At 43.2% G+C, this 1,061,438-nt stretch overlaps 3 protein-coding genes and 1 pseudogene across 4 annotated transcripts; 2 read left to right on the top strand and 2 right to left on the bottom strand.

Moving 5' to 3' along the window:
- Positions 1 to 60,124: 60,124 nt before the first annotated feature.
- On the bottom strand, positions 60,125 to 61,310 carry LOC115474330 (annotated as a pseudogene).
- Positions 61,311 to 95,319: 34,009 nt separating this feature from the next.
- STX17 (syntaxin 17) lies at positions 95,320 to 227,028 on the top strand. Of its 2 annotated transcripts, XM_030205141.1 has the most exons (9): positions 95,320 to 95,408; positions 100,342 to 100,404; positions 121,160 to 121,340; positions 135,238 to 135,303; positions 170,074 to 170,299; positions 188,192 to 188,313; positions 200,926 to 200,976; positions 225,636 to 225,722; positions 226,322 to 227,028. In XM_030205141.1, the coding sequence occupies exons 3-9, from the start codon at positions 121,218 to 121,220 to the stop codon at positions 226,550 to 226,552; spliced, it is 906 nt and encodes a 301-aa protein (XP_030061001.1). In that variant the 5' UTR covers positions 95,320 to 95,408; positions 100,342 to 100,404; positions 121,160 to 121,217; the 3' UTR covers positions 226,553 to 227,028. The 2 variants fall into 2 exon arrangements, with proteins under 2 accessions (XP_030061001.1, XP_030061005.1); XM_030205145.1 differs by lacking the exon at positions 100,342 to 100,404 and having other exon boundaries at positions 95,330 to 95,408.
- Positions 227,029 to 227,142: 114 nt separating this feature from the next.
- ERP44 (endoplasmic reticulum protein 44) lies at positions 227,143 to 466,126 on the bottom strand. The gene is made up of 12 exons (XM_030205130.1): positions 465,944 to 466,126; positions 388,720 to 388,792; positions 366,095 to 366,134; positions 347,938 to 348,053; positions 328,484 to 328,668; positions 322,399 to 322,514; positions 316,105 to 316,162; positions 275,615 to 275,731; positions 258,489 to 258,600; positions 246,707 to 246,848; positions 237,229 to 237,331; positions 227,143 to 227,847 (listed from the first exon to the last, which is right to left on the bottom strand). The coding sequence occupies exons 1-12, from the start codon at positions 465,986 to 465,988 to the stop codon at positions 227,743 to 227,745; spliced, it is 1,212 nt and encodes a 403-aa protein (XP_030060990.1). The 5' UTR covers positions 465,989 to 466,126; the 3' UTR covers positions 227,143 to 227,742.
- A 204-nt stretch (positions 466,127 to 466,330) lies between these two features.
- On the top strand, positions 466,331 to 988,701 carry INVS (inversin). The gene is made up of 17 exons (XM_030205118.1): positions 466,331 to 466,454; positions 501,595 to 501,730; positions 547,092 to 547,258; positions 683,765 to 683,938; positions 685,303 to 685,470; positions 721,761 to 721,941; positions 744,009 to 744,118; positions 757,406 to 757,577; positions 847,490 to 847,645; positions 865,981 to 866,210; positions 876,327 to 876,433; positions 887,682 to 887,894; positions 923,342 to 923,634; positions 938,538 to 939,327; positions 950,556 to 950,788; positions 959,700 to 959,780; positions 988,313 to 988,701. Exons 1-17 carry the CDS (start codon positions 466,431 to 466,433, stop codon positions 988,441 to 988,443), a joined length of 3,366 nt encoding a protein of 1,121 aa, XP_030060978.1. The 5' UTR covers positions 466,331 to 466,430; the 3' UTR covers positions 988,444 to 988,701.
- The last annotated feature ends 72,737 nt before the right edge of the window (positions 988,702 to 1,061,438 follow it).

The raw sequence follows: 1,061,438 nt of genomic DNA, 5'->3' as shown, positions 1-1,061,438 counted from the left end.
GACTCACTTTTTTTTAGAATGGACCCTGTAGCATATAATGCATGTTAATGGGGTTAGTGAGCACTGTTCCCTCTAAGCTGAGCGGGAATCCTCCAATCACGTTGCTGCCAGTAGAGGGTGGTGCTTCAATATTATAATTTCATCACTAGGGACAGGCAGGTTCCCTGGAGTCCTGCAGAGCTTGTCCCTCACTATTGAAAATGTGATAGTGAAACAGCACCTCCCACTGGCAGGAATGTAGGTGGAGGACTCCCGTTCAGCTTAGAGGGAACAGTGTTTGTGAGATACCTATTAGTAAATTGCCTCTTAAGGGCCCCTTTTACTAAGCTGTGGTAAAAGGGGGCCTGCGCTGGCGTCAGTGCGTGTTTTTGATGCTCACTGAGGACCACTTTTTCCGCAGCAGGTAAAAGAATGTCATTTTTTTCTAAGAAATGGCTGGGAGTGCGGTAAGTGAACCAAATGCCGCTTGGCCATTTCCGGGGGGGGGGGGGGGGGCTCTTATCACTACCCACTGAAGTGGCAGTAAGGGCTCTCGTGCTAACCTGGGGTTAACTTGATTACCGTCAGGTAAATACCGGCACTACAAAAGTTTTTAAAAAAATTATAGTGCCGGAAATGGTGCACGCTGGGGGTAGGAACTATCGCCGGGCTGCTCCAGTAGACTGGCTGTAGTTCCGGGTTAGCAAGTGGTGAGCCCACGTTGGGCTTACCCCCACTTATTAAAAGACCCCCTAAGTGAGGAAATAAATATGTGATAGTGGTCAAATCATACAGGGTCGGCAAGTTCCTATAGTTTAACCTGAGTAGAGAGGTCTAGTAATATGAAATAAGTCACTTTTTTAGAACCAGCAGGTCTTGTGAATAGTACATGAATGTAAATGATAGTAAGGCTAGAATGGAGTGTGTTCAAACATTCCGTCTTTGTATTCCCTTTTTGTATGTTAATATAGTTGATGCCATATTAATATAAGATGATTCGCTGGATAGTGTCCCTTTTTGTATAAATGTGTGTAAGCATGGTATATTATAATGGCTTTTCCTATATTTATTGCAGTGACTGACAGCTCCTGTGAGCCGTGTTACACACAGCAACTAAGGGGGGAAGTTATCAACGTGGGCAACTGTTAAGTCTGGCTGTTTTAGCACAAGTCAGGTTATTTAACCTCAAGTCAGGTTATTTTAGCATAGGGTCTCATTGCATAAAATAGGACCCTCTGCTAAAATAACCCAACTTCTGGTAAATAACTTGACGTAACAATAGCCCATGTTGATAACTTCCCCCCTAATCTGGGTGCTCACACTTATTCAAGATACAGAGATACAGCACATAGAAAAGGATATACTTTATATGTGTGTGTATATATATATATATATATATATATATATATATATATATATTCTAAAGCCATTTTATTAACCATTTGTATAATATAGATGTCATTTCACATGTAGTTATTTACATTAGAGTTGCAGTAACCTTTAAGGCAGTACTGTATAGCACTTTGATATAAATATCTTCCTGATGTTTTGCTAAATTAAGATATTTCAAGATTTTAGGTAAAAATTTATATTATATGCACTGTATTAAGGGAAGATTTATTCAGTCATTTTGCTAAGAGAATTTTTGAAATGTCAACCTAATGTCACTGTAGCTTTTGTTTTGAAACATCCTGGCTATTGTGATTGGTTTGTTTGGGATTTTTTGGGGAGGTTGTTTGTTTGTTTTTTTTTTAAAGAACTATGCTGTTTATATGGAAATTAAATTCTATACATTGTAAAAGACAAAAAATCCATATTGCTACTAAAGATGCTTCAGATATCACTGACGTGAAACCATTCTGTGGTTTTCAAGTAATTTTTCAATGTTTTATTATTTTATCTATTTGTACATTTTATATTACTATATTTACACCAGATTTTCTAGAAAAGCCTAGGAGGGTGAACTTTTCATTATTATGGCTGATAAATAATTCTACTATATTAATTGCAGCATTTGAAAGCTATTGATTTTGTCATTCACCTACCAGTCAATATGCAGACATGTGTCATTAAGTCATAAAAATGTAAATGATTTTCTTTGCAAAATATATATAGATTTAACATACATGAGATGTTTTTTCAACATCTGCAATTTATGTTTGCAAACATTTTTCTGTAGTCTCATTAACAAAAGTTTGAAATTGGTAGGAAAAGTATGCAGTTTGAAAACTAGTATGAAAACACAGGGCCCGATATGCCGGGCCATATCCGGGCACTGGCTTTGAATTTCTGGGTTTGCGGAGCCAGCTAACACATAGGACCAGATTCTATATATGGCGCCTAAAAAATCTGCCCAGTAAAGATTTCTGCCTAAGTGTATTCTATAAGGGGTGCCTAGATTTAGGTGCAGTACATAGAATATTCTTAAGTGGAAATCCTAGCATCTAAAACTACGTACATCCATTTAGGCCAGTGAAAATGTGGCCTAAATTCCTGCATGTAGATTTATGTGCACCGGGCCATATTCTATAACTCTGCGTGTAAATTTTGTATCGTCCACAAAATACCCATTTCCACTCCCATAGTCATGCCCAGTGGCGTAGCTATGTGGGGCCATGGGGGCCTGGGCCCCCGTAGATTTGGCCCTGGACCCCCCTCCCGCCGCCAACCCTCCCCCACCACCACCATCGGCTACCTTTGCTGGTGGGGGACCCGAACCTCTGCCAGCCGAGGTCCTCTTCTTCGGGGGCAAGGCTTCTTCTGTTTCTGTGAGTCTGACGTCCTGCATGTACAACGTGCAGGATGTCAGACTCACAGAAACAGAAGAAAGCCTTGCGCCGGAAGAAGAGGACCTCAGCTGACGGGGTCCCCGCCAGCAAAGGTAGCCAACGGTGGTGACGGGGGAGGGTTGGCAGCGGGAGGGGGGGTTGAGAGGGTTGTTCGTAGGGGGGGGTCAACATTGGTGGTGGGGGTGGCGACGGCAGCGGGGGGGATTCAAAAATGGCAGGGGGGTTGTCGGCGCCGGGGGGGGGGCTAAAATGTGCCCCCTCACCTCGGGCTCTGGACCCCCCTCCCACTGAAGTCTGGCTACGCACCTGGCCATGCCCCTTTTGAACTCTGTGTACTAGAATTTAGGTGCAGTTCATTACAGAATTTGCTTAGCGAGTTGTGCACATAAATTAGAATTATTGCCAATTAGTGCTCATTATCGCTTATTGAGTGCTGTTATCAACACTGCTTAGTTTGTTAAGCCAATTAAGTTACGCATGTTGTTATAGAATACATCTAGATTTCAGCGTGGATCTCTAGGCACGCTATATAGAATGCATAGCGGTTAATTGTGATATTCACCTGGCTGAATATTGGCACTCAAGTGGCCAAGTGCTGACTCCTCCCCTGGAACGCCCCCAATTAGTTTCAGCAGAACTCTCCAGTTAAGTGCCACGGACAATGACTGGTTAAATCCGGACAAGCGATTTAACTGGCCCGGAGCCATTTCTGGCCAGTCAAATCACTTTGAATGTCAACCCAATAGTAATTTGGCAACTTGCTTAAAGTGATGAATTGAAATCCTTGCGATCTCCATTGAATATGCAGTAAGTTGAAGTTACAGTAATTTTTTCACTTTAGTATAGATAACTAGCAAGTTCCTGGCTCCTGTCACTTATGAGCTGTAAGGTTATTTGCATATAAAACAGTAGGGGGTCATTTATGGTTAGCGGTGCTAATGGCATTAGTGTGTGCTATCTGCCACAAGAATTCTAGGAATAAAATGAGCCCTGCCACAGAGAGTGCATGCTAACGCCATTACTAAATAGCTCCCACATGCTGAGTGATTAAATTATTCAGTATGAGCCGAATCTATTCTCATAAGGCCTGGGTGGTGGTGAGGGGTTATAGCATGAATGTAGAATTCTGAAGACTCCTATTTAAACTCTTTATGATGGGTAAATTTGTTCATCTTCTCACTCTTCACTTTGTACCTTTAAAGATGGGTAACAAAAATAATAATTCCCCCACTCCTCTTTAAAGCTTTCATGCATTCTTAATGCTAGAAATGTGCAGTCACCAGATAATTCACACCCAGGAAAGTTTGCCTGTATGTTGCTAAAGCTGTGACGTGTAAAGTGTGTTAGAATTCAGTTGAGATGAAAGGTGTTATGTAGATCCAGATAACTATTTGTTGGACGAGAAAGTCCCTTCTTTTTGACTACATAGAGTAGTGCTGTATGTAGCTATCGCCTATGGGATTGGGAAAAAAAAGGCAAATGACTGTAGTAGGACAGGTATGTGAAGCCCAGATGTAGAACATCCACTGACAAACTATATTCACAGAAAATGACAAAAAGATAAAATAGTTTACTAAGAAGAATCTTCCGCTAATAGATTCAGAGCTCCTTGGTAGATATCAAATGGCCAGGGCTATGCCGTAGTCTTCCCTAGCTCTTGTAATTGTGAAGTCCTACAAAGTTATGTGGTCTATGAAGCATTCTTTTTGTTTATTGAAACACAAAAACATTATTCAGACAGAATAAAGACAGCATGAGGTAGATTAACCACAGACAATATCATTGGTTAGATTATTTAACCCTTTTCTATGAAAATTAATCAGCGTGAACATATCTTTCATAGACTGAATTCAGGAAACTACAAACTGTTAAAGGAGAGTGCCTTGCTTTTATTTATAACAACAGAGTGTCTCACGGTTGTATCCTGCTCCTCTAACAGCAGTGCTTTTTGTGTTAACTTGTGGTTTTGAAGAAATGCTTTTGTACATATATAAACAATGTAAATTAAACCTATTAAATTGTGTTAACATTTTATCAGAGATCCCATGTGTGTTGAATACGCATGCTTAATTCTAATGTCTATATCATGTAACGGGCCAATAAAATGATGTGTCTTAGAGACTTGTAGACAGATAAGCCTATAAAAAGCTACAAGCAAGTAATGCTTAACACAGTTGAGTTCACACTTTCCACATTTTCAGTAAAATAGTAACAGATAACAATTTAATATTCCAATAATGTAATACTTGGGGAGGGGGGCATGCTTATTAAAATGTGCTATGCAGTTAACATGAGTATTTGCATGTGATAGCCATTAGCGTGAACCAACACTTGATGGCTATCACATGCTAAAACCAGCTAGTGTGGTAAGAATCACTTCCTAGCAGCTTAGTGTAGTTAGGGATGGGTTTGGGTGAATTATGGGTGGAGACAGGGCATGGTCAGCACTGATAGCACACGAGTTAGGGGATGGTGATTGGTGACTCAATTGTTTGTAAGGCTACAGTGGGTGGGACAGGTGGGGTGGGGTGAGGATGGACAGCGATGACTGGGACAAGTAAAATCATTAGGGTGGGGGGGGGGGGGAGGGCAACACCTGCATCAATCCACAAGATCTTACATGGTGAATCCCCCGGCTACATGAGTGATTTGATCGACCTCCCTGCCAGAAACAGATCAATGTCCTCACAAACTTATCTCAACCTACACCTTCCCAACTGCCGAGGAATTAAATACAAGACCTACTATGCATCCAGTTTCTCCTTTTTGGGCAGCCAGCTTTGGAATACACTACCAAGATCTATCCGATTAATCAACGATTACTTACCCTTTAGAAAAATGCTGAAAGCTCATCTCTTTAAGCAAGCCTGCTCTAATGTCCCAACCTAATTTTATTAACCTCTACTCCCAATTCTGTTCTGACACTGATACCGACCTCATCATTGGCTTTACTTACCCCACCTCCCCATTCTCCCTCTACTCATCCCAACCTTTCTTCTCCATCTCTCCTTTACTATATCCCTCCTTACCCTATTTTCTCAACCTATACTATCCTATCCTGTTTACTCTCCCTTATCCTAATCATTCATTATCAAGCTTCAACTTTATCATTTTTCATTACAGTTTGAAATTTTTTCTCTCCTTATTAGACTCTGTATTTCAAATTACTATGTAAGCCGCATTGAACTTGCAATGTGTGAGAAAGCGCGGGGTACAAATGTAATAAATAAATCAGCAGAAGAAGGGACAGTAAGAACATTTTTGAACAAAGGGAAGGATCCCTTTTGTCTTGCTGCCTTCCACTAGTACCTCTGTTGCTGATGGTGTCATGCAGACTGAATACACTTCAGGGAATTATGTATCAAAAAAAATCAAAATAATACAACATATTAAACAGAGTGGTAATTGCAGTATTCTGGAAATATATGCAGATACCTTAACACTGGCTCCCAATCAGCCCTACTTCCCCAGTCCAGCATCTTTCTCTTGGCCAGGGGTGGACCTACGATTCGAGCGACCAGGCAGTATCTGAAAGCCCAGAGCAGCAAGGGTTTCACTGCCTCTGCCCCACTGGAAACTGGTATGGACATGCCCTTCCACATCACCCTACCACTGCTATCTCCACTGGTGTTGCTGTGCTTCTGGAGATTGGTAGCAGCAGTGACAATAAAGAGAAGACACATGTGGGACTGTCTATGCACTGCCCTGCTGGTGATGCCAGCCCCACCCTTCTGACATCAACTTTCTGTTTTGGAGGGGTGGGACTGGACAACCAGGGGCATGTACAGAGACTGTGTTCCCCTGCATGTTTCTTTTCATTCTCGCGGTGATCCCAGGGAGGTGTGGAGTGGTGGAGGCAATAGAGGATGCTCGGGGTGGAAGGCAAAAGATGATGCTGGTGGGGTGGATAGAGAACAGGAGAGAACAAATACTTTGTGGAAATAGAAAAGAGAGATAGAGGGAGATGCTAGATGGGAGGAAGTGGGAGAAAGAGGGGTGGATGCTGGATGGAAGAGGGAGGGGTTAGAGAGGGGAAGATGCTGGATGGAAGAGGAAGGTTTAGACGGGGAGATGGATGGAAGAGGTGAGAGAGGGTAGGGGATAGGATGGATGAAAGGGGAGGGGTTAGAAAGGGGAGATGCTAGATGGAAAGGGAAAGAAAGAGTAACAATGCTGGATGGAAGGGAGGACATAACTGAATGGAGGGTAGTGGAGGGCAACAGATAATGCCAAGGGGAGGTGGCTAGAGAAGAGATGCTGGATGGAAGGAGAAAGAGGAAGAGAGGAGATGCTAGATGGAAGGGGGGATATGCTGGATACATAGGCAGTAGAATAGGGTAGGCCACAGGGACCATGTCCCAATCAATATTTTGTCCAATACAGTTTCAGCAATTAGAGAATTTGGAGGCAGGGCTGGAGATAGGGTTGTTTGGCTCTTCCAACCAAAAGGGTGTTCAGCTGCCCCAGGCTGGATGGAAAGGTGGGGGAGAGAGAGGAGACACTGAACGGAAGGAGGGAGAGAGAGAGGTAGATTCTGGATGGAAAAGGATGGAGAGAGGTGAGATGCTGGAGCCCTGCATGGAGGAAGAGAGATGGAAGAGATGTTGGATGGAAGAGACAAGAGAAAGAAAAGGAAGTTAAAGACCAGGGAATAAGAGGAAAGGAAATGGGAGGGCCAGGGTGAGGGAAAGAGAAAGTTGTAAAGGGAAATTGAAGACTGGATAATAAAAATAGATAAAATCTGGACAGAGAGCCAGAAAACTAAAATGGAAGAAAGCTGAAAGGAAAAAAAATCAGCGTGGGAGATGGATGCAGTGGTTGAAGTGATGAAGACAGGAGGAGAGAGCAGAATGACAAATGGCCAGGAAACCCAGGTGAGAGAGTTAAGAGAAGACAGAGGAAATCAGAAAGCAGACACCAAGACCACCACTATTAGAAAAATAAAGGGGTCTATAGTCAACCTCTGGTAGTAAGCGGCTAGCAAGCCGCTTCCAACTGCGGGCTGAACCAATTCTGGATATTCAATGCTGGGCCACATGCAGCTCCCACCATTGAATATCTGGGTATGGCCACCAGCCTGGAAGTTAAACAGGCACCAGTCAATATTCAGGTTACTTCCTGTTCCGTGGCAGAGAAAGCAGGGAAGCAGCAGAGCCGACGCAGCTCCCAGTGACGTGCACTGGGGGCAGATCGGCCCTCCCGCCTGCCCTCCACTGCAAGGTAAGGGTGCATTTCGGGGGGGAGGGTGCGTTTCGGGGGGGGGGTGCGCTCCGGAGGGGGGGTGCGCCGTAGCGAGGGTGCCTGCTATTGTAGTGGTGTACAGTTGTGGGCAGTGGGTTTTGGGGGGCTCAGCAGACATGATAAGGGAACAATGGTGACATGTGTACCTGGGAGCATGTTTTTGAAGACCACTGAAGTGCCCCCTAGGGTGCCCCATTTATCTCATGGGATGTCTGGGAGAACAGTCTACTAAAAATGTTGGCCCCTCCTATATCCCAATGTCTTGGTTTTCTACATTTTTCACTTGGACATTTTTTTTTTTTGAAAGTGGACCAAAAAAACAAAATGTCCAAAGCATAAAACCTTATTAGAAACAGCATTTTCAAAAACAAAAGATAACCCTTTTTCTTTTTTGAAAATGAACTTCTTTCCTATTCAAATTTTGTATGTTTTTGCAAAACGTCTAAAGTCGGACTTTGACATCATATCGAAAATACCCCTCCATGTATTCTGTTAGCATTGAATGTATGCGATCGATCTGTACTAATCAGGCTTGGTTAGTTGTCCAGGAGTGGCCTAGTGGTTAGGGTGGTGGACTTTGGTCCTAAGGAACTGAGTTCAATTCCCACTTCAAGCACAGGCAGCTCCTTGTGACTCTGGGCAAGTCACTTAACCCTCCATTGCCCCATGTAAGCCACATTGAGCCTGCCATGAGTGGGAAAGCGTGGGGTACAAATGTAACAAAAAAAAATAGGTGTATTGATGTTCTAGTGTCCACTGAAATATTTATGATACCTTTTCCTAGCTAGGCCTTTGTTGTGTGACTCATTGAAGTTAGTGTTATTACTGTGTGGTAGAATTGCTCTATAGGTCCTGAGTGACATTTATAGGGTTTTATTTGCTTCACTGTGCCTGGTACTGGATTTTGGATTTGGATTTAGCTCCCACCTTTACGTATATATATGTGCACATATGCATATATGCCAAAATTCCACCTGTTCGGTCATACTGCTGTTTCCTGTAATTAATATCCTACTCTACGTTCTGTCTGTGGTTTGTGCATTTGATTTTTCTATATTGTGATTTCATCGTCTTTCTATTTAGGACTCTGGTGTCACACTTTTTGGCAAATAAAGACAGGCCTGCAAGTCACTCCTGCTTTCGCTGGTCATCTCCCACACTCCCGCTGAGCAGCCTCCCTTCAATCAACAGCAATAAGACTTCATCTCCTGCTACTGCAGGACCAGTCTTGCGATAAGAGATGCAAATCTCACAGGTCTTATTGCCAAACTGGTCCTGTGGCAGTAGGAGATAACATTTTATTAATGCATCTGCTGCTGCCGGAGGGAGAGGTGGCTTGCTGATCCTGGGGCCACCAGATTGAGGTCTGTCAAAGGGTAGACCCAGGAGGTGAAGTGGATGGGTCTGTGGGGGGTGGTTGGACAGAGCGGAGTGAGGTTGGGACATGACTGGATGGAGTGAGAGGGTCTGGGGGTGTGCCTTAAAGCTCTCTCTGATAGATTGGGCCCCCTTTGGCAGCTCTGATAGAGCTGAAAAGGTAGCTTCATCTGTAAGAAGGGGAGAACTACAGCTCTCATAAGGCAGTGAGCTAGGAGGTCAAAGAAGCTGGCCAATAATGGGGAGGGAACTTTTAAAAAGGCTCACAGATTGATAGCAGTGAGAATCCTCAGGGCTTGCCCTACTCATAAAAGAGGGTCCAATCACAGAGCAGGAGGATGGGAGGAGCCTTAGGAACTCCCCTGATAGGTGAAAAGGGAGTCGAGCTTTTCCACTGGCAAGTGCAAAGGAGAGTCAGGAAGACCCTGTGGAACTGTCAGCAGTTGAGAGCTCTCATATCAGTTCAGATGGAGATCAAATGAAAGTGCTCGAACAGTGGCAGAGCACCAGTTAAGAGGATTTGCTGATCAAAGCAGGAGCCCAGATGAATGGTTTCCTTATAATTCCCTGTGACAATACACAACCAGCAGGTGGAGGACAGTATAGTTTGCTTGGTTTAAAACTATCTTGTGAGGTGGGGCTGTGTCAGGGCTGAGTTAGCACAAGGGGACAATGTTTGCCTAAAGCTGGTTAACCTTAAGCATGTGGAAATGACTGGAAATCTGGTCAGATAAATATCCTTGCATGTGGCATAGATCCAATGCTAAAGACTCTTACATTTGGAATACAGGAGAGGGAAGAAGGAGACCGCAGAGTGGAGGGAGCTGTGAGCCCAGTTTACAGTGCGAGAGAGAGTCTTCGGTGAGCCAGTGTGGCTCTGACATCATCAAAAAGCACCCAGATCAGCTAAAAGTGTGCCCTACCTGCGGTTAGTGGCAGAAAGACACCACGGATTGGAGGGAACTGTAGAAGCCTGTGAAACTGTGTGTCCAGTTTACAGTGTGACAGAGAGCCTTTGGGGATCAGGTACAGCTCTGACATCATCAGAAAGAGCTCAAACCAGCTAAAAATGTGTCCTACCTGCGGCATGGCTGCAGGGCCTGGCCAAAGGAGCATGCCATAAGGGGCATGCCAGACCCTTTGGGAGCCCATTGGAACACCGAAGGAGCTGAAGTTGTGGGATTGACTCTATGCTAATTGTGAGTACTTTTTTGGTAGTTATGGGGAAGAGGAGAGTTAATTCTAAATATTCTCCTCTATCGAGTACTCCTCAATTGGGTCCTATGGAAAAACATTTGGTTTCTAAAATACAGGCTGCTCTCCCCAGTGAGGCTTCTTCTCAGGAACATGCATCGTTAAGCTCCCCAGAGAGGAACCCTCCCCTTATGTCTACTGCTTTCTGTTCTGTATCAGAGGGTTTGGCTTGAGAAGGTCTACTTACAAACCCTCCATTAAGAGAAAGTCAAGTTCAATTAAAAATCAAGTAACTCACCAGTGGATACACTTGGTTCAGATGTCACTGGTCAAGAATTTTTCCTAAGATATTTGGAAGGCTCTGACTAGAATTGAATCCAGGATGGGAGGAGCAGCTGGACAACTTTGCCAATTCTCCCAAGAGGTGGTTACTAAAATGGAGGATATGGACATTAAATTTTCCTCATTGGAAAATGGACTCCTTAAAATGGAGCCTCAAGTTGCTACTCTGCAGGACCTGAGCTTCAACTAGGAGCCAGTGCAATTCCAACATAAAGGGAGTCACTGAATCAAATCTGCCTAATAAATAGATCAATTGGATTGTGGTGTTTTGGACTACCTGTAAGCGCTTTATAGAAGCTTTTGTACACCAAGAGAAGACTACATTACGATAATCCATTCTAGACAGTAAAAGAGCTTGTACTATCAATTATTGAAGTAAATTGGCACTAATTAGAACTTACAGATGGATCTGCCTATATACTGTTCTATAAATCTGGGTGCCTAAATTGTCTCCCATGCAACTCAAAAGGGGTGTGGACATGGGAGGGGCATGGGCGTGTCAGAAGCATTCCTAGAAATTAGGCACAATGCTATAGAACACTTGGATTTGTATGCCCAACTGCCATCAGTTGGGTATGAGGATTTATACCAGATTGAGACAAGCGTTAAGCCCTTGTGCTCAAAGCTGGGTGCAGGAATCCATGCTAAGCGATATTCTTTAAAGGTTGTGTAAGAGGTCTGCCTCTGTGTCTCACCCTTGGTAGGCCTGAGGTCTTGTTAGGGGCATGTGACCTTGATAGGCCCTGAACCATCTTTTCTGCAAGAAAAACAACATGGATTCTGCATTTTTTTCCCTGACACAGCTGTGCTAGCTGGCTTTATCCAAGGTTAGGTTGTTTACATGCTAGCCTTCCAGTTTATCTCCTGGGAAGTTGCAGAAGAGAGTGGCACTGTGAGACTATCACTGATAAGATGTTCTTGTTATAAGCACAAAAAGGCCCCTTAATCAGTGGCGTTCCTAGACTCGATGACACCCGGGGCGGATCGCCGATGCGCCCCCCCCCCCCCCCATGGGTGCAGTGCGCCCTCCCCACCGTGAAATGACACCCCCCCCAGGTGCACGCCGCTGGGGGGGGGGGGGGGTGCCGCAGCGCGCACCTGTGGGCTCCAAGTTTGCTACGCTAACTTCGCTGGTTCGCTGCAGCTCCCTCTGCCCCGGAACAGGAAGTAACCTGTTCCGAGGCAGAGGGAGCATGGAAACGAAGGAAGCTGACCGGCGCGCGGCACCCCCCCCAGTGGCGTGCACCGTGGGGGGTGTTTTTTCGCAGGGGTGGGGGGGTCCTTTCGCCGGGGGGGGGGTCACGCTGCACCGGGGGGGGGGCGGGGCGCATCGGCAATCCACCCCGGGTGTCAGCCCCCCTAGGAACGCCACTGCTGCTGACAGAGGGATATGGTTCCTGATAGATCCCCGATTGTCCCTGGGGACCTGGAGGGCAGTGCCAAGGCTGGACATGGAAAAAGGAAAGTAAGGAACAGGAGAAGAAAGGAAGATCTACTTCTAAGGAGAGACTGAATTGCCTGAACAAATGTGAACTGTAACTCTTGGTCTGCTGGGTTCAGCACAAGGGAGGATTCTGTAGCTGATATGCAGCTTCCCACAGACTGAGTAAGCAGCTGCTTTACTGAGCAAGGACATCAGACTAAAACCTGGCATTAGGAGGGACTCGCAGGGAATTATGCCAGATCATGAAGAGAAGCCAATTTTTCACCCCAGCAGGAGCTGACACTGCGGACCACTAAAGGTGAGAACAGGACTCTCTTCTACAGTCAGGGACTTACTTAGTGACCTGTATTGTTACTGATGAAGGATTTGTTACTGCAGACACATGGTCTAGTCTAATATCTGCTGTTGGTATTTTCCTCTCAGGATTAGATAGATAGATAGATAGATAGATAGATAGATAGATAGATAGATAGATAGATAGATAGATAGATAGATAGATAGATAGATAGATAGATAGATAGATAGATAGATAGATAGATAGATCTAGTTTTGGGTATAATCATCAGTATTTTGTGCTCAGTATATATATTTGTAACTTGCTTGCCATAATTGCTTATTATTTTTATTTATATAATAAATAATATATATATTTCCATATTGGCATTAGTCTTTCATTGTGGACAGACTAGCTAGGACCCACAGGGGCCAAATTTAAGTACTATCGTATCCCTAGCCCAACATGTCCAAGTAATTACTGAGGGATTACCTGTCTCTAGTAGTGCCTACAGTTGCTTAGTGCTAAGTGACCTTTATAGATCTGGTGCTTAGCATTGATTTTAACGGCGCATAACTTTGGCCACTATTTATTTATTTATTTATTTATTTATTGCATTTGTATCCCACATTTTCCTACCTCTTTGCAGGCTCAATGTGGCTTACAATACATCATGAATGGTGGTAATACATTAGAAAATAGACATTTAGTGTTACAGAAGGGTCTTGGGTAACATGATAATGATAAAGCAAGATAGTAATATAGCAAGTAGGTATTGTAGAGCAATTCTTAATTTAAGTAAAGGTGTTTGTTCATATTTGTTGATCTTTGTGGTATGCTTTATTAAAGAGATGGGTTTTCAGTAATTTGCAGAAGTTGGTTAGTTCGTAGATCATTTTTAGGTTGCGTGGCAGTGCATTCCATAACTTTGTACTTAAGTAGGTAAAGTTTGACGCATGCATTAGTTTGTATTTTAGACCTTTGCAGTTGGGGAAGTGCAGGTTAAGGAATGTGCGAGATGATCATTTTGCATTCCTAGGTGGTAAGTCTATCAGGTCTGACATGTAGGCTGGTGCCTCTCCGTGAATGATTTTGTGAACTAGAGAGCATATTTTGAACGTGATGCGTTCTTCAATCTGGCCCTTATTGTCTGACTTTCTCACTAAGGATCTGATTGTTTGTAGGTCTCTCCTAGTCAAACAACAAACTCCAATCCTTTTCTCCCTCCTAAGAGAAGCCAAGGAAAAGAAAACTCACAGTAGACAAGAGGTTATAGTCAGTATATACAGAAGCTTCTGGGAGAAAGTGTAAGGTCACACTTAATTGCAGTGAGCTCACCCAAGATTGTCTCAACTGCCTCAAGTCTTCTGCTCTTTTATTAAGAAAGCATGTATTAACCGGACAGCAGGTTTACATCACAAATCACAGGACACAAACTCTGAAAAATCATTGGCTAGGTTATAATCTCCTTACACTACATGACATTCTGCTTACCATCAACAAGTTAAAGAGGGTTCAGGACAAAGTTGAACAACCGTGAACCATTCTGGTAAAGAATCTAACTATAATAAGAACGAAGAACTCCTTTGCAACTAGCATACTTTTTTCTTTTTTTTTTAATTGAAATTTAAAAATAAACTACAGTAGAAATGAAATCACATTGAGGAGGAATGGGTATAGGGGAAGTTAGATAAGTTAACAGTATTACCCTTATTGTTTTGTAATTTTTCTCTTTATTCTCTACGTTAAGGTAGGCTTCCGTAATGTGGTGAATTGAATAAGTTGTTTTTTTTAATTTCTATTATGATTATGATTATGATGATATGATTTATTCATACATTGTTTCATACTGCATCTGTGTGCACATGTAGCATGATATGATGAATTTAGTTATTTGTGTTGTATACAAAGTTGTAAAAATGTTTTGCATAAACTTTGAAATTAACTTGTTCAGACAGCACCACCCTTCTCTTTCAGACCTTTGAAAGCTTGCAACAAACGAACTGTGAAATTGTCATTCACAGCCTAACAAAAAGCAGTCTGGGTGGATACATGACAATTAATTACCACATCCTCCAAGAACAGGATCTGTTTACTGACAGCAATCAAAGAGGCTGGATATAACAAAAGAAAAACCATCTACCTGAAACTCCCAGACAATGACCCTCTTAATCTTGTCAAGTACATTCTGGGGTATATACCACAGTAGCTGGTCAGCCAGGCATGTGACCAGCTAAACCAACTTTTCCATGCCTCCATTTCTAAAACCAGAAAGAACCAGTTTCAACTATCCCTGAGTTGTGATTGGGTTAGTATACACCACATGACTTCAACTCCTATGGCCCAAAAAGAATTATAAAAGCTAGACTCTCACTGAACTTGCTCTCTCTCTCTCTAGACCTTCACTGAATCTCTCTGGGCCTTCACTGGACTCTACACACCCAAGAAAAGACTTCCTCCAGTTTCCACTCCCATCAAGTCTGCAAATAGAAGACTTCTCTTCCAGCAAAGTCCATCAAGTTACAAGACCTCCTTCACCTCTCCAGCTATCAGCAGAAAGAATATATCTGAGCTTCAATCAGAGTGCGTTCATACCAATTCAGCATAAAGGCATTCTAACAATATTTATTTTGTGGCACATTTCCCTTGCATAAAATCCCTAAACTGAAGCTAAAATTATTGCACTACCTATACAGTATTGCAAATAAACTTGAAGAATCTAGTCCTAATGTTCTGAGTACGTTTTCTTACACATTGTACAGTGGAGGTTGGTGTAATTCTCCAACATGTATATTAAGTTCCTCTCACATAATTTAAAATCTTATTAAAAACAACATATTTATTTCACTCAGACATGAATGCTAAGGGCATACATTGCTTTCAGTTCCCTGTTCTCTTTCAAACATGTCTATCCACCTTATAATCGAAAGAGAAAAACGCCTATATTCCAACCTAAATTGGGAGATGGACGTCTTTCTCTCGTGGGTGCCCAAATCGGTATAATCGAAAGCCGATTTTAGGCGTCTTCAACTGCACTCCGTCGCGGGAACGAATAAAGTTGATGGGGACGTGTCAAAGGCGTGGTGAAGGCGGGACTGGGGCGTGGTTATCGGCCAAGCAGAGATGGGCGTCTTTAGGTGATAATCGGGGGAAAAAAGGCGTTTTTACCGCGATTTTGGGTGACTTTTTTGGACCCTTTTTTTTCATGAACAAGTCCCAAAAAAGTGCCCCAACTGACCAGATGACCACTGGAGGGAATTGGGAATCACCTGCCCCGACTCCCCCAGTGGTCACTAACCCCCTCCCACCAAAAGAAACCCACTTTACAAACTTTTTTTGCCAGCCTGTATGCCAGCCTCAAATTCCGTACCCACCTCCATGACAGCAGAATGTGTTCTATCCTCTGACAGCCTTTCCCTGGTTCTGATGTGGATCTTGGGTGAGTGTGACACCTTTTCTGTTAAGGGCACTGCAGAGTCACATCAGCAATGCATTGTGGTGGGTGTAGGGTATTGGGCTCCGTGATTCCTGTAGCTTGTGTTAAATGCTCATGATGTTGGTAGTTGGTAGGCTCTACTCCCATGGTGCTTTTCCCCCTGCTTACTGGGTCAGAGTGTGCCCTGTTGTGTTTCCGGTAGTCCATGAGGTAGTGGCCATTTTTGTAAGCCAGTTTTAGATCCCGGTCATGTGTTAGCCACGTTACAGCACTTAGTTCTTACCTTGAATGTTGCTGAAAGAGGGCATTGTACACCATTCTGCCAGCTGGGACCTACTGCTAATCTCAGTACTAGCGAGACTCGTTGCCAGTGGGGCACAACCTGTGATCTGCAGTTAACTGTGAGTAAAGGTGCTTATTCAAATAAAGGACGTTTTCAGCGAGATTAGTCTTCAGGTGTGAACTGCTGTGCCAAGGTTATACACCAGCAACAAGTCCTGTCCCTGGAGCACTTTTAGTGGGTACTGCAGTGCACTTCAGGCAGGCAGACCCAGGCCCATCCCCCCCCCCCCCCCCCCCCCCCCACCTGTACCACTTGTGGTGGTAAATGGGAGGCCTCTGAAACCCACTGTACCTACATGTAATTGCCCCCTTCACCCCTAAGAGCTATGGCAGTGTTGTACATTTGTCCCTCCCATGACCAAATGGCTTGGATTAGGACGTTTCTGAGCTGGGCGTGTTTATTTTCCATTATTGCAAAAAAAAAAAAAACCGCCCAGCTCAGAAAGGACCAAATCCATGGGCATTTGGTCCGTCCAAACCGTATTTTCGAAACAAAAGATGGACGCCCATTTTTTTCGAATATATGGTCTGTCCCGCTTCTTCACGTACCCGTTTTCGGACATAGATGCCCATGGAGATGGGCGTTCGCGTTCGATTATGCCCCTCAATGTCTAATAACAATTTCCAGCATTTTGGTAAGAACATTACCAGCCTTATCTTTTGAGAAGTTAGTAGGCTACTCTGGTTGCCTAAGTCCGTCTGACCCTGGTATTTTAAGTGATAGAATATGGGCCTCTTTCAATCTTATAAACTTGGAGGAGACTAAAAACTTAATGCTGAGATATTCTTCCTCTCATTGTATCCTAGATAGCTGTCCCATTTACCTTTTTAAGTCGCCATCTCTGGTGTTTTTAAATTGGTTTACGGCTTAGTTAAATTTGTGCTTGGAACATGGGTATTATCCTAATTATTTAGGCCACATTGTTCTCAAGCCACTCCTAAAGAACCAATCTGGTCCATTATCACAGGTTAGGAACTGTAGGCCGGTAGCAACTATGCTGCTGTTTGTAAAGATATTAGAAGCCATAGTTACAAAACAACTTGTGGAGTATTTTGATCAATAAAATAATATTCTGTCTGTTTCCCAATCAGGCTTCAGAAAGAACTTTAGCACTGAAACAGCTTTAAGCACCATAACAGCAGAAGTAAAACACTGGCTTAGTAAGGGTCTTCAGGTGCTGCTGATTCAGTTTGATCTGTCGGCAGCATTTGATGTGATAGATCATGAGTTGATGTTATGGATATTGGATGAAATTGGGACAGTCCTGGACTGGTTTAGGGCATTTCTAACTTTAAGATCTTACCAGGTAAAAATGAGGAATGAATTTCCCCCTTCTTGGGATTCAGTGTGCGGCATCCCTCAGGGATATCTCCACTCACCAATTGTCAATGTAGCAATGTCATCTTTAGGAAAAATCTTAGATAATCATTCATCTATGCAGATGACATCACCTTACTTATTCCCTTGGATGTAGGCCTATCAAATGTTGATAATAAGGTTGCATTTGGAGTTAAGCTAGTGGAAGATTGGGTAGCTACTCAAACTAAAATTAAACTTGGACAAAACAGAAGTTTTCATGGCATCTAATCCAAGACAGAATATTTCATGTCATATGATTACTATAAACAATATTTCTTTTCCAATCGAATCAGATTTAAAACTTTTGAGCATAGTTCTGGATACTAGTTTCTCCATTGAGAAACATGCGGCACAATTAACTAAATAAATATTTGTTTTAGTCTGAGAAGGCTAAGAAGGATTAGACATTGCTTTGAATCCCTACAGTGTAGGTTGGTTGTTCAGGCCTTGATTTTAAACCAGACTATTGTAATGTACTTTTTATTGGATGCATGTAACTAATTTTAAAGGGACTGCAAACTTTGCAAAATGTAGCAGTTCATTTGATCCATTCTGCTAAGAAGTATGATAGATCTCATTCAATTCTCCCAGCAATCAATCCACTTATATAGCAATTTAAGTGTCACCAAACTTCAAACAAATGACAATTCATTATATTTAAGTCCTTATATATTACCACAAATAAGAATTAATAAAGGGTTCGTCAGATATCACAGCACAGATATTGAATTCTGTCAGTTTTCATATGCAGTACTGTATAATCCTCATTAATCCCAAACTTTAATAAATAATTTCAAATCACAAATTCAAAAGCCACTTAAATTAGAAAAAAACTGGAGCCTCTGCCGACATGGCCAGGTTTCAAAATCTTCTTCAAGGTAGAGATCCAAAACAATAAAAACATCATATCATCAATAGTTAAAACTTTCAAACTTTGATGAAGGTGACAACTCACCGACATCACTCACAATCTCTCACACAGCATAGAGAAAAATAGCGACAGCGTCTTACGTCACAAAAAAGAGCATATAAACAGTAGATTTGCAGACACATAAGTACATAAGTAATGCCATACTGGGAAAAGACCAAGGGTCCATCGAGCCCAGCATCCTGTCCACAACAGCGGCCAATCCAGGCCAAGGGCACCTGGCAAGCTTCCCAAACGTACAAACATTCTATACATGTTATTCCTGGAATTTGGGATTTTTCCAAGTCCGTTTAGTAGCGGTTTATGGACTTGTCCTTTAGGAAACCGTCCAACCCCTTTTTAAACTCTGCTAAGCTAACCGCCTTCACCACTTTCTCCGGCAACGAATTCCATAGTTTAATTACACGTTGGGTGAAGAAAAAGTTTCTCCGATTTGTTTTAAATTTACTACACTGTAGTTTCATCGCATGCCCCCTAGTCCTAGTATTTTTGGAAAGCGTGAACAGACGCTTCACATCCACCTGTTCCACTCCACTCATTATTTTATATACCTCTATCATGTCTCCCCTGATTGGATGAGCAGATCATCAATCTGAATTCTGATTGGATAGACAGTATAATACACAGCGTCATCAAACTAAAGACTACCACTCCAATTCCACATTCAATCCCAAAGGGTGAAGCATTCTCAATTGAAAAATTATGCTATGTTTCCCTCATTCCTCCCTCCCCCATGAACAAGGGTTGCCCCTCTTCCTGGAACCCCCTCCCCCCAAGTACCTCCTATCTCCCACCCATAGGCCTCTCTGGTCCTATCTTACAATACCTGGTAGTCTAGGGATGCAGTTGGGCAGGAGTGATCCCCAGTACTCCTGCCCTTTCCAGCTCTGATCTAAAAATGGATGCCCTGACTGGGGCATCACTCCTGCCCTGACTACACCGCCAGGCATTTCTAAAGTAGTCCTGGGGGGGGGGGGGGGGAAGGCTCTTCCTGGAGGGGTGGGGGAAGGCACTCTTTGTATTCTGCTTTTTTGTTTTATTTTATTTTGTATTGTGATTGCAAGCAGTGCAGTTATGATTTTGTACAATAGTTTATATGGTAAATAAAGTGTTCCAAATAAATGTTTTTGATAGAACATTTTAGCAAGAATTTAAGTCTGTTGGGATGGTAAGCTCCTAATGAATTAAGCTCTCTGTGGAGTTATGATGTCAGCTCTCACTCCGAGTGTGGCACAAAGTCAAACACTGTAAAAGCATTGTGGCTTTTAGTTTCAGTTTTCAATAGCTGTGGCCCATGGATATGAAGGTTATTTTGCTTGGAGGTAAAATACGGCCTTTCATTAAATTATACTCTGGCTTGGATACTGTAGGTCTAGCAGAGGGATGTAGCCTTCAAGCCTTGATAATCTCCAGCAGCACTGGTTCACATTCACACTACCAACCCTGAGTTTTCAGTTTCAGCTTTGGCTGAAACCAAGTGATGAGTTTTGGCTGCAGTTTTGCTTTCAGCTGGAAGCTTTCAGACATTTTTGGTTTCAGCTAAAACTGAAAAAAGCAGTTTTGGTTGGCCTCTATCCATAACAGCCTCATGTGGATCAAAACAGTCAAAAATGGAGGCAAATCCCATCACAACACAGACTATAGATAGAGGAGAGCTGGAATAAAACACAGTCTACAGTAAGTAGTATGGTAATGGTCACATTATTCAAGAACAGCCCGGGCGGGCCACATTTTGGCTAACACCTGTATCAGGAGCATATATCAATGTCTAAAACAGAGATAAAATCATGAAACAAATATCTTATTATACAAAACACGTGCACATATATATTACCATACTGCACCTATATATTCACACTCTAATGTGTGCAAGCACTAACCTGTTGGGGTCACTCTAGGTGATCACCTAGTGTTCTCTTCAGAGCATGAGAGGGGGACAGTGTTTTAAATGCTAGTCTTTTTACTATCACCCCAAATTACTATGTACCAACCACCCACAATTTGAGGTGATAAAAGACTAAGGAAGGCCACGTAAGAGAAAAGCAATTTAGTTTATTTACTTACCAATGTACAGATATAAAGGTACAGATATAATCAATATTTTCTCATGGGAGAATCAGTGCAGCTGCACATAAGTGTTTTCTGCCACTGTCTCTCCAAAGTAATACTGTGCTTCAACTGTTTATATATCCTTTATGTTAAACAATGCTTCACATAAGTTCAACAAATCATCTTCCTCAAAGATCATTCTATTTTCTTTCAACTGCCAAACCACATTCCTTTGTCCATCCATAATTACTCACTTCCCACGCTTGTTTGCATGCAAGAATGTCTTATCAAATCATGAGTCTCCGGCTCACATAGCTTAAACCTTTTTACCTTGTTTCAAAGTGCCCTTTCCTTCTGCTTCAAGATGCACACCCATGCTCATTGTTTACATCTCCCCTCTTGAAGGCCTTCGAGAGTAAGGGCTTCACTTGTGTTGAAACTCTGCTATAGTCCCATCTATCTCAGAGGGGAGCAATGAGTTCCTTTTCAGATGCATGTTGTGCTTAGGGAGATTACTCACTAATCACTATCCTCACTTGGGTTCCAGGGCTCTGTCCTCTCCTGGTTCTCCTCTTATCTCTCCCACCGTACCTTCAGAGTACATTCTCAGGGTTCTTCCTCCACTCCCATCCCGCTCGCTGTTGGAGTTCCTCAGGGATCCGTCCTTGGACCCCTTCTTTTCTCAATCTACACCTCCTCCCTGGGTTCTCTAATCTCCTCCCATGGGTTCCAATATCATCTTTATGCTGATGACACCCAGCTTTATCTCTCCACACCAGACATCACTGCAGAAACCCAGGCTAAAGTATCGGCCTGCTTAGCCGACATTGCGACCTGGATGTCCAACCGCCACTTGAAACTGAACATGGCCAAGACCGAGCCTATTGTCTTCCCTCTCAAACCCACTTCTCCTCTCCCTCCACTCTCTATCTCTGTCGATAACACCCCCATTGTCCCTGTCTCATCTGCCCACAACCTCGGGGTCATCTTTGACTCCTCCCTCTCTTTCTCTGCGCATATCCAGCAGATAGCCAAGACCTGTCGCTTCTTCCTCTATAACATCAGCAAAATTCGCCCCTTCCTCTCTGAGCACACCACCCGAACTCTCATCCACTCTCTCATTACCTCTCGCCTAGACTACTGCAACCTACTCCTCACTGGCCTCCCACTTTGCCATCTATCCCCCCTTCAGTCCATTCAAAACTCTGCTGCACGTCTTATCTTCCGCCTGAACCGGTACACTCATATCACCCCTCTCCTCATGTCACTTCACTGGCTTCCGATCAGGTACCGCATACAGTTTAAGCTTCTCCTTTTAACCTACAAATGTACTCGATCTACAGCCCCTCCCTACCTCTCTACCCTCATCTCCCCTTACATTCCTATCCGTAACCTCCGTTCTCAACATAAATCCCTCCTGTCGGTACCCTTCTCCACCACCGCCAACTCCAGGCTCCGCCCTTTCTGCCTCACCTCACCCCATGCCTGGGACAAACTCCCTGAGCCCATACGCCAGGCCCCCTCCCTGCCCATCTTCAAAGCCTTGCTAAAAGCCCACCTCTTCAATGTCACCTTCGGCACCTAACCACCATACCTCTATTCAGGAACTCTGGACTGCCCCTACTTGACATTTCGCCCATTAGATTGTAAGCTCCTTGGAGCAGGGACTGTCCTTTTTCTTAATCTGTACAGCGCTGCGTAACCCTAGTAGCGCTCTAGAAATGTTAAGTAGTAGTAGTAATCAGCTTAAAGATTGTTATTCTTGCGTTACAGGAAACATAAACCACTGCCTAGTCCTGCATCTGGGCCTGTGTCTCGCTTCTATTTCTTACTATGTTAATGCCCCGGTTGCAGGCCACTCAGGTTCCCTCAGCAGGGTGGGAATCCTGTGCCTGTTTTACCCATCATTGCCATACAACCTCATGAGCACTAAAGGGTGATCTCAGTTTCCTGCATGAGTGAGGTTTGGCATGTGCCAACTCCTTTTTACAGGAATCGGGCTATGGATGGCAAGAACGAAAAAGTGGTCATAGTGAGATGTAAGTTACCCTTCTTCAACCTTCCCCAGGCCTTATGTTACTTACAATACCTTACAATCTAAATGATCCTAGAGGAAGATAATAATGCAAAATAAAGGGTATCACAAAGAAATTACACATTATCTCCAACATTTTCAATTTCTGCACTAAGGCGTAGTCTTTCATACAGTACATATACATGGCCCATAGGTCCTCTTTTTCTTAAAGCAGTTTCAATTAACTGTTGCACCAAGCTCCTAATGCAGGGTATTATACAGCAGCCAAGAAGTACAAATACAGCAATGACAATTATCAATGTGGTTAAACTAGATAATATGAAGGTATCAGTTAAGGTAGTATTCTTATTACACTACCTTAACTGATACAAGGTTTTCCATAGCATGATGATCAATGTATGAGCAATTATCATCAACAGTACATAGAACAGCTTGTGATGTAAGGGGATAATTCAGTAAGAAAAATAAAATCTTTGGAAAAGTCCATAATGTGTGGTTTTAAATGTAAGCAGTTCGAAATTAGGTGATTCAAAGTCACTTAAAATTTTGTTGATCTGATAAATAGACAATACTGGCATCAGAGAAATTTATAGTTCAGTGTAGGCTCTAGTATTGTGAAGCAGCAGTCTGTATTCCGTACAGGCTGGCATCATGTTGCATCCAGAAGACTTCCACTTAGAGCGTCTCATGGTTTCCAGCAAGTTAAAAACAGTCCATATAATAGTTGTTCAATTCATTAATAACATGTCATTAACTTAAGGGTGTTCTCAGATTTCATTCTATGCACAGTTCAAGGTATATGTAGGCTATAATAGAAATCAATGGCCATACTGGTCTGATCAAAAAAGAATGTCAGAAGTCATATACATATCCCTGTACAAACATTTCTACTTAGATTTAGTTTACACATGCATATTTTCAGCTCTCATTACAAATAGACTTTCTCATTAGTTTAAACATTTGTGTAACTTTCTACATAAAATTTCCAAAATTGAATGGGAGAATATTTATAAGTTCTGCACAATTGTAGTATTCTATAAAGTTCAAGACATGATTTTTAAATCTTTATTACAAACAAGCTTCTTAAAAGCATTAGATAGGCACAGTAAATTTATGGAAAAACAAATTAGGGAAAAATAAAAATTATATCAGTATCTAATTATTAACAGTGGAAATTAGGATGTTAGGAGTCCTAATAATTCAGTACTAGGTGAAAGTGTGTGTTATCTTTACTCCACCTTGACAGGTACTTAAAACTCAGTACTTTACCATCATTTTGGGTAGTTTTGCATGAGTACATTGTCTCTGACTGACACTGTTTTACTGCTACAAGATAATAAGCTTACTGCTGCTAATATTTCTAATAAACTAGCTTTTCTATTTTTCTTATAATATCTGAGCCTTGTGTCCTATTCTTTCAGTGTTATCTTGGACTAAGAATTCGGATCTGTAAGAGGGAGGTTGTGACCCATCCTTTCCAGAATGCTAAATTTCTACTTTCTGTCATCTTTTCACCTTCCTTCATTGCCTGCTTTGTACCTGGGGCCAGGTAATTGTGATTAGTCCCTACACTAAGGACGTAAAAAGACTTGAAACGGCTCAGAAAAAAGCAATGAAAATGGTATGGGATTTGTGGCACAAGACTTTTGAGGAGAGACTTGATGACCTGAAGATGTACACCCTAAAGAAAGGAGAGACAGAAGTGATATGATACAGACATTCAAATATTTGAAAAGTATTAGTATACAAACAAATCTTTTCCAGAGGAGGGAAGGAGGTAAAACTAGAGGAAATGAATTTAGATTGCAGGGGGGCCGACTTAGGAATAATGTCAGGAAGTACTTTTTCATGGAGAGGGTGGTAGATGCTTGGAATACACTCCCACGGGAGGTGGTAGAGATGAAAACAGTATCAGAATTCAAAAATGTGTGGGATAAATACAAATGAATCCTGTATGGAAGACATGGAACCAAACATGCTTAGAGGTGATTAGATGGCAACACCAGTAATTGAGAAGCAAAGCCAGTGCTGGGAAGATTTTTACAGTCTGTGCCCTGATCATGGCTGGACAGATTCAGCTTCAGTAGTTGGAGAACAAGGCCAGACTTCTACGGTTTGTGCCCTGAGAATAGCAAGGACAAATCAAGATCAAGTATGCATATGTAGTATCACACCATACCTTGTACTATGAGTTTATCTTAGATTATGAGCCCTCTAGGGACAGAGAAAGTACCTGCATATAATATGTACAGTGCTGCGTATGTCTAGTACAGGGGTAGGCAACTCCGGTCCTTGAGAGCCGCAGGCAGGTCAGGTTTTCAGGATATCCACAATGAATATGCAGGAGATAGATTTGCATACCATGGAAGCAGTGCTTGTAAATCTATCTCCTGCATATTCATTGTGGACATCCTGAAAACCTGACCTGCCTGTGGCTCTCGAGGACCGGAGTTGCCTACCCCTGGTCTAGTAGCACTAAAGAAATGATTAGTAATAGTAGTGGTAGTAGTAGTAGTAGTAGTGGGCAGACTGGATGGACCGTACAGGTCTTTATCTGCCATCATCTACTATGTTACTACAATACAACTCTTTGGGGAGGTGGGAGAGTTTGTGAAGATTTATGTCCTGCTGTTCTCAGAGAATAGCCACTACAGATAACAGCTGTTTTCTCCAAGGACGAACAAGACAGAGAAATCCTCAGACATGCAACTATTTTTGTTGGCAACAAGCTTCATAAGTATTATTTTGTTAGTTTGGAAGGCAACCTGAAACAGAAAGAACTTAGCCTAAGGGGGATGGGGGTGGATTCAAACCCCCCAAATTCTAGAGGACTGTCTGGTGAAACATACTCACCTGTCAGGAGTCCTGTTCTAGATAGTAATATAAGGTAAATGAGTAGACCAAAATTGTTGCGGCCCTGCAAATCTCTTCAATGGAGGCTGACCCTCAAGTGGGCTACCAATGCTACTATAGCTCTTATGAGCTGTGACATAACCCGTTAGTATCAGACCTCACTGGGCATAAGTGAAGGAAATGCAGTCTGCTAGTCAATCAGAAAGTGTGCGTTTACCAATGGCAGCCACCCCCGTCCTGTTAGGGTTAGAATAACCAAAAAGCTGGATAGACTTTCTCTGTTTTAGTCTACTCCAGGTAGAAGGCCAAGGCTCTCTTGCAGTTCAAATGTACAGTGCGCGTTCACCTTTGTGGGCATGAGATTTGGGGAAAAAGTTGGTAGGAATATTGACTGGTTAAGATGGAACTCCAACACTATCTTGGGAAGGCCCTTAGGTCTAAGAGGTGCAGAGTCCTCTCATCTGCTTTGTAATTAGGAAATACTTGGAATAAAATCCCTGCCTTCCTTCCCCTGGTGGAATGAATTCTACTGCATTGGCATGTAAAAGGGAAGAGAGTATTTTTTGAAGTATTTCCTGATGCTGAGAGATTGATTCTGAGGCTCTCAAGGAGCAATCTAGAGGTAGATCCAATAGCTGAAAATGGTACCTTGTCTGGACTATCTGAAGAACCCATCAGTCTGAGGTTACAAGAGGCCATAAGTTTGCAAGAAAGGTAATCTCTCCCCCTACACAGACCATGTATTTTCCATACTCCTTCCCTTTGGCTACTAGCCCATGAAGTTCTTTGGCCTTTTCCCTAGAGAGAGTGTCAGCAAACCTTGCTACACTGCACACAGTGCCCTGCAAGTACATGCCCATGAATTGCTGGTAGGGTGCTATTGGAATGTTAGCATAGCATTCTGAAAAAAAGGTTCTCCCAAAAGACTCCAATGTCAGATCCTTCTTCCCAGAGGGCACAGAGGAGTGAGTCTTGGAACATTCGGCTCTTCGGGGGCAAATTTGACCATCATTGAATGGTGAGGAAGCTGCTGCTTCTCAAACCCTAGAGCCTTCTGGACTCGGTATATAGAATTGACCTCTTTGTTGACAGAAGAAACAGAGAGAGGGAGTCTTACTTTTTCATCTGAACCTCCTTCAGGATTCTGTGAACAAATGCTTTTCACAGGCTCATTGGATGGGCCAAGGAATTGAAGGATATCCATTATTTTTGTCCTGGACTCCTCCTCTATCTCTAATTTAAATAACATAACATAACATAGAATTTTTATATACTGTCACTACCATTGGCTCTAGCAGGTTACAAAATGATAATAGAATTAAAAAATACATTTTAATTAGAAAGTATAAACTAACAGACAGCATACTAAGTTTTATTTAATTAATTATAATGTTTCTGAAAAAAAAAAGTAAATTTCAGTTGTTGGTAAAATCTTAGGTGATCTTGTTCTAATCTAAGTTCAGTAGGCAGCACATTCCATATTAGAACCGCTATAAATGAGAATGATCTCTTACAAGATGACCACAACGTTAGAGATAATGACAAGGGAACCTGAAGTTTATTCTTACGGATCATTTTGCAAGAGCTGGATTTATAGAGCAAGATCCTAGCTGCTGTATTTTGTAATATCTGGATCCTAGCGACTGCGTCAAACTATGTATAATGAATTGCAATAATTGATTCTCAAAAAAATCAGTGCATGAGTACATTTTTATAGCTCATCCATAGAAAAAAAAAAAGAGCAAATCTGATGCAGCATATGTAATTGAAAAAATACAGAAGAAGATAGCAACCTGGGGGCCCTTTTACAAAGGCATGTAAGGCTGTGTGCCATTCTCTTCTTTTTGAGCCTCTGATGGAAGCTTATTTCTCACAAGCTTGTGTTTTCAGTAGGGTGGCCTTCCGACAGCCACCCAACTTAAAACACAAGCTTGTGAGAAGTAAGCTCCCAACAGAGGCTCAAAAAGAAGAGAATGGCACACATCCTTGCAATATAGCCAGCTGCAAATTATGCCAAAACATTTCACAAGACCTCACAGTCCTTCACAAAGGAAAAATATTCAACATAAAGGAATCCTTCACATGCTCATCTTCCAATATGGTACACATCATTCAGTGAAAAAATGTGACGAAGGGTGCTATATTGGAGAAACAAGCCAGATGCTAAAGAAGAGATTTAATTTACACAAATGCCAGTACCAACCAGGATGTCACCTCTGTGGTGCAGCACTTTACAAAACTAGAACATTGTACCAATTATTTTATAGTGAGAATACTAAAACAATACAGGAACATAAAACCTTTGAAGTCAGAATGATTAAATGTTTTGACACCCACCAGACAGGACTTAACAAAGATCTGGGTTTTCTAGCCCATTATAAATCATAAAATTCTACTGCTTTCTCACCCTCCTATCTCCATGCATATCTCCCTGTCCCTCATCCACCCAGCCCTCCCTGTCTGTCACCTAACCCACCCCACCCCCATCCTGTTAGACTGTCACTGAAATGCTTTGATGTTTCACTTATATATACTGTTATTTATCAACATTTGCTTATTTCTGATCTGACGAAGAAGGACTATCTTCAAAAGCTAATCAAAAAATGTATTAAGTTAGTCCAATCTATGTTTTATTTTACTCTATTTCTATTGATTACCTACTTCTCTCTGGAATAAGGATAGCCTAAGAAAACCAGTTGCAAATAAACTTGCAGCCAACAGAGGGCGCCCCAGGTCTTTTAACAAAAGATTGCTAGGCACCCAAAGAATGGAAAAGAAAGTTCAGGAAAAATCCTGGTTACCCAGACCAGTGGGGAGGGAACTTCCTATGAAGGGGGAGGGCTTTAAGAACTCCTAGCATCAGGGACTGTGAGAGGGAGGAGAAGAAACAGTTTCCCCAGCCCATGGAAGTGGAAAACACCAATGCTCTAGATGAAGTCAGGGAAGAGCCCATGGAGGTTGAGAACCCAGTCCCTATACCACCTGAGGAAGGTGAGGAGATGGAAATATAAATTTCCAGGGTCTTTTTAAATGTCAAAGTTGGGAATTAATCCAACAGTTACCCTGTAAGTAAAGAGTTTTGTTTTGCTGGCAGATATGGGGGGAGGGGGGAATAATGCAGTTCAGAACTCTCCATTATGAGTGACTATCCATGTGATCTGCTAGCTGTTTGAGCCCTAGGCTTGTTAAATGGGCCAAACACAATATATAAAAGAGATATTTTTGGGTGCTGGGTAGGTTTGTTAGCACCATAGTCTGTTGACTGAATAAAACTTTGAGCAGAAGGAAGAGGCATTAAGTTTAAGCAAAAGAAGGGCAGTTGTTTGCCAAGCAGTAATAGGAACTGCCACAAAGGAGCTCATTTGCATAAAGCTCCCCTGGTCCTTGGGTGGATTTCTTATTCTTAGGACAATACTGTATATGGCAAATGAAACTGAAACCTAAAGATTGCAAAAAGGATACAGGTAGCAGCCAAGCTGTGTGTTTATTCTTTTTGAGTTGTAATACTTGGACTGTAGATTTCACCCTGACTTAAAAGGGAGTTCAAAATGCTAACCCTGGAGAATGGAACTTAACTTATACTGTGGACTTTTCTACTTAATACTTGTTGTGGAGAATTCTTCTTACATCTGAGTCCTCCTGCAGGGAGGTGCTATATCATATGATAGTGCCAAGACCTTAAAGCTAACACATGGAGAACCAACTGTGGCCAAGTCAAGCGGTATCCAGTGACCAGTAGAAGACCTCACCTTATGGAAGAGTGATGAAAAATTGAGGAGCCACATGTCCTGGAAGAATAATATCATGTCAAGTGCAAACTCGCCTAGGTCTTTAGTAGCAGTACCTTGGGTAACAAGTGGAGGATAAAAGGGCTGAGAGATATTTGGTGGTGTCAGAGGATGGAGATTCCTGGAAAGAGGAGCATGTACTTGGGTGGGGTGGGGGGGGGGGTTGTGTGTGTTTGTTTACTTTTAGTTACTACAAGATGGATCCAGCTGAATCCCTGTGCTGGCTGATGGAAGTGATTCAATAACTGCAGGAAGAAAACAATAAGTTTTTACAACAGTCGGTAGAGGCTACTCAAATGCAACAGTGTTCCTTACTGGAACTATTGGAGTGTCATTTGGAGGCTAGTTTGAAACATAGAGAGTCTAATATATCTGTCATTTCTCATGGAGCACAGGCGGTTGGAACTCCGGTAGAGCCCATTTAGGCGGGACTATTTTTCTGAGTGAAATGACTTAGACTGATGGTCCAGAAGCCTTTTTAGTAGCATTTGAAAGAGTAGCCCAACCTGAGGGTTGGCCAGAGAATCTAGGGGTCTGCAGACTGGCCCCCTGTCTTATTGGGGAGGTCTTAGCAGCTTATAGGGCCTTGAGCCATGGGCAAACCCAGGCCTATTTTAGCATCAAATCAGCCATTAAGGATCAGTTAGGATTGACCAAAGAATATATGCCTTTAGAGCTGCTTGTCTACAGCCTATAGAAAGACCTATTCTAGTACAATGCCTCCACAAGGGAAAATGGTGCAGCAAATAATAGCCAAAATAGTCCTAGAACAATACCTAAGGGCAGTCCCAGCAGAGCTAAAAGACTGGTTCTTAAAGCAAGGGGTTGGTCTCTGGGAGAGGCCATTATTTTGAAGCAGCCATATATAACTCCCCTTTAGGTAGGCCCAAAGCCACAGCCCCGAAAGAGACCCCAGTTGCCCACAAGCCTCTAAAAATAGGAGAACAAGAAAAGGGAGATAGAAGCCCGGGACAGGTCTGAGGTCTCCCAGGAATTTGGAAGGGAAAATAAAGGACTGTGTTTGTCTTAAATGTATAAAGAAGGGGCACATCCAAAGAGATTGCAAGCAAAAGACTTGTTTGATTGGAGAGAAAGGGAGTAAAAGTGGAAGACTGGGTCCTATATAGAAGAAATGAGGGTATTCCCAGTACAGCCCTACTAGATTCTGGGGCTAATCAATCTCTAATTTCAAAAAGGTTGTGGGGGAAAATAAAAGGGAAGTTAAGGGAAAGAGAAAGTTGATACCGAGGGGGTGTCATAGTGAAGTGTGTCCATTGAGCCGCCGCTTCATATGCCTTACAGAAAGTTACAGTAGAATGGAAGGGACACCACTATATGAACTTGATTGAGTATCAAACAACAGAAGGTAGTTGTAAATAGAATTCACTTGGAAGTTAAGCTTTTATGTGAAAAAATGCAGAGTGATGCATTTGGGGGGAAGTGGCTGATGTGTACAAACTAGACCTTGGAGTGTCAGTGTTTGATACTATGAAGATAGTGAATCTAATGTAATCCAGTAATTTATACATTGCCAAATCCAATAGGTCCAAGACAATCAAAAAAACTTAACAAAGCAATAAAAAAAACCAGGCATTAAAACTTATATATATAAAGAATCAAACATATAAAACATGCACAAGATTAAGAAATGTATCAAACAGGTATGTCTTCAAACTCTTTCTAAAAGAAGAATAAGAGGAAACCAACCTAAGCTCTAACGGAAGTTTCTTCCAAATTAAGAGTAAGAAAAACAGAAAAGGTAACCTCCCAATGATGGTTATTTTCACACCCGCAGGTGAAGTGGTAAATAGCATGCAGCAATTTTTTTATCAACATATACTAATACTGGGCAAAGGTGTAAGACTAACCAGATTGATCAAAGAACACAGGGCCAAGCCCAAGTCATAAAAAACTTTATGAATAAAACACAAAATCTTAAAATGGACTCTAGGCATCACCGGGAGCCAAAGTTCAGTCACCAGCAAAGGAGTAGCTCTATCATATCTAGAGTGATGGTAAATCATCTTGGCAGCTGTGTTCTGTAATAACTGCAATTTGGATGTTAATTTCTGAGGAACAGCAAAGTAAACAGAGTTGCAGTAATCAAGAAAAGGCAGAGCTAATGCCAGAGGCATGCCAGACTGCATTGAAAGACCACAAAAAAAGCCAAAATGCAAAAGGTCTGATTTGATTCTAAGAATCACAAGTGTATCCTCTAATACTCTATTTTATTTTTATATATGGGAGGTTTTTCTGACCTATGAATGAGATGGAGTCTCAACAGGCAGCAGTTGCAAGTAGCCACTAAGTATTGTGAGCACAAAGCAATTTGCCTGAGACTACTGAGGTCTTTTCCTCCTCATATATAAAAATAAAATAGAATATTACTGGACATACTTGTGGTTTTTAAGTCGAACCAGACCTTTTGCATTTTGGTTCCTGTGCTGTTTCACTGATACAGTGCTGAAGAAAGATTCCCTTTTCATTTTTGTGTATTTTTGGCTGCATAGAAAGAGTCATAACTAATAGAAAAAATGAGGCAAAAATGCCACTGTAGAGATGCTTGGTAAGGCCTCATCTGAAATGCTTTCTGTTTTGGAGGCCAGATCTCAACCAGCATATAAATGGCTGTCGCGTCCGCCGCTCCCTCCCGTGCCTCCGCTGCGGGGGGCGGGAACCGGCGTCCACCGTGGCGAGAGGCGGCATTTTGGGGGCCGCGGTGGGGGGGCAGTGGTTGCACTAGGGAAGGAGGCGGTGCCCGGGCGCATTGGCCGGCGTCCTCGGCTCTCCCGGGCGCTGGGGTTTGGAGCTCCGCCTCTGAGGTGCGGGATTGGGCAGACGGAGCCAATCAGAAGGGCTGTGTCAGTGGCCAGGCTCGGGTTGGTTGGCTATACCTGCGGGGGCGGGGCGGCTGATGCTGTGCAGTACTTAAAGGAAGAGACTGAGTTAGAACTTTACTTCCGGTTCTGTTCCCGAGGCCTGTTTCCTGTGGTTCCTGTGTTCCTCTGCGTTCCTCGTTCTTCTGGTTTTGTCCTTTGGACTGTTCCTGGTTTTCCCTGCTCGCTGCCTGCCTCGACCTCTTGCCGGATCTTGACTTTGTTGTCTGCTGCCTGCCATGAACTTTGCCCGTTATTGGATGTTCTCTTCCTTCATCTGCCCTCTGCTCTCCTGGTCCCTGTCCGGGTCAGCTTGGCACCCTGCGGTTCCTGAAGTCCCGTTGACCGCCTGCAGCTGGGGGCTCAACCCTTGGTGAACGGCGGTCGCCGCGGGTGAAGACTTGGGGTTGCTCGGCTGTTCCTTAAGGTCCCTCGGGGCCTTACGGGACCTAAGGGCTCACCATCCTTGCATACAAGACAATGGCCCAATATTCAACAGCATTTATCCTTATTCTAGCAGTCACTATACAGATAAGTGTCCTTTCTGTGAACTATTAGTGTCACAATCTGCATAGTGCAGCTGAAAATTCTTACAGTCTGCTCCACATGGTGCTGGGGCAGAGTGAAAGAAAAGTATGCGCATTCTGCCTACCAGCAATATTCAATTTGTGGAGAAAAGCACAATGGGCCTTCAGGAATGGGTTGGCATAAGTATGATACTTTATTAAAATACCTGACACAGTCCAGGTTTCAGCAAAACGCCAGTGTCAGGAGTCATGTTACAGTCAGGCAGGGCTGATAAATGAATCCACCTTCTGGATGGAATACTTCAAGCCTTCCAGGACCTTGGGCTACAAAGGACACAAATATCAATGTTCAAATACGGTAAAATAAGTGGATGTAAGTAGCTTGTGAAGCTAAAAGAATAGGCTGCTAATGTTAGGACACTAAATCAGGCGTGGACCTTATTCAAAAATAACATATTGGAAGCCCAGACCAGATGCATTCCTCGTATTTGCAAAGGTGGAAAGAAGTTCCGAGAGAAGAGGACATTTCTCTGGTAAGTGAACACTATTTTGCTTTGTGCTTTGGGAACTTAAAGATTGGGGTTTAAAGGAGAAATTGTAGGTTTGTGATAGGCAAAATAAAAATATAAATAGCAAATTTTATCAACTAATCTCCATAGTCTTTTCCACTTAGTTTTAAAAACTTTGTCCCCTAGGACAACTCTTCATTTATAGTCAGTTATTGTAATTAGGGTAACAAGCAAGGAGTGCTCTTACAGAGTTTTAAATACATTTCATTACCATCTAAGAAGGAAACACTAAATAAATCATACAATATACTATCCAGCTTATTTTCGAAAGAGAAAAACGCCTCTAGTGCGACCTAAATCGGGAGATAGACATTTGTCTCGCAAAGGCGCCCAAATCGGTATAATCGGTATAATCGAAAGCCGATTTTGGGCGTTTCCAACTGCACTCCATCACAGAAACGAATAAAGTTGACGGGGGCGTGTCGGAGGCATGGTGGAGGCGGAACTGGGGCGTGGTTACCAGCCGAGGAGAGATGGGCGTCTTTAGCGTCTTTAGCTGATAATCGAAAAAAAAAGGCGTTTTTACTGTGATTTTGGGTCATTTTTTTTGGACACTTTTTTTTCACGAACCAGTCCCAAAAAAGTGCCCCAACTGTCCAGATGACCACTGGAGGGAATCGGGGATGACCTCCCCGGACTCCCCCAGTGGTCACTAACCCCCTCCCACCAAAAAAAAACCCCTTTAAAAACTTTTTTCCCAGCCTGTATGCCAGCCTCAAATGCCGTACCCACCTCCATGACAGCAGAATGTGTTTGATCCTGTCACAGCCTTTTCCTGGGTCAGATGTGGCTCTCGGGTGCAGTACAGGGTCACATCAGCATTGCATTGTGGTGGGTGTAAGGTATTGGGCTCCGTGATTTCATTAGCTTGTGTTACAGTCTCACAATGTTGGTAGTTGGTAGGCTGTTCTCCCATGGTGCTTTTCCCCCTGCCTACTAGGTCAGAGTGTGCCCTGTTGTGTTTCCTGTTGTAGTCCATGCGGTAGTGGCCATTTTTGTAAGCCAGTTTTAGTTCCCTTTCCTGTGTTAGTCACGTTAGACAACTTAGTTCTTCCCTTGAATGTGTTTGAATGAGGGCATTGTACAGCATTCTGCCAGTTCTGACCTACTGCTCATCTCAGTACCAGGGAGACTCATTGCCAGTGGGACACAACCTCTGATCTGCAGTTAACTGTGAGTAAAGGCGGTTATTCCAATAAAGGACGTTTTCGTAGAGATTAGTCTTCAGGTGTCAACTGGTGTGCCAAGGTTATATAGCAGCAACCAGTCCTAGAGGCCTCCGTGTATGCAGGTCCCTGGAGCACTTTTAGTGGGTACCGCAGTGCACTTCAGCCAGGTGGCCCCAGGCCCATCCCCCCCCACCTGTAACACTTGTGCTGGTAAATGGGAGGCCTCCAAAACCCACTGTACCCACATGTAGGTGCCCCCTTCACCCCTAAGAGCTATGGTAGTGTTGTACATTTGTGGGTTTTGGGGGAGGGGGGTTGGGTGTTCAGCACCCTTGGTAAGGGAGCTATGCAAGTGGGAGCTTTTTCTGAAGTCCACCGCACTGATGTAGGGTGCCCAGTTGGTGTCCTGGCATATCAGGGGGGCGAGTGTACTACGAATCGTGGCCCCTCCCATGACCAAATGGCTCGGATTAGGACGTTTTTGAGCTGGGCGTTTTTAGTTTCCATTATTGCTAAAAAAAACAAACGCCCAGCTCAAAAACGTCCATTTTTTCAAAAATACGGACCCGTTCTCAGAGATAAACGCCCATGGAGATAGGCGTTTCCGTTCGATTATGCCCCTCCACATAAACTAAAAGACACTTTTATATTAGGCTAATATCCTTAATACTATAGCAAGTTTTAAATTATTGAAAAACTCAAAAACACTAAGATGGAGTCAACAGTCCAGCAGCGAGAGGGGTGCTATCCAGTCTTTTGCATTGAGTGTCACATGTATGATTATCTCCCAGTTGGTAAGATGTCATATGTGTGTGCCTGAAGCAAAGAGCTCCTAGCTCTCAGAGAATGTGTCCGTTCTCTTGAGGCTAGAGTAGCAGACTTGGTGGAGCTCAGGGAGACAGAGAGGTACATAGAGGAGACCTACAGGGATGTTGTAGAGAAGTCCCACCTCCAGTCTGGTAGCCCCTGTGCTACCTTGGAGGAGGGAGGTCTCCTAGAAGGAGAGAATCACCCTGGTGAAGTAGGAAGTACTGCCAGGACCTGCCCACCACAGGATGTACTATCCTCTCACACCAAGGACATGTCTCCAAGTGCTGCCCGGGAGGGAAAGGATAGGACAGCCGTTGTAGTTGGTGATTCGATCATTAAGCATATAGATAGCTGGGTGGCTGGTGGACGTGAGGATCGCCTGGTGACTTGCCTGCCTGGTGCGAAGGTGGCAGATCTCACGCGTCACCTAGATAGGATTTTAGATAGTGCTGGGGAGGAGCTGGCTGTCTTGGTACATGTGGGTACCAATGACATAGGAAAATGTGGGAGAGAGGTTCTGGAAGCCAAATTTAGGCTCTTAGGTATGGAAAAGAAAATAAGATGATACCTTTTTTATTGGACATAACTTAATACATTTCTTGATTAGCTTTCGAAGGTTGCCCTTCTTCGTCAGATCGGAAATAAGGAAAGGTGCTAGCTGACAGTGTATATAAGTGAAAACATTCAAGCATTACTATGACAGTCTGACAGGGTGGGAGGATGGGGGTGGGTCGGAGGTATGCATGGGGACATCAAAGCATATCATTGATATTCTAACAGGATGGGTGTGGATAGGTGAGGGGTGGGATGATCAACAGAGACATACAGCTTTATGGTTTATAATGGGCTAAGAACCCCAGGCCCTTGTTAAGTCCTTTCTGTTGGGTGTTAAAATATTCAATCATTCTGACTTCAAAGGTCTTACGTTCTTGTATGGTTTTAAAGTTACCTTTCAGGATTCTCACTGTGAAATCACTGGTACAGTGTCCTGGTTCTGTGAAGTGCTGTCCCACCGGGGTGGGGGCCCTACTGGCTGTATTGTTCATGTGATGTCTATGTAAATTGAATCTTGTCTTAAGCATCTGGCCTGTTTCTCCAAGGACCTGGGGTTCCTAGCCCATTATAAACCATAAAGCTGTATGTCTCTGTTGATCACCCCACCCCTCACCTATCCACACCCATCCTGTTAGAATATCAATGATATGCTTTGATGTCCACATGCATACCTCCGACCCACCCCCATCCTCCCACCCTGTCAGACTGTCATAGTAATGCTTGAATGTTTTCACTTATATACACTGTCAGCTAGCACATTTGCTTATTTCCGATCTGACGAAGAAGGGCAACCTTCGAAAGCTAATCAAAAAATGTATTAAGTTATATCCAATAAAAAAGGTATCATCTTATTTTCTTTTCCATGTTTTATTTTGTTTGATTTCTATTGATAACCTTAAGAGTGGACTAACACGGCTACCACACTCTGGCTCTTAGGTAGAAAGCTCAAATCCAGATCCTCTAGGGTAGCATTTTCAGAAATGTTACCCATTCCACGCGCAGGGCCCAAGAGACAGGCAGAGCTCTGGAGTCTCAATGCGTGGATGAGACGGTGCAGGGAGGAGGGTTTTAGATTTGTTAGGAACTGGTCAACATTCTAGGGAAGGGGGAGCCTATTTCGAAAGGATGGGCTCCACTTTAACCAGGGTGGGACCAGGCTGCTGACATCGGCATTTAAAAAAGAGATAGAGCTGCTTTTAAACTAGAAATGGGAGGAAGGCCGACAGTTGCTCAAAAGCGCATGGTTCGGGATAAGGTATCTGTCAAAGATATCACCAAAACAGGGAAGAGAGGGTATCCTGATAGTGAGGTTGCAAAAGAGACCGTAGTAGATCAGGGTGCTCATTTTCAAAGCACATAGACTTACAAAGTTACACAGTAACCTATGGAACTTTGTAAGTCTAAGTGCTTTGAAAATGAGCCTCCAAGTGTCCTTAAATAAAAATAAAAATTAGACAAAAGATTGCAAATTAATACTGTCAAGTACTATGCATGATGTAAATAGGAACAACAAACATAGTTTGAAATGTCTATATGCGAATGCCAGGAGCCTAAGAAATAAGATGGGAGAGTTAGAATATATTGCACTAAATGAAAAATTATATATAATAGGCATCTCTGAGACCTGGTGGAAGGAGGATAACCAGTGGGACACTGTCATACTGGGGTACAAATTATATCGTAGTGATAGGGTGGATCGAATTGGTGGAGGGGTAGCATTGTATATTAACGAGAGCCTTGAATCAAATAGATTGAAAATTCTGCAGGAAACAAAACACTTCTTGGAATCACTGTGGATTGAAATTCCATGTGTAAAGGGGAAAAGGATAGTGATAGGAGTGTACTACCATCCGCCTGGCCGGGATGAACAGACGGATGCAGAAATGTTAAAGGAAATTAGGGACGCAAACAAACTGGGCAACACAATAATAATGGGTGATTCCAATTACCCCGATATTGACTGGGTAAATGTAACATCGGGGCACGCTAGGGAGGTAAAATTCCTTGATGAAATCAAGGATAGCTTTATGGAGCAGCTGGTACAGGAGCCGATGAGAGAAGGAAAAATTCTAGACCTAGTCCTTAGTGGAGCGCATGATCTGGTGCGAGAGGTAATGGTACTGGGACCGCTTGATAACAGTGATCATAATATGATCAGATTTGATATTAGCTTTGAAGTAAGTATACATTGGAAATCAAATACGTTAGCGTTTAACTTTAAAAAAGGAGACTATGAAAAACTGTGAAAAAAAACCTCAGAGGAGCGTCTGAGAGGGTCAAAAATTTACATCAGGCATGGATGCTGTTCAAAAACACCATCCTGGAAGCCCAGGCCAAATATATTCCGCGTATTTAAAAAGGAGGACGGAAGACCAAACGACAGCCGGCGTGTTTAATAAGTGAGGTGAAGGAAGCTATTAGAGCTAAAAGAAAATCCTTCAGAAAATGGAAGAAGGAACCGACTGAAAATAATAAGAAACAGCATAAGGAATGTCAAGTCAAATGCAAAGTGCTGATAAGGAAGGCTAAGAGGGACTTCGAAAAAAAGATTGCGTTGGAGGCAAAAACACATAGTAAAACTTTTTTTAGGTATATTAAAAGCAGGAAGCCGGCAAAAGAATCGGTTGGACCGCTAGATGACCGAGGAATAAAAGGGGCGATCAGGGAAGATAAAGCCATAGCAGAGAGATTAAATGAATTCTTTGCTTCGGTCTTCACCGAGGAAGATTTGGGTGGGATACCGGTGCCAGATATGGTATTCGAAGCTGACGAGTTGGAGAAACTTAATGAATTCTCTGTAAACCTGGAGGATGTAATGGGGCAGTTCTACAAACTGAAGAGTATCAAATCTCCTAGACTGGATGGTATTCATCCCAGAGTACTGATAGAACTGAAAAATGAGCTTGCGGAGCTATTGTTAGTAATATGTAATTTATCCTTAAAATTGAACGTGGTACTGGAAGACTGGAGGTTGGCCAATGTAACGTCGATTTTTTAAAAAGGTTTCAGTGGAGATCCAGGAAATTATAGACCTGTGAGTCTGACGTTGGTGCCGGGCAAAATGGTAGAGACTATTATTAAGAACAAAATTACAGAGCGTATTCAAAAGCATGGATTATTGAGACGTGAAGGGGCATAATCGAATGGGGCGCCCAAGTTTTCATGAGGCCGTCCTCACAGGACGGCCCCGTAAAGGGGCGGAGCAATCCGTATTATCGAAACAAGATGGACGTTCATCTTTTGTTTCAATAATATGGTCGGGGACGCCCAAATCATGAAATTTAGGTCGACCTTAGAGATAGATGGTCGTCCTTAGGTCGTTTTTGAGATGGTCGTCCCCAGTTTTCTGCGATAATGGAAACCGAGGACGTCCATCTCAAAAACGACCAAATCCAAGCCATTTGGTCGTGGGAGGAGCCAGCATTCGTAGTGGACTGGTTCCCCTGACATGCCAGGACACCAACCGGGCACCCTAGGGGGCACTGCAGTCGACTTCAGAAAAAGGTCCCAGGTGCATAGCTCCCTTACCTTGGGTGCTGAGCCCCCCAACCCCCCCCCCAAAACCCACAACTGTACACCACTACCATAGCCCTTAGGGATGAAGGGGGGCACCTACATGTGAGTACACTGGGTTTGTGGTGGGTTTTGGAGGGCTCACATTTACCACCACAAGTGTAACAGGTAGGGGGGGGGATGGGCCTGGGTCCGCCTGCCTGAAGTACACTGCACCCACTACAACTGCTCAAGGTACCTGCATACTGCTGTGATGGACCCGAGTACGGCATTTGAGGCTGGCATAGAGGCTGACAAAAAAGTATTTTTAAAGATTTTTTTGAGGGTTGGAGGGGGTTAGTGACCTATGGGGGAGTAAGAGGAGGTGATCCCTGATTCCCTCCGGTGGTCATCTGGTCAGTTCGGGCACCTTTTTGATGCTTGGTCGTGAAACAAATGGACCAAGTAAAGTCGCCCCAAAATGAGGATGTTATAATGCCCTTGTATCGCACCATGGTGCGACTGCACCTCGAATATTGTGTTCAATTCTGGTCGCCGTATCTTTTTTGCCACTTGGTCCTAAAAATAAATGGACCAAGTGCAGCCGGCGAACTGCTCGTTCGAACTGGCCATCTTTTTTCCATTATAGGGCGAAGCCGGCTATATTGTAGCCCCGCCCACTCCCCGCCACCATCCCGCCCCCGTCCCGCCTTCTGTACCCTGCATTGAAGTTTCGCCAGCTCCGCAACGGAGAGCAGTTGGCGCCGGCCAAAATCGGCTTTCGATTATACCGATTTGGCTGGGTTCGGGAGATCGCCAGCCATCTCCCGATTTATGTCGGAAGATAGCCAGCGATCTCTTTCGAAAATAAGCTGGATAGTAACATAGTAGATGATGGCAGAGAAAGACCTGCACGGTCCAGCCAGTCTGCCCAACACGATAACTCATATGTGCTACTTTTTGTGTATACCTGACCTTGATAAGTATCTGCCATTTTCACGGCACAGACCGTAGAAGTCTGCCCAGCACTAGCCCCGCCTCTCAACCACCAGCCCCACCCCCCACCACCAGCTCTGCCACCCAATCTCCGCTAAACTTCTGAGGATCCATTCCTTCTGAACAGGATTCCTTTATGTTTATCCCACGCATTTTTTGATTCCGTTACCGGTTTCATCTCTGTCACGTCTGTGGCCGTGACCACCCTCAGCCTTACCTTCTTTCTGGGGGTCAGCAGCTCTGCTGGCTTCTGTCTGTGTTTGTGTTAGTCTTGTCTCTAGTCTCTGCGCTGATTATCTCACTAGACCTCCCTGCCTGGCCAGTTTCCAAGATGGCTTCCATCTGTTCTGTTCCAGCTTCCAAGATGGCTCCTGCTTGTCTTTCCTGTGGGCTCACTTCCTATGTGTGTCAAGCCTCTCTTTGGGGTCAGTGTACTTCCTGCTTCTGTCCTGCTGCTGGTGACTCATCAGTGAGAGCCTTCATAAGGAAGTGCTGTGCTTGCAGTCGGGGCCTTTGCATAAGTGTTATGCTCTTAGGCCACGTCAGGTTAGTAAGTGTCTGCTGCACTACTGCTTAGCCTCTCTCTGGGTTCCAGCCCAGCTTCTTTCTGTGTCTGTGTGTCTGTGACTGTTGTCCTTCTGTGGGGGGTCTTCCCTGCCACTGTCTGTCTGTGGACTGCGGGTCCTTCCTGGTTTACCCTGAGTTGGGGTGAAGCCTCTGTCTGTGGACTGCGGGTCCTTCCTGGCTTACCCTGTGTTTGGGGTGAAGCCTCTGCTCCAGGCTTACCCTGTGTTGGGGTGAAGCCTCTGTTCCTGGCTTACCCTGTGTTTGGGGTGAAGCCTCTGCTCCAGGCTTACCCTGTGTTGGGGTGAAGCCTCTGTTCCTGGCTTACCCTGGGTTGGGGTGAAGCCTTTGTCCGGGTTTGTTCTCTGTCTGTATGCGAAGCCTCAGCCTTTGTGAGTTCCCCCAGTCAGTGTGTGGAACGGCTGTGGCTTCAGACCCCTTGGCCTGTATTCCTGGTTTACTCTGTTTGCTCTGCTGCCTGCCCAAGACCCTTGGCCTGTTGTTCCTGGTTACTCTGTTTGCTGTGCTGCCTGGCCAAGACCCTTGGCCTGTTGTTCCTGGTTTGCTCTCTTTACCCTGAATCCTGCCTTGCCTAGTCTGTGTGCCTACCCTGCTTGTATATCCTGAGTGTATATCCTGAATCCTGTATCTGTCTAGCTAGTGTGTATTTCCTGGGTGATTATTCATGTATCCTGTCTCTACCTAGCTAGAGGGTTTACCCTGTGGGTATTCCCAGATTCCCGTTCTGCCTAGTGTGTATGCTGCCCTAGTCCTTGCTCCTGCTAAGCTTCTGTATGCCTTGTGTTCCTCGATCTGTCTTCTGGGTCTTGCTAGTGGCTGTGCAGCAGCACGCTGTCTGTGTTTAGTTCCTAGTCTAGTCTTCCTCGTGTTTCCTAGACCCAGGGTGGGTCCTCTGGTTCTCCAGTTCCGGCCCTGTCCTACAAGTCCTGCCAGCCACCTGCACGCTAGAGCTCAACTCTAGCGGAACGGTGGCCAAGCGCAGGTGAAGCGGATCCTGTCCTGCCGGTTCCAGTTGCCTCCTTCCAATCCAGAGTTCCAGTCCGGTCCTTCTGTATGCCCAGCTCCAGGGTGGTCTTGCCTGCCGCTGCCGCTCCTCGGCAGTGGCCCAAGGGCTCACGAACATCAGTTCCGCCTCGAGAACCTGATAGAATGCCAAGGCCCTCGAGAACGCGACAATCTCCACCATCTCCCGCGGCAGGGCATTCCAAGCATCCACCACTCTCTCCGTGAAAAAATACTTTCTGACATTTTTCTTGAGTCTGCCCCCCTTCAATCTCAATTCATGTCCTCTAGTTCTACCGCCTTCCCATCTCCAGAAAAGGTTCGTTTGCGGATTAATACCTTTCAAATATTTGAACGTCTGTACAATATCACCCCTGTTTCTCCTTTCCTCCAGGGTATACATGTTCGGGTCCGCAAGTCTCTCCTCATAGGTCTTGTAACGCAAATCCCATACCATTCTCGTAGCTTTTCTTTGCACCGCTTCAATTCTTTTTACATCCTTAGCAAGATACGGCCTCCAAAACTGAACATAGTACTTCAGGTGGGGCCTCACCAACGACTTATACCCTTACTTGGGTCATTAGGTCGCATGTTAGATGGCTTCTGGCGCAGAAATTTCTTTATTCAGCTAGCATTTCTCTTAACTCCCTCTAGCACATCTATATACTCTAGCAGGTACAGGTTACCCTTGCCTGGATGAAAGTGAGAGCTATTTTCCTTAGATCTCCACAAGCATTTATAGTTTATTCAACATTTACTTTACCGCTAATCTTTAGACAAATCAAAGCAGTTTACAATAAAAGAATAAAATAAATATATACAAAAGAAAGAAAAGGAACTCCAGTAATATAAAGAAAAGACACATACACTCAAGACCAAGCATATCCATCAGTCAAAACAACTTTCCCAAAAATAATTTTCAACAAAAACTCCTCAGGAAATGCATGTACAGCACTGGAAAACCAGAAGCATAGAAGCCTAATCCAAATGCTAAAGCAAAATAAAACATTTTCAACAAACTCTTACATTTTTTATGAGAACTTTCTGCTCTGATAACAGGAAGCTGATTCCACAAAAATGGAACCAATAAAAAAAAATGCTTTCTCTCTGATAGATTCCCATTGTTCCCATCCCCATTGAATGACTCATTCCCCTACCAATAGCTCCAGGAACTTTGGCTTCATTCCTGCCCATGCTGAAAAGAGGCAACGGCCACAGATGTACATGTTCAGTAGGTTAGCAGTAGTATAAGTTATATATCTTTTCTCAAAGCTAATTTGCAAAATTGAGTTTGATAGGTACCATACCTACTTTCAGGTTCTCAGCCAATTATAATTGAGGATCTGCCCTAGTCCTGCCCACTATCTGCTCAAGCCGTGCCCCTCCTTGCTCCTTTTGATGACTGCCTGATGTGATATCATAGCCCTTCCCAGCCCCACTCCTTTTGTATAACCCTGCCCTGAACTCCACCTCTTTTTGCATAACCCAAACCTCACCCCTTTTGGTGACATCATAACTCCATCCAGGTTATGCCCCTTTTTCATGATGGTGGTGAGTATTAGATGCCCCTATGGGCATTTCCTGTTTCTTTCTACTTGCCACCTAAGGAAATTAGATTGAGAACAGGACACAGTACGAGACTATCTAGCCCATTATACGGGTTGAAGCCAGTAGGTGGAATTTGCTGGTAGTAGGCAGAGATTGCCACCACAATGGTTCTCACAAAACAACAGCAAAAGCTATTGAAAACAATAGTAAAAGATTATAAGAAATAGTGGACTGCCAATGCATGGTCCATCTGTAAAACATCAAAAGGTGCTCCAGCTAGATAGGCAGTGCCTTAAAGTAGAGGACAAAAGATTTTTTTTTACATATTTGACAGCTTTTTAATTTATTTGAAAGTGTCCCATATGTAGATATAAATATCATGAAATCAAAACTGAATATCACTAAAACAGCTTCAAAAATTATTGTAGCTGGTGGAAACAGCACTAATAAAGGCTGTATATTGTGCTCATTTTTGTACACTTTTCTATACAATACAGTATAGAATTTCAGTGAGGATATCCTGTTTACTGATGGATTCATCTTAACTGTTTTTGCAATCTGCCTTGGAAAGCCTGGTGTTATAAAGATTGGTAGTAAAATTAAACTCTCCTTTCATTGGGGCACATGGAATCACATCTTCACCTCATCTCTTTTGTACAAATGGATTATTCTGTTTTGAGCATGTTTCAGGGACAAGTGGTTTTCATAAGTCAAAAAAATAAAAATAAACATTTTCTTTTATGCAGATCGCTCATTTGTTCAAACATAACTAAACGGTGCAATCCATTAGTTTTCTTATATTTTGTCCTTGTGATGACTTATGCTGTGCCAAAACTAGAAATACAGTGAGACAGAATAATAGAATTCAGTAACATCCAAAACTTATTAATTAACATTATAATCGTGTTTGCATTTGGGTAATATCTGAGAAAATGCCACTAAAAAATTATATTAGAAAGCATGAAGTCGACTTGGTTAACTTCTGTTGTATATCAACCAGTAGTAAATAGTAGTAGTAAACAATATTAAGTGCATTTTTATAATACCACTGCATGCCAAAAAACAAAAGGAGCAAGTTCCCACAAACCATCTTTCTCTTTTGATCTAGGCACGTTAAAAAAAAAAAATTAACTGCTTCCAGGTTTCAACCTATCTCATTTTCAATGTGGGATATAAATGCCATAAATAAGTAAATACATAAATAGATAGAAACGCTGAATGTTGAACACCTGATTCTCATAACATGTCTGTTTTAGTGGCCCTTTACCAGGAGAAAAATATCTCTGCACTAATATAACACATGCTAGGGTGTCCCTATAACCAGTCCCTCCAGATGACTCACTGACTATGAATTATAACAAACTACTCTATGACAAGTTATTCCATTATTATACTTTGTATACATCTGTATGTTGCACAAGCTGGCATGTTTGAAAATATAAGTGAAATTAAATAAAAATGCTACCAACAATAAAGAACAATGTAGATGTAGCAGCTCATAGGTTTGTTTAGTTTGTTTTGAATGCACACAGAACGATGGCTGCGCAAGGAAGGGAAAACACAGACTAACCTAAGTGGCTTCAACTTTTTGATGTCATGCCATGCCCTGTTCTCAATCAAACCTCCTTGTTGCCACCATCTTGGATGAGTAACGTGATGAGAAGTGACATCAAACATCACACTAATCGTCTGACACCGCCTCCTGCAGCCTGGGAGGAGCATGCACAGTATATTTTTCCCCAGCCCCATAAACAGTTTCTTTTTCTTTATCCATTCACTCCCTGTTCCTTTGTTTTTGTTTTCTGCCCTCTGGTTTTTACAACACATGTTGGCAAGGGGATGTCCGTTACAGCTAAAATCCACAGCTCTCTCTCCTTGCAAGTTGCAAGAGAAACAGAACAGCTGTATTTGTACCAGCAAAAGTTGGTGTGACTGTCTTAAAAGGCTTTTTGTTTTAAACAGCACTCTCAGCCCCCCAGTTGTTTGAGAACTTTACAGACAGTTATCTCTCAAGAGTGAAAGGACATGCCTGTCTTAAAAACGTTTTGTTTAACCAAATACTCATCTAACTGCTTTTCTCAGCGATTGGCTCCCCATCAGAAGCATAGCCCACACCCCCCTCTACCCTCTCCCCTCACATCCCCTGCCTCCTCTTTCCTTCCCCCACTCCTCCCCATATCCTGTGCCAGCCTGCTTTTCCCCAAGCATTTTCAGAAGTGATCTAAAACAGACAGCTTCAGCCATTCTCTGGCTTTTTGTTTAAGCCCTTATCTCCCAATCCCTGTCTGTGCACTGTGAGCTCAAAAAAGAAAAAAAGCAAAACAATTTGGTTTCTCTATCTCTCTCTCTGCACACAGACACAAAGCTGTTTAAGTACCCGTCTCTTAGCTATTTTTTTTTCCTGAACTGGTGTGAGAGACAAACATTGTGACGCATTCACAAAAACATCAGGTAGCTGTTTCTCTCCAAGTAATCTCTCAACCTACAATCACAAAGCTTCCCTTTGCAAAGAAAAAAAAAATACATTTTACACTGAAAAGGACTTGTGCACCAACCTTTCTCCTTTTCCCCTCCCCCTCCTCTTGTGAAGACGAGAGACACAATACAAACCTGACAGACTGGTTTGAAATGTGAACTCTCTTGAAATGTCTCAGCTTAAGGCTGGAATAAGGTGCCTCAGCTGACAAAATGTGATCAAGAATTTGCGTGGACTTTTTTTTAAAATATAAAATACCCTCTTTTTATGGCACTGCACTAGGGTTGGAGTGTGCACTGCCCTATGAAGTCATGTACAAAAAAATACCAAAGCAGAATTTACTATGATCCGGAGACCACAGAAAGTTTTGGTGGCATCATGCTTCTGTTCGATGATGCCTTAGAAAACACAATAAGGATCTCAAAAGAAATCATGTAAAGGAATGGCTCAGGGGGCAAGACACTTATACCTTACACTGACCGCCCAGGATTGTTTTCAAAGAAACAAAACCATAGTCTCAGAGTGAACTCACAGTAGCAAACAGACTTGGTGGATCTGTCAGCGCTGTCTTGTTTTAATGATGGCTGTAAATATATATGATAACAATTATTGGCATCTTATCAAAATACATTTGGGCAGTGAGTCTAAAAACAAAAGCTGGTTGCGAAGTGGATGAGGCCTTTGAAAAGGGACTTAGTTTAGTCCACACATCTAAAAACATACAGATGGACAGAGGTAAAGAGTTTTTAAACAACCCTCTACAGACGTTACTGAAAAGAAAAGGAATCCGCCATTTGGTGACCAACAATGATGTAAGAGCAGCTATGGAAGATAATGATAATGATAAATTAGTCTTTTATCCCGCTAATGCCTCTACAGATCAAAGCGGGTAACAATAAGATCAAGAAATAGAGGCTAAAACATTTTTTTGAAACAGGAGAGTTTTGACTTTCTTTCTGAAGTCTAAATAAGATAAGGCAGAATTAAATATAACCTTTAACATTGTCCAATCCCTGGCTGCTTGAAATGCCAGAGTTAATTCGAATAAATGTAATCTTCTTTTTCCTTTCACTGATAGAAATGTAAAATACATGTCACCGTTGCGTCTAGACTTCTGCACATTAGGAAACTGGAAATTATTATATAAGTAATTGGATGCTAAACCACACAATATCTTAAACAGAAAGCAGGCCAACTTAAAGATGATTCTGGCTTCAATTGGAAGCCAATGAAGTTTAACATATCTTGACAAAATATGGTGAAAATTGGTGAGGCCAAAAATTAAGCGAACAGCTGTGTTCTGAATTGTCTGAATGTTTCTCAAAAGGTATTTACTGCAGCCCAAATATATAAGACTGCAGCAATCCAACTGTGAAATCAAAAGTAACTGAACCAAAAATCTAAACTGGTCTACTTCAAAGTAATTGTGGACACATCTTACTTTCTCAATGTAATAAAACATCACCAAAGAAGAAATCTGACTTTCTAAATAAAGATAATGAACTATCAACCAAGATCCCTATAATCTTGATTGTTGGAGAAATTCATAGTTGACCTGGCCAATACTAATAGTCTTTGGGATGTTCTCTGGTTTAGTATCAAAACACAGAAGTTTAGTTTTTTCAATTTTCAATTTGAATTTGTGATCTGAAATCTATTTTTTTTGTTAATGTTATACAATGTTGAAGAGTGAAGTGATTTATATCAGATATCGACTTAAAATAAATAAGTACTAAAATATCACCTGCATAAATGTAGTGTACGAAGTTATTACTTTGTAATAAATGACCTAATGAACGTATAAAGACGTTAAAGAGCAAAGGCGACAGAGGGGATCCCTGCGGCACTCCACACATATTTGCCTAAGAAGGGGACAAATCATCCTTCATCTTTATTCTATATGAATATTTCAAGAAATCTCTAAACCACTCAAACACATTCTCAGTAATGCCTATATCCTCAAGTAATTGTAAAAGGATTGTATGATCCACCAAATCAAACGCTGCCAAAAGATCAAATTGCAGCAACACCACACATTTTCCTTCGTTCAGGAAACATCTCACCTTGTCCAATAATACACCCACCACTCTTTCTGTACTAAAAAAAATAGCAGTATCCTGACTGCGAATCATGCAGTATAGAAAACTTGTCAAGATGAGATTGGAGGGGGGGGGGGAAGGGGGTATATCTAAACTATATAAGGCACTCCTCTCGCAGCATAAGCCCATCATGTATTATGTAGAAAAATGGGAAAAGTCACTGGGTGTTTCATATGAGTACTCAGAATGGGAGCGGGTGTTTAAATCTTTGCTTAGGGTGTCAGTTTCTAGTGCCTTAGCGGAGAACGGGTATAAAATACTCTATTGTTGGTATTATACCCCCCCAGCGATTGTCCAAAATATTTCAATTGGGATCAGCCGTATGTTGGCGTCAATGTGGGCTGGAGGGAGATATGTATCATATTTGATGGTCTTACCCGCATGCTACTTACCCCATGAAAATGGATCATTGTCTACTACATGTCAAGCCGAATGGAGTGAAGTCTTCTACACATCATCTGGTTACCCATGTATTGGTAGTCAGCAAATCGGTGCTGGCGGCAGCCTGGAAGCAACCTACTCTACCTGGCCTTCGAATGATCCTGCGCAAGTTAGACCATATTCATCTACTGTCCAAGCTAACAGCCTTGCATACGGGCCACATACTGTTCTACCATTGCATTTTGGATCCATATGTACTGTGGTCCTCTCATTCTGACTCCTCTCTTCTTGACTCTTAGGGGATATGGAAGGGTGGGGGGAGGTTTAGATGGGGGGGGGGGGGTATCGAGGCTCCAAAATGTGATTGTTAGGTATTAGTTTACCTTATTGCTGTACTGTATTTGAAATTCTCCTGTTGATGGTAATATTATTGTATCCATTAAGTTCTGATATGTTTCAAGAATTTACAAATAAAAGTTGAAAAAAAAAAAGATGAGATTGGAGTTGTAACATAGCAAGTCTTTCAGTTAATGTGACAAAGAAAGGAATCAAGGCTACTGATAGAAGAAGACAATTTGGGGTCCTTTAAAATAGGATCCAATCAAAAAAGACTAAAAAAAAACAAGGGGCAACTTGCATTAATTGAGAACACATTCTGAAACATTATAGAGGCAGCAGGGAAAGATATTAAAAGCATAGAGATTTGTTTCCTGAAGAAGCATAGTGAGAAACAGAGGCTCTCTGTTGAAGCAGACCACAAAATAGCTCACTTAAGAAGATGTGCTTTAACATAGATAAGTGCTTTATTACAATTTACTATTATTTTGTACTATCACATTAAGTACAAGAATTACAAAAAAATATATATATAAAACAGTCAAAGTCAAAGTGATTGTAGATTGGGAGGTTTTTAGACTGATGAGGAAGCTCGCCCGACAATGACATTGAATTTTATAATTTAGTGACAGCCGAGCATCTCAAGTCTTCCCTCTATTCAATCATGAAACATGATATATCAAATCTACATTCAATAGGGGGAATATATTTGCACTTGTGAACATTTTATTATTTGAAGAGATTCTATTAGCAAGACACAATTATCTAATTGAATTAATTGAGGAAAACAATATAACATACAGTAAGACTTCATTTTTTATAAAATCTATTAAAATCTGTTCAGCAAATAGGAGAGAAATTATTCCACAATCTATCTCCTAGAATCTCATTTGGAAGGCAGATCATATTATATTTGTAGCTATTATCAAATGTATTATTAGAAAAACCAGCTCTCAATTTACTTATCTTAGCCTGAAAGTAGTCTGCCAGCTGAGAAGCTGATAGTATTTAATCAGTTTCACCATTTTGAGCTGTAAACTTAAATTAACTATTTGGAACAATTGCTTAAAATTAATTTGATCTCTTCATATTAGTTCTGTATAATAGTTTTTCCTTGTCATTTTAATGCTTTCTTACATTCCCATATTTTATTTCTCCACATCAATTTTCAGTGGTCAGATCTATCTTTATGCCATTTACGTTCCAATAATCTGCAAGAACACTTTAAATCTAATAATTCTGCATTATACCATTTGTCACTTTGTCTCAACTGAAAGGGAGAAATCTTGTCCAAGATATCGGTGCTAAGTTGAGCCCAATCTTTGACAAAAGTAGATCCGACCTTCAGAATCTCACTATATGAAAAATGTGTTAAAACCTTACCCCAAAAGCAAGACAAGTTATATTTCGAGAGGTAAAATTGATTCGTCTTAAGTGGTTGTGAAAAACCCTTGAATTCCTGCCACTGAATATTAAAAGAACACCTATAATGATCTGACCACAAAGAATGTTCCCAAATAAAATTTGTTAATTTAATATTTTTTTTGAGCAACAGCAACATTATCCCCACAAGAAATCAAGTCTAATTGATGACCTCTTTCACGAGTTGTTGTAGGAGGAATAAAACAGTTCACAGATGATAAAAAAAGAAAAGAAATCAACTGTTTTTTGGATCCTGGCACTTATCTAAATGTAAATTGAAATCACCCAAGATCAAATTATAAGTGTTAGTAATAGAATTTTTAAAAACAAAATCACGAAAGGAAGAGCAAGATTTTGACCATTGTCCTGGGGGGCAATAACAAAATACAGCCAAAGGAATCAGTTAAAGAAGAGTCCCTTATTTGACAAGAGAAGGTCCCAAGCTCCGGGGTATTAAGAAAGTCTATTAATGTGACTTCTAAAATTATTTTATAAACAAGTGCTATTCCTCCACCCTTCTTACCAGATCTAGATAGTGATAATAGCCAGACTAATATTCGGAAAAACAAAATACGAAAGTGCTAAACCCTTACGAGAAAAGTTACACTGGCTCCCACTTAAAGGATGCATCACGTTCAAAATATGCACCCTAGTTCATAAAATCATTCATGGAAACGCCCCAGCCGCATTGAGCCTGCTTTTAGTGGGAAAGTGCGGGATACAAATATAATAAATAAATAAATAAATACATGTCAGACCTGATAGACCTACCACCCAGGAATGCTAAAAAATCATCCCGCACATTCCTTAATCTACACTTCCCCAACTGCAAAGGTCTAAAATACAAAACAACATATGCATCAACCTTTTCCTACTTGAGCACACAATTCTAGAACGCGCTACCACGTAACTTAAAAACAACCTATGAACTAACTAATTTTTGCAAACGTCTGAAGACCCATCTCTTCAACAAGATATACCACAAAGAATAACAAATATGAGCTCCTATACATACACCCAGAACTGTCTTTAATATCTGATCGTGAATCTACTATTATGTTCTACTATTATCATGTTACCCAAGATCTTTCTGTAATACCAAATGTATATTTTCTTATGTATTTCCACTATTCATGATATATTGTAAGCCACATTGAGCCTGCAAAGAGGTGGGAAAATGTGAGATACAAATGCAATAAATAAATAAATATTGGACTTTATAGCCTATTGGACAAATCTCTGGAGTATTGTGTTCAGTTCTGGTCGCCTCATCTCAAAAAAGATATAAAGGAATTGGAGAAGGTGCAGAGAAGGGCGACGAAAATGATAAAAGGGATGGGACAACTACCTTATGAGGAGAGGTTAAGAAGGCTAGGACTCTTTAGCCTGGAGAAAAGGTGGTTGAGGGGCAGTGGCGTTCCTAGGGGGGGCGGTGGTTGCGGTCCGCCCCGAGTGCACGCTGCCGGGGGGGTGCCACGCTTGCCTGTCCTCCGTTGTTCCATGCTTCTTCTCTGCCCCGGAACAGGTTCCTGTTCCGGGGCAGAGAAGAAGCATGGAACAACGGAGGACAGGCAAGCGCGGCACCCCCCCCCCGGCGGCGTGCACCCGGCAGGGGGGGGTTCCTTCGAGGGGGTGTCCTTTCACTGGGGGGAGGGTCCGCGCTGCATCGGGGGGGGCGGGGCGCATCAGCGATCCGCCCCGGGTGCCAGCCCCCCCAGGAACGCCACTGCTGAGGGGTGATATGATAGAGGTCTACAAAATTTTGATTGGGGTAGAGCGGACAGATGTGAAGCGTTTGTTTACGTTTTCTAACAATAATAGAACTAGGGGACACAAGATGAAATTAGAATGTGGTAGGTTTAAAACAAATTAGAGAAAGTTTTTCTTTACTCAGCGCGTGGTTAGACTCTGGAACTCATTGCCGGAGAAGGTAGTGACGGCAGCTGGCCTTGCTGAGTTTAAAGGGGGTCTGGACAGATTCCTGAAGGAAAAGTCCATTGATCGTTATTAAATTTTGGGATTTTGCCAGGTTCTTGGGGCCTGGATTGGCCACTGTCGGAGACAGAGTGCTGGGCTATATGGACCTTTGGTCTTTTCCCAGCGTGGCAGTGCTTATGTACTTATGTACTTATATTTATCCTGGGATCCTCTTCTGAAAAAAAAAGTTTCAGTCAGAAAAAGACATCTAGGCTAATGCTCACTAATCCAGTCTTTAATTAGAGCGACTTTGTTACCTACTGACCCAGTGTTAATGTAATAACAAGGGATTGGAACAAAAGAATAACTAGAATCAGTTCTTACATGTTGAACTGTGATAAGATTATATCTGGTGTGAGCATTAGAAGTTTGTTTTTTATTAGAGCGTGATGATCTTCTCTTAAGTGAAGGCTTTATAATATCAGCATTGTATGAGGGCTGAGTAACAGATGGTATAGTCACAAAAGATAAATCAATCACAAGTTAGTCTAAAAGGACGAGTCCATTGTGAGGCCAGATCTAAATCAGTCAATTTAAATGTATAACCCCATCCCAAATTTCCACTGCCCAATATTAGAAAGAGCAGATAACCCCCCCCCCCCCCCAAAAAAAAAAACCCAGGCCATGATAAATGGCAACTTCCTTATACAACAGAATAAAATCAAATCAAATCTTCAAACGTACAACAAATTATTTAGGGGCCCTTTTACTAAGCCGCGTAAGCGTCTACGTGTGCCCAACGGGTGCCAAAATGGAGTTACTGCACAGCTACCACATGGCTTTTGTGGTAATTTCATTTTTGCCGCGTGTCCAATACGTGTGGCCAAAAAATATTTTTTATTTTCTGCCGCGTGTATCGGACGCGAGCCAAGTGGCATTTGGCACACATAGGTCATTACCGCCTGGTTGCCGCATGAGACTTTATCACCAGGTCAATGGCTGGCGGTAAGGTCTCAGACCCAAAATGGACGTGCGGCAATTTTCATTTTGCTGCACGTCCATTTTTGGCAAAAATTTTAAAAAGGCCTTTTTTACAGGTGCGCTGAAAAATGATTCTGCGCATGCCCAAAACCCACGCCTACACTACCGCAGGCCATTTTTCAGCATACCTTAGTAAAAGGACCCCTTAAAATGCTGCTCAAGACACTGCACAAAGGCACGCGCTAAGGTGCGCACCTTGGGCTTGCACCTTAGGCAGCGTGCCGCTAGGTGCTGCAGTTAAAGCTTCCACGGCGTCTGATATAGCTGACAATGGGCGGAAATTGCTCCCACGCCCCGCTTCAAGGACAGTAGGACTAGCAGGGCAGAGTGTGCTCCCACACCCTCGACAGTAGCGGACCACAAGAGCAGCAGTAAAAACTAGAACCAGTTGGAATCAGGTTCAGTTTTAGCAAGAATCCCAAAACAGGTTTAACAAAACGAAAATGGAAATGACGAAACAAGTGCCAACCAAGGGATATTTATTTAAAAAAAAGTCACAAAGATCAACTAAAAAGACATACAGTCCATAGTCAGTGCACAGTGTGCCTGCCTCAGGAGTCTCAGTTTCAACTGGACTTGTAAATCCCTTGTATTGTTTAAAGACAGATTTAAACACAACACCATCAAGCAGCCCCCACTCTGTTGGGCTGTGAGGGCAAAAATGAAACCAGCTGCTAAAAGTAGTGCAGCTGATAACAACCTGAACCCTAAAGAGGCTTAACATCCTGATCCTGCCCCTTATAGGAGCTGAAACACCACAAGCCAGCCTACTGAGCATATACATCTGTGGCTGTTGGCTCTTCCTAGCATGGGCAGGAATGGAGCCAAACTTACCACCTTTTTAAAGATTTAGAAGCCAATTCAAAACACTACCAGAAGTAGTAGCACGCATTTACCATGAGGTAGACATGGGCCTATGATGCAGGAACAGATAGGGTATAGGAATTAGCTTCTACTGTAACCATCAGCACACAGCATATTTACATAGAAACAGAGAAAATGCAGGCAGATCATGACCATGTGGCCTATCCAGTCTGCCCATTCATGCCATCTATTCTCCCTATCATCCCTTAGAGATCTTATGTACTTGTCCCAAGCTTTCTTGAATTCAGATACTGTTTTCATCTCCACCACTTCCACCAGGAGGCCGCTCCATGAATTCACCACACTTTCTGTGAAGAAGTATTTCCTCGCTTTACTTCTGAGTCTATCCCCTTTCACCTTCATCCTATGCCCCCTCCATCCAGAGCTTCCTTTCAATTGAGACTCACCTCCTGTGCATTTATGCCACGTACTTAAATGCCTCTATCATATCTCCCCTCTGCTGCCTTTCTTCCAAAGTATACATATTGAGATCTTTAAGTCTGTCCCTATACGCTTTATGACAAAGATCACTGACCATTTTAATAACCGCCCTCTGTACCGACTCCATCCTGATTATATCTTTTTGAAGGTGCAGTCAACAGAATTGTACACAATATTCTAAATGAGGTCTCACCAGAGTTATACAGGGCCATCATCACCTCCTTTTTCCTATTGGCCATTCCTCTCCCTATGCACCCAAGCATCCTTCTAACTTTCACCGTCACTTTTTCTATCTGTTTGGCCACCTTAAGATCATCACTTACAATCACACCCAAGTCCTGCCTCTCTTTCATGCCCAAAGGTTCATCACACCCTAAACCGTACAGTTCCCTCGGGTTTTTGCAGTCTAAATGCATGGCCTTGCATTTTTTAGTATTAAATCTAAGCTGCCAGATTCCAGAGCATTCCTCTAGCTTTGCTAAGTCCTTCCTAATATTATCCACATCATCAGGGGTGTCTACCCTGTTGCAGATTTTGGTATCATCTGCAAAGAGGCAAACCTTACTAGATAGCCTTTTAGCAATATTGCTTACAAAAATATTAAAAGAACCAGCCCACGAACCGAACTTTGCAGCATACCATTGGTAACATCCTTTTCCTAGAATGAGATCCATGGATCGAGGATGAGCAATTTGGTCTAGTCATAATTACTGAAACTTGGTTACATTCAAATAATGATCCTCTCATTAAAGACATATGTCCACCAGGTTATAAGATCCTCAATTTCTGTAGACCCAGTAACAGAGGTGGTAGCTTATCAATAATACACAAATCCTTCTTCAACCTTTAAATACTTGTTTGCAATGTTACTGACACTACTTTATCAGCACAACTTTGTATTTGCCTATTTTATCATCCACCTGGACTTTGGCATCTGGCAGAAAATGACCTCTTTGATTTTATTTAAAATATCTGTGTTAACCACCCTAATATCCTTCTGTTAAGAGGTATTAACTTGCACTTAGATAACCTAGCAAACCCCAACATTTGCTAGGTTATCTAAGGACTTTGAATTTCTTACCCTCTTGGAATTTCTTACACCCACATACCCGTCTCTCATTCGAAAGGTTACCTTATCTTTTTGCTTACAGATTTACCAATTCATTAGCCTTAGCCATATCTGATGCTTAATGGGAACCAACTGTATGGTCAGATCATTACAAATTAGTATTCATCTTAAATTGGCTAGAATCATTGTAAGACACTCACCCCCAAATCCACCCTTCCTCTTTTAAGTCCAGAGGAAGGATTGAAATTGATAACTTCTGATTGAACATATAAGATACTGAACTCATGTCCATGTCTAATTCATTAACATTCATAAAAGATTGGGATATATTAAGTAAATCAATACTAGATTCCATGGTACCAGTAAAAATTACATCTACATTTATAAAAGAGCTAATCCATCTGGTTCAATAAAGACATCCTATGCATGAAACGAAAATGTAGGCAGCTTGAAAGAAAATGCCAAAAATCCAAACCTGAAGAAAATAAATTACATTGGAAATCAGCTCTAAGACTCTATAAATACACAACAAAAAAAGAATAAAATAAACTACTATGGAAATCTAATATCAACTGATCCTTTCAATAGCAAACATATTTTTGATATAGTCAACATCTTCTTAGATACCCGGGTTATTACTACCTCCAACAAATCTGCTCCATCTGCTAGCCAATTAGCTACATATTTTGAGCAGAAAATCATAAAAATTAGAGATAATGTTATAATGTTTAAAGAAGACCCTATGATGTTCATGACCAAACTGACACATAACCTCACTGGTATCAAAACTGATAGATATTGGTCATCATTCTCTCCCCCTTCAGTCACTGTGGTGAAATCTTTTCTATTGAAATATTTATCTTCTGTGTACTGGCTTCCTGCCCTAGTTTTCTATTAAAAGCTGCACCTGACCTGTTGATAGAATCCCTAAGATCACATATCTCTATTTTGTTATTCTTAGGTCATTTTCCTGAAGAAAAAGGGTCCATAATGCTAACCCCCATCCCTAAAAATCCCCTGGCAAAAATGAATGGTGTAACAAATTACTGGTCAGTAGCCTCTCACCAACTTATTATGGATTATCTGTCCTCCTTTTCCCGTCTCACCATATACAATCTGACTTCAGACCAATTTCAGCACGGAAACAGTCTTATCCACATTAATTGCTAACTTCAGCAAAGAAATTATTAGCCTAGACAGGAAAATAATCCTTATGCAATTTAATATGTCAAGTGCATTCAATGTGGTAGACCATAATTTGCTACTTGCACTAATGGACAACTTAGGTATAGGAGGGTTTGTCCTAAATTGGTTCCAAGGATTTTTAAAATCTAGATCATATCAAGTCAAATCTCCTAATTCCATCTCCCCTCCGTGGGCTCCAGACTGTGGAGTCCCACAGGAATCCCCCCTTTCACCCATCTTATTCAATATTATGATATCCCCTTTAGGAAAGGTACTGGATGCCCATGGTCAGTGATGTGCTGGAGCTGGCTTGCACTGACTCACGAGAGACGTTTGATAGATTTTTAAGAATTTTGGGAGCCGGTTGTTAAAATAGCTACTTTAACAATCAGCTCCCAAAATTTTGGCTCGTCATGCTTCCTCTTGGCATCCTCCTTCCCTGTGGCTCGCTCGGACATCTCTCCCCACTGCTTCCCCCCACCTGATGCAGCACCTCTTTTTCTTGCACAGAAAACATTTTTTATTAATTTGAGGACTTTAAATTGTTTCCATAGCTTATTTAACTTAATGCTTGCTTCAATTATGTGTCCTCAATCACCATGTGGCACCACTGGTAGAGTTTGTCGGAAATCTCCACCAAGGAGAAGAACTTTCCCACCAAATGGGTTGTCATTGTTCATGATGTCTTTCAGGAGTCTATCTACAGCAGTAAGTGCCATACTGGGAGCCATGGTTGATTCATCCCAAATAATGATTTTAGCTTCTCTAATAATGGATGCATCATTTGATGTTAACTGATAGTTGATATTGACGTTTCTAGTAGAGGAACAGGTAGCTTAAACTGTGAATGATAAGTGCGTCCTCCTGGAAGCAGATTTGCAGCAATTCCTGTCAAAGCAACAGGTAGAGTAGTTCCTCCATCTCCTCTAATGCTGCTCAGGATTGTGTTGTACGTAAACGTTTTTCCACTTCCACCTGGACCATCAAGGAAAAAGCACGTATGTGTTATGTTTTTTTGTATTACAGGCAGAAAGTATAGTCTGAAAAGCTTCCTTTTGTTCATTGTTTAGATTTTCTGCCATTGCTTTAGCTTTATGCTTTTCGTCTGCAGCTTTGAAGGCAAGTTTTGAATCTTCTAGTGTCTGGATGACTGTTGGCAAACCGAACTGTTGAAGTGTTTTCCCATGTGTACTTAGAATGCCTTGGATTTTCTGAATAATCAGTAAGCAGCAAGATATTTATCTTGAAGGGAGCTCACAATGTAATCAGTCAAAAAATGCTCAGCTTCAGTCCTTTTTCAACATACATTTATCATAGCTTACTGAGTTCAAAATCACAGTATTTATCTATATAAATATTTTTATAAAAGGATCTCTCAGATCAGCGCACCTTCCCCTAATAAGGCTAAATGAGCCTAGCATATGTCTAAAAGGGGCGTAGCGCAATCGTCATCGATCCTTAAATATTCTTCATATCTTTTTTTCTTTTTTAACTTTTTTAGACCATTTATCTCTATTATTTTCAATTATTACATCTAATATTTTCACTAGGTTAAATAATATTTTCAAGTACTTAACTTATCCGATTTTCTCATATTCGGTATTCAGTTATTTTTAATTTCAAAGACTGGAGACCAGATGTCACACCGACACAGATCCATGTTTCGCGTTATAAAACGCTGTTTCAAGGTAGTCTCCTGTATATAAAAGGATTTATAATCAGTATATATATATAATTAGCACTATGTTTCAAACTACAGTTAAGCTTTACTCACCACGCTCTTGTCAAACAGTCTCCATCAAGGATGGCCGACATACACTTACTACGGATTATATATCCGGTAACGTGAACTGACGTAAACTAACGTATAGCGTCACTCCTAAACTCCCGGGCTGCCAGCTGATAGAAATTCAAAAGTCAAAATAATCACAGAAGCTCCGTTTTCATTGTATATCATTCATATAAGAGTCTGCCAATCAATTTCACAATTTAATCCTGAAGGTTCAATCGTATCCAAAGTGAATATCCAATATTGCTCTTTATAATTTAATATACTTTCAAGATCTCCTCCCTCCCACCCTTCTATAATTTGATCAATAATCCGCCATTGTAGATCTAAAATAGAATGATGATGATCCACCCAATGTTGAACTAGGGGTGCTTCCACTTTTTTATTTAGAATCCTGGATTTATGCTCTGTCAATCTGATTCTTATCGGTCGCATACTTCGCCCCACATAGATCTTCCTACAGGGACATTCAATAGCATATACTACCATCTTTGTGTTGCAATTTGAATCCAATTTCAAAAAAACTTGTTTACCTAAATGGGGATCAGTCCATAAGGATCCTATTATAGCTGTGGCACACCATTGACAGTGCTCGCATCTAGTCTGCGTAGACTGTTTGACAAGAGCGTGGTGAGTAAAGCTTAACTGTAGTTTGAAACATAGTGCTAATTATGTATATATACTGATTATAAATCCTTTTATATACAGGAGACTACCTTGAAACAGCGTTTTATAACGCGAAACATGGATCTGTGTCGGTGTGACATCTGGTCTCCAGTCTTTGAAATTAAAAATAACTGAATACCGAATATGAGAAAATCGGATAAGTTAAGTACTTGAAAATATTATTTAACCTAGTGAAAATATTAGATGTAATAATTGAAAATAATAGAGATAAATGGTCTAAAAAAGTTAAAAAAGAAAAAAAGATATGAAGAATATTTAAGGATCGATGACGATTGCGCTACGCCCCTTTTAGACATATGCTAGGCTCATTTAGCCTTATTAGGGGAAGGTGCGCTGATCTGAGAGATCCTTTTATAAAATATTTATATAGATAAATACTGTGATTTTGAACTCAGTAAGCTATGATAAATGTATGTTGAAAAAGGACTGAAGCTGAGCATTTTTTGACTGATTGGATTTTCTGAAGGCACAATTGTTCACAAACTGAGCAATCACCCTGGCAACAATGGTTGAAAATCTTCTGTCATATTTATCTTGTATTTTTTGAACATTTGAAGAGCATTTGTTGGTACTGCAAAAACACAAATGTATGCAAAAAGTTGTCTGATTTATTGTGGCATGCTGCATGTGACTGCATCGTCTAAGGTATTTTCCCAGGCAGCTTCATCTTGAATGAGGCCCATGTTTTTGGCGGCATCTTGGAAAGTATTGTAAAGAACACCTCTAATTGTTTTTAGCTCTTCAAATGACTTTGCCCCTGGTTTGTGTAGTAAAATTAGCCTTAAAAAAAAACGCTCAGGGTCAGCTGAGAAATGAACTGAATACATTCTTCCAATTGTTTTGTCATGTCCTGTTTTTCAACATTTCCACTTTCGTTCTTTTTTGTCAAAAGTATAGTACATGGGAATATCTACGTACAAAATGTTGTTTGGAGGGTTATGTTCTGCATTAAGTTTAAACCAAGCTGTTAAAGTGGTGTCCCTTGTTTTAGCTGTTTGCACTGCAGCCTCAACGTTGTCAGGGTGGAAAACAATGTTTTGTTGATCCGGTAAGTGAACTTCCAATCTCTGGATGGTATGTGTTTGGTGATGCATTTCAAAGTCATTTAGTTGCCATGCAGCTTCGGGAGCACTAACATATCTAGAGTCAGTAAAAGTTTTAATTTCATCATGTTGCAAAGTTTCTTGCTCAGTAATAACCACATTAGCACAATCGTGTCCTTTATAGACATATTTAAAGAGGTGCTTAACACTTTTAATAGATGCACATACTTCTACATTTATATGGCAGTTGTACTTTAAAAGTAAAAAAGGGTTATAAGGGACAACCCAAGCGTTATTAATGAATTTTCCATGTAAGAGCGTACCAATACCATTATCCCTTCTGCGATACTTAGGATAGCCATCACAGTTCTCAACAGTTTCATTTTGGAATGGTTTTGGGAACTGTTTTGAGCACTTCCCATGAAGCATGCAGGGGAAATGTAAGTTACTGTCAGTGCATGGGCCATGTATCATATGCTTAGCAACTGTTGCATGGAGACGTGGGAAGTTGTTTGGTTCTGGAATTTCTGCACTTACGATTTTATCTATTATTTCATTTGTTTTTGGTTTGTATTCTTCTTTGAGGATAATTAATATATGTGCATGAGGTAAACCACGTTTTTGAAATTCAATGACATGAATTTTTTGCAAGAGGCACACCAAATATATGTTCTTTGCATATATCGTCTAGTAGTTGTTTAAGTTTTAAATGAAACACCCTTGCCAATAAGTCAGGTCGAAATTATGGTGCCTGTCTTTTGTTTAGATTTTCAGTAATTTCTTCCCATCTTGGGTTGCAGGTCATAGTAATAAACAGATCAGGTTTGCCATATTTTCTAACTATTGCCATCGCATCTTGATAATTTTGATGCATGTTTCTTGGGCTCCCAGGAAATGTTGATGGTAAAATAAATGCCTGGCCAGGTATGATTCCTCGATGTGCAGCTTCACTTGTAAGGTGGTCCATTAACCCAGAGTATTTTTCTACTCTTAAGAGATTTTGATTTTTTTCGAATATAATTTAGTCTGTTAGCCTCTGTTTTAATATATGCATCCACAAAATATTGTTGTGTAAGTTTTCCAGCACTAAGAAAAGGGTTGAATTGATCTCTTATAGCGAAACGGTACCCATAGTACTGCATTTGTGTAACTCGTACTCTTGTGTTCTCGGTTTTGCGACGCAGGTGCATAATACATGTTGGTTGTTTATTCAAAGGAATATGTATCCCCCAGCTCTGATCTCCATATGGGAAGAGTAATGGATAAACCATTGGTTCAAAATTGGGATCCAACACACTGATGATCTCAGTTTTGTTCATGTGGCTTGTTTCAGCAATGTATGATCAGATCTCTATGTAAAGGAGGTTCACCATCAGTATTTTGAAAAATGAAAGCCACCTCATTTGCTTTAGGTGCATTGTATCTTCTTTGATCATTTTTGCGATCTTGAACAATGGCCATTGAAACAGTTGGAGGTTCTATTCCTAGATTATTAGCTTCAGTTATGCATTCATTTTCTACTTCGTATAGCATCTTGCATGCGTCTGCAAATGGATTTTCCTGTACCATGAAATTGCTCAATTCTCTCATTAATGTATCATTGATGTCTACATTTGGTGTCATTTGTAGTCTGTGGACTGCTGCCTCATCTAGGTCAAGAATATATAATTGAGCAAATTGTCTTTGATTTTCATTTTGAGGATGCAGTGCTCCTGTTCTGTGGTAAATAGTACCATTAATTCTAAAACAATAAGGGCCATATCCGGGTGGTGGTACAATGTTAGCTCCCATGGAGGCAAAAGCTAAGGAACTGTTAATGGACCTAATGTTTTGTAAAATGTTTTTTGAAAATTCATGTTCCCCGGAGAGAAGGTGTTGTATGAATTCATTGCACCTAATTTCAGGAAGTTGTACTTTCCCCTTACTACAGCATTGTGTAAATAGGTTATCAAAAGGTGTTTCATTCTGAAAATGTTTTGCATTGCAAAATATACACATTCTGTTCATTGGGCCACAACTATAGTATTGAATGTTGTCCTCATTTACACTGTCTGTTATTGCAATTCCTTTGTTAGGACTTCTACAGTGTGTTGTAACTATGTTTTTTTGTTGCTTTATTTTGTCCTTTGTCACAGAGTGTTTTACTTTGTTGTACATTTGCAAGTATTTCCTATTTTAATTCTGTAGTATTTTTGTTATTCGTTGTTGTTTGCGTGTCTGTCACTTGTGTAAGTATTTGCTGTCCTAAATGTTGTAGTGTTGTTCTGCCTTTTTGTCTCCGTTTCTGTAAATATGTTTTTCGTTGTCTATTTGTTGCTCTTTCTTCATCTGTCATGTTTTGTAATCTTTTCCGTTGTGTAGCAGTTTGCCTTGCTCTGTGTGTTTGTCTCTGTTCACCTGTCATCTCAGAAATTCTTTGCCTTTCTAAATAAGCTTGTCTATCTCTGTATCTTGCATTTTCCTCAGCACTCATATTTTGTTTCCCGGACCTTTTCCTTGCAGTAGCTTGTTGACTCTGATGTGCCTTTTCATCATCACTCAGAGCTGCACGCCTCTTTCGTTGTGATTCTGCTCTTTTTTGTAAACATTCAGCCTGTTGCTGACCAGTTTGTGTGCGTTTTTGACTCATGTGATGTGCAGCACATTCTGGTGTCACTGTGTTTGTTGTTTCTGTGGCATCCATGTCCTGTGACTGTGTGTGTCTGACACGGTGTGTATTAGTGTAAATTGTAATTTCAGAGTTTCACTGTTTATTCTTGTGTGTTGTACAGTGCTGTCCTCCACCTCTCAGTATTGATCAATGGCTGAGGCCACTGCTGTGCTGTTGATCAAGTAATTATGCTTACTGTAAATCTCACAGTTTCTTACATTTGCCACGTGTGTTGCACCCTGCTGTCCTGTTATAGAGAGAGAGAGAGAGAGTATATGAGACAGAGAGACAGTGTGTGTCTGTGTGTGAGACATACATTGTCTGTGTTTGACACATAGAGAGTCTGTGTGTCTATGAGTGAGACTGTGTGTATGTTTTAGAGTGTCAGAGAGAGTAAGGGTATATGTGTATGATACAGACAGTGTGTGTGTGTGTGTGACATACTTTTTTTTTGTTTGTTGTGTGGGGGGGGGGGGGCGAGAGAGAGGAGTGTAACACAGAGTTAACTGTGTGTGTGTCATAGCTGTTTGTTTTTTTCTGTTGTTTACCTATTATTTTGCAACCTAATGTCCTTTGCTTCTGAGTCTTGATCAATGGCTGGGTCCACTGTTGCAGCCTCCTGTTGAGAGAGAGAGAGAGAGAGAGAGAGAGAGAGAGAGAGAGATCACCGTCTGTGTGTTGAATCTGTATTTGTTCTGTGCGTTACCTGTTGTGTGACACATAGAGCAACTATAAGTGAGACTGTGTGTGTGTTTTAGAGTGTCACAGAGAGAATGAGTATATGTGTGTGATACAGAGAGTGTATGTGGGGTTTTTTGTTGCTGCTGTTGTTGTTGAGTGAGTGAGTGAGTGAGTGTGTGTGCGAGAGAGAGAGGAGTGTGACACAGAGTTAACTGGGTTTTTTTCCTGTGGTTTACCTCATGTTTTGCAACTTAATGTCCTTTGCTTCTGAGTCTTGATCGATGGCTGGGTCCCGCTGACGTGCTGTCCACCAATTATGCTTAATTTGAATATCAGAATTGTGATGTTTCCCTACTGTGTTGTGGTCTCCTGTTGAGAGAGAGAGAGAGAGATCACTGTTTGTGTGTTGTATCTTTTTACCTGTTGTGTTACACCCCGTTGTCCTCTGCTTCTCAGTCTTGATTGATGGCTGTTTCCTGCTCATGTGCTGTTCGCCATGTAATTTTCCTGGTTTTTAATGTCTCAGATTCTGTTGCCTGCTTTTGTGTGACACAGTGAGAGAAAGAGAGACATAGAGTTTGTTTGAGAGCAAGACACATTGTTTGCGTGTGTGTGAGACACATGCTGTGTGTGTGTTTGACACAGTGTCTGTGTTTGTGGGAGAAACAGTCGATGTGTCTATGAGAGTCAGAGTGTGTGGGTGAGGCAGAAAAAGAGAGTGTTTGTGTGTCTGAGTGAGGAAAAGGCTGTGTATGTCTGACAGTCACAGAGTGTGTGTCTTTGTGTGTGAAAGAAAGAGAGAGAGTGCGATACAGAGTTCACTCTCACTGTGTTGTATCTGGTTTTGTTCTGTTGTTTACCTGATATGTTTACCAGCTCTGATCTCCATATGGGAAGAGAAATGGAGTACCCCGTTGTCCTTTTCCTCTCAGTCTTGTTTGATGGCTGTTGTATTCTGTTGTAGGTTGCTTTTTGTTGACACAGTGAAAGAGACATTGAGAGAAAGAGAGTCATACAGTTTTTTTGAGACGAAGACACATTGTGTGTGTGAGAGCGACACAATCTCTGGGTTTGTTTGAGAGAGACAGTGTCTGTGTGTGTGAGAGAAACAGTCTGTGTCTGTGTAAGAGACAGAGTGTGTTTCTGTGTGGGTGAGCCAGAAAAAAAAGAGAGTGTTTGTGTGTCAGAGAGAGAGAGTGTGAGAGACAGACACAGAGTGTCTGCCTGTGTGTTAAAGAAAGTCTGAGAGTGCGATACAGAGTGGTTTCCCTGTTGTGTTGTGTGTGTGTGTGTGACACGGACAGTGTTTGTGTGTGTCAGAGAAACAGTCTGTTTCTCTTTTAGTGACAGAATGTGTGTGTGTTGGTGAGACAGAAAAAGAGTGTGTTTGTGTGTCAGAGAGACACAGAGAGAGAGTGTGTAAGACCAAGACACATTGTTTGCCTGTGTGAGACAGACACACATGCTGTGTGTGTGTGAGAGAGGCACAGAGTGTGTGTGTGTGTGTGTGTGTGTGTGTGAGAGAGAGACAGTGTTTGGGCACTCCCTTCCACATCAATTCCCCCTTTTCCCGTCAGATCCCTCATCCTTAGTTGATCATCCACTACCTGCTCACCCAATGTCCAAATCCCCATCTCCATCCTCCCAATCAATCCCCAATCTGTTTTTCCATTCTTTCCTTCCTCTGTCCCCCATCCCAGCCTCCAGTGAGAGTGGTGTACCTTTTTTGGCCCACTTCAGGCACAGGCAGCTCCTTGTGACTCTGGGCAAGTCACTTAACCCTCCATTGCACCAGGTACAAATAAGTACCTGTATATAATATGTAAGCCGCATTGAACCTGCCAAGAGTGGGAAAGCACGGGGTACAAATGTAACAAAAATAAATAAATAAAAAATCTTGTTCCTCATCGTCAGTGCATCATCATTTTCCTTTTCCTCTGTCCCTATCCCCATCCTCCCAATCAATCACTACTGTTCCCCCAACTCCCCATCAATCAGTACTATTCCCCCAATTCCCAATGTGGTTTTCATTTTTGTCCTTCCTCTGTCCCCATCCCAGCCTCCAGAGAGGTTTTTGTTGTTGTTGTTTTTGTGGGTTACCTGGTTTTGCCGGTGCCGTACTGCGCTGAAGCGCCTCCTGCTGTTGTTGGCCACCGTTTTCTGCCGCCGTTCACCTCTCAGTTGTCCGTGTCCTCTTCTTTTTTGACGCTGTCGTTCAGCTGACAGTGTTTTTCGCCAGTGCCGTACTGAGCTGAAGTGGCTCCCGCTGTTGTTGGCCGCTCTTTTCCGCCGCCGTTCACCTCTCAGCTGTCCGTGTCCTCTTATTTTTTTGCGCTGTCATTCAGCTGGCAGTGTTTTTAAAGGGCTGAAGTGGCTGTCGCTCATCTTGTTTGCCGGCGCCGTCCAGCTGTCAGTGCCGTTCAAGATGTGAAGCGGTTCCTGTAGTACAACATCTCTGCCCTCTCGTCGTCGCACGCTTCCCGCCTTCCTCACTGGGATCGTAACTTCTGACGTCAGGCAAGCAGGGTTCTAGTGCGGGCCAGTGACGTCAGGAGAGGTTACGATCCCAGTGAGACACTTTCGAACGTTGATTGAGCAAATTATTATATTAGATACCCCACATTTTCCCACCACTGGCAGGCTCAATGTGGCTTACAACATTTAGGAAACAAACAGTAAAGTACAATAAAGTGAAAGTGATATGGATGGCGTAAAGTTACAGGGGTAAGATAAAGTAATTGAGTTCACAAAATCTTTATAGGATTTGTAGTCCAGGAATCACGGATGCAGGACTGGATCCTTAGGGTAAGCTTGCCCAAATATGTAGGTCTTGAGAGGCTTCCTGAAAGTCAGATGATCTTGAACCGTTTTTACAGATTTAGGCAATGCATTCCATAAATGAGTGCTTATGTAGGAAAAGGTGGAAGCGTATGTGGTTTTATACTTGAGACCAGAACACACAGGGTAATGGAGGTTTAAGTATGAACGAGAAGATCTAAGTGAATTCCTTGGTGGCAAGTTGACAAGGGCATCCATATAAGCTGGAGCTTCTTCGTAGAGGATCTTATGGACTAGGGTGCAAATTTTAAAAGTTATTCGCTCCTGTACAGGAAGCCAGTGTACTGCCCTACATCCATAAGTAAAAGCTGGGTCCTCCGCAGACTTGACTGTTCAGTGGATCCAGCTTCTGCCTATTTTCTCCATCCATGTGCAGTTTTTCTCCTCTCTTCCTTTTCCCTCATCTCATCTCCTTCCTCTCTCTTCCCTCCTCTCCATCCATTATCAGTATTTCTTCTCTCTCCTCCATCCATGTCCAGCATTTTTCCTCTCCCCCCTCAATCCATGTCCAGCATTTCTCGTCTCTCCCCGCCATTCATGTTCATCTCACTTCCTCTCTCTTCCCTTCCCTCCATCCATGTCCAGCATTTCTTCTCTCTCCCTTCCCCTCCATCCATGTGCATCTCCTTCCTCTGTCTTCCCTCCCTTCCATCCATGTCCAGAATTTCTTCTCTCTCCCCTCCATCCATGTGCATCTCCTTCCTGTCTTCCCTACCCTCCATCCATGTCCAGAATTTCTCTTGCTCTTCCCTCCATCCATGTCCAGAATTTCTCTTGCCCTCCCCTCCATCCATGTCCTGAAACTCTCCTCTCTCCCCTGCCCTCCCCTCCATCCACCCATGTCCAGCAACCCTCCTCTCTCCTCCATCTACCCATGTCTAGCAACTCTCCTCTCCCCTGCCCTCCCCTCCACCCATGTCCAACAGCCCTCCTTTCCCCTCCCCTCCATCCACCCATGTCCAGCAACTCTCCTCTCCCCCTGCCCTTCATCCATCTATCCATCCATATCCAGCAATTCTCCTCTCCCCCTCTCCATATACAGCAATTCTCTTCTCTCCCCTGCTCCCTCCCTCCATCCATCCCCAGCAAATCTCTTCTCTCCCCTGCCCCCCTCCATCCATCCATACCCAGCAATTCTCTTCTCTCCCCTGCCCTCCATCCCGCTCCCATCCATGTCCAGTGATTCTCCTTCACTCCCATTCTCCCCTCCCATTCATGTCCACCTACCAGCCCTCTTCTCTCCCCAACATCTCCCTTTTCGTTCCTGCCACAGTGCCACCCTGCGTGGTTTAAATCTTTTTTATTTACCTCTGTCGCAGCGGCCCCGTCATTAAAAGCCCTGCCAGTCTCTAGCCTTCCCTTTGTGAGTTCATTCCCTCAGAGTCCCACCCTTGTGGAAAGAGGAAATGATGTCAGAAGAAGGCCATGCTTACCTCGTTTACTGGAGCCAGCTCGCTGTGCCAGAACCGGCTCGCAAGATGTTAAAAAATTTTACAATGCCACTGCGAGCCGGCTCCAGCACACCACTGTCTACAAGTCAACCTATATGTCAGGTTCACTTACCTCTGTACCAAATGGTAGAATTCCCTCTCGAAATTCATCAGATGGGAACCTATTTGATATTCTGGAAATACCTTAATGCCTCTAAGCAATTTCTCATGGAGGATCATAATAAATTTAAACCTCTAATTGTACAATTATTCCAATTTTTCAGTTGTATTCTAATTATTATTATACATGGATGACTATAAATTGTTACCTTTTTGTGTCTAGAATTTGTTTCCATTTTACATATTGTAATACTCAGTCCTCATTTACTTTGCTATTACTACTTCATGTACACTATCCCACATCACTTTTTGTACTGTTAATTACAATCAGTTGTTAGCCACATTGAACCTGGTCTATTGGGATAATGTGGGATATAAATTAAATAAACAAATAAATAAAGTTACCATTTTGCTACGATAAGTAGGATATTAGCTATTCTACACTGATGCAGACAAGTTGTGAAAGGAGCACAATGCCAATGTGAAAAAAATTACTGCCAGGTCTATGGTGGCATAGAAGTGTTGGTTCCTCCTCTGCATGAGGCAGAAAACCTAATAAACAATCCCGCCCCCCTCCCCCCCAAAACACCCCTGGTAGTGTAGTGGCCCTGCTCCTCAACCCGACCCCTCTGCCCTGATATTAAAAAAAAATTCCCTGATGCCTAGTGGCACCTCTCCCTCCCTCCCTCTCTCCATCCGAACTTAAAATACAGTTTCCTGGTACCCACTCTTTTTCCCTCTCCCTTTCTCCACTCTGTAAAAAGATACATTCTCTGATGGCTAGTGATACCCCCCTCTACAACCACTCCCCCAGGCCCCCCAGACCCTCCAATCTCCTGTACCTTTGAAAGAAAGGCAGGTGCAATACCCACTCATTCCTGACTCAGCACCACCATCTTTGAAAATGGCAGCACCCGTCCCCGCACAATGTAGGTGGAGATGACCATATAAGGGGAAAATTCCCCTACTTAGCAGACAAGCCCCGCCTGGAATATCCTAGGATGCACCACACAGGGTCAGGCACTTTCATGCATGCTCATATTTTTTTCTTGCTAATTTTGCAGTAGAAGCCACATTCTGAGCCAGTTCTGCCATATCTTTGTGCACTGACCCCTTAGTAAGGTACTTACCAACAGAGACGTCCGATTTCCATGCTTACAGTCAGGCTTGCTATCTCTTGCTGTAATTTCTTTCTGTTTTATGTTCAATAGCTTCCTTTTGTAAATTTTTATTGACCAAAACATGTGCTAATTAATTTTACTGTTAAACAAATCAATCACTTGCTTCAATTAACCTTCAAATTTAAAAGTGAATGATAACATCCACTGCACATCACAGTACAGTGTAGTTCAGGGTTACATCAATACTGTGAGAGAGTGCTTTATTCTTCATTTCCTCTTGTAAAGCAAATCTGTTTAAGCTCTGTTCCGTTAGAATTTATGGGAAATTTTTACTGGGACAGTCTGCTTATACCTTTAACCTGCTGATTTGCACCTGCTTCTGTGCAGACACTTCTTTTTCAGGAAAATAACCATGTAGTTGGCTTTGTAAATTGCCTTCTAAGTACAGCAAGTTAGCTAATGTACAGTAGTTGCTTCTGGAAGCATTTCATTGAGTAACCATCATTTCAGTAACAGAACTGGAAAACAGACTCAGGATGATCACACACACCATATACAGAACAAGGACAGCAAAATATTCTAAAGAGATGGTGATGTTATTGGTGATTCCCTTCATATCATGGGTCTAGAGATATGAGGGTAAAAGATATTCTACAATAGTCGTACTACATGCTCCAGCACAATTATTATAACAACTATATCAAATCGTAAATCTTTATTGTATCAAAATTATTTTTCCACAAAATTAATACAAATCTATATATAGCAACACATTGTTGTCCATAATTTACATACACAACCATATTATGGGTGAGAAGAGTCTATGGAAATACTTTTAAAACAAACAGGAGGAAATATTCTTTTACTCAAAGAATAGTTAAGCTCTAGAACTCATTGCCGGAGGATGTGGTTATTGTATCTGGGTTTAAAAAAGGTTTGGACAAGTTCCTGGAGGAAAAATCCATAGTCTGTAATTGAGATGGACATGGGGGAAGCCACTGCTTGCCCTAGGATTGGTAGCATGGAATGTTGCTACTTTTGGGTTTCTGCTTATTTCTAGGATAAGCAGCATAAAATGTATTGTATTATTCTGGGATCTTGCCAGGTACTTGTAACCTGGATTGGCCACTGTTGGAAACAGGATGCTGGGCTTGATGGACCTTCAGTCTGTCCCAGTATGGCAACACTTATGTACTTATGCCAGGTACTTGTGACCTGGATTGGCCACTGTGTGAAGCAGGATACTGGGCTAGATGGACCATTGGTCTGACCCGGTATGGATATTCTTATGTTGTTATCTACCTAAAGGACCTGTCACAATATTTGTATTACATGTAAACGGGGGAAGGGAACATAGATTCATTCATTCTTCAAATGCCTTCATCTTCAAGGGTTGTGGACACAAGTGATAGCGATGATTGAGCATATTTGAGATTTAATGTAAAATGTACTTATGAGTTGTTGACACTAGGAAGCTGGGATAGGCCAGAAGGGGATAAACTCTGCTCTAAAGCTGCTTAAAACATGGGAACACCAATCTCCTAAACCTTTGCACAGGACTGTTGTTCCAAAGGTTCAAGGCCACGCTCTAGGCCATGACAATTGCTATCTAGCCCTTTGCATCTCAGAGCATGATGATTTTATTTCACTGTCTTGTCACACCTTTTTCTTTCACAATTCCTCCCCTCCTCCTGCATTTTACACCATCATTAATTTTATCTAATTCCCCTTGTATTTGAGAAATTTTATTATTGTAACCTAGGCACTCTTCTGTATTTTCTCTTATTTGTACACCAGTTCGTTATGTATTTTATTTGCAGTTTGAACTGTGAACTGTGTTAACAGCAATTTTGTTGACCCACAAATTTATTTTAAAATGGTGGACAAAGGAAGGCCCCCACCCCTAAATAACTGTGGGATAGGCAAAATAAAACGAATGGCTTTGTGATGTGATATGGGGCACTTTATATCCTGCTATCTCCCACCACATGTAACAATATTCAAATCTGGTCAGAACAAATTAAGCATAAAGTTTCCTAAACAAGTATGTTTTCAAATTTTTATGAAAGGAACTGTAAGAAGAAACTGAGCCTAAATCCAGGGGCAGCTGAACACTTTTTCCTTTGGGAGTGCCCAAGCTCCGCCCCAGACTCCGCTCAAAGATAGGACCACTGATGCTCTCGCCTTTCCCAGTCTTCCTCTACTATGCTCTCTTTAAATATAAAAGTCTATCAGTATATGGTTTGTGAAACAATTCTACCCCAGTTCTTTAGAGTGAACAAAAATATGAACTTCTTTGTAAAGTCCTATTAAATAAAATATTCATCATAGTCCATTATCTACTTCACTTTAGGGGGGGGAAGGTATGGTTTACTTTTATGTACTGTGCTTAAGTTGTCCATAAATTTTATTTTTAATACTGTTAATACTTTAATACCCCCCCCAAAAAAAATCTGTATTTAACACAGAAAACAATAAACTTTTGTTCATATGTTCAACTAAAATGTATACGCACACTATATCCCAGGCATGAATCTTATTTGCTATTCAATATTCCTGGCTAGAAAGACAGCTCTAGACATAGGTTGAATTGAAAACAAGACCAGGGGTGTGCTGGTAAATTTTTAACAGGCTCTTTCTCCGGACGTAGCCAGCTCTGCAGTTAGAAGGGCCAGGGGTGGCCGGGGGTGGGGGGTGGGGGGAGCAACACTTGCCTCTCTCTCCTCCCTCCCTTCGTGCGGGCACGCTAGGCATACCTTTGCTGGCAGCCAATAAATGGACTGCCACCACTCCCAACGTCTTGCTCTGAGCAGCATGCTGGAATTTCTCTCACATGCTCGAGAAGTCCCAGCCTGCTGCCCAGAGCTGGAAACAAGGAACGGGGAGCAGCAGTAGTCTATTTACTTGGCTGGCAGGGCTCAGCATCCCCACCAGCATAGAATTCAGCAGGGTGCCCAAGCCCACATTTTGGGAGCCAGTTGTTAAAGTAGCCATGGAGGGCCCTACTTTAACAACCGGCTCCCAAAATTCTTAAAAACTTAACAACCGGCTCTTGCGAGCCTGTGAGAGCCTGCTCCAGCACACCACTGAACAAGACTGAAATCTATGTTACAGTGAGACAGAGTGTTGCCTTGGCTACTTCTACCAGTTGTGTGTTGCCTGTGGCTACAGACAGGGTCTCTGAGCTTACTATCATTGGCATACCTGAAGGCGGCCAGTCCAAGTAGCAGGTGCAGTCATAAGCGGGTTGGTGACTCAGATGTTTAGAAAAGCTAGAGAGGGCCAGGCATGTCAGGGCAAGTTAAAATCCTTTTGATGAGGGGGTGATTGTTATGTCAGCACTGAATTGATTGTAGGTCACTTTTGAATACAGCAGGGAAAGACCCCTCCACAGTGTTGCTCCCCCCCTCTCAATACCTCTGTTACTGATGGTAATATGCACATTGAAGGCACTCCAGTGAATTATGTGCCAAAAAATCAAAACAATGCACCAAAATAATAAAACGTATTAAACAGAACAATATTTACAGTATTCTGGAAATATATGCTGGTACTTTAACACTTCTCTCCCAATTAGCACTACCCCAAGTCCAGCATCTTCCTGTTGGTCATGTGAATAGCAGTGTTCAGTAGCACTGTATCAGAAATCCTGTAGTTATTAGCAACCATAAAATGATTTGACTATCAATGTTTTTGGAAGGTTGCCAGGTTTCAGATCTGCTAGCCTTTAATTTATTGTTGATCTACTAAACATGTTTGGAATATTATTAGCTGTATCTAATGGTTAGAGCAGCAGGGTGAGAAACAGGGAAGCCAGGGTTCAATTCCTACTGCCACTTTTACAGATCATTCAATTCTCCATTACCTCAGGTACAAACTTTGGGCCCTGTTTACTAAGCCACGCTGTAGGCACGCAAACATTTTAGCACGTGCTAATGCTAGAGACACCCATAGGGGGTGTCTCTATCGTTAGCGTGTGTTAATTTGTTAGCGCACCTACAGCATGGCTTAGTAAACAGGGCCCTTAAAATGTAATTCCTCCAGGAACAGGAAAATATCTACTGTACCTGAATGTAACTTGCATTGACCTACTATTGAGAAAGGCATGAGCTGAATCCAAATCTAAAATCAAGTACCACACATATTGTGAATCAATACAAAATTCTATAAAAGACACTCAAGACCTATATGGCAATTCTTCTATACCATAATAGCACTAACTTCCAGGAGTCACATAACAAGCCCCTACCTAGGAAATGGCAGCACTAGAATATCAATAAACCTATTGGGAAAACTGAATAAGTTTGATTAGTACAGATCAATCCTACAAAAACTTTCAGTGCCTTTTTAACTATACCAAATAGATCCTCACCAAGTACAGAATAACTAACTATAAACTAAAATAGAAATATAGAGACAAAAATTAAACTGAACTCCCAGGAAGTCAGACTCTGTTTGTGCAACACCAGAGAGACGCAGAGGGGCATAATCGAACGTCGCCAGCCAAATAGTTCACCGGCGATCTATTGTGGCGGCGGCGGTGCTACAGCTGGTCGGAACCGTATTATCGAAAAAGATGGCCGGCCATCTTTTCTTTCGATAATACAGTTTAGCCCGGTCAAATGCCAGAGTTCGCCGGGTTTGAGATCGCCGGTTTTGTTTTTCAGCGATAATGGAAAAAAAATGCCGGCCATCTCAAACCCGGCGAAATTCAAGGCATTTGGTCGTGGGAGGAGCCAGCATTTGTAGTGCACTGGTCCCCCTCACATGCCAGGACACCAACTGGGCACCCTAGGGGTCAGTGCGGTGGACTTCAGAAAAAGCTCCCACATACATAGCTCCCTTACTTTGGGTGCTGAGCCCCCCAACCCCCCCCCCCCCAAAAAAAACCCACTACCCACAAATGTACTACCATAGCTCTTAGGGGTGAAGGGGGGTACCATGTGGGTACAGTGGGTTTTGGAGGGCTCCCATTACCAGCACAAGTGTTACAGGTAGGGGGGTGGGCATGGGTCCGCCTGCCTTAAGTGCACTGCGGTACCCATTAAAAGTGCTCCAGGGACCTGCATACACGCAGGCCTCTAGGACTTGTTGCTGCTGTATAACCTTGGCACACCAGTTGACACCTGAAGACTAATCTCTTTGAAAAAGTCCTTTATTTGAATAAGCACGTTTACTCACAATTAACTGCAGATCAGAGGTTGTGCCCCACTGGCAAAGAGTCTCCCTGGTATTGATATTAGCAGTAGGTCAGAGCTGTCAGAATGGTGTACAATGCCCTCTTTCAGCAACATTCAAGGTAATAACTAAGTTCTCTAACGTGGGTAACACATGAAAGGGATCTAAAACTGGCTTACAAAAATGGCCACTACCTCATGGACTACCGGAAACAAAACAGGGCACACTCTGACCCAGTTAGCAGGGGGAAAAGCACCATGGGAGTACAGCCCACTACCCTACACCCACCACAATGCATTGCTGATGTGACTCTGCAGGGCACCTAACAGAAAAGGTGTCACACTCACCCGAGAGCCACATCGCAACCAGGGAAAGGCTGTCAGAGGATAGAACACATGGTGCTGTCATGGAGGTGGGTACGGCATTTGAGGCTGGCATACAGGCTGCCAAAATATGTTTATAATTGTGTTTTTTAGGGTGGGAGGGGGTTGGTGACCACTGGGGGAGTACGGGGAGGACATCCCCGATTCCTTCCGGTGGTCATCTGGTCAGTTGGGGCACCTTTTTGAGGCTTGGTCGTGAAACTAAAAGGACCAAGTAAACCCGATGAAATACTGCTTAACGCCGCTTTTTTTTTGTTCCATTATCCGCGAAAGCCGGCCATCTGGTAGCCACGCCCATGCCCGCCCATGTCCCGCCTTTGCTAAGCTACCGACACGCCCCCTTGAACTTTCGCCGGCGAAGCAACGGGAAAGCGGCGATGCTGTTAAAAATGCCGCTTTCGATTATACCGATTTTGCCACTTTTAAGAAATCGCCGGCCATCTCCCGATTTATGTCGGGAAATGGCCGGCGATCACTTTCGAAAATAAGCCTGACAGTGACACATGTTCTGCTGTACTGTGCAAAATAAAAAGATGGCACATATAAATTTCAAAAACTAAAATTAATAAAAAAATAAAAAGAAGGGGATACTTTTTATTGGACTAATTTAATACATTTTTTTGACTAATTAGTCTAGTTAGAATCCTGACCTGAGGAAGGAGATTTTGGCCTTTGAAAGCTAGTCAAAAAATGTATTTAGTCCAATAAAAAAGTAACACTAAATTTTCCAGGAATTTTTTTGTTTTACAATATAGTCACGAATGCAACCATTTGGCAGGCATATCAAGCAGACCCCCCCCCCCCCCCCCCCCCAGTGACATCTTCGCGTTATTTCTATTAAAATACTTTGCTTTAGAGCAAACATATGTACAGTAATTATGTTATAGTGCGCCAGTGCTGCAGAATATGTTATAGTGCTGTTAATAAACAATTTTTTTTAAATTGGGAACTCTATGCCTTTGTTTTTGTATTGTTTGAGGGGTTTCTGCAGTATTTTCTGTATTATCTAACTTTTCACTTATCCGACAATGGGTTGATCTCATCTACTTCAGTTAATTGAGACTCTACTGTATTTTTATTTATTTACTAGTATAAAAGGCCCGTTTCGGTAGGCAATGAAACGGGCGCTAGCAAGGTAATCCCCCCCCCCCCCCCGCAGCGTCCTTCCTGTCTCCCCTGCCCCCCCTGCAGCCACCAATCTGGTCTCAGGACCCCCTCCTTACCAACCCTCCTCGGTCCCTGCAGCCACGCATGTGCAGCGGCCCTCCTCTCTCCCCTGCTCCCCCTGCAGCCACCCATGTCCAGCGACTCTTCTCTCCCCCTGCCCCCCCCCCGCAGCCACCCATGTCCACCAACCCTCCTCTCCCCCTGCAGCTACCCATGTCCAGTGACCCACCTCTCCCTTGCCCCCCTGCAGCCACCCATGTCCAACAACCCTCCTCTCCTTTCCCCTTGCCCCCCCTGTAGCCACCCATGTCCAGCGACCCACCTATCTCCCCTGCCGCCCCTGCAGCCACCCATGTCCAGTGACCCTCCTCTCCTCCTGCCCCCCTGCAGCGTCCCTTCTGTCTCCCCTGCCCTCCCCTGCAGCCACCCATCTGGTCTCAGGACCCCCTCCCCACTTCCCTCTTCCCTGCCCCCCCACAGCCATCCATGTCCAGCGACCCTCCTCTCCCCCTGCAGCCACCCATATCCAGCGACCCTCCCCTCCCCCTGCCTCCCTCCAGCCACCCATGTCCAGCGACCCTCCCCTCCCCCCTCGGCGCATCACCCAAACCCCTACCTCCCCCAGCGCATCACCCAAGCCCCTACCCCCCTCGGGCACATCAACCCCCTCGCCACCCGCAGCCGCCAATACTAATGCTGTCCGGCCGCTGCTGCGTCTCCTGTTGAGCAGCAGCGGCCGGTACAAAAAGAAAAAAGCCAAAAATAGATTTTAAACCTGAAACAAGGCTCCGTAGACAGCCATCTGGCATTGGCTGTCATCTCTGCAGCTGCTCCTCCGGGGTCTTCCTGCAGGGGCAGTGACGTGGAGGGGAGAGGAGGAGCAGCTGCAGTGACGACAGCCAATGCCAGATGGCTGTCTATGGAGCAGCGTTTCAGGTTAAAAATCTTTTTTTGGCTTTTTTCTTTTTGTACCGGCCGCTGCTGCTCCACAGGAGAAGCAGCAGCGGCCGGACAGCGTTAGTATTGGCGGCTGCGGGTGGTGAGGGAGTCGATGTGCCCAAGAGGGGGGGGGGTAGGGGCTTTGGTGATGCGCCAGGGGGGAGGGGCTTGGGTGATGCGTCGAGGGGGGTAGGGGCTTGGGTGCTGCGCCAGGGCGGAGGAGCTTGGGTGTTGCGCCGAGGGGGGGCACTGAGAGCTGATTGGTAGGCGGAGCGTGTTTCCTTACTCCTCCCCCTGCCTGGCTCACGGTTTTGCAAGGCAGGGGCTTGGGTGTTGTGCCGAGGGAGGGGCACTGACAGCTGTTTCCCAGGCAGGGGGAGGAGTAGGGAAACACCCCTTGCCTTGGAATCAGCTGTCAGTGACATCACTGAGGTCAGTGCATTCTAAACTGCCTAGCAGACCACCTCCGAGGGAGCCACGGTACCAGGCACATTAGAACTTTGGAGGTGAGAATTATTATATAGGATTGGTGCTTATATCCCACATAATCCGAAATGTTAAATATTCAGTTCTATGTGGCTTATAACAATTAAGACTAGAAATGCATACAATATATTTTTACAAGTATAAAGAAAACATTAACAGTGCAGTTTTCAAAATGAGCAAACAAATAAAGAAATAACATTTATGTGGTGTGAGGCTGCCAAAACTGCTACGAATTAAGGGCTATGCATTCTTTTTTAAAAAATGTATTAACCTTTAAAGTCAACTGACGACACTACCATATTGCTTCACCCTAAACTGAAAATAAAATAATTTTTTCTACCTTTGTTGTCTATTTAAATTTTCTAATCATGTAGATCCCAGTCTCTGATTCATGCTTTCCTGTCTTCTTAGTTCTCCAGGGGTTTCTGTTCATTTGTTCTTCTCTCTCCTCCTGAATTCTTATTTCTTCCACCTCTGACCCTGATCTTTTTCTTTCAGCTATTTTTCTGCCTCTTTGCTATTCAGATTTTATTCATTCTTACTGTCTAGTCTTTAATCTCCCTTTTTCACTGCATCTACCTACAGCTTTCCACATCTATCCGTCACCCAGAACCTCTATTTCCCAGCCCTTCATTTACTGTTTCCTTTCTCTCCTCCCACCCACCCACCCAGCATCACCTTGCCTTTCTCTCTCTCTATCTTCACCCATCCAGTATTACTCTGGCTCTCTCTCATTCCCCATCCAGCATTACCCCAGCTCTCTGTTTTCTTCTCCCCCATCCAGCATTGCCCTGGCTCTTTCTCCTCTCTCATCTTCTCTATACAGCATTACCAGTCTCTCATTCCTTCCTCATCCAGCAGTACCCCATTCTCTCTCTCATTCTTGTCCCATCCAGCATCACCTCAGCTCTCTCTCCTTCTCCATCCAGCATTACCTTAGCTCTCTCTTCTTGTCTCTCTCCTTCCCTATCTAGTTTTGTCTCTCTCTCTCTCTCTCTCTCTCTCTCTTCTCCACTGTCTAGCATCAGCACCTTTCTTATTTCCACCCCCTTGCAGTTTTACCTGGTCAGCATCTGTCCAGAAGCGGTATCAGTGCAAAAAAAAACATAAGCTGATGTATGGGATTGTTTTCCTGTGCACCCCACTGTTCCCTCTGCTGGTCATGCTCTCTCCGACGCAGAAAAATTATCTTGGAGAGGGCATGGCTGGCAGAGGGAGCGGTGGTGTGCACAGCAAAATGGCCCCATACATCTTCTTGTGGCCGCTAACCTGGAAAGAGAGCAGCAGCAGCAGCAACAACAACAACAGAAAAGGCATGGTCTCCATTGAGGCTGTAAAGGCTTAGCTCCCCAAGCCTCCTATATAGGGTATCTAGGTGGGCCACAGTATGGGCTGCTTGCTGAGGTTTGAGCAAGTATAGCAGTCTAGCAGTGGCAGTGGTGCAGCTCAATCTGAGAGGCAGATTGAGTGGAGAATCCACATGGCAATCAGCAGGCAGCCAGAAGTTATCTGTCATATAACTTCCGGTTGTCTGCTGATTGCTGAAGCTGGGGGAAGCAGGTAGAGCAATGGCTCAATTTTTAGGGGTGCCATGGCACTTGTGGCTACCCCCCTTCCGATGCCTTTGCATAAGTCTATAGGTAATGAGAGCCAAAACTGTACTGTTCGATAACCAAAGGATAGGTCAGGAGAAATTAGATCTCTAATCTTAATAATTTTATCAGAAAAATGATAGCTGATGGTCTACGGTCTGTGCTCCATATTACAAGACCCATCACAGTTGGACATGAGATTCCTCAGGATTGTAGAAAGCTGTCTTGAGGAAGGAGTTGAATTTTCTATCTGGGAGGCAAAATAAGCTTTTTTGGCTCATCATATAGCTAGCTTATAAGCTCCACTAGCCTTTTTCCATTCAAGTTTAGAATCTAAACAACAAGACCAATGCCAACTTTGTTCTAGGTGATGGCAAGCAGATTTTAACTTTGTTGGAAGGGAGAATGCAAAAGTCTAAAAAGAAACCAACAGATTATGCAACACTATCAGGCTCATTTTTGAAAGAGAAGGACGCCCATCTTTCGACACAAATTGGAAGATGGGCGTCCTTCTCCCAGGGTCATCCAAATCAGTATAATCGAAAGCCGATTTTGGATGTCCCCAACTGCTTTCCGTTGCAGGGACAGCCAAAGCTCAAGGGGGCATATCAGAGGCGTAGCGAAGGCGGGACATGGGAGTGCCTAACACATGGACGTCCTCGACCCATAATGGGAAAAAAAGGGCGTCCCTGACGAGCACTTGGACGACTTTACATGGTCCTGTTTTTCTTACATCCAAGGCACAAAAAGGTGGCCGAAATGACCAATGACCACCAGAGAGAATCAGGGATGACCTCCCCTTACTCCCCCAGTGGTCACTAACCCCCCTCCCACCCTCAAAAAACCATCTTTCAAAATATTTTTTGCCAGCATCAGATGTCATACTCAGGTCCATCACAGCAGTATGTAGGTACCTGGAGCAGTTTTAGTAGGTGCAGTGCACTTCAGACAGGCGGACCCAGGCCCATCCTCCTCCCTACCTGTTACATTTGTGGAAGAAACAGCGAGCCCTCCAAAACCCACCAGAAACCCTCTGTACCCACATCTAGGTGCCCCCCTTCACCCATAAGGGCTAATGGTAGTGGTGTACAGTTGTGGGTAGTGGGTTTTAGGGGGGTTTGGGGGGCTGAGCAGACAAGGTAAGGGAGCTATGTTCCTGGGAGCATTTTATGTAGTCCACTGCAGTGCCCCCTAGGGTGCCCGGTTGGTGTCCTGGCATGTCAGGGGGACCAATGCACTACAAATGCTGGCTCCTCCCATGACCAAAGGGCTTGCATTTGGTTGTTTCTGAGATGGGCGTCCTTGGTTTCCATTATCGCCGAAAATCAGAAACGACCAAGTCTAGGGACGACCATCTCTAAGGACGACCAAAATTTCAAGATTTGGGCGTCCCCGACCGTATTATCGAAACGAAAGATGGACGTCCATCTTGTTTCGATAATACGGGTTTCCCCGCCCCTCCATCAGGTTGTTTTGCGAGGATGTCCTCAACAAAACTTGGGTGTCCCTTTCGATTATGCCCCTCTATGGCATACCTTCACATACCACACTGAAGCACAAGATTTCCCACTAGCTGAAGGTGAAGAGGATTCGTAATAGTACTAGTGTAGAGGAGTCTTTAGCAGAATGAATGAGGGATGGCATGGAAGGGAAGGGAATAGATGACTGGGGAGTGTGTCTGTTTGTATGTATGGGGGAGTGAGTGATGAACAGCTTCACAAGACGAAAGGAAAAAAAAGGAGGTGATAGCAGTAGATTACAGGTCTTTCCCTGGATAAGACACAACCAAGGAAGGGGTACCGACTATAGTGTTTTGGGTTCTGACAATACTGCCTTGCAATATAGAAACAGAGAAAATGGGCCAGATCAAACTAGGGGTTCCAGAGAAAAAAAGAGGCCAATGCATTTCTATTGGAAAAAGAGTTGCTTATCAAAGTGCTTTCTTATTTTGTGCACCCACACTCTGCTGCATGCTTGTAGGATAATCATGATTCTGTCACACTTGTGAACTTGTTCTGCTTTTCTAATGTTCTGTTTTCTTCTATAGAGTATTTTGTATTCCTTTCTGTTTGTATTAGTCTCTAAACTGCCTTCTTGCACCTGTTCAAAGGTGGTATGATAAGGACTGAAATAAACATAAGGTCCAGCTTCTGTAGTATAGCAGTTGGGGAATTCCTCCATCAAACTGCCTCTCCCCATTATCTAATTTTCTAACCCCCCCCAAATCTACCCCCTGCAACTTCCCCACCCCTACCAAAAATGTCAACACCAAAATTAACCTTTCTGTAATTGGACAACCACCCCACAATCCCAGAAACAACCCCTTCAACTGCCCTATCTCAAACTTCCCTCTCAACACTGGCCTACCATGTCGCATATTGCCAACCTCAAAAACTACGCCTTGCAACTGCTCATCCCTCAAATACTAACCCTGCAACTGCCTCAAAACCCTGCAAACTGTCCTCACCCCAAACATTACACTGCAGCTGCTCCCACGCAAAATAACTCCTCAGAAAAACTACCCCCAGCATTTTCCCCACCACACTACAAATGAATTCCCATCACAACAGCCCCACACATTAGGCATAATTCCATGAACCATAATCTTTATGCTTTCCCCTATTTGTATTATTTTGCCTGCAAAACACTGAACCAGTGCAATGGGTCTCAGTGAAGCTTTATCATAATCTATTTATATGGATTTAGCTCATACCTTTTTCAGTAGTAGCTCAAGGTTACATTCAGAAGGGTTTACAATCTAACAGCTACAGCCCACCTAAGGGATTTTTTTTCCTTTAGTTGGTAGTCTGGGAGGACTACATTTTGAAAAGAAAACAGGTGCTGAGGCAGGAGGGAGTGGGCTTTGCTTCTGTTCAGGCACAGGGGTCGGGGGGGGGGGTTGGGGAGGAAAAGGTGCCACTAGACAGTAGGGTATTTTTGCACAGTTGGGGGGGGGGGGGGAGGAGCCACTACACACCAGGAAATAAAAAAAAACATTATAAATGGGGGGGGGGGGGGGGGTACAGAACCACTTCCAGGGCCGATGCAAAAAAATGTTGGCGACATAGTAACATAGTAGATGACGGCAGAAAAAGACCTGCATGGTCCATCCAGTCTGCCCAACAAGACAAACATATGTGTATACCTTAGCTTGATTTGTACCTGCCTTATTCAGGGCACAGACCATACAAGTCTGCCCAGCAGTACTTCCCGCCTCCCAACCACCAGTCCCGCCTCCCATCACCGGCTCTGGCACAGACCGTATAAGTCTGCCCTCCACTATCCTCGCCTCCCAACCACCAACCCCTCTTCCCCCACCTGCTCCGCCACCCAATTTCGGCTAACCTTCTGAGGATCCATTCCTTCTGCACAGGATTTTTAAATGTTTTTAAATGTCATCCTACCTGTCACTGTGTGTGCCAAAAACTGCAGCTTACTGCAGTAAAAACCATAAAAACTTTTTTGGTCTAAGAAAACATAATAAAATAAGAGCCGTATTATCCAAGTTTCCAGTACATGCTGGAGTTACCACCAGTTACATATCTACAAATGCTACAGTTTTTAGCCTTTTTCAATTGTTTAATTCAAGTTTGGGGAAAAAGAAGGTTTACCAGCAGAGTTGGAGAGACCTTAAATGAGAAGAAACATAGGAGAAAACTTCCCCTTCTTTTGGTCAGAGACTTTGTATATCACCCAGTAGCTTCCTCTTGCCATTCTTCAGAATTTCAGGGCCTTGCAATAGCAAGCTAAAATTCTCTTTCGCCAAATGTATTATCATTATATTAGTATTGCTTTGTATTTCATGTTCTATTCTAGTCTTGTTTTAAATGCTTGTTGTAATCCTCCTTAAAGGCTGAGCTGACTAGAAATGCCAACAAAAAATTTGACCGTGGCATATACATACAGCATAGACTCACCAGCAGAGAGAACTCAGAAATGACTTTATTCAGATACCCGTGCCAATATGACATCACTGTCACATTTCCTCGCCTGCCCACCATCTCCCACACACACATTCACTTTCATGGGGCTTCACAATATGTCATCGCCTTCCACAGAACAAAGCTTAGGGCCAAAGGAAACGCCAGCTGCAGCACACCTGCCTAATTAGCAGTGGGGAGCTTGCCACACAACTTAAATAGCAAAGGAGGTGGTGGTGGGGCGCTCTAGCTGGAGCACTGAAAAACCAGATATGTTTGTAGTTTGCTTTGCATCCACGAGCCACTGTCATCCGAACCCTCTCCCCTCTGTGTGTCCACCAATGACATCACAAAGTCATGTACTCTGTTTCACTTTCTGTTCATGGTGCTGCTGTTGGTCTGTTGCGAGCGCCTAGGGAGTGCTGCACTTGTGCCTGTTTATACTTGTTTTTTTGGGACAGTGGCGCACTTGAGTCACTTTCTGAATCCAGCTTCGGTAGTGATGTCAACAGAGGGAGTGAAGGACTCTGATCCCGGAAAGGGCAATGTTCTGTCTGTAAAGGAAAAGAACTAGAAAAGGAAACAAACAAAGAACTTAAGTCTGCTGTTGTGCTCTTGCATGTTTTTTGATTTTTTTTTTTAATTTCTCAATGTTTTTCATTCTTAAAACAGTATGGTACCCATAAGATGGTCTGGTTTAAAAAAAAGTTCATACTTGTTGAGAATGTTCCTTTTTCGAATTAGGATAGCTAGGGCCGGTCTTAGCAATTGCGGGGCCCTGTGCAGACCAGTTCACTGGGTCGTCGTCCCCCCAGTCCCACCCAGCCCCGCCACTTGTTGACAAGATATGTTTTAAACATTTTCTTTTATTTCAAATAAAGACAAATCAAGCAAAACTTGTATACAAAAGCTAATTCAAACATGAAAAATGCTATACTAGGAAACCTCTGGGTTTTTTTTTTTTTTAATTCTTTATTTATAATTTTTCACATTTACATCTCGTGACATAAACCAGGAAATATCAGAATATACAACTTGACAAGCAAAACAAAATTACTTATTACCAAATTAGGTTCTAAGTTAAAATTATCAGATTATTATTAGTCCACAATAGATTGAGACAAGATACTAGGAAAATGAAAGGAAAAGCAAGCCTATAAAAATAAGCCAATTATTATAACGGTAAGGGCATAGCTGATATCTACAGCCGACGTATCAGCACTTTAATTAGGGAGGCAACACATTAGGTACTTGAACATTTTCCTTAGATGAAATAAATTGTAATAAATTTTGAGGGGTAAAGAATATATAATTATTTAAACCAAACGTTATATGACATTTGCATGGGAACTTCAAGAGAAAAGTAGCACCTAATTTTAAAACTCTAGGTTTATAAAGTAAAAATTCCTTTCTTCTCTTTTGTGTGTTCCTAGCTAAGTCGGGGAAAATCTGTATTTTTTGCCCCAAAAATACATCATTTAAATGGCGAAAATATAATCTAAGAATATTATGTCTATCAGGTTCAAGAGCAAAAGTCACAAGCAATGTTGTTCTCTCTGTAATACATTCCAGAGAGTTCTCAAGGAATTCAGTCAAGTTCAAATTTGCAGTAGCCTGGGGTTGCTCCTTCGATAATTTCACAGTTCCAGTAATATACTGGAGCCGTGTAATAGGTGGAAATCCCTCCTTCGGAATCCCCAAAACCTCACCAAAATATTTTTTAAGCATATCACCTGCTGGTATTAAAGGAGATTTGGGGAAATTCAACAACCTCAGGTTATTCTTCCGAGTATTATTTTCCAAGTATTCTAACTTTCTTTCCTGAGTTTCTTTTTCCTTAACCAAAGTTACAGTTAAATTCTTTAGTTGTTTAACCTCATTTTCCATCTGAGAAATCTTTTCTTTATGTTCTTGAACATTTGAAGATAGATCTTGAGTAGTCTGTTTCAATTCACCTATCTCGCCCTTAATAGAAGTATTCATCTGCAGTAACATTCCGTTTACCTCCTGTATTGCATCCCATAAACTGTCCATAGTCACCGATACTGGTCTTTTTCTTCCTCCACTTTTCTCGGAAGTCGAACCTCGGGTGGCAGGGGTAACGTCCTGCGTCTGCCCCTGCTTTGCTGTTCCTAAACTCGAGGTTAATCCGGCGGTGGGTCCTCCTACCACGGACAACGGAGCACACGCTTCCAGCTGCAGTGACCCCACCGCTAGCAATTCACTTCCGGGTTGTGGAGGCGCGGTGGAAGCGGGAGGACTCAACGTCGCTCCCTCAGCGCTGCACTCATCTCCCGAAGGGTTTGAGACCGTCGAAGTGGAGGTCAGCTCGCCAAGGATCCCGATACCAAAGTTCTCCAATGTCAATTGCCTAGAGATTGGTGTCGACGTTGGTGCCACGGAGGTAGGTGCCAACGTTTTCCCCTTTCTTTTCCCCATCTAAACCGTCAGGGAAAGAAATTCTCAGGATCGTACAAAGAAGATTCTGAGGAGCTCCGGGATCACACAACCGTTATCGCCGCCATCTTGTCTCTGTGACTAAATCTCGGAAACCTCTAGGTTTAAAAAACGAAACCATGTGCACGTAAGGACTGCATAAATGAATTAAAATGAATCCCCTTAATATGTAATACTTGGTAGCAACAATGAAACAGTGATTGAATATTCAGATAGCAAGCAGCCTGAGCCAACAGATTTATTTTCCACTGAACATAATTAACTTTGTATGAACTTGGCTGCGAACAGTGTGCTGAACTGGACAATGTTGGCACATTTAGCCACACCCTTTCACCAGCCATGGCACATATAAACAGTAATCATTGAAAATATTACACCAGTACAGGAGAAGAAAAAAAAACTTTTTTTTTCATCTCTACTATAATAAAAGGCACCTTCAACGTTCCGAAGCTGACTCTGTGGCTTCATTGAAGGGTTCGTAAGGATCGTTAGGTTCGTCGCTCTGTAACCATCTCTCTCTGCCCCGTCCTTGCACCTCTGATAGGTTCGCCACCCTCAATGTCATCACGTTTTGACGTCGAGGGCGGTGGACCTATCAGAGGCGCGAGGGCAGGGCCGAGAGATGGTGACAGACTGACGAATCTGACAAACCTTACGAACCCTTCACGTCAATGAAGCCACGGAGTCACTTCACAACGTTGCAGGTGGGTGGCTGGAGGGGAAGGGGGGGAAAGAGAGGGGGCAACTACCCTGGAACTGGGTGGGTGGGAGGGCGGACCCTGGAACTTGGAGGGGGGCCAGGCGGTCCAAGAAACTGGGAGGGAGGGGGGTGACCCTGAAACTGGGAGGGAGAGGGGCGGAAATGACCCTGGAACTGGGTGGGTGGGAGGGCTGACCCTGGAACTAGGAGGGGGGATGGGCGGACCCTGAAACTGGGAGGGGGGAGGGGGCCCCTGGCACACACTCTCGCACACAGTCTCTCTGTCACACACACTCACACATTCACTCTCTATCACACACTCTCTCACACACACTCTGTAGAACACACACACTCCGAGGAAAACCTTGCTAGCACCCCTTTAATTTGTGTCAGAAACGGGCCTTTTTTCCTAGTATATATAGAATAGATTGGGGCAAGTTACACATGAAAAGGTAGATGTTTGCCCATTCAAGAGGTCCAGCATTTAGTTTGAATATTGAGGCAGGTCAATGGTCCCCTTTACCTTGGTCAGATCACTATCTATTTAACGTTAATATAATATGGAACCAAAATCACACTAGTGGTCACTAGCATGAGAACTCAAAAATAGAATGTTTTACCAGGGAAATGATTGATAAAGCAGAATTTTGGAATGCGGTAGATAATTACTATTTTTATATTATTGTGATGTAAATGGATTGGAAAGCAAAAATCTAAACATACCAAGGATAAATTGTTTAACGAAGTTACTTTTATTAAAAAGATCTTATATGAAAGGGAATGGGACTTGAAGTTAGAAAGCACCTGGAAAAAGAACAGATTAGTAGGTAATAAAATCAAATGGAAACAGGATATTTTGGTTTATAAAAAGAAACAGATTGAAGCTAAAAAAATGTTATTATTCAAAATTGATGGGGGTGCATATCTATAGTACAATACATCTATTTTCTATTGTTAATTATCTATCCAATGTTGAGCATGTAACTTTGGCGAAGGACCCTCCCCCTACAGCAGACCGGCACCATGGTCCATTATTTCAGAGACAAAGATCTCCACAATTAGATACCAGTTTAACAAACATTAATAATGTTTTCTGGATCATAACTGTTAAACATGATAATAATACAGCTGCTGTGGATTGCTGTGGATTGTGGTTGTTGTGTAGTTTTTATGATATTCAATGGTCAGAGTTCAATCGTCTATTTGACAAATTTTCTAAAACTCATTGTCAATTAGACGACTGTCCTACTACTTTGAGTCATGCCTCTTCTATTTTAGAGTTAAGGTTTATGACTGGATATCATCTGTTCTCTCACGGGTTGTTTCCATCTTCCATGGGGGATATTATCCTTACCCCCATACTGAAAAATAAAAAAAAGATTCACAGGCTTTGGTGTGCAATTACAGACCATTAGCATTGATACCATTTTTAATAAAGCTTAAGGAGGGCTTAGTCACTCTTCAATTGGTCGAGTACTACTTGGACAAGTTTGATGCCCTGCATCACTCTCAATCTGGATTTAGGCCAACTTTAATACTGAAACAAGTTTGTGCACTCTACTATATGACATAAATCGATTGCTCATTGAGAAGAAAAAGGCCTTTATCATGCAATTCCATTGGCATAGTTGATCATTATTTGATGTTGATATTAAATCTTGGTATAACTGCTCATGTTCTGAACTGGTTTAGAGGTTTTCTGAAAAGTAGAGCTTACCTGGTTAAGAAGAATGGGTCCTTTTCAATAAATGTTCTGCATTTTGTGGAGTCCCATAGGGGTCACCCCTTTCCCCCACTCTATTCAATGTGTTTATGTCCTCGTTAGAATATGAACTTGATGCTGCTGGTTTTCGGGTGTTTGTGTATGCAGACATCACAGTTTTAATTCCAATCCCTGTTTATATTCCTTTAGCTCAATTAGACATCAAAAGATGTCTCTTTGATTTGCTAACTGGATGACAATTAATCACCTTAAATTGAATAATGACAAAACAAAATTTCTATTAATAAGTCTCCCTTCCTAAGAGTGCATGTAGTCAGGGCAGGAGTGATCCCCATTCATGGCAGCCATTTTGAGAGTAGAGATGACATGGTGTAATGGAAGTGAATTTTAAAGATTGTTTTTCATCTCTGTCTTAACTGACCAGTGCACTCGGGGTCTGTATTGTTGATTAGAAGTAATTCTGTTTAAAAAATGATTGTTTAACTTTGATTGTGTGAGAATAAGTTGGAATGCAGAAGATAAGACACAGCTCTAATTAATTTGGTATGTGAAGGGGAGGATGGCATTTGTTTTCGGAAGTTCAGCCCGGGCACCTGGGCTTGGAAAGCATGTGACCACGTTCCCACAGTACGGCTTGTTTACCTAAACAGAGAAGCATTCTGTAACTTTCCTCAGCTCTGAACATGAGCTCTAAGCCTAATAAAAAGGAGGGGGGGCTTGTTACAGCAGAGTGGGAGTTCATAGTGAGTAACATACGTACTGCGCAGAGGATCTGTTCCTGGTCTAAAAAGCTCCTGGCTTTCGCTGTAATGGGCCTCCCCCCCCCCCCCCCCCAGCTGATGATAAGAGCCTGGATGATGTAAGGACCAGTGATGATTGTATGTATAGTGTATTATTGCTTCTTTTCCTGGTCTAAGAACTCTTAGCATTGCTTAGATGTAGAGACCAGTGATGTAATGATTGTTTATATATATATATAGCTAATCATTGTATATACTTTAATCATTGTAGAATTTAGCACCTCTAATAAAAGGTTTCATTTATCTAATACAAATCCAAAAGAATCCACAGTAATTATTGAGTAGTCTGTGTCAGTGAGACAGGCTGTAAATCCATAGCAGTACACATGGGCAAGAGCAACTGGGGATCACTCCTGCTTTGACTATACCACTAGACCACCAGGGATTGTAAGGTTGTCTTGGGGGGCTACTCTGCATTCTTTTTTTTATTGTGTGTGTGTATAATCTGAGTGCAAATAATGCAGTTATGATCTTACATTGCAACTTATTTGGTAAGTAGATTGCTCCAAATAAATGCTTTTGCTACAAAAGTTTAGCAGGAATTTAAGTCCGTAAATTAGGGTTAGTAAACTCCTTAGGAATTAGCCTCTCTGAGGCGATATGTTAAAGAACTGTGGCTTGTAGTTTCGGTTTTCATTAGCTGAAGTCCATATGTGCAGAGGCTGTTTTGCTTGGAGGTAAAATATGGTCTTTAATTATTTAAATTATAATTATTTAAATTATATATATATATATATATATATATATATGTATTCTGGCTTGGATACTATTTGGGTGCTTCTAAAAAATTTAAAACGTATGATGAAGATGTAGCATTGTAATCAAACTTGTGGCGTGCAGAAGCTATATTCTATGAGAAAGGAACCTGCAGTGATGTTTTCAAGCACAAATACTGGTCAGCTTATTGTGTTAGTACGGGAATACTACAATGAAATGAAGCTTATATATTAGAAAAATAATTTGAGAAAAGTATTACTCTTGATCCTAATTTTTCAGAGCATACAGTCCTCACATTCAGTAACATCAATGGACTTTTTTTAAATTCTTTTTTATACACCAGGCTGGTATAATGTCCGCAGTGTAGACCATTGTCTGCACTCTTCTACCCTATTTTAGTAAGGATCTATATCCTGCTTGTCCTTAATCAAATTTTGTAACTAAATACAAAACGGGAAAGATATCAATGCTACTTTTTCCTGTTACTTGTGCACAGTTTGAGTAAGCATAAAGAGCTGGTAATCATACATTTCTTTACATGTTCTAACAAAGTTCCTGTCTTAGAGGATATTTAGCTACATCTGCATTGACTTAGGAACCTTAATGTGCCAAACTTGTTGAGAGGACGTTGTTAAAATGACTCTCCCAGTTGTCAGCCTGTGCTTGCAGTTCCTGGGACTGGAGGGTAATGTCTTCTGGGTTTAGAAGTGAGCTGCTGACTGCAAGCTCTGACGATCCCCAGTGGGCCTCATTGATTCACATTACCAATCTTCAATTTTTGGTTTTGCCCAAAACCAGGTGATGTTTCAGTCGGCCTCTAATCGAAAGGCATCAGTTCACACTACTGTTCAGATTATATCCTTCTTATCTACTACACAACATCTGATTCTCTTGATCTTCTACCTCTGTAAAACTGTTTTGAGGACATAGCAACTGGACTTTGTGGTAAGTACATAAGTATTGCCATACTAGGCCTGACCGAAGGTCCATCAAGCCCAGCATCCTGTTTCCGTGGCCAATCCAGGTCACAAGTACCTGGCAAGATCCAAAAAGTACAATACATTTTATGTTGCTTATCCTAGAAATAAGTAGTGGATTTTCCCCAAGTCCATTTTAATAATAATGGTCTATGGACTTTTCCTTTAGGAAGCCATCCAAACCTTTTATAAACCCCGCTATGCTAACCGATTTACTACATTCTCTGGCAACAAATTCCAGAGTTTAATTACATGTTGAATGAAGACATATTTTCTCCAATTCACTTCAAATTTACTACTTTGTAGCTTCATTGTGTGCTCCTAGAAAGAGTAAACAATCGATTCACGTCTACCTGTTCCACTCCACTCATTATTTTATAGACCTCTATCATATCTCCACCTCAGCCATCTTTTCTCCAAGCTGAAGAGCCCTAGCCGCTTTAGCCTTTCCTCATAGGGAAGTTGTCCCATCCCCTTTATCATTTTCGTCATCCTTCCCTGTACCTTTTCTAATTCTACTATATCTTTTTTGAGATGCAGTGATAGAACTGAACACAATATTCAAGGTGCAGTTAAGGTGGAGACCATCCTTTCGGAACAGTCTCTCCCTTTCCCAAAAACGTTGCCCAGTTCCTAACAAATCTAAATCCCTAATCCCTGCACCATAGTCTCAACCACGTACTGAGACTTCGGAGCTCTGCCTACCTTTTCAGTCCTGCGCTTGGAACAGGGAGAATTTCTGAAAATGCTGCCCTGGAGGATCTGGACTTCAGCTTTCTACCTAAGATCCTAAATTTGGCTTCCAGAACCTCCCTCCCAGATTTTCCTATGTCATTGGTACCCACATGTACCAAGACAGCCAGCTCCTCCCCAGCACTACCTAAGATCCTGTCAAGGTGACACTTGAAGTCCTTCACCTTCGCACCAGGCAGGCAAGTGACCAGGCAATCCTCATGTCCACCAGCCACCCAGCTATCTACATGCCTAATGATCGAATCACCAACTCAGCAAATTTATATTGTTATTCTTGAGTATTTTCAAATCTTATCTTATTTGCTTGTATATGGTATTATTAATTTTTATCATTTGTATTAATTTTTATATGTTTTTAGACTCCTGAAGCAGGCCTGTGGCTGAAACACAGATCTGTGTCGCATCTGTAATAAAGTTTGACTTGTTCAACTTAGTTGTACCAGTCTCTGGAGTCATTGGTCCACTTACCACTTTTTCTTTATGTACTTATTCCCGTGAGATTTCGTTGTTGATCCACCTAGGTGGATTTCCTTTCCCTGTCCAATCACCAACTACAACAGCTGCCCTAACCCTTCCAGCCTGGGCAGAAGTTCTTGGAGACATATCCTCAGTGGACAGGTCCTGGCTACAGGAGTACTTCCTATGACCCTGTGGTTATGTTCCACTAATAAGTTAAATGATTAACTGGCTTTCTTGAAAGGATTATATATATTTTGGATGCATGACTAGGGACACAAACATTATATTTATTTATTCAATTTCAATTCCTTATGTACAGCCACAAACAACCTTTTAGAGTGGATAGTGTTCACAATCAGCTCCTTTTATTATTGACCAGAGAGATAATAAGAGTTTTCAGTTTTGGCACAGTATAAGTCATCACAAGAACAAAATATAAAGAAAACCAACGAACTGTATTAGGGGCTTATAGCCCACTTAGTTATGTTTAAACAAAAGAGATCTGCATGAAGCAAAATATTTATTTTGACTTATACAACCAATTGCCCCTGAAACATGTTTAAAATAGAATCCATTTGTGTAGCTAAAATATAAACTTCTATAAAACAGATGAAGCTGTGATTCCATATGCCCCAATGAGAAAGAGAGTTTAATTTTACTTCCATTTAAATGTCAATATATTCCATCTTTATAACACTAGGGGGAAGATGCACTAAAAAATCGTTAGAGCCCTTCCCTTACCGATTCCCTTAACGAATCGGTAAGGGAAGGGCATGCATCAAGGAATAGAAATGCAAATGAGCCGCTCATTGTAGCTCACTTGCATTCTCTATTCCATCGGTAAACAGTTGCCCGCGGAGAATGCGCAGAGCAGCCAAGCGTTATGCTGGCTGCTCTGCGCATGCCAAGAACATCCTTTATGGACGTGCTTCACTTTAAAAACCTGTACCTCAGACTGAAAAGCTGCACAGCCATAGCAAGAGAGGGCTCAGCAGTTCCCCTTTCACAGGCTCCCTCCCTCTGTGTGTGATGACGGCCAAAATAGACTTTTTTTTTTGGATGGGCGTCCGTTTTGGCCGTCATTCCCCTCCCTGCAATAATAAAAACGTCTTTTTTGACAGTGCTTCACTCAGCTGAGACCTGGAAGTCCCTGAGCCAATCACAACGGGTTTAGCCGAGCTAAACGCGCTGTGATTGGCTGAGATAGACCTGGAGGAGGGAGCTGTGCCTTCTTCTTGGATCCCAATCACACACGGAGGGAGGGAGGGAGGGAGGGAGCCTGTGAAAGGGTAACTTCTGAGCCCTCTCTTGCTGTGGCTGTGCAGCTATACATGATCTTTCCTTCTGCTCTGCCTCCTCTCACTGCTCCGTTTTACGCTTGTCTTTCTAAATAAAGCATTTTTATTTGTCTGGCTTGTGCGCATACTTAACGAGAGGTACAGACCTCTCGTTAGATTTTCCAGCGTTAAGGCAATCAGAAAAGGTTAGTGCATCTCATTACAATAGGGTTTATACACAATTTGCTCATCTGCATTCCGTTTTCGTTAGCTGCTACTGTCGTCGGAAAGAAGTCTTTAGTGCATGCCAGGGTTTACTACTTGTTTGTTAATGGCTCGTTAAGTTCAGTGCATCTGGCCCTAGGTTTCCCAAGGCAGATTACAACAACAGTTAAGATGAACCCAATAATTTCTGAAACTGTTTTAGTGATAATTTTTATTTCATGATATTTATATCTAGATATATGAAGCTTTCAAATAAATTAAAAAGCTGTCAAGTTAAAAAAAAAATCTTTTGTCCTCCACCTTTTAAGGCACTGCCTATTCAACTGGAACAGCTTTAGACTTTTTACAGCTGGACTACGCATAGGTAATCAATCTTTACATATTGTTTTCAATAGCGTTTGCTATTGTTTTGGGTGTACTAAAATGCAGCAAGCTCCGCCTACTGTCTTCAGCCCATGTGGAGGGGCATAATCGAACGGGGACGACCATCTCTAAGGGCACCCATCTCTAAGGACGTCCTGGCGAAGGGGCAGGAAAACCCGCATTATCGAAACAAGATAGGCATCCATCTTTTGTTTTGATAATATGGTCAGGGACGCCCAAATCTCAACATTTAGCTAGACCTTAGAGATGGTTGACCTACATGTTGAGATGGTCATCCCCAGTTTTCAGCGATAATGGAAACCAAGGATGCCCATCTCAAAACCAACCAAATCCAAGGCATTTGGTCGTGGGAGGAGCCAGCATTCGTAGTGCACTAGTCCCCCTGACATGCAAGGACACCAACCGGGCATGCTAGGGGGCACTGCAGTAGACTTCACAAATTGCTCCCAGGTGCACAGCTCCCTTACCTTCGGTGCTGAGCCTCCCAAACCCCACAACTGTACACACCTACCATAGCCCTAACGAGTGAAGGGGGGCACCTACATGTTGGTACAGTGGGTTTGTGGTGGGTTTTGAAGGCTCACATTTACCACCACAAGTGTAACAGGTAGGGGTGTGTGTTCCTGGGTCCGCCTGCCTGAAGTGCACTGCACCCACTAAAACTGCTCCAGGGACCTGCATACTACTGTCATGGAGCTGGGTATGACATTTGAGGCTGTCAAAAAATTTTTTAACTTTTATTTTAGGGTGGGAGGGGGCTGGTGACCACTGGGGGAGTAAGGAGAGGTCATCCCCGATTCCCTCCGGTGGTCATCTGGTCAGTTTGGGCACCTTTTTGAGGCTTGGTCGTGAAAAAAAATGGACCAAGTAAAGTCGACCAAATGCTCGTCAGAGATGCCCTTATTTTTTCAGAGCATGCCCATCTCTTAAGCACACCCCAGCTCGCCTTCGCTATGCCTCATACGTGCCCCCGTGAACTTTGGTCGTCCCCGCAACGGACTGTAGTTGAGGACGCCCAAAATCGGCTTTCGAAATGCCGATTTGGGCGACCCTGAGAGAAGGACGCCCATCTCTCGATTTGTGTCGGAAGATGGGCGCCCTTCTCTTTCGAAAATGCCCCTGTTAATGGACTAGATGGGCTCACTCACCCCATCTCCTGTTTTCATTTAACCTCCTTGTGCACATGTATGTACCCTAATATAAGTACACACCTATTTTATTTTATAACAGCTCCATCGAAATACAGACCTTGGGAACACCTACAGACTTCCTAAAAATACATATGCTCCTGTTAGCACATGTTCTTATAATACATAAACATTCAATTCAATTTTTATATAAAAGCCACTTCCACACGTAGAACATAACACACACACAGAAAGTGCTTTATCTGAAATATATTCAACGTGGTTAAAATAGAAAATTATTTTTCAAAAACATAACAGTAACGCCACATAGCAAACATGTGTGCCTAAACTTGGGAGGCTTCTTCTAGCAAATACTTTACAGGCTCTGTGATGCCCTTACTGTACACACGCCAATTACGACTCTGAACGGGTGCTGCTCATTCTCATTCCCAGAGATTTCCAAGGCCGGATCCCGTACCCTTCTTCAGGCAACTTCCAGACAACCTCAACATGGGCAGGCCAATGAGGCTGATGCCAGCCCGACGTTTAAGTCTCCAAGCGCAGGTAAGAGACAAACCAGAGGGCACAGACGCTCAACAAGCGTTCCTCTCCCTCTCTCTAAAACTGAAACCGAAACCCCCACCCCGGTGTCTAGCATCTCTCAGACTGTCACCGCCGCCCCCTACCTTCAAACCTGTCTATGAAATGGCCAGGAGAGGCAGCAATTCATACAAGTTACCAACCACCACCACCAGCCCCGAGGGCTTTCCTTCTCCAGCATCCCATTCCCTCAGACGTAAATTCTTGACTTCTTTCTGTCTCTCTAGTCTACACTCCGTCTCGTGACTCTGATCCTGCAGGAAACAGGAAGTGAATGGGAGGGAGGGGGAGGGACGCCGGCCGGAGATTGGAGGAAAGCGTTGGGGTGGGGGGGTTGGTGTAAGGCAACGTGTGTGAATTGTTGACGATGACGACTCGGAAGACAAGCTTGAAGGTAGGGTGGGATGTTGGACTTGGGGGGGAGACATGCTGGACCGGGGAAAGCGGAAGAGATGCCCGAGCGTGTGAAAAAGGGCGCTCGGTGTGGGGAGCAGTCATGCGGGATCTAAGTTTTACCCGAACCCTGCGCGAGGTGGCATTGGTTTAGATCCGCGGGGGTCCACAGGATCCACGTTTTACCCGAACCCTCCCTTTTATTTATAGAGCCTGGTGTTAGCATACCTAGGTTTTAAATCCCCTGTTCATTAGTTTCCTTCGGACTGCTGAGAGGGGCTGGATTAGGGAGCACAACACTGCACAGTGCTTTCCAACAGTCTTCAGACCCATACATTTTTTCACATTCTGCTATATAAGCATATTTAAGAATGTATTTAGGTAGGACTTTGTTTCGCTGATATAACCCGAGAGAAGGGGTCATGGATTTGAAATACTTGCCTTTCTGCAGGTGCCTTCTCTGTCCCTAGTGGGATCAGAATGTAATGCCCAGAGTCCCAAGGAATTTAAGTGGGGGATCGAACCTAGTTCCTCAGATTCTCAGCCCACTGCACAAACCATTAATGTTCAGAAAACAATTAAAGAATGGGAAACCAAAAAGTCTTGATTCACTAAGTTATCGCTTGGCTTAGTAATTGGTGGAAGCTCCTTCACAGCATTAACAGCCTTGCATTCGTTAGTTTAAAAGTGTCTACTGACTTAAGACTTTACACAGTAAGACAATAAAGTTTTCAACACATTTTCTTTTTGGAGTAGCCGGAGAGCTCTTTCCAGTTGGTTGGGGAAGTCTTACCACAGACTTTTTATTTAAGATTCAGGTCTGGGCTTTGATTATGTCAACACTTGGGGACTTTCACTTTCATTTTCTGTTTTTAATGACGTACTCCATTGTGTTTATTCTTGACATCTTTCCTCCAGACTTGTAATTAGCAGCATCCATAATTTCCTTAATTTTCACAAGTTTCCTTCCCAGTCATTTGAAGTATCCCCATAACACAATGTAGCCACCACTATGCTTTACTGTATGGATGGTACGAGCAAGGTGATGTGCTGTGTTTCCTTTACAGACACTTTGCTTAGGATGAAGACCAGAAAGCTCTAATTTGGTCTAATCATACCACAGAACCATTTCTCAGATGCATGCAGTGTGACCTCAGTGCTTCCTTGCAAATCCTATGACCCACTTCATATGGCTTTTTTTCATCAGTGACTTTCTTCTTGCCACCCTCTCATATAGGCTATGTTTGGCGTAATCTTGGCATTGTTTTCCCCAGTATCAGTAAGAGACCTCTGTAGCTCCTTTAAAGTAATCAGGCCTCAGAGTGATTTTCCTTAGTAGTATCCTTAACCCACAGTTACTAACTGGAAGGATGGCCAGATCGAGGTAGCATTTTGATGGTGTCAGACTGTTTCCACTTGATGATGATGGAAGTAGAGCCTCACCGAACCAGTAAACAAACTGCCCCCCCCCCCACTTCCTCCCTTATACCGGACTAAAAGTCCCCTTCCTTAGACGACACCCCCCTGGCAATGGGCCTACCTTAGGAAGGCCTGGTGGTCTAGTAGAGTCTTTCGGGGGAGAGGAACGAACCTCACTCATTCCTGCCCTGTAACACTTCTCCATTTGCAATGGCAGCCTCGGATGGGGGAGGGGGAGTGAGCTTTGGGTTTCAGCTGAGATACACAGGCATTTTTGGCCTAAGCCCGAATTTTGATGTAGTTTCAGTGCCAAAACAGAAATTCGGTCGGCCTCTAGATGGAAGTAAGAGTGACTCAAGGGATATTAAAACACACTGATAACCTAACCTGAGTTGATAACATTCTAAATGCTGACATATAAAGATCTGTACTGTATATCTAGTCTGCCCAACAAGGTGGCCAGAGCTGTCTCTGGTACTCTGCACAGGTTTCACTTCTTCATGATTCAACACTGGCATTCTTAATCTCTAACTCTGTCTACCAGTTCTGAGGCACAGACCGTAGAAGTCTTCCTGGCACCTGTCCTACTGGAGTTGCCATCACAGCCCTTTCCAGCCTTGATCCTGATTTGTCTTTGCCATTTGTGGGACCCAGACCATAGGAGTCTGACCAGCATTGGTCTTACTTCCCAAACTCTGAAGCTGCCGTCAAAGCTCACTACAGCTATGAGGTTATTGAAGTTTTGATTTAATTGGATTCCATTCTTTTTCTACATAGAGATCCTCTATGTTTATCCCACACATTCTTTTTTTTTTTTCAATTATTATTTATTTATAATTTTACAAATTTACATCCATGTTATACGTTTAAGATATTAGGATTAATATGTAGGATTACTCCAAAGAATCAAAAATTATATAAACTATCATTCTTCTTACATTGACCACAATAATAGGACAAGATACTAGGAAAATATATTAAGGAACTTATTAAGTTGAGAGGAAAAAAAAAAGCACATATACCAGCTAGCTAATATTACCAGCATATTATTCTGTGTGAAGATTCAGGGAACATTAGCACTACTACCCTCCTCTTTAGAAATGACTAATTTTTTCATTTTCTCAGGATCAAGAAATACATGATTAACATCATTTAAAGATACAAAACATCTACAAGGATATTTTAATACATAATAAGTTCCACCTAGTGCAAGTATTCTTGGTTTTAATGCCATGAATTCTTGCCTTCTTTTCTGAGTTTCTTTATTCAAATCAGGAAATATTTGTACCTTGGCTCCTAAGAATTGTGCATTCATATGTCTAAAATATAGACGAAAAATATTATTCCTATCTGGTTCAAAGGCAAACGTCACTAGTAGAGTTGTACGCTGAGTTATCACCTCCAAAGAACTTTTCAGGAATTCCGTGAGATTAAGTCCAGGTTGAGCTTCTAGGGAATGAGTTCTGATTCTAGTTATATATTGAGCTCTGACAATTGGTGGATAACCTTCCGTCGGAACTCCCAAGATTTTGCCAAAATATTTTTTTATCATATCTATTGCTGGAAACAATGGTGACTTAGGGAAATTAAGAAATCTTAAATTATGTCTCCTCTCTTGATTATCAAGAAATTCCAGCTTCCTAGCCAGCATTTCCCTGTCTTTAATCATAGTTCCTGTTAAGTGCTGTAATTTTTTTGTCTCATCTCCTAACATTTCAGTTTGCCTTTCATTTTCTTGCATTCTCCCAGATAAAGATTCTTGTCCTTGCTTTAAGTCTAAAAGTTCAATTTTAATAGAATTTGTTACCTGAATAAGTGTTGTGTTAATACCCTGAATGGCATCCCACAGCGTTTCCAACGTTATTACAGCAGGTTTTTGTTGCCCTCGACTTCCCTTAGATGTAGCCTCCAGATCCAAGGGAAATACAGAGTTTATAGCTCTTGTATTTCCAGTTTTTAACAGTTCTGGGGTCGAAGTAGTGGCAGGACCTCCTCCAGCCGCTCGAGAGGTCGCCACTTTGGGAGACACCTCTGGCAGCGTCCCTGCCGATAACAAGCTGCTTCCAAGTCGAGGGGGAGCTGTAGTTTGAGGTGGGCTTAACAAAGCCGCCTCTATGCTACGGTCTGACTGACCAGCATCAGGTCCCGTCAGCGTTGGCATCTGCGCTTTCAGCACCTGAACTCCAAATTGTTCCAGCGTTTTTTGCTGGGAAGCCGGTTTTCCAGGGTCAGAGGAGGGTAAAACCTCGGTCTTTCCCTTCCTCTTCACCATCTATCCACAGGGGAAGAGTGCTGCTTTCTCAGGTATGTCCGCTGGGTATTGGGAACTCAAAAGCGCACGTCCTCTCTTGGCGCCATCTTGTACCTCAAGGCTTACCTATCCCACACATTCTTGAATTCATCACCATTTTTGTCTTCGCCTCGACCTTCCCCCTGGAGGGCATTCCAGGCATCCACCACCTTGTGAAAAAGTATTTTCTGACGTTATTACTAAATCTCCCACCCTGCAACTTCAACTCATGAGCTCTAATTCTCTTGCTTTCTCATTTCTGAAAAAGATTAGTTTGCATATTAATACTTTTGAATAACTTTATCCTAGAGGTTTTACAGCAGTTCTGTGTTTGACCAGGGCCGCCAAGAGACTGAACTGGGTTAGGGCCACTGCATCCCCCCCAAGGATTGCTGCTCTCCCCCCCCCCCATCTAGGATTACTGCCCCCCACCCACCGCAACTGCAGTATGCAACTGCCTTGGCCGGCGGGGTTCCCAAGGCTTCGCCAGCAGAAGAGTTCTTTCTCCAGGGCTGCTTTTCTTCACTCTGCTGCATGGTCTGCCCCTGCAGCTGCTCTTTCTGTCACATCGTTCATGCTTGGTTTCAAAACTGAGCAAGCATGTCCTGAGGGGAAAAGCTGCCACTTGGCAGGCAAGGCGGTAGAGTGAAGAAGAGCAGAGCTGGAGAAAGACCTCTTCTGCTGGCAGGGCCCGGGAGAGACCCCTGCCAGCCAAACCAGAGGCCCTGGCCTGAAGTCATGCCTCCAAGGGGGTCCCGGCACCAGAATTTTCTCTCTCCTGCTCCTGTCAGGGTACGATCACCAAGGTCCTGTCAGGAGAGAGAGAGGCCCGGGCCTGGGGAATTTTGTCCCCCCTGCCCCCACCCCCGGCCCTGTGTTTGACATATTTAGACTTTTGCTTCAAATTCACCTCAAACAACAGAAATAGCTTTTTTGTTTTGTTTTAATTCAGGAGTATTCAGATCTGCTCAGTTACTGTGACTGGACATGGGTGGGCTCTATTTAATTGGTTAGGAGAACTGTTAAGACAGTTTTTAGAAATGGAGAACATTTGGGTTTGCTGTAAGAAAGGGCATGAAAATGTATGCAATCAAGGCTCCTTGTTTTCTTATTTTTAATTATGTTTTAAATATTTCTATAACTATTGTTTCATGTTGAAAGTGTAAAGTTGTGTAAGTCAGTGAATCAAATCTCTAATGTATTTTGAACTCTATCTTTTTTTTAGACTGCAGAATGTGAGTAGCGTGCAAGAGTGCGAGGTCTTGTACAAGTCTCTCTACCTCCACAAGTAAGTAATCTTGACTATAGCAATAGACACATTTATAGTTATTTTGCAGGTTTTAGATCAACTAGTATAAAATACATGAAATACTCAAATTAAGCATATGCCACTGCCAAGCAAATGACTTAAACTCAACATGAAAATGCAGACATTTACCCCGAGAACCATACCAGAAGAAATAATTTGTACTCTGGGTTAGCAGAGACACCCATGGGTGGTAAACTGCATGATTTCCTGGAGAGTTGGCTGGTTTAATCTGTGCAGATTGGTAAACAAACAGGCCCTTTGCAGATTGAACAAACCCACTGTAATAGGACCTAAAAAGATGGAGCACAGCATGGCCATAAGCGGTTATCTTCAGATTGCTGAATTATGCACACAAGCTGATGATAATGCAAGCATTGTGCACAGGGTGAACTCTGCTGTATGAAAATTTAAAAAAAACCCGTGCTTTCAGGACTATTCTTTGGGCACCTAACACAAGTGTACAAATACCTGACTTCAAAATACCTTTTGGGAAGTATGAACTACCCCTAAAATCACAGGTCAGGAATCTTGGGATACTGCTAGACTCATCGCTCACACTGATTCTGCAAATTCAAACTATCTTTAAAAATTGTCTCTTAACACCTATGGCAGCTACAAAATCTCTCTCTATGTATTGAAAAGATGAGATTGACCACAGTGGTTCATGCCATGATAACATCACGACTAGAGTATTGTAATGCCCTGTATACTGGTCAAACCAAAAAGAGTTTGTATTGGCTCCAACTAATTCAGAATCATTTGCCAGGTTTAAAAACTTTTCCCTGCCCCAAACCAGCCCCAATCCGCACACCCCGCCTCCCGATGTCATCAACCCCACCTCCTGACATTAACCCCGCCTCCCACGACATCCAAAACCCGCAGCCTTCAAAAATTTCCCGCAGCCGGTCGCGCAACCCACCTAATTGGGCGGGAAAACCGCCCATCTGGCAACAGCATGACTGATAGAAGGCTGCAAACGGCGTGACCACATCACACCCTTCCTGTAAAAACTACATTGGCTACCAGTGCCTTACAGGGCTAAATTTAAAACTATGTTTGATTTTCAAGGTCCTCAGACAAAATGGACTAGAGTACTTAAAGAATAAGTTAGCTCTTTACACACCTTTGAGACCTCTTAAGATCCTCTCAAGGAGCATCACTGTCTGTCCCCTCATCAAAGGAAATTGTGTGATGTGATACCTGCCAGTGAGCCTTCTCAGGAGTAGCCCCTATGCTCTGGAATTTACTCCCAGAGAAGCTGCATATAACTCAAGACTACCTCTACTTCAGGAAGCAGGTAAAAGTCTGGCTCTTCTCCCAAGTCTTTAATACATAGGGTGACTGACTATAAACCCCTTCTGCACCTAGACTAGCTTGCTACATCCACTGTAACTTAGACCAGTTCCTTATATCTTGATTAACTGTACAAAGAACTTGCCTTTAGTTTAGCCACCCACTTATTTGTCCCAACTGACTCTGTACCACGCATCCTGTCCCCATGTATGTATCTGCACTTGGCCTCTCGGCTATATGGTAAGCTGTATTGTAAAAAACCATTAGTATCATAGCATAGTTATTTGAATGTTCTAATTGTGTGCTTATTAGATACTCCATTGATATTGCACTACCCCAAATCTTAAGATCAATTCAGAACCATCTTAATTTCAGGAAATTACTGAAGACCACCCTGTTCAAGAAGGTTTACCTTCCAGACTCAACCTAAATTACTTCTTCTTTGTTACAGCAAAAATTCATGGACTTTATCATCTTTAATTATCTTTGTTGTCTTATTCGTTGCATATTCGATTACTATCTTATTATTACATTGTTAAATTGTATTTTACTAACTGTAGCCTGCACTACGGTTTTGTGTAAGCCACATTGAACCTACAGCTAGTGGAAAATGTGGGGTATAAATGTGTTAAATAAATAAATATTATGCTTACATCGAATTATATCTCTGTTATTTGAATTTCAGTGCTGTTAAATGTGTGTATTTTTGATCCTGTTTCATGGTAGTCCTATTACTAGGTCTGAATTTGCTGCTTTCCAAGTTTTCCTCTTTCATTCTGTCCATGTGTTTACTTGCTCATTTTACTATTGTTTTGCTGTTAACAAAATTGTAAGTTTGATGTTAAATTGTACCTACTGTACACTGCCTTGGGTGAATCTCTTCATAAAGGCGCTTAGTAAATCCCAATAAATTAAAAAAATATATATTCAGCTTGAGTTAGGACGCGGCAGAATTCTGTCACACTGATCTGTTCCTGCCTTTTTGAAAAGAAGTTAAAATTTGCTGTTATTCCTGGCACATCTCCGGGTTACCTGTAGTGGTGAGACTCAATTATTGGGATCCATGGAGGAGGGCCAGGAATTTCTGGACACCCTTTCAAACAGCTTAAAGTGAATGCTGCATCAGGTGAGTGCTGTATAAAGGTCACTATCAGAGTATGAACTTAGACTAGGACTGTGTTGGCGTGCATAGAAACATGACAACAGATAAGGGCCAAATGGTCCATCCAGTCTGCTCTTCCTCAGTAAACACTAACTCCTCCTTTACCTAAGAGGTCCCACGTGCCTGTCCCACGTTTTCTTAAATTCTGACATAGTCCTTATCTCCACGACCTTCACTGGGAGGCCATTCCATGTATCCATCACTCTTTCTGTGAAAGAGTATTTTCTTAGGTTACTGCTAAGCCTATTTTCTCTTAACTTCATCCTATGCCCTCTCATTCCAGAGTTTCCTTCATTTGAAAAAGACTCACCTCTTGTACATTAATGCCACTGAGGTATTTAAATGTCTCTATCATATCCCCTCTCTCCTGCCTCTTTTCCAGTGTATACATATTGAGGTTCATAAGCCTATCCTCATATGTTTTATGACACAGACTGATTACCACTTTTGTAGCCTCCCTCTGGACCGACTCCATCCTGTTTATATTTTTCTGTAGGCTTGATCTCCAGAACTGCACACAGTACTCTAAATGGGGCCTCACTAGAGACTTATACAAAGGCACTGTCTCTTTTTTTTCCTGCTGGTCATCCTTCTTAATCACCCTAGCATCCTTTTGGCTTTGACCATCGCTTTTTCTACATGTTTGGCCACCTTAAGATCATCAGACACAATCACCTCCAAGTCCCACTCTTCTTTCATACAGCAAAGCACTTTAAGGGTTAGTTGTTTGGTGAGGGCTTCGCAAGGTTGGTGGAAGATTGGAGTGTCTCTAAGATTTAGCATATTGCTGAGGGCAAATTTGCCCTTTCATTCCAGTCAGGTCAGGCTTGCCTTTGTTGTAACAACAACAGCTGCTATCGTCCAGGGCCTAGTTTTCTTTGAAGATCCAGGTCTTAGCCCAAACAGAGTTATGGATCTCTGGGATTTGGCCTGTGGGGACCCTCTGGATTTCTCTGACAAGGGTGATGGTGCCCATAGGCCTATAGTTTCTTCCTCTAATGGTTTCTGCCTTTCTTCTCGGTTGACCTTGTTTCTGTCCACTGGCGTGATGTTCGCTGTGGCTCCAGCGCTGTTTTGACAGTGATCCTCGAGTTCTGTTGGTCAGTTCTTTGTTCGGCTCAGCACTAGAGAGTTGCATGGGGACAGAAATCTTACCCATCCCTGCTGGAATCTTATCCATCCCCACCCATCCCAGCAAGACTTTAACCTGTCCCCACTCAGTCTGGCAAGAACTTAATGGTACATTTAAAAAAAAAAAAATTCTGGTCGGCTTTCTCCTTCTCTGCTCATATCCAGCAGACCGCCAAGACCTGTCGTTTCTTTCTTTACAACATCCGTAAAATCCACCCCTTTCTTTCCGAGCACTCTACCAAAACCCTCATCCACACCCTTGTCACCTCTCGTTTAGACTACTGCAATCTGCTTCTTGCTGGCCTCCCACTTAGTCACCTCTCCCCTCTCCAGTCGGTTCAAAACTCTGCTGCCCGTCTCATCTTCCGCCAGGGTCGCTTTACTCATACTACCCCTCTCCTCAAGACCCTTCACTGGCTCCCTATCCGTTTTCGCATCCTGTTCAAACTTCTTCTACTAACCTATAAATGTATTCACTCTGCTGCTTCCCAGTATCTCTCCACACTCGTCCTTCCCTACACCCCTTCCCGTGCACTCCGCTCCATGGATAAATCCTTCTTATCTGTTCCCTTCTCCACTACTGCCAACTCCAGACTTTGCGCCTTCTGTCTCGCTGCACCCTACGCCTGGAATAAACTTCCTGAGCCCCTACGTCTTGCCCCATCCTTGGCCACCTTTAAATCTAGACTGAAAGCCCACCTCTTTAACATTGCTTTTGACTCGTAACCACTTGTAACCACTCGCCTCCACCTACCCTCCTCTCTTCCTTCCCGTTCACATTAATTGATTTGATTTGCTTACTTTATTTATTTTTTGTCTATTAGATTGTAAGCTCTTTGAGCAGGGACTGTCTTTCTTCTATGTTTGTGCAGCGCTGCGTATGCCTTGTAGCGCTATAGAAATGCTAAATAGTAGTAGTAGTACTTTCTGTCTCTCTCTTGGTGTGAGCCACAGCACTGCAGGCAAGGAAGGAACAGAAGTTTGAAGTTGGAACTTGGAACACTCTGGTGTGCACATGTAAGACTTGTCTCTGATTCACTGGCACTGTGTGCTAAGAGGTCGCCACATGCACGCGAAAGTAGGTCAGGTGACATCTGTTGCTTGTGTCTGTGTTAGAGCGGAGGTCTGCACAACAGCCTAGGAGCAGAGAGGATTAATAGTAACATAGTAAGTGACAGCAGATAAAAACCTGAACGGTCCATCCAGTCTGTCCAATAGTCCCACTCATTATCAATTCATGATTAAATCAACAATGAATGTGATATTATATACTTGATTATGGTCTTTCTTTGGTGTTTCTGAGACATAGACCATAGAAGTCCGCCCAGCCCTATCCTTATGTTCCAAGTGCTGGAGTTGCCATCAAAACCCATTCCAGCCTATTCGTCTTCTAATTTGCGGGACACAGACTGTACAAGACTGTCCAGCACTGTCCTCATGTTCCAGCCACTAAAGTTGCTGTCTAAGCTCTTTCCAGCCCATCCTAAACCAGATTGCCATATATGAGACACAGACATTACAAATCTGCCCGGTATCGGCTCTAGTTCATCACATCTGGAGTCGCTATCTAGGCGTCACTCGACATATCCACACACATGCAGCCATTTAGGGTTTTTTTTTCTAATTTGAGATCCTCTGTGTTTATCCTACGCCTTTTTGAATTCCGTCACCATTTGTGTCTCTGCCACTTCCTTAATGGAGATTTTCCGTATCTGTGCTGTTAAAGCGAGGAGGAGGAGGAAAGAGCACTCAAAGAACTTGGTGCTCGGTAGGTGAGAGGCTAGCAGAAGTGCAGCATATACTTCCACGGGAACCCCCAGGAATTGTTTCCATTCCCACGGGAACTTAAGGAATTGTTTCTGTCCCCATGGAATCCCCGCAGAACTGCTTCCATCCCCATGGGATTCCCGCGAACCTCGTTCCCTTGCAAGTTTCTAGTCAGCACCTCACGGGGTGATACAGCTTCCCTATCCACGTTTGCTTGCTTGGCAAGCAGGCTACTGCACCCACATATTTTCTAGTGGGTGCACCGCTTCCGGCCAGTTTCTGGGCATATTCTACCTGGGATCTTGCATCTTCACAAGAACATAAGCACCGCCATACTGGGAAAAGACCAAGGGTCCATCAAGCCCAACATCCTGTCTCCAACAGTGGCCAATCCAGGCTTCAAGAACCCAACAAAACCCATTAAAAAAATTATTTTTTTAATAATGTTCAATGGACTTTTCCCTCAGGAATCTGGCCAAACCCCCTGTAAACTCCATACGGCCAGCTGCTGTCACTACATTTTCCGGCAACGAGTTCTAGAGTCCAACTACACTCTGAATAAAGAAAAACTTTCTCCTGTTTTAAATCTGCCATATTCTAGCTTCATCTTGTGTCCCCTGGTTTTATTGTTGTTTGAAAGTGTAAACAAATGCTTCACATCTGTCCGCTCTACTCCGCTCATTATCTTGTAGACTTCTATCATATCACCCCTCAGCCGCCTTTTCTCTAAGCTGAAGAGCCCTAACCTTCTGAGTCTTTCCTTATAAGGAAGTCGTTCCATCCCTTTTATCATTTTCGTCGCCCTTCTCTGCACCTTCTCCAATTCCTTTATATCTTTTTTGAGATGCGGCAACCAGAATTGGATACAATTATCGAGGTGCGATCGCACCATGGAGCAATACAACTGCATTATAACATCCTTGTGTTTGTTTTCCATCCCTTTCCTAATAATACCCAACATTCTGTGCACTTTCTTAGCTGCCGCAGCACACTGAGCAGAAGTTTTTAACGTCTTATCCACGATGACTCCCAGATCCCTTTCTAGGTCTGTGACTCCTAACGCGGAACCTTGCATGACATAGCTGTAATTCCTGGGCGGAAGTTAGTCTTTTTTCCTTGGGTGGCAACGTGTCTTTCTTGCTTGCCTTCTGCACTCTCTACCTCTTCGTTGTCTCCACTCGGTCGAGTTCATCTCTTGGAGTATCAGTGCTATCCACAGGGGCATTAGGTTCCCACCCTACTTCAGGACTGCTTTGTTACATCTCACACGTCTGGATTTATCTGCTGCTGACACCAAGAAATGAAAAATTATGTCTTACCCAATAATTTTCTTTCTTTAAGTCGCAGCAGATGAATCCAGAATCCAGCCCTGCGTCGGCGGTTTCTGTCAGTTCTTTTCTGTTGGTCCATGTTACTGCATTTTTCCCATTTTAGGTGGGCTGTTGTACTCTGCTTATTTGCAGTTCTTGGTTTATCACTTTTCACTATGGGGGAAGGAGAAATGTTTTATCATCCTATAAGACAGCTCAGTTCAGTGCTCTCTATCGCCACCTGCTGGTAGATGGTCATAACCCACATATCTCTGGATTTATTTGCTGCGACTAAAGGAAAGAAAATTATAAGGTAAGACATAATTTTTCATTATGGGTTAGCCCATACTCTTCCGCCAGCTCCGAAACTCCCTAATTGTGCCAATCCCTTGGCTGCCCAACCACAGTATTTAAGGTCACTGCATCCTGGTGGAAGTCTCTCCGCCACTACAATGGGGGTTGCCTGGAAGTATGCTCACCTTGGAAAAAAACGCTTCCAGACCCGCAACCTGGTTCTCATTGTCAAAGCCAGAAAAGGATTAGATCTCCCTATTAGGGCTTGAATATTAGACAAGGGGAGCCAGGGAACATGTGCTAGGGGGATCTCTCCAAAAATATGCTATTCCATACGGACTCAACTCTTACGTGTATCCTGCTGCCAGGCCACAATATATTTTAACTGAGCTGCTGTGTAATACTGTTGAAAATGGGGAACCGCCACCCCCCCCCCCCAAGGCCTTTAAGCTGAAACATGATCCCCGTAGCCACCCTCGGGGGTTTATGCTTCCATATATATTGAAAGCCCTTCTGATGCAAAGATCGAAAAAAGGTGGCAGGCAACGTTATCAGGAGTGCCACAAATAACTATAACGTTTTAGGTAGCATCATCATTTTAATAGCATGCACCCGGCCCACCCAAGAGATGTGTAAGTGCTCCATTTCTCCAAATCAGCCCAGAGAGAACGCAAAAGAGTGGAATAATTTGCCTCATTTAGAGCTCCCCTATTTGCTGTAAGGTGAACTCCCAAATACTTTATGGACTTGGAATCTCATTGGAAAGGATAATGAGACTGTACCCTAGAGACATCATCTGGAAACAGGGAAACATTTAAAATTTCAGAATTAGTATTATTTATCTTAAACCCTGAAACCCACCCATAAGCCTCCAAAGTCTCCACCACTCCTGGAAGAGACTTCTTTGGATGATCCAGAGTCAACAGCATGTCATCTGCAAATAGTAAGATCTTGTTCACAAGACCTCCAGTGGAAACCCCCTGAATGTCTGCCCAATTTTGAATCTGAGGCAAAGATCTTCACCACCAGGGCAAACAACAGGGGGCGACAAAGCGCATCCCAGCCAAATGCCTCTAGTCAGCTTGAAACTATCTCCATTTGACCCATTAACTTTAAGGCTCGATAAAAGTTTAATATAAATAGTTTTCGCCCAGTAGAGGAAGCGCCCAGAGATCCCCACCTGTGCAAAGGGCCTTAGCAAGAAAGGCCAAGACACCTGATCAGAGGTTCTTTTCCTGCATCTATACCTAAGATCAGGCTCAGCAGAGCCTGATCTCGGGCCGTTATGTCCAACCCTATGCAAGTGTTATTGAACGTTTGACACCCCAGGATAAACCCCATTTGGTCATTCTTGATAATGCGAGTCAGGTAGGCTTATAATCAAGTGGCCAAATTTTATAAAGGTTTATAATCGGTCCCCAATAAGGAGATCACCCTATATAAGCCACACTGGGTGGGGTCACTCCAGCAAGCTTCCTCCTGTGGGGAAACTTATCTCTATCTTGCAAGCTATTAAACGTGGGTTAAAGGCTTCACCAACAACCCACAAAAACATTTGTAGAACAGTTGGTGAAATCATCCAAGCCCAGTACTTTACCCAGCAGGAGGACTTTAATACCCTGCAAGGCCCCATCTTCCTGGCTGGGCGCAGATAATACTTTGGCCTCCACAGGGTTCAATCTGGGCAACTCCGCATGGGCTAGATAGTCAGCTATAGCAGCCTCATCTGCAGGAAGCTCAGATGTATAAAGGGTCTTATAGAATTGAGTAGACAGTGCATTAAGTTGCCAGGGATTGCTATGTGCTTTCCCTTGGGAATCTCTAAAAAGCGGGTTGTGGTTCTGGAGTGTTTGTGGTTTTAATTTATGGGCTAAGAGCCACCCTGCACAATTGCTAGTCTCAAAATATTCTTGCTGGAGATACTTATTTTGTGCAAATCTCCTCAATCTCCAGAGCCTGAAGAGCAGGCCGTGTAGACTCCAGGCTAGTCAATAACCTTCGTGAACCTCTACCCCATTTATATTGAGCTTCAAAGTGAGCCAGTTGTTGCGTCATGGATTCCTGTTTTTGCATGCGGGTTCTGCGTTGAAAGGCACCTAGTGAAATAACCATCCCCTCCCTAAGACTGCCTTCAGACCCTCCCAAAACGTCCTTGGAGTAATATCAGGGCAGTCATTAAACTAAATATGTTCTTTCAGGGCTCCTTCCAAGTGCATTATATTCTGTGGGTCCAGTAATAGGCCATTGTCAAACCGCCAATATCGTGTACCATCGGCCCCAACGAACTCCTGAAGGGAAAACCAAACTGGGGCATGATCGGACCAAAGGCAAGACTCAATCGTGGTCCCCTGAACCCACAGAAGAACAGACCTATCTCTCCCCCTCCCCCCCCCCCCCCCCCCACCAAAAAAAAAAACATCAATTCTGGAATGTGTGCCTTGAACCTCCAAGTAGTAAGTATAATTGCACTCGGATGGTAATGTCTCCAGGGATCCACCAAATCCCATTTGGAGAATAAAGTTTTAATTGTCTCCTATCTGCTTGGCCATAGTGAACACCCGAAATGGAATTATCCAGAGCCATGTCTTGGGTAAGATTAAAGTAATCTCCTAATAATAAGACCCCCTCCAGATGGGACTCATTCAGACATTAAAGGTCTAAGTAGAAAGCTTTCTGATTTGGGGCATAAACATTGACCAGAGTATAAAGAGATGAGCCAACCTGTACTTTTAAAAGAATATAACTCCCATGTTTATCCTTAATCATCTCCCACACCTCAAGGTCAAGGGAACGGGCAAACACTATTCCCATGCCATGTGTTGGAGCAATTAGAGGCTAAAAAAAAACATGAGGATAATGTTAATGGCATCAAATGCTCATTCAAAGGTTTCAAATGTATCTCTTGGATAAAGTCCACCCCATGTGCAGGTAATCTGCTTCTTTAAAAAAAAAAAAGAGTTGATGCTTGTAGGGCATATTAGGACCACAAACATTCAGCGTTAGCACCACATACTGTTTGGGAGACCCCATAGTTCAAATACAGTAGAGAAATCAAATGATATGCAGATAATAAAACACTAATAGCCACATGCATACCAACAGTTGCATCTTGAGCATAGTAACATTCAACCCCCCCTCCTCCCTAACCCCTACATTCTATGGGACCCATCTAAAACAGGTTGCCTGGGGAGTGCAGCCCCTGAGTCTCCACCATGTCTGGAACAATAAGAAAGAAGGTAACAGGTAAATAGATTATAGCAGGCACAAACAGAAGGCAAATTGCTCCACTTGAAGAAAAAGCGCCAAGCTTGAAACAGTAGGGCAAAGGAAAAGAACCTCTTGCAGATGGTGTCCAAAAAGAGTCTTTATTAAAAAGCTCTTCTAAAATAGTGAAGGAGACCCGACACGACTCTTGTGTTGGCCTAAACGACCTGCATCAGGGGTCTAAAGGGTTTAAAATTAAAAGAATCAAAAAATGAACCATATACATGAATGCATAAAAATATATGTAAATGTAAAGAAAGATCCATACCTAGGAAATTATCATGCAATATGTGTTCCTAGATTAGTCGTCAAACGGCAATATCTTTTAGTGACAATTCTCACTGGGTCTCCCTTCCAGGACCCAGCCGGGCTTGACCCTGCTTAGCTTCCTTCTTCACCCAACTGTTGCCTCGCTCCACACCACCTTGGCCTATTCTGGGAACTGAGCGCCAGACCCCCTGAGAGCTTGCAGGACTTCCTCCTCTCTCTATTGTTGCCACAGAGGCTCAATCAAGGCAAAACGTTTATAGAAAAAAAACTTTATTTTCTTGCTTCCATTCAGCATAGACACAAAAGGAAAACACCTTACTCCCAGGTTGTTAAGGTTGGCTGCCAAAGTCTCGTTCAGGGTTTAAACAGTCCATGTAACCACTCCTTTTAACCAAAATGACTTCTCTAGGGAACAGAGCATATCCAGAAAGGAAACCCAGCAGCTCTGTCTTGTGTAGCCCCAGCACTTTCCAGTATCAAACAGTTTATACAGCTTTTCCTGCTTCATCTAACAGCACAGATAAACAGCATTTCCCCCACCTTGTTCATGCTGGGGTTTGAATTGTACTCAGCTCCTGTCTCTTCCTGAGGCCAGCACCTGCCCCCTCTTTAGCAGAGACCTCCCCCAGTGCCTCATCCTCTCTCCTCCGGTCTTCCACCACTGTCTCCAAGGAGCTGCCAGCCACTCCCTCACAATACCTTTCCTCGTTTGGGCCAAAGCCCCAATCTCCATCGGCTCCTCCTCTAGTCCTTCAGCAACCTCCATTTTAACCTCATCCCCAGCTTCCTCCGCCCCCAACCTCTCCAGCTGGCCCTCATTACCTTCCTCAGAAACCATTTCCCAATCTTCCATCTCCTCCCCTAACTCCTGCACAGCCGGGTGGGGAAGAGAGGGATTCTGGGAATGGTAGTTCCTCCCCTTCTTCCTTAACCCTGCTAGCCTTTCAGCCTCCGGTAGTCCGGCTTTATGAATGCCTTAGTGGTGAGTATGAAATCTGCCCTGCTGGGGTTCCCCTGCTCTCTGCACCCCCTTTCCTCGTGACTTCCGTGATCCCTTCTCACCTGCCTGCTCGCACAATTTAAAAATATACATAAAATGAAGAAAGAGACAAAATCAGTATGTGTTACAATATTGAAGAATGAGAGAACATGTATGCTAGTGTTAACCAATATATAAAAGATTTCTAAAAGATCAATCATTAATAATCAATACCATATACAAAATATATATCATATACAAAAGAAAAAGAGAGAAGGCCAATCTGTGTTACAGTATTAAAATACGGGGAACATATGCTGGCATCAGTGATTAATAATATTCAAAGAATAAAGAGACAAAAAATAAGGAGACACAAAAATCATGGTTTGCATTAGCAAAATGTATATAAAAGATCATGAACATCATATAAAACATACATATCTATAATGGCATATGATATTAAGACTAGAAACAATATAAAGTGAGCTGAGCACAAAATTATCATAAACATAAAGAGTAGTGAAAGGCATAATGTGTATATTTACTAGAAAAAATATATAGGCAGGCATGTATAAAATAATCTTAAGAAAATCAAAACATAAAACATTTTAAAAAAGAAAGGTGACAGGAACAGTCAGAAAAAAGGTCTCTCTAAAAAAACATATCAAAGAGCATCATAAAAATAAAAATCTCAATGTGAATAAAAAGGATGATCATGTCAACTGAATTAAGAAACGTTAAAGCACTGACATCTCTAAAGTGCCTAAAATTATAAATATATAATTACCGGGGGGATGTAAAAGAACATGTAATCACCCTCATTAGCTTATATAAAATCATGCAGTACAAATCCCGCTCAGTGAACATGTTAAAAATATGGAAAAGTGTGATCCAAAAACGGATATAAAAGAGATATATACAAGATATATATTGAACGGTGCACTATAAAGGAAAAAGGCATATACCTGCAAACACATATGTAAAATCATGTAGTACAAGTCCCGCTTAGTGAACATGTGAACCTTTTTTTTATTGCACAGCACTCTATGAAGGAGTAGAGAGAAAAAGCTTCGAACATTACTTCTAAAAAATTTGTTTAAAAAAAAAAGAGGATCTTCGAACATTACATTACGTCGAGGTTTCAAGGTTGGCAGAATAGATTATAGCAACCATAAAGTAATTGTGAAGTCTCCAGAACAAATATATTCTACAGAGAGCCCAAAATAAGGCAAAGGATGGCTTTCTGTGAAGTCAAGGAGCCAGTGGTTATAAAGCAAGGCACAGAAGCATGATCAGGGTAGCATACCAGTCTCTGCTGGCGAAGTATCAGAATTGTGCTGAAGACACTGAAATTTAGGATATACCCGCTGCCAGCGCTGTATTGGAGGCCTTGAACGGGCTGCTCCGTGCTCTCTATTCTCCCGATCCGTCATGGGTTGCCATTACTTTGCCGCCATTAATACAGTATCTCGGTGGCTTCCTGCAGGGTTGTAACTTTATGAAGGTGATTCTGAGAGACGAATGAGAGGCCAAAATAGTAGTGCCAATGGTAGTGAATGTTGTTACCTGTGAGGCACTTAGTAACCTCTCGGAATTCCTGCCTTTTGTGTATATCACCTCTTGCTTAGATTACAGCAACTTGCTTTTTTTTTTTTTGTTACATTTGTACCCCGTGCTTTCCCACTCATGGCAGGCTCAATGCGGCAGGCAATGGAGGGTTAAGTGACTTGCCCAGAGTCACAAGGAGCTGTCTGTGCTGGGAATCGAACTCAGTTCCTCAGGACCAAAGTCCACCACCCTAACCACTAGGCCACTCCTCCACACAGGTCTTCCACTCAGCCACCTCTCTCCTCTTCAATCTGTTCAAAATTCTGCTGCACGACTAATATTTCGCCAAAGTCATTATGCCCATATCAGCCCTCTCCTGAAGTCACTTCACTGGCTCCCTATCTGTTTCCATATAAAATTCAAGCTCCTCTTATTGACTTATAAGTGCATTCACTCTGCGGCCCCTCACTACCTCTCCACCCTCATCTCTCCCTACACTCCTTCCCAGGAACTCCGTTCACTAGGCAAATCTCTCCTAATTGCTTCTCCTCCATTGCTAACTCCAGACTCTGTTCCTTTTGTCTCACCGCACCTTATGCCTGGAATGGGCTTCCTGAGCCGTTACGTCTAGCTCCATCCCTGGCTGCCTTCAAATCCGGGCTAAAGGCCTACCTGTTTGATGCTGCTTTTGACTCCTAACTTGTCACTTGCTCTTAACCTTTATCTTGTCTTCCTCTCTTCAATAGTCCCTTTCCCTATGTGTCCTTTTGTCTGTCATACCCTTATCCTTATTGGTCCTGTCTGTCTGTGCTGATTTAGATTGTAAGCTGTTTTGAGCAGGGACTGTCTTTTCTTCATGTTCAATTGTAAAGCGCTGCGTACGACTAGTAGCGCTATAGGAATGATTTATAGTAGTAGTAGTAGTAGAATAGTAATGGCCAACATATCAGCAAAAGGTTCCACCTTAGAATTCTCCCAGGTAATGGGGCCCACCTGTCTTGCAGCACGCAAAATGCGCTCCTTTATTGGGAATCTCAAAGAGCATGCCACAGTATCCCGGGGATGATCTGATTGCTTAGGTTTGAGTTCTGTGTGCACACGCTAAAAGTCAATAGAGGGCAATTCAGTAGTGGGCTCTGCGGCTAACAAAAATTGCATAGATGTCCTGGTCCCACAGGGGTCAAGGGAGGATCCTCTTTCGCTTCCTACTGTGGTCTTTCTCTTTGATCTGGTGGCCTCAGATTGGTCATGGAGACCATGTTACACAGATCTGGTTTGTCTGTTGGTGGATGATCCCCTTTCCAGAGATCATGACTTGCTTAGCCAAGGTCCGGTAGAAATGGAGAATGAAATCCCTTCTGGATTACATTTGGCCCTTGAGAGGCAGCGTTTAGCAAGGAAGGGTTTTTTGCCCATGGTGATTTCCACCTTATTCGAGGCCCACAAGACTTCAACTTCCCTGGCTTATGTAAGGTTTTTGAGGGCTGGTGCAGTCAGCGTTCCCTCTCTCTTTGGAAGAGCTTGGCTTTCTATAGCAGGGGTTTGATCAGGGGCTGGTGCTGAACTCACTTAAGGTTCAGCTGGCAGCTCTCTCCTGTTTCCAAGGTAAAATTTTGGGGGGTTCCCTAGCCACCCATGGTGACATCACTTGGTTTCTGAATGGGGTCACTCACTTGCATCCTTCTGTTCGTCCTTCTTGTCCCTCTTGAGGTTTGAATCTAGTGGTGAATGTCGTCTTGGGAGCTCCATTTGAGCCTCTGAGGTCAGTTTCAATTAAAGATCTCATCTTGAAGCTTTTTCTGGTTGGCCAGGAGGGTGTAAGAGCTTCAGGCTCTGTCTTGTCGGGACTCCTATCTCTCCTTCTCAGAGGATTTGGTGTCAATTCACATTGTTCCTTCCTTTTTCTGCCAAGATGATCTCCCATCTTTATGAATGGGGTTCAAACTCAATAGTCAAGAGGCTTCACAAGCCAGATGTCTGCAGGAGATGAATGAGTTTCAGCTCTTGGATCATCTTATTGTTTTCTTCCATGGCTCTAGGAAGAGTCAGGCAGTGTCCAAAGCTGCCTTTGTGCACTGGATCAAGACAGCCATTGAAGCAGCCTACATTTGCAGAAACAAGAGTGCCTCCTGGGTTTAGAACTCGCCCAGCTTGGGCACAGGTGACCTCCTGGGTGGAGGCCCGGGCAGTTTCACTGGAAGAGAGAAGAGGCTGATGCTGGAAGGGAGTGGGAGATAGAGAGAGAGGGAAGAGGCTGATGTTGGAAGGAGGGCAGATAGAGAGGACAGAGAGAGAGAGGGTAGAGGCTGGTTGGGAGAAATAAAGAGGTTAGATTTAGTGAGAGACTGGGGAGTTAAGAGGAAATAGAATAGGAGAGCTGATGTGAGGGAAAGAGTTGAAAAGGCTGTAGGTAGAAACAGTAAAAAGAGGGAAAGTGAAGCCTGGATAATTTAAAAAGAATTCAGTCTAGAAAGAGGCAGAAAACTAATCTGAAGAAAGCTGAAAGGAAAAGGAGGAATGTGAAAAATGTGAAATGGACAAGAAATCTTGGCAAGAGAGATAACAAGGAAAGCAGAAATCGGAGACTGGGATCAACACATTTATTTATTTATTTAGATTTGCTATACCACCTTTGCTAATATATAGATCAAAGCGGTGTACAAATTTAATATAACACACAGAAAAGGAAGTACAATTTAAATAGGAAAGAACAAAAGTAAAAAAAAACAGACAAAACAGCAGACCGATAGAAAAGAGGATTACACACAGTGAGACATCGAAAACACTTTATTCAAGCTGTGGAAAAGGCTTGTTGAAAAAGCCAGGATTTAAATAGGGATTTGAATTTCTTTTGGGATGATTCTGCTCGAATAATGGGGGGGAGGGGGGAGAGCATTCCAAAGGGCTGGTGCTGCAAAATAGAATGCTCAATGTCATGTAAATTCTACAATGGCATGTTTCAGGTTAGGGAGAGCAAGACGATGGTCATTAAGCAAGCCGGACAGTAGGGGATAGTGAGGGATGAGAGATAAAGAGGGCTGTTGACACAAAGGGCTTGAAAGGTAAGCATAAGAACTTTGAAAGTGACCTGTTGTTCTATTGGAAGCCAATGGTGCGATTTAAGAAAAGGAGAAATATGGTCAAACTGATTAGCATTATAGAGAAGCCTTATAGTGGTATTTTGTTAAGTTTGCAATTTCTTTAATAGTGAATGGATATAGCCTAAATAGACAATGTTACAGTAGTCTAGTCTAGTGGTAGACAGTGACAGGATCAAAGCATGCAGTGCATCGTGATCTGAATAGTATTAGATAGAATGTAACTGTCACAGGACAAAGAAACCAGATCGACATAACCTGGAAATTTGAGCAGAAAATGATAATAGAGACTCTAACAGAACACCTAGATAACAAAAAGATTGCAGAGGAGAAATTTGAGTATCAACTAGATGCAAAGGGAGAGTTGGAGGAGGAAAATTACCTGAAAACCAACAAGCTACCGTTTTTTGCGTGTTAAGAATGAGCTTATGATTCCCAAGCCAGCTGGAAACCACATTCAAACAATCTTGGAATTGGGAGATAGAAGGTGAATAAGGATTTGTGGGCTAGATCAACAGAATATTATCAGCGTATATATGGCAAGAAACAACAAAACATTAAATTAGTGTAGCAAGGGGACTCAAGAAAAAATTGATGAGGAGAGGGGAGAGAATGGAACTCTGAGGAACCCCACAAAAAAGAGAACAGGAAGCAGAAGAAATGGTAATAACTTTGAAAGAATGTCCAGAATGAAAGGAGTAAAACAAGCCAGAACTGACCCAGATATGCCCAGAGAGGAGAGACATGACAGAAGAGAAGAGTGATCAACAAGACTGAAAGCAGACAACAAAGGTAGAAAAAAGAATGTTATTTTTAGTTTAGCATATAGTAGTGTAGTAGCTGTTTTAATAAATGTTATTAAATATAAATTGAAAATGGAAATAATGTGATATCTTTTTATTGGACTAATTTTAAATACATTTTTGACTCTCGGAGATCAAAACCACCTCCTTATACCATTACAGGTAAGAGGTATACTGTCATGACCTGATGAAGGAGATTTTGGCCTCTGAAAGCTAATTGAAAAATATATTTAGTCCAATGAAATGGTAACATCTTATTTTCCATTTAAAAATTTGTTATTTGTATTTGTTCATTTGTAATGTAGTAATTGGAATATGTTAGATTTTGAAATTTATAACTGCTGTCTTTATATTTCACGCAGTAGAGGGCGACATGCATCTCTGTTTCTCTTTCTCTGGAGTTGCACTATGTACAGAGACTGCTTCTTGGGAGTTCAGTTTCATTTTTGTCTACATATTTATATTTTTGTTATGATTGGGGTCTGAACCCCTCTCAAACTTACCTCTTTCCTGGGGGTCAGCTTCTTAGCTGGCTTCTGTTTCTTTGTCTGTCCTTTCTGAGCTGGCTCTGTCTCTCTGTGCTGGCAGCTTCCAGCAGCAGGGCTCTAATTGTTTCATTATACTGCACCTGTGTGGGTAGTCTGAGTTGTTCTAACTCTCTTTGGGTGTACTGGCTTCAAGTGTTTCACGGTTTTGCATTGGTGTGGGTTGGGCCTCTCTGGGTCAGTGTGCTTTTGCCTAGGTCTAGGGAGTGTGACATCATCAGGGAGGGCCTTGATAAGGAAGTGGTGTTGTTTCCTTCAGAGCCTTTGCTTTAGGTAGGGTGGTGCAGTGTGCACTTCTGACTTTGTGTCTAGTTTCCCTGCTTGCTTTTGCTAAGGTCCAGGTTAGTGTTAGTGCAGTGTGCACTGGTGGTTGTGTGTTTAGCTTTCCTGCTTTTCCCTTATGGTTCCCCTGCTTTTCCCTCTTGGTTTTGGAAGCATTGCTGTGTGTAGGGCTTTGGAAGCTCTGTTGCTGATAGAAGTACTTCAGAGTTTGGTGTTGTTAGGAACACTGCAGAGTTTGCTGTTAGAAATACTTCTGGTGTTTGTGCTATTAGGAGCATTGCAGTCTTTGCTGTTGGTGTTTGGTGAGTTAGAATCACTTTTGGCTTATGTGTTAGCTTCCCTGCTTTTTCCTTGTGGCTCCCCTGTCTTCCCTTTTAGTGCTAGGAGCTCTTCTGGTTGCTTGCCAGAGTAGTGCTTAGGAAGCACCTTGTTAGTTGTATCTAGCTTGCTAGAGCAGTGCTTAGGTAGCTGGTTAGTTCTGTGTTTAGCTTACTAGTGTAAAGCTCTGCTTGTAGCTTGGTGCTCAGCTTAGTAGCACCTGTGTTAGCTTTGTGTTTAGTTCCCTGCTCTGTTAGTTTAGGGCTTAGGAAGTCCCTTTCTTGAGCAGGGATTAGGAGCTCCTGTTTAGTATAGGGCTTAGGAAGTCCTTTTGTCAGTTTACTGTTAGGAACACTCCTGCTGGTTTAGGGATTGGGAGCACGTAGATCAGTTTAGGTTTAGGAGCCCTTCTGTTTCCAGTCCTGGTCCCTGTGTCATCCGGTATCCAGTAAGTCCTGCCGGCTACTCGAACCCAGGAGCTCAACTTCTGGGGGGCTTAGTAGCTAAGTGCAGGTGAAGCTGTGTGGACCAGTCCGGTGTGCTCCAGTCTGGTGTTCCAGTCCTGTGTCCTCCAGTCCGGGGGATTCCAATCGAGTGTTCCAGTCCGGGGGATTGCAGTCCAGTGTTCCAGTTCTGTGTCCTCCAGTCCGGGGGATTCCAGTCCATGTGTTCCGGTTCGCTGGGCAGTGCCTGCAGTCCCTGCCGGTGTGCTTACCCAGTGTTGGTTGGTGGGTTTTGCCTGCTGCTGTCACTCCTCGTCAGCAGCCCAAGGACTCACGTTTGCTCCAGAGCCTGGCCCCGCGGGCTCTGAACCTGAGAACCTGACAATTTTTAGTTTGTGGTTGCTTATTCTATACTGGGTGAGGGCTTGTGTTCTGCATGTGAGCGGACTTAGGGAGAACCGGGACTGGTGAGAGAAAGAAGCCTGGTTATAAGAGAAAGGGTACTGAGGGACTGAGTGGAAGAGCAGGAACATGGAGAGCATGAGGAGGAGATTAGAAAAGGGAAATAAATATGAGGAGAGAATGATACCTGGGGAAGGAAAAGCATGGATTTAGACTGGGTATAGGGAGGGTGCGTGAGTGAGGATTGTGAGAATGAGAACTTGGATGGGAGACTGTGGGATTAAGTGGGAAGCAATATAGAGTCCCTTGTTGGGTAGGAGAAAGCAAGATCAGATGAGTAAGTAGGGTGAGCATGGACAGAAGGACTGAGTTGAGGAGGAAATGCCAACAAGAAAAATATGACAAAAGAAGATACAATAAGATGTATGTACCCTTAATGCAAGCCGAATTATGAAACATGGCCATGTTTGGTTTGTTAGCTTGATTAAATTGATGTTATTTTTAGAATTTAATTTTATTTGTACTAATACATTAATTATTTACCAGAAAGGGGAAGTTCAGGGAGAGAGTAGAGTAGATTGGGAGTGCTTAGGAACAGGGAAGGGAGGGAGAGAGTGTAAGAAGGAAGGGAGTGAGTGAGTGAGAGAGAGAGTAGCAGAGAAAGTGGAGTGCAAGGTTGGAAGGCAGGAGAAGGAGAGTTAATTGATGAATGGCAGGCAGGAGGGGGATTGGTAAAGGGAATGGAGGGGGACAACGAGTGAAGGTAGAGGGAAAGAGAAACTTGCATGCCCACCGTCACTGTTACAGTGCCTACCTTGTACCTACCTCAGTTGCAGGACAGAGTACAAGAAAATGAAAGGAGGGTCACAGGGAAGAAATAGGAGGAGAGGTAGGTGGCAGAAAAGGGTGGGGAGAGCAGGAGAGAAAGTAGGATAGGATTAAGAAGGCAAAGACTTCATGAAGGTGGGAGGAACAGAGTGAGTGCAGGACACATGAAAGAAGCCTGCATCCCCTCCTTGCACAGCCCCTACATTCTCCCACCCCAAACCTCCTCCCAGATACATATTCCCCCATGCACAAGTTCACACACTCCGAACATACTTATCCCTACTCATGCACCAACTCAGATGTTCATCCTCCCAGACACCTATGCACTTGACATCTTTTTTTTGGCTACTAGGGTATCTCAGGTGTTGCCTCTCTGAATTGTTGGGTTACAATAATAGGGGAATTTGAAAGTACTCTGCCCACATACCTGGATCTTTTCTTAGTAATGAGAATTGGAACTCCTAATTGTAGTGGACTTGAACTGAATAATTTCTGGTTATTTTCATTGCTTAATACAAGGTTTCCTATGATAGTATTGTGCTTATTTGAATAAGTTTTTCTGTACAAGTTTTTCTTGATTTGTCATTATTTGAAATTTCATAAATAAAAACATTTGTAAAAATTTTATTTTTTAAATGTCGGTAAGGGCGAGGCTAGGCAGGAGCTGGAGAGGCCACTGAACTGATCTGTACAGGGCCCCGCAATTGCTAACACCAGCCCTGTTTCTAATAGCCACTAAAATTGCCTGTATAAATGTTTTTTTCTACTTTACATTTGTTTAGGAGTTCTGTATTATAAATGTTTGCATTTATTTTAGAAAATTTCATTTGAACTACTTTTTATAGTTTTAAGTAGTCACTTTTTTGGCCTTTTTACTTAGGCCTCTTATTACAAAATTAACATTTCCCCACCATCACCTCCCCCCTTTATCTCTACTCACTCAACAAGTGTTCATATTTTTTTTTCTAGTTTGCTTCTAATTTCCGTTGTGTTTCAGTTTGTCAACCAAAATGCAGAAGATTTGATGATAATGAGGTGACTTGAACACAGGGACAATGGCTGATGATGAAAGAAAGCTTCCTCTTCGTCGTCTTGAGCCTGCTATCCAGAAGTTTATCAAACTGGCAATTCCAATCGATTTGGAGAGACTGAGAAAGCATAAGATAAATATTGAGAAAGTAAGTTATTTACTATACTTGTCCATAGTCTGCTATTGAGACAGACATGGGGAAAGCCACTGCTTGCCCTGGGATTCATAGCATGGAATGGTGCTACTATTTGGGTTTCTGCCAGGTGCTTGTGACCTGGATTGGTCACTGTTGGAAACAGGATACTGGGCTAGATGAACCGATAGACTGTTGACGTGACCCAGTATGGCTACTCTTAGGTTCTCATATACATATTCAGGTCTTTCTTTATGTTGCTCCTGAGTCTGTCCCCTTTCACCTTCATCCTGTGCCCCCTCATTCCAGAGCTTCCTTTTAGTTGAAATATTCGCCACCTGTTCACTTGTGCCACAAAGGTATTTAAATGTCTCTATCATGTCTCCCCTCTCCTACCTTTTTTCCAGCACCTCCCTTTTCATTCCAAACCTTTGGATACCAATGGCTAGATCTTTATCCAGTTTCTCTGTTTGTATTGGAGCTCTGTAGACACCAGTGTGAATAGAAGTTCTGTCTTCTCATTTCAAGAAGAACCATATTTCTTTCTCTTTGTCTCCACCCCCTGCATTTTTGCTGCTTTAATATTATTTTTCATATACAGTGCTGCTAATCAAATCAGCATTTATATACGGCTAAAATCCCCTTTCAGGGTTCAGTGCGGTTTATATGAGTTGAATCAAATCAGAGAGAAGGACAGTAGGAGAGGGTAGATCTATGAAAGAGTAGGGCAGGAGCAGTGTAGGAGAGGACAATCTTATATGAAGTTACAAAACACGTAGTAAAAAAGTATGATCATTTGGAAAGAGGTAGGTTTTTAACTTTCTCTGGAAGCTGAGGTAGTTGTTATCTGTTTTGATGGCATTTGGTAGAGAGTTCCATAGGGAGGGACCTATTACTGGGAAAAGTGAGCTGAATATCTTTTGGAATCAAGAGGAGATTTGGATCAGTAGTTCAGATGTAGTGACATTTAGAATTTGGAAAATAATACATGTTGCTTTGAATTTGACCCTTTCTAAGATGGGGAGCCAGTGTAGCTTTGCAAGGTATTGTGAGATACTACTGTATCTATTCAAGTGGAAAATCAGACGGGCTGCTGTGTTCTGTATCAGTTGTAGTTTCTTCAGGTGTTGCGACTTGATATTCAAAAATGAGATGTTGCAGTAGTCTAAGTGTGGCAGAATCAACATCTGGACAAGCAAAGCAAATGTTGCCTGGTTGAAAAAATGGCCTGACTAGCCTTACTTGCCTCATTTTGAAGTGTGTTCTTTTCATGAGGAGAATGTTAGGGAGGGGTCCAGGTAAACCCCAAGAATCTTGGTTTCTGAGGCTACTGCGAAGGTTTTATCTTTGTGCAGTGTTATCGAGTTTGAAAATTCTAGTCCCTAAGGGTGGAACCACTTTAGTTTGTTTTTTTGTGTGTTTGGTGTCCAATCCTGAATGACTGCCATTCCGACCATTAACACCTTCTAAACATAGCTCGCATCTATGCCAAACAGCATTGTAACTTGTCTATTCGATATTAATTATAAGCCACACTGAACCAACAACTAGATTAGAAAATGTGGGGTACACATGCAGAAATAAAAATAATTTGGGTGACATTGTGATGTGAGGGAGGAATGGGGAGGAGTAGTAGAATGTCATTCGCATGAGATAGCAATAGTTCTCGACCCCTTATGTAAGTAACTGGATTATGCAGTAAGACAAAGATACAAAACATTGAAAAGATTCAAGGTCCCTCGAGCCAGTATCCTGTTTCCAACAGTGGCTAATACTGCTTATCACAGGAATAAACAGTGGATTTTCAAGTTAACCTTAACGGTTTAAGGACTTTTCTTCCAGCATATGGGGCAAATTTTTTTTAAACCCTGCTATGCTAACAACTTTTATTACATTCTGTGGTAATAAATTCCAGAGCTTAATTATATGTTGGGTGAAAAAGTACTTTCTCTGATTTGTTCTAAATGTACTACTTGGAGGGGCATTTTCGAAAGAAACGTCTAAGTTGGAATTTGGACGTCTTTGTAGAACGTCCAAATTTGGAGGCGGGGAAAAGGCCATTTTTGAAAAAAGATGGACGTCCATCTTTGTGTTCGAAAATACCTTGGACGACCTTGGATTTGGATGTCTTTGATTTTTGGCGATTTTCGAAACCAAAGACGTCCAAGTCTAAAACGTTTAAATTCAAGCCATTTGGACGTGGGAGGAGTCAGCTTTTTTAGTACACTGGTCCCCCTGACATGCCAAGACAGCAGTCGGGCACCCTAGGGGACACTGCAGTGGACTTAATAAACTGCTCCCAGGTACACGGCTCCCGTACCTTGTGTGTTGAGCCCCTCAAAACCCACTACCCCCAACTGTACACCACTACCATAGCCCTTACGGGTGAAGGGGGGCACCTATATGTGGGTACAGTGGGTTTTGGAGGGCTCACTGTTTCCTCCACAAATGTAACAGGTAGGGTGGGGGGTGTGGGCCTGGGTCCACCTGTCTGAAGTGCACTGCACCTAGTACTAAACTACACCAGGGACCTACATGTGCTGTCATGGACCTGAGTATGGCATAGAGGCTGGCAAGTAATATTTGTATCCAACAATTTCAAAACAGCTCCGAATCTCCCACTTCAATTTCACCACAATCTTTTCAGAGTTACCGTTGCACACTTCTATTCTTTCAGTTAACTTTTGGGAACCTCAGCGGTGCTCATTGCCAATACTAACGAGAAGCAATGTACATAGCACCCACCTCTTCATTGGCTCACCCGATTACCTCTTATTTGGCTATTTATATTATTAGCATATATCTTTATTTTCAACTCAAATTTAAATGATGATACTTATCTTTTTGATTGATACAAGTGATTCATGTCTACCTGTTTCAATGCACTCAAGATTTTATAGACCTCTATCATATCTTCCCTCAGTTGTCTCTTCTCCAAGCTGAATAGTCCTATCCTCTTTAGCCTTTTGTCATAGAGGAGTCATTCCATTCCTTTAATGAGTTTGGTTGCCTTTCTCTGTACATTTTCTTGTTCATCTATGTCTGGTAACAGAATTGTACATAATATTAAAGTTATGATGATTGCACCATGGAGTGATACAAAGGCATTATTCTCCATTCCTTTCCTAAAGGTTCTTACCATTCTATTTGACACAGTTGCACACTGAAAAGATGATTTCAACATATTATTGACACTTAACTTTTTCCTGAGTGGTGACTCTTAATGTGGAACCTTCCGTCTTGTAATTATAGTTCAGGTTGCTCTTCCTTGTATTCATCACTTTTTGCACATCTCGATCCTTCCTAAAGAGATTATAGCATGGTATGCTTGTGTCCTGTTCATGGGAGTCATTGAACCAAGTTTTTGTGATAGGAGCAATATATGTCTGCCTTTAGCATCAAGGTTTACAGATTCTGAACTTTGTTGCTTAGACTATGAGCATTTGTACTTATTGCTTTCCAGCTATATTTTATTAGCTCTCTCTTCTGTATATCTTTGTGCCTCATCTCCCCTTCTACTTTGTTGCTGATAAAGTAAGCTACTAAGATGGTTTATTTTATTTTTCTGAGGACAAACAAAATATAATAGGCTTACATATTGGCCATGTCATCAGAAGATCCCATGTGGGACCTCTCTCCAACTTGTGTTCGCATATGCACTGTGCAATGTTCTAAAGTTGTTTAAACATTTCCCACTTGTCACTGTTAGTCATACCTAGCTGAAGTCATTCTTTTACTGCAGATCAAATAGGTTGCACTTTTCTGTGACTCTCTCTACCTCTCTATCCTGGTTCTAAAGTGTGTCCTTCTCCCTCCCTCTCCATAGTCTCTCTCTTTTTTTCTCCTCGCCGCCAGTAGCGGCACTGTTAAATCAGCCTGCCTGCCTTGGGGCTTCGGGCCTTCCCTGTGACATGGCTTGCCCTCACTGACGCAACTTCCTGCTTTCACGAGGGCGGGACATATCACAGGGAAGGCCCGAAGCACCAAGGCAGGCTGATTTAATTGAACCAGTGCTGCTGCTGGCGGCCAGGAGAAAAAGTAAGAGTGACCATGGGGAGGGAGAGAGAGAGGGTGGAAGGAAAAAGGGGAGGGATGCTGAAACCAGGAATGGAAGGAAAGGGGACAGATGCTGGACCTGTGAGGAGGAGGAGGAGCAAAGAGGGTGCTGGACCCAGGGATAGAGAGATGGAGGTGCTGCTCTACTGAACCTGGGGTGGGGGAGGGGGGAGGGACAGACAGGAAGAGATGCTGGACTCAGGAGTTGGAGGGAGAGATTAGAAAGGAAGGAGCTGGGGGGGGGGGGAGGAAGAGAGAAGGAGAGAGATACTGGTTCCAGGGCATGGAATGTGGGAGGAAAGTAAAAGAGCGTGGAGGGATATTGGGATGGAGGGAGCAAAGGGACAGGAACACCAACACAGAAGTGCAATGCTGGACAGAGAGGAAATAGGGACACACAGGGACAATGTTGGACAGGTGGGGGGGGGATGCTGATCACAAGGGAAGGGCTGTGGACCTAGGATATGGAAATGCAGGACTGGTCAAGATAGGGATGCAGAGGAGAGATGCTGAAAATAGATGATGAGGTCACTGAGAGGACAAATGCGGAGCGTGGAGGGGAGGGATATTGATAGGGATACAGAAGGGAAATGCTGCACAGGACAGATAGGAACGTAGAGGGAAGATGGATAATGGACATGGAGAGAGAAGAAAAGTCAACTGGACAAGAGACCTTTCAAAGACAGGAAAAAAGCAGAAGAGAGACACCGGCACCAAAGCAAATTGAAAATTAAATGCTCCAACAACAAAGTTAGAAAAAAGTGTTTTGTTTCCAATTTATTAATTGGAATATATCAGCTTTTGGAAAGATACATCTCTGGTATTTTGTATTTCAGTTTCTATTTCTCTATTATTAAGGTGTGCAGAGACTGACTTTCTGAGGTTTCCAGTTCAGTTTCTTGCCTTCATACCTCTATTACTGATGTGTGGTCCCTTTGTTCATATTTGTTGAGGATCTATCTGGGTTTTATGTGTGTAACTAAGGCAGTGATTCCCAAACGTGTTTACTATGGCAGAACCCTTAAAATATTTTTTCATACACTGAGGAACCTTCAATTTATGTAAACATATACAGTGGTGGAAATAAGTATTTGATCCCTTGCTGATTTTGTAAGTTTGCCCACTGACAAAGACATGAGCAGCCCATAATTGAAGGGTAGGTTATTGGTAACAGTGAGAGATAGCACATCACAAATTAAATCCGGAAAATCACATTGTGGAAAGTATATGAATTTATTTGCATTCTGCAGAGGGAAATAAGTATTTAATCCCTCTGGCAAACAAGACCTAATACTTGGTGGCAAAACCCTTGTTGGCAAGCACAGCGGTCAGACGTCTTCTGTAGTTGATGATGAGGTTTGCACACATGTCAGGAGGAATTTTGGTCCACTGCTCTTTGCAGATCATCTCTAAATCATTAAGAGTTCTGGGCTGTCGCTTGGCAACTCGCAGCTTCAGCTCCCTCCATAAGTTTTCAATGGGATTAAGGTCTGGTGACTGGCTAGGCCACTCCATGACCCTAATGTGCTTCTTCCTGAGCCACTCCTTTGTTGCCTTGGCTGTATGTTTTGGGTCATTGTCGTGCTGGAAGACCCAGCCACGACCCATTTTTAAGGCCCTGGCGGAGGGAAGGAGGTTGTCACTCAGAATTGTACGGTACATGGCCCCATCCATTCTCCCATTGATGCGGTGAAGTAGTCCTGTGCCCTTAGCAGAGAAACACCCCCAAAACATAACATTTCCACCTCCATGCTTGACAGTGGGGACGGTGTTCTTTGGGTCATAGGCAGCATTTCTCTTCCTCCAAACACGGCGAGTTGAGTTCATGCCAAAGAGCTCAATTTTGTCTCATCTGACCACAGCACCTTCTCCCAATCACTCTCGGCATCATCCAGGTGTTCACTGGCAAACTTCAGACGGGCCGTCACATGTGCCTTCCGGAGCAGGGGGACCTTGCGGGCACTGCAGGATTGCAATCCGTTATGTCGTAATGTGTTACCAATGGTTTTCGTGGTGACAGTGGTCCCAGCTGCCTTGAGATCATTGACACGTTCCCCCCTTGTAGTTGTAGGCTGATTTCTAACCTTCCTCATGATCAAGGATACCCCACGAGGTGAGATTTTGCGTGGAGCCCCAGATCTTTGTCGATTGACAGTCATTTTGTACTTCTTCCATTTTCTTACTATGGCACCAACAGTTGTCTCCTTCTCGCCCAGCGTCTTACTGATGGTTTTGTAGCCCATTCCAGCCTTGTGCAGGTGTATGATCTTGTCCCTGACATCCTTAGACAGCTCCTTGCTCTTGGCCATTTTGTAGAGGTTAGAGTCTGACTGATTCACTGAGTCTGTGGACAGGTGTCTTTCATACAGGTGACCATTGCCGACAGCTGTCTGTCATGCAGGTAACGAGTTGATTTGGAGCATCTACCTGGTCTGTAGGGGCCAGATCTCTTACTGGTTGGTGGGGGATCAAATACTTATTTCCCTCTGCAGAATGCAAATAAATTCATATACTTTCCACAATGTGATTTTCCGGATTTAATTTGTGATGTGCTATCTCTCACTGTTACCAATAACCTACCCTTCAATTATGGGCTGCTCATGTCTTTGTCAGTGGGCAAACTTACAAAATCAGCAAGGGATCAAATACTTATTTCCACCACTGTATATGTTCATACAGACAGATTCTACAGTCTTGAGGAACCCCTGGAGAGAGTTTGAGGATCCCTAGGATTCTGCAGAGCATGGTTTGGGAATCACTGGACTAAGTTGTGGTATTTTGCTGGCATGTAGAGCCTGTATAGAGATCTTGTTTCAGTTATGTTTGTTTTATGTTTTTTCATTAGGTAGTTTAATGGTATTTTAGGGCATGGTGTAATATTTACAGTGCTGCCTGTTCATACATAAGGTTGTTGCTTTTCAAGCCTTGGGAGTTAGTGCTATTAAGGTATGGTAAGGTTCTGAATGTGTTTTTGCACAAGTTTGTGCATAGATTTTTGTAGTGGAGGGATCATGTGTTGGTCTTATTGAGGTGACATCAAAACTTAATCTAATTTTAGTTTGTTGTAACATAGGGTTTTAGAAAATGTTGCAGAATCTGTTGTGTGTTGAGGTGATTCTCTTTTTATAGCAGACGTGTGTGATCAGCTTTAAATTATTAGATGCTGCCAGATGAAGGATCTTTAAAACAGTTGAATTATTTCCCTAGGTTTGTACATTGTTAAGTGTTTGGAATAATTGAGTTTAAAACTTGTATCATGTCATCCATGAAGGCATGTGAAGGCATTACTTATCAATAAGAGTAGCATGCAGCCCTTCTTTGGGCTTCAGTCCCTTCACCGCCATTTCAGATTTATAGATTAGAGAGGTGTGGTAGCCGTGTTAGTCCACTTTTAAAGGTAATCAATAGAAATAAAACAAAATAAAACATGGAAAAGAAAATAAGATGATACCTTTTTTTATTGGACATAACTTAATACATTTTTTGATTAGCTTTCGAAGGTTGCCGTTCTTCGTCAGATCGGAAATAAGCAAATGTTGGTAGATGACAGTATATATGAGTGAAACATCAAAGCATTTCAGTGACAATCTATATATCAAACATATAAACGGCGAGTGACCGTACTCACCGCAAATGCGCAGTAGAGACCTTCTCTGCCCCGCCCCCACGTCAATACGTGATGACGGGGGGCGGAACACAGAGGGTCTGTACTGCGCATTTCTGAGGGAGGGACACTGCCGTCTAACGCTCCCCCCACCCGAGTCGCCGCCGCCACCCACCTTTACCCGGTCGGGCCCTCGCTCCACTATTGAAACAGCGAGGGTCCGGGAACGCAGCACTGAGCTCTGCTGAGCTGCCGACATCGCCCTTCCTTCTTCTTCTCTGCCTCTGTCCCGCCCTCGACGACGTTACGTCACACGAGGGCGGGACAGGCAGAGAAGAAGAACGAAGGCCGACGTCGGCAGCTCAGCAGAGCTCAGTGCTGCGTTCCCGGACCCTCGCTGTTTCAATAGCGGAGCGAGGGCCCGGCCGGGTGGAAGGTGGGTGGTGACGGCTCGGTGGGGGGGGGGCGCGAACTCGGAGGGGGAGGGGCAGCGGCGAACTCGGCGGTGGGGGCGGGCCTTTCAACCCCCCCTTCCTATAATAGCCCGTTTTTACGGGCTCAAAGTCTAGTTACTCTATATTAGCAGAGAGGGAGATCTTTACCTGGGTTGTTTCCATGACCACCTAGTCCTATTCTTCAAAACTGCACATCCAGACCCCTCTGCCATCTCTCCCTATGAGCCCTATATACTGGGATTTTGTCCCATAGGTACTTATATACAACAGAGACAAGTCTCCTTGTACTAAGGAAGTCCTCACATGTCTTCCAAAAAAGATTGCTCTTGCCACACCTTCTGCTTAACTTCATAGCTGTGAGATAATTAACAAGTTGGTTGTTATTGGACAGCCGTAATTGGTAGGTTGTAGGGAGAGAATCGAAGGAAGTAAGAGTTTTGTCCTCAAACAGTTGTCCCCAATGTGCCAGCCCCAGTGATTTGCCATTGTTTAAAAATGCTAGAGCCCATTTCAGGAGGGAACAGTGTGTTAGATGTAATGGGGGAGTATCTAGACCAGTGGTTCCCAAACCTGGTCCTGGAGGCACTCCAGCCAGTCAGGTTTTCAAATTATCCACAATGAATATTCATGAAAGAGATTTGCATGCACTGCCTCCACTGCATGCAGATCTCTCTCATGAATATTCATTGTGGACATCTGAAAACCGGACTGGCAGGGGTTTGTTAATCGGGTTCCCTGCTTAATGATCCCAATAGTGGAAAATACAATATTATAGTTGGGCAAAGTTCTAAAGACAGTCCATGCAAGCAGCAGAACAACCACATCAAATTCCTCAGCTTGACACATCCTATCAGCAATTGTTCAGTTTTAACCCCATAATTTATATGGATGGTTCTGAAACCAGGGTACTTGTCTGCCACAGCTCAATAAGCAGTGATGTCCTCTTCCATAATTTGAGAATTCTTCTGATATAAGGTCTGATAGTATGTCTTAAATTCTTCCTGTATCAAAAAGAATGGGTTATACATGTCCTGTCTGCATCCTTGATTGAAAAAACTCCTCTGTATTTTTATCTGTATTTTTCTCAACTGGTGCACCAGTAGCGTAGCCAGACCTCAATTTTTGGGTGGGCCTGGGGGTGGCCTGGGTGGGCATGACCCACATATTTCCTCTCTGTCCATCCCCCTCCCGTAAAGATAAATACCTGGGCTGGCGGGGATCTCCGGGCCCTGCCAGCTGAAGAATCTTCTGGAGGCCTCCAAGGCTTGAGAAGTCTCATCCCTGCGCCAGTCACCAGCGTGGCGGGAAGCAGCGTTCAGCAGCGTTGCCTGCCTGTCTTTTAAAATAATTAGTCTCCCCAGGCTCCGCTGCATTTACTTCTTCGCCTGTCGCAAGGTGCTTCCTTTCGCACAGGCAGCTCCACTCCCCTTTGCCGCGTCCATCGAGCCCTCTTTGATCCACTTCCTGTAGTGGATACGTAGGGCCAGATGGACGCGGCAAAGGGAAGCGGAGTTGCCTGTGCGAATGGCAGCGCTTTGTGATGGGCGAAGAAGTAAATGCAGTGGAGCCTGGGGAGACGAATTATTTTAAAAGGCAGGCAGGCAATGCTGCTGAACGCTGCTTCCCGGACCCGGCGGAGCCGCAGGAGAAAAGGCAGCGACAGCAGCAGGATGTTGGATGGGCGGGCCTGGAGGGAAAGTAGCTGGGCCTGGGCCTGTCCAGGCCCGCCCGTGGCTACGCCCCTGTGGTGCACTAAGGTCTTCCTCACTTTATTACTATATTCTTATCTAATTTGTCTTTATGGGACTTGAATTCTGGCTCATTGCCATGTAGATGATTTAATTACAATTTGGCTACTTGTAATGCACAAAGGGCTCTGAATGATCCTGTGCTCTTATGTTGGGATTCCAAACTCTGTATTTGAGCTTTTCTTTGGGAGATGAATCCTATAAGCTTATGCTTATTTGGCAGGCCTGTTGAATATAGAATCTCTTAAATACTGCTTTGAGTGCATACTTACAATCCCTAAGGAGGGGCCTAAGTTCAAATTGTTCTCAATATATGTGCCAAGAACTTCCCTGTAAGCTTTACAAGTGGGCTCATCTTACAACAAGCTGTTATTAAAAGATTATCATACCTTCTTCTCAATATTTGGTTTAGTTATTGTGGATATTCTGAAAACCTAACTGACTGATAATGTGTTTCTAGGGTTAGGAACCACTGTTCTAGACTATCCACAATACTGTAGATTCTTCTAAAGCTTCTAAATCCTGAGATGATGACATTGGAATATAAAAGCAGTTAAAAACTTGAGGAATGTCTTCTTGAGATAGTTTCAAGTGCTATATTCTAACATCATCATCTCAGGCTTGTGAAATTGAACCTATAATGGGCTCTGACCATGCTCCTTTATTGTTGGTAATGAGAGGGGAGGGCGGGAATGTCCGGGATCATAGATGCTTATACCTCTCTCTTACAGTCTAAGAAATATGAAAACTTATTGGGGCATACTCGGAGATTATTTCATGTTGAATTGCATGGAAGAATTGGATATTTTTGCATTATGGGAAGCCATGAAAGTGGTTTTACATTAGAAACATAGAAAAATGAAGGCAGATAAAGGCCATATGGCGTATTCACTCTTCCCATCCATGCCATCAACTCTCCATTTCACTCCCTTAGAGATCCTGTGTACTTCTCCCAAGCTTTCTTGAATTCATCTCCATCACCTCCACTGGGAGGTAATTCCACGAATTCACCACCCTTTCTGTAAAGAAGTATTTTCCTAGATTGCTCCTGAGTCTGTCTCCTTTTCACCTTCGACATATGCCCCCTCATATTCAGATATTTGTCTGTCCCCATATGTTTATGCTGAATAATACTGACCATTTTAGAAGCTGCCCTCTTGACCAACTCCATCCTGTTTATATCTTTTTAGAGGTGTGGTCTCCAGAATTGTGAGCAGAATTCTAAATGAGGTCTCACCAGAGTCTTATACAGGGGCATCATCACCTCTATTTTCCTAATAGCCATTCCTCCTCCTTTGCACCAAGCTTCCTTCTAGCTTTCACCATCACCTTTTCAACCTATTTGGCCACCTTAACATCATCACATACGATCACATCCAAGTCCCGCTTTGTTGTCTGGTTATTTTATTTTTCTAATCGTATTGGTCACAGTCTTTGGGTTTTTTTCTTTCCTCTCTTCGTCTCTTATCTCTTGCCCAGGGTTTTAGTATCCATTTGGCATTTCTTCTATCTTCATGTCCAGTATATCCCTCAGAGTTCCTGCCCCTATCCTCCTGCTATGTTGAGTATCTCCCTTTTTTGTGTCCTTATTCTTGCCCTTCAGCATCACCCCTCCATGTCCATATGCCTCCCCCTCTGTCCAGCATTGCCCCTCTGTGTCCCTATTTCTCCCCTCACTCTTCCGTAACTCCCATACCCCCCCTGGTGTACCAGTGTCTTTCTTCCTTCCCTCCTGTCCCCTCCCCCTATCCCTAGGGGCCAGCATCTCTGTTTCTTCCCTCCTTTCCTCTCTCCGCCACTCCGGGCGCCAGCATCTCTTCCTTCCCTCCTGTCCTCCTTCCACCTCCCAGGGGGCCACTCTCTCCCTCTTTCTGCTTCCTCCTCTGTGGGGGTACAGCAAATGTCTCTCCTTTCTCCTTTTGCCCCCATGGGTCCAACATCATTCTACCCACTTCAAGTCCCGACGTATCTCTCCACCCCACTCTTGTGGCCTGGCATCTCTTACTGTCCATCCTCCCTCCACCCCCAGTGCAGCATAGACTGTGAACCTTGCTTGTGTGGCCAGCAGCATTGAAGACATGCTGCCTTTGGCTGGTTCAAACCCTCCTTCCTCTGCTGTATCCTACCTCCTCTGATACATTGCTGCTGACTACCACACAGGCAAAGAATGCTTCATCTGGGGGAGGGATGGAGAGATGCTAGGCCACAGAAGGGGGCAAATTAAAGGGAGGGAGAGAGAGAGATGCCAGACCATGGGGGTGGGGAGTAGCCTCAAGCCAATGTTTTTGAAAGTGCCTTTAGGCGTGTGAGTTGGAGGGGCCCAAATGCATTATGTCACACGCCAAATGTGTGTGATTTGGTATGTCTGGAATATCTGCACTCACAGCCACCACACTATCTCTGTAGGGCTGGAATGGTCCAGGTGTGAAGTCTAGCACTTATCTAGAAACCAGAGGTATTCGGTGCTGGGGTCTGGATGGTTAACTAGGGAGATAAAACCTCATAAAAAGCATTCTACCTTTGCCTAGTTTGCTGTAAAGGTTTAGGCGCTGAATATTGGCCAGTACCTGGATAATGTCCAGCTGATGGCCTAGAATGTCCCTTTCTATCCTCCTCAAGAGCAAAGGCCCACCCCCTGAATCCAATGCACTAGTACTGCAAGACTGCCACTAGAGGTTGCAGCAGCCATTTTGTATCTGGACAGGAGTGAGTGGGAATCGCCCCTTCCCCGACAACCCCTAGACCACCAGGAATTTGAAAGGAAGGCCTGGAGGAGTGCCTACAAGGGGCCATGTTGAGGGCTATAAAGCTCCTAGGGAGGGAGTATTGGATTTGAGGGGTCGGGATAGAGGTGGGATCAGGTTCAGAGAGACCTTTACTCTTAGGGACAGGGGGAACTTGACTAGAAACCCTTATGCGGGTCCAGGTGATATTCATCCATGGCCTAAATAAGTGTTTTATGTGGGTGTCCAGTTAAATATTGGCCAGGAACTACATAATTACCGGCAACTGCCTCCTATCTGGTCAGCACTGGATATTCAATGCCTATGCCCTCATATAGCCCAGCATTGAATATCCAGATCTCACTTAACTGGTGACAGTAAGCATTTAAAAAGAATGCTCACTGTCACCAGTCTGTCTTGTGGTGGACAATTCAGCCCAATTTGACAATGGGACTTCCGATTCAAATTCCTCCTCCTTATAAGACGTTGATTACTGATGCATCCAATCTGGAGTGGGGAGGGAGCTCTTACAGATGGGCTCCATATCTAAGGTCAGTGGTCCTACCAGGAGACACAGTTACACATCAATCTTCTGGAACTACGGGAGATATAAAGCAGTGGTTCCCAAACCTGGTACTGGAGGCTCCACAGCCAGTCAGGTTTTCAGGATATCCACAATGAATATTCATTAAAGATTTGCATGCAGTGGAGGTAGTGCATTCAAATCTCTCTCATGAATATTCATTTTGAATATCCTGAAAAATTGACTGGCTGGGGTACCTCCAGGACCAGGTTTGGGAACCACTGCTCTAAAGGCTTTCAGAGATTTGCTTATGTACAAAATTGTTCTCATCCGATTGGACATTGAGGCTGCAATATACTATATCAACAAGCAAGGAGGTACAGGATCATACCTCTTGTGTTAGAAAGCGCTTGAGATGTAGTTGTGGGCATCCGTGAACAGCAAGGAGCTCAGGACCACATACCTGGCCAGGAAGAACAGTCTGGCAGATAGGCTGAGCAGGATGATGCAGTCACATGAGTGGTCTCTCAATATGGGTATAGCCTGAGAGATCTTCCAAGATTGAGGCAGCCCCTCTATGGATCTCTTTGCTACGCATTTCAACAGCAAAGTCCCTTGGAACTTCTCCAGACTCAGATCATACGGCAAATTTATACTTCCTATTGAAAATGCCCCTACACAGTTACCATAGCTTTTTTAAGCACTCATTGTTCTATATGCTCGTTTTTTAAAATAAATTACATATTCCCTTGTGGGGAAATCATAATTATCTGGTTTCTAAAATGGAATTTTTCTTTTTGTAGTATCAGAGGTGCAGATTATGGGTCAGGTTACATGATGAGCACATCAATGCTGGGCGTACAGTGCAGGTAAGTACTGTTTTGCAGAGTTTTCTTGAAATGTCAATTCATGTATTTATTTATTTATTTAAAATATTTATAGCCCCACTCTATCCACAGTTCTGGGCAGGTAACAACTATATACATACATAATTTCAGGGACTAAACAATATATACAAGATAACAATCATAAAATGTCAAGATACAAATTCTACTGACAAAACAGAAATCAAATGATCACCCTCACTAATATATTGGAATGCCTGGTTAAAATAATAAAGCTTGTAATTGTTTTCTAAATTGCAAAATTGAAGACATTTTTCGCAGTTCAGTGGCAGAGATTTCCGGAAACATTCTCCTCCTATTTGCATCATAGCAGAATGAAATGCATCTGATTTTTTTTAACTTTATTTAACTGTTTAGCAGGAGCAATAACTACATGAATAGCCAAAACAGAAATTTCCAAATAAAGAATTCCAAAAATAGCTAAATTTCCAGCATAATTCCAACACCAAAGAATAGAACCAACCCTTTAGTGGACTCTTATCCAAAGGGGCTGAACCCAGATCAGATGCTTTGTGCAACCCACTGAAACTCTTTACATACACCTTAGAACCATCGCATACCCATCAGCCATCCACATTGCCAACCATTCATCCACTCCCCACCCCCCACCCAACAGGTGCAGTAAGAAGTCCTACACAAAAACAAATACCACAGCTTTCAAAGGACTCAAAATCAGTGTCAAACTGTCTCTGAAGAACCATCCAGCTTATTTTCGAAAGGAGAAGGGCGCCCATCTTTGGGAGATGGGCGCCCATCTCCCGAGGGCGCCCAAATTGGTACAATCGAAAGCCGATTTTGGGCGCTTTCAACTGCACTCCGTCGCGGAGATGAACAAAGTTCATGGGGGCATGTCGGCACAGTAGCGAAGGCGGAACAGGGGCGGGCAAGGGAGTGGTTATCAGATGGGCGGCTTCAGGCCATAATGGAAAAAAAGAAGGGCGCCCCTAGCAAGAATTTAGTTCGCTTTTTTTGGACCCTTTTTTTTAGGTCCAAGTCTCAAAAAGGTGCCCGAACTGCCCAGATGACCACCGGAGGGAATCAGGGATGACCTCCCCTGATTCCCCCAGTGGTCACTAACCCTCTCCCACCAAAAAAAAAGTACTTTAAAAACTTTTTTTTTCCAGCCTTTAAGCCAGCCTCAAATGTCATACCCAGCTCCATGACAGCAGTATGCAGGTCCCTGGAGCAGTTTTTAGTGTGTGCAGTGCACTTCAGGCAGGTGGACCCATGCCCCACCCCCCTACCTGTTATACTTGTGGTGATAAATGTGAGCCCGCCAAACCCCCCCAAAACCCACTGTACCCATATGTAGGTGCCCCCCTTCACCCATAAGGGCTATGGTAATGGTGTAGAGTTGTGAGTAGTAGGTTTTGGGGGGGATTTGGGGGGCTCAGCACCCAAGGTAAGGGAGCTATGCACCTGGGAGGTATTTTAATGTTTTTTTTTTTATTTTTACAGATGCCCCCTAGGGTGCCCAGTTGGTGTCCTGGCATGTGAGGGGGACCAGTGCACTACAAATCCTGGCCCCTCCCACGACCAAATGCCTTGGAGTTGTTCGTTTTTGAGATGGCCGCCTTCGGTTTCCATTATTGCTGAAAACCGATGCCGACCATCTGAAACCCGCCCATCTCTGACATTTGGCCAGGCCCAACCATATTATCGAAAGAAAAGATGGCCGCCCATCTTTTTTGATAATACGGTTGGGATCGCCCCTTCTCGTAGCATTCCCGGAGATGGGGGCGCCCTTAGAGATGGGCGGTCCCTTTCGATTATGCCCCTCCATGTAACCTTAAGAATTTGTTTCCAAAGAAGAATATAAGTTTTCATCTAGGGCTTGGTGCCATGAGCATTGGAGCGCAGCTTGAATCTGCCCATGCCGGACATCCACTGATTCCAAATTGGGAGCACTGGAGCAGTGTCTTTAATCCAGTCCTTCAATATCAGATTCTTAGCCATCATCAGTGCAGAAAGAATAAACTTTTTCTGAGCAATAGACACAGTACTCTCTCGGTCTCTGTCTTCTTCAGGCTCCCAATCCCCCAACAAGAGTAATTTTTAAGTATATGGCGGAGCCCTTCCCAAGACACTGGCTATTACTCAGAAAGCTTGGTTCCAAAAAATCCCCAAAACAGGACATTCCAGGAATGAATGAAGCCATGTTCCGCTACCAGTCTTACATTTCAAGTAAGTATCAGTGTCCCATATCTTCATTTTATAGCCCCTAGCATAGGTAATATTATACCCTATGTGAAAGTTTAAAAATGATTTCCTGTAGCAACACAGATGGGATCAGTTAAACTTTTTTTCAGTACTTACACAAATGTTCTACATTAACCTCCACACCCAGGTCTGCATTCTACTGCTGTGCCAAAAACTCAACATGCTTAATCCCCTGAGCCACCAAGCTATCGTTATACCATTTATTCCATTGCAAGCTAGATGGAGCTCTCTTTTTAAGCAGCTCCCAATAGTGGCAAATTTGCAGATAATGAAAAAAATGACTTGGGAAGATTCCATTTACGACCAACATCTTCAAAAGTAGGGAAGGCACTTGCAGAAAATATCAGAATATCATCCAAATGGCACATCCCTGCTGCACCCACAATTTTAATCGAGAGGCTCCTTGCCCTGCTGGAAAATCAGGATTACCAGTACGTGACAAGGGGAGATATGCAGGGACAACTGCCACAGGGTCCTCCACCAACGTTAAGCTTTGTGAAAGAAGTGCATAAGACCCTGCGTACCATCCCAACCACCCTTGTGTGGCATGTGGAGGAGGGTTATTAAGTCCCATGTCTCCGCAAGCATAGGGCAGAGCTCTGCAGCTGCATAACATAAGGGACCACCATAAAGTTCTTGAATCCAACACACTAAAGCTGCCCCATTATACATGCGAATATCTGGGGCTCCCAGTCCCCCTCTAGTTTTATCCAGTGCCAGTTTAGCATAGCTCAGCCTAGGCACTCTACCTCGCCACACAAAAGACTGTAGAATCCCCCTATAAAGTTGTTCCTCCTTTTTAAGCACCCAAAATGGTACCATTTGGAGGGGATAAAGAATTTTAGGTAACATTACCATTTTAAAAAGCACACATCACCCTATGAGGGAGAGTGGTAGATCTCTCCACCGCTCAAATAGCCGTTTGATTTTTTTTTCCAAATTAAGTTGAACATTAAGATGATAGAACTATCGTCTATCTGGGGCAATCTGAATCCCAATATATCTTATAGCGCCCGCAGCAAACCTAAGGATTACTCCTAGCGATGCCACATTCAATCCCCGTCCCCCCAAATATTCTGATTTGTCATAATTAATCTTAAGACCGGAAAAGCGCCCAAAAGATGTAATAAGCACAATAAGGGGCTTCAGATCCGTGGTCGGTCTCCCTAAGAAAATGAGCATATCATCCTCAAATAAATGAATATGCTGCTCATAATCCTCTAAATAAATACTACAGATATCTAGAGCAGGTTTAGTCTTCAGGGCCAAAGTTTCCAAAGTTAAAATAAAAAGCAAGGGAGACAAGGGACACCCCTGCCTCGTCTCTCTTTGCAGCATAGAAGATTCCAACAACATCGCATTCACTAACAATTGTGCCTCCAGTTCATCATTAAGGATATTAATCCAGGAATGAAAGGATAGTCCTATCCCATATCTCTCCAAAATCCAGTGCATATATTTCCAGTCCACTCTGTTGAATGCCTTTTCAATGTATAAACTCTACAAAGCTGCTGGTCCAGATCCCATGGATCATAAAACCAGAATAGCTGGAATAATATTCACCAAGTGTTTTTACTGGGCACAAATCCCATTTGATCCACGTGTACCAATTTTGGAAGAACTCGACTTAAATGCAGCGGCAGGAGTTTTGCTAGTAATTTCAAATCCTGATTAATCTGAGAGGTAGGGTGATAGGATTCCACTTGCTGCAAGTCCTTTCCAGGCTTAGGAAATAACAAAACATGAGCCCAATTCTGATAGGTGCCCATCTTGTACATTTGGTCCTGTTCCTGAAACATTCTGCGCAGAACTGGAAACACACGATCTGCCATCATTTTATAAAATTCAGCCCCTTAGCCATCTGGACCAGGAGATTTACCAAGTTTCAAGCTGGTGATCGCCTCCCTAATATCTCCCACCGTAATAGGGGCATCCAAAACACGTTGCTCTGAGTCCGACACCGAGAACAGTCTAGCTGTCAGAAAAAGTGCTCCTGAGCATCTTCCTTATGAGGCGTTTGCATGTATAGGATTAGATTCTATATATCACACTTAAAAATTCAGCGCCAAAATGAATTTCGCCTAAGTGCATTCTAAAAAAAAGTATGTCTTAATTTAGGCATACTTTATAAAATAAGCCTAAATTTCCGAGCGGTTTATAGACTATGCAGAGCGCCGGTCCGCGTGACTAAATTTAGTTGTGGGCATTTGTGCCAAGGTGTATTCTATAACTACACAAACGGCCATGGCCACACCCCCTTTCTACTATGCAGCTTAAAATTTACACGCAGCACATTAGAGAATACTCTTAGACAGTTTGCGCAAATTCTAATTAATGCCAGTTAATGTCAGTTTCTTGTTAATTGGCAATTATCAGTGCTGATTGGCTTGTTAATCAATTAGGTTATGCACATTGTTATGGAATACACTTCAATTTCCATGCGGAAGTCTCAGTGTGATATATAAAATATATATAAAAGGTCTAGTCCAAAAAGTTCTGAACTATAGCTTGATTTGATTAAGCAGGATGTACATGTACTCGCAACTTAGTGATTAACTACTTGCTCTTATTAGGGCAAACTATATTAGCTAGCAACCTCCCTGATTTATTACCGCATTTATGGTGTTTGTATTTATACAGCAAAATATTCAAAGAAGCCCACTGTGCCAAAAGCTGGTCCACTTGCCCTCTTAGCCCAACATAATTGTCTATATCTGCCTTATCCGAAGTGAATTGATGCTTATGCTGGGCCACATTCAACCGCTCATGCAAATCTTAACAGTTGCCAATCACACTCCTTACACACATGGCTAACATTGGAAATTATATGGTCTCTTAAAACAACCTTAGCTATCTCCCTCAGTATGATATCATTGACCTGGCCATCATTCAGTTCTAAAAACTCTTGCCATTTCTTCCACAGAAATGCCAAAAATTTGGGGTCATGTTATAACAAGGGATTAAATTTCCAAAACCCTGTTTGAGACACATCTGAGATCCATAGCAAGATCTCCACCGCTGCATGATCTGATAACCATATAGGTTCAATATTGGCATGCTGTAAGCAGGAAAAGGAAGACACTGGGAACAAAACATAATTCAAGCGGACATACACTTGATGTACCTTAGAAAAATATGTAAATTCCACTTCACCTGGATGTAAAGAGTTCCAAGGGTCAAGAAGAACCAGCTGTTTTATAAGAAAATTAACCCCCCTATGATCATGATCCACACCAGGGGACTTAAGGTGTTTCAGTAATATTAAAGTTACCCCTTCAAAAGCAACTGGTAATCCTGATATTGGGAAAAAAAGGGCATGATTGTAAACATTAGGGCATAAATACTGCAAAACTGAACTTTTCGGCCCTTAAGTTTCCCCAGGGCCATAACAACTCTCCCATGCAGGTCTTTAAGTATCTTATGCAATTTCCAGTCTAACAAAATGGCTATCCCTCTCTGTGTGTTATTAAAAGTAAAGGAAAGTACCTTCCCTGCCCACTGTCTGCACAATTTCCAATGTTCCAACTCTGACAAGTGAATTTCCTGAAGGAGTGCCGTATCAACGCTGCCTCAAGTAGTTGAGAATCATCTTACGTTTGACAGGAGAGTGAATCCCCATTTAGGTTGAGAGAGATCACCTTGAGGTCACTCACTAGGTGCAAAAAGAAGGCTCCACATCAACAATAGTAGCAAGATATTCCAGCGGGGGCGAAGGGTCATAGCCACAGATTGGTGAAAAGCAGAAAACTGTTACTGCTTGGAGAGACCATTATCAGAGGCATTAACTTAGGAACACAGTTCAAGGGTTCCAACCTAGTGAAATGCCTTCCAGGATCTTCAGCTACCAGATGTACTGACTAAAGTGACCCGAGAAGAGAGCAAGGCAGCCACACAAGGTCTTTGCTTGTCTCCTGCCTGAAGGAAACTCACACAGATAAGTCTTGTTGTGGCTTTATTTCTGGCTATCCCTACCTTAGAGCTGTGGTTTTGGGCATCTCTCCCGTCTTTCCTTGTCTGTCCTTGTCACTGCATTTATATATTTCCAAAAAAGAAAAAAACCTGTTTAATCTGCTCTGCAAATATTGTGATCTGATTGTTGTGTTTCTAACTGGTTTATTGAGATCTGTTAATCTGAGAACGAGATTTCAGATTTCAAAACTGCCAGAAAGTATTAGATCTTTTTCTTTTACTTAAAGTGTGCTGAGCTCTCCCCCTTCCCCACCCCACCTGGTTTTTCTGCAGACAATTTAAATGCTTAGGTGTGGCTAAAGCTTCTGTTGAGAGAGCTGGGCAGCCAGGAGGTCTTTGCTTGTCTCCTGCCTGAAGGAAACTCACACAGATAAAACCTGTTCTGGCTTTATTTCTGGCTATCCCTACCTTAGAGCTGTGGTTTTGGACATTTCTGGTGCATTTCTTAACCTTGTCTTCCCCTTATCCCAGCCAGCTGTGTAGATAAGTGGCTTAATACAGTGCTAGAGACTGGTTTTACAGCAAACACATTGCACATGTTTTAAGTTAAATCAACTGAAAATTCTTTGATCAGACTGTATCATTTCTGGTCATACCTAGAAAAAATCTTTTTGATACAGCACTTGGCTGACTCACTGGGACTTATAGTTCCACCCACCCCAGGGTTTTCCAGTCATATATAGACAAGCCAAAACTCATTAACTTTACTTCTCAGTCACACACAGGCAATTTTGCAGACTGTTAACCCCATCATAGTACACCTGTTCATATCCATTTCAACCAATCAGGATGATTCTTATTCTCTGTAATAATTGTGGTGCTTTAGTTTCAAGGCCAATCATCTGGAGACTTAAGGCTTGTCCTATCTGTCATCAGCTTGCAAGTGTAAAACAGGAGCTCAGTAAAATAAAGCTGGAATTGGATTTCAGATGTACTGACTTTGATAAAATGGTGGAATACCTAAAGAAGGAGCTGTTGGCTTGGGAAGGCATAGGAGAAGTGGAAAATCAGTGGTAAAAGCTGAAGGCTGCTCTAAATATGGCAACTGATCTTTACGCGAGGAAAGTAAACAAAAACAAGAGAAACAGGAAGCCTATATGGTTCTCCAAACAAGTAGCTGAAAAAATAATAGCAAAAGAAGCTTTGTTCAAGAAATACAAAAGAATGCAATGAGAGAATCGCGGAAAAGACTATCGGATTAAACTCACAGAAGCGAAGAGGTAAATACGGCTAGCGAAAGTGTAAACGGAAGAAAAAAATGTCTAAAGATATAAAGAGAGGTGACAAGACCTTTTTCAGATATATTGGAGAAAGTTAGGAATGGAATTGCAAGACTGAAAGATAATGAGAATGGCTGTGTGGAGAGTGAGGAGGATAAAGCAAATGTGCTAAACAATTACTTCTCTTTGGTGTTCACGGAGGAAAATCTTGGTGTAGAATTTGAAATCTTGGACTTGCTGAAGGGTGTGTTCCGCATCTGCTGGCTTCTAGAAAGGACTCCACGAGGAGATGTTACTCTTTTAAGTGGAGGAGGTTTGCTGTCAGGTGTGAAAGCAACACCTTAAATCTTTTTGTCCTACACAAACACTGCTTGAATACCTCCTCCAGCTCTCTGACTCTGGTTTGAAAACTAACTTTGTAAGGGTTCTTCTCAGTGCAATTCAGAGAACTACACTATTGTGGTGAAACTTAGTGTAACGTAAATCAGTTACTAGGGCTTGAAGCTCACTGACACTGAAGTTCCTAAGGTAGTGTTGGAATTCTATCAATCATTCTGCCAACATTTTCCCCCAAACCACATGCCCATCCTAGCGAGAGTGTGCTGTATATCTTGGACTGCAGGAGAACCTTAGCCTTCTATCTGGAGCAGATTAAAGTCCATAGACAGTCCACCCAGCTTTTGTTTCTTTCGACCCAAATAGGATGGGGGGGGGGGGGGGGGGATGGGTGAGCCTTCGGCAAACACTCAATTTCCAATTAGCTAGCAGCTAGCCTCTCCTTTACTTATGACTGGGCTGATTCTAGAGGGTCATGTCAAGGCTCATAATGTCAGAGCCATGGCTGCATTGGTAGCCCACTTGAGATCAGCCTCTGTAGAGGAGATTTGCAAAGCTGGGACATGGTCATCTGTCCACACATTGGCGTCTCATTACTGCCTTGATCAGGGTACCCATTATGACAGCTGGTTTGGTCAGACAGTCATGCAGAATTTGTTCAGTGTCTAGAATCCAGCTTCATCCCCCTAGGCCCAGTTTTGTTCTATTTCAGGCTGCACTTCAACAACTGCAAATTGTTTCAGGTTGACTGAGTGCAGGCCTTGACATTTTGATTCCCTATTGTCCTAGCATTGTTGTTTTCAGTGATCCTGGTAGCTAGGGATTCCCACATGTGAGAATATAGCAGTCTGCTTGTCCTTGGAGAAAGCAAAGTTACTCACCTGTAGCAGGTGTTCTCTGAGGAGAGCAGGCCAAGTATTCTCACATACCCTCCCATCTCCCCTTGGAGTTGTATTCTCTAGCTTTTATAATGACTGATGGACCCGAGCTCAGCACGTCCGGTGAGATGCTACTAGAAATTTCTTCAACTCGCTAGTCAGTGTCCACACTGGGATCCATCGAATGACATCGCCCACATGTGAGAATACTTGGCCTGCTGTCTTCAGAGAACACCTGCTACAGATGAGTAACTTTGCTATGCTACTGTTGTATGGTAGGTATGCTACGTGTATGTTGAATTAGGATTTTTTTCAGGTTTTGTATTATTTCACAGTGTGTCTGTTAGTAGTAGTAGTAGTGGTACTACTACTACTCATCATTTCTATAGTGCTACTAGACGTACGCAGCGCTGTACACCTGAACATGAAGAGACAGTCCCTGCTCGACAGAGCTTACAATCTAATTAGTAGTATTTATATATTGCCTACAAGCCCAAAAGCTATTGAAATGGTGTAAATTCAGTAGTGGAGAGATTTATATTGCTATTACTCAGATGACATGAGAATCGGGAATAAATAAATACATTTTTTGTATGATAACATCTATGGAGAAAATGTGCTAATTATGATCTACATCTGGGGGGAGGGGGGAGGTTATTTGCAGATGCAGAACATGTTTACATTTAACTCATAAGAACTGCAGTACTCTATCAGACACCCCCGTGAGGGTCATGCATGAAGTGTGTTACTTATGCGATCATTGTCTGTTAGGTGTGTCCTGACTGAAAAAAGGTTGAGAACCACTAATTTAAGTTGAGAGAGTAAGAATAGGGTTACCATATGCCGGTTTTACCTGGACATGTCCTCTTTTTGAGGACACTGCAGGGTATCCGGGCAGGTTTTACTAGCTTGCTCGTTTGTCTAGGTTTGCAGACGAATAGGCAGGCTGGCGGGCGGACAAGCAGGCGGGCCTCAGGATATCCTATCCGTCCCTTCCCTCCTTTACCTTATTATTGTGCCTTGGTTGTCTGGTAGCCTCTTCGGAGCAGGAAAGAGCCCCCTCTTTCCTGCCCCTGCGTGACTGCAGACCTGTCTTGCTCAGGCACCGCTTAAAATGGCTGCCTAATCACAAGACTTCCGCAGATGCCTTTCAAGGTCACTGCATCCATATTGAAGTGGCACCAGGAGCAAGACAGGTCTACAGCTGCACTGGGTAGGAGAGAGGGGGCTCTTTTCTGCACTGATGAGGCCACTGGAAGGAAGGGGAGGGGATGGGATGTGAATGGAGTCATGTGGGTGGAGGGAGGCTGGAAAAAAGATTGGGGAGCAGATATACATGGGGGAGCGAGGAAATCTGGCTTTCTTGGGGGGGGGGTCAAGGTGACAGGGCGGGACAGGGGTGTGTGATGGGTTATGACAAGGGGTCGGGACAGGGCGATATTTTTTTTTTGTCTTTTTCTTACGGCAAATATGGTAACCCTAAGTAAGAAGGTACCTAATAATTAGCTTATTTTATAAAGACACAAAGACATCAGAAGTAATGTCTAGATTGAAGCAGTGGACAATTGCAGCAGTTCGGGAGTTGGTGTAAATATATATGTGTACATTGTGTGCAACAGCATGTATTTTATAAAGAATGTGCATAATTTGCAACTTCTGCCTGCGCTCCACCCAAGCTCTGCCCAAGAACATCCCTACACATGTGTCATGTAAACTACATGCCATTTTTGATGCAGGCTGTGGCTGGCAGCCTGCTTTTCTTTATTTTCCAAGATTTGTGAAAATAACTTTTTATTGCGTACAGGTGAAAGATCAGGCAAAGTAGGTGATCACAGCACAGTAGGACAAGTGACAGTAATCAGATGAGCATAGAAACGGCGAGACTCCAACCTCCAATCTGTCAGTTTCCAGATTCAGGCTAAATCAGGCTGAAAGGAAATGATACAGGCCCGAGTTCCAAAACATTCTCTTCATGTAAACTGCTGTAGGTCTGATTGCAGATATAGCCATGTGCTTTTGTATCCCAGTCAAAAGCATACAATAAGCATTATGCCCTTTGCATTCGGGGGGGGGGGGGGGGGGGGAGGAGGTCAGAGCCAATGAGAATAGCGTTGGAATGGGGGGAGCACAAGTGCCATACTACCCTCCCCCCCCAAAAAAAGTTTCCTAACCTTCCTTTCTTGCAAGGCACCACTCAGCTGGCCAGTGTGGGGTTTTGAACTCTGTGCACGCTCAAGGCAGTTGGCTCCCGTCTCCTTTGAAACACTGAACTTCCTGTTTCAAAGGAGACGGGAGCAAATCTAGGAGCTGAATTAGATGCATCATATGGCCGTCCCAGTGCAGGGCCTTGAGCACCTGCACATGCTCAAGGCTTGCCAGCTCAAGGCCCTGCACTGGGACGGCCATATGATGCATCTAATTCAGCTCCTAGATTTGCTGCCTGTGGGAGGCATAGGTTTCACTGTGATGTGGCATTTTCTACTCCTCAAAATGACTTGCCACCCCTATTAGCTTTTAAATTTTTTTTAAATTTATGACATTTATATCCCGCATTAGCCTGAGTAGAACTCAGGCTCAGTGTGGCTTACATAACAATTAGAAAAGCATGAACATGTTCAAAATATGTTAACAGAAAGTAAAATACATCATATAATAGACCCAGCATCTGGCCCTGATTCTCCCTCTCCTTACAGCACCAAAAGAAGCAGCTGTACCAATCACTCCCTCCGCTCTCTAGCGTTTGGCCCATCTGTTTAAACTGCAGCACTTTGAGCATTTACATAGGTGAACTACTCATGTAGATAGGTACATATTTTATAATCCAAATGCATGCTTTATGACTGTGCCTGCACTCTATACAAACCATGTCCCCAGGAATGCCTACACACTTTGTGCAAATACTTATATACTTTTACCCCCATAGAGGTTAATTTTATAACAGGATGCCTATGTGAGAAGTCCAAAAAGTTGTTTATTTTATAAAGACCACGAGCCACCTATACACTTTTATAAAATAGGCTCCTAGAACCAGCTTTTGTCATGCATTAATGCCAACACACACATCTATACATGCTTTGGAGCAGGTGTGTATTGTGGAGTAATTTTATAAAAGGCTTTTCCATGTGTAAGGCAGCTGTTACATGCAGAAAAACCTTTATAAAATTACTTCCATATTGTTTGATACATTGATCTTTTGAAATCTTTATACTTTTTCTGTTCACTTTTTTTGTTGTACTTTCATTTTGAATGTTTTTTCTAGTGAGATTTTCATCAATGCATATTTTTATTCTTTTTTTTTTCCCCCTTTTGTCTTACTTCACTGGTCTAAGAAAGTCTTTGAGAGTTTTGTTGCTGAACAGTCTGCAGAAATTCATTCAGATCTCTTACTGACTGTCAGAATGTGTACGTCAAATAAAGCTCTGAACCTGCAGACACAATTAAAACGTATTTTCTTTATTGCTACTATCAATCTTGCTTTTCAAAATGTCGTCTTCTGGTTTGCTTCAGCTGGATCTTTCTGGCCAGTTTGGCTAACTTGCAAAGAAAAGCAAATGGGTCTGAACAGCTTTTGCTGTCTTTTAATTTTAATGCTGAATGAATATTATGTGTTAAACTAGTAGAAGACTTGATATTGACAGAAGAAAAAAGGGTATATAATGTAATTTAAAAAAACCCCACTGTGCTAGATCCTTGTTTTAATTAAATAATTAAGCGAAAGAAGCGCTTGATAATAAATTATGTGACATCCTGAATGTGTTTGCTGTAAGCTATTTAAATGTTTACCAATGGACTTGTGTTCTGTTTGTTTAAAAAAAATCAGATTAATTACTGTGTTTCCAAATGTTCTCTGCAGCGGATGCTTTGCTCTCAAAATTAGATATTGTAAAAATACATTAGGAATACCTAAGTCAATATTGACCCAAGGCATCAGCTACAGATATTAGGCAAATATATGCACAGCAACTCCACATTTAATCCATGTTCACATAACCATTGTTCAGAATTTTTAATTTACTAAGAATAATTAACTTGTGTTCTTTAACTGTAGCAAGAAGGAACAATATTTAACTGTATTTAGATCTTTATTATAACTTGGTAAACAGAATTAGAATTGATTTAACATTGTTAAGAATATGAATGTAAAATGTTTGCCATTTCTTGTACACTTAACAGTAAAATGTATGATATAACTTAATAGCTTTTGTAGTGTGATGGTGATGGCCTAGAAAGGAAGCTCTACGTGAATATTCTGGGGTGCATTTGTAATTTGTTACACACAGCTTTTTTCTAGAAATGTGTTCTGTTTTAAAAATCTGTGTAAAGTGTGTATCAAAAATGCTGGCAAGAAAATATTTTTTTTTAGATGAAACAAACTTTCCACATTGCTTGTGGGCTGTTAATCACTGTATTGCTGTTTTAGGACCCACCTGTGGTGCTTCATAATTCCAGAGACTGGGCCTATATGAGAGGGAGAACTTTTATATGGATTGCATCGCAGGTAGGAGGTGGGGCATGGGAGCATGGATGCTACTTGAGTTGGGCCTAAGATTGATGGAGATAGAGAGAAATTTGGATACTTCTGAGATTTGGGGAGAAAGAGAGGATATTGATGATACTTGGGCTGAGGAAGAAAGAGAGAATGCTGCTGGGGAAAGAGGGAATAGAGACACAGAGAGGATTTTGGTGCTGTGGGAACAGAGAGAGGGGGAGTATAAAAACATAAGAAAAGCCATGCTATGTCAGACCAAGGTACATCAAGCCCAGCATCCTCTCTCCAACAGTGGCCTGTCCCTGTCGCAAGTACCCCTCATATCCTCTCCAGTAAAGATCAATGGCTTTCCTAAGCCTACCTGTCTAATAATTTTTTATGGACTTTTCCTCCAGGAACTTGTTGGTTCTCTTTTGAATCTTGTTGTGTTGGTTTCCATGACAGCATCCTCCAGCAACAGGTTCCATAACTTAATTATGCACGCCATTAATAACCTTTCTACAATTTGTTTTCAGTCTGCTGGTCATTAGTTTGAGTGTCCTCTTGACTTGGGTTGTATGATATGTTAAACAACCTTCTCTAACCTGTTTAGCCTCTTTTCATAAGGGAGGTGTCTCATCCCGTCTATCCTTTTTGTTACCCTTCTCTGATATTGTCTAGTTGCACTCTATCCTTTGACATGCTGCAAACAAATGCACACAGTACTCAAAGTGTGGATGTCCCAGGAACCTAAACAGAGGCATAATGATGATCTCAGTTTTGTTCTCCATCCCTTTCAGATAATCCCTAACATTCAATTTGCTTTCCAGAGTATACATGTTTAGGTCATCAAGTTTCTCCATGTATATCTTGCTGCCTAAACCCCCTACCATTTTCGTCGCTTTTTCTCAACCGTTTCAAGTCTTTTTACATCCTTAGCAAGATAAGGCCTCCAAAATTGAATACAGTACTCGCAAGTGGGGCCTCACCAATGACTTGTACAGGGGCATCAACACCTCGCTTCTTCTGCTGGTTGTACCCCTCTCTACTCAGCCTAGCATCCTTATGGCCACAGCCACCGCCTTGTCGCCTTGAGATCTTCAAACACCATCACCCCAAGGTCCCTCTCCTGATCCGAGCTTACCAATCTCTCCCCTCCTATCTGGTACATTTCTTTTGTATTTCTGCACCCCAAGTGCATCACTGTCACTTCTTGGCATTAAATTTTAACTTATCTAAAGACTGAAGGGCAGCCAAATGCAGCAAATGGATATCAGAGACCTCCTCACTGTCTGACATCAGCACCTCATGAACATCATACTCCTATTTTTGGGCTAACATACGGGAATGAGCAGGAAGAGATGAAGGACGAGGATATAGGGACCAAGAGGGGTGGGTGAGAGGGAGGGGCATAGAAAGGTAGGATGGGGTCAGTGGGGAGAGTGGCATGGAGGGAGCCATGTCTGGAACCCTAGCTGGCTCCTCATATTTCTGGGTTGCTGGGGCCAGGCCTTTGCACCACTTGGAGCTCTTGGAGGAGGTCCTACAGCTGCTGCATAGAAACAGCTGTTAGACGTTTGATCATTGTGGGCACTATTGTCTGTCTATGATTAGGTCACCCTGCAAGTGGTGTCATCTTAGCAGGTGGAACGTATACATAAGAGGGACACAGACATAAGGATTTGCAGAATTGTGAGCACCCACTGGATGAATTTGCCTATGAAACTCATGGGGTTGGACTGAGGATGATATAGGAGAAGCATTTGGTATAGAGATGAGGGAAAAGCAGAATTATTCAACAATTACGTCTGTACAGTATTTGTGGAAGAACAACTTGGTGAATCTCTGTGGACGTTTGACAAAGTTAAAGGGAGAAAGTATTTATAAACATGTGAGGGGTACACAGTCGATGTAAAAGTCAATAATAGTATACGGAAGAAAAGATTCCAGTGCTTCTGTTCAGATCCTAAGATTTATACTTGTGTATTTCACAATCAAGAAATGTCCTAGATTTAAATGCACACTTTAAATTCTGAGAAAACCAACTAGATATCCTATTTGATAACAGCTCTTAAAATACCTGACCTGCCAACTTTGTTAGAGCATTCGTCCTCATGATGAAAGCTGGACCCTATCTAGAGGCAAATGCAGCAACTCTGAGATGAATCACAGAAAGAGATCTGGGCTTTGTCTTTTCCACATCCTTACATGCAGTCTCTTCTCAGTGAGGCCTTCATGGCTTGGTAGCTCTCTGGATGTACGTTGGTAAGAGATGCTGGAGTGTGTGAGCCTCTGATATCCTGACATGGGGTGGGTTTCCTTTTCTGTCATGTTGACTGAGTCACTGCATGCCCCGCATACTTTGGGCTAGGTTCAGTGTCGGTCTGCATTCTTGGCTGATGTATTCAGGTTGATTGCATTGGCCTCCACCTCCAGCACGGTCAAATCAAGCCATACAAAATCTATACTTGTTACAGTCTCCCTCTTTAAGATGGAAGAAGCCACAAAGGAGTGCCTTTCAGCTTAAATCCTAATTAGCTCATTACTGTGTGTGTGATATAACAGTTGCTGATCGGAAAGTTGGTACAGCAATGCATGAATAAAAAGAGATAATGGACAGATATAATGCTAATATATATAAATGCTAACACTACCTACTGAAAGAAAAATAATAACACGGGAATAGATCACAGTAAATAACGTAAACAAATAAGCATAGCATGGAGATAACATAGTTCATGTGTGTGAAATAATGAAATACAGCCAGGTAAATAAGAACATAAGTGTTGCCATACTGGGGCAGACCAAAGGTCCATCAAGCCCAGTATCTTGTTTCCAACAGTGACCAATCCAGCTCACAAGTACCTGGCAAGATCCCAGAACAGTAGAACAGATTTTATGCTGCTTATTTTAAGATTAATCAGTGGATTTTTCCCAAAGGAAATTAGGAAATTATCCAAACCTTTTTTAAACCCTTTATAAGCTAGCTCATTTACCACATTCTCTAGCAACGAATTCCAGAGTTTAATTGTTGAGTGAAGAAATATTTTCTCTGGTTTGTTTTAAATTTACTACTTAGTAGCTTCATTGCATGCCCACTATTCTTAGTATTTTTGGAAAGAGTAAACAAGCGATTCACATCTACCTGTTCAGCTCCACTCAGTATTTTATAAGCCTCTATCATACAGAAAGTGAATGCTCATGAAAGCAAAATTCAGGTTATCTTAATGAGGTTTATAGGGAATTACCTTTGGTTGTCCCTGGAGATAGGATTTGGGTTCATTTGAGCCAACTTCTCTTCATGATCTTTTATTAAACCATCTTTCAGTGACATCATGTTTAGATAGTTGTCTTCTATTCTGATGAAGGATCCACCTTTGGGCTAATTTGATTTTAGGTTTTGTCCAGCTATGGGAGAGATTGTTTTAAGTCCAATTTCAAAGGTAACTAATTTTAGGCCCATAACAAGTATACCATTTCTCACAAAATTGGTTGAATTTGTAGTTAGTTCCCAACTATCAGACTGTATTCAGAGATTTAATTTGCTCCTTGGATTCAGAAGTTTTCATAGTACAGAGACACTTTTGTTAGCTTTTACATAAGAAGTAAGAGAGGCATTATCAGAGTTAAAGAAATAGTTCTGTTATAATTTGATATTTAAGCAGCCTTTTGATATGGTTAATTATGACATGTTGCTTTACAAGGCTCTCTGAATTTGGTTTTACTGGTGGCGTATTTGATTGGTTCAGTTCCTTTTGAAAAACAGATAGCTTTCTGTTCTTAAAGATTAAAAACAAACAGTATTTTATTTATTTATTTAATCAGAATCTACAAAACAAATACATTTTTTCAGCTTTCATCAAAAAACATAACAATTTGTCTGTTCCAATATCAGATGGAAAAGGGTTTCAAAAAGGAATTGTCAGTTGAAAACATAGTACTTGCTATTAGATTGTAAGCTCTTTGAGCAGGGACTGTCTTTCTTCTATGTTTGTGCAGCGCTGCGTACGCCTTGCAGCGCTATAGAAATGCTAAATAGTAGTAGTAGTAGTATTATCTTGAAAAAGCCACACACCTTTAAAAGGAAGAGAATGAAGAATAATTATGTGATTGAGTGAAAAAACGATTTAATGGTGCAACAATCAAATTTATTAACAATTCTGAGGCAACTCCATTAAGGACCTGACACATCAGACAAGCTGATTTATATAAAATTCTTTCTTAAACAGGAAGCCAGTGCAAATTAGCTACGTGAGCGGAAATACTATCAAACATTCTAAGTTTGAATATTAATCTGGCCAAGATGTTCTGGATCAACTGTAGCTTCTTAACAAGTTTTGAAGCTAACCCCAAATAAAAGATGTTACAGTAATCAAGCTGAGGTAGTATTAGTAATTGTACCAACGAAGCAAAAGCTTTTAAATCAATGTAAGGGCGCACCAGTTTAACCCCCCCCCCCCAAAAAAAAAAACAAAAAACCCATTTTTTTCCATAAATCATCTCTCTGTAGTTCAAATGGCAAAGAAGAATCCAGAACAATTCCCAAAACTCTGGATTTATCTTCAGCTAGGAAAATAACATCAGTAGTAAACCTAATAAAATTAGGTGTAATAACGCCAGGAATTTTGAACAACAAAATCTTTGTTTTAGTAAAATTGAGCTTCAGCATTCTAATTGGGTTCCAACATTGATCCTCTTCATACAGCAATTCACCTTTTGTGAAATATGTAACGTATCTGCAGAAACACGGATGTGAGTCGAGTGGGTGGGTTGTGGTGCCCATTGCCTGGGTTACATGGTACAAAGGTGGTGGTCTCTGCAAGAGGCCTCTTGGTATATCAATTGTATGAGGCCAGATCAATTTCCTTGATGCTTCAGCACTTCTAGCTGCTTCTACAAAGAAAAGCAGTCAGGGTGCTATCCGAGAATGCAATGGCAGTGGCATACCTCAACAAGCAGGGTTTGACCTCGCTGGCTCTGGATATAGTTTGGATTTGTTCCATGGGTAGAATTCCATTTGGCAGTGTTTTTGGCATCTCACATTCAAGGGGATTTTCTCATTAGGCATTCCCTTGATCCAGGGAAGTGGGAGTCAAGCCCCTTAGCTTTTCATTTCCTAGTAGATTTCTAAGGTATACCTTATTTCAGTCTCATGGCAGAATTTGAAGTGTCTACATTTCTTCTGCTGCAGGAAAGAGCAGGGCTTACCAGGGATCGATCCTGTACAGCTTAATATATGAAATGCATATTCACAGAGAAAATGCTGCATGGCTGGGCATCCTGCATGAAACATTGCTGTGAGGTTTACTGACTCTATTTTGTCATCATTCACATTGTGTGTACTTTTGTTATTGCGTTTTTCACTGTTATTGTGGAAACAGAGATTGAATATCTTTCTCAGATGGTTTCTATGCTTGCTTCAAATTTTTCATGTAGATTATGAGTCCTCTGGGAGTTGAGAAATGCTTAGTGTACCTGATTTTCCTGAGTTACCAATGAAATGGTATGAGTTAAATCCTCAAAGTTAATTGCCACTGGGCAAGGAATGGTTGGTGTCCCTTTTTTTAATGGGTTAAATCTTGACATAGCTTGGCACAGACTTCGTTTGCTCCATTACCCTCTCAAAGGTGATGTTCCGCCTGGTTGCAGCATCTTGATTTAACTACTCTTTGGTAAGGCCTTTGTAAAATTCCTTTGGATCTGTTCCAGAATGTGCCGCGTGCTTTTCCTGAGTGAAAGAAGCAAGCGCACATATCTTTGCAGTTGGTTACCAAGGAGTTGATTCTGTTGCTCTCACTCATGGCAGATATCCAGGCGCTGGTGCAGATAATGCGACCCGATAAATGTCACAGTGTTGAATGCTGCAAGCAAAGAAAAGAAATGAAATGAAATGAGAGAACTGGTCACTTTTAACCATATAGGTTAAAAGTCAGTGAGACAAAGAAATTAACAATAACTTTGTTTGGAACACTGAAAATCACAGGCTTACATAGGTTCTAAAACAAAAGTCTTTATCCATGAAGATCTGTCCCCAGTGCCAGAGTGCTTTTCCTCAAGGGGTTTCTGTGTCCTGCTGTTCTTCAGTTTTTCTATTCCACATAACAAATGGCTGGGTGTACAATAATAAAACTTGGTTCACAAATAAGCCCATGATAGAGCTATAAAGTGATCATGCCTCAGATATATAGCATGATAAATATTCCTTGCAAATCATGATGAAATTATGATGTCATATAGTTGGTCATCATAGGCTTTTCACTAGAAAATAAGCACATAATGCAATTTCTGCAACGTGAAGCCACCCTCAACTTCACTTTGGAGAAACGGCCCTAACCTGAGTCCCTGAAGAAAGTTTTCTACTGAAACTCGCAGTGTCGGGGCATGCAACAGTGTTATTGGCGCAGGGCTCATAAGATAAGTACGCTTTTCTTATATATGGACGCTGCCGGTGTTGTTTGTTACCCTTAGTGCTTTTTAGTTTGTTAACACATGTTGAGCACATTTGCACAGTATTGCATACAAAATAATACCACTGGGAATGAGTTGTCCTATGAATGAAGTACAATATTTCACCCTTTAGTGGTCTTAAGTGACTACCACGTGGGTGTGGATAATCTCTGAGGGCTTTCCTCCTTTTATTATTGTGCTTTTTCGTGGTTTTGTTTTGTTTCTGAGTATATTCTACCATTGAGGTTTTGAATTTTTCATTTTGCTGCTAACTTGTTTGTACATTGAAGTTGAATGAAGTCAAACTGGCAGCTATTAATAATATCAGTGAAAACTACAGCAATCCCTCAATATACAGAATAGATATTTTTCTGCAATTTGATCTTTTTCTGTTTATTTGAAATTCTATATATCAAAATTCATTTTCTCATATATTTCCTTTATTAATTTGGAGATGTATTCCTATGGGAAAAAAATAGACAAGTAGCATCAAAAGCAAATATTTTTTAAACATTTTTATTTTAGAAATGTATCAACATCTAATCTATGATCATCATATTTTGGTCTTATTTAGACTTTTTTTTTAAATTTATTAGATGTACTTACTGCCTTTGTGAAAGAAGTCACTCAAGGTGGTGTACAGTAAGAATAAATCAAACATAAGCAATAGACAATTACAGCAGTAAAAATATTCAAATAACAATACAAAGTACTACTTACAACGTTAACACAATACTGAACAATGTAACTACTTCAGATTCTACCATTTCTTTAACTTTGAAATTGTTTGGGAGTGTCACTGTGTTCTGCTGATTTGAGGAATGGTTTCCATTTCTAGTGGGTCCTGAACAGCAAATAGACATTAGTCATATCTTCTACTATACTCCATTCAAAATAGTGCTTTGAATTCCTCCTAGAACATAGCGATGTTGTCTCTGGTGTTCATGAGGTGGTATTTTTGCCACAACACATAATTTTTCCTAGAACAAGTAGGACTGGTAAATCATATTATATGGGTGATGTCATCAGTGGTGCCGACCTACAGGATGCACTACTCCAGCAACGTTTTCTAGAAGCTTTTGAGGAGGTTCACCACACATGCATGCCTGATTGGACCTGTTTTCTATCGCGGTCAGCTCAGCATCTAAAACTTGTACAGATTCTTCAGTCTGTAAGTTCTGTTGCTGTTGCTTGGTCTTTTTCCAAGTACCAAGTAGTTCCTTACTTGTAGGCCTCAAATTCATTGTCGGGATATTTTTGTCACCATCAAGTTATTTGATTTTGCTGTGGCTATTTCTTCTGAGCAATATATCCCCAAAGAATACCCCAAATGGCTTCAAAAGGTGTTTGTTGTGCAATAGGATCATATCCATATCAGATACCCATTCATAGTGCTTGCAATGCCTGGGACCAGACCATGATCCCTCTCATTATTTTTACAGAATTCAAGAAAAGAGGGATCTTTGGCAACAAATTCCAGAGTTTAATTACACGTTGAGTGAAGAAAAATTTTCTCTGATTCGTTTTAAATTTACTACTTTGTAGCTTCATCGCATGCCCCCTAGTCCTAGTATTTTTGTAAAGCATAAACAGATGTTTCATGTCTACCTGTTTAACTCCACTTATTATTTTATAGACCTCTATTATATCTCCCCTCAGTTGTCTTTTCTCCAAACTGAAGAGCCCTAGCTGCTTTAGCCTTTCCTCATAGGGAAGTCGTCCCATCCCCTTTATCATTTTCGTTGCCCTTCTCTGCACCTTTTCTAATTCCACTATATCTTTTTTGAGATATGGCGACCAGAATTGAACACAATATTCGAGATGTGGTCACACCATGGAGCGATACAAGGGCATAATAACGTCCTCAATTTTGTTTTTCATTCCTTTCCTAATAATACCTAACACTCTGTTTGCTTTCTTAGCCACAGCAGAACTGTATGGAAAGTTTCAATGTATCATCAACGATGACACCTAGATCCCTTTCGTGGTCAGGGACTCCTAACGGGAACCTTGCATGACGTAGCTATAATTCGGGTTCCTCTTTCCCACATGCATCACTTTGCACTTACATTAAACGTCATCTGCCATTTCGACACCCAGTCTCCCAATTTAATAAGATTCTCTTGTAATTTTTCACAATCCTCCCGCGATTTAACGACTTGAATAACTTTGTGTCGTCAGCAAATTTAATTACCTCACTAGTTACTCCCATCTTTAGATCATTTACAAATATGTTAAAAAGCAGCAATCCCAGCACAGACCCCTGGGGAACCCCACTAACTACCCTTCTCCATTGAGAATACTGAAAATTTAACCCTACTCTTTGTTTTCTATGCACAATAGGACAGTACCTCCTATCCCATGACTCTTCAATTTCCTCTGGAGTCTTTCATGAGGTACTTCGTCAAATGCTTTCTGAAAATTCAGATACACAATATCAACCGGCTCACCTTTATCCACATTTGTTCCAGAGGCGTATCTGGACTTCAGTGGGAGGGGGGACCAGAGCCAGAGTGAGGGGGCACATTTTAGCCCCCCCCCCCCCCGGCGCCGCCAACCCCCCCCCCCCCCCGCCGCCGACCCTCTCCACCCCCTCCAGCTGCCGTCGCCTACCTTTGCTGGCGGGGGACCCCAACCCCTGCCAGCCGAGGTCCTTCTGTTGCAAAGCTGGCGGGGGACCCCAACCCCCGTCAGCCGAAGTCCTCTCTTCTTCCATTGCAAAGCTGGCAGGGGACCCCAACTCCCGCCAGCCAAAGTCCTCTCTTCCGTTGCAGCAAAGCTTCCTTCAGTTTCAAATTCTGAGTCTGACATCCTGCATGTTGTACGTGCAGGACGTCAGACTCAGAACAGGAAGCTTTGCTGCAACAGAAGAGAGGACCTTGGCCAGCTTTGCAACGGAAGAAGAGAGGACCTCAGCTGGCGGGGGTTGGGGTCCCCCGCCAGCTTTGCAATGGAAGGACCTCGGCTGGAGGGGGTTGGGGTCCCCCGCCAGCAAAGATAGGCGATGGCGACGGCGGGTTGGTGGTGGGAGGGGGTGGAGAGGGTCATCGGCAGGGTGGTCCAGGGCCAAATCTACGGGGCCCAGGCCCCCGTGGCCTCACTCAGATACGCCCCTGATTTGTTCACCCCTTCAAATAAATGTAATTGATTGGTGAGGCAAGATTTCCCTTCACTATATCCATGATGGCTTTGTCTCATTAATCCATGCTTTTGAATATACTCTGTGATTTTGTTCTTTATAATAGTCCCAATTAAACGTTTAATGCAGAGCTCTCCCCTGCACCCAACACCTGTCTCCCCCAGACACAATCGCTGAGAGTTAGGAAGAGAAACTGTCCCCTCCCCTCACCAAATACTGCAATCTTGCATCGTAAGAGAAGAACTCCAAATGAGCTAAGTTCAGAAAGAAATAAATTGTATAATTAGATTGTAAGCTCTTTTGAGCAGGGACTGTCTTTTCCTCATGTTCAATTGTGAAGCTGTAGAAATGATTTGTAGTATAAAGTACATATTCTCCTCACTATAGCTGGTCCCCTGCAAGAAGCAGTCCTTGTTTAATACATGTTCATGTATGATTACATCATATACAAAACCACTTTCCTGCAGGCTAATAATATCCATAGGTACAAGTCTTACTTCTGACAGTTCACCTTGCACTTCTTTATTGAGCATAGGGCTGGAGACTACAAACTTCCATTCTCTGTAGCTGATAAAACTCTCAGGCACTGGCTGTTCCTTGGCACCAGATCCCACAGGGGCACTGCTTCTAAATGCTGAAAAGCTGAAATTATTGTATGAAAGTCATCTGCATGGCTGACAGATTGTTGGATGTTTTTAACTCAGACAGTGAAACCATTCAGATGAAAGTATAGATTCCAATAGAAGGATTAAAATCTCTTATACCTGGTATGAGAGACCGAGTTACCAGTCTGAGGAGTATAGTCATATATGGTTGGAGACAGACAGCCCCCCCCCCCCCCCAATATACATAGCAGAAAATCGATCTCCATCCACGCAGGGTGAAAGGGGGAGAGGCTGGCCGCGAATCATGAGGCCTCTGCAACTGAGCCAAAACTGTGAGCTGCTCTGTTATGGAAGATTCGCAATTTGGCTGGATAAACCAAAGAAAAGCGGATATGTCTCTTGACCAATCTGTACACAGAGGAGCAAAGGTCTTCTTCGCTGCTGATACCTTCGCCAAGTAATTCTGGAAACAAAGAACCGGTTTTCCATCATAACTGAGCTGCACCACGTAATGCTCCAAGAATGTCCATCTTATGGACACAATTGAGCAGTTTGAAAATGACTACCTCTGGCTTCGCTGAGGATTCACGCCTATGTTCCAGATGGTGAGCTCGTTCAGTTAATAATGTGCCACCAGTTTGCAGCAAAGAAAGAGTTTCCATCTGCCATTTTTCCAAGAAAATATGAAGATCTGACGTCGGGAGCACCTCCGGGAGTCCCACCAAACAGGGTATTTCTCCATGAGCGGTTTTCCAGCTCATATAGTTTTGGTTTCAAGATCCTTAAGCCTGGTGTCCACCCGAGGGCCTCGATCCTCCAAAGCTCGCAACAAATCTTCAACAATGCTCACTCTCTGCTGGAGTGCTTGTACATCCCTTAAAAGGTTAGTAAAAATTTTTTCCATACTGTCCAGCTTATTTAATATGTGTTGAAACTGTTTTTCCACAGAAGATTCCATAGCTGCACTCACCTCTGAGATAATCTCAGCTGCTCACCCAGAGCTTGGAGAGGGAGCTGAAGGCGCGTTCTTGTCCATAATTTTCAAGTCCTATCCCGAGAGTTTCGGTCTATTTTTGTTGATCTAGCTATAATTCTGCTGCGAAAGGTGCTCCCAAGCTGATTTTAGGGCACATCAAGAGAAAAGCAATAGGGTTGCTCTTCAAGAAGGCACCGAGCCAGAAAATAACTGCAGATTAGGGCAGGAAAGGCTGGATCTCCCAGACCTCTGTCCTCACTCCTCCATACACAAACCAAAAGTCCATAATTTTATTCTTTATAATAGTTTCCACTATTTTGCCCAGCACTGAAGTCGGGCTTACCGGGATGTAATTCCCCGAACACCCCTGGAACCCTTTTTAAAATTCAGCATTACATTGGCCACCTTCCAATCTTCAGGTACTGCAGATGGTTTTGGCAACAGGTTACAGATCAATAAGAGCAGATCACCAATTTATTTATTTTTGTTTCAATCATTTTTATTCAAAACTTAAGGAAGAAGAAAAGTTGACATCATCATGTATGAACGTCTGATATTTTCCCCCCATGTGGCTAAACTAACACATAGTACTTCTACCCCAACAAATAGGACTTAACCTTCCCTCCCATTCCCTTCCCTTCTCCCCCCCACTTGTTTCCCTTGCTATGGCATCAAGTGAACATAATAACGCGGGGTACAGGGCAATATCTAGAAGTTTAACTGTCTAGTCCTGGCAGTTGGAGTCAGAGTATTCCAAAAGGGAGTCCAAGTGAGTTGGAAACACACTCCAGTCTTCGTTTTAAAGTCTGTAATTCCCATCCTCTCTACCCGCAGTAACGTTATCATACGCACACGCCACTGCGATACTGTAGGGTAGTTGTATGTAAGCCATTCTGAGAGTATTGCTTGTTTAGCCACTACAATAGCTTTGTGTACAAAAGTGGTAAATCCTGATGGGACAGGGTGTATGAGAACAGGATGGCCCAGGAGCAGCGCCGAGTCATACCTTCCACATCTCAGAAACATATTGTACTAGCTTCTTCCAAAATCGGACTATGCCCTTGCAGGACCAAAACATGTGTCTGAGGGTGGCCCCCGGAATTTGAGGCACTCTTCCCAAGGCGAGAGTCCCATGTGAAAGGCTCTTCTGGGAGAAATGTAGAGTCGAAGAGCAAATTTGTATTGTAGCTCCCAGTGCTGTGTCATGTTCATTGTTTTGCGCATTGTAAGCACATGGGACTTGAACTGAGGCAATGTAAGGGCCATGGGGATATCTTGTTTCCAGGCAGCCAGTAACTTGGCATAGTCCAATTCGGTAACTGTATCTCTGATGTGCCTGTGATGGAACGTGAGGGGCACTTTTTGCTGTGCCTCTAAAGAGAATGCTGTTGCCAACTCTTCCTGGACATCCTCTGCCAGTGCCTCCCAGGACAAGGAACGTATATAATGCTTTAGCTGTGCATAATAGAACTCATCGGAGGACGGCAGGGCGTATTCAGCACAGAGCTCCTGAAACGGCTTTATGTGTCCTTCATGGGTAAGTACTTGTAACAAGTATACTATCCCTTTCCTTTTCCATCTGCGGAACACCGAATATAGTCTTCCAGGTGCAAAGGCAGGGTTCCCGCATATTGGCAAGTATGGTGTAATCTTTGAAGAAAATCAGTGTAATTTACAGATCCATTTCCAAGTTGCTTTTGCTGATGTCATTATTCCTGTATGCTTCAGTAGGGGCGGCAATGGCAATCCCATCGTATGCAAATAGCTGCTGAAGTGTGTTTCTGGGTATAATTGTAATTCCAATTCTGTATTTGTATGGTCCTGTGTTCTGCGAAACCAGTCAGTGATGTGGCGCATGCCACTAGCTATTGTTAGATATTTCACGTTCAGTAGTCCCAAACCCCCATATTCTACCGGTATACTTAGTGTTGGAATGGAAAGGCGGGGTTTCTTCCCACTCCACAAAAATTTTTGTATTAACCTCATTAATTTCTTTTCCTCCCCCCTCTTTAAGTAAAGTGGGAGAGTTTGAAAAACATAGAGCCACTTTGTAACTACAATCATGTTGTACAATGCAATACGCCCCAGGAGAGAGAGTGGAAGGGGATCCCCATGCCTGCAATTGTTTTTCAGTGTCTTTTAATAAGCGTTGTATATTTAGCTCGTATAACTGGGACAAATCAGCTGGAATACATACTCCTAAATACTTTATCATGCCCTGCGCCCACTGTAAGGGAAACTGTCCAGGCCAAGTCGTTTTGACGTCCGGTAGAATGGGAAGTGCAATGGGCTTGTGTAAATTTAATTTAAAGCCAGAAAATTTCCCAAATTGTTCAATTATCTGCAGCAGCCTGCTTAAGCTCTGGGTAGGGTTTTTCAATAGTACCAGCAGATCATCTGCGTAGGCCAACGCCCTGATGTCATGACCTGCCAAGGTGACCCCCTCAAGGTCCTGAGTAGATGCAATGATCCTCAGTAGTGTCTCCAAGGACAAAACAAAAAGTAGCGGGGAGAGTGGACACCCCTGTCTTGTTCCACGACATATTTGGAACTCTGACTCTCTTGTGCCATTTACAAGAACCCTCGCAGTGGGCTGGCAATATAGAGTATGACCAATTTAATATTTAAATTATTTCAGTACCCCAGGGTGTATGCCATCCGGTCCAGGTGATTTATCACTGTTTAACTTGTTGATTTGGCTCAGTACGTCTTCCAGGTTCACCGGAATTTCTTTCAGTTCCTCCACATAGTCACCCTTGAAAAACCATTCCTGGTACAGGTAGATTTCTTACATCTTCTTCCTTAAAGACCGAAGCAGGTGTCCATTTCCAGTGCTTCAGTGTCATAAAAGGCCTGACGCATAGTGCTATACAAGGAAGCTGACAAACATGCAAAAACTATAAAGGAAAACTGGTAGTATTAACCTCTACTTAAAAATTAACCTGACTTACAGTAACACTCCCTTTCCTTCAAGAAATAATCTTGTGTAGGATCATAGAATAAATACCTAACAAAAATACATTTACAAGGAAACCTTAACTCAAATGTCACTTCTAAAGCAATCACAGCCTGGCAGGTTTCAGGTTTATTAAAATTTGATATATTTCCAAGATTCTCCTCATTGGTGTCCATTTTGAAACATCTGGGAATGCTCTCATAAACTTTGCGTCAGTTGCCTGATAGAAAAGTCATCGGCATAAGAGTGCTGTCCCATTTCAGTTAGAGACAGAGGGGGAACCCAGGACAGAAGCGCTGGATATCTTCCAATTCCATGACAACCCTCTCCCTCCCAGTAAGGAAGCTATAAAAGTGTCTGTTGACAGAATCATAAAGGATGTACAGATGAGAATGTGGAGGGTCCCCTTCTCTGCATCTCCTATTAATAAGAAGATCAAATGTATGTGCAGAGTTCAGTTTCCAGGATTTATGTTGTATTGAATTTGATATACTGCTCTTCTTAAAGAAAACCATAACACAGCAGTTCATGTTACAAAAAAAAAGAGACAAATTTAAAGGCATGATAGGATAGAGAAAATAGAAAACCAGGAGATCATGCACTAAACAAACAAATGTTGCAGGTAATAGGTCTCAGCAGCTTCCGTGCCATTCCATGGTGCCAAATTTGCTCTCAGAGCCAAGAGTTCCAAGACTCACTCTTATTTGGGAGGGAGACTCAGACATTGGAGTCTTTTCAGAAGAGACTGTTCCAGATGCTATGCTGTTGTCTTGCATAGCATTCTACCAGCACTTCATGGGCATGTACTTGTGGAACATAGAGCTCAGCTTTGTGGATCTTGTGGCCACTCTTCCTAGAGGTCAAGGAACTCTGCTTGCTGGTAACCAGAAGGAAGAAGGCATTAAGAAAATACATAGTCCCTGGCCCTGCTGCAAAACAGGAAGATTATGTTGGAGGGGGCGGGTTGTCAAAGGAGGCAGAGAGAGGAGGAAGATACTGTGGGAAGAGGGGAGAAGGGGGGGCAGATTTTAGATGGAGAGGGACGAGCAGAGTGGGCAGATGCTGAATGGAATGGGGCAGAGAGAGCGCAAATGCTGGATAGAGATATATAGAGAGAGGGCAGATATTGGATGGAAGCAGACAGAAAGAGAGGGCAGACACTTGATGCATGGAGGGGCAGAGAGAGAGGGCTGACGTTGGATGAGAGAGGGCAGATGCTCAATGGAAGGGGGAAGAAAGAGGGAAGAATTAGTGAGAGACTGGGAGAATAAGAGGAAATGGAATAGGAGAGCCAGGGTGAGGGAAAGAACATAAGAACATAAGCATTGCCACACTGGGACAGACCGAAGGCCCATCAAGCCCTATATCCTTTTTCCAACAGTGGACAATCCAGTTCACAAGTATCTGACAAGATCCCAAAAGAGTAAAACAGATTATATGCAGCTTCTCCTAGAAATATACACAACAATAGCTGGGCAAAACTGTAATATTGCAATTTGTATCAAATATGGCTATAAAGGCTGTAGAGGTAATCTCATATCATTGAAGATCATTGCATGCCAACCTATAAAATGGCTCCTAGGTCAATGCACATTTGTAATCATCGAACACCTCCAGCCAACCGGTAGTGTCTTGTATTGTTAATATATCTCTATTTCTCAGCTACGTATAGCTTTAAGCATCCTACCGTTCAAAAAATCAACATTATTGCAAAGTGTAAGCAAATAATGCACAAAAAATATAACTTAGCTTAAAAGCTCCAGAATTGATGTATTATCTTCCATAGCTGGAGCTCATCTGGTTTCATCAAAACTATAGTGAAACCTCACTGGCAACTCCGGTACTGTGATTTGGCACGGAAGCTGCTGAGACCTATTACCTGCAACATTTGTTTGTTTAGTGCATGATCTCCTGGTTTTTAGTCTTTCCTCATAGGGTCCCATCCCCTTTATCATTTTTGTCGCCCTTCTCTGAATGTTTTCTAATTCCGCTATATCTTTTTTGAGATGCAGTGACCAGAATTGCACATAGTATTTGAGGTGTGGTCGCACCATGGAGTAATAGAAGGCATTATAATAATCTCATTTTTCTCCCTTTCCTGATAATTCATAACATTCTATTTGCTTTTGTAGCCGCCACTGCACACTGACAGAGGGTTTCAATACATCATCAACGATGAGACCTAGATCCTTTTCCTGGGTGGTGATTCCTAATGTGGAACCATGTATTACATAGCTATAATTTGGGTTTCTCTTTCCCACATGCATCACTTTGCAGTTGCTCACATTAAACATCATAGTAAGAAGAAGAAAATTGAAGACTGGATAGTAAGAATTAAATCTGGACAGAGAGGCGCAGAAAAATAAACGGAAAAAATCTGAAAGAAAAAAGAGGCGAAAGAACAATATGAAATGGACAGGAAATCATGGCAAAAGTTAGAGAAGATGAGGAAAGCAGAAACCAGAGACTGGGACCAACACAATTAGAAAAAGTAAATGGCCAGACATAAAGATACAAAAAATTAGGATAAAGTGTTGTAGTAGCTATATTAATAAACATGAATAAATATGAATGAAACTAGACTAATTTTAATACATTTTTTACTAACTTTTGGAGACCAAAAACCTTCTTTCTCAGGTCAGGACACTATAACAGTATATTGTCCAGACCTGAAGAAAGAATTTTTGCCTCTGAAAGCTAATTGAAAAATGTATTTAGTCCAATAAAATGGTATAATCTTATTTTCCATTTTTTTAACTTGTATTTGGTAGTTTGTAATGTAGGGTCCCTTTTACTAAAGCTTAGCAGTGCTAATAGACATTTTCATGCGCTGTGTACCACGTGGCCTGTAGGTATAATATAGAACATGGAGTATTTAGAGCACACTAAGCTTTACATAGAGGCTTATTTTCAAAGCACTTAGCCTCCCAAAGTTCCATAGAAACCTATGGAACTTAGCCTCCCAAAGTGCTTTGAAAATATGCCTCATAGTAACATAGTAGATGACGGCAGAGAAAGACCTTCACGGTCCATCCAGTCTGCCCAACAAGATAAACTCATATGTGCTACTTTATGTGTATACCTGACCTTGATTTGTATCTGCCATTTTCAGGGCACAGACCGTAGAAGTCTGCCCAGCACTAGCCCCGCCTTCCACTGCCGGCTCTGCCACCCAATCTCCGCTAAACTTCTAAGGATCCATTCCTTCTGAACAGGATTCCTTTATGTTTATTCCACGCATTTTTGAATTCCGTTACCGTTTTCATCTCCACTACCTCCCGCAGGAGGGCATTCCAAGTATCCACCACTCTCTCCGTGAAAAAATACTTCCTGACATTTTTTTTGAGTCTGCCCCCCTTCTATCTCATTTCATGTCCTCTAGTTCTACCGTCTTCCCATCTACGGAAAAGGTTTATTTGCGGATTAATACTTTTCAAATATTTGAATGTCTGTATCATATCACCCCTGTTTCTTCTTTCCTCCAGGGTATACATGTTCAGGTCAGCAAGTCTCTCCTCATACGTCTTGTAACGCAAATCCCATACCATTCTTGTAGCTTTTCTTTGCACCGCTTCAATTCTTTTTACATCCTTACCAAGATACGGCCTCCAAAACTGAACAAAATACTCCAGGTGGGGCCTCACCAATGACTTATACAGGGGCATTAAAACCTCTTTTCTTCTGCTGGTCACATCTCTCTCTACAGCCCAGCAACCTTCTAGCTACGGACACCGCCTTGTCACACTGTTTCGTCGCCTTCAGATCCTCAGATACTATCACCACAAGATCCCTCTCCCCATCTGTACAAATCAGACTCTCACCGCCTAACACATACGTCTCCCGTGGATTTCTACTCCTTTAGTAGATAGGTATGGTAGCCATGTTAGTCCACTCTTAAAGGTTATCAATAGAAATCAAACAAAATAAAACATGGAAAAGAAAATAAGATGATACTTTTTTTATTGGACATAATACATTTCTTGATTAGCTTTCGAAGGTTACCCTTTACTCCTTTAGTAAAAGGTCCCTGTAATGAATGGAATATGTTGGGTTTTGAAATTTACATCTGCTATCTTTATATTTTGCACAGTACAGAGAAAAATGCACCACTGTTTCTCTTTCTCTAGTGTTGAACTGTATGCAGAGTCTGGCTTTTCTGGGCTTCAGTTTAATTTTTGTCGACATATTTCTATTTTTAGTTTGTAGTTATTTAGTCTTATTGTTTATTGAGTGAGGGCCTATCTGTGTCCTGTGTGTATGAAAGAGACATGGTTTTTGGTTAGCATTAACTGTGCAGGATCGATCTGTACTAGTCTGGCGTGTTTAGTTTTCCAATATGTGTTATTGATGTTGTAGTGCCCACTGCAGTGTGCATAGTGCTGCCTTTTCTTAGGTTGTGTGAATCTTGGAAGTTACTGCTGTTATGGTGTGGTAGAATTGCTATCTATGTCTTGAGTGACATTTGTAGCATTTTATATTACGTGACAGTATGCTTGGTATTGTCTGCATTTCTTTTCTGACCATTATTATTATTCATTTCATTCCATGATTATTGCTGAAAATAATTTTGTTGTATAGAAGAGGGAGGTGATCCACCTCAGGTGTCAAATATGGTAGGTATGACACTACTGATGTTGCTTTGAACTTTTCTTCTTTGCGGTTTCATTTTGTGTCCTCTAGTTCTATAGAAAAGCGAGAAAGGATGACGAAAACACAAAAATAAATGTCCAAACAGAGATGTCAGGCCCAGCAGGCCTATTTCAGAAACTTTGACATGAACATCCAGGAATAATACAAAATCACTTACAACTGACTTCACAAATGAATGTCCAGAAATGCAAATGGCCGTTCAGCATTTGAACATCCATGAACTGAAAATTAAGCCCATCGAAATACATAATGGCAGTACAGAAAATTATCAGAAAAGAATGAGAGACTTCATATGAAACATTAGGCGGCCTATACAGGTGTATTTAGCAGAATTCACATGGCTAAATATGCCTAAAGGTTCTAGGTTATAGAGCATGTGGTATGGCAGTCCAATATGATGGATGTACAAAAAACGCCAATGGTTGTCCACCACTATATGTCTTCCGGGTGAGCAGCATGAGCCTTGCAGTGTCTGGTTTTATGTCACAGCACCCTGTATATTAATACAACATTTGATGAACAGGATGGCTGCCAGGAGGAAGCCTAACTTTACAGTAGAGTGACTTCCTGGTAGTCCTGTGTGTTGTTATGAACCATGGACACCTATTCTGTTATCAGTAGAGTCTGCTACTTCATGCTTCAGTAATATATGTGGAGGCAATATGTAGGATTCTGACAAGGGATGATGTCAGCTAGGTCCCCATATTGCCCACCATCAACGGTTGGCAACAGCCCTGGCGGAGTGCCAAGATGATGATCTAACTTGACTATCTAGAGAAAGTAAAAGTTGTAACAAGGTTTCCATAGTTGAGCCTGCGGAAGGATCATTACCGGATCCATGAGGCTGCTGGAGACACGTGGCATGTGCCCTGGCTGGCACAGATGAAATGCTGCTCCCGGGCACCTCTTTGCTCGTGTGAAGGTGGGAGAGCAAGGTGTGGAGAGGGATGTGCTGTCCGCTTGCTCATCCCAGACCCATTCAGTCCCCTCTGGAAGGGCCTGGAGAAGGGCAGTGAGGCAGGAAACCCCCTTCGTTCTTCACAGCCGTCAGGACCAATGCCAGCTCTGACCTCGCTAGCTCATTCGCCCCCTTCTACACCCAAAGAAGGGGGAATAATAAGCATCAGGGTTGGGGCTTCTCTTCCTGCTCTAAGTGGAACCCAAAGCTGAGGGAATTTTGGTTCTTGGGGAAAAGGGGTGAACAGACAGATGCCAAGAATTATGCAGGACCATCCAGTTGAACACAATTCCCTCTCCAGGTACTTCCCAAGCTACCCTGTGAAAACACACTGGTGCTTCAAGGAGCAAGACGTGATGAGGATGGCACAGGTTTGAAGACTCAGGCAACCCAACGTGGCTGTCAGGATAGCTGAGGGGTCTTGGTGCTGTATATGGCAGCAGCATGGGTCAGCAGGAGGGAGACTCCCCACCCATGACACATTTCCTGTCAGGCAGAGGATAGGACGTGGAAGTTCACTTGAGCATGGGGCCTGTAAGGAAGGGAAGTGAAATGCTTGACCTGATGGCAGACTTCTGTGTAAGTCACCCTCCTGACTTTAGATTTTGCAAAAATTAAAACAAATTTTAATCTAGTCATGAATATATATGGTAGGTGAAAGGGAAAGATCAATGCCAGAGACCAATGCAAAAAGGAGGTGAAGCTCATCGTTCTGGGTGCAACCATTATCCCTCAGTTATGAAGTGCAAACATTTTAGGTGTCATGGATGGTAGATGTGTATTGGTTAGGATAAAATTAGACTGTGAGCCCTCCAGGGATAGAGAAATACCCAGTATACCTGAATGTAATTCACCTTGAGCTACTACTGAAAAAGGTGTGAGCAAAATCCAAATAAATAAATAAATAAATAAATAAATATAAACAATATGTAACTTGGAGCCTCACCCATGTTCCACCCATGTGTATTCCCCCATTCAAATACATACTATGTAAATTAAGTGAATATTTGTACAATTGCACTTAGGCGCCCTGCTGGCACTTTTGCAGATAAGTGTACATTTACACACTTAGGTGCTGGTATTCTGTAGTGAAAAAGAGAGGTTTAAAGTACACTAAACAAATAGAACAGAAAAAAAGCAGTGTTTTGGCGACAATTTGCCTTCATCAGGGGTCACACAAATCCAACCACAAAGCCTGTGGAGCTGCCACTTATGATGCAAGGCGGAACAATTCAAATACGATTGTCAATATATAAATCCGAAGTCACATCAACAAGACTTTGGTAGTCTTTTTCAAGACAGTGGTTTTCTCACGCATGAAGGATTAAGGTGACCACCACTTGTTTATGTGACTTCGGATTTATATATTGACAATCTCATTTGGATTGTTTTGTGGCAGGACTTGTGTGACCCTTGACACAGGCAAATTGTCGTCGAAACAGCCCATGTCAGGTCCTGCTGCTGAAGGCCCTGCGGTGCTGGTATTCTGGACATATATATTTATTTGTTACATTTGTATCCCACATTTTCCTACCTATTTGCAGGCTCAATGTGGCTTACATAGTACCGTAAGGCAATCGCCAAGTCGGGTATGGAAACAAATAAAATTTGATGTTAGGTCGGGTAGGTTGCTATATTCAGGTACATAGGGATCAAGGGTAGGAAGGAATATATAGTGTCCAGTACTTGCAAGAGGTGTATAATTGCAGGTGCTTAGATGCCCTTTAACCAAATAGTGCTGCAGTTATCACACATGATAATCAGATGCACTGAATATCATGTCTGGGTCCAGGCAGTAAGATATAACCGGGCAGGATCCAGTAATAGGTTGAGTGATGCCTTGTAGGAATGGTAAAGGATAGATTCAGAAATAAATATAAGCATATGTTTTTAAATTGTCTTTTATCTCCAGCAACTGCGAGCCAACATACGAGAAATGGAGCAGCTCTGTTTGCGGGTTAGGAAGGAAGATGCTCAAATTCTTGAAAACATGATAAACCCAATTAAGGTAGAAGCTTCAGTTGCAGTGACAGAGTTTTTGCAACTTCATTCAAAATCTGTAGAAGAGCTAAACAGACGATATAACGAACAGAGTACAAATCAACAAACTCCTTTAACAAGGTCTACGACTACAGGAGGTAAGAGAGCAGAACTTTATAAGTTTTCTCATCATATATTCATGACATACAGTTTTTTGTTTGTATATTCTCAGTGTTTATGCTGTATTATTGTAAGATATTACTATAAAACCAATATCCATTAAAAATGCAGAGAATTCACACAATGAAACAAATCTTTTCTTTTATGGTATTATAGTAACATAGTAAATGTCGGCAGACAAAGACCTGCACGGTCCTTCCAGTCTTCCCAACAAGGTAGCCAGAGTTGAGTCTGACACTCTGCACAGGTCCCACTTCTTCATGATTTAACAATGGTATACTTAACCTCTGCCTCTCGGGGGCACAGACCATAGAAATCTGCCTGACATCGGTCCTACTGCCCAACTACTGGAGTTGCCGTTGAAGCCCACTCCAGCCTTGATCCTGATCTGTTTTTGCCATTTACGGTTCCCATACCATAGAAGTCTGTCCGGCATTGGTCATGCTTCCCAACCTCTGAAGCAGCTGTCAAAGCTCACGTCAGTTATGGGGTTTGCTGAAGACCCTGAGGTTTAAAACCAGTAAATCCATCAAACGGATGTATGCTGAGAAGGTGATGAATGTACAAATTCCCAAGCTTGCTCCGAACAAGGTGGCAGCGGTCCAGCCAACTTCTAGCAAGCATGTGGAGGGAGAAGGAGATGGAGTAGATCTCAGCATGGTTCTACAGGAGATGCAAGAGTCCAATGCAGATATAGTGGTACAAATGCTAGAAGAGTTTGAAGGTTTCTCTGTTTTTCTGGAAGAAGAGGAGGAGTGAGTCAGAGGTTTGGAAGATGAGAGCAAATCAGACCAGGAGGAACTGCATAAGATCCATAAAATGGTGGACTGGTTGCAGGATAAAGCAGACAATCAGGAAAATCAAGACCACAGGGTGCACCTGGCAATATTTGAGGTCCTGGAGGAGGCAGAGCTGCCTGATGCCAGGGTCCTAATGAAAGTCATATTTGACACTTGCTTCCCTACTGTGCTATCAAAAGAAGGAGTATGTGATTGTTAAGGCTCACAAGATAAAGTATGTGTCCTTAAAAAAATTGAAAACTTTCATCTTTCCTGCCATTAGCATGGAGACTGTGTGTAAGAGAAAAACCCTCACAAAATACAGGGATGTACTGGTTCAGGCTAGCTCCTGTGCAAACATGACTTCCTGCCTGAATTCCTGTGATGGGCAGTAGAATGAGAAAGTTACTGCCCTCCACTGGGGAGGTAGGGTGCTCCTGAGCAGCATAGGCAGGGGTAGGAAGCAGACTAGATGAACGGTGAGGAGTCTAAAGTGGGAAAGACCCAAGCAAAGGACAAAGGGAAGACACTGGATCAACAGTGCAGTAAGGTGGTTTAATACAACACTGGAGTTAGGTTTCACAGCTAACACATTCTACCGATCTTTGGTTGTTTAAAAACCTCCCACCCGCCAAGGGTGCCACTTCCTATATAGTTTGCCTAATCCACTGTCTATCTCCAACAATTAATTCTGCCCAAACTGCAGCTGATTTTTTTTTTGGAAAGCCAATCATTTCTGATCATAGTATCTCTCTTGCTTTCTGCTTTGTATCAGGTGCTTTTCCTGTTTTAGATTAAAAAGATCTCTTTAATGTAAACACAGGTTTGTTACCTTTAATAGAAGGATATCAATTTACCTTCTCTTACCCTTAAACTTACTACAGGTTTTTACCTTTGCTCACTTCAAAAGGGGGAAGGAAGTCATACTATTTTTGTATGTAGAGTTCTGCACTGGTCACATTAGTAGTATTGTTGGAGGGATAATCAAAAAATCATTTGTCACAACTGTTACCTATATACTGAGATCAGTTTTATTCCTGGTCTGTACTTTGTAAGATTAATCCCTTAAATTAGGCCTATAACCAAACACTATTTTATTTTATTTATTAGTTTCATTTGTATCCCACATTTTCCCACCTATTTGCAGGCTCAATGTGGCTTACAGAGTTCTGGAGAGGCGTTCGCGGACTCTAGTATGAACAAATACAAAGTGATGTTGTGGTAAGATAGAGTACATGTGGAACAGTCAATGGAAGAGTTGTGTTATGTCCATTACATACTTTACTTTTGTTGTGTTGCAGAGATCAAGCATTTAAGTTGGATCGGTAGGGTATGCCTTTTTAAACAGGTTAGTTTTTAGTGATTTTCGGAAGTTTAGGTGGTCGAACGTTGTTTTCAGGGCTTTTGGTAATGCGTTCCACAGTTGTGTGCTTATGTAGGAAAAACTGGATGCGTAAGTTGATTTGTATTTAAGTCCTTTGCAGCTTGGGTGGTACAGATTTAGATATGTTTGTGTTGATTCGGATGTGTTTCTGGTTGGTAGGTCAATGAGGTCTGTCATGTATCCCGGGGCTTCACCGTAGATAATTTTGTGAACCAGGGTACAGATTTGGAAGGCAATACGTTCTTTGATTGGGAGCCAGTGTAGTTTTTCACGGAGGGGTTTTGCGCTTTCAAATCGCGTTTTCCCAAATATAAGCCTGGCTGCCATGTTTTGTGCGGTCTGGAGTTTCTTTAAGGTTTGCTCTTTGCATCCCGCATAGATTCCGTTGCAGTAGTCTTCGTGGCTTAGTACCATTGATTGTATCAGGCTGCAAAATGTTTCCCTTGGGAAGAATGGTTTCACGCGTTTGAGTTTCCACATTGAGTAGATCATATTCTTTGTTTCTCTTGGCTCTCTAATGTTAAGTTATGGTCCGTTGTAACGCCAAGCTTTTTCAGGTTGTCTGAGATAGGGAGGGTGTAGTCTGGGGTGTTGATACTTGTGAGGTTGTCCGCACTGTATTGGGATGAGAGGATGAGACTGTGTGTTTTTTATTGAGTTAATGCATTCGCCCATGAGTCCATGATGTTTAAGCTGAGCTTGATTTCGTTGGTGATTTCTGTCAGTTCGTGTTTGTATGGAATGTATATTGTGACATCGTCTGCATAGATGAAAGGGTTAAGGCCTTGGTTGGATAAGGACTTGGCTAGTGGGGTCATCATTAGGTTGAAGAGGATCGGTGATAGTGGTGATCCTTGAGGTACTCCACAGTCTGCTTTCCACGGTGATGATATGTTTGAGTTTGATTTCACTTGATATGTTCTTGTGGTTAGGAAACCCTTGATCCAGATAAGTATATTTCCACCAATCCCGAAGTAATCTAGTAGTCTTAGTAGTATATTATGGTTTACCATGTCGCATGCACTAGACATGTTGAATTGGAGGAGGAGGATGCTTTTGGCTGTTTCTATTTCCTACTTGAATTTGGCTAGGAGGGTAATTAGTACTGTTTCAGTGCTGTGGAGGGGGTGGAATCCTGATTGTGATTCATGTAGTATTGAGAATTTGTTTATATAATCAGTAAGTTGTTTGGTTACCATGCTTTCCATCAGTTTAATTACCAGCGGGATAGATGCTACTGGACGGCAGTTAGTGATTTTGTTTTTTTCTTGGTATCTTTTGGTATTGGGGTGAGTAGGATATTGCCATTTTCCTTAGGGAAGAGGCCTTGCTGAAGCATGTAATTTAGGTGGGATGTGAGATCTGCTATGAAGCGGTCAGGGGCGGATTTTATTAGGTAGCTGGGACAGGTGTCTAGTTTACAGTGAGTGTTGAAGAATCTACTAATTGCCTGGGTAATTACAGACTCCGTTTTTTCTATCTTGCTGCACCGTATGCCTGGAATAAACTTCCTGAGCCGGTACGCCAAGCCTCATCTCTGGCCATCTTCAAATCTAGGCTAAAAACCCACCTCTTCGATGCTGCTTTTAACTCCTAAACCTAAACCTTCAATTGTCCCCTAACCCTGATATGTCCTGTCTGTCCTAACCCTTATCCCTTACTTGTCCTGTCTGTCTGTCTGTCATAATTAGATTGTAAGCTCTATTGAGCAGGGACTGTCTTTCCATGTTCAGGTGTGAAGCTCTGAGTACGTCCGGTAGCGCTATAGAAATGATAAGTAGTAGTAGTAGTAACTGTTTCGACGGTGAAGAGAGTGAAGTTTGACCAGGTTCGGTCAGCTGGGTATTCTCCAAAGGTTGGGGCTAACTCATTAAGGAAGTTTTTATATCGGTGTTGTCCTGAGGTAGCGTGTTACATAGGTTTACGTTTTTTTCATTGAAGTACTTAGCAAGTTTGTCTGCGGATGGGATGTCTGTCTTCATTGTAGTGACCAAGGTGGTGTCTAGGAGTTTGTTCACGAGTTGGTATAATTTCTTTGAGTCTTTGTAATCTGTCCCTATTTTAGTTTTGTAGTATGATCTTTTGGTCTGTCTTATTGCATATTTGTATTTTCTTTGTATTTGTTTCCATATGTTGAGTGTATGTTCGTGTTTTGTTTTTCTCCATGCTTGTTCAAGTTTCCTGGCTTGCGTTTTTAGCTTTTTCAGTTCATCGTTGAACCATGGTATCGAGTTATGCATACGTGAGGTTCTTGTTCTTAAGGGTGCTATTTCATCTAGAATGTTTTTGCATCTTTTATCCCATTCTATGAGGTAGTATATGGAGTCTGTTTGTGCTGTCCATTCGTTATTGTATATCTGTTGCCAGAATGTTTTCGTGTCTACTTGACCTCCTGTGCTGTAGATAGTGAGTTATTGTGTACGGTATGAACCCTTCTTCCGCCAGTTTAGGGATAAGTTTAGTTTGTAGTGATCTGACCATGGTGTTTCTGTTCATTTGATACCTGTTATTATTAGGTTCTGGTCTGTTGAAAGTTTGTGTGAGATGAGGTCGAGTGTATGCCCTTTGATGTGGGTTGCTTGCATGTGTGGCCATTTGAGATCCCATAGGTGGAGGAATTCCTTACATTCTCGTGCGTGGATAGAGTTTGGGTCTTCTAGCTGAAGGTTAATGTCTCCTAATACTAGTATATTGGAGTTGGTTACACATGTGTTTGAAATGAAGTCTGTGAAGTTAGTCTGGCCTTCATTCCAGTTACCTGGTGGTCTGTAAAACAAGACACAGTTCAGATGACCGCGTAGGGTTTTGTTGTGGATTCTGATTGAGGTAGTTTCAAGTTGAGGTGTTATGGATTCGGAAGTGGTTAAGTGGGATCAATAGATTAGTGCTATGCCTCCTCCTCTCTTTTCTTTCCTGGACCAGTGTGTGATTCTGTATCCTGGGGGGCACAGGTCTAGGATTATAGGGTCCTTATGGTCATGGATCCAGGTTTCATTGATGAAAAGTAGATCAAGGTTTTCTGACATGATCCAGTCAATTAGTATTGCTCTTTTGTTTACAGCGGATCTGGCGTTGATATAACCCACTTGAATTGTGTTTGGTGTTATGCGGATTTTTATTAGTTGTCATTTTTTTATTGGTGTGTGTTTGTTAGAACCTTTCTTTCCCTTCTGTTGTGGTTGTCCACATGTTGGTGTTTTTCCTTTGTTTAAGTTGGTGTCAGTTTGATGAGGTGTGGTGTATCTGATCGATCTTTGATGAGTGTGTAATATGGGTATGATGTTACTTTCTGCGAGTGGGGTGGTTAGTGTTAGGTGGCTCAGTATTAAGGAGTAGATTGCTAGGAGTAGTTTGAAGGTATTCATTTTGGATTCAGTTCACAGTAGGCTAATGATAGGCCGTGTTATGATGATAGGATGTGTGATAGAACTATATTCTTTGGTATGGAATCTGGTGTTCTGGTTTTGTGTGTTTTTCAGCTTGCCTTTGAGCTGTTAAGATCAGTAATAGCTCCGGTTTCAGTGTTAATTTAATAAGCAGGGGAGATGGGGGGTGGGGTGGGGAAAGCTCTGAGTCAGGGTTCTCCTTTAATCTGTCTCCTAGCAACTAATTACTTCCCACTCTCCTTGCCCATGGAACTGCAGGCTCCTATTTCTTGCTTTGGCTGGAGACAGAAGGGGGCAGGGGGGAGGGGGGACCTTCAGAGCACTTTCAGGGTAGTAGCAGGGAGGTGTCACAGATACGGCATTAAGCAATTAAGTTGGAAGATTTTAAGTTCAGAGTACTTTCAAGGTAATTAGGAAAAAATTCCTAAAACCTGAAAGAATATGCTAAGTCACTGTTTATCCCAATAATAGGTTAAACAGTACATTGAACTACAACCACAGAGTAAATCTGAACAGGTTCTTAGATCTCACAATAAAACTACCTGCTTCCAGTAACTTACAGAACGGGGGAAGGAAAAAAATAGGGTTGGGACTTTGGTAGGCTTTTTCACTTCTTTTATCCACAGGTAAAATAGCTCCTATACTTGAAGTATGGCAAAGAAACAGTGTGCCCTTAAAGCTGCAGCTCTTATTACAGCTCCTGCCTCTGTCCAGACTGAATGCTTGGCCCAAGGTAAGATTCTGGTTTCATGTGATAAATGTGTGCACATTGAATCCCTCTTGAAAGAAGTACAAGAACTAAGAGAGGAGGTGGCAAGACTAAGAAGCATTCATCCCGGAGACACATGTTGAAACATTGGGGATCTCCAGCAAGGGAGAGAAGATTTTGTGCAGAAAGAACACTGCTGGACATACGTCATCAAATCGTGCAAAATCAACACCCCAGCTGTGTCTTCTGTTGAACTGAAGAATCGACTTGCAGCCTTGGAGGCAGAAGAACTGAAAACAACTTGGGAACAGGAGAAAACAGCTATCAAAAATCCCAAAGCTGCCGGATCGGTGGCCAATAAGATGTGAAAAGTAGTGGTGGTTGGTGATTCACTTCTGAGGGTTACTGAGGTGCCCATCTGCCGACAAGACATGATGTCCAGGGAGGTGTGCTGTCTGTCTGGAGCCAAGATTCAAGATGTAGTGGAAATATTGTCTAGACTCATCAAGCTTACTGACCACTATCCTATGCTGCTCATCCATGTTGGCACAAATGATACTGCTAGGTACTCTACTGAACATATCAAACGTGACTTCATGGCTCTGGGTCAGAAGGTGAAGCACCTAGGTGCACAGGAGATGTTTTCATCAATCCTTCCTGTCGAAAGTAAAGGCCAAATGAGGGAACCTCGCATCCTGGAGCTAAATGTGTGGCTACGTGTATGGTGCCAACGTGAGTGCTTTGGTTTCCTTGATCATGGGATAATTTTCCATGAGTTACTGAGTTATGATGGTGTCCATCTTTCAGCTTTAAGCTAAATTTGCTGGATATGGGTGAGAAAAAAAGCCCCAAAGTCACTGATAATCCTCAGGAAGGTAAGACATCAAATACTTTTATAGTATGGGGGGGAAAAAAGGATAATATCTGGAGAGCCTTATATACCAATGCCCGTAGTATGGGAAACAAATGTCTAAATCTAGAGGCTGCAATGATAGAAGCCAATTTGGATTTAGTGGCGCTCACGGAGAACTATAATCTATTCAAGAAGGCAGGGTAGGAGAAAAGGGTGGAGGAGTGACATTATATGTTAAGAATAATATTAACATGACAGAACTGCAGGACATATGAGGTAAGGAAGAAGTACTAAAAATGGGACCTCACCAGGGACTTGTACAAGGGCACTATCACCTCTATTTTCCTTCTGGTCATCCATCTCCTTATGCACCCAATCATCCTTCTGGCTTTGATTGTCACCTTTTCTGTTTGGCCATCTTAGGGTCATCAGACACAATCACCCCCAAGTCCCGCTCTTCTGTACACAGAAGCACTTCACCCCCTATATTGTACCATTTCCTTGGATTTTTGTAACTCAAGTGCATGATCCTGCATTTCTTTGCATTAAATCTTAGTTGCCAATTATCAGACCATTCCTCAAGCTTTGCTAGATCCTTCCTCTTGCCATCCACACCCTCTGGGGTGTCCACCCTATTACAGAGTTTGGTATCATCCGCAAAGCGACAAACCTTACCAGACAGTCCTTCCGCAATATCGCTCATAAAGATGTTAAAAAGGGCTGGCCCAAGGACCAATCCCTGCGATATACTACTGATAACATCTCTTTCCTCAGAGCAAGCTCCATTTACCAATACCCTCCATCTCCTTCCATTTAACCAGTTTTTAACCTAGTCAGTCACTTTAGGTACCATACTGAGGGCACTCAGTTTATTTATCAGTTTCCTGTGCAAAACCGTGTCGAAGGCTTTGCTAAAATCCAAGTACACCACCATCTAGCGCCCCTCCCATGTCCAACCGTTTGGTCACCCAGTCAAAGAAATCAATCAGATTTGTCTGACATGACCTGCCTCTAGTGAAGCCATGCTGCCTCAGGTCCTGTAGTCCATTTGATTTGAGAATCCTCACAATCTTCTGCTTTAGAAGCATTATCACTAGTTTACTCACCACCAAGTTCAGACTGACAGGTCTATACTTCCTAACCTCCTCCTTACTTCTGCTCTTGTGCAGAGGGACCATATCTGCCTTTTTCCAGTCCTCCCGGACCACTGCAAACTCTAAGGAAAAATAGAAGAGGTCAGACAGCGGAGCCGCTAGAACATAAGAGTTCTTTGAGTACCCTTGGATATATCCCATCAGGTCCCATCGCTTTTTAGCTAACTCCTCACCAACAAAGTCTTCTGAGAATCGGCCCTGGTATCCCCCTTAGCATTTTTAAAAATGTGGTCCTACCCCTGGTCCTTCATCCATGAGCACAGAACAGAAATATTGTTAAGCAGTTCAGCTTTATCCTTATCGGCTTCTACATAATCCTTCCCCTCAGCTTTGAGCCTCACAATGCTATTTTGGAAGTTCCTCCTGTCATAAGAACATCCATACTGGGTCAGACCAGTGGTCCATTCAGCCCAGTATCCTGCTTCCAGCAGTGGCCAATCCAGGTCACAAGTACCTGGCAGAAACACAATTAGTAGCACCATTTCACGCTACCAATCCCAGGGCAAGCAGTGGCTTTCCCATGTCCATCTCAATAGCAAGCTATGGACTTTTCCTCCAGGAACATTTCCAAACCTTTTTTAAACCTAGATACGATACACTAACTGCTGTTACCACATCCTCTGGCAATGAGTTCCAGAGCTTAACTATTGTTTGAGTGAAAAAATATTTCCTCCTATTTGTTTAAAAAGTATTTCCATGCAATTTAATTGAATGTCCCCTGGTCTTTGTACTTTTTGAATGGCAGAAAAACTGATTCACCTCCACCCGTTCCACTCCACTCAGGATTTTGTAGATCATACTGGGTCAGACGAGTGGTCCATGTAGCCCAGTATCCTGTTTCCAACAGTGGCCAATCCAGGTCACAAGTACCTGGCAGAAACCCAATTAGTTACAGTATTCCATTTTACCAATCCCGGAGTACGCAGTGGCTTTCCCATGTGTATCTCAATAACAGACTATGGACTTTTCCTCCAGGAACTTGTCCAACCTTTTCTTAAACCCAGTTACATTAACTGCTGTTACCATATCCTCCGGCAAAGAGTTCCAGAGCTTAAATGCTCTTTGAGTGAAAAAATATTTCCTTCTATTTGTTTTAAAAGTATTTCTATGTAATTTCATTGAGAGTCCCCTGGTCTGTGTATTTTTTGAAAGAGTGAAAAATCAATTCACTTTTATATGCGTCCATGATCTTGATCTGTCTTTGCCATTTTCAGGGCACAGACTGTAGAAGTCTACTCAGCACTTCCTTATTCCCCAACTACTGGAATTCCCATCGAAGCCCCACTCCAGCCCATCCAGATCTGTCTAGCCATGATTGGGGTACAGCACTAGTCTTATTACCCAATTAATGGAGTTGCTATCTAAGCACCACTAAGTTTTGTTCATTTCTCTCCATAAAGGATTCCTTCATGTTTATCTCATGCATTTTTGAGTTCTGTTACCATTTTCGTCTCCACCACCTTCCATGGGGAGGGCATTCCAAGTATCTACCACATAAGTGCCCTCTCCCCTTCAACCACAATACATGCTCTCTAGTTCTATTGCTTCTTTGTCTCTGGAAAAAAGTTTATTTGTGTATTAATACCTTTAAAATATTTAAGCATCTGTATCATATCACTCCTACTTTCCTCTAGGATATAAATCTTCAGGACATCAAGTCTCTTCTCATACATCTTGGTGCATACCCCATACCATTTTTGTCACTATTCTCTGAATTGCTTCAAGTCTTTTTGCATTCTTAGCTAGATATGGCCTCCAAAACTGAACAATATTTAATACGACTTGATAAAACCACTGCTGTCAAAAACATAGCATAGCTGCTTTTTTTTTTGTCAGGTACTGTCATAAAGATGAAACCTTAAAATAAATGTTTTGTAAATCACTTAAGGAACACTGTAGAAAAGACTACATTTTTCAGCTCATAGAAGTATTTTTCAGAGACAATAATCTGTCCTGGTCCAAATGTATAGGTGTGCACACATATGGTGCATTCACAGTGGACGGACAGAAAGATTGTAAAGCAAAAGTACTAAACCTCATATCTCATCTGAAATTCTCTCACTGTATAGTTGGCAGTCAAGTTCTTCTTGAAAAGAAATTAAAGTCAGACACAAATGAAATTCATAATGATGTGGTAAAATTAGTGAATTTTGTTAAAGGTTGACCCTTATCCAGTAGATTATTTTCAATTTCGTGTAATTAAATTAGATCACAATAATATAGTCTTCATTTACATAAAAAAATCAGATGATTACCACAAGGAAAGATTCTTCACTGAATCTGAGCTGAGTGATAAACAACCTTTCCTTTCAGAATATAGCCACACTCTGGGGCCAATGCACAAACTTTGTCTTAGAGCCTTACTCTTATTCTTAGTCCATAAGGGTAGTGCCAATGTTTTCTCCCCATTGCAGTTACAAATAGTGTGCAACTTTACCTTATGCACAAATGGTACGCTGAGTTGCATGAACACATATTCTGTGCATGTGCTGGAAAGGTATTCTGTGCATCAAATTTTTGCATTGCCAATATTTGTGCAGAGTAGCATTCTAGCTCATGCGCAGATGTATATGCATGCAGCTCCAGTGCTGATTTTTGTTCTCATACCTGCGCATATGCAACTGTCAACAGTCCAACATTTTGCTCTTTGTTCCTGTATATCTACCCCCTCAGTTCTACCCTTTTTTTCCATTCTCTTTGTGAAACTCGGACAAAAGTTGAAGGTCTGTTTGCTTACAGTAAACAGAAGAAATAGGCATGAAATACTTACTAGCGTTGAATGCAGAAGAATGAGCTTATTTTTTATGTCTCCTCAGACCTTGCATTAAAGCCCCATTATTGAGCTCAGAGTTTGCCTTCTATGCACTTCTCTCCATCTAGGCCAAATAGCTAATAGCATCTTTGGCTTGGATTTACATAGAAACATAGAAAATGAAGGCAGATAAAGACCGTGTGGCATATTCATTCTTCCCATCCATACCATACCATGCCTTCCCTTACTTAGAAATCCTATATACTTGTCTCAGAATTTTTAAAATTCAGGTTATCTGTGCCTCCACTACCTCCTCCAAGAGGCCTTTCTATAAATGCATCACCTTTTCTGTGAAGAAGTATTTCCTTAGGTTACTACTCCGTCTATCACCTTCATCCTATGCCCCATCATTCCAGAACTTCCTTTCCATTGAAAGAACAGTGCCTCCTGTGCATTTATGCCATGGAAATATTTAAATGTCTATCATATCTCTTCTTGCCTGCTTTTCTTCCAAACTGTACATATTGAGATCTCTGTGTCTATACCCATACGCTTTGATGATCATTGACCATTTTAGTAGCTGCCCTCTGGACTGACTCCATTCTATTTATATCTTTTTGAAGATGTGGTCTCCAGAATTGTACACAGTACTCTAAATGAGGTCTTGCCAGAGATTTACACATAGGCATTATTACCTCCTCTCCCTGTGCATCCAGTCATCCTCCTGGCCTTTGCTGTAGCCGTTCCTACCTGTTTGGCCACCTGATCATCATATATGATTACCCCCAAGATCTGCTCCTCCTTTGTACAAAGCAGTACTGTATATACTTGACTACAAACCAAGACTTTTGGGGCAAAAAGAAAGCCCAAAGATTGGGGTCTTGACTTATAGTAGAGTTGCAAGAAATTTTCTATGCTTCTCCACTCCCTCACAGTGACAGAAATCTCTCTTGCTTCCCACCTGCTTGCTCACTGCAGTGCCTGGCATTTTATTGCTCCTTTCTGGCTGCCACTGCTTCTGACACAAAAATGAAACAAGATGGGCTGGTGTGGGTCCTTGAGCATCTGTACATGCTCAAGACCTCCCAGTTCCTGCCATCTCAGATTTCTGAGAGGACGGGAGCTGGGAGGTCTTGAGCATGCACAGATGCTCAAGGCCCCACTTCAGCCCAGCTTGCTTTCTCTTCTTTGTCAGTGGTGGTGGCAGCAGCAGCCAGGGTGGAGTGGTAAAATGAAGATCACTGCAGCGAGCTGACAGGTGGAAAGTGAGAGAGTTATCAGGCACCATGGGAGGAAAGGGGGTAGGAGAGGGAGTGTTAGTCACCATGGGAGGGAGGGAGGGAGGGAGAAAAGTGGCAGTGGCCGGGGGAGAGGGGTAGGAGGGAGAGAAGTGGCAGTCACTACGGGCGAGTGGGGGTGGAGAGGTCAATTATGTACACCAAGGGGGAAGGGGAAAGGGACAAATGCAGGACACTACAGATTACCAGTATACCATACTTGAATATAACCCCCCGGGCTTATCCTCAAGTTAACAGTTTTCCTCCCTTTTTGTGGGGAAAACTGTTAACTCAGCTTATACTTGGACAGGCTTATATTTGAGTATATACGGTACTTCACCTCCTAAACTTCACCGCTCCCTCTGGTTTTTGTAGTCCAAATGCATGACCCTGCATTTTTTAGCATTTCTTAATGCCAAATTCTGGATCACTCTTCAAGCTTTACTAGAACCGTCTTCATGTTATCCACACCATTAGGGGTGTCTACCCAATTGCAGATTTGGGTATCATCTACAAAGAGGCAAACTTGATCAGACATCCCTTTCACTATATCGCTTACAAAAATATTAAAAAGAAGCAGAACAAACACTGACCTTAATGCACACTATTTGCAATATCCCTTTCCTCAGGGTGAACTCCATTTATGACTATTTTTGTTACTTTCTACTCAACCGGTTCTAACCCAGTCAATTACTTTACTACCTTTTTACTTTCTACTCAACCGGTTCTCACCCAGTTAATTACTTTAGGGCCCATACTGAGATTAGTTAGTTTATTTATTTATAAGTCATTTATGCAGAACTGTGTCAAAGACTTTGTTGAAATCTAAGTACACCACATCTAGCACTCTTCCTGGATCCAACTCAGTCAAAGAAATTAATTGGATTCATCTGACAAGACCTACTTCTAATCTAATGTAATATTGACATTTTTATTCTGCTTTACCGAGTTGGATCACAATCAAGATACAGAACAAAGAGAAAAATCCCTCTTATGATGGAGGAGTGGCCTAGTGGTTAGGGTGGTGGACTTTGGTCCTGGGGAACTGAGGAACTGAGTTCGATTCCCGGCACAGGCAGCTCCTTGTGACTCTGGGCAAGTCACTTAACCCTCCATTGCCTGCCGCATTGAGCCTGCCATGAGTGGGAAAAAGTGCGGGGTACAAATGTAACTAAAATAACTAAAATAAAAATTATGGTTATCATAGTTCATACTAAGTCTAAATATCTGTCAGATATAAGGTAAAAAGAAAACCCTTTAACAATTCTCCTAAAAGTGTAATAACAAGTAATATTGCAGATATTACCTAGCAATTCATTCCATAAAGCCAGGTCCCTACCAATCAAAGTTTTCTGTCTGGTAGTCAGTTTCCAACAAGTTATATTGCTGGAATACATATTTTAACTTCCTGAGCAGAACACAACATCCTAGAAGGGGAATAAACAGAAGTTCTAGCTTGAAGATATTTGGGAGTTAGACCATATAAAACCATGCTGCCTCAGATCCAGCAATCCATTTGATTCCAGAAACCTCACTGTTTAAGTGTTTCCATTAATTTACTCCCTACAAAAAGTAAGACTAACCGGGCAATAGTTCCCAACCTTCTCCTGATTTTGTGGAGAGGAAGCACATTCACTCTTCTCCAGTTCTCTCAAACCACGCCTGACTCTACAGAAGCATTGAAAAGGTCAGACAGCAGAGCTGCCGGAACTTCCCTAAGTTCCTTCAGTAACCTCAGATGCATCTCTTCTGGTCACATCATCTTCTGTACCTTTAGTTTAGCTCACTCCTCACGAACACAGTCCTTTGAAAATTGTTCAAAGTCTACCGCACTTCCATTCCTGTTTGTGCTTATCTTCTGCGGTCATACTCCCAGCCTTTCATCTGTGAATACAGAACAGAAATATTTGTTGAGCAATTCTGCCTTATCCTTATCATCTTCTACATATTTCTTCCCTTCACCCTTGAGTTTCATAATGCCACTTTTGCACTCCTTGCTAACACTAACATATCTAAAAAAAAAAAAAAAAGGTCTTTTCCCTCCATTTTACCATATTGGCTATGTTTTTCTTCCATTTGTATCTCTGCTTTCCTGACTACTTTACCAACTTCTCTTAACTTTTCCAGATATTGTTACCCGTCTTCCTCTTTCTGCAATCTCATGTCATGTATGAAGGCTAGCCTCTTTTTCCTGACGTTTTTAGCTACTACCATTGAGAACCAAGGTGGCCTTCATTTTTCCTTACTTTCCTTTGTTGCCCTTGAAATTGCTCCTTTGAGTTATGACCACTGCTTTTCTACTTCTCCCAGATGTCCCCTTACAGTTAAGAACTCCTTGAGGTATTCTCCCATCTCAACAAACTTAGTTTTTCTTGAAGTCTAGAACCTTCATTTTTGAATTACCCCTTTCTACAGCAGTCTTAATATTGAACCACACCATCGTGATCACTAGAGGTGTGTGCGGAGATGGGGGCAATGGGAAACCCACAGGAATCCATGGGGATGAGGACAAAAAAGTCATTACTACCACAGGGATGGGAGGGGATGGTTTAAAAGTGAAAGGGGACTGGAGGGATTGGAAGTGAATTGGCACTAGATTTTGTCCCTGTGCACACATCGACTCGAAAAACTTAGTACCAACACCTCATCTAAATATATAAATAAATAAAAATAAAGAGCTCACCTTGATGAAAACTGGTACATGTGTTCAGCAATTTTGGCAATGAGGTAGATCACTGATAAACTGGTGAGAGTATCTGTCAATTTGTTTCAAGTATTTTGGCAAAGTATAATCTCCACTGAGCTAGTTGTCTCTGAGTGACTGGAGGAGTAGCCTAGTGGTTAGTACAGCAGACTTTGTTCCTGGGGAACTGGGTTCGATTCCCACTGCAGCTCCTTGTGACTGGGCAAGTCATTTAACCCTCCATTGCCCCAGGTACAAATGATTACCTATATGCTATGTAAACCGCTTTGAATGTAGTTGCAAAAACCACAGAAAGGCAGTATATTAAGTCCCATTCCCTTTCCCTAATATGAAAGCAGCATTTCAAGATGAGGTCTGGATAGGTTGTATTTTTGGACTGTGAACAAGCTGACTCAGTCACCAAATATTTCTATTTTGTGAATTGACACATGCTAAACCAAATGCTACTTATACTCCGGTTCTTTTCTGAAGCGTTGTAACCTATATTTTGCTGGACCATCCTACTTTTAATTGACTGAGCATAATCATTGACTAATGCTGGAACATTCAGTTATCTGACCTTTGACTCAGGTGTACTGCTGAAACACAGCCCATGTCGGGTCCTTTAAATTTTGTTCCTTCTCATCAATTCTTGGAGCCTATTGTTCTATTTTTGCTGTCTGGTTAGGTTGTGCAGGTCATAATCTCAGTCTCGTACTCTCTCATGGACTTCAGCCATTAAAAACTTGAAGATCAACTGTTCACTGAAGGAAACACTCAAGCAGTGAGCGTCAACTCTGGTGGAACAGTGTTTTACTGACATTGAAATCTGTGGCAGAGAATATGGATCAGCTGCATGCAGTTCCTGACCAAATTGATGACTCCTTCCTGCAGAAGTTGTTACGGTGTTGGAACCATTTGACAGGGCTCCAAAAGAACTATCAACAGATACTAAGCCTTCACTACATTTGGTGGTCCCAACAAAATATCAGTTGAAATGTCATTTGACAATTACAAGTTCAAACAGCCATGTGATAGCATCCTTAAAAAGTCATCTTGCAGATTACCTGAATCACTATTTTACTAGTTATAGAGACACTTGGCAGCAACATTGCTGGATCCACAGTTAAAGGGTCATTTAAATCTGATTGCAGTCAAAGGGCGGAACAGTGCTATGTGAACACTGAAAGCAGATCAAGCCGTAGTCAATGTACAGCCAATTGCCAAACCACCAACAAAATGTCCAAAATGAGAATTGGAGGCAGATTTTTTTTTTAAGACTTATTCAAGAGCCAGGAAACCAGCTTCAGTGATCGACAAAGTGGATACGTATATATTGAGCTCAGGCCAGGAATTCTGCTGATCTCTTACTACCTACTGATGACAGAGGTCCCATATGTGGCCAAAACTGACACTTGTGCCCGTTCCCTGCTTGGAACTCCTGCCGCTGGCACTTCATGAGAACGTTCTTTTTCAGTTGCAGGATGAACAATTGAGGAACATAAAACAGAACTGAGCTCTGGCTCCGTAGATAGTTTATTATTATTTTTACAGAGTTTGAAATGATTGTTTTCTCGTAGTCCATGTTAATAAATGTTTTTCTTGCATACTTAGCAAAGTTATGCCTGTTGTTTTGTATTAAATTTTAACAAGTTATAAGATGCATTTTGCGTTTTGTTTGAATTTGCAAGATCTTTTAATTCGGGTAGGAATGAAAACTGTGGAGATGGTATGGGGACTGTTCCAATATGATGGGGATGGTATAGGGATGGAAAAGAATTGACTGATGATGGTTGGCTGGGAATAAGTGGGGATGGGGACCAGATTGTCCCCGTGCATACCTCTAATGATCATTCACTATAACATCAGAAACAGTCTTCCCGTTTGTAAGCACTCAGTATGTGCTGTGCACTGGTGTTTATTCAAGGCTTTACACACTATTAGCTTGTGTGCAAAACTTGTTTTTGCATTGTGCACCTGCAGAATTATGCACTAAAACCACACTAACTGGTGTTCATCTGGTGCACTTCTCTGTTTTGGCCCCTTTGACTAAAAAAAAACTCTACAATGAAAGATGGCTCTTAATTTTGTTATCTTACTGAAGTTAAATTATTGACCAGAACTCATCCTTATACAAGGAAAAATAATTAATCATTTTAGCAATGTTTTATAAGATTTCTGCATTTCTAATAATTCTTGGAAAAATCATTTTTCAAAGCTACATATTTGAATAATGAGCTGCCCGTGTAAATAGACCTGTCTGAAAATTGCTCTGCTTTGCCTGGCTAAAAGTTTGCACGAGCTTCACACATACTGCTCGTTTCATTATGAAGAGATAATTCTGTTTTGTTTTGTGTGGGTTTTTGTTGTTGTTTCTTCCTTAGTTAGGGGAAGGAAAACTGTAGATGTATCTTTGATTTTCCGAAGTACACGTTTCTTTCCCTCCTCTTGGCTGTCCACATGATTAACAAGTTTAAAATTTGTAGACACTTTTAGCATGCATACTTTACAGTGGCTGATTTTCAAAGGGAAAAGTTTTGCTTTGAAAGTTAGCTACAAAGCATAAGGGGACTTGAAACTGCACATGGTACTCACAATTTCTGCAGTGGGATACTGTAATCACTCCTACTTCAGCCCCAAATTGACCTGGCGTACAGATACCGACACTCAAGTATATGCTTGGGTTCTAATGCCGCTCTATTACCTTTTGTTGAAGGATATGTTGTTTCTCTGCTGCCAAACCTTCATGAGATATCTAGCATATGCCCATTTGTATACACATTTCCCAATATTTTGATCAGTCTATCCTCTGTTGGGTACAGTTAATTATGCTTTAAAGAAGTTTGCACATGAATTTCAAAGAACAACACTATAACTGTTTGTTTTCTCCCAGTGCTGTCTTGTAATTTTGAAGATGAGCATGGCAGCCTTCAGAGTTCTTCCCAGAGCTTTTCGCCACTCCCAGAAATTCCTCAGGATCAAAATGCTGCTGAATCATGGGAAACTTTAGAAGAGGTACTATCTTATCTTATGTATTTCTGGTCTGTTCTGCCATCTCACTGGGTGATTGACATGCATTTTAAACCAGAGTATAGAACATGTGATGCATGTGGGAAAAAAGAACCCGAATTATAGCTATGTCATGCAAGGTTCCACGTTAGGAGTTACGGACCAAGAAAGGGATCTGGGTGTCGTCGTCGATAATATACTGAAACCTTCTGCTCAGTGTGCTGCTGCGGCTCGGAAAGCGAATAGAATGTTGGGTATTATTAGGAAAGGTATGGAAAACAGGTGTGAGGATGTTATAATGCCTATATCGCTCCATGGTGCGACCGCACCTTCAGTATTGTGTTCAATTCTGGTCGCCGCATCTCAAGAAAGATATAGTGGACCTGGAAAAGGTGCAGCGAAGGGCGACTAAAATGATAGCAGGGATGGGACGACTTCCCTATGAAGAAAGACTAAGGAGGCTAGGGCTTTTCAGCTTGGAGAAGAGACGGCTGAGGGGAGACATGATAGAGGTATATAAAATAATGAGTGGAGTGGAACAGGTGGATGTGAAGTGTCTGTTCACGCTTTCCAAAAATACTAGGACTAGGGGGCATGCGATGAAACTACAGTGTAGTAAATTTAAAACAAATCAGAGAAAGTCTTTATTCACCCAACGCGTAATTAAACTCTGGAACTTGTTGCCGGAGAACGTGGTGAAGGCGGTAGCTTGGCAGAGTTTAAAAAGGGGTTAGGCGGTTTCCTAAAGGACAAGTCCATAAACTGCTACTAAATGGACTTGGGAAAAATCCACAATTCCAGGAATAACATGTATAGAATGTTTGTATGTTTGGGAAGCTTGCCAGGTGCCCTTGGCCTGGATTGGCCGCTGTCGTGGACAGGATGCTGAGCTTCTGAAAAGGACTCAAACACCTTCCAAGTCCCCTCTGTGTAGATTTTCAAGGTTGTTGGGTATAAAAATTAAAATCGAAGCTTGCAGTCATGTAGGGAATTGCATAATGGTATGAAACAACGTAGGTGCTCAAGTAAGGCTGGTGAATAATCTTGAAATAGCAAAACGTTTTCTCCCATCGTAATTAAGACTATCCCACCGTTGTCAATAAGTCTGCAGTAGCTCCACTTTATGCGTGCAGTTGAGGATGCGGGCAGTAACTACTCTGGGGTGGTTCCGGCCTGCTGACTGGCTGCCCAGCCAGTGCACAAATTCCAATCTGAGTGGTTCCACACTGCTGACTAAAGGCAACTCTCTGCCAACCATTTTTCCAACTGCTGCAAGATTTGGGTTTCCACAATTGTCTCTGGTAGGCCCACCACCCACATGTTGTTTCTGGGGATCTGTTCTCCAAATCATCAAGTTTGGTAGCTTGATCTTTAAGTTTGGCCTTTAAAGCTTCCAGCCAATGCAACTATATCATTGATGAAATTACACTATTGTACTTCTTCAGTCCAAATATCATCCTACAGCTGTATTCTGTAAAAGTTGGATCTTCAACAGCTTCACAGAGATGCAGGGTCGGTTTTGGACAGGCTGTGGCCCAGGGCAGAAATTAAGAGGGGTACCCCCTTCCCCAATCACCCCACCCATCATTGCTGCCACAGATAAAACAGCTTTAAATGACTTCTTCACACACAAAACACAGACAGGCCTTCACCAAATACAGAACAAAGGATCAGAAATTATAAATAGAATATGAACACCAAAATTGAAACATGGCAAGTACTGCAACACTGAGGAAATAAAAACAGAAATACACTTCTTTTTTGTATTTAACACAGTTGGTAGCATCACCATGGGACCCCCCCCCCCCCAAAATTATCCATCACCTTTCTGTGGCTGGCAGAGATCCCCAAGCTGTGCCAGCTGAAGATCACCTCCTCTTGTCTGGCAGCCAGAGCTCTGCAAGCTGCTGCTGCCACCTTTGCTGCCCCCCTCCCCCCTATGCATGGTCAGTTTTCATTTAAACTACGCATTTACAGGGTGGATCAGCAGTGGTGGCGGCAGCAGCAGCTTGGGGACACTGCCACTGGCTGCAGAGCTTGGTAGTTTTGCTATTGGAGCAGCAAGGGAAGAGGAAGTCTTCACCTGGAGGGGCCTGGAGTTCCCTGCCAGCTCAGGTATTTATATTTTGCATTCAGGTGAGGGGGGGAGGCAGGCGTCCGGGACAAAATTTGGTGCCCACCCAATTAAGTTCAGCTCTGTCCTCCCCCATCAATCAACCTTCTGGCTATGCCACTGAACACAATACAAAGTCATCTGTGATACACAAATCCCAAAGTTAACATATTCCAGGTAATAAATTGAAAATAAAACACTTTTTTCTTCCTTTGTTTGGACATTTTATTTTTCCGTCATGTTGGTCCCAGTTTCTCTGTCTGTCTTCTGCTAATTCTCTTTCCAGTGGCTTTTATCCATTTGTCTTATCTTCTCTCTCCTGTCTTGTTCTGTTCCTTCACTACACCTGTCTCTGATATATTGATCCTTTCCTTACCTGTCTTATCTCCCTTTTCAGCCTAATCACTAAAATTTCATCTTCTTTCTCACCCTTCTTGTTTTAACTTTTCTTCTACCTATTAACTTTCCATATTCTTCTTTTATTCCCTAGCTGTCCCATTTCCCATCACTCCTTCCCCAGCCTGCTATTCCCTTCTATCTTTCATCTACCCTCCATTACTACATCTGTATTGACTATCTTCCTCTCAGGGCCGTGCCTAGGGTCTCCGGCGCCCCCCTGCAGTTGGCTCCGCCCCCCGAAAACGATCGCTACACTACCCGCCCTCTTCTCCCCAGATCCTTTTCCTTTTTTTTTTTTGTTTAAATTTACCTCTGTCCGGCGGCAGTGTAGCGTTAGTGAGAAGGAGGTGGCGCTCCCCCGCCCCGACGTGTCAGTCTTCCCTTCGCTCAGTGTCCTGCCTTCTTCTGACGTCATTTCTGATGTCAGAAGAAGGCGGAACTGAGCGAAGGGAAGACTGACACGTCGGGGCGGGGGAGCGCTGCCTCCTCACTAACGCTACGCTGCCGCCGGACAGAGGTAAATTTAAACAAAAAAAAAAAGGAAAAGGATCTGGGGAGAAGAGGGCGAGGTAAGCATGGTGCGGCGGGGCGCCCCCCAGAGGATGGCGCCCTCCTGCCATGCTTACCTCGCTTACTGTGTTGGCACGGCCCTGCTTCCTCTCACTCATTATCTTGCCACCCCTTCATGGCCTGTCCCACATGGTTTCACCATTTTCACTATTTCCCCTTCTTCCACTGTTGTAGCCCAGTATTTCCTCTCCCTGTTCCCACCCCCACCATAACCTAACGTCTCCCTGCCCTTTGTCTCCACATCCCTATCATCTTCCTGTCCCATCTCTCTACCCTCCTGCCACCCCTTCCATGATCATTCATCTCTTCCTCTTTCTCTCCTCCATGGTCCAGCATTTCTCCCTCTCTCTTTCCTGCTGTTGTTCCCATCCCACACTATCCCACATGAGCCAGCATTTCTCCCTACCTCCTCCCCTCCCATTGTTCAGCACCTGCCTCTCCCTCCCTTCCTTCCCTGGGTCCAACATCTTTCTACTTCTTCCAACTGCTCTCCTATCTAGCATCTCTCCCTTCCTCCCCACAACTCCCGAGTCCAGCATCTTTCCCTCTCTCTTCCATCCCTCCACCCCATCGCCATCTCTCTCTCCTCCTCCCCCTGTTCCCAGGCCCATCGTTTCTTCATCCAATACCACCCCCTCCGGTCTTCTTTAAAATAGCTCCAGGGGGCCCCCTCAGGGCCCCCCATCTTTTCCCTCTTCATGCCACCCCAATCCGAGCTCTCCCTCCCTTCTCTATCTGCCTTAGATCGTGTTTTTGTTGACAGGGGATTGTAGGCATGGCAGCGATTCTTATATGCTGCCTGTGACTGCTTCTGCGCTGTTCCTATGCCACGTTCCAAACAGGAAGTTGCATCAGAAGGAGGTGGAATGTGGCAGAAGAACAGCTCCGGGACAGTCACAGGCAGCATATCAGAATCGCTGCATTGCTGACGAGCCCTGTAAACAAAAACATGATGTAAGGTAGATGGGGAAGGAAGGGAGACTTCAGATCAGGGTGGCAAGAAGGGGGAAGAGATGACGAACTGCTGGGGGCCCCTGCAGCTGTGGGGCCCAGGGCAGGTGCCCTGTTTGCTACCCCCCCCCACTCCCCCCAATGCCGGCATTGCAGAGGTGCCACAGTATAATGCATTCTCCGAGGGCAAGCAGGCTGCTTGCTCTCACATGTGGGTTGACGTCCGCGTCGGCCTAGGAAACGGAGCGAATTTTTGAAGTAAAATAAAAAGTTTTGACTGCGCATGCGCGGACAACTTCCCGCCCGTCGCGCGATTGTGCTCTTTCTTTTTTTTGTCCGCAATGAGGTGACAGGATTTTTCTACTCTTCTCGTTTTTGGCCCAGGAATAGAGTCTGACAACTATTTTCTTTCTATTATTATTTTGTCATTTTCTTAAAAAAAACATATTTATTCCCTTAGTCTCTTTTAGGTTTTTGCTTATTTTTAAGTTTCTTTTCTTTTCTACGTGGCCAGCCCTTTTTGTACCCTTTACTTTTTTTTGGCACGATCGCGTTGTTTAATTTTGCCGAAACTGTTTTTCCTTCCATGTCATCGAAGACACCCAGCGGCTTCAAACGTTGTACTCGGTGCCACCAGACCATCTGAGGTACCGATACCCATGCTTGGTGTATCCATTGCCTAGGGTCCAACCCTAGCCCAGCCACTTGTAGTCTGTGTCTTCGTATGAAGAAACGGCCCCAAGCATCTCGAGAAGCTCAATGGGAAAAGCTTTTGGGGGCTCGGTCCGGTCCTTTGATGTTGACATCGACATCGGTACCTTTGACGTTGGTGGAGGAAGCTTCGCCGCAGTCCGAGCGGGCGTCGGCCTCTCGACATCGCCATCAAGGACATCGTTCCTTGGCATCGAGGCTGATCCAGTGTTCGAGTACCTTAAGAGAGGTCTTATCTGATACTGAGCAGGAGCGTTCGTGGAAGTCAGAGGAAGATCCCAGGTACTTTTCTTCTGATGAGTCCTGTGGGATTCCCTCTGAACCTTCCCCTCCACCAGAGAGGAGACTATCTCCACCAGAGAGTCTTTCCTTTTCCTCTTTTGTCCGGGAAATGGCTACGGCTATTCCCTTCCCTGTGGAGGTTGAGGATGAGCCCACATCTGAGATGCTCGAAGTCCTGGACTATTCTTCTCCACCTAAAGAGGCTGTGACAGACCCTCTGCATAAGGTACTGAAGGAAGTGCTTATGTGAAACTGGTCGACGCCTCTGTCTGGCCCTGTGGTTCCCAAGAAAGCTGAATCCCAGTATCGGATCCATGGTGAACCAGGATTGATGAGGTCTCAGTTACCCCACAATTCTATGGTGGTAGATTCCTCCCTCAAGAGAGCCAGGAGTACTAGAGACTATGCTTTGGTGCCCCCAGGCAGAAAAGCTAGGACTCTTGATTCTTTTGGGAGGAAGACGTATCAGGCCGCTATGCTCGCTGCCAAGATCCAATCATTCCAGCTCTTCACGAGTGTTCACTTGCGGGACACGATAAGGCAACTGTCTAGCTTGGTTGATGCACTCCCTCTGGAGCAAGCCGAGCCTTTTCGCCAGGTGGTCAGGCATCAGAAGGCGTGTCGAAAATTCCTGGCCAGGGGTACATTCGACACTTGATGTAGCATCCAGGATCCAGTGATGCGTAGACTTTCATGGCTGCGTGTCTCTGACCTGGATCATTCGGTCCAGCAGCGAATGGTGGATGTTTCTTGTCCGGGGGACAACCTTTTTGGTGAAAAAGTAGAGGATCTTGTTGATCAGATCATGAAGCATAATGATGCTATGGATTCTCTCTCCCACCGGGTGTCTTCTGCTACTACCTCCTCATCTAGGAGGTATTTTGGGGGGAAGAGAAGTGCTCCCTATACCTATCCTAGGCGTAGGTACACTCCTGCTTCTCGACAGCCTTCCGAAGCTCAGCCCCAGCGTGCTTGTTCTCGTCAACAGCGTGCGTCTAAGGCCCATGCTGCTCCCCAGCAAAAGCAGGGAACGGGCTTTTGACTAGCTCCAGTTCAGCATAGCCTCTGTAAAAGTGTCCGTACCGGATGACTTTCCGGTTGGGGGGAGGTTGATATTTTTTCACCAAAGGTGGCCTCTCATAACCTCCGACCGGTGGGTCCTTCAAATAGTCCGGTCAGGATACACCCTCAATCTGGAATCCAAATCTGCAAATTGCCCACCAGGAGCTCATTCTTACAGTTCCCAGCACAAACAGGTACTTGCAGAGGAACTCTCCGCCCTTCTGAAGGCCCAAGCGGTCGAACCCATTCCACCAGGGGAAGAAGGGCTGGGATTCTATTCCAGGTACTTGTGCAGAAAAAGATGGGGGGGGGGGGGGGGATGCGTCCCATCCTAGACCTGAGGGCCCTGAACAAATTTCTTGTCCGAGAAAAGTTCAGGATGGTTTACCTGGGCACCCTTCTTCCCATGATTCAAGAAAACGATTGGCTATGCTCTCTGGACTTAAAGGATGCTTACACACACATTTCGATACTCCCAGCTCACAGGAAGTATCTTCGATTTCGGCTGGGAACACAGCACTTTCAGTCCTGTTTGTCTGTCCTAATTAGATTATAAGCTCTGTCAAGCAGGGACTGTCTCTTCTTGTTCAAGTGTACAGCGCTGCGTACATCTAGTAGCGCTATAGAAATGATAAGTAGTAGTAGTACTGTGTACTGCCCTTTGGTCTGGCGTCTGCGCCCAGAGTGTTCACAAAGTTCCTAGCGGTAGTTGCAGCGTCGCTACGCAGACTGGGAGTGCAAGTGTTCCTTTATCTCAATGATTGGTTGGTGAAGAGCACCTCGAAGGCAGGCGCTCTACAGTCCATGTGAATGACTATTCAGGTGCTAGAGCTACTGGGGTTTGTGATCAATTACTCCGTCCCATCTCACCCCAGTTCAAAAGTTGGAATTCATTGGAGCTCTGTTGAACACAAAGACAGCTCGAGCTTATCTTCCCGAGGCAAGGGCAGACAACCTCCTGTCCCTGGTGTCCATAGTTTGAGCGTGTCAACAGATCACGGCTCAGCAGATGTTGAGACTTCTGGGGCACATGGCCTCCACAGTTCATGTCACACCCATGGCATGTCTACATATGAGATCAGCTCAATGGACCCTTGCTTCCCAGTGGTATCAAGCTGCGGGGAGTCTAGAGGATGTAATCCAACTGTCCACCGACTTCCGGAATTCTCTGCAGTGGTGGACAATTCGATCCAATTTGACCTTGGGATGCCCATTCCAAATTCCTCAGCCACAAAAAGTGCTGACGACGGATGCATCCCTCCTGGGGTGGGGAGCTCATGTAGATGGGCTTCACACTCAAGGAGCCTGGTCCTTTCAGGAAAAAGGTCTTCAGATCAATCTCCTGGAATTGCGAGCGATCTGGAATGCTCTAAAAGCTTTCAGAGACCGGCTGTCCAACCAAATCATATTGATTCAGACAAACAATCAGGTTACCATGTATTACACCAACAAGCAGGGGGGCACCGGATCTCGCCTTCTGTGTCAGGAAGCTGTCCAGATGTGGCATTGGGTGCGCCGTCACGGCATGTTTCTGCAAGCCATTTATCTGGCAGGCGTAAACAACAGTGTGGCCGACAGGCTGAGCAGGATAATGCAACCTCATGAGTGGTCACTGAACATGGGCATAGCCCACAAGATCTTCCAAGCGTGAGGCACCCCCTCAGTGGATCTTTTTGCCACTCAGATCACAAGGTCCCTCAGTTCTGTTCCAGGCTTCAGGCCCATGACAGACTAGCGTCAGATGCCTTTCTCCTGCATTGGGGAACAGGCATCCTGTATGCGTATTCTCCCATTCCTCTAGTGGGGAAGACTTTGCTGAAACTCAAGCAAGACTGCGGAACCTTGATTCTGATTGCTCCCTTCTGGCCGCGTCACATCTGGTTCCCTCTTCTTCTGGAGTTGTCCTCCGAGGAACTGTGGAGATTGGAGTGTTTTCCAACCCTCATCACCCAGAACGAGGGGTCATTTCTGCATCCCAACCTCCAGTCTCTGGCTCTCATGGCCTGGATGTCGAGAGCTTAGAATTCACCTCCTTGGATCTTTCAGAGGGTGTCTCCCGAGTCTTGCTTGCTTCCAGGAAAGATTCCACAAAGAGGTGTTACTGGGGTTCTTCAGCTTGGAGAAAAGGCGGCTGAGGGGAGATATGATAGAGTTCTATAAGATAATGAATGGAATGGAACGGTTCGATGTGGAGCATCTGTTTATGCTTTCCAAAAATACTAGGACAAAGGGGCATGCAATGAAGCTGCAATGTAATAAATTTAAAACGAATTGGAGGAAGCTTTTTTTCACTCAAGGCGTAGTTAGTCTCTGGAATTCGTTGCTGGAAAAAGTGGTTAAGGCGGTTGACTTAGCGGACTTTAAAAAAGGTTTGGACAGCTTCCTGGAGGAAAAGGCCATAGAATGTTATTGAATGGACGTGGGAATACTCCACTATTTCTGAGATGGGCGGGACAAATTGTTTGTTCTTTTGGCCGCTGTCGGAGACAGGGTGCTGGGCTCGATGGACCCTTGGTCTGTCCCGGCATGGCGATGCTTATGTACTCTTTCAAATGGAGGAGGTTTGCCTTCTGGTGTGACAGCAAGGCCCTAGATCCTCTTTCTTGTCCTACACAGACCCTGCTTGAATACCTTCTACACTTGTCGGAATCTGGTCTCAAGACCAACTCCGTAAGGGTTCACCTTAGTGCGATTAGTGCTTATCATTGCCGTGTAGAGGGTAAGCCTATTTCTGGACAGCCTTTAGTTGTTCGCTTCATGAGAGGTTTGCTTTTGTCAAAGCCCCCGGTCAAACCTCCACCAATGTCATCGGATCTCAACGTCGTTCTCCCCCAGCCGATGAAAGCTCCTTTTGAGCCACTGAATTCCTGCCATCTGAAGTACTTGACCTGGAAGGTCGTTTTCTTGGTGGCTGTTACTTCAGCTCGTAGGGTCAGTGAGCTTCATGCCTTGGTAGTGCATGCACCTTTTATCAAGTTTCATCACAACAGAGTAGTCCTCCGCACTCACCCTAAGTTCCTGCCGAAGGTGGTGTCGGAATTCCATCTGAACCACTCAGTTGTCTTGCCAACATTCTTTCCCCGTCCTCATACCTGCCCTGGTGAAAGCAGTTTGCATACCTTGGACTGCAAGTGAGCATTGGCCTTTTACGTGGAGCAGACAAAGCCCTTCAGACAGTCTGCCCAGTTGTTTGTTTCTTTCGATCCCAACAGGAGGGGAGTTGTCATCGGAAAATGCACAATCTCCAATTGGCTAGCAGATTGCATTTCCTTCACTTATGCCCAAGCTGGGCTGACTCTAGAAGGCCATGCCACTGCTCATAATGTTAGAGCCATGGCTGTGTCAGTGGTTCACTTAGTCAGCCTCCATTGAAGAGATTTGCAAGGCTTCAACGTGGTCATCAGTCCACACATTCACATCTCACTACTGCCTTCAGCAGGATACCCGACTCGACAGTTGGTTTGGGCAGTCAGTGCTGCAGAATCTGTTCGGGGTTTAGAATCCAACTCCACCCCCCTAGGCCCATTTTTGTTCTGTTCCAGGCTGCACTCTCAGTTAGTTGTTTATGGTTTCAGGTCAATCTATGTTATGTCCTTGCCGTTGCGAGGCCCAATTGACCAATTTTCATTGTTTTGAGTGAGCTTGGATGCTAGGGATACCCCAAATGTGAGAACAAGCAGCCTGTTTGTCCTTGGAGAAAGCGAAGATACTTACCTGTAGCAGGTATTCTCCGAGGACAGCAGGCTGATTGTTCTCACAAACCTGTCCACCTCCCCTTTGGAGTTGTTACTAGTTTGTTGTATGCTTTTTGATTTAACTAAGGGGCATGCTCGTGCAACAGGCGGGAAGTCGTCCGCGCATGCGCAGTGCTCATGATTCACGCGCCAGAAGACTGGGCAAAACTTTTTATTTTGCTTCAAAAAGTTGCTCCGTTTCCTGGGCCGACGCGGACGTCAACCCACATGTGAGAACAATCAGACTGCTGTCCTCGGAGAATACCTGCTACAGGTAAGTATCTTTGCTTTGCAGTAGGCCAGGTGAGAAAGAATTAGCATCTTTACTGTCCAAGCGAATTAACCTTTAAAAAAATTAAGAAAATTGTGATCTTAACTGCTTAAGACCAAAAATATGCCTCCTTTAAAAGGTTATTAACCTGGTATTCCATTGAAAAGGAGGAGTCCAGCAATATCCTCAAAACTTTAGAACATTTTTTTTTACTGGCAGCTCCTCAGCTTATCTCATTGGAATGGACACTGTTAATGTTATTTGGAGAGTTATCAAACCAGAGAACTTTGTATTCAGTTTTAATGAATGAGAGAGAGCCCACTTGTTTATCTTTTCTATGCATGTGTAAGTTTGGTCTAATGTCTATGCAGAGGGGACCAGAACAAAGATATCACCTACATAAGAGAACAAAACTTCATCCATTTGTAGTGATATTGTACCTATGAAACTCATATAAATGTTAAACAGGTTAGGTGACAGACGAGACCACTGGGGAACTCCACAAGGTGGTTGCCAAACAAAAGATGAATCGGTATCCTTAACACAATATAGTCTTAGAAAGTCCTAGAACCAGTTAAAGACAGTCTTGAAAACTCCGAGCTCACTCAACTTTAATAATCATAATCATGTCAAAGGCAGTTGAAATATCAAATTGACGAAATGTCATCTCATGCCCCTAAATGAATGGTCTGTTGCTGTAAGATTCCAACACTGTTATCAGTATTTATGTGCTATGTAATGGTCTAAATCCAAACTGAGATAGGTGCAAACTATTATGATCATTCAAATATCTGGAAATTTGCAATCCTACAATCAACTCATGAAGTTTTGTCAGGAAAAGAATACTTGAGTCGAAAAGTAGCTCAGATTCAGGGATTGGCATTAATATAATGCTACTACTACTACTACTACTATTTAGCATTTCTATAGCGCTACAAGGCATACGCTGCGCTGTACAAACATAGAAGAAAGACAGTCCCTGCTCAAAGAGCTTACAATCTAATAGACAAAAAATAAATAAAGTAAGCAAATCAAATCAATTAATGTGAACGGGAAGGAAGAGAGGAGGGTAGGTGGAGGCGAGTGGTTACAAGTGGTTACGAGTCAAAAGCAATGTTAAAGAGGTGGATTTTCAGTCTAGATTTAAAGGTGGCCAAGGATGGGGCAAGACGTAGGGGCTCAGGAAGTTTATTCCAGGCGTAGGGTGCAGCGAGACAGAAGGCGCGAAGTCTGGAGTTGGCAGTAGTGGAGAAGGGAACAGATAAGTAGGATTTATCCATGGAGCGGAGTGCACGGGAAGGGGTGTAGGGAAGGACGAGTGTGGAGAGATACTGGGGAGCAGCAGAGTGAATACATTTATAGGTTAGTAGAAGAAGTTTGAACAGGATGCGAAAACGGATAGGGAGCCAGTGAAGGGTCTTGAGGAGAGGGGTAGTATGAGTAAAGCGACCCTGGCGGAAGATGAGACGGGCAGCAGAGTTTTGAACCGACTGGAGAGGGGAGAGGTGACTAAGTGGGAGGCCAGCAAGAAGCAGATTGCAGTAGTCTAAACGAGAGGTGACAAGGGTGTGGATGAGGGTTTTGGTAGAGTGCTCGGAAAGAAAGGGGCGGATTTTATCTAATGCCTTAGATAAAGGAGACAACCAGAGCAAAGAACAGTTTATAAATATCACTATCCAGGAAATAACAGAAGGTGGGGTCCTTTATTAAAAATGGCAACTATCAAGTATATAACTGGAAAAAGAAAGTTTACTGATAAGTGTATCTTTCTCTGACAGTAACTCAGTTGTCCATGGTCTGTCACGTCAATCCCCTGGTGATTTCCATCTGAGACAATTGAACATCCAAGTTCTTATTGGAAAATGATTTGGCATCAGGTTAACTTTCTTAAAAAAAATAGGTAGCAAGTTCATTTGCTGTTGGTTGCTGAACCTGCACATTAGCATCAAACGCTGATGTCTCAGTAAGGGTTTGTACAATTGAAAAGCTTATTTTGGTCTGGTTAAGGATATCCATATAAATCTAACTTTCTATTTATGTATCTTAGCTGGTTTTTCCAAGTCAATTTAATGGAAATGTCGCCTGACTTACTATTCCCGTTCCAGCCTATGACATTTCTGTTTCAAATCCTTCAACTCTTGAGTGTACCAGAATTATTTTCTAACAGTCAGAGGTGCAATATCATCCAGTATATTTACAACAGAATTGCTACAGTCTGATAACATTATTTTTGAATCAAATCCCTCTAAGCTGTAGGCAACTCGTGACTGAAATGTATCCTTATCATTTTTGCCTCTACTATTAAACAATTTATAGAATCTGACCTAGTTAAATGTTTAATATAAATTCAGATAGCAAATGGACCATGGAACAGGACTCCAATTATAAGAGAAAACCAGCTTGTCAGTCAATGGAGTGCCATTGTTCGTGTGTGGGAACAGTTGTCTAATAAAATAAATCAGCACTTTATTTTTCATTAAGCAAGAGTGTGAAACCAAAGTAATATGAATTTTATTCACTTCCAGGATTTGATTGAACTCAACAGTCTTGTGACTCAGTTTGCTGAAGTGTTACATGTGAGTATTTCAAATCTCCTTTCCATGAGGTGATAACATTTTTAGAATTCACTTACAACGGCTTCATTTATTTTAAAAAAATGCAAGTGTACCTACATTTATTGTATGTTTTATATTTTATTTGTATGCATATCATATTGCCTACCAGAGTGCTTTATATACAGAATGAAAAGCAGCAATAGACCTATTATATGAACCATAGTCATAAACAGAGAGTTGAAAGGATATTGAGGGTAAATAGTTATACGTCAAATCTTTGAAAGGTTGTGTGACATAGTTGATAGATAATGGTAATATACTACAAAATGGAGGTGACCTTCATATACAAGAACAGCAAAATGGAGAGGAAGGACTATGTAGCTTAGAAGAGAGATCTGCAAGGCTTGTAAAGCAAGGTTTACAAGTGAGGATCTCATAGAGACTTGTGAATATATATATACAAATGTTTATATGTGTGGCAAATAGAGTGTTAGGAATTGTTCAGCAAGGAATTGAGATCTTCGATTGCCCCATCTCAAAAATGGAACTAGGAAAGGCACAGACAAGGGTGAGAAATGATAAAAGGTTGGAATGTATTTCTTGTGAAAGCCCTTTCTGTTGCCTGTTCAGCTTGGAGAAGGGACCACAGCAAGGTGCATTTTTTTAGGGTCAATTTATCCCTCCCAATATGGTGGTTCACCCACCAATACCTAGGAAGAAATAAATCACCCAAGGCTGCATCAGTTAGGAGTTTAATTAGATACCTTATTTCTTACCAAGTATTTGTACAATTAGCAGATCAGTGATATCTCACTGGGAGTACGGAACATTGCTATATCTGCTATATCTGAGACATCAAATTATATATATGCAATCAAATACTTTTATTTATTATTCTCCAAGTATATGTACAATCAATTGCTTATGGGAGTACAGTACCACAGCTACACATAGGTGTTCTCTGGGTCTGAGTCCCTAATGTTTTATTTTAGGGTCTTTTTTGCCCTCACCCCAAATTACCAGCTAAAGCCAATTTGCAGATATAAAAGACTCAAGGCTACTTATGAGAAAGCAATAGGATTACTTGCCAATTGATTGGTTTCTCATGGGAGAGCAGCCCTGCTTCCACAAAGGTACTGGCTGTGACTGTCTCCCCATTGAAGTAGGAAGTACAATCACTTATATACTTTCATTAACATAACAGGTCATACATAGGTAATCTGACAATAATCCCATTTATTGGATATACAGTGGGGGAAATAAGTATTTGATCCCTTGCTGATTTTGTAAGTTTGCCCACTGACAAAGACATGAGCAGCCCATAATTGAAGGGTAGGTTATTGGTAACAGTGAGAGATAGCACATCACAAATTAAATCCGGAAAATCACATTGTGGAAAGTATATGAATTTATTTGCATTCTGCAGAGGGAAATAAGTATTTGATCCCCCACCAACCAGTAAGAGATCTGGCCCCTACAGACCAGGTAGATGCTCCAAATCAACTCGTTACCTGCATGACAGACAGCTGTCGGCAATGGTCACCTGTATGAAAGACACCTGTCCACAGACTCAGTGAATCAGTCAGACTCTAACCTCTACAAAATGGCCAAGAGCAAGGAGCTGTCTAAGGATGTCAGGGACAAGATCATACACCTGCACAAGGCTGGAATGGGCTACAAAACCATCAGTAAGACGCTGGGCGAGAAGGAGACAACTGTTGGTGCCATAGTAAGAAAATGGAAGAAGTACAAAATGACTGTCAATCGACAAAGATCTGGGGCTCCACGCAAAATCTCACCTCGTGGGGTATCCTTGATCATGAGGAAGGTTAGAAATCAGCCTACAACTACAAGGGGGGAACTTGTCAATGATCTCAAGGCAGCTGGGACCACTGTCACCACGAAAACCATTGGTAACACATTACGACATAACGGATTGCAATCTTGCAGTGCCCGCAAGGTCCCCCTGCTCCGGAAGGCACATGTGACGGCCCGTCTGAAGTTTGCCAGTGAACACCTGGATGATGCCGAGAGTGATTGGGAGAAGGTGCTGTGGTCAGATGAGACAAAAATTGAGCTCTTTGGCATGAACTCAACTCGCCGTGTTTGGAGGAAGAGAAATGCTGCCTATGACCCAAAGAACACCGTCCCCACTGTCAAGCATGGAGGTGGAAATGTTATGTTTTGGGGGTGTTTCTCTGCTAAGGGCACAGGACTACTTCACCGCATCAATGGGAGAATGGATGGGGCCATGTACCGTACAATTCTGAGTGACAACCTCCTTCCCTCCGCCAGGGCCTTAAAAATGGGTCGTGGCTGGGTCTTCCAGCACGACAATGACCCAAAACATACAGCCAAGGCAACAAAGGAGTGGCTCAGGAAGAAGCACATTAGGGTCATGGAGTGGCCTAGCCAGTCACCAGACCTTAATCCCATTGAAAACTTATGGAGGGAGCTGAAGCTGCGAGTTGCCAAGCGACAGCCCAGAACTCTTAATGATTTAGAGATGATCTGCAAAGAGGAGTGGACCAAAATTCCTCCTGACATGTGTGCAAACCTCATCATCAACTACAGAAGACGTCTGACCGCTGTGCTTGCCAACAAGGGTTTGCCACCAAGTATTAGGTCTTGTTTGCCAGAGGGATTAAATACTTATTTCCCTCTGCAGAATGCAAATAAATTCATATACTTTCTACAATGTGATTTTCCGGATTTAATTTGTGATGTGCTATCTCTCACTGTTACCAATAACCTACCCTTCAATTATGGGCTGCTCATGTCTTTGTCAGTGGGCAAACTTACAAAATCAGCAAGGGATCAAATACTTATTTCCCCCACTGTATGCTAATATAATGGTTAACACTGATTGGTTATGGTAATGAGTTGGTTAGTATTTACTGGAAAAGCTAATAATAGACTAGCTCTTCCTGGAAGACTAAGTCATCTTCCTGAGGAGTTTTCTTGTTCTGTTTTTCACTAAAATATCTGTGACCATCATGTTGCTAAACGATGTTACTCTGTTTTTCCACTTACGCCCGTTCCTCATTCTGCTGCATGAGAATGTCACAACAGCTCAGGAGTTTTACTGTAACTCTCGAGTTCAAATTAGAGTTACAGACCTGTACGCTTCTCTGTCATTTTTAGATTCTGAACCAAAGTCAGGCCTTGAACCAAAGCTCTTAGCTATGATGATAATATACAAAGGATATGACAGAGGGTTATAAAATCATGAATTGGGTGTTATTTACTCCTTAAAATAGTACTAGGATGAAGGGATAATCTACAAAACTAACAGGTGATACATTTTAGACCAAATTGAAGATCATTCAGGGGCCTTTTAACGGACATTAGTGAGTATTAAGTGCCACAAACCCTAGGTATAAAATGAGCTTTGTAGCATTTAGCTCATGCTAATGTCCATTAGTGTGTGCTAAGCTTTAGTAAAAGACCTCCTCAGTGATCTGTCAAGCTATGCAATTTATTGATAGAGGATATGCTTAAGGCATCCATCATAGGTGTGTTTTAGTATTTTAAAAGTCCAGAAACATCAAAACTTTGAAAGATGAATATCCTGGCCAGAGTGAAGATGGGCTGAGGAAAATGTCAGAGGGAGGGAGAGGGGCCTTGATTCATCTGGGTGTACCAAAAGGTAGCAGGCAGGAGCCCAGGAAATCTTCAGTCATAGTCCCACTACAAGAACACAAGATATGCCCTCCTGAGTTAAACCAAAGGTCCATCAAGTTCAGCATCCTATCGCCAACAGTGGCCAATCCAGGTCTCATTCTCCCTGTCTCCTCAGCTCGAAACCTTGGGGTCATCTTTGACTCTTCTCTCTCCTTCTCTGCTCATATCCAGCAGACCGCCAAGACCTGTCGTTTCTTTCTTTACAACATCCGTAAAATCCGCCCCTTTCTTTCCGAGCACTCTACCAAAACCCTCATCCACACCCTTGTCACCTCTCGTTTAGACTACTGCAATCTGCTTCTTGCTGGCCTCCCACTTAGTCACCTCTCCCCTCTCCAGTCGGTTCAAAACTCTGCTGCCCGTCTCATCTTCCGCCAGGGTCGCTTTACTCATACTACCCCTCTCCTCAAGACCCTTCACTGGCTCCCTATCCGTTTTTTCGCATCCTGTTCAAACTTCTTCTACTAACCTATAAATGTACTCACTCTGCTGCTCCCCAGTATCTCTCCACACTCGTCCTTCCCTACACCCCTTCCCGTGCACTCCGCTCCATGGATAAATCCTTCTTATCTGTTCCCTTCTCCAGTACTGCCAACTCCAGACTTCGCGCCTTCTGTCTCGCTGCACCCTACGCCTGGAATAAACTTCCTGAGCCCCTACGTCTTGCCCCATCCTTGGCCACCTTTAAATCTAGACTGAAAACCCACCTCTTTAACATTGCTTTTGACTCGTAACCACTCGCCTCCACCTACCCTCCTCTCTTCCTTCCCGTTCACATTAATTGATTTGATTTGCTTACTTTATTTATTTTTTGTCTATTAGATTGTAAGCTCTTTGAGCAGGGACTGTCTTTCTTCTATGTTTGTACAGCGCTGCGTATGCCTTGTAGCGCTATAGAAATGCTAAATAGTAGTAGTAGTAGTAATCTCATTCTCTGTATATTCTTTTCCTTGAATATTTGTACTATTATTTCTTTTCTCTTGTTATCATTAACTTTGAGCCCAATATTCCAAATGATTTAAATGGACAGGAGAGGCTCCTGGCTTGATAAATCGTGCTGAGTGGGTCTGGAGGGAATATTCACTGGCACTGAACTGGGCAGGGCCACTGAATATCTCCCTCTGTCAAATAGCAGTCCTGTCTTTGCTTGGTTAGCTATGCATTGAACATCGGCTGTACCTGCATAAATTTCAGGTATCACTGCTGACCCAGATATTAAATGTTGGTGCCTGGATATGGCTTGGCACTCAGTGTTTAGGTCTAAATTAGATGGTGGTGGTCCGCATTTATAAAAACGCTGACCTCCATAGGCTTAATATTGACCCATTTATGTATTTTTAAAATTTTATACCACATTGGGATATTTGCAGGAAGTACGGTATATCAAGCATCCTAGTAAGATAAACTGAACTAAAATCACTGATTATTTGTGGGATGAGCAGCAAAGAATGGTCTACATTTTGGATCTGTTGGGTACTTTCTAGTGACCTGGATTGGCCACTGTTGGCGATAGGATGCTGAACTTGATGGACCTTTGGTTTAACTCAGGAGGGCATATCTTGTGTTCTTGTAGTGGGACTATGACTGAAGATTTCCTGGGCTCCTGCCTGCTACCTTTTGGTACACCCAGATGAATCAAGGCCCCTCTCCCTCCCTCTGACATTTTCCTCAGCCCATCTTCACTCTGGCCAGGGCAGAAAGAGACATCTGTTTGGGTGGAGGGGTTGCCAGCTGTCCAGAGTGATAAAGTTGCCTTAAAAAAAGAGGAAAATATAGAAGGGACATTGCTTGAGGAGTAGGTAGAGTGGAGATTAGAGCTGTTTGAACCACCAGTGTGTGAGGTATTTATTTATTTATTTTGTGTCATTTGATGTACTGCCTTTTAAATTAATATCAAAGTTGTATACATACCATTATTAAAATACTGAAACGAGCAAACCATACAATGTGACATAGAATACCTAGTGGTACAGAAGGAAGGGTGTGTAGTAGGACAACAATCATTTCCAATAGACAATTAGAGTGGAACACATCAAGGGGACAACTCACATGACAGTACCTTTCTAGGACAGATGGTCCTTATTTACGTTCTTATACTTCCCGAGTCAAGGGCTTAAATCTAATCTCGCAGGTTAAAATAACCAAGTTTACAGACCTGTCTTAAACTTCTGTTAGATCTCCTGCCGAAGTTCCACTAGGAGGGAATTCCACAGTGTCAGCTAAACAGCTAAATGCTGTATGATGTGAGGTATCTAGCCATAGTTTTTGTGTGATGGTACTACCAAATAATTTGCTTCCAGTGATCTCGGGTTACTTGTCCATTGATAAGGAAGATGCAAAGCAAGTTGATAGGAAGGCGTTCCCGTATATAAAGCTCGGTGTCACTTGGCCAGAGCTGTGGTAGTGAGTCAGGGGCAGCAGCAGTGGCATAAGCAGCTTGGATATGTCAGAAGTAGTGTGGGGTTTTAGTGCTGACTGCATTTGTGTCAGGCCACATGGATGGTAACTCCAGAGCATACAAAATACTGTTCTTTATGTGGAAACTACAGGGAAGAACTTTGAGCTGTGCCAGACTTGTGGTGAGAGCTGCATGTTGCTCTCAAGCCATTGAATGGCAGCAAAGTCTATGATAGCTGGATGGTTTAAGGAAGTGTTCTCTTTAGATTATATTCTGAGGGAATAAACCAAATTGGTGAAGTTGGTCTCAAGAAAGGGCACATCTGCAGGGTTTTATTTTCAATTAATAAATCTACAGTGGGGGAAATAAGTATTTGATCCCTTGCTGATTTTGTAAGTTTGCCCACTGACAAAGACATGAGCAGCCCATAATTGAAGGGTAGGTTATTGGTAACAGTGAGAGATAGCACATCACAAATTAAATCCGGAAAATCACATTGTGGAAAGTATATGAATTTATTTGCATTCTGCAGAGGGAAATAAGTATTTAATCCCTCTGGCAAACAAGACCTAATACTTGGTGGCAAAACCCTTGTTGGCAAGCACAGCGGTCAGACGTCTTCTGTAGTTGATGATGAGGTTTGCACACATGTCAGGAGGAATTTTGGTCCACTCCTCTTTGCAGATCATCTCTAAATCATTAAGAGTTCTGGGCTGTCGCTTGGCAACTCGCATCTTCAGCTCCCTCCATAAGTTTTCAATGGGATTAAGGTCTGGTGACTGGCTAGGCCACTCCATGACCCTAATGTGCTTCTTCCTGAGCCACTCCTTTGTTGCCTTGGCTGTATGTTTTGGGTCATTGTCGTGCTGGAAGACCCAGCCACGACCCATTTTTAAGGCCCTGGCGGAGGGAAGGAGGTTGTCACTCAGAATTGTACGGTACATGGCCCCATCCATTCTCCCATTGATGCGGTGAAGTAGTCCTGTGCCCTTAGCAGAGAAACACCCCCAAAACATAACATTTCCACCTCCATGCTTGACAGTGGGGACGGTGTTCTTTGGGTCATAGGCAGCATTTCTCTTCCTCCAAACACGGCGAGTTGAGTTCATGCCAAAGAGCTCAATTTTTGTCTCATCTGACCACAGCACCTTCTCCCAATCACTCTCGGCATCATCCAGGTGTTCACTGGCAAACTTCAGACGGGCCGTCACATGTGCCTTCCGGAGCAGGGGGACCTTGCGGGCACTGCAGGATTGCAATCCGTTATGTCGTAATGTGTTACCAATGGTTTTCGTGGTGAAAGTGGTCCCAGCTGCCTTGAGATCATTGACAAGTTCCCCCCTTGTAGTTGTAGGCTGATTTCTAACCTTCCTCATGATCAAGGATACCCCACGAGGTGAGATTTTGCGTGGAGCCCCAGATCTTTGTCGATTGACAGTCATTTTGTACTTCTTCCATTTTCTTACTATGGCACCAACAGTTGTCTCCTTCTCGCCCAGCGTCTTACTGATGGTTTTGTAGCCCATTCCAGCCTTGTGCAGGTGTATGATCTTGTCCCTGACATCCTTAGACAGCTCCTTGCTCTTGGCCATTTTGTAGAGGTTAGAGTCTGACTGATTCACTGAGTCTGTGGACAGGTGTCTTTCATACAGGTGACCATTGCCGACAGCTGTCTGTCATGCAGGTAACGAGTTGATTTGGAGCATCTACCTGGTCTGTAGGGGCCAGATCTCTTACTGGTTGGTGGGGGATCAAATACTTATTTCCCTCTGCAGAATGCAAATAAATTCATATACTTTCCACAATGTGATTTTCCGGATTTAATTTGTGATGTGCTATCTCTCACTGTTACCAATAACCTACCCTTCAATTATGGGCTGCTCATGTCTTTGTCAGTGGGCAAACTTACAAAATCAGCAAGGGATCAAATACTTATTTCCCCCACTGTATATGCAAAAATAAACAAGCATTAAACAAGAATGTAGAAGGGCTCATTTTCAAAACAGAAAAATATCCAACAAGCAGCAAATTGACTTTTTTTCCTTTTGCCGAAACGTCCAAATTGTGATGTGATGTGACATGATTCTTATAGCTCACCAACTCCCAATTTTTTGTTCAAATCTGGTTGCAAAAATAAGTTGCAAAAATATGACAAAAAATGAACAGTAATATTTTTGAAATGGGTAAGTCTTCAAATATTTATGAAATTTCAAATAAATTGATGCAGTCCTGAGAGAAACCAGTATGGAACACCAAATGTAACAGCCTGATATGAAAATTAAAGTTCAAATGATTTTTTAAATATCTCACTCCAACTAAGAAAGGAAAATAGAGACAAAGAGTTTTTCTGATCTAGAAGACAAAGGAAATAATGAAAACGTAAATAATCTCACCATATAATCAGGACAAGAACCATCAAATAACCTATAAATTATGGATTCTAGCTGACACAGGAAGCCAGTGAAGCTGTAAAAGGCATAGAATTGTATGATCATATCTTTTTCTCCCCCCCCCCCCCCAAAAGAAAATCAATTTAGCAGTGGCATTCAGCAAAACTTGTAATCTAGCAAGGAAAGTGGATGAGGCAAAACAATATAAACCAATAATCTGAATGAGACAAAATCGCAAAATGTTCAACTGAAAATAGATCAAATGGTCCTCAATTGATGAAGTTTGAAAAAAATTGATTTTGTTACATGATTAATCTGTGAGACCAGGGATAAACTAATACACTCCCAACACCTTTGAAACTGTTTCAGTACTCAGTGATAGACCATTATCAGGCTTATTTTTGAAAGAGAAGGGCGCCCATCTTTCGACACAAATCGGGAGATGGGCATCCTTCTCCCAGGGTCGCCCAAATCGGCATAATCGAAAGCCAATTTTGGGCGTCCTCAACTGCTTTCCGTCGCGGGGACGACCAAAGTCATGGGGGGGTGTCGGAAGCATAGCGAAGGTGGGACTGGGGCGTGCTTAACACATGGGCGTCCTCGACCGATAATGGAAAAAAGAAGGGCGTCCCTGACGAACACTTGGCCGACTTTACTTGGTCCTTTTTTTTTTTTTTTTTACAACCAAGCCACAAAAATGTGCCCTAAATGACCAGATGACCTCCCCCTACTCCCTCAGTGGTCACTAACCCCCTCCCACTCTAAAAAAAAAAATAAAAAAAAAATATTTTTTCCAGCCTCTATGCCAGCCTTAAATATCATACCCAGCTCCATGACTGCAGTATGCAGGTCCCTGGAGCAGTTTTAGTGGGGACAGTGCACTTCAGGCAGGCGGACCCTGGCCCATCCCCCCCACCTGTTAAACTTGTGGTGGTAAATTTTGAGTTGGCTCAAAAGAAAAGTAATCCCACGCAAGTTACATCGACCCCTCACCAAGGACCAGGTGTCTAGCAGGGGGGGCAAGAAAATCATGTTTTGAGGAAACAGAAACCTTCTCTCCTGTATGATCAGTATTGCCCCCTACCATTTCAAGAACAGAGCAGGGATACAATGAGACTTCTCCAGTGGAACCCACCGCACTGACAGATGTTCAAAATAACGCTCTCTCAAGGCCTTAAGTACTGCGGCTTGGTAATACCATTGCAAGTCGGGTAATCCCACACCCCCCCTCTCCTTTGGATGTTGTAGTGTCCCCAGGGCACCCTGGGCCTCCTGTTTCCCCAGATGAAAGTATACAACATTCTATCTCCAATCCTAAATTGTCTTGCCAGGATCTTAATGGGCAGTTGCGTGAATAAAACAATTTTGGTAAAATCAGCATACGTACGGTAGCCACCTTCCCCACCAGGACAACCACAATGTTTTCAACAAATCAAGATCCTGTTGAACCTGTTGCGTGAATCTGTCATAGTTAAGATGAAATAAATCAGCCACGGTGTCTGAAATAATAATCCCCAAATATCTAAACCCTTTAGTGGCCACTTTAAACGGAAAGGACTGAAAGTCAGAGGGAGTCATGTTGAACAATAATGACCTACGCGCGGCAAGTGCCACTTAATGCGCAAAGCTGGCACGCGCCAGAAAATAAAAAATATTTTTTGGACATACATAGCGGACGCGCACAAAAAATGAAATTACCACAAGGGCTATGTGGTAGCCGGGCAGTAACTCGGAATTGCCATGCGTTGGCACGTGGCTTAGTAAAAGGGCCCCTAATAGATGTAAGAGAAATAATGGTAATCCTGAATAATGTATCTTAATGAGCTAAAAAAAAATGTAATGGTATTCTTGAGAACATTGGTAGCTAATGTTCTCCTGACTCATATGCGACTTACCTTCTCAAAAATGTTTCTTTTCTACAGGGGCCCTCTGTCTTTACCACTGGCTCTTCCTTGCCACTTTCTCCCCTTCCTAGTTTCTACCCCATTTCCCACAGAGTTTCTCAGGCATCTTTTAGTAATTTTACTTGTTTTTCCCATTTTAGGTTTGAGAAGCTTATAAGAACGTAAGTGTTGCCATACTGGGCCAGACCACAGATCCATCAAGCCCAGTATCCTGTTTCCAAAAGTGGCCAATCCAGGTCACAAGTACCTGGCAAGATCCCAGAACAGTAAAACAAATTTTATGCTGCTTATCCCAGAAGTAAGCAGTGGATTTTCCCAAGTCCATCTTAATAATGGCTTATGGACTTTTCTTTTAGGAAATTATCAAAACCTTTTTTAAAGCCTGCCATTCTCTGTCAACGAATTGCACAGTTTAATTACACATTGAGTGAAGAAATATTTTCTCTGGTTTGCTTTAAAAATAATAGTAGCTTAATTGCATGCCCCCTAGTATATTTGGAAAGAATAAACAAGCGATTCATATCTACCTGTTCCACTCCACTCAATATTTTATAGACCTCTATCATATCTTCCCTCAGCCACCTGTTCTCCAAGCTGAAGAGCCCTAGCTTCCTTAGCTTTTCCTCATAGGGAAGTTGTCCTCACCCCTTTATCATTTTCATTGCTCTAATTCTGCTATATCTTTTTTTGAAATGCAATGACCAGAATTGCACACAGTATTTCAGGTGCGGTTGCACCATGGAGAGATACAGTGGCATTGTAACATTCTAATTTTTGTTTTATTTATTTATTGCATTTGTATCCCACATTTCCCACCTCTTTGCAGGCTCAATGTGGTTTACAGTACAACATGGATGGTGAAAATATATTAGAAAATATACATTTAGTGTAACATTCTTTTCCTAGTAATTCTTAACATTTGTGTTCTTAGCTGCTGCTGCACAATGATCAGAGAGTTTCAATGTTTCATCAATGCTGATACCTAGATCCTTTTTCTGGGCAGTGAATCCTAATGTGCAACTTTGCATTATGTAGCTGTAGTTTGGCTTCCTCTTGCTCACATTAAACGTCGTCTGCCATTTGGATAGCCAGTCTTGTAAGGTCCTCTTGCAATTTTTCACAATCCTCTTGTGGTTTAACAACTTTGAACAGTTGTGTGTCATCAGCTAATTTAATTACCTCACTAGTTATTCCCATCTCTAGATTAGACTATTTATAAATATGTTAAATAGCAGCAATTCCAGCACTGGTCTTACTTCCCAACTACGGGAATTGCCGTCCAAGCACCATTTTGTTTTCATTACATTCTCTTTCCATAGAGGGATCTTTTGCATTTATCCTATACATTTTTTAAATTCTGTAATCGTTTTTTCCTCTGTCTTCTCCCCTGGAACTGCATTCTAGGCATCCACCACCCTCTCTGTGAAAAAAATACTTTGTGATGTTACTCCTAAGTCAACCCCCCTACATTTCAAATATTTAAATCTGTGTATCATATTTAAAATCTTTTCTTGGATTGTAGGGGGAATTTCTTTCCCCCTTAAACGGAAGAAAATTCTACACAGTCTTCATAGAAAAGAAGCTACAGGAGCTACGCTTCAAGAAACTCACCTGATTAACATAAACTAGGGACTTAGTGGGTTGGCAGTTATGTGGATGCCCAAGTTCAGGAGAAAAAGCAGGCATTGTTATCTTGTTTCATAAATCCTTACAGGTTAAAAAACAGACCACTGTGGTTGACCTGTAGGGCCAATATGTAATCGCTCAGTTTATTGTGAATAGGATGCCTTTGCTTCTGTGTAATGTCTAGGCTCCAAATGTTTACAATGAATTTTTTTTCAATACTTAAATCTCCTTAGTAACATTCTATACATCACACTGCAATGGTGATTGGGGATGGGGACTTTAAAATAGTGGCAGATCCAGAAACGGACAAAACCTATAACCCTTGTAAAGAATGACAGGATGTTACAAGGGCGATTCCTCTTATGTACAACTTTGGATGTCATAGATGTCTAGCACACTCTTCATCTTGGAGTCCAATACTTTACACATCTGTCACGGGCTCATATGACCCATTCTAGGATTGATTATCTTTTAATAGACCAAGACTCATTTTCTTCTGTGACGAGAGCCTCTATCGACTCATTTGCAATATCTGATCATGCACCTGTATGGGTAGAGTTGGAAGGGATAGATCTTGGTTTCCCTTTAGACTTATTTACTGATTCCAAATTCTTGGAATATTTATGTACGAAATGGGATGATTATAAATATGTTTTCTGTTCTCGTGTTTCGGATGCTACCCTTTACTGGGGTGTGGCTAAAGCTATATTAAGGGATGAAATCATAGCATACAGCAGCTCCAAGAACAAAATGTAGGGATCAAGCTATCCTGCAACTGGAATGTCAGCTGATTCGTTTACGTCAACACTGTTGTGTCACGTCTACGCCGCCTTTTGGAGCTCAGCTCCTGGTGACACAAGCAGCTTTAAATGAACTTATTCATCATAGGGCTTAAGAAGTTGGCTATTTATTACCAGTACCAACTGTATAAACTAGGACATACTATTGGCAAATTATTGGCTCACTTGGCTAACCCTAGGGCCTCATCTTCTAGAGTTGTGACTCTTAAGGATTCAACTGGAACCTTAATCAATACAGATAGAGGTAAACCTTGTATTTAATGAATTTTATCAGCAGCTCTACAGTGCTGAGACCTCAGAAGGTTTAGACGCTGACACCTATTTTGAAAGTATTGACTTACCTAGTGTTACTATGGCTCAGGCTACCAAATTGAATCACCCAATTGAGGAAGAGAAGGTGAAATGGGCTGTTCAAAAGTGTCCTTTATAAAGCGCCAGGCCCAAATAGCTACAGGGCAGAGTTTTACAAATTATTACCTTCAGACATAGCTCAGCCCCTTACTGCCATGTTTAATAAAAAAAATCATCTCTGATAAATGACTACCTATGTTACTGGAGGCTTTGCGGATAGTGGTCTTTCCTAATCTCGACCACACTCTCCTGGGATCATATAGGCCCACATCTCTGATTTGTTATGATGTCAAACTTCTTGCGATGGTGTTGTCCAATCATTTAGCCCAAATTTTACCCTCTGTCATAGCTGAGCCGCAGGTAGGGTTTATTTGAGAATGTCACACAATTAAAAATATCTAGCAAATTGTAGCTCCCCTTGAGGTTGTTACAAATCCCATTCCTCCTTATCAGCTTTGATGCAGAAAAAGCATTTAATAGGGTTTGCTGGGGATTTATGTTTAAGGTGCTTTGTAAATATAGTATGGGGACACTGTTCAGGCTCTCTATTATGCCCCCACTGCTATGATGTCTGTTAATGGTATCACATCAGACCCATTTCCTATATTTTGGGGTACTAGGCAGGGCTGCCCTTTCTCTCCGTTACTTTTTGCACTGACTCTGGATCCACTTATAGGTGAGATTCTTGCCAATCCTGAAATCACTGGTATTAAGATTGGTCACTCTGAGTTCAGAACCTCAGCCATTGCAGATGATTTACTGATACATTTGTCTAATCCCATAGCCTCCCTTCCAGTATTACTAGAGAGTTTTGGGGAGTTTGGTGCATTTTGGGGTTTCAAACTTAATATGGACAAATCTGGATGTGTCCATTTCTAGATCTCTCCAGGAGGGCTGGGTAGGAGACTTCCCACTAAGGTGGGGTGAGGGGGGCTTTAAATATCTTGGCATCTTTCTGCCTGCAAACCCTAGGACCCTCTATACTACTAATATCCCTGCCCTTTTACAGTATACTAAACAATTAACTACTTATTTCTATAGTGCTGCTAGACGTACGCAGCGCTGTACACTTGAACATGAAGAGACAGTCCCTGCTTGACAGAGCTTTCAATCTAATCAGGACAAACAGAACAAATAAGGGAATTACTTAAGGTGGGAATGATAAAACAGACATGGGTACTGAACAAGTGAATAGGGGTTAGGAGTTAAAAGCAGTCTCAAAAAGGTGGGCTTTTAGTCTAGATTTGAAGATGGCCAGAGATGGAGCTTGACATACTGGCTCAGGAAGTCTATTCCAGGCGTGTAGTGCAGCAAGATAAAAGGAACAGAGTCTGGAGTTGGCAGTGGAGGAGAAGGGTACAGATAAGAGAGATTTATCCAATGAACAGAGTTCTCAGGGAGGAGTACTAAGAGTGGAGAAGTGCTGAGGAGCTACAGAGTGAATGCACTTGTAAGTCAATAAGTGGAGTTTGAACTGTATGCAGAAACAGATAGGGAGCCAATGAAGTGACTTGAGAGGGCTAATATGTGCATAGCGACACTGGTGGAATGTAAGTCGTGCAGCAGAATTTTGAACAGATTGAAGGGGAGAGAGATGGATTAATTGGAGACCTGTGAGAAGCAAGTTGCAATAGTCTAAGCAAAAGGTGGTAAGAGTTTTGGTAGTGTGCTCAGAAAGGAAGGGATGAATTTTGGTAATATTATAGAAAAAGAAACGACAGGTTTTAGCAATCTGTTGGATATGTGCAGAGAGAAAGGAGTCAAAGAATTAACTATATGGAATACTTTGCCATTATCACTATATGGCCGCATTAGTCTTTTCTGCATGATTGTCTTTCCCAGGTGGCTCTATGTCCTCTGGCATCTCCCTCTGAAGGTGACAAAGCATGATCTACAGATATTGCATTGAGAAATTCCAAAGTTTTGTTGGAAAGGAAAAAGCCTCAAATTTAACTGGAATTTTTACTTGATTGCTGGACCGGGGGGGGGGGGGGGGGGGGGGGGGGGGGGGATGGTTGGGGTTTCCTAATATATAGAGATACACCCTTGCATGTCTCTTAAGGCATCTTGGTGATTGGGTGTGGGGATCAGAGGACTCTACTCCCTGGCACATAGAAAAGGACCTTTTTCTTCCCTATCACCCCTACTCATTTCTCCATGCCCCACAAGGTAACTTTCCCCAGGAACTTAAACATCATGTACTTTCCATTACATTCATTCCCACTATTCCAGGACGAGTGGGTAGTTATGTCCATCGATCAGCAGGTGGAGATAGAAAATACAGAACTGAACACCACTACATAGCTCCCTGCTAGCAGCTCAGCTCCTCAGTATCTTCTATCTCCAGCAGGTGGATGGACAGACTTCCTCTGTTCTGAGGCCTTGCAGGATACTGGGCTAGATGGACTACTGGTCTGACCCAGTCTGACCAGTAGGTGTATTTGTGTCAGATAAACAAGATAGTCATAACCAAGGATAATTATAAAGAGGATGATTTGTGCCTAAGTGGTCCTAAGACTCTTTGTAACACTGGGAATAAGGGTCAGACAGGGAGCATGTTCTGGAAATATGTTAGAATTTATTGGTAATAGAAAAATATATAGGTATATTGGTTTGGCAAAGCAATAGGCAAAACTTAGCACAATAATGAGGTACAAAGCAGTACAGCTAATAGTTATTCCTGATTCAGAGTAGCCAAGTGGTTAGTGCAGTGGACTTTGATCCTGAGGAACTGGGTTCGATTCCCATTGCAGCTTCTTGTGACTGAGCAAGTCGCTTAACCCTCCATTGCCCCAGTTACAAAATAAGTAACTGTATATAATATGTAATCTGCTTTGATTGTAACCACAGAAAGGCAGTATATCAAGTCCCATTCCCTAGTACTCCTTAACAGATAAATACAACAGTACCTGAAGAACCACATTCCAAAGGTCCTGAATCACACATGCTTACTATTTAACCCTGGACCTTAGTGAGGAAACCATTATCCTCACCCAAGTTGTGGGACACACATGGAAGCGTCCTTAACTCCCTCAGTGTGGCAAGTCTTACCTCTCCCTCCTGGACTCTGGGCTATTTCACAGCTGGCTAGTATGCCCTGCCCCACAGCATCTCAGTCTGTGTTTTTGGTGGAAGGCTGCCTCAGCAATGATGCTGGAATTCTGGAAGCATGCCCTTCTCATGAACTTAGTGCAACTGGAATGCTATACAGTACTAGTTGTTTACTAAATATGGCATAAGAATGTAGTTCAGGTACATTTATGAGCACTGAATGCTCAGGCATTCAGTTACTAATGAATTACATCTTGGATGGCAGAGTAGCTCTCATCAGTGAAAAGTGTCTGAGAGTCTCTTTGGTCTCACATCTCTGCTCAGCTCTTTGCACAGCTTGGCATAGCTTAGGAAGCTTAGACTAAAGAGTCTTTCTCTAGCCTTACATCTCTGTGAAGGATGGCATGCTCTGGCTTAGCTTCCCATAGCCCCCAAACCCTTCTAGTTGAAGTCAGTTTTATTATATGTTTAGCAAAGTAACAAAAAATAATATCTGTAAACATCATTAAAATGAACACCAGACAGCACACCTACCCTTCCAGCCCCTCCCTTCCCATCCCAGTGTACATGATTTAACATAGATATAATGTTGCACACACTTCTGTGCACACTTTCAAACTACTCTGGTGAGTGACCAACATTCTCAGTAACTCATCTAGCTGTCCCGACTTCTCGGTAATAATACATTCATATTTAATACTTCAGACAAAATGTATTCCAACAAAACACAACATTTAGCTACGAGGCATATTTCCAGCATTTTGTAATGGATTGTAATGCTACTGCTATCATCATGGTAAACATTCATAAGAATATAAGAGTAGCCATACTGGGTCAGACTGATGGTCCTCCAGCCCAGCATCCTGTTTTCCAAACAGTGGCCAAGCCAGGTCACAAGTACCTGGCAGAAACCCAAATCATGGCAACACTCCATACCACAATTCACAGTGCAAGCAGTTGCTTCCACGAGAATAGTATGGGATTTGTGTTACAAGACGTATGAGGAGAGACTTGTTGACCTGAACATGTATACCCTGGAGGAAAGGAGAAACGGGTGATATGATACAGACGTTCAAATATTTGAAAGGTATTAATCCGCAAACGAACCTTTTCCGGAGAGGGGAAGGCGGTAGAACAAGAGGACATGAACTGAGATTGAACGGGGGCAGACTCAAGAAAAATGTCAGGAAGTATTTCTTCACAGAGAGAGTGGTGGATGCTTGGAATGCCCTCCCACGGGAGGTGGTGGAAATGAAAACGGTACCGGAATTCAAACATGCGTGGGATAAACATAAAGGAATTCTGTTCAGAAGGAATGGATCCTCAGGAGCTTAGCTGAGATTGCGGGGCAGAGCCAGTGGCGGGAGGCGGGGATAGTGCTGGGCAGACTTACATGGTCTGTGCCGGGGCTGGTGGTTGGGAGGCGGGGAAAATGCTGAGCAGACTTATACAGTCTGTGCCAGAGCTGGTGGTGGGAGGTGGGGCTAGTGGTTGGGAGGCGGGGATAGTGCTGGGCAGACTTGTACAGTCTGTGCCCTGAAGAGGACAGGTACAAATCAAGATAGGGTATACACAAAAAGTAGCACATATGAGTTTATCTTGTTGGGCAGACTGGATGGACCATGCAGGTCTTTTTCTGCCGTCATCTACTATGTTACTATGTTTTCCTCATACGAGAGGAGTTCCATCCCCTTGATCATTTTGGTCACTCTTTTTTGAACCTTTTCTAATTCCGCTACATCGTTTTTGAGATACGGCGACCAGAACTGAATGCAATACTCAAGGTGCGGATGCACCATAGAGTGATACAAAGGCATTTGTTTTCGGTCTTATTTACCATCCCTTTCCTAATAATTCCTAGCAACCTATTTTCTTTTTTGGCTGCTGCCGCCGCCGCCGCACACTGAGCAGAAGATTTCAGCGTATTATCTACGCCGACCCCCAGATCATTTTCTTGAGAGCCGATCCCCCAAGGTGGACCCTAGCATCAGGTAACTGATTCGGATTATTCTTTCCAGTGTGCATCACCTTCCAAATGAGACCACCAGTTTTGAAATTGGTGCAGGTTTGCAAGTTTTAGTATTTTTGAGGCAGGATGAGCATTTTTTTTTAGTAACTTAAAGGGCCCTTTTAATAAGCGGTAGTAAGCCCTCTGCGGGCTTACTACATGCCAATCTGGAGCTACCGCCAGCCCAACTTGTGCACTCGCACTATTCCCCCTCCCCCAACACGCGGCATTGCATTAGCAAAAATGTTCAGAAAATATTTCCACATGGCAAGAGCAATCTTACCACAAGGCAGTGTCTCTTTTCAGCCTTTTTACCTGCCGAGGGCCTGAAATTTATTTCATGGTACAGATCTTTTGCCAAACTTGGAGCAAGAAAGTTTGTATCAGTGGGCAAAAGAACAGCAAATAGTCCAAAGTACCAACTGCCACAGTACAAGACCAACATTGATTCATTAGTTGAGGATTGAACAGCATGCAGTATAGCTAAAAACAGCCTTACAGTTTTCACAACTTACTTCAGAAATGCAGCCCTAGTAAAAAAAAAAAAATGTTGTCTTGGATCTTGCAATCCATTGGATTCTAGGAAGTTCACTATCCTATCCTTCAGCAGCATTCTATCCTCTATTTTTCCAACCACTAAAGTGAGACTTACTGACTTTTGTTTTCCACTTCTTCCCCATCCCTGCTTCTGTGAAGAGCCAATTGTCAATAAGATACTTAGGAGGATGGGGCAGTATTTGGAATTATGAGCTCAATCTTTCTGTAGCAGGAAAAAAAAAGGATCCATTGTGAGATATTCAGACAACAGTGGTTAAGATCACTCATTAGCAACAAAAAGGAAAGATGAAAAAGAACAGAAAAAATGTTTCCTCATTGGAGCATTCAGGTGCTTCCTGGATATGGATGATGAATTGTAAGTGGCAGTGATGAGGGTTTGAAGCATGGAACAGTGCTCTCTAATCAGATTCACAGCTTCTGTGTCCTTTGCTGGAGAGTTCCTTAGCCCGTGTATGCAGAAGTTCAATAAACACAGACTAGTGTGATAATGGGAGCCTCCCAGATCTGATAACTTCACATCCTCCTTCTTAGAAATAGGAAGTACAGTAAGCGGAGATTCCCCACATAAAGCATTTAAATGTCCTTAAGGAGCTGGTGGGGAGGCACTGCCTTTACCTACTCTGGGGGTATCTAAGCATTTGAAGAGACCAAATACAAGTTCTGGCTTCTCCTCCTTCATGCAACTTAAATGACATGGCAAAAGTCAGCATCTGAATGAAAGCAGGATGAGAAAGGCCCTCTGGTGAAATCCTATTTGTTGTCTGTGGTGGAGAGGAATCAACTTAAGGTCCAAATAGTCAGACTTAGAGGACAGATCCCAGTATGCCTTAGATCAGTGGTTCCCAAATTTGGTCCTGGTGGCACCCCAGCCAGTCAGGCTTTTAGGATATCCAAAATGAATATTCATGAGAGAAATTTTCATGCAGTGGAGGCAGTGCATGCAAATCTCTCATGAATATTTATTGTGGATATCCTGAAAATCTGCTTGGCTGGGGTTTCTCCAGGATCAGCTTTGGGCACCATTGCCTTAGATTCTTATTCAGAAACCTGAGGAAGTACTGCTCTGGCAGTTTCATTCTTGAGGGGCTACAAAATGTGGCAGCCTGTTTTCTCTGCTCTGCAAAATGATTTGACCATGTTACTTCACTATTCTTACGACTTTATTGGTTGCCCTTTCCATACAGTCTTTTTCAAGATCATCTGCTTGGCCCAACAAGCTTATCACAAGTCTCCTTCACTCACCATTCCATCTACATTACTGAGGGCCCTTGACTTGCATTGTTTTGGCTGCCCCTAAGACAGCTCGTTCAGAATCCACCAGACAGTCTGCATTTTACTTTCTAGGTCCAAAACATTGGGACGATTTATCCCCCACTATTAGAACAGAACCCACATTTAAGACACTACTCAAAACTTTGTTTCAGTTGAGCCTTCGGACCCCAGCATTAGAGGGAATCGCTTCGGTTGAATTACCTGTTTTTGTTGTATTTGTTATTGTTATGACTGCAGCTTTCCTATCATTTTTGGAGTTCTTGTCTGTGCTTAATTTTATATATCTTTTGTTTACTGTAAACTGCCCTGCATGCAGAAAAGGTAGTATATCAAATTTTAATAAACATAAACAACATAATGAAAGTGCTGTGACGTCAGAACAGTGTTGAAATGCAGAGAAGCTTTCCTCTCCAATACTGAATGATTTATACTCGGTGCAGGCAGCACCATTACGGAAAGGCAGTGAGGTATTAGCACTGGAACCAATTTACCCAGTGCTGCATCATTAGTGCCACAGTTGGAGTCCAGGGGCAGGTGCTAACATTTTGACTGAGATATGGCATCAAGGATCCTGAGGACCAGCTCCTGCATGTAGGTTGCTGATGCTAGTAGTGGGGAGCACGCTGGAACCTGATGTGATTTTTGCGTGATGGAGACTTAGCTTAGTACCTGTTTCTGCTGCTTTGGAGCAGGAATAGTTGTAGTTCTTATGGCTAAGCTGTTGGACCCTTTGTGGTTGACCTCAAGGCACAGAATCCTACTTCTTTGCTGTGGAAGATGACTAGGATGGCTCTCTGCTCCTGGACCCCTTCTGATCTTTTAGCTGTGGGGGCCTACATAATTTGGTCAGTGAGCCACTCAGTAGACAGTGTGGCTCCCTGGTCTTTTACATAGTAGATTACAGCTGACAAAAACTTGTATGGACTATCCAGTATGATGGTAATGGGACATCTGACTGCAGATAAACCAAAAAAAATTGATCAACTTAAGTCTTTGTAACCTGATAGCCTTAAGCAACATCTTGGTACAAATGCTGTATCTACAGCTATGTATGGTCTTGACAGAGGCCATGTGCAGTGCTCGTGGGCCATCTCTTGAAGTCCCTAGTCTGCTTCTGTGCCATTTGCTTGAGGCGAGTAATTAAAACATATTCCCCCAAATTTAGGCCAGCACCGAACCATTCTAGATAGCACTGAAAAATAAAAGATGAAGCACATGTAATAGTGGTGGGGGGAATTTAGAAAGTACCACAAAAAAGACCGCCCCAGCCTGAACCTCCACCATCATGAATCACCCCCACAAGTCAAGGTCCCTCCCCCAAGTATAGAATCCTCCACTAGTCCCTCCCCCCAGGCCTATCTTAACAAATGACTGGTGGATTCAGGCAGGGTCTTAAAGTTCATGTTTCCACATAAGGCACTGATGCTCCTGGAATGGTAAAATAACATGCTTTTGCATATTGTACATCTCATAACTATATACCACAGGCACAGCAACCTGCTTTAATGCCCTTTTAATGTGTTAAGGGAGCAAAGAGCCTGGATTAGTGTCCTAACATAGCTTGATAAGTACCCACTAAATCTTATCCCAATTCTGTTAAACTTAGTCTCATAAAAAAATGATTTGATATCACAGTCACACTTGCGCACGCACACACTTATCTACCAGTACCCCACATGGCTCTAGTATGTCCAGCAACTACCACTTCTTTCTGGAAAGTACATGGATTTTAAATTGTGCCTTTTCCCCATTAACTTAAGATAGGGGTTCTCAAGCCAGTCCTTGGCATACACCTCAACAGTCAAGTTTTCAGGATACCCACAATGAATACACGAGATAAATTTGCATGTACTAACTCTATTTTAGTTTATTGAGAACCTCTGACAAGATATATTTCACTGGTTCAGTTTCTGACTAGAATTCTTTAATGCCAACTATTTGATTTTTTGACAGGAATGGTAATTTTAATTTGAGCAGTTGGTTCTTGCATATGCTGCTAGTGCTATCAAATATAAATTGTGTTGTAGCAAATACATATTCAGCAGAGTGGGTCTAGAAGGCAAGCATAATTTCCTGACTACATACATTGATAACAGTTTGTGTTTTAGTATCAGGTAAATAAAAGTAAATGGAATTGGCTAGCCCTGTGGCTAAGGTAGCAATTGCTGCGCACTGCTATATGGAAGGGCAGTTTAATTCCCACCTTAAGTCTTCTGCTTCCTGTTCAGCTGCAGCAGAAGACTGTCTTCTGGAAGAGAGAAACCAGATACCCAAATGCAGTGACCATACCAGTAGGATTCCAAACTAGATACCTTAGAGGAATTAACCCCCCCCCCTCCCCCCAGAAAAAGGGGAACATCCCTGGATAGATAAATGCAAAGACTTATGGTGCCATATGCCAATCCTGGTTCTGACTGAGCTGGAAGTACAATGTAGTGGTAGGTAACTCAGGACTGCCAAGAGACAAAGTTGGCCTGGAGCAAACAATCTGAAGGACCCTGGCCCCTGCCATCTCTGTCCCTGCATAGAGGCTGGTATCTTTTACCCCCCCCCATGGTCCGGTATTACAGTCATCCTTTCCAACTCCCCTTCAGCGGTTCTCCATCATTGCTGTGGATTGCTGGCGGCATCAATAAAGAGAGCTGGCTCTGGAAGCATTTCCTCTGCTGTCTCACCTATCTGGACATAGGAAGTTGTGTTAGAGGAAGCAGGAACCAGCAGAGGGAATGCTTCCGGGCCTAGAGGCAGCTTGCTTTCCTTATTGACAGTGCCTGCAAAAATAGAGGACTTCTGAAGGGGAAGAGCAACAGTGATATTGGACTGCATTGGGTCTATTTAGATTTTTATGGCTGGGGACAGACCTGGGGAACCCAGGCCCAGCAAGATTTTATCTAGCTGGATGCAGATTCAGGCCTACACCAGTTCAACTATTTGCTGGAGATTAAGAAATGCTAAGGTTCATTAGAAAGAGTTGCACAGGTACAGAAATTTCACCCATTCTCCCCCCCCCCCCCCCCCAATCCATTCTATCCTCATCGGAGTGGATGCTAGTAGTTGCTTGCAGCCCTCTGTTTCTTCCCAACTTCTTGAGTTACTCTGTGGGATCTTTGACTTCTCCACACACATGGATTCTCTTTGGACTCGCTTCCCAACTTCAACAGCTACCTGCATTTTTTTTTTTTTGATGGAATTCACTATTCAATCAATGAAAGTTCCAAACCTCAGGCTGGTTTTCCAGCTGTCTTTCTCCATAAGTTTCAAGCCTCATTCTGGTAATTTCCTCTTAATGCATTCCACACCTCATGCTGGAGGAACCAGAGATTTTGACTATACTCCCGTGGGAATCCCTATGGCAACTTCTTCCTTCCCTGCAAGAATCCCGTGGGTTCCATGGGATTCCTGCAGTCCCCATGCCAGTGCAGCTCTCTAGTTCATCAGCCTTTATGCCATGATGTAACTGATATTAATTCAGTATCTCTACCTCCATCTGCTGTTGGGAAGGAAGATAATCCACTTCTCTTCATTGGTGTGACAGAATGAAAAGGAATAAAGATCTGTATTTCTTGTAAGAATATGTGAAAATCAGATGAATATTTATTTAAAGGACCATAATTACCCATTTGTCTACCTGACAGCTAATTTATTTGAACTAAAGAAAGGAAAGAAAATAACACATATAGATTTAAGAATGCAATCTATGCACATTTTTCTTCCCTGACCTAAACATACCTCTGGGATCATCTCTAAACGTGTGGACTTATTTTTAATCACATTGAAGGAGGGCAATTTTCAACAATTTATGCACATAATTTACTACTTACCTGCACAAACTGCTCTCAAAACCATCATGTTTCTAGCAGTTGAAACTAATGAAAACGTGATATTTAGCAGCAACAGGAAAACACTAGTGTGCAGTGAATATTAATAATCAGCACAAATATCCAGATGTTTTCCCCCAAAACATAAGAATCAGATGAGAAAGAGACCTCAGAACCTCCAGAGCTCTTTGCTACTACCAAATGGTGAAACTGAGCCCTGACAAAAGTAAAAAAAAAAAAAAAAAGTAAAACTCCTCTTAATTACATTGTTACTGTACATTAAATTGTTTTCAGAATTATTCAGTTATTAAACACAGTACTTACAAGGCAAAACTACATTCCACACTATTGATCTTTTTAATTGTGACATTTCCCAAATGAAATCACCAAATACATTATTGAATTATTTTAAACCAGGGCTTTATAGTAAAAGGATAGTTTTGCACATCACAGCCAGCATGAAGCACATGTGCTAAATTCTTCTTCCACCTAGTATCTTACAGAAGGTTCGATTCTTCGATATGACAGTCTGGGAGTTTAAATAAGAATGCACTTTAATAATGTAACTTGAAACAGCATGGCTTTCTGAAAAAGCTTATTTTATAATTTAATAGGCTAAATGTATTATTTTAAAAGTAATTTCATTTTTACAGCATTGTTTTATCCAGTGCTATTAGCAGCTGCAGTTAAGACTGCATGGCTACACTGCATAGCAACTGAAAGTTGCTGCAGGGTACTGATTACAAGAATTAAAATAGTGTGCATTGGCTCACTGTTGCTTCACAGCAGGAAACCTCACTCATAATTCCTTTGCATCTAGTCTCAGCAGGAGAAGATTGACAGCATTGAAGACCATGTCAACACTGCTGCTGTGAATGTTGAAGAGGGAACCAAAAACCTAGGGAAGGTAGGGATCTGCTCCTGCTGGTGAATCAATGGTACTCTGACTGCCAGCAATTTTCTGTATTAACCCAATTGATCTGCCGTCTTTAGTGCTGAGGGAACCAGCAATTAAGGAAATAAGGAAGAAATGACACATTGGGTAGTGGGGGAGAAAAAAAAATCAACCTCTGCTGTGATATTCTTTCACATCCATTCTGGCAGGAGAGAATTTTTGTTAGTAGAATGGTGTGCTGAACTTTAATCCCAACATGTTTTTGCTGGTAGTGATACCCTTTTAGTAGATAGCTAAATGATTGGTTAACTAGAATTTAATGATGGTGAGAGTAAACAGATGATACATAATTATATGTAATACTGTATTACATTTGTGGCACTAGCAATTACAGCACCCAAGAACCTGCATTTGCCAACTTAGAAATACTTGCATAATAAAAGCTTTTGATAGCTTTACATACTTGTTTAAAATATTTAATGTAAAAGCAGTCTGTATTTTTGATAGTGCATTTTTATCAAATTATCAGAATTAATAAATATATTGTATATGGGGGGAAAAACAGCATAAAAAAGCACACTTTAATGCTTTCTCAATCTTTCCCCTTACAGGCTGTGAAATACAAGTTGGCAGTCCTGCCGGTGGCAGGTGCACTCATTGGTGGAGTGGTAGGGGGTCCTATTGGCCTCCTGGCAGGCTTCAAAGTGGCAGGAATTGCAGCTGCACTTGGTGGTGGGGTGTTGGGCTTCACAGGTGGAAAATTGATACAAAAAAAGAAAGAGAAAATGATCAAGGAGTATTCTTCCAGCTGCCCAGAACTTCATAGCCAAAATGAAAAATAAACAGACTAAGGAAAGATCAGCATCTACAATTGGAGTGCCAGGCTTACTTCATTGCACTTTTCTGCTTTAAAAAAAAGACTTTTCCATTTCTGTACTAGATCATCAAATCATGCTTATAAAGAACAATGTCCTTATGTTTTTCTTTACATGCAGAGTACTTAGACTAGACCATTATGCAACCTACTGAAAATTTCTTAACATACTTTTTTAGAACCTTTTAAATTCTCAGCAATCAGAACAGAACCATTACCTTTATAGGTGTTTCACATTAAATAAGCTTCTTTGTACAGACATTGCTTTATTTACATGTACAATAAAACCATGATTTAATATTCAAAACAATACTTCTTTCCTGGCCTTGCATAAAGTCTACAAATATTTTCTGTAAAAACAAAACAAAATAAAAAAGGTATCTAAATACAGTGGGCAAAATTCATGTTTGAACAAATAAAATTCTAATAAATGATAGCTTATAAGTTTGAAACTGATTCATTGGGTTCTAGTTATTAATAGTCTTGTGTTGCACAAACGTCTGCTACTCATGTCACCTGAGGAAAAAAAACCCAGTAAAACAAACCACTATGAAACAGTTCTGTAAAACTTTAATTTATTCCCCACCCAAAGTATCCAGAATATACCCCTCTTAATTATGAGAACTATGACAATATATATCAGCCAAACTGTGCTCAATGGGATGAAGCTCGTAAGTATTTTCCCTTCATGGACTTTGCACTAATTTTCAAAATGGAAGTATGCATGTACTTTTTGTTTTGAAATTCACTACTTGGTACCAAGCACCTATGGAGAGTAACAAATAATTTGTGTTTGCTAAAATCTCCACAAAAACATCCAAAAGTGAGATCAGAAATAGAAACAGGTCTCATCTCTTTGTTGTATAATCAGAAACAGAGTGGTTTTTGTTTTTTTTTTACTATTAACACATCAGCCACGGGGCCCATTTATTTCTTTGGGCCCTGTTGCAGATAGCATGCACTAATAATTATTAGCCAAAGACCCCCACTCACAGTGACCCTCAAATCAAAAATATTTTTATAGATTGGGGGAAGAAATAAAAATAAACAATTTCATAACTTTCAGTTTATCCCCAAATAAAAAATACACAGAATTATGAAAATATAGGTTTACTTTTTCACCACACAGAAGTCAGTTGTTTGAAAGGCTTGCAATGTTTATAGCTCATCACGATGCCTTTTTAATATAGTATATCTGTATTCACTAGGTGCTAACTTCTGGAATGAACTCTCTGGTGGACTGCTTGCTATGTCTTGACTTTCCTGTAATAAAACACAAATATACATTATACAATCATTAGCTGTGCACTGATATCTTAAAATTGCCATCCACTTAAAAATCCTGAGTAACACTTTTCACGGCAAATCTAACTATACTTAATTATTTGCATACAAACTTTCTCTGGTTTGATATATGCTGAGTGGATATGTTGTTATTATGCCCTTTGTTTTACATCCAGTTTTTAAATACACAAATTATTTTTTCAAATTTGTAAAATCACTCACCCATAATTTTCTGTCGATGTACAACAAAATAAATGCAACATATATATTAAATCATATGTAAGTACATTATATATTGATTCATAATATAGTAAGGTTAATTATCTCATACTAAGAGTAATTATAACAGGCCCTTAAATTTATGTGATACATGCTAACTTACACAATTTTTCTTTAAAACATACCCCATGGGAAATATATGCATATATTTACACCTGCTCTGAGGCATATGCAAATTTGCCATTTCATTATACTGATGTATGTATTTAATAAAATACAAAAATAAGTGTAAATCCTACCCATATCATGGAAATCTTATGCATATACAGGTTGTAAGTGCATAAGTTTAGGACAATTTTATAAGTCCATTTTTACACATAAAACACTTGAGTGTAGACATATGTTTTAAAATTACCCCCCTGGGGTCCTATAAATAGCTATGATTTATATAATTTCATAAACATACATAGTAGATGGCGGAAGATAAAGACCAGTATGGTCCATCCAGTCTGCTCAACAAGATAAACTCATTATATATGGTATGAAGTGATACATCATATGTATACCTGATCTTCATTTTTCCTTGCCTTTTTGTTTTCGGGCATAGACTGTAGAAATCTGCCCGGCACTAGCCTTGCTCTAAAATTTCTGAAGTTGTTGTCATAGCCCATGAAAAGCTCCACTCCAACCCATCCCATCCAAGTCTATTCAGCCTCGATCAGGGCACAGAGCATAGAAGTCTGCCCAGCACTGGCATTCCTACCTAATCTCCCCTAAGCTTCTTTGGATCCAATCCTTCTAAACAGGATTCCTTTGTCTTTTGTTCCATGCATTCACCCTCTCAGTGAAAACAATACTTCCTGACGTTATTCTGGAGTCAGCCCCCTTTCAACTTCAATTCATGCCCTCTAGGTTTTACCACATTCCCATCTCTGGAAAAGGTTTGTTTGTGGATTAATACCTTTCAAATATTTGCATGTCTGTATCATATCACCCCTGTTTCTCCTTTCCTCCAGGGTATACAAGTCTCTCCATGTACGTCTTGCAAGATAAGGCCTCCAAAACTGAACACAATACTTCAAGTGGGGCCTCACCAATTTCTACAAGGGCATCAACACCTCTTTCTGCTGGTTATACCCCCTCTCTATGCAGTCTAGCATCCTTCTAGCCATGGCCACTGCCTTGTCACACTGTTTCGTAACCTGGAAATCTACAGACACCATCATCCCAAGGCCCCTCTCCTGAGCTGAGCTTACCAATCTCTCCCCTCCTATCTGGTATGTCTCTTTTGTATTTCTGCACTCCAAGTACATCACTCTGCACTTCTTAGCATTAAATTTCAGCCTCCAGACCCTTGACCATACTTCTAGTGTTAGGAGATCCCTTCTCATGGTTTCTACTCCCTCCATGGTATCCACTCTATTGGCTATCTTTGTGTCATCCGCAAAAAGGCAAACTTTTCCTTCTAACCCTTCAGCATTGTCTCACACAAATATATTAAAAAGAATCAGCCCCAGCGCCGACCCCTGAGGCACTCTACTACTCACCTTCCTTTCCTATTACCACCACCCTCTGCCGCCTGTCTGTCAACCAGTTTCTATTCCAGTTCACTACTTTGGGTCCTAAGTTCAGCCTTTTCATGAGCCTTCTTGTGAGGGAAGGTATCAAAGGCTTTGCTGAAATCCAAGTAGATTACATCTAGCACACGTCCTTCATCCAGTTCTTTGGTCACCCAGTCAAAGAAGTCAATGAGATTCGTTTGGCAGGATTTTCCTTTGGTAAAGCCATGTTGCCTCGGATCTTGTAACCTGTTTGCATCTAGAAAGTCAACTATCTTTTCCTTCAGCAGCAATTCAATTATTTTTTGTACCACCAATGTGAGGCTTACCGGCCTGTAGTTTCCCACTTCTTTCCTGTTTCCACTTTTGTGAAGAGGGACCACATCAGCTCGTCTCCAATCCCTCGTAACTCTTCAGTCTATACAGAACTATTAGATAAATCCTTAAGAGGTCCCACCAGGACTTCTCTGAGCTCTCTCAGTATCCTGGGACGTATCTCATCTGGCCACAAATCTTTGTCCACTTTCAGATTTTCAAGCTGTTTAGAAACGCTTTCTTCTGTGAATGGTTCAATATCCACTCCATTCCCAGATATTCCCTTGGCAACCAACCACGGTCTTTCTCCCGGTTTTTCTTCCGTGAACATCAAAGAGAAGTATTTATTTAGCACATTCACTTAAAGTAGATGCATCTAACACTTATAACAACTGAAGATGCAATAATATCAAATTTAATAATCATATATATACACATACATATACACACATCTGGAATACATGTACATTATAACTTATAGAACAGGGTTTCTTAACTAGTAGTGCCTGCAATCCAAAAGGGTTTAGAAAGTGGTCAAATGGGGTGCAGAGAAAGGTCTTGAAACCTGAGACAATTTATTGACATTTTCTGGTCAGAGGGAAAGAAGGTTATTAGGACAGTTATTAGTAGTATAACTGTATACTACTGTAATTTTAGCAACATGTTAGCAGTTGGTTCTGTTAGCTGCTACCAGCAACATATATAGCTGTCAATAAACACTAGTAGACAAGTGGTTTAGGAATGGGAGTGGAAGGTTTTCACTGATCAGTTAAAGGGGTACAGGAACCAAAAAAAGTTAAGAACCCCTGTTATAGAGTGTTAAAATACCCCTATTGATTATTAAGGGTCTGGCAAAAATATCAAAGTTGGAACACCATCTGAAATCTTGATACTCTAGTCAGAAATGCACACTTTTGGGAACCAAGTTCCATGGTCTAGGTTACTGTTTTTCATTGCAAGGTCTAGGGGTCAGTGGTGGCCTCTGTTGACCCTAGGTGTGGCTCCCTCTTAATACATATTTTTTTGTTCAGGCCTTTTCTACTGGCTTCATTGTCTCTGTTCTATTAGCAAATTCCTAGCCTTTTCTTCTTTACACACTCTGATTGACTCATTTATTGTGTCTCGCATTGATTACTGCATTACAGTCTACTGTGGTATTACTTCTTCTCAACTGCGTCAACTTCAAATTCTTCAAACCTCAGCCAACCATCTTTTATGTAACGCTAAGAGACATGACCAAGTTACCTCAATTTTAAAGCAGTTGAACTGGTTACCTATTAAATATTATCTTTGGTTTAAGGTGCCATAGAGGCATGTAAATGTCTCTAACATATCTCTCCTCCCTTTCTTCCAAAGTATACATACTGAGATTTTTAGGTCTGTCCTCATATATTTTATTCTGTAAGGGTACCAAAAATAGAACTGGTGTTGGTAATTATCTAATTTTCTATTGCACCAGATGACCTGATCGTATCTTATTTAAATACAATTTTTTTTTAATTTGCTGTGCTCAGTAACACTGTTGTGCCCTTTAAACCAAATGTTCTGGATATGGTACACAGCCGCCAAACATCATAGCATTCGCCCTTCCTTCCTTCCAAAACTCGCACCTCAGGAGACTAACTCAAAGTGCTGCAATCAAAAATATTCACTGGAGGTTTACTTATCTTAGCTGATCTCAATTGGCGAGATGCGCAGACTGTGATGCCTCCAGATCACCCGTGATCCCCAAAGTGGATTACGATGGAGTTTTAGGTTTTAACCACGATGCACTAAATAAGTGCACAGCGGTATTTTGCAGGGTTTGGAGCCTTTATAATTCTCCTTTGGGTAGGCTGGCATATATGACAGTACACTAATCCAACTTTAAACCAGTGAAGGCACGGAACAAAGTATGCATTGAATTAAAGTCAAGAATACTACAAACTGTCTTCAATTTGTGGAGAGTAGCGAGCCCAGATTTTAAAACAGATGAAATATGAGCAGAAAATTTTAATCTGGAATCGAGGATGACACCTAAATACTTAAATTGAGGTACTGGTTTAATTAGAGTACCAAAAAGTACAGAAATCATGGATGGTGGAGATGCTTGCCCATGAGACAATAGCAAACACCACTATTACAAGAAAATAACAGCTACTTTGGGACACTCCCTGATGATGTTCAGGGTCATGTGACTCTCAGCGGGGCTCAATCACACCAGAGAGAACAGTAGGGATCTAAAATTACTTCAGGATGCTCCCTAATAACACTCAGGGTCATGTGACCCACAGTGGGGCTCAATCACACCAAAGAGAACAGTAGGGCTCTGAAATTACCTGAGGAAAGGAAAAGAGAAAGCACAGTCAAATACTATAGACTACTGCCAACACACAGTGCATACAAAAAGTAAAAGTACCGCAATTGCAATGAATGCAACTACTGTTTTTTATCCCTACAACTTTATTGCTTTACAATTCAATCCACTTTACTTTTAGTCAAACTGCATTTTTGAAAATGACTATCACTAATGTAAGTGCACTTGTGAGTCATTAATCTAGCACAACTGAAAAGGTTTTCAATAGCACTAGCAGAAAGTGGACTGTTCAGTTTGATAAAAAGTTTCTTCAAATCAGACCATGTTACAATACTACCGATGTCTTCTGACTGGGTCTGCAGGTTTTAATCGAGGGAATCTCTCCAAACACTTGACTTCATATAGCAAAGAATACTTTATCATCATTATTGTCATTATCATCTGCATTAGAAGTAGTGCGAACTAATTCATCACTTACATCTTCATTTTCATCTTCATTATCATTGTCATGCTGTCCAATTACAAAGAAGGCTTTCACAAAGTTGGAATCATTGTCTGTTCTACTTTTTCATGATAGCAAACTCTGTTTGAATATCTTTGAGAACTGGTACACAAATTGTCAAATGTGCGAGAACCCTTTAGTCATAAAACCAGACTTTTTCTCTAAAGATTATCAATCCAGTGGACAGTCACCCCAAAGTGAAAATTTCCATGAGAAGACCAACAGTCTGTTTTTTTTTTTTTTGTTACATTTGTACCCCGCGCTTTCCCACTCATGGCAGGCTCAATGCGGCTTACATGGGGCAATGGAGGGTTAAGTGACTTGCCCAGAGTCACAAGGAGCTGCCTGTGCTGGGAATCGAACTCAGTTCCTCAGTTCCCCAGGACCAAAGTCCACCACCCTACCCACTAGGCCACTCCTCCACTTGTTATAGAGACATATGTTGTAGAGACATAGGTCTGTTCACAAAGAATTGCTAAAACTTCAGCTCCATCTCAGCTTTAAAGTGACCCAACTCATCACTGTTCTGTTTGGCTGGAGACCAGTAACCAATTCAACAAACACAAGCAACTCCACAGTTCTCATAGGCTATATTCACTGAACAGCAACATTTAAGATGAGATGATCCACTGTTAACATGATGAGGGTTGCAATAGCAAAATCCTGTTCCTGGTTTTGCTGTTTCATTTGGTTTACTGTGGAATCGTCATTTACATCTTGCTTCCACTGAGTAAAAGTAGTAAAAACTGGTGAAATTATTACTTCAGTAAAAGTAAAAAATGTCATCCTGTACTTCTTTACAAGTAAAAAGAACAAAACTTTTACTTAGGTGCAGTAACTAGTTACATTTACTTAGTTACTACACAACACTGAATGGAACCCTGATGCCTAGATTAAATTATAGAATAGGCTCATTGCCTTCGGGGCATCTAAATGCCCAGTTATAGAACTGCCCCCAGAGAGGACCCTGTACCACTCAATTCCTGATTACTTTCTACTACAGGCAAGCAGAAAATGAGGACCCAAACTCTTCCTTCGCAGTTGGGATCTCCAAATGTGCCAGGCCCAATGGACTGTCATGTGTTTCAAGCTACGGCTCAGAGCAAAGGTTCTATATGTTGTAATGACCTCTGCTCTGCCTGTCTGCTCTCTCTTACAGTGTTGGATGTTGTCTCCTTGGGTTCTACTCCTGCTGAGCCATGAACATGGCATTGTTGGCCTGCCCACTGATACCCAAAGTGACATCAGTCCGGTAGCATTCATGATGACCACACTGTGGCACATGCTGCAGGTGCGTGCCTAAGCAATGCACACAAGAAGGTGGATACACTCCTTAGTGTGCCTCCTATGAGGCTTCTCTGGTGCTCCTGCAGTTCCTTTTTCTCTACACAAAGTCTCTTGTCTCTACTTCTCTTTTTACTAGTTCTTTTCATGGCAGTCTCCCACATCTCGATCGTTTGGGGACACTAATATGACCATGCCCTCACTCAATCTCTCAGGTAAGAACACTGACCTACATATTTCCTACATTTCCGCAGAACCCCATATAAGTACCTTCCCAGCAAACTCTTAAGATAGGGCTCCTTAATGTTTATTCTGTGCAGTACAAATATACCCTCATTCATGACATCTTCCTCCACTCCTTTGACATCTTTTGCCTCACTGAATCTTGGCTGGCAGACTCTGATCTCTCATACTTAACAAAAGCGATGCCCTCAGCTTATTTGACATTTCACCATGCCCGGCCAACTGGTAGGGGTGGTGGCTTAGTGGTTATTTACTCTTCTAAACTTTCACTCCAATCTGTGCCTCTCTCCTCTACTATGCTCCGTGAGACACCCCAGTTCTCGCTTTTACCTACCTGATCCATTCTCAGCCTCTTCCTTCCAACTGCTTCAAAGTACTCTTGCACAATTCTGCCTGATTCCCATCCAGTTCTCCTTGGTGACCTTAATATTCATCTGGATGATCCCAGGGCCGCTTTCACATCAGACTTTACTAGTCAGGATTTCTCTCTCCTGCTGCACACTCTCTCCAACACATCAGGCTGGTCATATTCTTGATGTCATTCTCTCCTCCTTGCCTGATACCGTTCACCTCCAGATTTCCCCTCCACTCCCTCTTCCGCGGACAGACCACTACCATCTTTCTTTCTGTCTGTCATACCCATCATTCACTCCTACCCCTTCCCCTATGGAGGTTAGCTTCAGGGATCTGACCAAGCTCACTTCAGACCATTTTACTAACGAATTCTCGCTTAGTCCTACCATGTTTGCCTCATCATCTCTTGACTCACAGGATACACTCTGAGACTCTGAAGTTTCCTGGGTTTACCACCAGCTGGCTCCATTAAAAACTCAACCAATCAGAAAGCCCACTAGTAGGGCGGCTGGCTGGTACAGCTCTGGCCTTTGGTTGCAAAAACATCATCAGACACATGGAGCACCTTTGGCACAAATGCTGTATATCCTTACATCACCCCACACTGGCAAAATGTACCAAATCTTTTGGCATCTTGTTCTCCCACTGGTTGCTGATCTACCCCATGAGCAGCAGTCATCGGCTGACTCATTAGCAGACTTCTTTCAGGACAAAGTCATCTCCCTTTGGGCAGCCTTTTCTTCCCATAGCTTCCCAGACAGATCTGAAGAGGACAATCAATTCATATCCCCCACTGCCCATCACATGGGCACTTTTGCGTCTACTACTGTCTCTGCTATTAAGGTAGCAATACAAACAGTTAAAGCCACAACGGTTGACCCTATTCCTTCATGTTATATTGGTAGATTTCAATTATGCTTGGCACACTACCTGCATTCCACGATCTCTCATAGTCTCTCAACCAGGACTGTCCCAGCATCATGAAAACTTGCATATTTCTGCATTAAGATCACTTATATACACTGTCAGCTAGCACATTTGCTTATTTCCGATCTGAGGAAGAAGGGCAACCTTCGAAAGCTAATCAAGAAATGTATTACGTTATGTCCAATAAAAAAGGTATCATCTTATTTTCTTTTCCATGTTTTATTTTGTTTGATTTCTATTGATAACCTTAAGAGTGGACTAACACGGCTACCACACTCCTCTGCATTAAGATCAAAAACCCTAAGCTCCCTGCTTCCTTATAAACTAACTACAGGCTTATTGCCCAGCTTCAATATATCAAGCCTCAATAAACTTGAAACCTGAGTTGCCCTGCCTAAAACCATGCAGAGTGAAGGAAATCCTGAAAGGTTCCAGGGGCTCAAAGTTTCACTGATTCCAGAACCAGGTGCTTAGTTCACTGGTCTTGGTGGGTTCTGCGTCTTCTGCACAGATACAGGCAAATTCAATTGCAAGAGAGGCAGTTGCAATTCATTATACAGCTGGAGCAAGAAATGTGTCAAATAGTTCAGAGACTAGTGCAAATTGCAGCAAAGGAAGAAGTGAGATTCCCTGGTCTATCCCTGCAGGTATTGTTCGAGGCTACTTGGGATTCTGAGTCAGGCTTGAGACTACCATCAGGGGTTTATTTATTTCTCCCCTAGGTTACTGATTAAACCCACTGTGGTTACTTTGGATATGTTGTGGGAAGTTATTGCTGGTTTACATAAGAATATAATAACATAAGAATAACCATCAGACCAATGGTCCATCTAGCCCCATATCCTGTTTCCAACAGTGGCCAAGCCAGGTCACAAATACCTGGCAGAAATCTAAATAGTGGCAACATTCCATGCTACCAAACCCAGGGCAAGCAGTAGCTTCCCCATGTCTGTCTCAATAGCAGACTATGGACTTTTCCTCCAGGAACTTGTCCAAACCTTTTAAAACCCAGATATGCTACCCGCTGTTATTACATCCTCTAGAGTTCAAGAGCTTAACTATTCGTTGAGTGAAAAAATATTTTCTCCTATTTTGTTTTATAAGTATTTCCATGTAACTTCCTTGAGTGTCCCCTAGTATTTGTATTTTTGGAACGAGTAAAAAATTGATTCACTTCTACTCGTTCTACACCACTCAGAATTTTGTAGACCTCAAATCATACTTCCCATCATCCATCTCTTTTCCAAGCTGAAGAGCCCTAACCTCTTTAGCCTTTCCTCACGTGAGAGGAGTTCCATCCCCCTTTACTATTTTGGTTGCTCTTCTTTGAACCTTTTCTAATTCCGCTATATCTTTTTTCAGATATGGCAACTAGAACTGAACGTATTACTCAAATTTAGCAAGAATTACTGTACCACAAGTGAAAGTTTTAGCTCAGTCGTGTTGTGGAAACTAATTCACTACGGTAAGTTCCAAAAAACAGTAAGACCTGGCCAGGATTTGTGAGGGGTACTGTCTAGGAAAGGAATTTTTCCCATTAGATGAGGCAGTGAATGGGGTTGTTATATATTAATTGTAAACTGCATTGCTAAAACATTGTGGTTTTTTTTCAAATATTTATATGGCACAATAAATAAATAAGGTATTAAAGTCAAATGTACCTGGCCAGGAGCCACATCAGTGGGATCAGGTCCATGGTGGAATTCTCTGTGTAATTTCCCAGAATGCAGATCTAATACAAACTGTTTCAGCTTTCCAGGAATTCTAAAACCAAAAAAGTAATGTTAACAGCATTTTTAGAAAAATTCATTCAGGTTTTAATCAGTTTCCAAGACTACTGTTGCAAGCTTCATTAGACATGTCACATTTCAGTTATAGGCATTATAAAAGACCCACCAATTTATTTTCAGCCCCAGAATGCCCTAAGGACACAGCAAGTGCTGTTTCTATCTCTCAATAACTCTCACAGTGTTATACTAAGCAATAATCTCATTTTAACTGTCTCAGCTCCCCACTAGACACACAACAGATGGCAGTAGGTGCCAAATGCAAGCGTTCATAAATACAAACAACTGTCAGGTAGCTGTATTGACAGAATGCCTGTAAAAGGTCCTCCAGTCCTAAACTAATTGCATATACACTAGAGATAAACTCTGACCAAAGATCAATTTACATTTCATCTGGAATCATCTACTGTCACCTACAGCAAAGTGTTGCAAACCACAACTACAGTTGGTCCCAAAAGCTCTAAAGCAGGTTTTCAACCCAGTCCTTGGGGAACACCCAGCCAATCGGGGTTTTCAGGATATCCTCACTGAAAACCCTGACTGGCTGGGTGTGCCTAAAGGACTGGGTTGAAACCCCCTGCTCTAAAAATTAGATCACACCCAAGACAGTGTGAATGAACATTGCAGCAACTCATGAATGTTCAAAACTTGAAAGAGACATACTAATTAATAGAAAGTACAATCAGCTCATTAACCAACCAAATAAAATGCTAATTACTGGAAGGGGAAAGCAGAACACAATTTGTATTGAAAATATTTTCTAAAGCAGGGACAAACTTTACATATCTCTGCATATACACACCAGGCAGATTTAACTGTCCACATAAAAAGGATACACACTGTTTCCTCTATGCAGCTAGCCAGATTTTCAAAGCAAAAATTTGTGCGTACTTCTGCTTTGAAAATGATGCTATGGAAACTATGCATATACATTACATGTGCTCTTTAATGCACATAAATTTTCAGTATTAATTTACACACACACAGTTGCATTTTCAAATGCAAACCTCTTCCTAATTCCAGTCCCAAGAATGCCTCCATTCAGACTGTATGAATGTACATTAAACCCACATAATAGGCAGCCAATTTTAGAAAATCCCATTTCTGTGTGCAGATCAATCTTTTTACCCAGAGAAATGCTTTTGAAAATTACCCTCCCTCTAGATATCTGTACAACAGAGAAATGTAATTAATAAATTAAAACTTACACTGAGCTTGTTTGACTGATTTCAGCAACTCATGTTAGAAATATCCATTAGTGATGAACAGTTACGTAGCCCCCAGTGTGATTTAATATGGAGGATTAACAACAAAAATGTCAATTTTTAATTTATGGCCACTCACAGCTTAATTATTGCTTTAATAAACTAAAGCTTAAACAAAATATATCTGTAATTCAAATGTGATTTTATTTTCCATAATCTAGTTTTAGAATGTAATGAAGCTAGTAAGCTTAATAACTAAAACATGATTATGAAAAGGCATATTCTGTGAACATCAAACCTTGGTTTACATTGCAAGCTTTACATTGTATTTATTTAACTTAAAAAATGCTGCTGAAACCCCAACTTTAAAATAATCTGCTTTAACCATATCCTAAAATGTTTTCTTAGGTTCAAAACAATGACACTATAAAAATTACAGTAATACATTTTTTAAAACATTGCTCCATAGGAATGGAGGGAGTGTAACTATAAATATATATATATAGTTCAAGAACAAGCTGGACATAGATTCTCACATGTGGGCGATGCCGCCGATGAAGCCCTGGTGGGGACACTGCCCAGCGGTCTGTAAATTCTAGAAGCCTTTGGCAGGCCCACACTGCGAATGCACAAGTGCCTTCTCACCTGCCCAAGTCAAACGCAAGATTTGCAGTTTCATTTTCTCTGCTGAGCAATGAAGATGAGTCTTCTATCACTGTAGTTGGTGTTTCTCTCTTCAGGGGTTTTTTTTTTTGGTCTTCCGGCCCTTTTTTTCTTTGCGAGTAGTGCAGGACTTTTCTTGTGTTTAAGGTTTTTTTTACCTCTCCTATGTGTTTTCCTTAAGTTTTTCGGCCCTTTTTCATGTCATAGGCCTGAGCTCCTGGCTCAGAAAAATCCTCAACCGTTGAGTTGTACGATTTTGCTGCAGCTCTGACCATTTAACGTCACTTTTCATTTCCTATCACTGGCTCCCGGTGACTTACCAAACTCATTTTAAGATCCTCATTCTTGCCTTTAAGGCCCTCCCACCACAGTACTCCTCCCTACCTTGCTGCCTTAATTATTCCATATGCCCCCCCAAGGCTCCTTTCGTTATCTGCATACGTTCTATCCGCAAAATGGTTCCTTAGAATCTACCAGAAATAGTGCTTTCTATTGCACTGCCCTAACCATTTGGAATACGCTTCTACTCCAAGCCCGCTGAGAGCTTTCCTATCCCAAGTTTAGAACCGCTCCAAAGACATAGTAACATAGTAGATGACGGCAGAAAAAGACCTGCACGGTCCACCTAGTCTGCCCAACAAGATAAAATTAACATGATATTTTTTGTGTATACCTTACCTTGATTTGTACCTGTCTTTTTCAGGGCACAGACCATATAAGTCTGCCCAGCATTATCCCCCCCTCCCAACCACCCACCCCGCCTCCCACCACTGGCTCTGGCACAGACCGTATAAGTCTGCCCAGTACTATCCCCACCTCCCAACACCGGCTAAGCTTCTGGGGATCCCTTCCTTCTGAGGAGGATTCCTTTATGTTTATCCCACGCATGTTTGAATTCCGTTATCGTTTTCCTCTCCACCACCTCCCGCGGGAGGGCATTCCAAGCATCCACCACTCTCTCTGTGAAAAAATACTTCCTGACATTTTTCTTGAGTCTGCCCCCCCCTTCAATCTCATTTCATGTCCTCTCGTTCTACCGCCTTCCCCTCTCCGGAAAAGGTTCGTTTGCAGATTAATACCTTTCAAATATTTGAACGTCTGTATCATATCACCCGTTTCTCCTTTCCTCCAGGGTATACATGTTCAGGTCCGCAAGTCTCTCCTCATACGTCTTGTAACGCAAATCCCATACCATTCTCGTAGCTTTTCTTTGCACCCCTTCCATTTTTTTCACATCCTTCACAAGATACGGCCTCTAAAACTGAACACAATACTCCAGGTGGGGCCTCACTAGCGTCTTATACAGGGGTATTAAAACCTCTTTTCTTCTGCTGGTCACACCTCTCTGTATACAGCCTAGCAATCTTCTAGCTACGGCCACCGCCCTGTCACACTGTTTCGTCGCCTTCAGGTCCTCAGATACTATCACCCCAAGATCCCTCTCCCCGTCCGTACCTATCAGACTCTCACCGCCTAACACATACGTCTCTTGTGGATTTCTACTCCCTAAGTGCATCACTTTGCATTTCTTCGCATTGAATTTTAATTGCCAAACGTTAGACCATTCTTTTTTCATGCTTTCCACTCCTTCTGGGGTGTCCACTCTGTTGCAAATCTTAGTGTCATCCGCAAAAAGGCAAACTTTACCTTCTAACCCTTCGGCAATATCACTCACAAATATATTGAATATATTGAATAGAATTGGCCCCAGCACCGATCCCTGAGGCACTCCACTACTCACCTTTCTCTCCTCCAAGCGAACTCCATTTATCACCACCCTCTGGCGTCTGCCCGTCAACCAGTTCCTAATCCAGTTCACATATCTGTTTGAGCGTGCATTTGGACAGGTTGGTGTGAATGGTGGTGGGACTGTACAGATCCACTGACCCACGCCTTTTATTGTTTTTCTGAATTTTAAACTACTTATTACGTCTTCTTTATTTTGCTTCTTTATGGTATGAAATGATTTTTCTCCTACATATTCATGGCATTTTCTTTTTTCAATGTTTGATTTTATTATATTGTAAATCACCCTTATGCTGTTAGGAAGGGTAGTATAACAAATTTTTAATAAATCATAAGCCACGTCCCAGAAACCTGCCAGTGGGTTTAAATGGTGCACACACTGTGTTAGGACCATGTCTGTGACTGATCCACGTGATGTGTGCCTAACCTATTTGGGCCCCTAATCATAAGTCGTTTAATTGTTCTCTTTGAATTGTTCTCTTTGTGCTCAAATGCAGAAGAGAACCCCAAAAAGTCAAGAGGCTCTGCATGAGAGGCTTTTCAGCAGGTCCAGTCCATTGGCACTAGAATCTAAGGCATCGGTTCCCATGGCTTCTGGAGCTCCACGGGACACTGGGGACATATTGGCATCAGGCGCCGGTATGCCAGCTCAGGCAGAGCATAATTGGACCTGACACTGAGGACTTCCATGGATTCTGCATTGTCCTCATTGGCACTTACAGATTTTGATGCTGGGCACCGAATGAAGGCCTTGAAGCACGGTGTCAAGAGCTCTTGGACAGTGGCCTCACGGGGACCTCAGAAGCATTAGCACTGTGCCAATGTGCATGTCTCCCTGAAGCCGGGACTCTGCCTCCAATTCAGCTTCTATATCTCTAGACTGTTGCCACACCAGCATAAGCCCTGCCCTCCAGGAGTGCTTCATGGTCATGTTATAGAGGGGCTTGAATGTATCCTAGCTTGGTGTGATGCCAAGGCCTTGAGAGTGCCGGAACCAACTATGATGCTGCTCCAGCCCATCCTGGAGACCGAGACCCATGCTCTGCCTGCCAGTTGTTCCTTGATACTGGTACCTCGCCAGACGTCAGAGCCAGCACTGACTGATGCAGTTCTCCTTTCTACCCATCAGGGGAGGACGCAATCCTCAGTGCTCTTGCCTAGAACCTGGCTGTGCGCCCAGCAGACCAAGGCAGATGCAGACTCAGGCATCCCATGAGTATTTTGCTGAGATGGCACACTCCTGGGGGTCAGAGGAAGAGCCAGAGGACTTCCACCACCGGAAAGGAGAAAGTGTCCTCCTGAGGAGTTCTCTTTTGTCAGCTTTTTGAGGGAAATGGTGGAAGTCATTCCATTTAAATTGGAGGTCGAGGATGAGCCCAGGGACGAGATGTTGGATGTCTACGACTCCCCTCCTAAGGAAGCTGTGATAGTGCCCATTCATATCATCCTTAGGAATGCACAGATGAAGAATTGGGAGACCCCACTCTCTGTAAAAGTTGTTCCAAAGAACGCGGGCTCTATATATAGAGTCCAAAAGGCTCCCGGATTCAAGAAGCTGCAGCTTCCACACCATTTCATGGTGGTCGAATCCTCCCTCAAAAGAACTAGAAGTTTGAGGACCCATGCCTTGGCTCCCCCAGGCAGGGATATTCACATTTTGGAGTCTTTTGAGAGGAAAGTGTTTCAAGGCTCGATGCTCATTTCCTGCATACAGTCTTACCAGTACCAGCATTTACTTGAAGAATTTGGTAGGCAATGTGCTCGAGTTTGCGGACACTCTCCCACCACAGCAGGCCGTAGAACTTTGCCAGATAGCCATGAAGCACAATGAGTGTCACAAGCATATTGCTAGGGCCACTTCTGATACTTTTGTATCCAGACTTTCCGCCATATGTATTGGTAGGTGCAGACTCATGGCTGCGTGTCTCAGACCTGGGAACCAGCAGTTCAGGAAAATCTGGCAGACATCCCTTTCCAAGGAGACAATCTTTTTGGGGACAAGGTGGTAGACCTCATAAAAAAAAAAATAAAACTGGTACCATCCAGTCTCTCTCTTGGCCTTCTGTGTCCGCCACTTCTTGGTGGTTTTCAGACAAACAGAAGGAGTGCCTAGTACTCTCAAAGGGGGACTAATTTTTGACTGGCTCCAGTAGAGCATAGCCAGCATCCATTCTGGATGGCCTACCTGTAGTAGGGAGGCTGATTTTTTTCCAAGAAAGGTGGCCCCTTGTACCCTCAGACTGGTGGATTCTTGAAATAGTCTGGGAGAGTTACAAACTCAATTGGCATCAATCTCCTCCAAATTGCCTACCAAGCGCGACACAATTCAGTTCTCAGCACCAGGAAGTGCTCGCAGAAGCACTCTCCTCCCTTCTGAAGGCCCAAAATGTAGAACTCGTTGCACCAGGAGAGGAAGGGATTCTATTCCAAGTACTTCCTTGTGTTCAAAAAGATGGGGTGATTTTGTCCCATCCTAGACCTAAGGGCCCTGAACAAAAAAGTTCAGAAAGATTTCCCTGGGCACCCTTCTTCCCTTAATTCAGGAAAATGATTGGCTATGCTCTCTGGCCTTAAAGGATGCTTACACCTACATCCAGATATGTTCAAGTCACGAGAGGTATCTCAGATTTCAAGTAGGAAAACACCATTACCAGTAATATATCCTGCCATTTGGCCTCGCATCCGCACCCAGAGTATCTACAATATGCCTTGCAGTAGTTGCGGCATCGCTACACAGACTGGAAGTTCACGTACTTCCCTATCTGGATGATTGGCCGATAAAAAGCACATCAAAGGAAGGTGCTCATAAATCAATGCAAACAACTATTTGGGTACTGGAGATACTAGGGTTTGTGATCAACTACACCAAGTCGTACTTGATCCCAGTTCAGCAACTGGAGTACAATGGAACCCTACTAGACATGGTTCAGGCTCAAGCCAAACTGCCTCAGGTACGGGCGGATGCACTCATTTCCATCATCACTCAGGTTCAGTGCAGCCAGCAGGTCTCAGCAGATGTTGAGGTTATTGGCCCTTATGGCCTCCACAGTGCATGTCACACCCACGGCTCACCTCCATTTACAAGATGTCCAGTGGACCCTAGATTCCCTTTAGTGTCAGACCATGAGAAATCTAGTGGATGTCACCCCTGAGCTAGCTCATTCACTGCTCTGGTGGACAATTCAAAGCAATTTGATTCTAGGACTTTCATTCCAAATTCTTCCTTCATGAACAATTCTAACCACAGATGCATGGGGTGCTCATGTAGATGTGCTTCACATCCAAGGGTGCTGGTCCACTCAGGAGACTCGCTTCATCTCCTTCAGCTAAACGCAATCTGTAACACTCTAAAGGCTTTCAGAGTTTGGATACTGAATCAAATTGTTCTAACCCAATCAATCAGGTTGCCATGTACTATGTCAACAAGCGGGGGGGGGGGGGGGGTATGGGCTCCTACTCCTTGTGTCAGGAAGCCATCGGGATGTGGCAGTGAGCTTCCTTCTATGGGATGGTTCTCCTGGCCACATACCTGGTGAGCAAGAACAGTCTAGCGGGCATTTATTTATGGCATTTATACCCCGCTCGATAGCAGGCTCAGTGCGACTTTCAGGATATGGTACATAGTATCATAGAGATAACACAAAGTAAGGTACAAGGTACACAGAGTATGGTACGAAGTATAACAGAGATGATCCAGTTGTAAGGAGTAGGACAACTGGGAGAGTTGTGGGGGAGAGGATTGGAGTATGGGTAATGTGGTTAAGTTCGAGAATTAAGTTGGGTTATTTGGGTAATGAGCAGAGTGTGGGGCATTCCCTTGGTGGATCTTTTTGTCACTCATCTCAACAACAAAGTCCCTCAGTACTGTTCCAAACTCAGGTCACATGACAGACTAGCATCAGATGCCTTTTTCCTGGATTGGGGAAAAGACCTCCTGTACGTGTATGCTCCCATTCCTCTAATCGGGAAGACTTTTTTGAAACTCAAACAGGACCAAGGCACCATGATCCTGATCGCCAAGACAGATATGGTTCTCTCTTCTTTTGGCGTTATCCTCTGAAGATCCTTAGAGACTGAAGTGTTTCCAACCCTTATCACGCAGAACGAGGGTTCACTTCTGCATTCCAACCTCTAGTCCATGGCCTTTATGGCCTGGATGTTGAAAGCATAGAATTTGAATCCCTTCAGCTGTCTGAGGGTCTCCAGAATCTTGCTGGCTTCCAGGAAAATTTCCATGAAGAGGTGTTGTACTTAAGTGTAGGAGGTTTGCCCTCTGGTGTGAAGGCAGGACTGTCTGCTGTCTTGTCCTACACAAAAACTGCTCAAGTACCTTCTACACGTTTCTGAGTATGGTCTGAAAACCAACTCGGATTCACCTCAATGCAATTAGAACTTACCAGTACCTTGTAGAAGGTAAGCCCATCTCTGTACAGCCTCTAATTTTCAATTCAAGAGATGATTTCTATTGACAAAGTCCCCTGTCAAATCTCTGACTGTGTCATGGTACCTCAATGTCATCCTCACCCAGCTGATGAAAGCTCCTTTAGAGCCACTTGATTCCTGTTATCTGAAGTACCTGACCTGGAAGGTCTTATTTTTGGTGGTGGTCACTTCAGCTTACGGAGTCAGTGAGCTTCAAACCCTATTAGCTGACCCACCTTACAAAAAGTTTCACCATAACAGACTAGTTTTCCACACGCATCCTAAGTTCCTTCCTAAAATAGTGTCTTACCCAGTCAATTGTTCTTCAAACATTTTTCTTGACACCTCATGCCCATCCTGGCAAACGTGCACCATACACCTTGAACATCAAGCAAACCCTGGCCTACTTGGAACGGACTAAAGCCCATAGATAGTCCATCCAGCTTTTTGTTTCTTTTGATCCAAACAGTATGAAGGCAGCCATTGGTAAACACACTTTATCCAACTGGCTTGCAGACTGTATCTCTTTCACTTATGTCCAGGCTGGGCCGACTAGAGGGTCATTGTCATGGTCCACAATGTCAGAGCCATGACGGTGTCAGTAGCCCACTTGAGGACAGCCTCCATTGAAGAGACCTGTAGAGCTGCAACGTGGTTTTCAGTCCACACATTTATATCTCACTATTGGCTTAAGCAGAATACTCGATGTGACAGCCAGTTTTGGTCACACAATAATGCAGAATTTGTTTGGCGTCTAGAACACAACTCCACCCTCCTAGGCCCATTCTTTTCTGTTCCAGGCTGCATCTTCACAACAGGGCTGATTTTGTTGTTGGTGGTATTGGTTCTGGCTGGCCTTGCTGTTTCAAGTCCCTATTGACCATTGTTTGTGGTTTTCGAGGAGCTTGGTAGCTAGGGATTCCCACATGTGAGAATCTATGTTCTGATTGTCCTTGGAGAAAGCAAAGTTACTCACCTGTAGCAGGTATTCTCCGAGGACAGCAGAACAAGTATTTTCACATACCCTCCCACCTCCCCTAGGAGTTGATTCTTTACGCTTTTTAAACTAACTGCGGGTCCCGCAGGACTCGGACAGCTGAGAAAGCACTTGCATACGCATGATGGGGGCCTGCCAAAGGCTTCTAGAATTTATAGAATGCTGGGCAGCATCTGCACCGGGGCTCCGTCAGAAACATCACCCACATGGGAGAATACTTGTCCTGCTGTCTTCGTAGAACACCTGCTACAGGTGAGTAACTTCACTTTACATATTAATATAAATGAAAAAAAAAAGGAAGAAAAAAGCAATTACTCACGTTACATCACTGAATTCTGGGAAGACATACATATGTCTAAAGCTATCAATGGCTATAACAGGACAGTCTGCTGGAGACTTTTGTATGTGCAGGAGCGGGTGCCTGAACTTATCACAGTCAGCATGCAAAAAGTTTATTGTACCTTTAAAAATGAAAAAGCAAGAAATTGTGAAAATACAGATTACAAGTTCTCTTCACATTTCAACCACAGATTGTAAAGCAGTTAGAATGATTTAAACAGAGGATAGTTCCGACTTATTGCAGTGTTAGACATCAAAGGCCCTGGAGATGGCCATCATGTTACTCAAGGATTTCTAATGGATCTCATATTCAGACCAGCTTTTCCCTTTTTATGTTTTAAAAGCTGTTTTACAAAATTCTCCGATTTGGGTGTCTCTTGTATGGCCCGATTTAATAAGCTTTTTTCTCTATGGCCCAAGAAAGGGAAAAGACCCTTAGGACCATTTTTACTACACCTTATCGTGTGCTAACTTGCAGCTGCTATTCCTATGGATGCAATAGCATTTAGTGTATGGGAAAGGGGATGAAATTCTGTGGTTATAATCAAAGTCCAGACAGGTTCGGCATACATCATGTGGATTAGTCACAGACATGGCCACTAACACAGTGTGTGCACCATTTAAATCCACTGGCAGGTTTCTGGGACGTGGCTTATGATTTATTAAAAATTTGGTATACCACCCTTCCTGACAGCATAAAGGTGATTTACACTATAATAAAATCAAACATTGAAACAAAAAGAGAAAAGAGTGCCATATTATATACAGGCACTTTTTTGTAACTAGGGCAATGGAGGGTTAAGTAATTTTCCCACAGTCACAAGGAGCTGCAGTGGGAATTAAACTTGGTTCCCCTGGCTCAGGCCACTGAGAGGGAATGCCCTCCCGTGGAAGGTGGTGGAGATGCACATGGTAATGGAATTAAAAAATGTGTGGGATAAACACAAAGGAATCCTCTTTAGAAGGAATGGATCCAAAGAAGCTTAGCAGAGATTAGGTAGCAACATCGGTAATTGGGAAACAAAGCCAGTACTGGAAAGACTTCTACGGTCTGTGCCCTGATCACAGCTGAATAGACTTGGATGGGCTGGAGTGGAGCTTTTCAGGGGCTTCGATGAGTACTTCAGAAATTTGAGAACAAGGACAATGCTGGGCAGACTTCTATGGTCTATGCTCTGAAAATGGCAAGGTCAAATCAAGATCAGGTACACATTTGAAGTATCACATGCGATATTGTAATGAGTTTATCTTGTTGGGCAGACTGGATGGACTGTACAGGTCTTTATCTGCCATCAACTACTATGTTACTGTATTAACCATTAGGCTGCTCCTCCACTCCCATTAGCAGTAACATTTAGTAAACATGGCCCTTATTAAACTTGGCTCTTAGTGAATTGGGTCTATAATTAGTAATTTGGAGGGAGGGGACTAGAACCATTAATCGCCTCTTGGAGCTCCTGGATTTTCTCCCTGGTCACTAACTAGTAAGGAGACATATTAAAATGTACATTACTACCACACATATAACATAGTATTTACCAAAGGCTTAATACTCTTTAGAAAATAATGCTTTAAAGTACAGAAAAACAGGTGCAAAGAAGTTATCAGTTTCACAGCTAGATTCTGAATCTCTTAAAAGAAACAAGGGTTCTCTTAGGCAGTCCCAGGTAGAACAAATTACAGTAATTCAGGTGGGTAAGAACCACTGTCTGAATCACCATTCAAAAACACTGTGGATCCAACAAGGACTTTATTTGTTACACTAGATAAAACTGCAACCAAGTTCATCTAACCACCATTACTACCTGTGGTTCCATGAGCAGTGTGGAATCCAAGGATTCCCAAACTCTGTACTTTTTTCTGTAAGGGAATAACCTCTTTTTTGAATGGCAAAATCTGCAGTCATCAGGCATCTCCATATGACTAACCCATAACAGCTCACTTTTATCAATATTATATTGTACACAATGCTCTCTTAACCATTGATCAAGACAATTCATCGATCTGGGCAATACCTCGCCAATCATTTGCTTAAATATCTGAACACCATCCGCTCATATATGTGGCTTAAAGTCAAAGAATCCAATAATCCCAGTGATAGTGGCAATATAAATATTTTACAGAGCTGGGGAATGAGGAGAATCCTGATGCACCCCTTTTTCTAGACTTATTGTGTTAAATAAGATTCATTCGGATCCCTTGACAATTGGTCTAATGACAATTCGTCTAATGGACAATTAGTTTAATGACAACTGGTCTAAAACAGCGTTTCCCAAGTTGGTCCTGGAGTATCCTCTTGCGAGTCAGGTTTTCAGGATATCCACAATGAACATGCATAAGATGGATTTGCATATACTGCCTCCATTGTATATAAATATCTCTCATTTTATTTATTTATTTCCAAGACTTTCTATACCACTCTAGCTGACAAGCAGAGCAGAACGGTGTACAGACTAAAAATAAAGAAGGAAAGGAACTCCATTAAATTATAGGAAAGCAATACAATCATATCAGGTTAAAGAAGAAATCAATATAACATGAAAAGAAGGGGAAAATTTAACATCATATTGGGAATGTAGAGAAAAGAATAGGCAGAGGAGAGTAAACGGTAGAAGTGAACAGAATAGCCAGTGCTTAAGTCAGCTAGTTCCCCCGAAAGCCTGTTGAAAGAGCCAGGCTTTTCTTTTTTTGTATTAATAAAGTTTTATTAAACATAATATAGTTGTTTCTTGCCAAATCCAGAGGCCACTACTCCATCCTCATCCTCCTCGATCTATCCGCCGCTTTTGACACTGTCAATCATGACTTACTTCTTGCCACACTGTCCTCATTTGGGTTCCAGGGCTCTGTCCTCTTCTGGTTCTCCTCCTATCTCTCCCACCGCACCTTCAAAGTTCACTCTCATGGATCTTCCTCCACCCCCATCCCCTTATCTGTTGGTGTTCCCCAGGGATCTGTCCTTGGACCCCTTCTCTTCTCAATCTACACCTCTTCCCTGGGCTCCCTGATCTCATCTCATGGTTTCCAGTATCATCTCTATGCTGACGACACCCAACTGTATCTCTCCACACCAGACATCACCGTGGAGACCCAGGCAAAGGTATCGGCCTGCTTATCCGACATTGCTGCCTGGATGTCCAACCACCACCTGAAACTGAACATGTCCAAGACCGAGCTTATCGTCTTTCCACCAAAACCCACTTCTCCTCTTCCTCCACTTTCTATCTCAGTTGATAACACCCTCATCCTCCCCATCTCATCTGCCCGCAACCTCGGAGTCATCTTTGACTCCTCTCTCTCCTTCTCTGCGCATATCCAGCAGATAGCCAAGACCTGTCGCTTCTTCCTCTTTAACATCAGCAAAATTCGCCCTTTCCTCTCTGAACACACCACCCGAACTCTCATCCACGCTCTCATTACCTCTCGCCTGGACTACTGCAACTTACTCCTCACCGGCCTCCCACTTAGCCATCTATCCCTCCTTCAATCTGTTCAGAACTCTGCTGCACGTCTCATATTCCGCCAGAACTGATATACTCATATCACCCCTCTCCTCAGGTCACTTCACTGGCTTCCGATCAGATACCGCATTCAATTCAAGCTTCTCCTTCTTACCTACAAATGCACTCAGTCTGCTGCCCCTCACTATCTTTCTACCCTCATCTCCCCTTACGTTCCCGCCCGTAACCTCCGTTCACAGGATAAATCCCTCCTCTCAGTACCCTTCTCCACCACCGCCAACTCCAGGCTCCGCTCATTCTGCCTCGCCTCACCCTATGCTTGGAACAACCTTCCTGAGCCCTTACGCCAAGCCCCCTCCTTGCCCGTCTTCAAGTCTTTGCTTAAAGCCCACCTCTTCAATGCTGCGTTCGGCACCTAACCCTTACCGTTCAGTGAATCCAGACTGCCCCAATTTGACTGCCCCTATCGGACCGACCGTTCACTTGTCTATTAGATTGTAAGCTCTTTGAGCAGGGACTGTCTCTCTTTGTTAAATTGTACAGCGCTGCGTAACCCTAGTAGTGCTCTAGAAATGTTTAGTAGTAGTAGTTGAATACAACCTTTCAGAAAACAATTTGAATTACATGGAACCCCCCAATCCCATCCTTCCCCCCCACTACACCCAAATGAAAAACAGATGAGAAAAATCAAACCAGGCCCTCCTTTCTCCTCCACTTAACCCCCCTCCAGCACAACATTAGCAAATAAAAGCGCAAGATCAGACTATTCTTCCTTGTCTAGATCATATCTCCCGTGAGTTCGGACAGTAAGTATCTCCAGTTCACGAATATAAGCCACTCGCTTCAACCAGTCTCCCTCTGTAGGTCCAGCAATCACTCCCTTGGCAGCCGCTAAGCACAGATGCTTAAGACGTACCTGCCATCTAGACCCCCATGTGTTACTGAGGCCCAGCAAACATGCTGGGCCTCAGAAAATGTTTTACTCAATGTGGAAACTTAAGTGTATAAAACCTTTTCCTCGAGATGTTTTCCCACAACCTAATACAATCAATGGTACTAAGCCATTTAGATTACTGCAACAGAATCTATGCAGGCCGCAAAGGACTAATCAGGAAACTTCAGACCGTACAGATTACAGCACCGAGAATGATCTTTGGAAAATCTAAATTCGAATCTGCCAAGCCCCTTCTGCTCAGTGTGCTGCTGCGGCTAGGAAAGCGAATAGAATGTTGGGTATTATTAGGAAAGGTATGGAAAAAAAGGTGTGAGGATGTTATAATGCCGTTGTATCGCTCCATGGTGCGACCGCACCTTGAGTATTGTGTTCAATTCTGGTCGCCGCATCTCAAGAAAGATAAAGTAGAATTGGAAAAGGTGCAGCAAAGGGTGACTAAAATGATAGCGGGGATGGGACGACTTCCCTATGAAGAAAGACTAAGGAGGCTAGGGCTTTTCAGCTTGGAGAAGAGACGGCTGAGGGGAGACATGATAGAGGTATATAAAATAATGAGTGGAGTGGAACAAGTGGATGTGAAGCGTCTGTTCACGTTTTCCAAAAATACTAGGACTAGGGGGCATGCGATGACACTACAGTGTAGTAAATTTAAAACAAATCGGAGAAAGTGTTTCTTCACCCAACGCATAATTAAACTCTGGAATTCGTTGCTGGAGAACGTGGTGAAGGCGGTTAGCTTAGCAGAGTTTAAAAAGGGGTTAGATTGTTTCCTAAAGGACAAGTCCATAAACCACTACTAAATGGACTTGGGAAAAATCCACAATTCCAGGAATAACATGTATAGAATGTTTGTACGTTTGGGAAGCTCGCCAGGTGCCCTTGGCCTGGATTGGCCGCTGTCGTGGACAGGATGCTGGGCTCGATGGACCCTTGGTCTTTTCCCAGTGTGGCATTACTTATGTAAATAAATAAATCTCCCGGTTGAGGCCGAGATGGAGTACTATAGGAGACTTTGTTCTAATCTGAAAAGAGCAGTGTCAATTTTACCACCTGTCCAGCCTCTTTTTAAAATGCTCAGAACAAAAAAAATGGAGACTGTCAATTGTGTGCTGAGCCCGAGTCCAATGTTCCACTAGGAGTGCTGAATTAATCTGTCTGTTGATGGGATGTTCCACAACCCTAGTTCTAACCATTCCTTTAGTCTTCCCTATATATAGGAGAGTACAAGGGCATAAGACAATATATATAACATTATGCATATTACAGGTGTTAGAAAAATTAAGGGCCCTGTTCAATAAGCCGCGCTAGCATTTTCAGCGCATGCTAAAATTAGCACACGCTAAATGACAGAGTAGACCATATGTTCCTATGGGCGACTTAGCATTTAGCGTGTTCTAATTATTAGCGTGTGCTAAAAACACTAACGCACCCTTAGCACTGCTTAGCAAGCAGGGCCCTAAATGTATAAATCTTGCCTGTAGAAGGGTGTGTAAACTCAGAGAGGCGAATGCTTACACACCGAGCAACAGCCATAAGGGATATGACCAGTGTGCTACAAATCTGATGGAATATGTTCAGATAAAGCAGAAGGCACCAGAAAATGTTTCAAATTTTGATTACAAAGAAAATGCAACAGTAGGCCTAATATTTTTGAAACATGAATGAGACTGCAAAATATGCCAATGTTTTACAATAATCTTATGAATATCATGTGACAGAAAAGAAGAACAAAATGAACACCAAATCAAGTGGTAATCTGTTATTCTAAACTTCTCTCAAGGTTGTATCATGGTTTTTGAGAAGCCTCCTTTAATACAAAGCCTAATGTAGCCTCTATTTTGAAATTTTTAGATTGGGCATGAAAATCTGAAGTTTCTGAACACAGTGCCTGAGAAATTGGCAATAGGGCAAGTTGGTCTTAAGCTGTCTGTTATGGTAGCTGGAGAAATGTAAATAATTATTTTTAACAGTGAGTTTTCTATATAATGTCGTAGTGAGGCAACAGGCGCCCTTCCTGATAAGAATATCAAGAAAAAGCATCTCACGCGAATCAAAATGCATTTAAAATTTTTTATTTCTGTTATTAAGCCAATTGAGAAAAACAGACAAATGAACAGTATCACTCTTCCAGAGAATAAAAATATCATCAATAAATCTTTTGTACATACGTACTTCTGACTGGAAGGGGTGTTGATTCAGATGTAAATTTTCAAACTCTGCTATGCACAAATTTGCTATATCAGGGGCAATAAAGGCCTCCATAGCAGTACTTTTAATCTGATCAAACTTTTCATCAAAGTAAAAATAATTCTTAATCAAGGCAACCGTCGCTAAGATCAATATTAACCTATTTGGAATGCGTTTATGAGTACGTCTATTAGCCAGTGTTTTTTCAATCACCATGAGTGCTTCCAGTTGGGGAATATTTGTATACAGGGCCTCGATGTCTAATGTGACCAAGTGCAAATCTGTTAAGTCACCATCAACATTTTCCAGGAGGGAAATCACATAGGATGGGTCCCGTACATACAAGTCAATAAAAGGGACAAAGAGGCTTAAGGAAAAAAAAAATTAGAGAGGGGATTTAATAGTGACCCATTCCCTGAAATTACTGGTCTACCTGGCGGGTCAGTCAAAGATTTATGTATTTTTGGTAATAGAGAGAGAAAGAGAGAATCATAGGATGTTCAACGAGATAGTTATTTTCTTTACATGTAAGGTAGCCCATCTGACTTGACAAATTAACTATTTGTATAATGTCAGCCTTTAAACTTTTGGTGGGATCTTGAACTAAGCAGCGTAAAACTCTGTGATCTGTCTCAGAACTACTTCATTGAAGGCTGTGATCAAGAGGTAAGGAGGACCAGGTGGAATCCACTGGGAATCATTCTTAACAACCAACATTAGTCTGAGAGAAAAAAATGTCTTAACTGTCGTTTCTGATTGAACTTATAAAGGTCGAGCCGCATCTGGAAAGTGTCTTGTGAGGTAAAGGGCACAAATGGTAAACCCTTAATATAGCTTCTTCAGCTGCAGATAAGCATACACAGGATAAATTGAAGATGGGAATATCATCTACCACTATCCTCTCAGTTGGAAGCCCCTGCCTCTGCCTCACCCCCTTACTCTGGAATTGTAAATGAACCTCTGGTGTTGATACATTGGGTCTGTTGTAGACTCCTGACCTAATCTGTCTCTCTCCAGAGTTCTAAAAAAAACAAACTCCTCAATGAGCCTGGAACAAGGGAAAGACTAGTGGTGGTGGGGGGGGGGGGGGGGGGGGGGAAAGAGTTAAAAAGATCATCAGACACACTTCTAAACTGCTTCCTATTTATGTATTGATTGTGCAATTTCTATACCACACTACCAAACATTCTAGGTGGTTTACAACCAAAACAAGCATAATAAAATAAAACAAAACAAAACAAATACTTATCAGCATATGCTCTTTCAGCAAAACAAGACATCAATCACAAGCAGCAGTTATCTTAATATCGTCCTCAAACTTCCAGTTCAGTACCAAAGGCATCCTGAAATAAAAATGCCTTACCTGTTTTTGAAATTGACCATAATTCTTCAATAAATGAATTTGGTCTGGAAACTGATTCTACAACCGTGCTCCTTCTACATAAAACATTTTCAGTCTATGATCCAGTATTATGTCTACTGGGTCTGATACTTGGTAATCTGTGTGATTTGTGTTAAGAAAAAGATCTAGGACGTTTATTGAGGCAATAAGAAGTTCTAGAGATCTTCCTACTTGTAATTTAAATTTATCCTTGATTGGTCCTGACCAATGTATTTCTGATTAACTAGTTCCATCTAGCTTTAGTAGTCCATGAAAAAAAAATCTAAATATAGCCTCTTAAAATATTTATATTATTACAGCCCCTATTAATATTTTTTTTTCTGCAGAGAACATTCCTAGAGGAGGAGTAGCCTAATGGTTAGAGCAGAAGACTGAAAAACAGGGAAACCTGGTTCAAATCTCACTACAGTTCCTCGTGATCTTTGGAATGCAACTTAACCCCCTCTACTGCTTCAGTTACAAGCTTAGGGGCCTTTTTACTAAACTGCACTAAAACGTGGCCTGCGATACCAGTAGTGTGGGGCTTTCCCCACACGTTGAGGCCACTTTTGTCGCGGCTGTAAAATGGCCGCATTTTCAATTTCTTCAATTAATGGCCACATGCTAATTTCCCAATTAATGCATAACCTTTAGCATGGGAGACCTTATCGACACCTAGTTATTAGGAGAGAAGGGCTCTCGTGTTACCCACATGCTAATCGGTTAGTGCACTGCGATGCAGCTGTGCAGATTAGCACTGGGCAAGCCTACTTTCCGCCCCCAGCGCTAAAAAATATTTTTTATTTTGCGCCAAACACAAAACTACTGTGGGACACCTGAGCGCACCCTGTGGTAGTGGATTTTACCCTGCTGTAAGCATGTGCTAGTGTTTACTGCAGCTTAGTAAAAGGACCCCTTAGATTGTAAGCCTGCCAGGGAAATGAAAATACTTACTGTACCTAAATGTAACTTATCTTAAGCTACAACTGAAAAAAGCAAAAACTACTTCTAAAATCCCTTTCCCTTCCCTTAATCTCTTATCCTATTGAGATGTGTTAGATACTCTCTCTCATCAATATACAGAGGCATTCTATTTTGCAATACAAAATGTTGCTAGCGGGCTGCAAAGTAAAGCCAATCATTGAACTGTGTGCCTCATAGAGGGAACTGGGAATCGATCTGCAAAATCTTTATCACACACGTCATGGAACTAAAAGTTTCTAGTGTCAATTACATAGTTAATTTCACAGTTTTAAAGTTCTAGCAATATACTATCATTAGAAACAGAAGTTCCATATAGTGGTGGTCCACTGATCCAGGATCATAAAATTATGCTCAACAGGAAACAGAGACAGTATCACACAATACACAGAAATAGGGGGAAAAGGCTGGTCCTAAAGCTAGTTGTGACACTGGGAGTAAAGGTAATGAAGGAGTAGAAGGAATATACAAATAATCAAGATAATACTGAGCAGGTTCTGAGAAGAGTCATGACTAACAATTACAGGTACAACAGGAACATGGTTAGAGGAATTTCAAAGGAAGATTACTCAAGTGAGTATTCACTGGCTGATAGTAGGATATGAGAACTAGCATGGCATTATGCAACAGACTACATACAAATATTAATTTTGAATACCAAAAAAAAAATCATTTTTCTTGCAAGTTAAGTAGTTCTGGCAGCTCACAGCCAAGAAACTAATTTGCACACATTTAACTCTGCAGAGATTATTTTATATGCCTTAATACTAATAATTATTTTTAACGCTTATCTTAGGAAGTTTTCATCATCTTATTGCAAGCTTGATGCATGCCCTCCATCAGTAATAAGAATGATATCTCCCAAGCTTATTAGTCTAATTATAGAAATGACTGGAAAAAATCTTGGTCAAGGATGTTTCCTAAAAGAGGAGGGTAAGATAATATTAACACCTATTCCTAAAAACATCACTATCCCTAGTTCGGATGTTACAAACTATAGACCAATTGCTTCCATATCGATAATGACTAAAGTAACAGAGGGAATAGTCGCTGCTCAATTAGTCGAATACCTGGATCATTACCATATTCTTCATTATTTTCAGTCCAGATTTAGAAGCGGATACAGTAACAAAACCATCTTGATATGCAATATCAAAAGGAGGTTAGTCTGGGTAGACAAGTCCTGTTGCTCCAGTTTTATATGTCGAGCGCTTTTGATTTGGTGGACCATCATACTTTATTAAGTTTATTGAGTGGGCTCAGCATCACTGGAGCAGTGTTGGACTGGTTTAGAGGGTTTCTTGTTAATCGGGCATATCAGGTAAAAATTAAGGGAGAACTTTCACGGGAATGGTCACCATTGTGTGGCATTCCACAGTGCTCCCCGCTGTCTCCAACCTTATTTAGCATTCTTTATGGTCCCTTTGGAATATAGGCTGGAAGCTTTGGGGTTGCATCCATTTATCTATGTGGAAGATATAACAACTTTTATACCTCTAGTTGGAGAAATACCACAAATAACAATTAAGATTAAAGAGGTACTGGAATGCTTGCAATCCTGGGCAAGGTCCACTAAACTAAAAATGAACACTGAAAAAAAAGTTTTTGTTTATTTCTTATTCTTTGAATTTAAAATCAATAGATAACTTTGTAACTAACGGGACAACCTAAGAGTCACAATTGAAAAGACTGGGGGTAACTTTATATAGCACTGTCTTGTTTGAATCCCATGTTCAGATGTTATCAGCTAAAGTGTTTCATCTTTTATGGAAGCTCAGGCATGTACAGTCATTTTTCAAAACTGATGTATTTCATCTGTTAGTACAAACACTTGCACTAACTCACTTAGATTACTGTAACATCATTTATGTGGGATGTTCTGCAGCTATTAGTAGGCGACTTCAAATACTGCAGAGATTTTTAAAATATCTAGGCTAGAAAGTGTGAGACTGCTCCTATCAAAACACTGGCTACCTATTGAGTCTTGCTCTATTTTCAAGCTATGCTGCCTGGTTTTTCTTATTTTGCACAGATTAGCACCTTCATATGCTATCATTTTTATTAGAAAAAAAATTATATACCCAACTCAAGACACTATTTGTGTTTACAGTTTCTATCGTCTCAAGGAGTAAAATACAAATCTGCAATAGAGGCATCTTTTACCTATCAAGCGGCTTAATGGTGAAACAAACTACCAAATTATATTAGTCATCAGTCTATGTGTTTTTCAAAGAACTTTGAAAACGTAGTTATTTCAGAAATCGACTATGCTTAGTAAAAGACCCCCTTACTTTTGCCTAAGCCACAGTAACATTTTTAGCTCGATGTAGAAATCAGCTGGCGGTAAATGCCAAGATGCCCATTATATTCCTATGGGCGTCTTGGCTTTTACCACCAGCTGATTTCTACCGCAAGCTAAAAACGCTACTACGGATTAGTAAAAGACCCCCTAAATACTTTATAATGTTAATGATTAAGCTAATTAGTTTCCAAGTTTTAATTTAGTAACATAACTGGATTTAAAAAAAAATGTAATTCTAGGAGTCTTGCCCTATCTCTTGTAATGTGAACCATATAGAATAGATCCATTACTGGTTACTTGTGGCACAGAAACAATGAGTGTAATGAAATGTTAATTTAAAAAAATTCTTCATGTAATTCTCAATATACTGCCACCAACAGTCTGTATATAAATTAAACTGACCCATTAAGTCAGATAAACCACTATATAAGCATCTTAAGGTTAAACAACATTATACTAGGTTAAGGAGGATAATGGAAGATAACAAACGTTTACCTTTTTCACTTATTAACTGCCGAGCAACTTCCTGCTGGAATTTTTCTAAACTCTGTGCATCATCTTTCATATGGAACAATATAAGAAATGGTAGTCCTTCTTCTGTTAACTCCTATACAGAGATAAAAGTATATTAAAAAGCCATAATATATTAATACAGCCTAGATCCTCCTCATTATTGAAACAGGACTCTATTACTTTCATTTACACAGGAGAAATTGCATTCTGTGATTGACAACTTTAACCTGAAACAATGAAGTTCTTTACTATTATCAAGTATAATCTGAAACCATCAGTCACACATGTGAGAGGTCAACTCTACTCGCTGCCAGATGCCAGAACTTAAAATGTCTTAGTAAGCACTTTCAGGAATGTGTGGCAATGTAGGGGTGTTTCATGTTGGAGTAGATCATTGATTCCCAAGTCCAGTCCTGGAGTACCCTTAGCCAGTCAGGTTTTCAGGATATCCACAATGAATATGCATAAAAGAGATCTGAATGTAATGGAGGCAGTGTATGCAAATCAATTTCAGACTTGGGAAATACTGGTGTAAATGATAATAAATCATTTGTCTAGGGCAGTGATGGGCAACCTTTTGAGCTTCGTGTGTCAAAATTCACCAAAAAACCAAGCATAACTCGGGTGGTGTGTCACTTCAAGAAAAATCACTGCTACTAGGACCGCCCCGGGCCCCCCCTACCCGAGATCGCTGCCCACCCGCTACCGGGCCCAGAACTAACCTTAAAGCCTCCTTTCACGTTGCAGCAAGCAGCAGCAGGGCAGACCTCTCCTCCTTCCTTCTGTGCTCCGCCCTCGCGGACGTTACGTCAGGCGAGGTCAGGACACGGAAGGAAGGAGTGGCCTGCCCTGCTTGCTGCGACGTGAAAGGAGGCTTTAAGGTTAGTTTCCGGGAGCGAGGAGGGAGGGCGGACCACACTGCGGCGGCGCTGCGTGTCATCAAAAATGGCTACGTGTGTCAGTGCTGACACGCGTGTCATAGGTTCACCATCAGGGGTCTAGGGTCACAGCAACAATACAGCCCAAGGCTCAACAATCCCCTTTATCCCTTTTTATTTACAAATAAGAAATACAGACTCTCAGGAGTCTGTAAGGCATATTGGTTTATTTCGCACAGCAATACAGATAAATAACAAGCAGCAGTAAAGGTTCCTAGAATCCCTATGATTCTTAAGTCTAATATTTAAATGAAAGCACAATGCCCTTAGCTGAACACACACTTCTCTTTCAGTCAATCACCAACTACCTAAACCTAACAGAATTTGACCATACAATCTGCAGATGGCAATGCAATCTTCTCTTTCTCCGATGGTGATGGGATGAACACCGATGACAGAACAGCAGGGTTGCATGGGATGGAACTGACTAGCTGAGTCCCTGCTCAGCCTTATATATGGTTTATCAGTTATGGCCATCGTCATAATAGCACAGTGGAGGATGACTGGCTGAGGGCAATGGTTTACTTTATTATCAGAACATAAGAGTCGCCCTACTAGGTCAGACCAAGGGTCTATCTACCCAGAATCCTGTTTCCAACAGTGTCCAGTCCAGGTTACAAATATCTGGCAGAGTCCCGTTGTTACGTCCCTCACCTGAATGGTGGTCCGCGCGGCCGATTCGCCGCCGAGCCTCATCCCAGCAGCGATAGCTGGCCATGCGGGCTGGCGGCGGCAGTCCTGTGGGGTCCGGTTCCGATGGCCGACTGTCGCTCCGGCCGTGGGTGCAGGTCCAGCTGATTGATTGGACGACCATCGTGTGGTGGACGGCCATGCAGTCTGGCGGCATTCCGGAAGCCACGCCGGTTTCCAGTGTGGGTAGCTCACATGGCCTGGTTGCACGGGATTGGGCGCCTTTCCCGAGGTTCCACCTTTTCCCTTGCAGGCACCAATCTGGAGCGTTCTCTGCACCTGCCCGTGGTTACTGCTGATGCGAGGACTACTTAAGGCCGGCAGTTCCCTGCACACCTTGCTTCGGCTTCTATGCTTATAGAGGTTTGGTGCTCATCTCATGCGCTCCTTTGCTTTACTTGCCTACCGTTACCTGACCCTTGGACTGGACCTGATACTTGTTGCTTTGCTGCCTGCCCTGATCCTTGGACTGGACCTGATACCTGTTGCTTTGCTGCCTGCCCTGATCCTTGGACTGTACCGGCTCACCCTTTGAGTTTTCGCCAGCCTTGCTTCTAGCCTGGTCTGGGCGGCCCAACCCTGTCTGGTTCCCGAAGTCCTGGTGGCCACCTGCACCTGGGGGTTCAACCCCTGGGGAACGGTGGTCGCTTTCCAGGTGAAGCTAGGGGTTGTCCAGCTGCCTGACCGAGCGCGGTGCGACTCTACCCACCGTGCTCAGTCGGGGCACAAGAGCTCACTGCTCGAATCACAACAGGACCATAACACCCATATAGTGGCAAAATACCATGCTACTTAATCCCAAAGATAAGCAGTGGCTTTCCCCAGGTCTACCTTAATAACAGGTTAGGGACTTCTCCTCTAGGACTTTATCCAAACTTTTTTTAAACCCAGCTACATTAACTGCTTTTACCACTTGCTCTGGCAACGAGTTCCAGAGCTTAACTGTATACTGAGTGAAAAGATATTTTCTATTTATTTTAACTATGCCACTGTGTAAACTTAGGAGTGCCCCCTAGTTTCTCAGAGTAAAATCAAGTCACGTTTACCTGTTCCACTTCATTAAGGATTTATAAAGAGATACACCCAAGGCAGCACACAGCAGGTACAGATCGACATAAAACTTACAATTTTGTTAACAAAATACTAAAATGAACAAAAAATAAGCAAGAATATAATCAACGAAAATCTTGGAGATGGCAAATTAAATCCTAGTAATAGGACTAACATGAAACAGTTATCAGTAATATAAACATTTAACAGAACTGTACTGGGATTTATTCAACACTTTTATGAAGAGATTCATACAGTTTAACATCAAACTTACAATTTTGTTAACAGCATAACAATAGTAAAATGAACAAGTAAAGACGACAGAATGAAAGAGGAAAACTGGAAAGCAGCAACTTGACACTTAATAACAGGACTGCCATGAAACAGGATCAAAAATACACATATTTAACAGCATTGAAATTCAAATAAGCACACAATTAGAACTTTCAAATAACACTGCTATGATACTAATGTTTTTTGTATAATACAGCTTACCATATAGCTGAGGGGCCAAGTGCAGATATATACAGTGGGGGAAATAAGTATTTGATCCCTTGCTGATTTTGTAAGTTTGCCCACTGACAAAGACATGAGCAGCCCATAATTGAAGGGTAGGTTATTGGTAACAGTGAGAGATAGCACATCACAAATTAAATCCGGAAAATCACATTGTGGAAAGTATATGAATTTATTTGCATTCTGCAGAGGGAAATAAGTATTTAATCCCTCTGGCAAACAAGACCTAATACTTGGTGGCAAAACCCTTGTTGGCAAGCACAGCGATCAGACGTCTTCTGTAGTTGATGATGAGGTTTGCACACATGTCAGGAGGAATTTTGGTCCACTCCTCTTTGCAGATCATCTCTAAATCATTAAGAGTTCTGGGCTGTCACTTGGCAACTCGCAGCTTCAGCTCCCTCCATAAGTTTTCAATGGGATTAAGGTCTGGTGACTGGCTAGGCCACTCCATGACCCTAATGTGCTTCTTCCTGAGCCACTCCTTTGTTGCCTTGGCTGTATGTTTTGGGTCATTGTCGTGCTGGAAGACCCAGCCACGACCCATTTTTAAGGCCCTGGCGGAGGGAAGGAAGTTGTCACTCAGAATTGTACGGTACATGGCCCCATCCATTCTCCCATTGATGCGGTGAAGTAGTCCTGTGCCCTTAGCAGAGAAACACCCCCAAACATAACATTTCCACCTCCATGCTTGACAGTGGGGACGGTGTTCTTTGGGTCATAGGCAGCATTTCTCTTCCTCCAAACACGGCGAGTTGAGTTCATGCCAAAGAGCTCAATTTTTGTCTCATCTGACCACAGCACCTTCTCCCAATCACTCTCAGCATCATCCAGGTGTTCACTGGCAAACTTCAGACGGGCCGTCACATGTGCCTTCCGGAGCAGGGGGACCTTGCGGGCACTGCAGGATTGCAATCCGTTATGTCGTAATGTGTTACCAATGGTTTTCGTGGTGACAGTGGTCCCAGCTGCCTTGAGATCATTGACAAGTTCCCCCCTTGTAGTTGTAGGCTGATTTCTAACCTTCCTCATGATCAAGGATACCCCACGAGGTGAGATTTTGCGTGGAGCCCCAGATCTTTGTCGATTGACAGTCATTTTGTACTTCTTCCATTTTCTTACTATGGCACCAACAGTTGTCTCCTTCTCGCCCAGCGTCTTACTGATGGTTTTGTAGCCCATTCCAGCCTTGTGCAGGTGTATGATCTTGTCCCTGACATCCTTAGACAGCTCCTTGCTCTTGGCCATTTTGTAGAGGTTAGAGTCTGACTGATTCACTGAGTCTGTGGACAGGTGTCTTTCATACAGGTGACCATTGCCGACAGCTGTCTGTCATGCAGGTAACGAGTTGATTTGGAGCATCTACCTGGTCTGTAGGGGCCAGATCTCTTACTGGTTGGTGGGGGATCAAATACTTATTTCCCTCTGCAGAATGCAAATAAATTCATATACTTTCCACAATGTGATTTTCCGGATTTAATTTGTGATGTGCTATCTCTCACTGTTACCAATAACCTACCCTTCAATTATGGGCTGCTCATGTCTTTGTCAGTGGGCAAACTTACAAAATCAGCAAGGGATCAAATACTTATTTCCCCCACTGTACATGGGAAAACGATATGTGGTACAGAGTCAGTTGGGATAAATAAATGGTTGGCTAAACTAAAGGCAAGTTCTTTGTATAGTTAATCAAGCTATAAGGAACTGTTCTAAGTTACAGTGGGTGTAGCAAGCAAGTTCAAGTGCAAAATGGGTGTAGAGAGTCAGTCACCCTATGTATTAAAGGCTTGGGAGAAATAAGATACAGGTAATCAGAATACAAATGATACCATAATAGGTAGCATGAACGAATAGTCATATTACATAGGTACGATACTCACATCACCACAATACAAGTGACAAACATTATAAGGCAAGCATTAGAATATTCAGATAACAGATATAAGGCTAGGGGGACAATCATATATTGTAAACAGGCCCGCTGCGCCAGTAGGGGGAGGAAGGAAGTCTCCTCCCCAGGATTAATCCAAGCTCCACAAAGTGCAACCAATCAGATATTTTCAAATATTCTTTTCGGTTTCCAAGTTACAGACAAAAAGCTTCAGTCCAGTCCTGAGTTAGGGCGGCCCCAGGCCGGGCTGTGCTGCCCCTCACCCAGCAATCCAAAGTCTCTGCCCTTTCTTGAAGGGCTGCAATAGTCCCCTCTGAAAATACCTCTTTTCAAAGTCCGTATCACAAGCCGTGCTGGCCTCTAAGCAGGATTGTTCCCTCCTGTCCAACCAGGGTTTCCAGATCCAACACAGTCCTTACACCACAATCAGGAGCAGCTGGGGGAACCAGGCTTGTAACTCTTCCATCCCTCTGCCCTCCCCACAGCAAACAGTTCTAATCAAAACAGGCTTCCTTACAGCAGGTTTATAAATCAAAACATCTTTTAAACACATAGATTTCCACCTTCAGGTGCTACCTTCCTCAGGGCTCTCCAGCTCCCATTCCATCCTGCTTTCTGCCTCTTGTTCAGCCTCCTTAACCCCCTCCTCCACCCAATCCATCCAATCCTCCTCCTGCTTCTCACCCCACCCTTCCCTCTTACAGGTGGGAGGCATGATGTACTGATTATGGAGCCAAGGGAATTGGGCTTCTTCATTCTCCCTCCCTCTTGTGGTCAGAGTTGGTATATAGCCAGCTTGCCTATCCCTGGGGCTCCCCTTTCTGGGACGGGCAATGCATTCTGGGAGACGTAGTTCAGGGTTTTGTTGTTTCATTTTGTACCTCTGGGCTGTAGCCTTGTCACAATATGAATCTTCCATGTCAGCTCCACATAACCCAAAACAATGCGCAATACTTCCCTTTCTCAAGGTTGCCTTGAATTATCCAGGCTGCATATTAGCGGAGTCACTGCATATTTTATTCCTGGTTCAAGGTCACAGTCTTTGTCCTTGGCTGATGAAACGCAGTGAAAGTCTGACAGACAATCCATGTTGATGGCTTCGGGCCTGAACCTCAGTAAACGTTCTGTGATAAACATATGATTGTAAAGGGCCATGCCCCACAGTAGTAACCATGTTCCTGTGGTCCAGAGCATTATTTCGTTTGTTAACCATTTTGAATATTTGACTATGAAAGGCAGTAAACGCCACAATAAATGAACAGTATTTACCTAATGAGCTCAGGTCCAGATGAGGGATGGTTTGTTCACTGCGGATCACTGTCTTCAGAGACTTCTGTTACAGATAAGCAACTTCACCTTTTCTGAAGAAAAGCGGATTGCCCATCACACATGTGGTATTCCGTAACCAGTGATCAAGTCAAGTGAATGTTCCAGCACAGTAGAGTGGTCCCTTAGTGGTAGGGCATGGCAAGGGCATCTGTAGTAAGACTCTTCCAAAGCAGCCAGTCCTGAGCAGCGGAAGTAAAATCATCCATGCAGAGGTGGAGCCGTTTTGCTTCAGATTTGATTTCAATGTGCCAAGTCTTTCATGGAGCACTTTTTACATCCTTCCAGCTAGGTGCTTGACATCGGGGGAGGAGAAGTAAACATTTTAGTAATCGCAATGCTCCCAATCTGCAGACATGGCCAAACCAGTGGAGGCATGATTGTCTTATCTTTTCTTCCATCATAGATTGTATGTTGAAAATTTATTGAATGATTTCATTGTACCAATGGTTGAGCAGCGAAATGCCGAAAATTGTGCACAAGCATTTCATCTGGAACACTTCCAGTCTGCGCAAGTCCTCTGCTAGCATTGTCCATGTTTCTGATGCGTAGAGAAGGGCTGGCATGACTGCAACATTAAAACTCATCTTGGTCTTCAGTGTAACACACTGCTTTTTTCATAGACACTGTTTTAGAATTGTACAAGCTGCTTGGACACTGCCTATTATGGTTGCATATCAGCAGCTGCAGCAAATTTTGACACTTAGGCCACTGATCCTACACATTCAAAATCCTTCACCTAGTCTACTAGCTCGCCATGGATTTGAAGGCCCACTTTCAAATTATCTGATGTAACATAGTAACATAGTAGATGACGGCAGAAAAAGACCTGCACGGTCCATTTAGTCTGCCCACGATAAACTCATGTGTATACCTTACCTTGATTTGTACCTGTCTTTTTCAGGGCACAGACCATATAAGTCTGTGCAGCAGTATTTCCTGCCTCCCAACCACCAGTCCCGCCTCCCATCACCGGCTCCGGCACAGACCCCGTATAACTCTGCCCTCCCCCATCCTAGCCTCTCAACCACCAACCCCTCTTCCCCCCGCCACCCAATTTCAGCTAAGCTTCTGTGGATCCATTCCTTCTGCACAGGATTCCTTTATGCCTGTCCCACGCATGCTGAATTCCATTACCGTTTTCATCTCCACCACCTCCCGCGGGAGGGCATTCCAAGCGTTCACACACCCTCTCCGTGAAGAAATACTTCCTGACATCTTTCCTGAGTCTGCCCCCCTTCAATCTCATTTCATGTCCTCTCGTTCTACCGCCTTTCCCTCTCCGGAAAAGATTCGTTTGCGGATTAATACCTTTCAAATATTTGAACGTCTGTATCATATCACCCCTGTTCCTCCTTTCCTCCAGAGTATACATGTTCAGGTCAGCAAGTCTCTCTTCATATGTCTTGGAACGCAACTCCCATACCATCCTCGTAGCTTTTCTTTGTACCGCTTCCATTTTTTTAACATCCTTCGCAAGGTACGGCCTCCAAACTGAACACAATACTCCAGGTGGGGCCTCACCAACGTCTTATACAGGGGCATTAAAACCTCCTTTTTTCTGCTGGTCACACCTCTCTCTATACAGCCTAGCAACCTTCTCGCTACGGCCACCGCCTTGTCGCACTGTTTCATAGCCTTTAGGTCCTCAGATACTATCACCCCAAGATCCCTCTCCCCGTCCGTGACTATCAGGCTGTCATATACTTGGTTTTCTTTATATCAGATCTATAACCCTCATTTTCCTGTTCTTTCTATGATTATGTCTAGCAGCCCTTGGGCCTTGGATTCCAATTCTTTCATTAAAACAATATCATGCATACCCTCCCTCAGTAAAGATCAGATTGTCTGCACCACATTCCACATGACCAGCTAAGCTTTGCTTCATGATCCAATCAGTGACCACACTGAATAGCACTGGCAAAATATATCTATGTCTTAAACCCATTTGGGCAATGAAGTTGTTGGATTTTTTGCCATGCACCTTTACTCTGTAGGATGTAATGTAGAAGGCAGAAATAAATCAGACTAATTTGTGAGGAATTCAGGTCATCCACAGTGCTTTCCACATAGATTCCCTATCAATGCTGTTAAAAGCACTTTTGAAGTCAATGAATACTGCCATGGTTCCTTTTCAGCATCTTATCTTGTCTTCAAATATTTGCCTAACAGAAAAGATGTGGTCTATACAGCCCTGGCCTGGGCTGAAACCACATTGTCCTTCTCAGGTACTGACTTCCTACACTGGCTATAGAAGGGCTCTGCTTATTTCAACAAGCACTTTTCCAGTAACCAATAGGAGGTCGATTCCCCTATAGTTCTTACTTTTGGACTTATTCTATTCTTGTGATTTATAGTCTGAACTAATCTCAGCAATAGATTCTAGGTAGATAACAAACCATAGACATCTAACTAGATACAGACATTTATAACAATCGTAGATAACAGGCAACTGCATCATAACAATTAAAATAATAAGTTTTTTAAACTTTTTGAAAAAAAAAAAAGATGATAAAATTTGTACTTAAATGCACCAAAAGATTATTCCACTTAGTTCCTTGATATCCAAAAGAATTATCAATTAACAATTTAAACAGATTTTACTGAAGGAAAGCTAAGTTTCAACAAAGATTGGTACTGGGAATTTGTACAGTTAATTGGAAATGAGCGATAGTAAATCAAACCTTATGGAACCATACCATATAAAGTTTTATATACTAATGTTACCAATTTAAAATCAACTTTCTCCTTAACAGGAAGCCAATGCCTCTGATGCAAAAGCGGAATAATCTGATCTTATTTTTTAGCTCCAAAAATTAGACAAGCTTCCGTATTTAGTCTAGCCTGCAGTTTTACTGTAATCCCACCATACAAAGAACTGCAATAATCTAATTTAGGTAACATAATTACCTGAACCACTACTTGAAAACTTTCAGAAATTAAATATGAATGTATTGCACACAATTGCCACAATCAAAAAAAATTTTCCTTACTAGTTCATCTGTATCTCAAAAGATAGAATCAAGAAATATACCCAAAACTTTGAACTTCTCTTCTATATTGAGCACTTCCCCAGAATGCAGCACAATTTTCCTTCTGATAATCCCACCTGAATTCCCAAAACAAACCAATTAGTTTTTTTGCTTATTTAACTTCAAAAAGTTGTTATTAGTCCTATCATCTACCAATTGAACAACATACTGGGCAAACCAATTCATCTCTTCAAAATTCATATATGCAGGACTTAAAAATATCATCAACATAAGATAACAAAAATATCTAGATTAGACAGTGTTTCCTCCAGAGAACTCATACAGACACTAAACAGCAAAGGTGAAACAGGGGTACCCTGCGGAATGCCATAATGAGCCTTCCATGATGCTGAAACTGAATTTTGACCCTTAACACAATATCACCTTTTCTTTAAAGATGAGTCCTATGTCAAAGTTTCCAGTCAGTGGGAACATTTCTCAGTCCATGAAGCAGAGAATAGACTATGTAGGTTGTCAACAACAGTACTACCTCCTACTTCTAAGGCTTCCATTCAGACCTCATCTGGTCCAGCTTCTTGCATTTTTTAGTTGGTTGATGGCTTGAGTAATCTCAGTTTTGTTACTAATCATTTGCATTACCAGGGGTTGCTTCTTCACTTTCCAGATCAGTGATTTTCAACCTTTTTCATCTCAAAGCACACTTACAAAGTGCAAAAATTGTCCAGGTACACCACTGGGAATCTAACCATCCCTGCTAAGATCCATTCCATCCCCACCCATCCTTGCAAGTAATCTCCTCAATCCTCATCCATACCTATAACCTTCAGAAGTAGTAATTTCATTTAACTATGTTACTGAAATACTAGCACACGGGACCTGTACTGTGATTTTTTTGTTGTTGCCTAGGTATTAATTTGACTAAGCAAACCATGCAGTGCTCCTTTTTAATTTTTTCTTAAATTCTGTTTATTACACAGTCTTGTTATCGGAATCACAACATGAACTACAAATAACAAAATACAGAATAGAAATACCCCCCTCCCCTCATGGTGGGCTCTGATCCATAGGGTGTCAGATTGATTTCCAAGACTGTTGATTTTTCATAGCCAGGATATTTCTGAAAAGAACTGTACCATCATAGATACCAACATTCACACAATCCTCTCCAACCATACACCCTCCCTATCATACAAACTCATTCATGTGTCCCATAGATCAGTACAACTGGACAGGTGAGATGAATATCTAGGACGGTATGTCATATCTATAATGTTGTAAAAAATATTTCCAATACTTAACATATCAGAGTAGTCTTCAGTTGTTAGTTCAAGATGGGTCAAAGTTGTCATGGGACCTTACCACATTTGGTAACTTGGAGGCTCTTTCCATTTCCAATCGTGTAAAATCACTTTGTGTACCCCCAGTAAAGTATATAAGACAATTTTTTTTATAACCACCGAAAGTCTAACCATGAGTCTCCCTCCCAGTCTCCTAAGAGTAACAGACTAAGTATTGGGTAGCTGCTCCCCTATAGTTGCTTCTGTGGCAGATATGGCCTGAGTCCATAGCGTACCCAGTCATGGACAATCCAAAAAAGTGTGTTGCCAAGAGCTTGTGCATCATTACATCGAAGACATTTATCTGTATCCCACAGCTTCACTTTGCAATCTCATTCTAAGATAGAGTCTATGAATCATCTTTAAAAAAGTTTCCTGGTAATCCGCATTAGTAAGGAGTCTATAGCTGTCTTTCCAAAGCTTAATTAGAATGTCAGTGTCATAAATTTAGTTATTGCATTTGTATCCACATTTTCCCACCTCTTTGCAGCTCACCCCAAATTTAGAGGTCCAGACCTGTGCAAAACTATCTATATGTGTTACCCTTCTTTGTAAGGCGACCATCTTGATACCAATAGAGAAGGCAGTTAAATTTGTGTGGCAACCTTCTGTATCACTCCTTGATACGACCTCACCTTGAGTATTGCATTCAATTCTGGTTTCGTAACTCAAAAAGATATAACAGAATTAGAAAAGGTTCAAAGAAGAGCAACCAAAATGATAAAAGAGAAAGAACGCCTCCCATATGAGGAAAGACTAAAGAGGTTAGGGCTCTTCAGCTTGGATAAGAGAAGGCTGAGGGGGTATATGATTGAGGTCTATAAAATCCTGAGTGGTGTAGAACGGGTAAAAGTGAATTGATTTTTCACTCTTTCAAAATGTATAAAGGACCAGGGAACACACTGAAATTACATGGAAATATTTTTAAAACAAATAGGAGGTAATATTTTTTTCACTCAAAGCCGGAGGATGTGGTAACAGCAGTTAGTGTATCTCAGTTTAAAAAACGGTTAGACAAGTTCCTGGAGGAAAAGTCCATAGTCTGTGATTGAGGTGGACATGGGGGAAAGCTACCACTTGCCCCGGGACTGGTAGAATGGAATGTTGCTACTAACTGGGCTTCTAACAGGTACTCGTGACATGGATTGGCCATTGTTGGAAGCAGGATACTGGGCTAGATGGACCATTGGTCTCACCAAGTATGGCTATTCTTATGTTATGACAATTAAAACAGCTGTTTGGCTACTTTTTCCAAGATATTTTTTATATTGTACATATATGTATAGTCTTTTCATCTGTTTATGGTTACTTTACATAGTTATTTTTCTTCTTTATATAGAACATTAAAATCAGCAAAAGGTTACATAAAATGTATTGTGAAATAAAAAGGGAAAAATCTGTTTATGTATGTGTATGTATATATGTACATGATAAATTTAGTCCTTATTCAGGGTCTACTTGGCGCTTCTTGGCTTGTCTCTTCTATTCATGAAATGGATTATCTCCTGTTGATATCCAGCAATAGTCTAACTCTTGTCAATATATTCCTTTCTCCACTAGCACTTCTTCTGCAAACAATGGGTATTACTTTCTACAGCTATGCAGATGGGCTCCATTTGTCCTGATAGCATTGCTCCATTCCTGTAACGTCCTGGTACAGTCACTCACTCTGTTTGTTGCTCATTGCTCTGAAGCCAGGTGGAAAAAAAAATCTAGGTGAGTGCAAAAAATATATTTTAGTGGCATGCTGAGGTTAAGGCTTCTGCATGCTTTGGAGTTGTTCATTTTTGAGAAGGGCGCCCTCGGTTTCCATTATGGCTGAAAACCAAGGGCGCCCATCTCTACAGCCAGCGATCTCAGCATTTCAACCAAATGTTGAGATTTGGGTGCCCCCAACCGTATTTTCGAAACAAAAGATGGACGCCCATCTCGTTTCAAAAATACGGTTGGCCCGCCCACTTGCTGACGGGGCCCGGAGATGGCCGGCGCCATTCGAAATGCCCCTCAATATATCACTGACTGTTATATCTGTGGCCTCTCTTGAGACTGGCATTGCGAATTCAGACTCTGGCTTTGGTGTACAGAACCCCATTAAGTCTGGGGCAGATGATTCACATTTAGGGAAGGGAGGAAGGGTAGAAGCAAGGGATGGAATGGAGAGGGAGAAAAAAAATATATATAAAAAAAAGAACTAAGCAATTGATGAATATGATATTAATGACGTTTGTCATTTATATTTAGCATTTCAAACCCTTGAATGTTGTTCCTATTATTCATAAGGAATGTTAAAAATAAAATATATTTAAAAACTAGATGCCCGCATTTACGTGCCTCTTGTGCAATATATAGAATACTAGCACTTATGCGCATAAGTGCACACTTACCTACAAAAATATCAGCAGACTGCCTTAACGATATTCTGTAACCATGACCTAAATTAGACAGTGCATATATGTAAGGAGGGGCATGTACGTGGGCGGGATGCATATGGGGCTCCTACATACACGTGTGGCTTATAGAATTCTGTAAATTATGTATGTCCCTGCTGTGTTTACGTGAATTCCATGGCTGGTGTATCCATAGGTGTGTAAATGTCAGGTATGCCAATACTGAGTTACAGTAGTATTCTATAAAGGAATCTGGGTACCCAGATCCCACCACACATCCTCAGGGTGCTTAACTAGAAGTGCCCAGTGGTAGAATTCCCCCCCCCCCCCCCCAATGCATTTCTTGATCAACTTTAGGGATCTAATGCTCTCTGTCAGTCAGATGGATGAGCAAAATATGACATTATTAGAAAATATAAATTCATCATAAAAATCAATCTAATGATAGTCTATAATGAAAAGAGTAGGGAAGACTGATAGTGATCAGAAAAGGTGGCAGGCAGTACGAGTGTTGCAGTCCAAAATGAGTTAAAAAGTCCAGATCTTTTCTGAGTCCTTTCTTCTCACTTCCAAAGTGTCCGATCCTTTAATATCGAACGTTTTACTTCCTGGATTGTTTTAGATTTTCCATTAAGTATCCTGATCAATAAAGATATTAAGTCAGTCCAATAAAAAAGTACACCCACCTTATATATAGCCTTTGTTTTTACTTGTTAACCTTTATTTCTGTGCATACAGGTGGACTATATGACCATCACACTATGTTATCCAGTTTATTAACTACTAATAGCATGTTCGGTTTTAGTGAAAATGAGCATGCACGACACTTCGCACATGCTCAATTTCATTAAAATCGAGCATGTGCACGTTAGGGGAAGCAAGGGCAGGCAACATAAGGAGAGTAGTGCTGGAGAAATTCTTCAGCTGGCAGGGGTTGGGTACCCCCATTAGCCAAGGTATGTGGGCGTGTCGTTCGTAGCCTGCTAACTTGCAGGTAGTCTTAGCCTGCCTTGCCGATCCTACAGGGAACATCAGCCTTCAATCTTGGCGAACTAATGTCCCTACTGCTTTGTGTTGATGGTTGCGGGGCCCGTCGGCATCTTGGTACCCCCGTCAGCCAAGGTATGTGGCGTTGCCGGGAGGGGGGGGGGGGGCAGGGAGGCAGGCTAAAATGTGCCCCCTCACTTTGGGCTCTGGACCCCGCCCCTCACACTTCCAGATCTGGCTATTGCCCTGCTTAAAATCACACCAACCAAAAAACATACCCTGTTTTAATATTATGAATATGTGAAAAGTTCAGGGATGGATGAAGAATGAATAGTTAAGGGAGTTGGGGTAGTGGTTTCATAGACAATCTTGTTCATTATTGTTTATTATGCTTGAATTCTGATATTCTTGCTGCTTGCATTTCCGCTTACTTGTCTATTTTGATGGATATGACAATAAGGATATTTAAACATAATGTGAAAAGTTGATGGGATCAGTACTGAAAAGAAATTTACTGCACTTTAGTTAACAGGCCCCTAAGGATTTGCATTTGCTATACTTTAACTGCAAAAATTAACAAGTGGTAAGTGCAGAGGCTGTGCGCTAGCTGTTGGTGTCATGCCCAGCATGTCCCCTGCAGTTACCACACAGAAAACTTGTATACTGTTCTTTTAGTGTATTTGCCACTGAATAAGTGACAGCGCATGGTAAAGTACTGTGAACTAACTCAATGTGCATTCCATATTCATTCTCTGCCCAGTTTAATTTTATTTTAACTTAACAAAACTTATATCCTGTAACTATGGGTGGGTTAGAACCAACAAATAAACGTATTAACAACAAAAATAACATACAACAAAGACCATTTTTAAAAAGTCTAATAAAGCAAATTAACTACAACTAAACCATAAGCTTCCAGTGTTAGTCCCTCAAGACAATAGGCCTGAATCATATGTTTACTATGCAGTGTGATAGTCACATCCAGATAGTTGGGTTAAGGCAGTTTCAGTTTGAAATACAAGTCCCAGAAGGCATTGCAGGCAAGGAGCCAGGGGGTGAGATGAAGAACCCGGACTGGACTCCTAGCTGCAATCGGGGAAGACATGGGTGTAAGCTGGCAGGATGTGTAGAGTGGCTGCCACTAGGGGGAAGAGAGATAGGAAAACTCTGGGTGCAGGGGCTCCTCATTAGTCTAATGCTTAACTCAGCTGGTATGGGTGTGAGGGAAGCTAGTGGAAGGAGAATGATTGGTTGTGAGAGCAGATAAAGAGCCTAGACTGAAGCTGACTGTGAACCTATATTGAGTCCTGGTAGATGCTGGCAGCCTACTGCTTAAAGGGGACTATTTGCTACACACTTTCAGGTGGCTTACATGTGCTTAAGATTAAAGGTGAATGCTGCTGTTGGAACTGTGCATCAGGTCTACTAGAAACCTGCATGGAATAAAGCCTTAAAATTGAAGTTGCTGGTGGACATTTGTTCTTGATTGTACCGGGAGCGCTCTCCCTGGTGACAGCAGAAATAAACACCGTATACAAAGGCTTTTCCAAACAAGTTGCGCCTTCAGCTGCTTTCTAAAATTTTCAGGCAGGGTAATAGCTCATAAAGGCAAAGGTAATGAGGTATCATAATGTAGACCCTGTCATCTGAAAATAGAAGAACATGAGTCATCCAATCAGAGTATAGTGAAACAGTGACGTAGCTACAGGGGGCCACAGGCCACTGGACCCCCCAATTGGCTCTGGGGACCCTGGTTGGCTGGCAGGGATCCCCAACCCCCACCAGCTGTTTATCCTACTACTACTTGACATTTCTATTGCGCTACTAGGGTTACGCAGCGCTGTACAATTTAACAAAAAAAGGGCAGTCCCTGCTCAAAAGAGCTTACAATCTAAAGGACGAAATGACAAGTTGGGGTAGTCTAGATAGCTATTGCATTACATAGCTATAATTCGGGTTCCTCTTTCCCACATGAATCACTTTGCACTTGCCCACACTGGTCTCGACACATTGCCTACCCTGCTCTTTTCAGTTGTGCCATGAATGCTCATTTTAGTGAAACTGAGCATGTGCGACACTTCATGCATGCTCAGTTTCATTAAAGCAAGCAAACACAGCGAGATTGAGAACAGAGTACGGCAGGCAATGCGAGACAAGCGCAGGACAAGCACTTCAGCTGGCAGAGGTTGGGGACCCCCCGCTAGCCAAGGTACTACTATCATGCGGTGACATGGGGGGGAGGGCGGTGGTGGGGACATGGGCTAAAATGTGCCCCCCCCCCACACACACACTTTGGGCTCTGGTCCCCCTTCCTGTTGAGGTCTGGCTACGCCCCACTAAGTAAAATGAAGGTATTTCCAGTAAACACTGACTGGAAGAATGTAATCATGGGAAGTTCTTGGTTCGTAACATGGCATGCATATTAGGTGTGAATTAGCATGCTCTGTAATGCCAGCATGGCATCGGTTACTGTGCTTGTGTGCTAACAATGTACGCTAACACCATAGCACACTTTAATGAACAGATCTTTTAGTAATAGATTAAGAATGTGGGAAGGTAGTTAATGGGAGGTGATAGGGTTACAGTGGTGTTTGTTGGTTACTGTGAATCACATGGACTTGTTTTATGTTTTAAATATATTGCTTTTATATTTTTATTAATGCACACCACTTTGGAGGGATTATAAGATTAAGAAAATTGAATTTTAAATCTTTAAATTAAACTTAGTAGTGCATTTCAAAACACAAAAACGTGTAAAACAATGAAAACCTGGTTATTACATTACATAGAGTTCTTATTGACCACAACAACCCAGTGGGTTCAGCGTGGTTCACAAAAGAAGAAAAAAAAAAGGCAGACCCTGTGAGCTAACAAATACCAATAAAGAAGATACAATTTCTTATATCAATACTACAAAAACAATTTCATAGCACATTAAAATTTTCTTAAAAATGAAAGTTTTTAAAGCTTTCCTAAAAACACATTATCCATACCTCTCCATTTTCAAACGTGATCTCCCGAACCAGAGGTACACACTTATCTTGTGTCCATGCATAGGACAAGTCAAAATTAGTGAGAGAACCTAAGTACACCATATCTGGGGCATGCTCCTGTACAGAAAAACAGAATGGTAATTTCCACGTTAAATAATGCATAATCAAACATGTAATGTTGACTTAAGACATTATTTATATGTATTTATATATATTTTGCATTCAATAAAATTGCATTTAAGCTAATACGTTATTATTAAATAAGTAGTGCACAAGAAAAAATATGAAACACAAAAAGACCAAAAATATGGGAAAAAGTATTGTTCATACCAGTTAAAGCAAGGGATGCAATGAGTAACTGTAAAAGAATAATATAACTACAAACAGAGCACATTTGCTGAGTTTAGTTAAGTTTTATGCTTCCTGTTACTGTACACAAGTGTTTGCATTGAAGACATGGATGAGTGGAGGAGTAGCCTAGTGGTTAGTGCGCGGACTTTGATCCTGGGGAACTGTGTTTGATTCCCACTGCAGCTCCTTGAGACTCTGGGCAAGTCACTTAACCCTCCATTGCCCCAGGTGCAAGAATAAGTACCTGTATATATTATGTAAACCGCTTTATATGTAGTTGCAAAAAAAACACAGAAAGGGTGGTATATCAAGTCCTATTTTCCTTCCCTTCCCATATTGCTATTTCCCTGATAAGGCCCTTTCAGAAAGCATGGCCATGCTGGATTACCTGGAATACTGTGTTTAGTCTTAAATTTTTTTTTTTTTTTAATATATTTTATTAAAAGTATGAAAGGCATATAACAAAAACAGGCAAAATTTTCGTATGTTGCAACATACATGACATGTCTGTGAAGTCTCTCTAAGTGACACCAGAGCAACAGCAACTCGTATATCCTGGATGATAAGCAACTGCAAACTTCAAACAAATTCTCAACTTGTAAATACGCAACTTGTAAATAATGCATGGGAGCCTGCAGTTCCCAATACACTTAAAATTTAAACAGTGTATAATTAGTTATAATTTCTATCTGAAATCACCTTCAAGCGGGAAGGTTTTTTTGGTTTTTAGCTGCGAAATGATTAGTCCATAGTTCATCTTTATTTTATATACAGTCCATCATAAGTAGCAGTTTAAAATCAGAGAAAAGAGAAAATTGGGAAGAAATAAGGAGAGATACAGTTGGTGGTCTAGTTTACAATTACTACTACTACTACTATTTAGCATTTCTATAGCACTACAAGGCATACGCAGCGCTGCACAAACATATAAGAAAGACAGTCCCTGCTCAAGAGCTTACAAGCTAATAGACAAAAATAAATAAAGTAAGCAATCAAATCAATTAATGTGAATGGGAAGGAAGAGAGGAGGGTAGGTGGAGGTGAGTGGTTACAAGTGGTTACGAGTCAAAAGCATGTTATAGAGGTGGGGCTTTCAGTCTAGATTTAAAGGTGGCCAAGGATGGGGCAAGACGTAGGGGCTCAGGAAGTTTATTCCAGCGTAGGGTGCAGCGAGACAGAAGGCGCGAAGTCTGGAGTTGGCAGTAGTGCGAAGGGAACAGATAAGAAGGATTTATCCATGGCGAGGAGGGCACGGGAAGGGGTGTAGGGAAGGACGAGTGTGGAGAGAGACTGGGGAGCAGCAGAGTGAGTACATTTATAGGTTAGTAGAAGAAGTTTGAACAGGATGCGAAAACGGATAGGGAGCCAGTGAAGGGTCTTGAGGAGAGGGGTAGTATGAGTAAAGCGACCCTGGCGGAAGATGAGACGGGCAGCAGAGTTTTGAACCGACTGGAGAGGGGAGAGGTGACTAAGTGGGAGGCCAGCAAGAAGCAGATTGCAGTAGTCTAAACGAAAGGTGACAAGGGTGTGGATGAGTGTTTTGGTAGAGTGCTCGGAAAGAAAGGGGCGGATTTTACGGATGTTGTAAAGAAAGAACGACAGGTCTTGGCAATCTGCTGGATATGAGCAGAGAAGGAGAGAGAGAGTCAAAGATGACCCCAAGGTTTCGAGCTGAGGAGACAGGGAGAATGAGAGAGCCATCAACAGAAATAGAAAATGGGGGAGCGGGGAGGTGGGTTTGGGGGGGGAAAATGAGAAGCTCGGTTTTGGTCATATTTAATTTCAAGTGGCGTTGAGACATCCAGAACAGCAATGTCAGACAAGCACGCTGAAACTTTGGTTTGGATGCAAGGTGAGATATCAGGGGTAGAAAGGTAGATTTGGGAGTCATCAGCATAGAGATGGTAGGAAAGCCATGGGATGAGATTAATGAACCAAGGGAAGAAGTGTAGATAGAAAAGAGGAGGGGACCAAGAACAGAACCCCGAGGTACGCCGACAGGCAGAGGGATAGAAGTAGAAGAGGATCCACCAGAGTGAACACTAAAGGTGCGGAGGGAGAGGTAGGAAGAGAACAGGAAAGGACAGAGCCCTGGAATCCAAGTGAGGACAGGGTATCGAGAAGTATGCTGTGATCGACAGTGTCAAAAGCAGCGGAAAGATCAAGAAGAATGAGGATGGAATATTGACCTCTGGATTGAGCCAGTAATAGGTCATTGGAGACTTTAGTAAGCGCAGTTTCGGTTGAGTGGAGAGGGCGAAAACCAGATTGTAGTGGGTCAAGAATAGCTTGTGAGGAGAGAAAATCAAGGCAGCGGCGGTGAACAGCACGCTCAAGTAATTTGGAGAGAAAAGGAAGGAGGGAGATGGGTCGGTAATTAGAGGGACAAGCAGGGTCGAGTGAAGGCTTCCTAAGGAGAGGGTGTGACCACAGCATGTTTAAAGGCAGCAGGGACAGTCGCAGTGGAAAGTGAGAGGTTGAGAATGTGACAGATAAAAGGAATAAGAGCAGGAGAGATGGCATTAAGAAGGTGGGTGGGAATGGGATCAGAGGAACAGGAGGTACATTTTGAGGAAGAAAGGAGAAGTGTAGTTTCCTCAATAGTAACTTCAGGAAAGGAGGAAAGGGAATGAGGGGAAGGAGAGAGAGGGGAACGGACTAGAGGAGGGAGAGTGGTGAGGTAGAGAAAGCAAGGTTTATCTTTGAACCTTGTTGTGAAAGAATTCAGCAAGGGTCTGAGGAGATAATGAAGGGGGAGTTGGGGGAGGGGGCACCTTGAGGAGGTGTAAGTTTGTGCATCTCATAATAAGTAAAACAGAGAGGTCGGAAATGACCAGTTATATAATAGGTTTAATACACAGAAGGTGGTGGTGATGGGGATGAGGGTTTGTGAAGTATATACAGTGGGGGAAATAAGTATTTGATCCCTTGCTGATTTTGTAAGTTTGCCCACTGACAAAGACATGAGCAGCCCATAATTGAAGGGTAGGTTATTGGTAACAGTGAGAGATAGCACATCACAAATTAAATCCGGAAAATCACATTGTGGAAAGTATATGAATTTATTTGCATTCTGCAGAGGGAAATAAGTATTTGATCCCCCACCAACCAGTAAGAGATCTGGCCCCTACAGACCAGGTAGATGCTCCAAATCAACTCGTTACCTGCATGACAGACAGCTGTCGGCAATGGTCACCTGTATGAAAGACACCTGTCCACAGACTCAGTGAATCAGTCAGACTCTAACCTCTACAAAATGGCCAAGAGCAAGGAGCTGTCTAAGGATGTCAGGGACAAGATCATACACCTGCACAAGGCTGGAATGGGCTACAAAACCATCAGTAAGACGCTGGGCGAGAAGGAGACAACTGTTGGTGCCATAGTAAGAAAATGGAAGAAGTACAAAATGACTGTCAATCGACAAAGATCTGGGCTCCACGCAAAATCTCACCTCGTGGGGTATCCTTGATCATGAGGAAGGTTAGAAATCAGCCTACAACTACAAGGGGGGAACTTGTCATGATCTCAAGGCAGCTGGGACCACTGTCACCACGAAAACCATTGGTAACACATTACGACATAACGGATTGCAATCCTGCAGTGCCCGCAAGGTCCCCCTGCTCCGGAGGCACATGTGACGGCCCGTCTGAAGTTTGCCAGTGAACACCTGGATGATGCCGAGAGTGATTGGGAGAAGGTGCTGTGGTCAGATGAGACAAAAATTGAGCTCTTTGGCATGAACTCAACTCGCCGTGTTTGGAGGAAGAGAAATGCTGCCTATGACCCAAAGACACCGTCCCCACTGTCAAGCATGGAGGTGGAAATGTTATGTTTTGGGGGGTGTTTCTCTGCTAAGGGCACAGGACTACTTCACCGCATCAATGGGAGAATGGATGGGGCCATGTACCGTACAATTCTGAGTGACAACCTCCTTCCCTCCGCCAGGGGCCTTAAAAATGGGTCGTGGCTGGGTCTTCCAGCACGACAATGACCCAAAACATACAGCCAAGGCAACAAAGGAGTGGCTCAGGAAGAAGCACATTAAGGTCATGGAGTGGCCTAGCCAGTCACCAGACCTTAATCCCATTGAAAACTTATGGAGGGAGCTGAAGCTGCGAGTTGCCAAGCGACAGCCCAGAACTCTTAATGATTTAGAGATGATCTGCAAAGAGGAGTGGACCAAAATTCCTCCTGACATGTGTGCAAACCTCATCATCAACTACAGAAGACGTCTGACCGCTGTGCTTGCCAACAAGGGTTTTGCCACCAAGTATTAGGTCTTGTTTGCCAGAGGGATTAAATACTTATTTCCCTCTGCAGAATGCAAATAAATTCATATACTTTCCACAATGTGATTTTCCGGATTTAATTTGTGATGTGCTATCTCTCACTGTTACCAATAACCTACCCTTCAATTATGGGCTGCTCATGTCTTTGTCAGTGGGCAAACTTACAAAATCAGCAAGGGATCAAATACTTATTTCCCCCACTGTATAAGACTCAGTGTCAAGGGGTAATAGGAGTACATTATAGGGAAAATTATCCTAACCAGAATACATGTGCCTTTGCAGTTGTACCGTCCATGCCAAGTAGGAAGATGTTGTAAATGGAATGAACATACCCTTTTTTTTTTTTTTCACTTTTTTGGACTTTCATTCCTTTTATGGTAGTGCAGAAGAAAGAAATATTCCCTTGAGAGGAGTTTCACTGAATATAAACATTTAGCAGTAAACTGTACACATTTTAGGCTTAATTTTGTAACCGGACGCTTATGTGAGAAGTTCACAAAAATAACCATTTCATAAGGGCAACAAAGGCAATTATGTGTCATTATAAAATAGGCTCCCAGATCCAGCCCAAATAGTATATAAATACTGATGCACAAACTTACACCTCCTCTGAAAAAGGTGTAAATTTGTAAATATACTCCACATGTGTATTTTATATAGTATAAAAATACTCAACAAAATCCCATCGACTAACAATATAAAGCATAATTAAATATATTCATAGATATGGACCATCAGTATTATGATGCGTATCCCATATATACTCAAGGGAGTCTACATGAATCAAGATCTTCATCAGTCCAATTTTTTATTTGAAAAAATCTTTATCACCATATTTATTTTTATAAATTATTCCATTTTTTAAAATTGTACTGATGTAAATTCACTTATCTTTTCAGTAAGAATTCAAAGGGGAGGGAAGGAAGTGACGTCACCGATGTGAACGGTAGCTCAAATTTGGAGCTCCGCGGGGACGCGCCGAAAATAGCAGTTAAATCCCCACATTAGATGGATTTTATTCTCGTAAAAGTTGAGTTGAACTTACCGGACTATATGGCAGCAAGAAAGAAACTTTCAAAATTTAAGTTCACGGCCGAATCGGCGAAAGCGGGAAGCAGAGCGCCGGCAGCGCAGCCTCAGCGCGAAACAAAATGGCGCCGGAGGATCCCGAGTCTGATAATGAACTCGAGGAACGGAGCGAGGTGGAACTTGAGAGGAGCGAAATTATCAAATGGTTCCAGGAGTTGAAATCGGAGATGATTAATACTAGAAATAGTATTCACGCGGCGGTTAAAGAACTTCGTGAAGAGGTAAAAGACATTGGTAACCGCGTGGGCGAGACTGAGGAACGCCTGGAGGAGATTGAGGCGGGGGTGCAGAGCCTGGAAAAAATAACCAAAGAGGAGAAACAGAGGCGAGAGGAAATGGAGATCAGGATGGAAGATCTAGAGAACCGCTCTCGAAGGGGAAATCTGCGTTTCAAAGGAGTGCCAGAGGAGGCCAAATACATGGAAGCTATGAAAGTGGTGGAGGAAATTTGCCACTTTATTCTAAGTCAAGGGAGAGACCCCCAGGAAAGTACAGAGAAGACTGAAATTAAAATTGACCGAGCACACCGGAGTCTGGGACCGCAGCGGGGGGAGAACCCCAGGGATATTATTGCCTGCTTCCACGACTTCCAGGTGAAGGAGTCTATATGGAGGAAAGCTCGTACCCTGGGTGACATACAATGGCAAAGCAACAAAATTCAGATCTACCAAGATCTGGCGAAATCTACTTTACAAAAGAGGCGGGAATTCCGCGAAGTGACGAGATATCTGCAAAAGGCTGGTCTGCGCTACAGATGGATTTTCCCTAATGGTCTTATGGTCACGGTGGGAAATCAGACAAGGAAAATACAACATCCGGTTGCAGCAAGGAAAATCCTGGAGAACATGGGATGCACAGACCTTCCGGAGGAGCTACGAGTTCCTGCTAAGGAAGGCAATGGAGAGAACATTTCAAGCCCAGGCAGATGGCTCCAGCAGGAGAAAAGGGCAACAGCAAAAGCAAAGCGAGGAAGGAGCGTGGCTTGGAGCAGCAAGCGGACACTTGAATGGACCAAAGTAAAGGGGCTAATGCCAGTGTGTAAAGTTTGGTCATTGGACCATCTGTAGTAAGTGATACCATGTTGGTAATGTTTGATTGCTCATAGAAGTATGAAGAAGATAGAATATATAAGGAATGAATGAGGGAGGGGGTAGTACTGATTGAGCGGGGGATATAAGGGGGGTCGGGATCCCAGGAGACGACACTTTCTTAGGGGTAATTTGGCAGCTTATGGTAGCGGCAGTTGAGGGGAAGGGGTGGGGGGAGGGGGGGGGGGGGGAGGGGGGGGGGGAAAAAAGGGTGGGATCACAGTGGGTTCATGGAACGTAAATGGCTTGAATACACCTGAAAAAAGAAGTATTGTAAGTAGGGAGATACTTAAAATGCAGTGGGACATTATTATGTTGCAGGAGACACATATTCAAAGGAAAGATGTACGGCTTATTCAATATAAAAACCTGGGTCAGAACTATATATTGACAGACCCTAGAGGGGGGAAAAAGGGAGGTCTGGCAATTTATATTAAAGAAAGGTACCTTTTGTACATGAGCAAACCTTCCTGGAGAACCAGGGACGATGTATTGCGGTCACGGGGAAGATTAATGAACAACAGATCACATTAGTTAATATATATGCACCCAATGAAGGACAAGGTGCATTCTTTGAAAAAATTAAGACTAGAGTTAACCAATTTTGTGAGAGGGGAAGTGATTCTAGGAGGGGACTTCAATTGGGCTTTAGCGGATCTAGACCACTCTAAGGGAAAGAAAAAGGGTGGAGTTTCGGCGAATACGACTAAATTATTGAATATGGTCAGGGACATGGATTTGATAGATGTTTGGAGATTGCAGCACCCTGGGCAGAGGACATATACCTTCTATTCGCACGCCCAACAACATACACTAGGATTGATGCAATTTGGGGCTCCCGTAATATCTGGGGGGAGGTTGGAGACTCTAATATAGGGAGTATCCATATATCGGACCACGCCCCTATTTGGGCTTCCTGGAGAGGTTTGGGGAGAGAAAAAGGTCATACCTTTTGGAGACTGAATGAATCTCTGCTTGACTCAGTAGAGGACTGTGAAGAAGTTCGGAGGGTGATAAAAGAATATTTAGTTTACAATGACACGGGGGATGTGACAGAGGGGACGCTTTGGGACGCTCTTAAGGCCGTGGTGAGAGGACATTTGATAAAAAAAGGCAGTCAAAGGAAAAGGGAGGGGCAAAAGCGGGAACTTGAGGTAAGACAAAGACTAGCGACCCTGGAGGCCCAACATCAGGGTGGTCAGTGCCCGGAAACACTTTCAGAACTGAGGGAATGTAGAGCTGATTTACATCACATTCAAATAAAACAGTTGGATTTCCACAGAAAGTTAGTTCAGCAAAAGTTTTTTGAATATAGTAATAAATCTGGAAGGATGTTGGCGCGTTGCCTCCGCCGGGTGGGCAATACTATAATGAAACTTAAGGGAGAGGGGGACACAGTATTATATCAAGATAAAGAGCTTAGGGATCGGTTTGCCCAATTTTACGAAGCTTTGTACACTAAGGAAAGTGGGGAATCCGGGGAAAGGATTAAAGAATATTTAAGTGGGTTGGGGTTGCGGAAATTAACCGAGACACAAAGAGACTTTTTGGACAAGCCCATATCATTAGAAGAGATAGAGAGAGTTATTAGAGGATTAAAGGGTGGGAAAGCGCCGGGACTCGATGGGTACACGGCTAAATTTTACAAGTTAATGAGCAAGGAAGTAGGACCGCTGTTGATAAGGGTAGGGAATGAGTGCTTCACATCAGGGGCGCTGTCGGGGAGTATGTATGAAGCGGGAATCTCGGTGATTCCCAAACAGGGGAGGGATCCCACACTGTGTGCATCCTATAGGCCTATATCTCTTATAAATATAGATATTAAAATATTGGCGAAGGCCATGGCGGAGAGGATTAATAAATATCTGCCCCAATTAATCCACGAGGATCAATCAGGTTTTGTCCCGCATAGGCAAGTAGCGGATAATATACGGAGATCTCTAAACATAATATGGGAGGCCCAACGTCGAGGTGGGGATTTTGTACTCTTGACCACAGATGCAGAAAAGGCCTTTGATCGGGTGGAGTGGTATTATTTATGGGAGGTGTTGGAGCATATGGGGTTTGGCCCAGGGGTACTGACATGGCTTAAGGGGCTGTATGCAACACCAAAAGCTCGTATAAAAGTCAATGGGGGATACTCTGATCAATTTCGGATACAGCGTGGTACACGTAAGGCTGCCCCCTGTCGCCCTTGCTCTTTGCTTTGGCAATTGAGCCGCTGGCGCAGAGGATTAGGGAGACGGTCAGCATTGAGGGGATTGTGGTGGGCGCTCAAGAGCATAAAGTGGCGTTATTCGTCGATGATATTCTATTCTATGTAAGTCGCCCGGAAGAGACCCTACATTATATATGTATGGAGCTCAGAGCATTTGGGGGAATATCTGGATTTAAAGTTAATTATGACAAGTCCGAGGTGTTGGGTATTACGGGTCACACTCAAGATTTGAAGAGAATATTAACCAGATTCTCCTTTAGGCAAGCCAGAGAGAGCTTTCGCTATCTTGGGATAAGGCTTCCGCGGGATCTTGGGTCTTTATATGGAATTAATTATGTTCCCTTGATTAGAGAACTTAGAGCAGATTTAAGTAGATGGAAAAATGGGCTGCTTTCATGGTGGGGCAGAATAGCAGTTATTAAGATGAACCTACTTCCTAGGCTGCTATTCCTCTTCCAGACGCTGCCATTGGAAATTCCCTCGGGTACCCTGAACAGATTACAATCTGATATGTCAAATTTTGCTTGGGGAGAGAAAAGGGCGAGGCTATCTAAGCGAATTATGTGGAGCGGAGTGGAGGAAGGGGGGAGGGGGATGCCCAACATTACGTGGTACTATCACGCAGCACAATTAAAACAAGTGGCGGAATGGAGCAAGGGAGACAGGGCACCAATAGTGATGTTAGAGCAACAATTGGAGCCTAGGTGTAATTTAGAAAGGGGACTGTGGGGATCGGGAAAGATGTGCGCCTCCCGGGGGGGAACGGACAACCCATTTATAGGGCACCTGTTACATATATGGGATGTGCTGAAACGCAAATTTAAAAAAGGAGTTAAAACCTCAACACTGGCTTATATTATTCATGAGGTCGAGTTCCCAGCTGGAGAAGTAGGGGGTACGTTTCATGAATGGTATAGAAAAGGCCTGCGGAGATTCCGAGACTTAATGTCAGATGGTACACTAAGGTCATTTGAGACATTAAGAAGGAAGTTTGACCTGCGGGAGTCCGATAACTATGCATATTTGCAAGTCAAACATTATATGAGCAAACAGGGGTGGTTGCGTGCAGACCCGAGGGAACGGGAACCCCTAGAAAACATCTGGGTTACACTGGAGGTGGGGAGGAGAGGCATTTCAAGGTTATATAATTATATGAGAGGTAGCACACTGACTAAATTACCTTATATGAAGGCTTGGGAGGGCGATCTGCATTGTGAACTGAATGTGAAGGAATGGGAAAGGATATGCATGGAGGTAAAAAAGGCATCTGTGTGTGTATTGATAAAGGAAAATGCCTTCAAAGTTTTAAGCAGATGGTACTATACGCCAGATGGCTAAAACGAATGTATGCTGGTGCTTCAGACAGGTGCTGGCGATGTGATAATGACATCGGGAGTTTTATACATGTGTGGTGGTCTTGCCCTCTAATACGTACCTTTTGGGAAGAAATAACTTTGTACCTGACCTCTATTTTGGACACACAATTTCCTGCAGAACCTAAGTGGTGCCTACTGGGGTGGGGAAATAAAAGGGGCAAGAAATGGCAGAAGCGGCTAAAAAGACTAAGCTTATCAGCTGCGAAACTGGAAATAGCAGCCCATTGGAAGCAGAGAGTGGGCCCTACGGTTCTAGAGTGGAAACGAGGCTTCGAACTCTAATGGGGCTTGAGCAGCTGACGGACAGACGGAGGGGTAGATTTGACCCTGCAGCGGAAGAGTGGGCACACTTGGAACGCTTATGGACTACTGCAATCACAGTACAGAGTATTCAGCCATAAAGGGAGGGGGGGGGGAGATAAGTCATTATGTTTTCAAGTGGTTGTATTGCAGTTCACTTTATTATTATTTGTGGTACAGCGGTTCGCTGATTATGTGTATGTATTTAGGAACAATGTGACTAAATAAAACTATTTTTCAAATAAAAAAAAAAAGAATTCAAAGGGGAAGCAGTGCTGACACGTGTTTCGCCGAAAGGCTTTTTCACGGCATTCCCCTACAGTTCAAAAATATCACATTAAGATCTTGATGAATGTAGGCTACCTTAAGTATATATGGGATACACATCACAATACCGATTGTCCATATCTAATGAATGTATTTAATTATGCTTTATGTTGTTAGTTGATGGGATTTTTGCCGAATATGTTTTTGGATTTTCTCCCTGCAGCTTTAGATTATCTCTCTATATAAAACGCACCACCAACGTTCTAATGAAGCCTCACTTTTCCAACGTTCTAAATGTGAGGCGCCAGAGATCAATTTTTCATCCATGACTGTCTGCCCCGCCCACATGTCAAACGTGATGAACTCGCAGGCGGAGCAATGACACTCACAGACTGTGTCGCACGTCTGATTGGCTGAGTTGGGTGAAGCCAAGGATGACGTCGCCAGCACAGCTGCTCCACAAAAAAACAAAAAACCAAGGAAAGGGGGACGAGCAGGGAAACACGCGTAGCGTGTTTCCCTACTCCCCCCCCCCCCCTGCCTAGGAATTCATGCAACTCAGCACCCCCCCCTTCCCATACAAACACAAAACAAAACTCCCCCCCCCCCCAATGCATCTCATTTTACAACTACAGGCAATGTGCAAACACGAAGATCCGCCTCCTTTCCTTTCCAGGGTCACAGTTCAAATTTCTCAACTCCACCCATGGATCTCATTTCTCATCTACAGGCAACGCACGAGCACGAAGATCCGCCTCCTTTCCTTCCCAGTGTCAGAGTTCAAATTCCTACAGCTCACCCACAACCCCCCCCTTCCGATACCACAACTACTACTTATCATTTATATAGCGCTACTACATGTACGCAGCGCTGTACACTTGAAACCCCTCCCCCCCCATGCATCCCGCTTTACATCTACAGGCAACGCACGAGAACGAACATCCGCCTCCTTTAAGTTATGACAGCAAGCAAGGAATCACCCTGACAGCAACAAATCACCCACTCCTTTTCCTAGCAACCAGGAAGAGATTTTGCAGCTGATCAGCGATGGTCTTTATTGTTGGTGCTCCTGTGCTTGGGGCTGACTACTACTCTGTGCTCTGAAGAATTGTTTTCGCGAGGCAGGGTTACAAATGACACAGCTTCCCCTTAGCAGACTGGGAAATGCTTAACATGATCCTAAAAGAAGCAACTCCTCCTCCCCTCTTCCAACAGCAAGCAAACCAGCCGAGCAAGCTCGCTCCTGAAGTGTTAACGTTGATGTGGCAATAAAAGGGTTAAGGGCTGCAGTCGCTGACACGGTACCATTGTACTTCTCAGGGGGAGACAGGACAGAAAACACAGATATCTTTTACATTCAATGTGTATTTCTCATGTTAACATGAAAAATACTGAGGGTTTGGTTGGCTTTTTAGTTTTCCACTTCGCAATTCGCTTTGCTGCGGTTCTGCTTCCTTGGGAAGTTCTGTGCATGGTAAAGCACTTTCAGCACTGCTTTTGCACTTAACCTGCAGTTCACAAAACAACATTTTGAAAGCTTTCTTGCCTTTTACCATTAATTACTTCAAAGAAGTATTGACAATTCTTTTCCAAGCATTTCATTCCTGAAATACCTCAGTCAGTAATCTCTTTTCTTCACACACACTCACTATCGGACTCACACATTCTATCTCTCTGTCTTACTCACACAAACACTCTGTCACAGTGACCGTGACCGCCCCTGTGGTCCTGCACACATACTCTCTCACATCAGATGGAAGGAGAGCAAGGGGAAGAGGGGGTCATGGAACTCAGTCCACACACCACACACTCTCTCTGTATCTCTCTGTCACACAAACACACAGTCTCTATCACACACACACAGACACACTCTTTCAATCACTCTGTCTCTCACTCACACACACTCACTGTATGATTCACACAGTCTGTCTCTCTGTCTTACACACCTCACACACTTTCAATCCCTCTGTCTCACTTTTACACACACTCACTGTATGATTCACACAGTCTGTCTCTCTGTCTTACACACAACTCTCACTCACACAAACACTCTGTCACAATGACCGCCCCTGTGGTCCTGCACACACACTCTCTCACATCAGATGGAAGGAGAGCAAGGGAAGGAGGGGGTCATGGAACTCAGTTCCACACACACACTCTCTGTCACACGAACACAGAAACACTCTTTCAATCCCTCTGTATCACTCTCACACACACACGCACACTCTCGGACTCACACAGTCTGTCTCTCTGTCTTACACACACTCTCATACACACAAACACTCTGTCAAAAAGGACCGCCCCTGTGGTCCTACACAGGGCCTCCTCCTTCCTCATTATACACCCTTCACTATTACTCCATCTCATTACAATACTTAATATTAAATATTTGGTTAACAAAAAACAACTAATCAATTTAACCTTGCTAGTGCCCGTTTCATTTCTAACATAAACGGGGCCTTTTTTACTAGTTGTTTACAAACTTGCGCCTACTATATATGCTATTTTAGATAGCATATGCATATATTACAATTCTGCCTCTGCTCTACCCAAACTACACCACTAGGAACACCTACACGTGGGTCACGTAAAAATAGGCATGAACTTTTCTGAGCTAGGAGTAATACCTTTCACAGGAAAAGTCTGGGTCCCTTTTTAAGAGATGGAGTTAATGAGAAACCATAAAAAATACTAAGATCCAACAAGTACGGTAGATGATTATTATTCAAGATGACTGCTGAGTAGGGGGACGGGGAATCGTCCGGCTCCCATGGTCCGCTGGTATTTGGCCGCAGATCGGCCTCAGCAGCGCTGATCCTGCGCCTCTCTTGATCCGGGGTGCCGTGGTGAGCCTGTTAGGCTACGTCCGGTTGCCAGTGTCGGCAAGTTACCGCCGTCTTCTTGTGCCTGCCACCGGCCACAGCGGCTGCCCGCTCGGGTTCGTTTGTAATGTGCTAGCTTGCAGGTAGTCTTAGCCTTCCTTGCCGGATCCGGATCCTACAGGGAACATCAGCCTTCAATCTTGGCGAACTAATGTCCCTACTGCTTTGTGTTTGAAGTTGCCGGGCCCGTCGGCATCTTGAGCCCCGCCTTCCGTTGAGCGCGGTCAGCTGTGCGGCCGAGCGTTGTCTATCTCCAGCGTGGACCGTTGCGGCTGGGCCGTTGGGCCGTTTGTAACTGCGTCTCCCGGCTGCTGCAGCCATCATCTGAGGAGTCTGGAGTGGACGGTTGATGAGCTGCTTTCGGCGCCTTCTGCAGCCTGCTGTTTCGACTCTCATCACATCCTGCCTCACACGGTCCTCCTCATGGCATGCTGCTTCTTTTTCTTGGTACAATCTTGAATATCTCATCTGCCCTCTTTTGGATTGCCTTGCTGGAAGCTGTTCTAGTCACTCAGTGTCGTTTCAGTGCCTGGACTCAACCTTTGACTGGCCTGGCCTGGATTGCCTACTTCTGTGTCACCTCAACTTACTTTCCGTCTTTCTAGCCCTTCCCTTTTCTTCATCCCTCTTTCTATTATTTTTTTCAGATTTGTAATTCTCCCAATGTAATTTGGCGGATTCTGCACATTGTAAGCCACTTTGAGTCCGCACGACTGTGGAAAAAAGTGGGGTATAAATGTTCAAAAATAAATAAATAATGCCTCAGTACAGTTACTAGAGGTTTATATACACTATTTCAGAATCAGGAGATATATGGGCAAACCCAAAAGACATAACCAATAGAGGCAGATACCGTTCCATATTTGTGGCATTTGATATCGCATGCTATACCTGCACGAATGCACACTGAAGACCTAAAATAGTTCTCATATTTTATTGTGTTTCTTGCAAATCCACACATTCAGATACCAAACTGCAGTTACAAGAGTTTTAGTTGTTTCTCTTTGCAGCCCTACTGTCTGCCAGCATTAGCTCCACCTATCACCAGTCATGCCAGAGGTGATGTCAGATACCCATATTTTCTATATCCAGTGGAGACCATGCTGCTGGTGCATGCTGAAGCAGCAAGCCCAGGAAACAGATCACTGCTCCTTGGGCAAGCTCTTTGGGGGTGACTTTTTTCTGGTGATATCTCCTTGTGTCAATGACTTGATGCTGCCCCCAGCACCTTGGCCTTTTCTATGCCTTCTGTGTCACTCATCCTTCTAGTTTCAGCTCCTTGTCCTTCCTGGTGACAGTAATGACATCACACCATCCCAATATGGTGGGGCCATTAACCACAATCAATGTCAATGTGGACAAGGTAAGATGGATGATGCCTTGCTTTTCCTATGTTGACTTGCTCTCTGTACATCATTGGCCTTGCCCAAAGGCTCAACCAACTGTCCATCTCCTTGCTTAACTGCAGGTCCCTATGTTCTAAAACCTTGGCTTTCCATGATGTTATCTTCATCCCCCTCCCCGAAAACCTACTTTCCAGATCTGAAACCTGAATTTGAGACAGTGAGGAGACTATTCTCTATCACTATCTTCCCACAGAATACATAGCCCTGTCTAGTCCTAGTCTTTTTTAAACTTAGGTTATTATGGTAGGATGAAAGACTTTTTGTCATCTTAAATTTTTGAACTGTGGTGTGCAGGCATCTATCATACCTTTTTGAGACTACTGTAATGCCATCTACTTGGGATTACCTGCTTACAAATTAATGGCTTATAGATTCTGTCAAAATGCTACAGCACAAATTCTGATTAACTTATCCCGATTTGATCGTATCACTCTGCCCTTCGAGAATTGCATTGACTCCCTATTGTCTGGATGATCAAGTTTAAGGTTTTGATTTTGGTTTACAAAACTTTGAATGATAATGGTCCATTAGTATTGTCTAATTCATTGAAAATACATATGCCAACAAGACCTTTGAGATCTGGTAGTAAATTGTAACTAGAAGTTCCTTCTTTTTGACAGGTCAGATTAGATGTATATCATTCCTCTTTTTTTTTTTTGCATAGAAGGACCTGTTCTTTGGAATGCTTTACCTGAGACTTTGTGTAAAACTTGTTCTATTGTTCAATTTAGGCTCAAATGTTTACAGAAGCTTTTGGTAACAATTAAGGACCATGGTTCTTTTATCTGTTTTTCTTTTAATGTTGTGTTTAAAGAGTAGTGTGTCCTTATAATGATTTTATTATGTATGTGAATTGGAAATCGCCTAGAACTGTATGTATGATAGAGCAGTTTATAAATTTTTTTAAATAAAGATCTTCAGAAGAGGAGGTGGAGTTGCTGCTATCTTCATGAACATTCTTCCAATCATGGAGCTTCCCCTCAACCTCCATGCCTACCCATAATCACTTCTTTGCCTTGGCCAGCCCTTCAAATTCACTTACTGCTTATCTACTAACCTCCAGCTGCTGATACAGATGCTTGGGACTCTCTTTCCATGAACCTATCTGAGGCTGCTGTCAGTTACCCCAACCTTATGATTCTCAGTGATTTCAACTTCCATATTGACAATCCTGCACATCAACAAGATGCCCGTTTCCTCATTCTCCTCTCTCAAGTCTTAGTCTTCAATAAAACATTAATTTTCCTACACACACTGCAGAGCATACACTAGATCTTGACTTTTCTCTGGACGTTAACACCTTAGCTATTTTACCAGGTTCATGGAGAAAAGTATATAATCACATTTAATAGAATTTAATTCAGATTAATATAAAATCACAAAATAAACCTGACATGGCCATGTTTCGCATGTAAACTGCATCAGTGATTAATAGATGAGGTAACATTCTAATAAATCATTGACACCTTTAAGAACAGAGTGAATCAAAGCTTTAAGTCCATATTTAAAAAAATGGTAAACTATTATAATGTCTAAAACACAAAGTGATGTTTATGTTGGAAACAATGCCAATCAATGTAATATGCTACTTGTGCATCCCTTGGGGCACCTTTATGCCAGCATGTTGATTTTCATTTTAATTTTTAATACTTAAAAAAAAATTTTAAACAGCCCTCACCAGTTCAGTAATGCCTCCCTCAAGTAATTCTTCTAATTCCTCTGAAGCAGCAATTCCTTGTAGTTGAGAACATTGTTCTGATTCTCCAAGATTTGTAAGTAAGCCATGGTGTGATTTTAGATACCTTTGGAAAGTTACATATTCCCCAATACACTCTCAGGATCAATCTACTGAATATGCATTCCATGTGAAACAAAGGCCCTCTTAGCTGCTTCCATGCTCTTAAAATACCTTTGACTGGAGATACTGCATCTTTTATTGATGACACACCTCCTAACTTCTCTTGTTCTTACTGCTGTCATCCCACACAGTGAATGGGTAGCTTTCATATTCTACTCTGAACTTTGAGCATCCCCTTGGGCCTATAGCAAGACAGCTAGTATGATTTTGGGGTTTTGCACTTCAGATGTCCTATTCGCTTCTTTCTGGCATTAATTTATCATCCATCTTCAACTTCCTTTCCTTCCCTTGATAAGATCTCTGTCACCTTGACTGATTTATCTCTGGCCTGCTCTCCCTTTCTTGTTGTGGGTGATTATAATCTGCCTCTGTCTGATAACATGGGCAGGCAGCACGCACTCTCGCCCCCCCTCCCTCATCATTATCCCGTCGCCCCACAGACGATGCATGAGATAGGTTTTATCTTTGGGAAAATTTGGCCACAGCTTTATTGCAAACACATTAACAACAACACCTCTAAGAAGCACCCGAGCCTTAGGTATGATGCTGTAGATGCTCCGGCCCTCCGCCATGCTCTCCAGCTAGAGGGCCCATGTCTCCATTCAGCATTGCGGCCAGCCATGTCTCCGCCTCCAGCGTGGCCGCACCTTCATCGGATTTTGGCACGTTGCTGCAGACCAGTGTTCCACCTGCCATGTAAACCAGCGAGGTGAATAGTCTGCCAGCGGTGAGTGCCCCAGTCTCTTGCTAGAAGGTCCGATCTTCCTTCTGTCCGTTGTTCATGCACCTCCCAGTATTCCCAGGCTCGGGTGCCTCCGCTGCTGTGACAGCATTCATAATTGGCAAAGCCATGCATAACGGGTAACAGAGGTAAGTATATTAACGCATATCCTTGACAAATCATCTTCACAATAGACGCTCAAACTTAACATGGTAAACTTGTTAACAATCCATATCCTATTGCTATAGCATAACAAACTAACCGTTCCCACCCCGCATTGTTTAGTACCACCTAACTGGTCGGGACAGTCATAATGGGTAACATGGGTACATGTATTAATGCATATAAGTGACAAATCATATTCACAATGAAAACCCAAACCTAACATGGTACAACTCGTTAACAATCCATACCCTATTGGTATAACATAACACACTAACCATTCCCACCTCACATTGTTTATTCTAACATAACAGTAAAATTCTCCTAGTGGCCCCCCTCTGCCCGTCTTGATTACAAAACATGCTTGGGGAGGGTGTGGAGGGAAACTCATGTACCGCCCGCTTCAAAAAGACCGCTCAGACCCGCTCGGCAGCCTTTTCTCCTGTGTCTGCAGCCCACCCGCTGTGACCCCGCCCCCTTCCGGCCCCTCCGCCAATGACGCAGCGGGTCACCCGCTACGTCACCTGGGATGGCAGGGAAGCCGGAAGCAGGGGGCAATTCGGACCAGGGAGCGAGCATGCGGCAGCCGCCATGTTATGTCCGGCTGCTCTGCATTCGCTTCGCTTGCCTCTTTAACATGGGCAGGCAGCACGCACTCTCGCCCCCCCTCCCTCATCATTATCCCGTCGCCCCACAGACGATGCATGAGATAGGTTTTATCTTTGGGAAAATTTGGCCACAGCTTTATTGCAAACACATTAACAACAACACCTCTAGGAAGCACCCGAGCCTTAGGTATGATGCTGTAGATGCTCCGGCCCTCCGCCATGCTCTCCAGCTAGAGGGCCCATGTCTCCATTCAGCATTGCGGCCAGCCATGTCTCCGCCTCCAGCGTGGCCGCACCTTCATCGGATTTTGGCACGTTGCTCCAGACCAGTGTTCCACCTGCCATGTAAACCAGCGAGGTGAATAGTCTGCCAGCGGTGAGTGCCCCAGTCTCTTGCTAGAAGGTCCGATCTTCCTTCTGTCCGTTGTTCATGCACCTCCCAGTATTCCCAGGCTCGGGTGCCTCCGCCACAACCCAGGGGCCTGACAACATGGCCTCCGGGTCCCCCCTTTTACCCTTTAACAATACCTCTCTAGTGCCTCCTGAAAGTCATTGATCAGAAGGTAATCGGCAGCCTCTGAGAGATGCACTCCATCCGGTAAGAAGTACCCAGGGATGAGGGGTGAAGCCCAATGATGCCATATCTTTGCACCGCCGAGTTGCTCCACCCACATGCCAACCTGACGATTGACTTTGGTGACACCTCTGGCCCATAGCCTGGAAGCACACCCACTCCAACGTGGGATGATGTCCGACCAGAGGATGAGGGTCCCGTACATTGCAATAGAGATTTCGTGTAGATCTCGCTTAATTGTGGCAATCAAGCGGCGGCATGGGGTGTGCCCAATGTCGTTGCCCCCCAGGTGAATGAGCAAGATGTGCCGGTGGTGGAGCATTATTCAGCAAACGGAGGACAGAGGGGAGAAGCTGCTGCCATCGCATGCCGGGAATTCCTATCCATGTCAGTGTAACCCCTTTCTTATCCAGCCCCAGGTGCCGGCCTGGCTTCCCATCATTCATGCGCTTGGCAGCGTTGGCGATATAGGAGTGTCCGATGATCCACACCACCCCTTGGTGCGGATGGAGACCTGCAAGAGGAAGGAGAATGGTTAACTGGACTGTGCATGTCGTGGGGGAGGAGGTGGTCTGATATAGGTGCGGAATGCTGCTGACTTCCAGCGGCCCAGCTGCTTGATTGTCTGTGCGGAGAGACCGTACTGGAAGGCTGCAGTTGCCGCCCCTATCCGGAACGAGTGCGTCCCGTAATTGTCAGGGTCCTGTCCTGCTTCAAGGAGAGCTTGCCGGAAGACGGCCGTGAACTGGAATCTTGTGAGGGGGCTGGCGTCCTGATGCATCAAGAGGGGTGTGCCTGCTGATGGTCTGGCCGATAGGTAAGCAACAAGATTGGCTAGTGGGCAGGTCGGCAGATCCGGGACACCATTGAGTGTGATGGTGTGTCCCCTGCCCATCTGGTCCGTTTTGGACCTGGCGACCCGCAGGGAGACCGAACCTTGTGCAATGGAAACATCAGCCATCTGCAGGCCCCCAGTCGGCGTAGCCTTGGATTGTACCGTCAACTCGCTTAGACGCAGTGCAGCGAAGAACGCTAGAGAGAAGGCCGCCCTGAATAACGCAGTCTCATATGCATTCTTGCACACCCGTTCCAGCGCCAACCACAGGTGATGCAGTAGTTCGCACGTGACAGGCCTTCTGGTGTCTGGACGCCTCGGAGCAAACCGAGCCCATCCCTTCAAGAGCGTCCGGATCAGGAAGCTGGCCCGAGGGTTGCCCCAACCGCGCAGCTTGGAGTAGAAGGCGAAGCCGGTGATGTTCGAGGCGACCGCTGTCCTGGAGGAACCCGCTTCGAATGCCTCCGTGATGTACCGGGCCATGAGTTGATCTGGGACTGGTCCTCCTGTCCATCCCTGGCCCTGCAGGTGCTCACAGACTTGGTGAAAAGCTCGCCGGTATGCGTATAGAGTAGTCTTGGCTAACGAGCTGGTGATGAGTAGGTGCATGGAGTTGTTGCTAGCTGCCATAGTTGCTCTGGTACTGGAGTGGGCTGCTTGCTTGCTGATGGTGCCAACTGCTGGAAGAGAGAAAAGTGAAAGCGTGAAAGAGCATCAGTTATTCTGTTATCAACACCGGGTACGTGCTTTGCTCGCGCTGTCAGGTTAAGCTGCAAGCAACGTAGCACGAAGTGGCGGAGGAGCGCTGCAGTGTGGGGACAACGCGCCGTTTGCTTGTTTATGATTTCCACTACAGCTGCATTGTCTGACCAAAGGATAACACATTTATTAGCCAGGGCAGGGCCCCAGACGTTGACCGCTGCAACAATGGGGAATAGCTCAAGGAAGGTGATGTTCTTGGTGAGGCCACTGTGTGTCCACTGCAACTGGCCAAGGGGCAGCGAACCAGTCTCCGTTGAAGTAAGCTCCGCACCCCACAGTCCCGGCGGCATCTGTATAGAGGTTAAGGTCTATGCTGGACGTTGGGGCTGATTGGATTAGGGCTCTCCCGTTGAAGTCTTGTAGAAAGCGCATCCAACGATGAGGTCCTGCTTCATGGGAAGGGTTATGCGCAGATGATGGTGCTTGCGTGAAATGCCTGCAGTGGCTGCCGCAAGTCTGCGGACAAATACCCTGCCCATTGGGAGAACCCTACAGGCAAAGTTGAGGGAGCCAATGAGGGATTGCATCTGGTAAAGGGTGATCTTGGTTGAATGCAGGGTAGCAAGGATTTTTTGTGCTAACCCCTGCAGCTTGTCCTCCGGGAGTCTGGTAGTACGAGTTACCGAATCAATCTCTATTCCCAAGAAGGTGATGACTGTGCATGGCCCTGTGGTTTTGCTATCGGCTATGGGCACTCCGAATTCTCGGGCAACGGTGTAGAAGACCTCCATGAGGTCTCTGCAGGTGCTGGAGTCGCGGGGCCCGACGAAGAAGAAGTCATCCAGGTAATGGACAATTGTGCTCACGGTCGCCCGTTGGGACACCACCCAATGCAGGAAGGTGCTGAAGGCTTCGAAGAGATTGCAGGAAACTGCGCATCCCATGGGCATGCATCTGTCGAAGTAAAACTGGTTCTCATGCGCGAATCCTAACAGCGGGAAACAATCCGGGTGGACCGGCAGGAGGCGGAAAGCAGATTCGATATCGACCTTTGCCATGAGCGCCTTCGGACCCGCCTCCCGCACTAAGTCCAACGCCGCATCGAAAGACATGTACTGGACAGATGTCACTCCCTCAGGTATGGAGTCGTTCACTGATTGCCCGGGAGGGTGTGACAGGTTGTGGATGAGGCGATATTTGCCCTGCTCCTTCTTGGGGACGGCCGTGAGGGGAGAGACAAACATTCTTGGGAAAGGGGGGTGCCAAAATGGGCCCGCCACCCGGCCTGCAGATCGCTCGCCCGCTAGCTTGTCTGAAATGATGCGAGCAAGGCGGGGCCTGGGACGCTCTGGTGGTGCCGAGGGGGCAGAATGGTATGTCGCCCCGGAACGGTATAGGGAACCCGTCACGGAAGCCACGCAAAAGTAATGCTGCGGCCTGCCGATTGGGGTACCTCTCCAACCAGGGCACCATGTCATTCAGCCTGATGGGGGTGGGGGCCCTGGTGAATAGCTCAAGGTTTGTGCTGGCCTCCTTGCCTTTGCACTGGTTTTCTTGGGCAAACGGCAAGGGGGTGCGGAGCTCCGCATGTGGCACACAGGTGCTTGAATTTGCAGTCGTGGATGTTGCAGGTGCCTTTGTTGTACTTCCAACAGACCTCTCGAGAGAGCGTGGTAGGCCTCCCGTGCCTGTTCCCTGCCCCGGGTGCTTTGTGCTGGGGGGCACGCCTATGTGCATTGTGTGGTCGCGTGAGGACATTTCGCAGCCACAGGCCGCCGTCGTCTGTATCCCAAGCCATCCTAGGGTTTGCCTCCATCTTGTCCCTAAAGTGCTCGTCATACGCTAACCAGGCATAACCCTCGTGTTCACGGTAGATGGTTAAAACTGTTTCTAGGTAACAGAGCATGGGATCCATTTGGTCACGCTGCTTCCTGTACACGATGCTCATCATGCGCGCATAGGATATTACCCAGCACGCAAGGTTCCGTGGGAGCTCTCTGTTGTGGTCTGGTAACAGGTCTCCCTTCTTTGCTCGTTTCTTCGCATGTCGCCTGCGTCTGCCCTCCGCCAGCTTAAAAATGTCAAAATACCTCCGGCGCATGACCTTCTTTCGGAGGGACTTGGGGACTCTCTGCCAAAGCCGCTCTGTGGGGACACCTTGGGTGAAGGCAGGCGGAGGGGCCGTGTGTAGTGCGTTGGCGGCTCCGGTAGGGGAGACATAGAAGAAGATGAAGAAGAAGACGAGGAAGAAGAGGAGGAGGAGTCAGAAGATGATGTGGAACTGGAGCGACCAGATCGCCTACGCTTCTTACCTTTCTTCTTCCGTTTGACCTCCCGGTGCTTCCGCACTGCTGAGTAGAGGCTGTTGTCTCGGTCAGATAAGGCGTGACCCCTGGGATTTGCTCCGGGGGCCACCTGGTGGCTGCTTGATGCCTTCGCTACTTCCTGTGTCGCCTCGCGGCTTGGTGTGCGCCGGGGGCCGTGTCGTACCACATGGGCATCGTCAGTCATGGGTCTGCAGTGGGGTGAAGCTGTCGGTCCATGTACCTGCTTGTCTCCCTCAGACTGGGCAGCTGTCGTTGGGAGTCCACGATGAGGTGTATGCCCGCAGGGGGCAAAGCAAGTAGGAGGTGATCTGCAATGGTCGTTCCTGTGCCATGCTTGAAGCTCATGCCTGTTGTGCGCTGGGTGGTATCCACAGTGGTGTCGGAGGCTGCAGTATGACGGTGATCTACTCCGTCTACGACGGGAGCGGGATCGTTGGCTCCTGGGCCGTTCGGCTGGCCTGTGACTCCCTGTTGCGCTCCTGGATCTGCTGGATCTCACGACCTGAAGCAGGTGGGGGGTCTGCACTCGGGGATGCTGGTCGGTTCGCCGAGACCCATCTGAACTGCTGCTGGAGACGGACCATCTTCTGCGCCGTGTGTCCCCCGCCCGTCTGCTTGGAGATGTCAAGGCCGAATCCGTGTTGTCCGTGCCGTGCAGGTCTGGTAGTTCTGGGGGGACTGCTCCGCAGGTTGTAGTGGTACAGCGGGCGGTCGACCGCGGGCCTCTGTAGCTGCAGGCGCGGATGCACGTGGCAGGGGCAGGTCAGCCGAATCAATGTATCTCTCCTGGGCGCCTCCTGCGTCGCGTTGATATGCGAGGAGATGTGGCTGCTGTCTCCGGTAGTCCCTCCTCTGCCCGACTTGGGGGTGGCTGAGTAGCTTGCACACGTCGAGGCATGGTGCAAATAAAAGTCTGATGCTCTACCGATGTGGGCTCCTCTAAAGCAAGTCCCACAGCAATGTGCAAAGCCTGCCAACTGCCCACTTGAACAAAACAAAACAAATAAACAACAAAAAAAAAAGAAAAACGCGAGTCTAAGGTCTAGCACGGGCGCAGGGAGATGGACACTCAAAAGAAAAACAAAGCTCTTACTTGCCGACCTGCCACGGGGCTCAGTTAAAACAAAAGTAAAGTTCTTTGCTTGCTGAGCAGCAGGGAAAAGAAAACTTTTTTCCTGCCGACCTGCCCTGGGGCTCAGCTGAAAACGAAAGTAAAATTCTTTACTTGCTGAGCTGCTGCAATCAATCGATCTGCTGGTCTCACTCCGGGTGCTTTCGCTGCAAACTGCAAGGTCCTGACCGCACGTGGGGAGACAAAGAAAAAGAAGCTGTGCGCCCACCGCACGTGGGGAGACAAAGAAAAAGAAGCTGTGCGCCCATGCACCAAACTCGTGTACCGCCCGCTTCAAAAAGACCGCTCAGACCCGCTCAGCAGCCTTTTCTCCTGTGTCTGCAGCCCACCCGCTGTGACCCCGCCCCCTTCCGGCCTCTCCGCCAATGACGCAGCGGGTCACCCGCTACGTCACCTGGGATGGCGGGGAAGCCGGAAGCAGGGGGCAATTCGGACCAGGGAGCGAGCATGCGGCAGCCGCCATGTTATGTCCGGCTGCTCTGCATTCGCTTGCCTCCTTAACTTTTCAACTTCTTACTGCTCTGTTCCTCTGTGGACTACACTCAGCATATTACATGCCCCACTCACTCTAAAGGCAGTACTCTTGATCTTATTTTCTCTAACTCACTGGATGGTCTTCAGCCTTCCACTGTCTCTTCCCATCCCCTGGTCTGATCATCTGTTAACTCAATTTCTCATTCCCAATTGGCCCTCTTTCTGTTATCCCCACTCCCCTTTTGTCCTCTCTCTCATGTTGACTTGATCTCGTCTAACAGATTTCTTTCATCTCTTCATGTTCTTTAGTCTACTCTCTATTCTCTCTTCAATCTTCAGTATCCTTCACAACAACCTGCTTGCAGGCCAATCACAAACAGAAGTGTGTTACTGCTCCATTCCGGCTTGTGGATTAAATGTCAAGTCTGCCGTGCAGTGTCTCTGGCAAAAAATCATTCTCCTTCCGCACTGGCCTCTTTCCACGATATTTACTATAATTACAAATTCTCTCTTCAATCTGCTAAATGTTCTTATTTTCAAAGATCATTGCAGATGTCATTTAGTAGATGCCTAGTGTCTTTTTTATCCCATGCAGTGAGCATACACCTATTATTCATACCTAGCTAGAACTAGATCACATGTGGTGTCTACGGGAGGTGTGGAGGCACGTGTTTGACGATCACACTGAATCATTACACATCTCGATTATTCACTGGTTTGGGTGGAATTCATTGGGAGGGTCTTCAGCGCCCAAAGGGATTGTAGAGATTGAATGTCATTAAGGTCAAGATTTCTAATTATTTGCTGGAGAATGATAAGGGACTGTTTTGGATAGTATCCTCTGGGATGTGCTTACAGCTGTGGGCGTGGATCATTTGGTGAAGTGGAGGGCTAGGAAAAGGAGGAAAAGAATTGGTGACATTTGCAACTGCGAGAACGGTTGCTGGGGGTGGAGCAGTGCCATCAGGAACATCTTAGCTCTCGGGTTTGGAGGGAACTGAATTTGGTGAGGTGGAATAGGGATTGCAGCTGGAGACATAGTGTTTATGTGGAGAAGTTGAAGTAGCTACAGTGTCAGTATGGAAATAAATCGGGGACCCTGCTGGTCCGGGTTTTTACAAGAACGATGGACGTTCCAGATGGTTTGGTGGTTGAAGGGCCCCGGTAATACTTGGCTTTATACCAGGGGCGTAGCCAGCCTTCCGTGGGGAGGGGTCCAGAGCCCGTGGGGAGGGGGCACATTTAGCCCTCCCCCCGGCGCCGCCCCCCCACCGCCGACATTGCCGCCCCCCCCCTCCCGCCGCGAACACGACCGCCGCCGCTGCAGCCTACCTTACTTTTGCTGGCGGGGGATCCCACTCCCCGCCAGCCGACGTCTTCTTCTTAGTCGCTTCTGTTCTTCAATTTGTTTGCTGACGTCCTGCACGTTGTACGTGCAGGACGTCAACTCAGAGAACAGAAATGTTCTCTGAGTCTGACGTCCTGCACGTACAATTACGTGCAGGACGTCAGCAAACAAATTGAAGAGCAGGTAGACTGAGAAGACGTCGGCTGGCGGGGAGTGGGACTCCCCGACAGCAAAGTAAAGGTAGGCGGCGGCGGGTTCGCCGGGAGGGGGGTCTGGGGTGAATCTGCGGGGGCCCCAGCCCCCTCAGGCCCCACGTAGCTACGCACTGCTTATACCGATGGTGAAATTTGGGTGTGTGGATTGGAGGGAATTGAATTTAGTGAGGGATGAATTAGGGAGATGGCAGCTGAAGTCAATAGAGTTTATGTGGAGAATGGTTGAAGCAGTGACAGTTTCAGTAAGGGAATAAATCGGGAACCCTATGGTCCGTTTTTTACAGAACAACGGACATCCCAGATCAGCAAAGCGCTGATAAAGAAGGCAAAGAGGGACTTTGAAAAAAAGATTGTGTTGGAGGCAAAAAAACATAGTAAAGGCTTTTTTTTAAGGTATATTAAAAGCAAGAAGCCGGCAAATCAGTGGACCACTAGATGATCGAGGGAAGACAAAGCCATAGTGGAGAGATTAAATGAATTCTTTGCTTTGTCCTTCACAGAGAAAGATTTGGGAGAGATACCAGTTCCAGAAATGGTATTCAAAGTTGACGAGTCAGACCGAAATTTTTATAAACCTGGAAGATGTAATGGCGCAATTTGACAAACTGAAGAGTAGCAAATCGCATGGACTGGATGGTATTCATCCCAGAGTATTGATAGAATTGAAAAATGAACTTGCAGAACTATTGTTAGTAGTATTTAATTTATCTTTAAAATCAAGCATGGCACCAGAAGATTGGAGGGTGGCCAATGTAACGCCGATTTTTAAAAAGGTTCCAGAGGTGATCTGAGAAATTATAGATCGGTGAGCCTGATGTCTGTGCCGGTTAAAATGGTAGAGACTATTATAAAGAACAAAATTACAGAGCATATTCAAAAGCATGGATTAATGAGACAAAGAGGCTTATTTTCAAAGCACTTAGCCTCCCAAAGTTCCATAGAAACCTATGGAACTTAGCCTCCCAAAGTGCTTTGAAAATATGCCTCAAAGCCAACATTGATTTAGTGAAGGGAAATCTTGCCTCATCAATTTATTACATTTCTCTGAAGGGGTGAACAAACATATGGATAAGGTTAGGCAGTCGATAGTGTGTATCTGGACTTAGTACCTCATGAAAGACTCCAGAGGAAATTGGAGAGTCATGGGAATCCAGGATAAAGAACTTATAGATCCCCTTGGTGGGAGAGGGCATATAAAGATCAGCTTAGCCCTACAGGCTTTTATCTTGTACTGTGACTCGGATCCTAAATCCCCAGGAGACGTCAACGGAAGAAGACTCAGGTAATATCACTATACTTTATTATTATGGGGTCTAAGACATCTAATGATAAGACGTTCTGCAGGATATTATGGTATTATGTTAAAAAGTCTGGTAGAGCAGCTCATGTTCCTATCCCTAGGTGACAACCATATTACTGACGGTCTCAAAGACTGCAGTTTCCCATTACTGAGACTTTTGTCAGTGGGGACAACTGTCTTATCTGGCTACCCAATTACACTGGCTTGTCATGCTAAGGATAGGAAAAATTATGACTGGCAGATTCTCTGCTGGTAGCAAGAGACAGCACAGAATCAGGAAGCGAGGAAAGAGAATCAGATTCAGTGTAGATTCTGAAACTGGAACAAAAGGTAGAAAAACTTGAGGACACAATACAACAGTTAACTGTGTCCATATGTCAAAAGGATAAGATACCCCGGGGTTTCCTCCCCTTCCTCCCTTGGCAGTGCCTAATACACTTCTTCAATTATACTGAGGAGGTCCTGTATAGGAAAGCGCGACGCTAAGGCATGCTGCGGAGGAACTGGGACGAATAGACAGTTAAAAAAACCCCCAACACTTTTGCATGAATCTCCAGCTGTTTCAACTGATAAAATTAGGGAGCAGTTGATAAGCGAAATTAGGCAAGTAGCCCAGCCTTTGCCTTCAGCAAGAGCCATAGCCTTATTTGCTGAAATAAATCATAAATCTTTTCAAGAATTAGGAGGATGTGAAACAAAGAATAGCCATAGCTGTTAAAGAAAGAAAAGAACAGATGATTAAAGGAGCGTATTGTAACTGTTATCTCCATACTGCCTCAGACTATTATTGTAAACACTATGAAATTGTAAGGATGCCAAAGAAAGGCAAAAAGAGTACTGGGAACGAAGAAAAGATATGTTGCCAAATTAATAGAGTTAGATTAATGCGGACACACTCTTGTAAAATATTCAGGATGAAAGCACCACTGAGAATGTATGATATGGGAAATTAGGTTCTTACCTTGGTAATTTTTCTTTCCTTTAGATCATAGCAGATGAATCCATTATGAGTGGGTTGTGTCCATCAACCAGCAGGGGGAGATAGAGAGCACTGAAAACCATAGTGCCTCATGGCCAGCTAGCTCATCTGCCTCTTCAGTATTCTCTATCTACCCAGAGGGTGGTTTGCAGCTTGTTCAAGCTCCATCTCAAAAAATCTGCCTGGGGTGGCTCCTGTGCTTTTGCCAGTTGTAGCAGGGGTGTTGTGGCTGATGGTGCCCACTTTAAAGGCAAATAGGTTAGCCCTTTCCCTGCCTTACCCGGCCCCCGATGTGGAAGTAGACAAATAGGCAAGCTCTGTCCCTGTCTTTGCCCACGCTGTGGGATGCAATTAAACCCTCTAAGTGAGGAGCATTTGGGTGCACCTAACAGTGCCTAAGTGGATGACCCTGGTCACGGCTGTGACAAAGAAAACCTACCCTCCCAGTGGAAGGAGGAGTTGCCCTGAAGGACATGCAGGACCGTCGCCTGGATGGCAGCTATGAAACGGTCCTTTGAATTTTCAGGCCTAACCTTACGGGCGTCTGCATGCAGCTGCTATGCTGCCCGAGCCTGCCTCGCTTGGTTACAACAAGCAGTAGAACAGACCGGAGATGGAGCGGAGCCCCTTTCGGAAGTGGCACCGCGGATGGAGTTGGCCTTGTCATTTTTGGCTGACGCCCTTTATGATCTGGTCAGAGCTTCGGCTAAACAGATGGCTGTAGCAGTGGTGGCTCGCCGTCTTCTGTGGCTATGGCATTGGGCAGCTGACATGGCCTCTAAGCAAAGGTTGGTGAAGTTGCCCTTTCAAGGCCTTTTCCTGTTTGGTGAGGAGTTGGAGAAAATTGTGAAAGGCCTGGGGGATGCCAAACCCCAGCGCTTACCCGAGGATAGGCCGCGGCCTTCTTCCAAGAGTCACGCGGTTCCCTCCTCTTACAGACCTCACTTCCGTGAAGCTAGAAGGTACCGCCCGGGGCGTTCTGCTGGGTTCACTTCGCGTGCCCGTTTTCAGCAGAGGAACTCCTTTCGCTCAGACAAATGTTCCGCAGCAGTAGCCTCAAGACCTGGAGTTCAAGGGCGACCCTCTCAACGATGGTGCGCCGCCCCCCCCTCGATTCCTGTGATAGGAGGACGACTTTCCCTCATTCTCGAGGAGTGGGCCAAGATTACCTCAAATCAGTGGGTCTTGGACCTGATCAGAGAAGGCTACAGACTAGAATTCAATGCCCCGATAAGAGATGTGTTTGTGGAGTCCCGATGCGGTTCTGCCGCCAAATGGGTGGTGGTAGAGGAGACCTAGCAAGGCTTGATTCATATAGGGGCAGTTTCCCCCGTGCCTCCCGCCGAATGCGGCTCTGGCCGTTACTCCATTTACCGTGGTGCCACAAAAAGTAGGGTCTTTTCGGCCTATCCTAGACTTAAAAGAAGTCAACAAGTCTCTGAACGTGCGGCATTTTCACATGGAAACCCTGTGCTCCGTCATAGCGGCGGTACAGCCAGGAGAGTTTCTCACGTCTCTGGACCTGAAAGAAGCTTACTTGCACATACCAATTTGGCCCCTGCACCAGAGGTTTCTGCGTTTTGCGGTGATGGGAAAACATTTCCAGTTTCGGGCCTTGCCTTTTGGCCTTGCCACAGCTCCCCGAACCTTCTCCAAGGTAATGGTGGTAGTAGCTGCTTTTCTCAGGCGAGAGGGTATCCGGGTTCACCCGTACCTAGACGACTGGCTCATCAGAGCAGACTCTGTAGAAGAGAGTCATCAGGTTACAGCCAGAGTGGTCTCAGTACTGCAATCCCTGGGCTGGGTTGTCAATATAGCCAAAAGTCACCTGACCCTCTCTCAATCTCTAGAATATTTGGGGGTCCGGTTTGACACAGCCTCGGGGATGGTCTTCCTACCCGAGCAAAGGCAGTGCAACCTTCAGAACCAGGTCCGTCTGCTCCTGAGGATGCCTCGCCCGCGAGCTTGGGATATAGTCCAGCTGTTGGGGTCGATGACGGCCACTTTGGAAGTGGTGCCTTGGGCGAGAGCGCACCTGAGACCTCTGCAGTGTTCCCTGCTTCAGCGGTGGTCTCCACATATCTCAGGATATCAATGCAGACTCACGTGGCTCCCTGCGGCCCGGCTCAGTATGGAGTGGTGGCTCTCAGACAACATGCTGCGGTGAGGAATGTCGCTAGCATTCCCGATTGGTGCCTGGTGATAACAGATGCCAGCTGAAGGGCTGGGGTGCGCATTGCTGAGGAAGGCTATGCCAGGGTCTTTGGACACCCGAGTCGGATGGTCCATCAATCGCTTGGAGTTGAAAGCGATTTTCCAGGTGCTTCTGGCCTTTCAATTGACCCTGGAAGGATTGGCTGTCAGAGTTCTGTCGGACAACACGGACAGCAGTGGCCTACATAAATCGCCAAGGAGGCACTCAGTGCACTAGCACTAGTAGCGCAGGCTGCGCAGTTTTGCCACTGGGCTGAGCTTCATCTGCAGTTTCTGTCAGCAGCTCATATTGCAGGTCAGAGCAACGTGCAAGCCGATTATCTGAGCATCAACCCAGCAGAGTGGGAACTTGCAGACGAAGTATTCCTGCAGATATGTGCCATAATGGGGAAAGCTCGTAATGGATCTTATGGTGTCAAGCACAAATGCCACAGTCCCGTGCTTCTACAGCAGATGGAAAGATCCTCGCTCGGCACAGTGTTGGATGCTTTGGCTCAACCCTGCCTCAGGGCCTCCTATATGTGTTCCCTCCATGGCCCTTGATTAGGGCGAGTACTCCTGCGGATTCGGCTCCACCAAGGAGAGGTGGTTCTCATTGCCCTGGATTGGCCAGGAGGCCGTGGTATGCGGACCTCCAGCGGATGCTGGTAGAGGATCCCTTGCCATTACCTCTGGTACCGAACCTGTTGTCACAGGGCCCGGTGACCATGTAGGACGCCTGCCGCTTTGGCTTACGGCATGGCTATTGAGAGGAGGCGCAATTGAGAGGATATTCCAGTAGAAGTCATTTCACTCTCCTACAGGCCCGCAAGCGTTCCACTTCCGTGGCTTATGCCAGGATTTGGCGCCAATTTGAGGCTTGGTGTGCTTCTAAAGCGATTACACCCATGCGGGCTTCTGTCTTGCCGTTACTTGACTTTTTGCAGGATGGTTTACAAAAAGGCTTGGCCTATAATTCCCTGTGTGTTCAAGTGGCAGCCTTAGCATGTTTCGAGGGAAGGCGCTGGCCTCTCTCTGGCTGCTGCCCGGATGTGACATGGTTTCTTAGAAGGGGGCTTCGGCTCCGTCCTCCCGTGCGGGTCCCATGTCCGGCCTGGAACCTGGGGTTAGTTTTTAAAGGCCCTTCAGTGTTCGCCCCTTCGAGCCGCTTAGGCGAGCTTCGGAGAAGGATGTGACCTAAAGACGGTCTTTTTGGTGGCTGTGACATCGGCGAGACGGGTATCTGAGCTCCAGGCGCTGTCCTGTCGAGACCCACTTCTGCAATTGTCAGAGTCCGGAGTAATGGTACGTACGGTGCCTTCCTTCATGCCTAAGGTGGTTTCAGCATTTCACCTAAACCAGCCTATTTTCTGCCCTCCTTTTCTAAAGAGGAGTTTCCAGAAGCCTATGGGCAGTTGCACCTTCTGGATGTGCGAAGGGCTTTGATGCAATATCTGCGCATGTCAAATGCACTTCAGGACCTCTGACCATCTTTTTGTCTTTGTCAGGTCTGCGCAGAGGTGTCGCTCCACCGCGTCTAAGGCCACTATAGCTGTTGGCTCAAACGAAGCTATCTTGTCCAGCATATCTGCTATCTGGCCGGCCTCTGCCTGAACGCCTTTAAGGCACATTCCACAAGAGCGATTTCCTCTTCTTGGGCTGAAACTGGAGCACTCTCTCTTAAGAGATACGTAGCTACAGCTACTGGGCTTCTAGCTCTCGTTTGCCCCGACATTACAGGCTGGATGTGGCTGCCAGGAGAGACGGCAGCATTGGAGCACAAGTGTGGAGCATGGTGTGGCTGTTCCCACCCTATATAGGGATTGCTTTGATACATCCCACTCGTAATGGATTCATCTGCTTGATGACAAGGAAGGGAAAATTAGGTTCTTCCTTTGGTAATTTTCTTTCCTTTAGTCATAGCAGATGAATCCATGAGCCCTCCCTCAGTGGTTCATTATGTGATTTATGTTACTTTTATGGATTCCTCTGCTTGATGACAAGAAAACTTGAGATAGATGCATAGACAGAATACACATTTCTAAACTAGCAGAATGATAAAGAACACGGACCTATGCCGTTGTCCATGAATTTATAACTTGCTTTTGGGCAACCATAGCCTTGTCAGCATTCAGTGACTTGACGTGAATTAGAAAGATAAAATATAGGTCAGCTTGTTACTAATATGCTGGATGGACAAATGGTGACATTCTGATATTACAACAATTTTCCATGATTCTGTTGAACTTTCATAAGAAAGGTAATGATTAGTGAGTAATGTTTTCATATGATCCTGATAACATGTTGATCCCTGAATCTTATGATGTAGCTTGATTGCTTACCAATAAATAAGAAGAGGGCTGAAGTGTATCTCTGAGCTAGTCCTGTAGAACCTGCGGGTCTAAGAGACTCAGGAGTTCTCTCCGTATTGGCCTTTGCTTTTAAGTGCTTTATTTCAATTTCACTTGACCTCTTCAGGGGAATCTAGGATAAAGAACTGATAGGTCCCTGGTGGGGGCATATAAAGATCATCTTAGCCCTACCTGCTCTCAGCAGGTAGGGTTCTATTGGGATTAAAAAACTAGTTAAAAGACAGAAAACAGAGAGTAGGGTTAAATGGTTCAGTATTCTCAATGGAGAAGGGTTAGATAGTGGGTTTCCCTAGGGGTCTGTGTTGGGACCACGCTTTTTAACATATTTATAAATGATCTAGACATGGGGAGTAATTAATAAGGTAATTAAATTTTCTGATGACACAAAGTTATCCATAAGTTGTTAAATCACAAGAGGATTGTGAAAATTACAAGAGGACCTACGAGACGGGAGACTGGGCATCCAAATGGCAGGTAACATTTAATGTAAGCAAGTGCATAGTGATGCATGTGGGAAAGAGGAACCCGAACCTACAGCTACATAATGCAAGGTTCCATACTAGATAGTCACCGACAAGGAATGGGAACTAGGTGTCATCGTTGAAGATATAATGAACCCCTCTGCTCAGTGTGCGGTGGTGGCGGCTAAGAAAAGCAAATAGAATGTTAGGTATTATTATGAAAGGAATGGAAAACAACCAATGAGCTTGTTTTATACCTTTGTATCGCTCGCTCTATGTTGCAGACCACACCTTGAATATTGTGTGCAATTCTGGTCACAGCATCTCAAAAATGATATAGTGGAATTAGAAAATTGTACAGAGAAGGCAACGAAAATGATAAAGGGGATGGAACGACTTCCCTATGAGGAAAGGCTAAAGCAGCTAGGCTCTTCAGCTTGGAGAAAAGTTGGCTGAGGGGAAATATGATAGAGGTCTATGAAATTATGAGTGGAGTGGAACGGGTAGACATGAATCACTTGTTTCCACTTTACAAAAACACTTTGACTAGGGGCGCATGCAATTGAAGCTACAAATAGTAGTAATTAAAACAAATCAGAGAAAAATATATTCTTCACTCAACATGTAATTAAACTCTGGAATTCGTTGCAGAGAATGTAGTAAAAGTAGTTAGCTTAATGGGGTTTGGATAGCTTCCTAAAGAAAAGTCCATAATTCGCATATAAGCGAGGAAAAAATCTTGGTCAGATTGTTGAACAATCAATTACAACCTAATAGGGAGGATAGGGGCCACTTTAGATGTGGTAATTGCAACATGTGCCCATATGGGATTCAGACCAGGGAGGTTCAGATTCCTCACTCGCAGAGGAAGTTCAAGTTATACTCCAGAACAAGATTGCAAATCGGAAGGGGTTGTATATTGCGTGATATCCCTGTGCTGGCCTTTACTATATTGGAGGAGACCACTAGAAAGATAAGGGTGCGCATAGGTGAGCATGTTAGTAACATCAGAACTAATAAAAAAAGATGCCCCTTGTGAGCATCAGCATTGCATATCTGATGTACAATTCGTGGTGCTTTTGCAATTACGGAGAATGGGTTCTGTTAATCCAGATGGTTACCTGTGGAATAAGACCCAGCTGGGGGGACTTAATAAGGAAATTGAGTGGGATAAATGATATTGGCGGGTGCCCTCTATGGTATATAAGTGGGCCAGATCGTCTGTAAATTAAGCGAGAGTCAGGAGCCTCTGTGACCTGGGTTATCATCCAGGTTGGGTGGTTGCTGTAACAGAGTATTTTGTGAAGACAATTCAAGTAACATAGTAACATACATAGTAACATAATAGATGACGGCAGGAAAAAGACCTGCACGGTCCATCCAGTCTGCCCAAGACAAACTCATATGTGTATACCTTACCTTGAATTTGTACCTGTCCTTTTCAGGGCACAGACCATATAAGTCTGCCCAGCAGTATTTCCCGCCTACCAACCACCAGTCCCGCCTCCCAACACCGGCTCTGGTACAGACCGTACAAGTCTGCCCTCCCCTATCCTCGCCTCCCAACCACCACCCCCTCTTCCCCCCACCTGCTCCGCCACCCAATTTCAGCTAAGCTTCTGAGGATCCATTCCTTCTGCACAGGATTCCTCTATGCATATCCCACGCATGTTTGAATTCCGTTACCGTTTCATCTCCACCACCTCCCTCGGGAGGGCATTCCAAGCGTCCACCACCCTCTCCGTGGAAAAAATACTTCCTGACATCTTTCCTGAGTCTGCCCCCCTTCAATCTCATTTCATGTCCTCTCGTTCTACCACCTTCCCATCTCTGGAAAAGATTCGTTTGCGGATTAATACCTTTCAAATATTTGAACGTCTGTATCATATCACACCTGTTCCTCCTTTTCTCCAGGTGTACATGTTCAGGTCAGCAAGCCTCTCTTCATATGTCTTGGAACGTAAATCCCATACCATCCTCGTAGCTTTTCTTGCACCGCTTCCATTTTTTTAACATCCTTTGCAGATACGGCCTCCAAAACTGAACACAATACTCCAGGTGGGGCCTCACCAACGTCTTATACAGGGGCATTAAAACCTCCTTTCTTCTGCTGGTCAATCCTCTCTCTATACAGCCTAGCAATCTTCTAGCTACGGCCACCGCCTTGTCGCACTGTTTTGTCGCCTTCAGGTCCTCAGATACTATCACCCCAAGATCCCTCTCCCCGTCCGTGCCTATCAGACTCTCCCCGCCTAACACATACGTCCTCCCTTGGATTTCTACTCCCTAAGTGCATCACTTTGCATTTCTTCGCATTGAATTTTAATTGCCAAACGTTAGACCATTCTTCTAGCTTCTTCAGATCTTTTTTCATATTTTCCACTCCCTCCAGGGTGTCCACTCTGTTGGAAATCTTGGTGTCATCCGCAAAAGGCAAACTTTACCTTGTAACCCTTCGGCAATGTCACTCACAAATATATTGAACAGAATCGGCTCCAGCACCGATCCCTGAGGCACTCCACTACTCACCTTTCCCTCCTCCGAGCGAACTCCATTCACCACCACCCTCTGGCGTCTGTCCGTCAACCAGTTCCTAATCCAGTTCACCACTTCGGGTCCTATCTTCAGGCCGTCTAGTTTATTTAAGAGCCTCCTGTGGGGAACCGTGTCAAAAGCCTTGCTGAAATCTAAGTAGATGACGTCCATAGCACGTCCTTGATTTAATTCTCCTGTCACCCAGTCAAAGAATTCAATGAGATTCGTTTGGCACGATTTCCCTTTGGTGAAACCATGTTGTCTCGGATCTTGCAACTTATTGGCTTGATGAGGTGGGAGTTTCATATAAAGTATGGGAATTGACTCATGAAGTGTTGTAGTATATAAGGTAATGGGTATATATTTGTATGTATTTGTAGGGAATGTGATTGTATACCTTTTTGAGAAAGCAGGAACGCGAAACTCGGCAGAGTTAAAGGCTGCACATTGATGAAGAGTCAGCTATATGTGGAGAATAGATCGCTAAGCGGCTTATTAGCCTATTTCATGTTAGAAGTGTGGACATCTGAATGGATTAAAAGAGTCATATCTAATCCCAACCACGAATACAAGCAGTGGAGTGGGTTGGACAATGAAATTTTGAAAGTGTGACATCTGAACTTTATTGAGTGATCAAGAACAGAATGTTCATATATTAGTGACATTTGATCTCTATTGAGCAGTGGCGTAGGAAGGGGGGGGGCGGTCCACCCTGGGTGCACGCCGCTGGGGGGGTGTCGGCTCCGCTGGTTCCCTGCTCCCTCTGCCCCGGAACAGGTTACTTTCTGTTCCGAGGCAGAGAGAGCAAGGAACCAGTGGAGCCGACGCAGCTCCCAGCGACGTGCACTCGGGGGCAGATCGGCCCTTTCGCCTGTCCCTCGCTTCAAGTAACAATGCGCTCCGGGGGGGGGGGGGGGGGGGCGGGGGTGCGCAGCGGCGACCCGCCCCCAGTGTCAGCCGCCCTCGCTACAGCACTGCTATTGAGTGAATAAGAATGGAAGTTATAATCCATACATCATCTGCTGGTAGGAGGCAAGCTCTTTTGAAATAGAATGTTGGCGCCAGTAGTAGAATGGTGTGTGATAATAACAATGTTCAATTGATTTAATTGGTTCATGATGGTGATAAGCACGTGAGCGATGTATTAATGGTTTAAGCTGTATAAATGGTGTGATTGTATGTTATTTGTACCTTTAAGAAAATGATTATTGGGCTTACATAAGGGTAATGAGAGTAAAAGAGTATGTGAGTATCAGTACATAGATATGTTGTACTTGAAAAATGATGATATCTGTGGAGCCCAATAAAACAGCAGTTTATATGTGAACAACACTTCATGTGGTTTCAAGTTTTTCCCTCAGTGGTAGGCATTGGGGGATTCAAATTGTGTATAAATAACTGAAATAAGAAGTCCCTGTGGATATTATAGTTGTTAGATTGCTGCACAGGCATAAGAGTGAATTATTTCCCAAGTTATAATTAAATCTTACCTGCCAGACCCTTGACCATTCTTCTAACGTTTGGGATCCCTTCTCATTGTTTCTACTCCCTCCAAGGTATCCACTCTATTGGCTATTTTCGTGTCATTCGCAAAAAGGCGCACCTTTCCTTCCAACCCTTCAGCAATATCTCCCACAAATATATTAAACAGAATAGGCCCCAGCATCAACCCCTGAGAAACTCCACTGCTCACCTTCCTTTCCTCTGAGTGGATTCCATTTACCACCACCCTCTGCCACCTGTCGGTCAACCAGTTTCTTATCCAGTTCACCACTTTTGGTCCTAAGTTCAACCTTTTCAGCTTATTCACCGAGTCTTCTATGGGGGACCGTATCAAAGGCTTTGCTGAAGTCCAAGCAGATTACATCTAGCGCATGTCCCTCATCCAGTTCTTTGGTCACCCAGTCAAAGAAGTCAATAAGATCGTTTGGCAGGATTTTCCTTTGGTAAAGCCATGTTGCCTCGGGTCCTGTAACCCGTCGGCTTCTAGAAAGTTAACTATCCTTTCTTTCAGCAGCAACTCCATTATTTTTCCTACCACCGACGTGAGACTTACCTGTCTGTAGTTTCCCTGTCTCCACTTTTTGGAAGAGGGACCACATCCGTTTGTCTCCAATCTCGCGGAACCTCTCCATCTCTAAAGATCTATTAAATAAATCTTTAAGAGGGGACGTCCCGCCAGGACCTGTCTGAGCTCCTTCAATATCCTGGGATGTATCCCATTCGGCCTCATAGATTGTCCACCTTCAGATTCTCCAGCTGTTTATAAACTCTTTCTTCCGTAACCGGCGCAGTATCCACTCCATTCCCAGACGTTCCCTCAGCAGCCAACGCGGGTCCTTCTCCAGGATTTTCCTCCGTGAACACCGAAGAGAAATAATTGTTTAGCCCGTTTGCTTTATCTTTATCACTCTCCACATAGCCACTCATTTATCTTTCAGTCTCGCAATTCCTTTCTCCAATATATCTGAAAAGGTCTTGTCATCTCTCTTTACATCTTTAGCCATTTTTTTTCCGCTCGCGCTTTCGCTAGCCTTATTTCCCTCTTCGCTTCTTTGAGTTTAACCTGATAATCTTTTCCGTGATCCTCTCATTGCGTACTTTTGTATTTATTGAACAAAGCCTCTTTTGCTCTTACTTTTTCAGCTACTTGTTTGGAGAACCATATAGGCTTCCTGCTTCTCTTGTTTTTTGTTTACTTTCCTCACAAAAAGATCAGTCACCATATTTATAGCAACTTTTAGCTTGGACCACTGTTTTTCCACTTCTCCTATGCCTTCCCACGCCAACAACTCCTTCTTCAGGTATTCCCCCATTTTATCAAAATCGGTATGTCTGAAATCCAGTTCTTTGAGTTTTGTGCGTCCACACTCCGCCTTCTTCCTTATATCAACCCATACGGTGTGATGATCACTATTACATATGTGGACACCCTCCCGGATATCAGAAACACTACCTCCATTAGTGAGCACTAGGATCCAGGATCGACCCTTCCCTCGTGGGTTCCGTCACCATTTGTCTGAGCAAGGCACTTTGACAGGCATCCACAATCTCCCTACTTCTTTCTGATTTCGCAGACGGGATGTTCCAATCCACGTCAGACAAATTGAAATCTCCCAACAGTAGCACTTCCCCTTTCATACCAATCTTTTGAATATCTTCTACCAGATCCTTGTTTAACTTCTCCGTTTGCGCAGGAGGTCTGTAGATAACCCCTGTGTGGATACAGGTTCTGTCTTCTCTTTCCAGGACGATCCATAAAGCTTCTTCCTTTCCCCATATTCCCTGCATTCCAGCCGCTCTGATATTGTCTCTCACATACAGAGTCACTCCTCCACCTCTTCGGCCCTCTCTATTCTTCCTAAAAAGATTATAGCCCGGTTGAACCGTGTCTCTGTAATAGCAACAATATCCAAGTTTTCTTCAAACATCAGGGCTTGCAAGTCCTGAACCTTTTTGCTTAGACTACGAGCATTTGTGCACATAGCTTTCCATATGCTTAGTGAGTTTGGGTGGTTTTCTATATTTGCATGACCTTTGTGACTTTCCGAAATCCTTTGTCCTTTTGTCACCCCCACCCTCTAGTTTAAATGTCTAGAAACATACTATCTGAATTTCTCCCCAAGGATCCTTTTTCCCATCACAGAAAGATGTAGCCCATCATTACAGTACAGCCTGTTATTTTTCCACGTATTACCCCAGTCTCCTATGTATCTAAAACCTTCTTCTTTACACCAAGACTCAAGCCACTTATTGAAATCCACTGTTTTGCGTAGTCTTTCCTCTCCCCTCCCTCACGTAGGAATTACTTCAGAAAAAGCCACAATCCGAACCAAAGATTTCAGCCCCTCCCCAAGCTTCTGGAACGATCTCTGTGCTGTAAACTTGCTATTGTTGGCCAGGTCATTTGTCCCCAGGTGAATTACAACATCAGCGTTTGAAGCCTTGCTCTCTTCTTGGATCACTTTCAGTATTTGGTCTGTACATCTTGTAGCTGAAGATCCTAGAAGACATTTCACTAGGTTGGAACCCCTGAACTGTGTTCCTAAGTTAATGCCTCTGATAATGGAGTCTCCAAGCAGTAAGAATTTTCTGCTTTTCACTATTCTGTCATTATTTGGGGGATGTTTCTTGGGTTGTGCTACTTTCGACATGCATCCCTAGATTCAAGGCATACTAACAAGCAAAATGTGCACTTTTGAATACAACTGCCTAAGATTTACATTTATGCAACTATATTTTAAGCAAGCTTCATCAAGTCAGAAATTAAACCAACTCCAAAAAGAACCAGAAGATTCTCGAAAAAAAATTATTGAAATAGATTTCTGAATCAAACAGATTAGGACTGGGAATAGGGAAAATTACAAAAATAAATGTGTACACATTTGGTTACAATTTTTTTGGTAAAGATGAATAGTCAAAACTTACCCCAACAGGCTTGTAGATTACATTATCTCCACTAAATCTCTCTGGCTTTGAAACACTCCTAATAAAAGACAAAAGGGGGAGAGGATTGAGCGATGTTAGTATGAAGATAGCTTTTATAAAAGTCTCATGGTAACTGCAAAATTAAAACCCACACTGAGGGGGTCTTTTACTAAAGCTTAGCTCGAGTTATCTGCAGCATGGCCCAGAGAAATAAAATGGGCCCTGCTGCAGATAACTCGAGCTAAGCTTTATTAAAAGACCCCCTAATGCTACAATTCACAGACCAATATTCAAAATGATTTAATGGGGTATGAGAGGTTTCTGCCTGGTTAAACCATGGTAGGCAGTCCAACCAGTAATATTCTGTGGAACTTAATTAGAAAGTACCACTTAATATTTGAGCTGATCATTGAGGAGCTATCCACTTAGTGCCAGGACAGTCTAGGAGTGGAGTTGGGGAAGACCTGGAAATTATCCAGCCACCTGGAATGAAGCACCTCCTTCCGCAAATTATTGAAGACCCATCTTTTTGAAAAAATTTACGGAAAGAACCAAAACACATAAAGTCCACACTCACTGTTCACTAATGCATCAATACATCCACTTCTAAACTCTCATCCCCCGTAGTCTCACCTCACTCATACCTTTACTCACAGAAATATGTATACCATACATAATGCCCTTTTAACCTCCCGCTGACTCCTTCCAATGTTTCAAGGTTTTGTTCCAGTGTTTATATTCCATAACAACACTTTGATTGTCTCGCATAACTCTTCACAATGTAATCCATAACCAAGTTGTAACAAATTGTATTTCCATCATTCATATTGTATCGTAAGCCACACTGAGCCCGCAAAAAGGTGGGAAAATATGGGATACAAATGCAATAAATAAATAAAAAATGTAAAGTAATCCTAACTATGCCCAGTTAGTTATCCAGGTAGGAACTGAATATCAGTCACACCCAGATATCTAGGACACAAAGAAAAGGGGGGTCCAAATCTTCCACAAATAAGCCAAAAGAAGCAAAGTACACAAGAGTGAAAGAAAACCAAGTCCAAAAAAGACCAGTACTGAAACCACAGTGGTAAGAGCACCAAAAATGTAGTTTATTTGGACCCTACACGGTCCGTGTTTTGGCTGCAAAGCCTTCCTCAGGAGTCAACAAATAGTCCTTTGGAATCCATCAGGTAGCACTCTACCAACAATTAGCCCAGTATTCTCAACTCCACGACCAACAATTAGCCCAGTATTCTCAACTCCAATACTGGGCTAATTGTTGGTAGATTGCTACCTGATGGATTCCAAAGGACTATTTGTTGACCCCTGAGGAAGGCTTTGCAGCCGAAACACGGACCCTGAAGGATCCAAATAAACTGCATTTTTGGTGCTCTTACCACTGTGGTTTCAGTACTGGTCTTTTGGACTTGGTTTTCTTCCACTCTTGTGTACTTTACACCCAGATATCTTCCAGGAACCAGTAAACACCAGGATGTTCAGTATTTGTACCTGGATAGGTGCCAGAACTGAATATCTGGGTCTAATTCTGCCCTGAGGTGGTACTGAAGTGTTGTGACACTGCAATATTTGAATTCTTTCTTACAGTATTTACAGACAGCTGTTGATTCAGTCGTCAACAGGAATTGTCCTTCAATACAAACTTTTCTGACTCCATCTACAAATTAGAATTTTTAAAAAATCTCACTTTCAGACCAAGCATTTCTCTCTTCTTTCCTAAAAAGCTCCTTCCTACTGAATATAAATATATCTCTCACCTTTCCCTGCACCTCCAGATTCAGCATTGCTCCCCCACCATCCTTCCTCAATATCATCTTTGGAGCTGAGTCATGAACATAAAAATAGTCATACTGGGTCAGACCAATGGTCCATCTAGCCCAGTATCCTGCTTCCAGCAGTGGGCAATCCGGATCACAAGAACCTGGCAGAAACCCAATTAGTAGCTTCCATTCATTCCATGCTACCAATCCAAAGGCAAGCAGTGGCTTCCCCCATGTCCATCTCAATACCAGATTATGTACTGTTCCTCCATGAACTTGTCCAAACCTTTTTTTAAACCCAGATAAGCTAACAGCCATTACCACATCCTCCAGCCACGAGTTCCAGAGCTTAACTATTCTTTAAGTGAAAAAATATTTCCTTCTATTTGTTTTAAAAGAATTTATTGGAAATAATAAAGCAGATAACAACTTTAAGCAGTTGGTTTAAAAAAAAAAAAACCCCTCCTCAAAGCATGCAGAAGCCTTAACCTCAGCATGTAACTAAAAATATATTGTTTGCACTCACCTAGATTTTTTTTTTCCACCTGGCTGCAGAGCAATGAGCAACAAACAGAGTGAGTGACTGCACCAGGACGTTACAGGAATGGAGCAATGCTATCAGGACAAATGGAGCCCATCTGCATAGATGTAGAAAGTAATACCCATTGTTTACAGAAGAAGAAAAGGATGTCGTCAGTGGAGTACCGCAGAGATCGGTCCTAGGGCCGGCTCTTTTTAACGTCTTTGTGAGCAATATTGCGGAAGGGCTGTCTGGTAAGGTTTGCCTTGTTGCAGATGACACAAAACTCTGGAACAGGATGGACACCCTGGAGGGTGTGAATGACATGAGGAAGGACCTAGCGAAGCTAGAGGAATGGACCAATATTTGGCAACTAAGGTTTAATCCCCCAAAAATGCAGGGTCATGCACTTGGGTTGCAAAAATCCGAGGGAACGATACAGTATAGGGGGTGAAGTGCTTCAGTGTACGAAGGAAGAGCGGGATTTGGGGGTGATTGTGTCAGATGACCTTAAAGCTTCCAAACAGGTAGAAAAAGCGACGGTCAAAGCCAGAAAGATGCTTGGTGCATAAGAGAGGCATGACCAGCAGGAAAAAGGAGGTGATAGTGCCGTTGTATAAGTCTCTAGTGAGGCCCCATTTGGAGTACTGCGTGCAGTTCTGGAGACCGAACCTATGGAAAGATATAAACAGGATGGAGTCGGTCCAGAAGGTGGCTAAGAAATTAGTAAGTGGTCTTGAATGCAAAAATTATAGGGACAGACTTATGAACCTCAACATGTATACACTGGAAGAGAGGAGGGAGAGAGGAGACCTGATAGAAAAGTTTAAAAATCTCAAGGGCATTTATGTACAGGAAGAGAGCCTTTTTGAAATGAAGGACAGCTCTGGAATGAGGGGGCATATGACAAAGTTAAGAGTGAATAGGCTTAGGAGTAACCTAAGGAAGTATTATTTCACAGAAAGGGTGGTAGAGGCGTGGAATGGCCTCCCGGTGGAGGTGGTGGAGTCGAGGACTGTTCCAGAATTTAAAAATGCATGGGATAAGCTTGTGGGATTGCTTAGGAACTGGAAGAATTAGGGGTTACAGAGGATGGGCAGACTGGATGGGTCATATGGCCTTTATCTGCTGTCATGTTTCTATATTTCTATTTCCATGCAATTTCATCATGTTTCCCCTGGTCTTTGTACTTTTTGAATGAATGAAAAATCGATTCACCTCCACCTGCTTCACACCACTCAGGATTTTGTAGACCTCAATCATATCACTAGTTTTTGAACCTTTTTTGATTTCACTATATCTTTTCTGAGATACAGCGATCAGAATTGAATACAATACTCAAGGTGAGGTCACACCATGGAGTGGTACAGAGGCATAATAATATTTTTGGTCTTATTTTGCATTCCTCTCCTAATAATTCCTAGCATTCTGTTTGCTTTTTTGGCTGCTGCCGCACATGGGGCAGAAGATTTCAGCGTATTGTCTACAATGACACCTAAGTCTTTTTCTTGAGTGCTGACTCTTGAAGTGGACCCTAGCATCAGATAACTATGATTCAGATTATTCTTCCCAATGTGCAACACTTTTCATTTGTCTACATTAAATTTCATCTGCCATTTGGATGCCCAGTCTTCCAGTTCCTAAGGTGTTCTGCAATTTCTTCCAGATTCCTAAGGTCTTCATGCAATTTTTCACAATCCGCATGCTTTTTAACACCTTTGAATAGTTTCCTGTCATCTGCAAATTTAATCACCTCACTCGTCGCTCTGATTTTCAGATCATGTATAAATATGTAAAATAGCACTGGTCCCAGTATACATCCCTGCAACACTGCACTATTCACCCTCCTCCATTGAGAAAAATGGCCATTTAACCCTACCCTCTGTTTTCTGTCCAATAACCAATTCAACATGGCCTCCTATCCCATGAATCCTTAATTTTCTCAGGAGTCTCATGAGGTACTTTGTCAAAAGATTTCTGAAAATCTAGATACATTATAATCAACCTTTATTGACATGTTTATTCACGACTTCGATAAAGGAACATACTTTCCAATTTTCAAACGTTGACCCAAACATCCTTTTTGAACAGATGCTCAGCATTGGTGATTAAACTTCTGCACATACTTTCCAACTGAATTTTCTAAAGTTGACCCAGACATCCTATTGGAAAGGGAACACATACTCAGCATGGCTGAGATTATCCTGCACATGCTCTTCAACTTTTTTTTAACATTGACCCAATTTGAAATGAAAGTAAAATCTTCTTATCAACAATGAATTGGATATGAATATTATAAGACTGTCTAGTTGCATACTGGATCCTACCTCAGTCTGGAAGGATGTGGACAGTCCAGAGAAGGGGTACTAAAATGACATGTGGGCTACAACAGAAACGCTTCTCTCTGCTGCCTATGAGGGACTCAAGCGATTCCCATTCAGCGCTGATCCAGAAACCCTGCATTGCAGCATTCAGCAGCGAAATAGGAAGTTGCATCAGAGGGGGGCAGGATGTGGCAGAGGCAAGTCTTTCAGGTCAACAGAGTGTGGCAGTCAGTGCTGATGCCCAAGACTCCATGGAGAGGAGGTCTGTTGAGTTAAACGCAGGATATGGGGGGAGGGAGCAGCGATAAAAAAAAAAAGACCTTTTCTCCTACAGACAAATGGTGAACTTTCATGGAATAGGGCATGGGGGGAATTGCAGCTGGAGGAGACTCCGCTAGAAAGGGCACCCTTAGGTGGAAGTGGTCAGGGGAGTATTACTCAATTTTATTGAGCATTATTGCTCCAAATACCTATGAAGTATAGGGCCAACTGGAAAGCTATATTAGGTAGGCAATATGAGACTAAAGATTGGGAGAGTAATCTTCAGAACCTTTTAAGGGTTTCCAATGGCCATAAGAAGCTCTATCAATGGTACTATATACCTGTTCACCTTAAATCTATATATGGTTATGGTAATAATTTTATGTTGGCAGGATTTCAGGAGGCAGGCACATTTTTGCACATCTGGTGGTCATGCCCTAAGGCACACATTTTCTAGGACCAAATCATGGCTTTACTGACTAATATTTTAGGAGTACCACTGGACAAGAGTATTGCTAGCTGTCTGTTTAATAAAGGGATGCCGATGTTGCTGTCTCAAAGGCAGCGATTGGTTCATCATGTTGTAATGGTGAGTCGCCTAGCCATGGCCTTGGCATGGAAGCAAAAAGATAACCATGGACAACCTGTAATGTTAGAACAACTCAATCATATCTATCTGATGTCCAAACTCATAGCGATGAAGAGAAATAGACTTACAAACTTTCAGAAAGTCTGGGAAAGTTATATTTCATGACTTCAGACTATTGTGAAGGATCCACCAATGAATCTTGTCTCCTTAACAGCTTAGGATGGGCCCTGACCCAACCTCAGATTTGTGAGAACTTCAGAAGCTTTGGGGGGGGGGGGGGGGGGGGGAGAAGGGAGGAAGGCTTATTGATATGTGTTTTTATTTCATTGGTATGGTGTGCATGAAGAGATATGTTATGAGTTCTGTTTTAGTAATTTGCCTTATGCTTGTTTATTTACTTTAACAGAAAAAAAAAATACAAAGAAACCCAAATATTTTCCAACACATATCTTTCCCCATTCTAAAACAATTTTATTTTTCTCTTTGTTAACAGAAAAATAAAATACAAAAAACCCCACAAAAGTTTCCAACACATATTTTCCCCCATTCTAAAACAATTATTTTTTTCTTTGTTAATCGTGAAAGTCAGATTAAGAGAATTAATTTGTTTTTAGTTGTGTTCCCTAAGGTTATTCAGTCAATGGCAAACAGGAATCCCAAATTCATTTATCAAGGTTTTTCCAGAATTATAGATCCAGATCTAACCATCACATTTATATTAGTTCCTTTTTTGATGTTAAAAGAGAGTCAGATATGCTGTCTTGTTTGAACCCTGTTGAGAATAGCCACTAATTTTATGTAATTCATGCATTAAAAACTTACCCAAAAGCAGCAAGGAAGACACAATCATCATGCAAAATACTTGATACTTTTTCAAAAGTTCTGTAGTTGTCTGAATCTTTTTGCTCAAAATATCCAATGATATTTCTTTTACTGCGCTGTAAAGTAAAACAAAACATATGGGCATTTCTTAATTTTGACTATCAACTGCATTCAATTCACCCTACAAACAAAGACATTACTTATAGCAGCTAGCTATAGCTAGCTCAGAATGCGTTATTATTCTAGACTGCAGTGCAGGAAAATTGTATAACTACTACTACGTATCATTTCTATAGCGCTACTAGACATACGCAGCACTGTACACTTGAACATGAAGAGACAGTCCCTGCTCAACAGAGCTTACAATCTAATTAGGACAGACAAACAGGACAAACAAGAGATAAGGGAATATTAAAGTGAGGATGATAACATAAGGGTTCTGAACAAGTGAATAAGGGTTAGGAGCTAAAAGCAGCATCAAAAAGGTGGGCTTTTAGCTTAGATTTGAAGACGGCCAGAGATGGAGCTTGACGTACTGGCTCAGGAAGTCTATTCCAGGCATAAGGTGCAGCAAGATAAAAGGAACGGAGTCTGGAGTTAGCAGTGGAGGAGAAGGGTGCAGATAAGAGAGATTTACCCAGTGAACGGAGTTCCCAGGGAGGAATGTAGGGAGAGATGAGAGTGGAGAGGTACTGAGGAGCTGCAGAGTGAATGCACTTAAAAGAGGAGTTTGAACTGTATGCGGAAACGGATAGGAAGCCAGTGAAGTGACTTGAGGAGAGGGCTAATATGAGCATAACGACACTGGGGGAATATTAGTCGTGCAGCAGAGTTTTGAACAGATTGAAGAGGAGAGAGATGGCTAAGTGGGAGACCTGTGAGACGCAAGTTGCAATAGTCTAAACGAGAGGTGATAAGAGTGTGGATGAGGGTTCTGGTAGTGTGCTCAGAAAGGAAAGGGCGAATTTTGCTGATATTATAGAGAAAGAAACAACAGGTTTTAGCAGTCTGTTGAATACGTGCAGAGAAGGAGAGGGAGGCGTCGAAGCTGACCCCAAGGTTACGAGCTGATGAGACAGGAAGGATGAGAGTGTTATCTACAGAAATAGAGAATGGAGGAGGAGGAGAGGTTGGTTTAGGGGGAAAAATAAGCTCAGTCTTGGTCATGTTTAGTTTCAGATGGCGCTGAGACATCCAGGCAGCAATGTCAGACAGGCAGGCTGATACTTTGCCCTGGATTTCGGCTGAGATTTCTGGTGTGGAGAGGTAGATCTGGGAGTCATCAGCGTAAAGATGATACTGAAAACCATGGGATGAGATCAGAGTACCAAGGGAAGAAGTATAGATGGAGAAAAGAAGAGGTCCCAGGACAGATCCCTGAGGTACACCAACTGACAGTGGGATAGAAGTATAACTAAATAACAAAGATTAAACATTTCTTCTCGGGGCCATAAAAATATAGAAATGTTTCTATCTTTTTTGCATTGCCTTAGGTAAGTCAGAAAATATATGCATAGAGACCCCCAAAACAGTTCTTGCATATGCCTGAAGAACAAACATAGTACAAGATTATGGTCCATCTCCCAAGTCAAAAGGAGACAGGAATTCTTGGCTTTAAAACTGAGAACATTTGAACTTCCTGCTATAGCCTGTTGTTAAAATTTCTTTGTAATTGTTCTGTTTCCCCAATATCAAACAAATGCCTGTTTCACAAAGCCCTTATGAGGCTGGATTGAGGAAGATGTGTCAGTACAGATTCTGTAATATGTCCAGTTTCAGGGCAGCTGGGGGAAGAGAGCAAGCTGGTGTGAAGCTGCTGCAGGTGAAGAGTATACTGGTGCAGTGCCACCATGCTATCAGAGAACAGACTACTACCGTAGCTTGATGTGGGCTCTGAAGGGTTGTCAGAGTTAAAGATATGGTTAACAGAAATAGAAAAAGGCTTCCAAGGAAGGAAATGGCTAGTGAGGAAAGCAAGAAAAGGGGAGAGAAGGGCTAGAAGAAGAAGAAAGAAAAGAAAACAGTGAATCCCTAAAAATGAGCATCAAGTATAAAATCCAAAAAACACTGAACAAGGAATAAAAAGAAAGTTTTTTGCTCCTAAAAATGTTCAGTCCATTCAATTTTTCTAAATATTTTTGAGTCATGCATAAATATTACATTTATATTTGTTTAACTAACATTACCCGGGTTATTCATGAATACTAGCTGGTTGAATTGAGACCCTCCTCCGAGGCCTGATCACAAAACCTCTGCATTATGCTCACTCTCTGATTTTGGACAAGAAACCCAGAACAATGTTTTCTGCCAAAACCAGCAGCACTAAACCAGAGCCAATTTAATTAAGAGATTAAACACAGCTAAAAGAACTAGGGGATAATTATATAAAGCATTTTCTAACATGTAAAGCATGTTTTACACATGGAATATGGCTATTATAAAAATATGCTGGTGTATACCCATATACAAAGAACACTTGCTGAGCACGCGTACTTTTATGTAACACCAGTGCAACCAAGACTGTTTCGTCAAAAATGAAACAGGCCCTAGGAAGGCTCTCGTCTAAGTGATTTCTCCTCTCTCCCCCTGCCCCTCCCCTGCCCTCCCCTCCATGTCCTGTGATTCTTCCCTCCCCTCCATGTCCCGCGATTCTTCCCTCCCCTCTCGCGATTCTGACCTCCCCTCCATGTGCAGCGATTCTCCCCTCGCCTCCCATCCCCCTCCATGTCGAGTAATTCTCCTCTGCCCTGCCCTCCCCTCCATGTCCCGCGATTCTCCCCTCACCTCCCATCCCCTCCATGTCCAGCAATTCTCCTCTGCCCTGCCCTTCCATCCGTGTCCCGCAATTTTCTCCTCTCCTCCCATCCATGCCCATCGATTCTTCTCTGCCCTGCCCTCCTCTCAACGTCCTGCGATTCTGTCCTCCCCTCTATGTCCAGCGATTGTTCTGTGCCCTGCCCTCCCATCCGTTCGTAACAGCCTGACGTCAACTCGCCTCCAGCATTCCCTTCCCTCTCACTGTTCCACCCTCCTCTGACATAATTTCGTCTTTACACCAGGGCGGGACAGTGAGAAGAAAGGGAACACTGGAGGCTTGCTGACGTCAGGATGTTACAAACCCAGACAGCCAGCCAGCCATAGAACGTTGAGGTACAAATCCTATATAATAATTTGCACCTCCAACGTTCTACGTCTGGATGCCTGGGTTCGTAACACAATTCCCATTGGTCCGCCCTCGCATCGGAACGTGATGACATCAGAGGGCAGATCAATGAGAGGAAAGGGAAACCAGCACCAGCCACCAAAAGAACGTTGGAGGTGAGGATTCAATCGACGGAGAATTGCCCCCCTCCCTCCTATCCTCCGAATTCCATGCCCCCCCTCTGAGTTCCAGGCCCGCCCTCTCCCTCCCCTGCGAGTTCCATGCCCCTGCGCCTCCATACCTCTCTCTCTCAGTGGCAGCCCGACCTGCTTTGGCCGCCCTCTTCTCACAGTCCTGCGCTTGCCCCTCGCCTTCCTGCGTGCTAGCTGTAATTTAAAAGTTCTTACCTTGGTGTACGCCGGCAGCAGTGAAAGTAGAGCAGGCACGGCGCTTCAGCCTGCCTTCTCTTCTGTCTCAGCTCTGCCTCTGGTCCCGCCCTCATTTCCTGTTTCCGGAAGGACGGGACCAGAGGCACAACTGAGAAAGAAGGGAAGGCAGGCTGAAGCGCCGTGCCTGCTCGACTTGTACTGCTGCCACCGGACCACGAGGTAACAACTTTTAAATTACAGCCGGCACGCAGGAAGGCAAGGGGCAGGCACAGGACTGCGAAAAGAGGGCGGCCAACACAGGTTGGGCTGCCACTGAGAGAGAGGGAGGGAGGCGTGGGGGTCTGGAACTCCAAAGAAAGGGGGGCATGGAACTCGCAGGGGAGGGGAGGAAGGGGGACATGGAACTCGGAGGGAAGGGGGGTCTAGAACTCGGAGGGGAGGAGAGGGAGGGGGAGAGGGAGGGAGAGAGGGGGCCTGGAACTCGGAGGGGAGGAGAGGGAGGGAGGGGGGCCTGGAATTCGGAGGGGAGGAGAGGGAGGGAGGGGGTCATGGAACTCGGAGCCCGTACGTGATAATGAGCGCTAAGTCAAACTGAGAATGGCCGCGAGGCAGCAACTCACGCCACAACTATCCGTTGATGTTCCGAATACTGTGCCGCTCAAAATACATCGGGCAAGCGCTGATCTCGCAAGACAACTTGCCGCTGACGTCCCGATACAGCTGGCAGGGTTTACAAGGCTACTGAAGAGATGTCGACAGGCTGCAGTCATGTTCTGATATAGTTTCTCAGACTATATCAACTGAAAAATAGGGGGCTCTCTCTCTCTCACAAACACATACACACTCTCTCTGTCACAGACACACTATCACACACACGCACTCTCTGTCTCTCACATACACTCTCTCTGACACACTATCTCTGTCACACACACGCAGTTTATCTCTCTCTCTGTCTCACACACACTCTCACACAAACATACACACACTCTCTCTCTCACTCCATCTCTCAAAAATACACACTCCAAGGAAAACCTTGCTAGCGCCCGTTTCATTTGTGTGAGAAACAGGCCTTTTTTTTTTACTAGCTATTATATAGATGTGCATAGGTGCTCTTGGAGGTACGGCATGTGTGTGCTATTGGGGATTATTTTAAGAGCCAATTTTATTAAAAACACATATAGATGCCAATAATAACTTTTACAAAATTAGCAGAAAAATATGCATGTTTTGAGAATTTTTATAAGCTCCCAATTAAAAAAATTACTCTCCTAGGGCAGTGCTACTCAAACTTTTATCCAATATCATCCCATTTTAACACTTAAAAATTAACATGACCCCCTGATGATTGTAACAAAATAGCTGACCTCCACCTCCACCCCTACCCCCACCTTTTTCCTTTACTTATTCAAATCATGATGGAGCAGCATTAGTGGTAAGTGCAGAGAGTGGGAGAGCGACCAAGGATGCCAGAAACCGGAGGATGTTCGTTAATAAAGAATTTTATTAAAAGTTTTGAAGACTCGACACAACGTCGTGTTTCGGCCGTCAGGCCTGCATCAGGAGTCTGCCGTGCAGAATGCTGCAAAGCAATAATGATGGAGGTCCTTTGAAGATCTCTCAGCAGCCTCTTGTGCAGAGTATTGCTGAATATCATTAAGGATGATTCTTCAAAAGAAACGTAGGTAGTCTTTAAGAAGACTGTTGAGGAAAAATCCGTCTGAAGCACTGCACGCAGTTTTTTTTTTAACCTGTATTACCAGCAGTGCTTCAGACGGATTTTTCCTCAACAGTCTTCTTAAAGACTACCTACGTTTCTTTTGAAGAATCATCCTCCAGTTTCTGGCACCCTTGGTCGCTCTCCCACTCTCTGCACTTTCCTGTTTTTACCGTGGGGTGTTTGAGTTCTCCGCTTGCCGGCGGATCTCCTCGCAGCATTAGTGGTAACAGCTGCAGCAGTCAGTGCAAGGTCCTGTGTGTCAGTGTGTGATCACAGACCCTAGCTCCATGCTAAAAGGGAGTCCACATTTGGGAGGGGGGGGGAAGGTGTATGAATATTCAGTGATTCATAGGCTCTATGTTAACTGCCATTAATGGGAATAGCTAGGTTACAATGGAGATCTAGCAGGAGTTGGTGCAATCCTATTTCTTTGACCCCATTTGGGGTCCTGACCCACTGTTTGGGAACCTCTATATTACGGAATAATTTTAAAAGGGATTTGTGTGTATAGAACACGTTTCTACAGGCAGGAAGTAGGCAAAATTGCTGCAGGACTGGCACTTATGTATGTTATATATCGATGTGTCAATTCTCACCAGCAGATGTAAAATATATACACTACTGATGAATTCAGAAGTCTATTTTAAAAAGGTACATGTTGCCTTTATAATATAGGCACTTTTTTCATGTTTTCCATAGGGGCTCTCTTACAAAATTAACCTCACATTTTCCTTGAAGCCTAATTTTATATTTGGAAAATATATTCAGCTGTCTGTATAAATCTAGGCAGAAGAAAAACCAAGAAAATACGTGGAAAGGTGTTCAGATGAAACTTACATCAACAGTTTTAATATCTTCCAGATTCAGGATTTCTTGAACAGGATCACTTTTCTGTTGTCGGATAAAATCTGCTAGTCCTGTCACTGACCTTTGACCTCTATATTCTTTCTTCATCATCATTCCATTTCGGAATAGTTTTAAGGTTGGATACTTGCTTATCCTATATCTCTGGGCTATGTCCGCTATCAAAGAAAGAAATAGAAAAAGGAAGCTTTAGTCACCCAAAGGATCATTTTAAAAGGCACTTGCATGCAAAAAACAAAACAGAAGTTTTAATGGAAATGGCCCACTATAAAATTGCTAGAGTAGAGAAGGGAAAAAAAATCACTAAAATACATTTGAACCTCCCCCAGAATCAGTGCTTTTTTTGTAGAAAAAAAGGTGCCGGTACTCATTGTGGGCGGAGTCACCACATGTGACTACACCCCCATTATAGCCACACCCACCTTAGCCACACCCCTTATACCAGCAATAGCGCATATAAACACACATCATTGAAAATATTATACTAGTATAGGAGAAAAAAATAATGTGATTTTTTTTTTCATTATAAATAATTTCTGTAAGCTGTTATAGCTCCAGTATACCCAGTGCAAAATAAGACAGCAGATGTAAATTCTCAAATTGGACATATTGCAGACACTAAAATGAAAATAAAATGATTTTTTCTACCTTTGTTGTCTGGTGACTGTGTTTTTCTGATCATGCTGGCTCAGTATCTGATTCTGCTGCTAGCTCTCCTCTTAACTCCGTTTCCAGGGCTTCCTTTCCATTTATTTCTTTACTTTCCGCCTTTCTTCTTCGTTTCTTGCCCTACATCCGTAAGTAAAAGCTGGGTGCACCGCAGACTTGACTGTTCGGTGGATCCAGCTTCTGCCTATTTTCTACATTCATGTGCAGTTTTTCTCCTCTCTTCCTTTTCCCTCATCTCATCTCCTTCCTCACTCTTCCCTCACCTCCATCCATGTCCAGCATTTCTTCTCCATTCACCCATGTCTAGCAGCCATCCTCTCCCCTGCCCTCCCCTCCATCCACCCATGTCCAGCATTTCTTCTCTCTTCCTTCATTCTCCTCCATCCACCCATGTCCAGCATTTCTTCTCTCTCCCTGCCCTCCCCTCCATCCGCCCATTCAGGCTATTTGTGAGACCTCACTTTGAATACTTTAGATTTGGAAGCTGTATCTTTGTAACAATATAAAACGGCTAGAAGTTGTCCAGAGAAAATCAAAATGTTGCAAGGCCTGCACCAGAAGACATACAAGATGAGAACTGAGAGTCTAAATATTGTGGTAAAGGTACCTTTGGGTTAGCTCTTTTGGACAGGAACTCAACTGTCCGCTGGTGTACTATTTATATACTTTATTTACCAATTTAAATGGGAAACCTCTCCATAAACTTATTAGCAAATTTCCATGCTTAACATACAGCCACTTATAAAGCCACTTCCATACCAATTAACCGATAGTGCTTTCCTCAAACCATAGCATGCAATAGACCTTTTCTGATCCAGACTTCAGTCAGTGGTTTTAAACAGCTCAGTTCCGGTGAATCATAGGCTTACAGTTGACTTTTCTAAGTACAGTTTCCAGGCAGGCAAAATACTTCTGTTTGGATAGCTCTATGCTACTACATTTATTCTAATTATAAAGTTACTCCACCCATGCTCTCTGGTCAGCAACTTGGAACTCTCTAGCAACATTCTAAACCAGGGTATATTTCCAGTGACACTATAGTGCCATCACAGCCTTTCTGTCTGCGACAGCACAGGAGAAATGCAGCTTTATGGCTTCCATCAGAACATTTCACACAGCATACACGTTATTCTTCTGTCTGCTCAAACACTACTGGTTCCTTAATACCTTAAATATAAAGCTAGAAAGCATTCGGGGTTCTGCGTTATTAGAGATTCTGAAAATTAAACATGTAGTGCAAGCTGATCTCCATCTTCCCCTCCCAGCTGCATATTCTCACCTGGTCCAGCATCAGCTTCTGCTTTGCCACTGCTAACAAGGACCTGGTCATCCTACAAGCCATGCCGCACTGTGCCCTCATTACTGCCTCAACTTCCCAGCAGCTCTTCCTCGGTGCCACAGCATGTTCAACTGGCAGGGTTCAAGGCCTCTCTACAAAGTGCCACTTTCTTTAAAAAAATATACGAAGCGGCGGCGCGGTGCCTCGCGTCAGAATGTAAAAGAAGAAAAATCGCTTCGGCCGGCCTTCCCTCGCTGTTCATCCCGCCCTTGCGGAAATAGGAAGTTACATCAGAGGGCGGGACGACACAGCGAGGGAAGGCCGGCCGAAGCGATTTTTCTTCTTTTACATTCAGACGGGAGGCACCGCGCTGCCGCTTCGTATATTTTTTTTTAAGGCAGTCAGATACCAGCCGGGTTGGGTGGCAGACGAAGAGGAAGACTGACTCGGACCCTGTAGGCTAGCTCGGGAGGGGGTTGGGAGGAAGGAAGGAGAGCCGGCTCGCTCTCAAGAGCAACCGGCTCCAGCATGCCGGACCTACAAAAAAGGTGCCGGTAAGCCGTACCGGCGAGTACCAGCACAAAAAAAAGCACTGCCCAGAATACTAGAAAACATTCCAAGATTTCACCATGAACTAATGATATAAATATTAGAGAAAAAGGACCTCAGTGTCACTCACTGACCCTCTTCAAATGTGGGTCTAATATAAAACCACCATCACTGGAACTAAAAAAAAAACTTCCATTGGCACAAAAATCTCTCAAATATTTCAAATTATCTGACTGGCTTTGAAAGACTGTCTACTAGCTTTTTTTCTAATCTACTGTGGCACTGGAAACTGGCGTTTCAGTGCTCTGTTCTTTCCTGGTTTTCTTCTTCTCTCTCCCATCACACTTTTAGTGTATACTCTGGTGGATTCTCCCTCCACTTCTATCCCACTATCAGTTGGTGTACCTCAGGGATCTATCCTGGGAGCTCTTCTTTTCTCCATCTATACTTCTTCCCTTGGTATTCTGATCTCATCCCATGGTTTTCAGTATCACCTTTATGCTGACGACTCACAGATCTACATCTCCACACCAGAAATTTCAGCAGGAATCCAAGCCAAAGTATATGTCTCACTGCTACCTGAAACTAAATATGACTAAGACTGAGCTTCTTATCTTTCCCCCTAAACCAACCTCTCCTCTTCCCCCATTCTTTCTCTCTTGATAACACTCTCATCCTCCCTGTCTCTTCAACTCGTAACCTTGGGGTCATCTTCGACTCCTCTCTCTCCTTCTCTGCACATATTCAACAGACTGCTAAAACCTGTCGTTTCTTTCTCTATATCATCAAAATTCATCCTTTCCTTTCTAAGCATGCTACCAAAATCCTTAGCCACACTCTTATTACCTCTCGCTTTGACTATTTCAACTTGCTTCTCACAGGTCTCCCATTAAGCCATCTCTCTCCCCTTCAATCTGTTCAAATTCTGCTGCACGACTTATATTCAGCCAGTGGCGCTATGCTCATATTAGCCCTCTCCCTCATCACTTAATTGGCTCCCTATCTGTTTCTGCATACAGTTCAAAATCCTCTTATTGATTTACAAGTGCATTCACTCTGCAGCTCCTCAGTACATTCTTATCTCTCCCTACACTCATCCTCGGGAACTCCAATCATTGGGTAAATCTCTCTTATCTGTACCCTTCTCCTCCACTGCTAACTCCAGATTCTGTTTCTTTTGTCTTGCTGCATCATATGCCTGAAATAGACTTCTTGAGCCAGTACGTCAAGCTCCATCTCTGGCCATCTTCAAATCTAGGGTAAAAGCTCACCTTTTTGAGGCTGCTTTTAACTCCTAACCCCTATTCACTTGTTCAGAACCCATGTCTGTTTTATCGTTCCCACCTTAGTAATTCCCTTATTTGTCCTGAGTAGATTGTAAGTTCTGTTGAGAAGGGACTGTCTTCATGTTCAAGTGGAGAGAGAGAGAAAGAGAGAGAGAGAAAGAGAGAGAGGTGTGTGTGTGTATATAGATATAGGTGTGTGTAGATAGATGTGTGTGCTTTTATCAATCTGTAGGGAACATGAAAATATATAACTGAAGTATTAAAGTATTGAAAATTTTTGATAGAAATATAAATGTTTGTGATATATTTGGAGCAGAATGATTATTGTGGTACAAAGGGTGCTTGCAAACAAACAAATTTAAAAAAATGGAGAAATTCAGTGATCGAGAAATTTATCCACCCTCTAGGTATTAACCTACTGATAATGGGCATTCCTGTTTGGGTGAGTTATAACTGAGAATTTCCCCTAAATAGTTCTAAAAATTACAAGAAAACAATGATATTGGTATAGGTTTTGAGCGCGCTCTCTCTGTCTCTCTCTCTATATATACAGGTAGTTCTTTCTTATGTATTTGAGTTACTGATAATTCATTATGGCATTTATTTTTATATTTATTTTTTAATTAAACTTACCAATTCCCGGTATAACCACAGATCCTCCACCCCCCCCCCCCCCCCCCACCTTCCATCCCCCCTCTCAAATTGTCACTGTTTCCAACATAAAACTGATCCCATGTGAGTAACACAAACCCCTCCCTCCCAATTCAAAGGGGCCATATCTCGCTCTAGGCGGTACAGGTAACCTCTCAAGCCAGCCAATGTAGGCCTCCCAAGTCCTGTGAAATTGTGTTAACTGATTTCTGCGAAGGGAAGTGAGCTTAGACATAAGGTATACAAAATTTACTTTTTTCTGGACCTGAAGAAGTGAAGGCACCTCTTGCTGCTTCCAGTCTGTCGCCAGTAGCAGACAACCTGCCATGAATATGTGATGTGCCAGTCTGCAACTACGCACACGTAGTTCATTGGGTCCAAAATGGAGCAAGCAGCTAGCTATAGTTGGGTTTACCCGAGCTCCCAAAACCTCTGATATCCAGCCCACTATCACTCCCCAATACTGTTGTGCTTTGGGACATGACACCATATATGTACAGAGGTGCCCTGACCCCCACATCTGCACCAACACCTTTCAGACCCAGTCCCATAAACAGCTTTCCAGCATACTGGAGTGAGGTGCCTATGATACAGTAATTTATATCAATTCTCTATTAGACTACTGGATACAGATACCCTCAAAAGATATTTATATATTCCCTCCCATTCCCGGTCAGTGAGATGGGTTCCCAGGTCTTCCTCCCATTGTCTAACATATTTTAGGGGTTGAGGCAGCTGATCCAGTAAGGCCCTGTAAAAACGTGATATACATCCCCTGCCTCTACTCCCATGACCTGCTTGTTCAAGTGGAGTGATCGGGAGCTGTAGTTCCCCCCCCTAGAACGACGCTGGATGTCAATCAATTGCCAATATTATGACATTTTTCATATGAGCACATGTCCTTCAAAGAATTTTTGAATTAAGTATCCTGGTTTATTACTGATGTCTATAGTTTGAGTAATAGTGGATTATATTGAAATTTATATATTTAAATATTTGCAATAACAAATCAGAACATAACCCACGAAAATCCAACCCCCTCCCACCCCCAAACCTCCCTCCTCCCCTCCCAGTTCAGGATGAGGTAGCACAGAGAAAGTCACAATCAAATTGAAGTCATTAAGGCAAAGTGTCTACTGTGGAAGTCGGCAAAGATGTCTCCAACCAGGTACATTTTATGCTAATTATCCTAGAAATACACAGTGGATTTTGCCCAAGTCTCAAGTTTGATGAAAGGATAGAAGTGTATTCCTCTTGAGTACTGTCAATTTAGACATCAAGTAAATATGTTTCACTTTTGGTAGCAGGGCAGTTCTTCCCAGGAGGGCAGACGCCTTCCAAGAGGAAGTCAAGATCAGGTGGCCAGCTGAAACAATGAGGTGAATCAACTTTCTCTTATGAAAAGGCAAAGTAAATGGGCAAATGTTAAGCAAACAGCTAGCAAGGGACCTAACAAGTGGTGTGTCCAAAATGTCCGATGCCAACTGCATGACTGATCCCAAAAAAACCTGAGCTGTGGGACATGCCCACCATATGTGCAGAAATGTCCATTGTGCACCACAACCCCACCAGCGTAAATCATTTCCCATGCCATATACAGCTTTAAGTTGGGTAGGGATATAATACCATTGGTATAGAATTTTATAGCCATTCTCCACCAAACGAGATGCTATAGAAACATGCAATAAGGAGCTAAGATGTTTTTCCCAGTCTTTAATTTAAAAAATGGACCCCAATGTATTCTCCCACACCGTTCTATAATGAGTTGGCAGGAGAATCTGAAGCAAAAGAGTCCGATAGAATCTAATGATATTCCTTCTACCACTGCCCCCCCTGTACCGCCCGTTCCAATGAGGATTCCTCCAACAATAATACAAAGGTACAGAGAAGGGTGACAAAAATGATAAAGGGGATGGGACAACTTCCCTATGAGGAAAGGCTAAAGCGACTAGGGTTCTTCAGCATGGAGAAAAGATGGCTGCAGGGAAAGATATGATAGAGGTCTATAAAATAATGAGTGGAATGGAATGGGTAGACATGAATCGCTTGTTTACTCTTTCCAAAAATTCTAAGACTAGGGGGCATGCAATGAAGTTACAAAGTAGTAAATTTAAAACAAATCAGTGAAAATATTTCTTCACTCAATGTGTAATTAAACTCTGGTATTCACTGCCAAAGAATGTGATAAAAGCAGTTAGCTTAATGGGGGTTAAAAAAGGGTTTGGATTGCTTCCTAAAACAAAAGTCCATAAGCCAAGATGGACTTGGGGAAAATCCACTGTGTATTTCTAGGATAAGCAGCATAAAATTTATTGCACTGTTTTGGTATCTTGCCAAGATCTTGTAACCTGTTAGAAACAATATACTGGGCTTGATGGACCTTCAGTCTGTTCCAGTATGGCAACACTTACTGTACTTATGTAATAGCTCTGCCCAAGCATTACGACGGAAAAAGTCTATCATGTATCGATAAAGAAAGAAATCCCGCTGTGTAAGGCCGTACTCATCTCTGAGCTTCTTGTAAGGTACCACTGAATCATCCTCAACCAGTTGGCCAAGCGAAGTCAGGCCATTCCCTGCCCATCTAAGGAAAGTCCTGGCCTGAGGCCCGGAGGGAAAGCCCTCCACATGGGAAATAGATGTGGCAGAAAAGCAGACCCTACCCTGCAACAGTTTAAGCCAGACTTTATGCCATAGGGATATAGTCAAGCAAATGATAGGATTTCCTGATCTTTTCAAATGTCATATTGTTTCTATTGAAAGCCAGGGTATCACTCTTAAGGGGGTCTCATCCATCAAGCTCTGCTCTAGTTGAACCCAACTTTTATGAGTATCCTGTATCCAGCTAGTGAGATATTTAAGTTGTGCCACTTGATAGTAAAACTTAAAGTTGGGCACTGCTCCCTGCTGGCGAAATTGATAACGCATTTGTCGTTATACCCTTGGTGGCTTTTTCTGCCATATGTAACTAAATACCCATTTATAAAGGCGTCTAAAGAAAACATCTGGAAGGGTAATTGGGAGGGCAGTAAATAACTAAAATAGCTTAGGAAGGGCCACCATCTTTACTGCCTGTATACACCCCACCCAGGAAATATTCAGATGCTGCCATCTATCCAGCTCCTCCCAGAGTGATTTTAAGAGCAATGGGTAATTTGCCTGACATAGCTTATGCAACTTGGTAGTTAGATTGACCCCTAAAGCGAATGATACATACCTGTAGCAGGTGTTCTCCGAGGACAGCAGGCTGATTGTTCTCACGACTGGGTTGACGTCCACGGCAGCCCCCACCAACCGTAACAAAACTTTGCGGGCGGTCCCGCACGCAGGGTACGCCCACCGCGCATGCGCGGCCGTCTTCCCGCCCGTGCGCAACCGTTCCCGCTCAGTTGAATGACAAGCAAGAATGAGTAAAACGCAACTCCAAAGGGGAGGAGGGAGGGTAGGTGAGAACAATCAGCCTGCTGTCCTCGGAGAACACCTGCTACAGGTATGTATCATTCGCTTTCTCCGAGGACAAGCAAGCTGCTTGTTCTCACGACTGGGGTATCCCTAGCTCTCAGGCTCACTCAAAACAAGAACCCAGGTCAATTGAACCTCGCAATGGCGAGGGTATAACAGAAATTGACCTACGAAGAACAACTAACTGAGAGTGCAGCCTGACCAGAATAAATTCGGGTCCTGGAGGGTGGAGTTGGATTTAAACCCCAAACAGATTCTGCAGCACCGACTGCCCGAACCGACTGTCACGTCGGGTATCCTGCTGGAGGCAGTAATGTGATGTGAATGTGTGGACAGATGACCACGTCGCAGCCTTGCAAATTTCTTCAATAGTGGCTGACTTCAAGTGAGCCACCGACGCTGCCATGGCTCTGACACTATGAGCAGTGACATGACCCTCAAGAGTCAGCCCAGCCTGGGCGTAAGTGAAGGAAATGCAATCTGCTAGCCAATTGGAGATGGTGCGTTTCCCGACAGCGGCCTCTTTCCTATTGGGGTCGAAAGAAACAAACAATTGGGCGGACTGTCTGTGGGGCTGTGTCCACTCCAAGTAGAAGGCCAATGCTCTTTTGCAGTCCAATGTGTGCAACTGATGTTCAGCAGGGCGGGTATGCGGTCTGGGAAAGAATGTTGGCAAGACAATTGACTGGTTAAGATGGAACTCCGACACAACCTTTGGCAGGAACTTAGGGTGAGTACAGAGCACTACTCTGTTATGATGAAATTTAGTATACGGAGCATGAGCTACCAGGGCTTGAAGCTCACTGACCCTACGAGCTGAAGTAACTGCCACCAAGAAAATGACCTTCCAGGTCAAGTACTTCAGATGGCATGAATTCAGTGGCTCAAAAGGAGGTTTCATCAGCTGGGTGAGGACGACGTTGAGATCCCATGACACTGTAGGAGGCTTGACAGGGGGCTTTGACAAAAGCAAGCCTCTCATGAATCGAACGACTAAAGGCTCTCCAGAGATGGCTTTACCCTCTACACGAAGATGGTAAGCACTAATCGCACTAAGGTGATTCCTTACTGAGTTGGTCTTGAGGCCAGACTCTGATAAGTGCAGAAGGTATTCAAGCAGGTTCTGTGCAGGACAAGAACGAGGTTCTAGGGCCTTGCTCTCACACCAAACGACAAACCTCCTCCACTTGAAAAAGTAACTCTTTTTAGTGGAATTCTTTCTAGAGGCAAGCAAGACACGGGAGACACCCTCAGACAGACCCAACGAAGCGAAGTCTACGCCCTCAACATCCAGGCCGTGAGAGCCAGAGACTGAAGGTTGGGGTGCAGAAGCGCTCCGTCGTTCTGCGAAATGAGAGTCGGAAAACACTCCAATCTCCACGGTTCTTCAGAGGACAACTCCAGAAGAAGAGGGAACCAGATCTGGCGGGGCCAAAAAGGCGCTATCAGAATCATGGTGCCGTGGTCTTGCTTGAGCTTCAGTAAGGTCTTCCCCACCAAAGGTATGGGAGGATAAGCATACAGGAGGCTGGTCCCCCAATGGAGGAGAAAGGCATCCGACGCTAGCCTGCCGTGGGCCTGTAGTCTGGAACAGAACAGAGGCAGCTTGTGGTTGGTCTGAGAGGCGAAAAGGTCCACCGAGGGGGTGCCCCACTCTCGGAAGATCTTGCGTACCACTCTGGAATGGAGCGACCACTCGTGCGATTGCATGACTCTGCTCAGTCTGTCGGCCAGACCGTTGTTTACACCTGCCAGGTATGTGGCTTGGAGAAGCATGCCGAATTGGCAAGCACAACGCCACTACCCGACGGCTTCCTGACACAGGGGGCGAGATCCGGTGCCCCCCTGCTTGTTGATGTAATACATTGCAACCTGATTGTCTGTCCGAATTTGGATAATTTGACAGGACAGCCGATCTCTGAAAGCCTTCAGTGCGTTCCAGACCGCTCGGAGCTCCAGGAGGTTGATCTGCAGATCCTTTTCCTGGAGGGACCACAGTCCTTCGGTGTGAAGCCCATCGACATGAGCTCCCCACCCCAGGAGAGACGCATTCGTCGTCAGCACTTTCGTGGGCTGAGGAATTTGGAATAGGCGTCCCCAGATCAAATTGGTTCGAATGGTCCACCAGTGCAGTGAAGTGCGGCAACTGGTGGAGAGGCGGATGACATCTTCTAGATTCCCGGTGGCTTGGCACCACTGGGAAGCTAGGGTCCATTGAGCAGATCTCATGTGAAGACGAGCCATGGGAGTCACATGAACTGTGGAGGCCATATGACCTAGGAGTCTCAACATCTGCCGAGCTGTGATCTGCTGGGACGCTCTGGTCTGAGAAGCCAGGGACAGGAGGTTGTTGGCCCTCGCTTCGGGAAGGAAGGCCTGAGCCGTCTGAGTATTCAGCAGAGCTCCTATGAATTCCAGAGATTTGGCTGGCTGGAGATGGGACTTTGGGTAATTTATCACAAACCCCAGCAGCTCCAGGAGGTGAATAGTGCACTGCATGTACCGGAGAGGTCCTGCCTCCGAGGTGTTCTTTACCAGCCAATCGTCGAGATATGGGAACACATGCACTCCCAGCTTGCGTAGATACGCCGCGACCACCATGAGGCACTTTGTGAACACCCGCGGGGCAGAGGCGAGCCCAAAGGGCAGCACACAATACTGTAAGTGCCGTGTCCCCAGACGGAATCTGAGATACTGTTTGTGAGCTGGCAGTATCGGGATGTGAGTGTATGCGTCCTTTAAATCCAGGGAACATAGCCAATCGTTTTTCTGAATCATTGGTAGAAGGGTGCCCAAGGAAAGCATCCTGAACTTCTCTTTGACCAGGTATTTGTTCAGGCCTCTCAGGTCTAGGATGGGGCGCATCCCCCCTGTTTTCTTTTCCACCAGGAAGTACCTGGAATAGAATCCCTGCCCTTCCTGCCTGGGTGGTATGGGCTCGATCGCATTGGCGCTGAGAAGGGCGGAGAGTTCCTCTGCAAGTATCTGCTTGTGATGGGAGCTGAAGGATTGGGCTCCCGGAGGACAATTTGGTGGAGGGGAGGCCAAATTCAGGGCGTATCCGCACCGCACTATTTGGAGAACCCACTGGTCGGAGGTTATAAGAGGCCACCTTTGGTGAAAAAATTTTAACCTCCCCCCGACTGGCAGATCGTCCGGTACGGACACTTTGATGGCAGCTATGTTCCCGTGGATGTTCCCGTGGATCCAGTCAAAAGCCCGTCCCCGGCTTTTGCTGTGGAGGTGCAGGGGGCTGCTTAGGCGCACGCTGTTGACGGGAACAAGCGCGCTGGGACTGTCCATGTGCCTGATGAGGCCTTCGGGCCGGCTGGGTGTACCTACGCTTGTTATACGCGTAGGGCGCAGCCTGCCTGGCCCGGGAAAAATGTCCACCTGCTGAGGTGGATGCTGAAGGCGCCCGGTGGGAGAGCTTGTCGAGAGCGGTTTCCCGCTGATGTAGTTGGTCCACCAACTGCTCGACCTTCTCGCCGAAAATGTTATCCCCCCGGCAAGGGACGTCGGCCTGTCTCTGCTGGGTGCGGTTGTCCAGGTCAGAGGCACGCAGCCATGAGAGCCTGCGCATCACTATACCTTGGGCCGCAGCACGAGATGCCACGTCACAGGTGTCATAGATACCCCTGGACAGGAACTTTCTGCACGCCTTCAGCTGCCTGACCACCTCCTGAAAAGGCCTGGACTGCTCCGGTGGGAGCTTATCGACCAGGTCCGCCAGTTGCTTCACATTGTTCTGCATGTGTATGCTCGTGTAGACTGGTAAGACTGGATGCGGGTCACGAGCATGGAAGATTGGTAGGCCTTCCTCCCAAACGAGTCCAGAGTGCGAGACTCCCGCCCCGGGGGCGCCGAAGCGGTATCCCTCGAACTCCGTGCCCTCTTGAGAGCAGAGTCCACGACCGCCGAGTCATGAGGCAATTGAGGCCAATCAACTCTGGGTCCGAGTGGATCCTGTACTGGGACTCCGCTTTCTTGGGGATGGTGGGATTAGATAATGGTCTCAACCAGTTCCGAAGCAGTGTCTCTTTGAGGACATTGTGCAACGGCACCGTGGAGGACTCTCTAGGTGGTGATGGATAGTCGAGGACCTCGAGCATCTCAGCCCTCGGCTCATCCACAGAGACCACGGGGAAGGGAATGCAAATAGACATATCCCTGACAAAGGAGGCAAAGGAGAGGCTCTCAGGTGGCGAGAGCTTTCTCTCTGGTGAAGGAGTGGGGTCGGAGGGAAGGCCCACAGACTCCTCTGAGGAGAAATATCTGGGGTCCTCCTCCTCCCCCCACGAGGCCTCTTCCTCGGTGTCGGACATGAGCTCCTGCAGCTCAGTCCTCAACCGGGCCCGGCTCGACGTCGAGGCAACGAGGGCCTCGGTGACGTCGTCGAGCGGTGGACCTCCCGCGCTGGTGGGGATGAAGCTCCCTCCATCGACGTCGACTCCACCTGCGTGGTGGTCGAGAACGGCGCTGCAAGCGGCGTCGAAGGCCTCGGCACCGGGCTAGAGCACGCCGGCGCCTCCATCAACGGCGCCGAGGGCGCAAGCACCTCCGGCGCCGGCACAGTCTGGCGCATCAGCCCTTCCAGGATCCCCGGAAGGATGGCTCAGAGGCACTCGTCTAAGCCCGCAGCCGGGAAAGGCGAGGGGGCCGGTAGAGGTGTCGGTGCCGGAAGCTGGTCGGGTCCAGGAGACGGCACCGAAGTGCTGGCACCCTGGCGTGACGATACCTCTACCACCGAGGGGGACCTCTCCTCTCAGTGCTGCCGCTTCCTCGGCGTCGAATCATCCCTGGCGCCGGGAGCCTGATGCGCCGTGGGCGACCGATGACGGTGCTTCTTTGCCTTTTTACGGTGCCCGTCATCGGCGCTTGGTGGAACAGAAGAGGAGGAAGTAGATCCCCCTCGGCCTCGAGGGATCGGGTCCGACAGGGTTCGGTCCCGAGGGCCCTGGGTAGAGGGAGTGACCGGGGCCGATTGCCCACGCGGCCTCTCACCCCTGCCGTCTCCAGAGGACTGGCAGGCCGACGGGACCTGTGCTCCTGGGGTCGGTGCCGTCGGTGCCGATTTTGTGGACATTGGTACCGGTACCGAAGATCCGGCCGTCGATACCGATGCCGTCGAAGTCGACGTCGAGGGGCCGGCGCAAGTTCCAAAAAGAAGGTCCCGTAGAACTTGCCTCGCTACCTGTGTCCGTTTCCGGAGACCGAGACACAAGGTACACGTCTTGGTATAGTGCTCCGGCCCGAGGCACTGGAGGCACCAAGCGTGAGTGTCGGTCTGCGAGATATGCCGGCCGCACCGACCACACTTTTTAAATCCACTCGGGACCTTCGAGGACATCGACGGAAAAATCGCGTCAGCGAAGTCAAAGTCGTCGATGGTGGCGGTAAAATTCACACCTCGAAAATAAATCGACTGCGCGGCCACAAGGCCGCAACGAGACGCCCCCGCTAAAAGACGAGGGAAAAACAAAGTTCTGAGGTTTTTTTTTTTTTTAGACAAAATAAAATAGAAAACGGAGAACAACAAAGGAGAAAAAAAACTCGCGGCGAAAGCGCGATCCGGTTTCCGGGGCTGACAGAGAGAGAGACGAATGCGGCTCTCTCCAGCGCGGAAAAGAAAAGACTGAGCGGGAATGGTCGCGCACGGGCGGGAAGACGGCCGCGCATGCGCGGTGGGCGTACCCTGTGTGCGGGACCGCCGCAAAGTTTTGTTCCGGTTGGTGGGGGCTGCCGTGGACGTCAACCCAGTCGTGAGAACAAGCAGCCTGCTTGTCCTCGGAGAAATATCGAATATGGTGGGTAGCCCATCTAAAGGGAAACACCTTTTTAATCTCTGCCTGATCGTTAACTGACAAATGTTCATGTTCAAGGAGCAAATATGTCTCCTGTACAAACCCAAGTGTTCAGCTTCCTTAAAGTATAGCGGACGTGTTTGCAATGAGTTTAAACCTCTGACATTCATGGACATCCATACTTGATACTTGTGGAGGATTTATAAGGAGAAAATAGAAGAAAGTTCAAATGACAGAAAGGGAGCCCTGAAATAAACAACAGATTCCCCAACTGTGATCACTCCTATCAGAAAATTCCCTGACAGCCACCCGCTAAAAAAAAACATTAGTAGAGATCATCCTCTGTGCTACCCTCCCTCCCCCAAGACCCCCCCCCCCCCCCCCCCCCATAACCAGCCCCTCAACAGATGTGGCCATCTTTAAATTGGGCCAGGAAGTCAGCAACCCCATCTTCCCAGTCCCACAACCCGCTGCTGCTACAATGAACCCGAAAGACCAAAATGTAAAAGTCAATAGCATTGATAAGACAGGTAATAACAAGCTAATCCAGCAATATGAAATTCAGTAATAGTGTTGTCAATAATGTAAAGCTGCACTCCAGATCATAAAATAAATTAATGGAGACTAAGGCTCCACCATACACTCCACCTATGTATGGCACATCTTTAACATATAGAGCCAGTGGAGAGAATGCAATTAATGAAAGGAGACCGGTCTCAAGGCTTCACAACTCAGTCAGATGGAGTAGCATTAGATGAAGAGGTATCCGACTGACGCTGCAATCACCACTTTTGATCAACATGATGCCATTGCTGGCCAGTAGGCATCCGAAACATAGATTGGTCACGTCGAGGTCATGGCGGGTCATCCAACCATAAGTTAGCCTCTTGTAAAATGTGTTGTGTCTCCACAGGTTGCATTACTTTAGATAGTTTATTATTGATCACAAAGGGAGGCCAAAAGGGTAATGCCATCGGTATCGAAGCTTATGTAGCGCAAGTCAGCGTGTAGTGTCCCGGAATTCTCATCTCTGACGCAAAGTAATAACAAATAGATTGCAAATAGCCCAACCTTAGCTCCAGTAAAAGATGCCCCACTTGATGGGCTGCTTGGAACATACAGTGGGGGAAATAAGTATTTGATCCCTTGCTGATTTTGTAAGTTTGCCCACTGACAAAGACATGAGCAGCCCATAATTGAAGGGTAGGTTATTGGTAACAGTGAGAGATAGCACATCACAAATTAAATCCGGAAAATCACATTGTGGAAAGTATATGAATTTATTTGCATTCTGCAGAGGGAAATAAGTATTTGATCCCTCTGGCAAACAAGACCTAATACTTGGTGGCAAAACCCTTGTTGGCAAGCACAGCGGTCAGACGTCTTCTGTAGTTGATGATGAGGTTTGCACACATGTCAGGAGGAATTTTGGTCCACTCCTCTTTGCAGATCATCTCTAAATCATTAAGAGTTCTGGGCTGTCGCTTGGCAACTCGCAGCTTCAGCTCCCTCCATAAGTTTTCAATGGGATTAAGGTCTGGTGACTGGCTAGGCCACTCCATGACCCTAATGTGCTTCTTCCTGAGCCACTCCTTTGTTGCCTTGGCTGTATGTTTTGGGTCATTGTCGTGCTGGAAGACCCAGCCACGACCCATTTTTAAGGCCCTGGCGGAGGGAAGGAGGTTGTCACTCAGAATTGTACGGTACATGGCCCCATCCATTCTCCCATTGATGCGGTGAAGTAGTCCTGTGCCCTTAGCAGAGAAACACCCCCAAAACATAACATTTCCACCTCCATGCTTGACAGTGGGGACGGTGTTCTTTGGGTCATAGGCAGCATTTCTCTTCCTCCAAACACGGCGAGTTGAGTTCATGCCAAAGAGCTCAATTTTTGTCTCATCTGACCACAGCACCTTCTCCCAATCACTCTCGGCATCATCCAGGTGTTCACTGGCAAACTTCAGACGGGCCGTCACATGTGCCTTCCGGAGCAGGGGGACCTTGCGGGCACTGCAGGATTGCAATCCGTTATGTCGTAATGTGTTACCAATGGTTTTCGTGGTGACAGTGGTCCCAGCTGCCTTGAGATCATTGACAAGTTCCCCCCTTGTAGTTGTAGGCTGATTTCTAACCTTCCTCATGATCAAGGATACCCCACGAGGTGAGATTTTGCGTGGAGCCCCAGATCTTTGTCGATTGACAGTCATTTTGTACTTCTTCCATTTTCTTACTATGGCACCAACAGTTGTCTCCTTCTCGCCCAGCGTCTTACTGATGGTTTTGTAGCCCATTCCAGCCTTGTGCAGGTGTATGATCTTGTCCCTGACATCCTTAGACAGCTCCTTGCTCTTGGCCATTTTGTAGAGGTTAGAGTCTGACTGATTCACTGAGTCTGTGGACAGGTGTCTTTCATACAGGTGACCATTGCCGACAGCTGTCTGTCATGCAGGTAACGAGTTGATTTGGAGCATCTACCTGGTCTGTAGGGGCCAGATCTCTTACTGGTTGGTGGGGGATCAAATACTTATTTCCCTCTGCAGAATGCAAATAAATTCATATACTTTCCACAATGTGATTTTCCGGATTTAATTTGTGATGTGCTATCTCTCACTGTTACCAATAACCTACCCTTCAATTATGGGCTGCTCATGTCTTTGTCAGTGGGCAAACTTACAAAATCAGCAAGGGATCAAATACTTATTTCCCCCACTGTACATTCTTTTTGAGGAAAGCAAAGGAAACATGCGATTATATCGGACCAGCGTGGCCCCAGGGCATGATGCACTCACTCAAACTCAAATGGTTGCTATTCCAAGTCTGGATGTGCCACATGTAAAAACAGGTTACAGATCAGGCAGTCACGTCCTCACCTTGGGCATCATCCAGTACACCTCGTGCCCATAAATTATTCCGGCGTGCCCGATTCTCGCCATCTTCTACTTTAAGAAGAAGTTCCTTGTACTTTGCATCATGGCTGTCACATCTTTTTTGAAGATTGAGCGCATCCTGATAATGAGTAATGATGTGTTCCACAAATTCATTTAGCCGCTGGCTCATATCATCAATTAGTAGCAGGAGGCTGTTGTACAATAGAGTCCTCAATGTGATCTAGTACACTACTGCCAGTTTCATCCAGTCACAACTCTAAAAACACTGTCGCCATTTGCTCTGTCATGTGGCTTGACAAACACTCTGGAGTATAAGCAAAGATCTGAAGGTCCAAACGTCAGCTAGTGCTCACCATCAGGGTTTAACCTGATTCCATCAAGCATAGATAAGCAAAAAATAGAGTCGGGAGTGCTTATGGTAACAAAAATAAAGAGGGCAGGAAGGAGCTCGGGAACTATACAGCCATTCAGCTGGATGATGTCACTTCCTCCCCTGTTTTTTTTTTACTTCTAATATACCTAAAAAACATTTTATTATGTGTTTCCAAGGCAATCTTCTTTTCAAAGTCTCTCTTTGCCTTCCTTATCAGTGCTTTGCATTTGAATTGCCAATCCTTATGCTGTTTCTTACTATCTTCAGTTATATCATTCTTCCATTTTTTGCTCTCCCACAGCTCAGAACTTGGTGAAAAACTGAGTTATGTGTGGCCTGGCCCAGGCATTGAAGTTTCCTCATGTCCTCAGTTAGTGCTAAAGGTATAGAAGGTCAAACAACTCCTGGGAAGTTAGGTGGGATTCTGTGCCTTATCAATCCTGCTGTCTATTGGAAACATCTGTACAGATAACCAACATTGCTTTTTTCTGTCAATAAGCAGGACTGAATCAGGAACACGAGTGACTCCGAAGCTTAGGGCTGCTCAGTTTTATATTGTCCTAGTCTTTAAAGTAGCCCACATAGGCCCCAATGCGCAAAGCTTGTAAAGTTTGATTTAGACTGGTTGTAGCCGGTTTAGCGTGCACGTTAATCAGCGTCTAATGCACAAAAGGGTTCCGCGTCATGAGAGATTTGCATGCCCTACCTCTACCTCCATTGTACACAATTTATCTCATACATATTCATTGTGGGTATCCTGAAAACCTGACTGGCTAGGTGTGTCCTGACGACTGGGATAAGAGACAATTACCTCTTTGTTTCACCTATCATCATAGCCTGTGTCTCCATCAGTTTCTCTCTCATACTCCCATCCCACAGCCTTCACCCAGTCTGTCTGTGTCTACATAAGAACATAAGACTACTACTACTACTACTATAAATCATTTCTATAGCGCTACCAGTCGTACGCAGCGCTTCACAATTGAACATGAAGAAAGAAAAGACAGTCCCTGCTCTAAAGAGCTTACAATCTAAATCAGGACAGACACACAGAACCAATAAGGATAAGGGTAGGACAGACAGAAGGACACATAGGGAAAGGGACTATTGAAGAGAGGAAGACAAGAGTAGCCATACTGGGTCAGACCAATGGTCTATCTAGTCCAGTATCCTGTTTTCCAAACAGTAGCCAAGCCAGGTCAACAAGTATCTGGCAGAAACCCAAATTGTGGTAACACTCCATACTACAAATCCCAGGGCAAGCAGATGATTCCCATGTCTGTCTCAGTAGCAGACTATGGACTTTTCCTCCAGGAATTTGTCCAAACCTTTTTTAAAACCCAGATATGCTAACCACTGTTATCACCTCCTCCAGCAAAGAGTTCCAGAGCTTAACTATTCGTTGAGTGAAAAAATATTCCCTCCCTTTTGTTTTTTAAATATTTCCATGTAACTTCCTTGAGTGTTCCCTAGTCTTTGTACTTTGAAACAAGTAAAAAATCGATTTACATCTACTTGTTCTACACCACTCAGGATTTTGTAGACCTCAATCATATCTCCCCTCATCTGTCTCTTTTCCAAGCTGAAGAGCCCTAACCCTCTTTAGCCTTTCCTCATACGAGAGGAGTTCCATCCCCTTTATCATTTTAGTCGCTCTTCTTTGAACCTTCTCTGATATCTCCATCCCAAAGTCTTCTCTCAGTTTCTCTCTCTCCCTCTCATAGGCCCATATCCTTCACTCAGTCTGTCTCTCTCGCGCCCCTCTCAGCCTTCCCGTCTCTCGCGCCCCTCTCCAGTCTTCCCCCAGTCTCTTTCATGCCCCTTTCCAGCCTTCTTCCCCCAGCCTCTCTCGTGCCCCCCTCCAGTCTTCTTCCCCCCAGCCTTCTCCCCAGCCTTCACTCATTATTCATAGTGCTGCCTGAAACTACTTCACTTCAACATGAATGGTGATTGGGCTCTCCATATATTTGAGCCACATAGTGTAGGAAGTTGGGGACGTCTCACGGTTTCAATTCCCACGAGACTTTCATAATCCCTGCACTGCACGACTCAGGTATATGGAGAGCCCGATCATCATGCAGGGTGCAGAAAAACAGTTTCAGGCAGTGCTGCGGTAGGACAAAAAAAAGTATGAAATCCCGGGTGCCTGGATGCAAATTCTGGGTGTCATGGTGACCTGGGATTTGTCAAGCCCTGATGTACAATCAATGCTGAAACTTCAAACTATATGCGTTACTTTTGAAAACATCTCAAAACCCCCAAAGAATGTCTCCCACCAATATGGCCAACAAGTATGCATGCGCATACTATGGATCCTTGTGCATACTTTTAGCCAGACTGATGTTTACAATGTTTAGACAGCTTATTTTCCTGGGTAAATGTCTTTGAAAATTGCCTTCATCATATAAATCACAGCATGCACATGGAAAGTGAACAATTTAGTTTCCTTCTACTTCAGTTACTTACAGTGCTGATCACAATCTACCCTGGCAAACACAACTTGATTTTTCTCTGGGTATTCTTCTTTAATAACGTTGGAGGCTTCTTCAAAGATGGGATGCAACATCTGACTGAACCGACACCTGTTTGCAGTCATAGCACCAAATCAGAACAGCAAAATAATGACTTAGTTTGACAGTAGTACAGTACTTATAATCTCCTACTGTCACTTCATTTTAGTGAGAAAGACTCAGAAAACCTTTTCTCCGATTATTCTGTCTCAAAGCCAAATACAATAGAGTCAACATGTGTTATTCCCCTCCCTCCATGAGTGTGCTGCTCTCAGCATTTTTCCTTTACACTATCATTTGAACAGGTAAAAATCACAGATTTTTTTGAGTCTACAGAATTTTCCTTAAGAAGAAAATTCAAATTCTTTCTTTCTAATTTATACTACTCTTAAATATTTTAACTGCAAATTAGCATTTATCTTCTACCGGTATATTGTCACACCGATTCTTATGGTATTATACTGTATATTCTATAGATATACTGCACTGTTATAGTAATTACATACCAAGCAGTGGTAAAAAGTGGTCTTAGTGTGCCCTTACACAGGTCACTCCCATGTGCTAAGGCCATTTTTACCACTGGGGTAAAATGGCCTATTTTCTGATTTTTTTTTCAATAATGGCCACAGGCTGATGTTCCCATTAGTGTGTGAGCCCCTATCGCCACCTATTTTGTAGATGATAGGGACCAATGCACTACACCTACTCTGATTACTGCAGTATACAACTACCTTCCACTCCCCATACAAGCCCCCCGAGCCAAAAAATATATATTTTTAAAGTGCATGGGTAGTACACACATGGATCCTGCCAACCTGGATTCGATTCCCACTGCAGCTCCTTGTGACCTTGGGCAAGTCAATTAACTCTCCCCAGGTACAAAAACTTAGACTGTGAGCCCTCTATGGACAAAGTACCTGCATATAATGTGTACAACACTGCGTATGGCTAGTAGCGCTATAGAAATACTCAGTAGCAGCAGTAGTAGTAAATAGATAAAAACTGACCAAATTCAGATGGGTTGTCTCCAATACAAAGGAAAATAATTCAAGTATTTAAAATAGGAAAATCAGCAAGGGTTACATGATTTTCTTAGATGTGTTACAGAGGATGGCAGTAAATAAATGTAACATTATAGTAAATTTGTGCAGAAGGATGTATATTGCACTTAGCGATCTTAATTTAACAAATTAAGGGCCCTGCTTACAAAGGTGTGCTAGCGTTTTCAGCACGCGCCAACCATGTAGATGCCCATAATATTCCTATCGGCGTCTACGTGGTTAGCGTGCCTTTGTAAACAGCACCCTAAAATTTCAGTTAACTCCTTTTAAAAATCTATAAAAACCTTAAAACAAACAAACAAACCCTTTAACATCCAGTATAATTTAAAAATTGCATTCTTTTTTTACAGTAACAACCAGGTACAAGTATCTTCAATCAAAATGCTTTCATTTACCGAGATATGCGTGCCAAGTGGCATTCTTTGTGTTTTCAGCATGTAAATACTTTGAGCAATTGTGCCAAGAACTTGATACTTTTTCTTAAAATAATTTCCTCTTTATGGGTACCCTTTAAGGACATTGTCTCAGGTAAGTATATTCCTATTTGGTTTTGAATATTTCAGGTGTTTAGATTAAACGTCTACTCTCTTATATGTGTAGATGATGGCAAATGGCAAATGTTCTTGTGTGAACTTTCATTTCCAACTTATCTTTGATTTTCCAGCTCCCTTGGCTATTTCTCTATCTGTCTTGACTGATGACAAGCAGGTATGACTTCTCTATACCAGGATGCCGTTGAACCTATCTCCCTAGATTTATAAAATAAAAAATAAATTAAAAAAAACAGGAAAAGAATCCCTGTCCTGTCCTTTCATTACTGTACTACAAGCCAGAAAAGAAAAAGATAATCCTGGACCCCTGACTGAAGAATCTACCTTCAATAAAAGTTTATGAATAGTGCTGCTTGGTTTTATTACTGGCAATCAATATTTAGTGGACCAGCACCCCTTTCTAGTCTTCAGCACTTCAGAAGACTGCAAGCACACACTCCATTCAGCTTTAACCAAATAAGATCAATAAACACCGTAACCTCTTTGAAGGGCCCTTTTACTAAGCCACGTAAGCGTCTATGTGCACCCAACACACATCAAAATAGAGTTACTGCACATACTGCATGGCTCTTGTGGTAATTTCATATTTGGTGCGCGGCTGATACGCATGGCTGAAAAATCATTTTTATTTTCTGCCGCACGCATCGGATGCGTGCCAAGTGGCATTTGGCACACGTAGGTCATTACCGCCCGGTTACTGCGTAAGACTTTACCGCTAGGTCAATGGCTGGCGGTAAAGTCTCAGACCCAAAATGGACGCACAGCAATTTTCATTTTGCCACACGTCCATTTCTGTCAAAATATTTAAAAAGGAATTTTTTGGTAGGTGCACTGAAAAATAATTCTGCGCACGCCCAAAACATGCATCTACACTACCGCAGGCCATTTTTCAGTGCACCTTTGTACTACTACTACTTAACATTTCTAAAGTGCTACTAGGGTTACGCAGCGCTGTACAGTTTAAAAGGACCCCTTAATTAAATTTTGATACAAGAACTGAAAAAATATTTTATAAGCAGGCTGAAGAAAATGGATACTCAGCCTGAGATATAAAACTATTCTCCTGAGGAACTCTTTAGGTTAAGAGCAGAGTTGTTCTCAAATGCTTCTTTAATTATGGATATCCAAGCACTTCAGCTATTATAAGCTGTTTAAATTTTTAGTCAGTGCTCTTATATCTGAGTCACTGGCTTCTTGCAAGTATTTATTTAAGCTACTTTAAAATCACAGCTGGTTCAAGCTCCTGAACACTTTAATATGGTTTCCTTCTTATAGTGACTCCTTACAGCAGTCTAAGAAAATTATTTGAAACTGCTACTTAAAATAGTCACTACTGGCTTCTTCCCATATTTAAAACAGAAGCCTTTTTGGAGTTAATTTTTTTGAGAGAATTCTTTAACATAAATTCTCAGTTTCAATCCCTTTGGTCAATTACTACTACTACTACTTAACATTTCTAGAGCGCTACTAGGGTTACGCAGCGCTGTACAAATTAACAAATAAGGACAGTCCCTGCTCAGAAGAGCTTACAATCTAAAATCTTGAGCAATCTCTAAGAACTTAGTTAGATCAAGGCTATCTGGAGAATTTAAATTGTCCATGTCCCCGTCTTGATTAGCTAGAATCTTTAGGAAGATAATAGGAATTTATGATTACACCATTATCCAAGGTAAGCTATAGAATTTCCTTGAAATACATCTAATGAGTCACAGGGAAATTTAGCAGCTGCAAATCGACTGCCCTTGAAGCATTCTCCAATGCCTCCATCTGAAGATGAATCGACAGGTTATCCTTAGTAGAAGCCACAATTGCAGATTGGCATACTTCAACCTTTTCAAGATTTTCCTCAATAGAAGAAATATCAGTATCTTGTTCAGAATATTTTGCAGATGCTTCCTCAGTAAAGTTACTATATAACTTCAAATTATCTTGCAAGGGTTTTATTCATCTGGGGGCAGACTCAAGAAAAATGTCAGTAAGTATTTTTTCACGGAGAGAGTGGTGGATACTTGGAATGCTCTCCTGCGGGAGGTGGTGGAGATGAAAACGGTAACGAAATTCAAAAATGCGTGGGATAAACTACTACTACTATTACTACTATTTAGCATTTCTATAGCACTACAAGGCATACGCAGCGCTGCACAAACATAGAAGAAAGACAGTCCCTGCTCAAAGAGCTTACAATCTAATAGACAAAAAAAAAATAAAGTAAGCAAATCAAATCAATTAATGTGAACGGGAAGGAAGAGAGGAGGGTAGGTGGAGGTGAGTGGTTACAAGTGGTTACGAGTCAAAAGCAATGTTAAAGAGGTGGGCTTTCAGTCTAGATTTAAAGGTGGCCAAGGATAGGGCAAGACGTAGGGGCTCAGGAAGTTTATTCCAGGCGTAGGGTGCAGCGAGACAGAAGGCGCGAAGTCTGGAGTTGGCAGTAGTGGAGAAGGGAACAGATAAGAAGGATTTATCCATGGAGCGGAGTGCACGGGAAGGGGTGTAAGGAAGGACGAGTGTGGAGAGATACTGGGGAGCAGCAGAGTGAATACATTTATAGGTTAGTAGAAGAAGTTTGAACAGGATGCGAAAACGGATAGGGAGCCAGTGAAGGGTCTTGAGGAGAGGGGTAGTATGAGTAAAGCGACCCTGGCGGAAGATGAGACGGGCAGCAGAGTTTTGAACCGACTGGAGAGGGGAGAGGTGACTAAGTGGGAGGCCAGCAAGAAGCAGATTGCAGTAGTCTAAACGAGAGGTGACAAGGGTGTGGATGAGGGTTTTGGTAGAGTGCTCGGAAAGAAAGGGGCGGATTTACGGATGTTGTAAAGAAAGAAACGACAGGTCTTGGCGGTCTGCTGGATATGAGCAGAGAAGGAGAGAGAAGAGTCAAAGATGACCCCAAGGTTTCGAGCTGAGGAGACAGGGAGAATGAGAGAGCCATCAACAGAAATAGAAAATGGGGGGAGCGGGGAGGTGGGTTTGGGGGGGGAAATGAGAAGCTCGGTTTTGGTCATATTTAATTTCAGGTGGTGTGAGACATCCAGACAGCAATGTCAGACAAGCACGCTGAAACTTTGGTTTGGATGCAAGGTGAGATATCAGGGGTAGAAAGGTAGATTTGGGAGTCATCAGCATAGAGATGGTAGGAAAAGCCATGGGATGAGATTAGTGAACCAAGGGAAGAAGTATAGATAGAAAAGAGGAGGGGACCAAGAACAGAACCCTGAGGTACGCCGACAGGCAGAGGGATAGAAGTAGAAGAGGATCCACCAGAGTGAACACTAAAGGTGCGGAGGGAGAGGTAGGAAGAGAACCAGGAAAGGACAGAGCCCTGGAATCCAAGTGAGGACAGGGTATCGAGAAGTATGCTGTGATCGACAGTGTCAAAAGCAGCGGAAAGATAAAGAAGAATGAGGATGGAATATTGACCTCTGGATTTAGCCAGTAATAGGTCATTGGAGACTTTAGTAAGCGCAGTTTCGGTTGAGTGGAGAGGGCGAAAGCCAGATTGTAATGGGTCAAGAATAGCATGTGAGGAGAGGAAATCAAGGCAGCGGCGGTGAACAGCACGCTCAAGTAATTTGGAGAGAAAAGGAAGGAGGGAGATGGGTCGGTAATTAGAGGGACAAGTAGGGTCAAGTGAAGGCTTCTTAAGGAGAGGTGTGACCACAGCATTTTTAAAGGCAGCAGGGACAGTCGCAGTGGAAAGTGAGAGGTTGAGAATGTGACAGATAAAAGGAATAAGAGTAGGAGAGATGGCATTAAGAAGGTGGGTGGGAATGGGATCAGAGGAACAGGTGGTACATTTTGAGGAAGAAAGGAGAAGTGTAGTTTCCTCAATAGTATTAAAATCAAACTTCATTCTCAGAAGGCAGTTAAATAATTCTGACTTGTTCCAGTCAGAACCACTCTCAGGGGGTCTTTTACTAAAGCTTAGCTCGAGTTAGCTACAGCAGGGCCCACTTTATTCCTATGAGCCCTGCTTGAGAGAACTTGAGCAAAGCTTTAGTAAAAGACCCCCTTCACTATTTTATCTGCTTCTGAATCATTAACTGTCCAAAGAAAACAATATATCTTTTAAATCCAGCTGTGGTCAAAATTCAAACTACCTTTTTCATTGTTTCCTTCTCTAAATATATAATTTTAACTAATTAAGGGCCCTGTTTACTAAGGTGTGCTAGTGTTTTTAGTGTGCGCTAAGTAGACACCCATAGGAATATTATGGGCTTCTACATGGTATTATGCGATAGTAAACAGGGCTCTAACTCTTCATTCACAGCTTTCTTCCAAACACACTTAAGGTTTAGACAAACTTCCATTTTACTTTAAATGTAATTAAGTACATAAGTATTGCCATACTGGGACACACCAAAGGTCCATCAAGCCCAGCATCCTGTTTTCAACAGTGGCCAACCCAGGTCACAAATACTACTACTACTACTTAACATTTCTAATACCTGGCAAGATCCCAAAAAAGTACAAAATATTTTATGCTGCTTATCCCAGAAAGTCCATTTTAATAATAGTCTATGGATTTTTCCTTTAGGAAGCCATCCAAACCTTTTTTAAACCCCACTAAGCTAACTGCCTTTATCACATTCTCTGGCAACAAATTCCAGAGTTTAATTACATGTTGAGTGAAGAAAAGTTTTTTCCAATTCGTTTTAAATTTACTATTTTGTAGCTTCATTGAATGCCCCTAGTCCTAGTATTTTTGGAAAGAGTAAACAGACACTTCACGCCTACCCTTTCCACTCCACTCATTATTTTACAGACCTCTACCATATCTCCCCTCAGCTGTCTTTTCTCCAAGCCGAAGAGCCCTTGATGCTTCAGCCTTTCCTCATAGGGAAGTCATCCCATCCCTTTTATTATTTTCGTCGCCCTTCTCTGCACGTTTTCTAATTCCACTATATCTTGTTGAGATGCGGTGACCAGAATTTAACACAATATTTGAGGTGCGGTACACCATGGTGTGATACATGGACATTATAATGTCCTCATTTTTGTTTTCCATTCCTTTCCTAATAACAATTAATATTCTATTTGGTTTCTTAGCCGCTGCCGCATACTGAGCAGAAGGTTTCAACGTATCATCAATGACACCTAGATCCCTTTCTTGGTCGGTGATTCCTAACATGGAACCTTGCATGTTCTTCTACTACAATAGCTCTCTTACATCACCACATACTTTCTACCTGTTCTAGTATCAAATTTATCAGTAATATCTATTTTTCTTTTTCCTGAAAGAACGTCACACAGAACAAGCACCCTTTCACATCACTGCTCTGGTCCCAACTGCCTAACAGATGCTTTAACACAGGAATAAAAATCTGTCAGCTCAACCTTCTCTCTCTGACTTGTGCAGCCAATCCGGAGCCTGCTTTCATTTGCTTTAGGAGCTATACACATAAAGGCCCTTTCGCAAAGCGGCAGTAAGCCCTACGCAGGCTTACAACATTCTAATTTGGAGCTACCAATGGCCAAACGCAGGTGCCAGTGGTAGTTCTAGCCCCAGCGAGCCATTTGCCGCCCTATGGAAAATAGCTGGCTATTTTCTAGAGCTATGCGGTACCCGGTTACCGCTGGGTTAGCGCAGAAACACTTGCCGCCACCTTACTAGGTGGTGGTACGTGCTCCCTCTCGTATGGCCATGCGGTAAGAGCAATCTTACTGCACGGCCATGGCTATTTTCAGACATTTTTACCCGCTGCGGTAAAAAGGGCCGCTAGCGCAGGGTCCTTTTTACCATAGCTTAGTAAGAGGACCCCTTAGACGTGTTTTAAACATGTTAAGCTAATATTAAACTTCTTTGTTTTTATACTAAATACCATAAATACATGTTAGCTGCCCTACAGCTTGCTTCCATCTAAAAAATTCCATTTTAACTTTATTTTAATTTTATATTTAAAATGTTAAAAAGAATAATAACCGTGGCAAAAATTTGCAACATTATGAACAAAATCTAGGACTAATCAGTGTTTTTCTTTCAACACACATCTGAAATATCTCGCGAGTCCAGCGTAACAGTTCCTGTAGTAGTGGCTTAGACTCTCGCAGAGCTCTGCGATGGACAGAAGAGGAAGTTCTTGCTACCGACAGCAGCCACAGGCAGCAAAGTAGAAGGTAGCTTTGAGGGCTGGAAGGAGAGGAGAGAGGCTGGCTGCCTTGCTAGGGATAGGAATGGGGGGAGTGGCAGCTGCCTGGATTGGTGGGGTACAAGCTGGGGAGGGGAGGTAGGTGGCTGGCTGGCTGGAGTACAAGGGTGGGGAGAGGAGGTGGCTGACTGGGGTACAAACCTGGGGGGAGAGGTGGCTGGCTAGCTGGGGTACAAGACTGGGGGGCAGCTGATTGTCCTCCTGGGTAGTGAGGGTTACACAAGGTGAGACATAAGGCATCAGAATAAGGGGAGCCAGACACCATGGCACCCCCAAAATTGTTTTTCTCTGCCTCTCTCACTGTGAGGTGATTTCCTTTCTTCACTCCCCCAGGGTGGTGACCATCAGATGCATAAGAGGCAACAGGAACTGGCAGGCCTTGAGCATGTGCAAATGCTCAAGGCCCTACCCCAGCCGGCCAGGCAATGCCATTTATGCAGTCGATAGATTCATAGCTCTTGGGGAGCGAGAAAAGGGAATAAATGTCTGACTGTGGTGGGGTGGTAGAGAAGGAGAGAGATGCTGAAGGGGGAGGAATGCTGGACACTATGGGCGGGAGGGGGTAAGGAAGAAGGAAAGGATAAAAATGCTGGAGGGGATAGGGCAAAGGGGAGGGGAGAGATGTTACATGCCTTGGGGGTGGGGAAGGGAAGTAAGGAAAGAGAGAAATACTGGGGAATTGGGAGAGGGAAGGGATTTCATTTAATTTATTAAAATTTATATTCTGACCTTACCCAGGGCAGATTACAAACACACAACCATAAAACATATAAATCAATAAACATTGTATTGTATACAACTATAATAGCCAGCCAAGCTACAAATTCAATCATCACTGAGAGCAGTCACTGTTCCCAGGAGCGCAAGGCTACATGCTCTAACAAGTTTTACTTCAACAATTTTTTGAATGCTTTGTAGCTCTTGTGTTTCCTGAGGAGAGGTGGCAATTTGTTCCAATCAACAGGAACAGCAACAGAAAAAAAATCATCCTCCTCGTAAGTTCAAGTCAAAAAAACCGAAAGTCTGGTACTTCTAACATACAAGAAACTTCTGAGTGAAGCGCGTGTGCTAGTTTAGACCAATGTAAACATTCAGTCAAATATTGTGACTCCTGATATAAGCTCCGATCAATTAGAATCAGCAATTTAAACCTAATCCTGCCTACTACAGGCAACCACTGCAATTCCTAGGAAAAGGAGAAACATGATCACTTAGCCAGTTTATATAACATACGAATAGTAGAATTTTGGAAAATTTGCAACAACTGAATACAAGCTGCTGGTAACCAAACATACCCAATGTTGCAATAATAGAGTCCTGACAGTACCAGGCTCTGCAATACCTTTTGAAAACCTGTTTGAGAAATTAATGGCCTTAATTTACTCAAGAGCCTCAACTTAAAGTAAGACTTCTTCACAAATGACTGAATTTGGGACCTGAAGGACAATGCTGAATCAAACAAAACTCCCAAATTCGTCACCACCCGAACAACTGGAATAACAGTATCAGCGTAAGAAATTTCAGAAGGGAATTCTCTAAGAAAATCTACTGCTACTAATAAAATCTCAGTCTTAGCAACACTTAGAACTAAACGGTTCACAGACATCCATCAATTTATTTGAGTAAAAATATTCTGCAACTGGGTTATCATCTCAGGAACTGATCCTCATAATGGTTAAAAAAAAAATCCCCCCAAAACAAATGTCACCTGTGAAAACCTGATAGGACACACCAAATGACTTCAGAAGATCACATATTGGCGACTAGTACAAGAGAGAGAGATGCTAGAGTTTATGGGGAGCTTTAAGATGGAGGGAAGGTCAGATATACTGGAGACTATGGGGGGCAGGGGGGGTTGAGATGGAGAGAAGGACAGAGATACTGGAGACTATGGGGTGGTTGCGATGGAGAAAAGGACAGAGATGCTAGACACTATGGGGGGGATGAGATGGAGAAAAAGATAGAAATGCTGGAGACTATAGGGAGGTTCAGATGGAGAGAAGGACAGAGATGCTAGAGACTATGGGGGGTTGAGATGATGAGAAGGACAGAGATGCTAGAGACTATGGGGAGACTGAGGGGGGGGAAGGACAAAGATGCTAGAGACTATGGGGGCAGACTGAGGGGGGGGGGAGGACAGAGATGCTAGAGACTATGGGGGTAGACTGAGGAGGGGAAGGACAAAGATGCTAGAGACAATGGGGGGAGACTGAGGGGGGAAGACAGAGATGCTAGAGACTATGGGGGGGACTGAGGAGGGAAGGACAGAGATGCTAGAGACTATGGGGAGGGACTGGGAGGGGGGAGGACAGAGATGCTGGAGATCAGGAGGGGGATGTTGGGAGGGAGGGAAGGAGAGATATGCTGGACACCATGGAGTGCACTTTGGGATCATGGGATGGAACCAGGCTCCTGGCACCAACTTAAAAAGGAGATAGAGAAGCTTTTAAACTAGAATAGGGGAGGAGGGAGCCAACAGTTGCCCAGAAGCGCATGGTTCAGTGTGGAGTATCCTTGAAGGATAATATTGAAACAGGACATTTAGGGAATCCCAGTAGAGAGGTTGTAACAATGCTGAAAGTAGGCCAGATGTGCTTAATGAGAGAGCGGGAAAATGGATGAACAATATCCACGTCATCTTCTAAGCAACTTGTAGATGCAAGAAAAAAAACACAATTTGAAATACCTGTATACAAATGCTAGACACCTAAAAAATAAGATGGGAGAGTTAAAGTATATAGCCCTAATTGATAATATAATAGGCATCTCAGAGACTTGGTGGAAATGAGACACTGTGTTAACAGGGTACAAACTATCGCAATGATAGGGAGGATTAAATTAGAGGGGGGGGGGGGGGGTTGCACTATATGTTAAAGAGGGACTTGAGTCAAATAAAATAAACATTCCAAATGAAACAGATAGCAGCATAGAATCATTATGGATAGAATTTCCATGTGTGAAGGGAAGAAGTATTCTTGTAGGGATGTACTACCGTTCACTGGGACAGAATGAACAGATGAAGAAATGTTTATAGAAATTAGGAATGCTGGCAAATTGGGCAACACTATAATAATGGGTGATTTGAATTACCCCAATATTTTGACTGGATAAATGTTACATCAGAGAGTGCCAGGGAGATAAAATTTCTAGATGTAATAACAACTGCTTCATGGAGCAACTGGTCCAGGAACCGACAAGAGGGGGAGCCATTTTGGATTTGGTCCTTGGTGTCATGCAGGGCTTAGTGCAAGAGGTGGCGGACCCACAAAGGAAATCTACTATAGGTGCATTTAATTTTCAAAAGGGCGACTATAATAAAATGAGAAAAATGGTTAAAAAGAAGCTAAAAGGATCGGCTGCAAAGGTTAGGACACTAAATCAGATGTGGACAATTTTTGAAAATACCATCTTGGAAGCCCTGACCAGATGCATTCCACGACTTTACCAAGGTAGAAAGAAGAGAAAATGACAACCAGCACGGTTAAAAGGTGAAGTTAAAGAGGCTATTTCAGCCAAAACAATGTCCTTCAAAGAATGGAAAAAAGACCCAAATGAAGAAAATAAGAAGCAACATAAGCACTGGCAAGTCAGATGGAAAGAGTTAATAAAAAAGGCTAAAAAAGAATATGAAGAGAAACTTGCCAAAGAGGCTAAAACTCACATTAACAACTTTTTCAGGTACATCACAAGCAGAAAGCCTGTAAGGCAATCTGTGGGACCACTAGATCACGAAACAATAAAAAAGGCACTCAGGGCGGATAAGGCTTTAAGAGAGAAACAGAATGAATTCTTTGCTTCAGTCTTCATGGAAGAATATGTAAGATATCTGCCTGTAGCAGAAATGATTTTCAAGGGTGATGATATGGAGGAACTGAAAGAAAACTTGGTGAACCTGGAAGATGTACTGAACCAAATCAACAAATTAAAAAGCAGTAAATCACCTGGACTGGGTGGCAAACATCCAAGGGTACTCAAAGAACTCAAGCATGAAATTGCTGATCTGCTATTAGAAATATGGAACCTGTCATTAAAATCATCCTCAGTACCTGAAGACTGGAAGGTGGCCAATGTGACGACAATTTTTAAAAAGGGTTCCAGGAGTGATCTGGGAAATTACAGACTGGTAAGCCTGACATCAGTGCCAGGCAAAATAGCAGAAACTATTATAAAGAATAAAATTACAGAGCTCATAGACAAACATGGTTTAATGGGACAGACTTAGAATGGGTTCAGCCGTGGGAAGTCTTGCCTCACCAATTTGCTTAATTTCTTTGAAGGTGTGAATAAACATGCGGATAAAGGTGAGCCGGTTGATGTAGATTTTCACAAAGCTTTTGATAAAGTTCCTCATGAGAGACTCCTGAGAAAATTAAAGAGTCATCGGATAGGAAGCAATGTTCTGGTGTGGATTAGGAATTGGTTATTGTACAGAAAACAGTGGGTACGGTTAAATGGTCATTTCTCTCAACGGAGGAGGTAAACAGTGGAGAGCCACAGGGATCAGTACTGGTACCGATGCTATTTAATATATTTATAAATGATATGGAAATCGGAACAACGAGTGAGGTGATTAAATTTGCAGATGACACAAAACTATTGAAGGTTGTTAAAACATGTGCGGACTGTGAAATATCACAGGAAGACCTTAGGAAATTGGAAGACTGGGCATTCAAATGGCAGATGAAATTTAATGTGGACAACTGTAAGGTGATGCACATTGGAAAGAATAATCCAAATCATAGTTACCTGATGCTGGGGTCCACCTTGAGGGTCAGCACCTAAGAAAAAGATCTAGGTGTCTTTATATATAATACGCTGAAATTTTCTGCTCAACGTGCTGCAGCGGCCAAGAAAGCAAACAGGATCCTAAGAATTATTAGGAAAGGGATGGTGAATAAGACCGAAAATACTATAATGCCTATCACTCCATGGTGCAACCTACCTTGATTGAGTATTACATTCAGTTCTGGTCACCATATCTCAAAAAAGATATAGCAGAATTACAAAAAGGTTCAAAGATAAAGGGGATGGAACTCCTCTCACATGAGGAAAGGCTAAAGAGGTGAGGCTCTTCAACATGGAAAAGAGATGGATGAGGGGAGATATGATTACGGTCCACAAAATCCTGAGTGGTGTAGAATGAGTAGAAGTTAATCAATTTTTTGCTCATTCCAAAAGTACAAAGACTAGGGGGACACTCAAGGAAGTTACATGGAAATATTTTTAAAACAAATATTTTTTTCACTCAATGAATGGTTAAGCTCTGGAACTCTTTGCCAGAGGATGTAGTAACAGCAGTTAGCGTATCTGGGTTTTAAAAATGTTTAGATAAGTTTCTGGAGGAAAGTCCATAGTCTGCTATTGAGATAGACATGGGGAAGCAACTGCTTGTCCTGGGATTGGTAGCATGGAATGTTGCCATGATTTGGGTTTCTGCCAGGTACTGGTGACCTGGCTTGGCCACGGAAACAGTATACTGGGCTAGACAGACCATTGGTCTAACCCAGTATTACTACTCTTCAGTTCTTGAGTTAGGTACCCTGAAACAAATAGGCATTCTGGTGCCCCTGAGGTATAGAGCTAGGGGTGGCTGATATAAGGGAGGAAGGAGACAGGTGAAGTGGAATGGGCTAAAAAAAAAAGACACTGGGTGACCATAGGGCAGAGATGGGGACTGGATGACAATTTGAGGGGTGGGGTGAAGAGAATGAGCTGGACTGGGTGATGACCGGGCATTCAGGGATGCATTAAGGGACTGATATATTAAGCTTACGTTTTCCCATAAAGAAGGAAGATGAAAAACAGTAGTAGTAAATAAGGCCATGAAGGAGCTCACATAAAAGAGTCCCTCCCCCCCACTACTTATTTCAATGGAGAAAGGAGAAGGTGGGTTAAGAAAAGTCTCAGCCGCTGGCTCCTAAATTCTAAGAAAATTTGTCAAAGCCTATATTTTCTCTCACTCTATACACGCGTACATGAAAAATCAAAATAAGAAATATTAAACACACATATACATTAAAAATCAAAATAAGAAATATTGCTAATATTGTAAAACATAACTCAAATCATAACAAGTTCTATATCCACAAAAACAACCTCCTTCCCCATCAACAGGTGAGACATTTCTCCTTGGAAGTCATCACAGCAAAAATATTCCGACTCTCATCTAAGTAATAGTAACATAAATCTCTCCACTACCAAGTACACTGTGAAATACAAAATCTGAAAAATAAGTCCCAGCTTAACTTACATGTAGCAAATCTGCTATACAACAGTAGCACTAATTCCTATGATTCAACAGCAAGAAGCCCCACCTATAAATAAGTAGTACTACAAATATTACACTGAGTCCTAACACCAATACACCTACTACTGGTCCAACAGAATAAGTAGGGCTTCTATAGATCTCTATGCAAACTACATGCAAACAGAATACTGAACCTCCATTACAGCCAACACACAGCCACACAGGAACCTGTTCTGTGGATCCTGTTCTGTGGTATAGTCTGCCACCCCCAATCATTTTAAAATGTTGATGCATTTGCACAGACAGACCCTCATTAAATACAGATTACAAATTAGAAACAGAAATATGAAAACAAAAATTGAATCAGCAACCCCAAGTCATCAAAACTCGGCATGTACCACAATACCAGAGAAATAAAAACAAATTTCCTCTTGTACTGAACACAATACAAAAATATTCACAATGCACACATGTCCCAAAACTAACATACTGCAGTTCATATATTCAGAATAAAAACACTTTTTCTACCTTTGTTGCCTAGGCATTTTAATTTTCCAATAATGTTGGTCCCAGCGAGTTTCTCTTCTGCTTTTCTGTCTACCTTCTGCTAACTCTTTCCAGTGGCTACTATTTGTCCTTTCTCCTCACTCCTTTGTTCTTCTATTCCCTCACATTGGTCTCTGACATATCAATCTTTCCTTTTTATCTCATTCCTTTTCTCTTCTGCCCTCATCCTCCAGTTCTCCACCTCCTTTTTACTTTTCCCCTATCAACTTTCCATTTCCTTCTCTTAGTCCCTAGTTATCCTATTTCTACCCTCATTCCTTCCCCAGTTTTATATTTCCGTTTGTCAATCACTCTCCATTACTACATTTTTACCCTCTATACTCACCACCCTCATTATCCATAGCTTCTTCCATATAGTTCCATCATGTTCAAGATATCTCCTCCCTCCACCTTTGTAGTTCAGCATCTGAGAGAGAAGACGCTTCTCTCCACCTTTACAGTTCAACACATTCTCTCTCTCCACCCACTACTCTTGTAGCCAAACGTCTTCCCTCTCTCTAGTCCTTCAATTTGTAGCTTAGCATATCCCTGTCCCCTCTTCCTTATCTCCCTCAACAGTGCAGCTCCTCCCATTTTCTCTCTCCTTTCCTCTTTAGTCAGCATATCCCTTTCTTCTCCTTCCCCTATAGTCAGCATCTTTCTCACTCTCTCCCCTCCCCCAGTCAGCATCACTCTCTCTTTCATCCATTCTTCTTCTTCCTCCATAATTAGCATCTCCCCAGTTCATATCTAGAATCTCGCTGTCTTTCCTACCCTTGTTTCTAGTTACCCCTATCTTCCTTGTCCAGCATTTCTCTTTCACTACCCCTATCCCCATGGTCCAGCATTTCTCCCCCCCCCCCCTTCAAATGGTCCAGTATTTCTTCTTCTCTCTCCACCCTCCAAGTTAGGCCAGCATGTCTCCTTCTTTCTCCACCCCACTAAACTGGTCCACCATTTATCCTTCTCTCTCCCAACCAATACTCCAGCATTCCTCCTGCTGCTCCCATCACCAATAGCTCAGCATGTCTCCTGATCCCTCAATGGACCCAGCAATTCACCTTCTTCTCCTCCTCCCCACTCACCCATTGTCCAGCATTTCTCCTTCTTCCCCCCCATGGTCCAACATTCAACCTCCTCCCCCTCCTCACCCACCCATCATTCAGTATTTCTCTCTTCTGTGCCCTCCCTAGCCGGTGATCCAGCTCTCATTGCCTCAACCACCCCCCTGACCTTCTGATATCTTTTTGCCTCTCAAACCCCCACCCCTTTCTACCTTTAAAAAAATTGTTTTTTTGTTCCACATTTCTCCAGCAGCGAGCAGCAATTCAAATGTACTGCTCATGCCAACTTCACAGCGTTCTGTATGATGCTTCCTACTTAAGCAGAAACAAGAAGTTGCATCAAAAAGAAAGCTGTTGGGTTGGCATGAGCAGTGCATGTCAATCACTGCTCACTGGAAGAAAAATACTTTTAAGAGGTACCCGGCGGGGGGGGGGGGGGGGGGGGGGGGGGGGGGAGGGGTGCAGGCAAAGGGAGGTGGTGGATCATTGGCTAAGCTTGACCCCAGCAGGGTGGAAAGAACATTGGTATGGTGAGGTCACTTCCAGAGCTACAAGAAGTGCCAGAATGCTGCTCCATCCCTATATTTAACTCTGTACTATTTCCACACATTGCATTCCCAGACAGCTTTCCTGACACTTTTAAACCCGCTAGGCACATCTCTGGGATCGCTAGCCTCTACTGTGGTTTTAAAATTGCTCAAAGAACAAAAAAAATATTTATTTTGCATTTTTCTTCAGGAACAAGTCTCCTTGTCAATCTACCTTATTAGAACACACATGCGTAAAAAATAGTACCGTTTTCTGATCTTTTTTGAGCCCCCTTTCTCTCCCAGCATTCCCTGGGGTGAAACACGGGCTTTCATACCCAAATAGCAGTGCTATACCAAGAGATTCTCTCCAGGTCCTTGCTGATAGCACCAGTATTTTAAATTGTTTGCCATTTTCAGGGCTTTTCTATGCTCCGGGAATCCCCCCCCCCCCCCCCCCCCCCCCGAGTCATCAGGCTGTGACTGCAGCTCTCATGCATGCACACAACATCAGCGTGCATTTGTGTCATCCCAAAGCGCAGGAATGATGTCCTGCTCTGCTTCCCCAGGCTTGCAATACTTTTGGCCATCCTAAAACGGCAGAGATTGTGCTGGATATGCAACTCCTGCGCGTTGGACACCAGCAACACCAGCCTCACTTGTCAAGCCTCCTGTAACCTGCCATAAGCCCTGGGAACCTTAGGTACAATTTAAAAGAGAAACCAGGCAAAAATCCTAATCCACACAAGAACATTGCCTCTTATCTCATGACTCTTAAATTTTCTCAGGAGTCTCTCATGAGGAACTTTGTCAAAGGCTTTCTGAAAATCTAAATACACTACATCAACTAGCTCACTTTTATCCACATGTTTATTCATGCTTTCAAAGAAATGAAGCAAATTGGTGAGGCAAGGCTTCCCTTGGCTGAACCCATGCTGACTCTGTCCCATTAAACCATGTTTATTTATGTGTTCCATAATTTTATTCTTTATAGTAGTTTTCACTATTTTACCCAGCACTGATGTCAGGCTTACCGGTCTGTAATTTCCCAGATCACCCCTGGAACCCTTTTAAAATAAATCGGTGTTAAACTGGCCACCCTCCAATCTTCAAGTACTACGGACGAATTTAATCACAAGGTACATATTACTAACAGCAGATCAACAATTTCAAGCTTGAGCTGTTTGAGTACCCTTGGATGTATGCAATCTGGTCCAGGTGACTTACTACTCTAATTTGTCGATTTGGCTCAGTACATCTTCCAGGTTCACCAAGATTTCTTTCAGTTCCTTTTCTTTCAGTTTCTTCACATCATCGCTTTCAGGCTCACCAAGATTTCTTTCAGTTTCTCCACATCATCATCCTTGAAAACCATTTCCAATACAGGTACATTTCCCACACTCAACCCTAATCCTACTCAATAGCCTCAACTTTTTTACTGCTCCCCTCTTCCTCCAGCTAGCCAGCCTAATGAACTTCTTTGCTCTGCTATTACTACTGCTGTAGAAACAGGGGCTCCTTATCGGTCTGTACCATGCAGCTCAGCTCTCATTATCAGCCATGGGATGCAGGAACTCCTAAAGTAGTCTCACAGTCTCAAATCTCTTGGGACTCGAAAGAGATCACCAGAGTAGTACAAAGGTCCCTGCATGACACTGCAAACCTGACCTGTTTTGGCAACTGCAGCAGAAAAAACAAAAACAATAAAACAAACAAACAAAAAACCTCATTAAACTCATGGGAGCCTAAAATCCTGAGCACCAGCGTGAAATTTCTAGGTGCCATGGTCACTCAGTGCCCAGGATTGGGTCAAGTCATGGCTTAAGAAATGTAGTCAGAAGTGTAAAGTGTGTTAGTTTAGAACATTTGCAATAAAAGAATCAAAACACATCTCTCTAAATACTGGGGAAGGAATGGAAGGAAGGAGAATAGAAAGAGAATAATATAATAGAAAATATAGATTGTACTTACCAGTCAGCATAAAAATTGACTAAAGCAACATCTGCGTGGTCTAGAAAGAAAAGAAAAAAGCAGGTTGGCTCACTACATCACATTTAATTATTGATGCAAGAACTAATCTTTAAACAAGCACATAGCAAGCAAATAGCTCTGAGACTACAGCAGCATTCATAAACATTATTAGGTAAGCATCAGCTTGCGCTACTACAGAAAAAGGTGTGAGAAAAATCCAAATAAATAAATAAATCTTATTTTACTTATGCACCTCTCTGTGATTCACTGCATGATATTAAAGAAAAAAAAAGTTGCCTACTTGTGACAGAGGATAACTTAGTCACACAAGTGGCAGCGACACAGACCAGCTCTCCAGACCTCAGAAAGATAAAATTATGTCTTACCTGATAATTTTCTTTCCTTTAACGCAGCAGATGAATCCAGGAACTAGTGGGTTAAGTCTGCCTACCAGCAGGTGGAGATAGAGATAAACAAACTAAAGGCAGTGATGCCAGACGGCCAGCTCTTTCCTTAGTTAGTATGTCATTCGTAAGCATTTGCCAAGGCCAAAAATATGAAACCAACAACAACCAGAAAAATCCTCACTATGAAAAACAGAGAACCAAATAAGAACTTCGAAATAACTGCAACTGATCCAGAAATCGGAATCCTTTCCGTGTTCCCATATCGGTCTGAACTCTGCAAAAGAGAACTCGGAAGGAAAAAACAGCCACACTGTGCAGAAATGAAAAAAACGTCGGCTGAACTAGGGAGGGATCCTGGATTCATCTGCTGCGTTAAAGGAAAGAAAATTATCAGGTAAGACATAATTTTACCTTCCTTGTCACTTGCAGCAGATGAATCCAGGAACTAGTGGGATGTACCAAAGCATTCCTTAAGTAGGGTGGGAAGCCGACGCTCCCCCGCACCAACACTCCCGCCCCAAAACTCGTATCCTCTTGAGCAGACATGTCTAGTCTGTAAAGCTTCGCAAAAGTATGACGGGACGCCCAAGTAGCCACCCAACAAATCTCTTCCAGTGATAAGGCCTCCGCCTCCGCCCAAGTAGCCGCTCCAATGGCTTCCCTAATCCAGCGAACAATGGAAGCCTTAGAAGCCGCCTCACCTCTTTTCGATCCCGACAAGAGCACAAAGAGATGATCCGAGCATCGAAACTCGTTACAGATCTGCAAGTACCAAAACAAGGCTCTCCGAACGTCCAGGAAACGTAGCAAGGCAAACTCCCCCGGATAATCCTCTCTTCGAAAAGACGGAAGATAAACTGCCTGATTGACATGGAAAGCCGAAACCACTTTAGGTAAAAACGACGGCACCGTCCGGATCGACACCCCTGCTTCAGAAAACTGCAAAAACAAAAAAAGGATCTCTGCAAGACAAAGCCTGAATTTCAGAAATCTTCCTAGCCGAAGCAATGGCCACCAAAAACACTGTCTTAAGTGTTAGATCCTTCTCAGAAACCTTATTCAACGGCTCAATGGTGGGGCCTGGAGGGCTCGCAGTACCACATTCAAATGCCATGCCGGGTAGGCTGCCGCAGGAGGAGGCCGAAGAGCCCCGCGTAGGAAACAGAACACATCAGCATGAGCTGATAAAGAGGAACTGTCCAGTTTGCCCCTAAAACAAGCTAGCGCGGCCACCTGCACTCGAAGGGAATTATATGCCAATCCCTTTTGAAGACCATGCTGAAGGAACTCCAGAATAACCGGAATGTCCGCCCGAAAAGGCGATTCAGCACGCAAAGCACACCACGCTCAGAAAGCTTTCCACACTCGCGTGTACGCTGCTGAAGTAGACTGCTTCCGTGCCCCCAAAAGAGCGGCAATGACTGGTCCTGAAAATCCCTTCTTCCTCAACTGTCGCCTCTCAATAGCCAGGCCATAAGACCAAAGCAGGAGGGATTTTCCAACTGAACTGGCCCTTGATGCAGCAGATCGGGAGTCACTGGAAGTCACAATGGAGACTCTGAGAGTGCTCGAACGAGATCCGCATACCACGGCTGTCGGGGCCAGTCTGGGGCCACTAGAACGACCAGCCCCCAATGCGGCACAAAACTCTCCCTATCAGAGGCCACGGAGGAAAAACATACAGTAGCTGTTGTTCCGGCCATGGCTGGAGAAGAGCGTCCAATCCTGCGGATCCTGGCTGCCATTTGCAGCTGAAGAACTGGGAAACTTTGGCATTGCAAGCCATGGCCATGAGATCCATTACTGGTCTTCCCCAATGTTGACAGATCAGCTGAAAAGCAGAGTCCGACAGCTGCGTCCAAAAGAGTCCAGCTGAGAAAATCCGCTTGAACATTGTCTTGACCCACAATGTGCGCTGCCGACAGACTCTGAACATGCGCTTCCGACCATACTAGAAGACGAGAAGCTTCCACTGCCAAGGGAAGACTGCGAGTGCCCCCCTGCCAATTTATGTAGGCCACCGCAGTGGTGTTGTCCGAGAATACACGAATCGCCTGCCCCTGAAGAAGGTCCTGAAAACACAGCTGCGCATTCACGACTGCTCGCAACTCCAGACGATTTATTGGCCAAGTCGCTTCGAGAGGGGTCCACGATCCCTGGGCTACTCGATGAAGACACTGGGCTCCTCAGCCCGCAAGGCCGGCATCTGTCACGACTACCACCCAATTGGGAGACGCCAGAGAAACACCCTTCTGCAAATTGGGTGACCGGAGATACCACTGCGAGACTGTCCCTGGCCCAGCTCGACCAAGGAAGGCATCGTTGATAATCCAGCAACGTCGGCGACCATCTGCTCAAAAGGAAATTCTAAAGAGGCCGCATGTGAGCCCTTGCCCATGGAATGACCTCCAAGGTCGCTGTTATGGAACCGAGGAGCTGAACATAGTCCCACACTCGGGGAATGCGACGACTCAATAAGGTCCGTACCTAAGAAAGCAATTTGATCCTTCGCCCCTCAGGGAGAAACACCTTCCCCCACTTCGTATCGAATTGCACTCTAAGATACTCCAGACTCTGAGTAGGAACCAGATGACTCTTGTCCATATCGACCACCACCATGACCTTGGAAAAAGTGCGTGGGGCAGTGGCCATTCCGAAAGGAAGGGCCCGAAACTGGAAGTGCTGACCCAGCACCGCAAATCTGAGAAATCTCTGATGGGACTGCCAAATGGGAATGTGGAGGTAAGCTTCCCTCAAATTGAGAGCCGTCAAAAACTCGCCTGGTTGAACAGCAGCAATAACTGCCCTTAATGTCTCTATGCGGAAGTGACGAACCCACAAAAACTGGTTTACTTTTCTGAGATCAAGAATAGGCCAAAAAGCCCCTCCCTTCTTTGGAACCACAAAGAAGATGGAGTACCAACCCTGTGCGCTTTTCGAGAGGAGGAACAGGCACAATAGCCCCTATACTTAGCAGGTCTTGCAAACACAGCAGAACCGCTGTCCTCTTGGCCTGCGATACACAGCGGGACTCCAGAAAAAAAAGACTGTGACGGGAGAGAAGAATTCTAGCTGTAACCTTCTCGCACCACATCAAGGACCCACTGGTCTGAAGTAAATTCTGGTCCACTCTGGCAGAAACAGAGAAAAGCCGACCACCGACCTGCTCTCCTCCCGAGTGGACCTGCGCCCCATCATTGGAAGGACTGAGAAGGAGCCCCCTGACGAGAGGGGGGTCCAGCCGGACACTTCTCGTTGTGAAAGGAAGAACTCTGCCCAAAACGAGGATGCTGAAAGGCTGCGTTGGACCGCCCCAGGTGACTTCGAGGCTCCCTGCCTGGAAGTAGACTTGGGTCTATCCTCCAGAAGACGCTGAGATTTGGAATCCCCCAAATCTTTAACAATCTTTTCTAGGTCTTCCCAAAAAGCAATTTCCCTCGGAAAAGCAATTTAATGAGCCATTGCTTAGAGGCCATATATGCAGCCCAATGATGGAGCCACAGAGATGCCGAGAGGGAAACAGTCAAGGCCATGAGTTTGGCCGAAGCACGGACCAAATCATACAAGGCATCCGCCAAAGTACGCCAGCCCCATATCCACCAGCGACATCTGAGGAGTTTCCCGGCATATCAGACTCCGAAATCGAATCCATGACAGAATGTAGGCAACTGAGATAAACTCTAGGCGCATAAGAACTACATACAGAAGCTTGAAGTGTCAAAGTGGCCACCTCAAAGGCACGTTTTAAAGAGGCCTCTAGCTGTCTGTCTTGCATATCCATAAGTGCCTCACCACCTTCCACTGGAAGAGTAGTCTTCTTAGTGACCGCCGTCAACAGGGCATCCACCCTAGGTAGAGCAAACTGCTCTAAACGGTTCGCTGAAACCAGATACAGCCTGGCTGCTACTTTCAGCCCCCCCATCCGGATCCGCCCACTGGGCCGAAATCAACTCTTCAATAGCTTCATGTACCGGAAAGGCATTAGAAGGTCGTCTGGTACTAGCCATCTTGGGGTTGACCGCCTGAGAAGCCGCAACCTCAGGGTCCTCTATATTCAGGGCTTCCAGCGCCTGAGAGATAAAGGAGGAAAACTCCTCCTTATGGAAAATCCTCACAGCGAAAGAGTCCTCCGGTTGGTCAGTGAGGACACCGTCCTCTACCCCCGTCTGCTCCGAGAGAGCCACCACAGAGGGAGCTGCAGGTGACTGTATGCAGGACCCCTCCTCAGACCCCCCAAAAAGCCTAGGCTTTTTAAGGGAGGAGAAATCCTCTGGGGAAAACCCAAAATCTCTTGGTTACCCCCAGATCCCCCGAGAGGATAAAAGGCCGAAGCTGTCACAGCTGCTTGAGGGGAAGGACAAGGCCCTTTTCAACAAAAACGCCTGATGGAGTAGCAAAATAAACTCTGGCAAAAAACCCTCCCCCGCAATGGAGGTCGCAGCCATGGCACCTGCACCACCGCCCACAGTGCCTGACGGCCCCCCCCGACTCCCCTACCAGCGGAGAAGTTTGCCCAAAACCGCTACCGGAGCCAGCTCCACGACCAATCGCAAAATGGCACGAGAATCGCCAGGCTCTGGGCGGGAAACACGCTCTCGGGGGGCCACCGCTCTGTTGAGTCCCGCAAAATCAGCGCACCCCATGCTGCAAAGGCCCGCCGCCGAACGCTGTTTCCCGCATTGGGAATAGCATTTTACCGCCTCCACTGCCATCGCCTACCCCCAAACAGGAACCTAGCAGGATTTACCCCGGACCAGGAAAGCGCGGGAACTGACAGCTGAGCCAAAGAAAAAACTCTCCGATTCCACTTCGAGGCAGGCTCAGACAAGCAGGCAACAGAAAACAGGACTCGGACAGCATAAACACAAACTGCTCTCAGCAAAAACACACTTCCTTGTGCTTCTCTGTTCTGTTTTTTCTTTAAATAAATTCTGTGGTTCTCTTTTTTTTTTTTTTTTTTTTTTTTAAGTGAGGAGGCAGAAAAACAGGGAAGGAAAGGAACAGCAAAGCCTGTTCAGAGGGAATTTGAGGTGCAGCAGGGACCCAGCAACTGAGTATGCTGCCAAAGGGGACACCACCAGTCCGCTACCCCCGGCTGAAACTGGCCACCGGCCCAGGAGCACCCTCAGAGGCCTTGGGCCAGGAGCTGGAGAAAAGCCGCCCACCACCTGCTGAGATAAAGACCTACTAACTGAGGAAGGAGCTGGCCGTCTGGCATCACTGCCTTTAGTTTGTTTATCTCTATCTCCATCTGCTGGTAGGCGGACTTAACCCACTAGTTCCTGGGTTCATGTGCTGCAAGTGACAAGGAAAACTGCAATCTACTGCGGCGTTTAAAAGGTCAATTTTTCCAGAAATGAAGATGAGTTATGTGTGACTAATTTATTCTGATGTCTATGGAGACTCCCGCCTCCCATGTTATAGGTAAGCAACTTTGCTCTCCCAGTTAATAAGCAGGATGTATCAGTCACACAAGAAGAGAATCCAATTATTAGGTTTGTCCTTATTTTGATAAAGGTTCGTATAGCATAATCTGGTACATTCTCTTTATGAGAGTGTTGATCATTTAATTAAATAAGCCTTACACAACTATTTGTCCAAATGAACTGTCTCTTCTAGGTGTACCATCTGACGGCAATGGGACGTGAAACAGTGAATTCTAGCCATACTGTAGCCTTATATACAGTACTTTTTCTATTTGAAAACTGTTTAGACAGGCAACTGAGGCTACGCCTTCAATGGATCATTTAATTGCAACCTTGTTAAGCTATAGCAGTGAGAAATGCAGTTTGCTAGCCAGTTTTTTAGTTACCACAATGCCCAACTTAATAGGATCAAAGAGATGAATAGTTGCACAGACTGACAATGTGGCTGTTCTTTTCACTGTGAAAGCTAGTGCTCTCTTATGGTCCATATCCCCCGGATTCTATATAGTGCGCCTAGAGATCTGTGCCGAAATCAAAGCATATTCTATAACATACGCATAACTTCATTGGCTTAACAAGCTAATCAGCGTTGATAGCAGCTCTTAAGCAATAAGCATTAATTGGCAATAATTAGAATTTATGCACACACTCCCTAAGCATATTCTGTAATGCAGTGTGCCTAAGTTCTAACATACACAGGCAAAAAGGGGCATGGTATAGGCAGGGAAATGGGCATTTCGTGGAAGTTCTGAAATTTACGTGCGTAGTATAGAATATGGCCCCAGTGCGCCAAAATCTATGCACAAGATTTAGCCACATTTTCACTGGTGTAAATGGAGGCGCGTAGATTTAGGCATGATATATCAACTAAGAGTATTCCATATACCACACCCAAGTCTAGGCGCCGCTTATAGAATATGCTTAATCAGTATTGATTTCTACACCAATTTTTTAGGCACCATATATATATAGAATCTACCCCTATATGCAACACCTGGTCACCTTATGAATGTGAAACCTTAAGAATAAAGTGGAACACAGTATGAAAAGCTGACACTATGGGGACTATTTCCATTGCTGCATTATGTCAATAACATGTTATTTGTCTAACGTAGCTTAAGACAAAAATGTGCAGCCTACTATGCATTCAAGAATAATGAGTTTCGCTTACATACAAATGCATGCAAAGCAAGTTATTCTTCAAATGAATAATGCAGCTTATGCTAAAACTTTGCCAAGCTGTGTCATTCATGAAAATCATCCTTCTGAGGTGGTGTTAACTTTCACCTGGGAGTACCAGACTACTACTTTGCAAGTCAATGCTCCCTGGGAGGGGAGGATGTTTAAAAAAAACAACACTGACCACCACTCCCAAGCCACAAGTCTCTATGATGGTCTAAATATGATAAAGTAGTAAGTCTCTTTCCCATTCTATCAGTGTTCTCCTTTAGTCCCAACACTTCCTTAACGAATATACCCTGGATCCCCCCCCTCCACAAAATCTCTTGTAGCAGAGAAGGGCCCCCTGACCCCTCCAGGTACCACTAAGGGTTTGCCCCAGCATCTCCATTTTCAAAGTAGTGGACATCAAGGCCCTAAGGGTAGTCCTACAGGAGGACAGACTGCCAAATAAGGGAATGCTAGGTGCTGAAGGCTGCTGAGGGTGGAGGGGGTGGGGGGGTTGAGGAGGTGGCTGCAGTTTTTTTAAGAAAGGGGTGGGGCTATGGGGAACACTATTGTATTTAATTGAAACTAAAGTCAGGTGGAAGGGAGGGAAGGGGACTAGTTATATACTTTTAGTTTTACTTAATTAGTAAAATTTGCTATACTGCCTTTCAACAGATATCTAGGTGGTATACAGAATAAAAGCCTCATTTGTTACATTTTAAAACAAATATTTATAATCATATCAGTAACTAACAAAATATCTGGAAACATAAGAGTAGGGATGCAATAGCACAACAATAAAAAATCTGATAAAATGTTAATATATTGAAAACATAAGGGTACATAATACTTTCAACAGGTCTTACATTTTTAAATACTAAGCATTACCAAAATCTGATGTCAGAAAAGGGGTCTTCAAAGAGCTAGGTTTTCAAACTTGCCTCAAATTAATTTTATAATCAGATTCCAGCCTTAACTCTGTTGGCAGACAGTTCCAAAGGGTTGGAGCAACAACACTGAAAGTTGTATGATGAGCTCCATCTAGCCACAATTTCTTATGAGAAGGTATAACTAATATGTTTTTTCATACTGAACAGAACATCTCGGATTACATGGTACTAGCAATGAACAGAGATACATAGGAATTCCAGAGTGTAATTTCTGAAAAGTCATAATCAAGATTTTAAATTTAATTCTATTTTTTAGGCCAACAGGAAAGCTGGGAGGACCTATGTTTTTTTTTTTAAACCAATTGGTGACGTAACTGAAGTCAGACAGGTTGGTTTAAACTCCGCTGCCATTTTTTGAATACACACTGACAAGGAATGCAGAGTTTGGTGTGGAGATTGAAGGAAGCAAAAAATTGAGACACAGATCAGTTCATGGTAAGCCTTATGCTTAGACAGAAGATAATGGATCCACATAATAATAATATGAACAACTGGGTATTTCATAGACTGTTGTATTTAAAATATCTTTTAGAAACAAGGCTTAACACTGTGGATAAGAAACCAGCTACTGATGAAACAAGTACTGTACAGTGAAACGGAAAAGCTCTGTAGAACGTGATTCAACAGCTAAGTTTTGATTTTAAAAATTACTATATTTTAGTCTCTGCAATATATTACTCATACATGGGCGTTAGTTTTGACTTTTCATTTGGGGGGCAAAGGATGGGGTGGGGCATATAGATATAATATATATATATATATATATATACTATATCATATATAAATGAATTTGCTAATACGAAGGAAGGAAGGAAGGAAGGAAGGGAGAAAGAGCTGGCTTTTTTGGGGAATAACCATAATGAATATGTATGAGATCTCATACATATACATTATGGTTATTCCCAAAAAGGTCAGTTCTTTTTCCCTTCCTTCCTCCTTACCCAGCACTCCCTCTTCCTCTCCAGTAGCATTTCCCCACCCCCTTTCCCATACCATACCATGCCAGTGTAGACCTTAGAAAGCATAAGCTCTATATGTAGTTCCTCAAGAGGGAGTGTGTCATGATTTAGGCTCTAAAACCTTTCTGATTTTTTGGTGCACCTCAGTAAAAACCAACACACATTCTCTCCACTGCAACAACACTATACACAAACTTGTGCAAAAACACACTCATAACCTTACCAAACCATAACAGCACTAATTCCAAGGACAGAACGAGCAACAACCTTATGCGTGGAGGCACCACTGTAATTACACCGGGCTCTAAAACACCAGTACACTACCTAGTGAAAAAAACAAAAAGGGCTGCAAATACTACAAGCTAGCAGAATACTGCACCTTGATCACACATGAAAAACACATGACACAACAGATATGACACATGGAACTAGAAATAAAAAAAAATATGAAGGCAAAATACTGAACTGGAAAGTTACCTCAAGAAGTTAGACTCGGCATGCAACAATATTATAAAAATTGAAACTTACATGCAAAATATCACAGATGCACATTTCCAATAGCTGACATATTCCAATTAATAAATTCTGAATAAAATACTTTTTTCTACCTTTGTTGTCTGATCATTTAGTTTTTCTATTCGCTTTGGTCCCAGTGTCTTCTGTTTATGCAGTGTCTATTTTTCTCTCACCATGTCCACCATCCTCCTGTGTCGTTATGCATCCTGTCTACCTGTCCCTATCCTCCTCAAGTTTCAGTATCTGCCCTCAAAGTGTTCCGATCCAGCCCTTAAATTCAGCAGTTTACCCTCCATCCATATCCAGCATTTCTTCTCTCTCCCCTCCATCCATGTCCAGCATTTCTCCTCTCTCCCTTCCACTCCATCCGTGTGCATCTCCTTTGTCTTTCCTTCCCTCCATCCTTGTCCAACATTTCTCCTCTCTTCCTGCCCTCCATCCATGTGCATCTCCTTCCTGCCTTCCCTCTCCTTCCATCCATCCATGTCCAGCAACTCCCCTGCCCTCTCCTCCATCCATATACAACAAATTTCCTCCCCCCCGCCCCATCCATCCATCATCCATGTCCAGCAATTCTTCTCCCCTGCCCTCCCCTCCATGTCCAGTGATTTCTCTTCTCTCCCCTGCCCTCCCCTCCATCCAAGTGCATCTCCTTCCTCTTCCCTCCATCCATCTATATACAGCAATTTCCTCTCTCCCCTGCCCCCCTCCATCCATGTCCAGCAATTATCCTCTCTCCTGCCCTCACCTCCTCTCATGTCCAGCGATTTCTCTTCTCTCCCCCTCCCCTCCCTGCCCAGCGATCTCCTCTGCCCTCCCCTATGTCCAACAATTCTCCTTTGACCCCACCCTCCCCCATCCATGTCCAGTGACTTCCCCAGCTCCCCTTTTCAGTCCCTGAGTTCTAGTTCCCTCCTCTCCATCAATGTCCAGCAACTCTCTTTCTCTCCCCTGCCCCTCCTCCATCAATATTCAGTAAATGTCCTCTCCCCCTGCCCCCTCCATTCCATCCGTCCAGCAATTCTCCTCACTCCTCTGCCTTCCCTCCATGTCCAGCAATTTCTGTCCCCTTCTCTTCCAGCGATTCTCCTCTGCCCCTTCCCTCCCCTCCATGTCCAGTGATTTTGCCTCTCTCCCCGACAGCTCTCCTCTGCCTCTCCGTTCCTTCCTGCCCCCCCCTTCATGCGTTTAAACCTTTATTTTCAGTAGCAATGACAGTGAAGAGCAGAACAACAAGCAGGCTCGCCTCCAGTCTTTCCCTTCCCTCACAGACAGTGTCCCGCCTTCCTTGATGATGTATTTCCTGTTTCCGCAGGGTGGGACACTGACTGTGAGAGAAGAGAAAATCTGGAGGTGAGCCTGCTTGCTGTTCTGCTCTTCACTGTCGTCGCTGCTGAAAATAAAAGATTTAAACGCGTGGGGGGAGGCAGGAAGGAACGGAGAAGAGGGCTGGCGGGAAGTAGGGACCGAAAGCGCGTTGTGCCGGTCCTGCGTTTGGACCCCCCCCAAACTACGCCCATGTACTCATAAAAGATAAATTGGAAAAATTGTGAAAGATAAATTTGTAGTACTAAAGCCGGTGGAGGTTTTATGACTCATGATGGAACTGTTTGCTATGAACATTTAAAACAACGGTATTACTGAAGTCTTTTCCTTCCTTTCATTAAGTTATAATAACAGTTGACAAGAGTGGACTTTGATATTTCAGTGGAGTAAAGCGGACACACGTGTGCAGGTCAGGTATCCAGGTCAGATATTTATATCCATCATTGTAGAAAGGGATGAAGAATGGTAGAAAGAAGTTGCATATGCTGGTTCCATTGGAACTTACAGAATAGTACAGTAAATTACAGTAAAGACAAACCAGCATGTCCCATCAGTCTGTTTATGTCAGACTTGTGAGTTCTTGTACCAAGTAGAGCGGTGCTGAGCCCGGTACTCGGACCAGGTTCTGTTTGGTGGCTGGACAACCCAGGGATTCACCTGCGCTGACTGACGTTCCCCAGAGGTTGAGCCCCTAGGTGCGGGTGGCCTGCAGGACTTACGGGACGGAGCTGGAACAGGGTGATGATATGCATATTCAAGTCTTACTTATAGGGCTGCTGGCACAGACCCCATACCATGTTGGTCGTGTTCCTGTTAACACTGAGTATTTTTACATCCTTGGCAAAATATAGCTTTCAAAATTGTACATAGTACTCCAAACAAGGTCTCACCAATGACTTGTACCTCATTGTTTCTGCTGGTTATGCCCCTCTGTATGCTGCCAAACATCCTTCTGGCCTTGGCTGCTGCCTTGTCACATTGTTTCACCAACTTGACATTAACACTTCAGCAATAACGCCATCAATATTGAACAGAATCAGTCATAGGACAGATCCCTGAAGCACTGCACTACTCACCTCTTCTTGTGAGCAAATTTCCATTTACCCCCCCACTCCCTTTTCTTGTGAGCAAATTCCATTTACCTCCCACTCCCTGCTGCCTATCAAACAGTCAATTTCTGATCCATTTTAGTCAAGCTGCTCACCTTACTTATGAGCCTCCTATCAAACTATAAACTTATCAAAGGCTTTGCTAAAATCTAAGTAGATCATACTCATTACATATCCCTATTTAAACTATTTAAACAAATTCTCAATACTACCACGACTCCCAGTAAGGATTCCGGTCTAACCACAGTATGGAAACGGTACTAGTTACTCTCATGGAATAAAATTTAAACAAATGATTGCAACTGGCAAGAACATACTACTTCTACAATTTGATATGGTCTAGCGCCTTCGATATGGTTGATCATGGAATACTACTACATATCCTCGAGTACTTCGAATTGGAGGCAACGTTCTCAATTGGTTCAAGGGGTTCCTAACCACACAATCATACCAAGTGACATCTAATTCGACTACATCAGCTACATGGATACCTGAATGTGGAGTTCCACAGGGATCCCCCCTCTCACGACCTTATTCAACTTAATGATGATACCCTTGGCCAATCTACTATCAACCAAAACTCAACCCATATATATATATATACACAGACGACGTAACGATCTACATCCCATTTAAACAAGATTTAAAGGAAATTTCCAATGGACATCAACCAAAGCATACATATCATGCATACATGGGCGGATGCATTTCAACTGAAACTCAATGCAGAAAAAAACCCAATGCCTAATACTCACCTCTCAACATAACACGAACCAATCCACCACCATTAACACACCAAAACTGAATCTTCCAATTTCGGACACCCTAAAAATTCTTGGAGTTACCATTGATCGATACCTAACACTTGAGAGTCACGCGAAAAACACAACCAAGATGATGTTCCACTCAATGTGGAATTAAAAAGAGTAAGACCTTTCTTCCCAAGGACCGTCTTCCGCAACCTGGTTATAATCAATGGTACTCAGTCATCTAGACTACTGCAACGCACTCTACGCTGGTTGCAAAGAGCAAATAATCAAGAAACTTCAGACAGCTCAGAACACTGCAGCTAGACTCATATTCGGTAAAACAAAATATAAAAGTGCTAAACCCCTACAGAAAGCTACACTGGCTCCCACTTAAAGAACGCATCACGTTTCAAAATAGGCTCCCTAGTTCACAAAATCATTCATGGAGACGCTCCAGCCTACATGTCAGACCTGATAGACTTACCACCCAGGAATGCTAAAAAATCATCCCGTACATTCCTTAATCTTCACTTCCCCAACTGTAAAGGTCTAAAATACAAACTAATGCATGCTTCAACCTTTTCCTACCTGAGCACACAATTCTGGAACGCGCTGCCGCGCAACTTAAAAACAATCTATGAACTAACTTCCGTAAACTACTGAAGACCCATCTCTTTAACAAGGCATACCACAAGATCAACAAATGTGAACTCCTATACACATATCCAGAACTGTCTTACAATATTTGCTTGTTAAACTACTATCATGGTTTATCATTATCATGTTACCCAAGATCCTTCTGTAATACTAAATGTATATTTTCTTATGTATTTCCACAATTCATGCTGTATTGTAAGCCACATTGAGCCTGCAAAGAGGTGGGAAAAATGTGGGATACAAATGCAATAAATCATAATAATAATAATCTAGTTCTATTGTTACCCAATCCAAGAAATCAATCAGACTTCTTTGACAAATTTGTTTTTCATAAAAGCCACATTACCTCAGATATTTTAACTCATTATATTGTAGAAAAGTTGGACTATTCTTTCCTTCAGCAGCATCTTTATTACTTTCCTGACCACTGAAGTAAGTCTCACCAGTCTGTGGTTCCCATCTCTTCTCTGATACCACCTTTATGAACAAGAACCACATCAGTTTTGCTCCAATCCTGTGGGCATTTCTCTGATCTTCAAAGATCTATACACACACCTTTTAGAGGACCCACAAAACCTCTCTAGCTCCCTCAGTATCCTAGGATGTATCTCTTCGGTCCCATGACTTTGTCCACTTTCAGTTTTGCAAGTTGTTCATAACCACTTTTCTTCTGTGAACAGTGTTGTATGCCACCCTATACTTATCTTTTCAATCCTCCATAGATCTTCTCCAAGTTTTTCTTCCAAGATATCAAACAGAAGTAATTGTTGAACAATTTGTTTTTCCCTCTTCTCTATCTACAAATGATTGCTCAGTATATTTGTCTTAATTCCACCACTAACCTTCCTTTCACCAATATACCTGAAAAAAGTCTTGCCACTTCACTTCTTTTGCCATTTTTTTTATTCTGCCCATGATTTTGTTATCCCTGATTTATGTCTTTACCTCTCACAGCTTTATACGGTATTCTTTTTGGTGCTCCTCTTTTTGTTAACTTCTGTATTTTGTGAACACCACTTTTTAATTTTCTAATTAAATTTTTATTTACACAGACTTTTATAATAACAAAGGAAAAAAATCTTTGCCCAGAAAATGTGATAATCAAATAATTACACAACAACAAAGAAATCAAAAACAAACAATATTATTACTAAATCACTAATCAAGTCCCCCAAAACTGTGAGTGAGATCACAGAAAACAACAGAAATGAGTTTTACAAATATTAACATAAAATAATTTAGCATAGAAAGAGGAACCAGAGAATTAACGATCTATCCGTTCTCTTATCTTGGCACTTGTTATAACTCAGCTACACTATTGTAATTCTGTTTATGGGGGTTCTCCCACTTCGCTCTTTAAAGCATTTTCAATTAATTCAATCCACTTCAGTCAAACTCATTTATGGTACACATCTTTTTGATCAGGTTACTCCTCTTCTCCGCCTAGAACACTGGCTCCCTGTGTCCTATCGCATCAGATATGAAACTTCTTATGCTTGCTTTAAAGTGTCAGAACCCCTCTGCTCCTGCTTAGTTGCATAACTCCTTGTTCCTTACACTCCGTCACGTTACTTCGTTCTTATTCAGGTAATTTGCTTTGTATTCCCTCATCCACTGTTCTTCACTTATCTCTCTCTCATGATACCTCATTCAGTTATTCAGGCCCCAGGTTATGGAACAACCTTTCCCCATCTCAAAGAACTGATATGTCTCTTCAAAGCCTCTTGAAAACTTTTCTTTTTCTCCTCTACTTTTTCCTCTGTTTAATTGTTCTTTTCCTTCTTTTTCTTCTACCCCCATCCTCAGGCAACAGAAGAAGAATTTTACGTTTACTGTTGTAAACTGATGTCGCCTGTATAGGCTCAATTTGTGGTATATTAAATGCCTGGAAATAAAATAAAATTACATCCTATATATCCCTGCAAACTCCAAATAATGCAGTTAACTCATTGATTGCACGTGATCATTCTTCTTTGAATCTAGAAATAATCTCAATTATTAGCATCCCAAAAAAACAGGTTAACCAAACATTTAGCATAAATGCCTAAAAGAATTGTCCACCTGAGGACTGTAATTTCTTGTTTCAAAGAAAGAAAATTTGTTCACTTATCCTGGGTCTGTTTACAGACAAAGAAAAAAAGTCACACTCATGGAGAAAAAGATTTTTGATGACAAAAGTAAACCACAAATATCAGCAAAAGTTGCTCTACCCTGAATATCATCCAATGGTGTTTCCAAGAAGTTTTTTCAGTTGAGGCTAATCAGGACTACTACTACTTATCATTTCTATAGTGCTACTAGACGTACGCAGCGCTGTACACTGGACATGAAGAGACAGTCTCTGCTCGACAGAGCTTACAATCTAATTAGGACAGACATACAGGACAAATAAGGGATAAGGGAATTATTAAGGTGGGAATGATAAAACATTGGTACTGAACAAGCGAGTAAGGGTTAGGAGTAAAAAGCAGCATCAAAAGGTGGGCTATTAGCCTAGATTTGAATACGGCCAGAGATGGAGCTTGACGTACCAGCTCAGGAAGTCTATTCCACGTATATGTTGCAGCAAGATAAAAGGAACGGAGGTCTGGAGTTAGTGGTGGAAGAGAAGGGTACAGATGAGAGAGATTACCCAATGAATGGAGTTCCCAAAGAGGAGTGTAGGGAGAGATAAGAATGGAGAAATATTAAGGAGCTGCAGAGTAAATGCACTGTTAAGTCAATAAGAGGAGTTTGAACTGTATGTGAGAATGGATAGGGAGCCAATGAAGTGACTTGAGGAGAGGGCTAATATGAGCATAGCGACACTGGCGGAATATAAGTCGTGCAGCAGAATTTGAACAGATTGAAGGGGAGAGAGATGGCTTAGTGGGAGACCTGTGAAAAGTTGCAATAGTCTAAGCAAGAGGTGAAAAGAGTGTGGATAAGGATTTTTGTAGTGTGCTCATAAAGAAAAGGACGAACTTTGATGATATTATAGAGAAAGAAACGCCAGGCTTTAGCAGTCTGTTATGTGCAGAGGAGAGAAAGAAGTTGAAGATGACCCCAAGGTTACGAGCTGATGAGACAGGGAGAATGAGCGTGTACCCACAGAGATAGAGAATGGGGGAAGAGGAGAGGTTCGTTTATGGGAAAGATAAGAAGCTCGGTCTTGGTCATATTTAGTTTCAGATAGCGGTGAGACATCCAGACAGCAATGTCAGACAGGCACGCTGATACTTTGGCCTGGGTTCCTGCTAAAATTTCTGGTGTGGAGAGGGTAGATCTGGGAGTCATCTGTGTAAAGGTAATACTGAAAACCATGGGATGAGATCAGAGTACCAAGGGAAGAAGTACAGATGGATAAAAGAAGAGGTCCCAGGACAGATCCCTGAGGTACACCAACTGATAGTTGAATAGAAGTGGAAGAGGATCTACCAGAGCATACACTAAAAGTACGATGGGAGAGATAAGAAGAAACCAGAAAAGAACAGAGCCCTGAAATCCAAGCGAGGACAGCATTCAAGGAGTAGGTGGTGATCAACAGTGTCAAAAGCAGCAGATAGATGGAGAAGGTTTGAGGATAGAATAGAGACTTCTGGATCGGGCCAGGAACAGGTCCATTGGAGACTTCAGCAAGTGCTGTTTTAATTGAATGAAGAGGGCACAAGCCAGATTGAAGTGGACCAAGAATAGCTTGAGATGAAAGAAAGTAAGGTCAACAGTGGTGAACAGTATGTTCAAGTATTTTGGATAGGAAAGGAGATGGGGCAACACTTGGAAGGACAGGTAGGGTTCAATGAAGGTTTTTGAGGAGTGGTGTGACTATGGCATGTTTGAAGGAATCAGGAACAGTCACAGTGGAAAGTGAAAGATTGAGAATATGACAATGGGAGAGATAATGCTAAGTAGATGGGTGGGAATAGGATCAGAGAAACAGGTAGTTAGTTTTGAGGAGGTAAGAAAACGTGGAGTTTCCTCTTCAGTGATTTCAGAAAAGGATGAAAAGGAGGCATGGGTTGAAGGAGGTTTGAGAGAATGGACTGAGGGAAGGAGAGGTGGAGGTAACTTGTTTGAGGAATTCAAGGTTAATCTTGTGAACGTTATCATGAAAGTACTCATCCAGAGTCTAGGGAGAAAGTGAAGAATTGGAGGTGAAGGCACTTTGAGGAGAGAGTTCAGTTTGACAAAGAGACATCAAGAGTTTGAGCCAAGAGAATTTATCAACTGGATGTAGCAGTCCTGTTTGGCAAGTGAAACAGCAGACTGGAAGGTGGTCAGCAAGAATTTGAAATGTATGAAGTCAGCATGGGTACGGGATTTCAGCCAAAGGCATTTGACAGAACAGGCAAAGGAACGTAGGCAGCGGATTCTAGAGGTCAGTCAAGGCTGGGGTTTGGTATGCCTTACAGAATGAGAGGAGGGAGAGTATCTTGGAGTCCAAAAAAAATTGACAATTGCTCAGGTTCAAAAATATATATACACCTCACAGATTGATATTTAATGACACATTTACAAGGAAGATGTAACCAGAATAGTGCCCCAAGCTGAAGCACTGTATGTCCCATTTGAAGAAATTGTTATCTTCTCTTTTGTGTGGGACAAACAGCAGGGAAAACCTGAACTTTACAGTTTAAAAATTAAGTCCCTCTATTTAAAAAAAAACAATTTTAACACCCATTCTATATGGTTCCAGAATAAAATGGGCTATCAATGTAGCTGGAACAGCAGATTCATCACCACTTTCCAAAACCTGTGTAACATTCAATGAATCTGAAGAAAGTTCAGAGTCCAAACCTTCCTGTTGACCTTCCTTGTTGGAATCTCTTAGGCTGGTGCCAAGAACCTTTGAAGGCCTGAGTATGGGTCTGTTATGGAGATCTGCTGTTACAAGAAAGTCCCATTATCTTTACAACAGATGTAAAATTGGACATGGCAGAAAGTACACTTCTATCAATATTTTCAGATTGGGGATTTGCTTAAAGGAAGGGATGCTAGGACCACCTTAGACAACCTACAAGTTTGGAAACTACATTATTCAAAAGTCAGTCTAATAAAAACTGATGTCACAAGGCTATAAAGATGTGTTATGTATGGAACAATCCCAAATATGACTGTATTAAAGGGTGTGGGAAAAATGGCTGGGGAAAGCCCTAGATCCAGAGGTGTGGAAGCAGGTATACCACTATGCACATCATTGCTTGGCTGTAACCAATTATCAGTGAATGCAATATATGCTGATAACAAGGTTCTATTATTTCCTTACAAGGATAAGAACACCTCCTGCAAAAAGCACTGGAAGGGGTTGTGGAGCTATGGGTAGTTAAGAGCATCTGTGGTAGGAGTGTGTAATGAGCCAGTCTTTTTGGAGGGAGGTTTACAGAAGCATTATTACATGCTCAGTTTTATTCCCCATCCCTTTCCTAATAATTCCTTGCATCCCATTTAATTATATGGTTTCCACTGTACACTGAACTGAGGATTTCATAAGCATTGTCCATAATGATTCAAATTCCCTTTCAAATATGGAACCCAGTGTCAGGCTTCTCACGGAAGCACAGGGTTTGTGAGCCCTTGGACCACTGCCGTGGAGCGGCAGTGGCAGGCAAAATCACCCCCAAACCAGAGGCAAGGCAGAACAGGACTGGAACCCCGGACTGGAGTTGCAGCAGAGGCAAACAAGCTGGGACAGGCAGAGCAGGAACAGCTAGACTTCACCTGCGCTTGACCGCAGTTCCCCAGGAGTTGAGCCCCTGGGTGCAGGCGGCCGGCAGGACTTACAGGACAGGGCAGGAACTGGATACCAACAGAAAATACAAAACAGAGTAGGAATAAAAGCTGCCAGGCAGCCACTAAGACAGAAACACAGACAGGTGAGAATCAGGACTGAAAGCTGCCAAGCAGCCACTAGAAAGGAACAAAGATACAAGACAAGAAAATGCAGACCAGAAACAAGACTAGGAACTAAGCAATAAAACCAAAGCTAACTACACACAAACAAACTAGAACGATGCAAGAAACTCAGACTAGAACTGGACTAGGCAGAAGTGCACAGAGCACACCCACATACCAGGGACCTTAGACGATGTGAAGGCAAACACAGAAGTTTCCAGGTGGCTAATAAAGCCCATCAGCAGCTGAAGTTCAAGCTGCAGGAATCACAAGGCAGCTACGGGTGCTGTTCAGGCACAAACAAAAAAAAGCATGTCTGGCAGCCTGGAAGATCGGACCGGACTCAGCTGAAGTCTGGAACGTGTGACAGTTCATAGCAGCAACCGGTTCAGGCCACCAGAGGGCGAGGTGAGCACAGACAAGGAAACAGTCACCACCACCACTGTGCATACGTTAAGGGATTCTCTTTCCCTATATGCATCACTTGTGCACATTATATTTCATCTGACATTTAGATGCCCAAATTTCTAGTTTTGTTCTCCAGTTTCTCAGTCTACTTCTATTACTTTGTGACACACCATTTTTGAACCAAGAACTCTCTTTTATTAGCTGTATATATGAGTTTTAAATTAAACTATTTTGAATATTTTTTTTGTCATTTGCAATTTTGATCACTTCACTTATTGCTCCCTTTTCCAGATTGTTAATAACAAAGTTAGACACTGATTCCAGTATGGATCTCTGAAGCACTCCACCATGTACCTATCATCATCCTTCTCTTTTTTTCCCTTGTTACCTTAGGATTTATTTATTTATTTGCCTCTAGTTCACCCTACAGACCTCTATACAGACATGAAGCAATCCCAGTCCCACACTGAAGCAGCTCAGCTCCCAAGCCTTTCACGTCTAACGTAACATTGGGTCCTCCCACTAGGTTAAAACTTGCTGTAGTAGTAGAAACAACTCTATCCTGTGGATTTGGGCACACAGGGTAGAGTTGCAATAGCAGTTGCTCATGAAGATTTCAGGTCAGTGCCAGCTACCAATTTTTAGAGACACATGAGAACTTTGCACCCCTGGTAGCCTAAGTTGGTTAAGTGAGGCAGCAGAATGTCGATGTCTTCTCCTTTAAGGAGACTCTGAAAAGTTTCAGGAGGAGCATATATCTTTGTGGAGATGCCGTTGAATTTTTTCAATGAAAGAGTGCATTAAGGAAAGCAATTTCTCAGCCCTAACACAAAGGTAAAAGACAGTGAGAAAGACCTGTTTGGGAAAGAATGGATTCATAAGTGAAGTAGATTTGTAAGCTTAGAAACTGAAGTAGGTTTCCACAGGCTTAGGGAGGCAAGCCTGTATACACATCTGAAGAAGCTGATCACCAGAATGTTGGAAATTGCTGTATGACTTGCTGCCAAAGAGGTTACATTTTGTTGTTTATTTCTTTTCTGGAGCTCAGCCTTGTTGAGACCTGGGCTAGAAGAAGCAAGAGTTAACTACAAAGAATATCTGAGGAAAATTATGCTTATATTTTTTACATTGCTATGCTTACATTAAGGGGCTAGTACTCAGCATATAGCCTGCAAAGTATAACTATACTTTGTAAACTACTGAAGAAACAAGCTTCAGTACTTGTGGTCTACTCACTGTCTGCCATCATTGCCTACAGACAAAATTACTGCTAATATTTCAGAGGATTGGTTTAACTCTCCTTGTGCAGCGAAAATGTTCTTCCAACTTGCTGGAAAAGATGCCACCTATAATTCTGAGTATTAGCTTTTCCATGATAACATTTAGAAAAAAAATACCTTTTGGCCATTTGTCAATTCCATAATGTACATATTTACCTGTTGCAACACTTATAACTATTAGGGGAATTTAAAAAGTGATTTATCCATGGTGAAAGGCCTTTAGCCCTAAGCCTTTCTGTCATGGGCCCACTGTGAGTTTACAAAGAGCAACTCCATGGTGGGTTCCTGTTTGATAATTGGCATACAGGCCACTGAAAATTGTCTTCCATGTGCAGAAAATGAAAGACTATTTTTCAAACACATACTCTATGAGGAAAAAGTTTGAGTCACACATGTATGGAACCCTAAAGTTTGGAAATAATCATTAACAACTAATAATCAGAAAGTAAAACACACTCACATAGTACAGGGATGTAGGCAATAAATAAGCAAAGGCATTCTTTTTTAATCAACTTTTAACCCACATATTTTATACAAATTTGTACCTACTATTTATGCAGGTACTCTCCTTGGGTAAGATTATATGCACAATTTTAGAAATTAAATTAAGAGAATTACAATCTTAACCCAATTCCACCAACAGAAATGCCTATTTTATTTGTACATAAAATCATCAATAGTGGCACTACAAGCATAATTTTAGTCACAGATATTGTAGCTCATTAAAAAAAAACTTCTGCACATAAATACCTGTTTTATGCAATTTATTTAGTTCTGCTTATAAATCTTATCTCCTAACTGCTTCATGTGGTGCACAATAAAAAATCAGCCTCAAATGCAAATAAGCACAACACACATTGAAATGTCTTTAAAACTGCCCTCTCGAAATATAGGGTTCAAACTCATGTTCCTCTGTGAAAGTATAGTACATGATCTAAAACAAGAAATGTGGAGTGATGATACATCTGCGAAACTAGTAAAAAACCAAGAACAAGAAAAAACTTCACAGATGTAAAACTCACAGAAGAACAGAGTGGCACCTCAGTAGATGATCATTTCTCAAAGATGGCTTATTTCTTTGACAAATTTACAATTGGAGTATATGTGGGGAATTTTGAGAATACACAAAAATGCAGAATATTTGAAATTAAGATGATGGAACACTGTGACAAACATATAGACTTAATATAAACATTGGCTTTCTACCCATTATCAGATACCATTTAAACCCAGTGTAGTTAATCTGTTTACAAAAACATTTCTTGGACTCAAATTACTGATATTCAGTTAGTCCAATAAAAAGCTATCAGCTACAACTTGTTTGACAACAACATGACAAACACAATACTTGAACAAAAAATGAAGTAAATCCTAAAATCTAATAAGCTCAGCATAGGAAAACTGTGGAAAGCAGCCTTCTAATCAAAAACTTCACCATAGTTCATGGTGTGGCCTAGTGGTTAGGGTGGTGGACTTTGGTCCTGGGGAACTGAGGAACTGAGTTCAATTCCCACTTCAGGCACAGGCAGCTCCTTGTGACTCTGGGCAAGTCACTTAACCCTCCATTGCCCCGTGTAAGCCGCATTGAGCCTGCCATGAGTGGGAAAGCGCGGGGTACAAATGTAACAAAAATAAAAATAAAAGGAAACATTTTGAATTTTCTTGAATTAGATCCACAACGGAACAGAAACAGAGTGAGCAACTGTATGAACAGACCTCAAAACAGATTTTTTTTAATTTGATGAATTAAAAAAAGAAGAAAATAGTACAACAACCTGTTGATAAAAAAAAAATACTTACTTAAAATGTCATCTATATTTCCACTTTCAAGGCTTATTATTTCACTCCTTACTGGATTGAATACCCAAGAGGCCTGCAAAGAGAAGAATGATTAAAACATAAATTCTAGATTTGTTCAAGACCAAACTTTGAGCATTTTTTCAAATTAAATAAAATGCTTACTGAGATTAAAAAGATGGGGCCTGCTTAGTTTAAAATAAAAATTGGGTAGGCCCAGCGATTCAGTGGAGGTACCCGAGTTAAATTCCTGGCTCGGAGCTACTGCTCCACATGTTGACTTAGGCTGCAGGCAGCATTCGTGCTCCTTGAAGAGAAGGGAGTCACAGCCATTGTGCATTTTTGAAGCACTTCATTGCCAGTTTTAAGGCCAATCTGCCTTAGTGCAAATCCTCTATTTGAGGATTAAAAATGCAATAACACAATAAATGACACAAAGACCTGCACGGTCCATCCAGTCTACCCAACAAGGTGGCCAGAGCTACACCCACCACAGGTTATAGTCATTCATGCATGATTAAACACTGGTTGGTAAATTGCTATCATGCTAACAGTTTACAGTTTTATGGAATTTACAATACTGCTAGGCTTTTTGTTTAAAGAGATCACAGTGGTGTACAAAGTTAAAATAACATATTAAAACATCAGAAAAGAACTACAATAATAATCAGATAGAAAAGCATCAAATCATACAAACCCATGCACACATTTAATAAACAAATCACTGCAGATAACCAAAACCCAACCCCAGTCACACTTCCAAGAGATCAGCTCCAAATGCCAGGACAAAAAGATGAGTTTTAAGTAATCATTTAAAATACTTCAAAAACTTCTCGGCTCATACCACCAAATTCGTGCATTCCACCAGAATGCTAAGTAAAAATAAGCCCTTTTCTAGTGGCCTCTTAAACAGTTTCTAGCCACTGGAGGTTATCAATAGAAATCAAACAAAATAAAACATGGAAAAGAAAATAAGATGATACCTTTTTTATTGGACATAACTTAATACATTTCTTGATTAGCTTTCGAAGGTTGCCCTATTGACAACATTAACATATTTTGGGAACATAATGGACTGGTTGATTTATATGGCTGTACAAACGTCTGAGGAACTTTTTCATTGTATGCCCTGTGGTTAATCACCATCAACTTAAATAAGATCCTAAATTGCACCAGTAACCAGTGATAATTCATATATAATGGAGTAGCATGTTCAAACCTATGAGCTCTTCCTAGTAAACACACTGCAGTATTCTGCAACATCTGTAACTTCCTTAAACTGATTGATTTAATTCTCACCAAAATTGCATTCGCATTGATAAAATAAGTCATGAAAAGAGCATGCAATAAAATTACAAATGCCTGCTCATCTACCTAACTCCTCATAATTCTCAATCTGCAGAGCATTATGTACCCGTGACTTACTACTGCACTAACCTGATCTCTTATCTTTACCACTATCCATGATGTGTTGTAAGCCACATTGAGCCTGCAAAGAGGTGGGAAAATGTGGGATACAAATGCAATAAATAAATAAATAAAAATCATTAAAAGTTAGTTAAAAATCAATCAAGACCCTTAAACATTTGAAGGTATCAAGCACTGGTACTAAAGCATCCCATAAAGTCACACTCATACACAGATGATCTTTTTCCCCCCTTATCCAGCATACCTCAGTTTTCTCTTTATTCAATACTAAGTGATGCCTTTCACCCAATCAGCCACAGCATTCACACATTCTTGCCCCCGCAATAAGTCCTTTGCCAACTCCGACGTAGGTACCACCAGAAGTAAATCATTTGCATAAACATAGAAACTAATCTCATAAGACTGGACCACTTCCAATAAAGGACTCAAAAATATATTAAACAATATAGGCAAAAGAGCTGAGCCTTGAGGTACTCCGCTTTTTCATTTTCTAACAATTAAGGACTGAAAACATATGATCAGAAAAAAAGTGTTCAAACCACGAGTATACTGTACCTCAAATTCCTGTTGCTTTCAACAACTGAAAAAGCAACCCATAATCAACCACATTAAATGCAAATGCCAAATCAAGTGATATTACTAAAGCTACATCACACTTATCTAAAATTTCTCTCAATTCACTAAGAAGTTCAACCAAAGTAGTTTCCGTACTATAACCATAACAAAATGCAGTCTGTCTAGGATGCAATACCTTCAACTCCTTGATAAAATCAACTAAATGGGTCACCACTATCTTTTCCACTACTTTTGCTGAGAAGTCTGTAACTCTCTGGTTTCAATGAATCCAGTGATTTCCCTTTAAGTACTGGCCTAACCACCACATGTTTACATTGCGATGGCACTACCCCAAGTTAAAGACTTGGATTTATCATGGACAATACAAATGGCAATAGGCCATACACTGATGACTGGAACCAACTAGGAGGCACCAGACCCAACACAAGGTAAAATTATGTATCATACCTGATAATTTTCTTTCCATTAATCATAGCTGATCAATCCATAGACTGGTGGGTTGTGTCCATCTACCAGCAGGTGGAGATAGAGAGCAAACTTTTGCCTCCCTATATGTGGTCATGTGCTGCCGGAAACTCCTCAGTATGTCGATATCAAAGCTCCATCCGCAGGACTCAGCACTTAGAGAATTACACCCTCGAAGGGACACTCTGCCCAGCTCACCACCGCCGAAACGGGGGAGGGGAATTAACCCAGCTCATCCCCACACAAGTGGGGGAGGGGAATCCGTCCAGCTCATCCCCGCGGAGCGGGGGAGGGACACCACACCCGCCGATGCGGGGGGATCTGGCTTATCCTGCAACCGCAACCGCGGGAGGAGCTGACTGACCCTAACACCGCCGAAGCGGGAGGGGTACAAAGCTGCCCTACAGCCGCACGAAGCGGGAGGGAGTGCCGGCAGAATTTAAATCTCAATCCAGCCCCGTAAAACGGAGGGGAGAGGAATGCAGCAGCTCACTGTAACACAAACTCGTCTCAACTCTTGAAGAATCCAAGTGAAAGAAGAACTTGAACACGAAGTCCTCCTGAAGTAACTGAAGGCTAAACTTGAACCTAAAATTCAACCAGAATATAAACAGTACAGATATCTGGGAGGGGCTATGGATTGATCAGCTATGATTAATGGAAAGAAAATTATCAGGTATGATACATAATTTTACCTTCCATATCATCAAGCTGATCAATCCATAGACTGGTGGGATGTACCGAAGCAGTACTCACCCAGGGCGGGACATAGAAATCCCTGACCGCAACACTGAAGCTCCAAACCGGGCCTCCGCCCGAGCAGCCACAGTCAAGCGGTAATGCCTGGCAAAGGGATGGGCCTTCCCCGCGGCCACCCAAGCCGCTGCAATGGCTTCCTTGCCCATCTTGCCACTGTAGGCTTAGAATCCTGCAGACCCTTACGAGGACCTGGAAACAGGACAAACAGATGATCCGATTTCCGGAAATCATTGGTCACTTCCAAGTATCTGATGATGACTCGTCTCACATCCAGAAATTGAGAGCAGAGTATTCCTCTGGGTAGACCTCCCTATGAAAGGAAGGGAGACAGAGCTGCTGAATCACATGGAAGCGAAAAACAATCTTGGGCAGGAAGGAAGGCACTGTGCGAATAGTCACTCCTGCCTCAGTGAACTGCAGAAAAGCTCTCGACATGAGAGTGCCTGGAGCTCGGAAACTCTTCTGGCTGAAGAGGTAGCCACCAAAAAGACTGCTTTCAACGTCAGGTCTTTCAGAGATGCCCTCGACAAGGGTTCAAAAGGCGGCTTCTGCAATGCTCTTAGCACCAGGTTGAGATTCCACGCAGGCACCACTGAGTGCAGAGGAGGGTGCAGGTGATTAACTCCCTTGAGAAAGCGCACCACATCTGGCTGCGAAGCCAGGGAAGCACCCTTCAGGCGGCCCCTGAAGCAAGCCAGAGCCGCTACCTGAACTTTCAGGGAACTGAGCGACAGGCCTTTGTCCAGACCTTCTTGCAGGAACGCCAACACTGAAGAAATTGGAGCAGTGAAGGGAGAAAGTGAGCCTGCTTCACACCACGCTGCAAAGATACGCCAAACCCTGGCGTAAGCAGTAGAAGTAGAGCGCTTCCTCGCTCTCAGCATAGTGGCGATGACCTTGTCTGAGAAGTCCTTCTTTCTCAGACGCTGCCGGCTCAATAGCCAGGCCGTAAGACCAAAGGGGGAGGGATCCTCCATCACCACGGGACCCTGATGTAACAGGCCCTGCTCCACTGGCAGCCGCAGAGGATCGCCGACTGAGAGCCTGATCAAGTCCTCATACCAGGGACGTCTGGGCCAATCCGGACCCACCAGGATTACCCTGCCGGGATGCTTTGCCACCCGGTCTAGCACCCTGCCCAACATGGGCCAGGGCGGGAACACATAGAGAAGCTCTTGTGTCGGCCACCGTTGGAGAAGAGCATCTACTCCCAGGGATCGAGGGTCCCGTCCTCTGCTGAAAAAACGCGGCACTTGGCAATCGGCCGATGACGCCATCAGATCTAGGCTCGGCTGGTCCCAGCACTTCGTGATGCCCAAGAACGCCTGAGCAGATAGCTGCCACTCTCCGGGCTCCAAGGTATGGCGACTGAGAAAGTCCGCCTTGACATTCATGACTCCGGCAATGTGGGCCGCTGACAGCTGTACCAGGTTCGCTTCCGCCCACTGGCACAGACTCATAGCCTCCTTGGCTAGAAGGGCGCTCTTGGTACCTCCCTGGCGGTTGACATAGGCCACAGCAGTGGCATTGTCCGACAGGACCCGTACAGGCTTCAACACCAGTACCGGGATGAACTCCAACAACACCAACCGAATGGCTCTGAGTTCCAGGAGGTTGATAGACCACTTGCCTCTGCAGGAGACCAGAGCCCCTGCGCTGTCCTTCCCAAGCAGTGGGCTCCCCAGCCCATCAAAGAGGCGTCTGTCGTGACGACAATCCACTCCGGGGTCACCAGAGGCATTCCTGCAGACAACTTGTCCGTCTGCGTCCACCAGCTCAGCGCCTTGCGCACTGCTGGGTCCAAGGGAAGGCGCACAGCATAATCCTCCGACATCGGAGTCCAGCGCAGCAGCAGAGATTGTTGTAGTGGTCTCATATGAGCCCTGGCCCAGGGCACTACTTCCATCGTGGCCATCATAGAGCCCAACAGCTGCACGTAGTCCCAAGCCCGAATAGGAGAGGCTACTAGGAACTAGTCCACCTGAGCCTGAAACTTGACAATCCGATTGTCTGGCAGGAACACTCTGCCCACTTGGGTGTCGAATCGAACTCCCAGATACTCCAGGGATTGAGTCGGGCACAGCTGGCTTTACTCCCAGTTGATGATCCACCCCAGGGAGCTCAAAAGAGCAACCACCCGGTTCACAGCTTTGCCGCACTCTGCATAAGAGGGGGCTTGGATCAACCAGTCGTCCAGATAAGGATGGACTTGAACTCCTTCCTTCCTCAGGAAGGCCGCGAAGACCACCATTACTTTGGAGAAGGTCCGCGGAGCAGTAGCCAACCCGAACGGGAGGGCTCTGAACTGGAAGTGTCGGCCCATTACTGCAAAACGCAGAAAGCGTTGATGAGGAGGCCAGATGGGAATATGCAAGTACGCTTCCTTGATGTCCAAGGATGCCAGGAACTCTCCTGCCTTCACTGCCGCTATAACAGAGCGGAGGGTCTCCATGCGAAAGTGCTGAACTTTCAAGGCCCAATTGACCCCTTTGAGGTCGAGGATAGGCCGTACAGAACCTCCCTTCTTTGGAACCACACAGAAAAAGGAGTAACATCCCTTGCCAAGCTGATTTTCTGGCACCGGAACGACCGCCCCCAGGCGGATCAGATTGTTCAAGGTCTGCTGCACTACCACAGCTTGGACCGGAGACTTGCAGGGAGAGAGTACAAACCCGTCTTTTAAGGGTCGGCAGAACTCTAGCTTGTAGCCGTCTCTGATGACTTCCAGCGCCCAAGCGTCTGAAGTTATTGTGGTCCACTCGCCCATAAACGAGGACAGCCGTCCTCCAATCTGCACTGGGGCGTGGACCAAGACCCCGTCATTGGGTACGAGACCCTGGGGGAGGACCGGAGGGAGCACCTCCGGGACGGCGGTCTCTGCGAAAGGAATGCTGCTTGGGGGAGAAGTTCCTCTTGAAGGAAGAGGGGGCAGAGGAGCCCGACCTGCCCGGGCGGTACCGACGGGTTTCCTGAAACCGTCCTCTGGAGGTACCAGGGCGAGTACTAGCCCAAGCCCTGACCTCTGGTAACTTCTTGCCCTTAAACGTGCCGAAATCGGTCACGATTTTGTCCAGCTCGACCCCAAAGAGCAGCTTGCCTTTAAAAGGCAATCTAGCCAGGCGGGATTTAGAGGCGTGGTCAGCAGACCAATGTTTCAGCCAAAGCCACCGCCGCGCAGAGATTGTCTGAGCCATGCCTTTCGCTGAGGCCCTCAAGACATCATACAGCAAGTCTGCCAAATAGGCTAAGCCCGATTCCAGGGCCGGCCAATCAGCCCTCAAGGAAAGATCCGAGGGGAAAGCCCGCTGCAACATAGTCAGGCACGCCCTGGCCACATAGGAGCCGCAAATTGAGGCCTGCAAACTTAAAGCAGCTGCCTCAAAGGACGACCTTAAGGCCGCCTCCAATCTTCTGTCTTGGGCGTCCTTTAGGGCCGTGCCACCTTCCACCGGCAACGCCGTTTTCTTAGTCACCGCAGTGATTAAAGAATCCACGGTAGGCCACAGATAGGCCTCACGTTCACTTTCAGTCAAAGGATAGAGGCGGGACATAGCCCTAGCCACTTTAAGGCTCGCTTCCGGGACATCCCATTGAGCTGCAATTAAGGTGTGCATGGCATCATGCACGTGGAAGGTTCTAGGCGGGCGCTTCGTCCCCAGCATAATGGCAGAGCCAACAGGGGCTGAGGGAGAGACGTCCTCCGGAGAGGAAATCTTCAAAGTGTCCATGGCCTGTACCAACAGGTTGGACAAATCCTCTGAGCTAAAAAGCCGCGCTGCAGAGGGGTCATCCGCTCCAACCGAGCGGGGATCCGTCTCCTCCAAGGAATCTGCAAAGGACCGTTGGGAGACCTCAGATACGCTGCCCTCATCTACATCGGAGGAGACAAAGTCCTCCAAGGCCTGTGAATCAACCCGAGGGCGTTTACCTCTGGGAACCTCAACCTCTTACCAGACGAGGGAGCAGGGGCAGCGTTTTGCATAAGGAAGGCCTGATGCAGCAGCAAAACAAACTCGGGGGAGAAACCCCCCAGACTGTGTACTTCCGCAGCCTGGGCAACAGCCCTAGACGCACCCTCAACCGGCGCTCGCAAGAGCGGGGGAGAGACATGCTGCGCATCCAAAATGGCGTCCGGCGCGACACTCCGCGAAGGAGCCGCGTGGGGAGAACGGCGCTTAACTTTAGCCGCTTTTGTGCCGTCGCCCAAATTAAGGGCGTTTATGGCATTAATGTCTCCAACCTCAAGGGCGGCCCAAGAAGAAGCCGTCCGAGCCGCGAGGCCGGCCAAGATGGCGGAGGCGAGGAGCGGGGGATGGGCGTTTATGGCGGGAAAAATCGCCACGCCGGAGGAAGGACCGGGACATTCATCGGCCACGAAACTGTCACCCAACAAGGGCGAATCAGGCTTTAAGACCCCCGCATCCCCTCTAGAAGCGCCCAAGCGATCCGGGGAGCGACTCTTTACGCCCTCGCCCTCCGACGCCATATGCCACGTGGAGATAAATCGGGGAACCCCCTGCCCGCTATAAAAAGGTAAAAATTACCTGCTGTCCGCTCCGAGCTGTAACGACCTGGTGTCCCAGTGAGTAGCTGCAATAAACGTTTAAATAAACGTCGAAATAAACGCCTTTAAGGACGTTCAAAATTTTTTTTTTTTTTTTTAACGGAGCCAGCGGGAGGGGGGAGAAAAGGAGGGACCTGGCACCACCAGGTTTGCACTTGCTCAAAAGAGCCCTCAACCCCAGGCACTCAACAAAACCTAAGAATTAGGCTCGGAGGCCTAGCCAGAGCTGCTGCTGTGTGTGACCACCACCTGCTGAGATAGAGAACATACTGAGGAGTTTCCGGCAGCACATGACCACATATAGGGAGGCAAAAGTTTGCTCTCTATCTCCACCTGCTGGTAGATGGACACAACCCACCAGTCTATGGATTGATCAGCTTGATGATATGGAAGCATGGTTTTCTTAATTTAATGTACAACCTTCTCCACTGAAGTCAATGATACCTCATCGAATTCCATCCAAAATCTTTCCTGGTATGTATCAATTGACAGATTCTACAGACAACTTTATCAGAAACTACTACCAATTGTCTCCAATCGAAACGTAATTCTCAACTTTCTCTACAACGTACGCTGCTAAGGATTCCATGGATGGCTGTAGCAAACGTCCACTTAATGGACATTCACATAATTCATTAACCAATGAAAGCAGTTTCTGCATTGGATATCTGTCCTGCTTTACAACAGTAGAATAATCATCTTGCTTAGCCTCTCTCAGTGCTCTCGTATAATATTTTTGGGCTGCCTTACGATGATCTAAATATAAGGCAGTCCAATACTTCGCCATAGTCAAGCATTTTGTCGAACCTGACGCTTCAATAAGCAGAAACCCACATGATGCCAGTGAACCCCCACCCAAAGAAGTGAGGCCACCTCCTCCAATGCCTCGTGTAAAGCTATTTGCCAGGCATCCACTTTCTTCTCTAATGATAAAGAATGAAAGTCTACCGGCAAACTTTCACACAAAGGCAGTATATCCTGCAGATTAAGGTCTTTCAAATGCCATGAATAGACCTCCACTTGTCGATTCTGGACAAAATTATTCTAAATACTGGCAAATTCAAATATCACTGCTGCATGATCCGCCCATGTTAAAACTCTGGCAATTAACCTCTTTTACAATAAAATTTGCAAAAAGATTAGATAAAAACAAATACAATATATTCAATTCAAATACAATTCAAAACAGTTCTTGTATACTGCTAAAATCCCATGTTCTGGGTTCAGTGCGGTTTACATCTTAGGTGGAACACAGGTTGGATACAATATTATAAGTAGAACATTATCTATTCATTTTAAAAATTAGTCTTGCTGCTGTGTTCTGTATGATCTGCACTTTTTTCCTGATATTAGGACTTCATACCAAAAAATAAGACATTACAGTAGTCCAGATGTAGTAGGATCAGCATTTGGACCAGCAGAGCAAAGGCTTTTTGATCAAAGAATGGCCTGACTAGACGTAGCTGTCTCATTTAAACAGTGTTTTCTTCCATAATTGGTTAATATGGGAGGAGAATGTTAGGGCAGAGTCAAGAAACACCCCAAAGAAGTGGTTCAACTCAAAGACCCACTGTATTAAATTTAAATCACATAAGTTAAATATGATGCAGTCTTGAAGAATATATGTTAAAACCAAAAGTACTGCTAATAGTATTTAGCTTCCTCTCCCCTTGAGATGCACACCATCCTCACCAATAGCATAAGATAACAAACACATGCAATATGTAGGCTTAACTCTCATTTGCCTTTTTCCATCTGCGAGACTCAGACCATAAAAGTCTGTCCAGCATTGGCCTTTGTTCCCAAGTACTGGAGCTGCCGAATCTACATCTGTCTTTTGATATCTGCGGGACAAAGAACGTAGAAGTCTGTCCAGTATTGGCCTTAGTTACTAACTACACTTGCCCAACATAACACCTCAACAGCCATGTTTTGTTTCCATCCTCTTTCTATCTAGGCATCCCCTGTGTTCATCCCATGCAGTTTTGTATTCCCTCACTGTTTTTCTCTACCACCTCTACTGAAAGGGATTCTGGGCATCCATTACTTTGGTTCAGTTACAGAGAGAGTAAGCTGGGGGCAAATATAAAATAGGGAGAAATTTCCAGATGGCTGCAAATGCAGGCTTATGGTTCCTATTCAGCCCTTGGGAAATCACTTCCCCCTTCATTATCTCAGGTACAACTTAGATTGCAAACCTTCTGGGGCAGGGAAACAGATGCAGAATGGTAGGTGGTGTAGTGATGACAGACCTTGCGGTCCTTGTGTATGACAGGTGAGGTATGAGTGCCCTAAACCTGATGACCTGTGAATGCTGTGATACAGAAGCTGAGGACTGCATGGTTTGTGTAGGAGACAGGCATGCAGCTAAGGTCCTGAGAATCCTGTTTCTTCATGGACCAGACAGCTGTGAGTGAAGGCTGAAAAAAAGGAATTTATAAACGATAACATGTTCATTGCCATTTGGATATTTGCTGGCTCTGAATGCCAGCAGCTTTCTAAGAGTTCTCTCACTGTAGAACTGTTTAGTAAGTGCATGCATGGCTTTTCAAGAAATTTCATCAACCATTAAATAAGTCCTCTTTCTAGGTAAAAGTTACATTGGAACATAAAAGAGAATACATAGGAAAAAGCTTGAAAGAGGAAGCTGTGGAACATAGAAACAAGCTCTTATTTTCAACATTCTAGCTAGTTACTGCTGCTTCCTCTGCTCCTTTGTGTATTTTACTGGGGTTGCTAAAAGGGTAACAATCATAAGCATCTACAGTATTGTCTTTTAAGCAATATTCATAGCGTATTCTCCATACTGTCACTAGCAGAAAAATAAAAATGAATACCTACCTAAGTACGATGTACTTCAGTATTTTTGTTCTGCTTTGTATTGATATTATGAAGCAGAGATGCAATGCCTTTTAATGACTGATTTCAAAAATGTATGCTTTGCAAATCAATGTGACTAAATTGAAACTAATTTTTAACCTGGATTTAAAAAAAAAAAAAGATTTGAATATACTCGAGTTCACGGCGAGTTATAGCGAATGCTATATACCTGTAGAAGGTATTCTCCGAGGACAGCAGGCTGATTGTTCTCACTGATGGGTGACGTCCATGGCACCCCCTCCAATCGGAATCTTCACTAGCAAAGACGTTTGCTAGCGCATGCGCGGCCGTCTTCCCGCCCGAACCGGCTCGTGTTCGTCAGTCCCGTATGTAGCAAGACAAAGACAAGGGAAGACACAACTCCAAAGGGGAGGCGGGCGGGTTTGTGAGAACAATCAGCCTGCTGTCCTTGGAGAATACCTTCTACAGGTATGTCGCATTCGCTTTCTATGAGAACAAGCAGGCTGCTTGTTCTCACTGATGGGGTATCCCTAGCCCCCAGGCTCACTCAAAACAACAAACATGGTCAATTGGGCCTCGCAACGGCGAGGACATAACTGAGATTGACCTAACATCTTATTCAACTAACTTAGAGTGTAGCCTGGAACAGAATAAAAAATGGGCCTAGGGGGTGGAGTTGGATTCAAACCCCAAACAGATTCTGAAGCACCGACTGCCCGAACCGACTGTCGCGTCGGGTATCCTGCTGCAGGCAGTAATGAGATGTGAATGTGTGGACAGATGACCACGTCGCAGCTTTGCAGATCTCTTCAATAGTGGCTGACTTCAAGTGGGCCACTGACGCTGCCATGGCTCTAACATTGTGAGCCGTGACATGACCCTCAAAAGCCAGCCCAGCCTGGGCGTAAGTGAAGGAAATGCAATCTGCTAGCCAATTGGATATGGTGCGTTTCCCCACAGCCACTCCCCTCCTATTGGGATCAAAAGAAACAAACATTTGGGCGGACTGTCTGTTGGGCTGTGTCCGCTCCAAGTAGAAGGCCAATGCTCTTTTGCAGTCCAATGTGTGCAGCTGACGTTCAGCAGGGCAGGAATGAGGACGGGGAAAGAATGTTGGCAAGACAATTGACTGGTTCAGATGGAACTCCGACACCACCTTTGGCAAGAACTTAGGGTGAGTGCAGAGGACTACTTTATTATGATGAAATTTGGTATAAGGAGCATGAGCTACTAGGGCCTGAAGCTCACTGACTCTATGAGCTGAAGTTACTGCCACCAAGAAAATGACCTTCCAGGTCAAGTACTTCAGATGGCAGGAATTCAGTGGCTCAAAAGGAGGTATCATCAGCTGGGTGAGAATGACATTGAGATCCCATGACACTGTAGGAGGTTTGATTGGGGGGCTTTGACAGAAGCAAACCTCTCATAAAGCGAACAACTAAAGGCTGTCCCGAGATCGGCTTACCTTCCACACGGTAATGGTATGCACTGATTGCGCTAAGGTGAACCCTTACAGAGTTGGTCTTGACACCAGACTCAGACAAGTGCAGAAGGTAGTCAAGCAGGGTCTGTGTAGGACAAGAGCGAGGATCTAAGGCCTTGCTGTCACACCAGACGGCAAACCTCCTCCATAAAAAGAAGTAACTCCTCTTAGTGGAATCTTTCCTGGAAGTAAGCAAGACACGGGAGACACCCTCCGACAGACCCAAAGAGGCAAAGTCTACGCTCTCAACATCCAGGGCGTGAGAGCCAGAGACTGGAGGTTGGGATGCAGAAGCGCCCCTTCGTTCTGGGTGATGAGGGTCGGAAAACACTCCAATCTCCACGGTTCTTCGGAGGACAACTCCAGAAGAACAGGGAACCAGATCTGACGCGGCCAAAAAGGAGCAATCAGAATCATGGTGCCTCGGTCTTGCTTGAGTTTCAACAAAGTCTTCCCCACCAGAGGTATGGGAGGATAAGCATACAGCAGGCCTTCCCCCCAAACCAGTAGGAAGGCATCCGATGCCAGTCGGCCGTGGGCCTGAAGTCTGGAACAGAACTGAGGGACCTTGTGGTTGGCTCGAGATGCGAAGAGATCTACCAAGGGGGTGCCCCACACTTGGAAGATCCGGCGCACTACTCTGGAGTTGAGCGACCACTCGTGAGGTTGCAAAATCCTGCTCAACCTGTCGGCCAGACTGTTGTTTACGCCTGCCAGATATGTGGCTTGGAGAAACATGCCGTAACGGCGAGCCCACAGCCACATGTTGACGGCCTCCTGACACAGGGGGCGAGATCCGGTGCCTCCCTGCTTGTTGATGTAATACATGGCAACCTGGTTGTCTGTCTGAATTTGGATAATTTGGTGGGACAGCTGATCTCTGAAAGCCTTCAGAGCGTTCCAGACCACTCGTAACTCCAGGAGATTGATCTGTAGACCTTGTTCCTGGAGGGACCAGCTTCCCTGGGTGTGAAGCCCATCGACATGAGCTCCCCACCCCAGGAGAGACGCATCCGTAGTCAGCATTTTTTGCGGCTGAGGAATTTGGAAAGGGCGTCCCAGAGTCAAATTGGACCAAATCGTCCACCAGTGCAGGGATTCGAGAAAACGCGTGGACAGGTGGATCATGTCCTCTAGATCCCCAGCAGCCTGAAACCACTGGGAAGCTAGGGTCCATTGAGCAGATCGCATGCGAAGACGAGCCATGGGAGTCACATGAACTGTGGAGGCCATGTGGCCAAGCAATCTCAACATCTGCCAAGCTGTGATCTGCTGGGATGCTCGCACCCGGGAGACGAGGGACAACAGATTGTTGGCCCTTGTCTCCGGGAGGTAGGCACGAGCCGTCCGAGAATCCAGCAGAGCTCCTATGAATTCGAGTCTCTGTACTGGGAGAAGATGGGACTTTGGATAATTTATCATAAACCCCAGTAGCTCCAGGAGTCGAATAGTCATCTGCATGGACTGTAGAGCTCCTGCCTTGGATGTGTTCTTCACCAGCCAATCGTCGAGATAAGAGAACACGTGCACCCCAAGCCTGCGGAGCGTTGCTGCTACCACAGCCAGACACTTTGTAAACACCCTGGGCGCGGAGGCGAGCGCAAAGGGTAGCACAAAGTACTGGAAGTGACGCGTTCCCAGACGGAATCGGAGATACTGTCTGTGAGCTGGCAGTATCGGGATATGCGTGTAAGCATCCTTTAAGTCCAGAGAGCATAGCCAATCTTTTTCCTGAATCATGGGAAGAAGGGTGCCCAGGGAAAGCATCCTGAACTTTTCCTTGACCAGATATTTGTTCAGGGCCCTTAGGTCTAGGATGGGACGCATCCCCCCTGTTTTCTTTTCCACAAGGAAGTACCTGGAATAGAATCCCAGCCCTTCTTGCCCGGGTGGCACGGGCTCGACCGCATTGGCGCTGAGAAGGGCGGAGAGTTCCTCTGCAAGTACCTGCTTCTGCTGGAAGCTGAAAGACTGAGCTCCCGGTGGGCAATTTGGAGGCATGGAGGCCAAATTGAGGGCGTATCCTTGCCGGACTATTTTGAGAACCCACTGGTCGGAGGTTATAAGAGGCCACCTTTGGCGAAAAACTTTCAACCTCCCCCCGACTGGTAGATCGTCCGGCACGGACACTTTGATATCGGCTATGCTCTGCTGGAGCCAGTCAAAAACTCGTCCCCTGCTTTTGCTGGGGAGCTGAGGGGCCTTGCTGAGGCACACGCTGCTGACGAGAGCGAGCGAGCGCGCTGGGGCTTAGCCTGGGCCGCAGGCTGTCGAGAGGGAGGATTGTACCTACGCTTACCAGAAGAGTAGGGAACAGTCCTCCTTCCCCCATAAAAACGCCTACCTGATGAGGTAGATGCTGAAGGCTGCCGGCGGGAGAATTTGTCGAAAGCGTTATCCCGCTGATGGAGCTGTTCTACCACCTGTTCGACTTTTTCTCCAAAAATGTTATCCGCACGACAAGGGGAGTCCGCAATCCGCTGCTGGATCCTATTCTCCAGGTCGGAGGCACGCAGCCATGAGAGTCTGCACATCACCACACCTTGAGCAGCGGCCCTGGACGCAACATCAAAGGTATCAAATACCCCTCTGGCCAGGAATTTTCTACATGCCTTCAGCTGCCTGACCACCTCCTGAAATGGCTTGGCTTGCTCAGAAGGGAGCTGGTCCACCAAGTCCGCCAGCTTCCGCACATTGTTCTGCATATGGATGCTTGTGTAGAGCTGGTAAGATTGAATCTTGGCCACGAGCATGGAAGAATGGTAGGCCTTCCTCCCAAAGGAGTCTAAGGTTCTGGGGTCTTTGCCCGGGGGCGCCGAAGCATGCTCCCTAGAACTCTTAGCCTTCTTCAGGGCCAGATCCACCACACCAGAGTCGTGAGGCAACTGAGTGCGCATCAGCTCTGGGTCCCCATGGATCCGATATTGGGATTCTATCTTTTTGGGAATGTGGGGGTTAGTGGCTTGGTCCAGTTCGCCATCAATGTCTTTTTCAGGACATGATGCATGGGTACTGTGGACGCTTCCTTAGGTGGAGAAGGATAGTCCAAGAGCTCAAACATTTCAGCCCTGGGCTCATCCTCCACAACCACCGGGAAGGGGATGGCCGTAGACATCTCCCGGACAAAGGCCGAGAAAGACAGACTCTCGGGAGGAGAAAGCTGTCTTTCAGGGGAGGGAGTGGGGTCAGAAGGAAGGCCATCAGACTCCTCGTCAGAGAAATATCTGTTGTCCTCCTCTGCCTCCCACGAGGCCTCATCATCGGTATCAGACACAAGTTCACGGACCTGTGTCTGAAGCTGTGTCCGTCTCGACTCCGTGGAACCACGGCCACGGTGGGAGCGTCGAGAGGTGGACTCCCTGGCCGGCAGCGGCGAAGCTCCCTCCCCCGACGTCGTCGGGGAGTGCACCTGGGAGGCAGCTGAAACCGGTACTGCAAACGGCACCGGTACCGGGGACCTCACCCTGGGCAAAGGGCCAGCTGTCGCCTCACTCGACGGCATCGGTGGCGCAAGCACCCCCGGTACCGGAGGAGAAGGGCACAACAGGTCTTCCAGAATGCCAGGAAGAACGGCCCGGAGACTCTCGTGCAGAGCGGCTGTGGAGAAAGACTGAGAAGCCGGTGCAGGCGTCGAGGTTAGAATCTGTTCCGGGCATGGAGGCGGTACCGGGCTGTCCGAGATAGAGCGCACCGACACCTCCTGAATGGAGGCTGAGTGGTCCTCCCGGTGCCGATGCCTGCTGGGTGCTGACTCCCTCGGCGACCCAGAGCTCCCTGTACCAAGTCGGGAAGGTTACCGGTGACGATGCTTCTTCGACTTCTTCGAGTGAAGCATGTCACCGGAACTCCCCGGTACCGATGAGGAGGACGTTGAATCCAGACGTTGCTTCCTCGGGGCCGGGGCCGAAGATGGTCGATCCCGGGGGGGGGGGGGGGGGCTGTACCGCAGGAGCCCTCAGGGCAGGAGGAGACCTACCCGAAGGCTCACCACCACCAGCAGGGGAATGGACAGCCCTCACCTGCACTCCAGACGAAGCACCACCGTCCGACGACATCAGCACCAGAGGGGGTCCCGGTACCACCGACGCCCTCTTCCGAAGCCTCGGTACCGACGATGCAGGAGGAAGACGCCTCGATGCAGTCGACGTCAATGTGATCTCCGAAGACTTCGGTGCTGCTGACGCTGATGCACCCGACGAATCTCTAGATGCCGATGCCGTCGAAGCGCCAGAGAACAGAGCGTTCCACTGGGCTAATCTCGCTACCCGAGTCCGCTTTTGCAAAAGAGCACAAAGACTACAGGCCTGCGGGCGGTGCCCAGCCCCCAGACACTGAAGACACGAGGCATGCCTATCAGTGAGTGAGATTATCCGGGCGCACTGGGTGCACTTCTTGAAGCCGCTGGAAGGCTTCGATGTCATGGGTGGAAAAATCTCGCCGGCGAAATCAAAATTCGCGATGATGACAAGAGGCACTGAGACAAAAAGGGGGGAAAAAAAACCCCGTGCGGGCGGCCAACAAGGCCGCTCCCGAAAGCGAAAGAAAACTTACCCTGGGAAAAAGCTAGAAATACGGGAAAAAGGTTCTCTCTCTTTTTTTTTTTTTTTTTGAAAACACGAAAGACGCGCAAGGGTCCTCTGAGGGGCACGAAATGGCGGCAAAACACGACCGTCCCGAGCGCGGACAAAAGAAGACTGACGAGCCGGTTCGGGCAGGAAGACGGCCGCGCATGCGCGGTGCGCATCGGCGCGCGAGGGCTAGCAAACGTCTTTGCTAGTGAAGATTCCAATTGGAGGGGGTGCTGTGGACGTCACCCATCAGTGAGAACAAGCAGCCTGCTTGTCCTCGGAGAAAAATAAACTATATAGTACCTGAATTTACATACACCTTTATTGGATGTCACCACAAGTACAAGTATCAAACATATAAATGGCAAGTGACCGACTCACCTACAAATGTGCAGTAGAGACTTCCCTCTCTGTCCCGCCCTCGCATCAAGACGTGATGACGTCAGAGGGTGGAACAGAGAGGGAAATGGATGCTGCCGTTGCCGCTGGAGCCTGGAGAGGAAGGAAGAACATCACTGGTGCACCAACCTCCAACCCCACCCCCGACGTCGTCATCGTCGCCGCCACTGCCGCTCCTCTCTGCATTGGGCCCCCTGCACTGACATGACAGCACCTCTCACCTCACGGAGGTGAGAGGCGCTCTCATGTCAGTGCAGGGGGCCCGGCACGGAGGGGGGAGGAAGCGGTGGCGAGGAGGGTAGCTGGACATGGAGGGAGGGCAGGGAGGAGGGTTGCTGAACATGGGGAAAGAGCAGGGCAGAGAGGAGGGTTGCTGGACATGGGGAGAGAGCAGGGCAGAGAGGAGGGTTGCTGGACATGGGGGGGAGAGCAGGGCAGAGAGCACGGTGGGGGGGACAGCAGGGTTGGGGGGAGGGCAGGGGAGACAGGAGGCCTGCTGGACATGGGGTGGGGGAGGGCAGGGGAAAGAGCAGGGTTGCTGGATATGGATGATGGAGGGGAGGGCAGGGAAGAGAGGAGGGTTGCTGGACATGGGGGGAGGGCATGGGAGAGAGCAGGGTTGGTGGACGGGGGGGAGGCCAAGGGAAAGAGGAGGGTTGCTGGATATGGGGGGAGGGCAGGGGAGAGAGGATGGTTGGTGGACGGGGGGAGGCCAGGGGATACAGGAGGGCTGCTGGACATGGAGGGGAGGGCAGGGGAGAGAGCAGGGTTGCTGGACATGGATCAGGGGAGGGCAGGGGAGAGAGGAGGTTTGCTGGACAGGGAGGTGAGAATTACAAATCTAGCCCGTTTTAACGGGCTTAACGGCTAGAAAACGGAAAACAAAACTGGAGAGAGCAAGTGATGGAAAATCAAATCTCCATGCTCCCCAATCAAGCAGAACCCAACCACATAACCTTTACAACTCTGGTAAACAATACTAACTCATGAGCATCCATTACAGTTTTCATGTTTTAACCCCTCGTAACCCCTATAACCACCCTCCTCCCCCATCCCAAGAAGTAGAAAAAGAAAGGGAATAGAATATACAGCTAATACATCGAAGCCAGCATAATAATATACGGGGAAAAACAGAGCATGAAACATTATATAACAATACATAGCTACATAAAAACTCAGTGAAACAAACAAGATAAAGAACTGAGTCAGTAAATACATAAGCAAATAAATGAATGGGGAAATAACTAAATGTGTGCCACGGTAAAATATACACAACAAAAAAGAAATATCTATATAATCAGAGTTTTAAGATTAGAACAGTTTTCTACATTAGACCTTTAGGAGGAGACTTCATTCCTTATGGGTAAGTAAAATCCTATAAGATTCCCAAATAGATTGAAAAAAGTTCCATTTGACTTCATTTCCATTTCCCACAGACGCGTTCAAGACGAGCCAATTTGAACATGTAGGTGTGCAATAAGGACAGTTGCAGGATTCTTTATAGTCGCCATTGAGTGAGAATGACTTTCTTTGCCAAAAGTAATGCCTTTGCCAGGAAAAGACACTGGGCATCCGTTGCTGGCTATAAATATGCACAGTCCTGAAATAAGAAACCAGCTGGATGCAGCAGGACCTTCCTCCACAGACATCAGGACAGAAAATTCTGTACTTGATGCCAGAAACCCTGAGTTTTTTTCACAAGTCCAAAACATATGACCCCGAGTTGCCTTATCCTGACCACATTTGAGACAACTGCCCGATACAGCAAAGCAGGCTCTGAATGCTCTCCAAGGAGATATATAGGTGCGTAGCAAAAATTTATACTCCTGTTCCCTGTGAAGCACATTTATAGATGTTTTGACAATATTACTGAGAAAAACTTGAAGCAAATTGACAGTGATAACAGTCTAATTCCTCCCCCCATGTGACTGCAATATGTTGCAAAGAGAGATCTGGCAGCAAGTTAGAAATTTTACATATTGGCATAAGTGCGGCTGCACAGTCCTCTAATCTCAAGCACAATGCCAGGAAAGAGTTCAAAATATATACCTCAAAGATGCCCGAAAAAAGAGGGGACCGAGGAGCTCAAAGAGAACACAGCCTCCTAGCTCATTGCATCACGTGACCTCAGTACCTGAATTTATAAAATGTATAGCCATCATATAACAACATAAAATAAAGTCAACTCCCCTTCTTACTTCTTATGCTATACATGTTATACATTCCCCTTATGTTATATATTCCCTCATAACTGTCCTAGCCATGAAGCGAGAGGATTGACAGGATCTTAGCTGTATGCCTCTCTCCTATACAAGATGTAACAAACTTTATTCGGCTCCACTCATGTATATAACCCGACATGGGGCTGTGTTTCGACAGGACACACCTGTCTGCTTCAGGGGTCTCACACTTACAGTAGAAACACAAAAAGGGTCACTGCAGAATAATTAAACTTCTATTTGAAAAATCTCCCGAAACCCAACAACTGCCTCTCCCCTTGTCTAAAAATAGTCAATCCGCGAGAAGGAAGCATGAGGATCCGAGTAAAAGGTGTATTGTTTAACATGAGCATGCAAATAGCACCATATATCTACTAACCCCATGTGCTTGAAAAATTGCAAGAGGACCTTACGAGAATGGGCATCCATTTGGCACATGATGTTTAATGTGAGAAACTGCAAAGTGATGCATATGGGAAACAGGAACCCGGACTATAGCTACGTGATGCAAGATTCTGCACTAGGAGTCATCAACCAGGAAAAGGACCTTCTCTGCTCATATCCAGCAGACCGCCAAGACCTGTTGTTTCTTTCTTTACAACATCCGTAAAATCCGCCCCTTTCTTTCCGAGCACTCTACCAAAACCCTCGTCCACACCCTTGTCACCTCTCGTTTAGACTACTGCAATCTGCTTCTTGCTGGCCTCCCACTTAGTCACCTCTCCCCTCTCCAGTCGGTTCAAAACTCTGCTGCCCATCTCATCTTCCGCCAGGGTCGCTTTACTCATACTACCCCTCTCCTCAAGACCCTTCACTGGCTCCCTATCCGTTTTCGCATCCTGTTCAAACTTCTTCTACTAACCTATAAATGTATTCACTCTGCTGCTCCCCAGTATCTCTCCATACTCGTCCTTCCCTACACCCCTTCCCGTGCACTCCGCTCCATGGATAAATCCTTCTTATCTGTTCCCTTCTCCACTACTGCCAACTCCAGACTTCGCGCCTTCTGTCTCGCTGCACCCTACGCCTGGAATAAACTTCCTGAGCCCCTACGTCTTGCCCCATCCTTGGCCACCTTTAAATCTAGACTGAAAGCCCACCTCTTTAACATTGCTTTTGACTCGTAACCACTTGTAACCACTCGCCTCCACCTACCCTCCTCTCTTCCTTCCCGTTCACATTAATTGATTTGATTACTTTATTTATTTTTTGTCTATTAGATTGTAAGCTCTTTGAGCAGGGACTGTCTTTCTTCTATGTTTGTGCAGCGCTGCGTATGCCTTGTAGCGCTATAAAAATGCTAAATAGTAGTAGTAGTAGTAGGTGTCATCGTTGATGATACGTTGAAACCCTCTGCTCAGTGTGCAGCAGCGGTGAAGAAAGCAAATAGAATGTTAGTTATTATTAGGAAAGGAACGGAAAACAAAAATGAGGATGTTATAATGCCTTTGTATTGCTCCATGGTGTGGCCGCACCTCGAATATTGTGTGAAATTCTGGTCACCGCATCTCAAAAAAGATATAGTGGAGTTAGAAAAGGTACAGAGAAGGGCGACAAAAATGTTAATGGGGATGGCATGACTTCACTATAAGAAAAGGCTAAAGTGGCTAGGGCTCTTCAGCTTGGAGAAAACACGTCTGAGGGGAGATATGACAGAGGTTTATAAAATAAGAAACAGGCCCCCTCTCTGTTGGGTCCTTGGTCTAAGTAACCAAGTCCGGTAAAAGAACAAATACAGAGTGATGTTAAGGTTGAATGAGGTAGACAAATACAATGTGATGTTAAGGGCGGATAAGGTAGGTAAGTTTCAGGCAAGTTGGGGGTCGAAGATGGGGGAGGTTATATACATAAGAATATAAGAGTAGCAAAAACTGTTTTCTTCTTCTTCGTGTGGCTCTTGCTACATCCAGGAAAATCCATATCTGAGTGACAATGAAGCGCTGTCTCCTGAATCGATAGTATAACTTCAAACTTTGGTCTCGATCCTTAGATGTATTAAAGGTTATGATCAGAGTAGTTAACTTTAAATTTTATGTCTCTAGAAAAGTCCCCAGAAAGTTCTAAATTGTCCAAAGAGACATCAGGTCCATTTTCGTCTTGCTTAACAGACATGAAGAAAACCTTTTTAATAGTTGGGAGCGAGTCTAAAGTTTCATATGAAGGATATCTTCAATATGTCTTCAACATACTTTCAGGTGTAATTCCAGGTGCCTTTGGAAAGTTTATAAATTGAAGGTTCCTTGATTTTAACAAATTTTCCATTTTCCTGTTTAAGACTGATCTTTTAAAGTGGTAAAATCAAACGTCTCAAGTTTCTTGAAGATTAGTTCCATAGCCTCCACTCTTTTAGTCAAATTAGTTACTTGAAGTGAATTTTCCATTAACATTCCAGAGAGGGAAGAAACATTAGATTTCAAGGTCTCAAATCAGCCAGAATTTTCCCCAAATTGTCTACAGCAATCCACAGTGATTTCACAGTTACTTTTTTAGATTTCTCCACTATTGAATGCAACAGTTCTTCAGATCAAGAAGAAGCCAAAATTAATGACTCACCAGAAGACTCTAATATTCTGACTGAATCTTCGGATCTGGACGTTGTAGTAGAAATGGATTTTAAATCGCAAAGATGTTGAATTCAATATCCCTTCTTTTGGGTCGCTAGGCTGATTTTCCCCTGATGCAGCATTATTTTCCACACGAGCTTCCAAGAAACCCTTAGAGGTCCTTTTACAAAGCTGCAGAAGACGGTGGTATTAGCTCACCCTTACGTGGGTCTCTCTCATGGTTAGGACATTTCTACCACAGCTGGAAAATGGCCAATTTTCCATTTTCCAAATTAATACCATGCGCAAATCGGGTAAGAAAGGTTAAGGAGATTTGATATACCACTTTTTTGTGGTGCAACCAATCAAAGTGATTTACATTTATTATATGTGGGCTCTTTCTCTGTCCCTAGTGGGCTCACAATCTAAGTTTTTGTACCTAGAGCAATGAAGGTTTAAGTGACTTGCACAGAGTCACTAGGAGCTGCAGTGGGAATCAAACCCAGCTCCCCAGGTTCTCAGCCACTGCACTAACCATTAGAATACGCCACCACTCCCTAATGTTGCCATTAGGCAGTAAGGACTATGCACTAATCCTGCACTAAACGCTCCGCTTCCCAGACATGCCACTCATCCAAAAAATTAAAAATATTTTTTAGCATGTGGGTAGTACACACACATTTGAAACTTATCGCAGGACACCTCAGCATGCCCCACAGTAATCCCTTTTAAAGCTGCGGTAAGCACATGTTCATGCTTACTGCAGCTTAATAGAAGGGCCCCACAGGCTGCTCTGAGGCCAAGTCTGCAGCTTCTGGAGGTAGGCAAGTGTGTGGCTGCAGCTTCTCACCACCCTTATCAGCTGCAGCTTTAGCCTCTCTCTACTGCTCCTGCAATCACAACCTATATCCTTTCTTCATTGCCAAATACACTGCAGATGGGTGGACAATAGGTAAAACAGTAGCCTCTCATCCGCTCCTTTTTATACTATAATAAATAGCTTGATGTACATCACATTCAGTACATTATAAATGTGCGACTTATAAATGCATATAAATAAATAATTTCAGTCGGTCCTAGTCTTGCTCCTAGATCCTAAGAAAACTTGTCAAGCCCTGATCTAAAACATTTGTACATTGATAAATTCCCTTGAGGCCTGCCCCGCTGTTCGCGTGATCCCTCGGGTGATCCGTCAGCGCTTGTCCATTGATCGTCTCCTCCTCGCCGGGCTTGAGCCCGTTTTGGCCCGGGGCGCCGTAGTTCGCTGCTTGTCTGCCTCGTTCTTCCTCCTTCCTGTCGGGAAGTCTGCTACCTTCGCAGCCATTGCCCAAGTGATCTTCAGGCAGGTGTGTTGGAGTCGCTCCCCTGCTGACACTGCCAGCTCTTCCTCTCCTGCCGGTCTGTTGGAGGAGCAGTGGCGGAGACCCTTGTCTAGGAGGACCCCGACGGTTGGTGCGGCGGAGGAGGTCTGTTTCAACCACCATCTTGGATCCTGCCTATTAACTCTGGTGATCGTTGCCGCAAACTACTGCTGTCTCTTCAGTGCCTTGTCTGTGCTACCTGGACATTGCTGCAGTTCCCGTTTGGATCGCCTTGCCGGACCTGATCGAGCCACTCTGTTTCACCTGGTTCTTCATCATCCCTCTTAGCTCACCTGGATTTCTGCCATCCATCTTAGTTCCTTTCCCTTCTTACCCTGCTCCTTTGCTCTTCCTAGTGTATTGTAACTGTACCTGACTTCACTATGCACTGTATTGTATTTATATAATAGTTCATTATAAGCCGCTTTGGGGCTGCAAAACTGTGGCAAAAGGCAGGTATAAATGACCTAAAATAACTTTTGTTAAAAGGTACAGATGAGATTGGTCTATAACTCTCTAACCCCCCTGTTTACTAAGCCAAGCCAAAGTGAGTGGGCTGTTTCGGCGCTAGCTTGGCTTAGTAATCAGAGGGTAAGAAACAAAAAAAACAGATTGCTGCCTTTAAGCTAAGGTTGAACAACAGCCCTTTATAATAACTCAGGAAATTTTACTTCACAAAAGGACTTGTTCACAATTGTGGGCTATGGATGATGGTCCTATTGTAACACCACCATCCATAGCTTTCATAATAGATGGATGACAAAGATCCAAGGGACAAATAGGAATTCTTTATTTTTGAGAGCATCCCTTCTTGCTGATGAACAACCAGAATGAATTCTGTCCAATAATTTTCTGCATCTAAATAGATAAAGATGCTGAGTTGAATGACTGAACAATTTCAGTCTTTAGAATAAAACCCACAGACAAAATCTTGCCTCTTCAAATAGCGGTCATTTATCGTCCCCCTGATAAGTACCTTTCATCCTTTCTCAGTGACTTTGACGCCTGGCTTGCCTTCTTCCATGATCCTTCCTCCCCCTCTCTCATCCTTGGTGACTTTAATATTCCTGCTAATGATCCTTCCAACTCTTATATTTCCAAGTTACTCGCTTTAACGTCCTCCTTTAATCTCCAACTATGCTCCACCTCCCCCACTCATCAAAATGGTCACTGTCTTGATCTCATCTTCTCCTCCAACTGTTCACCCTCTAGTTTCCTTGCCTCTGATCTTCCCTCCTCTGATCACCATCTTATAACTTTCACACTTAAATCTCCTCCCTCCCAGTCCCGTCCTATCTTATCTAATTTATCTAGGAATCTTCACGATATTGACCCTTCATCTCTATCCTCCCATGGTTCAAACCTCCTCTCTACTGTGGCACCATCCACGTCTGTCAACGAGGCTGTTTCTTCTTACAACAATACTCTATCCTCTGCCTTAGACACTCTTGCACCTTTGATGACCCGCCCTATAAGGCGTACAAAACCCCAACCTTGGCTGACTTCTAATATTCGCTACCTACGTTCCTGTACCTGCTCCGCCGAATGCCTCTGGCGGAAATCTCGGGCCCTTGCTGATTTCTTACACTTTAAGTTCATGCTGACCTCCTTCCAATCTGCTCTTTTACGTGCCAAACAGGATTATTATATCCAACTGACCAACTCTCTTGGCTCTAATCCTCGACTTCTCTTCACCACATTGAACTCTCTCCTCAAGGTGCCCCCTCCCCCAACTCCCCCTTCATTATCTCCTCAGACCCTTGCTGAATTCTTTCACAACAAGGTTCAAAAGATAAACCTTGCTTTCTCTACCTCACCACCTCTCCCTCTCTCTCCTTCCCCTTCCTCCTTTCCTGAAGTTACTATTGAGGAAACTACACTTCTCCTCTCTTCCTCAAAATGTACCACCTGTTCCTCTGATCCCATTTCCACCCACCTTCTTAATGCCATCTCTACTGTTCTTATTCCTTTTATCTGTCACATTCTCAACCTCTCACTTTCCACTGCGACTGTCCCTGCTGCCTTTAAACATGCTGTGGTCACACCTCTCCTTAAGAAGCCTTCACTCGACCCTACTTGTCCCTCTAATTACCGACCCATCTCCCTCCTTCCTTTTCTCTCCAAATTACTTGAGCGTGCTGTTCACCACCGCTGCCTTGATTTTCTCTCCTCACATGCTATTCTTGACCCACTACAATCTGGTTTTCGCCCTCTCCACTCAACCAAAACTGCGCTTACTAAAGTCTCCAATGATCTATCACTGGCTAAATCCAGAGGTCAATATTCCATCCTCATTCTTCTTGATCTTTCCGCTGCTTTTGACACTGTCGATCACAGCATACTTCTCGATACCCTGTCCTCACTTGGATTCCAGGGCTCTGTCCTTTCCTGGTTCTCTTCCTACCTCTCCCTCCGCACCTTTAGTGTTCACTCTGGTGGATCCTCTTCTACTTCTATCCCTCTGCCTGTCGGCGTACCTCAGGGTTCTGTTCTTGGTCCCCTCCTCTTTTCTATCTACACTTCTTCCCTTGGTTCATTAATCTCATCCCATGGCTTTTCCTACCATCTCTATGCTGATGACTCCCAAATCTACCTTTCTACCCCTGATATCTCACCTTGCATCCAAACCAAAGTTTCAGCGTGCTTGTCTGACATTGCTGTCTGGATGTCTCAACACCACTTGAAATTAAATATGACCAAAACCGAGCTTCTCATTTTCCCCCCCAAACCCACCTCCCCGCTCCCCCCGTTTTCTATTTCTGTTGATGGCTCTCTCATTCTCCCTGTCTCCTCAGCTCGAAACCTTGGGGTCATCTTTGACTCTTCTCTCTCCTTCTCTGCTCATATCCAGCAGATTGTCAAGACCTGTCATTTCTTTCTTTACAACATCCGTAAAATCCGCCCCTTTCTTTCCAAGCACTCTACCAAAACCCTCATCCACACCCTTGTCACCTCTCGTTTAGACTACTGCAATCCGCTTCTTGCTGGCCTCCCACTTAGTCACCTCTCCCCCCTCCAGTCGGTTCAAAACTCTGCTGCCTGTCTCGTCTTCCGCCAGGGTCGCTCTCCTCAAGACCCTTCACTATCTCCCTATCCGTTTTCGCATCCTGTTCAAACTTCTTCTACTAACCTATAAATGTACTCAGTCTGCTGCTCCCCAGTATCTCTCCACACTCGTCCTTCCCTACACCCCTTCCCGTGCACTCCGCTCCATGGATAAATCCTTCTTATCTGTTCCCTTCTCCACTACTACCAACTCCAGACTTCGCGCCTTCTGTCTCGCTGCACCCTACGCCTGGAATAAACTTCCTGAGCCCCTACGTCTTGCCCCATCCTTGGCCACCTTTAAATCTAGACTGAAAGCCCACCTCTTTAACATTGCTTTTGACTCGTAACCACTCGCCTCCACCTACCCTCCTCTCTTCCCTTCACATTAATTGATTTGATTTGCCTACTTTATTTATTTTTTGTCTATTAGACTGTAAGCTCTTTGAGCAGGGACTGTCTTTCTTCTATGTTTGTGCAGCACTGCGTACGCCTTTTAGCGCTATAGAAATGCTAAATAGTAGTAGTAGTAGTAATGCAGTGTGGCTCATTGAATTCTTTCCAACTTCACTATATGTGTGCGAGGGCTTTTGTGTGTAACATAGTATACGATGGTAGATAAAGACCCACATGGTCCATCCAGTCTGCCTAGTAAGGCAGCCAGGATAAGGGGATATAGACAGTTTGGGGGCAGTTGCTGGGGTGAGGGTGGAGTTTATTTGGATATTTTTTATACCTCAATTTAAACAACTATTGAACATCACTGCAATGTACAGTAGCTTAGGGAGGTGGGGCAGTTTGCAGGGCTAGAGGCAGTTGGGTGTAGTTTAGGGAGAATAGGCAGTTTGGGAGTGGAAAGGCAGCTGCTCACTCCAAAACTGTCCCCTCCTTCTGCAAATAGCTCACCACTTCTAATATGCCCCCACACCACAGAACCATCCCACTACCCATCAGACTGACTCCCCAAATAAGCCCCCCACAACTGCCCTATCACCCAAGAAACTTCTCCAACCCCCAAAACTCTCTTGCAAACTGCCCCACCTCCAAACCTACCCCCTGTAATTGCCCAAACCCAATAACTACCTCCCCCTGACAACTGCTCCACCAATCCAGAATCTTGTCCCCAACTACAAAAACTACTCTCCCACAATTGCCCCAACACACAAACGCATGCACACATATATGAAAGGGGTTGGAAAGAATTCCATGAACCATGCTGTGCATGCTTTTCCCACCTGTTCTAATCTGAGAGGTGACCAGTGTCGGCCAATATCATGGCTGATTTTATCCTACTAGTCCATAGGGAAAATATTTTTCAATTGTTTAGGGTATTCCTGTATGGGAACTTAGTCATTTTCCTCAGTATGTGTTGTCTGAGACCTCTCTGCACCCCTCTTCCATACATTTGCATTTCTATAAACACCATCTCCTTCATCTGCTGTCTTAATACATATGTACATAAGCACCACCATACTGGGAAAGACCAAGGGTCCATCAAGCCCAGCATCCTGTCTCCGACAGCGGCCAATCCAGGCTTCAAAAACCCGGCAACTCCCCCCCCCCCCAAAAAAAAAAAAAAAAATTAATAATGTTCAATGGACTTTTCCTTCAGGAATCTGTCCAAACCCCCTTTAAATTCCATAAGGCCAGCTGATGTCACTACATTCTCCGGCAATGAGTTCCAGAGTCTAACTACACGCTGAGTAGAGAAAACCTTTCTCCTATTTGTTTTAAATCTACCATATTCTAGCTTCATCTTGTGTCCCCTGGTTTTGTGGTTGTTTGAAAGTGTAAACAATTGCTTCACGTCTGTCCGCTCTACTCCGCTCATTATCTTGTAGACTTCTATCATATCACCCCTCAGCCGCCTTTTCTCCAAGCTGAAGAGCTCTAACCTTCTCAGCCTTTCCTCATAGGGAAGTCGTTCCATTCCCTTTATCATTTTCGTCGCCCTTCTCTGCACCTTTTCTAATTCCTTTATATCTTTTTTGAGATGCGGCGACCAGAATTGGACACAATACTCGAGGTGCGGTCGCACCATGGAGTGACACAACGGCATTATAATATCCTCATGTTTGTTTTCCATCCCTTTCCTAATAACACTCAACATTCTGTGCACTTTCTTAGCCGCCGTAGCACACTGGGCAGACGTTTTTAACGTCTTATCAACGATTACTCCCAGATCCCTTTCTAGGTCCGTAACTCCTAACGCAGAACCTTGCATGACATACCGTGTTTCCACGAAAATAGGACCTACCCCGAAAATGAGACCTACCGGAGTTTTCCTGCAAATTTAAAATATGACATCCCCCCAAAAGTAAGACCTACCAAACATTTTAAGCAGGGCCGCCGAGAGCCACCCATGGTCGCCCCCCCCCCACCCGAGGTCGCGCCCCCCCCCTCCGTCGCTCCCGGAACTAACCTGAAGCTCCTTTCACCTTCGCAAGTTCGGATTCGAAGCAGCAGTGCAACAGGGCAGACCTCTCCTTCCGTGTCCCGCCCTCACCTGACGTAACGTAACGTCAGGCAAGGGCGAGACACGGAAGGAGAGGTCTGCCCTGCTGCTTCGAATCCGAATCCAAACTTGCGAAGGTGAAAGGAGCTTCAGCTTAGTTCCGGGAGCGACGGAGGGGGGGCCCGGCGACCTCAGGTGGGGGGCGACCGATGTTTCCCAGAAAATAAGACATCCCCCCGAAAATAAGACCTAGCGCGTTTTGGGGAGGAAAAATAAATATAAGACAGTGTCTTATTTTCGGGGAAACACGGTAGCTGTAATTCAGGTTCCTCTTACCCACATGCATCACTTTGCACTTGTCAACATTGAATTTCATCTGCCACTTGCACTCCCAATCCCCCAGTCTCGCGAGGTCCTCCTGCGACTTGACGATCCTGAATAATTTTGTCTCACCTGCGAATTTAATTACCTCACTAGTTACTCCCATCTCTAGGTCATTTATAAATATGTTAAAAAGCAGCGATCCCAACACAGACCCCAGCGGGACCCCACTAACTACCCTTCTCCACTGAGAATACTGACCTTTCAACCCTACTCCTTGCTTCCTATCTTTCAACCAGCTCTTAATCCATAGTAATACCCTACCTCCGATCCCATGACTCTCCAGTTTCCTCAGGAGTCTTTCATGAGGCACTTTGTCAAACGCCTTTTGAAAATCCAGATACACAATATCCACCGGCTCCCCATTGTCCACGTTTGTTCACCCCTTCAAAAAAAATGCAGTAGATTGGTGAGGCAAGACTTCCCTTCACTAAATCTGTGCTGGCTTTGTCTCATCAGCCCATGTTTTTGTACGTGCTCTGTAATTTTATTCTTGATAATAGCCTCTACCATTTTGCCCGGTACCGACGTCAGACTCACCGGGCTATAATTTCCCAGATCTCCTCTGGAACCCTTTTTAAAAATCGGCGTAACATTGGCTACCCTCCAGTCTTCCGGTACCACACTCGATTTTAGGGATAGATTGCATATTACTAACAGTAGATCTACAAGTTCATTTTTCAGTTCTATTAATACTCTGGGATGAATGCCATCAGGTCCTGGTGATTTACTACTCTTCAGTTTGCAGAACTGGCCCATTACATCCTCCAAGTTTACAAAGAATTCGTTTAGTTTCTCCGACTCGCCTGCTTCAAATATGCTTTCCGGCACCAGTGTCCCTCCCAAATCCTCCTTGGTGAAGACCGAAGCAAAGAATTCATTTAATTTCTCCGCTACGGCTCCGTCATCCCTGATCGCCCCTTTAACACCATTTTCGTCCAGCGGCTCAACTGATTCTTTAGCCGGCTTCCTGCTTTTAATGTATCAAAAAAATTTTTTACTATGTATTTTTGCTTCTAACGCTAACGTTTTTTCAAAGTCCTTTTTTGCCCTCCTTATTTCCGCTTTGCATTTGGCTTGGCATTCCTTATGTTTTATCTTGTTACTTTCAGTCGGTTCTCTTCCCTTTAGTTGTTTTATAGGGGTTTTTTAATGGCAATTCTTTCTAATGTAAAGAGATTGGTCATCTGACCCTGCAGTCTATCTTTCCCTTTCTTTCAGGGACTAGAGCAGAGGTAGGTTCTCAACCCAGTCATCGGAACACATCAAAGCCAGTCAGGTTTTCAGGATATCCACAATGAACATGGATGAGATAGATTTGCATACAATGGAGGCAGTGCTTGCAGATTTCTCCCATGTATATTCAAACCATTGCCTCCATTGTAAGCAAATCTATCTCATCCATATTCATTGTGGATATCTTGAAAACTTGACTGTCTTTGGTGTGTCCCAAGGACTGGGTTGAAAATACCTGGTCTAGAAGATGGGAATTCTGGAACCACATGACTAATCTATTTTCCTCTGGACTTGAGGATAGAGGAACCCCTGACTACTGAATATTTCAGTTGGTCCTGTTAGCCATAACAAATAGCATTCACCTATATGCAGACCAAGGTGGCAACTTCCTCCTTGTCCTATTAGATATGTTTGCCTCATTTGATAGAGTTGACAATCTGCTTCTGCTACAGTTTTTAAACAACATGGCCATCAAAGGCTCAGTCTTCAAATAGGTTTTGCTACGCTTATCACAGGTCATCTAATAGGACAACAAATCATCCGTTCAAGGGATCTTGCACGTAGAATGCCTCTTCAGCATCTACATCCTTTCAATCTAAGACATCATCTAGTCCTTCAGCATCTCATGTGGCCTATTTACCAATGATGTCCAGTTTTATTGTCAACCACAAAGGAAAATTCCCTACGGTAAAACCAGAAAAGGTAGAGAAAAGGAAGGAAGGCTGCATACCAATCAAGAAATCGTGAGGCCAAAGGTTGTGAGTGCATATACTGCGTTCTTTATTGACTGGAAATTTAATGCTTTTTTGGTTTATCTGTCTTCCATATGGTTGAATTAGACAAACGGCAACAACAGATACTTGATTCCTGAGGCAGGCAACATTTTGCTGAAACTGTCCATATCAAGGCTACCTGTATCTTTTTACTTAATAAATCTTGCTGCAATCAATCTCTGGCCTGACGATTTCTTGGTTGGTCTGTGTCTCTTCCCTACGTCTACCTTTTCCAGTTTTATGTCAAAACAGGACGTGACCACCCTAAATCCATCTTAACTAAATTCTCTTAGCAGTAGCTGCAAGACTCAACAAACACTCAATTTTAACTTCTTTAAGTTCAAACTGCTCTGGTAAAGTTAACAAAAGTAATCTCTTTCAACTTCAGTCTCCTTATCAGGAACCACCTTATAGTCTTGGTTCATAGCCTGATGATGCTACTTGGCCATCATCTCACCTGAACTAAAGACATCCTTTATGAATTTGTGCTAGATTAGACAGCTGCAAAACTTCTTATAGAAACATCTAGCAACTACACATTTAAAAATCACTAACTACACAACTCTCTATCCCATGCCATTATAAAAAACAGTTTCAAGCACCTCCAGTTCTCACAGTAAACAGCAGAAAGGCTGTTAGGAGTCAAATCAACCATGAAACCAATCTAGCAGAAAATGCATTTACTCCTGCCTTAAAGTATGGTAAAATTAAAGTTACTTTGCTTTGTCTTCAAATGCCTCAACCAATCACATCCTGAGTATCTTTTCCAACTGATACTTCCCTACATCACCTCTCCCCTCACAGAGCACTGGCATCAGTAAAAGAAACATACATAATGCTTTATACTTTCAGCTGTTTTGTATCCATTACATAGACCTGGAGTGGTAGCTCTATTTAGCAATGCATTCAACCAACCAAAACTGGGGAGTGCATCTACAAGAGCAGTCCCTCATCCTCAACGAAAACGATATTGTAAATCAACCTCCTTGGGATGAAGGCTGTCCTGAACACATTAAAGGCCTTCAGAAATCAGAGAGCCAAAAACTTTTACCTCAGATTAAAACTGGAAAAAGCACAAGAAAATAGAATCCTATCTCCTGTGTGGAAGAATGAAGCTGCTTATAGAACATAGAACAGTGAGTGAAATTTTCAGGTGATGCTAATATTGGCCTTGCTCTATCAGAGCTTAGAAAGACCAAGACCAAAACACTTACGAGCATGATTGAGAGTTCTTACTCAGAAACTGCTTCCATTGCTCTTCAGTCAGTGACTGAAACTGAGCCTGTAAATCAGCTCCCCAGGATTGGAGGGAGGGGGGGAAGGTACGTGTCTAATATATCCTGCTAAGAGTCTTGTTACAGGTAAGCAACTTCCTCAATCATCAAGTAGAATGAAATCAAACACACTAGTGAAGAGACTAAGCTGAGGGTTACCCTGCCTACTCTAAGATCAAGTCGCTTGAGGTGAACTGGAGAAAGATAACATAAAATTTGACTAATAACCATAAAAGCCTTACAGAACAGCTTGACCAGCCAGTACTATGAGATGAAGATTAGAACAAGTGGCATTCCTAAAGATTTTTTCATCTGATCTTAGATGTGCCTTTAAGATACCTTGAAGCTGGAGGCCAAGTAAACACGGGAGTGGAGGAGTAGCTTAGTAATTAGAATAGAAGGCTCAGAACCATGGAGGCTGGGGTTCAAGCTTATACTGATCACACTATAACCAATCCTTGCTTTTAGGTTGACCTGCTCCCCTGACAGAGTTCTGTTTCTTGAAGGCTCCATGTGGTAGCTCACTATTTTGGTAGCAACTATTTCAATTTTTCTGCTTGGCCACAACTATCTATGACTCCTGGGGGCAGATGCATAAAAATTACCAGGCTAGCACCATGTGTTTTTGACTGGCTCCAGCCGGTTTCCCAACCACGATATTCAACAATCAATGCACAACGAGGTTCTGAGGGCTGTTTTCCATCTGTGGTGGCAACCAACAGGAATCACATGCAAATGAGCTGATTAGTATTTAAATGTGCATTTTGTGGGATGCACAGCCGTTTATGAGTGATGCACAGCAAGGTCTGCCTACCTTTACCGAGTAACATTTTCCAGAAGCTCTGGAGCAGCTGTAAGCAATGTTCTTCACTTTGGTGCGGCTCCACACAGCACATTCAACTCTCGTACTGATATGTCCAGATCAACTGCAGCCCGTGCTGAAGTTTGTCGGTGCCTCCGCAGATGCTCTTGCTGTAGTCTGTCAGTGCCTCCCCAGATTTAAGATCCCCATAAAATCAGCCTTTTTCAACAGTATTTCAAAAATGGAGCTGTCAGTCGCCCTCCTCTCTCTTTCTTCTGCAGGCTACTGTGACATCCTGCCCAGAAGGACCGCTGTTGTGCCTCTCCCTGTCCCTGCTTGTGCTGCTAATGTTTTTGAAAAAAAAAAAAATCTACATATTGCTGTTATACACACAGCTCAGATGACCAATTGGCTTCCCTCCTACTGAGTTGCTTGCTGTTTTTGCGAGCAGCTCATTTGCATGCTATCTGCTTAATTAATCACTCGGTATTTCCAACTCAGTCATTTTTACCGAGGTGGAAATACCAGGCGGTTCTTTCCGGGGACCTTTTGTGCATCTCCCTCCTGGTCCCTTAGAGCTATATAACTTAATAATACACTGGGTTCCCTCTTTTCTTCTTTTAAACACCCTCTTCTTTCCTGTTGGACTAACTGCACTATAGAACTGATCTGCTCCAAGCCGGGCAATGTTCTAACTCTATAATAAACATACAACCCCCAATGTTCTCTTTTTTTCAAAACATTCCTTCATTCGTTTTTGCTGTTCTTTTTAAGATGCTCTTTTTATCACCAATAGACATTTTGTTCCATATTTCTGGAACGATTCTTAGCATTTGGAATCCTGCTTTTATCACATTAGGGTAACAGGAATTGTGCAAAGATCACTGCAAAACCACAAACAGATTTAATAAAGTGTTCTACAGATCCCATGTTATCCAATGGGACATATTTTACTAATAATGCACACTAATACAGTAGCACACTTATCCATCTCCCAAATGACTGAGTTCCTTATCAGTATATAGATAAATGGATAATGGAAAGGGTGATAGATGCAAGGAGGAGGTAAAGACAAGACAAGAACTATCTGAAAGTGTGGCACAGGCATGTGGGATCAATTAGGGGAAAGAAGAGATCATGGATAATATGGATGGGCCATATGGCCTTTATGTGCCATCATTTTCTCTGTTTCTATAAATTATACAGCAGAAACCGTAACCAGTGGCAATTATTTCACATTTTGCACCAAATAGACAGTTGCTAACCAGAAAAGTATTACTTTAGCTGTATTATGACATGACCTATCAGTTTCCCATATGAAGGCATAAAGGAATTATCTGCTGTGATTTGTCAAACAGGATTGAACATGGTCTATGAGGTGGTAGTTACACCCTGGTTATCCAGAATTTTTCCAACCAACATGTTATTAAAAAAAAAATCTAGTTTAAGGACTCCTCATTCTCTGAAAAAGAAGCAATTTTATAAATGTAGTGAACTAATAAAAATAGATTTTACCACCTTTCCTGGCTAGGTGTCACATGTTATCTGAAGCATGTAGGTAGATCAGTTTTATTATAGACCCATTTAGGGTTTTTTGCATGCATTAGCCACAAACAACAGGCAGATTTGCATAAAAATGATATTTTTAGGTAACCTAAACAAGCAGAAAAACTGTCAGATGTGTTTTAGAATTGAGCAGTAGAGCTGTTTTATAAAATGCAACAAAAACCTATACGGATACAGCATTTTAATTCTGTTCAGTCATATAGAAACTATTTATTTTATTAGAACCTGATATACCGCCTCTCGTTAGTAAATACATCAAAGTGGTTTACAATGGTTTAAAAAAAAAAAAAAAAATTATTTACTAGAACATACCAAAATAGCAAATATGTTGTTGGCTCTATCTGTAACAAACAATTCTCAAGTACTTATAGTCCTACAAAATGCAGCTGTAAGCAAAAGTGGCAAGTGCATTAGTACTTCTATACTCATTTTATTCATAGCATAAAAATACAGGTCTTCCAATGTGAACTGTCTGGAGGTTCTAAGTAATCCTTTCTCTCCATGGCATTAGGTTTCTAATTAGCAATACAGCTGCTAGGCAGCCTACATTAATAGTTTAGTTTATTCTTTCTAACCCTTTCATTTACCTTGCTCTTTCTGTTGGAAGATACTAATAAGCCAGTGGCAAACTGCCTCTCCCCTGCACCAGCAAATTATTTTTGTGCCTAGCAAACAGCTTTATCCCCTTTCTAATCCAGATTGACATTGAAACTACCACCTGAAGCCCTGGCCCCACAGGACGTCATGGCTGCCCTGGGTACATTTTCCTTTCTGCACTGTTCTAATCTGCTTCAGGAGGCCAGAAGATGCATGCCATTCTAGGAGACAGTGGTGATGAAATTGATTGGAGCTGTAAAAGCCACTGAAGTTCAGTTTGAGAACTATAAATTAGGGAGCCTTATAATGAACTCAAGAGTTCTGAGAAGTGGGGGAGGAGGAGGAATATGCCTTATCTGGTAAACCAATCTAAATAGCTCTTTCCTGCATATTTTTGTAAACACATTTTTGCTATTCAATGCAGAGAATGAATAAATACATTTAAACTGCAAAAGTAAAATTGTTTATGAATTAGATTTTTACAGTAGACAAAGTCTTAAAAGTATATTTTTTCTATTTTCACTTCATTTTTGTAATATAAACTTTGATACGCTTTAGGCATATTTAGAATAGCGACTGGTAAGTAAAACTAAATTTGGAGTTGAATTAGGAATCTCAAGAACATTACCATATTTTACTTTATAGTTTAAAACCTGTTAAACCTATAGGTCAGTTGCACTGCTTCTTCAACACAGCAGCCTGCTGTTTTACAATTTCACAAAGTTTTCCTAACCAATTTTCTGACATTGCGTGTAAGGTGGGCTTCCAAAGGCTTCTGGAAAAGATGCTGGGAAGTTTCTGTGCCAGGCTGATGTTTCCAGATAATGTCAACACACACAGAAGGTGATCTCTCCACAGGAGAAACGAAAGCCAAAAGAAACAGTGGATCCAAAAACAGTCCTCTCACAAGTGGTGTCTCCTTAAACAAGGTCTTTATTTCTAATAATAAAACAACGACCCGACACGAATCGTGTTTTGGCCGAAAAGGCCTGCGTCAGGGTTCTATAAATAAACATAAATATAAAATCAGTAAAAACATATAAATCCCATATATAACATAAATAAAAACATATATATGTATCAAAAACTTTTATACATTTTTAAAAAAAGGTTCCAGAGGTGATCTGGGAGATTATAGACCAGCGAGCTCGACGTCGGTGCCAGGCAAAATGGTAGAGACTATTATAAAGAACAAAATTACAGCGCATATTCAAAAGCATGGATAAATGAGACAAAGCCAACATGGAAACCTTGCCTCACCAATCTACTACATTTCTTTGAAGGGATGAACAAACGTGGATAAAGTTGAGCCAGTTGATATTGCGTATCTGGATTTTCAAAAGGCATTTGACAAAGTACCTCATGAAAGACTCCATAGGAACCTGGAGAGTCATGGGATAAAAGGTAGTGTTCTATTGTGGATTAAAAACTGGTTTAAAGAAAACAGAGGGTAGGGTTAAATGGTCAGTATTCTCAGTGGAGAAGGGTAGATAGTAGGGTTCCCCAGGGGTCTGTGCTGAAACCGCTACTTTTTAACATATTTATAAATGATCTAAAGGTGGGAGTAACTAGTGAGGTAATTAAATTTGCTGATGAGTCAAAGTTATTCAAACACCAGAGGATAGTGAAAAATTAAAAGAGGACCTTACGAGTCTAGGAGACTGGTCATCTAAATGGCAGGTGTTTAATGTGAGCAAGTGCAAAGTGATGCATGCGGGAAAGAGGAACCCGAACAACAGCTACTTTATGTAAGGTTCTACCATTAGCAGTCACTGACCAGGAAAGGGATCTAGGTGTCATCATTGATGGTATGTTGAAACCCTCTGCTCAATGTGCAGTAGCGGCTAAGAAAGCAAATAGAATGTTTATTATTAGGAAAGGAATGGAAAACAAAAATGAGGATGTTATAATGCTTCTGTATCGCTCCATGGTGCAACCACATATCGAATACTGTGTGCAATTCTGGTCACCGCATCTCAAAAAAGAAATAGTGGAATTAGAAAAGATGCAGAGAAGGGCGATGAAAATGACAAAGGGGATGGGATGCCTTCCCTATGAGGAAAGGCTAAAATGGCTAGGGATTTTCAGCTTGGAGAAGAGATGACTGAGAGGAGATATGATAATGGTTTATACAATAAATAATAATAATAATATTATTTCTGCATTTATATCCCAAGGTTTCCCACCTAATGGTCGGTTCAATATGGTTTACATTTGTACAGGATACATTGGTTGTAAATTATGTAGAACAGTGGTTGTACATTGTATAGAACACTAAGGTTTACATTTGTTTTGGGTTTGACAACTGCATGATTCTTACAAATGGTTTGCCATGTGGAAATCAAGATTAGGGAGAGTGGGACCATTTGTTGTACTGGGAGTTTAGTTTAGTTCTGTCATTGTCAAACATATGTATTGATTTCCGTTGGTCTGCATTGGTTATGTTGGGTCAGTGGGAAGGAATCTTCTGACTAGATGGGCTTTCAGATGTTTTTTGGAAGGTTAGGTAGGTATCTACAAATTTTAGGTCTTTCGGTAGTGTGTTCCAGAGCTTGGTGCTGATGTATGAGAAACAGGTGGCATATGCTGATTTGTATTTGAGGCCTTGGCATCTGGGGAAGTGGAGAGTAAGGTAGGATCTTGTGGATCTAGATGCATTGCAGATTGGTAGGTCTATTAGGCTGGTCATGTAGCCAGGTGAGAGTCTGAAGATTATTCTGTAAGCGAGGGAACAGATCTCGAAGGATAGGAGTGGTTTGATTTGAAGCCAGTGTAGTTTTTGGAGTAGCGGTCGAGCACTTTTGAATCAAGTTTTTCCGAAAATGAGTCTAGCTGCTATGTTTTGTGCCGTTTGTCTTTTCTTTAGGATTTGGTCTTTGCAACCTGAGTTATGAGTGGAGTGGAGTGGAATGGGTAGACGTGAATTGCTTGTTCACTCTTTCCAAAAATACTAGAACTAGGGGGCAAGCTTCGAAGCCACAAAGTAGTAAATTTAAAACAAATAGAAAATATTTCATCACTCAATGTGCAATTAAATGCTGGAATTCACTGCCAGAGAATGTGGTAAAATCCGTTAGCTAAGCAGGGTTTTAAAAAGGTCTGGATAACTTCCTAAAAGAGAAGTCCATAAGCCATTATTAAGATGGATTTTGGGGAAAATTAACTGCTTATTTTTAGGATATAAAAAAATGTATTGTACTGTTTTGGGATCCTGCCAGATACTTATAATCTGGATTGGCCACTGCTGGAAACAGGATGCTGGGTTTGATGGACCTTTGATCTGTTCCAGTATGGCAATGCTTATGTTATGTTCTTAGAAAGAGATATTATGGATGGGTGGTTGGGTGGGTGTGTTCGCACGCTGGGAGAACTATGGGTGTGCGTGTGAATGCTGGGGGTAGGCAGAAAGAGGTATGGGTAGAATGAGGTCCTATGAAAAGAAGGGGTGTATTGGGGAGTGCTCCCCCTATCAGGAACTGAGTGACCTCTCTATGCAAAGCTAGAGAGATACACCGCACCATTCCACTAAGCTGGTCAAAACAGCCACCCCACTCTTGGGGAGCTCAAAACCAGCCCCTGATCCAGGTCTGGCTGCAGAAACCCCAAAATAATGGGAACCTGAGACCTTAGGGAGATAGGGATTCAAAAACTCAGATCCAGATATAAGCCAGGCATATAGGCAGCTTCCTGTAGCGGAGCAACAGAGACCACCACTGGACAGAACCCACAATTCTCTAAGCATCTCTCCTCAATAGCCAAACCGCAAGCCAGAAGAGATCCGGATCTTCCCTGTTAAGCTCGTTATTGGCCGATGCAAGATCTATTTTAGCAAGATGACACCAAGCAATGATTATACAGTTTGATCTGTCATCAGCTTTTGATGTTCTTAAAATCTTATTAGACCTATTGAGAGAGCTAGGAATTGGGAAAGTAATAAATTGGTTTGAAGGCTTTTTTTAAATTTAGTCTTATAGAGTGTGGATGGTAACCAAGACATCTAAAGCCCTAACAGGCTATGTGGAGGGTGCCTCAAGGCTCCCTGCTCTCTCTTCAATTTTATTTTTAATGTTATCTTAAATGGTTTGTTTGATTCTGCTGAAATATTTCATTATGTATATGCTGAAGATATAACACTGTATATTCCTTTCTTCTCTTTACTGTGTGATGTCTCCCAAACAATTCATTCTTCTTTTTTTTTTAAATGGAACGCTGGGCTAATCAATATCATTTAATACTTAATGCAGACATGACCAACCTTTTATGGCCAAGACTTTATCATTTGCATACCATTTCCTTTGAGCACTGGCCAGCTAATTTTCTGCACTATTCCGGCAGTATAGTTTCAGTGCTGTTGGCTTATCATGTGAGTTCTGAACATCAGGGCATGAATGTCTGCATTGCTACAGACTGACATGAGCACTTTACTCAGAGACTTCCTACATGCTGGAGGTGCCAGACTTTCAGCATTTTTGGCTTGAACATACAAGGAAGAGAATTTATTCTGTGGCTAGATCTGTTCAATGGAACAAGTTACCAACCTCCCTTGGGAAACAGAATAACTTTACAGTGTTTAAAAAATTACTGAAGCAGCATTTGCTAGCACAGGCAACCTAGTACACTAACTTGCAGTGATTGTTACTGCTCGGAGATTCCATTATCAGAGGCATTAACTTAGGAACACAGTTCAAGGGTTCCAACCTAGTGAAATGTCTTCCAGGGTCTTCAGCTACAAGATGTAAAGACCAAATACTGAAATGATCCAAGAAGAGACCAAGGCTTCAAACACTGATGTAACTCACCTGGGGACAAATGACCTGGCCAAGAACAGCAAGTTTACAGCACAGAGAGTATTCCAGAAGCTTGGGGAGGGACTGAAATCTTTGGTTCGGACTGTGGCTTTTTCTGAAGTAATTCCTACATGGGGAAAGGGAGAGGAAAGACTACGCAAAACAGTGGACTTCAACAAGTGGCTTAAGTCTTGGTGTAAAAAGAAGCTTTTAGATACATAGCAGCATGGTGTAATATGTGGAAAAATAACAGGCTGTACTGTAATGATGGGTTACACCTTTCTGTTATGGGAAAAAAGACCCTTGAAGAGAATTCAGACAATATGTTTCTAAATTAGTAAGCGGTCTTGAATGCAAAAACTATAGGGACAGGCTTATGAACCTCAACATGTATATGCTGGAAGAGAGGAGGGAGAGAGGAGACATGATAGAAACGTTTAAATATCTCAAGGGCATTTATGTACAGGAAGAGAGCCTTTTTCAAATGAAGGAGAGCTCTGGAATGAGGGGGCATACAACAAAGTTGAGAGGGAATAGGCTTAGGAGTAACCTAAGGAAGTATTATTTCACAGAAAGGGTGGTGGAGGCGTGGAATGGCCTCCCGGAGGAGGTGGTGGAGTTACTGTTCCAGAGTTTAAAAAGGCATGGGATAAGTATGTGGGATTGCTTAGGAACATGTAGAATCAGGGGTTACAGAGGATGGGCAGACTGGATGGGTCATTTGGCCTTTATCTGCTGTCATGTTTCTATGTTTCTACACATTTAAACTAGAAGGTAGGGGTGACAAAAGAAAAGAAGGGAATTCAGAAAGTCACCCCCAGAATAAACATGATGGCAGAGGGAAAGGTCACCTAAATATAGAAAACCATCTAAACTCACTAAGCAAAGGGAACGCAACGAGCACAAATGCTTGTAGTCAAAGTAAAAAGGTTCAAGACTTGCAAGCCCTGACGTTTGAAGAAAACTTGGATATTGTTCTTGTTAAGCACATCGGGCTACATTCTATATGGCACCTGAAACTTCAGTGCTGAAAAAAAATATGCCTAGGCGTATTCTCTAAAGTACGCCTATATTTTATAGAATAGGATTAAATTTCCATGTGGTATATAGACTACACTGAGCACCTCTCCACATGACCAAATTTAGTTGTGGCACCGATTACAGGTACGCTTTGTTGATATTTCAGTGCCTCAATCTACACACATCCATTTACACCAAGTAAATCCCAGCATGTAGATTTAGGGCTAGGCTCCTAAATTTTAAAATTTCCACGAAACACCCATTTCCCCACCTATAACCATGCCTCTTTTTGACTGTACACGTTGTTTGGCGCAATTACAGAATACGCTTTGGACCAGATTCTATATATGGCACCTAAAAAAATCCATGCAGAACTAAGCGTACTCTATAAAATTTAGGCATGGTATACAGAATACGCTTAGTCAATAACATAGCGCCTAAATCTATGTATGCCAATAAAAACCTGGTGTAAATCCATGCGCGTAGAGTTATGTGCATTAACCTGTGTTCTGTAATTAGACGCTAAAATTTTGGAACACTCACAAAACGCCCATAAACATGCCTCTTTTAAGCTACGCGCATTTAATTTGAACTGCTCGCTTTGCAATTTACGTGCAGATCTTTACGGAATACACTTAGTGATTTCTGTGCATAAACTGTTATTATTGCCTGCTAATTGCTGTGAAAAACACCAATTATCTTGTTCTGTCAATTAAGATATCATCTTAAAATGGTTCTTCTCTTTCCTTTTAAAGAAAACATCTTATTTGATAATACAGTGCAATCCGCTTAAGTGCAAGGGTCTGGGACCAAAGAAATGCATGCAGTTAACCAGAGCGTGCACTTAACCGTTGTGACCCAAAGAAGCTTGACATCTGATAAACATATGTATAGTACTGTTTATTATTATGCATACAGTATACAGTCTCAGTTAACTGGAACTAGGCTTACTTGAAGTAATCAGTTATAGTCCTCTGTACACTCTTGGGTCTGTGACTCCCATAGACTACGTTTGCCAGACGGTAAAAACTGTCATAGCACTGGCATCCAGTGACCTCCAGATAGGCCTGCACGGTGTTGAGACTCTCCAGCGCTCTTGCAAAAGTGACAGGAGGAGGTTGTTGAATTTCATCATAATGTGCCTCGCTGCTCATTTCTTCATCTGTTCCATCATCAGCCGTTGTTGCCTGCGTGTAGGAGCATATCTCGACATCAGTGCTGTCTTCAGCTGTTTGTAGATCATAATCAACAGCTACGTAGCGATGGAACTCCTCTTCAGTAAAACCGGCTGGGATGTCAATAACCTCTTCATCTAACACGTTTGCAACAGCTGCACCTGTTTCATCCCTCTCCACATTCTTAACAAAGCTTACCAGCTTTTAGCAGTTCACAATGGTTGCCTGTGTAACATGATTCCAGGCTTCTTTGTGCATATGTAGGGAATCCAACAGTGATAGATTACGAGCTAGTTCAACAGCACGTTTATCCTTCCCAGCCTGGTCATCCATAACGCTCATCAGACGACGTAGCACAAGAGCCCGATAATGTTGTTTGAAATTGGCTATTATGCCCTGATCCAGAGGTTGGATCAGAGAGGTAGTGTTTGGTGGCAAGAAGACCACCTTGACGTTAGACAGCCTGACATCATCCCTGTGTGCAGCACAATTATCACAAAGCAGCAAAATCTGACGCTTTTGTGCCCGCATAGTGTCTAACTTCTTTAGCCACTGCTTCCAAATTTCCCCAGTCATCCACGAATTTGCATTAGCCTCGTATGACACAGGAAGTTGCTTAACTTCCTTGAAGCAACAGGGCTGCTTGCTCTTGCAATGATGAGGGGTTCCAACTTCTCACTCCCATACATATTGCAGCAAAGGAGGATAGTCAGTCGGTCCTTCGATGTTTTACCTCCAGTAGTTTCGGCATGTTTGAATGCAAGTGTTCCATCAGGAATCGCTCGCCAGTAGAGACCATTTTCGTCAGCATTGAAAATGTCACGAGGTGCAAACTCATTCAAGATGGTAGGAAGAACTGAAACAACCCAATTTTCAGCACCAAAGTCATCAGTGTCTTGTTTCTCACCATGCTGTTTCATGAATTTTATGCTGTTCCTCTCCTTCCATCTTTCCAACCATCCAACAGTGGCTTTGAATTCAGTTAGTCCAAGACTTTCAGCTAGCTGGTTAGCTTTCTCCATAAGCAGAGGACCACTGACAGGAAACTGTCTGCTCCTGACTCGAGAAAACCACCGAAGAATAGCATCTTCTATCTCCTCAGCTTTTCCCGCACGTTTTCGTTTCCGTTGTAGATTTGTATCGTTTTGCCAGTCTTCCCAGAAGCTGGTCTTTCTGCTTCAAGACATGTGAAATTTGACTGGGCTTGACACCTAGATGCTTGACTTTCTTTGTTTTCTAATTTTTTTTAAGAACTTCTATTCATTCAGCCAGTGTTAAAGTCTTACAGATGTGCCGCTGCGACGACGACCCCGGTGCACGCTCCAACAACATTCTTTCCCCTAATCTGCCTGGGGCAGATAAAGAGGCGGTAAATTTGAAATCTCGGTTGTCACGCGCCAATCGGCTTCCATATTCCATGCGCGCGCTTATGCGGAGTCTTTCCTGCAGAGAAGCGGTCTTAAACCATGCATATAAGCGAATCTTGCACTTATCAGTGGTGTGCTAAACCGAAGTTTGTCCCCATAGAAATTGATGGTGCCAAAAACGGGACCGAAGTACGGCATACAGTTAAACAAAGCATGCGCTTAAATGGAGTGCACTGTAAATACATGGGAATGGGACAACTTCCCTATGAGGAAAGGCTAAAGTGGCTAGAGCTCTTCAGCTTGGACAACTGAGGGGAGGAATGATAGAGGTCTATAAATTAATGAGTGGAGTGGAAAGGGTAGACATGAATCGCTTGCTTACTCCTTCCAAAAATACTAGAACTAGGGGGCAACCAATAAAGCTACAAAGTAGTAAATTTAAAATGAATCAGAGAAACTTTCTTCACTCAACGTTTAATTAAACTGTGGAATTCGTTGCCAGAGAATGTAGTAAAAGAAGTTAGCTTAGTAGGGGTATAAAAAAGGTTTGGATAGCTTCCTAAAATAAAAGTCCATAAGCCATTATTAAAATGGACTTGGTGAAAATCCACTACTTTATTTCTAGGATAAGCAGCATAAAATGTATTGTACTGTTTTGGGATCTTTCCAGGTACTTGTGACCTGGACTGGCCACTGTTGGAAACAGACTGAAGGTCCATCAAGCCCAGCATCCTGTCGCAGTACAATCCTGTATAGGTCTAAATGTTTTTTTGTTATGTGGACAATATTTTATTAATTTCTCATGTTTGTTCACCCCATTACTTTAGATTTGTCAAATCTTCAAAAGTGTTTAAGGGCAGAGGCTGATTAGTTGGATGATCAAAACAAATATATGATGAATTACTTGGCATAATGATTGTTCTACAACTATCCCAATTTTGTTTGAAATGCCTATAAAAGCAGTTGACAGTTCTAAGTATTTAGGAGTAATAACCGATTCAAAATTAACTTTTAACAAGCAAGTGTCTAATATGATAAGGGAATGGTTTTCCATCTTGCGCCAGTTGCATTCCTGAAAGTATTTATTTAATGAATCAGCACTTCAAACATTATTTCATGCTCTATTGATTTTATGGATTGACTATAGTAACGCTATGTACAGTGGGGGAAATAAGTATTTGATCCCTTGCTGATTTTGTAAGTTTGCCCACTGACAAAGACATGAGCAGCCCATAATTGAAGGGTAGGTTATTGGTAACAGTGAGAGATAGCACATCACAAATTAAATCCGGAAAATCACATTGTGGAAAGTATATGAATTTATTTGCATTCTGCAGAGGGAAATAAGTATTTGATCCCCCACCAACCAGTAAGAGATCTGGCCCCTACAGACCAGGTAGATGCTCCAAATCAACTCGTTACCTGCATGACAGACAGCTGTCGGCAATGGTCACCTGTATGAAAGACACCTGTCCACAGACTCAGTGAATCAGTCAGACTCTAACCTCTACAAAATGGCCAAGAGCAAGGAGCTGTCTAAGGATGTCAGGGACAAGATCATACACCTGCACAAGGCTGGAATGGGCTACAAAACCATCAGTAAGACGCTGGGCGAGAAGGAGACAACTGTTGGTGCCATAGTAAGAAAATGGAAGAAGTACAAAATGACTGTCAATCGACAAAGATCTGGGGCTCCACGCAAAATCTCACCTCGTGGGGTATCCTTGATCATGAGGAAGGTTAGAAATCAGCCTACAACTACAAGGGGGGAACTTGTCAATGATCTCAAGGCAGCTGGGACCACTGTCACCACGAAAACCATTGGTAACACATTACGACATAACGGATTGCAATCCTGCAGTGCCCGCAAGGTGCCCCTGCTCCGGAAGGCACATGTGACGGCCCGTCTGAAGTTTGCCAGTGAACACTTGGATGATGCCGAGAGTGATTGGGAGAAGGTGCTGTGGTCAGATGAGACAAAAATTGAGCTCTTTGGCATGAACTCAACTCGCCGTGTTTGGAGGAAGAGAAATGCTGCCTATGACCCAAAGAACACCGTCCCCACTGTCAAGCATGGAGGTGGAAATGTTATGTTTTGGGGGTGTTTCTCTGCTAAGGGCACAGGACTACTTCACCGCATCAATGGGAGAATGGATGGGGCCATGTACCGTACAATTCTGAGTGACAACCTCCTTCCCTCCGCCAGGGCCTTAAAAATGGGTCGTGGCTGGGTCTTCCAGCACGACAATGACCCAAAACATACAGCCAAGGCAACAAAGGAGTGGCTCAGGAAGAAGCACATTAGGGTCATGGAGTGGCCTAGCCAGTCACCAGACCTTAATCCCATTGAAAACTTATGGAGGGAGCTGAAGCTGCGAGTTGCCAAGCGACAGCCCAGAACTCTTAATGATTTAGAGATGATCTGCAAAGAGGAGTGGACCAAAATTCCTCCTGACATGTGTGCAAACCTCATCATCAACTACAGAAGACGTCTGACCGCTGTGCTTGCCAACAAGGGTTTTGCCACCAAGTATTAGGTCTTGTTTGCCAGAGGGATTAAATACTTATTTCCCTCTGCAGAATGCAAATAAATTCATATACTTTCCACAATGTGATTTTCCGGATTTAATTTGTGATGTGCTATCTCTCACTGTTACCAATAACCTACCCTTCAATTATGGGCTGCTCATGTCTTTGTCAGTGGGCAAACTTACAAAATCAGCAAGGGATCAAATACTTATTTCCCCCACTGTATGTGGGTATCTCCAATAATAATATCAAAAGACTTCAAAATGCCTCTGTCAGAGTACTGGGTAATATTTGCAAATTTGATCACATTGTTCCACTGTTTAAATATTATCATTGGTTGCCCATTCATTACAGAGCTCAATTCAACATCCTTACAATAGCACATATAGGAAAGATACTTACCTGTAGCGGGTATTCTCTGAGGACAGCTGGCTTCATATTCTCACAAGTGGGTAGACGCCGATCTACATTGCCTGGTCCAGCATTTATGCCAAAGTAAAAAAGTAGAGCTTTGTGAAGCACGAGCTGCGCTGCACCGCACCGCTCATGCACGAGTGCCTTCCCGCCCGTCGCATGAATGCGGTCTCCTCAGTTCAATATTAAAACAACAAAAAAAAGTAAAAATAACCAGGAGACAACTCCAAGGGGAGGTGAGCTAGATTATGAGAATATGAAGCCTGCTGTCCTCTGAGAATACCTGCTACAGGTAAGTATCTTCACTTTCGCCAAGGATAGGCAGGCTCCAATATTCTCACAAGTGGAGAATCCCTAGCATCCAGGCTCACCGATATCAAACATTGGTTAATTGGGCCTCGCAATGGTTAGGACATAACACAGATTAACCTGAAACTATATACTACTGAGTGACAGTGCAGCCTGGAACAGAATAAAATGGGACTAGGAGGGTGGAGTTGGATTCTAGACACCAAACAGATTCTGCTACACAGACTGCCCAAACCGACTGTAGCGTCAGGTATCCTGCTCAAGGCAGTAATGAGATGTGAACGTGTGGACTGAGGACCACATCACAGCCTTGCAAATTTAGTCAATAGAGGCTGACCTCAAAGGGGCAACTGACGCAGCCGTGGTTCTGACATAATGCGACATAACATGACCCTCTAAGGCCAGCCCAGCCAGGGCATAAGTGAAGGAAATGCAATCTGCCAGCCAATTATAAATGGTGCGTTTCCCGATGGCGACCCCCATCCTGTTGGGATCAAAAGAAACAAAAAGCTCAGCAGACTATCTGTGGGGCCTTCTTCGCTCCATGTAATAGGCCAGTGCTCTCTTGCAATCCAAGGTATGCAAGCTGCTTTTGCTAGGATGGGCATGAGGTCAGGGAAAGAATGGTGGCAAGACAATCAACTGGTTCAGATGGAACTCTGATGCGACCTTCAGCAGGACCTTAGGATAAGTACGGAAGACTACTCTGTTGTGATGACCCTAAGAGCTGAAGTAACAGCCATCAAGAAAACGACCTTCCAGGTCAAGTATTTCAGATGGCAGGAATTCAGCAGCTCAAAAGGAGCTTTCATCAACTGGGAGAGAACAACGTTGAGACCCCATGACAGTGGAAGTTTGACAGGGGGCTTTGACAAAAGCAAAACTCTCATGAAGCGAACAACGAGAGGCTGTCCAGAGATGATAAGCACTAATAGCACTAAGATGAACCCTTACTGAGTTGGTCTTGAGACCAGACTCTGGTAAGTGTAGAAGGTATTCAAATAGGGTCTGTGTAGGGCAAGTAAGGGGATCTAGGGCCTTGCACTCACACCAGATGGCAAACCTCATCCATTTTAAAGAGTAACACCTCTTAGTGTAATCTTTCTTGGAAGCCAGCAAGACCCAGGAGACACCCTCCAAAAGACCCAAGGAAACAAATTCTAGGCTCTCAACAACCAAGCTGTGAGAGCCAGAGAATAGAGGTTGGGATGTAGAAGCGACCCCTCGTTCTGTGTGATGAGGGTCAAAAACATCTCCACGGTTCTTCAAAGGATAATTCCAGAAGAGGGAATCATATCTGCTGCAGCTAATATGATGCGATCAGAATCATGGTTCCATGGTCTTGCCTGAGTTTCAACAAAGTCTTTCCCACTAGAGGTATCGGAGTATATGCATAAAGAAGGCCAGACCCCCAATTGAGGAGGAAGGCATCTGATGCTAGCCTGAAGACTGAAACAGAACTGAGGGACCTTGTAATTGAGTTGAGTGGCAAAGAAGATCCACCGAGGGGATGCCCCACGCTCGGAAGATCTTATGGGCTACGCCCATATGGAGAGACCACTCATGTGGTTGAATTATCCTGCTCAGCCTGTCGGCCAGGGTGTTGTTTGCACCCACCAGATAAGTGGCTTGAAGAAACATGCAGTGTTACATCCGGACAGCCTTCTGACACAGAGGGTGATATCAGGTGTCCCTGTGCTTATTGATGTACTACATTGCAACCTGATTGTCTGTTTGAATTAGAATAATTTGATAAGACAGCCAATCTCTGAAAGCCTTTAGAGCATTCCAGATTACTCAAAGCTCCAGGAGGTTGATCTGAAGATTCATTTCCTGGGAGGACCAAGCACCTTCAGTGTGAAGCCCATCTACATGAGCTCCCCAACCCAGGAGAGATGCATCTGTCGTCAGCACTTTCTGTGGCTGAGGAATTTGGAATGGCAGTCCCAGAGTCAAATTGGATCGAATGGTCCACCACTGTAGAGAGCGTACAAGCTCTGGGGACACCTGAATGACATTTTCTAGACTCCCCATGGTCTGATATCACTGAGAAGCCAGGGTCCATTGAGCTGATCTCATGTGAAGACATGCCATGGACGTAACGTACACTGTTGAAGCCATGTGGCCCAACAATCTCAACATCTGCCGAGCTGTGACCTGCTGAGATGCACGAACCCTGGACACTAGGAGACAAGATTGTCCACTCACATCACTGGTAGGTAGGCTCAAACTGTCTGCGTGTTGAGCAGGGCTGCTATGAATACCAGTCGCTTAACAAGGTGGAGATGGGACTTGGGGTAGTCTAAAATGAACCCTAGTAGCTCTAGCACCTGAATAGTCATCCGCAAGAACTCCTGAGCACAGTCTTCCAAGGTGCTCTTCACCAAACAATCATCGAGAAATGCACATGGACTCCCAAGTCTACTCAGCAATGCGGTAACTACTGCTAGACACTAGGTGAAGACCTGGGAGCTGACGCGAGACCAAATGGCAACACGCGATACTGGAAGTGATGTGTTCCCAGCCAAAAATCAAAGATACTTCCGGTATGTGAGTATATGCATCCTTTAAGTCCAGAGAGCATAACCAATCATTTTTCTGAATCATGGGGAGAAGGGTGTTCAGGGAAACCATCCTGAACTTTTCTTGGACTAGAAATTTGTTCAGGGCCTTCAGGTCTAGGATGGGACACATCCCCCATTTTCTTCTGCAAAAGGAAGTACCTGGAATAGAATCCCTGCCCTTCCTCCCCTGGTGGAATGGATTTGACCGCATGGGCCTTTAGAAGGGCGGAGAATTCCTCTGCAAGTACCTGCCTATGTTGAGAGCTGAAAGAATGAGCTCTCGGTGGGCAATTTGGAGAGCCAATTGAGGGCGTATCTGAGATAGACTATTTGAAGAATCCACCAGTCAGAGGTTATAAGAGGCCACCTTCGTTCAAAGATTTTAGCCTCCCCCTGACTGGCAAGTCGTCCACGACAGACACTTTTACAGCGGTTATGCTCTGCTGGAGCCAGTCAAAAGCTCAGCCCCTGCTTTGACTGGGGAGCAGCAGGGGCCCTAGGCGCACACTGTTGACGTGAACGAGCGCGCTGGGGTTGAGCCTGAGTAGGCTGACGGTCGCAGGAGTGTACTTATGCCTAGAATAGTTGTAGGGACCACTCTGTGGCTTGCCAAAAACCTCCTAGATGAGGATGTAGATGCAGAGAACACAGTTAGCAGGGCGATGGTCAGGCCCAAGACACTGCAGACACCAAGAATGGATGTCTTTTCCCAAAATAGTTTGACTGCACTAGGTACAGTGCTTGAAGCCACTGGGAGTCTTCGTGAACAAGGTCGGGAAAACTTCATCGGCCAAATTAAACGACTTGATGGTGCCTAAAGAAGGGCAAAGTCACGAAAAAAGAAGGTAAGAACCCAACCAGAGTCAGGCCTAAAAACGGCCCGTGACATAAAAAATGAAAGAAAACAAACCCAGGAAAAACTCACTAAAAAATAAAGGACGGGTTTGAAAAGGTAGAAAATTTAAAAAAAAACCCACAATAAAAATAGGAAAAAGAAAAAGCTGAAAAGCACAAAAGCTCACACGGAAAAAACAGAACTGAGGAGACCACATTCACGCGACGGGTGGGAAGGGGAAAGGGAAATGGGACTTGATATACCACCTTTCTGAGGTTTTTTGCAACTACATTCAAAGCGGTTTACATATATTCAGGTACTTATTTTGTACCAGGGGCAATGGAGGGTTAAGTGACTTGCCGAGTGTCACAAGGAGCTGCAGTGGGAATCAAACTCAGTTCCCCAGGATTCAGTGCACTAACCACTAGGCTACTCCTCCACCGTGCATGCGCGCAGTGGAGCGCGGCTCACACTTCACAGATTTATCTCTGTTTTACTTAGGCATAAATGCCGGACTGGGCAACATGGCTTGGCGTCTACCCTCTTGAGAATACTGGAGCCTGCTTGTCCTCTGAGAAAGCTTTTTATGAGTGGTAACCCCTCTATTTGAGCACTTTAGCAGTACCTTAGGTCTTTATAAGATTTAGATGGTACCTTGTAGAGCTCAGTGGGAGACAACACGAGAAAATAAATTTTTTTGTTTAGCACCAAAATTATCCAATAGGCTCCCGAATACTTACAAGCAGAAGTAAATCTTAGAAATTTTTAAAAACAATGCTTACAAGTTTCTTTTTATTCAGGCTTCTGATGTTTATGAAGAGGGAGAGGTTAAGATGTACTGATGAGTCTGGAATGTGGAAAAGTGTGTGTGTGTGTGTGGGGGGGGGGGGGGTTGACTTCTATTTATTATTCAGTGTAAATGTTCTCTTATAAATGTACTGGACTTTTCCTATCTGTACAATGGAGTTTTCTTTTAAAATGTTATTGTTTAGTATTTTGTAAACTGCCATGATCCCCTGAAGACAGGCAGTATATAAAATTTTAATAAACTAACATCACTAATCTTGGTGACTGAGAATTACGGCAAAACTTGGTAATAAGATAGAGAAAAGGGACTTGAGAGTTTGCCTAAAATTGGTAAGCCTCCTGGGCTTCTTTTCTGCTAGCCACAGTAGCCCATATTGAGGATTTATCTGCCATTCATTCTTATGTTCTGATAATAAAACCCCCAAATATTTCTCAGTCTGCTAGACCAGCAACAAATACGCATGTCTCTTGTGCTGCCTGACACTGCACCACAGGCTAAAAACCCTTTAGGAGTTTAACACAAAAGATTTGTCTCAGTACACACACAACTGAATCTTACACCAGAAACACTGCCAACTCTACTCCCCCTTCAGTTTAAAAGGGCTAAAACTACGCCAGCAGGAGGCTGACAGTATGCCTTTTATCAATTAACTTTTTCTGTTACTTGTTAAATTCCAGCTGTCTTTGCTTTCACACACACTTATAAAAGAAAACACAAACAGAGCAAAATGTTCCCACCTTCATAGTCAGACACACTGGCTTTCTTGGCAGAGCTTAAAATTAGTATTTCTTGAGCAAAGAAAGTGAGCCCTCTCAGCCTCTGCCACCCAGGGAGGGCAATGAGTTGCTATGGGTACCACTGCATCCCAGAGAACAGGTTGATACTCAGTGCTCTCACTCCACCTGTGTGGTCTCCAGAAATTTCTTCCTCTTTTACTTTAATTCTCACCTGCCCGCTATGAGATTTCTAAGCTGCTGTCAGCCTAACTGTTCCAAAATTACTTCCCATTGCTTCATTTCTGCAAGCTATTCTTTCTACTTTCTCATATGTGCCCATTTGTTTCACTTGAAAAAGCAGAATGGCTCTTTGTAGCCATTAATCCTATATCAAAACAAATTGTCCACTCTTAGCAACTAGTAATTGATTTGGGTTTTATTTTTTCACTCAAAACTATAGATGCTATATTTAAAAAAAACACTTTCCATCTACTAATATATTTAAAGCATACTGGACTTAAAGTATTTGCAGGTATTCTAATATAAGGAGTCCTTCAACTAAAGCTTAAACCCCTGCTAACGGAATTAGTGACGCTAAATACTACGAAGCCCATATTATATTTATGGGCTTCTTAATATTTAGTGCATGCTAATTCCGTTTGCACATACTAAGCCTTAGAAAAAGGGCCCCTAAATAATTTAACATTTCTAATTATGGGGAAGGGAAGGAGGATGGGGATGGAATTAAATATCACCTTTCTGTGGTTACAATCAAAGTGGTTTATATATTACATGCAGGTACTTATTTTGTACCTGGGACAACGGAGGGTTAAATGACTTGCCTAGAGTCATAAGGAGCCACAGTGGGAATCAAGCCTGGTTCCCCAGATTCTCAGCCCACCACACTAATCATTATGCTATTCCTCCGCTCCCAGGCCAGAGCTATATAAATTTATTTTTTTTAAACCACAGAATGGGAGAAAAATCAGACCTTATCTGAAATATAAGTTAGTTATAATAGGAATAACATTGCATATAATGCCAAATATTGATCCCAGAATTTACAGTATTCATCTCTCATTCAAAAAAACCTTTATATACTAGCTTAAAGAGCCATGGAAATTTTTTTCCTATTTTTGGCACTGCCAGCATATATTCAAAACATTCAACCATTCTGAAAGGTCACCACAATCCATACTTATACCATTTCAGGCTACAGTTACCAACTTCTCCATAGACCATAATTGAACACCCCCTGATCAAGCTGAAACCTGATACGTTGAAACCTTTTGCTCAGTGTGCTGCGGCGGCTAAGAAAGTAAATAGAATGTTAGGTATTATTAGGAAAGGAATGGAAAACAAAAATGAGGACGTTATAATGCCTTTGTATTACTCCATGGTGCGACCGCACCTTGAATATTGTGTTCAATTCTGGTCACCGCATCTCAAAGAAGATATAGTGGAATTAGAAAAGGTGCAGAGAAGGGCGACGAAAATGATAACGGGGATGGGACGACTTCCCTATGAGGAAAGGCTAAAGTGGATGGGGCTCTTCAGCTTGGAGAAAAGACGGCTGAGGGGAGATGATATAGAGGTCTATAAAATAATGAGCTGAGTGGAACAGGTAGACGTGAAACGTCTGTTTACGCTTTCCAAAAATACTAGGGGGCATGCGATGAAGCTACAAAGTAGTAAATTTAAAATGAATTGGAGAAAATTTTTTTCCACTCAACGTGTAATTCAACTCTGGAATTCATTGCCAGAAAATGTGGTAAAGGTAGTTAGCTTAGCAGAGTTTAAAAAAGATTTGGACAGCTTCCTAAAGGAAAAGTCCATAGACCATTATTAAATTGGACTTGGGGAAAATATTTCTGGGATAAACAGCATAAAATGTTTTGTACTTTTTGGGGGGATCTTGCCAGGTATTTGTGACCTGGATTGGCCACTGTTGGAAACAGAATGATGGGCTTAATGGACCTTTGGTCTGTCCCAGTATAGCAATACTTATCTAAGTCAGTATTTTTTAAATTACTTCAGGGGTATTCGCTATTTGTTTATCGAAGAGCACTTTTCTATTCTGGTTCAGTCCGTAAACTTATCATATTAGACTACTGTAATGGCTTATTTTGTTTACTATCGGTTCAGGCACTCTCCTGTCTACAGCTGGTGCAGAACACTGCGGCCAAGTTGATATTTGGCAAGAAAAGATCTGATCATGTCACCCACTGCCTTTTGAGTCTGCACTGGTTGCCTGTGAAGGCTTGAATACCTTATAAATTGGAGTGCTGGGTATACAAATTATTTGATGGACTATGCCCAGATTATGTAACAAAGTTATTTACTTTTCCTGCGTCTCCAATTTCCAAAGCAAGTGATTCGCACCTCCTTTATTTTCCTTCTATATCTGGAATTAAATATAAAAAGCCTTTACAGTTTTCTTTCATATATCAAGCAGTTCAGATCTGGAACTCTATACCTCTCAAGCTAAAAACAATGCCTATGTATCTTTCTCTTTGAAAAAAACCTCAAAAATCATTTTTTTTTTCTCTGAAGCCTTCTGAGTTTTTCAAAGAGTTGTAATTTGATTCTTTAAAGTGTTCTAATTCACTTTTTTAACCAACTTCATTGCTGGTGGACTATAAATACTGTGTCATATATGGAGTTTTGCTTTTTCACCTGACTGGAGTGGAGGAGTGGCCTAGTGGTTAGAGCAGCGGTCTTGCAATCCAGAGGTGGCCGGTTCAAATCCCACTCCTGCGCCTTGTGATCTTGAGCAAGTCACTTAACCCTCCATTGCCTCAGGTACAAACTTAGATTGTGAGCCCTCCTGGGATAGAGAAATATCCAGTGTACCTGAATGTAACTCACCTTGAGCTACTAGTGAAAAAGGTGTTGGATTTTCAGAATTATGGAGACAGTGGTAACTCAGGGACATTTGTACATTTCAGACTGGGATAAGCAGCTTTCAACTGCAAAAAGCAGGACAGACTATAGGAAAATCAGAACTATAAATCTATGCATGCCATGGGGCCATAATTGTACTGAATTAGCTTGTTCAGTTAAGCTAATGTGTGGCACAGCAAGGAGATAAAGGTGTAAGCATCTCTCTCTCTCTCTCTCTCTCTCTCGAGAGAGAGAGAGAGAGAGAGAGAGTGTGTGTGTGTGTGTGTGTAAAAGCAGGTGTCTCTCTCTCTATATATCTACGGTATCTATATAGAGAGAATAAGCCAGTCCTGCTTTTACTCCTCTGAATACAGGGGACATGCAGTTTCAACTTCTTGAGAAACAAGGAGACCATGTATAAAATGGGTGGAAAACCGGGACTATTTGGCCTAACCTTCCAGACATGCAGCTGTATTAAACGTGAAACCCTAGAAACAAGAAATGATACAGGTAAGGGACAAAGATGCTGAGACTCAGAATTTAGTGAGGCTTTGCCCTCTGGCAGACTGTTCTCACCTCTTCTTAAGCTGGGCTAATGTATATGGCCCTGCTGTAAAGGTGCTGCCCTCAGTGCTATGCTTTCTCCAGCAAAGTAACAGAATCTTTTTTTTCTTTTTTTAGCTGAAACAAGTAACAGATAGAGCAAAGAAACTTACCTGTAGTTGGTATTCTCCGAGGACAGAAGGCCTTCTTGTTCTCACATCTGGGTGACATCATCAGGCAGATCCCAGGACGGATGTTGACTAGCAAGTGAAGTAGAAAAATTCTAGCGGTGTCCCACCGCTTATGCGCTGGTGCGGTCCTCCCCAACGCACAAATGCGGGTCCTCCAGTCAGGTGAAAAAGTAAAATGCATTGAGCCTATAACTAAATTCAACTCCTAGGGGAGGTGGGTATGTGAGAATATTTGGCTCTGCTGTACATGGAGAACACCAGCTACAGATAAGTATCTTCGCTTTCTCTGATGACAAGCAGACCTTCTTATTCTCACATCTAGGAATCCCTAGCTACCAGAGTCACAGAAAACAAGAAAGCTAGAATAATTGAGTCTCGAAACATCAACACTAAAACTTCAACCAACCTGAAACTATATACAGACTAGTTGTGTAAGTGCAGCCTGGAACAGAATAAAACAGGGCCTAGGAGGATGGAGTTGGATTCTAGACACCAAACAAATTCTACAGAACTGCCTGTCTGAACCGATTGTCGCTTCAGGTATCCTGATCAAGACAATAGTGGGATGTGAATATGTGGACTGAAGACCACATCACAGCCTTGCAAATCTCTTCTATTGAGGCTGACCTCGTGGGCTACCTATGCAGCCATGACTGACACTGCTAGAAGTGACATGTCCCTCAAGAGTCAGCCTAGCCTGGGCATAAGCAAAGGACATGAAATCTCCTATCCAATTTGAAAGTGTGCATTTGCCGATGGCAAATGTTGGGGTCAAAAGAAACGAAAAGCAGGGTGGACTATCTATGGGCTTGAGTCTGCTCCAGATAGAAGACTAAGGCTCGCCTGCAGTCTAAGGTATTCAGTACACTTTTGCCAGGATGGGCTTGAGAGTTTGGGAAAAACGCTGGTATAACAATTGACTGGTTAAGATGGAACTCCAACACTACCTTAATAAGGAACTCAGGGTGCGTGTGGAGAACTACTCTATTGTGATGAAATTTAGTATACAGTGGATGAGCTTAATTCCACCAGATCACCTACGATACTCCTGCTAAGACGTCGACGCTTACTCTGACCCCAATGTTATACTCAATCCCTCATCTTCCTCCCTCCATCCTTTACCATTTCCCTCCCATTCTCCTTCCCTTTCACCTATCATATCCTTGTCTACCTCCCCTATTGTAGTTCATTAAGTTCTTTTCACATGTCCTTTGTAATGCCTTTCCATAATGTAAGTAGTTATGATCATCACAATTTATAATACTGTTCCTACATTTCCTTGTTTTTACTGTATTCTTTACCATGTAAGATGCTTTCTTTTACTATGTAAGCCGCACTGGACCTGCTGTATGTGGGAAAGAGCGGGGTACAAATGTAATAAATAAATAAATAAAATGAGCTACCAGGGCCTGGAGCTCACTGATTCTGATTCCCAGAGAGGGGTGATGGTGGTAAGCATATGCTGAACTCTGGGTGGAGGGGAAGGAAAGAAGGGTACTAAACCAGGTGAAGGATGGACTCACACACAGCTCACAGTGTTTTGGCCATTTTTAGTCCCAAAACTGCCCTTGACTTATACATGGGACTTATGAGTATATACAGTAGTTATGCAACTGGTTAAATAAGGAAGCCCAGAAAAATAATTGCTGCTAGAAACTCTTTCCTGGAACTCAATAGGTAGCACAAACTCCCTACTCACATTCTTCAGTTTATCCATAACCATACTTTCATATTTACCAGTGATTCTTATCTTAGAATCTAGAAATACAAAATTGTTCCCTCTTCCACTGTACAAATAATCTCTATTACTTTTCTTTGATTTTCTACTTCTGTAGTTTCCTAATTACTCTTGCAAAGTTCTGGTTCTCCAATACATGTTTTTTTTTCCTTGTCCTGCTAAGTGCATCTCCAATTGATTTTCATTGCCTAGCAGTACTATTTATTGCTGTAATGCTATTACACTGATCCCATGCAGTGAGCTTTGTTCATTCTTAGTGTTTGTTTCACTAGTTTCTAAATCTGGCCCTTAAGAATTTCCAAAAGTGAATTAACATGCAAATTTTAGTTACCTGTTGAGGGTTATTGAAGAACCACTCAAATTCTATAATGAAGCAGCGTTTTTTTATAATATGGAAAAAACATTACATAAAAGTACAATAGTGATCACATTTAAAGAACATCTTCAGAAGTTATTTTTAAAAATATATCTTCTATGAATTCTGGGAAAGATGCCAAGTGAGATAATTTGCTCAGTCTCTTAGGCAGACAGTTAGAAAGTAAGTATACGCTACAGAGAGTATCCCCACAGCCTCACACTGCATGGACTGTAAGCAATATACCCTAAATAATGGGTCTCTGTTACCACTGAAAGCAATCACTTTGTACCAGCAGAAGATTGATATCAGCAAACCCCCCACCCCATCTCCCATATTTGTAGGCAACAGATGTGTTTCAAAACATGGATTGCTCTGCAGCTGCTAGCTATTACCAACCTATTCAATACCAATATAAAAGCCAATGCATCTGCAGGTGAAACAACTATAATGAAAATCAATCAAGTTGTTTCTATTGACTCCATTGATCTGAAGTAAAAATTTCAGTTCATGTTATATTAGTTTTTATTGAACTACTGACTGAAAGTTAGTTTTAGCACCAGGAAGTGGTAATTAACACCCTGTAGCTTGACCCTGGACCTTTAATTCATACATTAAAATGTATATGTAAAGCTCTTACAGTTGGTAGTGAATGTCTAAAAATTATGTTTCTCTCTAGGAGACAAAAGACACAGACCGTTTGCTCTTATGTAAGTTCTGTATGGTGTCAGGACATATGGATTCTGAGCCTAGTTTCCTCTCTTTCGATGGGCTGGAATATTCTGTAGAGAACTGGTTCCCAAACTATTTCACATCAGAGCAGATAAAGACCTGTATGGTCCATTTAGTCTGCCTGAGTAGATAAAACTCATTTCATAAAGATATGAGGTGATACATGATCTATATACCTGATCTTGATTTATTCCATTTTCAGGGCATAGACCATAGAAGTCTGCCAGGCACCGCCCTTGTTCTAAAACTTCTGAACATGTCATCAAAGCCCTTGAAAAGCTCCAGTTCAGCCCATCCATATCTATCCAGGCCACAGACCGCAGAAGTCCGCCCAGCGGCTTTGCTTCCCATTTACCAGTGTTGCCACCTAGTGCCCACTAAGCTTCTTTGGAGTGATTCCTTCTAAATAGGATTCCTGCGTGTTTATCCCATGCATTTTGAATTCCGTTATGGTTTTCATTTCCACCACCTGCTGTGGGAAAGCATTCCAAGTAGCCACCACCCTATCAGTGAAAAAATACTTTCTGACAATATTCCTGAGTTGGTCCCCCTTCAACCTCAATTCACATACTCTCGTTCTACCACTTTCCCGTTTCTGGAAGAGGTTTGTTGGCGGATTAATACCTTTCAAATATTTGAACGTCTGTATCATATCACCCCTGGCTCTCCTTTCCTCCAGGGTATACATGTTCAAGTCATCAAGTTTCTCCTTGTATGTCTTGCAAACCGCATACCATTTTTGTTGCTTTTCTTTGAATTGCTTCCAGCCTTTTTACATCTTTAGCAAGATACAGACTCCAAAACTGAACACAATACTCCAAGTAAGGCCTCATCAATGACTTGAACAGGGGCATCAACACCTCCCTTCTTCTGCTGGTTATACCCCTCTCTATGCAGCCTAGCATCCTTCTGGCCGTGGTCACTGCCTTGTCACATTGTTCCACCACCTTGAGATCCTCACACACCATCACCCCAAGGTCCCTCTCCTGAGCCAAGCTTATCAATCTCTTCCCTCCTGATACATCACTTTTGGATTTTTGCACCCAAAGTGCATCACTCTGCACTTCTTAGCATTACATTTTAACTGGCTGACCCTCGACCATTCTTCCAACATTTGGAGATCCCTTCTCATGGAAGGCGATTCTATATATGGCGCCTAAACATTTTTAAAAAATTAATAAAATCGGCGCAGAAATTAATGCCGACTAAGCATATTCTATAAGCAGCGCCTAGATTTAGGTGCAGTATATAGAATATACTTAGTTGATATCTCAGTGTCTAAAACTATGCACCTCCATTTGCACTAATAAAAACATGGCGTAAATCCTGGTGCATAGATTTAGGTATACTGGGCCATATTCTACAACTACAACCATAAATTTCAAAACACCCAGGAAACGTCCATTTTCCTGACTATAACCACGCCCCCTTTGCCTGCATGCATCAGAAGTTAGGCACACTGCATTACAGAGTAAACTTAGCGAGTTGTGAGCGTAAATTCTAAATATTGCCAATCAGTGCTCATTATTGCTTAAGAGCTGTTATCAATGCTGATTAGCTTAAGCCAATTAAGTTACACGCATTGTTATAAAATATGCTTGGATTTCGGTGCATGTCTCAAGGTATGCTGTATAGAATCTGGCTGATGGTGCAGGATTCCCAACACCAAAAATTAATTACAAAATATGTTAATAAATTGGAACATGAATTCCCAAATTCTTTCAGGTTCACCAGTGAATCTGTATCTCTATTCCTCAGCAACAACCCTAGCTTTCCATCCTGATGCCCAGAGCAAACCAGCCGGTGTTGGATCCTCCAAATCACAGTGCAATTTATCTCTAAGTGTATTAAAAAAAGAAATTTAGACATATACAAAACATTTTTAGGATGCAATAAATTATTTTCCTCTCTTTTTCTAACATTTGGTTATTTTGGGGAACTGTTTTTCTTAGTTTGCTTATTTTTGTCTATTTTTAGTTGAATTTAATTCCTTTGACTTTTCTTCTGTCCTTCCATACGTACCTGAATGTAACTCACCTTGAGCTACTACTGAAAAAGGTGTGAGCAAAATCTAAATTAACCAAAGTGTTCCTTACTTCTTATACTCCCTCCAAGCATGCTCTCCTTTCTTCCTCCTTATTTCAAACATCACTCCTTCCTCCCAGTATCACAGGAAGTATTTCAATGAAAGGAGGCAATATGCCTACCCCCCAAAAAAAAGAACATTCCAATGCTGAGCTGCAGCTTGATCTACCACCCCTGAAGTGGACAGCACAAAGAACAGCAACAATGAAAGCACAACCCAGAGAATCCTCCTCTTCCCCACCTCCGTTGGAATGGTGATTTGCACAGTTTGTTTCCCAAGCCAATGGAACGCCACTTTGCATAGTATCAGCTTCCCAAGCCATGTGGGGCTAGTCTTGTGGCATGAGCCATTGGAGTTCCTGTAGATCTCAAGGAAAATCCTAGAAGACTGGTCCTGCACTGCTTTAAAAACAAAACAAAAACAAAGAGCTGTGAGAAGCATCGTTCCTCCTGCCAGCTCAGTGAGAGAAGGGCATAAATGCCAGCCAAACTTAATGGCTTGAGGGTGGGGGAACGAATAGGAAACGGAGCCAGTCCAGGTACACTGGGAATCAAAGAGGACAGAGAGTACCTGACTGGAGTGGAGGAGGAAGAGGAAGAGCTAAAATTGCTTTAAAAACTTCTAACCTCTTCAAGAACGATGACTCGCTATGCAGCCAAGACCCCAGTTTGGCTTCAGGGGAAGGCACATCTGAGGCTTTGGGGCTTAACGTCACATTCTTGCCTCCGGAAAGCAACAACTCTGCAGCACTGAAAGGGTTTCCCCGCAGAAGTTGCTGAGTTGGAGACCCCGAATGGGAGAGTTGATGTTGAAAGGGTCAGTGGTGTGAGTTACAGTGGTGGAATGCAATTTGGTTCTCAGATTAATGAAGCTCCCATGGTGGTCATATTGGAAAGCATTTGGCTACCTCTCAGGAAATAAGATGGAATGGTCTTTAAGTCCAGGGAAGCACTCATGAGTAAACTGAATTCCCTTTCAAAGAATTTGGAAGGGGTTAAAGTTGAATGCATAACTCAAATTTAAAAAAAAAACTCAGAAAGAAGTTAAATTGTTACAGAAATCACTAAGCCATTATGAAAGATAAATAATTGAGCAAATAGAGAATTATAACAGATGGCTTAATCTTCATCTTCTCAACTTTCCTGGTGTCCCTACTGGTGCTGCCTTTATGAAATATATTATTGAAACACTGAAGTTAACATTCCCCTGAAGCTATAATTCTATTAAATAGGATTTATTATATTCCTGATGCCTCTAAAAACGAATTGGGTGATCCTTCAGGGACTTCTCAGGAAGCAAAGTTGAAGCTTTAAACATACCTGCAATTTTAGAAATATCATTGACCGAAGAATCTGAGAGGTCATCTTTACTAGTTTCCATTGTGTTTGAACAAGACCTGAACGGTGTTAAGAGAATGTACTTCTGGAATTCCGGGCTGTTATTTTGTGATAAAAAGATTTGGATGTATCCCGATATGACTAAACAAACACAGGAACGGAGAAAAAAGTTTTTGGCCCTGAAACAAGAAGCTTTAACTTTGGGAGCATCCGTTCTGTTGGATTATCCGTTAAATGTATGGTAAAATATTTGGGAACAAAAAGTTCTCTTTCTTCCACAGCAGTTAAAAGCTTTTTGGACCTGAAGAGAATTTCTACTGGTAGCATCTCATTTCTGTAAAGGTTGTTATTTTGTATTAAGAGGGGGTCTTTCACATAAATAACCTTTTCATTTTTCTTATAGGTTTCTTCATTGGATCACCTTATCTATCGTTAGCTTCATCCCCCATAGCTGTGGTCTAAGAAAAACAAAGATACTTACCTGTAGCAGGCAGTCTCCGAGGACAGCAGGCTGATCATTTTCACAAGTGGGTCGATGATCCATGTCGGCCCGGGAACCAATATATTGCATAGAAAAAGAAAAAAATTTTGCTAGAGCATTCTGGCGCATGTGCCGTGCAACCGCCCTCCTCAGTTTAATCCAAATGCATAAAGAAAAGAAAAGAAACAACTCCAAGGGGAGGTGAGCGGGATTGTGAGAATGATCAGCCTGCTGTCCTCGGAGAATATCTGCTACAGGTAAGTATCTTCACTTTTTCTGAGGAAAAGCAGGCTGAGTCATTCTCACAAGTAGGGTATCCCTAGCATCTAGGCTCACCCAAAGTAACAAACATTGGTCAACTGGGCCTCGCAATGGCGAGGACGTAAAATAGATTAACCTGAAACTATATACAAACTAGCTGACAGTGCAGCCTGGAACAGAACAAAACAGGCCTAGGAGGGTGGAGTTGGGTTCTAAAGCCCAAACAGATTCTGCAACACTGACTGCCCAAACCAACTATCACGTCAGGTATCCTGCTCAAGGGAGTAGTGAGATGTGAATGTGTGGACTGAAAACCATGTTGCAGCTATGCAAATTTCTTCAATGGAGGCTGACCTCAAGTGAGCCACCGACGCAGCCTGGAACAGAACTGAGGGACCCTGTGGTTGAGCTAAGTGGCAAAACAGATCCACCAAGGGGGTGCTCCACACTCGGAAGATCTTGCGGGCTACACACATGTTCAGAGACCACTCATGAGGTTGTATTATCCTGCTCAGCCTGTTGGCTGGACCGTTGTTTACGCCTGCCAGATAAGTGGCCTGGAGAAACACGACGTAACGGCATGTCCAAAGCCACATCTGGACAGATTCCTGATACAGAGGGCGAGATCCGGTGCCCCCCCATGCTTGTTGGTGTAATATATCACAACCTGATTGTCTGTCTGAACTAAGATAAATTGGTTGGACAGCCGATCTCTGAAAGCCCTTAGAGCGTTCCAGATCGCTTGGAGCTCCAGGAGGTTGAAACGAAGATCTGTTTCCTGGGGGGGGGGGGGGGGGGGGGGAAGACCAGGCTCTTTGAGTGTGAAGCCCATCTACATGAGCCCCCCAACCCAGGAGGGATGCATCCGTCGTCAGCACGTTTTGTGGCTGAGGAATTTGAAATGGAAGTCCCAAGGTCAAACTGGACTGAATTGTCCACCACTGCAGAGTGTACAAACTTGGGGGACACTCAGATTACATCGTCCAGACCCCCCTTAGCTTGATACCTCTGAGAAGCCAGGGTCCATTGAGCAGATCTCATGTGAAGACGTGCCATAGGGGTAACATACACTGTGGAAGCCATGTGGCCCAACAGACTCAACATCTGCCGAGCTGTGGCTTGCTGAGACGCTCGAACCTTGGGACGAAGGAAAAAAGGTTGTCCGCATGTCTCTCTGGAAGGTAGGCTCGAATGGTTCTTGTGTTGAGTAAGGCTCTTCTGAACTCCAATTGTTGAACAGGTTTGAGATGGGACTTGGGGTAGTTTATCACGAACGCTAGTAGTTCCAGCACTTGAATAATCTGCTGTATGGACTCCCGAGCACCGCCCTCCGAGGTGCTCTTTTACCAGGAAATCGTTGAGATAAGGGAACACATGCATTCCCAGTCTGCGTAGCGATGCTGCAACTACCGCTAGACATTTGGTAAACACCTTGGGAGCTGACGCAAGGCCAAATGGCAGTATGCAGTGCTGCGTCCCAAACCGAAACCGAAGATACTTCCTGTGAGCTGGAAGTATCAGGATGTGTGTATATGCATCCTTCAAGTCCAGAGAGCACAGTACTTCAGATGGCAAGAATTCAGTGGCTCAAAAGGAGCTTTCATCAGATGGAAGTATCGGGGGGAAAAAGGTAACTGAGGAGCGTGGTGGGGAGGGGGGAAGGCACTTCGCGCACGTGCGGTGCAGCACACTTGCCAGAAGGCTCTAGCAAAATTTTCTTCTTTTTTGCTATGCATTATGCCGGTTCCCGGGCCGACGCAGATCATCAACCCACTTGTGAGAATGACTCAGCCTGCTAGTCCTCGGAGAAAATATACATACATGCCTATTTTAATGTTTTTTCTTATTATTGATATTCATTTGTGTTTTGCTTAAATAAGTGTTAACTTGTGATTGTGTTTCAAAGATCACAAATAAAAGGCTTTAAAAAATAATAGAAAGAGAGAATAAACATAAGCATTGCCATACTAGGACACACCAAAAGTCTATAAAGCACGGTATCCTGTTTCCAACAGCAGTCAATCCAGGCAACATTCTGGGCAAAGGGGTGCCTATTCCTAAAGGATGGGCTTTACCTTAACTGGGATGGAAGAATGCTGCTGTCCTTAACATGTAAAAAGGAGATAAAGCAGCTTTTAAACCACAACAGGGGGGAAAGCTGACAGTCACTCAGGAGAACACGGTTCAGACAGGGACTTTAGAAAATCCCAATAAAGAGGTTTCAAGAAAGGTGAAAGAAAAGTCAGGAGTCCTCAAGGGGAGGGCAGAGTAAAGACTGTCAAATTCTAAGCAGCTTATAGATACAATGAACAACAACAACAACAAACACAGAAATGTGAAATGTCTGTACATAAATGCCAGAAGTCTAAAAAAATAAGATGAGGAATTAGAGCATATAGCACTAAATGAAGAAATATGTAGCAGTGTGAGCGAGGGTGAACAGACATGGGGATGCCACTGATTGCCTTGGAATTGGCAGCATGGAATGTTGCTACTATTTGGGTTTCTGCCAGGTACTTGTGACCTGGATTGGCCACTGTTGGCAATAGTATATTGGGCTAGATGGCCCATTGGTCTGACCCAGTATGGCTATTCTTATGTTCTTATCCTTGATTAATCACAGCCAGGCAGAAGGTTAAAAGTAAATCAAAAGCAGTTTATTGATACACAGGGAGAGGGGCAACCTGTTCCTTTCACAAGTAAGGAGAAATGAACGTGCAAGAAGTTAGTCTTTGCTCTCAAAAGTTTTGTAGTAGTAGTAGTTTTCCCCGTGGCTTGCTCCTTCAGGGTCATGGCATGCACTAGCCTGTCTTTCAAAGTGGCAGCACAGTTTGTCTCTGGCCTGGAGTCTCAGAGATAAAGTTCTGTCTTTCGATATTAAGCAAAATCAGGCCTGGCCTGGCCTAGCCCTAAGTTCTAAAGTTACAATAGCAACAGGCTTCCAAGATAAACTTGGCCTACCTTAGTGGAGCTTCTGTTTCTAATAAGCTTTCAGTAAAGGCTTATTCTTGAGGGCTACCCTTCACTTCCTAGGGCTTCCCTTCAGAAACCACAGCCACACTTGCTGCAATCTTGGAGGGGTCCTTACTTAGAGCCTCTCTCTCTCTGTTTTGCTCAAGGGCATTTGACCTCCTCCCTGCCTGAACACCATCCCTCTGACTCAGTAGGTCAGCTCCACCTATCCTAAAATGGCTCTCAGCATTGGTGAGGGAGGGTTCTTATGAGAACCTGGCCGTATACCACCCCCCTCACCAAGAAGATATAAAAGGTGTCTCAGAGACCTGGTGGAACGAGGACAACCAATGGGACACTGTTTCACCAGGGTACAAATAATACCACAATGATAGGGTGGATCAAAAAAAAAATTTTTTTTTTTTTGGGGGGGGGGGGGGGTGGTGATACTATATATTAAAGAGGGAATTGAGTCTAACAAAATAAAAATTAAGCACGAAATAACATGGAATGGATAGAAATTCCATGTGTGAAGGAAAACAGAATACTCACAGGGCATTAGGGAAGCTAGCAAATTTGGCAAAACTAAGAACAGATGATTTCAATTACCCCAATATCGACCGGATGTCATGTCAGGAAAGGCTATGGAGGTAAAATTCCTAGATGAAATAAATGACTGCTTCTGGATCATCTGGTCCAGGAACCGACAACAGGGGGAGCTATTTTAGATCTAGCCCTTAGTGGAATGCAGGATGAAAGGTAAAAGTGCTGGGTCCACTGGGAAACAGTGATCAAATTTGAGTTAATAACTGGGTTGAAGACACTAAGGAAATCTACTGTAGTAGAAATGGACATATTTTCTTGGACGCCCAGACGAAATGTATTCTATGGGGTAAAAAGAAGAGCAAATGACAGCCAGCATGGTTAAAAGGTGAAGTGAAGAGGCTATTGGAGCCAAAAGAATATCTTTCATGAAATAGAGGAAAAATGAATTCTTACTTGATAATTTTCTTTCCAGTAGTCCCAACAGATCAATCCAGAGACTTGTGGGTTGTGTCCCTCTACTAGCAGGTGGAGATAAAGAGAACCTCCGAGGTTTGCTATATGTGGACCTGTGCAGCCAGCTGAACCTCAGTATGAATGATACCAAAGCAGTGGAATGGAAACAATAGAAAACTCTCCTGACACTGTCAGACCAATTGCCCAACATACTTCCACCACTTCTATATTTATTTATTTTTTAATCAAACAAAGGAACATTCAGAACAACGGAACCCGAAAAAAACTAACCAACCGCAACAAAACCACAGACAGTAAACTCGGAGGGGGGGGGGGTCTGGATTGATCTGTTGGGACTAATGGAAAGAAAATTATCAAGTAAGAATTAATTTTTCCTTCCATGGCGTCCCACAGATCAATCCAGAGACTTGTGGGATGTACCCAAGCAGTCCTCAAGTAGGGCAGGATGCCCCCAACCCGGCAGAAATCACAGATGAGCCAAACATCGCATCTTGACGAGCTGCCACATCCACCCGATAATAACGAGTGAATGTATGGACCGAAGCCCATGTAGCTACCCTGCAGATATCTTCCAGAGAAACTGAACGGGACTCTGCATAGGAGGAAGCATGAGCTCACGTAGAATGCGCACGAACTTGCAAAGGGGCTTACTTGCCCAATGCCACGTATGCCGAAGAGAAGGCCCCCCGCAACCAAGAAAAGGCCTCCCGCAACCAACGGGCTATGGTGTCCTTGGACACCATATGACCCATCTTACTGCCTCCAAAAAGGAAGAAGAAATGGTCAGAAAGGCGAAATTCATTCGTCACCTCCAAATACCCGAGAAGAGCCCGTCTCACGTCGAGGCAGCGAACAGCCCGCAATTGCTCAGGGTAATCTTCCCGGCAGAAGGCCAGCAAATGCAGGGACTGTCCAAAGTGGAAACGAGAAACCTCCTTGGGCAAAAACGAAGGAACTGTCCTAATTGATACCTCCGCCTCCGTAAAACACAGGAAGGGGTCTCTGCAACTCTGAAATTCTCCGAGCGGAAGTAATGGCTACTAGGAAAATCGCCTTCAAAGTGAGATCCTTAATTGTAAGCCCCGATAAGGGTTCGAAAGGGAGGACACTGAAGTGCTTTGAGAACTAGATTAAGGTTCCAGGATGGCAGAACTGGCACGTGAGGAGGGCGCAAACGATTTACGCCCCTGAAAAAACGGACCACATCCGGGTGGGAGGCGATGAACGACCCCTGAAGCCGAGCTCTAAAACATGCCAGAGCTGCCACCTGCACCTTAAAAGAACTCAACGAGAGTGATTTTTGTACAGCCTCCTGAATTAACGTGAGGATAATCGATACTGAAGCCGAAGCCACTGACAATCCTGAACTCGCACACCACGAATTGAAAGTACACCACACCCTATAATAAGCTATCGAGATGGATCTTTTCCAAGCCTACAGCATCGTAGCGATAACCGCGTCCGGATACCCTTTTCTTCTCAACCTTGCCCTTTCAAGGGTCAGGCCGTAAGAGCAAAGGGGGAGGGATCCTTCATCGTGACTGGCCCCTGCAGCAGGAAACCGTGCTGCCTCAGTAGCAGAAAAGGATGATCGAACAGAAGCCTGATCACATCTGCGTACCAGAGTTGTCTGGGCCAATCTGGGGCCACTAGGATCACTCAACCGGGATGACTGGCAATGCGAGTCAGTAACCTGCCCACCATTGGCCACGGGGGAAAGGCATAGAGCAGGCCCCTGGGCCAAGGCTGAAGAAAGGCATTGATGCCTTCTAAGCCCAGCTCTCGTCCCCTGCTGAAGAAACGGGGGAACCTTCGTATTGAATGTGGTGACCATTAAGTCCATCTCTGGCATCCCTCAACGGCCAGTTATCTGATCGAAGGCCAAAGGGGAGAGCGTCCACTCCCCCGGCTCCAACTGGTGGCGACTGAGAAAGTCCACTTGCACATTCTGTGACCCCGCTATATGAGCCGCTGTCAAGAAAGAGAGATGAGTCTCTGCCCAACGGCAGATCAGAGCCACCTTGCACACTAGGGGTGCACTCCTGGTGCCCCCCTGATGGATTACGCAGGCGACCGCCATCACATTGTCCAAAATAACTCGAACTGGGCAACCGCGGAGAAGAGACAGAAACTCCCAAAGGGCCAGACGAATCGCCCGTAACTCCAAGTGGTTGATGGACCATGACGCCTCCGTCGAAGTTCAAACGTTCTGGGCCGTCTGTTGCAGGCAACAAGCCCCCCAGCCAGACAGTGACATATCCGTGGTCACTATCTTCCAGTCTGGGGTTGCCAGAGGAATGCCCGACACCAGATTCTTTTGAATGAACCACCTGTGCATGATTGTGTGAAGACGGGCCGAACATGGCACCCAAACCTCGTAATCCTCCGATAGCGGAGACCAACGGCTCAGAAGGTGACACTGCAGGGGGCGCATGTGAGCTCTGGTCCACTTTACTACGTCCAAGGTGGAGGCCATGGAACCTAGAACTTGTACATAGTCCCAAGCCCGCAGGTTCGGAGTTTGAAACAGCGCTCGTAACTGAGCCTGTAACCGCTGTGCTCGAGCTGAAGGAAGAAAAACTATCCCTGATCAGTTATCGAAGCACACCCCCAAGTATTCCAGCGTTTGGGAAGGCATTAGGCTGCACTTCGGGAAGTTGATCACCCAACCAAGCGACTGAAGCAACCCAACCATTTTGTCGGTTGCCCGCCGACTCTCCTCGAAAGAAGACGCCTACACAAGCCAGTCGTCTAGCTAGGGATGGACCTGAATCCCTTCCTTCCTGAGATACACCGCCACTACTACCAGGACCTTGGAAAAGGTCAGAGGCGCTGTGCCTAGGCCGAAGGGAATCGATTTGAATTGAAAATGACGACCAAGCACTGCAAAGCGAAGAAAGCGCCTGTGGGGAGGCCAGATTGGAATGTGTAAATAGGCCTCTGAGATCGAGAGAGGTCAAAAACTCCCCTGGCTGTACTGCTGCGATCACCGATCGGAGGGTTTCCATGTGGAAAAGCCGAACCCGTAAGGACCTGTTGACGCACTTAAGATCTAAGATGGGTCACTAAGAACCGCCTTTTTTGGCACCACAAAATAAATGGAGTATCGACCGCACCCTCTTTCTGCTGGGGGTACAGGCTGGACAGCACCCAGCCGTTGTAAGTTGAGGAGGGTGTGTTGAACGGCCCGCACCTTGGCAGGACATTTGCAAGGAGATTCCAGAAAAGAGTCTACTATCGGACGAGCCAATTCTAACTTGTAGCCGTCTCTGATAACCTCCAAGACCTATTCGTTGGATGTTACCCTGGTACACTCCACCAGGAATAGGGACAGTCTGCCCCCAATAACCGGCTGGATATGAACCAGGGCCCCATCATTGGGCGGACCTGGCTGCAGGCTGGCTTCTGTTACCAAAAAGGAAGGCCCGTCTGTCACCTCTAAAGGGCTGAGGCCTCTGAGAAGATCTTGCTCTCTGAAAAGAGGCCCCGCGACCTGGATGGTAACACAGTGTATCCCTAAACTTAGGTCTAGGTCCCGCCGGTCGTACAAACTTGGACCTGTCCTTTGGGAGGCGCTGGTCCTTCACAATCTGTTCTAAGTCTGTCCCAAACAAAAGCTTTCCCCTAAAAGGAACCCTTGCTAAACATGACTTAGAGGCCACGTCTGCAGCCCAATGCCGCAACCACAGCCAGTGGTGCACGGTGACTGCAAGGGAAACCTCCTTCGCCGAAGCCCTCAAAAGATCATAAAGAAGATCCCCAAAGAGGGCTAAACCGGACTCCAAGGCCGGCAAAACAGTCACAAGATCTTCCAGAGAGTAGGCTTTCTGTACCCATGATAAGCATGCCCACGCCGCATAGGAGCCACAAACTGAGGCCTGCAGGGAAAGGGCCGCTACTTCAAGAACAGCTTCAAGCAAGTCTCCAACTTACAATCCTGAGGGTCCTTGAGCGCCGTGCCACCCTCCACAGGGAGAGTGATTTTCTTAGTGACCGCTGTGATTAAGGAATCCACCGAAGTGACCTTCAGCAAGTCTAAGTCAGGAGTAGATAGCGTGTAAAGACGCGACCTAGCTCTAAGCAACTTTAAGCCCACTGTCCGGCGTATCCCACTGCACCGAAATAAGGATCTTCATGGCCTCATGCACATGAGAGGAACGAGGTGGGCATTTGGTGCCAGACATAAAAGAGGGCACCGGGCCTGTTCCCTCTGATGATTCAGGGAGGAAATGGCCAAAACCTCAAAAGCCCTAACAATCAGGGAGGGAAGTTCTTCCCTGTGAAAAAGGCGGGCAGTCGTCAGATCACCCCCTCCTCAGAGGGCAGGGTGACCTCATCTGCCAAATCCAATGATTCTGAGGGAGAGCCCGAAGACAAAACCGGGCCATCTGTGTCAGATAGTTCCTCGAGATCCAAAATCTCCACCCGGGAACGTTTTGGCAGGAAAGACAGAGGCTGCAGCAACCGAAGTTTGCTGAGGAAGAGACAGGGCTGCCTCAAGAGAAGCTCCTGATTCTTCAAAAGAAAGGCATTGTGCATTAAAAAAACTAAATCCAGGGAAAAAGGAACTGAAAGGGATTCCCCTGCTCCCTGTACATCGCTTCCCTCCATTGGAGCCTGTGCCACAGAAGCATGCCGCACCTCTTGTCTATCAACCGCCACGTGCGGAGCGGGTCGCACCCGAGAGGAAAAAAATGGTGCCTGCCAAAGCGAACTGCACTAACTGCCCCGAGGAAACTGCTGAAATAATCCCCTGCACTTCCGACTCACCGGACGCCTGTGGGGAACCCTCGTCGCGCTGAACACCCACTGCGGGCTGACGGCAGCAGGACTCATACTTCCCCGATGCTGCTCTCTAGCCACCACACCGGGAGCAGCGCTTAGCCACCTCAGAAGGTACTGACATACTCCACAAACACCTGCCCCAAAACTGACTCGGCAGAACGTCTAGTTCCTCCGTATGATTAAACAAAAACAAAGTCTCTTACCTTTTTTTTTTTTAAGTCAGGAGAGAAAGGAAACGCCCGATCAGGCCAACAGCCCCAGGCAACGGAGGAAAGGTAGGGGGAGACCGGGAGGGACCTGGCACCACCAGGTGTAAACCACAAGTTGCAAACAGCCACTCAACCCTGGTCTGTGCTAAACTAGGCCCAAAGGACACCAGTAGCCAGATCAAACCAGAGCTGCACACAGATGCTAGATAGAGAGAATACTGAGGTTCAGCTGGCTGCACAGGTCCACATATAGCAAACCTCGGAGGTTCTCTCTATCTCCATCTGCTGGTAGAGGGACACAACCCACAAGTCTCTGGATTGATCTGTGGGACGCCATGGAAAAAAGGATTTGAATGAAGAAAACAAGAAGCAGCAGTTTTGACAAGATAGATGCAAAGCACAGATAAAAAAGGCTAAAAGGAAATTTGACAATAAATTAACTGTAAAAGGTAAAAACTGCATAGTAACTTTTTTTTTAGGTTTATCAGAAGCAGAAAGCCTGTGAGGGAATCAGTGGGATTGTTACATTTTCAAGGAATAGAAAGGGGGCACTCAGGGAGTACATAGTGGAGAAACTGAATTAATTTTTTGTTTCACTGTTTACTGGAGAGGAAGTTCTACCTGTGCCAGAAATAGTTTTCGAGGGTGACGATATGAAGGAACTGAAACAACTCTCAATGAACATGGATGACGAACTGAGTCAAACTGACAAGCTAAAGAATAGTAAATCTGGTGTGTCTACCATCTGGACCGGACGGTAGACACACCAGAACTGAAAACACGAAACTGCTGATCTATTATTAATTATTTGTTAACTTGTTATTAAAATTGTTAGTGGTACCTGAAGATTGTTGTTACATTGGCTGCCTTCCAATTTTTAAAAAGGGTTCCAAGAATGATCCAGAAAATTACAGGCTGGTAAATGTGAAGTCAGTGCAAGGCAATATGATAGAAAGTATTATAAAGAATAAAATTTACCAAAAAAATAGACAAACATGGTTTCTTTCAAGTAATGAATTTTATGTTATTTATTTGGCATTTAAATCTGACATTTTCCAATTAAGATTGTTTCAATGTGGCTTACAATGATAATAAAATAGTTACATATTTGAGGTAGGAGAATTAGAGTGAAGAGTAGCGGTAGATTGCATGCTAACAAAACGACTGTTTTCTTCACGTATCTAATCGAGGTAGGGAAGAGTTAATTCGACTATAGCTGGAGTTATTTTGAGTCTTTGTAGAATAACGTTTTGAAGAAAAAAAAGCTTTGAAGCATTTCCAAAAGTTCAGGTAGTTATTCATGCTTCTTAATATGTGGATAAAGGTAAGCCAGTTGACATAGAGGCATATTTTCAAAGCACTTAGCCTCCCAAAGTTCCATAGAAACCTATGGAACTTAGCCTCCCAAAGTGCTTTGAAAATATGCCTCTTAGTTTACCTAGATTTTCAGAAAGCATTTGATAAGGTCTCTCATGAGAGACTCCTAAGAAAATTAGGGATAGGAGGTTAAAAGATATTAAAGAGGGTAGGGTTAAATGGCCATTTCTCTCAATAGAGAAAGATAAATAGTGGAATGCCCCAGGACTGGTAGTAGGACCGATGTTACTGACCATATTTATAAATGATCTTGGAACAGAAAAAATGAGTGAGGTGATTAAATTTTCAGATGACACAAAACTATTTAAAATGGTTAAATCACATGCGGACTGTGAGAAATTGCAGGAAGACCTTAGGAAATTGGAAGACCGGGCATCCAAATAGCAGATGAAATTTAAGGTGGACAAATGCAAAGTGATACACATTAAGAATAATCTAAATCATAGCTACTTGATGTTAGGTTCTACACTATGAAGTGGTGGTCAAAAAAGCAAATACAATGTTAGGAATTATTAGGAAAGGGACAAAAGGGACAAAATAAGACAAAGAACATTATAATGCCTCTGTATCACTCCATAGTGCGATCTCATCCCGAGTACTGTGTGCAATTCTGATTGCCATATCTTGAAAAAGGTATAGCAGAATTTTAAAAAAGGTACAAAAAAGGGCGACCAAATGATAAAGGAGATGGAACTCCTCTCATAAGAGGATAGGCTTAAGAGGTTACAGCTCTTCAGCTTGGAGAAGAGACAGTTGAAGGGAGATATGATAGAGAGCTACAAAATTCTGAGTGGAGTACAGCAGGTGGATGTGAATCCACTGTTTGCTCTTTTAAATAGTACAAAAACAAGAGAATTCTTCATGAAGTTACATGGTAAAAACAAATAGGAGAAAATATTTTTTTCAGTCAATTAATAGTTGAGATCTGGAACGCTTTGCTGATGTAGTAACAGTTGTTGAATGTCTGGGTTTAAGAAAGGTTTGGACAAGTTCCAGCAGGAAAGTCCATAAACTGCTATTAAGATCACCACGGGGAAAGCCACTTCTTGTACCTAAGGTTGGCAGCATGGAATCTTGCTACTCTTTGGGATTCTGCCAGGTACTTGTGTCCTGGACTGCTACTGCTGGAAACAGGATACTGGGCCAGATAGACCATCAGTCTGACCCAGTATGACTATTCTTATGATTGTCTAGTTTTCTAGAGTGGAGGAGTGGCCTAGTGGTTAGGGTGGTGGACTTTGGTCCTGGGGAACTGAGGAACTGCAATTCTCCATCTATGTCCAGGAACTCTCCATTCTCTCCTGCCGTCTCCTCCATCCACCCATATCCTTCAAATTTCCTCTCTCCCCTGCCCCCATTCATTCATCCATGTCCCTATAACAAGAGAGATGATGAGAGACAGATTTCTTCTTCGATACTTCTCTTCAAGAAGGGTGAAATCTAATAGAAAGTAATCAGACCATGGAACTACTGTAATTGTGTTAAAAGACAGAGTAGCACACTCCTTAAGAGCTGTAGTGGATGCTAACAAATCCAGTTGATGGCCTTTATCATGTGTGTAGGAGCATTAAACAATCACTGTAAACCAACTGCTTCTAAAAAGACTATTTCTAAATGAAGGTTAAGGTCATCAAGTAAAAAAAAAAGTAAAATCATAGCTCACAAAATATTTAGCAAGAACCTAATAAAATCTACCCTCTGCATCAGACCATTTTCCCGGATGGATATAACCTAACACACAACACTATATTACTACAGAAAGAAAACAAAGTACAGCATGTTGGCATTACATAGGAAGAAGTCAAGGGCATTGCTGCCATCTGAAAATTGTTGAAAACTTGCTTCCCTATGTGCCTACTGGCACAGATGGACCCAAGCCTAAGTAAGTAAATGGATAAACACCTTTTTTTAATATTTTTGCATTGGGATGTTTTATTGGTTAAAACTTAAAATCAGAAGCCATGGTTGTATGTTATTGGCAGGTATTCACATGCAGTATACAGCTAAAGTTACTAACATGTGTCCATGCCATTAATACACTTCGGGCCATGTTTACTAAGCTGTGCTAGCATTTTTAACACACGCTAAACGCTAGAGTCGCCCATATCTTCCTATGGGCAACTTAGTGTTTAGCGCATGCTACTCATTAGTACATGCTAAAAACACTAACATGCCCTTAATGCTGCTTAGTAAACAGGGCCCTTTATTAGTAACGAGGTCCCATTGTATAGAATGCGATCTGTTGGAAAATATAATGCTAATAACATTAGCATTCACTAATATAGTAACATCACTCTAGCTGACAGTGAAATATCCAACTCGAGGCAAACGCATGTATAAATAAAACAATATATACCAAGCCTTCTCAACCCTCACCAGTCAAGCATTCAGGATATACATGAGATACATTTGCTTGCATTGGAGATTCATTGTCTGCAAATCTCTCACACATACAACTGTATGTGGTAATCATGAAAACCTCACTGGCTACATGTACCTCCAAGTACAGTGTTGAGCAGCACTGGCAAACTACAGGCAGACTAACATACTAGGGTTGTCAACTATAGAGTGGCCAAGTTACCCAATTCCAAGAGGCAGATTTCTTGGCCGGTTCTGATTTTGAACTCATATCCCAAAGTAGTGTAGCATTTGTAGCCTCTGATCCTACCCACTGAAATCAGTGCAACATATCGTTTATCATTTAAAATGTAATATACTGCCCAGCCACAGATGATGGATGTTTACAATAAAAGACAAGCAAAATATCAGAAAGGAATTTCATAAAATCATAATAGGAAAGAGCTAATAGACATCCTAGAAAAAAAAATAAAAAATATATGAATTGCATTGCATTAGTCATCCACGAGTCGGTATGTCATCCATGCGTCGGTATATCCTCCACGCCTCTTCAGGTTGAATGCCAAAAAACAGAGAAAAGTGAGTCTTTAACAGAAATTTAAATCTTGTCTAATTCATTTCATCACAAATATATTTTGAAAGCCTATTTCAGAGAACTAGAGCCAACCAAAAACAATGCACTTACAAGTGTGGACTCCCATCACACACTAAAAATGTGTGGTAAAACCATTCTATGGCCCTGCAACAATCTGACGGCCCTAACGGGTGTGTAAGGGATAGCTAGAATACTTAGGTAAGGTGGCAAGCAATTCATTTGTAAGCGATCATAAGGTCTTTAAAATTAATTCTAAATTGAACAGGCAACTAATGATATTTCTTGGAGAGGAGTAATATGATCATACTTACAAATGTTTCCAAGTACCCTGAGTGCTGCATATTACTGTACGACGTTGTCACATAATCCATATTCCCATAATCCAGGAAGGAGATTAATAATGAATATAAAGCATGTAAGGCCAATTCATTCAATAAATATTTCACCAAACATATTTGATGTAAAGTATACTCCTTTTCATTAGTGATGATACTTGATCATTTTAAGAAAGATTATAATCAAAAAGTACTCCTAAATAAGAAAAGCTATCCACTACAGGTATAGGAAGCCAAACAATATGGGTGTCAATGTAAGGTCAGTTTCCATTTCATTTATTAGGATTTATTTACCGCCTTTTTGAAGGAATTCACTCAAGGCGGTGTACAGTAAGAATAGATCAAATATGAGCAATAGGCAATTACAGCAGTAAAAATATTCAAGTAACAATACAAAATGTGGCAATACTTGTAATGACAACACAATACGTAATAGAACATTATAATTCCATGGTATGTTATCCTAAAATTTATATTTTTACCAATATTTAATACTTAAGCCACCTTGAGATGGCATCCAAATAGGGATCTGGTACAGCACAATCATGGGAATATTAGAAATCCAAGGCTGGCCTAAAATCTCCCCTCCTAGAATCCAGCTCTGCAACTGGCTCCAGCTTCATTTAAAATATTGATCCAGTCCATGGTTTACTCCACAGCAGGCAGAGTCCCATAGCCTGGCTTTTCTTACAGAACTGATAAATCAGAGCTACAGGTTTTTGCATAGAATGAGTTAATCCCAGAACTGTGTCTTTACACACACTCGCTATGGAAAGGGGCAAGACTAGGAAGGACACATGTATACAGAACCTTTCTTTCCCCCCACATCCGGGTACAACATTGCCGGTCCTACGAGACAATTCCGGGTTCCAGACCAATCACGTTCAGCCACAACAGAATATTTCCTCAACCGGCGCCCTAAAGCCCAGAGCCGGCACGGGAGCGTCAGAAACCCTAGCGAGCTAACAACTTTAAAATTTGCTCAACATGGAAAAGCAGGCAAAGAGGGGGAGCCTCATATTTGTGTTTTGTAATCCCTCCTCCACAAATTAGAGAAAGGATGAAAGGATCTCCTGGCCCTTGGTCAGCGCTTGCTTCGAAGATGGGAACGTGATGAAAAAGTCACTCACCAACAGTAGCAAAACACAGTTGGGATCTAATAAGGAGAGGAACATTGCTGAAGCCTTGCTCCAAGTTGATAGTAATGATGCTGCCGTCGTCGTTGTTATTCCTACACTCCCGGTTTCAAGACAGCAGAACTAGGCGGAGAGAAAGAATGGAGTGAGGGAGGGCTCTCTGTCTGAATCACACGCTTCCGGGTTTCACAAGTTGCTATGGGAGTTGTGGTCTTGCAGCTCCGAGATTGCTCTGACCATGTAAACTTGAAAGACTACCTATCCCAAAGTACAATGCCAGACCAGGGCCTTCCGATTACTTATGGCTATTTCGAGGCGACACGGCGAGTGCCTCTGAAATCCCGCCTCCTGACCAAACTACAATTCCCAGAATCCCCGAGGTGTAAGAAAGTTTCTGCTTGTAGCAACTCTGTGAAGTAAAATTTAATTTGCAGGGGGATTATCCCCCCCCCCCCACCCCATAGTTAATAAATCTTTGGAAATGACGTTTTCCGCGCCTCCAAAGGTAAGAGAAATAAATGGTAATAGTTCCTTTCTGTTTTATAGACTATATATACCGTCGCCTCTTCTTCCCACTAGAGTGTCTCTTGTGGGCGCTATATAGGCGCTGCTGGTACCTGTTGGTTTCCCCTGAGCCGCTCCAGTGCGCGAGACACATAAGAGTCAAACCAAAGGAGTACGCATGGCAATGACGTGGCTCTCATGCTGATTACTTCTTACATTAGTAACGATTAAAATGATCTCGGTATTACTGTAGATCTCACAAAAACTGTTTCTGGGAACGGGTATGATTTTAGTGATGTGTAAATGGACGATCTCTGCCATTTTAGTCATAGGAGCTGCCTGAATGCGCACGGAAATTTCTAAGGGCTATTCTGTATAGAACAAATTGTTGAAGTTTGAGGTGCCCGTGTACTTGGCACAAGTCTGTATGGTGAGCGAATGCGTGAAATGAGTCGTGGCCTCTGGTAGAGAAGTTACGTAGGGCCTAGATAAAAGGAATTACTGTTTTCGAAAAATGTTTTAAGACAAGTACTACTACTACTACTATTTAGCATTTCTATAGCGCTACAAAGCGTACGCAGCGCTTCACAAACATAGAAGAAAGACAGTCTCTGCTCAAAGAGCTTACAATCTAATAGACAAAAATAAAGAAAGCAAATCAATTAATGTGGGGGAGTGGTTACAAGTCAAAAGCAATGTTAAAGTAACTGGTAGACTGGCGGGAGACCAGAGAATCAGCTCAATCAGACACTTTTAGCAACTTTGTAACTTAAGAGACTGATGTGCATAGCACTTTACAGGTACAGTGGGATTCGTTCATTTTACAATTACTGCTACCAATACCCCTTTCTTGTAGACCTCCTACCACCTATTGGTCTAGACACCTGTCCAAAATTGACCCACACTCTTATCTCTTCTTTCCTATTCCCCTCTATACATGGCAAAGATGCTCTTGACTTGGACGGTCAAGTAGATTTCTTTCATCAAGCCTGTCAGAGGCAGTAGATCAAATTTCACTTCTAAAGGAATTCGCTTCTAGCTCGAGATCCTAACAACTGTGGTGGTATGCAGGACTTAGATTAGCCAAGAAACAACTTCGGAAAAAGCGTGGCTGAAGAAAGTCAAAGTCTCCGACAGACCTTCATGCCTGTAAAGTAAAACTGAAAGACTACAACTACCAGCTACAAAAGGCGAAATCTCATCCTGTAGAATGACTAAAAACGGGCCCAAACTTAACCAAAGAAATATTCTCTATTTTCCACAACCTGGCCTTCTCCCCAGCTGCAAATAGAAGTTTTTCAACTTGCCTGATACAGACTCACTCTCTCTTTTTTTTTTCTCCTCCAAAGTTCAGACCTTGGTTGACTCCTTGCCATCACCTTCTCTACTTTCGCTGCTCCCTCAGCTTTCTCTATCCATGAGTGGATCTCGCATATGGTCCTCCTTTCAGGTTCAGACACGTCATACTCTTTCAAAAGCTATGGCTCAAATGAAACGTACATATTGCATTTTAGATCCATTTCCATCTACATGGCTGTAGACTCCTGAGCTCAATTTACTACTGCAAATCTTATCTTTAATCAACTTGAGTCTTTCTTCTGGCTGTGTGCCAAACTTATGGAAAAATGCTCTTGTGAAACCTATACTCAAAAAAACCTTCCTTTGACCCTCATCTATCATCCAATTATCAGCCAGTCTCCAATCTATGCTACCTTTCCAAAGTCTTGGAGCATATAGTTTTTGCACAACTATCGCTCTTTTCTGAGAAATCACTAGCCCTTCATCAGAAACAATTTGGTTTAGGTCGTATCGCAGTACTGAGACAGTCCTTGCAGCAGTACTGAATGAGATCTATACCTGACTAGATAACCACATGATTGTTCTTGCCATCTCCCTCAATCTCTCCGCAATTTTCGATCTAGTTGATCATTCGCTTCTGATTTATTGTCTTTCCTGCACAGTCCTTTCGTGGTTTTCATCTTTTCTCAAAGATAGATCCTTTACAGTTACCACTCCTTCCTCAATCGCACCTAGTCGCTCTTTAAAACGAGGTGTACCCCAGGGCTCTGTTCTCGCTTCTGTTCTCTTTAACCTACTCCTGAGCCCCTTGCTACTGTTATTCAGTTCACTGTGGTGGTTTTTTTTTTCACTTCTGTGTGGACGGTATTCTTCTTTACCCAACTGATCCTTTCCGTCCTAGCCTAGGTCCTTTAAATGACTGTTTAAGCCTTATTTCCGGCTGGTTGATCGACCACAGGCTTGTACTCAAGAAAGAAAAATCAATTTGTTGCTGGTTCACAGGAGGATTGTCAGTTCCAAAAACACCATTAAACATCTATGGATCTTTCCAACTGGTGGAGTCCTTCCGCTACCTGGGAGTAATTTTTGACACCCACCTGACGTTTTCCCTCCAAATCTCCAACGTCTGCAAGTCAGGGTTTTTCACTCTCGGGCAACTTCGCTTGGTCTGCCATTACTTCCCCACTGACATTTTTCACTTCCTTATTCTTGCACTACTGACTTCTCGCTTAGACTATTGTAATATCATGTGTCTGGGCTGTACACATTTCAATCTAAAAAGGTTTCAGTCACTTCAAAACATGTCAGTTAGGTTGCTCTGTCATGCACAATGTAGGGACCATGTCTCTCCACTCCTTCAGAAGTTTCATTGTTACCTATTCATCAGCGGATTATTTTCAAACTATTGACCCTTACTTTTAAAGCCCATAGAGTAGGGTTCCCTCTTTATTTGAACACACTCACTATTCCTTATTCGTCTCCACGTCTCCTTTGCTCTTTAAATGACCACTGACTTGTTTTACCAGGCCCTAAGTTTGCTCAAGTGGAGTTTACCAGAAATTGTCCCTTCTTTTATGCTGCACCCTCTTTTTGGAACTCACTTCCTCTTCATATCTGTGCCAAAACTTTATTTAAAGCTTTTAAACCTGCATTAAAGGCCTGGCTTTATGCACAAGCCTTTGAAACCACCTCAATATATTCTTCTACGTGAAGTGGACACTCCTGTTCCCCCTAGAAAAATGCACACTAAGGTAGTATGTTATACCATTTAGCTCCTTATTAGTTTGCCTGTGGAGGAGTAGCCTAGTAGTTAGTGCTGCAGACTTTGATCCTGGGGAACTGGGTTCAATTCCCACTACAGCTCTTTGTGACTCTGGGTAAGTCACTTAACCCTCCATTGCCCCAGGTACAAATAAGTACCTGTATATACTATGTAAACCGCTTTGAATGTAGTTGCAAAAAACACAGAAAGGTGGTATATCAAGTCCCATTTCCTCATTTTCCTTCTACTCCTTGTTTTAATAGTGTGTTGGCTTTGCCAGTATATGCAATCTTTCCTATCCAGAATGTAGTTCTTTCCCATCTTCCAGCTTCTATATTTTTATGTACTTTGTAAACCGCTGTGACCTGCTAGTTAGCTACAGCAGTATAGCAAATTTTTAATAAACCATAAAAGAATTCCTAGAACGTATGTACAGAACTGCCAAGGGGGCCCAATTTTTGACAGGGAGATTTTAGTATAGCTCTCAGCCCCGCTCCACTCTCTGACACACCTCAATCCCACAGCGATTCCAGAAAATACCTTATTTACACCAGTGACAGTAGGTATGTGTTAAAGGAAGTGTTTCATTGCACTCTATTACACCCTTATCCAGCATCTATTTTCCCCAGGGGCATAACACATGGGGGCCTTAGCCCTCTACTTTGGACTTAAGCCTCCTCCGAAATTGCGACACCTGTTGAATCACTAGCAGAAATTCCCAAGCCCCACCAGCCAAAGAGGTCCACTGCCTGAGTCCCGTATCGTGCTATTTGAGCAGTACGGAAGTCAGCTGCTTGCTTCAGCCACTGATGCTTGCGCTCCTGCACATGCTCAGTTCTGTTGAAAATGGAAAATAAGATGATACCTTTTTATTAGACTAGCCTAATACATTTTTTGATTAGCTTTCAGAGACCTCAGACCTCCTGCTTCAAGTCAGGACAATATACTGCTGTTATGATCTCCTCCTCTGACCTGAGGAAGGAAGGGTTGGTCTCTGAAAGCTAGTCAAAATATATTAAAATTAGTCCAATATAAAGATATCACCTTATTTACCATTTGGTGTTTGTTTATATTAACTTTTATTAACACAGCTAACATATTAATTACTTTGTACTAAATTAAAAATAAAATTATTTTTTCTACCTGTGTTGTCTGGCAATTTTCTTTTTCTAAGCCTGTTGGTCTCATTCGCTGATTTCTGCTTTCCTTCGTCTTCTGCCGTCATCTACTACGTTACTATCTTCTCCTAACTCTCGTGCCAGGGTTTCCTGTCCATTTATCATTTTTTTCTCCTTTTTCTTTCATGTTTCTTCAATTTATTTTCTGCCTTTCTGTCCAGATTTAATTCATTCTTACTATCCAGTCTTTAATTTTCCTCTTTTTACTTTGTCTTCCTACAGCTTTTTATCTTTCCCTCACCTTGGTTCTCCCGTATCCCCTTCCTCTTATTCTCCAGTCTTTCACTAACTCTATCCTTTCCCCCTTTCCATTCATCATCTTTCTTCATCCTTCCTCCCAGTGTCATCCTCTCTCTCCCCTTCCTCCCATCCAGCGTCTCCCCCTTTTTCTCTTTCCATCCTTTCAGTGTCTCCCCTTTCTCTTTCTCCTTCCATCCAGTGCCTCCCCTCTTTCTCTCTGCAGCCTTCCATCTAGCGTCTCCCCTCTTTCTCTCTTCATCCTATCTAGTGTCTCCCTTCAATCTGTTCACATCCTTCTAGCTTCTCTTTCTCTCTCCATCCTTCCAATCAGTGCTAGATTAAGGCATAAGCTAAACAAGCTACTGCTTAGGGCCTCACAAAATTTCAGAACTTTTTTGGCTTTTAGAATTTTATGTGGCTTTTTATGTGCAGAGCTGACATCAACAGATGAAACAAAATTAATGAAATTCACTTTAAATACCTTGCTATTAAATAATTAAAAGGCATATATATGTTTTCAGTTTTCTTCTTGGCGACTCAAGGTCCTCCTGTTTTGGTATGGAGTATGCACCTTTGTGAGACCTTCTGGTGTAACTTTTTAACAAGGGGCCTCCAAGCTTTATATAACTTAAGGCATCACCAAGTCTAACTCCAGTACAGTGTCTCCCCATCCTTCTGTCCAGCATCTTCTTTACCCCTTTTCCATTCAGTGTGTCCTCTCTTTCTCTCATTAGAACTACAGGGATAAATCAAAATACTAATACCAGAACCATAAACTATAACTCAAATTTCTGTTACTGGTAATACATTTATAGAATATGCAAAACTTTTATTCATACTGCTACAAACAATTGCATTTAAAATCCACTATCAAACTAAGGAGATGAAATGAGGGAATCTGATACACTAAAGATAATCTCATAAACCGGTGGTGGGTGGCGGGGCTAGGGCTGGGCAGACTTCTACGGTCTGTGCCCTGAAAATGGCAGATCAAATCAAGGTCAGGTATACACATAAAATAGCACATATGTTTATCTTGTTGGGCAGACTGGATGGACCGTGCAGGTCTTTCTCTGCCGTCATCTACTATGTTACTATGATCTCTTAAGCACAGTCTATAACATCAATGTCATCGTCCACAAAAATGTTCCCGAATCAGTGAAAATCAAATTGTTAGTGCTTCCAAATTTAATATCTTGAAATAGTTTGAAAGAAGCCAAAATATTATCATTTGTTCAGGGATATCCAAAAGAAAACCTCTTTGATCAGGGCTATATCAGGATGCCTTTTAAAAGGAGGGGGTGATATCTCTCACAGACTTTTTCATTTATCCATGATCAAGGAGGTTTGCTTTTCGACAAGAACAAATGATAATATTTTGGTTTCTTTCAAGCTATTTCAAGATATTGAATTTGGAAGCACTAACAGTTTGATCTTCATTGATTTTGGGAACATTTTTATACACTATGACATTGCTGTTATAGATTGTGCTTAGGTCTTAAGAGATCAATTTATGAGATTATCTTTAGTGCATCAGATTCCCTCATTTCATCTCTCTCTCCCCTCTCACATCCACCATCTCCTCTTCTATCCATCATGCCCCTCCCCCCTTCCATCTGGTATCTTTTCTCCCTGCTGCTTCTCTTGCTAAGCATCAGCAGCAAACTAAGAAGAAACAGGCAAGGGTCTCAGTGTTCAGGCATATGCTGTCAGCTCTGCCGGTCGCCTATCCCAAAACATGAATTGATGTCAGTATGGTGTGCAGCGCTGCGTATGCCTTGTAGCGCTATAGAAATGATAAGTAGTAGTAGAGGACTGAGGACTGGCAGAGCCGACAGCACACACCTGAACACTGCAGCCTTTCATTTGCTTCTTGGTTTGTTGCTGCTGCTCGTCAGGAGTGGCAGTGGCTAAGTGGGAAATGTTTCTGCTATGGCGGGAGAACGGGAGACTTGGCAGGTCTGTATGTAGTGTATTTTTAATGAAAAATTGAAGGATTATGATATTGCTTCGATCAAAAGTCTAAATGCAATGCAAAATCATCATCTTGTTAGCTGCTCTGCTTTATCTTTCACACTTTCCAACTTCATACTATCTCAAGAGCAAATATGTTCATTTTAGTACATTTTAACCCCACCCCCATGTCATTTTAAAAAGCAGATGATACAAAAAGGCCAGTTACTGTGGTCTAAGTTAGAAAGGCTATATACCAGCTGTAAGCCATAGAAACTGTGTTAAATTGGTTGATTTTTAGAATTTTTTGGATAGTCGATCATATCTTTTGCCAGAAAGTATTAATACATGAACAGTTGAAAATCGTATGAGCTAAGATGCCATCATTTTGCATACAATGCCAGCAAAGTTTGGTATTGGCAATGTTAGCCCTCCATCTTCTAACCAGAATCCATATTGCCCTATGGGCTAGAAAATATAGAGACTGGGATAGGCTAACTGATTGTGTAGGTCTGTTGACCTTATACCAAAGGTATTCCCAGTTTACACTTTGATCAGTAATTTCCAGATCTTGTTCCCAGACTTTTGTAAATTCAAGATGTTCATGAAAAGAGAAATTATTAAGAAATTTGTAGATGAGTGAGACAAACTTGCCTTCCACTAATAATTTTTTACTTAAATCATAAATAGGTTTCTTTTAAGTTCAAAATTTATGGAGTTCTTTTTTATTGTTTGTATAAGGCATAGCCAATTAAAGTATTGATTTTTAGGTAAGTTATATTTTTGTGAAAGTTCTTCAAAATGTAGAAAAGGATGCCGCCACTTTTGTAGAGAAGGCCAGACGAATTTCATATTTAATATAAACAGTTTACTCATTTGTTTAGTGTACAAGCTGATTACCATCAATAGGGGTAGTCAGGAAGCATTTCTATACTCAAAGCATATCTACACACACAAGCAATATACAGCAAGCTTAAGGCAAATCAAAAATGCTATAGACAGACAAAGAAAAATTCAAAAATGCTTACTTATTTCTTTGTTCCACTCTCCTTATAATCTTCTCCTGATATCACGTGCTTGCAGGCTGTACCATACCATAAATCCTACAGCAGAACATATGCTGCATCTGGTTCCCATTATCCCACAGACTTTCTGGAGCCTGCCTTTGGCTGATGTGGGCCTCATGTCTCAGGAGATTTAGTTTAGTGTTGAAACAGCTTGTTCTGCATGATCTTTGAAGCTTTCCACTTCTATTATTTTATGCTTTTATTCAACATTTTTATGCTTTTATTCAACATCCTCCCTTTTGAGGACTGATTGTTTCAGGCCTCAAACATCTGTTTCAGCTCCAGTCTGTTTCCTTACCTCCCTTCTAAATCTCCTCCCCCTTGTTATTTATGATATGCTGTGCCTGCAAGCTCTGCCTTTTCATCATCTTTATCATACATCTTTCAATATTTCTGCTGACATTTTAAAGTTCTATTCATTCTTGATTTCAGTTATCATTATCATTTTAAAAGCATCCTGGCACATCTTTGCAAACATGCTAATACACATGTTACACAGCATTAAACAGATTCAATTGTACTAGGGTACAAAATTTATATCTCTTGAGGTATATAATTTATAGGACAGTGAGCTTCATCACAGGGGAATACACTGTCATTCATTCTTACTTTTCATTAGCTGATGTGGCATTAAAAATTACACAAATTAAAAGCATAACATTCATTGAATCAGTTGTTACAACATTCTGCGTGTAAGTGCACTTTATCAGGGGAATGTGTTCAGTTGTCATACTATTAATCAGACACCAACATGATGTCTGTGGGTACTTGTCCATAAGCAATATAAATAGTCTCATTTGTCCAATGAAGGTTTTCATCATCCCTTACACAGGTATTATTGGGATAACGGTGCCCACCCAACTTTATCATTGTAGTCCCATATATCATAGCTGGCAAGGACAAGGATGATGTCAGTCAGTGGGCACATATGATACAATCAGTCAAATTCAACATCTTGGCCGCTGCAACAAGTCTATTATCATATGTGTTCATTGTCCATTAACAAACAACAACAGTCCAATACCATCATGTTTATTCTTTGTCCATTTCAGTATTATTGATTCGTCGAATATCTGCTAAATGTATCCAAGAAGTATGACCTTCCAGACGGGCAGCAGTCTGAGTAAGGGCCGTGATAGCAAAAGGTCCTACATACACAGGATCCTTCCATGTTTTATGTGTAAAGTTCTTTCGTAGTACTAAATCACCTACTTTAAAAGCACAAACATCATTAGTAGTCCCTGCCTGTGATGCTACATTTGTTCGGATCATATCACTTGTCAGGTTCAACATAGGTTGTAGCTTTTGCCAGTACTGAGCTGTGCTATCAGTACTTGCTGTCTGCATCGGGAAGAAATGACGTCCTGTCTGAATTTGGAATGGGGTCAATTTAGTACGCCCATTAGGTTGGGCCCTTATAACCATCAAAGCTAATGGTAACAAATCAAGCCAGGTATATGGTTTACCTGCTGTTTCCTTGTTTAAAGCCTTCAGTAATACTCTCAATTTAGTTTTTAAAATACCATTGTAGCGCTCCACCAAACCATTGGAGGTGGGGCGATACACTGATACTTTTCTGTGTGTTAAACCCATAATCGTTTCCATTTCTTTCAAAACACTGTTATTAAAATGTGTCCCGTTATCAGAAATTATTCTAGACGGACACCCATGTCTTGGCATAATATGAGTTACCAGGCATTGTACCACTTCATGTGCTGTCTCCCTTTTACATGGAAATGCTTCTATCCACCTTGAAAAAGCATCCACCCAAACTAACAAATACCTTTTTCCCTGCACTGGAACAATCATATCAGTGAAATCCATATACCATTCTTTTGCTGGGCCTTCTGGTATTGGAAGTGTCCCAGGTGATATTTTAGGACCTCGTTTAGGTATGTTAATATTGCATACCATGCAATTTTGCACAACCTGTTGAATCAGGTTATCAATTTTTAAAGTCCAAAATCTTTGCTCAAATTGTTGCCTCATTGTTTCCTTATTCCAATGCATGGTTGCATGCCACTCAGCCAATACCTTAATCACCTGACTCATTGGCATGCAAGGTAATCCTTCTTCTGCATTAAACCATTCACTTCCCAATTTCATACATCCTCTCTTCAACCATTTTTCACTTTCCTGTCCCTCTGGCTGCCACATTTCAATCTTATCTACATTCGTAAGTGGCCCTTCCTGTGTCTGTCTAGTATTATACAAAATCTTTTCACTTTGCTTAACCACCTCCGTTGCTGCTGCATCAGCCATTGCATTACCTAGTGCCTCAAAGGTTGGCCTTTCAGTGTGGGCCGGGGTCCACACAACTGCAGTTTTTCTACCTTCACGTTCCCTTTTTGCCAAAATTTCAAACAGCAATTTCCAATATGTGTAATGTTGTAAATTTTTACCTGCACTGGTTATCATCCCCCTACGTTGCCATTTTAATATATGATACTGTAGTGAACTTGCAACGTAACCACTATCAGTATATATAGTGACATTTTGAGTCATATCAGTGTGTTGTAAGGCTGTAATAACGGCTAAAAGTTCAGCATGCTGTGCAGTCTGATCAGGAGGGGTTTTATATTGTACTTGCATTATCTTTCTTAGATTCTCATCTACCTGCACGCAGGCAAAGCCTGCAACAGTCCTTTCACAAGCTCCATCTGTAAACCATATTAATCCATCAGATAAGGGTTCAAAAGTAAGACAGTGAAATGTAGGGATTTCTATAGTATCAATCTCACCCTCTAAATTGACAGGAAAAAGCAGATCTATCTTATTTCTCTGTTCTTTAGTTAATGGTATTATTCTTATATCTTGTCCTAAAAGTACTGCTTGATATTTTCCAAATCTAGTGGCTGTCAATGCCGTCTGGCTAGGGCTCAACAGCGTTTTAATCGTGTGGTTAGTATGTATTACAATAGGAACAAAAGGCATTTGTGCTCTCCATTTACCTACTGCTGCCACAATAGCTGTCAGTAACTTTGGTATTTCTTTCATTCCCTTCTCCACATGATTAAAAGAGCCTGACAAAAAAGCTACTGGTGCATTTACTTCATTGTTTTGATTAATCATAGCTGCCCAACTATTTCCCATGTCTTTTACCCACAAATGCACAGGTGATTGGATATCTATTACTGCTAACGGTCCTGGGGATAACAAATCCCTCACAATCTTAGCCAATATTATCTTATCCTGCTCTTCCAATACAATTAATGTATTCTTTGGTGTGGCTGCGGGCAGTTTCAAATGTTTATAAAGTCTCATTACTTTTTGTGTATAATTTGGTATCCATTGTCTGCAGTAATTTAACATTCCCAAAACAGCACGTAACTGGGTAACTGTTTGCGGTACCGGAGTCTCATTTAAAATAGATATAACTTCCGGTATAATGACCTTATGTTCTGCTGAAACATTTTGTCCTAAAAAGGTGACAGTAGACTGAGCTATAACACATTTTTCCTTGTTACATTTATATCCTAACTCTCCTAATAACAAAAATAATTTTCTAGTCCAATCTAGGCATTCTGCTTCAGTCTCAGCAGACAGTAGAATATCATCTACATAGACAAACAATGACACTGTGTCAGGCAATTGACTCCTGAAATCTTTTAAATCCATCATTAGTTGTTTTGAGAATACCGTTGGACTATCAGTAAAGCCTTGAGGCATCCTAGTCCACCTGTATGCCTCATTCTGTACTATAAATGACGTCAAATCCCTAGACTCTGGATGAAGAGGTATTGAAAAGAATGCATTAGACAAGTCAATAACAGTGTTATATGCATATATATTCTGGGTATGCAAAAGAGTAGCAGGATTTGCACAAATCGGAAATTGATTTTTTGTAACCTCATTTAGCTCTCTTAAATCATGTACTATCCTTACATTGTTTTCTCCTTTTGGGACCGGAAACAATGGGGTATTATACGGGGATACTGAAGGTTCAATAATACCACATTTCAATAATTTACCAATGTGTTCCAGGGTTTTGGATACTAATTTAGGTCGTATGGGGTAAGGGTCTTGCTTCGGCCCCTTTGCCCCTTCTATTAATTCTATCTTATGGGGTTTTGCATTTACGGCTAGTCCATATGGTGACTCACTTGTACTCCAAATATGTTGCGGTAATTCTTCCATAACCCTTACTTTATTTTCATTATTCAACTGCTGGACCATGGTGAGCAAACTTGGTATTTCTTTATTTCCAAAATCTAAACACAATCCTAATTGAGACAATAAGTCTCTACCACACAAATTTACTGGGCAATCAGGTGCCACTAAGAAGGGTACCACAGCCTCCCTTGAACCGTGCGGTTGGCATTCCAATCGCACCAGAGTCGGTTCTGTTAGCCTTTTTCTTTGTTCTATCCCCGTAAATCCCACTGTTGTTCTATACTGATTTGAAAGTTTAACTCCCTGTGGTTTTGCACACAACATAGAGGTACTCGCCCCTGTATCTATCAAAAATCTCACAGGAGTTCCATATTTTCCAATTGTCAATGTAATAAAGGGCTCCCTTGTGTCTAACCTGAAAATCATTCCCTCTTCCTGACACGGGTTTGCTTCCAGTCAATAGCATTGGTCTGGAATATTCTGCCAAGTTGGAAAGGCATTCACAGTACCCTGTCTCTGTACTGCAGCCCCTGGTCCCTGTGACTGCGTCGCCGGCTGCTGTATTGCAGTCTGCGGGGCACTCGCAGGTATCCCTACTACTTGTGGCATTAATCCTTGCTGCGTCTGCATTTGTACTTGGGGCATTCCTGCATTCTGATAACATTCTGAAGCATAGTGACCATATTGCTGACAAATCATATTGTTCAGAGGTTATTAGAGATTTTAAATCACCTCTTTCCCTATTAGCCCTACACACAAAACTAGCTAGGACTGTGACTAATTCAAGCCAGATGATCTCTTAACACTGCAGGAATCATGTTTTGGGTACGCGCTGGGCCACTTTTTACTGCGGCTGGGAAAAGGCCAATTTCCATAGCATCCCACAGAGACTTGTGGGTTATGTCCCTCTACCAGCAGGTGGAGATAGAGAGAACTTCAGATGTTTACTATATGTGGCCATGTGCAGTCACCGTAACTTTAGTATTCTCTCTATCTAGCAGGTGGATGGTCATATCTGTGCAGCTCTGGATTGATTGGCTCCTGGCCTGGTCCCCTGGGTCTAGTCAAGCTTCTGGGGTCTGAGGTGTCCTGGGACTTGGGTGCACACCTGGTGGTGCCAGGTCCCTCCCTTCCTCCCCCATCAACCCCTCCTCTCTGCCTGATTGGGGTTTGTGGTTCTCACTCTTCTGACTTTAAAAGGAGTCTGAGGTTTCTTTTGCTCCGGCGTCCTCTCCAGCCTTTAAAAAAAAACCAAAAACGTTTGAGCACTGTTTAAAAAAAAAAAAATCTCCTCAGACTGATTTGTCCAGCGTGACAAGCTCATGCTGGTTTGCAGTACTGGCTGAATGGTGTGAGGACCGACTTGGCATGCGACAGAGGTTCCCGAGGGGGTGAGTAGTGATTATCCTATCTGCGCCGGTGGGGCAGAGCAAAAGCGGCTGCCAGTGTGGGAGCCACTGGGCTGCTGCAGTTTCCCATGCTGGAGATCCACTGTACAGCCCAACTCTGTGCAGCGGTATGCTTCTTCCCTCCCAGCTCGATTTGGTGGGCGCAGGGCAGTTGTTGGGTGTGTGTGCACGCTTGAGAGCGCCATCTTTCTTGCCACTCCACATAGTAATGCTGAAGCCCCTGCTCTGCCCTGGGGCCTGATTTGCTTGCGAGTCAGTCAGTTTTATATGTAGGCTTTTCAGAAATGTGACTGGGAAACTGGGATGGATCATTCCCATTTTCTTCGTATTTGGTATTTAAGGGCTTCTGAGAAAGGAGGCCTGGGGCGGTTTGCAGACTCCTGTGGGAGCCCTCGAGTCTCCCGCAACCTTCTAGGGGTGAGGTCAGAGACCCATTAGACCCTTGCAGCTGTTCTGTGGCAGCAAGAGCCCTAAGCGTCAGCTTGGAAAGTACTGACTATCTTAAAGTCTTCTGGTAGAGATGCCTGTGCTTCACTAGGTGATTTACACTAAGTATATTTCTGGACCTTCCTTGAGAAGGTTCAGGGTGTGTGTACATTGTTAATGGAGGAAGAAAAGGGATCAGGATTAGGGACCCTACTCTAGGTTTTTCACTCTTTCCCTCTTCCCCTTTCTCAGAGCATGGCAGTACAGTTTGTTTAGTTAGGCTTAGGGCTGTTGACTCCATGTTTCTGTGAGAAATGTTACATTTTGAGGCTAGTGCAGGCCTCTCAGGTTTCTCTCGGTTTCCATGGTAATCCTGCACCCCCTGTGCTGCCCTGGTGGCATTTGCTCTGTGTGTACTGTTTACATCAAACTAGTTTTGTTCAGGAGGATGGCTGGCCTTTCAGCCTGAAGGTTACAGGTTCAAGGCTGGTTTTATCCATCCTATTAGAAACTGTGGGCTCAGCTAGGTTTCCAATGGGGCATATTTTGTTTCATTCTCTCTTACTGCTTGCCTGGCCAAGCAGTTTTTGCATGATTGGAACTGTTATCAGAACTCTATTGTACTAAAGATTGCCCTTCTCTCTCTCTCTCTCTCTCTCTCTCTCTCTTTGCACACTGATACTGGCCACACCTTTGCATACTAGCCTCAGCTACCCCGGTATCTGCAGCGTACCCGGTACCTCTAATTGCTTCTATGGTATTTTTGGCATCTTTTCATGGTATGGGGTACCTACATTTCATGAGGAGTGGTCCAGGAGCTACTTCAGTGTAGAGGTAGCTTAATAGTTGTTGCAATCAGCTGACAGTAAGCACAGAGCGCTAGGGGTGCTGCTTCACGATCCACTGCAGCTTGCTATCTGTAGTGCGCAATGGTGCAAGGAGGAGGTGATCCACCAAGGTGCGCAATGGTGCAACAGCCATATTCTGCTATGCCATCTGGCTCTGGTTCTCAGCTGCACTTGTTAGCTCCAATGCGCAGCAGTTATAGTGCACAGTCACACCAGCCAATTCTTGTCCCTATCTGCAAGAAGTTAGCGCTGGCTTAGGCATCAGACCACTGATGTGGCTTCCAATTCACATTTGGCAATCTGCCTTTTGGGAGTAATCTTGGGACTGGAGAAGATCCAGGGCAGTTGGGTAAAGACCTGAGGGACTTCCAAGTCTCAGAGATTGCCAAGGGACGAGTTTAAGGATAATTTTTAATCGATTTTGTTGTAGGTTTTGTGGGGCCAGGAAAACCACTTTCAGGGCTTCCACTTCCACTATGACAAACCACCTGGCTGCTGTAGAATGAGGTCTGTTTCAACTCCAGGTCTACCTATGCCTGTTGCATGTTTCAATGATGGAGTCTCAGTTCACTCCTCAGACAGGACTCCTGTGCTGATTTCAGGAGGAGTGGACCAAGATTACTTCAGCTCAAATGTGTCTTAGTTTTTCTATTGCATGGTTACAACCTAGACTTCACTACAGATTTTTCTTGGAGTCTACATGCAAGCTCAAACACTGTCAGGTAGTTCTTGCCACCTTGCTAACATTTCTTCCTTCAGGCACAGTTGAGTCTATCCCCAGTTGCAATTGGGGAATGCGAAGTTGTTCCCTTTGCTTTGTAGTTCCAACCAGGGAGCTTCCTTCCAGCTGAGTTTGGACGTCATAAGAGTCGAGGGTGTTTACGGTTCAACTTTTCACAATGGGAACCTTGCAGTGTGTAATAGTTCTGTCTGGTGGGGAGAGTTTCTAGCCTCCCTGGACCTCAAGGAAACGTACTTTCTTACTTTCATATTCCCAGTGCTCCTTGCTGCAGAGGGATCTTAGCGATTTATGACCATGTCATTCAGCCTTTCCACGTTGCCGAAGACATTTTTGCAAGGTCATAGGGGTAGTGGCAGCTTTCCTTCATGAGGATGGATTGCAGGTTCATCCATACCTCGTGACTGGCTGATTTGCAGCTCTCTCTGTCAAGAGACTCTGCAAATTTCATTGAAGATACCTACTCGTCTTCAGTCTTTAGGATTGGTAATCAGTGTCACCAAGAGTCAGTTGTTTCCAGCACAAATCATGGCTTATTGGGGAGTGCTGTTCCAGATAGGCTTGGGAAATCCTTTCCTCCTTTTGCTCCTCAGCAACTGGTTCCAACCCAAGTCAGGTTTTACTTTCCCTACCAGGTCCAGGATATGGGAATAGGTTCAAGTTATGGGCACAAGGTTCTCTTTCTTGGACATTCCCCCTTGGGCCTGATTCCTTATCGGACCACTTCAGGGGTTCCTGCTCTGCTTTGGTCCCCGTCTTTATGGTTCCCTTCAAGCCAACTTAGTCTCAATGGGTGATTTCAACGCAGCTTTCCGCTGATATTTCAGAAGTTCTCTCTCCCTGGAGGTGGCTATCTGCAACTTGTAGGCTCTAGGGTGTGCCATAGCAACAGATTTTGGATTCCTTCTATAAGGCAGACAGTCGACTGCCTCCTCACTTGCCAAATGTAGAGTCGAGGCTGGCTTAGTTGCCAGTTTTCTTTTATGATTTGTTTCGGGTGTCAAATAAGCAGACATTTTTAGCAGTCACAGCCTGTCATTTGATGTGGTTGTGCTGCTGAGTGGTGAATGCAGCTTCTAACGGCGGCTGGTTCAGCGCCCTTTTCAGAGCAGCTATTGTTTGAGGACTACATGAAGTTGGTGGAAGATCTGGGTGACTTATAGACTCGGCGTCTTCCTGAGAAGATGTCTACAAGTTCTTTTCGGTTGGGTCAGGCTCACCCTTATCTTTACGACACCAGGACTATCGTCCAGGGCAGCCTAGTTTTCTTTAGCAGTCCAGTCCAGGCAGGTTCTCAGAACTCCCAACTTCATCCATTTGAGGTACTCTGGATTTCTACTAGTGACTGGTGCACACAGTCCTGTCTTTTCTGCAAATGGTGGTTTTTGCCTTCCATCCCATTCCACCTTTTTCTCTTCCCGCTTCTTGGATGTTCACCATATACTCCTATACTATTTGGAAGAGACCAGCAAGTTCCGTTGGTTAACTCTTTGCTTCTTGCTTTGCTCGGGATCATAGGAAGGTAACTAATACCCTTTCCAAAGCCACACTGGCTCGCCATTTTTAGATTAGCAGATGTGGGCATAGTGGTTCTGATGTCAGGAGGAGTAGACCTTTTGTAGAATAGGCGTCAGTGTGAAGCTGAAGAGCTGTTCCGCATAAGCGCCATTTTATTCAAAATCCTTTTAGGGGAGCAGCTGCTCCCCTTGCACCCCACCTAGCTACGCCTCTGCATAGTGGGGCAGGGCCTGGAATGACCTACTGAGCAGAAGTGACTTCCTTATTCACTGCTAAAGACTGTAGCAGTCTTCTAGTGCTCACCATTTTAAGATTAGCAGATGCAGCAGTGGCAGGATCAGAAGCGGACATGTTCAGAACCTGGAGAGCCTTAGGTATTTAGGAAGGTGGTGACTCCTTACGAAACACCCACACTGCAGTAGGATCATCAGACTCCTGACCCGCTGAGCAGAAATGCCTCTCGGCATACCCTCATGCTGTCCTCTGACTGGTCATAAGAAAGGGGATCTCGCTTCAAGAGCTGCAGTGGCCGTTGGCTGAGAAAGGCAATTTCTTAAGCTGGCCTCTGTATGGGTCAGTCTCTCCCATTGTGGGTGGCAGCGCTTTCTTCCAGAGCGCAGTTGACTTCCTTTTCCTTTGCAGTTCGGGCACTTGATCCTCTGTCCTGCCGTGGATGGCTTTTGCAGATCGCCCACTTGATCTGCTGTCCTTCCCTTACCAGACTTTTCAGGCTTGGCAAAGCAGTGCTAGGCATTCCAGATTTGACGTGGCAGTGCGTGTAACTGTGGCCTGTGGAGCATTGCTCCAGTCAGCTGAGATTGTAGTACCCCGCCCCACTTGAGGATTGCTTTGGTACATCCCACAAGTCTCTGGATTGATCTGTGGGATGCTGTGGAAGGTAAAATTAGTCCTTAACCTGATAATTTTTTTCCATTAGTCCCAACAGATCAATCCAGAGGCCCACCCGTTGTTGTTCTGGGTTGAGTGTTTTCTTCTAGTTGCCTCAGTTTCATCAGATTCCTTCATTTGATTTTTGGCTAAAAAAAAGGGGACAAAACAAATCAAAACATAAAGGAAACCTTCTGTTACCCTCCCACAGGAGCGGTTGAGGAGCTTACATGAGCTTTATGCAGGCAGGAGAGGACTTCCTCTTTCATCTTCCACTGCTTTGGTATCGACAGTAATGAAGTTACGGTGACTGCACATGACCACATATGGTAGTAAACCTCTGAAGTTCTCTCTATCTCCACCTGCTGGTAGAGGGACATAACCCACAAGTCTCTGGATTGATCTGTTGGGACTAATGGAAAGAAAATTATCAGGTAAGGGCTAATTTTACCTTTTAATGGGCCGGGAAATGGACATGTGCAAAAATTTTTAAAAAAGAATGTGATAACACCTAGATGAGGACATAGCCTTGAAGCAGCCAAGCGGCGAAACATGATGTCGTGTCGGACAAGCTATCTCCTTGACAAAAGATCTATTTAAGCTACGTACTATTGAAGTACTAACTTGCAAAAAGTTTTCGTGTTTGAAAGTTTGACACAATTGAGGATTTGAATGTTAAAAGAAACTATTTAAAAATACAAAATATATATAAAAAATATAACGATATAAAAACAGGTTTGGAGACCAGTGACGATTGGAGAGTTGAGGCTAAAATTGATGAGAGCCCCATGACTCCGCCAAACTGAGGTCTTCCAAAAAAATTTAAAAAAAAGGTTTTCTTTAGTTTCAAGTATCACAAGCCCAGAATCATAAGGGTTGAAGGTATCATTTGATGGACCTGTGCTAAACGTATGCGCTTGAAATGAGTTTATTGACATATACAATGGACCAAAAATTAAAACTAGCACATGCCTATTTACTGCCTGATCTCTTACTGCCAGCCATTGACTTAGCAGTAAGGGCTCACGTGCTACCCGCAAAGTAACCATGCAGCATGCGCCAATGTGGCTGTGCTGCCAATTAGCACTGGGAACGCCCCCGTGGTAGAAAATAGAAAAATATTTTCTACCACAGAATTCGGTGCACACCAAACAGAATTACTACCGGGCGCATGTACTACCCCCAGCAGTAGTGCCAATTTGGCGCACGCTACCCGAGCATTAGCCCCCCCCCCCCTCACCTCAGCTTTGTAAAAGGGCCCCTCTGTTTTTTTTTCTTCAATTTACCCTGTTCTATCTTGGGTACCTCAGGGTTCTTTTCTTTCACCATCTCTATTTAATATCTTTCTATCTCCTTTACTTAACTCTTATTCAGGAACAAGGATGCCAGCCATATTGTTATGCAGATACAGATTCATTTCTTACTTCAGCATCTTCATTTTCCGCTCCAGATACTTTGACCTCCTGCCTTTCTGCCATGTCTACAAGGCTGAAGGATGATGGCCTCTTCTTAAACAGAACAAAATGTGAAACTATAGTTTTTTTCTAAACCAAATGCCCTCTCTTCCCTCAACCTTGAATGATACATCACATGTCTATAATCTATCAAAATTCTAGGCGTCATTTTTGATTCTAGATTGACTTTCCAAGATCAGATAGATAACATAACCAAATCTTCCTTTTTTGCACTTTCACGCATCCGTTCAGATCGACCGTTCTTATAACCAACATCTGTCTTTTCCCTTTTCTTGGCACTGGTAATTACAAGGTTGGATTACTGTAACTCCCTGTTCACTGGCCTCCTGCTCTGCTCTCTAAAGCGACTTCAGTTAATTCAGTCTACCACAGTAAAACTGATACATTGGGCACACCGTTTTGACTGTGTTACTCCATCTTGAACACTGGCTCACAGTCTCATACTGTATTAACTATTAACTCCTTATGCTAACCTTCAAATGCTGGAATTCTTCTGCTCCTGCATACATGCATAAACTCTTGATTCCTTACTCTCCATCATGCACCTTCCAATCCTCCTCGGGTAATTTGCTCTGTGTTCCTTCACAAACGGCTCTTCACTTAATTCTTTCTCACAAGATAGCATTTGGCTACTTAGGTTCCAGGTCTTGGATTGATCTTTCCTCATCCCTTAGAGCTGACATGTTTCTTCAATCATTTAAAGCACTTTTAAAAACTTCTCTGCTGCTTTTTCATCTGATTCATAGATTTTCACTCTTCCACCTCTTCCCCACCCACAGTTACAGAAAGAATTTATTGTTTTGACTGTTGTAAATCATTTAGTTACCTGTATAGGCTCAATTTGCGGTCTATCAATTGTTTGGAAATAAATACATAAATAAATAAATAAATAAATAAATAAAGTGACATATTAAGGGAGCTCCAACAGCCAATTTTTAGACATTTGTCTAATAATAGTAAGGCTTTATGAGCATCTAATAATAGTTTACAATCTATGATCTTGTGAGGTATCATACAAGTTGGAAGTAAATGTAAAGTAAGTGGCGATAACATTTCCCGTTCAAATTACAACCATAGAAATTCTTGTTCTTGTGATCCATCTGATGTTAACCATTAGATACCATATCGAAGCAGAGAAGCAGCGTGATAAGAATAGCAGTCATGGAAGTTAATATAATCCTTATCCTTAGTAGCTTTAATTGTTTTCATGGCTATCCTTACAGGTTTGTTTTTCCAAAGGAATTTAGACAATTTTGAATCAACTTGTTTGTAAATTCTTTAGAGCAGTGTCCAGGTAGTATCATCAATATATAATTAATCTGTGGGGTTAGTACCATTTTGCTTGTATCTAGCTTACCCCACCAAGACAGGTTAAAGGGTGACCATTAATGATGGTCAAACATTTTCAGTATTAATATACATAGTTTTTTCAAAATCTTTATTAAGACCAGACACAAATGGAAAACCGGCATTTCCACAGGCAATCAACAAGCAAATGAAAGAGCAGAAGGAGATAGTAACCAGAATGATCCAAGGACATAAAGGAACTTTTTAATGATCGTTGTAATTCTTACAGTCTCATTTGGATCTAGGTGAGGATGTAGAGTTACAAGTGAAAATAGACTCAACAGCGGCCATGTTTCAGTTTTTCAGCCTTCCTCAGGAGCCTATACAATATATATATATACTAGTAAAAAAGGCCCGTTTCTGACACAAATGAAACGGGCGCTAGCAAGGTTTTCCTCGGAGTGTGTGTGTTTGGGAGAGTGTATGTGAGAGTGAGTGTTTGAGAGTCAGAGTGAAAGTGTGAGTCCAATCCATGCTCCTCTGTCACCTGGCCCCTCCATTCATCCCTATCCAGCAATTCCGCTGTCTCCCTGAGGCCTGCCCTGCAATCCATATGCATCCATGGCCATCTGTCCCCTCCATTCATCCCTATCCAGCAATTCCCCTCTCCATGAGTCCTGCCCTTCCAATCCATGCCCATCCATGCTCCTTTGTCACCTGGCCCCTGCATTTTTCCCTATCCAGCATTTCCCCTCTCTGCCTGAGGCCTGCCCTGCAATCCATATCCATCCATGGCCATCTGTCCCCTCCATTCATCCCTATCCAGCAATTCCCCTCTCCCTGAGTCCTGCCCTTCCAATCCATGCTCCTCTTTCACCTGGCCCCTCCATTCATCCCTATCCAGCAATTCCCCTCTCTGCCTGAGGCCTGCCCTGCAATCCATATGCATCCATGCCCATCTGTGCCCTCCATTCATCCCTATCCAGCAATTCCCCTCTCCCTGAGTCCTGCCCTTCCAATCCATGCCCATCCATGCTCATCTGTCACCTGGCCCCTCCATTTTTCCCTATCCAGCATTTCCCCTCTCTCACTGAGGCCTGCCCTGCAATCCATATCCATCCATGGCCATCTGTCCCCTCCATTCATCCCTATTCAGCAATTCCCGTCTCCCTGAGTCCTGCCCTTCCAATCCATGCCCATCCATGCTCATCTGTCACCTGGCCCCTCCATTTTTCCCTATCCAGCAATTGCCCTGTCTCCCTGAGGCCTGCCCTGCAATCCATATCCATCCATGCCCATCTGTCCCCTCTATTCATCCCTATCCAGCAATTTTCCTCTCTCCCTGAGTCCTGCCCTCCCAATCCATGCCCATCCATGCTCCTCTGTCCCCTGCCGCCTCCATTCATCCTTTTCCAGCAAGTCCCCTGTCTCCCTTCCATGACCCCCCCTTGCATCCATGCTCCTCTCTCTCCCATGTCCCAGCCTGGGCCGCCCTCTTCTTCCCCCCCCCCCCCCCCTTCGCATCCATGGTGTCGTTTCTCCCCTGCCCTCCCGCTCCCATTGTTTTTCTTTTGTGGCCACCCTCTTCGCTCCCCCCAACATGGTTTTTATTTTTTTTTCTTGTTTTTAAATGTACCTCCGTGGCGGTTCCGGCAGCGAAGCGTCAGGGAAGGAGGCGGTGCTCCCGACGTCTAGGTTTCCCTTCGCTGTGTTCCGCCTTCTTTTGACGTCATCCTTGACGTCAGAAGAAGGCGGAACACAGCGAAGGGAAGGCTAGACGTTGAGAGCGCCGCCTCCTTCCCTGACGCTTCGCTGCCGAGCGTTGTGATTGGATGAGTGTCATTGCTCCGCCCTCGACGTCATCACGTTTGACGCGTGGGCGGGGCAGACACAATGCGATCTCACCCCCTTCACTTTTGGCTAACAGAGGCTTCATTCGAACGTTGGAGGTGCGTTTTATATAGAGAGATATATTTGAACATAATAAAAAAATTAAACAAACCAAAAAGATTTTTGTGTACAGATACATAAGCATTGTGTTTAAACATGCAGAAGCAGATATGGATAGATAAGTGTCATAGAGAGGTATTTTCAAAGCACTTAGGCTGTGGTAAAAAGTGGCCTGCAGTAGTGTGGGTGCATCTTTTTGGCATGTTCTGGGGCATTTTTTACAGTGGTTGGGAAAAGGACCATTTTTAACGGCTGGGAAATGGACATGTTCAAAAATTAAAACTAGCGCATGCGCCTATTTATTGCCTGAGCCCTTACCGCCAACCAGTGACCTAGTGGTAAGGGCTCATGCCCTATGTGCACAGTAACCATGCAGTGCACACCTGCGCTGCCGATTACCGCCAGAAACGCCTCTGTAGTAGAAACTCGGAATTGCCACCAGGCGCACATGGTACGCCGGCAATAGTGCCGATTTGGCATGCACTACCCATGCATTAACCCTCCTGCATCTTTGTAAAAGGGCCCCTTAGTAAGCTATGGAACTTTGTAAGTCTAAGGTGCTTTGATTGTGAGCCCCATAGAATCATAAAATGTGAATATAATCATAAAGCGCAAATATAAAATTAAATATATGTGAATAAATGAGTAAATTATGAATATAAAATTGTGAAATTGAATGTATGCAAATGTTAGAGTTGGAAATTTTAATTATATACACATGTGGGTGTAGACATAGGAAACCAAGCTTATTCAAGAAATGAGATCATGTGAAAAAGATTATGAGAACATGAAATTGTGTATACGTAATTACCTTAAGTTCACTTGTAAAACATAAGCAAACAACCAGATCCTGATCAGGTACTGCAGTAAAAGCATACTTAGAATAAATATTTACTGTTGCACCATTTTTAACAGCACAAGACAAACCTACAAAGCCACACTTAAAAATATGGAAAATTTCAAACAGAACTATCTCTCTGAGCTCCTTTTATTAAATCGCGCTAGTGATTCCTGTGCAGCAAATGTGATGAAGTCCATTTGAACTGAATGGTCTGTACTGCATTTGCCACACTGGGAATTACCAGCGTGGTATAGTAAAAGGGGCCCTAAATGTCACCCTGTAATTCAAAGCACAATATAGTATGGTTATAAGAGTGTATTGATTCTGTGGCCATTGAAACCTGATAAACTTAGGCACATACATGAATAATTAAAAAAAACTGGCCAGTGGTGACTAGCTGCTCACAGCATAGCAATGTGCCTGCCATAAAATAAATTTATATTTATGGGTTGCCAAAAATTACCCAGTGATATATAATTCCAGAACACGGACCTAGCTACATTCTCTAAGAGTCACGCCATCGGTTTAGAGCCCAATATGAAAGAAAATAAACCTTAAAAGAAAGTTAATCCAGAAAAAAAATCTAAATGAGAATAGCAGTAGCTTGAACTGTTTAATACTTACATTTCAGATGCCTTGGTCTGTAACATACAGAAAGCAACTTTCAGTATTCAAAAAGAAAAATCAGTGGTGTGGCTGGTAGCATTTCTTTATGAGAGCAGGAACCCTGCTGCTGTCTATTTTAAATGTAACTGCATCGGACATAGAGATGTTAAATGCATGAATTAAACCGCAGTACTAACAAGGGTTAGAAAACCGCTGATACAGTAAATGATACAAAGGCTTGCTATCAGCATAAGCCTAAAACATATTTAAAATAACATATTGTGGCAAATAGAAATGATGGAGCCAAACGTGTGTATGTTAGAATGAATTGAGAAAAATAAGGATAGTTAGTAGCGTGTCTGGGTGACCCTATACATATCAATGGAAAATAATCCCAAACATTATATTGTGAAATAAAGGGAAATAGTAAAAGGGTGGAAAAATGAAAAAACAAAGGCTAAAAGTGAATTTCACTAGTGTACCATGCATTCTAGTTGTGTGTTATTGATGAAACAATTTGAAAAACAGAACAAGGAGAATGGAACTAATACAAATTGCCACAGAAATGAACGATAGCATATTTTGTACTGTATATCTTAGAGCTCAGATCCACTGGAAATGTTAAATGAACATAAATATTAAGATTAACTTGCCTAAAAAAAATCTTTAAAAACGTATGGAGGGGCATAATTGAAAGGGGCTGCCCATCTCTAAGGGCGCCCATCTCCGGGAAAAGCTACGAGAAGGGGCGGTCCCAACCATATTATCGAAAAAGATGGGCAGCCATCTTTTCTTTCGATAATACGGTTGGGGCCGGCCAAATGTCTAGGATTTCGGCGGATTTGAGATGGCCGGCCTCGGTTTTCGGCGATAATGAAAACCGAAGGCGGCCAGCTCAAAAACAAACACATCCAAGGCATTTGGTCGTGGGAGGGGCCAGGATTCGTAGTGCACTGGTCCCCCTCACATGCCAGGACACCAAGAGGCTTATTTTCAAAGCACTTAGCCTCCCATAGTTCCATAGAAACCTATGGAACTTAGCCTCCCAAAGTGCTTTGAAAATATGCCTCCAACCGGACTCCCTAGGGGGCACTTTTAAAAATAAAAACAAAACATTAAAATACCTCCCAGGTGCATAGCTCCCTTACCTTAGGTACTGAGCCCCCCAAATCCTCCCCAAAACCCACTCCCCACACCTCTACACCATTACCATAGCCCATATGGGTGAAGGGGGGCACCTAGATGTGGGTACAGTGGGTTTTGGGGGGGTTGGGCCTGGGTCCACCTGCCTGAAGTGCACTGCACCCACTTAAAACTGCTCCAGGGACCTGCATACTGCTGTGATGGAGCTGGGTATGACATTTGAGGCTGGCAAAAAAAGTTTTTAAAGTTGGGATTTTTTTGGTGGGCGCGGGTTAGTGGCCACTGGGGGAGTCAGGGAAGTTCATCCCTGATTCCCTCTGGTGGTCATCTGGGCATTCGGGCACTTTTTTGGGACTTGGTCGTGAAAAAAAAAGGGTCCAAAAAAAGCGAACCAAATTTTCGCTACGGTCGCCCTTCTTTTTTTGATTATCGGCCGAGGGCTGCCATCTCTTAAGCACGCCCCAGCACGCCCCTGTCCCGCCTTCGCTACCCTTCCGACATGACCCGGGAACTTTGTTCGTCTCTGCGACGGACTGCAGTTGGGGGCGCCCAAAATCGGCTGTCGATTACACCGATTTGGGCACCCACGGGAGAAGGGCGGCCATCTCCCGATTTGGGTCAGAATATGGCCGCCCTTCTCTTTCGTAAATCAGCTGGATAATATCATAAAATCATATTATATACATATTTAAAAGAACATATAAATAGTTTAAAAGAACATATAAATAGTTTAAAAACCTAAATGGATAAAATAAACAAAAATGGATGAAATGGATATTTACATGGGCAGAAATGGATACAATGACTGCAAGAGAATTAAATATTTTGGGGTAAAAATGGATTACATCTTTTCTTTTAAAAAATGAATAATTAATATTTCTATCATTAAATATGGAATATGTGTATAACCTAAATATGAAACTCAATTACATAATTAAACGTCATACAGTGATAAAAGAAGTTAATTAAAAATACTAAATAATTATATAAATAAGTAAATATGAATTATAAAGTGTGTATGACCTAAACCTAAGATTCAATTACATAAACAATCTGCATACAATAATAAAAACTGTGTATAATGAAAGAAATAGTAAATAAGTCAATAAAAAGAACTAAAACCAGGCAACATAAATGCATGGAATAAGTTAAGCCATATACCTTTGGGAGAGGGGATCCATCTTATAAAAATAGAGCTATGCCTGCTTCACGATTAAGATCTCTAGGGTGAACAGTATCTAGTTCAAAAATAAGCCTTTGTTCTAAACAGTGGGGTACCTAGGGTAGTTGACACCCGGGGCCGGTCATTTTTTAACCCCCCCCCTCCAAAATCCAGTATTAGGCTTACCGAGAATACAAAACGCTCAGGACCTATAGAGCAATTCTACCATACCATAAGCAGTGATTTCTACGAGTCACACAAGGAAAAGGAAAGCATCTTAAACACTACAGTGAGCACTAGAACATCAATTCACCTATTGTAAAACGAAACCAGACAGAATAGTACAGATCGTAGATCCTGCACAGTCATGCCAACTGAAAGCCATGTCTTTTTCACAAACACAGATACACCCTAATCTACTATAGAATAAGTAATCATAAACTTTCTATTTAGACAAAAATTAAACTGAACCCCCAAGATGCCAGACTCTGCATACAATGCAACACCACAGAAACAGAAAATGTCCCCTAGTACTGTGCAAAATATAAACAGAGCAGATGTAAATTTGAAAAAACAACTAACAAATACCAATCACCACTTTACAAATTAACAAATAGAAATAAAACAAATATAGAAAATAAAATAATACCATTTTATTGGACTAATAAATTTAGCTTTCAGAGGCCAAAACCTCCTTTCTCAGATCAATACAGTATAATGCTGTTACAGTATCCTTTCCTGACCTGAGGAAGGGGGATTTGTTCTCTGAAAGTTAGTCAAAATGTATTAAAATTAGTCCAATAAAAGGATTACCTTATTTCCATGTTCTATTTATAAACATTTATTAACACAGCTACAATACTACTTTATCCTAAAGCAAAAAAATAAAAAAATATTTTTACAGTTTGTTGTTTCTGCTTTCCTCATCTTCTTTTCACTGTCTTCCTTCCATCCAGCATCTGTCTTCGCTCTCTCCCTGCCATCCGGTGTCTGCCTTCTCTCTCTCCCTGCCATCCAGTATCTGCCCTCTCCTGTCCCCTCCATCCAATGTTTGTCCTCTCTCCCTGCCCTTTCCATCCACTCTCTGCTCCTGTCTGCCCTCTCTCCCTCCCCCTTCCATCCACTGTCTGCCCTTTCTCTCCCTTCCATCCACTGTCTGCCCTTTCGAGCCACCATTTGCCCTCCCTCTCCCATCCATCCAGGGTCTGCCCTCCCTCTCTCTCTCCCCCTTCCATCCAGGATCTGTCCCCTCTCTCTCTCTGCCCCTTCTTTCTGGCCCCCAGTTCCAGCCCCATTATCCCACCTGCCCTTAGTTCCAGCCCCAGCCCTTTTCTCCCACCAGTCCCGAGCTTCAGCCCTAGCCACTGCTCCCTGTTCCCCTTTCAGTCCCCAGTTTCAGCCCCAGCCCTTTTCTTCCACCAGTCCCGAGCTTCAGCTCCAGCCACTTCTCCCTGTCCACTTTTCAGCCCCCAGTCCCCACAGTTTCAGCAATATCGGGTACCATAGAGGCACCCATTGCAGTGCCCTTTATTTGCTGGTAAAACTTGCCAAAGTAAAAGTAGTTATTAGTGAGGGCAATCTTGGCTAGGGTCAAAATCAAGTGTTTAGGAATCCTGCGATGTGTTTGCCAGAAAGCGTTTATTCAGTGATAGTAAGGGCCTCAATTTGGGGACTATTTGTGTATAATGAATTGATGCATATCTAGTAACTCTAGATATCAGTAAGGTCTCCATCAAATTGATCAAGCAAAGTAATTATATTGGATGGATCTCATACATATGATTCAATTTGTGATATATACGGTATTAGAAAAATCTACGATATCTGATAAGAGTTCCAGTACTTAGCCATTTCCCAAGAAAATTGGTCTCCCAGGTGGATTTGTAAGGGACTTGTGAATCTTAGGTAGCATATAGATTGTAAGAATTACAGGATGTTCAACAATTAGAAAGGCCAAGACTAAGCTCATTGTCTTTCCACCCAAACCCTCTTCTCCTCTCCCTCCTCTCTCTATCTCAGTCGATGGCACCCTCATCCTCCCCATCTCATCTACTACTACTACTATTTAGCATTTCTATAGCGCTACAAGGCGTACGCAGCGCTGCACAAACATAGAAGAAAGACAGTCCCTGCTCAAAGAGCTTACAATCTAATAGACAAAAAATAAAGTAAACATTGCCCGCAACCTTGGAGTCATCTTCGACTCCTTCTTCTCCTTCTCTGCCCATATCCAGCAGACAGCCAAGACCTGTCGCTTCTTTCTCTACAATATCAGCAAAATTCACCCTTTCCTCTCTGAGCACACCACCCGAACTCTCATCCACGCTGTCATTACCTCTCGCCTTGACTACTGCAACCTACTCCTTACTGGCCTCCCACTTAATCATCTATCTCCCCTTCAATCCGTTAAGAACTCGGCTGCACGCCTTATCTTCCGCCAAATCCGATATGCTCATATCACCCCTCTCCTCAAGTCACTTCACTGTCTTCCGATCAGGTACCACATACAATTCAAGCTCCTCATACTAACCTACAAATGCACTCAATCTGCAGCCCCTCACTACCTCTCTACCCTCATCTACCCTTTCGCCTCTACTCTCAGTACCCTTCTCCACCACCGCCAACTCCAGGCTCCGCCCTTTCTGCCTCGCCTCACCCTATGCCTGGAATAAACTTCCTGAGCCCTTACCCCAAGCCCCCTCCCTATCCATCTTCAAATCCCTACTCAAAGCCCACCTCTTCAATGTCGCCTTTGGCATCTAACCATTGTACCTCTACCCAAGAAATCTAGATTGTTCCAATTTTTGATTGTCTGCACTCCTTGTCCTTTTGTCCTTCTTGTCCTTTAGATTGTAAGCTCCTTTGAGCAGGGACTGTCCTTCTTTGTTTTTTGTACAGTGCTGCGTAACCCTGGTAGCGCTCTAGAAATGTTAAATAGTAGTAGTAGTAGAAAGGATCTTTCCTTGGAAGTCAAATATCTCGGACTGGTCAACAGCCTCCTTTATATCTTGAGCTTTTCAGTGGGATCAGATTCTAGGAAATATAATACTCTCTCTGTGTTCTGTCATGCAGCTTTTTAGTTTTGTCTTGTGCTGCTAACAAGGGTGTGATGTCAAATAGTTATTCTACATATGCTTTCAGTGCAGTACCTGCTTAGGATCTTGTTGTTTGATTATGTTTTATAATGAGAGGCATAATCGAACGCGAACGCCCATTTCCATGGGTGTCTATCTCCGAGGACAGGTACATGAAGGGGCGGGACAGACCGTATTTTCGAAAAAGATGGGAGTCCATCTTTTGTTTCGATAATACGGTTGGTGCCGGGCAAATGCATTGGATTTGGGCGGATTTGAGCTAGGCGGATTCTTTTTTCAGCGATAATCGAAACCGAAGGCGCCCAGCTCAAAAACGAACAACTCCAAGGCATTTGGTCGTGGGAGGGGCCAGGATTCATAGTGCACTGGTCCCCCTCATATGCCAGGACACCAACCGGGCACCCTAGGGGGCACTTGTAACAAGTAAAAAAAAAAATTAAAATACCTCCCAAGTCCATAGCTCCCTTACCTTGGGTGCTGAGCTCCCCAAACCCCCCCCCAAAAACCCACTCCCCACAACTCTACACCATTACCATAGCACTTATGGGTGAAGGGGGCACCTAGATGTGGGTACAGTGGGTTTTGGGTGCGGTTTGGAGGGCTCCCATTTACCAGCACAAGTGTAACAGGTGTGGGGGGGGGGGGGGGGGGGTGGGCCTGGGTTCACCTGCCTGAAGTCCACTGCACCCACTAACAACTGCTCCAGGTACCTGCATACTGCTGTCATGGAGCTGGGTATGACATTTCAGGCTGGCATACAGGCTGGAAAAAAAAGTTTTAAAAGTTCTTTTTTTTTTGGTGGGAGGGGGTTGGTGACCACTGGGGGAGTCAGGGGAAGTCATTCCCGATTCCCTCCGGTGGTCATCTGGGCAGTTGGGGCACTTTTTGGGGATTTGTTCATGAAGAAAAAAGGTCCAAAAAAAGTGGCACAAATTCTCGCTTCTGCTGCCCTTCTTTTTTCCATTATCGGCCGAGGGCGCCCATCTCTCCTTGGCCAATAAACACGCCCCAGTCCTGCCTTCACCACGCCTCCAACACGCCCTGTCAACTTTGTCCATTCCTGCGACAGACTACAGTTGGAGGCACCCAAAATTGGCTTTCGATTATACCGATTTGGGCGCCCATCTCCTGATTTGTGTTGAAATATGGGCATCTTTCTCTTTCGAAAATAAGCTGAAATGTAAGGTAAAGTCGCGTATACCTGATTTCACAGTCTCATACTTTTTCAAGTGATCTGGTTTCTTGAATATGCTTGGTTTCCTATGTTTACATCTGCATGTGTATATAATTAAAACACACAATAGTAATCTTCCCACTCTATTCACATACATTCACTTTCACAATTTTATATTCATAATTCACTCATTCATTCACTTATATTTAATTTTATATTTACATTATATGCTGATATTCATGTTTTATGTTTATATTCACGTTTTATGATTCTATCCCCCTGTTTACAAAGCCACGCGAGCGGCTGCTGTGTGGCATTGCCGACACAACCCATTCAAAGTGAATGGGCTATGTTGGCAGTACCACACGGCTTTGTAAACAGGGGCCTGTGTCACTTATCTATCCATAGCTGCTTTTGCATGTTTAAACACAATGCTTATGTTTATCTGTACACAAAAGTCTTTTTGGTTTGTTTAATTTTTATTGTTGTGTTAAAATATGTTTTTTTTTTGTATAGAGGACTCCTGAGGAAGGCTGAAAACCCAAAACACTGTTGAGTCTTTTTTCACTTGTGACTATATATCCAAAAATCAAGAGGCGAAGATAGACATTTTTTTCTGGTTTTAAAATCGCAGTCATTTTGTTTTGAAAATGGCCATTTCCTAGACATTTCGTACTCAATGCATTTTTCTTTTGTGACCATTTTCGGGGGAAACAAAGGGAAAAATGCATAAAAACAAGTCATTGGGACATATGTTGGGTCCAGCATCCTTAGTAGACTGGCTACACATATATCCTAGCAAAGCAATGGGTCACCCTAAAGGGTGCTGCAGTGGAGTTCACATCTCACCATTATTCCCTTATATTGTATGGTGAGCACTCCATGAGTGGGAAAATGTGGGATATAAGTAATAAATAAATAAATAAAACCCTCTAAAAACCTACTGTACGCACGTAGAGAAGACACCTTCAGACGTAAGGGCTATTGAAATGGTGTACAGTTTTTGTTGGGTTTTGGAGGGCTCACACTTTCCACCAGAAGTGTAACAGTTAGAGTGGTTTTTAGGCCTGGGTCCCTTTCTCTACATTGCACTGCACCAACAACTAGGTTACTCCAGGGACCTCTGCTTGCTGCTCTATTTGGACTGGCCATAACATCTGAAGCTGTCATTGAGGCTACTGTTTCTTTCACATCTTTGGGGGGTAGAAGGGGGTTATTGACCACTAGAGGAGTAAGGAGGGGGGGTCATGCCTTAATCTCTGGTCATTTAGGGTACCTTTTTGTAACTTAGCCATGATTGAACCAGGTCTAGACCAAAATGTCTAACTTTTAGCCCTGGATGTTTTGCTTTGTTCCATTATGGCAGATAAACGTTCGTCTTAAAAATGGGTTTCAAAAATAGTGATTTAAACATTTTGGCAAAAAAAAGACTATCTGCCACTTTGTGCTGCTTCTTGGACATTTTTTCTGTTTTGAAAATGAGCTCCCAAATATTTTGATTATCTCATTATTTGTTATTGCATTATTGATAATTAATAAACCCTTGCTAGTAACACATGATGAAGCCAGCTATGCAGAGCAGAGGATTGCATCCATATTGATCAAACAACCCAGGAATAGATGGGTCACAATAGGCTCAGGCAGATTATGACATGCGACACAGAAACATCTGCCCTCACAATTGCTGCAATGAATATGCACAAATACATTTGTATGCAGTGGAGGAGTAGCCTAATTGTTAGTGCAGCGGGCTTTGATCCTAGCAACCTGGGTTCAATTCCCACTGCAGCTCCTTGTGACATTGGGCAAGTCACTTAATCCTCCATTGCCACAGGTAGAAAAATGCTTAGATTGTGAGCCCTCCAGGGACAAAGTACCTGCATATAATGTGTACAGCGCTGCGTACATCTAGTAGCGCTATAGAAATGATTAGTAGTAGCACTAGTGGAGGTTGTGCATGCAAATTTATTCAGGTATCCTGAAAACCTGACTGGCTGAGTGTGACCTGAGAGCTGGGTTAACAACTCCTGATATAGATCTTTCCAGTTTTTATAAAATTGGAAAGAATAAAAAGGGCATGTGTCTCAGAAGCTAGTGCTTTTAAAGCCAAACTTACAGACTCCGAGAGATAACAGCAATAGAGATGCAGTTTTGACCTTGACCCCTACAAGAGATTTTGGCATATAATTTGGAGGTATGTGGGGGAAGTCTGCAGCAAGAAGAATCTTAAAGGTGGAAGGTGTCCATGTCCTCTTTGACATCCCAGCATTATTGGGGTAAGAGGTAAAGGGCTATGATTATTGTAAAAAGAACTTTTTAATAGGGGGAGAAAGGGATTATCCTAGTAGGGAGGGAAATACATCATCCTTCCCATTGACAATGAAGTAACGCCTTTCATGAATTGATGTAAATGGAAAGCTTGTTAACATCAGTGTCACCCAAACTGAAAAGAATAATTTTTATATTCTGGGACATATGTTCTCTCCATGACAAGGAGTGATGCAGTCAATTTCATCTGAGATATCTCTAAAACAAATGAGAACCAGTAAGGTTACAGGAGTAGAATGAATGGTTAAAAAAAGGAACAGGGTAAGGAAGCAGGGATGGGATTTGATTCAGTTTAGCAGGTAGAGAAGAGCTAAACTATGAAAATATATAGCATGTCAATGTCTAATTATGCAAAGATGCATAAGAAAATGTGGCAGCTAGACCATGCAGTTGTCATTTTCAGTTAACAAAATAGTTTATACTGAAAGAGATCATGTTCACAATAAAAGCAGCAAATCCCTTATATCAACAAATAATTAAACTATAAGAAATAATGTTATGAGAGAATGGAGTCCTAGGAATTAGTCCTAAAAGAGAAAAGAATAAAGCCATGAAGCTAGGTTGATATTTTGGGGAATTATGCTAGTACAGCATGTTTCCTATTTTCTGCCTTACAGAAGCTAGTGAGTTTTGATATACTGCAGGTTTTGTTCACTCAATTTATTTCATATTTTCATTCATTGTTCTTGCTTTTTCTTTATCACTGCTGGGCTCCATTCCAACATCTTATCTCCAATAGAGACACTAGTGTGACTGCATGGATATAGCAGCAGGATGTTGAGAATGTTATTCATCTGCTGTCTTCTGGAAATAGATTCCATTTTTCTGCTCATCCAGAGCAGGTGGAACTTAACTCCTTTCCAAAACTGCAGGTTGCCTACTGGCGTGAATGCCCTAACATACGTTGTGCATTTTTCATAGCTATTTTTAACAATATTCTCTTAACTGCTTTATTTGGACTTAGGTTTCACTTGCATTTGACTCCAGAGAAGATGTAGTGTACATTAAACCAAGAGTGCTCAAATGGGGAGAAGGGGTTGTGACCGATCCTAGAGAGGCAGACTCTGTGGCTGCTGCATTCCAACTGAGGAATAAAAAAAAGAGTCTGGTACCATTCTCCTTAAGGTGTGAAGAGGAGCATTAGAGCTTGTCCTTTTGCTGCTGATCACCATGTAGTTATCTCTGCTGGCATGATGAACAGGTTCAAAGCTTGCAAGCCAAAAGTTCTTGTTACTTCTTACCAGCTGATCTCATATCGCAAGGTTATCAGCCTACAAGCTTTGAACATACTCGCAGTGCTGGTACAGATATTATGGGGCAGTGTTCATCTTAAGAGGACACACATAATCACTTTTGTAAATAAGAGAGGCCAATACTGCTGTCAACTGCTGTGCTTTGAGACCATGTCTTCACAGCTCAGTAATCAGGGAAGGGGAAAGAGAGAGAGCATTGCCTTCCTTTAATCTTCCTTTTCTCTCGCCTTCCCCTTGGCCTCAGTGGCTGCTCCATATTCAAACCCTTATCTGTCCAATGTATGCATGGCAAATATCTTGGTATGATAAATAGGCTTCATTTGTGCAACATTGTAAAATATCCCGACGTGGCCACATTTCACCTCACTAGAGGCTGTGTCAGGGACTTAAAACAGCTATTGCAGTCCCAAAGGGCACAAACATGCAATAGAGCCTAACATCCAGTGAAAACAGCAACAGTCAGCCTTGCAGCTCACAGGATAGATAGAAACACATCAACCGTCTCTCTCATTCAAGAGAACTGTTTTGGGGTTTCCAGTGTATGCATGGACCAGGTGGGCCTCAGTTTTGAGAAAGAGTGAGTGGTGCTGCATCAGCTTCCTAGCTTCTGCAGCTGACTTAGTAGAGCACAATGAAGAAAACTGGCACACAATGAACAAGAATAGCATTCTGGCTCACTCAGTCACTATCTGTCTACTCACAAGCAGAGCGGAAATTGGGCAAGCTGGTTGAATTGCAAAATAAATTTTGTATAGGGTACGTGACTTTAGTGAGCTTGGAGAAGAGTGAGCTCTGTACCTGGTCCTCATTTGATGTCAAAGAGCATCTTGAAGTCTACAAGAGCACCGACGAAAGGAGACAAGCCATGAATAATATAGTACTAGTTAACTAATTGGCACCATTTTAAGCAAAACTGCTGAAATGTATTTGGCAAGGGAGTGGCATGAGTTATGTAATGTATAAGAGGGATGTTCAGTTGATACCTTTTTTGGATGGAACATGATAGACATGGTAATATCGAGAAGGTTCCTAAGCTGCCCCTTGCCAATTCTTTTTTCTTTCTCCCTTGTTTCCCTTCTTACCCCTTTACTACCTTCTCTTAACTTTTTTCACCTCTCTCAGGCATGCACATGACTTTGAAAGTTGATTATCTTCATTGTCTGATGTTCAGATCAGTGGTTACAGAGTTGCTCCACTTCAGGCACTAGCTCCTTCTCAGTGTTAAGTAGATGGAGCTGGGATCATCTCAAGGGAATGACCTCACTTTCAGAGCTATATAAAATATATAAAAATTTTCAAAATAAAAAATCTTTTCATGTGCAGTAGAGAAAAAAAAATACAGAATTTCAAAAGTGTTGCTGTATTATGATTATCGCTGTTGTCGCAGGTTGGATATGCACTGGTACCTGAGAGGAGTATGACCAGTAATGAAGCCAGCCTTCTTAGTGGCACTTCAGTGGCATCTCAGGTGCATGCTGCTGCTGTAAATGGAAATAAGAGGACTCTGCAAAAATTGATAGCAGGTAAAGTTTTCTATAATATATTAATAATTTGTATGTTTGTGTACAAAATGTGTGTGTATATTTGAATCTATAAAAAAAATCATACTGCCAGTTTAGATGACTGAAAAATTACATTAAAGATATTTGTAAGACACTGTAGGACTCATATACTAACAGTTTGTGCCAGCACCATAAACATGCATTATTTGCCACAGGGCCCACTGCATGAGCTGTGCAACATTTAACATGTGTTAATAGTGTTAGTGATCGTTAACTGTTGTAAATGACCCCCTAGATATTTAATTGCTGATTGTTGTACAAGATATGTGCCCACCTCCTGCGTGCCGACGGGCCACCGACTGCATCGCCGAGGTGCCCAGCGGAAACCAGGGTCGATTCTGAGGCCTGGGCCGACTGCAGACGGCGTGACGGATGGCCCCGGCCCAACTGGATACATCGGAAGAAGTTCTGGGTTCTGCAGCCGAGACCGGGCCTGGCAGAGATCACAGTACCCGGTCTGGGCGGGATGCAATCGCGGAACCCCGTGCCCGCGTATGAACCTACTACGTGGTTTGGAGCGCATCCGTGAGTTCAATGCGGTTGGCGCCAGGAAGGGCAGCGGGCAGTGAGTGTTGCACTGTCCTGAAGGACGAGTGGCCCGTTCGCTAACCATATACGCTGATTTGTTAAATTATATTTAAAAAAGAAATGGACACTGGTTATCCAACAAGTTGTAAATACCATAGAATTGCACCTGATGAAGAACTACTTTTATTTTTAGTTATTTTTATTTCTATTTTTATTTCTATTTTTATTCTTATTTTGCAAAACCTTGAAAACTTACTTGTTTACTAGACTGGTTTTGCTTCCTCGCTCTTGCTCTTGTCTCTCAGCTCCATGATTCCTGAGCTGCACCTCCATGATCCTTGCTAAACCTCACACACATTCCTGAAAAGACTTCTCCAGGCTCCAGCAACAACTCTGCAACAAAAGACTTCATTTCCAGTGAGGACCTCCTTCACCACTCCAATCAGCAGCCTCTATCAAAGCTTCAGCAACAACTCTGCAGCAAAAGACTTCTTTAGCAACAAGGATCTCCTTCATCACTCCAACCAGCAGCCTCCATCAAACTGCTTCAAATCTGACTGTGAGTAAACTATCTATCTCTACTCACCAAAATAAATCTCCTATAAGCAAGAGACCCAGATGTGTTCTAGTGTGCCAATACCTCCTCCATTGATACCGACTCTCCACAGTGGAAGCAACTAGCTGACAGAGTCATTTAAATAAGAACCCCACCTTAGGATTACTCCCCGCTCCCTACAGAACACAGCCCACTAGCAACCCAAACTGAACTGACACCAAAATGAATACAGTCAAATTACTCCTAGCAATTTACTTCCTATCACTGATTAATCTTACACTATTCATCCCACTCGCAGAAATCAATATCATACCCATACTACACAATCACCAAAGACAGATCAAACACGCCACACCTCACCAAACTGACAATTACCAAAACAAAGGAAGAATACCTACATACGGACAACATCAACAAAATGGAAAGAAAGGTCATAACAAACACACATTAACAAAAACCACAACTAACAAAAATCCACACAACACCAAACATAGAAGCCCCATACCAAAATATTCAAGTGGGCTACATTAGTGCCAGATCCGTAGTTAACAAAACAATAGCAGTAACAGACTGGATCACGTCAGAAAACCTCAATCTAATTTTTATCACTGAAACCTAGATCCACGATCAAATGGATCCCATAATCCTTGACCTATGCCCCCCCAGGATACAAAATCACTCATTGGACCAGAAAGGAAAGGAGAGGTGGAGGTATAGTACTAATTTACCGCTCCCACTTCACCACCGAAACCACTGCTGAGTCCATAACAACCCAGCTCAAAATTGCCTCAATCAGAATCCACAACAAATCCGTGCTTGATCATCTGAACTGTCTTGTTTTACACACCACCCGGTAATTGGAACGAAAGTCAGTCTAATTTCACGTACTTCATCTCAAACACCTGTGTAACCAACTCCAACATATTAATACTAGCTAGGGGCTCATTTTCAAAGCACTTAGCCTTCCAAAGTTCCATAGATTTCTATGGAACTTTGGAAGGCTAAGTGCTTTGAAAATATGCCTCATAAACCTTCACCTAGAAGACCCAAACTCCACCAACGCACTAGAATGTAAGGAATTTCTCCACTCATGGGATCTCAGATGGCCACACTTGCAAGCTACCTATGTCACAGGGCAAACACTGGACCTCTTCTCACACAAATTGTCCGCAGACCACAACCTACTAATAACAGATATCAAATGGACAGAAACACCTTGGACCGATCACTACAAACTAAACCTATCCCTAAATTGGCAGAAGAAGGGATCGTACCGTATACAAGAGCATACAACCTACAGCACAAGAGGCCAAATAGACCCAGAAGCATTCTGGCAACAGATATATGACAACGATTGGACAGCACAAACGGACTCCATGCACTTACCTCTCTGACTGGGACGAAAGATACAGAAGAGTACTAGACGAAATAGCACCCTTAAGAACAAGATTATCACGAAGACAAAACTCAATACCATGGTTCAATGATGAATTGGAAAAACTCAAAACACAATCCAGGAAACTCGAACGAGCATGGAAAAAAAAACAAAAGATGAACACACACTCAACGCATGGAAACAAACACAAAGAAAATACAAATATGCAATAAGACAGACCAAAAGATCTTATTACAAAACTAAAATAGGACCGGATTATAAAGACTTGAAGAAACTATTCCAACTCGTAAATAAACTACTAAACACCACCCCAGTCACCACAACCAACACAGACATCCCATCCACAGACAAACTTGCTCAATACTTCAATTAAAAAATAATAAAACTACGCAACACACTTCCTCAACACAACACCAACATCAAAAACTTCATCAATGGCTTGGACCCAACCTCTGGAGAATACCCAGCAGACCGAACATGGTCAAACTTTGCTCTCCTCACCGTCGAATCAGTTACCCATGCGACTCAAAGGTTCTCCAACACCCACTGCAAATTGGACACCTGCCCCAGCTGCCTAATTAAATCCACCCATGACCACTTCATAGCAGACCTCACATCCCACCTAAACCACATGCTCCAACAAGGTCTCTTCCTCAAGGAATATGGCAACACCCTACTCACCCCAATACCAAAAGACACCAAGAAAAAAAACAAACAAACTCTCCAACTACCGCCCAGTTGCATCTATCCCACTAGCAATCAAATTAATGGAGAGCATGGTGACCAAACAGCTCACTGACTACATGGACAAGTTCTCAATACTACATGAATCACAATCAGGATTTTGCCCCATCCATAGCACTGAAACTGTGCTAGTTACTCTCCTGGCCAAATTCAAGCAGGAAATAGCCACAGGTAAAAGCATACTTCTCCAATTCGACATGTCGAGCGCATTCGACATGGTAAACCACAATATACTACTAAGACTCCTAGATTACTTCGGGATCGGTGGAAATATACTTAGCTGGATCAAGGGTTTTCTAACCACCAGAACATACCAAGTAAAATCAAACTCAAACATATCACCACCGTGGAAAGCAGACTGCAGAGTACCTCAAGGATCACCACTATCACCAATACTTTTCAACATAATGATGATCCCACTGGCCAAGTCCTTATCCAGTCGAGGCCTCAACCCATTCATCTATGCACACGATGTCACAATGTACATTCCCTTTAGACATGATCTGACAGAAATCACCAATGAAATCAAGCTCGGTTTGAACACCATGGACTCATGGGCAAATTCATTTCAACTGAAACTGAATACTGAAAAAACACACTGCCTCATCCTCTCATCTCAATACAATACGTACAAACCCACAACCATAAACACCCCAGATCACACCCTCCCTATCTCAGATAGCCTGAAAATACTCGGCGTTACAATCAACCACAACCTTACACTTGAGAACCAAGTGAACTCCACATCTAAGAAAATGTTCCACTCAATGTGGAAACTTAAACGCGTAAAACCTTTCTCCCGAGGGAAATATTTCGTAACCTAATACAATCAATGGTACTAAGCAATGCAGACTACTGCAACGGAATTTATGCGGGATGTAAGGAGCAACTCACAAAGAAACTCCAGACCGCTCAAAACACAGCAGCCAGGTTGATATTTGGTAAAACATGATTCGAAAGTGCCAAACCCCTCCGAGAAAAACTGCATTGGTTCCCAATCAAAGAACGTATTACCTTCAAAATCTGCACCCTGGTCCACAAAATTATCTACGGCAAAGACCCAGGATACATGACAGACCTGATAGACCTACCAACTAGAAACACAATCAGATCATCATGAACATATCTAAACATCCACTACCCAAATTGCAAAGGACTCAAATACAAATCAACCTATGCATCCAGCTTCTCCTTCATAAGCACACAACTATGGAACACACTGGCTAAAGCTGTGAAAACAATCTACGACCATCTAAACTTCAGGACATCACTAAAAACCAACCTGTTCAAAAAGGCATACCCTACCGACCCAACATAAATGCCTACATTCTGCAACACAGCAAAACCAAAGCTCGTAAAGGACACTACATAACCTTTCCTCTCTTTGATCCCCAATATGCCTGAAACATATGAACCTATTCGACCACATCACCACCTTGTATTTGTTTCTCTACCGGACCTGGCGAATGCCTTTACGGTACTATGTAAGCCACATTGAGCCTGCAAATAGGTGGGGAAATGTGGGATACAAATGTAACAAATAAATGAGAAAATAACAACTACTTTAAAGGGTCAGAAGAAATTATGGACACAACAATGAGCTAAAGTAACATTCTGTTGATTTTTACTTCTCACTAGTTTTCAGATTATTTACCAAAAAATAGTAAAAAAAAGTATACTTATAGAGGCATATTTTCAAAGCACTTTGGGAGGCTAAGTTCCATAGGTTTCTATGGAACTTTGGGAGGCTAAGTGCTTTGAAAATGAGCTTGAAAGACTGTTTGTTAGTCTTTTTCAGGTTGCAAGAGTGGGGGAGAATGGTAGGGAAGGGGAAATATGTTGGTTGAGTGAATATAAGTTTTGTACAGCTCTCACATAGAAACCCTAGGGGTCCTTTTACTAAGGTGCACTGAAAATTGGCCTGCTGTAGTGTAGGTGCGTATTTTGGGCATGTGCAGATCCAGTTTTCAGCACGCCTGCAAAAAATGCCTTTTTAAAATTTTTGCTGAAAATGGACATGCAGCAAAATAGAAATTGGCACATGTCCATTTTGGGTCTGAGACCTTACCGCCAGCCATTGACTTAGCAGTAAGGTCTCACACGTTAACCGGGTGGTAATGACCTATGCAAGCCAAATGCCACCTGGCATGCGTAGCGGCTGCTCGCCAGAAAATAAAAATTATTTTGCGGACACACGTATCAGATGTGCACCAAAAATGAAATTGCCATAAAAGCCACACAGTAGGTGGGCGGTAACTCCAAATTGGCATGCGCTGGGTACGCGTAGACGCTTACGCAGCTTAGTAAAAGGGCCCCCTAGATTTTCATTTTCAGTATGTGCATATCTTTCTTTTTGATAATTGATGTAGTAGACTGTAAAACTTTGAAATATTGTATTCTCTATGTTATAACTTTCAACCCAATAAATATTGAATGAGTAAAAATAAATAAATAAAAATATCTTCAATTTATTATGAAAAGAAAAGTAATTAGTTTCCAGTCTAACCCATGAAGGTAAGATATTCCAAAAAGAAATTCCATTAAAAAAAATAATGAACTAAAAATTCTTGAAAAATGGACACACCTGGAAGTTGAAAAATTAGCATGGCCCGTAGGCGAAAAGAATGACCAAAAAGAGATGTACTAGATAAACTAAATATTTTGAATCTTGAGTGCACAATGTATAGAATAGCGACTAAGGGCAATTACATACGTAACTTCTAATTGATGCCAATTAAGTTCAATTTTAGCGAATAATTGGCTGTCAACTCCAGTTAACAGCCAAATATTGAATTAAGCTAAGCACACAACTGACTTTGTTCAATAACTTGCACTCACAAATTTGCGTGCTAGTCAGATTTTGAGTGCACAAGTTTATAGAATTAGGGGTATTTACATACCATCATATTTCATAGAATAAGCATGCATTGCAAATCTGCCTCCATTCTACCCAAACTACATCCCATGGAATGCCTTACATAGTAGATGACGGCAGAAAAAGACCTGCATGGTCCATCCAGTCTGCCCAACAAGATAAACTCATATGTGCTACTTTTTGTGTATACCTTACCTTGATTTGTACCTGTCCTTTTCAGGGCACAGACCGTATAAGTGTGCCCAGCACTATCCCCGCCTCCCGCCACCGGCTCTGCCACCCAATCTCAGCTAAGCTCCTTAGGATCCATATCCTACTCACCCCAAAACCCAAAGACACCAAGAAAAAAACAGATTAAATCACTACCGTCCAGTAGCATCCATCCCGTTGACATTCAAACTGATGGAAAGCATGGTAGCCAAAAACAACTTACAGACTATATAAACAAATTCTCAATATTACACGAATCACAGTCAGGTTTTCGCCCCCTCCACAGCACAGAAAGAGTACTACTCACTCTCCTAGCCAAATTCAAGAAGGAAATAGCAATAGGCAAAAACATCCTCCTCCTCCAATTCGACATGGTAAACCACATTAATAAGATTACTAGATAAGTTCAGGATTGGTGGAAACATACTTAGCTGGATCAAGGACATACCAAGTAAAATCAAACTCAAACATATCATCACCGTGGAAAGCAAATTGCGGAGTACCACAAGGATCACAGCTATCACTGATCCTCTTCAACCTAATGATGACCCTACTAGCCAAGTCCTTATCCAAACAAGGCCTTAACCCCTTCATCTATGCAGACGATGTCACAATATACATTCCTTACAAATCTCAACTGACAGAAATCACCAACGAAATAAAGAAAAGCTGGAATGCCTTGCCATGGTCTGTTTAAAAAGTATGCAAAATCTTTTGGTGCACATATTTTATACACATATCCACAGCCACACAAATTTATAAAAGGACTTTTCTGCATGTAAAGCATGCTTTATACATGGAAAAATCTTTATAAAATTATCCCCTATGTATGCATCTAGTAAAGTGGATGAATCTTTAACTGGGCTAACTGTATCCCTTTATTATGTGAAACCAAGGACTGCAAATTGTAGCACTCCTGGAAACAGGTTCACAGGGCATCTTTTTTTTCTACAACTTTTCTCTTCACTGATCTAGTTAGAGATTCCAAGTTGTAGCTCTCTTGGGTCCAGGCTAATGATGAGTGTTGGGAAGAACAGTGTGTCAAAGACTTTAATGTGGGAGGATCCTAGGAATAGGATTTCACAAGAAGAAATAGATTTATGTTCAAGAAATGTTATTGCTGTAACAAATTACAAAGACTCTAGTTTTCACTGGGACCAGTATGTCTGCTAGAACTCTGTATTACATGTATTGCCAAAGTGACACATAAAGTGCTAAAACGAAAGAATTAAAAGCATAAAATGAGAAATAACAAGTATAATTATTGAGTTCTGATGATGTTTGCGGTTATTTCTTTTCATACTGTGATTCTGACCTGGTAGCAAGATACAATGTATTTTGCAGCTTTAACTGCTATTTCTTTAGCATCCCCTTGAGGCTTGTACAAAGTATTTCCTGCTTATTTTATCTTGTTTCTCTGTGGACTCACAGGGCACAAAGCCCTCATATATGGGCTGATATCATCTGATACAACCTAGGCTTGAGCTGTTAACTCAAAGCTTAAAGCTTTCTGAAGATTCTTAGTTCAGTATTTCCCCCATTATAACATGCTTGCAGGAATGGAGTCTGATGGTTATTTTCTCATGGACCTCTCATTTCCCTCTAAGGTTTTTATCTAAAAAGTGATTTTCATAGGTCTTCTCCAGTTTAGGAATGCTTTTCCACTAGTTTTCCTTAGATATATCTGTGCATTGTTTACTTTCTTTTTTGCATGTCTGATCTGCAGCACACAAAAAGAAGAGCAAACCCACGGGGTGAAGTAAAACAATATTTATTCAACACTGATAAGTAAAAGCAAAACATAGCTTTCCTCTAACAGCCCAACATAGCCATGTTTCGCCCTTTCAAGGGCTGTGTCAGGGGCTTAACACAAACTGTAAAATAAATAAATAAGTAAACGGCCATCAGATATTGTCATCATAGGTGGTCAGTGACTCAGATATTTGGGGAGGCTAAAATGGGCAGGGTCGGGCATGGGGCCTGAGTCTATAAATATGTATCAAATGCCAAAGAGTAAAGTGGCAAGAAAATTAAAGTGTAACCTTCAATAGATATATATAGGTCTCTTAGGCAATTGAATTAAGGCAGATTGAAAAGTGTTCATAGATGATGCCTATGCATCCATAGAGGCCTGCAGCCAGTCTGCCTCTCTTCTCTCTTACACATCCCACGTCCTCAGCCAACACGCCTATGGAAACAATTCAATTGTATTTAAAGATCCGTCAAGAGGCAATGTCTCATAATTTAGTCTCTAAAACTCTTTTTGATTTATTTATTTAAAACATTTTTATACCACCTATGATTAGGTGATTTACAAGTGTTTTGGTGTAACCTAACCATTGTACCTCTATCCAGGAAATGTAGACTGCCTCAATCTTGATTGACTGCACTTTTTGTCCTTTAGATTGTAAGCTCCTTTGAGTAGGGACTGTCCTTCTTTGTTAATTGTACAGCGCTGCGCAACCCTGGTAGCGCTTTAGAAATGTTAAATAGTAGTAGTAGTAATAAGGCTAACACACAATCTCTCCACTGCAAAACGCTATACACACACTTGTGGAAAAACACATTCAGAACCTTACCAAACTATAACAGCACTAGCTTCCAGGACAGGAAGAGCTACAACCTTATGCATGAAAAGGCAGTACTGTAAATATTACATTGGGCCCTAAAACACCAATATACTACCTAGAGAAAAAAAAACACAAAATAAAACAAATAGGACTGCAACAATCTCTGTGCAGATACTACATGCTAGCAGAATATTGCACCTTGGTCACATATGAAAAACACATGACAAAACAGATATGCTACAAGGGACTGGAGATCAATAAAAGATATGAAGGCAAAAAAATGAACTGGAAACCTGAAGAAGTCAGACTCAGCATACAGCAATACTAGAGAAATTGAAACTGAAATTCAAAATATCACAGGTGCTCATTTATAAAAGCTGACATAGTCCATTTAGTAAATTCTGAATAAAATACTTTTTTCTACCTTTGTTGTCTGAGCATTTTGGTTTTCTATTCACTTTGGTCCCAGTGTCTGTTTTATGCTTTTCTCCGGGTTTTTTTTTTTTTTAAATCTTGTCTTTGCAATGCTTTCTGTCCATTTGACATTTTTTCTCTCTCTATGTTCACCATCCTCCTGTGTCCATATGCTAATTGTCCACCATTTGCCCTCTGTGGACCAGTCTCTATCCTCCCTCCAGTTTCATCATCTGCCCTCAGTGTTCTGATCCAGCATTTATATTCAGCAGTTTCCCTTCTGTCTTTGTCTTGCCTTGTCCTGTATTTCCCCCACCTTGTCCCTATCCCCTCCTGTGATCAGCATTGCCCCTCTGTGTCCCTACCCCCTGTCCAATGTTACCCCTCTATGTCCTTATCCCTTTCTCTGTATACCTAACATCTCTTCTCTGTCTCCTTGTCTCTCTCCTCTCTCTTCCCTTCATCCCACCCCCTCCTCATCCTGGGGCCAGGATGTCTCCCTCTCTCATCTCACTCCTCTCCCCCACAGTTCAATAGGTCTTCAAGGTCTTTCCCCCTTTCTTCCCCTAGTCAATCAGCCTTTCCCCCAAGCTGGAATAATATAAATCCCCCTCCCTTCAGCACTTCTTCCTGTGTTAGTTCTCCCTCCCTCTCGCAAGTCCAGCGTTTCTCCCCTTTTATCATCCCTCCCCCCCCCCCCCCCCCCGGTTCCAGCATCTGTCTCTCCCTCCTGCTCCCGTGGTCTGACGGTGCTTGCTAACCTGTCTTAATCTCTGCCCGCAGGGACACCTCAGCGATTGAAAGGTGCTGTCTAGGTGCCTCACTTCCCTGTGACATGTTCTGCCTCCTTTGATGTAATTTCCTGTTCCGCTTAGGCAGGACATATCACAGGGAAGATCGAGGCAGTGAGGTAATACCTTTCAATCGCTGTAGTGCCCCTTTTGGCAGCAGTTAAGGCAGGTTAGCATGCACCGTCAGACTGCCAGGAGCAGGAGGGAGGGAGAGAGGAAAGCTTCCAGCAGCCAGGAGCAGGAGGGAGGGAGAGAGGAAAGCTTCCAGCAGCCTGGGTGTCGTGATTGCTGTTAAGCCTCATATACAGGGCACCTATGATTGTCATATAGCAGGAACCACTTAATACATATAAAATTGCAAACTAATAGAGCATATGAAAATCACAGCAGCTCAAATGTCAGTACAGAGAAAATAAATATTACATACCCAGTAGTAGCAAGTAAATTCTTTCCCTGTCTGGTTGATAACTAAAAACATACAAAAGCATAAATAGTAAAATGAATTAGAGCTTCCCACTTTGCAGCCAAAAGTACAAAAAATTAAAAAGCTGATACCAAAAAAGATTGCTGTTATGGCGGTGGCGCCTTACTTGAGCAGTGCCTGTGACTGCACTTCTCAGCCATTGATGGGAACGGCGGTTTTGTTCCAGTGACCTGGGCAGCACCTTTCAGATCAGCACCAGCTATTGCAATTCTCCGCCGCTGACAGGAACGGCGGCTTACCTTTTGCATCCCAGGCTTTCGCGGCATTGCTTCTGTCACGCTCAATCTGGGGGTTCCTATGCTACGCATGATGTCAGAGGTGATATCAGATGCCTTTGCCATTTTCCATGGCGAGAGAACAGCACTTGGAGCCTCAGCTACTCTTCTTCTGCCTCCGACCTGTCTGGATACCGACACTGTCTTGTCTAGCTACATGCCTCTGAACTGCCTGGATACCAACGCTGCCTTGTGTCGCTGCCTGCCTGGATACCAACACTGTCTTTTCTCGCTGCCTGCCTAGATACCGACGCTGTCTTGTTTTGCTGTCTGTTTCTGACCTGCCTAGACACCAATACTATTTTGTCTTGCTGCCTGACCTCAGGCTTGCCTGGATACCAACATTGGCTTGTCTTATGGCCTGCCTCTGACCTGCCTGGGTACTGACGCAGACCCAGTCACCTCATACTCTCTACCTGTGCCCATCTACTTTCCTTCTCTACTCCAAAGCCCTGTAGTCTGCCAGACCCTGGGTTCTCAACCTTCAGGGATCGACAGTCATCACAGGTGAAGAACTTAGGGCTTGTTGACTGCTTATCTTCTTTGTGGGATTGGCAAAGGGACTCACTGATCCTCACAGGCTTGGCTATGACAGTTGCTGAAAGATAAGCCATTGGTTGAACATTCCATGCAGGCTGGCCATATCTTTGAAGACTATAGGTTCTGTGTTTTGGCAAAGCCACGGCCGTCATGGAGAGGGGGAGATGTTGACTCACTCAGTTATTTGATTTTGCTGCACTGAACTAGGATTGGATGAGTTGACATTGAATCGTGAAGGGATAATGATGTTCTGATAAAACAGCTTGAGATAATTTTGAGTCAGCTTGTTGTCTGGTCTGGAGAAAAACTTTTTTAATAGCCAAAAACCATAGGCGTAAGTGACTGTTGTTGACTCTTACTGTATGAGTATCTAATTGAAAAGTGCATTCTGATCCATGGTTTACTGAGGAATTATACAATAAGAAGTGTATATTACATCCAGGGATGGCCCAAGTATTAGGCAAAACTAGGTGGTCACCAATGGTACCAGCTCCTGGGGAGGTGGCAGCAATCAGCAACTGTATCCAAAGCAATAGATCCTGTCAGCTGCGCAAACTCACAGAACCATCAATGTCAACATTTACCTGCAGGAAGAGTAGGTAGTTTTCTTATAGCCCATTTGTCTGAGTAAATGATTTTTGGAAAATGCCTCTATGGAAATCCAAAAGGTGCCACAAAGGAGTAGAGGGTGACAAAACAACTTCCAGACCAGGAGTAAATGATCAAAGAATCTTTATTGAAGCACTAGGGAAACAACCTGACACAGGGCCATGTTTTGGTGGACACAGCTGCCTTCTTCAGGGGTCAGAAGTAAACACTCTGGAAAACACAAAGTTGTATGTGAATACTGGTGCAACAGCTGAATGTTTCTCTCGTATGCGCAGAGTGAAGGATAAAACAAACATCAATGATGCCACTGCAAATTGGGAGCATTAGGGAGCACACAATATATTCTTTGATCATTTACTCCTGATTTGGAATTCATTTTGTCATCCTCTATGCCTTTGTGGCACCTTTTGGAAATTGCCCTCATTTTTGTATGTATGTGTAAATCTATCTATATATATGTAGGTGGACAGCCTTACTTTCTTCGTAATTAACTTTCAGGCCCCTAATCTGCCCCCCCAAGAGATGCTTTTATATATTAAACTCTGTCCCCTGGATTTTATATATGGCGATTTGAGTTGTGTTCACAAATTGGATGCGCGTTCAATTTGCACACACAAATTAATTGATTAACGAGCCAAGCAGGACCAATAATTGGACAATTTATTTTATTTTAAAATTTATATCCCGCTTTTAATAAGGCAAGTTATAAGTATACATTCATAAACAATATTCACAGACAAATCTAAAAACATTCTAATTATATCCAAAAAACCCTTTCTGCCTAGAGAGGTAGATACAGTACAGTAAAGCAATACATAAGAATTATTCACTAAAAAAGCTTTAACAAAACAATACATTTTAATAATTTTACAAATTGTTGTACATTCCCACAACACTGCAAGTAACTGGGAAGCTTATTCCAAAAAACAGGAGCAGCCACAGAAAACGCACATTTCCAGGTCTCAGCATAGTGACATGTTGTGGTTAAAGGACTACACAAATACTTTCAGCATTGCTTTCTTCTCTGAGTCTCTATCTCCCCCCTTTCTCCCCTCTCCTTTTTCAGCATTGCCCCAGAAAGGGGGCAATGCTAAAATTTTAATTGTTAAGAATGCTATGATAACTAACATCAGAATAAATATATAACTCTAGTTAAGTAAATACTATATTGGGATGCCAATGAGGAGGTGGGTGCTGTAAATCTTGTTCATTATAGTCGAGTTCCTTGAGTAGCACTGCTGAGGCAAACAATATTTATATATATACAGTGCAATCCGCTTAAGTGCAAGGGTCTGGGACCAAAGAAATACATGCAGTTAACTGGAGCGTGCACGTAACCGTTGTGACCCAAAGAAGCTTGACATCTGATAAACATATCTACAGTACTGTGTATTATATGTACAGTATACAGTCTCCGTTAACTCACGTTAGGCTTACTTGAAGTAATCAGTGATAGTCCTCTGTACACTATTGTGTCTGTGAGTTCCATAGACTACGTCTGCCAGACGGTAAAAACTGTCATAGCACTGACATCCTGTGGCCTCCAGATAGACCCGCATGGTGTTGAGACTCTCCAGAGCTCTTGCAAAAGTGACAGGAGGTTGTTGAATGTCGTCAGCATGTGCCTCGCTGCTCATTTCATTATCTGTTTCATCATCAGTCATTGCCTGCTTGTAGGCGCATATCTCGACATCAGTGCTGTCGTCAGCTGTTTGTAGATCGTAATCAACAGCTACGTGGTGATGAAACTCCTCTTCAGTAACACTGTCTGGGATGTCAATAGCCTGTTCATCTGACACACTTGCAACAGCTACATCTGTTTTGTCCCTCTCCACATCCTTAACAAAGCTTGCCTGCTTGTAGCAGTTCACAATGGTTGCCTGTGTAACATGGTTCCAGGCTTCTTTCTGCATATGTAGTGAATCCAACAGTGATGGATTATGAGCCAGTTCAACAGCACGTTTATCCTTGCCAGTCTGGTCATCCATAACGCTCATCAGACGACGTAGCACAAGAGCCCGATAATGTTTTTTGAAATTGGTTATTATGCCCTGATTCATAGGTTGGATCAGAGAGGTAGTGTTTGGTGGCAAGAAGACCACCTTGACATTAGACAGCCTGACATCATCACTGTGTGCAGCACAATTATCACAAAGCAACAAAATGTGACGCTTTTGTGCCTGCATTCTAGTGTCTAACTTCTTTAGCCAATAAATTTCCCGTCATCCATGAATTTGCATTAGCCTCGTATGTCACAGGAAGTCACTTAACAATCTTGAAGCAACGGGGCTGTTTGCTCTTTCCAATGATGAGGGGTTCCAACTTCTCACTCCCTTCCATATTGCAGCAAAGGAGTTTCGTCAGTCGGTCCTTCGACGTTTTACTTCCTGTAGTTTCGGCTTGTTTGAATGCAAGTGTTCCATCAGGAATCGCTTGCCAGTAGAGACCGTTTTCATCAGCATTGAAAATGTCACGAGGTGCAAACTCGTTCAAGATGGTAGGAAGAACTGAAACAACCCAATTTTCAGCACCAAAGTGATCAGCATCTTGTTTTTCACCATGCTGTTTCTTGAATTTTATGTTATTCCTCTCCTTCCATCTTTCCAACCATCCAACAGTGGCTTTCAATTCAGTTAGTCTAAGACTTTCAGCTAGCTGATTAGCTTTCTCCATAAGCAGTGGACCACTGACAGGAAACTGTCTGCTCTTGACTTGAGAAAACCACCAAAGAAGAGCATCTTCTACATCCTCAGCTTTTCCCCACTGTTTTCGTTTCCGGTGTGGATTTGTATTGTTTTGCCAGTCTTCCAGAAGCTGATCTTTCTGCTTCAAGATACGTGAAATTTGACTGGGATTGACACCATATTCTTTAGCAATAGATGCTTGACTTTGTTTGTTTTCTAATTTTTTAAGAACTTCTATTCGTTCAGCTAGTGTTAAAGTCTTACAGTTGCGCGATGATGCCGACTCCAGTGTACACTCTAACAACTTTCTTTCACTTATTCTGCCTGTGGCAGTTAACCCCTCCCCCCCAGTCTTAGCCATGGAGAAGAGAGAGAAAGATCTCTTTGCTGAGTTCCTGTGAACAGTTATATTAGATAACCTGTGAGCAGCTATATGTCCTGATCTCCCCAGTTACTATTTAGATAGCATACAAACATTTAGATAGTGTTATAATTCATCCATATTTCAGTTACCTGTCATTGTTTTGCTGATTGCACCTTTTCTGTTCATTGTTCTAATTTTTCATGACAATGAACATTTTTTGTTTATTGCCTCTGCTTGTCTGGACTGACCAGGAATCCTGGTGGTTTGTGTGTTGGGTCTTTGGGTGCTTTCTAGGAACTGTGGTACCACTGGGAGTGTGGGCCCAGTAACCTAGGAATCACTAGGGATAATTTGAGAGCTGGATACTCTTCCAGAGGCAGTTGGGACCCAGTCGGTGGGAGGAAGGTGTCAGTGTAGAGCACAAGCAGCAGGTACAGGCGGACCTGAGCTTTGCTGGAGATAGACCCTCTAAGTGGCTGTGGGGTAGCCCCAGGCGAGTGTCTAAGCTTTTTGTAACTGACCTTGTCTTCTTTATGTGGCAGCGTGGTGGAATTGTCAGACTCAGTGTGTGGGTGAGGGTCACCATCCACTGGTTGGTTCAGATTAACCTCCAGACACAGAGCACAGTGACCAAGTACAGCAGTAACAGGGTCCTTTCCCCGTTCAATTTTTTTTGTTGTTGTTGTAGTGTTAGGAGATTAGCAGTGTGCTGTTGGTGGCTGGTAGCAACCCTCAAACGCCAGATATGCCTGACCTGACACAAGAGCAACCAGATAACCTCAGCTAGGAGGAGCTGCAGGACCGGCCTGTGCAGAGTTCTCCTGAGGTGAGAGCGGACCACTTGTGGGTAGAGGCCTGTGAGTTGGCAGGGCCGGGTGTCACAGCAGCTGAAATCCAACAGATCTACATGCTAGAGTGACAGTGGCTAGACCAGCTGCAGTGAGAGGAACAGGAACAGTGGCGTGAAGGGCATGGATTCTAGCAGCAGTGAGAGGAATGGGAAGAGCAACAGCCGCAAGAGGAGCATGAATTCCAGCTGCAGAAAATGAAGCTTAAGATAGAAATGGCTTATATCGAATGCTCCAGTCCAACCCCTGTGCCAAGGCCAGAGACAGGGTCCACAGCTCGGATTGGGCCCAACTTGTTTTTGCAGTTGACGATACCCGAGGTGACAATGATGGATATCTAACTGCCTTTGAGAAAATTTGCCACCTCAATGGGATTCCTCAGAAAGACTGGGTGTGCTATATAAGCTCACTTGAGTCATTCCAAGCACTGTCCATGGAGACATGTTCCCAGTTCGAGGAGGTGCATAAAGGTTTGTTGAACCATTATGCCTTTACCCATGAGACCTACAAACTAAAGTTCTGGACTTTGCAAAAGGGGGTGGATGACACTCACGGTGAGTTTGTGATCCAGCTAAGATACCAACATCAGCGGTGGCTCAGTGGAGCTGAAGTTAAAACCTTGGAGAACTGCCAAAATCTGATGGACCTGGAGCAGTTTCTTCATCATTGTCATCCAAGGTGAGGGAACACGTTCAAGATCACAAGCCCCGTACTCCAGAGAAGGTGGCTGAGTTAGCTGACATCTTTATGGTTAACCATCCCTAGTTGGCAAAGAGAAGCCATCCTTATCCACAGCAGCCAGGATCGAAAGGTAGCCAGGGTCCTAAGCAAAATATTCCTGTAACCTCAGAGACTATCAGCAAACCCTCCAGTGTTCCCTAAAAACCTAAAGACTTTAGGCATGAGGATCCTTGTTATCAGTGTGGGCGTACAGGACATTTCAAAGCGGATTGCCCAGATAATCCCAAGCCTGCGCTAAAGAGATTCCATTTCCTGCACCAAGGCTGGCGGCTTTTATGGGTGGCTCTAGTTCCACGAAGGAGGCCCACACAGTTGCCACAGCTCAAAAAGTTACCGGTCATTCATCAAGCAAGAAGGCAGATGGGTTTTCATAACACTACAGCACCCTAGTAACTGTGAATCAGACCCAGGTGGCTAGGCTTGAGGACTCTGGCTCTAGCATGACTTTGTTATGACTAAAGCTAGTGCTGGAAGATGCTATTCTACCAGGGTGCACTGCAGAGGCAATGTTAGCCAGTGGGTCCAGAGAGACTGTACCCATTGCTTGAGTATTCCTGGATTGGGGTACTAAGCCTGGATACAGAGACGTAGGAATAATGAAAAACATGCAGGTACCAATTCTGTGTGGGACTGACATGGGTCCAATGAACATTACCCTTGATAGTGGAGTCAGCATTTCTGCTATGGTGACCCATAGTCAGGTCCAGGCGACCGAACAAGCAGAATCAGCACAGATCACCTCTCCAGTTCCAGATCTTGAGCCAGTCCAGGTGAAACCAGTTGACCAAACAGCAGGAGGAAGAGCTCCAGTGCTTCCAGCAGCACCAGTACCAGGGCCGTGAGTATGGAACAGCCTGACTGGGGCCATGGGTATGGAACACCTACTGATCAGACTGTTGACCCTGATATGTCAGACTCACCAGCAGAGACCCTTCCAGATATGGATACTGACATAGGACAGAGACATGCTTTTCAGGAAGCACAGCGCTCTGACCCTGACCTGGATGCCCTGAGGCAAAGGGCTAGTCAACCAACCAGTGAGACTTGCAAAGATGTATCCTATGGAAAGGGGGCTTGTTGTACAGAGAGCTGATTCTGTTGATCCTAATAGGCCCTGGACAGCAGGCAAGCAGCTTATAATGCTCAGGGCATACAGAGAACAATTCCTACAGATTGCACATGATATTCCACTAGTAGGACATCAGGGGGTGACCCGCACAAGCACTAGATTGACACAGAACTTCTATTGGCCATGAGTATCTCGAGCCGTAGCTGACTATTGTCGACCATGTGATGCATGCCAAAGAGTGGGTAAGACCCCAAATCACCCCTGAGCTCCTCTGAAACCTTTTCCCATTATCAGTGAGCCATTTGAGAGAATAGCTGTGGATATAGTGGAGACTCTAGCTGTCCTTAGCTGGACTGGGAAGATGTATATATTGAAAGTGGTGGACTTTGCTACCAGATATCCTGAAACAGTAGCCTTACCCTCCCTAGAAGCAGAGAAAATTGCCACTGCCCTGCTAGAAATATTTTCCCAGGTAGGATATCCTCGAGAAATACTCTCAGACCAAGGGACACAGTTTATGTCTGAGTTGACCCAGAATCTGTGGGCACAAGTGTGGAGTGAAATCTGAACTTACCACACCATATCACCCTGAAACTAATGGGTTGGTGGAAAGATTTAGTGGGACATTAAAGCATATTTTAAAGACTTTTGTGGAGATAGACTTGAAGAAGTACTTGCCCTACTTACTGTATGCATATAGAGAAGTAACCCAAGAGTCTACAGGGTTCTCTCCATTTCAACTGCTTTATGGCTGGAGGGTGAGAGGGCCCCTTGACCTAATAAGAGAACATTGGAAGGGGAAAGTTGAAACGCAGCAGAAATATTCGGCAGAAATTAGAAGACCTTGTGGGCTTTGTCAGAGATAACTTGCAGGCAGCCCAGACTAAGCCAAAGACCTGGTATGATCCTAAGGCCTGAAATAGAGAATTTAATGAGGGCCAGCAGGTACTTGGTTTAGTCCCAGTACATCAGAATAAACTTCAGGCTAATTGGACGGGACCATAAGGCACCTGAATGATACAAACTATGTTATATCTATGGAGTCTCAAGACAGAAAGCAGTGTACCTTTCATGTAAATATGTTAAAGGCCTATGCAGATCGCACAGCTATGATACTAGCTGTATGTAGCCCACCAGAAAAGTGTCAGGATAGTGAGCCCATACCTGACTTTCTAGCAGAGACATTACCACAGGGATCTGACACTGAGAAGAGAAGATCTAAATGTACAGACTATGGGAAACCCTTCAGTCAAAAGGGAGAACTACAAGGACAACAGAAAGCATGTATAAAAGAGACACATTTTACATGCTCTAAGTAAGTGAAAGATTTCAGTATGAAGAAAGAGCTAATGCAGCACTTGAAAAATAATAAAGAAACTGGAATATGTACAAGTATAGAATATGGGAAAAGCTGTATCAATAAAGCAGACATTATAGAATATCAGAAAAACACTGAGGAGAGAATATCTTCATATCCTGGTTATGACAGTAGCTTCAACCAGGAAGAAAGCTCCACGAGAAATACAAAATTTCACCCAGGAAAGAGACCAGTTTCAAGTACGGAGTGTAAGAAAAGTTTTTCAGTTGCTGGAAATGATTGTCAACGAAGCATAGAATCCCTTCAGAGATGAAATCGTTCATATGCACTGAATGTAGAAAACGCTTTATTAATAAATCACAGCTAGCAAAGCATCATAGAATCCATACAGGAATAAAACTATTTACACGTGTTGAGCAATGTAAAAACTTCTGTCAGAAGATACTCCTTATTATTCACATTGAAGCATACAGGATTCAAATCATTAGCATGTACTGAATGTGGTAAAAGCTTCTGTTATAAGCACTGAAACATGACAATGCTGATGGACTCTCCAGAAAGGACGAGTCAGAACCACCCTGACACTGGACTGTCGAGACCCTACCAGCGGTCTGTAGATGCCGCAGTCCAGGGTCTCTATCTTAAGGAAGAAGGTGTGACAAAACAGTGGGTTTTAAGCCTGTAAACTGTATTGATTATTCTCCAAGGACAAGCAGGCTGAATATTCTCACTGATGGGTCGTCGTCCGCGACGGCCCAGGAGACCGGAACCTCAAAACAAAAGAGAAGTCTGTGGAATGCTCCGTCGCGCGGCCCTAACGCACCACGCATGCGCGAACGGGTTCCCGCCTGTGACACGAGCGTGAGTTCCCTAGTTCTTTTTGATCCGTGATTGGGAGAGTTGTTTTTTCCTTACGCTCCTTTTTCGGCTCAGGAGATCCGGTTTCTTTGGTGTTTACCACTTCTTTTTACCTCTTTCTCGTTTAGTTTTTACAGTTTTTAACTAAAAAAAAATAATAATAAATCTATTTTCCCTTTATTTTCTTAGTTTTTCTTCCAACCTTTGAAGTTTTCTTATTTTTTCATCGCAGCCGCCTTTAGGCTGCTCGGTTGGGATATTTTTTCCTTTTTTGGTGCCTTTTATTTGGCACCATCGAGCTGTTTAATTTCGCAGCCGCCATTTTTCCCTCCATGTCATCGAGGACACCCAACGGCTTCAAGCGTTGTACATGGTGCAACTGGACCAGCTCGGGAACCGACCCCCACGCGTGGTGTCTTCAGTGCCTGGGGCCCGACCATCTACCAGTTGCCTGTAAGCTGTGTAATTTGATGATGAAACGGACCCAAGTGGCTCGGGAGGCTCAATGCGAGAAACATTTTTCTGATCGGTCTGGTCCTTCGACGTCGCCATCGACATCAGTACCGAGGTCGGCGGCTTCGACGTCGAGGGAAGCATCGACATCGAGAACGCACGTAATGGCTGCCGAATGACCACACTGTGCTGGGAGCAGCGAGGCATCGAGCGGGTCTCCACCTGTCTCAAGGCCTACTGCTTTGCAGGCACCCCGGGACTGAGCTTCTTTGGTCCTGGTCCCGAGGAAGCGTGAGGATTCCACATCCTCCTCTTCGGTACCGAGGAGTCTTGATGACGGGCGTCGAGCGAAGGCTAAGAAGCACCGTCATCATTCTCCTTCCATGCTCGGTACCGAGAGCTCCGGGGAGCCGAGGGAGTTGGCATTCAAGAAGCGTCACACCAGGAGGACAGCTCACCCTCCATACAAGAAGTGCCGATGCGTCGGTCATCTGGCAGCCTGTTACCGGCTCTCGAGCCCCCTCAGATTCTGCAACCGACTCCTGCACCGGCCCCCCAGCCTTTTCCGATGGAAGCTCTTGATGAGCGTATCAGGGCCCTTCTTCCGAAACTTCTGGAAGGGTTGCTTCGCCACTTTGCTTCAGTGTTGGGGGTGCTTGCGCCTTCTGTACCGACTACGGAGGCAGCATCTGGCCCATCACCTGTGGTGAGGTCCCCATCCACGGTACCACTTGTGGTATCGGTGTCGGCTGCCACCTGGGTCGATTTCCCCTTGACGTCGGTGGTGGAAGCTTCACCGGAGTCCAGGCAGGGGTTGACTTCTTGACACCCCCTTGAGGTCGTCGATCCTCGACGTCGAGACAGGCTCGCGTCTGGGCTGCTCTTAGGGAGCTTTTGTCCGATACTGATGAGGAGCGCTCATGGGAAGAGGAGGAAGACCCCAGATACTTTTCGGAGGAAGAGTCATGTGGAGTCCCCTCTGATCCTACTCCGCCAATTGAAAGTAGAATGTCTCCACCTGAGAGTCTGTCTTTCTCATCTTTTGTACGGGAAATGTCTAAGGACATTCCATTCCCTATAAAGGTTGTAGATGAGCCCAGGGCCGAGATGCTCGAGGTCTTGGATTATCCTTCTCCGCCTGCTGAGGTTGCAACAGCCCCCATGCATAATACACTCAGGGAAGTGCTTATGCGAAATTGGTCGTGCCCTCTTTCTAATCCTGTGGTTCCCAAGAAATCCAAGTCCCAGTACAGAGTCCATGGAGAGCCTGTAATGGTGAAGGCCCAACTTCCTTACGATTCCATGGTTGTGGACTCTGCTCTCAGAAGAGCCAAGAGTACTAGAGACTATGCCTTGGCGCCCCCAGGCAGAGAGTCTAGGACCTTGGTTTCTTTTGGGAGGAGAAAGTATCAGGCCGTTATGCTCACCGCCAAGATCCAAACTTACCAGCTCTACACGAGCATACACTTGCAGAACTCGGTGAGGCAACTGTCTAGTTTGGTTGAAGCACTTCCTCCGGAGCTCGCTGAACCTTTTCACCAGGTGGTCAGGCAGCAGAAGGCGTGTTGCAAATTCCTGGCCAGGGGTACTTACGACACTTTTGATGTGGCATCCCGAGTAGCTGCTCAAGGTAAAGTGATGCGTAGACTCTCATGGCTGCATGTCTCTGACCTGGATCAGGCTCAGTCCCAGCATGCGCATTCCCATCAGCGCCGTGCGCCTAAGGCCCCTAGGGCTCCCCAGCAAAAGCAAGGGACGGGCTTTTGACTGGCTCCAGTGCAGCATAGCCTCAGAAAAAGTGTCCGTTCCGGACAGCTTGCCGGTCGGGGGGAGGTTGATATTTTTTCACCAAAGGTGGCCTCTTATAACCTCCAACAGGTGGGTTCTTCACATAGTCCGGTTAGGATACACTCTCAATCTGGTATCCAGGCCTCCAAATTGTCCACCGGGAGCTCAGTCCTTCAGCTCCCAGCACAAACAGGTACTTGCAGAGGAACTCTCTGCCCTTCTAAAGGCCAATGTGGTCAAACCTGTTCCACCAGGGGAAGAAGGGCTGGGATTCTATTCCAGGTACTTCCTTGTGCAAAAGAAAACAGGGGGGATGCGTCCCATCCTAAACACAAGGGCCCTGAACAAATTCATAGTCCGAGAAAAGTTCAGGATGGTTTCCCTAGGCACCCTTCTTCCCATAATTTGGGAAAACGATTGGCTATGCTCTCTAGACTTAAAGGATGCCTATACACACATCTCGATACTCCGAGAAAAGTTCAAGATGGTTTCCCTGGGCACCCTTCTTCCCATGATTCAGGAAAACGATTGGCTATGCTCTCTAGACTTAAAGGATGCCTGTACACATATTTTGATTCTCCCAGCTCACAGGAAGTATCTTCGGTTTCGGTTGGAATCTCAGCACTTTCAGTACTGTGTACTGCCCTTTGGCCTCACATCTGCGCCCAGGGTCTTCACAAAGTACTTGGCAGTTGTCGCAGCATCACTACGCAGACTGGGAGTGCCTGTGTTCCCTTATCTCGCCGATTGGCTCGTAAAGAGCACCTCGGAGGCAGGAGCTCTACAGTCCATGCGGATGACTATTCGACTGCTAGAGCTTCTGGGGTTTGTAATCAATTATCCCATGTCCCACCTTGTCCCGGTTCAGATAGTGGAGTTAATTGGAGCTCTGTTGAACACATGGACGTCTCGAGCTTATCTTCCCCAGACAAGGGCAGACAATCTCTTGGCCCTAGTGTCTTGGGTCGAGCATCTCAACAGATCACAGCTTGGCACAGGAGAACTAGAGGATGTGATCCGTCTCTCCACCGAGTTTTGCCGATCCCTTCAGTGGTGGACCATTCGATCCAATCTGACCTTGGGACGTCCATTCTAAGTTCCTCAGCCACAGAAAGTGCTGACGATGGATGCATCCCTCCTGGGGTGGGTGTTATGATTGGGGTCAGAACCCCTCTCAAACTTACCTCTTTCCTGGGGGGTCAGCTTCTTAGCTGGCTTCTGTTTCTTTTCTCTGTCCTTTCTGAGCTGGCTCTGTCTCTCTGTGCTGGCAGCTTCCAGCAGCATGGGGTTAATTGTTTTACTTTACTACAGCTGTGTGGGTGGACTGAGTTAGCTCTACCTCTCTTTGGGTGTACTGGCTTCAAGTGCTTCACGGTGTTGCATTGGTGTGGGTTGGGCCTCTATGGGTTTCAGTGTGCTCTCTGGGTCAGTGTGCTGTTGCCTAGGTCTAGGGAGTGTGACATCATCAGGGAGGGCCTTGATAAGGAAGTGGTGTTGTTTCCTTCAGGCCCTTTGCAACGGTGGTGTTTGCTTTAGGTAGGGTGGTGCAGTGTGCACTTCTGACTTTGTGTCTAGTTTCCCTGCTTGCTTTTGCTAAGGGCCAGGTTAGTGTTAGTGCAGTGTGCACAGGTGACTGTGTGTTTAGCTTTCCTGCTTTTCCCTTATGGTTCCCCTGCTTGTCCCTCTTGGTTTTGGAAGCATTGCTGTGTGTAGGGCTTTGGAAGCTCTGTTGCTGATAGAAGTACTTCAGGGTTTGGTGTTGTTAGGAACACTGCAGAGTTTGCTGTTAGAAGTACTTCTGGTGTTTGTGCTATTGGGAGCATTGCAGTCTTTGCTGTTGGTGTTTGGTGCTTTAGAAGCACTTTTGGCTTATGTGTTAGCTTCCCTGCTTTTTCCTTGTGGCTCCCCTGTCTTCCCTTTTAGTGCTAGGAGCTCTTCTGGTTGCTTGCCAGAGTAGTGCTTAGGAAGCACCATGTTAGTTGTATCTAGCTTGCTAGAGCAGTGCTTAGGTAGCTTGGTAGTTTTGTGTTTAGCTTATTAGTGTAGAGCTCTGCTTGTAGCTTGGTGCTTAGTAGCACCTGTGTTAGCTTTGTGTTTAGTTCCCTGCTCTGTTAGTTTAGGGCTTAGGAAGTCCCTTTCTTGAGCAGGGCTTAGGACCTCCTGTTTAGTATAGGGCTTAGGAAGTCCTTTTGTCAGTTTACTGTTAGGAACACTCCTGCTGGTTTAGGGCTTGGGAGCACGTAGATCAGTTTAGGTTTAGGAGTACTTCTGTTCCAGTCCTGGTCCCTGTGTCATCCGGTATCCAGTAAGTCCTGCCGGTCACTCGACCCCAGGAGCTCAACTCCTGGGGGGCTTAGTAGCTAAGTGCAGGTGAAGATGTGTGGACCAGTCCAGTGTTCCTGTCCGGGGGGGGGGGGGGGGGGGGGTTCCAGTCCTGTGTCATCCAGTCCGGGGAATTCCAGTCCAGTGTTCCAGTCCATGTGTTCCGGCTTGCTGTGCGGTGCCTGCAGTCCCTGCCGGTGTCGGTGTGCTTGCCCAGCGTTGGTTGGTGGGTTTTGCCTGCTGCTGTCGCTCTTCGTCAGCAGCCCAAGGGCTCACGTTTGCTCCAGAGCCCAGCCCCGCGGGCTCTGAACCTGAGAACCTGACAGTGGGGAGCCCATGTAGATGGATTTCACACTCAAGGAGTTTGGTCCTTTCAGGAAAAGGATCTTCAGATCAGCCTCCTGGAATTACGAGCGATCTGGAACGCTCTCAAGGCTTTCAGAGATCGGCTTTCCAATCAAATCATCCTAATTCAGACAGACAATCATGTTGCTATGTATTACACCAACAAGCAGGGGAACACCAGATCTTGCCCTCTGTATCAGGAAGACGTCAGGATGTGGCTTTGGGCACACCATCTCGGCATGTTTCTCCATGCCACATATCTGGCAGGCATAAACAACAGTCTGGCCGACAGGTTGAGCAGGATCATGCAACCTCACGACTGGTTGCTAAGCATGGCCGTTGCCCACAAGTTCTTTCGAGAGTGGGGCACCCCCTCGGTGGATCTTTTTGCCACTCAGATCAATCACAAAGTCCCTCAATTCTGTTCCAGACTTGAGGCCCACAACAGACTAACCTCAGATGCCTTTCTCCTTCATTGGGGGATAGGCCTTCTGTATGCTTATCCTCCCATTCCTCTAGTAGGGGAGACTTTGCTGAAACTCAAGCAAGTCCGTGGAGCCATGATTCTGATTTCGCCTTTTTGGCCCTGTCAGATATGGTTCCCTCTTCTTCTGGAGTTGTCCTCCGAAGAACCGTGGAGATTGGAGTGTTTTCCGACCCTCATCACCCAGAACAAGGGGTCACTTCTACATCCCAACCTCCGTTCTCTGACTCTCACGGCCTGGATGTTGAGAGCTTGGAAATTGCCTCTTTAGGTTTTTCAGAGGGTGTCTCCCGAGTCTTGCTTGCTTCCAGGAAAGATTCCACAAAAAAGTGTTATTCTTTCAAATGGTGGAGGTTTGCCATCTGGTGTGACAGCAAGGCCCTAGATCCTTTATCTTGTCCTACACGAACCCTGCTTGAATACCTTCTACACTTATCAGAGTCTGGTCTCAAGACCAACTCCGTAAGGGTTCACCTTAGTGCAATTAGTGCTTATCATCAACGTGTAGAGGGTAAGCCTATCTCTGGACAGCCTTTAGTAGTTCGTTTCATGAGAAGTTTGCTTTTGTCAAAGCCCCCTATCAAACCTCCACCAGTGTCATGGGATCTCAATGTCGTTCTCACCCAGCTGATGAAAGCTCCTTTTGAGCCACTGAATTCCTGCCATCTGAAGTACTTGACCTGAAAGGTCATTTTCTTGGTGGCTGTTACTTCAGCTCGTAGAGTCAGTGAGCTCCAATCCCAAAGCTCATTGTCTTTCCACCCAAACCCACTTCTCCTCTCCCCCCACTCTCTATTTCAGTCGACAACACCCTCATCCTCCCCGTCTCATCTGCCCGCAACCTCGGGATCATCTTTGACTCCTCCCTCTCCTTCTCTGCGTACATAGGCGCCCCGTATAAGAGGCTTGGGGAGGCTAAGCCTCCCCAGCCCAATCGTCGACTTCCGCTTGTGGTGCAGCCCACCCTCCCGCCCTGCGCATTTTCATCTTTTATTTCCATGGCAGCGACGTCAATGAAGAAAAAGACTACAGGCTCGCCGCCAGCTTCTCCCTTCTCTCTGCTCTCGCGGAAACAGGAAATGCATCACGGGACACTGTGTGCAGAGAGAAGGGAGAAGCTGGCGGCGAGCCTGTAGTCTTTTTCTTCATTGACGTCGCTGCCACGGAGCGTATGGAGGTAAGCTCCGCCCCCTTTAGCCTCCCCAAACAGTTGGGCTACCGACCGTCTATGTCTGCGTATATCCAGCAGACAGCCAAGACCTGTCGCTTCTTCCTCATAACATCAGCAAAATTCGCCTCTTCCTCTCTGAGCACACCACCCGAACTCTCATCCACTCTCTCATTACCTCTCGCCTTGACTACTGCAACCTACTCCTCACCGGCCTCCCACTTAACCACCTATTCCCCCTTCAATCCGTTCAGAACTCTGCAGCGCGTCTTATCTTCCGCCTTGACCGATATGCTCATATTACCCCTCTCCTCAAGTCTCTTCACTGGCTCCCGATCAGGTACCGCATACAGTTCAAGCTTCTCCTACTAACCTACAAATGCACGCAATCTGCAGCCCCTCAATACCTCTCTACCCTCATCTCCCCTTACACTCCTACCCGTAACCTCCGCTCACAGGACAAATCCCTCCTCTTAGTACCCTTCTCCAGCACCGCCAACTCCAGGCTCCACCCTTTCTGCCTTGCCTCACCCTATGCTTGGAATAAACTCCCTGAGCACATTCGCCAAGCCCCCTCCCTACCCATCTTCAAATCCTTGCTCAAAGCCCACCTCTTCAATGTCGCCTTCGGCACCTAACCATTATACCTCCATTCAGGAAATCCAGTCTGCCCCAATTTGATTTACTGCACTTTTTGTCCTGTAGATTGTATGCTCCTTTGAGCAGGGACTGCCCTTCTTTGTTAAATTGTACAGCGCTGCGTAACCCGGGCAGCGCTTTAGAAATGTTAAGTAGTAGTAGTAGTAGTAGTGCATGCACCTTATATCAAGTTTCGTCATAGCAGAGTAGTTTTCCGCACTCACCCTAAGTTCTTGCCGAAGGTGGTGTCGGAATTCCATCTGAACCAGTCAATTGTCTTGCCAACATTCTTTCCCCTTCCTCATACCCGCCCTGGTGAAGACAAGTTGCACACCTTGGACTGTAAGAGAGCATTGGCCTTTTACGCGGAGCGGACAAAGCCCTATAGACAGTCCACCCAGTTGTTTGTTTCTTTTAATCCAAAGAGGAGTCGCCATTGGAAAACGCACAATCTCTAATTGGCTAGCAGATTGCATTTCCTTCACTTATGCCCAAGCTGGGCTGACTCTGGAGGGCCATGTCACGGCTCATAATGTTAGAGCCATGGCTGCGTCAGTGGCTCACTTGAGGTCAGCCTCCATTGTAGAGATTTGCAAGGCTGCGACATGGTCTTCAGTCCACACATTCACATCTCGCTACTGCCTTCAGCACGATACCTGACGCGACAGTCGGTTTGGGCAGTCGGTGCTGCAGAATCTGTTCGGGGTTTAGAATCCAACTCCACCCTCCTAGGCCCATTTCTGTTTTGTTCCAGGCTTCACTCTCATTTAATTGTGTTTCTTTTCAGGTCAATCTCTGTTATGTCCTTGCCGTTGCGAGGCCCAATTGACCAATGTTCATTGTTTTGAGAGAGCCTGGGGGCTAGGGATACCCCATCAGTGAGAATATTCAGCCTGCTTGTCCTCAGAGAAAGCGAAGATACATACCTGTAGCAGGTATTCTCCGAGGACAGCAGGCTGAATATTCTCACATACCCGCCCTCCTCCCCTTGGAGTTGTTCTCGTTTTTCTGGTTTGCTTTTTATTAAACTAAGGAACTCACGCTTGTGTTGCGGGCGGGAACTCGTTTGCACATGTGCGGTGCGTTCGTGCCGCGCAACGGAGTGTTCCAGAGACTTCTCTTTTGTTTTGAGGTTCCGGTCTCCTGGGCCGTCGTGGACGACGACCCATCAGTGAGAATATTCAGTCTGCTGTCCTCGAAGAATGCCTGCTACAGGTATGTATGTTCATTTTTCTTGAAGTGTATGTCCCTAGTTTGGCCAACAGGTACTGCATGTTTATGTTTAAAGCTGTTACAGAGAAATGACTTTTTTTTGTGGGGGGGGGGGTTGTCTTTAGTCTAACACAGATAGGAAATGAGATGCAGTGTACTTTTGAAAACTTGTTCTAGCTCTGATTGGCCGAGGAGCTCAATTCATCTTGTATGTACTGGCTCCCCCCCCCCCCCCCCGTCTTAGCCAGGGAGAAGAGAGAGAAAGATCTCTTTGCTGAGGCCCTATGAACAGTTAAATTCATAACCTGTGAGCAACTCTATGTCCTGATCTACCCAGGTACTATTTAGATAGTATACAGATGTTTAGGTAGTATTATAATTGATCCATATTTCAGTTGTCTGTTATTGTTTTGCTAATCGCACCTTTTCTGTTCATTGTTCTAATTTTTCATGACAATAAAACTTTTTAGTTTATTGCCTCTGCTTGTCTGAACTAAGAATCCTGGTGGTTTGTGTGTTGGGTCTGTGGGTGCTTTTTAGGAACTGTGGTACCACTGGGAGTGTGGCCCCAGTAACCTAGGAATCACTGGGGATAATTTGAGAATGGGATACTCGCCCAGAGGCAGTTGGGACCCAGTCGGTGGGAGAAGGGTGCCAGTGTAGAGCACAAGCAGCAGATGCAGGAGGACCTGAGCTGTGCTGTGGATTGACCCTCTAAGTGGACGTGGGGTAGCCCCAGGTGGGTGGCTATGTGTTTTGTTACACCTGTCCACTGGTAAATAAAAAAGCTCTTGTCTTATCTCGTTTCACTTGTATTCTGTTCATTCGTAGCCAGTCAGTTTTGGGTCAGAATGAGTAATGTCAGGACAGAGTAGATATAGGGGACAAGTCCCACAGATTCAATCAAATATGCTAAAGGGACCATATAGATATTAAATAAAAGTGAGGCCTGGAGGGAACCTTGTGATACCCTGCAATCGCCTTGCCATAAAACCCAATAGGATCTTCTGAGAAGATAAGATTGAAACCATTGCCAGGCCATTTCTATAATGCCTAGATCCTGTAATCTGGTGAGAAGAATGTCATGATCCACCAGATCAAAAACCACTAAAGATCTAAAGATAAATGAAGAACATTTTTACCATGAACCAAAAATATCCATATAGTAGTGAGCATCCTCCGAGAAGATAAGGTTGAAACCATCACCAGAACATTCCCTATAATGCCTAGATCCTCTAATCTGGTGAGAAGAATGTCATGATCTACCAGATCAAAGGCCACTGAGAGGTCAAGAGCTAAAAGAAGAATATTTTTACCCTGAGCCAAGAATGTGCATGTGGTAGTGAGCAAACCTAGTAAGGCTTTTTCAGTGTTCTGGTGTTTATGAAAGCTGGTTTGGTTGGCATGTAAAACGTTTTTTGAATCTACTAACTCAATAAGGTTCTCAAACACAAGGTACTCACTGATCTTGAGATAAATGGCACATTAGTATTAGAACAATAGTTCATTATGATGTTTCTGTCCAGGTGTAGGGTTTTTTGGCTTGGTCTGACAATGACCAGTTTTCAAGCCTGGGGAACCATGCTTACATCAAAACTGTGCATAATCATAATCTGAATAATGTTGACCCAGAAGATGAATTCATTTGATTGTTCCCTAATGTTGTTTAGTTATTTCAAATTTGCTTTTTTATAGTACAGTGGCAAGTCCAGGACTGCACAACCTCTAATTTGAGTGTTTAACTTACTGATATATCAGTGTTCTCCATCTGCTGGTTGGGGAACTCACCCCATTTATCTGGACTGGTTTAGTAGGACTCAAGGAAATGAAATTAGTAGGTATGATCAAGTTTCACCTTTAATGTCCCAAGGCTAAACACAAAAATACATATTAAAAGTCTAGGAAAATAAACATATTACAAAATTTTGTATATTACTCCAAATACTATTAAAGAAGGCAAAAAACGTATCCTCAGAATGTTGCCCTGAACAGTCATATTATAGGTCAATAGAGTCCATATGGTCATTGCACACAGAAAAAAAAGTTAGAACAAAAAAATCATCAATGGATATCCATAAATACAGATTGAAACAACAACAATATTTTTTTATTTATCTTAATTCATATGAAGCTTTGGAAATGTAAGAACTGCTGGTACATCATTCCAGAATATACATGTGTGGTGTTTTGCACCAGCTTAACAAAACATAGGAGCCTGTTGCGAAAACATTGGATTGTTTTGGATTTTGATGCTACACTGAAAGCACATCTTGCTGATGATCCCTGATGTAGGCTGTTTGCTGAAACACGATCAGTGTCTGGTCCTTCAATAAAAATAGGTCCACTGCTAGAAAACACCATTAATTTCTTGTGACTGATGACACACTCTTGCTTTGTCTCACATGAAAGACATCAGAATTAAACTTGCTGGTAAAAGTGGTACTATAGTAATTTTGAATCAGTGTGATTTTTACTAAAATTCCATGTCAGCTTACAGAAATTAGTCCAATGAGGCGTTTTCAGTTAAAAATCAACTCTCCCGACCTCAGAAACCAAAGCAAAACAAATAAGGCAACCTTTAATTATGGGATTACCCATATGTATGGCTAATTCATTCCGTTTGTCAAAGCAGAAAGCAAAGTTACTTCTAACAGGGTTTCTCTGTAGACGGATGGATCGGACAGATCCACCCATCTTCCAAGGAAGCTGATTTCTGAATTTTGTAATACACTGAGAATATGTGGAGAAGAGGTGGTGTATTGGAAATCCCATGCATGCTTAGAGCCTCGTGGGTTGTTCTGAGCTTTGAGAGATCTGTTCTGTCAGCTCCATTCAATATTAAATCCATGACCTTTTACCATTTACTCTTTATCCACTTCTGTATATGTTTTGTCTTGCTATCCACAGAGAACCTCCATTACAAGTAAGCAACTTTGCTTTCCTAGCCTGCAATTCTTGTGAGGAAACATTTTTAGTCTTTCTGTATAGTTTCTGTGTGGGCCTGCAAACTGATTATGAAGGGGATGCTCCAACCTCAGTTTCCCTTTAAAAATGTCTAATGCTTGAAAGATGTGCACAGAGTATTGAAAAACTGAAAAAGGCTTCTTTCCCTGATAGCTTGTATACTTTCCCCCCATAATGGTTGGGGAAAACAATTCTGAAAGTGGTAATAAATACCTGTTTGCCCACAGAAAATCCTTTCAAAATTTGTTCCCTACATGTGTGCTAGAAACTCTTTTTCTGTTGCTATCTTTCTCTCGTTTATATGTTCAGAAAACAATTATGAATTGGTTTTTCAGAGACTCTTGGGGATCCTAGGGATAGGATCTCTCCTAGGGAGCACATTTTTCTAACTTTCCTCTTCAGTATTTTTTTGAAGTTGTTAGTCAAAGAAGCAAACTGCCGTGTTCACACACAAATAGATATACTTTACCTCCTGGAGTACATAAGCTAGTGCTAGAAAGACAGTCTTTCTCAGACAACAGACAGCTTCTTATGCAGCCTGAGCCCCTTCCTAATTAGAGAGTCATCTGCACTCTATTGCAAGGGAAAAAAAAAAGAACTTCTAAATTCCAGTCACAGGAGGCTTTAATTTGCTATCTGGATAACCTAGCCTGCATTTCAGACTAGAGTAACAGTGCTCGGTCTTCCCTGTTATATTGCCCAAGAAAGAAAAGGAAGGCCTCCCTCCTGCTTCCATTGTTCTGATGCTTTGTACACAGTGATGGATATATCTAGAGGTAGAAGAGTATCTGTTATCATGCATTCTTCTTGATCCTTCTATAAGGACTACAGATTAGAGGATGCCTTTTTGCTGCTGCTGCTGCTTATTAATTCAGTGCTTGTCAATTAATGTGCCAAAGCACACGGATATGTGGCTAGGTAGTCCTTTATGTGCTACAGACAATGAACCTCTGCCATCCCCTGGTGCATTTATCCCCCCATATGATTCTTCTCCCAAGCCTTCTAGGGCATCACTATGATGAGGCAATGAAATATTTGCTGCAAACTAGAAATAGGAACCAGAGGCTGAAAGTATGCCAACCTGGAGATGCTAAACAACCATTGTTGCTGAAAGAGGGAGATAGCAGTTTCAGAGGACCTGCTGCCTAGCCACACAAAGAAAAAAAAGTTATAACAAAAAATCATCAATGGATATCCATAAATACAGATTGAAACAACAACAATATTTTTTTATTTATGTTAATTCATATGAAGCTTTGGAAATGTAAGAACTGCTGGTACATCATTCCAGAATGTACATGTGTGGTGTTTTGCACCAGTTTAACAAAACATAGGAGCCTGTTGCGAAAACATTGGATTGTTTGGATTTTGATGCTACACTGAAAGCACATCTTGCTGATGATCCCTGATGTAGGCTGTTTGCTGAAACATGATAGGGTGTCTGGTCCTTCAATAAAAATAGGTCCACTGCTAGAAAACACCATTAATTTCTTGTGACTGATGACACACTCTTGCTTTGTCTCACATGAAAGACATCAGAATTAAACTTGCTGGTAAAAGTGGTACTATAGTAATTTTGAATCAGTGTGATTTTTACTAAAGTTCCATGTCAGCTTACAGAAATTAGTCCAATGAGGCGTTTTCAGTTAATAATCAACTCTCCCGACCTCAGAAACCAAAGCAGAACAAATAAGGCAACCCTTAATTATGGGATTACCCATATGTATGGCTAATTCATTCTGTTTGTCAAAGCAGAAAGCTGAAAAACCCACTAGAGACAAGGAGAGAGAGAGAGAAGGCCTGGAAGAAGACCCACAAATAGTGATGAAGGAAAAAACATGCAGGAGGATTCATAAGAAAGGGAAATGGGACTTGATATAACACCTTTCTGTAGTATTTTGCAACTACATTCAAAGTGGTTTACATATATATAGGTACTTATTTTGTACCTGGGGCAATGGAGAGTTAAGTGACTTGCCCAAAGTCACAAGGAGCTGCAGTGGGAAGAGGTGGGGTTGCCAACTTTTTGAAAGAGAAAAATCTGGCATCAATCTCTCCCTTTGCTCTGTTGCCTAACTGACTTTCAGTTTGCCCACTAGACTGCAAAATGCCTATTGTTGAATTCCATGTGCACTTTAAACATGGGCAGGTTGGGCAATAATGAAAGCGCTGATTACCACTGGCAAAGTGTTATTTTACCTGTTGAAAGTTTTGATTATTGCCCCCTAAATATTTAGGTATGTTGGTCATTTACTATATTAATATGTTTCATTAAAAAAAAAAGCAGAATACTATAAACCTTAGCCTACATATAACCTTTGTTCCAATTAACTATTCCTTATATTCATCCATATTAAAAATATATATATATTAATCCCACAAACAATTAAAAGCGCATATATAAGTCAAACCAACACATGTCAACATAGAAGCAACACTTGGCTGTAACAGAACATTCTTTTTTTTTTTTCCGGTCTCGGGGGCTGCCGTGGACATCACCCATAAGTGAGAACAATCAGCCTGCTGTCCTCAGAGAGTACCTGCTACAGGTATGTATCTTCATTTTCTCTGAGGACAGCAGGCTGAGCCCGCCCACCTCCCCTTTGGATTTGTTTTATTCTTTATTTGTTTTCAATATAACTGAGGTGGCCGCACATGCGCAGTGCGTCCATCCTGCGCTCTACTGGCTGTCGCAAAGATTTTGAAGATTTTGCTGGAAAATCTCCGTTCCTGGGCCGCTGTGGATGCCGACCCACATGTGAGAACAATCAGCCTGCTGTCCTTGGAGAATACCTTCTACAAGTAAGTATCTTCGCTTTATCAGCTGTGATTGGTTAAATCCCATGAGTATTCTTAACCACCTTGCTTCTTTTAGATTTTTATTTCCTTAGATTATATTTTCCTCCTTGGTTCCCAAAATATGGTGGGCAAAAGTTTATTGATGCTATTTCTTTGTATATATTGATATTTCCTATAAGTTGTGCCTTATTTCTGTTTCATTACAACTTGTTTCTTTGGATATTAATTTAAAATTGCTGTAAATAACAAGTGGAAGAAAAAAAAATAAATTCCAGAAGCAGAGCTTTCACTTTTAATAAAGAGTTATGGAATTGATATACTATCTTTCTGTGATACAACCAAAGCTGTTTACGTATATTATATTCAGGTACTTTTTCTAGCAGTCTCACATAAGTATTTCTCATCTAAATCAAATTTGTTCATTATGAATTAATTAAAGATCAGAATTCTAAATTAAATATTTCTTCTAGTTTGCTGCTGGAAAATATGCATGTAGCTAAATTGTTGGTTACTTTTTCTTTTGCAATCTGATCGGGATCAGATTTGTAGGTTGTGTTTTTCCCATATGCTCCTCTCCAGCCCCTTGGGGGAGGAAGCTCGCCCAAGAACTAGAAGGGACGTCATTCTTCGGCACTCTCACCCTAGTTTGGATGCGAGTCAAGCTCAGACTTAGTCTTTCCATGAAGAATATTATCCTGTATGTGATTCAGACCACTCGTGGGAGTCTAAACTGGAGCCACAGACACTCTCTTAGGAGGGGTCCTTTGGTCGCCCATCCCATGCTCATGAAAGATGAAAGTCTTCCCCTGAGAAGCTGTCCTGCACTAATTTTGTCAGGGAAATGGCACAGTCTATCCTATTTACCTTGGATGTTGAGGGTGAGCCCAGGGCAAAAATGTTGAACATCCTCAACTTTGATTCCCCTCCAAAGAAAGCTGTCACAGTGCTGCTCACAACATCCTTAAGGCAATTCAGATGAAACATTGGGAGATCCCTTTCTTTGTTCAGCCTATTTATAAGAAGGCAGACTCCATGTATAGAGTCTAGAAAGCTCCCGGATTCTAGAAGTTCCAGCTGCCGCACCACTCTATTTTCATTGAATCTGAGAAATGATATCACGGCGACCGAAATGACAGAGACTTGGGGAAAGGAAGAAGCAATATGGATCACCTTAAAAAGAGAGGATAGAACCTCTGTACACGTGGGTGTTGTCTACAGACCTCCGAAACAATTGGAGGAATTAGATAAAGACCTAATCGCAGATATTCAAAAGTTGGGAAACAAGAGAGAGGTGCTGTTGCTGGGAGATTTCAATCTGCCGGATGTAGATTGGAAGGTTCCGTCTGCGGAATCAGAAAGAAGTAGAGAGATCGTGGATGCTTTCCAAAGCGGTTTGCTCAGACAAATGGTGACGGAACCCACGAGGGAGGGAGCGACGCTGGATCTGGTGCTCACAAATGGGGATAGCGTGTCAAATATCCGAGTGGGTGCCCACCTGGGCAGCAGTGACCATCAAACAGTTTGGTTTGATATAACAGCTAAAGTGGAGAGCGGCCACTCAAAAAAAGTCCTGGATTTCAAGCCTGCTGACTTTAGTAAAATGGGGGAATACCTGAGGAAGGAGCTGCTGGGAAGACATACAAGAAGTGGAAGGACAGTGAAAGAAGTAATAAATAGGGCCACAGACCTTTATGTAAGGAGAGTAAATAAAAGCAAGAGAAAAAGGAAACCGATATGGTTCTCCAAGCAAGTGGCTGAGAAAATAAAGGCTAAAGAGTTGGCGTTCCTGAAATATAGAAAAACTCAAGAAGAGGAACACAGGAATACCGGATGAAACTGAAAGAAGCCAAGAGAGAGATAAGTCTGGCGAAGGCGCAATCAGAAGAACAAATGGCTAGAAATGTAAGAAGGGGCGACAAAAATTTCTTCAGGTATATTAGTGAAAGGAGAATGACTAAAAAGGGAATTGTGAGACTAAAAGATACAGCGAACCGCTATGTAGATAATGATGAAGAAAAAGCCAATTTGCTAAATAGATACTTTTGTTCTGTTTTCACTGAAGAAAATCCTGGAGAAGAACCACGAGGGACTGGCAAAAGTACATTTGAGAATGGAGTGGAAATAGCACCGTTCACGGAAGAGAGTGTGTATGAACAACTTGGAAAGCTAAAGGTGGACAAAGCCATGGGACCGGACGGGATCCACCCCAGAATACTGAGGGAGCTCAGAGAGGTTCTGGCAGGTCCTCTTAAAGATTTGTTTAATAAATCCTTGGAGACGGGAGAGGTTCCGAGGGATTGGAGAACGGCGGATGTGGTCCCTCTTCACAAAAGTGGTGATAGGGAAGAAGCTGGAAACTACAGGCTGGTAAGCCTCACTTCGGTTATTGGAAAAGTAATGGAAGCGATGCTGAAGGAAAGGATAGTGAATTTCCTGGAAGCCAATAAGTTGCAAGATCCGAGACAACATGGTTTTACCAGAGGGAAATCGTGCCAAACGAATCTCATTGAATTATCTGATTGGGTAACTGGAGAATTGAATCATCGACATGCTATAGACGTAATCTACTTAGATTTTAGCAAAGCTTTTGACACGGTTCCCCACAGGAGGCTTTTAAATAAACTCAATGGGCTGAAGATAGGTCCCGAAGTGGTGAACTGGATTAGGAACTGGTTGACGGACAGACGACAGAGGGTGGTGGTAAATGGAGTTCGCTCGGAGGAGGGGAAAGGTGAGTAGTGGAGTGCCTCAGGGATCGGTGCTGGGGCTGATTCTGTTCAATATATTTGTGAGTGACATTGCCGAAGGGTTAGAAGGTAAAGTTTGCCTATTTGCGGATGATACTAAGATTTGTAACAGAGTGGACACCCAGGAGGGAGTGGAAAACATGAAAAAGGATATGCGGAAGCTAGAAGAATGGTCTAAGGTTTGGCAATTAAAATTCAATGCGAAGAAATGCAAAGTGATGCACTTAGGGAGTAAAAGCCCACGAGAGACTTATGTGTTAGGCGGTGAGAGTCTGATATGTACTGAGGGGGAGAGGGATCTTGGGGTGATAGTATCTGAGGATCTGAAGGCGACGAAACAGTGTGACAAGGCGGTGGCCATAGCGAGAAGGTTGCTAGGCTGTATAGAGAGAGGTGTGACCAGCAGAAGAAAGGAAGTGTTGATGCTCCTGTACAAGTCGTTGGTGAGGCCCCACCTGGAGTATTGTGTTCAGTTTTGGAGGCCGTACCTTGCGAAGGATGTAAAAAAAATGGAAGCGGTGCAAAGAAAAGCTACAAGATTGGTATGGGATTTGCGTTCCAGGATGTATGAGCAGAGACTTGCTGACCTGAACATGTATACCCTGGAGGAAAGGAGGAACAGGGGTGATATGATACAGACGGTCAAATATTTGAAAGGTATTAATCCGCAACAAATCTTTTCCGGAGATGGGAAGGCGGTAGAACAAGAGGACATGAAATGAGATTGAAGGGGGGCAGACTCAAGAAAAATGTCAGGAAGTATTTTTTCACAGAGAGAATGGTGGATGCTTGGAATGCCCTCCCGTGGGAGGTGGTGGAGATGAAAACGGTAACAGAATTCAAACATGCGTGGGATATACATAAAGGAATCCTGTGCAGAAAGAATGGATCCTCAGGAGCTTAGCTGAAATTGGGTGGCGGAGCCGGTGGGGGGAAGAGGGGTTGGTGGTTGGGAGGCGAAGATAGTGGTGGGCAGACTTATACGGTCTGTGCCAGAGCCAGTGGTGGGAGGCGGGACTGGTGGTTGGGAGTTGGGGAATAGTTTGGGCAGACTTATACGGTCTGTGCCAGAGCCGGTGGTGGGAGGCGGGGCTGGTGGTTGGGAGGAGGGGATAGTGCTGGGCAGACTTATACGGTCTGTGCCCTGAAAAAGACAGGTACAAATCAAGGTAAGGTATACACATATGAGTTTATCTTGTTGGGCAGACTGGATGGAAAGTGCAGGTCTTTTTCTGCCGTCATCTACTATGTTACTATGTATGTAAAAGGGCCAAAAGCTCCAAGACTCGTTCTTCAGTGCCTCCATGGAGAGAGTCAAGAACTTTGGATTCTTTTGAGAAAGAGGTTTTCCAGAATGTTATGTTCATGTTCTAGATACATTCATGCATGCACTTGAAGTCCTTGGTGAACAGTATGGTGGAGTTTGTGGATGCTCTACCATATGGACAAGCTGCATAACTTAAGCAGCAGATGTGTCAAAAGCATACGGTGCTGGTAGCATATATTGCTTTTGATATATCATCCAGGGCCTCTGCCAAGGGTATTAGCATGTGCAGACTCACTTGGATGCATGGTTCTGACCTAGAACTGACAGTTCAGGAGAGCCTAGTGGATATCCCTTTCTGAGGTGATAACCTATTGGAGACAAGGTGGAGGATGTAGTTGTTCAGGCCTCTAAGACTTGTAGCTTCTAAGACTTATATACTGACGTATAACCTCAGTACACCAGTTCACATCTCTCTGAAAGTCCTTTATTTGAATAACACAATGTTTACTCACAGTCAACTGTAGATCAGAGGTTCTGCCCCAATGGCAAAGAGTCTCTGTGATTCTGTAAACAACATTAGCTCAGAGCTAGTTGAATTGAGTACAATATCTTTTTTAGTAAGATATGTTCAAGGTAAAAACTAAGTACTCTAACAGAGGGTAACGCAGGAAAGGGTTCTGTACTGTCTAACAAAATGGAGCCTACCTCAGACTAAAGGGAACAGTGAGCAGGGGGAAAACCACCAATCGGAACAGAGCCTGCCAACTAGCAACAGCATAACCAATCATATAACAGTTCTATGCAGACAGGCTAGTGAAGTCATGTTGCCTGATAACTACACCCCCCACAATGCAACACTCATGTGACTCTGCAGTGAGAATGACAGAAAAAGAGTCACACCCACCCCAGAGCCACATTACAATCAGGGAAAGGCTGTCAGAGGACAGAACAGTAGTCAACCTTATTAAAATAAAATTGATACCATCAGGTCCTTCCCTCAGGCTGCTTCTGCTGCATTCTCATCCAGAAGATATTCAGGTGCCGAACAAAGGAGACCCTACTACTTTCAAAGACTTAGAGACCCTCTTCCTTCCTGTCCTTCCCAGTGTGCCCAGAGTTCTCGCTGCTATCTGAGGCAACCGAAAATTCAGAAGTTCCAGTCAGCATCCTAGTCAAAGCAGGATATGAGCTTTTTGACTGGTTCCAAGAGAGCATAGCCGCAGTCAAAGTAAATACCATGCTGGATGGCCTACTTGTAAGACAGAGGCTGAATTTTTTCCACTGAAGGTGACCCCATATAACCTCAGACCAATGGGTCCTAAAATTGTCTTGACAGATTGCTCACTTCATTGGCAAACTCTCCCTCCAAACTGCACCTTGAGAGCATTAAAAGAGCTGCTTCTGCAAGAGCTCTCTTCCCTTTTACAGGCCACAATGGTTGAACCTATTCCACCAGGGGAAAACGGGAAGGGATTAGTAGTTCTTGGTCCCCCAAAAGACAGGAAGGTTCCATCCAATCCTAGACCTAAGGGCCTTGAACAAGTACCTGACCAATGAAAAGTTCAGGATCATTTCTCTTGGTACCTTACTCCCCATGATTCAGGAAAATGATTGACTATGACCTCTGAACTTAAAGGATGCTTTCATCCACATTCAGATACATGATACATCCCAGTCACAGGATCTATCTCAGATTTCAAGTAGGGAAGCACCATTACTAGTACCATATATCAGTGGTGTTCCTAGGTTGGCTGTCACTCGGGGTGAATCACTGCTGCACCCTCCCTCCTGGCACATCACCTCCACCCCCTCCAGTGCATCACTCTTACCTCCTAGGGTTGCAGGGAGCAATTGCATGGCTGTCAGCTCTGCTGGTTCCCTGCCCCGGAACAGGAAATAATGTCAGAGGGAGCAGGGAAACGGCAGAGCCAACAGCTGCACGGCTGCTCCCTGCACCCCCCTTGCAGCGTGCATCCGAGGCAGACCGCCCCTACTGCCCCACCCTTGGTACACCACTGCCATATATTGCCCTTTGGCCTCATGTCAGCTCCTAGAGATTTTACCAATGCCTAGCAATAGTCTGGACTGTTTAGCTGGTAGTGCACGTGTTTCCCTATCTGGATGTTTAGCTGGTAGTGAACACGTCAAAGGGAGCTCAAAATTCAATACAGAGAAGTGTTCAGGTGTTGGAGCTACTATAGTTCATGATCAATTATCCAAAGTTCCATCTCACCCAAGTACAAAGATTGGAGTTCATTGGAGTCCTGCTAGACACAGTTCAAGCTTCCTCCCACACCAGTGTGCCCACATATTGCTGAAGTGATGATCCAGGTACAGCTAAGCCAACAGGTCACAGCTCAGCAGATGTTAAGGTTCTTAGGCCACATGGCCTCTACTGTGCATGTCACACCTATGGCACATCTCCATTTGAGATCAGCCCAGTGGACCCTGGCTTCCCAGTGGTCCCCCGCCATGGGGAACCTAGCGGATATCATCAGTGTCACTCCATGTCTTGTGGAGTCACTCTTGTAGTGGACTAATCAATCCAATTTGATGGAGGGACTTCCATTCCAAGTTCCACTGCCCCACAAGGTGCTGACCATAGATACATTTAGCCTGGGTTGGGGAGCTCATGTAGATGGGCTCCGCACTCAGGGACAGTGGTCTCACCAGGAAGACCATCTTTATATCAATCTCCTAGAGCTTTGGGCAATCTGGAGTGCTTGAATGGCTTTCAGAGGTCAGCTGATACATCAAATTAACCTAATTTAAATGAACAATCAGGTTGTAATGTATTATGTCAACAAGCAGGGAGGCACGGGTTTATACATCTCGTGTCAGGAAGCACTTAAGGTATGGCATTGGCAACCAGCTGTGGCATGGTCCTCAGAGCCATTTACCTGGTAGAGAAGAGCAACCGTCTGGCAAACAAACTGAGCAGAATCATGCAACCACATAAGTGGTCCCTCAAAATTGGTGTGCCCACCAGATTTTCCAAGAGTGGAACACCCACTCAGTGGATTTCTTTGCCACTCATCTGAACAGTAAAGTACCTCATTATTGCTTCAAACTGAGATCACATGACACGCTAGCCTCAGTTGCCTTCCACATGCACTGGATGGAGGGTCTTCTGTATGCGCATCCTCCCATGCCCCTCATAGGGAAAACCTTATTGAAACTTGAGCAGGAGCAGGGAGCCATGATCCTCATCACACCTTACTGGCCAAGACAGATATGGTTTCCTCTACTTCTGGAGTTAGCCTTCAGAGGTCTGTGGAGTGCTTTCCAACCCTCATCACACAAAATGAGAGGTCTGTTCTGCACCCCAGTCTCGTATCCCTATCCCTCATGGCCTGGATGTTGAGAGGTTAGACATGGACTCTTTCCCATGTCCTGTTTGCTTCCAGAAAGGATTCCACTAAAGAGGTCATATCATTTCAAGTGGAAGAAATTTTCTGTTTGGAGTGAGGGCAAGGCCATAGATTCTTTCGCCTGTCCTACACAAAAACTGCTTGAATACCTTCTGCACATTTCTGAGTCTGATCTCGACTAACTCTGTAAGGATTCATCTCAGTACGATTGGCACTTACCATCAACATGTAGAGGATAGGCCCATCTCTGTACAGCCTTGAGTTATTCATTTTATAAGAGATTTGCTTTTGTTGAAGCCCCCTATTGAACCTTTCACAGTGTCATGGGACTTCAATGTCATTCTCATGCAGTTGATGAAAGCTTCATTTGAGCCGCTAGATGCTTGCCATCTGAAGTACCTGACCTTGAAGATTTTGGTTTTGGTGATGGTTACTTTAGCGCGCAGGGTCAATGAGCTCCATGCTCTAGTAGTTGATCCACCTTACACAAGATTTCATCATAACAGAGTAGTTCTCCACACCCATCCTAAGTTCCTTCAAAAGCTGGTGTCGGATTTCCATCTTAACCAGTCAATCATTCTGTCAACATTTTTCCCCAAGCCTCATGCCCATCCCAGTGAAAGTGCACTGCACACCTCAGACTTCAAGAGAACCTTAGCATAAATACATAAGTATTGCCACACTGGGACAGACCAAAGGTCCATCAAGCCCAGCATCCTGTTTCCAACAGTGACCAATCCAGGTCACAAATACCTGGCAATATCCCAAAAAAGTACAATACATTTTATGCTGCTTATCTCAGAAATAAGCAGTGGATTTTCCCTTGTGCTTAAGGGAGTCTAGAGGTCCATCAGACCTCCAGGCCCTTGTGCTGGGGGGAGGGGGGGCTGGACAGTCTCACCATTCCTCTCCAATGCCCTGGCAAACCCTAACACCAGCTCCGAGCTGGTGTAGGGTTTGTTGTGGGAGCAGTGCTCTTAATTGGTGCACTGTCCGCTGAGTACTGGGGAGGAATATTATTGTCCCTGTTTAGCATGCATTTGCATGCTACTAGCATTCAGAGCTAGTGAGCTTGTTGTTTCACACGCTCACCAGCTCTGATCCTGGGGCACAGGCAAACGCAGTTGCTAGTCTGGTGCTGATGTCTTCTAACATCCACATTTGCCTTTGATCATTGGAGTCTGAGAGATGAGGGAAGATCATTTCACAGTCTGAGCCCTAGGTAACTGCTATATTGCGGGAAGGTGTATATACAAGATGCTCAGTAAAAATGTAAATTAAAAATAGAAAAAGAAAAAAAGCTGAAATAAACAAACATTGGAAAAGTGCACTCCCTTAAATGAAACGACTAAGAGGAGAGCATAATAAAATCAAGTCCCTGATGAGACATATATAGGTGCTCATTTTCAAAGCACATAGACTTACAAAGTTATGTAGTAACTACTGAAGCTTGTTTCATTGCATGCCAGTGTAGCCGGGCTTTGAATTTGGAACCTTAAGGGAACGTAAGATTCCAGAGTGCTAAATTATAATTATACTAAGTGTTCACATTCCCACATTTCCTTCTTTTTCCCCACAGGCAGAGGAAGAGAGGGATACCAGGACCTGGGTAGGGGTAAGGGGGGAGAGAGTGGGGTGATAGATATACCAGGACATGCATGTGGGGGAGGGAGGATTGAGGCAGAAAGAAGACAGAGAGAGACCTGGGGAAGAAAATATGAGAGATGATGCTGGACCCAAGGGGCTGAGTGGAGGGGGGTGGGTAGAGAGAGAAAGCGAATGGAAAGGCGGGGAGATATGCTGGATCACAGGGTAAGCGAAGAGAAAAGAGAGAGCGACTGGATCCTGAAGGGGAGATATACTGGGCCAATGGAGGGAGAAAGTGATGCCGGACTGTGGAATGGGATGGGAGAGAGAGATAGAAAGAGGGAGAGATGCTGGGCCTGGGGTGGGGGTAGAAGGAGGGGAAGAGAGAGGCATCATGCTGGTTAAGTGGAGGGAAAGGGACAGAGAGGAAATGCTGGGTGAGGAGGGATCATAGACACAGGGACACAGAGAATTGGACATGGAGGTATAGGGACACTGAGAGGGCAGATGCTTAATATTGGAAGGGGGTGTGGTGATAAGGACAGGGACAGAAACACAGAGGGTAGATGCTGGAATAGGGATGCAGAGGAAAAATGGATAAACAAAATGGGAATGAAGAGAGAAGCAATGTCAAAAGGACAGTTCCAGCCTTGTCTGTCTTGTCTTGTCCTGCCTTTTCCTGTCTAGCCTTGTCCTTCCTTGCCTAGTACTCTGCCTAGTGCTGTGCCTAGCTCGAGGGATTCACCTGCTGTTAGCTGGTCCATGGCTACGACCCAAGGGCTCACCTCTTCTTGAACTGTGGCAGATTGCAAAGGCCATGAGCCCTGATGTGTCCTTTGTGCTGGGATTGCAGAGATGCTGTGGATCTCCTATTGAGGAGGGAGGCTTCTTCTGAGTAAGACTTGTTCACTTTTGCATCTGAGATTTGGACCTTGGTTGGGAATTTCTCTAAAGGACTTTCTTCTGTTCCACTGTCTTGTACTGTGCCCAAAGAACCAGACCATGGATACGTGGTCTAGGACACCTTAGATTTCATATGGGCTTGCGTTTCTAGGACTACTCTTAGGTACCTGCTTACCTTGTTCCATCACTCCGGAAAGGGGTCTGTTGATGGTTATTCAGCCCCAGACCTAGGAGAGTGGGCCTTTGAGGAGGGGGTATTGTCACAGCTTGCCGTGACTCCTGCCCTGAACCCACAATGCTTACTGCTCCACTTTGGAGTCTCTGTGGGACAGCATCCTGCTTCATCCTGTTAATAATATGGAAGGCAGCTTTATCAGTCCGTCTGCTGTACTTGCTTGCTAGGGCACATGAATGGCGCAGCCCATATTTGGGCTATCTGTGGGAAGTCCTGCCTTGTCTCCAAGTTCCAGTCCTGGCTTTGCTCTATATTAGTTGTCCTATAGTTGACTGAAGCAAGCTTGATACAATGTTGCACCATATGTGTATACTGTATAAGTATTCTTCAGGCTGCAATAATGTTCCAAACTGATGAAAAATGCATCATTGAGAATACCCAAAACCCAAAACTGGGTTGGCTGGGGACATGCGTCCGTGCTTGTAAACATCAAACCGCCGGGTCAACTATAGGACAACTAATATAGAGCATACGCAGGTTCCAATTTATAGAACCAGTGTTGATGGTGGACTCTTTGATCAAGTTGACAAGTTCTAAGTTGATATGTTTATAATACATTTGTTGGCAATGAGTTGTTACACCTTGTGAAATGTATATAGTGTTGTGCATTATTATCACGAATATTGATGGGTGGCTGGAGTATGCATGTGTTTGAGAGAAGTAAGAGCGTATTTTATGTTGTTTTGTATGGTTGATTGACATTAATTGTCAATAAAAAAGGTTTTTCACATGTTCTGGAGTCTTAGGTAGTTATTTATTTAACTATCTATATAGTGCCAGTGTGGTGTTGGGGCAGAGTTTTTATAGTTATCCATATTCAGTCTACTAACTAGATAACTAATAAGGCTGTCCTCACTTTATCTGGTTTGCTATCCAGATAGCAGTCTCAATATCACTGCTATCTGAATAGCAGCAATGGTCACTGCTGAATTCAGATATTTATCGCCTGACGCTATCCTAATAGTGGTGCTGCATATCTGAATTTGAATTCAGCCACAGCAACTGGCATTTAGAAAAAAAACACTGACCACCCCAGCTGAGTATTGAACTATGAATTATTTATGTACCATGGGGAAATGCATGTGTATGGTGTATTTTATTTAGACAATACAAGATTTGCAATTAAGGTTTTGGTGAGTTTTTTTTAATTTTTTTTGTCTGCAGGGAATTCTGATCTGAAAGATAAAGAGGATCAGTTTGGTCGAACTCCTCTTATGTACTGTGTTCTGGCTGACAGAATGGATTGCGCTGAGGCTCTGCTGAAGGCAGGAGCAAATGTTAATAAAGCTGACCGGAGCCAGCGGACAGCTCTCCATCTCGCTGCCCAAAAGGTCAGTGAAAAAAGTGACTCAATAAAGGGCTTAAGGTTGTACAATATTAAAGTACAATAAGCAATATTCTTGGCTAAATATTTGTATTCATATTGTTACCATTCTTAGAAGTTCTACAGTTAAACAATAAAGTGTAGTAAAAGAAGGCATTGTTTGACCTATTTTAACAAAATGTATTTCTTTTAATCATAAAGAATACAGAATCATTAACTTAAGCTGAAAAAGGAAAAATACATTCGGTGTATATTAGCAAATGACAAAAGAAGTGTTACAATTTTGCTCAGTGGGTGGTAGTGTTGAATTACAGCAATCCTTAAGCTGTTTTGCATCCTGGGAAATTAATTTTAAAACTTGAATATGATGAGCATAAGCTAGACAGACTTGTCCCTTTTTGATTCTTCAGTAGCAAAAATTGCTAGCTGAGTGGAAAGGTCTTTTTAGAAGGACAATACCTAGCTATAGATTGAAAATGTCTATAGGAAAAACCTGAATTGACCAATTATTTATTTATTTATTTATTTGTAGCCATTGGATTGACAGATTCATCCTTTTTACTTGTGAATAAACATCTGGGTTTGCATCACCTATATACAAGTTTAAACTGGCCTTTTATTCTGTTTTCATGAAGAACAAATGATTGCTTGTGAGATCACAAGTTTTATTTCTAGTTTTCATGTTTGAGGGAAGGCGTTTATATAAGATATGGTGGTGAACCACATTATTTCTAATGTAACTATCGGCTGTTTTGGTTTGTAGTTGCAATTGTTAATATAGTTGTTACCTTTATGATATCTATGATCCTTTATACTATAAAAAAAGTTCTCCATTGCCAAACAAGATTGAACTGGGCAACCTGTGGGTGATATTGTCAGATATTACCAGGATGGAACAACTGCCCTAAAGCTGAGAACTAAGCATTGAGAACTAAGCATTGAGCATGATGGTATCCTTAATTCCCTCAATTTTGTTTTCACTGTTCCAAAGTTCTCCCAAAACTTTTAAACAGTTTTATGGTCTTCAATTGTTTTTCATCATTTTTCTTTTTCTTATTATTTATAATTCAATTATACATCTTATCAAAGAAGCATAAAAAGAAACAAATTAAGTTTTTAAACAAAACAATCTATACTTGATACAGAATAAATGTCTCAGTAAAAGAAATAATCACTGTTACATCGATCTCAAAATTGGAAATACTTAACTAGATCCAGGATAAAGTAACAAATTAAGGTAATTAAATTTTCAGACTGTTACATATTCCGGGTACATTCTCAATCTATCTTACAGTGCCCATATGGGATCCTAAACTTTAACGTTAACATTCTCAGCCTCTTTAGCTATCAAAAAATCCTCGAGTTGTTTTGGATACATAAACTGGTAATTATTCTGAAGGTAAATAAAACGACAAATACAAGGAAATTTGAGGATGAATGTTGCCCCCAGATTTAAAGTTCTTTGACATAGTGCTAAAAATGCCTTACGTCTATATTGAGTATCTCTAGCGAGATCCAGAAAAATCCTAACTTTGGAACCAAAAAACATTGAGTCTAAATGCTTGAAAAACAACTTCAATACCATCTCTCTGTCTATCTCAAGAGCAAATGTCACCAGTGCAGTTGTCCTCTGTGTAACCACTTCCAGGGACAATTCAAGAAAAGATGTCAGGTTCATTCCTCCATCCACAACAACTTGGTCACCTCCAGGTTTAGATGGTACTGAAGTCTGAAGGTAGATTACCCTTGTTATGGGTGGTAGAGATTCCCCAGGCATCCCCAGGACTTCCCGTAAATATTTTTTAACCATATCAATAGTGGAAATAACTGGAGATCTGGGGAAATTGACAAGCCGCAAATTAAGTCTTCTCTGCTGGTTTTCAAGATATTCCATCTTCTTTTTAATAAAGTTACTATCCTTAATTGTGGCTTTGTTCAAGTTCTCCAGTTTCTGAATTTTCTCCTCAAGCATTTTTGTTTCAGACATCTGACGAGCATTGATTTGATCCTGAGTCAACAGGGCTTCTGACAATGTTTTTATTTCACCAGCATTTTTTAGCAAAACTGATTGAAGCGAAGAATGCATTGAGAAGGTTAGGTCCCATAGAGGCATATTTTCAAAGCACTTAGCCTCCCAAAGTTCCATAGAAACCTATGGAACTTAGCCTCCCAAAGTGCTTTGAAAATATGCCTCATAGTGACTCAATAGTTACTACGGCAGGTTTCACCATATTGATATTAAACTCAGGAGAGGGGGCTTTGGAAATCTGTTGTAAAGCATCTCTCATTACTAAAGAAAAAGATTTTACAGTTTGTCCTACCAGAACTCCTTCGCCCCCAGCGAAATTGGCTGGGCTCCTTTCTCCGAGGGTCCTCTCCTTTTCAGACATAGGGCCCTGCGAATCACTAACCGCTCGCATCCTTCCTGGTTGTGGTGGTGCCGCATGGGCGTCAGGGCTCAAGAAAGCCCCGTCTTCACTGATGGCCGAATAGTTGGAAGCTAGGCCGATAGTAGGAGATGATGTTGCCCGGGGACCCAGCGAAACTCCGAAGCTTTCCAACGTCATCTGCCTCGAGAGGAGGGTACCGGTGGAGGTCACAGGAGCCTCCCTCACTTTTCCCCGCCGCTTCCCCATATCAAAAAAGGGGAATTCGGACTCCTCGCTTGGTTCTGCGTGGGTAAGTCTCGGAGCACGTCTGGGGTAGCGTCTCAATTCGGCGCCATCTTGGATCTCACCATCATTTTTCTTTTTAATTGATTTTAAAAATAATTTTTTCTTATTTTTTTCACTGTAAGAATTGTGTACTATAGCATAGACAAAGTCATGTTTTGGGCTCGGCCCAATTTGAGATACACCCATGCCAAATATCTAATCTGTTTAGGTTCAGGGCATAAGGAATACAAGCGCTGTGGGCACTTGTCTGTGTGAGCCTGAAGGGATAGACTTAAGGGGGTAGTTATTAAGGTGCAGTAAAAGTTGGTGACTCTTTCATAGTTTATAGACTGCTTGGAGGGACACAGGAAGCAATTTGTTTTAATACAATGTTTGTATTTGTTATATGATCAACAGTTTTTGTTGGAGCTTTGTAAGTCTGCAATATTTCATTTAAAAAACTCAGAAAATAAGAAAAAAAGTGTGGGGGAAATGGTAATTTGATTGTACTGGACAAGATTCAGGAGGGAGAACAGACTATGGTTGACTCATTGAATAGTATATTATTAAATATTAGATTTTTTATTTGATAAGAGAGAAGGCTGCTAATTTAATATTTTTGATGAAGAGTTGGCCGCCTGGCAAGGAGATACCTATACTTTGTAGATAGGTATCCTAATGGATTTAGGATGTAAAATTATCCAAGGCTAACTAAAAAATGGGGTGTGGTAGCAGTGATATTTCAATAGAACTTTGATGCTAAAATACTTAGAGAAGTATTGAAGGGATGAAGCATAGTTTTATTAATATAGGGCTGAATAATGAATTTGGGAAGGGTCTATATTGTTGACTACCATCTCCAAAATCAGTGGTACTTTACGCATTGATTAAGGTGATGTATTATATTTATTTCAGTTATCAAGAGTTGTTGGCAACAGATTTCAGGACACTGTTGGAGACGGTTGGCTTACAACTGATGAATTCAAGTAGAACTAATCAACCAGGGGTATAAGTTAGATGTGATATTTGTCACATAGGAAGACAAAAATCAGAAGGTTGTTATAAATCATGTAATCCTACCTATGATTTTGTTAGGTTACCATTTGTTGAATTTAATATGATATTCCCTAATATTCATAACACTAAAAAGCACGATAATGGGAGATTTCTATCACAGGGAAAAATTTATGTGGTTAAGTTATAAAAGGAATAGATGGTGAATGATGATTTGGACTTGTGTAACCAAGATGTAATGGTTGATGTGAGCAGGTAAGTAGAACAACACCATTAAAATGGAAGAAATAGTTCAGAGGAAAGGTCTCCCCTTGGTATACAGTTAAGTTATCCTCCACTGTCGTTATAACTTTCTACAGTCTTGTTTAAGTTCTGATATCAGTTCAATTGGCTGATATAGAGTGGAAGAAATTAATAAAAATATTATATATAAATGAAGAGAACTCTAGCCAAAAAAGGGTTCAGCGGCCATAAATTATTATTTACAAGGTACTATTGCTATTTGGAATCTTGCTAGTACTTGTGACTTGCAGTATTGTTCAACATACTAGGTCAAAGTACTTAAGTAAAAATAAATGTATATTTTAATGCTTAAGTAAAAGTACAGTGAAGAACACATTATAAAATTTACTTAATTAAAAGTAAAAAAGTAATTGCCTAATATAATACCTTTTGAGCAAAAAGTAAAAGTACTGCAAGTACAACGAATGCAACTACTGTTAACATTTTATCCCAACAACTTTATTGCTGTACAATTCAATCCACTTTGCTTTTAGTAAAACTACATTTTTTTTTTTTAAATGACTGTAACTCATTAATCCAGCACAGCTAAAAATCAACTGCACTAGCAGAAAGTGGATTGTTCAATCTGATAAAAAGTTCCTTCAAATCAGGTCTGGTTACAATATTACTGATATCTTCTGACTGGAAATGTAGGTTATGATCAAGAGAACCTCTGATACACTTGACTTCTATATAGCAAAGTGTATGTTATCACCCTTATTGTCATCAATGGGTGGGAAAATGTGGCAAATAGGTGGGAAAATCTGGGATACCATTGCAATAAATAAATTAGCATTGGCATTAGAAGTAGTGCTGTCTAATTCATCACTTCCGTCTTCATCTTTATCTTCAATATCATCATCATGCTGTCCAATTACAAAGAAGGCTTTCACAAAGTTGGAATTGTTCTAACAATTTTTCATCTGATAGCAGACTGAATATCTTGAAGAACTGATGGAAGAATATGAAATGTGTAAGAACCTTTCAGTCTTAAGGCCAGACAAGCAAGCTTCCTCTCTAAAGACTCTTATCAATCCAGTGGACAGTCACCCCAATGTAACATTTCCCATGGAAAGCTAAACTAGTAGCAATTCTTGGTGAACAGACATATGTCTCTACCACAACAAACTGCTCAAGCTTCATCTCCGGTTTAAAAGGACCCAACTCATCACTGTTCTGTTTGGCTGGAGACCAGTAACCAGTTCACCAAACACAGGCAACTCCACTTTACTTATAGGCAGTATTCACTGAACAGCAACATTTAAGTTGAGATGATCCAGTTTGCATGATGAGTTTGCAATAACAAAATCAAGTTCCCAGTTTTGCTGTTTCATTTGGTTTACTGAGGATTGTTATTTACATCTCCCTTCCGCTTTTACTTTTTACTTTTAATTGCAAGCATCACATGTAACTGAGTAAAAGTAGTAAAAATTGGTGAAATTACTTCAAAAAAGTAACAAATTTGTTTATTTATTTATTTATAGCATTTATATCCCTCAATATTCCCACCCAAGGGCAGGCTCAATGTGGCGTACAACTGTCTATAAAAAACATATAACAATTCAGCAAGCAAACAATTAATGTCGTAAAAGGGTAAGGGAAAAAGCTAAGGAGGGGAAAAGGGGGAAAGAGTAGGGGTGAACAACGTCAGTTGGAATTCAGAAGGAAGAGATGCCAGGTGGGTTTGAAGCATATGCTGTACTGAAGAGGAAGGTCTTGAGGAGCTTCTTGAAGGTCGAGTGGTCAGGAGTAAGTTTGACCAATTGAGGCAGCCCATTCCAAACTTTTACTTAAGTACAGTAACTAGTTACTTAGTTACTATACAACACTGGTGACTTGACTGGCTACTGCTGGAGGCCTTTGTTCTGATCCTGTATGGTATGTCATGTTCTTAAACTTATTCCCATGTTCATCGGATTTAGGGGCTGATGCTCAAAGCTTACCATGCTGGCAGCGTCTGATTAAAACTGATTCTAGCCAGTCTAGCAATCACGTTATTTAGTATCTAATGCACAAAGGGGTTCTGCATAGTTTTTGCCATTCAGGATAGCAGCTAATGATAATCCTATGCAAATATATTACAAAGAGCTCATTAGTATTAAAATGAGCATTCCGAGCCATGCACGAAAAGGCATGGCTTGCAAAATTTTCTGTCAGGTCTGGAGCTGTCATTGTGTGAGGGAGGCTTCTGGGAGAAGCAGTCTGCTAGCATTTTTCAATAGCAGAACTTGTTGGAGAGCAGAGAACAGCTTTAGAGGGGCAGAGAAACAGCTGGGGGGGGGGGGGGCTTTCAGCAAGGAAGATATTTTTTTTTTCAATTTCAAACTGCCAGACAGCAGAGAAAAACTTAGAGGGGCAGAGAAACAAGCAGTCAGCCAGTTGATTGTATCTTTTGTTTTCTTGCAAGATAAAGGAGCACTGCTTCATTTATATTTTAGATCTTTTGATATCCTTTATGGAAGACAGAATTCAGATTTTTCCTGATGTTTTTCACTGGACACAAGAACACAAGGAAAAGTTTCTTTGTATGAGACAAGAGGTGGTGGCCCTGGGAGCTAAATATCCTTGTAAATGTGTTGTGATGTTAAATAGCATTACCTACCATTTCTTTCATCCTATTCAGCTTCAAAAATGTATTGATTCCAAGAGAATGATCTAGTGACTCACTTATGGATGCTCCAGGCTATTTGAATTTGATGAGGTTTACCTGCCTGCCTTTCCTGGATTTTTGATTATCTTTTTGATAATGTAGCTTTACTTTTGTTTCCTATATCTAAGGCAATATTTCTCTGTCATTTATTCGGCTTTGTGTTTATAAATTATTTTTTTTTAATTTATTGACCAAAAATGGATGGATTGCTGAGTTTGACCAGAGGCTGGCTACCTGACAGAAATCCCACACAGTGACCAATCAATTGAACCACTAGATAAGACAGTGAAATAAGCTTCATACTAGAGTTGCTTCTGGTAGTAAATGTTTATGAGAGCCACTATTAACATTCAGTGACAATGTGTTTAACTAGACTTAAGAAAAACATGCCTAGAATATAACTGGATTCTAAAAAAAACTCAAGGATACAGGATTCTTTGTTTCTACATAAATCCAGATGATTTGTTAGGCTTGTTATTCAGATTATTCCTAGACAGTGGAAATGATATAAAACTCCAGCTATATAAGTGATATGTAACTTTTATCTATAAAATCACTGGCTATTATTCTGTATGGATAGTCTTTTGAATATAAACTGGCTGAAGCATGGAATACAAAATTGTACTGTATGCTGTTAGCTATCTATGACTCTGTATTGAGGTGATTTACTTTAAGGTTGAGCGTGTCTAGTAGAATATGTATTTATATTTTGTTTTCATGCTTCTTTTGCCAAGACTTTCCTTGGGGATTTAAACCTGGAGATAAGATGAACAGGTGGTTATCTGTCTGGAATAGACTTATTTTTATTAACTCGTTGTAAACATGAATTATTAATGTCTTTCAATTATATATATCCTGTGGTAAATTTATATAGTGTATTTTAGAAAATGATAAATTAAGCTATAAAAGAAGAAAGTTAGAAAGTGATTTTATATTTGTATATGATTTTTCATTTTAAGCCATGTTCAGCAAGTCACTGTGAGTGTACATTACCCTGGTGGAATCTTTATTAAAGAACCAAGGCTATGCATGATCAGCTTAACTGTCTCAGGCAGTTATTTAACCTACAAATAACTTGATAATCTCTTTATAGCAAATGCTTAGAAAACACAGAACAATTAGCAACAAGTAGTCATGCTGTAGCTAACTGTACCATGCTATTTACTATGCAGTTAATCCACATTTTTCTGCCTTAAATAAATGGGAAAATGCTGGCAATGCTCCAAATAGTTAATATGAGCTCTTACACAAACCCTCAATGGAACCTATGTACTAACCTGCAAAATGTTTGTGGGCTAGTACCCATTTCTGTGAAGTGTAGCTACAACATGCAAATGAGATTTTGGTTCATTTACTTCCCTTGTGGTACTTTGTAGGAAATTTTTCACATATTGGCACAGCCTGGTACTAGACACATTCTGGGCTGTGGCAATGAGTGAAAAATTTGTTAAAATGCCATGTTGTTGCAGAGTGAAAAATATAAAGGGCCCTTCTGTGTAACTGGAAACCTGTCCAGACCCCCTCCCCCAGGAGAACCTTAATTCCCTGGTTGTCCAGTAGCTTGATACCCACCAGCCCAGATGTGGGGCTAAAATATGGTGAAGACCCCTCCCAGAATCTCTGTCCCTTCCTGAAATACCATTTTTTTCTCAGTGTAAAAGACTGGGATGCTTCAGTACACCCTCCCTTAGCACCCCAGCGTACCCTAAAGGGCACAGGGATGATAGCAGGAGCAATCCCCACTTGATCCTGCCTTGGCAGCTGCTTATCTCAGAATGTTGGCAGCTGACCCTAGTGGTAGTCTGGTGGTACTACCGCTAGAGGTCAGAGTATCAAATAAGGTATTCCTTATTTGGCAGTTCGTCATCTAGCAGTAGTACTGCCAGACTACTGCTAAGGATCAGCCAGTACCATTTTGAGGTACGCAGCCACCAGCACTTTATCTTTCTCTGTCCCAGTTAGTCTAACATAGGGCTAAAATGTGCTAAAGCCCCCCCCCCCCCTTAAGCCCTGCCCCTTTCAAAAACACCACCTTTTCCCAATTTAAAGGGTCAGCCCTCATCCCCTCCAGCACCCTGACTCACTTCAAGGGATACAGGGGATAATGAATTCAGGAGCAATAGTCTCTCATTCCTTTCTCAAAGTGGCACCAGTTGTCCCCTAGCAGTAGTCTGGCGGTCAGCCAGTCCTATTTTGAGATAAGTAGCTGCCAGGACAGGAGCAAGTGGGGATCACTCCTGCTGCATCATTGCCAAACCACTTGGGGTGAGTCGAGGTGCTTGGGTAGGCGGTTTTACCCCTACATCAACAAACAGGAATAGAAGCAAGGTCACTGTGAGTACAATATATATTAAAGTGGTAACAATTCTGTTTTAAACATATATAGGGTATTAAGACGACTCCAGATTTGTCTCTTATTTTAAACACAGAAGAAACCAATTGTTCAGTACTTGAGATATAAAGCAGTACATTGTCTGCAATTAGCAGACCGTTTAATAGGCATATCAGCTAGATATATACCTTTAATCTCTTCTGATTTTCACATATATATCAGCAGCGGTTCCAAGGCTAAAATAAACAATAATGGGGACAGCAGGCACCCTTGTCTGGTGCCTCTGGATAGGGAGAATTGCTTAAAATAGAATTAATACTTAAATGTGTGCTTGGATTAGAGAATAGCATGTGGACCATGTCTATAAAACAATCTCCAAGGTGAAGTCTTTAGAAGACCAAAAATAGAAGACTCTACACTCTTAGAGATAAATGGTCAATATTCTTAATGGAGAAGAGTAGATAGTGGGGTTTCCCAAAGGTCTATGCTGGGACCACTGCTTTATAACATAGTTATGAAAGATCTAGAGATAGGAATAACTAGGGGCCCTTTTACTAAGCAGTGGTAGGGCTAGCGCGTGGTTAGCACACACCAAGTCGGCACTACCACAGGGGTAGCACGGACAACCTGTGGTAGTTTCAAAGTTTGCACGTGCTATTTCCCCGAATAGAAAATAATTTTATACCGCTGGGGCATTCCTGGCGGTAATTGGCCGAGCGGACACATTGGCGCACAATTTCTGTGTGAGCCCTTACCGTTAGATCTGTGGGTGGCAGTAAATAGCCACATACTACTTTACTGCCTCCATAAAAAAGCCCTTTTCCCAAGGCGCGGTAAAAAATGTCTCATCACGCATCAATTTCAGGCATCTACACTACTGTAGGCCATTTTTTACCACAGCTTAGTAAAAGACCCTCTAGTGAGGCAATTAAATTTGCTAATGACACAACGTTATTCAAAGTTGTTAAATCGCAAGAGGAATGTGAAAAATTGCAAAAGGACCTTACAAGACAATGAGACTGCGAGACTGGGAATCCAAATGGCAGATAATGTTTAATGTGAGCAAGTGCAAAGTGATACATGTTGGAAAGAGGAATCTGAACTATAGCTACGTAATGTAAGGTTCCACATTAGGAGTCACTGACCAGGAAAGTGATCTAGGTGTCATCACTGATGATATGTTGAAATCCTGTGCTCAGTGTGCAGCAATGGCTAAGAAAGCAAATGAAATGTTAGCCATTATTAGGAAAGGAGTGGAAAACAAAAATGAGAATGTTATAATGTCTTTGTATCGCTCCTTGGTGTGACCGCGCCTCGAATACCTTGTGCAATTCTGGTCACTGCATCTCAAAAAATATATAGTGGAATTAGAAAAGGTACAGAGAAAAGCAATACAAATGATAAAGGGGATGGATGACTTCCCTATAAGGAAAGGCTAAAGTGGCTAGGGCTCTTCAGCTTGGAGAAGATACAGCTAAGGGGAGATATGATGGAGGTCTATAAAATACTTAGTTGAGTGTAATGGGTAGATGTGAATCACACGTTTTACACTTTCCAAAAATACTAGGATTAGGGGTCATGCAATGAAGCTACTAAGTAGTAAATTTAAAACAAACAGGAGAAAATATTTCATCACTTAACGTGTAATTAAACTGTGAAATGTGTTGCCAGAGAATGTGGTAAAAGCAGTTAGCAGAGTTTTAAAAAGGGTTTGGATAATTTCCTAAAAAAAAACATCCATAAGCCATTATTAAGATGGACTTAGGAAAATCCACTGCTTATTTCTAGGATAAGCAACATAAAATCTGTTTTACTGTTCTGGGATTTTGCCAGGTTCTTGTGACCTGGATTAGCTATTGGAAAAAGGATACTGGGCTTGATGAACCTTCGGTCTGTTCCAGTAAGGCAAGACTTATGTTCCATTCAATATAATCAAACGTTTTCTCAGCATCCAAGGAGATCTGGTACCCCTAGTTGCTGATCAGCCTGCAATACGTGACAAAAAATGATAGTATGATCTATAGCCAACTTACTGTATATACTCAAATATAAACCTATACGAGTATAAACCCAAAATAAATTTTCCCCCCAAAAAGGGAATTAAACTGTTAACTCGAGTATAAACTGGGAGATTTATATTCAAGTGTCATTTCTTGCCCTCACCTTTGCCTCTGCCTCCCCCTCCCCCAGAGGCTCTAATGTAAAGGGACTTTGCTTCTGTTGCCCAACCCTCCTCCCCTCATATGATTGGCATTTCTTCCTCTACCCTACACCCCCCCCCCCCCCCCCGTAATAACCAGCACTTTCTGCCTCCACCCCAAACCTGATGATCGCATTTCTTTCTCAACTCTCCCCCTGCAGCAACTGACATTTCCCAGCTCCTACCCCATCCCCTATCTCCCCCCCCCCCCCCGATACCCAGCTTTTCACCCTTACTTTCTTCTTCAGCAGACACTGACAAAGTTATGCTCTGGGCTGGTACAGGGCCTTGAGCACCTGTGCATGCTCAGCTCTCGCTCTCTCCAAGACTCTCAGAGAGGGCAGGATCCGTCAAGCCTTGAGCATGCACAGATGCACCAGTCCAGCGCATAACTTTGTTGGCATCTGCCGGAGAAGCAAGTAAAAGTGAAAAGCCGTGTATTGGGGCAGGGGGGGAGTGAGCTTGCAAATGTCCGTTGCTGCAGGAGAAGGGTTGAGAAAAAAATGCTGGTCGTCAGGGTGAAGGCAGGAAGTGTTGGTTATAGTGGGGGTGGGGGTAGGGTAAAGGAAGAAATGCCGGTCATCGGGTGACGTGGAGAGAGGAGAGAGTCAAATATAAACCGAGACTCCCATTTTTGGCCCTTTTTTCTGGACCAAAAATCTCAGTTTATAGTCCAGTATATGTGGTACCTTTTTAATAAAAACCTATTTGAGAAGGGTGAATTTGTTTAGCTATTATTTTAGACAGTGAAGTGAAAAGGGACACACTCAGGAATAACCTAAAGAAATACTTCTTCATAAAATGGGTGGTGAATTCGTGGAACAGCCTTATGGAGAAGGTGGTGGAGATGAAGACTGCACCTGAGTTCAAGAAAGCTTGAGACAAGTATTTAGGATCTCTAAGGTAGAGTAGATGGCATGGATGGGCTGTCTGAATGGGCCATATTGTGTTTATGTGCCTTCATTTTTCTGTTTTTGTGTTTTTTAAAATATTTATTTAAACATTCAGTGGGCGTAGACAAGGCAAGTAAAATAACAACAGGGAAATACCATGAAATTCCCACAAAAGGTCAAATAGTAGAAACTAACAACCAGAACAGTACTATAGAGCAGGCAGGGCACAGAAGTCCCCCCACTGGGCTCTGATCCAGGGAGACAAGAGACCCGCCAAGTTTCCCGGCCATACCAGTGACACTTTTTCTTTTATATAAACCTAATTCCACAATAAATACACATCCAAACACTCAGCAAGCCAATCATCCAGTCACATCCACAAGCTTTCCAGGACAGGACATTCCAAAAAAGTGTGGAGCCAGGTCCCTCGACACCGCTTACTAGTGACGTAGCTAGACCTGACATTTTGAATGGGCCCTGAGCTAATATGGATGGGCACTATGTATAGAGGTATGATTAGTGTTTATTGGGATACTGCAGAATAATGCCCTTTAATGCACTTGAAGATGGATTTCTAACTAGTCTGCCCAACAGCTGCCTTTCATCAACATAAACCACTACATACTTAATGGAAAAACCAATATTTTTAAATATAGTTACATTATCCCATATTTTAAACTTGACCAGACATGAGCATCATGCCAGTATCCTTAAGTAATCAGTGGGTCTCTTTTAGTCTTCCATCTCAAGAGCTATTACGGAAAACCCTAATGGGAATGAATATTACATCATGTACTTTAGACCCTATGCCTTCCTCTTAGTTAAAAAATTTCATCATTAAACCTTCTTCCTATAGCCCACCATCTTATTTTTAAAAGTTTAGAGGTTATATTCCAGAGCCCCTTAAAACTGCAATCATTCACCCCTTCTTGAAAAGTTCTGGCCTGGATCCTGATTTGCCAGTCAATTATTGTCCTATTTCTAATTTGCCGTTTTTGGAAAAGTGGATTGAGAATATAGTTTTCTTACAGTTACAGGATCATTTAGAGACATCTTTGATTCCTCATCCCCGTCAGTCAGGGTTTAGGACAGGTTTCAGTACTTAAACGGTGTTAACCTTTCTGTTAAGTGAAGTCCATCGTAAACTTGATGAAGGATTGATTGCTTTGGCAGTTTCTTTGGACCTATCAGCACCATTTGCTGTGATTAACCATGATCTCTTATTGTGCCATCTTATTAAGATTGGTATTGGTGGTACTGTTCTAAAATGGCTTTCATCCTTTTCAAAAGATCATTGTTTAGAGTGAGCTGCCAAGGGGTACAATTGGATATTTATCCAATAACATGTGGAGTGCCACAAGGGTCCATTCTTTCTCTGGCTCTTTTTAATATCTATTTGAGCCCTTTAGCCCATTTAATTCAATCTCTGTGATTTAGTGCATACTTTTATGCAGACGACATTTTAATAATTCACTATTGGGCTCATTTTCAAATGAGCAAAATGTTTAAAAAGTGTCATAAATCTTCATTTGGACATTTTTCTCACAAAAAGATCCAACTTGGTATTTTCAAAACCAATTTTTAGATGTTTTTCTATGAAATCCATCAGAAGCACGTTCAAATCACAAGGGGGCATGTCAGGAGCATGTTAAGGGTGGGATTTGGGCATTCCTGACACTAGATGTTTTTCATTCATAATGGAACAGAACAAAACCGTCCAAGACTAACACTAAGACGTTTTGAGCTAGACCTGTTTTTATAATGAATAAGGCACAAAAAGGTACCCTAAATGACCAAATGACCACTGGAGGGAATCAGGGGTGACTTCCCCTTACTCCCCCAGTGGTTATGAACTCCCTCCCACCTCCCAAAAATGTGATTAAAAATATTACTTGCAAGCCTCTATGCCAACCTCAGATGTTATACTCAGGTCCATTAGACCAGCATGGAGGTCCCTGGAATAGTCTAGTGGTGGGTGCAGTGCACTGCAGACAGGTGGACCCAGGCCCATACCCCCCTACCTGTTATACTTGTGGAGGAAACTGTGAGCCCTCCAAAACTCACCAGAAACCCACTGTACCCACATATAAGTGCCCCCTTCACCCATAAGGGCTATGGTAGTGGTGTACAGTTGGGCGTAGTGGGTTTTGGGTGGGTTTTGGGGGACTCAGCGGACAAGATAAGGGAGCAATGGTAAGATTTGTACCTGGATGCATTTTATGAAGTCCACTGCAGTGCCCCCTAGGGTGCCCTTTTGCTTTCCTGAGATGTCAAGAGACCAGTCTACTAAAAATACTGGCTCCTCCTACATCACAATGGCTTGATTTTGTACGTTTTGCACTTGGACATTTTTTGTTTGAAAACGGACCAAAAAACAAAATGTCCAAGTGCAATACCTTGTATTTTAGAAAACAAAAGATAGACATTTTTCTTTTTTTGAAAATTACTTTCTTTCCTATTCATATTTTGGACGTTTTTTGCAAAATGTCCAAAGTTGGACTTAGATGTCATATTGAAAATGCCCTTCTACGTGTCTGCTTCTGCCCCTGATCTTTTGCTATTGTAGTTACGTTTGAATAAAGTTGCTCTTTGGTTACATGAGCATCATTTCATCTTAAATTCAAAAAAGACAGCTGTTGGCTTACTGGCCAGTGTTCAGTCCTCTCTCTGATACCTGTATTAGTGGGTGAACCTATAACTCCTGTAGACTGTTTTAAATACCTTGGTGTTCTGATTGATTCCAAATTAACATTCTCCAATCAGATTTCATCTGTAGTTAAACGGGGCTTTTTTTGCTCTTTGACGAATAAGATCAGTAAGAGGGATTTTGGATGTTTCAGGTTTACATACATTATTTCATGCTTTTGTATGTTCACAATTAGACTGTTGTAATGTGGTTTATGCTGGTATTCCAAACTCCGCAATAAAACATTTGCATACTTTTCAAAATATGGCAGCCCGTTTACTATCAAACAATTATAATAAATTCTGAAGGCAATCTCCTCCTGGCTCTGCTGTCTATATAGCAAACTCAATTATGAAGGAGATATATATAAGCACAACTGGCATTCTTTCTGACCAAAGATTAAATCTTTAGATTCAAGAGGTGTTGCCTCAAGAAGCCCCTGGCTCTATATCCTCAAAAGCTCACGGGGGCTGGGCTGCTTCATCATTGGCAAACACCTCATATATATTTTTTTATATCTTTTTTGAATATTCGTTTTTCACATTTTCAAATTTCTTCTCTTTCAATATGTAAATATATACACTATACGTAGTATTAAACTTAAAGGCTACTTAGCTTTGTAGAGGTCCAGTTTTTTTTCTTTATTTGACGCTGGGCACGACCACGACCAACGGTGGCCAGCATTTCGTCACCTGCTTCAGGGTCATATGGTCTGCGTCAATCTACAACAAAAAAGTATATTAATGAAAGCCTGGCTCTGAACTGTGTATAACATCGCAGTACTTTCTTCTTTTTTAAAAATGTTTTACTACAAACACCTCAGCTAGAAAATCGAACAGCTCCAGCGGACCAGCTTGAAGAAAAAATGGCCTCTCAGGTTTAAATACCCTATAACGTCAGACGCCGGAAGTTGGCCTGACCAATCAGCTTGCATTCATTCAGTCCTGTCATAAAGACCAAACCCGGATGTCTTTCTCTATACAAATATCTGATCATCGGCAACTGAAACATCCTAAATTTTAGAAAAAATGACCCCATTCAATTTTTCCATTCAAACCCACTGGAATCAGTGAGTTCAATCGATGTATCCATTTCTGTTCACACTGGAACAAAATCTTCTTCCTGTTACCTCCAATCCTTACCGGAGAAACTTCAATCTGTTGTAACACAAAGCATCTTAAATCGGAAAAAGAGTGTTGTGCTACATCGCAATGGAGAGCAAAAGGTGTAGCTGTTTTCTTTGTGTTCAGCACACTACGGTGCTCAATCAGATGGACATATAACATTCGTGAAGTCTGTCCCACATACAACATCTTGCATGGGCAAACCAAGCAGTACACCACATGATCAGATTTACAATTGGTGTTAACTCTTAAAGTAAACTTTTGTGCAGACTTCGGATGAACAAATACACTTATTTCTAACATGATCTCACACATGCAGCAGCTACCACATCTTCTATGTCCTTCAAAGATAGAGGACGTGTATCCATGTAAAGGTAACAGGGAAGGGCATAATAATTCTTTTAAGTTCTTAGATCTGCTATAGGCCGTTTACTATGTCACGCCAGACATTCTGATGATATTACTCCTTTGTTGCAGCTATTGCATTGGTTACCTATACATTTGAGGATACAGTTTAAGATTCTTACCTTGGCACATAAAGCGATTCATACGGTCTGCTTAATTATTTGGCATCATTGACTATCCCTTATACTCCGGCACGTTGTCTCTGCTCGCTCAACGATCACAGACGTGTGTTGCTTAATCCCAGACAAGCATATTATGAATGAACAAGAAAAAGTGCATTTTATTTCTTGGCTCCATTTTTGTGAAATAGTCTTCCTTTGTATTTAAGAGCAGAGCCTTCGTTTAAAAACTTCAGAGTAGCTTTGGAAACATCTTTTTTCAGCTATTTAGTGTGCTTCTGCTTTTGTTGATGGAGGGTAGCTGAAGGAGATGTAGCAGTTATGCAGCTGTATATTTCTCTCTTTTGGTGTGATTGTTTTCTTTTTATTTATTGGTGTTCTTTTCCATTTTCTATATGTTTTTAATTTTTGTAAATCACTTTGATTTATTTGTTGAAAAAGGCGATTCATCAAGCTTAAATAAACATAAACAATAAACACAATATAGTCATGCTCCTTGCATTATATTTCTAATATTGCCTATCAGAGATATGGTTAGTGTCAAACAGTACCCACTGGCCAAACACAGCACATTTCATGAGGATAAGGAAGGGATTCTACCTGTGGTTGTTGTGGAGATCAGTGATGACCCAAGTCTGGGTTCCCACATAGCACAGGATCAAAGATTGGAGCATCTACAATGCAGGTGACACAGTGTACAGACACAAACCTCCAGAGGAAGAGATGTGAAGTGTTCCTCTGTCACAGAATAAAGAAAAGTGAGATAACGTGCTCTCAGAGAAAGTATGTAAGCTTTAGGAAATGGATAGGTGTTTGGGTGATAATCATAAACACTTGAAACAGGTGTTACCTATGCTGCGGTTGGAGTTATTAGATAAGGCAGATGGGAGAGACCTGTGGGCACTCATTACCTGTTCACAAAGATATGACATTCTGGGAGCCAGGCAATAGAGAATAGAATAGTTCATAGCATTTTCTAGGTGGATGTACTCCAGAACAATTAAACTCTAGCATTTGGGTACCATAATTTGGTGTTGCTGGGTGACTAATTGCAAAAGCACCCATATATAGGTGCTATTCTGTAAATTAATGAGCCAAAATAATTGATGTGTTTCAGCTAGCCAATTGTGTGTCACAATTGACATCATTAGGTGCATTGTGTAAAGTAAGGCACCATTAGTCTCTAAGTCCAAGTCAGGACTCTAATGGCAGAGAGCATGGCAGCTGAAAAGAGAAGCGGTTTGAGGAAGCCAAACTTCTCTTCAGGAGAGCTAAGAGAAGGAAGTGATGAGGCATTATGACATCCAGTATGGTGCTGCAGAGTCTAGGGGCAGTGCCAGTATCAAACTGGCCTGATGATATATTTTAATGCTTCAACTCCATCTACCACCAAAACCTTGATGTTGAAGAAAAAATGACAGGTTCTGTGATGCAGAGCCTGCAAAAAATAAGCTGCCCAGCATTGCAAGGGCCTCGCTAGCTCTGTAGCCCTCACTTTCCTCAAGAGGGAGGTGCTGGCCATTTGAGACCTTGATACTGCTGCAGGAGTGAGCCAACGAGGCACAGCTCGCCAAAGAGGAGATAAACTGATGGCTACTCTGTGGGAAATCCCAACAGTTTCCTATAGAGTAGCCACTTCGGTGAGATCCAGGGCACATTGGTAGGTTCACAGCTATAGCCTTCCACTTCCAAATGTGTCTGGGTCATATAATATGCTGTGAGCTCAGGAAGCTGCATTAGCGTAGCTCTCCATACCACTGTTTTTATTGAGGTGCTATAATTCATAATGTGGATGTGTGTGTATGTATATATAAGTATATTTATATATGTATGATTGAACTGCCATGATGCAGTTTCATGCCAAAACATGTTGGGCTGATAGTTGTTAAAAGGAGTCTGGACGTATACATATTTTTATACCTATTTTAATAAAAAAAAAAATGGTTGAGCCAACTGACTTCCTGCTGCTTTTTCTTTTGCTTCTATCTTGTACTGCAGTTGAACATTGCCTCTTTTTTGTTTCATCATATAAGATGATGTCAGAGACACCTGTCTTTTGAGATTGCACATTTCACTCTCTGTTATCTAGGGAAAAATGGCACACTGCCCAAGGTAGGATGATGTGGTAGCCATTAGGAATGAGTAGTGGGCATCCAGGGCACATATATTTAGATAATCTCAGGTTTCCACAAAGGAATCCAATGTTGTCTGTACCACTGTGTGAGGGAGTGGATGTTACATGGTTGGGTTCCCATAGGATCACTCCCTCATTGAGACTATGAATGAGCCAAGTTAGGGTAGAGGGAGTTACACCTTCTGAATCAGAGGGGTAGAGCTCAGGCAGGGAGATGGTCAAATGCCCTGAAGTAGAACAGATCAGAGAGGCCTCAAGGCAAGAGGTCTCCAAGCAAGTAGTACTACTACTACTACTATTTAGCATTTCTATAGCGCTACAAGGCGTACGCAGCGCTGCACAAACATAGAAGAAAGACAGTCCCTGCTCAAAGAGCTTACAATCTAATAGACAAAAAAATAAATAAAGTAAGCAAATCAAATCAATTAATGTGAACGGGAAGGTAGAGAGGAGGGTAGGTGGAGGCGAGTGGTTACAAGTGGTTACGAGTCAAAAGCAATGTTAAAGAGGTGGGCTTTCAGTCTAGATTTAAAGGTGGCCAAGGATGGGGCAAGACGTAGGGGCTCAGGAAGTTTATTCCAGGCATAGGGTGCAGCGAGACAGAAGGCGCGAAGTCTGGAGTTGGCAGTAGTGGAGAAGGGAACATATAAGAAGGATTTATCCATGGAGCGGAGTGCACGGGAAGGGGTGTAGGGAAGGACAAGTGTGGAGAGATACTGGAGAGCAGCAGAGTGAGTACATTTATAGGTTAGTAGAAGAAGTTTGAACAGGATGCGAAAACGGATAGGGAGCTAGTGAAGGGTCTTGAGGAGGTCGACCCTGGCGGAAGATGAGACGGGCAGCAGAGTTTTGAACCGACTGGAGGGGGGAGAGGTGACTAAGTGGGAGGCCAGCAAGAAGCAGATTGCAGTAGTCTAAACGAGAGGTGACAAGGGTGTGGATGAGGGTTTTGGTAGAGTGCTCGGAAAGAAAGGGGCGGATTTTACGGATGTTGTAAAGAAAGAAACGACAGGTCTTGGCAATCTGCTGGATATGTGCAGAGAGGGAGAGAGAAGAGTCAAAGATGACCCCAAGGTTTCGAGCTGAGGAGACAGGTAGAATGAGAGAGCCATCAACAGAAATAGAAAACGGGGGGAGCGGGGAGGTGGGTTTGGGGGGAAAATGAGAAGCTCGGTTTTGGTCATATTTAATTTCAGGTGGCGTTGAGACATCCAGACAGCAATGTCAGACAAGCACGCTGAAACTTTGGTTTGGATGCAAGGTGAGATATCAGGGGTAGAAAGGTAGATTTGGGAGTCATCAGCATAGAGATGGTAGGAAAAGCCATGGGATGAGATTAATGAACCAAGGGAAGAAGTGTAGATAGAAAAGAGGAGGGGACCAAGAACAGAACCCTGAGGTACGCGGACAGGCAGAGGGATAGAAGTAGAAGAGGATCCACCAGAGTGAACACTAAAGGTGCGGAGGGAGAGGTAGGAAGAGAACCAGGAAAGGACAGAGCCCTGGAATCCAAGTGAGGACAGGGTATCGAGAAGTATGCTGTGATCGACAGTGTCAAAAGCAGCGGAAAGATCAAGAAGAATGAGGATGGAATATTGACCTCTGGATTTAGCCAGTAATAGGACATTGGAGACTTTAGTAAGCGCAGTTTCGGTTGAGTGGAGAGGGCGAAAACCAGATTGTAGTGGGTCAAGAATAGCATGTGAGGAGAGAAAATAAGGCAGCAGTGGTGAACAGCACGCTCAAGTAATTTGGAGAGAAAAGGAAGGAGGGAGATGGGTCGGTAATTAGAGGGACAAATAGGGTCGAGTGAAGGCTTCTTAAGGAGAAGTGTGACCACAGCATGTTTAAAGGCAGCAGGGACAGTCGCAGTGGAAAGTGAGAGGTTGAGAATGTGACAGATAAAAGGAATAAGAGCAGGAGAGATGGCATTAAGAAGGTGGGTGGGAATGGGATCAGAGGAACAGGTGGTACATTTTGAGGAAGAAAGGAGAAGTGTAGTTTCCTCAATAGTAACTTCAGGAAAGGAGGAAAGGGAATGAGGGGAAGGAGAGAGAGGGGAACGGACTAGTGGAGGGAGAGGTGGTGAGGTAGAGAAAGCAAGGTTTATCTTTTGAACCTTGTTGTGAAGGAATTCAGCAAGGGTCTGAGGAGATAATGAAGGGGGAGTTGGGGGAGGGGGCACCTTGAGGAGAGAGTTCAATGTGGTGAAGAGAAGTCGAGGATTAGAGCCAAGAGAGTTGGTCAGTTGGATATAATAATCCTGTTTTGGCACGTAAAAGAGCAGATTGGAAGGAGGTCAGCATGAACTTAAAGTGTAAAAAATCAGCAAGGGCCCAAGATTTCCGCCAGAGGCGTTCGGCGGAGCGGGTACAGGAACGTAGGTAGCGGATATTAGAAGTCAGCCAAGGTTGGGGTTTTGTACGCCCTACAGGGCGGGTTATCAAAGGTGCAAGAGTGTCTAAGGCAGAGGATAGAGTATTGTTGTAAGAAGAAACAGCCTCATTGACAGATGTGGATGGTGCCACAGTAGAGAGGAGGTTTGAAACATGGGAGGATAGAGATGAAGGGTCAATATCGTGAAGATTCCTAGATAAATTAGATAAGATAGGACGGGACTGGGAGGGAGGAGATTTAAGTGTGAAAGTTATAAGATGGTGATCAGAGGATGGAAGATCAGAGGCAAGGAAACTAGAGGGTGAACAGTTGGAGGAGAAGATGAGATCAAGACAGTGACCATTTTGATGAGTGGGGGAGGTGGAGCATAGTTGGAGATTAAAGGAGGACGTTAAAGCGAGTAACTTGGAAATATAAGAGTTGGAAGGATCATTAGCAGGAATATTAAAGTCACCTCTAATCTCTGCGTCTCCGCTCTTCCCATTTCTGACCATCACCTGATCACATTCACACTTCATCACCCTCCCCCCTCAGTCCTGCCCAACCCTAACTACTACCTCCAGGAATCTCCAGGCAGTTGACCCCCCCACCTTATGCGCTAGTATCTCTGATCTCCTCCCGTCCATCACGTCCTCCGAGTCCGTCGACAAGGCTGTCTCCAATTACAATGCCACTCTGTCCTCCGCCCTTGACACCCTTGCACCGTCTGTCTCCCATCCCACTAGGTGCACTAATCCCCAGCCCTGGCTTAACCCTTCGCTCCTGCTCCCGATCGGCTGAACGCCTATGGAGGAAATCTCGCACCCATACTGACTTCATTCACTACAAATTCATGCTATCCTCCTTCCAGTCCTCCCTAATCCTCGCCAAACAGGACTACTACACTCAATTGACTAATTCCCTCAGCTCTAACCCGCGTCGTCTCTTCGCCACCCTCAACTCCCTTCTCAAAGTGCCCTCCGCTCCCACCCCTCCTTCACTCTCTCCTCAATCACTGGCTGACTACTTCCGCGACAAGGTCCAGAAGATCAACCTCGAATTCACCGCTAAACCTTCTCCTCCCCTTCATTCTATCTCCCACTCCCTCAACCAACCAACCCAGTCCTCCTTCTCCTCTTTTCCTGATATCACCGAAGAGGAAACCGCCCATCTTCTCTCCTCCTCGAAATGCACCACCTGTTCCTCAGACCCCATCCCCACCAACTTACTACCACCATCTCTCCCACTATCACCCCTCCCATCTGTCATATCCTCAACCTCTCTCTCTCCACCGCAACTGTCCCTGACACCTTCAAGCATGCTGTTGTCACACCACTCCTCAAAAAACCTTCACTTGACCCTACTTGTCCCTCCAACTACCGCCCCATCTCCCTCCTACCCTTCCTCTCCAAAATACTTGAACGCGCCGTTCACAGCCGTTGCATTGATTTTCTCGCCTCTCATACCATCCTCGATCCGCTTCAATCTGGCTTTCGCCCACTTCACTCGACAGAAACGGCATTATCCAAAGTCTGTAATGACCTGTTCCTCGCCAAATCCAAAGGTCATTACTCCATCCTCATTCTCCTCGACCTATCCGCCGCCTTTGACACTGTCAATCACAACTTACTTCTTGACACACTGTCCTCTTTTGGGTTCCAGGGTTCTGTCCTCTCCTGGTTCTCCTCTAATCTCTCCCATCGTACCTTCAGAGTACACTCTCGTGGTTCTTCCTCCACCCCTATCCCGCTCTCTGTGGGAGTCCCTCAGGGTTCTGTCCTTGGACCCCTTCTTTTCTCTATCTACACCTCTTCCCTGGGCTCCCTGATCTCGTCTCATGGCTTCCAGTATCATCTCTATGCTGACAACACCCAGTTTTATCTCTCCACACCTGACATCACTGCAGAAACCCAGGCCAAAGTATCGGCCTGCTTATCCGACATTGCTGCCTGGATGTCCAACCGCCACCTGAAACTGAACATGGCCAAGACCGAACTTCTCGTCTTCCCACCCAAACCCACTTCCCCTCTACCTCCACTCTCTATTTCGGTTGATAACACCCTCATCGTCCTCGTCTCATCTGCCCGCAACCTCGGTGTCATCTTCGACTCCTCCCTCTCCTTCTCTGCGCATATCCAGCAGATAGCCAAGACCTGTCACTTCTTCCTCTATAACATTAGAAAATCCACCCTTTCCTCTCTGAGCACACCACCCGAACTCTCATCCACTCTCTCATTACCTCTCGCCTTGACTACTGCAACCTACTCCTCACTGGTCTCCCACTTAGCCACCTATCCCCCCTTCAGTCCATTCAGAACTCTGCTGCACGTCTCATCTTTCGCCTGAACCGCTACACTCATATCACCCCTCTCCTCAAGTCACTTCATTGGCTTCCGATCAGATACCGCATTCAATTCAAGCTTCTGCTACTAACTTACAAATGTACTCGATCTGCAGCCCCTCCTTACCTCTCAACCCTCATCTCCCCTTACGTTCCTACCCATAACCTCCGCTCTCAAGACAAATCCCTCCTTTCAGTACCCTTCTCCACCACCGCCAACTCCAGGCTCCGCCCTTTCTGCCTCGCCTCACCCCACGCGTGGAACAAACTCCCCGAGCCCATACGCCAGGCCCCCTCCCTGCCCATCTTCAAATCTCTGCTTAAAGCCCACCTCTTCAACGTTGCCTTCGGCACCTAACCTCTACACCTCTACCCAGGAAATCTAGACTGCCCAACTTGACATTTCATTCTTTAGATTGTAAGCTCCTTTGAGCAGGGACCGTCCTTCTTTGTTTATTTTGTACAGCGCTGCGTAACCCAAGTAGCGCTCTAGAAATGTTAAGTAGTAGTAGTAGAAGGATCATGGAAGAAGTCAAGCCAGGTGTCAAAGTCACTGAGAAAGGATGAAAGGGACTTATCAGGGGGACGATAAATGACCGCTATTCGAAGAGGCAGAGGAGAGAAAAGGCGGATAGAGTGGACTTCAAAGGAGGAAAAACAGTGAGATTGAGGTGGAAGAAGGGGTTGAAATCTGGAGGAGGGAGAGAGAAGTAGTCCAACACCGCCCCCATGGGCCAGCAGGGCGAGGAGTATGTGAAAATAGATAACCGCCATGGCACAGGGCTGCGACTGAAGCAGAGTCATCAGGGCAGAGCCAGGTTTCTGTTATGGTGAGCAGATGGAGGTGACGCGAGATAAAGAGGTCCTGGATATAGGTGAGTTTGTTACAGATAGAGCGGGCATTCCATAGGGCGCAAGAGAAGGGCAGAGAAGAGGAGGGGAGTAGAGAAATAGAGATGAGGTTAGAGAGGTCGCGGTGAGATCTGTAGAGTTGGGATAATAGTTGGTGAGGGGGGCCAGGATTGGGATTGATGTCATCGGCTGAGAGTAAGAGAAGGAGTAAAAGAGAGCGGAGGAGAGTAGGAGAGGTGTGGCCACGAAGGCGTCGAAGGCGAGAGGTATTTAGGTGGAATGGGGAAGGCAAAATGGACAGAAGAAAGAGGCGGAGATTAAAAGCCAAGAGGGAGGAAGAGGGTAGGAGAGAAGGTGAGGTGATGAAGTCGATGGATGGGCAGTGAGTTCCTGTAGCAGAGAGAGGTAGGGGGTGAGGGAAAAGATTAGGAAGGGACAGGGCTAGGAAGAGAATGTGACTAGGTGCCATAAATGACTGAGGTACTTTAGCAACTGGGAAGAAGATTAGATGTAAGGAGAAAAATGCCCTGAGTGGATCGGAGTGGACCTGGGTGTCACCCCGGAGAAGGCTGTAAGGATATGCAGTAGTCAAGAAGCCTCAAGGGAGCAGCCCTGAGTGTTGACCTCCTAGGAATTATAGATAGAAGGCTACAGTCCTGAGGGAGGAGTTTCCTTGGGTTGGGAAACTAAGTAGTCCATTCAGCCTCCAGGAATTGATTATACATGGACAGATGAAGAGTAATGACTTGAACTACCTTATGAGAGAGAGAGAGAGAGACTCTACCTAAAAGGACTAAGCCTGTGATGTAACAGAGCTGATTATAGCCTTTTGGTATACATAAATAAAGTACTTTTGACTTTTACCTGCAACTTGTGTATATGCCGCATGTTTATGAGGTCCTGCAGCCAGCCACTAGGCATAGTGTCTCATACTGATGTATACTTGCAGCAGAATTTGGAGAGGATTTTGTTCACATCTGCTGTGCATTACTGGCCTATTGGATCACTGTGCACAGAGGAAGGGTCTACTGGTCAATTCTTTATAGCCAATTGGACATGTATTAATCCATCCCACTTCCTTGTAGCCCTACTGGTAATTTCAGCAGGACACTGACCTGGTGACCAGACACAATCATTGCACATAGTCCCAAATATGCCCTTCTGCTCTTGTATAATGGCTACTTTGCCAGTTGCTTCATTCTGCCCTGTTAGTGTCTACCCATTTGGATGTGCAGTAGCTCTCAGGGTTTTGACTGTTCTGTATTAGATCACACTGCTGTACTCACCCTATAGACCTACATACTAGACATTCCTACATGTAGAGGTATGAGACCAGGTCATCACGCCTTATGCATTGCCATGTCATTGTGTCTTTACTTTATCCTAGGAATTTATTTATTTATTTATATTTATTTTACAATGTTTGATGTACCACCAATCACAAAAAAATAATGCTGCTAAGTGGTTTACAGTTAAAAACAGTGATTAGAATAAATGGGAGTCCCTATTGGGTTCTACATATGAACCAGAAACTTGGAAAAGGATATTCAAACGACTACTGTCATTTTTTGTGGCTACCCCTTTATTGGAAAATGGGTATAAAATGCTGTATCAATGGTATATGACTCCCAGTCGGTTGTCCCGTATGTTCAAAACGGGAAGGGCAAGTTGCTGGCGTAATTGTGGGGCGGAAGGAACATTTTGGCATATATGATGGGACTGTCCGATGATACAGCAGTTTTGGCAGGACTTACAGATGAGACTGCAGAATGGCTTGGGAGCTGAGGTTACACTAACTCCTGGGCTATGCTTGTTCAATATCCCGTCAAGGGAAGGACGTGGCTTACGTCACGGGCCCTTATCATACATTGTAACTGCAGCCAGGATTCTAATTGCAAGACATTGGAAGCAATCGGCGACTCCCACCGTGGATCAAGTATTGACTAAAGTGGACTATTGTTGTTTGATGGACAAACTTACAGCCCTAAGGCGAGGGGGCCTGGTGAGATTTTCAAAAACATGGTCTTCCTATGTGGAATGGTGAGGTTTAACAGGGTGACATATGTATAATGAGGATACTCTGTTGCAGGGGGAGTTTGATGTATACCTGAGATGCCTAGAAGGGGGGGAGGGGGGTGGAGAGAGGTTGTTGATATATATATGAGAAAGTTTTGCGATAAATATGTTCAGCTATGTGGATGTTATGTAAAGAAAAAGTTAATAAAAAGAATTTAAAAAAAAAAACAGTGATTAGAGAGACAAGAGGAAAGAAAGAGAGCAGATCGTGCGATTAAGAAGAGTGAAGAAGAATATCAGCACCAAAAGTACACTAAAAAGCCAGGTATTGATCAGTTTTTGGTTTTTTTAAGTTAGAAAATGAACGTTCAGTTCTAAAAGCAAGTGGTAGACAGTTTTGGAGTTTTGTTTCAATGCAACTGAAGGCTGAATCACAGATGGCGTGGAATCTCAAACATGAAGGTGAAGCACAGAAGGTCCTATGGGAAGAATGCAGGTGATGCAAGGGAGCATATGGAATCAAGAGTTGATTAAGGTCATCTAGTACTGTAGCTGAAATGCCTGTAGTGATGTCCAGCTCTTCTGTATCCAACAGATGCTGCAGAGGGAAACAGCATATGACCAGCGTGGGATATGCCAGTTCTTCTACAGAGAAGGATTGTGGAAAAACATCCTCCACCATCACCAGCAGCTGCTGAACCTGACCTAGAGGGATTGGCATCTGCATCACCACCCAAGGAGCCTGGAGATCAGGGAAGAAGAGGGAACAACATTAGAGGTGCCACATGGTAAAGTGACAATAGCAGATGATGATGGGGAAGAGGAATATCAACTGGAGGAGTCATCTAACATCACACCATCTTGAGGAGACTGACATGGAGGACCAGCTAGCATGGGACAATGGCACCCCTTAGCAGGAAGAGGACATGATAAATCATTGGCATTTAATATCTCTGACCAAAACAACTTGCTCAGGGAAGAAGTCAGTGGCTTCTGCAGGAACACTTAGGGTATGAACAACAGTCTACCACAGCTCTTAAACATCATAGCTGCTGAGTTCCAGACCTGAATAGAACCCTTGCCTCCTTGCTCTTCCAGCTGATTGAGTATCCATATCACCTGGCATACACTCTTCTTACCTTTCTGCATCTGTGCCAACCTCATCCCACCCCTACATCTGGCCCCAGGAATGTGACCTGTGAACCCCTGTTCTACCCTGACTTTCACGGGGAAGGCAAGGGGAGTCCAAGGTAGGTTGAGATGAAACATCCTCTCCATGGCATTCCTCTAGCCTGCAGTACCCTCTGTAGGGCAGTGGCTGCCTCACCTCATCTCTTCCTAATGTGATCATGGCCATAGGAATAAATAGGGATAGGGCAAGATGGGAAGGGTAATGATGGGTCACAAGGAGGGTTTGGGGTTAATGGGGTAAGGAGTTTGGGGATTTGTGGAAGAAGTAGAAGGAGAATCAGTTGGAGAGACTAAGAGGGGCATAATCGAAAGGGGCGCCCAAGTTTTCCTGAGGACGTCCTCGCAGGACGTTCCGGCAAAGGGGCAGGGAAACCCGTGTTATCGAAACAAGATGGGCATCCATCTTTCATTTTGATAATACGGTCGGGGACACCCAAATCGCGAAATTTAGGTCGACCTTAGAGATGGTCATCCCCGATTTTCGGCGATAATGGAAACTGAGGACGCCCATCTCAGAAACGACCAAATCCAAGCCATTTGGTCGTAGGAGGAGCCAGCATTCGTAGTGCACTGGTCCCCCATGCCAGGACACCAACTGGGCACCCTAGGGGGCACTGCAGTGGACTTCAGAAATTGCTGCCAGGTGCATAGCTCCCTTACCTTGTGTGCTGAGCCCCCCCAAACCATCCAAAACTCACTCCCCACAACTGTACACCACTACCATAGCCCTAAGGGGTGAAGGGGGGCATCTACATGTGGGTACAGGGGGTTTCTGGTGGGTTTTGAAGGGCTCACATTTATCACAAGTGTAACAGGTAGGGGGATGGTCCTGGGTCCGCCTGTCTGAAGTGCACTGCACCCACTAAAACTGCTCCAGGGACCTGCATACTGCTGTCATGGAGCTGGGTATGACATTTGAGGCTGGCATAGAGGCTGGCAAAAAATATTTAAAATGTTTTTTTAGGGTGGGAGGGGGTTGGTGACCACTGGGGGGAGTAAGGGGAAGTCATCCCCGATTCCCTCCAGTGGTCATCTGGTCAGTTCGGGCACGTTTTTGAGGCTTGGTCGTAACAAAAAATGGACCAAGTAAAGTCGCCCAAGTGCTCGTCAGGGACGCCCTTCTTTTTTCTATTATTGGTCGAGGACGCCCATGTGTTAGGCACGCCCCAGTCCCCACTTTCACTACGCTTCTGACACCCCCCGTGAACTTTGGTCATCCCCATGATGGAAGGCAGTTGAGGATGTCAAAAATCGGCTTTCGATTATGCCGATTTGGGCGACCCTGGGAGAAGGACGCCCATCTCCCGATTTGTGTCGAAAGATGGGCGCCCTTCTCTTTCGAAAATAAGCCTGTAAGTGGTGTTGGGGCAGTGGAGAGTTGGCAAGGATTAGGTAATGGATAGGTAGAGTTGGATATAATCCTGAGTACGCACAAAGATGACAACCAGCAGCTTTATGCGCCAAACAATCCTTAGGGTCAAAACAGATACTTCCTCTTTGATGTAGGCGCTATTAGTTGGTGTACAATTGGCATACCCATTATGGTTCACACTCTAGTTCGCTGTTTACTGAATAGGTGCTTTGCGTCTGTTTGTAGGTCCCACTCTCTCCCTCAAACATACCGTCTTTTCTGGTGTGTATATTTATGAGACATGCTGCCTGTGCACGCCTCTGGCATGCCATTATAGAATTCTGCTTAGCGCATGTCCATCATTTTGGTCACATAAATGCCATTTTTGTACGCCAGCATGGTGCCTAAATTTTCTAGACTTGCTACCTTACCTTCTAACAGGATATGCAGTCATGGGAAGCAGTAAGTGCATTCATGCTCTCTGCAGTAGCACTTTCCACTCGGTAAAGGGTTTTTTTGTGCTGTGGTTATATTAGAAGGTGTTGGGAATGCCACCAATAATTATCGCACAAGCTTTGCACTTACCATGCCGTGCATTGGTTAATTACTGTGTGGTAAGTGCACAACTTTATGGTTTATAGTAAAAAGTCCTCTAATACATGGAAAACAAAACAAAAAAGCATTTTAGTATCTCAAGAAGAATTCAAAGTAATATCAAACTTTTAAAAAATGACAGTGTAAGTTTGTCAATAAAATGTTTAATTTTTTTTCCTGCAGTAGAGGAACTAAACAAAATTAACTGTGGATAATTTACATTGATGGAATACACATCCTTTGCCTTCACTATCCTAGTTTTTTAAATGTCACATCAAACTAAGGGCGCCTTTTACAAAGCGGCGCTAATGATTAGCGAGTGCAGAATGCGAAGAAGCCCATGGGAACTGAATGGGCTTCTTTGCATACAGCATGCTGTTAATCGGTAGCGCCGAGTTGTGAAAGGAACCCCTTAGAGTTGCTTTTATTTGTCATACTGTATCCTGCTTTCCTTTAGGCAGTAATGAAAATGGCATACTTTACAAATAAAGCAGTTTTCATATCTTTGTGTTATTATCTTAGAGAATGTCAGACCCTACTTATTTATATAGCTTAGATTTCTGCGTTTCTATAACCGTTCTGAGACTAGTGTGCTAATTTTTTATTCATTCTACAACTTCTGTTTTCAATGAAACATTTCCTAGATTTTCTCAGGTTTAACTTGGCAGGTTTAACTTTTAAGTTCTTTGTAGTGAATTTTTTTTTTTTCAGAAGGGAGCCACTGCAACCTAGTGGAGAGCAGAAACAAAGAATCTGCATCTTGCAGAATGTGTTATATTGACAAATGGCAGCCTGTTATTGACATTTGTGTCCCTTGATGATACTTCCATCCTGGCTTATCTTTGCTGGTCAAATGCCTTAATTGTTCTGGCCTTTAATTCAGTCAAAGTTGGAGCACCAGTGGAGGAGAGAAGAGAGGGAGCAGGGTCTAAGAGAGCATCAACTGAGCTGTGAAGCTGCTGGCAACGATCAACCTGTCATAATGTTATGATTTGTTCATTTTTATACCATTTATTAGCCTTTACTTCTTGTGCCATTTGGCCTCTAGGGCGGATGAAAGGCTGTCTAATTTGGGAGGTTTGCTTCTGTCAGTGTGGCTCCGCAGAGAAAGTGTTAGCTGTAGTGACAAATAATCAATAGCTGTCCTTGTCATGAGGAACGTGAGTAGTTGGGCTTTTCATCTGGAGGATTAGAGGTCTAATTGGATTGAGAATAGGTAGGGAGGGGTGTTGGGTAACCCTGTCAGCTCTGTAAAGCTGTCAAATGCCAGGTCTATTCAGACTAAAAGGAAAGGATAGTTAGCTTTCAGAGACTAGGAAGCACTCATATGAAAGGTTTAAAAAGTAACAGATTGAAAAGTTGTAAAATGGTACTTTAATTTTTTTGTTTTGATTAGGTATGTCTTTGCAGTTAATATTTCTGAATAACCTTTAAATGATATTTCAGTGGGAGCTACGATTGAAAAGATAGGGTACTCACAGTAGTACTATATTGTTTATTTTAAAACCAGCTCCGATGGAAAATGAAAAATAGAAAGATTTGCTTTGGAGAACAAATACTTGCCATTTCTTTGCTGATTGCAATTGTAACATAAGCAAATGATTCTAAAAGGATCTTTCATTCTATTTTTTTTTTTAATATGATTATTTTTATGGTCTCAAATCCAAGCATACAAACAGTTTACTGTACAACTTGATATTGCATTCACAATACATAGCTTAACCAAAATCTATTGTATCTCCTTTTCAGACAATTGTTTCAGTTCAGATCTGTGTTTCTTCCTCTTTTTTTTTCCCTTTGTAATTCCATTTTCCACATCCCTCTTTCCATTCTTCCTTTCATCCACATTTATTCACATTCAAACTTGTTTCATTCACCAAGACCTTTTGATTAACAGATTGCAACTCCTTTTTATTTAGCTCTGTCTGATTGTTATGCTGTTGTACGGTATGGGGCTGATACGCAAAAATTAGCATCAGGTTTTGGCCATATAGGACCAGATTCTATATATCACGCCAAAAAAATCAGCGCTGATGAGAAACACATGCTTAGCACTATTCTATAAATCTCGCCTAAAGTTAGGCGTGGTTTATAGAATATGCGTAACAGCCCTCCCGTGACTAAAATTTAGGTGCAGCCGTTTACACAAACTAAAACCTGGTGTAAATGTTTGTCTTATTTAGGCATGGATCAGGCATATTCTGTAACAGTGCATGTAATTTTTAGGAACGCCCCCAACCTGACCATGCCCCTCCCACAGCTACACCCCCTTTTCTGATCCGAGCATTAGAATTTACGCACACCACTTTACAGAATACGCTTAGAAAGTTGTACATGTAAATTCTAATTAGTGCCAATTAGTGCTAATTGCTTGTCTGTGGTCAATTATTGGTGCTGATTAGCTTGTTAAACAGTTAAGTTGTGCGCACAAATCAGCTGTACGTGCAGATTTGCATGCACAAAGTTAGTCACTATTTATAGAATCTGGGGGATAGGGATTTTTTTTTGTTTGTTTTTAAATATTGGCTTAGGTATGCATAACTTTTGGCTGTATAAGTTATTATGTGACCAAAGTTATGTGGTTTAAAATAGGGCAGGACTTGGATTGGGCCAACGACGAGCCAAAATGTTATATGGAAAGTAGCAAAGTTCAGGCATAACTCCTATATGTATGTTATTTGTATATCATGATATACTGCCAACTCCAGACTTCAAGCCTTCTGTCTTGCTGCACCCTACGCCTGGAATAAACTTCCTGAGCCCCTACGTCTTGCCCCATCTTTGGCCACCTTTAAATCTAGACTGAAAGCCTGCTTCTTTAACATTGCTTTTGACTCGTAACCACTCGCCTCCACCTACCCTCCTCTCCTCCTTCCTGTACACATTAATTGATTTGATTTGCTTACTTTATTTTTTGTCTATTAGATTGTAAGCTCTTTGAGCAGGGACTGTCTTTCTTCTATGTTTGTGCAGTGCTGCATACGCCTTGTAGCGCTATAAAAATGCTAAATAGTAGTAGTAGTATATACTCAGCTGGTATATTTAAACATATAAATAGGATGAATATATATATATATATATATAACTTATCTACATCAAGAAATATGGTCAGTATTCATATGAATATCTACTTATGTGTGTTTTGAAGTTTTATATACTCGTTTCCATTTGGGTATATTTGAATTTAGCTCATGCCTTTCCACAAGCAATTCAAGGCAGGTTACATTCAGGTAAGCCAGGTATTTCCCTATCCCCTGAGGGCTTACATTCTAAATTTTGTACCTGAGCTACAGACTTGTCCGAGATTGGTGAGTTTTGAACTCTGGCTTCCCTGGTTCTCAGCCTAGTGCTCAGCCATTTTACAATCTCCATCACTCATCTTTTTGATATTGTTTTTATATTGCTTTTCCAATGCCTAAGTGCTGGAGCTATTTCATTATTCCATTCCGTCAGTATACTCTTTCATAATGTGTGTTGCAGACAACCTTAGCAGGAGCCATTTTAAGCCCTGACAATTCATCCTGGCTGCTGCTAAGAATTATATTAGCCTACCAATCTGTAATATGAACTTAAGAATAGCCATACTAGGTCAGACCAATGGTCCATTTAGCCCACTATCCTGTTTCCAACAGTGGCCAAACCAGGTCACAAGTACCTGCAGAAACCCAGATTGTGGCAACATTCCATGCTACAAATCCCAGGGCAAGCAGTTGCTTCCCCATGTTTGTGTGGACTGAACAGCAGAGTTTCCTCTGGAATTTGGTGCCTTTGTGTATTGACGCCTGTGAGCCGTGATTTCGCAACATTGTGGAAACTTTGCTATTCAGCTGACACTGTGGTTTTAATATTGGATAGCCTTCTTTCAACAGTGCTGACGTTAGCGGAAATGCCAAAACACGGCCCGTGTCTGGTCTGAATAAAGAACTGCTGTCCTAGTTCCAGAGGCCCTTGGTGCTTTTTTTTGTTCTTCTGTTTGGTGACAAGACAGTACATATTTATGTGTGGGCCACATGGGAACATAGTTTGGATGAACCAAAGGAGAGGTGGAGTTGCAGTGTAGATATGTATTTTATCAAATAAACACAAACTTGTGAGGAGTACATGCAGACTTTTATACCAGCTTTGGAGCAGGCAAAAATATGTGCATCAGCATTTGTGCACTACAGGGCAAGTTCTTAGTGTCTGTTTATGCAGGTACATAGACATCTATGTTGCATTTATAAAATAGGCTTAAATAGGTGTGTGTGTGTGTTTTTTGTTTTAAATAAGTGTCTGTGAGGGGTTATACAGAACACTGCCTCTCACCCTTAAGAAGGATCGCTCAGGTACTGCGAGCCACCCTTAGCCCAGCCCAGGGAGGAAGTGAGATGGGAGGGGTGGAGCCAGAACCAGGAACTATAAAAGGCATGGCCAGAGTGGAGTTAAGAGGGCCCAGAGGGAAGGAGCGAAGACCTACTGCTTACGCCCCATCAGGTACCTGTGGACAGGAACTGCAACAGTCAGGTAGGCCAAGTTAACCTTGTACCTTCTGATTTTTCATGTTGGATCCGGCCTGAGGCAGGCTGGTTGGTGACGTACTAAGAACTGTACTGATAACTATGGGGACCAGGCCAGAGTCCAGAGAAAGTATTGCTTTACCAAGAGACTATAGTGCATGCAGTGGAGATATGATAGATGTCTATAAAATACTGAGTGGAATGGAATGGGTAGATGTGAATCGCTTCTTCTTTCCAAAAATACTAGGACTAGTGGGCACGCAATGAAGCTACTAAGTATAAAATTTAAAACAAACCGGAGAAAATATTTCTTCACTCAATATGTAATTAAAACTTTTGTCATTGCCAGAGAATGTGGTAAAAGCAGTTAGCTTAGTAGGGTTTTAAAAGGGTTTGGATAATTTCCTAAAATAAAAGGCCATAAGTTATTATTAAGATGGACTTGGGGAAAGTCCACTGCTTATTTCTAGGATAAGCAGCATAAAGTCTGTTTTTACTGTTCTTGGATCTTGCCAGATACTTGACCCCTGTTGGAATCAGGATGCTGGGCTTGATGGACTTTTGGTCTGTCCCAGTATGGCAACCCTTATGTTCTGTGGACTGGTTTTGCATTTGATTTTTCCTTCCTCTGTGAACAGAATAGTACCCTCCTTCCCAACACCTTTAATAAACATTAATTTTGTTCACCCTAACCTGCTGCATGGTGTCACTTTATATGGGCCCCGAGCCCGCCCTCGGTTACGGTATCACAGTGTCATATTCGGAAATCAGGCCCTTGGAGGGTAATTTTCAAAATTATTTCCAAAGGTAAGACAACACTTTACCCATGCTTACTGCCTGTTAACCTGGAACAGGCAAAGGTGTCCCTGGGGCTTGGGTTGGAGAGGGGCCTTCATTATGTGCATACTTTTAAAATCTGATCATTAGTGCATTTACATAAGAACATAAGAATAGCCATACTGGGTCAGCAATGGTCCATCTAGCCCAGTATCCTGCTTCAACAGTGGCCAATCCAGGTCACAAGTACCTGACAGAAACCCAGAAAATGTGTTCATTCCAAAAACCAGAGGTAAATGTTGGCACACAGTTACCCTGAAGTAATGTTCAAAGTGGAAGTAGGAGCATATGTTTGCTTTGAAAATGCAGCCAGATTTCCACATAAAAAACTAGATATGTATTCTTTGTGCGTGCACAGTAATAAAATGACTGTATTAATGAAAGCATTGTCATCTCACATTTATTTTAAAATCCATTTTCCTTGTGACGTACCCTATATGTAGCACATTAAATTAGTTTTCTTACACTAGCGTGTGTTACCACGCTAGGAAAGCGAATAGAATGTTGGGTATTATTAGGAAAGGTATGGAAAACAGGTGCGAGGATGTTATAATGCCGTTGTATCGCTCCATGGTGCGACCGCACCTTGAGTATTGTGTTCAATTCTGGTCGCCGCATCTCAAGAAAGATATAGTAGAATTGGAAAAGGTGCAGCGAAGGGCGACTAAAATGATAGCGGGGATGAGACGACTTCCCTATGAAGAAAGACTAAGGAGGCTAGGGCTATTCAGCTTGGAGAAGAGACGGCTGAGGGGAGACATGATAGAGGTATATAAAATAATGAGTGGAGTGGAACAGGTGGATGTGAAGGGTCTGTTCACGCTTTCCAAAAATACTAGTACTAGGGGGCATGCGATGAAACTACAGTGTAGTAAATTTAAAACAAATCGGAGAAAATGTTTCTTCACCCAACGTGTAATTAAACTCTGGAATTCATTGTCGGAAAATGTGGTGAAGGCGGTTAGCTTAGCAGAGTTTAAAAAGGGGTTGGACGGTTTCCTAAAGGACAAGTCCATAAACCGCTACTAAACGGACTTGGAAAAATCCAAAATCCCATGAATAACATGTATAGAATGTTTGTACGTTTGGGAAGCTTGCCAGGTGCCCTTGGCCTGGATTGGCCACTGTCGTGGACAAGATGCTGGGCTCGATGGACCCTTGGTCTTTTCCCAGTATGGCATTACTTATGTACTTATGTACTTATATATATGTACTCAAGCACTGTTTTTGTATCTCCTTATTTAAATGCATTGGCTACTATACCATCAATTTGGTTAGATAAGTATCTTCATATTTCTCTGCCCAAGTAGGTTGCTATTTTATTTTTACTTACTAATAATTTTCTGGAGATTTCATCAGTACCAGTTTTATTTTTATTTTATTTTTTGAGGTATTTTTATTGAACCAATAACATCAATACAGTATATATGAACAACATTCAAAATAACTCTGTGTCCCTTTTATTAAAGCTTAGCACATGTGTGTGCACTAATTGCTGCCTGTCCTATCTTATACCTGTGGGCCACATGGCACTTAGGGCATGCTAATGTGCATTAGTGTGTGCTAAGCTTTAGTAAAAGGGCCCCTTTGGTTGATATACTTGTCCATTCCACACAAGTCTTGCTGCATACAGTTGACCCAAACAGGTAATTTGAAAAATGCAAGTAAGAGGCTAATAGAACCTCCAGTGTAATGCCACTCCTTTTTCCAATAAAAACCACAAATAAAGTTAAAAAAAACAAATAATAATGATAAGCAATATGGTGGCAGCTAGAGGCACATGAGGGAGAGTGTAAAAAAAACAGTCCTTGTAATTGTGAATTCTGAGGGAGCTCTTTCAGTCTATACAATAAGGAAGAGGAAGGGGAAATCCAGATCTTGCCGCTCGGAGTCTGGTCAATTCCCAGACCATTGACAAGTGACTTGGGATGCTTTCAGGATTCCCAATGTCTCAGTTCCAGGCTTTGCTTCGGCTGATCTGCAGGTGGCTACTGCAGCAGTGAAGGGACATCTCTAAGCTCTGAGCAAAGGGAAGCTCCCCCATGTCTCAGAAGTGGAAGCTCTAGTGTGTAGGGATAGAATGTGGTGCCTGAAGTAGAGGGGATACCAGCAACTCTTCACCTTGAGGGGGCTCCAGTAGCAGTATCCATCCCAGTATTAGGAGGCTCGGGAGTGCCTTCTCAACAATGTGCTGCCAAGAGAGAAGTTGGAGAAACTTCCTTTTGATTCTTGGGGAGTACAGAGACCAGCTTTGGTAATACTGGAATTACTCACTACTACTACTTATCATTTCTATAGCGCTACTAGACGTACGCAGTGCTGTGCACTTGAACATGAAGAGAAAATCCCTGCTCGATAGAGCTTACAATCTAATTAGGACAGACAAACAGGACAAATAAGAGATAAGGGAAGGGAAAGGGAAATGGGACTTCTTATACCGCCTTTCTGAGGTTTTTGCAACTACATTCAAAGCGGTTTACATATATTCAGATACTTATGGGAATTACTAAGTTAGGGATGATAAAATAAGGGTATTGAACAAGTGAGTAAGGGTTAGGAGTTAAAAGCAGCATCAAAAAGATGGGCTTTTAACCTAGATTTGAAGATGACCAGGGTTAGAGCTTGACGTACCAGCTCAGGAAGTCTATTCCAGGCATATGGTGCAGCAAGATAAAAGGAATGGAGTCTGGAGTTAGTGGTGGAGGAGAAGGGTGCAGATTAGAGAGATTTACCCAGTGAACGGTGTTCCTGGGGAGGAGTGTAGGGAGAGATGAGAGTGGAGAGGTACTGAGGAGCTGCAGAGTGAATGCACTTATAAGTCAATAAGAAGAGTTTGAACTGTTTGCGGAACCGGATAGGGAGCCAGTGAAGTGACTTTAGGAGAAGGCTAATATAAGCATAGCGACACTGGCAGAATATAAGTCGTGCAGCAGAATTTTGAACAGATTGAAGAGGAGAGAGATGGCTAAGTGGGATACGATTCAAAATTATGAATTCCTCCTTTAAAGGTGTGGTGAACAAAATTGTGGACACAGTTAATATTTATCAAACTGTGAGAGACCATTCTGAGGAAATGGGTAAGCAATCCATTCAAGTTTTTATTTACTGGAGACTAAAATTATGACATTACAAGATCTGAATGTAGTCATGGTGCAGGATGTAAGAAGTTTTACTTCTGAAGTTGGAATATATAGGGAATCAACTGTGGAGAAATAATCTTAGATTTTTTTTAACTTTCCTAAGTCCCTGCTAATTGCTGTACTGCAAATGGTCCAGAAATAGATAAAGATATTTTGGGATTGACTGACAATAATATGCCACTTATTGTAAGAGTTCAGTATTTGACTGTGTCTAGGTTGCCAGAGTGGAATCAACTGACTGAAGATCAGAGATCCTTAGACCAATTTTTTAAAGTCACCACCATTTGAATTAGCAATGCAGAGACTGAGTATGGTGGTTACCTTTGCCCTCAAAATTGATCGTAAGAACATAAGAGTAGCCATACTGGTCAGACCAATTGTCCATCTAGCCCAGTATCCTGCCAGGTCACAAGTACCTGGCAGAAACCCAAATCCTGGCAACACTCCATACTAAAAATCCCAGGGCAAGCAGTTGCTTCCTATGTCTGTCTCAATAGCAGACTATGGACTTTTCCTCCAGGAATTTGTCCAAACCTTTTTTAAACTCAGATATGCTAACTGCTGTTACCACCATAACTTAACTATTCGTTGAGTGAAAGAATATCTCCTCCTATTTGTTTTAAAAGTATTTCCATGTTACTTCCTCGAGTGTCTCCTCGTCTACACCACTCAGAATTTTGTTGACCTCAATCATATCTCCCCTCAGCCATTCTCTTTTCCAAGCTGAAGAGCCCTAACCTCTTTAGCCTTTTCTCATAGGAGAGGAGTTCCATCCCCTTTATCATTTTAGTCACTCTTTTTTTAACCTTTTCTAATTCTGCTATATCTTTTTTGAGACATGGCGACCAGAACTGAATGCAATACTCAAGGTGCAGACGCACCATGGAGCGATACAAAGGTATTATAGTATTTTCGGTCTTATTCACCATCCCTTTCCTAATAATTCCTCGTATCCTGTTTGCTTTTTTGGCCGCCGCCCACACTGAGCAGAAGATTTCAGCGTATTCTCTACAACGACACCCAGATCTTTTTCTTGAGTGCTGACTCCCAAGGTGGATCCTAGCATCAGGTAACTGTGATTCAGATTATTCTTTCCAATGTGCATCACCTTGCATTTGTCCACATTAAATTTCATCTGCTATTTGGAAGCCCAGTCTTCCCATTTCCTTCAATATTTCACAGTCCGCACGTGTTTTAACAACTCTGAATAGTTTTGTATCATCTGCAAATTTGATCACCTCACTCATCATTCTGATTTCCATATCATTTATAAATATGTTAAATAGTACCGGTCCCAGTGCAGATCCCTGTGGCACTCCACTGTTCTCTCCTCCATTGAGAGAAATGACCATTTAACCCTACCCTCTGTTTTCTGTCCAATAACCAATTCCTAATCCACAGAAGAACCTTGCCTCCTATCCCATGACTCTTTAATTTTCTCAGGAGTCTATCATGAGGAACTTTATCAAAAGCTTTCTGAAAATCTAGATACATTACATCAACCGGCTCACCTTTATCCACATGTTTATTCATACCTTCAAAGAAATGAAGCAAATTGGTGAGGCAAGACTTCCCTCGGCTGAACTCATGCTGAGTCTGTCTCATTAAACCATGTTTGTCTATGTGTTCTCTAGTGTTATTCTTTATAATCGTTTCCACTATTTTGCCCGGCACCTACGTTAGGCTTACTGGTCTATATTTTCCCGGATCACCCCTAGAACTCTTTTTAAAAATCGGCATCACATTGGCCACCCTCCAATCTTCAGGTACTACGGATGATCACAACGTATTACATTTAGACTTAAGGCATGTGCAGGAGATATTTTTTGGGATCAACTATTCATTTTTCCTGATTTTTTTCTAAGGCTACATAGTAGAGGAGACAGGAATTCTTGGTGCCTAAGCCAAGACTCCTTGCCCTCAGGGCGAACTTTTTATGGAAATTTCCTTCTAATTGTTTAATTTTGTTTGAGGATAAAAAATATTTGTTTACCATCCTTATACATCTCCAGGAGTTTGTGAGAATGATAGGAAAGTGTTAAAGATCTTGGATTGTCTTCTCAGAGATATTTTGCTATACCAGGCTGGCTGCAAGTCTGTTATTGAGAGTCTCTAACCAGAAATTTCTTTGTTGTTTTTCCCTTTTTTAATTTTTTCTTTTCTTGCCTCCCCAATTTTATGGATGAACTATTTGATGCTTATGGTTAATGTTAGAACTATATGCTTTTTCTTTTTCTTGTGTCACTTCTTTGAATGTGATTGTAATTCTAATGATACATTTAAATGTTGATATAAACAGAGCTCAGTCAGTTCTTCACACATGAAAAAAATGAAGGGATCTGTTTACTAAGCTGCATTGTAAGCGCGCTAATGCTCGAGACACCCATATATTCCTATGGTTGTCTCTAGCATTAGTGTGCGCTAAAAGGTTAGCACACTTGTAGCACAGCTTAGTAAACAGGGCTCTAAATCTGACTATAAATCAATATCAGTAGAATGTCCTTGATCAACGGTGCCAAACTTTTTCCCATTTCATCAATACTCCTTCTTTTAATGTTTGCCAAATTCCTGGCAGCCAGAGATGTAATAAAGGGCTAGATTTACTAAAATGTGCTACAGTGTTAGAATGTGTGTAGTTAGTAAAATAAGTCCAATTGCATAAAATTTGCATTATTGCCTGTTAGCACACAGTAACATTATAACACCTTTTAATAAATATAGACTATAGTGTCTTGCCTGGAGAAATTTATACATAAAAATTACATTTAGGAAGATCCCATTTTTACTTTTACTTTTCAAAAGTTAGAAGTATTGGAGGCATTTGGCGGCCATACAAGACAGGCATGAGTAACTTTGTTCTGAACTCCCTACTTGATTCCCTTCCTCCCCCTCCCCCAAGTCTCCTTGGCTAAACTGGAGCAAAATAAATGGTTGGGTTTCACAGCATTTCGTGTTGTACAGAGCCAAGAGTCCATGCCTTGAATAATGAAGCTAAAACCTGCACCCTCAATCAAAGAACTGTATGTGGCAAAGGCTGGAAGTTTGCCAAGAGTGGCGAGCAGTATGGAGCAAGCCAAAGCAGGGATTGAAGAGTTGCATTTGATAAAGCTAGTGTGGGCAGAATTGCGAGCAACTAGAACGGAGATAGCGGAGAAAATAACAAAATGGAGAAGAAATTACAGCTCTTTCAAGAGTAGATTGAGTGTGTAAAATTAAAACTACAGGATGTAGAGACTGAACAAGAGGAAGGTAGAAAACCAAGGAATGCCTTATTATAAAAAAAAAAAAAGAATGCTGTGGTTAGCGGAAAATACTAGAAGACCAAGAGAATGATAGCCAGTGCTTGAACCTACAGGTCGGGTACCTGAAGGGGCTGAGTGTGGCGATTATGGTTCAATATTGTTTATTATGAAGTTCTTACAAATGTTTTTATTTTGTAGTTTTTACCCTTGACGTAGCCTGAGGGCGAAACGTGGCCACGTCTGGTAACCGTTTTAATAAACCACTTCTCTATTTGTTTTATTTGATCTACCCTTGTATTACCTATATCTGAGCAGATTGTTTAGTGCCTCTTGTTTTCGTATATAAGTTTCCAATATGTGGTCATTTATTCTGTTTGGTAAGGCTCTAGCCATATTTTAATATGTACCAAGGTGTGATATTTTGTCAGAATGTAATTTCAGGCTTAGAGGATTTGTAGCGTTACATTACATTTGTCTCTTATATTCCACATAGACCCACACAGGGTTCAAGGTAGATTACAAAAAGAAAACTAGGGTTTGAAACCTAGGACTATACAATAAGACAATTATGTGTAATGCCACAGAGTAGAAAATTCCAGTAAATTAACATAATGTAATATTAATTTTAGCAATAATATAGTCTCAGAGCAAAATAGTTTTTATAGCCCTTTTAAAAAGAGCACAATTGGTCTCATGGCATATCTCAGTGGGCAGTAGATTCCAAGGTTTTGCTGCTAAGTAATAAATGATGCTGTGAAGTGTTTAATAGATTTATGCCTTTTGGGTTCGGAAAAGACAGCTTAAATTGATGTTGAATCAGGTGTTTTGAAAATGAGCAAGGAGGAGAGATTAAAATATACATGTAAGATGGCAATGAGCCTTGAATAGTGTTAAAAATTATACAGTAGAGCTTTAACGAAATTCTAGTTTTGGCTTATTCTCTTTTTTTCCCAAAAAGAAGTGCATGCTAAGAACTGGTGTAATATTTGCAGTGGTACATTTTGATAGACTCTGTGACTGGTTACAGGAGGGATGTCTGTTTTTTTTTGAGGGGGGATCCATCCTTGCTTACCCCCCCCCCCCCCCCCACAATAAAGACTGCCCTGCATGTGAGTACTGCCACCGTTTTTGCTAGAAAAAAAGTACACTGTAGACTATTATAGAATGATAAAGAGTTTGAGACTTAAGGGTCCTTTTACTAAGGCGCTCTAATAAATTTAGCGTGCGCTAAATGGGCTGTGTGACATTTAGCGCATGCTAATCATTAGTACACGATAAATTCATTAGCACACATTACTAAAAAGACCCCTTAATATTCTTAGACTATGTAGTATGAAGTTAAATCTAGTAAGAATTCTGAAAAATGTATCACTTATTTTATTCACATTGTTTTCTTTCATACTTTTGATCAAATACATATAGAGGCATGCATGCTCTAATATGTTCAGTATATCTTAAATGCATCTATATCAGAGTGTAGTTAATTTGGCATTTATTTGGTGAAGACTGTATTTTTTAAACATTTATTTATGTATTGGTATTTATTAGCTGCCTTTATGAAGAAATTCACTAAAGCTTACAATTTTGTTAACAACATAACAATAGTACAATGACTAGATATAAGCATAAATACAATAAGTGATGCAAAATTGGAGATAGTACTATTATTAAGATTCAGCAAAGGGGAAAAGGATAGTGATAGGAGTGTACTACCGTCCGCCTGGCCAGGACGAACAGACGGATGCGGAAATGTTAAAGGAAATCAGGGACGCAAACAAACTGGGCAACACAATAATAATGGGGGATTTCAATTACCCGCATATAGACTGGGTTAATGTAACATCTGTACACGCAAGGGACATAAGATTTCTTGATGAAATCAAGGACAGCTTCATGGAACAGCTAGTTCAGGAGCCGACAAGAGAAGGAAAAATACTAGACTTAGTCCTTAGTGGTGCTCATGATCTAGTGCAGGGGGTAACGATACGAGGGCCGCTTGATAACAGTGATCATAATATGATCGGTTTTGATATTGGCATTGAAGGAAGTGAAACTAGGAAATCAAGTACGCTAGCGTTTAACTATAGAAAAGGTGATTACGACAAAATGAGAAAAATGGTGAAAAAAAGACTGAAAGGAGCAGCTCGCAGAGTAAAAAACTTGCATCAGGCGTGGATGCTGTTTAAAAACACCATCCTGGAGGTTCAGGACAAATATATTCCACGTATTAGAAAAAAGGGAAAAAAGACTAAACGTCAGCCGGCGTGGCTAAACAGTAAGATAAAGGAAATCATTAGAGCCAAAAAACAATCCTTCAGAAAGTGGAGAAGAGAACCAACTGAAAGTAACAGGATAGATCATAAGGAATGCCAAGCCAAATGCAAAGCGGAGATAAGGAGGGCAAAAAAGGACTTTGAGAAGAAATTAGCGTTGGAAGCAAAAATACATAGTAAAAATTTTTTTAGATACATTAAAAGCAGGAAACCGGCCAAAGAGTCGGTTGGGCCGCTGGACGAAAATGGTGTTAAAGGGGCGATCAAGGAGGACAAAGCCGTAGCGGAGAAATTAAATGAATTCTTTGCTTCGGTCTTCACCGAGGAGGATTTGGGGGGGACACCGGTGCCGGAAAGAATATTTGAAGCGGGGGAGTCGGAGAAACTAAACAAATTCTCTGTAACCTTGGAGGATGTAATGGGTCAGTTCAGCAAGCTGAAGAGTAGTAAATCACCGGGACCTGATGGTATTCATCCCAGAGTATTAATAGAACTAAAAAATGAACTTGCGGAGCTACTGTTAGAAATATGCAATCTGTCCCTAAAATCGAGTGTAGTACCGGAAGACTGGAGGGTAGCCAATGTTACTCCGATTTTTAAGAAGGGTTCCAGAGGAGATCCGGGAAATTATAGACCGGTGAGTCTGACGTCGGTGCCGGGCAAGATGGTGGAGGCTATTATTAAGAATAAAATTGCAGAGCATATACAAAAACATGGACTGATGAGACAAAGTCAGCACGGATTTAGTGAAGGGAAGTCTTGCCTCACCAATCTAATGCATTTTTTTGAGGGGGTAAGCAAACATGTGGACAATGGGGAGCCGGTTGATATTGTATATCTGGATTTTCAGAAGGCGTTTGACAAAGTGCCGCACGAAAGACTCCTGAAGAAATTGCAGAGTCATGGAATCGGAGGTAGGGTATTATTATGGATTAAGAACTGGTTGAAAGATAGGAAGCAGAGAGTAGGATTGCGTGGCCAGTATTCTCAGTGGAGGAGGGTAGTTAGTGGGGTCCCGCAGGGGTCTGTGCTGGGTCCGTTGCTTTTTAATGTATTTATAAATGACCTAGAGATGGGAATAACTAGTGAGGTAATTAAATTCGCCGATGACACAAAATTATTCAGGGTCGTCAAGTCGCAGGAGGAATGTGAACGATTACAGGAGGACCTTGCGAGACTGGGAGAATGGGCGTGCAAGTGGCAGATGAAGTTCAATGTTGACAAGTGCAAAGTGATGCATGTGGGTAAGAGGAACCCGAATTATAGCTACGTCTTGCAAGGTTCCGCGTTAGGAGTTACGGATCAAGAAAGGGATCTGGGTGTCGTCGTCGATGATACGCTGAAACCTTCTGCTCAGTGTGCTGCTGCGGCTAGGAAAGCGAATAGAATGTTGGGTGTTATTAGGAAGGGTATGGAGTCCAGGTGTGCGGATGTTATAATGCCGTTGTATCGCTCCATGGTGCGACCGCACCTGGAGTATTGTGTTCAGTACTGGTCTCCGTATCTCAAAAAAGATATAGTAGAATTGGAAAAGGTACAGCGAAGGGCGACGAAAATGATAGTGGGGATGGGACGACTTTCCTATGAAGAGAGGCTGAGAAGGCTAGGGCTTTTCAGCTTGGAGAAGAGACGGCTGAGGGGAGATATGATAGAAGTGTATAAAATAATGAGTGGAATGGATCGGGTGGATGTGAAGCGACTGTTCACGCTATCCAAAAATACTAGGACTAGAGGGCATGAGTTGAAGCTACAGTGTGGTAAATTTAAAACGAATCGGAGAAAATTTTTCTTCACCCAACGTGTAATTAGACTCTGGAATTCGTTGCCGGAGAACGTGGTACGGGCGGTTAGCTTGACGGAGTTTAAAAAGGGGTTAGATAGATTCCTAAAGGACAAGTCCATAGACCGCTATTAAATGGACTTGGAAAAATTCCGCATTTTTAGGTATAACTTGTCTGGAATGTTTTTACGTTTGGGGAGCGTGCCAGGTGCCCTTGACCTGGATTGGCCACTGTCGGTGACAGGATGCTGGGCTAGATGGACCTTTGGTCTTTCCCAGTATGGCACTACTTATGTACTTATGTACTTAACATGATGCACATTATAACACCACAATAGAACAATCATATTACATGATAAATGTCAGCAGAACACAAATGATATACCATAATAGGTAACATGGAAGAACATTCATGTAGCATCAAGGAGAAGATTGAGAACAGGCGTTGGTGCGAGGCTGTCTACCCCATTATATGGGTTGAAGCCAGTGGGCGGAGATTGCCACCATACTGGTTCACCCAAAATAATAGCAAACACTATTTAAAACAACAGTAAAAGATTATTAGAAATAACGGACTTCCCATCTGTAAAAAGTCAAAAGCTGGTCCAACTGGATAGGCAGTGCCTTAAAAGGTGGAGGACAAAAGAGTTTTTTTTAACTTATTTGACATCTTTTTAATTTATTTGTTTGTTTTGGTTTGAGTGAACGCAGAATGTCGGCTGTGTGGGGAAGGGGAAACACAGACTAATCTAAGTCGCTTCAACTGTTTGACGTCATGCCTTCTCCTGTTCTCAATCAAACCTCCTTGTGTAGCATAAGAACATAAGCTTTGCCATACTGGGACAGACTGAAGAAAAATCAAGCCCAGCATCCTGTTTGAAAACTGTGGGGAATCCAGGTTTCAAATACTTGCCAAGTTCCCAAAACAGTACAATACATTTTATGTTACTTATCCTAGAAATAAGCAGTGGATTTTCCCAAGTCCATCTTAATAATGGCTTATAGACTTTTCTTTTAGGAAGTTATCCAAACCTTTTTTTTTTTAACCCCACTAAGCTAACTGCTTTTACCACATTCTCTGGCAATGAATACCAGAGTTTAATTACACACTCAATGAAGAAATATTTTCTCTGATTTGTTTTAAATTTACTACTTTGTAGCTTCATTGTGTGCCCCCTAGTCCTAGTATTTTTGCAAAAAGTAAACAAGCGATTCACGTCTACCAATTCCACTCCACTCATTATTTTATAGACCTATATCATATCTCCCCTCCGCTGTCCTTTCTTCAAGCTGAAGAGCCCTAGCCGCTTTAGCCTTTCCTCATAGGGAAGTCGTTCCATCCCCTTTATCATTTTTGTCGCCCTTCTCTGTACCTTTTTTAATTCCACTATATGTTTTTTGAGATGCGGTGACCAGAATTGCACACAGTATTTGAGTTGTAGTCGCACCATGGAGCAATACAAAGGCATTATAACGTCCTCAATTTTGTTTTTCATTCCTTTCCTAATAATATGTAATATTCTATTTGCTTTCGAAGCCACTGCTGCACACTGAACAGAGGGTTTCAATGAATCAGCGATAACTAGATCCCTTTCCTGGTCGGTGACTCCTAATGTGGAACCTTGCATCATGTAGCTATTGTTCGGGTTTCTCTTTCCCACATGTATCACTTTGCAGTTGCTCACATTAAATATCATCTGCCATTTGGTTTCCCAGTCTCATACGGTCTTGTAATTTTTCACAATTCTCTTGCTTTTTAACAATTTTAAATAAATTTGTGTCATCAGCAAATTTAATTACCTCACTAGTTGCTCCCATCTTTAGATAATTTATAAATATGTTAAAAAGCAGTAGCCCCAGCACAGACCCCTGGGGAGAACCCCACTATCTACACTTCTCCATTGAGAATATTGACCATTTAACCCTACTCTCTGTTTTCTATCTTTTAACCAGTTTTTAATCCACAATAGAACACTACTTCCTATCCCATGTCTCCAATTTCCTCTGGAGTCTTTCATGAGGTACTTTGTCAAATGCCTTTTGAAAATCTAGATACACAATATCAACCGGCTCACCTTTATCCACGTTTGTTCATCATGTCAGTACAACCCCCTTAATAGGCAATTCATTAGAATATTCAAATGATGCTCACAATGTCAGTACAATACAATGAAACATCTTTCCCACTCATGGCAGGCTCAATGCGACTTACATGGGGCAATGGAGGGTTAAGTGACTTGCCCAGAGTCACAAGGAGCTGCCTGTGCCTGAAGTGTGAATCAAACTCAGTTCCTCGGTTCCCCAGGACCAAAGTCCACCACCCTAACCACTAGGCCACTCCTCCACTCCTCTTAGTAGGCAGCCATACAGACAGGCAAAATTGTTGCTACATGGATGTTGGGATTTACTGATTCCATTTGTTTACCATTACTGGCTTCTAAGTTTGATTTGTCAACCCCGGTTAAATCTTTGGGTTTAAGACTCCCTGTCCAACAGTAACACACAAATGCCCTTTCACTAGAATGTGGTAAGCAGTTAGCAATGGCATGCTCTGTTAGTACATGAATGTGGTAACTGTTGCCACGTTAGCATGACAGTGTGTATTAATTTGTGTGCTAACTGCTTGCCCTGTTAGGAGGTAGGAATGAGTTGCTGAGCGTCTGCATACAGCAGTTAGTATACAAACTTTTACCATGTGCTGTCACTTGTGCAGTTAATATGATTGAGCCGGTGGTAAGTGCAGCTGCCCAATCCCAATGTATCTACTACACAGTAGATGCATCCACTTCACCCGATCCCATTTCCAATGTGAAATACAGACCCCCACCCCCACCTCCTGATACCCCCATCTGACAACCAACAATAAACATCCTCACTCCCAATCCCCTTGCCTGACACCCCACAGTCAAAGTCAAATAGTCTGCACCTCCCTGAACTCCTCCACCAACCCTAACGTCACCCCTTTAACTCTTTATCAGCAGTTCCTGGTGTCAGATGGTTTGCTTCTGCTCCATCTGAGTGTCAAGCTCAAAATGACTGTAAAAGCTCTTTATTTGGCTACTTATTCTCTAGCAGTAATACTGAGCCACCATTATGAACCCAGCACTCAGACTGTGTGCAGGAGCAGCTAGACACTAGGAACTGCTAGTAGAAGGGGAGAGGGTGCAAATTCTTCGGTTTTGGTATCGGTCGAGGAGATGGGGGACACTGCAGGATGTGTTTATTTGTGCATTGCCAATAGTATGCCTGCACCAGGCTGTCAGCTGTACTTTTAACATATGTTAAATGTCTGCCTTGATTGTGATATTTTGGGGCAGAAGATAACATAACATAATCCAGTATTTCTATACCGCAAATGCTTCCAAAAATGGTTCACTGCGGTTTACAAAATATAAAAATAGAACCAAACCTTCCATGAAAACACAGTAAGAATGCTGCTAAGATAATAATATGAAAGTTAAATCATCATCTGACATAAAAAGAATTTTAGACCTTTCCTAAAAGAATAATAGTCCTTAATCTGATGTAGACTATCGGGAAGTGATTTCGAATCACTTCAGCACCCTGAAATGCCCAGATAGAATATTTAATAACTGGGGAAATCAAAAGTCAACTGCATTCATGACTTCAGAGTGTAGAGAAATTTGAACTACTACTACTAATTGTTTCTATTGTGCTACTAGACATTATATGCAGGTACTTTTTCTGTCCCTAGAGAACTCACGATCTAAGTTTTTGTACCTGGGGCAATGGAGGTTAAGTGACTTGTCCAAGGTCACAAGGAGCTGCAGTGGGAATCGAACCCAGGTTGCCAGGCTGAAAGCCTGCTGCAAAGAGTTCATGTATAATGGTATACTTTTTTAGGATCTTAAACAAAAGACAGTAGAATTTGAATAAAACTCTAGCTTCAACTGGTAACCAGTGAAGATATATGAGATGTGGGGTAATTCTATCCATCTTAGGTAAAGAAAATATCAAACGTACAGCCCCCAAAAGTTACCAAACAGTCATTGCGCTTAACCACATGTTAAGATTTGCAACAACGTGGTGAGTACAAGAACTTACCGCAATTTAGTAACATACAGTGCGCTACAGCGTAAGCAACTTAGGTTTGATTGCTTGAGTTGTCTAGAGTGGCATGGAGTATGGTAGTAGTCTGTTCAAGACTAGCAGTGGTTAAGTTTAGGAGTAACCTGCAGGTTTCTTTTAAAGCTCCCATGACTAAAGGAGGTTCCTTCGTTGCTTTATGTTAGAGATGATATAGATAATGTGAATGAAAGCATAAGATGAGTCTTGCATGAAAGTCTCAGGAGAGCAACCCTTGAGTTCCTTCCATATAATGCCAGACTAGAAAATTATGACAATCTTTCCAGGGCCAGGGGCTGGAAAAGTAGCACAAGAGTAAACAGATTTGACTGTGTATGTGACTGAGGTGACCAGTTCCAACAGAGAATGACATTCATAAAACAAGGGGAAAATGGGCGTAAAAAGGAAGACATTAGTAGTGTTGTAATGAGTAACTTTATTTCATGTATTTTAAACTTTACATTCCTGGTTGACTTTTACATCTGCAAATATCAAAACTGACTGCAGATTTCTTCTTAATTTAAGCAAATTACTCTTTTGGAAGCAAGATTAACTAAAGTATGCTACCATGTTAATATTAGTAAACAGGTCCCATTGCAGTAAGATCAGGTGTCTCTAGACAGAAGTGTTTGGGTGGCAACTGGTGGTGGTGGGGGGGGGGGGGGAGTTTGGTATGCAAGGGTACAAGCTAAATTAACATTTCCACACAAGTTCACCCCACAGTGTGCTCTCCTCACCCTCTAAATGGGTTATAAAAAACATTACTAAAGAAAAATCCAAAGGCTGGTGTAACTTGGTGAATAGAGCAGCAGGTTAAGAAACAAGGAAGTCAGGGTTCAAATCCCTCTGACACTCCTTGTGATCTTGGACAAGTCACTTAATCTTGTTTCAGGTACAAACTTGAGGCCAGATGCTCAAAAGATCCATGTTAAAAATCCAGTGCAGAAAAATCAGCATGGCATGCTCAAGAGTAATGAGCATGCAGATTCATGCCACTTTAAAATAGCAGCAATAATTAGCTGCTAATTACTCTGGGCTAACTTTCCTGTCAGTGCCTGAGTGCTGATTGGCTCAGGCACCGACAGGAAAGTTAAAAGCAACAACAAAAAAATAAGCATGTTGTGGCCTTTTACCCCAACCCCTTCCCTGAAGAAAAAAGCCTGAGCCTCCCCCCACATCAAAACCTACAAAAATCTGCGCTGGTCCGGTAGACCCCTCCTGGCCTCCTCACAAAAGAATAGCCTGGTGGTCCAGCGGGCCCGCCAACCCAATTCGGTCAGGCCAGGTCCAACCCCCCATTGGTGCTCTAGTAGAATTCCCCGCCCCAATGCTTCCACAGACCCAGTAGTAGGAGGAAGGAGGGATGCCTTCTCCCTCCTGCCTCTGGGTTTGCCCTCTTTAAAATGGCATCATTGTGCCCACCCTAGTTCATCCTGGGATGCACTGGGCAGGACCTATCAAATAAGGAGTTTTCCTTTATATGGCAGTTAGGCTCCACCCAGTGCAACCCAGGATGCTCTGTGCTGAGGTCGGGTGCCACCATTTTGAAGAGGGCAGGCTCAGAGGCAGGAGGGAGTAGGCATCCTTCCTGTCTCCTACTATGAGGTATGTGGAGGGGTCTGGAGGGGTAGGATTCTAATAGACCAGCATGGCCAACGGTGACTAGGGGGTTAGTCTCAGCCTGGCATGGCCTGGCCGGGGGTCCGCTGGGTTGGGTCAGGTCAGGTTGAGCTGAACCACCAGGCCATTCTTTCGTGAGACTTGAGATGGAAGGGGTCTATTTCATTTTTTTAGGTAGCATATAGTAAGTGACTGCAAATAAAGACCTGAATGGTCCATCCAGTCTGACCAACAGATTTAAATCAACAATGAACGTGATATTATATACTTGATCATAGTTTATTTGGTGTTTCTGGGACATAGACCGTAGAAGTCCGTCCGGCTCTGGCCTTATGTTCCAACTACTGGAGTTGCCATCAAAGCCCACTCCAGCCTATCCAAATCCGTCTTGTCATTTTCAGGACAAAGACAGTAAAAGTCTGCATGACACTGTCCTCACGTTCCAAATTACTGGAGTTTCCGTCGAAGCTCTCTCTCTAGCCCATCCTAAACCGGATTACTATATGCTGGACTCAGACCATATAAGCCAGCCCAGCACCGGCCTTAGTTAATGCAGCCAGAGTTTTTCATCTAAGTATCACTAGACATGTAAAACACATATGCAACCCTTTAAGGAAAAATTAATTCTTATCTGATAATTTTCTTTCCATTAGTCCCAACAGATCAATCCAGATAATTGTGGGTTATGTCCCTCTACCCACAGATGGAGATAGAGAGAGAACTAGGGAAGCTTGGGCATGCATTTTTTGTGAAGCCCGTCTGGGACAGAGTGGTCAGGTTGGTGAAAGAAAAGGGGTGCCTTTAGACACTCTCAACCAACCCTCAACGCTGTTTATACCATGCCGGAGAGCCCTGTTTTATTTTTAAAGCATTACTGTAGGCTTTATAATGATCATGTTAAATGCAGCATGCGCTAATGGTTTTAGATGGTGCTGAACCATTAGAGCATTCAGATCACGCTAACGCCAGTGCTAGTCCGGTGCTAATCGTGTCTGGCACCAGCGTTAGGTTTTGAGCATCAGCTCCATAGATAGTAAGCCCTACAGAGAGGAAAATACCTATTGTATCTGATTGTAGTTCACATTGATCTACAATTGAAAAAGAAGACAGCAAATTCAAAATCATTTCCCTTTTGTTCTATGCAATGACCAGTTTGAACAAACCATAACTTCCATGAGCTGTTTTTTTAACTTCAGATGATCAAGGGAGAAAAAGAAAATGCAGAACAGAGCCACTACATGTACCTTTGGTCTCAGTATAATACTTGGTGTCACACGATCGCAACCTTACCCTCGAGAGCCAAGTAAACTCTGTAACAAAGAAAATGTTCTATTCAATGTGGAAGCTCAAATGATTAAAACCTTTCTTCCCAAGAGCAACTTTTCAATACCTAATACAATCAATGGTCCTAAGCCATGCAGATTATTGCAACGGAATCTACGCGGGCTGCAAAGAACAACTCATTAAAAAAACTCCAGACCGCCCAAAATACAGCAGCCAGGCTTATATTCAGCAAAACACGCTTCGAAAGTGCCAAACCCCTCCGAGAAAAGTTGCATTGGCTCCCAATCAAAGAACAGATCATCTTCAAAATCTGCACCTTAGTCCACAAAATCATATACGGTGTAGTCCCAGAATACATGATTGACCTCATAGACTTACCAATAAGAAACAAAGTCAGATCATCAAGATCCTACCTAAACCTACACTACCCAAATTGCAAAAGACTGAAATACAAAACAACTTACGCAGCCGGCTTCGCCTACATAAGCGCACAAGTATGAAATGGGCTCCCAAAAACTGTGAAAACAATCCACGATCACTTGAACTTCAGGAAATCACTAAAAACCAACCTCTTCAAAAAGGCCTACCCCAACGACCCCACATAACCTTCTTCACCTACCAACACAGCATGATTATGATCGAACAGGACAACACGCAATCTTCATCCATTCTGACCCTCCACTTATACCTCATACGATCACTGTACAACTTTGTATTTGTTATTCACCGACTGGGCAAACGCCTTTGACGGTACTATGTAAGCTACATTGAGCCTGCAAATAGGTGGGAAAATGTGGGGTACAAATGCAATAAATAAATAAATATGATAGTAAGGTTAATTCGTAACAATGGCCGTTTTGTCCTGGCTGTGCGGTAGTTACTGTTGCCTTTTTTTGGTGGGTTCTTTAGGAGTGTGGATGTGAGCCTGAGTATGGTGTGGTTGGGTGTTGGAGGTGTGGCTGTATGGGTGGTGGTACGCGATTGAGAATCTGTCTGTTTTTTTGTTATATCAAAATATTTGTTCCTGTATTGTATGGGGGCCTTACCTTTTGAGTTTTACAAGAGTTGGCTCCTGCGGAACTTATTGTTTCTGTTTTGCTTCCGTGCAGGGTACCTTTCCTGACTGTGGAGAGCTGTCTCTTTATGTGCATGTGGTTCTATGTTACTTTTACTGGTAATGGTTTCATGGCATTGTTGCTGTTCTCTACAATGTTGAAAATAAATATTTAAAAAAAAATACTGTATTGCCTCTAGTAAATGGCCATTTGCAATCATCACCCACCCCCCTGCTTAAGAACTCAAAAATTGGAAAATTTGGTCTTCAGACTAAATCAGGATTCCCCCAATAATCGCCCACCCCCCACATTGCTCCCTTACACTCTTCACCTCCCCGTCTCGAGGTTATCATGCTGGGCTGATGCAGGCCCTTGAGTATCTGCGCATGCTGCAGGCCCCGAGAATGTGTGCATGCTCAAGGCCCCGCACTGGCCCAGCACCAAAATCTTAACCTTAAGATGAGGTAGGAAGAGAGATCTGATTGTCATGGAGGTGGAGTTGAAGGGTGCAGGAGAGAAATGATGGTTATCACGGGGGGGGGGGGGGGGGGGGGGGGCAGGGTGGAGGAGAGAAATGGTCATCACAGGGCGAAAGGAGGGGAAGGGAAATGGGACTTGATATACCGCCTTTCTGAGGTTTTTGCAACTACATTCAAAGCAGTTTACACATATTCAGGTACTTATTTTGTACCAGGGGCAATGGAGGGTTAAGTAACTTGCCCAGACTCACAAGGAGCTGCAGTGGGAATCGAACTCAGTTCCCTAGGATCAAAGTCCACTGCACTAACCACTAGGCTACTCCCCCACTCTTGGTAGAGAGAAATGGTTATTAGCGGGAGGAGGACTGGAGGACAGAAATGGTGCCTCCATTAGTAGCCTACCCTAGACTTCAGAAAATCCAGTGTTTCTAATAATAGCCCGGGCGATTATTAGAGAGAAAACGCTATGTGTTAATGAGCCTACAGTGCTGTCTTTCATCATGTATTTTTTTTTGTGTTTCTTCTCAATTTCCTTATGCAGGTTACTATTTCAAAATAGTTTCTTCCTTCTCCTGTCTCTCCCCAGCCATTGGTATTACACATTTACTGACTTGAGTTCATTTTCTTAATGTTCCAGTCTCCTGAAGCAGATCATAGCCTAGCTGCCATGTTAAGTGTGAAATGCTCAAGACTCTGTGATCATCCCAGAAAGTCTGACCTCCTACTCCTAAACACTGGAATGACAGAACTACTTCTGCTCTGGCCAGGGGATACTTGTACCTGGAGCTTTAATCCTCTATTTGGATTTCTGCCCTCGAGCCATCCAATCCTTGAGGTCTCCTCCATGAACACTCACCTAATTCATGAGCCCCATTCCCAAGTACTCACCAAATCCCTAACCCCCGCCCCCCCCAGCACTCATCTAATTTCTGATCCCCTTCTCCAAGCACTGGCCGAATCACCAAGCCCCTCCATGCACTCATCTAATCCCTGAGCCCTCCCCCTCATCAAAGCACTCACCCAGTCCCTTGGGCTCCTCCCTCCAAACACTCATCTAATCTTGCAGACTCCTGCCATCTACTGGTGAATCTGGGGGCCATGAGTGGATGGAAAACACTAGATGGGGAAGGGAGGACAGGCAGAGCTGGAGAAGCAGCAGCAGACAATGCAGTTCCAGGGCAGGCATGGCAATAGTCGTGCTAGATCAGACACATCATGAGTGTGGACAGATGAGGGACTCTGAGAAGTAATTGACTCTGCCTTTTCAGTTGCTGCTGACTACATAGATGTTTCTTCCTCCTGTCTGGTTCAATTAAAGGTTTCAACCATGTAATGCTCTGGAGTATGTGTGGTTCAAACATTGCTTTGAACCATGAGGGAGGAAGAAGTATTGGCGTGGACAGCAGCAGCAGCTGAAAAAGCATAGTCTGTTGCTTCTCCAAGTCCCTCCTCTGGCCACACTTATGAAGTGTTCAATCCACCTTAGCCATAGCTATGCCTGCTTCAGAAATTAATTTCTGCTGTTGTCCCTTCTCCTTCTCTGCCTGTCAGCAAAAGGAGAAGAAGATTGGAGCACGAAATGCATCACCTGCCTGAAACTCAGGTGACAAAGGGGTCATTATTTTGGGGTGGCATTTGCCACCCCTCGCCACCCTGTATTGACAAGTATGTGTAAGATAATGCACATAACAGCATTAGCACACAGTAACACAGTAACATCCTTTGGTACTTGGTCACTTTGTTTTCATTGGCCCTTTTGTGTTTTTCAACCTATCTAACTATTTAAATGACAAGTGACCGACTCACCCGCAAATGCGCAGTAGAGACTTCCCTCTCTGTCCCGCCCTCGCATCAAGACGTGATGACGTCAGAGGGCGGAACAGAGAGGGAAACGGACGCTGCCGCTGGACGAAGCAACATCGCCGGCGCACCAACCTCCACCCCCCATCCCCGACATCGCCGCTGCCGCTCCCACCCCCCTCCGTGTCGGGCCCCCTGTACTGACATGACAGTGCCTCTCACCTCTGTGTGGAAGCACTGCAGGCAGCAGCAGAGCGATCATGTCAGTGCAGGGGGCCCGGCACGGAGGGGGGAGGGAGCGGTGGCGAGGAGGGTAGCTGGACATGGGGGGAGGGCAGGGGGGAGAGAGGAGGGTTGCTGGACATGGGGAGAGAGCAGGGCAGAGAGGAGGGTTGCTGGATATTAGATTGTAAACTCTTTGAGCAGGGACTGTCTTTCTTCTATGTTTGTGCAGCGCTGCGTACGCCTTGTAGCGCTATAGAAATGCTAAATAGTAGTAGTAGTAGTAATATGGGGGGAGGGCAGGGGAGAGAGCAGGGTTGGTGGACGGGGGGGCCAAGGGAAAGAGGGGGGTTGCTGGATATGGGGGGAGGGCAGGGGAGATAGGAGGGTCGGTGGACGGGGTGAGGCCAGGGGAGAGAGGAGGGCTGCTGGACATGGGGGGAGGGCAGGGGAGAGAGCAGGGTTGCTGGACATGGATCGATAGAGGGGAGGGCAGGGGAGACAGCTGAGTTGCTGAACATGGGGGGAGGGCAGGGGAGAGAGGAGGGTTGCTGGACATGGCAGGAGGGCATGGGAGCGAGCAGGGTTGGTGGATGGGGGGAGGCCAAGGGAAAGAGGAGGGTTGCTGGATATGGGGGGAGAGCAGGGGAGAGAGGAATGTTGGTGGACGGGGGGAGGCCAGGGGATACAGGAGGGCTGCTGGGCAGGGGCGAGAGGAGGTTTGCTGGACATGGATGGATGGAGGTGAGAATTATTACATTTTGCAAAACACAAATCTCGCCTGTTTTAACAGGCTTAACGGCTAGTTGGTAATATTACGATTTTTGTAATGTGAGATAAATGTGCTTCTTAAAGCAGTGTTTACTCGGCTATCTTGTTCTAGATAATAGCAGCACACACAGATTATTTTGAAAAAAAAAAAAAGACTGTCCATGTCACCAAAAAATCTGGATTTAGGCACCTGCAACATCCTTAATCTGATGCTTGAGCTTGTCATTTGGATCAATAGTAAACATGATGGGATGCTTTGAATTTGCAAAGCTTTAACTAGAAACATTCTCTGACAGTTTAATTTTTCTAACTTTATTACCATGTTTAGGAGCGTTAGTTTTCCATTGTTTGTTCTGCTGTCTGTAAACAGTTAAATTGATGACTAAACAGATTCAAACATTTAACATATATCTTTAGGCAAGCTATGTCCATAAATAAATGATATTGGCACATTTATTGATTTCTGGAAACTGATGCTATACGCTTGAATGTTTTACTCGTGAGATTCATGGGTTATCTACATTTTAAGGATAATGAACTACCAGTGTGCCAATCAACGTAGTCTCTAAACTAATAAACATTTTACTTTTCTACATCTATAACTATATATCTGTGTGGTGGCCCATACACTGTACTTCAGTAATATGGCAGGTAAACAATGTATTTTTCTTAAATACTGCTGTCTGGCCAAAATGTTATACATATTAATGGTGTGCATTTAGAATTTAGAGTTGATTAGTAGCCTTTCCCAAATCTAAGCTCAAGATGAGGGTGTATACAGGTACAGTTGATATTTCCAGCCCAAGAAAGCTTAGAATCAAAGGCAAAGAAAAGTTAAATAGAATTTGAACCCTGGCTTCCCTGGATTTTAGCCCATTGCTGTGTTACATACTGTGTTTTGCTTCAGAGTAAACCCATTGAATTTATAGTTCTTTTCTTCTGCTTTATAAATTGCTATTCTTTGAACAGTTCAGAGGAAGCAAAATGTTCAACAATAAATGGTAAAGCAGTTTTGCCACAGACTTATGTTGCTGTGAGACATAGTGGGAACAACTTTAAAACTGTCATCATTGTAACAAATTCTGCAGTTCTTTGTAACCATGGGCTTTGTACCAGTTTTGAGAGAAATTTGTTTGGGTTTAAAGTACTTCTGACATTTACACCAAGGGATTGTAGGATGAAAATTGTCATTTTAGGTCAGTTATCTTTGCTCATATCACTCCTCTGTTTAATTGAGTGATATGACCTCTCTTATGGGAGCTTTGGAAGCCATGTTACATTCTCTCCAGTTAGCACAGAATGCTTTGGCCAGAATAGTGACCAGAACAGCCAGCTGAGACCACATTTTCCTGGTTCTCAGAAATCCTCATTGGCTTCCTATTAAATGGCGCTCGCAATTTAAGATTTAACAATATCTGTCTGGAAATCATGGGCACCAGAATGGCACCCTAATACGCTGATCTCTTCATGGCAGAACTGGAAGAGACATTTTTTAATACATATCAGACTAAACCCCTAAAATACTACTGGTATATTGATGACATTTTCATGATTTGGAGTGTGGGGGTAGAAACTCTAAAACAATTTCACATTTCTTTCAACACGTCATCCTACTATCTGATTCAAAATTGACTACTCCCTAGAAAAAGTCAAAATTTTTGGACACCACAGTTTCCATCAGCAATGGCTATAGACAAACATCTATATACAAGGAACCAACTGACAGATGCAGTTACCTCCACAACTCCAACATCCACCCTTCACATACAAAAAAAATCCATTGTACACAGCCAAGCCACAAGATACAGTGGTGGAAATAAGTATTTGATCCCTTGCTGATTTTGTAAGTTTGCCCACTGACAAAGACATGAGCAGCCCATAATTGAAGGGTAGGTTATTGGTAACAGTGAGAGATAGCACATCACAAATTAAATCCGGAAAATCACATTGTGGAAAGTACAGTGGGGGAAATAAGTATTTGATCCCTTGCTGATTTTGTAAGTTTGCCCACTGACAAAGACATGAGCAGCCCATAATTGAAGGGTAGGTTATTGGTAACAGTGAGAGATAGCACATCACAAATTAAATCCGGAAAATCACATTGTGGAAAGTATATGAATTTATTTGCATTCTGCAGAGGGAAATAAGTATTTGATCCCTCTGGCAAACAAGACCTAATACTTGGTGGCAAAACCCTTGTTGGCAAGCACAGCGGTCAGACGTCTTCTGTAGTTGATGATGAGGTTTGCACACATGTCAGGAGGAATTTTGGTCCACTCCTCTTTGCAGATCATCTCTAAATCATTAAGAGTTCTGGGCTGTCGCTTGGCAACTCGCAGCTTCAGCTCCCTCCATAAGTTTTCAATGGGATTAAGGTCTGGTGACTGGCTAGGCCACTCCATGACCCTAATGTGCTTCTTCCTGAGCCACTCCTTTGTTGCCTTGGCTGTATGTTTTGGGTCATTGTCGTGCTGGAAGACCCAGCCACGACCCATTTTTAAGGCCCTGGCGGAGGGAAGGAGGTTGTCACTCAGAATTGTACGGTATATGGCCCCATCCATTCTCCCATTGATGCGGTGAAGTAGTCCTGTGCCCTTAGCAGAGAAACACCCCCAAAACATAACATTTCCACCTCCATGCTTGACAGTGGGGACGGTGTTCTTTGGGTCATAGGCAGCATTTCTCTTCCTCCAAACACGGCGAGTTGAGTTCATGCCAAAGAGCTCAATTTTTGTCTCATCTGACCACAGCACCTTCTCCCAATCACTCTCGGCATCATCCAGGTGTTCACTGGCAAACTTCAGACGGGCCGTCACATGTGCCTTCCGGAGCAGGGGGACCTTGCGGGCACTGCAGGATTGCAATCCGTTATGTCGTAATGTGTTACCAATGGTTTTCGTGGTGACAGTGGTCCCAGCTGCCTTGAGATCATTGACAAGTTCCCCCCTTGTAGTTGTAGGCTGATTTCTAACCTTCCTCATGATCAAGGATACCCCACGAGGTGAGATTTTGCATGGAGCCCCAGATCTTTGTCGATTGACAGTCATTTTGTACTTCTTCCATTTTCTTACTATGGCACCAACAGTTGTCTCCTTCTCGCCCAGCGTCTTACTGATGGTTTTGTAGCCCATTCCAGCCTTGTGCAGGTGTATGATCTTGTCCCTGACATCCTTAGACAGCTCCTTGCTCTTGGCCATTTTGTAGAGGTTAGAGTCTGACTGATTCACTGAGTCTGTGGACAGGTGTCTTTCATACAGGTGACCATTGCCGACAGCTGTCTGTCATGCAGGTAACGAGTTGATTTGGAGCATCTACCTGGTCTGTAGGGGCCAGATCTCTTACTGGTTGGTGGGGGATCAAATACTTATTTCCCTCTGCAGAATGCAAATAAATTCATATACTTTCCACAATGTGATTTTCCGGATTTAATTTGTGATGTGCTATCTCTCACTGTTACCAATAACCTACCCTTCAATTATGGGCTGCTCATGTCTTTGTCAGTGGGCAAACTTACAAAATCAGCAAGGGATCAAATACTTATTTCCCCCACTGTATATGAATTTATTTGCATTCTGCAGAGGGAAATAAGTATTTAATCCCTCTGGCAAACAAGACCTAATACTTGGTGGCAAAACCCTTGTTGGCAAGCACAGCGGTCAGACGTCTTCTGTAGTTGATGATGAGGTTTGCACACATGTCAGGAGGAATTTTGGTCCACTCCTCTTTGCAGATCATCTCTAAATCATTAAGAGTTCTGGGCTGTCGCTTGGCAACTCGCAGCTTCAGCTCCCTCCATAAGTTTTCAATGGGATTAAGGTCTGGTGACTGGCTAGGCCACTCCATGACCCTAATGTGCTTCTTCCTGAGCCACTCCTTTGTTGCCTTGGCTGTATGTTTTGGGTCATTGTCGTGCTGGAAGACCCAGCCACGACCCATTTTTAAGGCCCTGGCGGAGGGAAGGAGGTTGTCACTCAGAATTGTACGGTACATGGCCCCATCCATTCTCCCATTGATGTGGTGAAGTAGTCCTGTGCCCTTAGCAGAGAAACACCCCCAAAACATAACATTTCCACCTCCATGCTTGACAGTGGGGACGGTGTTCTTTGGGTCATAGGCAGCATTTCTCTTCCTCCAAACACGGCGAGTTGAGTTCATGCCAAAGAGCTCAATTTTTGTCTCATCTGACCACAGCACCTTCTCCCAATCACTCTCGGCATCATCCAGGTGTTCACTGGCAAACTTCAGACGGGCCGTCACATGTGCCTTCCGGAGCAGGGGGACCTTGCGGGCACTGCAGGATTGCAATCCGTTATGTCGTAATGTGTTACCAATGGTTTTCGTGGTGACAGTGGTCCCAGCTGCCTTGAGATCATTGACAAGTTCCCCCCTTGTAGTTGTAGGCTGATTTCTAACCTTCCTCATGATCAAGGATACCCCACGAGGTGAGATTTTGCGTGGAGCCCCAGATCTTTGTCGATTGACAGTCATTTTGTACTTCTTCCATTTTCTTACTATGGCACCAACAGTTGTCTCCTTCTCGCCCAGCGTCTTACTGATGGTTTTGTAGCCCATTCCAGCCTTGTGCAGGTGTATGATCTTGTCCCTGACATCCTTAGACAGCTCCTTGCTCTTGGCCATTTTGTAGAGGTTAGAGTCTGACTGATTTACTGAGTCTGTGGACAGGTGTCTTTCATACAGGTGACCATTGCTGACAGCTGTCTGTCATGCAGGTAACGAGTTGATTTGGAGCATCTACCTGGTCTGTAGGGGCCAAATCTCTTACTGGTTGGTGGGGGATCAAATACTTATTTCCCTCTGCAGAATGCAAATAAATTCATATACTTTCCACAATGTGATTTTCCGGATTTAATTTGTGATGTGCTATCTCTCACTGTTACCAATAACCTACCCTTCAATTATGGGCTGCTCATGTCTTTGTCAGTGGGCAAACTTACAAAATCAGCAAGGGATCAAATACTTATTTCCACCACTGTACCATCGTATATGCTCTGACCCAAGAGACAGAGATAAACACCTCAAAATCCTGACTGAATCCTTCAAACAAAAAGGCAAGAACCACTAGTCATTAGGTTATACCTTGATAGGGTCTGGGAAGAAGGAGGTCCTCCATGCATTAGCTCCTTTACTGTAAAAAGATAGTGGGCTCGACTTAGAGCCTGCTGTCTTTGCATTGCTGTAGCTAGGAATGTATGGTATTCCCATCTTTAACAATGCACCTCTATTGATTACTGTTTTTGAATTGAAGATATTTAGCTGAAAATGTTATGATTTCTTTAAAAAATGGTGAATTGTTTTATCCTGAGAAAATTGTTAAGTATTTTGAAGAGCTATTGAACAACAGCTAACAATTTGCTTATATAGCAGTGCCTGATGATAATATATGGTGCCTCGTATACCTACTAACAGAATTTTATACGAATTGAGACCAAATATGCACAAATAAAAAAAAAAGTGGGATGGCATTCTAGTATCCAACACATGTTGTTTTGTTGCATATTTTGTGGTTTTCATGTTCTACACATAAAGAGGCAATTCTATAAATAAACTGCTAATATTTACATGCTGAATATTCATGTAAACGTTTAGAATACTGGCATAAACCGTAAATGTGAAAAATCCACTTAAGAGTTATTCTGTAAATTTGCACATATCTAATATGTATTTACGCACGCAACTTATGGAATACTAGAAGTTACATATGTATCTCCAGCACTTAGTTATAAGCATTTACATTGGCTCTGTGACTAGTGTAAATGCTCTGGTCTAATTACATAGACACATAAATATCTCGTTCCGCTAGTATTCTATACATGAAAGTGGACATTTACTTTTCTTTATAGAATAAGCTCCTAATATGTGACCACCAGGTTTCTATATATAGACACACTCCACAATCGTGTTTAGTCACTTTTATATATTCACAGTATATTGCCTTTATATAATATGCAGTTTTTTATATATTTTTTATAGACACCCTGTTATAAATTGCCCTCTACATGTGATCTTATTTATTTGTGATATTTATATCCCACATTATCCCAAACAAGTTTGAGCTCAGTGTGGATTACAATAAACAGTATAGGATACATAAGAAAGAATAATGCATAAGAAAGTAATTTGTTGTAAGAATCCAATTTTACAATACAATATCATAAACGTACTGGGATAGCTATGGATGTTTAACATTTAGAAAATCTATTATGAATGAGAAATTTTATATGAAGCAAAGAGAAGGTTAACGGTAAATAGAGTAATAATCAATTCAAGTAATAATTAGTTGTTTGAGATATGGTTGTGCTTTGTGAGGGTTTGTTTGAATAGGAACGATTTGAGGATTTTATGGACTCTAGTATATTCCTGTATATTTCTTATTTTGGGTGGTAAGGAGTTCCACTATTTGGTTCCTAGGTAAGTGAAGTCTGCAGAGTGGACAGTTTTGTAGATCACTTTTTTGCAATTTGGGAGGTGTAGTCTGAGATAGTATCTTGCCTCATATTTAGCGTTTCTTTGAGGTAAGTTTATTAATGGTACCATATAGTCTGGAGCTGTGCCATTTAGTATTTGAAAGATAAAGATTCTCGGTTTGATGGGAAGCCAGTGTAATTTGATTAATAAAGGGGAGGCACTTTCAAAACAAGAAATCTTATTCTCATTATACTTACAATGGTCACTTTAAAAATGTTCAATGTCTATCAGTGATCTCCCTAAGAATTCAGCTTTTTTTATTTCTTGAGAGCTGCCTTTCTATGACAAGTAGTTATCTATCAAGCTGTGTAACCATGAACCTGTATGCAGTAGCCTAGAACATGGAAGCTATACAAATGCTCAGCGATGTCTTCCTCCAGCACTGCTCTTCTGTTGATTGCCTGCCCCTGCGGCTGCTTTTTCTCTCAGGGCATGCTCCGTTTCAAAACTGAGCATGCACACCTGAAAGGAAAAGCAGCTGGGCAGAAGAGCAGTGTTCAAGGTGCTCCTCCGGGTCCTCCCCAGCCTCCAAGGGGGGCCCAACTGTGGCACCGGAGTTTTCTCTCTCCTGCTCCTGTTAGGACACAATCACTTGGGTCCCATCAGGAGCAGGAGAAAGAGAGAGAGAGAGAGAGACCCCGGCATTGGGCCCCTCTTGGAGACCCGGGCCCAGGAAATTTTGCCCTTGATGCAGTGAGTGAAAAGGAGGGAGGATCATGAGAAATGTTTTTTTTTTAGTTCAAAATTTTTTATTATTGTTTTTTTTAAGTAAAGTAATAAAAACATCTATATAAAGTGATGTTTCGTCAGATAAATACATTGCATACTCAAATTAATAGAACTATTGGAACAATTATGGAAAAAACAATAGTAAAATGCTAAAAAAAGAAAAAAAGAGAAATGCTATACAGACATAATAAATTGGTAGTTTTCTGAGAATATCAAAGGGCGATATAAGACACTTGTTGCCTTGAGCTTTTATATATCCATACATAGAATGTTAATGTGATTACAAATCTTGTTTTAAATATGTACCCAAAGGTTTTCATGTCCGAAGAATGGCCTGTTGGTTATTCATTTTTTCAGCAGATTTTAATTCAAATTTTGATATCATACATACTGTGTTCCACCAGAATGTAGCATCTAACATGTTCGCATTTTTCCAGTTTCTTAGAATCATCTGCAGAGCAATGGAGATTAAAATATAAAAAACTTCAGATCTGATTCCTGCACATCTAACTGAGAATGTGCCGAACGATTAGTTGAGAGTTTGGTTTAACAGTGAAATATAGCTTGGAAGTATTTCCAAATTTGCATCCAAAAGAACTTAAATCATTTAACATAAATATATCATATATGTACCTTCGGATTTGGTACAATGCCAACAAGAGTTTTTAGGGGAGAGACCCGCTTTCCATTTTTTCATAGGGGTCCAAATTGCCCTGTGTAGTAAAAAGTAAAGGGATTGTGACATGCTGGTGGAATGAGTTGGCCTATTTACTTTGAGCCATAAATGAGACCAATCAATATTATCATTTTGTATATCCAGGTCCTTAAACCAAACATGTTGAATACCAATAGAATGTGGAAATGGAATAAGTTTAGAACTTTATAAAATTCTGACATTAATTTACCTTTGGGAAATACAGAAACACAGAAATCATATAGGTCAGATGATTTTGAAAAGGAAGTTAGATCTATATTACTTTTTTGATAGCGTGTGTTATCTGTAATCACTGAAACATTTGATTGGAGGGTAAGTCGTATTCACAAACTAAATCTTCAAATGAAAAAAAAAAAGCCTGTCCCAATAGGAGCTGATTTAATGACCAAATATTTAGTTGTTGCCATACCTTCAATGATATAGTTTTCTATTTTGAACTTAGGGTTATATGAAATAGAAATTTGAGAAGAGCTCCAGATGTTCTTTTTCATAGCTATATCAATTTGCATTAGCAAAATTTGTATATTTGATTGATTTATTATTGAATAAATTATGTGATAAAGATATTGTAATAAGCAGAGAGCTAGGTACTGGTGAGATTAGATCCCTTTCAACACGTAGCCATAGAGGGATGTAGTTAATAACCAATATATACCAAATTTAGCTAATGATGCAACGTGATAGTTGTTAACATCTGGGAAACCTACACCACTGTTCATTCAAGAGGCTTTGAGAGTTTTCAAGAGATTTTTGGGGCTCTATTCCATAGAAATTTTGCTAATTTACACTCAGTGCTTTTATAGAATGACTTTGAACATAATCCAGGCAATATCATTAGCATGTAGTTAATTTGAGGAGTAAGCATCATCTTTATAGTGTCCAGTCTGCCCTACCATGAAAGATGTAGTGGAGACCGTTTTTGTGTTGCCTCTTGAATTAAATAAGTGATTTTAGTCGTGTTAAGGTGAGTAGATTGTATGGGGTCTTTGTTTAACCGTATTGCTAAATATTTTAGTTATAAGGGAGACCAATGAAAATACAGCAAGAGTGGTAATTTCATTTAGGAGCATTACTTCTGATTTGTCCCAATTTATCTTATATCCAGAAAATTTGGAAAAATAATCTACTGTTTTGATTAATTCTGCTATAAAGCGATTTGGATCAGATAGAAAAAGAATCAAGTCATCTGCATATGCTGCTAACTTTGTTTCCAATGAATTGGATTTAATTCTTTTAATGTTGGAATTTTCACGAATCACTATAAGAAGGGATTCCAATTCTAAATTAAATAATAATGGGGATAAGGTACATCCTTGTCTAGTACTACGACTGAGGTAAACTGGATCTGTCAAAGTATTGTTAATTGAAATTCTGGATGTAGGTTGGTAATAAAAAAAGTTTTAATCCATTGTTTGAACTAAAAATCCATGTTAAACCAATCTATAGTTTCAAAAAGATATGACCATTCAATACGGTTCAATGCTTTTTCTGCATCAAGTGAGAGGGCAGCTATAGGAGATTTTAGGTTTCTGGTTATATGATTTAAATCATAAAAAAGTCTTAAATTATCATCAATAAATTTACTTCCATAAAACCTACTTGATTTTCTGCTATTAAGGCTCCAAGGGAGACTTTACTAAATCTTAGCTCCAGTTATCTGCAGCAGGGCCTGGTTTATTCCTAATGGCCCTGCTGCAGATAACTCGAGCTAAGCTTTAGTAAAAGACAGCCCCAAGCTTTTTGTTTAGCTGTAATGCCAGTAATTTAGTAAGAATTTTATAATCAATGTTTAAAGAAATAGATCTATAGTTAACTACTTTTGTCGGATCTCTGTGAGGTTTAGGAATTAGTATAACATTCGCCTCTGTAAAATTTTGCTGTTTTTCTGGATAAAAATATAATAAATTGTAAACTTTAACTAACAATGGGGTGTGGAGTACTTTGAAATATTTATAAAATTCAGAAGTGAGACCATCTGGTCCAGGAGCTTTGCTAGAAGAAAGAGATTTAGGGCCTTGTTCACTAAGCTGCGCAGTAGGCGCGCTAGCGTTTTTAGCACATGCTAAAAATTACCACACTAAAAACGCTAGCGCACCTTAGTAAACAGGGCCCTTAATAAGAAATATTAAATGTTCTGTGGGACCCTGAGGTGAGAATCTGTTGAAGACCCACTCTGCAACCATGACATGCTCTTACAATAAAAAGGAAGAATTATGAAGAAGTTTGACTTTGAAAATGTTTTTCCAATCATGCAGTAAGTTCTGTAGAGAACCATGAATGGACCCATGATTTGAGTCATGGAATGGAGTTGTACGTATATGCCCCTTAAACCCCCTCCACCCTATCACCTCTGTGTCCTTTGTTAGAACAGCAAGCTTTGTAAAGCTTTGGAAGGTTTATAAAATGGAGTGATCACTAACATTCCAAGAGTACTAACTGCCAACATGCCCTTCTTACAAATCTTTGTTGGGAAATACTCCAGAACCCATACCGACACATGCTTTTCATATTGCATCAGATGCATAAGTTACATTACTTAATAATATCTCCAGATTATACAAATGTTTGTTGTTTTAATGATCATCTGAGGCTGTATATTATGTATCAGGTATGTTTGCCAGATAGTGAAGAAGAATTTGTTTCCCTAGAAACTGGAGAAGGGAAATCAGACTGGCCCTAGGGAAGCAGATTGAGGGAACTACCTACATTAATTGACAAAGCAATGTAATGGATTCTGGAAGGGGGGAGTATAGTCACTGATAGGGTGTGGCAGGACTCTAATCACACATAGGTAGTTTCTAATTACTTGGAAAAAGAAGCTTTCCAGGAACTGTAGTTCTCACACAAAATGGAACAGGTAATTGGTCAGCTGAATCTAATTAAGAAGCTTAGCTAGTGAGAAAAGCTAAGCTGCATGCAGAGAGTCACACCCAGGGAGCTAGTAGAGCTGTGAGAGACAGAAAATGACCTGCAGGAGCTGGAAGTTAGCAGAAGCCTGGGGCTGCTACAGAAACCTTGCATTAGAGCCATGCATAACACTTAGGGATCCTTTTACTAAGCTGTGGTAAATGAGGGCCTGCACTAGCATCAGTGTATGTTTTCACGGACACTGAGGTACTTTTTTACCGCAGCGGGTAAAAGGCTGTCTTTTTCAGGAAAAAAAATGACCGTGCAGTAAGTGAACCAATTGCTGCGTGGCTATTTCGGGGTTGGAGCACTTAACCGCTACCTATTGAGATGGTGGTAAGGGCTCCCGCGCTAACCCGGTGGTAACCAGGCAGCACTGATTACCGCCGGGTAAGCACTGGTGCTACAAAATTGAAAATATTTTTGTAGCACACGCTGGGAGTGGGAACTACCCACCAGGTTCCTGCGGTAGCCCTGCTATAGTTCCAGTTGGCATGCGCCAAACCTTTAGTAAAAGGACCCCTTATCACACAACATCCTAACACAAGATAAATGCCAAGGTTTTGCTCCTCGATTAAGTAACCATATTATATTATTTATATTTTGCTCACACCTTTTTCAGTAGTAGCTCAAGGTGAGTTACATTCAGGTTCACCAGGTATTTCTCTGTCCCTGGTGGGCTCACAATCTAAGGGGGTCTTTTACTAAAGCTTAGCTCGAGTTATCTGCAGCAGATAACTCGAGCTAAGCTTTAGTAAAAGACCCCTTAAGTTTGTACTTGAGGCAATGGAGGGTTAAGTGACTTGCCCAAGATCACACGGAGCACCAGTGGGATTTGAACCAGCCACCTCTGGATGTCAAGACTGGTGCTCTAACCACTAGGCCACTCCTGCACAAAAATCGTGGACCAACGTAGAGTGCATTGGATGCATGCACACATGGATCTGCGCTAGCAGAAGCTATGACTTGAGCATAAATTGACACCCCCTGGTTGCATTCGCACACATCTGTGCATTTTCTAGAATGCTGTTTTATGAACAGAATTTTTATGATATCAATATTTATGCACAGAATAGTGTTCTAGCACATGCACAGATGTATATGCATGTGATTTTGGTGCCGATAACATTTATTTATTTATTGGGATGTATTAACCGCCTTCATGAAGAGATTCACCCAAGGCAATTTGTACACAGACCCATATTTCCCCACAGTATGGCACTTATGCTCTTTGTACCAGCAGAGATGCCAAATTACCCAGTTCCAGGCTGGTTATGAACTTACATCCTAAAGCACTATTAGAATTGTAGTACCTGATCCTTCCCATTGAAATCAGTGCTGTACCAGCATACCTCTCACATGCTCTTAAAAATAAATTGCAGGTTATTCTTACAGTAAAGGGATGATATATTTCCTGTTTCCGCGAGGGCGGGACACTGTGTGAGGGAAGGGAGAAGCTGGAGGCGAGCCCGCTGTGTTGTCTTCTTCACTGCCGTCGCTGCGCCTGAAAGTAAAAGGGTTAAACGCACAGGGGGGGGGGCAGGAACGGAGAGAAGGGCTGTCAGTTGGGGAGCTGAGGGCGGGAAGGAGGGGCCGTCCGATGGTCCAAGAGCTGCCTGCAACGCTGCGCCAGCCCTGCGTTTGGGGGGGGGGGGGCAGCAGCCATGGGAAGGTCACAGTTGGGTTGGGGAGGCTTAGCCTCCCCAAGCCTTTTATACAGGGTGCTTAAGGATGCAGTGGTGTGAGAGTTGGATCATTACGGATGGGTATCAGGGTTTCAGGAGAATATGCATAAATCCGAAGTGCTCAATATTAGGTTTTAATTTGATCAGGTTGAGAGTGTATGTAGCCACTTTCCTTTTCAATGGGTAGAATCCGTGATTCAGTATTTAGGAATTAATATACAGGGACCAGGGACTAAATTATAACTATGGGCCTACTTTTAGGAAGGTAAGACAGGACGTGGAGCATTGGGATGTTGTGATTATTGTGGGTAGGGAGGATTGAAGTGGTTAAAATGATGATCATCCTTCCCCAATTATTCTTATTTTTTTATTTCATACACTTCCCATTATGGTGGAGGATCGGGTACTGCATAACTTAAAGCAGCAGATCTCCTGATTTATTTGGGCTCCTCACCAATGTTTTTAATTATAAGGCTGCTCGTATCCCCTCCCAATTAGCATGAACCAGTCATTCTTAACCGGGAGGGGTAACAGAAACCAATGCTAAGTAAACAGGATATGAGAAAGTATCTCACGAGAGAATTATACAGTAAAATAACTGGATGTTATTCTGTCTGCATCTCCAAAATATTCTTCTGAGAGGACAGTTTATATACTTTGTTTCAGACCATAATTCCTTCTCTACAAGACTGTCTTTCTCAGAGCTTATCTGATTTCCAAGGTCTGGCAACATTCTTTTACTGTTTACACTTGTCTCCTTTCCCAGGCCTGTTTGTAGGGGTATCATAAATTCCAGAGATCATAAATCCCAGATGTTGCAGGAATTACCACTAGTGTTAGCAGAATCTGTGGTACTTCAGGAGTCAAACAGCACACACCAGAATGAGGGAGAAATCTTCTTTATTTGCCAGCAAACAAAGTAGGACATCAGCACTAAGTCTCTTCTTCAGCTCTCTCTGGATCCTGCATCTCTTGTCTGTCCTCTCTCTCCTTCTTCTGTCTGTTCCCACGTAAGCTGCCTCTGCTCCCAGTTATATACAGTTCTAATCCCCTCCTAGCCCCCCTTACTTTCCAGATGGTAAAGAATAGATTAATTACCCTGTCTGAACCAATCATCTCTATACATATATTCCAAAATATCAGTTACATAGGTTTGATATTTCCTAACTGACCTATGACCTGGGGCCTCTCACGCTAGACAATGGCTCCTATCTCTTGGCATTTTATTATTATTCACATAATCCCAGTCATAGCTTAAACTGGGTTCATTTAGGGGCTAAGGGGCCAGTCTTGCTTAATGGCATACATATATGATTTGTTATTACTTTCAGGACCATTCCTACATTTACCTATAATTAATCAAGACTTTTCTTGACCTCTTTCACCTATTAGCTTCATACATTGAACTAGCTAGGACTGTGGATAATTCAAACCAGATGATGACCTTTTCAACTGCAGTCTTACTTATAAAGTAACACTGAGTTGAACAGACATTCCACATAGAAACAAAACTTATTAATTACACAGAATAAAACATATTCTAAAATAAGCAGAAATCAAAATTCCTTATAAAACAAATCTAATCATCAGGAATATCTACACTTACACTATCTCCTTCTAAGCATTTTAAAACTAATCCTTTTAAAACTACAATATGCCTGGCTTTGCTGATCCCCTCAAGATTTAATGGCCTCCAGCTGTGGTAAAATAATATCTATGAACCAGCCTTAACCATCCATCACTCACAAGGGTCAAAGAAAGTTTCTCTCTCTGACCTTTCTAACCCAAACGTTAAACTTCTAAATAATCTAAACCATATGGCATTCCTCCATCTCTTGCAAGACTAAAAAGTTAAAATACCAAATTATTTCTATGCCCACGCTGTCTCATTCCCCCCTTTGAGACTAAAATCAGCTTACGCAGAGATAAGTCTCACAACTCAAACTCTGGAGATTATAGTGGTCCCAACTCCATACCTCCTCCCAGGGCATAACTTCTAGGAATAGGCTTGTGAATCACCATTACCCTACTCGTTAAGGTCCGACGGCATACTGCCGAAGCACATGAGGCCAGGAAACAAAACAACAACCCTGCTAAAACTAAGACTATTAGGGAAATGAACAAGGGACGTATCCATGAGGTCAATGACCACCACCAGGAGGTAAGGTCTAATCCTCCTCGGTAATCCTCCACATTAAGGCTAGCCAACTGTAGGACTTTATCCATGGCATGCCTAACTACATGCGTCCTATTTATAACAATGGTACAGCACTCTGAAGAATTTAGCACTGTGCAGAGGCCACCCTGGGCTGCAAAGAGGTAGTCAAGACCCATACGGTTATACCGAGAAACTATACTTAATTCATTAATTTGATCCTGCAATGCATTGACTACCACGTTCAGCTCATGAACTAAAACATGGAGTAGGGACTGAAGTCTCCGGGTAGCCATGCCTAGTTCAGTAATACCCGCTACCGGGCCCCCAATTGGAATCCAGGCCATAGCAGAAAGGGCTACAAGTCTCTTTTTAGTCAGAGGATAAGTAGAGTTGATATACTGGAGGGCTAATTCAATCGCCTCATCCTCTGTGGCAACGGAAGAGGGTAAGGACAAAGCCTCTCGCTTAGAGCGGTGCGGGGATGGTGGCTTGAGGAGAGGAATAACTTTAGGAAAATAATTCAAGGTTACCAATACACAAAACTCATACGTGGGGGGAAGAATCATGTGGAGGACATTATCACAGAGCCAGTAATGACCAAGGAGAGGGTGAGGAAAGTTCCCAATAAATGTTGGCACAGGATGGACAAGGTGTTTAGGATGCCCATAATGCGAGCCCCTATCCCAGGGGGAACGAAGATGAAATGGAGACTTTGCACACCATAGGTGCCAATCCCCAATTGTGACAAGCTGCTCAATTGTTATAAACCTTTCATACCCCGGGGACTTATGAAAGTAGAAAATAAGCCGGGACACTATAGTCTTCTCAGTAGTACGGTTAGGAGCCAGATAATCACCTGGGTCATAATCTGCAGGTACGGTAGTAGGGCACATAGGAGTACCTGGAGAAACTACCCACACAGATTCCCCCTTCTCTGGGAGAACATTAGTATAGTTACAGGGAATGGGAAGAACAGTTGAGATGTTTCTTGTTAAACAAAACACTCCAGAAGCTGGATAGGGAGACGTAAAGACTGGCCTTAGAGAAGATTCAGAGGGGGAAGTAGCATTATAAAAGGACCACCAAGTATAATCCTGGCTCCAAGGGCCTGAACTCGAAAAGTAGGGAGGTATAAGAGCTGTAAGCGGCACAGGGACAGGAACAGCTGGGACATCTGTAGTATAAGGAGAAAATCGGGAACACACAATACAAGGGGAAGTAATCTTTGCCTGGCTAATTAGTTCCTGGACAGAATGTAGCCAAAGGTTGGAGCGAGTTGGGGTATTAGGAACAAGGAGGCAAGGAGTAGAAAACAACAAAAGCACCCAAACTACTAACATTTTCTTTCTTCCTAATCTAAAACAAATACAGCAAACTAATCAAGCAATAATATTCCAACAGTCTGTGCTAGTCACAGATTACTCTAATATAATGTTCTCAGTCTTTGAATTCTTATACCAGTTGGGATAGACCCTCAACTGACAAGGATCAAGCTCTCAGATTCCAAGAAAGCCAGAATCAGGCAAGAAAGAGTCTCAGTATGAAGCCGAAGTTCAGCAGCTCCTGCAGTATGCAGTTGACCCTTCTTTTCAGCTAGTAGATTCTTTGGTTCGGGTCAAGCGCAACTTCAATGGCTCCGCTGGATCACTTTCTGCTCTCCACTGTTTAGGCTCCGTCTGATCCGTGCTGGGCTCAGTCTGGTCAGCAGACTTAATTCGAGACCAATGGACCCATGGAGTTATCCCTGCGACCTTCACAGCTGTAGGGGTAGAAAGCAAAACAGTAAAAGGTCCTTTCCATCGGGGCCCCAAAGGCTGGAGCCTCCAGTCTTTCACCCAAACTCTATCCCCTGGCAGGAAGGAATGTACCTGAGCCTGGAAGGGGACAGGGTTTATTTCTCTCACATAAGACTGAAGCTCAGAAATTATCCTGCCCAAGAGGGCTACCTGCTCCTGCACCTGGGCAGACCCTAAAGTCCCTATGTCTCCCTTAATTCCCTGCAAAATGGCTGGGGGCTTCCCATACACAATTTCAAAGGGAGAGAGGGCTGTTCCTTTAGTTGGGGTGCATCGGAGGCGGAAGAGGGCTAGTGGCAGTGCCTGTGGCCATTTCAGTTGGGTTTCCTGACAAATCTTTGCTAGGCTATTTTTCAAGGTTCTGTTTGCCCGCTCAACCTGCCCTGAACTCTGGGGACGATAGGCACAATGCAATTTCCAGGTAATGCGCAATGCGCGGGACAGGGCCTGAAGTGTGGCTTCAACAAAGGCGGGACCATTATCTGAGCCTATGGCGAGGGGCAGTCCATACCTGGGGATGACATCCCTAAGGAGGGCTCGAGCTACTTCTGTGGCTTTCTCAGTGACTGTAGGGTATGCATCCACCCACCCAGAGAAAGTACAGACCATGACCAAGAGGTATCGGAGCCTACCGCTCCTGGGCATTTCTGTGAAGTCTATAACTAGGGACTCAAAGGGTGTTAGTCCTCTAGACTGAACTCCTGGTGGAATACAGGGTCCCTGACGAGCATTATTCTGGGCACAGAGAGTACATCGGGCAGAGGCAGTGGCAACCAGACTATCCAATCCTTCCAAGACCACTACTCGACTGAGTAGGCGGGCTAGTGCTGTCTTCCCTAAGTGTGACAGGTCATAAGCCTGAGACACTACAGGCCAAGCTAGGTGGCGTGGCACCAGAACTCTGGTATCAGGGAGATGTAACCAGCCATCAGGTCTCCTTACTGCACCTTCCTCTTGAGCCCATTTCTCTTCCGTTTGGGTGTACATAGGCGTCCATTCTTGCAGTCGAATTTGGAACAGGGGGGTCACAGTACCTACTGGGGGTCCTCGAGCAGCTTCCTTGGCCACCCGATCAGCATGGCGGTTCCCTCGGGCCACTGGAGTATCTATCCTTTGGTGTCCCCTGCAGTGAATGACAGCTACCTTCTTAGGGGCCCAAACAGCCTCTAGCAACTGCAGTATTTCAGGTCCATACTTAACAGGTTGGCCTGCGGCATTTATGAGTCCCTTTTCCTTATACAAAGCTCCATGAGCATGTAGGGTTGTGAAGGCATACTTGGAATCAGTATAAATGTTGGTCACCAGTCCTGCTGCTAGCTCCAGAGCTCGTATGAGGGCCACAAGTTCTGCTTTCTGGGCTGAAGTTCCTTGGGGCAGGGCTCTTGCTTCTATCACCTTGTCCTCTGTCACCACGGCATAGCCTGCCAATCGCTTGGAGTTCTCCACGTAACTGCTTCCATCTGTGAAATAAATTACATCTGGATCCCTCCAAGGAACATCTTTGAGATCTGGTCGACTGGAGTACACTTCATCCATGGTCTGGATACAGTCATGATCCGGTGGTCCCTCAGATGCTGGCAAAAGAGTGGCGGGATTGAATGTAGCCACTGTTTCCAGATGTATCCGTGGATTCTCACATAAACTGGCTTGGTACTTAACCATACGGCTATTTGTAAACCAGTGGTTGCCCTTGTACTCCATGAGGGTGAGAACTGCGTGGGGGACTTTAACAACCAGTTCTTGCCCCAAGGTCAACTTATCAGCTTCCTGGACCAGTAAGGCTGTTGCTGCAATGGCCCTCATGCAGGCTGGCCATCCTTTAGCCACTCCATCCAACTGTTTAGACAGGTATGCAACAGGCCTCTGCCAGGATCCCATCATCTGGGTCAGCACACCCAGAGCAACCCCCTGTCACTCGTGGACATACAGTGAGAAAGGTTTCTCCACATCAGGAAGGCCTAACGCAGGGGCTTGGAGTAGGGCTTTCTTTATGGCGATGAAGGATTGTTGAGCAGTAGGTCCCCATTCAAATGGTTCCTTTTCACCCCCCTTTGTGGCCTGGTAAAGGGGTTTCGCCATCAATGCAAAATTTGGAATCCAAATTCTGCAGAATCCGGCTGCTCCCAGAAATTCCCTAACTTCCCTTCTGGACTTGGGTTGGGGAATTGCAGCAACCGCTTGCTTCCTACTGACATCCAGTCTCCGACTTCCCTGGGAAATGCAGAAGCCCAGATACTTCACTTCTGACTGACAGAGTTGGGCCTTCGAGCGTGAGACCTTATAGCCTGCATCCAAGAGTAGCTCCAGCAATTCTCTGGTAGCCTCAAAACACTCTTCCTGGGTCACTGCTGCAATCAGGAGGTCATCTACAAACTGGAGTAAAACTCGCCTGGAAGGCTCAGATTTAAAAGTCTTAAGGTCTTGTCCTAGGGCAGTCCCAAAAATGGTGGGGGAATTCTTGAACCCCTGTGGCAGGCGGGTCCATGTATACTGAAGCTTCCTTCCTGTTACTGGGTTTTCCCATTGAAAGGCAAAAAGCAGTTGACTGGCGGGGGCCACCCGAATACAAAAGAAGGCATCTTTTAGGTCCAGTGTCGTGAAATAGGTGGCTCCAGAAGGTATCAATCCCAGCAGGACATATGGATTAGGCACTACAGGGTGTAATGAAATAGTGGATTTGTTGACCACTCGTAAGTCTTGGACTGGCCGGTAGTCCTCAGTCCCTGGCTTCTGGACTGGCAACAGTGGCGTATTCCATGGAGACTGGCAAGGTCGAATAATTCCATGGGATAACAGACGATTCAGATGCGCTTGAATCCCTTCCAGAGCCTTTCGGGGAATTGGGTATTGGCGAAGACGGATTGGCCGGGCACTTGGAAGTAAGTCTACATGAACAGGAGGAATATTTCGGGCCAACCCTGGGGGATTATCTTCTGCCCATACCCCATTGACCTGAAAGCTGTCGGCCACAGATAGGTCAACTTGGCCCTGCGACTGATGCAACCGCCATTCTTCTTCAAGGGGGCAGCAGAAACTCAATATGCCCTTAGGGCTGGATGTCGGGGGCCGAAAGGAGACTGAAGTCTGGCCATCAGAATCAAAGGAAATTTGGGCCCTAAGCTTGGACAGCAGGTCCCGGCCTAACAAAGGGATTGGACAGTCTGGCATATACAAGAATTCATGAGTGACTGTGTGTGAGCCTAATTGGCATCTACGGGTCGTCAGAAAGGGCCTCCGGTTCTGCACCCCCGTGGCTCCCACCACTCGGACAGTTTTTCCAGACACAGGCGCTAATCGCTCCGTCACAACAGAATGTTCAGCTCCTGTATCAATCATGAATGGAATTGAGCGGCTCCCTATAGTTAACTTGACCATAGGTTCCTGGGAGCCCAGTTTGTAGGAACCCGGTCTGTCCTATTCATCCCATTCTGCCATCTCGGCTATCCCAATGATGTCAGATTCAGGATGCTCATACCTTCCCTCTCGAACTCGGCCTCGGCTTCCTCGATCTCCTGGTCCCCTTCTCAGTCCCTGGCGCCTCTGGGGGCATTCATCTTTCCAGTGCCCTCTTTCCTTACAGTAGGCACACTGATCCCTCTCCAATCTTGGTCTGGGATTCTCCCCTCGTGGCCGGGATTGATTGAAGGAATCTCGAGGCCTGGCTGGTGGTCCAGGATCCCACTTTGGCTTCCCATTTGCTAGAGGTCGACCTCGGTTAAGGGTGGAGTTAGTAATGGCTGCCGCCAAAAGGTCGGCCTTCTTCTGCATCTTCCGGTCAGCCTCTCGGCGCATCTCCTGATCTCTATTTACGAAAACCTTTGTTGCGATCTCAATTAACTGAGTGGTATTCATCCCTGCGAATCCCTCCTGACGCTGCAGCTTCTTCCGGATATCTGGCATACTCTGGGCCACCAATGCACTATTCACCATTCTCTGGTTTTCTAGTGCCTCAGGGTCAAATGGGGTGTATGTTCTGTAGGCTTCAATTAGTCGCTCTAAAAAGGCCCCAGGGGATTCAGTTGCCCCTTGGAGAATTTCAGAGACCTTTGCCAGATTAATGGGCCTCTTTATGCCTTTCCTCATACCTTCCAGCAAGTCCCGGCAATAGCCAGACAACAGTTCATAGTGCTGCACGTTATTTGGATCCCAAGCTGGAGCTGCGCGAGGGAACCGAGTTCTAACCCATTCCTCTGGGTCCTGTATCCCCTCGGGAACACGCGCTCGCGTGATAGCCTCGGCATTTTGTAAAATCTTCCGCCTCTCCTCAGTTGTGAAGAGGGTCAGGAGAAGTTGTTGACAATCAGTCCAGGTTGGGTTATGGGTGGCCATAACGCTAGCCACTAGGTCCACCACTGCCTGAGGCTTTTCAGTATAAGAGGGGTAATGCGTCTTCCAATTCAGGAGGTCGGTGGTTGTGAAGGGTACATACTGGTAGGCCTGTGCCTGTATAACCTGACCCTGATTATTAGGATCCGGTCGAGTGGTGGTTACCTGGCGGAGGGGCAGAGCTCTCGAGGAGGTGGGAATGGAACCTGAGGTAGAGCTAGGAGCTACCCCCCTATCATGCTCAAAAGTGATTGCAGCGGGTCTAACCCATTCAGGGGAGGTGTGTTGAACCCCTGAGGGATGAGGAGGGGTACTCATAGACTGAGAGGTGATCACAGGTGATTCAGTCCATTGAAAGGGATGCTGGGCCCCTGATGAGTGGGGAGGGGTACTAAAGGGAGAGGCTGGGCTATCGGGAGTTGAGGAGTCAGGGAGTGCAGCCCAAAGCGGGTGTTTGGAGGTTAACAGGGGAGGATGTGGCACAGAAGGGTAGAGGCTGGCTGAAAGGTCCAACCTAGGATGTGGCGGGGTTTGCACAGAAGGGGAGGAACTATCCAGAGAAGCCTGTGCTGGAGAGGCTTGGGCTGGACGGCGTGGATCTCTGAGGGTAGCACGGAACCCCAACAATGGACCATAAGGTGGTGGCTCAAGATCTGAGGGGTCATCAGAGAGTATGGGTTTCTCGGACAGGGTAGGGGCGGAAGCCACCGATTGGGTGGTAGGCTTCCTGGGGCTCTTTCCCTCTTCCAGTTTAGATTTTCTAATCTTTCTTTGAACGCGGCCCAACATGAATTTTACTGGGGATCCCATATAAGTTTTCAACCAAGAGGGAGGGTCAGTCACAAGGCTGTCCCAGGAATCTATATAAGGGAGTTGTTCAAGATATTCTGGTTCTCCTACAACTATGCTGTAGACCTTCCGGATTACTTCAATATCTAAGCTGCCACTAGGGGGCCACCCCACTTCCATAGATGGCCACTCAACTTCACACAAGGTTCTTAGAGTACTTAAGCTTAAAGTCTGTCCATAATCATTAATTAAAAATCCTTTCTTGAAATTCTTAAGCATACAATCTAGGGGAGTAGTAATTTGTCTAGATGATGTCCCTCCCATAATGCTTACAGTTACAACACACAAAAAGGGAGGGAAGTTTTTGGAACTGTGGTTAGGGGTCCACAGATCCAGAGACACAAGGTAAACAAACAACAATCGCTTCCTTCCGTCGCTGGCCAATTGAACTCGTGTTAACTGGAAACACAGCTATAAGAAGTCCGCACTCATTTAATCATTCATGCATCACACACATTCAGTACAGAAAATCCCACCCAACAATTTCAGATTTCTCAAATACAGATAAGCTCTAGCGGTTTCCCTACTAATCTCCACTAGACTAGAGGTACTAAGGCCTTCGCTGAGAGTTGATCAGACTCCCCTTCCCTCAATTTTTGAGGGGCTGGTTTACAGTTTCCTAGCTAGGATTACAATACAGAATACAAAATACATACCCGGCTAATGTTCCTCAGGCAGTTGGGTGCCAGAAATTGATGCAGGGTTCAGGATCCCACCGCTGCCACCAAGAATTGTTGCAGGAATTACCACTAGTGTTAGCAGAATCTGTGGTACTTCAGGAGTCAAACAGCACACACCAGAATGAGGGAGAAATCTTCTTTATTTGCCAGCAAACAAAGTAGGACATCAGCACTAAGTCTCTTCTTCAGCTCTCTCTGGATCCTGCATCTCTTGTCTGTCCTCTCTCTCCTTCTTCTGTCTGTTCCCACGTAAGCTGCCTCTGCTCCCAGTTATATACAGTTCTAACCCCCTCCTAGCCCCCCTTACTTTCCAGATGGTAAAGAATAGATTAATTACCCTGTCTGAACCAATCATCTCTATACATATATTTCCAAAATATCAGTTACATAGGTTTGATATTTCCTAACTGACCTATGACCTGGGGCCTCTCACGCTAGACAATGGCTCCTATCTCTTGGCATTTTATTATTATTCACATAATCCCAGTCATAGCTTAAACTGGGTTCATTTAGGGGCTAAGGGGCCAGTCTTGCTTAATGGCATACATATATGATTTGTTATTACTTTCAGGACCATTCCTACATTTACCTATAATTAATCAAGACTTTTCTTGACCTCTTTCACCTATTAGCTTCATACATTGAACTAGCTAGGACTGTGGATAATTCAAACCAGATGATGACCTTTTCAACTGCAGTCTTACTTATAAAGTAACACTGAGTTGAACAGACATTCCACATAGAAACAAAACTTATTAATTACACAGAATAAAACATATTCTAAAATAAGCAGAAATCAAAATTCCTTATAAAACAAATCTAATCATCAGGAATATCTACACTTACACTATCTCCTTCTAAGCATTTTAAAACTAATCCTTTTAAAACTACAATATGCCTGGCTTTGCTGATCCCCTCAAGATTTAATGGCCTCCAGCTGTGGTAAAATAATATCTATGAACTAGCCTTAACCATCCATCACTCACAAGGGTCAAAGAAAGTTTCTCTCTCTGACCTTTCTAACCCAAACGTTAAACTTCTAAATAATCTAAACCATATGGCATTCCTCCATCTCTTGCAAGACTAAAAAGTTAAAATACCAAATTATTTCTATGCCCACGCTGTCTCACAGAGTCATGCAAGCTCTGTCAATTTGATAAATTCCAGAGTTGTACAGACTTTATCAATCTCAAACCTTTTAACCCATTCCATGCATAACTTGTGCTCATAATTTCTTCACCAGCCGAGATTTGTACGAATTATTATGAGCCTTCGTAAGTCAGAAGGAGGATTAGCAGTGCCCAATATGAGGAAATATTGTCAAGCTGCCCAGGCAGGCACAGGAGATTAAGCAGTAGGTAGAGCTGGAGCAAGAGGAGGATAATTATGTCTTCTCCGAGGACAAGCAGGCTGCTTGTTCTCACATGTGGGTCGGCGTCCACGGCAGCTCAGGAAATGGCAAATTTTTCTACAGCAAAATTTAAAAAGTTTTGCGAGAACCTTCTAGCACACGCACCGCGCATGCGCGGATGACTTCCCACCCGTCGTGTGAGTGTTCCTGCTCAGTTTTTTCTTGTCTGCGGTGAGGTGAAGAGGTTTTTCCCTGTTTGCTTCGTTGACCCAGAAAAGAGAGTCTTGACAATTCTTTTTATATTTTCTTCTTTTCTTATATTGTTATTCGTTCTTCTTTAAAAAAAAACACCCAGTATTTTTTTCTTTGTTTTTGGCACTTTCTAAGTTTTCTTTCTTGTCGGGTTTTTCCCCTTTTGTGCCCTTTACTTTTTTGGCACGATCGCGTTGTTTAATTTCACCGAAGCCGTTTTTCCTTCTGTGTCATCAAAGACACCCAGCAGCTTCAAACGTTGTACTCGGTGCAACCGGACCATCTCGGGTACCGATACCCACGCTTGGTGTATCCAGTGCCTTGGGCCTGACCATAGCCCAGCCACTTGCAGTCTGTGTCTTCGCATGAAGAAACGGACCCAAGCATCTCGAGAAGCCCAACAAGAGAAGCTTTTTGGGGCTCTGTCAGGTCCTTCGACATCGGTACTGAAGTTGGCAGCATCGACATTGAGGGACGCATCAACGTCGGAAGCGAAGGTAATGGCTGCGGAACGACCAGCTTGTGCTGGGAGCAGTGAGGCATCGAGTGGGTCTCCACCTGCCTTGAGGCCTCCTGTTATGCAGGCCCCCGGGACCGACCTTCGTCGGACCAGAGGAGACGTGAGGATTCCACGTCTTCCTCATCTGTACCGAGGAGTCTTGATGACGGGCATCGAGCGAAGGCGAAGCACCGTCATCATTCTCCGACACACGGTGCTGGGAGCTCCGTGGCGTCGAGGGATTCGACACCCAAGAAGCATTGGTGCCGAGAGGATCGCTCTCTCTCTATTCAGGAGGTACCAATGCGTTGTCCTAGCAGCCCGGTACCTGCTCCCGAGCCTCGACAGATTCTGCCACTGGCTCCTTTACCGACCCCGCAGCCTTGTCCGATGGCAGCTCTCGACGAGCGCATCAGGGCCCTGCTTCCAGAGCTTCTGGAAGGGTTGCTGCACCATTCTGCTTCGGTGTCGGGGGTGCTTGCGCCCTCCCGTACCATCTGCTGCAGCAGCATCTGGCCCTTCGCCTGTGATGAGGTCCCCGACCTCGGTGCCGCCTGCCACCCAGGTTGACTCCCCTTTGACGTCGGTGGAGGAAGCTTCACCGGAGTCCAGGTGGGCGTCGTCTTCTAGGCACCAACATCGAGGACGTCGTTCCTCGGCGTCGAGGCAGGCTCAGTTTCAGACTGCTCTTAGGGATGTCTTGTCCGATACTGAAGATGAGCGTTCGTGGGAGGAAGAGGAGGATCCCAGATACTTTTCTTCTGACAAGGCCTATGGGATTCCTTCTGAACCTTCCCCTCCACTAGAAAGGAGACTTTCTCCACCGGAGAGTCTATCCTTCACCTCCTTTGTCTGGGAAATGGCTGCGGCTATTCCCTTCCCTATGGAGGTTGAGGATGAGCCCAGGGCTGAGATGCTCGAGGTCCTGATTATCTTTCTCTGCCTAGAGAGGCTGCAACGGCTCCTTTGCATAATGTACTGAAGGAAGTCCTTATGCAAAATTGGTCGTTCCCTCTGTCTAATCCTGTGATCCCGAAAAAGACTGAATCCCAATATCAGATCCATGCGGAGCCTGGATTGATGAGGTCTCAGCTACCTCACAATTCCATGGTGGTGGACTCCGCTCTCAAAAGAGCCAAGAGTACTAGGGACTATGCCTAGGCTCCCCCAGGCAGAGAATCTAGAACCTTGGACTCTTTTGGGAGGAAGGCATATCAGGCCGCTATGCTCGCTGCCAAAATCCAAACATATCAGCTCTTCACGAGCATCCACTTGCGGAACTCGGTGAGGCAACTGTCTAGCTTGGTTGATGCACTCCCTCCGGAGCAGGCCGAGCCTTTTCACCAGGTGGTCAGGCAGCAGAAGGCGTGTTGAAAATTCCTGGTCAGGGGTACGTTCAACACTTTTGATGTAGGATCCAGGATCGCTGCCCAAGGTATAGTGATGAGCAGACTCTCATGGCTGCATGTCTCTGACCTGGATCATTTGGTCCAGCAGCGGATGGTGGATGTTCCTTGCCGGGGGTATAACATTTTTGGTGAGAAACTAGAGGATTTAGTTGATCAGCTCAAGAAGCAAAATAATGCTGGGGGGGGGGGCGTGTCAAGTTGGCGCCGTGAACGGATGTGTTGTAAGCAGCTCCAGAGAGTCTTGATCGGAAGAGATATTTCCTCGATTAAAAATGCCACATTCTAAGAGAAAAGGAATGTTGCGGGTAGTACCCCCGCCTTCTGCAACTTCCACGCCAACTCGACCAGACCTGGAGTGCTTCTTTCCCGTTCTTTCTCAAGTACCGAGTGGGGTGGATTCCGCTGCGGTTGGACCGGTGAAGCGGTTCCTCCGCTGGAAAGTGAAACATCTTTGTCTCCCCCCACCACCACCACCAATCTCCATGATTCCTCCGTGCCCAGCGACATCTGCGAGCCGAGAGGTAAACCAAACAGTCTCTGGAAGTGCGTCTGTAGGCGGACCCAGCGGGGAACCCGGCTCGGTGCAGATCTCGATGAGGCCCAGGGACCAGATGATTTCTGTGTTCGTGGGAAGAGAAACTGAGGTCAGTCTAGACACGAGAAGATATGGCTGAAATTACTTGAAATGAACAAGACCTTGCTTCAATCATCAGGAGAGGTAAAGGCTTTGAACTCTAAAATTCAAGAACTGAAAGATACCGTAGAATCGGTTAAACAAGATTTTTCCTCAAAGATTTCTGAATTTCAAAACGAAGTGGAACAAACACGAGAGTTTAAAGCAACAGTAGTAAAGGATATTCGGAGAAAGATTGAACAAATAGAGAACTATAATAGAAGATTAAATCTCCGCTTACTTAATTTTCCTAAACTTTTGGGGGTGACTCCATTAGAATTATTTACTTGTTTCCTTAATGAAAATTTAAAATATCCGCAAGAAGCTATACCACCAATAAATAAAATATATTATATACCGAACAAGATAAAAAAAACGCAGGCGGAGAGAAAAAATAGAATCCGAAAAATGATATAGATGTGAACAATATTACAGCAATATTAGAACAATCTCTTGACAATGTTACTGAAAGAGCTACAATGATTGTCTCCTTTGTCTTTGAGCAAGATCTGAACTCAATTATGAGAAATTATTTCAAATCTGCTAATTATAATTTTGGAGGTGAAAAAATTTGGCTTTACCCTGATGTAACAAAAATAACTCAGCAAAGGAGAAAAAAGTTTCTTTCTATGAAGACAAGAACTTTGGAATTAGCAGGGACTTTCCTATTATCATATCCCTGTAAATGTATAGTAAGGTTGAGTCAGACAAAATATGTGTTTTATATGCCTGAACAGCTTAAATCTTTTCTGGACTCGAAACAGCGCTAGAGAGATAGAAATTAAATAATGAGAAGTACGGCGCCATAATTTTCCTAAGTGTTGTTAAATATTTTGTATAATCTTCACTAATCCCTACCCCTCCCCCGCTTGTTGAGGTCTAAGAAAGCCTAATTGATTCTGGTATGTATTGCTTGAATTGAAAGAATTCTTTCTTTTCTTTTTCTTTTGGCTGTGTTTCACTTGACGGATGTAACCTGTTTAACTTTTGTTAAAATTAATAAATAAATATTAAAAAAAAAAAAAAAAGAAGCACAATGATGCTCTGGATTCTCTCTCCCGCTGGGCGTCTTCTGCTACTACCTCCTCATCTGCTTCTCGGCAGCCTGTCCAGGCTCAGTCCCAGCGCGCTCGTTCTCGTCAACAGCGTGCACCTAAGGCCTCTGCGGTTCCCCAGCAAAAGCAAGGGATGGGCTTTTGTCTGGCTGCAGTTCAGCATAGCCTCAGTAAAACTGTCCGTGCCGGACGACTTGCCGGTTGGAGGGAGGTTGATATTTTTTCACCAAAGGTAGCTTCTCATAACTTCCGACTGGTGGGTTCTTCAAATAGTCTGGTCAGGATACATCCTCAATCTGGAATCCAAACCTCGAAATTGTCCACCGGGAGCTCATTCTTACAGTTCCTAGCACAAACAGGTACTTGCAGAGGAACTCTCCGCACTTCTGAAGGCCCAAGCGGTCGAACCCGTTCCACCAGAGGAAGAAGGGCTGGGATTCTATTCCAGGTACTTCCTTGTGCAAAAGAAAACAGGGGGGGATGCTTCCCTTCCTAGACCTAAGAGCCCTGAACAAATTTCTTGTCCGAGAAAAGTTCAGGATGCTTTCCCTGGGCATCCTTCTTCCCATGATTCAGGAAAACAATTTGAGAATAGAAACTGTCATTATAGTGTTATACAAATTACATCGGGTGGTTTTTTGACTTATGAGGAGTCTGCATAGTATCTAATTATAGCAGAGGAATTTATGCAAAAAGATACGAGGCAAACTGCCATTCACAAGACCTTAATAAGAAGTGAAGGCAGAGCATCTGAAGTCTTTCCCCTCCCATTGTACACAATAACAGCATTTAGCCTTGCTTTATAAGATATAGATAGCATTATGATCACAAAGGAAATGTCTTTTAGACATCCCCTCTTTTCACCAAGTCCGTTCGGCTATAGATTGTACTCGTATGTTTTGTATTGGAGGCCTGATCCTATGGACTACTATTCCTTCAGAGCTGAAGTAGTCAACCGAAAAGGATATCTGTTCCATCAAGCTTTTGCATGAAAACTAATTGTTTTATTTTTGTATTTTTAAAAAGTCCTTCTTGGATGTTGCTTTAGTATGTCTTGAATTTTATAATTGTTTTTGTAACCTGCTTAGATTTTTATAGGTAATGTGGGATAGAAATTTGTTATATAAAAATAAATAAATTAGGTATAACAGCAGCAAGGATGATTCTGGCTATGCAATGTAAACAACCTGTGATCCCTGATTGGAAAAGGGTGGGGTTGAAACTGGAGAGGTGGTACAATACTAAAGCCTTAGCGGTATAGCAAATATGTAACTAAACCAGGACTGCATGTTTAACACATTAAATCCCAGATACTATATAACACGCCTAGAGATCCATTCCGAAATCCAAGCAGATTGTATAACAGCGCACGTAACTTATTTGGCTTAACAAGCAAATTAGCGTTGATAACAGCTGTTAACAAGCAATAATGAGCACTAATTGGCAATAATTAGAATTTATGCACATAACTTGCTATGCGCATTCTGTAATACGATGTGCCTAACTTCTAACGTGCGCAGGCAAAAAGGGGTGTGGTTTTAGGTTGAGAAATGGGCGTTTTGTGGGAGTTCCAAAATTTATGCACATAGTTATATAATATGGCTCATTGCGCCTAAATCTACATTCTGGGATTTACGCCACATTTTCATTAGTGTTAATGGAGATGCGTAGTTTGAGGTGCTGACTGAGATATAAACTAAGCATAATCTATATACTGCGCCCGCTTATAGGATACACTTAGTTGGCACTGATTTCCGCACCGATTTTTTAGGCGCCATATATATAGAATCTCCTCCTAAATTCTTAATGTGCGTTAAAGAAATTTTTAAATATAAATTTATTAATAAGATTCTATCAAATACAATGGCTGAATGCCAGCCAATACACCCGATTCAATACAAAATACAAAAGTAACAATTGTAACTCCCTACCCACCTCCCCCACCCCATCTACCCTCCCACTTACGCCACATGCACCATAAACCAGCACTAATGGGAGACCAGGCCGTAATTCCAAACTAACACACAGTAAATGGTAAAACTAGAGGACATGAATTGAGGTTGTGGGATGGTAGACTTAGAAGTAATGTCAGGAAATTCTTTTTCAAGGAGAGGATGGTCAGTTCCTGGAATGCCCTCCCAAGGGAGGTGGTAAGAGATAACAACGGTGATAGAATTCAAAAAAATGTGGGATGAACAAAAAGGATCACTAATTAGAACATGAATGGTATAACAAACAAAACTTAAATGGCTGCATGTGTGTGATGTGTTGAGTAGTGCATAGATGATGGCTCCAGTTGTGATGCATTAAGGCCAGTGCTGGGCAGACTTCTACAATATGTGTCCCGTATATGGCAAGACAGTTTAGGATGGGCTGGAAAGGGATTTGATGGCAACTCCAGTAGCTGGAATGTAAGGACGATATGGGGCGGACTTCTACGATCTGTGTCCCATATATGACAAGACAGATCGGGATAGGCTGGAGTGGGCTTTGACAACAACTCCAGTAGTTGGACTATAAGGACAGTGCCAGGCGGACTTCTATGGTGTATGTTCCAGAAATGGCAAAGAAAGACCAGGATCTAGTATTTTATACCACATTCATTGTTGGTTTAACAATGAATTGACGATGAGTGTGAATGCTGTGCAGTCTGGATGGACTGTTCAGGTCTTTATCTTCCATCAGCTACCATGTTATTTTGATAAAAGAAATATGATTTATTTTTGCTGCCAAATGTCAGCTTCTTCATCGTATGTCTCAAATATTCTTAAGTCAAATACTACCACTCACACAACAATGCTAATGTCTTCATAGTTACATTTTTATTGGAAAATCATACAAAAATTGGACACATTTTATTTATTTATTTATTTTATTGCATTTGTATCCCACATTTTCCCACCTATTTGCGGGCTCAGTGTGGCTTACAATACGTTGTGAGAGTAGAAATACAATTGGTCATAATATGATTATGAGTGCGTTGTGAAGAGTTGTGTGAAGATAAGGTAGCTCACAAACATTTCACTTATTATCATACGTCCCAAGTAATTCATTTTATAAATGTTTTTTGGGACATAAAATCACCTTCTTTTCATGTTTTTCTTTCCCTCAGAAAACCGTTGTTTTCTTTTGTATTTCCAGTTCAAGACATGTTTGGAAATAAACAGGAATATAAACACTGATGTATATCATGAGGTGAAGATTTTACATATACTGAAAGGGAAAGTGATCAAGGTGCAGTAAAAGGTGAGTTTTTACTGCATCTTCATTTACCATAGTAGTCGCCAACCTGCAGTATAATAGTCCTGCAGGTTGCTAACTACCACGATAAATAATGTTGCTTGCGAGCCATCCTGCAAGCAGCATTATTATAGCAGCCTGAATCATCGGGCTGCCAAGCTGTGGCCTAATGCTTCTGGCCATGACTTCCAGGGTCCCTCCCCCCAAACAAAACCCTTTCTGAAGTAGGAAATATGAGCCCTTGCGGTAGTCACTATTTGGAGGGATTGCACTGGAAGGGCATGAGTGATGGGATCTTTCCTGCCCGGCGTCCTCCTAGACCACCAGGGAATTAAGGTACTGCCATGGAGATAGAGGGGGGGGCTTGATGAGGGGGGTCTGAGATCAAGAGAGAACCTTGGAGATCATGGCTGAGAGCATTGGGCCAGAGCCTGAAGCTCCAGAGCAGTAAAATAACCCCAGCTTTTGGCTGAGGTCATTTTATCGTGATTTTGTGGTTATTACACGACATGCAGTATGCATCCATGTACACCAAAAGTCATGTTATTTGCATAGTAATGAGCTTCTTTACATTGCGTTACACATTTTTCATCTCATTACTATGAAACGCGTGGAGGGGCATAATCGAAAGGGGCGCCCAGGTTTTGCTGAGGACGTCCTCACAGGACGTCCCGGCGAAGGGGCGGGGAAACCCGTATTATCGAAACAAGATGGGCGTCCATCTTTCATTTTGATAATATGGTTGGGGATGCCCAAATCGTGAAATTTAGGTCGACCTTAGAGATGGTCTTCCCCGATTTTCACCGATAATGGAAACCGAGGACGCCCATCTCAGAAATGACCAAATCCAGGCCATTTGGTCATGGGAGGAGCCAGCATTCGTAGTGCACTGATTCCCCTCACATGCCAGGACACCAACCGAGCACCCTAGGGGACACTGCAGTGGACTTCAAAAATTGCTCCCAGGTGCATAGCTCCCTTACCTTGGGTGCTAAACCCCCCCAACCCCCCCCAAAAAAAACCCACTCACCACAACTGTACACCACTACCATAGCCCTAAGGAGTGAAGGGGGGCACCTACATGTGGGTATAGTGGGTTTCTGGTGGGTTTTGAAGGGCTCACATTTACCACCACAAGTGTAACAGGTGGGGGGGGGGGGGTGGGCCTGGGTCCGCCTGCCTGAAGTGCACTGCACCCACTAAAAGTGCTCCGGGGACCTGCATACTGCTGTCATGGAGCTGGGTATGACATTTGAGGCTGGCACAGAGGCTGGCAAAAATATTTTAAAAGTTTTTTTTTTTAGGGTGGGATGGGGTTAGTGACCACTGGGGGAGTAAGGGGAGGTCATCCCCGATTCCCTCCGGTGGTCATCTTATTAGTTTTGGTACCTTTTTGAGGCTTGGTCGTAAGAAAAAAGGACCGGGTAAAGTCATCCAAGTGTTCATCAGGGACGCCCTTCTTTTTTCCATTATCGGTCGAGGACGCCCATGTGTTAGGCACACCCCAGTCCCGCCTTCGCTATGCTTTTGACACGCCCCCTTGAACTTTGGTCGTCCCCGCGACGGAAAGCAGTTGAGGATGCCCAAAATCGGCTTTCCATTATGCTGATTTGGGCGACCCTAGGAGAAGGACATCCATCTCCCGATTTGTGTCGAAAGATGGATGCCTTCTCTTTCGAAAATAAGCCTGATGGTGACTTAAATTTCACTGCATTAGGGCTAGATAATCTTTGTTAGTGCCCCTTAAGTTGCATTAACGAACAAATAATGCAGATTATTACTCTAATGTAGCTTGATAGCTTCCCCCCGAAGAATTTATAAAATGAACTGCATCAGACATATGATAAGTGAAATGTTGGGGATACATTATGCTGCCTTACATTTCTTATGGATTACGGGGCAATCATAAAAGAAAGTGTTATCTAAAAAGAGCATTTCCCAAACTAACATGCCTTTGTCAACTGGTATTCTTTCATACCTGATTAGGTGTACCACAGAAAAAAAAAAGTGTCAATACTGCCTGATGCTCAGGCCCAGGTCAGCTCTTGGCTGTTAAGCACATAGAAGTTCCTTTCAGAGTAAATACCGTATGCCTCTCTCCTTCCTGTATAAAGCATGAGGGTGGAAATTGACAAGTTTTAAAAAAATTTTTAATAGTTTATTAGTTGTGTATATTTTTTTATTTCCCAGTCTGATTGACTGGTTCGCTTTTATTGTAATCCTCATTGAACCAGGTGGTATTAGCGGAATATAAATGCAATTTTAATTGTAACATATAGTAACATAGTAAACGACAGCAGATAAAGATCTGTATGGTCCATCCAGTCTGCCCAACAAGATAAACTCATTTTACATGGTATGTGATACTTTATATGTATACCTGAGTTTGATTTGTCCTTTCCATTCTCAGGGCACAGACCATAGAAGTCTGTCCATCACTGTTCTTGAACTAAGAGTTATTATTTGTTACATTTGTATCCCACTTTTTCCCACCTTTAGCAGGCTCAATGTGGCTTACATATAACCGTTAACGGTATTAGCCGATTACGGTCTGAACAAATACATGGTATGAATGAATACAAAGTGATATTGTAGTAGAAAAGGGTACATATAAGGTAGCTACATATATGGTCAGTGTGTTGGGGGGAAGTTAGAGAGGGAAAGGGGGAAGAAGAGTCAGATAATGTCCGTTATGGTCTTTGGTTACATTGTGTCGCATGTGACCAGGTATTTTTATGTTGGGTCGGTGGGGTATGCTTTTCTGAACAGGACAGTCTTTAGTGCTTTCCGAAAATTTAGGTGGTCGAGCGTAGTTTTTACTGCTTTTGGTTATTTGTTCCATAGTTGTGCGCTTAGGTAGGAAAAGCTGGTTGCATAGGTGGATTTGTATTTGAGTCTTTTGCTGCTTTGGTAGTGGAAGTTTAGGTATGATCGTGCAGATTTTGTAGTGTTTCTGGTTGGCAGATCGATGAGGTCTGTCATGTATCCCAGTGCCTCGTCGTAAATAATTTTATGAACAGTCGAGCAGATTTTGAAAGTGATGCATTCTTTGATTGGTAGCCAGTGCAATTTTTCTCTGAGTGGTTTGGCGTTGTCAAAACGCGTTTTTCCAAATATAAGCCTGGCTGCTGTGTTTTGGGCGGTCTGAAGTTTCTTTATGATTTGAGCCTTGCATCCCGCATAGATTCCATTACAATAATCTGCGTGGCTTAGTACCATAGACTGTACCAGGTTACGAAATATTTCTCTCGGGAAGAATGGTTTTATGTGTTTGAGTTTCCACATTGATAAAAACATTTTCTTTATGGTGGATTTCACTTGGGTCTCTAGTGATAGATTATGGTCGATTGTTACTCCAAGAATTTTCAGGTTGTCTGAGACCGGGAGTGTGTATCCTTGGGTGATTATGTTTGTGGGTTTGTATGTATTGTATTGGGATGAGATGATGAGACACTGTTTTTTTTCTGTATTGAGTTTTAGTTGGAATGCATTTGCCCATGAGTTCATGATGTTTAAGCTTAGTTTGATTTCGTTGGTGATTTCCGCCAGATCATGTTTGTATGGGATGTAGACTGTGACGTCATCAGCGTAGATGAATGGGTTAAGGCCTTGGGTGGATAGGGTCTTGGCTAGTGGAGTCATCATGAGGTTGAAAAGGATTGGTGACAGTGGTGATCCTTGCAGTACTCCGCAGCCTGGTTTCCACGGTGATGATATGTTTGTTTTTGATGTCACTTGATATGTTCTTGTGGTTAGAAAACCCCTAATCCAGTTGAGAGTGTCGCCACTGATTTCAAAGTAGTCAAGGAGTCTTATCAGTATATTATGGTTAACCATGTCGAATGCACTTGACATGTCAAATTGGAGGAGGAGTATACTCTTGCCTGTTGCTATTTCTTGTTTGAATTTGGTTAGGAGAGTGAGTAGTACTGTTTCGGTGCTATGTAGGGGTCAAAATCCTGATTGTGATTCATGTAGTATAGTAAATTTGTTTATGTAGTCATTGAGTTGTTTGGTCACCAGTCCTTCCATTAGTTTGACTGCTAATGGGATAGATGCTACTGGGCGGTAGTTGGTAATATCGTTTGTTTTTTTTCTTGGTGTCTTTTGGTATTGGGGTGAGCAGGATTTTGCCTTTTTCTTGAGGGTAGATTCCTTGTTGAAACATGAAGTTTAGGTGGGATGTGAGATCTTTTATGAAGCGGTGGGGGGCAGATTGTATTAGGTAGCTGGGGCAAGTGTCCAGTTGACAATGGCTGTTTGAGTATTGTTTAATCGCCTGGGTAACTGTGTCAGTGTTGAGCAGAGTAAACGATGACCGTATTCGGTTAGCAGGGTATTCACCAGGGGTTGGGTCTAGGCCATTAATGAAGTTTTCTACGTCCATGTTGTTCTGAGGTAGGGTTTTGCGTAGGTTTACGATTTTTTCATTGAAATATTTAGCAAGGTTGTCTGCAGATGGGGTGTCAGTGTTGGTAGTGGTGACCGTTGTTGTGTCTAGTAGTTTGTTCATGAGATGGTATAGTTTCTTTGTGTTTTTGTAGTCCGGCCCAATTTTAGTTTTGTAGTACAACCTTTTGCCCTGTCTTACTGCGTATTTGTATTTCCTAAACCAACATTTAGTTCTGAAGCTAAAGTCATAGCCCCTTAAAATTTACACTCAAGCCCATCCCTATCTATTCAGTCACAATCAGGGCATAGACCGCAGAAGGCTGCCCAGCACTGGTTTTGCTTCCCAATTACCGGCATTGCTACCCAATCTCCGCTAAGATTCTGTAGATCCATTCCTTCTAAACAGGATTCCTTTGTGTTTATCCCACGCATGTTTGAATTCCATTACCGTTTTCATCTTCATCATCTCCCGCAGGAGGGTGTTCCATGTATCCACCACCTTCTCTGTGAAAAAATACTTCCTGACATTACTCCTGAGTCTGACCCCTCAGGAGTAATATCAATAACTATTGTAAGCACAATAGCTGGGCCCTACTGTGTTCAGTACTCACATTGCACCCAATACCTCCCTCTTACACCACCTGAAGCTCCACCTTGGATTTCTTCCGGCCCTAGGGAAGCGTCCAGTGTTTCCCTAGCTTTTCTCTTGGCTATATGAATCCTCTTGCATGTCCACACTGCCTGCTCTGCAAGAGGTTAGCATGCTGCACAACATTCTTGAAACACTGGGCATGTAAATGTTGTGAAATGCTGATCTAAAACCAAAATTAAGCTTTCTTGTGTAGGTGTTGATGGAATGTCAGTACACCCTTCTTAGGATACTTTTGGTGAATTTAATTAAACATTCTTAATAAATTTATCTACTGCCAGTATTCTTTAATATTTTTACATTTTGCTGTTACAATATGTTTTCTGTGGGTCTCAGTATTTCTTTTGATCAACTACAACACAGTAACATGAATAATAAGCTAGACAAATATGTCTAGCTTCGTCCTTTCGTATTTGCATATAGAAAATAGATGCATGTATGAACTTAAAGTGACCTCAAACATTCATGTTACCAAGTCCACTAGTTGCAGTCAATGGGCACTTGCCAATTCTTGTTTAGATGCATTGAGAAAGCGTTTCTTCTTTGGTTTTTATAAAGCTGATGAATTTTTTTCTTCTATTATACTCTTTGACTATGTGCCACTTGATAGCTCTGTCTGCCACTATGGAAACTAAGAAGTCAGAGCCAAAGTTGTAAGAGGCATTAGGGAGAGATGGTGTAGGAGATCAGTCCCAGAGCAGCTAAAGATGCTGCCTCACTTTCAAGCAAACAAGAGTTTGAAAGCCAGTATCAGTCTCCTATAATAGAGCTGTTTTTGGCTGATGTATTGCTTGGATACCCTGCCAGATGGATGAACATCTTAAGCTTGGAAACTGATGAATAGATTTGCTATTCAATTATTTGATGCTTTCTATTCAGGCTGTGAGGTTTTGCTTGGAATCTGGGATGCCACTAGCTAAATTCTCAAAATACTGTACTTTATTAGATTTATAAATCAAATGAGAAAATTGTTAATATAGATGCCAGAGACTGAGCTCTAAAAGATATACATAGATCTTTTGATAGTTTTTTTTTAGTAGACAACAGTTTACCTTTCTTGAAAGCATTGCACTGAAAATAAAAGAAAAATGTAAGATTTTGATAGCGCAGTAACTCAATAGTTAATGCATGAAGCATTAGTGCAGTGAACCTCTAATTGTAATGTTTACAGTTCAGTTCCCTTGATACCTAAAACTTACTCCTAACCAGACAAAAGGTTTTTGAGGGTCTTCCTTGTTCAGTGGAGACCCTTGATGATAAGGAATAAAGTTGTCATGGAGAAGGGTACAAGAGAGTGAAGATTTTGTATTTTTAATATAATGAATTTCAATGCGTATTGCTGTGGTGTAAAGTGTTTTTATAGTCAACTGCAGCGGGATCTCAGAAGTGAGGTTAACTTTAGTATATCCCACTCTGAAAGAATAGTAATCAGAAGTAATATAGAATAAAATTGCATTTAATGATTTGACTACTGCCATAATGTCTTAGGCTTCAACCCTGGAGGTACACTAAATAAAATAGATGTTTATTGTTTTTAGTAATTCTAAAATGTTATCTTGCATTATATTACTCTGAAACATTGTTTTTGAAACTATTTAATTGTACCTCTAAATGTCAGAAATTGTTGCATTTTAATTATGATGTTATGGTGCTCATTTTCGAAGCAGAAAAGCATCTTAAAAGGGCCAGAAGGACAATTTTCTGCTGAAAACGTCTAAATTGTGATTTTGGAAAGGCAGAATTAGGACTTTGTCACTGCAGTTTGTCCAAATAACAAGGGGCTGTGTTGGAGGCATATTTTAGACAGGACTTGGGTGGGACTAGGACAGGCCCGAAATTAGGACATTTTTCAGTGATAATGGAACAGGAAAGAACCAGGCACACCCATTAAAGGGGGGCCGACCACAACCGGGCTGAAGGCCAGCGAAGACAGAAGTGTGGGGGAGCGTACAGGGAGGGCCAGCTAGAGAGCAGAGGTAGTAGTGGGAGGGAAACAAGGGGTAGCAAGGGGAGGGGGCAGGAAAGAAGGGGAGGAGCAAGGGAGGAGGAGAGAGGAATTCGAACTGCACAGGAAGTCCTTTTGAATTTGTAGGCAGGAGAAGAGCAACGCCCACCCGCCCACCCACTTGAGAGGCAAGATTTGTCGCAGCGAGGCGTTAGACTACACTGTTTACGCACAGCCAGCAATGGGTACACAGCAGCTTGACACATAACATTTACAAGTTTGGGGTAACTACTGCTGCAGAAAGAGTTGTGTGGAAAGTTATCAAGTTGATGCAAATGGTAGGCTTGCATGTGAGCAGCCTTGTTATAAGGAAACAACGTGTATACAGCTTGTCTCCTGGCTTTGGCGGCCGGGAGGCCTAGAACGTCATTTTGTAAATGTGGTAGGTGCCTCCTTCAAAGGGAAACAACGTGTATACAGCTTGTCTCCTGGCTTCGGTGGCCGGGAGGCCTAGAACGTCATTTTGTAAATGTGGTAGGTGCCTCCTTCAATGGGAGACACCAAGTGACGTCGGGTGCTTGGAAAACAGCACAGGGGGCCACAGGGGCTTGGTACGGCTTGGCCTGTGGCCCAGAATATGCAACTCCGTGTAGAAGCTGTGTACCCGGGTAGAAATGCATGCTGGCATAATGATTATTAGAAGATGTAATGTAATTTGTTTAAGTTGTAACAATTTTGATGTTCCTGGCTGCGGCCAAAATAAATCCAATTCTATCGAAGATACGGCTTGTAGTGTGGTATTGAAGGGGGCGGGGGTTGATACGTCTGAGTGTGTGCCGAATGCCCGAGTTGGAAACATCTGGGGCAAAAAAGAAGGATGTTTTTATCTAGATTTGATTCAATCACCTCTAGGGTATAAAAACTACCCTAATTCACCAGCTGACCACTGGAGGGATTAAGGCATGATGCCCCTTAATCCCCCAGTGGTCACTGACCCCCTCCCACTCCCTAAGATGTGACAATGACAGTAGATACCAGGCTTCAGATATTATGGCCATTCCTAATAAAGCCTAGTGGTCAGTGCAGTGGACTTTGAACATCAGGACCCAGGTTCAATTCCCACTTGAACTCTTTGATTTTCTTGATCACGTGATATCTAGATCAGGAGACGGAGATGCCTGTTCAGCTCCTCTATCTTCCCACCGATAAAACCACATTTTCCCTTTTATATTTTCGCCAGAAGTGGGTGGATTTTATAACCTTGTCGTTATTTCTATTGGCCTGATTTTAGAGTACCTTTTTGCTGGTATGGTTTCGAAGTTGCTTTGTAAGAGTAAAATTGTGCAGGAAGGAGCATCAGGCAAGATTTACGGTTTCCTAGCCTCCACCAAGTCTCTCAGTAAGCACCATTTGGACTTCAGAAATTGTATCAGAGATGCAAGCAGCGGTGCAGGTGGCATTGGATGTTAAACTGCAACAGTTACATGATAGGATGGAGGCTACCCACGAACGTTTGGATGATGTTGATTTGGAATTGGAGGTGCAGCAACATTGGGTTGGGGTGTTGGAGACCCGTGCCCAGAGTTCATCTTGTGAAGTGGAGCAATGGCGCTGCATGGTTTTACAAATGGAACGTAACCTTGATAATCTGGAAGGCATAGCAAGACAAAATAATTTGCGTCTTGTGGATCTTGCTGAAACTTTGAGTGATACTGAACTTGTGCATACATTGGAAAGCTGGATTCCATAATCATTGCAATTAGATACTTTGGAGGTACTTTGTGAAGCATCTGTTCAAGCTTTCCAAAAATACTAGGACTAGGGGGCATGCGATGAAACTACAGTGTAGTAAATTTAAAACAAATCGGAGAAAATGTTTCTTCACCCAACGTGTAATTAAACTCTGGAATTCGTTGCCGGAGAAAGTGGTGAAGGCGGTTAGCTTAGCAGAGTTTAAAAAGGGGTTGGACGGTTTCCTAAAGGACAAGTCCATAAACCGCTACTAAACGGACTTGGAAAAATCCAAAATTCCAGGAATAACATGTATAGAATGTTTGTACGTTTGGGAAGCTTGCCAGGTGCCCTTGGCCTGGATTGGCCGCTGTCGTGGACAGGATGCTGGGCTCGATGGACCCTTGGTCTTTTCCCAGTATGGCATTACTTATGTACTTGAGTGGGCCCGTCGTTTGGGTTCAAGGAGTCCAGCTAATACCTGTCGACATGTTGTAGTTCTCCAGGTTTACCACTATGATCATAAGGGAGCAATACTTCAGGCACTACATAGTGGGAAAAGCTTGGAATATGATAATCATAAAGTACTTTATTTTCAAGACTATACCGCTAGAGTTCACACTCAGCACAACCCTTTGCTCCTCTTTGCATCCAATTGTATGAACATAAGATTTCCAGTGTGTTATTGTATCCTGCATGATTTTGGATCATTTATGGGGGTCAAACCCATTTCTTTTTATCGGTGGAAGCAGTGCAATCTTTTTTTCATACTATCCCAGCCACTATTGGCTCTTAGGTAGCTACTTCCATTAATTTTAGACATTTTGTCATTTCTTGTTGTTTGGATTGGTTTTGATTGGATACCGTGAACATCTGACTGGTTGGGGTGCCTCCAGGACTAGGTTTGGGATCCACTGCTGTATTTTATATTTTAGATCCATATGAAGGCTAGGCTGATTGCTTTTCCTCACTTTTGGCTTACACTTTGGGGACATTTTTTGTTAATTGCTGGGATTATGTGGTTTTATTTTAATTTGATTTTTTTTTCATGGGGGTAGGTCTGGTAGGGGGTGTTCACATGTTAGTTCCCTTGTAATAAGGGACAGTAGAAAGGGTTGGTATGGGAAGGAGAAAATGTAAAACTTCTTGGCAATTTCAGGTTTGCTTGATGTCACTTTGTATTTGTGTTTTCTCTTTGAGAACTGTAAATGTTTGTGTTACAAACATCAATTAAAAATGATTTAAACCTAACTCTCTGATGTAAGTGCAAATATGTGAGCCCTCCTGAAACATAGAAATACCTACTATACCTAATACCAGGCAACATTATGAAATAATACAAAACCTGAAAAAAAAATCCTAACTCAACATACATGTAGAAAACATGTCATACAACAGCACTCATCCTACGTAACAAACCCCCTAGTGGTGGAGTATGGAATTACACTTTTAAATAATTTGGCAGAAAGGTCATGGGCTATGGGGTTTCCAAGGAAAACTCCACACACAAAGGGAATTTGACAAGAAAAATGGATCTGTGGAAAATCCAGAGTGGAGCAGCTGTGTACAGACAGTCTGCCTGCATCAAAGGGGACAGCCAGTTAGTCTCTATATATCCTGGCAGGAGACTCTTAAGGTACCTGTAAAAGGTGGAAAGGAGCAAGAAACTCCAGGATGGGAGTTTGGTAACAAAATTGGCAGGAAGCCTGGGTGGCCCTGCAACATTGTAAAGAAAGAAGACTACTGGCCCTGAGAATAGAGTACCATGATGGTAGAAGAGAAAGGCAAAGCCAAAATGAATTGTAAAGAGAATACGTTAAAGCACTGGCAAAGAGACTAAGGAGAGGTATCCAAAGAGGCCCCAGGAGGAAGTTTGCCAATGGACCTGCATAAGGTCGAAAGTACTTAGGAAAGAGAGTCCTTTGATAAAGGTACAGAGATTAGAGAGCTTCAGGAACAGCTAGAGGGAACCCATCTATATAATGAAGACCTCACCTGGAAATTGGGTGAAGAACAACAGAAGTGCCTTGACAAGCTGCAAGAAGAAAAGGAAGCTCTTCAAGGGCAGCCAGAAAAAGCACAGGACCTGAGACAAGGTCAATACAGACAAGTGAGCAAGACTGTGCCCCATTCTACTCAAAGTGTCAAGAGGGTAGAGAGAAGGAGTTCAAAGGAACTCAGTAGGCAGCAAATGAAAGTGATGCCTGAGCATTGGAGTAAGTTGCAATCCAAGCCCAGAAGCCCCAAGAAAGAAATCAAATCTTGCTAGTGAATTGGAAGAAGCTGACAGCTGGATTAGAATGCTGGAAGAACAGTTGCAGCAAGCCGCTGTATACACAGGTCAGTTACGGGAGGAAAAGAAGACCCTCCAATTACACCTGGTAGATGTTAAGGACTAGTTGCAAAGTCAAGGTGAAGGAATGAGAGTGTGTGAAGCTACATTGCAGTGCATGGAAGTGGAGAGGGATCCTGCAGAGACAGGAATACAAGCAAGACTGAAAGAGCTCTAGGCCTTGGAAATCTCCTTAAGCTACAGAGAAGAGCAGCTGAAGAAAGAGAAAGAGAGTGGTCACAGAGTGAGAATGCATGGCTAAAAGCCTAGTTTGGAGCTTTGTTTTGGAAGTCCTGTCACAAGCTAGTTACAGAGGTCACAGAGTTAAAAAGCTGTCTGAAGCATAAGACAGAGAAGATTACTCAGCTACAAGAGCAGGTAACCAGTATGGAGTCCTCCACTGAGACACTGCAGAAGCAGACAGAGAGGCTGCTTGCTGAATTGAAGGAGGAAAAAGAACTCACCCAGGTTGCAGAGGAGCAGTGGGAGAATGCCTTAGTTGAAGTCAGCCAGTCAGGTGAACAGTGCAGGCAGCTGGAACTTAGCCTAGTTTAAAAGAGAGCACCATATGCTGGCAGAGGAGAAAGCCAGTTGTGCAAGATCAAAAGAAGAAGTAACTTGCAGGTTGCAGGAACTGCAAAGACAATTGAAGAGAAGTGTCCCAGCTGACCAATTCAAAGAAATTAAGAAGGGCTGGCCAAGGAGGTAGCCAAGAAAGTTAAATTACTGGAAGCCAGAGATGAAGAGCTGGCACAACAGCAACAATAGGTTCAGGAGTTGGAAGAACCAGTTTTGCCTGTTGACAATCTAGATTTAAGACTATCAGGCCAAAGCAGAGGCTGCAGAAGCTGAAGTAAAGCCGCTGCAGAGAAAATTTATTTATTTTATTTTATTTATTTATTACATTTGTATTCCACATTTTCCCGCATAGCAGTAGGCTCAATGTGGCTTACAGGTTCCAGAGAGGAGAGTACCAACTCCGGGAATATATACAGAGTGGAAAATAGAGTAACAGTAGGTGCAAGGAAGCTGATAAGCTTCTGGAAAAGAGAATACAACTCTGGGACAAATATATAGTAGCATAAAGAGAGAAGTAATCCCAATGAGGCTGATAAGTCTCCGGGGATGGGACTACAATTTCTAGTAACATAGTAACATAGTTGGCGGCAGCAGTGCCATGGTGGTAGCATATTGAGTTGCAAATATATAGTAGCATAAAGAGAGAAATAATCCCAATGAGGCTGATAAGTCTCCGGGGATGGGACTACAGCTTCTAGTAACATAGTTGGCAGCAGCAGTGCCATGGTGGTAGCATATTGAGCTGCAGAGGCAGCTAACTGGAGTCCTACAGAGCCAGAAGGAACTGCAAGCAAGGGCACAAGTGTTAGAGGACCTGAATGTGATGCTCCAAAGTGAGGCTCAAGCATTAAGCTTCCGGGGGGGGGGGGGGGGCTGCAAGCGAAGAAAGCCACCCAGCTAGAGTGTACCAGGCTAGCAGAAGCTACTAGCTGGTTGAAATGGAAGAAAATATCTGCACAGAATATGTCAATGTGAAGGAGCACCAAGATGAAATGGCAGTGCTAGAGAGGAAAGTGCAGATACTGCAAGGCCATCTGGCCAAGAGACAAGCCCAGCTGACCCAGATGAAGTCTCCAGGGGAGAGACCTTAAAGAAGTTGAGGTAAATGGCTAACCAGCTCAAGGAAGCTGCTCAGACAAAGGTCCAGCTAGAGAACCAAGTGAAATACATCAAGAGGAGAGTGAACAAGCAGAGGCACAGTGTGCATGTCCTAACTCAAACCAGGGAGATATCTCTCCAAGTGGGAAGACTTAAGGAGACAATTGAAGGAAGAGTCAGACATCAAGAAGGGCATGGGAGATGCCCTACAAGTTGCCAGCCAAGAGTTTGAGAGAACTTGTATGCAACATAATTCATAGACTAAGAGTGGATGCCAGGGGGCACTAGTCTGAACAGTTACTGAAGTGGTTCAGTGGTGGACCTAGGGTTACCATATGGCTCCAGAAAAAGGAGGACGGATTGAGCCAGCCGGGTTTTACTTCCATTGCAAAGCAATGGAAGTAAAACCCGGCTGGCTCAATTACTTCCATTGAAAGCAATGGAAGTAAAACCTGGCTGGCTCAATCCGTCCTCCTTTTTCTGGAGCCATATGGTAACCCTAGGTGGACCAAATGTGCACTGTTTTGGTGACTGAGATCAGAGGTGTTACTCTGGATAGAGAGTGGCCTGACCAATACTGGGAAAGAGGGCCAGTCCAGTGTCCCCACATTTTGGAGAATAGTCACCAAGAACATGGATGTGTTGAGTGACTTACTGTGGGCATATGAGGAAGCAACTGTACAGCAGCTAAAATATATCAAAGTGAAGTTCTCAAAAAAGGGAGAACCTGTGGGTTTTGAATTGAAGCCGGATTTGCCCGTAACTGTTGATTTGCTCTGTGCTAGCTTACCAAGGTTTATGATTGGTGTCTCCTACCTTTTTGCGTCAGTGACCATATTTTTAGATGTGGTTGACTCCTGACGCATGCATGTCTGGTCTCCTTGTACGTGCCACTGAGGGTTAATTTTCTAGTAGGGCACCTGCAAATATACTAAATTTTGACTTCAAAATCCTATCAGTAAACCAGGGCTGTCTTTCATCAGTCCCATAGCACTCATGCTGTTGATAGCTTCCTGGAAGTACATAGACTCTGACTATGCTGAACTTGTTTCATAGGACAGAGTCAGTGCTATATACGTCCCTGGTAAGAACTCAAGTTAGGGTGCGCTTTTACAGTGTTCAAATTAAAGAGAATAGGTTTGGAGGAGGTGTGCAAGTGAGAATGGGGATTGATAAAAATAAATATCTGTAGTAGTGATTGTTGAAATCTGTAAATGTCTGGCTGGTTGAAAGTTTGTGCTGAGCATGTACATTGAGAGGAGGGCAAGCCTGCAAGAAATCTGAATTACAATTACAAGAGTCCTGGAGACAAAAGCCATTTGATTGGTTGATGGTTCCAACTGTTTTTTTTTTCAAAGAGGAAGTTTAGCTGAGACAGTGTGGAAAGAGTTGGTGAATAAAATCAAGGAGAGTAGATTGAGAACAGAAGACGGCATGAAGCCAAAAAGCTGCAGCCAATTAGGTTTATCTCTCTTTCCCTCTCCTCTGCACAGCCGTCATCCCCATTCACCCAAAACAAAACAAGCAAACCTATGAGTTGCTGTATCCAAGTTGTTGTTCTTTATTGTTGGTAGCATTTATATTTGATTTCACTTATATTTTCAGACATGCTGGTTTGTGTGATATACATATGTACACAGAAGAAGTATTGGTTTCATTGGTTAGAGTAGCAATTAGTTCTAAATTATAAATCATTGTTTCATTTGGAGGGGCTGGTTATAGGGATTCCCTGTATTCATGCAGAGATGTTTTCACATAGTAAGGGGACACCAAAACAGACAGTGAGGGTCTGCCAAGGTGGAGGAACACTGAGATCCCACAGTGTACTGACAGAGAAACAAAGGAAGTGGGAAATAGACCAGGCTGACCAGGAACAAACGAGGAGACTTCTAATGATGGTAAAGCATTTATTGGTGAAGACTCGACACAGCACTGTGTTTTGGCAGTTAGCCAGCTTCATGAGTCTTCATATAGTATATGTAAAAGCATCAAAGGTCGTTGTTAAAAGCAGATATGGAAATACGGCCTTGAGAAAGTTTGTTTATGCTGCACATTTTAATTTTCGACACAGGTCTTTCTGAAGACCATATTTCCTCATCTGCTTTTAACAACGACCATTTATTAAATTGGACTTGGGGAAAATCCACTATTTCTGGGATAAGCAGTATAAAATGTTTTTTTTACTTTTTTGGGATCTTGCCAGGTATTTGTGACCTGGATTGGCCACTGTTGGAAACAAGATGCTGGGCTTGATGGACCTTTGGTCTGTCCCAATGTCGCAATACATATGTACTTATGTACCCTTTGATGCTTTTACGTATACTATATGAAGACTCCTGAAGCAGGCTGCCGAAACACAGTGCTGTGTTGAGTCTTCGCCAATAAACGCTTTACCATCATTAGAAGTCTCCTCGTTTGTTGCTGGTCAGCCTGGTCTATTTCCCACTTCCTTTGTTTATCCACAAAAACAAACATCATGATATGAGAATCAGTTGCTTAACAATAAGACTTACTATTTATAAGTACAATTAAAAAAATTAATTAGGTTGAAAACTGGGAGCATTTAACATCATTTTTTTTCATGTGTCTACATCAAAAGAAAAAGATGGCATGTGGGAACTTGCTCCTTTTGTTTTGTGGAATGCAGTGGTATATTATAAAAATGCACTTGCCTTTTTTTACTACTATTATTTCACAGGGAGGTATTGAATAATGACGGAAGGGCTTCCTTTATGCACAAGTTCTGTCCAGAGTCAGTCTAAATGTGCCAACATTGTCCAGTTCAGCACACTATTAGCCGCCAAGTTCATACAAAGTTAATTATGTTCAGTGGAAAATAAATCTGTTGTCTGAAGCTGCTTGCTATGTGAATATCCATCACTGTTTCATTATTGCTACCAAGTATTACATATTAAGGACATTTGCTTTAAACTTTGTTTTAATTTGTTTACCCAGTCCTTACATGCACATGGTTTTGCTTTTTAAAACCATAGATGAATCCGAATCCGAGGTGTGATTGAATGATTAGGTATACATTGTGTTGTTTATGACTTAATTTGTTTTAGACTGCTTTGGGTCCTTCTCAGTGCTTTTTTTGTAGGAAAAAAAGGTACCGGTACTCATTATGGGTGGGGTTGGGGGAGGGGTCACCATATATGGCTCCACCCATATGGTAGCCACATCCACAGTAGCCACACCCCTTATACCAGCCAAACAGGTATCATTGAAAATAATATACCAGTATAGGAGAAAAAAATAACTTGTGATTTTTTTTCCATTATAAATAATTTCTGTAAGTTGTTACAGCTCTCCAGTATACCCAGTGCAAAAAAAGACAGCAGATGTAAATTCTCAAATTGGACATATTCCAAACACTAAAATGAAAATAAAATGATTTTTCTACCTTTGTTGTCTGGTGACTTTCAGGCTTATTTTCGAAAGAGAAGGGCGCCCATCTTTCGACACAAATCGCAAGATGGATGTCCTTCTCACAGGGTCGCCCAAATCGGCATAATCAAAAGCCAATTTTGGGTGTCCTCAACTGCTTTCCGTTGTGGGGATGACGAAAGTTCACGGGGGCGTGTCGGAGGCGTAGCGAAGGTGGGACTGGGACGTGCCTAACGCATGGGCGTCCTCGACCCATAATAGAAAAAAGAAGGGCGTCCTTGACGAACATTTAGACGACTTTACCTGGCCCTTTGTTCTTACGACCAAGCCTCAAAAAGGTGCCCAAACTAACCAGATGACCACCGGAGGGAATCGGGGATTACCTCCCCTTACTCCCCCAGTGGTCACTAACCCCCTCCCACCCTAAAAAAAAAATTAAAAAACATATTTTTCAAATTCCTTAGTAAAAGTTATTGTTTAAAAAAAAAAGAATAGTCATACTGGGTCAGACCAATGGCCTTATCTAGCCCAGTGTCCTATTTCCGACAGTGGCCAAACCACGTCACAAGTGCCTGGCAGAAACCCAAATAGTAGCAACATGCCATTCTACTAATCTCAAGGCAAGCAGTGGCTTCCCCATATCTGTCTCAATAGCAGACTATGGACTTTTGCTCCAGGAACATATCCAAACCTTTTTTAAACCCAGGTACACTAACTGCTGTCACTACATCCTCCGGCAGAGAGTTCCATAGCTTAACTATTCGCTGAGTGAAAAAATATTTCCTCCTATTTGTTTTAAAAGTATTTCCATGTAACTTCATTGAGTGACCCCTAGTCTTTTTGAAAGAGTAAAGTCTGTCCACAGATGTTTACCATTGACTTACCCCCCCCCCCCCCCCCCCCCCCCCGTATCTTGAAGCCTACTGGGTTATCCACACCTCTCCTAACCAGAAATGCATCAGATACCATCAACAGAATAATGTTTGCAACATAAACTAGAAACAGTTAACTCTCTCATTCTACATCCCATCCTAAAGTCCCCACCCTTCCCCCCTCCCATCCCCTGCCCACCCCCCCCAAACAGCCAATATTTATTCAGTTGGGGAAATAAAATCGCAGTACTCTTCAGATCACACTAAGGATCAAACTGCGACCTCGAGGATGCAAAACCTGGAGATATAGCCCCCAAGTGGCCAAAAACCTTTTCCGCCTCTTTGGGGATGACCGAGATTCTCGGGCCTCCCAGGACACCAAAAGATGCACTTGGTTCCTCCAGTGCCAATATCCTAGGGGATCTTGCATTGTCCGATATTGCAAAATGCATTTCTGGGCAAGTAGACTTGTCTCTTAGATTATAAGCTCTTTGAGCAGGGACCATCCCTCTATGTTAAATTGTGCAGCGCTGCGTAACCCTGGTAACGCTTTAGAAATGTTAAGTAGTAGTAGTAGCTTATGGAGGAGCATCACGTTATATTTATTCTGACTCCCGGCACATCTAGAAGCAGATGCTCTACTGTTCCCAAAACCTTGATTCCCAGCTCTTGTTCTATAAAACGTGTTACCCGGCGCCAAAATGCTTGCACCGCAGGGCATTTCCACAAAGCATGATATAACGTCCCCGAATCTCTCCCACATTTCAGGCAGGTAGGTTCCGTCAACCCCCCCCCATATGGAAGAGCTGACTAGAAGAGATATATGCTCTATGAATAATACGATAAGCACATTCTCTTAATCGTGCATCAGTAGTAAGGGTAGGTATACGTGCCACAGATGTTGATATGTCCCAATGTGTCAGAGGAGCCTCCACTTCTCGCTCCCATTTAATTTTCAACCCACTATAATCTTTGGGTGATTTCCTCTCAACAAGGGCTTTATGTAGTAGTGAGACTGATATTTCTCCCTCTCCCAGAGATTGAAAAAACTCCCTGAGCCTTAACCCCATTTGAATACTGAGTGATGTTTGGGGCAGCCTGGCCACGTAGTGGGTAACTTGCCAAAAAGCAAATCTATTCCCCCAGGATTCCCCCACCTTATTTAAAAGATCTTCAATAGAGACTAACCTCCCCTCAGTAGTTAACAAATGCTCTAATTTAATTATATCTTGATTTGCCCATTGATTAAAAACTCGGTTGCTAATGCTTAGTTGAAATGATGGGTTGCCCCCCCAGTGTGAGCTGGTCAAGTAACATCAGGGTCTCCCCCCAGGTTCTGCACTATCTACCTCCACATTGCCTTTAATGGGTTGAGTAACACATTCCCTCGTAACCCCAGAGGTATTTGTGTCCGCTTGTGATGTAACAGCGAGAGTAGGTGGTAGGAGGCATAGAAAGCTCTCTCAAGCCCCTAGCGGGGGTATATGTCTGTGTCTGAAGGCACCAGTCCCCCAAATGCCGTAATTGAGAGGCTTGATTATATAGTTTTATATCTGGTAAGCCTCAGTGCTTTTTTTGTAGATACTCATTTTTGTAGATGCTGGTACTCATTATGGGCTGGGTCACCACATATGGCTCCACCCCTATGATAGCCACACCCACATTAGCCACACCCCTTATACCAGCTATGGCGCATATAAACAGACATCATTGAAAATATTATACTAGTATAGGAGAAAAAATAACGTGATTTTTTTCATTAGAGATAACTTCTGTAAGCTGTTACAGCTCCAGTATACCCAGTGCAAAATAAGACAGCAGATGTAAGTTCTCAAATTGGACATATTTCAAACACTAAAATGAAAATAAAATGATTTTTTTCTACCTTTGTTGTCTGGTGACTTTGTTTTTCTTTCCATATTGGTCCCAGTCTCTGATTCTGCTTTCCTTCGTTTTCGCTTAACTCTTCTGTGCCATTTGTCATTTTTCTCTCCTTTTTCTTTGCTTTCTTCAATATTTTTCAGCCTCTCTCTCTCTGTCCAGATTTAATTCATTCTTACTATCCATTCTTTAATTTCCTTCATCTACCTATGGCTTTTCATCTTTTTCTCACCCTTGTTCTCCACATGCCCCTTCCTCTTATTCTCCAGTCTTTCTCTATTCCCCTTTTCCATCCAGCTGCTCTCCTTTCTCCCCCCATCCTTCCAGTGTCTTCCCTATTTCTTTCTGCATTCTTCCATCCATTGTCTCCTCTTTCTCCCTACCCTTCCATCCAGCGTCTTCCTTCTTTCTCTACCCATCCTTCCACCCATCTACTCCTCTCCTGATCCTTCCATCGTCTCTCTCCCCCTCCTTCTATCCAGTGTCTCTCTCTCTACCCTTTTCTGTTCAGTGTCCCTTCTCTCTCCACATCCTTCCAGTCTCTCCCCTTTCTCTCTGCATCCATTCATCATCTCCCCCTTTCTCCCCAGCCTTCCATCCAGTGTCTTTCTCTCCCCATCCTTCCATCTGTTTTCCCTTTCTCTCCCCATCCTTCCATCTGTATTCCGTTTCTCTCCCCATCCTTACATCTGTTTTCCCTCTCTCTCTCCCCATCCTTCCATCTGTTTTCCCTCTCTCTCTCCCCTCCTTCCATCTGTTTCTCCCTCTTTCTCTCCCCATCCTTCCATCTGTTTTTTCCCTCTTTCTCTCCCCATCCTTCCATCTGTTTTTTCCCTCTTTCTCTCCCCATCCTTCCATCTGTTTTTTCCCTCTTTCTCTCCCCATCCTTCCATCTGTTTTTTTCCCTCTTTCTCTCCCCATCCTTCCATCTGTTTTCCCTCTTTCTCTCCCCATCCTTCTGTCTACCCCCCTCTCTAGATTCTTCCATCAGTGTCTTTCTCTCTATCCCCTTCTTTCCATCCAGGCCCGCCTGTCCGCCGGCCCACCTACCTACATGCCTGCCTGCCAAGTCTCCCATTTCCGGCCGCTGCTGCTTCTTCTGTTGAGCAGCAGCGGCTGCTACAAAAAGAAAAAGATCAAAAAATGTTTTTAAACCTGAAAAATGTGGCACCGTAGACAGCCATCAGGCATTGGCTGTCAGCTCTGCAGCCGCTCCTCCTCTCGCCTCCACGTCACTTCCCCTGGAGTAAGACCCCGGAGGAGTGCAGCGACGTGAGAGGAGGAGGAGCGGCTGCAGAGCCGACAGCCAATGCCTGATGGCTGTCTATAGTGCCGAGTTTCAGGTTTAAAAACATTTTTGATCTTTTTCTTTTTATAGCAGCCGCTGCTGCTCAACAGGAGAAGCAGCAGTGGCCGGAAACGGGAGCTGGTACCGCGTGCTTCGCGACTTCGCGGGACTCGCCGGGGGGGGGGGCAAAAAAAGGTGCCGGTACGCCATACCATAGCGTACCGGCACAAAAAAAGCACTGGTAAGCCTACTCCTCCTTGCCTCCAACCCCCCACCAGATAGGTAAGTGGTACTCTGGCTTTCCAAGAGGCCCAACAGAACCGGGTAATTAATCTGTATAAAGCTTTAATATCTCTCTGATAGAGCCAAATAGGCAGTGTCTGTAAGTAGTATAGCCATTTTGGGAACACTACTGTCTTGACCAAGCTCACCCTACCCATCAATGATAAGGGCAAGTTCCAACCCTCTAAGATCTTTTTGTATCTTCCAATAAAGTGGAGACATTTATTTGTTGCAATTGTGTTACATCCATAGGTAGAAGAATGCCCAAGTATCTAAAGGACTTCTCTGCCCATCGGAAGGGGAAGGCCACCCCCCATTCCGTCACCAATCGGGCCGAAGATGCTAGAGCCTCTGATTTACCTAAATTTAGGTTTCAACAGTTTTTATTAATGAAGCTCAAAAATGGTGTTTACAGAATATACAGTGGGGGAAATAAGTATTTGATCCCTTGCTGATTTTGTAAGTTTGCCCACTGACAAAGACATGAGCAGCCCATAATTGAAGGGTAGGTTATTGGTAACAGTGAGAGATAGCACATCACAAATTAAATCCGGAAAATCACATTGTGGAAAGTATATGAATTTATTTGCATTCTGCAGAGGGAAATAAGTATTTGATCCCCCACCAACCAGTAAGAGATCTGGCCCCTACAGACCAGGTAGATGCTCCAAATCAACTCGTTACCTGCATGACAGACAGCTGTCGGCAATGGTCACCTGTATGAAAGACACCTGTCCACAGACTCAGTGAATCAGTCAGACTCTAACCTCTACAAAATGGCCAAGAGCAAGGAGCTTTCTAAGGATGTCAGGGACAAGATCATACACCTGCACAAGGCTGGAATGGGCTACAAAACCATCAGTAAGACGCTGGGCGAGAAGGAGATAACTGTTGGTGCCATAGTAAGAAAATGGAAGAAGTACAAAATGACTGTCAATCGACAAAGATCTGGGGCTCCACGCAAAATCTCACCTCGTGGGGTATCCTTGATCATGAGGAAGGTTAGAAATCAGCCTACAACTACAAGGGGGGAACTTGTCAATGATCTCAAGGCAGCTGGGACCACTGTCACCACGAAAACCATTGGTAACACATTACGACATAACGGATTGCAATCCTGCAGTGCCCGCAAGGTCCCCCTGCTCCGGAAGGCACATGTGACGGCCCGTCTGAAGTTTGCCAGTGAACACCTGGATGATGCCGAGAGTGATTGGGAGAAGGTGCTGTGGTCAGATGAGACAAAAATTGAGCTCTTTGGCATGAACTCAACTCGCCGTGTTTGGAGGAAGAGAAATGCTGCCTATGACCCAAAGAACACCGTCCCCACTGTCAAGCATGGAGGTGGAAATGTTATGTTTTGGGGGTGTTTCTCTGCTAAGGGCACAGGACTACTTCACCGCATCAATGGGAGAATGGATGGGGCCATGTACCGTACAATTCTGAGTGACAACCTCCTTCCCTCCGCCAGGGCCTTAAAAATGGGTCGTGGCTGGGTCTTCCAGCACGACAATGACCCAAAACATACAGCCAAGGCAACAAAGGAGTGGCTCAGGAAGAAGCACATTAGGGTCATGGAGTGGCCTAGCCAGTCACCAGACCTTAATCCCATTGAAAACTTATGGAGGGAGCTGAAGATGCGAGTTGCCAAGCGACAGCCCAGAACTCTTAATGATTTAGAGATGATCTGCAAAGAGGAGTGGACCAAAATTCCTCCTGACATGTGTGCAAACCTCATCATCAACTACAGAAGACGTCTGACCGCTGTGCTTGCCAACAAGGGTTTTGCCACCAAGTATTAGGTCTTGTTTGCCAGAGGGATTAAATACTTATTTCCCTCTGCAGAATGCAAATAAATTCATATACTTTCCACAATGTGATTTTCCGGATTTAATTTGTGATGTGCTATCTCTCACTGTTACCAATAACCTACCCTTCAATTATGGGCTGCTCATGTCTTTGTCAGTGGGCAAACTTACAAAATCAGCAAGGGATCAAATACTTATTTCCCCCACTGTAAATGTCTTTACAATCAAGCAACACACACCAAGTACTGAAATTGTACGATATTGCTCGTCTCCATTAATCTTTTAACTTTATCCCCCCCCCCCCCCTTGTACTTTTAACTAACATGTAATCAACAAGATCTATTAACCACAATTTCCCAACAACCCTTCCCCCCCATCTTTCCATTCAACCAATTGACACCATATGTTCAAATGCTTGCCCCCCAAAGATATAACCACCTTCAGGTATCAGCTGTACATTCACAAAGCCTTGAATTAAGATCAAACCATAATGTGTTAATTTACTCCTCTCCGTAATGATTTACCTAAATTTAAATGCAGGCCGGCATAGTCCCTATATTCTTTTAAGATTTTCAGTAGGGCGGTTAACGAGTCCCGCGGTTCTGTCAGGTGTACCAAGATGTCATCTGCAAATGCCGCAACATTAAAGCTTTGTATGCCCACCGGGACCCCGCACACCGCTTGACTATCCATTATGTCTCTCAGCAACGGATCTAGTGTTAGGACAAAAAAAAGGGGGGAGAGAGGGCATCCCTTCCTAGTGCCTCTTAGAATGTTAAAATCGCATGATTCCACCCCATTAACAGAGACTCACTCCCTTGGATTTGAGTATAAGGTTTCCACCGCCACTAGAAATCTCCCTGTAAATCCATACTTGGCCAGTGTGGCAAATAAAAAATTCCAATAAACCCGGTTGAATGCTTTTTTCTGCATCGAAGCTAACTATGAGCGATTGCCAGTGCTTCCTATGTACATATTCTAAAGAGACCAATCCCACTTGGGATTCGTGCACAAGCCTCGGGAGCATGCGGGCTAGTCAGTTCGCTAGTATTTTAGCAAGAAGCTGCACCTTATAATTCAACAGCAATATGGGGCGGTATGATTCCACTAATGTAGTGTCTTTCCCTGGTTTTGGTAGTACTATAATTCTCACTGCATTCAACTGCTCAGGTAGGGTTCCAACGTCTACCAAAGCATTGAACTTATCTGTTAAGGGGATCACAATCTCCTCCCCCAGAAATTTATAGAACTTGCCCTGAAACCCATCTATACCAGGGGCCCTCCCCAATTGACTTTGCTGAATCCCTAAGTGAACCTCCTCTGCTAGTATTGGTTTATTAAGCATCTCAGTATCTGCTGGAGTCACCGATGGCAAGGGCAAATGAGCCCAATAAAGATCACTGGGGAGCCCTGCATCCTCTGGGGTATCATATAACTGTCGATAATAGGAGTAGAACTCCTTATTAATTTCCTGATCTGCCTGAACTGTTATACCATGATTCAACTTTAGCGACAACATTCTGGAGGGTCCCCTTTTAGTTGCTATAAGGTGCGAGAGGAGGCTCCCCCCCCCTTATTCCCGTGCTTATATAGCATATATTTATGATGAATCTGAGATTTGATGGCCCTTTGATGTATGAGCTCATTCAATGCCACCTGTAGTTCCAAAACCCTCTGCTTCTGTTCTGAGGAATGTGACTATCCGAACTGTCGGCGGGCCCCTCCTAGTTGTCTGCTCAAGCGGAGGATCTCTCTATCTCAAGCCCTCCTTTGGTGGCTTGTATAACTAATGATCTCTTCCCGTAACACCGCCTTCGCTGCCTCCCAGTACAACTCCGGATCTGCTTCATGCTCTACATTATGGATTTTGTAGTCCCTCCAACTCTTGAGAAGTCTATCCAGAAAGGCCTGATCTCTGTAAAATTCCACTGAAAAAAACCCACCACCCCTGTAGAGGAGGCTGAGACCACTTGACGTCCATCCAAACCCACGCGCGGTCTGAGATAGCATGCCCGATATCTACCTTGAGCACTGAGTTAAAGAACTGCCTTGAGACCAGCATATAATCTATGTGGGCCTGGGTAGAGTGAGCTCCAGACAAGTGTGTGAAATCCCTCGCCTGAGAGTGTAATACTTGCCAGACATCCACTAAATCCAACTGGTGGTATAAATTAGGTAAACTTCTGCTGTCATGAAGAGCTCCAGTCCTTCCGGGGTGAGATTTGTCCAATTGAGGATCCATTACTGAATTAAAATCTCCTCCCAGTCATCTACAAATTTAATCACCTCACTTGTCATTATGATTTCCAGATCATTTATAAATATGTTAAATAGCACCAGTCCCAGTACAGGTCCCTGCCACACTCCACTATTCAAGCAAACACCCACAGAAGGTGATCTCTCCACAGGGGAACCAAAGACAGGCAAAACAAACAGTGGATCCAATAAAAGTCCTCTCACAATGAGTGTGTTCCTGAACAAGGTCTTTATTGAAATCTACACAATTGACCCGACACGCGACGTGTTTCGGCCATAAAGGCCTGCGTCAGGGGTCTAGTAGTATCTGAAGAAAAACATGCCTTGTGGATCAGATGAATAACAGCACATAAACTCCACTATTCACCCTCCTCCATTGAGGAGAATTTGTTTTCTAAGAGAATATTTTTAAGATGCTTTCAGAGTTCTTGTACATTAATAACCAATTCAAGAAAGGTATGTAGCCCTTTTTACCATAGCTAGAAAAAATAAAACTGACAGTGAATCCACCAATTTAAAATTACAATCAAAAGAATACCCTTCAAAAAAGAAAAAAAATCAGGCACTTGATGCAAAAATGCCTGAAAAAAAATAACCTCAAACTACAATGTTCTCCTTTCAGAACTTTGTAAGAGGTTGGCCCAATAGAAGATAACTTAGGCAGGAACTACAAGCTCCTTCGTTCACCCAATAACTTTGAGGACTGAAAAGAGTGATATAAAGGGCAGAGAGAATTTGGTGTTTGACCAGGGATTTAACTGATAGACTGATATGGAACCCTGGAAGAAACTGACATGGTGTTATTAAATAGCTTTTAGGGCTATAAAAAAGTGCTACTTATGTAGAAATACTTTAACCCCCCCCCCCCCCCCCACCCAAAAGTGTTTTACAAAGACGCGCTACACTAGAAACACCCATAGGAATATATGGGTATCTCTAGCATTTAGCACAAGCTTATATTTAGCACATGCTAAACACACTAGCGTGCCTTTGCAAAAGGGGCCCCCCTGTTTACTAAGCTGCACCAGCGGCTGCTGTTCGCTAATGCCGACTCAGCCCATTCCCTTTGAATGGGCTATGTCTGCATTGCTGCACGGCTTAGTAAACAGGGGAATAAGTTTCTTGACAAGCTGACAAGGGTCTAAGCTGTTTGTTCTGATAACACTATTTGTCCCTTTAATGTGTTGACTTCTATTTGACTGTTAATTGTTTGAAAGCTCTGAATGGATTGTTGGAAATGCCATTATGTAACCTGCCCTGGGTGTCTTTTGATAGGATAGAATAAATATTGAAATTAATTAATTTATTGGACTAGTGATAGTTTGCATTTCACAATCTGTTTCACCATTCTAGTCAAGTAGGTCTAGTAGCACTATAGAAATAAGTGGTAGTAATACTAGCTGCTATACTCCTCCTCATCACACATGAAATTTTTATCCGTACACATTACAAAATGCAGTTTTCCTGCTTGATTCTATGGAATCTTAACATACACATGTAAAATGCTTACAGCTGGTCTAATCTGCTGCAGTACGCCTTCTACACCACCCTAAAGCATTTGATCATGTCACTCCCCTTTTCTGCCAGGATTCTGTTTACCTCTCTCTGCTCGTATCGAGTTTAAACTCTTCATTCTTGTTTTCAAGTCTCATCTCCCTTCAGCATGGGACTATCTAGCCAGTCTCTTTGTCCCTTAGACTCCCTTCTGTTCACGTCGCTCCTCCACTGCTAGCTTCCTCTGGCTCCCCCCCTCCATCTATCATTTACCTTGACACCACCTGTGCCAAGGCCATCATGTTTAATGCAGCTCTAAAAACCCACCTTTTCAGTCTTATCTACTCCGCTAAGCTTTGATTTCTTTCATTCTTTTTTCCTTCTTCTTTTTTTTTAATTCTCTCTATTCTTTTGCAGTTAATGTTTTTTATTTGTAAACTGCTTAGATGACAGTTTTTGGAGTACACGGCATATCAAGTGTATGTAAATAAATAAATCAGGGCACCTGGTATAAAATAATTTAAGCGCCTGCTTTTCTTGATAGAATACTAGCCTAGGGGTCCTTTTACCAAGCTGCAGTAGTGGCGGGGACTGTTTTACCGCGGCGGCTAAAAAGCCCCTAAAAAGACATGGCCACGTGGTAAGATTATTCTTACCCAGGCAGGGGGTGGGGGAGCACTTACTGCCACCCATTCAGGTGACAGTAAGAACTCTCACACTAACCCAGTAGTAACCGGGCAGCACATGATTACTACTGGGTTAGCGCCATGCTAGAAATTACAGAATTATTTCCCATAGTGCCGGAAATGGCATGCACTTGAGACAGAACTACCACAGGCGGCCGAAATTGGGCCAGCAGTAGTTCTGGGTTGTCATGCGGCATCCCTTTAGTAAAAGGGCCCCCTAATCGGGTATATACATACCTAATAGGCATGAGCTCTTATCCCATCCACAGAACTAGTGTAAGTGTTAATGCCTAAGTATTGAACAATGCGCATAACTTACAGTATTCTGTAAGTTGGGAGTTCCATCCATATATATGCCCCCCACTCCTTAATAATACCTACTGTGGAATTTGGCATCTATGTGTCTTCGTGTACTTATATGTGCATGAATGCTATTATTTTAAACATTTACAAATGCAATAGGCTCGTAAATGTTAGTGCCTAAGTTCCAGTATTGGCCCCGTAGTGCCACACTGCCACTGCTTCTATATGATTTACCACACAGGTAAATTTTCCCACACATAAAAACTACATGAGGAGTTTGCACCTATGCAGACAGTTTGATTATTGCTTCCTAAAATAGTGATTCCAGTATTGTACAGCACAGGTGAAAAGGGATTGTAACGTCTTTATTTTTTTCATTTTTTATTTATAAACTTCAAAATTTAGAATACAAGCATAAACTTGCAAAACAAAGTATTACTCAACCATTCAATATTACAAAATTACAAATAATTACTACTAAGGATAATAATACACACTTTTTCTACTAATAATAGTCCATAATATAGGGGGGTACAAAGGACACAAATCATAATAGGAAGAAAAAGGGAAATATAGTCCTTTAGCTAATGAAACGCCACCTTCTAATGCTCAAAATCACACAGCCTCTATTCATGAGGCCGGCTCCAAACCCTGAACTAACCATGGATCAGTAAACATCCTATTAGTAACAAAAATTGTCAGTTGTTGTGGATTAAAAAAATATAATTCTGCTCCAATTTTAATCAGTAATTTACAGGAAAACAAAGGAAAAAAAGACCACCTAATTGCTGAATGTTACAGCGAAGCAACAGAAACTGTTGTCGCCTTTTCTGTGTTGCCTTAGATACATCAGGAAAAATACGTATACGGGAGTTCATATACACACAATCTTTAACCTTGAAAAACTTACTCATTAACCAGTCTCTGTCCTATTCAAGTGCCAGCGTTACAAGTAGCGTTGCAGTTGTATGCGAACAAGCAGAACCAGACCATTCCAAGAATTCTGTCAAATCCAAACTATCCATAGATTTGGGGTTCCTAGCCCATTATAAACCATAAAGCTGTATGTCTCTGTTGATCACCCTCCCCTCACCTATCCACACCCATCCTGTTAGAATATCAATGATATGCTTTGATGTCCCCATGCATACTTCCTACCCACCCCCCTCCTCCCACCCTGTCAGACTGTCATAGTAATGCTTGAATGTTTTCACTTATATACACTGTCAGCTAGCACATTTGCTTATTTCCGATCTGACAAAGAAGGGCAACCTTCGAAAGCTAATCAAGAAATGTATTAAGTTATGTCCAATAAAAAAGGTATCATCTTATTTTCTTTTCCATGTTTTATTTTGTTTGATTTCTATTGATAACCTTAAGAGTGGACTAACACGGCTACCACACTCCTCTACAAATGCTCCTCAGAAAGTCTCTTTTTTGCTGATGGAAGATAGAATCACCCTCGCAATAGGAGGTTCTGTGCTAGAATTTTTAAAGACATAATCAAAAAATTCTTAAACAAATCATGTGGAGAAAAGTTAGGTACCCTTGGAAAATTCAAAACCCGAAGATTTTTCTTACAGTATTTTCCAAATTTTCCAATTTCCTATGCATATCAACAGAATCTTTCATGAAAAGTTCTTCACGCTGTTGAACAACCTCTCAGCGAGTCTTCCACAACACCCACACATCATTTCAGTGAACCCAGTTCCTGAACTTGCCCAGCTGCATTGGGCAACACTTCTGAAAACTTATTTGTAACTGAGTGGAAAGAGACCGTGCCAACTGAGATATGACTTCCCACAGCGATTCAAAAGGAAGAAGGTCTCACCAGATGAGTCTTCTTATCACTCACAGTTAAGGAAGTTAAATCAACTTCTTCAACCTGATCCTATTAGGATCTATTAGGGATTCCATCCCGAATGAGAAACGCAGATGAGGAACCACAGCCACTCCCTGCATCACCGAGGAAACCGCTACTGACAGGGCTTGAGCCTGCACTACTCCCTGCTCTGCCAGAGATGACTCAGCGGATATCCCACTCAGCAGCGGTTGTGGTATTCGAGTCTCCGGGCTGTTAGAGGGGTCCTTTTACGAAGGTGGCTGAAAAATGGCTTGCAGTAGTGTAGGCACGGGTTTTGGGCATGCGCCGATCAATTTTTCAGCGCGCCTGTAAAAAAAGGCCTTTTTTAAAATTTTTGACAAAAAAGGACGTGCAGCAAAATCAAAATTGCAGTGCGTCCTTTTTGGGTCTGTGACCTTACCACCAGCCGTTTACCTAGTGGTAATGTCTCACGCGGTAACCAGGTGGTAATGACCTGCGTGTGTCAAGTGCCACTTGGCGCGCATCCAAAAATAATAATGATTTTTTGTTCTGCACGTATTGGACACACGCCAAAAATGAAATTACCGCAAGAGCCATACAGTAGCCAGGTGGTAACTCCATTTTGGCGTGTATTGGGCGTACATAGACGCTTATGCGGCTTACTAAAAGGGCCCTTGAAACTTCCAGCTCTTACTGGTTCGGTGAGCCTCCTTCCGCCCCTAAAACCAGAAGTGAGCCACCCAAAGCTAATGGTGTTCCCGGGCACATAAAGTTGTCCATCGGGCCCCCTGCCAGTGTCGATATCTGTGCAGGATACTACTTGACCTTTTGTTTGTGCCCCATACAACAAAGAAGCCAGAAATCAGCAAGAAATCAAGGTAAGGCAGGAGCTCTGCACAAGTGCGTCTAGTCAGGATGCAATCTTAACTCCGCCCCAGGATTGGAACATGTCTGATACACAATACCCACTTCCATAGGTCTGTATCAAAGTACTGATTTTGCTCATTAGCTGGGTGTACATAAGTTTATGTACATCACAATTACAGGCTCATTTTTAAAGTTTGAAAGAAAGAAACAGAAAATGATGGCGGAAAAAGGCCATACAACATATCCAGTCTGCACATCCAAACCAACAGCCTAACGGAAAGATATGATAGAGAAACACTGAAATATTTCCATGGTATACATGTACAGGAAGAGGTCCTATTTTCAATTGAAAGGAACAAGGGATTGTAGGATGACGGTGAAAGGGGAGAGACTCAGGAGTAATCTGTGGAATAGTATAGTGGATGCATGGAATAGCCTCCCAGTGGAGATGGTTCTGAGAAGAACTGTATCTTAATTCAAAAAAGTATGGGACTAGTAGAGATTGTGAGGGAGAAGAGATTGTAGACCTTAATCATTGGTACAGATGAGTAGACTGGGTCTTTTTCTGCCTTCTTTTTTTTATTTTTTTCCTGAGCCCCTACGTCTTGCCCCATCCTTGGCCACCTTTAAATCTAGACTGAAAACCCACCTCTTTAACATTGCTTTTGACTCGTAACCACTTGTTACCACTCACCTCCACCTACCCTCCTCTCTTCCTTCCCGCCTCCACCTACCCTCCTCTCTTCCTTCCCGTTCACATTAATTGATTTGATTTGCTTACTTTATTTATTTTTTGTCTATTAGATTGTAAGCTCTTTGAGCAGGGACTGTCTTTCTTCTATGTTTGTGCAGCGCTGCGTATGCCTTGTAGCGCTATAGAAATGCTAAATAGTAGTAGTAGTAAATGATAATCTTTTTGCTTTTTTTTCAGTTACTGTGTTATGGAATCATATTGGTTTCTTTTTCCTCTTGCTTTCATTTGTTTCTTACATAAAGATTTGTTGACATTGTTATAGCTTTTTTTTAGTTAACCCCCACTTTTCTTCCACTTCATCTGCTTCCTCCTGCCCTAGCAGCTCCACCTTAAAATACTTATTTTACCAAAATAACCGTATATTATGTTACGAAATATACCAGTACCGGTAGCCATTTACCAGATCTCAAGTTGTGCTTTGTATCTTTGTATATTTCACATATTGAGCAATTAATATAGTCACTTTGATAACAGTATACAGTATTTTCTCAGTGAATAACTGTGGGTTCTGAAGTGTTTATATTGCTGTTATACTGTTGCACAAAAGTCATGTTTACAGCTATGCTCCTTATAATTCCCTCAAGAGACGGGAGACAAAAATTTACTAAATAGAGATGAAACAGTTGTCCTTACTAATCGCATAGCCCTCTGCCAAATTAGACTATAAGTGATATGTACATGTGCTGGTGATGAGAAATTGCCCATCTGTTCCAAGTCATTCATACAAGGATTTAAGGCAGAATGGACTTGCATTCCCTGAAGAGAAAAAATATGTTTAAGAGTCAGAAAAATATAGCAAACTCTCTCTCTCTCACTTTTTTTTTTTTTAGCACAGTTGAAAACTAGAATTAAGGGCATATAATTATTGAAAAACAGAAATACAACATAAAATTTCCACTTGAATTATCAGAATAATAAATTTGCTTTTTTTGTTCTTTCATTGTAATGCACAGTGAGTACTGGGTCATCAACAGCTTGATGTGATCCTTTACATTAATCTAATTGGACATGAAAAGCCTTACTAGGAGAGTCTTTTATTCCATTTTATTCATATGGGCCCTGATCCAGATAACTTGCGCTAATCTTTAGTAAAAGACCCCCTATGCCAGGAGTAAGCTTTTTTGCACTAATGTAGGTGCCACCAAAAATATCCTCAATATAACATCTCACTACTTTCTCACAATGCTCTAATTAATGAGGAGAAAAAAGGAACTCAGAAATTAAGCCTTCTCAAATACAATAGTAGGTTAACATTCTTCTTTTTCATTTGTTGATCCAAAAGACTCCTCTTATTTATACAAGATATTATGTTATCTTACTGCAAGATCCTTCTGTGTCTCCTTTAAAATGTATATAATCTGTGATTGATTATGCTCATTCTGATCATATTATTAACCCATTATTGCCCAATATGGGAACAGATCAATTTGTTCCCATATGGCTTATTATGGGAACATTGGGCACTAATGGGTTAAGACAAAAGAAGCAATTTTTCATGTGGAAGAACATCCCAGAGTTCTTTATATTTATCTTCTTTCAAAGGTGCATAAATATTTGGTGAATCCACCAAGACATCTGATTTTGTCTACTAGAAACTCTGTGCTTAAGCCCTTATAGAAATTTGTGGATAAGCTTTTGAAGCCATTGGCTACTCAAGTGGATTCTTACATTCAGGATACATTTCATTTGCTTCAATTGCTTGTAGATTTTCATAGTACCTAATGTAGCTTTCTTTTTAGTTACTATGGATATAATATTTTTATATACACAAATACCACAAGATGGGGCACTTCAATCAGCTTATGAGAAGTTGCAGTTATCAGCTGATTTTTTACATAAGCTGTCGATTTTGGTATTGACAAAGAACTATTTTTGTTATGAATATAATTTTTACCTGCAGATTCATACAGTAGTAATGGGGACATCTTTTGTGCCCTCCATTGCTACCCAGTATGTGGCTGATTTGAACCTCAGGTTCATATGTTTTCCAGAAAATAATTTTTTTAGAAGTGATTTTTAGACATTTTTTTGTATTTGGACAGGATCTTTGGATGAGCTTTTTTTGTTTACTACTTGATCAAATTCTTGTGATGCTAACTTGCATGTTACTATGAAATATGATTCTAATTTAATAAAGAGAAATGGACTGGCTCTGACTACTACCTTATATTTAAAAAAATGTTGAGTGCAATAGTTTACTTCATTTTGACAGTTTCCTTTCTCGTTCTTTGAAGTGTAATCACCTGAGGACTATTTTTCCAAATGGGTTAGTTTTGCTTATACTGTGACAGGAATGAACCTCATTGCTAATCCAGGGTATATGGAGTATGATCTCAGTCTCTCAAATTTACTGCCAATGCTCACTGTAGAACCTGTATCATGCCAAAAAGAGCATCTTCCTAGAGTTCATAACATGTAACATATGTAGGCAAACTATTCAGGTGTGCCTGGAAATTCTTTTTGATGAAGCCTATGGGCACCCAATCAATGAGGAATATTTCTGCCAAATGTTCTTGGTCTTAGCCTGCATTTTTTGATACTCGAGGATCTTCCCTCTCTCCAAGCAATTCAGAGTAATCACTTGAGACTGACACCTCTGTGATTAATGCCATTCTAGTGTTTTTCTCTTTTACCACTATGTGTGGTATTCTTGCATCCAGCTTTTTATCGGTTGGGATGGGGGTGGCCCAGATTATCATAACCTCTTCGTTTTCCACAATTCTGTTAGGGTCATGATAATGCTTTTCCAGTACAGTGATGATGTAATGTTTGCAGAGTTTCCAATGAATGTGATGCACCACCTTTTTATATGTAAATTTTCCACCTTAGCACTTTGCAGCCAACTATGAGATGAGTAACAGTTTCCAACTCATTCTTACAGCAGTGGCATAGCCAGACAGCCAATTTTGGTTGGGCCTGAACACAAAGTGGGTGTGCACAAAATTTTCTCTCTATCCCCCTCCCCCAGCACTTCCCAACTCAAAATATAAATACTTTAGCTGATAAGGATCCCCAATCTCTGTCAGCTGAAGACCTCCACTAAAGATTGCCAGAACTCCCCTCCATCAAGCCCAGCAGGCAGCAGCAACTCCTCGAACCACTGATGCCAGCACCTCATACATGCTTAGTTGTCAGTGGCTCGAGGATGCCCCATCTACCAAGCTCAGTAGAAGGGAGCTCTGGCTAGCTTCAGAGGAGATCCCCAGCTAGTAGGGCATGAGGATCCCCTCTAGCTATAGCAAGGGTCAGGGTTGCTGTTTGCCATGCTGGTGACCAGGGCAGAAAATAAAGCCCCTCCCCCAATTCCTTCTCCAATCTCTTCATCTGCCATTACAGTCACACTGACAGACCCTTACAAATTACAGAACAAGGGATCACAAATTAGAAATAAAAATATGTAGACAACATTGAACTTGGAAACCTTAGCATGTACAGCAACACTGAAGAAAAAAAACAAAAACAAAAGCGCATTTCCTTTTCTACTTAACACAATAAAAAGACATCCACTATGCACATTTCCCAAAGCTAACATATTCCATTTAAAACATTCAAAATAAAATGATTTTTCTACCTTTGTTGTCTGGACATTTTATTTTTCCTTCATGTTGGTTCCAGTTTCTCTTTCCTGCTTTTCTGTCTGTCTTCTGCTTCAAGCGGCTGTCCATTTGTCTTTTCTCTCCTCTCGTTTCATTTCCTCACTACACCTGCCTCTGAAATATTGATCTTTCCATTTTAGCTCTCTTTCTTTTTTTTTTTTTTTTTTCTTTTCTGCCTCTGTACACTCAAATTTCATCCTCTAAATCTTTTCCTTCTTTTTACTTTTCAGATATCTATCACATTTCCATCTCCATCTAGCTCTCCCATTCCCCATCTCTCTCGTTCCCAGCCTTCCAATTTCCTTCCATTTTCAATCTACGCACCATTACCATATTTCTACCCCCTGTAATCACTACCCTCTCATTCATTTCCTTGCCATCTTTAGTCCCTGGGCCTCTCCCACATGTTTTCCATCATTCCCAGTGTCTCCCTCCCTCCACCCTGCCAGCCCAGCATCTGTTCCCTCTTTCTTCCCTCCATACCCTCGTAGCCTATCTCCCTATCCCTTCTACCTCCCACCACCAGCATCTTCCTGTCCCATCTCTCTCCCCTCCCCCATTGTCCAGCATTTTTCCCTTCCCTACCATCCATTGTCCATCTTCTCTCCCTGGATCCATCTTCCCTCTTTCTCCCCTCCCCTGCTTACGCATCTCTCCTTTCCTCTCCTCTCCTCCACCTACATGTCCAACTTTTCTTCTCCCTCTCTCTCATTGTCCACTATCTCTCTCTCTCCCTGCCTTGAGCCCCTGGTCTAACATCTCTCTCTACCCCCCCCCCCCCCACCACCACACAGCATCTCTCCATCCTTCCTTCCCCTCACCTCAATGCCATGTTCAACATTTCCCCTCTCATCTCTCCCTCCCTTCCTTCCACTTCCATGTCCAACACTTTTTTTCTCTCTGGTCCTTTACTATTCCTATGCAGCCTTTCCTTCCCTCTCCCACCCCACCCATATCCAACAATTCTCCCTCTCTTTCCCCTTGCAGCATCTCTCCATCCCTCTCCCTACATCGAACAATTATTCCTCCACCCCACCTAGCATTTCTGACTTCATTATCCCAATAGTGCTCCTGTCTCTCCCTCTCTCCCTGACCCCTCCATGCCATCTGCCAGCATGCTGCAGGTTTTTTTTCTTTCCCTCTCCCCAGCCACAGCTGGCATTCTGCAGATTTTTTTCTCTTCCTCCCCCCAGCCACCCGCTGCAGGTTTTGATGCTTCCCTCCCTACTGCCCCAGCATGCTGCAGATTTTTCTCTCCCTCCCTCCTCCCCAGCCACCCGCCAACATGCTGCACATTTTCCCCTCTCTTCCCCCCCCCCCCCAGCCACCCGATGCAGGTTTTGTTCTCTCCCACCGGCACGCTGCAGGCCTTCTTTCCCTTCCCTCTCCATTGGGCTGCTGGGCAGCGCCACCGTCTAACGCTATAGCAAAGCCGCAAGGCACCGGGTCCATTAGCATGCTGCCGTGACTGCTTCTTGTTCCTTCTTCCGGCCGGCTTCACCTTCCCTGATAATCTTTTTCGAAGAGGCGGGGCCAGCAGCAAGCACAGCAGCATACAGACAGCCCGCCCCCGGCTCTGCTGCAGACGATGATAAGGGAACGAGCAGGGAAGGAGGGAGCAAAACCTTAAGCTGAAGTGAGCAGCGCAGCAGGCAGGGAGAAGTTGCGGTTTGGGCTGGGGAGACAATTCTTTTATTATTGACGTTTGTGAGGTGCACCGTTGCTGGGTGGGCCTGAGCCCAAAGTGGGTGGGCCCAGGCCCACCCAGGCCCACCCGTGGCTACGCCCCTGTCTTACAGAATCTGCAGATGTCTGTTGTACCAATTTTTTCTATGTCTGCTGTAAACCATCTCATCTATAATCCGTTGTCCTGGACCAGCATTAATGTGTCTGGGCTTGATCCACATATGGTTCTTGGAGTAACACTTTATATTTCCCAGTGTATTTATGCATTTGCCATTTTCCCCTTGTTTGTTGATCTATTTCTTTAAAGAACTTTTCTCCCATTGGGGCTATTTTTATGCTTTTAGCTTATTTGTGCTTCATTACAAGATTGCAAATTGCTGGCCAGTGATTTGAAAATATGTTCACTAGCAAGAGGTTATTCAAGATTCTGTGTTGGAAAAGTGTCACAGGCCGGGAGGGTGATCCCTTGGGCTGTAGCCGAGTTTACGTTGCCTAACTACCCTGGAGACTAGGTAGGCCCTGACTGGCGGCAGGCGAGTCACACCCAGGCTAGGATCAGGGCTGGCGAAGTCTTGAGGCTCACCAGGAGAGCAGTAAGTTCTGTAACAGAGGCCAACACCAGGCGAGCTGGTCTAGATACCAACAATGGTACTGAAAAGGTTCCAGAAAGTCTAAACAATCCCAGAGTTCAGGGCAGGCTGAGGTCAAGGCATGGTCAGGCAAGCAGGAATCAGAGCAGGCAACAGTTCAGAGGAATCAAGGAGACAAGCCAGGGTCTGAGCCAAGAAGTCAATCCGAGGAAGGGAGCAGGAACAAGGACATGCTGGTAGGAGACACAGACTGGAACAAGGGCAGGCAGGCTGGAGAGATGGACTGGAACAAGGGCAGGCTGCCTGGAGATGTGGACTGGAACAAGAATAGGCTGCAACTCACACCAGGCAAAGCTAGGAGACCTGATGCAAAGGCAGTGCAGGAGACTACCAAGGTCCCTTATAAGGGCCCCAGCAGGTGATGTCATTGGGCGTCCAGTTGGTTTTTCTGCTATTGGCCCTTTAAATCTTCGACCCTCAGTGTGTGTGCACACCAAGGAGAGTTAGCACTGGGCAGCACCCCAGAGCGCCGAAAGCAGCAACACAGGCAGCCTGTCACATTGGAGAGACAGTCTGGGATCCTGGGGGAAGCTGCTGACCCCGACACCCCAAAGGATGGGAGGTGAGTTGGGGCATGGCCGCAGCTGTGACAAAAGTCTATTACTAAGCCTGCTTTGCCAGTAGAGGTTACTTACTGCAGTGCAAGAGGCAAGAACATAACACTCATTCTTTAGTTTGTCTTCTTCCGTATGTCTGTGGATCGAAGTGTTTGTGGAATTGATTGGTGTGTTCTACACCCCCATTCAATTATTGTTGTTCTCCCTATGATTTCTTACCGGGGGAGGGCATTATATTGGTGAAATTTTTATCTTACTCGATATTGGAAACAGAAACTTGAAAATATTGGACATGCTATCATTGCTCTCGGTGCTCTACTACAACAGAATCACCCTCTTATAAGGAATCCTTATGCAGCATTTTTGATAGATCTCTTGCTTCTAGTTTTGTGATCTACTTAATAATGTGTCCCTGCAATATTCTATATGTTGGGCACACATAACTGGTAATAAGACTTTGTCTTAATGAACACTGAAGTACAGTGCTGTCATGTTTCAGGATGAGTGAGCCCTTGGACTGCGGTGGAACAGTACTGCCTGCCTGCCCAGGGAACAGACAAAAGTACATAAGTAATGCCATACTGGGAAAAGACCAAGGGTCCATCGAGCCCAGCATCTTGTTCACGACAGCGGCCAATCCAGGCCAAGGGCACCTGGCAAGCTTCCCAAACGTACAAACATTCTATACATGTTATTCCTGGGATTTTGGATTTTTCCAAGTCCGTTTAGTAGCGGTTTATGGACTTGTCCTTTAGGAAACCGTCCAACCCCTTTTTAAACTCTGCTAAGCTAACCGCCTTCACCACATTTTCCGGCAATGAATTCCAGAGTTTAATTACACATTGGGTGAAGAAAAATTTTCTCCGATTTGTTTTAAATTTACTACACTGTAGTTTCATCGCATGCCCCCTAGTCCTAGTATTTTTGGAAAGCGTGAACAGACGCTTCACATCCACCTGTTCCACTCCACTCATTATTTTATATACCTCTATCATGTCTCCCCTCAGCCGTCTCTTCTCCAAGCTGAATAGCCCTAGCCTCCTTAGTCTTTCTTCATAGGGAAGTCGTCCCATCCCCGCTATCATGTTAGTCGCCCTTCGCTGCACCTTTTCCAATTGTACTATATCTTTCTTGAGATGCGGCGACCAGAATTGAATACAATACTCAAGGTGCGGTCGCAGCATGGAGCGATACAACGGCATTATAACATCCTCACACCTGTTTTCCATACCTTTCCTAATAATACCCAACATTCTATTCGCTTTCCTAGCCGCAGCAGCACACTGAGCAGAAGGTTTCAGTGTGTTATCGACGACGACACCAAGATCCCTTTCTTGGTCCGTAACTCCTAACGTGGAACCTTGCATGATATAGCTATAATTCGGTTTCTTTTTTCCCACATGCATCACCTTGCACTTGCTCTCATTAAACGTCATCTGCCATTTAGCCACCCAGTCTCCCAGTCTCGTAAGGTCCTCTTGTAATTTTTCACAATCCTGTCGCGAGTTAACGACTTTGAATAACTTTGTGTCATCAGCAAATTTAATTACCTCGCTAGTTACTCCCATCTCTAAATCATTTATAAATATATTAAAAAGCAGCGGTCCTAGCACAGACCCCTGAGGAACCCCACTAACTACCCTTCTCCATTGTGAATACTGCCCATTTAACCCCACTCTCTGTTTCCTATCCTTCAACCAGTTTTTAATCCACAATAGGACATTTCCTCCTATCCCATGACCCTCCAGTTTCCTCTGTACAGGGGCGTAGCCACGGGTGGGCCTGGATGGGCCTGGGCCCACCCACTTTGGGCTTGGGCCCACCCAGCAACGGTGCAACTCAGCGAACGAAAAAGCGCGAGTTCAGCTTTCCCTCCCAGCCACCCGCGTCGCGTCACAGGTTTTGTTCCCTCCCAGCCGGCTTGCTCCCTCCCCTGTCATCGGTCATCCCCGTCAGTGGTGTTAGCTTCGCTGAGCCGCGCGGCGCCAGGACCATCCACACGCTGCTATGACTGCTTCCTCTGCGCTGGCCCCGCCTCTTCAGAAAAAAGAGTATTGGAAAAGGTGAGGCCAGCTGGAAGGAAACAGTTGTGTAGCGGCAGCGTGCGGCGACTCTGTTGCAGATGTCCGGTGGGGATGGAAGGAGAGGTAGGGCCTGCGGCGCGCCAGCGGGTGCTTGGAGGTGGGAGAGAACAACGATGACGGCGAAAAGGTGCAGCTGCAGCATGTCAGTCAGCGGGTGGCTGGGGGGAGAGGGGAAAAAGGTGCAGCATGCTGGCAGGTGGCTTGAGAGGTCAAGGAGAGAGGGAGAGACAGGAGCACTGTTGGGGTAAGGGAGTGAGACAGGGTAGTGCTAGGTGGGGTGGAGGAATGGAGAGATGCTGCAAGGGGAAAGAGAGGGTGAATTGTTGGATATGGGTGGGGTGGAATGGGGAGAGGGAGGCAAAGGCTGCAGAGTGGTAAAGGACCAGAGAGAGAAAAAAAGTGTTGGACATGGAAGTGGAAGGAAAGGAGGGAGAGATGAGAGGGGAAATGTTGAACATGGCATTGAGGTGAGGGGAAGGAAGGATGGAGAGATGCTGTGGGGGGGGGGGGGGGGGAGAGATGTTAGACCAGGGGCTGAAGGCAAGGAGAGGGAGAAAAGTTGGACATGAAGGTAGAGGAGAGAAAAGGAGAGATGCACAAGCAGGGGAGGGTAGAAAGAAGGAAGATGGATCCAGTGACAGAAGATGGACAATGGATGGTAGGGAACAGAAATGGGGAAAATGCTGAACAATGGGGGAGGGGAGAGATTTGGGACAGGAAGATGCTGGTGGTGGGAGGTAAAAGGGATAGGGAGATAGGCTAGAGGGTGAGGATGGGTGAAAGAGGGAACAGATGCTGGGCTGGAAGGGTGGAGGGAGGGAGACTCTGGGAATGGTGGAAAGCATGGGGGAGAGGCCCAGGGAGTGGAGATGGCAAGGAAATAAATGAGAGAACAGTGATTACAGGGATAGAAATATGGTAATGGTGCGTAGATTGAAGATGGAAAAGGATGATAGGCTGGGAAGGAGAGAGATGGGGAATGGGAGAGCTAGTGGGTGAAAGGAAATGGAAATGTGATAGATATCTGAAAAGTAAAAAGAAGGAAAAGATTTAGAAAGAGGATGAAATTTGAGTGTACAGAGGCAGAAAAGAAAGAAAGGAAAGAGCTAAAATGGAAAGATCAATATTTCAGAGGCAGGTGTAGTGAGGAAATGAAATGGCTGGAGAAAAAAGAAAAATGGACAGCCGCTTGAAGAATTAGCAGAAGACAGGAAAGCGGGAAAGAGAAATTGGAACCAACATGATGGAAAAATAAAATGTCCAGGCAATAAAGGTAGAAAAATCATTTTATTTTGAATGTTTTAAATGGAATGTTAGCTTTGGAAAATGTGCATAGTGCATGTCTTTTTATTGTGTTTAGAAAAGGAAATGCGCTTTTGGGGTTTTTTTTCTCCAGTGTTGCAGTGCACGCTGAGGGTTCCCAGTTCAATTTTGTCTACATATTTTTATTTCTAATTTGTGATCCCTTGTTCTGTAATTTGTGAAGGTCTGTCAGTGTGACTGTAATGGCAGGTGAAGAGATTGGAGAGGAGAGGGAATTGGGGGAGGGGCTTCTTTATTCTGCCCTGGTCACCAGCATGGTTAACAGCAGCCCTGAACCTTGCTGTGGCTAGTGATGATCCCCAAGCCTTGCCAGCTGGGGATCTCTTCCGGGGCTGGCTGGAGCTGCCTTCTGCCGAGCTTGGCAGATGGGGGCAGCATCCTGGAGCCACTGACAACTAAGCATGTATGGGGTGCTGGCATCAGTGGCTCGAGGAGTTGCTACTGCCTGCTGGGCTTGGCGGGGAGGAGTTCTGGCCATCTCTGGTGGAGGTCCCCAGCTGACGGAGATTGGGGATCCTCACCAGCTAAAGTATTTATATTCTGAGTTGGGAAGTGCTGGGGGAGAGATAAAATTTTGTGCCCACCCACTTTGTGCTCAGGCCCACCCAAAATTGGTTGTCTGGCTACGCCACTGCCTCTGTAGCCTTTCATGAGGTACCTTGTCAAACGCCTTTTGAAAATCCAGATACACAATATCAACCGGCTCCCCTTTGTCCACATGTTTGTTTAATCCTTCAAAGAATTGAAGTAAATTGGTCAGGCAAGATTTCCCCACACAAAAGCCGTGCTGACTCGGTCTCAGTAATCCATGTCCTCGGATGTGCTCTGTAATTTTGTTTTTAATAATAGCCTCTACCATTTTCCCCGGCACCGACGTCAGACTCACCGGTCTATAATTTCCCGGATCTCCCCTGGAGCCTTTTTAAAAAATGGGCGTTACATTGGCCACCCTCCAATCTTCCGGTACCACGCTCGATTTTAAGGATAAGTTGCATATCACTAGCAGTAGCTCCGCAAGCTCATTTTTCAGTTCTATCAGTACTCTAGGATGAATACCATCCGGTCCAGGAGATTTGCTACTCTTCAGTTTGCCGAACTGCCCCATTACGTCCTCCAGGTTTACCGTGAAGTCAGTAAGTTTCTCCGACTCGTCCGCTTGAAATACCATTTCCGACACCGGTATCCCACCCAAATCTTCCTCGGTGAAGACCAAAGCAAAGAATTCATTCAGTCTCTCCGCTACGTCTTTGTCTTCCTTGATCGCCCCTTTTACCCCTCGGTCATCCAGCGGCCCAACCGATTCTTTTGCCGGCTTCCTGCTTTTAATATACCGAAAAAAATTTTTACTATGTTTTTTTTGCCTCTAATGCTATCTTTTTTTCGTAATCCCTCTTGGCCTTCTTTATCTGTGCCTTGCATTTGCTTTGACACTGTAGCAAGTGGTGGGTGAGTCCCTACAGAAGGAATTGCTTCACTAGAGGTGTCAAAGGAAGCAAGAAGGTGTACCCAGAACTGGAAGCTGAAGCTTTGCAGGAGCTGTGCTGGAGCTGAAACCAGGACTGGAAGCAGAAGCTGTGCTGGAAATGGAAGCATGAGCTATGCTGGAAGTTGAAGTTGTACTGGAACTGGAACCAGTACTGGAACCAGTCCCAAGTGGACGGAGTGGCCTAGTGGTTAGGGTGCTGGACTTTGGTCCTGGGGAACTGAGAAACTCAGTTCAATTCCCACTTCAGGCACAGGCAGCTCCTTGTGACTCTGGGCAAGTCACTTAACCCTCCATTGCCCACGTAAGCCGCATTGAGCGGTACAAATGTAACAAAAAAAAAAAAGCAGAAACTGTGCTGGAAGCAGGACCTGTGCTGAAAGCTGAGGCTGTCCTGGAATCTGGAACCAGGGCTGGAAACCAAGGCAGAGCTAGAAGCTGAAACCAGGGCTGGAAGCCGAAGCAAAGCTGGAACCATAGTAACATAGTAGATGACGGCAGAAAAAGACCTGCACGGTCCATCCAGTCTGCCCAACAAGATAAACTCATATGTGCTACTTTTTGTGTATACCTTACCTTGATTTGTATCTGCCATTTTCAGGGCACAGACCGTAGAAGTCTGCCCAGCAATAGCCCCACCTCCCAATCACCAGCCCCGCCTCCCCCCACCGGCTCTGCTACCCAATCTCGGCTAAGCTTCTGAGGATCCATTCCTTCTGAACAGGATTCCGTTATGTTTATCCCACGCATGTCTGAATTCCGTTACCATTTTCATCTCCACCACCTCCCGCGGGAGGGAGTTCCAAGTATCCACCACTCTCTCCGTTAAAAAATACTTCCTGACATTTTTCTTGAGTCTTTCCCCTTCAATCTCATTTCATGTCCTCTCGTTCTACCGCCTTCGCATCTCCGGAAAAGGTTCGTTTGCGGATTAATACCTTTCAAATATTTGAACGTCTGTATCATATCACCCCTGTTTCTCCTTTCCTCCAGGGTATACATGTTCAGGTCCGCAAGTCTCTCCTCATACGTCTTGTAACGCAAATCCCATACCATTCTCGTAGCTTTTCTTTGCACCGCTTCAATTCTTTTTACATTCCTAGCAAGATACAGCCTCCAAAACTGAACACAAAATGCTCCAGGTGGGGCCTCACCAACGACTTATACAGGGGCATTAAAACCTCTTTTCTTCTGCTGGTCACACCTCACTTTATACAGCCTAGCAACCTTCTAGCTATGGCCACCGCCTTGTCACACTGTTTCGTCGCCTTCAGATCCTCAGATACTATCACCCCAAGATCCCTCTCCCCGTCCGTACATATCAGACTCTCACCGCCTAACACATACGTCTCCCATGGATTTCTACTCCCTAAGTGCATCACTTTGCATTTCTTCGCATTGAATTTTAATTGCCAAACCTTAGACCATTCTTCTAGCTTCTGCAGATCCTTTTTCATGTTTTACACTCCCTCCCGGGTGTCCACTCTGTTACAAATCTTAGTATCATCCGCAAAAAGGCAAACTTTACCTTCTAACCCTTTGGCAATCTCACTCACAAATATATTGAACAGAATCAGCCCCGGCACCGATCCCCGAGGCACTCCACTACTCACCTTTCCCTCATCCGAGCGAATTCCATTTACCACCACCCTCTGGCGTCTGTCCGTCAACCAGTTCCTAATCCAGTTCACCACGTTGGGTCCTATCTTCAGCCTGGCATTTATTCAAGAGCCTCCTATGGGGAGCTGTGTCAAAAGCTTTGCTGAAACAGGATGCTGGGATTGATGGACCTTCGGTCTGTCCCAGTATGGCATGAAAGATCCTTGTTCTCCTGACTTCGTTTTTACTTCTGAGTTAAATTTGACTTTCACTGTTTACCTCATCTCAAAGTTGTGCTGTTCTAGTTATGAGATATCCATTGTTTTTTTTTATGTGCAGAATTTAATCTGGTTTCTCAATATATAGTGGAAAAAACCTTGAGTTTCTTAAAGCCTATCACATCCAACTTGGGCCCTATTCCTTCCTACTTGGTAAAAACACTTGTCTCAGTGCTCATGCCTGTCTTTGTCCCTTTGTTACAATCTAGTCTATTACAGGGAATTATCCTGGAAGCATCTCTATATATAAAAGGCACCACCAACGTTCTAAATGAAGCCTCCAGCCGGAAGTGTGAAGGGGGAGAGATATCCGGTTTCCCCATGAGTGTCTGCCCCGCCCTCGCTCTCTCTGTAACACAAACAGTGAAGGAAAACACAGCAAAGCACGAAATCAAATCGCTGTCTCTGTAACAGTGAAGGACTCAGAGGGGGGAGGGGAGAGAGGGCAGAAGCCCTCACTATCTCTGTAACTCAAACACAGCAGGAAACTTAACACTGAAGGACTCGACTCCGAGGGGGGAGGGGACAGAGAGCACAGGGGAAGGGAGAGAGGGCAGAGGGCAGGGACACACACACTCCCACATGCACACAGAAGAAAACCTTGCTAGCTCCCGTTTCATTTGCATCAGAAACAGGGCTTTTTTACTAGTGTGATTATATTTCCCCAACTCAAACAGCATAATGGACATCCTTCCATACCAGCTAATTTTAGACCAAACTCTCACTTGGCATTCATATCCAAACTCCTTGAAAAAACATTGACCGTACTATTAACCCCTTATCTGAAAATAAATAAATACATAACTACAAAGGTATCCCATCCACACCAAGTAGGCTTTAGAGAAGGCCCCTGTAAAGAATCATTTCTGATGGCCATCATCAATGAGATCCATCTATCCATGGATACTAGCAGGTCAGTTCTACTGGGTTCCTTAGACTTCTCAACTGCTTTTCATCTCATTGATTGTAATCTGTTGATTCAGCACCTTGGTGAGACTGGAATCTTTGCTTCAGTGCACAGTCAGGTCAGACAATAGAGCTGCCAAAACTTCCCTAGGTTCCTTCAATACTCAGATGTATCCCATTCAGCTGCATTTGTTTGTCTATTTTTGGTTTAGTTAGCTCCTCACAAATACAATCTTCTGATAATCATTCATAGTAACATAGTAACACAGTAAATGACAGCAGATAAAGACCTGAACAGTCCATCCAGTCTGTCCAACAAGATAAACTCATTTTACATGGTATGTCATACTTTATATGTATACCTGAGTTTGATTTGTCCTTGCCATTCTCAGGGTACAGACCGTAGAAGTCTGCTCACCACTGTTCTTGTACTAAAGGTTCTGGAGCTAACATTGAAGCCCCTTATAATTTACACTCCAGCCCATCCATATCTATTCAGTTTCGATCTGGGCGTAGACCGTAGAAGTCTGCCGAGCACTGGTTTTGCTTCCCAATTGCCGGCGTTCCTACCCAACTTCCGCTAAGATTCCATAGATGTATTCCTTCTAAACAGAATTCCTTTGTGCCTATCGCATTGTTTCCATTCCTGTGTGTGTTTTATGTGATTCTATTTGTGGTTCTTCATCTGAACACACAGCATAAATATTTGTTAAGCAATTCTGCTTTATCCTCATCAGCTTATACATATTCCTTTCCTTCCTCCTCGAATCTGACAGTGACGCTTTTGCACTTCTTCCTGTCACTAACGTACCTAAATAAGTCTTGTTCCTACCCATTTTACTGTATTGGCTATTTTTTCTGCCATTTGCATCTTTGTTTTTCTGACTATTTTACCAGATTCTGTGAGCTCTTCCAGATATTTTTGTTTGTCTTCCTCTTTCTGCACTCTCTTGTAATTTTTGAAGGTCATCCTCTTTTTCCAGCTACTTCTTTCAAGACCCATAACAGCCTCTTTTTCCTCTTACTTTTATTTACTTTCCTAACAAAACGATTTGTTGCCCTTAAAAATGTCTCCTTTCAGTTTTGCCCCTGTTTTTCTTCTTCCTCAAGATGTAGAGGCCTATCAAAACTGCTTTTTCAGTTTCAGGCAAAACCAAAATTGTTTGAACGTTTTAAACCAAAACTGAAACTGTATCGGAAACTCATCACCTGGTTTCAGCCAAAGCCTAACCAAAACCAAAAACTTAAGTTTAGTTATATGAATGTGAGCAAGTGAAGGCTGCAGGGAGATTGTCAGAGCTTGCACTTTGCATCCCTCTGCTAAACCCTCAGTATCCAAGCCAAAATATAATTTAAATAATGAAAGACCAAATTTTACCTCTAAGAAAAATAGCCTCAGCACTCATAGACCACAGCTAATGAAAACTGAAACTAAAAGCAACAGTACTTTTATAGTGACTGACTTGCACCACACATGGAATGACAGCTGACATTATAACTCCACAGAGAGGCTAATCCCTAAGGAATTTGTTATCCCAAATTTACAGTCTTAAATTCCTGCTAAAATTTTGTATCAAAAGCATTTATTTGTAGCACTCTGTTTACATATAAACTATTGTGCAAGATCATAACTGCATTGCTTGTAATTCACTTTATAATCCCTGTGGTCTAGTGGTGTACTAAGGGCAGGAGCGGCCTCAATTGTGGCAGCTATTTTGAGAGCACAGCCAAAATAGGAAGGACTAACTGGGGATCGCTCCTGCCCCAACTACACCTCTAGACCAGTAGGGATTGTAAGATAGGCCCAGGGAGGCCTATGGTGAGGAGTGGAGGCACCTGGGGGGGGGGGGGGGGGGAGTCTGGGAGAAGGAGCAAGAGAAGCAAACGGGACAAAGCACAAAATTTTGGCTTCCACCGAAAACACCTGATCATTTTTGGCTGAAACCAAAAATATGGCTGTAAATTAAAATAAAAACAAAAAAGGAGGAGAAAAAGAACCCTAACTATTGTTTGGTTTTTTTTAACCTTGTGTCGAAAATTATTGGTCCTCCCCTACTTTTTGCTTGGAGTTGAAACGGCAGAAAAAGGATTTTGGGCCAGTTTTGGCACCATAACCAAAACCAAAACTGAGTTTGTCAGCCTCTACTGATATGTTCGGATCTATTTAATGACTCCTTGAGGAATTCTGCTATCTAGACAATGTTAGTTTTCTTGAAGGACCCTCACTTTTGAATGAACGTTTTCAATTTGGTGACCAGTGAATGCCAGATGAACACGAACTATATAAACACTCTCTCCACTCATAAGCACTAGGTCCAGATGGCTCCTTCCCCAGTATGAGTTCTGTTACCATAATAGCTCTCCCATTACAGGATCTCCCTTCTTCTGGATGATAATGTAGCAGGGATGCCTACATCAACATCAGGCATATTGAAATCACCTATCAGTATTGCTTCCCTTTTCATAGCAATATTGTGAATGTCTTCCATTGCAGCTGTCAGTTTCTGCCTGTGAAGAAGGGATTTACATAAAGAGGAATTTCTTAGAAGATTTAAATCCTTACTGAAGGCAAACCTTTTTTGTTTAGCCTTTGAGCATTTGGGATTGGGAACCTGACAGTGGCTGTGTGTGTTCTCTCTCTCTTTTTTTTTTTTTTTTAATGAGTCTTCTGGCATGATTTCTTACCTTTCCTATAATATACTTGATTTTACAAACTGCTTTGGTCTGTAAGTCAGTTAATGGCAGTATATCAAGAATAAATAACCTAAACTGTATCAAATCAGGGGTTCTCAGCCTAATCCTTGCAAAAAACCAGGCCAGTCTGGTTTTCAAGATTTCTACAAATTTTTTGCGTTGGGATTTCTAATAGATCATTTTATTTGCGACATTCCTAAGTAAACATTCAAAAGATAAGTGAAACAAGCTTTCTGTGATTGAAATTCAATTAAATTGTGGATTGGAATTGTTAAAATTAAAGGTGAGATTTTATATATTGCACACTAGAATTGCTAGAGCTGATGATGATTTAGGTAAGACACAGGGCTGTGTACCCTGTGTGAAAAGAGTTACCTCCAAGGCTGCGCTACTATCAGGCTCATTTTCGAAAGAGAAGGATTCCATCTTTCGACATAAATCGGAAGATGGACGTCCCTCTCCCAGAGACACCCAAATGGGTATAATCGAAACCCGATTTTGGACGTCTCCAATTGCAGTCCGTCGCAAGGATGTCCAAAATTCAAGGGGGTGTGGTGGAGGCATAGGAAAGGTGGGACTTGGGCGTGCCTAACACTTGGATGTCTTTGACCCATTGTCGAAAGAAAACAAGGACGTCCCTGATGAACACATGGACGTTTTCACCCAGACCCATTTTTCTTATGAATAAGGCACAAAAAGGTGCCTGAAATGACCAGATGACCACCGGAGAGAATTGAGGATGACCTCCCGTTACTCCCCCAGTGGTCACTAACCCCCTCCCACTGTCAAAAAACATCTTTAAAAATATGTTGTGCCAGCCTCAGATGTCATACTCAGGTCCATGACAGCACATGCAGGTCCCAGGAGCAGTTTTAGTGGGTACTGCAGTGCACTTCAGACAGGCAGACCCAGGCCCATACCCCCCCCCCCTACCTGTTACATTTGTGGAGGAAACAGCGAGCTCTCCAAAACCCACCACAAACCCACTGTACCCACATCTAGGTGCCCCACTTCACCTGTAAGGGCTATGGTAGTGGTGTACAGTTGTGGGTAGTGGGTTTTGGGGGGCTGTGCCCATGAGGTAAAGGAGCTATGTTCCTGGGAGCATTTTATGAAGTCCACTGCAGTGCCCCCTAGGGTGCCATGGTTGGTGTCCTCTCATTTCAGGAGGACCAGTGCACTACAAATGCTGGCTCCTCCCACGACCAAACGGCTTGCAATTGGACGTTTTTTTACATGTACGTCTTTGGTATCGAAAATCGCTGAAAGTCAGAAATTTAAGGATTTGGACGTCTCTGATGGTATTTTCGAAACAAAAGATGGACGTCCATCTTTTTTCGAAAATACAGGTTCCCCGCCCCTGGATTTTGCCGTTGTGCAAGGACGTCCAAATCGCAACTTGGATGTTTCTTTCGAAAATACCCCTCTATGTGATACAAGATATGAGATTGTTACTTAACATATCTATATACATAAAAAAAATTTGTTTTGCATTGAGATTTCTAATATATCATTTTGTTATTGCCACTGCATTTAAAAGACTTTTTGGGATTTCAATTCTTGATTCATGAAATTGGAAGCAGCATGACACCAACAACTTAGCAACTGGTGGACAGATGTTTAGTAGGAGTTACTGGGGCAGGAGAGGCTCCTAACCAGATACGTCCTCTCACTGTGTCATCACTGGATTTTCAATGGCACTTACTCAGATAGTGCTACTGAAAATCCAGTCTGACTGCCACAGCACTTGGTGATCTGGCAGCATACTGCATGCATCGGGAGCTTAAAAGTCCCTGAAAATATGGTGGTGGAGTTTGATTAGGCTGCATTTCCTGCTGTAGGTAGTGTTTAATCTTGATTGGCTCCTGTCTCTCTGTGGCTTATCTTGACATGGCATCTGAATGATTCTGAGTAAGTTTGGCACATACCACCCTGCAATTTTTTGAGGTAATTTGACAACCCTGTAAAAGCAAGTAAAAAGCAATTCCCATAGATTATCTCGCTACATCTTGAATAATATCTCACAAACAGAAATTACGTGGGCAGAATTTACTTAGAAGTTACAAAATTGATCTTAATTTTTAAACAGGAAATTAAAATATACTATTATTATTGAATGTAGGGCAATTATCGCTTCATGAAACTTTTGCTTGCACGGAAAGCAAACTGGATGCAAAAGGATCTAGAAGAAATGACTCCGTTACACTTGGCTACGCGGCATAAGAATCCAAAGTGTCTGGCTTTGCTGCTAAAAGTTATGGCACCCGGAGAGGTAGACACACAAGACAGAAACAAGGTAACAAGCACTCATATTCATGGAAAACTATATTTATAAAACTGAGTTCACAAGATCGCAAAATGAAAAATGGTTATGGTTTATTAAAATTTTATATATCGTCTTTCTTGGATAAAAACAAAAGTGGTTTACAAACACAATTAGAAATGAACTCCAAAACTTGATAGAACAGGTCAAAAAGATAATAAAGAAGAAAAGTTTGGAGAACAGAGGTTTATGCGCGCGCAAACAAGGAGCTTCAGGCGCAGTGTTTCCCATCCAGCATTACCCCGATCTGTTTCTCTCCTCCCTCATCCTTCATTACCCCCATCTCTGTTTCTGACTATGTTTTTCTGCCCCTCTCCCCAAGCCAGCATCACTCGTGCCTCCTCCCCTCTGCCACTCACCCTCTGCAGATTTCCTTGACTGGCAGCAGCCCAGAACCGTCAGCTAATATGAAGACCGCGGGACCAGTTTCCTGCACACATCGTCATGAGCTGTGCCTGTCACACCCCTTCAATGCAGAAAATTTGCATCAGAGGAAGTGTAACTGTCAGAACTAGTGGCAGTGCATGCAGGAAACTGGTCCCATGGTCTTCATATTGCTTAGTGCTGCAGCCTGCTGTCGACCTCAGAGAATAATGGATCTTTTCAAGGAGGTTAGATTGAGAACAGGAGAGGAGAAGGTCATAGTTGTGGCTCGGCAGGAAAATAGGCTGTAGCCCCCTTGAGTGTTCACTGCAGTGCACCAAGGTGCTGAGGTGCACAGCTTGGGAACCACTAAATTTTGTTCTTTCTTGTTCCATCTATGAATCGCTTACTTTATTACATTACCTTGTTCTAGACAGGTTTCCTCCCCATCTCAGGCTTTTTTTTTTTTAATATTCCTTTGAACCTATCTTCCTCCTGACATTTTAAAATACCTTTCCCTTATTTTCTTTCATATTTAAACTAGAAACCCATTGCTTTGTTTCTCACCAGATCCCTATAGCATTTTAGATGGTCTGAAGTAGACATCTAAGGTTATTCGTATGAGATACCCTTGAGATGTATCTATATCTGTAACTAAGAACATAAGAATAGCCATACTGGTTCAGACCAGTGGGCCAACTAACCCAGTAGCCTGCTTTCAGCAGTGGCCAATTCAGGTTGCAAGTACCTGGCAGAAACCCAAATAGTAGCGGGATTCATGCTACTGATCCCAGGGACAAGCAGCTATAGATATAAATATGTAGCATTTTTTCACATTTCTAAGCCAATCTATTCAAAAATATCTTTTTAAAACATGAAAGCTGTATAAGTTTTGAAAATAAATAATTAAAAATTCTTTAAGCTTACTCATTTTTTTATTTGGTAAAATTTGCTAATTTTGTTTAATCCCATAGCAAACTGCATTGCATTGGAGTGCTTATTACAATCATCCAGAGCATGTGAAATTTCTCATAAAACATGACTCTAACATTGGAATTCCTGATATTGAAGGAAAAATCCCACTTCACTGGGCGGCTAACAATAAGTACCCAAGTGCAGTTCACACAATCAAATGTATTCTGGTAAGATTATATGTGGTTCTTTGTGCTGGGTATGAATTTTACTTCTGGCATTGTTTTGTTGCTATACCTTTTTTTTTTTAATAAACATGTATTATAGAAATGTTTAGTGGATGTTATGTACAGGTTAAAGAAAATCAAAAAGCCATGAGTTAGGAGTTAAGTAAGTGAAGAATAAACCTTGACATTGTTTTTCTTATACCAGCTGGAAAGTGGCAGGGAGTTATAAAATGGTTTATAATTTAAAGAATCATGAACACACGTCTTAGTGTAGGTTGAGCATTAACTTTGCTAATTAATTTCAGCAAGTCAAAATAGTCCATCAGAATGTAATATCCTGTCATTTTTCATTTTAGGGCTTTTTCATGTGATTACATTAATAATATATTCCATGAAGGCACATTTTATTAATTCATGGGGTGTACATAGCCAAAATTCTGGTTCATGGGCATTTTCAAAGTTTTCCTGGTTTCTGTGCATTTTTCAAATTTGTTTCACCTGCTTATATTTTTAGGCGTATAATGTGCGCATAAAAACATTTTGCATGCATACAATCAATTGTATATGCATTACTTGATAGGCATACAGGTATACAAGCAGTTTATGCGTCCAAATGAATTGAATCCTGTACTTATTGCACAACCCTAGTAATTCAGACTCAATGGTGAATTAGAAAATGAGATGTATGAGTTTAAACCCCACGCAAGACACAGATTTATCAACCTTGATTCATTTCTAAACGCCTACTAGAGAGAGGGCAGATGTTGTCTCAAAACAGAACAAAATTGAGACTGCATTCTTGGCAGTTGGTGATGGGAAAAGATCTAAACAGGACCTCCTGACGCCAGTTAAAATGGCATCCCCTCAAAAGCTGCAAGAAGTTGTCAAGGGGATCATGAGGGACCTGGGGCAGGTAAAAAATATGATATAGGAAAATGCTACTAATGTGACTAAGCTTCGAGCTGAGATTGGTAATAGTGTATAAATACAGGCATAAAGAGAACTACTGTACTTAGATAGAGGGTGGTCTGTAGCAGTCACAACAGGATTGTAAAATCATTTTTAAAAAATTCAAAGAGAACTTGAAGATGCTAATAACCTTAATTATTACAGCAGTATTAGAATACATTGAGGCTTATTTTCAAAGCACTTAGACTTACAAAGTTATATGTAGGGGCATTTTCATGGAGTGGAGGAGTAGCCTAGTGGTTAGTGCAGCGGGCTTTGATCCTAGGGAACTGGGTTCGATTCCCACTGCAGATTCTTGTGACTCTGGGCAAGTCATTTAACCCTCCATTGCTCCATGTACAAATAAGTACCTCTATATACTATGAAAACTGTTTTGAATGTAGTTGCAAACGTACACAGAAAGGTGATATATCAAGTCCCGTTCCCTCTGACCTCTAAGTCTGACTTTGGAAATTTTGCACTGAACGGCCCAAATCCAAATAGCAAATGTAACCATTTTAAAAAAAAGAAAATGTCTATCTTTTTTTTGTTTTCAAAAATACCATTTCGAACAAGGTTTTCTGCTTTCTGCATTTAATTTTATAGGCCATTAAAAAAAAACCCACAAATTAAAAACTCACAAAATCAAGCCATTGGTATGTAGGAGGGGGCCAGCATTTTTAGCAGACTGGGCCCTCAGACATCCCAGGAGAGCAGTGGGGCTCCCTAGGTGGCACTGCTCTAGACTTCATATAAATGCTTCCAGGTACACATCTCACTGTTGCTCACTTATCTTGTCTGCTGAAACCTCCAAAACCCACTACCCCCAACTGTATACCACTACAATAGCCCTTATGGGTGAATGGGGGCACCTGTATGTGGGTACACTGGGTTTCTGGTGAGTTTTGGAGGGCTCACAGTTTTCACCACAAGTATAAAAAGTAGTGGGAGGTATGGGCCTGGGTCCACCTTTCTACTGTGTGCAGCACCCACAACCAGACTACTCCAGGGACCTGAATGCTGCTCTAATGAACCTGGCTATAACACCTGAGGCTGTCATAGAGGCTGGTGAGTATTATTTTTATTTACATTTTGGGGGGATGGGAGGGGTCAGTAAGGGGGGTCATCCCTGAATCCCTCCAGTGGTCATCATCTGGTCATTTAGGGCACCTTTTTATATCTTATTTGTTAGAAAAACAGGTCTAGACCAAAATGTTGAAGTTGTCACTCTAGATGGTTTGGTTTAGTTCATTATGACTGTAAAATGTCCAAGAGTTAGGCACACCCTAATCCTGCCTTCAAAAACCCACAACACGCCCCCTTGTGATTTAGATGCACTGCAGATGGATTGCATAGATAAACATCTACAAAATAGGTTTCGAAAATACTGATTTTGATGTTTTCAGAAGAAAGTCGCTCAAATGTTGCTTTATGACACTTTTTGGATGTTTTTCTCTTTCAAAAATGAGCCCCATAGTAACCTATGGAACTTTGTAAGTCTAAGTGCTTTGAAAATGAGCCGCTTGGTCTCCTGGACGGGGTAGAAGGGGCGAGACCTATTGAGTTCATCAAAGCCATTTTGCTGAAACTTCTGGATATTCAATTTGTGCATCCGTTTGAAGTGGAATGCACACATTGTATTACTTCCTGGGCACAACACATGGACTGTGACCTGTGCCCCTTTATTCTTAAAGTTCTGCACTAACAACAGGTGTTAGAAATCTTATTCCAAGCAAAAGCCATATGTGACCTGAAATGGCAGGGTGCACGGATTATTGTTTTACTTGATCTGGAACCACAATTTGCACAATACTGTAGACAACTCCTTGCATGCAGGCTGCAATTGAAATTCATCAGGGCAAAATATGGGATGTACTATCCAGCAAGAATGCTGGTCACCTACCAGAATCGTACACAAGATTTTAAAGAGCAAGTGCAGCTTAAGAAATTTCTTGTGAAATGTAGCAGGATGGCAACTTGAGTGACTTTGAATATGTCTTAAAGTAAAGTGGTGTGGTAGCTGGGTTAGTCCACTTTTAAAGGTAATAAATAGAAATAAATTAAAGCATAGAAAAGAAAATAAGATGATACCTTTTTTATTGGACTAACTTAATACATTTTTAGATTAGCTTTTGAAGGTAACCCTTGTTCTTCAGATCAGAAAAAGCAAATGCTGACAAATATCAGAATATGTAAGTGAAACACAAAAGCATTTCAATGATAGTCTTTCAGGAAGAGGGAGGGATAGGTTAGGTGAGAGACAGGGAGAGATGGATGGCTGATAAGGGAGTGACAAAACAGTAGAATTTTATGGTTTATAGTGGGACAGAAAGCCCAGATCTTTAAATCCTGTCTGGTGGGTGTCAAAATATTTCATCATTTTGACTTCAAAGGTCTTAAGTTCCTGGATTGTCTTAAAATTTCCTTTTAGTATTCTTACCATAAGATCATTGATGCAGTGTTCTGGTTTTGTAAAGTGCTGTCCCACAGAGGTGGCTTCCTGGTTGGCATTGGAATGTTTAATATTGTATCTATGTAAATTGAAGTTTGTCTTTAGCATCTGGCTTGTTTCTCCAATATAACACCCTTCTTCACACTTTTTGCATTGAATGATATATACCACATTTGAGGATGAGCATGCAAAGGATCCCTTATGCTAAATGTTTTTCCCATGTGAGTGATTGTAAGATCCTGTGAGATGTGTTGGCACAGTTTGCAGCTAGGCATATTGCAGGGATGTGTGCCATTATCTTCTTTTTGAGCTTCTATTGGGAGTTTGCTTTTCACTAATCTTTAAAATTAGGTGGCTGTTGGAAGGCCAGTACTTGTGGGACTGGACTATCTCTTTCAGTAATTTATTCTCCTAAAGTTACTGGCTATAGATCTTTTATGATTCTTCTCAGTTTTTCTAGCTCTGGATTGTATGTCACTACAAGAGGGATTCTTTCTGTGGCTTTCTTCTCTTTGTACTGCAGTAGGTTTTCTCTAGGTATTTTAAGGGAAGAAGCAATATTCTTTGAGATTATTTTAGGATTGTAGCCATTTTGTTTGAAGGAATCAGGATTTTGAGATGTATATCTCTGTCTCTTGGGTCAGAGCAGATATGGTGGTATCATGTGACTTGGCTGTGTATAATGGATTTTTATGTACGTGAAGGGTGGAAGCTGGAGTTGTGTAGATAGCTGCATCTGTCCTTAGGTTTCAATGTTTGTATACAGCCATTGCTAATGGAAACTGTGGCATCTAGAAAGTTGACTTTTTCTGGGGAGTAGTCAAGTAGTAGTAGTAGTAGTAGTAGTAAACTCCTGCACTCTTGTTCTCTGGTAACAATCTGGACTTTCTTTTGTGGAATTGACAGATGGTCACAGATCAGTATATATATTTTTTTGTACTGTTTGTTCTTTGATTGAGGATGTAAGGATCATCGTTGTGTGTGGGAGGGACCTTGGTAGAAAGTCACAATGATTTGAGAAAATCGACATGTTTGGGGTGTAAGTGAATGTACACAGTATGTGTTTGAGGGGGGGATGTGGATGGGTTCAGGGGTTATGGGTGCAACTGCTGTGGTATTTGTATAGGGTGTGCTATTTTGGGATCCTTACCAGTTTAATCAGATTGGTTACAGGACCTCTTATGGTATCCTGTCTCCAGGAGCAGCCCAAGGCAGTCTGCTGTAGGGGCAGGGATAAGATTCCCTCTGCCCTCTGCATCCATGCCCGGTCTAGCATTGCCCCTCTTCTTATTTTTTTTCCAATAGGTGCCAGTGGCAGCGATTCCCAAAGGTTGCCTACCACCAGCATCGGCCTTCTCGCTATTGCATCCCACCTCTGAGGAAACAGGAAGTTACATCAAGAGGCAGGTGAAGAGGCCAATGCCAGCGGCAGGGCAGCCTATGGGAATCGCTGCCACTGCCGCCTTTTGGAAAAGAAACAAATAAGGTAAAGGGTTGAGGAGGGAGGGAAGGGTGCCACTCCTGGAGCGTGCTGCCTGCTGTGGTTTAATTTTTCTCAGCATGGTCACAGGAACTCTTAAACTACTTGCCAAATATGAATGATTTAAACCATCCCATCAAACACAGTGCAGTGCAGCAAAACAGGCTGTGTTCACATCAGGCTCCTATAACTTAGATTAAATAGTACACTTTATTTATAACTCGCATTTTTACAAACTTCTGTTTAGTCTGTGTTGAGGCACCAGTTCTGAGTTTACTCCAGAATTCTTTCATTTGTTGGAGACAGGAAACGTTTACATTACTTTGATATTACAAGTAACTCTCCTTGTGTCCTGTGATCTGTGCCAGATCTATATCTGTGTCTAACCCTCCTGGATAGCAAATTAAAAATTCTACAGCAGCCTCCAACAACTGGGCTATCCAAGGATATCAGAACCAGAAACTTTAAATTTTATTTTAAAATTCCTAACTAGCTTTAAGATTCTGATCTGCTGAAACTAAAGTTCCTCGACCCCAACTATATCAAACCTCCACAAAATTCATAGAAGTGGAAATTACAGTCATTTGACTTTCTTTTATTGGAAGTCTTTGATCTCCCAGTCCTGGTCTGAAATTACAATCTGTAAAAGGTCTTTGTTCTCTCAGACCTGTTGACTTACAGCCTTTAGACCAGCAGTGGTAACTGGGAAACCTTGCTTTACTACACTCAATGGTTGCTGATCCACAGAGCTTTTTAGGCCTATAGGGCCAACTAGGGAAATTAACCTAAGGGATCATCTGACTCCGAGAATGTGCCTTGGCCCAGTAGAGTAGGAGACCTCTAGAATACCCTAGTAGTGTGTGGGAAAGGAATTTATAATCCCCATTAACCAAAGAAAAGACAAAAGTGCAAGAAGTCAAACACCTATCTAACAGTACATAAATGATCACTTCACTGCCATACCCAAGCTACTCCCAGACTACCCTTTGGAATCCCAGGCCTGCCTGATCAGCTGTTAAGAAATCCTTAGTAATCCATAATGTCAGCTCTGAACAACATCTAGACATTTTAGTGATAAGTAAAACCTGGCTAGATGAAACTTGGGGTTTACCACTGGCTGAACTATGCCCAATAGCTTTCAACATCCAAAATAAACCAAGACCAGGGAGATGGGGTGGAGGGATAGGTGTCCTGATTTAGGGATACAATCAAACTAAACAGAATTGCCATCTCCCAGCTAGAGGAATCGGAATCCTTTTTAATCTAACTAGAAGAGGAGAAACTAATCTGGCTACTCATGGTTTACCAAGCACCTTGTAATAACACATCATCTGTGCAAGAACTCCATGAAATGATTACAGAGGTGACCCAAAATAACTACAATGTCAGAGCAGGTTGATATTTAGAATACATACGTAGCTAAGACACTAGAGAAAAGTTTACCCTAAAATGGGTCTTATGCCCCAATCACAAACATTCACCTTGGTTTTCTCCAGAACTTAAACGTGAAGGATGGAAAGTGGAAAGAAAAAGGTGTAAATCTCGCCTGGATGAGGATAGGCTAAGTTGTAGGAAACACATAACAAAGTACCACCAAGCCTTAACAGTAAACATATTATAATATTTCTCTCAATCCATTGAACAGGCTGCCAATTCAACCAAACAAAGTATACATAGTAAAGAGTCTGTTGTAACCCCTACAAAAGAACCAACCTGCCCACTCAAAACTGAACTGCAATGATTTTGCTGCATACTTTGCCAACCAGGAGTTCACAAATTTGCCCCCTCATCACATAGACATATGGGTCTCTTTTAACCCAATAACAGAGGAGGGCCTTGACAAAATCCTAAAAGGCCTTCAACCAGCTACCTGTTCTCTCGACCCTTGCCCATCACAGATAGTGCAGCAGGCAGGCAGGGGCTATATAGAAGTGGGTACAAAAATTGTGAGCTCCTCTTTTTCTAATGGGCAGTTAACAACAACATTAAAAAGGGCAGTGATTCATCCTTTGCTAAAGAAGAATAACCTTGACTAGGACAAACTTGAAAACTACTGGCCAGTATCTTACATCACATTTCTAGTCTGTGTTCAACTCGGTGATTGGCTAGAAGAGAGAAACTGGCTAGATCTATGTCAGTCTGGATTCAGACCCAGTTATGAGAAACTGTCCTCGTATCCCTACTAAATGATCTTCAGAGAAACTGAGACAGAGGATTTGTCTCAGTGTTAGTAATGCTAGATTTCTCAGCTGCTTTTGACATAAGACTAAAAGAATAGCCATACTGGGTCAGACCAATGGTCCATCTAGGCCAGTATCCTGCTTTCAACAGTGGCCGATCTAGTCACAAGTACCTGGCAGAAACCCAAATAGTAGCAGCATTCCATGCTACCAATCCTAGGGCAAGTAGTGGATTCCCTCTTGTCTGTCTCAATAGCAGACTACGGACTTTTCCTCCAGGAACTTGTCCAAACCTTTTTTTAAACCCAGATATGCTAACCACTGTAATCACATCCTCTGGCAACGAGTTCCAGAGCTTAACTATTCTTTGAGTGGAAAAATATTTCCTCCTATTTGTTTTAAAAGTATTTCTGTGTAATTTCATTTAGTGTCCCCTGGTCTTTGTACTTTTTGAAAGAGTGAAAAGTCGATTCACTTTTATACATGATGATGCGGAGGAACTGAAAGAAATCTCGGCGAACCTGGAAGATGTACTGAGCCAAACTGACAAATTAAAGAGTAGTAAATCACCTGGACCGGATGGCATACATCTGAGGGTACACAAAGAACTCAAGCATGAAATTACTGATCTGCTGTTAGTAATATGTAACCTGCCATAAAAATCGTCCATAGTACCTGAAGATTGGAGGGTGGCCATGTGGTACGGATTTTTAAAAAGGGTTCTAGGAGTGATTCAGAAAATTATAGACTGGTAAGCCTGATGTTGGTGTCAGGCAAAATAGTGGAAACTATTATAAAGAATAAAATTACAGAACAGGTAGACAAACATGGTTTAATGGGACAGAGTCAGCATGGGGTCAGCCAAGGGAAGTCTTGCCTCACCAATTTGCTTCATTTCTTTGAAGCCGTGAATAAACATATGGATAATTGAAGGTGTGAATAAACATGTGGATAAAGGTGAGCCATTTGATGTAGTGTATCTAGATTTTCAGAAGGCTTTTGATAAAGTTCCTTTTGAGAGACTCCTGAGAAAATTAAAGAGTCATGGGATAGGAGGCAAGGTTCTGGTGTGGATTAGGAATTGGTTATTTGACAGAAAACAGAGGTTTAGGGTTAAATGTCATATCTCTCAGTGGAGGAGGGTGAACAGTGGAGTGACTCAGGGATCTGTACTGGGACTGGTACTATTTAACATATTTATAAATGATATGGAAATCGGAACAACAAGTGAGGTGATCAAACTTGCAGATGATACAAAACTATTCAAGGTTGTTAAAACACGTGCAGATTGTGAAATATTGCAGGAAGACCTTAGGAAATTGGAAGACTGGGCATCCAAATGGTATATGAAATTTAATGTGGACAACTGCAAGGTAATCCATCTGATACTAGGGTCCACCTTGGGGGTCAGCACTCAAGAAAAAGACCTGGGTGTCGTAGATAATACGCTGAAATCTGCTCAGATTGGGTAATATGGGAGTCAAGAATTTTGTCTTGGGCCTTGGTTAGAATTGGATGATTAAATTTGGCTAAAAAGTTATCTATATCTGAATCAGAAGCATTTATCTCTGAAGATTATAAGAACTGTAAAAAGTTTTTAAAAGTTTATTGATATTGGAATCTTTAGTAATTATTTTACCATTGGAGTCTTTTAATGAGGACACTCTTTGTTTAGCACGTTTACCATTTAGGTAAGAGACCAATTATCTGCCTGCAGTATTTTGTTCTGCATAGTATCTCACTCCAGTGGTAGCTAATTGGTGGCTAACTTGCTTGGAACAAATAGTGTTGTGTTGGCTATGCTTGTCAGGTAAAGTTTGAAATGTAGTCTAATTAGAAGTCTAGGCGTATTGATTTTCTAAATTTTTGATATCCTTATCAAATGCATCTAGAGAAACTTGTTGTTGGCTTTGCCACTTAATATAGTAATTTATTATAGTGCCCGTGATGTAGGCCTTGAATGCATCTCAACAATTAGATATAGAGATATCTTCAATTTTGTTATGTGAGCAATAATCTTGAATTGCTGTTTTAAGTGAGTCAGTGAAGCCTTCCTCATTGATTAAAATTCAGATTTACAGGAAGAGGAAGGGGAAGTTTCTAATTTAATCTGGATTGTTGCATGGTCAGATATAGTAATAGAATAGCATAGTAGCATAGTAGATGACGGCAGAAAAAGACCTGCACGGTCCATCCAATCTGCCCAAGAAATGTGCCACTTTTTTGTGTATACCTTACCTTGATTTGTACCTGTCTTTTTCAGGGCACAGACCGTACAAGTCTGCCCAGCACTATCCCCGCCTCCCACCATCGGCTCTGGCACAGACCGTATAAGTCTGCCCAGCACTGGATTTAAGTATCAAAATACATTGGGAATTAAAGTATTGGAGCTAAGGACAAAATCAATACATGAGTGGGTGTTGTGTGGGAGAGAATAAAAAGAGAAATTAAGGGCCCTGTTTACTAAGGTGCACCAGCGTTTTTAGCTTGTGCTAAAAATTAGTGCGTGCCAAACATGTAGATGCCCACAGGAATATTATGAGCATCTACAAGGTTAGTGCTTGCTAATGCTTAGCACATGCTAAACATACTAGTAAACAGGGCCATAAGTTTGATAGAGTGAAACAGTCTCCATATAGCAGTAAGTTGTAATTCCTCTGGAAATAAATTTTCTTCTTTTAGAAGTAGATGCAAAACATTTAGATTTCCTACCAATGGTTGGGTTCAAGACCAGATCGAAATCATCACCCCAAATGATGGGGGTTTCTGAAAATGGTAATACGGCATTAGTTACATTTTGAAAAGAAAAAAAAAAAAGAAAGAGGGATCTTCTGCGTTAGGGGCATATATACTGTATTACAAAATACTAACGAATTACGGCCAATAAGAGCATTAATAATATTACATCTGCCCTCATTATCTGAATAATGTGATATTAAAGTGAATGGTAGAAAAGATTTATAATAGATTGTTGTACCATTTTTTTATACCAGTAGTAGAAGAGACTGCCACAAGGGAGTATTTAATATGATTGAGAAAATGATAGTGATTTGCATCCAAATGTGTTTCTTGAAGGAGTAGAATGTCAGAGGGCAGTCTATTAATATAGATCCAAAATGTACTTCTTTTGAAAGGATTATTCAAGTCTTGTATATTTAAAGAAATTATATTCAAAACGTAAGCCATAAGAATATTTAAAGAGAGACCTCTTGAAGATGAAATGAATCATTATTGAAAGAGAAAAATGTCAGTATCAATATCAATAAGCCTACAATAAGCCTAAGGAATAAAATGAGAAAGTTCTGGTCATAGGAAAGAGAACAAACTTTACAAGAACTATAAAACCATGTAAGTGCTAACATGAGAGCAGGGAAGAAAGCAAAGCAGGCTCAGTTCCAATGGGATAACAAAATATTAGACATGACCTTAATCAGATCTATAAATTGAAAAGTCAATGTGAGTAAACCAATAAATAAAGTAGAAGAAAAACTAGTAAATATATAAGCAGTTGCAACTGTAATAAGGCACAAAGAACTGAAAAATAACTACTTACAGAAGCTAAAGGAAAACTGTCATGTAGGGGTGAATTCTATAAATTGCGTCTAAAAAAATAGTTGCTGAAAAAAAATGCTTAAGCACTATTCTATTAGCTGAACCTAAAGTTATGCACAGTTTATAGAATAGCACTTAGTCCCAATGAAAATGTGGTACAAACACCCTCACCTAAATTTACACGTGGAACCCCCATATTCTATAATTGCGTGTGTAACCCAAAACCATGCCCACAATCCACAACAAACCACCCATGACCCTCCCATTTCTGCACCCCCTTTTTCAGGATGTGTGTAAAATTTAGGCATGTACATCTTAATTGATTCCAATTGGTGACAATTACTTGATAAGTCAATTATTGGCACTAATTGGCACATTATTCAATTAAATTGTGCACACAAATTGAGCATGTGCAATTTTTGGAAACTTTTATAGAATTAGGGGGATAATGCATTGTATGGAGAATGAACATCTTTAAGAATAACAGTCTCTAAAAATAGAGTAGTAAAACATAATATTAAAAAGAGAAACCAACAAAGAATATACTCATAATAGTATACGTTCTTAAGCCAGTGAGCAAAATATTAAATGAAAGAGTAAAAGCTAGAAATTAGTAGATGTAAGGGAGAAGCTGATTCTTCTTCATCACACTGAAAAATCAGTAATTGGAGTAAGACATTTAAAAGTCCAACCGTCAGGCAAAACAAGCAGCAAATAAAACAACGTGGAGATTGACTGATAAATCAATAAGAGATTAAAAATATAAGCAGGAAAAAAAAGCATGGTAGTGACCATGAACAGGGTCAAACGCTGGAAATCACACAAGATTATGAAAGAAATCAATCAAGTTTCAGAAATATTGTTATCAGTATCCATATCCACAAACTCCAGTTGTTCCATATGTTGTATAAGGACTTTAGTATCCTTAAATAATTTAGTAATGTTGTTAATAATGATTTTCATGGTCACAGGAAAAAAAGGCCATATTTAGCGCCAGTATACTTAAGCCAAGGTCTCATTGCAAACAACTGGTTACATCATTGAATGGTTCTTTTATGTAAGTCTGCAACAAAAAGAATAATATGACCTTTGAAGTTATGGAGTCTTAGCCTTGGCAAGTTATAGGATTTGAAAAATATGCTAGTTTCTCAAGGATTCTGCTACAATTGCTTAGCGTTATGCCCATAGAAAATATACACACCTCGATTATATTTTGCTCTGGGGGGGGGGGGGGGGTTCAAATTTAGCATTGTACCCATCGAAAATATGCCCACCTCGATTATATTTTGCTCTGGGGGGTAGGGTTCAAATCTTACTTCTGAGGATATAGAACCAGTTACTTTTTCAGACCATGATGCAATGGGGGTAGGTATTCGATTATTTTCAGGGCTCACAGATTATATTTGGCACCTTAATCTAGCATGGTGTCACGGAACCCGGAATGGTGAACCCTTGGGCTGCAGTCAGGCTGCAGCAGACAAGTCCTCTGGGGAGGCGCAGAGCAGAGGCAAACCAGGCACTGAATACAAACAAGATACCAGACATGGCAAATAGACAGAGCACACTCAAGACAAGGTGAAACCAGAGCCTGGCTAAAGCGAAAACCAGGAACAGAACTTAACAAAGCAGGAACAAAGGAAGGACACTCATATGGGCCGCAAGGCTGAACTGGAACCCACTCATACCAGAGGGAAGGGAAAAGAAACAGAATGGAATCTCTTGAGCAAGTACTACTCAAGCAGTGCACACACACTGCACTAAACAGAGCCACAAACAAGGGGTCGAAAGACCCTACACACAGGCACAAAGAAACTGAAAGGGAAAGGACAACCCCACTTAGAGTCACATGTGAGAAACCACAAGTAAAAGATAAGAAAACCACACAGGGAGGCAGCACAGGGCTGTACTTAGAACCACAGCTAAACGAATAGTCCTAACCAAGTCAAACAGAAATCAAACAGATAGGTAGCTCAGGGCTGAGCTAGTAGTCCCAGCTAAATGAAAGAGCTGTCCACTTATGCCACACAGAGAGGCAGCTCAGGGCTGAGTTAGTAGTCACAGCTAAACAGAAGAACCACCCACTCAAACACAAACAGAATCAAACAGAGAGGAAGCTCAGGGCTGTGCCAGTAGACACAGCTAAACGAAAGAACAGCCCACTCGTTCCACACAGAGAGAGCACTTAAGGCTGTGCTAGTAGTCACAGCTAAACGAAAGAGCAACCCACTCAAACACAAAGAGAGGACACTCAGGGCTGAGCTAGTAGACACAGCTAAATGAAAGAACAGCCCACTCGTGCCACACAGAGAGACCACTCAAGGCTGCGCTAGTAGTCACAGCTAAACCAAAGAGCAACCCACTCGAACACAAACAGAAGCCAGACAGAGAGGACGCTCAGGGCTGAGCTAGTAGACACAGCTAAATGAAAGAACAGCTCACTCATGCCACACAGAGACACCACTCAAGGCTGCGCTAGCAGTCACAGCTAAAAAGAGCAACCCACTCAAACACTCTGTATGACCTTAGATGCTTTGTTATCTCAAAGGGTGTAATATAATTTTTATTACTTTACAAAGCCTTGATATACTGCCAATCACCAAATGGCATCAAGGGGTTTACAAATGAAAACTCATGAGAAGGCAAAGGAGAGAGAAATGAATAAGAGTGAGGAAGGAGACTATGCGATAATGTTCATGTGTTGAATACTTGTTGGAAAAGCCATGTCTTAAGGAGCTTCTTAAAAGTAGCATAGGAAGCTTCTATTTTTAATTCAAGTTGTAGAGTGTTCCACAGTTTGGGTTCTGCATAAGCAAATGCAGTGTCCTGGGTAATGTCTAGTCTTATAGTAGATGGAGATTGAAGTTGAAGTAGTGCTCTGAGAGGAGAGTAAGTTGTGAGTGGGGAGATAAGGCTAAAGTAAATTGGAAATACAATCTGGAACTGAGGAATGTAAGCCTTTGAAAGCTAGTATTAATAATTTGTAGTATATGCAAACAGAAACTGGTAGTCATTGTTCATATTTGAGGAGTGGTATTACATGATCAAATTTATGAGCAATGTGTAAACTTTTGATTGCTGTAACTTGTATAAGTTGAAGTTGTTTGAGTGAAGAAAAGGGAATCTAAGTGAGTAATGATCAAGGAAAGAAGTAATATATTGTGATGTATGAGACACCATCCTGGTCTCCCTGTTGTCTTTTCATATCTTATTGCCCTGCAAATACTATAAGAAGGGAGAGGAATTTTACCTGGATAGCTGGCTGTGCGTCTCTGGAAAGCTTGCAGCAGGAGAGGGGCAAGCAGAATTACTGAGAGGGCAGATCCCCCATGTTCTAAACCCTTCCCAGTAGTGCTTAATGATGTCTTTCTCAGGACAGACCCAGAGCCCCTGGAAGGGAAAAAGCCTGGAATGGCCTCAGGAAGGGAGGTGCTCCACACCTGTAGTGCTTTCCTGGAGGGAAATTAGCGACATGCCAGGACTTAGATCTAGCCTTTGCCCCCCACCCCCACCCAGTAAGCAGTATACCCTGGGAGTCAAAGTGAGGCCTGGAAATTAGTGGGGCCTTTTTTCTCATGTGAAAAACCTGCTGTGATCTGAGAGAGGGAGATGAGAGAAGAAGAGGAGAGCAACCTGCCTGAGGGCAGGAGAGACCTTTCTCACAGAGAACCAGTTGCAAGGAGTAAATAGGCTACCTAACCCAGTGCAAGAGGACCTTAAAGTTAATGCAGTGCCTGGTTAGTGAGAGAAGGGGAAAAGAACTGGTGTCTGGTCCTCACCAGGGAAATGCTGTTGTGAGACAGAGACAGACCTGCCTGAAGAAAGGGGGGGGGGGGGAGGGTCAGGGTCAGCCAAGTGAAGAGTTCAGAGACTGTTTGCAGGGCAGTCAAAGGTGGCTGTTCAGCCATGTGAAGGGTGCAGAGACTATTCCTGAGCAGTCCTAGCCTTTGGCTGGAAGAAAGAACTGGTGCTCGGTCCTCACCAAGGAAATGTTGTCATGTGACAGGGACTGACCAGTCTGAAGAGAGAGAGGGGGTCAGGGTCAACCATGTGAAAGATGCAGAGACCGTTACTGAGCAATCCTAGCCTATGGTTGGGATCAGATGGGGAATTAACCTGGTCAGAGATTGATTAAGGGCACAGCTCTAGTCTGTGTCCTGGAAACGCTGATTCAAACATATGAGAAACATATGAACTGCTATGGACTTAAAATGTAAGCCGGGTTAGGAAAGAAAAGAGAAACCCTTTCTGTGCAGTTTTTGCATGAATTATTTTGGCTTTATTTTTTTGTTTGAATCCTGAAGCACATGTCAGGGGGACGTGCTGTGTTTTGGAGACTGAACTTTGAGTATTGCATCTAATTCTTTGTGCTGAAAAAAAAGCTCTTTATGTTTTGGAACCTGGTCGTTGTGTAAGTATCTGAGCTGGAGAGTTGGAAATCCTGAACCGGAATGGGATCTGGATCAGGGGGATTTTTCCTGACCTTTCCAAGGAAAAGTGTAAGAGGGAGCAGACCTGATGATACAGACCGTCCCCACACCCAGGTGTGACATTACAGTATGAATGCAGGGCATCGGTAGGTAAGGTATGGCTGATCAAATTTGTTGTAGTGCAGAGAACGAGGATTGAAGTATTAATGTGTCATTTAAAAGTAAGCTTTTGATCAAAGATGACTTTCAGAATTCTTATTTTCTCACAATAAGTAAGAGTGCAACCTAGAAGAATTGAAGGAAGAGAAATAATATAGAACGGTTTGGGAAAGAGTATAGATTCACATTTGGAGACATTCAGAGATAGATTTTGCTTAATTAGCCATGTAGAAACTTGTTCTAAACCAGAGTTGAGTGGAAAGGTGTCAATAGAATCAGATGTGTGTGTGTGTGTATATGTATATATATATATATATATATATATATATATATATATATATATATATATATATATATATATAGTATTTGTAGATCATTGGCATAACAATATGGAAATCACCATTTATTTTATAAACTTAATATAGTATAAACAACAATACTTAACACTGCCCACTAATCATATACACTATTTTAACTTCATTAAAAACAGCGCTACTATTGTAACGTAGCTATTATATACCATATCACTAGTTAGAAAACCTCCCACTTCCTTATTTTATGTCTTTTTAAATTATTTTTTAAATTATTTTTATCCAGCTTGTAAATGATTTTCTTAAACGCCAAAATACCTAAGCTTTGGTGAAAACACTGTTCTCCACATAGCAGAAGCTCAAAAACGTAGTAACATAGTAGATAACAGCAGATTGACCCTTACTGTCCATCCAGTCTGCTCAACAAGATAAATTCATTGTATGTGATAACTTTATATGTATACCAGACCTTGATTTATCCTTGCCATTTTCAGGGCACAGACAGTAGAAGTCTTCCCAGCACTGGCTTTGCTTCCCAATTACCGGTGTTACCACCCAATCTCTGCTAAGCTTCTGTGGATCCATTTGTTCTAAACAGGATTCCTTTGTGTTTATCCCATACAGTTTTGAATTCTATTACCGTTTTCATCTCCACCACCTCCCGTGGGAGGGAATTCTAATTCCAATTCCTCTCCATGAAAAAATAATTCCTGACATTATTCCTGAATCTGCCCCCCCCCCCCCCCCCCCTTCAAACTCAGTTCATGTCCTCTAGTTCTACTGCCTTCCCATCTCTGGAAAAGGTTTGTTTGCAGATTAATATCTTTCAAATATTTGAATGTCTGTATCATATCACCCTTGTTTCTCCTTTCCTCCAGGATATGAATGTTCAGGTCAGTAAGTCTCTACTTGTATGTCTTGCAATGCAAATCCCATACCATTTTTGTAGCTTTTCTTTGCACTGCTTCAAATCTTTTTACATCCTTAGCCTCCAAAACTGACACAATTCTCCAAGTGAGTCCTCACTAACAACTTGTAGAGGGGCATCAACACCTCCTTTCTTCAGCTGGTTATACCCCTCTCTATTCAGCCTAGCATCCTTATGGCCACAACCACCACCTTGTTGCATTGTTTCTTCACCTTCAGACACCATCACCCCAAGGTCTCTCTCCTACCAATCTCTCCCCTACTATCTGGTTTCTCTCTTTTGGATTTCTGCACTCCAAGTGCATCACTCTGCACTTCTTGAAAATAAATTTTAACTATATACAATATCAACCAGAAACTTTATAAACAATATTACTGAATATTAATAAATGTTGTGAATAGTGCTCAGACTGAGTGCATATCACTGATTAGGATCCATCTTCTCTATATTGCACTGTATTCCACCACCATTGCACTAGAGTCCACCTGCCTACCACTCCATTTTTTTGTAACCTCTGGTTCAATAGTCGCAACCTTATTACATCAAAAATTCAAAATATCCAACTTATCTGTAAGTATGATTGTCCAATAGTGCAAAAACTTCAGCTGTTAATCCTCTCCTTGAATGTGATGGTCCCTCTGTGATGCACTCTCCATTAATCTATACATGTGAATATCCAAGTGCTTCATCCCCATTTATTTTGTGTTCTCTTTTTTTGTTCTCTACATGCTGGCTTGTTTCGCCATACCAAGATGTCTTCAGGAGAACGTTAACTAAAAATGAAAAAAACACATCTAAAATCCTGACTAGTAAATGCATATTCAAATAATTCACTATCTAACTTAAACACAATATAATTTCTTAATAATCTCACTTTCTTGATCAACCAACCTGCAATGGAAAATTTATTTATTTGTTACATTTATATCCCACATTTTCCCACCTATTTGCAGGCTCAATGTGGCTTATATAATACGGAGAGGCATTAGCAGACTCCGGTGTTAAGAAATACAAGGTGATGTTATGCTTAGATAAAGTTCATGTGGCATAGCCACATTTGGGAATCGAACAGTGGAAGAGTTGTATTATGACCATTACGTAATTTGGTTATGTTATGTTGCCGAGATCCAGCATTTAGGTTGGTTCAGTAGGGTAAGCCTTTTTGAACAAGTTGGTTTTTAGTATTTTCCAGAAGGGTAGATGGTCATATGTAGTTTTCAAGGATTTTGGTAATGCATTCCACAGTTGTGTGCTTATGTAGGAGAAACTGGATGCGTAGATTGATTTGTATTTAAGTCCTTTGCAGCTTGGGTAGTGCAGGTTTAGGTATGTCTGTGTCGATTTGGATGTGTTTCTAGTTGGTAAGTCGATTAACTCTGTCATGTATCCTGGGGCTTCACCATAGATGATTTTGTGAACCACAGTACAGATTTTGAAAGCAATGCGTTCTTTGATTGGGAGCCAGTGTAATTTTTCGCAGAGGAGTTTTGTGCTTTCGAATTGCGTTTTTCCAAATATTAGCCTTGCTGCCATGTTTTGAGCGGTTTGGAGTTTCTTTAAGGTTTGTTCTTTGCATCCCACATAGATTCCATTGCAGTAGTCTACATGGCTCATTACCATTGATTGTATCAGGTCGCGAAATGTTTCCCTCGGGAAGAATTGTTTTCTTTGTTGTGGATTTCACTTGGCTATCCAGAGGTAGGTTGCGGTCCATTATAACGCTGAGGATTTTCAGGCTGTCTGAGATGGGGGAGAGTGTGATCTGGGATGTCGATACTTGTGGGGTTGTCCGCACTGTGTTGGGATGAAAGGATGAGACAATGAGTTTTTTCTTTATTGAGTTTTAATTGAAATGCATTTGCCCATGAATCCATAATGTTAAAGCTGAGCTTGATTTCATTGGTGATTTCTGTCAGTTTGGTTTTGTATGGAATGTATATTATGACATTATCTGCATAGATGAAAGGGTTAAGGCCTTGGCTAGTGGGGTCATCATTAGGTTGAAGAGGGTTGGTGATAGTGGTGATCCCTGTGGTACTCCGCAGTCTGCTTTCCACGGTGATGATATGTTTGTGTTTGATTTTACTTGATATGTTCTTGTAGTTAGGAAACCCTTGATCCAGCTAAGTATGTTTCCGCCAATTCCGAACTTATGTAATAGTCTTATTAGTATATTATGGTTTACCATGTCAAATGCGCTGGACATGTCGAATTGAAGGATGTTTTTGCCTATTGCTATTTACTGCTTGAATTTGGCTAGGAGAGTGAGTAGTACTGTTTCGGTGCTGTGGAGGGGGGCGAAATCCTGATTGTGATTCGTGTAATATTGAGAATTTGCTTATATAATCTGTAAGTTATTTGGTTACCATGCTTTCCATAAGTTTGACTACCAACAGGATAGATGCTACTGGACGGTAGTTGGTGAGTTCATTTGTTTTTTTCTTAGTATGTTTCAGTATCGGGGTGAGTAGGATATTGCTATTTTCTCCGAGGACAAGCAGGCTGCTTGTTCTCACTGATGGGTGACGTCCACGGCAGCCCCTCCAATCGGAAACTTCACTAGCAAAGTCCTTTGCTAGTCCTCGCGCGCCCGTCTTCCCGCCCGAAACCGGCTCGAGCCGGCCAGTCTTCTTTTGTCCGCACTCGGTACGGTCGTTTTTTCGCCGTGTCGAGCCCCGGAAAGTCGACCTCGCGCGTCCAAAGTTTCTTTGAGCGTGTTTTTTTTTTTCTTCGGAAAAGCTTTGTTCTACTGCGGGAAGTGCTCCGGACACCCTCCCCGGGTTTCGTGTCAATCCTCCCCGTACTTCCAGCTTTTTGCCCCGCTAAGTTTTCTTTCGTCGTCGGGGTAGGCCTCTTTCGGCCTCGGTCGAGATTTTTCTCCCTCTAAATTTTGGTGCTTCAATTTTCACCGCCCTCAGAACTGCAGTCTGTGTTCCCTGCTTCAAAGGCGGACTCAGGTAGCGAGACTAGCCCAGTGGAACGTGTTGTTCTCGGGCTCTTCATCGGCATCGGCACCGGGATCTTCGAGTGCATCGACGTCGTCAGCGTCCAGACCATCTTCCTCGGCCGCCCTTGCATCGAGTGCATCGAGGCATCGGGCCTCTGCATCGGCGCCGAGACATCGGATAGCTGCATCGACGTCGGTGGTACCGGGACCTCGTCTCCTGATGTCGTCGGACGGTGGTGCATCGAGTGGAGTGCAGGTGAGGGCTGTCCATTCCCCTGCTGGTGGCGGTGAGCCCTCGGGTGGGTCTCCTCCTACCCTGAGGGTTCCTGCGGTACAGCCCCCCCGAGATCGACCCCCTTCGGTCTCGGCCCCGAGGAAGCGACGGGTGGATTCTACGTCCTCCTCGTCGGTGCCGGGGAGCTCCGGTGACATGCTTCGGAAGAAATCGAACTAAGAGTTCTAGGGAACATGCTTCGGCGCCCCCGGGCAAGGACGCTAGAACCTTAGACTCCTTTGGGAGGAAGGCCTACCATTCCTCTATGCTCGTGTCCAAGATCCAGTCTTACCAGCTCTACACGAGCATACACATGCGGAACAATGTGCGGCAGTTGGCGGGCTTGGTTGATGCTCTTCCCCCCGAGCAAGCCAAGCCTTTTCAGGAGGTGGTCAGGCAGCTGAAGGCGTGCAGAAAATTCCTGGCCAGAGGAGTTTATGACACTTTTGATGTTGCGTCCAGGGCCGCTGCTCAGGGTGTGGTGATGCGCAGGCTCTCATGGCTGCGTGCCGCCGACAGCCTGCGGCCCAGGCTAAGCCCCAGCGCGCTCGCTCTCGTCAGCAGCGTGCGACTCAGCAAGGCCCCGCGGCTCCCCAGCAAAAGCAAGGGGCGAGCTTTTGACTGGCTCCAGCAGAGCATAGCCGACATCCAAGTGTCCGTGCCGGGCGACCTGCCAGTCGGAGGGAGGTTGAAAGCTTTTCACCAAAGGTGGCCTCTCATAACCTCCGATCAGTGGGTTCTGCAAATAGTCCGGCAGGGGTACACCCTCAATTTGACCTCAAAACCTCCAAATTGTCCACCGGGAGCTCAGTCTTACAGCTTCCAGCACAAGAAGGTACTTGCAGAGGAACTCTCCGCCCTTCTCAGCGCCAATGCGGTCGAGCCCGTGCCATCCGGGCAAGAAGGGCTGGGATTCTATTCCAGGTACTTCCTTGTGGAAAAGAAAACAGGGGGGATGCGTCCCATCCTAGACCTAAGGGCCCTGAACAAATATCTCGAAAAAGAAAAGTTCAGGATGCTTTCCCTGGGCACCCTTCTCCCCATGATTCAGCAAAACGATTGGCTATGCTCTCTGGACTTGAAGGATGCCTACACACACATCCCGATACTGCCAGCTCACAGACAGTATCTGCGATTTCAGTTGGACACACGCCACTTCCAGTACTGTGTGCTACCCTTTGGGCTCGCCTCTGCGCCCAGGGTGTTCACCAAGTGCCTTGCTGTGGTAGCAGCGGCGCTTCGCAGGCTGGGGGTGCACGTGTTCCCATATCTCGACGATTGGCTGGTGAAGAACGCATCCGAGGCAGGAGCCCTGCAGTCCATGCAGATGACTATTCGCCTACTGGAGCTACTGGGGTTTGTGATAAATTATCCAAAGTCCCATCTTCTCCCAGTGCAGAGACTCGAATTCATAGGAGCTCTGCTGGATTCTCGGACGGCTCGCGCCTATCTCCCAGAGACGAGAGCCAACAACTTGTTGTCCCTCGTCTCGCGGGTGCGAGCGTCCCAGCAGATCACAGCTCGGCAGATGTTGAGATTGCTGGGCCACATGGCCTCCACAGTTCATGTGACTCCCATGGCCCGCCTTCACATGAGATCTGCTCAATGGACCCTAGCCTCCCAGTGGTATCAGGCCGCTGGGGGTCTAGAGGACGTGATCCACCTGTCCACGAGTTTTCTCAAATCCCTGTATTGGTGGACGATTTGCTCCAATTTGACTCTGGGACGTCCCTTCCAAATTCCTCAGATACTAAAAGTGCTGACCACGGATGCGTCCCTCCTGGGATGGGGAGCTCATGTCGATGGGCTTCACACCCAAGGAAGCTGGTCCCTCCAGGAACGCGATCTGCAGATCAATCTTCTGGAGTTACGAGCGATCTGGAACGCTCTGAAGGCTTTCAGAGATCGGCTGTCCCACCAAATTATCCAAATTCAGACAGACAACCAGGTTGCCATGTACTATGTCAACAAGCAGGGGGGCACCGGATCTCGCCCCCTGTGTCAGGAAGCCGTCAGCATGTGGCTCTGGGCTCGCCGTCACGGCATGGTGCTCCAAGCCACATATCTGGCAGGCGTAAACAACAGTCTGGCCGACAGGTTGAGCAGGATTATGCAACCTCACGAGTGGTCGCTCAATTCCCGTGTGGTACGACAGATCTTCCAGGTGTGGGGCACCCCCTTGGTAGATCTCTTCGCATCTCGAGTGAACCACAAAGTCCCTCAGTTCTGTTCCAGGCTTCAGGCCCACGGCAGACTGGCATCGGATGCCTTCCTCCTGGATTGGGGGGAGGGCCTGCTGTATGCTTATCCTCCCATCCCTCTGGTGGGGAAGACTTTGTTGAAACTCAAGCAAGACCGAGGCACCATGATTCTGATTGCTCCTTTTTGGCCGCGTCAGATCTGGTTCCCTCTTCTTCTGGAGTTATCCTCCGAAGAACCGTGGAGATTGGACTGTTTTCCGACCCTCATCACGCAGGACGAAGGGGCTCTTCTGCATCCCAACCTCCGGTCTCTGGCTCTCACGGCCTGGATGTTGAGGGCGTAGACTTTGCCTCTTTGGGTCTGCCAGAGGGTGTCTCCCGCATCTTGCTTGCTTCCAGGAAAGACTCCACTAAGAGAAGTTACTTCTTTCATTGGAGGAGGTTTGCCGTCTGGTGTGACAGCAAGGCCCTAGATCCTCGCTCTTGTCCTACACAGACCCTGCTTGAATACCTTCTGCACTTGTCTGAGTCTGGTCTTAAGACCAACTCCGTAAGGGTTCACCTTAGTGCAATCAGTGCTTACCATTACCAAGTGGAAGGTAAGCCGATCTCAGGACAGCCTTTAGTTGTTCGCTTTATGAGAGGTTTGCTTTTGTCAAAGCCCCCTGTCAAGCCTCCTACAGTGTCATGGGATCTCAATGTCATTCTCACCCAGCTGATGAAACCTCCTTTTGAGCCACTGAATTCCTGCCATCCGAAGTACTTGACCTGGAAGGTCATTTTCTTGGTGGCAGTTACTTCAGCTCGTAGAGTCAGTGAGCTTCAGGCCCTGGTAGCCCAGGCACCTTACACCAAATTTCATCACAACAGAGTAGTCCTCCGCACTCACCCTAAGTTTCTGCCAAAGGTCGTGTCGGAGTTCCATCTGAACCAGTCAATTGTCTTGCCAACATTCTTTCCCCGTCCTCATTCCTGCCCTGCTGAGCGTCAGCTGCACACATTGGACTGCAAGAGAGCTTTGGCCTTCTATCTGGAGCGGACACAGCCCCACAGACAGTCCGCCCAATTGTTTGTTTCTTTTGATCCCAATAGGAGGGGAGTGGCTGTAGGAAAACGCACCATATCCAATTGGCTAGCAGATTGCATTTCCTTCACTTACGCCCAGGCGGGGCTGGCTCTTGAGGGTCATGTCACGGCTCATAATGTTAGAGCCATGGCTGCGTCGGTAGCCCACTTGAAGTCAGCCTCCATTGAAGAAATTTGCAAAGCTGCGACGTGGTCATCTGTCCACACATTCACATCTCATTACTGCCTGCAGCAGGATACCCGACGCGACAGTCGGTTCGGGCAGTCAGTTCTTCAGAACCTGTTTGGGCTTTAGGATCCAACTCCACCCCCCGAGGGCCCTGTTTGTTCTGTTCCAGGCTACACTCTCAGTTAGTTGGTAAATTTTTTAGGTCAATCTCAGTTATGTCCTCGCCGTTGCGAGGCCCAATTGACCATGGTTGTTGTTTTGAGTGAGCCTGGGGGCTAGGGATACCCCATCAGTGAGAACAAGCAGCCTGCTTGTCCTCGGAGAAAGCGAATGCTACATACCTGTAGAAGGTATTCTCCGAGGACAGCAGGCTGATTGTTCTCACAAACCCGCCCGCCTCCCCTTTGGAGTTGTGTCTTCCCTTGAAGTGTATTGTCTTGCTACATACTGGACTGGCCGGCTCGAGCCGGTTTCGGGCGGGAAGACGGCCGCGCATGCGCGGTGCGCGCGGGCGCGCGAGGACTAGCAAAGGACTTTGCTAGTGAAGTTTCCGATTGGAGGGGCTGCCGTGGACGTCACCCATCAGTGAGAACAATCAGCCTGCTGTCCTCGGAGAATACCTTCTACAGGTATGTAGCATTCGCTTTCCTTAGGGAAGAGACCTTGCTGGAGCATGTAATTTAGGTGGGATGTTAGGTCTGCTATGAAGCGATTAGGGGCGGATTTCATTAGGTAGTTGGGACAGGTGTCTAGTTTACAGTGAATGTTGGAGAACCTGCCGATCGCCAGGGTAACTGTTTCAACAGTCAGGAGGGCGAAGTTTGACCAGGTTCAGTCAGCTGGGTATTCTCCAAAGGTTGGGTCTAACTCATTAAGAAAGTGTTCGATCTCAGTGTTATCCTAAGGTAACATGTTGCGTAGCTTTACAATTTTTTCATTGAAATACTTGGCAAGTTTATCTACAGATGGGATGTCTGTATTCGTAGTAGTGACTAAGTTGGTGTCTAGGAGCTTGTTCACGAGTTGGTATAATTTCTTTGTGTCTTTGTAACCAGTCCCTATTTTAGTTTGGTAGTATGATCTTTTGGTCTGTCTTATTGCATATTTGTATTGTCTTTGTATTTGTTTCCCTGCGTTGTGTGTATTTTCATCTTTTATTTTACTCCATGCTCGTTCGAGTCTCCTGTATTGTGTTTTTAGCTTTTTCAGTTCATCGTTGAACCATGATGTCAAATTAAGCTTATGTGAGGTTCTTGTTCGCAGAGGTGCTATTTCATCTAATATAATTTTGCATCTTTTATCCCATTCTATGAGGTAGTATATGGAGTCCGTTTGTGCTGTCCATTCGTTATTGTATATCAGTTGCCAGAATGTTTCCGCGTCTATTTGACCTCTTGTGCTGTAGGATGTGTGTTTTTGTATTCGGTGTAAGCCCTTCTTCCGCCAATGTAAGGATAAGTTTAGTTTGTAGTGATCGGTCCAGGGTGTTTCTGTCCATTTAATATCTGTTATTCAATCTCACTTCACCAAGCACAGTTTAAAAGACAATTCAAGCGTTGTTATAATACTCATAGTGTCAACCCTCTTTTTTTTGCCAGTTCAAATTCATACCAGCAATAGCAACTCTATTTCGTTGTTCAGGCCTCTAGGGGTCACTGTTTGCCATAAAAAAATAAACTGCTGTTCTTTTTTTTAACAATAGTGTTGATACATTACCCCCTCTCATCATTTGAACCTGGATAAAAATCACAAAAAGTAAATCTTATTCTTTGTGCTTATGTTGCTCCCAGTATATGACCAGGGGAGCATAAATTACTTAAATGTTTAGCAATCCAATGTTTGATCGATCTTTTAGCTTGATTGATGTACCATTTTTCACAAGGATACTTAATGCCACAGACATAGGCGGTCGGTGGCCCAACTGTTTGGGGAGGCTAAAGGGGGTGGGGTTAAGGGTGGGGCCAGGGGTGGGCTTTACATCCATAATTGTCTGACAACACACAGAAAAAAAATAAGTAAAAATAAAATAGTCACAATTAATACCTTTTATTAAATTTAGATATTAGATATGTATCATATGTCAAAGAATAAAGTGGTTGCTCAAAGCATATACTAACCACAATCACTCAACTGCAAAACACTGTGCACAAATTTGTGCAAAAACACACTCAGAACCTTACTGTACCATAAATATAACACTTGGCAGACCCTAATACACCTATATACCACCCATACAGAGAATGCAGACCGTCAACAATATGAAACAAGGGATCATAACAACACAATTCTCATGTAGAGCCACAGGGTGGATAGTGTTCACAATGAGCTCCTTTTATTAACGACCATATGTAGATCCTTCAAGAGGTAGTGTGTCATGATTTAGGCTCTACACCTTTCTGATGCTTTGGTGCCACCTCAGTAAGGCCAACACACAATCTCTCCACTGCAAAACACTATACACAAACTTGTGCAAAAACACACTCATACCTTACCAAACCATAACAGCACTAATTCCAAGGACAGGACTAGCTACAACCTTATGCGTGGAAAGGCAGCACTGTAATTACACCGGTCTCTAAAACACCAGTACACAACCCAGTGAAAAAAACAAAACAAAAAGGGCTGCAAATACTACACACTAGCAGAATACTGCACCTTGATCACACATGAAAAATACATGACACAACAGATATGAAGGCAAAATACTAAACTGGAAAGTTACCTCAAGAAGTTAGACTCAGCATGTAGCAATACTAGAAAAATTGAAACTTACATGCAAAATATCACAGATGCACATTTCCAAAAGCTGACATATTCCAATTAATAAATTCTGAATAAAATACTTTTTTTCTACCTTTGTTATCTGATCATTTAGTTTTTCTATTCACTTTGGTCCCAGTGTCTTCTTTCCATTTGATATTTTTTCTCTCACCATGTCTACCATCCTCCTGTGTCCTTATGCATCCTGTCTACCATCTGTAGCCCTGTCCCTATCCTTCGTCCAGTTTCAGCATCTGCCCTCAAAGTGTTCTGGTCCAGCCCTTAAATTCAGCAATTTCCCCTTCATCCATATCCAGCATTTCTCCTCACTTCCCTCCATCCATGTCCAGCATTTCTCCTCCCCTCCCCTCCCCTCCCCTCCCCTCCCCTCCATCCATGTCCAGCATTTCTCCTCTCTCCCTTCCACTCCATCCGTGTGCATCTCCTTCCTTTCCTTCCCTCCATCCATGTCCAGCATTTCTCCTCACTCCCCTCCCCTCCATCCATGTCCAGCATTTCTCCTCTCTCCCTTCCACTCCATCCGTGTGCATCTCCTTCCTTTCCTTCCCTCCATCCTTGTCCAACATTTCTCCTCTCTTCCCTGCCCTCCACTTCATCTATATCCAGCATTTCTCTCTTCCCTGCCCTCCATCCATGTGCATCTCCTTCCTGACTTCCCTCCCCTCCATCGATCCATGTCCAGCAACTCTCCATTCTCCCCTGCCCTCTCCTCCATCCACCCATGTCCAGCAAATTTCCTCTCTCCTCTGCCCCCATTCATCCATCCATGTCCAGCAATTCTCCTCTCTCCCCTGCCCTCCCCTCCTCTCCTGTCCAGCGATTTCTTCTCTCCCCCTGCCCTCCCATCCCATCCATGTCCAGCGATTCTCCCTGCCCTCCCTCAGCTCCCCAACAGCCCTCCTCTCCGTTCCTGTCCCCCCCCCCCCCCCCCCGCACGCGTTTAACCCTTTTATTTTCAGTGGCAGTGACGGCAGTAAAGAAGACAGCACTGCGGGCTCGCCTCCAGCTTCTCCCTTCCCTCACACAGTGTCCCGCTTTCTGCAATGATGTATTTCCTATTTCTGTGAGGGCGGGACACTGTGTGAGGGAAGGGAGAAGCTGAAGCTGGAGGCGAGCCCGCAGTGCTATCTTCTTCACTGCCATCGAAAATAAAAGGGTTAAATGCGGGGGGTGGGGGGGAGTAGGAAGGACTGGAGAGGAGGGCTGTCGGTCGGGGAGCTGAGGGCGGGAAGGAGGGACCATCCGATGGTCCGACAGCTGCCTGCAGCACTGCGCCAGCCCTGCGTTTGGGGGGGGGGCAGCAGCCAGGGGAAGGTCACGGTTGGGCTGCCGAGGCTTAGCCTCACCAAGCCTGTTATACAGGGCGCCTATGGCCATAGACCACTTCGGTCGAGTTACAATCTGTCTTGTGGTACAGTTTAAATTAACATCCCATGCATATTTCCAGTACACACATTTTTGGCATATACCATGCCCTCCTACTCTCTCCTGTGGTTGAAAAGTCATACATGTATTTTTTGTTAATAGTTCTCCCAGATTCCTGGCTCTAGTATAAGCAAACCTAGGATCGGTGTTTAATCCATGTAAAGTCAATAGGGACCAATGTTTCTGAATGATTTTTTAAATCTACGTATACTGTACTAAATATGGTAAAACACAGGCTATTTTATCATCCTGAGCCTTCCCACCATTTGGTAGTTCAAGAAGCCATTGTCGATGTGTGCTATTTGGTCTTTTGTATACATTCCGGATTACTTTTCTAGGATAACCTCTTTGTCTAAACCTGTAACCTAAATCTGTTGCAAAATATTCAGAACTCTCCTGTGTCTGACAGGTTTTTTTTTTTTTAATTAAGGAACTGCCCTATAGGCATCCCTTCCTTCTGAGTCTTTGGATAAAAGCTTTTATAATGTAGTTCTGTATTAGAATCTATTGGTTTTCTAAAGATTGAAGTACAGAAAACGCCTCCTTTGATGTTAATTTGTATAAATAAATAATTAACATAATCCCCACCAAAATTAAGTGTCTTATGTAGTTTTTGTACAGAATAAATTTGTGGAATTACCTGATATACCATATATAGATATTGACATTTTCTTGTAGATAATATCCCTCTTTGTATAGCCTTTTCTAATAATCTTTTTATTTCCCCTTGATAGCTTATTATAGGATACTGGTCAAGGATGGTATAAAATTCCTTCTCCATTAGTTGTTGATGGGCTTCTGCTCTATGTTGTACTACATCCTGGACTACCACTCCTACCCCCCTCCTCCTTTATCTGCCCTATGTATAACAATGGTGTTATCATTTTGCAAATCCTTTAGAGCTTGTTTCTGTGCTTTGGTTAAATTACTAGGCAAATATTTCAAATCGTGTTCCATCACTGCCAGGTCTTGTAAAACTAGGCGTTGAAATGGGAGGTCAATCCTAATCAGTGATATGCATTCAGTCTGAGCACTGTTCACTACATTTATTAATATTCAGTAATATTGTTTTTATTTCTGGTTGATATTATATAAACTGAACATTTAAGAGATACCCTGGAATAGAATATAAGATAATTAAATTTTAAGTGTCAGACTTGACCATTCTTCTAACGCTTGGATATTTCTTTTCAAGGTTTCTATTCCCTCCAGGGTATCCACTCTATTGGCTATCTTCGTGTCATCTGCAAAAAGGCAAACCTTTCCTTCTAACTCTTCATCAGCACCTCTCACAAATATATTAAACAGTATCGGTCCCAGCACCGACCCCTGAGTCACTCTACTACTCACCTTTCTTTCCTCTGAGTGGATTCCATTGACCACCACCCTATGTTACCTGTTGGTCAACCAGTTTCCTATCCAGTACAACACTTTTGGTTCTAAGTTCAGCCCTGTCAGTTTATTCACGAGTCTACTGTGAAGGACAGTTTCAAAGGCTTTGCTGAAATCCAAGTAGATTACAACTAGCTCATGTTCCTCATCCAGTTTTTTGGTCACCCAGTCAAAGAAGTCAATGAGATTCATTTGGCAGGATTTTTCTTTATGAAAGCCATGTTGCCTTGGATCCTGTAACCCGTTGGCTTCTAGAAAGTTAACTATCCTTTCTTTCAACAGCGACTCCATTATTTTTCCTACCACCGATGTGAGACTTACTGGCCTGTTCCCTTTCTTCACTTTTGTGAAGAGGGACCACATCCGCTCGACTCCAATCTGCAGAACCTTTCCCATCTCTAAAGATCTATTAAATAAATCTTTAAGAGTTCCCGCCAGTACTTCTCTGAGCTCCCTCAGTATCCTGGGAGATATCCCATCTGGCCCAATAGCTTTGTCTACCTTCAGATTCTCAAGCTTTTTATATAAACGTTTCCTCCGTGAACAGCGCAATATCCACTCTATTCCCTTATATTCCTTTGCAGCCGATCGTGGTCCTTCTCTAGGATTTTCTTCCGTGAACACCAAAGAGAAGTAATTGTTTAGCACATTTGCTTTATCCTTATTACTCTCTACATGGCTATTCTCAGTATCTTTTAGTCTTGCAATTCCATTCCCATCTTTTCTCCTTTTCCCAATATATACCTGAAAGAGGTCTTGTAACCTCTCTTAACATCTTGGCAACCATTTCCATTGGAGCAGTGGCACAAGGCAGGAGTGAGTGGAGTTCAATCCTGCCTCTGAAGAGACTACTAGACCACTAGGGCTTCCTATGGTAGGTCTGAGAAGGCCTACAGGTGTCAGGTAAGGGATGGGGCATTTTCATTTATGCTTTCGGTTTCTACTGAAACCGAGCGGCCAATTTTTGTCGCAGATTCATTTTCAGCAGAAACCAAAAATTCATGGTTTAGTTGGGCTCTACCTACAATATACCAGTGTTGTATTTTTGTTATCATACTGAGTGGGGAAAAGCTTTGCTGTTTGCTTTATTTCTTGAGAGGATGTAGTTTTCTACTTATCTTGTTCTACTAAGAAGAGAAACATAATTGCATTGTTAATCATTCTTTCTGACTTCACTTAAAATATTATCTTTAAATGTCAATGGCATTAATCATCCCATCAAAAAGAAAATAATATTAACATATGTTAAAACCATAAGGCAGATATTATACAGCTTCAAGTAACCCACCTACCACATTCAGGATGTTTAAAATTAAAACCTAATTGGAGCTCAGATCATATTTTCTTTGCTGCATTCCACAAATATGCTGGTGTTTCAATTTTAATTGTTAGTACCTATTCAAATTTTGAATCAAAAGTATGGTAATAATGGAATGTAGACATTGTTTATTGTTCAAATTGATAGTTAAATGCCTGTTTTGATATGCTCCAAATATTGATGACTCTGAATTCTATTAGATGATAATACAAATGCTGATTGAAAACAATGATTGTATAAAAATAATAGCTTGTGGCTTTAATCTCCATCTAGATTATACATTAGATAGACAGTCTAAATCATAATTTTCTAATTCATGGAAAGAATTTACCAATCTAATTGATCCTTTCATAATATTAAACCCAAATGATAGATCACATACACAATGCACTGTATCGCATGATTCCTTCTTGAGAAAATATTATTTTTAAATTTCTGAACACCTAATTCCCAATGTTTAAATTGTGAAATTCTTCCCTTAATGATCAGATCACACAGAAGTTATTCTTCATATAGAAATTAATGAAAATAAGCCAAACAAATCTCAGTGCAGATTTAATAATGTTTTTTAAATGAATAATGATTTTATTAATCAAGATATTGTACATCTTTGGGAAACTTTCAAAGCAATGCGTGGTGGTAGACTTAGGAGTAATGTCAGAAAATTCTTTTTCACAATGAGGGTGGTTTATGCCTGGAATGCCCTCCCGAGGCAGGTGATGGAGAAAAAAACGGTGCTGGAATTCAAAAAGGTGTGGGATGCACACAGAAGGTCTCTAATTAGAAAATGAATGGTATGTCAAGTGGTGCTTAGATGGCAACTCTGCCGGTGTTGGGCTGGCTTGTACAATCTATGTCCCGCATAGTGTGATCCTATATCACTCCTAAAAAATCAGCGCCAAAAAAATACACCTAGGTGTGTTCAATAAACTGTGACTAATTTAGGGATGGTTTATAGAATATGTCTAGCGTCTATCCACAAGACTAAATTTAGTTGCAGGCAGTTATGCGGGCTGAGTGTATTCTATAAAAATGTGCATAGTTTTAAGAAACGCCCATGACCCGCCCATTCCTGTCCCTGGCCATGCCCCTTTTTCAACTAGGTGCCTTAGAAGTTATGCTCATTACATTAGATAGTTGTGCACGTAAATTCCAATTAATGACAATTAGTGTCAATAATTACTTGTTAATTGGCAATTATCAGCCCTGATTGGTTCGCTATTCAATTAAGGTGCACATGCAAATCCAGAATATGACTGGATTTGCGCACACAACTTTAGTTGCATGATATAGAATCCGGGGGAATATATGCAATTTAATTTTTCTTCCTGGAAAGAAAACAAAAAAACACTAGAATTAAAAGATTTGAAAAAACAAATTTCCAAACTGAAAACTCAGAATGAAAAAAAAAAAAAAAAACTATTCTGCAGTAATGACAAAACTAATTAAAACAAAATGTCAGTATAACAAAATTATCAGTAGAAAAGCTGGACATGAAATCTTTGCTCAGAAAACAGACCACTATATAGGAGATAATAGCCAGTAGGCTTTTAGCCCTTCACCTTAAAAGACATTGAAAAAGAGAACAAATTAGCTCTTTTACAATTAATAACTTACTCCCCCCCCCCCTTTTACAAAGCAGTGTGACAATGCCAACACAGCCCGTTAAATTTGAATTGGCTGTGTCAGCATTACTGCACCAGCAGCCGCTAGCACAGCTTTGTAAAAAGGGGGGGGGGGGGTTAAACACTAACTGAATAATCAGACAATGAAAAAATATTTTCAGATTTTTTTTTATAATCTATTTCAATCAGAATGTATAAACAAGAATTCTGAAGTTGAAATCCTTTTAAAAGACATACCTTCTCCAAAACTCTCTCCTAATCAGCAAACTGATAGGTAATGTCATAGCTTAAAATTAAATTTTGATTTATTATTAATTCAGTACCTGCCAATAAAGCTACAGGCTCAGATGTGCTTATGTCAGAATTTTACAGATTTTTTTTTAGAAAACCTCTTTTCCCATTTTACCTTACTCTTACTTTACCCTTTACATACCTATATTGTCCTAAAAACCAAAGTAATTTTACAGAAGCTATTTTTAAGGCTGTCACAATTTCATTAAAGTTCAGAAATATAGACCAAGTTCTTTACTTAATAGTGACTACACAATTTTATCTAAAATTCTAGCAACTTGATTAACTAAAGTATTAGATTCTCTAATGCACAAATATCAAAGGGGCTTTATAGGTCACTTTATAGGAGAGAATCTACGATTATTATCTGACAATAATTATATAGCACATAAACTTCTGCAACCAATTGTTGCAGTATCACTTGATGCTGAAAATGTCTTTGATAGAATTGAATAGGACTATCTTTTTAAGATCATAAAATGGTTCAACATTTGGGGATTCATTTACAACTGTATAGAATTAATATATAGCAATCCAATTTCTGTACTTATCATTAATAGTATTATTACTACTCCAATTAGTCACATGAAGGGCCAGACAAAGATGCCCTCTCAGATCTACCTTTCCACACCAGAAATCTCAGCAGGAATCCAGGCCAAAGTATCAGCTTGCCTGGATGTCTCACCGCCATCTGAAACTAAACATGACCAAGACTGAGCTTCTTATCTTTCCCCCTAAACCAACCTCTTCTCTTCCCCCATTCTCTATTTCTGTGGATAACACTCTCATCAGCTCGTAACCTTGGGGTCATCTTTGACTCCTCTCTCTCCTTCTCTGCACATATTCAGCAGACTGCTAAAACCTGTTGTTTCTTTCTCTATAATATCACCAAAATTCACCGTTTCCTTTCTGAGCACACTACCAGAACCCTTATCCACACTCTTATCACCTCTCGTTTAGACTATTGCAACTTGCTTCTCACAGGTCTCCCACTAAGCCATCTCTCTCCCCTTCAGTCTTCAAAATTCAGCTGCACAACTATTAGCCCTCTCCTCAAGTCACTTCATTGGCTCCCTATCCATTTCTGCATACAGTTCAAACTACTCTTATTGACTTACAAGTGCATTCACTCTGCAGCTCCTCACTACTCTCCACTCTTATCTCTCCCTACACTCCCCTCCGGGAACTCTGTTCACTGGGTAAATCTCTTCTGCACCCTTTTCCTTCACTGCTAAATCCAGACTCCGTTCCTTTTATGTTGCTGCACCATATGCCTGGAATAGACTTCCTGAGCTGGTATGTCAAGCTCCATCTCTGGCCATCTTCAAATCTAAGCTAAAAGCTCACCTTTTTGATGCTGCTTTTAACTCCTAACCCTTACTCACTTGTTCAGTACCCTTATTTTATCATCTCCCACTTTAGTAATTCCCTTATCTCTTATTTGTCCTGTTTGTCTGTCCTAATTAGATTATAAGCTCTGTCAAGCAGGGACTGTCTCTTCATGTTCAAGTGTACAGCACTGCGTACGAATTGTAGCGCTATAGAAATAAGTAGTAGTAGTAGTACTCTTCTCTCCTTTTCAATTTTGACACCTAAATCCTTTTTAATCGCTATTAATATTAAAAACAGAAAGGGCCCTGCACTAGTGGTGGGGGCCATTTGTGCCACTCGCTGAAGCCTTTTTTACCACAGCGGGTAAACAAGGATGAAAATAGCGCATGCTAGGGTTGGAACTACCACGAGTGCCAGCATTGGGCCGGCAGTAGCTCCATATTGGCACACAGTAAGCCCACGTTGGGCTTACCATCACTTTTGTAAAAGGGTCCCATAGGCATTAGTGTACCAGGGGTGGGGGCTGTCTGCCCCAGGTGCAGGCAGCAAGTGGATGTGCGGAGCAGGCGCGCGGCTGTCGGCTCTGCCAGTCCCCTGCCCCCTCTGACGTTACTTCCTGTTCTGGGGCAGGGGACTGGCAGAGCCGACAGCCACATGCGTGCTCCGTGCACCACCTTGGTAGGTGGAAAGGTGGTAGAGTGATTCGCTTTGGGGGGGGATGCGCTGAGGGGGGCAGTTGCAACTCGCCCCAGGTGGCAAACAAGCTAGGAATGCCACTGCCCATAGGTACTATTAATTATGAGGCCCTTTTACTACAGCTTAGATAGCACTAACACAGCGTATGCTAAATGCTGTTGGGCTCATTTTCGAAAGAGAAGGGCGCCCATCTTTTGACACAAATTGGGAGATGGGTGTCCTTCTCCCAGGGTCGCCCAAATCGGCATAATCGAAAGCCAATTTTGGGCACCTTCAACTGCTTTCCGTCGTGGGGACGACCAAAGTTCCCAGGGGCGTGTCGCAAGCATAGCGAATAGGAGACTGAGGCATGCTTAACACATGGGCATCCTCGGACGATAATGGAAAAAAGAAGGGCGTCCCTGATGAACACTTGGCTGACTTTACTTGGTCATTTTTTATTTATGACCAAGCCACAAAAATGTGCCCTAAATGACCAGATGACCACCAGAGGGAATCAGGGATGACTTCCCCCTACTCCCCCAGTGGTCACTAACCCCCTCCCACCCTAAAAAAAATGTCAAAATATTTTGTGCCAACCTCTATGCCAGCCTCAAATATCATACCCAGCTCCATGACAGCAGTATCCAGGTCCCTGGAGCAGTTTTAGTGGATACTGCAGTGCAGTTCAGGCAGGCGGACCCAGGCCCATCCCCCCCTACCTGTTACACTTGTGGTCGTAAATGTGAGCCCTCCAAACCCACCGGCGCGCATAATGGACATGTGTAAAAAAAACAAAATTACCACCCAGACCACGCGGTAACTCCAAATTGACGTGCATAGGACGCACATACAATTCTATGCGACTTGGTAAAAGGGCTCCTAAGTGAGGTGGGTCAGAAAAGTGGCATTGCACAACTTAAATTGAGTCTTAATGTCCCACTGAAAGCATATCAAAGATAAAGTCATAGTGTACACCAGCAGTTACCATGTCATTAGTATCTAAGCACATGTAAAAAAAAAAATAAATAAAAATAATAATATCTGGCCCAAAATGTAAGGACAACTTAAGAATAATTCTAACAGAAAGAAGAACAATGAAGCACTAATATAGCACATATGGATAAAAAATGGGTTATATGAAGAAATTTTTAAGAGTTTACATAGAGGGGCATAATAGGGGACGCCCAAGTTTTGCTGAGGACGTCCATCTTTCGTTTCGATAATACGGTCGGAGATGCCCAAATCTTAACATTTAGGTCTTTCTTAGAGATGGTCATCCCTAGTCTCGGTCGTTTCTGATTTTCAGTGATAATGGAAACTAAGGACGCCCATCTCAGAAACGACCAAATGCAAGCCCTTTGGTCGTGGGAGGAGCCAGCATTCGTAGTGCACTGGTCCCCCTGACATGCCAGGACACCAACCAGGCACCCTAGGGGGCACTGCAGTGGACTCTATAAATTGCTCCCAGGTACATAGCTCCCTTATCTTGTGTGCTGAGCCCCCCAAAACCCACTACCCACCACTGTACACCACTACCATAGCCCTTACGGGTGAAGGGGGGCACCTAGATGTGGGTACAGTGGCTTTGTGGTGGGTTTTGGAGGGCTCACATTTACCGCCATAAGTGTAACAGGTAAGGGGGGATGGGCCTGGGTCCGCCTGCCTGAAATGCATTGCACCCACTAAAACTGCTCCAGGGACCTGCATACTGCTGTGATGGACCTGAGTATGACATTTGAGGCTGGTACAAAATATTTTTAAAGATGTTTTTTGAGGGTGGAAGGGGGTTAGTGACCACTGGGGGGAGTAAGGGGAGGTGATCCCTGATTCTCTCCGTTGGTCATCTGATCAGTTCAGGCACCTTTTTGTACCTTGGTCGTAATCAAAACAGGACCAGGTAAAGTCATCCAAGTGCTCATCAGGGACGCCCTTTTTCGTTTCCATTATGGATCGAGGACGCCCATGTGTTAGGCACGCCCAAGTCCCGCTTTCACTACGCCTCCGACACGCCCCCGTGAACTTTGGTTGTCCCTGCGACGGAAAGCAGTTAGGAAAGCCCAAAATCGGCTTTCGATTATGCCGATTTGGGCGACCCTGTGAGAAGGACACCCATCTTCCGATTTGTGTCGAAAGATGGGCGTCCTCTTTCGAAAATAAGCCTGATACCCTAACTTTAAGAAAGAAGGCCTAGAAATTAAACATAGGAGGCAAGCAATAGAACCATGAAAGAGATAGTTTGATATTTTGAAGACATTAGTAATGCTAGTTTAAATTGATGCTGTTTTCCAAAAAAAACTGACAGAATTTGTATTTTGTCTCTGATGTTCTTGGACACAGGATGCTGCACCTACTGAATCTTTATTAAACTGGCAAGATTATGAAGGACGAACGCCACTGCATTTTGCTGTTGCTGATGGGAATGAAGCAGTAGTTAATGTTCTGACTTCTTATGAAGGTTGCAACATAACGACTTATGACAACTTATTTCGAACGCCTTTACATTGGGCAGCTTTATTAGGTAATTTGATTTTTGCTCTTTTGGGAAAGCAAAGCATCTGTGAAAGAGTCCTCAGGTTAGTTGTCTGTAAATTATACTAATTCATGTTTAAAGCCTTCAGCAACTGTTCAAAGAGTTTATAAACCGTTCTCCAAATAAAAGCAGGATATATAATCTAGGTAGCATCATCTAACTGAGACTGCATGAGACAAACCTCTTAGTTTATTCATTCTTTCTAGAAGTTATAAAACAGCACCTCCAGGTACAGTATGTGCAGGACTTCTAGTATGGTGCTGGTAAAAGGAATCATGCTTTCTGTGGAAGAAACGTTTTTCACCCTTATGTGCCTTTTTGTTGTGAAACAGCCTTTTATCCTAGTTAGTATTCTTATCTAGATCTTTTTGTTGGTCGTCTGTTTTCTTCATCTACAATAACACCCTTTATGGTGCTTAATGAGTTGGCAAGGCTTCTTTTTTTCAAAATGAATTATTTCACTTTGCTGTGGATATATATTGTGACCAGCAAGCTGGGTTAAAAACCTCGGGAATTGGAAGATTAGGATTTAAACCTTGTTATCACCTAGGGCAGTGTTTCCCAAGACCAGCCCTGGAATACCCATGGCTATTCCGGTTTTCAGGATATCCACAATGAATATGCATGAACTTGATTTGCATACATTACCTTGATTATTTGCAAATCTCTTTCATGTATATTCATTGTAGATATCCTGAAAACCTGACTTGCAAAAAGGGTACTCCAGGACCGGACTTGGGAAACATTGACCTAAGGGCAGTGCTTTTTTTGTAGGAAAAAGGTACCAGTACTCATTATGGGCGGGGGTCACCATTTATGGCTCTGCCCTTATGGTAGTCACACCCCTTATACCAGACATGGCGCATATATGCAGTATCAATGAAAATACTATACCAGTATAGGAGAAAAAAATAACTTGTGATTTTTTTTCATTATAAATAATTTCTATAAGCTCTTACAGCTCCAGTATACCCAGTGCAAAATAAGACAGCAGATATACAGTGGTGGAAATAAGTATTTGATCCCTTGCTGATTTTGTAAGTTTGCCCACTGACAAAGACATGAGCAGCCCATAATTGAAGGGTAGGTTATTGGTAACAGTGAGAGATAGCACATCACAAATTAAATCCGGAAAATCACATTGTGGAAAGTATATGAATTTATTTGCATTCTGCAGAGGGAAATAAGTATTTGATCCCCCACCAACCAGTAAGAGATCTGGCCCCTACAGACCAGGTAGATGCTCCAAATCAACTCGTTACCTGCATGACAGACAGCTGTCGGCAATGGTCACCTGTATGAAAGACACCTGTCCACAGACTCAGTGAATCAGTCAGACTCTAACCTCTACAAAATGGCCAAGAGCAAGGAGCTGTCTAAGGATGTCAGGGACAAGATCATACACCTGCACAAGGCTGGAATGGGCTACAAAACCATCAGTAAGACGCTGGGCGAGAAGGAGACAACTGTTGGTGCCATAGTAAGAAAATGGAAGAAGTACAAAATGACTGTCAATCGACAAAGATCTGGGGCTCCACGCAAAATCTCACCTCGTGGGGTATCCTTGATCATGAGGAAGGTTAGAAATCAGCCTACAACTACAAGGGGGGAACTTGTCAATGATCTCAAGGCAGCTGGGACCACTGTCACCACGAAAACCATTGGTAACACATTACGACATAACGGATTGCAATCCTGCAGTGCCCGCAAGGTCCCCCTGCTCCGGAAGGCACATGTGACGGCCCGTCTGAAGTTTGCCAGTGAACACCTGGATGATGCCGAGAGTGATTGGGAGAAGGTGCTGTGGTCAGATGAGACAAAAATTGAGCTCTTTGGCATGAACTCAACTCGCCGTGTTTGGAGGAAGAGAAATGCTGCCTATGACCCAAAGAACACCGTCCCCACTGTCAAGCATGGAGGTGGAAATGTTATGTTTTGGGGGTGTTTCTCTGCTAAGGGCACAGGACTACTTCACCGCATCAATGGGAGAATGGATGGGGCCATGTACCGTACAATTCTGAGTGACAACCTCCTTCCCTCCGCCAGGGCCTTAAAAATGGGTCGTGGCTGGGTCTTCCAGCACGACAATGACCCAAAACATACAGCCAAGGCAACAAAGGAGTGGCTCAGGAAGAAGCACATTAGGGTCATGGAGTGGCCTAGCCAGTCACCAGACCTTAATCCCATTGAAAACTTATGGAGGGAGCTGAAGCTGCGAGTTGCCAAGCGACAGCCCAGAACTCTTAATGATTTAGAGATGATCTGCAAAGAGGAGTGGACCAAAATTCCTCCTGACATGTGTGCAAACCTCATCATCAACTACAGAAGACGTCTGACCGCTGTGCTTGCCAACAAGGGTTTTGCCACCAAGTATTAGGTCTTGTTTGCCAGAGGGATTAAATACTTATTTCCCTCTGCAGAATGCAAATAAATTCATATACTTTCCACAATGTGATTTTCCGGATTTAATTTGTGATGTGCTATCTCTCACTGTTACCAATAACCTACCCTTCAATTATGGGCTGCTCATGTCTTTGTCAGTGGGCAAACTTACAAAATCAGCAAGGGATCAAATACTTATTTCCACCACTGTAAATTCTCAAATTGGACATCTTCCAAACATTAAAATGAAAATAAAATGATTTTTTCTTCCTTTGTTGTCTGGTGACTTTGTTTTTCTGATCATGTTGGTCCTAGTCTCTGATTCTGCTGCTCTCTATCTGTTCTCTTAACTCCGTTTCCAGGGCTTCCTTTCCATTTATTTCTTTACTTTCCTCCTTTCTTCTTCATTTCTTGCCCTATATTCATAGGTAAAAGCTGGGTCCTCCGCAGACTTGACTGGAGGAGGTATAGAGTGGATCCAGCTTTTGCCTATTTTATCCATCCATGTGCAGTTTTTCTTCTCTTTTTCCTTTCCCTCATCTCGTCAGTATGCATCTCCTTCCTCTTTCCATCCACATCTAGCATTTTTCCTCTCCCCCTCCATCCATATCCAGCATTTCTTCTGCCCTTCCCTCCATCCATCCATGTCCAGCGATTCTCCTCTGCCCTCCCCTCCATGCCCAGTGATTCTCTTCTGCTCTCCCCTCCCATGTATGTGCAGCGATTTACTACTACTATTTAGCATTTCTATAGCGCTACAAGGCGTACGTAGCGCTGCACAAACATAGAAGAAAGACAGTCCTTGCTCAAAGAGCTTACAATCTAATAGACAAAAAATAAAGTAAGCAAATCAAATCAATTAATGTGTACGGGAAGGAAGAGAGGAGGGTAGGTGGAGGCGAGTGGTTACGAGTCAAAAGCAATGTTAAAGAGGTGGGCTTTCAGTCTAGATTTAAAGGTGGCCAAGGATGGGGCAAGGCGTAGGGGCTCAGGAAGTTTATTCCAGGCGTAGGGTGCAGCGAGACAGAAGGCGCGAAGTCTGGAGTTGGCAGTAGCGGAGAAGGGAACAGATAAGAATGATTTATCCATGGAGCGGAGTGCATGGGAAGGGGTGTAGGGAAGGACGAGTTTGGAGAGATACTGGGGAGCAGCAGAGTGAGTACATTTATAGGTTAGTAGAAGAAGTTTGAAGAGGATGCAAAAATGGATAGGGAGCCAGTGAAGCGACTTGAGGAGAGGGGTAGTATGAGTAAAGCGACCCTGGCGGAAGACGAGACGGGCAGCAGAGTTTTGAACCGACTGGAGAGGGGAGAGGTGACTAAGTGGGAGGCCAGCAAGAAGCAGATTGCAGTAGTCTAAACGAGAGGTGACAAGGGTGTGGATGAGGGTTTTGGTAGAGTGCTCGGAAAGAAAGGGGCGGATTTTACGGATGTTGTAAAGAAAGAAACGACAGGTCTTGGCAATCTGCTGGATATGAGCAGAGAAGGAGAGAGAAGAGTCAAAGATGACCCCAAGGTTTCGAGCTGAGGAGTCAGGGAGAATGAGAGAGCCATCAACAGAAATAGAAAACGGGGGGAGCGGGGAGGTAGGTTTGGGGGGGGGAAATGAGAAGCTCGGTTTTGGTCATATTTAATTTCAGGTGGCGTTGCGACATCCAGACAGCAATGTCAGACAAGCACGCTGAAACTTTGGTTTGGATGCAAGGTGAGATATCAGGAGTAGAAAGGTAGATTTGGGAGTCATCAGCATAGAGATGGTAGGAAAAGCCATGGGATGAGATTAATGAACCAAGGGAAGAAGTGTAGATAGAAAAGAAGAGGGGACCAAGAACAGAACCCTGAGGTATGCCGACAGACAGAGGGATAGAAGTAGAAGAGGATCTACCAGAGTGAACACTAAAGGTGCGGAGGGAGAGGTAGGAAGAGAACCAGGAAAGGACAGAGCCCTGGAATCCAAGTGAGGACAGGGTATCGAGAAGTATGCTGTGATCGACAGTGTCAAAAGCAGCGGAAAGATCAAGAAGAATGAGGATGGAATATTGACCTCTGGATTTAGCCAGTAATAGGTCATTGGAGACTTTAGTAAGCGCAGTTTCGGTTGAGTGGAGAGGGCGAAAACCAGATTGTAGTGGGTCAAGAATAGCATGTGAGGAGAGAAAATCAAGGCAGCGGCGGTGAACAGCACGCTCAAGTAATTTGGAGAGAAAAGGAAGGAGGGAGATGGGTCGGTAATTAGAGGGACAAGTAGAGTCGAGTGAAGGCTTCTTAAGGAGAGGTGTGACCACAGTATGTTTAAAGGCAGCAGGGACAGTCGCAGTAGAAAGTGAGAGGTTGAGAATGTGACAGATAAAAGGAATAAGAGCAGGAGAGATGGCATTAAGAAGGTGGGTGGGAATGGGATCAGAGGAACAGGTGGTACATTTTGAGGAAGAAAGGAGAAGTGTAGTTTCCTCAATAGTAACTTCAGGAAAGGAGGAAAGGGAAAGAGGGGTAGGAGAGAGAGGAGAACGGACTAGTGGAGGGAGAGGTGGTGAGGTAGAGAATGCAAGGTTTATCTTTTGAACCTTGTCGTGAAAGAATTCAGCAATGGTCTGAGGAGATAATGAAGGGGGAGTTGGGGGAGGGGACACCTTCAGGAGAGAGTTCAATGTGGTGAAGAGAAGTCGAGGGTTAGAGCCAAGAGAGTTGGTCAGTTGGATATAATAATCCTGTTTGGCACTAAAAGAGCAGATTGGAAGGTCAGCATGAACTTAAAGTGTAAGAAATCATCAAGGGCCCGAGATTTCCGCCAGGCGTTCGGCGGAGCGGGTACAGGAACGTAGGTAGCGGATATTAGAAGTCAGCCAAGGTTGGGGTTTTGTACGCCTTATAGGGCGGGTCATCAAAGGTGCAAGAGTGTCTAAGGCAGAGGATAGAATATTGTTGTAAGAAGAAACAGCCTCGTTGACAGACGTGGATGGTGCCACAGTAGAGAGGAGGTTTGAAACATGGGAGGATAGAGATGAAGGGTCAATATCGTGAAGATTCCTAGATAAATTAGATAAGATAGGACGGGACTGGGAGGGAGGAGATTTAAGTGTGAAAGTTATAAGATGTTCATCAGAGAGGGGAAGATCAGAGGCAAGGAAACTAGAGGGTGAACAGTTGGAGGAGAAGATGAGATCAAGACAGTGACCATTTTGATGAGTGGGGGAGGTGGAGCATAGTTGGAGATTAAAGGAGGACATTAAAGCGAGTAACTTGGAAATATAAGAGTTGGAAGGTTCATTAGCAGGAATATTAAAGTCACCAAGGATGAGAGAGGGGGAGGAAGGATCATGGAAGAAGGCAAGGCAGGCATCAAAGTCACTGAGAAAGGACGATAAATAACTGCTATTCGAAGAGGCAGAGGAGACAAAAGGCGGATAGAGTGGACTTCAAAGGAGGAAAAACAGTGAGATTGAGGTGGAAGAAGGGGTTGAAATCTGGAGGAGGGAGAGAGAAGTAGTCCAACACCGCCCCTGCGACCAGCAGGGCGAGGAGTATGTGAAAATAGATAACCGCCATGGCACAGGGCTGCGACTGAAGCAGAGTCATCAGGGCAGAGCCAGGTTTCTGTTATGGCGAGCAGATGGAGGTGACGCGAGATAAAGAGGTCCTGGATATAGGGGAGTTTGTTACAGATAGAGCGGGCATTCCATAGGGTGCAAGAGAAGAGGAGGGGAGTAGAGAAATAGAGATGAGGTTAGAGAGGTCGCGGTGAGATCTGTAGAGTTGGGATAATAGTTGGTGAGGGGGGTCAGGATTGGGATTGATGTCACCGGCTGAGAGTAAGAGAAGGAGTAAAAGAGAGTGGAGGCGAGTAGGAGAGGTGTGGCGTTGAAGGCGAGCGGTATTTAGGTGGAATGGGGAAGGCAAAATGGAGGGAAGAAAGAGACGGAAATTAAAAGCCAAGAGGGAGGAAGAGGGTAGGAGAGAAGGTGAGGTGATGAAGTCGATGGATGGGCAGTGAGTTCCTGTAGCAGAGAGAGGTAGGGGGTGAGGGAAAAGATTAGGAAGGGACAGGGCTAGGAAGAGAATGTGAATAGGGGCCATAAACGACTGAGGTACGTTAGCAACTGGAAAGAAGATTAGATGTAAAGAGAAAAATGCCCAGCGCGTGGCACCTAGAGCGGAGGCCCTGAGTGGATCGGAGTGGACCTGGGTGTCACCTCGGAGAAGGCTGTAAGGATATGCAGATGAGCTGCAAGTCCTCCACAGCACCTGAAAGGCAGCCGGTGGTTGAGCTTGGCACCTCTTAGCTGAGAAAAGGCTTACCAGGGGTTAGGCCGAAGCCAGCATTCCTCCCCCTGAGGGTCACCTGATCCTAGCCAAAAAGCACCTGGAAACTCTGTGCACTTGGAGCGAGGGCCCTGGGAAGATCGGGGTGGAACTCTCTCCCTTGCCTCCCCTCCCATCCATGCCCAGCGTTTCTCCTCTGCCCTCCCCTCCATGTCCAGCGATTCTCCTTTGCCCCCTATCTTCCCTTCCATGTTCAGTAACTCGCCCCAGCCTCCACCTGCCCCCCCTTTTCAGCCCCGGTCGAGTTCCAGTACCAACCCCAGCCCCACCTGCCTGCCTTTAGCTCCCCGACAGCCCTGCTTTCTGTTCCTGCCGCCCCGCGACGTGTTTAAATCTTTTATTTGTATTTTTTACCTGACATTGCAGTGCCAGCAGCGGCATTAGTAATAGCAGCAAGCTCGCCTCCTCCAGCCTTTCCTTCCGTCTCAGTGTCCCACCTTCCTCTGATATAGTTTCCAGTTTCCGCGAGGGCGGGACACTGAGACTCAGGAAGGGAAGGCTGGAGGAGGTGAGCCTGCTGCTATCACTAACGGCGCCACCGGAGCTGTGACTTCAGGTAAAAAAAATAAAATAACAGATTTAAACATGGGGCGGCAGGAACAGCAGGGCTGTCAGGGAGCTGGCCCTAGGAAAAAAAGGTGCCGGTACGCTGTACCGGTGTGTACCGGCACAAAAAAAGCACTGCCTAGGAGACCCTCTATATCCAGCAAAGTCAAAAGTAAAACTTTTTAGTAATATATTCTTACCTGAATGCTTCTTTGTCTACTTCTAAACAACTTGTGGCAATCAGGCTAAGGAGAATGCATGGGGGAGGGGTAGCAACAGGAAGTAACACACAGGAGGTACATCCAGTTGCCAGCTAGGGGCAGAGAGCAGATCCTCTTGGGACAGGTAGTCCAGGAGCTAGTCTCTGCCCAGCTGAGGCAGATAGCTCATTGTTTCCTTTGGCAGTAGCAACAGGTTATGGTTGGAAATACATGCAGCAGGCAGTATTTCTTTTTTATAATTCTCTTTTATGATCAATCTTTATGAAGTTATACAAACAAAGATAACAACTTTCATATCTATTGCAATATTACCATACCATATATCCTCCCCCCCCCCCCCATCGTATTCCCACCCCCTCCCTCCCCTAACGAAATTAAGCAAGCCCAACATTAAATTCAGATATGGTGACTCTCGGAGAAAAGAACCCGCCTCTGTACCAGCGCTACACATTCAGACTGATATGCCCCGCCATTTAATATTAGGGGTCCATATTTTAGAAAATTGTATAATTTGTCCCCGCTTTTTGGCAGTGAGCTTAGCCATAAGACAACAGTAGTCCACCTTGATGAAAACTTGTTTAACGGATGGCACTGTGGCTTGCTTCCAGTACTTTGCGATCACTATCCGAGCTGCTGTGTAGATATGGGAGATGAGATAATGAAGATCTTTCTTAATTCCCAGTTGTTGTACTTGGAGGAGGCAGGCGTCAGGCTCCAGGTTTGGCAGCCCCGGGAGGCCTTTCAACAGTTGAGAGTGAAGATCTGTCCAAAACCCTTGAGTGACAGGGCATGCCCACCAGATATGCCAGAAGGTACCAGTTTCCCCACACTGGCGCCTGGGGCTTTTCTATTCGACAGACCCTTAATTGCCACTAAAATTTCCTCAAGCTCAATAGGGGCTGACAGCATTTCCTGCTCCACCCCAGTTAACATAGGGATATTTACCCTCTCCAAGAATGACTGAATAGCTTCCAGTAAGGGGAGGCTTTCCGGTTTGTACAGATGTTTATAAAACTGTAAAAAAAAACTCTTTGGATATCAGCTGGCTGGTCACAGACCTGCCCTGTTTCGTCCCTTACTGTACCGATAGCATTTCGGTAGGATAGTTGTTTTAGTTTATAAGCCAGAAGCTTACTAGCTTTATTATTAAATTCATAGTATTCTTGTTATGTACACTGTAGCTGTTCCTGTATAGTGTTAGGTTCTAGGGCAGAGAGCTGTATCCTATCTTTATGTAGCTCTTCCTGTTGAGCAGGGGTGGCCAGATGTTGTTTAGCAAGGGTGTCTAAGTGGTGTATATTCTGCCTAAGATCCCGTTCCTGCTGCTTAATGGATTTATGTAAATGTGCTTGTATCAAAATCAATTTTCCCCTCACCACAACCTTCAGGCTCTCCCAGAGAGTCTCAGACATAATTTCAGGTGTATCATTATACTGAATAAATTCCCTGATTTCTCCTTCTATTTGCTTTACATACTTAGGATCACCCAGAAGAGCGTCCGGGAACCTCCAGCTACCCAAGCCAGGGGGTATCCCTTGTCCTCTAAACTCAATAGTAATTGGAGCATGGTCCGACCACGTTCGTGTGTGAATAGTGGTAGATTGCGTACTTAGGGAGACACCTGCTCTGCCCAGCCATATGTCTATTCGAGAGTGTGAGTCATGCGGGGCCGAATAACAAGTATAGTCTCATTCTTGACCGTGCATCACCCTCCAGATATCAACCAATCCCCAGTGATTAATAACTCTCAGTAATTTGTCTCTCTCTGTTTTAGCACATAACTCTACTAGTATAGCCATATCTAGAGTGGGGTCTAGGGTTAAAGTTTCCCCCCCAATAGCAACTTCCCCTCTATGTGTTTAGCTGCGTACGTCTAGTAGTGCTATAGAAATGATAAGTAGTAGTAGTAGATAGCTTTGAGGTCAGTTTGTCGTAAAATTCCCATTGTGCTTGATTGGGGGCGTAAATATTTATCAGCGTGTACACCCGTCCTGCCAGCAGGCAATATTTGAAGGAGCTAGAGACACAGAGTACAGGAGGAAGGCACACACACACACACACACAGGCTGAAACTCCTAGGACAGTGAATAGGACGCTGAAGCAATGAGTAAAGTAGAAAGGTAAAGAGAGGCTGGGAAAGGAAAGCTTTATGGGAAAAGTTTAAAGGATTATTGTAGCCTCGAAAGGGGGATGGGAAAATTGCAGCCTTGAAAGAAAGCCTAAAAGAAGACAGGCTGGGGAAATAAAACTGCAGTTTGGGGAATAAAGATCCCAGTAAAATGGACTAGGCAGAGGTATAGCCTAGGTGGGGATTATGTGCTGGTAGGTTTGTTCACATGGTGCAGGATTACAGAAGTGCTAAGAATTAAGAGCACTACATATTGGATGCAGAGAGGGGGAAGGGAGAAACCTCCTTGTGATACTTATTATTGGTACTTGTAATGCATTGGGCCCAATCACAAAATTTCTTAATGTTGTTTGTGTTCCCAGATGACAAAAGACAGAATTTGTGTCCTTGAGGAACAAACAAAAATAGTCAACATTTATAAAGATTCAATATCATTGGCATGGGAAGCATTAGTCCTGATGAGCCCAGGAACTACACTAGACACTGGGGATACATCAGCATTGTGGGAGTGGGTTGGAGGGGCTTTGATTTTCCTTAATGTTAAGCACTAATAATGGCCTTGGGATTGAACAATGACCAATATTAAAGAAGAATTTGACTTCTTCACTGACATCGCAGACCACCAATGTTGAGAAGAGGTGAAGAAGCATCCACATGGATCCTTATCAGATCATTGTGTCGAGAGCACTGAGATTCTGGTGGCTGCTATACAGTATCTTTGAAGTGCACCTTAACAGAGATTCTCCTTGATATCAGATAATTCAAGGTAACATGGACTCTTCTACTGTTTCCTCATCACCCTTGGCATCAGCACTGTTTGAGGAGGTGTTGGCTTACTTTTGATACCTTGCATGATGTGATGCTTCAACACATCAGTATCGATGCATATAATCATGCTGTTGATTCTTTAAACCCATGCTCTGCCAGGAGATATTTCATTGACACCAGGGTCTTGAAGGGCCGTGAAGTCAATGCCAACCACTATAATGTCCATCTACAGTACATTGTGGGAGAAAGCTTCTCTCAGGTATCAGCTTACACTGGTGTCTAGAATCCCACAGCCAGTGACTACTCTCACTGAGGCCTTGACATATAGCCAGGCACAAATTCAGACCTCTCCATTGGAATAATTGTCTGGGTCTGAGTCAGAACACTCCTAGGAATCTGAATATGAACCAGCAGGGTTCTCTGAAGAGCCAAACTTCAGACTAGGGAATGACACGGGGACAAAGTTTGTTCTCACCTCGTTGGTTCTGCCTCCGTCTCCAACCCATCCCCACAAGTTCTGTCTCCATCCCTGTCCTGGCCCCACAGGTTTTGTCTCTATCCCCACCCCATCCCCACAGATTCTGTCCCTATCCCCGCGGGCTCTGTCCTCATCTGAAGAAGCATTGAACACTTATGATTTTATATTTAAATCTTTTTATTAAAGTATAATAAATCACAAATAGAAAACAATAATTAGAACAAGCAACTATAATAACTCCCTCCCCAACCCTTTACCCTTCCAACCCCAACAATAACTGACTTCTACTACCCCAAGGAACCCTAATCCACCCTGTTAAAATGTCCAGGGGTACAAAATCCACCCATTCTGTATGCCCTAGCGGGGGAGAAATATACCCTATGAAGCACTATGGTTTTTAATCTGTGGATGAATAATAAGTCATCAACAATTTCAGGATTAAGTCTAGCTCTGCTGTCTTCCATAGTCCTTCCTGCGATAGAAAATGCCTTTTCAGAAAATATGCTGGTAGCAGGAATATACGGGATCCCCCATGCAAATTTTGCCGGTTGTGGACAGCACTTTTGCTTGTTTTTCTAAAAAAATGAAAACATCAGCCCCTGCATCACTCGAACATAAATAACTGTCAAATTCATTAACAACCTTCAAAGTAGAGAATGACACAGGGATAAAGTTTGTCCCCGTCCCCACAGACTTTGTCCCCATCCCCGCCCTGGCCCCATGGGATCTGTTCCCATCCCCACCCTGTTCCCTCAGGCTCTGTCCCCTTCCTGCCCCCACGGGCTCTGTGTTGTCACCATCCCCATGGTTATCCGGTTCCCCGTCCCCGTGTCATTCTCTACTTCAGACCACTTTCCTTAACAGGAAAGGAGAGGCTCTTCTGGTGGATGTTTTCACTGAGTTTATTTGGGAAATGGATGATGCCATTCCATTTAAGCTAAAGACAGAGGAGGTACATAAATAAGAAATGTTGAATATCCTCCAGCTCCTCAACCCCTCTTCCTCACCAAAAAAAAGTATGACAAGTGTGTATTCATCTTGAAGGATGTGCAAATGAGGATATGGGAGACCTATCTCTTTGTACCCTGTTAATAAGAAGGCAGACTCCAGGTAGAAAGTCCAGAAGGCTCTTGGATTTGGATGTGGTAGTTGCAACTACTCTCAAGAGGACCAAAAGTTACAAGTCCCGCTCCTTAGTACCCCCAGGGAGAAATGCTTGGGCATTTGATTCTCTTGAAGGTAAACTTTTTCAGAATGCTATGCCTTGTAAATGCATATCTTCCTAACCAGCTATTCATGGGTGTCATGGCCACAGGGGCCTTTGCAATCTGTCACGGATTCAGGGATAGTGAGCCCTTGGGCCGCAGCCGGGCTGCGGTAGACAAGTCTTCTGGGCTGGCATAGGGTAGGAGTAACAAAATACAACAAACCAGACAAGGACCAGATCCAGACGAGGCAAGGAAAGCAAGACAAAGGGGCAGAACTGGAAACCAGGCAGAACAAGGCAAGACTCAAAACTAGGTTAAAACTGGGTTCAGAATAGGCAAGACAGAACTGAACCCCAGACAGAACAAGGCAAGATTTAGAACTAGGTTAAAACTGGGTCCAGAAAAGGCAAGACTAGGGTAGGTAAGAAATGGATCTAGACAGGACTAGATAAGGCAAGGCTAGGCATAACTGGACAAAGCAGACAGGCAAGATAAGAGCAGGAACCAGACATGGCAGGGTGAACAAGACAACAGGGCTAGAACAGAACCCAGACAGGAACAAACAGAAGCACGACTAAAGTGCAGCAGGCTTTGATCCTGGCAACCTGGGTTCAGTTCCCACTGCAGCTCCTTGTGACCTTGGGCAAGTCACTTAACTCTCCATTGCCCCAGGTACAAAAACTTAGATTGTGAACCCTCTAGGGACAGAGAAAGTACCTGCATGTAATGTGTACAGCGCTGCATATGTCTAGTAGCGCTATAGAAATGATTAGTAGTAAGACTAAAGACAAGGCAGGAACAGAACTGGGATATAGCAGGAACCAGGAACAGAGCTAGGATATAGCAGGAACCAGGATTGGAGCTTGGCTACAGCAGGAACCAGGAACAGAACTTGGCTACAGTAGGAACCAGGAACAGAGCTTGACTTTAGCAGGAACTAGGAACAGGGCTTGGCTATAGCAGAAACCAAGAACAGGATTTCATAATAGCAGAAACCAGGCACAGGATTTGGCTGTAGCAGGATCCAAGAACAGGATTGGGCTAAAGCAGGAGCCAGGAATAGAACTAGACTGTAGTGGGAGCTAAGAACAAGGTTTAACTGTAGCAAGAGCCAGGAGCAGGGTTAGACTGTAACAGAAGCTAGGAGCGGGGTCAGACTATAACAGAAACCAGGAGCAGGGTTTATCTATAGCAGGAGCCAAGCTTTCAGGAACAGGGTTCAGAAGCAAGACACACAGGAACAAGGATTCAGGGACAAGACTCACAGGAACAAAGCTAGGCACGAAACAAGGCGTACCAGAATAAGGCTTCCATGAACAAGGTTTGCAAGAACAAGGCTTTCAGGAACAAGGTTCAGAAATAAGACACACAGGAACAAGGCTTCAGGGACACGACACATAGAAACAAAGCCAAGCAGGAACTGGATCCAAATGAGAAACACAAAGACAAAGCTAAGAGACCTATTGCAAAAGCAAAATATGAAAGCCCCAGAATTCCTTATAAAGGTCCTCACTGATGATATCAGAACCTCTGGTGCCCTGGAAAGGCTTGGATAGACTCTGAAGTGAGGCTTGGATGCAGGAACACCAGAGTGAGGCTTGGAGAGACTGGAATAGTTCTTGGATGCAGGAACACCAGAGTGAGGCATGGAGAAACTGGAGTGGGGCTTGGATGCAGGAACACCAGAGTGAGGCTTGGAGAGACTGGAGTGGGGCTTGGATGCAGGAACACCAGAGTGAGGCTTGGATAACAGGGAAACAGGCAGCAAATGCATCAATGCAGGATCAAGGCAGTCCAGAGAAGCTGCAGAGCCCAACCACTGGTAATAAGGTAAGTCTGAATGTGGGGGCACGGCCACGGCTGTGACAGTGGGCTAGTACATGTAGAACCCTTGCATAAGACTGAAACATTCTGGATTCTCTTCCTCAGTACAAATATGCTTAACTTTGGTGACTGATAGGCAAGGGGAAGGAATATGGAAAGCACATAGGCAGGTCAATCTTTGATACTTTAGAACCGATTTGAAGAACTTCTGCAAAGGATATTGAAGCTTGCAGATTCTCTTGGCTGTGGGCTTCAGACCTCCGTCACAGTGTGCAAGAAAAGCTTGCTGATCTGCCAACTGCTGAGGATAGCATCTCTTTGGAGATTAGTAAGAGCAGCTGCCTGTTTGACCTTAAGAGCACAGCAAACCACTGAAGTCACCTTCCTGGACCACCTCTGAGCCCACCCTTCTTTTTCATTAGGTTTGTAAATGAAGCGCAAAGGAGAACCTACTGTTCTCAAAAGTATAGGTATCCTTCTCCCTCTTGTTCCAAGCAACCACAGCAGGGATCTCGCTCTTGTCCCAGAGAGCAGAGAGCTCCTAAGTCTCAACCTGCTCTTCCGCCAAAGCCCAAGATTAGATTTTGACTGCCTCCACTAAAACATAACCAGGGTCCCAATCTCCATGCCATACAATTTTCCTTTAGAAGGGAGACTCACATTTTATTTAAGCCGTAATAACCTCCAACAGTTGGAGATTATCTGTCACAGGTACAAACTTTGTCTATTCAACATAACACCAGATTGCCCATTGAAATTATCCTGTTTAAGCTCTTAGCACCCATGAAACCACCAGCAATTTCTTTGGAGCTCAAAATTGTTCTTTTTGATCCACTGGATTCCTGTGAGCTAAAGTACTTGACCTGGAAAGTTTCTGTTTTGATGGTGGTCATTTCAGCATACATAGTTAATGAACTCCAAGTCCTAGTGAATTGATCCATTCTGTATGGAGTTTTTCAATGTTAGGCTGGTTCTGTACACTCATCCAAAATTCCTTCCACCTAAGGCAGTTTTCCGCCTTAACCAATCACCTTCCTAATGGTTTTCCCTAAGCCACACACCCACAATAGTGAACATGTTTTACTCACTTTGGATTGCAAAAAACAGTAGGCCCTCTACTTGGGGCAAACAGAAGCACTTAAAAAAGTCTGCTTATACTTTTGTTTCTCTTCTTTTCCAATAATCCTAAGACCTATGGTTGCTAAGTGTACATTATTCAGCTGGCTAGCAGATTGCATCTCCTTTGCTTATACCCTAGTAGGCCTGATAGGGGTTCATGACAAAGTTCATAGTATCAAAAACATGGCTGATTGGTAGCCTGCTTAAGATTGATCCCTATGGAGGAGATTTGTACGGCTGTGACATGGACGTCCATCCGTACATTGACATCTCATTACTCTTTGGAAAGGGATTTCTGTCATGACGGTAGGTTTGCTCAGACATTCCTTTGGTATCTCTTTGAGTTTATAATCAAATTCTTTTCCCCTATGAATCATTCTTGTTGTCTTCCAGATTGCTTGTCTTTAAAAAATTTACAAAATAGGAAAAAGCTGTTGCCACCAAAAAATAATGTTGGTATTTGCCTGTTGGCAACATATTTTGATTTTTCCCCTTTTTGTTGAAGGCAGCCTGTAGCTAGGGAATCATTGTGAGTACTTGTCTTCCTGCTCATCCTTGGGGAGGGGGGGGGGAAGTTATTTTCCTGTAGCAGGTATATTCTGTGACCAGCAGGATTCAAGTCCTCACATACCCTCTCACCTCCCCTGGGAGTTTTCTTCCAAACTGAAGAGGTCCTGATGCAGGAAGTCCTACTCTTGCATGCATGGTGGCATGCTCCAAAGCTTCTAGATGAATTAATCAGCTAAAGAAGTTTCTCCCATGTCATATGACTTCATCCAGTTGGGAAGACTTATTATTAATGGAGGACACCTGTTACATGAAAGTCACTTGGTTATCTTCACACAACTTTCTGTTAAAAATACTGGGTCAATATGAAAAGCAGTTTACACAGGCAGGAAAGCCTCTGCCTATTTAAATCTCTTGTGCTTGCCTAGCTACCAATATTCAGCAATAATTAATTGTACAGTGCCGCTGAATAGTGGTACTTGCTGGCCAGGTTCCAAGTGGGCAAGACAGGGACAGCACTGGGAGTTATGCAGATGCCAACAATATTCAGTGCTGGCACCCACATAGCTAGTCAGGCATGTAGGACCACATAAAAAGCAATCCTAACTTTGGTTAGCTATACAGGTGCTGACTTATTGGATGGCACTTGCATAGCTGTTAATCATAGCCCAAAGCTTATTGCCTCCTCCCTCACCCCCTCCAAGCAATTTGGATCTGCCAGTCCTCAAGCAATTCTGACCCCCCCCCCCCCCCCCCCATTCTATTGTACTCTATTCTATTCTTGTATTTGTTGTCCACCTTATTTCTAATAAGATTGAAAGTGGATTGCAATAATAAACTTCCAGATATTGAATGTAATACACTTTCCCAGTCCACGAGTATTATATTTTAAAATGTTACATCATCAAGGGTAGAGAATAAATCCGTTTTCAATGCTTTATTAAATAATAGAAAATATAGGATTTTGCTAATTTGAATTAGGATATTATTGCAAATTCTCATACCTTTGTAAGAAAAGGAATATTCTAATATAAATTTCAATCTAACAGTCTTCATAGAGAAGAATCCTAGTTTGAATATTGTTGGAAACAAGAATTTAGGTGATAATTAGGAACATTCAATAGGCAAGAAAATTTACCTGGATTATCATAAAGTGATTTAAACTAAGCATATGCTAATTTAAATTTGACTTGCAAGTTGACAGGTAGCCAGTGTACATTTTTCAGCAAGAGTCATGTCCTTTCAAATTTGAATAGACTAAAAATCAATCATGCTGCTGTATTCTGAAGTACTTGTAATCTCTTTTGTAATGTAGTTGAAACACTTTTGTAGAGTGAGTTGCTGTAATCTAGCCGAGGAAGCAATTGATGGCACTATAACTCTAAAACTTTTCTGATTCAATGAAGAACGTATCACATTCAGTTGCCTTAGTCGAAAGAAAATTTAACCAAATCATTTATCTGGGCTGCAAAGGTTAATTTAGAATCCAGAATTATTCATAACACCTTGAAATTATTTTCGATTGCAAACCTTCTCCAGTACCCAACATTACATCTTTCTGGGCTATCAAATCATAATCCCCAAACCAGACCATTTTAGTTTTCTGTTTATTTAATTTAAGAAAATTATTATTTGTCCAATTATCCACAAATAAGATATTTTTTTATTAAAGTCTGGATGGTAATTTCAAAACTATCAAGTGCTAGAGTTATTAAAAATATATCATCTGCATAAGACAAAACAGAGACCTCTAATTCAAACAGCATAGTACCCAGTAAACTCAGGTAGATGTTAAATAATAAAGTCAAGATCAGGGACCATTGAGAAACTCCACATAAGACCTGCCATGAGGTTGAGATAGAGCTCTTTCTTGATACAGTATACAATCTTTTCTTCAGAAATTCCTTAAAACAGTTTAGCATGCAGAATATCCAATGAATTATTCCTTAATAAAAATGATGGACAGATGTCAGTGGAACAAGATTTAGTAGATAGTTTGTTTAAAGCTGAGGAAAACCAGTTTTTGTAATTGGAATAAATGTGTTCCAGAGTCTATCTCCTGGAATCATGTCTTCTGTTTGTTTTAAAGGCAACACAGTAGTCAAGTAAGTTGAAATATTAGATGTAAAAGATTGTCTAATCTTTTTAACTATAGCATGAAAAAAAGGTTTCAAGATCTTGTGCGTTCGATTGCAGTATATCTAGAAGAGAGAGGATGTGATCTGAGCAATGTATCATTGAATGGAGATGACAATCAGTGAAATCACTAGTTTTCCTTGACCCTAAAAATTGTTGTTTTTCTCCAAGTGGTTAATTTAATACTGTTGTAATTAGTGGCAGAATTAAAACGTGAAAATCATTTGCCTCTTTACCCTCCCCTAGCCCAAGGCATAAGCAAGTAAAATATAGTAAAAGTGACCAATGCATTCTGAATCAATTAAAAATTAAACCACTAATAAAGCAAATACAAAACAACAGATACAAAATAAGCAACACTAAAGTCGATAAAGTATAAAAAGTAAAAAAAAGAAACATCAGCTAAGTTTCAAATTTCTCACCAACATGTTCAGCCATTCTCAAATCAAATGTTGCTGCACATGTTGTGCAAAGGAGCGCGCTAAGGTGTTCCTTCCCCTCACAGTTTCTAAGTGAAAATGGCCACTGTGACCTCTAGCGGGGGTGGGGATGGAGATGGGGTGGGAAGGGGGATTGGATGTACTCTAGGGGGGGAATGGGAGGAAGGATTGGAAATGGTGTTCAGGGAGGGGGTGAAATATGTGGACTCCATTTAAGCAGGTTCCGGCTGATATTCTGCTGGGACCCACATAAGCACATTATGCGGGTCCCAGCTGAATAACATCCAGGACCTGAATAAGTTCCAGTGGCCTGCAGCAATCTGGTCATACTCATATATTCAGTGCCACTGCCTGCACATAGGCTGGCATTGAATATCTGGGGCTAGTTTAGCCAGCAACGGTCCCATTATAAAAAAAAAAAAAAAAAAAGCTGACTGCCAGTGGCTATATATTATTGACCAGTACCTGTTTACCTGGACTGCATTGCAAAGATATAATTTGTCATTTTTCTTCAGAATGAATTCTTGTTTTCTTTCATGCTTGTATTATCCTTTTTATTATGATGCTTTTTATTGTCTCTGTATATTTTATTTATGTGTGTATTTATTATGGTGGTCATTTTAGAAATGCTATTCACATTTTAAACACTGGTATGTGGGCATACAGATATATGAGCCCACAAAACGTCTAAAGCAGCATTTTCCAAAAGCTGGGGCAAAACGTTTAAGCTGTAAAAATGTCTAGGATGACCAGAGGCATGACGGAGTGGTACGGTGTTCCCAACATTTATCCTTGATTCTGGGTAGCACATCAACATACACAAGATGAACTTTGGGACTCAGACCAGCTTTAAAGGACGAATAAGTATCACTGCAACATGTCCCTGTGAGTGTGGGAGAGCTGAGAGAGCGTCTGTGAGCCCGATTGTTGTTTTTATCCACCCAGGTCTGTCATCTGCAACCCCTCTGTATCTACACCTACTATGTCCTTTCCTCCCTGCAGCTAACATCCCTCTGCTTTGCTTGTTCCCACAGCCCACCCCCCCACCCCTGTCCCATAACTACTTGTGGGTTCCCTCTGAATCCCTCCCTGACGCAGCCCCATCTGAGACTCTCTGTGTCAACTTCTTCCCAACTGCCACTCACTCCCTATCCCTACCTATGTTTGTTTATTTATTTATTGCACTTGTATCCCACATTTTCCCACCTATTTGCAGGCTCAATGTGGCTTACAAAGACCTGTTATGGCATCGCCATTCCAGGGTAAAAGATACAGTTGGTGTTACAAAGAGATCAAGGATAGCAGAGAAGAACTAAGCAGACAGTGGGAGCCAGTGTAGTTTCTCTCTTAAGGGTTTTGCACTTTCATATTTTGTTTTTCCAAATATGAGTCTGGCTGCGGTATTCTGGTCTGTTTGAAGTTTCTTGACGTTTTGTTCTTTACAGCCAGTGTAGAGTGCGTTGCAATAGTCCAGGTGGCTTAATACCATTGACTGTACCAGGTTGCGAAAGATGGATCTTGGGAAGAAAGGTTTTACTCTTTTAAGTTTCCACATGGAGTGGAACATTTTCTTAGTTGTATTCTTCACATGGTTATCGAGTGTGAGATTTCGATCAAGGGTGATTCCAAGAATTTTCAGTGTATTTGAGACGGGAAGGGAAACGTTCGGTATGGTTATGGTAGTGAATTTATTTGTATTATGTTGTGAGGTGAGTATAAGGCATTGTGTTTTTTCTGCATTAAGTTTTAGCTGAAATGCATCCACCCAAGATTGCATTATTTGGAAGCTTTGGTTGATCTCGTTGGAGATTTCCTTTGGATCATGTTTAAACGGGATGTATATCGTGACATCGTCTGCATATATGTATGGGTTGAGGTTTTGTTCAGTCTTTGGGTGTGCCTGTGTGTGTGTGCAGGTGAGGTGCTGTCTGAGAGGTCTGTCCTTTTGTCTGTCAGTATGTGTTGCTGTTTCACATTGTCACATTTGTTGCTTATGGTGGTAGGGAGCATTCTAGGTGTTGGTGATGGGAAGCACTCTGGTATCCCCTTTCTTGTCTCTCTCTCTCCCCTGCTATCTAGCATTCCCTCTCTTGTCTCTCTCCCCTGCTACCATTATCTTGCATTGCCACTGTCTTTCTCCCTTCCCTCCCCTTCCTCTGCATCATTCAGCATTACTCCATTTCTCTCTCTCCCCTTCTCCCCCACCATGCAGTATTGCCCTTGTGTTTCTCTCTCCCCCATGCAGTATTGTTGTTGCCTCTCTCTCTTCCTGTCATCTACCATTTCCTCTCTGACTCTCCTTCACTCACCCACACCCTCCCACCATCCAGCATTATCTGTCTGTCTCCCTCTCCCCCAGTATGCACCCCCCAACACGCCATCCAGCATTGCCCTTGCTGATCTCTCTTACACTCATTCAGCACTGCCTCTCTCTGTCTCCTCCCTTCTATGCAGTATTTCCCCCTCTCTGCTGTCTTTCATTCTCTCCAGCCAACCCAACACTGCCTTTTTCTCCTACCTATCCAGTATTGCCACATCTCTCTCTCTCTCTCTCTCCATCTAGCATTGCCCTATTTTTTCACTCTCTTGCCCCCCATCCAGTACTGCCCTACTTTCTTCCCCTACTCCCATCTAGCATTCCCATCTCCCATCAGCATCTCTCTCTCAGTCCCCCCTCTCTTCCCATTCTGTATTGCCCCCCTCTCTCTCTCTCTCTCTCTCTCTTTTCTATACCTTGCCGCCACCATACAAAACCTTTTTTCTCCCTTCCTCCCTCTGCCACTTCCGCCAGGCCTGCGCTAGTAAACCAGCGAAGATGTAAAGGATTGCTTACTCTGCTGGTCCCACTTCCTCTGACGTAAACTTTCGGGACTGGCAGAGGAAGCAGAAGTGGTGCACGGAGAGCGGCAGTTCCGTGCATCTTCACTGTTTGTTTACTAGCATGGGCCCAGTTGAGGTAGCAGTTTGAGGGAGGGAGGGAGGGAGCAAAAAGGTGCTTCATGGCAGCAGCGGGGTAAGGAAAAAGAGGAGGGGTCAATACAGGATGGGTGGAGAGGGAGAGAGAATTTGGGCAAGAATGTATGGAAGGGGAGAGGCAGCGGGCCCAACAGGCCTCGCCAATCCGCATGCAAATCTATCTCATGAATATTCATGAGATATATTTGCGTGAGGTCGAGGCAGTGTATGCAAATCTCTCTCATGACTATTCATTGTGGTATCCTGAAAACCTGACTGGCTGGGGTGCCTTCAGGACTAAATTGGGAACCGCTGTTGTAAGCATTGTGACCCAAAGTCTGGGAAGCTCTGCTCTGTGTATGTGTGAATATATTTTATAAAATATGCATGTTTCTGAATTGAACTCCATTCTGTTCTGACCAAAATGCCCCGGATTGCGTACATATAGATTATGGAAAAGTAGGTGTAAGCTTTCCGTGCACATAATTTTTTATGCACATATGAGGTGTCCCAATTTTATAAAAGCCTTTTCTGCATGTAAAGCAGACTTTACCCTCATTAAGTCAGTAGTTTAATATATTTATTTAAGCCATTTGATTGCCATTCTTTTGCACTCTTTAAAGAAGCTATATTTTGGGAAGCATTACAAATTTCCTCTGAGAAACTTATCTGATTGTATCAGTATTTAAGGTGACATTATGGTCCTTGTGAATTTGTGGATCCAACTGTGAGGTCTGTCTTACTGCTATTAATATGGCTACACTGTGCTTTGACATTTTGCAATGAAAGATAGTATAACAAACCCAAATAAACATAAGCATAAATATACTCCCAGAGATACAGGAAAGTGACAGGAACTATTTTAAAATAATTTTTAAGTATGTATCACTAGCATTATTTGTAGTAGTTAAGGCATGAATAATACAAATTGTCATTTTGTATATATTTGGAAAATGCACAAGCAATCCAACTTACTGTTCAGACCATTAAATTACTGGTCATGTTGTTCTTACTTTTATTCAAGGTCATGCACAGATTGTTCATCTCCTTTTAGAAAGGAATAAATCTGGAACAATTCCATCTGACAGTCAAGGGGCAACACCACTGCATTATGCATCACAAAGCAATTTTGCTGTAAGTATTCAAATTTTTTACAATTGTAACAGCCTACTAGTAAAGCTACTGAAAAAGGCTTACTTGCAGGGCCGTGCCTAGGGTCTCTGGCGCCCCCTGCAGACCATCAGTTGGCGCCCCCCTGCAGACTATCAGTTGGCGTGCGCGCATGCGTGCGCGCCCCCCCTGGACCTGCCTGGCTCCAACGCATGTGAAGAGCTGGGCGGTGCCAAAGAGCCAAGCGCTGCTCCCCCAAGTTGCCGTCTGGGGCGCAATGGAGGAAATGGCTAGGTTTGGCCTGAGCCTCCTCCGCTCCATCCCCGATTCCCCAGCGCTTTAAATTTACCTCTCTCTGCCTCCGGCTCCGATGTCTGCGCAGCGTCAGTGAAAGCGCTGCCTGTCTGACGTCTCTCCACCAGCTTTCCCTTCGCTCGTTCGTTCCCTCTGTGTCCTGCCTTCTTCTGACGTCATTTCCTTGAGGGCGTGACACAGAAGGAACAAACAAGCGAAGGGAAGGCTAGTGGAGAGATGTCAGGCAGCGCTTTCACTGACGCTGCGCAGACGTCAGAGGCAGAGCGAGGTAAATTTAAAGCGCCAGGGAATCGGGGATGGAGCGGAGAAGTAAGGTTTTTTTTTTTTTAATACAGCTCGACGGCGCGGTGGCCTTGAAAGGTGGCCCCCCCCCCCCCCCGGCGCTTACCGCGCTTACTGTGTTGGCACGGCCCTGCTTACTTGCATAAAAAGGTTTTGAATGGTAAGGAGAATAATACCTAATATTCAATTTGTATTGTTGACTAATGCTTCAAATGAAGCTGAAGGTCCCTTTCTTGAATAGTTGACTGGAGGGAACCTTTTTCAGAACTCTGGGAAGAATATCATCTAGTCTTGCTGATGTGTTAGTCTTTAATTTGTTAATTTGCTCGATTACTATACATTTTCTAGATTTGCAATGATTTTCCTTTACTTGCTCTGAGTTGTCACTAGGGAAAGCCTCAACATCCTCTTAAATAATGATTAAAGCAAATGACTTATTAGTTCTTTCTGCTGTTAACTTATTCTGCATGCATTTCTTTGTTTTTGTTTCTTTTTTAAATCATAGTTTAGTATTTGTTATTTTGTATTTAAAAAAAATCCATGCCAGAATCGAGCATTGCTCCTGCTTACAGAGTGGCAGAACCTCCAAGAGCTGCAATAGTCATCCCATTTGCATGATCTGCCTGGATGTCAACTACAACCAAATCGGTGTAAACATTATATTTTCATGTCTCCCCGGACAAGGAAAAACTGTTGCACTGCACTTCGATGGCTTTCAAGAGGACATTTTTTTATTTTATTTTTTGTTACATTTGTACCCCACGCTTTCCCACTCATGGCAGGCTCAATGTGGCTTACATGGGGCAATGGAGTGTTAAGTGACTTGCCCAGAGTCACAAGGAGCTGCCTGTGTCTGAAGTGGGAATCGAACTCAGTTCCTCAGGACCAAAGTCCACCACCCTAACCACTAGGCCACTCCTCCACATGAACAGGCTACTGGTAGACCACCAAAATGAAAGAGACTTTTCCTCTGTACAAAGATCAGCTGATTATCTCTTATATCAGTTCCTTTTTCTTAGAAGGTTCATTCCTATTTCTGCTCAGTGGCCTGCAGTGTACCCTTCCTCATTAACAGTGCATATTAGTGGTATCTTCCACTGCATTTATTTAGCACAGACAGACTTCGTGTGCCTTCCATACAGAATGTTTTTCTTTACTGGTGGCACAGTTGTGCCACAAAGCTCTTCTTCACAAGTGCAGCCTCAGACCTTGCCTGTGCAGACTGTCAACCCCAGTTTCATCATTGGAACTAGATATCTCATTATCAGAAGGTTCAAATGCTCCTCTCTGATTTCTCTAATTTATTGTTATAGTGAATGCTTAATAATTTTGGTAAAGGGTACATTGAAGAGTATCCAACATTTCACTATTAAATGCCTACTGTACCCTTGCACACGAAGTCAATGGCTCTCCTCAAGACCTATGCATAGATCTATTCCTTAATAGTCATCTTCAGTTTGAATTGGAAAGAATGTTATTCCCACTTTTTGTATGGTAGCCTTGTATGTTTTGTCCATCATTTTTGTTAGTCTCGTGCAGTAATCCTGTGGGGAGATGTGCATAGGCTCTGGACTGTAACACACATCTATCAGTTGTGTATAGGGAATAATGTGCACTGCCCAGGTTCTGAATTGACTTCTCTGGCGATAAGCACATTCTGATAGCAACAAAATCCTTGTTAATAAAACTTTATTTCAGACTTGGCAAACAACTAATAAACAGTTCCAAAAATGTTCCCTTATCGGTAGCTATATTTTTAGTTGGTTGGTTGGTACTTATACAAAGGCTTCTAACAACTTATAACTCCCACAATATCTGATAGATTGACCGGTACGTATGGAGCATTATCTATCTAACCCGCTTTTCTTAGAAGAAAATTAACAAATTATACAGTCTTTTGCAGCATGTTTTACCAGAGTTAGCTGGCTTAATTCCAGGGTACTCGCTTTCAGAATGATGAATAAATCCTTCCCATGCTGGCTCTAGCTGCCCTTTCCTTCACATCAGCAGAGGCAGCCACATTTACAGCATGTGGGGAAATAAATAAACAGTGTCCAGCATACAGCAAGTTTGAGAATCCTGCTGATAGGTCTGGGTCATTAGCACAATTCTTCCCTTGGTGACTCAGGCAAACCCGTTGGCAAAGCAGCACAACAGTACAGCAGAGACCTGGAAGTAGACAAATGGCAACATGCCCAGACTTCCTCTATGTATACAGATTAGTAGTTCTTCTATACAGTGCTGTGTGCAAGCATCAATCAGAATTTTGAAATCAAGCTCTTTGGTTGGCTGGATTGGAGCTCGCCAGTATTAACAGGTCCAATTAGATACTCAATCCCACATAGCTCCAGATGTAACTAAAGTATGCGGAAAGTCTCCAAACTGCCTGAAATAACAAACAATCGCTGGGGTTTACTAAGCCAGCAGCACAACTGGCTGTGCGCTAGTGCCGACACAGCCTATTCACTTTGAATGGGCTATGTAGGCAATGCTGCACGGCTTAGTAAACAGACCCCAAACAGACCTCATATACCTACAAAGTGGTGGTTCAGTCTAGGTTCTTGACACTATAGGACTCTGCCACTTCCCCTTAAGGATACTCCCTCACATTGTCAGAACCACCTTAAGATCTACAGTCCTGCCCAAGGGAGAAGTGACATGGGAGGGGTGGAGCCAGGAGAATAGCAACTAGAAAGTATAAAAGCTGAGGGCACAGCTAGGTTACGGAGGCCCAGAGGGAAGCAGTGATGCCCAACTGCATTTGCCTCTAAGTGTGAACTGCTACAGTCAGGTAGACCAAGTTCAGTTTGAAACCTTGCAACTTTGGATTATGACCCAAGTAACTGCTACAGATTATATTGGTAACTCTGGGGAACCAGGCCAGAGACAAGTAAAGTGGCACTCCATTTCTCTGGTTTCAATTGTAACTCCAAGGCAGAGCTTTCAAAATATTATGGTCTGATATCTACTCCTTAATTTACAACTTTTTATGCGGAGTCCCACAAGGTTCTGTATTAGGACCTATTCTTTTCAACATTTTTCTATTACCACTAACCCTTCTTCTCTAGTTTATGAATATCACTTTCTTTCTTTACGCTGATGATATCCAACTTGTGTTCCCTCTCAGTAATTTAGGTTCATCTCTAATCTCGGATATTTCAAAGATTGCTGATTGGTTATCTTTGCATCAACTAAAATTGAATCCTTCCAAAACCACGAGTCTGTTTTTTTCTGTTATTGAGCTCATCCTATCTCATCCCCCACTATTTCTGGATTACCTATACCCATTAAGGAGGAGATCAGAATCCTTGGAATTCTTCTTGACAGTGGTCTTAGCTTCAAATCCCACATCTCTTTGATTGTCAAGAAATCATTCTTTATACTTCACCAAATACATCTCGCATGATCTTTCTTTGATAAATCTTCCCCCCTGTCTTCTCAATCAATCCCTGGTAATTTTATGTCTTGATTACTGTAATTCCCTCCTTCATGATCTGCCATCATACCAACTATGTAGGCTACAGTTAGTTCAAAAACGCCGGTTAAGTTAATTCACAGTGCCAAAAAGTTTGATTGTGTTTCCCCTCTGCTTCAAGCAGAACATTGGCTGCCCATTCAGTACTGGATTTCTTTCAAGATTATTGTTACCACTTTCCAAATTCTTCATTCTGGTCTCCCATGTACCCTAAATACCTCATACCCTACTCTCCAACACACACTTTAAGTTCCTTCCAACATCAACTTTTAGTAATACCCTGGTTTCTTCAGGTACGCTCACATCTGGCAAGAACCACCTCCTCAGTCGTTTCAGTCACCCTATGGAATAATATCTCTTTCTACTTCCAAACTAAACTCTCACTTCTCAGATTTAAAACTATTCTAGAAGCTCACCTTTTCAGTAAAGCATTCACCGCGGCTCCACGATCATTGCAACTTCTTGTTCGCCACCATCGCAGCAAAATCACCTCCTGCACATCTGTGTCTATAGTCTCTTCTTTTCACTTTACCTCCCCACCTCATGTTCTTCCCTATGTAATGTGATTAGATTGTAATTTTATTTGAACGCTATTTCTTCTTTATATTTTATTAAGTCCCCCATGTTTTATTAAATCTCACCTTTTTGTCTTTAACCATTTCTCTAAATTATAATTTGTAAACCATTTAGATATCTTTTATTATTTGCAGTATGTTAAATAAAGCTGAACTGTAAAAGTGTACTGTTGTGCTGAGGAACAATAATACATGCCGTGACCTTGGCAGGCCACTAGTGAACCTACCTGTGAATGAAACAGGACCCCTACCTGATACTTATAATAAACAGTATTTTCTTTCACCTACAACTACTCTATGGCTCTGTCTTACCTGGGCTCCAGGCCCACCCTCGTTCATGTTACCACAGTCCTAAATCCTATTTTGAACTTGTTTTAAAAAGAGGGAGGTACCTGCCTCTGGCAAGCCCTTCTTCCTCCATAATCACTGGAGCACACAATTCTATGTAGATCAATATGGGTTTTCACAAAGCCCAGCTTTTTCATTCCTCCATCATGCCTCTGCTGCATCTTTTGCATGATGCAGTATATGCATACCTTAATTTAAAAGATATGATCTTTATACCTATAATATCTATATAAATAAAATCCCCCCTCAGACGTTCTGAAGCTCACTCCATCTGTCCTGAACTCCTGTCCTCCTGGTAGGCTAGGCTATTCGGACTACTCACCCTCAGTCTCAGCCACGCCCATCTGGGCCGTAGGCCACGCCCCATCTGCACATAAAAAGCACCCTCAACGTTCTAAAGCACACTCTGAGGCTTCAACAGTTCGTATGTTCGAAGCTCTGTAACCATTTTTAAGCACACTACATCTCTGCCCCGCCCTGACCTATCAGAGAAGGGAGGAGTGTCACAGCTGCACCACTCTGACCTATCAAAGGGAACTGAAACAGGAAAAGGGAGGAGCGTCACACCGAATGACGGACCTATCAGAGGGAAGTCAAATAGAAGAAGGGAGGAGCGTCAGAGGCCAAGGGGACGGCCGTATCTACGTCTCATAGGTTTCCTTGCTTTCTTTTCAGTGTATTGCAGCTGCAGCCACTTAGGTAAGTCTAGCAAGCCTGTCAGCTACTGAATACAGAAAGCAAAAGATAGCATGTGGGAACTTGCTCCATTTTGTTCTCTGGAATGCAGTGATTATTATACAAATGGTCTTGCTTTCATTATTTTGGTGCGGGCTGCCTTCATGACTGTCCACAGTCCCCCCAGTCCTGACACCTGACAGGGGGCACAGGGAAGGACACTCACTGTCTCACATACGCACTCGCACACACTCATTCTCACATACACACACGCTCTCTCACAGACACACTCACACCCACTCTCTGTCACACACACACACTTGCACATTCTCACTCTCACAGACACTCTCTCAAACATACACACTCCGCGCAAAACCTTGCTAGCGCCCGTTACATTTCAGCCAGAAATGGGCCTTTTTTTACTAGTATGATATATTTCACACATGAAGAAATGTCCACAGCTTGGCAGATGCTCTGTGCAGTGGAAATTCTCTAATTAGATAGACTTTTTTTGGTTCGAAAATGACTGGCACTTGATTTTTGGATGTTTTTTTTGTAAAGCTTTCAAAATTGGATTTGGATATCATATCGAAAATTCCCCTCTAAATCTAAAATAAGTTTTTGCCTATCAAGCTGCATATACTGGGAATACACTTCCTTTATGAAATTAGGTCCCAGGAAAACTATTTATTTTTTCATAAAAAGTTTAACTGATTTGTTCAGGAAGTTTTTGGATGGGGGATTTTAATTCTGATCTTTAGTATTTTACTGTACTAAGGGCCCCATTTACTAAGCCATTTACTGGCACGCGTAGTTGCCTATGTGGCTTAGTAAAAGAGCCCCTTAGAATCTCTCCTAACCTAGAATATATGGTAAAAGTCTGAAACTGTTATCCACATTAATCAGTTAGAACTTTGAGCCATATTTTATTCTGTTCCGAGTCTTTATCCATTTTCTCTGAGTCACTTCAGTCTTAATTTAGCAGTAACTAACTTGATATGTTTTATGTTGGTACCGCCTAGATGGTCCACTAATTAGGTGGTATTTCATATAAACTTGAATTATGATGTGTGGTTTGCTGCTAGCAAACCAGGGAAGGAGCACAGCTCATAGTAAATTAAGTTAGAAAATTGGAGTTTGTGTAGTGGTGTCTCTCGCTGCTATGCTAGGATTCCTACTGCCTCTCTACCATCAGAACTGCTGCCCTGCTGCACATTGGTGAAGAGGACATTGAACGAAGGAGGAGGGGAGAGAGAGATAATAGCAAATGGTGGACCATAAAGGTGGATGATAGGGTTGAAGGGGAAGGGACCACAGAGGTAGAGGGAAAGGGAGAAGGGATAGGGAGATGCTGGACCATAGTGGTGGAGGGGAAGAGAGAGAGAGAGAGGACAAGGAGATTCTGGACTACAGGAGTAAGGAAAAGGAAGGGGCATAGAGATACTGGACCATAGGGGTGGTACAGAAAGGTAGCAGACAAGGAAGATGCTGAACCATGAGGGGGGGCATACAGGGAGAAGCTGGGCCATAGGGGTAGAGGGGAAGTGACAGGGAGGTGTTCAACAATAAAGGTAGATAGTAAGGGATAGGGAAATGCTGGACCATAGCAGTGGGAGAGAAGGGAGAATGGTCAGGTAGATGCTGGATGATAGATGTGAAAGGGAAGGGAGAGGGGACAGGGGGATGCTGGACCATAGGAGTGGAGAGAGGGGAATGGGACAGGGAGATGTTGGACCATAGAGGTAGAGATGGAGGGGAGAGAGGGGACAGAGAGATGTTGTACCATAAGGATGGAAGGGAAGGGAGAGGGGGAAGAGGAATGCTGGACCATAGGGGTGGAGGGGAGGAGAAATGGAACAGTGATATGCTGGACCATAGGGATGGAGGAGAAACAGAGCATCCAAGGGAGATGCTGAACCATAGGGGTGGAGGAAGAGAACGGTTCAGGGAGATTCTGGGCTACAAGTGTGAGAAGAGAGATAGAAGGGGGCAGGGAAAGTCTGGGCTACAAATGGGGGAAGAGAGGGGACATGGAGATGCTTACCACAAGTGTGGTGGGATAAAGAGAGAGGAGATTTTGGGCTAAAAGGTTGTAGGGAGGGAGAAGTAGGCAACATGTTGGAACCATGTGGGAGAGGCCATGGGGGTTTTCAAGGAGAGGAGGAGGATGAGTACAGATGGTAGAAATATGGTAATGAGGAGTGGGTGAAAGATAGAAGGGGATATGAAGTCAGTGAAGGAGTGAGACAAGAAAAATAGGAGAGCTAGGGGGTGAGAGGAGGAAATGGAAAGTTGATAGATGAAAAGTAGATGGAGGGAGAAAAGATGTAATTTGGGCAGGCAGAAAAGAAAGAAGAGGAAATAGATACAGTGAGGGAAAAGAAAAAAATACAGGAGAATAGAGGAGAAAGGTCAAATGGACAGCAGCTACAACTGTCAAGACCATCAAGCCCAGTATCCTGCTTCCAGCAGTAGCTAATCCAGGTCACAAGTGCCTGGTAAGATCCCAAAACAGTAAAACAGATATAATGCTGCTTATCCTAGAAATAAGCAGTGGATTTTCCCAAGAACATCTTAATAATGTGTTATGGGTGTTATGATTCTTCTGGATAGGCAGGGGAATGTTTGGGACTCACTCCTGATTGGCTTGTCAGGGGCTGAGCCAGCAGACGTCAGAAGCCTGATCCATTTAAGCCTGCCTTTCCCCTGCAATCTTTGCTTTTGGCGTTGATTGCTCTGATTGCTTTGCTGAAGCCTGCGCTTTGGGCGCTTGTGTTCACGTTGGAGTTTAGCCTTTCTCCTCGTGCTTGCTTATTCTGTGTGTGTGTGTGTGTGTGTTTGCCTCACTCCCCACACCTGGTTTGCTTTCTCCTGCTCTAAGGTAGTGCTGTCTGGGGTAAGCTTGAGTTGTTTCAGTTTGTTTGTTTAGCTTTCTCTCCCTCTGTGTTCCCTTTGTTGTGCTGAGCTTCTGCTCTGCTCCCTGTGGTTCTGCCTCCCCCTGTCCTTGTATTTTGCTCTTGTTTGTTTGTTTTAGTTCTCTTTGTTTGCTGTAGCTGTCTCCTGTGTTCGGGGAGCAGCATTCCTTTTCTGGTCTGTGTGTGTCAAGGCAGCTTCCTCTGTTTGCTTACTCTCCTCTTTATCTTTGTCTGCTGAGTAGCTCTGCCCTGTTTTTTTCCCTTGTGGGGTCAGCTTTGTATATTCCTTAGGTAGTTCTCCCTTTCCCTTTGTATGCTGTATAATCAGCCTAGTGTGTTCCCTTGTGGGGGCTCCCTGTATCGTTGTATGCTGTAGGTACAGCCTAGTTCCCTTGTGTGCTGAATGGTTCAGCCTATAGTGTATTCCTATAGTTGGTTTCCTTTTTCCTTGAGCGCTCTGTTGTATAAGCCTAGAGTGTTTCTTTCTGGGGCTTCCTGTATTCTTGTTCACCTGTGGCACAGCCTTGTATACCTTTAGAGACTTCTGCCTCTCACCCTTTCCTTTGTGGCTCTACCCTGCACTGTGTGCGCTGCTTGTGGCCCAGTTCCATGTGGAACCCTTGTTGTTCTTTCTCCCTTCCCAGAGTGTGACTTGGTTCCTGGTTGGTGTGTGGCCCACTTGTTTGGTCTCTGCGTGAGTGGGTTCCCGATAGGCTGTGAGGCCCGCCTGAATGCTCTATCTCCCACTTCTGGTGGTGCCTGTTGGCTGTTGTGAGTGTGCGGGGCTTAGTGGCTGGGGTGGTGAGTAGGGCCTGTTCGGTCTACCCTAGACTATGGCCAAAATCCTATACTAGGCCTTAGCCTGGGCTCAAGGGCTCACGTCCGGAATAAAAATGGGCTTTTGTTTTAGGAAATTAGCCAAACCTTTTTTAAACCCTCCTAAGCTAACTGCTTTTACCACTTCTCTGGCAACGAAGTCCAGAGTTTAATTACATATTGAGTGAAGACATATTTTCTGTGGCTTGTTGTAAATTTATTACATAGTAGCTTTATTGCATGCCCCCTAGTCTTAGTATTTTTGGAAAGAGTAAACAAGTAACATAACATAGTAACATAGTAGATGACGGCTGAAAAAGACCTGTATGGTCCATCTAGTCTGCCCAAGATAAACTCATATCTTGAATTTGTACCTGTCTTTTTCAGGGCACAGACCGTATAAGTCTGCCCAGCAGTATTTCCCGCCTCCCAACCACCAGTCCCGTCTCCCATCACCGGCTCTGGTACAGACCGTATAAGTCTGCCCTCCCCTCCCCTATCCTAGCCTCCCAACCACCAACCCCTCTTCCCCCCACCTGCTCCGCCACCCAATTCACATCTACCCATTCCACTCCACTCATTATTTTATAGACCTCTATCATATCTCCCCTCAGCTGTCTCTTCTCCAAGCTGAACAGCCCTAAGCTGCTTTAGCCTTTCCTTATAGGGAAGTCATCCCGTCCCCTTTATCATTTTTATTGCCCTTCTCTGTACCTTTTCTAAGTCTATCTTTTTTGAGACGTGGTGACCAGAATTTCACACAATATTCAAAGTGCGGTCACACCATGGAGCGATACAAAGGCATTATAACATTCTCATTTTTGTTTTCCATTCCTTTCCTAATAATTCCTAACATTGCTTTCTTAGCTGCCGCTGCATAATGAGCAATGTTTCAATGTATTATCATTGAGTGAAGAAATATTTTCTCTGATTCGGTTTAAATGTACTACTTAGTAGCTTCTTTGAGCAAGTGATTCATATCTACCTTGGTGGACCATGGAGTTTCCTTAGTATTAATTTTGTTAGATCTTTTTGTAGTGTTTGAGATAGCAGATCATAGTATTTGAATGGAGGGCTGCTGCAATAGGCTTGGCTCTTTTCTGTCAAATTGGCATATAAGAGTAAAGGTGTGTGTCCATTTATCATCCGAAGGAGGCTGTTGTTTGGAGTACCTCAGGGATCGGCGCTCTTGTCACTTGAAAAAGTATAAGGTGACTTGTCCTTGAAGAAAAAGGTCTTTCTGTTGTGATAGGACCCTTCCTTCCCTCAAAGTGGCTGTATGGGTATATATGTGCAATCTATGGCCTCCAATACTGATGGAAAATGGGCCATTTCATAGAATCGAGTCATTGTTTGCTGTTTGCATTGCACATCCTGAGAGAAGGTAATATAGTCTGAGATGTGGATAACAAAGGCTCTCAGAAATTTAGTGATGCAGATTTGTTGCTCTGGTTGAGGCTTGAGGTGACTGCCTAAACAGATTTGAAACTGCTAGTGGCTAAAATGGCAAGGGCTTTGGGAATCTTTAAGTGGGTTGACATGAGTTGTCCCTTCTGTAGGTGGAGTGAAGTGGAGGAGAGGCTTGAGCTGCTGGCAGAGATTGAGGTTGGCTACCTTGTCAGAGTAGAACCCGATGAGGCACTGGCTATTTGTAAGGTCTAGAAATTGGGTCGTGGGCCTATAAATGCCTTGTTCTGGCACTCTTCTATACCATGTGAGCCTGGTGCAGTGTGGCCTGCATAAACCATCTGTTTAAGTCACTCATTCTGGCTTCCTTAGTCCTTGTACCTGCATCCTGCATGGTCCTTCAGTGGCATCCAGGTGTGCACAACAATAACAAGCCACACTCAGACACACACCACAGGTAGTCCCAGACAGTCACACCCAATTGCAGGACGCCAAATACAGAATTGGAGAGAAGCAAGGCTTGGGAGGGGGGCAGGGGGGACACCAAGGGCTTGATTGGGGGTGGCTACAAGGGACTATAGAGAGATTAAAAAACAGAGCAGGGAAAATAAAAGGTAGCCAAAAACACAGATGACAATCAGACAATTGAACCGCAATCAAATCTCCTTCAGCCATCAGCACCATAGCACTGGGTTTCAAAAGACAAATGAGGTTGGCATTTGTGCACGATTTATAGCAGGTGCAGATGCTGATGTTTCAAACTTCTGCTCCATATCCACAGGTTTTCTGAATTATGTCATAAAGATGTAGATTCCTGCACCACACATCATGCCCCCAACATACCTCTGTTCCAAACTTTGAAATCTCTGCATCACTGGCACTTCAACACATATCTCATGCTGTTCCTAAAACTGCATTTTCCCTGTGTGAATGCCATTTCCCCATGTAAATATTGGTACTTCCATTTGGAAAAGGCTAACAAAGCTTCTAAAATTACCTCCATAGGCACCTATTTGCCTTTATAAATAGGCTGCAAATAGGAACCTTCTTGCCCGCTCTCTCTCTAAAATACCCAAACAAAAAGCAAGAGCTAATCTACTACTACTACTACTACTTAACATTTCTAGAGCGCTACTAGGGTTACGCAGCGCTGTACAATTTAACAAAGAGAGACAGTCCCTGCTCAAAGAGCTTACAATCTAATAGACAAGTGAAAGATTTTTCCAAGGGCAATAATCTAAGCCGAACTACCCCACAGGTAAATTGTTTATACAAATATAGGCATTTTGATTATTGTCCCCTAATTAAGTAACTGTGGGATATAGATTGTCACTCAATTAATAGTTAAGCTCTGGAACTTGTCAGAGGATGTGATAACAGTGGTTAGTGTATCTGGGTTTAAAAAAGGTTTGGACAATTTCCTGGAGGAAAGGCCCATAGTCTGCTATTGAGATAGAAATGGGGAAGGCACTGCTTGTTCCTGGTATCAGTAGTATGAATCTTGCTCCTATTTGGGATTGTATTTGTGACCTGGATTGGCCACTGCTGGAGCAGGATACTGGGCTAGATGGACCACTGGTCTGACCCGGTATGGCTATTCTTATGTTCACTTCAATTGTCAAACTATTTAGGATGTATGAGTGAGTGAAAGAATGACAAATATTCCAGATCTATTTCACTATCCTCCCTGTTTACTAAGCTGTGTGGCATAGAGGCATATTTTCAAAGCACTTAGCCTTTATGGAACTTTGGAAGGCTAAGTGCTTTGAAAATGAGCCCCTTAGTAAACAGGGGGATATATGAATGAGTGAACATTTAGTATTTTGAATTTAATACATTTTTTTAACCTATCCAAATTACTGTATTAAATTTCAGAGCACTTTTGGGAAATAATTTGCTGTATTTGAAACCAGAACATTTCACCAAAAAGTTAGAAGTTTCAAGTTTATTTGGGGTTTACTTTGCCCATCATCAGTACATCTAGGCGGCTTACATGCTAAAATATAAAAGAAAGATTAGGAAAGAAACGAGATAAGGGTGTTTGGACGGGAACAAAAGGGAAAGAGGGTGGAACTACAACATTAATAGGAAAACTGGGGAAACACAAAAGGAAGGGAAATTGCTGCAGTCCAGGTCCACCTCTCAGAGGGGGCTTCTCACATATAGGCATCTTGGAAAAGGAAAGTTTTTAGGTCTGCTTTGAATTTTGGTAGTATTGTATGTTCATGCAGATGTTGTGGTAGTCAGTTCCAATTTTCAGAACTCTGTACTGAAAAATAACGGTTCGCGTGTGTTCATGACGAATGTCCCTAAATGAGGGTACCACCAAATGGTGTTGGGTAGTTGATTGTAATATGCGAGATGGGGTATAAGGGGTTAATAGGCAGACAAGATATTGAGGAAGTTAGCAATGAACATCACCTTTATTCTGTCTTTACCTTTACAAAAGAAGTATTGTATTACATTTCCTACTGCATTCTCATTTAGAGACATTTTATTGCAGGAAACAGTGAAAGTGTTCTTGAAACACCCCTCAGTGAAAGATGACTCAGACCTCGAGGGAAGAACAGCCTTCATGTGGGCAGCTGGAAAAGGCAGCGAAGATGTGATCAGGACAATGCTGAATTTAAAACATGACTTTGATCTAAACATGGCAGACAAATATGGTGGCACAGGTAAGGCATCAGGTACAACAAGAAGCAATACAACTTTTTTTAGTAGTAATAGCTTAATTGAAAACAAAATTGTTATTATCAGTGGGCTTCAAAATGTCTTTAAATGAATACTGCTGATGTAGGTTAAATGGGAGAGTCTGATATTTACTTAGAAATCTGGTACTTCAAAGAAATTCAGAATCAAGCAACAAAGAATTAGCTGTACCAGGATGGCATATCTTTGGAGGAAGAAATTTTGTTTAATTTGCATAATGTTTTGCAGCAGCATGGAGGAAGCACATTAAGGGGGCCTTTTTCAAAGCTGTGCTAGCGTTTTTAGCTCATGGTAAAAATCAGCTGGCAGTAAACACTTAGACATCCATATGAATATCATGGGCATCTCAGCGTTTACTGCCCAGCTGATTTCTACCATGAGCTAAAAATGCTACCACGGCTTAGTAAGAGACCCTCTTTATCAGGCGATTCAAGCATAAAATAGTTTAGACATTTTTTCTCAGACTGTAAAATAGAAATTGAACTCTATTTCTTATAGAGATCAAAGCATTTACAGTGATTGAATCAGTTTTGTGTCTTCTTCAATGGTTGCAGCATCATGGTTATGTAAGTTGAAACATGAGTGACCCATACAGTTGTTGAATTTACTAATTCTATAACTTAAGAACTAACCAATGAAGAAAGTGAAGGAAAAACTACAATTTTAACAATGCTTTGTATTTTTATATTGAAAGCTATATTTTAATAGGATGTTTGTTTTAAAATATTTTTTCATTATCACTGTGAAGGGTAATTTCATAACAGGGAACCTATGTGAAATATCAACTTTGCCTATATTATATCTATTTTATAAAGACAAGTCAATGAAAAAAAAAAAGTCCTCAAAACTAAGGGAAGTCCACAACAGGCTAAGTATAAAATCTTCTAGGCTAATATGTAGGGAGAAAGCTATCAAAATGTGGGAGAAGGCAGGATTTTACTCCAGTTTGATTTACATGGGAGTTATCAAATCCCACTAGCCACCAGGGATTTTATTAAGGTAGGTCCAAGGGGAGGGAGCCTTTGGGATGGTCGGGGCCTGGAGAGAATGACCCGGGGATGGCTCTTTAGTTGGGGGAGGGGAAACTTTCAGGTGGGGATTGGCCACTAGGAAAACCCTTCAGTTTGGGGGGATCCAGATGGGGTGGCTTTAGGGGGAGGTGCCTTGAATTGGGTGGGCTCAGGAGGGGCTTTTAGCTTTGAAAGGAGCACTGGCCACCACTACTAGTTAAGGGTCATGGTTTGGCAGCCTAGTGCTCCAGCTATAACACATACACACTGCAAGCTGTGTTATATTATTTAAATAGTCTTGAGCTGAGCTGCTGTACATGCTTTTGCATTTTTTGCATCTCATTACTGTGTAATGCAGGGCACCCTAAATATTGCCACATTAGGGCACTGCTACCAGAGTTAGAGTCCTTTAACATGTGTTAAAGGACAAGTAATGTAGGTTAGTGCCTTAACACAGCTTGATGACCAAGTACCTCCCTCACTGGACCATAATACTTGAAGCAACTGTTGACCACTGGTAACCACATATGACTTCTGCAATATAATCATCAGTCCATATTAGCAAAGATGGTTTTTGTTCAATATCACTAAAGTGCAATACTTGTTGCAAATGAGGTCAGAGAGATGGTTAAATCTTATCTCAGCTAGGGTAGGATTGGATAAACATGTCCTACTGCAGTATGTGAAGCCAGTGTCACTCCTTGTGCGTGTGGGTGAGACTAACAAGTTAGTTACTTCTTCCATTAAAGTCCTGGTTGAAGAGCCAGGCTTTCACCTGCTTCCTGAAGTAATGATTAAGATTGTATCCTGGAATGGGGGGGGGGGGGTATTACTTCCCCTGTCAAACAAAGTACGATTCTGCAGGCATTTAACAGAAGGAAAGTGTCCACAGTGTTGCTGATTACATTGCAGCCTTGGTTGTCAATAGGAAGGTGGGGTGTGTAATACCATTTAATAAAAATCTGTGGTAGTACAGCACAGAACAGTGGTTGGAAAGGATGGGCATTATATAGTGGTACACATAACTGTAGAACAATTGTTGATATGCAATGCATATGTGCCTAATGTAAAATTCTTTGCCTCCGTTGTCCAGGAAGTTTCTACAATGGGAGACATCCCAACTATAATTGGAAGGTTATTTTAATTGTGTCCATGACCCAATGCTGAATAAATCAAAATTCTTGCCCAGAAATAAAATATATCCAGTAAAGGGAATCTCTTTGATAAATGAAGCCCTTGATGTTTGGAGAGTTTTACACTCACAAGATAGGGATTATACTTACCTTTCAAAAGCACATGGCACACAATCATAAATAAATTATATATTGGTTTCCCAGTCTCTATTCTCTTCTGCAAGAAATGCAGCAATAGGTGTATGACAATTTTTTTTATCATGCTATGGTTTGGGTAGAAATTAGTAATCTTCCCCTGGGTAATAACCCTCCTGCATGGAAATTTTCCCCTGACTTAAACCATGATATAAAAATTCATGATTTTGTAGTAGAAAAGTGACAGGAATATGTGGAACTTAACATTCAACACTTAGAGACACCAACTTTATTCTGAGCAGCAGCTAAAGCAGTGTTGAGGTGGGGGAGATAATTGCCTATATAGGGGCTCATTTTCAAAGCACTTAGCCTTCCAAAGTTCCATAGGTTTCTATGGAACTTTGGAAGGCTAAGTGCTTTGAAAATATATATGTCTCATAGGAAGAGGACCAGGGACAGGAACATTCTAAGATTAGAGCAATTAGTACCTCAATGTAAAATTTATGGTGTGATAATCTCTCAATTTAATAAAGAGCAATTACTTGTCTCTCAAGCCACGTTAAACACTTCTATTACATCAGTGAGCCTCTAAATACTATTTTACTACAGACACAAGCTATATTGTCATGGTAGCAAGGGTGGTTCTCTCTTAGCTAAATTTAGATTAATTTATTGAGAAAGTCTACTGGGGAGGTAACTAGTGAGGGTAAAGATATATTCTTTTCTTTTTTTTTTTACAATCTTATACCAACCATCAGAAAATGTAGATCTAGAAAGTGAGTGTTATTTGACAAGCTTGAATCTTCTGTCTTTAGTTGAAGATTTTCTACAAATTCTACAAAGGCCTATATTGGAAGATGAAATTAAATGAGTGATCCATTAGAGCCCAACCCATAAGGCATCAGTACTAGATAGACTTTGGGCCAGGTTTTATAAAATATTGCAGGAACACATAGCGGCTCCTTTGTGAGAAATGTTTACGACCATAGTGACAGAGAAGCAATTGCCAGAATCCCTATCACTGGTGGGTAAGGATCATTCTTTGCCAGAGTCCTATTGTCCCATATCATTGCTAAATTTTGAGGCAAAGTTATTGGCATAGATTCTAGCAAATTGCTTAGCCCAGGTACTTTATCTGTTAATAGCAGACCCATAAGGTGGGTTTTGTCTGGGATTGGCAGGTGGTTAAATATATCTGGAAGATTCTGACCTCTTTGGAAATGATTCTTCAATATATTCCACCTCTCCTGATTAGTTTGGATGCTGAAAAAGCATTCAGTAAGGTATCATGTAATTTTATGTTTACAATATTAAAGATATGGGCTGGGGGAATTTCTTTATTGCTGTAGTAGAAACCCTTTATTATTCTGCTAAAGCTCTGACCTGTTCGTAATTCATCAGGGATCTTGTCAAGGATGTCCCTTTCCCTCCCCCCCCCCCCCCCTTTTGTTTATTCTTGCTTTGGAACCCCTGATTCGAGAGGTTCAGAATAATCTAGACGTTAGGGGTGTAAGTACCTGTATAGGATCTCAGGTTTTTAAGATTGCAGCCTTTGTAGATGATTTACTAGTGCATCTTATGCATCCTGAGAGCTCTTTATAGACCTTTATAAAAAGTTTTAAGAATATGGCAATTTCTTTACCGGCCCTTATAGAAAGCTTTCAAGAGTATGGAGATTTCTCAGGATTTAAATAAAATCTTGAGAAATCAGAGGCTCTGTCTTCAGATGATGTGTTAAGACAGGATGGCAGGGAAAGTTTCCTCTGCATTGGGCAGAGGGATCGTTTACATATTTAGTGGTTGAATTGACCATGGACACGAATAAATTATACAAATTAGACATATCACAGTTATCATGCCGGACCAAAACTCAATTACAGGTTTGGCAGAACCTTCCCCTTTTACTCTTGTGTAAAATTGTGTTGATACAAATTATCTTATTCTCTAGATAACTATATATCATGCTAAGTTTCCACTTAGGCTTTTATGGAAGGACCTTTTGTCCCTTCAAAGGGAATTAGGGAATTTTTGTTCGGGGAAGGGGAAGAAACCAAAGATGTGATTTGAATTTTTATTAAGTAATTGGCAAGTTCCCGATTTTAAGTTAGATAATTTTTTTTGTTACATTTGTACCCCGCGCTTTCCCACTCATGGCAGGCTCAATGCGGCTTACATGGGGCAATGGAGGGTTAAGTGACTTGCCCAGAGTCACAAGGAGCTGCCTGTGCCAGAGGTGGGAATCAAACTCAGTTCCTCAGTTCCCCAGGATCAAAGTCCACCACCCTAACCACTGGGCCACTCCTCCACTTCCAAGCTTGCCTACTGCGACATATCCAAAATTGACTAAATGAGACAGAAGAATGTACTCCTTGGCAGTTGAAAAAAGCCCTTTCTTCACCATGGCACTGAATTTTTTGCTTCATGCAAAATGAGAGTCTCCCATTATCAGCTAGACAGAGTATATCTACTATAATAAAACACACCCTGAACATTCTGAGGACAAAGGTTCTGAACTCACAGCACAACGATAAAGGATTTATAAGGTCATGGTGGTGAAGCCATCCCACTGACTATGACTCTGTGCCCCGCCCTCGCGTCAAACGTCATGACATCGAGGGCGGAAAACATACAAAAAAGTCAACGAACGAATCGCAACCAAGCAGGGGGAGGAGTCGGGAAACATGCGGAGCGTGTTTCCCTACTCCTTCCCCTGGATGTCCAACACCTATCCCCCGCGCCGCCCCCCCCCCAAGCCACCCAAGATAAACCTAAGAAAAACAGAAGCCCCGCTTCAAAATGCTGGAGGTGCAACACCCACCCCCGCGCTGCCCCCCCCCAAGCCACCCACGAAAATCCACAGAAAAAAAAAAGCCTCGCTTTAAAATGCAGAAGAAGCAACAACCACCCCCACCCCTACCCACCCACCGTCGCGTAGCTTTGCCGGCGGGGAACCCGAAACCCCGCCAGCACAAGTCCTGTCTTCTCAGTCTGGCGTGATCTTCAGCATTGGTAGCCTCTGCAGGCAGGGCTTCTGTCCGTCTGACGTCCTGCACGTGCAGGACATCAGACGCACAGAACCCCGCCCTGCACAGGCTAGCAGTGCTGAAGATTACGCCGGAGTCAGCTCAGCACACAACAGAGGACTTCTGCTGGCGAGATTTTGGGTCCCCCGCCAGCAAAACTACGCGACGGTAGGGTGGGATGGCGGCGGGAGGGGGGTGTATCGCGCGGCGGTGGGTGCATCGCGCGGAGGAGGCGGTGACGGCACACAAGAAACACCCATGAGAGGGAGGGTGGTATCTCTGTCACACACACGCTCTCTCACACACTCTCTTTCTCACAGACAATGTCTTTCTGTCTCTCACTCTCACACACTCTATGTCTCACAGTGTATCACATTCACTCTCTGTGTCACACAATCACTCACACACTCGCTTGGTTTCATACACTCAGTCTCACAGAGCATCTGTGTATCACACACATTCTCTCTCGCACACACTGAATCTGTGTGAAACACACTCTCACACTGTGCCTCACATACGCACTTGCACACACTCTCATTCTCACACATACACTCTCTCACAGACACACTCACACCCAGACTCTCTCTCTCTCTCTCACACACACACACACACTCGCACTTTCACTCTCTCTCTCACACACAGTCACTCTCACATACACTCTCCCAAACATACACACTCCGAGGAAAACCTTGCTAGCACCCGTTTCATATGTGTCAGAAACGGGCCTTTTTTACTAGTAAGTACATAAGTATTGCCATTCTGGGAAAGACCAAAGGTCCATCGAGCCCAGCATCCTGTTTCCAACAGTGGCCAATCCAGGTCACAAAAACCTGGCAAGATCCCAAAAATGTACAAAACATTTTATACTGCTTATCCCAGAAATAGTGGATTTTCCCGAAGTCCATTTAATAATGGTCTATGGACTTTTCCTTTAGGAAGCCGTCCAAATATTTTTAAAACTCCGCTAAGCTAACCGCCTTTACCACATTCTCTTGCAACGAATTCCAGAGTTTAATTACACGTTGAGTGAAGAACATTTTCTCCGATTGGTTTTAAATTTACTACATTGTAGCTTCATCGCATGCCCCCTAATCCTAGTATATTTGGAAAGCGTGAACAGACGCTTCACAGCTACCCGTTCAACTCCACTCATTATTTTATAGACCTCTATCATATCTCCCCTCAGCCGCCTTTTCTCCAAGCTGAAGAGCCCTAGTCTCTTTAGCCTTTCCTCATAGGGAAGTTGTCCCATCCCCTTTATCATTTTTGTCGCCCTTCTCTGCACCTTTTCTAATTCAACTATATCTTTTTTGAGATGCGGCGACCAGAATTGAACACAGTATTCGAGGTGCGGTCGCACCATGGAGCGATACAAAGGCATTATAACATCCTCATTTTTGTTTTCCATTCCTTTCCTAATAATACCTAACATTCTATTTGCTTTCTTTGCCGCAGCAGCACACTGAGCAGAAGGTTTCAACATATCATGAACAACGACACCTAGATCCCTTTTTTGGTCCGTGACTCCTAACTTGGAACCTTGCATGACATAGCTATAATTCGGGTTCCTCTTTCCCACATGCATCACTTTGCACTTGCTCACATTAAACGTCATCTGCCGTTTAGACGCCCAGTCTCCCAGTCTCGTAAGGTCCGCTTGTAATTCTTCACAATCCTCCCACGATTTAACGACTTTGAATAACTTTGAGGCATATTTTCAAAGCACTTAGCCTTCCAAAATTCCATAGGTTTCTATGGAACTTTGGAAGGCTAAGTGCTTTGAAAATATGCCTCCAAGTGTCATCAGCAAATTTAATTACCTCACTAGTTACTCCCATCTCTAGGTTATTTATAAATATGTTAAAAAGTAGCGGTCTGAGCACAGACCCCTGGGGAACCCCACTAACTTCCCTTCTCCATTGAGAATGCTGACCATTTAACCCTACTCTCTGTTTTCTATCTTTTAACCAGATTTTAATCCACAATAGAACACTACCTCCTATCCTATGACTCTCCAATTTCCTCTGGAGTCTTTTATGAGGTACTTTGTCAAATGCCTTCTGAAAATCCAGAAGTCTCTCCAGGATGTGTGGAAAGCACTGACGAGTCTATGGAATCAGGTTCCCCATAATTCCTTGTTGTTTTCGGTGGGGGGGATAATGCAAATTTTCGGCTAGATCTTGATAATGTTGTGTTTGTTAAATGGCAGGTTAGGGGGAGGTTAAGTCTTTTGGAGCATTGTGTACAGGAGGGAGGACAACTTCAATCTCTGGTAATGTTGAGACAGAGACTGGGAAATTGTGTTGGTGATGAGTTCCATGCTACCAATTAAAATATTATATCCACACAGCCACATTGAGCCTGCAAAAAGGTGGGATAATATGGGGTACAAATGCAATAAATAAATAAAATTCTAACTTGCTTACAACAAGTTTATGAATTGATTACAGAGTCTGTTGAGTGCCAGGGTCCTGATCCGTCATCAGTATCCTCCCTTTACAGAGCCCTGTCTGTGATAGCCCCCCTCCCCCAAGAATATATACCGGTTTAAAAAAATAAATGGGAAGGGGAATGGAATTGTGAGGTGGGGGATATTGAATTTCTCAGCATCATTAAACAAATCTCACATATTATACGCAGTGCAGAATAATAAGGAATGTTGGTATCGTGTGTTACATAGAGAACATTTCTCCCCGGCTAGGGCATATAGAGTGGGCTTTGTATTATCTCCTCAGTGACCTAAGTGAACTGTGACTGTAGGACTTGGGACATGTTCTGTGGTGATTCCTCCAAATAAAATCTTTTTGGGGATCTGTTGACTTCTTAAATGGTATCCTAGGAGAAAATACTAATTATCAGCCTTGGGGTTTGGTGCTAAGGAGGGAAAGGAATTTGGGGGTGTCGGGGAAAGAACAAAGACTGTTGGTTCTGAAGCTAGCTTTGAAATGTATCCGTTGGACATGGTCACAAGCAACAACGCCTTCCTTTTGGGAATGGCAAAATAGGTTTCATGCCTTGTGTATGATGGAACTCCAAGGAGTAAGAGGCTTTCATATGCATGGGAGACAGTTTCTGAGTGTTTTGGAATGTTATAGCCAGCCACTGTCACCAAGGACTTGAAGTCTAAAACACAAGTAAAGGGTCCTCTCATGCTCCAGCTCATCACCATAACTCTCCTTGGTTCACTCCGGAGCTCTGCCTACGGAAATCCTGTGTGCGCCACACTGAGAGAATATGGCACAAGTTAAGGATTCCCTTCAGCATCAAGTTGTTTCAATCACACCTTCATGAATTCTGAGTGACTGTCCAAAATTCAAAGCGTCAGTACTTTATTAAACACGTCTTTTACTCTCTCAACTGTGCACAGGCTTTCTTTTGCCTTCTTAACCACCTCTCCCCTTCTTAAACTATCTCTCCCACATATGACCCATCTGTTCCTTTACATCCCTTGTGGATGCATGACTCACCAAAATTTCCAACTTATAAGAACATAAGAATAGCCATACTGGGTCAGACAAATGGTCCATCTAGCCCAGATCCTCCTTCCAACAGTGGCCAATCCAGGTCACAAATACCTGGCAGAAACCCAATTAGTAGCAATGTGCCATGCTACCAAATCCTCTTCTCCTTTGTTCATCCATTCACTTGATATCCTCCCTCCCACCTCTTTCCCCTTTATCTCCTGGTCCTCTTTCAATGTTCTCACCAGTGGCCTGAGGTCTTCACTCACTCAATCGTTCCTCCTCTTCCCTGGACCCTTGGCCTTTGTTTTTGGTCAAACACCTTTCTGTAGCTCTTCTTCCCCATCTTTTACCCCTCCTTCAAATTAGTCTTGATCAGGGCCTTGTTCCTCTAGTCTGGAAGCATGCTTTAGTTACCCCACTCCTGATGAAGCCTTGTCTTGATCTTTCTCTCCACTCTAGCTTTCGTCTGATCTCCAATCTCCCTTTTTTTGCAGATTTCTGGAAAAACGTTTGTTCTCTCAATGTGATTCTTTAATTGAACAAACCAGTGCTCTTCATCCCTTTCAAGTTGGCTCTCTGCATGGCCATATCACTGAATCCCTCCTTCTAACACTCCATGGTTCCATTTGAGCCTATCTCAGGAGCTCACATCTACATTCAGTCTGGTTGACCATTCTCTTGGCATCACTGGTACAGTACTCTCCTGGTTCTCCCACTGTCTCTCAGACAGTACCTTTCAAGGCTCATGTTGACACTTTCGCAACTGTCTTCCAGCAACTGTCTTCCAGCAATCTTATGTTCCCCAGGTTCCTTCCTGGCCCCTACCCTACCCTACTAATTGAGGCAGTTGGTTTATTTATGCTTGGGTTCTAGCTCACCAACATTCATGTTTTGCATTAGTATCTTTTGTGGTATGAGATTTCCATAATGCTTATACTATTACACTTACATGAACTTTTCAGACTGATTAGGACTCCTGATGCAGTTAAGAAGGCCGAAACACAACCCGTGTCAAGTCCGGTATAAAAGTTGTTGACAGCACTACTTTGAATAACGGACTTTTTTATATACAAGAAAGAACCTTACTTTGCACACTTTTGTCATTATTTTGTTATTTGGGTTGTCTCCACCATTTGTTTTTCTTATATTTTTGGTAGAGATTGGTTCTCTTTTTTTTCTTTGTGACCCTACCTTTTTAAAACATTTTTCTCTCACAACTTCTGACCATCATCCAGGGACAAGGGTATACCCCTACTGCTGTGCTGATGATATTCAAATTCTTTGCTGGGTTTCAGACCCTATAACCACATTTCCGGCGGAAAGACAATTTGCTTTTTCTCAACTTTACGAAATGTGACTCCATTATCTATCTCAATCCTTGTGCTCTCACCCATTTTTGCCCTTCAGTCAGTGGTCAGTCACTTCCATTTTGTTGACACGGTTAAGATTCCAGTATCATCTTTGACAAAAAAAACTGTCTTTCAAACCTCAAATCAATGCTGTTGTGTGCTCGGCTTTCTTTGCAATGCACCATATTCACTCTGTTTGCTCCTTTTTGTCCCACTTTATATTATTGCTGTTGATTAGGTTGATTTGAAACTCTTATTTGATAAGGAAATTTCTAATGTTGTGAAATCTGGCCTTTTCTGGTTGTGTAAATTTCGTTCTATCCAACATTATTTAGACTTTAAATCCATGCACATCTTACTTTATGCTTTCCTTAGCTCCCATTTAGATTATTGCAACTCTGTTTATGCAGGTCTTCCACAATTCCAACTACGTCAACTCCAGAGCCTTCAAAGCTCCACAATTCATCTGTTGTTTAAAGCAAAACGTTATGATCACGTTACTCCTTTATTTCATGAATTTCATTGGTTACCCTTATTCACTTGTTCAGAACCCTTATTTTATCATCCTTACTTTAATATTCCCTTATCTCTTGTTTGTCCTGTTTGTCTGTCCTAATTAGATTGTAAGCTCTGTCAAGCAGGGACTGTCTCTTCATGTTCAAGTGTACAGCGCTGCGCACGTCTAGTAGCGCTTTAGAAATGATAAGTAGTAATAGTAGTTACCATTTTTGTATTGTATCTGGTTTAAGATTTTGCTTATGACCTTTAAGACACTTTATTCTGGTAGTCCTGCATATATTTCATGTTTGCTTGTTCCTTATGCACTATCTCGTTCTCTTCGATCTTTTGACGCTAATCGATTGTTGCTCCCATCTCCTTAACAAGCATGATATAAGTAGACTTGCCATTCTGCATTTTATTTTTTGGCACCACATTTATGGAATAACTTACTAGTGAATAACTGATTGGAACTTTCCCTTCCAAAGTTTAGAAAACTTTTACTCACTTCTTTCAATTGGCTTTTCAAACTAATTCTGAATAATTATATTTCCTGATTTGGATTGCACACACCATGACTGACGATTTTTAATTGTGTTGTTGTGATTTTCGTTGTTGTTGAATGATTGTTTTCTTTCCTTTCATGATTTTATGTTGATATTTTGTTGTTAACCGCTTTGACCTATTGCTATGTAAAGGCAGTAACCAAGCCAGGCCTCTTTCTCCTCCTTTCCAGACATCACCGAGGAGGAAACCGCTCGCCTTCTTTCCTGCTCGAAAAGTACCACCTGTTCCTCTGATCCCATCCCCACCAACTTACTTAACACCATCTCTCATACTGTCACCCCGTCCATCTGTCATATCCTCAACCTCTCTCTCTCCACTGCAACTGTCCCTGACACCTTCAAGCACGCCGTAGTCACACCTCTCCTCAAAAAACCATCACTTGACCCTACCTGTTCCTCCAACTACCGCCCCATTTCCCTCCTACCCTTCCTCTCCAAAATACTTGAGCGTGCCGTTCACAGCCGCTGCCTTGATTTTCTCTCCTCTCATGCCATCCTTGATCCACTTCAATCCGGTTTTCGCCCTCTACACTCGACAGAAACAGCACTCTCTAAAGTCTGTAATGACCTGTTCCTTGTCAAATCCAGAGGCCACTACTCCATCCTCATCCTCCTCGATCTATCCGCCGCTTTTGACACTGTCAATCATGATCTACTCCTTGCCACACTGTCCTCATTCGGGTTCCAGGGCTCTGTCCTCTCCTGGTTCTCCTCCTATCTCTCCCACCGCACCTTCACAGTTCACTCCCATGGATCCTCCTCCACCCCCATCCCGCTATCTGTTGGTGTTCCCCAGGGATCTGTCCTTGGACCCCTTCTCTTCTCAATCTACACTTCTTCCCTGGGTTCCCTCATCTCATCTCATGGCTTCCAGTATCATCTCTATGCAGACGACACCCAGCTGTATCTCTCCACACCAGACATCACCGCGGAGACCCAGGCAAAGGTATCGGCCTGCTTAACCGACATTGCTACATGGATGTCCAACCGCCACTTGAAACTGAACATGTCCAAGACTGAGCTCATCGTCTTTCCACCAAAACCCACTTCTCCTCTTCCTCCACTTTCTATCTCAGTGGATAACACCCTCATCCTCCCCGTCTCATCTGCCCGCAACCTCGGAGTCATCTTCGACTCCTCCCTCTCCTTCTTGGCACACATCCAGCAGATAGCCAAGACCTGTCGCTTCTTCCTCTTCAACATCAGCAAAATTCGCCCTTTCCTCTCTGAACACACCACCCGAACTCTCGTCCACACTCTCATTACTTGACTACTGCAACTTACTCCTCACCAGACTCCCACTTAGCCATCTATCCCCCCTTCAATCTGTTCAGAACTCTGCTGCACGTCTTATATTCCGCCAGAACCGATATACTCATATCACCCCTCTTCTCAGGTCACTTCACTGGCTTCCAATCCGTTACCGCATTCAGTTCAAGCTCCTCCTTCTTACCTACAAATGTACTCAATCTGCTGCCCCTCACTACCTCTCTACCCTCATCTCCCCTTATGTTCCCACCCGAATCCTCCGTTCACAGGACAAATCCCTCCTCTCAGTACCCTTCTCCACCACTTCCAACTCCAGGCTCCGCCCATTCTGCCTCGCCTCACCCTATGCCTGGAACAACCTTCCTGAGCCCCTACGTCAAGCCCCCTCCCTGCCCATCTTCAAGTCTCTGCTTAAAACCCACCTCTTCAATGCTGCCTTCGGCACCTAACTCTTACCTTTAGGATATCTGGACTGCCCCAAATTGACTGCCCCCATCGTATCGTCTACTCACTTGTCCTTTAGATTGTAAGCTCTTTGAGCAGGGCCTGTCCTTTTATGTTAAATTGTACAGCGCTGCGTAACCCTAGCAGCGCTTTAGAAATGTTAAGTAGTAGTAGTAGTAGTAAGTTTTAAATAAACATAAACAAATATTTATCACATATTAGCAAGGCACTAGAGATAAGGCATGGGAATGTAATTCTAGTCACAAGAAGGGAGGAGAGATGCTGCAGAAAGATCTTGTGCTATATAAGTAAAAATTCTGCATGTGTCGGGCAGTGGCATAGAAGAAAGGGATTTTGGGGTAGGCCAACAGGTGGAATGGGTGGGCACAAGGCATTTTCTCTCCACCCCCTACTTCCCACCCCTCCCCCATCTTAAGAAACGAATACGTTGGCTGGCGGGGATCTCCAAGCTTCGCCAGTTAGAGAATGACATGGGACAAAGTTGTCCCCACCACGCCTGCGCAAGCTGTGACCCCATCCCTTTGCTGTCCCCATCCCCACTCTGTCCCTGTCCCCACCTTATCCCTGTGAGCTCTGTAGTATAAAAAGAAACAATATTCTGTACAACTGTTGTTTTATAAGTCACAAACAATATAGAACAAGGATCAACAAAACCCCTGTCTCCCTTCCCCCTCACAAATATCACCTCCACTATGGGGAAAACTGGGCAAACCAAATTACTACAAAATGTTACATAGAAAATTTATTGTAACAGAATACCTTGGTCACACACACACAACACAAATGCAGAATCCATAATAGCTGACTAAAAATGATAAACAGTAAGAATGCTGCCCCCTTGGGTTTTTCCCCCCAATAAATTGTCCTAAAAGATAGACGCACAGAGCACAAAAAGGTCTAGCAAATGGCCATTTTTGAAAAAGTTAGAAATTTTTCTGGTTTGAAAATGGCCATACTCACTGCTGGAGTTTTGGACGTTTTTCTCAAAATGCCCAAATTCAGATTTAGACGTCATATCGAAAATGCCCTTCCACATAGGTTAATGAGTTTTCTTGAGAAATGTTTAATTGAATTGGAGGTAAATTTTTATACATATGCAGATGATATCATCCTGCTTATTCCTGTGAAATGTAAAAACATGATATCTTTAAATATTATTCAAATCTGCTGGATGCAGTTGAAACTTGGGCCTTAAATTAAATACAGATAAAACTAAAATGATCTGATTATGTACTCAGTCACTACTTCTTCTAGAATCGTGTTCTGAACCTGAAAAATGTTATATTGGAAAATGAAAAGGCCTTGAAAGAGCTTGGCATTCTCATTGATCACATGCTTTCCTTCAGTGCTCATGTTAATGCTTTCAGTAAGATTTTTTGGAAATTGAAACCACTATGAAGGATATGAAAATATCTTACAACCAACCAATTTGGTTCATTGATTTTTACCTTAATAATTAGTCAATTAGATTATTGCAATTTACTTTTTGCAGGCTATTCTGATAGACAGCGAAGGCAATTACAGTTACTGCAAAATACTTCAACCAGATTAATATGCCAAGCAAATAGATGGGAAAGAGCAACCCCATTATTGAAACAATTACATTGGTTGCCAATAGAAGCACGAGCATTATTCAAACTATGTGCATTAATATTTCATATAATTCACAGACTAGCACTGTTACCATTAATGTCAGTAGTGTATTTTACATCATCTGTCAATGGAACCTTAAATTTTCTTTCTGCACTTCATACTAAATGCACATGTATATGTCCTTTTTTAATATCCTACTAATCAGCAATGGCTTGGAATTCATTACTGCATACTATTAAGTAAAAAGAAGATTATGGAAAGTTTAGGAAGAAATTGAAAACCTTTTGCATTTAGTCAGTATTTAGGCGACTGAAATTTAATTTCTGTCTATTTGTAGCTTCCCAGTTCTTTTACTGATTATTCTTGTTGTGATCTGCATTGAACTTATATGGAAATTGCAGAATATAAATATAATATTGTCATTGTAATATCATGTTCAACAACCCATTCAAGAGAGGACTGTGACTTTTCTAGTATAATTACCTTTCAGAAATATTTTCACTTATTTATATCCAAAGTATTTTACAATTTTATAAACATGAAGAATATTACAAATGTGAACAAGCAGAACTTTAATATACTAACCCCATTACAAAATCATAATTATACATCAGTTAGCTACAGTGTTTGGCGGCTGAGTCCAGTTTTCATACCAATTTATATTATCAAAAGCACAATGCATAGGCAGCCTCACTTAACAGGATCCAACCCACAAATCATCCATAGACTTTAATGAAGGCATCTCATTCCTGGCTTTGGAAATCCATAAATTACTCTCATTCATTTCCATAGTGTTTATTATAATGAAAATCTTCAGGGAGCTATCTGAAGGCCGTACCTAGATCCATTTGCTCATTATTGTCTTTCTAGCTGCCAAAAAGGCCAACTGTGTAAATTTCCTAACATTCGTACTCACGTTTTACATATCCTTTATATTTATTTGTTTGTTTGTTACATTTGTACCTCACATTTTCCCACCTATTTGCAGGCTCAGTTTGAGACAAGTCCATACAAAGAACATAATGGAAAATGGAAAATATGTCCAACCAGAAGCTCTGTGCTCTTTTTCCTGAATCAAGAACATGGACTCTTCTGTCTTTTACCTCATTACTTTGTCAATGATGCATCCAGAAATTTATTTTTATTTTCTTGTTGTTAATTTTTCTTATAAACCAATTTACAAAGAGAGTGTAAACAACCATTACATTTGTACAGTTGTATCGTCTGTCTTGATCTGGTCTTTGAACTGTAGAGGTGAAGGTGGAATAGAAGTCCCGGTGTAGCATAACATTCATAGTATGTATAGAAATTACATGAGAAAGGTGGGAGAAGGGAGATATGATAGAGACATTTAAATACCTATATGGCATAAATGCACAGAAGGCAAGTCTCTTTCAACTGAAAGGAAGCTCTGGAAAGGGGGCATAGGATGAAGATGAAAGGGGATAGACTCAGAAGTAACCTGAGAAAATACTTCTTCATGGAAAAGGTAGTGAATTTGTGGAATGGCCTCCCAGTGGAAGTAGGGGAGACAAAAACAGTATCTGAATTCAAGAGAGCTTGGGAAAAGTACATAGGATTTCTAAGGGAGTGGTAGGGAGTAGATGGCATGGATGGGCAAACTGGATGGGCCATATGGTCTTTATCTGCCTACATTTTTCTATGTTTCTTTAAGTAATATGCACTTCTTTCTTTCTTAATCTTTGATGGAAGTACCTTCACATTTGTATAACAAGAACTAGAATGTATAGTGATTGTCAAATAATCTGATATCAATTGTAATTAAAGGAAGAAATTATCAATATGGGCTACCATTAAGTTGGGTAAATTTAGCACAGGCTCTCATTTGCATAAAATGGGACTGTTAAAATAATTTGCTTTAACAGTAGCCCATGTTGAAGACTCCCCCCTATATAAGACTTAACATCACAGAGATCTCAGTCTCTTGACTTTAAAGTTTCTTTTTCAATTATTCTGTTTTTTTACCGTGCTTGTCCAGATCTGTGACCTGCTATTGGTGTCTGGGAAATAATGAAATGAGAACAGAGCATAGGTGCCGACTCCTTGGGTGCTGTGGGTGCTCGAGCACCCCTAATATTTTCCCGGCCATCAGTCATCCAAAGTTCCGGTTCCAATGTCCCCAGCCCGACTTACCCACCCTCTTCTCCCTCAACAGCCCTCGTTGCTTTCCTGCCACCCAGCCAGCTCTTAAAACTCATTTTACCTGACTGAAGTCGTGACTGCAAAAGAAGCAGAGTAGAGCAGGCTCGCCTTCCCCTTCTCTCTCAGCGTCCCACCCTTGCGGAAACAGGAAATGAGGTCGAGACGCTGAGAGAGAAGGGGAAGGCTGAAGGTGAGCCTGCTCTACTCTGCTCCTTTTGCAGTCATGACTTCAGTCAGGTAAAGTGAGTTTTAAGTGCTGGCTGGGCGGCAGGAAGGCAAGTAGGGCTGTTGAGGGAGAAGAGGGTGGGCAGGGGGTTGGAACTGGAACTCGGGGGACAGGTGGGGTTTGGGGCATCACTGGACATGGAGGGGAGGGCAGAGGAGCATCACTGGACATGGAGGGGAGGGCAGGGGAGAGAGGAGAAATTGCTGGACATGGAGGGGAAGGGAGGGCAGAGGAGAATCGCTGAACATGGAGGGGAGAGAGGAGAAATCGCTAGATGGCGGGGAGGGCAGGGGAGACAAGAGAATTGCTGGATATGGATAGGGGAGAGGGCAGGGGAGAGAGGACAGTTGCTGGACATGAATGGATGGAGGGGAGGGCAGGGGAGAGAGGAGAGTTGCTGGACATGGATGGGGGAGGGCAGGGGAGAGAGGAGAGTTGCTGGATAAGGATGGGGAGGGCAGGGGAGAGAGGAGAGTTGCTGGATATGGATGGAGGTGAGGGCAAGGGATAGAGGAGAGTTGCTGGACATGGATGCAGGGTAGGGCAGGAGAAATGCTGGACATGGATGGAGGAGAGGGAACACAGGAAGGAGATGCATATGGATGGAGGGGAGAGAGGAGAAATGCTGGTCATGGATGGAGGGGAGGGAAGACATGAGGAGATGCACATGGATGGAGGAGAGAGAGGAGAAATGCTGGACATGGATGGAGGGGAGGGAAGACAGAGGAAGGAAATGCACATGGATGGAGGGGAGAGAGGAGAAATGCTGGACATGGATGGAGGGGAGGAAAGAGAGGAAGTGAGATGCACATGGATGGAGGGGAGAGAGGAGAAATGCTGGGCATGGATGGAGGGGAGTGAAGAAAGAGGAAGGAGATGCACACTGACAGAGATGAGGGAAAGGGAAAAGAGGAGAAAAATTACACATGGATGGAGAAAATAGATGCTGGATGGAAAGAGGGAAGAGGGGGCAGACGCTGGATGGAAAAGGTAGAGAGAGGGGGCAGACACTGGATGGAAAGGGGGAAGAGAGGGGGCAGATGCTGGATGGAAAGGGGGAAGAGAGGGGGCAGATGCTGGAAGGAAAGGGGAGAGAGAGGGGGTAGACGCTGGATGGAAATGGGGGAGAGTTAAGATCGAGGAAAGAAGAAACAAGAGACTGGGACCAATACAATTAGAAACAGTAAACAGTCAAACCACAAAGATAGGAAAAAATTAATTTTATTTTTACTTTAGGATAAAGTAGTGTGGTAGCCGTGTTAATAAATACAGAAAATGGAAGTAAGGTGATATCTTTATTGGACTAATTTTAATACATTTTTGACTAATGTTTGGAGACCAAACCCTCCTTTCTCGTGTCAGAACAGAATACCATAACAGCAGTAAACTGTCCTGACCTGAGGAAAGAGGTTTTGGCCTTTGAAAGCTAATTGAAAAATTTATTTAGTCCAATAAAAATGATATCATATTTTCCATTTTTTGTTTTATTTGTATTTGTTAACCTATAGTATAGTGATTGAAATATGTCAGTTTTTGAAATTTGCATCTCTTTATATTTGCACAGTACAGGGGGACTGAGGGGTGGGACTGTTCAGGGAAGAAGTCCTGGTGCAGGTTGCAGGCAGCCTATGAGTGGCGCTGCCACTGCCCAGGTGAAGACTGCAGCAGACAGGATTTTAAGGTGTGGGGAGGGGGGGGGGGGGGAGAACACACTGCTTGTAAAAAATAAAATAAAAATTCAGCACCCCCAATCATTTTGAAAAGTTGGCTCCTATGGAACAGAGTATAGGTATTTGGAGAGAGAAAAAATGAGAATTTGGCAAAATATAGACTCCTGTACTACAATACAAAAGACAGAATTAAAAAACACACAAAGCAAACAGAAATAATTTTGAACTGCAACAAGAAAATCCTGATGTCATCTTACATAATAGCTACATCTAAATGTGGCAGTTTTTTTTTTAACAACTGATATAGTTCCAACCTATACAAGTGGCTTTAACATGTGAATACTTCACTTTAAACATTTTGGTAAAATGTGAATGCTAAAACCCACTGCATAATATGTACGTGCTTATTTGTGCATGTGGATAAGAGGGAAAAAATAGCAAGTGTAATTTTGAAACAGTTATGTTGTACACTGTTGTCGTTTCCTAAGGCGTGAGGCAGTTTACAGTTCTCTCTCTTTGACTGTTAGTAATCATATTTTAAGGTATTATTTACTGTCTGACTGTTCTGCTATAGTCTAAAGTAACATCTTAAGTCTGACTATAAATACACAAATACAGTCCCTTAATAGCCTATAGTACTGTCACTACAGGCTATTAAGGGACTGTTATTTTTGTGACTGGATATTCATAGGGCTGTACAGACACACTGAAGCAATGGTCCCTAGTCCATGGGGGCTTTCTGTTAGAGAGGAAAATGGTGTGCAAATATAGGACCTGCTTTTGACTGCGAAATGCCCCACTAGCAGTGGGTCTTTGCTCTACCAGTGACCTATTGTGGGGTGTCAGCCAACAATTTTAGTGACACCTGGTACCCTGTAGGAACCTGACAGTCTGGTGCTAAGTTGTGATAAGCAGATAATGGAGGACTGTCTGATGCATGCTATGGACCTTGTAGTTCAGTTTAGCTAAGTGCAGTATCAAATTTAAGAAAAAAAAAAAAAAAAGAAACCTAAACATATCTGATGCGATGCCAGTTTGTAATTAGGCAAAAACGTATGTGTAATGGTATCAGTTTATTATCAGATATATACACCAATATATTTGTGCAGCTTTTAAATATATATATTTGACACTGCAGCAGAGAGAATAGTTTCATTTCAAGCCCCTCTCTCCCCATCCCTTTTTCTGGGAACTTCTGAGAGCAGGGATAGTTAATTACAAACACTTAACAAACACAAAAGAGCTTCCTCTGTCCTCCCACCTAACAAAGGCATGACTAAGGTGGGCACCTGAATACCCCATTGAAAACAAAGAACTCAGAGGAAAAGCATAAACAGGACATTTGCTTGTCAAAGGTATACCTGCCCCTCCCATCAGCTTTCAGACATGTGCAGAAAGGAAGGACTTGTAATGTGTACATCAAAAGACCATTTGCCAGCAAAATCCAGACAGCAAGTCTCGTGATGTCATAAGACATGAGACCAACTCAGGGGTCGTGTGCAGACATGAGACCAAGATACCACAATGCTTTGCAAATGCCCAAGGGTCGTGTGGAAACCAGGACAAAGATCCACATGGCATATCCTCCTGCAGCTTGCAAGGTATAAAAGGACAAGCTGTTTCCCAAGAGTCAGATTCTCTTCAACTGCAAACAACTCAGATGCTCTTCAGCTGCAAGCAACTCAGATCCACTCACTGCAGAAGCCCTGATGCCTTGCTCCTCAACATGTGCTCATCAATCAGCTGGACCACAGCATGCTTGTAACAAGGACTTGTAAGTTAACCTACCTGCTACTTTGTTCTATTTTATGCACAGATTATCTGTAAAGATCTCTTAAAACCTACCTCTCGTGTGCAATTGTATATTAAATCAATCTTTTTGAAGCTAAAAATACGGTCTCCTTGTGTTCTGAGTATATGGTGTCTTTTATATATACTTAATCTATTTAATTTATTGCAATTATCACCTTTGGTGATTGGTGGAGAAATTAATATCCTAAAACTTATAAATACAGCGCCTGCTCTTAAATTATAAACAGTGGCGAGTTGCTCTAGAGCTATTTTCCCCAAAATAAATAATTTCTTGTAACATATGTACAATATGAACACCCCCGTACATTAGTTTTAGGTACTCTAAGGAGAACAGTTTTCAAATAGGTCAATTTTTCTGTGAAATCAGTAGCTACCTATGAAATTTTCCTTTAAAAGTCCCTTCCTTTTCCCAGCTTTTCAGACATCCAAACTGTTCTAGACAGCCAGGGCTACTTTAACGGCTTATGAGGCCTTGGGTAAACTTTTTTGTGGATGCCCTCCCCCTCCCAAATCCATCAGTGCTCTTTTCCTCTCACTCCCATCCCCCATAAGTATTGCCATATTGGGACAGACCAAAGGTCCATCAAACCCAGCATCCTGTTTCCAACAGCGGCCAATGCAGGTCACAAATACCTGGCAAAATCCCCCAAAAAGTACAAAACATTTTATTCTGCTTATCCCAGAAATATTTTCCCCAAGTCCAATTTAATAATGGTCTGAGTCTAGAATTGCCCCTGTTCTCTCCTCTCTCTCCCCTTCTAGTCCAGCAGCGCCCTTTTCCTCCACCAGTGGTGTCTCTAGACAGAAATATTTGAATTGGCAACAGGGGAGAAAGCTAAGCTCTGGGAGGTGCAAGCCAAAGTGACATTTCCACACATAGTCCCCCAGGGACTTCTATGCATAAAGAACCCCCCCCCCCCCCCCAACTAGTTTGTGCCACATGGTAAAATTACCATTATAATTGATAGCATCATTTACAATCCTAGGTCATACTGAGCAATAAACACATAAGGTCAGTATTCAAAAAGGTTTAACCAGGCATGAAAAGCCTCTACCCAGGCTAACCAGCTGCCAATATTCAGTGCCACTGTTCCACTTAACTAGGTAGTGTTGCTGAATATTGCTGCTAACTAGATTAGGGGCTGTCACAAATCTAAATTGGTGAGCCCTTGGGACACTAACAAGCAAGCCCAATTCTCCCAACCCAAAGGTCAGGAGGGTCCTGACTGGCAGCAGGCAAGTCACTCTAAGGAGTGTGGGTGTGCTAAGTGGCTCTGAAAAGAGCATGTGGGGCAGTCCCAGCATGACCAGGACCTGGGATGGCTCTGAAAAGAGCACTTGGGGTAGGACTGGGAAAACCAGGACCTGGGATGGATCTGAAAAGAGCCCTAGTGGGCAGGCCCAGGAGAACTGGAAGCTGGGGTGGCTCTGAAAAGAGCCCCTGCAGACAGGAACATTGAGGCTGGGCTGGAAGGCAGGAACACTGGGTTGAAGACTGGAACATTGAGGCTGTGCTGGAAGACAGGAATGCTGGGCTGAAGACAGGAACACAGGCTGGTCTGGAAGACAGAAATGCTGAGCTAAAGGCAGGAACACTGAGGCTGACACCACGCAGTCACAACGACTAGTTGCAAAGCTGGCAAGAGGAAGAGCAAGGCTGCCTTAAATGGTCTAAGGAACCTGTCGGCATCAGTGGGCACCCTGCCACCCTCCCAGCAGTGGATCCTCAAAGAAACTTGTTGTGCACGCGCTCCAGGAAACCAGCAACCACCGGCATGAAAGACTGGGAAAGAGCGCGGTCCCAGAGTGCCCGATAATGAAGCACCAGCGGACTGGAGCCCAGCATCCAAGAGACCATGGACCTGATCCCAACTCCCTTCTGAGGCCTGCAGGTGGGTCAGGACACAGGGCACAACCTAGGGTCATGACAGTGGCGGACCAGAGGCAAACTGATAGTGGAGCACCAACTTAGCAGGTTAGTGGTGATAATCAGTCCATTAACTGGCTAAGTAAGTGCATAAAGTTAAGAAGTTAGGACAGCGAAACAGCTGTCTTAACTTTATGCTCTGAGTTACCTGGGCTTTGGCCAGTGACTGGTTAACTTCTGTGTCAGTGGAGGAAAGAGGGTAAAAGCAATACTGAACCCGGGGGAATTGGGGGCATATGTGCCATTACAGGTTGACAGGAGTACTTTTTGACCTGCTTTCAAGGTGGCTGCTTTTGTATAGGTTTTTGATAAAATGATATGAAAGTATTTGGCTATAATGATCTCAAATATTTAAGTGCTAAATGGATACTAATGTAAATTTAATATAGATGCGGTACTGAGGGCCCTGATGATCACAATTTGAGACAGCCCAGCAAAAGCAGCAATTTTGGATGCCACCCCTCCATTCCTATTTGTGTTTGTCTTCTGCGGTCCTGCTCCCAGCCCTTCAGCTGTGAGCACAGAACATATTTGTTAAGCAATTCCACTTTATCTTTATCAGCTTCTGCATATTCTTCCCTTTCACCTTTGAGTCTCAGAATACCACTTTTGCACTTCCTCCTATCACTAACATATCTAAAAAAATATCTTGCTCCCCACCCTCCACCCCCCCCACCCCCATTTTACTATATTAGCTATTTTTTTACCTTCTCAATCTTTGCTTTCCTGACGATTCTATTAGCTTCTCTAGCTTTTGCAGATATTGTCACCTGTCTTCTTCTTTTTGCGATCTCTTGTAGTTTATAAAGGCTAACCTATTTTTCTTTACTTTTTCAGTTATTACTTTTGAGAACCAAAGCGGCCACCTTTTCCTCTTACTTTTATTTACTTTCCTTACAAGAAAGTTTGTTACCCTTACAATAGCTTCTTTCAATTTTGCCTACTGCTTTCCAACTTCTTCTCATACAGACTATTCCTTGAGGTAATCCCCTATCTGAGCAAAGAACCTTCACATTCAAATAAACCCTCTCCACACCCATCGTAATATTAAACTACACCATCTGGTGATCTCTGAATGCCAGATGATCACCTACTATAACAACAGAAACACTCTCCCCATTAGTAAGTACTAGGTCCAATATGGCCCCATCCCGTGTGAGTTCCATTATCAACTGCTGGAATAGTTCCCCCTTCAGAGAATGCAGGATCTTCCTGCTTCTAAAAGACCCCATAATAGGGATACCCCAGTCAACATTTGGCATACTAAAATCACCTATTAGTGGTACTTCCCCTTTCACAGATATATTTTGGATGGCTTCAATTAAATTTCTGTCCATTTCTTCTGTCTGTGAAAGAGGCCTGTATATCACACCAATGTAAATACATTTGCCATTCCCTCTTTCCATATTGACTCACAGTGCCTCTAACTTACCCTATAGGTCCTGAAATTGTATGGCTTTAATATTCTCTGTAGAACAATTCTAAATCCAAAATATGGTAAACTTGTAGGAAATACAGGAAAAGCAATCACTATAATTTAAAAATAAGGAGGAAAAGACCCCATTAAAACCCAAATTCACAATGGTGGAACTGTAGCCACCTTTATGTGTGTTTTTTTGTCAAATAAGTCATCATCGGTCTAAAAAACCTCCTGAAAAAAGGTTGTCTAGTAGATCAAAATCATAAAACTTTAATTTTCCATGAAGTTACTACTAGCAACCAAATAATAGTAAAATATTACTTAGCTTGAGTTGCACAGCACGGTGACTTTACTTTAATTGATTAATGTCCTTTCATCTATCTCCTGGTCCTTAAAGTGATCGTCCTTACAAGTATTCTTTAATAATCAATGAGGAGGTTTTTTAGACCTATGAAGATGTTTGCATGGCTTTTTTTGTTGTACCAATAAGGACAACAAGCCAAGCAGCTGAGGTCTTTTCCTTCCTCAAAAAAATCGTAAAAAAATTGAAATATAAAAAAATATATTAAATAATTAAAATAGAATGCAATGTCAGTATTATCAGATATTCTTGCAAATTGGATTTCAGTAAAATAACAATAGACAATGATTCCAACTTTGTGAAAGCCTTTTCTATAGTTGGACGGCATGACAGTGATAAAAAAGATGAAGATGTAAGTGATGGATTAGACAGCACTACTAATGCAGATGAAAATGACAGTGATGGTGATAAAGCATTCTTTTGTGTAAGGAAATCAAGTGTTTCAGACAGAAATACCCTTCATCAATACCCGCAGACCTGGACTAAAGGCATCAGTGATATTGCAGCCTGGCCTGAACATTTTATCAGACTGAACAATCTACTTCCTGCTAGTGTGGTTGTTGAACACCTTTTTACCTGTGCTGGATTAATGACTATAAGCACACTCGCATGAGTTAGTCATTTTCAAAACTTAGTTTTACTAAAACAAAGTAGATTGAATTGTAGAGCAATAAAGTTGTTGGGATAAAAACATTAACATAGTTTCATTCGTTGTAGTTGCAATACTTTTACGTTTTACTCAAGAAGTATTATATTAACTTTTTTACTTTTACTTTTTTAATATGTTCTTCACTATATTTTTTCTTTTACTTAAGTATTAAAATATACATTTACTTTTACTTAAATACTTTGACCTAGTACTTTGAACAACCTTGCCTCCCACTCCTTCCAGGGCCATTTTCTACTGTATTGTGAGCCCAGAGAATTGTGCTTATGCTTTGCTCCACCCCCTCACTGATCCATTATAATTGCATATGTGCAGGAAGACAGCATTTTTTTTCGTTGCCCACATGGTATGGCTGTCATTAATATGCAAAACATATGTGCATGTTTCTGGTCTCCTTTTCTCAGTTTCTGCATGAATTGTGCATGCTTAAAATTTGCATTTGATTAGCTTACAGCATTGCTACATTTTTTCTGTAGTTTTGCTGTAGAAGCTGCACGTTCACACACAGCTCTACTGCATAGCTTTCCATATCAGCCCCAAAGTAGGCAAACACTAATTGTACTTGGGTAAACACTAATTTTTGACATATATATATAGCAATTCTTAAAGTGTTTTAATGTGCTCAGACCAACCCATTCCAACCATTATATCCCCAAGGGGAATATGTGGTAATATCATAGATGGAACCATCATTGCACATTTGATGTTCCGCCTCCTTACCATGTATGTACATACACCTGAGCTTACTTTAAAGTGTGTATCATGTAGCATAGATTATACCTGTGGAAATCCTGTATATTCAATATACTGAAAAATACATGATCAAATTGTCCTAAACACAATACATAAATGTATCTACTACATAGAATAATATTACATGTTGTAACTTCCTAATGTATACATAGGGAGGTGCAATGTACTTAATAGCACTAACAGTATAGTTCCCACCTACAACCTTAACAAAGTAGATACATTTATGTATTGTGTATTGTGTTTAGGACAATTTGATCATGTCTTTTTCAGTATATTGAATATACAGAATTTCCACAGGTATAATCTATGCTACATGATACACACTTTAAAGTAACCTCAGGTGCAATGATGGTTCCATCTGTGATATTACCACATATTCTCCTTGGGGATATAATGGTTGGAATGGGTTGGTCTGAGCACATTTAAACACTTTAAGAATTGCAATATATATATATATATATAAAAAGTCAAAAATTAGTGTTTACCCAAGGTATAGTAAAGAGGAAATTTGTAGACTTGGTTTTCTTATATTTTGGTCTTCCGTTTATATTTATCTATAAAAACACTAATTGTAGCCTAAAAAGTAAATTTAAGCCATGCCCTTTCTTTATTACAACTTATTTGTAAATAAATCTACTATTGGTCATTGTGACTTATCATTGCAGGGGCCCTTTCCAGAGTAATAAAATTGACTAAATAAATAGGTTAATTAATCAACAAACAATGGTTTCTCTGCTCCTTGTGTTTTTGGCAATGCCATTCTGGAGCTTTTTTCTGCTTCTGGGCTTCCTGAGTCAAAATATCTAGAGTCAAGTATGTGACTCTAAGTGCTATTCCAAAATCTTCTTATGGATCAATTGGCACTGATACAGCCATGCTGTTGAGGTTATAGGACTGTGCCATAAATTCCACATATAAGAGAACTGTGTAGCTCAGTTGCTAGGGTTTTTAATTTTTACTTAACTAGGCATTAATTTTATTCATTTAGCTGTCTTTTGTGCCAAAATGCATTCTCCCTTCCCTGCTAACTCTCACCCAAGTGAATCCTGTCAGCACATGTGCTCTGTGTGATACTTGCTAAGTGAACCCAACTGGATTCAGAAGCTAGCCAAGAAATAGAAAATAGAATACATACACATAGATATTGAAATGTTGTACCATTTAAACCATGTATGATATACTTTGCAAAACCCCTCCTCTCTCAAGTTTTAGTTCACTGTCTTATAGTTATTTTTAAAAATAAGAACTCTAAAAACCCAAATAGTAGATGCCAGCTGTCAAGATTATAGTTACCCATTGTTATTAGGTTGATGCAATTTTATGTATGTGAGGAATCATTAGCTATATTTGCTAGGAAACCTGAAAGATTTTTAAAACTGTATTGTAAAATTAAGTTGGATAATCAAAATTGGAAACAATCACATTTTAGATACATTGTAGCAACGGGATGGGGTGATGGTCAGTATGAGAAAGAAGAATAAAGCTGAGACTCCCAAGACTTTGACTGTGGCTCATTGTGTGAACATGATGACTCACTTTACTTTCCTCTGCTCTTATAATGTTAAGGTAAGAGTAATTATCCATTTAGTAAAAATGGGCAAATTCTGAAATAACAATTATGATCATAAACACCCATTTCTAAGCCAACTGTTTCCATGCTGTCAGAGTTTATTGGATTGAGTTCACAGATCATAATAATACAAAATTAATTAGATCTGTGAAAAACTGACAGACCCTGATTTCGGGACTTTGTCAATTTTACTGCAGTTAGTGATGATAAAATAATAAATTCTGCCAACAGGCATATATTCAAATTTGAGGCGGGCTTTATGATTATGGTCATTGATCCTGATTGTTTTTCCTTTTCTGATCCTTCAGAACGCAACTACTACACACATTCTTATAGATCATCTACCAGAGGTTCCTCTTAGCCTCCCTAAAGCCACTCTGTAGTCATCCTGATGATGACAGTGGGATTAGGTCCTGGTTTGCTGCCCCAGAGAATCTGGACTTGTCCTTGCTCCAAACATAGTATAAAATCTCAGTTTTCAGCCCTTACCAAAGTGCAATAATACTGGGGAAAGATTTGCTAATTGTTCTTTATATCACCATACTAGTCTCAAAATAAACTTAATGTGTGCGTGTTTACTGTAGATAATGTGGCTTTTTAAAATAGTATTGAGGCAAAACAAAGCAAGATCTGATGATGTACCACTTCACAATAATAACTTTTTAAAGGCAATATTTCCTGTGTAGGGGTACCCTCAAATATGTCTTCTACTAGAAACAGCAGAGTCTCTACAGACTTTGAGGTGTGAAGTTGGAGAATTGGAAGAAACATGGTGCTTAGGCCCTGCTCTCATTTTGGAAGGGGTTTCCAAAACAGTAGGTACTGCTGTATTAATTTTCCCACTTGTATCAAGTTACCAGTAAAGATTTTGAGGGTAATTTTATAACAGGGTGCCATGAGTAGGCACCTAGCGAGGTGTTATTTTATTAAGACCAGTAGGTACTTGCATGTCTTTATAAAATACCAGTGTACAGCATCATACCAAGGGCTGTGTGAGCAGTGTGATTACTTCCTCCTTTCATTGGTGGTGGCAAAATAGGTGCTTACCTTCCTTTATAGAATACTAGTACAAATATGCATGTATAATTTAGCCACAACCGCTTACACCAGTCATAGAGCTGGTATAAATGCTCACAACTAGGGGGTCGATATTCAAAGCTATTTAATCAGCCTGAAATGGCTCCTGGCCCATTAAATCCCCTGTTTGGAGCTAACCACAAATTTTCATGGACAACCAATTAATGAAGCTGAAAATAACTATTTAGTGCCAGACTGAAAACTGGCTATTTTGGAGGCATTCCAGGGGCAGAGTTGGCACTTGGCTAGTTAAGTGCTGATATTCAGCACTTAACTGGGCAGGTTAACCGCTAGGATCACATAAAAATCAGTGCTATCTTTATGTGGTAACCTATAGCCAATTAAGTGCTGTATATCTCACTTTGCGATAGCCAGCTCCAGAAATTTGAAAATACCAGTAGCTGAAAACGACCCAGCATTGAATTTCTGGGTTTAACGCTGGTGACAGTCTGCAAAATGCTGATCACTGCTGACTGAATATCAGGTTCTAGATTACTAACAAACACATGTAAATTATAGTATTTTATGGTTTATCTTTTTTATTGAAGACAAAATATCCTGTACAAGAAATACTAAACGATATTGTACACACATATTTTTAAATCTATATCACAACAGGAACCAAGAACATCAACCATGTCTACAACATAATACAGTTTTTTAAATAAATTCCCCTACCTCCCCAAACAACCCCCTACCGCCCCCCCCTTCCCCCCCCCCCCCCCCCCCCCCCCGTTTACACAAAATCCCTCCCCCCTTGTTTAAAATCCCTCCCCCTCCCCCAACCCTTCTTTGTACATTGCCTGGGAAACTGTTAAAAGTTCAGCAACCTACTCCTGGCAGCTGGGGTCAGTGTATCTAATAATGGGTGCCAAGTATCTAGAAACCGCAGACCAGGTCCAGAGTTAAAGTCATGCACCCCCATCCTTTCGACTCTCAACAGCAGGATCATACGAGTCCGCCACTGGGAATAGGATGGATAATTATAGGATACCCACTCAGACAGGATCACTTGCATGGCAACTACTATGATCTTGTGCACAAAAGCTGTAAATCCTTTTTGTATTGGTCGGAAAAGTACAGGGTGACCCAGCAACAAACCTGGGTCATATGTCCACCTGGTCTGCCAAATACGAGATACATATAGGCATATTTTCAAAGCACTTAGCCTCCCAAAGTTCCATAGAAACCTATGGAACTTAGCCTCCCAAAGTGCTTTGAAAATAAGCCTGATTGTGTATTAACTGCTTCCAATAGCTGACAATGCCCCTGCACCTCCAGAGCATATGCCCCAGAGAAGCTCCAGGTTCCTTACATTTGGGGCACTCCCCCCACGGAGAGATCCCGATATGGAAAGCCCTCCTAGGAGGAATGTACAGTCTAAGTGCCACTTTGTACTGAATTTCCCAGTGCGAAACCATAGAAGTATGTTTCCTTAAAGTCAAAATATGGGTTTTCAACTGAGATATTGTAAAATCCATCGGAATGTCCTGCTTCCACTGTGATAACAACTTGACATAATCAGGTTCATGCACTGTGTCTCTAATGTGCCTATGGTAAAACTTGAGCGGCACTTGCTGTTGCGCTGCTAAGGAAAATGCTGAGGCCAGTTCTTCCTGAATGTCTTCCGCTAAATCCTCCCAGGGCAAGGACTGGATATAGTGCTTTAGCTGACTGTAGTGAAATTCATCCGAAGGAGGCAGACCAAATTCTGCCTGGAGCTCCTGGAATGATTTAACCCGTCCTTCCAGGGAGACTACATGCAATAAGTATATCATCCCTTTCCGCTTCCACCTTTGGAAAGCTGGATATAAAATGCCTGGTGGAAAGGCAGGGTTTTCACAAATCGATAGAAACGGGGTAGTTTTTGTAGAGAATTGATGCAACTTACAGACCCATTGCCATACAGCTTTCGCCGACCTCAAAATTCCTGTCTTTTGCAGTATATATGGCAAAGGAGGCCCTGCTGTATGTAGGTAGTTACTAAAATGCGTTTCGGGATACAAATGCATTTCTATGGAAGTGGCTGTATAATCCTGGGTTCCACGGAACCAGTCATTGATATGTCACATTCCGCTTGCCACTGTCATATACTTGATATTTAATAGTCCCAGGCCTCCATACTCCACTGGAACACTTAATGCGTAATATGACAGACGTGGCCTTTTCTTCTTCCATAAAAATTTTTGCACCATTTTTATCAGCTTCTGCTCATCAGATTTTTTTAGAAACAATGGGAGTGACTGAAATATGTAGAGCCATCTGGGGGCTATAACCATGTTGAACAGCGCAATCCTTCCCATCAGAGAAAGTGGCAACGGCCTCCAGACCTCCAACTGTCTATTAGTGTCTCGCAATAATCTCTGCACATTTTGCGCATATAGTTGTGATAAATCCCTAGTGATGTTGATTCCCAAGTATTTCAAGGAGGTCTGCGTCCATTGGATGGGGAAGCTCCCCAGCCAGGTTACTGGTTCTCCTGACAACACCGGTAGGGCTATAGATTTATGTAAATTTAAACGAAACCCAGAGTATCTCTCGTACTGCTCAATTAACTGCAGCAAATTTGTTAAAGTCTTAGCAGGCTCTCTCAAAATTACTAATAAATCATCTGCATAAGCTAGAATCCGAATATCCTGTCCTGCCAGATTAACCCCCTGGAGGTCTGGGGCTGAGGAGACTTTCCGCAGCAACGGTTCCAAGGACAATATAAATAATAAGGGGGACAAGGGACAACCCTGCCGTGTACCCCGGTATATCTGGAACTCTGGCTCTCTGACTCCATTTACAAACACTCCAGCTTTAGGTTGACAATAAAGTGCCTGAACTGCATGCGTGAACCACCCCTCTATACCCATGGCAGCCAGGGTCTGGTACATGAACTCCCACCCCACCTGGTCGAAAGCCTTTTCAGCAACTAGACTCAAGAGCAGGGTGGAGGCCCCAAGCTGTTGGCTGGCCGCCATAGCCATCAGGGTCTTCCTGATATTATGAACCGACTGGCGGCCCCTAACAAACCCAACTTGCTCTTGACTTATCAGGAATGGTAGGTATTCTGCCAAACGCTCAGCCATCAGCTTTGCCAATATTTTAGTGTCAACGTTTAGCAATGAAATTGGTCGGTAAGATTCAACATTATCCAAAGGCTTCCCTGGCTTAGGTATTAAAGTTATGAGAGCTGAGTTGGCATGCCTTGGAAATTCTTCTTTCCCCACCACCTCCTGATAATATTCCAGCAAAGATGCTAGGGCCTCCCCTGGCAGTATTTTATAATACTCCCCTGAAAATCCATCTGGACCCGGGGCAGACCAGAGCTTTAACTTTTTAATCACACCTTGCAGTTCTAACATTGTTATCGGTTTGTTCAGGTTCTCCAATTGCTCCCCTGTTAGTCTTGGGAGCCCAATCTGGGTCAGATGTTCCTGCATCTCTTGTGCCGAGGGAGACACTCTGGATTTATATAATGTTTTAAAGTACTCTGTAAAGGCCTGCCCGATCTTTCGACTATCTGTTATTAAGTTCCCTTTTGCATCTCTCAATGCAGTCACTGTCCTTGGGGCTCCCAAATTTCTAATCAGCCTACCTAACATTCTGCCTGCCCGGTTACCAAACCTCTGCAACTTATATTTGTAAAACAGGGCGGACTTCATCTCCTTTTCATGTAATAGGCTATTTAATGCCGCCTGAGTGGCTTTTAGATTCTCTAAGGTAACTGGTGTGGGGTGGTGGAGATGTATTCTTTTTGCCTTTTGCAACTGGCGCTCCAAATTCAGGATGCCTGCCGCCTTCTTATTATTTTTTATGCTACAATAGGCTATAATGGCACCCCGCAGGACCGCCTTCGAGGCCATCCAGAACAACTCAGGCTGATGAACAGCATGCCAGTGATTATGTTCTATATAGTGTTCCCAACTTTGTTGTACATGCGCCCGTAATTGTAAATCTTGATGGAGGCCCACTGGGTATCTCCACCCCCTACCTCCCCCAGCCTCCGCAAAGTTAACAAGGTCTAACCACACCATAGCATGATCTGCTACTTCCTCTGGGCCTATAGATGCTGCAGCTACTAGGTGGAATAAGGAGCGAGCAAACAGAATATAGTCAATCCTGGCAAATGTGCCATGGGCCCTCGACCTGTGCGTGTAATCTTTCTCTCCAGGGTGGAGTATCCTCCACGGGTCTACCAGCTCGAGGGTCCTATTAAATGTCTGAAATTCTTTGGCCCGCGTTCCTCTGTACTGAGAATCCTTTGCACTAGAGCAATCCTGCCTCGGGTCCAAGACCGCATTAAAGTCTCCCACTACAATCAAATCCCCACTATTACTCTGTAAGCATTTCCCAGCTAAGTTGGTAAGGAAGGCCGGATTATGGTTGTTAGGCCCATAGAGGACCAATAGCAAAATACCAGACAGCCATATTTTTAGCAATATGTAGTCCCTCTGGGCCCCTTTATCAATTACAGCTGCTTTATATGGGAGCCCCTTTCGAAACAGCACCGCCACCCCTCCTTGACGACTCTGGGATGACGCCGCAAATACCTCCCCCACCCAATATTTTTGCAGCTTAGAGTGTTCTAAGTCTGTGAGGCGTGTTTCCTGCAAACATGTAATATCAGCTCCGTGTCTCTTAAGTGCTGAAAGAATCTTGGATCGTTTGATTGGAGAGCTGATACCACCTACGTTCCAAGATACAATTCTAGTGGTCATCCCTGGAACCTCCCGCTCCCATTGGCCATACACTCCTGGGATGCTACGAGTCCCCCCAGCCCCCGATCCACCCTCTGCAGACAAAACTCCAGCAGATCACTTTTTAAGCCTACGAGATACTGCCCCCTACACTGTCGAAACATAACCCTAATCCCATAACAACCCAGTGTTCCCACAGAAACCATAAGCCCTTTACCCCAAACCCCCTTATTCCCCCCCCCCCTCAAAACTAACCCATTTGCCATATTCCCAGACCGAAACCGGGAATTAGCAATAGAGCACCTAAGGTGTCAAGAGCCCTCTACTCCTGCATGCTGAAAACATTTTTATAGCTATTACTGCTACAGAAAGAAAATGAAAACATTTTGAAACCTATTCTCCAATAGGGTTTACCATTGTTCTCAGTCTCCTTCCAGGATACCTTGATCCTGGAGCTTAATTTTTGCATCTTCCTGTGACTTAAACACTTTCCATTGCCCATGCACCTGCACTTTCAGTGCCGCTGGGTATTGTAGAACAAATCGAATTTGTTTTTGGACCAATGCAGTGCACAATGGATGAAATTTGCGTCGCCGCTCCTAGACACCTGATGAGTAGTCCTGAAATATCAGGACTTGGCAGCCTTCATGTTTCAGATCTCCTCTGCGGATCTTAAACCCCTGCAGCACTTCCAACTTATGCCGGTAGTTGAGGAGCCACGCCACCACCACTCTAGGTCTTTCCTGGTTTTCCCTGTTACGGCCCACGCGGTGCGCTCGTTCAATTACCAGGGGCCCGAAGCCATCCGACAAGGCCAGCTCCTTTGATAACCACTCCGTGAGCCAGTCAACCAAGTTTTTTTCAGGTACTTTTTCTGAAAGGCCCACGATACGCACGTTGTTCCTGCGGGAGTGATTTTCAAGATCTTCTAATTTGTCCATGTGTTCCTGTAGTTGCCTTTTAATCTCCCGCAGGTCTGTACTGTAGCCCTGGGAATCATCTTCTAGGGCGGATACCCTGGTCTCCAAATCCTCCTTTCGGGTCCCTAAACCTTCCAGCTTCGTTTGATAAGAGTCCAACTTTTGATCCAGAGCGTCCCACTTAGGCTGCCAAGCATTTGAAACCGCAAGCGTTAACTGCTCAAGCTGCACCGCTGTGAATATTTGGTTCGTCGAGAGCGGATCATCCGCCATCTTGGATTCCGTTGCGGTCGCTTTACTCTTTTTCTTTTCTTTTTTTCCGGTACGCAACGCCATTCCAGTTGGGGATTGTTTAAGGTATTTGTCCATATGATATATAGAGCTCAGGTTTCCTCTTTCTACTTGCGATTTGCAGTATTTTGAAGGTTTATGGAGTGAGGGCTCAGGAGCTGAGGCAAAGCACGTCTGCTCAGCTCATCACGTCACGTGCTCTCTCTCAATTATAGTATTTTATAATTTACATGCAGAACTGTGCACCCTCCCCGGACTCTGTCCATGTATATACTCATCTTCAAACTACATGCCATCACATTTAAGCACTATTTCTTTTTTAATTCTTTATTTATATTATAAGCAAACAAAACAAGCATTACACTTGTGAAAGCAATGCAGGGCCCACAATTGAAAGAAAAATAAATACTTCAATAAGAAAAAAAAATCTGATCATCCTTCTTAAACCACAAACATAGGGAGGGTGGAGAAGGAAAAAAGAGGGGAATTCATCTTAAGAAACATATAGACAATAAAAGCCATAACATGAATAAACCCATGCATTGTTACAATATTAACCACTAACTAATGGACTCCTCAAGCTGCAATCTTTTTTAAGTCTATAAAGCCTTCAACTGGTCAGGAAGAAAGAAAGTATATGTTACTCCAAGATATTTAATCAAACATTTACAAGGATATTTTAATAAGAAGGAGGCTCTCAATGCTAAGGTACCCTGTCTCAAGGCTAGAAATAATTTCCTTCATTCTTGTGTCAGTCTAGTTACATCTGAATAAATCCATATCTTTTTACCATAAAAAGGAACTTCAGAGCTCCGGAAAAACAACCTCATAACAGCATTAAAATCTTGCTCTAAAACAAATGAAACTAACAAGGTTGCTTTCTGAATCAACACTTTAGGGGAAACTTAGTAAGTCCTATTTACTGGTGGAATAGATTCAGAAGAAAATTTCAATTAAATATTTCTTAAAGGCATCCATAGATGAGATTCCTGGTGACCTTGGAAAATTCAAGAGACTTAAATTATGTCTCCGACTATAGTTTTTAATTTGCTCAAGCCTTCTGTTCAATACAGTCTTATCCTTAATTATAGCTGCTGTTTATTCCTACAGTGATTTAATATCTTCCTTAACACCTTGAATTTGAGTAGTAAATTCCGGCATAGAACCTTTCAAACTTTTGGATAAGGAATCTACTTTACTCACAAGAGTAGTGACTTCCTACGCTGACTTTGCAACCGTCAAATCCAATCTCTGGAAAGCTCTCCAAATGCTCTCCAGAGTAACTGCCACAGGATCCTCTATCCTAGTTGCTTCTGCAGCAGGAGCTCAAATACTGACAAGCTCTCCGCCATCTCCTGCAACAACTGGGCCCTTTTTCGGGACATCCACAGCTGTGATTTCGCTCTGGGAAGTACCTCCGGAATCACAGGGTCAAGTGGTCATGGTGGCAGGTTGACCAGGGGTGAGAGCGTGACATCCAGCCCTAAAAGAGCAGGCTCTTCTCTGCCTGAAACCTCCATGGAGACAACTCTCTCAGTAAATTGCAAAGGGATCCTGGAGACATATCTGTCAATCAACTGCTGAACAGGGGCAGAAGTTCTGCCCACCAAGAGAGCAGCCTTGACTATCCTCTTCCTCTTGGTATGGGGCATATCAAGCGCAGGAAAACCAAACAGCAGCTAAGACCGGCAGAGAACACTGACCAGCTTCACGCTGCCGGCTTAACTCCCCCCTCCCCCACATAAGCATCATTTTATAGAATAGTACATACCTGAAATATTGGCATTTACACATGTATATGCAGGTATTCTGGTCATGTATGGGTGTTCTTGGTGCTTAAATGTTGGTGCCCTCTTTATAGAATTATTCCTACAATGCTATGGGGCTCATTATCAAAAGAGAAAAACATCTCAAAAACAGCATAACGTGGCATTTGAACAGTTTTCTTCAGAAAAACCTCTTAATCACGATATTTGAGACTCAGATTTGAGACATGTTTCTCTGCAGTGCATCCAAATCACAAGGGGGGGTGTTGGAGGCAGGATCTGGGCACTCCCAAAACTTGGACATTTTTCTGCCATAATGGAACAAAGTAAAAACATCCAGGACTAAATGTAACATAGTAACATAGTAGATGACGGCAGAAAAAGACCTGCATGATCCATCCAGTCTGCCAACAAGATAAACTCATATGTGTATACCTTACCTTGATTTGTACCTGCCTTTTTCAGGGCACAGACCGTACAAGTCTGCCCAGCAGTATTTCCCGCCTCCCAACCACAAGTCCCGCCTCCCATCACTGGCTCTGGCACAGACCGTATAAGTCTGCCCTCCACTATCCTCGCCTCTCAACCACCAACCTCTCTTCCCCCACCTGCTCCGCCACCCAATTTCGGCTAAGCTTCTGAGGATCCATTCCTACTGCACAGGATTCCTTTATGCATATCCCACGCATGTTTGAATTCCGTTACCGTTTTCATCCCCACCACCTCCCGCTGGAGGGCATTCCAAGCATCCACCACCCTCTCCGTGAAAAAATACTTCCTGACATCTTTTTTGAGTCTGCCCCCCTTCAATCTCATTTCATGTCCTCTCGTTCTACCGCCTTCCCATCTCCGGAAAAGATTTTTTTGCGGATTAATACCTTTCAAGTATTTGAACGTCTGTATCATATCACCCCTGTTCCTCCTTTCCTCCAGGGTATACATGTTCAGGTCAGCAAGTCTCTCCTCATACGTCTTGGAACGCAAATCCCATACCATCCTCGTAGCTTTTCTTTGCACCGCTTCCATTTTTTTAACATCCTTCGCAAGGTACGGCCTCCAAAACTGAACACAATACTCCAGGTGGGGCCTCACCAACGACTTGTACAGGGGCATCAACACTTCCTTTCTTCTGCTGATCACACCTCTCTCTATACAGCCTAGCAACCTTCTCGCTATGGCCACCGCCTTGTCACACTGTTTCGTCGCCTTCAGATCCTCAGATACTATCACCCCAAGATCCCTCTCCCCCTCAGTACCTATCAGACTCTCACCGTCTAACACATAAGTCTCTCGTGGGTTTCTACTCCCTAAATGCATCACTTTGCATTTCTTCGCATTGAATTTTAATTGCCAAACCTTAGACCATTCTTCTAGCTTCCTCAGATCCCTTTTCATGCTTTCCACTCCCTCCCGGGTGTCCACTCTGTTGCAGATCTTAGTATCATCCGCAAATAAGCAAACTTTACCTTCTAACACTTCGGCAATGTCACTCACAAATATATTGAACAGAATCGGCCCCAGCACCGATCCCTGAGGCACTCCACTACTCACCTTTCCTTCCTCTGAGCGAACTCCATTTACCACCACCCTCTGTCATCTGTCCGTCAACCAGTTCCTAATCCAGTTCACCACTTCGGGACCTATCTTCAGCCCATCTAGTTTATTTAAGAGCCTCCTGTGGGGAACCATGTCAAAAGCTTTGCTAAAATCTAAGTAGATTACGTCTATAGCACGTCGATGATTCAATTCTCCAGTTACCCATTCAAAGAATTCAATGAGATTCGTTTGGCACGATTTCCCTCTGGTAAAACCATGTTGTCTCGGATCTTGCAACTTGTTGGCTTCTAGGAAATTCACTATCCTTTCCTTCAGCATGGCTTCCATTACTTTTCCAATAACCAAAGTGAGGCTTACCAGCCTGTAGTTTCCAGCTTCTTCCCTATCACCACTTTTGTGAAGAGGTACCACCTCTGCCGTTCTCCAGTCCCTCGGAACCTCTCCCGTCTCCAAGGATTTATTAAACAAATCTTTAAGAGGACCCGCCAGAACCTCTCTGAGCTCCCTCAATATTCTGGGGTGGATCCCGTCCGGTCCCATGGCTTTGTCCACCTTTAGCTTTCCAAGTTGTTGATACACACTCTCTTCCGTGAACAGTGCTATATCTATTCCATTCTCAGGTGTACTTTTGCCAGTCCCTCGCGGTCCTTCTCCAGGATTTTCTTCAGTGAAAACAGAACAAAAGTATCTATTTAGCAAATTGGCTTTTTCTTCATCATTATCTACATAGCGGTTCGCTGTATCTTTTAGTCTCACAATTCCCTTTTTAGTTATTCTTCTTTCACTAATATACCTGAAGAAATTTTTGTCGCCCCTCCTTACATTTCTAGCCATTTGTTCTTCCGCTTGCGCCTTCGCCAGACGTACCTCTCTCTTGGCTTCTTTCAGTTTCACCCGGTATTCCTCCCCGTGTTCCTCTTCTTGAGATTTTCTATATTTCTGGAACGCTAACTCTTTAGCCTTTATTTTCTCAGCCACTTGCTTGGAGAACCATATCGGTTTCCTTTTTCTCTTGCTTTTATTTACTCTCCTTACATAAAGGTCTGTGGCCCTATTTATTACTTCTTTCAGCCTGGACCACTGCCCTTCCACTTCATGTTTGTCCTCCCAGCCCATCATCTCCTTCCTCAGGTATTCCCCCATTTTACTAAAGTCAGCACGCTTGAAATCCAGTACTTTGAGTTTAGAGTGGCTGCCCTCCACGTCAGCCGTTATATCAAACCAAACCGTTTGATGGTCACTGCTTCCCAGGTGTGCACCCACTCGGACATTTGACACACTATCCCCATTTGTGAGCACCAGATCCAGCATCGCTCCCTCCCTTGTGGGTTCCGTCACCATCTGTCTGAGCAGAGCACTTTGGAAAGCATCCAAGATCTCTCTACTTCTTTCCGATTTGGCAGACGGAACCTTCCAATCTACATCCGGCAGATTGAAATCTCCCATCAACAGAACCTCTTTTTTCTTTCCTAATTTTTGAATATCTGCAATCAGATCTTTATCTAGTTCCTCTAATTGTGTGGGAGGTCTGTAGACAACACCCACGTGGACAGAGGTTCTATCCTCTCTTTTTAAGGTGATCCATATCGCTTCTTCTTTTCCCCAGGTCCCTGTCATTTCAGTTGCCATGATATCATTTCTCACATACAGAGCTACTCCTCCACCTTTACGACCCTCTCTATCCTTCCTAAATAGATTATAGCCTGGTATGCTTGCATCACATTCGTGGGAACCGTTGAGCCATGTCTCTGTGATTGCAACAACATCTAAGTCTGCCTCCAACATCAGGGCTTGAAGGTCATGAACTTTATTGCTTAGACTTCGAGCATTTGTGGCCATCGCTTTCCATCTATATTTCTTGGTATGTAAATGTTTTGGTCTAGACCTGTTTCAATCACACCTAAGTCACAAAAAGGTGCCCTAAATGATGAGATGACTGCCTTTATAAAGGAATTCACTCAAGGCGGTGTACAATAAGAATAAATCAAACATGAGCAATAGACAGTTACAGCAGTAAAAACATTCAAATAACAATAGGGTATAAGCAGATATGGAACATATAGATAGGTAAGAGAGTACAAGGAGTTGAAAGTAAGGTGAGTAATTTAAAGAAAGTTTCACATGAGGTCAAAGAGATGGTTAACATGTAGATAGGTAATAGAGTAAAAGGAGTTAGAAAATAAGGTGACTAAAGAAAGGTGCACATGCTCTGGATAAGGGTGGGCTAGAAGAAAATAAATCTAAATCTAGATGGTGGGATTCCCCAGGGGTGTGCTGGGACCACTGCTTTTTAACATACTTATAAATGATCTACAGATGGAAATAACTAGTCAGGTAATTAAATTTGCCGATCACCCTAAATTATTCAAAGTTGTTAAATCACAAGAGGATTGTGAAAAACTGCAAGAGGACTTTACGAGACTGGGCATCCAAAGAATAGTTGCATCCAAAGAAAGGTTTGCACAAGTTCCTGGAGGAAAAGTTTATAGTCTGTTGTTGAGCTGGACATGGGGGAGGCCACTGCTTGCCCTGAGATTGGTGGCGTGGAATGTTGCTACTGGTTGGGTTTTCTGCCAGGTGCTTTGACCTGGATTGTTCACTGTTGGAGGCAGGATACTGGGCTAGATGGCTATTTTTATGTTCAAATGGCAGATAATGTTTATTGTGAGCAAGTGCGAAGTGATGCATGTGGGAAAGAAGAACTTAAACTGTATCTCTGTGATGCAAGGTTCCACATTAGGAGTCACCGCCCAGGAATAAGATCTATGTGTCATTGTTGATGATACGTTGAAACCCTCTGCTCAGTGTGCAGTAGCAGCTAAGAAAGCAAATAGAGTGTTAGGAATTATTAGGAAAGGAATGGAAAACAAAAATGAGAATGTTATAATGCCTTTGTATTGCTCCATGGTGTGACCGCATCTCAAATACTCTATGTAATTCTGTTCACTGCATCTCAAAAAAGATGTGGAAGGAGAGGTGCTGTTGAGCACCATGTGAGACAGCAGCACTGAAACAGAGCTCCTGCTGATCCCTTTTCATATAAGAAGATATCCACTTCAATCCATGTTTATTTCCCAAACTTTCTGCTGTTTGTCTCCTATTGCAATGGCTATAGGTAAAACTGGAAAAAGACTCTCCACAGAAGGACTCTGCATCCAAGGCTGAGGATGGTGGCTCGGCAGCCATACTTGGGGACCTGTTTAGAAAGGTGCACTAGCATTTTTAGCACACGCTAATATTCATATGGGCGTCTACACGGTTAGAGCACACTGATTTTTAGTGCGCGCTAAAAATGCTAGCACACCTCTGTAAACAGGGCAACCCGCTATACTAACCATTAAGCCACTCCTGCACTCCACTTGGCTGTCAGCAGCCCTAGCTCCCCATTCTAGCATCCTCCCGTTGGCCATGTGTAAAGTGATCTTCACCAGCATTATAACAGAAATCCTGATGCTATTGGCAACCATAAAATAATTTATCTATCAATGTTTTTAGTAGATTGACTAATGGCCACTAGGCTTCAGCTCTGCTATCCTTTAGTTTGCTGTTGAGTTACCAAACATCAAGTACAGCTAATACAGTAATAGATGTAGCTAATGATTAAAGTAGTAAATATTAGCTGTACCCAATGATAAAAACAGCAAGCTGAGAATCGGGGAAGCAAGGGTTGAAATCCAGCTGCCACTCCTTGATATATTGGAGAAGTCACTTAACCCCCACTGCCTCAGGTACAAAACTTATATTGTAAACCCTCCAGGGGACAAGAAAATACCTACTGAACATGAACGTAACTAGCTTTGAGCTACTACTGAGACAGGTACATTCCAAGGTGATTGTTCTGGTCCTCGTTTAACTATGTTATCCACATGGAACTGAACAGGTTAGTGCAGAGTAGAAGCTCTTGATGTAATGTAAGGATGTAAATCCAAAATCCAGTACTGGGCATACTGTGAATTAATACAAAACACTACAAATGTCACTCGACCTACAAATCAATTCTGTCATACCATAATAGCAGTAATTTTCACGCACACAACAAGGAAAAGGCATCATCAGAAACATTGTGATGGACACTAGAACATCAATGCACCTAATGGAAAACTAAACCAGCCAGATGAATGCACATTGATCCTATACAGACAGTCATAGAAACAGAGAAAAGTGTAGGCAGATTAAGACCATATGGCCTAGCAAGTCGATGCTAACAGAAAACCTCGTTTCTGTCACACGCAGAATGCAGATAGATCCCCACTCAGTACAGAATAAACAACCACAAACTAAAAATAGAAATATGTAGACAAAATGAAACCCCTAAGAAGCCAGACTCTGCGTGTAGTGCAACACCAGAGAAAGAGAAAATGATGCATGTTCCTCTGTACTTGCAAAATATAAAGATAGCAGACATGAGTCACTTAGGGCTCCTTTTGCTAAGGCATGCTAACAGATTTAGCGTGTGTTAACCATTAGTGTGCACTAAGTAATAAGACGCCCATAGGAATATAGTGGACATCTTATCATTAGCACACACTAAATCTGTTAGCACTCCTTGTTTGAAGGATCCCTTAACCCTCCATTCCCCCAGCTACAAAATAAGTACCTGTATATATAATATGTAAACCCACTTTGATTGTAACTACAGAAAGGTGGTACTATATATCAAAGCCCATCCCTTTCCCCTAAGTTTCAAAAACTGACATATTCCAATAACTACATTATAAATTAACAAATACAAATGATACTGTTTTATTGGACTAAATATATTTTTCATTTAGTCTGTTTGAATATCTTCAAAAACTGATGCAAGAACATCAAATGTGTGAAAACTTCTTCAGTCTTCTTAAGGCCACACAAGAGACTTCCTCTTTAAAGACTCATCAATCCAGTGGACAGTCACCCCAATGTAAAACTTTTCCAATGGATGACTAGCAGTTTATTGTGATAGAGACATATGTCTGTTCACCAAGAATTGCAACCAGCTTCAGCTTCATCTCTACTTCAAAGTGACCCACTTCATCATTGATATGTTGGGCTGGAGATCAGTAACTAGTTCAACAGACACAGGCAACACTACTGTTCTCATAGGCTGTATTTCCTGAAGAGCAAAATGATCCACTGTTTGTGTGGCAAGGTTTGCAACGGCAAAATCCTGTTTGAGGTTTTGCTGTTTCATTTAGTTCACTAAGGGGTCCTTTTACTAAGGTGTGCTGAAAAATGGGCAGCGCTAGTGTAGGCACGTGTTTTGGATGCGCACAGATCCATTTTTCAGCGTGCCTGTAAAAAAAGGCCTTTTTAAAACTTTTGCCAAAAATGGACGTGCAGCAAAATAAAAATTGGTGCATGTCCTTTATGAGTCTGAGATCTTACTGCCAGCCATTGACTTAGTGGTAAGGTCTCATGCGGTAACCATGCGGTAATCATCTACGTGCGCAGAATGATGATTACCACCCAGTTTCCGCCGCACGCAGGAAAATACAAATTATTTTCCGTCACGTGTAGCAGACACACATAAAAAATGAAATTACCACTTGGACCTTGCAGTAGCCGAGCGGTAAATCTAAATTGACGCATGTTGGGCACGCATAGGCGCCTACGCGGCTTAGTAAAAGGTCCCCTAAGGAATCATCATTTACATCTCTCTTCCACTTTTACTTTTTACTTTTAACTTCAAGCATCAGAGGTAACTGGGTAAAAGTAATACAAATTAGTGGAATTATTACTATGGTAAAAGTAACAAATGTTATACTATACTTCTTTACAAGTAAAAGAACAAATATTTTACCTAAGTACAGTAACTAGTTGCATTTACTTAGTTACTATACAACACTGCTGGATCCACAAGGTGGGGTAAGGGGAGGAGCTGCTATTTTGGAGGGGGCCTGAGCCCAAAGTGGGGGGCCCCCTGTGGCTACACCACTGTTACATAATAGGACGCTTATGTGAAAAGTCCAAAAAGAAATCTATTTTCAGCCTATTTTATAAAGGCAACGTAAGTGCCAGTGTGCATCTATAAAATAGGCTTCCAGATGCTACCCTGATAGAATGCAGATGCTGATGCATCCATTTACACTTGCTCTGAAGTTTGTATAAATGTGTACACGTATTCTATGCATGTACCTGTATGTTTTGATCAAAATCATGGGAAAATGTAACTCCACTCAAACTTTGCCCCCAGAAATGCCTAAACGTGGCATGTGTACACTTCATGTATTTATAAGCTTATATACCACCTTGCAGATTTAAAAAACAGACTATACACAGAAGTACCTCTACAAAATTAGACCCTAGTGATATGAACTGTGAAAGATTGTTTCAGCCTAGCTGTCTGTTGATATAGCCTATACAGCTAAAGACCCTGTCAAAATTCACAGTGATTGGCAACTTCAGTAGAGGGGCTAAAGATGTGAAGGATGTCAAAATTGAATTAATGATGCCTGTTTTCAAAGTACTGTGATAGAACTTGCCTCAACTCTATACCTACTTTGTACGGAAATGGACACCAGGAAGGGGGTCTTTGTTTATTTGGTACCTTCTTTGTGGAATTCTCTCCAAAATCTTTACGGTAAGTACAGTCCTTACCATGGTTCAAGCGCCTGTTGAAGGCACATATCATTCACCTGGCTTTTGATGTGGCCTTCCTGGAGGACTAGGGAGACGGAGCCTAGGGGTCTGTCTGGATTTTGTTGTTGTTATTTGTAGTTTATTTGTGATTGTGGTTGAGTGTGTGTGATCTTGTCTGAGTGGATGTGTCCTATATTTTACTGGAGTTCTTTTCTAGATTATTTTTTTATGTTTTATTGGATTGTAACCCACTGTGATCTTATTTTTTTTAAGCCTAGTGATAAAGTAAGTTTAATAAACTATAACTAATTTCATTTTTCAATTACTAATAGAGCAAATTTTCCTCCAAATCCTACATAAGGCGCTCAAAATTGTGCAAATTTGGGCACGTGCACAATTTGCACACATAATTTAATTAAATGAGCCATTTAGCACCAATAATTGGGCACCATCAACCAATTATTGGTGCTAATTGGCAACAGTTAGAATTTACATGCGCATCTTCTATATATATATATGTGCATAAATTTTTCCGTACGAATCTGAAAAGGGGGAATGGCCATGGGAGGGACACGAATGGACCATGGGCATTCTTAGAATTTGTGCGTATTGTTATAGAATATGGTAGATCTGCACCTAATGTATGTTTCAGTTGGCGCAAAGTCCAGGGGGCAAAACTGGGTGCGAATCCTGACACTAAGCTCTATTCTATAAACAACGCCTAACTCGGCACTAGTCCTTTACCTGCATCACATTTAAAATGAAGAACCAATAATCCTGTAACAATAAAGCTCTTTGTTTCTAATTCAGAATTCAAAATATTGTATGACTGAATATCTAAGTGGTCACCTCATGCTAGAACATTCCTTTCCCTCTCTATCCTTCTAGGATGTAATCTTATTCTGAGATGGAGCTCAATACTGATAGTTATTAATGAAGATTTTTCTGTCTGCCCTGTTATGAATTTCAGTGGTAACCTTTAACAAATTTCCAATTCATATTTTATTATCTGTTGTGTAGTTGCCACTGAGTTTTGAATGCTACAACTTGGGTTGACAGCCTAGTGTTTGAAACATTATATTCTTTTTGAGGCAGTTTTAAATTTGATGAATCTGCCCATTTGTATACATTTTTACATAATTAGATATTTTTATAAGGGCTGTAGAGCGCGCTTACAGAATATAGTTTTAGACTTGTATTTGAAGAAAAACATACTGGCAATGTGTTTAATCAACTAAAAGTTGTAACAAAGCTAGCATTCGGGGCCCCACAGAGAAGCAGCTAATCCCTGAACTACGGTTCCCAGAAGCCCTTGCAAGCAGGAGAGATGAGGGTAGCCCCAAAAGGGTGGAATGGATTTCCAACCCCAGCAGGGGGAGCAGTGGCTCAGTGCTAGGGGAGCCAGTTACTCCCTTTCCCACTAGAGGGAGAAGGGGAGGTGAAGCTCAGTCCCTTAGCTGCATCGCCGGTATATAATTCCCTCCAGCTGTGAGAGGGGGGGAGATTTCTGGGTGGCTCCCAGCCACCAGGAGGGAGAGAAAACTGAGAGAGAAGCTGCCATGGAGTAGGTGGAGGATGGGAAGGGCCTGCCACTGGAGCTTCCCTGGGGGGGAAGAGTAAGCTGCCATGGAGAATGTATATGTAGCCCTGTCCAGCACATGAAGGCAGTGTGAGAGGCCACAGGGGTGTGGTGCTATGAGGTAGGAGGAAAGCTACCAGCCCTGGTACAGGGTCCTCCTGGGTGCTGTGAAGAGGACAGGGGCATTAAGTAGTGGTTTCCTTTGAAGAGACTGTTTGTGAAAGGGTTGAATTATGTTTAGAACAGCAGGCTGAACTTTGACTGAGCCCTTCTGAGGGAGAGTGGAAGGTAGTGCAAAGGAAGTGGGCCTGAACTTTAAGGAACTGAATGTTGGCTGGAGTTTGGAACCTAGCCTGGAACCCTGTTTGTGAAATGCATTTCAATTTTGAGAGTGGAACTGAATTGAGAATAAAGCACTGTGGTCTTAAGTCTGTATGGCAGTCTGGTTCTTTGCTGGAAACCTGTGAGCCTAACAGGGCTGCCGGCCCCAACCCAGAGTGGAGGAAGCAGACCCCTTTACAAATTATAAACCAATTGCTATGCCAATTTTGTTGATTGTAGACCTGCATTGATTTAAACGGCCGACAGAATCAGTTGCTTTTCAGTGGTGATAGTGGAAATTAAAGACTGGCTAAAAAACTGCAGTAAGCATGACATATACAGTTAGCAAGCACTCTAGGATTATGTTCACTTTCATCCAACAAGATTAAAAAGATCATTTTTCAACTTTTCTTGAGAGAAAATTTTTAAGTGATATCTGAAAATTGTTTTCATCTTCTGCTGTCAAAAGTAGCCATACAGTCGATCTGGACCCATACTTTTACCCATGCCAACAAGGGCCAGATCTGGGGCTGTGGCTGGCCATAAATTTTCAATGGCAAACTACCTTTGAAAATGTGCTTGCAGGCCCAGTGCAGGGTTCCAGATTGTCCCTTCTAGGGCTGGCATAACTTCTCACTGGTATGCAGCTATGTTGCTCACTGATGTGGGCACTTAATTGAAAATCAGTTGTTTCTAGTACTTTTGCAAAATAAAGCTAATTAGTTCTATAACGATCAATACTTTAAAATGTACAATGATATAATTAGGACCCCGAATTTGCTACAATTATATTGCCATAGCAACTACTATAGAATTCATTTCCTTCTGCCCTCCTCACACTCACTCTGCCCCCTCCCCCAGCATTAAATAAAACCTGTTCACTGTTTACTTCTCTATTTCTCTTTCCTTGCCCTATTTCTCAATTGCTGATCTAATTTGGAACCCCTCCAACCAATTATTGCTCCCCCTCTGCAACCCCATACTGCTCCCTCTGTGCCCTCAGCATCACACACTGTGCCTCCAGTGCCTCCTCTTTACTCACCTACCACAAAGCAGCTTTCTGTCTGCATCTTCACGTTGTCACTGCTCTCTCCCTTACTGCTGTTCCGTCTCTTCGCCCCACTGCTCTTTCTTGAGAACATTTTGAGGAATTATTAGGAAAGGAATAGAGAATTTAAAAAATATATCATAATACCTGTTGGGCAGACCAGATGGACCATGCAGGTCTTTATCTGCCATCATTTACTCTGTTACTGTGTTTAGGGTTACCATATTTGTGGAGACAAAAAAGAGGACACAAAAATTTAAAATGGTTGCTAGCTTTGCTGTGGAAATATTTAATCATAACAAATGTGTAAATGGCTTTAATTAATGAACATACATCAAATAGTGACTGACTTGTAGTACAGCACTAGACAGTAGTCTGCTTTTCAAAAACTTCTGGATTTGAGTTTGACTGAGTCTGAGCCCAAGTGTACTTAGAAGAGCAGATATCCCTCAACTCTGACTGACTTCTGAGATACATGTGAAAGTCTTTGCATAACATATGCTTAAAGTTGTGCTGCACGAACAAAATTCCTTTCACAGATTCAACCAGCAGAGAAACAGAGAGGAGATCAGCAATGCCTTTCTCTCTATCACCCCCACATGTACAGACTGACTAATAGGCCAGAGATGGTTTCTCTCATTATGTGGATAGGTGTGTTGGTCATAGGCACATAAAAAAATAAGATATTTTCCTAAATATTAAAAACCTGCAGGACATAAGAACATAACAGAAGAACATAAGAGTAGCCATACTGAGTCAGACCAATGGTCCATCTAGCCCAGTATCCTGTTTCCAACAGTGGCCAAGCCAGGTCACAAGTACCTGGCAGAAACCCAAATCGTGGCAACATTCCATACTACAAATTTCAGGGCAAAGTAGTTGCTTCCCATGTCTGTCTCGATAGCAGACTATGGACATTTCCTCCAGGGATTTGTCCAAACCTTTTTTAAACCCAGATACATTAACCACTGTTACCACATCCTCTGGCAAAGAGTTCCAGAGCTTAACTATTCGTTGAATGAAAAAATATTTCCTCCTATTTGTTTTAAAAGTATTTCCAAGTAACTTCCTCGAGTGTCCCCTAGTCTTTATACTTTTGGAATGAGTAAAAAATCGATTTACTTCTATTCGTTCTACACCTCAATCTTATCTCCCCTCATCAGTCTCTTTCCCAAGCTGAAGAGCCCTAACCTCTTTAGCCTTTCCTCATACGAGAGGAATTCCATCCCCTTCATGATTTTGGTCGTTCTTCTTTGAACCTTTTCTAATTCTGTTATATTTTTCTTGAGATACGATGACTGAACGCAATACTCAAAGTGCAGTCACACCATGAAGCACTACAAAGGCATTATAGTATTTTTGGTCTTATTCACCATCCCTTTCCTAACAATTCCTAACATCCTGTTTGCTTTTTTGACCACCACTACACACTGAGCAGAGGATTTTAGCGTATTATCTACAATGACACCTAGATCTTATTCTTGAGGGCTGACCCCCAAGGTGGACCCTAGCATCAGGTAACTATTATTCGGCTTATTCTTTCCAATGTGCATCATCTTGCATTTTTCCACATTAAATTTCATCTGCCATTTGGATGCCCAGTCTTCCAATTTCCTAAGGTCTTCCTTCAATATTTCACAGTCTGCACATGTTTTAACAACCTTCAATAGTTTTGTATCATCTGCAAATGTAATCATCTCACCCATCATTCCGATTTCCATATTATTTATAAATATGTTAAATAGTACCAGTCCCAGTACAGATCCCTGCGGCACTCCACTGTTCACTCTCCTCCGTTAAGAGAAATGATCGTTTAACTCTACCCTCTGTTTTCTGTCCAATAACCAATTCCTAATCCACACCAGAATCTTGCCTCCTATCCCATGACTCTCTAATTTTCTCAGGAGTCTCTCATGAGGAACTTTATCAAAAGCTTTCTGAAAATCTAGATACACTACATCAACCATATCTAGAGAAGTCTAGAAAGAGGACATGTCTAGTAGCGCTATAGAAATGATAAGTAGTAGTAGTAGTCTGTACCTTTGTCAAAAAAAATTGTACAGTGTGATACCCACCAGCGAGCCTTCTCAGGAGTAGCCCCTCCCCCCCGCTCTGGAATTTATTCCCAGAGGGGCTACATATAACTCGAGACTACCTGTACTTCAGGAAGCAGGTGAAAGCCTGGCTCTTCTCCCAAGCCTTTAATACATAGGGTGACTGACTATACACTCATTCTGCACCTAGACTAGCTTACTACACACATTGTAACTTAGATCAGTTCCTTATCTCTTGCTTAACTATACATTGAACTTGCCTTAAGTTTAGGTAACCATCATATCCCAACTAACTCTGTACCACATATCTTGTTCCCATCATATATCTGCTGTTGGTCCCTCAGCTATATGGTATGCTGTATTGTAAAATATCTTTAGCATCATATCTGTGTTAGTTGAATGTTCTAATGCATGCTTATTAGGTGTATCATTAGTATTATGCTAATATTGTATTATATCTCTGGTATTTGAATTCCAGTGCTGTTAAATGTGTATATTTTTATACTATTTCATGGTAGCTCTTGTTAGTTTTCAGTCTACTTTTTCAAGTTTACCTCATTTATTGTATTTATGTTTATTCTTGGTTATTTTACTATTGTTATGCTGTTAACAAAATTGTAAGTTTTTTGTTAAACTGTACCTGCTGTACACCGCCTTGGGTGAATCTCTTCATAAAGGTGGTTAATAAATTCCAATAAATAAAATAAATACACTTTCTCTTAAAAGAGGACGTATGGTAACTCCAACTATGTTACTATGATTACTCTAAGTCAAAAGGGAAACCCTTGCCTCAAAGGACAGATTTTTGAAAGAGATCAGATAAAGGAAGCTTGTGGAGCATTACGTTGTTTAATTAATGCTGTACAACCCCAGGGCAGAAAGACTACCTCAAAGTAGTGTCTGGTTTGCATTGGTACATAAGTACATAAGTATTGCCATACTGGGAAAAACCAAAGGTACATCGAGCCCAGCATCCTGTTTCTAACAGTGGCCAATCCAGGTCACAAATACCTGGCAAGATCCCAAAAATGTACAAAACATTTTATACTGCTTATCCCAGAAATAGTGGATTTTCCCCAGTCCATTTAATAACGGTCTATGGACTTTTCCTTTAGGATGCCATCCAAACCTTTTTTAAACTCCGCTAAGCTAACCGCCTTTACCACATTCTCTGGCAACGAATTCCAGAGTTTAATTACACGAGTGAAGAAAAATTTTCTCCGATTTGTTTTAAATTTACTACATTGTAGCTTTATCGCATGCCCCCTAGTCCTAGTATTTTTGGAAAGCGTAAACAGACGCTTCACATCAACCCGTTCAACTCCACTCATTATTTTATAGACCTATATCATATCTCCCCTCAGCCCCCCTTTCTCCAAGCTGAAGAGCTCTAGCTGCTTTATCCTTTCCTCATAGCGAAGTCGTCTCATTCCCTTTATCATTTTCGTCGCCCTTCTCTGCACCTTTTCTAATTCCACGATATCTTTTTTAAGATGCGGCGACCAGAATTGAATACAATATTCGAGGTGCGGTCGCACCATGGAGCGATACAAAGGCATTATAACATCCTCATTTTTGTTTTCCATTCCTTTCCTAATAATACCTAACATTCTATTTGCTTTCTTAGCCACAGCAGCACACTGAGTAGAAGGTTTCAACGTATCATCAATGACGACACCTAGATCCCTTTCTTGGTCTGTGACTCCTAACGTGGAACCTTGCATGACGTAGCTATAATTCAGGTTCCTCTTTCCCACATGCATCACTTTGCACTTGCTCAGATTAAACGTCATCTGCCATTTAGACGCCCAGTCTCGTAAGGTCCTCTTGTAATTTTTCACAATCCTCCCGCGATTTAACAACTTTGAATAACTTTGTGTCATCAGCAAATTTAATTACCTCACTAGTTACTCGCATCTCTAGGTCATTTATAAATATGTTAAAAAGCAGCGGTCTGAGCACAGAGCCCTGGGGAACCCCACTAACTACCCTTCTCCATTGAGAATACTGACCATTTAACCCTACTCTCTGTTTTCTATCTTTTAACCAGTTTTTAATCCACAGTAGAACACTATTTTTTATTTATTTATATTTTTTACATTTGTACCCCGCGCTTTCCCACTCATGGCAGGCTCAATGCGGCTTACATGGGGCAATGGAGGGTTAAGTGACTTGCCCAGAGTCACAAGGAGCTGCCTGTGCCTGAAGTGGGAATCGAACTCAGTTCCTCAGTTCCCCAGGAACAAAGTCCACCACCCTAACCACTAGGCCACCTCCTATCCCATGACTCTCCAATTTCCTCTGGAGTCTTTCATGAGGTACTTTGTCAAGCGCCTTCTGAAAATCCAGCTACACAATATCAATCAGCTCACCTTTATCCACATGTTTGTTCACCCCTTCAAATAAATGTAGTAGATTGGTGAGGCAAGATTTTCCTTCACTAAATCCATGTTGACTTGTCTCATTAATCCATGCTTTTGAATATGCTCTGTAATTTTGTTCTTAATAATAGTCTCTACCATTTTGCCCGGCACCGACGTCAGACTCACCGGTCTATAATTTCCCGGATCTCCTCTGGAACCTTTTTTAAAAATCAGCGGTACATTGGCCACCCTCCAATCTTCCGGTACCCACGCTCAATTTTAAGGATAAATTACATATTTGTAACAATAGCTCCTCAAGCTCATTTTTCAGTTCTGTCAGTACTCTGGGATGAATACCATCCGGTCCAGGAGATTTGCTACTCTTCAGTTTGTAGAACTGCCCCATTACATCCTTCAGGTTTACAGAGAATTCATTAAGTTTCTCCGACTCGTCAGCTTCGAAGACCATTTCCGGCACTGGTAGCCCACCCAAATCTTCCTCAGTGAAGACTGAAACAAAGAATTAATTTAATCTCTCCGCTACGGCTTTGTCTTTCCTGATCGCCCCTTTTACTCCTCGGTCATCTAGCGGTCCAACCGATTCTTTTGCTGGCTTCCTGCTTTTAATATACCTAAAAAAAAATTTACTATGTGTTTTTTGCCTCCAACGCAATCTTTTTTTTTCATAGTCCCTCTTAGCTTTTTTTATCAGCGCTTTGCATTTGATTTGACATTCCTTATGCCATTTCTTATTATTTTCAGTTGGTTCCTTCTTCCATTTTCTGAAGGATTTTCTTTTAGCTCTAATAGCTTCCTTCACCTCACTTTTTAACCACGCCGGTTGTCGTTTGGTCTTCCGTCCTCCTTTTTTAATACATGGAATATATTTGGCCTGGGCTTCCAGGATGGTGTTTTTGAACAGCATCCATGCCTGATGTAAATTTTTGACCCTCGCAGCCGCTCCTCTAAGTTTTCTTTTCACCGTTCTTCTCATTTTATCATAGTCTCCTTTTTAAAGTTAAACGCTAACGTATTTGATTTCCTTTGTATACTTACTTTAGAGCTAATATCAAATCCGATCATATTATGATCACTGTTATCAAGCGGCCCTAGCACCATAACCTCCCGCACCAGATCATGCGCTTCACTAAGGACTAGGTCTAGAATTTTTTCCTTCTCTCATCGGCTCCTGTACCAGCTGCTCCATAAAGCTGTCCTTGATTTCATCAAGGAATTTTATCTCCCTAGCTTGTCCCGATGTTACATTTACCCAGTCAATATCAGGGTAATTGAAATCACCCATTATTATTGCGTTGCCCAGTTTGTTTGCGTCCCTAATTTCCTTTAACATTTCTGCATCCGTTTGTTCATCCTGGCCAGGCGGACAGTAGTACACTCCTATCACCGTCCTTTTCCCCTTTACATGTGGAATTTCAATCCACAGTGATTCCAAGAAGTGTTTTGTTTCCTGCAGAACTTTCAATCTATTTGATTCAAGACTCTCGTTAATATACAATGCTACCCCTCCACCAATTCGATCCACCTTATCACTACGATATAATTTGTACCCCGGTATGACAGTGTCCCACTGGTTGTCCTCCTTCCACCAGGTCTCAGAGATGCCTATTATATCTAATTTTTCATTTAGTGCAATATATTCTAACTCTCCCATCTTATTTTTTAGGCTCCTGGCATTCGCATATAGACATTTCAAACTGTGTTTGTTGCTCCTATTTACATCATGCTTAGTACTTGACAGTATTAATTTGCAATCTTTTGTCGGATTTTTAGTTTTATTTAGGGACACCTGTTCTACTACGGTCTCTTTTTCAACCTCACTATCAGGATACCCTATGTTCCCTGTTTTGGTGATATCTTTGAAAGATACCTTATCCCGAACCATGCGCTTTTGAGCAACTGTCGGCCTTTCCCCCATTTCTAGTTTAAAAGCTGCTGTATCTCCTTTTTAAGTGCTGATGCCAGCAGCCTGGTCCCACCCTGGTTAAGGTGGAGCCCATCCTTTCGGTGTTTCAGTAAAGTGAGGTGGAGCTGCTGTCTTTTGTAGAGTTTTGTAGAGTTCGGAGACCTAATCTAATCTGAGACTTGCAGACCACAGTAGTCCCAGCAGCAGGTTCAAGGCGGTTAACATAAAAGAGAACTCTTAACATCACGAGGAGCTACAAATACAACAATAAAAAGAAAACAATCAGAATGTATCAAGTAAAAATGTTTTTAGTTTTTTACACAGTGACATATAGCCAGCCTCAGACTGAATTGATAAAGGGAATGCATTCCAAATTGTAATTGCTTGAAAAGTAAACATCCCTGAAAAATGGTGTTTCAGTCTTACACCATTAAATGCAGAAAGTTTTAGTATGAAATTTTCTCACAACTGAGAAGAAAAGAGAAAAAGATCAGAAAAACATAAAATTAACAACTCCAAGGTACCATTTAGAACATGGAAAATCATACAAACTGATTTAAAACTAATATGTGCCCTTAAAGAAAGCCAATGTAATTTTCTAACATATTGAGAAATACTGTCATATTTTTTCAGCCGAAAAACAAGACGTACAAATTTATTTTGGATCATCTGTAACTTATATATAATTTTAGCATTCAGCCCCGCATACAGAGAATTGCAGTAGTCCAAATGGGATAAAACCAGCATCTGGACCAATACTGCAAAATGTGATCTAGAAAAATAAGATCTAATTAGTTGCAATTATTTAATTCGAAAAAATGTTAGTTTCCATAAATTCTTTTTTTTTTTTTTTTTTAATATATGTTTTATTGATGACATAAACTTCTACAATAAATCCGTGCAATCAAAATGAGTTACAACAGTGGCTTACCAGGTGTCTTGATACTATAGTCTTAACAGATTCTATATATCATCGTTACATTTTCCTTTTTCCCTCCCCCCCCCCCATTCCCCCCCTTTCCCCCCCCCCCCTTCACCAGGTTGCTATATGTTATTACTGTATTTATCCATTAAGTACTCTACTTCGAGCTTGAGGTGTTAAAGTGTCCAAGAATGGTAACCAACATTGGAGATATTTCTCGCCCTTTGGAGTGGCTAAGTCCTGCACTGCCCTGCGTTCTAGGGCACTCAACGATATCATGTATGCTGCTGCGGCTAGGAAAGCGAATAGAATGTTGGGTGTTATTAGGAAGGGTATGGAGTCCAGGTGTGCGGATGTTATAATGCCGTTGTATCGCTCCATGGTGCGACCGCACCTGGAGTATTGTGTTCAGTACTGGTCTCCGTATCTCAAAAAAGATATAGTAGAATTGGAAAAGGTACAGCGAAGGGCGACGAAAATGATAGTGGGGATGGGACGACTTTCCTATGAAGAGAGGCTGAGAAGACTAGGGCTTTTCAGCTTGGAGAAGAGACGGCTGAGGGGAGATATGATAGAAGTGTATAAAATAATGAGTGGAATGGATCGGGTGGATTGTAAGCTCTTTGAGCAGGGACTGTCTTTCTTCTGTGTTTGTACAGCGCTGCGTACACTTTGTAGCGCTCTAGAAATGTTAAATAGTAGTAGTAGATGTGAAGCGACTGTTCACGCTATCCAAAAATACTAGGACTAGAGGGCATGAGTTGAAGCTACAGTGTGGTAAATTTAAAACGAATCGGAGAAAATTTTTCTTCACCCAACGTGTAATTAGACTCTGGAATTCGTTGCCGGAGAACGTGGTACGGGCGGTTAGCTTGACGGAGTTTAAAAAGGGGTTAGATAGATTCCTAAAGGACAAGTCCATAGACCGCTATTAAATGGACTTGGAAAAATTCCGCATTTTTAGGTATAACTTGTCTGGAATGTTTTTACGTTTGGGGAGCGTGCCAGGTGCCCTTGACCTGGATTGGCCACTGTCGGTGACAGGATGCTGGGCTAGATGGACCTTTGGTCTTTCCCAGTATGGCACTACTTATGTACTTATGTACTTGAGTAGTGGGTTTTTTCTCCTGGAGCCAGAGCTTGAGAATCGTTTTTTCCCCATCAGCACAGCTCGGCGTTGGAAATAGCGGAGTCCTGCTTTGGATGATCCATGAATCGTGAAGATATTAAACAAAAGTCCCGGGTGCCATTCCACATCATAGAGACCTGTCTGCAGACCATGGCCCAGAATCCCAATATTGGGGGGCAGTGCCAGAACATATGGCCCAGGTGTGCCCCTCCCCCTGTGCATTTCGGACAATCATCTGCTGGTCTTAAGGTAGCCCTGTATGCTCTATGGGGGGAGATAAATAGTCTCATCACAAATTTATACTGGGTTTCTAGTAATTCCGCACTCCCACACTCTTTATAGCATGTCTGCAGGCATGTCTGTACTACATCTGCACCAATTGCCAACCCTAATTCCCCTGCCCACGCCTGTGCCAGCTCCCGGTATGGTGCTAAAGGCATAGCGGTTCGAATCTGCGCATGATAGTATTTAAGGGCACTGCCCGTTTTGCTTCCAGATCTAAAATTTCCACCAACTTTACCCGCACTTCATAGTGGAGTGCTGCCCTGGGAAGAGATTGTATATAGTGCTGTATTTGTGCATAGGCTAAGAAATCTTTGATCTCTAACCCCTGGCGCCTCTGCAAAACCTCTCTAGGTTGTAGTGTTCCATCTCTCTTAATAATCTGGAATAAGAAGAAAATCCCCACCTCTCCCCATTGTGTAAAGGTACACGATGACCTACCCACTGGGAAGTCTGCATTTCCTCTGATTGGCAGAAATGGGGAGACCTCTGCATCCAGACCACACAGTCTGCAGATCCACTGCCACGCTCTCTTTAATGGTATAAACAAGAATTTGATATGTTTTGGCGTTTTTACTTTGCCTGGTCCCGCATGTAGCCAATAGCTGAAATGTACATTCCCGAGCATCCTACATTCTGCTTCTGGATAGGTGAAATGTCCTGTTCCTCTAAACCAGTCTCCTATGTGTTGCATGCACCCTGCTATGGATAGCCATTTGACACTTAGCACCCCCAGCCCTCCCTTATCTTTGGGTAAATATGTTTGTTTTAATGATACCCGGGCCCTTTTCCCATTCCATAAAAATTGTTTTACTATCTTATGTAATGCTAATTCATCCCTGCGGGTCAAGAGAAGTGACAATACCTGGGTGATATATGTCCACTTAGGGACTATTATCATATTATACACTGCTATTCTACCCCACAGTGATAAGGTCAGCTTCCGCCACATTTGTAGCGTTTCTTTTGTGGCTTCCCAGAGTGGTGCCAAATTGGTTTGGTGTAATTGGTCCAATTTGATAGGGAGGTATATTCCTAGGTATTTTATTTTGTCTTCTTTCCACTGCAGAGGGAATGGCCCCTGCCACTGTGACTTTATCCGTGATGTAGTTGGCAGGGCCACTGATTTATGTCTATTTAAAGTGAACCCTGAATGATAGCCAAATTCATCTACCAGCTCTAATAGGCTATGCAGTGAGTGTTGTGGTTGTGTTAATGTGAGTAAGATATCATCTGCAAAGGCCAGTACCTTCGTGGGGAGACTGGGGATTGCCACTCCCGCTATTTCCGCGTTGTTCTCTACCGTTCGTAGGAACGGTTCTATGTATAGTAAGAATAAGAGTGGTGACAATGGGCACCCCTGTCTCGTACCCCTCTGCACCGGGAATGCCTGGGACGCCATTTTGTTTACTAATATACGAGCTTGTGGCTCCGTATATAAAGCTGTGATCGCACGCAGGTACCAGCCCCCCAGACCCACATATTTTAGTACTTCAAAAAGATACCCCCATCTCACTTTATCAAAGGCTTTTTCGGCATCCAGGCTTACCAGCAGAAGAGGGTCTCCTGTCTCTCGGCTATGCGCTAAGGCTAGCAAAGCTCGCCTGACATTAAGACCTGGATGCCGGCCTCGCACAAACCCCACTTGGTGTGCCCCAACCACATGGTGGAGGTGTTTCGCCAATCGGTCTGCTAGTATTCTCGCTAATATTTTGAGGTCAACATTGAGGAGGGAAATTGGTCTGTACGCTTCTAGGCTTTCTGGGTCTTTTCCGGGCTTTGGTATCAAGGTTATGAGTGCCTCGTTCACTCCTGGGGGAAACCGTTCCTGCTCTACCACTTCATCAAAGTATTTAGCCAGAGGCACACTCACTCTATGGGATAACAGCTTATAGTATTCTGTGGAGAATCCATCAGTTCCGGGGCTTGTGCCTCCCGAAAGCGACCCAATCACCTTTTGTATTTCCTGTGCATCTAGTGGGGCGTTAAGTTGTTCTCTCATTTCTGGCGTTAAACTTGGGATTCCTGAGTCCTCCAAGTAATCCCGTATTGCTGTGCTCTCAGACTCTTGCTCCGCCCTAAACACCCCGGAAAAATAATCTCTGAATAGGTTCAGTAGCTCTAAGGGCCTATGTTTTCTAGTTCCCTCTGGAGTTTTTAGCACAGAGATGTGAGAGTTCCCTGTCCACACTCTGACTATCCGCGCCAGCAATTTCCCAGTGCGGTTTCCAAATTTAAAATATTGAAACCGTCTACTAAATAAGTATTTTCGTGTTTTTTCATGGATTAATGTGTTAAGTCCTGCTAGATTTGCCATCATTTGGTCATAGTGAGCTTGGGATGGCCGGTGCTGATGTTTCTGTTTTGAAATCCTGTACTGGCGCTCTAATTGCACTATACCCTGTGTCAGCCTTTTATTTCTCGCCGCTACATAGCTAATGATTTCTCCTCGCAATACTGCCTTTGAGGTTTCCCAAAATAACCCAGGTGTGTCTTGATGTTGACCATTCGTCTCTGCATGGTATTCCCATTTCTGTTCTAGGTAGGCACGAAAATCTGGGTCTCCTGCTAGATATGTAGGGAATCTCCAGCGCGTATGGTGTTCCTCTACTAGTCCCAATTCCATATCCACCCAAATTAGGGTGTGATCGGATATTGCCATTGATCCTACCTCTGCTGTGTGTACAACTTCAAACAAAGTTTTTGTCACTAATATGTAGTCTATGCGGGACCACGTATGATGTGCTTTAGATAAATGTGTGTATTCCCGGTGCGTTGGGTGCAGGAGGCGCCAGGGGTCTACCAATTCCAACATTTTACAGAGATAGTCTAGCCCTGTACCTCTCTTGAGTGCTCCCCAGGCTGTACTAGATGACCTATCAAGATCTGGGTCTAGCACTTGGTTAAAGTCTCCCAGTAATATCCAAGGGGCTGAGTCATATTTTGTCCCTAGTTGTACTAATGATTGTAAGAATTGCGGGTCTCGCGTATTGGGCCCATATATCCCACAAATATAGTATTCCTTCCCTTGGTAACTTAAATGTACCAGCACAAATCGTCCAGCTGTATCTGTTTCTACCATGCGCGTTCGGCCCGCCAGGCCCTTTTTTATAAGAATGGCCACCCCTCCCCGGCGGCCCTCCGCCGAGGAAGAGGAGTAGCACTCTCCCACCCATTGCTGTTTTAGTTTCTGGTGCTCCTCCTCAGTAAGTTTTGTTTCTTGCAAACATGCTATAGACACTGAATTCCGCTTCAGATGGGCTAGTATCTTGGTCCGTTTAATTGGGGAGGTTATCCCCGATACATTCCAAGATGCCAAGCGCAATGGTGGTGGTTTAACCATTGCTTCTCATATGATAGCTGAATTCAAAATTCTGATATAGTTTAGGATTCTGGGTCTCCCAGCCTCGACCCGTCTCCCCCATGAGTGATATAAATATGTTCATAGTGTCACCTATCTTGTTCATTGTATAAGTAACTTGAAAACCTGGCGTAGGGTTGACCCCCCTCCCACTCTCCCTCCCCCCTCCCCCCTCTACTCCCTCTTTCCCCTTCCAGCTCGCTCATTTCGGCAAGCGGGTCCGTTAAACGCATCCAGAGCCCGCCTCCAACCCCCTGAAACATTATTTGAATAGTTTCTTTCTCCCTTCAACACAACACACCATATAACATTTTAACATTACAAAACTTACAGCCATTAACTTATAGAGATTTGTCCTTCATCGTGTGATCTAGGCAATATTGCTTGTCTCCTCCTTATCCCTTTTACAAAAAAACCAATGTGCTCCGTGCATATTTTCACCCAAGTGAAGAGGTTATCCATTCTTGAGCCAAATCTGGTGTTGAAAAGTTCTTCCATCCGCTACTTGTTTGTATCCTTAGAGTGGCCGGGTATTGCAATACAAATCTTTGTTTCTTTTCTACCAGCCGGGTGCAGATTGGTGTAAAGGCCCTTCTCCTTACTGTCAATGATGCTGAATAATCTTGGAATATTCTTATGGGCCCTCCCTCAAACTTGGCCTCTTCTTTATTAGCTTTGTATAGTCTGAGGACTGCTGCTTTCTGGGCATATCGGTGAAACTTTGCTATGATCACTCTGGGCCGATTTTCTCGAGGCGCTTTTTGGCCTATCCTATGTGCCCTGTCCAGGTGTATTTCACCCCCCTCACAGACCTCCGGGAATCGCGCTACCAGCCATGTTTCGAGGGTTGCCTTGATGTGGTTCTCTGCCAGCGTTTCTGGGAATCCCACGAACCTTAGATTTTCCCTCCGTGCGCGGTTCTCAAGGTCATCCAGCTTTTCTTGATATTCTTTTGTCAGCTGTTCCAGCCGTTCCATGCTTGTTCCCTGCTCTGCCTGGATATCTTCTACTTCAGAGACTCTTGCTTCCAATTCACCGGTTCTTCAGCCCAACTCCGTTGTGACCGCTGTGATCCCGATGATTTGCTCTGATAATTGCGTAAAGCTAGAGTCAAGCGCTCGTACCACCGCGTCAGTGATTTCCGATACCAGCGATTCACTTGGCACTTGTGCTCGGGGAGCTGGCGGTGTGGTGGGCGCCATTTTGTTTTCGGCTCCGCGGAGCCTTTCGTCCTTTCTTTTTGCTGGTTTTACTGCTGCTGCCATGGCGTGCTGGATTACAAATTTGTCCATACACGCCTATCAGGTGAGTACAACGTCTCCCGGTGTGTTTCGCCGTCTGGGCTATGTAAAAACTCGAGTTTTAAAGCGGGCTCTGGAGCAGACGATGTATCACGCGTCCACCGTCGCTCACTGCGTCACGTGACCCCCTCTGTTTCCATAAATTCTTAACTTGAGATTCGTAAGTAAGGGAAGAATCCAATATTACTGTCAAAACCATGAACTCGTTTTCAACTTTTAAATTCTTATCATTTGACAGTGGAATAATATCAGGAATAGTCAACAAAGAGAGAACCAGAGCACTTTAGTTTTAGTTGAATTTATTTTAATTTAAACATATTTTCAAGAGCCCAACACTGGATTCTGTTCATACAGTCTGAAACTCGATCAAATGTGTCCTCCATCCAAACTGGCACCAGCATCAAGATGTCATCAGCATGGGAGGACAATCTCCATTAATAAAAGGAATAGAACCAAGGGTACTCATAAAAAGATTATACAATATAGGCGACAACAGAGATCCTTGTGGCACTCCACAATCAGAGCGCCAACTATTAGATGAAACACCATTTTTCAAAACAAAATATGAACGATTACCCAGAAACTCACTAAATCAATTCAACACAGAGTCAGCTAAACCAAGTTCACTTAGGGGCCCTTTTACTAAGGCATACCGAAAAATGGCCTGTGCTGGTGTAGGCGAGTGTTTTGGACGTACGTAGGTCCATTTTTCAGCACGCCTGCAAAAGACTTTTTTTTGTGACCGAAAATGGACGTGGCAAAATTAAAACCAGCACGTGTCCATTTTCAGCCTGAGACCTTACTGCCACCCATTGACTTAGCGATAAGGTATCACACATTAACCGGGCGGTAATTGTCAGCACATGTATGCTGCCAGTCACCACTGGGTAAGCGCCACGCAGTAGAAAATTTCTATTGCATGTTTTAGACAAGCATCAAAAATGTAATTACTGCCCCGGGCACACGGTAGCCAGGCGGTAGTTCTAATTTGACACGTGTAGGCACCTATGCGCCTTAGTAAAAGGGCCCCTTAATCTTAACAACAATAGTTAATGGTCAACTGAGTCAAAGGCAGCTGAAATGTCGTAATAATTGTTTACCCCTACATATGTAATTGCAAACAGCTGATGTAAATGTTAATAAAAGAGTTTCTGTTCTGTGCTGGGTTCGAAAACCAAATTGTGAAGGATGCAGATATGAAAATAATTCAGTATATTGAGTTAGTTGCTTACTGATCAAAGTCTCCAATAACTTAGTAAGTAAAGGGATCCCTTCGATAGGCCTGAAACTAGAAGTAAGGGACAGATCTACATCTCTTGATTTTGGTATGGAAGTGAGTGTAATATGTCCCATCTCCAGAGGAAATTTACCAAAAATTAGTAAATTATTAAAGAAATTAACAAGCCAAGAAATTGTATTAATTGGAGGATAAGTTAGTATTAGTAAAAAAAAAATGGACAGTTGGCTAGTACACAACGACAATTGGTAAGTTTGGGCAATAAAGAGCTAACATTCTTAGCTGTAATAGGACTAAAAGTTTTCCAAATTCGATTAACAGGAATGCCTGAATAGAATGTATCAGATCTTTCTAAAATGTATGATGCAGATATACGGGACTGATCTTGTAGAATATCATTGCGAATTAATTCTATCTTTTTAGAAAAAAAATCAGCAAGCTCTTGAGAAGTAGGTTGTGACTTGGTAATAGATACAGAATCTGTAGGAGGTGCTAGTATAGTATCAACAATCTGAAATAACATTTTAGAATTTCCAGGACTAGCATCAATAATTTTAGCATAGAAAACCTTCTTTGCCTCTGCAACATGAAATTTGTACGAGTTAAAAGCAGCTCTCCAGCTAAGCTTTGTAGAAATAACTAAATGTTTACACCAGCTCCTTTCTAATCGCCTACATTCCTGTCTCATCTCTCTCAAAGTCTCAGTAAACCAAGGAGCAGTACTAGAGGATCTTACAGTTCGAGTTCTTAAAGGAGTAAGTGAGTCCAATGTTGTTTCTATAGCTTGGTCTCAATTCTGTTTCTGAGTAATCGGATCAGATTCCAAGGTTTCAAGTTCACTATAAACATGAGACCAAAATACATGAGAATTTATTCTTCCTCTAGTTTTAACCAATTGCTGAGATTGGTATTTAAAAGTAGAGGTCATAGAAATATGAAAATTAAAATCAGCTTTAAAATGATCAGACCAAGTAATGGCTGAGCAGGCTATATCAGTAATTAATTGCATTGGCTGGAAAGTTATGAAATCTATAGAATGTTCTTTCTCGTGTGCAATAAGTTGAGGAGTGAAAGCTAAGTTACATGAATCTACTACTACTACTACTTAACATTTCTAAAGCGCTACTAGGGTTACGCAGCGCTGTACAATTTAACATGGAAGGACAGTCCCTTCTTGAAGAGCTTACAATCTGCATTAAAACCCCTGACCCTGGAATCTGAGTCCAGTTCTAAAGGCAGATTTAAATCCCCAGAATGACTAATCTGGAACATTGAGTTGAATAAAAAGACAAAAGTTCAAAAAAAGTGTCCTGGACTGAAGCCTATGAACCTGGGGGACAATAATTCAATAGTAAACCTATAGAACCCAGAGAAGAAGATAAACCATCCTGAAATTGACAAAACATATATTCCAACCCAGGTAAAACTGCCAAATTTACTAAAGTAAGATGAAAAAAACTTTTATCGTATATATGTTTTACTGATGTCACAACACAAACTAGATGACACAGCAAAGTAAGAATATCACACAATATACAGTCTCTTCAAGATGGCAACAATACAGAGTATTTTGTGTTTATACCCCCCAACCCCCATCCCATCATCCCCAGTAGTTCATACTCCATGAAACCAGAATATAAATTACCTAACGGGCAAATGCTACAGACAAGAATTACATTTCCGAGGCATTCAGAAAGGCGGAACGCACTCTCATTGACAAGGTATTCAAGTACACTGTCTAGACCCTAAGGAATCGTTTCTTGGCTTTAGGCCCTCTAACATCTACAGTATAGCGTTCCATAAGCTAAAGTTCATACATCTGATTCGTCCACTGCATTATGGTGGGGGGCTGAACCTTAATCCATTGAAACATGATGCATCATTTAGCTATTAAAACAGCCTTATGGAGAAATAATACCAAAACTTGAGTGCCCTCCTCTATATGCATGAAAAAAAACTTTTAAAGATGATGGCAAACCCACCACCCCATTTATCTAACCTAGGAGAATGCAAAATACTATAACCCAAAGAACACAGATGGGAAATTTCTGGGCATCCAGTATCAGTTAACCATGTTTCAGATATAACCCCCCCCCCCCCCCTTCCAAATCAGAAGATTCAATAAAATTATGGAGTAGTAAAAGCTTATTATCTACCTACTTAGCATTAACATAAGAACAAGGCACAGGCACAGTAGAAGAATCGTAACAAGGCCTATAATCATATGTCAAAGTATGCAAATTAGTTGGATTCCTCTGAGATCGATAATGGCAATTGTTATTAGAAGGCCGGTTTCCAATAATAGATTCATTTAAAATTGAAAGAATAAATAGAACAGTCTAGCAACCATGGGATGGCCATTTCCTAGGTCTGGGTCTACAATTAGTAGAACAAAGGACAGGAATAGTGTGACCCACTATTTCCACATTATCAGACAACAATCCATTCAAACCTGTTTTTATGCGTTTCGAGCAGTGCTGTTCGTATCGATATAAGGAGCTGAAAGGTTTCTTGTTCTACACTTTCCAGGTCTTGTTAGCAAACCCCAACATTTGGAGAAGACTTTTCCCAAAGAATAAACAGCACTGTGCCATACAGGGACTCCTGAGGCAGGCCAGAATGGCCGAAACACGATTCGTGTCAAGTCCATTTTTTTTAATAATAAACTCTTGCTGTGAACTTTTCTTGAGTCCAGTAGAAGTTTGATTGACATCATCTATTTTGTTGCCTTCACTGTGCCCTTCTCTAGCAGATAATAAAACAATAACTTCATGATAGTATTTAAAATTATAATACTACGTTACAAAAAATAAAATTTAAACCCACACACCGCACCGTGCCAGATGCCATGCAAAAGTGCGCGCCTTTGGCTTGTGCCTTAGGCAATGCAGCAAGTGGTGACATGCCACTAGGCACTGTTTTTAATGTTGACAGCATGTGACATCAGCAAGGGGGCAGAGCAAGCACCCACACCCGCAGAGTTGGAAATCAAACTCCAAGCACTGAGAAGATGTAAACTGTGCTAGGCAGGTCAGCATTCATTTGAAGTTAGTAGCAGGGCTCTCTGAACAGCAGAGAAAACAGTCTGCTAAGTGGATAACAGGATGCCCTTTAATGTTGACAGTGTCTGATGTCGGCAAGAGGGCGGTTTTGTAGAGCTGGATATGACAGAGTTGGGCTTTAGTGATGCCAGCATAAACAACATTGCTTTAATCCAATCTAGAAACCAGAAATACATGAATAAGTGTGTGTAGGGAAGAAAAATCCAGAAGACTTCTGATAGAATGGAGGTGGCTCAGTGATAAGAAACTAGCTTCGATAACCTAAGACAGTGGTCGGCAAACTCATTAGTCAACAGAGCCAAATATCAACAGTACGATTGACATTTCTTTTGATAGCCAAATTTTTTAAACTTAAACTATATAGGTAGGTACATTGTTATTAACTTAATTAGGGTACTCCTAAGCTGGCCTTTGCTAAAAACATCCTCAATCTGATTGAGGTACGTTCGCTGTGGTCGATCCCTTCCAACTCTCCCATCCACACTCGTCTTGTATACTTGTTTTGTCTATCTCCTTTCGTTCATCCTCTCTATATGTCCAAACCATCTCAACATACCTTTCTCAATCCACGACACTACATCTTCTTTCACTCCACAACGCTCCCTAAAATTAACTTGATAAACTTTACTGATAATAATAAAGCCACCAACACAAAATAATTACAATTCTTAAATTGATAACAAAAATACCTGTAGGATTTGCAGCTGTTTGGAAAAATACAGGTAACTTTATGCTTCGAGTAGCTACTTTTGTCACCTGCGCGCGATTTGCGGACGCGACTAGCACTAACCACTGCACAATGAGACTGCTGACTGACTGGCTCACTTAACTCGTGCATGAATCGCGCGCGCCTCCCCCGTGTGTACAGGCCGATTGAAACTTCGTGGCCCCTAAATGCGCAGAACGGCAGCGATTGAAGGGGAAAGTGTCGCTGGTGGGGGAACCTTGGAGGGGAGGCAAAGCGCTTCGGACAGAGGCAGGTGGAATTGCCAACCGCATGAGTGCAGATTTTAACTACAATTCTAGTCTTTCCTGCGGGGACACGCGCCCGGAAGTAATACATTGTAGAACACGATGCAAAGATATGACTTGACAATACGTGTTGACATTTTATCTTTCTGGAAATGTTGTCTCAATAAGTCGCTTCAGATCACTCGCCTAAAGATAAAGACACATAAACACCAACTATGTAAAAATAGAAATAAGAAAACCAGTCATATCTACAAGTATTTTTATTTGTTATTACACAAGCTTATATTTCTTTGTCACTATCATTGTCCGTTTCACTTATTTCCAACTCAGAACTCAGAGTTATTATTAAATCGCTTTCTAAATGATCCCTTGTTAGTTCATTATTAACATAATTATCTTCTTCTTCTTTCGCCCGATTGCACGCTTTTTTCCACACTTCACGAGAAACAGTTCCACACTCTTCAATGGAATAGATATTTCTTCCACTGCTTCATTTTGCATGAACTTCAGCACGTTAAAAATTATCTCAAGCACCTGACTTCGAAGCATTATCCACCCTCCACTTTCAAAGACATTGTCACAAGCAGCAAAAGCGGTGCGGGTGGCAGCGAGAATGGCAATTTCACCTACTACACCCCCATCTAACGCCACTTCTTCAAAATAGACTCGCCCGGGCCAAAAACCGACTTCTGCGCATGGGCCACGAAGTTTCAATCACACTGTATGTGCGCGCCTGCACGTGGTATTTTGTGGAAGAGCCACACTCAAGGGGCCAAAGAGCCGCATGTGGCTCACGAGCCGCGGTTTGCCGACCACTGACCTAAGAGATATGCTGCTCAAATAAGAGTTTAGAATCAAAAATGATATCTAAATATCAAAAAGGTTCAACAGACATAATGGGTAGGTTGGATAACTGAGGAATGAGAGTAGGTTTTGGATTCAACCTGGGGAACCAATACATGGTGGTTTTTGATGGATTTAAAACACATTTATGAGAGAGTAACAAATCAGAAAGAGTGTCCAGGCAGTCTGTAACTGTTTAAGATCAGGGTTGAGTGGAGAGGTAGAGAAAAGTAAAAGAATATCATCTGCATAGATGAAAAATGGAATATTGTATGATTGAATCAAAGTTGCCAGTGGACTTATAAAAATATTGAATAGTAATGATGACAGGATGGAACCTTAGGGAATACCAGAGTCAAGCGGGATTATTGAGGAGACTTGAGTCTGAAGTGGCAACCTAGTAGGATGCAAACCAATCTAAAACCTTTCCTGATATACCAATATTCTGTAATCAGGACTGGAGAGGATAAGCCAAGGAAACTCTGAAGACAATATCACCATGGTCAATAAATGAATGGAATTCACTAAGAATAGCAGCTATGGTGGTTTTTGTACTGTGATGGTTCCTGAATCCAGTTTGTCATTGATGCAGTATGGATTGTTGGTTGCAGTGTGCAGCAAGTTGATCAAACACTATTTTCTCTGTCAGTTTTGAAATGAAACATAGATTGGAAACTGGGCAAAAGTTTTCTGCATGAGTTTGATCTGCAGGTACCTTATTCAGAATGGGCTTGACTACAGCTTTTTTTCCAAGAAGCAGGATCCTGGCCTATAGCCAAGGTTTGCTAGATCATTTCTAAACAGAGAGGAGACCATGCTGGGGAAAGTTAAGCCATACTGGGGGCAACAGATCTAGGGAGCAGGTAGTGATCTAGGGAGCAGGTAGTTAAGTTCATAGATTTCAATGTCTTAAATAATTGGAGTAAGGAAGGCAGGTTGAAAGAAGACCAAATTGAAGAAAAATTACTAGGTTCAGCTATTTTGGTAGCCTCTTGTGTATCAAGCTGTTCAAAGGACTTTGGTGGAATGGGAATGTTAACACTACTTAATGAATCTCAGAGGAAGTGCCACTTGTTGGAAAAATAAGATGCTAATTCATAGTTGGGGACAGGAATTGGTTGAGGTACCTCTATTGACCGGCATTTATCAAGCTCAGGTCTCAAAGGTGGTCTCGTGGGTCATCTATACACTGTGGAAATTTTAAAAGGTTGTGGCCTTTCTTCCCGAGCTCCACACTTGGTACTATCTCCCAATCTCTGGTACTATCCAAATCTCTTTATTATAATGCCATATATGCAGGTATTAAAATCTCACTCTTTAAAAAATTACAGACAGCACAAAATACCTCTGCCCATCTTGTATGCAGTGCTCCTCGCTTTGAGAAGGCTTCCCCTTCTCTTGTTAAAACGTCACTGGCTTCCCATAAATGCCAGGATCACCTTTAAAATATGCACAACTGTTTACCAAATCATCACCCTCCTACATTCAACAACTAAGGGGCCCTTTTACTAAGCCACGCCAATTCCGAATTACTGCCTTGCTACCGCGTGGCCCTTGCAGTAATTTTATTTTCTGGCGCGCATCAGCTATGCATGTCAAGTGGCATTTCACACGCATAGGTCATTACCACGTGAGACTTTACCGCTAAGTCAATGGCTGGCGGTAAGGCCTCAGACCAAAAAAGGGATGCGTGGCAATTTTCATTTTACAGGTGCTAAAAAATGATTTTGTGCGTGTCCAAAACACGCATCTAAACTACCATAGGCCATTTTTCAGCGCACCTTAGTAAAAGGACCCCTAATTGATTTACCTTCACATAATACAGTAAAAACATCTAGAGAATACCTCACACTCCATTATCCAAACTGCAAATGTCTTTCTTACAAATCAATCCTTGTTGCAGGCTTCACATATCAGAGTACCAAACTTTGGACTTCTCTACCTAAGCAATTAAAGTGCTTAAAAGATTATCTGAGATTCCGTAAATTACTAAAGGCTTTTTTATTATGTACATATCTTATCAAAAGACGATAAACTAATGTTGCCGTCTCATATGTTTCAACATAATCAATACTCTAGTCTAACTTCCTGACAGACAATTATTCCTAATATGTTAAAATGTTATAATTAATTATCTTACGGTATTATATTTTTGATGTTTTTCTTGAATGTAAGCCACATTGAACCTGAGCTTGTTTGGGATAATGTGGGATACAAATGTCATAATAATAATAATTATTATTATTATTATAGTCAGTTTTGACATGTGAAAACAATTGTCTAGTGCAAGACCCAGAATCCATAATATATTTTGAATAAAATCATCATCACCGTCATCATCATTTATTAGTTTGATGTATCGCAAGGGACCAAAAACAATGGCATCTAACCGGTGTACAAAAAACAATGGATAGCTTAAGGTAAATTGTTAAAAAACACTCAAAGTAAGGGGAAAAGAGGGTTTTTTGGCCTTTTTAAGCTAAAAGTTGTATGTTTTACAATAGAGCTTAAATATTTCTGTACTATGCATGGAGCAAGATTTATGCCAGAGGTGTTCTGCTCTATGATTCTGGCATTTCAGAAGATGAAGCCCTGGATGGAAGGTTTTAAGCACCTTGCTGTAGTAGTAGTGGCAGGTGACCTTCTGCAACAAAAATTAAAGATAAGGGCCCTGTTTACTAAGCCACACTGTAGGCGCGCTAACTTTTTAGCGCGCGCTAAAAATGAGAATGCACTAATGAAAGAGACACCCATTATAATTCCTATGAGTGTCTGTATCAGTGTGTACTAATTTTTAGCGTGTGCTAAAAAGTTAGCACACCTATAGCGTGACTTAGTAAACAGGGCCCTTAGTGTTTATAAAGAATTTTTAGTGACAGTATATACAAACTCTGTAAAAAAACAATTTAAGTTATAAAATTAAAGCATACGGAGGTTTTTTTGCTGAAGCCAGTAATTGAGAAACTGAGATGTTAGTTCAGTACAACACCCATTGTTTTCTGAGGCTTTTTCCTCCATTGAAGATAGGTTTTGTTAGCAGCATGGGTTTATTCATTATATGCTGCCATACTTTGAATTCTCACACACTAACCTAATAAAGTTTATTTAGAGTTAATGCGATCACTGTGCCAACAATGTCCATTTAGCTCAGACCTGTTATTTATCAGACTTAAACTAAACAGATAAATTATCTGGATATTGGATGAATATCACTACTATATGGTTTATTTACATATCTGTATCATTTTATACATCTGTGTCATTTTACTTATGTAGTTATATACATTTTTATGGTCATTATTTTATATATTTCATTGTATATTTGTACGGTCATTGTTTTGTATACCTTTTATATATAATCTTCTTTCACCATTGTGGTTAATTGTTTTTAATGTTCTTTATATATAGACTCCTGAGGCAGGCCAGTGGGCTGAAACACAGCTGTGTCAAGACATTGCTGTTGACCAATAAATCCTCTAAGACAACAGCATCATCTATTTATTTCTGAGTCACCTTCTCTGTTTTCTTAGAATTATTTTAAAGCCTGCCTCATTGTACCCTCAAACTAAGCACATTATTATAAGGATAGTATTGAGCTATTCAGTCGTCTTTTTTTCATGTCATTTTGAAAAATACATAGAGAGGAGAAGTTATACATTCAGCTTCCTCCTGCATACGTATAACTTCATTTGAGTATTGGCCCAAATGTTTATATGAGATTTATTATTGAAAGGTATAAGTCAAACTATACATAGTTTTTCTGGCTGAGCTAAGGGATTGGATTAATGTGACATGATCAAGTGTAAGGGTTACTCCCATTATAAGAAGCTTATTTGATAATAATTGGATTATGCATTTGTAAAGGGTGCTAGTGTGATGTACTGAATCACAGCCACTGTTATATTAAATAATGCAGACTTTTCACTCACCTGTTTTGTGAGTCATTAAGGGTAGTGAAATTCTGCATACAGTCTTTATCTCTGAACAAGACTAATACATCTTTATAGTGTGGATTATGCTCTGGTGCATACAAATATTTTATGGTTAATATAAGTTTACTGAGATTTTTATCCTTGACTCAATATAAATAACAATAATGAGATAGAGCTGCAGAATTTGTACATAAAGTGTTACTGCTGCTCCCTGGGGACTAAAGCAGTGCAAAATTTGAAATGATAAAGCCGCTCATAAATTATATCTTCTTTAAAAAATTGCAACATTGTTGTTATTAATCTCCTTCCTGTGACTAGATCAACACACACAGCTAGCTAACATTCATCAAAGCTGGGGCAAAATGTGTAGCTGCAAAAGTATTTATCAGTTGGTGGAGGACAGGTATGTATTTATTATCAGCATTTATATGGTGCCCTTAATCAGGGCATCTTACAAAACTTGAACATAGTAACAGCAGCAGTGCATAGTAGTCAAAACATGGAATTATCAACAAAAATGACAAAGCAGGAAATACAATTTAAAAATCTGAGCATCAGATATGCAATTTTAAGAAAACCAATCTTCGAATATACAAAATTAAAAAAGAGTTGAGGCTTTGTGAAATAATGGGACTAATTTGTTCCAGTGTTTACAACAGACTTGCAAACATGTGGCATGCAGCCCGTGGGGAAGTTCTCTGCAACCTGCATTGTAATTTCTAATGCACATTGTAAATTTAACATCTAGCTGATTGCCTAAAATAAATTTGGCTCCTAGGTAGTTGTAATGTGGAGAATAGGGAGGATGAATATTTTAGTGCAGCTCAACGATTAACTGAGATTGAAAACAAAACTATGGACAAGCAGTACCATGTAACGAGAAGAGTGAAGTAAAGAGAAACAAGGCCATAAATTATTGTATAAACTGTTCAAATATTGTTCATTGCTGAACTAAGAGTCATTGTAAAGTGATAACAAGTAGAATTATACAACTTAGCATGGAGAGTAAATGTGTGTAGCAGATTTTGGAGCACCTGGAGAGCATAGGTAGGGAAATGAAGATACCATAAAAATCAAAGGATATGAATTGGGCCTAGTTTATATTGTACAGGTGAAATCAAATGTAAGTAAAGATATGATTGGCAGCATATGGGGCATGAAAGATAGTGGAGGATCAAAATGAATATCAAGATCTTTAGAACATGTAACATAGCAACTGAGTGATGCTTCTTGAAAATGGAAGTGATAAAGACTGGTAGAATTGACAACATTTGTGATTTGAAGAAACACACACACACACACACAAAAGGAAGTGGTGACAACATAGAGAAAGACACTGATGCCACGGGAGTTCCTAAAAGGTAACTTTATTACAATCCAAACGCAGAACAGGATTTGACTGTGTATGAAATGTTGATGACTTGATGCAGCCATGTTTTAGCTAAACAGCCTGCCTCAGGGGTCAAAACTGATTGTATACAGCCAGTAAAGTGAAATGTGTTCACACAGGATCTCATAGATGGTTGAATAAATACAGCCTTGTTCTAAAAATTCCATGGAGTCAAAAGTCCTGGTCAGCAGGGCTGGGAAACTCACTTGAGAACTTTTGAAATAAGTGTTGATAGAGGTAAAACTGTGACAAAGGCTAGTACAGTGACGGGAAATGGGACAGCTAGGGATTGAGAGAAAAATTTAGAAAGTTAATAGGTAGCTGAAAAGTTAAAAGAAGAAGAGTGAGAAAGAAGATTAAATTTAAGTGGATAGAGAGGCTCAAAAGAAAAAAAGCGAGGAAAAACCGATAAGAGAAGGATCAATGTGTCAGAGATAGGTGTAGTGAAGGAGTAGAACAAGACAGGAGAGAGAAGCAAAGACAAATGCACAAAAGTCACTGAAAAGAAAATTAGCAAAAGACAGATGGAAAAACTGGGAGCAACATGATGGAAAAAAAATGTCCAGACAACAAAGAAAAATGTGCTTTATTTTGAATTTATTAACTGGAATATGTTAACTTTGGGATTTGTGTATCACAGATGACTTTGTATCGTGTTCAGTGGCATTGCCAGACAGTTGATTGGAGGGGGTGGAAGGGCTGAACTCAAAGGTGGATGGGCACCAAATTTTCTCCCTGCCGCCTTCCCCCGTCTGAATGCAAACTATAAATACCTGAGCTAGCAGGTGAAGACTTCCTCTTCCTTTGCTGTTCTGACAGCCAGAACTCTCCAAGCTTTGCAGCCAGCGGCAGTATCCCCAAGTTGCTGCCACCACAGCTGACCCACTCCTGTGAATGCTTGGTTATTCTGCATACATGAAAATTGAGCATGCATTGGGGGTAGGGGGCAGCAATAGTGGCAGCAGCTTGAGGAGACAGCCACCAGCTTCAGAGCTTGGAGAGCTGTGGCTGCTGGATTAGAGCAGGTGGTTTTCAGCTGGCACAGCTTGGGGATCCCTGCCAGCCACAGCAAGGGTGATGGCTAATTTTGGGGCATCTGAGTCCAAATTTGAGGGGGGGGGGGGAGAGAGCCAGACCCCATGTGGTGATGCTACCAATTGCGTTTAATACAAAAGGAAGTGCATTTCTGTTTGTATTTCTTCAGTGTTGCGGTACTTGCCAGGTTTCAATTTTGTTTTCATACTTGTTTCTAATTTCTGATTCCTTGTTCTGTGTTTGGTGAAAGTCTGTCTGTGTTTCGTGTGTGAAGAAGTCATTTAAAGTTGTTTTATGTTTGGCAGTTAATGGTGGGTGGAGAGACTGGGGGAGGGGGACCCCTCCTTAATTTCTGCCCTGGGCCCCAGCCTGTCTAAAACTGGCCCTGAGGAGAGGGGTATGTGGGTGGTGAGGGGAGGGGTGGGGGGTTAGGATATTGTGAGCGGTAATAAATTGTGCACTTACCTTTATTGACAATGTCTCTCTATGATTGTTTGTCTGGCGTAGATGCCCAGCTGGTATGGTGCCTGGTCAGCTCTGTGGGAGGATATCCGCAATGAATATTCATGAGAGAGATTTGCATACACTGTCTCTACCTCATGCAAATCTATCTCATGAATATTTATTGTGAATATCCTGAAAACCTGAGTGACTGGGGTGCCTCCAGGAACAGGTATGGTAACCATTGCCTTAGACATTTTCAAAATGTCACTTTGATTATGACAATTTCTACATTTTCACCAGAAACACTATCTGGGCTCTTTCAGACGTTTTTCTGCTTTTAAAATGAGCTCCTTAGCTTATATGCTAAGCTTTATGTATAGACTCTTTAATCTTCTATTGAAACCTATGGAGCAAAGGTGATTTTAGAAGAGAAAAATACAAAAACAATAACCCTTTTGACCAAATATGGAAGTTGTTTCTTCATAAAGAAGAATAAATGACCACTCCCTTTTATTATATTAAAAAGAATGTTTACCACATTGGATATCCATTAAAAAAAAAAGAAGAAGAAAAATAGCATCAGCTTTTCCCTCCCCCATTGTTTATAGTAGTGGGTGGATAGGAATTTAGTGGTGGGAGGACTATTCATTTCCTAGTTTTTTTTAAGTATTGGTAAAAAGTATTTTAAACAACAATGTTGAATGGGAAGCATATTGCTCTGGTTTCTGCCTTGTTCACCTACACATAACAAATGCATATATAAGATAAAGACACAATTTATTGAACATAAACTGCATCTTCGTTTATTTTAAAACATAGCTTTTGAAAAATTGCATACTACAGGGACAGGGTGGGAGCTGCAATTTAAAAAATCTGTAACTTGTGAAGCTTGACACTGCTTTTTAAAAATGCAACATGATTATGACAAGAAATATATTTTAAAATCTCTTTTGTTGAAATGAGTGTAATGCTAGTGAAAAGCACTGAAAATTGAAGCCATATGTTTTAGAGGCCAGTTTTGGTTACCTTGTCAAAACTAGCCCAAAATCCCTGGTTTCAGTTTTGGTCAAAGTTTATTTTAATTTTCATCTACTTTTCAAGTTTTGGCCAAAAATGACCATGTGCTTATGGTGGAAGTCAAAAATTTGTGCTTTGTCCCTTTTTTTTCCACTCCCCCCCCCCCCCAAACAGGAGTTATAACCTTCCTCCCAGACCCCTCCCCCCACCACCAAGTGCCTCCCCCCACCTGTAGGCCCCTCCTGGGCCTATCTTACAGTACCTAATGGTCTAGGGGTGTAGTTGGGCAGGAGTGATCCCCAATTACTCCTGCCCATTCCAGCTCTGCTCTTAAAATGGCTGCCATGACTCTGGCATCACTCCTGCCTTTACACCACTAAACCACCAAGGAATGTAAGGTAGTCCCAGTGATGGGGGGGGGGGGGGGGGAGGCTACTCTTTGTATTCTTTCTTTTTTTTTTGTATTGTGATTGCAAGTAATGCAGTTATAATCTTGCACAATAGTTTATATGGAGGCATATTTTCAAAGCACTTTGGGAGGCTAAGTTCCGTAGGTTTCTATGGAACTTTGGGAGGCTAAGTGCTTTGAAAATATGCCTCATGGTAAATAGGGAGCTTTAAATAAATGTTTTTTGGTACAAAATTGTAGCAGGAATTAAAGTCTGTAAATTTGGGATGATGAGCTCATTAGGAATTAGCCTCTCTGTGGGGTTATAATGTCAGCTTTCACCCTGAGTGTAGTGTAAAGTCAGCCACTGTAAAAAAAAACCTGATGCTTTTAGTTTCAGTTTTCATTAGCTGAGGTCCGTATGTATAGAGACTATTTTGCTTGGAGGTAAAATACAGTCTTTCATTATTTAAATTATGTTCTAGTTTGGATACTGTGGGTTTAGCAGAGGGATGCAGACTATGATAATCCCCAGCAGCCCTCACTGCTTCACATTCATACAACCAAACCTGAGTTTTTGGTTTTTGGCGAAAGCTTTCAGTTTCGGTCGGCCTCTAATCTGTTTACCCCCAGAATAAGTGCGGCATGAACATCAACAGTAGAAACTTCCCCACAGTGCCTTGACTCACCTTGAGAGATGAATTCTAAGGGCCAATATTCAGACCGTGGGTGGTAGCTGGGCCGCCTCCTGCGGTTGGCACTGAGTCTGGATATTCAATGCCAGGCCGTTTCCAGTGACCAACATTGAATATCTGAGTGTTTTTTGGCCGGTTAAATTTAAACCGCTATTCAGCATTGGCTGGTTAAGTTTAAACTGGCCAAAGATATTCCAGCTATTTCGGCAGCCTAATTTGGCCTCCAAACTTAGGCAGCAATGTGCTGAATATCAGAAGATAGCCAGTTATATTGCACGATATAACTGGCTATCCACTGAGCGCTAACCATCAATATTCATCGGGAGATAACCTGCTATCTCCCACTGAATATTGCTGGATAGCCAGTTAAGTGCCATTTATTTGGTAGGAGCCATTCCTGGCCTATTAAATGGTTTTAAGTAATGGGGTGGGGGGGGGGGGGGTAAGAGTTTTCTTACCAGTTCAAACCTTGAGTTCTCTGCTGAGTTTCATAGGTATCAAATAATGTCAGTTTTGATGTCAATTGTAGTGAATTAGCCTGAGACCCCAAGTACATTTCTTGAAGGTTTTTTTAGTTAGAATTTGGAATAATTTTAGGTCCAGACCTGATTTTGACAGTGGCCTTGAGATGAAATGTGTATGAGTATTGAAAACTCAAGCCTTACATTCTCCTTTGTTAGCTCTTTAAAAAGTATAACAAAATACAAAGGCTCTCACGTTCTTTTTACAAAGTTGGCAATAATGTATGTATTTGCTTAATGGTTTAAATTGGATAGCACATTGAATTTCTACTGGCCCTTCCTAAAAAGGAGAACTTTGTGTTGGTTTAAAGACTTTTTATAAATCACGCTTAAAACGAACGGTTTGACAGAGTATCAACAGTTTTTTTTTAATTGTGTAGGCAAATGAGAACAGTAGAATTCCTTTTCCATGGTGTCTCAGACAAGCGCACATATTGCAGGGGCAGCTTTATAGCTCTGCTGTCACTGACTGGGCATGATGGGTAGTGATCAGACTGTCAGCAGAACAAAGATTTCTATTGTGAGCAGCTGGCTGAGGAATCTCTTTGGTCACTGTGACTCCATCACAGACAATTTGACTTACAAGAAAACTTTGTTCACTGAGTGGGAAACAAGATGCCTGCGTCAGAATGAATGATGGAAGAGAAGAACCTGGCCATTTTAACACAGCAATGCTTTTTTTTTTGCTGCATTGTTACATGCACCCCATGAGGCATATTTTCAAAGCACTTTGGGAGGCTAAGTTCCATAGGTTTCTATGGAACTTTGGGAGGCTAAGTGCTTTGAAAATGAGCCTGCATGTGTCCTTTACTGGGTAGTTTACTGCCTTCATTTTCCTAAGAAGTGAAGTACAGAAAACAGGACCTGGAGTTTACCATGTGGCCAGAATATACAAACATGATGAACCCAAATCTGCCCAGCAGTAGGGATTCTGTTCTTGTCAAGCTTCCATGAACTTAGAACCATCAGCTGCCCACCCAAATGACTAGCACAGCTTTGTGTTTTTAGCATCTTTACACTAGTGTTTAACATGAACTCTTATTAATAGAAGAATTTTCTCATGATAACCCTAGCAGTTAAACGTCAGGGGCAGCCCAAGACAGTCTGCCGCCCAAGCTCCACCCACAGCCACGGTCTCCTCCTTTCATCCCCAACTCCTTCCCCAAATTTACCTTCCTTTCTTGCTTTCCAAAAGTTGGGGCGGCAGCAGTTTTCATACGCTACACTGCTGCCGGCCCCTTCTCTTTAGTGCGGCCCGCCTCCAAGAAAACAGGAAGTTGTGTCAGAGAGGTGGGCCAGGATTGGGGCAAGGCATTGTATGGGAACCTTTGCCGCCATGACTTTTGGAAAGCAAGAAAAGAATGTAAATTCGGGGAAGGGGGTTGGGGAAGGAAGGGCTGGGGGGGGGGTGATGCCAGAGTACAGCTGCTGTGTGTGTGGGGAGGGGGATGATGCTGCTCCAGAAGAGTGCCGCCTCAGGCCCCCGTCTGAGTTGCCCTAATGGTAAGGCTGCCACTGAACGGGGTGTTTAAAGGAAACATAGTTTTGCTAGTTATAGTTCTTGAATGGAAGAATGTGAAGAAGTATATTTCAATGTGGTATACAGTTTCATTTATTACAGCTAAATATTTTAGTGATTTATATATGTGCAGCACCATTTTAGATAAATTGTAGAAGTAGAAATATAGACATATATGTGTCATATTTTTACATTACCAGGACTGTACGTGTAAGCATATTGTAAATTCTACATATCTCTTCCCTCCCACCAAGATGTCTAAAAAGCATGAAAAATGTATAGAAGATAAACATTGATCTGAAAAAACTGATTTATTTATTTATTTATTTATTGTGAACATTTATATCCCGCATAATCCCACCAAGGCAGGCTCTACGTGGCTTACAATGCTTGATGAAAAGTACAACATAATAGTACTAGTGCAAAGCATATGATTCATTATCATTGACGTGATTACATCACCACGTTAGATCCCTTTAATATATATATATTTTTTTTTTTGAAACAGCGTTCTCTTTAACAATACATTACACGTCTGCTATGTCATTATAGAGCTATGGTTTCTCTTTATTTTTTGTACATTCCCGTGTAGTAATCATTGATTGTCACAATTTTTGAATGTACTTCTGACATTGACATCATCACGCTAATAGCGCTCTTCACGCTAACTGCTTTTGGCTCCTTTCTGCATTTAAAAATTATGCTTGGCGTTCCTCTCGCTTTCACTATCGCTTTTATGCATACGAGAAGGCTCTTCACAGAGCTTTATTTTCGCAATTGTGGCGAACAGCGATTTTTTAGACTACACGCTGGTGTAAGCAGAATCCTTCATTTTCAGCATCTCTTTATGCACAGATGCTTTTAATTCCACTATGATTTACGTATATTATCAAACCCTGTTTATAATCATAGATGCTGATATTTCAACTGTTTAGATTGATTTAGTAGACTACCCTACGCGATTTTAATCATATTTACTCTTTACATATCATACAGATTTGTTGTTAAAGTTATATTTCCATCTGTCTGCATAGGCATTGAATCTACACCACGTGCATTTTACAGTGTTTCTCTTTGGTGAGAACCCAGTTTTTTTACATTTCAGAATTATTTTAATAGTTGGATAATAATAGGAGAATTAATAATCAATTATTATTTATGATTCCTATTCTTGCAAAATATTAAGAAGAATTATTTACAAACATTCTCTAGTAACAATATAGTGAATTATTGAATATATCTTTGATAGATACTGTACTCTACTTACAACCTGTAAACTAATAATGTTTGAAATTCTTTAATTCATATATATATATATACAGTATATATATATATTTTTTTCTTTGTAAAGATTGTCCTATGACATTTTTAATTATTTATTTGTGGAATTCTGTATATGTTTCATTGCTTTTCAATTCATTATTATTAAGTAATGTAGTATGTTTTGTTTCCTTTTTTAATAATGAGTCTATAATATTTTTGATGTTTTATCTTTTAATTGTTATCTATTACTTATTCCAGAAATTTAAATATTTAGATCACCTATTTATGTATATATATTTTATTTATTTATTTATGGTTCATTTATACCCCACAGTTTCCCACAATTGCAGGCATAATGTGGCTTACAGGAATTACAAAAGTAGAGAAGTACAACACATGAATTTTACAGCAGAATAAGGAGAGAACACTAACAACAATTAGGGTGACTAATAAGCAGAATTACTAATGGAGTAAGTTTTTTCAAAAGGGAACGTTTTCAACATCTTCTTGAAAAGGTGATGATCAGATTGAGATTTTAGGTTCAGAGGTAAAGCATTCCAAGTCTTCGGACTGGAGTAGTGAAAAGTAGAGGCAAAAAGAAGCTTGTATTTGACACCCCGGCAAGACGGATAATGAAGTTGGAGATAGGTGCGGGCTGTGTTGATGGCATCTCTAGGTGGGAGGTCTATTAGAGGAATCATGTATTCCGGAGCTAGACCGTAGATAATTTTATGCGTTAAGGTGCAGAGCTTGAAAGCGATTCGCTCTCTAACTGGGAGCCAGTGCAGATTGAGACGTAGAGGTTGCGCGGGAACCATGCGTGATTTGCCCAGGATGAGTCTTGCAGCAGTGTTCTGGGCAGTCTGGAACTTTCGCAGTAGTTGCTCCTGGCAGCATGCGTAAATCCCGCTGCAGTAGTCAAGGTGAGAGAGAACTAACCAGTGAACAAGTGTGCGTAAGAGCTCTCTGGTGAGACAAAACCTAATGTGCCGCAGTCTCCACATTGCGTAGAACATCCGCTTGGTGACCGCTCGCATTTGCAAATCCAGTTGAAGGTAAGGGTCCAGCTCAACACCTAGAAGTTTTAAGCTCTTTGAAATAGGGAGAGTCTGGTCTTTAAGGACAAGCAAGCATGATGAAAATCTGGTATGGATGGACGAGAGCACCAGACACTGAGTTTTATCTTTGTTTAACTTAGACCAAAATACCTCAGCCCAATGATCCATGATGGAAAAACTCGCTTCAATCAGATCTTTGATTTCATCCAAGGAGGAATGGAAGGGAATAGAGATGGTTATATCATCTGCGTAGATAAATGGATTCAAGCCTAGTTTTGCTAGTGCTGTTGCAAGGGGAAACAGCATGATGTTGAATAGCGTTTATGTACCTGGGGCAATAGAGGGTTAAGTGACTTGCCCAGGATCACAAGGAGCAATAGTGGGAACTGAACCCAGTTCTCCAGGTTCTCAGCCCACTCACTAACCATCAGGCTACTACTCCTCCACTCCACAATACATATTTCACTGCACAATGTGTGAATGCCAGGCCCTTCTAGACATTTATGTGGTTGTTTTTATTTATTTTCTATTGTCAGACCCCTGAAGCAGGCGTTTAACGCTGAAACACGGCCCGTGTCGGGTCATTAATATAGAACTTCAATTGTCCCAGTCCTGAAGGCTCAGTGTTGCCTTTTTTTTTGTCTGTGTGCCCTCATATTTTTACATTACCAGGACTGTACGTGTAAGCATATTGTAAATTCTACATATCTCTTCCCTCCCACCAAGATGTGTAAAAAGCATGAAAAACGTATAGAAGATAAACATTGATCTGAAAAAACGGATTTATTTATTTATTTATGTATTTATTGTGAACATTTATATCCCGCATAATCCCACCAAGGCAGGCTCTATGTGGCTTACAATGTTTGATGAAAAGTACAACATAATAGTACTAGTGCAAAGCAGAGAATAAAGTAGATGAGGGGAAGAGAGGGAAACAGCAGGGGAAAGGAAGGCGGAGATGCAGAAGATCAAGCAGCCATGGTAAATGCAGAAATCCAGAACATACTGAAAAAGTGTCTGTGATTCAGCAAGCACAGCACACATGCATACCCTGCCCCTGCACATGTTGTGATTAGCATCCTTACCATGGAAGCTGTTTAGCACCTGCTGGGAAAATGTCTAGCAGGGCCTGGCATTCACACATCGTGCAGTGAAATATGTATTGTGGAGTGGAGGAGTAGTAGCCTGATGGTTAGTGAGTGGGCTGAGATCCTGGAGAACTGGGTTCAGTTCCCACTATTGCTTCTTGTGATCCTGGGCAAGTCACTTAACCCTCTATTGCCCCATGTACAAAAGCTTAGATACCAAACACACTAGGGACAGAGAAAGTACCTGCAAATAATAAATGTAAAACTCCTTTGGTTCTACCAGTGAAAGATGGTATATCAAATCCATGACCCCTTACACTTTACTCTTTATGCCTTCAGCCTCCAATTGTAGTGGCAAACTTCCAGATCCACGTGTCATGTAGAAGGACCCTCCCAGCAATGAGCAGGCACTTCACATAGTACATGTGACCCCTCACATGCATGGGGAAGATGGAGGCCATGAGGGAACGAAGCTTTTCAGAAAAATAGATGATTTTCTGGCATTCCTAGTCACACAAAATGAGCACCAGCTGTTCTGAAAGGTCAAGTGGAGGGCACTGCAGGATCAGCAAGAAGATATCCAGAAAACCCTGGAAAGTTAAGGCACACATTGCCCACATGCCCCCACATTTATCTGAGACCAGGGCATGCCACATAGCAACCACACTGTTGAGTGCACATGTACCAAGCTGCAGACAGATGACATTACAGCACAGTGGCAGGGTCTACAGTACACCCTCGTTCAGCTCACATGAGCAAGAACTTGCACTCCCCTTTTTCCAATAAAAACATGTCCAGCCCATCCACCTGCAACAACCAGCCCTGTCAGGACTGCCCACAATAGACAGATCACCCTGCCCTGTTATGCCCCAATCATTCCTCCCCCACCACCAAAATCCACCAAATTGTGACAGCAGATGACACGTCAATCTGGGGGATGTCTGACACATATTCTCAACACCAGTCATACCCCCCCCCCCCCCCCACCCTATTGGCCTCCCCCATTTAGATTCAACATGAACCAGGGAGAATCATCCTGTAATACCCACAGCTCTGGACAAAAAAGTGTCTCACTACCACACGCATCTGGTGGATACTGCAGCTGCTTCCCTGGCCCCTGTCCCGGGAAATTGTGAACACATGCTAGTGGAAATGTTCATCACACGTCAGCCGTGACAATGGAATAAAGTGTGTGGAATTCCCCCATATTTTACAGAACCTTTGGTGTGGCCAGAGGCCTGGAGGCATTCAAAAGACGATTCAGGACCAACTCCTTCTTGTTGGTGTGCCTCAGGCATGGTGTCCTACACTGGAGAGGTAAGACCCCTACAAACAACCCCCCTCCCCCAGCTCTGCAAAAGCTCCAGCCTGTGTCCTTCACCAGTACTGCATGCGCATCCCCACTGTGACACTTAACTCCCCATGCGTAAAACCAGAAACCATGTGCAGTAATGAGGCAGGAAGGTAAATGGGCTGACTTCATTCATGGGTCTATAAGTAGAGGAGGAGGAGCCTAAGGGTTAGTGTAAGTGGACTGAGAACTAGGGGAACCGGATTCAGTTCCCACTGCAGCTCCACATAGTTTCAGAAATAGCACTGAGAGTGCACAGAAGAAACTGCCTCATTCGTTGGCCCATGATGCCCTGAAGCCAACAGAGTGAAAAGCCAGCAATTGTTAGACATGGACAAGATACACTAAAGCTGACCTGAGTCCTAAGTAGTTTGAGATAAATTAATGTAAAATTTTCTTATACATATAATTATATAGATTACAGGTCCTGAATGGAAGGTTTTTGTACTGATGATAAAAACCTTTTGAGCACACTGAATCTGATTTTGAGCTCTTTGAGGCTTTTTCCTTCCATTTTTTTAAAAGGTTTATTAGTTGAATAATACATAATGAGGATACCTGTAAGTGATAAGAGGAATATTTTCGTTGCAACTGATTGGTGGAAAGTATTAACATTTTGTGTGTACGTGATATGAACACCAGCAGCCAATCCAAATGACAGCCTGACTCAGTCTGAAGATGACCCTTTTTCAGGCACAAATAAATATTTAGAGAGTTTTTTTTTAACCTTTTGGCACAGTCCCACATGCATTAATTCCTTCTCCCCAAAGATTAAACTATGTACAACTGTAAATACACCCCCTATACATAGCCCCCCCCACCCAACAGATGAAAGTATGTACAATGGAGAATATACCCCTTGTACACATCTTTCCCACCCTCCCCCCATGACCACCTGCTTCAAATAATATGCTGAGGGAAGCTATCAGGTACTGCTATGAGATGCCTTTCCATGGATCCTCTGCTACTCTCCCTGTAGGTGGGGTGTGAGGAACAGAAAGAGGACACACATGAGGATCATACTTTGAAAATATGCCTACATACCCAAAAAGGTCTCTGCCAAAAACAAGTACTGCAGCATCTATGGAGAAAGCCTGGACTTGAGAAACCCATTCCCACTGTGATGCCTTCATAAATAGAATCCTGGTAACAGTTATCCATCAGGGTACTCAACCCACAGCCCACTGATGTGCACAGTTTGGGTGACAACACTTAACTGGCAGGGGTACACCAACTGGCTGAGAACAAAATGCCAAGGCTCAAAATGTCTTACCATAATGCCTATTTTGTGATAAACACATACATGACATCAAAACATTTAGAAGTGGGTTGTAAAATGGCAGGCATACATTCTTAGCGCCTTTAGACATTTACATCTGCCAGTGATTTCAGAAACATCTACATAGTAATTATTAATGTTTCCAACCCTCCGGACCTCAACATATCTATTGCATATTTAAATGTATAGCTTCCCATTTTACAATCTGTAAAAGATGTGGCATAGGGACCATTTTCATGACTCTGAAGCAGCAGCTAATGACCTGCTAGGGGACCTTTACATCTGAGAAAGTGGAGATACCGGTCTAAGAGGTTTTGAAACACCTTAAAATTCTGTTTGGTGTGGCAGGGTAATGGCTCAGTGCTTAAACCAAACAGAAGGCATGGTTGGGATCTACCACTGGCTGAGTGCTGTGTTTCATAACAACAGGGATGTGGAGGTGCTGAAGCACAAGTGAGAGAATTCTGCAGAAAAGCAAAGGCCAGTCGCAGCTACCAACCCACCAGTGAAGGGCTGAGCACCCTTCAGCAACAGGTCCTCCAGACACTTGTTAAGGAGGCACTGTGGGGCGTAGGTGAACTGGATTCTTCTTTCCCACCAGGGGCAAGCAGTAAGTGTCACCTGATATACCTAGCTGCCTAGGCATGCAGGTCCCTGTCACTTCAGCTCTGTGCATAAAAATACCTGCGTCTGCAGGGAATGGGGTATCATGCACATTTTCCAGCATCCCTGTAATTCTGTGGGAGGAGAGGAGGGTGTATGGGCCAATAGTGCCATCTAATGAGGAGAGATGCCACAATTACCCAACTGTGTGTCAGGCAGTGCCCTTATACCAACAACCACTGTGAAAGGCATCCCTCCACTGGCAGGCCAAGGCTAGTGCAACTTTCGCACAGGATGAGGCCTGCCAGTAATGAGCAGCCATTCATTCAGTTGCCATGCCCTGGCCTATCATATTCCCAGCAGTTGTGATACTCATGGAGGGCAAGGAGAGGTTTGGAAGCCAGGTAGGAGCGGTACTGTGCATGACATATGGATGGATGGGCTGGTTCTGTAGAAGGCCAATGTGCACAATTTGTTGTGGGGGGAAGTGCTTTCTAAGATGCAAATAAGACCCAACGAACCCCACATGTTCCTAATGTTGCTTTTTTTGCTCTTACCAACAACAGAAGGCCAAGAAATAGATGCTGAATTTGGGCCAAGCTCACAGCCAGCTGTGGCCACACAGCTTTTCTCAGTGGCAGATGACAACACTCGGGCACATGTGGCAGAGGGTGTGGAGAACCGGGACACAGAGGGCATGGAGCTACCTGTCACCATGGCTGAGTAGCTGGAGGACATCACATTGCTAGTGCAGTCCCTCTGCCTGGATCCAGAACCTGATGCAGAGTTAGCAACTGAATTCAGTGGTGAATCAGCCAACTACACCCTTTAATATGCCAGCAGGAACTGCTGATGTGCCCATGATCTACTTGCACAAAACCGTGACCTCATGGAACAGAGGGGAGCGCAAGCTAGCCCTATAGGAATGCATGCTTGACATGATGGAGCAGCAGATGGCACAAAGCAGATGCAGGCTGGTAATGTAAACACTAACCTGCAGGATGGAAGTATTCTGTAAGAGGAGCATGTGACACCACCCTGAGAGAGACAGACCTTCGGACCTCCCACTGTGACCCCTAGGCAGACCCCATCCCTATCCCAACCCATTGGTGCTAGAAAGCAGCAGGCCAGCAGAACAGCCTCCAAGAAGCCTATAAGTGGTACATACTGGGATCTGTGCCAAGGATTCATGTGTGCAGGCAAGCCACAGCACCTGCAACCCACCAAGTGGCACAGCATCAGGGTCCTATATCCTTTCTGGTGTTTCCAGCATTTGCTGCAGCTGTAAGACATTCCATTCCTCATCTTCCTGCTATTTTATATTTTAAAATATTGTCTATCAGATTGTTCTTATTACTTTAACTTTTTGTGTGTTCATTTGTTTTATTTATCCTTTTTATGCTCTTTTTAAATTGTGCTTATTTATAATGTAAGTGCATAGGACATTTTGTATTTTTATGTATGCTAACATGTTTTTATATATAATATAATTTTATATATAATATATTTATATATATATATATTTTTCACATTTATCATTGCCCCGAAGCAGCCCTTGGACAAAACATGGCCATGTTGGGCTTGCATACATATGTCAACACCTGATTTTTGTAGTGAATAAAGATTGCATTTCGATAGGACTGGTCTGCTTTTCTTTTTTCTCCATGTTGGATATTGCAAACTGATTGCCTTGTTGTTTATTTTGGAGAGAGGGATCTTGGGGTGATGGTGTCCGATGACCTTAAAGTGAAAAAACAGTGTGACAAATCGGTGGCCATAGCCAAAAGGATGCTAGGTTGCATTGAGAGAAGAGTAACCAGCAGAAGAAAGGTGGTGTTGATGCCCCTGTACAAGTTGTTGGTGAGGCCCCACCTGGAGTATTGTATTCAGTTTTGGAGGCCGTATCTTGCTAAGGATATAAAAAGACTAGAAGCAGTCCAGAGGAAAGCAACAAAAATGATATGGGGCCTATGAGACGTATGAGAAGAAACTGAATATGTATAGCCTAGAGGAAAGAAGGGACAAGGGAGATATGATACAGATGTTTAAATACTTGAAAGGTATTAATATCAAAACAAATCTCTTCCAGAGAAGGGGAAATGGTAAAACTAGAGGACATGAGCTGAGGTTGTGGAGTGGTAGACTTAGGAGTAATGTCAGGAAATTCTTTTTCATGGAGAGGGTGGTCGATGCCTCGAATGCCTTCTGAGGGAGGTGGTAGAGACAAAAACAGTGATGGAATTCAAAAAGGTGTGGGATGAACACAGAGAAACCCTATTTAGAAAATAGAAGGAGCTTCTTCATACATTCAAGCCTGAGACAACATTCTCCTCTCGTGACATGGACTGCGGGTTCACATCTTCTGGTGAGCCCACTCAGGTAACAACTTCTCGGATCTGCAATTGGAAAACTGCATCAGTACTCAATTGCACAGCTCTCACTACTCTTGGAGAGGAGATTCCCAGCTGTGCTGGAAGTGTTTGTTTGTCTGGGCTCAAGGTATCATCCATAATCAAGGAGTTCTCCAGTACAGCCATCTTTGAAAGAGCCCCAAAGTACCACCAAGCTTTAACAGCAGCCAAAAAAATGAACAGGCTGCAAATTTAAACAAGCACCTATTTAGTATAGTAAACACTGTATTGCAACCCCCAGAACAGCACCAGCCTGCCCAGTCAAAACTGAATTGCAGTGATTTTGCTGTATACTTTGCCAACAAAATGAAAAGGGATCACCAGGATTTATAGGTAGTTTCACCCAGTCTCCTGTCAGTTAACCAGGAACACACAAACTTGCCCTTATACAAACATATAGGACTCTCTTAACCAAATAACAGAGGAGGGCCTTTGACCAACTACCTGCTCCCTTGACCTCTGCCTGTAAAAGATAGTGCTCCAGGCAAGCAGGGACCTCATAGAAGGGGTCACAAAAATTGTGAACTGCTCTATAAATGTGGGATACAAATGTAACAAATAAATAAATAAATTTCTAATGGGCAACTACCAACAGCATTAATAAGGGCAGTAGTGTGTCCTTTGCTAAAGAAGAACAAGCTTGACTAGAACAAGCTCAAAGTTAGCAGCCAGTATCTAACATCCTATTTCTAGGAACATTTATAGAACAAACAGTCTGTGTTCAACTCAGTGACTGATTGGAAGAGAGAAAATGGATAGATCCATGTCAGTCTGTATTCAGTCCTAATTATGGAATAAAAATGGTCTCTATATCCCTACTAGATGATCTTCACAGAAACTGAAATAGAGGGTTTTCCTCAGTGTTAGTACTGCAGGATTTCTCAGCAGCTTTTCACACTGTAGACCATAATATCATGATAGCACAACTGGCAGAAACAGGTATCAGTGGCACACTACTTGCTTTGTTGAAATCCTGTCTATCAGATAGGCAACAATGCAGTTTGGCAGCACCTCATTGTCATCATGGGTGCTGATGTACAGGTACCACAAGAATCAATACGGTCACCTATTCTGTTCAATTCAAGCCACTAGCTAGCTGATTCGTCAATGGACAGTCAGTTCTATATCTATGTGGATGGCATGCAGCTATTCATACCCATTGAACCAGACTTACTTTCTGCCCTCAATAGACTACCTATTTAACAGCAGTTAAAGAACGGGCTAAAAATAACAAACTTTGCCTGAACCCAAGGAAAACTGAGCTCCTCTAGGTCCCTAAAGCAAGTGGGCACATATCTGTCATAAAAAATCTCTTTCGATGATGAACACCCCCATAAATCACAAGTCAAGAATCTTGGGCTATAGCTAGACTCAACACTTACTCTGATTCCCCAAATCCAAGTTCAGGAGCTGCTTCTATAATCTGCAACAACTATGCTGTCTCTCTCCGTACATTGAGAGGGCAAGTCTTGTCACAGTGGTTCACACCATGGTAACATCAAGACTGGATTACTGTAATGCACTCTACACTGGTCTGACTACAAAGGGTTTGCACCATTTCCAATTGATTCAGATTGCTGCAGCAAGACTGATAAAATGTTCTAAGCAACATGATACACATTATTCAGGTGTGTAGAGGGAGATCCTGTTTTTCAAGAGTACTTGAAGAACAGAATGTCCCTCTACACACCTGAAAGGATACTAAGGTCTTCCCAAGGAGTCTATTTATCCACATCCTCTCCAAAGGGCATCAGATGATGTGACACCTTCTTTGGAGTAACTCCTAGATTCTGGAACATGGGCGTAGCCAGACTTCCGTGGGAGGGGGCACATTTTAGCCCCCCCCCCACCGCCACCCCCCTCCCGCCGCCATTGTCGCCCCCCCCCCCCCCGGTCTCTACCGACCCCCCTCCCGCCGCGAACCCTCCCCCGCCGCTGCCTACCTTTCATTTTGCTGGCGGGGGACCCCACTCCCCGCCAGCCGACGTCCTCTCCGACCGTAGAACGCAGCGGCAGAGAAAAGTCTTCTTGCATGCTGACGTGGACGTCAGACTCGGAGAACAGAACTGTTCTCTGAGTCTGACGTCCTGCACGTACAACGTGCAGGACGGTCAGCATGCAAGGAAGAAGACTTTTCTCTGCCGCTGTGTTCTACGGTCGAAGAGGACGTCGGCTGGCGGGGAGTGGGGTCCTCCGCCAGCTAAACGGAAGGTTGGCGGTGGCGGGTTCGCCGGGAGGGGGGTCCCCACTGAAATCTACGGGGGCCCAGGCCCCATGTAGCTACGCCACTGTAATGCACTGTCTGAAAGGTTTTGCTCAATAGAAGACTATCTGTACTTCAGGAAGCAGATGATAGCTTGGCTGTTCTCCTTAAGCCCTTATTGAAAGAACCAACTAGCTTGCTAGTCACACATGTACAAGGACTAAGACGGGTTGCACATACTGTTACAGGATATGTTGATCCACTCCTGCCCTAGATTCATGTATCTTTCTGACTTGAAGTGCAACTTTCTTTAAATTAGTCCCCTTATTTTGTACTCCTATTGCTCTATATCTATTTATATGTTCCACCTCAACTTACAACCTATACTGCCTTTTAAGATGTTTTATTGTATATTGTGTTGACATTGTACGTAGCATACTATGCTATAAGATGTACTGTTTGAATATTTTTACTGCTGTAATTGTCTGTTGCCTGTGTTCAACTTGTTACCACCTTGGGTGAATTTCTTTTAAAAGGCAGTAAATAAATGTTAGTAAATAAAAAAAAAAAACAGACAGAACAGCTTTCCCAGAGGCAGTGCCTGTGGAAAGACTCTGAGAAAGGTCAGGGGCATTAACAAGCCAGGGGAAGACACAGCTTAGTAGGTTTGAGGACAGGGGGAAAGGTTGGTGAGAGTAGAGACTAACTGGGATAGGACTGGAGGAGTGTATGTATTGAGAAAAGAAAGTGTTGGGATAAATCTGGGTTAGGGCAGACAAGATGGCCTTTGGGAGAAAGAGAGTCTGGAGAATCAAACTTCATTTTGTTTACATATTGCTCTAAGTGAACCTTGGCAGCTAGACTGGCTACATCATTAGAGAGGGAATACACTTCCCTTACCACCCAGGGCTTTGGGCACCATCCTCTTTATTCAGCACTGGTCCTGGCACTCACATTGAAGTATTTTTGCCAACATGGCTCTTGCTTTAAAATAGTGAAGATCGCTGGCCTATAGATTAACAAATGTTTTATATTGACCTGTTTAATAAATATGATAAAACCAATCAGTGATCTAGTTATCCAGAAATACACATACTTCTTAGAGGACGGGCCTCCAAATTAATATGCGGTCTATTTTTTGTGTGAGATGCTATTGCATGTGCAATATTGAATAGCATAATGCATAGTATCACTTTTTGAAGTGATATTATTCATTATGTTCCAAAATGTTATTCTAACAGATTTTTGCAGCACCATGAGAAAGTGTCAGTTGAAAATTACGGTATGTTCTGCCTTACAAAAACATGTTAATTTATCACTGCTAACTTTTCTTATGGTTCCTTTTATTTAAGCTCTGCATGCTGCTGCCCTTTCTGGCCATGCCAGTACTGTAAAGTTGCTGCTAGATCATGGAGCGCAGGTGGATGCTGCTGATGTGATGAAGCATACTCCGCTTTTCAGAGGCTGTGAGATGGGACAAAGAGAAGTTATACAGACACTCATAAAAGGTCAGATACTAAATTACTGGAACACCAGAAGTTTTTGTAGTGCAGAAATGTATGTTTTCATTAACATCTCCATTGGTGGTTTCTGTAGGTCTATGTAATCTATACTCATCAAGAACATAAAGTTGCTACTTGGAATGAACTGTTGCACACTACCATTGTTGATGTATGTGAAGGTTCTCATAAGGTCTTCTTCTGGCCCTCTTTTGTTAGGCACCACCAGGGTATGGTCCTAGTGTATTGTGTTCCTGTTAGTTTGATTCCTACCTGCCCACCCTAACTCTCGCATGGCCAAGGTTCAGTCATTGCTTTTAAGCCAACTAAGAGGAGGAAAAAATTTTCACCACAAGGTTTAGTTGGAGATTTTTATTAGCAAGTGATTATCTCTTAGCTATAGATTAAGATCTTTGCAATGCTTGGTTTGGAATATGATTTATTAGGTACTTTTTGTATCCCTTTTAGTAAACCACAACAAAGCAGTTTACATTTCTAAAAAATAAATACAGAAAGTCTTGAAAGAGTGAAAAGGAACTTCACAGTTGGATGGGCAGAATGAACAAAAGCAGAGCTGAATTCAATGAATAGAACACACATGCAGAATAGTAACATACTAGCAAGGTGCAAATCCATGATTTATTAAATCCCATTAGGCCCATTTCTCAGGTGGAGAAAGCAAAGCTGAACAAATGTGTTCTGAGAGCAGCTTTAAACTTAGCTCAAGATGCATTGGCATGTAAAGTGTGTGGCAAATAATTCCATAATGCGGGAGCCAAAAAGAAAAAAGCCAAATGGTCAGTGGAGTCTAGCTGGGCCTGAGATAATGTGGGAAGAGGGTGACAGGCTAACATATATGGAAGCAATAAGGATGACACATATAACGGAACACCTTTAAAAATCATACTATCAGGGTCATTTTCGAAAGAGAAGGGCGCCCATCTTCCGACACAAATCGGGAGATGGGCATTCTTCTCTCAGGGTCACCCAAATTGGCATAATCGAAAGCCAATTTTGGGCGTCCTCAAATGCAGTCCATCGCGGGGACAACCAAAGTTCACGGGGGCATGTCGGAAGCGTAGCGAAGGTGGGACTGGGGCGTGATTAAGAGATGGGCGTCCTTGGCCGATAATGGAAAAAAGGACGTCCCTGACAAGCATGTGGTCGACTTGGTCCATTTTTCTTCACGACCAAGCCTCAAAAAGGTGCCCAAACTGACCAGATGACCACCGGAGGGAATCGGGGATGACCTCCCCTTACTCCTCCAGTGGTCACCAACCCCCTCCCACCCTAAAAAAAAAAAAATTAAAAAACATTTTTTGCCAGCCTCTATAGAGGCTTGGTCGTGAAGAAAAATGGACCAAGTCGACCAAATGCTTGTCAGGGACGTCCTTTTTTCCATTATCGGCCAAGGACGCCCATCTCTTAATCACGCCCCAGTCCCACCTTCGCTACGCTTCCGACATGCCCCCGTGAACTTTGGTTGTCCCCGCGATGGACTGCATTTGAGGACGCCCAAAATTGGCTTTCGATTATGCCAATTTGGGTGACCCTGAGAGAAGAACGCCCATCTCCCGATTTGTGTCGGAAGATGGGCGCCCTTCTCTTTCGAAAATGACCCTGATAGTATGATTTTTAAAGGTGTTCCGTTATATGTGTCATCCTTATTGCTTCCATATATGTTAGCCTGTCACCCTCTTCCCACATTATCTCAGGCCCAGCTAGACTCCGCTGACAGCAGTATGCAGGTCCCTGGAGCAGTTTTAGTGGGTACTGCAGTGAACTTCAGTTAGGCAGACCCAGGCCCATCCCCCTCCTACCTGTTACACTTGTGCTGGTAAATGTGAGCCCTTCAAAACCCACCTGAAACCCACTGTACCCACATGTAGGTGCCCCCCTTCACCCCTTAGGGCTATGGTAGTGGTGTACAGTTATGGGGAGTGGGTTTTGGGGGGGGGGGGGTTGGAGGGCTCAGCACCGAAGATAAGGGAGCTGTGCACCTGGGAGCAATTTGTGAAGTCCACTGCAGTGCCCCCTAGGGTGCCCTGTTGATGTCCTGGCATGTGAGGGGGACCAGTGCACTACGAATGCTGGCTCCTCCCACGACCAAATGCCTTGGATTTGGTCTTTTTTGAGATGGGCGTCCTCGGTTTCTATTTTATTTATTTATTTGTTTATTTATTTGGATTTATTTACCGCCTTTTTGAAGGAATTCACTCAAGGCAGTGTACAGTAAGAATAGATCAAACATGAGCAATAGGCAGTTACAACAGTAAAAATATTCAACTAACAATACAAAGTATGGCATGATATACTATTTAGAAACTACTGAATGTATATATGCCCTGATTATAAGGTATTGGTTTAGCACTTATGGTCACTTTTTTTTATATAATTATAAATAATGTAGCCTTATAAGCCCAGGGTACCATGTGCTTTGATACCAACTGAAATGGCTATCATCATTGGCTCCACCACCCTCCGAAAACAACTGCAGAGCAAAACAACTCCAAGAACCTCAAAACAGGAGAAAAAAGGTCTGCAGTAAAAAACGGAGGAGGAGGTTTTAATTGTGACAAATTTTAATCTAAGTACTTAAACAATAACCCGAATTTACCATTCGTGTAAAGTTGGAAAACTTGGTTTGAAGACTAAATATCACATTATGCCGAAAACTGGGGACGACCATCTCTAAAGTCGACCTAAATGTTGAGATTTGGTCGTCCCTGACCATATTATCGAAACGAAAGATGGACGCCCATCTTGTTTCGATGATACCGGTTTCCCCACCGGGACGTCCTTAGAGATGGGCGCCCTTAGAGATGGTCGTCCCCGTTCGATTATGCCCCTCCACATGTGAAATGAGAATAATTGAGAGCAAAAGTGCACAGGAAGCCAATAATACTAATAGAGGAAGGGAAAACAAAATCTGATTTATGAGCTTGACAAAGGACTCTAATTGTCACATTCTGAACAGATTATGGACATTTAACAGAGTACTGCAGGAGACCAACTAGGACTATGTTACAGTAGTCCAAGCGAGATGTAATGATGGCATGAATTCCCGCCTGCTGATCATATGTATTCAAAAATGACTGAACCGATTGAAACTGATGGAGACTAGAAAAATAGCATTTAGTGACAGAAGAAATATGAAGATCAAACCACAGTTGTTAATCTATGAATACTCCTAAATATTTGTATGAATCTACCAGTTGAATGGTGGAACCTAATAGTAAAGAGGCCAAGGGATGAACATAAAGGCTGGACAGTAAGACAAGCTGCAACTGTTTTAGATGGATTTAAAATGAGTAGATTCTCTGAAAGCCAAGAAGAAATTTGGTCCAAAGATCTGTTCATCTTGAAGCAAACGTGCAGCACCATTTTAGGTAAGTCATGAATGTGAGAATATAGACATTTTAGTGAAAACATGCCAAACTATGATATATTTTAGAATATCAGGTCTGTACATGCCTGTACATGCAAGCTTATAGTAAAATTGATGTATCTCCATCTCCCCCCTTCCAAGTCATCTTAAAAGCGTGAAACATATATAGGAAATAAATGTTGATCTCACAAAATGCCACCATGGTAAACATACAAATCCAGAATGTTCTGAGTGTCTGTGATGTAGAAACTGGCTTCACGTGGCCAAATATTTGCATGCCCTGCTCCTATACATGTAGTAATTAGCATCTGTGAGGTCCCCTGGCCATGGAAGCTGACCATTTAGTGCTTGCACGTACTTGGCTCTTTAAGTGAGGAACAGGCACTTGTATGATTGCATCCACTTTCCATATCTTTAGACACACTTGCCCCTTCTCTATGGAATATCCATCCTACTGGACCTCTTTTACTCTCAGAAAGAATTTCTTCAGATGCTCCATCAAACTGACCTTGCGGGCTTGGCAGAACTGCTTGTTCTTGGATCAAGTGTGTCTTCCAGTCTGTACTTGTGAGGGTGTCTACATTCCCTCACATAAAGGGACTCAGAAATATGAGATAAAAGCGGTGACCAGAAACCAAGAATCAGTTGGAGACCCAATAGGAAGTTGCAGAACAGGCTTGATCTGTGAACTGCAGAATCCGTTTCTGAGGGATCAGTTAAGAAAGAGTAATCACCTGCGTCTCAAAGACAGGCCCTCCAACTCCTCCAGTAGGAACAACAGGCAGTTGTTCCTCTCCAATCAGGTCCCAGGATGATGATTGGAGGAAGTATCTACTGCCCTATAAAAAGTGAAAGTTTGGAGCAGAGTTCAGTCTCCTGATTGGGGCAGGGTGTGGTGAAGGATGCTGGAGCAAAGTCTGAAGCCTGCAACCCTTGATGGAAGGTATGAGACATTCTCATTAACTTTTGACCTGTAGGTTTTGTTGTATTGTTTATTTACCCACAGGCAACCCATTTTTAGTATATTTGGAATAAACTTAAATGATGGTATTTTCCTGCCAGTGGGTGGTTGTAGCTGAAAGCAGAGCTATGCAGGTTGTGGCAGGCGGGCAGAACCTGCATAGCTACATAATATTTGCTTTGGATTCTTTTTGCTCTTCACAAGTGAGTTTGAAATAAAGGACAATTTCCTTTAATATTTTGGGTTACTTATACAGAACTGTTGCCTGAACTTTGTGGGATCTTTTATTAGACCTCAACAATCTAAAATTGCAGTTAGAGTAACGGGTACATGTTAGTACACCTTGGTTGGGTCCAATGTGTAAACAAACTGGGCTTCCCCCAGTCTCTCAATCAGTTCATTGACTTGAGGCATTGGATGGACTTCAAGTTAGGAAACCTTGTAAAACTTCTGGAAGTTGGAACAAAAGTGGATGCTCCCATCTGACTTAGGAACCAGTACAATGAGAGATGACCCGTTGCTGCTGGAGTCTTCTGTTGCCCAGAGTTTAAGCATCTCATTCACTTCCAGAGCCACAGATTGTTACTGAACCTCTGGAATCCAGTAGGGTCACTGTCAAACTACCACTCCAGGGATTTCTGGCAGGGCTGCTGATAAAGATGGCTGCCAGTCTGTGAGTTCCTGGTTGCCCCCTCCAGAAACTCCCCCGGTACAACTAAAAATTAATAATTTGCTCACCAGAACTCACCAACCATCCAAGATGTTTGGGGTGGCAAGAAGAATAAGCAGAACTTTGATGAGGATGGAAGCTCAGCTGGTTCGCAGAGTCAATGTGCCCACCATAGTGCGTGTGGCCACTGCTGTTTACTGACCAGGAAGGAATGTCTCCGTGACTTTTGCAGCACAGCTCACATGAGAGAGACTGCAGAGGGAGCGCAGTGAGTCGTGTTTTGGAACACTAAGTTAGCAAGCGTCTCTCACGGTAGTGGAGACAAATTTGGGTCTCAGCAAGCCTTGTGCTCTAGCTCTGCTACAGTGGGATGTCCATGCTGTAGTTGCCTGCACACTTCAACTTCCAAGCTTCTTGCTGGCCCTTACTGCCCTCCTTGTCTTGTGGAGTTGCAGGTCTATGGGGGCCTGAGTGCAAAGGGGTGTTTGAGAAGACATACTTACCTGGCTGTGGGCCCCAAAACACACTCTTTGACATCCGTAATGCAGCTGGTCGGCCAAGATGTCCAGGCCTGAAACAGATACTTGGAGGCTGCTGTGCCTCCATGGAAGTGTCTTAGCTCAGAGGGGTGGCGGCCTCTAGTGTACACCGGTAGAACTAGGTGCTTGGCATATTGTGGACAATCACTATATACAGTACCTGCGGTATCTTCTCCCTTCCTGGTTTCAATAGCTACCAGGTACTTCTTAGCCAGGAGAGCTACCAGGTACTTCTTAGCCAGGATCAGGTGACCCTCAGGGGGAGGAATGCTGGCTTCGGCCTAACCCCTGGTAAGCCTTTTCTTGGTTGAGAGGTGCCCAGCTCTCCCACCGGTTGCCTTCTCAGGTGCCGTGGAGGACTTGCAGCTCATCTGCATATCCTCGGAGCTTTCCTTCTAATAAGTTCTGGGAGAAGAGGATATTTCTCTGGTAAGTGAACAAATTTTGCTTGTGCTTTCGGAACTTGAAGATTGGGGTTTAAAGGAGGAACTGTAAGTTAGTGATAGGCTGATATCCTTAATACTTTAGCAAGTTTTAAATTACGGAAAAACTCAAAAAACACTAAGATGGAGTCAGCAGTCCAGCAGCGAGAGGGGTGCTATCCAGTCTTTTGCATTGAGTGTCACATGTATGATTATCTCCCAATTGGTGAGGTGTCATATGTGTGTGCCCGATGCAAAGAGCTCCTAGCTCTCAGAGAACGTGTCCGTTCTCTTGAGGCTAGAGTAGCAGACTTGATGGAGCTGAGGGAGACAGAGAGGTACATAGAGGAGACCTACAGGGATGTTGTAGAGAAGTCCCACCTCCAGTCAGGTAGCCCCTGTGCTACCTCGGAGGAGGGAGGTCTCCTAGAAGGAGAGCATCACCCTGGTGAAGTAGGAAGTACTCCTGTAGCCAGGACCTGCCCACCAGGGGATGTATTATCCTTTCGCACCGAGGATATATCTCCAAATGTTGCCCGGGAGGGAAAGGTTAGGACAGCTGTTGTACTTGGTGATTCGATCATTAGGCATATAGATAGCTGGGTGGCTGGTGGACGTGAGGATCGCCTGGTGACTTGCCTGCCTGGTGCGAAGGTGGCGGACCTCACGCGTCACCTAGATAGGATTTTATATAGTGCTGGGGAGGAGACGGCTGTCTTGGTACATGTGGGTACTAATGACATAGGAAAATGTGGGAGAGAGGTTCTGGAAGCAAAATTTAGGCTCTTAGGTAGAAAGCTGAAATCCAGATCCTCCAGGGTAGCATTTTCTGAAATGCTACCTGTGCCACGCGCAGGGCCCAAGAGACAGGCAGAGCTCCAGAGTCTCAATGCGTGGATGAGACGATGGTGCAGGGAGGAGGGCTTTAGATTTGTTAGGAACTGGGCAACATTCTGGGGAAGGGGGAGCCTATTCCGAAAGGATGGGCTCCATCTTAACCAGAGTGGGACCAGGCTGCTGGCATCGGCGTTTAAGAAGGAGATAGAGCAGCTTTTAAACTAGAAATGGGGGGAAGGCCGACAGTCGCTCAAAAGAGCATGGTTCGGGATAAGGTATCTTTCAAAGATATCACCATAACAGGGAAGATAGAGTATCCTGATAGTGAGGTTGCAAAAGAGATTGTAGTAGATCGGGTATCTTTAAATAACAATAAAAATCAGACAAAAGATTGCCAATTAATACTGTCAAGTACTAAGCATGATGTACTTAGGAACAACAAACATAGTTTGAAATGTCTATATGCGAATGCCAGGAGCCTAAGAAATAAGATGGGGGAGTTGGAATATATTGCACTAAATGAAAAATTAGATATAATAGGCATCTCTGAGACCTGGTGGAAGGAGGATAACCAGTGGGACACTGTCATACCGGGGTACAAATTATATCGTAGTGATAGGGTGAATCGGATTGGTGGAGGGGTAGCATTGTATATTAACGAGAGCCTTGAATCAAATAGATTGAAAATTCTGCAGGAAACAAAACACTCCTTGGAATCACTGTGGATTGAAATTCCATGTGCAAAGGGGAAAAGGATAGTGATAGGAGTGTACTACCGTCCGCCTGGCCAGGACGAACAGACGGATGCGGAAATGTTAAAGGAAATCAGGGACGCAAACAAACTGGGCAACACAATAATAATGGGGGATTTCAATTACCCGCATATAGACTGGGTTAATGTAACATCTGTACACGCAAGGGACATAAGATTTCTTGATGAAATCAAGGACAGCTTCATGGAACAGCTAGTTCAGGAGCCGACAAGAGAAGGAAAAATACTAGACTTAGTCCTTAGTGGTGCTCATGATCTAGTGCAGGGGGTAACGATACGAGGGCCGCTTGATAACAGTGATCATAATATGATCGGTTTTGATATTGGCATTGAAGGAAGTGAAACTAGGAAATCAAGTACGCTAGCGTTTAACTATAGAAAAGGTGATTACGACAAAATGAGAAAAATGGTGAAAAAAAGACTGAAAGGAGCAGCTCGCAGAGTAAAAAACTTGCATCAGGCGTGGATGCTGTTTAAAAACACCATCCTGGAGGTTCAGGACAAATACATTCCACGTATTAGAAAAAAGGGAAAAAAGACTAAACGTCAGCCGGCGTGGCTAAACAGTAAGATAAAGGAAATCATTAGAGCCAAAAAACAATCCTTCAGAAAGTGGAGAAGAGAACCAACTGAAAGTAACAGGATAGATCATAAGGAATGCCAAGCCAAATGCAAAGCGGAGATAAGGAGGGCAAAAAAGGACTTTGAGAAGAAATTAGCGTTGGAAGCAAAAATACATAGTAAAAAATTTTTTAGATACATTAAAAGCAGGAAACCGGCCAAAGAGTCGGTTGGGCCGCTGGACGAAAATGGTGTTAAAGGGGCGATCAAGGAGGACAAAGCCGTAGCGGAGAAATTAAATGAATTCTTTGCTTCGGTCTTCACCGAGGAGGATTTGGGGGGGACACCGGTGCCGGAAAGAATATTTGAAGCGGGGGAGTCGGAGAAACTAAACAAATTCTCTGTAACCTTGGAGGATGTAATGGGTCAGTTCAGCAAGCTGAAGAGTAGTAAATCACCGGGACCTGATGGTATTCATCCCAGAGTATTAATAGAACTAAAAAATGAACTTGCGGAGCTACTGTTAGAAATATGCAATCTGTCCCTAAAATCGAGTGTAGTACCGGAAGACTGGAGGGTAGCCAATGTTACTCCGATTTTTAAGAAGGGTTCCAGAGGAGATCCGGGAAATTATAGACCGGTGAGTCTGACGTCGGTGCCGGGCAAGATGGTGGAGGCTATTATTAAGAATAAAATTGCAGAGCATATACAAAAACATGGACTGATGAGACAAAGTCAGCACGGATTTAGTGAAGGGAAGTCTTGCCTCACCAATCTAATGCATTTTTTTGAGGGGGTAAGCAAACATGTGGACAATGGGGAGCCGGTTGATATTGTATATCTGGATTTTCAGAAGGCGTTTGACAAAGTGCCGCACGAAAGACTCCTGAAGAAATTGCAGAGTCATGGAATCGGAGGTAGGGTATTATTATGGATTAAGAACTGGATGAAAGATAGGAAGCAGAGAGTAGGATTGCGTGGCCAGTATTCTCAGTGGAGGAGGGTAGTTAGTGGGGTCCCGCAGGGGTCTGTGCTGGGTCCGTTGCTTTTTAATGTATTTATAAATGACCTAGAGATGGGAATAACTAGTGAGGTAATTAAATTCGCCGATGACACAAAATTATTCAGGGTCGTCAAGTCGCAGGAGGAATGTGAACGATTACAGGAGGACCTTGCGAGACTGGGAGAATGGGCGTGCAAGTGGCAGATGAAGTTCAATGTTGACAAGTGCAAAGTGATGCATGTGGGTAAGAGGAACCCGAATTATAGCTACGTCTTGCAAGGTTCCGCGTTAGGAGTTACGGATCAAGAAAGGGATCTGGGTGTCGTCGTCGATGATACGCTGAAACCTTCTGCTCAGTGTGCTGCTGCGGCTAGGAAAGCGAATAGAATGTTGGGTGTTATTAGGAAGGGTATGGAGTCCAGGTGTGCGGATGTTATAATGCCGTTGTATCGCTCCATGGTGCGACCGCACCTGGAGTATTGTGTTCAGTACTGGTCTCCGTATCTCAAAAAAGATATAGTAGAATTAGAAAAGGTACAGCGAAGGGCGACGAAAATGATAGTGGGGATGGGACGACTTTCCTACGAAGAGAGGCTGAGAAGGCTAGGGCTTTTCAGCTTGGAGAAGAGACGGCTGAGGGGAGATATGATAGAAGTGTATAAAATAATGAGTGGAATGGATCGGGTGGATGTGAAGCGACTGTTCACGCTATCCAAAAATACTAGGACTAGAGGGCATGAGTTGAAGCTACAGTGTGGTAAATTTAAAACGAATCGGAGAAAATTTTTCTTCACCCAACGTGTAATTAGACTCTGGAATTCGTTGCCGGAGAACGTGGTACGGGCGGTTAGCTTGACGGAGTTTAAAAAGGGGTTAGATAGATTCCTAAAGGACAAGTCCATAGACCGCTATTAAATGGACTTGGAAAAATTCCGCATTTTTAGGTATAACTTGTCTGGAATGTTTTTACGTTTGGGGAGCGTGCCAGGTGCCCTTGACCTGGATTGGCCACTGTCGGTGACAGGATGCTGGGCTAGATGGACCTTTGGTCTTTCCCAGTATGGCACTACTTATGTACTTATGTACTTAATATTCAGACCTTGATTCTCACAAATAGAAACCGTTGAACATCCTTCATATTTTCTTTTCTTTTTGAAAAGATTGAACCATGGTTAATTCAGCCCACATCATTGCACTGAGTCCCTTCCTCCTCCAATATATAACATTGAATACTGAATAAAGGTGGTGAACAATCAGTATTATATACATGAAGTACTTATCTTGGGATGGTTTATTGATTCTCCATGCTCCACAACAAGATGTAAGTTTTTTTCAATCGGAATGAGAGATAGACGTGATTATGTGCTCGTGCTCATTTAAAAAGTCCCACAAGTCTCCCGAACTTGTTATTCTTCCAAACATAGGTATTTCCTTCCCATTAAAGATCTTCCCAACACTAGCTGTGTTTCGCAGCTAGTTCAGTCATTCGGAGTGATTGATATGTTGCACAGCTGAGCACTGTAGTATTATTTGTAGTCTAGCTATAACTGGGTAGGCATTGATAAGACCACTACCTAGGGAAGTGTGTTAGTTAATTTATAGATTAATAATTAAGAGCATATATAAAAAAAGAAAAAAAATATATGAAGGGTGTTCAACGGTTTCTTTTTGTGAGAATCAATATTGTGGACAATGCCAAAACAAATAAAACCCCAAACCTCTGCTCCTACAATTAAGGGCCATTATGCAATTAAGCCTGTAAAACTCCCCTGAGCCAAAGAGCACTTAGGGGATGGACCTGCCCCATGCTTTCAACTGAAGTGGAGCTACCAGGTTCTGCTAGTTCCACAAACAGCATCTTGGAAATGGTTCTTCAGGAAATTCGGACTGCGAAGTCCAAAATTGTGGATCTGGTGGTGGCTAGATTAGAAGAACTTTTTAACTCCCTTAGTTTTTGAGTAGAGTCCTTGGAGGGCAAAATGCCAACTCTTGAGGAGGAGCAGGCAGAAGACAAACATACCAGAAGTAGGCTTCAAGTACATATAGAACCTCTAATGAATAAAGTGGAGGACCAGGAAAACCAGAGCAGGAGAGCAAACCTTTGGATTATAGGGATTCCAGAGGGGCGAGAGGTGTCTGACTCCATCTCCTATTTACAAAAGCTGCTTGTGACCTGCTTCCCGGATACAAAGGCTAATCCCCACCTACAAAATTGATCAGGCACACAGAAAATTAAAACTGATGTCAGGCCCCAACTTGCCACCTAGGACAGTGGTTGTGAAATTATTTCATTTTCAGGAAATTGATTTGGATTTCAGAAAGGCTTGGCAACTCAAGTCTTGTCAATTTGATGGGTTGGAGATCAGGATCTTCCCAGACGAGTTTAAAGACTTTGAGAAAATGAAAAGAGCTTCCTCCCTTTAAGAAAGAGTTGTAAGACAGAGGCTTTAGAGTTGGCCTGTGTTTTCCTGCAAAACTGATGATTTTATTTTAGTTACATTTGTACCCCGTGCTTTCCCACTCATGGCAGGCTCAATGCGGCTTACATGGGGCAATGGAGGGTTAAGTGACATGCCCAGAGTCACAAGGAGCTGCCTGTGCCTGAAGTGGGAATCGAACTCAGTTCCTCAGTTCCCCAGGACCAAAGTCCACCACCCTAACCTCTAGGCCATTCCTCCACTCCTCCACTTCATGGTTGAAGGTAAACAAAAATTTCTTTCTAATCCAAAGGAGGCCAAGTCACTTCTCAAAGAATTAGACCAAAGAAATTGGCTTTTCCTCTACACCAGGGGTAGGCAACTCCGGTCCTCGAGAGCCGCAGGCAGGTCAGGTTTTCAGGATATTCACAATGAATATGCAGGAGATAGATTTGCAAGCACTGCCTCCTTGGTATGCAAATCTATCTCCTGCATATTCATTGTGGATAGCCTGAAAACCTGACCTGCCTGTGGCTCTCGAGGACTGGAATTGCCTACCTCTGCTCTACACAACTGCAAGAGCCCTAATGAAGTGCAAAGATTCCCTAGACAGCTATGGATTGTACGAAAACTGCAGGATGTGGGAAAGCATATCAGATCTCATATATTCAGCCGATCAGCCTCTCAGCTTTTGGTCAATCTGAGAACCACCCTTCTTCATCACCAGATGGTGATTCTGGGTCGTCTGTCGAGTCCAATAAGGAGGCTCCTTTGAGGGAAGGACATTATTGCTTCAGACCCTCTACTGCCAGGAGTGGAGGATGGACACTGTTTAATACAAAGTGATCCAGAGAGGAATGAAGTACAAGAGATGGGCCCCTAAGGACTGATTCAGTGATCCACAGTGAGAGCTGGAAATGGAGATGTGCAGTAAAATAATGTGTGAGTTCTGTATTGAAAATTGCAGGTCGACTATGGAAATATCTGGGAGGGGTTGCTTCAAAGGTGACTTTTCTAATATTCCTTTCACTTCTAGTGGGTGATTATTTTGAGTTTGGGTGATTAGAAGGGACATAAGTACATAAGTACATAAGTAGTTCCATACTGGGAAAGACCAAAGGTCCATCTAGCCCAGCATCCTGTCACCGACAGTGGCCAATCCAGGTCAAGGGCAAATGGGAAGTCTGAGAATTGGGGCAGTATTTTTGTAGTTAAATGTAGAGGCAAATATATTTTGATAGGAGAACCTCCTGCTTATGGAAGAAATATTTTGAGATACGGTGACCAGAACTGAACACAAAGTGAGGTTGCACCATGGGGCATCCTTCTTGCTTTCACCATCACCTTTTCTACTTATTTGGCTACCTTAAGATCATCACGTACAATCACACTCGTCCCGCTCCTCTTTCATGCACAAAAGTTCTTCATCCCCTAAACTGTACCATTCCTTTGGGTTGTTGCAGTCCAAATGCATGACCCTGCATTTTTTAACATTAAATCTAAGGTGCCAAATTCCAGACCATTCCTGTAGCTTCACTAAGTCCTTCCTTATGTTATCCACATCATCAGGGGAGTCTACCCTATTGTACATTTTGGTATCATCTACAAAACTTACCAGAGATCCTTCCAGTAATATTGTTTACTAAAATGTTAAAAAGAACAAGCCCAAGAACCGAACCTTGCGGCACACCACTAGTAGCATCCTTTTCCTCAGAATGAGCTCCATTTACCACTGCCCTCTGTCACCTTTCACTCAACCAGTTCCTAACTGAGTCAGTCACTTTAGGGTCCATACTGAGGGCACTCAGTTTATTTATTAGTTGTCTGTGCGGAATCGTGTCAAAGGCTTTGCTAAAATCTAAATACACCACATCTAGCGCTCTCCCTCGATCCAACTCTCTTGTCACCCAGACAAAGAAATTCATCAGAATTGTCTGACAAGATCTGCTGCTAGTGAAGCCATGTTGCCTCGGGTCCTGTAATCCATTGGATTCCAAAAATGTTGTTCTGTGTTTTAATAGTGTTTCTATTAAATTACTTACCACAGAAATCAGACTTATCGGTCTGTAGTTTTTACTTCCAATTTTGTGGAAAGGGACCACATCTGCTTTTCTCCCCTGACTCTAGAGAAGCATTGCAAAGATCAACCAACGGATCCGCTAGAACTCCCCTAAGTTCCTTCAGTACCCTTGGATGGGATGTATGCCATCTGGCCCCATCAATTTGCCCATTTTTAGTTTAGCCAGCTCCTTACAAACACAGTCCTCTTAAAATTGTTCAGGAACTACCACCCCTCCATTCCTATTTGTGCTTGTCTTCTGCAGTCCTGCTGTAAACACAGAGCAGAAATATTTGTTAAGCAATTCTGCCTTATCTTTATCAGCTTCTACATACTCCTCCCCCTCACTTTTGAGTGTCAGAATGCCACTTTTGCACTTCCTCCTATCATTAACATGTAAAAAAATGTTTTATTCCCCCATTTTACCCTATTGGCTGTTTTTTTCTTGCATTTGCATATTTGATTTTCTACCAGCTTCTTTTAGTTTTTCCAGATATTGTCACCTGTGTTCCTCTTTCTGCATTCTCTTGTGGTTTATAAAGTCTAACTTCTTTTTCCTTACTTTTTCAGCTACTACTTTTGAGAACCAAAGCAGCCTCCTTTTTCTCTTACTTTTATTTACTTTCCTTGATTTGTTGCCCTTACAATATCTCCTTTCCTACTGCTTTCCAACTTCTTTCTGATGTTCCCATCCAGACAGCAGTTCCTTGAGGTTATCCATCTGAATAAAGTTAGTTGTTGTTTTTTTTAAGTCTAGAACCTTCACTTTTGAATGAACCCTCTCCACATCTATCTTAATATTAAATCACACCATCTGGTGATCACTGAATACCAGATGATAACCTACTACAACATCAGAAACACTCTCCCCGTTAGTAAGTACTAAGTCCAGTATGGCCCCATCCCACGTGGGTTTCATTATCAACTGCTGGAATAATTCCTCCTGTAGAGAATCCAGAATCTCCCTGCTTCTAAAAGATCCCGCAATAGTGATACCCCAATCAACATCTGGCACATTAAAATCAGTGTTATGTAGTAATGAAGTAAAAGTAACAAGTTACAATATTTAAGTAAGCATTTTATTACTTTTACTTGTTACCAATTACCTGCTAAGAATGAGCACTTTTACTTGTAATGAAGTATTATCTGAACCAGTTTTAAGTACTTTTACCTTGTTACATTTCTGCTTCGTTACAGTTAAAAGGCCGAAGTACTCAATTTTCCTCCCCCTTCCTCCCCCCTCCTCCCCTTCGCTGTTCCCCCATAGGATCCTTAAAATTTGCCTTCAGTCTCTAGCAGCTGCAGCAGTTAATATGGGCTTCCCCTTTCTGGTCCAGTCTCTCGCTCTCTCTCTCTCCATCTATCTTCACTCTGTGTGTCTAGCATTACTCTCCCTCCCTCATGTGGTCCTTAAAACTTGCCTTCTGTAGCTATCAGCCACAGCCGTTAACATAGACAACCTCCAGTGGGCTACAAGGCCTTTTCCTTATCGCATCCCACCCGTACGGAGGAGGCGGGACATGGCAGAGAGAAGGCCCCATAACCCACCGTAGGTTGCCTGTCTTCCCTGCTGGGACCTCGCAGCCTGCTGGAGGTTGTTTACATTAATGCTGCGGCTCCTTACGTTGCTGGAGACTGCCTATCTTCACTATTGTGGCTTTGATATGCTGAACAAAAAAAAAAAAAGCTTCGAGGTTAGAAAAATCCATTTATCTCCCTCCCCCCCCCCCCCCCCCCCCCCCCCCCCCCCCCCCCGCAATAGCATCCAGCTTTATTAAAGACACTTCGAGTAAGGGTGGTCATTTTCACATTTAGTATGCTGTTTAACAACTGTTCACAAGCCTACCCTGACTGAGGAAAACATTTAAAAATCCCAAAGTGCCAATATAAAATAAATGAAAGCTTCATCCGCCCCGCCCCAAGCCAAGTTACATTAGCATGAATGTAGGATCTTCAGACCCTACTGACACCAAGGATATTAATTTTGTAATGTATCCATAAAATAGGTGCCCATTTCAAATGCTTAGAAATTTTGACTGATGGGAGTCTAGGAATGAAAGATACAAGATATACAACTACAGTTTTAAAAATTAAAATCCATGACGCTGTGTGGGTCAGATCAGCGAGTGCTGTATTAGTATGTCTGGAAAAGAGTGAAGTTTTAAACCTCCATAATAAAAGCGTATTGGCTGCTTCCATTGTGTTTGTACATGAACCAACGCTCTAACTTTAAAAACACAGTGGTCAATCAGGAAGCCTTAAACACATAAAAAAGAAGCTCACAGAAATCTCTCAATATATCTACAGTGTCATGTTTCAAAAAACCGCATCTGAGGGTCACTATAAAAAGAAGTCATCAAAGCACCTATGAAGATGAATATTTAAAAGATGGCATCAGTGTTCTCAAAACACCCCGTGAATGCAAATAAAAATTCTGTATATTGCCTATACATTGGGGGACGTCACTTCTAAAAAAACATGCACAAAATAAGGATTACTGTATAACCAATTACTCCAACGGAAAATCTGTGTATTCTACCTATACTCAGCTGACAGCCCTGAGATGCTAAATGTACTAGTGTATACATCAAAACTTGTGTGACATAAAGCACTACAGACTATAGTATACTGTCTCCAAATAATTGGCAAATGAAGAAATAAGCACTGATTGAAACCTTAAAAAAAAAACCAGATACGTATCCAGTATAAAACTCACATAAAACTTGCAGTATCACAGTGCTATGCGTCTTCAAAGTTCTGCATTTAGTCAGACCCACTAAAAAATTTCTTTAATTGAATATTCAGAAGGTGACATCATAGTTTAAAACCGTATTGGCTGTTCAAAGTATAATCCATGAAATGAAACTCTAGCATCCCCTGTTCTTCCTGGTCACAAATGACTGATCTGGAAAAAACATACTTTAACCTAAGCTGAGAAAGAATGGATGATAATTAGCCCCTCCCATACCTTCCCCCAAAACAAAGCATTCTGTGTGCTAACAGAGCAATCTTTTGTGAATATTTTGGAGGCACAGCTTTGTTTCATAAACCTCACTGAAAGCAATAATGGTAATAATAATTGGAATAATTTTAATAAGATCAATTTCCCTGCTTTAGAAATGGCCTGTATTGGGGTCAGGTGTTGAGTCAGAAAATCTATCTGTAGACTCCTGAGACAGGCCTTATGGCCGAAACATGGTTCATGTTGAGTCGTAAAATCTACAATAAATTGTCACTTTGCACCATTTGTTTTGGGACTTTTTTGGTCACCTTTGCTGTTTGTGTTTTTATTACTGTGTGTGCAAAGGTTGGTTCTTCTTTTGTTTCATTTGTTGATGCTGGACCTTGGTAGAATCACGGCACAGTTCAATCTGTATGGATACATAGCTTGAAGTATCTGGTGCTGAGGTTGTTACCAATCTCTTATTATAGTTATATAGGCAAGGGTTTTGCCCCTACACTCTTAGTGTTAGTTCTTGTTAGAAAGTTGAAATACTCTCCTACTCTGAGTTCATAGCATTTGTAACTGGATTGTAGTTGCCTTATGTGGCATTTAAATTTGGCAGGGGTCTCTGAAGCTTTGGCAGTATCCTGTTCTATCTTGTGCTAAGTCTGACCAGATTAGAAAGGTATTTATTTTGTCTGCACAATATTTGTCCCATGCTTTTTTGCTCAGTTTACAAATCCTTTTGAATTTGTGCTACCTCTTATACTGAGTCAGGTCTGGGATTTCATGTATTGTGTTCAGTATATCTTCTGACCTACTTTGCATATTCTGATCATTTAATTTGCTTCCAGAAGTTGACAGTACACTGGCTGATATGCAGACATTCCCCACTTAGCTCAGCAGATAAAATTAGGACAGCCTTTTTGCTGTCCTAACTTTATTCATTTACTTAGCTAGTTTTCAGACTACGAGGGGAAGTTATCAATGTGGGCTACCATTAAGATGGTTTGTTTTACCACAAGTCATGCTATTTTTGTTTTATTTAAATGGAGATCTTTATTAAACAATTGAAAGTAGAAGCTATCCCCCAGGGTTTTTCCTTCTGAAAACAATACTGTCAAGGGATATCAGACTCTGTGACAGCTTCAGGAAAAATACTTGTGTATATTTCTAAATGGCTGACACAAATGTGTATGTTTTGACCCACAAACACATTGGTATTTCAGAATATACACGTTTATGTGCAGCACATGCTGACCCTGTTGATAATTTAGACATTTATGATTCTAAAATGGATGGTCCTGCTGCGCATAACTGGAACACAGATGTCCATTCTTTGATTTATTTTAGAATAGGTTCTAAAGATCTTGTTCTAAAATACTATTGGAACTTGAGACGTTCCAACCTGAACATGTCAATTCTGCTTTCTATGTCCTTTCTGAAATATGTTGCCCTCTCTCAAGATTGTTGCATGTCTTTAATATTTGGCTTGTTTATCCAATGTAGGATCCCTCTTCATATTTTTTGCACTGGTTCATAAATGTTACGTTCATAGAGAAGCATGAATGTAGCACAAAACCTTGCAAAACACCGTAATGCAAGTTATGCCAGCACATGTCACAGGACCCTAGAGTTAATCAGAAGGAAAATTCATTCAGAATAAAAGGTTTTAAAAAAATATATATATATATCTTTGAAACTGTCTTAGCTCTGGCTTCTTAGATTTTAAATACATTGCTGATGGTACAGTGTCACTTCACTTTTACAGGTGGAGCAAGAGTAGATTTGGTTGATCAAGATGGACACTCTCCTCTTCACTGGGCAGCTTTGAGAGGAAATGCTAATGTTTGCCAAATATTAATAGAAAATAAAATTAATCCTAATGTGCAAGATTATGCAGGAAGAACACCCCTACAGTGTGCTGCACATGGCGGCTACATTAACTGCATGGCAGTACTGATGGAAAATAAAGCTGATCCCAACATACAAGACAAAGAGGTATGTTATTTTTCTGTCTTCTCCTGACACTGAATCTCTTGTTCATTTGCCATGAGTGGGAAAGCGCGGGGTACAAATGTAACAAAAAAAAAACAAGTAAACTAATACTAGAACCATTTTTCACAGATAGTGGGAAAAATGTTCAAAGAGGAGCCTTGCAATATGGGTATACAGAATCCGTGTAAAAATATGAAAAATATAACTAAAACTTGTGTGAAGGAACACCAATAAAAGGCAAACATTTGACATTGGAGTTTCCCCGTAATTTTCAATCAAAACCTTTTAATCACATGAACCTTTTTGAAAAGGTAATTGAGATTAATAGTGGTGTTTCTGTCACTTGCTTTCTTTATAGCAACAGGAAGGTAACTTTAACATAGGGACTCTTTGAATAAAGGGCATTAACGCACAATAAAAAGCTTACTGCAAAATGCATTAAATCATTTTTTGGGAAATTTCCTTTTTTCACACGCTAACCATGTGGTGATGTTATTTTTTTTTTATATTTTTTTGGAGGGGGCATACCATGGGTGGGAAATGGGTGTGGAAGCTTTGTTCAGCTAATGCATTTTTAGTAGTTCATCTCAAGTTGGATGTTTACCAATAAAATGAAGCTGAACCCTGAGAAATCAAGTGCACTTCTCTTTCATAGGTTATGCCACTCAACCACTTCTTTTCCATTATGCATATTAGGAATTCCACTCCCACTTGTACAATCGGTAAAAATCCTAAGAGTGTTTATAGATTTGGGCCTGACCTTCACTATGCACATCTCCTCTGTGGTTCAGCATTTTCTTTTTAAGCTGTGCTTAATTTGTTCAATTAGACCTTTGCCCAACTGAACTGCCGGTCAAACTTTGATCCACACCTTGGTAATCAGCTCTTTAGATTCCTGCAGTGCTTTACTGCATGGTCATCATGTAAGGCAGTGGTTCCCAAACTTTTTCGGCTCGTGGCACCCTTAATGTCTGAGCAATTGCTCGTGGCACCCCTCCCCCGGCCACACAGGTCTCAACCCCCCCCCCCCCCCCGCCCCACATCATGTCCAATATTTCTCCCTCTCTCCCCTTTGTACCATCTCCTCCCCAACCCATGTTCCCTTGCAATCCATTTTTTACCTTGTTTCTGGGGAGAGGAGGATGAAGAAGAGCCCAGACCTCAGCACAGGAGGAAGGAAGCGTGGAGGGGCATAATCGAACGGAAACGCCTATCTCCATGGGTGTTTATCTCCGAGAACGGGTCCATGAAGGGGCGGGCCGAACCGTATTTTCGAAAAAATGGACGTTTTTGAGCTGGGCAGTTTTTTTTTTTAGCGATAATGGAAACTAAAAACGCCCAGCTCAAAAACGTCCTAATCCGAGCCATTTGGTCGTGGGAGGGGCCAGGATTGGTAGTACACTGGCCCCCCTGATATGCCAGGACACCAACTGGGCACCCTAGGTCAGTGCGGTGGACTTCAGAAAAAGCTCCCACATGCATAGCTCCCTTACCACGGGTGCTGAGCTCCCAATCCCCCTCCCCCAAAACCCACTACCCACAAATGTACAACACTACCATAGCTCTTAGGGGTGAAGGGGACACCTACATGTGGGTACAGTGGGTTTTGGAGGCCTCCCATTTACCAGCAAAAGTGTTACAGGTGGGAGGGGGTTTGGGCCTCGGGCCACCTGGCTGAAGTGCACTGCGGTACCCACTAAAAGTGCTCCAGGGACCTGCATACATGCAGGCCTCTAGGACTGGTTGCTGCTATATAACATTGGCACACCAGTTGACACCTGAAGACTAATCTCTCCAAAAACGTCCTTTATTGGAATAACCGCCTGTACTCACAGTTAACTGCAGATCAGAGGTTGTGCCCCACTGGCGACGAGTCTCCCTGGTACAGAGCTGGCAGAATGCTGTACAATGCCCTCTTTCAGCCACATTCAAGGAAAGAACTAAGTTGTCTAACGTGGCTAACACAGGAAAGGGAACTAAAACTGGCTTACAAAAATGGCCACTACCGCATGGACTACAACAGGAAACACAACAGGGCACACTCTGACCCAGTAGGCAGGGGGAAAAGCACCATGGGAGAACTACCAACATCGTGAGACTGTAACACAAGCTAATGAAATCACGGAGCCCAATACCCTACACCCACCACAATGCAATGCTGATGTGACCCTGTACTGCACCCGAGAGCCACATCTGACCCAGGGAAAGGCTGTGACAGGATCGAACACATTCTGCTGTCATGGAGGTGGGTACGGCATTTGAGGCTGGCATACAGGCTGGAAAAAAAGTTTTTAAAGTGGGTTTTTTTTTTGGTGGGAGGGGGGTTAGTGACCACTGGGGGAGTCCAGGGAGGTCATCCCCGATTCCCTCCAGTGGTCATCTGGGCAGTTGGAGCACTTTTTTGGGACTTGTTCGTGAAAAAAAAGGGTCCAAAAAAAGTGACCCAAAATCGTGGTAAAAACGCCTTTTTTTTTATTATCAGCTAAAGACGCCCATCTCTCCTCGGCTGATAACCACGCCCCAGTTCCGCCTCCACCACGCCTCCGACATGCCCCGTCAACTTTATTCGTTTCCGCGACGGAGTTCAGTTGGAAACGCCCAAAATCGGCTTTCGATTATACCGATTTGGGCGCCTTTGCGAGACAAACGTCTATCTCCCGATTTAGTTCGCACTATAGGCGTTTTTCTCTTTCGAAAATAAGCAGGATAATGTCCTGCAGCCCCGTTCTCTCTCCCTGACAGCTGAGTAGTGAGCAGCCAGGGTCCCAAGGCGGGAGCAGGCCTCCAAACTTCCAGGCTGCCGGCATCGGCAGCAATGTGTAAGCGCTGCCTTCAGCCTGCCTTGAAAGCCTTCTTTGTACAGCCACTTCCTGTTCCCGCGTAGCCGGGATCCTGTACAAAGAAGGCTTATGGGGCAGGCCAAAGGCAACTCTTACATCACTGCCGGCAGCTTGCAGCGAGTGAGTGGGCAGTGGAGAGAGACACTCGGCGTGTGAACTCCTAAATGTCCCGTGGCATCTCTGTGAGTTCACTGCGGCGCACCGTTTGAGAAACGCTGATGTAAGGATTTCAGTCAATTGCAACTTATACAAAATACTGAAATTACACTACTTACAGACTCTAAGAAATATGACCACTTGACTCTTCTGCTTAGTTGTGCACAGAATCACCTTCAAAATTCTGACTCTCCTCCATAAGGTATATCATAGTGGCTTCCTTTTATACCTCTTCTGGCTACTAATAATACCTTATGTACCTTCTCACATTCTTCTCAATTTGTATTATTTTCCTCTAGGCAGATTGTATTTGATTCGATTAGGTCAACTACTTTTAGCATCAACGGATCAACATTATGGAATGCCTTCCCCATCTCCCTGCGCTTCCAACCATACATTTAAGGCCCATCTGGAAACATGTTGCTTTTGCGATGCATTTTCCCTAACACACCAATAAAGTCATTAATCAACATGTCCTGCGGCACATTACTGATACAAATGAAAGGGTTGGAAGCAGAAGAATATGGACACTCACTTCTGCTTATTTCCTCGTCTATAATTGTCAACATTCTTTCTTCTCTCTATTTAAAAATGACTATCTCAATTTTATTATATAAGTGAAATGAAGTGAAATATCTTTTGTTTACTGCCAACTCCTGCTGGTTTAGCAGTTCAAAGCAGTTAACAACAGAGAAAAATAGAATAAAAAGAAGAGAAGGAATCAAAATTAAGATACAAAACTCCTAAACCAGTGGTTCCCAAACTTTTCATTTAAAGGTACCCTTCGTATACAAGCAGTTGTTTTACTGCACCCCCCCCCCCCCCCCCCCCCCCCCCCCCAGCCATCACCACCAGCAACAGCCACACAGGTCTCCATCTTTTTCTCTGCACAAATATAAGTGCTTCGGTGTCCCTATAACCAGCCCCGCCAAATGACACACTGATTACGATTTATAAAAAATTTCTACACTACCTATGAAAAGTTATTCTGTTATTATACTTCCTCTTTGTACATCTGTATGCTGTACAAGCCAGCATGTTTAAAAATATAAGTGAGATTAAATAAAAAAATGCTACCAACAATAAAGAATGACAACTTGGATGTAGCAGCTCATAGGTTTGCTTGCTTTGTTTTGAATGGGAAGAGAAACAGAGACTGATCTATTGGTTTCAACTTTTTAACTTCATCCCGTCTCCTGTTTTCATCCTACCTCCTTGGCAGTCGCCTCTGCGAGTCCTGAAGGCCCTCTGCTCCATGTCCCGTGGCCACAACAACAACAAAAAAACAAAAGCAAGCGCGGGGCCGCAGCAGCCTTTAGTATCTCTCCACACTCGTCCTTCCCTACACCCCTTCCCGTGCACTCCGCTCCATGGATAAATCCTTCTTATCTGTTCCCTTCTCCACTACTGCCAACTCCAGACTTCGCGCCTTCTGTCTCACTGCACCCTACGCCTGGAATAAACTTCCTGAGCCCCTACGTCTTGCCCCATCCTTGGCCACCTTATGCTTCCTAGAAGAAAGAGTAATCTTGGGCTTTTACATTTGTGTCAATATAACTTGGGGTGTGGGTTGAGGCATGTACGGAACTGGTTGTTGGGTACTTCTGGCTTTACTCCGGTGGAGATGGAGGTTGCACTTTTCTACCCTTTATCTACTTCGTATGTGTTACATGCTAGAAGGGCACGATTGGAAGCTGGCATGGAGGATCATGTTGTGTGGTCGTATATGAGAGCAATTTGGAAAGCTTTTTGTGTGTCTCTGAAGAGAAACAGATTTCTTTCTTCATTCTTACCTGTGGTGGGGAATCCTGATTTTCCTCTGGGTGTAGGGGAGACGGAGGGTGTTTTCCAAGCTTAATGGCAGACGTTTCTTCGTTGGATAGATGGCCTTTTTGATTCTGAGAGTAAATTATTGTCTTTTTCAGATTTACAAGCTCAGTATGGCTCTCTGACTGTGACTCTTTTGCTTTCCTGCAATTGAGGCATTATGGGGGCCCTTTTACTAAGCCGCGGTAGACTCTACGCGCGTGCAGCATGTGCCAAAATGAGACTACCGCCAGGCCACCGCACCCTCCTGGTGGTAATTTCAGATTTGGCGCGCGCCCATAACTCCTGGATGAATTTATTTCCTCCTAAGTGTGCCAACCAGTCACCACACGTGTAGTGCATGAGCCTTTACCACTAGGTCAGTGAGTGGCATTAAGGGCTCAGGCCAGGTTTGGACGCACGCTGTTTTCATTTTTACCGCAGGCCCTTTTCCCTTACCATTAAATAAACCCATTTTTTGTAGATGCAATAAAAACTGACACTGCTCGCACCCAAAACACACGCCTACAATACCGCAGACCACTTTGTACTGCAGCTTACTAAAAGGACCCCTTTGTATCTTCCCTGCCCTTAGCTCATCATAATGCTTTCTTTGCTCAGCAAGTAACCTTGTGTTTAAAATTAGAGGAACCTATACGGCTGCGGGTGAGTCATTATGTGAAATTTCTTAGTATCTTGTTTACCAGACCTTCCTTTAAATAATCTTGCAGTAGTGTAGGGTATAGAATTGAAATGTACTATCTGTGTTGATTTACTTACAGATTTCCTAAGTAATATTCCTAAAACATCAGTATGTATGCTTCATAGGGAACAGGAATATAAGATTTTGCTCTGTGCCTATATCTCTCCTTGGAATTCATTTAAAGCTAGTTTTGCTGAATCTGGACATGTCTCAAATGTGGACATGACAAAACCACTCTAGGTCATATGTTTTGGACTTGTGTAAAAACATTCTTGACAGCAGGTGGGGTGCTTTCTCTTCAGGTGTCTGGGGAGGAGGGTTTTGTTGCACCCGTCTGGTTTTTTATTCTAAGATTGCACATACTTAACTGCGGAGGCACAATTCTCTTTTCTGCCTAAAGCATTACTTTTGGCTAAGAAAGTAATTCTAACTCAGTGGCAATTACAGAGATCTCTACAATTTTCATTCTGGAAATTATATCTGTTTGAGCTTGCTCTTTTCGAACGACGGTCTGTGGGTGATGGGAATGGAGCTAGGTGGAACTCTTAAATCTACGTGGGAACCTTATTGGACTCTCCTCACCCATAGGGAACGAAGTCTTCTTCTAAATGTTTAATTCTGATATCATTTTGATCTCATAGATATAGTTGTTTTTTTTGTTTGTTTTTTTTTGCTGCTGCTTGTATCTATTGCCTTGGCACATGTATGTATTTATATATTGTTGCGATGTGTTTCATGCTCTAGTTTTGAACATATTTGGTTGTATTTACTGGTTAAGGTGTATTAGCTCCTTTTTGTTCCATCATCTCCTCTGTGTTTGTAAAAGGGGAGGTGTTTTTTTTTTTGGGGGGGGGGGGATTCTGAGGTTTAACTTAAATTTGTGATGGGTTTTGATGATGTTATACTGTTGTGTCATGCTTTCTTGGAGAGCATGGGGATCAGATTCACACCTCATACTTTCTCCAGTTTTGTATTCTGCTATTTTTTATGTACTGTGTGTGTGGTGACATCCAATAAAGATGTTTTATTGATTTACTTTATATTTTTATTTGAATATTTTTACTGTTGTAATTGTCTATTTCTTAAGTGTGAGTTGTTCTTGTTGAACACCGCCTTGAATGAATTCCTTCAGAAAGGCAGTAAATAAATCCTAATACATAAATAAATAGAAGCTTATTCCAAAGTATAGGTGCCAGCTAAGCAAATACAGTTTTGCATGTAGACTTCCAGTGAAATCATGAAGGGGGTAGGTATTACCAGCCTAAAATCAGACAAAGACCTCAACAACCACTGGTACGAGATAAGGTGAAACCTGCTCATAATATTCTCTCTGTACTAGTACCAATAACTTAAAACATAATGCTATACGGTATAGGAAGCCAATGAAAATAAACAATGGAGTTGCATGATGATGTCTCTGTGCCTTACCAGGAAATCTTGTAACAGCATTCTGTAATGTCTGTAACCTTTTTAAAATGGAAAATGAAATCCTAGCATATGCTATGTTCTTATAATTAAAGCTTGAAATTAACAATATATGAACTAAAATGTGCATTGTTGCTTCATCAAAAAAAAAAATTATTTTGGTTATGTACCTTCCTCCAGGGTGACCCTCAGCCACGACTACCAAGGGGGCCACTACAATAAGAATAAATTGCCTAATATTGAAAGTGGCCATTACCTGCATAAAGTTAAGTGCCAGTACCAGTGCTTCATTTTATGCTTATATTGATTGGCATGTGCTGTATAAAAGGCGCTGCTCAATATACACAGAAACAGTGAATGTGTGTTTAAAAGTATGAATTAGGCCTTCTTTTTTGCTGGCTTAAATTATAATCCTGCATAATTTGCAAAGTATTTTTTGAAAGTCTCACTGATGGCAGAGCCTTTATTTCACACCCTTAGAAATATTTTGTAACACACTTGTAGTTTGCTGCATGTTCAATGGGAACAGACATTTTACAAAGGAAAACCTTGAAAAATAGAGCAACACCACTTTGATGGTTATTTAGAAGTCCTATTTCAATTTGGACATGCACAAACTGACCTTTAGATGTGTATATCGCATATGTTTAAATCCCAATTTTAGAAAAGTCAAGATATACACATACAAAACATAAACACATGGTCTGGGCATGTTTTGAGTGGAACTAGGGCGGGGCTAAAATACCCAAGCACATTCCCTATTTCAGAAGAGGAATGAACATTTATGCCCTCCAAAATCAATGTCAGGATTTACAGCTGCTCCTGGAGATGGCTAGGTTATTTAAAGGTGTTCATTTTGTGTAATATTCTACTGGAAGGATTATGGGAGGTACTCTCAGTGTTTTTGTACTCTCAAAATATTATATTGGGAAATGATGTCGGGCTCTGCAACTTCTTGGGCAAACATAGACGTGTAGGTTTCTACAATGTGCTGGCACATATACTTGTATGTTCTGAAATTCTAGCGTACACGTTTGTGTGCTGGCACATATATAGATACTAGTAAAAAAAGGCCCGTTTCCGAAACCAATGAAACGGGCGCTAGCATGTGGTTTTTTGTGTGTGTATGTGTATGTATCACAGAGTTATTTTGTGTGTGTGTGTGAGTGAGGGTGCGGTGTGTGTACAGGTTGTTGATGTGTGTCTTTTTTTGTTTTGTTTTGTTTTTTTGCTTGGGGGTTGGGGGATGTGCTGTGCTGTGCTGGCAAAGTGGGTTGGATTGGTGTGTGGCTTTGAGGGTGTGTTTCTGTTGTATTGTGTGTGTGTGGTTTCGTCAAGGAGGTTTGTGGAGGGGGGTCTTTCTGTTGGTGAAATGTAAATGTAAATTTTTGCACATACCCACAGCAGGAATATTCTTCTCTCGTTCCAGCGGTGGTTCTGTGCTCTCCGTGCTGCACAGATAATGAGCCATTCTGCTGGGGAATGCTCCTCCCTTATTGTCACGTAGTTTCCTCTGATTGGTCCGTCTTACGTTGCCTAGTGTTGCCTGGGAATGGTGTTGTGATGGTCCTTTGTGTTTCAGAATGTTGAGGGTGTTTTTTCTGATTGGTCCGTCATGGGAGGGCGGGGCAGAGAGACATGGTCAGTGTTGAGGCTTCACCACCATGAATCCACGAACCCTTCAGTGACTGACTGAGTGACTTCAGAACGTTGTCTTCAGAACGTTGAGGGTGAGTTTTATTATAGTAGATGATGTATGTTGCCGTATTGCCTCCATTGATATTGTAGACGCTGACATTTTCAAAATGGGTGCTGCCGATGCACATAGCTGTCACATATGAGTCTATTTTTGGATGTGTTTTAGAAAAGGATCTATATTGGCAGCCGTTTTGGATTTCTCAGTAGGAGGCCTTCCCCCCCCCCCCCCCCCTCTTTATTTATCTGTTCCCCACCCACCCCTCTTTTATCTGTCTTGGTATGACTGTTAAACTTTCCTGTTCAAAATGGAGTTCTTTTCCCTTTTCTTTTAATTTTTAGCCTGTACACCGCTCTGTACTGTCTTGCGTGCTAGAGCGGTCTAGCAAGTCATAACAATGTATAAACTATAACGATGAACTATGTCCCACTTTGGACGTCTCAGTTCTGATATCTGTCTGTCTAAAATTCACTTTCACATGTTCTTGAACATGTAAGTGCCAGTTCTTACATATATAAACCAGTGATTTTGAAAGCAACATGTATGAGTTCCAGTATTTACAATCATAAATACCAGATTTTATAAAACTGGTCATCCAAGGGAGCCAGCTAAGGATAAAAGCTATAAAAGTTTTGATATCATTGCACTTCAGTCATGATGATTTTCATGTTTGTACCATTGCTGGTTGCAAGTCAGATGCTTCCACGATATCTTGTCTTGAAAGAATGCCAGAATAATTCTGGTTCTCACTTTATTTAATTGGGTGACACATGTTCTGCTATCAAGCAGTAAGTGCATTTGAACAACAATATTTTCAGGGTCCTAGAATTTAAAGCAAACTTATGCATACACAGAGATGCTATATGAATTGGTTTCTGGAAGGACCCTTGAGGTTATTCTTCAGTTTTGAAGTTAAAGTCCGATGAATTACGGTATTTCCAACCCTGCATCTTATATTGGAAATCAGCTATTGCCAGAATGTAGCATGTTTGTGGTGCCAAAAAGCATTCTATGGCCTAAAATCTTGCTACAGAAACTTGCTCAGTTACAACCCTTCTTACAGCTCTTGATTTTGTCAGCAATAATGAAAGCTTAAGGATGTGGTAAAGAGGCAACTTTTATGTCAAACTTTCTCTTTGTATTTTTAACAAGATAGGGACCGATATTCAGCCCACAGCAGTAAGTGGCTGGTAAACCGCTATCTGGGAATGTCTGCTGACCCGGAAGCTAACCAAGTGCCAGCCGAAATTCAGACCGGAAATGCAAAATTCAACACGTAAAGTTAGGACAGCTGTTTTGCTATCTTAACTTTATGCAGTTACTTAGCTGGTTAACGGACTTAAAAAATTCTGCCTGGTTAAACCCTTTTGAATATTGAGCCCATAGCATATAATAAATTCCACATTAGCTTTGCTTTAACTATTGTGATATAGTAAGTTTGATAACTAATAAATCATTACTCAAAAGTGCATGTTCTTTGCCCCTGCTCTTAGGGAAGGACGGCATTGCATTGGTCTTGTAACAATGGATACTTAGATGCTGTAAAGCTGCTGCTGGGTTTCAGTGCGTTCCCAAATCAAATGGAGAACAGTGAAGAAAGGTGCAGTATACATGATACAGGACATTTACTTGTTTCTGATTCAGCATGCAACTTGTTTGCAGTTGGCTGCTTGTCATGCCTATAAGTACATTTTAGACTACTTTACTTCTCGATACAATTAGAGAATCATGTTTTTAATTTTTGAAAATATATGATAAAACTAAACCAAACACCTGTGCAAATCTACAACTCTCTGTGGTATGACTGAATGACTCCACCCATTTGTTGTTGGCCTGAAAAGCTGAAAGGATGTCTCATTTGAAACAGTTCCAGCATGTCTTTTTATGTACTGCAAAGGCCGCAACAGTAGCACAAAAATCATCTTCCCTCTCTTCCAGAGCGTAACCACATTGGTTTTCTAACATGTTAAACCCTACCCAGGCTCAGGAGACAGCAGACTGGAACCTGAATCTGCTGGAGCTAGTCCAGTAGAAACATTTATGTAAAAACTAGTAAAAAAGGCCCGTTTCCGAAACCAATGAAACGGGCGCTAGCATGTGGTTTTTTCTTTTGTGTATGTGTCACAGAGTTATTTTGTGTGTGTGTGTGTGTGTGTGTGTGTGTGTGTGTGTGTGTGTGTGTGTGAGGGTGCGGTGTGTGTGCAGGTTGTTGATGTGTGTCTTTTTTTGTTTTGTTTTTTGCTTGGGGGTTGGGGGATGTGCTGTGCTGTGCTGGCAAAGTGGGTTGGATTGGTGTGTGGCTTTGAGGGTGTGTTTCTGTTGTATTGTGTGTGTGTGGTTTTGTCTGTCAAGGAGGTTTGTGGAGGGGGGTCTTTCTGTTGGTGAAATGTAAATGTGGTTGTAGGGGGGTCAGCCTTTGTTGAGTGTTGTTTTTTTTTTTTCCATGGTTTTTTTTTTGTGTTGTGCTGAGGCAGCAGTGTTGTTTTAGATGGGCGGAAGGTAGAGGAGCACGTTCTTTGTCTGTCGGGTTTTTTTTGGCCGTTTCAGGGCTGCTGTAGGGGAATGCTGGAAGAGAAATGTGATGTTGGAAGCAGCGCCATCTTTTTCCATTGGGCTGGGGTTCTGGGCATCCTGGAGGTGGGTGACGGCTTGCCTGAGGACGGGGATGGTTGTTTTAAGTTGGCGGAAGGGAGAAGAGCACGGTCTCGGGCCATCGGGGGGTGATCCGGTATGTTTGGTCCATTTCAGGCTGGCTGCAGGGGAATGCTGGAACATTTATGCGCTGCAGGAATCAGCGCCGTCTTTTTCCGGGTGCTCGGGGAATCCCCGAGGTGGGAGACAGCTTGCCTGAGGCTGGGGATGGTTGGGCACGTCCTTGGCCGCTTCGGCAAAAGGGGAAGAGGAAGGGGGTGGGGAGTTACCTGCAGCCGCCTGAGAAACCATGTATTCTTTGTTTGTTTTGTATTATTAGTTTGCATTTCTGTTGAAGAAAGAGTGGATGCCTTTCGAATGATGGAGGTGGTGCGTCGGTGTGTGGTGGTTTCGTTAGTTTGGCAGCCAGTCTCCAGCGATTCCTAGGCAGGGAAGGAGTACTCCTCCCTCTTCCTTGGTCGCTGTTTGCTGCTGGCTGGGTCGCGGGTAATCCTTCCAGCTGGGCCGCAGCTTGTCCTGTTCGCCCACGTCCCAGATGGTGACGGGCACGTTGTTTTCCGGCTCTGACTCCATGTCAAGCGATCCCAAATATAGTCTGTGCTATAGGCCCTCTGGCATTCTTCAGTACTGGCATTAGGCATTTAAAAATTTCTCCCCCCCCAATCCCCCCCCCTCCGGTCTATTTTTGCACATACCCACAGCAGGAATATTCTTCTCTCGTTCCAGCGGTGGTTCTGTGCTCTCCGTGCTGCACAGATAATGAGCCATTCTGCTGGGGAATGCTCCTCCCTTATTGTCACGTAGTTTCCTCTGATTGGTCCGTCTTACGTTGCCTAGTGTTGCCTGGGAATGGTGTTGTGATGGTCCTTTGTGTTTCAGAATGTTGAGGGTGTTTTTTCTGATTGGTCCGTCATGCGAGGGCGGGGCAGAGAGACATGGTCAGTGTTGTGGCTTCACCACCATGAATCCATGAACCCTTCAGTGAGTGACTGAGTGACTTCAGAACGTTGTCTTCAGAACGTTGAGGGTGAGTTTTATTATAGTAGATAATGTATGGTTTTAGTCATAGTGTTAAAAGTTCTAGGCCCTGTTGCTAAAATCTAACCTGGCTTTCAAAGTTTCATCTAGACTGGTTTTAGCCAGTTTAGTATGCACGTTATTGTGCACCTAATCCACAAAAGGTTTCAGCCCTCCTTTTTACCATTCATGGAAGCAGCAACCAATTATACAAACAAGCTCATTAAATTAAAATGTGATATAAATGAGGCCATTAGTGATTCCCTCCAATGCTCAGAGAAACGTCGCACAAAACCCCCCTGCCCTAATGACTGAAACCTACGGACAGCTTCAAGCAGGCATTAGGGTGAGTGTGCAGAGTTACAGTCCCTGGGAGTAGAGAGAAAGATGTGGGGAGCTGATCTTTGCTTAATCTCAGAAAGGAGACTTTTTCCACCGGAGAGTCTATCCTTTACCTCCTTTGTCCATGAATTGGCTGCGGCTATTCCCTTTCCTATGGAGGTAAAGGATGAGCCCAGGGCTGAGATGCTCAAGGTCCTGGATTATCCTTCTGCACCTAGAGAGGCTGCAACGGCTCCTTTGCATAATGTACTGAAGGAAGTCTTTATGTGAAATTGGTCGTTCCCTCTGTCTAATTCCGTGATCCTGAAAAAACTGAATCCCAATATTGGATCCACGGTGAGCCTAGATTGATGAGGTCTCAGCCACCTCACAATTCTATGGTGGTGGACTCCACCCTCAAAAGAGCCAAGAGCACTAGGGACTATGCCTTTGCGCCCCCAGGCAGATAATCTAGAACCTTGTACTCTTTTGGGAGAAAGATGTATCAGGCCGCTATAATCGCTGCCAAGATCCAGACATACCAGCTCTTCACGAGCGTCCACTTGCGGAACTCGGTGAGGCAACTGTCCAGCTTGGTTGATGCACTCCTTCCGGAGCAGGCTGAGCCTTTTCACTAGGTGGTCAGGTAGCAAAAGGCGTGTCGAAAATTCCTGGACAAGGGTACGTTCGACACTTTTGATGTAGCATCCAGAATCGCTGCCCAAGGTATAGTGATACTCAGAGTCTCATGGTAGCGTGTCTCTGACCTGGATCATTCTGTCCAGCAGTGAATGGCGGATGTTCCTTGCCGGGGGGACAAACTTTTTGGTGAAAGACTAGAGGATCTTGTTGATTAGATCAAGAAGCATAATGATGCTTTGGATTCTCTCTCCCACCGGGCGCCTTCTGCTACTGCCTCCTCATCTAGGAGGTATTTTGGGGGGAAGAGGCGTGCTCCCTATTCCTATGCTAGGCGTAGGTACACTCCTGCTTCTCAGCAGCCTGTCCAGGCTCAGCCCCAGCGCGCTCGTTCTCGTCAGCAGCTCGCGTCTAGGCCCATTCTGCTCCCCAGCAAAAGCAAGGGACGGGCTTTTGACTGACTGGCTCCAGTTAAGCATAGCCTCAATAAAAGTGTCCGTACCGGACGACTTGCTGGCTGGAGAGAGGTGGCCTCTTATAATCTCCGACCGCTGGGTTCTTCAAATAGTCCAGTTAGGATACACCCTCAGTCTGGAATCCAAACCTCCAAATTGCCCACCAGGAGCTCATTCATACAGTTTCCAGCACAAACAGGTACTTGCAGAGGAACTTCCGCCCTTCTAATGGCTCAAGCGGTCGAACCCATTCCACAAGGGGAAGAAGGGCTGGGATTCTATTCCAGGTACTTCCTTGTGCAGAAAAGGACAGGGGGGATGCGTCCCATCCTAGACCTAAGGGTCTGAACAAATTTCTGGTTTGTGAAAAGTTCAGGATGGTTTCTCTGGGTACCCTTCTTCCCATGATTCAGGAGAACGATTGGCTATGCTCTCTGGATTTAAAGGATGCTTACACACATATCTCGATACTTCCAGCTCACAGAAAGGATTTCGGCTGGGAACTCAGCATTTTCAGTACCGTGTATTGCCTTTTGGTCTGGCATCTGTGCCCAGAGTGTTTACAAAGTGTCTAGTGGTAGTAACAGTGTCACTATGCAGACTGGGAGTGTATGTGTTCCCTTATGTCGACGATTGGCTGGTGAAGAGCACCTCGGAGGTAGGCGCTCTACAGTCCATGCAAATGACTATTCAGGTGCTAGAGCTACTGGGTTTCGTGATCAATTACTCCAAGTCCCATCTCACCCCAGTACAGAAGTTGGAATTCATTGGGGCTCTGTTGAACACAAAGAAAGCTCAAGCTTATCTTCCCGACGCAAGGACAGACAACCTCCTGTCCCTGGTGTCCATGGTTCGAGCGTCTCAACAGATCACAGCTTGGCAGATGTCGAGATTTCTGAGGCACATGTCCTCCACAGTTCATGTAACTCCCATGGCACGTCTAGATATGAGATCAGCTCAGTGGACCCTAGCTTCCCAATGGTATCAAGCTGCGGGGTATCTAGAGGATGTAATCCAACTGCCCACCGACTTTCAGAATTCTCTTCAGTGGTGGATGATTCGATCCATTTTGACCTTGGGACGTCCATTCCAAATTCCTCAGCCACAAAAAGTGCTGATGACGGATGCATCCCTCCTGGGGTGGGGAGCTCATGTAGATGGGATTCACACTCAAGGAGCTTGGTCCTTTCAGGAAAAAGATCTTCAGATCAACCTCCTGGAACTGCAAGCAATCTGGAACGCTCTAAAGGCTTTCAGAGATCGGCTGTACAACCAAATCATTTTAATTCAGACAATCAGGTTGCTATGTATTACACCAACAAGCCAGGGGGGCACCGGATCTTGCCCTCTATGTCAGGAAGCCGTCCATATGTGGCTTTGGGCGCACCATCATGGCATGTTTCTGCAAGCCACTTATCTGGCAGGCATAAACAACAGTTTGGCTGACAGACTGAGCAGGATAATGCAACCTCATGAGTGGTCACTGAACATGGGAGTAGCCCACAAGATCTTCCGAGCGTGGGGCACCCCCTCAGTGGAGCTTTTTGCCACTCAGATCAATCACAAGGTCCCTCAGTTCTGTTCCAGGCTTCAGGCCCACGACAGACTAGCGTCAGATGCCTTTCTCCTACTTTGGGGAACACGCCTTTTGTATGCGTATCCTCCCATACCTCAATTAGGGAAGACTTTGCTGAAACCCAAGCAAGACCGTGGAACCATGATTCTGATAGAGCCATCTTCGCCCCATCAGATTTGGTTTCCTCTTCTGCTGGAGTTGTCCTCCAGAAAACTGTGGAGATTGGACTGTTTTCCGACCCTCATCACCCAGAACGAGGGGTCACTTCTACATCCCAACCTCCAGTCTCTGGCTCTCATGGCTTGGGTGTTGAGAGCTTAGAAATTGCCTCTTTAGGTCTTTCAGAGTGTGTCTCCCGAGTCTTGCTTGTTTCCAGGAAAGATTCCACAAAAAAGTATTACTCTTTCAAATGGAGGAGGTTTGCCATATAGTGTGACAGCAAGGCCCTAGATCCTTTTTCTTGTCCTACACGGACCCTGCTTGAATACCTTCTACACTTAATCAGAGTCTGGTCTCAAGACCAACTCCATAAGAGTTCACCTTACTGCGATTAGTGCTTATCATCGCCGTGTAGAGGGTAAGCCTATCTCTGGACAGCCTTTAGTAGTTCGCTTCATGAGAGGTTTGCTTTTGTCAAAACCCCCAGTCAAACCTGCACCAGTGTCATGGGATCTCAACGTCGTTCTCACCCAGCTGATGAAAGCTTCTTTTGAGCCACTGAATTCCTGCCATCTGAAGTACTTGACCTGGAAGGTCATTTTCTTGGTGGCTATTACTTCAGCTCGTAGGGTCAGTGAGCTTCAGGCCTTGGTAGTACATGCACCTTATATTAAGTTTCATCACAACAGAGTAGTCCTCCACACTCACCCTAAGTTCCTGCCAAAGGTGGTGTCAGAGTTCCATCTGAACCAGACAATTGTCTTTTCAACATTTTTCCCCGTCCTCATACCCACCCTGGCGAAAGCAGTTTGCATACCTTGGACTGCAAGAGAGCATTGGCCTTTTATGTGGAGCGGACAAAGCCCTTCAGACAGTCTGCCCAGTTGTTTGTTTCTTTCGACCCCAACAGGAGGGGAGTCTCCATCGGAAAACGCACAATCTCCAATTGGCTAGCAGATTGCATTTCCTTTGCCGGTTGACTCTAGAGGGCCATGTCACGGCTCATAATGTAAGAGCCATGGCTGTGTCAGTGGCTCACTTGAAGTCAACCTCCATTGAAGAGATTTGCAAGGCTGCAACGTGGTCATCAGTCCACACATTCACATCTCACTACTGCCTTCAGCAGGATACCTGACGCAACAGTCGGTTTGGGCAGTCAGTGCTGCAGAATCTGTTCGGGGTTTAGAATCCAACTCCACCCCCCTAGACCCATTTTTGTTCTGTTCCAGGCTGCACTCCTAGTTAATTGTTTATGGTTTCAGGTCAATCTCTGTTATGTCCTCACTGTTGCGAGGCCCAATTGACCAATGTTAATTGTTTTGAGTGAGCCTGGGTGCTAGGGATACCCCACATGTGAGAACAAACAGCCTGCTTGTCCTCAGAGAAACTGAAGATACATACATGTAGCAGATATTCTCTGAGGACAGCAGGCTGATTGTTCTCACATACCCGCCCACCTTCCTTTTGGAGTTGTTGTTCTTTGTTTGTGTATATGCTTTTTGATTAAACTGAGGAGGCACGCTCACGCGATGGGTGGGAAGTCGTCTGCACATGCGTGGTGCGCACACCAGAAGGCTCTGGCAAAACGTTTTAAAATTTTGCTGGTGAAAAATTTGCCATTTCCTGGACCGTCACAGATGTCGACCCACATGTGAGAACAATCAGCCTTCTGTCCTCGGAGAATACCTGCTACAAGTAAGTATCTTCGCTTTATAAGTTCTTATTCCAAGGTTCCACAATTCATTTTTATTAGTCTACCCCTACTTCCTTGTCCTTTGGTATGCAAGTTGCCATTCTTTTTTCTAGGGGCTTTTGGGAGTTGAAGGAGAGGGAATTATTAATTCTCACCTGTAGATCCTGGACTGACAGTGTGTGTGGGTCCAGGGAGACAGGAGGTGATCCATTTTTTTCCTCTCTGTTGTTCTGATCACAGCTTAGTGAACAACAGAGAGGAAAAAAACATTTTCAATGCTTTCTTTGTCGAAGCACAGCCCTTGAAAAAGCCTGTAAGCGAAACGGATGTGCCCACCATCAGGCAACAGATAAGTGCTCGATTTGTACCTGGGGCAATGGAGGGTTAAATGACTTGCCCAGAGTCACAAAGAGCTGCCTGTGCCTGCAGTGGGAATCGAACCCAGTTCCCCAGGACCAAAGTCCACCACTCTAACCACTAGGCCACTCCTCCACTCCAGAAATAGCTGCTTCATAGCATTTCATAAGAATTAGTAAAGGTTTTTGTGAACCAAATAAGATTTGAAGTTAGCATTGAGATTGGAGAATAAAAAAGAATAAATTTGTTTTTAAAAAAAAATTGGGGGGGGGGGGGTGGGGGGGAAATAAATTTAAAAAATTGTAGTAATTGTTTCAAGCAAAGTTTTTACGACCAGTGATGAACACCACGCCCCCAGTTAAAGCCGTTGAAAATTGAAAGTAAGCAGTTGGGCATTTTGAGGTCTTTTCCTTGCTTTTTAGAAATATTTTTGTAGAAATTAAACATTGTATTTCCATATTAGTTTAACTGGATTCCTCCTCATCTGTTTGGTGACCTTATGCTTTGGAGTCCTTCATGGTGATCTTCTTACCATTGTCCACTTAAGGGTCTTGTTAAAGACACTCCCTCTTTTAGGCTGGAACTGAGCTACCTTAAGGCAGGAAATACCTTAGGTTGCTTGCTGAGTCAGGAGGGCGGGGCTCAGAGGGAGTAGGAAATTAAAAGTTCTCAGGACAGAACAGAGAGGCTCCAAAGAGAGAAGAGAAGTCCTCCATCACAGAAGTGTAAGCTGCAAAAGCTCCAATAAGATAGGCCAATTTTATCTTGGAATCCTGCTGATAAGTGTAACTTTGGACTTTAGGGCTAAGTTAGTCTCAACTGTTTGAATACTGAAGCACAGAACTCTAGGCAAGAGAGCAGCTGTTTGTGCCCCAGGTACAAAATAAGTACCTGTATATAATATGTAATCACTTAGATTGTAATCACAGAAAGGTGGTATATCAAGTCCCATCCCTTTTCCCTTTTATGCCATCTGTTTGGAGATACATAGTAACATAGTAGATGACGGCAGAAAAAGACCTGCACGGTCCATCCAGTCTGCCCAACAAGATAACTCATATTTGCTGCTTTTTTGTGTATACCCTACTTTGATTTGTACCTGTGCTCTTCAGGGCACAGACCGTATAAGTCTGCCCAGCACTATCCCCGCCTCCCAACCACCAGCCCCTCCTCCCAACCACCGGCTCTAGCACAGACCATATAAGTCTGCCCAGCACTATCCTCACCTCCCAACCACCAACCCTGCCTCCCAACCACCGGCTCTGGCACAGACCGTACAAGTCTGTCCAGCACTATCCCTGCCTCCCAACCACCAGTCCCGCTTCCCACCACCGGCTCTGGCACAGACATTGTAAGTCTGCCCAGCACTATCCCCGCCTCCCAACCACCAGCCCCGCCTCCCGATCTTGACTAAGCTCCTGAGGATCCATTCCTTCGGCACAGGATTCCTTTATGCTTATCCCACGCATGTTTGAATTCCGTTACCGTTTTTATTTCCACCACCTCCCGTGGGAGGGCATTCCAAGCATCCACTACTCTCTCCGTGAAAAAATACTTCCTGACATTTTTCTTGAGTCTGCCCCCCTTCAATCTCATTTCATGTCCTCTCGTCCTACCATATTCCCATCTCCGGAAAAGGTTCGCTTGCGGATTAATACCTTTCAAATATTTGAACGTCTGTATCATATCACCCCTGTTTCTCCTTTCCTCCAGAGTATACATGTTTAGTTCAGCAAGTCTCTCCTCATACGTCTTGTAACGCAAATCCCATACCATTCTCGTAGCTTTTCTTTGCACCGCTTCCATTTTTTTAACATCCTTCACAAGATACGGCCTCCAAAACTGAACACAATACTCCAGGTGGGGCCTCACCAACGTCTTATACAGGGGTATTAAAACCTCTTTTCTTCTGCTGGTCACACCTCTCTCTATACAGCCTAGCAATCTTCCAGCTATGGCCACCGCCTTGTCACACTGTTTCGTCGCCTTCAAATCCTCAGATACTATCACCCCAAGATCCCTCTCTCCGCCCATACCTATCAGACTCTCCCCGCCTAACACATACGTCTCCCGTGGATTTCTATTCCCTAAGTGCATCACTTTGCATTTCTTCGCATTGAATTTTAATTGCCAAACCTTAGACCATTCTTCTAGCTTCCTCAGATCCTTTTTCATGTTTTCCACTCCCTCCCGGGTGTCCACTCTGTTACAGATTTTAGTATCATCCGTGAATAGGCAAACTTTACCTTCTAACCCTTCGGCAATGTCACTCACAAATATATTGAACAGAATCGGCCCAAGCACCGATCCCTGAGGCACTCCACTACTCACCTTTCCCTCCTCCGAGCGAATTCTATTCACCACCACCCTCTAGCGTCTGTCCGTCAACCAGTTCCTAATCCAGTTCACCACTTCAGGTCCTATCTTCAGCCCCTCCAGTTTATTTAAGAGCCTCCTGTGGGGAACCGTGTCAAAAGCTTTGCTGAAATCTAAGTAGATTACATCCATAGCTCGTCCCTGATTCAATTCTCCTGTCACCCAATCAAAGAACTCAATGAGATTCGTTTGGCACGATTTCCCTTTCGTAAAACCATGTTGTCTCAGATCTTGCAACTTATTGGCTTCCAGGAAATTCACTATCCTTTCCTTCAGCATCACTTCCATTACTTTTCCAATAACCGAAGTGAGGCTTACCGGCCTGTAGTTTCCAGCTTCTTCCCTATCACCACTTTTGTGAAGAGGGACCACCTCTGCCGTTCTCCAATCCCTCGGAACCTTTCCCGTCTGCAAGGATATATTAAACAAATCTTTAAGAGGACCCGCCAAAACCTCTCTGAGCTCCCTCAATATCCTGGGGTGGATCCCGTCCGGTCCCATGGCTTTGTCCACCTTTAGCTTTTCAAGTTGTTGATACACACTTTCTTCCGTGAACGGTGCTCTATCCACTTCATTCTCAATTGTACTATTTCCAGTCCATCGTGGTCCTTCTCCAGGATTTTCCTCTGTGAAAACAGAACAAAAGTATCTATTTAGCAAATTTGCTTTTTCTTCATCATGTTCCACATAGCGGTTCGCAGTATCTTTTAGTCTCACAATTCCCTTTTTAGTCATTCTCCTTTCACTAATATACACTCTAGTTAGTACATACTGTGGTCCTACAGGAGCAGGCCACGGGAAGAATTCCTTAGAACCAAGATTGTCTTTCTTTTTTTTTTTTTTTTTTGCTGACTTATTTCTCCTCACTTGTGTAAAAGAACAGGTTGCTCTTCCCTGTACAACAATAATTTTTTTTTTTGTTACATTTGTACCCCGCGCTTTCCCACTCATGGCAGGCTCAATGCGGCAGGCAATGGAGGGTTAAGTGACTTGCCCAGAGTCACAAGGAGCTGCCTGTGCCGGGAATCGAACTCAGTTCCTCAGTTCCCCAGGACCAAAGCCCACCACCCTAACCACTAGGCCACTCCTCTGTGTGGCTGTAGTTTACTAAGGGCACAGGCCTGTCTGCTAACCATGTTGCCACAGTTGGTAACAATGTGTTGCAGAGGGTATTTATCCAGTGGCGGCCCTACCATTAGACCAACTGAGGCGGGGGCCTCCTGCAGCACTCTACCCTCCTCAACCCTCTTCCCCACGTTTATCTTTCTTTTTTTTTTAATTTTCAAAAGGCGGCAATGGCAGTGGCAGCATTTCCCATAGGCTGTCCTGTCGCTGGCACCAGCCTCTTCTCCCAACTGTGGCACTATGGTTCTGAAATACTCTGAAAGAAATTAGCCATACCAGTCCTGTTATTACACATACTGTCTGGATATGAAGATGAGTTATGACGTGCATGGACGGCAGCACTCTATAAATTTAAGTATGTAAAAATATGTGATGAGCACCTTGTGACCAAGGGCCCACTCCACTTATACAATGAGGGAGTATATTTTAAAACAAACAGTTTCCCACTGTAATTCTTTATTCTGTTTCATTGTTTTAGATACACTCCTCTTGATTATGCGCTGCTCGGAGAACACCATGAGGTGATTCAGTTTATGCTAGAGCATGGTGCTTTGTCTATAGCTGCCATACAAGACATTGCAGCTTCTAAAATCCAGGCTGTTTATAAAGGGTACAAAGTGCGAAAGGCATTTAAAGAAAGAAAAAATCTTCTAATGAAGCATGAACAGTTAAGAAAGGATGCTGCTGCCAAGTAAGTGCAACTCTTAACTACTGGTAAAACAAGTAAGGAAAGTATGCAGAGCATACGTCATGATTTTTTTCCAATCCCCCTTGCATCTAAATTCATGTTGTGATGAGCACCTTGTAGCTAAGGGCCTACTCCACCCAATCTTCTGTCTCACTGGGGACTCTGGCTGGATTCTGACTACTTTCTCAGACAGTCGAGGCCTTGGTATGAGTTCCCTGGTTCTCCATAGATTTGACTGTAGTGTTACTGCCCCTTGTGGTTCATGGCCACTAGATTGCTGCCAGGGCTAACCAGAGGTTTGCCTCTAAGAAAGGGCTTAGAGACAGCTCTCCTAGATAGTAGCCAGTAGTCTCTATCCTGGAATGGGGACCTCTTTACACTTAGGGTGACTCATCCATATACTCCAGTCCTCCAATCCTGCTGCTCCTGGTAAAGCTTTCCAGTAGTCAAACAATAGTTCTGGTACTTCAAGCGTCCCCTGGTGCCTCTTATAGAAATAAATATGCTTGGTTAGCAGGTTTCATGAGGTTATGCAAATTAGTCCATCCATATGCAGACCCAATCCAATTAGCCTTCCTAACCACTCTGTTGAAGGGAAATTCTTCTCACAAGCAAACAGTTCCTCTCACAATCTTTAACTGAGCACTCCTTCAGAAGACCTGGGTCTCCGTTAAAAACAGCCTCCACCCCTGGACAGGACTTTCAATTTCCACCAGAACTTTACAGTCCTGTCCTCCACCCCCAGCTGTTAGTCTAGTTTTTAATTCATACCACCCAATGTTACCTCACATTGCGTTCCACAACAGTTATTTACTTATTTACTGTAACATTATGGTAAGTACCTTTTCTTTGGTTTTTTGGATGTGGCATCTTGCCTCAACATCCCCTGGCATCTGGTAGAGATCATCTCTTCTGGTCCTATTCTTAGGGGTCCATGCCCCAGGGTTTACAGCCCATTCCAACCGGTCTCTCAGGTTACCAGGTGCTCTGCATGCCTTCTTCCTCTTCAGGTTCCCTATCCTTCCTTCCTTCTTCACAGCTCCTCATGGAAGGCGCCTTTTTTATAGGGCTGGTAATAACCCACCACACCCCTCCTGGGCCCCTCCTGGTTCTGGAAGGGTCCAGTACCTTCTTCAGGCTACTTCCTTCCTAAAGGGAATCCACTGCTATGGGCCTTCCCCGGCCCCTATGTTCCTGGCCTTTGCTGGAGCTCCCTCTAGTGTCCCCTTTACAGCATTTTACTGGCTTTTCACCATGAGAGCCCCCTCTGATGGCCTCTTCAGGGTAGGGCATGATGTCCTGTGTTTATCATAATGTGTGGGAGGGGGACATCATGGCCTCTTCAGGGTAGGGCATGATGTCCTGTGTTTATCATAATGAGTGGGAGGGGGAAGAGGGGTTGGTTGTTATGTGTGTACATATTTATGTATGTTCATATATGTTTGTGTATTGGTATGTATGTGAGTGCATGCGTGCAAGTGCCTTTTGTGCGTCTTGTTCAGGAGAAGAGATGAGAAGTGGTGGCAGTTTTGAAAGATACAATTTCTTAATCACTATGAAGAAACAGTATGTTTTAAGCCTATAAAACATATTGGATATTTTCCTGTCTTAAATATGTCTGAAGTGTATTTCTTCTGTTTGGCCAGCAGATGGTGCATGTTTGTGCTTACAGCTGCTACAGAGGCCGTACTTCTCTTTCTTTTATTTGGCACACAGATAATAGGAAGTGCCTGTAGTGATGTAACCGGTTTTTATTGACTATTCTGGGCTCTGATTGGCCTGGAGTTTTGAAATTACCCAGCAGATGCTGGCTGTTGCTCCATTTTAAGCCCTGGAGAAGGAGAGAGAGATCTCTTTTGCTGAAGCTCTATGAACAGAAATATGTCTTGATCTCCCCAGGTATTTTCTAGGAAGTATGCAAGTGTTTATTTGGTATTATGATTGATCCATATTTCAGTTACCTGTTATTGTTTGCCAATTGCACTATTTTGTTCCATTGTTCAATATTTTTAAAGAGAATAAACATAATTGTTTGTTCGCCCTGTTTGTCTGGACTGATAAAGAATCCTGGTGGTTTGTGTGTTGGGTTTGTGAGTGCTTTCTGGGAAATGAAGGACCACTGGAAGTATGGCCTCCAGTAACCTAGAAATCACTGGGGATAATTTGGGAGCAGGAGACTCGCCCAGAGGCGGTTGTGACTCAGTTGGTGGGAGGAGGGTGCTAGTGTAGAGCACAAGCGGCAAGTGCAGGCAGACCTGAGCTGTGCTGGGGATAAATAAGTGGCCGCGGGGTAACCGCAGGCGGGTGGCTAGGTGTTTCATCACAGATCTTTGTCCTTTTTGGTGGCAGCGTGATGGGATTGTCAGGCTCAGTGTGTGACGTGAGGGTTACCATCCACTGAGTGGTTCACAGTCTTTTTTATCTGTAACCTCCAGACACAGAGCACAGTGAACAAGTGCAGCAGTAACAGGGTCCTTTTCCTATTAAGTTTTTTTTGGTAGTTAGGAGATTAGCAGTGCGCTGATGGCAACTGGCAGCAGTCAGCAGACACTGGAGATGCCTGACCTAACACAAGAGCACTCAGATGGCCTCAGCGAGGAGAAGCTTCAGAACCGGCTTACGCAGAGTTCTTCTGAGGGGAGACCAGACTCCTTGTGTACAACAGCCCATACGTTGGCAGGGTTGGGTGCCATGCCAGCTGAAATCCAGCAGATCTACATGGTAGAACAACAGAGGCTAGACCAACAGCAGCTGCAATGAGAGGAAGACCAACAGCGGCGTGAAGAGTGTGAATTCCAGCAGCAGCGTGAGGAGTGGGAATTCTAGCTGCAGAAATTAAAAAGATGGATATGTAAATGGCTCGCATCCAAAGCTCCAGCCCAACCCCTGTGCCAATGCCTGAGGCAGGATCCGCAGCCCAGATCGGACCCAACTTGTTTTCACAGATTGATGATGTTCGAGGTGACATAGAGGGATATCTAACTGCCTTTGAAAAAAATTTCTGGCTCAATTAGATTTTTCAGATAGACTGGATGCGCTATCTGGGAGGAAAGCTCACTGGTAGAACAGTTGAGGCATTCCAAGGACTGTCCATGGAGACATGCTCCCAGTTTGAGGAGATGCACGAAGCTTTGTTAAACCTTATGCCATTACCTCCGACACCTACAGACTAAAGTTCCGGACTTTGCAAAAGTGGGCAGATATACTCACAGCAAGTTTATGATTCAGCTAAGAGACCAGCATCAGCAGTGGCTCAGTGGAGTTGAAGTTAAAACCTGGAGGACTGCCAAAACCTGATGGTCCTGGAGCAGTTTCTGCAGCGTTGTCGTCCAGAGGTGAGGGAACATGTTCAAGATCACCAGCTCCGTACTCCAGAGAAAGTGGTTCAGTTGGCTGACATCTTTATGGCTAACCGCCCCTGGTTGGTAAAGAGAAGCCATCCTTATCTGCAGCAGCTGGGATCTAAGGGCAGCCAGGCCCCTAAGCAAAATATCCCTGCAACCTCAGAGACTGTCAATAAACTCTCTAGTGTTCCCCAAAAACCTAAAGACTTCAGGCACGAATGTCCTTGTTTCCAGTGTGGGTGCACAGGACATTTCAAAGCAGATTGCCCAGATGATCTCAAGCCTGCGCTAAAGAGCCTTTCAGTTCCTGCACCAACGCTAGAAACCTTTGTAGGTGACTCCAGTACCTCGAAGGAGACCCACACAATTGCCGCAGCACAAAAGTTACTGGCCATTCATCAAGCAAGGAAGCAGATGGATTTCCACAACACTACAGCACTCTAGTAACTGTGAATCAGACACAGGTAGCTGGGCTTGTGGACACTGGCTCTGGCATGACTTTGTTATTATCAGAGCTAGTGCCAGAAGATGCTATTCTACCAGGGCACACTGCAGAGATAGTGCTAGCCAATGGATCCAGAGAAACTGTACCCACTGCTCAAATATTCCTGCTTTGGGGTAGCAAACCTGGATACAGAGATGTAGGCATAATGAAAAACATGCTAACACCAATGCTATGTGGGACCAATGTGGGTCCAATGAACATTACCCTTGATAGCGGAGTCAGCATTTCCGCTATGGTGACCCGTATTCAGGCCAGGGTGGCCCAAAAAGCAGAGGCAGCAGAGATCACCTCTCCAGTTCCAGATTCTGAGCCAGTCCAGGTGGAACCAGCTGACCATGTGACAGGAAGAGGTGCTCCAGTGCTTCCAGCAGCACCAGCTCCAGAGGTGACCAGTGCCGTGAGTATGGAACAGCCTGACTTAACTGACACACCTATTGATCAGACTGATGACCCTGATTTGTCAGAGTCACCAGCAGAAACCCTTTCAGATATGGATACTGATATAGGACAGAGACATGCTTTCAGGAAGCACAGTGCTCTGACCCTGACCTAGAAGCCCTGAGGCAGAAGCCTGGTCAGCCAACCAATGAGTGGTAAAGATCATATCCTATGGAAAGGTGGGGGCTTGTTGTACAGAGAGACTGATCCTGCTGGTCCTAATAGGCCCTGGACAGCAGACAAGCAGCTTATAGTGCCCAGGGCATACAGAGAACAGCTTCTACAGATTGCGCATGACATTCCACTAGCAGGGACATCAGGGGGTGACATGCACACATACTAGACTGACCCAGATCTTCTATTGGCTGGGAGTATCTCGCGCCATAGCTGAATATTGTCAAACCTGTGATGCATGCCAAACAGTGGATAAGACCCAAGATCACCCCCAAGCTCCCCTGAAACCTTTACCCATTATCAGTGAGCCCTTTGAGAGAATAACTGTGGATTTAGTGGGGCCTCTAGCTGTCCCTAGCCAGACTGGGCAAAGATATAATTTGGCAGTGGTGGACTGTGCTACCAGATATCCTGAAGTGGCAGCCTTATCCTCCATAGAATCAGAGAAAATTGCCACTGCCCTGCTAGAAATATTTTCCCGGGTAGGATATCCACAAGAAATACTCTCAGACCAAGGAACACAGTTTATGTCTGAGTGGGCACGCTGTGGAGTGAAATCTGTACGTACCACACCATATCACCCTGAACCTAATGGGTTGGTGAAGAGATTTAATGAGATATTAAAGCATATGTTAAAGACTTTCGTAGAGACAGGAGACCATGACTGGGAAAAATACTTTACCCTACCTACTGTTTGCATACAGAGAAGTACCTCAGGAGTCTACAGGGTTCTCCCCATTTGAGCTGCTTTATGGCTGGAGGGTGAGAGGGCCCCTTGAACCTAATAAGAGAACATTGGGAGGAGAAAGTTGATACCTCTGACACCCCTGTAATTGAATATGTAGAGATTAGAAGACCTTGTGGGTTTTGTCAGAGATAACTTGCAGGCAAGCCTAGACTAAGCAAAAGACCTGGTATGATCGTAAGGCCCAAAATAGAGTTTTATAAGGGCCAGCAGGCACTTGTTTTAGTCCCAGTTCGTCAGAATAAACTTCAAGCTAATTGGGTGGGACTTACAAGGTCATAAGGCACCTGAATAATATAAAGTATGTTATATCTATGGACTTTCGAGACAGAAAGCAGCTTACTTTTCATGTAAATATATTAAACGCCTATGCAAATCGTATAGCTATGGTGCTAGCTGTGTGCAGCCTACCAGAAGAGTGTCAGGATAGTGAACCCATAGCTGAACTCATAGCAGAGACATTATCAGAGGGATCCAACACTGAAGAGAGACCATTTAAATCTACATACTGTGAAAACACTTTCAGTTAAAAGGGGGAACTAGAACAACAGGAAACATGTGTAAAAGAGACACATTTTACATGCTCTAAGTATGAGAAAGATTTCAGTATAAAAAAGGAGCTAATGCAGCACCTGAAAAATAATAAATATGTACAAGTATAGAATATGGGAAAAGCTGTATCAATAAAGCAAACATTACAGAATATCAGAAAAACACTGATAATAGAATATATTCATGTCCTGGTTATTGACAGTTGCTTCAACCAAGACAAAAGCTCCACAAGAAAATTTCGCCCAGGAGAGAGACCAGTTTCCCATACGGAGTGTAAGCAAAGTTTGAGTTCTGGAAATTATTGTCAAAACTGCAAAGAACCCCTTCAGGGAAGAAACCATTTCCAAGCACTGGAGAATACACACAGGAGTAAAACCAATCACATGTGCTGAGTGTGGTAAAAGCTTTTGTCAGATGATACTCCTCACTATTCACAAATTGAAACATACAGAATTAAAACTGTTAGCATGTACTGAGTGTGGTAAAAAATTCTGTTATAAGCACCGGAAGAGCAATAAACATGGCAAAGCTGATGGCCTCTCTAGGAAGGAAAAGCCAGACACTGGACTATCAAGACCTGATCAGCTATCTGTGGAGGCCGCAGTCCGGGGTCTCTCCTTAAGGTGGGAAGTGAGAAGAAACAGTGTGTTTTAAACCTGTAAAATTTATTGGATATTTTCCTGTCTTAAATATGTCTGAAGTGTATTTCTCCTGTTTAGCCAGCAAATGGTGCATGTTTATGCTTAAAGATGTTATAGAGGACTGACTTCTCTTTCTTTTATTTGGCACACATAACAGGAAGTGCATGTAATGATGTAACCAGTTTTTATTTGAAACTTGACTGTTCTGGGCTCTAATTAGCCTGGAGTTTTGAAATTACCCAGCAGATGCTAGTTGTTGCTTCATTTTCAGCCTGGGAGAAGGAGAAGGAGAGGGAAATCTTTTGCTGAAGCTCTGTGAACAGATATTTGTCCTGATACTTTCTAGGAAGTATGCAAGTGTTTAGTTGGTGTTATGATTGATCCATATTTCAGTTACCTGTTATTGTTTGCCAATTGCACTATTTTGTTCCACTGTTCAATATTTTTTAAGAGAATAAACATAATTGTTTGTTCGCCCTGTTTGTCTGGACTGATAAAGAATCCTGATGGTGTGTGTGTTGGGTCTGTGAGTGCTTTCTGGGAACTGAGGGACCACTGGGAGTATGGCCTCCAGTAACCTAGAAATAACTGGGGATAATTTGGGAGCGGGAGACTCGCCCAGAGGCGGTTGTGACCCAGTTGGTGGGAGGAGGGTGCTAGTGTAGAGCACAAGTGGCAGGTGCAGGCGAACCTGAGCTGTGCTGGGGATAGACCCTCTGAGTGGCCACAGTGGGTGGCTAGGCGCTTCATCACAATCACTATGGCGCTTATTTTTGAAGCAGATTAATGTCTCAATTTGACCAAAACAAAGTCCATCTGCTGAAAATGTCTAAATCATAATTTTCGAAAGGCAGAGTTTGGATGTTTTACATTGAGTTCATCCAAACAGCAAGGGAGTATGTTGGAGGCATGTTTTGAGCGGGACTAGGGCAGACCCAAAATTAGGACATCTTTCAGCGTTAATAGAACGGGAAGAAATGTCCAAGGCAAAATAGAAGGATGTTTTTGTCTAGACCTGTTTCAGTCACGTCCACGGTACAAATAGGTTCCCTGATTGAACAGCTGACCACTGTAGGAATGAAGGCATGAACCACTTCTTCTCCCAGAGGTTACTGACCCCCTCTCACCACTGTAAGAAGTGGATACCAGGCTGTTTGACAACTTCAGGTATTATGGCCATTCTTAACAAAGCAGCAAACAAGTGTAGTACTCCCTACAGTGAAACTTGAACAACAAGACCCAGGTGTAACTCCCACTTTAACTCTTAGTTCTGTACAAATATGTGAGCCCTCCTAGAACATATCAATACCTACTATACCTGAATTTATTTGACACCTGCAAGCGTGATTATTGTAATGGAGGGCTCACAATAACATACTGTATAACGGAATTAAGGTCCTATTGTTTAAGTCCACTGCACTGACCACTAGGCTGCACCTCTGCTCTGTAGGAACATCTGTTTATTTTGGACGTTATGAGCAGGATGTCCCCAATTCTGAAAATGCCCCCTCTATGTTACAAAGAATCAGTATGTATATACAGCAGCTGTTAGATGTACTTCTCCTATAGAAATGTGTGAGGATGCAACTATGACACCTCCTCCCCCCACTGGGGATATAGACAAGTAAATAATGCCACTAACTATAGAGGGAAATATATATATTCCAAAGGTCCCAAAATTTGGAATTCCTTCTTATTATTCACTGATCAACCACATGGACCACACAGAGCAAATAGAGAAAGATTCGTTTCCAAAGATAAAGTGCAAAAAAAAGTATAAACAGAAGGAAAGTTTAGATTGAGTCCCTAATATGGTCACTTTGGATGATAATGAAATGAACAGAACTCAGAATAACACCCCCCACCCCCCCTGTCTGGCAAAAGCCACCTGAAAAGCCCAGCTGGTAGTGATCACAGAGCTTAAGATATTTATATGACCTCAGTCTGTTGGTATCAGGTCATCTCCTCAAAATAACAGCTGGAGCAACAGGTGCAAGGTGGTGGTAATGTTTTATTGTGCCCATCATGGTCATTGGACAATGGAGTGGAGTAACCTAATGGTTAGTGCAGCAGCCTGAGAACCTGGGGTACTTGGTTTGAGTTCCTCAGACTCCTCATGACTCTGGGCAGGTCATTTAACCCTCCATTGCCCCAGGTACCAAATGAGTACCTGTATGTAAACTGCTTTGAGTGTAACCACAGAAAGGCAGTGGAGTGGAGGAGTGGCCTAGTGGTTAGAGTGGTGGACTTTGGTCCTGGGGAACTGGGTTTGATTCCCACTGCAGGCATAGACAGCTACTTGTGACTCTGGGCAAGTCACTTAACCCTCCATTGCCCCAGGTACAAATAAGTACCTAAGCCGCATTGAGCCTGCCATGAGTGGAAAGCGCGGGGTACAAATAAAAAAAAAATCCTATCCCCCGATGTTCTTGTGTTTTTTGCAGATGCATATTATATATAATTTCTTATCAGATGTGGCCTTCAATTCATGATTCCATCTTGACAGGTGATTGTTCTGTTTCCTATTGTTGTAGTTATGATAATCCACAAGAATGTCTTTGGCATCATCTTGTATAACTCCCAATTCCTGAGGTGCCAAGTAGTCTGTGGCTGTATAAACAGTTGTCCTTGTCCAAGGCTATCTGCATGCCTCCAAACTAAGCCAGCTATCACTGGATACATAGTTTCTCAGGATCAAGGCTAGGAGTCTTCCTTAGATGCAAGGCATAAGTCTTTTCGGCACAGGGCACAACATACTTTGCAATAAGTCTGTGATACACTGGTTACCACCTATAGTCCCCCCTGTTTTAAGGTGAGAGTTGGCAAGGCCGCCTCACATCTTAAAACTAGCTAAATGTTTTAGTGTGCATGTGTGTTAGGACCAAATGATATAGTAACAATAGCTTAAAAAGTTAGTACAGCAATAAATGAATAACAACAAGTAATGGATAAATGTAATGCTAATATGTAAATGCTAGAACTGAATATGTAAAGAAATAATAGATTTACAGTAATAAATCTCTTCATAAAATGGATGCACTGGTGACGGCAGTCAACAAGAACACCACTCTCCCGGTAGAGGGTGGTGTGATCTTAGAGGACATGCAGGATAGAAGGTTAGAAGCTTCTTTGAAGCATGCCTTTCAAGTGTCGGGCCTGGCTCTACAAGTGTCTATTTGTAGTTCGTGTGCTGCCAGAGCGTACCTTTCTCCCGTGGGCGAACAAATCAGTATAATCGAAAGCCGATTTTGGTCGTCTTCAACTGCACTCCGTCGCAGGAACGAACAAAGTGGACGGGGGCATGTCGGAGGCGTGAAGGCGGAACTGGGTTATCGGCCGAGGAGAGATGGGCGTCTTTAGCTGATAATCGAAACAAGAAGGGCGTTTTTGATGAGAATTTGGTCCGCTTTATTTGGACCCTTTTTTTTCAGGTCCAAGTCCCAAAAAAGTGCCCCAACTGACCAGATGACCACTGGAGGGAATCGGGGATCACCTCCCCTGACTCCCCCAGTGGTCACTAACCCCCCTCCCACCAAAAAATAACCCACTTTACAAACTTTTTTTCCTAGCCTGTATGCCAGCCTCAAATGCCGTACCCACCTCCATGACAGCAGAATGTGTTCTATCCTCTGACAGCCTTTCCCTGGTTCTGAAGTGGCTCTCGGGTGAGTGTGACACCTTTTCTGTTATGCGCACTGCAGAGTCACAGCCTGGAGCACTTTTAGTGGGTACCGCAATGCACTTCAGGCAGGCGGACCCAGGCCCATCCCCCCTACCTGTAACACTTGTGCTGGTAAATGGGAGACCTCCAAAACCCACTGAACCACATGTAGGTGCCCCCTTCACCCGTAAGAGCTATGGTAGTGTTGTACATTTGTGGGTAGTGGGTTTTGGGGTTGGGGTTGCGGGCTCAGCACCCGTGGTAAGGGAGCTATGCATGTGAGAGCTGTTTCTGAAGTCCACCGCACTGACCTCTAGGGTGCCCAGTTGGTGTCCTGGCATGTCAGGGGGGCCAGTGTACTACGAATCCTGACCCCTCCCACGACCAAATGGCTCGGATTAGGACGTTTTTGAGCTGGCCAGTTTTAGTTTCCATTATCTCTAAAAAAACAAAATGCCCAGCTCAGAAATAAACAAATCCATGGCATTTGGTCCATACAAACCATATTTTCAAAACAAAAAAAAAGACGTCCATTTTTTTTTTTTTTTGAAAATACGGTCTGTCCCTCCTCTTCACCTACCCGTTTTCGGACATAAACGCCCATGGAGATAGGCGTTTGCGTTCGATTATGCCCCTCTGTATCTCTACCTGCTGGTAGATAGATGCAACCCACCATAAGCACTGCCACGCTGGGAAAAGACCAAAGGTCCATCAAGCCCAGCACTCTGTCTCCAATAGCGGCCAATCCAGGCCCCAAGAACCTGGCAAAAAACCCTAAATTTAATAACGATCAATGGGCCAGTTTCTGTATTCATCTTCTGCGACTAAAGGAAAGAAAATTATCAGGTAATACATAATGTTACCTTCTCTGTTTATTTTCCATTGAATGTTGTATCATGCTATTGTGCACCTGGTGTTTTGTATAGTAATTTTTCGCCTTTGATAGAGTTGCTTTATGATTTCAATCTAATGCCTAAAAATACTTTGATTTTGGAAGATTTCAATTTACATGCTGATAAAAATGAATGTTGTAGCACTGTTGCTAATTTTTTGGATATGATGGATATGTTGGAATGGAATGGTAGATGTCGCCACACATATAGATTGCCATATTTTAGATCTAATCTTTGTAGATATAAATCAGTCTAATCTTGAGTCATAGTTGGATGATGTTATAGATGTGCCTTCGTCTGACCATTTTATGATTAAGTTGTGGTTTACAGTGATGGCCACATGATGTGTTTTCAACCAGTTGTCTATACACTTCTCTTGAGCTCCTTACGAGTTCTCATCTCAAATCAGAATTGGCAGATAATTCTGCCATTTTTGATGATACTGATGTTAATTCAGCTGTTGAATCATGAAATGCATTATTGTTGCAATCATTAGATTCTGTAGCCTCTTTGCAACAATGTTATATAGCTAGGAGTCATAGAGGCATATTTTCAAAGCACTTTGGGAGGCTAAGTTCCATAGGTTTCTATGGAACTTTGGGAGGCTTAAGTGCTTTGAAAATAAGCCTCATAGCGTTCTTTGGTATAATGAGGAACTTAAAATTTGTAAGTGTTCCCTGAGGCGAAAGGAAAGGGCCTGGAGAAAGGTTCCTTCTAGAGTTACCCTTGATGATTACAATCTAGAAAAACAGCGGTATAGCACTGTTTGGACTCCAAGAACTCCTATTTCAATTCTGTCGTAATACTACTATGTCAAAATCTAAGCAATTGTTTGCAGTGGTTAGACGCCATACATCTTCTTCATGTTTGAGTAATATCTTTCCTGAATTGGATTTAAAGAGTCAAGATTTTGTATTAGGTTTTTATGACAAAATTACCAGTATGACCTCTCAATTTGATCAGAATCAGATACCCACTGAATTAGATTGTCCATTATCAGATCATTCAATTTGGAAGAATTTTTCACTGGTTAGTGAGGCCCAGGTTCTTAAAACTATGAGTAAGTTCTTTAGTTCCTTTTGTTCTTTGGATTATTGCCATCCTTCCATAATTAAAACATTGAAACCTGTGGTTGGGAAGGTAGTCACAAAAATTATTAATCTTTCTTTTACAATCAGGTTGTATGACAGAATTTCCAAAATCTGCAACTGTTCGTCTACTGCTAGAGTCCTCCTTTAGATCCTAATTTGATAGTTAATTACAGACCCATTTCATCCTTACCATTTCTTGCTAAATTAATTGAAAAGTTAGTTTATGAGCAATTACTGGACTTTTTGGAACAACACAATATATTAGATATGCATCAAATTGGGCTGTATTCACTTCATGACACAAAGACTTTACTGATCTCACTGGTTGACACTATCAGAGAGGGTTTTGATTTAGGTAAGCGCTTTTTTTCTGCAGCCTTCGGTACCATTGTCCATAAGATCTTATTGAATTGGTTGAAACCCATAGGCCTCAATGACGTAGTTTTATCCTGGATTGCATCTTTTTTGACTGGTAGAAAGTTCTTTGTTGTTAAAGACCAGGATACATCTACAGTAATGAATTGCATATCTGGAGTCCCACAGGTACTTTTATGTGGTCCTATTTATGCAGTTACCCTGGCCGGTTATGTTCTGAACATTGCACTTAACCAGCTATATGTTAGCAGGCTCCACAAACCCGGAAATTCAGTGCCAGTGCCTGGACATGGCCTGGCATTGAATTTCCATGTTTAATGCTGGAGGTGATCAATATGTAGCCCCCTACCTAACTGTTATTTTAATAATAATTTGTAACCTAGGTCATCCTTTTCTTTATTGTCTCTCAGTCGTTTCCCCTAATGATTTTATAATTTTATGGTTGTAAACTGTTTCGTTGTAATGATTTGTGGAATATTAAATAAAAGTGAATTGTAAAGTCGCAGGGAGCAATTTGAATTGTTTTGGTCAAGTTTCATAGATAATATTTGGGGATGAAACAGTTGCAGGGTAGTTTTAGGGGGTGGAGCAGTTTGTAGCATAGTGCAATAGTTGCAGGGGGGGGTATTATTTTTCTTGGGGGAATTTTGCAGGGTGCTGAGGCAGTTGATAGGGATCATTCTTAAAGGTGAAGGCAGGGTGGGAGGAGTTGGAACACTTGAGGGGAGATAATTTTGAGAAGTGGGCAGCTTGCAGGATGGTGGAGCAGTTGTAGTTTGTGGAGGTGGCAGCATTTTGTGGAGTATTTTATGTGGGGTCAAGCATTGGGGTGTTTTTGGGGGGGTGGGGCAGTTGCATAGGCTAATTTTAGGTGGTAGGCAGTTTGTGCAGTGTGGATATTTTATGGGGTTTGAGTAGTTTGGGGGATTGGGAGAATGGAGAACAGGGAGAGGCAGTTTGAAAGAAGTAATTCCCTAACTGCTATGTTTTATTGTAAGTTTCTATGCTACACAAGTTGGAACTCCTCCCATAAAAATGCATTAGTTTTTTTTTTTTTTTTGGGGGGGGGGGCTTATTTCTGAGGAGTCCTCTGTCCATTTGGTGCCTTTCTGAACTTGATATGTCTTTTTACCAGTTTTTTTCACACATGCCAAGTGTTATCACATTATGTTAAATTTTCAGAGAGTTGTTTTACCTCCAGACGGAGGTACAATACATTCTTGACTCCTTTTGTATATTTCTTTCCAACTTCTGTTGGGTTGGAAAGTACAAAAATGCTGTAAACACTGTGGAGATATCTTAGTGTGGTAAAGCAAAACAAGAGTGCATGTATGGATCTTTGTTGGCACATATAGCAATTTAATCTAATCACAATTTTATGCCGCTGTCATAAAGTAAAGGCGACATTATGTTTTCACCATCTGTCTACTCTTCATTTAAACTTGGCTAATGCATATCTCATGGCTACATATTATCAGTTAATATTCTTGCTGTCTTGGTAAACTTTATCTACAGCTGAACATAGACAGCATGTGGTAAAACTGAATGACAATTACCTTTAACTTTGATTTAAAAGATTTAGCTTTCAGACTTTAATTCTTTCCAACCCAACGGAAGATAGAGAGAATTATACCAAAGTGATTGAGAATGCCTGTCTGCCTATTTATTTGTCTGTCCATCTTGTCTGGGTGCAAAATATATCTCAGAAAATTTTATGTGATGGGATGAAACTTGGCATGATGGAAAAAACAATTAAAAACAGAAAACACAAGCTAGAAAATAAGCCAAATCAGACTTGGGGTTCTAGAGAAATACGTAGGCCCTAAAAAAAGACCCAGTACATATCTATAGGAAAAGGAGTTCCAACTTCTGTAGCATAGAAATCTAGACAGAGTTAAATGTAGCAATTAGAGAACAGGGCAGGTAGTTTAACCCCCCCCCCCCCCCCCCCAATGCTCCTATCTTCCCAAATTTACTTTTCCTCATTACTGCCTTACCCCCCCCCCCCCCCCACCAAACTGCCTCCACAGCCCAATAATTACCCACCTACAACTGCCCCATCATCCCGTATGCAGCCTTCACACCCAAAAACTGTCCTCCTCCCTGCAACTGCTACACCACCCTGAAAACTGCTCTGTCCCAAGAATAAACTCCCAACTGTCATACCACCCTTCAAACTGCTCCATCCCCACAAAACTATGTTCCTGCAACTGCTCCACCACCTTGCAAACTACCCTATTCCTAAAAACTATGCACTACATCTGCCCCACACCCAAAATCTATTGCCTGCAACTGTCAGACAGCTCCACATACCCCAAAAAAAATCCCTTGCAGCTTCCACACCACCAAACTGCCCCACCAGTGGCATAGCTGGAGGGGGCACAGGGAAAGCGGTCACTCCCCCAAACGGATTCTTTAAAAATAAATGGCACCTATGCAGTTTTCAACCGGCGTCCAGTGTGGCCGGCACATTTTTTTCCCTCCCTTCCTATCCCACCCCACCCCACTGTTCCACAGCACACTTCTCTCCCCAAGCCCAACACCACTTTCTGTTCTCCCTCTTCCCCCCCTCCCCCCAGGACTGTCAAGCCTACTTTGTTTAACAGCTCATGCACCGCAGCAACAACAAACTGCTTGATTGAGCCTGCAGTTGGATCCTTCCCTCTGCTTGCGTCACGAGTCCCTAACTCGCGCAGACAGAAAGTGTCTGAGCTACAGAGTGAAGCAGTAGAGGGAAGGATCTGACACTGGCTCTGGCAACGTGCTATCGCTGGAGGGGCTGTTAAACGAAGCAGGTTTGACCGTCCTGGGGGGACACAGAAAGCGGTGGATAGAGAGAGGAGGGAATCAAAGTGGTGCCGGACTTGGGGGGGGGGGGGTAGAGACGGGGGCAACAAAGCGGTGCTGGACTCAAAGGAGAGAGAGAGAGTGGGCAACAAAGCAGTGCTGGACTCAGGGGGGGAGAGAGAGGGGGAACAAAGTAGTGCTGGGCTCTGGGGAGGTGGAGAGAGCAAGGGGAAACAGTGGTGCAGGGAGGGGGAGAGAGGGGAAACGGAAAGTGGTGCTGGACTCAGGGAAGGGGGTTGAAGGCAAGGAGGTTAGATAAAGCAGAAGGGAGGCGGGTTGAAGGCTAGATAAAGCAGGAGACGGGAGGCTATCTAGACCTTTGACCCAAAACAATAGTAAACACTATTGAAAACAATAGCCAAAAGATCATTAGAAATAAGGGACTGCTTATGTGTGGTCCACCTGTAAAAAGTCTAAAGCTGTTGTAGTTGGATAGGCAGTGCCTTAAAAGGTGGAGGATAAAATATATATTTTTTATTTTTTATAGCTTTTCAATTTATTTGAAAGCTTCCCATATGTAGATATAAATATAATTAAATAACAATTGTATATCACTAAAACAGCTTACAAATTATTGTAGCTGGTAGAAATAGCACTAATAAACGCTGTATTTTGTGCTCATTTATCTACACTGTTCTATATAATACAGATGGCCAAATTTCAGTTAGGATAACCTGTTTCTTGATGGGTTCAGGTTAACTGTTGTAATCTGCCTTGGGAAGCCTGGTGTTATAAAGATGGAAAGCAGGAAGAGAGGAGGAAGATGGTGGACCATAGGAGGAAGAGGAGGAGGGAAAGAGTAAGAGAAGGGAAGACATGCTGGACCCACAGATACAGCTACACAAACCCTGGTGGCTTGCTCCTTCTGGATTGTATATGCAGTAAACCACACTTAGCAGGCTTTCACTTCTGGTGTGCAGTTTGCTGCCTATACCAACTGGAAGGCTCATGGCATTAGGGATATGTGTAGCCATGTCTCCTGGCACAATAAGGAGGAAAGGGGGAGAGAGGGGACAGGGAATTGTTGAACCATAGGGGTGGAGGGGACAGGGATAGGGAAATGCTGGACCATAGTGGTGGAGGAGAGAGAGGGGTTGGGGGAACATTGAGATGCTGGGCTACAAGGATGTAAGGGAGAGGAAGGGGAGATATTGGCATGGTGGAACAATGTGGGGAGAGACAATGGCAGTTCTCAAGGAGAGATGAGTGATAGGAGGATGGTAAGTACAGAGTGTAGAATTGTATAATGGGGAGTGGGTGAAAGAGAAGGGAATATGAGGCCAGGGGAAGGAGTGAGACAGGGGAGGTAGGGGTGAGAGGAGAAGATGGAAAGTTGATAGGTACTGGTAAGTGAAATATAGGTGGACGACTGAGGAGTGAGAAGACTCAATCTGAGGGGGGGAGAGAAAACAGAGAAAGAGGAAATGTGTCAGAGACAGATATAGTGAGGGAATAGAAGAGAAGAGGAAAGTGGAGAAAGGACAAATGGACCACACCCACTGGAAAGAGAGCAGGAGACAGACAGGAAAACAAAAGAAAAAACTGGACCAACATGCTTGAAAAAATAAAATACCCAGACAACAAAGGTAGAAAAAAGTGTTTTATTCTGAATTTATTTGTTTGAATATGTTAGCTTTGGGAAATGTGCAACACAGATGTCTTTGTAATTTTTTTTTTCAGTACAAGAGGAAATGCAGTTGTGTTTTCATTTCTCCTATGTTGTAGAACATGCCTAGTTTGAATTCTTGGGGTTCCCAATTCAGTTTCTATCTTTATATTTCTAATTTGTGATCCCTTGTTCTGTATTTGGTGTGTGACCAAGGTGTGGTATTCTGTGGGCAAGTAGTTTCTGCGTACAACTCTGTAGCAGTCCCACTCATTCAGTTTTACCACTTGGGGGGGAGAGAGGAGGAGGTATAGAGTACCAGATGGATGGCACTTGGGGAGGGGGAGAAGGAGAACAGATCTGAAGATGGGGCGGGGGGGGGACAGAACAGAGAACATGATCAATGGAACTAGGGGGTGGGAAGAAAGGGAACAGAGCAGAAGATGACTGGGACTTGGCAATCGAATGAGGGTTGAGGAACACAGCAAGGAATTATAGACAGAAAAGATGGAGTGGGAATTTTGAGGGGACAGTGAGTACTTGGCAATTGGTAGTTATGAATAGGTATATGTTAATGGGTTGGGAGAATGAGTGAAAGTGTGAAATGAGAGATAAGAGAAGAGGGGCAAGAAAAGAGGATGATGTTTGGGGAAAGGTTGAGACATAATATGAATGACTTGGAAGACTGGAGAAGATGAGAGGCAATGAAAAGGGATGGGGATACTGGGGAGGGGTATCTGTCATAGTTCAGTGAGGGTGGAAATGGGGATAAAAGGTGGTGAAAGAGAGGCAATAGGACATGGGGTATAGGGTAAGCTAGAGAGAGAGAGACCCACCCACCCCCTGGTCCTGATTCCTGCTTGTTTACTGAGGAATAGGCAGGAGCAATGCCCACTTGTTCTGTCCATTGTGGCTTCCTCTAGCAACAGTCTCGCTGTACTTCGATACCACAAGCTGACCTAACCCCAGGTATTGAACTCTAAGCCATGTCTGAGTGCCAGCTTTGGATATCCGGGTATATGTGGCTGCCTGGAAGTTAATCAGGCACTGGCCACTATTCAGACTGGTGCCCAGTTAGCTTGGCAGATAAAGTTAGGGTAGCCTTTGTTGCTGAGCTATCTTTATCTGCTTTCTTAGCCAGAGCCAACTTCACCCAGGCTGTGCCCTAGACTGACCTGGCGCTAACTGGACAGTGCCTTGGGGGTCAGAAGCAATATTCAACAGTACCATCTGCTTAAGAACTGCTAAATATTGCAAGATGGCCAGCTTAGCGGAGTTTAACTGGACAGGAACCTCTCCTACCCAGTTAAACCCTTTTGAATATCAGGCCTCATGTGTTAGCAGAGTGGTTAGAGGACTGACAGACATCAAGATTATGACTTGTCCCTATTAAGTCATTTTATGTTTGTTTTGAAATATCTGATCATTTAATTTCTAATCTCTTATACTATTGGCTAGTTATACTTCTCTGTAAAGTAGTGTACTAAACCATGGCTTTATTATATCTGTATTAGACTATTTATAAAGAAACATAGAAAACAACAGCAGATGAAGACCATTTGGCCTATCCAGTCTGCCCATCCACCCCATCTACTCTTCCTTCTTCTCCCTTAAAAATCTTGTATGTTGGTCCCATGCTTTCTTGAATTCAGAAACAGTCTTCGTCTCCACCACATCTACTGGGAAACTGTTCCATGCGTTCACTCCCACCCCTTTCAGTGAAAAAGTACTTCCTTAGATTATTCCTCTCCTCTTTCACCTTCATCCTATGCCGAATCATCTATATATATAAAACTCACCCTCAACGTTCTATTGTCTGACGTCACTGAAGCCAAGGTTCGTAAGTTCGAAGCTCTGAAGCCACGAAAAACACAGTCTCGAGGCCCCGCCCTCGCGTCAAACGTTATGATGTTGAGGGCGGAGCAATTCACTCACATTGACGGCGGCCAGGGCGGCGCAATGGCGTCACTGATGACAAAGGTGCGTTAGGTGGGGGGGGGGCCAGAGTCACACATCGACGGCGACCACGCCGGCAATGCCTTCACTAACAACGAAGGTGCGTTGGGTGGGGGGGCCAGAGGAAAGCCTTGCTAGCGCCCGTTTCATTGGCTCCAGAAACGGGCCTTTTTTTACTAGTTAAAAAATAAATCTTGTACCTAAAAGAGTTGCCTGTTACCAGTTTAATCACACTGTGATCAGCATAATCTGCAGCCTTTGTAACTGAGCTGATGATACACATAAACTTGAACATGCAATGGCAAATATCAATATTATTCTGATCAGACATTGCATAGCATCTGTCATTTTTATGGACTGAAAACCAGGTTCTAGTAGTGATCTGTTTGCTTCTGTTAAAGATTAGTAGAGCCTAATTGTTTATCTCAAACAGCAGTGTAATGGCAGTGAGATCTATATTGTGCATGAGAAAAACACCTAAACATAAAATGGTTTTTTTAATGCCAATATTATTATTTAGCACCAGCCACTTTTATCGACACCAGATGGACTCTTCATGCACCTAAGGCTATCAGAAGTGTAGCTTTTAGATCAATTATCAGCTTTTCAGCCACCAAGGTTCAATCAGCAGTTTCTCTAGAGTGTTCAGGATAAGTTAGTAGTGACAGATCAAGTTAAAGCTTTTCCCAGATAGATCACACTGAATTGACACAGTGCTGGTGTTGACATGAATCACAGGAATTGGTGATGACATGCTGCATAACGAACTTTTCATTTGCTGCTTCTACAAGTCAATATTTCAACAGTTAGTTATCCATATGAGAGGTACCATACAATATAACATGTACTACCTGGCCTCAGTATGAAAAGCAATAGCTACTTCAAATCAGTAATAGGTTTTGTGCTCCTAAAAGTAAATATAAACAAAGGTGGCAAAGAACACATGTGAGGGGGGAGGGGAGCAAGATGGTGTCATGCTGAGAGCTGTGCTTAGGTGTCTCTTGATGTACTGAGCCTCTCTGGTTATACTTTCTTCTAGTTTTCCTTTAAAAGTTTTACCTTCAATACCTTATGCCAAAGAGGAAAGGGAAATCTAGAGGGGCTCCTCTCAGCCCCACTTTATTGGTGCTGCAGCAATGTCCGGAGGTGAGCGCACTGGTTTGGGAAATCTTCCCCCCTGATTTAAGGATTAGATTGCCCCAATTAAGTGGAGTGCATTCCTCTGTTGTATCCGAGCAGTTGGAGAGAAATGCTGCTGTTTGGAACTGGACTCTTCGACTGAAGAAAATCGGGGTGCAAAGGAACCCCTGAAATGGGGTAAGTCCTATATCATTTTCATTGGCTGTAAATGATCCTCCTATTTTAAAACCAGCCTATGTCACATTGGAGTCTTTATGGACAGTATTAGTGTTGGTTGACCCCTCAGTTTCTGCTTTGGTAAAAGTGTGTTTTGAGACAAATATCATTTTGCAGTCTCAAAAGAGGGATTTATTAGAATGCATAGCACAAGATGTGACAAGGAGCAAAAGGTTAAGAAAGTGATTGCTGTACAATCTGGCCTTGTCCAAAATAAAACTGCAGTCCACAGGAAACTAGAAACTGGAAATTTGGTTAAGAGCTTTAAATCTGAGGGTCCTTACAGTAATTTTCTGAAGAGACCATTAGAACAACCTATTATCAAGAAATATCTTCAGCAAGTGTTAGCAATTAAACAGGAGTGGATTTCATCTATCAGTAAAACCTTTTATTTAACTGTTGAGCTTCAAATTCATGGTCAGGGAAGTTCTCCTATATCAGGTGAAGTCTCTGCAGGTAGTCTGGATGTGTCTGGACTTCTGGAAAATTCAAATGGAGAATTGAGGAGAACTCCTCCTCTTGTGACTTTTGCATTTCCTTCTGAAAGAGATTGTGTTTTGTTTTTTTGTTACATTTGTACCCCGCGCTTTCCCACTCATGGCAGGCTCAATGCGACTTACATGGGGCAATGGAGGGTTAAGTGACTTGCCCAGAGTCACAAGGAGCTGCCTGTGCCTGAAGTGGGAATCGAACTCAGTTCCTTAGTTCCCCAGGACCAAAGTCCACCACCCTAACCACTAGGCCACTCCTCCACTCAGATGAGAACTGAGACTATTTTTTCATCAAAGACATCAGCTTTTTCTTCAGCAAACAATTTGGATTTTTCCTGACCTCTGTAAATCCACACAGGATTGGAGAAAAAAAATTATTGCAATGCATCAGGAAGTATGACCTTAAGTGCTTACTTTCTTGTATAATTTCCATGTAAATGATTAGATATCAGCTTTGTGAATTTTTGGGTTCCCATGGAGTAGTCTCAGTTTAAGGTCAATTTAGGAGTATGTTTTGGGTCCTAATCCTCTTAGATTTAAATGGAGCACCCCCTTTCTTATATTGACCTTATTTCATGTATAAATCCCCCTAAATTTTCTTGATCTGTTTTGGCTTCTCCTCCTGTCTATAGTGGACCTGAATTAGCTAAGGGGCCCTTTTACTGTGGTAAAAGTGGCCCTATGCTAGCAGCGGCAGCCATTTTGCCACACACTAGGGCTCCTTTTACCACAGCAGGTAAAAATGGCCAAAAATGAAATGGCCATGCAGTTCTCATTTACCGCATGGTCATTTTGGGGGGGGGGGGGGGAGCACATACTGCCACCCACTGAGGTACAGTGGGGGAAATAAGTATTTGATCCCTTGCTGATTTTGTAAGTTTGCCCACTGACAAAGACATGAGCAGCCCATAATTGAAGGGTAGGTTATTGGTAACAGTGAGAGATAGCACATCACAAATTAAATCCGGAAAATCACATTGTGGAAAGTATATGAATTTATTTGCATTCTGCAGAGGGAAATAAGTATTTGATCCCCCACCAACCAGTAAGAGATCTGGCCCCTACAGACCAGGTAGATGCTCCAAATCAACTCGTTACCTGCATGACAGACAGCTGTCGGCAATGGTCACCTGTATGAAAGACACCTGTCCACAGACTCAGTAAATCAGTCAGACTCTAACCTCTACAAAATGGCCAAGAGCAAGGAGCTGTCTAAGGATGTCAGGGACAAGATCATACACCTGCACAAGGCTGGAATGGGCTACAAAACCATCAGTAAGACGCTGGGCGAGAAGGAGACAACTGTTGGTGCCATAGTAAGAAAATGGAAGAAGTACAAAATGACTGTCAATCGACAAAGATCTGGGGCTCCACGCAAAATCTCACCTCGTGGGGTATCCTTGATCATGAGGAAGGTTAGAAATCAGCCTACAACTACAAGGGGGGAACTTGTCAATGATCTCAAGGCAGCTGGGACCACTGTCACCACGAAAACCATTGGTAACACATTACGACATAACGGATTGCAATCCTGCAGTGCCCGCAAGGTCCCCCTGCTCCGGAAGGCACATGTGACAGCCCGTCTGAAGTTTGCCAGTGAACACCTGGATGATGCCGAGAGTGATTGGGAGAAGGTGCTGTGGTCAGATGAGACAAAAATTGAGCTCTTTGGCATGAACTCAACTCGCCGTGTTTGGAGGAAGAGAAATGCTGCCTATGACCCAAAGAACACCGTCCCCACTGTCAAGCATGGAGGTGGAAATGTTATGTTTTGGGGGTGTTTCTCTGCTAAGGGCACAGGACTACTTCACCGCATCAATGGGAGAATGGATGGGGCCATGTACCGTACAATTCTGAGTGACAACCTCCTTCCCTCCGCCAGGGCCTTAAAAATGGGTCGTGGCTGGGTCTTCCAGCACGACAATGACCCAAAACATACAGCCAAGGCAACAAAGGAGTGGCTCAGGAAGAAGCACATTAGGGTCATGGAGTGGCCTAGCCAGTCACCAGACCTTAATCCCATTGAAAACTTATGGAGGGAGCTGAAGCTGCGAGTTGCCAAGCGACAGCCCAGAACTCTTAATGATTTAGAGATGATCTGCAAAGAGGAGTGGACCAAAATTCCTCCTGACATGTGTGCAAACCTCATCATCAACTACAGAAGACGTCTGACCGCTGTGCTTGCCAACAAGGGTTTTGCCACCAAGTATTAGGTCTTGTTTGCCAGAGGGATTAAATACTTATTTCCCTCTGCAGAATGCAAATAAATTCATATACTTTCCACAATGTGATTTTCCGGATTTAATTTGTGATGTGCTATCTCTCACTGTTACCAATAACCTACCCTTCAATTATGGGCTGCTCATGTCTTTGTCAGTGGGCAAACTTACAAAATCAGCAAGGGATCAAATACTTATTTCCCCCACTGTAGCAGTAAGGGCTCCCACCCCAACCCAGCAGTAACTGGGTAGCGCACAGCACTGCCCGATTACTACTGTGTAACCCCCTGCGGAAATAGCACCTGAAATGCCACACACTGGGGGGTGGTGGTTAGCTCCGGATTACCGCATGGTAAGCTCAAGGTGGGCTTACCGCTGGCTGCATAGTAAAAGGGCCCCTAATTTAATTTCCTTTAGTTTTGGTGCATATTATAACTCCATTAACTATATTTTCATGTTCAGTTTTGCATTAGTTTTACTTATTTCTGTTCAAGATGTTTATGCTTGATTTGTATCGGTAATATGCATAAATACAAAAAACCCCACATATGTGATGTAGTGCTAACCACATAAGCATTTTTTTTAAATTCTGTGCAGGCTAACATATACATTTTGGCCAAACAAGTTGATGAAATTAGAAGGTTCTTGAAGGTGGGGAGGGCAAATTTTGTCAAGGCAGCAACAATAATCATCTGTTATCCAGATAAATTTGACTGTTTAGGATGACTATACAAGTAGAAGTCCTAACCTGAACCTAAAAGCAGTGGCGTACCAAGGGGGGGGGGGGCGGTCCGCCTCGGGTGCACGCTGCTGGGGGGGGGTGCCGCGTCCTGTCATCTCCGCTGGTTCCCTACTCTCTCTGCCCTGGAACAGGTTACTTCCTGTTCTGGGGCAGAGGGTGCAGGGAGCCAGTAGAGCCGACAGGCGCACGGCTGCTCCAAGCAGCCAAGAAGGCACCCGGGGGGGGGGGGGGGGAGGGTTGATGCACGGAGGGGGGGGGGGTCCTGCTGCACCCTGGGGGGACGGACACTGCTGCACCCGGGGGGGGGGGGGGGTACACAGCAGCGATCCGCCCCGGGTGGCAGCCAACCTAGGATCGCCACTGCCTAAAAGTTATCCATTTAAGTTTAGAACTGCATACTTAGTAATCCTATTTAAATAGATAGGGCTGCTAAATATCAGGCATAAAGATAAGCAGATAAATCATCTGCTTATATTCATGCAGCAGCTGTAGGTCTGTATATTGACCCCATATCTCTTGGTGTTTTATCTATTTATTTTTATAACATTTAGGGCTAGATTCAGTAAATGGCGCTGAAATAAATCAGCACAGAATGATATTCTACAATGGGCACTCAAAGATGAGCACCTATTATAGAATAGCTTTGAGTGCCGATTTTGGCATCCAAATTTGAGCGCCAAAACATACATCTATGAAACCAGGTGTAATTTCTGGTGGACATCCCTGGTATTCTGTAACACTGCATGCAAATTGTAGGAACGCCACTGATTCGCCCACATACCTCCCGTAGCCACACCTGCTTTTCAGCTGCATGTCATGGGTGCACATTGTTATAGAATAACACATAGCAAGGGGTGTGTGCAAATCCAAATTGGTGCCAATTAATGCCAATTAGCACACAATTATTAGCGCTAAATGATTGAGGGGCAGTTTAGTTGGGCTCACATCCTGGATTGGTGCCCAATTATCAGAGCCCACATTTGGGTGCCATATATAGAATCCATCAGTTGGTGATCATATCCATTTCATCTGTGCATACTGGCAGCTTGCAAACTCTGATGTTTTTATTTTAAATCTGACATACACAAATTCAGAGTCCTTTCCCTTTCCCAGAATGTTGGCCAGTTCCTAGCAAATGTAAATCCTCCCTCCCTGCACTAATGTCTCATCCATGCACTGAGACTCTGGGGCACTGTCTGTGTCTTGGGTCCTGCACATGGAACAGGCAGTATTTCTGAGAAACCTACTCTGGAGGTTCTGGCTTTCAACTTTCTAACTAAAAGCTTACATTTGTTTTTCAGAACCTCGATCCCATATTTTCCTATGTCATTAGTACCCACATGTACTAAGACATCTGACTCCTCTCTAGCAGTGTCTAAAATCTTTTCTAGACGATGCATTAGGTCTTCCACCTTCACACAAAGTAACATAGTAAATGACGATAGATAAAGACCTGAATGGTCCATCCATCTGCCCAACAAGATAAACTCATTTTACATGGTATGTAATACTTTATATCCAAGTTTGATTTGTCCCTGCCTTTCTCAGGGCACAGACCGTAGAAGTCTGCCCTGCACCGGTTTTATTCTCCAAATACCGGCGTCGCCACCCAATGTCCGCTAAGAGCATCAGCGTGCACAGGAGGAGCAAGAAGAAAGAAGAGCAGGGCAGCAAACGTGGCTGCGCCGGAGACCGGCGTTGAAGGCTTCAGCTGGCAGGGGTTGGGGACCCCCGCCAGCCAACCTAGGGGCCCGGATGAAATTTGCAGGGCCCCAGGCCCCCGTGATCCCCCGTAGCTACGCCCCTGGTGCCAGAAGCTCTTTGCACTGAATGCACACATACAACTACTCACCAACTGGGAGATAATCACCTATGTGGCACTTAGTGCAAAAGATTCAATAGTTCCCATCTTGCATCTTCATAGTGTTGGACTGTTAATTAAGTTTACTAAGGGATTAAGGGTATGTAAACTAAATTAAAGTTCCTTAAGTTTATTAGTTGTGTTATGCTATTTTAGGCTTACCTCAAGGACCTAAAAAACACCATCTGGTCAATAACCAGCCATCGACCATCAGCGTGTTTTTAAATGCTGACCGTCGCTGGCTAAGTTAGACCTGGATATTCAGTTCTGGGCCTTGGCTGGGCACTGGCACTGAATATCTGGGGGACCCCTCACATTTATGCAGGTCCCAGCTGATATTCACCCGGGACTAGCGTAAGATACTTATGTAGGTCCCGGCTGAATATTGGTTGGGACCAGCATAAGTGCATCTGTCAGTTTCTTTATCCTCTCACTGATTTAGACCTCCCTGCCAATTCAGAACCCCCCTGAGGGCCTACCTATACCCCTGGTGGTCCAGTGGGGGTTTCTGGGCAAGAACATTCCCCACTCACTGATGCCCCTAGTGGCTCTATGTACTAAAATGACTGCTGTGAGTTCCAGTGGTAGTCTCATGGTACTACCGCAAGAGATCAACCTTCTATATATGGGAAAATGCAGGGGTCCCAATTTATTCTGTATTTAAGAGAGAGGATTAGCTCTAATGAGGGAATTAATGATGTATTTAAGTGTTACTATAAAAAGGTCCATAAGAAGTAATGTGGAGAAGAGCAGGAGATGTGTGAGCTTTTGAATACTATACATCTCCCTAAATTAAGGAAGGATGAACTTAATATGCTCAATGCCCAACTGAAAAGTAGTGAAAAGTAGTGGGTTAATTAATTAATTAATTGGACACCTGGCCAATAATAAAATGTCTGACCTCGAAGGGCTACTAGCAAAATTTTATAAGCTGATGTGACATCATGTATTGTCTACATTGCCTGTGGATTTTTAAGGAAACTAGGCAGAAAGAATGTCTCCCCCCACTTGATTAATATGGCACTCATAACTACTACCATTCTAATGTAATATATTGGTAAAGATGTTATTTATGTGAGAGGAATTTAATATATATGTGTTGGGGAACAGCATCAACCTGTACTGCAAGCCTACACTGCGCAATGTTTAAGGAAATATACTCAGAATATTAAGGAAGGACTAGATTTTTATTCTTGGGTGCAGAGCAAGTTTATTTAAAAACCTATATACAGTGGGGGAAATAAGTATTTGATCCCTTGCTGATTTTGTAAGTTTGCCCACTGACAAAGACATGAGCAGCCCATAATTGAAGGGTAGGTTATTGGTAACAGTGAGAGAGCACATCACAAATTAAATCCGGAAAATCACATTGTGGAAAGTATATGAATTTATTTGCATTCTGCAGAGGGAAATAAGTATTTAATCCCTCTGGCAAACAAGACCTAATATTTGGTGGCAAAACCCTTGTTGGCAAGCACAGCGGTCAGACGTCTTCTGTAGTTGATGATGAGGTTTGCACACTGTGAGAAAGGGGGTGGCAAACCGGAGGGGTGGTGGAGGAAAGGGCTATCTGTGCCCGCCAGGGATCAAAAGAAGAAAGAGTGGGACTATAAGAACTACAAGTCCCAGAAGCCCGAGCTGAGCAGGAAGCAGGAGTGGGAGGAGAAGTCCTCTCAGAGGGGGAAGGGGGAGGAGGTTGATTGGGAGATGAAGTCAGAGGGAGGGGATGAGGAACACCTGTGGGAGAAGGGAGTGGTGGAACAGATGGATTGGCAAGGGGGGGAAGGGGGAGGGGAAACAGAAGAAATGGATATCTCAGCATTTGCTCAGGGCCATGAGGAGAGGAGAAAGAGGGCTGTGTGTACTGGATCACAAAAGGTATGAATTCTTTAACCCAGTGGGTGGTTGTCAGGAGTTAGTGCTGACAAATGAGGGAGGTGGGTCTCTAGGTGTAGCCAGTATGCAGGGCTAAACCTAGAGGAATTCATACCGTAGGGGAAACTTTGGAACTTTATAGTGTTGCTTGAGAAAAGCTGAACTGTGTGATAAACATTTGATTCTGAATAGAGACTCTAAAGAAAGGGGCTTGTGCCAGGAACAGGTCCCGGTCCAGAGGCCTGGTCGGGGACTTAATAGCCGGACTGGAAAGAACCTAGGCGGCTAGTCTATGAGGAGTGGGACTCCACCAGGAAACAGATACTTGCCAGTAGCCGGTAGGGGTTGAACTAGAGGGTGGGCTACTGGCTGGAGAGAACACAACTGTGTAAGCCTGAGGGAGGTTTGCATAACTTGCAAGGATTGCAGACAGCACGGAGAGGTGCGGCTGGATGGTAGACAGCACAGAGAGGTGCAACTAGAGAGCAGACAGCCCGGAGAGGAGCAGGAGTCTGACAGTGGTGCGGCTGGAGTACAGACAGCACGGAGAGGTGCGGCTGGATTGTAGACAGCACGGAGAGGTGCAACTAGAGCGCAGCCAGCCCGGAGAGGAGCAGGAGTCTGACAACACATGTCAGGAGGAATTTTGGTCCACTCCTCTTTGCAGATCATCTCTAAATCATTAAGAGTTCTGGGCTGTCGCTTGGCAACTCGCAGCTTCAGCTCCCTCCATAAGTTTTCAATGGGATTAAGGTCTGGTGACTGGCTAGGCCACTCCATGACCCTAATGTGCTTCTTCCTGAGCCACTCCTTTGTTGCCTTGGCTGTATGTTTTGGGTCATTGTCGTGCTGGAAGACCCAGCCACGACCCATTTTTAAGGCCCTGGCGGAGGGAAGGAGGTTGTCACTCAGAATTGTACGGTACATGGCCCCATCCATTCTCCCATTGATGCGGTGAAGTAGTCCTGTGCCCTTAGCAGAGAAACACCCCCAAAACATAACATTTCCACCTCCATGCTTGACAGTGGGGACGGTGTTCTTTGGGTCATAGGCAGCATTTCTCTTCCTCCAAACACGGCGAGTTGAGTTCATGCCAAAGAGCTCAATTTTTGTCTCATCTGACCACAGCACCTTCTCCCAATCACTCTCGGCATCATCCAGGTGTTCACTGGCAAACTTCAGACGGGCCGTCACATGTGCCTTCCGGAGCAGGGGGACCTTGCGGGCACTGCAGGATTGCAATCCGTTATGTCGTAATGTGTTACCAATGGTTTTCGTGGTGACAGTGGTCCCAGCTGCCTTGAGATCATTGACAAGTTCCCCCCTTGTAGTTGTAGGCTGATTTCTAACCTTCCTCATGATCAAGGATACCCCACGAGGTGAGATTTTGCGTGGAGCCCCAGATCTTTGTCGATTGACAGTCATTTTGTACTTCTTCCATTTTCTTACTATGGCACCAACAGTTGTCTCCTTCTCGCCCAGCGTCTTACTGATGGTTTTGTAGCCCATTCCAGCCTTGTGCAGGTGTATGATCTTGTCCCTGACATCCTTAGACAGCTCCTTGCTCTTGGCCATTTTGTAGAGGTTAGAGTCTGACTGATTCACTGAGTCAGTGGACAGGTGTCTTTCATACAGGTGACCATTGCCGACAGCTGTCTGTCATGCAGGTAACGAGTTGATTTGGAGCATCTACCTGGTCTGTAGGGGCCAGATCTCTTACTGGTTGGTGGGGGATCAAATACTTATTTCCCTCTGCAGAATGCAAATAAATTCATATACTTTCCACAATGTGATTTTCCGGATTTAATTTGTGATGTGCTATCTCTCACTGTTACCAATAACCTACCCTTCAATTATGGGCTGCTCATGTCTTTGTCAGTGGGCAAACTTACAAAATCAGCAAGGGATCAAATACTTATTTCCCCCACTGTAGGCAATGCATTAATTTACAATGCTCAGTTTAGGGATCTTACATAAGAGAAATGTGCCACAAGATAAATATTGCCTGAATTATTAATTATACTGGATCAGGATGAACTCACTCTGATTGGGATCCAGATATATTTTTTCTTCTTTCTGTTGCTGGTTGAAGTAGTAGAGGAGGCTGTTGTGCTTTCAGAAGGTAGCTTGAGTTTGGTCCTTTGCTGGCGCAAAAGGTCTTCTATTTGCTGAGTGGAACATGGAGAGGGTCTTGTCTTGGGTGCAGATGAAGAGATTCCAGCAAAGGTTCAGAGAGTGAGAGAAGTGATCTGCTTTTATAAGTTCTTTTTTGGGCTTTTGGAACTTAGGTCGCCTGGTGCATAGTAATTGAATCACAATTCTTTCTGTGTTTGGAGATAGAGTTTTGAGGAAAGGTCAATTTGGGCCAGTTTAACTGGTTACACGTCCTGGCAGGCCAGTTACTTAGATTCAGGGTGGTACTTGACAAGGTTCTGAGGGCCATTATCTGGGAGTTTCAGGGTAGATGGTCTGTCTGTTGTAATACCCAGGCTCTTTTGATGTTAATATGCGTAGAGTGGAAGATTTACCTGGAGACAGGCATATTCTGTATGGAATGGTGGTAATTAACTCTTCTGTACTGGTCCAGCAATCTGTTGTCAGGCAGTATTTTACCACATAACAGTTCTTTTGTTCAGGCGTTCAGTGGTCTGAGGGAGGAAGAAGGGGCCAGATTCTCCTAGATTATCTGATCTTTTAATAATTCCTACATCCAGCAAAATTAACAGTTCATCACATCATGCTACACTAAAGCCAAGAAGAATCATATAGGCCATACATACACATAAAAATGTATGCAAAAATTATAACTAACAGATAAAGAAGATGTTTCCTAAATTGATAGGCTCTCAACAAGTGGGCTTTATTCAGGGCAGAAGTATTAGGAGTGTGATAGCCGCAATAACAGAAGTGCAGGCAAAAGTAGCAAGTGCTGCATGAGTGAGCCCAGACATTAAAAGAGCATTTTGATAATGTTTCATAGGGCTATATATGGCAGGTAATTAAAATAATATGGTTTTGACGAGGAAATAATATAATACCCCAGGCTCTCAGGTGCAGACTAATGGGTGGGTGTATTCTGCCTTCTCCATATAACAAGGGACATGGCAGGTCTGGCTCTCTGTATTATGTATGTAGCTGATAGCTCAGAAATTGCGGCAAGATGTAGTACAGGGAATACAGGTGGGAAACTATGAATTAAAAACAGCATTGTTTGCAGATGAATTATTATTGCTTATACAAAACCCATATAAAACTCTTCCCAGATTGTTAGCACACCTTATAATGTTTGGCTAATTTGCATCCTTAAAGGTCTGGCCAGGGAAATCCTCTATGTTGAGGATAGTAATTGGTCAGGAAAAGGCATGGGATGAGGATTTTTCTCTCCATTGGACCCCAGGGCACTTGAAATATTTTCAAATAATGATACCAAAACTTAAGACCTTTTATGGAGGACATAGGTTATTGAAGAGCTGGAAGGATTTACCCTTATCCTTGGGAGGGAAGGTACAATTGATAAAGATGGTATTGTTGACAAAATGGCTATATGTTCTCTAGAATCTTCCAGTAAAAATAAGAAATGCTGTGAAACAGTGGAATAGGATGCTTGTACAATTTATCAAGAGGTGTGTGTGTGTGGGAGGGAAGGGGGATCAAGGATGAAGCTTGAATTGCTACAAGTCCTAAGGGAGGAGGGAGGAGTGGGTTTGCTAGATATACAAAACTATAATTTTGCTTACATATTGAGACAGGCGAGAGATTGGGTGGGGGAGATGAACTTTTTTTGCAATTTCGACCTAGAGCAACAAATAGTAAGGTCATATGCATTGGTATATGTTTTGCATGTTAATAGGAAAACCTTACCCACAAAAATCAGAAATAACTATCAATTTGGTGCAATGGGTATGGAAGATAGGTAGAAAGTGATATGGTATGACAGTTGCTCCCTGTATCTGCCCCTGGTGGGAACTGGCAATTTTCTTCCCAGAGTGCAAGGTATGGGATTTAGACTTTGACAAGATAAAGGGATATGCTTGCTACAGCAATTAAAGGAGGAGGGAGCACCCCAGGTGATGGGCTTTGAGGTATTAAAGATAAAGGGGCTTTTTTTTAGCAAGGTACAGTAGGGCTACTGAATGGCAAAACAGCACTATTGCCGGGCAAGCCCAGGCACCCTGCAGTAGTTCTGGGTTTGCTGCGTACCATTTCCTACGCTAGAAAATAATTTTTATTTTCTAGCATGGGGGGGATGGGGAGTAGGTGTTTCTGGCGGTAATTGGGCAGAGCAGGCTCATTGCTGCTCACTGCCCGATTACCACACGAATAGCTTGCGAGCCCTTACTGCCTACTAAATAGGAGGGGGTAAGCATTCAGGCAGTAATGGCCACATTCTAATTTGGAAATTAGCATATGACCATGAATGGAAAAAATTGAAATTCAGCCGTTTTAGAGCTGTGCTAAAAAGTGTCCGGAGCACTCAGGAAACACATGTGCTAAAACTACCGCTGGCCACTTTTTAGCGCAGCTTAGCAAAAGGACCACAGTGTGGTCTGGAAGAACATGATGATATAGATCTCTTCAAATTAGTCATTATATTAATCAGATTATAATTCAGTACCCTGCCACCTGAGACAATGATGGCCAGCTCTAGCCCCAAGAGGTAGTAGAAAAAGGACAAAAAAAAAGGTATTATAAGGAATATACGCAAAAGTATACAATTTCTCCCTTTCAGCATATGATTCAGAAGTGTGCTTAAGAAGCAGAATTTTCTTTGAAATTTAAAAAGGTCGATACGAGTTTGAAATGCATCATAGTTGGACGTAGGTGAAAAAGAGAGGCCTCTATGTAACAATCTACCTTCTGTTTCTGTGAGGGTATAATGTGATAAATTGAAAATAAGAATATCATCTACCAACGTAGGTAGGAGCCTCTCTGTCCTCTGCCGCGGCCTCTGTTTGGAGGAAAGAACCTGTGGGGTATGTATTCCTGTCCTGGGGTCGATACGTGCCTGTCCGTTCAAAAGTTGTCCCTCTTCCATAGCTGTTCTAAAAAAATGTTGGGGGGGGGGTACAGAGTGGAGTGTGGGACTGGAAGGAGAGATTGTAAACAACTCATCATCTGACATACTTCTAATCCTTTTGCGACTTCTTTCTCTAATATTTTAGGAGAACTGTCTATATCTTGATGTACCTGTTCTTGTACCATTAATCTATTCTTATTATTGTATTCCGGGTTGTCATTAGTTTTATACCTTTTATCTATTGATTGTGGTCTTTTTCTGAATGTATTGTAAAATTCAGTGTGGGCTTGTGACCTTATGCATTTCTTAGTTTGATACTTAACCCTTGCTTTGGCCCATGGATATATGGGGCGTCTCTTAGTCATCAATATCACATTTTTCCATTTTACCTTGTTTAACCTCTTGTCTAAAGCTCTTACTACGGGTATTAACATTCAGGAAACCACATAGGCGCCCGGTATAAGAGGCTTGGGGAGGCTAAGCCTCCCCAGCCACAAGTGCGCAACAAGCAACAGGGGATCTGAGAGACCCTACCTTCTTTGCAGGAAGTTACTCCCGTCTTTCTCCTCCAGTTCTCTGTTCTTTGCAGCGCCTGGAAGCCCAGGCCAAATATATTCTGCATATTTAAAAAGTAGGATGGAAGACCAAACAACAGCCAGCGTGGTTAAAAAGTGAGGTGAAGGAAGCTATTAGAGCTAAAAGAAAATCCTTCAGAAAATGGAAGAAGGAACCAACTGAAAATAATAAGAAACAGCATAAGGAATGTCAAGTCAAATGCAAAGCGCTGATAAGAAAGGCTAAGAGGGACTTCGAAAAAAAGATTGCGTTGGAGGCAAAAGCACATAGTAAAAATTATTTTTAGGTATATTAAAAGCAGGAAGCCAGCAAAAGAATCAGTTGGACCGCTAGATGACCGAAGAGTAAAAGGGGTGATCAGGGATTACAAAGCCGTAGCGGAGAGATTAAATGAATTTTTTGCTTCGGTCTTCACTGAGGAAGGTTTGGGTGGGATACCGATGCCGGAAATGGTATTCGAAGCAGACGAGTAGGAGAAACTTATTGAATTCCCTGTAAACCTGGAGGATGTAATGGGGCAGTTCTACAAACTGAAGAGTAGCAAATCTCCTGGACCAGATGGTATTCATCCCAGAGTACTGATAGAACTGAAAAATGAGCTTGTGGAGCTATTGTTAGTAATATGTAATTTATGCTTAAAATCGAGTGTGGTACCGGAAGATTGGAGGGTGGCCAATGTAACGCCTATTTTTAAAAAAGGTTCCAGAGGAGATCCGGGAAATTATAGACCGGTGAGTCTGATGTCGGTGCTGGGCAAAATGGTAGAGACTATTATTAAGAACAAAATTACAGAGCATATTCAAAAACATGGATTAATGAGACAAAGTCAACATGGATTTAGTGAAGGGAAATCTTGCCTCATCAATCTACTACATTTCTTTGAAGGGGTGAACAAACATGTGAATAAAGGTGAGACAGTTAATATTGTGTATCTGGATTTTCAGAAGGCGTTTGACAAAGTGCCTCTTGAAAGACTCCAGAGGAAATTGGAGAGTCATGGGATAGGATGTAGTGTTCTATTGTGGATTAAAAACTGGTTAAAAGATAGAAAACAGAGAATAGTGTTAAATGGTCAATATTCTCAATGGAAAAGGGTAGTTAGTGGGGTTCCCCAGGGGTCTGTGCTGGGACCGCTGCTTTTTAACATATTTATAAATGACCTAGAGATGGGAGTAACTAGTGAGGTAATTAAATTTGCTGATGACACAAAGTTATTTAAAGTCGTTAAATCGCGGGAGGATTGTGAAAAATTACAAGAGGACCTTACGAGACTGGGAGACTGAGAGTCTAAACGGCAGATGACGTTTAATGTGAGCAAGTGCAAAGTGATGCATGTGGGAAAATGGAACCCAAATTATAGCTATGTCATGCAAGGTTCCATGTTAGGAGTCACAGACCAAGAAATGAATCTAGGTGTCGTCATTGATGATATGTTGAAACCTTCTGCTCAGTGTGCTGCTGCGGCTAAGAAAGCAAATAGAATGTTAAGTGTTATTCGGAAAGGAATGGAAAACAAAAATGAGGATGTTATAATGCCTTTGTATCGCTCCATGGTGCGACCACACCTCGAATATTGTGTTCAATTCAAGTCGCCGCATCTCAAAAAAGATATAGTGGAATTAGAAAAGGTACAGAGAAGGGCGACGAAAATGATAAAGGGGGTGGGATGACTTCCCTATGAGGAAAAGCAAATATGGCTGGGGCTCTTCAGCTTGGAGAAAAGGCGGCTGAGAGGAGATATGATAGAGGTCTATAAAATAATGATTGGAGTTGAACGGGTAGATGTGAAGCATCTGTTTACGCTTTCCAAAAATACTAGGACTAGAGGGCATGTGATGAAGCTACAATGTAGTAAATTTAAAACGAATTGGAGAAAATTTTTCTTCACTCAATGTGTAATTAAACTCTGGAATTCATTGCCAGAGAATGTGGTAATGGTGGTTAGCTTAGCAGAGTTTTAAAAAGGTTTGGACTGCTTCCTAAAGGAAAAGTCCATAGACCATTATTAAATGGACTTGGGAAAAATCCACTATTTCTGGGATAAGCAGTGTAAAATGTTTTGTACGTTTTGGGGATCTTGCCAGGTATTTATGACCTGGATTGGCCACTGTTGGAAACAGGATGCTGGGCTTGATGGACCTTTGGTCTTTCCCAGTATGGCAATACTTATGTACTTAACGCATAGTAGGTGTTAATGCAGGTTTTAGCAAGTGCTAACTGCTTACCACTCCTTAATAAACATGGCCTGATGTTAGGTAACATGACTTTTTTTTTGCTCTTGCTAAAAATGACATTTGATGGAGTAGGTTTGATGTGATGTTTACAAAAGTATTAGATAATAATATGTATACCATCAGAAGTAAATAAGGCTACAGTCAAAATGTATTTTATAATGTAAATTATGCATGAAACCTGGAGCTTTTTTTATCAGTGTGTACTTTGCTTGATTTATTTTTTTGAGTACCAAATATTGATGTAATTACAGGAAACGAGAAGAAGAAAACAAGAAGAAAGAAACACGACTGCAGAAAGAAATACAGAACCAAATGGATCTTGTCCAAGAAACACACCAGCATCTTGAAAACATAGAAAAGTTTGATAGATGTCCAAATTCTTCTCCTGTGGCTGGTAAACCAAGTGATAAATATGGTGAAAATTTGAAAAGCCAAGCAGAATTAAACAAAATAGACTCATTTCCACCCTTTGAAAAGAAATCTTCTCCGAAGAGCCAGGTTCAGTCTGCAGAGTTCCATACTGAAGACTCTAAAAGAAAAAAAGGTACATTTCATAGTTTAATAGCTCCATAGTACAAGTGATAGAAGATCAAAGATATGACATTTCCAACCTCAGTACAGTTTTTTCATTCATGCATAAGAGTTTTTAAATTGTTGGTCAAAATTTAAAAGCACACTAAGGGGCATAGTTATCAATGTAGGCTACCATTAAGACATGTTATTTTACCACTAACTTGTGCTAATTTAGCACAGGACCTATTTTATGTAGTGAGACTTAGGGGCCCTTTCAATAAAGCTTAGTTTGTGCTAACGGAATTAGTACATGCTAAATGCTGCATATCCTATTTTTATACCTGTAGGCCTCATAACAGTTCGTACATGCTAATGTCCATTAGTATGCACTAAGCTTTAGTAAAAGGGCTCCTTAGTTACTAATAACTGGGTTTAACAGTAACCCAGTAGCACATCAGTCTATGTTGATAACTTCTTCCCTTAGTCATTGTAAGTAGGTAAACGGAGTATTTACTTAGGGGCTCATTTTCGAAAGAGAAAAACGTCTAAAAAGTGTCATAAATCACTATTTGGAAGTTTTTCTTCTCAAAACGTTCTAATCAGTATTTTGATTTTTCCAAATCTGCAGTGCGTCCAGATCACAAGGGGGCATGTTGGGGGTGTATCAAAGGTGGAATTTAGTGTGCCTAACACTTGGACGTTTTACAGCCATAATGGAACAAAACAAAAATGTCCAGGACTAAAACCAAGACTTTTTGGTCTAGACTTGTTTTCAGAATGACTAAGGCACAAAAAGGTGCCCTAAGTGACCAGCAGGCTCATTTTCGAAAGAGATGGATGTCCATCTTCCGACATAAATCGGAACATGGACATCCATCTCCCAGAGACATCCAAATCGGTATAATCGAAACCCGATTTTGGACGTCTCTAACTGAAGTCCTTCGTAAGAATATCCAAATTTCAAGGGGGCGTGGTGAAGGCGGGACTTGGGCGTGCCTAACACTTGGACATCTTTGAGCCATAATCGAAAAAAAGCAGGGATGTCCTAAAGTAAAACTTGGATGTTTTCACCCAGACGTGTTTTTTTTTTTAATGAATAAGGCACAAAAAGGTGCCCGAAATGACCAGATGACCACCAGAGGGAATCGGGGGTGACCTCCCTTTACTCCCCCAGTGGTCACTAACCCCCTCCGACCCTCAAAAAACATCTTTAAAAATATTTCATGCCAGCCTCAGATGTCATACTCAGGTCCATGACAGCGCTTGCAGGTTCCTGGAGCAGTTATATTGGGTGCAATGCACTTCAGACAGGTGGACCCAGGCCCATCACCCCCTACCTGTTACGTTTGTGGAGGAAACAGCGAGCCCTCCAAAACCTACCACAAACCCACTGTACCCACATCTAGGTGCCCCCCTTCACCCGTAAGGGCTGATAGTGGTGTACAGTTGTGGGTAGTGGGTTTTGGGGGGGCTCAACACACACGGTAAGGGAGCTATGTACCTGGGAGAAATTTATGAAGTCCACTGCAGTTCCCCCTAGAGTGCCTGGTTGGTGTCCTGGCATATCAGAGGGACCAGTGCACTACAAATGTTTGCTCCTCTCACGTCCAAAGGGCTTGCATTTGGACATTTTAGACATGGACGCCTTTGGTTTCCAAAATCGCTGAAAGTCAAAGACGTCCATGTCTAAGGGCGTCCAAATCCAAGGATGTCCTTGGTATTTTCTAAACGAAAGATGGACGTCCATTTTTTTTTCAAAAAATACAGTTTTCCCTGCCCCTGGATTTGGACGTTTTACAAAGATGTCCAAATCCCAACTTGGACGTTTCTTTCGAAAATGCCCCTTCCGATGACCCCCCAATACACCCCCCAGTGGTCACTGATCCCTTCCCACCCCTCCCCCAAAAATGTGAATAAAAATATGATTTACCAGCCTCTATGACATCCTGAGATGTTAAAGTCAGGTCTATTCCGTGGAGTAGTCTAGTGGTCAGTGCAGTGCACAGTGGGGGACCCAGGTCCCTATCTCCCTCTACCTGTCACACTTATGGTGGAAACTGTGACCCCTCCCAAAGTAAACAAATTCCTACTGTACCAACTTATAGGTGCCCCCTTCACCCATAAGGACTATTGTAGTGGTGTATAGTGGGGAACAGTGTGATTTGGGTGGGTTTTGAGGGCTCAGGGGACAAGGTAAGGGAGCAAAGATGAGGTGTGCATCTGTGACCAAAAACTTTGTTCAAAGCAGTATTTTTGAAGAAAAAAAAACGCCTGGTTGTGAGCACTAGATCCAACATTGACCCTTCCCTCATGGGTTACATCACCAGTTGTCTGAGCAAGGCACTTTGACAGGCATCCACAATCTCTCTACTTCTTTCTGATTCTTCCACCAGGACGTTCAAATCCACATCAGGCAAGTTCAAATCTCCCAACAATAGCACCTCCCCTTTCATACAAAGCTTATGAATATCTTCTATCAGGTCCTTGTTCAGCTTCTCCATTTATGCCGGAGATCTGTAGATAACACCTGTGTGGATACGTGTTCCATCTTCTTTTTCCAGGACGATCCATATAGCTTCTTCCTTTCTCCAGGTACCCCACATTTCAGCCGCTCTGATATTGTTTTTCACATACGCCACTCTTCCACCTCTTCAGCCCTCCCTTACCAATTCTGAAAACACCTGAAAGCCCACTTTTTCAGAAAATTCCTTTATGATGAACTTAGTCAAGCAGACAATCAGTCAACACTCCATAATCATGATCATGGACTGAACGGAACTAAGTTCACGTCGCTTCATATGGCTTTATAACATGTGATCTGTTTACTACGTTAATTGTTAAGCCACATTGAACCTACCACTTGGCTGGAAAATGTGGGGTACAAATGCAGTAAATAATAATAATATGCAAGTGACTTCCCACCCGCTGTGAGAACGTGGGACCAGCAGTGTTCTCTCATCCGCTGTGAGGAGAAGATGTGCTGTTTTGTGGGTCTGTCACTGCATCTGGTGCAGTTGTTTATTCTTGACACCTTTTCGTGCCTTCTTGACGGGATTTTTACCCATGCTCTTCATTTTTCCTTTTTGGGGCTTTTTTCCTTTTAGGTTTATTTATTGTATTTATTTATTGTACATTTATACCCCATGTTTTTCCCACAGTTGCGCAGGCTCAAAGTGGCTTACAATGCACTGATAGGCTAACGCCAGATCAGAGGTGGTACAGATACAATTAACTAGATAAATAGATGAAACAGTTTGTTTTCCCCCACTTTTAGGTTTTCTTTATTTTTTTCTGTGCTCAGTAGGCCTTCTTAGGCCTGAGCTATGGTCGGGCTCTTGTCCTTTCCTTTTTTCTTGGTGATTTGCCCCTTTTTAAGGTCAACATTGAGTCATTTGATTTGGCTATGGCCGTTTTCCCTTCCATGTTATTGAACATAAGAACATAAGCATTTCCATACTGGGATATGACTGAAGGTCTATGAAGCCCAATATCCTGTTTCCAATAGTGGCTAGTCCAGGTCACAAGTGCCTGACAAGATGCCAGAACATTAAAACAGATTTTATGCTGCTTATCCTAGAATATGCAGTGGATTTTCCCAAGTTCATCTTAATAATGACTTATGGACTTTTCTTTTAGGAAATTATGCAAACCTTTTTAAAATACTGCTAGGCTAACTGCTTTTACCATATTCTCTGGGAATAAATTCCAAATTTTAATTACACATTGAGTGAAGAAATATTTTCTCCAATTTGGTTTAAATTTGCTACTTTGTAGCAGTGGCGTAGCCAGACTGCCAGTTTTGGATGGGCCTGAACCTAAAGTGGGTGGGCACAAAATTTTCTCTCTACCCCCCTTCCCCAGCAAAATGTAGTCACACTAATCAGATGCATTTGTAACACAGGGGTAAAGTGCTGCTTTTCAGTGCATCAGGTTTCAGAAAATAATTTATTTAATAGCCTAACACCCTTTTCAATGAGCTTTCAGAGGCCAAAACCTCCTGCCTCAGGTCAGTATAACGCTGTTATGGTATCCTCTCCTGACCTAAGGAAGGAAGTATTGGTCTCTGAACCTTTTTTAACACAGGTACCATATTACTTTATCCTAAATTAAAAATAAAATTATTTTCTTTACCTTTGTTGTATGGCCATTTACTTTTTCTCATTGTGTTGCTCCCAGTCTCTAGATTCTGCTTTCCTTCGTCTTTCTCTTGCCAGGGTTTCCTGTCCATTCGTCACCTATGGCTTTTCATCTTTTCCTCACCCTTGATCTCCACATGCCCCTTTCTCTTATTCTCCAGTCTTTCCCTACTCTGTCCTCTCCCTCTTTCCATCCAGCAGCTCCCCTCTTTCTCTCCCCATCCTTCCAGTGTCTCCCCTCTTTCTTTTGCATCCAGCGTCTCCTTTTTCTCCCTACCCTTCCATCCAGTGTCTTCCCTCTTTCTCTCCTTATCCTTCCACTCATATACCCTCTCTCCTGATCCTTCCATCTAGTGTCTCTATCTCCCCTCTCCTTCTATCCAGTGTCTATCTCTCTACCCTTTTCTGTTCAGTCTCCTCCCTCTCTCCACATCCTTCTAGTTTCTCCCCTTTCTCTCTGCATCCTTTCATCCATCTCCCCTCTTTCTCTCCCTATTCTCTCATGTCCAGCAGCTCTCTCCCCTCTAGTCCCTTCTTCCTCTTCTTCCCTTGTCCAGCAGCTCTCCAGCCCCTTCCTCCTCTCCCTCCCATGTCCAGTAGCTCTCTCCCTTCCAACCAGCACCTGTCCCTTCCCACTCTCCATTCAGTAACTGTCTCTTCCAAATCTTCCTCCTCCCCTTCTTTCTGACTCTTTCTTTCAGGATCCCATCCAGCCCCTCTCTTCCTCCTTCCAACCAGCACATGTCCCTTCCCTTTCTCACTCTGACCCTCCCATCCAGCTCCTGTCCCCTCTGCCATCTTCCCCTTTCCTTCCAGCATCTGACCTCTTTCCCTTCCCCTCCCTCTGACACCCCACTGCTGCTAATGCTCCATCTTAAGCACCTCGCGTCTGCTGCTCTGTCTGCCCTGCTCTTCCTGCAGCTGTAAGCGATTTGCTCGTCGGCCCTTCCTTCACCGTGTCCCCCCCTCGCGGAAATAGGAAGTTACATCAGAGGGCGGGACACGGTGAAGGAAGGGCCGACGAGCAAATCGCTTTACAGCTGCAGCAGCGCAGAGCAGGGTAGAGAGAGCAGCTAACGCGAGGCGCTTCACCGTCCGATCGATTCGTCTTTTAAGGTTGGGTTCCGGGTGGTCTGCTCCTCGACGGAGCTGCGACGCTGGCGGGGCAGATCACCCCGCCTTGGTACGACGATGTTGGGGCGGGCCTGGAGGGAAAGTGGGTGGGCCTGGGCCCGTCCAGGCCCACCCGTGGCTACGCCCCTGCTTTGTAGCTTCTTTGCTTGCCCCCTAGTCCTAATATTTTTGGAAAGAGTAAATAAGTGAGTTGCATCTACCTGTTCCACTCCATTCAGTATTTTATATACCTCTATCATAACTCTCTTCAGCCATCTCTTCTCCAAGCTGAAGAGCCCTAGCTGTGTTAGCCTTTCCTCATAGTGAAGTCATCCCATATGCGGTGACCAGAACTGCACACAGTTTTCGAGGTGAAGTTGCACCATGGAGCGATACAAAGGCATTATAATATTCTCAGTTCTGTTGTCCATTCCTTTGCCCGGTGTACTAGGACCAGGTCTGGTAAGGACACCCATTCTTTGTGTCTCATGTTTGGGGCCTGAACGTACCCCTTCTAGCTGTGTTCTTTGACTTTGTATGAAGTAAAGGACTCAGATGGCCAGAGAGAGAGAGAAAATGTTTGAAGCCTGGTCTGAAACCTCGGTGTCAGTATTGGCATTGACATTGAGCCTTGCATCGGCATCAGGTGCAATGCTCCATATGGTTTCTAGGCCCTTATCAGACACTGAGAGTGGTCATGCATTGAGAAGGTCTTCACCTGCCTCGACATCGACCACAGTGCTGGGCCCCCCTAGCTCATTCAGCATCTGACTTGACACTGAGGAGGTATGGGGATTTGATGTAACATAGTAGATGACGGCAGAAAAAGACCTGCACGGACCAACCAGTCTGCCCAACAAGATAAACTCATATGTGCTACTTTTTGTGTATACCTTACCTTGATTTGTAACTGCCATTTTCAGGGCACAGACTGTAGAAGTCTTGCGCAGAACTAGCCCCGCCTCCCAACCACCAGCCCTGCCTCCCCCCACCGGCTCTGCCACCCAATCTCGGCTAACCTTCTGATGCCATCCTCACTGGCACCGAGGAGCATCAATAGCCGGCATCAGGCGAAGACCAAGAAGCATCATCATCGATCTCTCTTGACGCATGGTGCTGGGGTACCGAAGGATCCGGTCCCTGAGAAGCGTCAGCATCTGGAGGACCACTCCCCCTCCATTGTGGAGGTGCTGATGCGTGGGTCTTCATGCAGCCAGGACCAGGCACCCACACCAACCCCCGAAGGTTCAGCAGACTGCTTCTCAACCAATGCCGCAGCCTTTCCCGATGGCGATACTTGAGTGCATTTTGGCCATGCTCCATGAGCATTTGGCGTGGATCCTTCAGTAGAGTGCATTGGCATCTAGGGTGCTTGCACCAGCCATGCTTCTTCCTGCTGCTCTACAAGGCCGTCAGCCAGCGGTGAGGCCTCCAACCCCAGTGCTGCATGCAGTACCGACGTTGACAGCCACCCGTGCTGGCACTCCCTCGATGTTGGTGGAGGAAGCTTCCCTGGAGTTGAGGGTGGAGCCTGTGCCTCGATGCCCCTCCAGACAAGGACTCGGTTCCTCTATCTTGAGGCAGGCTTGATCTTAGCCCTCCCATGAGGAGTATTTTGCTGACACTGTTGAGGAGCGCTCATGGACATCTGATAAAGACCTTAAGTACTTCTCAGAGAAGGAATCCTATGGAATCCCATCTGACCCCTCCCCTCCTGAGGAAAGGGGTAAGTCTCCACCTGAGTGCCTCTTCTTCCCAAGTTTTGTAAGGAAAATTGTAGCTGCCAGTTCGTTTGGAGACAGAGGACGAGCCCAGGGCTGAGATGTTCGAGGTCCTGGACTACGACGAGAGGCTGTGACAGTCCTGCTTCACTGGATTCTGAAAGACGTTCAGGTGAAGAACTGGGAGTCCCCTCTGTTGGTCCCTGTCCTGCCCAAAATGAGTGATACCATGTATCAGATTCAAAGTTCCCCACGATTTGAAAGGCCTCAGTTGCCTCATCATTCCCTGGTGTTGAAATCCACGCTCAAAAGAAGCAGGAGTTCCAGGGACTATGCTCCAGCACTCCCGGGTAGAGAATCTTGAACCCTGGACTCTTTTGGACAGAAAATGCATCAGGTCTCTATGATCATCTCCCGCATAACAATGTTACCATCTCAAAAAGAGCCTCTACTTGCTGAACTTGGTGCACAGTATATCTAATTTGGCAGACTGTCTCCCACCAGAGCAGGCCGAGTCTCTTCGCCAGCTGGTCAAGCAGCAGAAGGCATGTCGTAAGTTCTTGGCCAGGGGCACTTACGATACCTTCAGTGTGGCATCCTGCATCTCTGCCCAGAGTATAGTGATGCACAGACTCTTATGGCTGCATGTCTCTGACTTGGACCCTGCGGTCCAGCAGAGATTGGCGGATGCCATGTGTTGGGGGATAACCTTTTTGGAGACAAGGTTGAGGAGGTCGCTGACCTCATCAAGAAGCACACTGACACCAGTGGTACTCTCTCCCACCGGGCACCTTCTGCACCCTCCTCCTCATCCAAGAAGTCTTTTGGGCAAGTCAAAGAGGGGTCCCTACTACTCACAGAGGCAAAGGTACACTCCTTCTTCTTGCCCACCACAGCAGGCTCAGGATCAGACCCAGTGTGCTCATCCTCATCAAAAGCATGCACCAAAAGCCCAACTGGCTCCCCAGTCAAAACAAGGGACAAGTTTTGACTAGCTCCAGCAGTGCATAGCTGCAGTAAAAGTAACTGTCCCGGATGACCTACCGGTCAGAGGGAGACTGAATTTTTTCCAAGAAAGGTGGCCCCCTTGTAACCTCAGACTAGTGGGTTCTTCAAACAGTCCATCTCGGTTACACCTTGCATTGGTGGCAGAGAACACCAAATTGCCCACCGAGAATCACATCTTAGCTCTCGTCACAAGGAGGTACTTGCAGAGGAACTTTCCTCCCTTCTAAAGGCCAACATGATCGAGCCCATTCTACCAGGGAAGAAGGGATGGGATTCTATTTAAGCTACTTCCTTGCACCAAAGCAAACAGGTAGTGTAAGAGTTCCATCTGAACCAGTCAATCATTCTTCCAATGCTTTTTTTCCCAAACCTCATGCCCATCCTGGTGAGAGCACACTGCACACCTTGGACTGCAAGCAAGCATTGGCCTTTTACTTGGAGCGGACTAGGCCCTACAGACAGTCCACCCAACTTTTTGTTTCTTTTGATCCTAACAGGATGGGGGTTGCCATCGGGAAACGCACAATCTCCAATTGTCTAGCAGATAGCATTTCTTTTACTTATTCCCAAGCTGGGCTGACCCTTATGCATCATGTCAAGGCTCATAGTGTCAGAGCCATGGCTGAGTCAGTCGCCCACTTGAAGTCAGCCTCTATAGAAGAAATTTGCAAAGCTGCAACGTGGTCATCAGTCCACACATTCACATCTCACTATTGCCTAGAGCATGATACCCGACACGATGGTCAGTTTGGACAGACTGTTCTGCAGAATTTGTTTGGGGTCTGGAATCCAACTGCACCCACCTAGGCCCATTTTGTTCTCTTCCAGGCTGCACTCTCACACAGTATGTATATAGTTTCAGGTTAATTCGTTGTTTTTACCTTGCCATTGCAAGGTCCTGTTATCCTACTGTTGTTATCGGTGAGCCTGGTAGCTAGGGATTCCCTCATGTGAGAATATGGCCTGCTTGTCCTCGGAGAAAGAAGGGATACTTACCTGTAGCAGGTATTCTTTGAGCACAGCAGGCCATTCTTTCTCCCATACCCTCCCACCTCCCCTTGGAGTTGTCTCCTCACCTGATAGCTGTACTATTGTACTGATGGTCCTGTGCTCTCACTGCTAGCAGGAAGGCATTTACACATGCGCAGTGGGGATGCTGGTATGTGTCTTAAAGCTGTATTATGCTAATTCAAGTGTTCTGCACCAGTCGACGTGGATGACATGACCCACATGTGAGAATGAATGGCCTGCTGTCCTTGGAGAATACCTGCTACAGGTAAGTATCCCTGCTTTTCATGTAGAAAACCCTTTATGAAATTACCTCCATTATGGGTAAATGTACACATACTGTGGAATGATTATCATCATGATATGGATCTACATATTGCATGTATAAGAATCTATAGCCCCTTTGACTTACGTGGAGGGGCATAATCGAAAGGGACGCCCAAGTTTTTCTGAGGACGTCCTCGCAGGACGTCCCGTGAAGGGGCAGGGAAACCCGTATTATCGAAACAAGATGGACATCCATCTTTTGTTTTGATAATACGGTCGGGGACACGCAAATCTGGAAATTTAGGTCGACCTTAGAGATGGTCGTCCTTAGACTTGGTTGTTTCTGATTTTCTGCGATAATGGAAACTGAGGACGCCCATCTCAGAAACGACCAAATGCAAGCCCTTTGGTCGTGGGAGGAGCCAGCATTCGTAGTGCACTGGTCCCCCTGACATGCCAGGACACCAACCGGGCACCCTAGGGGGCCCTGCATTGGACTTCAGAAATTGCCCCCAGGTGCATAGCTCCCTTACCGTGTGTGCTGAGCCACCCAAAAGGGCCGTGCCAACACGGTAAGCGCGGTAAGTGCCGCAGGGGGGAACCTGCCTTCAAGGGTGCCGCACCGTAGTTGTATTTTTTTTTTTTAAACCTTACTCCTCCGCTCCATCCCCGATTCTTAGTGCCTCTGTGAACATACTGCTTCTAGCTGATCACCAGATAATGCATACAATTCCCCCATCCCAGAGGTGACCGTTATCTGCCATTTTGTCCTATAGTCACCCCTACCCCCCCCCCCCCCTATAAAGCACATCAGGATGAGTCATGTGGAAGGAAAGGACATTCATCACTAAATTTCAGACGAGTCCCTTCCCCACCCCCACTCACCCCAGCCCAGGGAGAAGCCTCTCTGACCTAGCTCCCCGTAGATACGATATGCGTGGCTTCATAAAGTTATTATTGAAAAAAAAAAGCCCACGGGGTAAAAGAAAACCTCCTTGCCAGGGTCCGCCGGTCGCACTTCTCTAAAAGGGAAGCTGAAGGATGGCTTGGACTCCAGTTTCGATGGAAAGAGAGGCAGGTTCACGGGAGGAAAACCTCGTCATGCGAACCAATTTTTAGAATACACTAGCTCTAAGTGTTCTGAGTGTTGTAGAGGGTGGATATAATTCTTAAAAATTTCATTCTCTCTTCCCTCCTCCCCCCCCCCCCTTTTCGAGTGAGTGGTTTAGCCCATGGTGAGTGGACGACACAGGGGACCGTGGCTTGTGACACCCCCGCTTCGCTGCAGCTGTCTGCAAGGAAGTTGGTAGTTGTTGGATAACAAACCTCAAGGAGATTGTGCGCACGAAGCTGACAAAGTCACAAAGGGAATTAAAGAGGTTATGACTCGCGCGCGCCGCGCGGAAGGGTTTGACGTCATCTCGAGGAGGAGGCGATTCGCTAAGGTCTCGGCGTCTCGCGGAATTCTGAGATAAAAAGAGCCGCTATTTTTTCGTTTAGCTAATTTCAGTGTGACCAATCTCTGATAAAAGGAGCACGCACTGAGAAGCATGCGTCTTTAGCATTCTTTTGCTTGTGCGCTAAGATGACCCGTCAGCACAAAAAAAACTTTATTAGCATGAGAATTTAATTTGTTTTTAACATTTGTTGCCAAGCTAATGCATTAAATGATTTAAATAAAATGGAACGTGTACCAAAGAGTGAGGCTTATACTAGCAGGGGGGTGCCAACTGATGGTCTGCAGGGGGGCGCCAGAAACCCTAGGCACAGCCCTGCCCAAAACCCATTACCCACAACTGTACATCACTACCATAGCCCTTATGGGTGAAGGGGGGCACCTAGATGTGGGTACAGTGGGTTTGTGGTGGGTTTTGGAGGGCTCACACTTACCACCACAACTGTAGCAGGTAGGGGAGGGATGGGCCTGGGTCCGCCTGTCTGAAGTGCACTGCACCCACTAAAACTGCTCCAGGGACCTGCATACTGCTGCGATGGACCTGAGTATGACATTTGAGGCTGCATAGAGGCTGTCAAAAAATATTTTTAAAGAATTTTTTTGAGGGTGGGAGGGGGTTAGTGACCACTGGGGGAGTAAGGGGAGGTCATCCCTGATTCCCTCCAGTAGTCTTCTGGTCAGTTCGGGCACCTTTTCGTGGCTTGGTCGTAACAAAAAAAGGACCAAGTAAAGTCGACCAAGTGCTTGTCAGGGACGTCCTTCTTTTTTCGATTATGGGTCGAGAACGCCCATGTGTTAGACACGCCCAAGTCCCACCTTCGCTACGCCTCTGACACGCCCCTGGGAACTTTGGTCATCCCCGTGACGGAAAGCAGTTGGGGACGCCCAAAATCGGCTTTCGATTATGCTGATTTGGGCGACCCTGGGAGAAGGACGCCCATCTTCCAATTTGTGTCGAAAGATGGGCATCCTTCTTTTTCGAAAATAAGCCTGGTAGTGTTTTAAAAATAGCATCCGTGTTTTCTTTTCCTCCTTTCTGTTTTATCCAATACATATTTTATGTTGCTAGCATTTTTGAAATATGATATATACCAGTTATTGTGGCTATACCCCATGTTTAAATTGTTTCCCTGAAGTCATGTTTTTTGCTGGAACTCCAAGACAAGCAAAGGCACTAGTATTCTGTGCTGATTATGTTTCTGCACCTACAGTTTCTAATATTGTCACAGTTTTTTTTAAAGTTATGTCTTTGCATGACTTGTTTATCACACAAGTATATAAACATATGTTTTATATCATTCAAAAACTGTGAATCCAATTTGTTTATATTTCAGATAAGCAGCTCGCGAGAAAGTTTAAAGATAAGTTAGTACTGTGTAAGAAACCTCAAAAATAAAAGTTTAAATTAAAGATGCCCATTCAATGCCCTGTAATCACCAAAGATTTGAACCTGTAAGGTTACAGGGAAATACAGATATGCAAGCAAAATAAAGAATAATGTATATGTACTGTAAGTTGAAACATGGGGCAGAGGGATGCTTGTTGTCTCAGCAGAAGCATATAACTATTGCATCTCTTCTCTCCCCTAAATAAATGTACCCTAGGAGAGGTGAATATGTGTTAGAGATTTTCAATTATCACTGCAATACCATGAGTAAGGGTTGAGGGAACATAGCTGGACAAGGTTGTAAACATGAAATAAGTGTTTTATTAAGCTTCTATGTGAGGTATGTTACTTCACAGACCCAGGAAGAAAAGTAAAGTCTGTTTACTTCAAAAAGAACAAAGTTTTAACCAAGTTCGTGCTGGCAGGGCCCAACATAGGCTGTAGCTTGTAATTGTCATGTCCCAAACGTAGTCTGTAAGTTTCTTTCTCTTTCTTTCTCTCTCTCTCTCTTCCCCCTTCTCTGGGCCCTCTTAACCCCACTCTGGACCTGCCTTTTATACTTCCTGGTTCCTGTCCTTTCAGCTCCACCCCTCCCATCTCCCTTCCTCCCTGGGCAGGACTAGTGGCTTTAAGATGACTCAGAGTACCTGAGGGGCTATTCTTAAGGGTGGTGGGTTAGCAATTCTGCTTTCTCAGTAAACCCTAGAATAAACCGGCGATAGTTACCAACGTACCCGAGGAAGTCTTGTACTTGTTTCTTCTTCTGGGGTACTGGCACCTGGGTGATTGCCTCTACCTTCTGGATCTGGGTTCTCACTGGTCCTTTCCCGACCGAGTACCCCAGGTACTGGACTTCTTGTCCTCCCAAGAAGCACTTTTTAGGATTCGCTGTCATTCCAGCGGTTCATAGGCTATTCAGTACTGCCTCTACCTGAATTAGATGTCTCCTCCAATCCTCACTATAAATGATGTCATCTAAGTAGGCAGCCATGTAACTGCCATTCGGTTTAAGGAGGCAGTCCATGAGGTGCCAGAAGGTAGCTAGAGCTCAAGGAAGGCCAAATGGTAACACTGTGAACTGGAACAAGCCCTGGGGTGTGAAAAGGCTGTCTTCTCCTTGGCAGCCGAGGTGAAGGGTACCTGTCAATATCCCTTAGTCAGGTCCAAGGTTGAAATGAATTGGGCCCCTCCCAGCTGCTCAAAGAGTTCATCCACTCTTGGCATTGTACAGGCCTCTAGGTTAGAGACAGTGTTCACCTTCTGAAAATCACTGCAAAACCAGTTGCTCCAGTCCAGCTTTGGTACCAGCACAATGGGAGATGACCAATTACAGGTTGGCTCCTCGATGACACCCAATTCCAGCATTTCAGTGACCTCTTTCACCACGGCCTGCTGCCAGGCTTCTGGAATCCAGTATGGATCTTGCCAGATTACCACTCCCAGCTTGCTGAGAATGTCATGCGTTGCAAGGTGGGTCTGGTCCTTCACTCCGGAAAACACATCTTGATCCTGGAGTACCAGCTGCTCTAGGTTGGCCTTCTGCGAGACAGAGAGCTGGTCGCCAAATGCAACTTGCAAGGGCCTGGACTTGTTAGGCCCTCTGGCCCAAAGTAGTATCTTTGGACCAGTGCTGCAGTCCTGGTGACCCACTTATTCAACAAATTAATGTGGAAAATCCTCGCCTTGTTCCTTTTCTCTGGTTGGGCCATCTTATAATTGACAGGTCCTGTCTTTTCCACAACTTCATAAGGACCTTGTCACTTGCATAATAAGTTTACTTTCTGAGGAGGGTAAGAGGATTAACACTCTATCTCCAGGCTGGAAGGTTCTCTATACTGCACAGCTAACCAGGCAAAGTTAAGACTGCATTTTGTATGATCCTACATGCTCGATTCTGGTTGCTGTATCTCAAAAAACGTATAGTGGAATTTGAAAAGGTTCAAAAAAGAACAACCAAAATGATAGAGGGGATGGAACTACTCCCATGTGATGAAAAGCTAAAGAGATGGAAAAGAGATGGCTGAGAGGGGATATGATTGAGGTCTATAAAATCCTGTGTGGTGTAGAACGGGTAAAAGTGAATCAATTTTTCACTCTTTCAAAAAGTACAGAGGCCAGGGGACATTCAATGAAATTACATGGAAATATTTTAAAAACAAATAGGAGGACATATTTTTTCACTCAATGAATAGTTAAGCTCTGGAACTCATTTCCAGGGATATGATAACAGCGGTTAGTGTATCTGGGTTTAAACAAGATTTGAACAAGTTCGCAGAGGAAAGGTCCATAGTCTGCTATTGAGACAGACATGGGGAAGCCACTGCTTGCCCTGGGATTGATAGCATGGAATATTGCTACTATTTGGACTTCTGTCAGGTACTTGTGGCCTGGATTGGACACTTTGGGAAATAGGATACTGGGCTAGATGGACCATTGGTCTGACCCAGTATGGCTATTCTTATGTTCCTAGTGCCTACAGAACTTCCAGCTTTTGGCTGACTCCAACCCTGAATCTCCCCAGCACTAACCAGTGAGTTCCATGACTGTCACATATGATTTTCAATGGCACTGTGTGGTAAAGTGCTACTATAAATCTGGAGATGACCCGCTCACCACAATTTTTAACGGGGCAGGATCCTTTTAAGCCTGATTAAATCATTCTGAATATCCAACCTCAGATCTTTTGTGCTGTATTCTCTGAATTGTAGGCATAACAAAAACAGAGGTTCAAAAAGGAAAGAACAATCCACATTTGAGCTCACATTATGTTCATTATGAAGAATTCAGGTTGACTTTGTAGTACCAATAACTTTCTTTTTGTTTTTCTTTCCATTTAAGAATTCTCCAGGAAACGCTCCAAAGGCAAGTTAACTTCTTTGTACAAAGATGGTGATGACAAACAGAAAACTCCAGATGCTACCTCTGTCTCTTTGACCAGCAAAGATGAAAAGTGCAAAGACCCAGTAACCAAAATAAATAGTGCTAGCTCCTGTGGAAATAGAAGCTCTGTTTCTAGCAATAAATCTTATACTAATAATACTAGGGAGATGTTACAGGATCAAATACAAACTGACAGCAATGGACATTTTGAAAAAATGATTAAGGAATTAGAGCACATCAGCTTTTCAGATGGCAACCTGAGAACTTCTAGGTCCTGTGAAAATGGCAAGAGTAAATCAAAGCCAAAGCAAGTGAAAGCAATGAGCAAAGAGGTAAATGGAGAGCGATGCTCACCAGCTGGCTCCAGTAGGCCTGGAAGTGCCAGAATCGGATTTGTGAATACCGGTAGTTTAAGTGCTAAAGTACATGCTCGTAGAATGACAACTAATGAATTAGAAAGCAATGCCCATCCTATGCTTTCCACTGATGCTGAAAGTAAAAGCCTTGAGTCAGGCAATCTAGCAGTGGAAACTTCATCTAATAATGTTCTGAACTCAGGAAAACCAGAGAGAATGAAGTACCAAAATTCAGATGATCAATTGTGCATGCCTCTCACCCAGCAGAGTCTGAATGTTGAAATCATTCCTATAGAGGTCAGACTGCAAATAATAAAGAAGGAGAGAGCGAGGAAAGAAACCTTCAGAAAAAAGAACCATGCAGCTGCTCTTATCCAGAGGACATGGAGAAGGTGGGTAAATCTTGTACGGCTTTAATTTTGTTAAATCTGTTTACATAGTTGATCCATTGTCTGAAATTTCACTTTTTCTTTTCATATGGCTTCGTGTAATCAAACAGAAACACAGATGTAGAACTTTTATGATGAGATTTGTACCATTGGGATAAATATGTCAGGGGTAAATATATGTTTTAAATGTGTATTGAGTCAAATGTCAAACAGGAACAGTTTACACAGTTCAATAATGATTAGCAACAAGTTCCTCCTCTCCTTCACCTACCATTTTAGAAAGACTTCAGTCTCCAAAGCAGGACCAGAGCCAGAACAAAGACAAAAGTTACATATAGCATTAGAAGTTTAAAACATAGCAACGCACCACAGGTGTCAATAAGTTTCAAAATGGCTCCCAAATAGATTGGAACATTGTCCCTTTACTGGAACTTAAATCTGCTACTCCATAGTGCTCAACAGTTAAGAGAGTAGTCATCTGAGACCTCCAGTGAGCAAGTGAGGGAGCTTTCGGTGTAATCCAGTTCAGTAGAATGCAGTTGCAAGCCAGGAACGTGGTTCTCTTGAAAAACTCTGTCTCCCTTTGGTATTGGGGAGGAAAGATCAAAAGAATCAAAAAGAGGAGGCCTGGTTTGGCTCTTAACTGAGTCCTTCACAAATGTGAAACATGAGTACACACTTGGATCCAAAAATTCAAAGTATATTGGCAAGACCAAAACATATGGCTTCCCCGCCCCATGAAATTCTATTATTTTATTATGAAAAGGGAAAATACAACAAGTGAAATTACAACAAAAACATTGTAAATAATAATATAATAGAATATAGCAAGTTCTGTGAACTAACAGGGGTGCCCAGAGTTATATGAGCTAACAGACAATGTAAATTATATACTTAAAAATATATCTGTCTATTCCTTTCCACATAATGGGCCCCTTTTACTAAACCGCGCTAGTGATTTCTGGCATGGCAAATGCAACACAACTCATTCATTTTGAATGGGCTGCCTCGCATTTGTTGTGCAGGAATCGCTAGCGCAGTGTAGTGACAGAGGCCCAATATGACTAATGCTTAATGAAGAGATGTTTGTAGAAATACTTCTACTAGGTGCCATATCCTACTTTTCTTAAGGAGAGATCCAGTTGACACTGAGGGTACCAATTGCAACTTGTGAAGTCTTAAAACTGAGAGCCACCAGAGTTGGGCGTTGAGTTTAGATGAGTCTTTCCAGTTACCTAAAACCAGTTGTTGTCCAAAGGTTAATAAAATATCCAAAAGAGCTTTATAGTGATCTGGTAGGCTACCTGGCACTGCACCAGATACTACAATTCATACTACAAAACATATGGCTTAATGTTGTGAGATTTGTTTGCATTTGAGGCATTCATCAGTAGGTTGCATTGCAGCTCGGTGAGCACGACCAGGTGAGATGTGTAATTGCATTAAAATTTTATACTGGTTTTCCCAAACCTGTAAATTTTCAGTGATAGCCTTGTCCTGCTAGGCAAGATTTAAGAGTATTTTCATATAGTTCAATTTGCAATTCAGCACTACAAGTCTCTGCCAATTTGTTATAATCGTATGGAGCAGGTATGTTCTGCAAGTACTTATGGTTGTAGAGCTGTGGCCCAAGGGCTCATCCTCCCTGGCCCATGGGCACAATTATTTATAAGATGCATTTGGCTTGCTCCATTAAAATAACGGAGACTATCCAACTTATTTTCGAAAGAGAAGGCCGGCCATCTTCTGACACAAATCGGGAGATGGCCGGCCATCTCTCAAGGCCGGCGAAATCGGCATAATCGAAAGCCGATTTTGGCCGGCCTCAACTGCAGTCCATCGCAGAGCCGGCCAAACTTCAAGGGGGCATGTCGGCAGGGTACAGAAGGCAGGATGGGGCGGGACAGGGGCGTGATCATGGAAAAAAGAAAGCCGGCCCTGACGAGCATTTGGCCGACTTTACTTGGTCCCTTTTTTTCACGACCAAGCCTCGAAAAGGTGCCCAAACTGACCAGATGACCACCGGAGGGTGCCCGGTTGGTGTCCTGGCATGTCAGGGGGACCAGTGCACTACAAATGCTGGCTCCTTCCATGACCAAATGCCTTGGATTTGGCCGGGTTTGAGATGGCCGGCCTCAGTTTCCATTATCAGCGAAAACTGAGGCCAGCCATCTCAAGCTCCGCCATCTCTACATTTGGCCGGCCCCAACCGTATTATCGAAACGAAAGATGGCCGGCCATCTCATTCGAAAATGCGGTCGGCCCCGCCCCTTCACGGCGCCATCCTCAGATATGAGTGCCCTTAGAGATGGCCAGTGCCGTTCGATTATGCCCCTCTTAGTAGTCTAAGTCCACCCATGTCTCTGGCATTGCTGCTCTAGTTAATGGCAATCTAGCTCACTTGCCTTTCCACAAAACAGTTAGGAGCAGTGGTGTAGCTTGGTGGGGCGCCAGGGGAGCAACTGCTCCCCCAAATGGATGGCTGGCACAGGCGCCTATTTTATATAGCTATTTATTTGTTTGTTTCATTTGTATCCCACATTTTCCCACCTATTTGCAGGCTCAATGTGGCTTACATGGTACCGCAACGGCGTTCGCCAGTTGCGGTATGAACAAATACAGGTATTATTGTGGTAAAAGAAGGTTCGTGTTTGGTAGATTCATTGGGGAAATTAGGGAGGGGGGATGAGGGTTAAGGTATGTCCATTACAGTCTTTGGTTTTGCAGTGTCGCAGGAACTTAGGTTTTTATGTTGGGTCGGTGGGGTATGCCATTTTGAACAGGTTTGTTTTTAGTTTGTTTTTAGGTCCACTGCATTTATGCTGTGTGCACATGCCTCTCCGCTGTCACTGGCGTCACAACCTGGCTATGCTTCTGATTAGGAGTATTTTATTTATTACTTTCTCCAGATGTTAAAAGAATGGGAAGCATCTTTTAAAAATAGAGCCACTTGGGCACTATTAACATGTAAAGATTAATCCTGCCCATCAAGTATATAGGGTATGTCTGCCAAATCTGTAACTTGTTCTAGTGTCCTGAAATAAATATTGCAGATTAATAGATGAGAGTTTAGATAAATTAGTAGGGATTTGAATACCATGATATTTCAGCAAGACCCTAGCTGATCTCAGAGGAAAATCCCTTAGTAAAGGGATCCATAGTGTTTAAACATATCATGTGCTGAAATTCCTGGTATCCTGGGAAAATTAATCAGTCTATTCCTTCTCCCTACCATATTTCCCAACTTTTCACGTTTCAGATCTAAGTTATTAGTACCCTTCACTGAGGAAGTGGACAGCGACTCCAAAGATTTAGACCCAATTTCCAAAGTTTGTATAGAATTTTGCATTAAAGTTAACTGAGAGTCATGCAAGTCCAAGCGTTGTTCAATATTATTAATTCTGTTACGATCTGTAGCCATCTGAGTAGTAATTGACTCACCAAGTGCAACTATAACCTTCCAAATCTCCTTCAAAGTAAACTCAGGCAATCTCACCAGGGAAAATATTACTAACTTCTCAGGTTGTAATCCCAATGACTGCCGCAGCAAATCTGGAACTTCCGCTGTCTGAGGAGTATCCTGTTGCACTGGGGAAACTCCCAACTACTACTTGACCATTGCTCTATTCAGCCATAGCCCCCACAGGAGTTGTGCCAGTCGCGTTCTGCACAAGAGTGCCAGTGGCTGCACCGCAGCTCCAGCGGCATCTCTCTCACGTTGGTCGGCAGGGTTTCCCAGTGGCTCTCAACTTGGTGAAATGCTGCTGTCCAGAGGCATGGAGAGTGACATCTCACCCTCTCCTGAGTTCAGCAGACCCAGGATAATGTTCGAGTTGCAAAAAACTCCATCATTTTTTGAAGAAGACGGGGTGTTGAGGAAACTACTTTGCAGCCTTTTTTTTAAAAATCTTGCTCCAGCTCTTTTGAATTCATTACCACTATATCTCCGATTAGAATTTAATTATAAGAAATTTAAAATAGGATTAAAGACTTAATTTTTCTCTAAGGCATTTGACTAAGTGATTTGCAGATCTGGAATTGGGAGGGGTATTGGAGACCAGGCTGTAGAATATGAGAACTGCTAACTGTACTTTGTATGCATAGAAATGTCTTATTTTGTATTTTATCTGTTAAATTGTAAATTTGATGACTTTAGTTTGCAAACCGCTTTGATGTTTTTTTTGAAATGCGGTATAAAAAAGTTTTAATAAACATAAGCGTTAAATTTGTTCCATATATTCAGCAGCACTTATCACAGTAATGTACTTCTGAATTTGACCTGCTAAAGTTCACTGAATAAAGATATCCAGTTAACTTTAGGACAGCCCACCACTATTGCCCAGGTATGTTTAGCCAAGATAGTGCTAATATTCAATTCTTTCTGGCTAAACTGAAGCTGCATATTCAGACCATCCAAAACACCTTCACTGGATGAATTTTGTCCAGCAGAGAGAGGGAGAATTATTATAACCAAACGTTTATCTGGATGACTTGTTACCTAGACCAGTTTTCTGAATAGCAGCTTCTGAATGTAGATGAAACATGGCAAAACACCTTTAGTACCTAGGCTCTGTGGATCCCTGTTTTAGAAAGGGCATGGAACCCTGGCCCACTGGTTTACACATGTGGCGGAGATAGCTACTATTGAAAGATTATCTTACTCTCTTAGGGGGAAAGCTGACACCTATAATAATGTTTGGGCTAAATATTAGAAGAGTCAGGAGCAGCAAGCTCAGTGATGTGGAGCACATGGATTTATATATTGCTGGGAATATGGGGGATGGGAGCAGGGTTGATCACATTGAATTGATGTTTTCCTTGGGACTTCATAATTTTGGTTTTAAAGTTTGCATTGTTGTGTACCATATGTTGCCTGTCATTTTAAATAAACAGGGTTTTTTTTAATAAGAAAAAGAAAGGATGTGAAGAGGGGAATTCAGATGTCCAGGTTGGGATGTGGAAAATTCCCATAGTATTTTACAAGATGCTCTACCAAACACAGTGCCTCTTGTAAAATAGGTGCAGTGTGGCATATTGGAGGCTCCCCATGTCCAGAGGGAACAGTAATTTTAAAAAGCTGCATATGGGTAAGCATGTGTTACCCTAGCCCACATGCATACAAGTAGCTTTTTATTTCAATGTTCTTATTGAATTTTCTGCAACTTAATTGATTAACAAGCCAGTACTTAACAACCAATTAGTGGCACTAATTGGTTTTAATTAGAATTTATGCACATAACTTTCTAGGTGTATTCTATAACACGATGCACATAAATTCTAATGTACACAGTCAAAAAGGCCATGGGTATGGAATGGGCAGGTTGTGGACATTTCAAAAACTATGTGCAATAGTATAGAATACACCTGATCGGAGCCTAACTTAGGCACAGGTATTTAGGCCTGGTTCTAGGTGGCTTAAATGGGTGTGCCTACATTTTAGGTGCAAGAACAGCACGTGAGCATATTCAATAAACACCGCTTAACTTTAGGCGTAGTTTATAGAATCACGCTAACCACATGGTTTTCCAGTGCCAATTTTAAGGCGCCATATATAGAATTTCCCCCAAGGCCTATATTAAAATACACAGAAGCTGAAAAGTATACACTTAGAGCTGGATTCAGTAAACGGCACCCAGCAGCCAGCACTGTTTTATAAATGGCGCTCTGGCTCAGCACACTTTATAGTACAGCATCGGCCACTGAATTCTGCACCCAACTTTGGATGTGAGGACTTAACACCAACTGAAACCAGATGTAAATCCTGGCGCACAATTTTCCAGAACGCCCCTGACTCACTCATACCCTCCCATGGGAACACTCCCTGTGCAGTTGTGTGTGGACAGGGCCGTGCCAAAACGGTAAGCGGGTAAGCACCGCAGGGGGCGCCTGCCTTCAAGGGCGCCGCGCTTACCCCGCTTACCGTGTTAGCACTAGACTCCCGACGAAATCTGCTGCCGCCGCCGCTTCTTTCCACAGCCAGCATAAGAAGAAAAGAAGCGTGGGGCCGCAGCAGCCTTCAGACATGCGCTGTCGGCTCTGCCGGTTCTCTGCCACCTGACGTCAATTTCCCGTTCCGGGGGCAGAGGACCGGCAGAGCCGACAGCGCTTGTCTGAAGGCTGCTGCGGCCCCGCACTTCTTTTTCTTCTTATGTCAGCGGGTATGGGTGCAGAAAAACAAAAGATGATCTAAAGTTCCTGGAGAGGAGTTACAAGATCAGCAGAGGTTTGACTGTAATAATTTAAGTCAAAATAACACGATGCATTACAAAGAATAAGGATTGTGTAATAGATGCTAAAGTAGAACATCTTGCTAGTAAAGTCCAAGAGTGATTCCATTGTGAAGAAGCTATGGACGCAAGTGTCTTTTGAATCCAGCCTAGACAGCCTAGAAGTATTACCTGATTGAGTATGATAATGTTTCTGTTTGTAAAGCCCTGAGGCAGAAATCATGTTTGAAGGAGAGGCAGTATAGAAACTGAAGTAGGTGAGGAGATAGTAAGATTTTTGAGATCCAGTTTCCCCTTTATGTGTGTAAATTGAAGCCCTTAAAGCACTGAGAGAAAGGAAGATGAAATCTTCTCCTGAGCTCAGTAAAAGAAAGCAAACGGTTTTGTTCCAGTATGTGATTCAAAGTTCAAATACCTTTGTATCTCCAACACTACTTATTTACTTACTTACTGATTTAGATTTTGCTCACACCTTTTTCAGTAGTAGCTCAAGGTGAGTTACATTCAGGTACTCTGGATATTTCTCTGTCCCAGGGGGGCTCACAATCTGAGTTTGTACCTGAGGCAATGGAGGGTTAAGTGACTTGCCTAAGATCACAAGGAGGAGCAGCAGCAGGCTATCAGGAAGCAGGCTATGCATCAATCTTGAAGAGAGGATTCCACCATAATGTGGATAAAATTTTGATTGAAACAAATTATCCATAGACCTCAGCGCTAGAAGAGTTGATAACAAAATAACATTGACTTTCAAACGTGTAGGCAAAGCTGCTCCCAGCATATACTGCAAACAAATAGGAGCTACAAGATCTCTTTCAAAATAAAACCATGAAGGCAAAACAGGAGAAGTGTTATGTAACCAGAGGACTCCCTGTCTGAGAATGAAAGCAGAGTGGTATTTTTAAAAATGGGGAAAATTAACACCACCTTTGTCCTTTTTGTAAGCAATATGACGAGGTCCCTTTCCTCTCCAGAGGAATGCAGAAAGCATTTTAACAACTGCTTTATAAAAATGGGATGGGAAATAAATTGGAATCATAGACACATGATATAGAATGGCAGGTGCTATAGACATTTTTATCATTTCTAGCCTTCCCCACCAGTTCAGCTGAAGCGGAGACCAATTTTCACATAATTTGGATACATGATATAGACAGGGCCCAGGGAGAGGAGAAATTGCTTGAAATGGAGGGGAGAGGAGAGAGGAGAATTGCTGGATATGGATGGAGGAGGGAAGGGCAGAGATGGACATGGATGGGAGGGAAGGGCCCAGGGAGAGGAGAAATTGCTTGAAATGGAGGGGAGGGGAGAGAGGAGCATTGCTGAATATGGATGGAGGGGAGGGAAGACAGAGGAAGGAGATGCACATGGATGGAGGGGGAGGGAAGACAGAGGAAGGAGATGCACATGGATGGAGGGGGAAGGGAGAGAGAAGAAATGCTAGGTATGGATGGAGGGGAGAGAAGAGAGAGGAAGGAAATGAGATGAGGGAAAAGGAAGAGAGGAGAAAAACTGCACATGGATGGAGAAAAAAAAGGCAGAAGCTGATCCACTGGACAGTCAAGTCTGTGAGGACCCAGCTTTTACTTATGGATATAGAGCAAGAAATGAAGAAGAAAGGAGGAAAGTAAATAAATAAATGGAAAGGAAGCCCTGGAAACGGAGTTAAGAGGACAGATAGCAGCAGAGTCAGATACTGGGCCAGCATGATCAGAAAAAGAAAGTCACCAGACAACAAAAGTAGAAAAAATCATTTTATTTTCATTTTAGTGTTTGGAATATGTCCACTTTGAGAATTTACATCTGCTATCTTATTTTGCAATGTATAGCAATTTGTTTCTAAGAATATTGCTGACAATTCCTGTTTCCTTTGCATCTTGTCCAAACAAAAAAACAGCACCACGGGCCTTTAAAATGGAACAAAGTTCTTTAATGAATGAGCCTTGACCCGACACGGGCCGTGTTTCGGTGACTAGCACCTGCGTCAGGGGTCACAGTGATGACGTGGAAAACTTGGGGAATAACTCGAATATTTTCATCTACAATATTCCTTACCCCACGTCTCACGTAGCAAAAGTTATAAAGCACCAAGGCACCTTCACTTTCTGTATCCAAATGTGGATACACTTAGGCACTATCCTATAATTGGGCACCTAAGGGTATTTCCTCACCGATCTGCCGTTTCAGCCTTGCATCTGTTAAAATGCGTTTCCACACTGAAAGTTGGCCGTGGACTTAGTACCTAACTTTAGGTGCTATTGATAGAATTCCCTAGTTATAGTGTGACAAAATGGCACATTTCCCTTCCATTGTTCCTTTTTATTTACTATACCACCCATCACAGGTGTCCAACGGTTTGTCTTTGTGCTTATGTGTACATACAGAGAGACAGATGGATGGAGCATCCCAATAGGCACGTTCACTTGGGTGAAATATGCTTAATAAGGACATCAATAAATACATATGTCTTTGCTAGCAACAACCATTTCACAAAAAAAGCCTATTTAAAAAAAAAAAAAAAGAGCAGCGTCACTCAGGGTTTTAAATATGTAAACACCAATAACTACACTTGTAAGTACCAATCTTGCAACACACAAATGTATTTTCTACCACTTAAACATATAAATTCCAGATTTTACACAACTCTACCTACACGAAGAGCCAATTAAGGATCCGTATGAAATAACACGTTTTGGTACTTTTTGAGGTGGTGTTAGACAGCACCGAGGTAAGCACAATTGCCCCCTCCCTCAGTCGATGGTATAAATTTCAAGGCTAGACAAGCAGGTAGTTGATACTTAGGCATGCTCCAGAAAAGATGAAAATGCCAACAGGGAACATTTTTAAAATATGCATGTATTTTCATTGTAAAATGAGATACACACATATTTTGTTTCTACCGCCTAAACCACACCTAGAGCATGCCATCTTTAAATCTAAGAGCAAGGCAACCACGTCAAGCAGGGGCTGCACACAAATGGGCCGAGGGGGAGAGAGGGTTATGAAGAAAAGAGGCAAAGGTAAAGCAGGAGGGAGGGACAGAGACAGGAGAAACACAAGAGGGTTATAGCAAAGGGTTTAGGCAAAGAAAGGGTTAAGGACAGAAGAATAGAAGGGAAGGGAGGGGGAAGTGGGTGGGAGGAGGAGAGATGGAAAAAGGAGAAATACCCAGTAGATCACAGGCATAACACTAGCCAGAGGCAAGGGTGCATGGCAGCATTTTTCTCTCCCCTTCCACCCCAGGAGCCAGCACTGCCGCAGCCAGGGGCTCAGTTCTCAATTAGGGCTGGGTACACAGCACCTTGTCAGTCAATAGTAGCATGGTTTGATAGGAATATTTGACAATGAATAAAAGAGAATATTACCACCTGTCATCATTTGCACAGCTTGCACAACTTGGACAGTTAGGAGGCCACGTGACATGGTCCATTAGGCAGGCCCATCCTTTTTACAGGATAGGACAAAGGACAACAGATACATTGAAAAAGAGACAATCAAGATTGAGAGCTGTGGGTGCTTAGATGGCAACACAAAAGGGGTCCCAAAAAGTCCTCTCTCATATAATATGCAAAAGTACTTTATACACTATATATATACACCCTCATGGAATGCAAAAGAATGTGAAAGGGAAAAAGCCTCAGCACCCTTGCCTCCACTGCAGTGCCCCCTAGGGTGCCCAGTTGGTGTCCTGGCATGTGAGGAGGACCAGTGCACTATGGATGCTGGCTCCTCCCACGACCAAAGGGCTTGGATTTGGTCGTTTTTGAGATGGGCGTCCTCGGTTTCCATTATGGCCGAAAACTGGGGATGATTATATGCCTTGGACGAAGCGTAAGACTAGGGGGTCTGTGATTAGCCTTTGGAAAACATATGAGCACTTTCTATAATAAAAATTATTTTATAAAATGTTGTTCTTAAATACATAATCTATACATCATTGTGTGGGAATTTTTTGCAGTTGGTAGTATACTTACTATTCCCCTTCAGGAAGACAATTTTATTTCCTCCGATTGTATAGCAGTGATTATCTGAATAGTGCCGGGTTGGTGTGTGGCCAAAGTGAGGACAAAGCAGCAAGTTATCTAGAAAGAGGGAATACCCAGACAGTTGCCTGAATAATTACCTAGATAAAGTTAGGACAGAAAAATTGCTGTCCTAATTTTATCTTGAGAGCCTTTTGGATAGCTGCAGCACTCCCTACTCTGTACAGATATTCATTGTCTAGATAACAGTTCTGATTAATCCGTCGTTAATTTGAATGCTGCAGCCACAATTATTTTTTATTTCATTTAAATTGAATTTACAAGTACCAACTTGAAAAGAAAAGCCGAAAATAGAAATATTACAATATCAAAATCAAGAATGCATATATCCATCAGGAAATAATAATGCGCTACTTAATCTACAATAAAGAGAAGGGGGAGTGAGGAAAATTTCTCTGGGTGACAAGGACTTACACAGGGTCAAATTTCTTCATGGGCATAAAAATAGAAAACCCTTTCACAGAAAATTGCTAATATCCATTTGAGTACGGTTTCAACTGGATCCGTCAAAACAAAGGTGACAAAATCATAAAGATATCAAACACTTAGCTTAGTCTTTAAAAAACACGGTGAAATGCACTTTCTGTTTCAATGAACCAGTCAACATCAATACAGAAGTGAAAAGGGGAAATTGGTATATGGGTGTAATCTGTCATTACTGCCTGGGCAAATGAGCATGGGTGTGAGTCCTGAGTGCCAAGTGCCCAATTTGTGAGTTCTGTAGCATTTGCACATATAAATAACAGCACTGTAAAAATTGGCACTTACCCATGTATGTCATTTACATATGTAAATGCCACAATTCACATGTATTTTTGTATTAGGCCAGTGCTCCTCATTCACTTAGTCGTACATCACCAGGAGTGGTATTTAAATTTACACACCAACAAGCACAGGGCAAAAGGTTTTAAGGTTAAGGCAGATAAGTCCCTTAAAATAAGAATTTCTATTTTATTTTCTATAGATACCAGCTACGGCAAGAGCTCTTCCAGCTTCTTAGAGCAAAGAAGCAGAGCAAGGATGAGGACACCAAGTGGAAGCGAGAAGCAGCAGCCTTCATTATACAGGTCATTTGGAAGAAGCAGCTTAACCACAGCCCCCCAAAACCAGTTTCATCCTATAAGAATCCCAAGTCTATGAGTAGGAGCTTTCCTACAAAAGGCAGCAAGCAGCCATCTACCCTTAAACAGATATATGGTAAATATTTGCATGATGTCATGGCATTTACATTGCAGGAGTATAGATTACATTTTCAAACAGCGCCCATAGGTAACTGCCTAAGAGGTCCTTTTACAAAGGCGTGCTAGCATTTGTAACGTGCTAAAAATAAGCATGCTCTAAACATTAGAGATGCCCATATATTTCTATGGGGATAGACACTGTGTGTTAAATGCAATGTGAAAATGTTGGCTAATGAAGGCGTCTCATATCAACATGGAAGTCTATATATATAAGCTTCCTTAACGGCTAAATAGCCGATGTACGGTTATAATCATGGACCACCTCCAACCAACCAGCAGTGCCAAATGTTGTTAATATTTGGAAACCTGAGAATCAAAAAGTCTCTATAATCTGTTTTACTCTCAAATTTATCCTCAGGTAAAGAAAATATATAGAAGCGCACTGCTGTTCACAAAATAAACATTATAACAAAAATAGACATATAATGCAAAAATTCACTTATCTTATCTTAATAGTTTAAATCAAAAAGGCCATCTGCTGGGGCCCGAATTCATCAAATTTCAAAAAAGATTTCATCCATCAGACTGCTGATAACTCCGGTGACATTGTGGGCTCACAATGTCACCGGAGTTATCAGCAGTCTGATGGATGAAATCTTTTTTGAAATTTGATGAATTCGGGCCCCAGCAGATGGCCTTTTTGATTTAAACTATTAAGATAAGATAAGTGAATTTTTGCATTATATGTCTATTTTTGTTATAATGTTTATTTTGTGAACAGCAGTGCGCTTCTATATATTTTTCTTTACCTGAGGATAAATTTGAGAGTAAAACAGATTATAGAGACTTTTTGATTCTCAGGTTTCCAAATATTAACAACATTTGGCACTGCTGGTTGGTTGGAGGTGGTCCATGATTATAACCGTACATCGGCTATTTAGCCGTTAAGGAAGCTTATATATATAGACTTCCATGTTGATATGAGACGCCTTCATTAGCCAACATTTTCACATTGCATTTAACACACAGTGTCTATCCCCATTTGTGTATTGTTTACAAAATATTTTTAGACACTTGTAAGCCTTTTTTCGTTTTTCATATATTTCTATGGGCATCTTTAGCATTTAGCACGCACTAAAACTGCTGGCGCGCCTTTGTAAAAGGACCCCTAAGTTTTAAAATTTGGTATAGGTTAGCGCTGGCAAAGGGAAACTGATTTTAGAGCATCAGAGTTGAAAATCCTTTTCTTAAATACTGTACACACAAATCTACCTTCAGTTTTTGGAGTACTTTTTAAACAGTCCATGATGCTTGCAGGTGTTTTGTACCCGGGAGCCTGCAAGCATATTTTCAGAGGGAAACCCTACATAGAGCTTTCATTTGAAAATCCTGTTGGTAAAGCATGTGGACAGTGGGGGTGCTATTACATACAGTGGGGGAGAGGGAGGGAATTTTCAACAGCTGTTTATCCATGGGAAAAGCTTTCAGATTATTATTCAGCCACTGAGATCAGCACTGTTTTTAAATGCCAGCTGCGATAGCTAAATAAAACACAGATAATCAGCAGCAGTATCTGGATTGCAGCTGGTGCTGAATATCTGTACAGTGCCATCAGTGCTAGTACTATCCGGATAATGTTGATCTTGTTTACTAACCAGATTCTTTCAGCGTATTTGCTGTCCTAACTTTATCCAGTTATCTGATTAAGGGAGGCCCAGTACTGCTGCTAACCAAATAACTTCCCGCTTCACCAACACCCCATATGACCCCAGCAGTATGCAGATAGTGCTAAAGCCGTCTGTGGGGATATTCAGTGGCACTATTCAGATAATGCTGCTTAATACACAAACCAGTTGATACTTGAACGGAAATATTCCAATATTTATTTCTCTGGGCAGCTGCTGCTATCTGTGGATATTCAGCAGCACTGTCTGGATAGTGCCACTAAGGGGCTCAGTTTCAAAGCACTTAGACTTACAAAGTCCCATAGGTTACTATCAGGCTTATTTTCGAAAGAGAAGGATGCCCATCTTTCGACACAAATCTGAAGATGGGCGTCCTCCCATGGTCGCCCACATCAGCATAATCAAAAGCCGATTTTGGGTGTCCCCAACTGCTTTCCATTGCGGGGATGACCAAAGTTCCCAAGGGTGTGTCGGAGGTGTAGCGAAGGCGGGACTTGGGCATGTCTAACACATGGGTGTCCTCGACCCATAATCAAAAAAAAGGGCATCCCTGACGAGCACTTGGACTACTTTACTTGGTCCTTTTTTTGTTACGACCAAGCCACGAAAAGGTGCCCGAACTGACCAGATGACCACCAGAGGGAATCGGGGATGACCTCCCCTTACTCCCTCAGTGGTCACTAACCCCCTCCCACCCTCAAAAAAATAGTTTAAAAATCTTTTGTGCCAGCCTCTATGCCAGCCTCAAATGTCATACTCAGGTCCATCACAGCAGTATGCAGGTCCCTGGAGCAGTTTTAATGGGTGCAGTGGACTTCAGGCAGGTGGACCCAGGCCCATCCTCCCCCCCACCTGTTACACTTGTGGTGGTAAATATGAGCCCTCCAAAACCCACCACAAACCCACTGTACCTACATGTAGGTGCCCCCCTTCACCTGTAAGGACTATGGTAGTTGTGTACAGTTTGAGGGGGGGGGGTTGGGGGGCTCAGCACCCAAGGTAAGGGAGCTATGCACCTGGGAGCAATTTGTGAAGTTCACTGCAGTGCCCCCTAGGGTGCCCAGTTGGTGTCCTGGCATGTGAGGAGGACCAGTGCACTATGGATGCTGGCTCCTCCCACGACCAAAGGGCTTGGATTTGGTCGTTTTTGAGATGGGCGTCCTCGGTTTCCATAATGGCCGAAAACTGGGGATGATTATATGCCTTGGACGAAGCGTAAGACTAGGGGGTCTGTGATCAGCCTTTGGAAAACATATGAGCACTTTCTATAATAAAAATTATTTTATAAAATGTTGTTCTTAAATACATAATCTATACATCATTGTGTGGGAATTTTTTGCAGTTGGTAGTATACTTACTATTCCCCTTCAGGAAGACAATTTTATTTCCTCCGATTGTATAGCAGTGATTATCTGAATAGTGCCGGGTTGGTGTGTGGCCAAAGTGAGGACAAAGCAGCAAGTTATCTAGAAAGAGGGAATACCCAGACAGTTGCCTGAATAATTACCTAGATAAAGTTAGGACAGAAAAATTGCTGTCCTAATATTATCTTGAGAGCCTTTTGGATAGCTGCAGCACTCCCTACTCTGTACAGATATTCATTGTCTAGATAACAGTTCTGATTAATCCGTCGTTAATTTGAATGCTGCAGCCACCATTATTTTTTATTTCATTTAAATTGAATTTACAAGTACCAACTTGAAAAGAAAAGCCGAAAATAGAAATATTACAGTATCAAAATCAAGAATGCATATATCCATCAGGAAATAATAATGCGCTACTTAATCTACAATAAAGAGAAGGGGAAGTGAGGAAAAATCCTTGAAGCTACAGGATAAAACAAACGCCATTTTAAACAAATGCCAACTGCAGAGTTTAATATTGACCTGAAGGAGAGCAGCAGCTGAGGTATTTATCCATATATAACAGCTGCCATTAGCCAGATAAATGTCTTTCAGTATCTGACCCTTTAAAAATTGCTCTTTTAAAGGTTAAGAAATGATCGTGATGACCTTAGGTGTGATTGCAAGTCTGAGAAGAGTCCTTGAAATTATAAATGCTCCAGTCAATATTCAGTCTGCAGTACTCAGTGGTTTTTTAAATGTTGACAAGTGGGTGGGCAGAGTTAGCCCATGTCGGGGCCCAAACATTGAATATCGAGGGCAAATTCTACATGTGCTGGCTGCCAGAGCTTGTGTGGGTCCCAGCCAATAAGCAGTTGGGATCCACCTGTGATATATATGCGTGCTCCGGCTGAATACTGGCTGAAATCCGCATAAGTAGGAACAGGTCCTCTCACTCCTTCCAATTCACCCTCCTTCCTTCTGGTCCTGAACATCCTCCCCCCCCCTCAAAGCGCCAGACCAGGGCCTACTCCCCACATGTCGTAGGCCCCCCCAGGCCTACCTCAAATCTACCTTTGGTCTAGAGGGATCCTACAGATAGAAACGATGCCCATGCACTGCCGCCTATTACAGTGCCTTTCTCAACATGACCTCTAGCAGCAGCCTTGCAGTACTAGCGAGTACCATGAGACTGCCACTAGGGGATGCAGTGGCCATTTTAAGAAAGGCATCTCGACAGGTAGGAGCAATTGGGCATCGCTCCTACCCATAGAACCCCACTAGTCCAACAGGGAGATTCAAAGTAAGTCTGGGGTGTCCTACGGGGCAGGGGGTGGTTTAGGGGCCTAGTCTGGGGCTTCTGGGGGAAGGAGGGGCATTTGGGATCAGGAGGGGACTCACGAATTCCTTAGGCCACTATCCAAAAGTTAACTGGGCACCCGCTGATAGACCACTAGCTGGTTAAGTAAGCGGAAAAAGTTAGGACAGCCTTTTTGCTGTCCTAACTTTATCTACTTATTTAGACCACTAACTGGTTAAGAGGGGCATTTTCAATATGACATTTAAATCCAACTTTAGATGTTTTGCTCAAAATGTTCAAAATTCATGTGGTGAATATAATGATTTTCGAAACAGCAGAACGTTTATCTTTTTATTTCGAAAATGGCCATTTGTTAGACGTTGCTGTATTCAATGCATCTAACGTTTTTGAGCCATTTTCAAAAAATAAAAAACATCCAGTGAAAAACATACAAAATCAAACCATTGGGATGTAGGAGGGCTAAACCCAAGTAAAACCGAGCTTTTCTGGGTTCCTAACACAAGTGTACATGTACCTAATATCAAAATCTCTTTTGGGAAGTACAAACTCCCCCTCAAATCACGTCAGGAACCTTGGAATACAGTTAGATTCAACACTTCCTCTGATTTCACCAAATCCAAGCAACCTTCAAGAGCTGCTTCTACTATTTGCGACAACTAAGCTGCCTCTCTTCTTACATCGAGAAGGAAATCCCAGTAGTGCCTGCCATGATAACATCAAGACTGGATTACTGTAATGCACTCTACAACGGTCTGACTACAAAGGGTCTGCACCAGATCCAATTGATTCAGAATGCTGCAGCAAGACTAATAGAAAGCGAAGTGACCACATCACACTACTTTCGCAAAACCTTCATTGGCTACCAGTACAATACAGGGCTAAATTTAAAACTCTATCAGGGCCACCGAGAGACTGAGCCAGGGCAAGGCCGCTGCTGGCCCCCTTCCCCCCCCCCCCCCAGGTTCGTCGCCACCACCCCCACTAGGATTGTCACCGCTGCCCCTCCCCCATCGCTACTGCTGTTTCCACCCCCCTGATTGCTGGTACCTCCACCCCACCCTCCTCAATTGCTGCTGCCACCTGCCTGATGCAATTGTTAAGTACCTTGGCTGGCAGGGATCCCAAGGCCCTGCCAGCAGAAGAGATCATCTTCCAGCGTTGATCTTCTTCGTTCTGCCACGTGGCCTTCCCCTGCGGCTGCTTTTCCCCTCAAGCCGTCTGCCCTCTCTCTCTCCCTTCCATCTAGCATCTGCTATCTCTGCCCCTTCCATCTGCCCCTGTCTGGCTTCTCTCTCTCCTCCTTCCAACCACTGCTCTCTCTCTCTCTCTCTCTCCCCTCCATCCAGAGTTTACCCTTTCTCTCTGCCCCTTCCATCCACCATTGCCCTCCCTCTCCCATCCATCCAGGGTCTGCCCTCCCTCTCTCTCCCTTCTATCCAGGATCTGTTCCCCCCCCCCCTCTCTCTCTCTGTCTCTGTCTGCCCCCAGTTCCAGCCCCATTATCCCGCCAGTCCCCAGTTTCAGCTCCAACCCTTTTCTCCCATCACCAGTCCTGAGATTCAGCCCCAGCCACTTTCTCTCTGTCTCGTTTTCAGCCCCTAGTCCCCACAGTTTCAGCCCCTGCCCCTTTTCAGCCCCCAATTCCAGTACTAGCCCCCTTATCAAACCTACCCTCCATTTCAGCCCCCAGTTCCAGACCCCTTCTTCCACCTGTCTTGCATTATGACTGCCCTTTTCAGCCCCAGCACCATTCTCTCATCTGCCCCCCCCCCTTTCATCCTCATACCCATTCTCCCACCTGGCCCAGGCATGGCCCCATTCTCCCTCCTGCCCCTTTTCAGACCCCATTTCCAGCTCCAGCCCTCTTCTTCCATCTGAGCCCCCCCCCCCCCCAGTCTCCACCTGCCTACCCTCAGCTCCCTCGACAGCCCCCTTCTGTCTGCCACCCGGCCCCTGCATTTAAAAAAAAATTTCCCAATCGGCAGCATAGTGCCAGCATGCAGCGCCTCACATCTGTGTGAAAGAAGCAGATTGCCTCAGGCCCAGCCTTCCCTCACTGTGTCCCACCCTCGTGAAAATAGGAAGTTACATCAGAGGAGGGCGGGACACAGTAAGGAAAGCCTGGGCCCGAAGTGATCTGCTTCTTTCACGCAGACGCAAAGTGTTGCACGCTGGCGCTGTGCTGCCGATTGAGAGATTTTTTTTAATGCAGGGGCGGAGCACCCCCACCGTCCCGCCATTGCTCTGAGCAGGAGAGAGAGAGAGACCCCGGCGCCGGACCCCCAGGGAGGCCCAGGCCTGGGGAATTTTGCGCCCCCCCCCCCCCCCCCGTGGCCCTGATCTCTTATGTCTGATCTTCAAGGCCTTTAAAGGAAATGGCCCTGAGTACTTGAAGAACAGGATGACTCTCTACACATCTCCAAGGACACTACGGTCCTCCCAGGGGGTATCCCTAATCACACCGTCTCCAAAAGACATTACACGATGTGATACCCATAAGCGATCCTTCTCAGGAGTAGCCCCCACACTCTGGAATGCACTCTCTGAATGGCTCCGCTTAGCACAAGACTACCTCTACTTCAGGAAGCAGATGAAAGCTTGGCTCTTCAACCAGGCCTTTAATGGAAGAAGTAACTAACTTGTTAGTCTCTCACACACACTCACAAGGAGTGACACAGGCTGTACATACTGCAGCACAACATGTTTATTCACTCCTACCCTAGCTGAGATAACATTTAATCATCTCTCTGACTTCATGTAGAACTTTCTTTAAATTAGTCACCTTACTTTCTAACTCCTCTTACGCTCTTACCTATCTTTATGTTCCATCTTTGCTTATACCCATGATGTCCATTAAAATGTTCTATTACATATTGTGTTGGCATTGTAAGTGGTATACTGTGCCATACTTTGTATTGTTATATGACTATTTTAACTTCTGTGATTGTCTTCTTATGTTTGATTTATTCTTACTATACACCGCCTTGAGTGAATTCTTTCAAAAAAAGTGGTAAATAAATAAATAATGAGCTGAAAGAGAGCCACCAAACATCTTCCCATGTGGGGCCACAACACTACTGATCAGTTGTGTCGGTGACATCCATCCTCATCAGCCAACATTCAAGCTTCATTGGGGGGGGGGGGGGTGGTATCCTCAAGATTATGAGAATTTTCAAATGCATTCTCTTTTGTTGGTTGAGAAATGCCTTGTCCTTCAAGCATGCGGCTCCCACCCCCCCCCCCCCCCCCCATCCACTTTCCTCTTTCTGTCCTGAACCTGGGTAGAGAGGCAGAGTAGCAGAAAACATAAAACGACGGAGGCCATCCCAGAGGTCTCAGCTTTGTATTGAAGAACACTGTGCTAAAGGTTAGTGAGCTAACTGCACAGAAGGGATCCTGCTAGCCTTAAGCACTCAGGTGACTAAGATAGGAATTGAAGATACAGAGGGCAAGATGGAGTGGGCTGTTTTTTCCCTCTCTCATATATGATCATCCTTAAATTCCCCCGTCTGGCCTCCCCAGCATTTAAATCCTCCTTCTAGGTAGCCCCCATTATGGCAATCTAGCCTCCCATCTTGATTGCTAACTTACAATGGGATACATGGGAAATCAAAAAAAGAATAAGAATGGGGAAAAAAAGAGTGAGTGACATTAGTTACTCTGGCATTCAGATATTTCTATATCAGGTGTTCTTAACAGTGGTGCCCCACACTCAAGGAGTATTAGTTTGGGAAGATGTCAAATGGGATGCAGAGAAGGGTCTGAAATCTGAAACAATGTATTTAAACTTTCTAGACAGAGTGAAGGCAGTTATTAGGACAATTATTGATAGTATAACTCATAGGTGCTAGCTCTGTGGGTGCTTGAGCACCCCCGATACTGAGCAAGCTCCTTGACTGTGTCCAGGAAGGGGTAATTCCTGTTGAGTTTAGCACCCCCAATCATTTTGCAGAGTTGGCTCCTATGGTGTAACTGTGTACCACTGTAATTGTAGCAACATGTTAACATCACTGTTAGCAGCTAACAGTGACCTGTGTAGTTTAGGAAGGGAGTGCAATGGTTTCATTGATCGGTTAAAGTGGTGCAGGAACCAAAACAAGGTTAAGAACCCCTATTCTATATTCTTGCAGATGGTTTAATTACCTCCAAGATTGCTGATATGCATTCCTTTTTCAGTGCAGTGTCAGTAGTAGGTGTATACAGCATCCTAGCCTAGAAACCGCTATGCTTGCTAATGCATCTGTAGAGATTGTCAGGGCGCTTGCAGAAGTGGGATGGATAAAGGCAGAATATACCTTCTATTGTGGTATGATTTCAGAATCTGTTGCGTATGAGGCTTCACTGTCCCTAGCATTGTTATCCTGTGCAGAAGGAAGTTTAACAATCTGAATCCCTGTGCAGTGCAGAATTATTAGTGTTCTGTGAATGCGCTCTGTTCATGGAAAGAAGAGATGTTGAATGAAGAATACAGATTGTGTAGATTGGAAAAAGTGAAAGGGAAGGTTCAATATGAATAATATACATAAGATGAATATATGTAAATAATTCTGCCTACATAAAACATTTTTCTTTTTAAAGGGAATTGTCAAGAAGGGAAATGGGGTCATCCATCAAGACATTCTTCAAAGCATAAACTTTCCACAAGAGATTTGATTTCAGGTAAGAAAAAGACCTTTTAGAACAGTAAAAGTTATAGCTAAAAAATGTTTTTAAATATTTAACAAAGAGATTGATGAAAGGCATAGTTTGTTTTCTGTACTAGAACTATATACTGTACCGGTTCTTGGTGGCTGTTACTTGAGCTTGCAGGGTCAGTGAACTTCAGGCCTTAGTAGTGGATCCATCTTATACAAAGTTTCATCACAACAGAGTAGTTCTCCATAAGCACCCCAAGTTCCTGCCTAAGCTGGTGTCGGAGTTCCATCTGAATCTGTCGATTGTCTTGCCAACATTCTTTCCCAGACCTCATGCCCTTCCTGACAAAAGTGCATTGCAAACCTTGGACTGCGTGCAAGCATTGGCCTTTTACTTGGAGCAGAATAGGCCCTATAGAAAGTCCACCTAGCTTTGTGTTTCTTTTCATCCCAACAGGATAGGGGTCACCATCAGGAAATGCAGTCTCTAATTGGCTGCCAGATTTCATTTCTTTCACTTATGCCCAAGCTGGGCTGGTTCTGGAGGGCCATGTCAAAGCTCATAATATCAGAGCCATAGTTGCGTCGGTAGCCCACTTAAGGTCAGCTTACATTAAAGAAATTTGCAAGGCTGCAACATGGTCTTCAGTCCACACATTCACATCTCTGAGCAGGATACGTCACGCGACAGTCGGTTTGGACAGATAGTACTGCAGAATTGGGGTCTAGAATCCAACTCCATCTCCTACACAGTTTGTATATAGTTTCAGGTTAATCTGTGTTTTGACCTTGCTGTTGCGAGGTTCAGTTGACCACTGTTGTTGTTTTCAGTGAGCCTGGTAGCTAGAGATTCCGAAATTTGAAAATTAATGGCTTGCTTGTCCTCAGAGAAAGCATTTACCTGTAGCAGGTATTTTCCAAAGGCAGAGGCCATATATTCTTATATAACCTCCCACCTCCCCTTGGAGTTATTTCTCTGCTATTTCATTGTACTAGTGGTCCCACGCTCTCATGGAAGGCGGGAAGTCACTTGCGCATGTGCGGTGGGAGCGCTGTGCACGCTCTTAAAGCAAGCTTTTTTCAAGCTCCAAACAGGGCAATGGGGGTTACATTACCCACATGTGAGAATATATGGCCTGCTGTCCTCAAAGAATACCTTCTACAGGTAAGTATCTTTGCTATCCTCACATACTGAAATTTGGTGAATTAGCCATAGGCGCCCGGTATAAGAGGCTTGGAGAGGCTAAGCCTCCCCCCTGCTGCAGCAGAATGGATCAGCTGTGGAGTCCAGCTGCTCTGAGGGGATTAAATTGTTGATTTACCTCCATCCTCACAGCAGGAGCTGCAGTGAAAGCCCTCTAGCAGTTGTAGAAATTGGTTTATGGTTTGTTTACCTTACTGCTAGGAAAGCAGGGGGGTTTGGCTGGAGGTGTCCTGGGTTGCCAGGGAGATATTTAACGAGGATGACTTCCTGACCTGCACTGAGGACAGATAGCAGCAGAACGGATACTGGGCCAGCATGATCAGAAAAAGTCACCAGACAACAAAGGTAGAAAAGATCATTTTATTTTCATTATAGTGTTTGGAATATGTCCACTTTGAGAATCAGGTGCTCAACATTAAAAGTTTATATTTATTTATTTACTTATTTATGGCATTTTATCCCACATTAAACATGAATTAGGCTGTTTTGTGGCTGTACATGAGAATTGTGATGATATGATCCCTTGTTTCATATGTTGACTGTCATTTTCCGTATGGGTGGTATATTGGTGTGTTAGGTCTGCCCAGTGTAATATTTATGGTACAGTAAGGTTCTGAGTGTGTTTTTGGACAAAGTTGTGCATAGTGTTTTGCAGTTGAGCGATTGTGGTTAGAATATGCTTTGAGCAACCACTTTATTCTTTGACATATGATACATATCTAATATCTAAATTTAATAAAAGGTATTAATTGTGACTTTTATTTTTATTTATTTATTTTTTCTGCGTGTTATCAGACAATTATGGATTTAAGCTCCACCCCTGGCTCCACCCCTAACCCCGCCCCCTTTAGCCTCCCCAAATAGTTGGGCCAACGACCGCCTATGGAATTAGCTTAAAGTCAGAAGGAAAAAAAAAATGTCTGTTCTGACTGCTGTTGAAATCTGTGAAGCTGTAGGCTAAAGGGCAGGAGAAATGCTGAACTATGGGGATGAGGTTATCTAGTGCTCATCCATGTTAACTCTGGACCAATCCAAAATATCAGGTCTGTCTACACCATTGCCCAGATCTGGTACCTTCTCTCTCATACCCCCTCGCCTCTTTCGCCCTCTATTCTATTACCAGTCACATTTTGTCTTACTCCTCACTCTCCCTTCCAGAATATTCTCTCCCCTTCTCCCAGAATTCCATCCCTAGACTGCCTTCTTCTTTTCTGCATCCTTCCACCCTCATCTGGAATCCTCTGTCCCTCCTTTTCATTCTCTGTTTCCATTCTTTCTGCCCCATCCTAGTTACAATCTTCATGTCTTCTCAGTTCCCAGTGTTAATTCTTCTGCCATCCCCAACCCAATAGAATGTTCCACACACTCATACAGTTAGGGAGAGAAGAAGTGAAGGCCATGCAGAGATGAGAAAATATTCCCTTTATTACTTACCAAGCAAGAATACAGACTATGTTTCTTTTCTCATGAGTGAGTTACAACAAAGCTGCACAGAGGTGCTATCTCTGAGTATTTCTCCAATTCAGTCTTGTCATCTATCATATTTTATACTCTTCTATGATTACACAGCTCAAATGTTTCGTTATCATTATCTTTGACCACCTTGTAGATAATTATTAGTTCAGACTGCGCTGATCAAGATTATTGGTAAGGGCTAAAGGAACAACATACTGATTAGAATGTTCCATTTCGCCAGCCATCATTTATCTATGTTCCAGTAGCATGGTCCATTTCGCCAGCAACCATTTATGTATGTTTCAGTCATTATATCTGCAAAAAGCCCCTAACCACATTCTTTAGTAAACACCTTGCATGGAAAATTGCTTCATGTTATCTTTTTTGTAAGCCTGTCAGCCAACCTGTCACAAGAGCTCGTGAGCCTCTGGGTTACACAGAGGGCATGATTTTTAGGTCTGGCTGACAGATTCAGGCCTCTGAACCTGTTTTTGGAAGGGCCTAGTTAGGTTCATTATATACACCAGAACGTTCTGCCCATATCTGTCCTCTCACTCCAAGAGTGCTTTCCTCATATCCTCTCCTCCAGCTACCATATAGCTCTCGCCACATTCTTTCTAGCCAGGAAGGTTTTCCTCACATTCTCTTCTCTTTGTCCCTTCTCAAACATTTCCCCGCATTCCCTCTGTCTTGCTCCCCACTCCCCATTTTCCACCTTCCCCAAAGGCTCTCACCTCATTCTCCACCCCTTCCCCCAAGCTCTTATGGCATGTTCCTCACCCTTTCTTCAAAAGCTCTCATGGGGTCCTCACTCTTTCCCCTCCACAAAACTCTCATGAAATTCTCCTTACCCTCTCACCACAAAATAAAGCTCTTCCCTTAAAAGTCCTGACTACCTATGAGGTCAAACAGAAGGTTTTATTCTGTTGGTGGATTATATCTGCAGCACTATGGATTTTAATAGCAGCATTGAGGATCATAGTACAAGCTTTGAGGAGAATGGCATATCACTAAAGATAATAGCAACAGCACTGAGGATTCAACCACTTTCATCACTGCTGAATTCCTCAGGCAGCTACATAAGTTTGATTGGACATAAGGCACACAGTTAGAAACACAATTTAGAAGCATAAATTTAGGAGCTCAGAATTTTTGAATATCATTCCCCTATGGCTTTGTTATTTGTCTTGTGTACCTGAAATAAATAGAGAATAATTTTTTAATAGGTTGCCTAACTCATGCATACTTATGCAGGTATCTGCATAAATAAACCAGTTTTCTAAGGGAAATGGGACTTGATATACCACCTTTATGAGGTTTTTGCAACTACATTCAAAGTGGTTACATATATTCAGGTACTTATTTTGTACCAGGGGCAATGGAGGGTTAAGTGACTTGCCCAGAGTCACAAGGAGCTGCAGTGAGAATCAAACTCAGTTCCACAGGATCAAAGTCCACTGCACTAACCACTAGGCTACTCTTGGGAGAGTGTGTGTATACTTTCCCTAGAAAATTATCTCACAGAAAGCGCCTGAGTATGTATAGCTACTATAAATTGCATTTTACATGCATGTTTTATAAAAAAATGTGTATAAATATTAATACCTCTCCAACCCCATCTCCAGGAAACTTTCCATTCAAATCAGAGAAACTTACCCATATATATATGCAATATGCAGATCAGTTTACATGCGTATACCCTGGGCAATTTTATTAAAGGGTATTTCCATGCACAAAATGCAGTTTTATGTATAGATATTCCTTTTAGAATTAACCCCAGAGGAAGTGATATCATGCATTAGGATGGTGGTGTAGCTGAGGAGCACTGGTAAGCTAGGAGATTAAAAGCAAATAAAAGTGCATTCCCACGTGCTTTTTTTCACAAACACTAACTGATGAGATTACAGAGAATTCTCCCATTTGGTAAATGTAAACCAATCAGTCTTAAAGACTGCTTATACCAAGTCAAGAAGCATGTGCTGCATGTGTTGAGAAATAAGGTGGCAGCAGGAGCCAAGAGCGAGGAGGCTGCCTAACCAAGGAAGAACACATTGGTACCATAAAGGATCCAATCTCCAGAGGGAAGATGTAAGAATAATTTTTTAATATAAAAGCAGAATAAAGATTGGTGAAGCAGAAGATCCTGCATTGACTGAAGGAAATCTGTATGGAGGTGACAGCATTAGGACACAGGATGGAGGCAATGGAGAATCAGTTTGATGAGCAGAATGAAGAGCTGTCAGGTTTGGAAGGAAAAATCAAAAGTTTGGAACAAGAGTAAAAGAGGATATAAGGTAAGTTTGAAGACTTGGAGAACAGATTGCGCTGCTGTAACTTATGAAGTCGGGGTTTCCCCAGAATGAAGTCCATGTTATCCAGTTGTTTACATAACAGTGGGGGCGGTGGATATTTGGAGGCTCCAGAATCCTAGGAGGTGTGATTATATTTTTTTTTCTCCCCACATGGCAGCCATTCAAAAATAGATTACATCTTTGAAGATAAAACTATAGCTGTGCAGGTTCACTCTGCAACTATTAGCAGCATCACTATTTCTGATCATGTGCCTTGTTAGGTAGTTTTACTAGACTTACAGGAAGGGGTAAAGCAGAAAACCTAGAATTTCAATAATACTTTATTACAGGATGAGAATGTTAAGAATTCTTATTTCTCAGTTTTTAAGGACTATATTGAACTGAATAAACATTCAGGGCCTTCTGTTGGGGCTGTGTGGGATCACTTGAAGGCTATGACCAGGGGTCATTTCATACAGAAGGCATTTCAACTGAAGAAGAGACGAGAGTGTGATATTGTACACTGGCAAGCTCAGATTTAGAATGTTTGGAGCACTGCATAAAGCAACTGATTTCTGTGAAGGCTATGAAGAAACTGCAGTCAGCACAGCTTCACTTAGATAGTCTGCATACAAGACCACCTGTCTTTTGTTAATTCTAGGCTAAAAACAGTATGAGACATGGAATAGGATCAATTCTCAATTAGCATACAAACTTCGCAAGCCGAAACTTGATAGGATGATTATTAAAGTTTGAGGCAGTAAGGAAGAGTTTCTCACTAAATCTTCACTGATCAACAACACTTTCAGAAATTTTTATTAGACTCTATACAGACAAGATACTGACATAAGGGAGAGTAGATCAGGTTAGAAACTATTTGGATGTGAAAGCTCTGCCCTCTCTGGCTGGAGCACATAGGACATGGTTGGAGGCAGTTATATCTGTGAAGGAAGTGCTGAAAGCTATTAAAGATCTGCCTATCAGGTTTTCAGGATACCCACAATGAATATTCATGAGATAGATTTGCATGGCATGGAGGTAGCACATTCAAATTTATCTCATGCATATTTATTTATGTATTTATTTATTGGGATTTATTAACCGCCTTTATGAAGAGATTCACCCAAGGCAGTGTACAGCAGGTACAAGTTAACATAAAACTTACAATTTTGTTACAGCATAACAATAGCAAAATAACCAAGAATAAACATAAACAAAATAAATGAGGTAAACTTGAAAAAAGTAAATTGAAACCTAATAATAGAGCTACCATGAAACAGTATTAAAAATATACTCGTTGAACAGCACTGGAATTCAAATATCAGAGACATAATACAATATTAGCATAATACAAATGATACACCTAATAAGCATGCATTAGAACATACAACTAATGTTTAACATGGGATATAGATGTCATAAATAAATAGATAGAAACTCTGAGTGTTGAGCACCTGATTCTCATAACATAGTGTCTGTTATAGTAGCCCTTTACCCGGCAAAAAAAAATCTTTGTACAAGCCTGCATGTTTGAAAATATAAGGGAGATTAAATAAAAATGCCACCAACAAGTGGATGCAGTAGCTCATAGGTATGCTTACTTTGCACGGCAATGGTGGTGACGCAAGGAAGGGGAAACAGGAGCAAGTTCCCACATTCCATCTTTTTCTTTTGATGTAAGCATAGGGAAAAACATTTTAAATGCTCCCAGGTTTCAACATAATTCATGTTTATTGTGGGATATAAATGTCATAAATAATAGAAACTCTCAATGATGAGCACCTGATTCTCATAACATGATGTCTGTCTTAGTGGTCCTTTAACAGGAGAAAAAAAATCTCTGCACGAATATAACAGTGCTAGGGGGTGTCCCTATAACCAGCCCCTCCAAATGACACACTGATTATGGTTTATAACAAATTACTACTCTACCTGTGAAAGTTATTCCAATATTATTCTTCCTTTGTGTACATCCGTATACTGCACAGACCGGCATGTTTGAAAATATAAGTGAGATTAAATAAAAATGCCACCAACAATAAAGAACGACAATGTGGATGCAGCAGCTCATAGGTTTGCTTGCTTTGTTTTGAGTGTATGGTGATGACAGCTGCATGAGGAAGGGGAAAGAGAGACTCACTTAAATGGCTTCAACTTTTTATCATCCCAACTCCATTCATCCATTTCCCCTCCGGTCCTGGGTGCCCTCCTGGCACATGCCTCAAGACACCCTGGTGATCTAGTGGCTTCTTCTGGGCAGTCCACAAAACTCTCTACACAAAACTGGAGAAACATATATTTGAACAGAATGAGTTGCCTTTCTTAGGCTACATCATATCTGATCAAGGCCTAAAGATAGTTTTGTGGGATTCATCTGCCATCTGTGATTGGCCTCGCCCTTTAGGGCAATGAGCCTTGCAACGCTTTCTAGACCTTGCAAATTACTATCAACAATTTATTCATGAATACTTAACCATTGCTGCCCCTCTCACAGATTTAACTCGAAAAGAAGCCAACACCTTGGACCGGTCTGAGGAAGTGATTCAAGCTTTTGATATCCTGAAACAAGCCTTCACTTCCAACATGGTACTCCAGCATCCTCACCCTGAAAAGCTTCCTCCATTGGGGCCAGTGCCATTCTCTCTCAATCTGACACCGGGGCAAACTAATGCCTTGTGCTTTATTTTCCAAGAAGTTTTCACCTGCAGAGAGGAATTACACCATCAGAGATCATGAACTGTTAGCTGTTAAGATGGCACTGGAAGAAAGGTGCCTTCTCCTTGAGGAAGCTAAACCTCTATTCACAGTGACCATGGATCTCAAGAATCTCCTTTACATGCAGGAGGCCCAAAGACTCAACCTCTCCAGGCTCAGTGGTCCTTATTCTTTTCTCATTTTGATTTCCAAGTAGTCTTCTGCCTTGCTGAGAAGAACATCCGGGCCATTGCCCTCTCCCAATCCTTCGAGCTTACTGATGAGAGTCCTGGTTCTGAGACTATTCTAGACCAGCCAAGATCCTGACAGCCACCTCCATGCCAGTACCTCTCAGCAAGATTATAGTGCCCAAATGACTCCTGGGGGCATGATTCTAAGATCACTGGACACCCAGGAGTTCGCAGGACGTTGGAGCTCATATCACGAACGTATTGATGGCCACAGATGAAAAAGAATGTGTGTGACTTTGTAACCTCCTGCCCTGTCTGCACTTGTCATAAACCATCTCATTTATGCCCATGGGGGCTACTCCAACCTCTCCCAGTACCGGAGGTCCCATGGTTCCACGTTGCCATGAATTTTCTGATGGATCTCCCCAATTCTGAAATGTTTACCACCAAATGGGTGATCATTCATTTTGCAAGATGGCTCATTTCAGTCCACTACTTGGGTTACCATCCAGACCCGCTCTGGCTTCACATGTTTTCACAGACGTTTTTCACCTACATAGATTACCTGAATCCATTGTCTCCGACCAAAGAGTCTAGTTTACTTCTAGGTTCTAGCGAAGTTTATGTAAGATTTTACAAATTACCTTGAACTTCTCATCCATCTATCACCCCCAAATCAGACTGAAAGAGTTAATCAAATCTTTAAAACCTTTTTGTGCAGCTGTGTATCAGTCCGACAGAATGACTGGTTGCAATTGTTACCCTACACTGAATTCAGCTATAACAATCACGTAAGTGAAGCCTGGCTCTTCAAATGAGCATTCATTTGACTATATAAAGGTGGAGGGCTTGCATCTGACTCACCGTTTTTTTCTCCCCTTATTTATCAGTTTCCTGTTGCTCTCTTATTGAACAATTTCCTATTGTGTCTCTTATCCCCTTTTCTCCCGCTCTCTGTTTTCCACTCCCTTGTGATTCAGCTAAGATACCAGCATCAGCTATGGCTCAGTGGAGCTGAGGTTAAAACCCTGAAGGACTGCCAAAACCTGATGGTCCTGGAGCAGTTTCTTCAGCATTGTCATCCAGATGTGACAATCTCCAGAAAAAGCGGCTGAGTTGGCTGACATCTTTATGGCTAACTGTCCCTGGTTGGCAAAGAGAAGCCATCCTTATCTGCAGCAGCAGGGATCTAAGGGCAGCCAGGGCCCTAAGCCAAATATCCCTGCAAACTCAGAGACTGTCAGCAAACCCTCCAGTGTTCCCCCAAAACCTAAAGACTTCAGGCATGGGCTAGGTCCTGAGTTCTATAAAATACTTAAGGATCTCATAGTTCCTTCTTTTGTGCAGATGGCAGATGTGATTCAAGATACCCAGGATATGGGGCTGACACTAAATCATGTCTTTATAACAGTCTTGCCCAAACCCGGGAAAGATACTGAATTAGTGGGATCTTACAGGCCTATTTCTTTACTTAACCAGGACCTCAAAATTATTGCCTCAGTCCTGGCATCCCATTTGAGCTATTTTTTTGCTGTATTTAATACATCCAGATCAGGTAGGATTCGTGCCAGGGCGATTTGCATCGGCAAACATCTTAAAAGTGAGTCGTATTCTCTATGAGGGTAGAGGGGCTCCTGGAGACGCGATACTAGCCAGCTTGGATGCTGAAAAAGCATTTGACAAGGTTGTCTGGGAATACCTTTTCTGGGTGCTCCAGCAGTATGGGATCACTTGGAAATTTCATGACTGGGTGAGGGTGCTTTATGGCAACCCTACGGCCAAACTTTTGGTTAATGACACCTTGATGGACACGATTCATTTGGGTCGGGGGACACGGCAGAGGGGCCAGGGGGTATAGCCCTTTCATGTCACTGACGGGGAGTCTGGATTCCTTGCCAGGTATGGCATTTTGTAGGTGGAAAGTAGGAGGCTGCAGATATTTGGGACAGCTAAAGGAGCTGGGTGGTGAGGCATTCCCTTCATTCGAGCAGTGCAAGCATGCATGGAACCTCCTGAATAATCATCTGTTTTATTTCATGCAAGTTAGACATTATTTCCAGTCCTTTGAGAGACAGCCATTACAGCCACTACATTTTACCTCTAATGACCAAATTTTTATATCTCTCTCGCCCAGATTGAATAAGTTGTCACGGTGGTATCAGTTGGCCAGAGATAGTAGGAAGCTACCTTATTTGGAGACCCTAGCAAAGCAATGGCAGAGGGATTTGGTTGAAGTTGCAGTTGGTTTTCCAGGAACTTCCCTGGGTTACCCCAAATGCTGCCCTTCAGGATATTCAGTATAAAATAGTGCACAGGGTATATATAACACGCAGGAGGGGGTGGCGTATGGGCCTCTGCGAAGATGATCTATGTAATGTGTGGCACCTCCCAGGGCACATATATACATTCTTTTATGGAGTGCATAACTTTCTCCACTGTGGACGCATGCTTTGAAGGTTATTGAACAGACCTTGCAATGCTCTTTTGCCTGGACGTACCGGGTGTTGCTGCTGGGAGATGGGTCTCTTTTGATTCAGGGAGGTTTTAACGAGGCACAGTGTAGTGGTTAAAAAGTGTATATTACAATCCTGGGTGGAAGTGAAAGGATCTTCTATTAAGGTGTGGCACTCGGCCATGAAAGACATGGCAGAGTGGGTATCTCGCCAGTTTAAAGCGGCGACATATTTGCACAAGCGACAGTACCGGGACTTATGGCAGCGATATGTTGCCCTTTCTATTCTTGGAGGGAAGTGGAGATTCACCCGAGCGTATTGAGACACAGGCAAAATTCGCCCTTTCCTCTCTGAGCACACCACTCGAACTCTGGTCCACGCTCTCATTACCTCTCGCCTTGACTACTGCAACTTACTCCTCACCGGCCTCCCACTTAGCCATCTATCCCCCCTTCAATCCGTTCAGAAGGCTGCCGCACGTCTTATATTCCGCCAGAACCGATATACTTATATCACCCCTCTCCTCAAGTCACTTCACTGGCTTCCGATCAGATACCGCATACAATTCAAGCTTCTCATCCTTACCTACAAATGCACCCGGTCTGCGGCTCCTCACTACCTCTCTACCCTCATCTCCCCCTATGTTCCCGCCCGTAACCTCCGCTCACAGGACAAATCCCTCCTTTCAGTACCCTTCTCCACCACTGCCAACTCCAGGCTCCGCTCATTCTGCCTTGCCTCACCCTATGCCTGGAACAATCTTCCTCAACCCCTACGCCAAGCCCCCTCCCTACCCATCTTCAAATCTCTGCTTAAAACTCACCTCTTCAATGCTGCTTTCGGCACCTAACCTTTTGAGAAATATAGTATGCCCCCCAATCTATCTGCCCTATCAGATTGACTCTACACTTGTCTCTTAGATTGTACACTTGTCTTTAGATTGTACACCTGTCTTTTAGATTGTAAGCTCCTTGAGCAGGGACTGTCCTTCCATGTTAAATTGTACAGCGCTGAGTAACCCTAGTAGCGCTTTAGAAATGTTAAGTAGTAGTAGTAGTAGTAGTGGTTATACAGTTTTGAATATCGGGACCACTGTTTCCTCTAAGCTGAGCAGGAGTCCTCTATCTACATTCCTGCCAGTGGGGGGTGCTGTTTCACTGTCACATTTTCAGTAGTGAGGGCAGGCAAGCTCTGCAGTACTCCAGGGAACCTGCGTGTCTCCAGCAATTATAAAAACACAATATTGAAGGTGCCCCTCCCTCCCCCCACACACACACACAGGCAGCAATGCAGTTGGAAGACTCCCGCTCAGCTTAGAGGGAACAATGATCAGGACCTTGGTTTTTCATTTCATTTTCTTTGAAGGACATCCCTACCTAGCAGGGTGTCAAACAGCTTCTTTGTATCATTTTCATAGAAATGTACGTAATTACATAAAAATAGTTTCATTGGTGCTTTATATTTAGGGTTTGATTGTTCCATGTTTTGTTTTAAAAGATTTACTTTTGTACACTTCAAAACACATAAGCGTATTCTTTTGCACTTTTGAGTAGCCTTTAGCTTTCATATCTTAATAATGAGAAAACCCTGATAGTTAAGACCTTTGCCTGATTCTTTTCAAACAGAGCTCACTTTAATTCACCTAATAGGAGCTTAGGGAACTTTAGCCTTATCTTAAATACAATAGCATGTTTTCTTTCTCTCTCCTTTCATGGATGACAGTATAAAGTTTGGCTGAAAAGTTCAGAGCTGTCAGTGACTAATGCCAGATATAGTATTCCAAAAGTAGGCGTGCCTTCGGCAGGTCAGAATGTAATAGAAGGGTGAATTCAGGAAGGTGAAGAATAATTGTCAATATGAGCTTTTAACATTCACTGGACTTGTAAAACACAACATTCAGTGACAGGTTTGCCACAGGATGCCATGATCAAACCAGTTAATTCAACCAGTCTGAACAATATCTGATCTTCAAGGCCTTAAAGAAAATGACCCAGAGTACTTGAAGAACAGGATCACCATCTATACACCTCCAAGGACACTAAGTTCTCTCAAGGAGTATCCCTAACCACACCAGGGCTGCCAAGAGGAGGAGGCAAGATTCTCTGGGTCCAGCCTCCAAGGGGGGGCCCGGTGCCAGAAGGTTCTGCTCCCTCGGTCTGTCTCTCTCTTGCACCTGTGTATTGGGACCCTGGTGATTGCATTAACATGATAACCTGGGTCCTGGCACACAGGAGCAGAAGAGTGATAGACTGAAGGAGGAGCAGCTGGAGGAAGATAAGAGGGCAGGGGGCAGCAGCTGCAGTGGACTGAATGTGTGTGGGGGGGCGCTGCTGTGGCCCGGACCCAGCTCTGTCTCTCGGTGGCCCTGAACCACACCCTCTCTAAAGGACAACACACGATGTGATACCCGCCAGCAAGCCTTCTCCAGAGTAGCTCCCACACTCTGGAATACACTCCCTGAAAGGCTCCACTTAACACAAGACTATCTCTGCTTCAGGAAGCAGGTGAAATCTTGGCTCTTCAATGGAAGGTTGTGGGGGACTTATATAAGTGAATAGAGTTCTGCAGATCTTGAACTGCTGTGATGGAGCTGGCATACAGGCTGGAAAAAAAAGTTTTTAAAGTTCTTTTTTTTTGGTGGGAGGGGGTTAGTGACCACTGGGGGAGTCAGGGGAGGTCATCCCCGATTCCATCCGGTGGTCATCTGGGCAGTTGGAGCACTTTTTGGGGACTTGTTCGGGAGAAAAAAGGGTCCACAAAAAGTGACCCAAATTCTCGCTTCTGGCGCCCTTCTTTTTTCCGTTATCGGCCGAGCGCGCCCATCTCTCCTCGGCCGATAAACACGACCCAGTCCCGCCTTCACCACGCCTCCGACACACCCCCGTCAACTTTGTCCATTCCCGCGACAGACTGCAGTTGGAGGCGCCCAAAATTGGCTTTCGATTATACCGATTTAGGCGCCCATGAGAGAAAGGCGCCCATCTCCTGATTTGGGTCGAAAAATGGGCGTCTTTCTCTTTCGAAAATAAGCTGGATTGTGTACTGACCCTATGGCCTCCCTGTTAGTCAGTGGAACCATGGCACAACCCTTTCTCATAAAAAGGGGAACTCATCGGGGTTGCCCCTTGTCACACTGCTACTGTTCTTATTATTTTGAAGCCCCCTTTGTGTATGATACTTCGACACCCAGTTGTAGAGAAAAATACAGTGGGGCCTTTCCCATTAAAATTCTTGCCCTTACGGATGACCTTTTACTAATGTTGACCCAACATCAGTGCTCTCTAGATAAGGCTATTTCTCTGATATCTGAATTTTGGGCCTTATCAAAAAATCCATGGTTATGCCCTTATAATTTTTAAAAGAACACTGGGAAGGAGATTTTCCTCTATCTTGGGCTGAATCTTATATACAGTATTTAGGGCTATGATCCTGGTAGACCTTTCTACTTTATGCTCGTAACAGGGTGGGATTAACACTATATTGGGTCCTAGGCAACCATATATTGTGGGCCCCCCTACCAGGGACCCCCTCCTCCACCATTATTTCACCTCTCCAGAAGTAGCAGGGAAAAGTGCAGAGCCTTGCTGTGAGTATCATAGCAGTAATAGTTCGTGAGTGAGCATGGGGACTATGCAAGCACTTGCTCTGAATAGAGAGGCTTAATGATTAGAGCTGGAGAACAGCCAAGTTACCCAGTCCTGGATTTCTGCAACCCTATCCTGGTACATTATGGGACCTGAAATGCTGATTTCATTTGGTGGTATCAGGCCCTTCATATAGAACACTATTGGAATATAAGCTCAGAAACAGGGCTGGCCAAAAAGTTTCTCTGCTGGAGCTGGGTAACTTGGCAGCTCTGTAGCAGTGGGCTGAGAACCAGGGAAGCTGGTCAAGTCATTTTCACTTTCCATTACCTGTGGTACAAACCAGAGATTCCCAAGGTGGACTTCCTCAACGATAATTAACAACTATAATTATTTCAAAACTAGTAGAACCATGCCTGTTTCCTCAACAATGAAACGGGCCCTAGGAAGTCCATCATGTAAGCTTTTTTTTTTTTCTTTCTCCCCTGCCCTTCCCTCCATGTCCAGCGATTCTTCCCTCCCCTCACCTCCATGTCCAGCGATTCTCCTCTTCCCTTCCCTCCCATCAGTGTCCCGCGATTCTCTCCTCTACTGTCCTCCCATCCCACCCATGTCCGTCAATTCTCCTCTGCCTTGCCCTTCCCTTCCTCCCTCCCTCCCCTCGATGTCCTGCGATTCTCTCCTCCCCTCGATTTGTACCTGAAGTTCTCTGGCTGGCTGACGCTGGCTTCCGTTCTGTTCGTAACATCCCTCCTGACGTCTGCTCGCCTCCAGCGTTCCCTTCCCTCTCACTGTTCCGCCCTCTGACGTCATTACATCTTGATGCAAGGGCAGGACAGTGAGGGGGAATGGAACGCTGGAGGCTGCCTGACGTCAGGAGATATTATGAACTCAGGCAGCCAGACATGGAACGTTGGAGGTGCAAATTATTATATAGGATTCTTTATTATTCATATCAAATATATCAACAAACGTATTATAAAAACTTAAAAAGCATTCATATTCATACCTCATCCACTCTACTCTCTACAAGCATACCCACGTTTAATCACTCAAAACTCACAACACATGATAAACGATCATTAACAAATACATATATTTTGTAACATTACATACATAATGGGGCAAGTAGCAGGGTAGAGAAATAGTTTTGTAACATGTCCCAACAGTCCTTCAGTAGTCCTTAGATCTTGAAATCAGTATTCAAACAAAGAGCGGCCACACACAACAGCCCCTCCCCACCTCTTAATTCAAGATGTTTAGATCATATGAGGATACTGTTGAAGACTGGCGAGCTTGTAAAATCACCACATAAAAATTCAAACTCTTGTACCAGACTCCTGATTTATGAGTTGAATTATGAGTTGAATTATGTTACCGGCACCCCATCCATCACAGTGCAATCATGCCAGTCGCTAGAGTTCTTCAGACTGCAAGAATACTTCATCCATTAAGCTGGACCCTATCAGGCTTATTTTCGAAAGAGAAGGACGCCCATCTTTTGACACAAATCGCAAGATGGGCGTCCTTCTCACAGGCTCGCCCAAATCGGCATAATCGAAAGCCGATTTTGGGCGTCCCCAACTGCTTTCCATCGTGGGGATGACCAAAGTTCACGGGGGCGTGTCGGAAGCGTAGCGAAGGCTGGACTGGGGCGTGCCTAACACTTGGGCGTCCTCGACCGATAATGGAAAAAAGAAGGGCGTCCCTGACGAGCACTTGGACGACTTTACCTTGTCCTTTTTTTCTTTCGACCAAGCCACAAAAATGTGCCCTAAATAAGCAGATAACCACCGGAGGGAATCAGGGATGACCTCCCCTTACTTCCCTCCCCCAGTGGTCACTAACCCCCTCCCACCCTCAAAAAACATTTTTAAAATATTTTTCCAGCCTCTGTGCCAGCCTCAAATATCATACCCAGCTCCATGACAGCAGTATGCAGGTCCCTCGAGTAGTTTTAGTGGATGCAGTGCACTTCAGGCAAGCGGACCCAGGCCCATCCCCCCCCAACCTGTTACACTTGTAGTGGTAAATGTGAGCCCTAGAAACCCCACCAGAAACCCACTGTACCCACATGTAGGTGCCCTCTTTTACCCCTAAGGGCTATGGTAGTGGTGTACAGTTGTGGGGAGTGAGTTTTGGGGGGTTGGGGGGCTCAGCACAAGGTAAGGGAGCTATGCACCTGGGAGCAATTTCTGAAGTCCACTGCAGTGCCCCCTAGGGTGTCCGGTTGGTGTCCTGGCATGTGAGGGGGACCAGTGCACTACGAATGCTGACTCCTCCCATGACCAAAGGGCTTGCATTTGGTCGTTTCTGAGATGGGCGTCCTTGGTTTCCATTATCGCCAAAAATCGGGGATGACCATCTCTAAGGACGACCATCTCTAAGGTCGACCTAAATTTTGTGATTTGGGCATCCCCGACTGTATTATCAAAACGAAAGATGGATACCCTTCTTTTTTCAATAATACAGGTTTCCCTGCCCCTGTCTGGGGACGTCCTCAGGAAAACTTGGGCATCCCTTTCGATTATGCCCCTCTTTGTCTTACAAGCTGGACCCTTTATCTTGCAATTGACCCTCACAGTCCGTGTTTCGCTTAACTGAACATATCAGGGGTCTGTGCATTTAAAAAACAAGATCAACATAGCACCATGATATCATTCAAACCCATTCTCCCCCATAACTCAAAAACTTTTACATAGAAACCCAAATACTTAAATCTCTTACCGACCAAAACGGATCACTAGGAAAATTATTTTTCAGACGTGCATATCGGATGTGTGCCAAAAATGAAATTACCGCAAGAGCCACACAGTAGCCAAGAGTTAACTCCATTTTGGTGTGTGTTGGGTGCGCGTAGACGCTTACGCAGCTTAGTAAAAGGGCCCCTATGTAAATTAAATTCTGCATACTGTTGACCGGTTCCTGTTGACAGAAGTTTTATCTTTGTTAAACAAAGTTCTGAATCATTTAGCTAATCTGGTAAGCTGTTGATGTTCAAAGGTAAAACAATCCCTATTGGAGAGTTGTGAAGCAGTCTTTGAATGGATCCTCAGAAGCTTAGCGGAGATTGGGTGGCAGAACCGGTGGTGGGAGGTGGGGCTAGTGGTTGGGAGGCAGGGCTAGTGCTGGGCAGACTTCTACGGTCTGTGCCCTGAAAATGGCAGATTCAAATCAAGGTCAGGTATACACATAAAGTAGCACATATGAGTTTCTCTTGTTGGGCAGACTGGATAGACTCTACAGGTCATCTACTATGTTACTATGTTTATCAAACAAGGACTATTCTTGTAATTCATGGTCTGGAAATCTTTTACCCATATGATTGCACCACTGCTTAATAAACTGAAGAATAGAAACTGCATTAACAGGAGCACTGAAAGATGACATCAATTTTAGTACTGCTTTACTGAAATGAACCTTTTCCCCAAGATACTGTGACCTTAGCTTCCCGATTTTAGCATTTGCAAATTGAAATATTTTAACTCAAGGAGCTTCTTTGAAGAATTTTACAGAGTTCTGCTAAGTCAATTACATCATTAAGGATAACTAATGCTATATGATATTCTGCTTTATTTAATTTGTCAGGTAGCATTTATGTTCCAGGTCATTGTCTTCATCTGCTTATTCTCTGCAGTATTCTGCCAATATGTCATAATTCCTGACTGTAGCACTTACAGTTCGGTTAGAGGTTTAAATTAAATAGTTTCAGATTCTCCATCTTATCAGTCTTATAGAATTTCACCTTTCTCACACAAGATCTGCAAAACATTATGTAGATAGTGCATATAAGTATTTAAATATCCCTTATAAATGGAATTTGTTTCCAGGCATCATCAATGTCTAAATTCTCATGGTGTGCTACACAGTGTTGTTCTGTCAGATGAGGTGCTACCACACTGTTATTCCTTCCAAGCATCACTGATGCACCATCTGAAGTAAACATCACATTCTGTTCATCTCAAAATCATTATCACAATAAAACTGCTTAATTGCTTAAACTACTGCAGCACTGTCACAAGCTACTAACTTATAGGCCCTTTTACTAAGCTGCAGTAGGCGCTATCATGCGTCTAACACAGCAAAAATGGCCTAATTCAGGATGCACTAAAACATTTTGCATTCGTTTTGGCATTTTTTCATGCTAAGTATACAGTATTTAATTAGTTCTTTTTTGAGGGGGTATGTCAAGGAAGGAGAATAGGCAGAGAGTGGGTGTGGAAGCGGTAACTAGTAAACGTGCTAACTACTTACCATAGGGCTCCTGCTTTAATTTTTTTTAAATGGCGGAAAGCTAATGTTAGCATTAGAGCATGGCCATAAATGAAACAAATACAAAAAATACTTTTTCATGGCCAAGGAAGAAATGGGCTTCACACGCAGGAAAGACCTGCAGAAGGCCCGCTAAGCCCGTTTCTTCAGTGCAGCTTAGTAAAAGGTCCCCTTAATAATTTCAGCCTAATAACATGCAGGCTCATTTTTGAAAGAGAAGGACGCCCATCTTTCGACACAAATCGCAAGATGGGTGTCCTTCTCAGTGTCGCCCAAATCGGTATAATCGAAAGCCAATTTTGGGCGCCCCAACTGCTTTCCGTCGCAGGGACGACCAAAGTTCACGGGGGGGGGGGGGGGGTGTCAGAGGTGTAGCAAAGGCGGGACTTGGGCGTGCCTAACACATGGGTGTCCTCGACCCATAATGAAAAAAAAAAGAGCGTCCTTGACGAGCACTTGGACGACTTTACCTGGTTCTGTTTTTCTTACCAGCAAGGCACAAAAAGGTGCCCGAACTGACGAGATGACCAGAGGAGAGAATTGGGGGTCACCTCCCCTTACTCCCCCAGTGTTCACTAACCCCCTCCCACCCTCAAAAAACATCTTTAAAAATATTTTGTACCAGCCTCTATGCCAGCCTTAAATGTCATACTCAGGTCCATCACAGCAGTATGCAGGTCCCTGGAGCAGTTTTAGTGGGTGCAGTGTGCTTCAGGCAGGCGGACCCAGGCTCATCCCCTCCTACCCGTTACACTTGTGGTGGTAAATGTGAGCCCTCCAAAACCCACCAGAAACCCACTGTACCCACATCTAGGTGCCCCCCTTCACCCGTAAGGGCTATGGTAGTGGTGTACAGTTATGGGTAGTGGGTTTGGGGGGGGGGGGTTGGGGGGCTTAGCACACAAGGGAAGGGAGCTGTGTACCTGGGAGCAATTTATGAAGTCCACTGCAGTGCCCCCTAGGGTGCCCAGTTGGTGTCCTGGCATGTGAGGGGGACCAGTGCACTACGAATGTTGGCTCCTCCCACGACCAATGGGCTTGCATTTGGTCATATCTGAGATGGGCGTCCTTGGTTTCCATTATCACCGAAAATCAGAAACAACCATGTCTAGGGACGACCTAAATTTCACGATTTGGGCGTCCCCAACCGTATGGTCCTCAGCAAAACTTGGGCATCCCTTTTGATTATGCCCCTCATGGTATGTTAGTGAATTTGATGTACTACCTTTCTGTGGTACAACCAATGCAGTTTATATTATATGCAAGTACTTTCTCTGTCCCTAGTGGGCTCACAATCTAAGTTGACCTTGTGGGTCAATGAAGGGCATAGGGTCTCTTTTACAAAGCCACGCTGCCGATTCTCGGTGTGGCAAATGAGAGGAAGCCCATTCAATTCCTATGAGCTTCCTCTCATTTGCCGCATGGGAATCACTAGCGCGGCTTTATTATAAAAGAAGTCCTATGTGACTTGCCAAGTGTCACAAGGGGCTACGGTGGGAATTGAACCTGGTCCCTACTACTGCACTAACCATTAGGGTATGTCTCACCAGTTTTCCTAAATTTAATACATAAAAGCTACTTTTTGGAAACAGAAATAGCTGTACTTTTCTCAACTATGAATGTGTGGACAGCTGATTCTTGGATTGCAATGAATACTTCATATTTCATAATTTTATTTAGACATTTGATGAATTCAAACACGTTTTGCTTCTTCAGTGGTCTGAAAGTTTTGCACATTTTGCTAAGTAATCATGAATTTTCAACACAGGCAACATAGATAAGTTTAGCTTGACAGATAGCAGGACTTTTCCAATTAAAACTCTTACCTCATTAGTAGTTGATTTATTCCATTGCATAAATGTGACCACCTCTGGGGAAAGGTGACTAAACTCGCCGGCAGGGCCGGCCCTAGGCAAGATGCCACCTGAGGTGGAGCTTAAATGCACCCCCCCCCCCCCCGGGCCAAGATGCCGCCCCGGGCGTATTACCTTGTCACAGTGATGTTCCAAACCCAGCAGCGATTCCCATACGCTGCCCTGATGCAGTCGGCACCCACCTCTTCCCTTTACTGCGGCTGCCTGAGCGAAACAGGAAGTTAGTAAAGGCAGAAGCACTAAAGGGAAGAGGCGGGTGCCGGCAGCGGCAGGGCAGCTTATGGGAATCACTGCCGCTGCCGGGTTTGGAGAGTCACCATGATGAGGTAAAACACCGAGATGCCGCTCTTGAAGATTGTCAGCTAAGGCCCCCGTCGCAGGAGGCCTAATGGTCGGGCCGCCCCTGCTCACCAGAAACAAAAAATGAGGTTTTAATGAATTCTGTTAGAGCAAACAATTTGTAATACAACTGTCCAAACCCATCCTTTTATGTGAAAAAATTAAAATGTTACAAAAGTTCAAACTTGTAAGTTGTGCAGTTTGCTTATATACCTATGACATGAAAAACTGGCCATTCTCAACATTTTGGATCCACTACTTTATCACCTTTTCCCAGAGATGGTCATAAATTGTTTCAAATTTTGAGTGATTCAATCAATAGATTTTTCCTAAGTCACTAGTTCTGATGTCAAAGCTTTATGATAGCTCCATGTGGGTTATATGACTGACATGACATTTTAGCTAATCCAATTTCCATCCACTCCATTTTTTTTATATTGCAATGTTCAAATTAACATGCAAGGAATGTCACTTGTGTGGAAATACAGTAAAGTAAAAAGTACTACTCAATCACAAATACAAAATCATTTCAAGATGGAAATCATAGAAAAACCGAAGTCCACGACATCGCAGGAAGGAGGTCAAGTAGAAACTCACAAGAAAACCAAGGTAAAACAAACTTGACAATAAAAGCTAGGATATAGCATAGATATCTTGAATCCATAATATGTGATACTAAGTCTCAGTCCTAACTGGAGAACTAGAAACCAGACTCTTGCCGCTGATGAAGGCAGATAACTGTGATGGTTCATAGGAAACATATTTTACAGATTTCAACTTAGCTATACATTTGTAAGGATATTTCTGAAAAAAATGAAGAACAGCAGGCCAAAGTAGTAGGAAATTCCTCCTCCTTTTTTGGGTCTCCCTAGTCAGATCAAGAAACATTCTGACCTGATACCCCAAAAAAGGTACATCTCTCTTCTTAAAGAAAAAACAATGTAGCCAATCACAGTCAGATGAAAGAGCCAAAGTGATCAATAAAGTAGCTTTCACCACTGAGTCAATCTCAGGAAACTCCAATGATTCTGAAACATTTAACACATCAGTCTCTTGTTCTGGAGCAGTTCTTTCTTTTGAAACTTCTTTCTTTCCAATTCACAAATAAATACGAGAAATAGGTGGAAAAGACTGTTCCGGTACAAGAAGCACCTCCTTAAGATATATTTGAAATATTTCTCTTGGTGGAATAAGAGGCAACTTTGGAAAATTAATTATGTGTATGTTAGAACATCTAACTGCATTCTCCAAATTTTGTACTTTTTGCCTCATAACAGAGTATTCTTTAACTATCATTGAAGAAATCAATTGGGAGCTCTTTATTAATTGAATGTGTTCCTCCAACATTTGTGACGTTATCAACATGTTTCTGTAAGTTTAATTTATTAGTCATATTATTCTGGATATTAATAGTCATAGAAGCAAACTGTGCTAAAAGAGCCTTGCTCAAATCAGAAACCGCCGTTCAAATAGTCTCTAGCATGAAAACAGGAGGCTTCTTGAGTACCATCTCAGATGGTAAAGGTTGTAAAATAGTACCTTTCTCCAGAGGCAATGCAGGATCCATCCCGGAGCCAGCTGAGGCCTCCCCCAATGCCATAGTCCCAGCATGTTGACCCGGAGGTGGAATCACCACTTCCACTTGTGTCCCAGTAACTTTCCCTCACACTTCAGAGGACTCTAGCAACTGCTGCTGAGGATCCATAGCCAGAACCTCAGGACTCACCAGGAATGGCTGTGGTGGAGGTGAACGCAAGTCGGGCATCAAAGATAGTTCCAAGTTGAAGATGCATGCTGCTCCTCCTGGCAGTGGTGTAGAAGCAGCCAATGACGCACCGACCACTGGAATCATCGGACCCGGCTGCTGAAGATATGTATGTATTGGGCCTAAAGTTGTCGAAGGCTGGGGCTGAGGCTCAGAGGGAAAGAGCTGCACCTTCTCCTTCTTCTTCACAATCAGAACAGTCAGGAACTGTGCTATGCTGCCGCCGCCGCCATGTTGACTCCTCCTTCCACTCCAACATGGGCTTACCGCTTGCTCTTCCAGGACTACTGCACCCAATGAGGCCATTTGGCAGTAGTCCCGCTCTGAGCATGCACCATTTCCATGGGAAAAAGGAAACCCCAGGAAATGACTTGCGCGACAATAACCCGGCGGTAATCCAGCATCGCCACACGCTGCCCAGTTACTGCTAGGTTAGCATGGGAGCTGTTATCATAAGGGCTCCCTGCCACATGGCCTTTAGGTAAGTGTTCTCTTACCGTATGGCCACGTGTGCTGGGGGCTTTTTTACACACTGAGGTAAAAAGGGCGCTAGTGGAGGGTCCTTTTTCCCGCAGCTTGGTAAAAGGATTCCATTTATGTATTTTACGTATTTATGACATTTATATCCCACATTAATTGTGAATTAGGTTGAAATCTGGGAGCATTTAAAATCTTTTTTTTTCCTGTGCCTAGATGGTTTGTGGGAACTTGCTCCTTTTGTTTTGTGGAATGTAGTGGTATATTATAAAAATGCACTTAATATTGTTTATTACTATTTATAAGACAGATATTGAATAAAGGGAAGAGCTACCTCCATGCAGAAGTCCAGAGTCAGTCTAAATGTGCCAACATTTTCCAGTTCTGTGGTATATATTTCTTCTTCAAGTTTGCTTGGTTGTAAAAGGCATGTTTTTTTGTTGGGGGGAGGGGTATTCCTGGAATAATGATGGCTAAAGGAAAGCAGTATTAGAACAGTTGGAGCTGAATGACATTTATGTTCATACACAGTTAATTATTTTCAGAGGAAATTAAATCTGTTGGCTACCTGCTGTGTGAATATTCCATCACTGTTTCATTATTGCTACCAAGTATTACATATTTAGGGCATATGCCTTCAACATAGATTGTTTAAATTTGGTTATCTAGACCTTACATACAGATGGTATTACTTGTTAAACCCAAAGGCAAAAACTGAGGGTGGTTAAACAATTTGGTATAAGCTGGTGCTGTTTATGACTTTACTTGTTTTGCACTGCTTTGGGTCCTACTGGATATTCAATGCCAGTCACCGAAACTACTACTACTACTACTATTTAGCATTTCTATAGCGCTACAAGGAGTACGCAGTGCTGCACAAACATAGAAGAAAGACAGTCCCTGCTCAAAGAGCTTACAATCTAATAGACAAAAAATAAAGTAATCAAATCAATTAATGTGTACAGGAAGGAGGAGAGGAGGGTAGGTGGAGGCGATTGGTTACAAGTGGTTACGAGTCAAAAGCAATGTTAAAGAGGTGGGCTTTCAGTCTAGATTTAAAGGTGACCAAGGATGGGGCAAGACGTAGGGGCTCAGGAAGTTTATTCCAGGTGTAGGGTGCAGAGAGACAGAAGGCGCGAAGTCTGGAGTTGGCATAAGTGGAGAAGGGAACAGATAAAAAGGATTTATCCATGGAGCGGAGTGCAAGGGAAGGGGGTGTAGGGAAGGACGAGTGTGGAGAGATACTGGGGAGCACATTTATAGGTTAGTAGAAGAAGTTTGAACAGGATGCGAAAACGGATAGGGAGCCAGTGAAGCGACTTGAGGAGAGGAGTAGTATGAGTAAAGCGACCCTGGCAGAAGACGAGACGGGCAGCAGAGTTTTGAACCAATTGGAGGGGAGAGGTGACTAAGTGGGAGGCCAGCAAGAAGCAGATTGCAGTAGTCTAAACGAGAGGGTGTGGATGAGGGTTTTGGTAGAGTGCTCGGAAAGAAAGGGGCGGATTTTACGGATGTTGTAAAGAAAGAAACGACAGGTCTTGGCGATCTGCTGGATATGAGCAGAGAAGGAGAGAGAAGAAACAGCCTGACATTGAATACCCAAGGTCAGTGCCGATCGCAACACTTATGCGGGCTGCCTCCTGCGGTCTGAATATTGGGCCCACTGTGTCCCACCAGTTTGTTTTTTTTTTATATTTCATGGGTATCCAGATAACATATTTGTGGGTTTTATTTTGGGGTAGATTGCATTTTGGTTCCTACAGTAGATAATGCATTTTTATTTTTATTTCTCCTTTGCTGAGCTGCTTATAAAGAATGTGATTTCTTAGTGTTTCCTTTTCTAATTTTTGGTCCTTTATTCTGTAATTGGTAAAGATTGGTCTGTGTTCTGTGAGTGACTGAAGTAAGAGATTGAAAAATGTCAGTGTTTCCAAAGTTTCCATAAGTGTGAATATAGTTTATATTGATGCAGAACAGACGAAATCCATAATAAAGTTCACTCTAAGGCATTATTTGGTATACTGCTAAACACTAGTCATACCTATATGCCTAGTGCCCCCCCATCTCAACTCTGGGTGTCTCCCCCCCCCCCCCCCCCAAAAAAAAATGTCAAGTCTGGCTGTGCCTCTGCTGCAACAGAATACCTATTGTCACGGTGTCAAGGTCCAAGATCCCCTCTGGTATTCCTATCATTTACTGCAGCTACCAGAAAGGCAGATGTGGAGACAGGAATCATCCTCTGTCTCTGACATTACAAAGAGCTCTGGCCAGTGAAGGGCATGAAGACAATGTGCCTGGCTCACAGAAGGGGGATGCACCACCCCATAAGAGGAGGTCGAGCAGGAAGGGGAAGTAGTAGTTTGCATGCTGTTGGTGAGGGAGGGAGGGAGTGTTGCCATGTGGTGGGGGGGGGAGGATGTATGGAGGACAGTGTGGGAGAGGGTGAGGGAGGGCTTAGGGTTTATATTGTACATATGGGATGGGGTGTTGTGGTGCTGGGGGACCGTATGGGGTAGGGGAAAGGTTCAGGTGATGGTGAAGGGGTTGTGGTGTGCACACAGGGGTGGGGACAGATCTGACGTAGTGGGAAAGGGAATGGCCACTTTGATATGGGGAAGGCCATATATATATGCTTCACTGGAGTCAGTGATTTCCCCATAACATATTGCACACGACTTGCATGTTCATGGAGTTATATGCCTTTCTGTTGTGGTACATGGAAGGCCTGAGGACAACATGGGCACAATCTATGGCACCAAGGACAGAGGGGAAGCGGGCATTATCAAAGAATTCTGTCAATGTCTCTGCTGCAGGGTCTGGGGAAATGCTATGTAGTCAGCGGTATGTATGAAAAGGAATGTCATGAACTGTGTGATGCACAGGTCGATGGCTGACTAGCTGAGGCCTGCAGTGCCTGCCAGTACGGTCTGAAAACTACCAGTGCTAAGAAAGGCTAGTGCAGAGGTGACCTTCAGATGCATGGCTACAGGTTTCCCCTGTGAGTGGTGGCAGGGCCGCCGAGAGGGGGTGGGCAAAATTCCCTGGGCCCGAGCCTCCAAGGGGGGTCCGGCACCAGGGTTTCTCTCTCTCTCCTGCTTCCAGGCCTCCAGTGCTGCAGTCCCCAGTCTCCACCTGCCTACCGTCAGCTCCCTCGACAGCACCCTTTTGTCTGCCATCGGGCCACCTGCATTAAAAAAAAAATCTCTAAATCGGCAGCGCCAGTGACAGGTGTGGAAACAGAGAGGTTGCAAATGACAGACCTTGATGCCAGGCTCACAGACACTGTCTGTGCTCTCCCACAGTCAGCAACGCAAGCAGTCATAGAGACATGTGTCAGCAGCACTTATTCGTTCTTAAATGTCAGCACTTAGTCCACCTTTAATCTTGAGTTGCCTGTATGCCAAGATGCTGTCTGGGATCAAGGATAGACATTGTGGATGCTGCAGTACCCATGAAATACTCCCATAGTGCCTCTGACATGCCTCAGGCCATCTTAGACATTTTTTAAAATTTTGCCACAGACTGTTGTAAAATGCTGTGTTAGACATTTTGGGGTCTTAAACGTCTATGTGCCGGCATATGGCATTTAAAAAGTGAACAGCACTTCCATATCTACTATAATAAAACTCACCCTCAACGTTCTGAGGACACTGACGTCACTGAAGCCAAGCCCTGACTTCCTTCAAAAAGGTTCGAAGGTTCGTGGTGGTGAAGCCACCAAAATCGCTCCGGGCCCCGCCCTCGAGGGCGGAGCAATGGCAGAACAACGAAGGGGTTGGCAGGGAGGGAGGCGGGGGTGGGAAATCGCTCCGGGCCCCGCCCTCACGTCAAACGTCATGATGTTGGGGACGGAGCAATGGCAGAACAACGAAGGGGTTGGCCAGGGAGGGAGGGGGGGTGTTGGCAACGAAAACCTTGCTAGCGCCCGTTTCATTTGCTCTGAAACGGGCCTCTTTTACTAGTTGGCTATAAATCTCACGCTTTGGGAAGATTCCACAAAGGGCACCAAAAATTAGGTGCCAGAAATAAAGGCGCTAAAAGCCAATACTGTAACGACAAAATTGTGTGTGAAATTGCCATTATAGAATAGGGTGTAAGTTGGCACACATGGGCCTAAGCACTTTCGTTATGTCAAAGGCTGGTGTAAATGCTGGCACCTGAAGTTAACAGCTGCACGCGTAAGTGATAGTATTCTGTAACTTACCTGTGCAACTGCAAGACACACCCCTGACCCACCCATGGAGTTGCACGCTACAGCATTGAGATGCTATGTTTACGGAATAATGCTGAAGTGCACTTGTGTGTATAACTACAAATTTGTGCCAGATAGCACCAATTAACACCATTTAAGGGCTATTATTTGTACTGGAAGAAGTTTTTGCTAAGTTCCAAATGGTTAATTGTTTTATGTATTGATTTTATGTATGTTTTATTGTACCCCGCTTTGGAGTTAAAGCAGATTATAAATATTAAAACATAAATAAATTGGCGCCTAATTTAACAATTAGAGGGCCCTTTTACAGAGCGGTGGTAAGCCCAGCACGGACTTACCGCTCGCTCTTTTGGGACTACTGCCAGCCCAAAGCGGCTGCCAGTGGTAGTCCTGCTCTGAGCATGTGCCATTTCTGGGGGAAAAGGGAAACCCCCGGAAATGGCTTGCATGGCAGTAATCGGGCATTGCCGCGCACTGCCCAGTTACTGCTGGCTTAGCATGAGAGCCCTTATCGCCACCTCAATGGGTGGCGGTAAGGGTTCCCGTCGGATGGCCATGCGGTAAGAGTTCTCTTACCGCATGGCCATGTGTGCCTGGGTTTTATTAACCCGCTGCAGTAAAAAGGGCCCTGGTAAGCAGGAAAAGCGGCCCCTGCCACCAGCACAGGGCCCTTTTTTCCGCAGCTTGTTAAAAGGGCCCCTAAGTTAGGCACGCTATTGGCACTATTCTTTTAATTGCATGCCCAAATTTGTGCAGTAGTCATAAATCTGAGTGCCCAACTTTATAGAATCTGGGGGTTTAGCCTTTAGTCTTAGTCTTTGAGGTGGCCCATCCTTTGCATATCTGGTTTATACCAAAGCAACAGAAGATGAAAAGTACTTGCCCAGCCTCCAAGTCAGCCCACTGCTGTAATTACAAACTCCATTCAAAGGAAGCTGCTGTTACTGCCTCACCCAGAACTAGGCACTGCGTTTTTCCCTATGCTAGATCTGGAGAGGTAAAAGTGTGAGGGGAAAGTCATGAACAAAGCCACCCCAGCTACACACACACATGAAGAGCTGGAAAGAATTCCATAAGCCATGCTGATGCTTCCCCACTTATTTTAACTGTAGTTTTACGTCACCTGTTCTTGCTGCCACAGTGATCCCAGCACTCTGCTTTTCAAAGTGAAGCACATAAACATTTCTGGAGATGCTGAAAAGTAATCTGCTTATCAGCACACAATTTATCTTGAACATTTTGACTATAGAGTACAGCAACTTATTGAGCTCAGTTATTACATGAAATGTTGTTACATAAAAATTGGAGATACGACAGGCTTATGAACAGAGGAAAAGCTACTCTGACTTGCTCATTTGGGAATAAATTGGTTTATTTAGAAAGGATACCAGGTTAATACATCCTGTATGTTGTAATGGTGCATAAAAAATGTCTTTTTGTTTGTAGAGATGGATGCAAAATTTTGTATCTGTCTCACTTGAATTGCTCCCAGATTCAACATTTTTCAGTGCTGATTTTCACACAGTTCTGGGGACACTATTACGTCTTGTAGCAGATTCATCTGTTGCTGCACTCTACTGCTATAAACAGTGTTTAACCTGATTTTATATTAATTGCTGTTACACTACGAAACACATTTTTTGCTTTTTTTTTTTTTTTTGCAATAGTATTGATGACATAAATAGACCCGATAGATAGATAGATATTAGCTTACTGATGAGAATATTTTTATTCTGTTTCCTCAGAAAGCAATCTACGGTATATTAACTTATTGGATGTTACTTGGACAACAAAAAAGTTTTCTTACAACATGGGACAGGCCAGTTCTGCAAAAACCAAACCCAAAAAACCAGAAGGAACAAATGAAGTAAGGTGAAGATCCAGGTTGCAGAGAATTGCTTCTGTTTTGTGCAGAAAGATGACAGGTTTTCAATTTGATCTTTACAGATCTGCAAAACTTAGCCATGCCTGAAATCCAGGTTACAAATACTATATTAGCAATTTAAAAAAAAATTTTGGAAATTTCATTTGTGTTTTAATGTATTACTGAAACACTTAAATGTTTACAGGATTTGTATAAAACTTTGCAGAAGTTATACAATTTTGAGAAGCAGTATCAATTGCAAAGTGCTCATCTGAGTCACTTGTAAAATATAATAGTATAAATGTGTATAATATATAAATATAACAGTATAAATTCTGCTGGATTCTATATATTGCACCTTAATTTCTGCACGGAAATTGAATTGAATTCTATAACAATGCACGTAACTTAATTGGTTAACTAGCTAATCAGCGCTGTCAATTGGATGTTAAGCAATTATCAGCACTAATTGGCATTAATTAAGATTTATGCACACAACTTATAACTAGGTGCGTGTAAATTTGAAGTCGTATAGTTGAAAAGGGGGTGTGGCCATGGGCAGGGCATGAGCATTTCTAAAATCTATGCACATTGTTATAGAATACACCTGCTCTGCGCCTAATTTAGGCATTGAGATATACACCAAATAAAACATGGCGTAAATGGCTGCGACTAAATTTGATTGTGTGGAGAGGTGCTCGGCGTATTCTATATATCGTGCAGAAATTTAAGCCTGTTCTATAAAATTTAGGTATACTTAGAGAATACGCCTAGGCGTATTTTTTTCCATGCAGAATTTTCAGGTGCCATTTATAGAATCTAGCCCATTATGTGTATCCATATGTTTGTATACCATCATCTCTAGAAACGTACCTTTAAATTATGTTACTTATTCTGTTCCCATTATGGGTGTCTCTATCATTAACTCAAGCTAAAATGTTTGTGTGCCTACAGCACGGCTTAGTAAACAGGGCCCTCTATGTATACAGTTATCATTGCTATTCCCTTTCCTCCCCACATATCATTGTGTTTGATATACTTCTAAGAATGAAGAATGAGAGAACAATACTCATATAGAGTCAAACTTCAAATACAACCTGATCTTCTCAGCAAGTTCCTCTCCTTTTCTTCTTTATATATTAAGTCTTGTGGGGGAACAGATATTGCCACTGCATGTGCTGTATTTGTTCTAAGGAGAAACCTAAGACTTCAGTTTCCAGTACTGTCAATCTGGCATCTCACACAAGTACTAAATTAATTTACAAAAATAGTATGTCATTTCATTTTCTTGTAGTATTGCACCTCCCCCTCTTCTGCTTGCTAAAATGTCAGGCTAATTTTCTTGATGTAAAGCCCATTGCCAGCAACAAGATGTGCCACATGCAGCCGTGCCAAGGCATGGAAGAGAATCATAGCATTTGTCTAACAGCAACTCGGTAGTAAGGAATGCATGATTTTCCTCTGTAAGAATTCTAGCAGGAGTGGGGATGCTTGCTTTCAAATTTCAGCCTCTTTTTTGCTAAATGCAAGTTATTTTGCTGATAAGATGTTCCTTAATTATGTAATTCTGTTCAATGTGAATGTGGTTGTACTAGCCAAAAAAACAAAATGGAGTGCTTCAGGTGGAACTTCAAAACCATTAAGTTTACTCTGTTTATTCCAAGCTTTAATTTTGGAGAGCTGTTCTAATCATTATTATTTTATTTGACATGTTAAATACCATATTCCCAAAGCACAATTACCAATTAAAGATCAATAGAAATGAGACATTTTATGAGCTTCTCATAGTTTGCCACACCCATCATTTTGAAAACTGGAATCTAAGCTGTCAGGGAGTTGTTGTGCTGACCCTAATCAATGACCAAAGTATCAAACTGTTGTTTCCTCTCTGGGTATTATTCTTAGGTTTTCTTTCCTTTTAATTTTATTTATTTATTTTATTTATTTATTGCATTTGTATCCCACATTTTCCCACCTCTTTGCAGGCTCAATGTGGCTTACAATGTATCGTTCTTGGTGGTAATAGATCAGAACGTAATCACTTATTGTTACATAGAGATGTGGAATAACATATTAGAAGTTTAAAGCAAGCAGATATTATAAAAATAGTTCTGAGTAAAGGCGTGGGAGATGTATACATTTCTATTTGTTATCCCAATAGATTTCATTATAGGGGTTTTATTAAATTATTTTACACAGTTTGAGATAAAAGATGTGTATCATTTCTAAAAATCACGTTCCAAATCTCTTCAGAGATTGTCCTTTATCGGTGCTTTACTTGGTAATAGTGTGATGCTTACACGGGATTGTGGTGTTTCATGAGCAGAGCAGCACATCAAAATACTAAGGGGCCCTATTACTAAGCTGCGGTAAAAAGAGCCCTGTCCTAGTGGTGGAAGCCATTTTTGCCACACGCTGAGGCCCTTTTTACCACAGTGGGTTAAAATGTCTGAAAAAAGACATGACCATGCAGTAAGATTGCTCTTACCACGTAGCCATGCGGGGGAAGCACTTACCGCCACTCATTGAGGTGGCAATAAGGGCTCCTGCACTAACTTAGCAGCAACCCCTTGTGGAAATATTTTTCTAATATTTCCGCTAGCACCAGAAATGCCACATGCTGGTGGTGGAACTACCGCTGGTGCTGGCATTGGGCCAGTGGTAGTTCTGGATTGCCAAGCTGTGAGCCCACGTTGGGCTTACCGCCGCTTAGTAAAAAAGCCCCTAAATGGCTAAAAAGAATGAGGCTTCAGAAAATATGTATACATTTATAGAGCATGAGATACAACAGAAAAATCAAAATAGAAAAAAAGAGATGAATATTCAAAGCTAGTTATCCAGATAATGCCACTGAATATCATGTCAGAATGCCTCAGCACTATCCATGTAGTGCTGGGACAGAATTAAGACAGAGTCTGAAATTATTCAAGTACCACCAATATTTAGCAAAACTTGTTCGAATAGCTATCCAGGTGCCATTACTGAATATTGGCAGCTCCCTGATAACTTCTGGTGGTCACTGAATATCCTGAAATTCTGCACTGGTATCCAGAAACGGACGAGTGCGGAGCATCTCAGTATTAAAAAATGCTGATCGTCACAAGTTAAGTGCTAGTTCCAAAGTGTTTGATTGTGTCCATAGTTGCTCGTAAATGTTGTTTTAACTTATTTTACCTTAATAAAAACTCTCATGTAAGTTGACTGTCAGACTGAAAAATTGACGTTAATTACATTGCCTCAGCTGGTGCTTCCATAGAGGATCATAAAACTCAGGTAGGACTATGGGACTGATTTTATAACAGGATGCCTATGTGAAAATTCTAATAAGGTACCTATCTTAAGACTATTTTATAAAGGCATGTGCCTTTATAAAATAGGCTCCCAGATCCAACAGCACAAAAATATCAACACACAAATTTACACCTGCTTTGAAAGGGGGTAACATTTTATAAAGGTTTTTCCACATGTAAAGGCTTTTTTTTACACATGGAAAAGAACTTTTATAATATTGTGTTTTGGTACACCAATGTAGAATTAGGCACACCAACAAGCTGGTATATACTTAGGAGTGGAGGAGTAACCTAGTGGTAAAAGGACTGGGCAGATAACCAGGGAGGCCTGGTTCAAATCCCACTGCTACTCCTTGTGATCTTGGGCAAGTCATGTAACCCTCTATTGCCTCAGATACAAACTTAGGTGTTGATATTCAGCTTCTAGCCCTACTGCTAGGGGTCAGCACCACCATCATCCTGAATCAGGAGCCAGATGAGATGGGGGGTGGAAGAGGACCACTCCTGCCCCATTCCACTAGACCTCCATGGATCATCTCTGGGCAAGCCCTGGGAGTGACAAGAGATATGGGAGCAGGGAGAGGGTTTGAGGAACCAGCCACATGAGATGGGAGTGGAAGGGGACCACTCCTGCCCCATCCCACGATCTCCATGGATCACCTCTGGACAAGCCCTGGGACTGACAAGAGGTATGGGGGCAGGAATAAGGGGTTGAGGAATCAGCCACATGAGAGATCCCTTTAAGTGGATCCCAGCCCATATTCAGCCAACACTCATAAGCTGAATATCAACTGGGATTCAGATAAGTGGAAGCACACTATCCACTCCTACCCTAGCTGAGATAATATTTAACCATCTCTCTGACCTCACGTGCAACTTTCTTCAAATCAATCACCTTACTTTCTAATTCTTCCTACTTTCTTACTCATCTATATGTTACAAGTTTGCCTTACCCTTCACTACCAATTATAATGTTCTAGTACTTATTGTGTTGTCATTGCAAGTAGTATACCATAATCTATAACAACCTATTCCCAAGGACTATCGTATCTGGTGAATCAGACCTCCAATGCTAAAGTGTATTTATATATCAAAATGACCTCAATACCTCCACCCCTGGTCTAACACCAATTGGTGAAACAGAACCTTTATATAAAGGATACCAGGGATTCTGTGGGGTTATTTCTTATCATAGGTCATAATTTTAATTAAAGTTAAAATACTCAATTTATTACTTAATCAAAAAACTTATTTGTTTGCATTGGCTGACCTGAATCAGCACATACTCTTACATCTTGCATTCAAGTATCTTAATCACAATGTGTACACGGAGTCTCTTTATCTCTATACCTTCAATTTTTGTTATTCCTATCTATCCACCTTTTCCTTCTGTCTCATGAAAGGTTACACTTAACTGAATTGTGTTTAATCTTCTCCAGCCGGCTGGTGCCTGTTCATGAGCCCTTGAAGTTTGTGGTAGTGCTTTCTCCGATATGCAGATCCTTCGTCGCTCCGTTCTTACTTGTCTTACATTGTGTATTTCATCTTAATTTTCCAACTCTGTTGACAAGAACGTCTTGTTTCGCGATAATAATCGCTGCTTCAGGAACTTCTTTACTTGTATTTTTTACTTTCAATTCTGATGTTATCGTGCACAAAATGGCCGCGGTTTTTTATATATGACGCCCATAGAGTCCTCCTCCAATCCCTTTGTTTCATTCATTTAAAGGGACCGCTAGTAGAATGCCTTCCATTCTACGTTCTTATTTAGTCCTCTGGGCATAGTTGTTTTAAACTGATAAATCAGCCGTTGTTCCCGCTGCCAAAGTTGTTGTTTAATATCCCCCCCTCTCTTACCCTTACTGATCACTTCCAACACAATAAATTGCATTTGCTCAAAAGAATGACCCTTCTCTGCACAGTGCTGTGCCATAGGTGCTTCTAATTTCTTATGCACTATTCCATGTTTATGTTCTATTATACGTGTTTTAAATTTTCTTGAAGTGTGTCCTATATAGATCTTACTACATGGACATCTGCTTGCGTATACTACATTCTCTGTCTCACAAGTAGCTTGGCCTCTCACTGTAATCATTTGTTGTCCATGTTCCCATTCTAGAATCGATCCTTCTAAAATATTTGGACAAATACTACATCTATCACATTTCTTTTGGATGCCTGTAATTGTCTGTCCTTTTGTCCATACGTCTGATCTACAAAGAGTATCTTGCAGATTCGTGTTCCTCTTGTATGAAACCATCAATCTTTTGTCTTTAAATTCACTCTGTGTTTGCAGTATACCCCAATGTTTTTTTAATATTTTTGTTATCTTATCTGATTCTTTTGTATATTTCAAAATACAATTAATTTGTGGCTCTTCTGTCTTTTTTCTAGGTTGTAATAACCATTCTCTGTCATTAAACCTTGCTCTTTTTTGAGCCCGTTTTATTTCCTTGTTGGGGTAACCTCTTTCTTGAAATTTACTCTTCAATATTTCTGATTTTTCCACATATTTCTGAGTGGAATCACATATTCTTCTATATCGTATGAATTGCGAAAAAGGTAAACTCCCTATCAGATGTTTAGGATGCATACTGTCATATGCCAAAAGAGAGTTGCTATCCGTTGGTTTTGTATACAGATCTGTGTGTAGCTCTTGCCCTTCTTTTTGAATCCATATATCTAAAAAATTAATATGGACCTTGTCCAAGTTGTAATCAAACTTGATTGTTGGATGACAGCAATTCAGTTTCTCTACAAACTGTGAAAGTTCTTGTTCTGTACCTTCCCATAGGGCAAAAACATCGTCTATGTAACGACCCCAATATATAATTTTCTGCCATTCGGGGGCGGTATAGACATATTTTTGCTCATAACGTGCCATAAACAAGTTAGCTATTGAGGGAGCACACGTGGCTCCCATTGCTATTCCCGCTACTTGCAAATATAGCTGATCATCAAACAGAAAGAAATTGTTTTTCAATGCCAAGCTTATGAGCCCTTGTAAAAATGTTGTAGGGACTGTCCATGGTCTCACCCGTGTGTTTAGGGCTTGTTCTGTCACTTCTAGTGCTTCATTTTGAGGTATCGAAGTATATAATGCTCTCACATCTAAAGTGACTAATTTTGTTGAATGTGAGATCTTGACGTTAGCTATCTGTTTCAAAAAATGCATAGAATCTTTTATGTACGATGGTATTTCCACCATAAGTGGACGTAAGAATGTGTCTACATACTGGCAGATACGTTCAGATAGAGAATTTCTAGCTGACACTATTGGCCTGCCTGGAGGTTTGCTAAGGTTTTTATGGATTTTGGGCACTGTATACAGGATAGGGGTCCTAGCTTGCATATGACATAGAAATTTATTTTCTTTTTTCGTTAGGAACCCTTGTATCAGGGCTACCTTTGTGTATCTCTGAAGAGTAGTAAGTATATCCAATGTGGGATCTTCAGTTAGTAACTTATAAGTATGCTGATCTGACAACTGGTGCATTATTTCTGCCATATAGTCTTCTTTAGTTTGTATAACTATGGCCCCTCCCTTGTCAGCTCTTCGAATTACTATTGATGAATTTTTCCCTAGTTGTTGAAGGGCTTGATTTTGCTCTTTTGTTAAATTGTAATTCATCCTTTTCGTTGTTGTTTCTATTATTTCTACATCTTTCAACACAGCCTGTTTAAAAATGTTAATTGCCGGATCTATCGGCCCTGGAGGAATCCAAGTACTTTTATTGACGCAATTTGAATATGCAATTTTTTCCCCTTGATCTTTAAAAAATTTTTTCAGTTGTAGCACTCTTATAAACCTCTCGAAATCTATCCTAAACTGTAGGGGATGATGTTTTCTAGTAGGCACAAAAGATAATCCCTTACTAAGAACTGCTTCTTCTTCCTTTGTCAATTGATGCCCGGACAGATTCACTATAGTGAATCGTCCCGTCGTCTGTTCCTGGTACTGGGTCCTCTGTAAATTTGTGTTCCTCTCCCTCTCGTTCTTCTTATATTTCTGTGCCCCTCTCTTGTTCTGTATCCTCTTCCATAAATCTGCCCTATCATTTTCGGCCCCCCTTGTACTTCTTCTTCACCACTTGATGAATCTGTTGACAAGGCAAAGCCTACTTTTCTTTGTTTTGTCTCTCCTAGTTCTTCTTGCTTAGGTCTTTGCCAGTTATATACGTATCCTTCTGTATAATCTCTCTGATCTCTTTGTATTTTTTTGCATTTAGCTATTTTCAATTCTTTTGTAAACTTATCTAGTTTTCTGTCAAAATCTTCTTTAGTTGTTTCAAACTCAGTCAATGTTGTCAATTGTGACACTCGTTCTTCTAATCGGGGTTTTTCTTCCACCAACTTCTTTTGGATTGTCTGAATTAACAATAACATAAGGTCTAAAGAGCATTGATTTAAAATGCTGTTCCATTGCTCTACAAACTGTTCATTGTCCGGAAATAACTTGGGAGCTTTTGTCATCCTTAATCCCCTTGGTATTATTTCTTGTTTACAATAGTCCACTAACGTTGCACTATGTAACTCATATCTTATGCAATCCTTATAGTCATTAAGTAATTGTGACCATGTGGTGTCTGACATTCCCTCAGTGCCCAATTGAGAAAGGGCCGGGGCTTGTAAAATAGCAGCTCTTTCATCACTAGTAAATCTTTTCCCGCTATCCCATACTTGTGCCATGTTCCCTATTTCTTGCTGTAGCTCTATCTCTCTATTTTTCCTATAATTGGGTACCTTGGTTTACTATAATCTATAACAACCTATTCCCAAGGACTATCGTATCTGGTGAATCAGACCTCCAATGCTAAAGTGTATTTATATATCAAAATGACCTCAATACCTCCACCCCTGGTCTAACACCAATTGGTGAAACAGAACCTTTATATAAAGGATACCAGGGATTCTGTGGGGTTATTTCTTATCATAGGTCATAATTTTAATTAAAGTTAAAATACTCAATTTATTACTTAATCAAAAAACTTATTTGTTTGCATTGGCTGACCTGAATCAGCACATACTCTTACATCTTGCATTCAAGTATCTTAATCACAATGTGTACACGGAGTCTCTTTATCTCTATACCTTCAATTTTTGTTATTCCTATCTATCCACCTTTTCCTTCTGTCTCATGAAAGGTTACACTTAACTGAATTGTGTTTAATCTTCTCCAGCCGGCTGGTGCCTGTTCATGAGCCCTTGAAGTTTGTGGTAGTGCTTTCTCCGATATGCAGATCCTTCGTCGCTCCGTTCTTACTTGTCTTACATTGTGTATTTCATCTTAATTTTCCAACTCTGTTGACAAGAACGTCTTGTTTCGCGATAATAATCGCTGCTTCAGGAACTTCTTTACTTGTATTTTTTACTTTCAATTCTGATGTTATCGTGCACAAAATGGCCGCGGTTTTTTATATATGACGCCCATAGAGTCCTCCTCCAATCCCTTTGTTTCATTCATTTAAAGGGACCGCTAGTAGAATGCCTTCCATTCTACGTTCTTATTTAGTCCTCTGGGCATAGTTGTTTTAAACTGATAAATCAGCCGTTGTTCCCGCTGCCAAAGTTGTTGTTTAATATGGACCATGCCATACTTTGTATTGTTGTTCGAATATTTTTACTGCTCTAATTGCCTATTGCTCATGTTTGATATATTCTTACTGTACACCGCCTTGAGTGAATTCCTTCAAAAAGGCGGTAAATAAATCCTAATAAATAAATAATGGCATCTTGCTGCTAGCTAGTTATGCCAGATATTCAGTTCAAATGCCCAGAGAAAACCCAGCATTGAATATCTGGGTCTAATTTAGCCAACAGCAGTTAGCACTGAAAGAAACTCTGATCACCACTGGCTGAATATCTTGGGGGGGGGGGGGGGGTTAGACTGTAAGCTTTCCAGAACACTGAATGCACCTCACCTTAAGCTGCTAAATAAACATGCAGAAAATGCATGTAACACATGTAGGCATTCCTGTGATGGGAACTTTGTGGTTCAGTGTGTCTTTTACAAAGCTGCGCTAGCAATTCCAGGAAGCCCATAGGAATTGAATGGGCTTCTTCTCATTTGCCATGCAGGAATCGCTAGCACGGCTTTGTAAAAGAAGCCTTTATGTTACAACACTTTTATTGAGGAAATAACAAAATACAACATCTCCAAACGCCAAAAGTAACACATGTAGGAGTCACTTTCCCAGAAACATGCATGACATGTAGATATTTCAGCAAAGTTGTAATGTATATTGTAAATACAAAGAGAACACGCACAAATTTACACCTGCCTTGTAGCATGTAAATGTATGTGTCAGCATTTGTGCACTGCTAGAGCTGGGAGCCTACTTTACAAAGGCACATGGGCACCTATATTGTATTTATAATATAGGCTAATCTGTTCCTTATTATGTTTACATTGTATTTTCTGAATTTAATAAACAACTTTCATAAATTACAAAAAAAATATGTGCACATACTTTACATGCATACCCATATATTTTATTCAACTCCAGCTATGTCCTTGGGAATGTCTATGTACAGGCCGAAGTAGACTCATATTTTCTGTGTGCTTACTTTTTAAATACCTATGTGGTCACACAATTTTATAAAAGTAATGGGTTTTACTTCTGCAGAAACTTCTATAAAACTACCTTCAGTCTGCTCATATGTTGAGTTTCTGTGTTCTCCTTCTTAGTATTCTTATAGAATAATCACGTAGCTAAGCATGGCATTATTTTTAATCTTTTATCTGTTTATTAGAGCCTCATAAAAAAGGCTGTATACCTTTAATTTTAAAAAGATGCAGGATACAGTCACGATGGTCCTGAGCATTTGACCTCTTTTACATCTCAGAACTATTTTCTTACCTTTTTACACGCACCTAATTAACATCTTAAAAGGCAATGGGGTGTTTTGTATCTTGTTTGTTGCAACCATACATGTGTAAACAGTCGTGCTTGAGGTGGTGGAAGATCTGTGGATCTTGTGAGGCGCAGGCAGAGCACCACGGGTCCCATCCATGATCTTGTTGGATATAAATCCTAGCGGCACATTTGAGCTGCCACTATGGGTGTGAAGCAGTCTGCACAAGCTGGTGTAGAACTAGAGTGACAGCAGTTCTGGTGGTAGAAGCAGCAGAGTTCAACTTCACTAGTGCACACTTGGGGAGGCCATCTCAGTCCATCATTTGCCTTTTCCACTAGTATACAAATAAAGTGAAGTTGCTTTCCTGTAACAGGTGTTATTTAATTTATTTATATATACCCTGTTTCCCGAAAGTAAGACATCCCCCGAAAATAAGACCTAATAGAGGTTTTCCTGAATTGGTAGATATAAGGCCTCCCCCGAAAGTAAGACCTAGCAAATTTTTGTTTGAAAGCAGGGCCGCTGAGAGCCGGACAAGGCCACCCCCGGGCCGCCCCCTCCCCACCCGAGGTCGCCGGGCCCCCCCTCCACCCACCCTCCGTCGCTCCCGGAACTAACCTTAAACGCCTCCTTTCACCTTCGCAGCAAGCAGCAGCAGGGCAGACCTCTCCTTCCTTCCATGCCCCGCCCTCACGGACATTACGTCAGGCGAGGGTGGGACACAGAAAGGAAAGAGTAGCCTGCCCTGCTGCTGCTTGCTGCAAAGGTGAAAGGAGGCGTTTAAGGTTAGTTCCGGGAGCGACGGAGGGCGAGTGGGCCAACCCCAATCCAACCCCGATGTTTCCCCCAAAAATAAGACAGCCCCTGAAAATAAGACCTAGCGCATTTTTGAGGGCAAAAATTAATATAAGACTGTGTCTTATTTTCGGGGAAACATGGTATTTATTTGAAGTTGTCTTTGCTGGGTAAAGGTACAGAGTAGATTTAAAACTAAAAAAAATAATTCAAGGTATTTGGGCTGCAAAAACCTAAATCAAGTAAAGGAATAAAGGTACAGAGAGATGATCTATGTGATGATCTTAAGGTGGCCAAACATGTAGGAAAGGAAATGGCAATAGCTCATGCTTGGATGCATAGGGAGAGGAATGGCCAGCAGCAAAAAGGAGGTGATGGTGCCTGTAAGTTTCTGGTGAGACCCCATTTGAAGTGCTGTGTGCAATTCTGGAGACTGCACCTTTCGAAGGATGTAAATAGGATGCAGTCACTCCAAAAGGTGGCTATTAAAATGGTCAGTGGTATATATCGTAAAGCATATGTGGACAGACAAAGACTTCAATATGTATACTTTGGAAGAAAAAGGTCCAAGAAAACAAATAGGCACACAATCTACAAGATCCAGCATGGAAAAAAAAAGCAATAGATCTCAAAAAAAACCTCCAAGATGTGCAAAGTGTACATTTTACTACATAAGTACATAAGTAATGCCACACTGGGAAAAGACCAAGGGTCCATCGAGCCCAGCATCCTGTCCACAACAGCGGCCAATCCAGGCCAAGGGCACCTGGCAAGCTTCCCAGACGTACAAACATTCTATACATGTTATTCCTGGAATTGTGGATTTTTCCCAAGTCCATTTAGTAGTGGTTTATGGCGTTGTCCTTTAGGAAACCGTTTAACCCCATTTAAAACTCTGCCAAGCTAACTGCCTTCACCACGTTCTCCGGCAACAAATTCCAGAGTTTAATTATTAGTTGGGTGAAGAAAATTTTTCGCCATTTTGTTTTAAATTTACTACACTGTAGTTTCATCGCAAGCCCCCCAGTCCTAGGAGGCATGCAAGTTTTTTCAGTTTTTTTAGATCTACTGCTTCTTTTTTTCCATACTTTGGAAGAAAGGCAGGAGAGAGGAGATATATAGGGGACATTTAAACACCTCTATGGTATAAATGGACAGAATGTGGGCCTATTTCACGTGAAAGGAAGCTCTGGAATGAGGGGACATTGGATGTAGATGAAAGGGAAAAGAGTCTAGGGCAATCTAAGGAGATATTTTTTTTTATGAAAATAGTGGTACATGCATGAAACATCCTCCCAGTGTCTACTACTACTACTACTACTTAACATTTCTAGAGCGCTACAAGGGTTACGCAGCGCTGTACAAATTAACGAATAAGGACAGTCCCTGCTCAGAAGAGCTTACAATCTAAAAGATGAAATGTCAAGTTGGGGTAGATGAGATTTCCTGAGAAGAGATGAAGTGATTAGGTGCCGAAGGCGACATTGAAGAGGTGGGCTTTGAGCAATGATTTGAAGATGGGTAGGGAGGATGCCCGGCGTATGGGCTCAGGGAGTTTGTTCCACGCATGGGGTGAGGCGAGGCAGAAAGGGCGAAGCCTAGAGTTGGTGGTGGTGGAGAAGGGTACTGAAAGGAGGGATTTGTCTTGAGAGCGGAGGTTACGGGTAGGGACGTAAGGGGAGATGAGGGTAGAGAGGTAAGGAGGGGCTGCAGATCAAGTGCATTTGTAGGTGAGTAGGAGAAGCTTGAACTGTATTCAGTATCTGATCGGAAGCCAGTGAAGTGACTTGAGGAGAGGGGTGATATGAGTATATCAGTTAAGGCGGAAGATAAGACGTGTCTGAACTTAAGAGTGGAGTGGAGGAATGGCCTAATGGTTTGTGTAGCAGGTTGTGGACCATGGGAACTGGGTTCAATTCCCACTGCTGCTGGATGGCCAGCAGTGGGTTGAGATCCTGGGGAATCAGGTTCAATTCCCTCTGCAGCTCCGTGTGACCCTGGGCAAGTCACTTAACCCTCCATTGCGCCAGGTAGAGCAGTAGTACAATGTGCTACTTAGATTGTGAGCCCACTAGGGACAGAGCCAGTAACTGTAAAATGAAACTGTAAACTGCTTAGGTCTAAGCAGTACATAAATACTGAAATGAAGTGGATCTCTGAGGGAAAGGAAGGACAGACAGACTGGATAGGCCATCAGTTTCTGAGATTTCATAAGATATGCATAATATTGTATATATAACCAGGTATAAATACATCAAATACAGGAACAAAGCATGAATAAAGGGCAGAATGTCCGTACATAAAGCAACAGGAGTACCAAAATGATTCAAGATACATTGATCCCCAAAGGCAGGGAGAATAACCTACAGTCATGGCCAAAAGTTTGTGACCACCACCATTTTCATTATTTATGACTTAGCATTCACATGAAAGAAGTCAGATTTGAAAGCTACAAATTGTCTATGTTGTGTTTAACATCTAAAGTAATTGTCTGCAGACATTTTCTGTTAGATATCAGTATTTATAATAACTGCATGTGTTCTGGTATTGATTTTGCCAGTTTTCTGAAGAATTCTGGAGTTATCTCCTGAGTCCACACAGCTTTGTTCCAGTGTATAATATATGATTCAGATACTGGATTGTGTGTGGCTACTTTGTGCTTCATCTTGATCAACGCATTTTCAATAATGATCAAATCTGGGCTGTTGCCCAGTCAAGGTTCTGTCAGTTATACTTGTTCATGAGTCAGCCATTCCTTAACAGCTTTTGTTCCGTGGCACAGTGTAACATCCTGTTTGAAATGGGTTATGAAGGGCAAAAGGCGTCATTTGGTAAACTGGAGCGAAGGAGCACAGGAGGACTGCCATTCCCTATCTCGTGTGTTTGGACGGACGAGAATAACAACCTGTGGAGAATATTTTTAAATCGGTTTGGACTCAAGTTCTCAGCTAAGTACCTGTTGGATTTCCTTGCACTGTATGGTGGGGGACCCGGGGGGCTCTTTATACTCCGGTTGTTCTACACTTAGACATCAGGGAATTGTGACAGAGTTCTAGGTATTAATATGTGTGGTCATCTTTCAGTTTGGAGTGTGTGTTGGTGATTGGGGGATTAGCAGGTGGAAAAGGGTTTTTCATATTCATCCGGTTTTCTCATCCTTGATGAGATTTTACAAACAAATAAAATAAATAAATAAGAACATTAAAACTGGAGGGTTTTTAAAGCTTTTTTTTATTTCTCCATATTTCTGACTGCTATATAAAAACTAGATGCCCAATATTCTTTAAGATAAACAAACTGAAAGGAAGGAATAGCCAATAAATTCATAGATCCAGATTGCAAAATCCTTGAAGGTTGATGCAGATGCAACACTGATGCAATCTCTACAGATACACAATTGGCGAGCACTTTAAAAACCAATAATAATATCTTATATTGTATCCAAAATTAGTAATCAGTGAAGTTGCATGAGTACTGGTGATATATGGTCATTCCCTTATCAATAGTTGTTCTTTCATTTCTTATTTATACAAATGCTTGTAACAACATTTAAAGATTCCACAATATCATATGAAACAACCTGCATTTCACACAGAGAACTGGAACTATTAATAAGTCATACAACCTCTTTATGGTACAGTACAGTCTCGATTATCCGACTTGTGCTAGTCCGACCATCCAGCATATCCAACAAACATCGCATTTGTTTCTATTAAAAATCTTTGTTTTAGAACAGTTTTTGAAAACCGGGAACTCTATGCCTTTGTTTATGCATTGTTTGAGGGGTTTATGCAGTGATTTCCATATTATTCGACTTTTCACTTATCTGACAATGGGTCGGTCCCATTTATTCTAAAAAAACAAAAAAGGTTTGAAATTGTAGTTTTGTGGGTGTCTCACCTTGTAATTCTAAGATTACACAACCAGAATCTTTTCCAATAAATCAACAAGGAACCTCAAACCTCCTGATAGGGAACATACTGCATAAAATGCACCATCCATCTATTTTCTCAAGGAGACGGTTTGAAAATCCCTTTCTTTATTTAGAGTGTCGGTCCCATTTATGTCAGATAATCAAGACTGTACTGTATATGATTCTGTTGACAGTTGGCTTCACTCCTGAACCAACTCAGCATTGAGGTTGATACACAAAACCTTTCCACATCAACTCAACCTGCCCTTCCTTCACTGTAGACAGGACGATCCATGTTCATAGTCCATGGGGAATAATAAAACAAAGTCCAGCAGGCTAGGAAACCCAGTTAGGAATCCTGGGTCAGTCACCCATGGAGACTTTGGCAAAACCTATTGTTAGTCAGCAAAGCTGAAAAACCCTGCAACAGATAGTACCAAAGGCATAATTTCCAGACTGTCTCTCCACTTACAGATGAATAGGCCCTTCATACAGTGCTGAGTGCCAGCATCTGTTGGAACCTTTGAGAACAACTCTGAAATTCGCTGGGTGGGGTTGTACCAATGTTACCAGGTAAAATCAGTTTTCCCTCACATATTAGCTACAGATATAATTGTGATACGCAGAAAGTCTTCAAACTAGCAAATAACAGTGTCCTCTTCAATGATTTATTGATTTTTCTAAGCTGGATTCTGCTGGTTTCAGGGTAGAATGCAGTCCTTGGCCTTCTACACACAAACAACTTGATATTGTTTGTGTGTAGAAGGCCAAGGACTGCATTCTGTAGTGCAATGCATTTTGCTTCAAAGAATCCATGTTGGTTGGTCAGGCCACAAATATCTTTAGTGGTGTCAAGAAGGGTTTACTAGGACACAACCATAATAATTCATGCTTATTAGGTGTATCATCAGTATTATGCTAACATTGCATTATATCTCTGGTATTTGAATTCCAGTGCTGTTAAATGTGTATATTTTTTATACTATTTCACGATAGTTCTATTATTAGGTTTCAATTTACTGTTTTCAAGTTTACCTCATTTATTGTATTTATGTTTATTCTTGGTTATTTTACTATTGTTATGCTGTTAATAAAATTGTAAGTTTGATGTTAAACTGTACTTGCTGTACACAGCCTTGGGTGAATCTCTTCATAAAGACAGTTAATAAATCCCAATAAATAAACCAATAGATGTCTTTGGTAATTTGTCACATACCTGTATTCAGGATAAGATACTGCTTACTGTTGTGGATGTCAACACATAGATACAAGTTATTGGTCCAGGTCCCAACATTAATTTTTTGTTTCAGCTGATAGATGTTTCTTTCAAAAATGCCCCTCAATGTCTAAGTCAGAATTTGGACGTTTTACAAAGACGTCCAAATTCCGAGGTGGGGAGAAGGTCATTTTCGAAAAAGATGGACATCCATCTTTTGTGTTTGAAAATACCATGGACATCCTTGGATTTGGATGTTTTACGATTTGGACGTCTTTGATTTTCGGCCATTTTCGAAACAAAGATATCCAAGTCTAAAACATCCAAAGTCAAGCCATTTGGATGTGGGAGGAGCCAGCATTTTTAGTAGATTGGTCCCCCTGACATGCCAGGACAGCAGTCAGGCACCCTAGGGGGCACTGCATTGAACTTCATAAAATGCTCCCAGATACACAGCTCCCTTACTTTGTGTGCTGAGCCCCTGAAACCCACTATCCCCCAACTGTACACCACTGCCATAGCCCTTATGGGTGAAGGGGGCACCTATATATGGGTACAGTATGTTTTTGGTGGGTTTTGGAGGGCTCACAGTTTCCTGCACAAGTGTAACAGGTAGTGGGGTGATGGGCCTGGGTCCACCTGTCTGAAGTCCACTAAACTACTCCAGGGACCTGCATACTGCTGTCATGGACCTGAATATGACATCTGAGGGTGGCATAGAGGCTGGCAAGTAATGTTCATCAACACACTTTTTGGGGTGGGAGGGGGTTAGTGACTACTGGGGGAGTAAGGGGAGGTCATCCCTGATTCCCTCCAGTGGTCATCTGGTCATTTGGGGCACCTTTTGGGCCTTATTCGTAAGAAAAACAGGTCCAGCTCAAAACGTCCAAGTTTTAGTGCTGGACGTTTTTGCTTTGTTCTATTATGGCTCAAAGATGTCCAAGTCTTAGGAACGCCCAAGTCCCACCTTGAATACGCCTCCGATACACCCCTTGAGATTTGGACGTCCATCCAACAGACTTCCAAGAAAGACGTCCAAAATGCGGTTTTGATTATACTGATTTGGATGTTTCTGTGAGATGGACGTTCAAGTGCCGATCTATGTCACTTTTTGGATGTCCATCTCTTTCGAAAATGAGCCTGATTGTCAGGTAATATAAATGGTAAGTTTTATATATAGGCAATTTCCATATGTTCTACATCTACATACAGGGGTATAGCAGTTCCTAATGAAAGGCAATTTCCATCTGAATTGGCTCAATAACATTCTTGGTAACCTTAGCAAAAGCTGTTGATACCACTTTGGGGGTGACTAAATAGGTTGAAATCTGACTTTGCATCAGGTTATCAATGCTAGTATCTACTGTAATTCCCCTACCAGATCATTAATAAGCTTACACACTGTTTGCATGAAAGTATGTTCTTCATTTAATAACCTCTTAATCATATTTTGTCAGTATTCTGGACTACCTGACAGACATGGAGATTGACAATGGTAACAGTGTCATGCAAAGTCTTACCCTAGGCAATAAATTGCTGTAAATAGATTTGATGTTTGGTATACTTCATATCAACTTGTAGTTCTTTGTAATTTGCTGACAGATACAGCATTAGCACTGGATATAGTTGAGCTAAAAAGAAAACATAGGGGAGTAAAAAGGAGTACACCTGAAGCAAATCATACAAATCGTTTAGGTTTGGCTTGTTTAGGCTAAATCATGACATGTTCCTATTGACTCAGAGTGTTCTGCACAATGGATATAACTTTGGTCTATTTGTGATATTTATCGCATTTCTGTTATATGATTGTTCTACAATGTTGTTACATGTATATATTTCTGATACTGTATCATGTTAGGTCTATTACTAGGTTCTAATTTGCCATCTCAAAGCTTACCTCATTTATTGTATTTATACTTATGAGTTTTAGTCATTTTATTCTTATTTATGCTGTTAACAAAATTGTAAGTTTTATGTTGAACTGTGTCTGCTGCAGTGGCGTAGGAAGAGGGGGGGCGGGGGGGGGGGGGGCGGTCCGCCCCGGGTGCACGTGCTGGGGGGGGGGGGGACGGCTTGCTGGTTCTCTGCTCTTTTCTGCCCCGGAACAGGTTACTTCCTGTTCTGGGGCAGAGAAAGCAGGGAAGCAGCAGAGCCGACGCAGCTCCCAGTGACGTGCACTGGGGGCGGATCGGCCCTCCCGCCTGCCCCCTGCTGCAAGGTAGAGTGCGTTTCGGGGGGGGTGCGCTCCGGAGGGGGGGGGTGCCGTGCCCTGCACCCGGGGGGGGGGTGCGCAGCGGCGACCCGCCCCGGGTGTCAGGCACCCTCGCTACGGCACTGGTCTGCTGCACACCAATCTTGGGTGAATGTCTTCATAAAGGCAATTAAATCCCAATAATAAATAAATATAATAAATTCAGATTCCAGCAGAAATAAGGCCTTCAGGATACAGTTCTCTGTCTGTAAGACAAAAGAAACAAACTAAATCTCCACCCTCAACATTTTTCTTGTTGCAAATTTGAATGGTGACGGTTGAAGCCTTATCCACAATAAGGTATAGACCATCCTGCTTATTTTCGAAGGAGAAAGCTGGCCATCTTCCGACACAAATCTGCAGATGGCCAGCTTTCTCCAAATGCCGGCCAAATCGGTATAATCGAAAGCCGATTTTGGCCGACTTCAATTGCTTTCCGTCGCAGGGCTGGCCAAAGTTCAAGGGGGCGTGTTGGCAGTGTACCGAAGGCAGGGCAGGGGTGTGGTTAAGAGATGGCCAGCCTCGGCTGATAATGGAAAAAAGAATGCCAGCCCTGACTAGTATTTGGCCGACTTTACTTGGTCCCTTTTTGTTCACGACCAAGCCTCGAAAAGGTGCCCGAACTGACCAGATGGCCACCGGAGGGAATCGGGAATCACCTCCTCTTACTCCCCCAGTGGTCACCAACCCCCTCCCACCCAAAAAAAAATTTTAATACTTTTTTTGCCAGCCTCTATGCCAGCCTCAAATGTCATACCCAGCTCCAGCAGTATGCAGGTCCCTGGAGCAGTTTTTAGTGGGCGCAGTGCACTTCAGGCAGGTGGACCCAAGCCCATCCCGCTACCTGTTACACTTGTGCTAGTAAACAGGAGCCCTCCAAAACCCACTGTACCCACATGTAGGTGCCCCCTTCACCCCTTAGGGCTATGGTAGAGGTGTACAGTTGTGGGGAGTGGGTTTTGGGGGGGGTGGGGTGCTCAGCACCCAAGGTAAGGGAGCTATGCACCTGGGATCATTTTGTGATGTCCACTGTAGTGCCCCCTAGGGTGCCCGGTTCGTTTCCTGGCATGTGAGGGGGACCAGTGCACTACAAATGCTGGCTCCCATGACCAAATGACTTGGATTTGGCGGGGTTTGAGATAGCTGCCATTAGTTTCTATTATCAACGAAAACCAATGGCGGCCATCTCTAACGCTGGTGATCTCTAAGGGCGGCCCAAATGTTGAGATTTTGCCGGCACCGACCGTATTATCAAAACGAAAGATGGCCAGCCATCTTGTTTCGATAATACAGTCGGGTACGCCACTTAACGGGACTGTCATCGGAGATGGCCGCCCTTATAGATGGCCGGCCCCGTTCGATTATGCCCCCACATGTCAACTAAGCAACAATTTGCTTTCTTTGACCTTATTTTTGCCAAAGTTGTAGTAGAATACTTTGTTGCCAATTTGGTTCTCTTTGGAAGTAGTCCTAATGTCGTAATAGACTTTCCTACTAGAGTTCTCTAGATTTTGGGGGGCAAAAGCAAACATACTTTGCAGATGTTATTGCAAATGGGTGAGATGCTCATGTGCTGTGGTATCACTGGTAACACATACCTTATTTGCCAAGTAAAGAAGGTCAACATTTTAAACGGGGATACCCCAGTAGAACGATGAGGAATGGCTCAGATAGCCATCACTACCTGTAGCAACTTCATGTCCCAGTCCCTACTGGAGGTGGACACATTTCTTTAAAATGCTAATAATGGTTTTATTAGCTCTTTCAACTTGACCTAATGATTGAGGATAGAATGAAATGTGAAACTGGTTCTTCACTCCTAATACTTTCCACGTATTCTTGATGGCTTGCCCTATGAAATGAGGCCCTTGGTCAAAATGTACCCTCATGGGCAAATCCCGTCTACTGAATTCATGGTTGAGCAACAGAATGGCTGTTGTCTTAGCAGTGCAGTTAAGAATGGGTATGCATTCAACCCACTTAGTAAACATATAACTGATCATCAGTATATATTAGTTACCATGAGAGGACTGGACCACTTGATAAATCCAGTCAGTCTGAACATCTGACCAGGACATGGTGATCCCCTTGTTACTTAGAGGTGCCTGGAATATGCAACAAGATAGACAGCCTTGGGTATACAATTTTACATCTTGATGCATTTGAGGCCAATAAAACACTTGTTTCAGGATTTATAATTAACTTTATCCCCTTTATGTCCTGCTCATGGTTCATCATGGGCAAATGAAGCTGTGGAGAGAAGTGCACAGACTCTGGGTTGGACCCCAAAGGCAACAGTTTACATACAGTAGCTAGGATATAATGTGCACAACACAGGCTCTGAATTCCCAGTCTATACCCTGCTAATGACAACATACAGTATCAAAAATCCTAGCTGAAATAGCTTTATTTCAAATTCTGTAACAATCCAATAGACAGTTCTAACAACATTTCCTTATCAGTGGTTGTACTTTTGGTTTCATTTCTTATTTATACAAAATCTTGTATCAACATTTATAACTCCACAGTATCATCTGGAATGACCTGCACTTTGCACACAGAACATTATCTACTTAGACCCCTTTTTGACCAGAAAGATTAATAAATCATACAATGTCATTGTAGCATATGATTCTGTTGACAGCTAGCTTCACTCCCGGACCAACTTACCTTGAGATCAACATGTAGAACCTTTCCACCTCAGCTCAAGCTGTCCTTCCTTCACTGCAGATGTTCACAGCCAATGGGATATAATAAAACAAAGTTCAGTGTGCAGCAGGCTAGAAAATCCAGTTGGTAGATCTCGGTCAAACGCCCATGCTAATTTAGGCAAACCTATTGTTAGAGAGCACAGCTGAAAAACCCTAGGGCAGACTAGATGGACCATGGAGGTCTTTATCTGTCATAATTAACTGTGTTACTGTTACCTATGTCCAGGTTGTTCTTGCTGTACACTGCTTTGAGTGAAATTTGTTCAAAATGGTGGTAAATAAATCCTAATAAAAATTAAATAGAGATATTGTACTTTATTTCTCTACTAAGTATGAGTCTAACCAATCAATGCTGATTATATGTGGTTATAGCATATTTTGCATTTTTTCTAAGACATAGTTGTTAATGATAGGATCTGTATATGAATTCTTTATAGGAAGTTGCTGCATGTAGTATATTATTGATGTGCTATGATGTGTAACCCATTATTTTTCCAGAAGCTATGAAAGAGCCAGACTTTATTATCAGCATCTGCTGGAGGGATATTGAGCCTAGGGGCCAGGTAACGGGTGTGATTGTTACCCTGGACATACAGAGACATACAAATCCACATATATTCATCCCTGATTTCCCCACTGGTTTTGGGTTATCATCCTAAGGGATATTGATCCTCTGCCACATTTGCTGATCAGAGCTGCTGTGTTTTGTTTGTATGCTGTGATTGCTGGTTTCCTGCATAGCCATGCTTTCCAAGCTCTGTGGTTTGTGATGCAGTTCTCTATTTACTGTTACAGAGCTAAGGAGCTGCTTTCTGGTGTTTTTCTGCATAATTACTGATGAACGATTCTGATGTTTTGAAATATGTATAATTAGACTGATGTTACAGCTGGCTTCTATTAAATCTTTTTCTGCTTGTAAGATAGTTAAGTTACCATTTTTGTGCTGAAGTTGTAAATTACAACAACAAAGCTTATCTGTGAAACATAGCTGATCTAGGAGTAAGCTGCTTTTCCTACTGAGTAGCTTGGCCTTCCCTTGCTCTCCATGATATGAGAGAAGCATGAAAATGGGGAAGTTTTCTCCACATTATAGTTTAAACTGTTTGCCATTGTTGGAACAGGGTGAGGTCATGTTAAGCAACTTTATTTTATGTGTGTTCAATTGTCTTAGTTAAAGGCAGGTAGCATTCCCTTCTGGGTTGTTTTTTTTTTAATAAGCACAGTGATTCAGAGGCTACCCTGGCAACAACCTTAGACTGGTTGCTATAGCAATGTTTTGTGTTACAGGCAATTACTACAAATCCCAGCATTCCCATAGAGTCATTAACAGAGACCAAGAAGGTTTAATATGCTGGGGCTTAACATTGAAATGATGAGGCAGCTGGTGGCTTTTTGGAAGGTGCTGTGAAAAGATGTAAGGTCCGGCTCCTTAAGAAGCGTAGAGCGAAACAGGAGCTTGCTGTTGGGCACGGACATTCGCTATTATTCAAGCACATCCACAGCTAAGTACTTTTTTAGAAGTCATATCACACAGCATGTATAAGGAAAATTGAAAAAATGTAAAATAATTACTGCTAGTGTGTTAGAGGTAGTAGACTAATGAGGATTCTCGCCAGCGTGAGCTTAATATTGAGCCACGCTGAGCAGTGCCGTCAGCGGTCTGGTTATAATTAGGACCAGCTGGCATGGAGTTTCTGAAGTCTTTTCCTCTATTCATTTTGGTTATCAAGGAAGCAGAGTAAATTACTATGTAAGCCGCATTGAGCCTGCATTGTGTGGGAAAGCGCGGGGTACAAATGTAATAAATAAATATATTATAAATGTGCGCTTGATATGTTTTTATTACTCCTATTTAAAAGAGAGATATTGAATAATGAGGGAAGAGCTATCTTTATGCAGAAGTCTAGAGTCAATCTAAATGTGCCAGTTCTGTTGATATATTAATTTCTACTTAAAGTCTGTTTGGATGTAAATGCAAGCAGCACACTATTAGCCACCAAGTTCATACAAAGTTAATTATTTTCAGTGGAAAATAAATTTATTGGCTGCCTGCTATGTGAATATTCCATCACTGTTTCATTATTGCTACCAAGTATTACATATTTGGGGCATTTGCTTAAAACTTTGATGGTTTTAATTTGTTTATCCAGACCTTACATGTACATGATATTGAGGTGGTTGAACAATTAGTTATAAACTGTGTAGTTTCTGACTTAACTTGTTTTGGACTGCTTTGGGTCCTACTAATATATTCTGGTGTGTGCAACTGATAATGTTTGTATAACTGTCTATACTTTTGGCTATGATTTCTGAACATGCGGCATCATTAAAAGACAGACTTTTAAATGCTTGGTGGGGTACATATATACTAATCTCAACTTTGTTAAATGTTTCAGACATATCCGTAGACTTGTTTCTATGTTATTATCATCTAGGAAGAAAAGGTAAGAGTTTTCAGTTTTGGTATCACAAGAACAAAATATCATAAAACCAATGGTTTGTGGACAAAGCAGATCTCCTTGGATTACCACAGGAGGCAGTGGATGTGTTAAACATGCCTTTTCATGCTAAAGAACTGCAAATGGCCATAACATCACTGAAACCGTACTCAGCTCCTGGAGCCAATAGATTTTTGGGATAATTTTACAAGGCCTTACAACACTAAGGGGCCCTTTTATAAGTGTCAGTAAGCCCAATGCAGGCTTATCACATGCTAACCTAGAACTACCGCCAGCCCAACGAGGTCGCTGGCGGTATTTCTGGTGCACCAGAAACATTTTTTTATTTTATAGCGCAGTGCTAACCCGGTGGTAATTGGCCATCGCGATATGCTGCCCGGTTACCACCAGATTATTGCGGGAGCACATACTGCCACCTCAGTGGGTGATGGTTAGTTCACCCCCCATGGCCATGCGGTATAAATAATCTTACTGCTTTGCCATTTTTTAAGGGCTTTTTACCCACTGCAGTATAAAGGGCCCTGGCGAGTGGGAAAAATGGCCCCAGCCGCTACGGCAGGGCTCTTTTTCCCGCAGCTTAGTGAAAGGGCCCCTTACTAGGTAAATCTTTTTTGGCATATTTTACAGAGATGGTGGATGCAGATGCTTTTCCTACATATGCTAACACGGCTCTGATCAGCCTTCTCCCTAAGCCCAATAAACCACAGGAACGTGCAGACTCCTACTGACCCATCTCACTTATAAATGTTGACATTAAACTGTTATCTAAAATTCTAGCAAATAGGCTAGCTGAGTATCTGTCAGACTTGATAGGCCCAGTACAGGTGGGGTTTGTTAAGGGAAGGCAATCAGTGCTCAATGTACGGCAGGCATTGCTTGCTATGCACTATTGTCAATAACAGGACATTCCTGCCTTAACAATTAGCTTGGACACAGAAAAAGCATTTGATAAAGTGCTTTGGCCTCATTATTTGCTGTCTTACAGCGGGTGGGTATTCAAGGTTGGTTTCTCACTGCCATATAAACTCTTTATCGTGATCCAATGGCTCAAATATTAGTTAATGGAGAACGTACACCCATGTACACCAAGAAAACATATCTGGGAAACAGATCTATTCAAGGAGCAAGCTTCTTTTCCTAATGAGTAGCTTGGCCTTCCCTTGCTCTCCACGTTGTGAGAGAAGCGAGAAAAGGGGGACGTTTCCTCCACATTATAGTTTAAACTGCTTGCCATTATTGGAACAGGGTGATCTCATGTTATTTGGTCTACAGAGCCCCCCAAAACCCACTACCCCCAACTATACACCACTACAGTAGCCCTTATGGGTGAAGGGGGCACCCATATGTGGGTACAGTGGGTTTCTGGTGAGTTTTGGAGTGCATTTTCTAATTCTGCTTTATCTTTTTTGAGATACGGCAGCCAGATCACAATACTCCAGGTGAGGTCGCAACATGGAGCGATATAGAGGCATTATAGTATTCTTGGAGGCATATTTTCAAAGCACTTAGACTTACAAAGTTACATAGAGGGGCATTTTCGATATGATGTCTAAGTCAGACTTTAGATGTTTTGCAAAAACCGTCCAAAATCTGAATAGAAAATAAGTCATTTTCAAAACAGAAAAATGTCTTTTTTTTCTTAAAATACTATTTTTAACAAGGTTTTGTGATTTGGACGTTTTGTTTTTTGGTCCATTTTCAAAAAAAAAAGTCCAAGTGCAAAACACACAAAATCAAGCCATTGTGATGTAGGAGGAGCCAGGATTTTTAGTAGACTGGTCCCCCAGACATCCCAGGAGATAAATAGGGCACCCTAGGGGGCACTGCAGTGGACTTCAGAAACATGCTCCCAGATACACATCTCACCACTGCTCCCTTATTTGGTCTGCTGAGCCCCCCCAAAATCCATCCAAAAACCACTACCCCCAACTATACACCACTACAGTAGCCCTTATTGGTAAAGGGGGCACCTATGTGTGGGTACAGTGGGTTTTTGGTGAGTTTTGTAGGGCTTACAGTTTCCACCACAAATGTGACAGAGGGAGATAGGGACCTAAGTCCCCCACACCATAGTGCACTGCATTGACCACTACACTACTGCAGGGACCTGCATGCTGCTCTAATAGACCTGGTATAGACCTCGAATCACTACCAAGCCACCTCCTCCTCTTCACCCTTTAACCCACTCCCTCAACCAACCAACCCAGGCCTCCTTCTCCTCTTTTCCTGATATCACCGAAGAGGAAACCGCCCACCTTCTTTCCTCCTCGAAATGCACCACCTGTTCTCTGACCCCATCCCCACCAACTTACTAAACACCATCTCTCCTACTGTCACCCCCCCCCCCCATCTGTCATATCCTCAACCTCTCTCTCTCCACTGCAACTGTCCCCGACACCTTCAAACATGCTGTAACCCTTGCAGCGCTTTAGAAATGTTAAATAGTAGTAGTAGTAGTGGTGGTATGACATCTGAGGATGTCATAGAGGCTGGTAAGTCATATTTTTATTCACATTTTTGGGGGGTGGGAGGGGATCAGTGACCACTGGGGGGGGTATTGGGGGGGTCACCCCTGAATCCCTCCAGTGGTCATTTAGGGCACCCTTTTGTGCCTTATTTGTTATAAAAACAGGTCTAGCTCAAAACATCTTAGTTTTAGTCCTGGGTGGTTTGGTTTTGTTCCATTATGGCTGTAAAACGTCCAGGTATTAGGAACGCCCAGATCCCACCTTTAACATGCCCCTGACATGGCCTCAACACTACCCTTTGTGTTTTGAACACACTTCCGATGAACTTAATAGAAAAATGTCTACAAATTGTTTTTGAAAATATTGATTTGGACGTTTTTGTGAGAAAATATCCAAATGCTTCTTTATGTCACTTTTAGATGTTTTTCTCTTTTGAAAAATGAGCTCATTAGTAACCTATGGAAATTTGTAAGTCTAAGTGCTTTGAAAATGAGTCCCTTTGTCTTGTTTACCATCCCTTTCCTAATTATTCCTAGCATTCCGTTTGCTTTTTTGGCCGCCTCCGCACATCTTCCAGGTTCACCAAGATTTCTTTCAGTTCCTCCACATCATCACCCTTGAAAACCATTTCTGGTACTGGTAGATCTCCTACAACATCTTCTTTAGTAAAGATTGAAATAAAGAATTCATTCAGTGTCTCTGCTATGGCCTTGTCCTCCCTGAGTGCCCCTTTTACTCCTTGATGATCCAGCGGTTCCTTCAGAAGCTTTCTGTTTCAGGTATACCTGAAAAAAGTTATTACTATGAAGTTTTGCCTCTGTGGCAAGTTTCCTTCATGTTCTTTTAACCTTCTTTATTAATGCTGTACATCTAACTTGCCAGTGCTTATGTTGCTTCTTGTTTTCATCACTTGGATCCTATTCCCACTTTTTGAAGGATGTTCTTTTAATGTTGATTGTATAATAAAAATCTTTTAAGAGAAGAATTTTGCCAAAGCTTCAGCCGTAATATCATCAGCGTTATTGGTGGATAGAGATGGCTTAATGACAGATTTTAGTAAATTATATAGGGGCCCTTTTACTAAGCCACGGTAGGCTCTACGCGTGTGCAGTGAGCGCCAAAATGAGACTACCGCCTGGCCAGCGTGCCCCCCTAGTGGTAATTTCAGATTTGGCTCGCGCTCATAATGCCTGGTAATCAGCACTTGGCAAGCGCCAACCGGTCACCGTCCATGTAGTGCATGAGCCTGAACCGCTAGATCAATGTGTAGTGTTAAGGGCTCAGGCTTGTTTTAGGTGCATGCTGGTTTCATGTTTACTGCAGGCAGGGCCGTGCCTAGGGTCTCTGGCGCCCCCTGCAGACTATCAGTTGGGGCCCCCCTGCAAAACACTATACACAAACTTGTGCAAAAACACACTCATAACCTCACCAAACCATAACAGCACTATTCCAAGGACAGGACGAGCTACAACCTTTTGCGTGGAAAGGCAGCACTGTAATTACACCGGGCTCTAAAACACCAGTACACAACCTAGTGAAACAAAAAAAAAAACAACACCAAAAAGGGCTGAAAATACTACACACTAGCAGAATACATTAAAAATGCATGACACAACAGATATGAAGGCAAAATACTGAACTGGAAAGTTACCTCAAGAAGTCAGACTCAGCATGCAGCAATACTAGAAAAATTGAAACTTACATGCAAAATATCACAGATGCACATTTCCAAAAGCTGACATATTCCAGTTAATAAATTCTGAATAAAATACTTTTTTCTACCTTTGTTGTCTGATCATTTAGTTTTTCTATTTGCTTTGGTCCCAGTGTCTTCTGTTTTATGCAGTGTCTTCTTTCCATTTGATATTTTTTCTCTCACCATGTCCATCATCCTCCTGTGTCCTTATGCGTACTGTCTACCATCTGTAGCCCTGTCCCTATCCTTCAGTGTCCCGATCCAGCTCTTAAATTCAGCAGTTTGCCCTCCATCCATATCCAGCATTTCTCCTCACTCCCCTCCATCCATGTGCTTATACTTCCCTCCCCTCCATCCATGTCCAGCACCGTCCCTGTTTCTCTCCTACCCTTCCAGCCAGTGTCATCCCTCTTTCTCTCTCCATCCTTCCACCCATTACCCTCTCCCAATCCTTTCGTCCATTGTCTCCCTCTATCTCGACCCTTTTCCATTCAGCATGTCCTCTCTCACCCCATCCTTCCAGTGTCTTTCCTCTTTCCCTCCCTACCAACATCTTCCCTCATTCTGCTCCCTCCTTCCAGCATTTTGCAAATCCAATACACTGTAGTTAAGCTTCTACATGCCTGTAGGAAATTTGATCACGTTACCCCTCTTTTGATTTCAGAACATATGCTCCCAATATCTTATAGGATCTCTTTTAAACTTAATATTCTCTGTCATTACATGTAATCTTCGGGCCTGCCCTCTTTCTTAGCTAGTCTGTTGGTTCCCTTTCTCCTGCAAGGGCCCTACAGTCTGCTGCCCAAGGACTTCTGACAGTTCCATCCTTCTGTAAGGTTGAGCTCCACTCATCCATTACCAGCAGCAAGCATTTTTTTCACTGCAGTTCTCATTCAAAACCTTCAAAATCAGTTACAACATCCATCAGTTACCACTCCCACCTTTCTTTAATCGCTGTCCATTGCAATGATTCTGTTAGGAATTACCACTAATGGAACCTAAATGCTAAACAAATGAAACAATACATTTTACACTGCAAAAACTGATTTACCTGACATCACCAAACCCTTGTGTTTTACTGTAGCTGGTCCAAATCTCTGGAAGTCGTGTCAGAGGGGCAGTACCTGGCAGAGGAAGGCGCTGACATAAGAAGAAAAAGAAGCGCGAGGCCGCAGCAGCCTTCAGACATGCGTTGTCGGCTCTGCCGGTCATCTACCCCCGGAACAGGAAATTGACGTCAGTGGGCAGAGAACCGGCAGAGCTGACAGCGCATGTCTGAAGGCTGCTGCGGCCCCGCGCTTCTTTTTCTTCTTATGCTGGCTGTGGGAAGAAGCGGTGCCGGTGGCAGCAGTGGATCAGCGTAGGTCAACAGCAGCGGCGGCAGATTTTGTCGGGAGTCTAGTGCTAACACGGTAAGCGGGGTAAGCACGGCACCCTTGAAGGCAGACGCCCCCCTGCGGTGCTTACCCCGCTTACCGTGTTGGCACGGCCCTGACTGCAGGCCCTTTTCCCATCCCATCTCATTTTTTGTAGATGTGGTAAAAACTGGCCTGACACACGCCCATTCCATGCACCTACACTACCAACAGCCACTTTTTACAGCAGCATAGTAAAAGGACCCCATAATCTTTCCTGAATGAGGTGCCTTGAGTAGGTATCTGTAATTGATATAGTCCTGTTGCACTGGGAGCACCACTTGAAACTACAGGGGTCTTCTTATGGGATGTAATCATCTGGAAAAATAGCCTCAGTGAAATCAAATGGCTCAATGGTGACAAAAATACCCCAGCCTGGAGTTCAAGGTTGAAAACTGCCCTAAAGTGAGCTAACATGAAAAAAGAAATAGAAACTGGGGAAAAATCTGGCTAAGGAACTAAAGGTTAAATGCCAAATACCACATAACAGTGACAGTATAGGACTTAATAGACTTTTACCAGGAAATAGAAATTTGAGGTGACAACGATTAAAATAAAAACCCAGGTCTGATCAGCTCAGCAGAAAATTAGATTGAGGAGATCCCATTTGACAACGGAAGGCAGGAACAGGTGAACATGTGCTGCGAGACAGCCCAAAAGGTTCTTGAGAACTACTGAGGCTCAGTCGGTGATGTCACTCATGTATAAGGATTCATAGTCCTGCTTGTCCTTGGCATATATAAGTTTCTTCAAATAAATAAATAAAAGTCATACAGTCTTCTGATAAGAGTGCACCATTAAAACAGTCATTAAAATTTGCCACATACAGAATGGCTAGACTTCAAATCAGCAGCGCCACAGTTGAGATTCTGTTCTAGGTACTGTGATTTTAACAATGATTTGAGATGACTCTAGGGCTCATTTTCAAAACAGAAAAATGTCCAAAAAGTGGCACAAAGCAGCAGATGAACATTTTGTTTGCTAAAACCTCCAAATCGCTATTTTCAAAGCCCATTGTTAAGATGCAGTTCGTATGCAGTTCATATGTAGTGTGTCCAGATCACAAGGGGGCGTGTTGGGGTAGGATTTGGGCATTTCCAAAACTTGGACATTTTTCTGCCATAATGGAACAAAACAGAAACGGCCGGGGCTAAAAGTTAGACTTTTTGGACCTGTTTCACTCACAGATAAGTCCCAAAAAGTGCCCTAAATGACCAGATGACCACTGGAGAGATTAAGGCATTACCCCCCCCCCCCCCCACATACACACCTTATTCCCCCAGTAGTAATGGACCCACTCCCACCCCCCAAAGATGTGAAAGAAACAGTACATACTAGTCTCTATGACAGCTTCAGATGTTATAGCCTGTTGTATTAGAGCAGCAAGCAGGTCCCTGGAGCCTAGTGGTCGGTGCAGTGAACTATTGAGAAAAGGACTCGGGTTCATATCCCATTCTAACTGGTACATGTGGTGGAAATTGTGAACCCTCCAAAACCCACCAAAAACCTACTGTACTCAACTACAATAGCCCTTATGTCTGCAGGTGCCACCTATATATAGTTTTTGGTGGGTTTTGGAAGGCTCACCACAGGAGCAGCAGAATGCCTTTTGTTTGGGAGGGGCCAAGTTGCACCCTCATCCTCACCCATACTCTGCCCCCAGCTCCAGCATCTCCCCTTACCTAACATTCCCCTCCCATGGCATCCAGTTCCTTCCCTACCTTTGAACCCCCCACCATAGTACCCAGTATTTCTCTCTTCCCCTCCCCCATAGTCTCCAGCACTTCTGTCCACCTTCTCGCCCCCCATGACATGTTTAGTACCTTAACTCCCTTTTACAGGGTGGCCATACTTCAAGCGGCACAGCACCAAAAACATAGATGCCAGCAGGCACAGGGCCTTGAGCATCTGTCCGTGCTCAAAGCCTGCCTGCTCCCTCTCCCTCCAAACCAGGGGCATAACCATACTTCGGCGGGAGGGGAGTCCAGAGCCCAAGGTGAGGGGGCACATTTTAGCCCCCCCCGCGCCGCCAACCCCCCCCACCTTTGCCGACCCCCGCCACCGCTGGGGTCCTCTGCCAGCAAAGGTAGCTGACGGCGGCGGCTGGGGAGGGTTGGCGGCGGAAGGGGGAGTCGAGAGGGTCGTCAGCAGGGGGGTCCAGGGCCAAATCTAGGGGGGGCCAAGGCCCCCATGGCCCCACATGGCTATGCCACTGTTACTGAGAAAACTGAGATCTAAATTCAAATCCAATACCAGGCATACTGTGAAGTAATACAAAACACACTACTGTCACTCAGGACCTAAAGAGTAAGTCTGGCATACCATAATAGCAGTGCAATTTCCACAAGTCAGATAACAAGCACCTACTTAGGAAAACACAGCACCGCAAACACTGCAATGGGTATTTGAACGTTAATAAATCCTATTGGAAAACTAAAGAAACCAGATTATCATTAATTGTGCAGAATGGATCTGTACTAAAGAGAAAACCATATACACAGTACACAGAAAGACCCTCATGCAGTATAAAATAATTAACCATAAATTAAAAATATATAGACAAATATTAAACTGAACCCCCCCAAAAGCCACAGTGCAACTCCAGAGAAAGAGAAAAAGTGATGCATGTCCCCCTGTGCTTTGCAAATATAAAGATAGGAGATGCAGATTTCAAAAACTGATATATTTCAATCACTACGTTATAACTTAACAAATACAGATAAAACAAAAACTGGAAAATATGATACCACTATTTTATTGGACTAAATATATTTTTCAATTAGCTTTCAGAGGCCAAAACCTCTTTCCTGAGGTCAGGGCAGTATACCACTGTTATGGTATTCTGTTCTGACATGAGAATGGAGAGTTTGGTTTCCAAACATTAGCCAAAAATGTATTAAAATTAGTCAAATAAAGACATCACTTTTTTTTCCATATTCTGCATTGATTAACACAGCTACCACACTACTTTATCCTAAACTAAAAATAAAATTAATTTTTTTTCTACCAATTGTGTTGGTCCAGTCTCTTGTTCCTGCTTTCCTCATCTTTTTAACTCTCTCCGTTTGCCCCCTCTCTCTCCCCCCTTTCCATCCAATGTCTGCCTCCTCTCTACCCCTTTTTCATCTAGCATCTGCCCTTTTCTCTCTCTCCCCTTTCCATCCAGTGTCTGCCCCCTTTCCATTCAGCATCTGCTCCCCCTCTCTCTCCTCCTTTTCCATCCAGCATCTGACCCTTCTCTCTCCTCACTTCCATCCAGAGTCTCTCCTTTTTTTCTTCCCCTCCATCCAGCCTCTGTCCCCTCTCTCTCCTTACTTCCATACAGTCTGGCTCCTCTCTGTCTTCCAGCCAGAGTCTGGCCCCTCTCTTCCCCCAGTTCCATCCAGCGTCTGCCTCCTATTGCCCCCTTCCACCCGGCATCTGTCCCCTCTGTCCCCCTCATCCAGTGTCTGTTCCTCCTCTTCCCACCACATCCAGCATCTGCCACCTCCCTCCCCTTCATCCAGTGTCTGGCCTTCCTCTTCTCCGTACATCCAGCGTCTGCCGCCTCTCTCTCCCCTTCCATATGGCATCTGACCTCTCTGTACCCCTCATCCAAGTTCTGGCCCTCCTCACTACATCAGCTTCTGCCACCTCCCTTCCATCCAGCGTCTGTTCTCTCTCCTCCCTCCATCCAGCATCTGTCCTTCCGCCCCCCTCCATCCAGTGTCTGTCCTCATTTTCAGGGCTGTACTGTTCCCTCTTGCGGCTGCCGGCTCTGCCCCTGAACAGGAAATTATGTCACAGGATGGTGGGACCGGTAGCCGCAAGCAGGAACAGTGTAGCCCCACAATCTTTTTCTCTGTTTTGCCACCATTGCTGAAACAGCAGCAGCAGCAGTGGGGTATTGGTTTGGAGTGGGGAGAATCTGTTGTGCCTCCTGCTTCCTCGAGAATTTTGGGAGTACCACGGCACCCGTGGCTCCCCCCCGTTCCAATACCTATGGGCTCACCATACAATATAAGGGAGTAACGGTGATATGTATACCAGGGACATTTTATGTGAAGTCCACTGGTTGCCCCCACTGCTCTGCTGGGATGTCTGTGTGGCCATTGTACTAAGAATGCTGGCCTTCCATTCATCCCACTGGTTTGTTTTTGTGCATTTTTCCCTTGGATTTTTTTTTTTCCAAAAATGGTCCGAAAAGATAGACACACTGAGCACAAAAACATCTAGCAAATGACCATTTTTGAAACAAAAGGTTGGACATTTTTCTGGTTTGAAAATGGCCATGTTCACTTCTGGATTTTTGGACGGTTTCTGTAAAATGTCCAAAATCATATTTAGACGTCATATTGAAAATTCCCCTCCACCTATTGTTTAGAGGGACTGACAGATTGAAAAAATCCAAGCTTGTCTGTATCCTCAAGTTTTCCAACATGGCGCATGCCATTAAAAAGATTATTTAAAAACCATTGGCATGTAGTTCAGAATTATGAATGTAATAGCTTATGAAGGGCAAAAGCTTAAAGAATCATCTTCTTCCATCTGCTCTAAGTAAACTAAATATACGGAACATAGTCTCCACTTCCCTTGTGAAAAATATTCAAAATGCCTACAGGCCATTAAAACCAAAACATTTCTTCATTGTGATTTATTTAATGCAGACGTTCTCAGCTCACTCCACGGGACACACCTGGCCAGTCACATTTTCAGGATATCCACAGTGAATATGCAGGAGAGAATTGTGCATCTCATATATATTCATTGTGGGCATCCTGAACATTTGACCCTCTAGGTGGGTCCTGAGGATTGGGTTGAGAACCACTGTTCTAATGTTATCTACATTATTATCTATTGAAAAAGGTGTAAGGTAAATAAATTCAGTGCTCATGTGATAGGTAAAATCCAGAGGAAAGTTCATAACAGGATCTTCAAACGCAAGAAGATTTTTATCAAAAAAAGACAAAATTGTGGCTCCATTAATAAAACAACTAGAGAAAGGAGATATTATTAATAATCCTTGCTAACCTGTAATACCCAAAAGAGAGGCCAGGAACAATAAATCTACACTGGTAGCCAAACTAAAAATCTAGGTGAAGGGAGGACATGAAACTATTATATCCCAGTGTAGACTTATTGTTCCTTCCATTAATAAAACATCATATGGAAATGGAACATGTGTTCAGCCAGTGATCTTTGGTTTTGTATTATCCAGTGTGTTTATCTATCTTGGTTTATGAAGAGGGACATCTTTCTGTGGTAGGAAAAAAAGGATTCTAAGAGAAATTCAGACAACATATTTCCAGATGTTTAAACTAGAGGATGGGAGTGGCAGATAGAGATTAGTTCATGTTGTCATCCTCAGCAAAAGCACGAAAGCAGTGGTAAAAGTAATGAAACAAACCCTCATACCAAGTCTCTTCTCAACAGCAAAGTAGAAGAGAAGACTAGGTAAAAGTCTATATAGAACATGAATATGCCAACAAAAATTAGCTGGAAAGCAATGAGCATAGAGGCTCACAGTAGAAGTAATGAAGTTCCATATCTGTAAACCCTAAAGATTAGCATTACAGAGTCATTGCTCAATGAGTGTCATGAATAGGACACAGCCATTCCAAGCTATCATCTCTTAGCAAGGACTGAGATGGCAAATTAACCTTATATAGAGGACCCCCCCCCCCCCCCCCCCAGTATTAAAGCAATGCAAATCCAGGAGGCTTAGAGAAAGGAAAAAGCAATACGGATGAACTTAGAAAGAGAGGATGATAGTACTTTCATCCACAGAGGTGTCATCTACCAATGTTTTACTCAAAGAGAAATATTAAACAGAGATATGGCCATAGGTTATCAAAAGTTGAGAATGAAAGTGGAGGTGCTGTTGCTAGATCTCAGCCTGCTGGGTGTGATCTGGAATATCCCATCTTCAGAACTGTAAGAAGTAGAGAGACTCTAGATACCTTTCAAGATACTCATGTCAGACAAATGGTCATGAAAACCACAAGAGAAAAGACAATGCTGGATCTAATAATCACAGATGGAGACAATTAGTTTGATATTTAAACTGTGTTTTGCATTTATTTATTTTTCAACTGGCTTCAGTGTTTAAAGAAATCACAGATATTCTGTAATGCTATCTGGATAGCAAGTGGCATTGAATATCTAGGTATAGTGTTCTGTACCACAGATATCTGGATAGTGGCAATATTCAGCTGCTATCTGGATATAGTTTGGACAGCTTTATGTGCAGTCCTAACTTTATGTGGATAGTTATCCAGATAACGGTCTCTGGATAAATTTGTCACTCTGCCATTGCACTGCCCTAGCACTGTCCAGATAACGCTGAGGCACTCTTTTAAGGATATATAGCTATACTATCTGTACAGTGCTGCTGAATATCTATGTATAGTGGCAGCCAGTGCCAATATCCATATAGCGACATCCACTATGGGGTGAATTCTATAAAACATGCCTAAAAAATCAGCACAAAAAAATGGTGAAGCACTAGTCTATAAGCTGTACCTAAAGATAGGCGAGGTTTATAGAGTAGCACTTAAGCGCAGGGGTCATGTGTAAATTTTTGCGCATCCATTTGCACCAACAAAAATATGGGACTGAGAAAACAGCAGGGCAAATGATCCACAAGATCTAAAATGGTAATGAAAACTGAGCAGATCAAATAACATTTATTAAAAACTTGCAAACAGGGAGGAGATCACGTGATGCTTTGAGGGAGCAAGACGTGGAGTGTTAGCTCTCTGAGGCCTCATCCCAAAATCGCAGCCTAGACTTATTTCTTACTTGATTTTGCAAGCATCCCGACCGAGAGAAACTTGTGGAGTGGATGGAAAAATACTTGGAGAGTTCACCGAGCAGCATGGTGGGCAAGGGCCCGAAGCACGAGAAAAGAAAGACCCCGGTGGTTGGAACAAAGATGGCGGAGAAACATCAACCTGAAGGTTCGGCGTTTACAGATGAGCAAGTTCAACAAATTATAACCGCTATGGGGATAGCGCTGGAACCAAAACTTGCGTGCCTCACAGAAAAAATTGTAAATGTCGAAGCCATGCTCGCGGATATCAGCAAGAGAGCGGGAGAGTTGGAACAAAGAGTGTCAGCACTCGAAGATGCGGCACCAGTAATGGAGATGGAGCTCGACAAGCTGCAGAAGCAGGTGAAGGGAATGGCGGAGAAACTTGATGATCTAGAAAATAGATCTCGCAGGGCAAACCTCCGTATCATAAGGCTCCCAGAGGAGGTCGGAGAAAGGGACCTTACAACGATACTAGAGAAGTGGCTGGCAGAAGAGCTTGCTTTGTCTGATTCGTGTGGACCACTATGTTTAGAGCGGGCTCACCGCGTGGATAAGCTACTGGAAGGCCGCCGAACACCGCGTGCGGTCCTGATCAAAGTCCACAATTATACTCACAAAGTGGAGATCTTGAGAGGATATCGAATGAAGAGAGACAATTTGCAGTTTAAGGGTAACAAGATCTTAATCTTTCAGGATTACTCCCAAGCATTACAGGAACAGCGCAAGCAGTTTACTCCCCTGTGCAAACAACTACATGAGAGGAAGATACGATTTTTGCTGCTGTACCCTGCAATCCTCAAAATCCACAATGATGGACAGTGGAAGACCTACACAGACTCAACTGCTGCAAAGATTTATGTGGAACAATTATTGAATAAGTGAATATTATTACATAGAGAAAGGGACGATATTATGTAAGTGAAAGAGATATGTTGTTGGATTATTCGCTGTTTGGTGGATCTTATATCGATAAGAGTTGGGGATACTAATTGCCTAGAAGTCTGGATTATATGTTATATGAACCTGGGATGGGGTCACAAGCGTTAAACGTGATCTTACCATCTGACTCATTATGGGTTGGATGCTAGAAAGGGATAGTGAAGAGGGGGGTAAAGAACAGTGGGAAGTAGGATGGGAGGGGGGGCGGGGCGGGCGGGGAAAGGGACATGTAAGAGACAAATACGAAGGGAAGTGAGAGAGGGGTATAGGTGGGGGGGGGGGGGGAATGTGGGTGTGCCAGTGCTAGAACTACGGATGTGGTGGGGTCATGATTTCTGTAGGTTAGGCGGTAGGGATCTGGTCACCGGGGGGAGGCTGGGCACCCCGAAGACTGACCACGAAGTACTTAAGAAACATACTAAGGATACGAAGATTATAAAATACGGTTAGGCCCAAAAATAGAGGTGTTAGGATAGTGTCTTGGAATATCTGTGGGGTTACCTCGCCAGTGAAAAGAACAAAAATTCTGCAGGCTTTGAAAAGACACCATGCAGACATAGCGTGTCTGCAAGAGATAAGGCTGTCCTCTGAGGAACATCAAAAGTTACAGCGCCACTGGGTGGGGGAAGTGTTTGACTCTCCCGCAAGTGGACGCCGGGGAGGTGTGGCGATTTTATTTAACAGGGCACTGACGTACACGGCAAAATTGCTTTTCAAAGATACCAAGGGCAGATATGTGGGGCTGCAGGTAAATACGCAGGGACGAGATCTTTTGTTGGTAGCAGTATACGCTCCTGTGGGCACTAAATCGGCTTTGTTTGCGCATCTTTTAAAATAATGCCAGTGCTACCCTAAATTACAATTAGTCCTAGCAGGTGACATGAATGCAGTTATGGACCCGGCCATGGATCGCACAGGCGAGGGCTCTCAACACTATACACACCTTCCAACAGAGTTGGAGATGTTCACAACAGCTGTAGGGATAGTGGACTCATGGAGACTGCTACATCCTGAAGAACAGGAGTTTACACATATTTCGAGAGCGCATAAAACCCAAGCCAGATTAGATTACATTTTCGTAACACAAACCATTTTCCCCTATATTTTAGAAGCCACGATGGGGACGGAGGGTGTCTCGGATCATGTGATGATCTGGGTGGACCTGGAAGCAGCAAATCATGTGCAAGGAACTCAGAACTGGCGATTCCCGACATATTTAGTGTCTTCAAAAGAATTTACTATTTATTTGCAGTCCAAGTGGCAGGCGTTTGAATCTACAAATGGCCAACATTTAGAAGACCCTTTGTTGTTTTGGTCCACTGCTAAGGCAGTAATAAGAGGAGATATAATTTCCTATGTTAGTGGGAGGAATAAGAGAATAACAGCGAAATTAGTAGAGTTAGAAAACAAATTAAGGGCGTTAAAAAAGAGGTACACGAGATGTCCCACACCAGCAATATATGATACCCTAATAGCAACCAGAGTAGCTCTTAATAGTCTGATACATGATAGAACAACCAGAATGCTCCTCTACCAGAAATATAGATTTTTCAAATTTGGCGAGCGAGCAGGTGGCATGATGGCCCGTCTAGTCAAACGCATGCGAAGGTCTCATCATATATCTGTGGTCAGGGATGCCAAAGGCTCTCTTTGCACAGATTTATCCGAGATAGCGCGAGTTTTTCGACATTATTATGCTAATATATATGCACAAGAAACTTCACAGAGGACGGAGGGAGAGATGGTGGACTATTTGGAAAAATCTGGCATCCCACGTTTGACTTCAGATATGGCAGAAGCACTTAATGCACCAGTTACCATGAAGGAACTTTTAAAAACAATTAAAGCTTTGAGGTACTCATCAGCTCCAGGGCCGGATGGGTATACCGGGGAGTTTTTCAAGATTTTACAGACCCAAGTTGCAGGCCCGCTGTTAGATTATTTTGCAACGGTAGTAGAAGAGAAAAAATTCCCACAACATGTAAATGTAGCTTTGATTAGCCTCATTCCTAAGACGGGGAAGGATCTTACACAGCCAGGGTCATACAGACCAATCTCTCTGATCAATGTTGATATTAAGATCTTGTCTAGAATATTGCCAGAGAGATTGACACGATTGATCCCACAGATAGTGCAGAGAGATCAAGCTGGATTTGTACGGGGTCGACAGTCTGGCATCAATGTAAGAAAACTATTAGTTGGTATGCTGCAAGGGAGGGCCACCCAGAACCCGTACTTAATAGTAAGCTTAGATGCAGAAAGAGCATTTGATCGGGTGGGGTGGCCTTTCCTGTTTGCGACCCTGAAGTGGTTGGGAATCTCTGGCTGGTTTTATGATGCTATTCAAACAATGTATTGTGACCCTCAAGCCAGCCTGCTGGTGAATGGGATAAGGACAAACTCTTTTCCTATCAACCGTGGCACCAGGCAGGGCTGTCCGCTATCTCCCCCGTTGTTTCTCTCAGTGTTAGAACCATTATTATGTGTGATACGGGCAGACGAGGGCATAGGGGGAGTACAGTTACCAGGAACAGCACTGAAAGTACTCGCATATGCGGACGATTTGATAGTGCTACTGAGCGAGCCGCAAGGATCGATAGATTGCTTAAGGTGATAACAGAGTATGGCACTTACTCGGGCTACAAGTTGAATCCCACAAAATCGCTAGCACTGCCACTGAGTGAGGAGATCCGGGTTAATTGGGCAGGGTGGTTTCCTTTGACATGGGCCACAGATCAGATTACATATCTGGGGGTGACTATACCAGTTGATCTTACTAAATTGTATATGAAAAATGTACTTCCATTACTTACAGAAACAAAAAGAATGTTGGGTCTCTGGGCAGATTGCCCTTTAATGCTGGTGGGCAGAATCTCTTTATTTAATATGATGTTGGCACCTCGCTGGATTTACATGTTTCAAATGTTACCCTTAGCACTGCGGCGCAAAGAAGAAAAGGCCTTGCACAGAGCATTACAAGGTTTCCTGTGGAAGGGAAAGCGCCCCAGGTTGCCTCTTGCAGTGTTGCAGACACCCAAAGAACAAGGTGGAATGGGATTGTTAAATGTCAAATACTTATCAGTAGCTTGTTCCATGAGGCACATGAGAGACTGGCTAATGGAGACTAACCACTTTTCGGATAGAATAACAGAGGCTGCCTTAGTGCCGGACATTCACCTTAGTTGGCTTCTCCATACATTACCTGGCAAGCAAGTGAAAGAGTTGGTTCATAATCCACTATTGCTGTCTGCTAGAGCAAACTGGAGATGGCTTTGTCGGAGACACGGGTTCTCTGCGGCGAGCACCCCATACTTACCACTACACAGAAACCCGGATTTCCCAGCTAGTAAAAACTCTCAAGTATTTAGGCGATGGGAGGCAAAAGGGATAAAATACCTGAGTCAACTCGTCACAGAAGAAGGGGTTATAAAACCCTTCTTAGATATCAAGCAGTCGTTTGGTCTGTCAGATGCAGATTGGTTTGTGTATCTACAAACACATCATTACATTGCATCTTTGGATTGGACTACCTTGACGGAAGATGTGCAAGATGTTTTAAATGAGGCACTCACACTCATACCTTTTGCGTTTTCACCACAGATATCTTAAGGAACTGAACTTTAAACAACTGACCAGTGCTTGGGCAGAGGACTTACAAAATAATTTGACAGAAGAGCAATTTCGAGCATACATGCGCAAAATTCAAAAACCAGCAGTCTTCCCGAGGCACTGGGAGCTGCAGTACAAGTTTACGCTTAGACTATATATATCACCAAGGAGAGCCCTCAGAGCAATGCTGGGTTCAGATGGGGCATGTCCGAAATGCTCACAGGAACTAGCCACACTGGCACACATGTTTTGGCATTGTCCAGTTATCCAAGCATTCTGGAGCCAGGTTGTGGATACAGCAGCTAAACTCTGGAAGCGGAATATTCCCATTTCATCTATGATGCTTTTTGATGAATACCAGCTGGGGAGCCAGCCCCCATCAGGGTTGACTCACTTTTTACATAATTCTATGATGATGGGGAAAAAAGTAATACTACTTTGTTGGAGAGAGGGGCATGATCCTCTTTTGAGTGTGTGGAGAACGCACATGATAGACTTATTAAAACTAGAACATTGTAACTTGCGCAGGACCTTCTCTGCCACCAACAAACATCAGTTCTACACTGTATGGCGCAGATTCCTGACTACACTTCACCCAGTGGCGCGAAAGAGACTTCTCTACCGGTAGAAATTTTAACACTGTTGACACCCAAGGGAGGGGGGGCACTGTGGGATGGGTAAGGGGAGGGGGGAAGGGATAGGGGGATAGGGTGGAAAATGTAAATTGTTGCATACAGGCATGATACTAAGATATTTACCATGGTTTAGAACGTTTTTCCAGGGCATAATTTTTCCTTACTGCTTGTTAGATAGTAAACAGTTGTACAGTTATATTGAGATTTGATAGCAGTGCTCTGCAAAGTCAAGTTTGTTGATGTCTATTTTTTGATGCAATAAAAATGTTTGAACATAAAAAAACTTGCAAACAATGACCAAAGTGCCCAACACAGACCGTGTTTTGGTAATACAAGGGCTGCATCAAGGTCTAAGTGGTATGACAAATGAAGATTCCCACAATAGTGGTCATGAAGCAAAAAAACAGAAGATGGCAGCCTCTGTCAGAAATCTGTGCTTCTGCTCCTAGAAAGCATTGTTATTTTACCATCCTTTTGATCTGAACAGTTTTAATTACCACCAACGAAAATGTGGTGCAAATGCCGCCACCTAAATTTACATGCAAAAGCCCGTTATTCTATAATTGCATATGTAACTCGAATCCACACCCATGCTCCACCCTGAAATACCCACGATCCTCCCATTTCCACACCCCATTTTCTGGAATGTATGTAAAATGTAGGCGTGGATCATGCACCTAAATTTACATGCATACATGTTAATTGATTTCAATTAGTGGCAATAATTGCTTGTTAAAAAGCCAACTATTGGCACTAAGTGGTTCATTATTCAATTAAATTGCATGTGCAAATTGGGCATATGTGACTTTTGGTGACTTTTATAGAATTAGGGGGTATATGGATATTTGGCTTTGAATATCAGGGCCAGTGTGCCTAATTTCTGGGTAGATGCCCATTTGTGCAGCAGTGATCATCACATGAGATGGTTTGTTGTAAAAGCTAAGGCTTAGTCCAGACACACAAAAATCAAAAGTCCTGGATTTCAAACATGTTGACTTTAATAAAATAGGGAAGTACTTAAAGAGAAAGTGGTAAGGTGGAAGAAGGTAGGGGAAGTGGACCAAAATGAAAGCACCTATAAAAATGGCAACAAATCTTTATGTAAGGAAAGTAAATGAAAGAAAAAAAGAAAAGGAAACCAAAATATCTTGTTGGGCAGACTGGATGGACCGTTCAGGTCTATATCTGCCGTAATTTACTATGTTAATATATGATTGGGCTCATTTTCAAAAGAGAAGGGTGCCCATCATTTGGCACAAATCGGGAGATGGGCGTCCTTCTCCCAGGGTCGCCCAAATCGGCATAATCGAAAGCCGATTTTGGGCGCCCTCAACTGCTTTCCGTCGTGGGGACAACCCAAATTCCCGGCGGTGTGTCGGAAGCGTAGTGAAGGCGGGACTGGGGCATGCTTAACACATGGGCGTCCTCGGCCGATAATGGAAAAAAGAAGGGCGTACCTAACGAACACTTGGCTGACTTTACTTGGTCCTTTTTTTTACGACCAAGCCACAAAAATGTGCCCTAAATGACCAGATGACCACCAGAGGGAATTGGGGATGACCTCCCCTTACTCCCCCAGTGGTCACTAACCCCCTCCCACCCTGTCTCATCCAGTCAACAATTTTGTCAAACATATTCTTCAGTTGTACAGTTAGATCCTGATAATGAATTGTACATCATCTGCGTATATTCTATATGATATGTGTAAATCTTAGAAAACAGCCCCTAGAGATGCCATAAAACATGCTAAATATGCTCAAAAAACTTTTCTCCAATATCACAATACCTACAGCCATACCAACCTGTCACAATTGTGGTCGTGACCCCTCTCAGACTCACCTTATTTCCGGCGGTCAGCTTCTGAGCTGGCTTCTGTCTGTTCTTCCTGAGTTAGTTCTGTCTCTGTCTCTGTGTGCTGGCTGCTTCCAGCATGGCTCTGATTACTCCACTGTACTGCACCTGTGTGTGTTAAGCATCTCTGTGCTTCAATATGCTTTCTGCCTGTGTCTTGGTTTGTGTTCCTCTTGCCCTCTGGTGGCCAGAACCGGTGGCTGCCATAGACTTTCCAGACTTTCTTTCTGGTCCAGTCCAGATATTCCATCCCTCCAGACTTGGTTTGAAGTTTGACAGCTAGCCTCACCCGTAGCTGCCTCATGATTCCTGCAGCTGAGTTTCAGCTGCGGATGGGTTTATTACCATCTGAAACCTTCTGAGTTTGCCTTTGCATCGTCTAAGGTCCCTGGTTTGTTGGTGCTCTGTTGCACTTCTGCCTAGTCTGGTTTCTTGTTTAGTTCCTTGTCTGTTTCTAGTTATCTGTGTGTAGTTTAACTTAGGTTTATTTGCTTACTTCCCTAGTCTTGTTTCTGGTCTCTATTCCTTGTCTAGTTTCTGTTTGTCTGTGTCTCTTGCTTAGTGGTTGCTCTGCAGCTTTCAGTCCTGTCTCTTGTTCGTCAGTATTTGTACCCTGTTTTAGTGGCTGCTCTGCAGCTTCCAGTCCTGTCTCTTGTCTGCCAGTATTTGTACCCTGTTTCAGTGGCTGCGTGGCAGCTTTCAGTTCCTGTCCTTTAGCTTGTCCTTTTCCTGCTTTGTGTAGTATTGTCTGTGAGTCCTAGCCCAGTTTCCTGCCTTGCTGCCCATGTATATTCCTTTCCCTCTGACCCTCAGTCCCTGTTCAGCCTAGTTGGTATCCAGTGCCTGCCCTGTCCGGTAAGCCCTGACGGCCGCCTGCACCCAGGGGCTCAACTCCTGGGGTAGGGCGGTCAAGCGCAGGTGAAGTCTAGCTGTTTCTGTCAGAGTTCTGCCTTGTCTCTGGTGTGGGGTGGTTTTGCCTGCCACTGCTGCTCCATGGCAGTGGCCCAAGGGCTCACGAACCTAGTTTCTGCCTTGAAAGCCTGACACCAACCCTCTCATGTTCTTCATTCTTCCCAGGTGCACTTACTTCTGGTCTCTTTTTTCCATCAAATTCACTAGTCCACAATTCGCAAGCAGATTTTCAATATTGTTGGTCCCCAACTTTGGAGTACACTTCCCCAGGCCCTCCGGGTGGAAATCATCCTCTCACTTTTTAAGGCAAAACTCAAAACTCACCTGTTTACCGAAGCCTTTGACTGCTGGTCTACTAGCCCTGCATGATGGCGTCCCATCTTTTTTCCCTCATCCCTCTCCCCTGACCCCCTCTACCAACTACTGGACCTCCCTCGCCCAGTTCCTATCCCTCTTTTACCGTATGCTGCTCTTTCATCCCTTTATCCACTTTGATGGATATCCTGCAAGCAGCATATCCAGCCTCTAAATAAACTTGGAAAACTATTTCTCACTATCATGGATGCTTCTCAGCGTAGCAACTACTTCTCTCAGTTCTTCCACCTCTTTCTTGAGGGATTCAACCTGTAGACATCTTGCACATGGAACCAGTTTCTCACTTTAGGTCATGCTTTTCATCTGGACAGAGGCAGAAACTGTAATAGAGACAAGAGCTTCAGTTGGATAACATGTGGATAAAGGTGAGCCAGTTGATGTAGTGTGTCTAAATTTTCAGAAAGCTTTTGATAAAGTTCCTCACAAGACTCCTGAGAAAATTAAAGAGTCATGGGATAGGAGGCAAGGTTCTGGTGTGGATTAGGAATTAGCTATTGGACTGAAAACAGAGTGTAGGGTTAAATGGTCATTTCTCTCAATGGAGGAGGGTGAATAGTGGAGTGCCACAGGGATCAGTATGAGGACCGATGCTATTTAACATATTTATAAATGATATGGAAATCAGAACGACGAGTGAGGTGCTTAAATTTGCAGACGACACAAACTATTCAAGGTTGTTAAAACACGTGGGGACTGTGAAATATTATAGGAAGACTTTAGGAAATTGGAAGACTGGGCATCCAAATGGCAGATGAAATTTAATGTGGACAAATGAAGGTGATGCACATTGGAAAGAATAATCTGAATCATAGTTACCTGATGCTAGGGTCCACCTTGGGGGGTTGGCACTCAAGAAAAAGATCTAGGTGTCATTGTAGATAATACGCTGAAATCTTCTGCCCAGTGTGTGGCAGCAGCCAAAAAGGCGAACAGTATGCTAAGAATTATTAGGAAAGAGATGATAAATATGACTGAATATACGATAATGCCTCTGTATCGCTCCATAGTGTGACAGCACCTTGAGTATTGCGTTCAGTTCTGGTTGTCGTATCTCAAAAAGATATAGCGGAATTAGAAAAGGTTCTAAGAAGAGCGACCAAAATGATAAAGGGGATGGAACTCTTCTCGTATAAGGAATAGCTAAAGAGGTTAGGGCTCTTCAGCTTGGAAAAGAGAAGGTTGAGGGAAGATAGGTCTACAAAATCCTTAGTGTTGTAGAAGTTCTGAGAGAAGAGGACATTTCTCTGGTAAGTGAGCACTATTTTGCTTTGTGCTTTGGGAACTTAAGAATAGGGTTTAAAGGAGGAATTGTAGGTTAGTGATAGGCAAAATAAAAATATAAAAAAGCAAATTTTATCACCTAATCTCCATAGTATTTTCCCCTTAGTTTTAAAAATTTTGTACCACAGCATTAACAGATAGACTCTAGCAGGCACTGCAGGATCTAGTTTAGCTACTACTGAAAAAGGTGTGAGCAAAATCTAAATAAATAAATAAAGGGGAAAAGGACAGTGATAGGAGTGTACTACTGTCCGCCTGGCCAGGATGAACAGACGGATGCAGAAATGTTAAAGGAAATTAGGGACGCAAACAAACTGGGCAACACAATAATAATGGGTGATTTCAATTACCCTGATATTGCCTGGGTAAATGTAACATCGGGGCACGCTATGGAGATAAAATTCTTTGATGAAATCAAGGACAGCTTTATGGAGCAGCTGGTACAGGAGCCAACGAAAGAAGGAAAAATTCTAGACCTTGTCCTTAGTGGAGCGCATGATCTGGTGCGGGAGGTAATGGTGCTGGGGCCGCCTGATAACAGTGATCATAATATGATTGGATTTAATATTAACTTTGAAGTAAGTATACATAGGAAATCAAATACATTAGCGTTTAACTTTAAAAAAGAAGACTATGACAAAATGAGAAAAGGGTGAAAAAAACTTAGAGGAGCGGCTGTGAGGGTCAAAAATTTACATCAGACAAGGGGTGGGGGTGGGGGTGGGGAGGTAATTCATTAACCATAAACTCTTAAAAAGTTCATGAAGTTTACTGCGAAACAAATTTGGATGTTTTAAGAAAAGAAATTTGCGAGAGTCCGGTGCTTCTGTTTGACTTGAATGTTCTGTATTTGTATACTGTTGACTTGGTTTCAGAGTCCATTGTATTTTATTACTGTTTAATAAAGACTTCATATAAATAAATAAATAAAACTTACATCAGGCGTGGATGCTGTTCAAAAACTCCATTCTGGAAGCCCAGACCAAATATATTCCACGTATTAAAAAAGTAGGACGGAAGACCAAACAACAGCCAGCGTGGTTAAAAAGTGAGGTGAAAGAAGCTATTAGAGCTAAAAGAAAATCCTTCAGAAAATGGAAGGAACCGACTGAAAATAATAAGAAACAGCAAAAGGAATGTCAAGTCAAATGCAAAGTGCTGATAAGGAAGGCTAAGAGGGACTTGAAAAAAAAGATTGCGTTGGAGGCCAAAACACATAGTAAAAACTTTTTTTAGGTATATTAAAAGCAAGAAGCTGGCAAAAGAATCTGTTGGTCCTCTAGATGACCGAGGAGTAAAAGGGGCAATCAGGGAAGACAAAGCTGTAGCGGAGAGATTAAATGAATTCTTTGCTTCGGTCTTCACTGAGGAAGATTTGGGTGGGATACCGGTGCCAGAAATGGTATTCGAAGCTGACGAGTAGAAGAAACTAAATGAATTCTCTGTATACTCGGAGGATGTAATGGGGCAGTTCTACAAACTGAAGAGTAGCAAATCTCCTGGACCAGATGGTATTCATCCCAGAGTACTGATAGAACTGAAAAATGAACTTACGGAGCTATTGTTAGTAATATGTAATTTATCCTTCAAATCGAGCGTGGTACCGGAAGATTGGAAGGTGGCCAATGCAACTCCGATTTTTAAAAAAGGTTCCAGAGGAGATCCGGGAAATTATAGACCGGTGACTCCGATGTTGGTGCCGGGCAAAATGGTAGAGACTATTATAAAGAACAAAATTACAGAGCATATTCAAAAGCATGGATTCATGAGACAAAGTCAACATGGATTTAGTGAAGGGAAATCTTGCCTCACCAATCTACTACATTTCTGTGAAGGGGTGAACAAACATGTGGATAAAGGGGAGCCGGTTGATATTGTGTATCTGGATTTTCAGAAGGCGTTTGACAAAGTACCTCATGAAAGACTCCAGAGGAAATTGGAGAGTCATGGGATAGGAAGTAGTGTCCTATTGTGGATTAAAAACTGGTTAAAAGATAGAAAACAGAGAGTAGGGTTAAATGGTCAATATTCTCAATGGAGAAGGGTAGTTAGTGGGGTTCCCCAGGGGTCTGTGCTGGGACCGCTGCTTTTTAACATATTTATAAATGACCTAGTGATGGGAGTAACTAGTGAGGTAATAAAATTTGCTGATGACACAAAGTTATTCAAAATCGTTAAATTGCAGGAGGATTGTGAAAAATTACAAGAGGACCTTACGAGACTGGGAGACTGGGCGTCTAAATGCCAGATGACGTTTAATGTGAGCAAGTGCAAAGTGATGCATGTGGGCTAGGGCTCTTCAGCTTGGAGAAAAGGCGGCTGAGGGGAGATATAATAGAGGTCTATAAAATAATGAGTGGAGTGGAACGGGTAGATGTGAAGCGTCTGTTTACGTTTTCCAAAAATACTAGGACTAGGGGGCATGCGATGAAGCTACAATGTAGTAAATTTAAAATGAATCAGAGAAAATTTTTCTTCACTCAACGTGCATTTAAACTCTGGAATTCGTTGCCAGAGAATGTGATAAAGGCGGTTAGCTTAGCGGAGCTTAAAAAAGGTTTGGACGGCTTCCTAAGGAAAAACTCAATAGACCATTATTAAATGGACTTGGAGAAAATCCACTATTTCTGGGATTAGCAGTATAGAATGTTTTGTACTTTTTTGGGATCTTGCCAGGTATTTGTGACCTGGATTGGCCACTGTTGGAAACAGGATGCTGGGCTTGATGGACCTTTGGTCTTTCCCAGTATGGCAATACTTATGTACTTATGAGTAGAAATAAATCGATTTTTTACTTGTTCCAAAAGTACAAAGAGTAGGGGACACTCAAGGAAGTTAAATGGAAATACTTTAAAAACAAATAGAGGAAATATTTTTTCACTGAATGAATAATTAAGTTCTGGAACTCTCTGTCAAAGGATGCGGTAACACGGTTAGCAAATCTGGGTTTAAAAAAAAGTTTGGACATGTTCCTGGAGGAAAGGTCCATAGTCTGCTATTGACACAGACATGAGGAAGCTACTGCTTGTCCTGGGATTTGTAGCATGGAATCACTTGGCACGATTTGGGTTTCTGCTTAGTCACTGTTGAAAACAGTATACTGGGCTAGATGGACCATTGGTCTGACCCAGAATGGTTACTCTTATGTTCTTATGTTATAGGAGTTTTTGAATCTGTTAAAAGAAAATAAAAAAAAGACCTACCAGGTCCCTACCTTTTTCTCAGCTTTCTGTAAGTCAAAGGAAACAGCTAGTCTTTTTCATGTATGATCTAAATTTAAGTTCTAGAGTGATCAAATTAATGCCCCCTTTCTTTTTGTTAGAATGTGCTTTTTTAATTGAAGTGACATTGATAAAAATGTAATTAAATAATTCAAGCTCTAATGTTAAAATATTGGTGTGAAACCAAGCGGATTAAAGCCTGCATTACAGCTGTGTGTTTATGAAATTAGATATAGCTTCACTGCATCTTAAAGACAGCGATTTTCAAGTGACCTCCCTGGGTGTTAAGTGGCCTTTTAAAAAAAAAATTAAACCAGATTTTTTTTTCATTGAATGCCCTTATATTTTAACCATGTTTGTAGAGGTTTATGAGTGAATTTCTGTATTGAAAGCGATAATGCAGCTGCATAAAGGGATATGATTAGATATACCACCTTTCTGCGGTCACAATCAAAGCAGTTTACATATTATACACAGCTACTTATTTTGTACTTGAACCAATGGAGGGTTAAGTGACTTGCCCAGAGTCACATTGAGCTACAGTGGGAATCAAACCCAGCTCCCCTGATTCCCAGGCCACTGCACTAACCACTAGGCTATGCCTCCACTCCATCAGCACATTCAAATATAAGAAGTACCATTTGGGTTATAACAAATGGAATATATTAATGAACAATACAACTCCTGAACAAATACCACTCCCCGCCCCATTCTTAGCCCTCCCTCCCTCCTTCCCCACCCACAATTCTGATTATAAAACTGTATCATATTGTTTTATGACTCCTCCCACAAACTGTGCCAAAGTGTTAAGTGTTGCACTTCTCAATCTCTTAGGGGTATGTTTACTAATGCGTGTTAGTGTTTTTAACGTGCCTTTAAAGTTAAGGCGCGTTAAACACTAACACGCCATTACATTCCTATAGGTGTGTTAGCATTTGACGTGCGTTAGCATTTAAATGCACCTATATTGTGTCTTTGTAAACAGAGGCGTTAGTTAGAAAACTCAAGAATATGTACATATTTTTCTTTTTGCTTGCATCCCCCATTACGTACAAACATTTTATGAGCATCAACTCATGCATTTGATTCCTCCATATCATCACATCAGGAGGCGCCTCTTTGATCCAATGGAGCAAGATACAATGTTTTGCTATTAAATGAGCCTTTCTGAAAATAAGCTATGAGGGCCCCAAATTTTAGGGCCCTTTTACTAAGCCACGGTAGGCTCTACACGCGTGCAGTGCGTGCCCAAATGAGACTCTCACCAGGCCAGTGCACCCTCCTGGCAGTAATTCCAGATTTGGCATGCGCCCATAACATGTGGATGAATTACTTATTTATTTCCTCCTACGAGTGCCAATTCTGGCAGTAATCATCAATTGGCGCTCACCGACTGGTCATCGCACGTGTAGTGAGTAAGCCTTTACCGCTAGATCAACAGGTGGCATTAAGGGCTCAGGCCTGTTTTGGGCGCGCTGGTTTCATTTTTACCATAGGCCCTTTTCCCGTTCCATTCAAAGAAAGCCCTTTTCTGTAGATGCGGTAAAAACTGGCCCAGCATGCACCCAATCCATGCACCTACACTCCCACAGGCCACTTTTTACTGCTGCTTAGTAAAAGGGCCCCTAAGTTCTATATATTCATTGCATATCCAACTAACATACTTCAGGGGCACTCCTGATAAAAGCAGCAACTGGTTCCAAGTCCTGCCCCAAAAGGTTTAAATTGGAGGGCAGCTCCAAAAGCAATGAATGTAAATTCCTTTGGGATCCCCAAATTTATTACAATTGGGCTGCTGGTCTGCCTGTAACTTGTGGACCCACTGAGGAAGCATATAGGCACTATGTGATGTTTTAACATTAATTTCTAGCAATTGAGCACTTTCTACCAATTGGTTTCCCGCCATAACCCATCTTGGAGATCCTTTTCTGAACATTCAATACCTAAATCCTCTGTCCATTTCTGCACTGTAATTTTAAAGGGTTCTGTGCTGTATGCATTCATAAACCTCTTATAGTATGCCCCTATAAAACCTTTGTTTAAGCCCTTCTGTGGCCACATTAGATCAAAGGCAGAATGCACTAGTGCTGGCCTATGATTGACAAGTAGGTCTTAATGCCACATCTGCATATAAGTCCAGCAGTTATCTTCCCTATACGTATATCTTGTCTGGAGGTCTGCAAAAGTTAGTATCCACAATTCTTACTTTTCTGTATAAATGTTTTACTAACCCTGTCCCTCCTGCTGCCGTTTCCTAAATCTCTGCCTTTAACATTAACATGCAGGGACAAATGATCAGACTCTTTCTGGAGCTGTTTATGTGCTTTTTGCCATCCTTAGAGGATGTTGTTTGAACTGAGAGGGGAGGGATTTTGGGGTCCGCATGCACTACTATGAGTTTGAGCCCTCAGTTCCTGAGATTAGTTTATATTCAAATGCAGTTGACATTACATTACTTTTAATTTCTTTACTTCCTTAATGGATAATATGTCAATAATTAATTCGTGCTTTCAAAAGATATATTGGGTGAATATTAGAAACACAAAACTATCATGGTTTAGATTGCCGTCTATGGATTCTCTTTGTAGTAAGTAAACAATTGAAAATAAGGATTTTGCATTGGAACCGTCTTTGAGAGTTTTAGGAACCATATTAGAACCTATTTATCGATGTCACCATGGATTTCAAACTTGGGGCTTCTTTTACAAAGCCACACTAGCAATTCCCATGCAGCAAATGAGAGGAAGCCCATAGGAATTGAATGGGCTTCCTCTCATTTACCATGCAGGAATCACTAGCATTGCTTTGTAAAAGAAGCCCTTAGTGCGTAAAATGTTTTTAAAAATATATGAACTTTAATATTTTTCAAAGTATGCCACTTTATCATATTAAACATATTTTCTGCAAGAGCAGCTTGTAGTTCAGGCAACCACATTATCACAATTGGATTACTGTAATTTGATTTTTGGAATAGGTAAATTTGAAAGAGTCACTCCTTTATTGCCTATTCAAGCATGATATTTTAAAATGTGTATTTTTCAGTGGTGGCCCTAGCATTAGACCAACTGAGGCAGGGGCCTCAGCAGCACTCTTAGTGGAGTGGCATCCCCCCCACCACACACACACACAAACACACACACACTGGCTGTGGTCTGGCATTTTACCCTCCCTTCCTTCCTCAACCCACCTTCTTTTCTTGTTTTGCAAAAGTCTGTGGTGGCAGCGATTCCCATAGGCTGCCCTGTCGCAGGCACCGGCTTCCTCTCTTTATTGTGCCCACCTCTCTGATGTAACTTCCTGTTTCCTCAGAGGTAGGCTGCAGTAGAGAGAAAAGTCCAGTGCCAGCGGCAGGGCAGCCTATGGGAATCATCGCCACCGCAAGCTTTTGGAAAACAAGAGAAGAAAGTAGATTCAAGGAATGGGGTTGAGGAAGGAAAGGGGGAGATGCCAGACCATGGCTGTGGGGGGGAGGGAGGGAGTTGGGAGAGAAAGAGAGAGTGTGAACGGAGAGATGTTAGACTCGGGGGGGGGGGGGGCAAGGGTGGCATCTCATCCCTTGCCTCAGGCTGCAGATTGGCTAGGGCTACCCTTGGTATTTTTGTTTTTAAAGATTTTATTTTATGGGGTCAAGCACTAGAATATTTAACTTCATTTGTACAATTACCTTCACAAAGGATTTTTGTGTTCAAAGGTCTTTTTGCTTCTCCACTACCCACTGGCCAAACTTTTAAAATCTAAAAGATTTTATGTAACATCTTTTTCTTATCAAACCATAGGCTGCTGAATGCCCTTCCTCTTAGGGTTAGGTCCGAGGTCTGTTATTTAAGATTTAGAAAATTACTTAGGGCCCCTTTTACAAAGCGGCGGTAAGCTCAATTCGGGCTTACTGCTCGCTAAACAGGAGGTACCGCCGGGCTACTGCAGCAGCTCAGCAGTACTTCCCACCCCCAGTGCGCTGTCATATCCGGTGTTGGAGTTAGGAAATACCGCTGGGCAGCTGCGGTAGCCTGGTGGTACTTCTTGTTTAGTGAGGGATAAGCCTGCATTTTATAGCATATTTTTGTAGCATCGGGGTGTACCCGGCAGTAATCGGGCAGTGCCATGCACAGCCCGGTTGCCGCTGGGTTAGCATGGGAGCCCTCAATGGGTGGTGTTAAGGGCTCCTCCCCCGAAATAGCCACACAGCAAGTGCTTTACTTGTCGCATGACCATCAAACATATAAACGGCGAGTGACCGTACTCACTCGCAAATGCGCAGTAGAGACCTTCTCTGCCCCGCCCCCGCGTCAATACGTGATGACGGGGGGCGGAACACAGAGGGTCTGTACTGCGCATTTCTGAGGGAGGGATACCGCCGTCTAACGCTCCCCCCACCCGAGTCGCCGCCGCCACCCACCTTCTACCCGGTCGGGCCCTCGCTCCACTATTGAAACAGCGAGGGTCCGGGAACGCAGCACTGAGCTCTGCTGAGCTGCCGACATCGCCCTTCCTTCTTCTTCTCTGCCTCTGTCCTGCCCTCAACGACGTTACGTCACACGAGGGCGGGACAGGCAGAGAAGAAGAACGAAGGCCGACGTCGGCAGCTCAGCAGAGCTCAGTGCTGCGTTCCCAGACCCTCGCTGTTTCAATAGCGGAGCGAGGGCCCGGCCGGGTGGAAGGTGGGTGGTGACGGCTCATGGGGGGGGGGCGCAAATTCAGAGGGGGAGGGGCAGCGGCGAACTCGGCGGCGGGGGCGGGCCTTTCAACCCCCCCTTCCTATAATAGCCCGTTTTTACGGGCTCAAAGGCTAGTTTCCTGCAGAAAATAAAAATTACCCTTTTACCAGCTGCAGTAAAAGGGGACCTCAGCGTACACGTGCCGACACCAGCACAGGCCCCCTTTTGCCGCAGCTTGGTAAAAGGGGCCCTTAAAGTTACTTGTTGAAGAAATTCTTTGAGAAATTATTGCTACTAATATTTCTTTTTTTTTCTGTATGTAACCTCACTAGATATAGCTATTCTTTACACGTGTGTGTTAGGTCTATAAGATTTTAAAAACCACAATAGTTTAGAAAGTTAGTACAGCAATAAATAACAGCAAATAATGGATAAATGTAAAGCTAATACATTGAATGCTAGTACTGATTATGAAAATAAATAATAGTTTTTACAGTAATAAATCAGGTAGGCAAACAAGCATAAAAGTCAGACATAATGAAATACAGCATAGTAAATATAGCTTCAGTAGGTAACATAAATGTAGAAAGTGAATGTCCATGAAAGTAAAACAGTCTTTGAATTTTCTTTGACAGTCCAATAGTTGTAGGAATTATGTCATATAGTTTCATGGATGGAAAAGTCACTTTAATAGATAAAGTTCATGACGTAGTCTTGGAAAGCAACAAAGCATATAATGTTGGCTGTAGTGTACAATGATTGTCATGGAATGACTTTCGATTGTTGTTGAATATGTAGCTTACAGGCTGTATGTTGTTTCAGTTCTGGTAGAGTAGTCTGCCAACATGTGATCCAGTATGGATGGATATTATTCCCATGTACATTATAAAGTCCATTTCTTATATGTTACATGCTTCCTCTGTTGGTTTTGTTTGGTGGATCATTGCAATACAATATGCTATGTTGCTATCAATTTCATTATTGATGTAGTATGTACATCCTAACCATGTCCACCTTGCAAAAGATATATCATAATTTAATAGTTCTAAGAGAATACAGTGTAAAAAGCATTTTCAAAATTTACAGTCAAAAATAGTAGTATAAATATCTCTGACTCAAGCAAAAGCATTAGGCGATAGTACTCTACGGAAACACTTGGCTTTGTAGCATCATAATAAAGCAATAAGCATATAAGCATTATGATAATAAAAGCATCCCTATGCTAAGTGTATATTGGTCTTGTCACCACAATGGAACCTTGTTAGGACCTTCGTGCTTCCTTGGGTAGCTGAGACGCAGGAAACAGCAAATAAAAGCACCACAATCCACATCCCAATCCAGTCCGGGATTCCTTTGCCTCTTATCAAAGTATTTCCCAAGCGAAAAGAAAAATCAAAATAAAGTTCAAGTAAAGCCAGTGTTAATCACAGTTCCATCCACCTGGCTGTAATGTCCACTTGGTATAAGCAGTTCTTTTGTAGTCTATTGCACAGTTCACAAAAACTGTCATGTGTCATTATTATGTGACACATTATGATTATGTGTCATTTAGAAGTTTACTTAAAGACCACTTCTTTAGATTTCTGTTCAGCTAATATGAAAATATTTCTTGTAATAGTTGTATTCTTGTATTAATATTAATTGTCTTGTAATGCTTCTTCTTTGTTATGTAAGCCACGTTAAACCTGAGCTTTCTTTGGAAAATGCAGGGTAGAAATGTCAGAATAAAGAAAGAAAAAGAAAGAAAAACCATGATCAAGTATATAATATCACACTCATTGTTGATTTGATCTTAGATTGATAATGAATGTGACTGTTTGGGCAGACTGGATGGGACCATTCAGGTCTTTATCTGTTGTCACTTACTATTTTACTATGATGGGAATTTTATATTTTTACTTCCCCACATTGTTATTGTTATTGGAATTCTTCCTGTTGTGAAGATTGTATGTTTACTTGTTACACTGGTATTGTTATATATTTGTTATAGGAAAAGATCAATAAATATTTATTGAACTATTTGGGAGGTTAGGTGTGCTCTGTATGCACGCAAGAGAGTTGAAAAAGGGGAAACAATCAGAAATTTGAGTTTAACTTATTCCTCTCTCCCCCCCTTACAAGTACATCATCCAGAAACAGGGCCGTCTGGCTTTGCTCTACCTGTAAAAGAAAAGCATAGCTTACTCTGGGTCGGTGTTAGTAGTTTTCATATCACTTTCATCATTCTGACTTTCAGCAGCAAACTTCCTAGGATGGCATGGTCTAGTTGGTTAATGTAGACCCATTTAAGGACAACCCCCATCCCCATCATCCTTAGTACTACCAATTTGATAGGCAACAGGTGATGCTTTATCCACCAGCAAGTATGGACTATTCCAGCTGGATAGAAATTTGTGGGATTTAGCTTTGTGTTTGCCAAAGTTAGAAAACTTTGTCACCAATTTGATATTCCTTAGTGATTGTTTTCAAATCATAGCTTTCCTGCCTCTAGCAGCACTTTCGAGATTTCTTTGGGCAAAAGCAGTCAATAGAATAAAATATACAAAAGAAAATAAGATGATACCTTTTTTATTGGACTAACTTAATACATTTTTGATTAGCTTTTGAAGGTCGTCCTTCTTCCTCAGATCGGAAATAAGCAAATTTTGATAAGTAACAGCATTTATAAGTGAAACATCAAAGTATTTCAGTGACAGTCAGAAAGGATGAGGGAGGGTGGGCTAGGTGAGAAACAGAGAGGGCTGAGAGGATGAGGGACAGGGAGATATGCATGGTGATCAGAGGGTGACAAAGCAGTGAAATTTCATGGTTTATAATGGGCTAGAAAACCCAGATCTTTGTTAAGTCCTGTCTGGTAGGCGTCAAAATATTTAATCATTTTGACTTCAAAGGTCTTGCGTTCCTGTATTGTTTTAAAGTTTCCCTTCTCACCATAAAATCATTAGTACAGTGTTCTGGTTTTGTAAAGTGCTGTCCCACAGACATAACATCCTGGTTGGCACTGGCATTTTTCATATGATGTCTATATAAATTAAATCTCTTCTTCAGCATCTGGCTTGTTTCTCCAATATAGCACCCTTCATCACATTTTTTACACTGAATGACATATATTACATTGGAAGATGAGCATGTGAAGGATTCCTTTATGTTGAATATTTTTCCTTTGTGAATGACTGTGGGGTCTTGTGAAATGTTTTGGCATAGTTTGCAGCTGGATATATTGCAAGGGTGTGTGTTATTCTCTTCTTTATGTGTCTCTGTTGAGAGCTTGCTTCTCACTAGCTTGTGTTTTAAATTGGGTGGCTGTCAGAAGTTCAGCACTGGTGGGGATGGGAATATCTCTTTCAGTAATTCATCCTCCTGGAGTTGTGGCTGCAAATCTCTTATGATTTTCCTGTTTTTCCAGCTCTGGGTTGTATGTCACTATAAGGGGGGTTCTGCATGTGGCTTTCTTTTCTTTCTATTGTAGCAGATTTTCCCTGGGTGTTTTGAGGGAGGAGGCAATATTCTTGGAGATTATTTTGGGGTTGTAGCCTTTGGGCAAAAGAAAACACACTTTGCAAATGTTGACCTAAGTGGGTAACATATTCCTATGCCATGGTGGCAGGAGTCCTTGATATGATTGGAGTACAACCCATTGGCGAATTCCATCATTACTTGTCCAAATAAGCAGCCTTTATGAATCTGAAACAACCACACAAAGTGCAAGAACACTCAGTCCCCACATACACCAGCAACAGAGAGTTCAAGGAGTAGGGTAGGTAGTCTCTTCCAAAAAACCAAGGGAGACGTCAACTCAACAAGGTGATCTTTATTAAAACTACTCAAAAGACTCCACACCAGGAGTCTCATGTTCTTCATTGTACAAAGGTAGGCAATGCTTCCAAAACAACATGCAACTTTAAATCAGCAAAGTAGATCCAAAGTCTGCAAACGCACAATAGCTTCTGTTGAGTTGACATCTCCCTTGGTTTTTTGGAAAAGCCTGTATACCCTGCTCCTTGGAATCTCTCTTTATTAATCTGAAACATTCCTTTCTAAGTATAAATACCCTCAATTCTTCATCATCCTGACAATCGTTCTGCAATAAAGACACACAACCTTTCAATGGTTGGATCCTCGTTTTGTATGGTCATCCGAACATCTACATTCAGGTCGAAAGAGGAGTATCTCAACCAGTTTACTTGACTGTGATCAGTGTGAACCAGGGTGTAAAGAGGTACTTATGTCATTTGTTTCAGAGACACCAATGAGCAGGCCTTGTAGAACTGAAGGGTTTTTCAAATTTATCTGCTGATAATGTCTAAGTGCACTGGTTAGGAAAGTCTGAGCTGCTAAGTGAAAAAGCTAATTCAGCCTAGGGACATGATTCACTTGCACTGATGTTTATTTATTTATTGGGATTTATTAACTGCCTTTATGAAGAGATTCACCCAAGGTGGTGTACAGCAAGTACAGTTTAACATAAAACTTACAATTTTGTTTACAGCATAGCAATAGTAAAATAACCAAGAATAAACTAAATACAATAAATGAGGTAAACTTGAAAACAATAAATTGAAACTATTACAGTTTATTTTACTGCAGTTCTAACAAATATTATTAGGTTTCAATGTTTGTTAGAACTGCAGTGGAACTGGAATAAAGGTGTAACCAAAATAAAAGAAAAACAAGTATGAATATTCTAGAGAATACAATGCATTGCAATTGAGATTTTTTTTATTATTATAAATTGTACTGTTTAAGGAGAATACTGGAGTATTCCCATCTAATGGATATCTATGAGCAGAGGGAGCAGAACTTGAGTACTCACACTAGCCTGTCAGATATTCCCAATTAAGTTGAAAAGAATTGTACGTCTGCAGACGGTGTCCTGTTTATCTGTGTGTCCCCAGTGTGGTCTGGTAACTATTAAGTGTTTTATGGTTAGGTTTGAGGGTGGGGCTGACTGTGGTCTCATGCTAGCATGTTCTTGACTAACACTGAGGGGCATAATCGAACGTCGCCGGCGATCTATTTTTGGCGGCAGCGCAACAGCTGGCCGGAACCGTATTATTGAAAAGATGGCCGGCCATCTTTTTTTTCGATAATACGGTTTAGCCCGGCCAAATGCCAGAGTTCGCCGGGTTTGAGATTGCCAGTTTTGTTTTTCAGTGATAATGGAAAAAATGCCGGCCATCTCAAACCCGGCGAAATCCAAGGCATTTGGTCATGGGAGGAGCCAGCATTTGTAGTGCACTGGTCCGCCTGACATGTCAGGACACCAACCGGGCACCCTAGGGGACACTTCTAAAAATGTTTAAAAAAAACACAAATAGCTCCCAGGTGCATAGCTCTCTTACCTTGGGTGCTGAGCCCCCCCAAACCCACTCCCCACAACTCTACACCATTACCATAGCCCTTATGGGTGAAGGGGGGGCACCTACATGTGGGTACAGTGGGTTTTGGGTGGGTTTGGAGGGCTCAACACTTAGCGCCACAAGTGTAATAGGTAGGGGGGGATGGACCTGGGTCTGCCTGCCTGAAGTGCACTGCACCCATTAAAAACTGTTCCAGGGACCTGCATACTGCTGTCAGGGAGCTGGGTATGACATTTGAGGCTGACATACCGGGTGGCAAAAAGATTTTTATTTTTTTAGTGTGGGAGGGGGTTGGTGACCACTGGGGGACTACGGGGAGGTCATCCCCCATTCCCTCCAGTGGTCATCTGGTCAGTTGGGGCAACTTTTTGAGGCTTGGTCGTGAAAATAAAAGGACCAAGTAAACCCGGCGAAATACTGCTTAACGCCGCTTTTTTTTTCCATTATCCGTGAAAGCCGGCCATCTGGTAGCCACGACCATGCCCGCCCATGTCCCGCCTTCACTACACCGCCGACACGCCCCCTTGAACTTTCGCTGGCGTGGCGATGGGAAAGCGGCGATGGTGTCAAAAAAGCCGCTTTCGGTTATACCGATTTCGCCGCTTTTGAGAGATCGCCGGCCATCTCCTGATTTATGTCGGAAGATCGCCAGTGATCACTTTCGAAAATAAGCCTGACTGTCTCCTGTCCTTCTCTTTAAGTGTCTGGTTCTCCCTCTTATACCAGATGCACAAAGGTCCCGTTAAGGATCCGTCTGCATTTCCAAATCGGTAAAAATTTACCGATTTAGAAACACAGAGGGATTCACTAAGAAAATCGCATGTAAATGAGCTGCTTGTTGCTTTTGTGACCCAGCTCATTTGCATGCGATATGGGGGAAGCAAGTCGGTGAGCTGAGCAGGCGCAGAACAGTCAATTGCGATGCGTGGCTAATCTGCGCATGCTACAGACGGCTCTCATACACGCAGACAAGCTGCATCTATGATAGCAGTAGATTTACCCCTTTTTTTTTGTTGGCAGACAGAAAAGCGCTTTTTTTTTTTAATGGGTATACATGTATTGCAGCTCCCTGCCTCTGGCTGCTAGGAAAAAGTGAGAAAAACCTCACTCTGCTGCTCTCCGCTCTTCTGTGAGGAATCAGCAGCATCAGGGATTGGTTCCACCCCCAGCTGTTCCTGCTGCTTCCTTCTATTGGCTGGCTGACATCCTAGAACACCCATCTCCCTGAAGATGGACTCTCATTGGCTGGCTGCTGTCCCAACTCCTCCTCCCTATAGGACTTCCCTGATGACATCACTTTAGAGCTGTGAACTGATTGGATCCAAACTTCCTGGACTTGTGGCATCTTTCCAGACTACATGAAAGATGCCACAGCACAAGTCGTCAATGAAACGATATGCAGAAAACGAAGACGACCCATAGTACTGAGGCCCATCATGAATCTGCATGATTTACAATATCAGGACTTCCTGTTCATCAGCTACCTCGAGGAACCAAATGACTGTTGTGGGTTCATCTGCCATTAGGATCACCAGCCTATGATTGCAGTACAGTTTTATAGGCCTGAACCTTAGAGCTTTACAGCTTGATTTTGTTTTTCTTGCAGTTGAGGATTTATTCCCATTATTGTTTTAGGAGTTTATTCTTTTCTCTAGCACTTGTTAAGTATTGTTTTGTGTTTATTATTGGAATTATTACTAAGTGTAGGAGGAGGTAAGAAAGAGTGATAGGTCAAATGAAAGACATACGTGTTTTACTGAATGTAATTGTAAAAACAACTTGAGTATTCATCCTGTCTTGAGTCTTAAGTCTGTTCCATATTCTATGCTCACTTCAAGAGACTCTCTCCCCATTCTTCTTACTGCTCAATTGAAATGAGACCTGACACAAGTGCAGTGAAGAAAATGAAGATACTACCTGCTGATAAGAGATGGGAGCCAAGGCTTTTAACGCCGAACTTGTTCACTTGTTCAGAACCTTTATTTTATCATCCTCACTTTAATATATCTTGTTTGTCCTGTTTGTCTGTCCTAATTAGATTTTAAGCTCTGTTGAGCAGGGACTGTCTCTTCATGTTCAAGTGTACAGCGCTGCGTACGTCTAGTAGCGCTATAGAAATTATAAGTAGTAGTAGTAGTACTGCAACAGATGCTGCCTTATAAATGAAACTCAACCAAGCTTCTGGATTAGGGAATGGAATGCTGAATGTGAGAGCATAAGAGGTTTCAGAATGGTTAACCCCCACTCTGATACCTCTACCTGTGAGAAGTCCAGAATAATCCAGTCTGCACTGGTTGAAGCCTTTTTAGGAGAACATGTGGACAGCAGTTCTTTCTAGAAGTGAAGAGTTTGTTGAATTCTTCTCGTAGGTGCAGTAAGCTCTTGAGAGAATGAGAGTATATTTAAATATATAGAAAAGAGTAGTTCTGTGATCAAAATAAGACTGATATTGAACTGGCCAGCTTCTTCAAAGATTAGTGTTTTATTTGTTTCCTAGTCAGTATAACTATGAGCATCATTGTTATAATTCTGTTGTCAAAATGCTTACTATGATATATCTCCATTCCTTGTTTGCATTGATGGAATCCCTTCTCCCAGAAGCGGGAGCTACTGAAAATTATGGGATTCTACTAGCTTAAATAGTTTTAATATCTGTTTTAAAGTACTCTATAGATATGCCATCCTATTCCTGTGCTTTGATGATTAGTTGTTGTTGCTCTATATGACCTGGGACTTATTACCTAAGCCTAGAGTGAAGATACTATTACAACAGACTAAAAAGGAAGGATCAAACACCCTTCCAGAATTGAATTGGGCATGAATTTGTGATCATGTACATGATCAAAGGGGGGGACTGATGATATTAAGAATGTATTATGAATGATAGGACCACCCCCCCCCCCCCAACTCAAAGGGGAATATCAAGAGTTAAGCAGTAAAATGTGAAATTCAAGAACTATGAAGCCAGAGCAGGACAGATGCATTTATCCCAGTTACAGTTTGCTGACACTTGCTGAATTAACAGTTTAAGCTTGCTTAAATGTCCTATTCAGATGCTGGGAAATGTCACTAAGAACATGCATGTTTTAGCAAGAATAGGAGAAGTGAAAATAATGTACCCTTGTAGCTTGCATATTTTGAGAATGCAGATGTAGGCTGAAAATAAAAATATATATATGCTTGTTGCTTAAGAGTTCCATGTTCTAAATATGTTAATGATCTTTACTGGAATGGTAATGATCTGTACCGAAATAGTATAGCAGCTGTCTGACCTTTGCCCTTGAACCCCTTCTAGAATGCGGATAGAAGATGAATATAATCTCAACCAATAAGTATCTATTGTTTGTATCATTTGATGTATGATGTAAACCTATTGACATGTAACTTATGACCTAATTCTTCTTGCCAATAAAACAGAACAGGAGACCTAATGGAGTTGAGACAGGTTTGGGTGAACAACCTGTCATTAGGTATGATCCAAACTCTCTCCCAAGGGCCTTTGATATATATCTATACGGATTTCTTTCCTTTGGCCTCCTATAGACAGGAGTAAAGAGCTGGGTATGTGACTTGCTCCAGTGGGGTCTTAGGCAAAGTAAAAAGAAGGAAATGGGTTAGAAAGAGGGTGAAATTTGAGTGGTCAGAGAGCAGAAAAGAAAAAAAAAGAGGAAAAAGCTAAAATGGAAAGATCAATATGTCAGAGAAAAGAGTAGTGAGGAAATGGAACAAGAGAGGAGAAAAGGCAAGTGGACAGCAGCTGTTTGAATGAGAATTAGCAGAAAGACAGGAAAGTGGAAAAGAAAAACTGGAACCAACATAATGGAAAAATAAAATGACTAGATAACAAAAGTAAAAAAGGCATTTGATTTTGAATTTATTAACTGAAATTTGTTAGCTTGAAAAATGTGCATAACAAATGTCATTTTACTGTGTCCAGTAGAAAAGGAAATACATTTCTGTTTTTATTTCTCCACTGTTGCTGTATATGACAAGGTTCCTGGTACAATTTTTGTCTACATATTTTTATTTCTAATTTGTGATTTCTTGTTCTGTATCTGGTGAGGGTCTGTCTGTTGGTCTGATTGTAATGGCAGATATGGCAATTTGAGGGGAGGCAGGGAGGAGAGGGAATTGGGGGTGGGTGCTTCTTTATTTTCTGCCTTGGGCTCTAGCATGTCTAACACCAGTCCTGACCCTTGCTGTAGCTGGTGGGAATCCCTAAGCTCCATCAGCTAAGGACTTCCTCTAAAGGCAGTCAAAATTCCCTTCTATTAAGCTTGGCAGATGGTGGCAACATCCTTGAGCCACCGATAACTAAGCATGCATGGGGTGCCGGCATAGGTGGCTCAAGGAGCTGCTGCTGCCTGCCAAGCTTGGTAAAAGGGAGTTCTGGCCATCTTTGGAGGAAATCTTCAACTGACAGAGCTTGGGGATCCTTATGAGCTGAAGTATTTATATTTTGAGTTGGGAGGTTCTGGGGGAAGGGTGGGGCAAGGGCAGAGAGAACATTTTGTGCCTACCCATTTTGGGCTCAGGCCTACCTAAAATTGGCTGTTGGCTACGGCACTGGTTGGCATGAATCAGAGAATGTCCACGGCAACAGAGTACTCACATCTTGCTTCCTGGCAATCTGTAAAACTTTCAGTGCTTCATGTACCTGGTACAGGTTGTCCTTTATAGGGACCCTGCATCCTTTCACAAAAGGAGATCTTTTTCTAAATCCTTTGATACACTTGTGGAAGTCTATGGGCTCAGCATTACTCTGTGAGGGACATGGATCGAGGAATGGCCAACGTGTTTGTTCTTTCCTCTGGTGTCCTCACTAGAACCCCAGACCTTACACGGGTAGAAACATGCTGCTCCCTGTCCATAGGAGTACTGCTTTCTTGTGCCAGCCTAAGGAATTGTTATTCCTGTGGATAACCAGATTCATTGTCATACCCCTCACTGTCACAACCATCCTCCTAACCTATATCCAGTGGCGTACCAAGGGGGGGCGGTGGGGGCGGTCCGCCCCGGGTGCCAGTGGGTGGGGGGTGCTCCGCTCCCGCCGCCTCCCGTGGCCGTTCCCGCGGTGCCGCACATTAAAAAAAACGGCGAAGCAGCGTCACAGGCAGCGCCTTGTGCCCTGCTTGCAAAAAAAAACGGGACTGAGGTGGGGAAGGAGAGGGGCAAAAGGGACTTGGGTGGGGGTGTTCAGAGGGGAGAAGGGGACTGGGGTGGGGGTCTCAGACAGGGGAGGGGAGAAGGGACTGGGGTGGGGATCTCAGAGGGGAGAAGGGGACTGGGGTGGGGGTGTTCAGAGGGGAAAAGGGGAGGGGAGAAGGGGACTGGGGTGGGGGTCTCAGACAGGGGAGGGGAGAAGGGGACTGGGGTGGGGGTGTTCAGAGGGGAAAAGGGGACTGGGGTGGGGAGAAGGGGACTGGGGTGAGGGTCTCAGACAGGGGAGGGGAGAAGGGGACTGGGGTGGGGATCTCACAGGGGAGAAGGGGACTGGGTGGGGGTGTTGAGAGGGGAAAAAGGGGAGGGGAGAAGGGGACTGGGGTGGGGGTGTTCAGAGGAGAGAAGGGGACTGGGGTGGGGGTCTCAGACAGGGGAGGGGAGAAGGGGACTGTGGTGGGGGTCTCAGACAGGAGAAGGGGAGGGGAGAAGGGGACTGGAACTGGGGGCTGAAAAAAGGGGCAGAGAGAGAGAGGGGACAGATCCTAGATGGAAGGGGGAGCGAGAGGGAGGGCAGACCCTGGATGGATGGGAGAGGAAGGGCAAATGGTGGATTGAAGGGGCAGAGAGAAAGGACAGGCAGTGGATGGAAGGGACGGCAGAGAGGGCAGACACTGGATGGCAGAGAGAGAGAGAGAGTGAAGACAGATGCTGGATGGAAGGAAGACGGTGAAAAGAAGATGAGGAAAGTAGAAACCAGAGACAACAAACTGTAAATAAAATATATTTTTTTATTTTTTTTGCTTTAGGATAAAGTATTGTAGATGTGTTAAATGTTTATAATAGAACATGTAAATAAGGTAATCTTTTTATTGGACTAATTTTAATACATTTTGACTAACTTTCGGAGAACAAAACCCCCTTCCTCAGGTCAGGATAGGATACTGTAATAGCACTATACTGTACTGACCCAAGGACGGAGGTTTTGGCCTCTGAAAGCTAAATGTATTAGTCCAATAAAATGGTATTATTTTACTGTCTATATTTGTTTTATTTCTATTTGTTAATTTGTAAAGTGGTGATTGGTACTTGTTAGTTTTTTTCAAATTTACATCTGCTGTCTTTATATTTTGCACAGTACTAGGGGACAGTTTCTGTTTCTGTGGTATGCAGAGTCTGGCATTGGGGGTTCAGTTTAATTTTTGTCTAAATAGAAAGTTTATGATTACTTATTTTATAGTGGATTAGGGTGTATCTGTGTTTGTGAAAAAGACATGGCTTTCAGTTGGCATGACTGTGCAGGATCTACGATCTGTACTATTCTGTCTGGTTTCGTTTTACAATAGGTGAATTGATGTTCTAGTGCTCACTGTAGTGTTTAAGATGCTTTCCTTTTCCTTGTGTGACTCGTAGAAATGACTGCTTATGGTATGGTAGAATTGCTCTATAGGTCCTGAGTGTTTTGTATTCTCAGCATGCCTAGTACTGGATTTGGGGGGGGGGGGGGGGTTAAAAAATGACCGGCCCCGGGTGTCAACTACCCTAGGTACGCCACTGCCTATATCCTATTCCTGTACCCTGCTTTTCAGAGCACTGCTTAGCTATGGCAGCATATGACTGTCTTTCCTTTATTAACTGGGTATTTCGAGTTTCCAGCACAGACATTCTTTCTTCCACATCTACTGTGCTCCCTTGTAGTTTCTATTTCTTGCTTGTTTTGTTCTGTTACTTCCGCCAAATTCAGCTGCAATTTAGCAGTGTCTGTAACACTAAGCATTGATGCTCTGTATCAAATATCTGGATCTGCAGAAATGTAAAATAGCCTGACAATTCCCTAGCATTCCTGGGTTCATCTTCTAAGAACCCGGTTTGTCTCTGCTCTCTTTCTGCTAATGGCACACCTGCTTCTTAACAAATCAGTTTCTGGATGAAGGTAATTTTAACTTCCATAGAGCACTTCTTTTTTAATACAATGATGAATTGTTTCCACAGCTCCTCTGTCATTGGGAAGATTTCTCTATTCCCCCAACTAGCAACCTGTTGCTGATTCAGGACAAAAACTCTCTCTTCCATAGTACACAATTTGTGGAAGCCTGCGAACCTAAGATATGTCATCTCACTTTCAAAGATGTCATTAAGTGTCCAGACCATCAAGTTGCTGCTGCAGAGCTACATTATTCCCTTCCAAGGCTAGCTTTTCTTCTACAAGGTTAATTCTCTTTTGTTTGAGCTATCTAAGCTCCTTTTCGGCTGAATATAGTTCTTCTTTGGCTGAACTTAGCCCACTTTGTACTTTATCCAAGAACATGGCTGAAGACTTCCATATGACTACAAGTTTGTTCTTGGTCAAAGTTATTACACATGCATAATCGGCTAGCGTGTGAATGGTGACACATGATTTGGTCTGGGCTGTAGCCTTTACTATGGCTGAATGCACTGATCTGCCTTCCTTTACCTCCTCCGTGGTAATTAATTTCCACACTGCCTCTAAATACTCTGACCTATCCTGGCTACAAGAAGAAGCAATCTTAGAAAGAGCCTGCAAGGTTGTGTCCTCCAGCACAGCAGCCATATCCGGTGACTCTATTGAATGTTTTATGCACTTTAAAAACACTTTTAAAAGCTACAAGCAACACCTATGCAGTAAGAAAAAGGGTGTTCTCTTTCATGTAAGCAGAAACAGCTCTTCACACAGCTACTGTCTAAAACGTCTGGGCAGAGTGCCAACAATATCTCAATGAAAACAATCCCTTCCAGCCAGAAGTAAGAGAATACACAGTTATAATAGAATTGCAGCAAAGAAATGTAACATCTAATATCCCCTACCCCATAGGGGGTAGAAAGTATCTTGTGAGATTCCCTCCACCCCCCTCAAATTGCAAACAAGGCTATCACAGACAAGAGGCCAAATAGTTATGCCCTGACAAGCAACACAACTCTTACCTTCTACCCTGCGAGCCAGCTGACTTATCAGATAAAATCACTCCCATACCATGCCAAACTAATGCTAAAGACTAAAGAGTAAGGAAAAAAAAATCTGATTTATCAGTAAACATGTATTTACTGGGACAGACCGAAGGTCCATCAAGTCCAGTATCCTGTTTCCAACAGTGGCCAATCCAGATCACAAGTACCTGGCAAGATCCCAAAAGAGTAAAAACAGATTTTATGCTGCTTATCCTAGAAATAAGTAGTGGATTTTCCAAAGTCCATCTTAATAATGGCTTATGGACTTTTAGGAAATTATCCAAATCTTTTAAAAACTCTGCTAAGTTTTTGTGCTTTGACCACATTCTCTGGCAATGAATTCCAGAGTTTAATTACATGTTGAGTGAAGAAATATTTTCTCCAATTTGTTTTAAATTTACTACTTAGTAGTTTCATTGCATGCCCCCTAGTCCTAATATTTTTAGAAAAAGTAAACAAGCGAATTACATCTACTCGTTCCACTATACTCAGTATTTTATAGACCTTTCTCATATCTCCCCTCAGCTGTCTCTTCTTCAAGCTGAAGAACCCTAGCCACTTTAGCCTTTCTTCATAGGGAAGTTGTCCTATCCCCCTTATAATTTTCGCCACCTTTCTCTGTACTTTTTCTAAATCCACTTTATCTTTTTTGAGATGCGGGGGTGAGAACTACATACAGTATTCAAGGCGAGTTTGCACCATGGAGTGATAAAAGACATTATAACATTCCCATTTTTGTTTTCCACTCCTTTCCTAATACTACCTAGCATTCTAGCCACCATTGCATACTGAGCAAAGGGTTTCAACGGATCAACAATGATGACACCTAGATCCTTTTCCTAGTCAGTGACTCATAATGTGGAACCTTGTATCACATAATTATATTTTGGGTTCCTCTTTCCCATATGCATCATTTCCCACTTGCTCACATTAAATATCATCTGCTATTTGGATGCCCAGTCTTTCACTCTCATAAGGTCCTCTTGCAATTTTTCCGAATCCTCTTGCAATTTAACAACTGTAAATAACTTTGTGTCATCAGCAAATTTAATTATCTCACTAGTTATTCCCATTTTTAGATCATGTATAAATATGTTAAAAAGCAGTGGTCCCAGCAGAGACCCCTGGAGAACCCCACTATCTACCCTTCTTCATTGAGAAAACTGACCATTTAATCCTACTCTCTGTTTTTAAAAAACTTTTAACCAGTTTTTAATCCACAATAGGGCATTACCTCCTATTCCATGAGTTTCTAATTTCCTCAGGAGTCATTCATCAGGTACTTTGTCAAATGCCCTTTGAACATCCAAATACACGATATTGACCGGGTCACCTTCATCCACGTTTACTCACCCCTTCCAAGAAATGTAGTAGATTGGTGAGGCAAGATTTCCCTTGACTAAATCCATGTTGACTTTCAGGCTTATTTTCGAAAGAGAAGGGCGCCCATCTTTCGACACAAATCGGGAGATGGGCGTCCTTCTCCCAGGGTTGCCCAAATCTGCATAATCGAAAGCCGATTTTGGGCGTCCTCAGCTGCTTTCCGTTGCGGGGATGACCAAAGTTCACGGGGGCGTGTCGGAAGCATAGAGAAGGTGGGACTGGAGCATGCTTAACACATGGGCATCCTCGGCCAATAATGGAAAAAAGAAGAGCGTCCCTGACGAGCACTTGGCCGACTTTACTTGGTCCATTTTTTCTTACGACCAAGCCTCAAAAAGGTGCCCGAACTGACCAGATGACCACCGGAGGGAATCAGGAATGACCTCCCATTACTCCCCCAGTGGTCACTAACCCCCTCCCACCCTAAAAAAAACTTTAAAAATATTTTTTGCCAGCCTTTATGCCAGCCTCAAATGTCATACCCAGCTCCCTGACAGCAGTATGCAGGTCCCTGGAGCAGTTTTAGTGGGTGAAGTGCACTTTAGGCAGGTGGACCCAGGATCATCCCCCCCTTACCTGTTACACTTGTGGTGGTAAATGTGAGCCCTTCAAAACCCACCTGAAACCCACTGTACCCACATGTAGGTGCCCCCCTTCACCCCTTAGGGCTATGCTAGTGTTGTACAGTTGTAGGTAGTGGGGTTTGGGGGGCTCAGCACCCAAGGTAAAAGAGCTATGCACCTGGGAGCAATTTGTGAAGTCCATTACAGTGCCCCCTAGGGTGCCCGGTTGGTGTCCTGGCATGTGAGGGGGACCAGTGCACTACGAATGCTGGCTCCTCCCATGACCAAATGGCTTGGATTTGGTCATTTCTGAGATGGCCGTCCTTGGTTTCCATTATTGCTGAAAACCAGGGACGACCATCTCTAAGGATGACCATCTCTAAGGTCGACCTAAATGTTGAGATTTGGGCGTCCCCGACCGTATTATCGAAATGAAAGATGGCCGCCCATCTTGTTTTGATAATACAGGTTTCCCCGCCCCTTCGCGGGACGTCCTCAGGAAAACTTGGGTACCCCCCATTCAGTTATGCCCCTCCACGTCTCATTAATCCATGCTCTGTAACTTTGTCCTATATAATAGTCTCTACCATTTTGCCTGGCACCAACGTCAGGCTCATCGGTATATAATTTCCCAGATCACCTCTGAAACCCTTTTTAAAAATTGGCATTACATTGGCCACCCTTCTATGATGGATTTTAAAGATAAATTGCATATTACTAACAATAGCTCTGCAAGTTCATTTTTCAATTGTATCACTACTCTGGGATGCATACCATCTGGTCCAGGTGATTTGCTACTCTTCAGTTTTGTCAAATTGCCTCATTACATCTTCTAGGTTTTATATAGATTTGTTTCAGTTTCTCTGACTCATCAAACACTGAATACCATTTCTGGCACTGGTACCTCTCCCACATCTTCCTCGTGATTACCGAAGCAAAGAATTCATTTATTCTCTCCGCTATGGCCTTGTCTTCCCTGAGTGTCCCTTTAACCCCTCAGTCATCTAGCAGTGCAACTGATCCTTTTGCTAGGGTTTTGCTTCTAATATACCTAAAACAGATTTTACTATGTGTTTTTGCCACCAACGCAATCTTCTTTTCAAAGTCTCTTTTTGCCTTTCTTATCAGTGCTTTGCATTTGACTTGCCATTCCTTATGCTGTTTCCTATTAATTTTAGTAGGATCCTCCTTCCATTTTCTAAAGGATTTTCTTTTAGCTCTAATAGTTTCCTTCACCTCACTTTTTAACCATGCCAGTTGTTCGGCCTTCCTTCCTCCCTTTTTAATACATAGAATATATCTGGTCAGGGCTTCCAGATTGGTATTTTTGAATAGAATCCACGCCTGATGTAAATTTTTGACCTTTACAGCTGCTTCTCTAAGGTTTTTTTCACTGTTCTCCTAATTTTATCATAGTCTCCTTTTTGAAAGTTCCCTAATGTACTGAATTTCCTGTTTGTACTTACTCCAGAGATTATATCAAATGTGATCATATTATGATCACTGTTGTCAAGCGGCCCTAACACCACTACCTCCTGCACTACATAAGTACATAAGTATTGCCATACTGGGAAAGACCAAAGGTCCATCGAGCCCAGCATCCTGTTTCCAATAGTGGCCAATCCAGGTCACAAATACCCGGCAAGATCCCAAAAATGTATAAAACATTTTATATGAATAACTCATTAAAAAACTCCAAACCGCCCAAAATACAGCAGCCAGGCTGATATTCAGCAAAACACGCTTCGAAAGTGCCAAACCCCTCTGAGAAAAGTTGCTTTGGCTCCCAATCAAAGAACGGATCATCTTCAAAATCTGCAGCTTAGTCCACAAAATCATATACAGCGTAGTCCCAGAATACATGACAGACCTCATAGACTTACCAATAAGAAATAAAGTCAGATCATCAAGATCCTACCTAAACCTACACTACCCAAATTGCAAAGGACTGAAATACAAAACAACTTACGCATCCGGCTTCTCCTACAAAAGCACACAGCTATGGAATGGGCTCCCAAAAGCTGTGAAAACAATCCACGACCACTTGAACTTCAGGAAATCACTAAAAACCAACCTCTTCAAAAAGGCCTACCCCAACAACCCCACGTAACTCTCTTCACCTACCAACACAGCATGACTATGATCGAACAGGACAACATGCAATCTTCATCCATTCTGACCCTCCACTTATATCTCATATGATCACTATACAACTTTGTATTTGTTATCCACCGACTGGGCAAACGCCTTTGACGGTACTATGTAAGCCACATTGAGCCTGCAAATAGGTGGGAAAATGGGTACAAATGCAACAAATAAATAAATAAAATACTGCTTATCCCAGAAATAGTGGATTTTCCCCAAGTCCATTTAATAACAGTCTATGGACTTTTCCTTTAGGAAACCATCCAAATCTTTTTTAAACTTCGCTAACCTAACCGCCTTTACCACATTCTCTGGCAACGAATTCCACAGTTTAATTACACATTGAGTGAAGAAAAAGTTTCTCCGATTTGTTTTATATTTAAATCTTTTTATTGACTGAAAGGTCAATACATATGAACAGGAAACATCAACTTGTGCACAAATCTTATACAAGAACATCAGTCAGCATTTCACAGTCAATGAAATTTCTTTTTATCCCCAGACACCCCAACCCCGTTTCTTATCCCTCTGCCTTAAATCTGTTTATATTTAACCATTGCAGTTGATATTGACAGAGACCACACATACTATTTCAGAGCGTATAATAATAAACAATCTTATATCATGGAGTTGTCAAGTTTCGCTTCACATTCCACAATGAATCATAGAGTAACTCTTTGATCCGCAATTAACCCCTTTCTCCTACCTTTCCCAGTTATCAAACCCTCCCTCCCTGCCCTCCCTTCCCTTCAAAATCTAGGATACTTTCTGACAGTCTGAATACAAGCTGTTGTCACTAAAAGTTCAACAGGTAACTCTTTGAAGCATGTGGTAATGTCTGTATAAATGGGTTCCATTTCTTTAGGAATTGCTGCAAGTCTGATTCTGGCCTGCCTTGACACATCTGTCTTTCCAAACGCATTAATGCCACCATTTTCATTCTCCACACCTGTGCTGAGGGACCATCTGGGGAAAGCCAATCTACAAGAATTGTTGCCTTCGCTATGACTATGGCCCGGTTTATGAATGCAATGCATCCTCCTGGGACCGGGCCATTCACCTCAGGATTACCAAATAGCAGCAACGGGGAATATCGCCAATCTATAGCCCACAATTTAGAGACTTGTCTCAGAATGATCTTCCAAAATTCCTCCACCTGTACACAGAGCCAGAACATATGCCCCAAAGTCGCTCCCTCCTTCCCACACTTGGGGCATTCTCCGTCTGGGGAGGCTCCCATGTGAAACGCTCGCCGTGGGGGAATGTGTAGTCTGAGGGCAAATCGATACTGCATCTCCCAATGTGCTGATAATAAGGAGGATCGTTGGATTGTCAGGACATGTCTTTTGAACATGTCAGACGTTACTGTGATATTCAAGTCACTCTCCCATCCCCCAGCATATTTATCATAGTCCAATTCCAGCTTATGATCTTTGATGTGTCTGTGATGGTATTTCAAAGGCACTTTCTGTTGAGAGTTGAATGAGAATGCCTCTGCCACTTCCACTTGGACATCTTCTGTTAGGTCTTCCCATTCCAGGCTAGACACATAATGCTGTAGCTGCCAATAGTGGAAATAGTCTTTCGGAGTTATCAGCTTTGACCTTTGAAGATCTGTAGATGATTTTAGTTTCCCTTCCTCTGTTAGTATTTGTTGAAGGTAGATTATTCCTTGGTCTTCCCATCGTTTAAACATCGTGTATAAATCTCCGGGAGGGAAGTCTGGATTCCCCTTCAATGTCAAGTATGGAGTAGTTTTATAAGAGAATTGATGCATTCTGCAAATCCACTTCCAGGTTTTTTGCGCAGTCTGTAAAATGTTAGTGGCCGCCAAAACTGGGAATGTTCTCTTACCCAAACCATGAAGGGCACTACTGAAGTGGAAGGGTTTTAATAAGTTTTTCTCCATTTGAGTCGCTGAAAATCTGATGTGTTACGGAACCAGTCATTGATGTGTCTCATTGCACAGGCCACCGTCATATGCCGCATGCTCAGCACTCCCATTCCCCCATATTCTTTTGGTATCTCCATCACTGACTGAGGCAGTCGCGGTCTTCTCCCCTGCCAGAGGAATTTCTTTAGCATT

The sequence above is a fragment of the Microcaecilia unicolor genome, chromosome 1 (genome assembly GCF_901765095.1).
Source record: "Microcaecilia unicolor chromosome 1, aMicUni1.1, whole genome shotgun sequence".
NCBI classification, from domain to species: Eukaryota; Metazoa; Chordata; class Amphibia; order Gymnophiona; family Siphonopidae; genus Microcaecilia; species Microcaecilia unicolor.
This window is presented reverse-complemented; position numbering and strand designations above follow the sequence as displayed.

Bases quoted from the DNA above. Each gene is read 5' to 3' on its own strand.
- STX17 (XM_030205141.1), top strand. From the start codon at position 121,218: ATGGCTGATGATGAAAGAAAGCTTCCTCTTCGTCGTCTTGAGCCTGCT. The intron at 200,977-225,635 runs GTGAGTATTTCA...CTTTGCATCTAG, and splicing joins AGTTTGCTGAAGTGTTACAT to TCTCAGCAGGAGAAGATTGA. The intron at 225,723-226,321 runs GTAGGGATCTGC...TTCCCCTTACAG, and splicing joins GAACCAAAAACCTAGGGAAG to GCTGTGAAATACAAGTTGGC.
- ERP44 (XM_030205130.1), bottom strand. From the start codon at position 465,988: ATGTTCCTCTCCTTATTAGATCCCAACTGTGTTTTGCTACTGTTG. The intron at 388,793-465,943 runs GTGAGTGACTTT...TTCTCTTTGCAG, and splicing joins ACTGTGTTTTGCTACTGTTG to GCCTCTTGGGTATTCAATCC. The intron at 328,669-347,937 runs GTAAGTAACTGA...TTTCTTTGATAG, and splicing joins GGTAGATTGTGATCAGCACT to CGGACATAGCCCAGAGATAT.
- INVS (XM_030205118.1), top strand. From the start codon at position 466,431: ATGACGTTTTCCGCGCCTCCAAAG. The intron at 466,455-501,594 runs GTAAGAGAAATA...CTGTTGTCGCAG, and splicing joins CGTTTTCCGCGCCTCCAAAG to GTTGGATATGCACTGGTACC. The intron at 959,781-988,312 runs GTAAGAAAAAGA...CTGTTTCCTCAG, and splicing joins CACAAGAGATTTGATTTCAG to AAAGCAATCTACGGTATATT.